At 39.8% G+C, this 1,110,638-nt stretch overlaps 7 protein-coding genes, 1 non-coding gene and 4 pseudogenes across 38 annotated transcripts; 6 read left to right on the top strand and 6 right to left on the bottom strand.

Annotated features, from left to right (window-relative positions):
- Nucleotides 1–16,017: 16,017 nt before the first annotated feature.
- EFCAB10 (EF-hand calcium binding domain 10) lies at nucleotides 16,018–25,623 on the top strand. Of its 2 annotated transcripts, none has more exons than XM_076006503.1 (4): nucleotides 16,018–16,191; nucleotides 21,508–21,672; nucleotides 21,779–21,866; nucleotides 25,547–25,623. In XM_076006503.1, the coding sequence occupies exons 1-4, from the start codon at nucleotides 16,083–16,085 to the stop codon at nucleotides 25,602–25,604; spliced, it is 420 nt and encodes a 139-aa protein (XP_075862618.1). In that variant the 5' UTR covers nucleotides 16,018–16,082; the 3' UTR covers nucleotides 25,605–25,623. The 2 variants fall into 2 exon arrangements, with proteins under 2 accessions (XP_075862618.1, XP_012602124.1); XM_012746670.3 differs by lacking the exon at nucleotides 25,547–25,623 and adding an exon at nucleotides 23,360–23,437 and having other exon boundaries at nucleotides 16,019–16,191.
- Nucleotides 25,350–54,529, bottom strand: RINT1 (RAD50 interactor 1). 3 transcript variants are annotated; one of them, XM_012746646.3, is made up of 15 exons: nucleotides 54,345–54,529; nucleotides 53,494–53,539; nucleotides 49,529–49,713; nucleotides 46,747–46,988; nucleotides 43,165–43,338; nucleotides 42,912–43,061; nucleotides 41,829–41,985; nucleotides 39,335–39,445; nucleotides 39,013–39,238; nucleotides 38,054–38,191; nucleotides 35,881–36,080; nucleotides 29,179–29,393; nucleotides 27,098–27,278; nucleotides 26,905–27,023; nucleotides 25,350–25,920 (listed from the first exon to the last, which is right to left on the bottom strand). In XM_012746646.3, the coding sequence occupies exons 1-15, from the start codon at nucleotides 54,384–54,386 to the stop codon at nucleotides 25,728–25,730; spliced, it is 2,379 nt and encodes a 792-aa protein (XP_012602100.2). In that variant the 5' UTR covers nucleotides 54,387–54,529; the 3' UTR covers nucleotides 25,350–25,727. The 3 variants fall into 3 exon arrangements, with proteins under 3 accessions (XP_012602100.2, XP_012602115.1, XP_075862617.1); XM_012746661.3 differs by lacking the exon at nucleotides 54,345–54,529 and adding an exon at nucleotides 54,135–54,289; XM_076006502.1 differs by lacking the exon at nucleotides 53,494–53,539 and having other exon boundaries at nucleotides 54,345–54,426.
- Nucleotides 54,530–61,152: 6,623 nt separating this feature from the next.
- On the top strand, nucleotides 61,153–118,642 carry PUS7 (pseudouridine synthase 7). Of its 4 annotated transcripts, XM_012746677.3 has the most exons (17): nucleotides 61,153–61,340; nucleotides 69,146–69,578; nucleotides 70,936–71,020; nucleotides 71,148–71,249; nucleotides 74,869–75,013; nucleotides 80,327–80,344; nucleotides 81,865–81,976; nucleotides 84,514–84,591; nucleotides 97,438–97,566; nucleotides 98,384–98,509; nucleotides 104,754–104,815; nucleotides 105,886–106,046; nucleotides 108,652–108,778; nucleotides 110,953–111,054; nucleotides 114,177–114,306; nucleotides 116,452–116,543; nucleotides 117,186–118,642. In XM_012746677.3, exons 1-17 carry the CDS (start codon nucleotides 61,220–61,222, stop codon nucleotides 117,320–117,322), a joined length of 2,160 nt encoding a protein of 719 aa, XP_012602131.2. In that variant the 5' UTR covers nucleotides 61,153–61,219; the 3' UTR covers nucleotides 117,323–118,642. The 4 variants fall into 4 exon arrangements, with proteins under 4 accessions (XP_012602131.2, XP_012602139.2, XP_012602147.2 ...); XM_012746685.3 differs by lacking the exon at nucleotides 80,327–80,344; XM_012746693.3 differs by lacking the exon at nucleotides 98,384–98,509.
- LOC142872922 (small nuclear ribonucleoprotein F pseudogene) lies at nucleotides 88,125–95,138 on the top strand (annotated as a pseudogene).
- LOC142873192 (small nucleolar RNA SNORA70) lies at nucleotides 111,292–111,426 on the top strand. Its single transcript, XR_012921235.1, has one exon. It is a non-coding gene; the product is annotated as a small nucleolar RNA SNORA70 (small nucleolar RNA).
- An 11,448-nt stretch (nucleotides 118,643–130,090) lies between the features above and the next one.
- LOC105861743 (large ribosomal subunit protein uL16-like) lies at nucleotides 130,091–130,768 on the bottom strand (annotated as a pseudogene).
- A 30,381-nt stretch (nucleotides 130,769–161,149) lies between these two features.
- Nucleotides 161,150–400,849, top strand: SRPK2 (SRSF protein kinase 2). Of its 17 annotated transcripts, none has more exons than XM_076006514.1 (18): nucleotides 161,360–161,417; nucleotides 168,321–168,375; nucleotides 272,366–272,429; nucleotides 325,999–326,153; nucleotides 355,970–356,078; nucleotides 357,480–357,567; nucleotides 357,799–357,886; nucleotides 359,945–360,051; nucleotides 370,176–370,341; nucleotides 371,471–371,496; nucleotides 372,744–372,990; nucleotides 373,915–374,397; nucleotides 382,531–382,631; nucleotides 382,759–382,866; nucleotides 387,712–387,781; nucleotides 388,437–388,529; nucleotides 388,871–388,963; nucleotides 400,125–400,849. In XM_076006514.1, the coding sequence occupies exons 3-18, from the start codon at nucleotides 272,392–272,394 to the stop codon at nucleotides 400,307–400,309; spliced, it is 2,157 nt and encodes a 718-aa protein (XP_075862629.1). In that variant the 5' UTR covers nucleotides 161,360–161,417; nucleotides 168,321–168,375; nucleotides 272,366–272,391; the 3' UTR covers nucleotides 400,310–400,849. The 17 variants fall into 17 exon arrangements, with proteins under 17 accessions (XP_012602276.2, XP_012602260.2, XP_075862629.1 ...); XM_076006520.1 differs by lacking the exon at nucleotides 161,360–161,417 and adding an exon at nucleotides 167,609–167,757; XM_076006513.1 differs by lacking the exon at nucleotides 161,360–161,417 and adding an exon at nucleotides 168,082–168,230.
- Nucleotides 177,378–179,021, bottom strand: LOC105861719 (uncharacterized; annotated as a pseudogene).
- Nucleotides 200,687–201,189, bottom strand: LOC109731268 (putative ribosome biogenesis protein RLP24 pseudogene; annotated as a pseudogene).
- Nucleotides 397,568–506,868, bottom strand: KMT2E (lysine methyltransferase 2E (inactive)). Of its 8 annotated transcripts, none has more exons than XM_076006504.1 (27): nucleotides 506,736–506,867; nucleotides 482,232–482,303; nucleotides 479,414–479,598; nucleotides 456,262–456,376; nucleotides 454,534–454,763; nucleotides 450,900–450,980; nucleotides 446,077–446,135; nucleotides 444,960–445,132; nucleotides 440,870–440,908; nucleotides 437,300–437,530; nucleotides 437,054–437,184; nucleotides 435,603–435,720; nucleotides 433,877–433,986; nucleotides 426,570–426,834; nucleotides 425,330–425,428; nucleotides 415,506–415,670; nucleotides 414,852–415,160; nucleotides 411,805–412,059; nucleotides 411,491–411,635; nucleotides 410,690–410,940; nucleotides 410,234–410,290; nucleotides 409,528–410,091; nucleotides 408,216–408,502; nucleotides 407,374–407,462; nucleotides 407,140–407,265; nucleotides 406,872–406,969; nucleotides 403,923–406,191 (listed from the first exon to the last, which is right to left on the bottom strand). In XM_076006504.1, the coding sequence occupies exons 3-27, from the start codon at nucleotides 479,482–479,484 to the stop codon at nucleotides 404,683–404,685; spliced, it is 5,577 nt and encodes a 1,858-aa protein (XP_075862619.1). In that variant the 5' UTR covers nucleotides 479,485–479,598; nucleotides 482,232–482,303; nucleotides 506,736–506,867; the 3' UTR covers nucleotides 403,923–404,682. The 8 variants fall into 8 exon arrangements, with proteins under 8 accessions (XP_075862623.1, XP_075862619.1, XP_075862620.1 ...); XM_076006505.1 differs by lacking the exon at nucleotides 506,736–506,867 and adding an exon at nucleotides 494,037–498,786; XM_076006508.1 differs by lacking the exons at nucleotides 403,923–406,191; nucleotides 482,232–482,303 and adding an exon at nucleotides 397,568–399,117 and having other exon boundaries at nucleotides 506,736–506,868.
- On the top strand, nucleotides 506,650–508,005 carry LOC142872923 (uncharacterized). The gene has a single exon (XM_076006521.1). The coding sequence runs from the start codon at nucleotides 506,650–506,652 to the stop codon at nucleotides 507,181–507,183; it is 534 nt and encodes a 177-aa protein (XP_075862636.1). The 3' UTR covers nucleotides 507,184–508,005.
- Nucleotides 508,006–592,096: 84,091 nt separating this feature from the next.
- On the bottom strand, nucleotides 592,097–1,080,217 carry LHFPL3 (LHFPL tetraspan subfamily member 3). Of its 2 annotated transcripts, XM_012746983.2 has the most exons (4): nucleotides 1,079,550–1,080,217; nucleotides 745,306–745,542; nucleotides 643,416–643,463; nucleotides 592,097–594,509 (listed from the first exon to the last, which is right to left on the bottom strand). In XM_012746983.2, exons 1-3 carry the CDS (start codon nucleotides 1,079,986–1,079,988, stop codon nucleotides 643,447–643,449), a joined length of 693 nt encoding a protein of 230 aa, XP_012602437.2. In that variant the 5' UTR covers nucleotides 1,079,989–1,080,217; the 3' UTR covers nucleotides 592,097–594,509; nucleotides 643,416–643,446. The 2 variants fall into 2 exon arrangements, with proteins under 2 accessions (XP_012602437.2, XP_012602429.2); XM_012746975.2 differs by lacking the exon at nucleotides 643,416–643,463.
- Nucleotides 1,080,218–1,110,638: the final 30,421 nt, after the last annotated feature.

Here is a 1,110,638-nt window from a genome sequence, read left to right as displayed (position 1 = left end):
CAGGTTTTTTGAGGTGCCAACAGGAGGAGCGATTAGTGGAAAACAGAAGCTCTGTCTTGTGCTCTTCATATAAGCAGCCCAACGTCATCTCCGAAAATGGCTTGATGTTCGCTTGACCCAGTAAACCCACAAAATCATTGCAAATCAAGAGGCTCAAAGCTTCTTACTCACTTCAGGAACACCTGTGAAAATGCCCAGGCCATCAAGGGTATGCCTATCTGAAAAGCCACCAAGAACGTGAAAAATGGCACTGTACATGAACAATGTGTATCATTCCGTCGTCCCGGAGCTGGAGTGGTAGGTGTGCCCAGGCCAGGCGACAAGGCTGAACACAGGGTCAGTGTCCCCGCAAAATTGCTGAATTTTTGCTGTACATGCTTAAAAATACAGAGAGCACTGCTGAACTTAAAGGTTTAGATGTAGATTCTGTGGTTATTGAGCACATCCAGGTGAATAAAGCACTCAAAATGTGCGCTGTATTTACAGGGCCTGTGCTTGGATTAACCCATACATGAGGTCCCCTGCCATGTGAAACGGTCCTTACTGAAAAGGAACAAATTGTTCTTAAACCTGAAGAGGAGGGTTACACAGAAGAAAAAGATGTCTGAGAAAAAACTGAAACTAAACAGACCAAAATTTATGGCTTGAGAATAAATTCAGCATGAAATAAATGCAAATAAAAGGTTTTTTTTTTTTGGTTTTTTTTTGAGACAGAGTCTCGCTTTGTTGCCCAGGCTAGAGTGAGTGCCCTGGAGTCAACCTAGCTCACAGCAACCTCAAACTCCTGGGCTCAAGCAATCCTTCTGCCTCAGCCTCCTGAGTAGCTGGGACTACAGGCATGTGCCACCATGCCCGGCTAATTTTCTCTGTATATATTATTTGGCCAATTAATTTCTTTCTATTTATAGTAGAGACGGGGTCTCGCTCTTGGTCAGGCTGGTTTCGAACTCCTGACCTTGAGAAATCCGCCTGCCTCGGTCTCCTGGAGTGATAGAATTACAGGCGTGAGCCCCCGCACCCGGCCAAAGGTTTGTTTTTTTTAAAGTTCTGTTTTGAGGCTGGTCAAGGTGGCTAATACCTGTAATCCTAGAACTTTGGGAGTCTGAGGCAGGAAGATAATTTGATGCCGGGAATTCAAGGCCAGGCTGAGCAAGAGTGAGACCCCATCTCTACCAAAAATAGAAAAATTAGCCAGGCATCCTGGTGCATACCTATAGTCCCAGCTACTCAGAAGGCTGAGGCAGGAGGATCTCTTGGGGCAAGGAGTTTGAGGTTGCAGTGAGCTATGATAATGCCACTGTACTCTAGCCAGGCTGACAGAGCAAGACCCTGTCCCAAAGGAAAAAAAAAAAATTCTGTTTTGGACATGTATATTTGCTCATGTAGATTACCATAAAACATCTAAGTTGCCATGTCAAAAAGGCACGATATACGCATGGCTGAAGCTATCAGCAGGTCTAAGTCGGAGGCATCAATTTGGGAATCTTGAGTATAGACAGCCCTGATTTACAACGGATCAACTTAACGATTTTTTTACTTTACAGTAGGTTTATCGGGACATAACCCCATCGTGAGTCAAAGAGTGCCTGTGTATGACTGTTATTTAGAGCCACAGGTGTGCTTGTGATAGTGGAGAGAACGTAAAGGCAGAAGAGAAGAGAGGGTGGTAGAAGCAGAAAGCAGGCGAGGAGCCCTGAGATGAAGCTCACACCAAGAGGAGTGAGAACCCAACAGGAAGTGGTTCCCTGGAAGCCAGGGCTGTACCATGTTTCAAGGGATGAACAGTCAGCTGAAACAGATAATGCTGCAAAGTGGAAGATGGAGATGGCAGCTGTCTGGGGCTGTGTAACGTGGAGCTCATTGGCGACTGTCAGGTTCCCGCAGCTGCCATAACAGATGGCCACAACTTGTTGGTTTAAAGCAACATCAATTTATTCTCTCACAGTTCTGGAGGCCAGAAGCCCAAAGTCAAGGTGTCAGCAGGCCGTATTGCCTCTAAAGGTTCTAGAAGAGAATCCTTCCCTGCCCTCGGCATCCCTTGGCTTAGAGAGACATCACTCAAATCTGTCTCCATCTTCACAGGCCCTTCTCCCCTGTGTTTCTCCTGTGGCTCCGATCTCTCGCTGCTTTCTTTTATAAGGACATTGGATTCAAGGCCCATCCTACACCCTGATCTCACCTGGAAATGCATAATTACATCTGCAAATTCCCTTTTTCCAAATAAGGCCATACTTGCAGGTTCTGGGGGTTAGAACTCAGACATATTTTTTTGAGAGTTAGTGACTTTAGCAAAGCAGATGAGACAGAGGGGAAGGCAAGCCAGACTGGAGTGGTTTGAAGGGTGAATGGGAGCTAAGCAAGGGAATGCGGTGTGCATAGACAAGTCAGCAGGTTAAAAGGCACAAGGGAGTTGTAGGACTTTGTGTTGTTTTGTTTTTCATGGCAGGAGAGATTATAATTCACATGCTACTGAGACTGGGGTAATAAGAGAGGGAGAGGCTGAAGAAGCAAGAGAAAGGGGCGATTTAGAAGAGAGAAGCTAGGAGTGGTGGTGGGCACCTGTAGTCCCAGCTACACAGGAGGCTGAGGCAGGAGGATCACTTGAGCCCAGGAGTTTGAGACCAGCTGGGGCAACATAGAGAGACCCCATTTCAAAAAATAAAAGAGATAGAAATTTAAAAGAACCATAGCTTCAAAAACAAAAAAATAAAAATAAATGAATAAATAAAAGAGAGAGAAAGAAAAGTTCTTAAGATGGCAAGAGGGACAATTCTAAGGTAATGAGGGGAAGGCAGCTTGTAGATTCGATGTTGGGCAGCTGGGGAACTCCCGTCTGACGCTCCCACTTTCTCAGTGACCATGAGGCGTGAGAACTTGAGAAGAATAAAGAAAGAGTGAAGTAGTTACTAAAGAAACTGGCGAAAGCCATATTCAAACTAAGAAAGAAAAAAAAAAACAAGAAGAAACTGGATTACCAGACAGTATTGAGAGCATTCTTGAGATTCGTGATCTAAGAAAGACCCTGACTCAGAGAACCCCAGCGAGGACAGTGGTTTGAGTACACTAGGGGCAGAGCAAGGCCACTTAGAGGCAAAGCTCTCAGGCAATCCAAGGAACATATCTGTGTCATTTTTGCCTCAGGCCCCAGTGACTACTTTCACTATAGTGCAGAACGGAAAACCAGAGGAAGCAGATTTGAAGCTTGGCACGTAGTCGGCACGTTAAATAAATACTTCCAACATTGTGTCGTCCACAGTCACAAAACATCGGTGTGGCACTTCCAGCACCAAGGACTTCTTTTGTCCACCGGTTTTCTGAGAGCATTGTCTGTGACTTGCCTCTCAGCACTGCGCCGGCCTGGGTGACTTCAAACTACACTCTGCAAGGGACCTGTACATTCTGCTTTTTCTGAACCTGGGACACTGGAAAGGCTCTAAGAAAACTGGAAGTGAACTCATAGCCCCTCTTCTGCAGATGAGGAAACCGAGACACTCAGAGGTTAAATGAAACACTACGACCGACCACGCGGGGCAGAGGGGCACCCTGTTTGTTCCTTCCGCCCGCTGCTCTTCCACTGTACGTCACTGCCTTCTGAAGCCAGAAACTCTACCTGCAGACTTTTCTCCCTAAGCTGCTGTGGACATTTTCATAAAAGGTGTTTGAAAATTCTATGTTGTCTCCTAGTTGGTTTACTTGGGTTTCTGTAATCGATTTTACCATACTCATTTATCTTCCTTTTGGTTTTTTCCCATTAGGCAATAACTACTTGCCTAGTGGATTATTTCTTGCTTTCTGATCTGGCTGGGGCTACTCCAGAGCAGCAGGTTTTATGTAGCCATGTTTCTGAGCAAAGTTCCCAGGAATGCATTTTAATAAGTTTATTTTCTATTCGTCACATCTTCATAAGCCATTCAACTAGAAAAGCAAATGAAGAAGATGTAAAAAAAAAAAAAAAAAAAGGCTGAATGCCTCAAAACCCAAATCAGTCTCACATAAGTCTGCATCATTGCAGAAGCACCGTGGGATGCCTGCCAACAGCTCAGAGGTGTTGCATTTATTGAGACAATTCAAAGCACAAATCTGATCTGAGGGTATTCATATTGGGAAGGTTCTCAATTTGAAAAATTGTGGAACTTTCCTAGGTTTCCCCTTTAGCCTTCAAATATTTTAGTGAATTTTTAATCAAAGCAAACAGCATTGTCACAAATACGTTTGCTTCCTGTGCAACTTGAACAAGTCCTATGGAAGCTGCTATTAAAATAGGAGCTTCTACAGTCTATATTAGGATTTTCATTTTCTCTCAACCCACTTCACTTCCCTTACTGATTTCCTAGCTAATCTTATCACCACCCTCTTTTGTCCCCCTAAAAAATCTCTTCCCTGTTCCTGAATAATCCAGACACAGGCCTGGGGTTTGGCGAGAGAGGGTAACAATTCTGGCGCATTATTGGAATAGGACAAAATCAGAGCCCCACGGGAGGGAAGAGAAGAGGGAGGGGAACAACATGGGATTCTGGGGCTTTTCCTTTGGACAGGATCAGATGAGTGTTTTTGTTTTTGTTTTCAATTCTCACAAGTCTTTTTGGTTCTGTCCAATTCAATAAACTGAGAACATTCTGATATGAACTAGATACACGGCACTGAGAAGAGAACCAACTCATGCTGCTTGGGATGTACCCAGAGAGGGTGTCCCCAAGCCCACGTTCACCTTTCAGCACTTTGAGGATGTTCTTGCCAGGTCTACGCTGAGCCCAGCATTGTTTAACATTTTAATTAATGAATTGGCATTCAAAGTAACCTTGGTGAATTAAAGCCATGAATACAAACAGACTGATTCATAGGATAGCTGTTACCTTTGGGGGGCACATGAGAGATTTCTGGCATGCTGGAAATGTTCTGTACCTTGACCTGGGAGTTTTTTTTTAATGAATCTAATCACTGTTGAAATATTTATTAGGTTGTATACTTTAAGATACGTTCATTTTACTGTGCACGCTTAAATTTAAAAGTTTACGCACACATACAAGGTAAATGGCAGACTTGGAGTGATAACTGTCTCAGCAGAAAGAAGAAAGTTATAAAGTGGTTTGAGGAGAATACTAATGAGAAGTTCATTTTCCCGCCCAGTCTCCCAGAGGCAGTAAGTACCACAGAGAAGGGGGTACAACAAGGCGTTAAGATGGGGGAGGGGGTTGAATGTCTCACATGAAATTGTTGGGCCACCCAAAGCCCCCTTCATGCCCCCCAATACATACCCCAGGCCTCCGGCAGGAAACTATCAGGTTATTTTCTAGAGAAAGCAAATGAGGCACTCAGAGGTTCAGGATTTGAAGATACTACGCCCAGCAAAGAAAGTTATCTTTGGGTGTGAAGGGTGGGGTGAAGCATGAGTTTATGTCTTTTCATCATAAATTCATCTGTAAAAACTTTAATTTGTTATAATTTAAATGTGTTGCTTTGATATTTTTGAAAATTTAAGTAAGCATAATACCAGGATGCCTAAAACATAAAGAAATTAATGGGAGCCATTAGGAGATCTTACCCTCATGTTCACCAGAGTACAGTGTTTGGCTCTGGGCTTTGCAGCTTAAAAAGATACAGGACCAGAGAAAAACTGTGAACGTGATCAAATATAATTGATTACAGTGGAAAGTGGAACCTACTTCCCTGGAGGTGGTTATAATGGAATGCCTGGGTTGTCTTTAAAAGCAGTCTGCTTCATAGGGGAAATTTCCCAATGGAGATTCTACACTGTTAAGCTTGATGTGGATTACCATATGGGTTACATTGACAATCTGGGGCTTTTTCATTCCAAAAGCATGCATATTTCCTGTTTACTTGAACTCCAAATTTGTCTTTAGAGAGTCCCCTAAAATTCCAAGGGGGCAGGACCAGGGCCTCCTTGTTCAGTGTTGTTTGGTTCCTAAAAGTGTCAGGAGTACAGTTGGCCTACAATAAATGTTTGTGAATTTGAAAAAATGAAGGAAGGCCGAAGCCGGAGGATCACTTGAGGTCAGGGGTACAAGACCAGACTGAGTAAAAGCAAGACCCTGTCTCTAGTAAAATAGAAAAAAATTAGCCAGGCGTGGTGATGCATGCCTCAAGTCCCAGCGACTTGGGAGGCTGGGGCAGGAGAATCGGTTGAGTCCAGGAGTTTGAGGTTACAGTGAGCTAGGCTGATGCCACGGCACTCTAGCTTGAGCAACAGAGCAAGACTCTGTCTCAAAAAAAAAAAAAAAGTTAAGGAGCCTGGGGTGTGCATGTAAATGTGAAACAACCGGGGTTGTTGGGAGGTGAGAGGGAAAGTGCTTGCAAATTTCTGTGCTATAAATACGCCCACCATGGCTGATGTCACGCAGCAGCAGCATGCACACGGAGCTGGGAAGAAACACCACAGACCCTTGCGGGGCTGTGCAAGCAGCTCCGGCACACCGCTGATTCCGGCCAATGCAGCAGACATGCAATGACCAGCAATACTATATTAATTCACAGAAAACAGGGAGACTTTTGGGGCCTCCCTCTCTTGGGGCCCCAGAACCTCGTCCACGAATGTATAATAAAGCCACGTTGTTTGCCCCCCCCCAAAAAAGAAAACTATGTGAAATAATGTATCCCATAAGTCCAGCAATAAGAACTTCGCTATCACTTGGAAATGACCAACATTCAATACCAACAACTTTTACCACGTGTACTTTTAAATGTATTTCTACTTAAAAAGGATATCAGGGCAAAGTGGATGTCTTAGTTTCAAAAATAATATATGAGTAATTATCTTTCCTGTTTTCCACTCTATGGGCTGTGCTCCAAATGTTTCATTTGGAAGCTAATATAATCTTCCATTTCAATGTAATGTCAAGGGTGATTAGGTTGCAGGACTACCCACAAAAGCCCATATATCTCACAATGCACCTGAAGTCCAATATCAATACAGTAATATTTTGGGAAATGCATTCTCAGGATAGACAGGATTGTATGCCACCTGGCCATCATCCCAGCCATGAGAAAGTACACACTTCCATCTGATCATCTGCCATCTGCCAGGAGAGTAAAGACTTCCAGCCCACACCTGGGACAGACACCCAGCTCTAAGCTATACCTGCACTGCTGTGCCTTCAAGAAATGGTACATGGGCCAGGAGCTGTGGCTCACGCCTGTAATCCTAGCACTCTGGAAGGCCAAGGTGGATGGATCATTTGAGCGCAGGAGTTTGAGACCAGCCTGAGCAAGAGCGAGACCCCGTAACTACTAAAAATAGAAAGAAATTAGCTGAACAACTAAAAATATATAGAAAAAATTAGCTGGGCATGGTGGCGCATGACTGTAGTCTCGGCTACTTAGGAGACTGAGGCAGAAGGATTGCTGGAGCCCAGGAGTTTGAGGTTGCTGTGAGCTAGGCTGACGCCAGGGCACTCACTCTAGCCTGGGCAACAGGGTGAGACTCTGTCTCAAAAGAAAAAAAAAAAAGAAAGAAAGAAATGGGGCATGGATTCACTTGGTGGTGGCAGCAGTTCTGCTGGTGGTGATGGTAGTATAGTAGTTACTAATAACATTATTGATCATGTATTTCACGTCTTTTCTAATTTAATCCTCATACTAACTCTATGCAGAATGTAAGATTATTACCTCCATTTTACAGGTGAGAAAATCAAAGTTTAGAGAGATCAAGTAATTTGCTCAAGATCACACAGCTAGTGAGTGGGGAAGCCTCTTGGGAAAGGGTCCTTGACTCCTTCTTGTAAACTGTGTAAATAGGAGATCATTCAAGGTCATCCTTCATACAAATAATTTGAAAGCTCAAGGGGTGTGGTGTTCATAAATTTTGTTCTGGGCTTCGGTTTGGTGGACCTAATCAAAGCTTAAACCACTTAGTGCGATGGGAGCTAAATTTTGGTTCAGCCAAAATTTGCTCTGAAATTCAGAAGTAGCCTGAAAAATGAAACAGAAGGGACCAGGCGCGGTGGCTCACGCCTGTAATCCTAGCACTCTGGGAGGCCGAGGTGGGTGGATTGCTCAAGGTCAGGAGTTTGAAACCAGCCTGAGCGAGAGCAAGACCCCGCCTCTACTAAAAATAGAAAGAAACAAATTTGACCAACTAAAAAAATACATACACAAAAAATTAGCCTGGCATGGTGGCGCATGCCTGTAGTCCCAGCTACTCGGGAGGCTGAGGGAGGAGGATTGCTTGAGCCCAGGAGTTTGAGGTTGCTGTGAGCTAGGCTGATGCCACGGCACTCACTCTAGCCTGGACAACAAAGTGAGACTCTGTCTCAAAAAAAGAGAAAAGAAACAGAAGGAAAAAGAAAGAGCATGTACAAACTGGTGAAACCCACATGAGGTCTCTTGGTGAGTTAACAGCACTCTACCAGTATTAATTTCCTGATTCTGCAGTTATGAGATAGTAGCGCTGGGAAAAGCTGGAGGAAGGGTACATGAAACTCTCTGAACTATTTTACAACTTCTTGTGAGACTTAAACTAGTTCAGAATTTTTTTAAAATAGTTTTTAATGAAGACTGTAAGGGGGTACCAGAGACCATCATCCTGACCTCATCTTGCCATTCTTTGCACCATGGCTACTCCCTTGATATTTCCTACACTTTCATGTTTTGTAAAATGGATTTCAATTAGTGTTTTTACATGTTTTCAGCATTTTCACTTTTTTAGGCCAATGAAGAATAAGGAAAAGCTGGGCACACCTTCTGAGTAGATCTGGTACTATCTCAGACATTGTATGTTGCCATTTTGCAAAGACTGAGGTGTCACTTTTGAGATTTTTTTTTTGAGACAGAGTCTCACTTTGTTGCCCAGGGTAGAGTGAGTGCCGTGGCGTCAGCCTGGCTCACAGCAACCTCAAACTCCTGGGCTCAAGTGATCCTCCTGCCTCAGCCTCCCGAGTAGCTGGGACTACGGGCATGCGCCACCATGCCCGGCTAATTTTTTCTATATATATGTTAGTTGGTCAATTAATTTCTTTCTATTTATAGTAGAGATGGGGTCTCGCTCTTGCTCAGGCTGGTTTTGAACTCCTGACCTCGAGCAATCTGCCCGCCTCGGCCTCCCAGAGTGCTAGGATTACAGGCATGAGCCACCGAGCCAGGCCCACTTTTGAGACTTGAGTTCCACAGTGCACTATGTACCTGTTAAATCACAGTTGCAAAGCTAAAAACCAGCCCCTGAGCCCTACCTAACACAATAGTGTTGTCACTATTAGTCTGTGTTCTGTTTTAAAAAAAAAAAAAAAAAAAGCAACTCATCAATAAAACAATTTGTTGAAAATAAAATTATCAAGCTCCCGACTTATATCTCCCTTATGATTTGCATAAGAACATTAAGTACATAATAAATAACATTTTTTCTCCTACATTGCCACATAGAACCAAGAGTCTACAGTTTTTAATAGAGACAACACAAAATCTGAAATGTTACCCCTAAAAACAATCTTTCAATAGGAAACCAAGCAGGACAGCCTACAGACAGAGGTACAGAGATTGTATTGAGTCACTGAGTTTTCCCTTCTTCTCATTTTAACAAGACTATTAAGATAATAATAGCAAACACTTAGTACATGCCTGGCACCATTTTAAGAGCTTTACATATATTAGTTCATTCAGTCCTCAAGACAACCCTGCAAGGTAGATATATTATCCCATTATATCCATGAGGAAACTGAGCCAGGAAATTTAGCCATTTTGCCCCACAGGACACAGTTATTAATGGTCAGTGGTAAGACTAGGATTTGAAATGAGGCAGTCTGATTCTGAAGGTCACCACAGTACACTGCCTCACTATATATTTTCACAGAAAAATTTCCCTTTATATATTTTTCTCTTCCTTTTTCATAGCAACCAAAATTCCTAGCTGTATGACCTGTCCCTGGTTGAAACAGAAAATGAAGAGAGGAAACCAGCTCCTAGTCTGCTCTGGCCACTCATGTCACCTCACTTTCCCTTTTATACAATCCCCTCATCTACCCCAACACACACACACACACACACACACACACACACACACGCACGCACGCACGCACACAGACACACTAACCCTGAGCTGTAATTCCAAGGATAACAGGCAGGTTGACCAATCTACCTGATGCCAAAGCCCAAGCTCTTTATGCTGGTGGTCCACAAATAGGGTGACCCAGTGGTCCAGTTTGCTTGAGATTTTTCCAGTTTTGTCACTGAGAGTTTCATGGCACTGGAAACGCCTCAGTCCTGGACAAACCAGGACAGTTGGTCCTTCTGGGCTCTAGAACCCTGCCGTGAGCTGTTAATAAATTGTGATGCCGGCTGGGCATGATGGTTCATGCCTGTAATCCTGGCACTCTGAGAGCCCGAGGTGGGAGGATGGCTCAAAGTCAGGAGTTCCAGACCAGCCTGAGCAAGAACAAGACCCCCGTCTCTACTAAAAATAGAAGAAAAAAAAATTAGCTGGCCAACTAAAAATTGAAACAAAAAATTAGCTTGGCATGGTGGCTCATGCCTGTAGTTCAAGCTACTCGGGAGGGTGAGGCAGAAGGATCGTTTGAGCCCAGGAGTTTGAGGTTGCTGTGAGCTAGGCTGACACCACAGCACTCACTCCAGCTTGGCCAACAAAGTGAGACTCTGTCTCAAATAAATAAATAAATTGTGATGCCTGAGACACAAACCCCTCCACAGTCCCACCTCCAGAGGAATTTTATCAGTCTCTCTGAGGGGAAAAAGGAGCAGACACTGCATTTTCTTTCTTTTTTTTATTTTTTAGGCTAGTTGAGAGAAGCAGGGGTATGGATACGTTGCATTTTCAAAAGGCTCCCAGGAGGCTGCAGTGTATGTCCTGAGTTGAAGATGATGCTAAGACTAAAGCAGGCGTGAGCTGGGTACTCCCAGGCCCTTGTGGGCTCATGATCAGCACTTGCTAGCCCTTCACCTCAACTCACACCCCTTGCGATACTGCAGGGTCTCAGTCCCAGCTCTTAGAGTCACCTGGGAAGCTTTGAATACCTACCATTGGGGAATGTAAAACTATATAGCCACTTTGGAACAGTCTGGCAATTTCTTAACAAGTTAAACATTCATCTACCATCCAGCCATCCCACTCCTAGGTATTTATCCAAGAGAAATTAAATCATATACCCACGTGAAGATCTGCACATGAATATGCACAGCAGCTTCATTTGCAACAGCCCCACGCTGAAAACAACCCAAATGTCCATCAACGGATGAATGGGGAGACAAAGTGTGGTATGTCCATAAAATGGAACCCTACTCAGCAATAAAAATGAATAAAATATTGATACACGTAACAACATGGAAATAATTATGTTGAATGAAAGAAGCCAGACCAAAAAAAGAGTATATACTATGTGGCTCTATTTGTATAAATTTCTAGAAAATGCAAACTAGCCTATAGTTGCAGATAGTAGGTCAGCAGTTGCCTGGGGATGGGATGAGATGGGTTAGTGATGAGAATATTTATTATCTTGCTCTGGTGATGATTTCATAGCTATGTCATACATCAAAACTCATTAAACTTTAAAAATAGATAGTTTATTAAATATTAATTACACCTCAATAAATCTATTAAAATAACAAGACAAAACTACCAGTGTCCAGGCCCCATCCCCAGAGATTCCATTCCATGGCCTGCCATGGCACTAGTACTTTTCAGAGGCCCCAGGTGGTTCTGACGTACGGCCCTGACAGAACCACAGTACGGGTGCCTTCCACGTGGAGTCACTCCCACAAACCGCTGGAAGGATTAGTCACAATGTTAAGAGTTATGAGGAGGTAAAGGACCAGGGCTCGAAGAAGGAGAAGCGTGATGAGGAGGTTGAAGATGATGATTAATTAAGTCCAGTTTGGCTCATGAAAAGATGGCACCGACAGAGAATAGCTAACTCCACTAGGTGGCATCTGGACACTTCTCTTTAGCATGATTTCCAGGGGAATGGGAGATTCAGGGCTGTCCGGGCAATACTGGGAGAGAGGGAGCAGGTGACGGTGTTACTTTGGTGGAGAAAGGCCTTGGGACGGAGAACAACCAGCAACTTGGGAAATGTAAGCAGGGCCCAATGTGCTCTCCTCAGCCTGATGACACAGAGGAAATGAGATTATTGCAATTTCAGTGTCATTCGAGGTTCTAGAGTACAAAGAGCTGAGCTATTTATTCAGGGACTAAGTAACACCAGAAGAGCAAATAAATGATGTTATCAAGGAGAAGATCAAATGCCTTGTGCTTTCAGCACAGAGCAGAAACCTGTGTCGACAGGACCAGCACTCAGTCTGCCCTCCCTCATTAAGGAATGTTCCCTACATTTTCTACTTTGCTTTTCCCAGGCCACACTGGCCTTGGCCAGTGAGTCAGAGGACACTATGACAACAGACTGTAAAGCAACCTCTCCTCCCTGTGGTTCTCTGCTTTTCACAGCCATTTTCCTCTCTGCAGTCTCCCTGTCCCTTCTCAGCCCCATTGCCATTGCCTGGCTTTTGCTGTGCTGACCCTTAAGGAGAGCGAGAAGCACTTTCCCAAGTGATCTGAAGAGTCCACGACTTGGAGGAAGGGAATATAATTTAGACCTTCCTGTCTGTGCATCACTGTCCCTTCTACCAAGGAACATAAAGCAAGTCCCCAAAGGAGTGGCTCAGAAAACACTGAAGAGTAACAACCACATCAGTTTTCAAACTCTCCCCAGAACCCATCAGGAACCAGGAGTCGGAGTGGTCCACAGGCATCAGTTTTGTCAGCTTGATTATGTGCCTGGGTCAGGGCTCCCCAGTCTCCAGTTAACTCTGTCACCAGGATCACACAGACAGACAGCCATGCCTTTGTGAGAAATGAACAAATAAAGAAGCTGAGATAATGTGATTTTGTCATTCTGTGTGAATTCCATGTAGTGCTCTCCTTCATCTGTTCTATACATGCTTGCAGGGAGGGGAAGGCCACATGCGATTTCTTTAAAGGGTTCTGCTGGTAAAAAGTTTGCAAAGCACTCTCCAATATCCTCCTGAAAGACCCTCCTTATAAACCGCAGCCAGTGTTGCAGATTTGGGCACACAGTCTTCAAGTCTTTTCAGAGAGAGTTCCTTCCCTCCTCAGAATATCTCCTCCAGACTTGGGACAAGTGTTATCCTTCATCTTTGCTCAAGGTTGTGCCAAGGACCCAATCTTAGCTATAAAGTCCCCTTCTCTAGTTCTCTCAGCTGTTGGGGGCACTCATACAAATAGGACTTTTCTGGTCTCCCAGATATCTCAGAATTCTCAAGGTAGGTCTCAGAGATATGGTCCCCTCATGTCCCCTGCATAGTGGCTACTTTCTGTTTCAGACTTAGTTCACTTTCCTAGCATTGAGTTTTTTGAGTTCTTTGAGTTTTTTGTCATTTGAGTCATTTGAGTTTTTTGTCTTCTCTGTCTACACTCTATTTTTCAATTGCTGAAAAATTATTTTTATTAAGTGCTGAGCAGATCATTTTTTTTTTTTTTTTTTTTTGGAGACAGTATCTGGCTTTGTCGTCTGGGCTAGAGTGCCATGGCATCATAGCTCACAGCAACCTCAAACTCCTGGGCTCAAGTAATCCCTCTGCCTTAGCCTCCCCAGTAGTTGGGACTACAAGCACATGCCACCACGCCTGGCTAACTTTTTGTTTCTATTTTGTTTCTATTTTTAGTTGCTTGGCTAATTTTTTTTTCTATTTTTAGTAGGGATGGGGTCTAGCTCTTGCTCAGGCTGGTCTCAAACTCCTAAGCTCAACTGAGGCTGCCTCAAGTGAGGCTGCCTCAGCCTCCCAGGGTGCTAGGATGACAGATGTGAGTCACCACAATGGGCCCCAGATCAAATTATTTTATAAAAAGCATACAAGGTATAAAGAATCACAGCCAGATTAGCACCTGTGTACCCACCACTCAGGTAAAAAAAAAAAATCACTTTACTATGACTCCTGCAGTCCCCAGGGTATTCCTCTCTAAACCCCTTCCTTTTCTCCCCACCCCTAAGGCAAACACTATGCTGAATTTTGTGTTTATCATTCCCTTGTGTTTCTTCATAGATGTCTCCATATGTTTGAATCTGTGAACAATATATTGCTTAGTTTGATATGTTTTTAAACTTTATATCAATTGATTCATACAGTATATATTCTTTCCAGACAATATTGTTTTTGAGATTCACCTATATTCCCTCCGACCCCCCAGAACCCCCTACTCCACACTCACATGTGACTGTAAAGTGCACAAGGGGCGGAGCTAAAGGGCTGGGACGCCACCTGGTCCTCGAGCAACAGTTCAAAGCCCAGCTCTGGAGGCCTCTGGCAGCAGGGAAAGCCAACCCAGGGATTATTTGGAAAAACATGGGTTGGGAAGTTGCTGAGCTATGTTACCAGTACCCTTCTCTTTTTCCAGCTGAGTAAGGGTCTTGCCTCCCACTTAGCAAGTAGCTACATTTCATTGTTGCAACACTTTATAGTATACATGCGTAATATACCACAGTAGTGGAACCCTGAAAGTCTCCTTATGTTGTCCAGGCTGGTCTTGAACCCCCGGCCTCAAGAAATTCTCCTGCCTCCAGCCGCACAAAGTGCTGAGATTACAGGTGTGAGCCATAGCACCTGGTCACCACAGTTTTATTTAATCCATTCTATTCTTGAGGACATTTGGGATGTTGTCAATTATGAATGGTGCTGCTGTGAACATTCCTGTACATGTCTTCTGGTGTATATTTACAAGAGTTGCTCTAGGAGCAGAATTTCTGGATCAGAATGTAGAAACGTGTTTAAATTACCAAAATAATCCCAAACCATTTTTCAAATTGGATGGTCCAGTTTACACTCTCCTGATCACTGACTGTCTCACTGCAGTACATCTTTGCCAGCACTTGATATTGTCCAACTTCCTAATTTTTATGTCTCCTAGATGTAAAATGGTTATTTTCTTGTAGTTTTTATTTATTTATTTATTTTGGAGACAGAGTCTCGCTTTGTTGCCCGGGCTAGAGTGAGTGCTGTGGCATCAGCCTAGCTCACAGCAACCTCAAACTCCTGGGCTCAAGCAATCCTTCTGCCTCAGCCTCCCAATTAGCTGGGACTGCAGGCGTGTGCCACCATGACCAGCTAATTTTTTCTATATACATTAGTTGGCCAATTAATTTTTTTCTATTTATAGTAGAGATGGGGTCTTGATCTTGCTCAGGCTGGTTTTGAACTCCTGACCTCAAGCAATCTGCCCGCCTTGGCCTCCCAGAGTGCTAGGATTACAGGCATGAGGCACCGCGCCCGGCCTTCTTGTAGTTTTAATTTGTCTGCAAGATTGCCAAAGAGGTTGATAATATCTTAGTATGTTTATTGGCCATTTGTCTTTCCTCTTCTTGAAGTGCCTGTTCTGGGCTAACTCTTTGGTGAAGAAAGAGGGCACAGGTTTCAGAGCCTGGCCCCCGAGGACAGAAGTCCCAGCCAACAGTTAGATTTTCAGTGCTCCGGTGATTGAGGAGGAGGCCCTTCTAGCCACCTGCACCCCACCTTAGCGACCCTCCATCAAAACCACTGTGGGATGGTCTCTGTCTCCTAAGACCAGCTCCAGGCATCTAATTAGGCAGCAAGCAGAGATGTGGAGGCTCGGGATGCAGGACTGCTTTGCTCACAACCCAGTCAAGCCAACAGGCTGAGGCCTTCCTGCCCCGCTGCCAGCGCCACGCCTGCAGGCTGGTCACACCAAGATGCTCCTTGGGACTCTCCGCAGGACACCCTCAGAATTGCACATGTTCCTTCTGTTATTAGTTCATCCTGTTACTAGCACTTCAAGCCTTATCATTGGATCCACAAGTACTGAGCGAGGTGCCAGAGACAGAAATGGGAAAAGGCAATCAGACCCAGTCATCAGCCCGGACGGGGCGCAGTGGCAGCGGCCCCCAAGGGGCTCTGCGGACACTTCGCCTGCCCGGCTTGGCCCGGCCACACACACCCCAGGCTTCCCCTCCGCGAGGAGGAGCCGCAGAGCTGCGCGCCCAGGTCGCCGCCGCGGAGAGGCAGCCACGTCACGTGACCGCGCCGCGCGGGTGGGGGCGGGCCAAACCGCCGCGCCGCCGCCTGGTCGCCTGGCAACGGCGAGACGCGGAGCCATGGAGGCCGCCGAAAGCCGGGAGACCCAAGCCAGGGAGTATCTGAGAAAACATCGGATCCCGGAGCTGCTGACCTACCTCACCAGCTCCCTTCTCTTTTTCCGGCCCGGTAAGGGTCTCGCCGCCCACTTGGCTTTCTGTTCTGCCCGCTTCCCCACGAGGGTCCCCTGAGATTCCCAGGACGGCCACCGCTCCGGGCCCGCGCCCTCCCGCAGGACACCCGCCTCCGCACCCACACGCTGCCCCCGCGTCCTGGCTGCTTGAACCCTCCCGCTTTAACCCCGTGGCCTTCGTTTAAGCCGGACTTAGGCAGGGGCAGGGCTGGTCAGAGTGGGAGACAGGCTCCCTCCGGGCCGCAGCGGGGCTCCTGGCTCCCCCCTCAGTACCGGTGACTTGGGGCAAGACCCTGAACTTTGGTCTCCGCCTCTGGAAAAATGGACACGGTATCAGTGCGGATCTCATGGGACCGTGGGGGAGATTAAATAAATAACATATAAGTCATCCTTCTGCCTGGCAAGCAGTAGATGTTTCCAGGTCTGCCCCTGCTCGCATAGAGTTTTTAGCCTTGCAAGGGAACAGTCGGCAGGGTGAGATAAAAGGATATTCCCGAGGAGACTGCTTTTCCTGACTTGTTTACACCTCGGAATCCCTGGCTGCGGTCCCCAACCCCCAGTACCGGTCCGCGGCCTGTTAGGGACTGGGCTGCGGAGCTCCACGGCCGCCCTGCCCCGCCCCGCGCCCCATCTGTGGAAAAATTGTCTTCCATGAAACCGGTCCGTGGTGCCAAAAAGGGTTGGGGACCGCTGCTTTGAAACATTTCATAAATTTTGTGACGTGAATGACTAAAAAGTCATGTCAGGTGAAAATGGTTTTATGTCCTTCTCCCCGGGGTGCAGAATTGTAACTTGCTGGCCTCCATACGGAGTATCCAAAATGCTAAAATTGTCCATTTGTTTCAGTGTAAGGAAATGGAAACACCAAACATTCCGACTTTGCCAGAAACCACCCAGCCAATATGATCATATATAGGGCGATAAAGTTCTTTCTAGTTGTTTTAGAATGGCAAAGCAATTTAAAAATCTTTTAAAACCTCTGCAACAAATAGAAAGTTAAAAGAAATAATGGGCTGGGCGCGGTGGCTCATGCCTGTAATCCTAGCACTCTGGGAGGCCAAGGCGGGCCGATTGATCAAGGTCAGGAGTTCGAAACCACCCTGAGCAAGAGCGAGACCCGTCTCTACTAAAAATAGAAAGAAATTAATTGGCCAACTAATATATATAGAAAAAATTAGCCAGGCATGGTGGTCCATGCCTGTAGTCCCAGCTACTTGGGAGGCTGAGGCAGGAGGATTGCTTGAGCCCAGGAGTTTGAGGTTGCTGTGAGCTAGGCTGATGCCACGGCACTCACTCTAGCCTGGGCAACAAAACGAGACTCTGTCTCAAAAAAAAAAAAAAGGAAATAATGACAACGGAATGCCCTTTTATTAATGCACTAGGGAAAGGTTGCTATCAAACTAACTTTTTTAAACTTATTTTTTGAAAAAGTGACTACTGTCTCTTGCTGGTAGTTGGTACCGCTATGTTGAAAATGGTCTACTGACTTGTATGCCATGAATATATACAAATAAAAAATAATTATAAAAAAAGAAAAAGAAAATAGTCTTCTGCTGTTAGATGCAGCAATTAATTTCTGGGTGTATGTGATAACTGAACTGTTATTCTTTTTTTCCCCTCTTTTTACATATATATATTTTTTTATTCCCTTATATGTTCCTATGAACTGTTATTCTTGATAGTCTGATTTGAAGGCATTTGGTTTCCAAATAAATGTGTGATGACATTCATGTTAGCAATTTCTAATAATAGTCACTCTATATTAAGACAAATTTTAATAAGTGATATTATATTCATTATATAAGAATAATGTTTGTCAATATATTTCATTTTCATTTCATTTTTATTTTTACCAAAATATATGTATGGGATTTAAAAATCAAGAAGGAGTCTATCCATTTCCTTATAGGCAAAAAAGAAAAGAAAAGAAAACATAAAATATTAAAAGAAAAAATTATTTTTTAAATAATATTTAAATATAATTATTTTTAAATAATTTTTAAAAGATTAAAAATTAAAAAAAGACTCTAAAGTTTATAATGAATAACAACAGCATTCCCTTCTCCTTCCCCAGTTCCTATACCACAGAAAAATGATTTCAACTTGTTTTGCTATGTTCTTTGCTATTTATCTTGAGATTTCTAAATAACATACCTATACTGCTGCTTCTTAATGTTTTTCCCCCTAGGATTAGATATTAGCTTTTTTTAATTTTTTTTTGAGACAAGAGTCTCACTTTGTTGCCTGGACTAGAGTGCCATGGCATCAGCCTAGCTCACAGTAACCTCAAACTCCTGGGCTCAAGTGATCCTTCTGCCTTAGCCTCCTGAGTAGGTGGGACTACAGGCATGTGCCACCATGCCCAGATAATTTTTTCTATATATTTTTAGTTGGCCAATTAATTTATTTCTATTTTTAGTAGAGACGGGTTCTTGATCTTGCTCAGGCTGGTTTTGAAGTCTTGACCTTGAGCTATGCTCCCGCCTCAGCCTCCCAGATGCTAGGATTACAGGTGTGAGCCACGGTGCCCAGCCTAGATATTAGCTTTATATGGTGGAAGATGAAAATCTAAATTTGATATACAGGAAGAATCAACAGAAGACTTCATACTTGATATGATTGCCCTTAGTAGCCTATATGTTGCTATAGTCGATTAAAATTTGTACAAATAAGGCAATATATTAGATTCAAAAGTTTGTCTAGGCCGGGAGCGGTGGTTCACGCCTGTAATCCTAGCACTCTGGGAGGCCAAGGCAGGAGGATTGCTCCAGGTCAGGAGTTCGAAACCAGCCTGAGCAAGAGCAACACCCCGTCTCTACTAAAAATAGAAAGAAATTAATTGGCCAACTAATATATATAGAAAAAATTAGCCGGGTATGGTGGCACATGCCTGTAGTCCCAGCTACTTGGGAGGCTGAGGCAGCAGGATTGCTTGAGCCCAGGAGTTTGAGTGAGCTAGGCTGACGAGTGAGTTAGTTTGAGTGAGCTAGTTTGCTGTGAGCTAGGCTGACGCCATGGCACTCACTCTAGCCTGGGCAACAAAGCGAGACTCTGGCTCAAAAAAAAAAAAAAAAAATCTGTCTACTTCTGGTTTGAACATATAAATTCCAAGGGGTGAAAAAGATGGAGGGGAAACCTATAGATTAAAAGATTTAAAAACATAATTTGAGTCCAGGCATAGTGGCTCACACCTGTAATGCCAGCACTTTGGGAGGCCAAGGTAGGAGGACTGCTTAAGCCCAGGAGTTCAAGCTATGACTACACCACTGCACTCCAGCCGAGTGAAAGAGCAAGACCCTGTCTCTAAAATAAAACAAAACAAAAATAACCTGAGTAAAGAGACAACCTGTGTATGGAATGAGAGAATATATTTACAAACTATACATTTGATAAGTTAATATCCAAAATATTTAAGGAACTCAATACTAAGAAAAGAAATAACTGATTTTAAAAATGGGCAAAGGATGTAAATAGACATTTCTCAAAAAAAGACATACAAATGGCCAATAGTTATATAAAAAAGTGTTCAACATCAGTAATCATCAGGGAAATGCAGATTAAAATTACAATGAAGTATAATCTCACAGCTGTTAGAATGGTTATTATAAAAAGGGTGAAAGACAGCCAGGCATGGGGGTGTGTGCCTGTAGGCCCAGCAACTCAGGAAGCTGAGGCAGGAGGAATACTTGAACCCAGGAGTTCAAGACTAGCTTGGGTAACATAGCAAGACCCTGTCTCAAAAAGACAAGTTCAAGAGATCTATTGTATATCGTGGCGACTACAGTTAATAACAATATATTATATACTTGAAAATTGCTAAGAGAGTAGATTTTAACAGTCAGGTGCAGTGGCTAACACATGTAATCCCAGCATTGCGGGAGGATTGCTTTAGGCCAAGAGTTCGAGACCCTATCTCTACAAAAAATAGAAAAATTAGCTGGTTGTGATGACACACACCTGTAGTCCTAGCTACTTGGGAGGCTGAGACAGGAAGATCCCTTGAGCCCAGCAGTTTGAGGCTGGAGTGAGCTATGATGATGCCACTGCACTCTAGCCCAGGCAACAAAGCAAGACTCTGTCTCAATTAAAAAAAAAAAAAAATGTACACATATGTGAGGCAATGCATGTTAAATAGCTTGATTTAGCCATTCCTCAATATGTACATATATCAAAACTGGGGGTGTCACTGTGTTGCCCTGGCTGGTCTTGAACTCCTGGGCTCAAGTGATCCTCCTACCTCAGCCTCCTGAGTAGGCACTGCCATACCTAACTTGAATACTGATTTTTTAAAAGTGTTTATAATTTATGACATTTGTGAGACAATTGGAAATTTGAATACTGCCTGGCTATTTTTATTTATACTAGAAAAATGTTTTGGGTGTGTGAATGGTATTGTGGTAATGTGAAAAAGGAAAAGGGATCCTTATCTTCTAGAGATATATACTCTACTTATTGATGGAATATGACCACTGTGATTTTCTTTGAAATAATACAGGAAGAAGGGGAAGTGGATGGGATTACAGTGAAATTAGATTGGCCACAAATTTTAACAGGTGAAGTGGTGATGTTGATAAGGGGTTCATTATACTTTTCTACTTGTATAAACATATGAAATTCTTAATAATGACATAATTTTTAAAAAAAAGAATTTAAAAATGAAGAGTAAAGCTTAGGATTGAAATAATAAAATGATGGAGCAGTAGGAGTAGCATTTACCAGCTAAGTTGCTCCATCTTTTCTTCTTCTGGCTTCTTTTCATCATGTCTGTCCTGCATTATTTCTAGAAAGTATTTAATAGATTGATCTTGATTTTTCATTTTTAAAATTGCTTAAATGAAAGCCTATTTATCTTTTATATATCAAGACTTTTATATATCAATGTTTCTATGTTAGAAATGAATATATATACTTCCTAATTAGAGGATTTCTCTACTTATCTAAAAGCCTATTTTTATTATTTATATTTTATCCTTTCTTTTAGCTGCCTAACTTCTTTCCTGCACCATGCTGTTACTTCTGCTGTCTTTTTGGTTTTCAGCTCTGTCTGCAAATTAGAATCACCTGAGGAGCTTTTTTTAAAAAAATGCCCAGGGTCAGTCTTTGGACATTTTTATTCATCGTCTGAGATCAGGCACTTGTATATATAATTATTTAATTGTTCAATGTCTCCCTGCTGGACGGCGAGTTTCATGGAAGAAATGCCTAGTATAGTACCTTGAACATTAGTATTTAATAACTGTTATTAATGACTATTTCTATTTGTCACATATTTTAATTTCATATTAGAAAGAGTTGGAATTATTCTTTTGCAGAACATCCAAGAGACTATTTAATAACTATATTGGAACGTCTGAGAATTGCCAAACTAACAGGTATAGCCTTTCCTTTCTATATGGATAACTCTAACATCGTGTCTATGTTTGAGATGATGGACCCCTCCAACAGAGGCACCATATCATTTGTGCAATATAAAGAAGGTCAGTATCTTCTACTAATTGAGGTCATAGTTTGTGGTTATTCCCTAACTTTCTCTAGCTGAAAATCTCACTTTGCAAATTTTCATTTCTTCTCATTCTTTCACAGCCCTGCAAACGCTGGGTCTGTGTACTCCAGATGAAGTTTTAAAAGATACTGGACGTTCAATATCTTTGGATAATTTCAGGGATGAAGTGTAAGTTTATTTTTAAATGATGAATATTTAATAACATGATTTTGAAGTACAATTAATACCTTTTGAAGGAAACATTTTGTTCCCTTGAAATTTTCAGCTGACTAGACAGTGAGGAAAGAGAGGGCTGATAGTCAAGTCCCTAAGCCTGGGGTGGAGTGTGGGTGTGAGTAGTGGGGGTAATGTTGGGGTCAAAGAGAAAGTTCTAGAAGTAGTTCTATTCTTTTCGCAATGGGAAATCCCAGCAATTCTCAAAGAATGCTGAATGGTGAAGAAGGACCAATCTTCTAGGAGAACAGAAAAGCTTTGCACTTAACACACTAGTTAGAAAATCTCTGTAAAATGGCGGTCCGTCCCATGGTATAAATGGTTAGCACTCTAGATTCTGAACCCAGAAAAATCTCTGTATAAAATACAGAGTAATAAAATTCATCTCAAAGAATTTCCTCAAAATTATGTATTGGAAAGTAGATGCTTATCAATAGTATAGGTTACATGTCAGCCTGACAATTATAGATTTGAAATCTTACAGGATTAAAAGTACTAACTAAATGCTATATCAAGGGGGGTGCAGAGGAGAGGGGCAAAAACCTACCTAATAGGTACAATGAACACTATTTGGGTGATGAACATGCTTATAGTCCTGACTCATGCATTACAAAAGCTATCCATGTAACAAAAACATTTGCACCCCCTTAATATTTTGAAATCAAATTAAAAAAAATAAAAATAAATGCTAAGTCAGAGGAAAAACCATCAGAATAAAGTTTAATAGTTATGGAAAGCCTCTGGAGAATCTAGCTCAATTTGTTTAAAAGTTTTACTCTCTGAGAATTTATTAATCAAGAAACTATTATTTAATACAGCCAAAGGCCAAGGAAAAGTTAGAAGAAAAAAAAACTTTCAGATTTTCATCTCATTTTCAGCTATATAAAAGTTAAACAAAAATGTTTAATTACACTCTCTCCCACTTAGGAAAAATTCAGGCAGAGTGCTCTGGCCTGAAATGTTTCATCCAGAAGAAAACATTGCCCATTGTTATATAGGAAGTATTTTAAATGGAAAATACATTTATGAAAAATGAAGAACAATCCTATCTTATTCACCATCTCATAATGTGTTTTGTTACTGAAATACAGTGAATTCTCAAACTAAATATCGGAACCTCAATTATAAACATGCACTCTAAAGTGATTTTTTAAAAATGTATTGGCTGGGGGGAGGGGGGCATGGGCAATATAAGTTACCTTAACACTTGTACTCCCATAATATGCTAAAATAAAAAAAAATAAAAATAAAAATAAAAATAAAAAATTTATTGGCTGTATTTGATTATCCACAACAGATTTTCCCTTAGCACAGGAAATTGAAAGATGGTTATAATTTATTACCTCTGCCCTTAAATTTTTTTCAACAGACACATTCAACATTACATTTGCAAATGGAATTACTCTGAGTTTTCATGGTTTCTGAATTTTCTGTTTTTGTTTTCTTAGGAACAAGAGGACTGAGGAAATATATGCCACATTTTAGTATCACCATAAGTGGAAGATAATAAATGATTCCAAAAAGTTTTCAACTTTCCAGTTTCATTCATTCAGAACTTCATCATACAGCTCAAAGTCCAATTAGCTCCCTCAGTCTTTTTTTTTTTCTGAGCCAGAGTCTCACTTTGTTGCCCAGGTTAGAGTGAGTGCCATGGCATCAGCCTAGCTCACAGGAACCTCAAACTCCTGGGCTCAAGCAATCCTGCTGCCTCAGCCTCCCGAGTAGCTGGGACTACAGGCATGCACCACCATGCCCGGCTAATTTTTCTATATATTTTTAGTTGGCCAATTAATTTCTATTTTTGGTAGAGACGGGGTCTCACTCTGGCTCAGGCTGGTCTTGAACTCCTGACCTTGAGCAATCCACCTGCCTCGGCCTCCCAGAGAGCTAGGATTACAGGCGTGAGCCACCACTCCCGGCCTCCACATGTTCTCTATAAAAACTATAGATTTATTATTTGGTTCTTTTAACATGTTAGGACTACACATATGCACAGAGTTTGTATTTTGTTAGATTATTATAAGGTAATAGGATCATTGTTTCCAATATAGATCCATTATTTCCCTAAATACAATACTTGATATTAGTACTGTATTGAAGGCAGCTATGACTTTACTTTAGGTGGATTAGAATATGAGAAAATAAAAAAAAATTTTTTTTTTGAGACAGAGTCTCGCTTTGTTGCCCAAGGCTAGAGTGAGTGCCATGGCATTACCCTAGCTCACAGCAACCTCAATCTCCTGCAATCCTTCTGCCTCAGCCTCCCGAGTAGCTGGGACTACAAGCATGTGCCACCATGTCCGGCTAATTTTTTCTACATATATTAGTTGGTCAATTAATTTCTTTCTATTTTTAGTAGAGACGGGGTCTCGCTCTTGCTCAGGCTGGTCTCGAACTCCTGACCTCAAGCAATCCGCCTGCCTTGGCCTCCCTGAGTGCTAGGATTACAGACGTGAGCCACCGTGCCCGGCCAGAAAAGAAAAAATTAAAATAAATAAATTGAAAGCAGCAAAATGTAGACTACTACCAAATTTAAAAAACAAATAGTCATTTGAAATAAGCAAACACCAGCTTTCACTTTATAAGTTTAAAAGGAATGCTTTGGCCAACTAATATATATAGAAAAAATTAGCTGGGCATGGTGGCACATGCCTGTAATCCCAGCTACTTGGGAGGCTGAGGCAGGAGGATTGCTTGAGCCCAGGAGTTTGAGGTTGCTGTGAGCAAGGTTGACACCACAGCACTCTAGCCCAGGCAACAGAGTGAGACTCTGACTCAAAAACAAACAAACAACAAAACCCCCCCCAAAAAGTACTAACTAAATGCGAAATCAAGGGGGAGTTGCAGAGGAGAGGGGCAAAACCTACCTAGGTAAAATGAACACTGTTTGGGTGATGAACACACTTATGGTCCTGACTCATGCATTACAAAAGCTATCCATGTAACAAAAATATTTGCATCCCCTTAATATTTTGAAATCAAATTTAAAAAAATAAAAATAAATGCTAAGTCAGAGGAAAAACCATCAGAAAGCCTCTGGAGAATCTAGCCAATTTGTTTTAAAGTTTTACTCTCTGAGAATTTATTAATCAAGAAACCATTATTTAATACAGCCAAAGGCCAAGGAAAAGTGAGAAGAAAAAAGAAACTTTCAGATTTTCATTTCATTTTCAGCTATGTAAAAGTTAAACAAAAATGTTTAATTACACTCTCTCCCACTTAGGAAAAATTCAGGCAGAGTGCTCTGGCCTGAAATGTTTCATCCAGAAGAAAACATTGCCCATTGTTATATAGGAAGTATTTTAAATGGAAAAACATTTATGAAAAATGAAGAACAATCCTATCTTATTCACCATCTCATAATGTGTTTTGTTACTGAAATACAGTGAATTCTCAAACTAAATATCGGAACCTCAATTACAAACATGCACTCTAAAGTGATTTTTTAAAAATTTATTGGCTGTGTTTGATTATCCACAACAGACTTTCCCTTAGCACAGGAAATTGAAAGATGGTTATAATTTATTATGTCTGCTCTTGTATATTTTTCAACAGTCACATTCAGCATTTATATTTGTAAATGGAATTACTCTGAGTTTTCATGGTTTCTTAATTTTCTGTTTTTGTTTTCTTAGGAACAGGAGGACTCAAGAAATATACACCTCATTCAGTAACACCATAAATGGAAGATAATAAATGATTCCAAAAAGTTTTCAACTTTCCAGTTTCATTAATTCAGAACTTCATCATACAGCTTGAAATCCAATTATCTCCCTCAGTCTTAAACAAAACAAAATCTTTTTTCTGAAAGATACATTATTTCCCAGTGTTAGGCCAGTTCGTCCTCAAATTAAGTAGAATCTCAACATCTTGTTGAGCCAATTTGTAAATTCCAACTTCATTTAATGCTGCTGTGGTAGGAATTTGTCCTGAAGCTGACTGCAATACATCTTTCAGGAGTAGAGCAGAACCAATATTCAAATTCAAAACAATACAGGCTTCTTTTACACTGTTTAGGAAAAAAATGGAGGGAAATGAGATCTTCATTATCAATATCATCCATATTATAACAATTTCATTTTTAGAAACTAAAAATGTGCTTTCCTGCACTCCTGGTCAACATGTTCTCTATAAAAACTATGGATTTATTATTTAGTTCTTTTAACATGTTAGGACTACACATATGCACAGAGTTTGTAATTTGTTAGATTATTATAAGGTAATAGGATCATTGTTTCCAATAGAGATCCATTATTTCCCTAAATACAATACTTGATATTAGCACTCTATTAAAGGCAGCTATGACTTTACTTTAGGTGGATTAGAATATAAAAAAGAAAAAAATTAAAATAAATAAAATGAAAGCAGCAAAATGTAGAGTACTAGAAAATTTAAAAAACAAATAGTAATTTGAAATAAGCAAACACCAGCTTTCACTTTATAAGTTTAAAAGGAATGCTTTATAACCTCACAAACACCATACATAATTTAAATTCTAAATCAACAAATTCTGAAAATGTTTCTAAGAATTATTGTTACATATATTTACCATTATACTTAGAATCAAAATTACTATGAAATGTATAAGAAAACAAATTTCTTTCAGGCCTGGTCTATTGTTAGGTATTAACCATATTTTTAATTTCTTATATTTACTGAGTATAGCACAAATGCACTTGCTTTCATTTTCTATTTATTTCCCCTGTATTAAGCAAATAGAGCATTAAACCAAATGCCATTAATAGAAAATAAAGCCTAACATATAATTAATATCCAGTTCTGGTAAACTTTTTCAGGTCATGGGTTGCATCTTATATATTATTTTGGTTTCCCCATTGTACTTTGAACATACAATAGATGCACAATGAATGTTTTAAAATTTCAATTGCTCTTATTCCACCAAACACTACTATAACCCTAAAGTTGTTAAAAAGGAGTCATCCTACTCTAACAATTTGATACAACAAGATTAATTGTTAAATACTGAGCTTACTGTTTAAAATAATTTTCTGGTCTCTTGCAATAGTGAGAAAACAAAGGGAAAAGATTGCGGGTCATATCAAACTGCAACTGGGCTGCTCCTCCTTCATTGAAGTGATTAGCAAGAATTATCTGAAACAAAGAACAAATCATTTAACAGTTGCCTTTATTATCACAGCCCAGAAATATAGTCTGTTCTTACTTACTTCTTGGTAGATGTATATATCCAGCTTCTCTACAAGCATTTGCCAGAAAATTTTAAATAAGGAGAAACAAAGCTGCTGCTCCAACTGAAGTAAACGGTCTCGTAATGTAAGCAGTAACGGGCAAGCTGAAGTGGACAGGGACATTACTGCCTGCTCTGACTGAGATGGCAAGGACAACCATCTGGAAAAAACACATTAATTTTTACCGTAAAACTTTCCATCATATTTTTTTTTTAAAAGCATGAAACAAAGTTTATTGACGAAGGACAAGATAGGTTTATAGAGCAAGATACATTCACCACAGAATGGCGAATGGGGCCTCTTGTCATAACAAAAAGGCCATCACTTTTTTATTTCTAAAGTTTTTTTTTTTAATTTTTTAATTTTTTTAAATTTTTTTTTTATTTCTAAAGTTTTAAGAAATCGTTTTAAATTTGGGAAAGTATACTGTCCTGCGGCATTTTGGATAAGAAAAAATGTACGGCCCAACATTAAAACGCACATATACACACACACAAACACCCCCCACACACACACACATACATACTGTCTTTAATATGGATGATAGGCCAAGCACAATGGCTCACACCTGCAATCCCAGTGCTTTGGGAGGAGGAGGGGGGATTGCTTGAGGCCAGGAGTTCAAGACCAGCCAGGGCAACAGGCTCTACAAAAAATGTTAATAATTAGCTAGCTGGACATGGTGGTGCATGCCTGTAGTCCTAGCTATTTGGAAGCTGAAGCTTCGGCCCAGGAGTTGACAGCTGCAGTGAGCTATGATCATGCCACTGCACTCTGGCCCAGGTGACAGAGCAAGATCCTATCTCTTAAAAAATAAATATTTTCCCTCAAAATCATTTTAATATATGGATTACTGATATAAAACAGTAGAAATTTAAAATGTATCAGCATTTAAGGCATCAGTTAATTTTTTAGTCTACTTTTCAGTAAAAATAACAGGGACTAATAACACTTCCAAAACTGATTTCTGTGTGGCAGGGACTATGCTAGGACAAATAGACATTGCCTAATCTCAAGAAGCTCACGTTCTGATAGAGGTACACAGTGTCCACAGGGAATTATGGTAGTGAAATAAATTGTGCAACATAAGCCCAGGGTACTATAGGAGCACCTCACTTTGTACAATGGGCGACAGGCTAGGCTATTCAACCACAGATCATATACAGCTTTCTATATTTACAAACAGCTGACTACTAAATTATGATCATTTTATTCTGATTAAGAATATCTGAAAAAAAAAAAAAGAATATCCAAAAGGGCCAGCACAGTGGCTCCTGCCTGTAATCCTAGCACTCTGGGAGGGCGAGGTCAGAAGATCACTTAAGCTCAGGAGTTCCAGACCAGCCTGAGCAACAGCAAGACCCCATCTCTCCTAAAAACAGAAAAATTAGGCGTCACGGTATGTGCCTATCGTCTCAGCTACTTAGGAGGCTGAGGCGGGAGGATCGCTTGAGCCCAGGAGTTTGAGGTTGCAGTGAGCTACAATGATGCCACTGCACTCTACCAGAGATGACAGAGTGAGACCGTCTCAAAAAAAAAAAAAAATGTCCAAAAGAACATATTTTAGAAAGATTTCCATCAAAAACAGAATTAGGCCGGGCGAGGTGGCTCACGCCTGTAATCCTAGCTCTTGGGAGGCCGAGGCGGGCGGATTGCTCAAGGTCAGGAGTTCAAAACCAGCCTGAGCAAGAGCGAGACCCCATCTCTACTATAAATAGAAAGAAATTAATTGGCCAACTGATATATATATATATAAAAAATTAGCCGGGCATGGTGGCTCATGCCTATAGTCCCAGCTACTCGGGAGGCTGAGGCAGAAGGATGGCTCGAGCCCAGGAGTTTGAGGTTGCTGTGAGCTAGGCTGACGCCACGGCACTCACTCTAGCCTGGACAACAAAGCGAGACTCTGTCTCAAAAAAAAAAAAAAAAAAAAAACAGAATTAATGGAGTACAAAAGACCAAACTCTGTTTTATCTAGACACCTTGGAAATGTGAACACATGTACCATCTTTAATTTTTGCCAAACTGGTGTTAAGAGTTGACTTATACAGAGGATATACCTTTCTTTTTTATACAATTTTGCAGCATCTTTAACTTCTCTAAAGACATGGTCTACTTGACGGGTCAACATATCATGCTTTAAACGCTCTAAGAGGTTAATCATGTCATCAAAGACAGAGCTCTCCATGGAGGCTAGTTGTCCCAGCTGCAATTTACTTAGAGTATTATTCTCAGCGAAGACCTCCAACGCTGCCTGTTGAAGTTGTAAAAAGAACTGAAAGCAAAAACATATTAACACATTTATTAACATAACTTCCTTTTTTAACAGCTTGAAATAGAATTCATATACCATATAATTCACCCATTTAAAGTGTACAATTCAATGTCTTTTAGTACAGAGTTGTGCATCTACCACAATTTTAGAACATTTCCATAACCCTCCTAAAAAACCTGAATCCCCAATACCTTTCCCATTCCCCCCAGCCCTAGGCAACCAATAATGTACTTTCTGTCCCTATGGATTTGCCTATTCTGGATATTTCATATAAATGGAATCATACAATGTGTGGTTCTTTGTGACTAGCTTCTTTGATTTAGTATGTTTTCAAGGTCCATCATGTTGTAACATGTATCAGAATTTAATTTCTTTTTATTGCCAAATAATATTCTATTATATAGACATAACACATTTTATTTATCCATCTATCAAGCTAATGGACATTTGGGTTATTTCCATTTTTGTCTATTATGAATGATGCTACTGTGAACATTGGTGTATAAGTTTTTATGTGGCTATACATTTCATTTCTCTTGGTATAAACCTAGGAGTGTAATTGCTAGATCATATGGTAATTCTATGCTTAACTATTTGAAGAACTGCCATGCCATTTTCCATAGCAACTGTACCATCTTACATCCCCACCAGCCATGTCAAATTTCTCTGTATCAGCACTAATAATCGTTATTATCTATCTTTTTTATTATAGCCATCCTAGTTTGTATGAAGTGGTTTGCATTTTCCTGATGGTTAACATACTTCTTCAAGTACTCTTTTTTTCTACACACAGACATTTATAGTAAACTTGGAACATATATGAGAGTTAAGAGAATTAAAATGTTGTTTTACAGTATTTTAGATGTAATTAAACATTATTCTTTTGGCCCTCCTGAAAAACAATGTTGCAGATAATTAGCAAAAGATTAAAAACAACCTAAATGTCCATTAATAGGGGACTGGTTAATTATGGTACTTCCATACAATGGAATATTTTGTAGCTTATTATCAAAAAGAATTAGACAACTCTATGTTCTGAAATAGAACAATCTCAAGATACATTGTTAACTAGAAAAAGCAAAGCAGAAGCGTTTGTATAGTATGTTACCGTATGTATACATACACACACCTGTGTTTATATAAATAGTTTTGGTAGGCTATACAAGAAATTGATAAAAGTGGTTGGGTTTAGGCAGGATTCAAATTAAAACCTGTTTTCACTTTATACATTTTATATCACATACATAGATCACATATAGTAAAAAATATTTTATCTTTCACTTTCTGTCTAAAGTAATCCCACACTTAACTAAATAGAAAAAAATGACACCATCAATAAACATTTAAGAGTAAGATTAACTATGAAGATTTGACATTTTATCTCTCCAAAATACAATTACAGAGCACTAAATAAATTATCTTGTCAAGGCTGTTTTTTTGACTAAAGCTCTGATAGCATTAAGTAATAAACATATCATAACCATAACAAGCCACGTTAAAGGCAAAAGCATAAAATATTTGGTTATCCTTGAAATGTTTCCTTAAGAATTTTCAGTTGCTTTTGTTTTAAAGTTCTTGAAACACAACTCATTAAAAATTAATAAAGACCAAGGGCATGGCACAGTGGCTCGTGCCTGTAATCCCAGCACTTTGGGAGGCCAAGGTAGGAGGATCATATGAGAGCAGAAGTTCAAGACCAGCCTGAGCAACATAGCGAGACCCCAACTCTACCAAAAATAGAACAATTAGCTGGGCGTCAAGGCAGCTACTTGGGAGGCTGTGGCAGGAGGATCCCCTGAACCCATGAGTTTGAGGTTGCAGTGAGCAATGATCATACCACTGCACTCTAACCCCAGCAACAGAGTGAGACCCTGTCTCAGAAAAAACAAACAAACAAACAAAAAATTAATAAAGACCAAAAACCATTTAGAATTCTCCCAAAGACTTCAAGGATAATAAACAAAATACATAAAATCTGGTAGTCAATTTTTTTTTATACATTTACTATTGCAATTTAGACTATCTAACATGAACCTAGATCATGATTCATTCCCTTTCTCTCTCCGTATCTTTTTGCACAGCAGTGGTACCATGGGCATCAACTACTTTTACCAACATCTTTTCCCTTTCCTTTGATAATAGCATCCCAATTTTCCTTTGGGGAACTCCTCTTCCCCACTCTAAGACAACTTGACTCAGGTGGTGTTAGCCCTATCCTTTGGTGCCAGAGATGAACACATAACTTCACTTCCTTGGCCACACTCATGATTATTCAGGGATAAACATGTGAGAGGCCACCTTGGTATTTCTGTCGAAACTGAGAATGAAACCAGAAATGAACAACTTTAGACCAGCCATGCTTAATCCTTTCAGATTAGGAGCCCCACTCTCCAAGTTAGACTAGTTTTCAATTATGTTTTTGTCACCTACAACTGAAAATTTTTCAATTCTGAATGGCTGCATGTTTCAGGCTTGGCACAATCTGGCAACAAACAATTAAGTTTAGAAGCTGAAATGAATGGAAAGCGAACTCTGTCCATTATTTTTTCTTTTTCTAATTATGTAATATAAGAACTTTAATAACTTTTTTTTGTAAAGCATTCATTGGCTGAAGAACTATGAAAATGATTAAAGGGCTTTTGATATGAAGACAGAATTTGCAGAATAACTATGCTAGGAAAGAGAATTCATTCACAATTTGAAGAGTCAACTCTGAAATTTGGGTATTTCTCTGTTGACGGACCCAGATAATTCGGTATCAGATTATAAATTTTCTAAGGATAGGGATGATGGCTAATTCATCTTTGTTAACAGACTACAGCACCAAGTAAAGTAGTTACGATGTTCCATAAATAATTTCACTGACGCTAAAAATCTGGCCCTGAATGAGTCTCTTAATCATCTGGCATAAGCATCAAGAATGACAACTGGACGGGCGTGGTGGCTCACGCCTGTAATCCTAGCACTCTGGGAGGCCGAGGGGGCGGATTGCTTGAGGTCAGGAGTTCGAGACCAGCCTGAGAGCGAGACCCCGTCTCTACTATAAATAGAAAGAAATTAATTGGCCAACTAATATATACAGAAAAAATTAGCTGGGCATGGTGGCACATGCCTGTAGTCCCAGCTACTCAGGAGGCTGAGGCAGTAGGATTGCTTGAGCCCAGGAGTTTAAGGTTGCTGTGAGCTAAGCTGACGCCATGGCACTCACTCCAGCCTGGGCAACAAAGCAAGACTCTGTCTCAAAAAAAAAAAAAAAAAAAGAATGACAACTTATTTCATACTATTGAAAAAGCTTAACAGAAAATGGAGCCTTGTAGGGGCTGAGAGAATAAAGTACTTACTAAAATTAGAAACAAGACACATAAAAGTACAATATGAATGAATGTATACTGATTAGCTGACTTTATAAACACATTCATCATTACCCTCTCTATATTTCATTTTGTGAAATAATTTATTTCCCTTGCTCAGTAGAATGACATTCACATGGATTTCAGTTAACATTTTTATAGAAAAAGCCTTAAATAATTACTAAGTCCTGGCCAGAGAGTATACAAGAATAAGAATAACATAAGAATAAACTATGATTGTGTTTATAAGGTTTTATCTTATTTATATCCGTTATTAGTATATTTTGGTGTTCTATTTATTATCTGGCTTATTAGCCTGGATTTAAGATAAAGGCCTTTTTGGTTTTGCTTTTCTTTCACAGTAATATAAGTATTATGAGGAATATATTTTCTTTTATATAATGTTTTAGCAGCATACCATAAATTTTTGTTCTATATGGAACAAAATGCACTATATAATGCAGTATGCTACAATCTTTTGTCTTAAATTCATAATTTAAAATATGTCATGTTTTCTAAACTTCCTTCTTAATCCAGGCATTGAATACTTCGAATATGAAATATTTGAATGTATTTCATTCTTGCTTTTATTTTATTAACATTTGATGATGTACAGAAATTTTACACTAATTTACATTGTGCATATGTGCCTCATAAGGATACACAGGAAGATTATGTTTTTCCTTAGTATACTATAGAATTTATCACCAATCCTTAGCTTACCAATCTAATTACTTAACTCTATAATTTTTTAATTCTCATTTTCCCAATCACATTTTAAAAATGGTATTTTTTTTTGGTCCTTGCCTGCGGGAGTGACCACTGTGTTGGTGCTCTGGGGCTCGGACCCTGGCTAGCCAGAAAATAAAGCTCCTCTTGTGTGATTGCAAAAAAAAAAAAAAAAAAATGGTATTTTTAAGCCCTTAGTTAAAATTATAGTTTTTTTTTTTCAGTTGGCCAATTAATTTCTTTCTATTTTTAGTGGAGATGGGGTCTTGCTCTTGCTCAGGCTGGTCTCGAACTCCTGACCTCGAGCAAACCACCCGCCTCAGCCTCCCAGAGTGCTAGGATTATAGGCGTGAGCCACTGAGCCCAGCCAAATTGTAGTTGTTTTATTGTTTTACTTTCCTGTTTTCATTTTATGACACAATTATGTAATATTTTACATTTATAATATAACTTCATGGTCATTATCCTATTTATTCAGCATAGTTTTTTCACAGTTTAATGTATATTTTACCATTTTATGGTCATCCTAGTTTACTATTAATGTTTTCTGTCACAAAATCTACTTTATGGGACACATGGTATAAATCCAAGCTGACTTCTGTTATCTTCACAGATGATCTTGGAACAGTGATTCCTAACCCAATGGCACCCTTTCCAAGAAGGGGGTCCTAAAGGCTGAGATCATTTTAATATCTAAAACATCTAAAGGAATTAATATATGTCAAGGATACAAAGGCTAATGAGGTTTCTTTACTTTTGGTTGGAAGTACATATTGGAAAATCTGGTTACCAAAAGCCTCAATTGCCAGGATATTCCTTGGATTAATAAAAAGAGTAAAAATAAATTATTACTTAATAATTACAGTTAGGCTCATCAGAGTTGTCAACAGAATCTGCATGAGGCCAGGCATGGCGCTCTTGCCTATAATACTAGCACTCTGAGAGGTCAAGGCAAGAAGATCACTTGAGGTCAGGCGTGCAAGACCAGCCTGAGCAAAAGCAAGACCCCGTCTCTAACCAAAAATAATTAACTGGGCATACCGGCAAGCACCTGTAGCCCCAGCTACTCAGGAGGCCAAGGCAGGATGATCACTGGAGCCCAAGAATTTGAGGTGACAGTGAGCTATAATGATGCCATGGCACTCTACCCAGGGCAACAAAGGGAGACTCTGCCTCAAAAAACAAAAATAAACCACAACAAAAAATAAACAAAAACAGAATTTGCACAGACAGAAGGAAAGGATCAGTAGAATCCTTGGAGTACTAGTTAACTAATATAACTAATCCTTATAGTACTAGTTAACTAAACCTAAGATTTTTTTTTTTTTTTGAGACTGAGTTTCACTCTGTCCCCCAAGCTAGAGTGCAGTGGCATCATTATAGCTCACTGCAACCTCTAGTTCCTGGGCTCAAGCAATCCTCCTGCTTCAGCCTTCTAAGTACCTAGGACTACAGGAACGCACCACCATTCCTAGCTAATTTTTTCTACGTTTAGTAGAGACAGGGTCTCGCTCCTTCTCAGACTGGTCTCAATCTCCTGACCTCAAGTGATGCTCCCACCTTGGCCTCCCAGAGTGCTAGGATTTCAGGGGTGAGCCATTCCACCCGGCTAGAACCCAAGAATTTGATTTTGTAGATTTATTTAAATTATATTTCCAATATAAGAAATTAATTAGTTTTTGGATGTAATCATGGGATTGGGATTGTGTTTTTTTAAAAAGAATTCTTAACTTTTAGAGATACACACTAAGATATTTACCATGAACTATTTATACCTGAGACCGGCTTCAAAATAATCAAGTGTGAGTCGTAGAAGAGAGGCTTACATGAAACAAAATTGGTATAATAAGCTAGGTGATAGGCACACAGGGCTTCATTTTCCTGTCCGATTTTACTCGTGTATACATTTGAAAATAAACTACATAAAATGTTAAATAATTTTTTAACATGTACAATAATTAAAACTTTAAAATAAATGTTTTTATTTTTATGATTCTTCATAATTTGTCATGTTTTGAAGACATTCAAGAGATATAAAAAATGTTATTCTTTTATTTTTCTTAAAGTCCTAGACTTTATTAATTTTGACATATATCATTAGTCTAAGCTTCTGTCATGGCAATTACCATACATCAATATTTCCGGAGCTCGAACTCAAAAGAGGAAAAAGATCCAAACTATTTCATGAAAGGTTTGCTTTCTTTTTCAATATTAAGTACATTAAAATATCAGGATTATTTAACTACGAGATTTGATTGAGAAAAATGTGTACTTTAATCACACTCCTAAGTTTGGCATCATTGTGATTCTAACATGTATATTTTGGCTTGCAGCAGATTCAACATTTTGAAAGGAAAAATAGTTCAAACTACTAACATAATAGTTAATATGAAAACACATTAACTCACAATATTGTCAGCCCAATCTGCTAGTACTGTTGAGATGTAGTTCACAGCATTAAGAATTGCACAGTATCGAAAGCCCAGGGAAGCTCTAGTCTCTTCTTTCATCACCTGCGTTAATCGTATTCTAAAATCATCTACTAGGTCCTTCTGTAATTCCAGGAACTGCAACTTTCGGGAAGCTGTGGGAAGATTTTTATACCTGTCTGTGGAGAAAGTTAATAAAACATATGAAGGTTTTTGGTACCTTTCATGATAAAGTTTTAAGTGTTCCCTAATGACTTCCTTTGGTGCTTTTATCAAAATCAATTAACCATTCAAATATGAGTCTATTTCTAAAGTCTCCAAGGATATGGGTTTCACAAGTACATATGTTTGTGAAAAACTCATTGACCAGGCAGGCATGGCTCATGCCTATAGTCCTAGCACTTTGGGAGGCCAAAGCAGGATTGCTTGAGGCCAGGAGTTTGAGAACAGCCTGAGTAACATAGGGAAGACCCCATCCCTACAAAAACCTGAAAAGTTAGCTGGGTATGGTGGTGTGCGCCTGTAGTCCCAGCTACCTGGGAGGCTGAGGCAGGAGGATCACTTGAGCCAGGAGTTTGAGGTTGCACTGAGCTATAATGACACTACTGCACTCTAGCCTAGGCAACAGAACAAGATCTTTTCTCAAAACAAACAAACAAAAACAACTCATTGAAGGCCGGGCGCGGTGGCTCACGCCTGTAATCCTAGCTCTCTGGGAGGCCGAGGCGGGCGGATCGCTCGAGGTCAGGAGTTCGAAACCAGCCTGAGCAAGAGTGAGACCCCGTTTCTATTATAAATAGAAAGAAATTAACTGGCCAACTAATATATATAGCAAAAATTAGCCGGGCATGGTGGCGCATGCCTGTAATCCCAGCTACTCGGGAGGCTGAGGCAGGAGGATTGCTTGAGCCCAGGAGATTGAGGTTGCTGTGAGCTAGGCTGATGCCACGGCACTCACTCTAGCCTGGGTGACAAAGTGAGACTCTGTCTCAAAAAAAAAAAAAAAAAAAAACAACTCATTCTCATTGAACTGTATACTTAAGATGTGTACATTATACTCTACGTAAATTATTCTTCAATTTTTTAAAAAGGCATATGAGAAAATTATATACCAAACTGACTTCACTTCTTCAATAAATAAATGGCATTTTTTAAAAAAGGAAGTAAGAAATTGAAGAGATGAAAAGAGATACACACTTAAGAATTTATAGTTGACATGGTAAGATGTCTGAAATGTTCTTTAAAATATTCTAGCACAAAATATTCGAGAGAAAAATATATAACAGAAAAGGTTAAGTTTTTTGAAATGTGGTAATGGGTTCCTGAGCATTTATTTATTATCCTATGTTTGTATATGTTTGAAAATTCTCCTAATAAAACGTTTTTAGACAAATGAGCTTTTCTTAATTTTTTGTTGTAGTGTTTTTCATATTTTTCTCACAGCAAAGAACATGGACTTATTTGCAAACTAAGCCAGAAAGACACTTCTTTAGGTTATCAGACAGGTCAAGAAATGAACAGGCCAAAGGAGTGTAGAGGTTAAGAGGGCCAAGGACGGTGACAATGAGGGGCCAGTGGCATCTGAAGAGCCAGCAGGCCTACAGCAAGGCAATGTGGAGGGTTACAGACCAACGGGAGCCAGAGGATGCGAAGCCACCCTCCAGTCAGAAAATCCGTACACCAAAACAAGAGTTTTTATTACTACTACAGTCCTCAAAATTACTAATACTCTATTAATTTTACCCTCTTCTGCAATATTTGATAAGTCAAGGATAAGAAAATAATATTTAAAATTTAGGTCAATCACCCTTACTAAAGATACTTAAAAAGTTCAATGGCAAGAAAGTTCAGGTAATTAAATTCTTATTTAATTGTTTTTATGTAGCAATTCAGGAATTTCTCCTTAATGTAAACCAATGTTTAAATCCTTATTTAAATTATTAGAAACCCAAAAGTTAGAATATTGTGCTAGATTTCTGCCAAAATAGAAACTGAATTTGAAGATAATAACCACTATATAGTATTAACTGTTGAGCTACTTAAAAAAGTACCTGTGAAAAGTTGGTACTTTTAAAAACAAATTCATATATATATTTTTGTATTCTCTAACCTGCTTCAGAACAAATTCACATCTTAAAAGACTTATACTCACCAGTTATAACTAAGAGTAGAGTCATAAAAGTTTCGGCACAGTCTGGAACTTTCATTTCATCCACATCAGTGATATCCTTATATTGGGATATCCAGGCAGCTTCTGATGAAAGCATTGAGTCCATTTTTTGAAGGGCAACTGATATGTAGAAAAAGGATTATTTTAATTAAATAGTTACAGTCATTCCTAATTCTTCAACTTATAGTTTTTTAGAAATGATGACTTTTCTATAAAAAATAAACCCACAGGTTGGGCATGGTGGCTCATGCCTGTAATCCTACCACTTCTGGGAGGTCGAGACGGAAGGATTGCTTGAGCCCAGGAGTTTGAGACCAGCCTAAGCAAGAGCTAGACCCTGACTCTACTAAAAAGTAGAAATAATTAGCCAGGTGTCGTGGTGTGCACCTGTAGTCCCAGCTACTTGGGAGGCTAAGGCAGAAGGATCACTTGAGCCCAAGAGTTTGAGGTTGCTGTGAGCTAGGCTAATGCTATGGCACTCTACTCAGGGCAATGGAGTGAGACTCTGCCTCGGGAAAAATAAAAATAAATAAATAAACAAACACACAATCTCCTACTAGTTGCACTATATTTAATATGATTTACTTTAGGGTTAAACAAGATACTTCCTTTTTTTCTCCCACCCAAATCTTCAAAATAGTTATGCTGAGTAGACAAGCTACATCCAAAAAGATTCTACCAAGAACAGAAATACTACATAGTAAAATCTATAAAACAATTATACACCCTAATGGCTTGAATATTCTACTCTAGAAACACATAGAGTATAATTTCAGGAAAAACTGAAGTTTCATGTGAAGAAAAGAAAATAAGTAAACTCTGACCAAGAAAAAATTTAGATGGCTCTAGTTCCTACCCAGAATCAGAGAAGAAAAACACCAAAAATTCATACACACAAAAACAGATATTTTTCCCTACCCTATGGCCACATTAGCACTTACATTTTCTCTCCACAGTCAACCATCTCTGAAAGCAGGTTTCCTCTGATAGAATATGCATACAACTAGCAAAAGTGCCAGGATAGCCGTGAACAGTATGTAGCTCCCTTTCAAATAAGAGCACTTCATCTACCAAATGACAGAAGAGACTGTCATCATACAGCAGACAAGGAATATCAGCTGCTAATTTCTCAAGAACCAGCATCATAAGGCCTCGAGAAAATTCAAGCTAAAAGAAATACATAAAGGTGAGGTAAATAAATAACAAGTTATAGATGTACACACAGAACTCTAAAACTGAAACACTTAGGATTGAGTCTCTTACCCTTGCATTTACTGAAGAGCCTACTTTGTCCAATATTGGCTGAATCTTCTCATCCAGAAATTGTGTATGGTTTCCAATCCACATAAGTACTTGAGCCAAGTACCATTCAGGCTAAGGAAAGTAGTAAAATAGTTTGAATTCTTAAGTCATTCAAGTAGAAAGTTACAATTAAATAGCTCTACTTAATTGTACACATACAACACCTAAAAAAATTAGTTGAAAGCTCCTGCATATAAGAGCACAATTTTTACTTTGAATTTTAAACTCCTACAAGGTTTAAAAAAATAAAAAAATAAACTCTTGCAAGGCTTAATAATCAAATTTTCCCTAATGTACTCCGAACAAATTCTAATAATATGGTTTAAGTTAATAAGCTCATAAGTCTACAATGCCATACACATTCAAAACCTAGCAATTTTGTAACATGTAAAATTATGAGTATTACAAAGAATGGCCTTTAAATTGTTTCTGTGAAATAGCATTCCAAAATAATAAACATTATTTTCTTCTGCTTTTTCTTATCAAAAGGTAAATAAAGAAAAAAAATTTGACTAGTCTACATTACAGAAAATGTGCAGACCTTAAAATATGTATAATTATAGAAAAGGAAACACAGGTATGCAGCATTTAAAATTGTCCTGAGATAGGATTCTGCAAGCATTCCAAGTTCTGTTGGACAGGGATTCAAAAACATTTACTGAATAGTAAATCCCTGTTGTGTGCTAGATACTGGGAATACAAAAATGCTCTAGGATTTTTAGCCAGGCTCGGTGGCTCACACCTGTAATCCTAGCACTGGGAGGCCGAGGCGGGCGGAGTGCTCGAGGTCAGGAGTTCAAAACCAACCTGAGCAAGAGCGAGACCCCGTCTCTACTATAAATAGAAAGAAATTAATTGGCCAACTAATATATATAGAAAAAATTAGCCAGGCATGGTGGCGCATGCCTGTAGTCCCAGCTACTCGGGAGGCTGAGACAGTAGGATCGCTGGAGCCCAGGAGTTTGAGGTTGCTGTGAGCTAAGCTGACACCACGGCACTCACTCTAGCCTGGGCAACACAGTGAGACCCTGTCTCAAAAAAAAAAAAAAAATGCATTAGGACAGCCTCTAATTTCAAAAGCTGCACAGTTTAGGCTTAATGACAGAGTACTAGGTCCACTGGGACCACGCTTTAAAAAGCAGTCAACATAACTAACAATTTTCTTATCTCAAATTATTACTGCCTCTTTACAACTTTAGGTTTATTGCTTATTCTCACTTACTACTTACTAAGTGGTTTGACTCTTCTTTCTGCCAACATTCCATCCAAAAAAGGACGAGATCCTTAATGTACAAAGAACCAGAAATCCAATGCCACTCACTGTGGCTCCTTCCTGTGCAAATATGTAGTAACTATCTCTCCATTCCTTTAAAGTTCTATGAAGCCTATAAATTCACTTAGATATGACATATACAATACCTAGTGTAATCTGGCACTTAGTAACATTTAATTTAAAATACTTAGTGAACCTCTGCTATGTGCACTCCATTAGCTATAGCAAAACTCAAGGACAAACAAGGTAGTACCCACCCTCTAGCAATTTCCAAGATTATAATTCTCAAAAAATTCTATCAAATTTCACTTAAAACAAATGCCTATGAGTGTTTTCAGGTCAAAAGAAAAAAATCTCAACAATATGCCCAATATACATTACCCCTCAATTAGTGGTAATTTCCTCAAAGCTATTCTCATCATTGATTTCCATAATCTTATTATTTTATTATTATTTTTTTAGAGACAGAGTCTTGCTCTTGTTGCCCAGGCTGGAGTGCAGTGGTATGATCAAGACAGCCTAGAGGCTCAAGACAGCCTCCAGCTCAAGCCTTCTTCCTGCCTCAGCTTCCCAAACAGCTAGGACTACAGGTACACACCACCACACCCAGCTAATTTTTTATTTTTTGTAGAGACAGGTCTCACTATGTTGCCCAGGATGGTCTTATACTCCTGGCCTCAAGTGATCCTCTCACCTTACTCTCCCAAAGTGCTAGGATTATAGACTTGAGCCACTGAGCCTGGACCCATAATCTCTCTTGCACAGCAAGAAATCGTTTTAGCATCAGCCCATCTATTCAAAAGTTAATGCTCTACTATCTTTTGACTTTTATTTCTCTTCCTGATATATTTGTAAATGTGAAGGAGCAATTTGTACAGTGAAACACATGTGGATCCCCTTGTAAAAACTGCCACAGCAAATGCTAAAGCACAATTAAGGGCAAACTTGGAAAAACTGGTCAGGTGATGTGCTAATGAGTAAACCAATTCCTACAACATATCACTATAAGTCCACAGTTATATCTATAAAGGCCAATGACAATGCAGGAATTTATTTAGCTCTTCAGATAAAAAAAAACACAGAAATATGAATAAAGTCAGATTTTAACTTAAAACAGCAAAAATATAGAAATTTAAAATTTGCTATCAATAAAAACCAAGAACAAGACTTGGCAAAGCACACCTTGCTTATAACATTAGTCTGCCGGTTCCCTCTGAAATGGTATCTGAACCTCTTCTGAAGGGGAGTCAGCATAATCTGGATGGGCAGGATGACAGAAGGGGATGCAGGAAGAGAGTATTTTTCTGGAAGTTGTTTTGGTTCAGTAAGTAATTCATCTCTGACATAGTCAAGTCAAGGAAAAAGAGTCAAAAGCACATGTGTGTGTATATATATATATACACACACACTACACACACACTATATATGCAAATAAATGTACAATACATTTTCCAACAAATGTATCAGATACTAAATTAATTATAATACAAATATTAATATGCAATCTAACTTTATATTAAATATGAATTCAGTAAAAAACCCCACAAAATATGTTGTTAGAATTAATCTGTTTTTCCTAAATAAAGATTAGTAATATGGAAATAAATTCAAGTAACATTTGATTAAATTAACATTACATTACTAAGGGTTCCTCGCAACTGCCGATTTGTTCTATTGTCCCAAGAGACTTTCATGTGATATGAACTTGGGTCAGTTGTGCATCTCAAAACACTTCCTCACAGTCCTCCCACCCACATGCAATTTACTCTGCAAGAGAACAATCCACCACTTAAGGGGCATTTACAGATCAAGTCCAAACCCAGGACTCCGTTTATCTTCTTGGCCACTTTTTTTTTTTTTTTTTGAGATAGATTCTCACTCTCTTGCCTGGGCTAGAGTGCCGTGGCATCAGCCTAGCTCACAGCAACCTCAACTCCTGGACTCAAGCGATCCTCCTGCCTCAACCTCTTGGGTAGCTGGGAATACAGGCACACACCATCATGGCCAGCTAATTTTTTCTGTTTTTAGTTGTTTGGCTATTTCTTTCTATTTATAGTAGAGATGGGGTCTCGCTCTTGCTCAGCCTAGTCTCGAACTCCTGAGCTCAAGCAATCCTCCCCCTCCGCCTCCCAGAGTGCTAGGATTACAGGTGTGAGCTACTGCGCCCAGCCTTTCTTGGCCACTTTCAAAAAGTTTTACTTTCTAGCCACACATCTACTATAGAAAGAAGGAATTTTAGTAAGTTTTCATCTCTAAGAAAGATACGAGGTTTGTAGTTTCAGAAGCTGACAAAATAATGTCTCCAGGTTACTGTACATCTCAGGGGCACTGGCAGGTCGACTTAGGCCAACAGTTTGAGATTGGGGGGGTGTGATGAATGGCCAATGAAGCTGTGCTAAAATTTCTTCAAAATCACTGTAACAGAAAAGTAACATACATAGTTCAGTATAATATCACCAAATGATCACCAAATATCCACTTGAAAGCAATTACCATAAAATATGGGTAAATTCCCTACCTTGTAAGCTTGTCTTTGAGAATTTTATGCCAGAATTTAACCATGGCTCTCATGAAACCAAGAAGATGAGTACAGGATGATTCTTGAAGCTTGATGTCAAGTTCTGCCATAGACACTAGAGTAGAGGCTGCCTCCGGTACATTGTTGGTCATCAGATATTGCTGAATGTTATCACTGCAAAACAAAGCAAAGCAAATTTTAAGGACACTTTGTTCAGAATAACTTCAAATCCGGAAAACTGCTTCTTCATGTTAAAAGTTACATACAAGAAGGCCGGGCGCTGTGGCTCACGCCTGTAATCCTAGCTCTTGGGAGGCCGAGGCGGGCGGATTGCTCAAGGTCAGGAGTTCAAAACCAGCCTGAGCAAGAGCGAGACCCCGTCTCTATTACAAATAGAAAGAAATTAATTGGCCAACTGATATATATATAAAAAAAAAAAATTAGCCGGGTATGGTGGCGCATGCCTGTAGTCCCAGCTACCCGGGAGGCTGAGGCAGAAGGATCACTCGAGCCCAGGAGTTTGAGGTTGCTGTGAGCCAGGCTGACGCCACGGCACTCACTCTAGCCTGGGCAACAAAGCGAGACTCTGTCTCAAAAAAAAAAAAAAAAAAAAGTTACATACAAGGAAGAATAAAGCACCAGCCTGAGGTGGCTTTTTTTACTTGAAACCAGAATTCTCTGGAGGCCTTGAGTCCTCAAATTCAACATCCTTCTAAGAGCAGCAGCCCACATTCAGGATGCCTTCCTCCACCTTTCCTTTCCCTCTTCTCCCAACAGAACAGACTCGTCCTATGTCACATTCCCTCAGGCAACACTCATTTCTGATAAATCTGCCTTTTACAGAAGTCTTCAGTATCTTAATCCGAGGGGATAATGTAGGTAGCATCTGGTAAGATCAAGAATGATAATCTTCAATTTCTACCTGCTTTTGCCCAGAAGAATTTGATTTCCCACTTGAAAGAAATATAATTCCAAAATAAGTGTTGTGTCATGTTAAAATAAAAACTACCATGTTTAAGAAAAGTAAAAAATGTTACAAAAGAATTTAAAATGTACAAGTAACCACAGAATATAGGAGTATGGCTTTCTAGGGTGGAATGAAATAGATCTCCACGTTAACACTAAAGCATGAATGACATTTAGATCATAGGAAAAGCCATTCAGAGTGATACTGCTGTATCACAGTATTCAAGAAACAGAGTTAACATAAAGATGCTAATTCTAGCAAGAAGAAACTACTTTTTAAAACAAGAGAAAGCACTACAGAATAATAAACAGGCCATTAGAGGGAAATTTGGAAATGAGGAAAATCTCAGAAGCTCAAAGGAAAGCTAGAAATAGAGATGTTATCACAAAAGACCTAAGGGAAAGAACACATTATTAAAGACAGAGAAATAACTGTGTTCTACTTGATTATGAATTTGATTCCTATTTCTAATATGATTCCCCAGGCATATTTCTCTTTTAAACAATTCAGATATCAGAATAGGTTATCAATAACCATAGCCCTATTTTAGTTAATCTATTACTTCAACTACTGTAAGAGTGAAGTTTATAAACAACTTATTTTCACTCTGGGAGGCCGAGGTGGGCGGATTGCTCGAGGTCAGGAGTTTGAAACCAGCCTGACCAAGAGCGAGACCCTGTCTCTACTATAAATAGAAAGAAATTAATTGGCCAACTAATATATATAGAAAAAATTAGCCAGGCATGGTGGCACATGCCTGTAGTCCCAGCTACTTGGGAGGCTAAGGCAGTAGGATTGCTTGAGCCCAGGAGTTTGAGGTTGCTGTGAGCTAGGCTGACGCCACGGTCACAGATGCTCACTCTAGCCTGGTCAACAAAGCGAGACTGTCTCAAAAAACAACAACAACAACTTATTTTACTTAATTAAGGCTATTAATACTGACCTTTATGGTATTTTCTTTCAGAGGACAAGGAGAAATGAAATAAAATAAAGCAAGGCTTAAAATTCTTTCACTGCACATAATTTACCTAAATAAGAATGAGATGCTCTAAAAAGCTTGTCAGTTTCTGGAATCAGCTGGGCACAGTGGCTCACACCTATAATCCCAGCATTTGGGAGGCTGGGCAGGAGGACTGCTTGAGGCCAGGAATTTTTTTTTTTTTTTTTTTTTTTGAGACAGAGTCTCGCTTTGTTGCCCAGGCTAGAGTGAGTGCCGTGGCATCAGCCTAGCTCACAGCAACCTCAAACTCCTGGGCTCAAGTGATCCTTCTGCCTCAGCCTCCCGGGTAGCTGGGACTACAGGCATGCGCCACCATGCCCGGCTAATTTTTTTTATATATATATCAGTTGGCCAATTAATTTGTTTCTATTTATAGTAGAGACGGGGTCTCGCTCTTGCTCAGGCTGGTTTTGAACTCCTGACCTTGAGCAATCCGCCCGCCTCGGCCTCCCAAGAGCTAGGATTACAGGCGTGAGCCACAGCGCCCGGCCGAGGCCAGGAATTTTTAAGACCAGCCTGGGCAATATATTGAGACCCTGTCACTACAATAACCAAAAATTTAAAAATTAGCTGGGCATGGTGGCATATGGTTGCAGTCCCTGCTACTTGGGAGGCTTGTGTGGGAAGGTTGCTTAAGCCCAGAAGTTTGACGTTGCAGTGAGCTATGATAGCACCACTGCACTCTAGCCTGGGTGATATAGTAAGATCCTGTCAATCAATCAATCAATGGTAACTCCTCATATGCAAAACAAAAATTTCCATACTATATCAATATTTAAAATTCTTTAAAAATTTGAGAAATACATGCAGATCAAAGGGATATATAACATATCCAAAACAGGTATAACATAACATTAAATATATTAACTGTAATATACTTGAAACAGGGTACTAAGATGCTTGGAAGATTTTCTTCCCTCAGGTTTTCCAGATGGTATTAATGGTTGCTGATAGCTTTGCAGCAACAGTAGTTAAAACAATGCAAGGATGGGACAGTACAATTTCAAGGGACTGAGGACCATATCATAAAACCAAATAATCTGCCAGTCTAGATGGAAAGGTTACTTTAGCTTGTTAGGCAATACCAGATACTCATGATCAACCACCACTGGTATTTATTTATTCAATTCAAAAAGACCCAAGTTAAAGTCCTACTGTTTTTCTCCTACCCACAGGTAGCAGAACTCTGTTATTCATCTAAGAACACATACTGTGCAGCTCTTATTAGTTGACTCCCACTGAAAAAAATTCAAATTATAAAGAAAGCCATCCACTTCATTAAGTGACCATCTCAAAAATTAAATAGGAATACCACACAGAGGGTTTGTTTTATTAACCTGGCATTATAAATAATAGTTCTTATCTTGTGTTCATAATATAAGACTTAACTTACTTAGATTACTTTCTTTCAAATGCAAATTAAGCTCCCTGAAAAAACTTTACATTCATTCACAATAAAGGAAAAGAATCATTATCATAATGCTATTTTCTTAACAACTGCTAAAATTACATTATTATAATCTTTAATTAACTCAACTATTTAATGGCACACATGTACTAAGACAGAAGCCTCAAAGGAAAATAATAATTATGAGAACAAAGAAACCCATTTTACCTTAGTTCTTCAATCTGTGAAATCCACTTAAGGTAAGCGAGATGCCGTTCAATCTCTTCAATTTGGTCAATCTTGGCCCCAAGCTCATCCATCCAGGGCTGTGCAGTCAGCAAGTGGCTGTTAATGGAGCTGAAGAGATGAGTTTCTTGCTCTAGAAACTGATTAAGGAATTGCTTTGATTCTTCTGCATTTTTTAAGGCACTCTGAATTCTCTTAGGGATTTCTGATGAAATTGTAAGTACCTGACCACACCAAAAAGAAAGAATAGCAGCAATCAGATAAAATTTTCATAACCTTTTTTATTGGCTTTCTCGCTCTCTCTTTCTTTCTAAGACAGTCTCGCTCTGTTGCCCCAGGTAGAGTACAGTGGTATCATCATAGCTCACAGCAACCCCAAACTCCTAGTTTCAAGTGATCCTCCTGTTTCAGCCTCCTGAGTAGTTGGCACTATAAGCCTATGCCTCCAAGCCAGGCTAATTTTTTCTATTTTTGGTAGAGGGGGGTCTTGTTCTTGCTCAGGATGGTCTTGAACTCCTGGCCTTAAGCAATCCTCCCACCTTGGCATGCCCAATTACTAGGATTATAGGCATGAGCCACCATATCCAGCCCACAAACGTGTGTTTTAAAGGAATGAACTAGGCAGGGCACGGTGGCTCACGCCAGTAATCCTAGCACTCTGGGATGCCAAGACAGGAAGATCACTTGAGACCAGGAATTTGAGACTAGCCTGAGCAAGAGTGAGATTCCATCTCTACAAAAAATAGAAAAATTAGCCAGATGTAGTGGGTGGTACATGCCTGTAGTCCCAGCTACTCGGGAGGCTGAGGCAGAAGGATCACTTGAGCCCAGGAGTTTGAGGTTGCTGTGAGCTAGGCTGACGCCACAGCACTCTACCTGGGGTGACAGAGTGAGACTCTGTCCCCCCCCCAAAAAAAAGAGAGAGAGATCGATCTATATCTATAGGTATATATAGATAGGGAAACAAGTAGTATTTAATATATTATATATATAAATTGCAAAAAAATTAAACTATGCATATTTTAAGCATATGTGTTTGTATATGCATAGAAAAAATTTTAACTATATACCTATATTATATATATATATTTTCCTATTTACATATAATAAAATTTCTGTAAAGAATAAAAAAGAAAGATTTTACTGTGGCAGTATGAAGAAAATAGCAGATTGGCAAACTACCACCAAATGCAAGAGAGAATGAGGGTCTAAACTAAGGTGGAGGTGGCAGGGGTGGGAAAGGGGACGGCCACCAGGGATACTGAGGAGGTAGAACTCAGATGACACGGTGATGGGGAGATTATGAGGAGGAGGAACCTAGGACTCCTGGGTTTCAGGCCTGAGTGACAGGCAGATGGTGGTGAAAATATTCAAGATAGGGAATCCTTTTAAGAAAAGGATCAGTACAGTTTTGGACCTGCTGAATTTAAGGTTCAATAAGGAATTTCAACAGAAGTTTCTGCAGTCATTAGGGAAAAAAGCCTGATTATAGTGGGTCAAAGAGTGAATGCCTAATTAGAAGTAGAGACAGATAATAAAGATGACTTTTTAAAGAAACCTAACAGTCAAAGGAAAGAATACCTACTAAAAGATGAGGGGAATGATGTCTAGGTTTTATAGAAAAGACCTGTGTATGTCCACATGCCGAGGGGACAGGACTGTTTGAGGTGCACAGGGTAAAAGTATAAGAGTAAAGCAAGTTCACTGAGAAGGCATAAAGTCTGCCTTAGTTTGATCCTCTACTGAATGAAGAGGTAAGAATAACTACAAATGTGTTTGAGGAATGTGAGGTAGACTATTCAATAGATTCATGCTAGGCCTCAATTTTTTTCTGTTTGGGAAAAAGAAAGGACAGAATGGTCAGGTCAGGTAGGTATCATGGGGAGAACATGGAGGAACAGCTGAGAGGAATAGCAGGGGAGCTGACATTCCCATGCAAGGACTAAGAGTGGGGCTGAAGACTCCACCATGGTGGCTGACCATGTGCCTGGGTTGGCATCAGTCTACTCAGCTGCGTGAGTTCCTCCAACTGGGCCCACAACCACCTCCCTGGAGGAGTGGAAAAGACAGACCCAAGCTAAACTTGGAGACTAGTAGCAGGTGTAGTGGAAAAACAAGAAGTTGTGAAGGACTAAGGTGAGGAGGATGGGAAAACATAAGACTGATAACTTGGGGATAATACACCCACATACCTACACAATTTACTAAACCTAATTTAGTAGAGATATGATAAAAAGCTTTGACAAACACATTATTGTAAGTAAAGGAGCCCACTTATCTTTTTAAGATTAAATTCATTGGGTTTTTTAAGAATTAAGTAAAATGTTCACTGTAAAAAGAAAACCTGAGAATACATGAAAATATTTAGAAAATAAATCACCTGTTGAACCATCCAGAAATAACTATTATATTATATTTTTTCATATTTCTTCCATATGTGTGCATTTATAACAATTTGAAACGATGATATTAAAATATTTTTATATGCCATGAAATTATTTACTTGTAAAAGCCTTTAAAAGTCACTGTATGAAAAGCTACATAAAATGTTAGCTCTTATGTTTTCGAGACATCAATTCTATCAGTAGGAACTCCTTTACATAATTTGTAAAACAGGTCCTTAAAACCTATAAACAGTTTTAAATGATTAGAATATGTATTACAATCTATATCTTTAAAATTCCATATACAGTAGTGACTATGTTCACATTGTATTAATTATGAGTATAGTATTGATACTATTTCAATGAATTTCAATACTTGCCTGTTCTTCTAATTGCATTTTATTTTCTGTCATCTGTTCTATGAGTTTATCAAGTTTCTTTAAAGATTTAAGATCATTTCCAACTTCTTTTTCTATGAATGCAGACACATAAGAAGGAAGATCACCATTATCTGTACTTTCACTGACTTGTTCACTTCCAACAAGAACTGCCATACTTATGTCACCTAAAACAAAAGAGTAACAATTACTCCACACCACTAAGTACTATGGAGCTAAATGAAATATAAAAGACATACAAGGCAGTATATCTACCTTCAAAAGTTAACAAAGAACATACCATATACACACACACCTAAAATATTGAAATGAATAACTATAAAGCAATCCAACAATGAAGTACTACAAGATGCTTAAGAGCTGAGGAAATTCAGAGTGAAGTAAAAACTCCTGAAGTCTGACCTAGTAACCTCAGGTTTCAACAGATATTGGCATGACAATGCATAATATTAATATCCTTGCAAAATTTGTAAGGAATCAGTTGGTATGTCTAGAATAACACCAAAGGAAGATCCTTATTTGAAATGTTAAAAAAAAAAAAATAGTAGTATTGAAGTATATGAAAAAAATCTGAAAAGGTGACCAATGAGTAAAAACTACTTCTTAAAGAGTAAAAACTGTGCCTGTACTCCCAGCTACTCAGGAGGCTGAGGCAGGAAGATTGCTTGAACCCAGAAGTTTGAGGATATAGTTAGTGTGCTATGATCATGGCTCTGATCAGCCAGTGCACTCCAGCCTGGGCAATATAATGAGATCCTGACTCAAAAAAAAAAAAAAAAAAAAAAAAGAGTAAAAACGTTTTAAAAGTTTCAAATGCTATTATACAAAGATGTCTATGTCAGAAACAGAAAGGAAAAAAAAAGAAAATACAAATTACTAGGGAAACAATCAAAATGACTGATGCAACCACTAAACTGTAAAGTCTAAAGTGAGATTCTTTCCATGGCAAATAAACCAGACTTGGTCCAATTCACACTGTACTGATTAAATGTGACAAAACAGGAGATTTGGAACACTGAAACCATCTCTTGAGAAGAGTGATAACAGAGACAACATATATTAAGAATTTATTAAACCAAAGCAAAGAATGCCTAGTGAAAGCAGGAATACTGTGTAGCTTTGCTTTCATTCCATTTAGTATGTGAAATTTCCCAGAGTCCACTTTTACTTGTATGCTTGAAAATTCCTCATTTCACAAGTAAGTTTTTCACTCTGCAAGAGTCTATCCCTTCTATTATCCAGGATGCTTATTAAGACATAAATAATTTACATGTCTAATTTAAATTAACTCTAATTCCTTGTGGAGTGAAGCAAGGTTCAAATATATACATAAAAAATTTTCAACTTTTATTTAAACAAAATACTTAAGCAAACAAATTTCTAGTAAACACAATTCACTTCAAAGACAATTAAATTATTTTTTACTTTCCTAAATATGTGGACCAACAGCATGCTCCTCTGTTCCAAGTGTCTCTAGTCACACTTTGCTGATCATCTGTGCCAGGCTGGCTTTCTGTACTGTGCCGTGCACCTCAGAGAAACCCAGAGGTTTACAGCACCTTCTTGGCAAAGAGGGGAGGGCTGACATGACCTACAGCTGGCTGCCATATCTTTCTCCTCCCACTCTGCCACCACATACTGAGATAAACTGCTTCCAAGTATCTGTTTCCATGCATAAGGTAGCCTCTTTTGATTACTCATGGTTTCTTTCTTCCTGGGCAAGTTTAGAAAACCTGAAGCTTGGTTCAAACTTAGTATAATGGTAGCTCCATTTCACTGTGCAGTCATTAAACATGCTCAAGTCTACTCAGTCCACAACTTGAATTATTCCACATATAGAGAAAAATCTCCCTAGACTTGAGTATTTCCTAGAGATTAAAAAAAAAAAAAGTGTGTGCACAAAAGATAAAGCTGGGGAAACAATGGGGAGCTACCTGGGGATCAACACTGAGTGGAATTCACCTCTGTTCTTCCTCAGAGCTATCCCTTATAGAACATGGGTTTACCAAAAAGGCAATTTTAGGAAAACAGCAATGAGAGAAAGGCAACAGGGTATAATCAGCCTCATTACAAAACAACTGTCACTTTGAATACGATGAAAATATTAATATATAAAGATATGCCTAGATGTAAATGCCAGATATTGTTAAATTATTTATGTAAAGATTAATAAAATATATACCAGTGTCTTTGGTACTGAGTTTGTTTCTCCCTTCACCCCCAAAAACCAATTTTCCTTTGTTCTATTTCACTTATATGAATTAAAAGATTGTTCACATGCTATGAGAACCAGGAGCCCACTAATGGGTAGGAGAACTAACATTAACATGGGTAGCAAAACTAACATTAAGACTGTGCCTCAATTTCCCAACTAGAAAATAAATTATAACATTTGCCCCAGCCTATGCTTAAAGGTTGTAAATGAGGCTAAAATGTTTACTGACTCTTAATCCAATATTCTTATTTTCTTGTCCTTCAAATATAAACAGGATTGGGTGGTCTGCATCCACACTTTATCAACATATTAATTATAAAATTTAATAATTATTAGTAATTATATAATACTCATATATTAATATATAATAATATTCTACTATGTATAGAACTCACAATGTCTTCTTTTTAAATTTAGCTTAACAAAACAAGTGAGTTTTGTGGTATTATCTGCAAACAGAGGTAGGAAATGTCTTGTGAATGCTAAGGATGTTGCACCTAAGGATGTAAAGTCTACCTTCACTTTTTTAAAAAAATTACACTCTTTACATGTAACCATTTAAATGCAGCAAAGTACTTTATTAGTCAATGATATTCTTCAAAATGACAACGGTGACTGGAGAGGTTTTCACATCTTTCCGTTTCTGTTTTTTGTAAAGAGCACTCCTAATCACAAAGCAGTTGACTGAGCCACAGAAGGAAGGACAAGGACAAAGTCTTTAATATGACTATCTGCATCTATCATTTTATTAAAATGACAGCTCGGTAGGCATCAGACTTCCCAGGCATCTGAATGGAGCAAACGTGGAAAGACATAGGGCACTCTCAGATCCTTCAAGGAAAAGGAGCTGAGTTGTGGCAGCTAAGAATGGCAAGTACTATGGAGGGCTTAGAGCTTTCTTTTGAGGTAGTTTCTGTCAGTAGACAATGTTAAGGTCAAGCCTTGCTCCTGAGGGCCACATGGTAATGTAAGCACACTTTCTCCTACCACCACTCATTCCTATTTGCTATAATCAAAAGAACCAAAACTCCCCCAATAGAAGAGCTATTGCATACTTTTCCCTTTGCTCTTTCAAAAAGTTTCACTTCAAGACCCCCCCAAAAAAAGTCCCTGATTTCCAATAACCTGCCATTCTTAGCTCACTAAAGTAAAATGACAAATGTCCACGTCCCTGACATATATTCCTATCCTGGGTAGAAAATGGAGGTACTGACCTTTCACCCTTCCCTGTCCAGTACAAAAGATCCAGAACCCAAGATATCCTTTGAGCTCTTCCCAGAGTAACTTTTAATTCACTGAAGTTAAAAGTACAACGAAACAATTATCATTTGCCTCCTCTGAACCCACTTAAGGTGGTGGTCATCTGTCCCAGATCATTAGCCCCTCCAAATTTCTCATGCTTAGTAAGTTGGTGATTCACTAAAATGACAGGTAGGCCCAAGTCTTCTATGTCCTGTGTGGTGAGCAGAACTCCAGGGAAACCACTCCAGTCCCTGCTCTAGGTAGGTGTCAGAAAGTGCTCTTCTCCAAAGCATCCCATATTTTACAATTTTAGAAAGATAAAAATATGTGTATAACGATCATCAGCATTACTATATTAAACACATTGTACAGAAAAAGATAATTTGTCTAAAAGATAGGCTAAAAACCCTTCTCTGTTGCAGATCTTGGAAGGTTGAGTTTGGGAAGGATGGCTGGGTAGAAAGAGGTAAGGTGTTTAGAGCCTACTTACTTTTCTCCTCAATGTTCTTCCTTTCATCACCACTTTCCAAGCAACACTACAAGGAGAACAGGTGTGACAATCACATTAAGATTGAAGTAGTGGCCGGGCGCGGTGGCTCACGCCTGTAATCCTAGCACTCTGGGAGGCTGAGGCGGGTGGATTGCTCAAGGTCAGGAGTTCAAAACCAGCCTGAGCAAGAGCGAGACCCTGTCTCTACTATCAATAGAAAGAAATTAATTGGCCAACTAATATATATATATATATAATTAGCTGGGCATGGTGGCACATGCCTGTAGTCCCAGCTACTCGGGAGGCTGAGGCAGAAGGATTACTTGAGCCCAGGAGTTTGAGGTTGCTGTGAGCTAGGCTGACGCCACAGCACTCACTATAACCTGGGCAACAAGTGAGACTCTGTCTCAAAAAAAAAAAAAAAAAAAAAAAAGATTGAAGTAGTATATGGAACTCATACGGGCTTCCCAAAGAAAGGACGGGACAGGTTCCAGACACCCTCCCCTGGGGCCTTCCTCAGTGGCCAGAACCGTTTGAATCAGGGCCACCTCACTGGTGCCACCACTGACTCCTTCCCAGGAGGTCTGCATCGCCTCCCAAGGACCTACTGCTACCTCGCCAGGCCGCCAGGGTCACCTCACCCAAGAGATGTCATCTCGCCGGGGCTGCCACAGCGGCCTCACTGGGACTACCTCCTCTAGTAGGTACTACAGCGGACTCTACCCCGGGCTGCGGGGACCAGCAACCACCTTCACAAGCTTCCACGGCCACGTCAGCAGGGCTATCTCCCCTGGGAGGTCTGTGCCACCTCACTGGGCCACCACCGTCCCACCCTGCCAGGGCCGCCTCACCGGGACTGCCGGCGCCTCGCCGATCTCCCCGGCGGGTAGCATCCCGCCTCCGCGCGAGTCCTCGGCTCCATGCGCAGCCAGCGTGGCCTGCAGAGTCCGGCTCAGGCCAGCAACAGACCGCGGATCAGCCTTGGCAGCTGGAGGGCTGAGCGCCACCGCAACTTCCTCTCGTCGTCTCTCTAGGTTCCTCCTCTTGAGCCAGAGAGGCCCTGTCTGCGCAGCCGCCGGCCGGGCTCTGTTGCGCCCCCTGCTGGCCGGGGGTCGGTACAGCAGCTCAGGAAACGCTCGGGGAACGATGGGAGGGGCCAGGGTGGCAGGCGGTCCCTCTCAACCAAGGTCAAGTCCCCCCCACTTTATTGGCGCTCTTGATGGAGTTTTAAGATATCTCTCCCTCCACGCCATAAATTCAATATCAATCATTTACATTTATATGTTAGATGATATCCAGATGTTCTGAGAGTGTGAGCGGGCTTGTTAACTAGGAGCTTCAATGTAGGGTTATTTGGTTCAGCTACTTAGGGATTTCCAACGAATGTCAGTATCTTTAAAGCTTTCTTTTAAAGCTGGTCAGATTCCCTAGAGATAACCCTCCAGTTTCCTGCTTGGAGGGTGCAGATGTGGTTGTAAGCCTTCTGGGAGCTGACTGGAGGAAGAGAACTCAGCATCCAATGCGCATTTCCTCAGTGCAGACACCCCAAAACTCTTTTACCAAAGAGGAGGAATGGGAATTACCTAGCAGCAAGGGATCGGTAGACGACCCGGGGTATTTGACAGCCTTATGAACTAACTAACATGGAAGGCCATACCATAGAGACCAAAACATGGGGGGGAAAAGCAACCCTTAGAAGAAACAGAAACCATTCACTGAAAATAAAACTCATATATACATATCTATGTGTATATATGTAAAGAAAACTCAAATATATATTTATATGTAGATATATACATCGATATATAATTGATGTCCTAAGATATGAGTTATCATTGCAAGCATAAAACAAGAAAAGGATCCTATTTAAAAAGGAGCATTCAGGCTGGGCACGGTGGCTCACGCCTATAATCCTAGCACTCTGGGGAGGCCAAGGCAAGTGGATCGCTCACGGTCGGGAGTTTGAGACCAGCCTGAGCAAGAGCAAGACCCCCCGTCTCTACTAAAATTAGAAAGAAATTAAAAAAAAAAAAAGAAATTATCTGGACAACTAAAAAATATATATAGAAAAAATTAGTTAGCCCAGCATGGTGGCACATGCCTTTAGTCCCAGCAACTCGGGAGGCTGAGGCAGAAGGATTGCTTGAGCCCAGGAGTTTGAGGTTGCTGTGAGCTAAGCTGATGCCACCGTACTCTAGCCCGGGTAACAGAGCTAGACTCTGTCTCAAAAAAAAAAAAAAAAAATTAATTTAATTTTAAAAAAAGGAGCATTCGGAGACAAAAAATATGATAGCAGAAATGAAAAGTTCAAGGGTTGGAAGATAAATGTTGAGAAATATCCTAGGGGGAAAAAAAGCAAAAGGACAAAGAAATGAAAAATAGGAAAGAAAAGATAATAAATTAGAGGACCACTCTAGGGGGGATCCAAAATATGAAAAACAAGGATTCCATTAGCCAGGACTGCTGCTGAGCGCCTGTAGTCCCAGCTACAGGGACTGAGGCTACAGGAGGTTGAGGCAGGAGGATCTCTTCAGCCCAGGAGTTCAAGGTCACAGTGAGATATGATCATGCCACTGCATGCCAACAGAGTGATGGCCTGTCTTAAAAAAAAAAATTAAATTAAGTAAGTCAAAATAAAAGTAAGCATCCCAAAACAAATATAAGCAGTAGTTGGGGAGGGTGGGATCATCAACAAAATAATTCAAGAAAATTTCTCCTAACCCAAATATGAGTTACCAATTGAAATGGTCCACTGATTGTCCAGCACAATTCACAAAAATTGACCCACTCCAAAGCTCATCACTGTGAAACTGCAGGATACTGAGGGCAAAAACAAAATGAATAAAAAATGGTTGTTGTTTATAAGCCACCTGGTCTATGATATTTTGTTATAGCAGCTCAAATGCACTAAGGCACTGGGTTTCATTTTTTGGCTTTGTTCTTGTACCCCTCAGTTCCCAGTGTGAGGTCTTATCTTTTCCCTCCTGTCTCTGTGTGCTCTTTCTCCCAGGAGTTCGCCCCTTCTCCCAACTTTCAATTATAACTTTACAGGACTAAATTATAAAATCTGACCTTGTACCCTTTGTTATTTCTTCCAAAGAGAGAAGCTGATCAAAGGATCAAGAATCAGAATACCTTTGGATTTCTCAACAGCAATGAAGAAAGCTAGAAGACAGGTCAGCAATTTCATCAAATTTCAAAATGAAATTTATTTATTTATTTATTTATTTATTTTTCTCTGGCAGGTATGTAGAGCAAAGGAAATTTATTTAAAGCTAGAATTCTATACTTGATTAATAAACAATCAGTCTAATATAAGATCAGAATAAAGGTATGCTTAGACATTCAATACCTCAAAAAATTTAGCTTTCATTTACTCCTTTCTCAGGAAACTACTGAAGCTTGTGCTCTCCTTAAATGAGAGAGTAAACCAAGAAAAAAGAAGACATAGGATATAGGACACAGAAGATACAACACAGGAGAAAAATGAACAGAGATGCCCTGACAACTGTGCACTAAGCATAGATTGGTGCAGGTCAGAAAGCTCCAGAAGAGACTCCTTTAGAAAGATGAAACTGGGCTGGGTATGGTGGCTCACACCTGTAATCCTAGCACTCTGGGAGGCAGAGGCAGGAGGATCTCTTGAGGTCAGGAGTTTGAGAAAGATGAAACTGATAGAACACCTCATCTCTCTAAACCTCTGGAGGGGGAAGATTTAAACTATCATTAAGGAGTTTGGGCTTGACACAGTGATGAATAATAAACCAAAATGAGATTATTATGAATTAGAGGAGAAACAAAAAGCTGTGTAGGAGAAGAGAAGCAATCATAGTTTCCTACTTTCCTAAGATGTGAATAATATTTTCCTAAGATGTGAATAATGAAGTAAACACAGACCCAAAAAAAAGTACAATATAACTATACCAGGCATGTAGAGGGATGGGAAGTATGGGGAAGAAGGGGGAAGGAAGGAGAGCTAAACCTTCATTTTGCATTAAGTTAAGTCAATAGATAATGCCTAAAAGTGAAAAATCAAGAAATAACAATACAAGCACATTTATATAGAGAGATGAAAATAAATACCAAAATGATCACTTAAAAGAAGTGAAATGACAGTTTTTGAGAGGGTAGAAACAGGTAAGGGGAGACGTGGGGATACTAACCCTGCTGTTTCTTTGCAAACCTTACAAAGTTTCTACAGAATTATTTGACTCTAAATCACAGTCATGTATAACTCTGAAAAAAAATTAAAAATAAAATTAAAGAGGCTGGACGCAGTGGCTCATGCCTGTAATCCTAGCACTCTGGGAGGCCGAGGCAGGCAGATTGCTCCGTGTCAGGAGCAATTCAAAACCAGCCTGAGCAAGAGTGAGACCCTGTCTCTACTATAAGAGACGGAAGAAAGAAATTAATTGGCCAACTACTATATATAGAAAAAATTAGCTGGGCATGGTGGTGCATGCCTGTAGTCCCAGCTACTCGGGAGGTTAAAGCAGAAGGATTGCTTGAGCCCAGAGTTTGAGGTTGCTGTGAGCTAGGCTGATGCCATGGCACTCGCTCTAGCCTGGGCAACAAAGCAAGACTCTGTCTCCAAAAAAAAAAAAAAATTAAATTAAAGAAAAAAAAAGATCGCCCTAAACCCAATTTTTGCCTCTGAAAAACTCACTTTCTGGTAAAGGAAATAGACATCGAAATAAATAATTTAAGATTAAGTGTATCAGCTTAACAACAGAAATGTTTGCAATGACTGAAGGAACATAGAGAACAATGAATAGGAGCATGAAGAAAAGCATCAAAGTTGGACAGAATACGAGGCAATAATAGGGATGAAAGAAGAGATAAATTGTGTGTTCCAGGCACTTAGCAATTCATGGTGCTGGTGTGGAGTTAAAAGCAGGATACTGCATTTTACATAATATACATGTTAGGATGGAATTTTAAAGTTGATGAGAACATTCAACTGTTAAATGTTTATTAGAGAAAGTTGGAAGAGGGGAGAGGCTTTGAACTTCTGTGTTATTTTAAGCATAAAAACCAATAAAGAGTTGCCCATTGTGGAAAACAGAAAACTAAAAAATATATGTTTCACTTGGATCTTGTCTAAGGCAGTTTCGGCTGAAGTGTAAAAAAGAGTAAGTTTTGACCATAGACTCAGCTAATGGCCAAAGAAATATGAAAAGTCCTTTCTCTAAATGTGTTTGTGAGGAGTTGGGCCACAATCTCAGGGAAGATTTTTTTAAGAGCAGTTTTAGGTTACACGAAAATTGAAAGGAAGATACGGAGCTTTTCCCCTACCTCCACGTGGACATGCATAACCTTACCTATTATCAACATCCCCCACCAGAGTGGGGCATTTGTTACAATTGAAGAACCTGTATTGACACATCATTATCACCCAGAGACCATAGTTTACATTAGGGTTCACTCTCAATATTGTGCATTCTATGCATTTGGGCAAATGTATAATGTATCCACCATTTGGGGATCATACAGAGTAGTTTTACTGCTCTGAAATTCCTCTGTACTCCATTCATTCATCCCTCCCTCCTTCCTAATGCCTGGAAACCAATTTTATCACTGTTTCTATAGTTTTGCCTGTTTCACAATGTCATATAGTTGGAACCATGTAGTCCATGACCTTTTCAGATTGGTTTCTTTCACTTAGTAATATGGATTTAAGTGTCCTCCATGTCTTTTCATGGCCTGCTAAGCTCATTTCTTTTCTTTTTTTTGAGACAGAGTCTCGCTTTGTTGCACAGGCTAGAGTGAATGCCGTGGCATCAGCCTAGCTCACAGCAACCTCAAACACCTGGGCTCAAGCAATCCTCCTGCCTCAGCCTCCCGAGTAGCTGGGACTACAGGCATGCGCCACCATGCCCGGCTAATTTTTTTCTATATATATTAGTTGGCCAATTAATTTCTTTCTATTTATAGTAGAGACGGAGTCTCACTCTTGCTCAGGGTGGTTTCGAACTCCTGACCTCGAGCAATCCGCCCGCCTCGGCCTCCCAGAGTGCTAGGATTACAGGCGTGAGCCACCTTGCCCGGCCTCTCATTTCTTTTTAGTGCTGAATAATATTCCATTGTCTAGCTATACCACAGTTTATCCATCCACCTACTGAAGGACATCTTAGTTCCTTGTAAGTTTAGGGAGTTATGAATAATGTTGCTGTAAACATCTGTGTGCAGGTTTATATGTGGACATGTTTTCAAGGGAGCTTAAGTCCTGAGTTATATTGTTTAAGAGTATGTTTAGTTTTGTACAAAACCACCAAACTGTCTTCCAAAGTGGCTGTACCATTTTGTATTCCCACAGCAATGAATGAGAGTTCCTGTTGCTCCACATCCTCACCAGCATCTGGTGTTTGCCAATCAAAACAGTGATGAGATACCACTATCTAGGCCAAAATCTAGGACACTGAGAAGATACTTTCTAAAGCATACAAAAATTAAGAGTTTAGGATTGAATTATTACTTCATATGTTGTGGTACAAATATTTGCATTTGCTATCACTGGGATATTAACCAATGAATTTACCGTAGCCCAATGACAAGTGATCTTAAAGAAATAATGCCAGAAAAAAAAATTGAGATACTTAACTGAGGTAAATAATCTCAGAGGAAAGCAGTATAAAACCCCACCACTCTGAGAGAATTATCTATGACTCAGTTGACCAGATGCCCACACTAAATCCACGTTTTAAAACCAATTCTAGCAGAAATATAAGGACTTGAATAACATTGGTTTTTCACTCAGGGTAGAAGTTTGGTAAAATAGTAGATCTGAAAAACTATTAGGGGCTTGGATTTGGTCAGTAAACGTGTGCTACTCGAAAAGCATGGGAAGAGGAATGAATTTTTTCTTTATACAGAAGCATAAAAACTATGCTGAGTTTTCTTGAAACAGATCCCCCTGGGGAGCTGTCAAGCAGGAAGGATAAGAAGCAGGAAAATGGTGCTTCTGAATCCCCCAATGGAAGGAATCATACACAGACCAATATGGTCCCTGAAGTAACTCCCTTTTCATCATCATTAACTGTGATAAAAAGGGCCGGGCGCGGTGGCTCACGCCTGTAATCCTAGCACTTTGAGGGGCCAAGGCGGGCATATTGCTCAAGGTCCGGAGTTCGAAACCAGCCTGAGCGAGACCCCGTCGCTACCAAAAATAGAAAGAAATTAATTGACCAACTGAAAATATATATACCAAAAAAAATTAGCCAGGCATGATGGCTCATGCCTGTAGTCCCAGCTACTCAGGAGGCTGAGAAAGTAGGATCGCTTGAGCCCAGGAGTTTGAGGTTGCTGTGAGCCAGGCTGACGCCATGGCACTCACTCTAGCCTGGGCAACAAAGTGAGACTCTGTCTCAAAAAAAAACAAAAAAACTGTGGTAAAAAGAGAAAGGGCCACAACTATGCGGAAGAAATCCTTACTAGGATATAACTACTAGATAATATGTCAATCCCGGCTTTGGACGTCCTAAAGGTCTAAAAGAACTCTTAGAGGCTTGGCAAAACCACCTCTGCCCCACATGCTGGGACCAAGCGCCCACTGCCAGGGAACCCGCGAAGACGCGCCTAGTGGGCGGGGCCTCCCCGCGGCCGGGGCGGGGCGGGCGGCGGGAGCGGGCTCCGCCCGGGGGAGGGGCTGCGGCCGGCGCGTCGCTGCGCCGCACGTGTGCGAGCCCGGCCGCCTGAGCGCCGCGGACCCCGCGCGGGCGCGCCGCCTATGCCTGGCCTTCCTCGCTGCAGGCTCCTCCGAGTGGCCCTCGCCGCCGCCGCCCTCCCGCGCCCCGAGCGCAGCGCCGGCCTCCTCGCCGCCCGGCGCGCACCGCGCCCCCAGGCTCTGGGTAAGTTCGCGCGGCCTCCCCGCGGCCGCCCGGGCTCCGCGGCCCGCCCCGGCCCCAGGGGCCCGCCCGGAGAGGCTGTGCGGACCGGGAAGGCGGCCCGGCAGCGCTCTGAGCCCGCGGCGCCTCCATTCCGGGGAGAGCCCGCGCCCCTCCGCCCGGCCGGTCGTCAGGGTGTCGCGCCCGCGCGCTCTCCCTCTCCCCGCGGCGCTGGCAGCCCCTAGGTCTCCTTCCCTCCCGCCCGCCGCCTTTCTTTGTCCCGGACGCTCCCTGAACTCCTTCCCTCCCAGACCGGCCTTTCCCCCAGGCCCTTCACAGCTCCCCCACCGCTCGCCGGTCTCCTGTGGGTCCAGCCCACGTGCTTTCGTGCTTGCAGTCCTGCATCGCCACTCATTGCGAGCCTACTGCGTGCCAGGCAGGCCCTCGGGACTGCTCGTTCGCGTACTTGCCCGGAGCAGGAGCGAACAGCTGGGCGCCGGGAGCCCTCTGCTCGGTGGTAGCCTGGACGTGCGGCTGTGCGGGCTGAAACTCGTCCGCACCGAGTCCTGCGGTCAGCCCTGCAAGAGGGGTTTGAAAGTGGTACACGTCTTCGTCGCCTGCCGAGAAGTAGGGCTGCTGGAGAGTTTCGTTTTTCAAATACTTGGTCCCGTTGTCAGACCACTTCTTTTTCCATTCCAAAAATGTAAATGTAAGATTACTAAGGCTTTTTTGCACCCCAAGCCTCTAATCTGTGAAATAGGTATGCCCTAGTGGCCTTGTGATACTTGATTATTGAGGGATCTGTCGAAAATCAGACTGTACACCCTTTTTGAAAAGGCGATGGATAGGCATTTACCATGTTCAATCATTAGGAAAGTAGCCAACAGTCGTATTGATTAATTTAACAACCCCTTTTGAACATGTATTTTGGTAGAGGCTGGGGGGCAGTGCAAGTGCTGTATTAATGAAACAGCTTTTGTACCCAAATAGGAGAGAGAAATAACAATTCAGCTGCTGTTACAATGACTAAGTTTGCTCCTGCCTCACGTCCTTTACATGTGCTGTTGGGGCTGCCTGGAATTCTCCCCACACACAGCTTTTCTTGTCCGCTTCTTCCTTCATCTTTGCTCAGAAGTTACCTCCTTAGAGAGGCTTCACTAAAGAGCACCCTGCTTACTCTCAATCCCTTTGCTTTATTTTTTTGTAGCTTGCATGTTCTGAGGTTAATTTAATTTTGTTCTCAGGTATACCCTCAAATAGAATGTAAGCTCCACGAGGGCAGGGAATTTTCCCGTTTCCCTCAGTGCCTACAGCAGTGCCAGACACATAGCACTTGCTCAGTAAGTACTTGTGGAATGCACAACTTTGAGATCAGACATCGATTTCGCGTATCAGAATGCAATGTGTGCTCTGCCCCAAGTGCTCTTTAATGTGAGAAGTAGAGAGATTACTGCCGATTTGCAGAGGATGAAGGATAGATGTATTTAAAAAGACCGAGTCGTGCAGAGTTTTGAAATACAGGGTTAAGACTAATGTGGCTCTTTTCGGATGTTCATTTTAGAGGAAATAATGTTAATGGACTGTTGTGAGTGTTGTATTGAAATTTGGAAATGCTAAACTCTACTTTTGTAGGTATAGAGGATTTTAAAAGCTGAGTTCATGAATCTAGTATTTTAATGAAAAGAGTTTAAAAATATAAAAATTGTAATATTTCTATTCTCATTTGGAGTGCAGAGGAAATAAAAACCATTATTTTAGTATTCCCTCCAAAGAAATATGTAGGATTTATATTCATGGGACACTATCGGTGGAGTTTGTTCTATTCTTGGTTGCAGATTCGGGCTTCTGGTCTATAGGGATTTTACTTGACAGTTAAGTCACCATCATTACTATATTAATGTCATGGATAGTATATTTGTGCAGCACATTTCTTTTAAAAAATGTTGTTTAGGCCCGGCTTGGTGGTGGCTCACGCCTGTAATCCTAGCACTCTGGGAGGCCGAGGCGGGCGGATTGCTCGAGGTCAGGAGTTCGAAACCAGCCTGAGCAAAAGCGAGACCCCGTCTCTATTATAAATAGAAAGAAATTAATTGGCCAACTAATATATACAGCAAAAATTAGCTGGACATGGTGGTGCATGCCTGTAGTCCCAGCTACTCGAGAGGCTGAGGCAGCAGAATTGCTTGAGCCCAGGAGTTTGAGGTTGCTGTGAGCTAGGCTGACACCACCACAGCACTTACTCTAGCCTGGGCAACAAAGCGAGACTCTGGCTCAAAAAAAAAAAAAAAAAAAAAAAAGTTTAATACAATAAAAAACTCATAAAGCTCCCCCCTCCCCTTTAAAGCCAATCCCTTTACGTCTTTAAGATAGAATGTATCTTCGGATTTTCCTTTTGCAAATCTGATTTCCTGAAGCCTCTCCCCTTGGGCAGGTCAGGGTTCTTTTATCTTTCTGTTGAATTCTTTTGGGCCTCTTTCATGTTTACAAGATCACCTCTTTCTCCTCTTCTCCCTGCTCAATTTAAAAATTATATTCCATTTCAGTCTTCTCTTTCCTATAGTTCCTGCTTATGTAATTTGAGTTCTGCCTCTACTAGTCCAGAAGTTTGAACAGCTATTCTAATAAATATGCTCTCAGCTTCTGGGTCTACAGGACAGAACTTAGCAAAATATATATAAAGTGATTTAAAATCATTGATGCTATATATAAACTTTAATAATTAATGTCTTTGTGACAGGCCATTGATTTAAGTGAAAAATATAATTTTATCTTAAATACAAAAGTGAATTTAGTTAATGAGCTTGTCTTTGCAATTAGATATATCAAGAAAAAGAGATCAGGCTGGGTGGGGTGGCTCTCACCTGTAATCCTAGCCAAGGCAAGAGGATTGCTTGAGGCTGGGAGTTCAAGAGCAGCCTGACCAATACCCTGTCTCTACAAAAAAAATTAGCTGGGCATTGTGGCATGTACCTGTAGTCCCAGCTACTCGGGAGGCTGAGGCAGGAAGATCCCTTAAGTCCAGGAGTTTGAGATTGCAGTGGACTATGATGACTCCAACTGCACTCTAGGCTGGCCAACAGAGCCAGATTCTGTCTCAAAAATAAAAAAAATAAAAAAAAAAAAGAAGGAAAGAAAAAGAGATCAGAGAAGTGTCCACAAATATCAAGAAAAAGACTGCCAATCTAAAGACCTGTTTAATGTAGTGCTGTTGGCAGTGTTTGAGAGTCTCTTAAAATTAAATGGTGTTTGAAGGAGAAAACTATGTTTAATCGTTAGCTTAGAAAACAAAAGAAGCCTAAGAAGCTTTTTGTTTTCTTCCCCAGATTCAGCAATACAGTTCTGCTGTGTAAATCATCCAATAAATATTAAGGACTAACAGTTGAATAGGAGGAGCTATTACAGACCTTTGACCAAGTCATCATATTTCAGTTTTACAGAGAAGGAAACTGAGGCTTAGAGAGATTACAGGACTCACTTGGTAAATGGCAAAACCTAGATCTGGCTCCAAGGTTGTCAAGGAGGTGACTTGCATAAGGGGAGATGGACATTCTGCTGACCATAAAGTCCCTAAGTGAAGCTTTATGCATGGCTATTATCAGCCACACTTTCCTTCCTGCTGAGCGTCTGGCCTCTGGAAGGGTATTAGGATCTCCTGGTAGATCCTGTGATGCCAGTCAGGGACCTTATATAGTCACTGGGGAGCCATTGCAGGTTTTTTGGTAGGGGTATGTGGTAACTGTCTACAGTATATATCTACTTGGGTGTTCCCTACGTACCTGCAACACTACGAGACTATTGGTGTGCTCATCTTCTCCCACTACCTGCTCCTCTTTCTGAGCCCTCCATATCAGGAAGGGCTGCACTGTCCTCTTAGGTCCCCAAGGCAGGAAACTCAGGCATCCAGCAATATTTCCTCTTTCCTCCCATATTTGTCACCCAGTCCGGTCCCTACCGTTTCCTAAATGTTCTCAAATGTTCCCTCCATTCTGTCTCCTTTGCTTAATCCTTAGATCAGGGTGCACTAATGTCTTGCCTGGATTAAAGCTGTACCCTCTTACTGGTCTTCTAGCCTAATTCTAGGTCCTCATCAAAGGGGTGCCACAAAATATTTCTAGCTCATGGCCAGGCGCGGTGGCTCACGCCTGGAATCCTAGCACTCTGGGAGGCCGAGGCAGGCGGATTGCTCCAGGTCAGGAGTTCAAAACTAGCCTGAGCAAGAGCAAGACCCCGTCTCTACTATAAATAGAAAGAAATTAACTGGCCAACTAACATATATATAGAAAAAATTAGCTGGGCATGGTGGCGCGTGCCTGTAGTCCCAGCCACTCGGGAGGCTGAGGCAGTAGGATTGCTTGAGCCCAGGAGTTTGAGGTTGCTGTGAGCTAGGCTGACGGCCACAGCACTCACTCTAGCCTGGGCAACAAAGCGAGACTCTGTCTCAAAAAAAATATATATATATTTCTAGCTCACGAATCCATTGGTGGTTTGGTTTTCAGGATGAAATTCCCTCTGTTTAGCCTGGTGTTGCTTCTGCCATCTCCCCACTCCAGACTCCACCCTCTCTTTATGTGTCTCACCCCCCACAATGGGTGATGAGCTCCTGCGGTTCTTCCAGCGCTCCATGCTCTCCCAGGCCTTTGCACATGCTGTACCCTCACCCGAAACACCCTTCTCCCCCTTTTCCTTGGTCCTTGGTCCTCTTCCCTGATCATCAAAACTTGGCTCAGGTGTTGTAGTCTTTGTTAGGTGTTCTCTAACACTGTCACCTCACCCCTTTGATGTCTTCCGTGTATTCCTGTCGTTCCTGTGTAAGCCCTGGTCCCTTTTTATCCCCTTCACCTGTCCAAAAGCTCTAAGGGCAGCTTTGTTGCTATCAAGTGAGAAATCACATCAGCATGTCATAAACCAGCATTCTTTTTCAACTACACCTGCTCAAGACAAAGAATAAATGCTTTCTTATTTGAATTAGAGATACTTTTCTATAACTGCAGTAGTTGTGATCTACTTGTATTTCAGATTCTTAGTTTCTTCCATTTTCTGTATTTAAATTTTTGTCTTTCAAAGGCAATTGATTTTACTGACATTTTTCTTTTTCTTTCTTTTTTGTTTTTAATGAAAGTTTATTCTTAAATGTACAATAGGCTCCAAGACAACACTTTATTTTAGCTGTAGATGGCAAAAGATGGTATGGCAGGGAATACAGATGTTTAAATAAGGATGGAATCAAGGGTCACCATAGCTTCAGATACAAGAAACAGTTTACCTTTTGCCAGATTGCTTAAACTCCACCTGTGGCCAGGGGCCCCTTTTCCATTGGCTTTTAGCTCCTGGAGTTTCTTCTTCTCTTTGTGTTTTTGCTTGAAAGCCGCATCTTCTTAGCCCGTCTCCTTGGCCTGCTGCTTGGGCTGTTTCGGGGCCGCCTTCTTGTCTCTTATGGGCCACATGAGCATACTTGGCCTGGACGCAGCCCTGTCATCCGGCACAATTATCCTCCCACAATAAATCCATTTTTGCTTGTACTTTTTACGTGTACTTCTCTTTTACTTTCCTTTTTCTTCTTGATTTTTGACAGTGAGGCAAGATCAAATATGGATTCTTAAAATTTAGTTCGTCATTATTCTTATTTTGCTGTAGATGCAAGTGTAGGTGGGTTTCTTGTGAACCAGGCCTTGGAGAACTAGAATATTCATTTTCTGCTCATTTACATTCTTTATAGATATGTTTACAAAGTTACTTACTATGTTAACTTTAGCATCTCCTGTATAATTAATATAGAAAAAGCTTTTATCTGTATTTCACTAAGAGCATCAAGTAAGGTCACATTAGTTAGATAAGGCACTTGAGGTTGTGGATGCTATAGTGTGTGGTTGGTTGGTTGGTTGGTTGTTTTTAAGATAGGGTCTCAGCCAGCTGTGGTGGCTCACGCCTGTAATCCTGGCATTTTGGGAGGCCAGGGCAGGCGGATTGCTTGAGGTCAGGAGTTCGTAACCAGCCTGAGTGAGACCCTCGTCTCTACTAAAAATAGAAAGAAATTAATTGACCAACTAAAAATATATATACAAAAAATTAGCTGGGCATGGTGGCGCATGCCTGCAATCCCAGCTACTTGGGAGGCTGAGGCAGTAGGATCGTTTGAGCCCAGGAGATTGAGGTTGCTGTGAGCTAGGCTGATGCCACAGCACTCATTCTAGCCTGGGCAACAAAGTGAGACTCTGTCTCAATAAAAAAAGATAGGATCTTACTCTGTCACCTGGGGGCTAGAGTTCAGTGGCATGATCGTAGCTCACTGCAACCTCGAACTCCTGGGGCTCAAGTGATCCTCCTGCTTGAGCCTCCCCAGTAGCTAGGACTACAGTAGATGCTACCATGCTTGGCTAATTTTTCTATTTTTTGTAGAGATAGGGTCTCACCTTGCTCAAGTTGGTCTTGAACACCTGGCCTCAAACAATCCTCCTGTCTCAGCCTCCCAAAGCCCTGTATTTATTTTGATCCATATGTTTATCCCCTCTCCAGCTGAGAAAGTATGGTTTCAAACTCCTGACCTCGAGCAATCCGCCCACCTTGGCCTCACAGTTGCTGGGATTACAGGCGTGACCATCACGCCCGGCCCAAAATGTGTTGCCCAACCTAGAGTGTGGTGGCTATTGATAGGTGCAATCATAGCTCACTGCAACCTCAAACTTCTGGGCTCAAGCAATCCTCCCACCTCAGCCTCCCGAGTAGCTGGAATTATAGGTATGTGCCACCATACTGAGCTAATATTTAAATTTTTTTTAGAGGTAGGGTTTCACTTTGTTGCCCAGGCTGGTCTCCAGCTCCTGATCTCAAGCAATCTTCCCACCTCAGTCTCTAAAAGTGCTAGGATTATAGGTGTGAGCCACTACACTTAGGCCCCCCAACCACCCCCTTTTTTTTACTATGGTTTGGGTAAATGTAGTTATATGATGTTTTATTTAATCAGTTTTTCAAAAGGGTGATACATATATATGAAACAAAATTCAAATTATACAACTATGGTATTGAGTGAAAATAGCAAGTCTCCTACTACTGTCCCCAGCCACCAAGACTCTCTCCTAGAAGAAACCGTATTTCCCAGTCAGCTGTTCCTGCATATTGTTCAGTTTATGTACCCATAATTTGTTATGTACCTGTAATTTTCTTACTAATATAAAAATGCTGAGGTGAGTATCTTTAGAGCTAAAACTGTAAGTACTTTCTTAATTATTTTCATAAGATAAATTCCTAAAAGTGGAATTCTGGGTCAAAGAGCATACCTTTTTTTTTTTTTTTTTTTTTTTTGAGACAGAGTCTTGGTCTGTTGCCTGGTCAAGTTCCATGGCATCAGCCTAGCTCACAGCCACCTCAAACTCCTGGGCTCAAGCAATCCTACTGCCTCAGCCTCCTGAGTAACTGGGACTATAGGCATTTGCCACCATGCCCTGCTAGTTCTTTTTTACATATATATTTTTAGTTGTCCAGCTAATTTCTTTCTATTTTTTTTAGTAGAGACGGGAACTTGCTCTTGCTAAGGCTGGTCTCGAACTCCTGAGGTCAAACGATCCTTCTGCCTCGACCTCCCAGAGTGCTAGAGCCACCACACCTGGCAAAGAGCATACATTTTTAAGGTTTTTGATGCACATTGTTAAATTCCATGCAAAAGTGTTGTGTCAGCTTTCTATCCAACCAAAAGTATATGCCAGCATCAGGAAAAATTATTTTAATAAATGATTTTTAGGACTCTATAAACAAAGCTAACTATGCCTCTGTTTGCTGAAACCGACTTCTTTATGGGTTATTGTTACATCCTACTTTTTCCTCCTTCCTAAAAGGTTCTCTTAAATGTTTTCTTGGAGCCTTAAAAATGGAGATGACAGACATGACTGGTGTGTCACTGAAACGTGGGTCCCTTGTTGTGGAAGATCATGACAGTGGGGTCCCAGCTGAGGAGACAAAAAAACAGAAGATGTCAGAATGCAGTCCGACCAAAAGTCTTCACAGGCTGGGGAATGACTCTCTACCCAACAGTGAAGATGTGCGTCGGGCTCCTGAAGCTGTAAGTGCTGGGAAAGATGAAAAGAATTGTGAGGCTCAGTTCGAAGAAGAGGAAGAGGAGGAGGAAGATGGCCTTTCAGAGGAGGAGGAGGAGGAGGAAGAAGCAGAGAGCTTTGCAGACATGATGAAGCACGGACTCACCGAACTTGATGTGGGCATCACCAAGTTCGTAAGTCCTCATCAAGGGTTCTCAGGAATCTTAAAAGAAAGGTTTGTTTAGTTTATATGTGAAGTTATTTTGATTGTATTAGGTTTTTTTTTCTTTACAAAGACATCAGCAGGATATTCTTCCACTTAGCTTTCTATTACCAAGGAAATGATAAAATGGTAAATGGTAAAAAAATAATTTTTGTCTACACTGATATTAAAAAAAAAATAGGATAAAGAAGAGCTGCCTGAATGATTAAATGGATGAGTCTTGGATTTTTTAATATTTTAAAATAAATAGAAGTCATCCTTAGTTCTTATCAAGGGAAGATCCTTCTCAGAATTGTTTAAGTAAAAATAATTTCTCAGTGGCATACATTTGTTATTATGTGGATGGGTGCTGCTCATTTTGTTAAAATAAATTCGTTTCATTGGTTTTTATTAATTTACATGGTTTCAAGTTTTCTCTAGAATTTGTTGTATAACCTTAAACTCTTTCACCTTAAACTCTTGCATCTATGGTAGAAAGTGGTCTTTGGAGCCAGGTGCGAATCCAGGTTAGCCACTTAATATAATAGTTACTTAACTCTTCTGAACCTCAGTATTCTTATCCAAAAAATGGATTATAGCACCAAATTGGGGTTGTTGAGAGAATTTTAAATAATACCTGTAAAATATTTAACATAAAGATAAACTTCAGGGTAGTTCATGGTAGACTTACTGGGTTCCGATTTAATTAACTGTTTACTGTATTTTATGATTCAGTTTAGTCAATTTAGACTGTATAATCACAGGGTAATGTTAATAAGCTTTTGTTTATATATTTCTCTGGAATATTCTAGAAGCTCAGAGGGTCTTTTCTTTTAGGTCTCATGTAAAACCTGATACAAGGTGTGGCTCAACATTCATTAAGAAACCAGAAAAGAGGCTGGGCGTGGTGGCTCACGCCTGTAATCCTAGCACTCTGGGAGGCCGAGGTGGGCAGATTGCTTAAGGGCAGGAGTTCAAAACCAGCCTAAGCAAGAGCGAGACCCCGTCTCTATTATAAATAGAAAGAAATTAATTGGCCAACTAATATATATAGAAAAAATTAGCCGGGCATGGTGGTGGCGCATGCCTGTAGTACCACCCACTTAGGAGGCTGAGGCAGTAGGATTGCTTGAGCCCAGGAGTTTGAGGTTGCTGTGAGCTAGGCTGACGCCAGGGCACTCACTCTAGCTTGGGCAACAAAGCGAGACTCTGTCTCAAAAAAAAAAAAAAGAAAGAAACCAGAAAAGATAACTCAGTGATTTTGCATTGGAGACTTTTTTTTTTAATTCCTTGTTTTACACAATAGTAAGGCTTATTATTGATAAACTTTATTTAATTAATAGGAAACAATATGTTAATTCTCTGAAAGTTCACGTTTTCTTTTCATCAGATACTCCGACTTCGTTGTTCATGAGATAGGAAAAGATGGACGGATCAGCCATTTGGATGACTTATCTGTTCCAGTGGATGAGGAGGTAGCTCTCTAGCAAAAGTCATCTTCTGTATAAAAACAGCATTTCCTAGAGATCATAGAAATATATAGCTTTAATAGTCTTGAATTCTGTATATGATTCACTGTGAATTCTCACGGTTATTTTAAAGGACCCTTCAGAAGATGCATTTACAGTTTTGACAGCCGAAGAAAAGCAGCGATTGGAAGAGCTCCAGCTTTTTAAAAATAAAGAAACCAGTGTTGCCATCGAGGTAAATGTTCCAAAAATATATGAAAAGATTTTTAGGGTTTTCATTGCTTTATTTTGGGTGATGTTACTGAGTGTCTATTGAAAAAATTACAGTGGTTACCAAAAGGGTAACCTTGTCCTGTTGAATCTAAAAAGGCATCACAGTAAAGAATGTTTTCATCAGGGGCAGGTAGCTAGTATCCCAGATAAAACTATGGTACAAAAAAAGTTACTTTGTTTTTTCTGTGTTTTTTTTTGAGAGGGAGTCTCGCTTTGTTGCCCAGGCTAGAGTGAGTGCCGTGGCGTCAGCCTAGCTCACAGCAACCTCAAACTCCTGGGCTCAAGCAATCCTGCTGCCTCAGCCTCCCAAGTAGCTGGGACTATAGGCATGCGCCACCATGCCCAGCTAATTTTTTCTATATGTATTAGTTGTCCAATTAATTTCTTTCTATTTATAGTAGAGATGGGTCTTGCTGTTGCTCAGGCTGGTTTTGAACTCCTGGCCTGGAGCAATTCGCCTACCTCGGCCTCCCAGAGGATTACAGGCGTGAGCCACTGTGCCCAGCCTTTTTTTTTCTGTTGAGACAGAGTCTCACTCTGTTGCTCTTGGTAGAGTGCAGTGGCTTCTTCATAGCTTACTGCAACCTCAAACTCCTGGGCTCAAGCGATCCTCCTGCCTCAGCCTCCCAAGTAGCTGGGACTACAGGCGTATACCACGATGCCTGGCTAATTTCTCTATTTTTAGTAGAGACGGAGTCTCTCTCTTGCTCATGCTGGTCTCAAACTCCTGAGCTCAAGCAATACTTGAGCCTTTGCCTCCTAGAATGCTAGGATTATAGGTATGAGTCACCATCCTGGCCAAAAAGTTACATTTTTGTTTAAAATTTTTTTTCAGTGACCAAAAATCATAAAAGAAATCTCTTGTTTAGAACCACAGAGTGACAGTATACAGTGTCTACTGTAACAAGACCATTGCTGCTTGTGTGACTCTATTCAGGCTCTGGCTTCAACAGCTTCTTGGTCTCAAATGGGGCTCTGGGAAGGGGAGTAAGTGAAGGAAGGGAGCATTTTTTTGCTTATCCTGGATTTACTCTGCTATTCCAGAAAAGGAGAGCTCATTTTCTAAATAGAATAGTAAATGCTATTGTTAAAGCTTTTTGTTATGGAAATGTTAATCTTCTAGATAAGTGCTATCCAGTGGAATTATAAAACAGGCCATATTTTTAATTTTATATTTTCTAATAGCCATATTTTAAAAAGTAAAAAGAAAAGGTAGAATTAATTATAATAATATATTTTATTTGCCCTAATACAAAATACTGTCATTTCAATATGTAATCAATATTTTTAAAATTATTAACGAGATGTTTTACGTTATTTTTTTCCCTAAGTCTTTAAACTACAGTGTTATGTTACACTGATAGCATATGTCAGTTCAGTCTAGACCCATTTTAAGTGCTCAGTTACCAAATGAGGTTATTGGGTACCATAGTGGACAGAGTAGCTCTAGGTAGCATCTGTAGCATACAGTAAATGTGACACCAGATTTTAAGAATCTTGCAGCATAGGATATTTAGAGTTTTAAGTTTATATTAAATTCATTTTGTACCAATTTACCCCACCCAGACTTCTCAAAAGTATGTGGTATTATAACTTTAGGGATCTTCAATTACTGAATTTACCCATAGGCAAAATCTTCAACAATGTCAAGGAGAAAATTCCTAGGACTAGGTTTTCAGAGCAGTCCAGGGGGATGGTTCACATTTCCCTTGCTTGTACGATGCATAGTTTTATCATAATATACATTTTCCTATACATGTGGCAAAATTAGCTATCATCTTAAAAACTGTGGTTGTGCCATCTACTCAAAGTTTTCACTTTTAAAGGGCATAAACTATGGGCAAGTTTTCTCATTTATAAAATGAGAAGAAAGGACTTTCTGAATTTTTGAGGTCTAAATATGTATTCATACACACCAACTATGATTCTAACTCACTGCTATCAGTAATTTCAGATCTAGACTCACTTTTTAATATGAAGAAGTCACTTATCCTTAATTGCAATGTAGTTTGTTTTCTTTTACTTTTTTTTTTTTTTGAGACAGTCTCACTTTGTTGTCCAGGCTAGAGTGAGTGCCGTGGCGTCAGCCTATCTCACAGCAACCTCAAACTCCTGGGCTCAAGCAATCCTCCTGCCTCAGCCTCCCGAGTAGCTGGGACTACAGGCATGTGCCACCATGCCTGGCTAATTTTTTTTCTCTATATATTAGTTGGCCAATTAATTTTCTTTCTATTTATAGTAGAGACGGGGTCTCTCTCTTGCTCAGGCTGGTTTCAAACTCCTGACCTCGAGCAATCTGCCCGCCTCGGCCTCCCAGAGTGCTAGGATTACAGGTGTGAGCTACCGGGCCTGGCCACATTTTTTGTTTTGTTAAAGTATTGTCAAGTTTAGGCCAGGTACAGTGGCTCACACCTGTAATCATAGCACTGTGGGAGGATTGAGGCCAGGAGTTCGAGACCAGCCTGAGCAAGAGTGAGACCCTGTCTCTACAAAAAAATAGAAAAATTAGCTGGACATGAGGGCAGGAGCCTGTAGTCCTAGCTACTTGGGAGCTGAGGTAGGAGGATCATTTGAGGCCAGGAGTTTGATGTTACAGTGAGCTATGAACACACCACTGCACTCTAGCCCATGAGTCTTGAAAAATGAAAAATATTATCAAGTTTAGGCAGTAGCAGTTGTTGTATATCTTGATGTTTTCAGCTTGTAGGTTGCAACCCATGAGATCAATTTAGGGGGTCTCAACCAGGATTTTTTGATGGAAAAAAATAAAATAGAAAATATTTGTGCTTTGCACATTATAAGCGTATATTTTTGTGAACCTTCTTTCAATATTTTTAATCAGGCCATATGCACACACATTTGTGGTTGTTGAGTAAAGAGGTAAATGTAAAGAGGTAAATGAGTTTCTTAGTGTGAGACACACTTGAAAACTGAAACGGTCATGTAACTAACAAGTCTCCATTTTTTTATGTTGATTTTTCTTTATTGTGAACCAACTACTAGAACCTCACTATAAAAGAATTTGTATAGAATAGAATTCAGTATGAGGCAGTTGTATGGATAGATTGAACTGTTGGAAGGATTGAGTTTCTGGCACACCAAAGGCCCGGCTTGCCTGCATTGCCACATGTGAGCTCTGAGGTGTTTGTCCAGCAGAGAGCATGAGGGAGCATCTGTGATAGTGGCTCCAGGGCCAGACAGTCTGGATTTCAGATCAGCTCTACCACCCTCCAGCTGTATAACCTTAGACACGTTTCTTAACGTCTCCCGGCCTCATTCTCCTCATCTCTAAAGGGCAATGGTGGTATGACAGGGCGATGAGTAGGATTAAATAAAGTGATGAATGAACGGGCAGTGCTTGATGCAGTGCCTGGTAGATGGACATGTTCGATTAGCAGGCTCCTAGGAATTTGCAGTATTGTGAAGCTCTAAAATATTTCTGAAATCATACACAGGCACTTTTGTTATTTCACATAGTTAAGCAGTGTTTTTTACTGAGCAGTGTTTTTACTGATTCACTGTGTTGCTTCCCTATTTAATGTTTGTTAAGTTAGTGGTGTTGCTATCTGTGTTTTCAATAGGTTATTGAGGACACCAAAGAGAAAAGAACCGTCATCCATCAAGCTATCAAATCTCTGTTTCCAGGATTAGAGACAAAAACAGAGGATAGAGAGGGGAAGAAATACATTGTAGCATACCATGCAGCTGGAAGAAAGGCTTTGGCAAGTAAGTGTGTGAGTGGCCAGCTTTGTCCTTCAGATGGCCCGGAGAAGCAGACCCTGCTCCTCAATCACCTGTGCATGCTCAAGGGCTACTTTGCTGTTGTTCAGAGAAGGGTATTGATCATGTCACTCCTTCAGAGAAAGGTGAATATTGTTTCAGATGCCAGCACAGTCCTGCAGCCTGCCTGTCTAGTAGGGGGCATTAGGTCTTTTATCTGAGTAAAGATTTGCTGAAATAATGTGGACCTAAGAGGGAGAGAGAGCCTTAGGAATTTGGTATGTTCCCTGAAGAGCTGAGTGGCAGTTCAAGAAAATGGAAGGGTTATTGCTCACTCTGTGTTCTTAATGGAGGAAAGAAAGCTTTCAAATGAACAAAAAATGCTTGTCACCTATCCCAGTGGCATATTTCCTGCAAGATCCCTTTATTGAAAGAGTTGCTGCTTTCCAACTGTGAGTAACTTCTTCAGTTGCACATAAAAGAAATGAGATCGATGGAAAGACTCCCCTTTGTCTTTGCCCATCTTCATTGTGTATCATTCATTTGAAATGGGTGTACAGTGAACCACTTTGATACTTACCTTCTAATGTGTTTTCTACAGCCATGAAAATCTCTTTGGATATAACCTTTAAGAAAAATTAAGTGACTTTTTTCTTTTACCTATGAGATCAGCAGATAAAATCTTAATGAAAATTACAACAGGAAAAAGTTATTTCCTTACCCTCCTCCCTACCAGTGTTGGCCCCTATTAATGAAGTTATTTCTAGATACATTTGTCAGAGCAGAACTTGCCAAGACTACGTAACAAAAGACTGTCAATTATTAGAGCTTTGTCAGTATTCTCTTAGGTTAATTTAAAAGATAATACTGTGAATGAATGAAGCTTAATGGTTTATAACCACATTTTTCTGAAATAAGAGGGTATAAGAAAAAAGGGAACAGAAATAAAGTTTATGCCTGAGGAAATAATCTAGTCAAATCAACAAGTCTGCATATTGATAGAGAAAATGAGAAACCTGAGCAGTTGGGGAGGAGGAAGAGATCTAAAGTCAGTTCTCAGTGGATACTAAAAGGAACATGGGGGTGGTATGTTCTGGAACTGCTTGGGGTACAAGTTGTTAATCACATTTCAATCTGCAAACTAATGGTGTGGTTACTGTATGTTCCTCTATTGTCTGGGTCACAGTATAAAATATCACCTTAGCAGCCTTTCTTCTGTCAAGGTCGCTCCAGAGAGGTAAGCCCAGTGGAAAATGACTTGCTCAGCTGTTCCCCAGGATGGTATATAGCTAGTACCTATTCTGGATATAGAGAAGAGAAGGTGATTTCTACATATTGTGATGCCTCAGGGTATTTGGTCTTCATTCTTTCAAAGAACCCAGTTGGGAAGGCTGCCAGGGTCTTGTCCTGCTTGGTGTGGTAATAAGGAAGCAGATTGGAAAAAGCAAAAACTATATTTTTTTGACTGGTTGCTTCTCAGAAGCAATCATCATTTCCTAGAAGATGCTAGGTTTTATGAGGGGAGGGAGGGCATTCATAGGTCATTCCCTTTTTTTTGAGTTTTTTTTTACCCTTTTCCTTCTTTAAGTGACCATTGCCAAATTTCTTATATTCTGTTTTTATCCACATTTCTCTGCTTAGGCCATTCTCACTTTTCATTTTTTTTCAATACAAAATTTCCTTAAGATTTTCCAAATATTTCACTGAGCTGTGTGATGTGAGCTACTCTTCCCCATCTCCCTTTGGACGTGTTCAGTAAAATGTTAATTTCTCACTTCAAAAAGAGGCATGAAGGCAGGTCAGGTTGGATCAACCCTTGCATAGAGCTCCACACCTCTTGGGCTTGCAGTGTTGTGGCATTCAAAGATGGACTGAATTTCTGCCATCTGAGCTGATCCCTCCCAGCTCCTCACAGAAGGTGGTTCCCCAGCCCAGACAAGCGCCTGGGAACTTGCATTCATCTTTTACAGACCCAGTTCCCCCACACGCTGAGAGTGGGCTGAAGTAAATGCCCTGGGAAAGGAAGGGCAGCTGGTATCTGGAGTTTGTTGTTCTTGGCCCTATGAATAGAGTACACTACGAAAGACAGTTTGTCCTCCTGGGCCCCCTTACAGTGAATTAGCTTTTAAAGCATTATTGCAAAGCTTTGCAATTTATAATGTTTTTAAGCTTTTTTTTACTACCAAAGCCTGATATAAATTGTTATTGATGGTTTATGCATTATCTAGCAGATTTGTAATATTCATAGCCTAAACTTTCTCCAGTAGAACTGTAGATCCTAAAACATAGATGTGGTAGATTGCTAAATCATGGTGCTCTAAATTACCAACTGTTTAAACTCAGACATTATTTTGTATGTTTAGTCGGTTTGACAGGGCACATTGCTGTACCTATCAAAGCATACATATGGTATTTTTCTGAAAATACCATGTAGCTATTACAGCATTACATAAGCAGGTAAATTAATTTGTATTTTGAGGTAGCTAGTATATATTCCAAATGCCTCTAAGAACTTGTTTTTAAAGGCTTATGTAAAAAAAAAATCTGCCATGTGAGATGTACAGGTTCTCTGTACTTTCTGAAAATGAATGATTCCTAGGAGGTGTCCCTGGATCTAGGGGTCCACAGAGACTCGGGAGGGGGAGCCAGACAGTACACAGAAGCTCTCTGGGAGAGACTGGTGTTAGGGAATCCACAGGAATAGGGAATCTCAATAATCAGAGTGCTCAGCACTGGAAAGTGCTACAGAGAGGTCCAGCAAGATAAGAACTCTGAAATCTATCCTTCAGTTTAGCAATGTGGAAATCAATATTATCTTTTTCCCAGAGCAGTTTTAGTGGAATGATGAGACTGGAAACCAGTTTACACAGCAACTGTGATGGAAGGTAGTATATATAAACTGCTCTTTCAGATAAGCTGCAAAGACAAGGAGAAGGGAAGGGAACATGGTTAAGGAGAGGAGAACATAGGTGTGGCTTTTAAGATGGATGTGTTGTGAGGTATTTGTATATTGAAGGGAGGGAGCCAGTGAAGAGGGAGGGTGCACATTCAAGGAGTAGAGTAATAAAATAAAGATAATGGAAGGAGCAGGATGTCTGAGGAAGCCAAAAGGTTGACATGTTGGGGTGCGGCTGTGGGAATGACCTTGAATAAGAAGGAAAGAATGTTCCACATGCTCTCCCATCCTGTCATCTTTCTCAAGCTATTAACATTTTTCCTTATTCATGGGGAACTCTGTGCTCAATACATGGATCTTCCTGAACTGGGTTTCCGTTTTATCTGGTTTCTATTTCTATCAGACTGACATGTCAGACCCACAGCAGGTAGAAGCAACCTTTTGCAAATAGGAACCATATTACCCAGCCTGAGAATTCTTTGCATTTGCATTATAAATCAGAATGTCTAAAAAATGTCTTGTAGGTTGTTTTAAATTCACTTAAATTGTTAAGCTAAGTATATGCTGCTTAGGGATTAGAGTTTTTTAAAGTCAAACAACTTGCCCAAAGTAAGTTAAGACTCATTGATTTTCTGTTATTCAGAATATTCCCAGTAAATGCATATGCTTACTATTTTGTATATTGAGTGCACCTAGAAAAAGAATCCACACTTCTATCTGTTATTTGCAGAGGAGATAATGTATGCATGCTCAGTGCTTGGATTTGCTAATAGAAGATGCATGCTTATGAGCCAAAACTCATACTCGGTTGTCATGGTTTCTCTTAAGGTTTAACAGCATTTCGTTTTCTTGTGGCTTGATTTATTTCTTGCCATTATACTTAATTGTGAATGCACTGAAGGGATTGTTAAGAAAAAGTGTAGCTACACTTCATCAACTTTTATCACAAGTGTTTTTTTTTTTTTTTTATAAAAATATGGGTTCTTAGGCCAGGCGCGGTGGCTCATGCCTATAATCCTAGCACTCTGGGAGGCCAAGGCAGGCGGATCGCTCGAGGTCAGGAGTTTGAAACCACCCTGAGCAAGAGTGAGACCCCGTCTGTACTATAAATAGAAAGAAATTAATTGACCATCTGATATATATAGAAAAAATTAGCCGGGCATGGTGGCGCATGCCTGTAGTCCCAGCTACTGGGGAGGCTGAGGCAGGAGGATTGCTTGAGCCCAGGAATTTGAGGTTGCTGTGAGCGAGGATGATGCCAGGGCACTCACTCTAGCCTGGGCAATTAAGCGAGACTCTGTCTCAAAAAAAAAATATATATATATATATATAGGTTCTTGCTCTTGGTCAGGCTGGTCTCGAACTCCTGAGCTCAAGGGATCCTCCTGCCTCAGCCTCCTAGAGTGCTAGGATTGCAATCATGAGCCACCGCACCCGGCCCCACAAGTGTTTTTAAAAACTTCATTTGGACATTTTCAAGCGTGCACACAAATAGAGAAGTAGTATATGGAACCCTTATGTACCCATAAACCATCTTCAAGATTAGCAACATTCTATTGTTTCTGTTTAATCTCTCCCTCCCACTTTTGTTTTCTTGTTGGGGCATTTTTAAAGCAAATTCTATGTAACACATCACTTCACTCATAAATACTTCAGTATGTATTTACCAGATAAGGACTAAAACCTCAAACTATTATTATTACATCCAACAAAATCAGTAATAATTTCTTCATATATAATACCCATTGTACATCCAGTTTTTCTCTATCTCAAAATGTCTCTTACATACAGATAGTTTGTTAAAGTAAATAATAAAAAACAAGGTCAGAGCACTGCACTCATGGACAAGTCTCTAAATCATCTCTTAAATCTCTTTTAATCTATAAATTAAAGAATTTTGATAACTGTTTTCTATAATCTACATTTTTTAAATAAAAAATCTTTATAATTCAATGCAGGAAAACTCACAAAACACAGAAAAGCACAAAGCAAAGCAATAAATACAGTCTCGCTACCAAAACATAATCAAAAATGGCATTTTGGTATGTGTCTTCCCATATTAAAGAAAACAAGTCTTCTGGATGGGGAAGCAATGGTGTTTTAGTCTTAAACCTTTCACTACATCCCATGGGTACAGACCATGCAGCTTTGAGCATGAACTGACATGCCCATTGTGAAGGGATTGAGAACAGGGAGGCTGTACCTGTAGGTGAGTTTTCTACTTGTTCACTGTTTGCCTCTACAACATTCCATTGTTCATGTCTAAGTAAGTGGCTGTTAACCCACCACATAGCTACCAGGTGCTGTAGAAGTCCTCGGTATAAACCTACCATGCCATCATTTGCATGTTCACCTCTAAAGCACTTTAATATTATAAATTAAACATTGCTCTCTTGTGCTCTTCATGCTGTGCACTTGGACAGAGGTCAGAACTGCAGCAGGTAAGAGCGCTTGGCATTTCATGTAGAGAAAGTGAAATGCCAGTGATTTTGTCACAAGTGCTAAGTATAGACAACTTTACTTAACTGATAGTAAGCTGGAAGGAAAACCAAATATGTTATTTCTACTCAACAATATTCTAAAGAAATTGTGAGGAATTCACACCAAGAGCTAAAGAAATACTTGTAATAGCTTTCTGTCCAAGACAGAAAAGACTCACATGTTAATCAGGAAGGAAAAGTGATTCACTAGGCATATATGCTATGGCAGTTTTCTAAGATGGTTTACTGATTCTTTTGTTCTTTACATTGTAGCTTAAATCACTAACCTATCAGGCAGTGCTTTTGCCCTAACAAAGCCAGATATCAAAGTAACTTCAGTACCAGTAATATCTTAAGCCTCTAAAGGTAAAGGATTCATGAATTCATGCAAAAGCATTATTTTAGGGACGAAGACAAAGGAACGTTTTTAAACGTAGAGGACTCTTTCTAGAGATTGTATGAAATATTTTTTCATAGGTTTTCTTTCATGGAGTTAGAGTAATCAAGTAAACTAGCATGTTCAAATAACAACTGCAGTTCTATATCACACAAGACTCACGAATATTGTACAGTGTCTGTAAAGTACAGTTTTGGCTTACATATTTTTCTCAGAAATATTGATTTTTCAGGACTTTCTTTGAGCAGCTTAAATCTGAATCATATTGTTTGAATAAATGTTTTTAGATTATAGTGTAATTGAAATGTTCAATTAAAAGAACAGTTTTAAAAATTAGGTTCTCCAAGGTCATGCAATGTCTGTCGATCTCCAAAAGAGTTGAACAATTGAAGTAACACTAGCTCTGAAGTTAGCATTTAACCCGGCTTAATTTTTAGTCCCCCCCCCCCCCCCAGTGACAATCTGGTCTTGAATGCCAGCTACTCTCCCTCCATCAGGTAGACATTAGCCAAACTTTTGTGATGGAAATAGCCTTTAGAAAAAAAATCTAATCTTGTCACTGAGGCAACTCCTCACAAGCTTTGCCCAACAGCCCCACTGCCACCATAAGGCATCCAGCCTGTGTGTGCGTGAACACCTGACTGTGGATATAAAGCAAGCCTTGTAGATTCCGAACTAATTGCTGTTTCCGTCTGGACTGCGCGTGTTCCAGAGAGCTAGTCAGCCCACCTGTCGGACACATGCTGCCAAAGTAACACGGCTGGGGGGCGGCGGGCCTCCCCCATGCCCTTCCTGTGTGAAGACTGCTGGTTAGTCTGAGTCACTTTCACACCACTTGCATTTTAGCTTTTGATTTTAAATACGGACAGAAGATGTTAAGCATCCAATCACAGGAAGTTTAATGCCCCTATAGTCCACATACTGTAACCACCTAACCTGTATTTCCTGTTAGACTAGATCTGATTTCTCACTGGAAGGGTCTACAGTGAAAAATAAGCTCTGAAGGGTTTCATAAGAAAAAGCTCAAATAACTTTTAGTGTGGTAACTTTTATAACTTTTATGTTTCCTTTTTTGTTTTTTAAGATCCAAGAAAACATTCTTGGCCAAAATCTAGGGGAAGTTACTGCCATTTTGTACTATACAAGGAAAACAAAGACACCATGGATGCTATTAATGTACTCTCCAAATATTTAAGGTTAGTATCTTGTCCTTATGCTCAAAAAATCGAACAACAGGAATGTATTTCCTCTTACCACAATAATGGAAAAAGGAGCAGGGCCATAAATCATAGATAGCAGATGTGTTTCCCAAAGATAGTTTTCTTAGGCAATAGGTGACTTAATTTTCTTTGATGCCCATGCATATTGCCAATAATTCAGGGTGAAAATTCTGTTAGTAAATATTTCACAGTTGAGAGTTACCAATCCATCTGGCTGAAAATAAAAATTAGCTTTCTCCCAAAAAAGGCTATACTTTGATGTCCTTGCAAAGGTTGGCTGTACCAAATGGGGAGCTCTCAAATCCTAGAGGCTGACAAAATGGAAAACCTGAGACCAGTCAGATTTTCTCACAGAAATGCAAATATAGCAAAGATTGGATCTCTGAGGGTGGGCAAGGTACGGAAGCATTTTTAAAAAATAGAAATGGTTACAGGCACTACAGCAAATCTGTATGCTATGGAAATTTGCTTTCTAATATATATTTAACTTAGTTTAAATATGGTAACACAGTGTATTACTTTGCTAGGACTGCTGTAACACAATAAGTCACAGACTGAGTGGCTTAAACAACAGAAATTAATTTTTTTATATTTCTAGAGGCTAGAAGTCCCAAGGTCAAGGTTTGGGTTTTTTTAGAGGCTTCTCTCTTTGGCTTGCAGGTGGCTGCCTTCTCACTGTGTCCTCACATGGCTGTTCCCCTGTGCACACACACTTCTGGTGTCTTTGTGTGTCCTAATCTCTTCTCGTCAGATTGGATTAGGGCCCACCCTAAAAGACCTCATTTTAACTTAATGCCCCTTTAAAGGCCCTGTCTCCAAATACAGTTACATCCTGAGGTACTGAGAGCCAGAACTTCAACATATGAATTTTTGGGGGATATAATTCGGCCCATAATACGTGGTATCCGATTAAGTAACATTGTTTTTTGCTCTATTTATTAGCTCTGTGGGAGAGAGTCTCTGGTACCCTATCTGTAAACTGAGCCAAGGAGGATAGACCGTTCCTGACAGGGGAACAGACAGTAGGGGAAGAAGTTCCTCTGAGATCTGGAGTTGAGGATTGCTTGAGTTCAAGAAAACCTTCCTATTTTTTCCTTTTCATATGGAGCAGTTAAGTTTATAAAATATATCTTAGTTAACTAGCTTACTTGTATCTTCATATTAAAACTATTCAGATCCCTGGTTTAGCACTTGACTTTTTTTTTTTTTTGAAACAGAGTCTCGCTTTGTTGCCCAGGCTAGAGTGAGTGCTATGGTGTCAGCCTAGCTCACAGCAACCTCAAACTCCTGGGCTCAAGCAATCCTACAGCCTCAGCCTCCCAAGTAGCTGGGACTACAGGCATGTGCCACCATGCCTGGCTAATTTTTTCTATGTATATTAGTTGGCCAATTAATTTCTTTCTATTTATAGTAGAGACGGGGTCTCATTCTTGCTCAGGCTGGTTTTGAACTCCTGATCTGGAGCAATCCGCCCGCCTTGGCCTCCCAGAGTGCTAGGATTACAGGCATGAGCCACCACGCCTGGCCAACTTTTTTGATACAAAGCCATAGTATGCATTTAAGGAAAATTCATACACTATTACTTTTTAAAATTGAAGATAAAAAATTTTCATAGTGGTACGTTATATCCCTAGAATGCATTTTTCCTTACTTTCACAGTTTTATTTAATCTGATGAATTGCAGATGATCAATAGAAAGTACATTCTTTGTTACTGGCTAGCCAAGTCTTTGAACAACACCAGTTTTTACTAATACCCACAGATATTCTAAGGCACTGCTAAAAAGAGAATTGTTCAGGCATCATTTACTGTTTTTTTTTTTGTTTGTTTGTTTTGTTTTTTAAGAGTTATGGTCTCACTGTGTTGCCTAGGTTGGCATTGAACTGAACTCCTGGGCTCTGGCAATCTTCCCTCAGTCTTCTGAGTAGCTGGGACTATGCCTAGCTATGATTTACTTTTTTATTTTATTTTATTTTTTTGAGACAGTCTCATTCTGTTCCTCAGGCTAGAGTGCCATGGCATCAACCTAGCTCACAGCAACCTCAAACTCCTGTGCTTAAGCAATCCTTCTGCCTCAGCCTCCTGAGTAGCTACAGTCATGTGCCACCATGGGACTACAGTCATGTGCCACCGTGCCTGGCTAATTTTTGCTATATTTTTAGTTGACCAATTGATGTTTTTCTATTTTTAGTAGAGACAGGGTCTCACTTTTGCTCATGCTGGTTTCGAATTCCTGACCTTGAGCGATCATCCCGCCTCGGCCTCCCAAAGTGCTAGGATTACAGGCGTAAGCCACCGTGCCCGGCCTATCATTTACTTTTGTAGTTTACATACAGTTGGGAGAATTAGACTGTAGTTTATATTTTCCTGAATTCATTTTTTTAAAATAAAGTTTCTCATTCTTCTCTTACTGTGTTATATTTTTAAGTATGTTTATTTTAAAATTTAAATTATAAGGAAGATGATTTTCTTATGATATATGTCTTCAGATGATTTTCTGTCTGTCTTACCAGAGTGAAGCCAAATATATTCTCCTACATGGGAACCAAAGATAAAAGGGCTATAACAGTTCAAGAGATTGCTGTTCTCAAGTAAGTAGAGAATCCATAACATGATTTGTACTATAAAAATACTAGCACTGCTTTTCAGAATTCTCAAATTTACTTTGTAGGTTTATCTCTTCCATTTTTAGATGGTACCTGTGCCTATTTAAAAATTACTTTTCTGTTTGTTTTTTTCTTCTTGTATTTCCTAATGTTTCTACATCAAACATGTATTATTTATGTAATTTTTAAAGGATTTTTGTGGTAGAGCCAAGAGTATAAGTGCTTCTTTCTCTATTTTGTTCATTCATTATTAAATATAGGTATGTTATTTAAATTTTAATTATAAAATAGTAAGTGAGCTCTTTTGTTACCAGAGATCTACAGATTAAAAAAGATGGTTTCTGCTTTTGAAGCAATTATAATTTAGTGTGGCAGACAGACAAATAAATCAAAACTTATCCTGCAGCGAGATAAATGCTGAAATAGATTATGCCTGTCGGCAAGCAAGGAGCTTGACATGGAGGGCAGGCAGGGAAAGCTTTCACAGAAAATGGGATGCTTGAGTTTAAATTTAGATCAGGGCTTCTCAGCCTCTGCACTATTGACTTTTTGGGCTGGAAAATTCTTTGTTATGGGGACTATCTTGTGCATTCATTGTAGGATGTTTAGCAACAACTCTAGTCTCTACCAACTATGGAACAGTAGCAGCCCCTCTTCCCTTCTTAGTTATGATAACAGAAAACATCTCTAGACATTGTCAAATATCCTCTGAGAGGCAGAATTGCCCCTAGTTAGGAACCACCAGCCTAGATTCTGGAAGGATGAGTAGGAATTTCCTGAGGCTGGGGAAAGTCTAGGACTGTTTGTTCCAAACCAAGAAAACAGCTCATGAAAAGACATGGGAAAGCGCATTTGGTACCTGGCATGTACTTTAGTTTTCGGAAGTGTAGCAAGAAAAAAGGTTTGAGGGGTAGGCAGGATGTAGATCCTGAAGGGTGCTTTGGGTCTTGTTGAGGACCTTTGACTTGACCTTAATCTAAACAGAGGCAGTTGTGTGGAGGCTGGATCAGTGGTCACAGGCAGAGCAAGATGCATGAAACTGGAAACTAGCGCTATTGCCATGCTCTGGGGGGGAAGAACAGAGGTCTGAACCCACTCAGTCACAGTGAAGGTAAAAGGGAAGGATCAGTTTAATAGCTATGTGGCATCTGAAAAATTTAGGCTTTCATCTTACTGTACCTCCAGAGGTTAGGAGTGGTGGGAAAGAGAAATAACATAGGGACATAAAGTCATCTGTGTTTGCTATCTCCACTTAAATATATATATTTATTTCTAATTCTCCCAACTTTTCATGAAGAATTCGAGGTGTTATCTCCTCTTGCCCCCATAATCCAGTCAAGCTTCTTTCTCACCACTTTTCTGATTCACTTGAAATGATGTAGTGGTTGAGCTCTTGGTTGCATCTTAGTGGATTATTCCAGTCCTTTTCTTCCTTGACCATGGTGTAGTCGTAAAAGAAGAGTAAGAACATCTTCTCTCCATCGCTTTTTCTGGTGAGGTCTGCAAATGTTGATGTGTTTGAAAGAGAGCTAGAGGAGATGCTTGAAGGTGAACAGTGTTCCTACCTGGTGGCCTGGTTTCCTTTCCTCCCTGTGACTTCTAGCATATGGAGTTGTCTGCTGAGGGTGATGGGGCAGGAGGCAGGTAAGGGGATTTGAAAGGAATGTACAGGTTTGAAATAGCCTCTGGAGGGGACAGGCCAGTGGGCTCACCAGACACTCGAATGAATGAGAGTTGGGGGGATGGCAGTTTGAGGGTTAAGGCTTTCCTATACTCTGTGCATATAGGACACAACAGAAGGTTTTTGCCTTCTTTTGGTATCTCAAATGTTGCCATCAATTCCTGTGATTTCTGTCTGGCTCTGTGAATTTTTGTCCTGATAAGAAAGATAAGAACTAGGTAGAAGGCTGGGCGCCATGGCTCACGCCTGTAATCCTAGCACTCTGGGAGGCTGAGGCGGGCGGATTGCTCGAGGTCAGGAGTTCGAAACCAGCCTGAGCAAGAGCAAGACCCCGTCTCTACTATAAATAGAAAGAAACTAATTGGCCAACTAATATATATATATAGAAAAAATTAGCCGGGCATGGTGGTGCATGCCCGTAGTCCCAGCTACTCGGGAGGCTGAGGCAGAAGGATTGCTTGAGCCCAGGAGTTTGAGGTTGCTGTGAGCTAGGCTGACGCCACAGCACTCACTCTAGCCTGGGCAACAAAGCGAGATTCCATCTCAAAAAAAAAAAGAACTACGTAGAAAATGAAAGTTCTGCCATAATTATATTCCCTCAGAGATCACCTCGTTCACAGTGTGAGATATATGTTTTTTGAGGGATCTTTTTCTCTTTCATAGCAAAATGTTTATACAAAGTGTTCTTTTCACAGGAACAATAAATGATGTACCTCATTCTCTGTTTTTTTGTTGTTTTCTTTTTTGAGACAGAGTCTCACTTCGTTGCCCAGGCTAGAGTGAGTGCCGTGGCGTCAGCCTAGCTCACAGCAACCTCAAACTCCTGGGCTCAAGCGATCCTACTGCCTCAGCCTCCCGAGTAGCTGGGACTACAGGCATGCGCCACCATGCCCGGCTAATTTTTCCTATATATATTAGTTGGCCAATTAATTTCTTTCTATTTTAGTAGAGACGGGGTCTCGCTCTCGCTCAGGTTGGTTTCGAATTCCTGACCTCAAGCGTTCCACCCGCCCCGGCCTCCCAGAGTGCTAGGATTACAGGCATAAGCCACCGTGCCCGGCCCCTCCTTCCCTTTTAATACCTAGCAAAATATGTTTAAATATATGAATATATCCTAATTTATTAACTCTTACTTCATTTGTGAATGTTTACATTGTTTCCTGTTTCTTGCTATTATAAGTAAGTCTGTGACAGACTTATAGCTAAATCTTGGCACACATCTGTATAACAACTTCATTAAGATAAACTTAGCAGTGGGATTACTGACTTAAAGGGAATAGGAAATTCCCTCTCTCCCTCCCTCCCCTTTTTTTTTTTTTTTTTTTTTTGAGACAGAGTCTCGATTTGTAGCCCAGGCTAGAGTGAGTGCGATGGTGTCAGCCTAGCTTACAGCAACTTCAAACTCCTGGACTCAAGCGATCCTCCCGAGTAGCTGGGACTACAGGCATGCGCCACCATGCCCAGCTAATTTTTGCTATATATATTAGTTGGCCAATTAATTTCTATTTATAGTAGAGACAGGTCTCACTCTTGCTCAGGCTGGTTTTGAACTCCTGATTTGAGCAGTCCGCCCTCTTTGGCCTCCCAGAGTGCTAGGATCACAGGCGTGAGCCACCACACCCGGCCGAATATGAAATTCTAATGGTTTTTGTCTCTTTTTTTTTCATCTGCTGGTCAGAACAAAGAGAAATTTAATGGTTTTTGATAGCAAAGCCTAATTGCCCTGCAGAAAGTTGATACCAGTTACCACCTTTATTCCAGTTCCTCAGAATCCACCCCAGCATCCGGTTTTGGTTGGGAGATGGTGGAGTGGAAATCATTAGCTAATTTGAGGTCAAAAAATGGCATCTCATTATTTTACTTTGCATTTTATGATGTGAAGTCTCTGAATATTTGAAGACTGAGGATTTTTCTTTCTTTTCTTGGTCAGCCAGCAGGTGTCATACTTGATCAGACGCTGTTCTGTCTTTACAGACTTTTGCTGCCTTTATCATCTTCCTGTTGACTTAGTAAGAAACCATATTAGACACCTAAACGTTGGCCCTTTGAAAGGATGTAGCACTTATCTTGCGGATACAGGCTGCCACCCTTAGTCGGCTTAATGGATATGTGGGGCAGGGCAGAGTGGTTTTTTCCCGTGAGAACTAGTGAACAGGAGAAACACTCTGCCATGCAAGGATTTGAATGATTGCTGGATTGATTAATCCTGGGGATCAGCACTACTTCTTTTCAGCTTCATGTAACTCTAAAGCCACCTAGTGATTTTAACAGGATCTCAGACAGGAACATTCTCATTCAGAGTGATTTGTTTCTTTTCCTGCCTGTTCCTGCCAGTCTCCTTTCTGAGCGTGGGCCAGTACTTGCCTGGCTTTGTTAATAAAGGTTTTCTGTGCAACATGCTGCTTAGGTTGGCTCCGGATGTATAAAAGCAAGATTTTCATGTTCCCTAGTTTCACTGAATTTTCTGTGAATTTATAAAGAACTTTATTCTAGGATCATCACAGTTGCAACTGTGAACAGTGTCACAGAGACATCGTCAGCTTCCTTCCATGTTTTCTCAGGGGGCACCTGTACCAATAAGAATTGGTCATAGTTCTTTCTGCTGTGCCGGTGGGATTCAAAAGTAGATGTCTATCGTATATTCAAGAGTAGATAATATTATTCAGCCATAAAAAGGAATGAAGTACTGACTCATACTACAACATGGATAAACCTTAAAAACATGGCACTAAGAAGTTAGGCACAAAAGGCCACATATTGTATGATTCCATTTATATGAAATGTCTAAAATTGGGAAATACATAGAGACAGAAAATTAATGGTGGCCAGGGGCTGCAGGGAGAGGGAATAGGACTGACTGCTAAATAGCCATGGAGTTTCTTTTTGGGGTGATGGAAATGTTCTGGAATTAGATACTGGTGATTGTTTTATAACATTGTGACTATCACTAAAGTGTATACTTTATAACACTTAGGTGAATTTTATATTGTTAATTTTACCTCAAATTAAAAAAAAAGAATACCTCTGTCAGGTACTTCCATGGCACAATCAGGAAGCAGTCTCCAGGGAACTCTTCTCTGGGACAGCCAAGTTGCCTATTTGATTCCTTTTTGCTCCTGACTCTAAATTATTCTCTCAGTTTCTGTAGCTGTAGTTACTGACAAAAGAAGAGTTCTGTCCTCCTGTTTCTCTTGCTGTTCATAGTAATCCTCTGCTTTCTGAATTCCTTGGGGCATAATTACTAGATTAGTTCATGCCCTTGGGTCCTTCCATTGTCTCCATATATCTGAAGTCAAGGGCTTGGTGCCTCTCAGCCACTGCCTTAAGTCTGGACTGTACCTTCTTCACAAATCCTGTGGGGGTTTTTTTGGTTTGTTTTTGTTTTTTTTACACAGAGTCTTACTCTGTCACCCGGGCTAGAGTACAGTGGCATCATTCTAGCTCACAGCAGCCTCAAACTCCCGGACTCAAGCAATCTTTGCGCCTCAGCCTCCCTAGTAGCTGGGACTACAGGTGCTCACCGTCACACCTGGCTAATTTTTCTAATTTTTTGTAGAGTCGGGTCTCAGTCTTGCTCAGGCTGGTCTCGAACTCCTGACCTCAAGCAATCCTCCCTTCTCGGCTTCATAGAGTGTGCTAGGATTATAGGTGCGAGCTACTGGACCTGGCCTACAGACCATGTTTAGAGTTGTTCTAGATTGTGTTTGGCTCTAGGGTTGAACGGGGATGGGGGAAATGGAGTACAAGATTTGCCCATTTCCTAACTTCTCTGGCTAGCTCCTATATTTTATATTAATTAATGGGGTGATGATAATTTTTTTCGTTGAGAAAATTGGTCAAGCTGCTTCTGCACATATTGAACCAGGAAACACATAGGCTGATTTGTAATGTATCAAGGAATTGATTGAGTGTCCAGGAAGTATGGGAAAGTTTTTATCAAAGAAAAGAATTCCATGGGATCAGATGGCAGGCTGATAGTATGTAGGCAAATTTAAAACAGTTTATTTAACTCGACAACAACATATTTGTAACTAGGAAGTAGGACAAAATTACCCCATTTTTTTATGTAGTGTTGGGACTTTAGGGGCCTGTGGGGCAAAGACATCTCCCTCTGTGGGGATGCTTCCATGATTCGATGCTTTGGGGCAGAACTCAGCCTTTTGTGCAGACCCAGTGCCCGAGATCCATATCTAGACCTAGTCCTATACTCCCAGGCAAAGCTGGAACATGTCTTCTGGTAGTAGGAGTGAGCTCAAAGTCCAATGCTGGAAACCACAGTCTCGAGGAGTAAAAAGTGAAGTATATTCTTCAACAAAGTGAAGCACATGGGAGGTAGCTCCTGTAGTCACAAGGGACAGGCTGCGGCTTGGTCGGTGGCAAGTAGCCTGCAACATTCATCTGTATTTATGATGAGTTTACCCCTCAACCCCAAACCTTTCCTCAGTGGATTAACAGGAAAGCCGGTGATGGTGAAACTTAAGCAGGGAATGGAGTACAGGGCTAACTGGTATCTGTAGATGTCTATATTAACATGTAGCTTGCAAATACAGAAGGATACATACATGGGGCATTGTTAGGAAATCTGGGAGAAGTTTTAATAAGGTATAATAATGTCCTTTATATCAGAGGTGAAGAAGATAGGGAAATGAGAGAAAAGCATCTTTTCTGGTTTTTTTTAATATATATATTTATTGATTAGAAAGTCAATAAAGATTTGTTTTTCCAAAAAAAGTGAAGCAAACATATTCTTCATTCTGATAGTACTGAGTAGATGTCTTTTCAAAGCAAGTAAGAATTTAGGAAAAATTAAAACCATTTTTTTATATACTAAGGTTCTATGTGGCATTATTTCTTTTTTTTTCTTCTTTTTTTTTGAGACAGAGTCTCACAGTGTTGCCTGGGCTAGAGTGCCATGGCATCAGCCTAGCTCACTGCAACCTCTACCTCCTACACTTGAGCAATCCTCCTGCTACAGCCTCCCGAGTAGCTGGGACTACAGGCACATGCCACCATGCCCCGCTAATTTTTTTTTTTTCTATTTTTAGTTGTTTGGCTAATTTCTTTCTATTTATAGTAGAGACAGGGTCTCACTCTTGCTCAGGCTGGTCTGGAACTCCTGATCTCAAGCAACCTTCCGCCTTGGCCTCCCAGAGTGCTAGGATTACAGGTGTGAGCCACCGCGCCCAGCCTATATGGCATTATTTCTAATATTGAAAATTGGACACAACTCAAATCACCCACATTGAAGAATCTTTAATAAAGTGAATGGTTAAATAAATAAATTTCATTTGATGAATTATTTTTAACTATATTAGATTATTTCTAATTAGAAAGCAAAAACCTCTTTACTAAGGTAGAAATAGATGAATACTGTGTTTACATGACAAGAAAAGTAAATGTCATTTAGAACCAAAACCAAAATAAAGAAACCACACTATAACCACTATTTTTTATCATTGTTCTGGACGTGCTAGTTAATGCAAACAAAATTAAGAAGAGATATAAGATATAAAAATTAGAAGGGAAGTGGCCACATTGCAGGTTCTGTCAATCTACTCAAGGAGTTGGTTGAAAGTTATAAAAGATAAAAAATTAATATACAAAAATCAAAATGTTGTACAAAAGAGTAGCCAGTTAGAAATTATAATGGATAAAGTCCCAAATCAGTTGGAAAAAAAAAAGAAATTACAATGGAAAAAAGAAATATTTTACACAGCAAAAAATTAAAAAGGGGAACATACCTAGGGACAAATATATATATTTTTATTTCAAAGTATCGAGGCACAAATGTTTTTGGTTACATAGATCACTTTAGTAATGTTTGAGTCACAGCTGTAAGTGTGCCCGTCACACAAATTAGCATTCATTGTACCTATTGGGTAGGTTTTTGCCCTTCCCTTCCTCTCCCCTCCCTCTGTGACAAAAATTTTTTCAAAGTATAAGATCTCAATTAAAAAAACTTGGAAATGCTGAGAGATGTAAAAGACTTGAATAAATGAATGATATTAACCTATTCTTACTTACAGATCAATATGCCTCTTACTGAACAGATGTATTATATAAACTAATACCACTATTAATGAAAATACTAGTAAAATTTTTTAACTAATCAAGCTGATCATAAAGTCAGTGTAAAAAAGATACAAAACAAGCCATAAAAATTCTGAGAAATAAAGGGGGTTTGGCCCTAGTAGATAGTAAAGCATGTTATAAAAATATAGCAATTAAAGCAATTTGATATTGGCACATGACTAGGTAGAATAATCACATATCCAGATACATTCAAGGATTTAATATATATTCAGGTAGCATTTAAGGCTGGGTGTGGTGACTCACGCCTGCAATCCTAGCACTTTGGGAGTCTAAGGTGAGAGGATTGCTTGAGGTCAGGAGTTTAAGACCAGCCAGAGCAAGAGGAAGACCTCATCTCTACAAAAAATAGAAAAATTAGCTGGGTATGTTGGCACATGCCTATAGTCCCAGCTACTCAGGAGGCTGAGGCAGGAGGATCACTGGAGCACAAGAGTTTTAAGGTTGTGGTGAACCATAATGATGCCACTGTACTGTCTCCCAGGAGACAGCAAGACTTTGTCTCAAGAAAAAAAAAGGAATACAAAGTAGCATTTAAAATTAGTGGAGAAAAAAATAGTTGACTCAAAAATGTTGGGATAACTGAGTAACCATCTGAAAAAATAAAGTTGGCTACCTACCTCAGTTCCCTAGGCTAAATAAATTCCAGGTGGATCAAAAATGTATACATAAAAAATGCAACTATCTGCTTAAACTTCAGATTTTAAAAACAAAATCTTTGGGATATACTTTCTAAGTATGACTTTAACTCCCACAGCTATTTTAAAAAGAAGAAATTATGCATTGCACTAAAATTTCTCTATATATTCCTTATTTACAGAAGAATGCCAACAAATATAGAAAAACTCAAACAACATAGTGATAATTGATTCAGGCAGCAATGATCCTAGGGTACCTAAACAGTTGGGTGAAAGACCATGGGGGAACAGGATTTTTACATAATTTTAAAAGTATTCCCCCACAGATTACTAATTAAATACAAAGGGAAAGATATTCTTACAGTAGAAAAATTTTATAAATACCATCCTAATCAAATGATTAAAGCTATTGTCATCAATGATGTACAAACTGAATTATTGCCTTTTTTTTTTAGTGTGATGATGTCTTGCTCTTTTGCCCCCGCTAGAGTGCAGTGCTATCATCCTAGCTCACTGTCAACTCAAACTCAACCAATACACCTACCTCAGCCTCCTAAGTATCTGGGACTACAGGCATGCACCACCATGCCCAGCTAATTTTCTATATTATTTCTATAGACAGGGTCTTGCTGTGTTGCTCAGGCTGGTCTCAAACTCCAGGCCTCAAGCAATCCTCCCACCTCCCAAAGCGCTAGGATTGCAGGCGTGAGCCACTGTACCTGGCCAATCATTGCCTTTTGACATAATGCATTGAAAAAGGCCACATCACCTAAAGAATATTCCTACCAAAATGTTTACCTGAGTCTAATCATGAGAAAACAAACAGATAAATTCAAATTAAAAGACATTATGTAAAACTGCTGGCTTGTATTCTTCTAAAAGTCAGACATATGTCATGAAAAACAGAAGGCTAGACAGATTGCTTAATGAAGACCAAACAGACCGATGTCACAACTGCAAAATGTGATCCTCAGTTGGATCCTGAATTTAAGCAGCTTACAAAACAAAACAGAATGCCAAAATGATGTAATTGGGTGAGTTTGAATATGAACAGCATATTAGATAGTAGTGTTAAGTACATGTTTGGCTTCCTGAGCAGACCATCGTGGTTACACGAGAGACTGCTTGTTCTTAGGAGATGTACACTTCGCATTAGGGGTGAAGTGACCAGATAACTGTGACTAACTCAGTAGTAGTTCAGTAAAATATATAGTTTTACCTTGATGTGGCTGTGGGGTGGAGTGGTGGGTATGTTCATATATTTAGAAAAAGAAAAATATATAAAGTAAATCTGGGAAGATCTGTTGCTGCTTTTCTCTAACTTGGGATTTTTTCAACATCAAGTTGGGAAATTTTCTAAAAATGAAAAATATTATAAATTGACAACCTGGGGGAATGGGAGGTAGTATTTGCAAAATGTGTGATACAGGGTAGATATCCTTAATATATAAAATCAGAAAAAAAATTTTTTTTGTTTAGCTTTGGATCGTTTACACCAAAAAACCAAAAATCTTAATAATTCAGTAGAACACTAGGCAATACAATGAACAAGCAGTTAACAGTCAATACATGAAGAAATGTTCCATCTCACTCACAAGAAGATGCAAATAAAAACCAATATAAAAATCTCATTTTAACCCATCAGACTGGCAAGCTCAAAAAGGTTTGTACTGTGCTGTGGGTTGGAAGAGATAGACTCAGAGATGAGACAGTAGGTGCTTAGCTATTAATGGTGTGAGCATAAATTGGTGTAAGCTCTCTGGAGGGAAACAGGTGTTAAAATTTTATTTTGTTTTATTTTATGTTATGTGATGTGATGTGATATGAATCTCTTTTGCCCAGGCTGGAGTGCAGTGGTGTAGTCACAGCTCAGCGCCAATCTTAAATACACGGCTATGCTAAGATAATTCTTATACTCTTTGCAGAGACTGGATCTCACTATGTTGCCCAAGCTGGTCTTGAACTCCTAGACCCAAGCAGTCATCCCACCTTGGTCTCCCAAAGTGCTAGGATTATAGCTGTAAGCCACCTTGCCCAGCCCCAGGGCTTAAAATTTTAAATTCACCCCTTCCACTTCTAGGGATTTATCCCACACCTATATAGGTATACAAAGAAATATATATATATATTTGCTATAGAATTGTTTTGTAATAGCAAAAAATTGGTAGCAATTTAAATGTTTACTAAAGAAGACTGATCAGATAAAAACCCGAGCATGGTGGCTCACACCCATAACCCTGGCACTTTGGGAGCCTGAATTAGGAGAATTGCTTGAGGCCAAGAATTGGTGACCAGCCTGAACAAGAGTGAGACCCTGTCTCTATAAAAAATAGAAAAAATAGCCAGGCTTGGTGGCATGTGCCTATAGTCCTAGCTACTTGTGAGGCTGAGACAGGAGAATCACTTGAGCCCAGGAGTTTGAGGCTACAGTGAGCTATGATCACACCACTGCACTCCATCCCAGATGACAGAGCAGGACCCTGTCTCAATAAAAAGAAAAAAGATAGCATATCCATGCAAGGCAGCTGCCATACTGTGCAGCTATACAAAGAACAGGGCACCTTCAGAAATACTGCATGGAGAAGGCAAATCTCTAACTTGGCTTTTTAAGTGAAAAAAGCAAGATGCTGAACAATTTATAATGTACCAAAATTTGTTTCTTGAAAAGGAGGACCTGGGTGATTATTACAATGGTGTGTTCACTTTGTGAAAATTCATCAAGCAGAACATTTATGATTTGTGTATTTTTCTCTGTGTGTCTACGTGTATATACGTTTGTGTGTGTATATAAAGGTTAACCCCCCCCCATAAGAAATTTCCAAAAAAGCAAGGAGACAATAGATACACATATGTTTATATATATAGAATATATTTCTGGAAGGAAGTTCAAGAAACTCAACATTGTTTGCCAGTGAGTGGGGACAGGGGGGATAGAGATAAGACAGAAGCTTTTCAGTACTATGTTTTTTTACAAATGCTTCCTATTGAAGAAGATAAGGAATTTTTAATGAAAATTTTGTAATAGTGTAGGAAATATTTATATTAAATGATAGCAGGGAATAGATTTGTGATAGGATTCCTGCTATATATCCTTTTTTTTTTGAGACAGTCTCGCTTTGTCACCTGGGCTAGAGTGCCTTGGCGTCAGTCTGGCCCACAGTAACCTCAAACTCCTGGGCTCAAGTGATCCTCCTGCCTCAGCCTCCTGAGTAGCTGAGACTACAGGCACGTGCCACCACATCCGGCTAATTTTTTCTATTTTTAGCAGAGATAGGGGTCTTGCTTTTGCTCAGGCAGATCTCAAAACTCCTGACCTCAAGTGATCCTCATGCCTCAGCTTCTCAGTGGGAGGATTACAGGCGTGAGCCACTGCACCCGGCCAGATTCCAGCTATATATATATCTTTAACATGTGTTTAAAAAAGGAATGGGAGGAAATAGAAAGTTAGATGTTAGCAAAAAAAGTTAGATTTTTTTTTCAGGAGATGAATCTGTGAATTTCCTTTTCCTTTCTCTCTAGTTTTCTCTATTTTCCAAATTTTCTATAATGAGTTTACAGTATTTTTCTGATTGACACATCGGCCAGGCGCGGTGGTTCATGCCTGTAATCCTAGCACTCTGGGAGGCTGAGGCAGGAGGATTGCTCAAGGTCAGGAGTTGGAGACCTGCCTGAGCAAGAGTGAGACCCAGTCTCTACTAAAAATAGAAAGAAATTAGCTGAACAACTAAAAATGTATATAGAAAAAATTAACCAGGCATGGTGGCACATGCCTGTAGTCCCAGCTACTCGGGGAGCTGAGGCAGAAGGATAACTTGTGCCCAAGAGTTTGAGGTTGCTATGAGCTAGGCTGAAGCCACAGCACTCTAGCCCAGGCAACAGAGCAAGACTCTGTTTAAAAAAATATATATATATATATGATTACCCCTTTTTTAAATGTTTGATGCCATTCTTTATAGTTATATGATATTGTTCTGTGTCTCCATCCCTTTTCCACAGATATTATTGTGTTACTCGTCAGTATATAAATACAAAAGGCTTTATGTATATAAAATATGGCTAGGCTTATATCATTCCAACAGGAGCACATGCTGTTACACTGAAGGAAGGATCCAGAAAGAAGAGAAAGATGCCTGTGCCACGTGTTGCAGCACCCTTTCTTTGCTATTGGTCATGGCTGTGGTGTCGTCTTGTTCTTTTTTTTTTTTTTTTTTTTTTTCTTTTTAGACTAGTCAAGTGCAGTAGTGAGGAGGGGGGAAAGTAGTAGAACAAGGAGTTCAATCTGTAACTGACTGTGAACAATCACGTGAGATAACTCACTACCTTCGGACCAGCCAATGTCGTCTTGTTCTTGTAGTCAGGTGTCCAAGACTATTTCAGTCAGACACTAGCTCATGATTGTCTTTCTACTTTTTTTTCCCAAAGAATAACTGCACAAAGACTCGCCCACCTGAATAAGTGCTTGATGAACTTTAAGCTAGGGAATTTCAGCTATCAGAAAAACCCTCTGAAATTGGGAGAGCTTCAAGGAAATCACTTCACTGTTGTTCTCAGGTAAAGAACTGCAGGTAGTAAGGCAGACCAGGGAGGGTCTGGCTGGGTCACCTTGAGTCTATTTGTGACGGTTGGTAACAAGGCCCAGGTTAGCTGCTACTGGCACAAGTGGCAGCAAGGGAAGGCAGAGCAAGGCCTGACCCTGAGGGAATTTGACACCCCACCCCTCTGAAAATGTAGCAGAATCTTTGGAAAGACACTGTCCTCTTCAAATACTGTGTTAAAAGACAAAGAGCCTATGATTCCACTTAGGTGAGATACCTAGAATAGGAAAATTCATAGACACAAAAAGTAGAATAGAGGTTACTAGGGAAGGGGGTAGGGAGGGGAATGCACAGTTATTGTTTAATGGGTACAGAGTTTCAGTTTGGGAAGATGAAAAGGGTTAGGAAGTAGATAGTGGGAAGGTTTCACAACAGTGTGAATTAATTAATTGTTTGATTTATTGAGATGGGGTCTGGCTCTATTGCCCGGGCTAGAGTGCCATGGCATCATCATAGCTCATGGCAACCTCAAACTCCTAGACTCAAGTGATCCTCCTGCCTCAGCCTCCCAAGTAGCTGGGACTATAGGCGGGCTTGACCATGCTCAGCCTGTGAATGTATTTAATACCACTGAATTGCATACTTAAAAATGGTAAATTAATGGTATGTATATTTCATCATAATTCTTTTCAATAAAACATAAGAGCCCTAAAGAGGTAGAGGGAAAGCTACAAGGGAGAGACATGGAAGCCAAGCCATAGTCATTTATGATATGTGTCCCTGAATGTGTTTGACTGTAATTTTGTTTTTCTGGATAATTTGGGCCCCTGCAGAAATATAACAGGAACTGATGACCAAGTACAACAGGCTATGAACTCTCTGAAAGAGATAGGATTTATTAATTACTATGGAATGCAAAGATTTGGAACTACAGCTGTCCCTACATATCAAGTTGGAAGGTTTGTATTTAATTTCTTAACTTTCATCTAAAAGAGCTCTCTTCTAACAAGTAGTTTTGTGTTTGGTAGTGTTTTTAGTTATTTCCGGATTCCCTCATGTCTGGGGCAAATGAACCACTTTGTCTTATAGCTTTTATTTTAAGATAATGTATGCACAAGGAAAAAAAAAATCAGAGTTCAAAAGGATATGACCTGAAAAGTAAGCTTTTCTCCCACCCTTGATAGCCCATCCAGAGGTTCTATATTAAAAACAAACAAACAAAAAAAAAAAGCAGGTCAGTTTTGGCACAGTAAGAGACCCAACAGTGGTCAATTCAGGTGAGACTCAGAGTCGCCAAAGATGATATATTTTACAATCTCTGTTACCAAGTTCATTAAACTTTGATCTGCCCTTCCCTCACACCTTAAAGAAAGTGGTAGAGTTTATAATTAGCAAAGTGGAATTTATTTTAAGAATGCTGATTCGCTTTTAGATACTAAGAAACCCCTCTAGGGTAAGTTAGCGTAGGAATCTCATGGGTAAATACTTGCGTTCATAAGCCTGCTTATGGAGTCCTGCTGCCCAGCAGAGACTGTGTTATGGAAAGCAGTTTTTCATGTGAGAAATAGAACTGTGGTAGTTACGAGCTGGGAGTGATCTGAGAGTTCATGTTCTTCCTTGTGTTTCAGATGCTTCATTTTAGCAAAGATGGAACTTAGGCTTTGGGAGGTCTGCCTGAATTCACTAGTTTGTCAGCTGTAGTCCTGAGAATAGAGTTTTCTTGACTTCCATCCAGTCCATTGTTTCAGCAGCTAGCTACAGGAAATTTATTCATGAGATTTTTTTTTTTTTTTTTTTGAGACAGAGTCTCGCTTTGTTGCCTAGGCTAGAGTGAGTACCCTGGCGTCAGCCTAGCTCACAGCAACCTCAATCTCCTGGGCTCAAGCAATCCTGCCTCAGCCTCCCGAGTAGCTGGGACTACAGGCATATGCCACCATGCCCGGCTAATTTTTTCTATATATATTAGTTGGCCAATTAATTTCTTTCTATTTATAGTAGAGACGGGGTCTCGCTCTTGCTAAGGCTGGTTTTGAACTCCTGATCTCGAGCAAATCCGCCTGCCTCGGCCTCCCAGAGAGCTAGGATTACAGGCGTGAGCCACCGTGCCCAGCCTGTTCGTGAGATTTTTAAAAGCACAAAATGATAAAATCTATCATGTATTTTCTCTACTTCTTTGAGGTGGTGTCGAGAAGGTTAAAGGCTCAGGTGAAATCAGACTTTAGTTCTGAGCCTCAAATTACTCATCTGTAAAGTGGAGGTAATAATACTAACTTCATAGGGTGATAAAAATGAAGTGAGATAATGTTTATACAGCACCTATTTCTATGCCTAGGTATATAGTAAGCACTCAATAAGTAGAAAGTAATATTTTAAAATTAAAGTATACTTCCTAGCACTCTGGGAGGCCGAGGCAGGAAGATTGCTTGAGGTCAGGAGTTCCGAAACCAGCCTGAGCAAGAGCAAGACCCTGTCTCTACTATAAATAGAAAGAAACTAATTGGCCAACTAATATATATAGAAAAAATTAGCTGGGCCTGGTGGCATATGCCTGTAGTCCCACCTACTCGGGAGGCTGAGGCAGGAGGATCATTTGACCCCAGGAGTTTGAGGTTGCTGTGAGCTGACACCACAGCACTCACTCTAGCCTGGGCAACAAAGCGAGACTCTGTCTCAAAAAAAAAAAAAAAAAAAATCAAGTATACTAACCAGAGAAAAAATTATTAAGAAGATAATTATAGTAATTAAGAATAATGACAAAATAATATGTTTTTAACCTTGCTAATGGTCAGAGAACATTGATAAAGATAATAAAAGAAGGTAATTATATTAAGGGACAGAATATTTAAGAGAGGATTGTATCAATCTATAAATTTGTAATTTGGTAGGAGGACAGCCATGGGACCCTGCAAATTTTGTACTTCAAAGATAATAGTTAAACAAAACCGATAACAAACAGGAATTCAGGGAATAAAAATTAACAAAATAGAAAAAAAGGAAATAGTTAAAATGAGATCAAATTATCCAGGAAGAAAAATTTTATAGCATACCTAAATGACAGTACAGAGTGAATTTAAAATTATAAATCATTCATTTCTGCATTGTAAGAATATTTCCTATTTTCGAAGAAACCTACTGTTAACCACCATAGACCCTCCAGAGGGAAGAAACAAATCCTCAGTTTATAGTTTAAAGGTAATAGAATGGTTTGTATCCAAGATTTTAAAAACTCTTACAATTCAATGACAAACCTATTCTAAAACTAGGCATAGGATCTAAATAGACCTGTCTTTAAAGAACACAGATAAATGGCCAGTAAGCACACAAAAACATGCTTAGCATCACTAATCATTAGAAAATGCAAATCAAAACCACAGTGAGATACCACTTCACACCCACTATGATGGCCAAAATGAAAAATATAGACAATAACAAGTGTTGACAAGGTTGTAGAGAAGTTGGAACCTTCATACATAGCTGGTAGAAATGTATAATGGTACAGCCATTTTTTTATTTATTTATTTTTTAATTTTTTTAATAATATTTTTTCTTCAATTATTTTTTATTTTTTTCTTTTTTACCCGTTGACCAGATAACTAGAAGGTACAGCCATTTTAGAAAACAGCCTAGTAGTTCCCCAAAAGTTTAAAGGTTAAATATAGAGTTACCACATGACCAAGCAATTGCATGCCTATACCAACAAGAATTGAAAGTCTTATGTTCACACAAAAATCTACACAAATGTTCATAGCAGCCAAGAAAGTGGAAACAATCCAAATGTCCATCCACTGATGAATGGATAAACAAAATTTAGTATACAGTGGAATATCTAGCAATAAAAGAGGATAAAGTATGGATACATTCTGCAACATGAATGAAAACATTATGCTAAGTGAAAGTAGCCAATCACAAAACGCCATATATTGTTTGATTCATTTATATGAAATGTCCAACACAGGCAAATCTAAAAAGAAAGGACAGGGCCAATTGGAGTGACTGCTGATGGGATAGAATTTCTTTTTAGAGTAATAATAATGTTCTAAAATTGAGGCCAGTCATGGCGGTTTATGCCTATAATCCCAGTACTTAGGGAGGCCTAGGTGGGAGGGTTGCTTAAGGCAAAGAGTTCCAGACCAGCCTAGGCATATGTTGCCATCTCTACAAAAAGTTTTTTTAAAAAACTTTAGCCAACCTGGTGGCTCGTGCCTATAGTCCTAGCTACTGAGGAGGCTGAGATGAGAGGATCACTTGAACCTGGGAGTTTGAGGTTGCATCAAGCTATAATTGTGCCACAAAATTTTGAGATACAATTCACCACTTGTACCCCTAAATCTATCAAAAATTTAAAGCCACCCACAATGAGGTATCATTTCACACCCATAAGGATGGCTGTTATCAAAAAAAATAAGTGTTAGTAAAGAAAGATGTAGAGAAATTGGAACCCTGTGCTTTGCTGGTGGGAATGTAAAATGGGGCAACCCTTGTACAAAACAGTATGGTGATTCTTTAAAAAATTAAATATAGATTATGTTATGATCCAGTAATTCCACTTCTGGGTATATATCCAAAAGAAATGAAAGCAGGAATTCAAACAGATACTTGTGCACTCATGTTCATGATAGCATTATTCACAATAGCCAAACAGTGGAAGCAACTCAAGTGTCCATCAAAAAAATACATAGTACATACATACAATAGAAATATAAGTCAGCCTTTAAATATAAGAAAATTTTGACACATGAATAATCCTTGAAAACTTTATGTTAACGGACATAAACCAGTCATAAAGTAGCAAATACTGTATGATTTCTCTCAAATGAGGTTCCTAGGTTAATCAAAGTGATAGAAAGTAGAATGGTGGTTGCCAGGCATTCGAGGAGGTATGGAAAGGGAGATATTGTTTAACGGGTACAGAGTTTTAGTTGGGGAAGATTAAAAAGTTCTGGAGATGGATGGTGGTCATGGTTGCACAATAGTGTAAATGTGCTTAATGCCACAGACTATATACTTAATAATGGCTAAATTTTATGATATGTGTATTTTAATACAATAAAAGGAAGTATAAAACATCTTAATGTGCATTGTGCCAGATAGGATGACCTATTGTAAACCAAATCTATGCATATTTATATACTGAACCTTCACAGTATATAGTAGCATCTTCAAGGTATTGAGTTGCAAAGGTATATAGTTAGAAAACTATTTAATATATTATACCAGGTGTTGGTAAAGTTTTTCTGTAAATGGACAGTAACTATTTTAGGCATTGTAGGCCATCCAGGGTTTGTTGCAGCTACTCAGCCCTGGAGTTACAGTGCAAAAGGAGCCATGGACAATGAATGTAATGTAAATGTAAATGAATGAGCACTGCTGTTTTCCAATAAAACTTTATTTACAAAAATCAGGTGGCCAACCAGATTTGGCCTGCATTGTAGTGTTTTGTTTTGTTTTGTTTTTGAGACAGAGTCTCACTCTGTTGCCCGGGCTAGAGTGCCGTGCATCAGTCTAGCTCACAGCAACCTCAAACTCCTGGGCTCAAACAATCCTTCTGCCTCAGCCTTCCAAGTAGCTGGGACTACGTTGCTAAAGACTTATCCAGCTAAATAATGTATCATCCCAGGAATATACTTAATGACTGATTTAACATGGCTTGTCCTAGTGTAAGGATGGCCAGCAATAGGAAGTCAATTAATGTAATTTTATTATTGGATTGAAAATCCATAGTCTCATCAGTAGATACCAAACAGCATTTTAGACAAATTTTTTTTTTTTTTTTTTTGGAGACAGAGTCTCGATTTGTTGCCCAGGCTAGAATGAGTGCCATGGCGTCAGCCTAGCTCACAGCAACCTCAAACTCCTGGGCTCAAGCGATCCTCCTGCCTCAGCCTCCCGAGTAGCTGGGACTACAGGCATGTGCCACCATGCCTAGCTAATTTTTTATATATATTTTAGTTGGCCAATTAATTTCTTTCCATTTATACTAGAGACGGGGTCTTGCTCTTGCTCAGGCTGGTTTCGAACTCCTGAACTTGAGCAATCCGCCCGCCTCAGCCTCCCAGAGAGCTAGGACTACAGGCATGAGCCACTGCGCCCGGCCCATTTTAGACAATTTAATATCCAGAAATATCTTGGATCAATTAACTTAAAAGTGAAAATTAAAACCATAATTAACTGGAATAACAGAAAAATTAATAGAAGGGATTTCTATATTTTTTTGTTAGGGAAGGCCTTTCTAAGCAGACTCCAAGAACAAAATAACTTCTACATGGCTATAGTAAAATAAACATTAAAGGAAAAATTACATACACTTACAGATGCACCAAAAGAGTCACAAATACACTCTGAAGTGTTAGCAGTGCTTAATTTCTTAGAGATTGAAAAGCAGGTAACATTTCTTAAGTACTATTTAATTTTTTTTTTTTTTTTTAAGACAGAGTCTCGCTTTGTTGCCTAGGCTAGAGTGAGTGCCGTGGCGTCAGCCTAGCTCACAGCAACCTCAAACTCCTGGGCTCAAGCGATCCTTCTGTCTCAGCCTCCCAAGTAGCTGGGACTACAGGCATGCGCCACCATGCCCGGCTAATTTTTTCTATATATATTAGTTGGCCAATTAGTTTCTTTCTATTTATAGTAGAGACGGGGTCTTGCTCTTGCTCAGGCTGGTTTCAAACTCCCGACCTCAAGCAATCCACCCGCCTCGGCCTCCCAGAGAGCTAGGATTACAGGCGTGAGCCACCACGCCCGGCCTACTATTTAATTTTTAACAAGCATGTAATAACTTTTATAATCATCAAAAATAAAGATATTTGCATTTTGGCAAGAATAATAAAGAAGGATAAATTGCATTCTATTTGCCTGAGCAACAAGGTATTTAACATAAAGGTGAAATTTTTTGAGAAGTTTTAAATAAGTTTTGCCACATAAAGACTTAACTCTGATTTACATAGATAATACTTTGTATAACCACTTAAAGCATGACTAAGTAGGTTTATACTGTTGTAGTCTTTTAAAAGTGTGATATGATACTAAATGTTATCAGTTAAAGTTCTTTTTCTTTTACATTTGAAATCTGTAGCATATTAGTTTCTCTGCTTTTAAGTTTAATAAAATAATATAAAGTTAATATGGTTTGTTGACTCTTCAAAGATTTGTGCATATAAAGTTTTTCTTAATGCAAAATAAAGTGAAATAAATGCTGTTTAATTTTAGGGCTATACTACAAAATTCCTGGACAGAAGTAATGGATTTAATATTGAAACCCCGTTCTGGAGGTGAGGATGAAATTTATGTTAAGAAAACAAAGAGAATATTTGGCTAGGTATTCATGGAATTGCTTTGAATGAAGTACATGTGCAAATTGGGTTATTTCAGAATTTTCTTTGTTTTATCATAAAACCATGGCTATTTCTTTGTATTTTTCACAAGTTTTTTTGTATGCATTTAAGATGTAGTATTTATATCCTGTTTTTAGCTCTTTAGCTCATCTAATTTATTAATTCCCCTGTGTACACTGGCTCACCTATAATCCCAGCTCCAAAACCATATTGTATGGCCAGGCGCGGTGGCTCACACCTGTAATCCTAGCACTCTGGGAGGCCAAGGTGGGAGGATCACTCAAGGTCAGGAGTTCAGAACCAGTCTGAGTGAGACCCTGTCTCTACTAAAAATAGAAAGAAATTAATTGACCAACTAAAAATATATATACAAAAAATTAGCCAGGCATGGTGGCGCATGCCTGTAGTCCTAGCTACTTGGGAGGCTGAGGCAGGAGAGGAGGATCACTTGAGCCCAGGAGATTGAGGTTGCTGTGAGCTAGGCTGACACCATGGCACTCACTCTAGCCTGGGCAACAAAGTGAGATTCTGTATCAAAAAAAAAATATATATATATATATATACTGTATGAAAAGGATTTAATTACTTTACAAATTGTCAAAATAATTATGTACACTTAGGGTAATTATTCATTTGCAAACTAATAAAAGATAAAATTATCTAGTTTTGAGGAAACTAACCCATTAAATTTGATAATACAATGGAAAAGGAGAAGGAAGGAAGGACTATCAAGTTTTTGTTGAATCTACTAGGATGATGAATAGTAAATGGCTTTTATTGTTGGCCTGGGAGTGGTAGCATGTTGACAAAGCCATATAGTTTTGTAAACTTTCTACATTTCCCATCTTTTCATTTTCTGATGGCTATTCTCAGGTGAGCAGAAGCTCTTCATAGCACCTATGTTACAAATAGCATTTCCTAATTTTATTTTCTCCATGATGTGTACTTTTAAGTTATGGAAATTTGTCTTTTGGATAAATCATTTAATCATAGTTTTTTCTCTCCAGCCGAAAAAGGGTACTTGGTTAAATGCAGAGAAGAATGGGCGAAGACCAAAGACCCAGCCGCTGCCCTCAGAAAACTACCTGTAAAAAGGTGTGTGGAAGGGCAGCTGCTTCGAGGACTTTCAAAATATGGAATGAAGAATATAGTCTCTGCATTTGGCATAGTGAGTGCAATTTGTGAAGTCAGGCAATGACTTGAGGTGTTTTAATGTTTTCTGAATTTCATCTTGAAAGATTTTACTGAATTTTGAAAGACCAGAAGGTACATAAGGATCCTTTGGTGATCGCTGAGAGGTGTTTTACCTGAGTGATCCTTGTTCACACCCTGAATAGTGATGAGTGGGTGGATGGGTGTCGTGGCCCATTTGCAGGACAGAAGATGAACACAACACAAAATACAAACGCAGAACACAAAAACGCAGACACACATACAGATGGTTGACTCGAGTAATAATACACTGGGTCAGTTTTATTTCTATACTCTAAAAGATTAAAGTTAGTTCCTTGTATGTAACCACCCAGGTGTGGCAGCGATAGCCATAAATTCCGGAATGCGTAGCCTTAGGGAAGCAGATATCCCCTGGCTCAGAATTTCAAGGTGGTTGCTCTAGGCACTAGGCATAGATCATGGACCAGACTGAGATTAGCAAGGATGGGCAAGGCAAACCACAGGGGCATTTCTCATCCCCAGCTTCTCTTAAAGTGACCCCCCTAAGATCTTCAGCTGAACCCCAGTGGCTGTACCTGGCTTAAGTCACCCTCCCTTGAGGGGTCTTACCAGTCATTGATTAACTAGCCATCTTATGGGGTGTACGCAGCAATCACAGGAACAATGTGTTTATCTTGTGGCCTCCAGACCCCCAATGATGTGGGGTGGGGTAGCTCTTGCTTACTTGGAACTCAGGTCCCTTGTTATGCCTCTAGGCAACACCTTGTTTTTATTATGCCTCAAGGCAACAGGGGCCTTGTCCAAAACATATTAAATGCTCTGGGCAGAGCATGTACATTACTCACTAACTTTAATTCTTTTTTTTTTTTTTGAGACAGAGTCTCGCTTTGTTGTCCAGGCTAGAGTGAGTGCCGTGGCGTCAGCCTAGCCTCAAACTCCTGGGCTCGAGCGATCCTTCTCCCTCAGCCTCCCGAGTAGCTGGGACTACAGGCATGCGCCACCATGCCCGGCTAATTTTTATATATATATATATATATATATATATCAGTTGGCCAATTAATTTCTTTCTATTTATAGTAGAGACGGGGTCTCGCTCTTGCTCAGGCTGGTTTTGAATTCCTGACCTTGAGCAATCCGCCCGCCTCGGCCTCCCAGAGAGCTAGGATTACAGGCGTGAGCCACCGTGCCCGGCCTTTTAATTCTTAAACTAGGAAAATATATGTCAGTCCCCTACAGATGGGGGTGTTATTTACATTGATGGCACAAGAAAAACAGTAATGTAGAAAATGTGATCTCCAGAGGAAGTTTAAGTTCAGTCTCTTGGTATTTGAGAAATTCTGAATCTACTGTACAGTCATTTCTTCATCATTCACCATCACCACAACTTGAACTGCCTTAGTGTGAGGGCTAGACAATAAGCAGTCTAAATAGTTGCATTTTAGTCTGGTTTCATCAGGGTGGTTCAAGAGTAGGTACCATGTTGCTAAGTGTAGCCTGTGCCAGTATTTCGATATGTATAATCCAGGATACCTTAAAATGTATCCCTAAACTTAGGTCTTAGTTACTTTCCCCTAGATGTACAAAAAAGCAGGATTCTTGCTGCATGAAATTAGTTGTCAGTTCAATCATTTAGGTTTTCTCCTTCCATAGAACTTTTGGGGAGAAACTACTGTTAGCTCTATAATTGATGTGTAAATTCCTTCGGTTTTAAGTCAGTCTTTGATGTAGAGTATAAAATCCATACCATTTGCTTTAAGTGGCATGATTGTGCGCATTGTGAATACAAAATGTGAACTGCTACAGCTGTTGATGACTGATAACACCCCTTAGTACTGATAATGCCCCTTAGTTTCAGGAGTTCTATCTCTAATATTTAATGCTCTGTATCAGTCACTATTTTATTTTTTTACTTCAAAATATTAAGGAGGTACACATTTTTTTATGTGGATAGCTTTTTTTATTTTTAATTTTTTTAGAAAATATAGACAGGGCCTTGATCTTGCTCAGGTCTTGAACTCCTGGCCTCAAGTAATCCTCCTGCCTCAGCCTCCCAGAATAGCTTTTATGATGCTTTAGTCAGGGCTATAAGTGTACTCATCACCCAAATAGTATTCATTGTACCTATTAAGTAGGTTTTTACCCCTTCCCTCCTACCTCTGCCCTTTCTGATTTCCAATGATTTTTACTTCTTTCTGTGCCCATATATGTCCATCAGTTAGTTCCACATTATTAGAGAGTACACGTTTCCATTCTTGAGATACTTCACTTAGGCTGATGGTTTCCAGTTCTATCCAAATTGCTGCTAAAGACATTAATTCATTTCTTTTTGTGGCTGGGTAGTACTCCATGGGTGGGTGTGTGTGTGTGTGTGTGTGTGTGTGTGTGTGTGTGTGTGTGTGTGTGTGTGTGTGTGCGCGCGTACACACACACATACATACCACATTTTGTTATTAGGATTTCTATAGGTTATTAGTAAAATGAGAGATTTAAAGTATAAGTTTCTTACACTAGGATCACTACTAAACAAGCAAGATATCTTGGAAAGTACAGTACTTTTTATATTCAGAATATTTTTTCTTGCCTATTTTACTTCCCTTCAGATACCAAGAAATAATCGCTTAATGTATATTCATAGCTATCAAAGCTATGTGTGGAATAACATGGTGAGCAAGAGGATAGAAGACTACGGATTGAAACCTATTCCAGGAGACCTTGTGCTCAAAGGAGGTAAAAAGGCAAATGGTATTATTATTCAATCAAACTAGGAGTCAGTTACTTGACACTAGAGGCTTTGCAATCCAGTCTGGCTACTAGTTAACAAAGAGAGATGTTTAGTGAGTTTTAGATGGAGGTCCACATAAGTTCAGACTGGCTAGTTTGTGTCTTTAATAAAAAAATATACATCTGGTTTAGAGTAGTGCCTGACTCACTCACTCTGGGCCTCCCTTTTCTCAACTAGAATAGGATTTGGGCTAAATGATGGCTAAAACCATTTCCAAACTTTAATCTGGGTCTAGCAAATATGTACACTTCTGGATGTGTTTCAGCCTCTCAGCCTGTCGTCAGCCTGTATTAGAGTTTCTTCAAGTTAGTACCAGACTGGAGCTAACTTTACATGTGGGCCGTGATAGAATGGGCGTTTAGTGTGTACTGTGCCCAAAATGTTCATAAGACAGCACTAATAGCCCATCTGCCGTGCAACCCTCACTGTGTGCCAGGCCTTGGCACTAAGCCCTTTATCTGCATCTTCTAGTTTAAAGCTGACAGTATTAGTGTGAAGCATTTTCTCTGTTTTTCAGATGAGTTTTATTCACTTGCCCACCATTCCACAGCTGGTTTATAAAAAAGAAAAAAGAGCTGGGATTTGGAGTCATGTCTGCCCGATTCCAAAGTCTTGTTTCTCTGGCGTACCTGGCTATTTGCTGAATACACAGCCTACTTATCTGCAGGCAGACCCCATCCATTAAGGTTTTGAATTTGTACAGAAATTTTAATTGTTTTTTTCTGATTTAACATTTTTCCTCAGGCGATATTGATCACATCCAGTGTATTTTTAAGAATTTATATATATATATATATATATATATATATAATATTATATATATATTTTATATATATACACACATACATATACATATATATACACACACACACACCTTTTTTTAAAATTTTTTAGAGACAGGATCTGACTCTGTCACCCAATCTGGGGTGCAATGGCGTGATCTTAGCTCACTGCAGCCTCAAACTACTGGGCTAAAGCCATCTTCTTGCCTCAGCCTCCCCAGTAGCTGGGACTACAGGTGTGCACCGCCACACCTGGTTAATTTTTCTATTTTTTGGAGAGACAAGGTCTTGTTCTTGCTCATGCTGGTCTTGAACTACTGACCTCAAGTGATCCTCCTGCCTTGGCCTCCCAAAGTGCTGAGATTACAGGCATGAGCCACCGTGCCTGGCCTCTTTTAATGTCCCGTGTGCCACCATGTTTTACCTTCAAAATACAGGCAGGTTTTTTAAAATTATTTTCTCTTTTAGCAAAATGTATTCATGTATGATGGCTTTCCAAATAGTATTTTATGGTATAATGGCTTTTTAAATAGTCTTTCATGGTATTAAGAAGGTTAAAGGAGCTGATTTTAAAAAGCAGGCATTCCTGGCCGGGCGCGGTGGCTCACGCCAGTAATCCTAGCACTCTAGGAGGCTGAGGCGGGTGGATTGCTCGAGTTCAGGAGTTTGAAACCAGCCTGAGCAAGAGCAAGACCCTGTCTCTACTATAAATAGAAAGAAATTAATTGGCTAACTAATATATATAGAAAAAATAAGTAGGGCGTGGTGGCACATACCTATAGTCCTAGCCACTTAGGAGGCTGAGGCAGTTGGATTGCTTGAGCCCAGGATTTTGAGGTTGCTGTGAGCTAGGCTGACGCCACGGCACTCACTCTAGCCTGAGCAACAAACCGAGACTTTGTCTCAAAAAAAAAAAACAGGCATTCCTAAAAAATGAGTATACAGCTGAAAGATAAATATTTTTAAATTTTCACTACAAATTCTATTTTTTCAGGAGGTTGAGGTGAGACGATTGTATGAGTCCAGGAATTTGAGGTTACAGTGAGCTATGATCATTTCACTGCATTCCAACCTGGGCAACAGAGACCCTGTGTCTAAAAAACAAAAAATTCTACTTTTTCTAAATCCTTGATTTTTATTTCTTGGGTAGAGTAGAAAGGACAGAAGGGTGTGTATCCTAACTTAATTTCTTTAAGCTACCAAGGCCACTGAACCTGTATCAACTTAGGACTTGATTCTGATTTGCTTAGGTGTGTATAATTTTAGAAGATTGAGCTCATGCATATTGCCAATTTTCTTGATTTTTCTTCATTTATTGTTTACTTGTGAATTTGTAGCCACGGCCACCTATATTGAGGAAGATGATATTAATAATTACTCCATCCATGACGTGGTAATGCCCTTGCCTGGTTTCGATGTTGTCTACCCAAAACATAAAAGTAAGTTCCTTGTAGGGGAAAATAGTTAAAACAGATTTAACATAATTAAGCCACTGGCAGCCAAGAGTGGAGAAAGGAAAAAAAAATCAGTACTTTAAATATAACTTTAAAACTTTATTTTCTTTTTTTTTTTTTTTTTTTATTTTCTTCTCTTTCATGATTAGGGTATCCTTAGACAAAACTTTATTTTCATCAGACTTAAAAAGGTATTTAGATTTCAAACATGTATAAGTTGTCCTGCAACCAATTAAGCCGACCGTGCTCCTTTCCTCATGGGGGCCCGGTGTGCAGTGGCTGCAAACAGCAGCCTCCTTGGTAGTGTATGCAGCCTGTTGCTTGTATGGGCTGCTCTAAGGGACCTCGGAGACAGTCCCTTCCGATATATGTTCACGGGTCAGGCCTTGTGCTGAGAAAAGAAAGCAGATCTGTCCATAGGAGCAATTTAATGGGACTGACCCTAGAAGTTTCCTCCTAGCCAGGACTGGACTATATGTGGTATTTTCCTGTTAAAATATCTTTTTTCTCAAGAAGCCAGAATTATTTTACATTTCAATGTTATATTCCTTGAAATTTTATGAATTAGAGAATGATTAGGATTAATGCCCTTCTTGGATAATGCAAATATTTCTAGAAGGGTTTAATAGTAAATCTGTCATTTATATATTGATTAATTGAATCAAATTGCTACACTTATATGTGTTTGTCTTCACTGAGGGGAAAGGAGTTGAGGGATGGAGAGGAGAATGAATAAGGTAGATAAGGGAGGGCTGTGATGTGCCTAACCTGGGTAGAAACCAAGGAGAGCAGTACTAGGAACAAGTGAGAAGGAAGGCACTAAGAATCTAAAAGCCGCATTTCCTCTCTGTTTTGGTCAGGGTTCCCCAGAGAGACAGAACCAAGAATATATAGAGATGAAAAGGGATTTATTAGGGGAGTTGGCTCACTTGATTGTGGAGGCTGAGAAGTCCCACGACGGCCTGTCTGCAAGCTGGGGAACCAGGAAAGTTGGTAGCTTGGCTCAGTCCTCCTCATCCGAAGGCCTCAGCACCAGGGAAGCCAGTGGTGTAACTGTCAATCTGAGCCTGAAGAGAGGGGAGAGAACCTGGAGAGAGGGGAGCCGCTGGCACAAGTCCCAGAGTCTGTAGGCCAGATAACCTGCAATTCTGACATCCAAAGGCAGAGGAAGGACATCCCTGCTGTGGGAGAAAGGGAAAGAATTTGCCATTCTACTTTTTGTTCCATCCAGGCACCCAGCCTATTAGCTAGTGCCTGCCCACATTGAGGGTAGAGCTTCCCCACTCAGTCCAACAACTCATTCCAGTCTCCTCGGAAACACCCTCACGGACACACCTAATGCAGTGCGTTCATTCTCATATAATGCCAGACCACGTGGCATTTCAGCAGAAGAGGAATGCTTGAGAATAAATAATGTCTTACCCATTATCTGAGTACTTAAGCCAGTTGACACCCAAAATCAACCCTCACGGGGCCGGGCGCGGTGGCTCACGCCTGTAATCCTAGCACTCTGGGAGGCCAAGGCGGGTGGATTGCTCAAGATCAGGAGTTCGAAACCAGCCTGAGCGAAAGCGAGACCCTGTCTCTACTATAAATAGAAAGAAATTAATTGGCCAATTAATATATATAGAGTCTTCTGTGCATTGTGTCCTAGTCAGTGAAAAAAAAAAAAAAAATATATATATATATATAGAAAAAATCAGCCGGACATGGTGGTGCATGCCTGTAGTCCCAGCTACTTGGGAGGCTGCGGCAGAAGGATTGCGTGAGCCCAGGAGTCTGAGGTTGCTGTGAGCTAGGCTGACACCACGGCACTCACTCACCTGGGCAACAAAGCAAGACTCTGTCTCAAAAAAAAAAAAAAAAAAAATCAACCCTCACAGGAAAGAAAAAACATTCTTTCCCCCTTCTTACACCTCTGAGGATTAGGAACTTGGCTAGGATCAATTAGAACCTAAATTAAGCAAAGCTTTTGACAAAGGTGTTAATGAAAACCTTGTAGCCAAATATGGGACTCATAAACTGGATGGGTGATATTTCAGGTTGGATAGGTAACATGTGCACACTTAGTATCCAATAAAGCTTGATTTAGGGATCCCTTATTGTCCTTAGTGTGTAGTGAGGGTGTCTTTCTTTGATCCTGTTCTGCTCCACATTTTTTATGAATAATTTGAATAAGGAAATCTGCTTATATTTGCAAATAATGTAAAAGAAAATAATTATATGAGAAAAGTTTTTTTAAGAAAAACTGCAGAAGGCGTTAAATAGAGTTAAATGCAAATTCTCACGTTTATGCCTAGTGATCAAACAGACAGACAGAAGAGGGCCAGTTTGATAGTAGTCTACATAAAAAGTTAAAAAGTATCTGCAGTTACTGTTAAACATAAGCCTATTAGCCTGAGGCAGATAAAGAGAATTCAGAAATGTCAAAGAGAGGTAATCAAGGGAAGCATTTTTTGGTCTAGAGACTATATGGCTGAAAGGTCCGATACTCAGGAATGGATGTGGAAGAGGACAGTTAACCTGCTATGTTGCAAAGCCATCAACAAAAGTTATAAGACAATGGATTTCAGCTTGGAATAGGAAGAATTTAATAATTGCATACCTCACAAAGCAGTACTTCCTCCTTAATGACAACATGCAAGCAGAGGCTGGAAAACTGTATTTCTTGAGTGTTACAAAAAAGATTCTACATCAGGTGCGAGGGTGAGCCAGATGGTTTTTCAAGGTCTCTTATTTTTATACATTTATATATAACTACCTCTTCCAGAGAGAGTTTGAAGCCTCTGTATGATGTCTTCCAACTCTGAGCACATATACATTGTAGTTTAGCAACTTTGGATAAAATGGCCTTTTATAGCCTCAGAACCCTACACCATAGGTACTGTGGCTGGTTGCAAAGATAAATTACACATTGGCCAAACCAAAGCTGGAGGCGCCTTCTGGTCCTAGTTGCTAAGTCTCTCAGTTTTGATTCCAAAGAATAGACTTTGGATTATAAATTAGGATGATCTAAACTGAATGTACAGGTTACTCTATTTGTGGTCTTCTTTAGGGTAACTTGTTGATAGGCTGCATTCCAACTAACTTTCTGTATTTTATATTAGTTAGAGATGCCTACAGGGAAATGCTCACAGCAGACAATCTTGATATTGACAACATGAGACACAAAATTCGAGATTATTCCCTATCAGGGGCCTACCGAAAGATCATTATTCGTCCTCAGAATGTTAGCTGGTGAGTAATAGTCTGGAATGAGGTAGAACTGAATTACCATATATGATTTTTAAAAATTATTAAATATTCATTTTAAATAAAAGGTTGATATCATACATTATTTACAAAAATGGCTTGTTATAGAAAAGTAGAATCCAGTCACTGAATTTGCACCATCACATTGGGAACCTCCAGGGAATCTCTGTCCCTTCCCATGCTGGGAGCATGCAGGGTGGCTCCTTTCCCACATGGGTGTGTCTGTGCACAGCTCTTATGTGTGGCCGTCCAGCTGTCTGACAGCCTACCATACAAGGTTGTAAGCTTTTGCTTCACATAAATAGTCATGTACCATATAACAAACTTTCAGTCCACAATAGACAATGTGTATGATAGTGGTCCCATAAGATTATACTGTATTTTTGCTGTGCCTTTTCTGTCTATGTTTAGATACACAAATATTTACCGTTGTGTTACAGTTGCCTGCAGTATTCAGTACAGTGACATGCTGTACAGGTTTGTAGCCTAGGAGCAGTAGGCTATACCATGCAGCCCAGGTGTGTGGTAAACTGCATCATCTAGGTTTGTGTAAGCACACTCTATGGTGTTTGCACAATGACAGAATTGCCTAATGATACATTTCTCAGAACGTATGCCCCATTGTTAAGGGATACATGACTGTATTTTTCAGTGCTTAGAATCCAGCATATAAGTATTTCATAAGTGTTATTGTTATTATTACTATTATTATCACTATAGCTACTATTTGGTATTTTTCAAATCATCCAGAAATAAATGAAGTTGTTTTGAATGCAAACATATAGTGAAAGTAACTTCATTTACATTTTGTTAGCATCACTGAATTATTGAAGAAATATGTAGAGAATGAACCTTTTCCCTATTTATAGAAACCTGAGATTCCTTAGAGCACTATCCCTGAGCAAGTTACCTTACTAAGTATTAGCTATGAGTTCCAAACACTAATCTGGTTTTTTCATTGTCATGTTTCTATAGAGAAAAAGATATTTGTGTTAATTCATTTAAAAATATTTTAATACCCAGGCCAGGCTTGGTGGCTCACACCTGTAATCCTAGCACTCTGGGAGGTCAAGGTGAACAGATCGCTCGAGGTCAGGAGTTCGAAACAAGCCTGAGCAAGAGTGAGACCCCATCTCTAATCTCTACTAAGAATAGAAAGAAATTAATTGACCAACTAAAAATATATAGAAAAAATTATCTAGGCATGGTGGCGCATGCCTGTAGTCCCAGCTACTTGGGAGGCTGAGGCAGTAGGATCGTTTGAGCCCAGGAGATTAAGGTTGCTGTGAACTAGGCTGACACCACAGTACTCACTCTAGCCTGGACAACAAAATGAGACTCTATCTCAAAAAAAAAAATAAAAAAATTATTTCAATACCCAGTATTATCTAAAGCTTTATTTGGTTATTATGTCTTTTAATAGGCTGGCATCATCTGTCATCTGCTATATAATAATATAAAGGCAAAACATATATATAAAATCTGTCCCTATTCTGATTTTGAAGAGTCCTACCAATTATTTACAATAGATCTATTTGGGGTTTTTGGGGGGGTGGGGGAGTGGGGTACAGCAGAGGTCCCTACCAGGAATCAGTTTCACGTAATACAATTTTTCCACAGACAGGGTGGGGTGGTAGGGAGGTGGCAGTGATGCCAGAGAAGGGGGAGTGGCTGTAAATACAGAGGAAGCTTTGTCAGCCATTCATCTCCTGCTGTGTAGCCTCAGTTCCTAGCAGGCCTTGGACTGGTACCAGGCCACAGCCCTTAGGTTAGGGACTGCAGGGGTACAAGGTCTCACTCTTGCTCAGCAGCATTGTAGGTCACTGCAGCCTCAAACTCTTGGGCTCAAGCAATCCTCTTATCTTAGCCTCCTCAGTAGCTAGGACTACAGGTACACACCACCACACTCTGTTAAGTTGTGTATTTTTTTGTAGAGATGAGTTCTTGCTATGTTGCCCAGGCTGAACTCGAACTCCTGGCCTCAAGCGATCCTCCCGCCTTGGCCTCCCAAAGTACTAGGGATTTCAGAGCCACCCGTACCTGGTCTATGTGTTTTTCTTACCAAACAAATGGTAATGAGTAGCTTCGTACCTTTTATGAAAGCTCATATTCATACTTTGTGTTTTGAAGGGAAGTCGTTGCATATGATGATCCCAAAATTCCACTTTTCAATACAGATGTAGACAACCTAGAAGGGAAACCACCACCAGTTTTTGCTTCAGGTAAGTTTACTCAGTCATCAGCTCTGTGTCACCTTTGAAATGTTTTCTCATAAAATAATACAGTTTTTTTTAAGGTCTGATCTGATAATCACCACCACCACCCACTATGATTTACATTTTGTGTTTTGTTGCCTTACTTTTATGATTATAGATGAAGGGCTTAACTAAAATAGCAAATCTCCCTGAAAATGAATGAATGTGATAGATGGTTTTGATATTAGGTGACTGATTATTTCCTCCCCATCCCTTACAGGGTTAACAAAGGCGAGTGAAAATTCAGGAAGAGAATCTGAAAAATTAAATTTGCATTGTCATTGTCAAATTCTTCTTATTATTCCTTTTTCTGTTTCTCTCTGTGCCCTAATTTATTTTTTTAAACTTCACATGCACTTCTCTCTTGTGCTCTCTTTGTCACTTGCCCTTTTATGAAGGTTCCAGGGTAGAATTACCATACCGTTCAGTTGGTTCATACGCTCACAGATCTCTTACTTCCATGGTTACATTCTCTGAGGCCCCTTGGGAAGTGGAGCCTAAAGAAAGGAGCACAGTTCTTTGTATTTGTATAGAGATTATATGACTCTTCTCCAGTCTGTCTGCAGTTGCCTTCATTTTCTGACCATTCTCTTCTTTCTTGCCTGGCAGAAGGCAAATACAGGGCTCTGAAAATGGATTTTTCTCTTCCTCCTTCCACGTATGCTACCATGGCCATTCGAGAAGTGCTAAAAATGGATACCAGCATCAAGAACCAGACCCAGCTGAATACAACCTGGCTCCGTTGACTGGTACCTTGTCCACAGATTAGAAAGTACAGACAATGTTTGCCTACTCGCTTCTTGTTCATTTTTCTCTTAGTACAGGCCCATATGTGGATTTTGAATCTTTGTAGTAAAAGATTATTTGTATTTTTTAAAATTTTTTATTAGCTTAAAGAAATAATTTGCAATATTTGTACACCTACACAAATTTTGAAGATCCTGATTTTAGCTTACAAAATATAAATTGGTCAGAATATACTTCAGGTGCTTAAATCATGGTAAAATAAATGTCACCTTTTCTGGCTTTGTAATGATAAAAGAGGACTTTGGTTTAAAGTAGCAGTTCTAGGCAGGCGCAGTGGCTCACGCCTGTAAACCTACCACTCTGGGAGGCCCAGGCGGGCGGATAGCTCTAGGTCAGGAGTTCAAAACCAGCCTGAGCAAGAGCGAGACCCTGTCTCTACTATAAATAGAAAGAAATTAGTTGGCCACCTAATATATATAGAAAAAATTAGCCAGGCATGGTGGCACATGCCTATAGTTCCAGCTACTCAGGAGGCTGAGGCAGAAGGATTGCTTGAGCCCAGGAGTTTGAGGTTGCTGTGAGCTAGGCTGACGCCATGGCACTCACTCTAGCCTGGGCAACAAAGCGAGACTCTGTCTCAAAATAAATAAATAAATAAAGTAGGAGTTCTAGGTTTTTCTACATTCTTGAAAGACAGCAGGAATTTTTAACATATCCATTAATGGAATATATACAACAATGCATTTTAAGAGCAGATGCAACAAAACAAATCTTGACTATGGATAAATACTTTGAGAGCCCCACCTATGAATATAAAGATAGCACTCGTGCTGATTTAAATTATAAAACATCTACAGGTTTATAAACAGAAAAGTAATTGTCATTATCCAGTTCACATATCAGATTCAGGAAAGCCTTTATAGACTTTTTAGTTGCAATGGTTTTTTCATTTACATTATCATTGCCTTGCAGGAGAGTTGCTTTGATAGGGCTTTTTTTCCTTAGTGTAAACATGTGTAGCTGTTTGTGTTAGTTAAGATCTGATTTTTACTCTAGGTGCCTTTATGTTCAGAATTCTTTTCTCTGGACTAGGATTTGCTTAAAAATAATGGCAGAGAAGAAAACTAAAAATTTACAAGGGCTCCTTCTATCCACAGCGTTTGCCCTTTGTCACCAATGGCGTAGGTATTTCCATTTCTGGCATTGCATAAAACTTTTCTCTGGGTGAAAGGGTAAATATGCCTTTCCAAAGTTGTATAACATAATTGTACCAATTTTAATTATTTCTAGAACTGAATGTAATAAATATTTTTAAAATCGCCTTTCTACTCATTATGTAAATAAATTGAATAAATATATGAAACTGAATGCAAATGAGAATCTTGGGCCTGACTAAAGGTAAGGAACTAAATGAATGAGGGATCCTCAGAAATGGTGTTGACACAAAAGTGTGTTGTGCTCAGGTGTGAGATATGAGAATAGGCTGAATATCCCCATGGTGTGACTAATTGACTGTTGGACTGGACTCAAGGTTATCCTTATGGTGGCATCACTCAGTGGCCTTCTGGTGTGCTTTCTGGAGTGGAAAGAAAAGGAATGGAGAAGAGCTAGCATATCAAGAACCTCACACCATGAGAATGTGAATAACCTTTGCCCTGTATCTGTTAGTGGAAACAAGATAGAGAAGTGTTTTTCAGCCCTTTTGTTTTAATGATATCCACCACAATGCTGAAGTTTAGAAAGGGTTGGAAATATCATGATAAATTACCCTTTTAGCTGACTAGTTTCTAAGGAATCTCTTATCCTACAAAATCCAAATTTATTAAATGTATAGTAGTCCTGTCTGTACTTTTCAGTAATAGCAGTTCTTCTCCTTCATAAGACTGATAAGTGACAATTATTTATGAAGGGACCTAAGTCGTCCTATTGTAATTGCATTCAGCAGTTCTGCATTTACAAGTTGAATATCCAAAATGCTTGGGACCAGAAGTATTTCAGATTTTGGAATATTCACATTTAGCAGTTAAGCATCCCAAATTCAAAAATCCAAAATCTGAAATGCTCCAATGAGCACTTCCTTTGAGCGTCTTTTGGGCACTCAGAAAGTTTTAGATTTGTGCCAGGCAAGGTGGCATATGTCTCTAGTCCCAGCTACTCAGGAGGCTGAAGTGGGAGAATCACTTGAGCCCAGGAGTTCAAGGCCATTCCAGGTAATATAGCAAGACCCTATCTCTAAAAAAAATTAAAAATTAAAAACATTTTTACAAGTTTTGGATTTTGGATTTTAGACTTTTGGATTTGGGACACTCAACCAGTATAAATTTGCATTCCAAAAAAGGAAAAAGTGAGGGTAAACCAAAATGTTTTCTTTATCTCGGAAATACTTATGGCTCCATGTGATGAGTTGATTTTCCTGGCTGTGTTAGCACAAATGGTAGTTTGTGCATGTTTCTTCTTAAAAACTAGTGGAAAAATAATGACCCAAGATGGATTCTTCAAGCCGTTTTGAGTGTCAGGGACATACCGTCTAACTCTAGGGACTTAGTCAACCAGAATAAATGACTGCCTTATTAGCATAGAAGTCAGAACAATTTTTGTTGTTGTTAACAAAGGAGGGCTGGGTGCGGTGGCTTACGCCTATAATCCTAACACTCTGGGAGGCCGAGATGGGCGGATTACTCGAGGTCAGGAGTTGGAAACCAGCCTGAGCAAGAGCAAGACCCCATCTCTACTATAAATAGAAAGAAATTAATGGGCCAACTAATATATATAGAAAAAATTAGCCGGGCATGGTGGCACATGCCTATAGTCCCAGCTACTGGGGAGGCTGAGGCAGAAGGATTGCTTGAGCCCAGGAGTTTGAGGTTGCTGTGAGCTAGGCTGACGCCATGGCACTCACTCTAGCGTGAGCAACAAAGCAAGACTCTGTCTCAAAAAAAAAAAAAACAAAGGGAGGCAGTTTCTCTGTGGCAAATTTACAAAGCCTAAAAGCAACCTCATCTTCAACACAAAGTTATTGCTTTGTAATTTTTACCTAAAGGAAATAATAAAGAAACATTTTTATTATAATGTAAAACCACAGCACTATTTCCTAAGGAAAAGGAAGCTAAATAATCAAAATCATACTTTAAAAAAAAAAATTTTTTTTTTTGAGACAGAGTCTCACTCTGTTGCCCAGGCTAGAGTGCTGTGTGACGTCAGCCTAGCTCAGAGCAACCTCAAACTCCTGGGCTCAAGCGATCCTTCTGCCTCAGCCTCCTGAGTAGCTGGGACTACAGGCATGCGCCACCATGCTCAGCTAATTTTTTCTATATATTTTTAGTTGGCCAATTAATTGCTTTCTATTTTTAGTAGAAACAGGGTCTCACTCTTGCTCAGGCTGGTCCCAAACTCCTGACCTTGAGCAATCCACCCGCCTTGGTGTCCCAAAGTGCTAGGATTACAGGGGTGAGCTATTGTGCCCAGCCCTTTCAAATATTTTTGTTCGTGGTTTCATGTCTTAGGTAGTAACTAGACTGCCGTCATACTAATTTAAAAATCCTGGTTGATTTCTGCATCTTCATAGTTTCATATTGTAGGTAATAACTAGACAGCCATGATACTAATAAAAAAAAAATTCCTGATTGATTCTTAAATCAACCCCCAAATTGGTAGCAACTGTAGTAGTACATCAGTTCTTGAAACATCAACAGTTAGTTATTCTGGGCAGTACAGATTAGCACCAACTGATATTTGCTCTAGAATACATTCTGTGGTCAATTTCCACTAGAAAAATAAGGATGTGTTTGTATAATACAAAATGGAAAATATATATATATAAATAAATGCTTTTTAGGGCCGGGCGCGGTGGCTCACGCCTGTAATCCTAGCTCTCTGGGAGGCCGAGGCGGGCAGATTGCTCGAGGTCGGGAGTTCAAAACCAGCCTGAGCAAGAGCGAGACCCCGTCTCTACTATAAATAGAAAGAAACTAATTGGCCAACTAATATATATAGAAAAAATTAGCCGGGCATAGTGGCTCATGCCTGTAGTCCCAGCTACTTGGGAGGCTGAGGCAGAAGGATTGCTTGAGCCCAGGAGTTTGAGGTTGCTGTGAGCTAGGCTGACGCCACGGCACTCACTCTAGCCTAGGCAACAAAGCGAGACTCTGTCTCAAAAAAAAAAAAATAAAAAAAAATAAATGCTTTTTAGCTGCAGTCCCCAGCCCCCCGGCAGCAGACTGGTACCTGTCCATCACCAGTTAGGAACTGGGCAGCACAGCAAGGGCTGAGCAGCCGGTGAGGTTTGTCAGCATCTACAGCCACTCCCCATCGCTCGCATCGCTGTGTAAGCCCACCTCCTGTCAGAGCAGCAGCGGCATTAGATTCTCACAGGAGCACAAACCCTGCTGTGAACTGCACGCAAGGGATCTAGGTTGTGCGCTGCTTATGAGAATTTTTTGTTTGTTTTTGTTTTTGAGACAGTCTCACTCTGTTGCCCGGGCTAGAGTGAGTGCCGTGCCGTCAGCCTAGCTCACAGCAACCTCAAACTCCTGGGCTCAAGCGATCCTCCTGCATCAGCCTCCTGAGTAGCTGGGACTACAGGCATGTGCCACCATGCCTAGCTAATTTTTCTATTTTTTGTAAGGATGGGGTCTCACTCTTGCTCAGGCTGGTCTTAAACTCCTGGCCTCAAGAGATCCTCCTGCCTCAGTCTCCCAGAGTGCTAGGATTATAGGTGTGAGCCACTGCACCTGGCCAAAAATTTGTCTTGAGTATTAAGATTTCATTTGTAAAATTGGGAATATGTAGTTTGAAAGTGAGGCTAGTTAAATGTGATTTCTACAGGCATAAGCCTATAATTCTAGCACTCTGGGAGGCCAAGGCGGGAGGATTGCTCGAGGTCAGGAGTTCGAAACCAGCCTGAGCGAGACCTTGTCTCTACTAAAAATAGAAAGAAATTAATTGACCGACTGAAAATATATATACCAAAAAAAATTAGCCAGGCATGGTGGCTCATGCCTGTAGTCCCAGCTACTCAGGAGGCTGAGAAAGTAGGATCGCTTGAGCCCAGGAGATTGAGGTTGCTGTGAGCTAGGCTGATGCCACGGCACTCACTCTAGCCTGGGCAACAAAGTGAGACTCTGTCTCAAAAAAATAAAAAAAATTAATGTGATTTTGAAATACTTATTCGATTATTAAGTTTCATGCTGATTAGGAGTAAATATTTTTGCTGTGGGAGCGCATAACAGACATGTTTGTTAATAGGTTCTGAAATATTTCAAGATGCTTGAAATTTTCCTTAAGCAGTTCAGATGACACCCTGTAATTTTCTCTCTTCTATAAATAATGCAGAGCTAATCCTTAGTGCAGTCTCTATTTATATTTTAAATTCCAAGTTCATGGAATATAAATTGAGGTTTAGGGGATGAGAATAAAGATAGAGCCAGAAGTAAAAGAAAATTGTTCAATTAGCACATAAAGCTGGGAACACAGGTTGTGCAGGATGGTGAGGTTATTGAAGCAGGGCAGAGGTTTTGGTTTTATTTGGTTTTATTTTTATTAATAACAGCTTTATTGAGATATAATTCACTCACTGAAATGTACAATGGAAAGGTTTTTAGTATATTCTGAGTTGTACAACCATCATCACAATTTTACATTTTTGTTACCCCAAGACGAAACCGCATACCCATCAGCAGGCACTTCACATCATAGCCCCAGCCCCTGGCAACCACAACTTTCTTGGCAAGAACTACTCTCAGTCTCTATAGATTTGTCTATTCCAGTCACTGGACATGAATGAAATTATACAATATATGGCCTTTTGCGATTGACTTTCCTTTACCATAATGTTTTCAAGTTTCATCCATGTTATAAAATAAAAGTACATTACTCCTTTTTTTAGGCACATAATATTCCTTGTATGAATATACCATAGTTTATTTATTAATCAATTGATGAATGGGTTGTTTCCACCTTTGGCTTTCATGAATACTGCTATTATAAACATTTTTGTACTCAGGCCTGTAATCCTAGCACTCTGGGAGGCTGAGGCGGGAGGATCGCTTAAGGTCAGGAGTTCGAGACCAGCCTGAGCAAGAGCGAGACCCCGTCTCTACTATAAAGAGAAAGAAATTAATTAGCCAACTAAAAAAGTATATAGAAAAAAATGAGCCAGACATGGTGGCGCATGCCTGTAGTCCCAGCTACCTGGGAGACTGAGGCGGAAGGATGACTTGAGCCCAGGAGTTTGAGGTTACTGTGATCTAGGCTGACGCCACGGCACTCTAACCCAGGCAAGAGTGAGACTCTGTCTCAGAAAATAAATAAATAATACAAATAAATAAATACTTTTGTGCAAGTTTTGTGTGGTCGTGTGTCTTCTTTTCTCTAAGTAGATAGCTAGGAGTGGAATTGCTGTGTCATATGAGAACTCTAAGGAACCACCAGACTGGTTTTCAAAGCAACTGCACCATTTTACATTCCCTCCAAGAGTGTATCAGGGTTCCAGTTTCTCCGCATCCTTACCATTACTTTTCATTATCTGTCTTTGTGACTATACCCTAGTGGCTATGAAGGTGTTTCTTACTGTGATTTTGATTTACATTTGCCTAATGAATAATTATGTTGAACATTTTTTGTATACTTACTGGCCATTTGAGTTGTTTGGAGAAATGTCCATTGAGATCCTTTGCCCATTTGGGGAAGATTATTTGTCTTTATGTTGTTGAGTTCTGAGAGACCTTTATGTATTCTAGATAAAAGTCCTTTATCAGATACATACCATGTTTCCCCGAAAATAAGACAGGGTCTTATATTTATTTTTCCTCAAGAAGACACCTTAGGCTGGGTGCGGTGGCTCACGCCTATAATCCTAGCACTCTGGGAGGCTAAGGCAGGCGGATAGCTCGAGGTCAGGAGTTCGAAACCAGCCTGAGCAAGAGCCAGACCCCGTCTCTACTATAAATAGAAAGAAATTAATTGGCCAACTAATATATATAGAAAAAATTAGCTGGGCATGGTGGCGCATGCCTGTAGTCCCAGCTACTCAGGAGGCCAATGCAGCAGGATCACTTGAGCCCAGGAGTTTGAGGTTGCTGTGAGCTAGGCTGACGACACAGCACTCTAGCCTGGACAACAAAGTGAGACTCTGTCTCAAAAAAAAAAGACACCCTAGGGCTTATTTTCAGGGGATGTGTTATTTTCCCCTCAAAGCCTCAACTTGCAGCATGCACAGGATGGCCGGGACCTGACAAGGGGAGCCGACCTGGTTGGTGGGGCTGCCCGCACCTCTCTGGTCCCCTCTGGGATAGTAGCTGTCATGAAGGGGCAGATGAGGAGGGATGCTCGTCCTCAATGGAATGCATGGGTTGTGCAGATATGCTGCGTAGCCACGCCCATCACTAGGTCTTATTTTCTGGGTAGGGCTTCTGTTGCGCACATGCTTAGAAATCCTGCTAGGGTTTATTTTATGGGTAGGTCTTATTTTCAGGGAAACACGGTAACTGTCAAATATTTTCTTCCATTCCATGGGTGGTTGTCTTTACTTTGTTGAGGGTTGAGTTTTTTTGTTTGAGACAGTCTCTCACTCTCTTCCCTGGGCCAGAGTGCCGTGGCGTCAGCCTAGCTCACAGCAACCTATAACTCCTGGGCTCAAGCGATCCTCCTGCCTCACCCTCCTGAGTAGCTGGGACTACAGGCATGGGCCACCATGCCTGGCTAGTTTTATCTATATATTTTTAGCTGTTCACGTAATTTCTTTTCCATTTTTTTTTCTTTTTCTTTTTCTTTTTTTTGAGACAGAACCTCACTATGTTGCCCAGGGTAGAGTACTGTGGCGTCAGCCTACCTCCCAGCAACCTCAGACTCCTGGGCTCAAGGAATCCTGCTGCCTCAGCCTCCCGAGTAGCTGGGACTACAGGCATGCACCAGCATGCCTGGCTAATTTTTGCTATATATATTAGTTGGCCAATTAATTTCTATTTGTAGTAAAGACAGGTCTCACTCTTGCGCAGGCTGGTTTCGAACTCCTGACTTCGAGCAATCCTCCTGCTTTGGCCTCCCAGAGTGCTAGGATTATAGGCATTAGTCACCGTACCCAGCCTCCCACTGACTTCATTCAGGACTTTTCTCTTTGTCTTTGTGTTTTTGCAATTTGAATATGATGTGTTTATGGTATTTATCCTGTTTGTTATTCTCTGAGCTTCCTTCATGCAGTGGTTTGGGAAGTTGGGACCTTTAAGAGGTGATTAGGCCATGAGGGCTCTGCCCTCAGAAATGGATTAATGCGTTACCTGGAGAGTGGATTCATTATTGCCAGAATGAATTCCTTATATAAAGACAGGTTTGGCCCCCTCTTGCAAGTTCTCTATCTCCTGCTCTCTGTCTCTTTCATCCTGTCCTGCCCTTCCACCTTCTGCCATGGGATGACGCAGCAGGAAGGCCCTCGCCAGATGCTGGCTCCTTGATCATGGACTTCCCAGCCTTAAAACTGTGAGAAATAAACATCTGTTCTTTATAAATTACACAGTCTTAGCTATTTTGTTATAGAAACACAAAAGGGACTAAGACATTTCATGTGGTTTGGTATATGTCATTAATTTTGGAAAATATTTGGCCTTTATTCTTCAGATATTTCTTCTACTCTGTTCTCTATTCGGCTGTTATCCTAACATATACACATATATTACACCTTTTGAAATGAACCACAATTCTTAGATAGTCTGTGTGGAGTTTTTTTGTTGTTGTTCTGTTTTTTCATTGTTTCTCTGCATATTTCGGTTTGGGAAGTGTCTGTTAACATGCCTTCAGGCTCACTTATCTCACTGATTCTTTCCTTGATTGTGTCCATTCTACTGATGAACCCCTCAAAGACATTCTTCATTTCTGTTACAGCGGGTTTTGGGGTTTGTTTTTTGTGGGTTTTTTGTCTCTAGCATTTGTTTTTTATTGTTTCTTAAGAGTTTTCTTATCTCTGCTTACATTATGCATCTGTTCTTGGATGTTATCTGGTTTTTCCACTAAAGCCCTTAACTTTTTTTTTTTTTTTTTGAGACAGAGTCTTGCTTTGTTGCCCAGGCTAGAGTGAGTGCCATGGTGTCAGCCTAGCTCACAGCAACCTCAAACTCCTGGGCTCAAGCAATCCTATTGCCTCAGGCTCCCGAGTAGCTGGGACTACAGGCATGCGCCACCATGCCCGTCTCATTTTTTCTATTTATATTAGTTGGCCAATTAATTTCTTTCTATTTATAGTAGAGATGGGGTCTCACTCTTGCTCAGGCTGGATTTGAACTCCTGACCTTGAGCAATCTGCCCACCTTGGCCTCCCAGAGTGCTAGGATTACAGGTGTGAGCCACTGTGCCCAGCCAGCCCTTAATGTATTAATCATAGTTATTTTAAATTCCAAACTCTTTGCCTCAGCTGAATCTGGCCTAATGCTTGCTTTGTTTCTTCAGACATTTTTTCTTACCTTGACACTTAGTGTGCTATGTAATTTTATACTGGAGGCCAGGCATTATCTATCTTGTAATAGGAATTCAGATAAGTAGGCATTTAGTGTGAAGTTTTGAGCTAATCTTCTAGGAGTTGGACTGTGTTCAAATTTGCTGTTGCTATAGGTGTTGGGGGCTTTAATTTCCTCTGGTGTCCCAGTTTTTGTTTTGTCCTATTGTCTGGGTTTCTCTAAAAACTCCTTAAGTAGAATCTTCACCTTGTAGCTCCTTCAGCTGTAATCCATTGTTTTTATTTATTTATTTGAGAATTACCTTGTGCCAGGCACATTCTTTATATTTGTAATTTTGTTTAATGTTCTTGACAATCTTATAAGACAAATACGCTATTGTCCTTATTTCTAAAATGTGAGTGATTTTGTTCAAGGTCATGTGTGTAGTAAGTGGCAGAACCAAATCTGTTTGTTTGTTTGACACAAAGTCTTGCTCTATTGCCTAGGCTAAAGTCCAGTGGCATTGTCACAGCTCATTGCATCCTCCAACTCCCAGGCTCTAGTGATTCTCCTGCCTCAGCCTCCCATGTAGCTGGGACTATAGTGTGCACCACCACACTCGGCTAAATTTTCTGCTTTTGTAGAGATAGGGACTCACCATGTTGCTTAGGCTGGTGTTAAACTTAAGCCTCCCGAGTCACTGGGATTATAGGTGTGAGGCACCCCGTCTGCAGAACCAAAATCATTCAGAGCTCAGAGCCTGTGCTCTTAACCCCTATGATGGTTCCATTGATAGATGAGGCAAAGGAAAAGGAAGAGGAAGGAGTTTGTTAAGAGGCCACAGGAATAGCTGAATCTTAAGATCCAAGTGTTTCCAACAATGTTATCCTCCAGATTAGGTCTCTTTCTATAACCTGCTCTTGGGTGGCTTCATGCTCAGGAATTTTTTTTTTTTCCATGTGAAAGCCCCTCACAGCTACTTGTTTATATCCAGTTGTAGCAAACATAGAGCTTTTTATGCCAATGGTCCTAGCAAAAGTCCTAGGAGTAATTTTCAATGATTTTAATTGAGTCACCTTTCCTTCACTGACCCCATTATAGTAACTCTGAATAGGCCTACATCACATGCCTACCTCTGGATTTTGAAGTGGGGTTGACCCCATCCAAATGATGGATTAAAAGTTAGAGAAGGTTGTTCACCAGAGGAAAATCAAGTTGCTATTACTAAAAGGAGGAGAAGATATTAGGCAAGCAAAAACCAACACATGTCCTCCATAGAGGAGATGTCGTATGCATCAGTTAATTATATGGTAAGGCTAGGAGTGATGCCTGTCTTAAGTGCTTACAGCAAAAGATTAGGTAGAAGAAATGGATCACTTCAAGGACAACTGTCCACAAACACCTTCTAGGAGAACGCATATGAACTAGGCCTTTTCGATAGGTAGGATTATGGTAGATGAAGGTGAGGAGGCCTTTTGGATACATTGAAAGGCATGAACAAAGGCAAGGAGATGAGGATCCTTTGGAGGTTTTCCAAGTTTGCTGGAAACTTTTGGGAATTAAGTCTGGAACTTTGGTTGGGGGCTAGTTCTATACATAGTCTAATAAATGCTAATCCTTTATGCAGATTTCTTCCATATATGATCTCAAAAAAGAGTAATTTTGGCAGGCACTAGGAGGAGGATTATTCTTCCCATGTTACCTGTGGGGCAAGCGAGGCCTAGTGCAAGAGATGCCTGCCGAGAGTCCACCCTGTTGTGTCCAGAGACGGAACAGCACAAGAAGCCCAATTACTGCCCTCCAGTCCAGGACTGTGCTTCCCCCTGCCCCCATTTATAGTAAAAATAAAATCTGGGGTTGGAAATCCCCAGGACAGCAACTGTGGCTCAACCCCTGGGCCAGCCTGAGGACACCTTTGGAGGAAGCTGTGGGAACAACCATATAGGCAGAAAGACGGTATCTGACCTGCATAATAATAATGGCTAATGCACATCAATTCAGATGGAAAAAATAAAAATAAATAAATAAATAAATAAAAATAATGGCTAAGAGGAGATACTCTGGTGTCAGGCCTGGTTTTGATTCTCAGTTTCATGCATTAAGGTGTTACTTTGGGCAGATTATATAACTTCTAAGCCTTAGTTTCCTCATCTCTAAACAAGGTAAAGAACAATACCTTGGATGCCTCTGACATGGAGAACGAAAAAAAAGAAAAAAGAACAATACCTATCTTATAGGATGGTTCATGAGGTCCGAATGAGGTATTGCATATTAAGAACTTAGCACTCTCTTCCTCAGCTGGTCTGGTTTCCTCTAACTCGTCCAGTCTGGTCTCTTCTGGTCTGGTCTCCTCTTCCTCATCCAGTCTGGTCTCCTTCCTCCAATCCATTGTTATTATATGGGAGCTCTATTGATGAAGTGGTAAGGTATTATGGAAATAGTGATCATCTGTAGTTCTGTGATCCAATCTCAGTCTTTGCCTGTGTTCCTGGGCTGTGACCCCTTCACAGTGTTTCTCAGCACTATTCTCCCTTAGGTGAGATGGAAAGACTAGGGGGGCTGTATTTGAGTTTCCTTCCCCCAACTCAGGTAACACTCGTAAAGTTTTCGCCCTGCTAAATAGGCCTTTGTTAGAGAGAACACTCTGGGCATATTTCAGAATAGTTACTTTTCCTCTTAACCTTGCCAGAAACACAAGTGTTTCTTCATGGTGAGAACCTGGTTTGGTTCCTAGAAGTAAAACCCACTAAGATACCAGCCGTCTGCTCCCCCATCCCAGACTTTCTCACCCTTACACTGGTCCACACGCAGCCTTTAGCCTTCATCAGTTGCCATTCAAGTTTCCTGCCAGTGTGAGGCTCCAGCAGCTGTGTTCCAGACCAACTGACCTCATCTGTGATTCTCTTTATTTCCTGTCTCCAGATTTTGCCTTGTGACCTTAACTCTCTGATGAGTCCGAGGAAAATCATTCATGTCATTGATTTTTGGTTTGTTCAGCTTTTTCTTATTCTAAGGATATGAATGACAACTTCTAAGCTCTTTACATGTCAGAACTGAAATTGGAAATCCCCCGCAATATATGTGTTCAAATTAAATATATATATAATTCTATATAATTAGTTAGTTGGAATAAATTTAATGATGCTAATGCTTTTCAGTCAATCCTAAACCTCCTAAAAAAAAACTTAAGAATTCGATGTGACTTCTGATTTTTTCTGTTTATGAGTCTATCTGTATATCTCTATATACATGTAGATATGTATTGGGGAGTATATATATCTATAGATCTACATGTGTGCACATATATACGTGTGTATGTATGTATATACATGCACACATATTTTTTCAGGTGGACAAGAAGTAGGATTTATTGGTGTGCCTGCATAAGAAGGGAGCAGCACAGTGAAAGCCCTCAAGAGTGCAGGCCCTCCTCTTGTCCACAGGGCCGTGACTGGGGATATAATGTGGCCCCACAGCCATCTAGGATAAGCCACTTCTCAGCCACCTTGTCTTCAAATTCATCTGAATTAAATTTGGTAAAGCCCCACTTCTTTGAGATGTGGGTGTTCTGATGGCCAGAGAACTTGCAGTTGGCTTTGTTAGGGCCTTAGTCACATGCTCCTTCTGCAGTTTAGTACAGAGGCCATGATGACTTGGCCAGTATGGAATCTGGCAACAGTGCCTGGGGGCTTTCCAAAGGCACCTCGCCCATCTGCCTGGAGCCCATGAGCCCCAGCACAGGACAACAGCTTGTTGATAGGGACAACACAGAAGGGGTGGAGCCACACTCAGGTATGAAAGCCATCTCTGCTACAACTTTTTACCACGTTTATTTGTTGGCACAAATACAGGCAGCCTCCAGGGCCTCTGAGGAGAGATGCTCATATTCATCTGACTCCATGTGGCCACAGAGTGGGAACTCATCCACTTTCGCCTCCTGCCCCAAGTCAAAGATGGGAATCTTGGCATCAGGTAGGGCTTGTTCTCACACTGTCGGTAACACTGGGTGGGGCAGCGGCCCATGGCGACTCCCAGATCTTCCACAGTGCACCCAAGGGAAAGAGGCATGTACATATTTAATGTGGGTATAATGTGTATATAATACTATGCTGTAACTTCTTTTTTTTTCCTAGACTCCTGGCAAGCTGTAATGTAACTTCTTTTTTCGTTAAATCATCTCGAAACTGCCTTTTTCTTTAAGAGCTATATTTATTTCAAATGAGGTTTATATTCAAGTGACAAGATTATTTTTGCTTAGGAATCTTGACATTTCATTTATTATTCATAATTACTAATTTTTTCAATAAAGATTTATGAATCTTTGAATCTATGAATAAAATTTTATGTTCTATTAAAAATATAGGCCAAAAAAAATCTTTAACTCATTTTCCACTAATTTTTGGAGCAAGTATTCAATTAACTCATATTATTTTCCTAATTTCCATATAAAATATCAACATGTCATAGAAAACTCTATACTAATTTTTTCAGCTTTCCTTATGAGAGTTCAACGGATGTTTTCAGATACTTTTTTTTGGTAGCGACACTTTCAGATATATTTCTGGTTTAAGATGGCAGACTGAACACACACATTTATCTTCTTTCCCCTTCAAGGTCTCTTTGAATTGTGGAAATTTAGGAAAGAGCCAGCAGGGAGGATCATTGATGGGGAACAAGAAGAAGTTACCCTACACACCACATTCAATGAAGGGAATCCTGGCAGTTGGCAAGCTCAAGGTCAGCAAAAGGAGCAAGGCTGAGTCAGGAAGCCACCTTGAGGTTAATTAATCAGGGAAGCATGCCTAGAATTACAGGACTGTTGGTTCCCTCCCCTTCTCTTCTGTCATTATTTGTTCAAATATTTGTTGAGCACAATGCAAAGCACTAGACACTGTTTAAGTGCTCTTGGCCTTGGGATAAAGCCCATGAACATTCTCTGAGGAGAGTGGGCATGTGGCCTACGATGGGCACCCAGTGAAGTGATCAAGACCGAGTGAAGGAGGGCAGAGCTTGAGCAGACTTCAGAACGCCACAGCAGGCCAGGTGTGGTGGCTCACATCTGTAACCCTAGCACTCTGGGAGGCCGAGGCGGGCAGATCGCTCAATGTCAGGAGTTCGAAACCAGCCTGAGTGACCCCATCTCTACTAAAAATAGAAATTAATTGGCCATTTAATATATATATAGAAAAAATTAGCCAGGTATGGTGGCGCATGCCTGTAGTCCCAGCTACTCGGGAGGCTGAGGCAGAAGGATTGCTTGAGCCCAGGAGTTTGAGGTTGCTGTGAGCTAGACTGACACCATGGCACTCTAGCCCTGGCAACAGAGTGAGACTCTGTCTCAAAAAAAAACAAAAAACTCCACAGCAAATGTGGGTGGGGAGCAGGGACAGGCAGCTCTGCTAGGAAGGAAACACACCAAACCTGCTCCATCCCTAGCACAGCCCTGCTTAATTGGGCAATTGTGGGGTTCCCCAGCCTGCCTGTCAGCTCCTCACCCACACATCTATTATTTAGCGAGGCATGGTGCCAGCTGGAGAACAGAGAATATCACTGCTAAAGAAACACACACCCACCTCAGCCCAGACTGGCCCGTGAGGTGGTTTGCTGCTCCATATGAGTGAATGTCAAGGCTCACCAGGCAGGAAGGAAGGAGACCCCAGCATGGAAGCAAAGGACCAAGATGAACCAAGTGAATAATGGACCTCCATAGGAAACAACGATAACTCTGGAAACAGAAGAAAAATTCAAACTGTCCTAATTAGTATTCTCAGAAGACAGTGCATCTAGAAAGCAAAAAGTCTTCAGTGAAAGATGTTTAATCAGACAACTGGAAGAGTGATTGCCAGAATCATGTAAGGGATCAGGAAATGATGAAGGGGATCAGCTGAGTAATCTAGAGGACAAACCAGAGGTCGCCTCTCAGAACATGAATTTGAAAGACATTAGACAGGATATTTCAATATAAAGGAACAAAGATGAGAGTGGGGAAATTAATGAAATATAACAGAAGAAAATTTCCTCTAATTGAAGAAAAATATGGGCTGGGCACCGTGGCTCACGCCTGTAATCCTAGCACTCTGGGAGGCCCAGGCGGGTGGATTGCTCGAGGTCAGGAGTTCAAAACCAGCCTGAGCAAGAGTGAGACCCTGTCTCTACTATAAATACAAAGAAATTAATTGGCCAACTAATATATATAGAAAAAATTAGCCAGGCATGGTGGCACATGCCTGTAGTCCCAGCTACTCAGGAGGCTGAGGTAGTAGGATCGCTTGAGCCCAGGAGTTTGAGGTTGCTGTGAGCTAGGCTGATGCCACGGCACTCACTCTAGCCTGGGCAACTAAGGGAGACTGTCTCAAAAAAAAAGAAAAGAAAAATGTGACTCCTCAAGTATCAAACAGGACTAATTAAAAAGATCCACACATTCTGATGAAATTTCAGAAATCCAAAAATCTTAGAGTTGAAAAGTCATGACACTTGCAAAGTATCCAAAATCAGACTTATTTCAGATTTCTTGTCACCAAGTGCTGGAAGCCATTGGAGCAATGCCTTCAAAGTTGGAGGAGAAGTGTTAGAACCAAAAATTCTATACTTAACTAAGGCATCCATCAAATGTGAAGGCAAAATGAAGTTATTTTCAGGCCAGGCCCAGAGTCTCACACCTATAATCCTAGCACTTGTCAGTCTGAGGCAGGAGGATCACTTTTTTTTTTTTTTTTTGAGACAGAGTCTCACTTTGTTGCCCAGGCTAGAGTGAGTGCTGTGGCGTCAGCCTAGCTCACAGCAACCTCAAACTCCTGGGCTCAAGCGATCCTCCTGCCTCAGCCTCCCGAGTAGCTGGGACTACAGGCATGCGCCACAATGCCCGGGTAATTTTTTATATATCTATTAGTTGGCCAATTAATTTCTTTCTACTTATAGTAGAGATGGAGTCTCGCTCTTGCTCAGGCTTGTTTGGAACTCCTGACCTTGAACAATCCGCCCGCCTCGGACTCCCAGAGTGTGCTAGGATTATAGGCGTGAGCCACCGCGCCCGGCCCAGGAGAATCACTTCAAGCCAGGAGTTCGAGACCAGCCTGGCCAACATACCATGACTCTGTCTATTAAAAAAAAAAAAAAATTACCAGGGTGTGGTGGTGTGTGCCTATAGTCCCAGCTACGCGAGAGGCTGAGGCAGGAGGATCGCTTAAGCCCAGGAGTTTGAGGTTGCTGTGAGCTATGATGACTGATGACGCCACGGCACTCTAACCTGGGCAAGAGAGGGAGACCTTGTCTCAAAAAAAATAAAGATATTTTTAGACAGATATTCAAAAAGCTATTCCCTTACATTGAGAAATGTCTTGAGGGGATTCTGTAGTAAAGTCAAAATAAATCCAAAAAAGGAAGATGGCATGGGAATAGCAACTAGAAATTAAAGTACAACACTGTGACTAATGATAGAAGTAAAAGAGGATATATTAGTCATGGATATTGGGAAGATTCTCCTTTGATTGCCCAACTATTAATGAACTACGGTTATATTGTCCTTTTTTGGGGGGGTTCCAGTATACTATCTGGTTTTATAATACAATTTGCATATTCAGAGTTTTTTGTTTTGGAGACAGAGTCTCACTGTGTTGCCAGGGCTAGAGTGCTGTGGCATCAGCCTAGCTCACAGCAACCTCAAACTCCTGGGCTCAAGCGATCCTCAGCCTCCTGAGTAGCTGGGACTACAGGCATACGCCACCATGCCCGCCTAATTTTCTGTATATATTTTTAGTTGGCCAGTTAATTTCTTTGTATTTTTAGTAGAGACGGGGTCTGGCTCTTGCTCAGGCTGGTCTTGAACTCCCGACCTTCAGTGATTCCTCCCGCCTTGGCCTCCCAGAGTGCTAGGATTACAAGCCTTAGCCACTGCTCCCGGCCCACATTCAGAGCTTTTGTGATACTATTACTTTGGTTTTCCACTGTTAGGATTTATTCATTTATGCATTCAACATATGTTTATTGAGCACCTTCTACATGCCCAGAACTGTACTTGGTAATGGGAATACTCTGAACACAGCACAGCTCCCCTCCTGGAGTTACTTTCTAGTGGGGAGAGATGCAATAACACTTAAATGTTCTGGAAAAACACTTTCTTTAAATGTCCACAACTCTTGAGACATCAGATGTGTAGGTTTTTCCCACACCTACCAATGTCTGACACCAGCTGAGTGTGCTGCAATTTAATTCAATTCTGACACTGTCCACTTGTAGTTAATGTCAGATCCCACAAATTAAAGAGCTCAGTCCCACTAGACTGTCTTGATTTCAGATGCTAATTGCAAGCCTATGCCTCCCATAATTCTGACCAACTTGCTATAAATCATAGCCTCTTGTGACCTCCGTCGTCAGACAATTTGCTAGAATGGCTCACAGAACTCAGGGAAACACTTTGCTTACATTTACCAGGTTATTATAGTAATAAACAATACAGGCCAGGCACGGTGGCTTATGCCTGTAATCCTAACACTCTGGGAGGCGGAAGCAGGCGGATCGCTCGAGGTCAGGAGTTCGAAACCATTCTGAGCGACCCCATCTCTACTATAAATAGAAATTAATTGGCCAACTAAAAATATATATATATAAAATTAGCTGGGCATGGTGATGCATGTCTGTAGTCCCAGCTACTCACTCGGGAGGCTGAGACAGAAGGATTGCTTGAGCCCAGGAGTTTGAGGTTGCTGTGAGCTAGGCTGATGCCATAGCACTCTAGCCTGGGCAACAGGGTGAGACTCTGTCTCAAAAAATAAATAAATAAAAAATACATCTGCAGGATTGAAGGTCCTAATCCCCAAAAAATAAAAATATGTTAAAATTTTATAACAATATTTAAAAATATATATACAACTCAGGAAGAGCACATTGAAGAGATACATAGCAAGGTTGGGGTGGGAGGGCTTTCATGCCTTCTCCAGGCAGACCACCTTCCTAGCACCTTGATGTGTTCACCAACTCAGAAGCTTTCTGAATCCCATTCTTACTGGTTTTTATGCAGGCTTCATTACATAGGCATGCTGATTAAATCATTGGCCATTGTTAATTGAGTCACTCTACAGCCCCCACTCGCCACCATGGGTGGGGCGGTACAGAAACTTTCAGCCATCTATTCATCTGGTTGATTCTCCTGGCAGCCACTAAAGACATTCTTTTTTACCTCTTGTGACTTAGAAAATGTCAAAGGTTTTAGGAGCTCTGTGCCAGGAACTAGGAAGACCAAATATACGTTTTCTGTTATAAATCATACTATCACAAATATACAATGTTAAATCATAATAAATGCGAAGAAAAATTAAACTGTAAGGGAATAGAGAATGAATGGGGTGGAGGGGAAAGGTTGCTCCTTTAGATAAGTTGTTCAAGGAAGTCCCCTCTATGGAGTTGGCATCTGAGCTGAGACCTGAATCAAGTGCCCTGGGCCGGGTGTGGTGGCTCAGGCCTGTAATCCTAGCACTCTGGGAGGCCAAGGCGGGCGGATTGCTATAGGTCAGGAGTTCAAAATCAGCCTGAGTAAGAGGGAGACCCCCATCTCTACTATAAATAGAAAGAAATTAATTGGCCAACTAACATATATAGAAAAAAATTAGCTGGGCATGGTGGTGCATGCCTGTAGTCCTAGCTACTCGGGAGGCTGAGGCTGTAGGATTGCTTAAGCCCAGGAGTTTGTGGTTGCTGTGAGCTAGGCTGACGCACGGCACTCTAGTCTGAAGCATGCACAGCTTCTGTAGTAAAGAGAAAATTTAGATGTAAGTAAATAAATTATGTATCAATATAAATGTCTTTTATATAATAAAAATAAATGTATTATATAATAAAAATGAATGCATTAATTTACTGATTTTCATAGAGGGAGATCAATAATTATTACCTGATACTTACAATTTAGGAAATAGATGATGTCATACAATACTTAAAGGCAAAAAGACAGCCATTAGGAGAAGGAAAAATAGGAGCCAACTAGAGCCATTGGGAAGTAATTAGGGAGAGTCAAGGGGTTGTATTACAAGTGTAATAAATCATTTATGTAGCAGGAAGTGAAAAATACAGTCCAAAGTTGATAAATTAATTGAGGGCTGTACAGGCCCCAACCTGTCCATGGTTTGGGCTTGCTATCTGCCTCATAAAGCAAAGTGTGTGTATGTGCAGGGCTGGGGGAGGGGTTCGTCCAGAGATAAAGTCTTCTCTGAAAAAGCCTCCTACATAGTTGGCTTTGGCATTTACCAGTAATAGGAAGATAGGGATTTGAGGCCTCATGAGTCTGGGTTTTCAGTTAAGGTCTAGAGAGAAGACAGTGATTGTAACCAGAAAATCCCAAATGGGGTATAGTTACCTCCAGAACTCAGCCTGGCTTCATGAGAGTCATACAAGTGGATTCATTAATAGTGATTAAAATACAGTTTTAATTCAATTGTATTTAAAAATATAATTAAAATAATTTAAAAATGTAGTTTCCAAAGTTGAAAAATATATAAAACGAAAGCATAATATTTACTGTTATGATGAAAATGAATTAAAACCATCAATTCTGAACAGTGGTTGTCTCTATGTAGACTGGGAACATGTGGAGGGAGGAGAGACTTTCCTTTTTCATTTCTGCCCTTCAGTGCTACTTGAGTTCTTTCTACCTTTTTACTTTGCATGCATAACTACAACTTTATATATAAACTATGTATAAACCACATAACTTTATATAGACTATATAATTATAATTTTAAATTATCTTTATGATAATATAGAACCTGTTTTATTCCCATAAACAATTAAAGTAACTTGCAAAAATACAAGCAACTTACAAATTATACATACAATAATAGTAATAATTATGTTAATTCAGGAAATTATTTGTCTTAGCCAGTTTGGACTGCTGTAACAGAATACCATAGACTGGGTGGCTTACACAACTAAAATGTATTTCTCACAGTCTAGGGTGGAAGTTTGAGATCAGGGTGCTGGTATGGTTGGGTCCTGGTGAGGGCTCTCTTCCAAGTTTGCAGATGGCCATGTTCTTGTTGTGTTCTCAGATTGTTACAGCCCAACCAGGTATGAGGCCTGCTGTTCAAGAGAAAGCCAATACCCTGTGACAGCAGGGGTTACTGTGGAGCAAGAGTTTAATATCGCAAGCGCCATGTGAGGAGAGAGGAAGAATTTCTCAAATCTGTCTCTCTGAGAATTTGGGAGATAGGGTTTTTATATTTTGATTTTTATTTTATTTTTTTTGAGAAAGAGTCTTGCTTTGTTGCCCAGGCTAGAGTGAGTGCTGTGGCATCAGCCTAGCTTACAGCAACCTCAAACTCCTGGGCTCAAGCAATCCTGCCTCAGCCTCCCGAGTAGCTGGGACTACAGGCATGCACCACCATGCCCGGCTAATTTTTTCTATCTATTAGTTGGCCAATTAATTTCTTTCTATTTATAGTAGAGACAGGGTCTCGCTCTTGCTCAGGCTGGTTTCGAACTCCTAACCTCGAGCAATCCTCCCACCTCGGCCTCCCAGAGTGCTAGGATTACAGACGTGAGCCACCACACCGCCGATATAGGGTTTTTTTTTTTTTTTTTTGAGACAGAGTCTCACTTTGTTGCCCAGGCTAGAGTGAGTGCCATGGCGTCAGCCTGGCTCACAGCAACCTCAATCTCCGGGGCTCAGCGATCCTACTGCCTCAGCCTCCCGAGTAGCTGGGACTACAGGCATGCGCCACCATGCCCGGCTAATTTTTTGTATATATATTTTTAGTTGGTCAATTAATTTATTTCTATTTTTGGTAGAGACGGGGTCTCGCTCAGGCTGGTTTCGAACTCCTGACCTTGAGCAATCCGCCCGCCTCGGCCTCCCAAAGTGCTAGGATTACAGGCGTGAGCCACCGCGCCCGGCCCGATATAGGGTTTTTAAAGACAGTTTTATTGGTCTAAGAGCTAGGCAACTGGGTCTGCTGATTGGATGGGGTCTGGGTAGAATCGTGGGGGAGTAAAAATTGTCTTCTTGTTCTGAATCAGTTCTTGGGTGGGGGTCACAAGACCAGTTGAGTCAGTTCTGGGAATGGGCCATTGGTCTGAGTGGGTCAGCCAGTCCACCAGAATACAAGGCCTAGAAGATATCTCAAAACCTAGCCTAAGGTTTCACAAGAGTGCTGTTATCTATGGGAGCAATGAAGAAAGCTAAGAATCTTTATTACCATCAGCTATATGACTCCTGAGTAGTAAGCAATTAGAGGAAGCAAGCTAGGGAACAATGGCCACTTACACATATAGTTTAAGTATGGCTATACCTTTGCAGAGTTCAGGCTCCGAGCACAGTTCCCACCTTGTGGCCCTTTATTAATTTTATAAAGGGTGGGTCAAGATGTCAGAGAGGAAGCAAGCTCTCTCATGTCTTTTCTTAAAAGAGCACTAATGCCTTGATGAAGGCTCCACCCCCGTGACCCAAATACCCCCCGGAAGGCTCTATCTCCAAATGCCATCACAGTGTAGGAAGTCTGAAGCTAGGATAACAACATTAGTATTTGAAAACTATTCAATACATAACAAATTTTTCATGGTTTAGCCATTAAAAAATTAATGAACTGCTATATATTTCTTGAAATTCTAACTCTAACAGGAAATTCCCTGCCAGGCATGGTGGCTCACGGCTGTAATCCTAGTACTTTGAAAGGCCAAGGCGAGAGGATCATTTGAGATCAGCAGTTCAAGACTGAATGAGACCCCATCTATACAAAAAATAGAAAAATTAGCTGGGCGTGGTGGCGCACATCTGGAGTCCCAGCTGCTCTGGAGGCTAAAGCAGGAAGTTTGATTGAGCCCAGGAGTTGGAGGTCTCAGTGAGCTGTGATGATGCGAAGGCACTCTTGCCGGAGCAACAAAGTGAGACTGTTTCAAAAAAAAAAAAAAAAAAAAAAAAGAAAGAAAGAAAAGAAAAATCCCCTTTTTGGAAATAGTTATCCACTGGAGACATCTGGGGAAATGAGCCAGATAATTCCACCCAGAAGCCCTTGATCAACACAGTATGTCAGTTTCATCTGGAGTATGATCTGCTTTTCTATTTTTAATGTAATTGATCAGTAACTGAAGAGAGTGCCTTTGTTGTGATAGATATATAGATCTATTTGGGAAAATTAAGATGGTAACCAGGATTTGAAACACAGGCTGTCTACATTTATCAATTGGTCAGCATTTTGTGTGTGGTTAATAAATACTAAAAAATGACAACTTTGATACTGAGAAGATCAAAAATCTTCTGTTGACATTCATGACATGTTAATCAGCCAGCAGAGGGAGACATGGCTATACACCTTTTAGCAGTTATGGTTTCTTCAGCTAGCAAGAAGAAAGATGTTATCAATATACACATAAGCAGGTAACAGATCTTAGAGATTATGCAGACAAGTTCTGCATTTTTCAGATGAGGAAAATGCAACCCACAGCAGTAAAGTGACTTGAGCCCGAGTAAGCACCTCTCCTCTCTGACTCCTAGTTTAGTGTTTTCGCCTTTCTGCTTGGGTTCTCACAGGGCTCAGTACTGCCCTCTCAGCCTTTTGAAAATGTAGGGAGGTATTATCAATTGTCACAATGATTGGGCAGCACTGCTGACATTTTAATGTGTGGAAACTAAAGATACAAGATGTCTACAAGGCAGGGACATTCATGCCTAATGAAGCCTTATCCTTCACCCCATGCAGCTTTCAAATGTCCTATCAGACGTGGGTAGAAAACTTGTTTATAATTATGTGGGCCTACAGAAAAACTTTCATTTTACAAAAGTTCATTTTGGGCTGGGCGCGGTGGCTCACGCCTGTAATCCTAGCTCTCTGGGAGGCCGACGTGGGCGGATTGCTCAAGGTCAGGAGTTCAAAACCAGCCTGAGCGAGACCCCGTCTCTACTATAAATAGAAAGAAATTAATTGGCCAACTGATATGTATATAAAAAATTAGCCGGGCATAGTGGCACATGCCTGTAGTCCCAGCTACTCGGGAGGCTGAGGCAGTAGGATTGCTCGAGCCCAGGAGTTTGAGGTTGCTGTGAGCTAGGCTGACGCCACGGCACTCACTCTAGCCTGGACAACAAAGCAAGACTCTGTCTCAAAAAAAAAAAAAAGTTCATTTTGTACATTTTTAATATACCCTACTTTTTCCAAGAATGCAATTATCATGTATAAGAAAGGAAGATTAGACTCTATTTTGTTCTGAGCTTTACCAAGAGTTTTCCTCCATTTCAGAAAGCCATAGGGCCTATGTCAGTATCATGTGGGATATTTGACTCCCTGTAATACAGACCTGTGTAACTCTGTGCTTATAGCTGTCACATTTACTTATGGTTCTATGTGAAGATGCATGTCTCTGACTATTTTGTGAAGCCTTCTTGTATAGTCATGTCTGTACGTATTGAAATGCCTATTTCCTTTTTTTAAAGTTTTTTATTTTTAATTGATACATAATAATTGTACATATAGGATATATGGATATTTTGATACATGCATAAAATGTGTAATGATTAAATCAGGGTGATGGGATATCCATCACACCAACCATTTATCATTTCATTATATTGGGAATGTTAAAATTCCTTTCTTCTAGCTATGGTGAAATATATAATAGGCCTGGCATGGTGGTTCACACCTGTAATCCTAGCACACTGGGAGGCCGAGGCGGAAGGATCACTCAAGGTCAGGAATTCAAAACCAGCTTGAGCAAGAGTGAGACCCCCTCCTCTGCTAAAAATAGAAAGAAATTAGCCAGACAACTAAAAATATATAGAAAAATTACCCATGCATGGTGGCACATGCCTATAGTCCCAGCTACTCAGGAGGCTGAGGCAGAAGGATTGCTTGAGCCCAGGAGTTTGGGTTGCTGTGAGCTAGACTGATGCCACAGCACTCTAGCCCAGGTAACAGAGTGAGACTGTCTCAAAAAAAAAAATATATATATATATATATAATAAATTGTTAACTATAGTCATCCTACTGTGCTATAGAACAGGAGAATGTATTTCTCCTACAATTTTGTACCCATTAACCAACTTCTCCCTATCCCCAATCCCAGCCCCTGGTAACCACTATATTTCCTTTATTTCTAGGGTTTTTTTGGTGTGTGTGTGTTTTCTTAAACACAACTTCACTGTGTTTCCCAGGCTGGTATGTAGTGACACAACTATAGCTCACTGTAACCTTGAAGTCCTGGGCTCCAGTGATCCTCCTGCCTCAGCATCTTAAGTAGCTAGTATTACAGGTACATATCACCACACCTGGCTAATTTTTCTTTCTATTTGTGTGTTTGTGTGTGTTTTTTTTTGTTTTTTTTGTTTTTTTGTAGAGATGGGGTCTTCTATGTTGCCCAGGTTGGCCTTAAACTCCTCACTTTAAGCAATCCTCCTACCTCAGCCTCCCAAAATTATTTCTGTTTTATAATCAGGCATGCCTAGTTTTATTGCAGTTCACTTTATTGTGCTTTGCAGATATTTTATTTTCTGAAAATTGAAGCTATGTGGCAACCCAGCATGGAGCAAGTCTGTCAATACCATTTTTCTAACACCATGTGCTCACTTTGTGTCTCTGTGTCACATTTTGGTAATCCTTGGAATATTTCACAGTGTTTCATTATTATTATGTCTGTTGTGGTGATCTATGATCAGTCATCTTTGATGTTTCTATTGTGACTGTTTTGGGGCACCATGAACCCCACACAGCGGGTGCGGGGGTGGTTCAAGCCTATAATCTTAGGACTATGGGAGGCCAAGGCTGGAGGATTGCTTGAGCTCAGGAGTTTGAAACCAGCCTGAGCAAGAATGAGACCCTATCTCCACTAAAAATATAAAAAATTAGCTGGGCATGGTGGTGTCTGCCTGTAATCCCAGCTACTCTGGAGGCTGAGGCAGGAGGATCACTTGAGCCCAGGAGTTGGAGGTTGCAGTGAGCTATGATGACTCCACTGCATTAGAGCCTGGGCAACAGAGCAAGACTCTGTTTCAAAAAAACAAAACAAAACAAAACAAAACAAAACAGCAAAGTTAATCAATATTGTGTTGTGTGTGTTCTGACTGCTCCACTGACCAGCCATTCCTCCATCTTTCTTCCTCTCCTTGGGCCTCCCTATTCCCTGAGACATAATAATATTGAAATTAGGTCAGTTAATAATCCTACAATGAGGCCGGGTGCAGTGGCTCACGCCTGTCATCCTAGCACTCTAGGAGGCCGAGGCGGGCGGATTGCTCAAGGTCAGGTGTTCGAAACCAGCCTGAGCAAGAGTGAGACCCCCGTCTCTACTATAAATAGAAAGAAATTAATTGGCCAACTGATATATAGAAAAAATTAGCCGGGCATGGTGGCACATGCCTGTAGTCCCAGCTACTCGGGAGGCTGAGGCAGCAGGATTGCTTGAGCCCAGGAATTTGAGGTTGCTGTGAGCTAGGCTGACGCCACGGCACTCTAGCCTGGACAACAAAGTGAGACTCTGTCTCAAAAAAGTAAATAATAATAATAATAATAATAATAATCCTACAATGGCCTCTAAGGGTTCAACTGAAAGGAAGAGTTATACATCTCTCACCTTAAATTGAAAGCTGGAAGTAACTAAGCTTAATGAGGAAGGCACATTGAAAGCCAAGATAGGGCAAAAGCAAGGCCTCTTGCAATAAACATCCAAATTGTGAATGCAAAGGAAAAGTTCTTGAAAGAAGTTAAAAGTGCCACTACAGTGAACACACGAATGATAAGAAAGCAAAACACCCTTATTGCCAATGCAGAGAAAGTTTTAATGGTCTGGGTAGAAGATCAAACCAGCCACAACATCCCCTTAAGCCAAAGCCCAATCCAGAGCAAGGTCCTAACTCTCTGAAGGCTAAGAGAGGTGAAGAAGCTGTAGAAAAAAAGTTTGAAGCTAGAAGAAGTTGGTTCATGAGGTTTAAGGGAAAAAGCTGGCCGGACACGGTGGCTCACGCCTGTAATCCTAGCACTCTGGGAGGCCGAGGTGGACTGTTTGCTTGAGGTCAGGAGTTCGAAACCAGCCTGAGCAAAGAGCAAGACCCCATCTCTACTATAAATAGAAAAAAATTAATTGGCCAACTAATATAGATAGAAAAAATTAGCCGGGCATGGTGGCACATGCCTGTAGTCCCAGCTACTCGGGAGGCTGAGGCAATAGGATCACTTGAGCCCAGGAGTTTGAGGTTGCTGTGAGCTAGGCTGATGCCACGGCACTCACTCTAGCCTGGGCTCAACAAAGTGAGACTCTGTCTCAAAAAAGAAAAAAAAAAAAAGAGACTAATGCAGGTGTGACTCTAGGTTGAAGCCAATGCTCATTTACCACTCTGAAAATCCTAGGGCCCTTCAGAATTATGTTAAATCTACTCTGCCTGTGCCCCTGTGCCCTATAAATGGAAAAACAAAGCTTGGATGACAGCACATCTGTTTAAAGCATGCTTTATTGAGTATTTTAAGCTCACTATTGAGACCTAATACTCAGAAGAAAAAAAAAAAGAAAGATTCCTTTCAAAACATTACTGCTCATTGACAATGCACCTAGTCACCCAAGAGCTCTGATGGAGATATACGAGGAAATTAATGTTGTTTTCATGCCTGCTAATACATTCATTCTGCAGCCCATAGATCGAGGAGTAATTTTGGCTTTCAAGTCTTATTGTTGAAGAAATACACATCATAAGGATATAGATGCCATAGGGATTGATGCCTCTGAAGGATCTGGACAGAGTCCATTGAAAACCTTCTGAAAAAGATTCACCATTCTAGATGCTATTAAGACCATTTGTGATTTCATGGGAGGAGGTCAAAATGGCAACATTAACAGGAGTTAGGAAGAAGTTGATTCCAACCCTCATGGATGACTTTGAGGGGTTCAAGACTTCAGTGGAGGAAACAACTAACTGCAGATGTGGTGGAAATAGCCAGAAAACTAGAATTAGAAGTGGAGCGTGGGCCGGGCGCAGTGGCTCACCCCTGTAATCCTAGAACTCTGGGAGGCCGAGGCGGGCGGATTGCTCGAGGTCAGGAGTTCAAAACTAGCCTGAAGGCCGGGCGCTGTGGCTCACGCCTGTAATCCTAGCTCTTGGGAGGCCGAGGCGGGCGGATTGCTCAAGGTCAGGAGTTCAAAACCAGCCTGAACAAGAGCGAGACCCCATCTCTACTATAAATAGAAAGAAATTAATTGGCCAACTGATATATATATAAAAAATTAGCCGGGCATGGTGGCGCATGCCTGTAGTCCCAGCTACTCGGGAGGCTGAGGCAGGAGGATCACTTGAACCCAGGAGATTAAGGTTGCTGTGAGCTAGGCTGACACCACGGCACTCACTCTAGCCTGGACAACAAAGCGAGACTCTGTCTCAAAAAAAAAAAAAAAAAAAAAAAGTTTAAAAAAAAAAAAAAAAAAAAAACAAAAAAAAAAAAACTAGCCTGAGCAAGAGCGAGACCCCGTCTCTACTATAAATAGAAATAAATTAATTGGCCAAGTAATATATATAGAAAAAATTAGCCAGGCATGGTGGCGCATGCCTGTAGTCCCAGCTACTTGGAAGGCTGAGGCCATAGGATCGCTTAAGCTCAGGAGTTTGAGGTTGCTGTGAGCTAGGCTGACGCCATGGCACTCACTCTAGCCTGGGCAACACAGTGAGACTCTATCTCAAAAAAAAAAAAAAAAAAAAAGAAGTGGAACCTGAAGATGTGACTGAATTTCCCCAATCTCAGAATATAATTTGAACAGATGAGGAATTGCTTTATAGGAGTGAGCAAAAAAAGTGGTTTCTTAAAATGGAATCTACTCCTGGGGAAGAAGCTGTGAACACTGTTGAAATGACAGTTTTTTTTTTTAATAGAGACAGGGTCTGGCTGTGTTGCTCAGGCTAATCTCAAACTCCTGGTCTCAAGTGATCCTCTCACCTTGGTCTCCCAAAGTGTTGGGTTTACAGGCGTGAGCCACCATACCCAGCTGTTTATTCTATTACTGGGTTTTGAGTGTTCTTTATATATTCTGGATACAAGCCCTTTATCAGAACTGTGAATTGCAAATATTTTCTCACAGTCTAGGACGTGACTTTTCACTCTCTGAATAGTGGATTCTGAAGAGCAGATAATCTATATTTTGGTGATGTCCAATTTATTCTCTATTTTTCTTTTTTAGACTTTTTTTGTGCTGTATCTGTTATCCTTACATGTTTAACATACATACTTAATTATAAATGTTTCTAACAAAGTCCAAATTTATTCATTATTTTAATTCTTCTCCTGAAAATGGCAACACACTTTACCTCTTAAACATCTCTCCTTGCCACAACTAGCTATTGTATTAAAACCCTCAAAATTTTTAAAAAATATGGCCAGGCGAGGTGGCTCATACTTGTAATCCTAACACTCTAGGAGGCCAAGTCTAGAAGATTGCTTGAGGCTAGGAGGTTGAAACCAGCCTAAGCAAGAGTGAGACGCCCGACTCTATTAAAAATAGAAAAAATTAGCTAGGCATAGTGGCACATGCCTATAGTCCCAGCTACTCGGGAGGCTGAGGCAGGAGAATCATTTGAGCCCAGGAGTTTGAGATTGCAGTGAGCTGTGATAACACCACTACACTCTAGTAGCTGGAGCAACAGAGCGAGACTCTGTAAATTTTAGTGACATATTTTATCAACTTCTGGGCTTGTTGTTAGTTTTTCCTTTGAGTTTGCTTTTCTTTTTGCTTTAATACATCATTTTATAATTATTTTGGTGATGATATTAGAATGACAGAAAATTGTATAACTTGAAAGGGATCATTTAGGGATAAGAAGCAGAAGTGCTACTTTACAAAACAGGCACATTTATAAAGGATATTACTAGAAAGTATGGTATAATGATCCAAAGTTCATGTAAGTTTATGAGGAACACAGGGAAATTAACTAATAAGAAATCCCAGACTTAAAACCTGTAGATGTGCCTACCTTTCATGTAAAGTCATGGCAATTTTCTGTTTTTTTGAAGCGGCTTTCAAAATGGCAAATGTTTTATGTAAAGTCCTTGATGCCATTGTCAGGGAAAAAGAAAAATCCTAGCTAGACAAATAAACCATTGTTCTCAACTTGTATGGCACTTTAAGAATTTTACATCTTTCCTTGTCTTTAAACTTCTTGTTGAATTTTTACTATTACTGCTATTGAGAACTTCCTATAATTGACACTATGTGTTAGGCGCTGTGCTAGGTGCCTGACAAGTATCAGCTCTATTTTTACAAACCCACAAAAAGCCCAGGAGGCAAGTGTTGTCATTCTCTTGGTGCAGAGGCGTAGGCTAAGTCCTAGAAAGATTAAAGTACTTGTTCACAGTCTCTGCTGGGGAATGACAGAGCTGGGGTGGGGCATCACTGAGCCCCTTACACAGATCAGGTTTCTGACAATTTCTTAAAGTCAATATGTCTGTTTAAATGACATTTTCCTCCTAATTTAATTTCTATTATCGTTTTATTGTAAGTATATATATGCTGTGAAAGCTACAAACTTATTAAATGAATAATTGATGTAGTACCAACTTAAAAGGGAACACCTTTTTTTGCTCAAAAAAGTAATCAGATTTGGCAGGATTTTTTTTTTTTTTGGTAAAAATCTCTTTTGAGCAAATAATTTAACATCTTCAGATCTCATATGTAAAGGTAGGGGAAAGAACTAGTCTTTATATCCTGTAATAATAATGAAATTTGCTTAAATGCTTTATTTCACTATAAAAGAGATACTTAGTTATGATACATTCTAAAAAATGAAGCCATTTAAGATATTTTGAAATATCCTCAGCCAAAAAAAAAAAAAAAAAAAAAGTAGTAGGTAAAAATTCTTATCAGTTGCAGAGTACTTCTGCTTAAATTTGTTGATGAAAAGCATTAAACTATTAAAAACTTTCAAGTCAACATACATTCAGCGTAAAGAACTTCTTTTAAGTGGGCTTTCTCTAACCTGCAGAATTTCAGTGCTTTCTATGGTATACGTCCTTCAAAAGACCTTTCCTATTTCTTTTTTGTTTTTTTGAGACAGGGTCTCACTTTGTTGCCCAGGCTAGAGTGAGTGCTGTGGCGTCAGCCTAGCTCACAGCAACCTCAAACTCCTGGGCTCAAGCGATCCTTCTGCCTCAGCCTCCCGAGTAGCTGGGACTCCAGGCATGCGCCACCACGCCCGGCTAATTTTTTCTATATATATTAGTTGGCCAATTAATTTCTTTCTATTTATAGTAGAGACGAGTCTCGCTCTTGCTCAGGCTGGTTTTGAACTCCTGACCTTGAGCTATCTGTACGCCCGGGCCTCCCAGAGTGCTAGGATTATAGGCGTGAGCCACCTCGCCTGGCCCCTATTTCTTAGTCAGTTAATAATTACTGAGGTCTCGAAGAGTCACTAAATTTTTAAAGTACAGCATAAAGAGTAGTTTTTTGATTGTCAAAAAACTGACAATAGAAGTAAGATAAAGAAAGTGAATAAATAGATAATTAGCAGATATACATGTTATTATGGACTGAATGTTTGTGTACTGACTCCCCAGATTCATATGTAAAAATCCTAACTCCCAATAGAAGGTGGAGGCCTTTGGGAATGAATTAAATCATGAGGGTGGAACCCTCACGAATGGGATTAATACCCTTATAATAAAAGAGATTTCAGGTCCAGTGTAATGGCTCACGCCGGTAATCCCAACACTTTGGGAGGCGACAGTGGGAGGATCACTGGAGGCCAGGAGTTTAAGTTTGCAGTGAGCTAAGATTGTGCTACTGCACTCTAGCCTGGGCGACAGAGTGAGACCCTATATCTAAATATAAAAGGGAGAGAGAGATTTCAGAATTCTCTTACCCCTCTCTGCCATGTGAGGACACATGAGAAGAAGACAGGCATGTATGAACCAAAAAGGGGGCCCTCACCAGGCATAGAACCTTCCAGACCTTCATCTTGGACTTTGCAGCCTCCAGAACTATGAGAAATAAATGTTTGTTGTTTAAGCCACCCGGTCTAAGGTATAACCCTCAGGTAATGTATTTTTAATTTTCAAGATGATTTCTTCTAACAGGTTAATGTGAGAAATTCCAAATATAAACAAAAGGAGTATTTTTTTTTTAAATTACTGAACTCCTTGAGATTACAGCAAGCTGTGATCACACCACTGCATACCAGCCTAGGTGACAGAGCGAGAACCTGTCTCTAAGAAAAAATAAAACAAAACAAAAAACACCTCAATTCCTACATAGCCATTACTTAAGTTCAATAATCTGATCCATTATGGCCAATTTTGTCTCATCTATTTCCCTACCCACTCCTTACCCCCACCACTAGATAATTTTTTTCTTTTTTTGAGACAGAGTCTCACTTTGTTGCCCAGGCTAGAGTGAGTGCCATGGCATCAGCCTAGCTCACAGCAACCTCAATCTCTTGGGCTCAAGCGATCCTCCTGCCTTAGCCTCCCAAGTAGCTGGGACTACAAGCATGTGCCACCATGCCCGGCTAATCTTTCATATATATATTTTTAGTTGTTCAATTAATTTCTTTCTATTTTTAGTAGAGACGGGGTCTCACTCAGGCTGGTTTCGAACTGCTAACCTCGAGCAATCCGCCCACCTCAGCCTCCCAGAGTGCTAGGATTACAGGCGGGGGGGCCACCACGCCCGCCACTAGATAATTTCTAAACAAACCCCAGACATTGTAAAATTTCATCCTTGGCCAGCTGTGGTGGCTTACACTTGTAATCCTAGAACCTTGGAAGGCTCAAGCAGGAGGATCACTTGAGGCCAGGAGTTCAAGACAAGCCTGGACAATATAGTGAGACTGGTCTCTTAAAAAAATGAAAAAAATTAGCCGGTCATGGTGGTGTGTGCTTGTAGTCCTAACTATTTGGGAGGCTGAGGCAGGAGGATTTCTTGAGCCCAGTAGTTGGAGAGGCTATGATCATGCCACTGCACTCCAGCCTGGGTGACAGAGCAAGAACCTGTCTCTGAAAAAAAAATTTTTTTTAATAAAGTCAAATAAAATTTCATCTAGAAATTAAAAATGACCACTTGAAATAAGTCTCAAAGAAATGATTTTGTAAAGGTAAAGTGTCTCCAGTAAATGGAAGAGAAGATATATGAATTAGGAGCCTTTAATGGACCTATGAAATCTTACCATTGGGGCCAGGTGCAGTGACTCACACCTGTAATCCTAGCACTCTGGAGGCTGAGGCAGGTGGATCCTTTGAGCTCAGGAGTTTGAGAACAGCCTGAGCAAGAGCGAGACCCCATCTCTATTAAAAATAGAAAGAGGCTGGGCGTGGTGGCTCACGCCTGTAATCCTAGCACTCTGGAAGGCCAAGGTGGGCGGATTGCTCAAGGTCAGGAGTTCAAAACCAGCCTGAGCAAGAGCGAGACCCCGTCTCTACTATAAATAGAAAGAAATTAATTGGCCAACTGATATATATATAAAAAATTAGCCGGGCATGGTGGCACATGCCTGTAGTCCCAGCTACTTGGGAGGCTGAGGCAGAAGGATCACTCAAGCCCAGGAGTTTGAGGTTGCTGTGAGCTAGGCTGACGCCACGGCACTCACTCTAGCCTGGACAACAAAGCGAGACTCTGTCTCAAAAAAAAAAAAAAAAAAAAAAAAACCAGCCTGAGCAAGAGCAAGACCCCGTCTCTACTAAAAATAGAAAGAAATTAATTGAACAACTAAAAATATATATACAAAAAAATTAGCCAGGCATGGTGGCACATTCCTGTAGTCCCAGCTATTCAGGAGGCTGAGGCAGTAGAATCGTTTGAGCCCAGGAGATTGATGTTGCTGTGAGCTAGGCTGATGCCATGGCACTCACTTTAGCCTGGGCAACAAAGTGAGACTCTGTCTCAAAAAAGAAAAAAAAGAAAAAATTAGCCGGGCATGGTGGCGCATGCCTATAGTCCCAGCTACTCTGGAGGCTGAGGCAGTAGGATCGCTTCAGCCCAGGAGTTTGAGGTTGCTGGGAGCTAGGCTGACCCCACGGCACTCTAGCCCAGACAACAGATTGAGACTCTGTCTCAAAAAAAGAAAAAAAATACCTTTTAAGTAACTGCCTCTGTTCTCTAGAGATAGGAAAATAAATTGGATTCTTTGGGGAAAGCATACTGAAGGAGGATTATAGCTGAGACTGAAAGGAGACACTGCAGGTTGTTTATTCCATGCATATGAGAACCTAAAGGGAAGGGCTTGAAGGCGGGAAAAGGATAGAGTGAGCAGAAGAAAAGACAGGTTAGGTGAAAACCAGCTTAAAGCAGTCTAAATAATGAGATTTATTTTCTTACATAACAAGCCTAGAGGTAAGCAGTTTCAGAGTTGACCAACTCAGAGGCTCAACTAAGTTGTCAAGGACCCAGTATCCTCCCCATTTCCTCTCTGCCATCCTTAGCATGTTCTCTCCTTACTTCCCTTCCTAACTCCTCTCCTAGTTAATATTACGACATGCAGAAGAAAGAGAAGGGCCATTTCTTCTTTGCCTCTTATGGCGGGTCCTTGGATTGGTTCTCTCATTATCTATTTTACTTGTCTTCTGTTTGGAGAGGCTAGAAAGCTAAAATCCTTATTTTTCTGATTTCTTTTATTTATTTATTTATTTATTTTTTGAGACAGAGTCTCACTCTGTTGCCCATGCTAGAGTGAGTGCTGTGGCATCAGCCTAGCTCACAGCAACCTCAAACTCTTAGGCTCAAGCAATCCTCCTGCCTCAGCCTCCCGAGTAGCTGGGACTACAGGCATGTGCCACCATGCCTGGCTAATTTTTTCTGTATATATATTAGTTGGCCAATTAATTTCTATTTATAGTCGGGGGGGGGGGGGATTACAGGCATGAGCCACCGCTCCTGGCCTATTTTTCTGATTTCTTTGCAGCTAGAGTTCTGGATATGAAACAAGCCTGCCAACCTGGCACAGTGGCTCATACCTGTAATCCTAGCTCACTGGAAGGCCGAGGCGGGAGGATCGCTAAGGTCAGGAGTTCGAAACCAGCCTCAGCAAGAGCAAGACCCCATCTCTACTAAAAATAGAAAGAAATTAATTGGCCAACTAAAAATATATAGAGAAAAAATTAGCTTGGCATGGTGGCGCATGCCTGTAGTCCCAGCTACTCAGGAGGCTGAGGCAGGAGAATCGCTTCAGCCCAGGAGTTTGAGGTTGCTGTGAGCTAGGCTGATGCCATGGCACTCACTCTAGCCCGAGCAACAAAGTGAGACTCTGACTAAAAAATAAAACCAAAAAGAAAAACATGAATCAAGCCAGCCAACAAGATATAGTAGAGAGAAGTACAAGGTGGAAGTGGAATGGGAACCGTCTTCTTATGGCTGAGGTGGCTGGGTGATGAGTGTTTATAGTGGAGTCCCAAGTCTAATTGCCAGTTTAATGAGTGTGAGGCACTTGTAGCAACTTCTTTCTTTCTTTCTTTCTTTTTTTTTTTTTTGAGACTTAGTCTCACTCTGTTGCCCAGGCCAGAGTGAGTGCCGTGGCATCAGCCTAGCTCACAGCAACCTCAGACTCCTGGGCTCAAGCGATCCTCTTGCCTCAGCCTCCCGAGTAGCTGGGACTACAGGCATGTGCCACCATGCCCGGCTAATATTTTCTATATATATATATTAGTTGGCCAATTAATTTCTTTCTATTTATAGTAGAGATGGGGTCTTGCTCTTGCTCAGGTTGGTTTCGAACTTTGGACCTTGAGCAATCCGCCCCCCCCTCAGCCTCCCAGAGAGCTAGGATTACAGGTGTGAGCCACCGCGCCCGGCCTAAACCAATGGCTCTTAACATGTGGTCTGGGAAAGCCCCAGAGGGTCTAGACATCCTTTTAGGTAGTTGAAACTTTTTTCACAGTAATTCAAAGATTTTTATATTTTATCTTTTCATTCTCATTCTTTCAAGAGTAGACAGTAGAGTCTTCCAGAGGCTACCTGACATAGAATAGTAACTGATTGGATTTAGAAGCAGATACAAGAAATCTGTCTTCTAGTAAGTCAGACATTAGAGAGATTTGTAAAGATGGAAAACAATGTCATTTTTCTAATTAACTATTTTGTCTTGGAAAATTGTTCTTTTTTCCATTAAAAATGTTATTTAATGAGTCAGGCATCGTCATGTGTTCCTTTAGTCCCAGCTACCCAGAAGGCTGAGGTGGGAGGATCACTTGAGCCTAGGAGTTTGAGGGCCAGGGCAACCTAGCAAGACCATCCCTCTAAAAAAATAAAAATAAATTTTAAAAAGATCATTTAAGTTAAAACATAATGGGTATATTATTATTTTTATACAAATTAATAAATATTTTCCCACTTTTAATGTATATTAGGTAGCAATATATAACACAAAAATTCTTTAAGTTTCTCATCCATTTTTTTTTTTGAGACAGAGTCTCGCTTTGTTGTCCAGGCTATAGTGAGTGCCGTGGCGTCAGCCTAGCTCACAGCAACCTCAAACTCCTGGGCTCAAGCTATCCTACTGCCTCAGCCTCCCGAGTAGCTGGGACTACAGGCATGTGCCACCATGCCCAGCTCATTTTTTTATATATATATCAGTTGGCCAATTAATTTCTTTCTATTTATAGTAGAGACGGGGTCTCTCTCTTACTCAGGCTGGTTTTGAACTCCTGACCTCGAGCAATCCACTCTCCTCGGCCTCCCAGAAAGCTAGGATTACAGGCATGTGCCACCATGCCCGGCTCATTTTTTTATATATATATCAGTTGGCCAATTAATTTCTTTCTATTTATAGTAGAGACGGGGTCTCGCTCTTGCTCAGGCTGGTTTTGAACTCCTGACCTCGAGCAATCCACTCTCCTCGGCCTCCCAGAAAGCTAGGATTACAGGCGTGAGCCACCGCGCCCGGCCACATCCATTTTTAAGAATGTCAAGAGGTTCTGAGACCAAAAAGTTTGAGAACCAGTAGCTTAGACCTGTGAAAATGTAACCAAATCATGGAGAGAGGGAAATGGATACAGGAACAAAACCTGGAGTTCTGCTAGCATGCAGGAAGAGGAAAACAGTTCCCGGGTATCTGGGTAGCCATCCAACACTATCTGCTACTGGAGGGAGTTGGTTTGGAACTGGTACATGACAAAGGAGGAGAGGAAATAGATGTAAGGCTGGCTGTAGACAAATAAGAGCAAATAAGCGTCCCTGCCTTGGGCCTATGGGAAGTAAATTTCTAGAAGGCTGTGGTTAGCAGTGAGAAGTCTGAAGCAGGGGATGAGGAAAGTGTCTGGCTATACTATTAGTAGCATAGGATATGGACAGGCTGGATATTAGGATACCAGTTAACCAGTGCAACCAGTTATAATAATCCTGTGCCACAAATGTGACAATATTTTTACTTTTTTCCCCCCAGATCATACATATATTTACATTTTGGAAAAAACACAATTTTACATAGTTAAAAACAATCCAGGGGAAAAATTATATAGAAGACATTTTCACTCCAAGATAAGGAAGTGGAGGAGCATGTTCACAGATCATAAGGGTCTAAGACAGAATTTTGAACAAGAGCGCCTGAGAGCTGTTGAGGCATAAGAAAAACTGTTGCATCCTCTGTCCAAGGTCCTGCAAGAGAGGGGCTCTGAGTACCACGGAAGTTAAAGTGCAGGATGTTGCTCCGTGATTGTCCCTGGTCTTAATAAGGTACCTAGGTGTACTTTCAGAAGACATTGGTCTATTTTTCAGACTCTATCCCACTGAAAATGCGCATGGTAAGCTTTTTTTGTATCATATTTCTCAGTATAACTCATTTTCTGAACACTTCCAACATCACCATCTCCTCTAAATTGATTTTAATGCTTGCTAGGAAATATTAGCAGGTAAGTTTGCTGTCATGGTGTTCAGTTTATTTGTTTTCAGATAGCTTAAACACCTCATTTCTAGTGCTGCTATATGTGTATGTATATATAAAAATATGACTGAACTCAGTTTTCTCCTTGGAACTTTGGACTGGAAATTTCCACCACAGCTGGAGAGTCTGCTGTTATCACAAGAACTCTCATTCTTCATTTTTTTCTTTTGATCATAATTTTAACAGTCTCTAGTTCTTTACATACATCCAAATGGGACAGGAATAATGTCTTATGATTCATGAAATAATTTTTTCAGAGGAGGAACCAATGTGGAAAAGAAGTAAATGTTGAGTCAAAGGATTATGTGTGTCCTGTCTCTCTGCAATTCTACCTATTGCCAAATGGGGACAGACACCCCACCTATTCCACAGGATAGTTTAGAGACAATACAAAAAAAGAAAAGGATTTGAAAACTTTTTTAAACCAGAAATTGCAAGATAAATGTAATGTACATTCCTATGATATTGCTTTGTTCCTCATGATTGCTCAAAAAAAAAAAAATGTGTTGACTGACCTTGGAGAGGCATAGGTGCATTGGCAAGCATTCTTCCAGCAGGAATAGGTATATATAGATAGATACACACACACATATATATGCACTTGTTGTAAAGTGTTATAAAATGACCCCAGTGAATCATGCCTCCCTGAATTCACACCTTTGTGTGGTTGCCTCTTGAAGGAAATCTGGCCTTAGGATTTTCTTAAACCTATAGAATATTGTGGAAGTAACATCGTGTGAGTTCTGGAGCCCATGCAGCGTGTGTCTCCACTCTCTTGAGACTTGCCATGTAAGAACACTCAGATAGATAACTTCATGGCAAAAGACTGCATGGAGAGAGGGCCAGCCTTCCCGTCGGCCCCGCCAAGGCCCCAGATGTGCAGACGAGGCTATCTCTGACTCTCCAGCTCCAGCTGCCCCACCACAGGGATGCAGGGGCATGAGTGGGCCACAAGAACTTCCCAGATAACCCACAGAATTGTTTCAAATAATAAATCATTATTGGCCAGGCGCGGTGGTTCACGCCTGTAATCCTAGCACTCTGGAGGCTGAGGCGGGCGGATCGTTTGAGCTCAGGAGTTCAAGACCAGCCTGAGCAAGAGGCTCTACCAAAAATAGAAAAAATTGGCTGGGTATGGTGGTGCATGCCTGTAGTCCCAGCTACTCGGGAGGCTGAGGCAGTAGGATCGCTTGAGCCCAGGAGTATGAAGTTGCTGTGAGGTACGCTGACGCCAAGGCACTCTAGCCCGGGCAACAGAGTGAGACTCTATCGCAAATAATAAATAAATCATTGTTGTCCTGAGCTTATAATTTTAGGTTGCTTTGTTATATACCAAAAGACAACTGAGGCAATACCCAACTTGTGATGACCAGACTCTAGGTATTGGGGACTGTGAATTTAGCATTAGATGGGACGGGGAAAGGAGAGGGAAAGAATGAGATCTGAAGAAATGTCTCAGAAGTCAGAAATAGGAAGTACTTGTATCACCTTGAATGATGCTATCAGTGCATGTTTGCTTCCTTGCTGGTGACAAATAGTGCGTGAGAAGACACATCCATTTGCTACAAGTCCATGACAGCTCACTGTCTGTGACGAGTCACAAAATATGCCTTACACACCAGAGATTCAAAAATTTATTTGTAGTTCATAGCTAAGTATATCTGCTTCCTCACCATTTTGTCAATGAAAAAGTCCCCATTTTGTAGATTATTTTAACTGCTCTGTTAATAGAAACTCAATAGGTTGCATTACTTGTAAAATGATCTAACAATACAGGTACTGTATTGTATAAGAAAGACACATCTAACAATACAGGTACTGTGGTGTAGAAAAATAAATTTATGCAATTGGTAACTGTGGTTTTAGAAGGCATAAAGATTATTTTATAAATAAATGTATATGTTACCTTTACTCCCTCCTCCCTGACCCTTGCTCTAATTTTTCTTGGGGGGATTTAAGAGTTCTAGATGATAGTCAGCCTTTTAAATTAATATCTTCTAGTAAACTGCTCCTTTTTCTACATGGTCAGCTCAGATCGGGAACCCTGAGCTCTCAGGAGGTGCTAGAAACCAAATGGTACTTGAGAGTTTGGCTTGTGAAGGCTTCAGCTTCAGGTAGGGCTGTAGATGTGGGTTGTTTGCCTTGGGGCTTATAGAGGTGATTCTTAATGCCTCACAGAGATTGGGGAGGCACCTTGAAGTCTGAACCACTCTAAAATAAATCTCATGGCCGGGCACGGTGGCTCATGCCTGTTATCCTAGCACTCTGGGAGGCTGAGGCGGGCAGATTGCTCGAGGTCAGGAGTTCAAAACCAGCCTGAGCTAACAAAATACCATAGAATAAAAAGAAAAAGATAAAAAAAAAAATAAAAAACCAGCCTGAGCAAGAGTGAGACCCCGTCTCTACTAAAAATAGAAAGACATTAATTGGCCAACTAATATATATAGAAAAAATTAGCCAGGCATGGTGGCACATGCCTGCAGACCCAGCTACTTGGGAGGCTGAGGCAGAAGGATTGCTTTAGCCCTGGAGTTTGCTGTGAGCTAGGCTGACACCACGGCACTCACTCCAGCCTGGGCAACAAAGCCAGACTCTGTCTCAAAAAAATAAAATAAAACAAAATAAAACGAAATAAAATAAAATAAATCTCAAAGAGATCCCATTCTGTTTGGGACCCCACCCCGAAAGATTCTTTAGGGAGGGTTTGAACTATGAGGTCATTGTACCAGATGCAAGGCAGACCCCTGCCACTGTTGTTCTGCTGTGTTGTATCAATTCATTTGAGCAGACTGTGAGGAGAGCAGCTGGTCTTGCAGGACAATAGAAGCAACCTGTGGAAACCGAAGCCTGTCTATCTACAGCTGTCCAGCAGTGTGTGTGCTGGGGTTACTGGGTATTCCCAAGGTAAGACTGACCTCAGTGTACATTACTGCTTCACATTAGTTCAACTGTATACAAGAACAGGTTTAAACTTCATTTCTTCTTATATATTCAACAGCATCTACTATGCGCTAAGCACTGACAGAGGAATTAAGAATACAAAATCTGTCTTCAAGCAACAGAATTTAGTGTTCTTTAACATTGTAATATAGAAATTCTGGATAGAAATTAAGTTATTCTAATGTGGAGTTTATTGACTTTTTTCCTAAGTTTAAAAAGTTCTGGCCAGTTTGGTTACCATGAATCCCAGGGGTAAAAACAAAAACAAAACAAAACAACAACAAAAGTTCTGGCCAGGTGTGGTGGCTCATACCTGTAATCCTAGCACTCTAGGAGACCAAGGCGGGAGAGAATCCTTTGAGGTCTGAAGTTTGAGATCAGCCTGAGCAAGAACAAAACCCCATCTCTACTAAACATAGAAAAATTAGCCAGGTATGGTGTGGCGTGTGCCTGTAGTCCCAGCTACTTGGGAGGCTGAGGCAGTAGGATCACTTGAGCCCAGGAGTTGGAGGTTGCTGCGAGCTAGGCTGATGTCACAGCACTTTACTCAGGGCAACAGAGTGAGACTCTGTCTAAAAAAAAAAACACAAAAAAATTCTTAGAATTAGGTGTGAAATACTGGGGATGCCTTAAAATTGATGCAATTTATTGGCATAATCACTTTGGAACATTTTTGGCAGTATGTGCTAAAAATGAACTTATGGCTCAGCAATTCCATTTCTAGGTATATACACATATTCCCCAAAAGACACGTTCAAGGACATTCACAGGCCGAGTGTGATGGGTCACGCCTGTAATCCTATTACTCTGGACCCCTGATGCGGGCAGATCTCTCAAAGTCAGGAGTTCGAGACCAGCCTGAGCAAGAGGGAGACCCTGTCTCTACTAAAAATAGAAAGAAATTAATTGGCCAACTAAAAATATATAGAAAAAAAAATTAGCCAGGCATGTTGGCGCATGCTTGTAGTCCCAGCTACTCGGGAGGCTGAGGAAGAAGGATTGCTTGAGCCCAGGAGATTGAGGTTGCTGTGAGCTAGGATGATGCCATGGCACTCTAGCCTGGGTGACAGAGTGAAACTCTGTCTCAAAAAAAAAAAAAAAAAAGATATTCACAGTAGCACTGTTCCTATAGCCCAAGCTGGAGACAACCCAATCACCCACAACTGGTAGAATCACATATCCGAGAGAGTCTAGAGGGGACATAGGAATTATTTATTTTTTATTGAAGTTGGACTAATTATTTCAACAAAAAAGCAATATAAGGAATTGACCGAACAAGTATTGGAGAACTAAGTAACAGGGACACTAGATAACAGTAATAATGCAGTTATCAGCGCCCACCTCTAGGGCTGGAGAACAAAGTGAGGAGTTGGGGTTGTCAGCCCTCAGAAGCTTAAAGGAGGGACCTGGGACTCAGATATCCAAGGAGGTGGCCCGTGCTGAGATGATGGTGATAAGAATGGCAAGCAAACAGGAAGGAGGATGTCCTTTCTCCCTTCTCCAGGCTTCCAGTCTTGCTCTGGTACCTTCAACTGCAGAACTAATGGGAAGCCCATTGGCTAAACAGAAACGTGGTCACATTCCCCCCATTACAAATGTGGTTGTAACTCCTCCATCACAAAGCTGAGAGCAGAAGGGTGTTTAGGGGACTAAGAGACAGTTTAATAAACAGCATCAATTGACTTTTTAAAAATGTGGCACATTTGTACAATGGGATGCTATAAAACAATGAAAATATTTGCTACATGCAACACATGGATGAGACTCACAAACACAATGTTGAGCAAAGGAAGCCAGATACAAAAGAGTAACTAGTGTATAATTCCATTTCCATGAAAATAAAAAATAGGCAGCATGAACCTGTGGTGTTAGAAGTTAAAATAGAGGTTATCTTGGGAGGGGTAGTGACTAAAGAGAAAGGAGGGGGACTTTTGGGGAATACTGGCAATATTCTATTTTCTTAAACACAGATGTCTTCACTTTATTGTACACTTATGATTTATGTATGTTTCTGTGTATATTATGTAACAATAAAAAAAGTGGGCCGTGGCCAGGCGCAGGGGCTCATGGCTGTAATCCTAGCACTCTGGGAGGCCGAGGCAGGAGGATCACTTGAGGTCAGGAGTTCTAGAACAGCCTGAGCAAGAGCAAGTTTCCCATCTCTACTAAAAATAGAAAAAATTAGCTGAGTAACTAAAAACAGAAACAAAATATTAGCTAGGCATGGCGGCAGTGCCTGTAGTCCCAGCTACTGGGGAGGCTGAGGCAGGAGGATTGCTTGAGCCCAGGAGTTTGAAGTTGCTGTGAGATAGGCTGACTCCACGGCACTCTAGCTTGGGCAACAGTGGGAGACTCTATCTCAAAAAAACAAAAACAAAAGTTTGAAAAATAAGTAACAAGCACTATAATAATGAAGACTACAAGGTGTTTTTTAATGCTAAAGTATATTTATCTCCACATACAATACCTTTGCTTACCTGAAATTTATATAGTTTTGAAGAACTGATTATGACTTATAAAGAACTGATTATAAGTATGAATTATGAAGAACTGATTATGAAAAAAGTTTTCATGAGATTATGAAAATGCATGTTTAACTGTGAACAAAATTATATTCAGTTTATTTTATTTTATTTTATTATTTTTTTTGAGAGAGTCTCACTCTTTGCCTGGGGTAGAGTGCCATGTCATCAGCCTAGCTCACAGTAACCTCAATATCCTGGGCTCAAGCAATCCTTCTGCCTCAGCCTCCCAAGTAGTTGGGCCTACAGGCATGAGCCACCATGCTCGGCTCTTTTTTCTGTATATTTTTATTTTTTTTTCTTTTATTTTTTTATTGTTTTTTTTAAGACTATTGTGGTGCTTAATGTATATTTTTAGTTGGCCAATTAATTTCTTTCTATTTATAGTAGAGAAGGGGTCTCGCTCTTGCTCAGGCTGGTTTTGAACTCCTGACCTTGAGCGATCCTCCTGCCTTGACCTACCAGAGTGCTTCAGTTTATTTTTATATTAGATTTTATGTTGGATTTTTTTCATGAGTTACATTAGTTACAATAAAATGGAAAATCAAATTCTTATACTCACAGAGCTCAAGTATTTGGGCTATATCTATGTTCAAATGCTTGGGAGAAATGGGTCCTAGGATAGGAAAACAGCATAGATTATGGCCAGGCCATCTAATTTATTTAGCTGTGTGCTAGCATATTAATGATTGGCTAAATCCATCCTAATACAGCCCTGGGCAAATCTTCAGGCATCACTTTTGAGCCGGCTTACGTAAGAGTCTTATACAGCATTTTATTTATAACACACTTGTTAACTATTGATGATTTTCTCTAGATAATATAGTCTACATTCCATTTTCTCTCATCTGAACATTGAACTGAAAATTCCCTCCCATTTTTACTGTTCAAACAAATAGCAGAATAAGAAGTCTCTAAGTATTCTCACTTGAAATCAGAAGCATTTAAAGGAAAGAAGGAATGACCCCTTGTGGTGATTGTAAAATATGGTCAACATAGTTTGATAATCCTCCCTTCAAGAAGTGGAGCTTAATTCTCTCCTCTGAGCACATGCTATTGCTTGTTTCTGATGAATAGAATGTGGCAGAAATGATGGATTGTGACTTCTGAGGGTAGGTCATAGAAGGCATTGCAGTTTCTTCCTTGTTATCTGGTGGATCATTCACTCTGGGGGCAAGCGGGACACTCAAGCAGCCCTATGAAGAGGTCCAGGCAGTGAGGAAGGGAGGCCTCCAACAGCCAGCAAGGACCTGTGGCCTCTTGCTAACAGCCATGCAAGTGAACCATCTTGGTGACAGACATTCCAGCCTCAGTCAAGCCTTCAGATGACTGCAGCCCCAAGTGACAGCCTGTCTCTCCAGCTGAGCAGCTCCCAAACTCCTGAACTACAGACACTGTGAGATAAATGTTTATTTTTTAAGCCGCTACATTTGGGAGAGCTTTGTTATACAGAAATAGATAACTAATACATTCTTTAATATGTATGTATGTAAGACTAGGCAATATTTATTGAATGCTTCGATTCTTAAGTGTTTTATGTCAACTAACTCATTAAATCTTCACATCAAATCACCATCTGCATTTTGTACATCAGGTGACTGAGGCACAGAGAGACTGAGTAACTTGCCCAAGCTTACCCGAACAGCTAAGGGCAGAAGGAGCATTTGAACTCTAGAGGTCTGGCTCTGCTATTCTCTGCACTAACTTCTGTGTTATGCTGCTGTTATGATGGTCTTTAAAAGGAGTTTAGGTTGTTTTCTTCCATTGAAGGCCCGAAGAAGGATTATGTGACCTCTAAGGTCTTTTTCCAGTTCTATAACATACTAAATATACCTTCTGAGATAAAAACATGATGTAGTGGCTCCACTGGGAAATATTAGAGTGCAATTGGTTTTACAATATTCTTTTCATTTTCTTTTTCTTTTTTTTTTTTTTTTTTGAGACAGAGTCTCGCTTTGTTGCCCAGGCTAGAGTGAGTGCCGTGGTGTCAGCCTAGCTCACAGCAACCTCAAACTCCTGGGCTCAAGCAATCCTCCTGTCTCAGCCTCCCGAGTAGCTGGGACTACAAGCATGTGCCACCATGCCTGGCTAATTTTTTGTATATATATTTTTAGTTGGTCAATTAATTTCTTCCTATTTTTAGTAGAGACAGGGTCTCGCTCAGGGTGGTTTCGAACTCCTGAGCAATCCGCCTGCCTCGGCCTCCCAGAGTGCTAGGATTACAGGCGTGAGCCACCACACCCGGCCAAAAAAAAAATTTCTTTTAAGAGATGAGTTCTCATTATGTTTCCCAGACTGGACTTCACTCCTGGGCTCAAGCCAGGACTACAGGCATGCACCATCTCACCTGACTTATCATTCTTTTTAAAAGCATCTACTATAGTACATGTAAAGTTGTTAATTGATAATTAATTTGGTATATTCTAATTCAATAAATTCAAAGCAATTTATAAATATTCTGAGTAGCAAATATAGTTTTCTCCTAATTTATAGAAGTCAAAGGAACTGGCAAGAGAGCTCTAAGTTATTTAATTCAATGCTACCTTCTGTTATTTTCTCAGTAAGGCCTTCTTGGACCACTTTCCCAACAAGTTGCTGATTTTTTTTTTGCCTTTTTTCATAAAAGTTATCACTATCTGGTAAACATAGTATATATTTCATATATTTATTTTATTTTCTGTCTTCTAACAATAGAATGTAAGGGCCATGAGGGCAGGAAGAATTTTGTGTACTTTGTTTACTGCTACAGACTCAGTGCCTAGAATAATGCCTGCTACATAATAGATGTTTGCTAAGCATTTGTTGAAAATTGAATGCAAAAGATCCAGCAAACAGATTGGCTATGTATCTCCCACCTAATGTTAATAATTATTATTATTTAAGATTTATTTATTTGATTATCATACTGACCTATGATAGGGACTGGTTTTAATATATATTATTATAGTTTTCCAGATGTTGTAATTAAGTAACTTGCCCAGGGTAATGTAGGAATTAAATAGCAGAAATGGGTTTCAACATTAGGCTTAGTGAAAGAAGCCAGTCACAAAAGGCCACATATTGTATGACTCCATTTGTATGAACTATCCAGAATAGGCAAGTCTCTGTAGAGACAGGAAGCACATTAGTGGTTGCCTAGGGTTGGGGCAGGGGAAAGTTAGGGGAAATCGGGAATGACTGCTAATGGCTATGGAGTTCCTTTTAGCAGGAACAACAAAAAAATTTTTTTTTGAGACAGGATCTTGCTCTGTTGCAGGGGCTAGATAGAGTGTAGAGTGCAGTGGCATCATCATAGCTCACTGCAGCATGGAACTCCTGGGCTCAAGTGATCCTCTTGCTTCAGCACCCCAAGTAGCTGGGACCATGCCCAGCTGATTTTTCTCTTTTTTGTAGGAAAAGGATCTCACTATGTTGACGAGACTGATCTTGAACGTCTGGCCTCAAGTGATCCTCCTGCCTCAGCCTCCCACAGTGCGAGGATTACAGGCATGAGCCACTGCGCTCGGCCCCAAGAATGTTTTAAAATTAGATTGTGGTAGTGGTTGCACAATCCTGTGAACATACTAAAAACCACTGAATAGTATACTTTAATTGGGTGAATTGTATGGTATGTGAGTTATATATCAATAAAGCTGTTTAAAAATAATATAAGAAACTAGTTTTAAACTCAGATCTTTTTGGCTTGAAATCTGATCACCTCCTAGAAGAAGCAAAGACTAGAGAAATGGCTGGTTCTAAGACTAGATTAGGGAATGTACACGGTTTCCTGGAACATCTTTTTGTGCAAGAAAGTAAAAAACTGGCCGGGTGCGGTGGCTCACGCCTGTAATCCTAGCATTCTAGGAGGCCCAGGCGGGAGGATCACTCAAGGTCAGGAATTCGAAACCAGCCTGAGCAAGAGCAAGACCCCATCTCTACTAAAAATAGAAAGAAATTAATTGGCCAACTAAAAATATGTAGAAAAAATTAGCTGGGCATGGTGGTGCATGCCTGTAGTCCCAGTTACTTGGGAGGCTGAGGCAGGAGGATTGCTTGAGCCCAGGAGTTTGAGGTTGCTGTGAGCTAGGCTGACACACGGCACTCTAGCCCTGGCAACACAGTGAGACTGTCTCCAAACAAAAAGAAAGAAAAAAAGAAAAACTGATTGGGACATGTTCACAATGCTACAAGATGAAAGGGTCTCCTTGGCCAAACATAGGAGAATGTAAGCATAAAAAAATTGACTGTAATTATTGTCAAAATTGATACTAAAAACAAAAAGAAGCCAAAGCCAAAGCCAAAAAGTGGGTGGAGGCAGAAATAACAGCTTTTCCCAGGCTAGACATGGTGGCTCATGCCTGTAATTCCAGCACCTTGGGAGGCTGAAGGGGAAGGATTGCTTGAGGCCCAGAGTTTGAGACCAGCCTGGGCAATAGAGCAAGACCCTGTCTCTACAGAGGCCAAAAAAAAAAAAAAAAAAAAAAAAATTAGCCAAATGTAATGGTGCGTACCTGTAGTGCCAGCTACCCAGGAGGCTGAAGCAAGAGGAGCATGTCTTAAAAAGCAAACAAACTCTTCTTTACATATGAATGTCACTTAACATAGATGGAATGATAGGTTTATAAGATCATTGTTCCACAACCACTGTAGTAATATTTGATTCAGGCAAACATCATCAGTGGATGGTAACTCACTGAAAGCTTGTTAGGGAAAAGATACACACTTTCAAAATATTACTCTATAGATAAATCAAAAAAAAATTTAGGTCAAATTCATATAACATAAAATGAACCATTTTAAAGTAAACAGTTCAGTGGCATCTAGTACATTAGCAGTGTTGTGCCATTGCCACCCCTAACTAGCACCAAAACAGTTTCAACACACCAAAATAAACTCTAGCACCCATTAAGCAGTTGCTCCTCCACCCAACCCCTGGCAACCACTTATCTTCTTTCTGTGGATTTGCCTATTCTGGATATTTCATATAAATGGAATCATATATTTGACTTTTTGTGTCTGTTTTTCATTTAGCACAATGTTTTTGAGGTTCATCCATGTTGTAGTATGTGTCAGTACTTCATTCCTTTGTGAGGCTGAAATAAAAATTGTGGCATGTGTATTCTTTCATCCATGGATTAACACTTAGGATGTTTCCACCTTTTGACTATTGTGATAGTTGTACTGTGAACTTTTATGTACAAAGATTTGTTTGAGTACTTGTTTTCAATTCTTATAGAGATATACCTAGGAGTGGAATTGCTGGTAATTCTATGATTAGCTTTCTGAGAAGCCAACAAACTGTTTTCCATAGTAACTGTGCCATTTTGCATTCCTACCAGCAATGTAGGAGGGTTCCAGGGTTTCCAATATACTAGGGTTCCAAAATCCTTACCAACACTTTTCTTTTCTCTTCTATTTTTAATAGAGGTCTCACTCTTGCTCAGGCTTGTCTTGAACTCCTGACCTCAAGTGATCCTCCACCTTGGCCTCCCAGAGTGCTAGGATTACAGGTGTGAGCCCCCATGCCTGGTCCTAACACTTATTTATTTATTTATTTTTGAGATAGAGTCTTACTCTGTGGCCCTGGCTAGAATGTAATGGCATTGTTGTAGTTCACTGTAACCTCAAACTCCTGGGATCAAGCAGTCCTCCTGCCTCAGCCCACCAACTAGCTGAGAATATAGGCATGTGCCACCAGGCCCTGCTAATTTTTCTGTTTTTAGTAGAGAGAGGGTCTCACTCTCACTGAGGCTGGTCTCGAACTCCTGAGCTTAAGTGATCCACCAGCCTTGGCTTCCCAGAGTGCTAGGATATCAGGCTTGAGCCACTGTGCCTGGTCCCTAACACTTATTTGTTATTAAAAAAATTATAGTTATCCTAGTAGGTGTGAAGTGGTATCTCATTGTGGTTTTGTTTTGTATTTCCCTAATGACAAATGATGTTGAGCATTTTGTCATGTGCTTGCTGGCCATTTGTGTCTTTAGAGAAATGTCCATTCAACCTCATTGCCTGTTTTTTACATGGACTTTTTAAATACAGAGGGGAAAAGTTACCTTTATTAGGGAGAAATGATTAAATGTAACATCACCAATAATTAAACAAACTGACATCTTGGTGCACTAAAAAGGACACAAACAACATCTATATAGTATACCTTACAAAATTATTTAACTGGAAGTTAAGCATAGGGAAATAGACAAATCCAAATTAAGCAACATTCTGCAAAACAGAACTGTATTTCTTAAAAAAAAAAATCAATATTCTGAAAGAACAAAACCAAACCAGGCCGGGCACAGTGGCTCACGCCCGTAATCCTAGTACTCTGGGAGGCTGAGGCTGGTGGATTGCTCTAAGTCAGGAATTCAAAACCAGCCTGAGCAAGAGCGAGACCCCGTCTCTACTATAAATAGAAACAAATTAATTGGCCAACTAATATATATAGAAAAAATGAGCCAGGCATGGTGGTGCATGCCTGTAGTCCCAGCTACTTGGGAGGCTGAGGCAGGAGGATTGCTTGAGCCCAGGAAATTGAGGTTGCTGTGAGCTAGGCTGATGCAACAAAGTGAGACTCTGTCTCAAAAAACAAAACAAAACAAAACAAAAAACCAAACCAAACCAAACCAGGGATCATTCTAGACCAAAAGTGCTTAAAAAGTCATGACAACTAAATGCAATGGATGATCCTGATTGTATCCCGAATTGGGAAAAAAGTATCTTCTAAAAGTGATTTTACTGGGATAGTTTGAAATTTTGAGTATAGCTTGTATGTTACAGACAATTGTATTAATATTAATTTTTCTTGGCGTGATAATGAAATTCTGATTATGTAGGAGAATATCTTTGTTCTCAGTAGATACTCATTGAAATATTTAGGAGTAAAGATTAACATTTTTGCAAATACTCAAATGATTCAGCAAAATAAACCATACACACAAAACAAAACGTGGCAAAATGTTACAATTTGGTGCATATGGCTGTTCCTTACATTTTTCTTGTAAATTTTCTGTAGGTTTGATATTTTTGAAAATAAGTTGAGAAAGTAAAAAGCTCTTCAAAATCCAAGCAGCCATTTCCTTTTAAGTTTTACATCTCCAGAGTGAAATTAGCCTCTTCTGTCAGTTAAAGATACAGTTGAATAATCAAGCAGGGAATTAATGGTCAGATGTATATCTTGCAAAACTATTGTAATTATTTATATAAATAAGGGAACACTGCAGTTATCTTTTTTGTGCTACTATCAACTTGATTCATATCTTTATGAGGCAAGATGGCAAGAGTTTGGAGCCAGCCAGGCCTGCATTTGGATCCTGGCCGGTTAAACTGTTAAACCTCTTTAAATTTGGTTCCCTTATTGTAAGATGCAGAACATAAACACTTGGTGTGATTGTTGTATTAAATTGTTACACAAATACTGAACTGGGCTTTAATTCATGTGCAAAAGCTTCATCCTACTTTCAATGCTATGTGCATCTTTCCTTTCATTAAACTCATGCAATGCTGTGGGTGGGGTATGTGAAGGTGAGGAATAAAATGACTTCTCCAAGGTCACACATCTAATCAAGGACCCAGGTTTCCCAGCTTTTGGTCCTGTGCCCTTTCCACGTCCGCCGGAGAGGAGGAAGCGGCGCTCATGGGGATGCAAGGATGTAGAGGAGCAAAGGGAGAGAAGAGGCCGCGGGAAGAGAGGTGGTGTGAGACCCGCGGAGGCGCCGGCCGAGGAAGGGCGCATGGAGAGGCGGGCGGCGCGACCGGCCGGGGTGCGGAGGGCAGAGGCCGCGGCTGGCGAGGGAGGGTCCGGCGGGCCCGGTGCCGGGGAGAGGCGGGCGGCCTGGGCCAGCCGCAGGGGCGCAGGCGGTTGAGGCCCGGGCCGCGGGCTGGGGCAGGGGAGGCCGTGGGCGAGAGTGGCGTGGGCGGCGGTCACTTCTGCACAGGCGGTCGGGTGGGGGGGCGCGGGGCGCGCGGCACGGGCGCCGCACGGGGGTCCCGACCCCCGCGGGCCGCGGGTGGGGGCGGGGCGGGGGCGGGGCCGGCGGGGGCGGGTCTTGCCGGGCCCCCGCGGAGCGGCGGCGGTGGCGGCGGCGCAGGCGCGGTTCCCGCCTCCTCCCGGCTGGCGGAGCGAGTGGAGGCTGCAGCCCGGCTCGGCTCGGCTCGGCTCCCGCGTCGCCGCCGCCGCCGACGCCGCGAAGCCCCCGGCCCCGCTTCCGCCGTGTCGGAATGAGCTCCCGGAAAGGTGAGTGGCCCGCGGCGTGCCCGTCTCTCCTCCTCGCGGCCCCGCAGGCCGCCCGGCCCGACCGTTAATGTGTGTCTTGTCTTTTCCCAGTGCTGGCCATTCAGGCCCGAAAGCGGAGGCCGAAAAGAGAGAAACATCCGAAAAAGTGAGTCCACGCTGCGCTCGGCCCCGGGCCCCCGCCCCGTCCCGTCGGGGCCAGCCCGCGACCGCGCAGGGGAAAGTTGCCTGGATCCCCGGGCCGGCGGGCGGGTTGGTCCCCCGGGACGCCGGCGCTCGGCTCCTGCGCGCCCCGCGGGTGGCCGGGGGGAGGGGCGCCGGGCGGGGGAGGGGCGCGCGGGCCCGCCGCCGGCCCGCTGAGCATCCCCGAGCCCCGGCGCGGCGCCGGGGGCCCGGTCCGCGGCGGCCGTCGGGGCGGGCGGGAGGCCAGCGCGGAGGCGCCGGGCGTGCGCGCCCCTCCCCTGCGCGCCGAGCCGGCCCGGGGGTCGCCGGCCCTTCCGGGAGGGCCCAGGCTACCGTTGCCGGGCCGGCGCTGCCCGTGCGGGCGTGAGGCTGCTGCGCCGCTCCCACCTGGGCAGCGGGGCGACAGAGGAAGGGGAGCCGAGAGTGTGCGAGGGTGTGATCGCCGCCTCTTCCTCCCCGCCCGGCGCCCGCCTCTTGTCCTTTCTGCTGAAAACCGGAGCTGGTTGTCAAGTGGTTGGCCTCGGGCGTGTTCCTGGCGCGAGTTCAGCTGTGCGTTTCGGCGCTCGGGGTTTTATTCGAAACTTTCCGCTCGGGTCGAGCGTGACTTTGGTGCGCGGCGGCTGCGCCCGGGTCGCCGGCTGCGCGGGCGGTGGGCGTGTGCGCGGGCGGGCCTGCCCGCATTGTGCCGGGAGTGGGCGCGTAGGCCGGTGGTCATCAAAACGTGCCCGCGCCAGCCACCTCCAGCCCGGCCGAGCAGCCGAGCCGGGGCGGCCTCTGCCCCTGACGCCTTTCCTGGAGAGCGGCTCCAGACCGCATAGCGCCGCCGTGTCTTCTTTTCCTCCTCTCTCGTAGTTTTTATGACTTACCACCCTTCAGCATCGTTACCTTTCTCTCTAGCTTGGTTGCTTCACTCTTCCTTTTGAGCAAGAACACTCTGCTTGGTATCTTTGGTACTGTGGGGAGTGTGAGTCCAGGATCGTCAACAAAATCATGAAGCGTTTCTGTTCGTTTCCTTTAGGGGGTACCCCGCAGCACTCCTAGACTTTCCCCCCTCCTACAGTCCTTGTGGCTGCCCATAGAATTTCATATCCATTGGTGACATCTAGGAAAACTGGCTAAGTCATTATTAATGTGATGGTCTATTATGACAGGGTTTTGTTCATTTCAAATGAAAAATAACTTGAAAGTATTTTTAGAGTTTCAAAAAATGTGGGTATTGACTTAAAAATACTTTAAAAAACCCATTAGAGTGAGGGAAAAGGATTTGAACTAACTGGTGGGTAAAAATTGGATATTGGATTCTTAAGATATTGAAAAGGAATGGATTTTTGGTAGTTTTAGATGCTTTTAAAAAAATTAATGTTAGCTTTTAAGTCAGTCAGAACCTTAAATTTGAGATTTCTTTTGGTGAACCATAGAAGGTTAGCCCATAAGTAAGGAGAACTGTCATGTTTATAATTCTGAGAGTACTGGGTTTTCATCACAGCTTTCAATTCAGAGCATTGATTTATTTCTACATAGCTTGTATGCTCAGAAACACAAAAAGTTGAAAAAGCATGACCCCAGTCTTGGGGATGACTGTGTGTGCCTATATATCAAAATATATATGCGTGTGAATATTATATGTGAATACATGCAGAAAAACAGTTTTAAGTAAGTCAGTGTGTGTTTTATATTTTTGTATTTCAGGGTATGACTTTCATGATCGCCAAGAGCCTTTTTGGGTGTACTGCAGTTGGGATTTATGTGATATATTTCTAAAGAATTAGTGAATAGCACAATATTCAACTTTTACTCTTTCAGATTCATCTGCCAGTTTCTTCCACTGTATATTGTGTATATGTGGTATGATTTGAAGGGATAAAACAGCAACCACCAGTGAGGAAATGAACAGGGTGGTCTGCAAGGTAATTAATAAGAAAAGAGCAGCCCAGTTACCTGTTTGATTGAGGCAGTGCTATTTTCCCCTTAATTCTTTGAATCAAGACATTATTTTTGGCCTGGCCCGGTGGCTCATGCCTGTCATCCTAGCACTCTGGGAGGCCGAGGTGGGAGGATTGCTCGAGGTCAGGAGTTCAAAACCAGTCTGAGCAAGAGCGAGACCCCGTCTCTACTAAAAATAGAAAGAAATTAATTGGCCAACTAATATATATATAGAAAAAATTAGGCCGGGCGCTGTGGCTCACGCCTGTAATCCTAGCTCTTGGGAGGCCGAGGCGGGCAGATTGCTCAAGGTCAGGAGTTCAAAACCAGCCTGAGCAAGCGCGAGACCCCGTCTCTACTATAAATAGAAAGAAATTAATTGGCCAACTGATATATATATAAAAAATTAGCCGGGCATGGTGGCGCATGCCTGTAGTCCCAGCTACTCGGGAGGCTGAGTCAGGAGGATCACTCGAGCCCAGGAGTTTGAGGTTGCTGTGAGCTAGGCTGACGCCACGGCACTCACTCTAGCCTGGGCAACAAAGCGAGACTCTGTCTCAAAAAAAAAAAAAAAAAAAAAAATTAGCAGGGCATGGTGGCTCATGCCTGTAGTCCCAGCTACTTGGGAGGCTAAGGCAGGATGATTGCTTTAGCCCAGGAGTTTGAGGTTGCTGCGAGCTAGGCTGACACCATGGTATTCACTCTAGCCTGGGCAACAAAGTGAGACTCTGTCTCAAAAAAAAAAGACATTATTATTTATAAGAAATTCTTAATGTAATTTATTCATGTATTCAACAGGTTTTTGCATGCTTTTCTTAGGAGACAGCGGTAGAGCTTTGAATAAGACAAGCAAAGCTTCTTGTGAAGCTTACATTTTGTGGAGGTTTTCGGAGAACCACAAAGAGGATGATGAAGAAGATAATTTCAGATAGTGCTAAAAGATTGCAAGAAAATTAAGATGGAGCATCTAAGTAATAATAATGATAGATGACATTTGAGTACTGTGCCATTCACTCTGCTGATTGCTTTATATTCATTTATACTTTGGGACAACCCTGTGAGACAGACACTGTTGTTATCCTGTTTACTGCTGAAGAAACAGACCAAGTGTGAGTGAATAACATGCCCAGATACTAAGTGGAATCTAGGCAGCCTGGGACCATAGTCCACACTCAGCTCTCTGAGGAGGTGACATTTGAGCAGGAGCTAGACTGAGTAGGAGGAGATGGAATTGTGGCAGAGTCTCTGGGGAGGAATGGTCTGGGACTGTTTGAGGAGCCCAAAGGTCAGGGTGGTTAGAGTGGTACAGAGAGGTGGATGAAGGCAGAAGTCTGAGTGTGTAAGTCCTTGTCGCCAGTGGAGGCTTATGTGGGGGAGGATCTGATCCTGTTTTAGAAAGAGCACTGGCTGATATGTGGAGAATAGATTGTGGGGAGGGGCCATAGGAGTGGAAACGGGGAGCTGGCCTTTGGTAGCGCGTCGTGCAAGAAGTAGCACTAGAATAGTGGAAGAGACTGCGGGGCACTGGCAGTCTTGAGGTATCCTCTTTTTACAGACAGCTGTGACAGAGGATAAGTCCATACAGCTTAGTTTGGGCCAGAATTCAGGACTTACGGTGCCCAGTGCTTTTGCTTTTTGATTAATTCTTCAGAGGAGGAAAAGGAGTGATAATAGGTCTAATTTTAAACTGTATTAATGTGATCACTGACAAACTTGAATTATGTGATTGTGTGGGCCTGGCTTGATGTAATATGATTTACTTTTGTCATTATCTACTTGTACATGCAAGCTGGCTCTTTATTAATTTTAGTTCAGTTCAATTCTCTGAGCTTTTATGAATTGAGCCAGTTCTAAGAGTCTACTTTTTTAGTACACTGGAATTTGTAGTTGTCAGGAATAAGGTTAGATTTCTCTACTTAGTTGGGTCAAAATTTTAATCTTGTTAGATTGTTCCAGTGAGTTTAGTTTGCCAATTATTAATTGTGCTGCTTTGCAAGTAACAAGGCAGCAGGGGAGAGTCATGTAGTGTCATTCAATCATGAACCTTATGAATTAGTTACATCACATAGCTTGAGATAGATTTTTGCCTTAGGAGCATGTTTATATGTGGGTAAAATTTTTTGAAGTTCTCTTTCATTTGTTGATTTTTTTAATGACCTTTTCATGGACACATAATTCACATGCCATAAAATTTACCTTTTAAAATATACAATCCATTGGTTTTTAGTCTATTCACAAGTTTGTATAGCCATCATTATCTATTAATAATTCTATGACATTTTTACCTCACCAGAAGGAAACTCCATATTTGTTTAGCAGTTACTCTTCATTCCTGTTATTGATGACCTTAAGATTTCATTAGTATTAGTATTTTTTCTTTTTTGATTTTGGTTAGTTTACTGTCCAGGCACGGTGTCTCATACCTATAATCATAGCACTTTGGGAGGCCAAGGTGGGAGGATCACTTGAGGCCAGTCTGAACAACATAGCAAGACCCCATCTCTAAAAAAATTAAAAAATTTGGCCGGGCGTGGTGGCTCACGCTTAGCACTCTGAGAGACCCAGGTGGGCGGATTGCTTGAGGTCAGGAGTTCAAAACCAGCCTGAGCAAGAGTGAGACCCCGTCTCAACTATAAATAGAAAGAAATTAATTGGCCAACTAATATATATAGAAAAAATTAGCCGGGCATGGTGGTGCATGCCTGTAGTCCCAGCTACTTGGGAGGCTGAGGCAGTAGGATTGCTTGAGCCCAGGAGTTTGAGGTTGCTGTGAGCTAGGCTGACGCCATGGCACTCACTCTAGCCTGGGCAACAAAGCGAGACTCTGGCTCAAAAAAAAAAAAAAAATTTATCTGGCTGTAGTGGTATACACCTGTAAGTTCCAGCTACTTGGGAGGCTGAGATGGAAGAATTGCTTGATCTCAGGAGTTCGAGGTTGCAGCGAGCTATGACACCACTGTATTCTAGCCTGGTTGGCAGAATGAGACCTTGTCTCAAAAAAAAAAAAAAAAAAAAAAAAGAATGTACCTATCATTGTTTCATTATCTGGTATAGACAGATAGTATTAAATATTATTATATCTATGTTGGAAACTAAAGATTAGAGAGATTTTTGTTTTGCTCTGTTTGTATTAGAAGTCTGATAAGACTCCCCAGTTTTTTTTTGTTTTGTTTTTGAGACATTGCATCATAGCTTGTTGCAACCTCAAACTCCTGGGCTCAAATGATTCTCCTGCTCAGCCTCCAGGTAGCTGGCACTACAGGCATGCGCCACTATGCCCGGCTAATTTTTTTTTTTACGTATTTTTAGTTGTCCAGCTAATTTCTTTCTATTTTTAGTAGAGATGGGGTCTTGTTCTTAGGGTGGTCTCAAACTCCTGAGCTCCAACAATCCGCCCACCTTGGCTTCCCAGAATGCTAGGGTATTTTATTTTTGTATATTTCTCCAAGGGAACATTTCAGATTGATTTTGTACTGTAAGATGTTTTATATACCTCAGTGTAAGGCAGCCCTGATTATAAGTCCCCTCATTCCCCAGTGAGAAGATTAAAATTTTATGACAATTTGTGTGTGTAAGCTTAATAGGTATAGATGAAATAGTTAAATGTCTGTTTGTGTTATTTAATTTTTAAATTAGTTATAAATATATTTAAATTCACAAATTCCTTTTTTTTTTTTTTTTTTTTTGTGGGGAGAAAGAGTTTTGCTCTGTTGCCTGGGCTAGAGTGCTGTGATGTCAGCCTAGCTCACAGAAACCTCAAACTCCTGGGCTCAAGTGATCCTTCTGCCTCAGCCTCCTGAGTAGCTGGGACTACAGGCATGCCGCCACCATGCCTGGCTAATTTTTTCTATATACTTACTTACTTACACATTTATTTATTTATTTATGAGACAGAGTCTCGCTTTGTTGCCCAGGCTAGAGTGAGTGCCGTGGTGTCAGCCTAGCTCACAGCAACCCCAAACTCCTGGGCTCAAGCGATCCTACTGCCTCAGCCTCCGGATAGCTGGGACTATAGGCCCACCATGCGCTACCATGGCCGGATAATTTTTTCTATATATATTAGTTGGCCAATTAATTTCTTTCTATTATTTTCTTTATATTTATAGTAGAGACGGGGTCTGGCTCTTGCTCAGCCTGGTTTTGAACTCTTGACCTCGAGCAATCTGCCCGCCTCAGCCTCCCAGAGTGCTAGGATTACAGGCGTGAGCCACCGCGCCGGCCTATATACATTTTAGTTGTTCAGCTAATTTCTTTCTATTTTTAGTTGAGACAGGGTCTCACTCTTGCTCAGGCTGGTCTCAAACTGCTGAGCTCAAGTCATCCTCCCGTCTCTGCCTCCCAGAGTGCTAGGATTACAGGTGTGAGCCACTGCCCCTGGCCCACAAATTCTTATATTAATTTAGAAACACCACTTTTCCCATTCTTATTTCATGAAGCAGTTTTATTGAGACATTTCACATTTGTAACATCAATGACTTTTTTTTGAATTAGTTAAATGGTTTTACAGAGCACATATTTTAAAAGAACTTTATTTTTTAGAACAGTAAATTGACAGAAAAGTATGATAATAGTACAGAGAACATATTTATTACAGTCTAAACTGTTAGAGATATAGCATTTATTGAATCCATATATGATACTGATACTATATAGTAGTATATATTTTATATTTTTGCTAACTACCTGTTTGCTAAACAGTGGGACAGTTATTTAAATTCATTCTATGGAATTACATTTGGTATTTTTAAATTTAATTTTATGTTTTTTGAGACAGAGTCTCACTTTGTTGCCCAGGCTAGAGTGAGTGCTGTGGCATCAGCCTAGCTCATTGCAACCTCAAACTCCTGGGCTCAAGCAATCCTGCCTCAGCCTCCCAAGTAGCTGGGACTACAGGCATGTGCCATCATGCACGGCTAATTTTTTTCTATCTATATTAGTTGGCCAATTAATTTCTTTCTATTTATAGTAGAGACGGGGTCTAGCTCTTTCTCAGGTTAGTTTTGAACTCCTGAGCTCAAAGGATCCGCCCGCCTTGGCCTCCCAGAGTGCTAGGATTACAGGCGTGAGCCACCACGCCTGGCAGCCTACATTTAGTATTGTCACAACTTAATGATGACTTTTTTTTTTTTTTTTTTTTTTTGAGACAGAGTCTCGCTTTTGTTGCCTAGGCTAGAGTGAGTGCCATGGCGTCAGCCTAGCTCACAGCAACCTCAATCTCCTGGCTCAAGCAATCCTTCTGCCTCAGCCTACCAAGTAGCTGGGACTACAGGCATGCGCCACCATGCCCGGCTAATTTATATATATATATTAGTTAGCCAATTAATTTCTTTCTATTTATAGTAGAGACGGGGTCTCGCTCTTGCTCAGGCTGGTTTTGAACTCCTGACCTCGAGCAATCCGCCTGCCTCGGCCTCCCAGAGAGCTAGGATTACAGGCGTGAGCCACCACGCCTGGCCGACATTTTTTATTTATTTTTGTTTTATTTATTTATTCTTTAAAAACAAAAACATTTTTATTGAGAAGGTATGGAGAAGCACACAGAAGGCCAGCAAGCCAGGTTCAAAAGGGGATAGTATCAAAAGTTATTCTGGGAATTATTGATGCGCTCAACAGAATGCTGGGACAAGAATAAGTGGGTTCCCACAATTCCTTTCTGGTCTATGTGTGAGTGAATTACAGACTCAAAATCCTGAAAAAGAGGTTACAGTATTCAACAGTGGGTTTAATATTTACTGTGGTGAGTAGAAGGGGTACCTGAAAGACACTGCCACAAGGAAGCACCCAAGAGAGGGGAGGTATTCCTCCAGAGAACACAAGGGTGCTCACATAAACCAATGGAGAACAGACACTGAACTGCTAAAATATAATAAATGTTCATTACGATGACTTCTCTTAAGCAATAGCCCTATAACAACTGCCAGACCTGCTTACATAGACTATTCAATAAGTAAACTTGGAGTGAGAACTGCATCTTTTCATTTGTTATAAGCCACATTATTTTAGTTATATTGCTAAAATATAGCAATGCTAATATTTAGCATTTAATATGGAAAATATGAAGGATGTTATTCTACAAACTATCAAATATGTATATAGAACAAGTTACATTAAAAAATAAAATACCAAAATTTTAAAAAATGCTTTTCAATGTTAACTCAGAAAATCACACTAAATATCACTTAACTTTCAGAATATGTTCCTTGAATTTTTCCTGACCATCATTTTATTTACATATTAAAACAAAACAAAAAACAACTTGATACTTCACCAAGAAAAAGCTTACTATTTATAATTGAGATTTTCTTCACTTCAGCTTCAAAACTGGAATGTGACTTTCAATGTAGAAAATTCTATGGGGAAATGCTTTTTTCTTTTCTTTTCTTTTTTTTTTTTTTTGAGACAGAGTCTCGCTTTGTTGCCCAGGCTAGAGTGAGTGCCATGGCGTTAGCCTAGCTCACAGCAACCTCAAACTCCTGGGCTCAAGCGATCCTACTGCCTCAGCCTTCTGAGTAGCTGGGACTACAAGGCATGCCGCCACCATGCCTGGCTAATTTTTTCTATGTATGTTAGTTGGCCAATTAATTTCTTTCTATTTCTAGTAGAGACAGGGTCTCACTCTTGCTCAGGCTGGTTTCAAACTCCTGACCTCAAGCAATCCGCCCACCTCAGCCTCCCAGAGTGCTAGGATTACAGGCGTGAGCCACCGCGCCTGGCCAGGAAATGCTTTCTTGATTTGTTAAATTTATAAGGTGTTCTCAGCATGAATTCTCTGAATGTTCATAATGATGCTACTACATTTGGTACATTTACTGCTCCTCATTCCTTCAATTATGCTCTTGTCTACAAAGATTTGTGACTTATTTCGGAAAGCTTTTGCAAACTCCAAATATGATTGGTCTCTCTCCTATATGACTTTTTTTTGACATGAATGCATTTTTAGGACCTCCTGCTTATAAACCCTGTCTGTATTATCATCTGAAATCTCCTGAGCATCATCAACCTCTGTGATAAACCTTCTCACATTTACTTCATCACTTTGATTTCTCATTTGTGAGTTTTCTGATGTACACGAAGGCCTGAATTCCAACAGAAGGATTTTCCACATTCAGAGCATTTCCATGGTTTCTCTCCAGTGTGAACTCTTGGATGTTCACCAAGAGATGACTTCTGAGTGAAGGCTTTCCCACACTCACTGCATTTGAAAGGTTTCTCTCCAGAATGAATTTTCTGGTGTATCTGAAGCGATGCCTTCCTAGGATAGGCTTTTTCACATTCGTTGCATTCATAGGGCTTCTCTGTTGAGTGAGTTCTTTGATGTATAATTAGCTGTGATTTCCCACAAAAGGCTCTCTCACACAAACTGCATTCATAGGGTCTTTCTCCTGTGTGTGTTCTCCTAGGTATGACTTGCTGCTAAAAGCCTTCCCACACTCACTGCTTCCGTATGGTTTCTCTCCTGTGTGAGCTCTCAGATGTGCCATGAGTTGTTCCTTCCTTACCAAAGGCTTTCCCACATTCACTGCACTGATATGGATTATTTCCTGTGTGAACTCCCTGATGCACAATGAGTTGTGTCTTCATATTGAAGGCTTTCCCACAATCACTGCATTGATAGGGTTTCTCTCCTGTAGTCATTCTGATGTGAACGAGGAGGTAGGATTTACTACTAAAGGCTTTCCCACATTGATTGCATTTATGGGGGTTCACCCCTGTATGAGTTCTCTGGTGTACAACAAATGGTGACTTCAAACTGAAGGCCTTCCCACATTCACTACATTCATACAGTTTCACACCTGTATGACTTCTCTGGTGTAAAATCAGCTGTGATTTCCAACTGTATGCTTTCCCACATTCACTGCAACCATAGGGCTTCCCTCCTGTGTGAATTTCCTGATGGACGATGAGCTGTGACCTGAAAGAAAAGATTTTCTCACATTCACCACATGAGTAGGGTTTTTCTTCTGTATGAACTCTCTGATGAGCATTAAGGTTTGACTTGGCACTGAAGGCTCTTTCACATTTAGTGCATACATAAGGTTTCTCCCCTGTATGACTTCTAAGATGTACAGTGAGCTGTGATTTACAACTAAAAGCTTTCCCACATTCACTATACACAGTTTTTTTCTATGCTATGAGCTCTTTGATGCTTAAGAAAATATAGTTCTTCATAACCATAGAACTTATCAGGATTCTTTCTTAGATAGCTTCTGATTGAACCTGAGTTTTGTATCAAACTTTTTTCATGTGTGTTATACTTATGGAGTTTTCTTTTGATGAAATGTAGATTTTGCTGAGATGAAGTTTTCCAAACACATTACAAGCATAGCTTCTCTCAATGCTTTTAAGCTCATCTTGAGTTTTCTGGTACCATTCTTCCCAGCCTTCTGGACAGCTCTGACTGGAAATCTTGGCATTTACTTTCCATGGCTCTTCCCCTTGCTCCAACTTGAAGATTAAATCGGGTTTGGTGCCATGATACCCGATATTAGGTTGCTATAGTTTTCCGATGTCACGTCCCTGTATAGGTACTTCTGTGTAGAATCCAGTAGCTGCCATTCATCTGAGGTGAACTCCACAGATACATCCATGAATGACAATAATCCCTGTAGTTCCTGCTACTTCAGAGGCTGAGGCAGGAGGATCACCTGAGCCCAGCAGTTTGAGGTTACAGTGAGCTATGATCATGCCACAGCATCTATCCTGGGTGACAAAGCAAGACCCATCTCTTATCACAGTGGAAAAGCTATGGAAGTTACCTGCCGGCCCCCGGACACCCATGCCCAGGAGGTGCGGGGACCTCATCAACCAGAAGCCCCAATGATGACTTTTTTTTTAAAGTGATGTTTACAAAAAGGCTTCTGTACAGTTTTTTTTTTTTTTTTTTTTTGAGATAGACACTCTCTGTTACTGCCACAGCACAGTGGCAGCATAATAGCTCACTGGAACCTCAAATTCCTGGACTCAAGTGATTCTCTTGCTTCAGTCTCCCAAATAGCTGCGACTGCAAGCATGTGCCACCACACCCGGCTCATTTTTCTGTTTTTTGTAGAGATGGGGTCTCACTATGTTGCCTAGGCTGGTCTTGAACTCCTGACCTCAAGTGGTCTTCTTGCCTCAGCCTCCCGAGATGCTGGGATTATACTGTGCCTGACTACTTGCTTCTTTTAAATTGACTTTATTGGGTTGATGTCTCTAAGACCTCCAAAGTAGTATCGATTAAAGCAATTTCAGACTTTTTTAGTTCTTTCACCTTTCAAACAGTTTTCAGTCAGGTGGTGAGGACTCCACTAAGCTGTGTTCTTTCTCTCTCACATTACACAGGGCACAGTTTCTTACATCTGTCATCAGGTCCAGCATTACTGTAATCCTGATGGTTCATTTCCCCTTCTCCCCTTCCCTTTTTTGTCTTACTGTGTTAAAAAATAAGGTAATTGAGAGAATGGCTTATCACAGGAAAGTCTTTGTAAGGACTGGACTATCAGGAAAGGACCTCATTTTTTAGGATAAGTTTTGGGAAAAGACCTTGACTTATATTTAGGAATATATAATACTTTATGCTGAGTTCTTAGCCTGACCAGATAAATCCTATAAGATGTTTATGTAAGTGGGGAGCGGTGGCTCATGCCTGTAATCCTAGCACTCTGGGAGGCCGGAGGTGGGAGGATAGGTTGAGGTCAGGAGTTTGAGACCAACCTGAGCAAGAGCGAGACCTCATCTCTACTACCGAAAAAAAAAAAAAAAGAATAGAAATTAGCTGGACAACTAAAAATATATAGAAAAAATTAGCCAGACGTGGTGGCGTATGCCTATAGTCTCAGCTACTTGGGAGGCTGAGGCAGGAGGATCGCTTGAGCCCAGGAGTTTGAGGTTGCTGTGAGTAGGCTGATGCCATGGCACTCTTGCCTGGCCAACAGAGTGAAACTCTGTCTCAAAAAAAAAAATTTATAAAAAATATGTGTATGTAATGTAGATGTCTTGCCATCAATATTTGAATTAAGTTCAATATCTTTATAGTTGGCTGGGTGCGGTGGGTCACACCTGTTGCACTCTGGGAGGCAGAGGCGTGGCGAATCATTTGAGCTCAGGCGTTCGAGACCAGCCTGAGCAAGAGTGAGACCCTGTCTCTACTAAAACAAATAGAAATTATCTGCACAACTTAAAATATATAGAAAAAATTAGCTGGGCATGGTGGTGCATGCCTGTAGTCCCAGTTACTCGGGAGGCTGAGGCAGGAGGATCGCTTGAGCCCAGGAGTTTGAGGTTGCTGTGAGCTAGGCTGACACCATGGCACTCTATCTCAGGCAACAGAGTTGAGAAACTGTCTCAAAAAATATATATATCTATCTATATACTCAAATAGCTTTGCAAGTTAAGTCTTTAAGATTAATAACTGGATTATCAACTCCAGAGTGCATTTGTTTCCAATATCTCTTCAACAGATTATTAATGTGAATACTTTTATGTGGGCCTAAGAGGATAGGAACAAGAGAAGACATCTGGATGATACCGTTGGATGCTTTATTTATTTATTTAGAGACAGAGTCTTTTTTTTTTTTTTTTTTTTTTTTTTTTTTTTTTTTTTCTGCAGAGACAGAGTCTTGCTTTGTTGCCCAGGCTAAAGTGAGTGCCGTGGCGTCAGCCTAGCTCACAGCAACCTCAAACTCCTGGGTTCAAGCAATCCTTTTGCCTCAGCCTCCCAAGTAGCTGGGACTGCAGGCATATGCCACCATGCCCGGCTAATTTTTTTCTATATATATTAGTTGGCCAATTAATTTCTTTCTATTTATAGTAGAGACGGGATCTTGCTCTTGCTCAGGCTGGTTTCGAACTCCTGACCTCGAGCAATCTGCCCGCCTCAGCCTCCCAGAGTGGGATGCTTTAAACTTGGGCATGTTGTAACACACACGACTGTCATTCACCTTAGCTGATATACTGTATGCTGCTGAAATTTAGTAGCTGTGTCCTGGGTGGAGTGTGCATGCTGGGCAGGTTTAGTAGATAGGGTGGAAGAAAGGGTAAAGAAGACTTTGAGCTAGGAGTCACACAGTGGGGAAGCAAAAGTTTAATTGAGATGTAGTAGAGATAAGATGGACAATGCACTAAAAGAGATTCCTGGTTCTTGGCAGTCCTTCCTTCTGTGCCTGAGGGCTTCATTTGGTCATTGCTTCTGGCATTAGGGTACAAAGGTTGTCACCACTGTTTGTGCTGCGGGCTAGTTCTTGCAGTCAGTTGCATAGGGAATCTTATCTTGTTGATCATTTCTTTTTTTTTGAGACAGAGTCTCTGTTGCCCTGACACTGCCGTGGTGTCAGCCTAGCTCACAGCAACCTCAAACTCCTGGGCTCAAGCGATCCTCCTGCCTCAGCCTCCCAAGTGGCTGGGACTACAGGCATGTGCCACCATGCCCGGCTTATTTTTTCTACATATTTTAGTTGGCCGATTACTTTCTTTCTATTTTTAGTAGCGATGGGGTCTCTTGCTCAGGCTGGTTCCGAACTCCTGACCTTGAGCGATCCTCCTGCCTAGGCCTCCTAGAGTGCTAGGATTACAGGCATGTAATCCCACCACACCCAGCCTTGTTGATCATTTCTATCTAGACTATCCCATTGATAGTTTTTTTTGAGGAGTGGGATCCCGGTTGATGTGGTCTGAGTGTTAATTGTAGAATTAATGTAAAATTGACTACCTTTCACAGACAACATATACTGCATATGGCTGTGGATCTGAGGATCTGTGGAGTGGGGACTTTAGAGAACACCCAGACCAGTGTTTTCCAGCCATTGTAGCAGCAGAATGCTTTTTACATAATATCTCATGTAGAACTCTGTTATATGTAAAGTGGAACAAGTGGCTCCACTCTGGGAGACTTGTCAGGTGAGAGGTTGGTCCTTGCTGCCTGGCCTTTCCCACGTCCACTGAAGGGCTCTCAAGGCAGCTTCTTGCGACACAGTTTAAAATCTACTGCCCGAGGCTGGGCACATTGGCTCAGGCCTGTAATCCTAGCACTCTTGGGAGTCAAGGTGGAAGGATTGCTTGAGGTCAGGAGTTGGAAACCAGCCTGAGCAAGAGTGAGATCTGGTCTCTACTAAAAATAGAAAAATTAGCTGGCTGGAAACCTGTAGTCCCAGTTATTCAGGAGGCTGAGGCAGGAGGATCACCTGAGCCCAGGAGTTTGAGTCTGCAGTGAGGTATGATGACGCTACTGCCCTCTACCTAGGGTGAGACAGTCTAAAAAAAAACCAAAACACTACCCTGAACTGTTCCTTATTTCCACTGAAGGAGCATGGTTACTTGATGAAAGTCATTTGTCTATTTAGTGCCTTAGTCATCCTGAGGCTTAGAGTGCTGGCGTAGAGTCCTAGATTCTGATTCAGTGGTCTTTGGAAGCTCGTTTGGGACTGATACAGAAGATAAAGTTTCTAGTCCTAGAAGAGACATCATCACAAGAACCTTAATTTTTAACTCTTCCCTTCACTGCTAGGAATAAAAAGTGAAATGGGGCCGGGCGCGGTGGCTCACGCCTGTAATCCTAGCTCTTGGGAGGCCGAGGTGGGCGGATTGCTCAAGGTCAGGAGTTCAAAACCAGCCTGAGCAAGAGCAAGACCCCGTCTCTACTATAAATAGAAAGAAATTAATTGGCCAACTGATATATATATATATAAAAAATTAGCCGGGCATGGTGGCGCATGCCTGTAGTCCCAGCTACTCGGGAGGCTGAGGCAGAAGGATCGCTCGAGCCCAGGAGTTTGAGGTTGCTGTGAGCTAGGCTGACGCCACGGCACTCACTCTAGCCTGGACAACAAAGCGAGACTCTGTCTCAAAAAAAAAAAAAAAAAAAAAAGTGAAATGTATTCCCATTCTTTGAATGGAGACCCTTTTTAACTTGTCACATTGTTCTGTACTGTTTTATCATGTGCATATATAGGAGTAAGACAGAAGGTGCTTAATGTAGAAAATCTTAGAATATAGAAAGACAGTTTTAACAAAAGGTATAACCATGTTTTCTACCTCAGGTTTAAAATCTTAATTTTTTTCTTTTACTTTTTAGTAGCTGCAAAGCTAAGTCTTTAAATATTCTTTATATGGTAATCAGCACCTGCATGACCAGTAATAGTCTTTCTCTTGGTTCTACTGATGCCCACTATCTCCAGTGTCTTAGTGATCAGATAAGTATACCTCTTAGAGCAGCACTCCCCAGCCTTTTTGGCACCAGTGACCAGTTTCATGGTAGACAATTTTTCCATGGACAGGGTGGAGGTGGGAGGCAGGCAGGCGGTGATGCCAGTGATGGGGAGCGGCTGTAAATACTGATAATGAAGCTTTGCTTTCTCACTGCTCACCTCCTGTGTGGCCCAGTTCCTGAGTTTCATGGAGGATGATTTTTCCGTGGGGGTGGGGTTAGGGGATGGGAATCGGAGCTCAGGTGGTGATGCAGGGCTGGTTCCTAACAGGCTAGAGACCGGACCCAGGCCATGGCATGGGGTTTGAGGACCACAGTTTAGAGGATCCTAAGCTTTGTAACTTTACTCTCTTCAACGTTTTTTCTTTTTTTTTTTCCCTTAAGAGACAGCGTCTCACTCTCTGAGCTGGAGTACAGTGGCACAATCATAACTCACTGTAACCTTGAAGTGCTGAGCTCCAGTGGTCCTCCTGCCTCAACCTCCCATAGTGCTAGGATTATAGCTGTGAGCCACCATGGCCGGCTGGGCCTCAGTTTTTATATGTGGATTATCTCTCATATATGTTTGGTTCACATTGTTTGGGTTTCTTCCTAGTTTCCCTGCACTCTGGGATGGAACATGACCTATTTTAGTTAGTGCTTTCCACTTGCTGGCTAGTCAGAGAGCCCACCCAGAGCTAATCCCAAGGCTTTTTTGTGAGATCTGGAAGAGACTTTTTTTTTTTTTTTTTTAGAGACGGGGTCTCGCTATGTTGCCCAGGCTGGAGTGCAGTGGCTATTCACAGGCGCGATCCCACTACTGATCAGCACGGGAGTTTTTTTTGACCTGCTCCGTTTCCGACCTGGGCCGGTTCACCCCTCCTTAGGCAACCTGGTGGTCCCCCGCTCCCGGGAGGTCACCATATTGATGCCGAACTTAGTGCGGACACCCGATCGGCATAGCGCACTACAGCCCAGAACTCCTGGGCTCAAGCGATCCTCCCGTCTCAGCCTCCCGAGTAGCTGGGACTACAGGCGCGCGCCACCGCGTCCGGCTGGAAGAGACTTTTGCTTTTTCATGTAGGCTTGAATGGAGAGGATGTGAAATGGAGTTACTGAACCATTTTGTCACCAAGCACTTCCTGAAAATGGACAGTGGAGCCTTGCCAAGAGGTAGAGAGAAACTCAGTCCTCATGATGTTTAAACCCTGACTCTGCTGTGTCTGAAGCAAGGGGTTACTTGCTGAACTTTCAGTTATTTGCTTAAGCCAGGTTGAGTTGGAGTTTCTATTACTTAAAACTGAAAGAGCAGTATTGTTCATAATTGCCAGGTGGAAACAGTCCAAATGTCTATCAGTTGATGAATACATAAACAAAATGCAGTATGTCCTTACAATGGAATATTATTTGATAGTTAAAAGAATGAAGTACTGTTGCATGCTACGACATGGTTGTACCTTGAAAACATTATGCTAAGTGAAAGAAGTCAGTCATAAGAGACCATGTATTATATCATTCCACTTAGGTGGAATGTCTGGAATAGACAGATCCATAGAAACAGTAGACTCATGGTTGCGTAGGGCTGGTAGCGTGAGGTAAATGGGGAGTGCCTGTTGATGAGTATGTATTTCTTTTTGGGGTGATGAAAATATGCTGCAGTTGTTTGTGGTAGTGATTATACAACTCTGTGAATATATTATAGTAAGTCATTAAGTTGTATACTTTAATTGGGTGGATTGTCTGATAATGTGAATTATAAATGACTAAAGCTGTCTTAAAAAAAATAACAGGAGCAGGCCTCTGGTAGCTGTGAAGTCCATGCTCCCAGAGAGCAGGCCAAGTGTGTGGACTGGACCGTGGATTGTTTCAGGGACCCAGCTGTTGGGTCAAGTAAGGTACCACCTCTTGCATTGCTCTGCATGGGGTGGATGCTCAGTACATCTTGCCAGGCTGCCTGATGTCCTGTGGCCTGTGCTTTGGACTTTGTGCCATATACCTCCGATCCCTAAGTGACAGTCCCTGTGGCCTTTGTGGTCAGGGCTTAAGGTTCACAACCTGGAGTGCTTCATGGGAGGAAAGGCTCATCAGCCTGTGGAGTAGGGAAAGAGCATGTCAGAGTGCCCCAGAGGATCACAAACTGGATGAACTGTGAGGCAGAGAACACACCCAGGGGTGAGCCTTTAGGACAAGCTGGAATTTTCCCCTAAAGCTGTCCTGGACAGAAACCGTCCTGATAAGATTAATGGAGGACTCGGAGCCCTGTGGTTCTGCTGTGGGCCATGACTAGTCTTCCCACCATGTTGACTCAGCCCCACACCCATATCTACTTTGCTTTGTTGCTTATTCTGACCCGTCCCACACCTCACAGTCACACATATGCCAGCTGGTCCTTTATGGCCAGGCAGACACAGCAGCGGCTGGGGGGTGGGGGGCAGTGAAGAGGAAGGCCCTTGAGGGTCCTGGCCTTGAAGGCAGCATCTGCTGTAAGGTGGCCATAAGTGCTCAGGCTTCTGAGCCTGTGGGCGCACTGCCTGGAGGGAGGAGTGCTATGAAATGAACGTTGGCTGCTGGTCTTCGTGGGCAGGCATTGTGGCCTCAAGTGGGTGTTGCTGGGATTTGGCTGTTGCCTTTAGGAGGGATACCTATCTGTCTAGTTCTAGTTGGCACTGGGAAGAATTAAAAAATCTACCCAGCTCCCTTCACTAGTTTGTCTTGTCCTTGTGATCGTTATTCCTGAAATCCTGTCCTATTCGCTCAGGAGTGGGATTCTCCAGAGAAGGACAGTATTTTCCTGTTCTTGGAAGCCCTTGCTGTTCTGTTCATCTTCAAGCAGGGAGGAACATGTGCCTGCTGAATTTGCTTGAAAACAGTCCCCATCTTCCACCCCCATCACTGTTTAGTGCAAAACTTGATTAAAGTGGCATCTGAGAACCATAAAAAAAAGAGAAAAAGAATTTTAACAGGTAACACTGTTATTATCCTCATTTTACAGATGAGGAACTGAGGCACAGAAATGATAAATAGCAGACCCATTGTCGAGAGCTGATAGGTTGTAGAGCTGAGATTCAAAATACCAGGTCTAAGCTTACAACTGTGCTGTCCTGCCTTTTTCAAAGGTAAATGAGTCATCCTTATGAAACTTGGGGGTTGGGAGCTCCTTAGCAATTACTTAATCTAATCTTTTCATTTTACTGATGGGAAAACCAAACCTTTAATAACGCACTGATTTAGGATTGCCCAGCTAATTAGTGGCAGTGAGGGATTTATGACCTACTCTCAAATGTAGGTAGGTAAACAACTAACAGTGATATAAAGTGGAATGTTAACAAATAGAGGTGCACACATTTTGCTGTGTGAAATTAGGGGAAGGACCAGTTAATTCTGATAACCTAGGGACTTTGTGTAGATGACATGATGTTCTGAGGCAATAGCAGGTAAACAGAGGCATGAGTGTTAGGAAAAGAGGGAGGTGTCCTGAATGTCTCAGTGTACACATGGAGTATGTACAGCAGGTTACAGAAGGAGACTCCAGTAGAAAAATCAGGAAGCACCATCAAGGTCGTGTTAGGGAATTCTGACTTTCTCTTCAACCTGCGGGAACCATTGCTGAATTTTGAGGAGCATGATCACCTGCTTGGGAAGGATAACTGGTAACTGTGTGGAGGATGGATTGAGGTGGGGGCAGAGATTGAAGATCTGGAGAGAAACTTTCTTAAGTGAGAGGATGGGTGGTTGTGGTAGGATGGAATGGTGGGGTTGGACGTGTGTGCGTGCACGCATGCATGCTCACAGCTAGAATCATCAGGACTTGGTGGTTGATTAGGAGCATGCAGGACGGGGGGGTTTTGGGGGACAGTCATGTCCCGCTTGCCATGTATCCCTGGCACCCCACACAGCGCCTAATAGATTTGTTGACAGCAGAAGGAGGAGGGTTTTAATATAACTTTGGACTCTTATCCTCAATGACTTTGGAGATTGTGGTCTGTTAATAGACACAAGGAGCATGGGGAAGAACTGGGAAAGGGTAAGGGAGAGGCAGAGAATCCAGGTTTGCTGAATTGGAGGTACTCATGGGACATTCATATGGAGATACTGAGCTGGAGAGACTGGGATCTGTGACTCAGATGAGAGGTAGCAGCTGTGAGATACATGTGGGAGCCAGGGAGTCATCCACAAATAGGCTGCCATTGAGGCTGTGCCAATTGAAAAGAGAAGAGGACCAAGGAGGTAACTTTGAGGCTAACTCCAGTTTGAAGGGGTTGGGGAGAAGGAGCAGCTGCAGCAGAGATCAGGAGGGAACCGTGTTAGTTCATTCTCTGGGAGCCAAAGGAGGGACTGTGTTTTAGATCAGTGTCGGATTCAGCAGCAGAGTAAATGAAGGCCAGTAAGAAAAGGCTGTTGGGAAACTTAGGGGAATGATGGGGGTGCTCCCTGCTGGGAATTTTAAAGCATGGTTATAAATCTGGGGAGGCTGCTAGTGGAGGGCAGATTAAAGAAATGAGATTAGTAATAGCGAACATTTACTGAACCTTTATGTTGGGCACCATGCCAGGTGCTAGACATACTATTCCATTTACTCCTCATGGTGACACTAAGGTAAGGTTAATGGAGAGATTATAGTCAAATGGGGAGAGTATTTAAAATGAAGAAGCTATTGTTTGTCATATTAGAGATGACAAAACTGAGTCTGAGAGATTGCCCCTTGTTCCAGGTCACACAGTTTCTGTTAAGAGATGACCTGCAGAGCCTTCATTCTGCTCCACTGGTAATTTACATGGCAAGGTGTTGGTCACATGCAGGGGAATGTGTGTGTGTATTTTCTTTCCTAGTTGGGTTAGCTGTTTATTACTGTGTAATGAATTACTGTGAAATGCAGTGTTTTAATGCAATAAACGTTTACCATCTCATAGTTTCTGTGGGTTAGGAATTTGGAAGCAGCTTAGCAGGGTGGTTCTTCTGCTCAGGGTTGCAGTCATTTTGAAGGCTGGCCGGCCTGGAAGACCCCTTTCCCAGCTTTGGCAGGAGGCCTTGGTTGGCACCATGTGGCCCTCTCCTGGATTGCCGTCACAGCATGTCCTGCCGTGTCCAGAGGGAGCAGGGAGGAAGCACTCGCTTTCTGTGGCCCACCCTCAGAGGTCTCACTTGGCCACAGTGATTTGTTAGAAGGGAGTTAACTGAGCACAACCCACACTTAGGGAGAGTTTAGGTTCTGCCCTTTGAAGAGAAGCAAATTAAGTAATTTGTTTACATATTCTTGAAACCACCACACTGATCAAGTCTATTGAGGAGGAAAAACAGTGGGTTCCAAACCCAGCTCTGTGCTTGCTCCCTAGGGAGGGTGTGCTCTGTCCTCCCTGAACCTGTTTTCTCTAGGAAAATAGGATCATAACTGCCCAGTCTACTTCACAGTAGATTATCAAGGGTGTCTTTGTCTGTTTTCTGTTGCTATAACAATACCTGAGACTGGTTAATTTATAAAGGAAAGGAATTTATATCTTATAGTTCTAGAGTCTGGGAAGTCCCAGGTGGGGGTAGGGCCTCGTCTGGTAATGTGACTGCAGAGTCCAGAGGTGGCACAGGGCATCACATGGCGAGGTGGCTGAGTGTGCTCACTCAGGTCTCTCTTCGTATAAAGCTACCAGCCCCACTCCCACAATAACCCATTAATCCATTAGTGGATTAATCTAATCATGAGGACAGTGCCCTTCTGACCCAGTTACCTCTTAAATTCCTCACCTCTCCATACTGCCACATTGGGGATTAAGTTTCAGCATGAGTTTCAGAGGGACAAGCATTCAAACCGTAGCAAAAGGTGATAGCAAATAGATAAAGCACATATTATAAAATGGGCTCTGTAAACTTCAGTGGTATAGGCTTTGCTGATAGATGTGGCTTCTTACCCCAATCCTGCTGTATAATAACTGTGTAACTTGAACATGTTGTTGATACCATCTGTGCCTCAGTTTCCTCATTTATTAAATGAGATTAATTATAGTAGCTACCCATGGGGTTATTGTGAGGATTAAGTAAGAATCCATGTGATATATTTAGTGTAACACCTGCACATTATTAGGACAGGCACTACTTACTAAATAGTAATTTTAAGACTCTTTTCTTCATGTTAATAGTGTCTATCCTGTCTCTGTTTTCTGGGTTTTAGCCAGTACTTGACCCTAGGAATTTCACATGGATGTTTATGAAGGATCCCTGATATGAATACCTGTAGAGTATTAAGGTATGGTAGTAGTTTAATGCTACTCTTATTACTCTCTCCCTCTGATTCTTGTCAGGCTCTGATATATTTCTGTAAATGAAACTTTTTATTTTTATTTATTTATTTATTTTTGAGACAGAGTCTCACTTTGTTGCCTCGGCTAGAGTGAGTGCCGTGGCATCAGCCTAGCTCACAGCAACCTCAAACTCCTGGGCTCAAGCGATCCTCCTGCCTCAGCCTCCCAAGTAGCTGAGACTACAGGCATGCGCCACCATGCCTGGCTGATTTTTTTTTTTTCTATGTCTATTAGTTGGCCAATTAATTTCTTTCTATTTATAGTAGAGACGGGGTCTCGCTCTTGCTCAGGCTGGTTTCAAACTCCTGACCTCGAGCAATCCTCCCGCCTCGGCCTCCCAGAGTGCTAGGATTACAGGTGTGAGCCACCGCGCCTGGCCTAAAACTTTTTCTTTTTTAAAGCATACCACCTGATTGTACAGAACTAGACTAGTTAGAAAATATTTCAAAGACATTGTTTACCAAATAGTGGCTTATTAAGTTTGCTAAGCAGTTATATTAATATCAGTATTAATGTTATATGTTATCTGTATGTACTGATTTAAAAATGTTTTGGTTTCTGTTTTCAGGGAAAATTTCTAATTTTGCTATAACTGTATCTTTCATGAGTAGTTGAGACCTTTGAGATGTCTTAGCGTAGAATTAGTTGTGCGAGGTGTCACACCTGGTCTTTCTTAATATTAGTAGTTTAAAACTCTTGCAAATGACCTACATGAAACCTCCTTTTATAAAGCTATTTGAAACCATAGCAGTGGTCTGTCTGTCTGTCTGTCTGTCTATCTGTCTGTCTGTCTGTCTGTCTGTCTGTCTATCTATGAGACAGAGTCTCACTTTGTTGCCCAGGCTAGAGTGAGTGCCGTGGGATCAGCCTAGCTCACAGCAACCTCAAACTCCTGGGCTCAAGCGATCTACTGCCTCAGCCTCCCGAGTAGCTGGGACTACAGGCATGCGCCACCATGCCCGGCTAATTTTTTGTATATATATTTTTAGTTGGTCAATTAATTTCTTTCTATTTATAGTAGAGACGGGGTCTCACTCTTGCTCAGGCTGGTTTCGAACACCTGACCTTGAGCAGTCCGCCCTCCTCAGCCTCCCAGAGTGCTGGGATTACAAGGCATGAGCCACCACGCCTGGCCTGAAGCCATAATAGTGTTTTGTAAACCTTCTGAAAATTATGGTAAAGTATACATAACATAAAATTTACAATTTTAACCATATAGTTGAGTGGCATTAAGTTCATTCGTATGTTGCAACTCATTACTGCTATCCATCTCCAGAACTTTTTCATCATCCCAAATTGTACCTTTAGGAACCACACCCTTATTAAACATTTTTCACCAGGTACTATATTGGTTTCAGAGACAGTTTTCTGTCATCTATAAGAAATAATCTTATGTTTTTATCATAATAAAAACATAACAATGTATACCATCTTAACAGTTTCTAAGTATATAGTACAAGTAATGTTAACTGTATGCATTTTCATCATGCAGCATCTGTAAAACTTTTTCAGCTTGTAAAACTGAAACTCTGTACTCATTATATCAGCTGCTCTCCTTTCCCCCTCCCCCAGCCCCTGGTAATTGTCATTCTGTTTTCTGTTTCTGAGTTTGACTACTTTAGATACTTTGTATAATTGGAATAACCAGGCAGTGCTTATCTTGTCTTGTGCATTTCTTTAAAATGTGAGAATGAGTTTAGGATATCTGATTATCAAACTTGAAAGCTACAGTTTAGTTTTCACTTAGTTTCTGAATCTGTGGGAGAGAACTTTGGGACTGAGAATTGAGATTCCTCATGATGGACGCTTTTTACATTTGACATCAGTATAACAGTGCTCATTGTTCTTTGTGCCATTTACACAACTACTTAAAATCCTCCTCTCCTTCCTTCAGTGTTTTAAATCAGAAACTAGATAATCAAATTTTCTTTTTAAGTCTGAATGTAGGTGAAATGATGAATTTAAATTAAAAAAAATGCTTAATTGTTTATTTCCCAAAGGCCATCACACAGTTGCTGCTTAGCAGAAAAACTTGCAAATAAAGTTAATTTTGGTGCTTTGGAAATATGGAATAATGGAAGGGTTATATGGAAGGGTTGTATAGTCGAACTTTAGAGTGTAGAGCAAGGGTCTGCAAACTGTGGCTTGCTGGCCAGATATAACTTGCCACCTGTGTGTATAGCCTGCGAGGTAAGATAGTTTTTACATTTTTAAATGATTGGAACAATTCAAAAGAAGACTATTTTGTGACATGAAAACTACAGGAAATTCCAATTTCCATATCTATAAAGTTTTTTTGACACAGTCACATTCATTTTGTTTACATATGGTCTATATGCTTCTTTATTCCAGTGGCAGAATTGAGTAGTTGACACAGAGACCATATTGCATGCAAAGCCTAAGGTGTTTACTTTCTGGATCTTTGCAGAAAACATTTGCTAACTTCTGGTGAGAATGCTCTTGAAAAATAGAATGATGTGACATTGTTCTTTTTTGTTTATTTTCTTATTTATTATTATTATTATTATTATTATTATTTTTTACTCCACACATTTGATTGTATTCTTATTTATTATTATTGTTTTTTGAGGTAGGGCTTTGCTGTGTTGCCCATGCTGGACTTGAACTCCTGGGCTCAGGTGATCATCCTGCCTCAGCTTCCTGAATAGCTGGGACTTCAGCCATGCATGATGTGACATTGTAAACTAAGAGGTATAGATTTATGAAAAATGGGGACTCATAATCAGCATTTGCTAATCCTGTTTAATTGAGCAGGGTTTTGAAATACAAAATGCTAAAATGGAAATGTACTCAGAGTGAGTCAGAAAATGTGTGTAGGAAATTAAAGGGTATATGAATAAGGGTTCTTTCCTCAAGGAGCCGATGTTCTGCTAGAGAATTCAACAACTGAACACACAAATTTCTACAGACCTTCTGGCCTTCACCCTATCCCATTTTTTTTTTTTTTTTTTTTTTTTGAGACAGAGTCTCACTTTTGTTGCCCTGGCTAGAGTGAGTGCCGTGGCGTCAGCCTAGCTCACAGCAACCTCAAACTCCTGGGCTCAAGTGATCCTCCTGCCTCAGCCTCCCGAGTAGCTGGGACTACAGGCATGCGCCACCACGCCCGGCTAATTTTTTGTATATATATATTTTTAGTTGGTCAATTAATTTCTTTCTATTTTTTTAGTAGAGACGGGGTCTCGCTCAGGATGGTTTCGAACTCCCAACCTCGAGCAATCCGCCCACCTCGGCCTCCCAGAGTGCTAGGATTACAGGCGTGAGCCACCACGCCCGGCCCCTATCCCATTTTTAAGACTTTGTTACTGCTAAAATATTGTGTTCATCTTTATAATGACAAAATTGACACATGTTTGCCATTCAAGCCAAGACGTTCAGGTCCTCCTCAAAGGCTTCTACTCACCTTCCTTAACCATCTCTCTTACCCGTCCCTACAGACTGTTATTTATTTACTTGTGAACACATCCTACTCACAGGGCACCTTGAGAACAGATTACGGCTTAAGAGAAAAATTTTTCAGGCCCGTAGCACATTGGTATCTGGACCCCAGCCCAGCAGTTTATTCCCTTGCCTCTTTTTTGGCTCTGTTCACCCTTTTCCCATTCTACACTTTTATGTATCCCATTTTATTATCCTTCCTTGTTTATCTGAAGCTTATCTGCTTTTCCACACCCAGGTCAAATCCATAGTTGGGTATGTGGGGCTACATGGGAGGAGAATGACAAAATTAGGGAGAGTGTACAGTGAAAAAAGAGCAGTGTGCGTAAGGAGGCATGGAGTTGAGTGAGAACAGAGTGGATTCCAAAGCCGTTTGGTTATGTCTTGAATTTAGTGACCTTGTGGAGGGAATGTCCGGAGATGAGACCAGGGAGCCACACAAAGGAAATGTTATGAAAGGGCCTTTATTGTACCAGTAGGTTTTCAATCTTAGTGTGTGTAATATTCATCTGGGCTACAAATTCTTTGTCCCCAACCCCAGGGATTCTGAGCCCAAATTGCAAGGAATCCAGGGTGTGTGATGCAGGAAGTGGGGATACAAGAAGGGCTGGGCAAGAGCAGGCTATGGAAGGTCTTGATGTCTTGTTAGAGCTTCAACTTTTGTCAGTAATATATAGCTGTTCTAAGATTCTTCATCAGGAGAGTGACACTGGGAAAGCTACTTCAAAAAGAATTGTTCAGAATGCATTAGAATGAAAGATTGGAGGATGCGAGGTGAGCTAGGAGCAGTTAATTTGCATTCAGCCTTATTCCAGAAATGATTTGAGTTGGTGAGATTTCAGACGTAGGGCAGGAGTAATAGGAAAAGAAAGAATCTGAATGGGAATCTGAAAATGGAAACAAACTCCTGACACATGGGATAAAGAATATGAAAAGTGAGGGAACATAAAGTAAGTTGTGTTAAATCGTAGAAGATGGAAGTGATATTAGCTGTTATTTTGATAAACATTATTAAAATTAGTTTTACCTTTAGGAAAAGGGTAAATTTACAGATAACTTTCTTTTCTTTTTTTGCAAGTGTCTCTTGAAAATTATTGTTCTCAGATTCTAATTGGCTACAGTTTTATTGTCTTGTTTAATGGTCTTATTGTTCTACTTTTATTATATACTATTGCAGACCCTTATGGAATTAGATGAGATATAAAAATAAATGATTCATGTTCTCTTTAGTTGAAATTTTGGTTGGCATATTTAAAAAATGAAGATGTTGAAAAGGAACCAGCATTCCTGTTATTTTCATTTTGTGGATATAATTTCTGTACCATCTGCATATGCTTTTTTTCATTTTGGATTGACTAGCTTTATTGAGGTATAATTGACACGCAGTTAGCTGCACACATTTGACACCTGTGAAACCATCACTACAGTCCTGATAATGAACATATCCATGGTCCTCAAAAGTTTCTTCTGTCACTTTGTAATCCTTTTCTCCTGTCCTCTCTCTCCCCACTCCCTAAACAGTTTTAGACAGCCACTGATCTTATGTCTCTTTATATTACTTTGTATTTTCTAAAATTTATATAAATGGAGCCATACTGCATGTATCCTCTTGTTTCTGGCTTTTACTCAGCATAATTATTTGAGATTATCTATTTTGTTCAGCATCTCAGTATTTTCATTTTCATTTGTAAGTAGGATCCCACTGTATGGATGTCACAAGTTTTCTTTTTTTTTCTTTTTAATTTTTATTTATTTTCAGACAGAGTCTTGCTTTGTTGCTCAGGCTAGAGTGCCGTGGCATCAGCCTAGCTGACAGCAACCTCAAATTTCTGGGCTCAAGCGATTCTATTGTCTTAGCCTCCTGAGTGGCTGGGACTACAGGCATGTGCCACCATGCCCAGCTAATTTTTTCTATATATATGTTAGTTGGCCAGTTAATTTCTTTCTATTTATAGTAGAGATGGGGTCTCGCTCTTGCTCAGGCTGGTTTTGAACTCCTGACCTTGAGCAATCCGCCCGCCTCAGCCTCCCAGAGTGCTAGGATTACAGGCGTGAGCCACCGCACCTGGCCTATTTTTATTTTTTGAGACAGGGTCTCACTCTGTTGCTGAGCTAGAGTGAAGTGGCGTCATTATAGCTTACTGCAGCCTCCAACTTCTTAGGAGGATCATGATCCTCCTGCCTCGGCCTCCCAAGTAGCAGGGACTACAGGCTCGTGCCACCACACCTGGCTAATTTTTTTCTATTTTTAGTGGAGACAGGGTCTTGCTCTTGCTCAGGTTGGTCTTGAACTCCTGACCTCAAGTGGTCTTGCCTCAGCCTCTCAGAGTGCTAGGATTAGAGCCACTGCGCCTAGCCCACAAGTTCTTTATATTTGTTATTTGTTGATGGACATTTGAGTTGTTTATAGTTTGCAGCTTTTACAAATAGCTGCAGTAAACATTTGTGTATAGGTCTATATATGGACATAAGCTTTAATTTCTCTTGGGGAGATAGGAGTGGAATGGCTGGATCATATAGTAGTAGGTATATCTTTAAGAGAGTGCCAAGTGTTTTCCAAAGTGGCTCTACCATTTTTTCTTCTCAGCAGCTATATATATGAGAATGCTGGTTCCTCTGCATCTTCTCCAGCACTTGATGTAGTCAGTCTTTGTTAGTATTTTGGCATATTTGCTGGATACAAGTCCTTTATCAAATATGTGATTTATAAATACTTTCTTCCATTCTGTGGCTTGTCTTTCCATTCTCCTGACAGTTTTTTGAAGAACATCAATTTTATTTTGAAGAGCATTAATTTTAATGAAATCTAGTTTTCTGTTTTTTTCTTTTTTCTTTTGTCCCCCACCTCCATGTGAGTATCTTTCCCATTGTTTTTTTTTGTTAATGTATGAGTTTTAGTATTGATGGTAAGCAGTCTTTGCCCAACCGAGTTCACAAAGTTTGTCTTCTATGTTTTCTTTAGATGTTTTATAGTTTTAGGTTTCACTTTTAGGTCTTTAATCCATTTTGTGCTAATTTTTGTGCATGGTATGAAATGTGGGTCAAATTTCATTTTTTAATAAATGAATATCCAATTTTTCCATCACTGTTTTTGTTTGTTTCTCATTGATGGATTGATTAGAGACAGGGTCTCATTCTGCTGTCCAGGTTAGAAGCATAGTGGTGCCATTAAAGCTCACTGCATCCACATACTCCTGGGCTCAAGCCATCCTCCTGTCTCAGCCTCTCAGAATTGTTAGATTACAGGCCTAAGTCACTGTGCCGGGCCTCATCACTGTTTTTAGAAAAGACTGTTCTTTCTCCACTGAATTGCCTTTGTACCTTTGTCAAAAATTAATTGACCATGTATGTGTATTCTATTTCTGGACTCTGTTCCATTGATACATTTATTTGATGCCAATACCACACTGTCTTGATTACTGTAGTTTTAATAATTCTTGAAGTCAGATGGCATATGTTCTCCCAATTTGTTCTTTTTTGAAGTTGTTAATTTCTACAAAGAAAAAAGTGCTTGGATTTTAATTGGGATTGCGTTGAATCTATAGACCAATCTGGGGAGAATTGCCATCTTAACAGTATTGAGTTTTTGCTCTATGAGCACAGAATAGCTCTACATTTATGGCTGAGTGCAGTTGCTCATGCCTAGCATTCTGGGAGCCAAGGTGGAAGGATTGCTTGAGCTCAGGAGTTCGAGACCAGCCTGAGCAAGAGTGAGACCCCATCTCTATTTCAAAAGTAAAAAAAAAAAAAAAAAAAAAAAAAGAAAAAAGTTAAAATACGTCTATTTAGGCCTTTAATTTCTTTGAGCAACATTGTATAAATTTCAATGTATGGCTCTTTATTTGGTTTATCACTAGTATTTAATAGTTTTTGTTGCTATTATTAGTGGCATATATTTTTAGTTTCAGTTTTTTACTTTATTATAATTAATAACATTAATCATGGTTATGATTGTGGATTCCAGATTTAGACTGGGTTTGAATTCTAACTTTGCCACTTGTGTTACGTGGATGAGGCAGAAATCACTTAATCTTTCTGAACCTGTTTTTGTAATCAGTAAAATGGAGAATGATTATAGACAGGATTTCTCATCCTCAACACTACTGGCATTTGGACTAGCTAATTTGTTTTGGTGGTGGAGGGCTGTCCTGTGCATTATAGAATGTTCTGCAGCATGGAGTTTGAATCCTGAGTGGAGTGACTGGAGACCCTGCTGTCCAGGAACAGGGAATAAATGAGATGGTCGAGGCTGGCTGAGGCTACAGTGTCCCAATCATGTTGCACCTGAATCTGTAACCTTTCCTTTGACTCTGAGAGAACTCTTCTGTAATTTTCCAACACCCCTCCTTCTTTCCTAATGGAATTGGCTATAAAAAATTGATGTTTAACATTTCTCCCAAATACCTTAGATAAAATCTGCTAAGGACCCAGAATTGTCATGTTTTGAAAACTAATAGGATATATTAATAAGTATATACTTTTCATACATATTATTTTGGCTGGTTTTGACATTACTGTTCTTGTTTTTTTGTTTGAGACAGAGTCTCACTCTCTTGCCCGGGCTAGAGTGCCATGACGTCAGCTTGCTCAGCCTCCTAGAATGCTAGGATTACAGGCGTGAGGATTACCACGCCCAGCCTGTTTTTTTTTTTTTTGTTTGTTTGTTTGTTTTTGAGACAGTCTTGCTCTGTTGCCCCAGGTAGAGTGCAGTGGCATCCAATTCCTGGGCTCAAGCAATTCTCCTGCCTCAGCCTCCCGAGTAGCTGGGACTACAGGTTCGTGCCACCATGCCTGGCTAATTTTTCTAATTTTGGTAGAGACAGGGTCACTCTTTTGCTCAGGCTGGTCTCCAACTCCCAACCTCAAGCAGTCCTCCCACCTTGGCCTCCCCCAGTGCTAGGATTACAGGTGTTAGCCACCACACCTGGCCAACATTACTTTTTTCTGATTATTTCTTTGATTTTTTTTTTTTCAGTGGAGGGCTGTTTTGTGAGTATATATCTGATCAACAAAATGTCTCCTTTGAGCATAGCAATCATTCTTGAGGAAATTTTTATGTGGCTATATTTGGTGCTATAGGCTACTCTGACACAGTGAACTAATTTTATTTAATAATGCTAATAAGCCAGAGAGTAGGAAGTGTTTTAAAATCTGCAATACATCACATTTCCCAGTTTCAAAAGGCTATCCTCTCTTAGGTGCGAGTAATGGTACGGTTAGTTCTAGGGATGGACATTTCTGTCTTTGGCCTGAATGATCTGCAGCTGTCGTAGAAGTCAGTGACTAATTGTGTAGAGGTCATGATGAAGACTTACATTTGTTGTGAAGGTGACTGGATCATTTTTCTTTCTCTCGTTTTGGCTACATGTAGCTTTACTATATATGTGGAAGGACATTAGAACCTGGCTAGTATTCTTCTAACTACCTGATGAGTTTTAGGTCAGGAGATAGTGGAGGATTTGTAATCTTGGAAATCAGATGAGGTTAGATGGGAGCTGGTCAATCCAATCTGAGATGCCACCTGTTAAATTAAAATGGGAAGATGGCCTGCACCAGCTTTAAGGGCATCCCTTTCCGTAGCACTTCAACATTTCCTAGGAACTTAAATCAGAAGTCATCTATCAGGCTTCATTCACTACTTTTCTTTATTTAAATTAGAAGTTAATTACTATACTTCAAAGTTCTTGTTGAAAAAGATATACTGAAAGATTCCTTTTTAGGAAGGCGTTCCATCATTGTTAGGAAACTGGTATTTAAAGTGGTATTATTTCGTCTATTAAGATTGCATAGTACAGTTTTTTTTTGTTTTTGAGACAGAGTCTCGCTTTGTTGTCCAGGCTAGAGTGAGTGCTGTGGCGTCAGCCTAGCTCACAGCAACCTCAAACTCCTGGGCTCAAGCGATCCTACTGCCTCAGCCTCCCGAGTAGCTGGGACTACAGGCATGCGCCACCATGCCCGGCTAATTTTTTCTATATATATTAGTTGGCCAATTAATTTCTTTCTATTTATAGTAGAGATGGGGTCTCGCTCTTGCTCAGGCTGGTTTGGAACTCCTGACCTGGAGCATTCCGCCTGCCTCGGCTTCCCAGAGAGCTAGGATTATAGGCGTGAGCCACCCTGCCTGGCCCATAGTGCAGTTTTAACTTAATTTTTTTTTTTTTTTTTTGAGACAGAGTCTCGCTTTGTTGCCCAGGGTAGAGTGAGTGCCGTGGCGTCAGCCTCGCTCACAGCAACCTCAAACTCCTGGGCTCAAGTGATCCTTCTGCCTCAGCCTCCCGAGTAGCTGGGACTACAGGCATGTGCCACCATGCCCGGCTAATTTTTTCTATATATATTTTTAGTTGGTCAATTAATTTCTTTCTATTTTTAGTAGAGACGGGGTCTCGCTCAGGATGGTTTCGAACTCCCAACCTCGAGCAATCCGCCCGCCTCAGCCTCCCAGAGTGCTAGGATTACAGGCGTGAGCCACCGCGCCCAGCCTAGACCTGAGTTTTCAATTTTTTTGGGTAAATACAAAGGAGAGCAATTGCTGGATCACATGGTAAGAGTATGTTTAGTTTTTTAATTTAATTTAATTTTTTTGAGACAGAGTCACGCTTTGTTGCCCAGGCTAGAGTGAGTGCCATGGCGTCAGCCTACTTCACAGCAACCTCAATCTCCTGGGCTCAAGTGATCCTTCTGCCTCAGCCTCCCGAGTAGCTGGGACTACCAGCATGAGCCACCATGTCCGGCTAATTGTTTTTGGTATACATTTATTGATTGATTGATTGATTGATTGACAGGGTCTCGCTCTTGCTCAGGCTGGTTTCGAACTCCTGAGCTTGAGCTGTCCGCCCGCCTCGGCCTCCCGGAGTGCTAGGATTACAGGCGTGAGCCACCGTGCCCGGCCGGTATACATATTTTTAGTTGGTCAATTAATTTCTTTCTATTTTTGGTAGAGATGAGGTCTTGCTCAGGCTGGTTTCGAACTCCTGACCTTGAGCTATCCGCCTGCCTTGGCCTCCCAGAGTGCTAGGATTACAGACGTGAGCCACCACGCCCAGCCTGTTCATCTCTTTTTAAAAATAAAAATATTTACTGAGAAAAGTGTTTTGCATTTTAGCAAATATCTTTAATGTCTGACTTAATAGAAAAGTTGGATTCTTTTATTTGCATTTTTATTCAATCTATTATGTTATATTGTTTTATTTTAATTTTTTTATTTTTTGTAGAGACAGGATCTTGCTATTGCCCAGGTGGGCAAACTCCTGGCCTCAAGCAATCCTCCCATCTCAGCTTCCCAAAGTTTTTGGGATTATAGATGTGAGCCACTGTGTCCCACTGTTATATTGTTGTGTTTTTTTTTAACTGAAAATAAAATTTTATTTTACATATCACTAGCCAGAATTTTTGTCCTTAGTTACTACATAAATGCTGTCTAGTGCCGTTATCCAAATGGCATGACCATTTTATGTCCACAATTCGTGTAGGCATGAGCTACCACACTCCTGTTGTCACTGCTGTACCATTTTCTCTTCCAAGTGCTTTCCTTTACCTACAAGAGGGGCTCGGATAAGATGGATGTTTTGTTTGACTTCTTTGATGTCCTGAACTTTCTGTAGCTATTTTTCTTCAATCTGTTCATTATAAGTTTGGCTTGGCATTTCTGTTTGATCTCTTCAACTCTCTTCATTGCATCAGTGATTTTCTTCCATAGCTCTCTCTGGTATTTGACAGGTTCATTTCTACGTTTTTCAAATTCAAATGAATTATCCCCTGTAAGCTCTTTACCAGCTGCTTTCTCAGAATGCTTTAGTTCACTCGACCTCGTGAAGATTGCACTTCTTTATGTAAAATTTTTATGACATTTGAATTTACAAAATCTTAACACCTTGCAATCGTTGCGGATGAACATCATGCTGTGGCCAGGGTAGATTGGCCCTGAAAAGAAATGACATTTCTCCATACTCATGTTGAACCTGTGTGGGTCCACACCGACCAAATGCCAAGCTTCCGTTAATAGTGTTTTGATTGAAGTATGTGATAAAAATCTGGCTTTGGACAGGTATGTAATGTAGGCAGAGAAGGGAAGAGTAGGTAGCCTTTGCATATAATTGTGGATACTCTTTGGTAGTATGCTAAAACTTGACAAGTGTTAGAAGAAAGGTTAGTTGTATTGTGGAATCTGAAACCATACCAGCAAAGTTTTCATATTCTTCTTGCATTAAAATCTATCAATTTTCATGTACTTTGAATGACTCCTCCCATACATGATTTCATAACCTCACATATTGATCATTTGGGAAATATTGGCTCACTGAAGTATGCAGATCTTTTAAATGTTGAGACATCATTATATAATATCTAAAAATAACAATCATTAATATCTAATTAGAAAAGTCATAGAGACCTGTCCTGCTTCTGCTGGCAGATAAAAGCTTTATGAAATCCTAATGTTCTCTTGAAAGCTTGAATGTTATCATTGGCAACAAATACTGTCATCTGTTTTCCTTCATTTGACAGGCTTGCTTCATTCATTTTTTTAGAAAATGTCTTCCTTATACTCAAATTTGAGTAACCATAGTTTTTTGTTTGTTTGTTTTTTTTAAAGAGACAGGTTGGTATTCTGTTGCCTAGGCTGGATTTGAACTCCTGGGGTCCAGTGATCTTTCCCTCTTGCCCTCTGGAGTAGCTGGGACTATAGGTGTGTCCCATTGCATTGGGCTGAATAAATAGTTTGTATGCCTTCTCTTCTTTCAAGTAAAAATGGCGTTCCATGAAAAAAGTGACTATGTGAGCTCATGACTCAGTTGCCCAAATGCTTTTTCTTGAGATAGCCATCATATTTTGGTGTGCAGCATAAGTTCTTTATGAACACTTTCTATTTTCTCACGTAGAATTTTTAAAAAATACATGTTTAAGGGTAGAGGTTAATAAAAATAATTTTTACTTCATTAATGACGTTTAAAAAATAGTGATGAATACAGTGACTAGTACAATTTAGGGGTCATGGCCTTGATTCATGCTAAGGCACTAGAACTGCTACCAACCATTGCTATTGCACTGTCAATGAAAAAAGCAAACAGTATTTTAGTATTATACTTAGAGGCCACAGGAGTTCATGGACTTTGAGAGCTTTTGTTGACCATTATCCCTCAGCATTCAGGACTCAAGCTATTAGCTCAAAGCTCTTCTGTATATCTCAGGTTGATGTTTCTTCTTTCAACATTTTGTTACAGTATTTAACACACGTAGGTGAGCTCCTTGAAGATGGACATTGTATGTTAATTGTCATTATATGCTCTTATGCTTGTATCATCTATCTGAATCAGAGTAGGTGATCAGTAAGTGCTTTTGTAATGAATGAGGTGATTGAAATAAACAGATTTAAGAATCTCAACAGTAGTCTGGAATTTTTTACTAGAAGAGGAGTGGCCTTATGTATCTTCTTCAAAATTCCTGAAGATGTATATTTTGGCCACGGAACTTTGAATAGTATTTACAATGATGTCCCAGAACTATACATAAAAGATGAAATCAGGCCGGGCGTGGTGGCTCACGCCTGTCATCCTAGCACTCTAGGAGGCCAAGGCGGGCGGATTGCTCGAGGTCAGGAGTTCGAAACCAGCCTGAGCAAGAGCGAGACCCCGTCTCTACTATGAATACAAAGAAATTAATTGACCAACTAATATATATAGAAAAAATTAGCCGGACATGGTGGCGCATGCCTGTAGTCCCAGCTACTCAGGAGGCTGAGGCAGAAGGATTGCTTGAGCCCAGGAGTTTGAGGTTGCTGTGAGCTAGGCTGATGCCACGGCACGCACTCTAGCCTGGGCAATAAAGCGAGATGAGACTCTGTCTCACAGAAAAAAAAAAAAAAGATTATACCATGCTTATTGGTCTTTGCTTTAGAACAGGATTTCCATGAATAAATTAATGCAAGAGTGGATCAAAGGAGCAAGTTTGAATGTGTTTGTTGAAAACTCTTTGTAAAATAGAAATAGACCCTTCCTTAAAATCATTAAAAAAATCAGTCTTGGCTGGGTGTGGTGGCTCACGCCTATAATCCTAGCACTCTGAGAGGCCGAGGCAGGGAATCATTTGAGCTCAGGAGTTTGAGACCAGCCTGAGCAAGAGCGAGATCCCGTCTCTACTAAAAAATCAAAAGAAATTAACTGGACAACTAAAAAACAAAAACTATATATATATATATACACACATATATATATGTATGTATGTATGTATGTATGTATATGTAAATAAATATACATATAAATTAACCGGGCATGGTGGCTCATGCCTGTAGTCCCAGCTAACTGGAGAGGCTGAGGCAGGAGGATCGCTTGAGCCCAGGAGTTTGAGGTTGCTGTGAGCTAGGCTGATGCCATAACACTGTAGCCCGGGCAACAGAGTAAGACTCTGGCTCGAAATAATAATAATAATAATAATAATTACACCTTAAACTCTTACGTGAAGTTGTGATTTTTTTGTGTGTGTGTGAATATTCCTTGCAAAGTTAAAAAAAAGTGACTCTTGGTCATGACTGTAAGAAAATCATGACAGGAAAAAAGAAGTCTCTTCTTTTTTCTAAATCATCTATATTAGAGCATGTACCTTAAGTAGGCATATTAATAACATTATATATCATATTTATTTGATTTTAATACAAGGCACTTGTATTCCTCCACTTTAAATAAATTCATTTCATTCTTTTGTGCAGGAGTATGTATAGTATTAGAACCTTGAGAATATAGAAATGTTTGTTGAAAAATTTAAAAAACTTAACTATATCCATAAAAAGAAAAAAGATCACTAAATCTGGAGGAGCTCAGCTGTATTTTAAATAGTATAGTGTTAATAAAACTGCAGTCAGATCAGGGTTCATATGCCTCCCCCTATCCCGTTTTCCTTTATTCAGCCAGTTGTGTTGCCAGTCCTTTGTTGGTTGGTCGATGGGCTCCTTCACAATATAGCCTAGGCATTAGGGTTTTAAAAAGTTCATCAAGTGGTTCTAATGCTTAGCCAAATGATCTTTAGAATATATTAGAATTAGTTTTCTTTTTCTGGTTAATTTAGGTTATTTATTTGGTTTTCAGTTAGAGGGCAGTTTTGTGATGTCTTCTCATCCCCTCAGTGTCCGAATAGTGACACTATGGTCTGTTGTAGTAATTGCTGAATGAATTCTCATTCTGTCACAATAAATGGGTTTGAGGAAGCCTGCCTCTTAGAGTTTTTGATAGAGTCTTACTGTATCACCCAGACTGGTCTTGAACTCCTGGCCTCAAGTGATAATCCCACCTTTGCCTCCTGAGTAGCTGGGATTGCAAGTGTGAGTTATTGTACTTGGCTCTCAGCGTTTTTGAGTTTCTTTTTTGTGCCTATTTTCCCATAGGTTTATTTCCAGAATAACTTATGAAAGACTGCATGAACTATTATTGTGTTGAAATCTTCTGTGTTAGGACTGGCAAAGTCCTTTTTCCCTCTCCAGCATTTATTTTGAAAAGTTTTAAATTTTCATAAAAGTTGCAAGAATAAATCAATGGTTTCTCAATGGTAAGAAATTAATGGTTTCTTTATGTAGATTCACCAGTACTTTGCATTTTGCTGCATTTACTTTCCCCCTTTACCCGCATGTCTGTATATCCATAGATCCATCCATCCATCCTCCAATTGTATTTCTTGCTAAGCATTTGAACGTGTGTTGCAGACATATAACTTCACTTTTAAATAATTCAACATGTGTCTCCGAAGGACAGTGGCTTTTTTAAATACAGTAATTATTCTCAGAAAGTTTAACACTGATACAATACTGTCATTTAATGTATATTCCATATTCAAATTTATAGTCCATATTTATAGTCCATATTCAAATTTCCCAATTATCCTAATGGATATGTATGTGTATGTATGTATGTGTACATATACACACACAAAACACAAATATTTATGTGAAAAACTGAAATCTGTACTCCAGTCTAGGATCACGTATTTCGTTGTCATGTCTCTTAGTTCTCCTTAATCTGAAATAGTGGTTCTCAGATTCTCTGTGGTGAAGGACCAGTTTTTATTTCCAATGTTCTGTGAACCAATAATTTTGTAAAATATACAAATTACTAGAGAAATAAGATGGAAGAAATAAAGAGATAAAGAAAGTCTGCGTGTCATTTAAAAAATTAAATTCAGCAAGACTGTTACTTTGTAAACAGCCCTGATCTGGAACAATTCTCCTGCCTAATTTTTTCTTTTATGGCCACGAGAGTTTAAAAAACTCAGGGTGTTTTTTAGGTGTATTTCTTAATTTGTATTTGTCTGATTGTTTTATCATGATTAAGATTAGATTAAATACTTTAGGAATACAGCATAGGAGTGGATGTGCCCTTGTGCATCACAGATGAGGGGCACATCATTATTGTTGATATTGTTGATCACTTGGTTAAATAGTATCTTCCAGGTTTTCCGTTGGACTGGTCCCTTTTTCTTTCCCTGTCCCCGTCGGGACAGTTTTGCTCAGTCACCCAGGCTGGAGTTGCCAGTAGCATGATCATAGTTCACTGCAGCATCAAACTCCTAAGCTCTAGTGATCCTTCTACCTCATGCTCTCCCGAGTGCCTGGATCAACAGGTGCATACCACCAGGCCCTGCTAATTCCTTTTTGTTTTTTTTTTTCACTCTACCCCTCCAACGGCTAATTCTTAAAAAAAATTTTATAGAGATGGAGTCTTGCTGTGTTGCTCAGGCTGGTCTTCAACTTCTGGGCTGAAGCCATCCTCCCGCCTGGGCCTTCCAAAGTGATGGGATTACAGGTGTGAACCACTGTGGCTGGCCTAATTTTTCTTTTGAAATTAATTAAGTACTTTGGGACTGTGTGAATGTCTGTTCTTATATTTATCCAGTGATTTTAACATCCCTAGATGTTTCTTGCCTGAATCAGTTTTTTGCACCTGTGGGTTGCTAATGATAATTGTCTAATTCTGTTATCCTTTACATTGACTGCCTGTCATTCTTTTGAGGAGAAGAGCTTTTCCTTTCCTAACAGCGTTCTTAAACCACACAGTAGGGACAAATCCTCTTTCCACAGGGTGCTTGTGTGACCTAGGGAAAAATCCTGAATTGGTTGTCTGTGTGAACACCTCCCACTTCCTCTCTATACCCTTTCCCATCTGTTGCTGCTCTATTGTTCTGTTTCCCAGCATTTTTAGATTTCCCTATAAGCTCTCTGTTTCAGAATCCTATCCAAATGTGCCTCAGTTTTTGAGGGCTTCATCTTCTTAAGATGCCTCCTTTTCCCCCCTTCTCTGTCTCACTGTCAAAATCACCTCAACCAGTGCACATTAATACAAGAGATTTTGTTATTTTCTTTAGTCTTTCAGATCTATTTGTATTTTAAAAAGAGCTTTCTTAAAAGGTGAGTGAATAAATTAGATGACTAATAGGCAGTATGACATGATGAGATATATAAAGCTTCAGGCAACATGGGAGAAAAAATTTGGAGGGGTTTAGTTAAAACTGGGAAGTAAGCAGCCTGTCCTGTAGATCAGTATTATGTAAACTCACATCTCAGACTGGAACTCTTGAGTTCTTATTTATTTATTAAAAATTTTTTTTTTTTTTTAAGAGATGGGGTCTCTCTATGCTGGTCAAGCTAATTGGTCTCAAGTGATTCTCCCACCTCAGTCTCCTGAGTAGCTGGGACTGTATGTGTGTCCTACCATGTTTCTCCAAAAATAAGACAGGGTCTTATATTTATTTTTCCTCAAGAAGACACCCTAGGGCTTATTTTCAGGGGATGTGTTATTTTTTTTAAGTACGGTACAACAGTCTACATTTATTCAAATATAGTTAAATCATCATCTTCTGGAATATCATCATAACTCTCCAAACCCCGAATTCCATCCTGTATTTCTTGCTACTCTATTTCCTTTAGAACCACTGGCCCCAATTTCTCCTGTTGAGCAATAGAGCTCTCAAGGGGCAGATGAGAAGGGCCACTGGTCTTCTTTACCGCTCCGCGACAAAATGCATGGGTTGTGCAGATAGGCTGTGTAGCCACGCCCATCACTAGGTCTTATTTTCTTTCAGGGTAGGGCTTATACTTCGCAAATGCTTAGAAATCCTGGTAGGGTTTATCTTATGGGTAGGTCTTATATTTGGGGAAACACGGTATTATGCCCAGCTTGAGTTTCTCTCTCTCTTTTATTTTTTAAAGACGGAAGGTATCACTATGCTTGCCAGGTTGGCCTTCAACTCCTGGGGTCAAGGGATCCTCCTGCCTTAGCACCCCAATTAGCTGGGACTGCAGGCCCAGCAGTTAGAGGGCAGTTTTGTGATGTCTTCTTATCCCCTCAGTGTACAAATGTTGACACTATGGTCTGTTGTAGTAATTGCTGAATGAATTCTCATTCTGTCACTGCGTCTGGTTGTTCTTTTTTTAATTCCACACTAATGTTAATAAGTTCTAATAACCCACTACCATCGTACGAGCCCTGAGTTCTTATTTTAAAAAAAATTTATGGGCCAGTGTGGTGGCTCATACCTGTACTCCTAGCACTCAGGGTGGCCAGGGCAGGAGAATTGCTTGAGCTCAGGAGTTTGAGACCAGCCTGAGCAAGAGCGAGACCCCATCTCTACTAAAAATAGAAAAATTAGCCAGGCATCCCAGCTACTCAGGAGGCTGAGGCGGGAGAATTGCCTAAGCTCAGGAATTTGAAGTTGCAGTGAGCTATGATGATGCCACCATGCCACTGCACTCTAGCTGGGGTGACAGCGAGACTGTCTCAAAAATATTTTTCCCCCTTTTATTTTATCATATTATGGGGGTACAAATATTGTTAGGGTTACATATATTGCCCCTGCCATTCCTCACCCTGCCCCCCCAAAAACATCAAGGGTGTCCAACCCCTAGGTGGTGCTCATCGCACCTATTTTGTAAGTATATATCATTCCCCTTCTCCTCCTCCCATCTGCCCACCACCCGATAAAAGTTTTCTTTCTTTTTTTTTTTTTTTCCTTTTTGACCTTTTGGTTACATTGTATATCTTTGCCTTTCCCTAGGAAGGGTTAGAGATAGTCCCTTCCTCACCCCCCACAATGCTCGCCACAACCCTAAGATGTGTATCTCCCCCCCCCCCAAACTTTGGTGAACACTACCACCATTTGAGCACCATAGTTTTAATCAGTCAGTAGCAATTTGATGGTGAGTAGATGTGGAGCCCATTTTCTTGATCTTGTGTCGCTCAGTCACTTTGGATAATGGGCTTAAGCTTAATCCAGGATAACATAAACGGTGCTAGCTCACTGTCATTTCTTAGAATTGAGTAGTATTCCATTGTGAGCATATATCGAATTTTAATTATCCACTAATGAATTGACGGACAATTGGGTTGTTTCCATGATCTTGCAATAGTGAATTGTGCTGCCATAAACATTTGGGTGCTGATATCTTTTTTTTTTTTTTTTGAGACAGAGTCTCGCTTTGTTGCCCAGGCTAGAGTGAGTGCCGTGGCATCAGCCTCGCTCACAGCAACCTCAATCTTCTGGGCTCAAGCAATCCTACTGCCTCAGCCTCCCGAGTAGCTGGGACTACAGGCATGCACCACCATGCCTGGCTAATTTTTTCTATATATATTAGTTGGCCAATTAATTTCTTTCTATTTCTAGTAGAGACGGGGTCTCGCTCTTGCTCAGCCTGGTTTGTAACTCCTGACCTCAAGCATTCGGCTGGCCTCGGCCTCCCAGAGTGCTAGGATTACAGGCATGAACCATCGCGCCTGGCCCAAATGTCTTTATAATAGAATGTCTTATGCTCTTTTGGGTAGATGCCCAACAATGCTATTGCTGGGTCTAATGGTATTTCTATATCTAGCTCTTTGAGGTATCTCCAAATTCTTTTCCACAAAGGTTGCACTAATTTGCAGTCCCACCAGCAGTGTAAGAGTGTTCCTGTCTCTCCACATCTTGCCAGCATTTGTAGTTTTGGTATTTCTTGATCTAGCCATTCTCACTGGTGTTAGATGGTATCTCATTGTGGTTTTGATTTGCATTTCTCTGATGATTAGAGATGTTGAGCATTTTTTTATATGTTTGCAGGCCATTATTCTGTCTTCTTTGGAGAAGTTTCTGTTCATTTCCGTTGCCCATTTCTTGATGGGGTTGTTTTATTTTTTCTTGTTTATTCTTTTAAGTTCTAGATAGATTCTTGTTATTAGACCTTTATCAGAAGTGTAGAGAGCAAATATTTTCCTCCACTCTGTGGGTTGTCTATTTGCTCTAATGACATTTTCCTTAGCTGTGCAGAAACTTTTTAATTTGATGAGATCCCAATTGTTTATTTTTGATGCAGCGGTGATTGCCTTGGGGGTCTTTCTCAAAAATTCTTTGCCTAGACCAATGTCTAATAGAGTTTTCCCAACATCTTTGTCTAGGATTCTTAAGGTTTCATGCCTTAGGTTTAAAAGTCTGTTATCCATCTTGAATGAACTTTTGTGAAAGGCGAGAGGTAGGGATCCTGTTTCAATCTTCTGCATGTAGCTAACCAGTTTTCCCATCACCATTTATTGAAGAGAGATTCTTTTCCCCATTGTATATTTTTGTCTGCTTTATCAAAGATTAGGTTGCTGTATATGGATGGTTTCATCTCTGGTATCCCAGATCTATTCCAGATATCGATGCTTCTGTTTTTGTGCCAGTACTAGGCTGATTTAACTATTATTGCTTTATAGTATAACTTGAAGTCAGGAAGACTGATGCCTCCCAGTTTGTTCTTTTTACTTAAGATTGCTTTGGCTATACGAGGTTTCTTCTGGTTCCACACAAAGTGCATAATTATTTTTTCTAGATCTGTAAAGAATGCTAGTGGCATTTTGATGGGGATTGCATTAATTCTGTAGATCACTTTAGGTAATATTGACATTTTAACAATATTGATTGTACCAATCCATGAACAAGGTAGATTTTTCCATCTGTTCAAATCATCTGCAGTTTCTTTTTTTAGTGTTTCGTAGTTCTCCTTGTATAAATCTTTCGTTAAGTATACTCCTAGATATTTAATTTTCTTTGGGGCTATAGTAAAGGGTATTGCGTTTTTGATTTGAGTTTCTGCTTGATGGTTCTTGGCATATATGAATGCTTCTGATTTGTGTATATTGATTTTGTAACCTGAAACTTTACCAAATTTATTTATTAAATCTAGGAGTCTCTTGGATGAATCCATGGGGGTTTCTAGGTATAATATCAAATCATTGGCAAAGAGCGAGAGTTTGATCTCGTCTGCCCCAACTTGGATGCCCTTAATACCCCTCTCTTGTCTGATTGCTATAGCTAGGACTTCCAGCACTATGTTGAATAGAAGAGGAGACAGTGGGCATCCTTGTCTAGTTCTGGATCGAAGAGGGAATGATTAAAAAAAATTTTTTTTAATCCATTTTACGACTGGGGTGTATATTGATTTAACCCCTCCTCCTATCCTGCAATCTACCGCCCTGCTCAGATCCATTTTAGATGTAGTTGAGGTTTCTGACAGGAATGAGTCAAGGGCCAGAATCATTTGTATTTCTCCCTAGAAGTCTGATAGTTTGTATTCCTGGTATCTTCTAGAAACTCTTGTGAGTTTGAGAGATGTTTGGATCAGCTCATCTGAATTAAGTACCTTCCATTCTTTTCATTCATTCAGAAAGTATTTATGCACCTAGCATAAATGGGCATTGCCAAACCCTGGGGGTACAATAATAAACAGGGAGATTTGGGCCTCACTCTGTAGCATCTTGTAATCTGGAGAGTCCAATGGGTAGTAGACAATTACGCATTTCAAACTCTGGTGCAAAGTGATGAGAGAAGTATGGAGTGCTGGGGGAAATCTCACCTGGATTTGGCAGGGAGGAAGGAGGTCAGGGAACACTTCTTAGAGGTCAGGATGCGGCAGAGTGCTGCAAAACCAAGAGACTGGCGCAGAGGTTGGCGAATTTCTGTAAAGGAATAGATAGTAAATAATTTAGGCTTTTTAGGCCACATGACCTCTATTGTCACTGTTTAACTCTGCCATGTTAGTGTGAAAGCAGCTATGGATGATAAATAAACGAATGAGCAGGACTATGTTCCAGTCATACTTCATATACTTTATGGACACTGAACTTTAATTTTTAGGTGTCACGAAATATTCTATTTGAGTTTTTTTCCCCCTAACCATTAAAAAATGTAAGGATCATGGTGCAGTGTATTGGTTCACGCCTGTAATCCTACCACTTTGGGAGGCCAAAGAGGGAGGGGGGATTGCTTGAGCTCAGGAGTTTGGGACCATCCTGAGCAAGGAGACCAGCTTTAGCACCATAACAAGACCTGGTCTCTACAAAAAATAAAATTAAATAAAAAATTATCTGGGTGTGATGGTATATACTGGTAGCCCCAGCTATTTGGGAAGCTGAGGCAGGAGGATTGCTTGAGCCCAGGAGTTTGAGGTTACAGTGAGCTGTGATGACACCACGGCACTCTAGTCCTGGCAACAGAGTGAGACCTCATTTCCAAAAAAAAAAAACAAACCCACAATTTTTAGCTCACATGTCATAACAAAAATAGGCATCATGCTGGCTCCTGGAATATGGTGCCAAAATGCCTATTATCAGGGGTCTTTAGTAGGACAGAAATTTATAGGTAGGGTTGAAAATTACAGCATTTCTGCATCTCTTTTGAAGAGATGTATTCTTTGTATTCTTTTGAAGCATTCCATTTATGTCCCAGTAATTCTTGATGTTGAAAGGAAAGGATGTTAGGGCTTATGTGGGTGATTAATAAGTGGCATACATGCAGAGGGACTTGACTGACATAATTGATAGTGCTTAGAAGGCTCAAGTTCTAGTCCTGATCTTGCCAGTTAGTGGCTGTGTAATGTTGGGCACATCAGTGCACTTCTGAGCCTTGTCTATCTGTGAAAAAAGAGAAAGTAAACTTACAGCTACTGCTCAGGATCACTGCAAGTAATGGAGAAGATAATGTAATTTAAAGCAACAGGAAAAAGTTCTTTGTATTATACTTTTCTGCAATTTTGATTGTTTGAAGTTTAAAAACAGTCGCTCTGGCCACCACGTAGAGAATGGATTACAGAGTGGCAGGAGTGAAAGCTTGGAGGCGAGGGAAGGTGCTGTTGCAATAGTCTGGGCAGTGGGTTCTGATGTTAGCTTGGCCGGGTCTTCTTAGTGGAGTAGGTGAAATATTAGTAGTCAGATTGAGGACTGATTTTGAAGGGAGAGCTGAACTGACTAGGTTTAATGATGGGGTATGAGGTAAGAGGAAAGTCAAGGATGACTTTTTTGGTTTTTTAAGGTTTGAGGAACTAGGGGAAAATGATGCCATTAAATAATGCTATGAATTTCCTTTTTTAAAAAATAAGGGTTTTCAAAAGACCAGGTCCCCATTGGGATGGCATGTGAAATTAACTTCTGCCTTGACATTTCTGTTTCTTGATTGCTCCATGTATATGTACAGCATGGCATTTATAGTGGGATCGACATGCTACTTTGGGCATACATGCTAGGTCTTGATTTCATCAAGGCATGTGACAATCTCTTGTGACACCCTGTTAAGAGCTGGAGAAATGGGATGTTATTCAGTGGTAACAGATATGAAAATGCCAGGCATAGTACTTGAGGGACACAGTAAATGTCAGTAGTATTTCTCACCAGTTGATGGTTGGACCAACTTTGCTTATTCATATTGCACATTCATTACCTAGTTTTTCAGTTATGAATGGTCTGGTCAAGGTACTTTAAAGGAAACATAGTTTGAATCCTTCCAAAAATGTATTTCTGTTGAGCTGGCATTTCTACTAAGTTGGCATTTCATATCTTGAAAAAAGCTTCCTTATGTGAAGTTTTTCACCCAGTTAGCTTGGGTATACTGTGGGAAAGATGTGAGTGACATGTCCCCAAATCATTCTTGTGGTGTTGAAAGTGTAGTATCTTGTCTTGTTGAAAATTATTGTTTCCATTTTGTCCTTAAAATATTCACTCTCAGAGGCAAGAAGCTGTTCCCTTATGTTCTGTGTTAGTATTAGGTTATTAAGTATGGAACATTAGATTTCTTTAAGTATTAAATTTGACAGTTGATATCTCTGACATTTCACTTTGACACTTTTTTTTTTAATTGTGAAGGTACATCATCATTCATTCAAATGCACGTTTGGATTTGTGATTTTTCTTCCAAATTTTTTTTTACAAGAGTTTTTTGTGAAACCATGGATAAGTCAAAATTTGGGTTATTTTCAAATATAAGTTCAATCATAGAACCCTTGTACCACAGACAACTCGAAATATCAACAAAATGTTTGGGAAGCATGTGGCTAATGAATGCACAGTACATTGTTGGTTTAAGAAGTTCGTTCTGGGCCGGGCGAGGTGGCTCATGCCTGTAATCCTAGCACTCTGGGAGGACGAAGCGGGTGGATTGCTTGAGGTCAGGAGTTCGAAACCAGTCTGAGCAAGAGCGAGACCCCGTCTCTACTATAAATAGAAAGAAATTAATTGGCCAACAAATATATATAGAAAAAAATTAGCCGGGCATGGTGACGCATGCCTGTAGTCCCAGCTACAGGCAGGAGGATCACTTAAGACCAAGAGATTGAGGTTGCTGTGAGCTAGGCTGATGCCACAGCACTCACTCTAGCCTGGGCAACAAAGTGAGACTCTGTCTCAAAACAAAAAAAAAAAAAAAAGTTCTGGTGATTTTAATCTTGAAAATGAGCCATGTGGGTGACCTGAGAAGATGGTACGTAATGATGAGCTGAAAGCTGTAATGGAAGCAAATCCATTACAATCTATCAGTGAGTTACCAGCAAGGTTTGACATGACTATTTCAACAATATTGGGTCATTTGAAACAAAAGGGCAAGGTAGAGAAACCTAATAGATGGGTACCACATGAATTAAATGAGCGTAAAAAGAGAAATCATCTGGAAGCTTGCTTGTTTGCTGTCACAACATAAAATTGAACCATTTCCACACTGTATTGTTACGTGTGATGGGAAATGGATTCTTTTTGACAATCATGAGCGTTGAGCACAATGGTTGGATAAAGATGAAGTACCCAAACAGTCCAAAACCAAATATTCATCAAAAAAAACTAATGGTGTCTCTTTGGTGGTCCAGCGCTGGTATACCCACTACAGCTTCATGAAACCTGGTCAGTTGATTACAACAGATATCTACTGCAACCAACTGGACAAAATGAGGAGGATGCTTGTGATTAAGCAGCTGAGATTGGTCAATAGAGACAGGTCAGTCCTCTTGCAAGACCACATCTCGTAAAAACAATGCTGATCAAACTGTAATAGCTGGACTTGGAAACTGTCATCCACTGTATTCACAGACCTTGTATCAGCTGACTGTCAGTTCTTCCAGGCTTTGGACCACTTCTTGCAAGGAAAAAGATTCAATTCTTGACAAGCTCTGGAAAACATCTTTCATGATTTCATCACTTCTCACTCTCTGGGCTTCTTCACTGCTGGCATAAACAAGCTACTGTTAAGGTGACAGAACTGTGTCGATAGTTTAGGCACATACCTTAATCAATTGTACTGCTTTTTGTTTGAGATGTAATAAACTAAACTTTAGATTTGAAATTGGACATTTCATATTTAATGACTTAGTATGTAGCATCTGGTACTCTTGGGTGCTGAGTAAAGTACCTAGTAACTTAGAAGAAAATACTTTATTGTTTTTTAACATTCTGACAGAGCAAATAATTTTATTTGCATGAAGATGCAAATAAGAGATTTCCTACAATGTCTCAAATACGAAATATGGGTAGGTGTATTTTAGAGAAATTTCTGTGTGGTTCTATTTTGTAATTTGATTGAAGTTTGAAATTTCGGAGGAAGTCACTTGCTGCTGCCTGGTATTTTCTAACATTTGTGGTTTTAATGCAGACTTGAATATTTTCCACCGCTTGGGTTTACAGAAGTCTTCACCTTCATTTGTTTTTCAGTTTTATTAAGGAAGTTTTAGTATGTACTTTTCTGTAGAGTTTTTTCCCCCAGCATAAAATTTCAGTATTTATGTAAATGTACATTCTTACGGTATCTTTTTATAGGACATTTTTGACCCAGTGTTTTCTCTCTAGCTGCATCTAGGCCGTGAGCCAGAGAGTCTTTAGGCATTGAGAGGGGACTGTTGACCTGGGGACACCATTCCCTGGCTGAGGTGGAGGTGTATGGATTGGCAAAGGAAACATTGGTGTAAGCCTTTTTTTTTTTTTTTAATTGAAGTTCAGGCCAGGTGTGGTGGCTCACGCCTGTAATCCTAGCACTCTGGAAGGTTGAGGTGGGAGAATCCCTTGAGCACAGGAGTTCAAGACCAGCCTGAGCAAAAGGGAGAGCCTGTCTCTACTTAAAACAGAAAAATTAGGTGGGCATGCCCCTTAGTCCCATCTACTCCGGGGGCTGAGGCAGAATTGCTTGAGCCCAGGAGTTTGATGTTGCAGTGTGCTATGATGACCCACTGCACTCTAGCTGGGCAGCAGAGTGAAACTCTAAGGAAAAAAATTGAGTTTAAATTACATAACATGAAAGTAACCATTTTACAAGTGGTTCAGTGGCAATTAGTACATTTGCAATGTTGTGCAGCTACCACTTCTATCTAGCTCCAAAATGTTTTATCACCCCCCAAAGGAAACTCCATACCCATTAAGCAGTTGTTCCCCATTTTTCCCTCCCTCAGCCTATTGGAACCATTCTGCATTTTGTTTCTGTTGATTTACTTATTCTGGATATTTCATGTAAATGCAGTCATACAATTAAAAAAAGTGAGCCAGGTATGGTGCGCAAACCTGTATTCCTAGCTAATCAGGAGAGTGAGGCAGGAGGATCTCCTGAACCCAGGCATTTGAGGCTGCAGTGAGTTATGATGACACCACTATACTCTACCTTGAACAACAGACTGAAACACTGTCTCTAAAAATAAATAAATGAATAAAAATCAGCACAAATACATCTGCATGCATGTTCACAGCAGGACTATTCACAATAGCCAAAAAGTAGAAACAACCCAAATGTCTACCAATAAACGAAAGGATAAACAAATTGTGGTATAAACACACAATGGAGGCCGGGTGTGGCGATACCTATAATCCTAGCACTCTGGGAGGCCCAGGCGCGAGGATTGCTTGATCTCAGGAGTTTGAGGCTGCTGTGAGCTAGGCTGACACCATGGCACTCTAGCCCAGGAAAGAGAGCGAGACTCTGTCTCAAAAAAAAAAAAAAAGACACAATGGACATTATTCAGCCATGACCTATTGTGTCTGGCTTCTTTCACTTAGCATAATGTTTCCAGAGGTTCATTCATACTGGAGCGTGTATCAATATTTCTTTCATTCCTTTTATGGCTGAATAATGTCCATCGCCACACCCGGCCTCCATTGTGTGTTTATGACTGCATACCTGGCTCACTTTTTTTAATTATTATTTTGTAGAGATGAGGTCTCACAACATTGCTCAAGCTGGTCTCGAACTCCTGGCCTCAGGTGATCCTCCCACCTTAGCCTTCCGAAGTGCTAGGACCACCTTGGCCTCAGTTTTCAGTTCTTTTGGGTATATACCTAGGAATGGTATTGCTATGTGTGGGTTATATGGTAATTCTGTGTTTAACTGTTTGAGAAATCACCACTTGTTTTTTTTGTTTTTAAAGAGATAGGGTTTTGTTTTCTGTCACCTGAGCTGGGGTGGGGTGGAGCAATCATAGCTCAGTGTAACGTTGAACTCTTGGGCTCAAGTGATCCTCCTGAGCCTCCTGAGTAGCTGGAACTCAGGCTGATCTCAAACTCTTAGGGTCAAACCATCTTCCTGCTTCCCGAAATGCTGGGATTTCAGATGTGAGTCACTGTACCCAGCCGCTAAACTATTCTCTATAGAAGGTATACCATTTTGTATTCCCAGTGGCAATGTACAAGCATTCCAATTTCTCTACATCTTTGCCTACACTTTTTAAAAAAAATTGTTTTATTGTGGTCATCCTTGTGGGTGTGAAGTGCTATCTCATTGTTTTTATTTGCATTCTCCTAATGATAAATGATGTTGAGCATCTTTTCGTGTGCTTGTTGGCTTTTTATACATTCTATTTGGAGAGACTCTATTAAAGTCTTTGCCCATTTTTAAATTGGGGGATGGGCCGGGTGCGGTGGCTCATGCCTATAATCCTAGCACTCTGGGAGGCTGAGGCGGGCGGATTGCTCGAATTCAGGAGTTGGAAACCAGCCTGAGCGAGACTCCGTCTCTACTAAAAAAAATAGAAAGAGGCCGGGCGCGGTGGCTCACATCTGTAATCCTAGCTCTCTGGGAGGCCGAGGCGCGCGGATTGTTTTAGCTCAGGAGTTCGAAACCAACCTGAGCAAGAACGAGACCCCGCCTCTACTATAAATAGAAAGAAATTAATTGGCCAACTAATATATATATAGAAAAAATTAGCCGGGCATGGTGGGGGCATGCTTGTAGTCTGAGGCAGTAGTATTGCTTGAGCCCAGGAGTTTGAGGTTGCTGTGAGCTAGGCTGATGCCATGGCACTCACTCTAGCCTGGTCAACAAAGCGAGACTCTGTCTCAAAAAAACAAAACAAAAAAACAATACTACTGCCTCAGACTACAGGCATGCACCACCATGCCTGGCTAATTTTTTCTGTATATATTAGTTGGCCAATTAATTTCTTTCTATTTTAGTAGAGAACGGGGTCTTGCTCTTGCTCAGGCTGGTTCGAACTTCTGACCTTGAGCAATCTGCCCACTTCAGCCTCCGGCCTCCGGGAGTGCTAGGATTGCAGACGTGAGCCACCACACCCGGCCTCCAGCACCATTTGTTGAAGAGAGACTGTGTTTTCTCCATTGAACAGTCTTGGTATGCAAACTCTTATTGCTGTGTATGTGTATATCTGTTTATCAGGAATTCACTTTTTAAAAAGATCTATATATGAAGATATTCCAGGGCCACATTCTGGATTTTGGTGGTAGATAAGGTTAAGTGGTTAAATTGTTACTAGTTTTATTTTGGATTTGGGTCCTTTTACAAGATGTGTATATACTTTGGTTATTGATTTTCAGTACTTGTAGAAGTGGGCTCACTTGTTGCCATTTTTCAAAACTTGCAGTTTAATTTATTTTCAAGGTAATTATTAATGTGTTTTCAAAATGAGAAAAACTAAAGAAATTATATTGATACATTATCTTTATACTTTGCTTAATGTAAATGGGTCCATTTGGCAGATGCAGCTCCTCGTTTTTTCTCTTTCAAATGATTAAGTTGGCAGAAATTTTGTGTTAGAGGAATGAAGATGAGAGGTGCTGAGCAAAATATGAATGTCAGTTTCCAGAGTTCATTCTTACACCTTGTTAGGGTGTGTGAGAGTGAGAATGTGTGTGTGTTTGTCTTTTTTAAGAAAAACATATATATTGTTTTATCTTTTGCCTTAAATATCTAGCAAAACCAACCTGGAGACAATGAAACTAAAGAGAAAATATAACTATTTAAAGATTGGATGAACTGGATTACCGGAAAGACCACTTGATTATTTGGAATAATAACTAGAAAAAAATTCAAAAGTGGCTTATTATTTTCTCCCCCTTCATTAAATTTAAGAGTGGACACTGAAAAGAAAAACTAAAGCTTGTTAATTACTAATATGTTTCTTAAATTTTCAAGAATGTAGAAGGCACAAAGAGGAAGGTAATTTTTAGCCTTGATAATATTGCTAATGAATGTTAAAAAAATGTTTAAATAGTCAAAAAACTCATAAAGCATAAATAAGCTTAGAGCTATACACTTAAACCCTTCTAGTCTTAGTATCTAATACATAATAGTAGATAATTCCATATTGATTATAACTCTTTGGCTGTATTGAAAAGGACATTGGCAGTAATGAAAAATTGTAATTCCTTGATTAGCATGTGTAGAATTTTAAAATAGTGTGTTACATTTTCACAAAAATTTGATATGTACAGAAAGATACTGTGAACATATGTTTCCCTTAGCTGTGATTTCCAAATCAGTTGTGAAATATTGTGTAAATTAAGCAGTTTTAGAATGTGACAGATTTAATTTTCACCCTTTTGGATTTGTATTTATTTTAGTTGAGATGTGACTCCTTGATTTACTAGAAAATGTTGCTTGGGTTTTATTTTAAAACATGAATTTTACTCATTCATGTAAATTGTGTTATATAGATTGGCTTGTAGTCTTTTGATTTTTGACTGAGTCTATATTGTTGGGAATACAGCTGTTAAAAACTGGACAGGAGAAATACTGAGAACCTCCCCACTCTCTAGTACCAAAATTTTGTACCAGGATCTAGTGGTATAGACTGAAGGATGATGTCCTTGAACGCGGAAATTGCAGGCATTCTGTATATGAGTTCTGTTCTCTGGACCATTAGAGCTTTATTTACATTGCTGAAGCAGTGGTAGGAAGCATGTCTCAATAAGAAGTTTAAGTGAAAGGTTTATTAAGCTAGTATACTGACAACTGACGGGTAAGCAGAGGGTAAGGTTAGTGAAGTTCTTTGCTCTTAAGAATGTGACAGAAAGAACATAAAAGGCTGAGGTAGTGACAGTTCTGTTTATCCAAATAGCTTGAATTAGGGAATTTGGTAACGCTATAAGCGGTGATTCTTAAACATTTTGCTCTCAAGACTCTTAAAAATTATTTAGGAGACCAAAGAGCTTTTTCATGTGGTTTATATCAAGTGATACTTTATTAGAAATTAAAGTTGAGAAATTTTAAAAATGTGTAATTACCAATTCATTTAAAATAATGATAATAAATCCATTGCATGTTAACAAATAGTATATTTTTATTTTATGGATTACTTGATTTATTTTTGGGAATGGGTCTCACTCTGTCACCCATTGCATGTTAACAAATAGTATATTTTTATTTTATGGATTACTTGATTTATTTTTGGGAATGGGTCTCACTCTGTCACCCAGGGTGGAGTTCACTGTCTCGATCGTAGCTTACTTCAGCCTTAAACTTCTAGGCCCAAGCAATCTTCCTGCCTAGCTGCCCCAGTATCCGCAATTAAAGGTGTGCACCACCACTACACCTGGCTAATGTTTAACATTTTTTGTGTGTGATGGATGGGGTCTTGCTATATTGCCCAGGTTGGTCTGGAACTCCTGGCCTGAAGCAGTCCTCCTGCCTTTAGCCTCTCAAAATTCTGGGATTATACAGGTGTGAACCACCACTCCTAGCCAAATGGCATATTTTTAAATGAAAAAAACATACACTTTTCAAAATAAAAAATTTTAGTGAGAAGAATGGCAGTTTTACATTTGTGCAAAATCTCTTTAATGTCTGGCTTAATAGAAGCCAGATTGTCATATGCTTCTATTTTCAGTCTTTTGTGATTTATTATTTTGGTTGAAATATATGAGGAAAATCTTTAAACCCATCCTGTGTTCCTGCATCAGCTATTTTCCTTTAAGCTGTAGCCTCATTTAATTCATTTTTGAGAATATGTTAGGTACTCAAATTTGAATAACCAAGGCTTGTCTGTCAGTAAACTAAGAATTGTGTTTTCTGGAAAAAGCAAATAAAATATCTGCACAATTGTTTTTCCTTGAGACATTCATTGTTGTGGATGTGCAGCAGGAATGCTTCCTATTTTATCATGTGGAATATGAAAACCATGTGTAGTCAGGGTTGAGATTTAATACAATTAACATTTTTTTACTGCTTCATCAAGAACAGTCTTAAGGGAAACTGGCAGTATTTTAGCTGGAAGCCCCTGCCAATGAATGCAGTGACTGCTAGTATAGTTTGGGGCCGCTGCCTTGATTTGTGCTTGTGTCCCAGCCATTTTATCCACTATTGTTTTTATATCATGAGTGCAGATGTCATCCTAGGAAAAGGCAAATAATGTCTTCAGTCATTATGAAAATAGTTTTGACCTCATGTATTTCTGGCAATTTGTGAACCCCACTTTGAGAACTTCTAGGAGGGATAAACATTACCACTGTTAAGTTGCTGTGGCAGCTCTTCCTTCTACCAAGGGAAAAAAGAGATATTCAGACCAGGAGCCTAATTTTCAGGTATACAGGAGAAGGAGAGGGAACAAATGTTGATGACATTCCTATCATTCATTCTAATTTAAGTCTCTAACTGACCTGTGAACTTGTCCTTTATTTGCAAATGAGGTGAACAGGTCCTGAGGGGTTGAACAGCTTGCCTAAAGTCATAGAACTAGTAAATACAGTTGGAACTAGACTCTGGGTGAAATCAAAGTTACCTTGCTTTTCCCTAAGCCACACCTGCTTCTAGGTGGATGTATCTGATTCTAGAGTGAGAAGAGGCTCACCCAAAGGTTAGAGTAACTGCCCATCCTCCTATCTCCTGTGTGCTTATATTAGTTTCTTCCTTATCTTGTCATTAACTTTTTGCTGTTAAGAACAGTGGGAATTTTTTTTTTTTTTTTTTTTGGAGTCTGAGGCTCACTCTGTTACCCACGCATAGGGCGTCAACCTAGCTCACAGCAACCTCAGACTCCTGGGCTCAAGCAATCCTCCTGCCTCAGGCTCTCGAGTAGCTGGGACTACAGGCATGCGCCACCATGCCCAGCTAATTTTTTCTATATATTTTTAGTTGGCCAATTAATTTCTTTCTATTTTTAGTAGAGACGGGGTCTCACTCTTGCTCAGGCTGGTTTCGAACTCCTGACCTTGAGTTATCCACCCGCCTCAGCCTCCCAGAGTGCTAGGATTACAGGTGTGAGCCACAGCACCTGGCCTCAAGTGGCTTTTAAACAGTGGAACCTGTAATTGAGATCTTTAATTGAGATCATATCCAGGGGTCCAGTATTTGAAACATAAAAGCCAAATGGTTGAAATGAGAGTCATGGGCTGGGAATTCCCATGCATCCTTGGCAGGTCTGATTGCCACTGGGCTGTGTCTGAGATCAGTAGTAAAACACAGTTTCTTGAGGACTCATTCTGTGCCAAGTCCTATACTCATGCACTTTACGTGTGTGATTCCACACCTTGAAAACCACTCATCTAATTCAGCTGCTGAATTTGATCTATGAAGACACAGGTCCAGAGAACTTAAATGAGTTGTCCAGGATCTAAAACTAGTTTTCAGTAGAGTTAATGTTATTAAAATTATTTTAGTTAGTTTAGCTAGTGGTGTATATGTGTGGTATATTATTTTTCCAATTATAAAAGTAATACAAGTTAATTGTAAAAAAATAGATAAAATAATATACATAAGACCACAAAAAGGGGAAAAAGTACTTGACTTTCACTAATTAGGGCTTGATAATATTTTGATGTGAATCCTTCTAGTCGCCTCTGTAAATTGTTTCTTTACTCAAAATTCAGTATACCCACATTACCATTTTGTTATGAGTCTTTTTTTAGGTTTAACAATATATTCTAAGCAAATTCCCTTTTCCCTAGGTATTCTTTGCAAGAATGATTATCTATTGAAATTTTAATGAATTTAAAAAATTTATCCTATAGCTTCTCGTTATTGGACATTTATGATATTTACAGGTTTTTCTTTTGTTATCATGTGTAATGCTATAATGCATACCTGTTAGCGTACAATTTCTAGAACATAAACTTCTAAATTTCTATTTAGTCAACAGGCATTTTGAAACATATTGCCAAATTAATCATTGGGGAAGTTTTGCCAGTTTGTACTTTAATAAGACATGTTATTGAATTCTTGTGAGCTCTGGACAGTGCAGTTAAAACAAATATATATTGCTGGTTCCTTTACTTTGCCTGTTTTTCTTTTCTTTTTTAAAAAAATTTTAGAGACAAGGGTCTCACTCTGTCACCCAGGCTGGAATGTAATGGCATGATCATAGCTCACTGCAACCTTGAACTGTGTGCACCACCATTTCTGTCTAAATTTTTGAAAATTATTTTTTGCAATTGTGTTACAATGATAAAACTTGCTGTGTTGCCCAGGCTGGCCTTGAACTCCTAGGCTCAAGCAATTCTCCCATCTCGGCCTCCCCAAAGCACTGGGATTACAAATGTGAGCCGCCAAGCCTGGCTGATAATCACAATTTTGATAGCTGTAGTAAAGTTTTGACTTGTCCATAGTGGTACTTTGAACATCAGAATGTTACATTTGCAGTATTTTGAAGCATTCTAAAGTACATTGTGTGCTTTTCTGCCACCTCAGGTTTTTTCATGACTCCTGCTTGTCTTTGGTGATATGCTGTGTCTGCTATTCTGTCATTGAGACTAGATGCTTGAGTGTGGGCACAGAGAGGAATTTATTCGGATTCCACAACAACTTGGTTCCTTGGGGTTTGCCTTCCCCTTGCCACCGCCCTTGGACCCCCTTCTGCCATTTTGTTTTTGTTTTTTGTTTGTTTAGGCTTCTTTACTCTCACACCTGGTAACTGGGCTTTTATATTCATCAGTAAATTAGAGTACTCTTCCTTCTGGTTTTGCTGGCTGAACAGAGTGTCCCCTCTAATCTTTGGGCTTTTGATCCTGTTTTTTGGTAACTCAAAACAGTTTCTTCTTCATTCTTGTCCGTTGTGTCCCCCCCCCCCCCCCCAGTTTTCGAAGAGTTTTTTTGTTTTGTTTTGGGTTTTTTGGAGACAGAGTCTTTCTCTATTGCCCAGGCTAGAGTACTCTGGTGTCAGCCTAGTTCACTGCAACCTCAAACTCCTGGGCTCAAGCGATCCTCCTGCCTCAGCCTCCCGAGTAGCTGGGACTACAGGCATGTGCCACCATGCCCAGCTACTTTTTTTTATATATATTTTTAGTTGTCCAGCTAATTTCTTTCTATTTTTAGTAGAGACAGGGTCTGGCTCTTGCTTAGGCTGGTCTCGAACTCCTGAGCTCAAACGATCCACCCGCCTCAGCCTCCCCAGAGTGCTAGGATTACAGATGTGAGCCTCCACGCCCGGCCTGGAGAATTTTTTTGTTGCTGTTGTTTTGGTTTTCTGGGGGTCCTCCCTCCTTCCCCTGGAATCAGAGCTTATAAAACTTGTCAGTAACCAGAGTGACTCCTGAGCATAAGCAGTGGTAGAATTGTCAGAAAGGTAGATGTTATACCTGAGTTATACTGTTAGGACACAAGTTCCCCTGTACTTGTATCCTTGTTGGCAACATGAAAATAACAGGCTGGATATAAAAGGAAAATTGACAATAGCATGTAAAGACAGAGTATGGACTGGAGTGGTAGTGAGGTTAGTTGATGGCAATACAAGACACAAAACAGCAGCTGTGCAGTCTGGCAGAGTAGGTCATAGGGCCCATGAAAGACAAGCACAAGTGTGTGTGGTGCTCAGTTCCAGGGGCAGCAGAGTTACTGGTACTCCAGATTGCCTGGTGCTATTTCTTCTAGTAAAAGGAAAAGAGCAGAATGGTAGAAGTAAGGAAAATTGTGTTAAATTAAAAAAGAAAACTGGTATTAGTATGTGATCCCAAACAAAGATTGAGTATGGGAAGATAATACTGGACTAGTAGTTTAGGTTTAATTTTATATGGTGCATTAGTCAGCTTGGGCTGCTATAACAAAATACCATAGTCTGGGTGGCTCACACGACTGGGTGTACGTTTCTCATAGTCTGGAGGCTGGAAGTCTGAGATCAGGGTGTCAGGATTGTCAGGTGAGGCTCTCCTCTTGGCTTGCAGATGGCCACTTTGGGTGTCCTCCCTTGGTGGGAAGGTATTTCTCTTTTCCTCTCCTTTTTTTTTGAGACAGAGTCTCACTTTGTTGCCTTGGCTAGAGTGCAGTGGCGTCAGCCTAGCTCACAGCAACCTCAAATTCCTGGGCTCAAACAGTGCCTCCCGAGTAGCTGGGACTACAGGCATGTACCACCACCGCCGGCTAATTTTTTTCTATATATTTTTAGTTGGCCAATTAATTTGTTTCTATTTTTAGTAGAGATGGGGTTTTGCTCTTGCTCAGGCTGGTTTCGAACTCCTGATCCTCCCACCTTGGCCTCCTAGAGTGCTAGGATTACAGGTGTGAGTCACCATACCAGCTCTTTTCCTCTTCTTTTTTTTTTGGAGACAGAGTCTCACTTTGTTGCCCAGGCTAGAGTGAGTGCCATGGCGTCAGCCTAGCTCACAGCAACCTCAGTCTCCTGGGCTCAATCGATCCTACTGCCTTAGCCTCCCAAGTAGCTGGGACTACAGGCATGCGCCACCATGCCCAGCTAATTTTTTGTATATATATTTTTAGTTGGTCAATTAATTTCTTTCTGTTTTTAGTAGAGATTGGGTCTCACTCTTGATCAGGCTGGTTCGAACTCCTGATCTCGAGCGATGCCCAACTCAGCCTCCCAGAGTGCTAGGATTACAGATGTGAGCCACCACGCCCGGCCTCTTTTCCTCTTCTTATAAGACCATAGTCCTGTTGGATTAGGGCCCCACACTTAAGACCTCATTTAACCTTAATTACCTTCTAAAGATCCTGTCTCCAAATTCAGTCACATTGGGAGTTAGGGCTTCAACATGTGAGTTTTGGGGTGACACAATTTATTCCATAGCATGTGGCACCGCAGCTCCAAAAGAGCAGCTGCTCGCTTAAAAAAATATTTTTATTGAAATATAATTTGCATATTATAGGATTCACTCTTTTATTTATTTTTTTCTTTTTTTTTTTTAATGTCGGCATATTATGGGGGTACAGATTTTAAGGTTTCCATAAATGCCCCCCCCCACAAGTCTGAGTCTCCAGCATGACCATCCCCCAGATGGTGCACATCTCACTCATTATGTATGTATATACCTGCCCCCCTCCCCCCTGCCACCTGCCCAATACCCTATTACTGTAGTACCTATGTGTCCACTTAGGTGCTGCTCAGTCAATACCAGTTTGCTGGTGAGTATATGTGGTGCTTGTTTTTCCATTCTTGGGATACTTCACTTAGTAGTATGGGTTCTAGCTCTAACCAGGAAAATATAAGATGTGCTATATCACTGTTGTTTCTTAGAGCTGAATAGTACTCCATGATATACATATACCACATTTTATTAATCCATTCTTGGACTGATGGGCACTTGGGCTGTTTCCACAGCCTTGCAATTATGAATTGTGCTGCTATAAACATTCGAGTGCAGGTGTCTTTTTTGTAGAGTGTCATTGGATCTTTTGGGTAGATGCCCAGCAATGGGATTGCTGGATCAAATGGTAGATTCACTTGTATCGCTTTAAGGTGTCTCCATATTGCTTTCCACAGAGGTTGAACTAGTTTGCAGTCCCACCAGCAGTGTAGGAGTGTTCCTCTCTCTCCGCATCAACGCCAGCATCTATTGTTTGGAGACTTTTTGATAAAGGCCATTCTCACTGGCGTTAAGTGATACCTTATTGTGGTTTTGATTTGCATTTCCCTGATGTTTAGAGATGTTGAGCATTTTTTCATATGTTTGTTGGTCATTCTTCTGTCTTCTTTAGAAAAGGTTCTGTTCAAGTCCTTTGCCCACTTTTTAATAGGGTTATTTGATTTTTTCTTGCTGATTTTCGTGAGTTCTAAGGATTCACTCTTTTAAAGTCTATAATTTAGTGGTTTTCATAATAGTGTATCACATAATATGCAACCATTACCATCATCTAATTCCAGAACATTTTTATCACCCTATAAAGAAATGCCATACCCATTCACAGTTGTTCCTCATTCTTTCTCCCCCAGCACCTGGGGGTATTCTGTAAATTTCATAAACTATATGATCTTTTGTGTTTGACTTCTTTTTACTTAGTATAATGATTTGAAGATTCATCTACTTTGTAGCATGTGTGAATACTTCATCTTTTAAGTTTTTTTTTAACCATCTCAATGTCTTGCTTGGATTTTTAATTTTTTTTTTTTTTTTTTTTTTTTGAGACAGAGTCTCGCTTTGTTGTCCAGGCTAGAGTGAGTGCCGTGGCATCAGCCTAGCTCACAGCAACCTCAAACTCCTGGGCTCGAGTGATCCTTCTGCCTCAGCCTCCCGAGTAGCTGGGACTACAGGCATGCGCCACCATGCCCGGCTAATTTTTTATATATATATCAGTTGGCCAATTAATTTCTTTCTATTTATAGTAGAGACGGGGTCTCGCTCTTGCTCAGGCTGGTTTTGAACTCCTGACCTTGAGCAATCCGCCCGCCTCGGCCTCCCAAGAGCTAGGATTACAGGCGTGAGCCACAGCGCCCGGCCGGATTTTTAAATTTTTAAATCATTTTTAAATTGTGTTTAAATACACATAACAGAAGACTTACCATCTTAACCATTTTTTGGTGTACAGTTCAGTAGTGTTAAGTACATTGAACTGTGTGCAACTAATCTCCAGAGCAGTTTTTATCTTGAAAAACTGAAATTCTGCACTCTTCAAATAGTAGTCCCCATTTCCCTCTACCCCCAGCCCATGGCAACCACTGTTCTACTTTCTGTCTTTATGAATTTGAGTTATAACCTAGTACCTCTTGTGAGTGAAATCATACAGTATTTGTTTTTAGGTGACTGGCGTATTTCACTTAGCATAATGTCCTCAAGGTTCATCCATGTTGTAGCATTTGTCAAACTTCATTATTTTTATGCCTGAATAATATTTCTTTGTGTTTACATACCACAATTTGTTTATGCATTCATCCATTGACGGACATTTGAATTGTTTCTACCTTTTGGATTATTGTGAATACTGCTGCTACAGGCATTCCTATACAGGGATTTGAGTTCTTGTTTTCAGTTCTTTTGGGTTATCTAGGAATGTATTTGCTGGGTCATAGGGTAATTCTTTTTATTTTTTTTGAGGAACCATCAAACTTTTTCACAGTGTCTGACCTGTTTACATTCTCACCAGCAGTGTATCAGGGTTCCAGTTTCTCTACATCCTTGCCTATATTATTTTCCATATTTTTGATTATAGCTGTCCTAATGGGTGTGAGTTCACATTTTGTAGTTTTTATTTGCATTCTCCTAATGACTAATGATGCTTGGGCATCTTTTCATGTACTTGTTGGCCACTTTTTTTTTTTTTTTTTGAGACAGAGTCTCACTTTGTTGCCCAGGCTAGAGTGAGTGCCATGGCGTCAGCCTAGCTCTCAGCAACCTCAAACTCCTGGGCTCAAGAAATCCTTCTGCCTCAGCCTCCCGAGTAGCTGGGACTACAGGCATATACACCACCATGCCTGGCTAATTTTTTCTATATATTTTTAGTTGGCCAATTAATTTCTATTTTTAGTAGAGACGGGGTTTCGCTCTTGCTCAGGCTGGTTTCGAACTCCTGACCTTGAGCAATCCACCCGCCTCGGCCTCCCAGAGTGCTAGGATTACAGGCGTGAGCCACCTCGCCAAGCCTGTTGGCCACTTTTATATCTTGAGAGAAATGACTTCATGTCCTTGGGTGGCCTTTTTTTTTTTTTTTTTTTTCCAGAATTGTAGTTATGGGCATTTTTAATGTTTTTTGCTATAGTACAGCATGATGCTCAATCCTTTGCTTGTAATTTAATCATGTTATGTATCTTTTTGTTGGTGAGTTGTGAGAGTTTTTTATGTATTCTTGATACTAGACCTTTATCAGATGTATGATTTACAAATGTTTTTTCCCATTCTGTAGTTTGTATTTTATTTTCTTAGTAATGTCCTTGGACGTACGGAGCAGCTCTCCACTTATTTTTTTTTTTTTTGAGACAGAGTCTCGCTTTGTTGCCCAGGCTAGAGTGAGTGCCGTGGCGTCAGCCTAGCTCACAGCAACCTCAAACTCCTGGGATCAAGCAATCCTCCTGCCTCAGCCTCCCAAGTAGCTGGGACTACAGGCATGCGCCTCCATGCCCGGCTAATTTTTTCTATATATATCAGTTGGCCAATTTATTTCTTTGTATTTATAGTAGAGACGGGGTCTCGCTCTTGCTCAGGGTGGTTTCGAACTCCTGACCTGGAGCAATCCTCCCACCTTGGCCTCCCAGAGTGCTAGGATTACAGGCGTGAGCCACTGCGCTGGGCCAGCTCTTCACACTTTAGTCAACTGACGCACTTTAAGAGGGGATCTTACGACGTGCTGAGCAAAGACCCCTCCTAGATAGTAGATTCTTGATGCAAAAGAACGGTTCTCTGAGAGTCCTTTTTGGCCTATGCTATGTAAAAAGGCTAAAGTAATTGAGTTAAATTTTGTGTGTTTGTGGAAAGGTGGGTTTATCTTTATAAACTGAGACACAACTTAGTTTTTTATGCCCGATTTCATTCCACAAAGGGCTTGAGGAGATTTATAGTAGATGCATCAAAATGGAGAAGCCTAAGATGAAGGGAAAAATAAGTAGAATGAAGATTGGGGAAAAAGAACGTCACTGAATACTTCTAGATGGAAAGAAAACACATATCAGTAGTGTGGGATTATGGGTGATATAAAATTTCTTTGTTTGTGACTATTTTTCTTTTGCATTTAACACTTTTCTTTAGTAAAGAGAATATTTTGCTGCAATATTACAATTCTGAATGCCAGACATGCTGCTTTCTCTGCATTGACCTATGATCCATTCTCAGCGGTTTTCTCTGCTACCTGCATTTGTGTTTAGTTTCTCCCTCTTCCCTGAGCTTCAGTTAGTTCGGCTGCTTCCCTCTCCATTTCCTGTACCCACTGGCATCTCAGACTCAGCTGGGTTTATCTCCCTTGCCTTCCATGTTCTCAGTGCTGCAGCCGGGCCCCCTCTGCCCTTTGCCTGTCTGTTTGGCTCAGTCTTGTTAGGACTCATCTCAGATCTCACCCCCAGGGAGAAGACTTCCCTGACTCCCAGTGCTAAGGTTTTCCCCTACTTTGTCTGTCATTGCTCTGACCACAATGCATATGGCATTATGTCTGTGTGTTTTTCTGTTCTGCTGGCTTATGAGCCCTATAGACTGAGACATCTTCATTGTTTGTCCCCATGCCTAGCAGATTCTGTAGTACAGGGTTGGCACCAACACATGTCTGTTAAGCAAATTAGTAAGATCTGTACTGTCACAAAATGCAAACTGGTGGATGTAGGTTGGATCACACCTGTGGGTGTGATCATGTGGTTAACGATGCTTTAAAATTGGGGGTGTTATAACGAGTAAGATGTGCAACATTTGGGGGATGGACATGCTTCAAGCTCTTACTTGGGGGGGGAGGGGGCATGGGCAATATATGTAACTTTAACACTTGTACCCACATAATATGCTAAAATAAAAAAATAAAAATAAAATAAAATTTGGGGTGTTTCACATAAAAGCCCCTATTTCTATAGTCTGAAAAACAGTTTGAGTCTATTTGGCCACTCCAAGTCATCTTGCTTTCATAATAGCTGTTCACAGCTCTTTTTGATAGTTTACATAGCCCCACCCCTCTTACCTGTTGGGCCACTTTTTACCCCCTGGTACCTTGGAACACTTGGGATATGATTCCTGCTCTAGAGGAGTCATGGCCTGCATGCCTCCAGCCATATCTATAAACCTGAGTTCAGTTGCTGTTTTGGTAGAAGGTAGGGTCTCTGGCATTTTTTCTGCAATTCTGGCTTCTGAATGGCTGATTAAGGATAGAGCCTTAAATTTTTCACACACATACATGTGTATGTATATATACATATGTACACACTAAACTGTATACAAAATGCTGATGAATTGGATTTTCAAGGACTCCAGCAGAATGATTGTCCCAGGATACCTTAACGATGAAGGCTTGCATAAAAGGAAATATTTAGTTACTGAGAAAGTTTTATCATTCTGAGGTTTCTAGATTCTTTTTTAAAAAAAATTTAACATATAGTCTGTATTTTAATTTTTTTTTTTTGTTAAAAGCAGCTTTTCTTACCTTCAGCAAATATATTTATGGAGTTACCAGAAGAAATATTTAATTCTTTTATGAAATTAAAGAGGGAGTTTTATTACTTAAGTTTGGAATTTTAAGAGCATTAAATAGTGTTCTTGTTGTAACTGTATGCACAATTTGTGTGCACTATTTTGGGGGATGTGATCCATAATTCCCATCATATTTTCGCAAGGGACTGATCACAAGCCCACTGAAGCAAAGAATGTGGTCATAGGAAATGGATCAGCACTGAAGGGCTTTAAGCAGGGCAATAATGGGCCAGTTTTCTTAGAAATTTGATTCTGCAATGATGTGGGTCCAGGATTAGAAAAGTGTGAGATAAAAGTAGGAGTTTTAGTGGGAGCCAGAAATGATGAGGGCTCCAACTAGGATGAATGATTATGGAGAGAAAAATTTCTACCTGTTTATTTTCCATGAAGTTTTAAGTCATCTAAGTACTTAATTGTGAAATTCCCTTTCAGTTAAAAATCAGTGAATATCACAAGGATACTGGGAATACTTGTGGCTGACAGAATCCTCCTAATAAGCTACTGTGTAGATTGAATAGAAGAAAGGATAAGATAGTCCCATGGCTCTCTGCAGGAAAAGAATCTTTTAGTTGAATAAGTAGGAACTCATGTTACCTCTTTCTGCACTCTGATACATTAAAGCTATGGGTGTCAAGTGCTTTAGGAACTGCAGAAGTGGTTCTCTCAACTGAAAGTAGTACCACAATAAGAATTTTGCATTATAGTTTTCTGGTCACCAGAATGAAGGTTATATAAAGTCTGTATAATTAAATGAAAGTCAACACATGCCCATCATTCCTTTAGGGAACCCCACCCTGCTGTTGGTTAGCCTAAGTAGGAGTTCTGTTATACAGGACTTTCTAATTTTTATAAATATCAACTGTATGAACATTTTTATACATAAACATATCCAGCGTGCACAAGAATGGGTGTTCTAGAGTGCTCGGAGTACATAATCCTTTGAATGCTTGGAGATGACATGGGAGGAAGGGAGAGCAGAAGAAATGTTCAGGTGTTCCTTAGTCTTTTTCATGGTTGGTTGTTGGCAAAAGGAGGACAGGGTTTGTTTCCAGTGTGTTTTTTAAATTCCCCTTGGTGTTGAATTAATTTTTCATGAAAACAGTGTCATAAGCTGTTATGACCTCCAGGTGGAGCAGCACAAGCTCTAACCTCAAACTGCTAACTTTGGGGCATATTCAGCTGACAAACCTACAATTATAGTTGTAAAGCTATCTGTTAATATTATTAAGTCCTCTACTTTGCCAAGCACTTTGTAAAACACTTTTTCATATATTGTCTTATATCATCCATACCACGGTCTTACAAGGTATATTGTAGAATGATGGAATCCAGGATTAGGGATAGTAAGTAATTTGAACAGCGAGGGCCGTCAGTGAGGGCAGAACAAGTTTTTCTCGCCTGCCGGTCGCATTTCTGTTCATCAGAGTCCCAGGTCACTAACTTAACAGACTAAGTTCTAGAACAAACCACTTACTAATTATACATTGGAAATTGATTGGTTCTCTTTACCATCTTTTTTTGTTTTTTGTTTTTGAGACAGAGTCTCACTTTGTTGCCCAGGCGTCAGCCTAGCTCACAGCAACCTCAAACTCCTGGGCTCAAGTGATCCTCCTTCCTCAGCCTCCTGAGTAGCTGGGACTACAGGCATGTGCCACCATGCCCCGCTAATTTTTTCTATATATTTTTAGTTGGCCAATTAATTTCTTTCTATTTTTAGTAGAGACGGGGTCTCGTTCTTGCTCAGGCTGGTTTCGAACTCATGACCTTTAGTGATTCTCCTGCTTCAGCCTCCCAGAGTGCTAGGATTACAGATGTGAGCCACCGTACCCGGCCTGTACCATCTTTTTATTGATCAGTTGTTTATCCTTTTTAAAAGATCACAGAATCCTTTTTTTAATAATAAGTCTTCTTTGCTTGAAGAAAAAAGCCTCTTTGTGTCCACCACAGCAGATGGAATGGCATTTGTACTTCTAAATTTTTCAGTAGTAATACTACTAAAATAGCACTAAAAATCAATTACTTTGATTAGACTGTCTCCCAATATTGGGGAAAGTCATAAGTAAGTCTCCCTCCAAGGTAGTTCATTATCTCTTTTATATTAAAAAATATGCCCGTCTCCTAGCACTCTGGGAGGCCGAGGCGGGAGGATTGCTTGAGCTCAGGAGTTCAAGACCAGCCTGAGCAAGAGTGAGACCCCATCTCTACTATAAATAGAAATAAATTACCCAAACAACTAAAAATAGAAAAAATTAGCTGGGCATGGTGGCACATGCCTGTAGTCTCAGCTACTTTGGGGGCTGAGGCAGGAGGATCGCTTGAGCCCAGGAGTTTGAGGTTGCTCTGAGGTAGGCTGATGCCACAGTACTCACTCTAGCCTGGGCAACAGAGTGAGACTCTGTCTCAAAAAAAAGAAAAATGCCCCTCAAGTTAAATCCTCATTTTGAGCTGCCTTTGTGTTTCCAGGCCATGTTTAGCTGTACCTGCCTGTTCCTCAGTCTCTTTCCTCACTAAACAAAGTAGTAAAGTAATAGGAAAAGGATTGGATTCTCTTTTTAGAACTAGGGTGCCATGATGACACAACACTTGATCACAGTGTGTGAGTCTCCTTTTCCATAATGAAGTTGTAAATTTATGTTCAAGCATTTTTGTCCTTATTTAGCCAGGTCTCCATCTTCTTGGTATTGTTATCTTTTACATAAATGCTCCTGTGATAGTTTTACTTCTAATTCTGAGAAATTTATGACATTTTCTTTTTAAAAGTTATTCTTTACTTAAGTTAGAGACATATACTTTATTAAAATGGATGGCAGATAAAGACATTTGTAAGTGAATGTTTTGGTTAAATGCTTTTCCATCTGAAGGTGGCATCTTGCCAATGAAAGTACAGCAGTTAGCCAACATGGTTTTTTTTCATGACTATTTTATTCTTTGTTCAAACATCTTGCTACTTCAAGGGTAGAAAACTACTCACTGGTTTCCTTCATGAGATTTCAAAAGAAATATTGTTTGACCAGTTTAAAAATATGGCCAGAAGGTGACTGTGTTGTGATCTCTTAAATTTAAGTTTAAAAATTTGTACTTAAACAGTTTGGTTCTAGTGTAAATCCTTTGCAATAATAATTCATAATTATTATTACTTTCATAAATATTCTGGAACTGTGGTGTTTTTGGTAAATATATTTAAAGACATGAAGTGAATACAGAGATAGATGACCCTCTAGGGCCTGATTAAGTTTTTTAAAAGCTCAATGTACTAAAAAGATTATGATGCCTCTTTTTTTCCCCTGGCAAAATGAGAAATGACAATACTGAAATGCAAATTAATGGAGAGAAGTTGAGCAGAATTCTCATGCTGCTCATGTCTTAAAGAGTACATCAGATGTCAGTTTTTTTTTTTTAAAAAGCATCCTCCTGGCCGGGCGCGGTAGCTCATGCGTGTAATCCTAGCACTCTGGGGAGGCCAAGCCGGGCGGATTGCTCGAGGCCAGGAGTTCGAAACCAGCCTGAGCAAGAGCGAGACCCTGTCTCTACTATAAATAGAAAGAAATTAATTGGCCAACTAATATACATAGAAAAAATTAGCCAGGCATGGTGGCACATGCCTGTAGTTCAAGCTTACTTGGGAGGCTGAGGCAGGAGGATCGCTTGAGCCCAGGAGTTTGAGGTTGCTGTGAGCTAGGCTGACACCACGGCACTCACTAGCCTGGGCAACAGAGCGAGACTTTGTCTCAAAAAAAAAAAAAAAAAAAAAAAAAAGGCATCCTCCTAATTCTTTTTTTTTTTTTTTTTTTTTGAGACATAGTCTCGCTTTGTTGCCCATGCTAGAGTGAGTGCCGTGGCATCAGCCTAGCTCGCAGCAACCTCAATCTCCTGGGCTCAAGCAATCCTCCTGCCTCAGCCTCCCGAGTAGCTGGGATTACAGGCATGTGCCACCATGCCCTGCTAATTTTTTGTATATATATTAGTTGGCCAATTAATTTCTTTCTATTTATAGTAGAGACAGGGTCTCGCTCTTGCTCAGGCTGGTTTCGAACTCCTGACCTCGAGCAATCCGCCCGCCTCGGCCTCCCAGAGTGCTAGGATTACAGGCGTGAGCCACCGCGCCCGGCCCCCTAATTCTTTTTTTTTGAGACAGAGTCTCACTTTGTTGCTTAGGCTAGAGTGAATGCCATGGTGTCAGCCTAGCTCACAGCAACCTCAATCTCCTGGGCTCAAGCGATCCTCCTGCCTCAACCTCCTGAGTAGCTCGGACTACAGGCATGTGCCACCCATGCTTGGCTAATTTTTTGTATACATATTTTTAGTTGGTCAATTAATTTCTTTCTATTTTTAGTAGAGATGGGGTCTCGCTCAGGCTGGTTTCGAACTTCTGACCTTGAGCGGTCTGCCCACCTTGGCCTCCCAGAGTGCTAGGATTAATTCTTTTGATATCCCCTTTTTGTTGGTTTTCTAAACATGTTGAAGGGGATCAGAGTATGCCACTCCAAAATATGCCACTTTGGCGTAAAGATTGTTTTGAGCTGAAGGTAGTTAGCTCTCTGCTTTCCCCCTTTCTGTCTGAAAGCAGCATATAAATTTCCAGTTGTGCAGGTGTCCTTTATTAAACACCTCTTATTTATCACCTTTGCACAATTTCTCTCTCCCCCAAGCCCAGAACTACTTTTCCTTTGTCTAACTTTTTCTCCACACTTTTATCACTCTTTGTTAAGATGGTATATAAGCCCAAATTCTAATCACCCCTTTGAGTTGCTAATAACTGAGTTCTCCTGTGTGCATGCACATTGCATGTTTTTTTCTTTTTCTTGTTAATTTGTCTTTTATAAGTTTGATTCAGGGGCCCCAGCCACTGAACCTAAGAGAGTAGAGGAAGAATTTTTTCCTTCTCTACAGTGTGCTTCATCTTCTTCCTGTTGAGTAATTCAGCACTGACTCTCTCCCAAATTACACAAAACAATTAAAGTAGCAGAATGAGGAAGAGAATATAGATTTATGTGGCAGATACATTTAAAAATTTATTTCTCTAAGATAAACTATTCCTTTTTTTGGCTTTTTGTGTACTGTTACAGTATACTAGTAGGCAGCAGGATTTCTGTTAAGTAAACATCCTATGTTCCTTCCATCTATAAGGTTTTAGAAGTCCCAAAGGACATAGAAATCCATGAAAATATACACTTGACCTAAAGTATTTTGAGCAATAGTTATTTATTGCCATGGTTCTAGACACTTTCAGAGTCTAGGCTGGATTGATAGGTTATATCTTTCAGTTAGGTCGGGGATTTTCTTTAGCTATGTAGTAATTTCATTTTGAAACCATATACTTTCTTTTTCTTTTTTCTTTTCTTTTTTTTTTTTTTTTTTTGAGACAGAGTCTTACGTTGTTGCCCAGGCTAGAGTGAGTGCCATGGCATCAGCCCAGCTCACAGCAGCCTCAAACTCCTGGGCTCAAGCAATCCTCCTGCCTCAGCCTCCCAAGTAGCAGAGACTACAGGCATGCACCACCATGCCCGGCTAATTTTTTTGTACATATATTTTTAGTTCGTCAATTGATTTCTTTCTATTTTTAGTAGAGACGGGGTCTGGCTCAGGCTGGTTTCGAACTCCCAACCTTGAGCAATCTGCTCGCTTCGGCTTCCCAGAAAGCTAGGATTACAGGCGTGAGACACCACACCTGGCCCCAAAGCATACACTTTCTGATTTATCTTTAGGCTAAGAAGACTTTTAGTCTTTGTTTTAGCAGGAAGGGTGTCCCTAGTCGGAGGGGATCTGTAGGTAGCATGAGCAATAAGTCTTGGTAAACTGAGACCAGGGCAGCCCCAGGGCATTCAGGGTGGACTGTGTATCTTGCATCTCTGGATGCCTGTAATCACAATAAGAAATGAAAAGATGAACCAGAGATTTTGGTTCTGAGTTTGTTAGTTTTTCTTACCATTAGCCATCTAACTAAGACTTAGGATATTATCTAATGGCAAATGAAGAGTTAAGACAAAATCAGGCCAAGTTTTTGGGCAAGGCAACTGTATTTACTTTTGTACCCCTATGTGCATACCCTGCCTTGTTTCAAAAAGGATTTAAAGTGGCATTGCTCTATAGTTTTTATGGTTTATGGTCTGAGTGAGACTTATTTATAAATATACGTACTAGTCTCAAGTTGAAATGAATCTGGTTTCCAATGGCACATTACTGTACGTACGCCAACAATGCTGCCATTGTACCTCAAGGTCCCCTTTAGGATTTGAATATGTTCGCTCGTCATAAATCTTTATCCTTTGATGTTAGAATCAGCCAAAAGTCTTTGAGTGCCAAGTCTGGTGAATAACCTGGATAGGCATTCTGGGTTGTTAGAGCTTTTGGTTTATTGTTTTTGACTCATGGACAATGGGCCCCAAAACAGGATGATGAAACCAGTTTCTTAACCACAGTTAACTCCTTGTTACATCCAGCAGACTTGAACAATGGGTCCAATTGACTCTTGGTCTTTGTGGGATGCTGCTATGTTAGCAGTGCCATTGAAATCAAATAAACAAGTTAACATTGTCCTCACTTGTGATTTTGATATGGATTCTTTTTGCGTTTGGACTACAGCAAAGTAAATCTCACATTTTCAGGTCATAATAAAAAATTTCATCATTAATCCTACTAATTTTTTCAAAAACAATTTTATTTTTTTCACAGCTGTTCATAAAAGATCCAAAATAGAGAACAGGTTCTAACTGCTCTTTATCCTTTAGTAAAAATGTTTGGAACAGTTTTCACCAATTTGCTGTTTATTTAGGTACTTCCTTGCCAAATTTCTTGTGTTTTGGTTTTCCTATAAAACCATTCAATTGGATGAATCAGATTATTACTTTGGCATCATTTATAGATGAGGAAACATCTTATGGAAGATGAGACTTAATTTAAGAGGAATCAGAGATCCTAAGGAGTCAAGATTCAAATCCCAATTTTCTGACTCTAATAAGTTCGAGTAGTTTTTCAGTATGTAACACTGTCATGATGGACATCAGTCATACCTTCCTTAATTTTCTTATAGTAATGTGAAAATTATGAGCTTTCCCCTTTTATTTCCATAAATCTCACTTGTGGATTCATGCTACATAAAATTAAATGTTAATTCTTTACTCGATAAAGTCATTTTTCATTTTGCACTGATATGAAGCTTATATATGCATTCATCTCAACTAATTGTGTTTTGGCCTTGAAAATAGTTGTTAAATTCTTCTGTGGCTGTTTTTTTTTTTTTTTTGAGACAGAGTCTTACTTTGTTGCCCAGGCTAGAGTGAGTGCCATGGTGTCAGCCTGGCTCACAGCAACCTCAATCTCCTGGGCTCAGCGATCCTCCTGCCTCAGCCTCCCGAGTAGCTGGGACTACAGGCATGCACCACCATGCCCTGCTAATTTTTTGTATATATATTTTTTGTTGGTCAATTAATTTATTTCTATTTTTGGTAGAGACGGGGTCTCGCTCAGGCTGGTTTTGAACTCCTGACCTTGAGCAATCCGCCCGCCTCGGCCTCCCAAAGTGCTAGGATTACAGGCGTGAGCCACCGCGCCCGGCTGTGGCTGTTTCTTTGTTTCTCTTTGTGTGTGTGTGTGTTTAAGTTTTTATTATTTCCTACAATTTGGATTAAATCACAAATTATTTCCTGGGTACAAGTCTCTAAAGAAGAACTGGGTTTTAATTTTCTTCATAAGGTTTTTAGTTGGCTCCCTGATGGAATAGGTTCATTTTTGTAGTTGTTCTGGCATATAAATTGTCCTTTGATTGTAATCTCTTGTTTTACTTCTGAGAAAACCCAAATCATGGTATTCTGAAGACTAGAAATGATTCAACAAAGCCTACAAATCTCCCTCATTTGGAATCCCACTGGGCCCACTGGGTCCAGTCACTCTTCTGTTGCCAGTGCACTGCTGCTAAAGTTATACAATATCAAGCATCACCTCCCTAAAGTCTCAGGGATCATCTTGAAAGAGGAGGGTGCATGAGAGTACAGGAGCTGGATTAAGGGGGTTGATTGTAGAGGCTAAAGAAACTCCATCTTTGATGTTAACCTACTATGCTGTCTTATGATTAACCCCTGTTCTGGGAATGCTTCTAAGATTTCCATTTTATCTACTGTAAATGCTTCTAAGATTTCCATTTTATCTATTGCCCTTAGATGGGAACAGTCTTAACCATAAATCCTGCCCTTAGGCAGATTCACATGGCATTCTTGTCTTTCCCTGAGGGATTGACTTCTGTGGTCCTACACATTCCTTCCCCATGGTATCTAAGCCCTGGGTCTGGGGAGTAATGACTTGGGGAGCCACCATCTTATCTCGTCTCAGCACCAACCAATACATGGCTTCTCATAAGTCCCTATTAAATGTTTCTTTCTGAGAAACTGGATTTGTCAGCCTGCCTTCAGCCCCTCAGCCTCAGCATTCTAAGACTTTGGGGGCAGGTTTGCATAGACCTGCTCACCACAGAACATGTGGTGAGCATGTTTCTTTGTGGCTGTTTCTTTGTTTCCATACATCATGGCAGAAAATGAGTTTTGTTTTGTAGTCACATTTCTGTGTGTTGAAACAATAGTTTATCCTAGTTGTGATGGAAGATGTGTAGTTATAAAAGTCACACTTTTTTACTATATGAGGCCAGGCATGGTGGCTCATACTTGTAATCCTAGCACTCTGGGAGGCTGAGGTGGGTGGATTGTTTGAGCTCAGGAGTTCTAGACCAGCCTGAGCAAGAGCGAGACCCCGTCTCTACTAAAAATAGAAATTAGCTGGACAACTAAAAATACGTAGAAAAAATTAGTCAGGCATGGTGGCGCATGCCTGTAGTCCCAACTCGGGAGGCTGAGGCAGGAGGATTGCTTGAGCCCAGGAATTTGAGGTTGCTGTGTGCTAGGCTGATGCCACACCACTCTAGCTCAGGCAACAGAGTGAGACTGTCTCAGAAAAAAAGAAAAAAGTTTACTATGTGAATATTATGTTTTAAAAATTAATTTGTACATTTAAATTAGGTTGAAGGATAAAGAGTTTCTCTGTTAAATATTTATTTCATTTAAGATGAGAACCTGATATGTTTGAAGTGATCATTTTTATTTTGGAAATACTTAGGCCAGGGGTCCTCAAACTTTTTAAACAGGGAGCCTGTTCACTGTCCCTCAGACTGTTGGAGGGCCAGACTATAGTTTTAAAAAAACTATGAACAAATTCCTATGCACATTGCACACATCTTATTTTGAAGTAAAAAAACAAATGGGCAAAAACACCCGCATGTGGGCCGCGGGCCGTAGTTTGAGGACGCCTGCTTTAGGCTGTGTATTGTCTGCCTTGTATTCTAATATTTATTCAGATTGGACTAGTTTAGGTCACCTGCCACTGAATTCTTTCTCAGAGTAATGTGATACAGGGATTCATTTAGGCTCTTGTTGTGTGCTGTGACCCTAGCCCAGGTTGGTGGCACTGGAAATATGAACATTGGAGAGGAATGGGTTCCTAAATAAAAATCAGAACACTGTTATCACCCGTGAGATGGTTGGATGAGATCGTGTGCCAGAACTAACCTAACACGTATTCACAGTGAGTGCTGTTACCTGATCATCCTCATTAGGAGGTAGTATTTTTTGCCTTCTCATTCTTTCTGTCGGGACCATATAGACCACATAGATACTCATTTCAAGTCTAATAACTTCCAGCTCTTCTACATGTAGAGGATTTTCCAAACATACACTCTCTTATTCTATACTGGTGAATATGTAACTGGGTCCATAAACAAGAAAACATATTTTTTTATAGTTTTTTTTGGGAGGAGTGGGGTGGGTAGCTGTCTTAATGTTTCAAGTTCCCAGGCCAGTAAGATTTGCCGATGAGAACTTTGTTACTTTCTGCTAGACTTGATGCATTCCCTTTTGAGTTTCTTTCCCAGAAACTGTGGAGCCTCCTTACAGCCATGAGTAACTATAAAGCCTTTACACAATCTGTTTGTCTGGAGGAGACAAGATAAGCGACACCCCACCATAGATTGTGCCCAAGGTCCTACTAAACAACTTACTCCCCACGTCCCACCCGAGTACAAGGCTGAAAAAATGACCAATATTAACCTCTAGCTTACTGTATTACTAAACTCCCCACCCTAGGAGGGACTTATCCACCATTTTTTGATCATGAGATATGTATAATAACATGATTTCTCACTGCGCTTATGTGCCCTACACTCCACCCCAAACATGTAATGATGCCCACTCTCCTCACGCGTTACTCATTTCAACTCCAGAAAACTCCCCTGTTGGTGGGAGAGGCAGATTTGAGGCAGTCCATACCTCCCACCTTTCAGTTGACATGTCTCCTACAATAAATCCTTTCTTCTTTGACAGTCCTCATTGTCTCAGTAATTGACTTTCTGTGCAGTGAGCAACAGTGAACCTCCCCCTTGTGTGTTCTTTAACAAATACTTAAACATTTCCTTTTCTTCTGGCTAGGTATTCCTCTCACAGCTCTAGAGCAAACATGGATTGTACTCCAGCAAGAGCTCCTAGCTCAGTGGGAAGAGGGCTGGTCTTCTCCAGGCATTTCCTGTGGCCCATCACTGCTTGTTGATGGCGCAGCACTTAAAAACCATGTCCCAGGTTCTTACTAGCAAGTGTCACATTGAAAACTCTGTCACCACAAACTCTTAAAAGCTCAATGGAAAACATTTACATGAAGGATTGTGTGATGGACACGCAGCCCATTCATCCTATCATATTCTTAACATCGTGTCAAAATGGGTTATGCTTCTTGGGTGATGAAGGAACCAAAATCTCTCTCCTGTGTGTGTGGTACAACACAAACAAAGGTTAATTTATGTCATTTTTTTAGTGTTTCTCTTTAGGGTAATCAAAATTTACTAATTTTCCGTAGCTAGAAATAGATATTTTAGTTGTATCTTTTTAAGTTCAGATTTTTTTTTTTTGGTAGGCCTTAAAAAATGAGAAGATGAAGGATGTTGTCAGAAAGAAGCATTAAGGTGTACAGCCTTATATGATAGACTGTATAGCACCAAATATGAAATTATAAAGATCAGAAAACCAAGGCCTAACAAGTTTCAGCATCTTTCCCAAAGTTTATAAACTTTGGATTTGGACCCAGGTTTTAGGACTCCAAGTCTAGTGTGGGTTGCAGTATTTCATATTCCTCTTGTGGTTTAGGGTTATTGAGAGAAGATGTCTGATAATGAGTTTGTGGAAGGAGAAGTAAGAGGCAAAGGAGATGAGTCTACTCTTTTTGTCAGGTGCTACAGAGGTTGGGAAGAATGAACTGAGAATTATGCTCTAATTTGATCATCTTTATCAGTAACTTTTATTGAATGCTTGCTGTGTTAAAGGCATTGTGATTGAGTTGTTAAGAACATAGAAAGCTAAGACTTTGCCGTCAGAGGCTTGTGGTCAAGGTAGGGGTAAAGGAAGAGGAGCCTTTGCAATAGTGGGAAACATGAGAAGTGAAAGTGATCAGTTTGATCAGATGATCTCACAGATCTCTTTTTGGTGGGGGATGGACTCTCATTGAAGTTTTTTTTTTTTAATTTGAAAATATTAATTATGGGGGGACAAGTGCTTTGTTACATGGCTGTCTCGCATAATGCTTAAGTCAGGGCCTTTGGTGTGTGTGCCCATCACCAGAATAGTGTTCATTGGGCCCAATAGGTAGGTTTTTATCCCACACCCACCGTCCTGCCCTCCCTTGGCTTCTCATGTCCTTTATATCACCTTTGTGCCCATGTGTACCAATTAGTTCCCACTTATTACTGAGAACTTATGCTTGGTTTTCCATTCCTGAGGCACGTCACTTAGGATAATGGTCTCTAGTTCCATCCACACTTCTGTAAATGACATTATTACATCCTTTTTTATGACTGAATAGTACTACATTTTCTTTATCCACTCATGAATTGAAGAGCACTTAGTTGATCTTTGCAATTGTGAATTGTGTGGTGATAAACATTCGAGTGTAGGTGTGTTTTGATAAAATGACTTATTTCATTTTGGTAGATACCCAACAGTGGGATTGCTGGATCTAATGGTAGGTCTACATTTATTTCTTTGAGGAATCTTTATACTGTTTTTCATAGAGATTGTACTAATTTGCAATCCCACCAGCAATGTATTGAGTGTTCCTTTCTCTCTGCATCCATGCCAGTGTCTATTGCTTTTTGACTTTTTATTAACAGCCATAAGATCTCTTTTAACTCTGTAAGAATCTGTGATTCTTTAAAAAGCTGCCAGTCAACCAGAGCCACCCTCCCAGGGGCAGATACTGTGGGAGTGTGTTATTGGAGTATGGGGCATGTGGGAAATGTGAGGTTTTCTTCAAAGGTAGAAGTATGATGGGAGAAATTGCTAGTGGTCAGTTAACACATTGTTTGCCATGTGAGTTTTATTTAACTCACGATAGTTTTGAGCCCAGGGCCTCATGAAGCAAAACCCTGGGCTCAAACCCTTGGTTCCTGAAAATCTTACTTGCTGATGTACTTATTGTTACAATTAATGTTGACAATTTAATTCCAAAAGTGTGTATTGTATTGCATGTAACTCATGCACAGAAAAGAATAAAAAATAAATTAGAAAGGATTGTTTTATCTTAATAAAACACCACGGCCCCAGGGAACAATTCTTTTTTTCTTAGTGTGGCAGTCAATGTGTTAAATAAAAAAAAAAAAGTGTTAGCCTGAACAAGGGCGAGACACCGTCTCTACAAAAAATAGAAAAATGGGTTAGGTGTGGTTTGTGTGCACCTGTAGTCCTAGCCACTTGAGGCTGAGGCAGGAGGATGGCTTGAGTCCTGGAGTTTGAGGTTGCACACTGAGCCATTATGATGCCACTGTACTTTAGCCCAGGGTGACAGAACGAGATCCTATCTCAAACAAATAAAAAGTGTTATTTGTCCTACAAATAACAAACATAAAGCTTCACTGTTACAGATATAGATAAAATTTTATCCAGAAAACAATTGACCCTGTCTTTTCATTATTCTTCTTTATTGTTAATTCCTGAAAAGTTGGTTCACCAGTATCTCTTTTAAAAAAGTTAATAAAATGTGAAATTCTTACTTTTTTGACAGTCTCAAGTGATCTTTCTGCCTTAGCCCGGCTAATTTTTCTACTTTTTGTAGAGGTGGGGTCTGACTCTTGCTCATGCTGGTTTCAAACTCCTGACCTCACGTAATCCTTCTGTTTTAGCCTCCCAAAGTGCTAGGATTACAGGTGTGAGCCACTGCGCCTGGTCTTTGCTTTTATACACACAGAAACATTGCTAAATTGCAGTAGTGATTGGGTTGCATTTTATTCCTTATTCTCTCAAGTGGGTTTCCCCCTACTCAGTTTTTAGTCCCTTTAAGTAAACCTCCTGCCAAAAAATGCTAGCATGCAGAAGTGAGTGCCACGAATACAATGCGGTTAAGAAGTTGTTCCCCTGCTTTAGCTATTTCCTGAACAAACTTATACTTTCACATCTTTGTGTTTTGCTTGTGGTATTTCCTCTTCCTACAGTGTCATTCTCTGCCTCTTGTTGCTCAGCTTTATTTATCACCCATGGCCCTTATAGGTTGTTAGCTGCCAAGTTCCTTCTCTTGCTACTGTGGAGGGAGGATTCGTTCCTGTTTTTAACACTGCTTACCTTGTATCTCAGTGAGTTGAGAATGTTGCTGCTGCTTGTACTAGTCTGTGCCCTCTTATATACCCTTACATCGTCCTGCTCAGAATGGATCATAGACTTAAGTGTAAAACTTAAAACTATAAACTATTGGAAGAAAACATTAGGAGAAGATCTTTGTGACCCTGGGTTAGGCAACATCTATTTCTTAGATACGGTACCAAAAGTATGATCTATTTTTTAAAAAATGGTCAACTGAACTTCCATCAAAGTTTACTGCTTTTTGAAAGAAACCGTAAGAGAAAAAGAGAAGCCACAGACTTGGGGGAAAATATTTGCAAATCATCTACCTGATAAAGGACTTGTATCCAGACTATGTAAAGCACTCTAAAAACTCAGTAATAAGAAAAGATGCCAATTAAAAAAGAAGTATGAAAGATTAGACATTTCACTGAAGAAAATACATAATAACAAATAAACAAATGAAAAGATGTTTTACTTTACCAGCCATTAGGAAAATATAAACTCAAACATTGAGATACTTCTATACATGTCTTAGAATTGTTAAAATGAAAAGAAGCTGACCATACCAAGTGCTGGTGAAGGTGTTTCGCAGCTGGAACCCTCACACATTGCTGGTTGAAATACTACTTTGGAAAACAATTTGGCAGTTTCTTTCTTACTTATTTGTTTTTAGAGACTTGCTACTTTGCGCGGACTGGCTTAAGCTGTCTTCTTTCAATTTGGCAATTTTTTAAAGAATCAGGCCAGATTCTGTGGTTCATGCCTGTAATCCTAGCACTGGGAGGCCAAGGCGGGAGGATAGCTCTAGGTCAGGAGTTCGAGACCAGCCTGAGCAAGAGTGACCCTGTCTCTACTAAAAATAGAAAGAAATTAGCTGGACAACTAAAAATATACATAGAAAAAATTAGCCAGGCATGGTGGCACATGCCTGTAGTCCTAGTTACTCGGGAGGCTGAGGCAGAAGGATTGCTTGAGCCCAGGAGTTTGAGGTTTCTGTGAGCTAGGCTGATGCCATGGCACTCTAGCCTGGGTAACAGAGTGAGACTCTGTGTCAAAAAAAAAAAAAAAAAAAAAAAAAGAATCAAACATGTACCAAATTGTTCACTCCTGGATGTTTCCCTAAGTGAAACAAAAAGTTATGTTGATTTAAAACAAACAAACATTTTTATGTAAATGTTTGTAGCAGCTTTTTTTTCTTTTAAACAATTAACAAAAAGGGCGATGGGGACCATCCCAATTTCCCTGACGGTTGAATGGATAAATGAACTGTGATACATCCATACAGTGGAATACTACTCATTAATAAAAAGAAATTAACTACTAATACATGCAACAAATGGATGCATTGTACCAAGTGAAGGAAGCCAGACTCAAAAGCATACATACTGTAGGATTATGTTTGTATAGGAAAAGGCAAGACTTTAGGGACAGAAAACAGATTAGTAGTTTCCAGTTTCCTAGGAGTAAGGAAGGCATTGGCTGTAGTGTGGCAACATGGAATTTTTGGGGGTCATGGAACTTTTCTATATCTTTTTTTTTTTTTTTTTTTGAGACAGTCTCGCTTTGTTGCCCAGGCTAGAGTGAGTGCCATGGCATCAGCCTAGCTCACAGCAACCTCAAACTCCTGGGCTCAAGCAATCCTCCTGCCTCAGCCTCCCGAGTAGCTGGGACTATAGGCATGCGCCACCATGCCCGGCTAATTTTTTCTATATATATTAGTTGGCCAATTAATTTTTCTATTTATAGTAGAGACGGGGTCTCGCTCTTGCTCAGGTTGGTTTCGAACTCCTGAACTCAAACGATCCGCCCGGCTCGGCCTCCCAGAGAGCTAGGATTACAGGCGTGAGCCACAGCGCCCGGCCTATATCTTTTTTATGGTTGTGGTTATACAACTGTGTCAAAAGTCACACAACTGAATACTAAAACGAGTGACTTTTACTATATATGTAAATTACACCTTAATTAAAAGTGAAAACAGGACTGTCATGGTGGCTCATGCCTATAATCTCAACACTTTGGGAGGCTGAGGTTCTAAAAAAAACTAAACACTTGAAAACAAAAGTAATTAATATAGATAACTTAGCAAAGATTTTGTTATCTCTATTAAAACTTGATAGAGCTTTGATGGTTTGAGGAATCAATTTTCTAGAATGTGATAATGTCTGAAGGCATTTCAGGTGATTATAGCATGGCCATTCTGTATGCCTAATCTTTTTTTTTTTTTTTTTTTTAAGAGACAGAGTGCCCAGGCTGAAGTGCAGTGGCATGATGTAATCTTGGCTACCTGTAACCTTGACCTCCTGGCTCAAGTGATACTCCTGCCTCAGCCTCCCAATGGCTAGGATTATAGGCTCATGCCACCATGTCTAGCTAATTTTTCCATTGTTTATAGAGATGAGGTCCTGCTGTGTTTTCCAGGCTGGTCTCAAACTACTGGCCTCAGTGACCCTCATGCCTTCAGTCTCCCAAAGTGCTGGGATTACAGGCGTGAGCCACTGCACCCAGCCTTTATTCTTTTATAGAAGTATACAACCAAAGAAGTGGGATGTAAGATGTTGGCACATCTTAGGGAATTGGACACTTACCATATCAAGACAAGCCAGTGTGTTTTGATAAATATGCAAGTGTTTAATTAACATAACATTAAGTATAGTTTATGATAAAGAAAAATGTGAGGGACATAGTATATACTCTAAATCAGGCGTCCTCAACTGCGGCCTGTGGGTCATATCTGGGTGTTTTTGCCTGTTTGTTATTTTACTTTAAAGTAAGATATGTGCAGTGTGCATAGGAATTTGTTCATAGTTTTTTTTAAACTATAGTCTGACCCTCCAACAGTCTGAGGGACAGTGAACTGGCCCCCTGTTTAAAAAGTTTGAGGACCCCTGCTTTAAATCCTACCTGTGGTTTGTGGACCACTGGTCTATGTCATTTACTCTTTGCCAGTTTATTGAATGTCATGTGAAACTAAAGGTCTGTGAAGTAGCAACTGGTTTGCTATTTCTTGTTTTTTTTTTTTTTAGATAGAGTCTTACTCTGTTGCCCAAGCTAGATTGCCATGACGTCAGCCTAGCTCACGGCAACCTCCTGGGCTCAAGCAATCCTTCTGCCTCAGTCTCCCTAGTAGCTGGGACTACAGGCATGCGCCATCATGCCTGGCTATATTTTCTATATATTTTTAGTTGTCCAGCTAATTTCTTTCTATTTTTAGTGGAGACGGGGGTCTCGCTCTTGCTCAGGGTGGTTTCGAACTCCTGACCTTGCACAATCCTCCTGCATTTGCCTCCCACAGTGCTGGGATTACATGCGTGAGCCACTGCGCCTGGCCTGGTCTGGTTGGCTATTTCTAACAGCTTGTTTTTACTTTATTTTGTGTTTCTAAAATAAAATGGGACCATATTTATTTCAGTGTGAGAATTGTATCACACCTGTGGGCTACTGTTACTGAAGATTCGATAGAATATTGCCTGGTGGGTGGAGGACTTACTAAGTAGTCTTAGACTCTACTTTTTAATTAGTTTGTGAGACTTGAACTCCACTGCCTTATTCTGAACCCGCTATAATATTATCAGAGGCAGTATATAGTGAAAAGTGGTCTCTGGAGCCAGGCAGACTGGATTTATTTTCCAGCTCCACCTTGTACTAGCTGTGTGACCTAGGGCCAAGTTATTTAACCCCTTTCTGTGCTTTAGGTTTCTCTTCTGTAAAAGAAGAGTGATAATGACATTATCAAGTCCGGGGAGGGTTTGTGTGGATCAAAAGAGCTCATAAATGGAAAGCCCCACAACAGTACCTGGCACGTAGTGAGCAGTGTTATTCTTCCTCATCAGTGAACAGCTTTAGAAACCTTCCTTAAATATGTAAATACAAGAATGGCTCTGATGCTATCTCTTCTTTGGCTTCCTGAAACCATATTTCCTTAGTTCTTATAAAGCCAGTGAACTTCCATCATATTTTTTTTCCCTCTCCTGTTTGACTGTACCTCCTCTGTTGTACTTCATTACATATTTGACTTTTAGTAAATATGCTTGATACCTTTGGAACCTGTCTTTTATCATATAAACTAGCTAGAAATAATTTGTTAATAACGTCTCCTCCTCTATGTTAAGAGATGCAAAACTGTTTCCTTGCCTTAAAGAAATATGAGATGAGAGGCTGGGCGCGGTGGCTAACGCCTGTAATTCTAGCACTCTGGGAGGCTGAGGTGGGCGGATCGTTTGAGCTCAGGAGTTTGAGACCAACCTGAGCAAGAATGAGACCCCATCTCTACTAAAAAAAAAAAAAAAGAAAAAATAGAAATTAATTGGCCAACTAAAAATATATTGAAAAATTAGCTGGGCATGGTGGTACATACCTGTAGTCCCAGCTACTTGGGAGGCTGAGGCAGGAGGATCGCTTGAGCCCAGGAGTTTGAGGTTGCTGTGAGCTAGGGTGACGCCACAGCACTCTAGCCCGGACAAGAGAGTGAAACTCTATCTCAAAAAAAAAAAAAAAAATGAGATGAAACTAAATGTATCCTCCTAAATTAATTAGGAGCCAGGGATTGTGGTGTCTGAGATTCAGAAAGGCTGGTCACCTGAGGACTGAATATCATAAATCAAAAGAACATCAGCTTGTTTGCTTCTCTGTATACTATATTACTTTTATAAAACCGTGTGTCATTTATACAGAGAAGTGTTCTCCCACAAAGCTGATTGTTTTGTCAAGAGTATTTTGAAGATGCTCTTTGAAAAACACTTGTGCTGTAGTTTGTGGAAATGTCTGAGAGGTTGTATAAAGTATTCTTGTGCTCTTCAGAGCCATTCTGTAAGGAAAAAATAGGAAATTACTTGTAAACTTTATGGTAGTAAATCAGTTTACTAGACTTTTCTCCTTAATGGGGTTAAATTGGCTAGTGTTCATAGAGATATTTAAGGAAAACATGAACTGATTTGCTGGCAGTGTTTATTATCTTCTATACTGAGAATTTGAGGTGACTTTTGCAGCCTGTCTTAAAACTGAGTAAGTTTCCTTCAGTGTGGAGTCTCAACCCTTTGTCTAGAATTGTGCTATACAATAGAAATATTGTATAAGCCATATATGTAATTTTAAATTGTGGTAAAATATACCCAACATAAAACTTACCATTTTAACCACATTTTAAAGTGTACATTTCAGTGGCATTAAGTAGATTCACATTGTTGTGTCATCATGACCACTATTTCTAGAAATTTTCATCATCCCAAAGAGAAACTCTGTACCCACTAAATAGTAACTCCCTGTTTTTCTTTTCCAGCCCCTGCTATACTTTTTTTCTCTATGAAATTTGTTTATTCTAGCTACCACATATAAACATATTAAACAATATTTAATATTTGTCCTTTTGTATCTGGCTTATTTTACTAAGCATAATGTTTCCAAGGTTCATCCATGTTGTGGCATGTGTCAGACTTCATTACTTTTTATGGCTGAATAATATTCTATTTTATGTATATTTAATTTTAATATATCTAACCCAACATGTACAAAATAGTATAAAATATTAAGTGAAATATTAATTTATATTAAACTCTATGTATTATGTAAGATTTATATCTTTATATATTAAATATATTAGTATTAATAAAACTACAAAATATATAAATATCCAGTAAAGATATTAATGAAATATTTTTATTTCGTTTTTGTGCTAAGGACATCTCAGTATCTAAACGTCGCTAGTGGCTACTGTATTAATGTAGGTCTAAGATAAAGAAAAGGTTACTTAAGATTATTAAGCAGCACAGTTTATATTTTTTAAAAAGAAAACCAGTATTTGTTGAAAGGTGACATTAAAGGAGTTTTTAGTCGTTAGTCATTAGTCATTAGTCGTTAGCAAAAATAAGATTAAAAAATGATAAAGATCCAGGCATATCTTTTCCTTTTCTTCAAACCTCACAAAGAATGGGAGCCTTTAGAGGAAGAAATATTTCACGATGAATGTTTTCCACTAGAACCTCTAATGAGAGATCCTAAGGAATTTTTTTTCAATTAATTGTTTTTAGAGACGAGGTCTCACTCTGTTGCTTAGGCTTGAGTGCAGTGGTGCAGTCATAGCTCACTGTAACCTTTAATTCCTGGGCTCAAGCAATCCTGCCTTCCAAGTAGCTGGGACTATAGGCATGTGCCACCACTCCTGAATAATTTTTTTAAAAAAATTTTTTGTAGGGATGGGATTTTGCTTTGTTTTTCAGGCTCATCTTGAACTCCTGGCCTCAAGCTATCCTTCCAAATTGCTAGGATTACGGGTGTGAATCCTCATGCCTGGCTCTCTTTTTTTTTTTTTTTGAGACAGAGTCTCGCTTTGTTGCCCAGGCTAGAGTGACTCGCGTCAGTCTAGCTCACAGCAACCTCAAACTCCTGGGCTCAAGCAATCCTCCTGCCTCCCAAGTAGCTGGGACTACAGGCATGCGCCACCATGCCTGGCCAATTTTTTCTATATATATTAGTTGGCCAATTAATTTCTTTCTATTTATAATAGAGATGGGGGTCTCACTCTTGCTCAGTCTGGTTTCGAACTCCTGACCTCGAGCAATCCGCCTGCCTCGGCCTCCCAGAGTGCTAGGATTACAGGCATGAGCCACCGTGCCCAGCCTGCCTGGCTCTCTTGATGTGATTTTATTTGATTCACATCTTCCTAATTAACAGTCTTGATAACCAATAGGTACTTACATTTTGAGTTGAAAATGTGAAATATTGAGTAGAACAGGAACAGAATTTGCAGAGAGTGCTGTGGAGTCAAACAACATTTGCTCAAACTGTGGAATTTTTCCTTTCCATTACTACTCATTGGACTTGGGCTTGTACCTGACTTAAGTCAGGCATTCTCCTAACCCCCCTGGCTGTCAGGAACTAGGGCACATGGGTGTGGGTGCAGACTGGAGATGCCCACCATCAGCCCTTTGGGATTTGGTGTGTCATGAGCACCTGTGGATTAGGTGGGCATACTAATCCTGGTGCAGGTGGTCCACAGTAGTATGGCATCTTGTGGATGGGGTAGGAGTGGCCTCCTGGAAAACATGAGCTGGGATAATGCATTCCCTGCCTTGGGAATTTGGATTTCTGAGAGATTAGGTCAGTTCAATGGAGATAGCCTTGTAGGTACTAATAACATTGACTTTAGAGCTGGATAGACCTTTGGCAAAGTTCTTGCCCTAATATTTATTAGCTGGGTAACATTAGGCATGCCGCCTTACCTTTTACATTTCTGTCCCCCTTCCCCCTCACTGATCTATAAAGTGGAGGTAATATTTGTATCCACATAACAGTGTTTTTATGAAGATGAAGATAAAGATAGGTAATGTCTTGCCAAATTCTTGGGTGATGGTTGTCACCTTAATATTCATACAGAGTAAAAGTTATTGTTGCCACCCATCATGTAAAGGGTCCTGGCATACTTCTGTGTTTCGTTTGTAAGCAGCAGTTATAGAGCTAATCACATGGGAAAGAATCAGGCAGATACTCAGAGAAGCAGATGTATGTGGCAATGGACTCTCAAAACAGAGCAGGACTAGAACTGTCTTTATATGAGCCTAATGTAGGATTCATAATCATTCAAGGGCCATGGACAGTTTAAGGCAAACTTTATGTACAGCGTGGGAAACTACCTATTTATAGTTTCCTCAGCAGGTTTGAGTCAGCCAATTAAAAGTGCACACAGATGGTAACATAAGGCAATAATCTGACTGTAAGGGACAATACAGAAAAACAATAGCAAGCAAAAAGCACTGTCCCAATGTGAGCCATTGATGCAGAACTGCAGACCTTCAGCTGTGTTTCAGAGGCCCTGAAAGTATCCAAATAGTGCCAGTGAGAATGGTTGAGTTAGCCCAGAAACTTTACAATAGGCCTAGTTTACTTTTTAATCAAACGCAAACGTTTCAATCCAGAATGGCTTAAAGTTAAGATAGGTAATCTTTCAACTATTATAAACACATGGCTGCCCAGAATCACTTACTCCCTGAAGCCCTGATAGCTGAGGTTCATCTGTATTTCAGAGAAGGAAATAAGGAAGAGACAGACTTTGAGAGCCATAGAAATCTAGGAGGTGACCAGGCAGTTATTTCAGGATAAACTGTTCTGTTTTTGCCCTGGTATGTCTTTCAGTTATTCTTTTGGTGAAAATATTTTAAAATTGTGAAAATTTTCATATGTGTATAATACATGAAATATATAAATATAAAGAATAATAAAATAGACACTTCCTAACTTAAGAAATAGAATGTTGTCACTAGTACAAATATTTTTTTTTGTTTCATTGTATTTTTTCTGCCCATTTTGTGTATGATTTTTCTCCCCCTTCCCTACTTTTAAAGCAAGTAGGCTCAGTTCAAATTTTAGACAGAGTTAGGCTTTAGAAAAAGGAAGAAGTTGGGCACTTCAAGTAGTGAGAATACACTGACCAGTACACATATACCTCATTTTGTTGCACTTTGCTGATAATTGTTTTTTACAAATTGAAAATTTGTGGCAACCCTGTGTCCTTTAAGTCTATCAGTGCCGTTTTTCCAGCAGCATGTGTTCATTTTGTGTCTCTTTGTCACATTTTGGTGATTCTGATGATATTTCACAGGTTCTTTTTTTTTTTTTTTTTTTGAGACAGAGTCTCACTCTTTTTTCTGGGCTACAGTGCTGTGGTGTCAGCCTAGCTCACAGCAGCATCAAACTCCTGGGTTCAAGTGATCCTTCTGCTTCAGCCTCCCGAGTAGCTGGGACTACAGGCATGTGCCACCATGCCCGGCTAATTTTATTTATATTTAGTCGTCCGGCTAATTTCTTTGTATTTTTAGTAGAGATGGGGTCTCCCTCTTGCTCAGCCTGGTCTTGAACTCCTGAGCTCAAACAATCCGCCTGTATTGGCCTCCCAGAGTGCTAGGATTACAGGTGTGAGCCACAGTGCCTAGCCCACGCTTTTTCATTGTTATTCCGTTATGATGATCTGTGATCTTTGATGTTACTATTTTAATTGTTTTGGGGCACCGAGAACTGCACTCATGTAAGCCAGCAAATTTAATCAGTAAGTGTTGGGTATGTTTGGAATTCTCCATCAGCCAGCTATTCCCCATCTCTCTTCCCCCCTTTGGGCCTGTGTATTCCCTGAGACATAACAATATTGAAATTAGGCCAATTAATAGCCCTACATATTCTGTAAATATTCTAGTGAAAGGAAGAGACACATCTCTCACTTGAAATGAAGAGCTAGAAAGTGAGGAGGGCATGTCAAAAGCTGAGATAGGCCAAAAGCTGGTTTTGTTGTGCAAAGTTAGCCAAGTTGTGAATGCGAGGGAAACATTTTGAAGGAAATTAAAAGTGCTATTCCAGTGAACACATCAATGATAAGAAAACCAGACACCCTGATTATAGATATGGAGAAAGTTTGAGTGTTCTGGTTAAAAGATCAGATCAGCCACAACATTCAGTTAAACCAAAGCCTAATCCAGAGCAAGGTTCTAACTCTTCAATTCTGTGAAGGCTGGGAAAGATGTGTAGACTGCATAAGAAAGGTTTGAAACTGCCAGAGGGTGTTTCATGGGGTTTTAAGGAAAGAAACCTTTTCATAACATAAACGTACAAGGTGGGCCGGGCTTGGTGGCTCACGCCTGTAATCCTAGCACTCTGGGAGGATGAGGCGGGCGGATTGCTCGAGGTCAGGAGTTTGAAACCAGCCTTAGCAAGAGCGAGACCCCGTCTCTACTATAAATACAAAGAAATTAATTGGCCAACTAATATATATAGAAAAAAATTAGCCGGGCATGGTGGCGCATGCCCTGTAGTCCCAGCTACTCGGGAGGCTGAGGCAGCAGGATTGTTTGAGCCCAGGAGTTTGAGGTTGTTGCGAGGTAGGCTGATACCACGGTACTCAGTCTAGCCTGGGCAACAAAGCGAGACTCTGTCTCAAAAAAAAAAAAATAAACATACAAGGTGAAGCAGCAAGTGCTGATGTAGAAGCTATACCAAGTTATACAGAAGATTTGGTTAAAATAATTGATGAAAGTGACTATGTTAAACCACCGATTTCAGTGTAAATGAAATAAATAGCCTATTGGAAAAAGGTGCCATCTGATACTTAGATAGCTAGAGAGAAGCCAATGCCTGGCTTCAAAGCTTCAGGGGATAAGCTGATGACTCTATTGTTAGGGACTAATGAAGGTGGTGACTCTAGGTTGAAGCCAGTATTCATTTACCATTCCTAGGGTCCTTTAGAATTATGGTAAGTCTGCTCTGCCTGTGCTCTATAAATAGAAAAACAAAGCTTGGATGACAGCACATCTGTTTAAGACATGGTAGACTGGATATTTTAAGCCTACTGTTAAGACCTACTACTCAGAAAAAAAAAGATTCCTTTCAAAACATTACTGCTCATTGACAATGCACCTAGTCACCCAAGAGCTCTGATGGAGATATACAAGGAAATTAATGTTGTTTTCATGCCTGCTAATACAACATTCATTCTGCAGCCCATAGATCAAGGAGTAATTTTGGCTTGCAAGTTTTATTTTTTAAGGAATATGCATTGTAAAGCTATAGGTGCCATGGATATTGATGCCTCTGATGGATCTGGGCAGAGTCCATTGAAAACCTTCTGGAAAGGATTCTTCTGGATGCTATTAAGACCATTTGTGATTTCACGAGAGGAAGTCAAACTAGCAACATTAACAGGAGTTTGGAAGAAGTTGATTCCAACCCTCATGGATGAATTGGAGTAGTTTAAGACTTCAGTGGAGGAAGCAACTGCAGATATAGTGGAAATAGCCAGAGAACTAGAATTAGAAGTGCAGCCTGAAGATGTGACTCAGTTCCCTGAATCGCATAATAAAACTTGAACAGATGAGTTTCTTCTTCTGGATGAGAAAAGAATGTGGTTTCTTGAGATGAAAGCTACTCATGGTGAAGATGCTATGAACATTGTTGAAACAACAATGGAGGATTTAGAATATTGCATGAACTGAGTTAATAAAAGAGTGGTAGGGTTTGAGATGATTAACTCAAATTTTGAAAGAAATTCTGTGTATAAAATGCCATCACACAAAATTACATACTGTGGAGAAAATTGTCATGAAAGGAAGAGACAGTTGATGCAGCAGACTTCACTGTTGTTTTATTATAAGAAATTGCTACAGCCACCCCAACCTTGAGCAACCACCATCCTTATCAGTCATCAGCCATCAACATCGAGGCAAGACCTTCCACCAGCAAAAAGATTAGGCCTCACTGAAGGCTCAGATGATCATTAGCATTCTATAACAATATAAAGCTTTTTTTTTTTTTTTTTTTTTGAGACAGAGTCTCGCTTTGTTGCCCAGGCTAGAGTGAGTGCTGTGGCATCAGCCTATCTCACAGCAACCTCAAACTCCTGGGCTCAAGCAATCCTGCTGCCTCAGCCTCCCGAGTAGCTGAGACTACAGGCATGTGCCACCATGCCCGGCTAATTTTTTCTATATATATATTAGTTGACCAATTCATTTCTTTCTATTTTTAGTAGAGATGGGGTCTCACTCTTGCTCAGGCTGGTTTCGAACTCCTGACCTTGAGCAGTCCACCCACCTCGGCCTCCCAGAGTGTGTGGGATTACAGGCGTGAGCCACTAAAGCATTTTTTAAATAAAGCATTTTTGTTAAGGTATATGCATTGTGTTTTTAGACATAATGCTATTTTTCACTTAATGGATGTATAATACATTGTAAATACAAGTTTATATGTACTGGGGAACCAAAAAAATAGTGTGAGTTGCTTTATTGTGATATTTATTGGAGTCTGGGACTCAACCTCTGGTATCTCCAGGGTATGCCTTTATGTTTAACTATATATTGAGAAAATATTTTGTTATTGAGATAATGACATGACTGAAAGGAAGGAAGTTATTTAAAAAAAAGGGAAAAGTTTAATTTCTTACAGCTCTCTCTTCTTGAGCTGTTTCACATTTACCTTTTTATTGTATTGGCTCTTTTGTGATGTTTGCATGTGTTTCTGTATGTAAGTGCCTAGACATTTGACTCCAGTTTCTTGAGTACTTGTCTTCCTCCTCTACATAGTCTACGAAAAAAAACGTGTGAAGATGACTCTACTTAAAGGTTTGAGTTTTTATCCTACATTTTCAGCTATGTGGTTCTCTTTCTACAGCAGCAGCATACCTTCAATAAGCATATTCCACCCATTTCATAGTAGAGACTTGATATTTTTTGGGCTGCTTAATATATTTTTGATTTTCTTTTAATTCATTAATTTATTTTGATAATTTTGTTTTGTTGTAAGATCATGCCAAGGATGGAATTAGAAGGGACAGGCTGAATTATGTTTTTAAGGATAGTTTTTTTTATAAATGCAAATTGTACAACCTTCATAAGACTTCCTTTTTCAATGATAGAACAGTGTCAGAAGAATTTAGTTGTTCTTTTTTTCTTCAGTATAACACATTCAAAATCTCAACAGAACACTGCTTTGACCTTGCTTAAACTGTGAATTTTATTTGAATGTGAAAATTGGCATTTTGGAGGCTATTTATAATGGTGTGATGGCAGTCTTTTTACATAGTCCTTCTTTGAACACCATGTAACCACAAAAGGGATATGTTTTAAATGGCACATCCTTTGGTAAGACTTAATTAACATTATTTAAAGAAATTATTTTAATTATGTAAATAATACCTGCAAAAAATAAAAGTACAGATAAAGGTAAAATCCCCCTAACCATCACTCCTTATTTCATATCCCATCCCCAGAAGTAAGAGAACTCTTTTTTTTTTTTTGAGACAGAGTCTTACTCTGTTGCCCAGTCTAGAGTGAATACCATGGTGTCAGCCTAGTTCACAGCAACCTCAAACTCCTGGGCTCAAGCCATCCTGGTGCCTCAGCCTCCCGAGTAGCTGGGACTACAGGCATGCGCCACCATGCCCGGCTAATTTTTTCTCTATATATTAGTTGGCCAATTAATTTCTTTGTATTTATAGTAGAGACAGGGTCTCGCTCTTGCTCAGGCTGGTTTCAAACTCCTGACTCAAGCAGTCCGCCCGCCTCATCCTCCCAGAGTGCTAGGATTACAGGCGTGAGCCACCTCGCCCGGCCGAGAACTCTTTTTCTAATCATTTTGGAGTATATCCTTTCCAACTTCATCTTTCCTTTAAATATACATATATAACGCACTTGTAAAATACATATCTGTAACAAAAGTAGTATATTTTGTGCATTCTGCAAATTGCAGTTTTCTCTTTAGTAAGAGTTATGTTTTGGATATCTTTTCCTATCAATACTTATTAATTTACTTTATCCTAAAATTTTGTGTGTTGTGAATGTCTCATAATTCGTTTAGTAATTGTCTTATTAACTACTTAGTGTCATATAAGCAGTGTCATGAACATCTTTGTGTGATTCTTCTAGGACATGTGTGAATGCTTTTCTAGGGTAGATTTGGGAGAAGTGGAATTGTTGGAGTATATATATCTAGCATTCTCCATATTGAAATCAATAAATAAAGGTGTTTGACATGATTGATGAATTAATTGTGCTTGTGAAATAAATTGTGTATTTGTAATACTGTCATTTTAGTTAGAAATGTTGTATGGGGCGAGGTAAAACCAGTGCTTTTCAATACTGGCTGTGTGTCAGAATTGTCTGCGGGACTTCATAGGCACCACCACTCCAAGGAATGGTTTAGTTTAGGTGGTCTTTGAATCAGTCTGTTAACACGAAGAGGAAAAATTAAATACAAGAGATACATTCTGAGACTTTCTTGAAATGCCCAAATTGCCCAGTACCTATTAATAATTTACTCCATAGGATGCAGTTAAATATAGGGAAAAAATTGATTTTCTTTAGACTGTTAATGTAAGTTAATGATTGTTAATTCTTCCAAGAACTTAGCGCAGTGAAAATGATAAATAATTGTTTTAAGAATGACAGGAAAAGAAAAGTTATTTTTGGAGGACAGGTAGCAAGATTATAAACTGCACCGTATTTATAAGATTATATCATAACTTTTATAAATATGAATGCAAATGAGTGTTTGAGCTTTTTATTATTGAAAAGTTTGAAGACATTTAAACATGGCATTGCATAGAGTGTAGTAGTTGAGGACCCAGCGTGTGTTCAGTTATCCTATCATAGTAGCTCTGTGAACTGTGACAAGTCACTTAGCCTTTCTGTACCTCAGTTTCCCTATATGTAAAATGGGGATAATGATAGTATTTATCTTACAGAAATATATGAGTATTGACAATTATTATATGTAAAGCAAATAGAAGCATGCCTTATATATTGTAACTGGTATGAAATATTAGTATTATTGTTGTTACCATTTATTAACCATACAATTATTAATCCTAATGTTTTAATCTTTAGTCATTATTTCATGCTGAATATATTGTTTTTATGTGATCAGAAACCAGCAACAAGCTAAAAGTGATAAAGATGAACTTGTACTCTGGAATATTGATTCAAGGTCACTTTGTGTGACTTTTTGTGTCTTTGATATGTTTAAGGTCTTATGTTTTGATTCTTGCTTAATAAGATGGAGAACTAGTTTAGATTTCCTGTTCATGTAATTGGTAGGAAACCCCACGCATAGCAAGACAATAATAAAGTAGACCTGATATATTTTGCTAAAGCGTTCATAGTGCTTAATAATATTTTGTAAAGTAACAAAGCCTGGGAAGTAGACTTTACTATTGCTTGCTGCTGTGAAAGATACATTTATAGAAATAAGGGACAACTAATGCTTGAGGTGAGAATTTTAGGATTTACAAATGGGAGAAGTGATAATTGGCAAAGTTCCTGAGGGGTACTGTGTGGGCGTATAGACACAAAATGAATCGTGGCGAATTGACAAGCCTTATAAATAACTCCATGAAGTTTCATATTTCCCCCCCCCAAGGCTGACATACGACTTTAAAAATTTGCTTTTAAATCTCAGTCACTTGTTCAATCTCTTATCTTAGCTTTGACTGGATAGTTGGTTATATTTCTGCCCTGCTTAAAACTGGGACTTCTTTGTATGGCATAGAAGGTGCTCTAGGAGCAAGGCCGTACCAGTATCTCTGGCTGCATTTCCTACCAGTGCCTGCTCCACTCCTGCCAGCGTCCAAAACAACTCAGATGGTGCACGTTAGCTTCACTGTAGCTTTGCCTGTGCCATTTTTCTGTGTGGTGGGCGCAGTCCTCCTTTGTTCACCTGGCAAAGTCGTAAGCAAGCCCAAATACCTTCTCGGCCCACTCCATTTACCCCTTCAGATGGATCCTTTCCTCCTTGCAGGCTGTGCAGCACAGCTGTGCAGTTAGGCTGGGGAGCTAGTCTGCCTGGATTCTTAACCTGGCTTGGCCATGTACTAGCTCTGCAATCTTTTTTTTTAATTGAGGAAATTGCTCAAATAACTTGTTACCATTTTAAACTATACAATTCAGTAGGTTTTTTTTTTTTTTTTTTTTAGACAGAGCCTCTCTTTGTTGCCCAGGCTAGAGTGAGTGCCGTGGCGTCAGCCTAACTCACAGCAACCTCAAACTCCTGGGCTCAAGCAATCCTGCTGCCTCAGCCTCCCAAGTACCTGGGACTACAGGCATGCGCCACTATGCCCAGCTAATTTTTTCTCTATATATTAGTTGGCCAATTAATTTCTTTCTATTATTTTTTTAGTAGAGACGGGGTCTTGCTCAGGCTGGTTTCGAACTCCTGACCTTGAGCAATCCACCTGCCTCGGCCTCCCAGAGTGCTAGGATTACAGGCGTGAGCCACCACGCCTGGCCGCAGTAGGTTTTCTTTTAAAGCATATTCACAGTGTTGTGAATTCACCATTCATGTAATTCCAGAACATTTTCATCACCTCAAAAAGAAACAAACCTCTGTGTGTTCACCCTGCCCCAGCTCCTGGCAACCACTAATTATCTTTTTGTCTGGATGCTTTTCCCTGTTCTGGACATTTCATATACATGGAATTATATCATATGTATTGTGTCTGATTTCTTTCACTTAGCATAGTGTTTTCAAGGTTCATCCATGTCGGTAGCATATATTAGTACTCCATTGCTTTTCTGTATGGATATACCACATTTTATCATTCGTCAGTTGATGGACATATGGTTTGGTCCCAGTTTTTGATTATTAGGAGTAATTGTACTATAAACATTTGTGTACATGTTTTTGTGTTAGAAGTGAAAAAATATGTTTTTGGTTCTCTTTGGTATATACCTAGGAGCAGAATTGCTGGGTCATGTGGTAACTGTTTAACTCTTGGAAGAACTGCTAGACTGTTTCCAAAACAGCACCATTTTACGTTCTCACCAGCTATGCACAAGAGCTCCAAATTCTCTATCTCCTCACCAATATTATCAGTCCTTTTTATTATAGTCCTCCTGGTGAGGGTGAAGTGGTATTTCATTGTTATTTTGATTTGTATTTCCCTAATAAAAAGTGATGTTGGGCATCTTTTCATGTGCATATTGGCTAGTAGTATTTTTTCTTTTGGGAAAATGTATATTTAAATCCTTTGCCCATTTTTTCATTGGTTTGTTGGGTTTTATAATTGAATTATAAGAATTCTTTATACTTTCTGGATTCTATTCCCTTATCAGAGGAATGATTTGCAAATATTTTCTCCCAATTGTATGGATTTTCATTTTATTTTCTTGATAATATCCTTTAATGTGCAAATGTTCTTAATATTTAGCTGTTCACCTTTTCTGTTCTTTGTGCTTTTCGTGTCTCATCTAAGAAACTATAGCCTAATACAAGGTCATGAATATTTACATATATATTCCTTTTAAGAGTTTTATAGTTTTAGCACTTATATTTAGGTCTTTGATCAATATTGAGTTGATTCTTATATATGGTGTTGGGTGGGAGTCCAGCTTCATTCTTTTGTATATGAATATCCAATTGTCTAACATCATAACACCATTCATTGAAGAGACTATTCTTTTCCCATTCATTAGTCTTAGCTCCTTTGTTGAAAATCTGTTGACTATAATGTATGAGGGTTTATTTTTGGACTTTCAGTTATATTCCATTGATTTAAATGTCTATCCTTAGGATAGTTTCACACTTTGGATTACTATAGCTTTATAGTAAGTTTGGAGTCAGTGAGTCCTCCAGCTTTGTTCATTTTTTCAAGATTGTTTTGGCTATCTAGTGTCCCTTACATTTCCATATGAGAAGCCAATTGTTCATTTCTGCATAAAAGGCAGTTGGAATTTTGATAGGGAATATATTGAATTTGTAGATCAGTGCAAAGTATTGATTGGTATCATAACAATATTAAGTCTTCTAATCTTTGAAACAGGATATATTTCCATTTTTATTTAAGAGTTTAGTTTCAACAATGTTTTGTAGTTTTGAGTGTACAATTTGTGTATTTCCTTAAATTATTAAGGAGATAAGGTTAAATTTATTCCTGAGTATTTTATTCTTTTTGATGCTGTTGTAAATGGAGTTGTTTAGATCTGTAATACCACCCTGATGATTCTCACTATGTTGCTCAGGATGGAGTGCAGTTGACATTCACAGATATAATCATAGTGTATTACAGCCACAAATTTGGGGCTCAAGTGATCCTCTTGCCTCAGCCTTCTGAGTACCTGGGACTACAGGCATGTCCGACTGCTTTGCCCAATGGGTAGCTCTGGAATCTTGAGCAAATTTCTTCAACTTTCAGAGCTTCAGTTTCCATGCATATTTTTTTTTATTTCAGCATGTTATGGAGGTACAAATGTTTAGGCTATGTATATTGCCTTTGCTCCGCCTGAGTCGGAGCTTCAAGTGTGTCCATCCCCCAGACAGTGCTCACCATTCCACACAAATTTTGTTAAGTACCTACCTTCTCCACTTGTTGCAAGGATTAAACAAATTCATTCATATAAAGGGCTCAAATAAACCTAGCAGTTCAGTTCAAATGAAATGTTAAATATTAGACTGTGAACTCTCTGAGGAAAGGAATTTTGCCTTACATATTTTTGTGACATTCCTCCGCCACACACTCCCAGATAGCACCTAGCTTGGTGTGGAGAAAATGTAGAAGGATGGAAAAATTAGACTGTCTCATCAGTTTCATTCCTAAGGTCTGAAAGTTAATGTAGGTTGGACTACATATACTCACCAGCAAATTGGTATTAACGGATCAACATCTAAGTGGACATACAGGAGTAACATTTATTGGGTGTTGGGAGGGTGGGAGGGGGGAGGAGGGGATGAGTATATATAATTACGAATAAGATGTGTAACATTTGGGGGATGGACATGCCTGAAGCTCTTACTCGAGGGGGGAGGGGGCATGGGCAATATATGTAACCTTAACACTTGTACCCCCATAATATGCTAAAATTAAAAAAAGAAAAAAGAAAAAAAAGTTAATGTAGGTTGGGAATTAGGGCTGCTAATTCTTCCTTACGTCTTATAAACAAGTTTTTTAAAAAAATGTTTTGTTTTCTTATACATGTAAATAGCTGTGCACAATAATTTTACTCTCTTTTGACATAGTGAAGTTTCTTACTGAAGGTGGGTCTTGACTTACCAAAGGAGTTGGAAAGTTGGCTGCTTTGGTGAATTCATAGTGCTTTATGTGTAAAAATTGTAAATGAAATTAAAATATCTTAATTTATGACTTTGTAAGTCATAATATTAGAGAACCTAGTAGTTTCATCTGTCTGTTAATATCCAGCATGAAGAAACTATCTCTAAGGATTGTAAAAATACTTCCCTCCAGGCCTGGTGACCCATGCCCATAATCCCAGTGCTTTGGGAGGCAAAGGTGGGAGGATTACTTGAGGCCAGGAGTTCAAGATCAGCCTGGGCAACATAACAGGATCCTATCTCTTAAAACAAAACAGCTGGGTGTGGTGGCACAAGCCTGTAGTCCTAGCTACTCAGGAGGCTAAGGTGGGAGGATTGCTTGAGCCCCCCAGGAGTTCAAGTGGGCTACGATCACACCACTATGCTACAGCCTGGGTGACAGAGCAAGCCCCTGTCTCTTAAACAAACAAACTAAAAACCCTTCCCCTTTCTGAGTATTATTCCATGATGTAATTTCTAAAATTTATATATTGTATCGGTAAAATACACAAACGATATTTTAATATCAGAGTAATACAAAGAAAGCTTTAGAACTTGGCCTCATGGTGAACATAGCATTGGATGTCACCTTGAGTGTAACAGCTCACAGTTATCTGAGAACTTGCAATACTTCTTCTCTCTGCCCAACAGAGTCAGGGTGTAAGAGAGCCTTTGTTCTGTTGAGAGGCTAGATTAACTATTAATGATACTTTACTGTGGTGAGAAACCTGTAGACAGTTTTCAGGGATTAGTTGCATTACCTTTCATTGCTAATAGGGGACAATGATGGATGTTGAGGCTAGTAAAATTAGGGATTTATTTAAACATTCATATTTTCATACCTTGATAAAGTTTTGCATTTAGTTGTTGCTAAAGTTCTATAACACCAAAACACTGGTAACAAATACTGTCTGATGAACTGTAAAGTGTTAACATATCCCATACAACCTTTAGCTGGGTGGTCTGGGGTCCTAGATTGAAGACAGAGCCTGACAGGCTTTGCTTGCTGGTTTTCTGTCACACCTTCCTGAGCGGGTGGCGCGGGAGGATGGGGATCCCAATTTGGGAGGGAATAACTCTTTTTTTTTTTTGCTAGAATTTGGAAGTCAACAGCAAGCCTTTCCATTTAAACTAGTACTTCTCTTGGGTTATAAATTGCACTCAATAATAATTTATAAAGTGACAGAAGGAGAAACATTTCCTCTCATAAACAAAGTTTCTGATAAGTGCCAGCAGCAGCTAACTTCCTTGGAAGTTTTAGATAAGCAGCCCAAGACCATCTCCTCTTCATTCTTCTCCACCCTGCACCTGCCTTGTTGTAGAGTTTGGGGTGAACACATTATAGTTGGTTGGCACCATATTCAGGAACACAAATAACCTTGTTTTAGAATTACAGCAGGAGGAAAGTTGGTATTGGAAAAAGGCTACTTTTAATCAAGGAGGTAAAACTGGGACTTTAAAAATGAAATCAAAATATGAAAGTGAGCTTATTTTAACAATATTTAAATTATAATGGAAAAATACGTATTGATTTTTAGAATGAACAAAGAATGTGTTGGTTGTGTTTTACATACATTTCCATACTAAGTTGTATAATAACATGTTTGGACATCTTTTAGGTTGTAATGCAATCATAATGAAGAGCATTTTTGCAAATTATTTAAGGAGTTTATTATTTTTACTTTTTTTTTTTTTTTTTTTGAGACAGAGTCTTGCTTTGTTGCCCAGGCTAGAGTGAGTGCCGTGGCGTCAGCCTAGCTCACAGCAACCTCAAACTCCTGGGCTCAAGCGATCCTTCTGCCTCAGCCTCCCAAGTAGCTGGGACTACAGGCATGAGCCACCATGCCTGGCTAATTTTTTCTATATATATTAGTTGGCCAATTAGTTTCTTTCTATTTATAGTAGAGACGGGGTCTCGCTCTTGCTCAGGCTGGTTTCGAACTCCTGACCTCGAGCAATCCGCCCGCCTCGGCCTCCCAGAGTGCTAGGATTACAGGCGTGAGCCACCGCGCCTGGCCTTATTTTTACTTTTTCAGTCTGTGATAATCAAATAATTATTCCTGAGGCATTTAACATTTATTAGCCCTGTTGATTTTTCTTTTCAATTACTAACCTTCTTAAGTTTTATTAATAGTGTATCTTCATTTATCAGTGGTTTAGTCTGGGGTTCAAGCATTTATTTAGTATCTTCTATTAGTTTTGTCAAATGTTGCATCTTTTGCAGATTTTTAGTTTTCACTTGGTTCTAGATTTGCATTTTATTGAATTGTCGGACTGTGTGACCATCAGTGAAAGATTGACAAAGAAGGATTTTGATGTGTGAAGATAGAGGCTAGTGATGATTGGGGACAGGTTTTTGAATGTTCGGTTCACTAATGATTATATTTTTATGTTTGCACAATTTCTGCTTTTCATTGAATTGTCATAACAGAGAGGACTTAAGTAATGAACATAGGGATAATAAGGACTCCCTTTTAAGGTTAGACTGGCCTTTCAAGATGTTTGTCAATCACCACCTTCCTACATAACTCAGAGGACTTGCTTTATTTCTGTACCTTTGTGAGGAATCCCTTATGTGTCAGTCTCTTGAGTTTGGGGTCAGGACCATAATGACCTCAGATGGTAGTGTCAGAGTCTAACACCTGAGCCAGAACAGCCTCTGCAGGCTTTCTGCCTTTCAGTGAAAGTCCCTTAAAGATGCTCATAGGCCTAAGTTGGAGACACCAAGAGAGAAGGCCGTAAGCATGCATCTTAAGGCAGTGGAGTGTGTGAATGGGGAGAGAAGCAGTTAATTGGTAGTGACAGGAGTCATGGAGTTGGAGTGGGAAATCCCAGAATGGTGAACATTAAGATGGAGAACAGTCCCACTGAATACCTGCTAACATAAACAGATTTGAGAGCCACACTGCCTTCTGAAGGAGATTTTGTTTCTGAGGCCTGCTGAGGCATTTTCCTGTTACCTTTTAGATATATTCTTATACTATTACCCATCATCTAAGGTAAGCTTAGCACATATTTGTTTCTTGTATTCTGAAGTGGGTCTACATAAATGCAAGACAACAATTAATTTTTAAAAATCCTCCTTACATACACCCCAAATAAAATCAGGTTTATGGATGAGAGGATTTTGGCAAGTAAAAATAAATTTATTAAATTTGTCAGAATAACGCTTATGAGAAAAGGATGAGATCTAAGAATTTAGGTAGAATCATCTGCCCATTTACTGTGTCTTTTATAATTTCCATGCTCCATGCTCCATGCCTCATGCTCCATGTTTAGTGATCTCAGTGACAGAACAGCAAGTCATGTCCATGTTGTGTGTTCTCACCACTCCTAGGATTCTGAGTGGATTCAGAGCAGCCCAGTTTCCCTCCTAGGGTGCCTGTATCTTTGAAGCACCTCCTTTATTGGGCTTGATTCTGACAGGAGCTATTGGTAATGTACTGTTCTTCGTCAGGGTTCAGGGGATTGGCTTAGCTCTGGACTGGTAGCCATGAGTAGTGTCCAGGAGTCTTAAACCTCAGTGTGTTACAAAGTGGAAAGTGAATTATTAGAGATAGGAGGCCATTTAGCTGAAGATGAAACTGTTCATCTTCACAAGGAATTTGAGTATCTTTTAGAGCGAGAGTGAAAATGAGAATAAAAGAGTATTATGAAGAAAGTCTATAGCAGGGGTCCTCAAACTTTTTAAACAGGGGTCCAGTTCACTGTCCCTCAGACCATTGGAGGGCCAGATTATAGTTTAAAAAAAGCTATGAACAAATTCCTATGCACACTGCACACATCTTATTTTGAAGTAAAAAACAAACGGGCAAAAACACCTGCATGTGGCCCACGGGCCGTAGTTTGAGGATGCCTGGTCTAAAGAGAATGAAAGGGGAAATCCCAGTGAATTTGGTTTTTTTGAAGGGGTATATTTAAGGTGATGAATAAGAAGAATATCATGTTATACTTGATTAGTTGTTTTAATAAAAAAAGTTGCTTAGAGTGATGATTTTAATTGATTGGGATAGGAGAAAATAGCATTTTAAAAGCTGATTTAAAAGAAGGCTGAAATGTCCTGCTTGGGTTGCTAGGGTTCTTGGAAATTTAGCTATAGGTCTCAGACAATTTTTGGGAGAAGGCAAAGAATGTGATTACCTCCAGTTTATCTTTATTTCCCCCTCAGATTTCTCCTTTATAAATTCATATGGTTTAGCTACATGATGATCTCTAAGGATCCTTCTAGCTCTAAAATTGTTTGGATCTCTGATTAATTGTATCTGGAAATGAATAAAGAAAGCCTGGGCATGGTGGTTTACATCTGTAATCCCAGTTAATTGGAAGGCTGAGGCAGGAGGATTACTTGAGGCCAGGAGTTCAAGACCAGCCTGGGCAACATAGTGAGATTCCCATGCCTTAAAAAAAAAAAAAGAGAACAAGGAAACTAATTTAGCTAGTTTGTAACTTTAACACCAGCTTGACTAGAATAGGCTAAGATGATTTTGAAGGGGTCAACAAATCAGTGTCTGATATGTCAGCCTTTGTGAATGAAAGTGAAAATTTAGGTCTGTATCCTTAAGGAAGTTGTGGTCTCATGAGGAGTCAAACAAGTAACTTAAATATGTTAGTAATTCTGTAATGTAAGTGTATGTGATATGTAGAGAAGCAGAGTAAGTGAACTTAATTCTGTCTGGGAGGAGGCAACATTTGGGACTGAGATTAGAAACATGAGTTGGGTGTGCAAGGAAAGAGGAAGTTGTTTTTAAGATTTAGTGGAAGCCAGGTGTGGCAATTTATGGCTGTAATCCCAGTGACTCAAGAGGTTCAGGTAGGGAGATTGCTTGCTGCCAGGAGTTTGAGACCAGCCTGGGCAATATAATGAGACCCCATCTCTTTAGGCCAAAAAAAAAAAAAAAAAGATTTAGTGGTGTGAAAATTATGGATATGATTGGGACCACATAAAATAGAGCTCATTATTTCCAGAGCATAAGATTTGCAAAAGAGAGAATGGTAACAATAATATCCCATATGAGACGGGGGCTAATTGGGGATCCCTTAAAAGTTTCTGGCTTGGTAAGGTAATGGTGCTGCTGTTCACTGAGACTATAAATGGGGACATTAGATTGAGAAGTTGATGAGTTCAGTTTTAGACATTGCATTCAAGGCATTCAGGGATTATCTAGGAGGAAATGTCAAATAGGAGATGGGATGATATGTGGTTCTGGGTTGCAGGAGAGAAATTCAGATACAGTTATCATCAATGCCCTTACAGTTGTTGATGTCAGGGGTGTAGGTAGAAGGGTAGTGAGTGAAAAGAGGGTCCTACGCGTAGTACCAGTACTTACAGGGTTTGTTGAATATGATGACCCTGCAGAGTACCTAGAGTTAGGAGGAAATTCATAAAAAAAAAGTATTTAATCCCCCCCCAATTTAATGTCCTCTTATAATGTTATTTAGAAATTAAAAAACAAACATCACTAAAAATCAGATTAACCATAATTTAAAATATGTTTATTCAGACTGCACAGGGACCACTGATTTTATGTATGAAATAAGGAAGTGTGGTCTTTAGGTGGCAGTAGGGTAGATGATAAAGGATTGATAGAAGGCTGAGAGATGTAGAAGGAGCTAATGAGTGTGCTATCAAGCATTCACATTCTATCCATAGGGAACACAGATGCAACTTGTAAGGAAACTATTAAATAATCAGGTTGATGGACTTTTTATTTTGTTGCACTGATTGGCCTAAATGAGTAAATGGAGATGGTTGAATTAATACATAATTACAAAGTTGTAAGACTACTGCTTTAGAAGAACCAAGGAGTGGTGGTGAAGAGAGTCATTTTAGAATTGTGGGTGTGGGATAAGGTGTAAGGTTTTAAAATGTGACTTATAAAAGCAGACTGGATCTCTATATCAATTCAGAGGCCAAAATAAATTTAGAAGAGTCTAAGATTTACATGCAAAATACTATTCTAAAGCATATTAGAAGCTGAGAGTGGTGGCTCATGCCTGTAATCCTAGCACTCCGGGAGGCTGAGGTGGGTGGATCGCTCAAAGTCAGGGGTTCGAAACCACCCTGAGCAAGAGCGAGACCCTATCTCTACTACAAATAGAAAGTAATTAATTGGCCAACTAAAAAAATATATATATAAAAACTTAGCTGGCATGGTGGCGCATGCATGTAGTCCCAGCTGCTTGGGAGGCTGAGGTGGAAAGATTGCTCAAGCCCAGGAGTTTAAGGTTGCTGTGAGCTAAGCTGATGCTACGGCACTCTAGCCCAGGCAACAGAGTGAGACTCTGAAAAAAAAAAAATTAAATCATATTAGAGGAAAATAGGATGAAGATTAAAAAATTTTGGCATAGGGATGGTTTCTCTAAGTTTATTAGGAAGACCAGAATTTATTGAGGAAAAGATTGTTTAGCTTAATTGTCGAAAAACAAAGTACAGGGTCCCACATACTATCCTGGGAGTAATTGAATAAAACTTAATAAAATTGAAAAACAACTGAGTAATTTGGAGGAAAAACAACTGAGTAATTTGCAGTATGTATAAGGGAGTGTCCTAAGTGTGTGGTCCTGACAGTCTGTGCCTCAGGTGATGCAGAGGTTCAAGGGACTGTGGATGGAGGTGGCTGAGGTCCTTACCCAAAGATTTCAAGAAGCCATGTCCATGTGGACACCAAAATCCTGCAGGATTATGGCAGGTGTGGTGGTGGAATGGAAGGCAATTAAATAGCTTCTGGAGTTCTTACTGAATGTGGAGAGTAACCAGATCTGTGGGTGGCATGGCTAGGGAGTAGATAGTAGCATGGGTAGAATACATGGGCCTCAAAAGATACCATATTAATATAATTATTTGTGAACATTCTTGGGCCTCTCAGTCCTTCTGGAGCAATAAACAAATCTGAAGATTTGGAGATAATGTGAAATTGATGTTGGAAACCTTTTCATGTATTATGAAAATCCTTTGTTTTGGAGCTCCCAAAGTCAGAAAATGGTTTATAGTTTGAACTTTTCTTTCCAGTGTTTACGAGATTGGCATAAACTTCATTAGAGCTGTGTAGCTTAATCTTGGGATTTTTCATCTTAAGTGCATGGTTTAATATAGATATACTAAAGTATGAAATTTTTGCCTTTTTGGAATTAAATTGCCATGATGAAGATGAATTCACATGTAATATCATTTCTGAAGCAGCTAGTTGATAAACAGAATAATTCTCTAGAAAGGGAGGCTGAAATACAGATTAAAGTTAAATTTCCACATTTTACAGTGATAAAACGGTGGATGTTCAGGGTGATGAGAGGGAGCAGGTGGATTTGAACTCTATGGAGAAGCTATTTAAAATTGCACAGCTCTCCTATACTTCATTAATTCATTCAGGAAATATTTATTGAGGGATTACTATTCTTTGCTCAGTACTACATAGCAGCAGGCAGGGAGGGTTTAGCACATGCCATGCACAATACTACTTTACTTTCATGGATTATTTCATTAAATCCTCACAACAGCCTTTCAAGTAGGAATTATCCCCATTTCACAGGAGAGGAGATAGAGGCTTTAGACAGTTTAAGTAATTTCCCTAAGGTCATATGGCTATTAAAAATGACGGAAGAGCTTCTTTCTAATCCCTAGGCAGAGCCCGAGCTCTCCAACAGTCTGCTTTATTTAAAATGGGGGAGGGGGGGCATTACCGAGTGTTCCCTGTGGCACCTGGGGCCAGGCTCTGCAGTTCGTGTAAGGATCCGCAAGGTAAGTGTCATGGTTAGCAGCCCCCCTTGTAAACTCTGGGCTCTGTGCTCTTTCCAGTGGCTACGCAGTTTGGCAACAGCCTGTGGTAGATTTTGTTCTCTCATCAGATATTCATGCCAGTTTTATAATGCTCATTCGATGAAGTTCTAACCTTAAACAATTTGGAAAATCCCTTAACACTGACTGAGAGGATATTCGTGTACAGGTCCATTGTATTTTATGCAACTAATTTTTCTTTTTCTTTTACATCTTCTGATACTCCACTTTGATTTCTATGGGCAACATTTTTAAAAATTAAAATTTATTTTAACACCCCCCCCAAAATAAAAACAAATGTTGAGGTTTATTTTGAATCTTGAGACTGTCGCATTGAGTAGCACTATGTTTTGTGTTTTTTTTTGTTTTAGTGTGGCAACTTTTTATTATGAAAGCATACTTTAATTTTTAAAATAGAGTTGGAAGTACTTTTTAGGAATAGGAAAACAGCTTTTACACATTTAAATAGTCTGGGTAAGGGGACCATGTCAGTTTTATAACTTAAAATTACCTGCTTTAGGTTGGTATTTTAAAGGAAACATGTTAGATGTTTTCCTTATGTTTTCCCTTTCCCTCTTATTTTCACCTTCCCTTCCCTTTTAGTCTATTATCTCCTTTCTAAATCAGTATCAGTAATTATCTTTTAATTAAATGGAACTGGTGCTCACATTTCTGTTGTAGATGGCATTGTCAGTTCTTTCCTAAAAGGACCAGCGTATTATCTCTGCTCTGTAACTGGGTGTTGCTGTTCACTTGTACTGTACTGAGGAGGAGGAGGGGAAAATTAAGGCATAAAATAAGAAGTGTCTTTCTAGAAGAGTTAGGGAGTATTAATAGATATTAAATATATCTTCAGTGGAACACAATCAAGAAATTATAACAAAGGTTAAAAAATTTTTAATCTGTATATTGGGGTTCTGGTTTAATATTTCATTCTTAAGTGACAAAAATGATTCACTGAGCCATATTTTTTAGGGCTAGTGAAATAGAAGCAGCCAAGGGTTGCCTATCTGTCCGTTACTGCCAGTAATGTTATTAGCCAGGTCTCTCAAATTGATCTAGTGTATCGAATTCAGATGTTAGTATTTCTTGTTTGTATTTTAATTTTTTAAATTTAAAATCTTCCCGTAGAGCCATGCTAGTTCCACCTTAAGAAAGAAAACACCCCTCTGCTTAAAAGAAATGGTACTTCCTGCTTTCATAAACAGTCATGTGCATAGTTTAGCAAGGCCTGCTGCCTCTGGAGCTTTTTCCCTTTATAGCACCATTGAATCCCAGACCTAACAGAAGTACTGTGAATCTTGTGGCCTCATTCTGAACAAAAGGGATTAGAGAAGAAAAATCTCTTGATATAAGGCTTGAAAGCAAGGGCAGGCAATCTTGGTTGTGAATATTTTCTGATTTTTCCAGAAATCAAGCAGAAGATTGAGCTGCTGATGTCAGTTAACTCTGAGAAGTCGTCCTCTTCAGAAAGGTACAGCTACATCTCTTGCATGAACAATTAATGGTGTAGCATTGCTAAGAAACAAACCAGGGCATATATTTTTTTTTCCTTGTCAAGTTTGCTGTATAACGTTTTGTCCTGCATGCTGGTATTGTGCTGTATTGAAGATGTATTTGGTTAAGCTGTTCTGCTTTTGCGAAGGGTAATTGATTTTTTACAAAATAGTGAAGCCTAATCAGCTGCAGCATGCACACGATAACACAGCAGACCGCTGGTTCATGTGTAACAGCTGTTGAAGGCTTTAAAAAATAATTTAGCTAAGAAACAAAAAAAATTCTTGCTTTCTGTAAGCAAATACTGCTATTAGGTTTTCTTCCTGTATTTTGAGGTTGCCGCTGTACAGAATTACCAAGGTTATTTGTAAGATCTAGGTTAAAAATACCTGATTTTTGGTTGGAATAAATACTTATTCTTATGTGGCAAGGGAGTGCCATTTGTAAATAGCTTAGGAATGGCAAACCCACAGATTAGTCACATTCTGAAAGAGAGATGTGATGCTTCTTCAAGTCTGTGCTAGGAAATGGAACAGTCACTGCATGCAGTAATGGTTCATGCCTGCAGGTAAGGACAAAATGACTCAGAAGTATTTTTAAAGCAATTATTTTATCTGTCAATCATATGATTATACCTGTAAGGAGATATTTCATTAAGATGACTATTTTCCTTATAAGAAAGAATTAAGATATTTATATCTAAAGGCAGAAATGAGGCTATAGTTGCTTATTTTGATTTGTAAATATTGTGTTCACTTCTGTTTACTAAAATTGTGTATGCTACATAATGTTTTAAATTGGGTTCTTGATGCTTAACTTTCTCTTGGTTACCTAATAGTTTATAGTTAACATTGATATTTTGTACTGAAGGCATGTTGATTTATGTTTCCTAGGGTTAGTTTTCAGGGTTACCATTTTTGCTCATAGATCTAGTATTTAGGAAAATATTGTGGAGAAATAATTTGGTAGTTAAGGAATGATACAGGAAAAATAAAAAAAAAATATGAGTTGAAGAGCCTACCACAGTAAAATGGACTTAATGAAAATACACTCCTATATGAAGGATATGATCTGATGGCAAAAAGACTATGTTAAGTAGATTTATTAGTATAATTAGGTGAAAAGCTCTGGCTGTAACTTAGTACATTACAAATAAAGATGATGTTACTGCTTTCTTTAGAGATCGAAAGTAGAAAAATTTAGGACTGTTTGTGTTTATTTTTATGTAGCTTCTAACTTCTGGTTTGTAGCCTGATTGTAAGCATTCTGGTTGCTGAGATGGAAAACAGCCTTCAGCCTTGTGACTGTTCTGCCAGGAAGATGGTGGTGATGGGAAGGGGAGAGGGTGGTATGGATAGTGATGGGTCCAGGTGTCAACTGTAATGTTAGAGTTTGATACTAGGAAGAACACACTTAATGAAATGATAATGATAATTATGTTAGTTTTCTGGAGTATCATAAATTCTCTTGATAAATTAAGAGTTGAGCAGAGTTGATGAATATTATTGAGAAACACATTAGGAATGGATGAGGTTTTTCTGGTTAAAAGATAGTCTGTAAGGCAAGATATTTAAAAATATTTTGGTGACTTTATTTATTTACTTACTTGAGCTCTTGTGGTTATTTGAAGGAAAAGGGAGGGTGCATGTCATGATTTTAAAGTTTAGAAATCAGCCACAATGCATATAACTTTATATACAGTTTACCAAGATTTGCTTAATTTGTTTATTATTATTTTGGGGAATGCTTAGAGAGATACTTGGCAACTGTGATAGTCTGACTTCATGGGTGATAAAAGTAGCTTATGGATCAGCCAACATTTTACAGACATAGAAGTTGTTTTATTAATGTAAACATGTTAAAAATAGAAGATATTCTTTTCTTTCCTTTTTATTAAAAATTGTACAATAATGAATAATCAAATCATTTGCCTCTTTACTTTGTTTGGGAGAACTTAGAAAATAAGAATATGAAGTTAAACAAAAATTCATGGCCTAGTAACACTATATCCTGTTTAGGAATTTAATACCTTACAGTGTCATGTAGCATTACCATCACATACTTCACTTCCTTGTTCACCAATCATCTACACTTTAAAAGTCTTTGCTTTGACCTTTTTTCCTTTTTTCTTTTTTTTAAATAAAATGTATGGTTTGAGGCATGGTGGCCTAAATCTTAGAGGTATTTGGTATTTACATACAATCAGCATTCCCATTTATCTATTGGTAGAAAGGATGAAGAAATCTGGCTTCTTTCTTTAAAAAGGTGAGAAGCTAATTGTAAGAAACCCAGAATTATTATTCACCACCATCGATTTTGTTCCTGCAATATGGAATGATCTTTTAATATTTCAAAGAACTGAGTATAGAAACAGGACTTCTAAATATAAAATATAATAGATATAGAAACTGTGATATGAGGTTTCTAATAATTATTCAATCTCATATTTTTATTCCACTAAAAGGGACTTGCTAGTCTCCTGAGAGCTAGTATTGGCTGAATTATTTTTGTTCAGAAAATTTGGTAAAATGGGAAAAGCAAAACAAAAATAAACCTAATTATTTTTGTTGACTATTAGGACTCCATTGAAAAATACAAATATGATTTGGAGTAAAATTATAATGAAATTTTTAAGGTTGTTTGGGGGCCTAAATTAGAAAACATGTTATCCTAACAAATCTCGGTACCACCTTGAAATTTAAAATTATGTTTTTACCTTTAATAAAATGGTGGAGGTCCATAGACTTTTATTTTGTAGGAGAGGTATGGAGTTCTTCTGTTCAGAATGGCTGACTCATAGGACCAAAGTAACAGTAACCAAAAAGTTAGTTTATTTTTTTGGTTTTGTATTTTGAAGAGAGAAAATTTTAGCATGCCCATTTTTATAATTAAGAGCAGAGAACATTGAATAAAAAATAGATACCCGATGATGAATTAAAAATGATGTATGTTATGGCCAGTTAAGAGGAAGACATTTGCTGCAAGAAAATACCTTTCTGGAGTAAATCCTATGACAAGTATTTTCTTTCTTTCTTTCTCTCTCTTTTTTTTTAATTGAGTGCCTGTTGAATGAATGTATTTATCTTGAACATGATAGAGATGATATTAGGTACAGTTTTTGGTGTCTACCACCATGTAATAAAATAAGCTGAATATTTGATGAAAAACTAAGTTTTCAAGTTTTTGTTTCTTCTTGTTGCCCTTTCCTGGCTAGAACACTCTTGGGATGTGTAGCATAGCATGTATGGGGAAGAAGAGTAGTTATAACCATAATAGCTAGATAAAAGGCAGTTTAGTCATCCTAGTTTCTGTGGGTGTTTGGTTTCAGGACCCCCACATAACACCAATACTTGAGTATTCACAGATACTCAAATCCTTCATATAAAATGGTATTCGCTGTAACCTACCTGCTTCTTCCCAGATACTTTAAGTCATCTCTAGGTTACTTGTAATACCTAATATAATGTAAATGCTCTGTAAATAGTTGTTATTCAGTATTGTTTTAAGTTATATTATGTTTTATTGTTGGACTTTTTTTTTTTTTTTTTTTTTTTTTTTGAGACAGAGTCTCGCTTTGTTGCCTAGGCTAGAGTGAGTGCTGTGGCATCAGCCTAGCTCACAGCAACCTCAAACTCCTGGGCTCAAGCGATCCTTCTGTCTCAGCCTCCCAAGTAGCTGGGACTACAGGCATGAGCCACCATGCCCGGCTAATTTTTTCTATATATATTAGTTGGCCAATTAGTTTCCTTCTATTTATAGTAGAGACGGGGTCTCGCTCTTGCTCAGGCTGGTTTCAAACTCCCGACCTCGAGCAATCCGCCCGCCTCGGCCTCCCAGAGAGCTAGGATTACAGGCGTGAGCCACCGCGCCCGGCCTATTGTTGGACTTTTATTTTTGGTTTGTTCTTCTGAATATTTTTGATCAGTGAGTGATTGGTTCAATTTGTGGGTGTGGAACCTGTGGATGCAAAAGGCTGAGTGTAATCATTTATTAAACAGCCCAGATACCAGTTCTCAGTGTTTTATAGGAGGGAAGGAGGGTGAAAAAAGGGAGGAAGAGAGTGTGTGTGTGTGTGTGTGTGTGTGTGTGTGTGCGTGTATGTGTATGAGAGAGAGTGAGTGTGTGTTTGTAGAAGAAAGGGCTTTTGTAGGAACTTTTTGACAAATCATTCTAGAAAGATCCTGGGTGAACAGAGGTATTGCACATTACTCAAATTTTTGCTAGGCTACTTCAGTGAACTCACATAATAAAATCATACAGTTCTTAATTAGTAAAGAAGAGTTTAGCCCAGAGTGTTCATAGCTGTGATGCCCAGTCTATAAAGGCCAATCCCAGGGAGGGCTGAAGAATTTGTGAGATGAGGAAATCTGAGAGCTGAGAATCTACATTCACACTTAGCATTGCCCATATCTGCTATTGTTAAATGTAAATGGATGTTTTAGTGAAGTTCACAATTAAAAGTTAATAACAAAATAACAGTGCCATATAGGTTTACATTTTCTCAGGGAACAAGTACTAAAAAGATCATTTCTTTCTGTGTGTTTGTGGAATTTTGACATATGTCATTGTTAAAAATGGGTCCTTATACTTGTGCTGGAATAGATAAGAAGTACCATCCCAGATGCATCCTAGATAGCTAGCAAATACTGAATTCACAAATTGCTGTCTGTCTTGTTCAGGAGAGGAGAGGAAAGGGAAAGGGGAGAAGGTGTTATAATAATATTTATGCTGTGGCCTACCAATGCTGAATAAACAGGATTGGTGAGAAGTGTTAAAGATCGTATGTTATCTCTCCTCCAATATAAGGACATTTAAAATACGTAAAGAATCTGAGCTATTTTTAAGTGTGTATTTTAATTTCTCTTCCTATTTTGGAGCCTCGTAAGTGAAAAGGAAAAGGGCACATGATAATGATGCGTGGATGATGCAGAGAGCAAAAAGAGAAATTTGGAAGAATAAGTAGAATGGAAAGGAGAAAATTTAAAAAAGATAAGGAAGGGACCAGATGAAAAGAGACAGAGGTAAAGAATGTTCAGTGGAAAAGGATCTAGGACTAAGGTGTCTTTTAGGGGAGACAGAGATTCTCTCTTCATTGTTAACTCCCCCTCCCCATTTCAACTAATAGATAAGGACAGTTATTGATAACAATTTTCCCCTTTTTCCTACCCTACTCTGCCACTGTTGGTTTTGCGTTTCTATTTGAGGAATAGACATATTTAAATTTACAAGTGTTTTTTTCTGAATGGTAGAATGAGATGGCAGAATGGGTAATGGTGTTGTCTTCACTCAATTCTTTGTTTTTATTTAATTTTTATTAATATTTTTAACAGAAGATACATATGGGAAAGTGCACAGATCATAGATCTTTATGAAATCCTGTTTATTGATTTTTTTAAAACTTTATTCATTTTGTTTTGTACCTTAGGCTCTTAATATTTAAGATTGTGATTCATTTGGGGTTTTAGTATTAAGGGAAGGGTTGAGGTTAGCTTTTTTCTTTTCTCGCATATGACAATCCAGTTGTATCTATTTTTTGAATATTCTATCAATAGAAAACATCTATGTGCATTTTTTTTTTCTTTGAGACAGAGTCTTGCTTTGTTGCCCAGGCTAGAGTGAGTGCCGTGACGTCAGCCTAGCTCACAGCAACCTCAAACTCCTGGGCTCAAGTGATCCTACTGCCTCCAGCCTCCCGAGTAGCTGGGACTACAGGCATGTGCCACCATGCCCAGCTAATTTTTTCTATATATATATATTAGTTGGCCAGTTAATTTCTTTCTATTTATAGTAGAGACAGGGTCTCGCCCTTGCTCAGGCTGGTTTCGAACTCCTGACCTTGAGCGATCCGCCCGCCTGGGCCTCGCAGAGTTCTAGGATTATAAGCATGAGCCACCGCCTCGCCCGGCCCTCTATATGCTTTTGACTTGCCTTCTGCCAGTGCTACCTGTGTGAGATTTATTCTTGTTTTTTATAGTAATAGTTATGTGCAGTGATTGATTCAGTGTCATTGCTATACAGTTATTAATTATATGAACATACTGTAATTTATCCATTCTATTGATGAGCATTTGGGATGTTTATAGTTTTTGGCTGTTAGGAATAGTGCTGCTTTGAACATTTGTATGCATGTCTTTTTGTAAATGAACCCGTGCATGTGTTTCTGTTGAGTATGATCCTATGAGTGCAGTTACTGAGTTTTAGTGGATATTGTCAGTTTTCCGATCTATACTGTCGCCAACTGTGTGTGCTCCAGTTTCCTGCAACTTGGTACTGTATTTCTTTACTCCCTTCCCTCTCTTCCCTTTCCCTCCTTTCTCCTTCTTAGCATTCTGGTGGCACACTTGGTGTGCCAGTGTCACCCAGAGTGTGCACCATTTTGAGGAAGATTAGAAGCAGACAGGGGACTATTTCTGAGTGCTGACTTTCACAAAGGCGATCAGAATTAGAAGCTTTGACCGGAAAGGGACCCTAAGGTGTGCTCATCTGAGGTACTCCTTTCCTACAGACTGATTATAATCCTTCAGCTGGCTTCTAGAGGCCATAGGTGTTAACTTTAGTTTTCAGACTTGGTTTCAGTAGCAAAACCTTTCTTCAGTCAAACCTTATTAGAAGCTTATCATGTAAAACCTATAAAGAAAAAGCTCAGTTTGGGATTGGGGACATAATCGGTGCTCAGCCTCCTCCCTGGAGCCCCTCTGCCCAGGCCCAGTTCTCTTATGAAAGCCCTCAGTTGGACACCTGAGGTCTGACCAGGAAATCATAACATTTTGGATATCTAATGAAGTATTAAGTTTTAGGTTGTTCCTACTCTGTAAAATTTCTTTATCGTATATGTATATTTAAATTAAAGTATAGTGTTATTAGTTTCTGGTAAAAATCTGGACATGTATCTGATCTGCTTTTCTATTGATCACTATTTGTCTGTTTTAGATGTAGTAGTTTCTAAGTCATTTTGCTATTAATTTTGATTCTGTTTCCCAATGCTTCTTTGGAAGGTTGCTTACATTATAGCCAGAGCAAAGATTTTAGAACACAAATCTGATCAGGTTGGTCACTCCACTTGGAAACCTTTCAGCCGTCTTCCCATTGTTCTTGGGATAAAGGTAAACTGCACATCTGGGTCAGTGAGCACCTGTGTTCTCTGTCCTTATCTCCCTCTCCAGCCTGGTCTCACACTTTTCTTACTGTGGTCTGATCCCATCTGCCTGTTTCTATCCCTGCCATCTCAAGGAAGCCCTGCCTAGGTCAAATTACAGACACTGTGATGAGCCCTTTTAGGACCATGTACCTCTCCTTTGTAGCATTTGTCACAGCTGCTGTTTGACAGTAGGGAGTATCAGTGACATTTGGTCTACTCACTGGTTTACTTACTGTTAACCCAACTAATGATCTTATATATAGAAGTACTTTCACCACAAAATGACAACAAGTATTGTCATTTGCAGTTTACAAATTGTGAACTTTGTGGGAAGACATTCTTGTATAGAGAGTCTATAGGGTATTGACATAGATTAATAATAAATTAGTCGTAAGCTAATTTGTTAACTCATCAAGTGTTAGGGTTATAAATCTTAGGTTTTTCTATCATCATAAAATGCGCAGTTCATTATTACTTTTTAAAACATTTGATATAAAATGGAAATTAAAGTAAATTTGATCACACAGAAGTAGAAACCTAAAATAAAAAAAAAATAAAATAAAATAAAGTAAATTTGAGTATTTTCCGTTGCTGTGCTAGAATGGCAGCATCAAACCAGTCATTTATTTCCCAAATGCCAGTATTTTGTATATATCATGTTGGTTCTCTTTGTCACATTTGCACTCCACACCATGCTGTTATTTACTTAATATCATGCCTTTTAGTTTATTTATTTATTTTTTTATTTCTATTTTTTTTTTATTTCGGCATATTATGGGGGTACAGATTTTAAGGTTTCAATAAATGCCCATTTCCCCCCTAGTTTATTTTTAATTGTGTTAAAATACACATAACATAGTTTTGTAATGCTTTTAAAAATGTAATTTTCTTTAAAAGGAATCTTTGTATTCCTTCCAGAAATGGAGAACCAGTATCATTTGCCTTGAAAAACAGTTACTATTAAATTCTGTCTAGATCCTGTTGTCTGATAAAGGCTTCAAGCCTAAGCCATATGCTCCCTCTGTTTACAGGGAAATTAAATTGGTGTCGTAAAGGGACGCAAATACATGCAAGCACCAGAGAGAGACTTGCTCTGTTATACGCTCAGATAGATTAAAAGAACTTGGAAAAGAAGTAACCTTAGTACGTGAGTCAGTGTATTTCAGTACCAAATCCCAAATATCACCTAAGGTCAATTTGCATACTAGCAGTAGCACTTCTTCACTTTGGGATCCCCTGTTCCTCTTGTAGTGGTAGACTGTGATGATTTATGAGGGAAGTTCTGAACAAATGTGAGCAGCTATTATTAATATAATAACAGTGGCAGCAGTAAAAACTCTTTTAACAATCATAGTGCAGATTCTTTTTGTAACAGAATCCTTTATGTACCAGGGGCTGGAAGAAATTAAGACTAATTTTGGGACCCAGGCACATACCTATAATCCTATCACTCTGGGAGGCTGAGGTAGGAAGATTGCTTGAGGTCAGAAGTTTGAGACCAGCTTGAGCAGGAGCAAGACCCTCATCTCTCCAAAAAATAGAAAAATAAGCTGAGTGTGGTGGTGTGCACTTATAGTCCCAGCTACTCGGGAGGCTGAGGCAGGAGGATCACTTGAGCCCAGGAGTTAGAGGTTGTAGTGAGCTATAGTGACACCACTGCACTCTAGCTGGGACAACAGAGCAAGATTTTGTCTCAAAAGAAAAAGAAAAAAAATTTTGGTAGATGATATTCGTTAACCATCCATCCAACATTTGTCAGCAGCTGCTATGTATTATATAATGCTAGCCACTCAGTGATTTGGAAATCAGGGAGTTGCAAAGGCAGCACAAAAATGTGAGATTTGTATACAGAATATTGGTGTACAGAATTTGTATGGAAGATGTGTTGGTGGGTGGCTTGCCCTGATGTAACTTGGTCCATTTCTTGGCATGCAATGCTGAACACTGTCATGGGTGACTCTACAATGGGCGGCCCTTGGCACTCCTTAAGAGGATTGCATATAACTAGTAATTGCATTTCTGGGGAACTTATTTTAAAAGATTAGAGGTATGGGGAAGAGGTTACAAACACAGTTGTCTACCAACGGCACAGCCAACGAGTGATACTCTCAGGGACAGCTGGGAAACCTTTCTAAAGAGGTGGCTTTTGCTGATTACTGCCATGTGGAAATACAGGATAAGTTTTGCCAGGTCTTCTGATATTTTAGGACAAGTTGAAAATTTGGATTTTTATATCAATCTCCCCATTTTAAATGTAGGTGCAAATTAAAAAAACAAAAACTCATAATAGCCTTACAGATAGAGCATCTGTTATTCAGATTCAGCTCACAGTAAACATTTTTCTTCTGTGCTGTAGCACATTGATTCACAATTTGTGAGCCACAGACCCGTGTGGACTTATTGTAAGGGATTTTTAAATCCTGCGAATACTTAGTAGGCACTATCTTTAGATTGAAGGCATACAAGTAAAATTATATTCATACTGTGGGGTGTGTCTCTTGATTTTTCTGACATTTCAGATGTAATAAACAATGGTAATCACTGCTCTAATAACCACATATGAAAATGACAAAATTCAATACAATGTTAACTGTTTGGAACAAGAAGGCTCACAATAGATATGCATTTCTCAAATTGGATCAAATTGGATATCAGTCTTTTGTTCTGCAAATATTTAAGTACCCCCTATGGTGGAGTTTAGACTTTCAAAAATAATATGAAAATTATAGAGGTATAAAAGTGTTTTGATTGTAAAAATGCTATACCTCATCTATATTCTCGTTTTCCCTTTTCCATCTTTGTTTTCACCCATTACCTATCCCTTCCCACAAAATGATGTTTGAAGCTAGTCTGAAGACTACCTACAATGCAGTAGAAAAAAGGGTCAGAGAAAATCCAGGTCAAGGTAGAAGGTTATGGTGGAAGATGCTCAGACATACACCCGGATAGGTAGGTGGTATTTGCTGTGCAGCTACTTAAGGTGACTAACAAATCTGGCTTTAATTTTTTTGACAACCAAACTAAGAAAAGAAGTAATTGCTGTTTTTATCTGTAAGAAGAAAATATACGAGTTTCTTTAGGAGAACCAAACCTTTAATTAACTATTATTATTTTAACATAACTTTTTCCACATATGCTTATTTATTTTAGAAATTTCAGATTAAAAGATTACACAAAGCACCATGCTTTTTTTTTTTTTTTTTTTTTTTTTGAGGCAGAGTCTTACTTTGTTGCCCAGGCTAGAGTGAGTGCTGTGGTGTCAGCCTGGCTCACAGCAATCACAGCTTGAGCCCAATCTCCTGGGCTCAAGCAATCCTCCTGCCTCAGCCTCCCAGGTAGCCGGGACTACAGGCATGTGCCACCATGCCCGGCTTATTTTTTTCTATATATATTAGTTGGCCAATTAATTTCTTTCTATTATTTTCTTTCTATTTATAGTAGAGATGGGGGTCTCCCTCTTGCTCAGGCTGATTTTGAACTCCTGACCTCTAGCAATCCGCCCGCCTCGGCCTCCCAGAGTGCTAGGATAACAGGCGTGAGCCACCGCGCCCAGCCAGCACCATGCTTTTTATCATTAAAAGTTGGTCACCGTAATTTTTTGTTTTGTCTATCTATAAAAACAAAGCAGATGTACTTTTATAATAATACCATCACCAGCAATAAAACCCCCAGTATCATACTGACAAATGATTATGGAATTGGCTTTTTACAGTTGACATTCGCAATTTTTCTTATGTTATTAAAAGTCCACGATATAGATGGATGTACCATAATTTCATTTATTGAGTCTTGGTTGTAGGAGTGGAATGATTTGCAAAGCCAATTTGTAAGGCTCTGGGAAGGAGTGTTGACTTGCTCTCAGAAAGATAAACCTTTACAGTGTCGCTGGCAGTGCATGAGGACCTTTTTACTTACACCCTCATTTGAAATTCTCAAAATAGTCTCCTTTTGAGTGTTGTGTGGATGACATTGACCAATATGCTAGACGGTGTTGACTTAGCCTGCTTCTTTAGCTCTTTTCTCTAGTAAAGCTAAATGTTACTGTGGGTACTTTCTGTGTTTCATCGGGTGTGCATGAGTTAAAGTGGAGTCAGTACAAGCCGCTTTAACAAGATATGAGAATTGCAGTAGATTCTTGTATTCAGTCAAGCATTTATAAAACACCGAAGGTGTACTTGGTGTGCCATTGATTAAATGTTAGCAAATAAGTGACATAATCAGTGAGAAACAAATTTGGGTATTCTCTTTATGCTAATGAAGCTTGCTTTTGTAAGGATTTCAAGAAGTTTTGTGATCCAAGCTTCTCACTCTAGACACATGATAAAACATTCAACACAGATGGTTGGCTTTCTTTTCTTTCTTTCTTTTTTTTTCAAATAAAGATGTACAGGAAGGAATCTAGTCCCTACCTTCCTTGTTATACCAGGGCCTTGTGGATGCTCAGTAAGTATTCAGTGACTTGATTTTATTGTAAAATTTAACACCTTTGTAGTTAAGACCTTTTCATTTTTCTTGCTGGAATTGGAATTCTTTTTTTTGGTGGTGGTGGGGGTATGCTCTGTCCTGTCTCAGGACAGCTGGAATCTAAAGTCCAAATTCCTCATGTTAGTATTCCAGGCTGAGGAACCAGCACATGTGAAGTTGGAGTCAAGGTTAAATCTTGGGGTACTATCTTGAAACTCTAAATAATTTTGTAAGGCAGGGAAAGAGATTGAGGAAAGAAAGAGAAAATAGATGAGTGAGGTATCTTGTGCCCAGCTGGCAAAGAAAGGTTTTTTAATTTTAAGTTGAGTTTTACCAAGAGCCACTGAAAGGTTTTAGGAAGGGAGATGTTTGTGGATGTTTAAAACATGCACATGCTACTGTGGATGTAAAGTAAGATCTTTTTAAGAAAGTCTAAAGAAATGCATTTGTCTTCTAGTATGGAAGGTTATAAAATAATGCCGTAAGATGCGGCAAGATGTTATTCATCTGCTCTGGAAATGGGTGGGGAAATTATAACAGCATTTACTATTTGAGAGACAGAGGGTGGGTGAATTCCTTGATCCTGGGAGTAGTAAACACTGAAATGGATCACCACAGGTAAAGACAGGTGGTTGGCTTATTAAACTTTGTGTACTTTTTTCTATGTTATAATATATATGGTTAATCATGATTATAGGATTCCCAATTTAAAATTAGGAAGTTGAAATGATTGTCTCAGTATTTTCTGTCAACAATTTGTTATAGAAATCTTAGGCCAGTGCTGTCCAGTAGACTTTCTGCAGTGATAAAAGACTGGATAATATCCACAAGGCCTATTGAAAATTTCAAATGTGGCTAGTAGCATGACTAAAGAATTAAATTTTTTATTTTACTTAATTTTAAAATTCAAAAACCACTGAACTTCGTTTTCAGGCAAGAATGCCAATGAACTTTGTTATTTTTATGTTTCTTTTTTCGTTTAGAAAAGAATTTCTAAAAATTGTTCATTCTTTCCTAAGCTCCATGCTATTGCATTTTCTTATTCTTTTGCTCATTCTATCCTGACAATATTATATTGTACAGGTAAAATGGCTTATTTCTTTTACTGTAACTCAGTAATTTAATGGAAATTTCATTCGCTAGTTATTTATTTGTCCTTTGATAAAGTTATTTTGAGTTGTTCTCTTAGGAGATAATTTCCTTTCCTCTTTTAAGGAGAAAAATTTTGTTTAATTATCTGCTGTCATACCACATACCAAATGCCGAGTCCCCTTTTTAATGTTCTACTAACTTAAAAACAGTCAATAAAAAGCAGTTTAATTTCTTAAATGTTGAGTTTAAAAAGAAAAGATAGGGCCGGGCGCGGTGGCTCACGCCTGTAATCCTAGCTCTTGGGAGGCCGAGGCGGGCGGATTGCTCAAGGTCAGGAGTTCAAAACCAGCCTGAGCAAGAGCGAGACCCCGTCTCTACTATAAATAGAAAGAAATTAATTGGCCAACTGATATATATATAAAAAAAAAAAATTAGCCGGGCATGGTGGCGCATGCCTGTAGTCCCAGCTACTCGGGAGGCTGAGGCAGAAGGATCGCTCGAGCCCAGGAGTTTGAGGTTGCTGTGAGCTAGGCTGACGCCACGGCACTCACTCTAGCCTGGACAACAAAGCAAGACTCTGTCTCAAAAAAAAAAAAAAAAGAAAGAAAAGATAAAATGATATAGGTAAAATTCAACTCTGTATTATGTCTGATAAAAGAGATAAAGGTAAATAGATCAATTATAGTTTATGGTATTCATAACATACACACAGACACACACACACCCACCCACCCCCCATACAGAATTTAGCCTCAGTTTATTCTTCTTGCCATTCATTTTGAGCCAAATTCTGATTTTAATTTCAATTCTTGTACCCTTCACTGGCCTTTTTTTTTCTAGGGGAGTTTACTAGTGATTATTAAAAGTACTCTTTGGACTCAGAATGAAAAAAGGACATCTTTTTCGTGAGGCCAGGATAATCCTTAGCCTGTAGGAGTCTCTGTTTAATGCAGGGCTGAGGAAGTTTTATAGTTAAGTTGTGTTTAGTGTTATTATATTCATTTATTGAATGAAAAGGAAGTCTCATGGGATTAAACATAGAATCGTGAAAGAATTTTTTTCGTTCACCTCAATCTTTTCTATTAAAAATGCTTGTCTTTTTTCTTACTGGGTATTCATCAATTATAATTTGACAGTCTGTGTTTGAATAAATGAAAGACTTCTCTAGAGGAATCCTTGCCTGCCTGTGATATAATAAACACCTGATCTGTTACATACAACTTTCCCCTCAGTTTAGGACTGTCAATTTTCTCTGGGCTTTGGTAGTTGGAAGAAGAGAGTATATTGATGGATTTATTGCTGTAGTGGTGTCCTGGTGTACTTGACACAAGTATTTATTTCAAAGTACACAAGTGAAAAAGTTGTGTTTGGATGTATTGAGTTGTGCAGTGTCCATTTCATCCTAATTTCATTCATTCACTGTCTGTACCCTTCAGTAGCTTCTGCTGCTGTTGCTGCCCTAAGATCAGCCGTGTGTTTCTAGTTGCAGTTTAGGTTCTGTTTGGCAGTCATCCTGGCTCCTGAAGAAAAATAAAGTTACTATCCCTTGCCTCAACAAAGTTGCTAGAAAAGATTTAACAGCTAATGACAAAAATGGAGCTGGTTATCATAGTGGTAAAACTTACTGGCTGTTCATCCACCTCACAGTTTAATAGAATCATAGATTTTTATGGGGGACATTAAAGGTCTTCTGATTCTTTGGACTAGATATTCTTTATGGATTTGTTTGTATAAGAGCTTTTAGATCAATGTAAATTTTCCGAGAAATTTCTCCAAATTTAATGTTATAAAAGTGGCTCACACCTGTAATCTTAGCACTTTGAGAGGCTGAGGCAGGAGGATCACTTAGGCCAGGAGTTTAATATCAGCCTGAACAGCATAATGAGACTGCCATCTCTACAAAAAATTAGAAAAATTAGCCAAGTGCAGTGGCATGGAGCTATAGACCCAGCTACTCAGGAGTCCCAGTGAGGATGGAGGATCACTTGAGCTCCATGAGTTTGAGGCTGCAGTGAGCTATTATGATGCCACTGCACCCTAGCCTGGGCAACAGAGCAAGACCTGGTCCCTCCCTCCTCGCAAAAAATGTGGATCTACTGAAGTTAACTTTTTCTGAAAACCGGACTCTGTTTAGTTCTATGATATGATTTGGTACCTTTTGTAATTTTAAACTTAAAAATTCCTATTAAGGATTCAGGGACATAATACCTTGCATGTATATATAAGGAAAACCCTATATATTTAATATCTTCAAATGTGAAATTACCATATAGTGACTGACATCATGTCCCCCCATAAGTGTTACACATCAGTGTTTCTTCTCTTACATTGTTTGCATTTATAAGGGCATGTGGGACAAAATAATGTGTTTTAAACACTAGAAAAACACTTTGCTGGATGAAATAAATGGTTGTGCTTTGAGACACACATTTGGGCAATGAACTCATATGAGGAAATCAAGATTTACAAGTTATATGACATCTTCATTCCAGGTTATACTTACAAATGTTAGGAGGAATTATCACACTATGACAATTATTATTTTTTTCTCTAACTTTAATATAGTTGAAATTATGGAAGGTAAAAGTGCATTTATGAATGCTGCAACTGAGTTTTAATCATTTCCATTAGCTAAGCAAACGTATTTTATATGTGTGTGTATATATATATGTGTGTTTATGTGTGTATGTATGTGTGTGTGTGTGTGTATATATATATATATATAATTTATATATATATAGTGGCAAATGGAATGAAAAAGCATGATAGCAAGCAGAGGACTTGGAGATCCAGGTCATTCTTCAACCCTGTTACATACATGAAAAAAAATGATGCCCCAAATGGTGAATTGATTCAGCTAAGGTTCCAAATAGGATTCCTATAAGCCAGTAACTTCCAGTATTTGAAATTCAGACATGCGAGTCTTAGAACATAGTATAAAGGAATTGATTTGACCAGTGTTTTTTCTCTTCTTTAAGAAAGCCAAAAATAATTATTTTCAATTACAGTAGCATTGCTTTTTGTTTTCTTTCTTTCTTTTTTTTTAAAGCTCTGCTCTAGCCAGGGAAGAAATAACTTAAATGGCATTTATTTTACAGAACCTTTTTTTGTTCACCATTTAAATTCTTCAAAAAGTCCTTGTAGATACAGAGTTTGATGGCTCTATTTCTACTTTGTAGGTAAGAAAATCAGTAAGTTTAAGACTTTAACAAAACCACATAACAGTTGGTAGTAGAGATACTTCCAAAGCTATGCTTTGCAGCTCCAAACCCCTATGCTTCAGAGTACATTGTCTGAATAACAAAGACGTTGAATATTTTTATGTACAAGGTGTCCTGCATTAGGCTGCATGTGTGTAGTAAGAGTATATGCTCTTCATGTCTTTTCTCCAGTGAGTTCAATGTATGTGTCTCAAGGCAAAGAGATGGGAACAAATGTGTCTAGCACATATGGACAGAATTCACGTTTTGCTATCTTATACTCTTTTCTTGTTCAGCCTATTATATAACACTTGGGTTTTTAATTTGAAATCTTTTTTTCTCTGAAGAGAACTAGGTAACTTCTTAGTTAAGGGGATCAGCATTTAAATATAAATGTAACTCTGACTTTTTAGGATTATAAAATTTGCTTCCTTTAAGTAGTAGCAGCCTTTTAAACAAGATGCTGAAAAATGTCATCAGTATAGTCAATTCAAATACCAAGACTTAAACTTCATTTTATTAACTTTAACACATTTTGCTAGGCACCATTAAGTTATGTTGTATTTTGTTCATTTAGTGCTTAAAAACTTTGAACAAGAAAGTAAGAAGCCAACAAAAGGTTTAACTTTTTGGGTTTTTTTTGGTATGTGTGGCACTGAGGCATTATTGGCACTTTGATGATCAATGATGAACTGAAAGGCCATCGTCATTTACTCATTGTTTTCTTCCTCCTCTTCCCCATTCTTCATTAAAGACTTTCATTGAGTGCTAACCTTTTTTAAACACCTTCAGTTAGTCCTTATAGCAGTATTATTATCTCTATTTTATAGATGGAGAAAAACTCAGACTTGGAGTTAAGTTACCCAAGGCCATGGAGCTGATCAGTTTAAAAAGTGCCACCTTTTACACCACAAAATTTATTAGGACTTCATCTATGGAGAGACATGTTAATGGCAGGAGAAAAGACCTTGGAGATATTAAATATAAGAAAAGTTTAACATGTGGCCTTGTGCAGTACTTAAAAGCCCATGGAGGTATGGTTTTGATTCCTACTTCATATGGTGCTGCAAGTATTTAGTACAAGGGCCTTCTATTTTTTTTTCTACAAAACACTGGATTTGAATGTCGTTAGGAGGTGCAGGCCCACTCTAGTATAACCAGGACTCAGCATTTACTGTCTGTATCTTGGTGCTTCACATTCATCTGCCAGGTTCTTGAAGGCCTTTGGGCTGTGAATCTTAAACATTATGGGAAAAGCTTCCTTTATCTGGAAATGTCACTTATCAGGAAATGTTGTCCATGTGGAATCCTTTTTTCCTGACAACTGGGCAAATGAAAGATTACTGTCACTAACTGGCAACTTACTGAAATTGGTAAAACTTGTGGTTAATTGTCTTCAGTACTCAAATATACCTGGCACTGGAATACATATATATGAACATACTTTAATATCTCCAGGAAATTGAGAGAGGAGAAGAACAACTAAGCGTCTTGCTTCTCAGTTTCTTGGTTGGTTTCTCCTTTATTCTAATATTGGCCTTTCCTCAGGGTCTCTTATCCTAGATCTGTTGCTCTCCTGTCTGCATCCTCTCTGAAGATGCTCTCATCTGTTTCCATGGTGTTAATGCCATCTGTGGGTTGGTGGCTCCCACATTTATATCTGTGGCTCTCCATCCTTAGCTATAGATGTGTCTGTCCACCTGTTTACATCATCACTAAATGTCTCTTGACATCTCAAATTTAACTGGCCCTAAACCAAACTCATTATCTTGTCTAATCCTTCCTGACTGTACTGATAGATAGGTTATATGGCCAATCTGTGCTCCTATTCACTTTTCTTTCTTGTAAATGTGGTTGCAGGGCTGGGGAGAGGGAAAAATAAATTTTGTTTAATGGCTATCCTCGGGATCTGGGGTCAGTGACAAAAATTACCCCATGTGTGACTTGCCCCTGTGGGTTTAAATGAACATCATAAATATCTTTGAAAGAAAGTAGAAGGTGACAGGAAGCTTCGTGAGGTCTGTGCAAGGATAGAGGAAAGTTCCCTAATGTTTGCCCAGCAAATAGTAAGGATTTTTGCTGGTGTGTGTATCTAATGGTCAAGCTTTTCTTTGCAGCACCTGCTGGAGCCATTGTCATCTCTCTGCCTGCCAGGCTCTAACAGTGGGACCCACAGCCTTTACCTGGCCTTGGGTGGTGACCTGGGGTTGCCCCTTCCTTCTGTCTCCAAAATTTTGTCTCTCTGCTCATTTTAATTTTTCAGAGTGTCTTGCTGGGTACAGTGTTGTGCGCCTGTAGTCCCCATTACTTGGGAGGCTGAGGCAGGAGGATCACTGGAGCCTATGAGTTCAAGGCCACAGTGTGCTATATGATAGTGCCTGTGAATAGCCACTACACTCCAGCCAACAGAGCCAGACCCTGTCTCTTAAAAAAAAATGCCTCTAAACTCATAAGCCCCAATGTTACCTTGTCTCCTCATTTTTCCTCATAGTCCACACCTAGTTGCTCACTAGATCCTGCTGATTCCTTTGCAGAAGTTCTTCCCAAACCCATCAGCTGCCATCTGAACTTACGGTACTGCTTTTATTCAGCCATTATTGGCCTCTGGACTCAGATGTCGCCCAGTCTATTTCCTGACTGCCACCAGCCTCTTCCCTTCCTCCTGCGCCCTTTGCATCATCTCCAGGGTTACATTCCTAAAAGAGATGTGGTGTTGCTTAAGAAGATTGGGCAGACTCCTCTCCTGTCATCTCCGGATCTTTGACTCTTTTATTTTCATGACATGTGTGTTCCCCTTTCCTGGACCTCGCCATTCAGATGCCGCTTGCCCTGTGAGCCCTCCCACCCCACTGCAGAGGTCCTTCTGCCTCTGAGACACCATTTATACTCCTGTTCTGAGGACAGTGCCTGTCACCCCCTAGGCTGAGAGACAAGGAGCTTTCCCTGTCTTGTCTTCATGTTTGGGTGCCTTGCACATCCTTTGGCCCATATAGTAGACACAGATGTTTATTTGAATAAGTATTTCTCTCCCAATTGGTAAGGAAGTGTTCTCTAAGAAAAAAAATTTTGTCTTTTTTATTAGCAAGTATTGGACAACTATCTTCTTGTTTTACTCTCTTCTAAACAGCTTTGTGAGGTGTTTCTTTCCAGAGCTGCTTTACCTAACCTCCCTGTGCTCCCTTTGCCTGCAGTGGGGTCTCCAGCTAGTTGTGTGGGTTTGGCTGGCTGGGAGTGGGGTACCTTGGAGAAGTCTCCTGACCAAATGGCTGACTCGGGCCTGCTGCCCTTGCCAGCTCCTCAGCCCCAGTGGCTTCTTTTTGATAGTTCTCCTTCCTTGTGGAAGTACCACTTGGTGTTTGAATTGCCACAGCCTTGGAGGAACACCGGCTGAGTAATGCAGAGCTGGGACTGCAACTTAGGCAACCCATCTGGCTGGTGCTGTTTTTCTTCCCTCTCACTGATGCAGCAGTCAGAACCCCAGGCACAGGTCTCTGCATTGGACTGACAAAATGTTGTGTATGCCAGTTGTCACATTTAAATTTAAATATCTGCTAAACTGCAGATATTTATTAATATGCTATGATTTAAAGAGAATATAACCTTTATAAGTGAAATTAAAAAAATTTTTTTGCCTTGCCTTCAAATTCAGAGTCTTTAAAATTCTCAACTTTCCTTATAGCCCTCAATTCACCATTCATTATTTAAGGTTGTTTTGCACATGACTTTAGGGTTTTAATTTTAATCTTGCCACCTTTGATCCTATCTTAGGCTCTTCAAATGTGAAATGTCATCGTCTAGACGTAGAGATTTAAGATTAGAATGTACATGTGTCCAGGCTTTTTTAGCCCTGGCCTTACCTTCTACCAGAATAAATAAAATACCGAAGTAGAATTACATTTCAGTACTCCTTCTTTGGCACGCTTTAGGCTTTCATAGCTTTTCGTTCTCATGTCCAATTTATAGCTGTAGTCAAGCCAAAGGTCACTCCTAAGGATTGGAGATCCTGCTTCCTCCAGACTCATTGGTGAGCCCTGTTCAGCTTGCTGTTGTAGATGAGCCCAGGCCCTCTCTGGAGTGGATGTGAGCTAAAAATAGATGGTTCATTTTAGGTTGGCAAACACAAGCTCTAGATTGTTTTTTGTTGCTTGTTTCAGATTGGACTTTGTGTGTGCCTGTGAGTAGGTCTTTTTGTGTATAGTAGAACCTAGAAATACTTGGCTTTACTTCGGGATTTTACCCACCCCACCAGTAAAATTTCAGTTTCTTTATCACAAGTAGGTAAAGGAACAGGGGATGTACATTAGATAACTTAGAGCTTTAAAGTGGAATGGTCATTTGAGATCATATTCATTTTATAGATGAAGTAGCCAGCCTAGAAATGTTGCCTGTCATCCACCAGCTGATTATGACACAAGACAGAAATGACAGTGGGAAATATTTATTTTTTTAATTTAAAAAATGCACAAAACTTGACCTGGTCCTTGGGCTTGGATGGAGTAAGGTTACCGGTCAGAGTGTAGCAGACTATGACAGTGGTCCCAGTGACCTTTTCTTGGAGGGAAGATTTCCTTCTAATTTCGTTCAGCATTTAAGATCACCTGTGTGAGTGGTAGGGGGAGTGATGGATAGTAACGCAAATCCAGGAGATGTCTGGTCGTTGTGCTGGGTGAGGTGATGGGGATATGCGAAGAGAGAAAGATGATGTCTGGGTTAATCTTTCTGTACAGTATCATTGTTTCCTGTAAAGGGAAGGGATCATCTTGTGGTGATAGATCTATAGAATGTTAGATCTGAAAACAGTATGATACATTGGAAAGAGTATGTGGGCTTTGGAGCTAAATCCTGGCAATCTGCCTAATCTCTTTAAATCTTAGTTTTCCTAGTCTTTAAAATAAAGACGATAATGCCCGCCTCACATAGAACTGTGAGGATTTAAGGAGAAAGTGCATATAAAATGGATGGTGAAGAGGTGGTAGGTGGTATGAGAGACAGCTTGACATAGAGGAATGAACATATGCTTTGGAGTCAGGCCAAATTTTCAAATGAACTTGACCACTAAATCACTTTGCTTACTTTGAACAAATAGGTTACCACCTCTGGGCCCCAGTTTCTTTATACATATAAAGGGATATAATCTTACCAATTGAATATTAGATTTAACTGAAATAATGTATATAAAGTGTTTAGGACAAGATAACTATTCAATAAATGGTCTAGGAGCTGGCGGATGTTTCAAAGAAGCAGCATCTCAATTTAGCTTAACCAGTGCTGTTATATACCTCAATATGTCACCATCTAATTTTGGTATCAAAATTCAAGTTCTTTAGAAGCAAAATTTAAAAAGAAGTTTACTCCACCCAGCTAGTTGGTAGAACATGAGACTCTTAAAAAGAAGTTTACATTCTTTCCTTACCATACAATCCTTTGAAAAGTTAATTTACTTTGTATTCTGACACCATTTTTGTACTTAGTATTCTTACATCTTTTTTCCTTTAAACTCTTCCCTCCAGTTTGGTAAAAATGGTTCTTTAAAAGGCAAACAAACAATGATAATAATAAAAATAAAACATTACAGTCAGTGAACTGGAATAGTACTGCCGAATGTTACTTTAATAAAGCAGCTTAAACACTTTGGTAAATATTTAGTAAATAAATCCTTCAGTACATATCAGGTAAATATTTTCATGTGTGGAAATTAAAGTCCCACAATAAACCAAGAGCATATTGAACATATAACATATAGAGAAAATGTGTTTTAAGAATTGTCATGTCAAAGCAGTATTCTTTCGCATTGCCCAGAAGTCAGCCGATTTTTTACATTCAAGTGAGGTTCAAAAGTTAGCGTTTAGTTCACCCTGTATTTTCTAAAACTACAATCTATGTTTAGGATTTAAAAATTAAGGCCCCCCACCCCCATTTCTGTTCAGGAAGGGTTTATATGTAGAAATCATTGTAAACCAGGCATAATGTATAGTGCCTTCAGTGATTTCTGTACCTTTTTTACATTCTTTGGTCTCATTTTAAAGAAATGCTTTAATAAATGCCTCTAGATAAAATGACCATTTCACCATTGCCCCGTACAAGGATAAAAATAAGTTTATAGAAAATTTACTTTTGGCCTCACTATAGTCTGAATGTTTGTGTTCCCCCCAAATTCTTATGTTAAAATCTTAATCCCCAATGATGTTGATGGTATTAGGAGGTGGAGCCTTTGGAAGATGATTAGGTCTTGAAGACAGAGCCCTCATGATGGGAGGCCCTCCTTATCAAGAAGGCCTAAGAAAGATGCCTTGGTCCCTCCACTGTGTGAGGACACAGCTGGAAGACCCCATCTGTGAGCTAGGAAATGGGTCCTCACCAGATACTGAATCTGCTGGCACCTTGATCTGGGACTTCCTGGCTTTCAGAACTATGAGAAATAAATTTCTCTTGTTTATAAGCCACACAGTCTATGGCAGGTGTCCTCAAACTACGGCCCACAGGGCACATTGCAGGGGTTTTTCCTGTTTGTTTTTTTTACTTCAAAATAAGATACGTGCAGTGTGCATAGGAATTTGTTCATAGTTTTTTTAAACTATAGTCTGGCCCTCCAACAGTCTGGGGGACAATGAGCTGGCCCCCTGTTTAAAAAGTTTGAGGACCCCTGGTCTATGGTATTTTGTTATAGCAGCCCAAATGGACTAAGATGGACCTTTATGTGGTGTGCCCCAGTGTATTTGATATAGAGGTTATTCAGCTGTAAATTAAGTTTGACAGTGGACATAGTGAATTTCAGCAGGATTCATCTTCAAAAAAAATATTTTGAGAAAAGAGGTAAGAAAAAATAGCCTGTGGATAAGGAACAGTTTCTGAGTAAGGCAAGAAGTCAAAAGTGAAGCTGTTAAAAAGCAAGATCTTAGTTTAAAAGGGAGCAAAATTAAGCTCAGAGGACTGGTGTTCTTATTTTTATCAACTGTGTATCATTGTATTTAGAGCTGGGCTCCGATTTTCCATACTAAAGTGGTTTTTCTGTTTTTGCTTTATATTGTAGAGTATTCTTCCTAAATCTGGCTCTAACTAGATTTTGTTAATTGTGTTTTTATTTTTTCTTCTCATCCTGTCACATCTTGTCAGCTCTTAGGAGTATGTTTGAAACAATATATTTTGATATTCAGGCCATTTTCCCCCTCCAGCCTTCTTAAGAGCCCTGACCCACTTATAAGAGGAGAAGACAAAGATATATTATTTTGGTTGAGAAGAACTAGATGTAACTGCTTCAGTGGTACCTTGGTAATTTAGGAAAAAAGTTCTTTGTATATTTTTTATTGAGTGACTTCCTCTGCGAATATAAATTGTAACTTTTCTTTCTGACTTAATAGGAAAGAAAGAGTGATATCTATATTTTGTATTTTCTGATCTTAAATTACAGTTTTTGTTTGAGAAGTTTTTCATTAAATAATTGTATTGATTAGGACTTAGGAGAGTTTATCTTGTTCCCCTTTTTAACAATTGATAAAAATAAATTGTGCTAGGTAGGAAGAAGTTATAATTCATAGCCTCTTCTGATGAACGGGACTGTTTCTAAAATAGGGGTTCCTAGTCAGTGGGCTGGACAATTCAGATATATAGGAGAACTATACACTTTGGTTTGCCAGGAATAGTTGTGATTTAATGTGTTTTCTTGGCTTACTTATTAATAGGGGAAGGGGGGAAGAAGCCCCTTCATTCTCAGACGTGTACTGGATGGTGAATCACATCCTGGCTTAATGACTTTATAGATCTCAAGTATGGTTACTGCTTTCTATTTTTATTATTATTATTATTATTATTTTTTGAGACAGAGTCTCGCTTTGTAGTCCAGGCTAGAGTGAAGTGTGGTGGCGTCAGCCTAGCTCACAGCAACCTCAAATCCCTGGGCTCAAGCAAACCTCCTGCCTCAGCCTCCCGAGAAGCTGGGACTACAGGCATGTGCCACCATGCCCGGCTAATTTTTTTACATATATATTAATTGGCCAATTAAGTTTCTTTCTATTTATAGTAGAGACGGGTCTCGCTCTTGCTCAGGCTGGTTTCGAATTCCTGACCTGGAGCAATCCTCCCGCCTCGGCCTCCCAGAGTGCTAGGATTACAGGCCTGAGCCACCACGCCTGACCGGTTACTGCCTTCTCTTTGTTCTTTGATGTCAAAAATGTCTGTTTTGGAAGCAAGTTTGCTCCAAAGTGGTTATGGTTTTTCTATCTTGGTGGTGAGATTATAAATGATGTTACTTCATTGTACTCATTTCTGCTTTCAAATTTTTCTAAGTGAATTGACTTTGTTATTAAAACTGAAACAAAACGATTAAACAATTTTTTAAAAAATGTGTAATTTTAAGAAAAATAAAGTTGAGACTGAAATGGCGAAACCTGTCAGTCCAGGCTTTGGGGTTCCAAACAATACAAACTGACTTTGGCTATTTTAACTGGAAATATAGTTTACTGGAGTGACTGAAGCAGGTGGTGGAATCAGAAAAGCTGGACAACAGGAGCGGCAGCAGCCGTGGCCATGCCACTGGATCAATCTTGGGAATTGTGGCAGGTGGACATGCCCTACCCCTATAGCTGCACTCTCCATCTTCCCTGAGAATTTCTTCCTTGGGAGAAAGAGAATTTCTTCCAAGGAAGAAGGAGAATTTCTTCCTTCTTCCTTTCTTCTGCTGCCTATGACCTTGAGTTACTCCTTTCATGATTCATGTCCACCAGTAGGAGTGCTCCAGGCTGAGCTTAGGCCATGGTCCTGTGCCATGGCTGCCATCGGGAGTGAGGACAGGCCCTACTCCTGGGCTGCTGCAGTAGGAAGCAGTGCTCTGTGCTGACTCCCATCTGAAACTTTTCTTAGCATCTCTTCACACCCAAGTGATGAGAAGAAGAAGAATAATGATTTTCTTACCTTGAATATTGATCTTTTAGGAATTTGAATGAGACAAGCATCACCTTTAAAGGGGAATCTGCCTTGACTTGAAAATGCTTGTGAATTGCCACTAGTTGGTAATCCCAAGTAGTGTTGTTTGTTGTTGCTCGCCCTTCGTGGTGAGTCAGCCTTTACTTAGAACCTTTTGTCATTTGTCTGGTTGGGGGGGAGTATGGAGTAGTTATTTTGACAGAAAAGTTGATTTAGATGTATGCATTGCCTTTAACTCTGGGTTATTTTGCTCAGAAGTTGTGTCAAACTTAATAACACTGTAGCGTTTCAGTGCTATAATTGTGAGAACATAGTGCTGCTGTTTATTGCCTGTTTATAAACATTTAAATGCTTTCTCCTAAATCAGCCTAAGACCTAAACATTTATTATGAACCTAAAACCAAGCAGGAAAAATAGAAATACATTAATTGCTCTTCCTTACATTTTTTAAGTTGGCTTGCAGCTTTAACACAGCAACCAGGTGGAGTCTATAATCATGTTTGATTATAGACTCCATCCCATTCAGTCTTTGTGATAACTCTTTGCTTACTGAATCAAGGTATTTAAGTTTTAAAGTGTATGTAATGGTCACAGTAGAAGCTCTGTGGCTTCTTCTATGTTTGTTTTTCATTTTTCTAGGCAGAAGTTAAATGTGAGATTTTAGTAGTACTTAGAGTTCCTTTCAGAGATGAAAACTATTTGTACCCCAGAAGAATTATCAGCTTAGACTGTTTGTTCCTCTGAACTTTGAGTTGTTTTAGTGAGGAGGATTTGTTTGATGAATAAGAATATTTGCACATTCTCCTAGGAATTGAAACATTGCCTTAAGCCAAGTAAAGGTGTAAGTGTACTTTATAGAAAGTGCTGAGAAGTTTGCATTATTTAATCGTTCTTTTAGTAGTAGTCTTGCAGTAGAGAATGGGAATATGCAGGATGTTATGACAGATAATATTGGTTAGAATTTCTATTCTAATTTTTCCCTTAATTTTTAAAATTACAAAAAACATCTGGCAGCCTACAGAATAGTATTTCAGAAACTCAATACCTTTCCAAACCACGTTTGATCAGAAGCTAACCTTGTGGGGTTTTGGGAGTCTTTTCTGTTTAATGCTGCTGAAATGCCTTGGGCTTCTAGTCTCTCAGAGAGCTGGCTGTGCATGGTTTTCTGGCCACTCTCCAGGCCCAGTGCCCATCTTGGCACAAACGTGACTTCATGGTATCACCTACTATGATTTAAAGTAAACCCTTAAACCAGCGTCTGTCTCATTGGAGACATTATGTCATATTCTATATCTTGCAGCATTATGTGAAACAGTGTTCCCAAACTGTTGTTCCATCTCCACATTTGTGGAGGTGGTTCCTTTGGCTGCTTTCATTTATTTATAGTTTCTTAATAAAAACCTTGAAGTACTTCATCTTGATTGCTTCAATTGGGTATTTCATACCTGAGCCCCGTGAAATTTTTTTTTTTTCCCTCCTGGTGTTGATGTATTATGGGGCACTGGCTTTCCCCCATCTTTCCTTCTCTCTGCTGAGTGAACTATGGGCCACTGTTACAAGCAGTATCATATAGGAGAAAGATGTTTCCTTTATGTGTCAGATTTTGGAGTTTCTGATCCTGCTTGTCATTTACTAGCTGTGTGACAGCTTATTGTCCTGAAATCTGTTTCCTCATCTGTAAAATGGGAATAAAAGCTGTTTCCTCTCTTCCCAGCACTATTGTATTGTATCAGGAGTGATAACACTATATTTCAGTGAATCAACTGCCTGTAAATTTTAATTCACACCATTATTTTATGTGCCACTAAGAAAAATTACTGCCAATTAAACTATGATACACCATTGGTTGGAAGATATACTCTATTTCAGAAATTATAGATGTGAAAAATACATATTGGAACAAATAAAATGTTATATGTGAAAGCTCTATTCTCCAAAATACTGTCAGAGTAATTTAAAAACCACAAATCTTGTAATGTAATTTCCCTGCCTGATAAACTCAAACCCTTCACATGATGAACAAGGTTTAGCGTAATCTAGATAAAATGTGTGGCATCTACAGCACCTGGGTACTTGTTAGAAATGCACCTTCTCAAATCCTACTCTGTTTCTTTGGAATCAGAACTTCAGGAATAGGAACCAGCAGTCTGTGCTGTAACAGCTCTTAAGGAGACTCTTTTTTTTTTTTTGAGACAGAGTCTCACTCTGTTGCCCTGGCTAGAGTGAGTGCCATGGCGTCAGCCTAGCTCACAGCAACCTCAAACTCCTGGGCTCAAGCAATCCTCCTGCCTCAGCTTCCCGAGTAGCTGGGACTATAGGCATGTGCCACCATGCCCGGCTAATTTTTTCTATATGTATTACTTGGCCAATTAATTTCTTCCTATTTATAGTAGAGACGGGGTCTCGCTCTTGCTCAGGCTGGTTTCGAACTCCTGACCTGGAGCAATCCTCCCGCCTCGGCCTCCCAGAGTGCTAGGATTACAGGCGTGAGCCACAGCGCCCGGCCTTAAGGAGACTCTTATATATGCCAAAGTTCGAGAACCACTGATAGAAGTCAAAATTTAAATTTTTTTGGGTCTTTCCTCTCTAATGTATATATTGAAGATAATACAGAAGTACTGTAACTGCTAGAATATAAGTGAGTTTCCCTCTCCCTAAGAAATTATCCCCCAGAGAATAGCAATGCATAACATCTCTCATATTAGGTGGGAGCTATCTCAGTGGCTTTATTTTGAGTAAATAAAGAATTCTTTGTGATAATATAAATTGGAATGATTTCAGCCTTTGCTAATTTTAGATATATTTAGAATTCACTAGCCATTTTACATTTTAGCTGTCTGGCTAATTTCTTTCTATTTTTGTTAGAGACGGGGGTCTCACTCTTGCTGAGGCTGGTCTCAAACTCCTGACCTCAAACGATCCTCCCACCTCAGCCTCCCAGAGTGCTAGGATTACAGGCGTGAGCCACCATGCCTGGCTCCTGCCTTAGTGTTTTAAGGCTAAAAGAGGGGCTGATTCTCCCTTTACAAAATGTCTGCCCCACTTCTGGCTAGATTCTACCTATGTATCAGACCTAGTTCAGTCCCACACCCCCTTGAAACCTTCCTGTATCACTCAGTCCTCATCATTTCATCAGAACAACTTAGCACTTAAAATAAAAGTGGCTGTGCAGTTTTTGCCTTGGCCCTGAGACTGGATTCCTGGCTCCACGTCACTGCTTCTCACCCCCGCCCCCTGACTATAGCCGAACACAGCAGTGCTTCAGTGGATGTTCTTATGTGAAAGTATATTCAGATCCTTTTGCTCTGTATATGATTGTTTGATATTTCTCAGCTCTTAGCCTCAGTGCTATACAATAGTTTAATCTAACCGGGGCTTATTCCTACTCTGTGGTCATGTAACTTGACTCTAGAATTTTATCTCTGCACTCCCCCTCTGCCTGTGGGGCAGTGTTGGGGAGGGAGGGGAGCAATCCTTATGTTCTAGCAAAGATTAAGGTTTAAATGAGCTATCTAGGTGTCTAAATTTTTTGTTAGCATGAAAAAGATGAATCTTTTGAAGTAACAGTGTTCCTTCAAAATTTTGGGTGGTTTTATATGCTTTGTTTGTTAAGCTGAACTCACTGTGGTTTTCTTGCTCTCTTAGGCCAGACTTTTAAACAATGGTTGGTGTTTTTATCATTATCATTGCAGCTTTAATTCCACAGTGAAAAAGTAGCAAAGAGACCAGTACTTTGGTGAGCAGTAGTTATAGTCAATACAGCAAAAACTAATGTTTCTATGTGAAAATAATATATTTGACTATGTATATCAGTTTAACTCCAAATTAAAAAAAATAGATGTTTTGCCATCATCTTTCTACAGTTTTACTTTGGGCTTATTTTGACACATCTAAAGAACTTGTTGTGTCTGTCACAATCCCTTTAGTATCCAGATATTAGAATTTCAGAAATTTCTGTTTGAAACATTTTTGATGAGAGGTAATTTCAGAAAGTTTATGTGCTTTCCTTACACAGCTTCAAATGAAAATTTCTAAATGTTATTCAAAAAGTCTAAATTCAGTCACTATATTATTCTAGTGAAAGCTAGTTAATTTTCCAGGTATAGTGAGTTTTATCTGTTCTGTATATTACTTTTCCTGTGTCAACTTAGGATATTTGTTTTCACCATTTGTATTTTTGTTATTGAAACCTTCCTTTGCCAAACATTAGATTAGAAATAAAGGCAGCATGTGGATATGGTGGTTTACCCTTGTCGGTTACATTTTATTGCCGGATAATATTCCATTGTATGGATACATATTTTGTTTATTCATCAGTTGATAGACATTTGGGTTGTTTCCACCTTTTGGCTGTTATGAATAATGTGGCTCTGAACATTCATGTAGTTTTTTGGATGGCTGTATGTTTTTGTTTTTACTGGGCGTATATTTAGATGAGGGATTGTGGGGTCATATGGGTAACTCTCAATGTTGACTTTTTGCAAAAATGCCAGAATGTTTTTGAAGGCAGCTGAGCCATTTTACATTTCTACCTGCAGTGTAAGAGTTTTTCAATTTCTCAGCATCCTCACCAACACTTGCATCTATTTTTTTGATTGTAGTTATCCTACTGAGCGTGAAATGGTGTCTCATTGTGGTTTTGATTTGCATTTCCCTGATGGCGAATGATGTTGTGCATCATTTTCATGTGCTTTTTTAGCCATTTGTATATCTTCTTTGGAGGAATGTTTATCTAGAGCCTTTGCTCATTTTTAAATTGTATCTTTTTTTTTTTAATTACTGGATTGTTAGAGTTTATTATTTGCTTTCAATTATTAGATTTGGGAAGTAAGTGCCTTTGTTTCTAGGGGGAAAAGGACCAGACAGGAGCTATGGTCCCAGCTCTCATTGTTAAAGTGTTTCCAGTAATCTAACGTGGAAGGGATAGAGGGAGTCAGGGATGAGAGATGATTTGCTGCTGAGCAGATGAAAAAAACTACTCTTATCCTTATATTTCAAAGTTTTACTGTTGTTTTAACCCTAAACTTGGAAAAAATACCTTTTGATATCTTTTTAAAGCATAAACTTTGTTTCTTCCTTGGACACATGCAATGCTTTTTAAAAATTCAAGCAAAAAATATTTGGGTTTATTTTGTATATTGGAAAGTATTTAACATATGATATTTCCTTAATTGTTTCACAGACAAATATGCATTTATGTTTATTTTGTTGAAAAATAGATGTACTATTTTGACATGGTCATTAATGTATTTTGGAGGTCTTTAGATTCTTAGACTCAACAGAAGTTTATACTAGGTACTAACAAGCTATTTTGAAAGATAATTTTATTAACATAGTTTGCAACTTTTAACCTGTATTGCAGAATTGTTCAGTAGAACTTTGAGATGCCCTGTGGAATATGGTAAACCCGACATGTGGCTGTTGAGCACTTGAAATGTGGCTACTAAGACTGATGTGCTAAATTTTTAAGTTTGTTTATTTTTAATTAATTAAAATTTAAATTTGGCTGAGGGCAGTGGCTTATACATGTAGTCCTAGCACTTTGGGAAGCTGAGGCAGGAGAATCACTTGAGCCCAGGAGTTCAAGTTCAGCATGGGCAATACTGCAAGACCCCATCTCTCTAAAAAAAAAAAAAAAAAAAAAATTAGCCAGGCATGGTGGCTTATGCTTATAGTCCCAGCTACTCAGGAGGCTTAGACAAGAGGATCTCTTGAGCCCAGGAGTTCCAGGCTGCAGTGAGCAATGATTGTACCACTGCACTCCTGCCTGAGCAACATAGTGGGACCCTGTCTCAAAAACTAAATAAATAACCACCCACACGTGGCTGGCTACTTTATAGGACAATACAGGTGTACAACCTCACTAACCTGCTCTGTAACTTTTTTTGTTTAAGTTTAGTTGTAAGAGATGTTTGTAACAAATAAATAAAAGGTATTTTTGGTAAGCATTTTTACTGGATTTGTTTCCTATTTTTTCTGCAGTTTGAAGAGAGGTTGCTTTTTACACACAGCCTATTAAACTTCATAATACAATTAAATTTCTATCTCTACATCTGTAATTACAATGTAAAAAATCGGTAGATTTTCACCAAATGTAAAAGATTTGGGATGTTCTGACTAAAAATACAGGTTATGTGTCATACGTAAAAGTGGCTTTAAGGGAGTATGGTGGCCATCCTCTCTTGGAGAGGCTGGCTGATGATTCCAGAGTCATGCCACCTTCACTCACGGGAATAACTAGTGGTTTCAAACATGAGTTGTAAATAGAACGTTACTAGAACAGACAGTTCTAACTGCTGGTTAGCAGCTTGCTGTAGTTTGCTCCAGGGTTAGCAACCATAATGATTCTCCAGTGCAAATAAAGAGAGGGTAGTTGCTAGCCTTAAATAAAATTGATCATAAATAGCCACAGCCTTTACAGGCAGAAAAGCAAGGCAGATTTTATTGACAGTTTTTCCTCCCTCTCCCTTCACAGTTTTTTGATGGTGGCAATCTTCTAGGTGAATTTAACTTTTACTGATATGATTAATGGAAGCTTCAGAAAGGAAAGGGAATCAGTTGATTTAGTATTTTAACATCCTGTTTGAGTTCAAATGTGTCTTGTGATTAGGGTTTTTTCTTATGAAAAGTTTAACTTTGTTTTAGCAAACAAACATTAAAAACTTGTTTTGTTTAGTTTGAATACTAGCTCATTTTACCAAATACATGAAAGAAAATAGGACTATGTTGCAGGATGTATTTTTAACTGGAAGTTTGGAGTTTGATTTAGAATTCTAAATATTCCAAGATGGAAGATGGTGGCAAACTGAAAATTGAGGCAATATTAATCAAATGATAAGTGAGAGATGTATTTACTGGATAATTAGAGTACATTAAAATTATTTTTCAGTAAATACAGATTCTGAATTCCTAGAAATAACTCCAACAAAAGCTATGCATGACCTTTATGGAGAAAATTGTAAAATATTATTGAAGGATATAAAATAACTATTGAGTAAATATATGTATAAAATAGGATGGACCTATTTAATATTGTACACATGCTATTTTAAAAAAATAATTTGTAAATACAGTGTACCTGTATAACTTAATAATCTAAAATAAACAATTACTGGGTTCAATTGGTTAGCTATTTGGAATAAACTAAACCGAGACACCTACCTCACAATTTAACAAAATGTCCTGGGTAGAGAGAGTGTGTGTGATCTAAATTTGCAGAATTGGAGATGTGTGTAGCCTGTTCCTTAAAGTTTTTACTTCTATTAATAGGTATATGCTCTTGAGCATTATATTCCGTGAATTTTGTGATCCAGGGCACACACAGATACATCCATGCACAACTGAAATATGTTTCAAGAAACAATACTCTTACTACATGAAACGTACTCTGAAGTTTTCTACTTTATACGACTTTTTAAAACTTCCGTCTGTGACCTAGCATATTGATTTTATGGATTGCCGAGTGAGTATAGCTTGACAAAGATTGTCTTTAACCACTTTGGTCCGGTGCTCACCGGCCATGAAACCTTATAGTCTGCACGATAGTTTGTGCTGTGCATTGACAACAAATCCGTTTTGCTCTTGTGTGATGAGGAAAGCTTTAAAGCACTGAAAGCTTGTTTTACTTTACAGGCAGCTTTACTTGTAAATCAGAATAGGTAACATATACATATATGTTTTCATCATGTTATGTTTAAATGTTCACAATTTTATTTTGATAAATGAAAAATTAGAAAAGTCATATCACAGCTGTCGGCTAAAGTAGACGCTTGGCTGTGCGCCTTCATATCACGTCTGTGGGCTAAAGTTGCTGTGCGCATTCATCTGTGGCTGTGACTACAGTCGACGCTCGTACCGAGTGGTTAAGAAACTCATGTGTGTGCAAGGAGAGATGCGTATGAAAATTTTAGCTGAACCCTGCAAGTACTTCATCTCTAGTGTTAGAGGAAAATGTGTATATAGTTAATGCAAATGCAAGAGGAACCACATTAAGTGCTGGAGTTGAGATCTGTGGGGGACACAGTTTACAGAGAGTTGATCAAATTGGAATTGATTGTGGGAGGGAAGAGTAGAATCTAGCTAGGAAAAGTAAGGAGCATTGGCTAATAAAAGCAGAAGAAAATGGCTTATAAAACACAGAAGAAACAAGGTTGAGCCAAGATGGAAGCTGTTTAATTTTTAGACATTCGGGCAGGGAGGTATGTCACAGACAAACTGTGAAAGTACAGCTTTCTATTCCTTGTTCTGTCTCAGTTATTAAAATGTGGAAAGAGATCCTGTGAATGTCTCATCAGCATGTAAGGAACCTCTTGGCGGCTTTTCCATTTTTGTTGTTATTAGGGAAAGGATCTGGAAGGCAATGACAAAGAATAGTTGTTGCAGCTTAGTTGGTGTTTTTGTTTTTGTTTTGTTTTTTCTCGTTGTGTTTTTTTTAAGCTGAAGAGATGCACAACACAAATCTTTTTGGGAATTATTGCCCAAGAGCCCAGTCTGGACAGGTAGAGTTCAGGTTGTGAGATGCAGTGGTCCCAACATGGCTTTTCCGGATGGGGGGACCTGGGCTGATGCAGGTACCCTGGAGGTGTCTGTGTGTGGTTGTTGGTAGCCAGGGCTGCTTCATATTACATCTTGCTTATTTTGCACAGAGCATAATTGCCTCAGTAGTGAAAGTTTCTTCTGTACCATTTAAAAAATTAATTTAAAAATGTATTTGAATAATATGAAAGCAAATAGATAATGCCTGACTCATACCAGGTACTAGAGGTTGGCTGGTGCTTTAAAATTATGAATGTAAACTTCCCTGTTCTAATTCCAGTGTAGTTCCACATACTACTCCATGAGGTCAGGGGCCGTGTCAGTCTTGTTCATGAGGAAATGAACATGGAACTATGTAATAAATAGCCAGTGTGGTTATGTTTGCCTTAGGTTCAAGTCTTTCTGAATTATGCTTTTAAATTAATTTTATTATTAATTGAATTTCTGTATTTATGCTAGAGTGCTCTTTTTCAGAATTGCAACTTCAATGAAGAAAAACTTAAGGCCGGGCGCGGTAGCTCATGCCTGTGATCCTAGCACTCTGAGAGGCCGAGGCGGGCAGATTGCTCAACGTCAGGAGTTCGAAATCAGCCTGAGCAAAGGCGAGACCCTGTCTCTACTATAAATAGAAAGAAATTAATTGGCCAACTAATATATATAGAAAAAATTAGCCGGGCATGGTGGCACATGCCTGTAGTCCCAGCTACTTGGGAGGCTGAGGCTGCAGGATTGCTTGAAAGCCCAGCTGATTGAGGTTGCTGTGAGCTAGGCTGACGCCATGGCACTCACTCTAGCCTGGGCAACAAAGAGAGATTCTGCAAAAAAAAAAAAAAGAAAAAAAGAAAGAAAAACTTAAGAAATGCTGAAGGATGAGAGCATGTTTAATGCATTCGCACTGTTCTGAATTGATATTGAAGTAGGTGAAAGAAGTTTTAAAACTTAACGATTTTGCTATAGAAGCTAATTTCTGCTTAAAATGCTTAAATTGTTAGAATATTCTCTTATTGTTTGATCAAATTTAACTTCATGTTTTAAGTTTCAAATCTTTAATACTTTTATCGAAAGGAATGGTACTTAATAATAAGGTTACAAGTCATTGTAAGGAAAAAATCTTTTCTTTTGTTGCTGGGTTTTTTCTATTAGAATGTGTGCAGGAGCCTGCCTTAAGCAGTTTGACCACCATAAAGACTTTCCGACGTTGGGAATGTAACTTATACAGAATTTTGTGTAGCAGTCTGACAGTATGTTCGGTTTTCAAATGTCTATAGTCTTTGATCTGGTAATTTTACTCCCAGTATTGTGTCCCAAGAATTTAATTATAAAGTATAGACAAAGATACATAACTAAGGGTTTTTTTTCACAGTATATGTAATCTTCCCAAGACTGGAAACAATTAAAGGAATGGTTAAGTAATTTTGCTAGATTTATATTGTGAAGTAGTCAGTGTCTGTTAAGATGATGTTTTACAGAATTTGTAATGATATGAGAAGATGCTTATGAAAAGAATGATCTCAAAGTATGTAAAGTATACCTGGGCAAAAATTGGGAGGAAGAAATGGAGATATTGTGATTTATCTCTGAATACTGGGGCTGTATACAATTAGTTTATTTATATAGCTCTGTCATTTATAGACAATGAACAAGTATTAGTTTTGTAATCTGAAGAAAAGTACATAATATTAAAGCAGAAAAGTCATTGGTCATGGCTTTGTTTTGGAAAGTTGCCTGTGGTAAAGGAAGATGGGTTGAATGGGGAGAGGGTGTGGCATCAGAGATGGATGCCAAAGGATGAAGTTTGGACTATTTCAGACAGGGTAATGGAATAGGGGAGAAACCATAGGAGAAGCATTGTGCTTCAGGGATAGATATGAGGGAGTAGAGAAAGAATGCTCTGTGATGTTAACCTTGGCAAATAGGTATAGTTGGGGACAAAGTAGCATTTGGCTTTGCTGTGATACTGGTTTGAAATCCCAGGATACAGGTTTCTGCACATTTTTTCAGCAGACAGTATAGATGCTTGTTTGAATACATAGAGGGGCAGAGGGCTGTTATAGCTGGAGGAATGAATAAAATTGATGAGAAAAGCATGTATCAAAGAGGTAAAATAACTTCGTCAAAGGTAGAGGGCTCATAGCTGATGGAGCTGCAATTAAACTGAGGTCTGAACTTTGAAAACTGTGCTTAAATTACTACTATGTATTTTTCAAATTGTAACGACAGGATTAAAAGAGTATTTAGTCTGTAAAGACATGTATGAAAGGAACAGTATACAGGTGGTCCCCAACTTACAATGGTTTGCCTTATGATTTTTCCACTTTACAGTGGGTTTATTGGAATGTAACCCTTTTCATTGTAAGTCAAGGAACGTCTGTAGTGTTTTAGAATTTTTCGTCAAATAATGGTGTGTATGATTAGTAAACCTCTTTCTTAGACACATTCGCTCACATGAAATTCATTTTCTGATTTTACCTAATAAAAACTGCTATTTTTTGATGTAATGATTTATAATTTATTTTTTCATTCCCTACCCTCCATTCCCCCTAATACCAAGAAATTATTGTGTGGCAGCTCCTCCTCCTCCTCCACCCCCACCTCCCCCATTCTTTAAAGGGTTAGATTATTATACTTTTCCTTTAAAACACTTTAAACACTTCAAGATGCCTTTTGAGACAAATTAGACACATTCTATGATGTTATCAAATCAAGGTTGGATTGTCTTTTTTTTTTTTTTTTTTGAGACAGAGCCTCACTCTGTTGCCCGGGTTAGAGTGAGTGCCATGGTGTCAGCCAAGCTCACAGCAACCTCAAACTCCTGGGCTCAAGCAATTCTTCTGCCTCAGCCTCCAGAGTAGCTGGGACTACAGGCATGCACCACCATGCCCGGCTAATTTTTTCTATATATATTAGTTGCCCAATTAATTTCTTTCTATTTATAGAAGAGACGGGGTCTGGCTCTTGCTCAGGCTGGTTTTGAACTCCTGACCTGGAGCGATCCACCCGCCTCTGCCTCCCAGAGTGCTAGGATTACAGGCGTGAGCTACCGCGCCCGGCCAAGGTGGGATTGTCTTGATAAAACAATGGGAAGGTGAGTTGTAGTGAAAATATCATACTGAAATTTTACTGGAATGGTATGCTAGTTTTGGATTCTTTTGGAGGTGTGTTTTCATGTAGTAATAAACAATTGAAAGAGTTTTTATCTAAGTATTACAGGCTAGACTGTCAAAGCTATAAGTGTATCTAAGAGGAGAAAAAAAATCACTTAAAGCATTCAGTATATAAAACATTAAATTTCTTTTTATTTAAATATTTAGGGGGCATAAGTGGTTTTTTGTTACAGGTAAGAATTATATAGTGAAATCTAGGCTTTTAGTATACCTGTCACCTAAATAGTGTACATTGTACTCAGTAGGTAGTTTTTCACCCCTCACCACCCTTCCAGCCTCCCCCTCTGAGTTTCCAGTGTCCAGTGAGTCACTCTGTATCACCTGCAGCCCATTGCTTAGCTCCCACTTACAAGTCACAACTTGTGGTATTTGCTTTTTTTGTTCCTGGGTTACTTCACTTAGAATAATGGTTTCCAATTCTATCTTAGATAAAATATTAATTTTATAGCCACATTTAAACTTTACCTTTCCCCCCGCTTTGTGTTTTTTGTCTGGTTTTTTTAAAAAAGTAATCATTTGATTAAAACCTTATTTCATTTTTTAGGATTTAAGTCAGATATTATATTAGTTCTTAAAATTCTCCCTAGTAAGTAGGGATAGACTGTTTAGCTTGTGTGTCTCTAGGTCAAGTGTACACTGGTTGAGAATTTGCCTGTTCTTGCCACCAGTTTGTGGCTGAGTCATGAAAAAGACTTTTTTACTCATGAACTCCTAATATATAGAAATAGTCTACTAAATAAACAGAATTTCATATGGCACCTACATATTTGGAGGAAAGAAAGGACTAGGAAATATATCCTTTTTTTTTTTTTTTTTTTTGAGACAGTCTCACTCTGTTGCCCAGGCTAGAGTGCCATGCCATGACGTCAGCCAAGCTCACAGCAACCTCAACACTCCTGGCTCAAGCAATCCTTCAGACTCCCGAGTAGCTGGGACTATAGGCATGTGCCACCATGCCCGGCTAATTTTTTCTATGTATATTAGTTGGCCAATTAATTTCTTTCTATTTTTAGTAGAGATGGGGTCTCACTCTTGTTCAGGCTGGTTTTGAACTCCTGACCTTGAATGATCCTCTGGCCTTGGCCTCCCAGAATGCTAGGATTATAGGCATGAGCCACCGTGCCCGGCCTGTAATAACTTTTTAAGAAACTTATGTTTATTAGAAGCAGAGGTCCTGTGTCTGAAATCTCTTGGACCATTAGAAATTCTTATTTTCTTTCTTTCTTTTTTTTTTTTTTGAGACAGAGTCTTGGTTGTTGACCAGGCTAGAGTGAGTGCTGTGGCCTCAGCCTAGCTCACAGCAACCTCAAACTCCTGGGCTCAAGCAATCCTGCCTCAGCCTCCCGAGTAGCTGGGACTACAGGCATGCGCCACCATGCCCGGCTAATCTTATATATATATTAGTTGGCCAATTAATTTCTTTTATTTATAGTGGAGACGGGGTCTTGCTCTTGCTCAGGCTGGTTTCGAACTCCTGACCTCGAGCAATCCGCCCGCCTCAGCCTCCCAGAGTGCTAGGATTACAGGCATGAGCCACCTCGCCCAGCTTAGAAATTCTTATTTTCTACCTTCTCTGCCTATGCTTACTTGTATCTGCTTTCTTTGCTAGCATTTGGATCATTAGCCAGTAGACATCTGTTAGAAATAATAATGATTCCTTAGAGCAGTGATTCTTTTTTTTGAGCAGTGATTCTTAACCGGGGTACATATCCGTTTCCTAGTGGCATGTGCCCAGGCTACATTCCAGACCTACTTAGTCAGAATCTCCTGGTTCTAGCTTTTGCATTTTGAAAAAAACTTCCACATGATTGTGGTGTATAGTCCTATTTAAGAAGTATCATGTTTTGGCTTCCAAAATAAATAGATTTAATTTTGCCTGGCATTTTATTTCCTACCAAATAAATTTCAAATTCTTCATTCATAGGTGTCAAAATCGGGTCCCAATATTTGTTGTATTAATACTTCTGCCAGTATTCTCCTGTGGGTGCCTTGTGCACCAGCAAAAGCGGATGATCCTCTGTTGCTCATGCCTCACTGTGTGCGCAGTTCTTCCTGCCTGGAACACCCTTTCCCTACCTAGATCTCTCCACACTTTTTTCTTCCTCATAAGTCTCTTCAATGTTCTCTCCTTTCTCTAAGTGTTTCTAGAGGCTCAGCCAGCTTCAGAGAACATGTGTGCCTTTCCACATACTTTCTTTCTGTTTTGTATTTCCCTGGACCTTACAGCAGTACCAGAAACTGTGTACCATGACTATGTATCAATTAAAGAAATAATATTATCAAACCACTTTCTGCCTTGTTTTATGTTACTTGTATATCTGTCTGGTTTAATCTGTTAGATTCTTGGTTACATGAGGGAAGACTCATATTTTATTCACTTTAGCAATAAAATAGTTTGAGCTTTGTAAATATATATTTTTTTATTTCGGCATATTATGGGGGTACAGATTTTAAGGTTTCAATAAATGCCCTTTCCCCCTCCCCCTACAAGTCTGAGTTTCCAGCATGACCATCTGTAAATATTTCTTGAAAAATAAATGAGGTATAGTCCCTGTGCTCTGGTAATCAAGCAGAATTTGGAACTGTAGGGTAGAATCCCAGGATTTATGACACACGGGAAGGCAAGAATATCCTAGTCTCTGAGTTCTCTTTGGTTTGAGTTGATGAGATGCTCAGATTGGTGCGGCTTTAGTCCATGCTCTGTCAGGTGTATGGATTTGAAGGTTTTCAGGACAGCCTTCAGTTGTCAGATGCACTTGCACTGAGATGGGGCTGTGTCTTTCTGCCAATGCAAGGGAGCGTATCTGTAGTATTTGGTTTCATGGCTGCTATTCTCAGCACCACCTTATGATTTTAATTTCTATTCCACCTTAGGTAAGTCTATGTTTATGTTCAACTTTAAATCTTTTGTTTTCTCAGCAGTTAAATATTACCCTTGCAAAGTAGCAAATCGTTTTAAAATTAGGCAGCAAAAGTCAGGACTGAATTTCCAATGTGTTAATGTCAACAGCCGCGAGGGGCTTACAGGATTTTATATTTGGCAGTGAAAAGTATTGGAGCTCAGTCAATCAGACTGTGATGGGAGCATGTGTGAAGAGTAGCTCATGGGAGAATTTCACTGGTGGCTGTTGTGGCTTTTATAGGGGCCGAGTTTAGTGAGGTACAATTTATATCAAATAAAAACTCACCAATTTTAGGTGTACAATTCAGTGAGATGTGACAGTCGTACAAATACCACACCACAATCAGAGGAAACGTTTTCATCAGCACCAGAAGTGCCCTTGAGCCCTTTTGTAGTCAGCGTCCTCCCCCCACACCCTAGCTCCTGGGAAGGCTTGGTCTGCTTCCGTGTCACCGTAGTTTTGCTTTTAAAAATGGAATCATACTCTGTGTGGTCATTTCTGTCTGGCTTCTTTCACTTAGCACAGTGCTTTTGAATATGTTGTATTTCTTGTTTTCATTGTCTTGTTATTGCTGAGTAGTATTCCATTGTCTAGCCACAATTTGTCCTTTCTACTGTGATTTTTTTTGGAGAGCTTGAAACTGGCACATTATTTATATAATGATTTTCTTTGACAGTTAATATCAAACAGCGCACAAACACAATTTCTGTTGCTTGAAAGAGCATTAAAGTCAAATAGAAAATGAGACTAAAGGACTTGGATGGAGGGGTGTGGTGGCTACAGATGAATGTAGGAATGTCTCTGAAAGTGTGGCCCTTGAACCATCTGTACCAGAATCTCCTGTAGAGATACCAGGGCCATCTCTCAGACTTGACAGAGTCATATTCTTTGTGAAAGGGGAAGTCTGAATGCATTAAGTAATATCAGTGCCACAGATGGCTCATCTCATCCCAATGAGTGTGTTTGCTAAATGTTTCCTGTTTGAGTGTTAGGAGGCATCTACACCCTACTGTTTCCTCCACAGGGTCTACTGGCACAGCAAGAGATTCAGTCCCACTGGAAAGCAGGATCTGGAAAGTTTTCACTGGCAAGCTTAGCGGGCAAGCTTAGTTCCTGCCTCATTATCCTCATCTATAAAATGGGGTGAATAATACTACAGTACTTACAGAGTTGTGTGAAGATAGAGTTAATATGAATAAAGTGGTTAGAATAGCACTATGCTATTGTGGTGTTTGGTTTTTAAAATTCTGTTCTTTAAATCATGTATTTCAGTATACTCAGAGTGTGTAACCATCAACCACTTAATTTTCATCACCCCAAAAAGAAACTCTGTACACTTGAGTAGTTTCTCCGGTTTTCCCTACCCCCTCAACTTAGGCAACTACTAATCTACCTTCCATTTCTATACATTTGTCAATTCTAGTCATTTTATGTAAATGGAATCATGCAATATATGGTCTTTTGTGACTGGCTTCTTTGATTTACATTAATGTTTTCAAGGGTCCTCCACATTGTAGCATCTATCAGTGCTTCATTCCTTTTTATTGTGAGTAATATTCCATTGTATGGATATACCACATTTTTATTTACCCGTTCATTGGCTAATGGACATTTGGGTTGTTTCTACTTTTGGCCTTTAATAATAATGTTGTTATGTCCATGCATGGTGGCTTGCACCTATAGTCCCAACTTGGGAGGCTGAGGCAATAGGATCACTTGAGGCCAGGAGTTTGAGACAAACCTGGATGATACAGTGAGACCCCCATCTTTTAACAACAACAAAAAAATAATAATGCCACTATAAGCATTCATATTCAAGTTTTTATGCGGACATGAAGAGTAGATTCGCTGAGTCATATAACTCTGACTCTTTGAGAGACTGCTAGATTGTTTTCCAAAGTGGCTGTACTATTTTCCAAAGTCATCAGCAGTATCTTAGGGTTCTAATTTTTGTATACTCTTGACATCACTTGTTATTATCTTTTTGATTATTGCCATCCTTGTAGGTGTGAGGTGGTATCTCATTGTGGTTTTGATTTTCATTTTTCTGATGGCTAATGGTATTGAGCATCTTTCCTAGGAATTTATAGTTTTAGCTATTATACTTAGATTTTGATCCATTGTGAATTAATTTTTATGTATGGTGGGAGGTCCAGCTTCATCCATGTGAATGTTCAGTTGTTCTGTCACCATTTGTTGAATAGACTGTTCTTTCCTAGGTGAGTTCTCTTGGGATCCTTTTTGAAAATCAGTTTACTGTAAATGTGAGGATTTATTTCTGGACCCTCAATTCTATTCCATTGATATTTATCCTTGTGTCAGTACCATACTGTCTCGATTACTTTAGTTTTGTAATAAGTTTTGAAATTGGGAAGTGTGAGTCCTCCAGTTTTGGTTTTTGAGATTTTTTTGGCTGTTCTGGGACCTTGCATTTCCATGTGAATTTTAGGAATGGCTTGTCAATTTCTTCAAAGAACCCAGGTATGATTTTTTTTTTCCATAAGGATTTCACTGAATCTGTAGACTAACACGGGGATAGGGAAGAGGCATCTTAAAAAACAGTGTTAAGTAATTATTCCATGAACATGGGATGTCCTTCTATTTATTTAGGTCTTTAATTTCTTTCAACAAGATTTTTTAGTTTTCATAGTATGTTTTAAGCTTTTTTTGTTAAATTTATTTCTAAGTATTTTATTCTTTTTGATGCTATTGTGAATATAATTATTTTGTTATTTCATTTGCCTCATCCTTGTTGGTAGAGTTGTGTCATGGATGTGCCATAATCTGTCATAATGTTATTAACAAGTACCCTATTGATGACATTTAGGTCTCAATATGTGCACTGCTACAGTGTATCACTAGGGTGAATTCCAGTAAGGAGATTTGCTGAGCTAAAGGGTATTCAGATGTTGGGATCATCTGTCAAATTTAATTGGTTATGTCCTGCCTGTTTATCATTTTACTGCTTATTTTAAAACTTCCAATAAGCTGTTTAACCTGTATAGAAAAGTGTTCTAAACTATTTTCAGCTACTATTACTTATTTAAAATAATGCTATGCTGGAAGAGGCTCTTATTGCTAAAAATTGCCTAGAGCAATGCTGCCCAATAGGACTTTCTGTGGTGGTGGTGGAAATGTTCTATATCTGCACTGTCCATACTGTGTGGCAGCCACCAGCCATTGAGCAGAAATGAAGGTAGAGTGACTGAAAAGTTCAATTAAGAACTGAATTTTTAATTTTATTCAATTTTCATTTAGCTACTGGCTATTATATTATATAACATAGGCTTAGAGGTTTCATTTGTTTCCTATTGGTGTTCTAAATTTTCTTAGAGGGTGGAAATTTGACTGCATTTGAATTTTGTTGATTAATCTTATATTATTAATTGTGTATACCTTTAAATGTAAAGCTTGTGGATGTTTACAGAAGCCTGTCTGAAGTGGTATGTCTTGCATTATTTCCTGAATAGCATGAGGTAATCGTTAGTGGTTATTGCAAGTTTAACCAGTATAGTTCTTAATAAACAGCTCTTTTTTTGTTAATAATTTACCAGGTACCTAGCAAACTGAGCTTTTATTTACTTGTTTATTTTTTGGTAATCAACTTAGCTTTTAGATAGAAAAGCACATGGGTCCTTAATTTGCTAATTCTTATGATGTGTGTTATCTCATCTTAATGTAACAGGTAGGCTTACCTGAGGTTTTGTACATGTATGTGCTCTAAAATCTGTATTTGAAACTTATAAATTTATGTTGGTGATTATAGTATGGGTCATTGACTACAGATACTATGTCTGGAAATTTGAACTCTGTTAGTGGCTTGGTTGGCTTGTGCTTTGGCTGTGCACTGGGCTCTGCCCTTAGCCCTTTGATTCTTCAGTTTCTCCTTGGTACTCTAATATACTCGGAAAGGTTTCAGCTACTGGCTGCATGCCTATGACATCTGCTTGCATTTGCAGCCCAAACTTTTGTGTTTTAGCTATAGGTTCTGTATATCAAGTAATACCACTATATTCTGTATACTATGATGCTGGGTGTCCCACTTGCCCCTCAAACTCAGACTAGCTAAAATAGAAGTTAATTTTCTAAAACCCCTTCTTCCTCCTCCTGCACTATTCTGTATCCAAATGAAAGATAACACAATTTCAAACCAGAAATGAGAAGACAAACACTCAGCTCCTTTTTTAGTATCCATGGGACATTGATCCCAGGACCCCCCTTGGATACCAAAATTCACAGATGCTCAAGTCCTGGTTATGAAAAGGCATTGTATGTCCACATAATCTGCGTACATCATCTGGTATACTTAAATCATCTCTAGATTATTTACAGTATCTAATACAATGTAAATGCTGTGTAAACCGTTCTTATACTGAATTGTGTAGGGAATAAGACAACAACAAAAAAAGGCTGATCTATTTCTCACCTCCAATCCCATATTTTTCCTCCTCCCTTCCATTCCTTCCCTCCTCCCCCCACCCCCTACCCTCCCTTTCTTTCCACGAAGTCTCTCTGCATTTCCCTGGCTAGTCTCAAACTCCTGGGCACAAGCAATCCTTCTGCCTTGGCCTCCCAAGTAGCTGGTACTACAGACATGCATCATGGCACCCAGTTTCCCCCAAATATTTTCTGTCTGCAATGGTTGAATCCCTGGATATGGAACTTACAAATACAGAGGGCCAACTGTGCTGAGTTCTGAGTTCCAGTTTGTATCATTTCTTCCATATACTAACAATGCTAACCTTTCTCATTAATTTTTTTTTTTTGCTTTTATTCTTTCTACCCATTCTACACACCGATTCTGTATGTTCTTTGCAGAAAGCAAATCTCTGTTCCTAAAATTGCGTTGCAGTGGCTCCTATATGTCAGGGATAGAGCCCAAGTTCGTTAGAATTGTGTATTATTCCTCTGTGAACTGACTGTTGCCTAACCTCTTGCCTGCTTCCACTCATACCAGATTATTTTAGGCCTTTGTTTTTTTGATGACACTGTTCCCTAGGCCTTGGGCCTCCCCACTTTGCCTCACTCTGGTCAGTCTCTAAGATTACCTCTGGCATGCGGAAGTTTCTGACCTGGCCCTCTGTCACCTCCCCTTTCATAACAGTAGCAGGAGCAGTTGATTACGTCCATGTGTTTACATGCATTTCTCCCTTCCTTGCTAGACTGTACACGCTTAGGGCTCCTTTGTGCCCCTGAGTGATTGTGGAATCAGTCTAATAACATTTTCTGTCAGGTCCCACAAATGTTTTGTAAAATATTAATAGTACTGGTGACGTAAGACATATATATGTAGCACTGAAATGCAATTTTAGGAGCAGAGGTTTGCTTTTTGCAAAGGACATAGGGAATCTGTGTGTGAAATGAGTAGAAAGGATAAAAGCAAGAAATAAAGAAATTAGTGAGGAAATGTTGGAATTGTTAGTCCAGAGAATAGATGATAAAAACCCCAGCTCAGAACTCAGGTGATCAAGCAATGACACCTTTAAAACATCACCTCCTTTGTTGTCTAAAATGTAGATTACTTGGGAAGGAGGTCTGATTTACTTGTATCTTCACTGACTTTTTGTTGGCTATGTTCCACATTCTAGAAAACAATATGATCTTAGAAAATAAGGTCAGTAATCTCTGGTTTGGAATTATGATTGTTTGCTCTTAGAACAGGCCATTTTAATTATTAAAAAAAAAAATCCAGATCTTAACTTTTGAGGCCAAAATCAAATAATTCTTCACGAACTACTGTGGTACATTTTGAGAAACTTGGCAGCTAGCTGTTTTCACTTTCTCTTGCTGTGTAACTAATTACTGCATACTTAGTAGCTTAAAACAACACCCATTATTAACTCACAGTTCTGTAGGTCAGAAATCAGGGCAGCACAGTGTGGCTGAATTCTTACTGGACTGAAATCAAGGTGTCAGCCAAGTCTGTGCTTCCACTTGCTGATTGCTGGCAGAAATCATTGCCTTGTATTTGTAGGACTGAGGTCTTTGTTATGCTGTTATCCTTCTAGCTGTTGGCTAGGGACTGCTGTCATTTCTAGAGGCCACTGACAATCCTTGCTATTTGCCCTAATGGTTACTTCACAGATGGATGTTTTGCCTTCTTCAGGGCCAAGTCCTGCATGTCTCTGTGCTTCCCCTCCTGTGACCAGCTGGAGAAAACTCTGCTTTTGAAGACTTGTGTGATTAGGTTGGGCCACCCAGTGTAGTCTCCCTTTGCCATGTAGCTTAGATAATTATGGGAGTGATAGCTCACGCTCACATTTCTACCCACACTTGGGAGCGGGGGATTTCACATGGGTGAGGGTCACTGGCACTCATGTTAGAGTTCTCCTTGCCACAGGACACATTGCACATTTAGGTTTGATTTGTGCAAAGTTTAGGACTTTTCGTTAGAGAGGAATACATGAAATCATCATGACTTTTTCATCCCTGCGTGCGGCTTTAGGCAGTGTTAAAGCACCTTTTTAGATAAAGCTATTTGAGAGAAAGTATATATACAGTTTGAGCATCCCAATTCTAAAAACACAAAGCCTGAAACACTTCTGGTCCTAAGCATTTCGGACAAAGAATACTAAACCTATATTGATTGATTCTATCTTTAGCAGAAATGCCAATTGGGTGTTTCGCAGGCTAAACAAGAGAGGGAGAGTAAGGAGGAGGGAGGGAAGAAGAGAGAGTCTTTTTGATGTGTTAGATCTGGGAGTGGACATAGGGAGGAAAGAAAACAAAATTTGACTTTATGTGACTGTCTCTACAACCCTACCTGAAAATAGTCATCTGGACCTCCTTTTCTTTATGCTTGGTGAAAGATTATTTGAACTATATTTCTTAAGTTGTGTCAGTTGCCATCTAAACTGGTAACTTTTCTTTTCCCTACCAAATGTTTAGTTTACTTATCCTTTTCTCTGGTCAAGGAATATACAGTAGCAGTTGGGAGGAAATCAGAACTCCCATCTGGTTGCCACGGCAATTTAGAGCAGACGATGCATGGATTTTGCTAAGTTGTTCAGTTTTTCTTCCCTAGTTTCTGATAGATCAAGTATACATGCAGATATATATGAAGTAGATAAGCATGACAAAATAATTTTAGCATTATAGTATAATACTGAAAGAAAAATATTTTGTGATTTTTTTAAACTGCATTTTAATGATAGCTCTATTTGGAATGATGATTAGAATATCTGTTTGTCCTTTAGGTAGGGTAAAATATTAATATAGTCTTTCTGAAAAATATATATGGCTCATTGCATTTTGGCTTTCAAAATTTTTTGTTCCCTTCACTAAAAAAGTATATTTCTTATGTTATATGAGAATATGTTCTTAAATTAGCACTTTGCTTAACTTTGGACCATTAGATAGAATTTCTACATTAGAAAGAAACTCAGTCTCCTACTTAAAGATACATATTACTTTTCACTGTGAATGTAGCTGCGGAGTTATAAAAGAGAACATGCATACAGATTGCTTAAATCTAAATGTAGATTTTTCACTGTGTTGCCCAGGTTAGAGTACAGTCGTCCTAACTCACTGTACCCTCAGACTCTTAGGCTCAAGTAATCCTCCTGCCGTAGCCTCCTGAGTAGCTCAGACTACAGGCATGTGCCACCACACCTGGCTAATTTTTAAAATATTTTATAGAGACTGGCCTAGCTGTATTGCCCATGCTTGTCTTGAACTCCCAACCTTCCAAAATGCGGAAATTATAGGTGTAAGCCACCGCGCTCGGCCTAAATGTATATATTTCTAATTTTTCCTGAAATCATGTACTTTATATAGGTATTGCACTGTATTTTAAAAGATATTACATAGCTGTAGAATTTTTTTTTCTTTCTATTTTGTCTACTTATTTATCTATTTTTTAGAGATGGGGTCTTGCTATGTTGCCTAGGCTAGAGTCTTAGTCCTGGGCTCAAGTGATTCTCCTGCCTCAGCCTCCAGAGTATCTGGAACTACAGGAGCATGCCACTGCACCCAGCTCCTTTTATATTTTAAAAATAACTTTTTGAGTTATAATTCACATACCATGCGATTCACTCAATTTAAAATGTACAATTCAAGGCCGGGCGCGGTGGCTCACGCCTGTAATCCTAGCACTCTGGGAGGCCGAGGCGGGCGGATTGCTCGAGGTCAGGAGTTCAAAACCAGCCTGAGCAAGAGCCAGACCCCATCTCTACTATAAATAGAAAGAAATTAATTGGCCAACTAATATATATAGAAAAAAGAAAAAATTAGCCGGGCATGGTGGCGCATGCCTGTAGTCCCAGCTACTCGGGAGGCTGAGGCAGTAGGATCACTGAGCCCCGGAGATTGAGGTTGCTGTGAGCCAGGCTAATGCCACGGCACTCACTCTAGCCTGGGCAACAAAGTGAGACTCTGTCTCAAAAAAAAAAAAATAAAATGTACAATTCAGTGTTTTTTAGTATGTTCACAGAATTGTACAAGCATCACCACATCATTCCTCCTAAAAGAAACCCCATATGTATTTAGCAGTCAGTCCCAACTTCCTTCCTTCTGTCCTCTTGATCTCCCTGCACCCTCACCCATCAGTCCTAAGTAACCACTAATTTACCCTGTCTTTATAAATTTGTCTATTGTGGACATTTGATATAAAATGGAAAATCATGCAACCATGGTCTTTTGTGACTGGCTTCTTTTACTCAACATAAAGTTTTTAGGAGTCATTCATGTTATGGCATGTATCAGTACTTCATTTCTTCTTATTACTGAATAATATTCCATTATATAAGGATACACCCCATTTTATATATCACTTGATGAACATTTGGGTTGTTTTTGCTTTTTGTACAATAGGAATAATAATGCTGCTATGAACACTTGTGGGCAGGGTTTTACATGGACGTATGTTTTCATTTCCCTTTCACATATACCTAGGAGTGGAATTGTTGGGTCATTTCGTAATTCTTTGTTTAACCTTTTGAGGAACTGCCAGACTGTTTTCCAAAACAGCTGTGCCGTATTACATTTCTGCCAGCAGTGTATGAGGATTCCTATTTCTTCATCCTCCCTTCACTTGTTGTCTTGTTTTTTTTTTGTTTGTTTTTTTTTTGAGACAGAGTCTCGCTTTCTTGCCTAGGCTAGAGTGAGTGCCGTGGCATCAGCCTAGCTCACAGCAACCTCAAACTCCTGGGCTCAAGCGATCCTCCTGCCTCAGCCTCCCGAGTAGCTGGGACTACAGGCACAAGCCACCATGCCCGGCTGATTTTTATATATATATATATATATATATATATATATATATATATATATATATATATATATATATATTAGTTGGCCAATTAATTTCTTTCTATTTTTATGGTAGAGATGGGGTCTTGCTCAGGCTGGTTTTGAACTCCTGACCTTGAGCAATCCGCCCACCTCGGCCTCCCAGAGTGCTAGGATTACAGGCGTGAGCCACCGCGCCCGGCCTTCTTGTTTTTTGATTATAGTCATTGTAGTGGGTATGAGGTAGTACCTCATTGTGGCTTTGACTTCCTTTTCCCTAATGACTAATGATGTTGTGCATCTTTTCAAGTGTTTATATTTTCATGCTCATTTGTGTATCTTCTATGGAGAAATGTCTATTCCAATCCTTTACCCATTTTTAAATTGTAGTGTGTCTTTTAATTGTTGAGTTGTAAGAGTTCTTTATATATTCTAGATACAAGTCCTGTATCAGTTATACAATTTGCAAATACCCCCCCCCATTCTCTGTGCTTTTTATTTTCTTGATGATGCCCTTTGAAGTATAAAAGCTTTTAATTTTGCTGAAGTCTAACTTATCTATTTTTCGTTGTATTGCTTGTGCTTTTGGCATCGTATCTAAGAAGCATGCCTAACCAAGGTCATGAAGATTTACTTCTGTGTTTTTTTCTGACTGTTCTGTAGTTTTAACTCTTTCATTTAAGTCTTTGATCCATTTTGAGTTAGTATTTATGCATTTATGAAGTAGGGGGTCCAGCTTCATTTATTTTGCACATGGACATCCATTTGTTCTGGTATCATTGCTGGAAAGACTTGTTTCACCATTGAATTGTTTCGGTACTCTAGTGGGAGATATTTATGGGTCCCCCTCATCCCTTGGCTGCTTAAATGTATGTAGTAATTCTTATGTAAAATAAAATATCTTCCTGCCGATTTTCATTGGGATTGATGGAAATTATCTTTGTTTTTAATCTGTTGATACACTTCGTGAGTACATATTTGGTGAGGTAACCTGTCACCCCTTAATGTTTCAGATGGCTGAAATGTAACCACACTTTGGAGTACTCTGTAAGCCACCAGAAACCATTTTAAAGAAGCCAGCCTTAAGGCAGTATGGCATGGCTTTCTATTCTCTGTATCTGCCCTGGGAGAATTTACTGGTGTTCTCCTGTGTGGTAGGTAGTGACAAGAATGGAGGGGTGGAAAAGAATCAATGATTGGGGCTACAGCATTCATCAGTTACATTGTACTAAGACTTACTATGATTAACTGAGTGATTTGAGAATTGGTGATAATTGATATGAAGTAGGTCACTAGGAGAAGCCTTAGAAAAAAATAGTCATCACTGGTATGACTAGTAATCTCTGAATGTGAGGCTGACCTGCCCCTTGGTACAGGGGAATCTGAAAGGTCTAGAGTAGTGCTATCCAGTAGAAATACAATGTGAGCCTATCCTGTAATTTAAAAGGTCCCAGTAGCCATGATAATTAAAAAAAAAAAGTAAAAAGAATCAGGTGAAGTTACTTTTAATAATATAATTATCTAACTCATCTACAAAACATTGTATCATGTAATAAATATAAAATTAATAAAATATTTTACTTTTTTGGTACTAATTCTTAGAAATCTAGGAAGTACTTTACACTTATCACACATCTGAGTTTGAACTGGTTGCATTTCAAGTACCCAGCCCTATGTGTGGCCAGTGGCTGCTGTATTGGGCAGCACCGTTCTAGAGGTTTGATGTGACAGCCAGTTGAAATATTATTTAACACATCAACATTACTCAAGGCTCCTCTGCACTTCAGGGTACCCTGACTCATTCCTTTCACTTGGTAGGGCTGGTTTTTGAGGAGCTTTCTGCCTGTCTGTTCAGTGTGGCCCTCCCCAGGGCAATAAGTGCCTGCTCACTTAGACCAGAGAGTCTGATAATTTTGTTTAGCCATGTGGGCAGCTCAGCAAAGAGTAGGTAAAGAGTAAGCGAGAGAGACACATTATATTAATAATAAAGGTGCCTGAGCCTCTGTAGTGAGAGAAAATGGTCCATGAAAATTAGAATCTCTTTTCCCTTATCACAGATATAGTCTACTCCATTGAGGTAATGCACTATAGAGAAAATATTGCTTAGTGCAGTGGTTCTCAGTGGCATGGTTTTGCCCCTGCCCAGGGGACAGTTATCATTGTCTTCTGGACTCATTTTTGATGGTCACACTGTGGGGAGGGGGGAATGCTGTTGTCATATAATGGCTAGAGGCCAGGGATGCTGGTGAGCATCCTATAGCGCACAATCCCCCCCCCAACAGTGAGTTATCTGGCTCACGTGGCAGCAATGCCCTGCACTGTTGCCCTGCACTATTGTAATAGATCAAGGTCCTTCGTTTCTTCTGTTTCGTTAAGTAGTTTCTACAGTGAATACAATGTGTTTTATTTATTTATTTATTTTTTTAAGACAGAGTCTCGTTCTGATACCCTGGCTAGAGTGCAGTGTTGACATCACAGCTCGCTGCAACCTCCAATTCCTGGGCTCCAGCCTCAGCCTTCTCAGTAGTTGGGACTACAGGCATATGCCACCACACCCAGCTAATTTTTTTATTTTTTGTAGAGATGGGGTCTCTCTCTTGCTCAGGCTGATCTTGAACTCCTGGGCCTCAAGCAGTCCTCCCTCCTCAGCCTCTCAGAGTGCTGGGATTATTGGCATGAGCCACTGTGCCCGACAATGTGTTTTCTTTTAAACTCAGAGAATCTACTCATTTTTTAATATAAAATTTCTAAGTTAGGAAGGAATAGCCAACTTTCAAAGTATTTCTGATTGAGCTAATTTGTCAGATAGGTAGATTCTGCCCACACACCCTCAAGACTGGGTCGAGCGTGCTTTTTGGACATCATATCTAACCTCCTCCTCCCTCTGGGGAAGTGGTAAAACTGTTAAACTTCCTCTCCTGCCTCCCTCTTTTCAGAACTCTCTTTGCCTGGGACCATTCTACTTTCAGTAAGAGCACATATGTTAAAAAGAAAACGAGCATTTGCAAGGCTGCCAGAAAAATTCTTGCACTTCCATTAAATTTGTTGGGATTTTTAGATGTATTCTAGAAATGATGGGTGTGTTTGTGACTATTCCCTTTCAGTGCTCCATGATAAGGAATGGTTAACTCAGAATGTTACCACCACCACACTCCTAATCTCTGTTACCCAGGGAACTATAACTTTGAGTCTTCATAAGTTCTAGCAAGTAAAAATCAATAGAAGTCATTTTTCAGCCTATAAACATTCTTTAGTTGTTCTGTCAAAGGTAGTCACAGTTGCCAGCATTTGCCTTTAAGGTTCCTGTTGTGTGTGATCCCCAACCCTTCCTCATTACTTTTGGCATTTCTATTGCCTTCTAACCCTTCCCCCTTTCTTCGATTTCTGGCAGTTTGGGTTTTTGTTGGCAAGCCACATACATTAGTGGTGGTTAACTTATGCTGAAGGCATTAAAGACTATTGAGGGCTCTCAGATTTGGCAAGGATTTAGAGGTCCAACTTAGAAGGGGGCATTGGTCCAGGCAGCTCCTTTGGCCCTGTTTCTTAATGGCAGCTATAGATAGGCTTGAACTGAGACACCACGATAATTCGCCCTCTCAGAGTTAAGAGGCTGGAGAGGGAGTTTTGACTATGTGCCTTAAGCTGTACTGCAGTGAGGAGAGAAAAATGTGGAATCAACCTTCTTTTGTGCAGGCAATAGCAGTGTCCCCAAAGGAAATCCACGTCCTAGAAAGGGAGAATGCATACCAGGCAAGGATGGGGAGGGTGAAGAGGTGGGGAAGACAGTTGTCTACCACATCACTGGCTTTTCTGATTGCCCTGTCTCCCAACGACTGGGGACCTCCTCACTTCACCCTACTGATGCTGCCTCTGCGGAACCTTCCTCGGTCTCACTCCTTGCCCTTGCCCCACATATCTGTTCCCACTCTACCTTTTACCCACACAGCTATGGCCAGTTCAGGGTGAGCAGTAGTGGTCCCATTAGTAGGACAGGTTAAGGGAGACATGCCGGTGTCCAATAGAGACTTTTGGCTCATGCTGCCCCAATGAGACATGGTTGGAAATCGCAGTTAACTTTTATAGTAAGCGAAAGCTTGATTTTCAGAGGACCATTGGGAATGCTTTACTTCTAAGCAAATGTACTTACTACATCTGTGAGTTATTCTAGATATCTTAAAGTTTACATCTTTAAGCTCATGAACTTTTTTTTTTGTATTACAGGTTTTTCCTATATTTTATAAAAGAGTATACTAGACATGATTTAACCTTTTGTGACAAGTAGAAATAACCATTGCAAATCTTGCTTTAGCATGTGGACTCTATTTGTACTTGACTGATAGTGCGTCTTTTCTTTAATTTTTAGTTTGAGCAGTGTTTTTGATAAGCAAGATTGATAAATAACTGAATTCCTTAGTGAAAATAACCATACTTTAGCTATAGTATATATTAATCAGCTTTTATGAGTTATCCTGGAAACCTAAACTCATTACTACTATTTCTATAGGAAAGGTATTCTGATTTTCAAATAATAGGAAACAACCCTTTTATAAAAGTTGAGGGGTACTTGCTCCTATCTTTTTGTAATCTCTGTGGATGTTTTTAAACTAATAAGGCTATATATCATGGGATATGCTTTCATTTCACTTAAATTTCATAACATTGGCAGAACTTAGGAAAAACTGAATCTCTGAGTGGATAGTTACCTATAAAAATGGGGTAGTTTTTTCCCCACCTGATACGTATATTGAAACACTGCTTGAATTGAGCTAAAATGGGTGAAGTGACATTGTCATTTCTTCCAAGTGTGTAACAAGTTTTTTATTTTTTCCATATTAAGAAATATTCAAGTGTGTCCATAATGCAAGATTTACTTAAGTAAATAGGAATTTTCTTTCCACTGTTTCAGGCCGGAGCCTCAGCAGAAAGCTCCTTTAGTTCCTCCTCCACCGCCGCCACCGCCGCCACCACCACCTTTGCCGGAGCCCACACCCCCAGAGCCGGAGGAGGAGATCCTGGGATCAGATGATGAAGAGCAAGAGGACCCTGCAGACTACTGCAAAGGTGATATGCTGACCGTGGCAGTGACCATGGGAGTGCAGGGCTTGCCTTCCCCGCCCGGCCACCTGCTAATTTTTGTTGGGGAAACAAACAAGGGGAGGTTGTGATTAAACTGCTCGGTCTGTTAAATTAGCCTTCTTATGTCAGTATCATTTTCAATTCTTAGGTCATCGAATATAGAATGATACCAGAAAATGTAAGAGATGTGAAAGAAAGTTTTAAGAGATATAAAATATATACAAACATACTCTAGGTACTTTTAAAAGGATTTACATCTGGTAGAATTAAATATAGTATACAGTAGGACAGTTAAAGACAAAGGACATAATAAACCATCTAAGAATGTAGGGAGTAGGTACCAGGCTCCTAAAGGGAGCTAATTATAACTGTTGTGCACTGTATTTGACTTTCAGTTTTCTGACTGCTAAGGATAAAAGAGAACCATTCCTTTCTCTGTATGGCATTGAATCACATAGCATTCATTGTCTGTGGAAAGAAAGCATGCACATTTGTTTACAGAGAAAGACTCTTTCCTGGCATTGTATTTAACGAAAAAGACATTCTGTGGCTTCTGCCATTGTGTGACATAGTGGATTATGTTTTCAGCTATGATTTCACAGAAGACATAGCAACTATTCAAGTGGAGTGTTCTTGTATTGATGCTTTGTAAAGACCAAGAGCATATAGTTAAACTCCCAAAGAGCAAGCATGTTGTATGATGAATATTGAAAACAATATGATCTAGACACTATGCTTTGTGTAGACTGGACTCTCAGCATCTAGGAGAAAGGGAAGTTACTGTGTTCATTTGGCTGCTGCTTTGTTACTTACCTTACTCATTTGGACTTCAATTCCATGGAATTCTGAGCTTCTGAGCAGTTAGTGAGACAAGTTTATTTACAGTAGATTTTATATGATGTATCAGATTCTAGATAGCATTAGAATACATGTCAGAAGGTACACACATGTTCAGGCCATAGAACATTAGTGAATTTTTGGGTCTCTACAATAACTTAGTAATTCATTATTTCTCAGGTAGATGCAGGTCATTTGTATGTTGGTTAAGGAACAGTGTAGTTTTGGTTATTTGCTAAAAAGAAGAGAAAGTTACTCTGTTATGAAAGTGTGAGAATTAATCAGCTCTAACCTGTTCCTCCGTAGGTATAGTTGCCTACACATAGAATCAATGTTTTCTTAGAAAAGAGAATGTGGATCTCTTTTGGTATTCATTTGAATAGTGGTTATGACCTCAAAGGTCTGTGCCATCTAATAAAATATAAGATACAGAGACAGTTTGGAAAGGTGAAAAGGAGGTGTTTTCTATCCTCGCTTTTAATTTTCATTTCTTAGCCTACTGTCATTTGATTTTGCTGCTGTAGGAACCATTCTTTAGGGCTGTTCTCTTCAGCAAAAAGGCTCCTCTAGGCTGGGCATGGTGGCTCACACCTAATCCCAGCACTTTGGGAGGCTGAGGCCAGAAGATTGCTTGAGCCCAGGAATCGGAAACCAGCCTGGGCAATGTAGCAGGATGCTGTCTCTACCAAAGAAATTGAAAAAAGACCAAACAAAACAATTAGCCAGGCATGGTGGCATGTGCTTTTAGTCCTAGCTATTTGGGAGGCTGGGGTGAAGGAGGATTACTTGAGCCCAGGAGTTAGAGGCTATAGTGAGCTATCATCATGCCACTGCACTCCAGCTTGGGCAACAGAGCAAACCCCTGTCTCTCTTTAGTTTTTGTTTTTTTAAAGTTGTATCATGCTGGAATGAAAACTATCTGCCTTACCCCCTGGCTCTCTAGTATGCAGGTCCTGAGATGTAACCAATGCTGTGTCGTCCCCTTACTACCTCTGGGGACCAGCATAGCGGACATCCCAACTCCAAATACACGTCTAAGAGTAAAGAATTCCACATTTGGGGCTGATTCTATGTAATAGTCACTGTTCTCTAACCTTGGTGTAGAGTATTAAAGTCAGCATAAAGTAAGGCATGTTAGAGATTGTAAGATTCTCTCCTTATATACCACTCCCCAAATTTGGTAAATAACTTGTGCTTCTAGTTAGTATTACTTGCAACTTACACATTAGTCTGTGAATTTTATAGCATAGACCTTACAGTTTGTCCAAGGTAACTGACATACTTTCAGAGAGTCCAAGAGATTGCTTGGAATGTCTCGGATAAGTGCTGTGGCCTTCTCATTTTTTTATTCATAGATAGAAGAGATAACTTCTTCCCCAAGAACCAGTTGAGCTTATTAACAACATGATGTTTTATCACCCCCGGATACTTTAATATATTTTGCCTACAATCAAGTATAAACCAAAATACAGCCATCAAAACCAGGAAGTTAATAATGATATATTAATATTACCACCATTCAGTCCTCAGACTTCATTGAGGTTTTGCCAGTTGCCCAGTATTGTTCTTTGTATGAAATGGATCCATGGCAGAGTCACACAGTTCATTTTGTTTTTGTGTTTTTTTAATCTCCTTTAATTTGCAACAGTTCCTCAATATTTCCTTGGCTTCATGACCTTGACATTTTTGAAGATTGTAGGCTGGTTATTTTGGACAGTGTTTTTCAATTTGGAACACCACAGAGTGATGCTGTGTTCTTCTCATTGCATCCCATCCTGTCCTGTCTCCTCAGGTGGTACACAACATTGTTTTGTTCTGTTATAGTTGATGCCACCACTTGATTAAGGTGGTGTTTTCCAGATACCTCTACTGTATAGTTACTCTTTGCCCCTACTAATTAGTAAGTATTTTGTTGAGAGTTACTTTGAGACTACATAAATAATCCCATTCCACATAGTTGTCCTCCCACCTCTCTGGCTGGCTGTCTCAGATGGTTTCCTTCATTCATGGAGTCTCTTTTATTTAGTGGGTTGTAATTATTTACCTTCCTTATTTATTTTGATGCTTAAATCATCCCAAACTTGGCCATTGGGAACCCTTCATGTTGGTTCTGTGTCCTTTTGAAATGTCCCAGTCATTCTTTGACCACCCCTTTACCTTGAGGGTACAGTAAGATATTCCAGATTCATCTTGTATTTTCTGTACCCCAGCCTTGGGATCGCTCTATCCCCAAGGAGCCTTGGTTCTTATTAGTGAAGAATAGTATTTAGAAAGCAAGATCTGGGCAGTAGGTATGGTTATTATTTTTGGGTGTCACCAGTTCCAGATCTTGGTACAGGCCTAGAGATATACACACACATGCATGTGGGGCGCGGTGGCAACGCCATTCCAAGATGGCGCCCGCTTCCTGGTCAAACCCTGCTGTTAGTCTGACAAACAAGTGCTCAGCGCATGTGCAGAGTTTGTCTCCTCCCTTCCAAGTGCCTTATCCAATCAGACAATGCCCAGTGTACTTACTGCCTTTATAAGCAGCCGCCGAGAACGCCTCGGCGTCTTCCGCATGTAACCAGTTAAGCAATCCCCATTAAAGCGCTGTCAGAAGAACTCCGGTTGCCGCGTCTTCCTTGCTGGCGAGGCGGGCGCGACACATGCACATGCTTCCTTTATGTTTATATTTATTTTTGTATTTATTGTAAATATTGAAGTCCATGAGTTTAATCTGATATTTCTAATACCAGATGATTCAGCACAATTTTCTGCCTTTCTGTATTTGTGGTTCCTTTCTCTGCCAGTAAGAGATGAGATTCTCACCATCCTCATTGTGGTGACTTAGTTGATTGATTTCTATTCTGTAACGAGTCACCATTCACCATCCCTGCCATCTCTGTCTTTCCTCCCTTCTCTCCTGACCTAACTTATGCACTGACACCCTTTGTTGCCTTGCCCTGCTGGTCGGTTTTGGGCGGAACTGCCCAGGAAAGGGGGACAGTCAGAGGCTGGGAGCATGTTCTACTTAGTCTGAGCCACCAGTTTGTGTTCTGTCACCTGTCCTATTTATTCCTGGAGTACCTCTGCCCTACCAGCTGCTTCTCAGTTCTCCCCAAATACATTAAAACATCATCAACAATAAAAATACGCCACATATTTTTCTCTTTACAAAAGAAATATTTGTTCATAGGAAATATAGACACTTTGGGGTGGAGGGCAGAAGTCACCTGGAATCCTGTCACTCAGCAGTGAGCCTTTGGGTCCTTACCTTTCTTAACCATTCATGACCAGCCAAGTTGTATCTTAACTCTTCACCTCCTTTTTACCTCCTTACCTTCACAAGTCTTTCTTCCTTAAAACTGTGGACTCGCAGCTGTTTTAAGAAGAGAACCACTATTTGAAATTCTAATATTGCAAAAGCATTGTTCATTGCTCTGTCTGCTTACTTTGGCGTTGTCTTTGAAGTGGGACTCTTCTTTTCCTTTCTTCATAGCCAGCTTGTTCCTACTCATCTAATCTTAGCTTTCCAAGAGGATTACAGACTGGTTTCTGAGAGACCTGGGTTCACAGCCTGGCTCTGTTGTTTCCTAACTCTGTATTGTTATATAAGTTCCTTTCCTTCTAGGCTTCTGGTCTTCATCTGTGGTATCGGATGAAGGTTTTATGGAGATGATTAAAATGAGATAAATATGTGAAGTATGTGGCACACTACCTATACATAAAAGGCTCTTAAGATATAGGACTTTTATTTCTTTTTCTCTGGCTCTGTTCTGACACTCTTCTCTTGGGTGTGTTCGTGTCTGTGCTTACATGCGGCACCCATGGGTGCTGGCCCTCTAGCTCTCTGACCCCCTGCTGTGTGTGGGTGCTTCCTTGTCCTCTGGAGAGAGCTGTCAGTACTGCCTGTCTTTTTTGCATGTCACCTCCTGTCAGTTGTCCGGGCGAGAGCTATAGCAGAAGGCTGTGCAGTTTCTTTAGATGCTGTTTGCAAGCGCATGGGCGTCAAGGGCCAGGCGCAGGGCCAGCTGTGAACAAGTGCTTCTGGTACCTTGTGTGACACACACACATTTCGTGAGTCTGAGCAAAAAGCCTCCCATGGAGAGCTTCTAGAGCCTCATGTGGGATTTCAGTCATTAGAGCCCTGGTGAGCATTCCTAGGCTGTGCTGTGATCCTGAGCTGGAATCCCTGAGAGTAGGACTCAGACTCCAAGTATTCAAACAATAAGTCCATTGGGTGCTTTGTGTGTACACTGAAGGCTAAAAAGTCTGTTTCGTTCTAAGGAGTGCATGTACCATTCTTTTAAACTCCAAAGGTACAACTCAGTAAAGTGACCCTTCCCTCCATCCTTTCTGTGTGACCGATTGGCAGTGTGGGGGTGTCATTGCTTAGAGACATCTTACATTCCTGAGCTTTCCAGAACCTCGGCACATACTTGCAACATTGTTCTGTCAGGCTGCAGACGCTGACCTTGGAGATTCTGTTTTACAGTTCTCTTGAATCATTCTTAGAGAAGTTGGCACCTTTACGCAGTGTCATCACTTGGATTATTTCTGGAGACGTCAGTTTCAACGCAGTTGTGGTCTGACTTGGCGTGAAAACACATGCCGCTTCCCGTAGAAATGCCGCCTTCAAACCCCTGATCAGATCTCAGCCACGCCCTACCTTTACTGTTCGCATTAGTTCCCCTCCCCCCCCAGCACTCATCATGGTGTGTAACTGCACATTTATTTCTGCGTTTGTTTTTGGTCTCCTCCTTCCTAGTCTGAAAGTCAAGGGCCATGCGTTTTGTTTAACTCCACCACATTTGAACCATCCATAGTGCAATAAATATTTTTTTGTTTGGACAAAGAAATTCTCTCTAGTGTTAGGCTGCAACTAAGTGATAGACAGTGCTGGTTTTACATGTGGGTCTGAGAAGGCATGTTGGCATGAACAGGTTGGCATGCCTTGTCCTTCGTTTTTGTCTTAAATTTTCTTAAAATCATCCACAGTGCTCCAAACTCTACACACATTTGAGTGGCATACATATTGTGAGTGTAGAAGCTTAGGGACAATATCTTCTTCAGAATCTAGAATAAATAATATAAATATATAGACAGTAGAAACATGTCAGATGACTTCCTTTCTTACACACACAAAGCTGCCTTAGAAATGTATTAGTAGTGTACAATCAAGTAATGTTGGCAGTCCTACATTAGTGGTTCTTCACTGGGGGTAAATTTCCGCCCACCAGGGGCTCCCTTGTGAATGTCTGGAAACATTTAGTTGCCATGACTGAGGCTGCTACTGGTATCTGTTGGGTAGAGGCGTAGGATGCAGCTGAACATCTATAGTACACAGAACGGCTCCCCACAATGAAAATCATTCAGCTCCTAATATTGGTAGTGCCAGGATTAAAAAACCCTGCCCTACAAAATTCCTGGCTTTCTTTATTAAAATGGTGTCAATGTAGTTCAAATGTTTTATCGAAGTATAGTCTTTGGTGTCTATTCTTTTTGATATAAAGATAATCTTTATTCACAATTCTTTAACTTAAAACCACGAATCCTGCATGCATACTTAATTTACTATGCTTTCATGTGTTTTTAAAAATTAGATGGCTTAGTTTGGTTTACTGGAAGCCTTAAAAAAACACTGCTTATCTGTATGAATAAAGAAATAGATGCTTTTGAACTTATTACATAAGTTCTCATTACATTTCTTTTATGGAGACTGAGGACATTCTGACTTCTGATAGACCTTTTGGTGCTGTAAATTGACAAGGATATTGGTGATGTAAGCTTTAAATAGCATAACACTTGAATTCATCGTTCCTTCCGTGGAGCTTGACTATGTGCAAAGTGTTATATTTTCCTAAAGGGAACATAGAAGTAAATGAGGAACAGCCCTACTTTGTAGTTTATGACCTCATGAGCTTCACCCCTAGAACATAAACTACGTAAGTGCAGAGGCTTTGCCTAACTTGCTTCCCCACTCTGTAGCTAGCATTTGGGTAGAACAACCTGTGGCCTGAATAGACTACTCAAATATCATTTTTCACCTTTGTGAGTGTGGTTCATTAATTATAAGAGGAAAAAAGGGAAGTGGATGAGGATTTAAAAAGGGAGTAGATTGTATTTGGTCAGAGGAATCAGAAAAGACTTCACAGAAAACTACAAGGGGACCTGCCAGATGAAAGTGCTTGGACTTCCTTGAGGGAGTGAGACACTTCGGGCTGAGTCCTGGAGGCATGGAAAGAAGGTGGTGAGGAGCTGTAAATGCTTCTGTTTTCTTTCTAAGTGGGGAAGCTGAAAGCTGATGGTGGACGATTAGGTTAAAAAGTACTCTGGAAGCATCAGGAAAGATAGGAGGGTAAGAAATTTGTGATGAAGTAAATTAAAGCATCACTTAGAAATATTGCCAAAAATAAAAAACCACCACAGAAAGAGAATTTTTGTGGTATGATCTCTTTAAAAATCTCTTTAGTGAAAGAGGTATACCAAAATGTCAACAGTGTGGTATGAGTTTGCAATAGAGGTTTATTTCATTATATACTTTATTTAGTTGTTGCAACACCATTTGTTGAAGAGTTTTGTCCCCCGTTGAATTGCCTAGTGCCTTTGTAAATCAGTTGATTGTGTGTGGGTCTATTTGTGGGGACTCTCTTCTGTTCCATTCCTTTGTTGGTCTGTCCTTGCTCCAATACCACACTGTTTTGGTTACAGTAGCTTCATATAGGAAGTCTTGAAGTGGGTAGTGTAAGTCCTTCAACTCTGTGCTTCTCTTCCAGGATTGTTTTGACTTGTCTAGGCCCTTTGTATTTATGTGTAAATTCAGAGTCAGCTTATACATTAAAATGTTAGACATGTCTTCATAATATTGAATCTTCCAATTCATTAAAATGATATCTCTGTCCATGTATTTAGGTCTTTATTGCTCTCAGAAATGTTTTATAGTTTTTGCTGTGGCGGTCTTGCTCATATTTAAATTTCTTCCTCTATTTTTTTTTAAATGTTACTGTAAATGGCAATTGTTTTTTGATAAGATATAGAAATATAGTTGATTTTTATGCACTGTAACCATGCTAAATTTGCTTATTAATTCTATTAGTGTTTGTGTGTACGTAGATTTCTTTGGATTTTCTGTGCACATAATCATTTTTTCCTTTCACTGCAAAAAAGAGGTTTTCTTCCTCTTTAACATTTTTTATACATTATATTATTTTTTGCCTCACTGTTTTATGCACAAGGTTGAATAGAAGTGGTAAAAGTGGTCATCCTGGTCTTGTTTCTGATCTACACAGTGAATGTGTAGATTTTTTTCTTAGATATATTACATATTTATCAGGTTGAGGTGGGTTATAGATTTAAATATAATGTTAAAACTATAAAGTTTCTAATGGAAAAAGTATCTTTACAACCTTGAGGTAGAAAAATATTTCTTAGAGAGTATGTAAAAAGTATTAATTATAAAATAAAATTAATTAAATTTCATTAAAATTGAAAACTTTTCCTGATTAGAAGACATTTAAAGAAATGAAAAGATCAACTTCAGACTGAGGGAGGGTATTTGCAATACATATGCTTGGCAGAGAACATGAATGGGAGGGAACTTCAGAAACCATGGTGAAGCTTTGGCAGAATTTTATTGCGTGTATATATTTGTCAAATAGCAGGAATTATACACACATATCTTTGACTTTAATTGTATGTAAATTTGATCACAATTTAAAAACAAAGTTGGCAGTACTTAGTTATATCTGGATGATAGGATTTCTTTATTACCTCTTTGGTAATAAAGTTTTTCTTTATTACCTCTTTGGTTTTCTTTGTTTTCTGCAATAAGCATGTATTTCTTGATAAATAGAGAAAAATAAAAGTTTAAAAAAGAAAAACTTAACAGTGAGGCATCCGTGTAGGTTTTGAAGAGGTAAGTGCTGTATTTAAGGAGAATTGATTTGAAATCTTGGATGGTTGACATTAGAGAGCAGATACATATAAAGGAGAGGACAAAAGCAAACACCATCACAGAGGCCCCATCTTTATCATTTGCCAAGCTGTTGAATGTGGAGGGCTGCAGTGGGAAAAAATCACTGTCTTCAATCCAGAGCAACTGGAAGAAGAGTAGTGCCTTCTAGGCACCATTTATTTTAATGGACTGTGTGAATTATGAAACTGCTTGTCATTTCTTCTTTGCTTTTGATATTGTTTGGCTGTGAAAAAGCTCAGAGCCAAATGTGCAGCCCACCTCTAGCAAGTGAACAGTAATTTATAGCATGCATTCTGTGTCCTAACTTCACCAAAGCATTATTCTATTTTACTTTTTCCTGGGCTATTTTTTCTGTGCCCCAATTTCCTTCTAATTTTATATCTTGTATTGTGGTTTTATAAGCTGCCTCAATTCCTAATAGGAAAAAATAGTGTAGCATATGTCAGAACATCACATTGTACCCCATAAATATATATCAGTTATCATTTATTGATAAAAGTAATAATTATTTAAAAAATAGTGTTGGCAGTATTAACAGAAACAGTCAACTCACAGTTGGTCTGGGGGAAATTTTGATGAGTTTTACTCTCAGTGGGAATATTAAGAAGGCAGTTAGAAACACGAAGTTGAGACTCAGGAGAAGATGTAGTAAAGAACTTAACCTGGCCCAAAGAGAGGTCAGCCCTTTACCCTAAGCTTTTGGGAAGTAGTGGAACGTTTTGCCTGATTAGTGCCTTTGTTTATCTGGGGGCTTTGGGCTGTGCCTGATAATCTAGCAAGGTGATTTTTGGTGAGGCCTTTGGTTCCCGTTATCAGTTTGGCCTCTGGAGGGGCTGAGGTCAGCCATGTAGGCAGTGAACCCTGTCTGCATGACAGGTCCCTAATAAAAACTCTGAACACCAAGGCTTGGGTGAGCTCCCCTGTTTGGCAGTTCCTGTGTGCTTTGTCACGTGTCATTACGCAGAGGAGTTAATGTTGTCCATAACTCCACTGGGAGAGACAACGGTAAGACCCATATTTGGATCCTTCTAGCTTCTTCCATGTATGTCTCTTTCCTCGGCTGATTTTAATCTGTGTCATCCTTTTCTTGTAATAAACTGTGACCGTGAGTCTAACAGCTTTTAGCGTGTTCTTTGATTTCCCTGGCAAATTATTGAACCTGAGGGTGGTCTTTGGGCCCCCCGCAAACTCCGTGCTTTGTGTTATGAGTAAAGGTGGTCTTTTGGTCTGTTCCCAAACTGTACACAATTATTACAGATTTGATAGGCAAAACACTTAATCACAGTAAGTGATTTAAAAAAAAAAAGATGCAGAGAGGCTGGTCAGTGACAAGCCTTTGAGAAATTAAATGGAATATAAGAAGAGAAAGAACAAGTAAAAGAAATAGACGTAGCAGTCAGGGAGATAGGAGAGCAACCAAGATGTGTGTTACTTGACAAAGAACAGACTGAGGAACTGTGATTATGGCAGCTGTTATTCTGGAACACATTGAGTTATGTAACCCAGATCTTCCTTTGTTTGGATATAGATGGGTCATACTTTCAGTTATTATAAATGTCAGCAGCTCTTGTCCTCACCTGTCAGCCCCTGATCTGTCCTTTTGGATCTGGAAGTCCCCAGGGGAGAGTGCCGCAGGATCTGGGCCAGAGTCACCATGGGCAGTCTGTTGTGATCCTCCTTCCTGCTCCTCGCTCCTGCTGGTGCCACTTAGAGAATGCTTCCAGTGGCTGTCCCCACTGTCCTCAGAGCCCGAGCAAGGTTGTGTGGCAGAGGAGTAGTGAGAGAGACCTGCCCACGTGCCTCCTCAGGATCCTCTTGTCACCCAGGGTCTGCCTAGTGCTGTCTCAGTGCTCCTCAGCGTGCCCATAGCCCATCTCGCCACTTCCCTGTTGGTCCTTGGAGTTCTGGTTTGAGAAAGAGTCCACAGTCCACAAGGTGGTGTCTTATTTACACACTCTCTGTCCCATCCTCCCTCCACCCACTTACATGGTCACTGGAGTATAAAACTTTTTGCTTTTATGCTCTGGGCCAAAAACTGAAACATTCTTGCAAATCAGTTCTTGCATTCTGGCTCCTTGGGGCGATCCGCTAATTTTTTCCAAGGCCCAGACATGTTTGATTCTTATTTGGGGTCTAAGGTAGCATTCTAAAAACATTTATAAACAGAACCTGTAATGAGGCAAGATTCTTTGGAGTAATATATTTTCTCTTTTATTTCCCACTTGGGGCTAATCTAAAAATGAACTGTATTCTTAGCATTTTTAAAATTCAGATTTCTTTCTTAGCATTCTGGATTGGGTAGAATTGGGATGATTTTCCTCTCTTTCTATTGGCCCCTGTTTCAACTTGGAATTGAAAAGTGTCATGAAGTGAAGAAGTTCCAGATTTTCTTGGGTATTTTGTTGTTGTTGTTGTTCTGTTTTATGTTGCCTAGAAAACAGTAATTGAAAACTTGATATTTTTTTCTCATACATTTTCTAAAATTGAGATATAATTCAAATATATAACATTTTCTACTTTAAAGGGAATGGTTCTGTGATTTCCAGTATATTCACAGAATTATCATCACTATCTAATTCCGGAACATTTTCCTCACCCCCCAAAGGAAATGTATATCCATCCCCATTCTCCCTTCCTCAAGCTCCTGGCAACCACTAATCTACTTTTTGTCCTTAGGGATTTATCTATTCTGTACATTTTATATAAACATGTGAATCATACAATATGTGGCTATGTTGCTTTTTTTTTCTGTTTACTTAGCATAATGTTTTCAGGTTTCATTCTTGTTGTACCATGTATCAGTTCTTCATTTTATGCTCAATATTTCATTGTCTAGCTATATCATGTCTTATTTATCCATTTATCAGTTGGGTGGTTTTCACTGTTTGGCTATTATGAATATGCTGCAGTGAACATTTGTATGTGAGTTAAAGTGGACATTTGTTTTCATTTCTCTTGGTATATATCTAGGAGTGGAATTGCCGGGTCCTATGGTAACTCCATATTTAACTTCTTGAGGCTGTTTTCCCAAGTGGCTACATTCCTACCAGCAATGATATCTTCAGTACGTTTTACTCTCTTTTGTCATTTTACATTTATTTTTTTTCTTGTGATTTTATTTGCCTATCTAATTCTGTTCTTAATTAAAGATAGTTTTACCTGTTTGATACTTTTTATTGATACAATAGCTGCTGCAGCTCTTTTAGTACGCTAGTGTTCACTGTGAATCTTTAAACACGAATGTCTTCTCAGACACCCAAAGTCCTTCCCTGGACAATAGTAATTTTGCCCATATTGGTGATACACCGAGATGGTGGCGTTCTTTCTAAGACTACATAGTCTGAGGCATAAAAGGAGAGGTTTCAGAAAAGAAGGATTTAATGATAGCAGCATTCAGTTAAGGCATAGTTTGTGTAAGATAAAGGCTGAGAGGCCCATGTGCTGCCTGGGGGAGGGTCTCTAGTGACCTGTGATTAGGGCCAGCGATGGGTGGTATAGATGTCAAGGGAAGGATGTATAAGCAGAACAGATTCTTTGGTGAAATTTAGCAGTGAAATGATTGTAGCTTATAGGGAGTGGGGTCGGATATGCTTAAGGAAAATTTTTTTTAGGATGGGATACCTGAGCATATTTCTAGGCAGAAGAGAAGAAATCTGGGGAGAAGTCAGAAGGCCAGTAAGAAAAGAATTAAATGAGTGATTTTTGGAGATAGTGAGCCAGTCTCTTAAAGATTGAGGGCATATCTTTCTTGCAGAACAGTGGAGGAGGTTTTGTACAGTCATCGTGGTGAACAAAATAAGGACTGTTCTGGTTATTATTGTTGTATAACAAATTATCTCCAAACTTAGCAGCCTTGAACCACCTTTTTATTTTGCTCATGATTTTATGTATCAGGAATTTAGAAAGGGCAAAGCTGGGATGGCTTGCCTCTGCTTCATGATATCTGGGGCCTCAGCTCAGACATCACAAAGGCTTGAGTTGACTGAGTGGCTGGGAGCTAGAATTATCTGAAAGCACACGTGTCTGGCCCTGGTCTGGAAGGGTAAATGACTAGGACTGCTGGCTGGAGCACCTAAATGTGTCCTCTCCACGCGGCTTGCTTTCCTCACAGCACGGCGGTGGCCTCACAGTAGTCTGACTTCTTAGCTGGCAACTCAAGAGTTCCAAAAGCAAACCTACCTGTTGCAAAGTGGAAGCTGCATGCCCTTTATGACCTAGCCTCAGAAATTCCACAGCCTCTTCCACTACATTCTGTTGTTAGAAGCACATCAGAAGCTCATTGAGATTCATGAGGAGGGAAATTAGAGTCCATTTCTTCATAGTTGAAAATCAAGGTTCTAGAAGCGCAGGTGGTTTGGGAGATAGTGTTGTGGCCTTCTTTGGAAAACACAATCTGTCAGAATATAGCTGCAAGAAATTAATAAAAGAATGAAACAGACTTTCAAGTATGTATAGTTATGTGTAGATGTAGTCATTTAAATGCTTTTCCTAGGATATAAATGAATCTAATACTATTTTCATCTGGTGTGGATTATAAAGCCCTAAACCTAAAGTCTACTAAGTATGTCGAAATTGCTATGTTGGGTGCCTAGCACAGGAAGGAGTATGTACAAGTTGGTGCATGAGTTAGACCTTCTGATGATGATTAGACTGGAAAGCATGAATTATTCTTGGATTATTAAACTAGGTGGAGCTTTAGAACAAGACTCAAAAATCAGTTTTGATTTCCACATATATATCAAGGAACTTTTACTTAACACATTTATAGTCAGTTCATCTCGAAGACCTTTGCTCTTTTTCTCATAAAGAATAATTGAGAATTTCATTGAAATTTACAGTTCAGATAATTTGCAATGGTTCATACATCATTTTTCACAAGAGATTGTAACATATATCTGGGAAACATGTCTTTAGTTGTGTGGTTGAGTCAGACATTGCTATGTGCTATGATACACCCTTGTACTTCAGGAATAGTAGGACCCTGAAAACAACAATAGGTCTTGATTTCATGAAGGAACTTAATTTTTTAGTTATATTTGGAGATCTAAGTGTGGATAATTATGGCTTTTACTTTTAAATAGGGAGCTGCTTTCTTAGTTCTTTTTAAAAGTTTTTTAGTTACTAAAATAATTGTTTTAGTTGTAACAGAAATCTCATTTTTCATATGGATTCTGATTTCTGAACTCTACATTCACCCAAATAAGACTTTCTCATTCTAAGATCAGTAACCTTTCTCCAGTTCATAATTCAATATGTCATAGTTGTATTTATTCAGAACATAACTAAGAACCAAGAAATGAGCCCAAAGTGTTTGAGTAGATAATGAACAAAGTCCAAGTTCATGTACTAAACCTCATTTTCTTTATTATTGAGAAAAGCCCCTTTGATGAACTCATGTAATGCCTATTTACTCCTCCTATGCCCATAAATCAAGTAAGGAACAGTTTAACAAAAATAATGAAGACAGAAAAAAATATAAAAATCAGCACAAAGTCCCAATAAACATTCTAGCCTTAGTGTGCTAGGTGTAGTGGTAAAATTTTTAGGCAGAAAGACCACATGGCTTACCTAGGGAAAAGTCAGATTGTTATTAAGCTTTTGCATGGCAAAACTTTAAGCCAAAAAACATAGAGTAATGCATTTAACATACTCAAGGAAAGAAAATGTGAGCCAAAAATTTTATATCCAGCCAAACTGACTTCAGTTATAAAAGTCCCGTATAAACTGTTACATATTTGCAACCACTGAGGAATATTGTTCTCATGAGCATTCAGGGGAATCTGTAAAAACAAAGGAAAGAAAGGGGAAAAAAAGAAAAGATTCTAGCAGTCAAAATCAATGAAGGGGCATAGTCATAAAGAAAGACCTATTTCATAAAAAGACAAAGTTACACCTGAAAAATTAAACCTGTAGCATTCCTCTGGAGTACTTAGCTTACAATATACTACTAAGTAAGTATCTTAACTAGACACTTAATAACTAGACTTAGAAGAATCTATATTTGTTTTCCATAGACAGTTTTTCATTTTAAGGGTAAATTTTGTAATAAATGTTCTTGAAGGAGTGGTTTGAATTCTTCTGTCAAAGATATCCTGAAGGTAGAAATGGCTGTGTCTGGCAGTTATATTTAAGAAGTAACAAAGAAATGTTGGTAATGGATAAAAAATGTGTTCATTAACTCTTAGTTTTGGAATCCGAGATTTGGAGAGTATCAATGAACTCAAAATACATTCAGTGAAATTGAACACTTAGTTATATGTATATGTATGAGAAAAAAGCTTGTGACCCAAACTAGAGTCCAGTAAATCTCCAGACATAGCCTCTTAAAGGCAGCCATTAGCCATTGTTCATTTTAGTATTCTTACCTACACCCAAGTGCATTTAAAATGTATTCTAAAGTACTCTTACAGGTTTGAGAAATGATTCCGAGTGTTCTAGACTCTAGAATGTAGATTAGGATTTTAATTACTGGCTTTCTCCAGAATATGACTTGCATTTCCATTGTGGGCTCTATTATTCTTGAGGGTCTTTTCTAGAAAAATACAAATGTCAACATCAATATATTAGAAAAATTTTGCTGCAGCTATAAAATTATAGCACCAAAATGACAAGAAAGATAGTTGGTCATAAAAGGAGGAAAAAGATTCTTATTTGTACTTATTTAATTTTCTTTGTTGAGAATCTGATTCTAGCTTTGTAAATGCCAGCAGCTATTACTGTCTCTTTATTATTTGTGGATCCCATGATAGCTTTGCTCAAGATCTTAAAAATATTTAGGTTGGTACAAAAGTAATTGTGGTTTTGGACTGTGAATTTTAAAACATTATAACTAGGCTCAAACACATCTTTATTAATCAAAATAGGAACCATTACAATCAACACATTTTTGCCAATGAGGAATAAGTTTGTTTATTCCTGTAGTGTAAAAATCCATGCTTCAGGATTCTGTGAACTCTTGGAAAGCATTTTCTGCATCCTGCTGGTTGTGGGAGCATTTTCCCTGCAAAAAGTTGTCAAGATGCTTGAAGAAGAGGTAGTCCGTTGGTGAAAAGGTCAGGTGGACATAGCAGATGAGGCAAAACTTCATAGCCCAATTCATTCAACTTTGGAAGCGTTGGTTGTGTGACGTGTGCAGTGTTGTCATGGAGAAGAATTGGGCCCGTTCTGTTGATCACTGCCAGCTGCAGGCGTTGCAGTTTTCCACACGTCTCATCAATTCGCTCAGTATACTTCTCAGATGTCATGGTTTTGCCGGGATTCAGAAAGCTGTAGTGGGTCAGACTAGCAGCAGACCACCAAACAGTGACCATGACCTTTTTTTCGGTGCAAGTTTGGCTTTGGGAAGTGCTTTGGAGCGTCTTCTCAGTCCATCCACCTAGCTGGTCATCACCGGTTGTCATATAAAATTCACTTTTCATCACATGTCACAATCCAGTTGAGAAGTGGTTTGTTGAAGAATAGAAGATGACACTTCAATAATGATTTTTTTGATTTTCAATCGGCTCATGAGGCACACACTTATTGAGCTTTTTTACCTTTCCAATTTGCTTCAAATGCCAAACAACCATAGAATGTGGTCGACGTTGAGTTCTTTGGCAACTTCTCGTGTAGTTGAAAGAGGATCAGCTTCAGTGATGGCTCTCAGTTGGTCATTGGCAACTTCTGATGGCTAGCCACCACAATTCTCATCTTCAAGGCTCTCATCTTCTTTGCAAAACTTCTTGTTTTGCGGCAACGTGTACAGCTAGCGTTACATCTCTTGACCAGGGAGAGAACCGAGCGGTGCATGAAGAGTCGGAGAACAGTCTTTATTCTTTCACAGCAGGCTCAACCCAGCAAGTGTTACAGCTCTCTTCCGTCTTGTGATCTTCTGACCCCCCCTTTCCTTGTTCTCCTCCTGCTTTTATACCCTTGTTAGGACTCCAAAAGTGTCCGATCAACTACAAGCTTTAACATCCAGTCAGCATCAAGCTTTAGCATCCAATCAGCAACAGTAGGATTCAAAAATTACCCAATCAGGATCATGCAACCAGTGCAGCCGGATGACAGGAGGCTGCCGAGTCAGCGCGCAGGGCCCAGAAGCACGTGGGCCCCAGGTGGCTCTACCGCTTGGTCCTGGCGGCTGGAGGGGGGGCATGGCCCCAGCAGCGTACCCTCCAACCTACCACGCGCAGTGCTGGCCCACGGAGATGTGGAGCAACAGGGAGGTGGCAAGCGGCCGCGTCCTGGGGCCTGACATTTTCCGCATCATTCCTCCCTTTTGATGCCCTTATCAGCTTACACAGAGGCATCAACCTCCTGTGAATCCAATAACTGCATTGGGCAAGCAGGGTCCCATGGTTACCATCAGAAGGATCTTTTAGCCCTTTGACTTTGGTTTACACTTTAGCCACCACTACACTGTATGTTTGTTAGCAGTTCCTGGGCCAAAGGCGTTGTTGATGTTGTGAGTTGTCTCCCATACCTGTTTTGAACCCAAATAAGAAAATCGCTGGAATTGGCTTTTTGTCTAACATCATTTCCATAACTAAAATAAATATAAAATAAACAGCAAGTAATGTCATTACCAAAAAAACATAAAGCAAAAAATGTGCCATTAAAATGATGTATAACATAACCACATTTATTTAAGAATGTATTCCAGTATCAAATGGCAAATTTCAACAATGCTAAAACCACAATTACTTTGCACCAACCTAATATGATCCCACCTTGATATCTTTCTTAGCAGTTTGCCTTAAGTCCTACATATTTTAATTTTGCAGTATAATAAAACATAATTTTTCCAGTATGCAATTCTCTTTGCAGTATTAATATTTTTATACGATATTACTTGGGATACATTTAGATTATTAGTTCATTTCCCCCTGTCTGGTCATAAGAGAAATAAAAGGAAATCTTCTAAGGGTATACTTTGTAAATTTTTTCCCCACTAATAACTAAGTCAAACTTTTGCACAACTCTCAAGGCTCTTCACAGTCTGACCCCAGTGTACCATTCTTGTTTTCTTTCTTAATACTAAGCAGAACTGTTTATTTCACCATAAATGTGCTTTCCTGCTGCTGTGATTTTCCTGTATTCTTTTCTCTCAGGGCTGTCCCTTTTTTTCTGTTATAGCATAATATTGCCTCAGAATTTAATTTCAGCTAACATTTTGAACTGGTAAAGCATATACCACTACTCCCTTACCAGAGGACAGGGAACAGAAGGGCAAACCTCGCTCCCATGCATCTCTCTCTTGGACTCATGTTTGTTCTCTTGCTCTCTTTCTCTCTGATATAGTGATTCAGTGTCTGTTACGATCCAGGTACTATGTGCTAGGTGCTTAGGATACTGTCTCTAAAGAAAGCCCTGTCCCTGTCTTCATACAGTATACATTCTCTTGGGGAATATAAATGAGAAGATGAATAACTAAAATAAATTACATTGTATTTTGTAGCAGAAGTCTATAAACAATAAAACATAATGAGGCATTATGGAGGTGCATTAAGAGAAGCACGGAATACAGTTACTTCCCAGCCAGGAAAATCAGTAAATGCTTCCTAAGTGTAGGCCCTGCCTGAGTTTATCCTGAAGGATAAGTGGCTATTAATTGTATCCTAACACTTTACATACTTAGAAATTTTACAGGTACATACACATAATACAATAGATGAAGAATTACAAAGTAGAAATAATAGAAAGTCAGAGTAAGGTTAAAACATGAAGATTTATTAATAGGGATCTGTACAATTTGAGGGATTGTTACAGATTGGTCTTGGGTTCCTTAGTCATCAAAATAAGAAAAGAAATTCTAAGACTGACAATTTTTATAAGATGAAAAACTAGTTGACATTTTTCATAAGATGCAAAAAGAGGTCCCCCCTCCCAGTCTCTGGGTGACAAAGATAGGTTATTAAGAACCAAGACATTTCTGAAATTTTACCTAACTTGCAAGCTAACAAGTTAACTTGTCACAGTTTCATGGGTGCTTGCAGTAGCCATGAGATCCTGGAGTCAGAGGCAAAGAACCACATTATTAACAGTACTGCAGAAAGCTTGAACTTCATGTTTGTATTGCTTCCTCCCAAACCAACTGTGGCGATGTGGAGGCAGGCCCAGGTGGATGCTTATGGATGTTAGTGTGACACCTAAGGAACTCCTAGCTTAGGAAGCCCTAATCTGTTATAAAGATCTACAACCAAACCTGCCCAACCTTTGCTCCTGGGGGAGATAATTATTATCCTGGACAGCAAATCAGCTTTGGAGGAAGATAGCATCTGTATTTTCTAAGGCTGTTCACTGTAAAAACCTTTGAAAGATAGCCTGGAATAAAGGCCATCAATGTTTCTGTTCAAAAAATGGGCAGAATTACAAGAGACCCATGGAGAATTGTTTTCTAACAAAATTTCTTTCATGAGTCCCTATAAGGGGATGGTAAAGTGGTCAGTGTTCTTAAAGTGACTTTACTACAATAACTATAATAAGTACAAAAGTATCACACATACTGTTTGGTGCTACTTTCATGCCAGCTATTAATATACTAGCTGTATTACTATGTAAAAAATTACTCCCAAATTTAGCAACTTAAAACACAGATATTTTTTATTTTATATAGTTTCCAAGAGTCTGGAATTGAGTGGATTATCTGGATAGTTCTGGATCATGGTCTGTCATGAGTTTGCAGTCAAGCTGTCACCTGGGCTGTAGTCATCTGAATGCCTGGCCTGCAGGATCTGCTTCCTTACTTTCAGGTTGTGGTTGGCAGTGTCCAGGTCCTCACTGCTGTTCACCAGAGGCCTCAGTTCCATGCCACATGTGGGCCTTTCCACGGGCGGCTCTAGCATGGTGTCCAGCTTACCAGAGAGAAAGACACCCCCACGTGCCCCCATACCTCCCACCTCTAAGAAATAAGCTCTAGTCTTTATTACCTATTGGAAGGTGACATTAAACTTGAATTTTAGAAGTCTTGATTCTCTTATAAGAATATTTTTAATTGGGATAAACTATTAATAAAAACGTGAGTTTATTTTTTTATTTGATATTTGTCATCAGCATATCAGGAATATCAAATTTTTTTTGCTAATTGGGCTATGCTTTTTGTTTGCTTGTTTGTTTTGAGACAGAGTCTTACTCTGTTGCCCAGGCTAGAGTGTGTGCTGTGGCGTCTGCCTAGCTCATAGCAACCTCAAACTCCTGGGGTCAGGCAATCCTCCTGCCTTAGCCTCCCGAGTAGCTGAGACTTCAGGCATGCGCCACTATGCTTGGCTAATTTTTTTCTATATATTTTTAATTGCCCAGCTAATTTCTTTCTATTTTTTTAGTAGAGACGGGGTCTTGCTCTTGCTCAGGCTGGTCTCGAACTCCTGAGCTCAAACTATCCGCCCACCTCGGCCTGGGCTATGCTAATGAGTTAGATTACACGTTGCGCCAGTTAGTTGTATTGTTTTAAATAGCTGTAGACAGTACCCTTAATCCTTTTCTCTTTTTTACTTTTCTTTTTGAGACAGAGACTCGCTTTGTTGCCCAGGCTAGAGTGAGTGCCGTGGCATCAGCCTAGCTCACAGCAACCTCAATCTCCTGGGCTCAAGCAATCCTGCTGCCTCAGCCTTCCGAGTAGCTGGGACTGCAGGCATGCGCCACCATGCCTGGCTAATTTTTCTATATATATTAGTTGGCCAATTAATTTCTTTCTATTTATAGTAGAGATGGGGTCTCGCTCTTGCTCAGGCTGGTTTCGAACTCCTGACCTCGAGCAGTCCGTCCGTGTAGGCCTCCTAGAGTGCTAGGATTACAGGCGTGAGCCACCGTGCCCAGCCTGTACCCTTAATCCTGACCAGGTGATTTATTAATCTGTGTCATTATTCACAATGGGTTGGAGTAATGGCAGAACAAGAACAAACACACTTAGGTGGCACTTAATGTATACCCAAGTGTGGTTCTGAGTGAGGGTAGGGGTAAGTGCCCAGAGAGATTAAGTAACTTGCTGAGTGTCATAATAGTAAATACCAGTGCTGAGATTCAAGTCAGCATTCTTGAATCCAAGCACAGACCTTGGTCAAGTAATTGTCAGTCGGGAAGGCTTTGGAATTATTTATTGGCCTTTCTATTAATGTTTCAGATATTCAGGGTCGCTCAATCAGTGGACTCTCCTTTAATCTGAGTAGCCCCACTGCAAAAATAGTTGCAGAATTCACCATATTTATCTCACCCTCAAGTAATTTTTGTTGCCTCTTTAGGTCGCAGATAGATGGAAATCCTCCTGTCTCTTGGAGTATTAGCTGTTGCTCTGGTTTCCCTCTGAAACCTTCCCTTCATTAGTGTTGCAGAGGATATTTGATTGCACAAACAAACATTCATTTACATTCAAGAATTTTTAAGTAACAGTGGTTTTTCTCTACCATTTTGATTTTCTTTTGATTCTCTACCAATCTGAAGGGAGTTTGTTTAATGGCTGTGCCAGAAGCTACCTTATTGCTTGCTTGCTTTTAAAAATACCCTTAGTCCTGATACCTTTTCATATTTAGGGTTATCATTAAAGTTTCTATTGTAGTGAATGAGATTTATATTGTGCTTTAAATTACTAATGAAGAAAATAGTGTTTCCTTAGATTTCAGCATTTTTATTTGATATCAGCTATAAATGTATTCTTCACAATTTACAGATTATGGTCAAATTTTAGGAAGTATGTGTGATAAAATTTTGAAGCAATAATGTATTTTCATATTTGTTTTAGAACCTAAGAGCACTTAAAAAATGGTTTTAAAGAATGAAGGCCAGTTACAATGGATTCTTATGAATCATTGACAGATAATCTATTTCTAACTTGTGCAGTATTTTTGCTATCTTATACTGAGAAAATAGCTGTTACTTAAAACTGCAGTTTATATTTTACTCCAGCATTTTTCTTTGTTCGTTCACACCATCATGCACTTAATTCATATTAGAATCCTAGTTATGAAGAAAAGATAAACATATGTTAGCTGATGGGGTGAATACTAAACCATGAAACTATAGTTTTTGGAATCTGGCAGATCTCAATTCTAATCCTGATTCTAATGTTCACTTCCTGGGCTATACTTAACTAGTGCATAACTGCGCTAGCCCTCTTTTCCCTGACTTGTTCAGTAGGATTGATGATAAAGTATCCCAGTATTATTCACTCTGAGATGATAAATGCCAAAAACCTAGAGTGGACCTTCAGCAGGCTTTTTTTTTTTTTTTTTTTTTTTTGAGACAGAGTCTCGCTTTCTTGCCTAGGCTAGAGTGAGTGCTGTGGTGTCAGCCTAGCTCACCAGCAACCTCAAACTCCTGGGCTCAAGCGATCCTCCTGCCTCAGCCTCCCGAGTAGCTGGGACTACAGGCACGCGCCACCATGCCCGGCTGATTTTTTTTTTTTTTATATTATATATATTAGTTGGCCAATTAATTTCTTTCTATTTTTATGGTAGAGATGGGGTCTCGCTCAGGCTGGTTTTGAACTCCTGACCTTGAGCAATCCGCCTGCCTCGGCCTCCCAGAGTGCTAGGATTACAGGCGTGAGCCACCACGCCTGGCCCTTCAGCAGGCTTTTAATCTTATTTTCTCTGTTAACTTGGTTTTTAGAGTTTGTTTTAGAAAATTTGGGTCCCACCCCTGTGCATTATCTGACTTCTTGTAGAGTCTGTCTTCTCTGTCCTTCCCACTGGTTAGAATTAGTCTCTACCAACAGCTCCTTTCACCAGCGCACCTTTGGAATAAACAAGAGACTAGTAAAAAATGATGTTCTTGAGCAGGGTGTGGTGGCTCACCTGTAGTCAGAGTTACTTAGGAGGCTGAGGTGGGAGGACTGTTTGAGGCCAGGAGATGGTGATCAGTCTGGGAGATAGAATGAGACCCCATGTCTTTTTTTATTTTTGTTTTTGTTTTTTACAATTCAAGGAAGTTCTGTGGAGATCCCATCTCTTAAAAAAAAAAAAAGACATTCTTTTTATTAGGGAAATTGTCAAACATACAGAACTGTTGAAGGAATATTAAAGTGAATCCCTACATGTCCTCCATTGAGGAGGGTGTTAACATTTTAGCATTGTTGAAGAATTGCTAACATTTTAGCTTACTTGCTTTATTATATACATACATTTTTTCTTTTGTAAATCATTTAAAAGGAAGTTGCAAATATCATGACATGTTACTCCAAAAATTCTCAGCAAATATCTGAGGACAAGGGAATTCTTCTATTACCTAACCATAATAGCATTGTTATACTCAGGAAAATTAATAATTCCATGCCATCTAAAACCATTTCTTATTTATATTTACTTAATTGTCTCAAGAATTTCTTTTTACACCTATTTTTTCTTTTCATTTTCTTTTTAGTTTCAAATCTATACTTTTATAAAGACTTACTAGATTGATTATTTTATAATAATCATTACATTGAAATCTAATGAAAGTTATCCTTTCATTAAAATAACAAGATTAGTTGTATAATTCCTAAATGATTTTTATTTAGAGAAGGAAAGTGGTGGTGAGTATGTAATAATGTCTCTGCATATAATGTTTTCATGTTTGCTTTACCAGGTCTTATTTAGAGTTTGTCAGTACTCGCATGAGTTGTAGCATGTATAACCAAGAAGGAATTGCTGTTTAGAATATGTAAGGAAGGTCTACAGAGTGGTAATAAATGGCAAACAGTGATTAGAAAAATGATCAAAATCATTGCACAGATATTTCACACGGGGAAAATATGATTAGCCACAATGAACATAAAAAAACGCTCAACCTCATTAGTAATTATTGAAATGCAAAATAAAACTGGATATAAGTCCTTATCAGTTACATGATTTGCAAAATATTTTCCCCCAGTATGAAGCATGTCTTTTCCTTCCAGCAGTGTTTTTAATTTTGATGAAATCCAGTTTATCACTTGGTTCTTTAATGTATTATGCTTCAGTGTCTTAAGAAATATTTACCCAAGGTCAGAAGGTTTTCTCCTATACTTTCTCCTAGAAGTTCTATAGTTTTAGGTTTTACAGTTAAGGCTATGATCCATTTTGAGTTAATTGCATTTGATGCCAAGTATGGATCAGATGTTTTTCTTTTCATTTTTCCCCTTCCCCTCCACTCTCCCATGTCATTCCCTTCCTTCCTTTCTGACATGGGATATGTAGTTGTTCTAGCACCACTTGTTGAAAAGTTCTATTCTTTCTCTGCTGTATTTTGTTTGTACCTTTTACAAAATCAATGCTTCAAATTTCTACATGAGCTTTAGAATCAATTGTCAATTTCTACAAAGCCTGTTGGGATTCTGATGATGATGTATTGAATCTATAAATCAACTTGGGGGGAGTTGACATTTTAACAATATTGAGATTTCTAACCCCTGAATAGAGCATATGTTTCCATTTATTTAGGTCTTCTTTAATTTCTTTGAGCAATGCTTTGTGGTTTTCATTGTACAGGGTATTCCCATCCTTTGTCAATAGCATCAAAAATATTTCCCTATGAAATTATATATTTAAGATTTCAATTTCTCATTGCTAGTATAGACATTGCTACCTGTCTTCATTCACTTATTATTTCTAGTAGCTTCTTTGCAGATACCTTCAGCTTTTATTTATAGATAAGTGTGTGTGTGTGTATATATATGTGTGTGTGTGTGTGTGTATATATAAGTTTTGTCCATGAATAAAGATTACATCTTTCTTTCCAGTCTTGATGCCTTTTTGTTTATTGTACGTGATTGTACTGGCTAGAACTTGCAGTACAGTGTTAAATAGAAGTGGTGAGAGCAGATATCCTTACCTTGTTTCTGATCTTAGGGGGAATGCATTCAGTCTTTCATCATTGAGTCTGATGTTATTTGGATGTTTTTCATAGATATTCTTCTATTCCTGCTTTATTGAGAATTGTGATCAGGAATGAATGTTGGATATTGTCAAATGGTTTTTTCTGTTTCTGTTGAGCTGACCATCTGGTTTTTCCTTTTTAGTGTGTTAATTATGGTGAATTACATCAATTGAGTTTTGAATATTAAAGCAAGTTTGTGTTCCTGGAATAAACCCCACCTGGTTATGATGAACTATTCTTTTTATATATTGGGTGATTTGATTTGTTGAAATTTTGTCTGTAATTTTTCTATCTGTGTCATAAGGAAAATTCCTGGCTTTAGAATCAGTATAATGCTGGCTTCATAGGATGAGATTGGGAATATTTTCTCTTTTTTTCTTTTAAGGAAGACTTTGTATAGAATTGGTAGTATTTAGTCCATAATGTTTTGGAGAATACACCAATGCATTTTTTATGGGAAGATTTTTAACAATAAATTTAGTTTTTAAAATAGATATAAGGTTATTCAGGTATGTATTTCTTCTTGTTGGAACTTGGGTGGTTTGTGGGGTGTTTTTTTTTATGGTTTGTGTTTTTTAAGGTATTCATTTCATCAAGGTTTTCATATGTATAGGTGTGAAATTGTAATATTCCCTTATTATCCTTTTAATGTCTTTAAAATGTGTAGTGACATCACCTCACTCATTCCTTATGTTGATAATTTGTGTTTTCTTTGTTTTCCCCCAACCGGCTTAGCCAGAAATTTATTATTTTCATTTTTTCAAAGGACCACCTTTTTGTGTCACTGATTTTCTTGATTGTTGTTATGCTTTTTATTTCACTTATTGCAGCTCATATCATTATTATTTCTTTTCTTCTATTTAGTTTGGGTTACCTTTCCTCTTCTTTTTCTAGTTTCTTAAGGTGGAAACTGAGGTTACTACTTTAGAGAGCTTCTTTTCTAATATAGGCATTTAGTGCTATAAATTTCCCTCTTAGGTATTGCTTTAACTTCATTTCACAGATTCTGATATACTGAATTTTCATTTTCTTGTAGCATAAAGTGTTTTCTAATTTCTTTTTTATTTCTTCCTTAGCCTGTAGATTTTTTTTTTTTTTTTGAGTCTCGCTCCACAGCTAAAGTGGCCTGGTGTCAGCCTAGCTCACAGCAACCTCAAACTCCTGCGCTCAAGTGATCCTCCTGTCTCAGCCTCCCAAGTAGCTGGGACTATAGGCATGCGCCACCCTGCCCAGCTAATTTTTTCTATATATTTTTGGTTGTCCAGTTAATTTCTTTCTATTTTTAGTAGAGATGGGGTCTCACTCTTGTTCAGGCTGGTCTTGAACTCCTGACCATGAGTGATCCTCTTGCCTCGGCCTCCCTGAGTGCTAGGATTACAGGCGTGAGCCACTGTGCCTGGCCGCCTGTGGATTATTTTGAAGTGTGTTACTTAGTTTCCAAATTTTAGAGTATTTTCTGTTATCGATTTCTAATTTACTTACATTGTGGTCTGAGAACATGCTTTGTGTGACTTGAGCCCTCTTATTTCTGTTGGATACTTCTTTCATGGTCCAGTATATCATTTATCTTGATAAATGTTCTGTGTGGACTTGAAAAGTTTATTTGTTGTTTAGTACAAATTTTGTTGAGTGTTCTGTAAATGTCAATTAGGTCAAGTTGTTTGATAGTGTGTTCAAATCTTCCATATACTTCCTAATTCTCTGTTTGTTTTATCAATTTTAGGGGGAAGAAGAATTGAAATCTTCAATGACACAGAATTTGTCTGTGTTATCTTTCTGTGAACATGTTTCTTTTTATTACCCCTTCCTTTTTTTTTATGACTATGTGTTGGGGTAATTCTCAGTCTCTCCCTAGTCCTTTGAAAGCTTTTAATGATTGTAGAGAGAAACCCTGTAATGAAAGGGCTGAGAACCTATGTCAGCAAAAATTGAATAATACTTAATATTAGCCTTAGTAGAAAATAAAGAGACATTGCTGAAAATCCTCCTAGACCATTGTCTATCCTGGAGTTCTAAACTTCTGGTTAACTCTAATTAATAGAATTTATTTTTTTACTGGGCAAGGAAAATGGAGTCATCTTTATCTTTGGCCTGCAAGGCTCCCAAAACAGCTAAGGGAGAGAGTTTCAAAATTTTCTTCTTGGAGCCTTACTATTGGTCTGGGTGAAGCTTTAGTTATAGTTTTCTTGGGTGTACTGGAGGCATAGGAATTAAAGAAACCAGAGCAATGAACTTAATGATTACTCAGTAATCCATTCTTATTCTCTTTGCATTTGCAATCTAATCCAGGTTTTGTTTTTTAAGAAGAAAAAAAAACCTAAGTGATAAATACATAATTTTTATATTAAACAGTACAAGTTGTGAAATACAGATGTATCACCTAAACCCTATGTCATGGTGATGCTCAGGTGCCTGACCCTTTCTGGCACTGTGTGGATGCTGTCAGCAGGGTCCACGTGTGGCACTGTTATGCACCTTTGGTACAGGAAAAGGAACCCAAGAAAGTTAGGGCCTTCGTCCAGTCTGCATCTGTTCTCAAGATTTCTTGTGTGCTGGACAATGCAGTGGGTCGTGGTTATGGCACACGTAGGTAACTAAGCCCAGGGAATTGCAGGAGTTTCTGGTGGAGTTGCCGGGTGTTGGTTAGGTTGGTGTGGCCTGCTACATGGTGACATGCTCCACTCTTTGGCAGCTTGAGTGTTAGAGGAGATGCCCTGTAAACAAAGTTACCATTCTGTGAGAAGGGAATGAAAGATGAATGGTCAGAAGAGACTGTTTTCTATAGGAATCTAGGAGTTAGGGTACATATAGAATATAGATTTGAAATTATATATGTCATATTTTCAAAATCAAAAGCACGTTAAGTCTTTTGTACTTTGAATTACTTTTATCTTTGTGTTTAAATATTATTTTATACCCCTCCCTCTTGTATAGTGTACCTATTTATAGAGATATTTTCAGCTTACCTGGGGTTTTTAGAGACACTGTATTCAACTAGTAATATTTTTTATTTTTGGTTCATCTTTCAAAGCCCATGAGAAAAGGAGCCTCTACACTTATGCTATGATTATACTGGAAGTAGTGCTCTACTATTTTTGCTCACATGTATGCACTTTGGCTATTTAAAATTTGAATCTCAAACATATACTAATGATATAGGTTTCTTTTTATGCATAATTACTTTTAAATCTGGAGGCTTTAATGTTAGCAATAACTTGCACTTAATATAGTATATAGCTTTTAATTCAGCCTTCCAGTGTTCCATGTATACTAAGACCGGGAAACTGTCCTCCAGTTATTAAAATTGGAATGTATTTCTCACTGGTGGACAAAACATGGGCTTTGGAGTCAGATCTATTATGTAGCCTTGAACCTAGTACTTAAAAATCTCTGATACTTGGTGTTCTCTGTAGCAGTGTAGAAATAATACCATCTACTTTGCAGGGTTATTGTAAAAATTAAGTAAGATAGGCAGTGTTTCCTAAATACTTGTGTTATAAAATGTGACTAGGTCCCTGAAGAAATAGTTTCATGAGCAAATATGTCTAGAATATGCAGCATGCTTTAGTTTCTTAGAGGTTCACACTATGTGTTAAGACATTAGGCCAATGGTCAAGAAGTCTACTTTTCTTTAACTTTGTATTTTCCGAACAGAACTTCTCCCTTCTTCGTTCCCCCTCCCCTACTTCCCTGTAGAACACCTGCAATATATTGTAGCCCACTTTTATTTTGTGAATACAGCTTTGAAAATAAAATCCCTAGCATAGTGCTCCTAATTCAGACTTTGTAAATAATTAAGTTTTTTTTTCTTCCTTCTTACTGTTAGTTTTAATGATTTAAAATCTGTACTGTAAACTCAGAGCCAATGTGTTTTCATTTTAGTTTAATCTTCTGAGTAATAAGCCCATTAATAATTTGCTGTATTTTATTTTAATTTACTATCATGTAGTTCATATCTTTAGCCCAAAATGTTGTTATGAACTTTGAGATTAAAATCCAGGGAAAGCAATGAGATGGTGACAGAATAAAAATCTTAGAAACTCAATATTTGGTCAAATTCCTTCTTCACTAATCCTACACAAGGTAAATATTCATAGTATTTCTTGAAGTATTACTCAGAGCCTTCTGGGAGTAACACAGTGTATTGAGGATGTGACTTTAGATACTTCCTGCACCTATTTTGAGCCTCTCAATACTAGGCACAAACCATCTGTATCTTTACGGAGTGATTTGTAAGAATTCTGTAGAGTAAAAAAAAAAGGAGAAATAACATGTCTACAATAAAAAAAATATTAAATTAATATTAAATTATGTTAGATTAAAACAATGAACTGTTACCAAAGTAAAAAAAGTAGAAAAGCATTGTTTCAGAAGAAATTGAAAAGATAGATAAAAAGAATAAAATGTAGAATAAAATTAATTTTATATCCAGGATGTCCATTGCTAATCTCTTACCCTCCTAGACCGTTTTGTGCATTTTGCTTAAAATGGCATGTTATACATGCTATTTTGTAGCTTGCTTATTTTACTTTAAAATGCATGGTGAAGGTCTTCTTATGCCAGATGTCGGTGAGTCACCCTTGCCTCCCCCAGGAGTCCACCCTAACAGAGTACCCTCTCTCCTTCTCCAACTGATTTCTTTGGTTGAAAAAGAGATACTTATAGTCAAGATTTTGAGGTTGGAGGTAGAGTGATGAGAACAAGAAGCCCTGACAGAGGGTAAATTAAGGTATACATTATATAGTTCCTTATCAGTTATGCATAAACCGTTGGTGTATGCAGACTTATGCAGAGTAAATATCCTTTATTTTGGTGAGTTTTCTTATATAGTTAATGGGTTTTAGTCTGACTTGTTGTTTAGAAGAAAATAAGTTTGTAAAGATGAAGAGCTGGTGTGTGTGTATTGTATACACCTAGATTTAAATACAATACCTTGAGTTACTGTTACAGAGTGCTGGGTGGTTCATGGCCTCTTTAAATTAAAACAAACAAAAAGCCTAATAGGAATTTATAGAACATTTTTCTCCCAATGAAAGATATTCCTGAAAAAATATAATTGAAAATCTAATCAAACATGGCTTAATCTGATTGCATTATTTAGAGCTTTCTTTGATTGCATCAAGAATTGACAAAGGAAGAGGTGAAATGTTACTATTTTTCTGGTATTTTGAATTCTTTTTTTTCCTTTTCTTTTCTTAAGGTGGCTATCATCCAGTGAAAATCGGAGACCTCTTCAATGGCCGGTATCATGTTATTAGAAAGCTTGGATGGGGGCACTTCTCTACTGTCTGGCTATGCTGGGATATGCAGTAAGTGTTCCTTTGTCCTTTGTGCATTTGATTCCGGTCTAGTTCACCATCTGTTTTCTAAGAAGGTATGACTGAAAGTTGCATTTAGGTTATTGTGGCATTGTAAAGTGCTTGGCACAGACCGGCCTCAGCTAACTAGATTTTTTCCGCCTCCTTCATTTGAAATTCATTTCAAATCTTAAAATATTAACTTTCTTCTATGTTTAATCCTGAAGCTTGGCCAGGCGTGGGGGCTAACGCCTGTACTCCTAGCACTCTGGGAGGCTGAGGTGAGAGGATCCCTTGAGGTCAGGAGTTAGAGTCCACCCTCAGCAAGAGTGAGACCCTTGTCTCTACTAAAAATAGAAAGAAATTATCCGAACAACTAAAATAGAAAAAAGTTAGCTAGTTGTGGTGGTGCATACCTGTAGTTCCAGCTACTCGGGAGGCTGAGGCAGGAGGATTGCTTGCACCCAGGAGTTTGAAGTTCCTGTGAGCTAGACTGACTGCCATGGCACTGGGCAAGAGAGCGAGACTGTCTTAAGGAAAAAAAAGAAAAAAGAAAAAAATCCTGAAGCATATTTCTTGAAATTACTTTACACTGGGATCATGTTATTTTTCTAGTGAATCATCCATACCAGAAAAACATTCAAATATAAAATTAATAATGTACAGACTTTTCAAATCAGTAGTTTATAATATTTTTTAAAGCCCTGACTCAGACTGAGACACTTTATTGCTAGCCAGTATATATATTATATATACATGTATTGTATTATGTGTATGTGTGAACTGAAACAAAAGTGTTACAAGAGTATACTTTCCCTTACTATATGTGGTAACATTGACATTTTTCTAGTCTATTTTAATTAGAAAAAGACAAAACAACAAAACAAAAGAGATTGTCTTGACCCATGGACCAACTATTTAATTGTGGCCCCACATTTTGAAAAGTACTATTTTAAAGGAAAGCTCATTAAACATTTCTGTTTATTGGATAGATCTCATTACAAGTTGAGTATCCCTTATCTGAAATGCTTGGGACCAGAAGTGTTTCCAATTTTGGATTTTTCTAGGTTTTGAAATATTTACATATACGTAGACATCTTGGGCATGGGACCTAAGTCTAAACACAGAATTCATTTCTGTTTCACATACATTTGATATACATGGCCTGAAGGTAATTTTATACAATATTTTAAAAAATAATTTCATGCATGAAACACAGTTTTGAATACATTTTGACTGTGACCTCACATGAGGTCAGGTATGGAATTTTATACTTGTGACATCATGTCAACACTCAAAATATTTCAGATTTTGGAGCATCTTGAATTTCAGATTTTCACATTGGGGATGCTCAACCTATATAATGATCATTTCTTCTGCTGATAATATAAATAAATATGCTTTTTATTTTAGAGGGAAAAGATTTGTTGCAATGAAAGTTGTAAAAAGTGCTCAGCATTATACAGAGACAGCCTTGGATGAAATAAAATTGCTCAAATGTGTAAGTACTGCAACAATGTGAATCATATAAGAAATATTAATGATCTAAAAATCTCACACAGGGGTTTTTCCTGTGTAATACTAAATTAAAGTTGAGTATTTTTCAGAAGTTCAAATGCTGAATCTTTAATTTTAAAACTATCACTTTTATTAAAGCACTGTTGGTTGGTATAATGGGAAAAGAGCCTCCATCTTAAACTGTATATTCTTGCAATCACTTTTCTTTGCATAGGTTCGAGAAAGTGATCCCAGTGACCCAAACAAAGACATGGTGGTCCAGCTTATAGATGACTTCAAGATTTCAGGCATGAATGGCATACGTATCCTTTATTTCCTAATGGCTGATTCATAATGCATTGATATTTTTTTCTTTATACTTTTAAGAAATGGGAATATTTCAAGCCCCTATAAATTTCTTTTGCTATTGTCTCACTCTCAACATAAAGACTCTAGGATCGCTGTGAAGTGTTCTAAAATGATCCCCTAGAGTGATCTGCAAAGGATTTTGGGGGTTTGTAATGTAATAGCATCTTAGAAACTTTTATTTTGTTCCTCCTTTCTCCCTCCATCCCTCCTTTCCTTCCTTCTTTTGGCACAGAATTAATTACTGATCTTTTCTCATTACTTGTGGTGAAGTTTAGTTTTTGCAATGGTAGACAGCACTTCTTTGTGCTTTAAAAGTTTTTAAAAATCATTGAATAAAGACCGTCTATGTCCCAATGGCTGCAAAACACCATGTGAGGATGAAGTATTGATTGAGATAATAAAAGGAAAAATGCTTGAAATGTCAACATTCCTAGACTTGCACTTCAGTACTATTAGTACTGAATATCCTAATAATATGAAATTCTGTGTCCAGAATGATATAACCAAGTCTTTTAAATAACTGTTTCCTTAGATGATCATTTTTCTGCCAGGTAAATTAAGAAGTATTTTGGTTTTCTTTATTTTATTCCCAGTTTGTCTACTTTGCAAAAGCCTTGTAAAAGTGGAGTGATGTGTTTTCTATACTAATTGGTATATCTGACATAAGCCAGTGCTTAATGGAAGAGATTGTCATAGTTTTTCTTTAAAAAACTTTTATTATGAAAAATTTCCAACATATACAGAAGTAGAGAGTATAGTATTTCTGTGAATCCATCACCCAGGTTCAGTGATAATCTTGCTCCATCTGCCTTTCTCACCAAATTATGTTAAAGCAAATCCTAGAGGCCATGTCCTTTACCTTTAGTAATGTCAGTGTGCATCTTTGAAAAAATATGAACGTTTAAAAATATAACCATAAAATTCACTGGATAACTCTAACAGTTTTCTTGATATCATACATCCTCATTCAAATTTCCTTGGTATTACTAAAATGAATTTTTAACTACTTGTTTGAATCACATTTCCACAGTGTTTTCTCCTAATTCTTCTTCCTCCTAAGTCTGTATTGACTTACTTTTGTTGTTTAGTTGAAGATTAAATTGTTCAATTTATATTTTTTCATTTTTGTTAGAATATGATACAGAATATTTGTTGTCCTCAAAAAGAAATTATCCTGATGGAAGTTAATGATTCTTGAAAGATCAAAGAGTTTCTTGGGGGGATGGACACGCTTGAAGCTCTGATTCAGGCGGGGCAAAGGCAATATATATAACCTAAACATCTGTACCCCCGTAATATGCTGAAATTAAAAAAAAATTAAAAAGATTAGGTGTTCCTCTTGCTTTTTGAAAAAGATGGCCTTAGGCTTAATACTAGGCATCTTGTTGGAAAAGAAATGTGTGGCAGGCAAAGGTGTCTCATGACTTCTCTTTCTCTTTTGAGAATATCAGTTTTGACTGTGCTGCTGTTAAGTTGTGTGGGCGCTTCTTGGTTTTGGGGGCGCTCAGGAGGACATGATTTTGCGTTGTGGAGAAGGCCTCTTGTCTTATCCTCACCCTCCCTCTGCCGGGGAAGTTGGCAGAGTGCAGCCCCAGCAAGAGATGACAGCCAGAAAGCAGAATATCTCAAGACCTGCAACTCAGAGCTGAGAACACAAATGGAGAGAAGAAGATAAAGCCTTCAGTTTCCAGAATGCTCTGTTCATATTTTCACATTGGATCTTCTGTGATGGCCCTTTGTGTTCCTGGGGTAGGCAATACTTTCATTTCCCAGAGCTCAGGAATATTGGGCCACTTCCTGACTGGGGGGTGCTAGGGCGTGTCAAGAGCTAGGGTCTTCTGTTGTCTCTCAGGCCTTTTCTCTTTCATTTTGACCACATTTGTTATTCCTGATAGTATTGATGTTGGATTTAATAAAGAAATAAATGTTTTGCAAATGACACAGTGATGCTGCTTTTGTAACTGCCTAACTCCAGGAAATGCATCCACGAATGGTCCTTAACTGTGTCCCAGATGTGTGCATGGTCTTCGAAGTGCTTGGCCACCATCTCCTCAAGTGGATCATCAAGTCCAACTATCAAGGCCTCCCAGTACGTTGTGTGAAGAGTATCATTCGACAGGTAAGGCTTCTGATGGCAGCTGTCACCCCCAGTACCTAATTGGCTGGCCTTTAAACGTTCTGAACTCTTAGATCAGTTTTACATTTATTTAGTGATATGCCATTCTGTCTTATAAAGGGAGCACTGGGTAGTTGTTAGGCATGTATTTCTTTTGGCATATCAGTCTTTTTTAAGGTAGGTGATATGGTATTGATTAATCAGAAATTGTTTTATCTAGTCTCTTCATTATAAAACATCCCATTTAGTTCCTTAGGAAATAATTCAGAAGAAATAATTTATTGTGTTTATTTACTATTTCTGAGTATCCTTGGATAGAGGGTAACTCAAAGATAATTTAACAGTTCCTTACAAACTTTCAATTATAACGTGACTAAGTTCTAGAAGTGTAATATACAGCATGGTGACTAGACTGTAGTAACAATACTGTTTTATATACTTGAAATTTGTTAAGAGAGTAAATTTAAATTTTTTTTACCACACACACACACAATCTATGTGAGGTAATGGATAGGTTAATGAGCTGTCTCTGGTAATCACAATATATACATATATCAAAATAGCGCATTGTACTCTCTAAACATATGCAGTTTTTATGATCAGTTATGCCATCATAAAGCTGGGGGGAGAAGAAATGCGTAAGTCACATAGGAGTTACTGTATTAGATTTGTACTTTGTTCAATTACCTTAGCCAAAAGAAAACCCTGAAGGTCTGGCTTAGAGGTGATGCTTCAGTAAATGGTGTAGAATGAAAGTATGCATAGATGGAAGATCTTCTAATTAGTTTACCACATTCACTTTTCTGCATGGAATATATATCAGTATGTATTCTACTCTTCGCCTGTGTTGCCTCAGTTAAGAAAGATTGCAGGCCAGGCACTGTGGCTGACACCGGTAATCCTAGCACTCTGGGAGGCCGAGGCAGTAGGATCGCTTAAGCTTAGGAGTTCCAGACCAGCCTGATTGCTTTGTTATGGCTGAAGGAAGAAGAGGGGGGAAAAAAAAGCCTGAGCAAGAGTAGGACTCCATCTCTACCAAAAATAGAAAAAACTAGCCAGGTGTGATGGTGGGTGCCTGTAATCCTAGCTACTTCCCTTTGATTCAGCCTGTGGGTTCAGTGTGTCTGACTCCTGGGTAGCACTGGGAAGATCCTTTATCAGGAGACCTACACAGTTTATGTCATTTCCCAAACAAGCCAAGACATGCCTGTTTTCCTAATATTCTCACTCTTGACTTCTCTGGCTTCAAAGCCAGGGGTAGCAGACTGTGTTCCAATCATTGTCCTTGCCTTGTCACTTGCTGTACTTCTGGGGTAACCATCTGCTGGGCTTTCCTGTGCCGTGCTTTTTATTCTTGATGTTCTTCCAGCGCCATGCCCCTTAGTTTACCTCCAGTCAATACCTTGTCACCTCCAGCCAATACCTTTTCACAGGCTTCTTTCTGTCTACTGTCCCTGTGCCCAGCACATCCTATTCCAGTTTCCTTTTCCAGTTTATTCTCTTTTCCATTGCTGCTGCCTTCCTAAGTATAACCTTGCTTTAATAATTGATACTTCCCATTTAGAATCCTTTAGTGACTTCCCATTACCTGCTTGCTGGAGCTCTACATTCTTACCCTTGGTGAAGCAATATAAGGAGTGATTTAAGAGCTTGAGTTTGGAGTCAGATGCCTTTGGCCTAATTATTTAACCTCCTTAAGCCACAACTTTGTCAATAAAATGGGAATAATAATGGTACCTTCCTCATTAGATTACTGTGAAGATATAATGAGATAGTACTAATAGCAAATATTTATGGCTCAATATGTGCGAGACACATTTCTAAGTACAATAACCCTGTGAAATACCCTCCTGATTTGATCAAGAGCAAATGGACGCCTACAGAGGTTAAGTAACTTGCCTCTAGTCAGGAAGTAACTTAAAAAGTAGTAAGTGATGGAGCAGGAATTCAAACCCATGTAGTCTGGCTTTGAGCTTGTGTGTTTACCATTTTGCCAAATAGCACGTGATACATTTACCAGTAGAATACTGGGCCTATGTCCAATAGAAATTATGTCATTTTTCTTCCTGAGAACCTGTTTAAGGTCTTCTACCATCTGCCGTCATCTGTATTTCCCCTTACAAAAATTTATGACCTTCAGGTATCCTGTTTTCTTCCTGCAGTGTATCAAGTTACCCATTTCTTAGGAATATTCAAAGATGTCCCACGCATTTATAAACACATGCAAATTTATCAGAATTTTTATTCACACATTTTTAGTGGTTTCATTTTATAGGTAGTTTAGGGAAAATACTTAATTATAATAATCTTGACCCCTGACTGCATCTTGTTATTATTATTATTTTTTTCTCTATATCTTTGGTCATTTCTTTTGTCCTTGGCTGGCTGGAAATGCCATCCCTTTCTACCCACGTTTTTAAGGTTCAACCAAAATCTCACCATTATGACACAAAGGCTTCTCATAGCATACCAATTGTGATATGCCTTCCCTCCTTGGAATGCCTGCTGCTCACATTTTGTCCCTTAACTAATGATTGCAAGTTCTTACAATCCAGGCCAAATCTTCTCAACCCTGTCGTCATTGATATTTCAGACCAGATACTTCTTTCTTTGTTGTGGAAGCCTGTCCTGTGCATTGTAGGGTGTTTAGCAGCATCCCTGGTCTCTAGCCCGTAAATGCCAGTATCAGCCACTACCATCCCTGGTTATGACAATTAGAAAGGTCTCTCAGCCGGGTGTGGTAGCTCACGCCTATAATCCTAGCACTTTAGAGACTGGGGTGGGAGGATCTCTTAAGACCAGGAGTTCCAGACCAGCCTGGGCAACATAATTGAGACCTCATCTATCCCTGCAACTCCCTCCCGCCCCTAAAAAAACCAAAAAACAAAAAGTGAAACTAGCCAGGCTTGATGTCACATCCCTGTAGTTCTAGCTGCTCTGGAGGCTGAGGCAGGAGGATCATTTAAGCCCAGGAATTCGAGGTTACAGTGAGTTATGATTGTACCACTGCACTCCAGCCTGGGGGACAGAGGGAGAACCCTGTCTCTAAATAAAATAAAATACAATGAAATAAAATGTCTTTGAATTTTGTCACATGTCCCCTTGGGGGCAAAATTTCCCCTTGTCGAGAACTACTGGAATAAGAGAAAGTACAAGGTGTACATACATTGGTGACAGATTCTATTTCAAGTCCTAGCTTTGGCATGTCCTGTTTTGTGACCCCGATCAAGTGACTTAGCCTCTGTTTCTTCATTTGTAGACTCAGGGTAGTAATCCATGATTTGTGTTGTAGCTCTATGGTGGAGATTAGGCATGAGGGCCGACTTGGAACGCATCCTTCATGCCAACACAGAGTGGCCCTTGTGTCTCCTCAGCTCGTGCACACCTCTGACTTAAGGGCCACGCATTGAGTCACACATCTCTTGTATCTTCCTTCATAGTTTAGGTGGCCAGCAAACATCTTGGTTGTTGTCTTTCCTTAAATGAGGGAAAAAGTGCAGGTTTCCCTTATTCTTTACAAAATGGCTGATATTTCTGTGGTTTGACGGCTCATAGATAACCATTTCCACTTGTTGATTTTCCAAAGGTAATGACAGAATTGAATCAGTTGCTTTTTCGGGGTTTTCTATACACTGTTGTCAGTCCTTTGGTCAGTTCTTAGTTGTCCTCATTTAGCTGTGGTGATCCGGGTGGCAACTGGGGGTGGTTCCAGGCACACTGTGTGCAGCCCTTACCAGGTGTCCCGGTGGCAAGTCTCTGGCCTCAAGCATGGAGTCTTGTGGCTGTTTATTTGCCCCTTGGTTTTATTTTTTTTCTTTTAAAGTCACTTTATTGAGGTCGATTTTATGTCTACTTTTTTTTTTCCCCCACATCTAAGACTGAAAAAAGAGAAGGGCATTATTTGTGATATGTTAAAAGATGTACCTCTGGTGGTGGGTCCTTTAAAAATCTGTTGGTGCTATTGCTGGAATTTCATATTCATTTCTTGTAAAAAAAAAAAAAAGAAAAAGAATTAAAAAAATTTTTTAATTTATGAAAAAAATCTGTTGGTGCTCTTTAAAAGTGGCTTTGACTTTCCTGTGTAATTGAAAGGGTGGCTGGCTTTTTACTCTTTAAAACTTTATAATTTAATTCACTGCCCTTTACAGAAGCCATGTGAGAAGGTGGTTGCTCGCTATTAGTCACAGGAGGCTTGCCAAGGGCAAGGCTCGGATTTTGGTGACTTTGCTACAGGGCTGAATACCAGCAATTACCACCATCGCCCTGCATTTTAAGATTATTATTACTCTTTCTGTTATCATGATTGTAACTGACATTTATTGTGCTCTTCCATGCAATGGTTGTTTTAGGTGCTTTATTTATATTATGCTATGTAGTCCTCACCCCAGCCCTATTAGTCCGGGGGTGTTACGGTCTTACTGTACAGAAGGTGTTGCCCAGAGAGGATCAGAATCTTCCTTAGGGTTGCATGGTTAACTGTGGTGGATCCAGGATTTGAATCCAGGTGGTGTACCACTGGAGTCCATGCTCTTAACCACAGTGTAGTGTAAAATGTCCTACATAGGAAGCTTTGGGGTTATTTTAAATTTTAACATGTCTTTGTGAAAAGTGTGCATTTGTTTCTGTTTGTGGTAAATGGTTTTCTTGTGCTATAATAGTTGAGCTAATAATGAGATTGGTTGGTTATAAGAACAGTCATTAGATTTTATGAAATAAGTAATTTGTAATATAATATGTGCTGCAATATGTAAGCAAATGGGGCTTTAAAAGCCGGTGTTTTTCGAAACCTGCCCCTGGGGGTGGCAGACCCTGAGGCATCGTGGTACCCTGGCAGGTTGTCTAGCCTGTTGTCGTTGACTGATTATGTCTACATTTAGTATTATTTGCTTGTTGTTTAAATTACTTTGATGGTCTTAGTTATCAGTGAATTTGCTATGATCGAACCAACCAGTATTCAATTTTAGACCAGAAGCTTTAATTTTAAAATGATAAACATTTTGATATTATTGATTTGTTCAGCATGGTCGTGCATATGATTCTGTGTTAACTTGGAATTCCCCTCCGGGTGTGTTGGGTCCTCTGCTCAGAAATATGGCGAGGTGGCTGCCTTTCAAGGGAGCTGAGCCTCTTTCCTGACTCACTGCTTTGTGCAGGCTGAATGCTGGGCACGCAGCTTTATCTTTCTTCCTGATGACAGTGAGGGCAGCTCCTGGCTTTCTCATTAATTCTCACCAGCTAAGAGTTAGAAAGAACCAGGAGCAGAGGATATTTCAGGCCAATGTGGATGAGGTGACATCTCCTGGATTTTTTGTCTGAGCACGTCTCTTGCTCTTGTCCTCTTTTGTCGTAATAGGTATTTCCATGCTGCCCCGTTCAGTGGAATATCACGGCTATCAGAGGCAGTTTGTAGGATTCGCCTTATGTCTGTTTCAGGGAGGAAGAGAAATCCAGTGGGAGCTTTAGCTTTCCTAATAGGAAGTTTTCTAGACTTGAGGAGAGCTCCTCTGGTGTTTTCCTCCACACCCACAAGTAATTAATATCTAAATTAAGGACTCCTGCTTGGGGCCAGCCTCCTCTCCTCTGCCAGTCCATCTGGCCGCCTGTCTGGGTTTCCCTTGGTGCTTCCTTAGCTTCTGTTACCAGCAGAATAAGAGGCAGGCACAGTCTCACTGCCCTGTGTCCTTTGTTCAAGTGTGGGAAGAAGAAAGTCCCTGTGATACTGTCACCAGTATCAGAACATAATTCGAAAAGTTGCTCTCATTCTATTTCTCCTTACAGTTTAGAATTCTGAGCAAAGTTTCACTCTGGGCAGAGCAGGGCCAGAGAGCAGCCCTCTAGAGAAGTCTCCACATTATTTTAGATTTATTCCTCCCTTTATCTGCAAAATTAAGGACCTATTTCAAGCAAGTCATAGTGGAGAGGAGCCAGTCCTTAGAGACCATTTTGACCAAGCTCCTTATTTTACAGATGAATTTGAGGTTTGTGGAAGGAAAGGGACTTTCTGAGTCCACAGCTAGTTAGTTCCTGAACCTGCAATGGAGGCTTCTAGCTCTCCCAGTGCTGGACTCTGCTTTCACTTCCGCACTGCTCCTGAACTCAGTCTCACTTCACGTGGAGGAACCTGGCACCTGTTCCTGAAAAGTGTGGTCTGGTTTCTCTGCCTGGGGTGATGGACAGCCTTGTCCCTGGCCCATCTGTGGTTAGAGTGATTGCAGCTGTCCTGGTAGCCAAAGGGTCTCTGCTGCCTCCTGCTGCTGATGCCAAGTTTGGTTTTTATAAAGGCAAGAGAGACAAACATACTATGATTTGACAAGTGAAAGTAACAGAGGGAAAAATTAGCAGTGGCTTCTTTTTAATGCTGTTTGTCAGATTTTCCAAGGGAAGATCTGTTCTTGGGGGGTGATGCTTGATTCATTGCTCCCCCCCCCCCATCATCACACCTCTTCTGCATCAGTGGTTGTAAGATTGCCTGTCAGCATTGGTTAATTACAGAAATGCTGTTTCTGAAAATAAAAGCATTTTAAATAGTAGTTTAGAATTAAAATAAATTATGGAATCATTGCTGGATGTACTATACAAGTTACCAAGTACAGCCCTTTCATATTATTAGAGTTTGTGACAACTGAGATCCAGAGAAGTTTAATAAGTGACTTAAGACATGATAGGTATCTAGTCAATATCAATACAAATCTTCTTAATTCCATTTCATCATGTATTTTGAGCGTCCTATGTGCTAGGCCTTATTTTTTTTGAGTTTTCCATAGATTATTTCTAATTTTTACTGTATTTGTGTCTAACAGATATGTTTCCTGCCTTTTATAGTGAAAGCTCAGAGTGCTTAAGCACCTTGCCCAAGGATAACACAGTGAATGATTGTGTAGCAATTTAAGAGGGGTCTAAGTCCCAAGGTCAAGTTTTAACATTGCCCTGTAATGATTTGCATTATCTCGAATAACTTAATTTATCCTCATGGTAAAGTCTTTTCCTTGTATTCATTGTCAGAGTTTATTCCCAGTGATTAAGAAAGATTAACCCAGTTGAGTGCAATAGCAAACATTGAAAAAATGTGGAATCTTAATTTTTTATTAAGAACACTTATTGCTTGTCGTGAGTGTAGCATTGTGTTTGGGAACTCATGTGAACACATTTGTACACTGCTACAGGTTAGCTCTTACGTACACAGTCTCCCAGACAGTAAAACAACCTTTGAAGTGTGAAAGAAGCCAAAGTGGGGCAGTTACGGGCAACTCTTGTGCATGAGGAGGTGGTCAAAAGATATTTTAGCAGAGAAAGATACTGAGAATTTTACTTTGCATTAGTATTTGGTAATTGAAATACAATTTCAGCTGAAAAAATTTTAAACAGTTTAAAATTTCTCAAAGATGTTATTCTTTGATCTCTATAGGCAGGATATCATCAGTGTGATGTTATTACCATCCATTAATTTCTTGTACTTCTCAGAATTCCTTTTGTTTTTCAAATATAATACACGTTCAGTTTGCACAAGGAAGATGTATAAATAACAGTGAATAACATATGGGCCCATTGGATTGTATTCCCTTCAGAAGTATAATCTTATTATTTATGGAAATATGTAAGGGTGTCTTTCTTACTGTAGATCCTTTTGACATTTTAAACCTAATTTACACATTTTGATTGCAATGTTACATAAAACAGTAAACTGTAGTAAAAGTGAAGTCTTTCCTTACCTTAATTTTATCCATTTTACTGGTACTTATTAGGAGCTTGTCAGTATCTCATTAAATCATATTTGCTGTGCCCATGATTCATCTTGGCTTCTTTTTGGCCAATTCTCCCTCACATCCACCCCAACACTTTTTCCATCATGGATTAGTAATGTCTTGGAGAGCTGTTAAGTACCATGAAGACAGGAAATGGTATTGTTCTGTATCAAATACCTGGGGTAGTGTGTGGCCTGTGATGGCAGCTCAGCTGATGCTTGTTCAATGAATTTATGTAAAAATACTTTTTAAGGAAAAGTTATTTTAAATGACTGAAAAGATTTGGGTTCTACTTAAGAGACAGGTATTCTTGTTTTCATTTTCCTTCCAAAAAATCTCTGTTCCCTCTCTCTTCATAATGCTATGATGTTATTCTTGAAGGTTGTTAGCCAGGTACTCAAGGTAAACAGAAACATTGTGTTTTTCTTGGGAATTTTCCATTGTTGATATTATGTATCTTCTGCTTATCCTTTTCACACTTCCTGTCTCTTGTGGACAAGGTGCCTAAATGACTTAGTGTTTGAATGGTTATGCTGATATTTGTTGAGCATTTGGAGTTTCTAAGGTATGGGAACCGTATCTGTATTGTAAAAATATTAATAAATTCCATTTATGGAAAGAATTGAAAAAATCCTTCTCCAGTGGAAATAATTCAAGAAAAACATTGGCCTAGCACTTAGGTCACTGGCTCTTTATAAATGGTGGTGTGTGTGTGTGTGTGTGTGTGTGTGTGTGTGTGTGTGTGTGTGTTTTAATGTGGTAAGCCTATCAATGTTTTGGCTCAAAACTTTCCTTTAGTCTAATGCTGTTGTCTAATAGCATTAGTCATAATAATGCTAATAGACTAATAATCTATCTATAATGCTAATAGACTAATAATCCTTTAGTCTAATAGTGTTGTCTCAATACTAGAGCTGTTCTCTTTCTGTTTAAAATAAATTTTCCTTTTCCTACAATATTAAAAATGTATACATATAATTAGCCATCAGGGAAATGCAGATGAAAACCACAGTAAGATACCGTTTCATATCTACTAGGGTGGCTAAAATCAAAAAGAATAATAAGTGTTGTTCAGGATGAAGAAATTGAAACCCTTATACATTGCTGGTAGGAATAAAATTATAGAGCCACTGAGGAAAACAGTTTGGCAGTTCATCAAAAGTCTAAATATAGAGTTACCATATGACCTAACAGTCTCACTCCTTCGTGTATACCCAAGAAATATAAAAACATATGCTCACACAAAAACGTACACATGAATGTGCATAGCAGTATTATTTATAATAGCCCCAAAATTGAAACAATCCAAATGTCCACGAAATGAATGAGTAAACAAAATGTCATATATCCACACAGTAGAATATTATTTGGCAATAAAAAGAAAGTTCTGATACATGCTATACTGAAATGAAATTTGAAAACATGACAGTTTACCAAAAAACTACTTTATTTGATTCTATTTAGAAAATGTCCAGAATAGCAAATAGATTAGTGGTTCCTTAGGAATGGAGGGGTTGGAGGGAGATGAGGACTGAATGCTAATAAGTATGTTATTTCTTTTCGGGGTGATGAAAATGTTCTAAATTACATAATGGTGATGGCTGTATATCCAAAAATCATTGAATTATACATTTAAAAGGGTGAATTGTATATGTGGATTGTTTTTTCCATAAAGCTATTATCGAAGAAGTATATACAATTGACCCTTGAGCATTATGGGGGGTTAGGGGCAGTGACTCCCTGCGAAGTTGAAAATTTGAATATAACTTTTGACTCCCCCAAAACTTAACTACCATTGCCTACTGCCTTGCTGATAACATAAACAGCCAATTAACACATATTTTGTATGTTATATGTATTATATACTGTATTCTTTTTTTTTTCTTACATGGGCCACTGTCTTATTGTATATACTATATTTTTACAATAAAGTAAACTAGAGAAAAGAAAATGTTATTGAGAAAATATATATTTACTATTCATTAAGTAAAAGTGGATCATCATACAGGTCTTCATCCTGGTCATCTTCACTCTGAGTAGGATGAGGAAGAGAAGGGAGTGGATCTTGCTGTCTCATGGGTTGCAGAGGCAGAAGAAAGCCCACACATCAGTGGACCCACACAATTCACACCATGTTGTTCAAGGGCCAGCTGCATATAGATGCATTTGTTTCTGTGAACATGAATTATCTCTGGAATGATACACATTGGTTGCTTGTGGGAAGGAGAACTGGATTCCAATGGGGGCAGGGCTGGGGGGAGTTTTACTAAATATCCTTTTGTGTCTATTGAATTTTGTGTCATGTGATTATATTACCTGATATGCACATAAATAAAAGTTAAATAATGACATATTAATAGCTTCTCTCAATTTTCCTATGTCCAGGTCCTTCAAGGGTTAGATTATCTGCACAGTAAGTGCAAAATTATTCATACTGACATAAAGCCAGAAAACATCTTGATGTGTGTGGATGATGCATATGTGAGAAGAATGGCAGCCGAGGCCACTGAGTGGCAGAAAGCAGGTGCTCCTCCTCCTTCGGGGTCTGCAGGTGAGGCAGCGTGAGCCAGCTTGGTTTCCGGTCTGTTTGGGAGCATTGTGAGTTTACAGAGTTGCACATTGTAGGCAGCTGAGTCGAATGTATATATATGAGAACTTTTTATAAGAGTTTTGTTATTGGAAATAACTGCACCCTTTTCTTGAGAAGGAAGGTACCCCGATTAAATTATATTTTAATATTTGAATTACTGACCTTTGTCCTCCCTTAAAAGGTCATTTAAATTCTTAGCTGCTGCTTCATCTATATCTGGACATTTTCGTGTGTTGCCAACTTCTCTGCAGAGGAGAGAATTAATGGGTTTCTGTATTAATGGGTTTCTTATGGCCAACCTTTAGTCATCAGAATTTTTTTTTCTAGCTTCACTTTTGTCAGAGTGATTCCTACTCTCCAGTTAGATATATCAATCTGAGTTTAGTAGTTTTGGAACTGGTTGCAAAAGACCTAAGAGTGGCGGAAGAAGACCAAGAGACTGGAGTATTGGCATATCTTTGTTTCTGGTGGTGGCCGTGAAGTGTGGATGTGTTTTCATGCTCTTCCACATTGTGCCTTGTGAAGTCGTCTGGCAAGGTACAGGCAAAGGGCTTGAGGCTCCTGGGACCTCACCACATCTCATTTACTACCATCAGCATGTTGTTTAGGTCAAGCTTTTCCTGCTGGTAGGGTCTAATCACATGATTTCTAGACTACTTGCTGCATACTTGCTGCACTATTTGATTTAGTCATATGTACATCTAATCCAAATTGTTCACTTTGTTATGTCTAAAATGAATTTGGTTTGGCAACTATGGGATATTTGTGAACCCTTCTCCATTTTCTTAAGTTGTAAGTCAGTGCTTTGGTATTAACTTTTTGAAATGTACTTGTGTTTAATTTTAGATCAATAAGAGAAATGTCCCAGTATTGAACAACTTCTGTTATGCCTTTTAATAGTGAGTCATTTGTTTGAGTTGGATAAACTTTCTCTAGATCCCTATGATTAAGAAGCTGTGATTATTAACAGTTTTTGAAGTTGGGTAGCCATTAAAAGACAGTAATTATTCCATTTTGCAATTCGAATTACCTACATAAAGATATGTGTCTCTTTTCCTCTAAATACCCATTCTGTTTTATTTTGTTTTAGTGAGTACGGCTCCACAACAAAAACCTGTAAGTACTTACACATATATTTACCATGTCAAAGGGGACTATTATTGAGCTTTTCAAATTATAACAATGTTCTCATTTATATTAATTTAAAAGATAGACATGTATGTTTATAAATGCTGTGCATCCTCAAATATTTAAGACTTATTGTTTTGTTAAGTTGAAGTGATTTTTACAAGAGGTGGAACAGTTAAAACTGTTCCAAGATCGATCGATCTTAACGTATTTTCTGGAGTGCTGTTGGCCAAATCTGGTGAAATGTGAGGTGATAGAGAGTTTGAAGTATAATTATTCTAAAACCACTTTACATTATTTCTGATTGGCTTCTAAGTTACCTGTTTTTCTGAATCTGTTCCAATTTTTTCCAGCCAGTTGTTAAATATGAAAGAATGATCTATTTTGTGGTCCTGTCAAAACACTGCATCCAATGAGACAACCCAGTTTGGAACGGAAGTTCCAGAGCAAGGGGCAACTGCAATAATTGGGCTTCCTGGCCTGCTGAGGAGCCTGAGTCATCTCCCATAGTTCTGCCTTGGCCTAAGGCACTCGAGTTTACCGATCATTTGACAGATTGGCAGCTCTCATTGGCAGTAGTTTCCAAGTCAGATGGCCATGACTGAAGGCAGACAAGAACTGTGGCTTTTTCTTCTTTCCCCTGTACTTCATATACTCATTTCTTAGCGTTCATGTTGTCTTGGCTGTTGATAACAGCTCAATATGAGAGACCCAAACACACACAGCGCTGTTGACCAACAGTGAAATATACTTCCTTTGGTAGGGTTTCTTTATTGGCAAGGAGGAGATGAGATGATGTTACTTTATATGTAGGCAGCAGCAAATAACTGGTAAGAGGAGCTTCTTATTTAAAGCCAAGTGTATTTCAGAATATTCAGTTCTCTCAGAACTGGTGAAGACTTATTGCATTTAAGCTATGTCCGTCTGAGGACAGGACCTGGTAGTAGACCCAGCACGTGATTTTAGCCAGCACCAATTTCATTTTTTTATTTTTATTTATTTTTTTATTTTACTATAACCCTAATCACAAGGTGGATCTCATCTCTGGACTTGTGATTTTAGTTGGAGATGAAATGAAAAAACAGAGTTTATTGGTATTTACCATGCTGCCAGAACTACTATTTTTTTTTTTTTATTTTTTTCAATTGAAATTGAGCAAAGAATAGAACTACTATTATGTGATGCTTTAAAGAGAAGCAAACTGACCTGTGGTGTGTTTTCTTAATATATTATAGATAGGAAAAATATCTAAGAACAAAAAGAAAAAACTGAAAAAGAAACAGAAGAGGCAGGCCGAGTTATTGGAAAAACGCCTGCAGGAGATAGAAGAATTGGAACGAGAAGCTGAAAGGAAAATAATAGAAGAAAACATCACCTCAGCTGTACCTTCCAATGAGCAGGATGGTGAATACTGCCCAGAGGTGAAACTAAAAACAGCGGGATTAGAGGAGGCGGCTGAGGCAGAGACTGCGAAGGACAACGGTCAGTGTAGTCAGGGGCCCGTGAGCTCCATTGACGGGGACCTGCCAGGTCACCACAGGGATTGGCTTTGAGCTGCCACTTCAGCTGTCGAGGGTGATTCTCTCCAACTCCCTGTTTGGGAATACGGGATACAGCCTGGCACTTTATTTGTGAGCCATATGCCAGAAATATGTTAACATTTCAAAATAGTTTTTTAAAAAAATGCAGAATGTCTGAGAAATGAACCATGTCTCTATCGTGCTAATGATGGTCCTTCCTTTATTTTGTAATTAACCTTTTACCTAATTGTGTTGTTCCACAAACCTTTTTCTTAAGATTGCAGAGGAGAGGGTAGAAATGGAAGTACAACTTTATCTTTAAAGTTATTTTCCCCCGAAGCTAACTTTTGTCATGAGTAGGTCAGTTATTAAATAAATGAAAAATGAGATGTGGAAAACCTAAAGGTTTTGTCCCCGAAAGCCAAGAGGTGTTTACCCTGTGGTAAATTAATTAAGCACATTCAAAAATATATCTTGTTGGCCTGGCGCGGTGGCTCATGCCTGTAATCCTAGCACTCTGGGAGGCCGAGGCAGGAGGATTTCTTGAGCTCAGGAGTTCGAGACCAGTCTGAGCAAGAGTGAGATCCCGTCTCTACTATAAATAGAAAATTAGCTAAACAACTAAAAATAGAAAAAACTAGCCAGGCACGGTGGCGTGCCAATAGTCCTAGCTATTCGGGAGGCTGAGGCAGGAGGATCGCTTGAGCTCAGGAGTTTGAAGTTGTTGTGAGCTAGGCTGATGCCACAGCACTCTAGCCCAGGCAACAGAGTGAGACTCTGCCTCAAAAAAAAAAAAAATATATATATATATCTTGTTGAAGGAATTAAGTGCTGCTATATTAAGGAGAGTAACAAGTTCTAATTCTTAGCCCATCAACTTTTTAAGGTGAAGCTGAAGACCAGGAAGAGAAAGAAGACACTGAGAAAGAAAATATTGAGAAAGATGAAGATGATGTTGAACAGGAACTTGCGAACATAGACCCTGCCTGGATAGAATCACCCAAAACCAATGGCCATATTGAGAATGGCCCATTCTTATTGGAACAACAGCTGGATGATGAAGAGGATGATGAAGATGACTGCCCAAATCCCGAGGAATATAACCTTGATGAGCCAAATGCAGAAAGTGATTACACGTATAGCAGCTCTTATGAACAATTCAATGGTGAATTGCCAAATGGACGACATAAAATTCCTGAGTCACAGTTCCCAGAGTTTTCCACTTCGTTGTTTTCTGGGTCCTTAGAACCTGTGGCCTGCGGTTCTGTGCTTTCTGAGGGATCACCACTCACTGAGCAGGAGGAAAGCAGCCCATCCCATGACAGAAGCAGGACGGTGTCAGCCTCTAGCACCGGGGATTTGCCGAAAAGTAAGTCTTTTTTTGCATCAACTGTCTGCTTTCTGTGGTTCCAGGGTCATGCGTTTGACAAATGGTATGAAAGGAATTGGCTGGAGGTAGCAAAGCTGTATATGTGTGCACTGATCATTTTCATTTTATTATTTTTATACCCGTGAACAAGTGATGTGATGAAAAATATGTTCTGTGCCACTCTTGCTCTCTGCATATCAGATCTCATTTCTGAGCTTTTCTCATTCTTTCTATATTTAGTCAGTGACATTAAGCCTTTGCAAAAACCTTCCAGCTCTAGCAGTATACACCTTGTAGCTTTCTAAAATGTGTAGTTTAGTTTATAATTTGTATCCTCCCATCTGAAAGCATTATGTTTAATATTTGTTTGTTTTTCTGTTTAAGAAAAAATATGCCTGCTCTTTGGCTCTATTGAGAAAAAAGTGTTGTATTTTCTTCTGATAGTTTGTTCCTGATTATAGGACCTTGATAACTGGCCAAGGACTGTAATTTTAAAGACAGTGGCATGGATTTAAATGTAATGACAGAATATAGATTGAATCTTGTGTTGTTTCCACCTAAGAAGTCTTGTCCCTGACTTATTTTGGGAGTGAATGCCAAGTGACTTTAGTAAGTGAAAACTGGGTGTCTCAGTTGGTTTCCATTCTGGCCCTCAGTGGAAAGGCTCAGAAACCTCCTCTGCTCCCTCTACTGACAAACCTGTTTAACACATGCAGAGTAATTGCGCCAGCCCTGCAGACAGCCCAGCCCAGCCCAGTCATGCCTGCAGCCCCTGTCCTTCCAGCAGGATGCCAACTGCATCCTGCCCTGTGAGCTGGCTGGTTCCGCACTGGCTATAACTCCACATCCTAAGAATGTGTTTTCTTGACTTGGCCGGACATAGTCAACTCCTGCTCTCCTTTACCCTGGCTAGGGAGGGTTCGAAGGTGCTTATAAAATGGTTTCACATGGAATGTAGGTTCATTTCTAGGAAAGAGCAATAGTGAAATGTATCTTCTCCAGATTTGTTGTTGCTATTGTAGCTCACTGTTTACATAACTTACAGATAGGTAAAGATATAGAAAATAATTTATACATTACGTCTAAATTCATTTTTATTCATATTTTGTGAGTAGCAGCTTGGGACAGTAGCTTCAAATATAGTGAGCCCTTCTTATCCATGGGTTTCACAACTGTGGATGCAGCCAACTTCGGATCAAAAGTATTCAGGGGAAAAAGAATCCCTGTGTCTGTATTGAACATGTACAGACTTGTACATGTTCCTTGTCATTTTCCCCTAAACAATACAGTATAAGAACTATTTATTTACATAGCATTTACATTATATTAGGTATTATAAACAATCTCAAGATGATTTAAAGTATACAGGAGGATGCCCCTAGGTTATATGCAAACACGATGCCATTTCTTACCAGGGACTTGAGCATCTGTGGATTTTGGTATCCTTGGGAGGTCTGGGAACCAGTCCCCCTCTGGATAATGAGGGATGACTGTATATCAGATTAAATCTCAGCTCAAAACTTAATAGTTATGAGACTTTGGTTTCTTAACCTCCCTGAGTCTCAGTTTTTTCCTCTATCAAAGGAAATATTATTAGTATGGAATCAAGGCAGATAAATGGTATAGGTAGATAAATAATAGCATGGAATATATGATAACAAAAAAATTCTCAGTGACTGTAGATTTCCCTGGTCATCACAAACCCTGCAAGGAGCCCGATTGCTACTTCTGTTACTGTGTTGTCAGTATCTGGGGTCCCAGCAAGTATAAAGGCTTGTTTCGTGCAGTCACTTGGTTTGTAATTCGTAGCTCCTGAGCCCAGGCCTCCTGGTTTCTGGTCCTGCTCTGTCTGCCACATCATAATTCACAGTGGGAAGGGGGCAGGAGTAGGTAGCTATAGGTTTTACATCTGGAAAGATAAAAAAATTCCTACATGACAAAGAGAAGTAGGGAGAACCTCAGGTTGAGGTGAATGACAATAGGTGAAGAGAGGACAATTTCTAATTTAGACACAATGTAAAATCCCACTGGAGACAGGTGATTCTTAGGCATCTCTCGATAGGTGTGAGGCTGTGCTACCGTCCCAGCGCATCACCTCTTAGGAGGCTCTGGCTCACGTGGGCCCCACTCTGCCAACCCTGCCACCTCAGCCTTTGTCCTCCCTCAGCGTTGCTGGCTCTGCTCTGTCCTGTCCTCCTCTGGGCAGTTCCTTAGTCTTCTTCAGGCATCTTAAATGTTGGGGCCTCCCTGATCTCTGTTCTCAGCCCAATTCTCAGACTCTTCACACAGAATCTCCCTGACTGAGCTGAGCTTGCCTGTGACAGCCGCTCCTTAGTGTGGTGTCCACTTTCAGCAACTGTTGAGTTCCGGCAGGGTGCTAGACCCATGTTGTGAGGACTGAGGGCATAGCAGTCAACAAAGCCACAGTGCGCTTGTCGTGGAGCTTATGTCCCTGCGAGGGTAGGTGGCCAACAAGGGCTGCCTCCTGCAGGGCCTGATGAGGTCAATGTAGTGTGGCAGGGGCTGTTTTAAATCCCATCTAGACGGTGACAAGGTAGCATTTGATCAGAGACCTGAAGGATATGAGGAAGCAAGTCCCGAATCCAAGGAAAGCACGTTCCTGGCAGAGAAATCTCTTGTTCAGTTCTCCTGTCTCGAGGTTCGCTCATCCACCTGTTTCCGCGATAGCTCCAGCTGTGTGTCACTAGGGAGCCTCAAACTGGACACTTAGGAACCAGAGTGCTGCTTGCTGCCCGCCTGCTAGATGTGCTGTGTTGCTTACGCTTGTTACCGCCGTCTCGGGTTGCTCCTGTGAGACACCTGGTCATCGTGTGTCCGCCCTCTTCTTTCTGTCTCATCCAGTGGGTCACCACGTCCTGCCAGTCGTACCTCTGAAGTAGAAACCTCCTTGCCTAGCCCAAAAGTGAGCACTGCGGCTGCTCGCCTCACCTGTGACCGAGGCTCCACGCTGGCCTCTCAGCTTCATGTTCTCTGCAGCTTTCACCCCCACCTGCCTTTCAGATCGCTCTTCCGAGTAGCTGTTAGGATGTTTTTGAAATATGCTAATCAAACCCGTCTATTCTTCTGCCTGCAGTTTTTCACAGCTCCCGCGATCTGTCGCAGTCTCCGTGGTGGAGTGTGGCGTCCCTGCGTGACCGGCGCCGCCCCTGGAGGCACGGGGAGAGGAAGTGTCAGAACATAGAACATCTCTCTCTGTTTTTTATTTTGAAGAATAGTACAGTGAACAGCTATATATCCTCCATACAGATTGAACATTCACATTTTGCCAAATTATATGTATTTATTTTATATATACACATTGTATGCTACGGATACTAGGACACTTCACTCCTAAATATGTATGCGTTCATCTTCTGCGAGGTGAATTAGGCATTCTCTGTCATAACGACAATACCATCATATGTAAGAATATTAATAATTTCAAAACACATGCATTATTTATTCCTTAGTCAAATGTCCTCAGTTATCCTACAGTTTTCCTTTTTTCTTTTTCCTGATCCAGGACACGATGGGGCATGATGTCCAGCCTCCTGGCGAGGGCTTCCTGTGTCCTCCACAGGCCACAGGTCTCTTCGCCTCTCTTCCTCCCAGTCATGCCTTCCTTAATTGCCGGGTCGTCGCTCCTTTTCCAGTATCTTTCTCCTCACTGCAATGTAAACTCTTTGAGAGTGCAGGATGTTCTTATCTTTGTATCCTCAGCATCTAACCCAGTGCTAAGATAAATATCTATTGAATAACAAACAAATGAGTAGGATCTGGTTATATTCTTCTACTCTTCCCTTTCTCCTACCTTTTTCTCTTCAAAACATTACTCTGTCCAACACACATACCATCCCCAGTACCTACTAGTGCATCAGGTAGAAATAGGAGGTGGGGTTTTTTTTGTTGTGTTCTGTTTTATTTTTTATCGATCCCAGCCTCTTACTAAACAGGCCTTTTCAGTGTTATTACATTCTAGGGACACACCAGGGACAGGATCTACTTATCTAGGCTTTTCTTGGAGGCACTCAGTTTTGGTTTCTACCTTGGTCATTTGATAACCAGGGGCAGCCTCTCCTGTGGGATGTGTTTTTTATTTCCTGTGTGGCAGGCGTTTGGCCGAGGGGCTTGCAGTTGGCCACTTGGTACCACAAGAACATGAAGCTAGAGAAACAGTCTTTCTTGAGAGTTTGTGTAGGTCCTTGTCACTAGAGCAGAGTGTACATATTAGGGAGTAGTAGAAGGAGGCTTGGGGCCAGACTGAGAAGACTGAAGAAGAATTTGAATGCCAGGCTAAGGAATGTAGACTTTTTTTCTAGAGTAATTTGGCAGCCATTGAAGATTGACAATAGGAGGCAGGGTTCCTCTTAGATTATTAGCTTATAGAGCCATAGCACCAATCTTGACTCATCACATCTGAAGGACAAAGGCCTTAGAGCCGGTGGTCTTGTTTGGTTTTACTTGCGGAATATATCTGGAATCTTTTCATGTCACCTGGTGGGACCCAGGTCACCTTCAGTCCATGCCTGCTACTGTAATGCAGTCTCCAGGTTCATTACTTTGGCTGTTGCTCCTCAGTCTGTTCTCTCTCCAGCAGTCCAGAGAAATCTTTCAAAAGCATATCCCATCATCTTCCCTTTCCCCCTTAAAAGAGGATCTCCACTGTTTTTCTCACAGAGCTATGCCCCAGGCATCCCTCATTAAAGTCAACAAGCTCTCCAGTCTGTTTCCTGGTGGCTTTCTGATGTCATCTGCTCTCCCACCCTCTCCCTCTGTTCCCCTGGCTTGTGCTGCACGCTCACTTTGGCTTCTTTACAAAGCTTCTCAAAAATTGAGAGGCTTGTTTCTGCCTCAGGGCCTTTGCATTTCCTGTCTCCTTTGCCCTTCCTGTCTCCTTTGCCTGGAACTTCTCCTGCTCCATGCTTTCCTTTATTTGGGCCTCTGCCTGAATGTCACTTTCTCAGAAAAGACTTTCCCAAGCGACCTCATTCTTATCCATCTCCTTTCTTTGCTTTGTTTTTCTTCATAGCATATACAGCTACTTGAGATGGTATATAAATTACTATATATTTACTTTATTGTCAGTGTTTCCAGCTGGTATATGAGTTTCCAAATTTGGGGCATGTTTTCTTCATGCTGTGTTCCTAGTACAAGTTCCCAGTACCAAGACAGAGATAGAAGGTATCTTTTGGCATATAGAAGACCCAGTAATTATTTGTTGAATGAATGGGTTAGCATTAAATCTCCTAATTCTGCTATTGCTTCCTTGGGCCTAGTGCTGAACCTCCTCCATGTGGAGAGGATATTCATGCCTTCCTTATACGGACATTTATAATGTGAAGTTGGCGTGTGCCTAGCACAGTGCCTTGTGCATACGTGACAGCAGCTGTCTCTTCACACGTTGCTGTCTGTTGTCGTACTAGTTTCTAGGAGAAGCTTCACATGGAACGAATGACCACAGTGTCACCCAGAGACTGGGTTATCAGAAAGTGAATTAAGGGCCCCAGCCCTTCCTGAAATGAAATCTTCAGACTTATTCTCTTCTTGGTATAATAAGCAAAGTGCAATTGCAGGCTTTTCGTTTTGGAAGGATAGCTGTGACTTGTCCTTTGTGTCACCAGTATCCATGAGAAGGAAGAGCTGTGACCAGTCACAAAAGGGATGACCTAATCAGAGGAGGTGCGAGCAGAATTGCAATGACCATGTGGACGCCGTGGGCACAGGTGTCTGTGTTTAAATGGGCGTTTGTGGCCAGGTGCTGTCAGGTTCCCTAGTGCTGAGAGAAGAAAGTCAGAAAAGCAGAATCTCTTTTACCTCCTGTTGTATTCTTGTACAATTAAGTTATCAAGATAAATTACCTAGTATGGTTCGGAACACACTGTAAGCTGGGTAACTGTTTACACACCCGAACCAGGAGGATAGCAGTATGCCACCAAAGACATTTTATTTAGTGAACATAAATGAGGGATATTGAAAATACAACGAACTGTATTTAAATGTATGGTGAAGTGTCTTTGAAAGTGTATTTCTTCTAGCTTAATTGAATTATGCAGCTCCTGGGAGGTGTGTTTGAAAACAACAACTCAGAGTGGGTGGCAGATTACAAATTACCTCATTCCACTTGAGTACCCTCAGATAACAGCCAACTCACAGTTACCAGTGCTGAGAAAGGAAAAAGAAATCAAATTTGCTGTGGTTTAGGAGGACCACAGTGTGACTAGTGTGGCTTCATTCTCTCCTCCCATTAGAACTATCGTTTGTGTGTAGAGAGGCGGACGCACCCTTGGGTTTCCGCCTCTGTCTGCTCTCTAGTCCCTCGCTGGCCAGTTTCAGGAGCCTCAGCGGTTAGTGATCACAGCAGAGCGAAGCCCCAGGATCTAGCCAGTCGGCCAGATGCTGTCCTAACTCTCCTGTGTTTGGATTGCTTCTTGTTTCTTTCGCAGGAAGGGGAGTGGTCTTTTCCTCCCCCACTTTTCCTAAAAACTGAGCCTCAAAAAGTTTGTCATTTGGCAGTCTTACAACTTATAGGTGTTGAAACTTAGATTTGAATCTAGATTCTGCAAACCTCAAATTCCATTTTCTTCCCTGCTGATTCTCCTTGATTAAGTGACATGAGGGATTCATCTAGTCATTTCTAGTGTTGTCCGTCTGTCCACTGGTCACCATTGTTACGCTTATCCTGGAGCTCTGTTCTCAGTCACCATGTATCAGTGTATACATTTTCCCTCCTTTTGTGTTCTGTGCTGCTTGCTTTCTCATCATTTTCTGAGTTCCTGTGTTTTTTTTTCTGAGCTCATCCCTGGCCTTTGGCAAGGCGGCACCGTAAAGATTGCCATCTGTATACAGAGGAAGCAGACATGTGGAAGGTATCAAGAAGGGAACATCTGTGCCTGGCTGGCCCGTGTTGAGCCACAAGGCCAAGGAACAGGTCTCAAGGGCTGAGATGTTGGCCAGAATTCTTCTAGCATCCTCGGGAGCTCTGTGGGTATTCTGGGGGACTTGCCTGCCCACTGCTCTGCTAACCTAAGCAAGGCTGGCCTTCCTGCCTGGGTGGGGCGTGCGAGGAGTTGGAGCCTCCTCACACACCGCAGGTCCATAGTCAGGTATACCCAAAAGACGTTTAGTTCATTTTAGCAGTGCCCAGCTTTGAGCGAGCCAAAGGGCTATCTAAGGTAGGTGTTTAATGTTCTTCATTGAGTAGGCTTTTCTATTTAGTTTGTAAACACCATTTCAGAATCACTTCTAAGATAAAAGCTGCAGTTACATTTCATTCTTATGAGAAATCTGAGCTTGTGGGTCAGTTTGAGGTTTGGGGATGAAGATGCTCACTTCAGGATTTTCTTTTTGGACCTCACTAAGTTATTTTTCTTTGTTACTTGCCCCCTGGTTAACGGCGCTTGACACAGGCATGGTCCCGACTTGTGTGAGAGCCTCTTCTGGCCCCTGATAGCCTGGGAAGCCTGGCCCTGTGCCTGCCTTTGAGATTCCCTTGGGATCACCCTGGAATTGCGAGTGACCTCAGAGGTTGCCTTTGTGGCCCAAGCCACCTCAGGAGACCTCTTCCTTGTGTAAAACTAAACCAGAATAGATTAAATCTATATTTGTTAATCAGCCATCTTCTAGGCCTTGAGGTCTGTGTGTGCTCAGCCCAGGCAGCAGGAGGTGTAGGATGTGTTGGGTGTGGGTGCCGGGGCCCTGGGGTCTCGGTTGTCACTAGGAAGTGATGGGCCACCCACAGCAGCACGCTCTGCCTCTGTGCTCCTGTAGCAGCACACCAGCACGCTAGACCTGCCTTGAGCGCCTTGATGTCAGGAGGAGTGGCCAGAGGCCAGGCAAGGCCACAGCAAGGCCAGAGTGTTCAGTGCTGACCAGCGGGCAAGGGTCTGGGTTAAGGAGAAACGGCACAGCCGTGACCACGTGTCCTCTGGGCTGGGCAGCCCTGTTTGTTCTCTTTTGTGGAATATTTTCCAGAGATGGGAAGATTTTGATTCTGTTAAGTTGAGTTTGCAGTGTTCCAGGCCTAAGTGATCACAGACCACCCTTTAGGAGAGGGGACTGTGTCCTGGCAGACACTGTGCTCGAGTGTGCAGACGCTTACCCAGGCCTAACTGTCCTGCTGTTTGCTCACGCCAGCAAAAACCCGGGCGGCCGACTTGTTGGTGAATCCTCTGGATCCACGGAACGCAGATAAAATTAGAGTAAAAATTGCTGACCTGGGAAACGCTTGTTGGGTGGTAAGTAGAGTTTCTTTCTAAAACATTTTTGTCGTGATTCTATGTGAGAAGATACTTTTTAAAGTGTCTTTAAATGTCTCTTAAGTGTCTGTGCTCCTCCGTGGTAACGCGATCTGTTCCCTTCCAGCATAAACACTTCACGGAAGACATCCAGACACGTCAGTATAGATCCATAGAGGTCTTAATAGGAGCAGGTTACAGCACACCTGCTGACATCTGGAGCACGGCGTGTATGGTAAGAACGGCCTTCGCCATTTTCTTCCCTATGAGTTGGCTCATCCCTTTAATGCTCTTGGTGGGGCTGTCTCCAGGGCATGCGGTCTCAGTTTTTCTGACTGTAAGGGTCGTCCACTGTGGGCTTGGTGAGGGGAAAGTTGCTGCCTTGGATGCCTTAAGAATGGGAAGAACTGTCCTCACGCATGCCCTGTGTTTTGGCTTGGTTAGGCTTGGTCTTGTGAGAGATGGTCTCTTCTTAAGTCCCTGTGGAGCGCATGGCCCTACAGACTCAGTTGTGGCAGCTCAGTGACTGGATGTAATTCCTTTTGGTCCCTGAGAGTGTGTAGGGTGTTCAGAGCTTTCCCCTTCACTCACAGTGTAGAGGAGCATGAGACAGCTGTCTCTCAGGGGAAGGCTGCCGAGGCGAGGCCAGGGGACCTCACCTCCTTCCCGACCAGGACGGATCTCCCCAGATACCAGCACGAAATTGCTCTTCATTTACAAAGAACAATCGAGAGAATATTTTGGCTGATTGTTCTAGGATGGCCGGTCACTTTTGAGACAGGAGCAGTGGCATATGCTCCCTCTGACTGAGGCCGTTCCCAGAGAGAACATTCCAGAGAGAGCATGGTGATGTCTCCCTAGAGGCAGCAGGTGCCTCTTCTGTATTATCTCTCACATCACAGGTTGGTTGTGTCTGACCTCTCCCCAGCCCACTGGTCATCTTTTGTTATTCTTGTGAACCTATGACTTGGTGGCACCAGTGGTCCCTGACCCAGGAGCAGTTTCAGGTCCTCTTGCTCGGCCCCGTTTCCTGACCAGCTCAGTGCTTTTCTCTCAGTGGGCTCTACTCTGTCGTTCCCACACTGGGGGAAGTGGGTTGCTTACTGTGGGGGTTCGTGCTTTTTCTGTTTCCTATTATTTTTTATCCACATTTTCCTCTGATGTTTACATTAAAGGGCTCATGTGTAAGACCTTACACACATCGCTCAAGTCTTGCAAAAAAAAAAGGGGGGGGGGGCAATGCAAAATAAATATGTTAATTTTTCATTTAAAGTTTAATTTAACAATTGTTTTGAATTTACTATGTTTTATGACTCTAATGCTAAAATAAAAGCATTGTGTTAAGCACATAGTACAAGACGATATGAGAAAAAGTAGATGTTTTGTGTCTTTCAAGTTAGCGTGATCTGATACTAGAACTGATGTGGCCAAATAGGTCTGAAACACTGGGCCTTTCTAGCCCCTTGTTCTTATGGATAATACCAGGTGATTTTAAAATTATTCACAGTCGTAAAGTTTTTATGCATCAAAAACCAAGTCCCTGCCTTAGCTCGGTATAGAAAAAAATGGTTAAAAGAATCAGGGGTGGATTCACTATGAGTGATGGTTTCATTAAATGTAGAGATGACTATGTGGAGAGGCATTTGCCCCCCTCTGTGTGACCCGCAGGGCAGAGTTAGGTGGAGGGAGGCAGTGGAAAGGGGGCCCAGGGAGCAGTGGGCAGCAGTGGAGCAGCAGGGAGTGGCCCCCTGGCAGCCATGGGCCATGCAGGATGAGGAAGGTCAAGCTGGTCACCAGCATTAGGCCCTCCCTGAATTAGGAGCTAAGAACTCTTTCAGCTCTGAAATCCTGTGCTTCTAATTTTGGGTATTAAATTTGGTGATATAATCAGAAAAATAGGACAAAATTACAGACGTGGCGAGAAAATGGTGGTGCCATCAGCATGGTTTTGTGCCATGTTATCTGTCCTGCGTGCCTTAGACAAGGATTTATCCTCCACTCAGGCGCCGTATCCTGCCAGCTTCTTGCAGTACTGTCTCTGTGAGTGCGGGTGTGAACATGGAGACAGGCCCCGAGGGAAAGCATCCTCTGTCTCCTCTCACCTGCCCCTTTCCCAAGAATTAAGCATAAGCTCCCTTGGTGCTGCTTATGGTTTTGTTTTTGTTTTCTCGGTTGTCACAAGGGTGAGTTTTAGGAACAGGCAACCCCCATTCCCTGCCAACCCCACCCCCATAGGCCATGGCTGAGAGGTCCTTTTAGTTCGGATAATCTGGAAGAGATGAGGCAGTGCTTCTCCACCTCCACCCTTTTGTTGAAGTTTAAAAATATTACAGCATATTAAATTTGACCTTGTAATACCAAGCTGTCATAAAGCCACAGATTGTTCTCGGTGCTAGATCCTGTAGTCCTTTGAGTTTTATATATAGCATCAAATCTCACAGAGACTCCATTGGGAATAAGAGCTGATGGGTGTGGCCGAGTCCCCTTCTGTGTCAGGGAGGAGAACTTCAGGTTCTGCAGCTGGAGAAGCGTGACAGAATGAGGCCTGGTGTCAGTTTTCAGATCTGTTTTTCTTTTCTTGAGCTTTGGGGCCCTTCTAGGTGTAAGTGTATGAGATCTAAAGCTCCTGTGTGGCTGAAGTGCTGGTTTCTCTGCATTTTTGTGTTAGTCCCTAAATAGGGAACTTCTTATGGACTCCATGGTGAGTCCTAGCCAGTGCCATAGAAACAAGAAAAGCCATTCTGACAAACATCACCGAACATCTTTGGCACTGGTCACATGACAGAATAAATAAGTGACCTTACTTAATCAGAATGGGGTACTTTGGCATAGGAAGGCATTTCAGGACAGAGGGACCTGGTCTCCCAAGAATCCGAGAACAGAGGCTGGTCCAGGGAAAAGCCCTCCAAGGGGACTAGGACAAGCACAGAAGGAAGAAGCCAGAGCTCCCAAGTATTAAAAGTAAATAGTTACGGTTATATTGGGAGTAATTTGAGTTGAAGGCAATAATCTTCCATTTTTTTATGCTGCTAATGTGAAATTGTAACGTAGAAAAGCAGATGTTTTTGTTGTAATGTGCATTCACCCCGCTGTGCAAGCTATATGTGTTAAGAGAGTCTTGTCACTCTCCAAAGAACTAAAACCAGATGACAGGATTACAGGGGAGCTTCCATCTCTCCTCTTCCTTTTTTAAAAAAAAATACTTCATTGATAGGCTTCTTTATGTGTTTCATTGGAAATATGTGGGGTGTTAATCAAAATGGCCCTCTTTTATAAAAGACTTAGCTAACATATTTTGGTGTTAGGCAGTAAGAATTATGTATAAAGCCAGGTGCGGTGGCACACTTCTGCAGCAACTTGGGAGGCCAAGGCAGGAGAATTGCTTGAGCTCAGGAGTTCAAGTCCAAGCCAGGGCAACATGGTGAGACCCTATCTCTTTGGGGGTGGGGTGGGGAGAAATATATACAACCAGATTGAAATATTTTCAAAAATCAATTAAAGAGCATAGAACTCAAAGCGGGTGAAAGAGCAACTAGAGCTTACATTAGAACTTTCCGTCCAAGTGGCTTCTCAAGTCCTCTTTCTCCCTAATTTGGGTTGCCACGTTTTTTGTTTGGCTTCTAAGGGATTGAATTAATTGCTTCCCAGACTAGAAAGACTCTTCTGGCCATTGAGTACATAATCCAGTCGTTCCACCTAGAATTGGGGCCAAATGTAAGGTTTTGTGTCCTGATGTGGGATTAGTTCAGCTGTTTATATTGCATGGAGAGGAGGGGCCCCAAGTCCACGCCTTCCCAGGTGCTCTGCTGGTGCCTTCGTGCATCAGCAGTGCTGGGACGACAGGTCCACCTGTGTTGAGCCTGGGCGTATCTGTGTCCTGTTCAGACCCCAAGCTCAAGAACCAGAGCTCTTTGCAGATGCAGCTGGCAGCAGTCTTGTCCCCCTGCTTCCCTCCTTCAACTAATTCACGTGCAGTCTTTTTTAAAAAAAGATGAAAATATGATGTGGCTCTGGGCTGACTGTGCCCACTCCGGTTCATTAAAGACAGTGCTAGGAGAGACAGTCCCTCGCCCAGGCTGGCAAGTCTTCCCCTTACGGGTGCCTTCCCAGCACTCTGGTCACTGAAAGAAAGAGAAGGTAGCTTGGCACAGGAAACCTTTCTGAATGTGGCTTGTCGGGGGCAGGCGTGGGCACAGCCACTGACCCACAGGTCCACTGAAGGGGCACTGCACCTCCAAGCACCTGTCAGAATAGCAAGATCTCACATTCAGGATAGAAGGAACTATGGGAAAGCCCAGAAATGGGATTTAGCATGTTCTTTTAATTTTTTTAAAACATAATATTATATTTGATCAGCAGAGCTATTGCAGTTGCTGCCTTTGTATATTGTTATAACTTAAACTCATGGTCCTGAGCTTTTTTTTATGAGCAGGGGGAGCGGGAACAAAAATGGCATTCCCTGTATGCTGGCATGCTGAGGGGCGGCTGACAGGAACCCAGGAAGCCCGCCCTCCTTGACATCTGCCTCGTCTGGCGTTTTTTGTTTCTAGGTTTTTCTTTAGTTGAGTCAGGAATGAATGAAATGATGATGAAAATAGATGATGAAATGCTGAAAATAGACCTTGATACATGAAGGTTTCTCCTGAAAGGAAGCAGCAGGGTCTGCTGTTTGGGGGCCCAGTCGGCACACTGGTTGCGGGTGGGTGCTCGAGTCAGGCAGGCCTGGTTGAGTCCTGGCTTGAATCCTCCTGGCTCCACGGTTCATAGAATGGGGCTGTGCTCCGGCCAGGCCTGCAGGTGCCGCTCACTCACTGATGTTTCACGTCTGCTTCCTGCAAAATGAAGAGAATTCATAGCCCGTATATACGTATTTTCCATTAGAAGAGTTGTAAAAGTATCCCTGAAGCTTTTTTGAACTTTTTGGAAGAAAGAAACAATTAAGCATTTTGTACTTTTTAGGAGGCTTTTTGGTTTGATTCAGATCCTCATAAAATGTAGGTCTCTTCTGTAAGGAAAGCAGGTTGCTGACTTGGGGGCCAGTCGCTGTGAAATGCTTAGCATGTCGTCTGTTGTATCCTAGGCATTTGAGCTGGCAACAGGAGATTATTTGTTTGAACCACATTCTGGGGAAGACTATTCCAGAGATGAAGGTGAGTATTGCTGCATTCTGAATATCTCAGTCTGGGTCTCCTGCCAGTTCTGAACTTCTGGAGAGTACTGTGTGTTTATACAGAAATAGAGCCATGTTTTGGTTTTCAAACACCAAATTCAGATGCTTTTCCTTTGAGTTTGAAGCCCCCTCAGTCTCAGTGAATGGGCAGGGCCTGCCTGGCACAGGCGGCACTCTGGAGAACCCTCAGGGGTCCATGCCAGCCTCTCCTCTTGGCCTGGCACCGGGGCGGGAGCCCAGGTGGCCCAGAGAGGACAGACTGCGCATACCTGAAGCCTCTCCATGGTCCTTTTATCCGCTGATGTGCTGCCCATTTCTCCTGCCTGTTTGGGAGCTAAGCTGAAAAACCCAGGAATTCTGGCTTGAATTCCATCTATAAACCTGACCATCTCCATGCTTATTTGCTTGCAATGCTGGGGTGGCCTGGGGTGAGCTGGCCTCAGTCACTGTTACTGCTCCAGATGGTGCCTGAGGCCTGCCAGTCCCACAAGCCTCTGCATGGATGTGCTGCAGACATTGTTGATTTGACTCTAATTTCTGATTTTTTACTAATTTCAATTTTTTCCCCTCTTCTTTTATCCCATCCTTCCCTTTGCCCCTCCCATTCCCATATCCTTTTTTTCTCTCCTCCATAGACCACATAGCCCACATCATAGAGCTGCTAGGCAGTATCCCAAGGCACTTTGCTCTATCTGGAAAATATTCTCGGGAATTCTTCAATCGCAGAGGTAGTACCTCTTCTTTTTGAAAAGCGCCACGATGCAGACAGAAATGGAATAGCAGCTGCCGATTATAGCTAATGGTGACAAAGGCATTTCTCCTACATTCAAAAAGCAACTCAGCAGAATTCCTATGCTGATTGAAAAGTTGTCGGGGAAGACTGCATTTGGTCCTGTGCTGTAGTCACCCTGTGCACTGGCCCCTGAATCTGGCCGCGTGGGGAAAGCCTGTGCTTTTGGTCATTCAGGTCGCGCTGTTTCTGTCTGCGCGGGCGGTGGTAGTGTCTGCATGCAGTGTACTGATTAAACTGTCGTGTGTTTCTGTTTTGCTGGCAATGTTTCCCATGCAGATCACATAGCATTGATCATTGAACTGCTGGGGAAAGTTCCTCGAAAATACGCTATGTTGGGGAAATATTCCAAGGAGTTTTTCACCAGAAAAGGTAACGGTATTTATGCAACAATAATTTACAGCATAATCCTCTCCCGAAAGGAGAAATTGTGCATTCGTGTTTGGGCAGTGGAGAAAGATCTGGACTTTTACAACTGGGGATTCTGCTGAAGAAAGCTCTCAAGAAACAAACCTGACCCATCTGATATCTGTGGAATAAGCATTTTGTAAGAGAACAACCTAACATTCTTTTTGTACTCCACATCTCTCCTCTCTATGCCAAGCACCAATCCGTGTATTCAGGTATTTGTGAAAAGAAGGTGAAGTGATTTTTAAAAAGCAGCAAGGTTTATCTTTCCATTTTCCATGTTCAGGGACCCTCTTTAGTGGAACACAGGACATCTTTGGTCTCTCTGAGCTGTGCATGTAGTGAGTGTGCATCACATTCTTATAAATCAAGTCTTATTTTCCCATTATGTCATAGTGTGTTGCAGTGGTTTATTTTAATGTTGTGGTTAGCACGGACCATGGACAGCTATTTCTTTGCTCTGTGTATCCCCGGTCAGCAAGCAATCATTAACAGCGCCCCAAAGCCCCAGGACTGTTTTAAAGAACCCTTTCAAGGGCTGTACTCATTTGTGATGAGCATAGTTGGTCCTCTTAATTCATGTTGCTCCAGCTTAGATGTTTTTGATTATAATACCTTTTAATAAAGAACCTTAAAGTTGACATTGAGTATGACATGGAGTTTCTAGAAATTTCTGAAAGTCCTAAGTACTCTGTCTCGTCTGCTTTAGCCAAATTTGGAGAACCAATTTGACTTTATATTTTCCTATAAGATAAATTTTTGTAGAGTATTAATCCTTTATTATTCACTTTGGTGACTGCTTTGGGAAAAACATTCCCCAAACCATGTTTTCCTCTACACTCCACAACTAGCAACACAGAAGAGGACTTCTATGACCAAATGTGGGTTTTTTCTCCCTCACATCAAGCAGTGGACACCAGCTAGGTGTCCTCTGATTCAGTTCTGATACTGCATACCTGGGGATAGCATCAAATCCCACAGGGCGACGGCTCACGCCCCAGACACCAGTCACAAGTTGAGCTTCCAGAGCTTCTGACCCTCCAGCTTCAAGTTGGGGTTCCCATGACCCTTCCCTCTTTGGGTTCAATTAATTTGCTAGGGCGGCTCACAGACCCCAGGGAAACACTTACATTGGCAGATTTATTATAAAGCGAATTACAAAAGATACACATGAAGAGATGCGTAGGTTGAGGTAGGGGGCAAGTGGCGGGAGCTTCCATGCCCTCCCTGGGCGCGCCACCCTCCAGGAGCCTCCTTATGTTCAGCTCTCTGAACCTGGCCCTCTTCGGTTCTTACGGAAGCTTCATTATTACATAGGCATGATTGACAGCCATGTAGAAATGTGATCAGACAAAAAGCACATGGTCTAAACCCAGCAAGGCCTGTCTAGATTCTTCCTGGCCTCTCTGTGTGGCATTCCCTCCCTCCAGGGTATGAGGCAGGACCCTCTCCAGAATGAAGGTCTTTTGACCCACAATCAAATTAGAGTCCTGCCTTGGGCAGGTGAAGGGCGGACAGGAGAAGCTCAGAGAGAGAGGTTCTGTCTCCCGAGGCTGCTCCTGAGCCCTAAAGTGCCCCAACATTATAACAAGGACTACATCCTGAGTTGGGAGCTGTGGACAAAAACATATATATATCTCATAACACCACAGTGATGCTCAGCTAACCGGTCCTCATTTTATCCTTTAAACTACATTTTTCTGTTAAATTTGAGAACTGACCGTGCTGAACATGCTAGTTCCTGCTGTACTTATTCAGGGCATGCTGGCCACACCTCTCAGCTTTGATGGGATCACTCAGTGAAGGCAACGTGTCAGAAAAATAATTAGATGTAATTTTTACTTATAATAATTAGGTGTAATTATTTTTCTCACTATCTTTTTAAGACCACAGAAAAAGAAATCGTCAGGAAAAACCATTTTTCAGACAATCTGTATTAATTTTTGGTTCTGAGAGTTTAGTCCCCAAGCCTGGCTCATGTGGGCCAGATACAGTCCACGCTCCACGCAGACCGAGTAGAGTTCAGGGCAGGAAAAGGGCTTTGCATGGAACTGTGTTCAGTGGCAGAGCTGGGGGTTAAACCTGCGTGAGACCGGCTCATCATGCAGTCTCTGAACTTCAGCTTCCTGCTCTGTGGAAGGGTCCTTTCAGGTTGTGCCGTTACAGGGTGTGAGAAAGCGGACGCCTACACAGCTCTCAGGGCAGTGACGGCTGTTACTGTTGGCACAGCACAGTTATAAATAGAAAAACACTGGAAGCTTTTGAACTTCTATACAGCAGCATTACTGGGAGAACAGGCTAAGTTTCCCTAGGAAACTTCCAGAAAATATTATTTGAAAGTGGTTGAAGCAAAGAAAAGCTCTGGATTGTTGTGGCTTGTGGAACTGTGTTTATTTTAATGAAGGCAGACTCCTCCTTCCACATTTCAGAATCTTTCCAGAGTCTCCAGGAAATGGCCTGGCCCCAGGGGGTATATGGTTCCTAAGTGACTTGCTGTGAACTCCCAGCTGAAGTCCTCACCCTTGGACTTCAGATGGGAGTTGGGCGAGAGGGTGGCCCGTGAGACGTCAGCCTGTCTGCTGTGGACACAGGTCGTGATTGACCTGATGCTCCAGAGGGGAGGGAGCCTGTCTCCTCCCCTGGGCATCTGGCAGGGAGGAGCAAAGGCACACGGGATTCTTCTTTCCTTCAAACCTTTCCTCAGCAACAAGGGGCCACTTAGAGTGACCGGGCTCAGCTTTCCTCCTTGTCTGTTGTCTGCTCTTGAGGGGTTTGGGGACCACATACTGAGCCGTTGGCAGTAGGGGAAGAGGGACAAAAGGAAAGGCCTGTAATGCTGAGGGAATGGGGTCACAGGAGTGATTCTGAGGAGGCTCTCTGAGCAGCCTGTGGTGATGGCGCTGCGCTGGGAAGCAGGGCTCCTGGGCCACGTGCCTGTGCCCAGTGGGGGTTGCAGCGAGAGCCACCTGCCGGGTGGCCCTCCTGTGGGCACCCGCCCTGGGACAGCTTGTGGATGTGCATCTTCAGGCTGCCATTGCCAGCTACAACATGTGTGCTTGGGTTCTTTTTGAGTATCGTGTTTGAAGGTTAAAATGCATTTGGCACCCTTCTTAACGACAGACCAAAAAAGCATCTTGACTTGGTGTTACTGTGGTAACTGGAGTACCTTTTCCCTTCCTTTGGATGTCAGGGAAAATTTATGACTAGGTGAGAAGTCTCCTAAAATGACTGGGAATTGGGACTTAAGTTCTTTCCTGATTAATTACTGTTTATTCATCATGGCTGTGGAGATCAGAAGGGATTTAGTTTTTCATAGAAGTCTCAGGATAATCATATGAGGAATGAGGGTCTGTCATGAAAATAGATTTCACTATGTCCCTTAGGAGGAGGGGAATGGTTTGTTGTATAAAAGATGTGTTTGGGCATGTCCCCTAAGTATATGTGAATGTACACTTTGGGAATAATGGAAATTTAAAGTGTATCCATTTAAATTTCCTTTCTAAAAGACCTTTGTGCCAGAACTGGTAAAGAACAAAGCAAAGTTTAAAACTGCAGTTAATTTGTTTAAGTCACATTTGAAAGCAGTTCCTAATCGAGAGTGATTTCACAGGAGCTTTTCCTGCTTTTTTTCCCCTGGGTGAGACACAGATGTTCATCCCACCCCAGAGCCAGACAAGCAGAGTAGGGTCTGTGTGTCACAGCTAAACATGAAATGAAGCTAATTGACACCTTACCTTCTTGCTTATAATTCAGGAAGTAATGATCATGACTAGTTTAAATCAGTCTTTGGCCAGAAAGTTTAAAAAGTAAGCTGGATTTTGGGCAGGGAATGTAATTACTGCTCTCACCCTATGAAATTAGTCTATGTAGGTTAATTGATGGTTATTCCTTGGAGTGTGGCTGTGAGCCACCAAAGAGCCAGTAAGAAACCAGTGTGTCAAGAGGTGGCCCAATAGAAATCACCACCTCTGTGGATTTTTCCCTGTGCTGTCTCTAAGAAGTGGGCGGTCTCCCGGAAGTGTTCAGTCCTCAGGTGATGGTGGGAAAGACAGTATAGCCAAGAATAGACCTCACTGGGCTGTGAAACAAGAATTCTTCTGACCTATCAGTAGGCATTATTTTAATAAAAATTGCTGTGTTGAGAATGGAATAATCAAAGACAGTTTACTTTAAAAAAAAAAATAACAAAACTTGTTTCCAGTTGGAGGGCATTAAGTGCATTGGGATAAAAGTGAATGTGTACACAGGTGTGTGTGTCAGACTAAAGGCCTTAAGTGCAGTTGAAAATTTCTGAAGTGTGATGTGCAGCTTCTGTGTAGCAGCATAAAACCCACATTGCCCTTGTGCTGGGAACATCAGGAGAAGTGCTTTAAGGTGGAATAGCCAGGGGACAGTGCAGGGACTCTTAAGAACTGAGGGTCTAAGCCCAGGAGCTGAGTTTTAAAAAGAGATACTCTATTGCATATTTTTAATTTAATGTTTGAGTTGAAACTTGTTAGAATATGTGTGCAGGCCAGTGCCTGACCCCAGGAGGGGTCATGGAAGGCTCAGCCCACGGCTGTTTGTTTGGAATATGAGCTTGACTCTTTGTAGAAATGATCAGGTTTCCTGGAACTAAGTAATGAGTCTTAAGACTTTTAAAACATAAGGCTGGGCAAGGTGGCTGTAATCCCAGCACTTGGGGAAGCCAAGGCAGAAGGATTGCTTGAGGCCAGGAGTTCAAGACTGCCCTGAACACAAACACAGTGAGACCCCGTCTCTACAAAAAATAAAAAAAATTAGCTGGGTATGGTGGTGCGTGCCGGTAGTCTTAGCTACTTGGGAGACTGAAGCAGGAGGATCCCTTGAGCCCAGGAGTGTGAGGTTGCTGTGAGCTATGATGATGCCACTGCACTCTAGCCTGGGTGACAGTGTGAGACCTTGTCTCCAAAAAAAGAAAAAACAAAAAGCAAACAACTTTAACCAGCGTTTAATCTTAAAACATTATTCTAAGTTATAAAAAGTCTATTTTTTCCTTCTCTGTGATGAGGACCTTAGAAGGTGAACTCTCTAAGCACAGAGGCTTGATCTGTCTTATTTACTGCTAAGTCCTCAGTGCCTAGATTTGTGCCTGGCAAGGAATAGGTTCAGCAAAAGAAAAATTTTTTTAAGCCAGTCAAATTTAGCAGTTGTTGGTGGTATACCAACCAGCTTTAGTGACACTAATGTTAATATTAATAAGTTCTGATAACTCATTACCATTGGACCGGCCTATTCAGCAAGTGTTGAGAAACATTAACATATTTCTTCTCTTGGTGGAAGACTTTGTGAGCAGGAAGTAAGGTGACCCTGTGTTCCAGCAGGCAGGCCTGTCCTGGTGTAACGCCTGCTGTCCTGGCATCATTACTGACAGTACGCCCCCTTCATGCTCAAGCCTGCATGAAGCCTGCAGGATAAAGGCTTCCCCTGCCTCTCCCCCAGTCATACTGCAAAGATGGCATGTTCATGATTGTGTGCCCTAGAGGCAGAGCATGGTGACACAAAACACATAAAGACACTGCAAACTCACAAACCACAGGCCACACAAGTTATCAGAGGTTTTCGTGTTTTAATCATTCAATTTTAAATTTTAGCATATGGTACAAAAAGCAATGACATGATTGCTGTAACAGGTTCAAGTAATTTCCATTATAGTTCATCCCATTTATTCCGGTCATTAACCTTGAGCTACTAATTGAGATATTTGGTTTTTTTCTTGCATGCTTTAATACATTCTTTGGAAGTTATTTTATTGTATGCTTTGTATTCGTTTTTTTAAGAATAACTTAATTGAGATATAATTTACATACCATACAATTCACCCTTTAAAAAGTAAGCTGTTCAGTAGTAGTATATTTACAGAGTTGTACAACTGTTACCAATATCTAATTTTAAAACATTTTTGTTAACTCAGAATGTAACCCTGCATTTATTGCCAGTCGCTCTTCATCCTTTCTACCCCAGCCTCCAGCAACCATGAATCTATTTTCTGTTCCTATGGATTTGCATTTTGTGGACATTTCGTATAAATGGAATCATTCCATGTGGTCTTTTATGTCTGAGTTCTTTTACTTACGTAATGTTTTTAAGGCTCATCCATGTGGTAGCATGAATCAATACTCTATTTTTTATATGTATAGGTATACCACATTTTGTTTATCCATCTGTGAGATGATTGACATTTGGCTTGTTTCCACTTTTTGGCTCTTATGAATAATGCTGCTATGATCATTAATGTGCAAGTTTTGGTGTGGACATATTTTTTTTTTTCTTGAGACAAAGTCTCATTTTGTTGCCCGGGCTAGAGTACCATGGTGTTAGCCTAGCTCACAGCAACCTCAAACTCCTGGGCTCAAGCAATCTTACTGCCTCAGCCTCCCGAGTAGCTGGGACTACAGGCGTGTGCCATCATGCCCGGCTAATTTTTTCTATATATTTTTAGTTGTCCAATTAATTTCCTTCTATTTTTAGTAGAGACGGGGTCTCGCTCTTGCTCTTGCTCAGGCTGGCCTTGAACTCCTGACCTTGAGCAATCCTCCCACCTCAGCTTCCCAGAGTGCTAGGATTACAGGCATGAGCCACCACACCCAGCCGGACATATGTTTTAATTCTCTTGAATACACATATGTGATAGTCACACAAAAATTTTTAGTTTTGATGAAGTCCAATTTTATACTATTTCATTTTTTACTTGTGCTTTTGATACCACATCTAAGAAACATTGCCTGCTTCAAGGTCATGAAGATTTACTTTTCTAAGAATTTTATATTTTTAGCTCTTGAAGTTAGATTTGTGATCCATTTGGAGTTAATTTTTGTATGTGATATGAGGTATGGTTCATACATGTTTTGAGCTCAAATGTTTAGGAATTTGTCTACCTGCATAAGAATTTGTTTACAGTTCTTAAATTTTGTCTTGTGCTTTGTTCTGATATTTCGTGGTAGATTTGCTTTCTATGTGTACACTATTGAAATCTATCCTAATCTCTTTTATATCATGGTTTGCTTTATCAATACCAGTATTCCTGTAAATATGGTGCTAGGGCTTGCCTTGGTAGTCCTCCCAGATGTAATGTGAAATTTCATGGGCTTCTTTGTTTAATTTTGGAATATTATAATTTCATGGACAAAATAATATATTTTCCTTAACAAACCACTTAAAATAACATTCAAGAGAAATACAATGGAAGTACCTAACTTTTTTCCTTGGAAAGCCATCTCGTAGTCAGGGACAGGCAAACACAGCGGCTGTCACGCAGCGTTTACTGCAGGGCTGGAGCCCTCCCTCACCTCCCGCTTCCTGTCGATTTCCTTGGCTCTGTCAAGATGTTTCTCAAGGCAAAGGGGAAGCTCCAGGGTTCCTGGAAAACAGCACTCACGCAGAGTTACCCACCGGTATGCGGCTCTTATTTGCGTGCACATGTGACAGAGTTGATATTGAGATTGGCAGCTTGTAGGCACAGGGAGCGTGAAGTGGTATTCTGTATTCTTTAAGAAGGAAAGGCTGGAAATGGAACTTTTAAAATAAAAATTGTCACAAGTTTCTAACAATCTGTAAAAATTTGTTTTTGTGAAACATCTTTGTATATTTTCTTAAGAGAAAAAAATATCAAGGTAGAATTTCTTTGACTTGTTAGGGAGCTACCTTTACAGTAGGAGCAAATAGCAAAGTGTTTTTAAAATACATTTTACTCTCTTAATATGTGATTCTTATTTATTATTCTGAGTGGCAGGGGTGGAGGTAGCTGTATCTCTCGAGCAGCCTGTGCAGGGCTGGAGCTGTGGATGGACCGAGGCTCTCGCTTACTCTGAGCACTGAGCCCGCTCTTGCAGGCTGCTAAAGATGCATAGTTGGGCCTTGGGGTTTGTGTTTACATGACCTCATCAACTATTTACAGGACAGCATTACTTCTTACACTGAAATAAGGTTGTACATGTAATCATAAGATCTAGAACGAGTTTATCTTCCTGTTTTTACTTGGTGTTATAGAGTTTTTTCACTTATCTATGTAATCCACATTTGTGTCCTTTTTAGAGGCAATTCAGTGTTCTGTTAAATTGCAGTACTACTATGTGTTCAGTACCTGTTGGTGTTTAGGATTATCTTGTGTATTTTGCTGTTACAGACCACATCTTCCCACATACACTTTTTGTGTAGGATTACCTGGTCAAAAGTAGTTACATATTTTAGGCTGTTCTTCGCAAATGTTTTTATCAGCTTTATCACATGCCTAGTTATGTATAAATAAATAGTTTTTCATAGCCTCCCAACATTGTGTTGTTTTCATAACTGTTATTATGCAGTTGTTAAGCATCTGTGAGTGATAAACCTTATCTTTTCATGGAAGATTGTACTTAATTTGATGCCTGTTGATGGATCTTAGTTTAAAAATTCAGAAATAGGTTCCTTTGCTATTCTGAGCGGACAGTGCTTCTCAGCAGTTGCATTCATTTGCAAACCTGGAAGTGTTTACTCTAAGACAGATGAATGGCAAGAAAGTTCTCTCCCCTTCCCAGGGAACTTGTTTTAGCATGTCATGTGTGAGCTTGCTTTCTTTTTTTTTTTTTTTTTTTTTATTATGTGTGAGCTTTCTTAGTGTGCTTTTACTGTTGCTTGGGTGAAATCAACAGTTAGTCTAAATGAATATAGTCATATTACAGAAAATATGGATATTGCAAGAAACAACCTACTAACAAAGCTGGTGTTTTGGTTCACTTGCTTTCCATATTCATGGGCATTTTTAAAATCAGTCTTGTTTGTGATTGTCTGTAGAAAATAGTTTTTGGTTTTTTTTTTTCCTTTTTTTTTTTTTTGAGACAGAGTCTCACTTTATTGCCCAGGCTAAAGTGAGTGCCATGGCATCAGCCTAGCTCACAGCAACCTCAAACTCCTGGGCTCAAGCAATCCTGCTGCCTCAGCCTCCCGAGTAGCTAGGACTACAGGCATGCGCCACCATGCTCGGCTAATTTTTCTCTATATATATTAGTTGGCCAATTAATTTCTTTCTATTTATAGTAGAGACAGGGTCTCGCTTTTGCTCAGGCTGGTTTGGAACTCCTGACCTTGAGCAATCCACCCGCTTCGGCCTCCCAGAGTGCTAGGATTACAGGCGTGAGCCACCACGCCTGGCCTGTAGAAAATAGTTTTGACTGTACTACCATATGTTGTACCATATGATTTTCCCCCATATTATTGAGTGATATTAAATAATATTCATCAAATGGATATACCTTGGTTTTTTAAAAAACCACCATTATTGGGCAGTTGTAATTTGCAAGTATGTATAATTTTGCATTGAGCATATTTGGAGGGTAAAATGGGAATGCCATGGTTATCTCCTTGGGCTAGATTCCTAGTACTGGAATTTCTGGGTTAGAGGGATAAAACCAGTGATTGCTCAGACTTTGTCCCTCTGGAGACTATTTCCTTCCACAGGAGGTCCCTTCCTGCCCCCCTAAGATTGCAGGTCCACTTCCTCATAAGCACAGAGCTGAGCTCCAGTCTAGAGGCTAGAACCCTATTTTATACCCATCCCCTTCAGTTAGAAACTTTCTTAAAAGATGCTTTGTAGGGAATCCTGTGCATAGTGTGATTGCAACTCTTTAGACAAAGCATCCATATGAACGTACATGGAAAGAGCATAGTCAAAAGGAAAGAGCCATTGTGGGATAGGATAGGAGATCATTTTTCCTTTTGTTTTTGTGATTTTTCTGTAATGTTCTTTTAATTTTGTTGTGATTTTTAAAAGCAGAAGGTGTTTCTAAATTGACTTGAATAACTAGGTGAAACAACCAGGCCTCCTAAGAAGACCTTTGTGAGCACAGCATTAATTCTCAACTGAAAAATATTTAATATTTACCTTTTTAGTTCAATTATAGCAGGTGACAGGGGAGACAGAAATCGGCACTTGCAAGGTGTGCTGCGCAGGTGCTTGGACACAGCTACCCTCCCCTCTGAGACCTGGCTGCCTGTGGCTACAGGACTCCGAGGGTGGCTTGGGGCATGGGCGTGGTGCGGCCCATCCTCTGTCCTCTGGATGGCGCAGGTTGCACTTTGAGGGGCTCCCAAGGACGTCTCTCTATGGGCAGGGGTGGGATGTCCTGTGAAAATTTCAAACAGGCAGAGAAAATGAGTTATTCATAATGGAAGTTATCCTGACCTTTTAGCAATCAGTTTGACTTAAAAATAACTTTTGTGTGTGTTATTAAAAGGGCCATTCAGTTCCTAGGCCACTTATTAGCTTGTTAGTCATTCTATTATATCAGTCAAAGCTGCCTGTAACCCACAGCTAGCCTATTTTGAAAAGTATAATTTTAAAGTTTACAAATTAATGTCCTGGAATCTTAGATTTTATAAAAAACATGTAGACACGAATGTTGCTTGATTTGGGTTGGCCTCCAGTTGTCTGGTACAGCAGCCACTAGCTGCTTGTGCCTATTTAAATTTGTACAAAATGAACATTAAAACTTAAAACTCTTCAGTCACAATAGCTACATTTCTAGTGTCCACTGGCCACATTTTACTAGTGGCTGCCATATGGGACAGTGCAGATCTATAATACATCTCTGTTATCACAGAAAGTTCTCTTGGGGAACCTATGGCCTTGGAGCCACATGTGGCTTTCTGGATCCTTCATTGCAGCCTTTTGACTGAATCCAAATTTTAATAAAAGGTTTTGTTCTGTGAAGTTTGGATTTGGTTGAGGGGCTGCATTTGGGTATCTGGAGGTGGCCTTGAAGCTGCAGGTTCCCCAGTCCTGGAAGGAGTTCAAATGGTTATATATCTTACAGCTGTTTCTAAGCAAGTCTGCAGATTGCAACAGATCTCAAGCTGAAGTGTGAGAGTGGCTCTCTCAGCCTTTGGAAGTGAAAACATTCTGGACATCATTAAGCCCTATCTACGTCTGCCAGGCTTACTTGAAATATGACATGGGTATATTTAATGATTATTGCTTAGGGGTTATCGCTTAGGGGAATGCTGGCCTTTGTTGTGCCATAAAGCGTTGAGCAGGTAGGTTGTCTGCTTCATTGAAAAGAACCTGGCTGGGCCGACAATGGGAAATACAAATTTGGAGTTTTTTTGACATTGGCTTGTTTTTCCCCTGTAGGAGAACTGCGGCACATTACCAAGCTGAAGCCCTGGAGCCTCTTTGATGTACTTGTGGAAAAGTACGGCTGGCCCCATGAAGATGCTGCACAGTTTACAGATTTCCTGATCCCGATGTTAGAAATGGTTCCAGAAAAACGAGCATCAGCTGGCGAATGCCTTCGGCATCCTTGGTTGAATTCTTAGCATATTCTACCAATATAGCATTCTGAGCTAGCAAATGTTCCCAGTACATTGGACCTAAACGGTGACTCTCATTCTTTATCAGGATTACAAGTGAGCTGGCTTCATCCTCAGACCTTTATTTTGCTTTGAGGTACTGTTGTTTGACATTTTGCTTTTTGTGCACTGTGATCCTGGGGAAGGGTAGTCTTTTGTCTTCAGCTAAGTAGTTTACTGACCATTTTCTTCTGGAAACAATAACATGTCTCTAAGCATTGTTTCTTGTGTTGTGTGACATTCAAATATCATTTTTTTTGAACGAAAAATACTTTCCCGTTTGTGTTTTGGCAGGTTTTGTAACTATTTATGAAGAAATATTTTAGCTGAGTACTATATAATTTACAATCTTAAGAAATTATCAAGTTGGAACCAGGAAATAGCAAGGAAATGTACAATTTTATCTTCTGGCAAAGGGACATCATTCCTGTATTATAGTGTATGTAAATGCACCCTGTAAATGTTAATTTCCATTAAATATGGGATGGGGACTCAAATTTCAGAAAAGCTACCAAGTCTTGAGTGCTTTGTAGCCTATGTTGCATGTAGCAGACTTTAACTGCTCCAAGGAGTTGTGCAAACTTTTCATTCCATAACAGTCCTTTTACATTGGATTTTAAACAAAGTGGCTCTGGGTTACAAGATGTCATTCCCTTTATGGCACTTTAAAAGAAGAAAAGACATGCTTTTCATTCTAAAATATGTATTATAATTAAGCAGTCCCATTCGTACTTTTGCATATTTTTAAAAGTAATTTTAAAGAAAAAGTGATTTCCCTTTAAAAATGTGATGGCCCGGTACCATGTGGTGTTGCTTCCTCCAAGCGCTGTTAAGTTAAACTTTACGTAGATTAAATTGGACAAGAGAAACATGTTCAGTGTGTGGAATGAAAAAAATTATATATATTTTTGGAAAAGCATGATCGTGTTTGTATAAACACAAGGTATGGTATATAGTTTGCAATGCAGTGGGCAGAATACTCCTTAGCTCCAAGGTAACAGTGACCACATTCATTCCATGGGCAGCTTTATGTGTGGCTACGACAGACTTTTTACTAAGCTTTTGCATTGTCTTTCCATGAATTGAAGTTGAGAAAATGATTTTCCCTTTGCAGGTTGTACACAGTTTTGTTTATACATTTCCTTAAAATTGTAGAATCCAGGACACAAACCATAGTAGGCAATACAATTTTAGAATGTAATATATAGAGGTATATTTAGCCTCTTTTAGAAGTCAGTGGATTGAATGTCTTTTTATTTTAAATTTTACATTCATTAAGGTGCCTCGTTTTTGACTTTGTCCATTAACATTTATCCATATGCCTTTGCAATAACTAGATTGTGAAAAGCTAACAAGTGTTGTAACAATAATCCATTGTTTGAGGTGCTTGCAGTTGTCTTAAAAATTAAAGTGTTTTGGTTTTTTTTTCCAGACATTGCCTTGGTCATTGCCCTGTATTTGAACATTTGCTATCAGTGTAGTGTCTGTCACCAAAACTAAAGGAGGTACCAACATTCCTGTTGTAGCAAATGTAGTTGTGGAACATGCATTAAGGCTTATTATAAGGAAATCATTTATTGTTTTTTAAGGGCAGAAAGGATTTAGTAAAGATGCTACAGTAGCAATTCATTATCTGGAATTTCAGTGATATTTTTTTATCCATATTTCATCAAAAACATACTAATTGCATTTTGTTTGAGCATTGCAAATTTTCTTTTTTTTTAACAGCATTCACTGTGAGGGAACAAGACACATAATCCTTTTAGGAATTAGCATTATATCACATATCACTGAGGTAGAATGTACCATTCATTCATTTCATTATGAAACGTGCATGCTAAATTTTTTTAACGAGGCTATAGGTTACCATGTAGATTCTATGACAGATGGTGGCTGTACACCAGTGATACTATTCCATGATTTCCATAGGAAACATTCTTACAAAAACCACAGAGTACATTTATTTCTTCTCTAAGTGTCTAAAAATGTTTACGAGGGTAATAGTACACTTGAATGAAATGTCTAATTTTAGCTCATGTTGGAAAACAAACCAGATTAATTATGAATTTTTTAAAGTGTCCCTTATAAAACAACCTAACTAGTTTACAGTATAGAAACAATTGTTCTAGAAGGAATATACATTTGTATTAGGTATAGTATGGTTTTAGCAGATTCTTGGTGACTTGTTGGTAAAGAATGCATATAAGCTAAACGAGAGCCACTGGTTATGCTAAACATTATAACCAGCTCAGTGACTTTAGTTGAATGTCCTATCTTTTCCTTTCTCTAGTCCATGTGAAGTCTTCATGAAAAATGGATGATGTATGTGATTATAACAGATTCAGAGAAGTTGGCTGTCTGGAATTTGGCAGACAGAAAAAGTGGATATAAGAGCTTCAAAAAGGCATACGCTTTTTAGGTGAAAACTGATTTACTAACTTGCCTCTTCCTATACCTGGACCATACATAACTAGTTAACAGGATAAAGTAAGGACACTTTCCATTGGAGTAGAGAACTTCAGTTCACATCATTTCTTAGATTCCACATTTTTTCTCTTTTTAAAATAACTTTAATGAAATTTTGGAGGAGGACAGCATTTGAGAGTATATCCTTTATCAAAGAGTTAAAGATTTATATTGATTCTGCAGTTTAAACAAAAGCTTCTGTATATATATTTGTATAGTAGGCAAATTTAAAACGGGGGGGGAATTTAAAATGCTTATTAGCAGGATAGTTCTTTTAAAGAGGTGAATATTGATATTTCCCATGCTAGTTAACTTCATTCCATGTTTGAAACTATCACGGGATGAATGATATGAAGTCATTTCTTCTCATATAAATGTTTTTTTAGTGAATACCGTATGAGAGAATTTTGTTTGACAAGTAAAGGATGGCAGAGTTGACCTGGGTTCTTCTAAAACTTGAAGCTGATTAGGATTGAGCCCTTAAACGAGCTGTGTTTTAATGCTCCATTAGTTAATTTTCAAAAGAAAATGGAAATTAAAAGTACAAAACATGACTTAAATTACCACCACATCTCAGTCATTTTTAAGTCTGTTTACTTTTTTCTCTGATGCATAAAATTTGTATACTGTGCCAAATTATGTCAGGTAACTGGGTGATGAAGATGTGTTGATACACAGTGTTATTACTGTGGAATATAAATATACTTAATCCAAATCATTTTGAATAATAGGACATTTCACTTATATTCTAAAATGTACAAATTAGATACTCCTGTGTTTTAGGCAGACTACTCATATTTTTGAATAGGTAGTAAGTTACAATTTAAGTGTATCACATGTAATGCATTAGTGGTCTGGGTTTGTTCTGTATGATGTCAGATACTAAGTAAAGTTATACAGCATGACTTTTTAAATAATTTTCTATATGGCTCTTGCAAAAATGGCAAGAAAGAACCATTACAGGAACAACCCATTATTGCCTCCTGTTGCTAGCTACCATCTGAGGTAGTAGTCACTAAAGAAAACTGAAGGCTCCTTACAAATTATATTTGAAAACTATAACTTTTGTAGAAACACTTATGTAGACCCCAATCTTAGAAGTTGTACAGGACAATTTGATAAAACTGACATAATTGTGATTTATTAACATGAATTAAAATGCCCAACCAGTGCTTCAATGTGACAGTATATTTAAAATAAAAAAGAAATTAAATGTCATATACTGTACTACTTTCACAAAGATCACACAGTTTTGCAAAAGACTTGTCATATGTACAATGCTTATATATCAAATGAGAAAAGCTGTAAGCAATTATATACGCAAAAGAAATGCAGTATTTACAGTTTGTCAGGAGACATTAGAAATCATCTATACATTAAATTACATTTTGCTTGCAATTAACCAATAAAACAAAATGAGCCATGTCCACACCAAACTATAAAAATCTGTATTGCGTTTTTATACCTAAGATGCACTCACAGAACTGCTGACAGAAAAAAAAAAAAAAATGAAAATCCTCATCGTGCCAATACTTAGCTGTGTACTTAATGCATATGTATAAAATAATATAGAAAACATTCACTAAAGGAATTTAACTGCAACAATAAAATTTAAAGATCATGTAGCATCAAATCTACTGCCAGAAAAACTGCTGGAATGTTCACTTACAAAATAAAGATACCTAATACTGGCTTAACAGCACATTTTGAAAGGAATTTTAAAAAGCAAAAATGGGAAAAAATACAATGAAAGAGCACTGGTGTTTTTTTATACAAAGTTTCATGTACAAGCTTTAAAAAGTACCTTAACAGGTACATATGAAATATACAGTTTATCTTACAGAACATTTAAAAAAATGTTTTTGGAGTCCATTTTAATGCCACCCTGAACCATGGTAATTGTTCTGAAATGTTGGTGGCACCTGTGCTCTGTGAATTGGAATCTGTCCAGGCACTGGAGATGCCTGCTGAGGTCCTTGAACCCCATGTGGCAGGGCCACAGAGCCAGGATGAGGACAGAACCCTGAAGCAGTAGGTGTTGGAATACTGTTTAGTCCTTGGGGCTGGAGATGAGGACCTGCAACAGGTAATGGACAATGTGGCCCTGTTCCAGAAGGCTGGTGCTGGGGTCCCGGTCCCAAAGTGGTGTGATGTGTAGCTTGTGAGGGATACGGTGGTACAGCTGGATGAGCACTTGAAGGAAAAAGTGGAGGTCCTTGATGAGGTGGGTGGTGTAAGGCTTGACCCGATGTGGTGTGGTGCCCAGAAGCCAAAACACCGGAAGGTGGTGGCGGAGGGGGAGGTGGGGGTGCTGAATTTACAACATGCTGGTGTTGTGCTTGTAGACCTTGGAGTCCTGTGGAAGGATGGGGTGGGGGGTGGTGATGAGGGGCAGGACCAGGAGGGGGAGGAGGTGGTGGCAAATGGTGTCCAGCAGTTTGAGAATGAATATGTGACCCAGGAGTGACAGCATGAACAGGCCCCACTACATGTGCTACAGAGTGTTGCTGATGGGAAGTCGGCTGTTGTACAAGGTGTGGTCCTGGAGCAGGAGGAGGAGGAGGAGGGGGTGGGACAGCAGCAGAGGTTTGATGGTGAATAGTAGGGTTCTGAGAGGGCAAAAAATGCGCTGGAGTAACATGGTGTCCTGGAACTGTTTGCTGGCTTGTGGTGCCAGGAAGTGCTTGATTTGGTCCTGATGTAAACACAGTTTGTTGAGAAAGACTACCTTTGAGCTGATTATAATTTTGAAAGTTTGCAGAGGGCTGCTGGTTTTGATAATAAGACGAAGAGGAGGGAGGCGGAGGGGGTGGAGGGGGTGGGGCCGTGCTGTTCAGACTTTGTTGGTTAAACTGACTGTATGTTGTTGAAGATTGTCCTGAGGGTGTCTGTGTAAATAATGCTCCAGAAGTTGCCTGCTGAGTATTGGCTTGAAGGTTCTGTGTTGCTGGATAAAAGTTTCTCTGAGGCTCTCGCTGGGGTGTTCCAACTTGAGGTGACTGTGAATGGTGAGGCCTATAGGGAGATCCTAGCTGCTGTGAAGGAGGCTTTGGTGACAGATAACCATGCTGTACAGGTGTGTGGGGCGTAGATGACTTTGGAGGATTTTCTACGTGAGGTGATGGAGGACAGTGCAGCTTGGCTGGTGCAGAAGGCAGCTTCTGTGAAAGTTGCTCAGATGAATTGCGAACATGTGGCTGAGGAGGATGATTCTTTGAAAGTGCTTGGGGGTTATTTGATAGCTGTTTTTGTTGGAGCTCTGGTTTTAGGTGGACACTGTTCTCAGCTTCTGATACAATGACTGTTGCCTCCCAATGGGAATCTGGTTTTGTGAGTATTTTCCCATGTGCTTGCGCAGGAAGTACAGGTCCTGGTGAACCAGGCTATGAAAAGAAAACAAGTCATACAAATAAATTTATGTTTATATAAACTTAAACATTTTGTGTACCTTGAGGTTTATTCTTCTAACCCCAAGTAATTTCTTGGTGATATTTAATGGTATTTCCTGTATAGGTTTGAAGTCAGTTATAGAGGCTTGGGATGTTGAAAGGTCAGTTTTTTTTAATAGTTCAAACAAGTTCTCATAGTGAGCTTAAAATAAAAATAATCCAAGTTACATCTAGCATCAAAAAAAAAATCTCAGATTCCTCATCTGTAGTTTCCAGTGATATGCATGCCATATCAAATTATCACATCTTCATGAGCCAGGATGGAGATATCATTCCCTTAAATCAATGTCACCTGACTTTCTGTTTCTGGACAATTAACTGGCTGGTTCATGAAAAGGCTACCAGTTTCCTAGACACCACTAGAATAGTGGTGGAACTTTAGGAGAAAATAAACTCTTAAAGTATGCTTAGAAAACTTATATGTTTATACACAACAGTTCATTGAAGAGAGAATGAAAAAGTAATAAATAAAGTAGTAAATACAATTGAGTATGTTTAACAGATTAAAGTGTTCAGAAATCACAAACTGATACTTGACATAGCAGAAAACTCTGTCTGCATATTACAATCAGCTTTTCTGAACAGGCACATCCAAAGGTCAATGTTATTATTACCTTGCTCATTTTTGAAGGGCTTTTACAGGTATTTTGAGAAGTATCCGGGGATGGACATTCACTTGTAGTCATGGGTTCTGGATTTTCAGGATCATGGTCTGTAATGCAGAAGGAATGTATAGTAAATGTAAAATTACATGAGAAACACTGTCTTTTATTAACACCACAATGCAATGCAGATTCAACTGACTTATTATAAAGGCTCTCTTTTTTCTGATGTAGAAAGGGGTTTAAAACAGTAACCATGATAGGTCATCTGCTTACTGACCTTCCATAAGTTCACTGAATGAAGGGACTGGGCCCTTAGCTTGCAACTGGGGAATGTGATTTGAATGAGATGAAGGTGAAGACTGAATATGACTCGGTGAACATGAGACACATGGTGATTCTCCCCCTAGAGATGAAGCAGAGCAGACCCAAAGAGAACATTAGAGCTGCAAAGAACGGGGATGCAGAGTGATTAACTGACTGTACTTTTCGGTGAAGGAACAAGGTCACTTACCACCATCTTTATCTTTTCGGTGATCACTGAGAAGTAAAGCTCTCTGATAACTCCTTTCTCTCACTTGTTCCACAGAAGTTGAGGCAGTCCTTTAAAACAAAATCACATCATCCTCAACTCAAACTGCCAGCTAGATTTATTTTTTTGTCCCTTGATGGTCAACATGTCCTCTCAGCCCAAGGCTTTTGCTCTAGTAGGAAAATACTTTGGTGTTAAACTTTGAAAATAGCTAATCTTATTTTGCAAACTCCCCAAACTGAGATTTTCATCTTTATCACCATTTATCTGAAGAACTCAATCAGTCTCAATTTCTTTGTCTCCAGCAATTTCTTGTTGAAAAGAAGGAGGAGTTGAAGATAGTACCTTAACAGAATGTCACTTCAGATTACCAGAGGTACCAAAACATGCCCCTAACAAATTGCTTTGGGTCAGGCTTGTAAGCTGACCCAAGGAAGGGGACACCAAGGAGCAAAGTGAATGTGGCCTCTTTACCTTTGCCAAGACCCATTCCTTCTATGGAAACAATACACCTGGTGGTTCTTTCAAAGTAACTGGTAGTGTTATAAAGAAATTTTGCAGGATGGCTTAATCCTGATAGAAGTTCTTTGGAGAGGAAATTTGCATGAAAAATGTGAATAAATTATCAAGGAATAAACACAATGGACCTTTAACAACACAGGCAATATACAGCTGGTTTAAAACCCTATTACCAAAAAGGATCTTTTAAAATTATGACCACAAACCACTATCTGCTTAAGCCTTAGAAGAAGAACAGCAAAGAAGAATAGTTCATTAACAAAAGCTTGTTCTTTCCAGAGTAGCAAACTTCAAAACAGGCTTACCATTGAACTTCTGGTTCATTCTTCTCACTGGCAGTAGCTTCCTTAACAGGACAGTTATTGCTGGTTTCTTCAGAAGTAGCATTATAAACTGTAGCTGGTGTTGGTAACGGTAGGCTAGCAGTGTTTTCTACCTGCTCCCCATTTTCACTACTGTTGGCACACCCATCACCATTGCTGCTCAAGTTTCCACTTGCATGAGGTGATACACTAACCAGTGGAAAGTTTTCTGTCTTAGAGCCACTTTTCCTAGCTTCACGTTGTCTCTTACGGTATTCTAACAGAGATACCTTAAGCAAGAAAGATAAGACAAAACAAATCTTTTATCCTTGTTTTTATGTCAGAACCAATCCATTCTTTTTTTATAAAGAGAATTACTATATTTACATAAAGAGAATTAATATAAAATAATTCAATTCTGAACAAATAATAATTAACAATTATCAAATGCCTACTATATGCCAGGCATTGTACTTAGATGATTTACATACATTATCTCATTTAATCCTCACAACAACCCTATGAAATAGGTATATTATCATCCCCATTTTACAGATGAGGAAATTGAGTAACTCACTCACTCAAGGTCACACAGCTGGTGAGTGTTGGAGCCGGGATTCGAACCTAGGTCTTACTTGAAAGCCCGTGCTCTTTCCACTATACTACATTGCTTCCCACAAAGTTGCCAACTGGACTCTGTTACAAAAATTAAAAGCACACATCACTAAAATTCTTTGACTTGCAAAGCAATAAGCCTACTAACAAAATAAGTACTACAGTTTCTCCCATCCTTCTGAAATAAGGCATTCTAAATGTTTCAGTATGTCTGCTAATGGTGGTAAATCAGGGAATTCATTTAATAAATAATAGTTATATAGTAGTATATTACTTTCCAAAACTCTCTTATACCCATGGCCTAAATATTGTAGATATTATGGATTAGGGAAAAGGCATTCCTTCTATGTAAGACTGCCTATTCTCTGTAAAATAAAGGTAATAACAAATATTATTCAAGTCTGATTTTTGAATTGGGGAGTGCTTATTTTGAAAAGTTACTCATTTGGTGAGTAAACTCTTGAGGTTTCTGTCTCTGAAACCATCCTCCTTACAAGGATTTCCCACATTACTAGAATTTTTTACTTTTCTGTAAACATTTCTAATTAAGTGAGCATTACAAAAGGTTTAAAAATACACATATAAAAATTTTAACTTGAATAAATTAAGGAATGCCTTATATAATACATATAACTACCAATTACCCTCAGTAATATGAAAAAAAAATATTAAAAGGACTATAAATTGTTAAATTTGTAACCTTTTTCTTTTGTGGTGGATTCTGGGGTGTGCAACTCCCGTCGATCAAATTGTCATTAACAGTCCGTCCGAAACCAGATACAAGCCCATCTTCGGAAGTACAAAACACAGTTGTTTCCATAAACATGCCTCTAGTATCATCCTGCATCAGGCACTTTGACTCACTTATTCGGAAGCCTCCTCCAACCTCCAACTGATGCGAGGGTGTCAGATCCCTCAAGTTGGAGTTCACTGAGAAGTTAACGCCTGTTCTGTCAGGACTCTTTACCCAGGAAGAATATATTGTGCCCCGTCCAGAGTGAGTCGAGTCCAGTTGGCTATTAGGCTCAGTCCTGTCATGTGCAGGCGTTTCCATGGTTTTATGTAAGGCAGTTGGCTCGACTGCATCGAGTCCCAGTTGAAGATCTGACCCAGGTTCCTTTTCTCCAGGGCACTGCCTGCTGACTTCAGTCCTACTTCTAGGGCTGGTATAACCAATAGTCTTTATTTCTTGCAGACCCAGTTCGGTTAAATTGGAATTTCTAAAAGGCCCCAATGTTAACACAGTTGACGATCTGTCATATGCCTGTTTAAAGAATTTTTTAAAAAAAATTACACAAATAATCATGTCTTGAGATTATTTATTTCAAAATCCTACCAGTAATTTAAGCAAAATAATGGTAATAGCAAAAAATCACCAATTCACCCCCTTTCTGATAACTTCTTACCTCTTGACTGTAAGTGCGTCTCTTTATTTCTGGAGAACTTTCTGGGGAAGAAATATTCTATATAAAAGAAATAATCAGAATTGAAAATTAAAATATATAACTAAATCCATAATAGTTATAGAAACGAAAACAAAATGAGAAACTACTACATAGACTCTGGTTTTAGACTTTCTTTCTTATTTTATTTCCACTCCTCAAATAAGATATTAGCAAGATATTAGCTTTGAGGTCAGTTCAATACACACCCAGTCTCTTGTGTATATCAAGATGAAAGTTAACCTCATATTAGTAAAAATAAAAGCATTTAAATTCATATAAAAGCATGTTCCCAATTTTGTTCTGCTATCTTGAAAACTTACTTTCTACTCTTACTCAGCACACTTATTTGAAAGATGGGGGGGGCTCTTAAACCCTACCCACAAGGATTGACATTTTTTTTCTCATTTAATATCTTACCTCAAAGTGCATGGTATTTCCTGGTGTACCAGGAGTTACTGGGGTAACTGGTGAATATATGGGTTTATAACCATTTCTACAAGTTTCATCATCTGATTTTATCCGTGGAGGAGTGGCAAATGATGGATCCATAGGAGTAATATCTGTGTGAGTTGGTGTAGCATACGGTGAAGGAGTAGGTGTGGAGGTTTCTGAGTAAACAGAATCTAGCAAGTGATAAAGTCTTCGTTTTTTTAGTGGTGTAGTTAAATCTGTTGGTGAAATAATAATCTGTAAGAAATTGTACTGCTGGTAGTTGCTACAATATATATTACATTCTGGGAAAGATAAAATATTAACAATTAGTAATTATGATTACTTTCACCCCAAAACTAAATTTCAGGGTTTCAAAAATGGTACTAACATAAAGCAATCTCTCCACCCCAAAATTAGTTAATTTCATGATTAGCAAGCATCATCTTGCCTAAAGGTTTATAGGCCTTCGGGTATCAAAGAAATCTTACAAGTAGTATGTTACTTTAACTGATTTTTTTTTAAAAAGTCCTTTTGAATCTGTTTAAAAAGCAGCCAGCCCCAAAGCCAAACTAGGCCTTTAAAAATTCAACCATAAACCCAAACACACATGGTATTGCAAACTTATATCTTCATCCAAAGAATCTGGAGGACAGAGGAGAAAATATATATAACAATGTGCTTCTCTTCTAAAGTGCAGAGCAATAACTAAAATGTCCCTGTTATAAAAGCTATGTATACATCCTGCCACATTCCTCACATTAAAACAATACTGAAAAGAAATTCTACCTGGAAGGGAACAGCTGTCATTTAATAGTAGTGGACTTTTATTTTCACCATTGACTGTAGGACTTCTGGATCTTTCTTGACAGGGTGAATTAAATCTATGTAAAATTGCTGAATTTTCTTCTTCCAGAGCTTGTTTCAACCATCTCTGAATAACATAGAATGATAAATTAATAGGAATCAGGTTTTGGCTGTTTATTTAGCCTATAAACGCAGAGGTGATTATAAAAGCATTTCACTACCAGGAATGGTAGGTAGTAAGGAATGAAATTGGCATTTGGCTCATCCTAGATTTTTATATCCAAAGAAAAGTTTACCTTCTTGCATGAGCCAGAAATGTTTTCAGTAGGTTCTTTTCTTCTCCTTTTTTCTGAAAGGAATGGTGAAGTAAATCTAATATAATGTTTAGGGGTAGAGTATACATGGGGGCTGTAAGTGAGACCTGGTAAAGAATTGAGCTGTGTAGCTAACACTTCAGGATCTGTAGTTATGCGCAGAGGCCTTTCTGAAAGGCTTTCTGAAGGTTTTCCCGTCTTCTCATTCTTCTCACTTAACCATTCATTCACCAAGTGCTAGAGAAAAGAAAAATTGGATCACTATAAATGTAACTGCCCAGATTCTCCTATTGAATATTTTAATACAAGATTTGAAATTGATACTTTATCTAAATATCTAACATGATAAATTGGTAATTTAAATCATTCATATATAATTTCCAAAAAGCAATATATCATTCTACATTTTCTTGGTTATGTTGTTTTGAAATTTTTTGCCCAGTATTTTATAGGAACAAAAAACATGGTTGCTTTTATAAAATTTATGTTATAAAAAGACACTAAAGCTTTTTAATATAGTAAAAACTAGGAGACATCAATACCATTTTAGTGTATACAAACACTAAATTTAGGTTTGTTGCTGCTTCTATTATAGGTATAAAATGTTAAATCTATTAGAAAAATCTGATTTTAGGCAGTGTTTTTCTGCCCTGTCTGCTCCTTAGAATCTCCTAGAGACAAGGTCAGTGCACACAGTATATTTTAAAAAATGACTGTCAGCGCCGACAATCACTGACTTAAGGAATTTGAAATATCTCTTGAAGTTCATGTGCTTTGAATATTTACATAGTCCTTAATTCTGTTAATTATTTGATCTATAATGTACATAATTCAGTCTTTACTAACTATATGAATATAACTTCTTGAAATATAAAGTACTGTTCACTTATTAAAAAACTAGTTATTTAGTAACATTTTCTTTGCTGTAAGGGCATTCATATCTTTAGGTAGTTGTCAAATAGTATTATTTTAAGTTCTAATTAAGTTCTATTATTTTAAGTTCTAAGTTCTATAAGTTCTAAATGTAATTTATAGGAAGTGTTGACAAATTAATGTATATATGTGTGCTTATGTACACTCACACACAGACACACATATAGAAACACATTAAAAATTATTCTACCTATCCTGTCTTCCAGAGGTAACCGCTGTAAACATTTTGGCACCTTTTCTTTCTTTTTCTGTGTGTATAGATAGAACTACCTTTCTAGGATTAGTGTGCAGTAGTGAAGCACATGGAGTCTGGAGCTAGACTGCAGGAGGGTGAATACTGGCTTTGCCAGTTTACACTGTGACTATGAGCAAGTTATGTAACTTCTTTACATCTCAATCTTTATCTACAAAAGAAGGGTCATAACAGAACCTAATTCTACAACTAGGGTTGCTGTAAAGATTAAAGGAGTTAAATAACATATATAAAGCTCTTACAATAGCATCTGGCACAGAATAAATGATATGTGTATTATTAAAATAAATGAGGCCCCTTAGGGAAAATCATGATGATAATTTGGTACCCTGGCAAACAATAGATTGTTAAAATAAACAATACCATAAGCAAGCAAAACCAGCAATCAAAAGAGGCTTTTTTAGAGAATCAGATAGGTTATAGAAACCTACATCTCAGATGAGGGGCATGCGGGAGACTTCATCTCAGACCAGTGATTTAAATAAATGTGTAGCACCGCAATAGTTGATTAATAAAGGGTACGGATCACGTCCTATTTGTAATAATGAAAGTAGTTTCACTTCTTTTAAACCTGAGTTTTTTCTTTTCACATCATAAAGAAAAGCTGGAATTATTTTTTTGTTCTAAGGTGGGGAAAATGATGCTCATTGTTAAAGGCAAACATTGGCTTGCTTGCTTGCTTGCTTAAGCTACATGGTGCAGTAAGGAGAACATAGACTTTGAGTTAGACACAACTATGTTTAGATCTTCTTTCTAATGAAACGTGTGACTCTGTGGCAAGTCAGTTATCTAACCTCTGCCTTTAAAATAGAATACTGGTTCTTACTAGAATTTTCCAAAATATACTTCTGGTTTAGCAGCCTGCCTACAGTAACTGAATTATGTAAGAACAAAGACAAAATAAATGAAACTTCAAAGTACTTTGTTACAGAAGTGTGTGAGAAAGATACCTTTATGCTCTATCTGCTTCACAAAGAGCCTAAAGATTACCATTTTGGTATCTCTGTTCCACTCTGCTAATACTCTAGTCAGTGTGAGGAAAAAAAGAAAAGCTTCACAAGATGTTCCTGTTATTTATGATCTGAAGAGCTCAGGTTAGTTTAATTCAGTAAATATTTTCCCATAATTGCTTCATTAAGTCTGACGATAGTTTTTCCAAAGATTTTTGTTAATAATTTGATCTAAAACTACTCTTCCTGGCTGGACTCGGTGCCTCATGCCTGTACTCCTAGCACTCTGAGAGGCCGAGGCAGGAGGATCGCTTGAAGTCAGGAGTTCAAGACCAGCCTGAGCAGGAGTGAGACCCCGTCTCTACTAAAAATATGCACTGTAGCCTGGGCAACAGAGCAAGACTCTGTCTCAAAAATAAATAAATAAATAAATAAATAAATAAAAATAAATAAAATTAAAAATAAAACTACTCTTATAATTTTTCATAGTAGTATATTCTTGTTGAAGTCAACACTTTCTTCACAATTAATTCTTGTAATCTATCTATACAATGGAATTTATAAAAATACAACTAAGGATAACATGTCTAAAACCAGTTCATTAAAGTATATATTTTGTACATAAGGCAGGCGAACTTATTTAAAGAAATCATGAATTGCACTACTAAAAGTCTTGATATACTGAATATAACTGTCTTCATAATAATGCAGACATTTCTGTTAACTGATTATACACTTTTGCAATTCTCATTAAAAGAAAAAAGTCTGCAAGTATAAAAACTTCGCTTCTTTATTCTGTTATCAATTGAATTTTTACAACACTAATGTAGTTATTTAATATCATTAAGATACTGATGTTAGAAAATAGTTCTTACATTTATTAAGAATCATACCTTCTTTGTTTTGGGGTACTTTGTAGGACATTTATTAAGTGCTGGAACTTCAGTTTCAGTAATTATTTCTGATAGTGCAGTTTCAGTTTCTGGTTCTATTGTAAGTACAGTATTTTCAATATCATTCTGTTGTGAAGTAACTTCTATATCAGGAGAAGATGGCTGGATATCCGAACACATGCTGACAGTTCTGTGTCTCCGACGCTGCTGTCCAATGTGAGTCCTACTTCGAGAAAAACTTTTTCTCTGTTTAGTTCTATTTACTTTGGCAGGAGTTGGCTTGCTAGCAGTTTCTTCTTTTGCTTGTTCCTAGTTCAAAATACAACATAGTGGAACTTTTGATACTATGTGTTTGTGTGTGTGTGTGTATATATATATTCAAATATAATAGCATTAATCTACTTCAGAAGCTAACTATCCAGAATTTCTATGAATTCTGATATATATAATAAATCGACATAATCAAAAAATTGGTAACCCTAAAGAACAAATCTAGTCTTATATCTAAGTTTAAATTCCCATAAGATTTGAAAAATGCTATTAAAAGGCCAATATGCATTATTTAAAATTCTTTATAGGTATAATTAAATCATGTATGGAAATTTTATTTGAAGATATTTAAATATGAAAATAAAACAACCTGAATAATAATACCTGAATAACTTCAGCATCACTGACAATCTGTGCATCTTTACATTCAGTTTTAACTTCAGTTTTAGCTGTGCTGATCCTTTCCAAGGCTTGTTCTCTTCTTTTTTCTCTTTTTTCAAGTCTGGCAAAAGCTTGCAAAATTGCTTCCATTTTTCTTTCTTCTCTTGTCTATGAAATTTAAGTTTTAAGTGATGTTATAAATCTCACTACTCACAAGTAAACTTTGTAAGTCCAAATGTTCATGGCAAATTTAAAAAATAATTGCTATGATACTGTAAGCAAAATACTTCTATTATTGATAGATATAGGGAAGAAAACATTTATATTCAAGATCTTTCAGAATCCCAAACACCATCTTACTAAGACTTATCATTATAAATATTTCTGACTGAGTGTTAATGATATGGGTAAACAAAAATAAAAATGCCTCAGACACTACCTTACTTGACCAAACTGAAAATCTTGTTCTTAATAATAGAAAAACCAGCCTTTTTAAAAAGATTTAAAATTCTTAAGGTAATGATATGTTGAAAAGGTAAAATTCATAGGCACTTAAGCAGTGAATATATTAATGACATGTAGCAGGATGTTGTAAAGTCTTAGGTTCAAATCATGACTCTACCAGTCAGTATTCTCTGTGATCCTAGGCAAGTTAGTTAACCTTTCTGACACTACAACACTTACACTTCAGCAGATTGTTACTGAGTTCAAATAGAAAATGTGAGGTTTTCAAACAGTACTTAAAAAAATGGTAGGCATTCTGTGTTTATTGTTTATACTTTAGCCCTTTTGCCCTACATTATAATTCTCATAAAGCATTCCTCTACCTTCTGCTCTTCCTGTCTTACACTGACAGTTCAAGACAGGGTCTGAGGAACAGCAAGAGTTCCTCTTAGCATCAGTTCTCTTTGGATGGAGAACATTAACAGCAAGACCCAGAGCCTTGACCAGTGGGCCTGGCAAATGCTTCAGCTCTCAACTAGAACCAGGAAGCACATCCATCAACTGTCCAGTTCTCCAAATGAAAAGAACCAGGTCCTCAGGCTCAGATCCATTTGTCTTTCCTTCTTTATTGTCATCATTGTGGGGAAGAAAGAAAGAAAGATCAGAAACTCAAGGTCTGGCTGCTGTAGTCTTCTCAATGTTGGAGCTTTAGTTCCAGTAATTACCAACAAAGACTCAAGCATCAAGATACCTACACTCTGGAAGATACTGCTTATTACTCTTCCCTGTTTTTTTTCTTTGTTACACTCAGCAAGGGAACAAAATAGTATGTTAACAAAACTGCTCTCAGAATACTTCTGAGTTTCTAATTTGTTACAGCAAATTGCCATACTGCAAACGTGACACCGAGGAAACTGAGGTCCAAAGAGGTAAGGTTACTTGTACATGGACACATATCTGTATCTCTCCTGGTCCGGATGGGCAATCACACAGTAAAATGGCACAGGCAAATTTAGTCTTATTTGTTCAGTGGGACTGGAAGTTTTGTTTTTTGGGTTTTTTTTTGAGACAGAGTCTCACTTTGTTGACTGGGCTAGAGTGCTATGGCGTCATCCTAGCTCACGGCAACCTCAAACTCCTGGGCTCAAGCAATCTTTCTGCCTCAGCCTCCCAAGTAGCTGGGACTACAGGCATGCGCCACTGTGCCCGGCTAATTTTTTCTATGTATTTTTAGTTGGCCAGTTAATTTCTATTTTTAGTAGAGATGTGGTCTCGCTCTTGCTAAGGCTGGTTTCGAATTCCTGAGCTTGAGCAATCCTCCCACCTTGGCCTCCCAGAGTGCTAGCATTACAGGTGTGAGCCACCATGCCCAGCCAGGAACTAGAAGTTTTAAAGCTCAGTTCTTACCTTAGACAATCCTATGGCTCTAGTCTTTAATTTTAAATTACCTTACTTGACCTTTTTTGTCGTGTGCCTCTCTATGAAAAATCCTGTATCCATATATCAGGGCTTCTCTAAATCCCTAAATTGAGAAATCTAGAATTACTTAAAAAGACTATTTTCATAATTGCTTCACCTGTTGAACCTGGTTGGAGGGGATGAGTTAATTACTGTGGTTACTTCTTTCCAAAAAATTTTTAAATTTGGGAAAAGAATATTTTTCCAGATGAAACAAACTGTAAACTGTCTTGGCAAAAATTACCCACAAGACAAGCACCTGTGGAAGACATTTTCTGTATTATGATTAGTCTGGACTTTCTGAGATTAATATGAATTTATGCCAAAATAAGTTTCTTGACATACTCCAATATTCCCTTGTTTTGCATGGCAGTAGTGAGGGTCAGAGATAAAATTATATGATGTAAAGATTCAAACTGATTGAATTAAAAATTGAACTCCCTTGTAAACAGTACAACTAACTGGTAGTCAAAGCAAAACCCTACATTTAGAAATGATTCATAATCTTTTAGAGCTGGTCAGGATCTTAAAAAATAATATAGTCCTTGATCAGGTGTGGTGACTCATGCCTATAATGCCAGCACTTTAGAAGGCTGAGGCAGGAGGATCACTTGAGCCCAGTAGTTCAATGCTGCAGCGAGCTACAATGGTGCTATTGTACTCCAGCCTGGGTGACAGTTGAGCAAGACCACTTCCCAAAGAATTTTTTTAAAAAGTAGTCCTAGCCGGGCATGGTGTCTCACGCCTGTAATCCTAGCACTCTGGGAAGCCAAGTCAGGAGGATTGCTCAAGGTCAGGAGTTCGAAACCAGCCTGAGCAAGAGACCCCATCTCTACTAAATATAGAAATTAATTGGCCAACTAAAAATGTATAGAAAAAATTAGCCGGGTGTGGTGGCGTGTGCCTGTAGTCCCAGTTACTTGGGAGGCTGAAGCAGAAGGATTGCTTGAGCCCAGGAGTTGGAGGTTGCTGTGAGCTAGGCTGACGCCATGGCACTCTAGCCCAGGTAAAGAGTGAGACTCTATCTTAAAAAAAAAAAAAAAAGTCCTATACTTCTGAAGAAATAAAAGCCCAAAAGTATTGTATGACTCACTCAAAGCAGACCATAATTACTATGCAAGTTTCCTGGCTTCCTAATTTACTCTTCTTTTCAATTAACAACTACTGGCACTACATAAAACAAAGCATAAATCTTCCTGCATTACTACAAATGAGTAAGAACAAACACACAAATGTTTGGGAATATAAACATGCCTGATTTTCTACATTGATAAAAATCATAGTTCACTGATCTACTTTTTAAATTCCTGAAAGTTCATATGTCATTCAGCTTTATTATGTGCTGTTGCATCTAATGCAACATATTCTATGGCACATAACCAGGTATGTGATATCTATTTAATGACCAAAAATTTGCACCTATTTTATAGATCTAACTGAAAAGTTATATATCTAGCTTGAGGTAGTCACAGCTGTGTAGAGATTAGAGAAATTAAGAGTCCTAATTAACCCTAGATTTTCCATAACCCCTAACACCTGTGCTTGATATAGTTTATACTTGTCACATGTAGTTTATACTGTGCCATGTATTTTCTATAACCACGACTCATTCCAAGCCATCATTGTCTTGATCTCAAAGCCATTTTATTACCTCTCAGTTATGCAATTGATAGATCTTGATACAGAATTATAATTAGATAGGATTGCCTCTTAGGAATACTGCATAGTTTCTGACAATGCTGGAGTGTTGGGTACTAAAATGTAGGATCTCCCATGAGATCTATGTTTTTATGAAATATCTTAGTTTATGGTTTTACAAGACTAGAGTATTGTAATTTCCAATAAGCAGAAGAAAACATCTGCTTAATAATATCCCTGTCACTTGAAGGGTGGGTATTTTGAGAATTTTTACTCCAGCTATGTGCTTCAAAGTTATAAAAACACCAGAGTAAAAATTTAACTTGAAATTATATAATTAACTGTAGTTGGAAAAGACTATAGAGATTTTGTCCAAGTTTCCTATTCAACAAACGGGAAAGCCTAAGGTCCATAAGGTTCAAGGGTTACATTATAAAGAACAAGAATTAATAAAGTGTTATACAATATTGCAACTGAAAAAATAAACTTCACTGAGTAAACTGATAACTTAGTTTAGAAAATGTATCTGGTCATTTGAAACAGTAAAAACAAACCTATGAGCCTATGGATGCCATATAGCTTTAGAGGGAAATTTGCTAATAGTAGAGGAAAAAAACCAAAAGCATCAAGGGATTTATTTATTTTTTCTACCTTGCTACCAGCTGGGAAGTAGCTTTTCTTAAAAACAACACAAAACTGCCTTTTAAAGGAAAGGGAAAGCTAGAACCCACCTGCCAAATTACCCTAACTCTATGGTCTTGAAATAGAGAAACTAAAAGATACCTTACTCAAAAAAACTTCCCTTATCTAAATAAATAGCAAATACAGATTAATTTATGAATCTTGAAAGATGGATAAGATAATTGGTTACCAATAAAAATCATTCCAAAGTAGTATGTATGGCTTATGTTGTATCTCCATTTCCTCTCTCATATGACTTAATTTATCCTCATAGTACTGTTTACTATTTTGATATTCATTTTTATTACCTGTACCCCATTCTCTATGAAATCTCCAAAGCAGTGATCTAGCCTTGTTTGTTCACCTAATACTTCAAATGGTTCTTAGTATATGGTAAGCACTCACATTTTTGTTAAATGGATAAGAATTGTGTATACATAATACAAAGCATGTACCGCTATATTAATTCAAGACATGTAACTGGAAGCATTAAAACAAGGATTTTGAAAATCCTGAATTTATTACAAGGCAGCTAAATCTGCATAAACTCATTTTGTTTGAACAGAATACCTATAAAAATAAACAAGTTCCCTTTTATTATTTAATACTACAGTGTCATTAATTATAATTCCTAATCTCTACAATGAGAAAACAGGACCTTACAAAAAGAAAATTCTGAATCAGCATCAACTTAATCATGCTATAAGGAGAGATCAGTGAGTTGATGATATATATCACACATTCCTGTCATCAGATGACTTTTCAGGCAACAAATTTACCATGCTCAATTATATTTTAGTATTATTAAAACTTTACATCTTCTAAAGTGATTTTCTAAATCAAATCACTCCCTAGAGGCATTAGTAACAGCACAGATTCTGTATAGTACTGTTTTCCTGGAGTGTTTGTTCCATTGAATAAAAATCTATGGGATGTCAAAGGTGTCACCCATCCCAATAAAAATAAGTTACCAGGGTGTACAAGTTTAGGAAATGCTGAAAAGCAATTTCTCAAGAGCTTTTAAACACACCATATGTAAAGTGTGGGATATGGTATAGTGTTTACTAAATTCAACTGGTCACAGAGCTCCCTCTTTTCATAGAACATCTCAAATTAGACTTCTGTGGAATACTTTTTTTGATGTGAAGGATGAGAACTGAGAAAATTGTGGGGAATCCTGCACAATCCTGGGCAAAGCCTCCAGGCCTACCTGAAGTGTAGGAAGTTTCCTTTGGTTCACATTCATGGATATGTATAAATATCTATCTATCTATCTATCTATCTATCTATCTATCTATCTATCTATCTATCTATCTATCTGTCTGTCTGTCTGTCTGTCTATCTATATATCTTTTCTCAAATGGGTGTCATAAAACATTCAGTTGGCCCATTTACTGAGTGCCTACTTGTATAAAAACCAAGCATTTTTTCCCTAGGAGCCAGGGCTATGACAATAAATAAAACTAGAAACTGTCACTTTCGTGGGGTTATGTTCTAATGATATACAAGTAATTCTAGACTAGTAATTCTATACAAGTAATCCTAGTTGCTTGACAAGTCAAGGAATCTCATACCTAGGTGACTATCCTTATCATATCCTTTCATTGTTTCTCAAATTTCTGTCCTTTTAAATATAAAGACCACCCTGAACCACCCATGTTCTACGTTTTAAGCAATTTGATTAGAATGAGCCATCAGATATTACCAGGTACATTATGAAGGGTATGAAAAATTATTTTGGAAGTATTAAATTATAAAGGAGGTTCTTTTCATGCCACTGTAAATGGAACAGGAGAACAAGCCTTTGTTTTCATTTTTAATTGACATTTCAAAAGTTTGCTATTTTTAAAATGATTACTTGTTAAACTAAAAGTAGACTTAACACAGTATCAGATCCCCTTCCACATCCTTTATGTATCCGACAAGAGTATAGCCACCTAACTCAACCTCAACTAACATGTACTGGAAGGAGTCCACTCAGTAGTGCCCTGGTTTTAGAATCAGGTGAGTAAACAGACTACTGTATTTCTAGTTCCATAGCTTAAGTGGGCTCCTGGTAAGATTATTCCAAATCAATTCTAACTCACTGCCAAAGAATTATCTCTTAGTAAAGAAGAAATGTACAATAACCATCCATCCAGTGCCATATAACTTAGCCACAAGTTTTCTTTTGTAAACAGGTAATAACCTCTTAAGAAAAAAAGACAAAATGTAATGGATGAAAAAAAAAATAGTAATGAAAGAAAAGGCCAAAAGGGGTGGGGGAAAATGGAACTAAGAACGAAAAGTCTTTTCCATCTTAGCTACAAAATTATTTGAGTAAATATTCTTTCATGAAATTTTCATCACTGAGTATTTTATGTGATCTCTAAACAACCTTCTCTCCCTCTCTTTCCCTCAAACAGCGTATTATCCCAGCCAAATAGAATTTATTGTATTTATAATTCTCACCAGGTTATTTCCCCTGGAGAAATGAATTCCATATGACTTAGCCACAAGCTAATATGCATTTGGTTAAACCCTACTGAAAAGTCCATCATAAATATAAGCACATATTACCTACAGTTCATGAAATGGTATTTGATGCCTCTCCAGCTATAAGTTATCTACTATATTTGTATCTCCTTTACCAGTTATTGCTGAATTGTAATTATTCTTGTAAATACCTGTGAAGGCAGAGACATTTTCTCATTTTCTATTCTCAGCAAAAAGAATGTAACCAACAACCAAAATACATAAATCCCCTGGTGCAACTGTTGGAAACTGGGCAAGATGTTAAATATTAGGTGTCATATGAAACTGTCATTTACATAGATAAAAACTGTCCATTTCATATGGTTCAAGCTATACTACAAAAGGATAGGCTAAAGTAGAGGAGTTCCCCCATATCCACAGGGGATATGTTCCAAGACTTCCAATGGATGCCTGAAACCACAGGTTGTACTGAACCCTAGATATGTTTTTTCTATACATACATACTTATAAAGTTTAATTTATAAATTAAGCATAGTAAGAGATTAACAACTAATAAAACAATACACTAACAAAAGTTACATGAATGTAGTCTCTCTCTCAAAATATCTTAATATTTTTGAACCACAGTGGGTAACTGCTTTCTGGGTAACTCAGAAAGCAAACCTGCAGATAAAGGGGGACTACTGTATATCTGAATTTGGAGATTACATGGAATTTATCTGGGAGGAGGACATTATTGACTCCTCTTATCCCAATCTGGTAAATATGCACAATAGCTTTTATAAGTTGAGTATCTCAAATCCAAAATCAGAAATCTAAAATCTGAAATTTTGTGATTGCCTACCTGATGCTCAAAGGAAATGCTCATTGAAGTATTTCTGATTTTTGGGTTTGGGATGCTGAAGTGTTAAGTATAATGCAAATATTCCAAGATCCAAATGCTGAAACACTTCTGGTCCCAAGCATTGTAGATGAGGGATACTCAACCTGTTTCTCCTATTATACCCATAACAGTTTGGAAATCTTACCTTGTCAGAGGAGAACATTTAAATCAGTTGTCATAAGTTTCTCAGGAGTAGTATGGCTACTATCTTTGTCAAGATTTAGTTGTCCCTTTTTTAAGTTGGTACTTTTTGATTTGACCTTACCTTTCTGACTACTGATGTTAATCTAACCAACAGATTTAAATTTTTCAAAACCAAATACAGTATGGAATGCTTTGGGGTAAGCAGGAACCATACAATACTTGTTCAGGAATTATGATGCGCGTATCTGAATTTTGCTTATTTGATTACATCCAAAAAGTCTATAATTTAAACATTAAACCAAATGTACTGGTAGAAATAATAAGATTGCAATGACTTTGAGGGCTACAGGTCAAAGAACCAAGTATTTTTAAATTTTTATTTCACATCTTTTCAAAATACCAAATTATAAACATTCATACTTTTCAAGTTTTCCACATTTTATTCCCATGAAAAATACCCAGCTTCATAGTCACCTTAGTTGCAGATATTAGAATATGCTAAAATGGATATAAAAACTTGGAACTATTCTATTTGACTATAGCAATAAGCAATATTGGTACCAAAAATGGATTCCAAGTAAGCCAATATACATATATTTTTTCTAAGTTCTACTAGGTATAACATCAACAGTTATCTGATGTTTTATAATCTGGAAATGAGGATGTTCTAAGTTCCACTTTCTCTGCATTGATAGAAGGATACATTTTAAAAGTAGCCCCACCATCATAAAAACAGTGTATCTGAATAAAATTATCATATGGGAATAGAACAAACTTCCAGTGTTTCTTTTTCAGAGTGGCTGCTATATCTCGTAAAGCCAGTTGTAAAAGAGGTTTCTCCCACCAGACACATGCCCCATTAAGAAACCAGTGATGACTCTAAATTGGTTTTCCAAAAGTTCCTTTAGGTTTAGTACAAATAAAGGGCTGGGGCAATTGAGGATTGAACAGAACAATACTAAAAATCAATAGTCAAGAAGGACCATAGGTAATTTCAGTAGGTACAAGTAATTTAGATATGCCTGAATCTTGAAATAGGTTCAAGATAATTCTTTGAGGTACAGGAACTCCTTTATAACCAACCTCCTCCAATATTTTCTCCTGTATTTGCTTTTCTTCTAACACCACCCTGTCTCAACAGACCAGTGTTTCTGAAATCCTAAGGCTACGAAAGAATTCTACATTGCTTTCACAACTTTGAACATCAACATTAGAAAGATAACCATCAAGGTGATAAAATGGACTCATGTTAAGTAGGCTTAAGATGACCTAAACTTAACTTAAAAATTAGATCTTACCCCTAAATATGTGACACTTGAGATTCTATGGAATACAGCGTGAAAACCCCAAAAACAGAAAACAAAGGAGCATATAAAGAAAAGGGGGATGGGAGAACCTATAATAACATTATCAACTGGTTTGTATAGTCACTTTCAAATCTTAGGGCACTCAAAATACACTGTGATACTTTAACTGGCCTAAACATTTCATCAAATGCTAAATTACTATCAATTTGTGAGAAAATATCTTGTCTTAGTTTTTATACTAACACATCTTCAAATAAGTAGTACAAGGAATATAAATCCTAAACTTATTTTAATGAAATCCCTTACTGTATGACAGCAGTATGAAAATATAGATATAGGAGCTTCCAAACAGGTTTTTTTGTTTTTTTTTTTTTGCATAAGCCCATGTATTTGGTGCTATTTTAAGGTTTAAAGTTCCATTTTTGTTCTATATCAACTCATGAAGAAAAAAGATACATTTAGCTAATGAAAGACATTTTGAACAGTAATTGTGGTATTAAAATTTATTAGTTCTCAGCTTCAAAAATGTTCATAAAATATTTCTTAAATGTCATACATTCTTAAATCTCTAATGAATACCCAATAAAAATACAAAAGATTAGTGGAATTTATTTAAATGGTAATGAAAAAGCCAAACAAAAATGCTACATGGCATATCATGGGCCCCAAATTTACTAACTTCAAACAAAGAACAGAGGTAAAGCCCACATAAAGGCAGCAACTATATTTCTATGGGAAGAGCAACTGTCACTAAGCCCAAGTGACAGCATAAAGCCCCTACTGGCTTCCCAACTTACCATCTTCCTTTTCCTTTCTGCAATCTGCTCTTCTGATTCCATTTCTACTTCATTACTAATAGGAGTTTTTTCTTCTATATCATCAATAAAATCTGGTTCCTGAAAGATGGAAGTGATGTTATAGAAACTACTACTACACATCCTTAAATTAGGGACATCAAACTATTTAAAAATCTTTCAACCACAACCAATTCAACACATAAAAATTACAATCTACTTAAATTCATTTAAGAAATAGAAAACTGGCTTCCTAATTCAAAAAATTTTTCAAAATCATACAGTTGAATAATTTTGCATTTGCAAGTTCTCATTAATAAAGTTGTCATCAGTAAAGAGCCTATAGGGTCAAATACGGTACATGCAGCATGGACTTACGTTTATATTCTTCTTAAAACATAAACATATAATTATTTCACAACACCTGGAAATACCAAGTGCTCAATAAAATTTTATTTAATTGAAAACTTAAGGGAAATTCTTCCTAGAAGATAGGGCCCTGAAGATGAGCAAAGCCTTATTTTCACATTCAAAGGTCCCTTCTGACTTCATTTTGTTTAGAGGACATATATTCCTTAGTAGAGCAGTATAGGCCAAACTCTACCACCAATATTACCTTATGTGTTTGTAGTGAGTTTTCTCTCAAAAATCTTATTTGCTATTATTGATTGTGACAGCCTTGTAGAAATAAGATTACCTGTGTTTAGATTTTTAAAAATTGTTTTACTTTTATTTTTTAAAGACAGGGTGTCTCACTCTGTCACGCAGGCTTGAGTGCAGTGGCATCATCGTAGCTCAATGCAGCTTCAAATTCCTGAGCTCAAGCAATCCTCCTGCCTCAGCCTCCTGAGTAGCTGGGATGACAGGCATGTGCCACCACACCTGCCTTGTGTCCAGATATTTAAGGAAAGGAAATTATATGGCTTAAGACTTTAAATAAGAACATTTATTATGAACATCAGGAAATGCCACTTGGAAGATTTTTTTTTTTAATTACCTAGTCTTAGGAAAATCTTGTCTTCAATTCCGCAAGGATTTGTTGGCTGAGTTGTTTCTTAATAATTCAACAAATATTATACAAATTCTAGCAGAATCTACATTTTACACCTATAAATATGTCATTAAATAACAGATTGGACTTAAGATATTTTAAACAACTACAAATAAAACAAAAAGAGGTTAAAATATGAAATTATTTTCCTTTGTTTATTTAATTTCATCATGAGTCAGTAGAGATCGGTACCTGATTATTTGATACTGATAGTCTCAATGGAGAAAGCTTTCTCTGTTTAGTTTCTGGGCTTTTTATTTTGTTGGTTGTTCCTTCACAATCCAAAGTAATATTCTGATTTTGTGTATCTTTTTCTTTTGAAATATCTTTGTCTTTTTTTCCTTTTTTCCTTCTGGTTTCATAACCACTATTTATGTTTTCCGTGGATTCAGAACTACGTTTAAGAACAGGGCATTCTGGATTTTCTTTGAGGCATGCACAATCCACCTTGTACTTACTGAAAAGAAAACCAGTTGAATATTTATTCAAGATATAAAACAAAACTGGAAAATTTCTAATCCATTTAAACCTACAACTCCACAGAATTATATACAATTATTAACTGCAAACAATACATACTTTTCACTAATTTGCATTCCTGGTAACTATCATAAAAAATTTTATTTTCTCACAAAAACAATGTAATAATTAGATGTTTATTTCTGACCAGATATTGGGCCTTCAAATGTAAGTACAGGTTGAGTATCTCTTATCTGAAATGCATGGGATCAGAAATGTTTCGATTTTTTTGGATTTGAGTATATTTGTATACACAAATGAGATATTTGGGTATGGAACCAAAGTCTAAACACAAAATTCATATACGTTTCATATACACCTTATACACATAGCCTGAAAGTAATTTTTATATTATTTTTTAATAATTTTGTGCATGAAACAAAGTTTCTACTGTGACCTGTGACATGAATTTTCTACTTGTGGCATCATGTCTGTACTCAAAAAGTTTATAATTTTGAAGCATGTGGATTTCAGATTAGGGATATTCAACCTATGTCACACAAAGAAGAAAAAATCAGTAAATTAAAACTTTTGAGTCTTTTAAAGTAAAATGATACTGTGGATTTATACAAAATAACATTACAGCAAAAACCATAATTACTTCAACAGTCCCAGAGTATTATAAAATACTGACCTGAAATTAGGCCTAAATAAAAAATACTAGGTATAACAAATACCAAATCTTAACTAGTTTGTCTCATACAAGGAAGTATTTCAATAATCAGGTTTCTGTAAAAAGCAACTTTGAAAAAATTTAATGTTTGTTTTTGCTCCACTTAAGTATTCCCCCTTTTCAGGTGGAAGCTTGAAAAATAATTGCACTCCCTTTTTCAGAGTAATAATTATTACTCCCATCTTACAGATGAAATTAAAGCTCAAGAAGAGTCTTTTTCTTCTCCAAAGTCACACAGTTAATAAGTGGTAGGGATGGTGTTTAGATACAGGCCTGAACAACTCTAAAGCCCATAGACTTTTTGTTTTAGTATTTTTCAACTCTCTGCCCTCTTTATCTCTACTACCACTGCTAAGATTTAATACTATCTCTAGGATGCAGGCTAAATGCCCAAACCTGAGTTAAAGATCAAGAACAATTAACTTTTAAAGTTTCTAATACTCCCAACTCACTTTTTTTTTGTATTTTGAGACTGAGTCTTACTTTGTTGCCCAGGCTAGAGTGCCGTGGCATCAGCCTAGCTCACAGCAACCTCAAACTCCTGGGCTCAAGCAATTCTTCTGCCTCAGCCTCCAGAGCAGCTGGGACTACAGGCATGCGCCATCATGCCCGGCTAATTTTTTCTATATATTTTTAGTTGGCCAATTAATTTCTTTCTATTTTTAGTAGAGACGGGATTTTTCTCTTGCTCAGGCGGGTCTCAAACTCCTGTGTGATCCACCCGCCTCAGCCTCTAAGTGCTAGGATTAAAGGTGAGCCACCACACCCCGCCTATCATTCACTTTTAACATTAAGAAAGATAGAAGTCCAACTGCCTAATTCTGTCAATAAGAGAGAGAGAACTCAAACATTTATGGTTCCACCTTCCAAATTAAGTATTAATAGACACTAGCTGGAAACTTTCTAGATGTCCTATTTGATTTTAGGACAAAAGAACTACAAATAAAAATGATGGCAATGGCTTATATTTATTAAGCACTTTAGGTATTATCACTCCTGTATTTGAGGTAACGTGGCATAAAGAGACGAAGAAATTGGTCTAGAGTTACATAGTAAGTGATCAAGCTAGCATTTGAAACCAGACAAATTATAAAAAACTTAAAATTCTTAACCTCTATGATCTTTCAAAGCAATGAGCAAAAATACATTATGATAAAGTTTCTATCATCTTGGGAAGAAAGGGCTAAAAAAGGAAAAGTTATGATAAATCTGATTTCAGTAATCAGAGATGAATACTGAAGGAAGAAGGATTTCACTGAGAGAAACATAATGGACATTTAAAACACTACATTTAAAAAAGATACCGAAGATTCAAAATACAAAATAGGAGAAAATGAATTGAAATTGCTATAACCCCAAAGGCTAGAAAATATTAAAGAACTTAAAAGAAAAAAAAGACCCAAGAAAAAGACTACCCAGCAGAAAAATGGAAGGATAATAGGATTAGGCAATTCACAAGAGTAGAAATCCAAATGACAATATATAAAAAGATCATTGGGCCCATAAATAATCTAGGAAAATGGTAAATAAAAATATAAAACATACACCGTTCCACATGGACTAGCATCAGTTTTTAAAGTTTTACAGTAAAGATGTATAACAAGGAATGATCGCTTGGGAATGTAAACTGGTACAAGCCTCTTTGGAGAGTAAGTCACCCACATCTAGTAAAAACTGACGCTGTGCACATTGTACAATCTAGCAATTCCACTCCTACATTCCAATCATGGAGAGAACATGTACACATGTACACATGTTCAAAAAGCCATAGGAACATTTTTTTTAAATGTAAAGATTCATCAGTAGTGAAATAGATAAATGCCAGCAATGAAAATAAATGAACTAGAACTATACACATAACAATGTAGCTTAATCTCATGTAATAAATAAGAAAAGATGAATGCATAGGAATGCAACAGGTTATAATTTATATAAAGTTTAAAACAATATAAAATTCTAGATATTTGTCAACATATACAAACAAAATAGGATGTTAGAGAAACAACACATTAAAGATAAAAGGAGAGATGCAATCTGGCTGCTAAACATAAGGGACTTCAATGAAATGTTTTATTTCTAATTTGGGAAGTGAGTACATGGTATCTGTATTATTTATATCTTTACATTCAATTTCTAAAAATTTAAACAAAATATAATTGACCCTTGAACAACAAAGTTTAACCTACACAGGTCCACTTTTATGTGGATTTTTTTCAATAAAATATTAGAAAATTTTTTGGAAATTTTCAACAATTTGAAAAAACTCAAATGTACCACACAGCCTAGAAATATTGAAAAAAATTAAGAAAAGTATGTCATGAATGCATAAAATGTATTTAGATACTAGTCTATTTCATCATTTACTACCATAAAATTTATATAAATATATTATAAAAAGTTAAAATTTATCAAAATTTATACAAACAGACCATACATGGTGCCATTCACAGTCAAGAGAAATGTAAATAAACATAAGGATGCAGTATTAAATTATAACTGCATACAATTAACTACAGTACATAATACATTACTGTAATAATTTTTTAGCCACCTCCTGTTATTGTAGCATTCTGCTTAAAACGCCACGTGGCACTAATCATCTCCCTGTGACCAGTTCATCTCTCCAGTAAATTGCATATCACAGTAAAAAGTGATCTCTCATGGTTCTCACACATTTTACATCGTGTTTAGTACAATATAGTAAACTTTGAGTAATACCATGGGACCCATAAGAAGTGCCACTAGTTATGCTGGAAATGCTCCCAAGAAGCAGAGAAAAGTCATAACACTATAAGAAAAACTTGAATTGCTTGATAGCTAGCACAGATTGAGGTGCACCTGTGGCTGCTTGTCATCTCAAGATAAATGAATCCAGCATTATGTGCCACATAAAAAAAAGAAAAGGAAATCTGTGGAGCTCTCACTGCAGCTACGCCAGCAGGTGTGAAAAACCTTACATTTTATAAAATACCTGTTCATCTTGTATTGAAAATTCAGCTTTTCAGTGGGTATGGGATTGCTATGTAAGAAAGGTATACCTATATACTCTAGTATGATTTGAGAAAAAGTGAAGTCATTAAATGACAAGCAAAAGGAAGGTAAAGGATCTAAAAGTGGGAAATTTAATGCCAGCAAAGGATGGTTTGATAATTTTAGAAAGGGTTTGGCTTAAAAAATATCAACAGGAGAAACAGCTTCCACTGACCAAGAGGCAGCAAATGCGTTCCCAGACATCATTAAGAAAATCATTAAGGAGAAAGGGTATCTGCCTGAACAGGTGTTTAAAGCAAATGAAACTGCTCTATTTTGCAAAAAAAAAAAAAAAAAAGCCACAAAGGACATTTATTAGTAAGGAAGAGAAACAAGCACCAGAATTTAAGACAGGAAGGGATAGGCTAACTCTGTTTTGTGCAAATGCAGTTGGGTTTATGATTAGGACTGCCCTCATCTATAAAGCTGCTAACTGTTGAACTTTGAAGGGAAAAGATAAACATCAGCAGCCAGTTCTTTGGTTGTAAACAAAAAGGCCTGGACAACAAAAATTGTTTTTCTGGATTGGTTCCATTGATGCTTTGTCACTGAAATTACCCAATAAGGGTACTTCCCAATAAGGGATTGCCTTTTAAAATTCTTTTGATATTGGACAATACCCCTGGCCACCCAGAACCCCGTGAATTCAACACCAAAGGCACTGAAGTGACCTACTTGCCCCCAAACACAACATCTCTAATTCAGCCTCTAGATTGGGGGTTTTGAGGACCTTTTTTTTTTTGAGACAGAGTCTCGCTTTGTTGCCCAGGCTAGAGTGAGTGCTGTGGCGTCAGCCTAGCTCATAGCAACCTCAAACTCCTGGGCTCAAGCAATCCTGCTGTCTCAGCCTCCCGAGTAGCTGGGACTATAGGCATGTGCCACCATGCCCGGCTAATTTTTTCTATATATATTAGTTGTCCAATTAATTTCTTTCTATTTATAATAGAGACGGGGTCTGGCTCTTCCTCAGGCAGGTTTCGAACTCCTGACCTTGAGCAATCCTCCTGCCTCGGCCTCCCAGAGTGCTAGGATTACAGGTGTGAGCCACTGCGCCTGGCCAATGAGGACCTTTGAGGCTCATTACACACGGTACGTTATTGAAAGGACTGTCAATGTTATGGAAGAGAACTCCAAAAGAAGATCATGAAAGTCTGGAAGGATTACACCATTGAAAATGCCATCACTGTTACAGAAAAAGCCATGAAAGCAATCAAGACTGAAACACTAAATTTGTGCTGGAGAAAACCATGTCCACATGTTGTGCATGACTTCACAGGATTTACAAAAGAGCCAATTAAGGAAATCATGAAAGAGATTGTGGATAGGTGGGGGTTGAAGGGTTTTAAAATGCAGATCTTGGAGAAATTTAAGACCTAATAGACACCACACTAGAAGAATTAACAGAAGATGACTTGATGGAAATTAGTGTTTCTGAACCAGTGCTAGATGATGAGGAAGAAGATGTAGAAAAAGCAGTGCCAGAAAACAAATTGCCATTAGACAATCTGGCAGAAGGGTTCCAGTTATTCAAGACTGCTTTTGCTTTCTTTTATGACACGGACCCTTCTGTGACATGGACACTGAAACTAAAAGCAAACAGTGCAAAAAGGATTAATACTATATAAAAACATTTTCAGAGAAATGAAAAAGCAAAAAAGCCAAACAGAAATTATGTGTTTCCATAAAGGTACAGCAAGTGTGCCTGCTTCTCCTGCCTCCCCTTCTACCTCTCCTTCATCTCTTCTGCCTCTGCCCTCTCCCCTCCCCGCCACCAAGATAGCAAGACCAACACCTTCTCTTTCTCCTTAGCCTACTCAACGTGAAGACCAGGATGAAGACTCTTTTAATGATCCACTTCCAGTTAACCAATAGTAAATATACTTTCTCTTCTTTATGGTTTTCTTTCTTTCTTTTTTTTGAGACACAGTCTTGCTCTGTTGCCCGGGCTAGAGTGCTATGACATCAAGCTAGCTCACAGCAACCTCAAACTTCTGGACTCAAGCGATCCTCTTGACTCAGTCTCCCCAGGAGCTGGGACTACAGGCACATGCCACCATGCCTGGCTAATTTCATTTTTTTTGTAGAGATGAGATCTCACTATGTTGCTCATGCTGGTCTCAAAACTCCTGGCCTCAAGGAATCCTTCTGCCTCCGCCTTCCAAAGTCCTAGGATTACAGGTGTGAGCCACCATACTCAGCCCTCTTTGTGGTTTTCTTAATAACATTTTCTTTTCTCTACCTTATGTTATTGTAAGAAAACAGTAAATAATACATATAACACACAAAATATGTATTAATTGACTGTTTATGTTATTAATAGGGCTTCCAGTCAACAACAGGCTATTAGTTAAGCTTTTGGGGAGCCAAAAGTTATACATGGATTTCTGACTGCACAAGGGGTTGGCACCCCTAACCTCTGTGTTGTTCAAGGTCTTAGCATACTCAGAATTAACATTTGGTTTTTCTAGTATTTCGGAACAATAGTTCTCAGAGCTTCTTTGCAAGATCTCCAACAAACCCTTTCAATTTATACTGTAAAGAAAATTTGACAATCTCTTGTTTTAAGGGGCAAAAGATAGAAATCACTCATACTGATTAACCATAAACGACTAAAATTGTATCACCTAAAAATATAAGGAAAAAGTAAAAATTCTTACATAAACAAGGTCAGTGTTGTATGGATGAGTTAAGACTACTAACTATTGGCCAGGCATGGTGGCTCACGCCTGTAATCCTAGCACTCTGGGAGGCCGAAGTGGGAGGACTGCTCAAGGTCAGGAGTTCGAAACCAGCCTGAGCAAGAGCCAGACCCAGTCTCTACTATAAATAGAAAGAAATTAATTGGCCAACCAAAAATACATACAAAAAATTAGCCGGGCATGGTGGCACATGCCTGTAGTCCCAGCTACTCGGGAGGCTGAGGCAGTAGGATCGCTTGAGCCCAAAAGTTTGAGGTTGCTGTAAGCTAAGCTGACGACACAGCACTCACTCTAGCCTGGGCAACAAAGCAAGACTCTGTCTCAAAAAAAAAAAAAAAAAAATTACTAACTATAATTGTGAACATTTACATTATAATAATAATAATTAGGGAAAATTCAGAAAATAAGCAGCAATGATATAAAGGAGGCTGATACCAAAATGCTTATTTTAAAGTAGTTTTAACTGCCTCATGATAAAAATAAAAAAATATAAAAGTAATGATAATACCTAATTATTATAAGGTCATTAAGGAACTATTTTGAAGCAAAAGATGACATATTTACAGACTTGAACTTACCAATTCCCATAGTCAAAATCAAAGGCAATAGTAATTTCAGTTCCTTTGGGAATACTTTGTATAGAATAAATGTACAGATGTATGGTTCCATCTTCGATTTCATGCCTCACCTGTAAGTTAAAAGAATAATTTTACATTTCTATAAATTACTTCCTACCTTTATAAAGATCTTATTCTACAATTTTGAAAACTAGTCAATGTACTTCACAAATTGGAAAATACACCATTAATCATAAGACTTATCACTATAAATCAGTTGTTATCAACTGGGAAGATTTCTCAAAGGTGTGTTGCTGCCCACTGCCAAATCCCCCAACCGTACAGCTTGTTGTGTCCCATCCAAAAAAATAAAATACTTTATTTCATCAATTCTAATTTTTTGCCTTTAACATCTCTAAAACTGGTAGTCTTACAAGTGACGGCATCTTAGTTTAATGAATGCAGTAATGGTACAGCCAACACTGTACTTTTTTATGACAGACAATGTTCTAGATAGTTTATATGTATTAATTCCTTTAGTCCTCATACCACCTTTTCAGAGATAAAACTGAGGCACAGATAAGGTTACAAAGCTATTAAGTCACAGAGAAGGCATGAATCTCTTAAATCTGGTTCTAAACCTATACTCTTAGCTGCAATATTATCTAATTATAAAATTAAAAATGTTGCCGGGCGCGGTGGCTCACGCCTGTAATCCTAGCACTTTGGGAGGCCAAGGCGGGCGGGTTGCTCAAGGTCAGGAGTTCGAAACCAGCCAGAGCGAGACCCCGTCTCTACCAAAAATAGAAAGAAATTAATTGACCAACTAAAAATATATATACAAAAAATTAGCCGGGCATGGTGGCACATGCCTGTAGTCCCAGCTACTCGGGAGGCTGAGGCAGTAGGATGGCTGAGCCCAGGAGTTTGAGGTTGCTGTGAGCCAGGCTGACGCCACGTCACTCACTCTAGCCTGGGCAACAAAGTGAGACTCTGTCTCAAAAAAAAAAAATTAAAAATGTTTATGGTGGCAAGTAAAAAGCAAAACCAACATTACTTTACATTCCACACTAAAATATAATTTTATAAAAATTTTTCAAAAGCACACATAAAATTTCCATTAGATTTTAGCTTTGTCATCTAACTCTGCGGTTCCAACCCCTGGGCCACGGACTGCTACCAGTCTGTGGCCTGCCAGGAACTAGCCTGCAGTCGCTCCCCATTGCTCACATCATCACCTGAGCTCCAACACCCTCCCCCTTCCCAAACTTTGTGGAAAAATTGTCTTCCATGAAACTTAGGAACCCAGGTGCAGAGCAGGAGGCAAGTGAAGCTTCATCCCTACTGCTTGCATCACCACCTGAGCTCTGCTTCCCTCCTCCTCGCAATCTGTGGAAAAATTATGTTTCATGAAACTGGTCCCTGGTGCCAAAAAGGTTGAGAACTGCCGATCTAACTTAATCAAATCATAGCATATATTTGAATTATAAATAAAGTTTCCAGGATAAACAAAAAGCAGCTTGATATTTCCTCTTACAAGGAACATCACCAATTTCTTCAATGTGCAGAGTACTTTTTAGAACTTCACAGCCAATTATCACCTGAATTTTCACAACAGAAGGATGTTGGGTAGTACAAAATGTATCAGCAGTTGAAAAGGGTTTAAGGCTACCAGACTTTTGTGCTTAATACTCAGATTGTACACATCCCCATGCCTCGCCTCCCCAAAAGATTTCTGTAACTTTACCTCTGCATTGGGTGTACAAGAACGCCTGATGAATCGAGCCTCATTCCCAAAAGTCCTTGCATCAACACACATTTCCAGCCCATGAAATTTAGAGTAGAATAAAACAAAAGGATATGGTCTACAAAGAAACATTATAACTTATTAACATTTTTGTATAATAATCTGTTATTCTTCATAAGCAAACTGATGAGGAAACTTAAAAACACATAGTGTCAGAAACTTCTAAAAGACACAAAGTAGTGAAGTCGAGATTTGAATGTAGGCAATCTTACTCCAGTTATGCTAGTTTATGCTAATGAGATGTTTACCTGCCACTATAACCTTATCTAAAAATCAAAAGGAATTAACTAAAGGTAGAATAAATTCAAATTTACAAAGAAAGATAAAAAGAGAGCGACTACTGCTTTTACGTAGTCATAAATCAATTCCTTTAAAATCTATGTTTCCTTCCTGGTGCATTTAAAAGGGAGTTATACTCATTTCGGATCAAATCTATTATATTAGGGAAAAATTCTTGGTATCTTTCATATCTTAAGAAAAAACTCAAGCTATAAACAACAAGAAATGATTTTGTAAGTGTAGGATACAGACTGGTAATGTCATCCCCCTAGAGATAAGAACATACTTCTAGACCACAGGGAAGCAATGGCTATCAGAGGATCATATCAATACCACATAAAAATCCCAAACCATAGAAGGAAGAGACCTCCAAAACCATTCCAATACCAACAAAGTGGGAACTGAAAGTGGTGGCAAAACATAGTACCAAATCTAACACTGTCCAACAAAGAGGAACAAGTTGGCTGGGCATGGTGGCTTATGCCTCTAAACGCAGTACTTTGAGAGGCTGAGACGGGAGGATCCCTTGAGGCCAGGAGTTCAAGACACCTGGGCAAAACAGTGAAAAACTATCTCTTCTTTCTCTCTCTCTCTCTATCTTAAAAACTTAGCCAGGCATGGTGGTGCGCATCTGTAATCCTAGCTACTGGGGATGCTGAGGCAGGGCTCCTGTTTGAGCCCAGGAGTTTGAGGTTACAGTGACCTATGATTGCACCACTGCACTCCAGCCTAGGTGACAGAGCCAGACTCTATCTCAAAAAACAAAAACAAACAAACAAAAAAACAGAAGAAGGGGTTCTGCCTGTGGTCACCATGGTCTTTTCAGGTTCTAGCTATTATGCAGTGAGGATTAAGCACAGTTCCTGGATGGAAAGGTTCCTTATAATCTCAGGTAATCAGAGTTCCTGACTGATATCATTATACAACCTTTAATGTTGCTGGTTTATCTTTCAAGTGGATTGTTTAGTCACTGTTCAACCACACTACAGTTTTAAGTACTGAAATGATCACACAGGAAAACAAAGTACATATAATCAAAGCATCTGGATAAAATAGCCCCAAAATCAGTATTTACCTATAGAAAATGAATATGGGAAAATAAAGGAATGTACCTTTTAAAGAAATATCCATTTGCTTCAAACTGTTCTCGCAGCATAAACTTCCCTCTATATTCAATGATGAGTGCATCAGGAGGCAAATCTTTTGCAGATTTCAGAATCTTCTTATTCTTTTGTATATGGCTCTAAAATCAGAGTAAAATGTTGAAATTAATTAAACCTGATTGCTTTTAGTCTAACTATAGATACACAGCATAAAAAGGGTTTTTCTTTACAGCTTTTGACAAATGATATATTTACCTCTACAGGAGGTTTGAAGAGCAAACTGTTGGTATTCAAATCTGATTTATTCATCTCTTTTTTGTCATTTCCATTGCCTAATCTCAGAGCTATTCTTTGTGCCTCCCTCTGAACACCCTCACTATACTGGTTATTATTTGCCTCTTCATAGCGATCCATCCATGCTTTGATTTTTGTCTCCCATCCAAAATTTGAACCATCAGATGAAGGATCAATCTCTGGAGCTGAACCCTGAAATCATAGTAAACTTGGCATTAATATCTGGACTTAAGTACTTATACACACATACATAAAAAATTAATGCCACTCTATATAAAAGAACGTAATATAAACTAGAAATAATGTTTGGCTTTCCAAGTTGGTTAGTGAAAAGAAGACCATATATTAGCAGCCTAGTACATTTTTATACTGCACGCCAAACAAGTATGAGTTGGAAAATTGAAGGAAGCTGAGTTATGCTGGAATAACAGAAATTCAAGCTTCACTGTCACTACTGTAGCCAAATGGAGGATATTGATAAAATTCCAAATACAGGTAGTCCCCAGCTTACAGATGAAATGTTCCTGAGAACATCTTTAGGTAAGATTTGTATCTAACTCGGATCCCTGATGAACAGCGCATATATGGCAATAATAATAACAACATTATAATGGTTCATTTGTAGTAGTAATAATATAGTGTAATACTGTAGTAGCAATAATAATGTTCCTCTACTGTAATAACTTACAAAAACTATTGTGCTCTTTTAATTCAAATGGAATATAAAAACAAATTCATACAAAAAGTTTAGATAGGAGATAGTAGAAATTTCAAAAGAGAATATTAAAGGTTAACATTCATGTTGCATCAACACTAGGCTAACAGGAATGTTATACTTATTTTCATCCTTCTAAATTAATCAATAAACTTTGCATTTCAATAATTAATCTATTATGCTGCTTAGTAATAACTGATGCTTTCATTGGAACACTGTCTTTCACATGTCCCATTATTCTCACTTTATCCTTTATAATTGTTCCGACAGTAGAGTGACTGAAGCCCAATGCTTTCCCAGTGAATGATGGTGTCTGGTCTTTCTCTCAACTCTTAATTATTTCTACTATCATTTTCGTTGTAATCACTTTTCATTGAAGGCCCATCTAGACTTGCAGTGAACTTTCACTTTACAGGCATGGTCATAAGACCCACAAAATCAAATAAAAAAGCTAACACCAAAGTGATCCTGTGCATAAGCGACTATACAATGAGACCAGCCACTAGCGCAAATATGCTGCACCAACGAACTGCTTATGCCATGCAGATTTCTTTACATGCACAGAAGAAACTAGTTTCCAAATTATTAATGTAATTAATTAATTATAAATTATCCTCATGGGGGGCCTTGGGAGTCCATTTGTAAGTACGGAATGCCATAAAGGCAGGTCATCCATAACTCAGGGACTGCCTGAACTCAAATCACTGGTTCAATTTCAGCTAACAGTATAAAAAAAGATAGCATATGAAATTTCTGGTTTTAGAGACTGCCAATATCTCTACTCAAGAGTAACAAACAGAACTATTCTATTTAGCAAGAAAAAATTTGCAATTATGTGAACTACACATGCTACATATGACATATAAATTTATTTTAATATAATTTTTATATTTCCTTTATAACAATGCTATAATACCTTAACTTAGTGCCATTCCAAGATCTATAATCACATAACAAATTTATTGGTAAATGCCATTTATAATATCCTTCTATAATATTGAATACCTTGATGGGAAAACAAGTTACTTCCTTAATATGTACAACAATCTAAACTTACTGAAATTTTAAGATCACATATAGATTTCACAAAGATCCTTATATATCCTGTAATACATGTGCATATGCATATATACTAAAATTTACCATCAGTCCATTCTCCATATGAGTGACTAATCTTTATAACAAAAAGTATTATTGTTTTCTATAATGGAATATAAACTATAATAAGTTGTTTGACTATTTGAAGGGGGTAGGGTTGGTATTTTATGTATATACATATTCTACATTATAATGACCATTTGATAAAGAACAGATTTTTATAGAAATATAAGGCACTATTTCATGTTATAGTTTTCCTCTGCTTTATTAAAGGAACTTACTCAGTTTTTAAATTTTCATTTCTTATTTGGGGCCCACAAGAAACTCTTCTATTGACTTGGTATATTTTTAATACAGTTCTTCTATATCTTTTTCTTAATTTTTTTTTTTTTTGAGACAGAGTCTCACTCTATTGTCCGAACTAGAGTGCCGTGGCGTCGGCCTAGCTCACAGCAACCTCAAACTCCTGGGCTCAAGCAATCCTTCTGCCTCAGCCTCCCGAGTAGCTGGAACTATAGGCATGCACCACCATTACTGGGCTAATTTTTCCTATATATTTTTAGTTGTCCAGCTAATTTCTTTTCTATTTTTAGTAGAGATGGGGTCTCACTCTTGCTCAGGCTGGTCTCGAACTCCAGAGTTCAAACGATCCACCTGCCTCGGATTCTCAGAGTGCTAGGATTACAGGCGTGGGCCACCACGCCCAGCCTATATTTCTTAAACCTTATGAAATTACTACAGAATTACTTATTGGAACTGTAATGATTTTAAAGAGATATCTTCTGGTTAAGGAAAAGATATTTTTCAAGATACATAAGAATTTTTTTTTAATTTTATATCCCTCATCACTTATTTATGTACTAAAGAAAAGCATTTTAACTAAGAAAAAGATGCTCCTTCCTCATTTTGCCTGCAGGTGATTAGATCAAATTCCATAAATCTAAGTTAACATACTAAGTTCTGTTATAAAATCTCCAACATTAACATGTAAAAAACATTTTATGAAACTCTGGACTTGCAGTATGCTAAGTGACACCAAATATTAATAGTATTGAGAAAGAACTATAAAATGATGCAAGAATAATCACTGGACTGTTTTCCAGAAATGTGAAACAATGAATAATTATTATGCTTTGTAATATAGGGACAACAGATAGACTGTAACATGCTCCCCAAATCCCATTTAATATTTGACAATTTAAAAAATTCGTTATTTTTACTATCTAACCCAGAATGCTACAATACTAATGTATAGCTGACCTCTGTGACCCAACACAAATCTATATTTTGGGGGGGAGCCCAAGTTGGGGAACCTTGTTTCTTTCAGCAATGTTAGCATCTAAAAAATTGAGGATATATCTTAATTCAAGGTACACATAACTAGTTTATATTTACATGGTACTTCCACGGTGATTTTATAGTATGACAACTGACTTGACTAACTCCCTAGAATCCCAACTGCACAGAAAAGCAAATTTCAAATGATATTCAAAACTGCTTATATACCTCCCTCTTTTGATTACTTTTTTAAATAGTGTTAATAAATTACAAGAGTATTATATTAATCCAATTAGAATTTTCTAAGGTCCCACTTCTGGTAAAGATAAGCAATGAAATGGCACACTTGAAGAGAGCATTAAGATATGGATGAACAACCACTTGGTAAGTTACTTAATAACTGACAGTTGATAATAACACCTTAAATTTAATGTATTCACCTTAACTCTTGATGACTTCCTAGATCCTTCACGAAAGGCCTGAAATAAATACAGAATTTTGAGTTAGTTTTTTAAAAAAACTGGAGATAATTATTTCATAATCAATTGGTTCATTGAAGCTTTATACTGAGGTGTCATAATATTTGCAAAAACCAATAAAAGCCAAAATTAGGAGTATGTTTATATAAATAAAGGTATCTACTAGAATATAGAATACTATTATTTAAAAAATAGAATGTAGCCAGGCGTGGTGGTGCACACCTTGTAGTCCCAACTACTCAGGAGGCTGAGGCAGGAGGATCGCTTGAGCCCAAGAGTTCGAAGTTGTAATGCGCTATGATCGTGCCAATGAATAGCCACTGTACTCCAGCCTGGGCAACATAGTGAGATCCCGTCTCTTTAAAAAATAAATAAACAGAATGCAGACTATGTAGAATATAAAAATCTGTATATAATATGATGCCAAGACAAAAATTTCCAAATACTCTATGTGTTCAATATTACAACCATGGAAAAATATTAATGATAAAAACTGAGAAGGTATTAAAATATTATAGTTTTGTTGAAGCAACGAGACATTTTTTGGGAGGGGGGTAAAATGTTATTACTTTAATTCTCTAAGCAACTACCAGATAATATTTGAACCCTCAATGGGCTTAAGAAATGAAAACTGTGGTAAACAGCTATATTTATTCAATAAATATGTACTGAGAGCCCACTAATCTGCCAGATCCTGAAAAAGGTAGTTAAGACTTTATTCCTCTCCCTCTCATCCCCTCAAAAAAGTGTAAACTCTCTATTTAGAGAGACTAACAAAAACCTAGAGCTGGCAATACAGAACCAAATATGTACATAGACAATGTTAGAAGAGAACAAGATTTTTTTTAAAAGGAGGCAAAGGAACTTTATGTAAAACATGAGGGAAAAATCTAGATGGACTATGTAAAACAGATGGGAAAGTAAAAGGAATATAATCCTGCTTAGTACAAAAACTATGAAGGAAGGCACAAGATAAAAATAACGTCAAATTCAAGAAAAAACGAATATATTACTTTTACCTACTGAAAGGCAGTATAAGAGATTAGCTAAACAATATCAAATTAGGTCATGGGAGCCTTATTTAAAAAGTCAGATTTTATAATTCTGACTTAAATACTGTATACTCTTCACTATAAATAAACAATCCCTAGAATATTTCTAAGCAGAGAAGAGATATAAGAATGACACTTATCTGATAACCAAATGCAGAATGGAACGAAGAAGGAAGAGGATAAAGAGAAATCAAAGATGATAACAAGATATTACTGTATTACTATAAGGTAGTAAGGGCTTAGACTAGGGTTGCAACAGCAAAAAGAAGGGAAAAATATATATCAGCTCAAGTGAGGTAGCTCACGCCTGTAATAGTAGGTCGAGGCAGGAGGATCGCTTGAGACCAGGAGTTGGAGACCAGCTGGAGCATGAGCAAGACCCTGTCTCTACAAAAATTGAAAGATTAGTGGGGCGTGGAAACACACGCCTGTAGTCCCAGCTACTCTGAAGGCTGAGCCAGGAGGATCACTTGAACCCAGGAGGCTTGAGGCTGCAGTGAGCTATGATTCTACCACTGCACTCTAGCCTGGGCGAAAGAGTGAGACCCTATCTAAAAAAAAAAAAAAAGTATCCAAAAGACATTTCAAAGTAAGTATCAACAGAACTTTTGAGAATAAATCTGGATGTAAAAGACTATAAATGATTTATAGATTTTAGACTGTAAATGACTGTAATGATTATAGACTATAAATCATTTACAGTTTATAGACTGTAAATGATTTATAGATTTTAGAGCCTGGGTAATAATGGCTGTGCTGCTGAAAAAAAATTTAAAGCATGGTCAAGGAGGTACAAGTTTTGTTTTAACAGGAAACACTGAAAGAAAAATAATAGAACATTCACAAGTAATATTTGTTGACAATGGTCTTAGAACAAAGTTGAAAAACTTGTTTTCAAGTTAAAATCAGAAAATATTACTTTAAAAGTCCTAATTAATATATAGGGTCACAATACATAATCCATGTCTTTTAATACTTTAATCATGTCAAAGTCTTGAATTGCTAAAGCACCATCTACACCTTAATAGAGTTTTATGAATATTTAAAAACTGTCATCTGCCCAGAATATTTATTGCTAACTCCATTCACATTTTCTACAATTAGCCATGTAGCAGGCTGAATGTAAAACAAAACTTGTATCTTTTGCTATATCTTTTATATTACATATTGCCCTCAAAAATAATATAAATTTAATAGAACAGTAGAAATAGCTATTTTTACGCCCATTTCCTAGATTCTTCCCCCAGCCCCTCAATTCCTGTTGAGTATTATTATTATTACTATTCTTTATTACAGAGTCTTGCTCTGTTGCCCAGGCTCAACTGCAGTGGCATGATCATAGCTCACTCCAATGTTGAACTTCTGGGCTCAAGCAATCCTCATGCCTCAGCCTCTAGAGTAGCTAGGACTATAGGCACATGCCACCATGCTTGGCTAATTTTTAAAAAAAAATTTTGTAGAGACAGAGGTCTTGCTATGTTGCTCAGACTGGTCTTGAACTCCTGGCCTAAGGCAATCTTTCTGCCTCAGCGTCCCAAAGTCCTTGGATTACAGGCCAGATCCTCCATGCCCAGGCCCTGTCAAATATTATTAACTTAATACCAGAGAAAATTCCTTCCTTTTTAAATATACAGCAATATTCTGAAATAAATATGAGATAAAGACCCAGGGTTGACTCATTTCAAATACCCAAAAGTCATTCCAGCCATAGAAAATGCAGAATCCATGCTTTATTCAAAACACAGATTTAAATGAGACCAAATGACCTAAAACGGAAATATAAAAGGATAAAGTTTCCATGTCTTTTACATAACAATCAAAAAGAAAATCATAATTTGAAAGCAGTATATAAAAAGGTGAGTCAACATCTATATGTGAGCTCCTAAATTGTAAAAGGCAGGCAGAAGACAATCTTTCTTTGTGTAAATTACAATCTACCAAAGATGAGGAAAATAACAAAGCAAAATATGCTTAAGTGTTAAGTGCCTTGATGGGATGCAAAGAAAAAAGATCATGTATGGTAGAAGAGGCAAATTTCATGGAGGAAGCTGTGCTTGAAATGGGCTTCAAAATATATGGTAGGACTTTAAAAGATAAAGATGGAGAAGAGAATATTCCAAATGATGAAGGAAACAGCAGAAGCAAAAATTACATGTCCACAAAGTCTAAGTACAATGTACTAACAGTAAGTTATCCAGATTAGATAAAATACCAGTAGGCAAGTAACAGAAAAGCAGAGGGACACAGATGTGATGACTGCTAGATAGTTAAGCTTAAACAGGGAAGTGAAATTAGAAAATGAAAATGTATTTTAAACTACATGCTGCCTACTTAACCAAATACATCATGAGGAATTACTCAAAGATTTAAAAAAAGCTTTATTTTGAAGCATTAATTTCACATCTAGGTATAATTTTACTCCATAATAGCACTATTGCCATTACTGAAAGTATACCTTAAATGACAAAAATCTTCATTAGCAATTATAACAAATTTAATGAGAAGTTAGCTTATAAACAGTTTTCTGTCATCAGATCCTAGGGATAATTCATCATGTAAAATTTAAATGAAAAAAAATCTACATGGTAAGAAATTCAAATAGGAAGCCTTGTTAAAATGATTAAATATGATTCAAATAGAGAATAACTATAAACAAGCACTGCTTCTTTACCTGTTAATAATTATTGAAAATTTAGGACTGTCATTTCTGTCTTCTAAAACAGCAATCTCTTCTATTTTAGCTTTTACATTTCTATGATTAGTCTCATTAAATGATTTCAAAGCAGTTTGCAGTTTCTTCTCTATTTTGCTTCAATCTTTAAAATGCATTAAAATTTTAAAATGCATTTCATTGTTTAAAATTAACAAAAATAAATTTTGCTAGATATTCTGCCACCTTTTTAAACTACTACCCATTACTCTCACTTCTCCTGTCTTTCCTACAAAACTCAGCTATCTAACTATCCTATCTACTCAACTCAAACCAAGCAAAAACGTACTTTTTTACATTTTGAAATGTTTTGTTCTTTCTCCCCACTTTTTTTCCTTCTTTTATCATTAACCTTGGAAACTCTTGAAGCAGTTAAAGTAATCGATGTTGGAGTATGCTGAAATGCAGTATATAATTCCACAGGAACCTCATCACCACTCTCAGTTGCACTGGTATCACCATCTTCAAAGGCAAAATAAAAATTACTGCACATGTAATACTTCTATTTCAAACAATGAAATAAAACAACATTACACATGACAAAGTGTCATCTCCATCTTTTTAAAGAATGAATACATTTTTTCACTTCTTCACTCACCTCACTCATAATAATAAGATACATTTAAATGTAAACTACAAATATCATTTTTTCACAAATTAAACTAGAAAGTTTCCAAAAGTCTGACAACATACTCTGGTGGTGTATCTAGGGAAACAGGCACTCTCGTACACTACCAGTGAAAATTCAAAAATTTAGCCATATCTAGCAAAATTGTATTAATATATGTTTTTACACCTTTGACCCAGCCATCACAGTTCCAGAGATCTAGTCAAACATAAAACAGCAAAGTACAAAAAGACTTATGCCAGAAGGTTTTGTTTAGGGTACTGCCTTTAATAACAAAAACAAAACAATAAAATATTAGAAACAACTCAAATGTACATCAAAGAGGAATGGTTGAATAAATTATGATTATTCAAAACCAGGTGTACTGGTATCAACGTTTGAAGCCAAAATGAAAACTGTGGAATATGTAATCAGAATTTAGAAAATTCTATTCCTAAAAATGAAAGAAATACTATTCCACATGATAAACTAGTAGATCACCATCTTTGTAAAGAATAAAAATATTTTATTTCTTTAAACCTATAGGTTACCTGTGTGTAGAAAAATTATAGATAATTTAAATTTTCTATTTATTTTCCTCTAGTTTCCATATTTCCCAAATTAAGTGTATATTTATTATATAATCTATAAAAAAGATTTAAAATTTATATCAGAGACTGCAAATTGCATATACAATCAACATTTATCAATAAGGTGTTTATTTCTAACTAAAAATATGCGGATCACTTATTCTCTCAGTCATACTAGTTTTAATTTAGCATAGGTCCTTTTTACCCACCTGACATATTTTCCCTTTTCCGGCGTTGTAGTAGCACTGCCCTCTCTTTATCCAAACTCCTACATTAAAATATTAACATGATTATTTATCAAATTTTCATAAATTTAGATATGAAACAGATCTATTTTAAATGTGATAAATTTTATAATTTCTTTAATGTTCTTAGTGAAAAACCTAGTATAAAATATATACAACATCCTTTGGCTTACAGTTTAGATATAATCTATGAGTAGCAATAGATGCCAGATATTGAGTCTATTTAACCCTATGATAATTTTTAGCCAGGCACAGTGGGCTCACACCTATAATCCCAACACTTTGGGCGGCCAAGGCAGGAGGATTGCTTGAGGCCAGGAGTTTGAGACCAGCCCGGAGAAGTTAGCGAGATCCTGTCTCTACAAAAAATGAAAAACAAAAAATTAGCTACATTTGGGGGTGTGTGCCTGTAGTCCCAGCTACTTGGGAGGCTGAGGCAGGAGAACTGCCTCAACCCTGGAATTTGAGGCTGTAGTGAGCTATGATCGTGCCACTACACTCCAGCCTGGGTGACACAGTAAGATCTTGTCTCCAAAAGAATAATTTTTAACTTAAGAAACACTTTTTTTTCAAATTGAATTATTTACAGCAAAAAGTCTGAAAAAACTGTAATTAACAATGTAATTAAAATGACAAACTAAATTTCTTAAAGTAAACGTATGACACTGAATTACAATCTATTGCATTATTACCATTCATCACTTTTGAAATAATAAACACTGAACATGTAACAAGTGAAATATTTCATTAACCTCCTCTAGCCTCTACCCATGAACTACATCATCCATTGTGATCTTTTTACTTTTCCCCCAACATTCTCACTGTATATACTTATTAGTCTAGAGGCCAAATAACACCAGATTATTCTTAGATGGGAAAATAAGGGATCTAGATTAAAATGTCTAAAACTCACTAGCAGACTTGCCTTAATGTTTACTAGGACATGTAATTAATTACCCAAGCATCACCAATAATTATCCTAGTTATCACAATGATGAACAGATCTTTCTCAAATGACTGGCACATATTCTAATTATGTGCCTTCCTAGTGGTCAGTTTTTAACCAACTCTCACTGAATTAATCAACAGATATTTACCCCATCAAAAATTATCTGGCAAAAGGCTAATAGCTAATGACTATCATAAAGTGAAACAAAACCAAATAGAATAAGAGAAATACAATAAGAGAAATACAAAATGTAACTACATTGTAGTTATACAATGTAACTACACTATAACTACATTGAGTTTACCTTTTCTAACCTAATTAAACTGACCAAAATCCATGTCTTCCAAACACTATTGTAAGGCTTGGGAAAACATGAATGCTTATCCATTACTGGTTGCAATTCAAAATTGTACAGCTCCTACTAGAGGGGAATTTATCAATATCTTACAAAATTTTACATACACATTTGCCCTTTTACTTAACAAACTGACTTCTATTTGTAATAACAAAAGACTGGAAAAAACTCAAATGTCCACCCACTGGGAATGACTGATAAACTAGACTACATAAAAAAGACAGAGTACATTGAAGCTATAGAAAGAAATGAGTCAATCTCCATTATACTACCAGAAAGTAATCTTCAGTATATAATTTTAAGAATTATATACCAAAAAATATGTCAAAGGCACTGGATAATATGCTACTGCTTACCCAAATAAGGAGGGAAATACAAATATATAGACACATATCTGAATATAATAAAACAAGCAATGGAAGGAAAAATAATTTTTTTAAAATGATTACTCTTATGTCAGAAGGAACAGGCATAGAATTAGACTTATGTGAATATACCTTGTTTTATATATTTGACTTTAGAAGGACAGAACTACATATGTAATTATAAAGTACATAACTGTAAAAGTAAATAAAATATAAAAAGCAAGTCTTAAAATAAAAAATAACTGATTACTTCTACATTTCTGACAGGATAAAATGGTATAGCTATTCTGGGAAACAATGTGACAATTGCTTATAAATCTACACATACATCTATCTACCAGATAGCCAAGCTATTGAACTCTTTGGCATTTATACCAGAGGAAAAAAGAAATTTAGGTTCTCAAAAAAACCTGTCCATCATTGTTCACAGTAATTTTTGTTCACAGTAATAATTGTTCACAGTAATTTTACTTGTAACAGCCACAAAAGTGGACAAATCCAAATGGTCTGCAATAGGTAAATGGTTAAACAAAACTGTGGTACATACATGCCATGAAATACTACTCACCAATAAAGAAGAATGAAATAGTGATACATGCAACAAATTGAATGGCTCTCAGGAAAATACGGTAAATGAAAAAGCCAATCCCAAAATGTAACATACTGGGTGATATACACACACATATATAGAACATTCTGGACATGACAAAATTATAGAAGTGAATTCTAGATTAATGATTGCCAAAGTACAGGGTTGGGAAGTAGGAGTTGGATATGGCATCAGAGGTATCCTTTTTTTTATTTTTTTATTTTTTTATTTTTTTTATTTTTTTTTTGCTGAACACGGTGGTGGAGAAAGAGGTATCCTTGTAGTGATAGAAAATGTTCTATAACTTGACTGTTATAAATGTCAACATCCTAGTTATGATATTAATAGTTTTGTAAGATGTTACCACTGGAGGAAACTAGGTAAAGGATACACCTGATCTCTCTGCATTATTTCAAAACTGCATGTAAATCTAAAATTAACTCAAAAAGTTTCATTTTAAAAAATCAAAAAGAAAACCAGCAATGTGCATCCAGCTGCTGTAATAACCAAACAGTAAAATTATTTCAAGGGACTTTAAATCCAATAAATGGACTATAAATCCTTTGTTGGATATATATTATATATAACCTGTAGGGAAAAAATTTCTAAACTGCATTATATAATCATATTGTTGATCTCCTATTGGTATTGTTACTCTGAGACTGTGGTATTCTTCTGTGAGATTAAGCAATTGAGTAATTATGTGATATTCTAATTACATTATTCTTGGTGTTATTGCAAACTAGGATAAAAAAAGATACAGATGCAATATAAAAAATGGTTAAATAAAAACTTGTATTCCTAAATTTTAACTGCAATTATCAGTATAAGCTCATGTATTTTATCTTAAAAATAAACAGAACATACTTCCTAACTTTGTCTACTAAAAAGAATAGAGATAGTGAGCAATCTAGTACGAAGGAGCATTACTAGTCCTGCAATTCTGGTCTTGAAAGTCAATTCTGAGTTTGGGGCACAGAAGTCTAAGATAAGCCTGAGACATCTTGTCATATCAGATAGCAAAGAAGCTATCAAGGTCTACTAGGGTATTGTCAAAGAGACTTTAAAACTAACTTGAAGAGAACCAACTTGGCTGAAAATGGAATGAAATTTAAGCATAAATAAGGATGATAACTGCAAGAGGCTGATATCCACTACCTTTAAATTCATGAGTTCATGATAATTCTTAAAATTTTTTCATTACTCTGAAAACTGGTAAATATAGGCTAAGAATCAACAAGCATTTATTCTACCTTTCCTCACTGAAATGTATCTCAAGAGAACTGAAAAGTTAATATGAGAAAGTTTGTTCCCATAGAAATATTCTAGCTAATAAGTGATGAACAATAGAATTAACATATAACTAATTTGTAACCCTTAATAAATTAATGCATCTAAGGACTATCAACGACTCCCATCATAGACAACTAGATATCTCAAGATAGAAGAACACAGTTTATGAAAATAGTCCTTCATGATGGACACACTTAGAACATTGACTCAAACTGTACTGGCAAGACATGTTACCAAACTGGCAAGACATGTTACCAAAACATTTGTATCCCCATAATATTCTGAAATTAAAAAATAAATAAAAATAAAATTTTTAGAAAATGAAAGTAATCCTACAAAACAAATCTAAATCTGACCAAGCCTATAGATATATATACCTTTGCACAGAAATACAAAGGAAATTGTAAAATCCTGAGGCTGAAACCAGCAAAATTCATCAGGACAAAAAAACTGAATTCCTTAAACATATTGCAAAGGTGACCAGGGGTGGGGTGAGAGGAATAGGTTCAGATTACTAGAGATGCAAATCAACCAATCAGTATTATAATAGTGGCTAGAAGAGCCAGAGATTTAGTTGTATATACAATAATGGTTTTGTGATTATTTTTTCTTTTCAGATATATACTGAAATACATATATAATTAAATATATATGGGTGGAATAATATATCATCTGGAATTTGCCTAAAAATACTATGTAAAGGGAAAAGAAATACATGGCATTATATATTTAAAAACATAATTACTGAAACAGGGTGATGGAAATGTGAGTTCATTATGGGCTATGTTACTTTTATGTAAGTTTGAAATGTCCACAATAAAAAAATTTTAAATAACAAAAAATAAATAGGGGAACAAACATACTGAAAACAGGAAGAATGATAGACCTACCAAATTCTATACCCAAGGCAGTGTTCTAGTAACTCTTTAACATAATATATTCCAGTGAAAAAAAAATGCCATCACTTAGAAGATGTACTATTATTTTATGCATCATTAATAGAGTAAAAACCATACAAAGTAAACCCTGACACACTATCAATGAAAAGATTTGTCCTGATCTTAGAGATGTCAGAATACAAAAATAATAAACATAAAAATGGAAAAGTATATCATAGAATTGATAAAATACAGTGATTCAGTAACACTTTAATCTAGAATTCATAAATAAATTTCTGTTAACAAAATATTAGCTCAGTAAAATTACTGGCAATTTTATCGGATATGTGAAACTTACCTAGGCTGACAACGTTCACAAAGATATGTATCAGGAATATGCTGCCTGTCAATCCCCATGCAGTCAATATGTTGCCAAACACTTGAAAAAGAAAAAAAAGGCAGAACACATATATTATTAAAATCATCCTTAAATTAAGATTTCATATTCCATTTAACTATCACTTAGTAAGTGCCTATTGTGAGCTTAGCACTCTAAAAGATGCTGTAATTCACAGAAATGTGTCTTCTGAGAGATAAAATTTTGAGATGCAAAAACAAGAGGACAAATATAGGATAAACAAGTTTTTAAAGCAACACAGTTTTAAAATAAAAAAACATTATTAGAAATCACAAAATGGAGATGTCCATACTACTTGGAGTTAATGGGAAAAGCTTCTTGGAGAATAATGCACTTGAATAGAACTTCATTTAGGGAATAGGAAAAAAAAGCATCACTGTAGTAATGTTTATGAATTATCATTTAGCAGATACAAACAGGTGCCGCAAGCAGTGGCTCACGCCTATAATCCTAGCACTTTGGGAGGGTGAGGCAGGAGGACTGCTTGAGGCAGGAGTTCAAGACCAGCCTGAGCAAGAGTGAGACTTCATATCTACAAAAAATAGAAAAATTAGCCAGGCATAGCAATGTGTGCCTATAATCTCAGCTACTCAGGAGGCAGGAGAATCACTTAAGCCCAGGATTTTGAGGTTGCAGTGAGCTATGATGATGCCATGGCACTCTAGCTGGGGTGACAGAATAAGACTCTGTCTCCAAAAAAACAAATAAAAGAGAGAAGGTGGCCACAAGGTCTATATGTATGAAGTCAATATTCATTTTGAGAAACAGAGGGGAATAAAATTGGATCAGTGAAGTGCAATATCAGATTATATAGGACTTGGATGTGTGTCGATTTCCTCTGTCAGTAGGTAATAGAGGTGCTGTCATGGCATACAAGATTAATTCAAAAAAGTTAAGAAACTGGAAGCAGAAAGAGCAACTAAAGAGGCTTTTCCAACATTCCAGACTTGAGTTGAAGAAGGACAGAACCAGAAAAATAGCAGGGAAAAAGAAGTTAAAGACTACAAGAGGCATTAGATGAGGAGAGATTAAACCTAATTACTTCTAATGAAATACATGGACAAGCTTGAGATAAACTTTTCAAGTTATTACTATTGTATTACTTTATTGCCAAGACTTTAATTTCTCTCAAGTCAATATATACACTTGTTTCCAAAAATGGTCTTAACTAGTCTTTACAAAATAAGTAGCCACTTCAAATATATAACTACAGTAGTCCCCTACCATCCACAGTTTCACTTTCTGTGGTTTCAGTTATCCATGGTCAATGGCAGTCTGAAAATATTAAGATATTTTAACAGAGAAAGAGAGAGAAAGACACCACATTCATATAACTTTTATTACAGTATATTGTTATAACCGTTCTATTTTATTATGTATTGTTGTTAATCTCTTATGGTGCCTAATTTATAAATGAAACTGCATCATAGGTATTTATGTATAGGAAAAAACATAGTAAAAAATTTTTTCCAGTATTATCCACAGTTTCAGGCATCCACTGAGGGACTTGGGACATACACTCCGCAGGTAAGGGGGATAACTATACTAAACTAACTGCTATTCTGTTGTTCTTTACTTCTCAGTTAAGAATGTTGGGGCAAGAACTGATAGAATGTGGAAAGTAATAGAATACATATCAAAGAAGTGAAAAAAGTGACAAAGAAAAGCAAGGCAAATGACAAGGAGGGTTAGAATAACAAAATAAGTTAAATTTGTGGGCTAAGTAATGATGTCACATAGACAACAGAAGAAATGAATAATTATAACTAAAAAATGAATAATTATAACCATAGATGTGAGACTTGAAAAGGATAAATATGGGCAGTAGGAACATAAAAAAACATAAAGAAGCAATGTAAAGTAAGAATAAGAAGAAAAAAGATTAAGCCCTGTATTATACTACAGGTTGAGCAATAGAAAAATAGAATAGCAGAAAATAGATTCATAACAAAAAGCAGCTGCTCAGAAGCAAATACCCTGAATAATACAGAAACTGCGAAATAGTACTTAAGGAATTTGTAGATGGATATACAAAACCTAATGACAATTTCGCTATTCTCTAAGAGATAAATGTATATTATATATAGATCACTGCAATTAAATAAAAAAGAAAGCATTGCTAAGATTATACATTACAATAAAATAAAGCCACTGCCAAATTGTATGTAATTTATCACATCAGACAGGGTCAGCTGTCTGATAAAAGAGAGAGGTCTTTTATTTGATGGGCTACAATATGATTTGACATTTTCTATGAGGAAAGCAATGTGTTACTAAAGTTATTTTTTAGTTTTTATTTTATTAATTTTTTCCCTGGTTAGTTTGTCACATCTGCATATTTTTTAGTTTTTATATTTACCTCCTGAATAAATTTACTGAAATCATTACTCATGGTAATGATAGCTATCATGAGTAATGAGAATTTATTTTTAAATATGAAAAGATACAATATGTTCCTATTATTAAAACATACTCAGAGTATTAATATTACAACTTTCCATAAAAATACGAAATTTCACATTCCAATTAACACTTTAATTTCCCACTTTTTGGCAAAAATAAATGAACTTTTTAAAATATAATCCTAACTGTATATTTGTGTCAATAATATCCAACTCCTAATCACCTAATCTAATAGATGGGAACACCATTACAAATAATGCAAAGTAATTTATACTTATCTCTAGGATTCATTTTTATACTCACATTCAACTATGTGTGAATGCTATATTACTTCACATCAAATAATGAAGCTATACCATAAGGCCCAGACGCAGAACAATCTGTAAAGCTATCAAACTTTCTTGTGCTCTACTAATGCCCTGCTTAAATACTATCTGCTCCCCACCCTATGCAAGGGATAAACTCAGTAGCTTTCAGGCTGAAATCCTACTATTCCCTCTCCATCCTCCCAAATCCCTCCCAACAAAAAAATAAAAATAAAACAAAACACCCAAAACCAAACAAAAAAACAAACAAACAAAAAAAAAACAATCAAAAACCAAAAATGAAATAAAACCCCGCTTTCTGTCCCAATCACACCTTCTCTAGGGGAGGAGGCCTTTCTTGGTGGTTGAACCAGGGTTGGGGGAGGGGAGACTGTGGTTCTGGTTCAAGGAGACTCCAGAGTGCTGCAAGGTTCAAGTCAAAAGGAGGTGAGAGAGTCAGGTCAAACAAGCATCATTCAAAATGTTTAATTCCCCCAAACTGGAAAATCACAGTTGACTATATAGCACAAATAATTCCAAAGGAAATACAAAGGACTCTCTACTCTCATTTCTATCTTATCTGCTACTATATGTACTTGTATTACTACTAAACTAAGTGAAAAGAGAGATGTGATCCTGCAGGAATAAAGTTCACAAAGGATTGCCTATAACTCAGTTAACAGTAAGGATTTCTAAGAAAATTTTCACAAAGAGGCCTTTTCTAGGAATAAAATAAACTGCATCAATAGTAGCAGAAGTCCTACTTGAAATAAACATTCATTAGTTCTTCAAGTGCTTTATGTTTTCCAACATTAATAAGTTAGTAGCATTCAAGAAAAATAAATTAATGGTGTGAAACATTTTACCTGCATTTGTCACAACAGATCATGTATCCATCATCATGTGTAAAACCACATATGCACCTGGTTACGTCAGTACCATAACTTCCATCCTCAGATGTGCTGATTGTAGTAGCACTGGAAGTTTCATCAAAATTAGGAGTAGTAAATATGCCTACTTCGTTTTTGCTAATAAGAACTGATGGAGGAGGGGAAGCCGGAGGTGTTGGAGGAGGACGAGCACCATAATTATGGTCCTGGATAATTGAACACAAACATAGCACGTATTATTTAATTTCAACTATGTTATGAACTAAGCAACTTAAATAAAATTCAACCTTTAATTTGAATACTCAAGAGATACAAAAATGGTTTACTTGTTCCTTAAATACCACTAAAATAATGACTCGGTGAAGCTACCATGTTTCCCCAAAAATAAAACAGGGTCCTATATTTATTTTTCCTCAAGAAGACATCCTAGGGCTTATTTTCAGTGGATGTGTTATTTTTTTTAAGTACAGTACAACAATCTACATTTATCCAAATATAGTTAAGTCGTCTTCTTCTGGAACATTATCATAACTTCTCCAAACCCCAATTCCATCCTGAATTTCTTGCGACTCTATTTCCTTTAGAACCATTGGCCCCAATCTCTCATGTCAAGCAATAGAGCTCTCATGGGGCAGATGAGAAGGCCTGCTCCTCTTCTTTACCGCTCTGTGATGAAATGCATGGGTTGTGCAGGTACGCTGCGTAGCCATGCCCATTGCTAAGTCTTATTTTCAGGTTAGGGCTTATATTGTGCAAATGCTTAGAAATCCTGCTAGGGCTTATTTTATAGGTAGGTCTTATTTTCGGGGAAACACGGTAGATGTTAAACCCCAGTAGTAAGTGAATATATCTATTTTTAAGGTGAGGATGGTCATTTTCACATCTAAACCTTACTCCCTCCCCACCAAATCAGAAGGTATCTTCACAGTCACACAGCTCCACCTTCAAGATGAAAGCAGGTGCAAGATGTGAGAATAGAGGTAAATTAATAAATAAATAACACTCAGAAATATGGAGGCTAAAGAATAACAAAAACAACAAAGGGATATTATCACTATAAGGTATATATGATTTTTCTAAAAATTTGGTGATTTTTATTCTGGTCCAAGTAGTAAAAATCTCTCATAATTGTACCTTCATAATAACAAATGTGTCCAGTTCTGCAACTATGTTTGAATCCAAACTCTGCTTTTTACTAGCTATGTAATATTGAATAAGTTAAATTAGATAAGCTTTCATTTTTCTGAGCTATGAAACAGAGAAGAAAATGATATCTCATGTGGTTGTTTTTGAGGATTAAATGAGATTATGTAAGTAAATATACTTAGCAGAGATTCTCAAATATAATAAGTTCTCAATAAATGGTAACTATATAAATTACTATATATATAATCAGAATTAACAGCAGATAGATAGTACAACAAACCTTAACTATAGTCTTCTTATAGAGAGAGTAGAGAAATATAACATCAAACTATTAACAGCATAAATTGGAAAATAATAAGAGTTTCTCTCATAAAATTTTAATCCCTTAAACAATACAGTAAGCTTAATGAAAAACTAAACTCTAAGTTATATATCTAATTATAGAGTATAAAACAAATATGCTTTTTAAATATGAAGTTTTAAGTACAATACCATACATATCTACTTTCAACCTTTAAATTTTAAAAATATCCTTCCAGAGAAATATTTGACACTTACCGCATAGGGCAAACCAATGTAACTATGTGAATGATGCGAGCTGCTGGTATATAACTGGTGGGGATAACTGTTGGATTTCTCAACTACCACAGGGCTAGCTTCTACGGATTCTGGTCTGGGGGGAAAAAAGTTGCATCAAAGAGAATTCCATTCATTTTTGTCTTTTAATCAATTAAAAATAAGTACTTACACTAAAATATTGGCTATACAAATATAATGTCTATATATAGTAGGTAGATACCCTATAGATATATCCTATCTAGATTCTGTGCCATAACAAAACTTTTAGGTAAAATAAATGTCCCACTCCAAGTTCAAATACAGCTTCCCTCTCTACCATTAAAAAAAAAAATTACTAAAGACCAAACATTATTTAATATACCCAGTAGCACTGGAAACACTAAACACAGGGGTACAGAGAAGTAGCAGATGTAATTTAAACAGGACTAAGGATACCCTGAATCTATATGGACCTCAACTTGAACGTGAAGTATGCTTGTCAATGTTCAAACCTATACGTATTGAGTGTGCCTAGTTATAATAGAGCCTTGGAAATGTCAGTAAAGTTAGAGACTAGGAAACTCTCAGTGAACCAGGATTTATACTTGAAAAAGTGAAAAATAAGCAGCAACCTGTAGTCAGATCAGCAATTCTGGTATAGTAACAGTTAAGTGATGGTGACTAACCAACTACTGATAAAACCATTTGCCCACTATAGCTGACCTGTAAGTTTCCCAACCTAGTATTTTACATATTTTAGGTCATTAAATATGAAATGTCCCATTGTGAATCAGAAGTATAGTTTATTGTATCTCAAACAAGAAGTAGTACAATTAATCAAAGTATATGCCTAAACTATAGACACAGTTTTACCATCTTAACAGTACTTTGTTTATGCCAGCAGCGAAGAAGCCTGGAGAGTGAGAGGTGATGAAATCACCAAAGGTGTCCTCCACAGCTTGTTGAGAATTGAATATTTTTCCTTGCAAGAAGTGATCTAAAGTCTGGAAGAAGCAGTAGTCAGTTGATGCGAGGTTTGGTGAATACAATGAATGAGAGAGAGTTTCTGAGTCCAGCTTCCGTGGTTTGAGCTGCGTTGTTTGTGTGATGTGCTTGAGCATTGTCTTTCAAGAGAATTGACCTGTCTTTATTTATTTATTTATTTATTTTTGAGACAGAGTCTCACTCTGTTGCCAGGGCTATAGTGCCGTGGCATTAGCCTAGCTGACAGCAACCTCAAACTCCTGGGCTCAAGCAATCCTACTGCCTCAGCCTCCCGAGTAGCTGGGACTACAGGCATGCACCACCATGCCCCGCTAAAATTATTTCTATATAGTTTTTTTTTTTTTTTTTTTTTTGAGACAGAGTCTCGCTTTGTTGCCCAGGCTAGAGTGAGTGCCGTGGCGTCGGCCTAGCTCACAGCAACCTCAGACTCCTGGGCTCGAGTGATCCTGCTGCCTCAGCCTCCCGAGTAGCTGGGACTACAGGCATGCGCCACCGTGCCCGGCTAATTTTTTCTATATATATCAGTTGGCCAATTAATTTCTTTCTATTTATAGTAGAGACGGGGTCTCGCTCTTGCTCAGGCTGGTTTTGAACTCCTGACCTTGAGCAATCCGCCCGCCTCGGCCTCCCAAGAGCTAGGATTACAGGCGTGAGCCACAGCGCCCAGCCTCTATATAGTTTTAGTTGGCCAATTAATTTCTTTCTATTTGTAGTAGAGATGGGGTCTTGCTCTTGCTCAGGCTGGTGTCGAAGTCCTGACCTCGAGCAATCCTCCCAACTCGGCCACCCAGAGTGCTAGGATTACAGGTGTGAGCCACCACAACTGGCCTGTCTCTATTCATTGACCAATCTCACCTGCCTAATCCAAGCATCTTCATCATTTCATCCAAATGGTTGCAGCAGACATTTGCTGTAATTGATTAATTAGGTTTCATGAAACTGTAGTGGATAATATCAGTACTGGACCACCAAACAGATACCATTAGCTTTTTTTGATGAATATTCATTCAGTTTTGAACTGTGTTTTGGCACTTCATCTTTATCCATCCATCTTCTGACATTCATTTAATTCATGCAGAACCCATCTATACAGCTTCTTTTTTTTTTTTTTTTTTTGAGACAGAGTCTCGCTTTGTTGCCCAGGCTAGAGTGAGTGCCGTGGCATCAGCCTAGCTCACAGCAACCTCAAACTCCTGGGCTCAAGCAATCCTACTGCCTCAGCCTCCCGAGTAGCTGGGACTCCAGGCATGCACCACCATGCCTGGCTAATTTTTTCTATATATATTAATTGGCCAATTAATTTCTTTCTATTTATAGTAGAGACGGCGGTCTCGCTCTTGCTCAGGCTGGTTTCGAACTCCTGACCTCGAGCAATCCACCCGCCTCGGCCTCCCAGAGTGCTAGGATTACAGGCGTGAGCCACTGCGCTCAGCCTATCCAGCTTCTTTACCTTGCTGATTTGTTTCAAATGGTCCAATGTGTTGGAATAGTAACATAAACCTTGCTGCTAAATTCACAGTTTGAGATAGATTCGCTTCCACTACAGCTTTCAGCTCATCATTATCCACTTACATCTCAGGTCACCCACATGGCTCATTTTCAAGATTAAAATCACCAAAATGAACTTCTCAAACCATCCATGTACTGTGTGTTCATTAGCCACATGATTCCCAAATACTTTGTTAATATTTCAAGCTGTCTGTGCTGCACTGATTCCATGACGGAACTCATATTAGAAAATAACACGAATTTTTTACTTATCCATGGTTTCACAAAACTTGCTCTTAAAAAATTTTTTTAAAGATAATCACAAGCCAAAAGGTGCATTTGCAAGACTGAGGATGTACCTTCACAGTAAAAATAAAACAAGAGGTATCAAAGTGAAATGTGAGAGAGACCAACTGTCAAAGTTGATAGTTAAGGAAACTGGACATTTCATACTTAATAACCTATACATTGCTTTCCCAACTTCTTTACTCATACCATTCCTTCTGAGGCCACTTTGGCTAACTCCCATTGATCAATGTGGTAGTTCGGTCATTCACACTAAAATTAATCTCTCCCTTGAACATACACGACAGCATGATTTATTTCTGTGCCTATATTTCACAATACTATGACCACCAACGGAAATAATTTTTTCATGACAACCCTTATCCTACCTCTTATTCAAAACTTTCCCTTAGAACTTAGTATTATTTGTACTATTAATGATTTAAGATGTCTTAATGGCTACACTCTAATTGGTCATGAGACTGGCAGCATAAAAAGCAATTTTTATAGTTAATTGCTTCTTAAAGTCTTAGTTTAGCTCCAAGTGACTGCTGTTTGAGCCTAGATCACCAGAATCAGCAAAAAGAGATAAAAACTGAGGTTATTAAATGGTTCTGAAGGAGATTACAAAAAGTGGAGTCTCTAACATGTTCTGAATACAGTCATGCTTTGCTTAACGAGAGGGATTTGTTCTGACAATAGGCAATTTCATTGTTGTGCCGACATGATACAGTGTACTTACACAAACTTAGATGGTATAGCCTACCACATACCTAGGCTATAAGTAAAGCCTATTGCTCCTAAGCTACAAACCTGTACAGCATGATACTATATTGAATACCATCAGCAACTGTAACACAATGGTAAGTAACTACATATCTAAACATAGAAAAGGTAAGAGTCAAAGCATAGTACAAAAGATAAAAAATGGTACACCTGTTTAGAGCAGCTCCAATATAATCTATGTACCACCATTTTATATGGGGGGGGGTCCATCACTGACCAAAACATTGTTGTGATGCAAATGACTGTACTTTGAAAATAAATACTCAACTATTATCTGCACTGTTATAGTAAGAGTTCCTTATTCATTATTTTAAAAGAAATGTTTCTCAATTTGAAAATTAACATGCTCATTGTATAAAATTTAAATACAGAAGTACATAAGAAAGTGAAAGACCATGTCCCCACCCAACTCCCAGACATTCCCATGTTAATACTGCCATGTATCCCCCTCTAAATTTTCCTAAGCATAAATGTATCTTAACATTTTTTGTTTTTCTAAAACTGAGAATATATTCTGTGTATTCACAATTTGCTTCTTTCCATCTTTAAATATGAATACATGTCTATCTCATTCTTGGTAATAACTGCTGATTTCATTATATGAATGTACCATAGCTTATTGAACAATTTCCCTACAGGTAGACATTTACATTATTTTTATTTTTCACTATAAAAGTATCACTGCAAATGTACACCCTCTGTGTATCTTTTCTGCGTACATAGTAGTAATTTCTACAACATTGATTCCTGGAGGTGCAAATGCTGAACAAAAGGTAAATGCACAGAAAATTAATAGATCCTGCCAAACTGCCTTTGATTACTTTACAATATTGACTCTTTTAAAATTACATAGAAAAAAGAAGTGGAGTTTTAGCCATGATCTACAATGCTACTATTCAAGCAGCATGCAGGAACTGTGGCCAGGGTATAAAGAGTCATGGCCGGGTGCAGTGGCTCATGCCTATAATCCTAGCACTCTGGGAGGCCGTGGTGGGAGGATTGCTCGAGGTAGGAGTTCGAAACCAGCCTTAGCAAGAGCGAGACCCCCATCTCTACTATAAATAGAAAAAAATTAATTGGCCAACTAATATATATAGAAAAAATTAGTCAGGCATGGTGGTACATGCCTGGAGTCCCAGCTACTTGGGAGGCTAAGGCAGTAGGATTGCTTGAGCCCAGGAGTTTGAGGTTGCTGTGAGCTAGGCTGATGCCACGGCACTCACTCTAGCCTGGGCAACAAAGCGAGACTCTGTCTCAAAAAAAAAAAAAAAAGTATAAAGAGTCACTCCAAGATTTAGATCAAACTCTGCAATATGTTACTAAAGGATATGAGTAAAACTGATAATTTGGGGTAGCTAATGATCAGAAGTAAAATTAAAAAATCTTTTAGTGCAAATGCAGATAAGTTCAAGCATGCAAACCAGTCACAGAGGCTTTGTATGATTTCATGATTCAAATTAAAGCTGCTGCACTGATGAGCTGGCAATGCAAGAAAGTAGAATTAAGATATCCTCATGTCTAATGCCTGTACAATAGAGCCCTCTTATGCCCATGGAATATGTTCCAAGACCCCCAGTGGATGCCCGAAACCATGAATAGTACTGAACTCAACTACCATCAATGAGAATATGTTTCTGGTCATGTCTTCCACCCACAAATTGAAAGCCTTTCCCATCTTAACTAAGCACTTACCACTTACTGTGGCCATAACTTTTGTAGTTTGAGGTGCAATCACAAAACTAGCACAAATTCTTCTTCCTTCTTCACAATCATGCACAGAAGATTCATTCTTAATGTATATTTTAGCAACCCCATCATATGATTTTTTTTCTTTCTTTATTAAATCAAGAATTTTCACCTTTTCACTTAAAGGAAGCATTTTATTGCTTCTCTTTGCCATATCTAAATTGCTAGCATCACTACTCTTGTACTTTGGGGTTACTTAAACCTAAGCTCTGTGATACCAAAACCATCAGTTTGATAACCAAGATAGCTAAGCAATTAATGAGAGGGTAGCATATATAGTGTGGATACACTGGACAAAGAGACGATTCATGTCCCAGGCGAGACGGTACAAGATTTTATCATGATACTCAGAATGGCATGCAATTTAAAACTTATGAACTGTTATGTTTCTGGAATTTTCCATTCAATATTTTCATACCCTGGTTGACTGTAACTGAAACCTCAGAAAGTGAAAATGTGGATAAAGGGGACTACTGTACTTATTAAAAGTAATTTGAAAAAGAAGGTGACAATAGCTTAAAAAAAACTCATCTATTTTAAGGACTTTTCCAAACTATGGAATACACCTTAATTAAAAGAAAAAGAAAAAAATTTTAAGGTAACATATATTAGAATGGTTCTTTAAAAGTCCCATGGTCCTAAATATCTCAAATCTCTTCATTTCTAGAGCACAGTAAATATGAAAACAACTTGGTGACAAATATTAAAAGTCAAACAGCTTTTGATATAGTAACCCCATTTGCAGGAATTTATTCCTAAGGAAGTAATTCTCACTAAAGGCAGAACTACAGAATTGAGATGTTCGTTGTAATACTATTCATAAAACTATTAATAGAAAATGGAAGCAGAAATCATTTCAATGTCCAATCAATGGAAAATGATCAATTATACCGAGCAAGCCTATTACATTCATATATGGACAATAGCCAGGCGGAACTCACAGTAACAAACTGCTATATTGAGGTCGAAGAGTACTCTTCTAAAATCTCCTAGAATGTCATCATAAACCTTTAACAAATTTTTAAAGTACAAAGAGACAATATGTGATAATAAATTTTTGTGTAAATAGCTGCTACAGCATTCTGTTTAGCCAATTTATATACATTCACATAAATAACTAGATAATATAAAGGTGTAACACTTATCGTCAAATAAGAAACTATTAGCATAGTGTTTCTAAGTGATTATGTGTCAAAACATAATCCATGATGCTGTGTTCATCCTATAGTCAAATGAGATTTCACTTAACATAATTTTGATGTGACTTTTCAGTTAAAGAGTAAAGCAGCTTATATACTAATTTGTACTCATTTATATATTGCTTTGTTTATGCTCTTAAATCACTGAATCAGGAAAGGATATTCTCTTTATCCATGGGAAACTTCCCAAAAGATATTCATTCCCTACTCTGAGAATTCAAAATATTCACAGATTTTCAAAATGGTCAGAAATGGCAGGTAGTTAAAATTATTACTAATATATAAGCAATGACATATGGACAAATGGTTAAAACCACCATAAGTTATAGACGAACTCACTTTTTCAAAACTGTGAATTCTGTTTCCAACAAGCAGAAGAACTGAAATACATAAAAAGAGATTCTAACATGCAACTTGGCTCTAAAACTAAATTAAGTATGCTCTCATGTTAATAATTAATCCAATAATTGGGTGCTGACTGCTTCTTTTAGAAGTTCTCTGACAGCTGAAAAGTGCAGAAGGAATAATCAAATTAGAAAAACCACCTATCTGTAACCCTTAAGAGATTATAAATCTAGGCAACAGATAACTATGGATGCTGAAACAGGTAAAAGGTTGACAGGTAGATAACAGTACAACACCCAAACCTCTTGATAATTCTTATCTTCACAAGTTAAACAACCAATCTGTATTTGCCTCTCCTAAATCTATGTAATAGAAAGTACACAGGCCGGGCGCTGTGGCTCACGCCTGTAATCCTAGCTCTTGGGAGGCCGAGGCGGGCGGATTGCTCAAGGTCAGGAGTTCAAAACCAGCCTGAGCAAGAGCGAGACCCCGTCTCTACTATAAATAGAAAGAAATTAATTGGCCAACTGATATATATATAAAAAATTAGCCGGGCATGGTGGCGCATGCCTGTAGTCCCAGCTACCTGGGAGGCTGAGGCAGAAGGATCACTCGAGCCCAGGAGTTTGAGGTTGCTGTGAGCTAGGCTGACGCCACGGCACTCACTCTAGCCTGGGCAACAAAGTGAGACTCTGTCTCAAAAAAAAAAAAAAAAAAAAAAAAAAAAAAAAAAATAGAAAGTACACAGTCCTACTTACAAAATATCATACCAAAAAGAAAAGAAAAATCAGAGAAATGGAAAGGAAAAGAACCTGAAACTAATAAAATATCTCTGAATCTAAATACCAGTTTATCAGAAATATGGGGCAAGTAAGAATTACATGACACCAGAACAAAGCAATCAGCCAAATTCAGAATGTTAAAATCTCTATAACGCCAAATTTTCCAGTACATGGCATGAGGGAAAACAAATTAAAGAGGAGGGGGTTGTCACAGACAAAAAGAGATTCAAGAGACGTTTTAATCAAATATGCTGTGTGGATCTTGTTTGAATCCCAAATTGAACACACCAATTACAAAAAAAACATTTTTAGACAAGTGGGGAAATGTGAAGATGAACTGAGTATTTTAAAGTATCATTAATTTTGTTATATGAGATAATAGTATTTTTTTTTTTTTTTTTGAGACAGAGTCTCACTTTGTTGCCCAGGCTAGAGTGAGTGCCATGGCGTCAGCCTAGCTCACAGCAACCTCAAACTCCTGGGCTCAAGCAATCCTCCTGCCTCAGCCTCCCGAGTAGCTGGGACTCCAGGCATGCACCACCATGCCCGGCTAATTTTTTCTATATATATTAGTTGGCCAATTAATTTCTTTCTATTTATAGTAGAGATGGGTTCTTCGCTCTTGCTCAGGCTGGTTTTGAACTCCTGACCTCAAGCAATCCACCCGCCTAGGCCTCCCAGAGTGCTAGGATTACAGGCGTGAGCCACCACGCCTGGCCAATAATAGTATTTTTTATAAAAAGTCCTTAACTGTTAGTGATGTACACTGAATAATATATGGGTGAAGTGATAGGGGAATTTGCTTTAAAATACTTCAAGAAAAAAAGAAAACTTGAGGGATAGGTGAAACAAGATTGGCAAAACTATCCAGGCATGGTAGTGTGCACCTGTAATCCCAGGTCCTGGAAAGGCTAAGGTGGGAGGATCACTTGAGCCCAGGAGTTCAAGACCAGCCCAGGTAGGCAACATAGTGAGAACCTGTCTCATCAAGACCAAAAAAACAAAACAAAAAATAAAAACAAACAAACAAAAAAAACTCCAATAAATCTTGTTTTTAAATTAGACTGGCAAAACTCTGAATACAAGTTCAAATACCCTAAAGCTGAGTAATGGCCACCTGGGATTATTATTCTGTTCTCCCTACTATTATGTATATATTTACATTTTCAAACTAAAGGGTGAAAAAGAAAAAAAAAGAGAAAAAGAAAAAGAAGAAAAATCCCCTAAGCTTTTATCTTACATTTAATATTTCTATACTCTGGGTACCAGGAAGATGTCCTGGGCGTTTCTAAACCTCTATTTGTAGAATCTCTCTTAACCCTTACTTATTAATTTCAACATATTTTTCAAGGCTTATTTCAACTGCTCCTTAAAGAGTAGTTTCCTGACTGCTTCAAATCATCATAATTTTATCACTCCTAAAGTACTCATTTACTATATTGTTAGTTTATTACTTTTCATGTAATATGGAGTTAAAGGTATGGAAGAGGGGCCAGAGATGAGGGCAGATAAGCCAGACAAGGACCAGTTCAGGAAGGACCTGGGGTATCAAGCTAAGGAATATGATCTTTTATCCTGGAAAACTATACAGAGGCACTAATGGCTGGTCTCTCCCTCAAGCAAGGTAAATTATATGATCAGAGTAGTACTCTGGCAAGACAAAGCTGAAGGCTTTAAACAAGAGTTTGAGTAAAATGTAAATAATTCTAGATTCAGTAGTTTCAGGAGAAGCCCTGAACCTAATCAATGCATGTAAAAAGTGCTACCTCTGCAAGATTCTTGCCCCCATCGTCACTTACAAATAAATTTCCTCTGCTCAATCTAACCCTCCACTTTTCTGAAAAGCACTTAGCACTCTTGTTTAGTTTCAAAGTGATCCTCATGAGTGTATGGGTTCAAACTGGTAAACTTTTTATTTATGAAAGGGATATTAAAAGGTGCAGGTTGTTATCACAAGTAATTCCACAATTTTATCCTTGAGTTCCTTCAACTCTCCAGTACAGTACCAACTGCCTTGGTAATTTGCTTTCATTAATTTCTTATGAGGTATAGAATACAGGGTGAATTAACCACTGTTATATTCAACTGATACTTAGTTGTTTTCAATGACAATGTAAAAATAAAGACTTTTCAAATATTTTGTTATTATAATAAAAGAAGACTTGACTCTTGGTAATCTCTGAATCTATCAATTACACTACCAACAAGAAGTTACTATTAGTTCTCTGACAGCTGCCTTCTTATTCTTTTTTTTTCTTAATTCTAGCAGCCTTCCTTATTATACAGTATATTTTTAAAACCTTACCAAACTTGGTGTTTGCAGGATATGTCCAAATTATCCTCTCATCCACTTAATTTCCAGTTATTACAGGATATGCCAAACTTCTCTGAAACTCCTTTTCCCCATAATAGACCATTCTGAATTCTGAAACTTATTATTTGGCTGTTTATTTACAACAGAATCTTTTATTTAGCCAAACAAAACTTGAATCGGTTTCAGGTGTCTATCTTTACTATATTACTATAGAGCTGAAAAGTGATCTTTATATAGGCTCTAGAGTTGGAGAAAATAAAATTATATTTCAAATTCTTACTTTTAACTATATGATCTGGAAAACTGCATCATTTATTCCTCTTGTCAGTTAAAGAGTATACGATTAGAAATTTCCTTTGTACTAGAGAATTTTATATCCCTCCTCCTTCTATATCCTGTCCTAATGTATTTTATCATGGTCAGTACATCATCACTCAGTAGTATTACACATTTCAATCTCCTTTGAGTCACTATCATAATTCTGCTAGTTTCATAATGCCTTTTAATATTTCCCAGCTTCCCAAAATAGGTACTAACCAGAGCTACTACTTTAAAAACTCAGTATTCAATGTATTGGAATCATACCAACGTTGTAAGATTTTTTACATTCAAGGGACTTATCATTCAATTCTACAGCCCCTGACATCTTTCTACAATGAAGAGGCTATTTCTAGCTTTAGTTCTGTCTCTTCTTAACTGATAGAGAATTAGCGAGGATACTGGCATTAAACAATCATTTCTATATAATAAACTTCAAGGTTAGCCATAAGAACACCAAGCAATACGACTCATGACTCAATGATTACTTTATGCCAAGCCCTGCACTAAGTGTTACAATACAGTGATATCAGTGATAAAACAGATAATGTGTTTGTAGTAATGAAGCTTATGTTTTAGTAAAAATATAAAGAAACAGTGATGAAATAAAACAAGATGATTTCAGAGAAATATTTCAGATACTATTAGAGATAATGATAAGAGGAAAGCCTCACTGGAAGGTGATATTTAAATTCAGCTAGGACTCAAAAGAATAATAATCCAGGCAGAAGAAACAGCAAGTACAAAGTCCCCAAGACAGGAACAAATTTAGAATGTTCAAAAGAACAAGGAAAAAATATCAATGTGGCAGTAATAGGAGGCCAAGGAGAGAAAACTGAGAAGAGACTGGAGAAATATAGGGTCTTATGAGCCATAAGAAGTTAAGATTTTGGCCGGGTGTGGTGGTTCATGCCTGTAATTCTAGCACTCTGGTAGGCTGAGGCAGGCGGACTATTCAAGGTCAGGAGTTCAAAACCAGACTGAGCAAGAGCGAGACCCCGTCTCTACTAAAAATAGAAAGAAATTAATTGGCCAACTAAAAATATATAGAAAAAATTAGCAGGGCATGGTGGCGCATGCCTATAATAGTCCCAGCTACTCGGGAGGCTGAGGCCGAAGGATTGCCTGAGCGCAGGAGTTTGAGGTTGCTGTGAGCTAGGCTGATGCCACGGCACTCCAGCCCAGGCAACAAAGTGAGACTCTGTCTCAAAAAAAAAAAAAAAAAAAAAAGTTTTTAAGTGAAACAGAAAGTCACTTCTGCTTTTTAAGTGGGAGAATTATATGATCTGGTTTATGCTTCAGAAGAATCCCATTAGCTTCTGCATAGAGAATGAATTGTAGAAGATGAAAGAAATGTGGGGACTATTGTACTCCAGTGTGTAATCAAGAGATGACAACAGCTTGGTTTAGGACAACAGAAGAAATGAATAAAAGTGTATTGATTGTAGGCTGTGCATGGTGGCTCAAGCCTGTAATCTTAGCACTTTGTGAGGCGAAGGCAAGAGAATCACTTGAGGCCAGAATTCGAGACCAGCCTGAGCAAAATAGCAAGACCCTGTTTCTACAGAAAAAAACCAATTAGCTAGACATGGTGGTGTATGCCTGCAATCCCAGCTACTCAGGAGGCTGAGGCAGGAGGATCCCTTAAGTGTAGGAGTTTGAGGTTGCAGTGAGCTATGATGATGTCACTGCACTCTAGCCCAGGCAACAGAGCTAGACACTCCAATATTTAGAGCCTGGGTATAACACAAGAAGCCAGCGAAGAATGAGAAAGAGTAGTCAGTTAAGTGTGGTACCTAGAGAGCCAGAGTTAAATTTTTCTAGTAGGAAGGAATGGTTATTTATATCAAATCTAAAAAATCTATATAAACTATAGAAGACTACCAATATGTTTGACAACATGGGTAGTTATAGTGGTGTTGTGCAGCCTGATAATGAATATAAGCAACTTTTTCAAGGAGTTTTGCTATAAAAAATATAAGAGAAAAGGAATAATAAAAAGGGGCAAGAATCTTATAAGATTATTTATATAAATAGGAATGATCTAACAGAGAAATTGAAGATGCAAGAGAGAGAGAATAGCTGCAGGTAAGAGTAAAGTGTAAAGGTGGGAAGGAATGAGATCCAGAGAACAAAGTGGAGGAACAGGACTCTAATAAATGACATTTTTTTCTGTTTTATAAGAAGAAAAACAGAATTTGAATATAAATACAAAATTTTAGATTTTAAGTTGTACCCCTAAAACCTAAAATAGTAGCTGGTGGGTATAGCAAGCCTTCAATAAATATTTATTAATGAATGAATTAGAACACTAAATTAGAACTTTCTATTTCACTTAAAATCTTAATTTCTTATGGCCAAGAAGGCCCTACTTCTCTAAATTCTTCTCAGTATTCCTGCTCTTGGTACTATTACTCTCACATTGATATATTTTTCCTTGTTCTTTTGAACATTCTAAATTCATTCCTGCCTTGGAGCCTCTGTACTTGCTCTTCTGTTTACCTAAGTAGTTATATTTAAAGTAAGTCATACCACTGACTTAGTAGTACTTGCTTAAGCCAATGAAATTAGAGAAAAAGGATACACTTCATTAGAAACAGTACCTTATCAACATTCATCTTCTCCTAACAAAAGGTAGGCAAAACTAGCACCCCTGGACCAAATCTAGCCTGCTTTCTGACTATGTAAAGTTTTATTGGAACAAGCCATGCCTATCCATTTATATACACTGTCTGCTTTCCAGCTACAACAGCAGAGCTGAATAGTTAGGACAGAAATTGTATCCTTGCATGTTTGAAATATTTACTTTTTGGCTCTTTACAGAAAAATTTTGTTGGCCCCTGCTCTAAATTTAATTTTAAATTCCAAAATAATTGGGAAGAAAGGATTTTCTATAATATACATGTACTTTTTAAATAATCCAAAACCAGGTTAAATTTAAAAATAAGAAAATGCATGGAGGAAGAAATGAGCTAACTATAAAATCCAGTATTAAATGCCATATGTTGACCTCGGTTAAGTTTTTAAAATTCTATCCCATTAAATAATCAAATTTTAAATGTCACAATAAGGTTGTTTTTTTTTTCAAGTACTTTAAAGTTTATTTAGAGAGACTGTTTCTGCATGAGATAGTATGTGCGGTGTGAAACTAGAAGGTCGTCCAAACTGGATAACCTGTAAGAGTTACACTTTTTTTTTTTTTTTTTGAGACAGTCTCACTCTGTTGCCCTGGCTAGAGTGCTGTGGCGTCAGCCTAGCTCACAGAAACCTCAAACTTCTGGGCTTAAACGATCCTCCTGCCTCAGCCTCCCGAGTAGCTGGGACTACAGGCATGTGCCACCATGCCCAGCTAATTTTTTCTATGTATTTTTAGTTGACCAATTAATTTCTTTTTTTTTTTTGGCATCATTGAATAAATTTAAACAGCTTCAAAATTCAGATGAGAACAAAAGAATTTTTGGTATGATTTAATAAATTTTCAAAGACAAAAGTACATCAAAAGGGTTTCTGCTCATCAAGTAAAGTAACTTAAACTTGTTATAGAGTGGGCTGTTTTCAGATTTGGTGTTGTTCTTTTTTTTTTTTTTGTCACAATAAGGTTTTTTCAAAAACTTAATATTTAATCCTCATTAGACTAAAAAAAATCATCACAGGATTTCCTGGCATTAAAAATGAAGATTTCACACAAATGCCTACGACAGATTCTGAAACAGAAGGTTTTTCAATTTCCTTTTCTTTTTCCTAAGAGCACAATGATTATCAAGCTCTTAAAATTCTCAGGAGTATTATGGTAGGAATAGGAATAAAAGTGCTCTAAACTCCTCATTTCCATTTCAGCCAGAGCTGTTCCCCTTTTATCTGTTTTATGTATTTTGTTTCTGCAGAAGTATTTGAAAAGTACAAACAGTAATAAATTTAACACACAACTGATATTCACACTGTTATAGTGAGAAAAAGCATGATATGGATCTAAAAATAGACCAGGGATATCACTTTTATTTTGATACTCTTCAATCTGTGACTTTAGGGAAATTATTTTACCTTTTTAAGCCTTTGTTTTCATATCTGTGAGATGAAGTAGTATTTGGCTCAAAATATAAATTTTAAAGCTATAACACATGTAATACACTTACCTGGCACAGATGTGTTCAACAAATTGTAGTTCATTCCTTCTTCCCTTATTAAGTTAAACAATATGAAATTACTGATACAGCAATTTTGACTTATAAAAATGGCATTCATACAGTTCAACTTAATATTGTAAAAATCAACTGTGCAAAAAAAGAGTTACCATAGGATAGAAGGGCATGTTTGGCTGGCATTTGGGAACTTGGCTGCTAAGGAGTTCCCTCCATCGATAAGATACTTTCCCCACATTGTAAGGGTGGTTTACTGTGCCTAAACTATGTGTACAAACAATATTATTTATGTTGGATACCTGCTTCCATTCTAGGAGTCTAGAATTTTGCTACATGCTAGGCAGATGGTACCTATGTGCCAGCCCCCATTAAAAACCTTAGGCACTAAATCTCTAATTAGCTTACCTGGTAGTGAACATTCCACATGTATTGTTACAATTCATTGCTAAAGGATTTAAATAAGTCCTATGTGACTCAATGGGGAGAGGACTCTTAGAATCTTGCACATGGATTCTTCCAGATTTCACCTCATGCATCTTTTCCCTTTGCTGATTTTGCTTTGGATCCTTTTGCTATAATAAATCGTAGCCATGAGTACAACACATGCTGAGTCTTGCGAGTTGTACTAACAAATCATAAAGCATGGGGATGGTCTTGGTAACGCTTGACACATCGATTCTTAAAACATAACTATTTTTATCACAATTTTGCTTAACTATATCACATATATCTCTAACTTCTCAGAATATATTACATAAAATCAAGGCCGGACGTGGTGGCTCACGCCTGTAATCCTAGCACTCTGGGAGGCCAAGGCGGGTGGATTGCTTGAAGTCAGAAGTTCAAAACCAGCCTGAGCAAGAGCAAGATCCCTTCTCTACTATAAATAGAAAGAAATTAATTGGCCAACTAATATATATAGAAAAAATTAGCTGGGCATGGTGGCGCAAGCCTGTAGTCACGGCTACTCGGGAGGCTGAGGCAGCAGTATTGCTTGAGCTCAGGAGTTTGAGGTTGCTGTGAGCTAGGCTGATGCCATGGCACTCACTCTAGCCTGGGCAACAAAGTGAGAGTCTGTCTCAAAAAAAAAAAAAAAATCAGATGGCAGGTCAATTTAGACTGTTTTACATACTATTAAAAAGTGATACCCTCAAGAGTTCAATTCTATAAACCCACTTGCTCCTACACTAAATGTCCCAAATTGCCAGAATACTGATTTCTTCTAAGCAGACATAAACTTTCAGCAATGTAAGCTGGTAACACTTACAAGTAGACTTTAAAAGATCTTGCACTCCATTTGACCTAGTAATTCCAGATCACATCTATTCTAGGTAAATCATTAAAAAATACACAGAAATGATGCAAAAATATTGTTTCCATTGCAATTTTTCGGTCAAAAAGCTTCCATATTCAGTAAAGGATTATGAAACCATTCAAATAGGACTCTGAATGTTAGAAAGAAAAAGCTATTCAAAATTTATTATTAAAGACAAATTACAAGATAACATAGTATGATCCCATTTTTCTTACTACTCTGTATACTTGTACATACAGAGAAGAAAAAAGAATCTAGTAGGTTTATAACAAAATGTCATCAGTGATTATCTCTGGATAGTTGGATTATGGATAATGTTTATTTCCTTTCAATAATATACTTCCTGAAATGTCTATAATAACTATGTTCTACTTGTATTTAAGAAAAGGTTAAGTGTACGTATATATTTTATGTAAATTTCTGCAAGGTATATCAAACAATGAAATGCAAGACAGGTAAGAAAAAAACATATCTTTTTCCCATTTATGGGAGAAAAAAACAACTCTAAAGGACTTTCAGCTTTCAAGTCCATTTCAACAAAGAATGTATAATATACACCTACAGAAGGTGATGTCTTTTTCTATAATATTATTCAATTCCTTCTACTTTTTGAAAAAAGAATATGCTTTTTTTTAAGTTACAATGTTTTTTAATTTTTTTTTATTTCGGCATATTATGGGGGTACAGAATTTAAGGTTTCAATAATACCCTTTCCCCCTTCCCCCCACAAGTCTGAGTCTCCAGCATGACCATCCCCCAAGATGGTGCACATCTCTCTCATTATGTATGTATATACTCGCTCCCCTCCCCCCCTCACCTGTCCAATACCCTATTACTGTAGTACCTATGTGTCCACTTAGGTGCTGCTCAGTTAATACCAGTTTGCTGGTGAGTATATGTGGTGTTTGTTTTTCCATTAAAAAGAATATGTTTTGCAAGTCAATAGCTAGAGCTAAGAACATAATTTGTTTTCATGAACAGTCCAATCTATATGGCCCACATACAGATATAGAGGATATAACATTATGTCCTCTATTATCACTCTCTACCTTACCGCCTTCACTATGGAATAGTCCTATCTTTCTTTGGGAGTAAGACTCTCTCTCTCTCTGAAACACTATATACCACTAACTTTGCCACATAGTATAATGTAAGAAAATATTGTACTTCATTAGTATCAGCAGTGAACACTGTTAAACTTCATTGTGAGGAAAAAAAGAGAGAGAGAGCACAAAAACCAGACTATGAAGGAAGAAAGCAGAGGGAAAGACATTCCAGCTAGATAAACTGGCATGAACAAAGCTGAAGACCTGAAAAAAAGCTTATTAGAAGACTGATAAAGATTTCAAAATAGCTTCAGTGTAAAATAAACCTACCCGCAAAATAAATCCAACATATTTAAAAAAGAGGGAAGAGTAATGAGGCTGAAAAGGTTAGCTAACAACATATACAAGAAGCCTTTACAGGCTGGGCATGGTGGCTCACGCCTGTAATCCTAGCACTCTGGAAGGCCGAGGCAGGCGGATTGCTCGAGGTCAGAAGTTTGAAACCAGCCTGAGCAAGAGCAAGACCCGTCTCTACTATAAATAGAAAGAAATTAATTGGCCAACTAATATATAGAGAAAAAATTAGCCAGGCATGGTAACACATGCCTGTAGTCCTAGCCCCTCAGGAGGCTGAAGCAGTAGGATTGCTTGAGCCCAGGAGTTTGAGATTGCTATGAGTTAGACTGACGCCATGGCACTCACTCTAGCCTGGGCAACAAAGTGAGACCCTATCTCAAAAAAACAAATAAATAAATAAAAGAAGCCTTTACATACCAGTGGAAGAAGTCTGGATTTAGACTTAAAGCCAGTAGGGATCAGTAATGAAAAAAGTGGGAAAATGAAATGACTTATGTGTTTTTAGAAAGATCATGACTTGTGTGTGTCATTGCCATTGGGTAAAAAACAGAATACAAGAATAAGAGAGCATTTTTGGTGTGAATTTTTTAGAAAGGGCAAGAAAAAAAAATGATTAGTATAGTCCTAATTGAGTTTGAACTACTTGCAAGACATTTAAGTTAAGAGGTCTAGTAATACAGAGGGCTACATGGATGGAGCTCATGAAATAGAATTAGGTTAAGGATGATTTGGAAGTCATGAGCATGTGAAAACAGTGAACTCTACAGATGCGGATGAAATCTCCAGGACAATTTACAAAGTAAGCTAAATGCAGATCCCTAAAAAACACAAATATTTGAGAAACAGAAAAATATTTAAAATGGAGATTAAGGTATAAAAACAAACCAGATGAAAAAAGAGTCTGATGATTCCTCAAAATGTTAAACATATAACTACCTTGTGACCCAGCACTTCCACTCCTAGCTATATATCCAAAAGAAGTGAAAACAGGGAGTCAGACATTTATACACCAATGTTCATAGCAGCATTATTCACAACAGCCAAAAGGCAGAAACAACCCCTATGTCCATCAACAGGTAAATGGATTAACAAATAAAGTACATCTATACAATGGTATATTATTGAGCCATAAAATGGAATGGAGGCCGGGCGCGGTGGCTCACGCCTGTAATCCTAGCACTTTGGGAGGCCGAGGCGGGCGGATTGCTCAAGGTCAGGAGTTCGAAACCAGCCTGAGCGAGACCCCGTCTCTACCAAAAATAGAAATAAATTAATTGACCAACTAAAAATATATATACAAAAAATTAGCCGGGCATGGTGGCGCATGCCTGTAGTCCCAGCTACTCGGGAGGCTGAGGCAGTAGGATCGCTGAGCCCCGGAGATTGAGGTTGCTGTGAGCCAGGCTGACGCCACGGCACTCACTCTAGCCTGGGCAACAAAGTGAGACTCTGTCTCAAAAAAAAAAAAAAAAAAAAAAAAATGGAATGGAATTCTGATACATGCCACAACAGGGGTGAAAGTTGAAAACATTATGCTAAGTAAAATTAAGGCAGGCACAAGAGAATAAATATTTTATGATTCCACTTACATGAGCTACCTATAATAGGCAAATAAAGACAAACTAGAAAAGAGGTTATGAGGTGCTAAGGGTAGAGGGAAAGGAGGAGTTAACACATTGACTGCCATACTAGAAAAAATTTTCCTTGGGGCCACAGTGTTTTATTACAAAAATAGAATAAAAACTTCAAAAACAAAAACCAAAGTGATCCTTTCTAATTTAATGAAAAATGCAACTTGAAAAACCGTTCAAGCAGCTCCCAAGGTGAAGAGACGTGTGAGTTATATATGCTTCACAAGGCTCCAGGCTCAAAACTAGTGTGAGTTAATTACAACTCACATGGTATTTAATGTGTTAATGAATGCAGAGTTTCAGTTTAGGGTGATGGAGAAGTTTAGAACAAGTAGTGATGGCTGCACAACATTGTGAATGTACTTAATGCTACTGAATTGTACATTTTAAAAAGGTTAACATGATAAATGTTGTGTATATTTTACCAAAATTAAAAAAAACATATTTTCACTAAAGCCAAAGGTAGAAAGACTAATAGTATCAAATCCTGCTGCAAGATCAGGCAATATAAGGCCTGAGACCAGAGGCATGGTCAAATTAATAGCCATATTATATGGGCCAGGTGGAAGAATTAATGAAAGAGAGAACAATGCAAGGATTTGGGCATTTGAATGGAACTACATTTTAGACAGTGCCCAAGGAACTGCAGGAATGAGAGGTGTAAAAAAAAAACTGACAGAGGGTCAAGATTTAATCTGAATGAACCATCTGGGGTATATCTCTTACCATTTCAGGTGATACTAGGGGCCCAGAGAAGGTAAAATGCTATTGCTGAGCCTTGATAAGTAAAGCAGGTAGAACAAACTGTGTGGGGTAAGGCTGGTTTGCATCTGGCCTCAAGAGAGTATCAGGGTGTGGTTTCCTTTCCCTCAGAGGTATCGGACACTGAAAGTAGCATTGTCCTGGCCTAGAACTGGTGGTAGAAAATCTTCCCAGGGCAGTTCATGGACTCCCAAACAACGCTAGCACAAAGCTACCAGTGGAGGATCAGCTGTTGAGTCCTGCTTGGTGTGGCATAGAATGCAGTGGGACAGGAACTATGAAATAGAGACCCGATGAAATAGGGTCCATGCTGCTGCTCCAAAGTGACATTCAGCACTGTACTAGGAGGTATCTTAAAGATCATGTAGTATAAAACCTCCAGTTTTACAGACCAGGAGATGACTGATTTAAGTGTCACAAAGTCTACACTCAAGCCCTAATTCTACTACTAAAGTCATTGTGTATCCTTGGGACATGCCTTAGAGCCATTCTGTGCCTCAGTGTCCACATTGGTAAAATGAACTCTTAATTCTAGGCTGGGCATGGTGTCTCACGCCTATAATCCTAGCACTCTGGGAGGCCGAGGCAAGTGGATTGCTCGAGGTCAGGAGTTCGAAACCAACCTGAGCGAGACCCCGTCTCTACTAAAAATAGAAAGAAATTAATTGACCAACTAAAAATATATATACAAAAAAATTAGCCGGGCATGGTGGCGCATGCCTGTAGTCCCAGCTACTCGGGAGGCTGACGCAGGAGGATTGCTTGAGCCCAGAAGTCTGAGGTTGCTGTGAGCTAGGCTGATGCCATGGCCCCAGAAGTCTGAGGTTGCTGTGAGCTAGGCTGATGCCATGGCACTCACTCTACCCTGGGCAACAAAGTGAGACTCTGTCTCAAAAAAAAAAAAAAAAATCTAAGTCACATGGCGTCATAGTAGCAAAGAAAATACTTCAAAAGTCCAAATCTCTCAAAATGGTATAGAACTTTTCCAACCAAACTCCACTGTTACCACCATTCCTGTGAAATTTATCACAGTGTTATTTATGCCTGCGGATTAATGACTTAATGAAGTAAATAGCCTACAAAGCCTAAATTCTAGTAATCCTGAATCTATAGCACTTAAATTTTCATTACTTCACTACCTTTACAAATATGCAGAACATTTTGGTCATCAAAAGTAGCATTATTTTTTTATGAAATATTTTCATTCTTAAAAATGAAAATAGGCTACTTTCAAATGTGTTGTAGTTCTAAATTAACATTGAAAACTCTGAAGGAACAAACATTGTTTTGTCTGCAGTAATCTACTTGATGTCACCACATATTTTTGGAACCACTTTACAAATTTAAAATGTTATTTGTTTATACCAAAATGGCCTTATTCCTTAAAAAGCCATCATAAATTATTATCCAAGCCACATCATATATTCTTAGTGCAGAAATTTAAGTTAGGTGAGCTGAAAAATCTAAAAAGAGAAAAATGCCAATCATTAAATTAAGAGAGACATTTACAAAAAAGAACAGTTTAGAATGATTGAATAAATAAGCTCTAATTCCTCAGAAATTCGACTTTAATGACTTTCTTCTTCCTAATCAAAAATTTTTCTCAAAAATTTAATTAGTTTATTTTTTATAAACTATCAAAAGTAAACATCGGTCTTGATGAGAAGTTTATACCAGCATTTTAGGGGAAAACTCTAATTTTCTCTTTCAATGTTAAAACTTTCAATACACACTGGGTATCAGTAATGGCACCTGGACAAGTTGTACTAATTGTTGTATTAATGGGTGTAAAATATCTCTGTAATTTCATAATACGCTTCTTCATATTTGTGTTCAAAATTTGTCCATTTCTTTCATGTCATAATTATTTTATAAAGATATTACATTAACATTACACACATTAAAAGAAATTTAAAAATGGAGAGGTTTGGTATGACAATTGTCCTCAGTTGATCATGTGGGATTTTAACTTCATTTAAATCATCTATTAGCTAAACCCAAATCTTCTGACCTATGTGGCAGCATGGATCTGGGGCCAAGCAACTCTGGGTTCAAACCCAGTTCTACTTTTTATTAATTAGGTGGCCACAGGCATACCTGTTAATCTCCTGGAGTTGCATTTCTTTTGTAAAATGGAAATAATATCTGCCTGACTTTTTGCTGGGTGATTAAGAGATATTATATACAAAACATCCTGCTCAAAGTAGGAGAGTTGCTTAATTAACACTATGTTATAGATAGCTGTATGGATACACTGAGTTTTGCATGCAATACCACAAGTGAAAAAAGTTAGAAGAAAAAATTCTTTAGGATTAAGTATGAAACAAATGAAAAACTGAGCATCACCCTGACAGTTCTAAACAATGCTAGGACAATACTTAACAGGTTTTTGAGTATTAAAACAAAACCACATTTAAATGAAAGCACTTCCAAATTAGGTTAAGGAAATCAACATTCACTTTACGAGCAGCCAAAAAAACTAGTTTCTTGATAGTGGATTAAGTATAAAGAATTCACAAACAGAAAAGTTAAGTACTAGTGAAAAAATAGCATGTGAAAGTCTTCTAAAAATACTTCATTACACACAAAATATTTTAGTATCTTCAATTATACAAATTCAAACTAAAAATACTCAAACACCAACAAATTAATGAATTCTGTCAGCAGGTGGCTCTAGTGACACTGAAATAACAGTATTAAACACTGTAGCAAAATATAGACAGTAAAAATATGTTGATTCCCAGAAATCTGGAGTCTAAAAGAGTCATATCGATCAATACTTCAATCCAAACTTCATTTTTCAAATGAAGATACCAAAGTCTAGAATAATTAAGTAGCTTGTTTAAGGGCTGATAGCATGTCAGTGGCAAACAAAACTGAAAAACATAGACAGCTCTCTTTAGAACTCTCAGCCAACAAAGAATTATTCAGCATTTACTGTGTTATAGTGCTAGGAGTCCTCCTCCAAAATACTTCCACTTCTAACTTACAAATGTCACATTTACTAATTTGTCCACTTCATGCATAAATACACATAACTATATAAAAGCTCATTATGATTTCTAATGGTACTGAGAAATATTTAGTGGCAATAATAATTAAAAGGAATACAATGTTAGCAATCATGTTCCTGGTGTTTGAGAAGGAAAAGTAATTTGGCTTAAAAAAAAAAAAAAAAAAGGCTGGCTGGGGGCAGTGGCTCACACCTGTAATCCTAGCACTCTGGGAGGCCAAGGCGGGTGGATTGTTTCAGCTCAGGAGGTTGAGACCAGCCTGAGTAAGAGAGAGATGCCATTTCTACTAAAAAAAATAGAAATTAGCTGGACAACTAAAAATATATAGAAAAAATAACCTGGGCATGGTGGCGCATGCTTGTAGTCCAAGCTACTCGGGAGGCTGACGCAGGAGGATTGCTTGAGCCCATGAGTTTGAGGTTGCTGTGAGCTAGGCTGACACCATGGCACTCTAGCCTGGGCAACAGAGTGAGACTCTGTCTCCAAAAAAAAAAAAAAAAGGCTAGGAAGAAAAAATTTAATATTTCCCATATAACTTCATCCTACTTTCTAGCTCCAGAAGAGATTCCCATCTTTTTTTTATTCTTTTTTGCTTATGTAACCAACTTAAAAATACTTACTCTGAGCCTGCAGCCATTTCCAAGTATGACGTTTCTGCTGTATCAACCCCCAATGGGATCACTATGCTCATGACGTTCGCCTCTGGTAAATTCGATTACTATGGAGTCCTATGCATTGGTATCCAAAACACTGGGGCATGCCAGCCACAGTGCTCATTGCAAACATCTAAGTGCATCCACAAACCCTGTTTAAAACAAAAAGAAACAAAAAGAATCATCTTCATATTTCTAGCAACTATAACAGTAAGTAAAATACATAAATCATTTTTTTATTAAAATCTCAATATAAATTGGAGTTTGCTCAGAGAGTCTCTGTTTCATTTATTTTTCTGGAATTAAGTTATGTGACCTGTATCAAAAGAGAAGTTTCTCAATAACAATCTTCCTTAGGGAATGAATTTAGGATGCCACAAGAAGAATTATTGTGCACATTATTTAGTGAAGAACTAACAATTATTCATTTTAAAAGATAAAATGGAATTTCTTTTTTTTTTGAGACAGAGTCTTACTCTGTTGCCCAGGCTAGAGTGCCGTGGCATCAGCCTAGCTCACGGCAACCTCAAACTCCTGGGCTCAAGCGATCCTCCTGCCTCAGCCTCCCGAGTAGCTGGGACTACAGGCATGCACCACCATGCCCAGCTAATTTTTTTGTATATATGTTTTTAGTTGGTCAATTAATTTCTTTCTATTTTTAGTAGAGACGGGGTCTCGCTCTTGCTCAAGGCTGCTCTGGAACTCCTGACCTTGAGCGATCCTCCCGCCTCAGCCTCCCGGAGTGCTAGGATTACAGGCGTGAGCCACCACACCCGGCCTAAAATGCAATTTCTTAGAGTACTAGTATTCAAAAATAAGTCTTCTTGGTTCAGTAAGTGATCTAACAATATGCTAGCAAATATTGAGCACTTACTATGGCCTAAGCACCATAATCAGCTTTTTACATGGATGGTCTATTTAATTCTCAGAATTCTGAGGTAGGTATCTCCATTTTACCACTGAGGAATACAAAACCAAGAAAGCCTAAATAACTTAATCAAGGCTGTTCAGATTAAGAGATGAAACCAGGATTTGAACTAATTCTACTCAACTGTTGATATATGTATACAAGGAAAGTGATTTTATTTGTAATAAAATCATTTTACAGTGGTTGTCACTTTCCATAATACATAAATCTATGTATACTGATTGAGGGGATTCTCTATTTCTTCAGTTAATATTAACTCTTCAGAATTAATACTTCCTAATACAATTACTTAGTAGAAAAAAACTAATGAAGTATTTCTTAAACAAATATACAATAGTATCTTTTACTTACAATAACTAAAAGATATTTAGTTTAAACAATTTTTTTCTAATCTAAATTCACTACATAATACTTGCTGTATGGATTATTTACAAAATATCTACTCAAGTCTTTCCAGTAAAGATGTATACAACTCAGGAGCAAAATAGAGATGGATAATCCTATAATCTGGAAAACAACAATAGTCAATATTGTCCTTGTCTCTGCAATGTTATTCCTTAAATGCTGAAAAGCAGTGTGCAATTGTTTGTTATTGTATATTTTTATATAATAATAATTTGTAATTTAGTAGCTCTCCCTCAGTTACACATGGTCTAAAAGTAAAGGCTAGTTTCCTTGTAGAATTCAAACCACTATTAACATATTTACCCATTTCAATAATTTTCCCTCATAATATATGAACTCATAATCTGTATCACTATGAAACAGCATTTAACCTGAACGGTATTCTTAACCTTAACTGTAAAAATTAAAGATAGATACAAGAACTACGATGTGAAGAAACACTGATCTTTATTTTAGATTCATAAGAAGTCTTGTATTTTAGGTATATGTTATATTTAGTTGTGCATTTATTTCAGAGGCAGAAACTGAAAAGCAGAAATTAAGTCATTATGTATTCTTTTAAGCAACTGAGTAATATTTCTAATCTAAAACAATCTATTTGAGTATGTATTTAAAGTTGTACATCTTTTTATATAAAAATGCAATCATCAATAAACACTACATCAATAAAACCTGAGCTGTTTTTAAACAGCAATGAAAAGCTTGCCATAAACCTACTTCAGACCATGGCTTATATTTGTTCAATTACTGCCTGTCTACCAAACTCTGCACAGTGCGTGGAACATACAAGCACTCTAGAAAGGACTGGTGAATGAATTAGAGCACCTGGGATGAAACTGCAGCTCTGGCCTCATTAACCAAATGAACTGTCAACCTACACAATCAAGTGCTTATAAAAACAACGACACCGCCAGGACTGCATCTCTCTAAAAACACGGAAGCTCATCCTCAGGATAAAGACATACCATCACATCTGAAAGAGAACTGCATACTCTTGAATTTGATTCAGTAGGAAAGACGATCTTAGTAACTTAAAAGGTCCGAAGACAAGAGGTCATATGCACTGAGACCATAAAGATTGCAAATATTTCACTATTTTCATTAATATCAAAAAAATCTATAGCCAGAAACTCATATTGCTTAAAAAAATGGTTGATACTTAAATCATAAAATCATTACGGCCAAATCATTGCCTTTAAAAACAAGGAAAAACATGGGAAAGCCAATGTATTAAATAGTAAGCAGAAAAGATATGAGCTCATAACACAGTGAGTTTATAACACCGGCATAAATAAAGGAAAAAAATTTTAACACAATCCAAACAATTTAAGACAAATATTCACATTTTACAGGTGAATCAAAAAACTGGCCATCCAACTGGCAAGTAAAATACATACAAAATACATTGAGAATAAGTGGCAGCCATTAAAGAAATAATATAAAAGGAAATACCATGAGATGTCTGGTAAATCTGAGGTCCAAGAAAGAATAAATGTCTTCACAAACCTGCTATCCAGAATAGACCTAGAAACCAAGTGAACATAGGAGTATTGAGCTATTTTTAAATGGCATAGGATTATATAGGTACTTCTAGCTAACATGGTACCTAAAACCAAAGAGACTCACCCAAAGACAGCAGTCAATTCTTAAAAGGATAAATTTATCATTCCCTTTTTATATATAAATGAATGTAAACACAAGTAAAGGCAATATTCAAAGCTAAATACCAAATCAAACAGAAAAGTGGGAAAATATAATATTAAAAACAGTTTAGCAAAGGAAAGGCAACAATACCAACAAAAACAACAATAAAAACAAACAAAACCCTAAAATAGGTCGGGCAGGTGGCTCATGCCTGTAATCCTAGCACTCTAGGTGGGAGGATTGCTTGAGCTTGGAATTTGAGACCAGCCTGACCCAAGACCCCATCTTTACTAAAAATAGAAAAATTAATTGGCAAGGCTGAGGCAGGAGAATTGCTTGAGCCCAGCAGTTTGAGGTTACAGTGAGCTATGAAGACACCACTGCACTCTATCTGGGACAACAGAGTGAGACTCTGTCTCAAAAAACAAACAAACAAAAAACCCTCAAGTAAGAAAAAGGATATAAAAGGCAAGGAAAAGCAATTAAGACAGAAAACAGTCTATCAGAAAAACTGGAAGATTGAGGCTGCTTTTAAGACCATACTAAAAAGACAAAAAACAAAAATATCACTGGAAAGACGAATATGATACTCCAAAGGCAGAAAGAATGAAAATATGAGGAAAAAATTTTTCTAAAATTACAAATAAAAGTGCCCAATCCAACAATCTCTTTGAGGAAAGAGTCATTCATTATCTTTCTGTCCTTTATCTAATAAGGACCTGGTATAGTGCTCAATAAATATTTAAAATTAATGCTTATATTTTGGATATGTATTGCTGAGAGACTAGGCTAATGAATTTCTGGCTTTTAATTACTAATGAAAATGATGAAATGAAACTTCAAAGTAATTGTGAGGGGCCACGAACCTGAGATTTCCTTATAAAAATCAGAAATTAAACTGCCCTTGTTATTCATTTAAGATTTTTTTTTTTTTTTACTTATAGCAGTTGACTAATGTATAATAAAAAGAACACTGGTCGATTGAAATCCATTCCAAGTTACCACCTATGAAACCTTGGGCAAGTCATTTCACTGCTCTGGGTTTCAACTGTAAATGGAGGTTGGTTAGGTTGATGATCTTACAGTTTAAATCTTATAATCACGAGTATATTAATAGATTATTCTAGGTAATCAATAGAATAACAAATTCTAAAAATTGATAAAATATAAATTTGATATCAGGGCCGGGCACGGTGGCTCACGCCTGTAATCCTAGCTCTCTGGGAGGCCAAGGCGGGTGGACTGCTCGAGGTCAGGAGTTCAAAACCAGCCTGAGCAAGAGCGAGACCCCGTCTCTACTATAAACACAAAGAAATTAATTGGCCAACTGATATATATAGAAAAAATTAGCCAGGCATGGTGGCGCATGCCTGTAGTCCCAGCTACTTGGGAGGCTGAGACAGTAGGATTGCTTGAGCCTAGGAGTTTGAGGTTGCTGTGAGCTAGGCTGACGCCACGGCATTTACTCTAGCCTGGACAACAAAGCGAGACTCTGTCTCAATAAATAAATAAATAAATAAATAAATAAATTTGATAACAAGATTATGGGTTAATACTTTGGGTCACAACTGGGTTAATACAAGTGGAATAATATTAGTACCAGATAGTGCTCCACAAGCATTTATCTGATTGATATTCAAACCTCCCCAACTAGTGGTTATAACAATAATGATAGCAAATATTGAATGTTTACAATGCTTAATCCCCACAACAAGCCTAGGGTATAGGTACATTTATTATCTTCATTTTATAGATGAGGAAAAGAGGTCAAACTTGTCCAAAGTCCATAACTAGTAAGTAGCCAAATCAAGATTTAAATCCCAGTGGTCTGACTCTAGACCATTAGTCTGACTGAAATTAAAATGTGCAAGATGATTGGTAAAATAAATAATCTTGAATTTACAATTAAGGGAGAAAAAATTGACTACTACCTCTCTGAAAATGGGAAATTGAATAAAACCATAAATTTCTTACTCCGGAGTATCTGGCCTGCATTTACTCTGGCACATTAAATGAAAGCACAGAAACGAAACACACCTTGTTCCTCCCCTAAACCTAATCTAGTTACCTAACTTACATCCACTCCATAAAAATGCATTGAAACACCAGAAAAGTAGAGATGTGTGGAATCAAAGTCTAAAATTTATGTTTAAAATATTTCAGGGAAAGTGCAAAGCACATAACCAAAGGATAAAGATAATAAAATTCCCCATTATTTTCAGAAACAAACACATTCCTCAGGAGAGTTGAAAGCAACCTATTAGTTAGGAGAACCATGTTCCAAATTTAAGATTACTAATGTATGTATAATAAGTATACTTAGTTCCTTACAGAAAATTATTTGTTAAAGATCACTTTTTACAAAACAAAGACCAACTGGTTAAGTTTTAATTTGAGTCTCTCTTTAAAAATTATTTGGTTCCTAGAGACAAAGAATCTCATCAATTCAACTTACACTAAAATACTTCTATAGCAAATAAAATTCTACAGAAAAAGCTGTCTTCTTCATGTCAGAGATTTTGTTAGTGGATTTACTAAAACCTATATACAAAATTCTGTGCTGAAAAACACATTTTCTGGTTCCATAGTAGTTTCAAAGAGTTTCACTGGATCATATTTAGTATAATTTCAATCAATCCTTACTACTGAATTCAATATCCAAGTAGCTATACTTTAGCTTTCACCACTGCCACTGGTTAATAATGGTTACTTAGTCTCTTTAAGCCTTAATTTCCTCATCTGTAAATTAGAACAATAACATCAATAGAATATATTTCTAAATTGTTTGGGGATTGTGTATGGCACTAAGCTAAATTTTAGCTATTTTTAATCAGGTAAAATTTCTGAGAACTAAATATTTAGTAAAAGTCCTTAAAAAATGAGTACTGAAGAACAATTCCTAGCTATTATACTTGTAAAAGTCAAGTAAACTACTTCTAAGTTTCTGATCTACTCCAGAGTTCATTCTTGTAAGTAAAGGAGAAAGGATGTTTCTGTATTTGACTGCAAATTCAGAGAGTATGTTAGAAGCAGTTTCATTTAAAAAGTCAACAGCCAAGCCCCTTTATTACAAACTCCAAGTATACTACTTCAATTATTTCCTTAAACTGAAATTCTGTGTACAGAGTAATAGCAAAATAAATAAGACCATTTGAACCCTGAAATCCTTTTTATAGAATTTTTGTCAAAATAGGATTGGCTCAGACAAGATCAGACATCTTAAAGAAAGAACCAATGGTAACCCTCATGATATTACTCAATGAACATCAAACCATGCCTATAAAGGTCCTGATAAAGCAATTTCCCAAATCAGCCTGTATTTTGGGGAACTCCATACTAGCTTACCTTACAACCAAGTTTGCCTTATCTTTTAGTTCACTAGAGATTTGATATTGGAATCAAGGTAAACTGAAGTATCATGAACAACCTTTTAAAACTTAAAAAAAAAAAAACCATGTTTTAAAATACTACAAGAATACAAAGAGTGGACTCAATGTTGGTTCATCGAATGTAACAAATATACCACACTGATGAGGGATGTTGATGGTGGGGATCTGTGCCTGAGTTGGTGGACGGCACATATGAGAACAGTACTTCCTACTCAATTTTGCAAGACTGCTCTAAAAAATAAAGTCTATTAATTTTTTAAAAATACATGTATGAATATGATACAGAGAATTATTTGTTTGCCATTATATAATTCTTCCTACAAGAGTTTTTGGGAAGCTATTCTCAACACCAATTTTGTAACCAGCTAAAAGTCTAATATATTCCTCTAACCCCAAACCTCTCAAATTAAAATAAATTCGTTTCAATACTATCTAATTTTTTTAATGTACCATGATATTATTTTTGAATGGTATTTGTCATCCCCCAAAGTATTAGAGATCACTGAGCTATAATGAAAATGTAGTAAAATGTGGCTTTTAATGCAAGCAGCAATTCTGAGACTTATCTGGTTAGATTGAGTTTCCAAGCACAAATGTAAAATTTGTTTTCTACACACACAAACACACAAAACTACTGTTTTGTTTTGTTTTTGCTAGAATGCAGTGGCAGCATCATAGCTCAACACAACCTCCAATTCCTAGTCTCAAGCAATCCTCCTGAGTAGCTGGGCCCACAGACACGCACCACCACACCTGGCTAATTTTTCTATTTTTTGTAGAGACGGGGTCTAGCTCTTGCTCAAGCTGGTCTTGAACTCCTGACCTCAAGCAATCTGCCTGTCTCAGCCTCACAAAATGCTAGCATTATAGGTGTGAGCCACTGTACCCTGCTTCTTAAAATAAGTTTACCCTTTGTTCATACTCTGAGAATATAAAAAGTATTAATACTTTCTAAGACAATTACCTATTTTCACTTTCTACTTGCCATAGAGTCCACAACAATATACCTTAGAATATACTGCTCAATATATAAATATAGAAAATAATTTTCAAACTAAAGAATAATCACCTTCCCAAATTCTTTAACTTTTATGTACAAAAGAATTGAGCACAGCAATGTATACCACCACATAGTTCAACAGGTTATAAGATAATCTTCAACTTAAGAAAAAAGAAATTATCTACTCGATTTTTTTTTTTTTTTTTTTTTTTGAGACAGGGCCTTGCTCTGTCACCCAGGCTGGAGCGCAGTGGCATGAACAGAACTCATGGAAGCCTTGAACTCCTGGTCTCAAGCGATCCTCCTACCTCAGCCTCACAAGTAGCTGGGACTACAAGTACATGCAACCATGCCTGGCTCTTTTTTTCTTTTTTTAAAGAAACTGGGTCTTTTCATATTGCCCAGGCTAGTCTCAAACTCCTGGTCTCAAGTGATCCTCCTGCCTTGGCCTCCCAGAGTGCTGGAATTACCAGCAGGAGCCACCACACCTGGCCTACATGTTTAATTTTTAAACTGTGCTCCCAGTAGTCCTAGAGGAGTTAGGGATTTGAGATAGTAGAAGAGTCAGAGAAGTTAAGAAAAGTGAGAAACAATATGTTCTGTGGACTTAAAAAGGGTGAAGCTGCACGTTCCATGTGATAGCTACCAAATGTGAAAAAAACATTAAATGGAACAGTACTCAGCAATATAAAGGAATGAACTATTGATGCATGCAACAACTTGGATGAATTGCAAGGAAATTATGCAGTGGAAAAACACTACTCCCAAAAGATTAAATATTGCAATTCCCTTTATATAACGCTCTTCAAATGATAAATTGTAGAAGTGAAGAACAGATTAGTAGGAGGTGAAAAGAGGTAGGTATGGTTATATAAGAACAATAATAAGGATCCTTGTGGTAATGGAACTGTCTGCATCTTAACCGTGATGGTGGATATAGGTACTTACACATGATAAAAATGCACAGAACTAAATACACACAAAGGAGTAAAACTGGGAAAGCCTGAATAAAATGAAAGGATTGTATCAATGTCAATATTCTGGTCATGACATTGTACTACAATCTTGCAAAATATTACCATTGAGGGAAACTAGGTGTTATAGTTTGAATACGGTTTGTCCCTGCCAAAACTCATGTTGGAACCTAATTCTCAGAGTAGCAATGTTGGAAGGTGGAACCTTTAAGAGGTAGGGCCTAATGGGAGGTGTTTCAGTCATGAGGGTTGTGCCCTTAGGGGTGGCCTGGTACCCATCTTGCATAGTGAGTTGAGTTCTCTCTGGCGAGACTGGATTAGTTCTCCTGGGAACAGATTAGCTCCTGAAAGAGTCGGTTTTTATAAAGCCAGACTGTCCCATGGGTTTTGCTTCTTCACACATCTGCTTCCCCTCTGACCTTCCACCATGTTGTGACAGAGCAAGAAAGTTCTCACCAGAAGCCAAGCAGACACTTCTTGCACTTCCCAGCCTGCAGAACCTTGAGCTAAATCAACTTCTTTTATTTATAAAATTACCCAGCCTCCAGTATATTGGTATAGTAACACTAAAAGGACTGAGAACTGGGTAAAGAACTTCCCCAGTAGCAACTTTCTTACAAATGAAATTTTACACAGAAAACTAAGCATCCTGGCCAGGCATGGTGGCTCACGCCTGTAATCCTAGCACTCTGGGAGGCTGAGGGGGGCGGATCATTTGAGCTCAGCAGTTGGAGACCAGCCTGAGCAAGAGCGAGACCCCATCTCTACTAAAAAAAATAGAAAGAAATTAGCTGGACAACTAAAAAAAAATTAGCCGGGCATAGTGGTATATGCCTGTAGTCCCAGCTACTCAGGAGGCTGAGGCAGGAGGATCACTTGAGCCCAGGGGTTTGAGGTTGTTGTGGCTAGCTGATGCCACGGCACTCTAGCCTGGGCAACAGAGTAAGACTGTGTCTCAAAAAAGAAAAAAAGACAAGAAAAGAAAAGAAAAGAAAAGAGGAAGGGGAAGGGGAAGGGGAAGGGGAAGGGGAAGGGGAAGGGGAAGGGGAAGGGGAAGGGGAAGGGAAGGGAAGGGAAGGGAAGGGAAGGGAAGGGAAGGGAAGGGAAGGGAAGGGAAAACTAAGCATCCTTTTTGATTATAGGATTAAAAATAGTCTTTTTTCCTGTGTTTTCCCAATGATTGCTAGTGTCCACTTGAAGTGCTAAGGAGGCCACTGCCAAATATTATGGAAGAATGCCACAGTGAATAGTGACATCTAAAACTGGGTACAGTAGACATGTCTGCCTCATATTTGCTATTATCTGTGGTTAAAAAGGGGAATGTCCGGACCTGCATACCCTCTCAGCTAACAGTTAAATTCCATGAAAAGCCCGGAAAAGGCTTCCTGGATAACAGTTAGAAAACTCAATGGTTTAAAGAAAATACTTACTCAAAATGTGACATTAAAAACTTGTTCTGCTGGTATATTACTTGTCCAAAGGGCAGAAAAGAAAAAATACTCTTCCAAATAGTGTTAAAGCCAGTTGTAATTAAAAATCAAACAACAACAAACCCTGCAAACACATTATCTTTTATTCACCTTTAAGGAAGTTTGCCACCAGGTAACAGCATACTTTTTGATTAAAACAATCAAAGTTGTCAATAATTTTCTCTCATTCTTTAATCACAAGGAAAACAATGTCTTCTCTCTCCAGAGTTAACTAAGTATGCCTTCTATGACTATAGTCCATTTCTTTCAGATAGGAGAATATGAGACTTTTCTTCTTTCCTTCTCTAAAAACAATGTGCATCAAATCTAATTAATAGGATTTAAACAAATCTTTCCGATCTTACTATTTACATTTTATTATCTCAGACCTTGGTGACAAGAATAATTTTTGAAGTAGTTTCTTTCCCTATTCTAATTTGACCTTTAAATAATTGGTTCCTAAACAAAGATTTACAAACTGCTACTTTTCATATATCTGGGGGTGGGAGTAAAAAATAACAGTTTCCTGGACCTCACCCTAGAGATTCTGATTTAATAGGTCTAGGAAGTGGCCTGAATGTCTTATCAAAATAATTTTTTAAAATGCATTCACTCTGGCCGGGCGCGGTGGCTCACGCCTGTAATCCTAGCTCTCTGGGAGGCCGAGGCGGGCGGATTGCTCAAGGTCAGGAGTTCAAAACCAGCCTGAGCAAGAGCGAGACCCCGTCTCTACTATAAATAGAAAGAAACTAATTGGCCAACTGATATATATATTAAAAATTAGCCGGGCATGGTGGCGCATGCCTGTAGTCCCAGCTACTCGGGAGGCTGAGGCAGAAGGATCACTCGAGCCCAGGAGTTTGAGGTTGCTGTGAGCTAGGCTGACGCCACGGCACTCACACTAGCCTGGGCAACAAAGCGAGACTCTGTCTCAAAAAAAAAAAAAAAGAAAAAAAAAAAAAAAAAAAATGCATTCACTCAGCCAGGCGAGGTGGCTCACACCTGTAATCCTAGCACTCTGGGAGGCTGAGGCGGGCAGATTGCTCAAGGGCAGGAGTTTGAAACCAGCCTAGCAAGAGCGAGACCCCATCTCTACTATAAATAGAAAGAAATTAATTGGCCAACTAAGATATATAGAAAAAATCAGCCGGGCATGGTGCCACATGCCTGTAGTCCCAGCTACTCGGGAGGCTGAGGCAGGAGGATCGCTTGAGCCCAGGAGTTTGAGGTTGCTGTGAGCTAGGCTGACGCCACAGCACTCACTCTAGCCTGGGCAACAAAGTGAGACTCTGTCTCAAAAAAATAAAATAAAATAAAATAAAATAAAATAAAATAAAATAAAAAAATGAAATGCATTCACTCCAGTACTCTATTTTATTAGCAGAACCACTGTTTACAACATTGGACAGAATATGTGTTATACTTCAAAGGCCACTAGTTTCATAACCTTTGCCCTGTTCCAAAAAAAATATAGTTCACATTAATTATAGTCAAGTTCCTAATCTTGACATTATATCAGGTTACCTTGTTCCATACTAATACTTCAATATATAAATCCTTTTAAAGGATTGCTACTGTTGGCATATGCTTTGTTCATTCCCCTTCAAATTCCCTAATGTCGTTTTCTTTTACTTTCTTTTCCCACTCAATAAAAATCTTATTAAATCTTCAAGAACCAATGCTTCTTTGAAGCGTTCCCAACGTTCCAACTTGGACATCTGTGTCACAAAACTAGCTTTAAGATATCTAGTAGCCGGGCGTGGTGGCTCATGCCTGTAATCCTAGCACTCTGGGAGGGGCGGATCGTTGAAGGTCAGGAGTTCAAAACCAGCCTGAGCAAGAGTGAGACCCCCGTCTCTACTGAAAATAGAAAGAAATTAATTGGCCAATTAAAAACATATAGAAAAAATTAGGTGCATGCCTGTAGTCCCAGCTACTCCAGAGGCTGAGGCAAAAGGATTGCTTGAGCCCAGGAGTCTGAGGTTGCTGTGAGCTAGGCTGACACAATGGCACTCTAGCCAGGGCAACAGAGTGAGACTGTCTCAAAAAAAAAAAAAAAAAAAGATTCCCAGGTTTTACAATTATAAAAAAAAAAAAAAAAGAAAAAAGAAAAAAGGAAGAAAGATATCTAGTAGACCAACCTCCTGAGGACTGTTTCCTCAGTTAAAAATAACAATGTGGGCCGGGCACGTGGTGGCTCACGCCTGTAATCCTAGCTCTCTGGGAGGCCGAGGCGGGTGGATTGCTCGAGATCAGGAGTTCAAAACCAGCCTGAGCAAGAGTGAGACCCCGTCTCTACTATAAATAGAAAGAAATTAATTGGCCAACTGATATATATATAAAAAAAAAATTAGCTGGGCATGGTGGCACATGCCTGTAGTCTCAGCTACTCGGGAGGCTGAGGCAGTAGGATCACGTGAGCCCAGGAGTTTGAGGTTGCTGTGAGGTAGGCTGACGCCAAGGCACTCACTCTAGCCTGGGCAACAAAGTGAGACTCTGTCTCAAAAAAAATAATAACAATGTGACTAGGACCAGGTTATCTTAAAAGACTGCTTCAGCTGTAAGACCTGTTCCATACTAATCTCTCTTCTTAACCTCCCAAAGAATGTTGTTTTAATTACTGGTTTATATTTTGACACTATTATTTTGAAACAGCTGCTAGTTGTATAGCTTCCACAATTAGATCATATACTTCACTTCACAGCAATAACTGACATATTTATACATTATCTCTCAAAGCCTGGAATTTAGTGGCTAAGACATGTACCTAAGTTATTCTGAATCAAACCACAATTTTCCTTCTACAATACATTCAATCCGCCCTCCTTCCCTTAGATGAACATCAATATATCTTAAAAAAAACCAAAACCTACCACTGAAGAATGTTACTAATGTAGCTGTCCCCCCAAGGCTCAGTCCTCCCTAATCAGTCTTGGATCCAACCATTCATTTGTTTACTATTTCCAGCCATCTATAAGATACATATCTATTCAAATATTTGTTCACCTAACAAAGAGATGTGAAAAAAAAACAAAAAAAAAACAAAAACAAAAACAAAAAACAAATATTTGCTGTCACTTCAAAAATCAATGCTTCAAACTGAAACTTTCTTGTACACACACCTCTTCCATTTGATTTTTATTAGTATCTCATTTCTCTTTTTAATACTTCTTTCCTCTAGTTTCCTTTCATATTCAGTCACACAGTCTTTTGTGCCTTCCCACTGTTTAAGATTTACACCTCTTCAGTCTCCAGGGCTCCCACCACCATCATCTTCTCAATAACTTCCAACAATCAACAACCCTTTCAGCTTGTCACCATCAAGTTCTAAGTACCTCATCTCTAAAGAAGGAAAGAAGGCCGGGCGCTGTGGCTCACGCCTGTAATCCTAGCTCTTGGGAGGCCGAGGCGGGCGGATTGCTCAAGGTCAGGAGTTCAAAACCAGCCTGAGCAAGAGCGAGACCCCGTCTCTACTATAAATAGAAAGAAATTAATTGGCCAACTGATATATATATAAAATTAGCCGGGCATAGTGGCACATGCCTGTAGTCCCAGCTACTCGGGAGGCTGAGGCAGAAGGATCGCTCGAGCCCAGGAGTTTGAGGTTGCTATGAGCTAAGCTGACGCCACGGCACTCACTCTAGCCTGGACAACAAAGCGAGACTCTGTCTCAAAAAAAAAAAAAAAAAAGGAAAGAAATCTTTATTGTTGTTTAAGCATTTCTTCGCCAGATTATAGCAACTATTCTATTATTTCAAAAATATAATAAAATCAATTCAAATCCATTCAACATACTTATTGAGCATATACTATGTTCTCGATACTGCTCTAGGTGCTTGGAAATGGACAATGATCAAAACTAAGTTTCCTTTAAGGCACTTGAAATAAGCTAGAGCAATCAATATAATCAAAGGTACATTAGAGCAGTTTTCTTAAGTAACTTCCTTTGATTAAAGATTTGCTTATTCTCATTACCTTGTCAAGAATGAGTCCTTTATAATGATCGAGAGAAAGCTACAAAAATTTTTAAATGACTTTAATTCAAATTCTTGATCAGCCAACTCATTCATTATGTGACTCTAAGAAGTATCTTCAGTCTCTCTACACCTCTCAGGAAAAACAGGCAAAATACCTTGCAGAGGTGCTGTGCAGAGTAAACAAGATATGCTAATATACTGTAGATATTTATTTATAAATGTTAGTTACCTTACCACTTGGAAATAAAGATGAAAATCACATTATTGAATTCAACGATTAACCAATTACAATCACAGCACTGTTGGCCACAGAGGTCATTAAAATGGTAAAAAAATCAGCAAATCTATTACTGTATCTAAAAAATTATCTTAATATTCCAAATGTATTTAAAATATTTACTATTAAAAAAATTTTTTTTTGAGACAGGGTCTTACTCTGCCACCAGGGCTAGATGCAGTGGCATCATCATAGCTCAGTGCAACCTCACACTCCTAGGCTCAAGTGCTCCTCCTGCCTCGCCCTCCCTAGCAGCTGGGACTACAGGCATGTACCACCACCACCACCACCACCACCACGCCAACTAATTTTTCTATTTTTTATAGAGATACTGTTTCACTCTTTCGCAGACTGTTATAAAAATCTTAAGACTAAAGTAAGAATAGCTTAATTTCTAAGTACTTAACAACCTATAAAATCAGCAAGGGACCAAAATTAATTAAAACAAAAAACTACATGTAAATACTTTCATGTTTAAAGAGTTTACTTCTACAGCATTTCCCCAGTGTCTTACTTTCAAGACTTACAGTATCCAATGATCAGCTTCCTCCTCTTCATACATTAATATAAATAGAAAAACAAAAACAAAAACCTAGAAATGGAAAAAGACTAGTATATTACAACTATAAAGTTGAAGCTTAGGAAAAAAAAACTGTCTATGTACTTTACTCTCAAAATTAATTAGAAAAAATACTCAAGATATGCAAACTTTATTAACTATGAGAGTAGCCTGTCTTGAATAAGGCTTATAATCACTGAGAAATTTAGAATAAAGGAAAAAACTAATGTCAAGAATGAAGTTGGTAGATACAATGAGTCCTATAAGGGACTAAGACATTTGCTATGAAATAGGCTATACCCATTTTCACTTTCAAACTTCATTGTAAAGACCTTTCTGTGAAGAAATAATATATAAATGAAAAATAACCCACATTTACTGAGTTGATGAGCCACTCTTATTTATAAAAGCCACTTCAACATGAAGAAATTGCTATGTGAAGTTGTGGATTGAAGTAGGAATATTTTCCCCAAAATCTTTAATAAACTATTTACTACAGGAGGTAAGAGGTATAAATTTTAAACTCTCATAAGTGATATTTTAGCCCATGCCAACAGAATCTGTTTTTAAATACATCTTCCATAATCACCCTAGATCAAATTTAAATGATAAACATTCCAGATTCTCAGTTATCCTTAAAGCAATTACACAATAGAAAAGCATTTGTCTTTTGGCACAAACATACATTTCCACAAGATCTGCCAGTTTTAACTTAGAATTCAAAGATAAAGCAATTGATAGATTAGCTAACAGACTAATGCTAACACACAGCAACTAGGTTACAACATACTAATTACGGGCTTAAATTTGAAAACCACACAATCTTACCCCAGTGATAACAGCCAACTAACTCAATCATCAGTTACTTCTCTTAGAAAGCAGTATGTGCAAGATCAACAAGCCCAAACTGATAGTTCTTATGATGCTTTTACAAAGAAGACATTCAATCATTTGTCACTAAATGAATCTAACTTATAATATCATCACAGTTCAAAAGGTCCTTAGGAAGGGTACAATTTCTATCCATCTTAAGTATGCACTTAAAAAAAGTACAATTTAAATCTCACAAGATAACAAAAGTTTTTGGATTATAGTAAGTTCCAGTTCCAGAAGCACTTGAAATCTGTCATTTCATCAAGTAGAGTTCTATAAACCCCACTGGACAAACTAGAGTCAGATTCTGAAATCGCATTTTTGAATTCCAAAATACTAAAATGAAAAAAATAGTTATGGCAGAATCCATCTTCTTTCAGAAAAAGAAATCTGAATTTACATATACACAACCGGGCCTACAAGTTTGAGTTCATCAAAGTTAGTTAACATGGAGAATTATGAAAATAATACATATCTTAAACATTGTATTTTTAATTTAAAATACCATTATGAAGTTTTTGGTGTAAAACCAAAATGTATTCTTTGAGTATGGCTCATCTGACTAGGATCCTGGATTCTTATCCCTGTATAAACCATATCAATAATGCACTATCTATTGTTTTTGGTTTTAATTTTTATTTCAAGGTAAGAAATCACCTAGACTATGGAGCAGTATGAATGCAGCTTTTCTTCTAAATTTTTATTACTTTTCCCAATAATTTTTCAGTTATCTTGCCCATAATTCACTTGACTACAATTTTCTTCAGCAATTTATTTGCCTACATCAAGCTTTCCAAAGCATTTAACTTAGTTTTTACTTAAACAATTCTCTCTTCACACTCATTTATATTGGTCTATATAATATTTACTCAAATAATATAAACACAATACAAGTACAATGGAATTAGCCAATTTGGGAACAAACATGGCTCCGAGGAGCATTCAACTAATTGATGGAAGCAACACAGAGTAGTTCACGTTCACTGAATATGCATGAATATTAGTATTTTTAAAATAAGGAATATTAATCCTGCAGGTTGATTAAATAAAGGTTAAGGAAACTTTTACATTATTTACATAAAATACTTCAGGAAAAATACATAAACTATAAATAGTGATCACTTTAACATACGAGAGAACTTAGAAGTAGATGGGAATCAGAGACTTACTTTTTTCCAGAAACAACTATAGCAGGAACAGCTGTAGAGCTTACTAAGAATTACACAAATTAACTTAATATATTCTCAAAACCACCCTATGAATTAGGCTCTATTATCATCTCCATTTTTCAGACCAAGAGACTAAAGCACAAAAAGGTAAATAATTTGCCGAAGTTTACACTGTAATCCAACCTGGTTTAAGTGCATCAAACCAAAGTGGTGATTCTAGAATCTCTACTACTCTTAAACCCTATGCAATACAGTCTCAAAAGTAGTGGTGTTTTAAGTACACTTAATAAGCATATATTATTTTCATAATCTTTCTTAAGAATTATAGGGGGTAAATAAGCATGTCACATATGTCATTCCCCAAAGCAAATTTTTCAATAGATCTACCATAAAGTATACACTCCTTTATCCAGGCATTCAGGGCTCACCACAACTGGATCCCAATTTGTACTGCTGTAATTTCAATTCAAGATCTTAATCCAGGGCCGCGCCTGGCTCATGCCTGTAATCCTAGCACTCTGGAAGGCCAAGGCGGGCAGATCGCTCAAGGTCAGGAGTTCAAAACCAGCCTGAGCAAGAGTGAGACCTCGTCCCTACTAAAAATAGAAAGAAATTAATTGGACAACTAAAAATATAGAGAAAAAATTAGCCAGGCATGGTGGTGCATGCCTGTACTCCCAGCTACTCAGGAGGCTGAGGCAGAAAGATTGCTTGAGCCCAGAAGTTTGAGGCTGCTGTGAGCCAGGCTGACACCATGGCACTCAGTCTAGCCTGGGCAACAGAGTGAAACTCTGTCTCAAAAAAAAAAAATCCTAATCCAAATAACACATGAGTTATGGAAACCAAGAAATCATCGTGAACTGGGAAGTACAGAAGCAGTGAACAGAGTCTGTCACGTGACATGGCACCAGCATAACTTCTTGGCAAAGATTTACATAAAGCATTAAGATCTAAATTTTAATCCCTAAGCAACCACTATCTTTGTGCCCTGGAAAGATCATTTAACCTCTCTGGGCTAAGTTTCTCATAAAATAAAAGCAAAGACCTAGAACACAAAAATCAGCTGAAACTAGTTCTACCATGCAGACTGAAAGCCCCACTCTAAAGATGTAATTATGTAGGTCTGGAAAGGGACCCAGGAATGTTCATTTTAATAAGCACTCCATATAAATGATATATGAGGTCCTTGGGCCACAACCAGAAATATTTAACTTAAAAGACCTCACAAGTCAATTCTAACTTTAATTTCTTAATCTCAGTTAGGTGCTACCTTATACGTCCAGGATGGGAATTCTGGCCTAAAAGAAAAACCTCGAGTTCATCATGGGGTTGTTCTTTTTTGATATCCTTTATTTAAACACTAAGATATGATTTGGTAGTACTACAAACTGAACTTTCATTCACCTGTTAAGATATATTTGGACACAGTCAATTCAGATAAATTTTTTTAAAGCACCTACAAAATGTTAAGTATCCACAGTATCATCTCATTAATTAGATGTAATTATCTTTTCTCAGAAGGAAATTTTAAGTTTTATAGAACATAATCTGCACTCTATTCATAAGCCTCAAAATTTTCTTCTCTTGCTCTACAAAAATTTCCAAAGCAATTAATAATTTTCATTTAATAAGCTATCCAGCAATAATTCTAAAGACTAAATGAGAAACTGGAACCACATCATTTTTTTAAAATACTTTAACAATCTAAGTACTTAATTTCTGTGTTCCGGATATCAAATTAGATCAGTATCCAGGAAATTATTTTAAATCCCATTTGTCTGGAAAACTGTGCAGGAATATTATCTACGTACTATCTAACTTACCTACACTTTCTTCCTTAAAATGTTTTGTATTTGTTGTAATTACAAAAGCAATCCATATGCATTAGAGAAAAAATAAGAAAACAAAAACTCCCACAATCCCAATTACCAGATCATTGTTAAAAACCTGGTTATATATACAACCAGCATGGTAAAATTTTATCCAGGCAAGAATCATCAATAGATGCTAAATCTAGGAGAGGAATGTTTGAGTAAGATATTTAAATAATCTCTAAGTATCTCCCCACAAACCAATAATGGTAAAATGAAAAACACTAACTATACAAAAGAGAAACTATTCAACACCTCAACCAAGCAATCAAAATGAACATACTGGTAAAGGGCAAACAAACATCATGTACCTCCTAATAACATAAAAACACAAATCATTTATCTAATACACCAGCCAAAAATGCATAATCTGAATGATGAAGAAACCTCAGACCAACCCAAATTGAGGGGCACTGTATAATTTATTAATCCGTCAATGTCATGAAAGACAGAGGAACAGTTCCAGATTAAAAGAGACTAAAGAGACAAAAGAACTAAAAGCAATCCATGACCCTGGATTAGCTATTGCACCAGGAAAAAAATGCTAATAGAGGGCATAATTGGAACTGATGAAATTGAAATATGCATTATAGACTAAAGTGTTACATCAATGTTAAATTTCCTGAATTTGATAACTACTCTGATTACATAAGAAAACATGCTTAGTGGCCAGGCGCAATGGCTCACGCCTGTAATCCTAGCACTCTGGGAGGCCAAGGCGGGCGGATTGCTCGAGGTCAGGAGTTCGAAACCAGCCTGAGAAGAGCGAGACCCTGTCTCTACTATAAATAGAAAGAAATTAATTGGACAACTAATATATATAGAAAAAAAAATTAGCCGGGCATGGTGGCACATGCCTGTAGTCCCAGCTACTCGGGAGGCTGAGGCAGCAGGATTGCTTGAGCCCAGCAGTTTGAGGTTGCTGTGAGCTAGGCTGATGGCCACAGCACTCACTCTAGCCTGGGCAACAAGGTGAGACTCTGTCTCAAAAAAAAAAAAAAGAAAACATGCTTAGTCTTAGGAAATTCATGCTTAAGTATTAAGAGGTATAAAGGGGTACAATGTATGCAACCTACTCACAAATGGTACAGAAAAAAATGTGTATGTATAGAGAAAATTAAAAAGCAAATATACTAACATGTTACAAATTGGGTAATCTGGGTAAAGGATATAGGGGAGTTATTTGTACTACTCATGTAACTTTTCTGTAAATCTGAAATTATTTTAAAATAAAAAAGTGAAAACCAAAAAAAACTTGCTTTTTTGTAAGCATTCCTCAACATATGTGTGTGCACATTTTTTAATTTGGGATCACGAGTTTGATGTATCAATTATTTAATTTTGGAGGCCCTCCCAAGTACATCTGAACATCCCTGACAAAAGACAGTTGTTTTCAGACAAATTAGAGATGTCTTTTCTCTTGCTCTCCATCCAAGGAAACTCTCCTCCACACACCATAAATACTCACCCCACCACAATCTCCTTAACCAGTCTCAGATAATTAGAAGGATCAAGATAGAAACTAGTGGCTCTCTGACACCTTGCCAATTCCAGTGAGGTCCATCTGTACTTTCTTCAAATGAATTCTGTGAAATTTCCCCACAGCCTTATAAGAAATCCTTTACTTAAGCTAGCTACAGCTGATTTCTGTTCCTTGCATCCAAATAAACCCTAAAACAGTAGCCTTTTGAGAGGCAGAAATAAACTATGAGCTTCCCCAAGGCAGGGATAATTTTCTCTCTCTAGGTATCCTTGGTGCCAGGAAGAGAGTAGCTACTCAAATTCATCTTTTGTCTGTGCTTCAAAAATATTGTTTCAGTGGAGGCTTAATCATGTAAGATGTATAGCTTGTCAATTCAACCTTCATTTACAGAGAAGCAGGAAAACAAATAACTGCAAATAGAACAATCTTATTTTTTGGATAAGAGTTACTATGTATCAGACCAACCTCAGTGCCACCCCCCACTCCCATTTATGGCTACTGGAGCACGGTCCTAACTATTGAAATAAGCCACATCAAGAATCTTCCCGTCTTAGCCACTTTCATTAAAGAGAAACGGGTTTTCAAATTCCTGAATCTGTCTTTCTTTTAATGGTATATAGAGCAAGATAAAAAGAGGAATTCAAGATCTGTAAACTGAAAAACAGAAACTTACGTTTATTGTCCGTGAAATAAGAAAACAAAACATTAGAAGAGTATCTTTCTCATATACCTTCTCCTTATATGTGAACCTTTGAAAAGCCAAAACAGTGTTTTCCTGACAATATCCTAAGTGGTAATGGTTAATTTTTTTCACCACACCCCTCCCTTTTTGTTAAAAACCACTGAGACTATGCTTGATCTTAAAGCAGTGAGAAAAATGGGAAAACATATTTAATCTTTAACCTTATTTAACTCAATAAGTTTAAAATAATTTATCAGGATAAATTCTAAGTCTTTAAGTATAAATTATGTTTTTAAATTTACCACTTCTGAATCTGTGGATAAGAATAAAGAAAAAGAAATAAAGAAATATAAACTATATTTTAAAAATTATGTTTTAAATACTTTGAAAACAAAATCAACATAAATGAGAAAAAATGAAACTTTTATTGGTCTCAAATAAAATGTTAGATAAGATAATTATGTGAATTTTAAAATTATCTTATAAACTCAATTCCACTGTCATATCCTAGTTTTCTGTCACTGGCTCAGACCTTAAATGCTGCAACCAATTTGGCTGACACAGGTGTGATTACTCAATATTATCTTTCTCAACAATAAACTTCAAGACCAAGAATGTTTCTTCCTTTGGATTAACTCTAAATTAAGCAATCTAAGAGTTGCTAGAAAATTACCCTTCTTCCCCAATTGTTAAAATATGAATAAAGAAAGCTACATGGCCAAGTGCGGTGGCTCATGCCTGTAATCCTAGCACTCTGGGAGGTCAAGGCAGGAAGATTGCTTAAGCTTAGGAGTTCCAGAGCAGCCTGAGCAAGAGCGAGACCCCGTCTCTACTAAAAATATAAAGAAAAAAAATTAGCCAGGCAACTAAAAATAGAAAAATTTAGCCAGGCATGGTGGCATGTGCCTGCAGTCCTAGCTTGTCAGGAGGCCGAGGCAGGAGGATCCCTTGAGCCCAGGAGCCAGGAGTTTGAGGTTGCTGTGAGCATGGCACTCACAGCCTGGGCAACAGAGCCAGACTCTGTCTCAAAAAAAAAAAAAAAGCAAGCAAGCTATATGAATCATTTTGTTTCTCACGTTGATTTGTACAAAGGTCCTTTCTTAAACTCAAATTTCACATTTGAAACAGTTTTAAGATGCAAAAATAAATATTTTAATTAAAAATTATGAATAAGCAATTGATTACTCAAGTTATTACATTACAGGTTAATTATTTATTCATTAAAAAGGCATAATGTCTGTTTTAGTGGCATCTTAATGAAACACATTAAAAAAGAATTCTTGGTTGACCTAGAGCATTAAAAATGTTCAACATCCCAAAGAACTTAAATAGTTTTGGTAACTAACCAAATGAGATTTCCAATAAAACAGTAAAATCTAGCCAGGTGTAAGTGGCTCATGCCAGTAATCCCAGCACTCTGGGAGGCCAAAGTGGGGGAATCCCTTGAAGCCAGGAGTTCAAGACCAGCCTGGGTAACATAGTGAGACCTGTCTGTACGACAAATAAAATGTAATTTAAAAAAAGTTTTTAAAAAGACCGTTTTCCAGATTCTGACTTAAGTAAAAAGCATCCCAGTAACTAACAATTAATAAAAACCTCTCATATCCTTAAAGATATAAAAAAAAGAGATCTAATTAACTCAGTCTGGACCACCATCATTTTTTTTTATTGTAACACTTAGCATAAAACTTCAGAGTTACAAAATTTCTTTGCATCACTTAATATATAGTAAAATACTGTTCAATAGCAATAGCAAGATTTTTAGTTAAAAATTATCTATTTCCAATTTAGCACAGAAAACAATTTTCAACTACAAATATTGCTCTGGACATTAAATAAAATTTTAGGTAATACAAAAAAGTATTCTTTCAATACTAAGAAAAATATAAGGCTCCTCCCAACATTTGTGTATTATAAAATGGTAAATTTGAACCACTTCAATTTAAAACAGACTAAAAGATAGTAACATTCATCTCGTAATACTTCAAATAATATTCGTTATTCTGTGAGTCAACACAAAAAGCAATTTTACCACGAGTAAAAATAATTCTATCCCCAATATTAAAAAGTCGCAGAGAATACAAGTATTTAACATTTATTCTAAAACATGACAAGGAACTAAATATTTGAGATACAAACGTTTTTGTTTTTGTTTAAACAAAAGCTTTACATTCAAGAAATAACTGAGCATCTACCATCTGCCAAGAATAAATCCTTTAGAGATAAAAGCTATTATACACTGAAATATTTTCAAACTAATAAATATAGCATCTTTTGAGAAAACTGCATACTAATATTTCCAAAGCAGTTCTGACAGCTCTTTAAATATTATTTTATATAACATTTAAAATACATTATGGTAGAATATATTTAAGTCCAGTGGTAACTTCCAGAAAAACAGCTGTTAGTGTTTATACATAATACAACTATCAAAATAAAACCATAGGTTTAAGAGATTTATGCATGAAAATGAGAAATTAAGAAGCCAATGTAAGAAGTTATAATTCCCCTAAGAACACTAAGATATGTATTGAGGGGAAGAATTTCTCCTAACTTTCTCTTAAGAATTTCTCCTAAGCTTTTCTCCCTACTTCCTACTTTTTAGACCCAAGAAGTCCTAGAGCTTCTTGGGTATATATATGGCAAATTCTCTGGCTGGATGGTGTGAGGAAGTCAAACAAATCAAAATTGTAGGAAAGGTATCAGTCCTACAGAGTTGAAGGGAAATGGAGACCTGCAAAGGTTTTAAACTTAAATTGGGATCAAAGGGATCCTTTAATTTACACTGACAACAACAGGGAAGCATGATCATAATGTGCTCTCCAAAAATAAAATTTACTCTCCAATTACATTAGTTTTATACAAATCCATTTAAACATATAAACAACTAATCCTTCAAACTCAGCCATCCTAAGAACAAAGACCATTTGACTAGTTTTCCCCCAAGGGACCAAATGTTTCAAAACTCTGGGAATAAAAATTATGCCTAACCTTTTAACAAATTTGCCTAGACAATCCTAACTTAAAATATACATAGTCCATTGACAAAAAAACCAAACATTTATAGCCACATTATTTATAAAGTAACCATTGAAAATAAGGCATGATACTTTAAAAAAAAAGTTTCATTTTACAGGAACTAAAATATCCATATAAACAACAAAAAGAAACAAACAAAACCCAAAGCAATAAAGCAAGCCAGTATGAAGAAAGCTGGCAGATCGAAGGCAGGTTTTCTTATTTCTAACCTGATCAAATAAATTCAATTGCTTTGTGTGTCTAGACCTGACCAAGGTCACTATCAAGAAAAACATGGGGCTGGGTGCGGTGGCTCATGCCTGTAATCCTAGCACGCTAGAAGGCAGAGGCGAGAGGATTGCTTGAGGTCAGGAGTTCGAAACCAGCCTGAGCAAGAGCCAGACCCTGTCTCTACTATAAATAGAAAGAAATTAATTGGCCAACTAACATATATAGAAAAAATTAGCCGGCATGGTGGCGCATGCCTATAGTCCCAGCTACTCAGGAGGCTGAGGAGGCAGGATTGCTTAAGCCCAGGAGTTTGAGGTTGCTGTGAGCTAGGCTGATGGCCACAGCACTCACTCTAGCCTGGGCAACAAAGCGAGACTCTGTTTCCAAAAAAGAAAGAAAGAAAGAAAGAAAAACATGGGCCTAGCACTCTGGGAGGCCAAGGAGGGCAGCGGGATCGTTTGAGCTGTGGAGTTCAAGACCAGCCTGAGCAAGAGAGAGACCCTGTCCCTACTGAAAAATAGAAAGAAATTAGCCAGAAATTTATATATATATAAATTAGCTGGGCATGGTGGTGCATGCCTGTAATCCTAGCTACTCGGGAGGCTGAGGCAGGAGGATCGCTTGAGCCCAGGAGTTTGAGGTTGCTGTGAGCTAGGCTGACGGCCACAGCACTCACTCTAGCCTGGGCAACAGAGTGAGACTCTGTCTCAAAATAAAAAGAAAAGAAGAAAAACATGGGCATAGACAGTGTTCCCTCCTATGGCTACATAAATCAAATTTATAAGAATATACTGATTTCGTACATTGAATAGTTTCAAGTACCAACCTTCTGAACCACAGAACCTAACCACCCAACCCAAGATTCCTATACAAACTCTCCCACTACCCAGCAACATTTCATTTTATAATAAAATATTTCAAATTCTAAGTAAGGTTGTGTGCTCACTCTTCTATGATGAAATTCACTGGTATGTAGAAAATCCATAAGCCAGTCTTTTTTCTACTTATTCTGTAGAATAGAACCTTATCATCAACCTAGCTCATATATTCACCATATGAAATAAATACTGCCTTAAGTTATTTACAATGGAAAAGTCCTGAAAGGGTGCATACTCTCCAACCTTTCTTAGTATTACTAAGATTGAAAGGCACTCATCTTTCAGTTGCTCCACAATCAGAATGGTCATTAAATGCCACTAATGGCCCAATCATATCTCACTGCTTAGTTCAACCCAATCGACCTCCTGCTATGGAAATGAATTCTCATCACACTTTTAAAAATACAGTTAAATGACACCTGACATTTAATATTCACTCTTAGTCTATAGGATTCTGAAAATAGCATAAAATGGAATCAAGACCCTATTATGGTAATGTTTTTATTTAAGGTCTATTAAAACAGACTAAATTCCACAATCCCATAATAGGTAAATGGGCATGTCTGGGGGGAAAAAAATCAAGAATCAAAGCCTTACTTTTTACTTACATAATGATGATAGTATGCTAAAAGACAATTTTTAAAGGCAGCAAAGTATGGAGCTTCACTTTACCAAATACACCATCAACTCTGAAATTTCTTAAGAAAAGCTTAAATACACTAGATGTGGATGCAAAATATAACAGTGGGAAGAACAGCATCTCTACATCCAATGAAGTAACAGGTTTAGGCTTGTTTGTACAGCTCCCTAAAATTTAATATAAAACAGAATACAAAACCAAAATTCACAAAATTGGCTAAAAGTTGGATGGGAAATGTTTAACTCTAGATTAAAACATCCGAATCATGCAAAATATGTTGCACTTATATACTTACCAAACATTTTAATTTACTTTGGCATATCTAATAAAAAATGGCTGGATTAAACCGAACAAAAACTATTATTAGTAGCCAAATAAATTTTTTAATGTTTAAGAGCATCTATCATCACCCTGAAATTTCCAAGGCTACCTGAGTGCTTTCACTTTTTTTGAAAAGTGGAGTCATTTTATTTGCCTCGCAGGAAAAACCAATAAAATTAATCAACTAAAACACAGCATTGTCATTTGCAGTAAAATCAACACATTTTTGTAAACGGCTCGGGGAAGGAAAAAAAGCCTAATCTTTTCATGTAAACATAATAAGCCTGTAATATGCTGCAGACAAACGCACTGCATGGGGTGTGGAGGACCCGAGCTGATTAGATTACCACAACATCAGCCTGGGGCCGCCATTTTTAGAATCTGTAAAGGACAAAAGAGGGAAATTTCAGTTTTTACTCCCTATCTCAGAAATTGAAGGAGAAAACGGACTATTTTCCAATGAGGCGTGGATATCTCCAGCCTAGAGTTGAATGCACCTCACTTAATTCTCTCCAAGGTCTCCAGAACTCCAAACACCTTACGTTATTCACATCTCTAAAAAGGGACTAAAACAGGCAAAACGGGGTTTACTCCAGAGCTAACTCTAGCGACTTCTCTTTGACTTTAAATTGTATCATTCTTAAGACAGCCCAGCAAGGACGGATCTATACGGAACTAAGGCCAGTGCAAGAGAGCAGCCTGGCTTGTTTTTTTCTCTCCCCCTCCCCCGTTTAGCACAGTGAACCGTTTGTTTCTCATCTGTGTCTGCTGCCACAGGGTTTGTGCCAAACCCTTGGTCAAAATAAGCTTTTCCAAAATGAGCCATATTGTGGATTCTAAGGCTCCGGCACAGTAAAGGACGGTGGTAATGCAAGCGGAGTGGGGGAGGAGACTGAGAAGGCTGGGTACTGGGGTGACCACCTCAGGGGCGGGTTTACCCTCTCCCGGAGAGGATGAGGAGCTGTCTCGCTCTCCCACAAAGAGAGATGCCCACGGCGTTCTTTTAACCCCCTTCGTATTGATGAGAGAACATATACCAGAGACTGCCAGTCAAGACACGGAAAAAGAAGAAAATGGGGCCTATACGGCTTTTCAGCACCTGAAGCAGAGGCGAGAAAAGGGAGACCTGGCAGCTCCCAGGACCACTTCCACACAAACCCTACTAACAGTCACCAGCTCCCTCCTCACTCAAGCGGCCTTAACCCGCTGCCAATGAGGAGTGCGCCCCCTCCCCAACTCCCACTCTCAAGGGGGTTTAACTGCCAGTTTCCCCTTCCCCAACCCTAAAACCCGCCATAATGCTCCATTTCTAGGGACAGAGAAGAGAAAGGATAAATTCGATTTCAACAAGCAACGTCTTGCCCCGGCAAAGACACCTGAGAGTCAACGTCGACTCCTGCCGCCGAAGGATAAAGATGAGAGACCTCCCACCCCCCTGGAAACACAAGTGGCCCCGACCCCGCAAACCCCATGAACTCCCACGGAGACGACAGGCACTGACCTGTGATGTTCACACACCAGACACCCGAACCCCGTTATGTGCTCGACCCCCAAGGAGTATCTCCACACCTCCGCGATTAGGCGACCCCCAGACAGCAGCCACTGCGGACAGAAGACCCGGCTCCACACACCCCTTCCCCAAACAGCAGCGCGCAGCCTCTTCACCAGGAACCGAGGAGTCAGGGGAGGGGGCACCCAGACAGTCAACAGGAACGCAGAGGCGACGGCAAGGCTGCTCCGAGTGTCTTAGCCCCCTCTGTTGCCGCTCCCGAACTCAGGCACCGTCTCCGACTCGGCCCCCTGCGCCCGCTCAGTGTCACTGCCGCTCGCTCTGGGAAAATGGCGGCGACGGCGGCGGCGGCCGCGGCGGCGGCGGCGGCGGCCGCGGCGGCGGCAAGTGCACGGGGCCCGCCCGCCCCGCTCCGCAGGGGCAGAGGGGGAGGGGATGAAGCTTCCCGCCGCCATTTTGCTTGTGGGCTGCCGCCCGCCGTTGCCTCTCCACGGAGGCTCGAGGATATCAAACTGGAGGCAGTGAGGTGAACAGATCTCTGACTTTTTCAGAACAGATGCATTCAACAATTCACCCAAGGTTTGGGGAAGTTTCGGTATTTGGTGGGATTGGTTCTTTACTTCTTTCCCGCAGTGGCCCTGAAGTCTGGATATAGGTGAGCTTGGGCACGACACTCTGGGTGGAAGGATAGTGACAGCAGGGCCTGGGAACGAGCCCCCTCCTATCTCCCTCCGAAAGCGATGCACTTATTTCCACCTCCCAAAACACCTCAGTCCCGTCTCCCCTTTCCTCTCCCCCTCCCTCCTCCCGCCCCCAGTCTGGCCTCCAGCGCAGGGTGAACCCGGTTGGGGTGTCACTCGACGCCCACTAGGGGCTGAGTAGATTCCAGTGCGCAGGCTCCGGGCACCGGATAAAAGCGGAGCTGGCGAGTCCAGTGCCGTCTCGATGGAGGAGCAAGAAACGGAAGAGGTCGGGGGGAGAAGCAGCAGGAAAAATACAGCCACCGTCAACGTCGCCTCCCTGCCACCGTGTATCGGGGTAAAAAGCTGCCGTTGCCGTCGGTGCAGTTGCCGTTGCTGCCTCCTATACTTCTCTCGGCCCCGGGGAAGGATTTCCCCGCCGGCGGGACAATGTACGGGGAGGGGGGCGGGAATTCCTTATGTGGCGGTGATTAAACGAGGGAGGGGCAGTGAGACAGTTATCTCGAAGAAAAATGGGGGAGGACCAAAGAATAAAACAAGGGTTTCCCCCTAAAATGACACGGCGATTCCGGCTCTTGTTTTCGGGGTCTTTCCCCGAAATGGCGGTTTCCGTCTTCCCTCTGCCCCACAGCGACCCGGAGCGCTTGGTAAGCTGAGTGGGGAGAGGCAGAGGCGGTCTTGGCAGCCAATCGGTGCCCGACGTGGGCTGTCGGGCGCGTCGTTATTGGCTAGCGATGACCTCATCCTGCAGCAGCGGGTGGGGCCGAAGCCGTAGGGGGAGGCTGTTGCAAAGGCAGAGAGGGAGAAGTGACGATGGGGATCGTTGCTGCCGCGGCTGATGTGGAACCCAAGCAGTGGCGAAGGGAATCGCATGGCTCTCCCTGACCATTTTCTCCTTTCCCTGCGCGAGGTGAGGGCCCTGGCTCGGCCTCTGCGAAACTTTGGGGCGCTGGCGCGGACGAGGAGACAAGCTTTCTCCCGTAACTTTTGTAACTGCGTCAGGGCAAGATGGCGCTGGGTCTCCTTGGGGCGCGGGGGGAGAGGCACGTCCACCGCCGCCGCAGCGCATGTGACCGGGCTGCATTCCTGTGGGGTTTGGCTCAGACCCAGGCTGGGGCGGGGGAAGGGAACCGGGCTTGGGCGGAGGAGACTGTGGTGCGGTCGGCGTTGGCGGCCTGAAGAGGAAGAGATGACTGTTTGAAAGCGCTTCCCCTCCCCCTGCCGCAGAACTGCTGCAGCTCCCGGGGGACAGCTCCCGGAGGACACTACTTGTGGGGTGTGACGGCTGTTGCCAGACAAGGCTTAGCGCCCTATTTTCTTACCTGCCTTTCTCCTTGCGAAGTATACTTATGTAAGGTGCTAGGTCCCTGATGTGGGAATCGAATTCACTGTGGAGTCCCTGAGGTCCCCTGGGATGTGTAGCAAGGAGAGACTAGCTCCTAGGGGCACAACGTTGAGGAAGAATCCGGTTTTTTAAATGAGAAAACGTAAAGCTTCTCAGATTCCAATAGAAAAATAATTCCAAAGTTTGGAAACGAGTGTAAAGGTGTAAATAACACCCAGGAACATGTTAATTGCTTAAAGGGTACGAGCTGCCAAGGACTATGCCATATGAATTTAAGGGCCCCTTTCAAACTTTCTATTCCTTTTGTACTTTCTCTTCTTTTAGTATCCTCCCCATCTGTACGTCCTATAAGAATGTGTAATCTTATCAGTGGGATTTACTATTTTACAAATATGGGCATTATTAGTAATACAGAATAAAAACTAGTTTTTAATCTGTATGAAGTCGTAAGGCTGTTTTCAATACTTTCACTCTGTTGTCTTTCTGTCGCCCTTTTATGGTTTTAAAAAAATAAAGATGGGGTTGTACGCAGTTCTGGTAAATATTATTTGCCAGAGGTTCCTGCGCCATTATGAAAATATTAAAGCCTACCTCTTCAAAGCACTCTTGCAGTATGACCTATACTTTTAGTTTTTTGAAACCTTAGGTGAAAATCTCCGGCAGTTCAAAACATCTTAAAGGCTGTTAAGGTAGACTACGTTTATTTTTCCTTATTCCCACTTGACCCAAACTAGTTACAGTAGCCAAATCAAAACTAATGAAGATTTTTAAAGGGCTTCTCCCCTTGAGTGGTGTTGAGAATGGGGAATAATTATTCAACAGAGACATTTGCATCTAAAATCTGGTTTGCTTTTTGACAGAACACATACATTTGGTGCTAGAAGTGAAATGCTTGCTGGTCCTGAAAAGAATCTGAGGTCAAGGTTGTGCTGTTTCCTTTAGTCTTAGTTTTAGGCTCTTGGTAGTTTGAAAACAAAATTGGGTTCTTAATTCATTTGTGTATCCTTAAATTCTTATTAGTTTTGTGGATTTTTTTCATTTATTAAGTAACTGAATGTAAATATTTAGTACAAAGAATTTAATGTTCAAAGCTTTTTTTTGGTCCACTCTGAATATAAAATGGGCGTTTGTCTATAAGAACACTTGAGTAACTTCAAGGGTCACTTTGTTATATATGTCTCCTTTTCCCTTATAGCAGTTTTTATTCCTGCTTAGAAGAGACTAAATATGAAGTCAGTAGATTTCAAGGTAATTTTCAGAATGTTCTTTGCCTCTTTTCCTTATTAAGGCACAGTGAAGCTATTTTCCAAATGGGAACATCGTTTTTTTGCTTTGTGCTTTTAATCAGCGTGTATCTCCATTGTTCCTAGTTCCCAAATCCATGAATCTTTTGAGGTCTTAATTTTTCTTGACTTTACTGTGATATTTTAAATAATACTTGGTATTATTTTTCTTTGCCTTCATGCATTATATGTTCTTCCTGGGCAATTTCATTTGTGCCTATTATTTTCTATAACTTTTCAGTTTTTACCTCCATCTTATTTCTGCTAGCTTCAGATCTGTGTGTGCATTGTTAATATTTACCTGGGGCCACAGGTTTCCTGAGCTCATATAAAAATAACTAAGCTTGGTACTTGATTCCTAAGAACTTTTCTTTGCCCATACCCATAACTTCCGTGGAGTTATTTGCATAAATTATACACCAGCCTTTCCTTATTGTTGTTCAAATCATCGCCTCTTACAATAATTGCAGTTTCAGTAGTCTTACTGGTTTCACATAGCACATCCCCTTGAGATGGTGTGCATTTTGTTTTAGCACACCATCTCAAGAGTGCTATGCTATTTCATACCTCTGTGCCTTTGTTCTATTATTGGAGTGCCTCTTCCTGCTTGTGGATAACACAGCTTTTCTTTGCCTCTTGAAACTTTTTCAAATCTCTACTCACAAGTAAATGGACCATTCTTTACATTGATGACCTATCCCTGTTCCTGACCTTGTGGCAGGCATTCAGGTGTACATGTTTCTAGGCAAGGCTGAAGGCAGCTGATGGGCCATAGATAGTTCTGCCCCCAGAAAGGTGGGAAGAAGAAAAAACTAGGCTGAATATTTTGGGGCATCCATATTTCTCATATTTATAAGACATTTTCATCTATAAACTTTAATGGTATGCAAACACCTGTGATAATATGGATTTGTCAGCTCTGCTTGTCCTATTCGGAGATTGTGCTTTGTGTTACTTCTTTGTTCCTTAATGAAAAGCATGGCATTTAATATTTATTTTAAAATATTGGCCTTTGGAGATTTTTATTTCCTCCTTTGTTGTAAGCACGCCATAAAACATAGCATCATTGCAGCATTGTCTTTTGAAGTATAGAATATACCTTCAGTCATCAACTATCTTTTACTTAGTATCAGTCCTAATAAACTAAATTGGTTATTGGCCATGCGCAGTGGCTGGCACCTGTAATCCTAGCACTCTGGGAGGCCGAGGAGGGAGGATTGCTTGAGGCCAGGAGTTCGGGATCAGCGTGAGCGAAGGTGAGACCCAGTCTCTACTCAAATTAGCCGGGTGTGGCTGCATGCACCTGTAGTGCCAGTCACTTGGGAGACTGTGAGGCAAGAGGATCGCCTCAGCCCAGGAGTTGGAGGTTGTAGTGAGCTATGATGATGCCATTGCACTCTAGCCAGGGCAACAGAACAAGACTCTGTCTCTAAATAAATAAGTAATAAAATAAATGGTATTTCATACAACTTAAGCCTCAATTGGGTTGAATTATATAGAAACTGATTCCTAGAGACTGTATCACTTTAATAATCCTTATTCTGAAAAGATACTATTTTTAAAAGTGTCTCTCCCAAGGTATACTGACATTTTGTGCCTCAAACTTAAAACTATATTCTGGTAGTTTTAGTGAGAGTGAAGAGAATTATTGGACAGTCTTGATTTAAGCCCAGACCAGAAATCTTTAACTGCTGGTGTGACTCCCCTCTCCCTCAAAAAAGAATGCTCTCTTAGTACCCAAAACTGTGTGATGCTATTGTATATACTTATCCCATTTAAGTGATAGTCTTACCCACTGTGGCAGAGCAGTGATTTTTAACGGGTGTGTCTCCCTGACCTCACCAATGTTCATATTCTTTGCCCTAGTTAACACTGTCTGAAGGAAGACTGACTTTTGAGGTTTGGCACAGGATACCAGGGACTGACTCTTAGAATCAGTTATGTAGCAAGAAGAGCCTTAGTGAGAGTAGAAGTAATAAAATAAAGGAGGTATATAAGACATTACAGAAACATTAATGCTTGTTGCTTGGGTGTGTATGGAGAGAAGAAAGAACTAACTTTTAAGAAAAATAATTGAGATTTGGTAGTCTTCAGAGATAAAAGCCAAAGCTGAATAGATTCAATCTTTTTTTTTTTTTTTTTGAGACAGAGTCTCACTTTGTTGCCTGGGCTAGAGTGCCACGGCGTCTGCCTATCTCACAGCAACCTCAAACTCCTGGGCTCAAGCAACCCTGCTGCCTCAGCCTCCCGAGTAGCTGGGACTACAGGCATGCACCACCATGCCCAGCTAATTTTTTCTGTATATTTTTAGTTGGCCAATTAATCTCTTTCTATTTTTAGTAGAGACAGGGTCTCACTCTTGCTCAGGCTGGTCTTGAACTCCTGATCTTGAGCGATCCTCCTCCCTGGGCCTCCCAGAGTGCTAGGATTACAGGCGTGAGCCACCACGCCCAGCCTGGATTCAATCTTAATAGGAGACAGATTTAGCAAGAAAGTGAAGATTTTATGTCCACATTTTAGACCAAGGAAAAGGAACTGGTTCCTTTTTTTTTTTTAAGATAGCTAAATTATATGTTGGTACATACATATTTGAGTCTGATTAACTTTAGCTGTGTTAATGATGGTTATGATATCCTATAATGTCCAAAAATGACAGAATTTTAAAGTACTTTAAAAAAATTTAACGACTGCTTTCAGGGATCATTTCCTTAGTTTCCATAATTTGTTTGCTTTTAAGCCTGTTTTCAGTTATTCTTTCACTCTTAAGTTTCTGCCTTCCTCAGCAAAATAGGCTGGGTGCAACATAGGGAGACCCTATCCTTACAAAAAGTTAAAAAAAGTAAAATAGTGTAAATTATTTCTGAAATTTGTGAAAACTATGCTCAAACCAGGTTGCTTCTACTACCAATGATTTGATTCCTGAGGGGCAAAGTAGTATGAACGATGGGTGAGCACATGAGATGGTTTAACTTACGTAAAACTCTGAATTTGAGGAAATTGCTACTGATTTATTAAACACTCACATTCTTATATACTAGGTCAGAACTTAGCAACTAACTTTCCTTTTTACATGTAAAAATGAGTTCATTTGGCAGCCTATTTGAACCTTTTCTTTACATGTACTTACCTACACATTATGCCCAATGCCTGGTCCATATTATATTTCTGACAAGCTTTAATGTTAGGTGAAGACAGTGCTCAAGTTTAGTCTTATCTCTAGTATTTAAATTTTTCCTGAGGGAAGGCTGTGCTTTCTTAAAGAAAACTTACTTTGGAGCCAGGCAAGGTGGCTCATGCCTATAATCCTAGCACTCTGGGAGGCTGAGGCAGGAGGATTGCTCAAGGTTAGAAGTTCGAAACCAGCCTGAGCAGGACCCCATCTCTACTAAAAATACAAAGAAATTAATTGACCAACTAAAAATATATATACAAAAAATTAGCTGGCCATGGTGGCTCATGCCTGTAGTCCTAGCTACTCGGGAGGCTGAGGCAGGAGGATTGCTTGAGCCCAGGAGTTTGAGGTTGCTGTGAGCTAGGCTGATGCCACGGCACTCTAGCCTGGGCAAAAAGTGAGACTCTGTCTCAAAAAAAAGGAAAAACAAATGTCAAGTTTTTCTCATTCTATAATTGAAACCTCAAAAAGCAACAAAAATAATCACTATCCTCAGGTTCATATAACAATAGCATGGTAGTCTAGGCATCTCTCACCTGTCCTAAACACAACTTGTCTGACTACATCTATGCAATATACATTGTGTGGCTACTCTCTGTTCCATGCTTCCACTTTATGACCAAAGGGTATATGAGAGTGAAAAAGAGGACACATCAAATATCTTTAGTTTAAGCATTCTTTTAAAGAATTAAATGACTGAGAGAAGAGATATTTTACAAATAACATCAGAAGTCAAGGGTTTTACCTGTGCCAGTGTGGGATTAAAAAAAGGAAAAGTATCTAAAACTTAACTAGTTCCATATCCCCCACAAATTGTCTTATAGGTAAATGTTGCCTTCCTGGTACATAAGAAAAAACTATGTAGCTATTTGCATGTATAACATTTTATAAAAGTTTTGTATTCCTATATGTCCCAGATATGTGTGGGTCTTATGTAACCTATACCACTTGATTCCTTGGGATATACTTTCATAAAACTCCTTGGCTTTTGTGATAATAACCTTTGTCAGTTGCTTTCTCCTAATTCTTAAATGTTATTTCCTTGTGTTGAGTCCCAGCCACCTTTTTACTAATTTTAATCATCAATTTCTACATCTTTGGAGGAGGGGGGAGGGTATTTTTTGAAACCTTAACATTTGTACCCCCATAATATGCCGAAATTTAAAAAAAAATTTTTTTTCCTACATCTTTACTAAAAGTAAACTTATTCCCCTCCATTTTTCTTCTTGTATTTTTTTTTCTTGGTTACTGTTTTTTCTTTTCTGGCTTAGTAATATCAAACATCTTTCCAAAACAATCTTTTTGGCTTAAAACACTCAATTTAGACTCGACACAATGGCTCACTGTAATTCTAGCACTTTGGAAGACCAAGGAGGAAGGCTTGCTTGAGGCCAGCCTAAGCAAGAGTGAGACCCGCCTTTTTTGGGGCGGTCGGGCAGGCAGCGGATGGGGAAAGTTGGACTCCGAGCGTCATGTACTACAAGTTTAGTGGCTTCACGCAGAGGTTGGTGGGAGCATGGGCTTCGGACGCATATAGTCCACAGTTACGGGTCACGCAGTGCCAGCTTGGATGGGAGGAGTGGCTGCCCGAGCTCCCACGCCAGGCAGTCGTGGCGTTGGAGCCCGGAGAGGCTTCTGCCTGCAGCTCGCATATTGTGGGGATACAAATGTTTAGGTTACATATATTGCCCTTGCCCCACCTGAGTCAGAGCTTCAAGCGTGTCCATCCCTCAGACGGTGCGCACCACACTCATTAGGGATTAAAGCCTGTGGTTTCCACAAAAACACCACCTATCATATTTGCCACACCAACTAAACTGACCTTTGATTCTGTGTATGATTATGCTGGGAAAAACAAAGTTCCAGAGCTGCAGAAGTTTTTCCAGAAATCCGACGGTGTGCCTGTCCATCTGAAACGAGGCCTGCCTGACCAAATGCTTTACTGGACCACCATGGCGCTGACTGTGGGAGGGACCATCTACTGCCTGATTGGCCTCTACATGGCTTCACAACCCAAAAACAAATGAGTTAGGCTGCAGAGGACTGGTTTGCTTTTTGGCATTAACCCTTTGAATTTCCATTTTCGTTGTTTCTGTTAAATTTATTATTTTTTTTACTTGGATGGCCTGGCATACTTAATGTTTTTGTAAGAAAAACAAAGATATGAAGACAATATTTTGGTTTGTTTATGAAATGTATATGGCTTGTCAGAACTCATTTGACAGTGAAAACTATTGTTTGAAGAAATGACACTGTGCTCTTGTGTTTGTGCTTCTGATTTCCCTGGAGGTTCTGGATGAAGGTTGCATATGGGCTCATTAACATCAGTCTGTGCTGAGGACCTCAGGGACGTAGGGTTGGATTTTTGAACATGGGGTGCAGAAGCTTTTCTGGATTTGAATGTGACGAGGAAGGAAGATAGACACCAAGGCCAGGTGAATGAAATGGGGGGTTCAAGTTAGTAGTCACCTTGGGGGATTTTTCCATTTTGCAGTAAAATGTTAATAGAAATTATTTGTTGGGCAGATCATTTCAAAGGGTTATTAGCCTCATCTCACCTCTTCAGTGAAATTTTATGTGTAATTGTTGCGTATTTATTCCACCATGGGAACAGAGAACACCTGTTTAGTTTTGCACTTTAGACTGCTGTCTGTTTTGTTAATGCAGCTGTGCCACAAATTCTCCTTTATACTTTAAAAATGTTATGGCTTTAAATTATGATTTATTTTGACTGGAATAAATACACGAATGAAAAAAAAAAAAGAGTGAGACCCCCATCTCCACAAAAAGATAGAAAAATTAGCTGGGCGTGTGGTACATGTCTGTAGTCCCAGCTACTTGGGAGGCTGAGACAGGAAGATTGCTCAAGCCCAACAGTTTGAGGTTACAGTGAGTTATGACGACGCCACTGCACTCTAGCCCAGGAGACAGAACAAGACCCTGTCTCAAAAACAAAACAAACAAAAAAAAACCCACTCCATTCACCAGAGATTTGTGGATCAAGTCAGAACAGCCTAGGACATGCCAGGTCCTTTGGTCTCTGCTTTACCTCCCAGAGCGTTAGTAACATCATGAACACCACTGAAGCTAGAATGACCTAAGTGTGAATACATGCCCTTCTAGTGAAGCTTTAGGTAGTTTGCTTTCTGGGCCTCAGTTTCATAATCCATACAGTAGGTAAAATATTAACTATATCAGTAGCATTAAGATATAAAAGTTCCAGGAGCAATTATTGACTTTGTAGTAAACTCAGTTGTTTTTTTTATTTCCAGAAAATTAGGCATTTCCTTTTCTCCATTACATCTATGCCTACCACACTGTCATTTTCCTGACCCTCTTTTCCATTAGTATATGAGATCTTGATAGGCCCAATGTCTTTCATTTTCATAGTTGAAGTGCACAGTTCCTGGCATGCAGTTTTGTTACACAAAAATAATCTGCTTCAGTGCCACATGCCTGAAAATTTTGCCATAGCGTGTGTTTATGGTAATAGTCCATCGAATATAAAATTGAGTGCAAGATGCTCTGGTTGATTCTGTACTATCATGTTATAGAACTTTGGGGGGGGGGAGTTCTCCCACTTTTAAAAAATATTTTGCCAGAAATCAAATAGGATTTCTATCCATTCTGTCCTCCTTCACTCAAATATTTATATCTGTCATTGTGTAAGCTAGAAGGACTAGTTCCTATTCCATTCATTTATAATCTTGTTTGGGATTAAACAACGTTCAGTATGTAACCAAGTACTGTAAGCATTCAACCAAATACCCTAATTCATGGGTAATGTGTTTCACAGAGGAAATAGAATTTTTGGATTAGGAGGCAAATAGTTGTGGATTTCAGTAGAGAAAGGTTGGAGGTAGTGGACTACAACACATGCAGTAAGAATGGCTTTGTGTGTGAAAGGCATAGAACAGAAATAGAGAAAATGTTTTTAGTAAAGCAGTTTAGCGGGCCGGGCGCTGTGGCTCACGCCTGTAATCCTAGCTCTTGGGAGGCCGAGGCGGGTGGATTGCTCAAGGTCAGGAGTTCAAAACCAGCCTGAGCAAGAGCGAGACCCCGTCTCTACTATAAATAGAAAGAAATTAATTGGCCAACTGATATATATATATAAAAAAAAAATTAGCCGGGCATGGTGGCGCATGCCTGTAGTCCCAGCTACCCGGGAGGCTGAGGCAGAAGGATCACTCGAGCCCAGGAGTTTAAGGTTGCTGTGAGCTAGGCTGACGCCACGGCACTCACTCTAGCCTGGGCAACAAAAGCGAGACTCTGTCTCAAAAAAAAAAAAAAAAAAAAAGCAGTTTAGCTAGGTTTGTATGAAGTACACTGAGTTGAGACTGAAAGGGGGGTGATTTAGGAGCAGATAATTTCATTCTTTTAAATTTAGAGTCCTTTTTTCTGTTAAGTTCAGGCTATATTTATTTATTTTTCCTTTTTTATATTTGAGGAAACAATCTCAAAAGAGGGAAATGACTGACTTAAGTCTCAGTAATGAGAGACAGAGCTAGGCCTGGAACCCAAATATTTGAAAATTGGACAGTCATTAAAGAGTCTGTTGTATAAGATCTCATTCCTAATCTCCCTTATCTCAGCTTTAGATGGAATTAGGGTCAGGAAAGGTAATTGATTTCTTAAGATTTTTTTTTTGTTCCTAGTTGTACATAAAAAGAAGAGTTCAAGAATAAGCATAAGCTTTAAGTGTTAAACTTTGCCTTTCCCAGTTACACTCACCTATTTTATTACAGAGCTTTATGATCTTGATGGATACTTCATTTCTTTTTCCTTATCTATAAATTTTTTTATAGCAAATATGTAGCTTAGTGCTTGACAGCATTAGATATTGGATAATTCGTAGCCACTGTTTTTAGTAAACATAGATTTAGAGAGTTCTAGCATATTTAGTTTTATGCTGAGAATCCATGTAGCATAGGTGACCTATATCTATACCTATATATATAGCAGTAGCCAAAATTACTGTAAATTTTGCTGTTGAATCAAGAAATATATCTTGACAACTGATTTCCTTATTATTCCTTTTTTGTTTTTGAGACAGGGTCTTACTCTGTCACCTAGGCTAAAGTGTTGTGGCGTTGTAATAGCTCACAGCAACCTCAAGCTCCTGGGCTCAAGCCATCCTCCTGTCTAGCGTCCCAAGTACTGGTACTACAGGCCCGTACCACTATGCCTGGCCAATTTTTCTATTTTTTGTAAAGACAGGGTCTTGCTTTTGCTTGGGCTGGTCTCTAACTCCTGGCCTCAAGCAATCCTCCCAAAGTGCTAAGATTACAGGTATGAGTGACCATGCCCATCCTATTATTCCTCATTCCATTATTCTTTCTTATACTAAACCCCAAAACCTTTATTTAAATGCTTCAAATTTTAGGTTAGCATTTTTGTTTGTGTTCGAACATCTTAAATCATTATGTCTATGCAGAATACATTTTTATCATTTTATCTACAATTGGCAATCAGCAGAAATCATAATGTATATGCTCTTCTACCCTTTATGACCAAAATTTTAGTATTAAAGTGAATACTATCTGGCCACATACACATAACCATTGCTTTAAGAAACTCGTGATTAGCCAGGTGCGGTGTCTCACACCTGTAATCCTAGCACTCTGGGAGGCCGAGGCGGGCGGATTGCTCCAGGTCAGGAGTTCAAAACCAGCCTGAGCAAGAGCAAGACCCTGTCTCTACTATAAATACAAAGAAATTAATTGGCCAACTAATATATATAGAAAAAATTAGCCGGGCATGGTGGCGCATGCCTGTAGTCCCAGCTACTCGGGAGGCTGAGGCAGCAAGATTGCTTGAGTCCAGGAGTTTGAGGTTGCTGTGAGCTAGGCTGACGCCACGGCAATCACTCTAGCCTGGGCAACAAAGCGAGACTCTGTCTCAAAAAAATGAAAAAAGAAACTTGTGATTTGTAACTTGAAAATAGTCATATAGAGATAACTCTGATTATAATTCCCAGGTAACTTTCATATTCTCACCATTTTACAGTGTGCATTTCAGAAGAACTTTTCTGGTTATTCATATCTCATCAATTTATAGATGTGGGAGCACATCCATTAGAAGGTTGATGCTAGCTTATTCTTAGATAACACCCATTTATGACATTGAATTTTAAGAGGAAAAATATTAATAGTCTGCTGTCATTGTCTTTTTCTGTCCTTTTTAAATATATGGAATTCTGTACACAGCTAGTTCTTCTGGTTTGTTTGTTTGGTTGGTTTTTGAGACAGAGTCTCACTTTGTTGCTCATGCTAGAGTGAGTGCTGTGGTGTCAGCCTAGCTCACAGCAACCTCAAACTCCTGGGCTCAAGCGATCCTCCTGCCTCAGCCTCCCGAATAGCTGGGACTACTGGCATGAGCCACCATGCCCGACTAATTTTTTTTTGTATATATATTTTTAGTTGGCCAATTAATCTCTTTCTGTTTATAGTAGAGACGGGGTCTTGCTCTTGCTCAGGCTGGTTTCTAACTCCTGGCCTTGAGGGATCCACCCCCTCCCAGAGTGCTAGGATTACTCTTCTGTTTTTTAATTAACATATCTTGCCTGGGAAAATTTTCATTTCATACATTCCAATCACTTCACCTTCATCACCTTTGAGAAATTTCAAAAATAAATGTTTGATTTAGTGCTTTTAAGTTACAAGATCTTTATCTCCATTATCAGCCTTGTTGATACTGAAGATAGTAGCTCTTCTACTTTACAAAAGAAGCCTCTGTCACTGAAATGTAACACTCATGAAACTAAAACGTAAATTTCATAGTGTATTTTTTAATACAAATGTTTAAGCCCTGTTTCAGAGTGCAGGATATCACCAGATATGGTGCTAGGTAGGCTCAATATTGGTATTTTAGCTCATTCCTTTCTTTAAAGAATGAGCTATCCAAGGTTCCAAAGTTAAACATTTTGAAAAACAAAGCTTGACTTAAGGTAGTTTTAGATCAAGTGTGTATGCTTTGTATTTGTGTTGTGTGTGTGCTTAAAACTGGGATTTTTGCTGTCTGTAACTTCCATAGACAGCTAAAGGTCACAGCCAGTTAAGAATGAAAATGGGTACCATTTATTCTCAATGTCAGCCGAACACTTGCATTATTTTTGCCTTTATGGTATATCTTACAGAAATTACTTTTTAGTGATACTTTTGATTTACTTCTTTTTACAAATGAGACCCATCAAGATATACTGTTTTCCTAGGTGTGATCAAATTTGATCTTTTTTTCTTCATTTGTATATGATCCACTTACTCAAATCAGTGGTTACATTAAATAAGTTGTTTCTTTTCTTTTCAATACTTCATATATCCCACATCTTGCTTTCCTGGGTGTTTTTGTTTGTTTTTTCTTTTTAAGAAATGGGAACTTGCTCTGTCACCCAGGATGGAGTGCAATGGCACCATCACAGGTCACTGCATTTTTGAACTCCTGGGCTCAAGTGATCCTCCAGCCTCAGACTCCCAAGTAGCTGGAACTACAGGTGCAGGTCGCCGTACCAGGCTGCCTGGGTGATCCTTAACATAGAACAGTCACCTAATTTTTAGTTCCCGTTTTTTCCCTCCTCTCCCCCTTTTTTCCACTTTACAACTATGTGGTTTCTGTATATTAATGTAACAGTGTATACTCTTCTGCAAATACATGTATGTGAAAGTGTTCTAAATTTGTTATCATAACTGAGGGAGATAAGAATGAGTTTTATTTATAACTGGCAAATCAAACTTTGGTACTGTAGGAAGTCCTCAGTTTCTGTAAAAGTGACTAGAGGTTAGTTCGCATGGGGAAGTTTGAGACTTTCTTAAACTTTGGTCATATTAAGCTACAAAGAAAACTGACCTTAAGTTGCACTTGGGTAGTAGACTACTTCGTAATTTTTATCAGTTAAGTGGAAGTTACAAATTATGTTCAAGGATAAGACTAAACTCTGAGAATAGTTTAATCAGAGGCCTAGAACAAAATATATATTTTTTAAATTAAACCCTTTAAATGTATGGTTAAGTTGTCTGTGTTGGTGCTCAGTATAAATCAATCCTTTGTGGAAGAGAAGCAGCTTCTTGGCTTTCTATGCATAACTTAGGATAAAAGTCTTTTTTTTCCCTACCAGTCCTTGCCATAACACATTCCAGTCAGGGGTGGGGAAACTGCAGCATTCTGATTTCGAAATTGTTCTTTTTTTAAGCACCAAAGGAGGTAAGAAAAGCTTTATCTTCCTCTGCTGCACCACTTTTGATAATGCGGTTTGTTCTGTAAAACTTGGATTCAGTCAAAAGGCCACACTTAAGGAACTAGAAGGCCACAAGCCTTAAGGGTGCAGGTTCCCCACTGAAACAGTTTTTCCTTGCTATGCATTTTAATGAAATAACTATAATTTGTGTGAAAATTAAAATATTCCAAAATGTGAATTAGCAAAATTAAATGAAGGGACCGATTCCAAAATTAATTTATGGGGTGAGGCTTAGGAATGAGAAGAGAACATTCATATGTTGAGTCTTAAGTTCCTGAAAATTCTCAATGAAAAGAGTAAAGATATCTTTGCAGCAGTCCTAAAATTTTGTATTTTAGAACTCAATAATTATAACTAGACCAGGTAACGTTCATTTTTTAACTTGGGGCTCTAGAATGTTCCGATGAAGGTAAATGTAGAGTGTGGGCCCTCTTTAGATTGTGGGAATAGAAAGTTTTGACATAACAGGCTATTTATTTAGACTTAAAGCTGTGAATTGGAAAGTGGTTTGTGTGCAGGGAGGAGTTGGGGTTTTTTTGCTTGTTTATTCAGATTGTAACTGCACATCAAGAGAGGCATTGTGTACCAGAAGTCTTTGAGCAGCTTGGAAGAAAGGTGCTTATAAGAACAGGGTAATTATTAATCATAATAAATAGTCTTTGTCAAGGTGCATAAGTAACTCCCTTATATATTAGTAGCAGTCAGTGACTAGATAGCTTTTCAACAAGCAGGTTAGATTTTTTCTTCTAAATAAAGGACTCCTTTGCTTCATAATCTAGGTCTTACATCTCACAGGAGCCTTTTATAATAGGGAATAAGTGATTAAGATGAGAAAGGCTCACATTCTGTATTCCTGGAAATACAGAGCCATTGTTTGAAGATAGGATCATTTCTGAAGGATTTAGAACTACCTGGACATAGATTATTTTATCTGTCCTAAGATAACAAAGCAAAATAATTACAAAATCTTGTGGGGGTTTTGGTAGAATTTTATAGAGATCAAGTATATACATGAGATGCAAACTAAAAAGAGTTGGGCAGGGTTTTAAAGTGAATCAAATTCCTAGACTTTAAGATTTGTTGAATGAATTGAATAGAAATCAATATAGTTACTAGTTTGAGTTCTCTAAATAGCAACATTCTAATTCCAGCACTTAGGGTTTTTTTTTTTTGTTGTTTTTTTTTGAGACAGAGTCTTGCTTTGCTGCCCAGGCTAGAGTGAGTGCTGAGGCGTCAGCCTAGCTCACAGCAACCTCAAACTCCTGGGCTCAAGTGATCCTACTGCCTCAGCCTCCCCAAGTAGCTGGGACTACAGGCATGCACCACCATGCCCAGCTAATTTTTTCTATATATATTAGTTGGCCAATTAATTTCTTTGTATTTATAGTAGAGACAGGGTCTTGCTCTTGCTCAGGCTGGTTTTGAACTCCTGACCTGGAGCAATCCACCCGCCTCGGCCTCCCAGAGTGCTAGGGTTACAGGCGTGAGCCACCACGCCTGGCCAAATTCCAGCACTTAGTTTTTTTACGATGGATATTTTAATGGCAATTAAGTACATAGTCTTATGATTTAAAAAATTAAATTGTCTTTTTTCAAAACTTGCCGCATTGTTCTTATTCTACTTTTGCTATGGAATAATGAAAAATTATCCAGAATTCATTCTGGATTATTATTTGGGAGTCATTGATGTATATCGACTGTCTTATTTTACAAATGAGGAAAGTGTAACACAAAGGCTATAATTTAACCGGTTTTTAAAATGAAATTACTTAGATATACTTTTTCTTCCCATAGGCAGTGTTTGGTGACCAAAAACATCAGATTTAGCAGTAATCAGCATTTATGCTTTTTTAAAATTATGACAAGGTTAGTATTAAAAGTAGACAAAAATGTGTAAGTCTTATAAATTTCCAACAGAAATTTTTTTTTATTTAAAATTTTTTTTGTTTTGATCTCTTTTTCCTTTGCCATGCCTGTATGAGCCAACAGAAATTTAAATTAGGATATGTATGTAAATACAGCAATTAAAATTGTTTCCAACGAGTCATTTCAAAGCATCAAAGAAAATATTAAGATAGATCACAATTTGTGCGACTTTTGCATATTGAATATGTTTGCATAGAAATGAGTTAAAGTAAATAAAATAGAATGGTTTCTCTGGTTGTTTCTGGGTTATAGGATTACAGATGGATTTTTCAGACATATATTACCAGAGAGCAGTTTAGTATTTTCTAATTTGCAGTGTTGTGGGAAAATGCTTGTATACAAACTGAAAACATGATGGTTTCAACTTGTCAGAAACCTGGGAATCATCCTCAGTCCTTTTACACCCCATGTCCATTATGTCCCTAAGTAATGTCTACTTTATATTTCTTGGTCTCTTTCCCCTCCGTGTCTTCATTCTCACTACCACTACTTTAGTTCAGGCTTGGGATAGTTTGTCACTCTTGAGTATCTGCCAAATAACTGCATTTATATGTATAACTGTGTAGTAACCTCCTAGCTTACCCTGGCTTTAATCTTACCCCTTCTAATCCATTTGTTACCTTTAAAGTGATTTACTAGAATGTGAATCTGGTATTACTTAAAATTCTTTAATGGATTTTGTGATCCTCAGACTGGTAATACTAGGCCTTCTCCAATCAGAAATCCAGTTGCTGCTGCTTTGCTTTCACCCATGTTATTACAAATTGAACCTCCCTAATCTGAAAATCAAAACACTCCAAAATTCGAAACTATTTGAATGCCAGTGTCATGTCACAAGAGGAAAATTCCATACCTGGCCCCATAAGATACGTCACAGTCAAAACTTTATTTCATGCATAAAATTATTAAAAATATTATATAAAATTACCTTCAGGCTATGTGTATTAGGTATATTGTATATGAAATATAAATGAATTTTATGTTTAGACTTGGGTCCCATCTGCAAGATACCTCATTGTATATATGTAAATATTCCAAAATCCAAAACATTTATGGTCCAGGAATTTTAGATAAGGGATCCTTAACCTGTACTCTTATCTTGTCATGGAATACCTGTCTGCTTTGTGAATGCATCCTGTAGTTCAAGTGTTTTTCCCTATGGAGCTTTCTCTGATCTTCATCCAAGAAGTCTATTGTTCCTTATAATCCCATGTACCTTCTATCCAGCTCTATAATAGCACTTATTGCAGTTTGTTGTAATTACATTGAATCTTCTCACCTGCTATAATGTGAGCCCCTGAAGAGCAGAGTATCCAACTTGTGTTGTCTTCCTCAGATAAAAGGATTCAGTTTGTTGTTAAATGTGTAGTGCCTGCATTAGTACCTAGGACAGAGTAAATGTTCAAGTAAATTTTGAATTAATTAGATCTCTTCTCTTTGGTGTAAGTATTGATCTGCAAAGTAGCTTCTAAACTTAGATGGTAAGAAAGAAAGGTTAGATATGTATTTTTGTAGTTAAAGGTTATGGAGCCTGAAATTGCTAGTGATTAATACCCAAGAGCACAGACATCCATATTCTAGAAAAAATAATACCAAGGAAACAATCAGACATCTATTCTTTGATTTCATCAGGCACAATTATCTTGAAGGACTAGTAATCCCAGGTGAAACATATCCTCATACTCATTTGCCTATCTATTGCAGATTTCTTTTAAAAAAGTGTTAACCTGTGTTGGACAAATCAAAAATTCTTATTTTTCATCTTTCATTTTTTTATTTTACTTTCTTTTTTTTTTTACTGTTTGTTTTTATAAGCTAAAAAATTCTTATTTTTCAGATTTAGCTTGCCTTCTAAAACATAATAAAAAAAGGTAACTTGTGAAGGTACCTGAACTTAAGGGTACTTCAGGGCAGAGCACTTTTCCACAGTTAACTTTTCTACACAGTTCAACAGCCCTATTAAAAGGAGGTGAGTTCAAGTAGATTCTGGCATCTCATTTCAAAAGAATAGATACAATCCCACAAATATGGATGGAGATACAGAATGCTTACCCCAATACACAGCAACGTTCCTAGGCAATAAACAGGTGTGCATCTCAAAATGCCACCAGTAAAAATAAACATTCAACTCTACACAAAGTTTTTTAGCTTCAATTCTGAATGATTTATAACCAACAGTATATTAGGTTGCCTTGATTGTTTTACTGGATAGTAGAGCGTGGGGACAGTGGGAATCTTATTCATTTATCAATGGGTGTTAGTTACTATTTAGATGATGGAGCATCTGTATACCTTGAGAGTCATAGTTACTATGTTACTCTCACTTCATTATATTTCTTCACTTTTGATGTTCAGAGCACTGGGCAGAAATCATGTTAGTTTTGGGGACTTTATTCAGATTACCAAGTTTCCCCAAATAGAAACCAGAGTAGCCCACAGTCATTAGCTATGGTATTCTTAAACTAGAAAGGCAAAAGAAAATGCAGTTGCATTTAAAAGTATATGGATAAAATAAAGAATTGTAGTGTGAGAGGGGAGAGGTTTTTGTAAGGTGACTATATTTTAACTCCCACTGACTAATAAGTTTATGGGTGGCAGACAGATGAGGTGTGGTTTAATCCTTCCAAAATTCTACTGTGTTAATCCTTTTTCCTGTTCAAAGAAGCAGTGAGGGATAATTTATGAATGGCTGCAGTTAGAAATAATGGGCTATATAAAGACTCAACAGCGGAGATACAGATGGAATTAAGGGTGTTAAAGAGACCATGGTCTTCTTTGTCATTTGATGGTTTCTGTTGTCCCTAGAGACTCATCAAAAGTATCATTATATTAGGACCAAAGTTTACACAGGTGCCAAATACATGAACAAGAACACCCTATTAAAATTACTCTCAAATGCCGGATATCTTAAGAGAGCAGATGTATATCTGTGGGCTGTCACAAATGTCGATCTTGCATAAGCTTAACAAATATTAGTGGAGACTGACAGAATTTAGAATTGACCTAAAGCCCTCTAAGGTGTCCAGTGTTAGCGAACTTCCTCTCTACTTCTGTATGCATTAGTTTGCCTAACAGCTAGTTGACCTCTGTTTAAATAGCCACAGTAATACACGAGCAATTTATTGCATCTTTGGTCAGCTCTAAATAGAAACCTCTGGGTTTCTAAGAACTGAAGACAATATCCTAAGTTGATTTTGTCCCACAAAACTGGAGTAAAATGAGGAACTCTATAGGTAGGTGGCAAATAGCATAGATTATCTGGACTTGTAGCTTGCTCCATAAATAGACTTTAAACCAAGTAAACAAGAAGCTATTTTGAGAAACTTAATTGTTTTTCAAGTGCTATATTTAATTCCATGGGAATATTTTCATAAAATAACAGTAATTTCCATTATGTTAGCTACTAGAATTACAATGGCAAGTTTCAGGCTATTTGAAATGAGATGTTACATGTGAAACTAATTTATCCACATAAGTATATGGTTGTGCCCATGTTGCAATAAACTTAAATCTTTCAGTTTCAGTTATTTTTTACTTTATAACCATTGAGTTTTTCTTTTAGGGTATAGCATATTTTAATACTTGCTATATTAATTGTTTAAACAGAAGCATTCAGTGATAATTTGAGATGCCAAAAAAGCATTGTGGTAAAAACCAAGTTAAATTAAATATCCAACCAGCACTTAATGAGTTACTGTGATTGTACATGCATGCATGAAGTTGAGCTTTGTTTACCCTTTTCCCCACTAAGGATTAAAACAGGATTGGACAAACTATTGTAGCAAGCACAGCCTTTGTTTTTATAGCCTGGGAGTTAAGAATGTTTTTTTTTACATTTTTAAAAGGTTGTTAAAAGCCTTAAACTACTTCCTGTGTGGCCCCTATACAGAAAAAGGTTGTGGATTCTGGACAAGAACAATTAAAAGAAATATTTTGAACTTAAGACTAATAAAAATACGTAATGCTCAAATGACAGCTAATAAGTCAGAGACCTTGCTGGTTATCAAAGTTTCAGTCAGTACATAGAAAAGAGGGATGCCAGCTTAGCCAGGAGTCAGCATACAAATATTCAGAACTGATTAATGAATAGGCAAATAATTATATATACCATGTCCCAGCCAGTAGGTGGAATCACATGCCATCATTAAAATGAATTTATATTAACATGTAAAAAATGTTTTGGGTATACTTGCTAGTTTAGGGCTTTATACCTGTATCTTAGTAACATATAGGAAGAAAATGTAATTAAAGAACACAGATCACAGCAACTAGAAAATATAGATGAATATAGATAAGTACATCTCTGGTAGGAGTTTTATGTACTCTTTTTATCTACTAGTGCTAGGTTGTTAGTTGTGCATCAACATTCTCTGAAGTATCACGTTAGCCATATCCTTATTTTAAAGAGAAATGGAAGCTGGTAAGTTAAGTAAATTGTGAGCCAAGGCCTGTATCATGCTCACTACTCAAAGAGAATTGGATAAATGACAAACGAAAAGAGATTTTGCCTCATTGAGGAAATTGAACCTTCAAAGATGGCACAACTAGGTTAAAATTTTAATGCAATGGAATTACTAATTACTATGAATACTTTTTTTAAACTTGGCAGACTACTACTAAATTTAATTAAGCATAATAAATAAACATAGTAAAGATTTTCTTTTAAGATGATAGACTCTTCAGTGAGGTATAAACATTTTATGAAGCAATTATCAAAGCTACATTGGATTTAAATATTGGTCATGAATATATGTACATCCTTCCCATAGGTAGCTGTTCTCCTTGACCTGCCTATTTGACTCCTATGCCAATGCTTATTTGACTCCTATGGGTTGTGCATTTAATCACATTCCCCAAAAGGAGAATTTGCTTCATGAGATGCTAATGAGTCATGTTTATTTGACTGATGATTTCACAGGACTGAGGGAGATGTTTAGATTGCAGAAAATACCCCATTTTATAAACAAAATCCATTGTGGTTATCTCCTAAGCTTTGATGTATGGTTTAAAAAAAACACACACAGAGACATACTTCAGACCTACCTTCTTAACAGTTTTAAGTATGCAATACAATATTGTTTCTTCCCAGCTTTCATTTCTCACTCAGCTGTCCAGTTTAGTCGTCTTTCACAGGCAGAACAATTTAGTAGTTGAGGGCAGTATACAAACTAAGCAAGTATAGTTTTACACTTGCTTTGGAAGTAGCAGGTATCAGATTCTGTTCTGCTACGTGGCACTGATTTCCAAGGTCCCTTTGGGTACAAGACTGTTAGTAAAAAGAACCCTGTTGCTGCCTGTCACATAGGGACACAGCCATGCATAAACAAAGCGTCTGTCTTACATCTCTGGGGAGCGTCTCACTGGATTTAGCCAACTAATTTTACTAGGTATTTGGCAAGGTGCAACTGCAATGCAGGGTCTTTATATCTTGATTCAGGTCCTGCCTGAGCCTGCAAAAACTTCATTTGTTTAAAACTCTAGCACTTTCCTTCAACCTAGGCCCTTAGTCAGCATTAACAAATGTAACAAAGTGTTGTAAATTTTAATCATAAATAGGTGGAGGAGCACTTAAACTGGTCTAATAAATTTGGAATGCATTATTTCAGAGCCTGAATGCCCTTGAATAACAAAACATTTGTGAAACAGGTTTTTCTGTGGAGAGACCACAGTTTCATCCAGCACATTTTATTTGGCTGTGTTCCCTTTCTATAATACAATAGAATTCTGAGAATTCCAAAGCAAATTTGCACTTTTGTTGAACAAATCGTTCACTTCGGTGGCTGTCATGCCTCCATAGATATCTTCTGGTCCTACACATTCTACTGGTTGGACTGGCCAAAGAAATGATTACAGACAAGCTTAACGTAATCATCTCTAATCCAGTGGTTCTTAAAATGTGGTGCCTGTTTAAGGTGCAAATTCTTGACAAACCTACCATGTCAAAACCAAATCGGTCCTATATTTTGAAAAAAGAACGGTAATCAGAAGAAATGTTCCTCTTTTGAGATATTTAAACTGCAGTGAAGATGTCTCCGCCATTAAAATAAAAGGAGAAATGGTACCATAATATTAGGCTCGTTGTTTACAGAATGTCTTGTGAAGCAGGTCAATATTTTAACACATCTTTTAGGAATGCAGATATAGGGCATAACATGAACAATGATAAAAAGGGGAGCATATTTTGAACCATCGTTGATTTTTAGAGAGCTATGAATTTATAGTGCGATCCTACCAGGAAAAGTGGAGAAAAGAACAGTGCTATTTTGAGCCACACACTTTGCATTACAGCTGAGATTAGATATTCCCTCCTTTTCATTCCTGTTGAACAGGAAAACTGCATGATTGAATAACTTCATATAAAAATAGTTTTAATTGTCGGAAGTCAGACTATTAAGAAAATACCACTTCTGGCCAGGCACAGTGGCTCTTGCCTGTATTCCTAGCACTCTGGGAGGCTGAGGCCGATTGCTCAAGGTCAGGAGTTCAAGACCCTGTCTTTACTAAAAATAGAAAAATTAATTGGCCAACTAAAAATATATAGAAAAAAATTAGCTGGGTATGGTCGTGCATGCCTATAGTCCCAGCTACTTGGGAGGCTGAGGCAGGAGGATCGCTTGAGCCCAGGAGTTTGAGGTTGATGTGAGCTAGGTTGATGCCAAGGCACTCTAGCCTGGGCAACAGAGCGAGACTCTGACTCAAAGAAAATACCACTTCCAAGATTAGTTGGGCAGAGGGATTCACCTGACCGAATCAGTTAAAAATAACAAAAACATTAACAATCATCAGAATTTCTATCTAAGAAGTAGTTACCTAAGTGGGTTCAATATAAACGTACTGCTACTCAAGTGACCATATGTTGATTGGCTTTTTAACAAGTTACACTAGTATCCTGTGAACCCAGCCATAACTGAAAAGCAGTAGTGATAGAGAAATGGAAATAGCCAGAGGGAATTCAGGTTCAAATTATTTGCAATGAAGAACCAAACAAATGCCAATAGAAGGTGGAAAATAGGGAAAGACAAACCTGATGGCATGGTTTCTTGAATAGTTCCTACTGGCCAAGACGATAAGCTTCATTGGTTACAAGTTCCTAGAAAATAGGCTTGAATGACCTTAACATGAGTTACTTCCAGAGATACTTTACCCCAAATAGACAGGGATTGTTAACTAGTTTTGTGCCGTGAACCTTTTGATAGCCCCATGAAAAGCTTGTCAGAAGGCTTTAATGTAATGTGCACACACTATATCTACAGCCCCTAGTTAGGAACCCCTTGAAAAGTGTTGTTTCTGAGAGAAGTCTGAAAAGTAATGAGGCTTTTAATTAATCGTGGTATTTCAGTACCATGCAGGTAAGGAATGTGTTATTCTAGTTTCCAGCTAGAATCACCCTTTTTGCTCAAATGATGCTGGAGAAATCAGCCCACTTAATGTGTCTGAGATGAAAACCCACAGTGAAGAATTTTTCTTCAGTAAGAAACACTGACAAAGAACTTAAGCCCTCTTGCAAGGAGTCTGACCAATCAGGAGAAAGAGGTTCCAAGTCCCAATTTTGACCTTTTGTGGAAATAGCCCTTTCACTGTATGTGATATATATAATTGGCACATCATCACTATGAACACCCAGAATTCCCATGTGAGGCCCGCCAACCACTTTACACATAAGAAACCTCTCGATTGAGAATTAGCTCGCTCGCACTCGGTGGTGTGGTATTCTGCCCTCGCGAACACTGCCAAGCCGTCCAAATGTTCGCTCCCCGCCCTCTGGAAGAGCTAGTTGTGGGGAGCTGCCCAGCTGGGGCCAACCCGGTTTGGCTGCTGGCCAGAGCGAGCTGGGGCCTAGCATTAGAGTCAGGGCAGCTGGCTGGCGGCACAGTACAGGGCGTCGCCCAAGCCGCCTTCCGCGTCACAAGGGGCGCCGCCCTCCATCCTGGGAGGGACCGGCTGGGAAAAGCCGATGGGCCGTGGTCGGTGCCGGAAAGCGGGTCACAGAAGAGTGCGGTGTAAGCGGTGAGTGTCGCAGCTCTCTGGGCCGAAAAGGCCGGAAGCCCTAGGGCCGGGGCAGCTGGCAGCCGGGAACAACTTGTAATCTGATCCTCCGCTGGCCGTTGTGCCGGCTTGGCCGCACTTGCTGCCCCCTCCCTCGCGTCTTTTTGGAGGAGCCCCAGAATCGCACTTCCGCCGCACGGGCCTCCGCCATGCCCACTTCCGCCCAGTGCGTTGTGCGGCCTGGGGCCCAGGGCTTTTAGCTTTTTCGTTATTAAAGTTCTTAACCGCCCTTCTCTAATTTAACCCTTTGTGCCAACCTAGTCCTCTCCGGAAAAGCAGTACAGTGCCACTCCCGACCTTTCTTGTCCTTGACGCTGTCTGCTCGCATTCCTAGCCGGGTACAGCGGCCATCTTCCAGAAATACTGGTAGCGGCCAGTGTGTCCATTGTCCTGTGTGCTGACAGGAAATGACCGCTCAATTTTTCATGATGCCGAGCTAGGGGATGCGGAAGCAATAATGGCTCTGCTGTGGGACTGACTTGTTTTTGAGTTCCAGTTCCCCCACCACCCTTAATCAACTGTGTCCAGATTGAAAAAATCTAAACATTCTGAGCCTCTCTTTCCTCGTGTGTTAAAATAGCTGGATGTACCAAATGAAATAAGGTATGCAAAGCTCTTAGAGCAGTGCCAGGCATAGAGCAATATCTGACAGAGAGCTGTGGGGATTTATTGATCACCTCTTTTGCTCCATGACATGTTGTTAGGTAGGGAAAATGCTTTTGATACTGCATGCCCATGGGAGAAGGCATGGGGATGGCCTCCCACCTGTAGTCAAAGAGCAGATAGGTGTTTGACAGCTCTAAGGTGTGTTTGTCGTCTCTCAAGCAGCCTTTCGTCTACTAAGGAAGTTTCTGCTTTTTTCAACTTGACTCACCGCTTTCTGTAGGGCTTTGTACTGAACAAGTATTCTTTTTGGTATGGTAGACAAGTCAAGGTTTGATAGTGTCATCATGTTTTTATTTCACAGGGAAAACAGAGATGAAGAGGTAGACTAATGGCTTGCCAAGTACATCTTAAGCTGCTGCCTGACAGCAGGCCCTAATGCTTCCCTGCTCTTGGGCCCCACTCCATCCCCCAAATTCTTTGTCATTGCTTCATGGACTGCTGGGTTTGGGACCAAGTGCAAATCTGGGGTGCAGAGCAGAGGGAGTGTCTTTATAAAAGAGAATAGGAAAGAAATGCTAGATTTTTTTTTAAGTTGCATTAATGACTAGTAGCTGTCAGTGCTTCTTGTGATAATTCATAAAGTAATAAGAAATCAAATATATAAAAAAGATTATTTCTCTGTCTCAAAAAAAAGAAAAAAAGATTATTTCTTACCAAAAAAATGGACAGACTCCAGACTTGTGGTTCATTCACAATCCACTGAGTTTTGAGATATTCTGGAATAATTATACCTTTTCCTTTCCAGGCTGAGTTGTGTAAACTTGGGTTTTAGTTGACCTCTACAATCCCTGCAGGGCTCTAAAAATCCTGTCCCTTCAGACACCATGTTCAGCAACCTATAACAGACTGACTGATACCATCAATAACCACAATTCACACTGTGCAGTGAAATGATCTGATTCCCACACCAGTTGAAGAGCTGGAGGTTCCTTATACTTTAGGACATTTAACTCTCATCTTTTTGAGGTTGAAATGGAGAATTTTATATGAAGTTTAAAAAATACAACTGATCTGTGGTGATAGAGATTAGAAGAGCACTAAGATTTGAGGCAGCATTCATTGGGAGGGAACATGGGGTATAGTTACATATTTCTATATAAGTAAAGGTTCATCTAGTATAGGTTTAAGATTTATGTACTTTATGTAAGTTATACCACAATAAAAATGTTAAAAAAAAATAAAAAGGAAGAATATTTAATGACATGGACATATGATTATAAACTTTAATGAAATATCCTATACAAGGTAATTCCATTTTTTAAAAATTTATATTTTATATATGTATAAGGATATACATCAAATTGTTAATAATTTCCTCTCACTGTTGGGATAATGGAGAGCTTTTTTAATTAGTTCTCTTTATGTCTTAAATGTTCTTCAGTAATTATGTATTGCTTCTGTAATTATGGAAAATAAAAGTTATTTTGTAAATCCTCTTTGTTACTGCTAAGAGATGGGTATTAGCTGACTCCTCTGTTTTCATGGAGAAAAACACAATGTCAGTTGGTAAGAAGTAGAAACATTATTTAGAAATCTGAAATTACCTCTAAAATAAATTGCCTCTGGAATTCGAGATTGAAGATGGGGTCTTGTTCCTTTCATTTTAAGCTCTTGGATATGGGGGTTATTTCTTTTTATCTTTTTTTTTTTTTTTTTTTTTTTTCAACTGATCTGGGACTTTAATTCTTTTTATCTTTTTTAAATTATATGCATATTTTACTTTGCTAAATAAATTTTAAAAGATGAAATAAAATGTATCAGTACAATTTTTTTTTCATCCAGTTTATCCTATCCTTTCTTTTTACCACTGAGCAGGCAGAACAAGGAGAAATTAAACACTTAACTGAAAGGCACTTTGAATAGTAATCAGTATCAAGTAGAGACAAATTATAAATTGCTCAATATAAAGCATGAGGGTTTTTTTTTTTAATTGAGGGGACAGAAATACAGCTTCTCAATTATCATAAACTGCATCATACTCTTGGGGAGAGCCTTTTTGGCTTGAATCCATTACTGATTATATATCTTGTACCACTGTGGGAACTGCATGATCAAAACAGTTGTCACAGTTTGTGTAGTTAGCGCCCTCTAGTGCATTATTTTTAAATGACAAAACCATAGTTATCACACTACACGTTGTTAAAAGAAATGTAAATTTTAGTCCACCTCTCTGCACTTACATGTTGTTTTCTAGCCATGTGGTTGATAAATTAGGCTGTGACCTTGCACTAGTTCTTCAACTTTAGGCTTCATTTTCCTCATCTATAAAATGAGGATGATTTGAAACAGATGTTTGGTTAAAAATTTTAAAGAAAAAAAAAAATGAGGATGATAATTGTAAGTACCAGATAGGGTTCCCCTGAGGACTAAATGAGCTAATACACATAACATGGATACCTGGCACATGGCAAGAACTCAAGAAATGCTATTTTTTACATATAAATAAATTCAGTCAATACTGAACATGAAGACAAATAATCAGTCTTTAACTCAGGTGTCAATGTACTAGTTGAAACATAAGAATGTTAAAGTAACCAAAAAATAAGGAATAAAAGCCTAGGTATGATTCTAATTTCTGGTCCCATCTTAATGAATCAATTCATGCCAGTTCTGAAGTCTGGGAGCATATTAAATTTCTTTGCATCCTTCACTGTGCCTGTAATTTGCACACTCAACAAATATTTGTCCTTGTCTTATTTAATGTTCAAGCTAAATAGCTATATGGTAGATCTTAGAAAACACAGAAGTGGAAGAATGATAGATAATAATTAGTATAAGAACTTATACTGATTATTTAGTATAAAACAAAGTTGGACTCAACTTTCTGTTCTTAAAGCCAGAGGCACCAAATACCATTTTTGGGATTAGTGTAGTTTCTGAATAGGCTGTGGACAGGATTTGTGTTATCAATGCACAAGTGTAAAAGCAGCATAATTATACTATGTATTTCATATGTTCACTATGGAACCCATGTGAACCCTTATTGACAAATCAATAGAAGTAGTAGGTTCCAGAATCCTGCCCTCATCCATTCTCGCCCATTTTCATATTGCTTAGGCTATCCAGCTAAAAGTTACTGCCTTTGACACAGTTGAAGAGATACCATCTCCAGATATTCTAGGTGTCAATCCTTTTCCTGCACTAACAGACATGGACTTTAGTGCTTAACACCACTACCTCTTGGGCTCCCCAAGAACCCAGTTGCTTGAGGAAAGCATTGGGTGCTTCTGATCCCCAAGTCCCTGGAGTCTTTGGTTGTTCCCACATATAATAAATGTCCTCATACTTATTTTTCCTATGTGCCTTATGTTAGATATAATTGTTCTCTTCCTTCTTTTCTGTTGCCTCAGTGCCAAACCAGATTCATTTTCTCATGAACAGCTACCAGTTACCTGTGTATTGAGTCTGTGAATGCTTGAACACTATGCTAAGCATTCATTACTTCTAACTTTCACAACCATATCCAGTAAGGTAGAGCTGCAGTCCCCAACCTCTGGGCCAGTACCTGTCCGTGGCCTTTAGAAACTGGGCCACACAGCGGGAGGTGAGTGGTGAGTGAGCAAGCGAAGCTTTATCTGTATAGCTGTGCCCCATCGCCCACATTACCACCTGAGCTCCGCCTCCTGTCTGATCAGTCACTGTCTCATCATCCCCAGATGGGACTGTCTAGTTGCAGGAAAATAAGCTCAGGGCTCCCACTGATTCTGCATTATGATGAGTTGTATAATTATTTCATTATATATTACAATGCAATAGAAATAAAGTGAATAATGTAACTTTCTGGAATCCTGCTGAAACCATCTCCTCTCTCCTCTACCCCCATCCGTAGAAAAATTGTCTTCCATGAAACCAGTCCCTGGTGCCAAAAAGGTGAGGGACCACTGAGGTAGAGGGTATTATCCCCATTTTCTAGAGAAAATTGCACTGGTTCACACAGATAAATGGCAGAGCCAGATTCTGCCTCTAAAGCCAATGGCCTCCACCCTGCATTACATACTTTCCAAGAGGGGGATTTTTGAGTTATGCTGTCCTCAGAAATGCCTGCAAGGAACATCTTGACACTCCCTTCAGGCACTAAGCCATCAGTTCTGAGGCTTGCTCCTTTTCAAGAAAGCCTACCTATCCAGCCCTGCCATAATGATAATTATTAGGACTGTGATGGCTCACATTTACTCTGCTTTCAAAGGTTGGCCAATGGGGGATTTCATTTTCCCTTCCAGAAAACTTCACTGAGCCTCCAAGCTGGGGAAGCAAGCTCTCTTCTGGCAGAAGATTGCAGCTGCTATTATTTAACCACCCTCCCCCACCCCCAGGGGATAAACCACAAATCCCAAGCCTTACAGCTGGGAACACAGATCTGGCTGTGCAAGCACATAAAAGAAACCTTGACAAAGAGGGAGAGGGGTTCACACACTGGCCATTCTGGTTACAGTGCATTGGGCAATGAGCTCTCCCATTGGAAGCTATGTTGCAGAACCAAAGGCACTGTCTTGGCAGGCAAAACCACATTCAATCAGCCTGGGCCTTCCCTACCCATATGCTCATTCACTTACACCAAGCCGTGGTCTCTTTTTTTTTCTTTCATCCCACTTGTCCATACATACTTCTTCCTATTAATCTGTGGTCTCTTTTAATTGCTTTTCCTCTCTTTAACTCTCCTTCCTTACCCTCCACCCCCAGCTTGATCTTGTCCTTAAAAGCTTCCTCCTGGTTTACACCTTAACCTCTTTGTAGGATCCCAGTGAATGCCAGGGTTTGTGTGGGTAGAAGATTAAATTAAATAAATCAAAGCCACAGACACCCGACATGGGGGAGGAGCCACCCAGAGGGTAGAAGGGCCACAACTTGAAAACAAATGACCTTCTTTCATCCCGGTGGTATTTTCGTTTTTTTAAGGTCTGCTGGTCCGGCAAGGCACTTCAACAGAAGCTACGGTTTCTAGAGCTTTTGGAAAGAACAGTAGAGTTGTTTATATGTGTGTCCTGAATTTCAGCAAAACTTGGGCCTGGAAAAGTCCTGTTATTATTTATTTTTCTTTTATTTTTTTTCTTTTTAAGAGTTTCATTTTCTCAACCTTGAAGAAGTCCTGTTATTTAAACAAGTGTCAGTTTCTCCTTTAACAAAAAACAGCTTTTAAAAACAGCTTTTAAGAAAACACATTTCAAAAACAGCTTAATGCATCACATCAACCATTGTTAAATTCTCCATAATTGAGAAGTTTCATAAAATGACAGAAGAGGTGAGATTTGAGAGATCTGACCGAATATCATTTAAGAAAAGTTAAATTTTGTCAGTTCTCAATTATAGTGCTAGCCGACGGGATCCAAAGACAGAATTCCACTGGGACTTTAATTCACTATTCATTTGCATCTGGCATTATGAGGCATTTTAGTAATGAACATTTTAATATGGGTGTGCCTGCAGTTCTGGAAATTTACAACTGTTTACAACAAATAACAAAGCTACTCAGTGAAGATGCTGACAGGGCTGGAATGCTGTCAAATGACTTTTCCAGCCTCTGGACCAACTCTGCTTACTGAGGCCTGGAAACAAAATGGGCTTTGGCTTCAGACAGAGGAAAGTTTAAATCCTAATACTGGTGTGTTACTTTTCAGATAAGTCATCTGGAAAAATGGAGAAAATGAAATATCAAGTACCTTGACCATGGTATCAGAGAATGACCTTAAAATTTGTGAGAGAATTCTCAGACAAAACCATAAAATATATTCAGCATTCAATCAGGAATTATTTTACTCTTTTAAGTAGACTGGGTTGCAACCTTCCATGAATAGACTAGAGCTACTAATTTCTTGGGTTAGTAGGGCTTCAGACCAACCACTGTTTATGACATTCTGACTATAGAGTAAAAAGGGAGAGCAGAGTGGCCCCAGAAGGTCACAAACTAGAATCACTGGCTGAAATCTTTGGTTAGTGAGTATCCTCAACTCAAAAGGTAAGTATATTTTGTGTTATTAAGAGCTATCCCAAAAATTTGAAATTCCTATTAAGAAGTTGCTGCTTGTTGGAGGACTAACAAGCCATTCCAGACCAACAGAACATTCCAACAGCCAGATGATGGGCACAGTGATTTCTCCCTCAGTGGACCCTTTAGATGAAAAGGTAGACTCTAGTCCAACACCTTGATTACAGCCTTGTGAGAGACCCTGAATTAGAGGTACCCAGATTCCTGACCCACAGAAATTGCGAGATAATTTTTTTTTAAAGTTTCTGCTCCATGGTTCATCCCAAGTCATCCTAACTTATCCTGTGAATTAATAAATGAACAATTATAATTCTCAATAATTTGTTTGAATTTATATTAAGTGGCAGATGTGGCCTTGAGTTCTCCAAACTGCCCAGGAGGCCAGATGGCAAGAAGCCTCATTTGGGCAGCCCTCCTACACAAAACATGCACAAATTGTGAATTGTAGCTGTAGGAGTGGGTGGTTAGAGTCAGGCAGAAAGAGCTGGAAATGAAGTACCCAAGCATACATGATCTGCAAAACATACCAGATGTTCTGTAGTTTCCTTACCATCTCTATTAAATAACATGCCCTGGATTAAGGATTCATTCTTGATCACTGAGGTAGAATCAGGTCCTTATGTCCATAAACAAAAGAAATCTTGACTAACACAATTGTACATTCTTTCCAAAGAACACATGTGTTTTCAGGTCAGGAAGTTGGAACACTGTTCTGCTAAATGTTTAGATCTGGTATTACTTAGGATATGGGCTCAACAACTGTAGCAGACACCAAAATACAGTAGCAGTTTGGCAATGCCAGGGGCCTGGTTTCCTTTTCTTGTGCTGCCACCCAAAATACCAGACTTCCATTTCACAGTCCAAGGTAGCTGCTCCCATTCCCACATCTACATTCCATCAGAAAGAGAGAAGGTTGAAGACACTCTCCTATTTAAGGGCGGCAATCCACATGTAGTATATATCACACCTTCTTCCACCTATGGCTACATCTAGCTGCAAGGGAAGCTGGGAAACTGGGTGACTCTGTATAGCTAAAAATTCTATTGTGTAAGAAGAAAAGTACAGATTGGAGGATAACCAGCAATTTCTGCCACAGTGCCCTTCTGTGGTTTACCATTCCAAACATACCTCATTAATAACTCAAAAGTGCTGAGCTAAAATCCTATTGAATTCCCAATGTAAAGAAAATGTTGAAAACTAGAGGATAGCTGGGTGTGGTGGTGTGCGCCTGTAGTCTCAGCTACTAGGGTGGGAGGATTGCTTGACCCCAGGAGACTGCAGTTCCAGCCTGGATGACAGGGCAAGACCCAGTTTCTAAAAGAAGAAAGACAGGAAGGGATGGAAGGAAGGAAAGAGAAGAGAGAGAAGAAGGAAGGAAGTTTAGAGGCCATTTTTACCCCCTCTATTATTTATTATTTTAAATAGCATAGGTAATATGTGTTTATTTTGGGGGAAAAAATAGAAAATACAAATCAGTAAGAACTTAATAATTAGCATCATGAGATTCTAACACCTAAGTGTTAAATGATAGTATTTTGGTGTTTTTCTTGATAAAAATGTAGACATATATAATAGAATCTTGTGGTGGTGATTTCCATTATATGAAGGTGATGATGATAAACAGCCTGTACTATTGTGTGTATTGGCTGGGGTAGGAGAGGACTTTAACCTGTCACACAGTTGAAAGAAAATAGAAATTAGGAGATTTGGATTTCAGTTCTACCTCTTAACTGTGTCACCCTAGGCAAGGGACTTAAATTCTTAGTTTCCATTTCTGCATCTGTAAAATGGAATTTTATTTTATTACATTTTATTTTTCCAATCAGAAAAATAAAAGAAAAATAAAATAAAAGATCCCCATTTTGAGATAGTTATGAGAATCAATTATTCCTTCCTGTATTCCTTCAAGTACTCTTGGCTGCCCACTGTGTGTCAGGTATCGAGGACAATACAGACATGCTCTCTGCTCTCATGGAATGGACTGCAGTGGGTCAGACATATCAGGATGTTTTGAGAAACATCAGCTGGGATACATGTGTGAAGGGTTACTATCATGGAGTGGCTACCAACTCCCCATCATGTTCCTTCATCCTTCATACCCCTGCCCCACCGCCCTCCACTTCATACCTGTTCCCCAAGGCTAAAGATAAAGTTCATAAAGGTCATATGGGTTGATATGGTCTGGCCTGGGCAAGCTGCCATTTTAATTCCACTCACCGCCCACCCCTTCCAACCCAGTCAGCCCTAACTCTACCACTATACTGACCCAGATCTTCTGGTTATATCTAGTCTCTTCTACTTGCCCAACCCTCTGACAGGGAAGTAGGAAAATAGAGATTTGTAGAAGTTGGTAAAAATTAATATCAGAGTTCCATTTCTAGATCCAAGAAAAACTTCCTGTTTTGTTAAGACCTTTCTTAGGAGCGGAAACCAGCTCACTCAAATGAAAACCACAATGAATAATTTTACTGATTTGTACCGTATGTTTAGCAAGCCTGGAATCCCAAGAGAAGGTTGGTGAATAAAGAGAAAGCATCGGAAGAGGACTGTCAGATATCAACCCCCCAAGCAACGAGGGCTCTTCCTCACTTCCCCACTTTCTGAGGGAACAATGACAACCAAGGGAGTGGGACAACATCTGGGGCACTTTGACGCAAAGGCACAGCCACCGAGCCCAGCCTCAGTGGCTTGTTCAAGGGCTGTGTAACTTGGATTGCTCATCCTTTCTCCAGATGGAGTTTCCTTTTTTTACAAAAAGATCTAGAAAGCAGCTATATTAGCCTAGACAACTCTGCAGCAACAAAATTAACCCTAGAATCTTGGCTTACCAAAATAAAAGTTTATTCCTTGCTTTTGTTAAATGACCAGGTTGGTGGTGGAGCAGGAGGTGGAGACAAGGGAATTCTGCCCAAGAACCCTGGTTGATAGAGGCTTTCCCACCTAGAGCTGTATCACTGGAGCCTTACGCTTCCACCACCTTGGCAGGAGAGGCAGAGAATACCTAGAGAAGTCATACCTGCTCTTCTGTGCTTCAGGCTGGAATTGACACGTTACTTCTGTCTCAGTGGTTGGACAGAACAAACCACAGAGGGACTGGGATAGATGGGGAAGCATATAGAGATTTGGTGAGCTATACATAAATTCCTCTGCCTTAGCAGCCTTTTAATGCAACATGCATGTTACAACATGTTTTGGCAGGCTCAGAATCCCAGACAGATCTTTTGTATCTCAATCTGCTCATGTCTCATCTAAGCTTCTTTCTTTTCTATTTCCTGAGCATCTAGTAGGAAGCCCTTAGATCAAAAAATAGTTCAACTTACTTAACAATAGAGTCTACATAAAGGTTTTTACCTCTAGAGGTTTGGGGGTTTTTTTAATTTTGAGAGATGGGGTCTCACTCTTGCTCAGGCTGGTCTCAAACTCCTGACCTCAAGTGATCCTTCCCTCTGCCTCCCAGAGTGCTAGGATTACAGGAGTGAGCCACCATGCCTGGCCTTTTTTTTTTCCTCCTTTTCACTTTTTACCTAATTAGCTAGTCCACAGGAACTAGCAGCTCAGCATGACCTCACAATATATGGTTTGGGGACTGTCACCCTGGTGTCCCTGGAAGCATGAATCAATCAGTCATTGGAATCAAAGCTGAGTTTTTTAAAAAAATCATGGAATTTTAAGCTGTTCACATTTAATTCCACAAAAGTGACAACATAAAACTGAAGGATTATTCTCTGAAAGATTGTTGACCATAATTGTTCAAAATACATTATGATTCAAGCCTCCTCTTGCAGTTGACTCATGTTTGACTCTTGTCCAAAGTTTTGTGCCCAGGGAGGATGCTCCATATTCATCATCACTATTAAATGTACATATAGCCCATACATGTATGATGGAGTTCTCTGGTATGCCCTTGGATGACCTTGCAGGGTTAGGGGGAGGGAGTCTCCTTCTAAGTGATAGCTTATCCAGGTCTTGAGTTTTGTCTGCTTTGATTTGAGGACATTTTGTCATCACCAAAAAGGTAGGAGAGAGCAAGGGAAATACAGATCAGTTCAAAGCAGACTTACTTCACAGGGTGGTTCTCAGTCATTTTGTTTTACTTGGCCTGCTTTGGAGCTGTTTTGGGACACAGACAGTTTTCCAACCATGAGGCCCTTTCCAGAACCTGATTTCCCCTTGGAATGACATATTATCCTCCCTTCAAATGTAGCAATTGTAAATTCCTGCCTGGGGAGCAGCAATTGCTTTGAATTATACACCATTTGAGTAAACCAGTATGGGACTAACAAGGCCTTATTGTTCTGCAGTCCTTTATTGAAACTTGCTATAGTAATTTCTGGTGAAATTATATTCCCCTGCCTAGCATTTGACTATGCAAAGGAACACTTTTTCCACACTCTAATTGGTGCTTTTTAGTTACATGTAATAAAAATCTCTTTTCACCATATTATCAACCCTGAACAGGAAGCAATAATACTGTCAGGTTTTTTCAGTTCATTGTTTTCTCTCCCTTTCCCTTTCTTTGGCATCTCTACTACAATTCCACATCTTAGAATATTCTCAGATTTGTAGTGCCCAAAATATTGCTGCATGACTGCTATACACACATAGAAATGCACACACCATACCCACGCAATTTAGAATTACCTCCTTTACAATGTGTGTGTATGCTATTTTACAAATAGACCTCAGCGGCACAGAATTAAATCAGTAATAAACCCTGTTTCGTGATACATTCTCATAATTGGCCTAGAAATGCTATTTTAAATGTGTTTTTATGATGACTCCAGGCAAATGTGTTTTGTTAGTTTGTTTGTTTTTTGAGACAAGAGTCTCACTTTGTTGCCCAGGCTAGAGTGAGTGCCGTGGCATCAGCCTAGCTCACAGCAACCTCAAACTCCTGGATTCAAGCAATCCTCCTGCCTCAGCCTCCCGAGGAGCTGGGACTATACGCATGCGCCACCATGCCCGGCTAATTTTTTCTATATATATTACTTAGCCAATTAATTTCTTTCTATTTATAGTAGAGACGGGGTCTCGCTCTTGCTCAGACTGGTTTCAAACTCCTGACCTCGAGCAATCCGCCCGCCCCAGCCTCCCAGAGTGCTAGGATTACAGGCGTGAGCCACCGCGCCCGGCAGGCAAATGTGTTTTTAGAGTGACTCTACATTTACTCTCAAATATTTAGAAAAATATTTTTTTCTCATTCACTTTTTAATCATCTGTAAACAGAACTTGATAACGAGGAATAAATCTAGCAATATTTATTTCCTAACTAAAATTACTTCTAACAAAATCAAGAATCTTTTTATAATGATGAAGTCTAAAGGCAGGACCACTAAAAATGTTATGATCAATACGTTTAACCAGTTCTTAAGTAGTTGTATTTTGATGGGCATTATTTGCCTATAGAATAGACCTTTATAAAAGCCCAGAGAACATGAAACCAATAAATTAGAGGTATAAAGGAGTCTTTTCTAGCTGGTTTAGGCCAGTTAAATCTAGTAAAGATCATGAAGGTAAAAAGACAACTTGAAGCCAAAATAACTGAGAACATTCTGTATTCCATTAATAGAAAATGAAATTAAATCTATGCAATGCTAAATTAAAATATAAATTCTACTTGCCTACATAACCAATCATGCCTCCCAAAGTAACAGACTAATAGCACAGTATTTTAAAAATAGGCTTTGATGAAATCCACAAAGGAACAATCTATGTTCTCAGATCTGTGCCAAAATTGAAACTTTTATGCCAGAAGGGAGTCTGAAGATATTCCAGATAGTTATAAGAAGTGTGATAAATTATTTTTTAAAATCATTAGGTGGGCCGGGCGCTGTGGCTCACGCCTGTAATCCTAGCTCTTGGGAGGCCGAGGCGGGTGGATTGCTCAAGGTCAGGAGTTCAAAACCAGCCTGAGCAAGAGCGAGACCCCGTCTCTACTATAAATAGAAAGAAATTAATTGGCCAACTGATATATATATAAAAAATTAGCCGGGCATGGTGGCGCATACCTGTAATCCCAGCTACTCGGGAGGCTGAGGCAGAAGGATCACTCAAGCCCAGGAGTTTGAGGTTGCTGTGAGCTAGGCTGACGCCACGGCACTCACTCTAGCCTGGGCAACAAAGTGAGACTCTGTCTCAAAAAAAAAAAAAAAAAAATCATTAGGTGATGACCAGGAATGCTAAAAAAAAGCCAAGTCTATAATCTACACGGAAAGGATTTTAATCTATAAAGATGTAAGCCTATTTTTCAGACCAGAGACTTTTTTGAAGCATTTCCTATTAGAAAGAAATGGTCATTGTTGCTGTTAATAATTTCATTTGTAAGGAGACAGAGCTATTTCCTTTAGGAACTTGTTTCAAAGTTGAGGTGTGGATGCAGTCCTATGGCACACAATTAAGGTAAGGGAGGGCCTTATGTAGATACTTGGCTCATAGGCAACATAAATAAAAACTCAATAAGATCAAAGAAAGCTGAGGCCAAAAATGTAGTGATGTACAAGGGAACAATAGATACTTTGAACTATACCCTAAAGAGATGTTAAAGTAAATCAAACCATATGAGTAGGTAAAAAAGTCTCTGAAATTTAGAAAAACTGTTAGCCAGGCGTAGTGGTCTACACCTGTGGTCCCAGCTACTCAGGAGGCTGATGCAGAGGATTGCTTGAGCCCAGGAGTTTGAGGCTGCAGTGAGCTATGATCAGACCACTGCACTCTAGCGAGGGTAACAGAGTAAGACCTCATCCCTTAAAAAAAAAAAAAAGGCAGGAGGAAGAGTAATAAAATTTTAAAAAACAGAAAAACTGCCACCCACCACACATACTGATTTTTTTTCTTGTATCAGTAGTATGTGACTACAAACAAATGAGTAGAAAAAAGAAGATAGGAAATTTTAAATATAAACTTCCAGACTTCTGGTAACACAATTTATAACAGGGTTCAAGTATTAACAGGGTTGCTTCTAAATTAAAAAAAAAAAAAACAAAAAAAAAAATCCCAATTTGAGCCCAAAGCATTTCATATTTGGTAAGCTATTTGGGGAAATTCCACAAAACCTGCAGGCCAAGTCACTTTATTTACTCTTACACACTCCAACCTTTCCATTTCATTTTGCTTTAGCAGTTGTTATAAAACTGAGTAGACAGCTGGGATAAACCCAGGAGCTCTCTTTTCCAAAAACAAACTACATCTGCATCCTAGGCAGATAAGAAGAGCCTTCTTCCAAGTACAGGCCTCTGTCAGTGTTGAGAAATGTTCTCCACACTCCTATCTGCCTCAGATTGCTACGTACTGACCACTCCCACATCCCTGGACACCAGATTGTCACACTGCTAGGAGCTGTGGTCTGCCACAAGACAGTCTGCACTCAGAATGGGTGAGTAGGTGAGAGCAAAGGAGCACTAACCTGTTGGAGTCAGTAGTGGCCATGACTGCGCTTGCAAGAACTTTGGGTGGCTCAGTCCCACCAGGCTGGTGATTATCTCCTGGGTTACAGCAGAACCCTGAGAGTGCCAGGTCTCCCTCGTCACAGCTTTTTCTCTCCTTCCTTCCTTCCTCCATTCAACATCCCACAATACAGTGAAATAGTTCATGAAAATGTCCTTGTACCTCGGTTTTCCTCATTAGGACTGGTACCCTGCCCATTAGCTAGGGTCCAATTACCCTGTCTTGCCCTTTGCCAGGTATATGCCTTCCTGTCCATCCTTCCACAGCCCCCACTGGCTGGGGCTTTGCTAGGGTTTACTTAATTGCTCAAGAGCCACGACTCCTTCATGACTTTGGCCCATCATCCAGGCTCTCCCACATTCATTGCAGCTGCTTACATTGTTCCCAGAAGATACTGATAATTACCTGAACCAGATCGCAGCTTGCCTTATCTACTCAGCCCACCTGGTTATGTTTCCCAACGCCAGTCTAGCTAGCCAGGTGAGTCCCCCTTGCTCTCACCCACCCACCCAATCCTGGATCCTCCCACTTCCCATCAGCTGGTGCTGCTTGAATGTTGACAATGATAGCAGTAAATAATGTTAGTTAAGAGTTAATCTGCCTCAGGAACTGTCTTAGGTGCTTGGTATACTTAAATCCATTTCATTGTGAAAACACTTGGAGAAACTCGAGCTAGGAAAGGTTGACTTGCCCAAGGTCACCCAAAGTGTAACTAGCACAGCTTTAATTTGAACCTAGATCTTTCTGATGCCAGGTAAATACACGTAAGCACTAGGCGAAGGGTTCTCAACATTTGTTTACCTCTACATTGGCTCCCACACGGTATGTTTGTTGAAGGGAGTACCCCTCTGGGACTGCGCAGAATCTCAGCTATGCTGCCTCCCACAGACCTTGGATCTGGGCACAGACTTTGGACATCATTCATTAGAAAACTGATTGTTATCTCTGCCTCTGTTTATTCTTCTACTACTTCAACTGGCTTCACTGCCAGTAGAAAGGCTGGTTGGCAGTGATCGAAGGTTACACCTTGGTGCCGTCATCTGTCAGCTCTCCGAGATGTGTGCAGGTTTCCCTGGGATCTACAAAGCCCCAAATCACAGGGCTCCGGCCCAAGACATTTACTCTACTGTTGAGAACTGAAAGCTCAGAGAGGTAAAGTGACTTGTCCTGAGGCACACAGTTAACGTCAGGGCCAGAATCGAGGCTTCACAGCTCCCAAGCCACCCTAACTAGACTGGAGCCATGGAAGGCCGTATTTCACAGCAGGGCTTTTGAAGGCAAGCTAAATTGCTTTAACCTCTGACATGGAGCAGCAAAGGAGGCCTAACTAAAAGGATGACAAATGTTGCTGATAATGAGCGAATTGTTGGAAGAATTGCTGCTACCACCCACCTTTGACAAGGACCAGGACTTTCTGAGATTATTTACCAGTCTAGAAGCCAGGAAGATGTTCATAGATTTATTCACATAATCGTGACTTAATTTATACCACAAAAACAAAAGCAATATCATGATAGTAACAGCAACTTTAATCAAAAATTTATTAGGGGCCGGGCGCAGTGGCTCACGCCTGTAATCCTAGCACTCTGGGAGGCTGAGGTGGGTGGATTGCTCGAGGTCAGGAGTTCGAAACCAGCCTGAGCAAGAGCGAGACCCCGTCTCTACTATAAATAGAAAGAAATTAATTGGCCAACTAAAAATATGTATACAAAAAATTAGCTGGGCACAGTGGCGCATGCCTGTAGTCCCAGCTACTCGGGAGGCTGAGGCAGGAGGATTGCTTGAGCCCAGGAGTTTGAGGTTGCTGTGAGCTAGGCTGATGCCATGGCACTCACTCTAGCCTGGGCAACAAAGTGAGACTCTGTTTCAAAAAAAAAAAAAAAGAAAAAAAATTTATTAGACCACTCTAAGTAAGTACCTTATATGTATTAAATTCTTTGATCCACACAACAACTGTAAGAAGTAGGTACTTTATCATTCCCATTTTACAGATAAGGAAACTGAGCCCTGGAGAGGTTAAGTAACTTACCCAATGTCACATAGCTAGGAAGAGGCAGAACCAGGATCTGGAGGAAGCTATCTACCTCCAGGGTCCACAACTCCTGACTCTTGCACCAGACTGGCTTTCATGAGAAATGGGGAATGAAAGTTTTTGAAGATGCCCCAAAAGACACAGGGATCTGAAATTGTCCAGGAAGAACAAGGACCAGTTATCATGAGCATCCATAATCCTAGGTTCAAAGCTTACCTACCCACTGACCAGCCATGGATGACCTGGATGACCTGTAGTAAGCCTTTCAGAGCCTGTCACTTTGCTCTTGGAAAATGTTATCCAGCCTCATGTTCCTGGGCTACTCTCAGAGTGCTTTAGAGTCACTTCAGTTTCTGAGTTTAAAGCACATAATACTCACAGTAACATAGAAAAGGAACCAAATAAAACTAACAGTAAAATAAAACTTGGCAATTTTCAAATCTTGTTGCATAACTCCTTGCTTGGGAAGAAATGCTCAAAAATCAACAAAAGGAGGAAAACAAACAGGATGTTAAAAAGCACTTTTATTATGTTTTTAGAAGTTTACTGCCAGATCAAGACTATTTCTGCCAAAAATAACATGCCTCTTCCCTACAACCGACATAATTTGGGGTTTGCTGGGAATGTGGTGGGATTTGGGGGTTGAAGCCCTAAGTTCCCACCATGTTCAGTTTCAAAAAGAATGTTCCAGACATGAACACACCACGCCCACACACACACACGGAAGAAGCCCCTAGTGGGAGTAACGGTCCTGCAGCTCCTACTGTGAATCAACTGTCCCACAGAGGTTTGGCCCAGAAGTTGGCACCTGACACAGGTCTCTTCAGTGCAGCCACAGTTATTGTGAGTCTCCATCTAAAGGTCTCTGTCCTGAGGGCCGGGGATGCAAGATGACCCAAGATCATAAGGATGTGGGAAGGGCCCGGGACTGGGAGCCAAACAAAGCTGTGCTCAAATCCTGGTTTACCACTTCCTAGCAATGTGACCTTTCCTCTGTGAAATAACTAAAACGCCATCCTGCAGGATTGTCATGAGGATTAAATGCGGTATTGTAAGCTGGGTGCGGTGACTCATGCCCCTAATCCTAGCACTCTGGGAAGCCAAGGCAGGAAGATCGCTTGAGGTCAGGTGTTCGAGACCAGCCTGAGCAGGAGCAAGACCCTGTCTCTACTAAAAAATAGAAAAAAAAAAATTTAGCTGGGCAACTAAAAAAATAGAAAAATTATCTGGGTGTGGTGGTACGCACCTGTAATCCCAGCTACGAGGGAGGCTGAGGCAGGATTGCTTAAACCCAGGAGTTTGAGGTTGCTGTGAGCTAGGCTGATGCCAAGGCACTCTAGGCCTGGCAACGGAGGTAAACTCTGTCTCTAAATAAATAAATAAATAAAACAAATGAGGAATTGTACATACATTACTCAGCACAGTGTCTGTAAGAAGTAGTTAAACCTCTCTACTTGGGAGAATACTGGATAGCCCCAAATAACTGACAGAGGTTGAGAAGAAGAAAGACTGAGGGGTCAGCTGAGGAGCTTGGGGGGAGACCGAAGGGTCATGAGAAAAGGGAAGAGGAAACAGAGGAAAAGCAGGGAGGAAGGACTTGCTCTCTTTTGTCCTCCAAGATAGACGTTGTAAAGACAGAAGACTCAACGGGGAAAGGAGAAATTCTTTTGCATCATTCAGTGGCAAGATTCTCCAAGTACACAAGCTTTGCTCTTCCAGACATTAAAAGCATAGCAAAGGTATTACATTATTACTCCTGAGTTGTAGGATAATGTTTTTAAAACATTGGGGTTTTTTTTCTTCTAGATTTCTTTTTTCCTTTTACTCAATCTCCTCATTTAAACAGATAAGCCATTCTTTGGTCATACCTAAGAGAAGGGATTTAAGAGCAGAAAGCACAGTTTTGCAGTTTCAAAGCCTGGAAAAACAGAAGGCACAGAGTTTTGCAGTTTCAAAACCCTGGGCCAGGGCGGGGCACAGTGGCTCACACTGCCTATAATCCTAGCACTCTAAGAGGCTGAGGCAGGGACGATCCCTTGAGCTCAGGAGTTTGAGACCAGCCTGAGCAACAGTGAGACCCCATCTCTACTAAAAGGAAAATTAGCCAGGCCTGGGCGTGCCTATAGTCCCTGCCAGGGAGGCTGAGGCAGGAGGCGCTTGAGCCCAGGAGTTGGAGGTTGCAATGAGCTAAGATGACACCACTGCACTCTACCCAGGATGACAGAGCGAGACTCTGTCTCAACAACAACAACAACAACAAAAGCCTGGGCCAGTGGTTCTCAATGTGTTGTCTCCAGACTAGCAGCATCAACATTACCTAGGTACTTGTTAGAAAGGCAAATTCTTGGGCCCTACCCAGACTGATGGAATCAGCAACCCCAACTCTGTGGGTGGGGCCCAGCAATGTGTGTTTTAACAAGTCCTCCAGGTGATTCAGATGCAGGCTAAAGTTTGAAAGCCATTGGTTTAGGTCCTTAGTAATGGTCTGGAGAGAACAAATAGGCAAAATATTTAGGAGAAAACATCAGCAATAAAAGAAAAGCTCTTTACCTAGGTCAGAAAAATACTCCCTAGACTGAGAGATGAGGGGAGATAGAAGGGAAGAGATAAGACAGAGGTGGTGGGAACGGGAGGAGAGAGCTAGAGCTGCGTGCCAGCCCGTATCTGTGCAAGCCCCATACTTTGCCTGCCAAAGGGCTGTGTTAGTTACCTTCTGGTAGGTGTTTACTGAGGACTTACACATGACAGCAGCCAACAACCAGGACTTTCTCTATGGCCTGTCAGATAGAAGAAAATAGTGGGTCCGTGTGCTCCCTATTCCATATGGACAACACCTCACTGCAACATCCTGGAATGCTCATTAGCCCTTGAGAACGAAAGGGGGACCCTGCACCCCTAGTGGCATGGGAGGTAGGGGAGGGAAAATAAGTCCTGCACTGGGTGGAGCTAAACAGAACCCACACAAGATTATCCTTGAGCCAGGGCAACAATAACACTCACCTAATTATAATTACTGCTTGTGTTGGAAGTCACCTGGTCCTCAGCATTATTCCCATCCCCTCCTGGAATGCCTCTCTGTGTTGCAGAGGCTGGAGAGCTTAAAACTACATTTCCCAGACTCCCATGCGGTTGTGGCACACAGAAGTAAGGCAGAGGCCATTAGCTCTCTTTCTTGGCTTGCTTGGTCAAGTTTCATGTCAGTGGCAGCAATGGCGGCTCCTGATCCCAACTTCCACATTTCCAGAGTGCAGCAACTACAGTGTGTTCACGAGCTCAGTCATTCTGGGAATAGCGCCCTGACCCCTACTCTCCTAATTAGGGCACGAGGTTGTAGCTCTTGGAGGAGGGTGGGGGTGGGGGTTCAATTCTTTGGTGTTAAGGTTATCATTCCAGAAGTCCCCAGACTACATGCCTATTCCTTCAGTGCTTCCAACTATTTCATGAGCACCAACTTCCCTGTGTTAATTCCTTCTGTGCTAAAAACCTAGTTTGGTCCCTATCTCTAGCACTAAGGATATACTATTAAAAACAAAACAAAACAAATCTGCCTTGGAATTTAACTGGAGACTCAGGATGGTTGCACAGAAATGCTAATGATTCCAGAAAATCAGGCCATGTGCCAAAGGAGTAGTGTGGACAGTACAGGAGGTACGTGTGGCAGAGGCTTGAGGTGAGAGCACTGGCTTGGGTTAGGCTCTGGGGCATGGTGGGACTTGAGGGAAAGTCTTCAATGACAGCTGTGTGCCTTCTGGCTAATTGTCCTATTTCAGCTGACCTTGACTTTTGCCTTGCTCCCTGCTTCCTCATTTGTGCCTCATACCATCTCTTGTGCAACTCTGCTCACAGGAAGTTCCCATCCCTTTCTCCTTTCATCTTTTATCAGCCTGACACTTGTTTCAGAATACACGTCCCTGTATGTCTCAGAGTAGTGTATAGTTTGCGGTAAGCATGACCATGTGGCATTATTTATTTCAAAATGTGAGCCCCTGTTGAGTGAGTGCCAAGCACTAACCCGTGCATGTGAGGACTCTCAAGAATTGCTATGTGATTTGTTAGGGTGCTTCAAGGCCCAGCTTCTGCTGTCTGAAGGAGGCTCAAGAAGCTGAATGTGGAAATGTCTGCTGCTGCGCCTGCCTAAAGAGCGTTTGATTAGCTTTGTCCACAAAGAGCAGAAATTGGAAATGACTCCTTCCGTGCCTAGAGAGCCAACTTGGGACAAACCCTCCCTGGAAGAAGCATTTTCTACATCAAGCCTCAGACGTGGGAGGCAGGACCTGCTCCAGCATTTTGGTGAACCTGTGTTTCCCCAGGCTACACCAGCCACAGACATAATTTAGAAGCATGGTTCTCCCAAACCCCCTTCTCTAGTTAAAGGTATAGTGACGGCTCTCGCAGGACTGTCTCCTCGGCTATGCTCACTAAGTCACTGGGCCCCAGCTCCCCCTCAGGAAGAGCCAGCCCTTGGACTGTTATCTTCTAGTGCCCTCTTGGTGAGGTCAGAGCTGCACTTACGTTCCGTTCTAAGAGTCACTCCAGAAGAGGGAGAAATACAGCTTGTATTAGTCAGGGCTCTCCAGAGAAACAGAACCGACAGGATGTATGTGTATGCAAAGAGATAAATCTTAAGGAATTGGTGTATGCCATTGTGGAGGCTTGGTGAGTCCAGAATCTGATGGGGGAGGCCTCAGGAAAGAATTGCAGCTCGAGTCCAAAGGCAGACTGCTGGCCATCCAGGAAGAGCTGACGTTGCAGATGAAGTCCAAAGGTAGTCTGCTGCAGAAGCCCCCATTGCTGGGGGTGGGGGACTCGGTGGGTGTCAGCCTTTTGTTCTATCCAGGCCCTTAGCTCGGATAGGGCCAGAATAATGTTTGACGAAGTATCCAAGCAGTGTGGCCCAGCCAAGTTGACAGATAAAATTAACCATCACAAAGCCCTTGCTACTAAGTGACAGAGGAGAACTGTCTCACATTCTGGTGCTCCACAGCCTCACCCAGTCTCCCGACCCCTTCCCCCCTTGCCTCCCTCAACCCTGGGACCTGGTGTAGCTTCCCTTGGGGGTCCTTTATGGGGTGCTGGGCTGGAAGTTAATTAGAGAAATGCTGGGCTCAAAATCGACTCTTCTCAGGAATTCCCAGCCAGAGAACTCCCTTTTCCCTCAGGGTTACTTCCACAGCAGCCTTCTACCCGCAGGTAGAAGAAGACATTTCCCCAGCCTTCACCAACAGCTCAGCCCTGAGCCCAGGCTTGGCCAGCAACTGTCTCCCCAGCTGGCCTGCCCGACCAGCCCCAGCACATGTCCAAAACTTCCTGAATCCACGTGTGTGGTTGAGTGGAGCCTTGGTGACATTAGTCATGTTTTCTGTTGACTGAAAACAAGGATAAGCTGTAACCAAGGCCTCACTGTGGTTTTTGACTTAGCTGTTGCTCACTAACTACACCAAGACTAGAACAAGGACCGAAATAGAAACTCTGTCTATAGTCAGAGTAGCAGGCTGGGAGACCAGACTCTTTCCCTCCAGTCACACAAGGTGGTTTGTCTCCTTCACTGGAACCAAGCCACGTACACGTCCTCCTCAGTGTTGCCTGAGTACTTCCTGACCGTCTTTCTGCTTTTTTGTTGTTTTAAAGTAATAGCTTTATTGACATATAATTCACATTCCACACAATTCACTCATTTAAAGTGTTATAATTCAGTGCTGTTTTAGCATCTTCACAGAGTTGTGCAACCATCACCACAAACAATTTCAGAACATTTTCATCACCCCCCAAAAGAAAAACCATCACTGCCATTTCTCCCCAAACTCCCCAGGCCCTAGCCAATCACCAATCTACTTTTTGTTTCTATGAATTTGCCTTTTTTGGACATTTAATATAAAAGGAACCATATAACATATGGTTCTGATGGATTTTTATAAAGGTCAAGTAAGTTTAGATTTTGTCATGGGAACAAGATAACCAGACCAAGCACTCACTCCCCAAGGACAGCTGGCCACATCGCTCATCTTAATGGAATAGGCAGAAAAGCATCTCAGCAGTAACAGAGATAGAAATCCAGGATTTCCAGCAGCAGTAAGCACATAGAAATCCTGGTTGAGAATAAATTAGATTTACAACCAAAGGAAGTCCTGAGAGGAGTTGAGTGGCCAAGGCATTTGCAATCATATGTGGGGCCTGTTGACTAGTTCAGTCTGGCAATCCAGGTGACAAATTTCCTTGAGTCCAGTTGTACCCTCTAAGGTGTGTTTCTTGAGGAATTACTTCTCTTACCACTTGCAATTTTCTTACCATGGGGGGATTCATTAAGTATGAAACAGACATTTTCTTTTATTTCCATTTCTTGATTGAATGAGAGAAGAGTGCAGAGTGTGTAAAATCAAACATGCCCTTTAAGGGAATCACAACATCAGAGCCTGACCCTAGGGCCCAGAGTCCAAATCTTGCCATCCTATAATGTTGTGCATTCAGTAAGTTGTAGGAAAGTGCTGAGAATTAATGTAAGCGCTTTGAAATGGCAAGACAAGCTAGCTAGTTAAAACAAACAAAAAACTAATTAGCCAGCTTTCACATTGCCTTTCTCTGGACGTGGGGTTATGGTTTTGCTTTCTCAGAGTTTGAGAATTATAAAATATTCCTTAAAAGAAATAAGTGTTTAAAAGCATAAGTGTTTAAGGATCCTTTGGTGAGTATAAGAGTTAAATTCAGGACCTGCAAGTGTGACAAAGCTCATCATAGACTCTACAGTCTGCAGAGGTTACAGAGGCTGACCCACTGGAAAAAAGCACTGCCTGGATAAGCAAACTTGAGCTTGAAGGGAAAGAATGACTGAGTTATGTAACAACAATGAGTGAAGTGAAAGAGAAAAGGGAGGAGGGTGGAGAATGTCCCTGAGAGTGGCTTGTTCCAAGCTTGGAGGTGAAATAAGGTATTTCAATGATGCCTAAGCTCAGGTTATTTCATAATCCCCTGAGAAAATGCCGTACTGCCTCCTGGGATAGCCCCACACTTGGTCAAATAGGAATGAAGGAAACAAGTCACTCAGTTTATCTAGTCAATTAAGCTGGTGGATGAATATAGATTCTAATAGAAGAAAAAGTTAAAACATAGTAATTATATGTCACCTCATACTGTTTTATGATCTCTTTTCTCCTCACCTGTGTTTTAATCTTGAAGATAGGAATGTATATTTTCCTTTTCTGCTGTTTGCCATTGCAGCTGGCATACAGGAGACAGAGGGCCGTCAGCCACTGCTGCCTGGTAGGTTGAAGCAAGGAAGCCACACACAGGCAGACAAAGGACAGACAAGGGCAAAAAAGAAAATTTTTCAACAAATTTCAAAATCAGCTTACAATCTACCAATAATTAATTATAGCACCTCGAAATCCATTTTGAGGCCTGAAAGTGTATTAGAAACTAATCCCATGAAATATGTTACACATTTTATATGTTACACATTTTAGTGAATGAAAGCAAAGTCACAGTTTTATAGGGAATTTATATTCTAATAAACCATCTGTGTAATTCCTAGAAACAGTCTAGAAAATTTTCTTTTTCTTGGGTGGGTGCAGAGGTGTTAAATGGGAGGTTGGATTATTGACCAGGAAAGAAAATATTAAAGTCTCAAGTTGATGGAGAGTGTTCTCATACTGGGAAGAAAAAAAAAAAACAAAAAACTTTATGCTCTTTTCTGAAATACTCCAGCCAAAGGAAATAATGCAGGTATTAAGTTGGATTAACTCAAGATAACTACAAAATAGTGAATACATTCAGACATGGGAGATTAAGCTAAGTGGAGGAATTAGTATCTGACCAAAACAAAAGGTTGGGTGCTGGGACCCAGAATGAGGAGGTCTTGAGATACAAAAGCAAAAGAAATGCAAGATAAATCTAAAATCAGTAATTAAAACAAAACATTGGGGGAAAAAAAAAAGAAAAGAAACAAAATAAAAATTAGGACGTGGAAATTGGTAGATCTTATGAAATGTTTCAGTATTTAAGGTTTCCCCATCCCCCCAGGAGTGGCCACACCTAATGTACTGGCTGGACATTTCTGAGTCATTAGTTCTCATCTGAAGATGGTCAGGAGAATGAGCAGCTCAGATGCCAGGGCTTAGCTCAGACCTTCTAAATCTGGGCAAATTTTCTAGTGTTGATATTTTTAAAAGCATAATAGGTGGCTAGGCATGGTGGCTCATGCCTGTAATTTCAGTACTTTGGGAGGCCGAGGCAAAAGGATCATTTGAGGCCAGGAGTTCAAGATCAGCCTGGGAACATAGTGAGACCCCATCTCTACAAAAAAATTAAACAATAGGCTGGGCATGGTGGTGCATGCCTGTAGTCCCAGCTATTCAAGAGGCTGAGGCAGGAAGATCACTTGAGCCCAGGAGTTTGAGGTTGCAGCAAGCTATGATGATGTCACTGCCCTCCTGCCTGGACAACAGAGCAAGGCCCTGTCTCAAAACAAACAAACAACAACAACAAAAAAGAGTAAAAGCACAACAGGTGATTCTGATGCAGTTGGGTCTATGTACCATAACTTTTTTTATTTATTTATTTTTTGAGACAGAGTCTCACTTTGTTGCCCAGGCTAGAGTGAGTGCCATGGCATCGGCCTAGCTCACAGCAACTTCAAACTCCTGGGCTCAAGAGATCCTGCTGCCTCAGCCTCCCGAGTAGCTGGGACTACAGGCATGCGCCACCATGCCCAGCTAATTTTTTCTTTTTTCTATATATATTAGTTGGCCAATTAATTTCTTTCTATTTATAGTAGAGATGGGGTCTGGCTCTTGCTCAGGCTGGTTTTGAACTTCTGACCTCGAGCAATCTGCCCACCTGGGCCTCCCAGAGAGCTAGGATTACAGGCATGAGCCACGGCGCCCGGCTTGCACCATAACTTTAAGATATGCTAAAGTAGACCATAGCTATGGACTGAATCATGCCCTGCCCCCTGCAAATCATATATTAAAGCCCTAACCTTGATGTGACTGTACTTGGAAATGAGAGATAATTAGGTGTCAATGACATCAAGAGGGTGGGACCCTCATGACGGGACTTGTGGATTTACAAGAAGAGAAAGAGACCAGTGCTCCCTCTCCACCAAATGAAGACACAGCAAGAAGGCTGCTGTCTGCAAACCACAAAGAAAGTCCTCACCAGGAACCGAATCACTGGGCACTTTGATCTTGGACTTCCCACCTCCAGAACTGTGAGAAATAAATGTCTGTTGTTTAACCCACCCAGTCTATGGCATTTTGATATGGCAGCCTGAGCTGACTAATACAACCAACCGTTAAGCAGATACATAAAGTTGACCTCCCTCTATAATGCTGGAAAAGCTGCAGCCATTACAACACAGAGTTTTTTTTTTTAAGTAGTTTAAGGTCACATTTTCTAACATCAGTTCGAAGCTATGTCATGTTAGCCTCTGGCTAGGTGTAGAGACTGAGTAAAGAGTGTAAGTCATTGTTAGGTGGAAATGGATTCTGTGAGTATAAACTCTTCATTGAAGCTTTGTTCTAGGCAGACTCCCTGTTTCTTTTGGTGGCACTTATCTTTTTTTTTTTTTTTTCTGTGTAATTCATCTGTGTATATGCTTTCTTCACCACTGACCATGAGCTTCAAGGATGCAGTACAATGACTTATCCACTTTGGTAGCCTCAGAGTTTAGCTTAGTGCCTGGCACACACAAGTGCTCAATAAGTATTGAATGAAATGCTTATTATGTGAATTTTATCTTCAAATATTTTGAAGGATAAAGTTTTCTGTTCAAAAAAATCCCCACCCCTTTTTATTATGGATATTTTCAAACACACAAAATTAGAATAGTAAAATAACCTCCCATGTACTCATCACCCTTCTTAAAAAATTATCAACCTGTGATCAATGTTGTTTCATCTATATTTCTCCACTCACTACCCATTCTCACCCATTCCCACAACAGCACATGGATTATTTTGACAAAAACCTCACATATTGCATCATTTCATCCATATCCTTCAGCATTTATCTGTTCAAGATAAGGACTCTTTTTATTAAACAAACATAACCACAGTAACATTATGAATCCTAAAATAATTAACCATAATTTTAATACTAATAAATATCCAGTCAGTATTCAAATTTTCCCCTTTGTATCATAAACAGTATTTTTGTTTTGGTTTGTCTGAATCAGGATCCAAATAAAGCCCACAAGTTGAATTTGAATTTGGTTGATACATCTCTCAATTCTCTTTAATCTAAAAATTCCCTTTTGTTTTTTCTTCTTGCAACTTTTTGTTGATGTTGTTATAAAACTCAGGTCATTTGTCCTGCAGAGATTTCCCCATTCTGGATTTTTCTGATTTTCTTCTGATTTTTTTTCCTGTCGTATCATGTTCCCCTAACATTTTCCCTAATTCTGAAAATTGGTAGTTAGAATTATATCTATTAAAGTTCTCAGTAATGTGTAAAGAAAAAAGAAAAAGGAAAAAAAAGCATTATACCTAGAAGCTTATCTAATTATTATACAATTATATCTTAATCTTATCTTATTGATAAAATTCAGGTCATTTTGCAGGGGATGGAGTGGGGTGGGGTGCAAAAATACTTCTGCTTACCATTGTTGCATAAGAAATTATCCAAAAACTCAGCAGCTTAAATACCTTTTTAATTTTGCTCATAATTTTATGGGTCAGCAATTGGGGAAGGCTGTCTGGGATGGCTTAACTTCTGCTCCATGGTGTCTGGGGCCTTTGCTGAGGCCAAAACTCAAGCTCTACATACACCAATATCAACATTACAGCTGCAGCACAGAATGCAGGTTTAGATGTCTTTATAGTTTGTTATAGGCTGTACTGTGTCTCTTCCTGCCCTGCCCCTTCTCGGAATTAATATGTTGAAGTACCTCAGAATGTGACTGTATTTGGAGATAGGATCTTTGAAGAGGTAATTAAGGATAAATGAGGTCACTAGGGTGGGCCCTAATCCATTATGACTAGTGTTTTTATAATAAGAGGAGATTAGGACACAGACATGCACAAAGGGAAGACCACATGAAGACACAGGGAGAAGACAGCCATCTACATACCAAGGAGAGAGGCCTCAGAAGAAACCAACCCTGCTGACCCCTTGATCTTGGACATCTAGCCTCTGGAACTGTGAGGAAATAAATTTCCATTGTTTAAGCCACCAAGTCTATGGTACAGACTTATGGCAGCCCTAGCAAATTACTATACTGTTTCTCTTCATCTTTAGGATATATTACAGTAGGCAGTCAGTCAGTTTACTGTATTTTAAAATTACTTGAAAAAATTCCTCTCTGTATAGTTAAATCACTAATTCAGTATACAGTTAGATTTGTTTGTTTCATTTGTATTCAATTTTCAGAAATTTCTTTTTTGCCCCCATCTTTATTAAATTTTGTTTTATAATTGTATAAAACATATACATGGTTCCAAGGTCAAACCTACAAAATAAGGTACATTCAGAGAAGTCAAGTTTAGCTTCTATTTCTCTCCCCTCTACTCTATTCTCTCATCTCCTTATAGATAACCATTTTTACTAGTGTTTTGTTTATGTTCCTGCTTTTTTTTTTTTTTTTTTTTTGAGACAGAGTCTCACTCTGTTGCCCAGGCTAGAGTGCCATGACGTCAGCCTAGCTCACAGCAACCTCAAACTCCTGGGCTCAAGTAATCCTACTGCCTCAGCCTCCCAAGTAGCTGGGACTACAGGCATGCACCACCATGCCCGGCTAATTTTTTCTATATATTTTTAGTTGGCCAATTAATTTGTTTCTATTTGTTTGTTTGTTTGTTTGTTTGTTTTGAGACAGAGTCTCACTCTGTTGCCCAGGCTAGAGTGCCATGACATCAGCCTAGCTCACAGCAACCTCAAACTCCTGGGCTCAAGTAATCCTCCTGCCTCAGCCTTCCGAATAGCTGTGACTACAAGCATGCACCACCATACCCAGCTAATTTTTTCTATATATATTAGTTGGCCAATTAATTTCTTTCTATTTATAGTAGAGATGGGGTCTTGCTCTTGCTCAGGCTGGTTTCGAACTCCTGACCTTGAGCAATCCACCTGCCTTGGCCTCCCAGAGTGTTAGGATTACAGGCATGAGCCACCGCACCTGGCCTATGTTTCCGCTTTTTTAAAAAAGCAAATACATGAGTAGTTGTATTTTCCCTTTTTAGATATCAGTGGCATACTCTATACACTATTCTGCACCTTGTTTTTTTCACTTAACAATATGCACCATAGATCATGTTAATACACAGAGCTAGTTATCATTTCTTTTTATAGTGGCACAATATTTCCTTGTGTAGATGTCCTCTATAATGAATATTTGTGTTGCTTCCAGTCTTTTGCTATTACATAAAGTGTGTTTGCAGCTTCCTTGCATGTCTCAGACTTTAGGATGAAATCTGATTAAATCTTCCAGGGTCCTACATCCATCCCTGTCTCAAAGTAGGCTATTTCTATAATTTACCCTGATTAAACATTTCCACTCTTTCTTATCTCATTTACATAGGAAATAGAGCATGAATAACTCAAGCTACTGTATTCAAAATAACATGTATTGAGAGGGCTTTTGAAGAAAAAAAAGCAGTTCATGGTTCTGTGGGTTCCTATTCAGCAACTTGTCATCATCACTGTACCTCCATCCCGCCTTCTGCCAAACAAGACCAGCCATGGTGGTGGTGGTGAAGAGGATGGGACAGGGCAAGGAGCGACTTCTCAATGCTGACTGGGTATGGGGTGGGGACTGGGAATGCACAGCTCAGCCCATCCTCATCTTCCTGGCAGCAGAACTCGTCCAGAGCATGCTCTGGGCTCTGCTCTCCCATGCTCCACTGCTGACAGGGACCGTTTCCAATCAGGAGGCATGCCCAAGCCTGGTGGGTACCCTGCCTAATTCACTTACCCACAAATGCAGACCTCTGACTCCAATATAAAATTCATAAGTCATAAAGTTGATATTTTGATACCATTTGGTTTTTTGGTTTTGGTTTTTTTGGAGACAGAGTCTCACTCTGTCGCCCAGCTAGAGTGCAGTGGCCTCATCATAGATCACTGCAACCTCAAACTCATAGGCTCAAGCAATTCTCATGCCTCAGCCTCCCAAGTAGCTGGAACTACAGGTGCACACCACCACGCCCGGCTGATTTTTCTATTTTTTTTTTTTGTAGAGACTGGATCTTGCTCTTGCTTGGGCTGGTCTCCAACTCCTGAGCTCAAGCGATCCTCCCTCCTCAGCCTCCCAGAGTGGTAGGATTACAGGCATGAGCCACTGCACCCAGCCTGATCCCATTTGCTTTTATTTCTTCTTTCTTCTTAATTACTCAGAACTTGAGAAGTGAAGAGAGGTGCCCTTTATTATATCCTCTTGAACCTCAAAACTCAATAACTCATTTAATCCTAACAAGAATTCCATCAGAAAAGTACTCTTATTACCCTTCCAGGTGAGGAAACTGACCAGTCCCCATTTGGCCTTTTGGTAGAAGAATAAATATTTGTTCTCAGTCCAGGATTAGATGGAATTAAAGCACATAAGGAATGTTTGCAAACTGTTAAAGCAAAGCACGTAGAAGGCCATGAGGGTGGTGGGTCTGGCTTTGACATCTACTGGCAGTAGGATTCTAATCAAGTGCTTTCCGGACTTTGATTCCTTTATCAGTAAAGTGAGGGGTCAGACTGGCTGATTTTTGTAGATCTTTCCTGCTCTAACATTCTGTGATCGTGAATCAACGACTAGCCATTGACTGTTTTCCCCTGGCTTCCTCTGCGTCACTGAGGACTTTTGGATGCTGACTTTTCCCCTGATTAGGCTAGGCCCAGTCCCCAGGAGACAGGCTGCTTGCAACTCCCCTTTGTGAATGGGCTGACTCCACCACTATCTGAGATTTGCTGCCCTATTGCCTTCGGTTGCCACAGCAACATAACACACGCCCACACTTCCGCTTCTGAGAGCGTGAGGAATGCTGATCTACCTCAGTCTGTTATTGTTGCAGGGGCTCTCCCAGGTCCAGCAGCGCTGCAACATTTCCTGGCTTACACAAGGGCCAGGCTAGCGGGGAAAGAAACCCACTAGTCATTTCCAGGGAGTTTTGAGGGCTGAAGTGAATGCTTTTCCCCACCAAAAAATGCACATCTCCATCAGTTCAGCATTGGGGGAAAAACATCTCAAGATTCAGGATCAGTATGAAGAGGCTGATTCACAGTGAGTTACTGGTGTTTGTGAACAGGGATTTCCACTTGCTGATGCTGTTGGAAAAGCCTGTCCTTTGAAATCGATCGGCATCATGAAATCTAGTTTGGTCACCAGGTTACGGGGTTAACAAAGAACTTGTGGCAGGCCTTTGCTCTGATTCTGAAACTCAGTGGTTTCACGCCCGAAACACAGCAAAATAGCAAAGAACAGGAAGCGGAAAAAACATTTTGCCCTAGTGGAAACTACCTTTCGTTCACCTGCTTTCCTCCAAAACAGCAGTCAAATTAGCCCAGGCATCTGGATGCCTACCCTTCTAGGGGGTATCCCCAGATGGTGTATTCCCCAAAGGGACTTTGTCGAAGAATTTGATGCCCCAGTTATTCAGAAGAGAGTTCTAAAAGTATTGTTAGGGGAGCTCGAGGTTGTGTCTCTCTGACTCAATAACAGAATACTCTCTCTTTTGCATGCCTTAAAGAAACCCAAAATATGTTTGGGGTGCAGTGGCTCACACTTATAATCCTAGCACTTCAGGAGGGAGGCTGAGGCGGGAGGATCACTTGAGGCCAGGAGTTTGAGACCAGCCTGAACGAAACCATATCTCTACAAAAAACAGAAAAGTTAGGCAGGTGTGGTGGCACACACCTGTAGTCCTAGCTACCCAGGAGACTGAGGCAGGTGTATCCCTTGAGCCCAGGAGTTTGAGGTTGCAGTGGGCTCTGATCATGCCACTGCACTCTAGCCCTGGGCGACAGAGCAAGACCCTGTCTCAGAAAAACAAAACAAAAAAACAAAACAGCATTTGGGGTCAGGAAATAAGGACAGAGCAAGGGCAAAGTTCTGAACAAATGCAAGAAAATCTTTAAATACAATTGGCCAGGTGAGGTGGTTAATGCCTGTAATTCTAGCCCTCTGGGAGGCTAAGGCTAAGGATTGCTTGAGGTCAGGCGTTTGAGACCGGCCTGAGAAGAGCAAGACCCATTTCTACTAAAAATAGAAAAAATTAGCTGGGCAATTAAAAATGGAAAAAATTAGCCAGGTGTGGAGGTGCACACCTCTAGTCTCAGCTACCCGGGAGGCTGAGAGGAAGGTGGATCGCTTGAGCCCAGGAGTTTGAGGTTGCTGTGAGCTAGGCTGATGCCACGGCACTCTAGCCCAGGCAACAGAGCAAGACTGTCTCAAAAAAAAAAAAAAAAAAAAAAAAATTGTTGAGATGGCTCTTTAGTGAGGGAGGAACAAAGATGTGTGTTGGCTTTGCCCAAGGGGGAACCAGAGGGACAAGAGGAATACAGGTTTTGAAAGTGCAAAAGTGGGAGTGTCCGTGTGTACCAGAGGGAACAGGCAGGCAGCCAGGGTAAGAAGGACTCCTCTGTCCTTCTGACCCTTGCCCTCTCGGGACCTGCTCCCACCACCAACCAGCAGACACTTCCCCACTTAAGTGGGGGATGGTGGCTGTGGCCCTTGGTGGCATTGTTCCCAGAATGGAAAATGTGGGTGTTGGCAACCATATCAAAGAAACCTTTACAGCTCTGATTGTTTAGAAACCTTGCAGCTGTGATCACCAAACCGCAGAGCCTAAGGGCCATTCAAAGCCTGTGGAAACTTTGGAACAATAGACTTGGCCCCCTGCCTATCTGTTTGCAAGGCTTTCTGAAAGAGGTAGATGGGGCCTCCAGCTATGTTCCAGACCAGTCATCAACTATCAAACTTCCTGGAGCCTAGCCTGTAAACCAGCCAGCAGCAGTGAGAGACACCAGTCAGAAACACCAGTTAGAGACAGGGAGCTAAGATTAGTATATTCTACTCTTTGGAAACTGAGACTAGATTGAAGAGAGGCAAGTACTCCATCAGTACACAAAGTTTAATGAGGCACCGAAAGATTCCCAACCATCGTAAATAATATTTTAGTGCAATCATTCTAAAAATCAAAATTAATGCAACATAATCCACGATGAACAAAACATCAAAAAATTTAAAAGATTGGACTAAAATATTATTTCGCTGAGTGTTTTGGTGCTCCCTTAAATTTTGCACCCATGTTGAGTGCCTCACAGGACTCACCCCAGGCCCAGCTCTGCTGTGCAATGGTGTTGTTCACAAACACTCAGAAATATGAGACATGGGAAAGCATATGTTGATTATCAGGAGGCGAGGGACCTCCAGGATGTGTGGAATGTGTGGCCCAGATAAGCCTGGCAATGTTTCTTAAGACCTAGGTGTTGGAGTTATAGGCTCCAGACACTCCACAATTCTGCCAGCGAAGGCAACTGGAAATCCACCCCCAAGAGTATCAGCCCAGCCCACGTGAAACCCTCCCCAGGAGGTAGAGGCAAGCATTAGGAGGCAGCTGCCTCCTTGGTATCATCTGAGAAGGACTGGAAAGACTCCTTTTCCTGAAGGATCTCTTCCAGGTAGGCCATGGAGAGAAGGCTCAGTCCTCTGGCTCTTACAGTCATCTTATAGAACCTTTCATTAAAATACAACTCTCTCTTCAGTAAACTATTATTGGCTGAGATCTTAGCAGGGACACTTATTCAATCAACAAACACTGACTGAGCACCACATACAGGAATACAGATGAGAGGAACCTACCCTGCCCAGTCTAATGGAAGTGACAGGTAGAAATGCCAACTTAGTGTACTAAGGACAGGATTGAGGCCAGGGCAGGATGGCAGACGTGTTCTTCATTTAATTCAGATCTCCTTTTACCTGGGATTGCAACTGAGGAAGAGCAGAACTCGGGGCAGGTGCCTGCCTGGGATTACTAGAAAGAGGTGCAGGAAGACAGAGAGAGAGCCTTCAAAAATATTCTTCATTCCTTTTTCAGATTTGCCTGAGCTATGTAGGGCCAGAGGAGGCAGCCAGCAATTGGCTTCGACTCGCAGTTGATTCACAACTCCAGGGAGTGCCAGGTATGTGGCTGTGCACCTGGGGGTGGGATCTTGGGGTGGGATCCTGCCCCTAGTGGGGTGGGGAGAGGAGCCAAGACGGACCCCACTCCCTGGCTATCCACTGACATGAAGGGGGTTTGTTCAGCTTTGTGGCCCTGGCTCAGATCCAGGCTTTCTAGTGAGAGAGGGGCTGTAACCCCAGTGAGGCGGCCACCTGGGAGAGAGAAGCCATTCCACCTACTGGGTTTTGATGTCTCCCAGGGGAGCTGGCCTGAGAGCTAATCATTGATTTAGCAGCCTGAGAAATGAGAAAGGGGGTGGGCAGGAATGTCTCCAGATCCTGAAAGGTCTCTCTTTTTAAACGATTAACAAACAATTATGCAGCACTTTTATAGACAGTATCCTATTTCTTTTTCATTACAACTCTTTTAGGAGAGGTTCTATTATTCCTGTTTTCCAGCTGAGGAAATTAAGTACCGATAGGTGACATAACTTCTGGAAAATGCAGTCAGTAAACAGAAAAGGTAGGTTTTGAACATGGTACCTGTGGCCCTTTCCTGGTGCCACTCAGGTCCTGAGCACAGAACCAAATGCTCCTGAGCCTCAAGCCAGGTACCGAAAGCCTCCTCGTCCTCACTGCTCCTCACATGGCATGTTTTCTACCTAAAAATATGACTCCGATCTCTTCGTTTTTCTTTATCTTGCTGCCACCATCTTAGTCTAAACAATCCTCATCACTCACTTCCTTACAGATTATCGCTGCCATTTTGCACCTTCTTGGTTTTTTCTCTTCTTACCAACTGTGTGGCCTTGGGCAAGTTTCTTAACCTCTCAGGGCCTGAGTGTTGTCTCTGCAGAACACAAATGAGAATGGCATCACACTTAGATTGTGCTAAGGGTTGGGATGCTGTGCCTGGAGCAGGACTGCCCAAAGGGGTGTGGAATAAAACCACTTTGGCCTAAGAATTATATCTAGTTGAAGGCATTTGAGTTCCTGAAATCCCTCATCTGCCTAAAAACGGAGCCTTCCCAAAGGACTCTACTGTTGTAAATCCCCTCCCCTGATCTTCTCTGCTAGACAAAGAAGGAAGCTGGCACCACACTCACACATTGTCACAAAACTATGTATCACCTATCTATTCTCCTAAAGGTCCATTTATCTTTCCAAAAAGTAATTTGTTTTTCCTAAGTGCTGTTCTTAGCCTACCTTCTAAGAAGTAATTTGTTCCCCCAGAAGTATTAAGCTGGTGTGTAAGCCCCAAATTCTAACTGCCTCTTAGAGTCACATTTCTTTGTGAACTTCCTTGCATAAGTAAGTAATTAAATCTATTTTTTTCTCTTGCTAATCTGTCTTTTGTCAGTTCAACTTTCAGGCCCTGGCTGGGTGTGGTGGCTCATGCCTGTAATCCTAGCACTCTGGGAGGCCAAGGCAGGTAGATCGTTTGAGCTCAGGAGTTGGAGACCAGCCTGAGCAAGAGAGAGATCTCATCTCTACCAAAAATAGAAAAAAGTTAATTGGACAGCTAAAAATATACAGAAAAAATTAGCTGGGCATGGTGGCACATGCCTGTAGTCCTACCTACTTGGGAGGCTGAGGCAGGAGGATTGCTTGAGCCCAGGAGTTTGAGGTTGCTGTGAGCTAGGCCTATGCCATGGCACTATAGCCCAGGCAAGAGAGTGAGACTCTGACTTGAAAAAAAAATTTTTTTTCAGGCCCCCAATTATTAAACCTAAGAGGGTAGAGAAAAAGTTTTTCCTCTCTATGTCCAAGAGAAATATAAATTCAAGATGTGTAATTTAAAATTTCTAGTGGCCGTATTTAAAAAGTCAAAAAGAAAGAAGCAAAATTGATTTAAGTAATATAATCTAGTTAAATATGATATAAATAGCATCCATTTAACATGTAACCAGAAAATCATAAGATTTTCTATATACCTTTTTACACACTCAGTTTTCAAATTTGAGTGTGTGTTTTTACACTTACTACGTATCTCAGTTCTGACCAGCCACATTTCATGTGTCCGATACTACCTGTGGCGGGTGGCTACTGTACTGGACCGCACACCTTTATTTTTTTTTTAAATTTTTTGATTCAGAGTCTCACTCTGTTGCCTGGGCTAGAGTGCCATGGAGTCAGCCTAGCTCACATCAACCTCAAACTCCCGGGCTCAAGCAATCCTCCTGTCTCAGCCTCCCAAGTGGCTGGGACTACAGGCATGTGCCACCATGCCCAGCTAATTTTTCTCTATATATTTTTAGTTGGCCAATTAATTTCTTTCTATTTATAGTAGAGACGGGGTCTCGCTCTTGCTCAGGCTGGTCTCCAACTCCTGAGCTCAGACAATCCTCCCGCCTCGGCCTCCCAGGGTGCTAGGATTCCGCCCCGGGGGCCGACCGCACAGCTGTAGAGCCAGTGCCCGGCCGCTGTGTTCCCTACCGTGAGGGCGGCGGTTCTTACCAACCCTGCACCCATCACTGATTCGCAGGCGCGTGCTTTTGCCCTGTGTCCCCCAGCCCGCCCCTCGCTGCCCCTGTGTCCCCCAGCCCGCCCCTCGCTGCTCCTGTGTCCCCCAGCCCGCCCCTCGCTGCTCCTGTGTCCCCCAGCCCGCCCCTCGCTGCTCCTGTGTCCCCCAGCCCGCCCCTCGCTGCTCCTGTGTCCCCCAGCCCGCCCCTCGCTGCTCCTGTGTCCCCCAGCAGCTGCCCTCAGTGAGGCCTGCCGCGCTAATGGGGAGCCTTGCACTTAGCCGGCCTGATTACGCCCGATGTCGTTAGCGTGCGTGTTGGGGCCCGGGGGTGGGTGGACGTGAGGCGGGCTGGGACGGTTCGGGAAATGCCCCCGTGAGTGAGGAGGAGGAGGAGGAGTCCCACATCACTGGGCCTCCCGCGGAGGAGCCGGCCTCAGCTCACAGTGGCAATTAGGGAGGAGTTTCCAGGGCAGAGCTCGGCAGCTCTGCGGAGTTTGAGGCCGTCCTTCCACTTCTTTAATTTTCAAGTTTGGCGGGAAGCACCTGGGGCCTGGAAGAAGGGTCTGCCCTTCAGCAGCGCTTCCTGCCCTGTCCCCACTGCCTCTCTCCCTGCCCAAATGCGGAAACAAAACGCGCTCTTCAAAGAGCTGTGTCAGGCGGGCCAACTGCTGCCCCCGCCCTCAGGGCCTGAGCCGCCACTTCCTCCCAGCTGAGGCCTGAGCTCATCGCAGGCCGGTGCCTCTGTTCTCCTGCTGCACCGCAGAGCCTCGGCTGCACCCTCCCCAGGGCCCCCCTTTGTGTGCCCTCCGGTTCCTCAGGGCTCCATCTGTGATAGCTTGCCCGGGCTGCTTTACCAAGTGCCACAAACGAGGTGGCTGAGAACAGCAGAAATGTGCTGTCTTATGGTTCTGGAGGCCAGGAGTCTGCGATCAAGTTGCTGGCAGGGTTGATTCCTTCTGAGAGTTGTGAGGAAGAATCTGTTTGAGACCCGCCTTCCAGCTTCTGGTAGCCTCCTGCACTCCTCGGCTTGTAGATGGCTTTCATCTTGTGTCTTCACATCATCTTCCCCCTGTGCATGTCTGTCTCTGTGTCCAAATGTCCCCTTTTGATAAACACACCAGTCAGGTGGGAGCAGGGGCTCACGTCTGTAGTCCCAGTGACTCAGGAGGCTGAGGCGGGAGGATCACTTGAGCCCAGGAATTCGAGGCTACAGTGAGCTCTGATCACACCACTATACTTCAGCCTGGGTGACAGAGTGAAACAGAACCATCTCTAAAAAAGAAGACTCTAGTCAAATTGGATGAGGGCTTACCCTGAAGACCTCATTTTAACTTGATTTCCTTGGTGAAGATCCTATGTCCAAATAAGGTACTAGAGGTTAGGACTTCAATGTATGAGTTTTGGGGGGCACACAGTTCAACCTATAATGACAATCTAAACTCCTTCTGCAAGGGAAAGCGTCCACTCTCTCTTGCCTGGGAGTCCAGGAGGTGGGTGAGCCTCTGAGTGTTCTGGGCCAGTGACCACACCTTCAAGCTTGTATTCCATGGAGATAGTTACTTACCAGAGCCTGCATAATCTCAGAATTTCCTGGGGCGGCAGGCAGGACAATGACCAGGAACTGCAATCCAGCAGGAGAGATAAGGCATTAACCAGATAGTGCCATACAGGGCAGTGAAAGGTACAAAGAACAAAGCTACAGAAGGGAGAGTGCTTTCTTGTGGTTGGGAGATAAGTGACAGATTCATGGAGATTTGCTCTGAATAGTCATTCTGATTCCAAAGGTAAAGATGAGAAAGGCCGGCAATCCACGTGTGGAATTCCAGGGAAAGGTGGGCCTTCCAGGGAACACTGGATCACTGAGCACGTTCGGAGGTGGACGGCAGCATCAGGGCAAGAAGAGGGTGGGAGAAGGGGACAAAGCTGGATGAAGAAAGTGGCCTTGATTGGACAGACCAAGGAGATCCACTGAGGGTTTCCCAGCAGGAGGGCAAGATAGTGCATGTCACCTGTCGGGGATGTTCATCCCGCAGGAGTTGGTAGGAAAGGGCTGGGGGGAGTGAGGAGTATGTGGGCGGGGCAGTGAGGCCAAAGAGGAGGCTGGGGTGGTTCTAGCTAGAGAGGAAAAGGCCTGAGTTAGGGTAGTTGCTATGGCAATGGAAAAGGAAGGATGGGAGGAAAGTGTTTCAGAAGAAAGAACTGGCAGGACTTGACTAGTGAGTGGATGTTTAGGAGAGAAAAAGAAAGAGAAGGCAAAGATGGCTTCAGGATTCCAGCCTGGGCCCTGTGGAGAGGGCAGGCACCATTAAGGAAAGAAAGCAGGAATGTCCGGGCGGGCCGCTGCGGCACTCCCTGCAGAGAGGAGAGGCTGGCAGGTCTTTAATTGCCCAAAGCCGAGCAGCCTCCTCCCTTCCCCTTCCCCTTTCCCCTTGTTTCTTTTTTCCGCCAAGCTGTATCTTAATCTTAATCGTTTAAAGGCACACCGTGGTCTCAAGGGCGTTCTCGATCTCACAATGAGGAAGTGAGAAAAGGGAAGGGCCTTACAGCTGTATCACTATCACGGGGCTCGGGGAAGGAGAAGAGAGAAGGGTGTAAAAATACATCCTGACAACTTAATTGCAGCACCTCTAGGACTGGATCCATTGTCAAATGAGACAAAACTGATACTTGTATTCAGTTCGCAGGTCCTGGCTTTTCTCTCTCTGAAATGCGTAAGATACAACTTCTGTCTCCTTCTGAAAGCTTTCCGTCTCTTATATGCAAAGTCTGTGGAGCATGCCTGCATGTGTGTGTGCATGCGTGGGAACGCTCATCTGCTTCGCACCTCCTCCTCCCCACCCTGCCTCAGCCCTCTCGCTGCAGGGTGTTTTAACTCCCTGCTAGCCAGTTCCAGGGCTGCTGCTCTAACCCGGCCAAAACTCTAATGAGAGAGAGAGAGTGTGTGTGTGTGTGTGTGTGTGTGTATGATGCCAACAGTGTAACTGGGAAGTCACCTTCCACTATAAAATACATGACGCTGGAAGCAAGATTGACCCACAGTCATATGTTTTTGTCTCAGCGGGGGTCACTTATCCCCAAGGGCTAAGAGGGGAAAGCCCAAGTAAGAGATGATGTCGGGGGTCATGGTCCCTGTAACACATGTTTAGGGACAGGGTGCACACAGGAAAACATCTGGAAACTTCCTGAAGTTGAGTGTAAGGGAACATAATGTACAGAAATGCAGAGTGGCCAGGTTGGAGTGAGCAGTGGGTGAGAGGGTGGGATGATGGGGCTGAGGACGGTCACACGGGGATATCTACCCCTCTAGTCTCTGGCTGCCGCTTTAGCAAAAGAATTTAAGTTTTCTCACAACGTCTAAAGGTGTCACGGGAGGGGATTGGCTTACACCACTACCGTTCATGTAAACAGTGAAGTACATTGTGGCCATTAAGAAGGGTGTGGATGACGTGGATTTATTGACAGGGAAAGATGTTCATGATCTGTTGTTGAGAATATATACAACGTTATCTCGTTTTTTGTGTGTGAAAAGCATAAGTGTAATAAATGTTGGAAGTGGTTCTGTCCCACCTGTAGGTGATTTTTCTGTTTTCTTTTTCTTTCTTTTTTCTTCAACAAAAATATATGGCTTGTCAGAGTTTAAAAAGAATACGATTTTTTAATAATAACATACACCCTCAGAAATATTTCTTTGGTGCTTAATTGGAGAGTGGAATTAGAGGAAGAACACCCCGCCTTCCTGCTTTCCATCTCAAAGCTCCTGTCAGCGGGGGCGCTGAGCCCCGCTGGGAAGGGTGTGGGGAGGTGATAAGCATGGCTGCCTCCATTAGGACGGGGGCCTAGGGGTCCGAGGCTGGCTGAGTGACGGGCTCTGAGATCCCCAGCTAATCGGGTCCTGTAGGAGGTAGAAACTCCTTCCTTTCTCTCTCCTTCTGTTTTCTAACTGCCAGCTGCTCCTCTCATGAATAGGTTTTCTTCTGGTTTCAGTCCCATGACTTTGCTTTCCCGGTGCTATTGTACCCAGGCCAGCTGGTGAGCAGAGCTGGTTTTTAGGGTTATAGAGTCTTCAGGTCACACAGGGGTTAAGCACCATGGGAAAGGCAAAAGCAAAGTTAGAAGGTCACCAGGAAATCAGGGGGCAGGGTGAGGGAGAAAGGAGGTGGGCTTCTCTGCATGCAGGGTCTGAGCAGCCTCCTGTAAACCGGCACATTGTTAGAGACCCGCCTGTAAGGTTCCTCTATTGAAACTCTCAGGGCCCGGGCGGTAGCCAGGAGAGTGTCCAGGTGTTTCTCAGGCAGCTGCACAGACTTTTGCTTCTGCTTTGAAAGGTTAAAGTGAGTCACACCCACCTGCTCAGCATGCTGTGCCCTCCAAGGGGTACCACAACTACAGGTGAGGGCTCCCACCCTTCCCAGAACCGTTTGCAGCTTTAGAAGACTGGTTGTAGGACTGCTTGTTGCCTGTGAGTTTGTGCTGTGACCTGGCACCTCTCTCAGTGTCTTTATACAGGGAGATCTGACCTGGGGAAAAGGAGAACACCAGTCTCCCCAGGACCTGGGGCCGTGGCTTCTGAGCTCTTCTGAGGATAAAGGAATTCTGACGCACTAACTCCAGGGCTACAGCTGAGAAATACGGTGGTTGAAAACTCTGCCCCTTTCCAGCTACGTGACCTTGGGCTAATTAATTTCTCTGAGCCCCAGTTTCTTCACCTATAAAAGGAAATGCTGACAGTACATGTTTTGGGGTTGCTGTGAGATAATGCATGAAAAAGAATCGGGAGGGCAGCTGGGAACATACTAAGCAGGGATGAACTTGAAAAGCATGTCACTGCTAGTGAGGGCAGGGACAGCGTCCTTCTTTTCAGATTGAAGGTCAAGATTGTGCTGGAGCAGGTTCTGGAGCAGCCTTTGTTGCCAGGCATTAACCCATTAGCTGCCGGATCGTGGGAAGTTTCCAGAGATGGGTTGAGTGATGAAGAAGGGTGATGCTACTAATCATCAAGAATGAAGTTATCTAAATATTTTAATAATTGGGTATGGCTGCATACTACCTAAATCCTAAACAGCAATTGTAATTCTAAGTATTAGTAAATATTATTAATTAGTATAAAGATTAGTTATAAGGCTTTTTTTTTTTTGAGACAGAGTCTCGCTTTGTTGCCCAGGCTAGGGTGAGTGCCATGGCATCAGCCTAGCTCAGAGCAACCTCAAACTCCTGGGCTCAAGCAAATTCCTGCCTCAGTCTCCCGAGTACCTGGGACTCCAGGCATGCGCCACCATGCCCGGCTAATTTATTTCTATATATATATATAGAAAAAATATATAGTTGGCCAGTTAATTTCTTTCTATTTATAATAGAGACAGGGTCTCACTCTTGCTTAGGCTGGTTTTGAACTCCTGACCTCAAGCAATCCGCCCACCTCTGGCCTCCCAGAGTGCTAGGATTACAGGCATGAGCCACTGCGCCTGGCCAGCTATAAGGCTTTTATTGCTAGATTCCCTCTTCCCCAACACAGACATACAAACACACACCCCTTAACTTTTTCTTTTTTTTGAGACAGGGTCTCACTCTTGCCTGGGCTAGAGGGTAGTGGCATGGCATCATCACAGATCACTGCAACAACCTCAAACTCCTGGGCTCAAGTGATCCTCCTGCCACCATGCCTGGGGAATTTTTTAATTTTTTGTAAAGATAGTATCTCACAATGTTGCCCAGACTGGTCTTGAACTCCTGGCCTCAAATAACCATCTTACCTCGGCCTCCCAAAGTGTCATGACCCTTGGCCCTCTTTATTAACTTTTAAGGCAGAAAAACCAGGAGGCGCTTAGGAAAGGTAAAGGACCAACATGCGTCAGACTTGGATCCCAGCTGTTCAGAGAGGCAGAGCTCTGGGACCCAGGAACATGTGTGTGCCACCCGTCTGCTTGGGACAACTACTTTCAGATGAGCCAAAGCTCTGTTTTGCAGGTTGGCTAGGCCTTGCTGTCAGGCTCTGCCCAGTGTGGATTATGAGACCACAGTTTCAGAGGGACATGGCTGATTGGGGACATGGAAAAATACCCCTGAACTTTGGTGGCAAATCAAAAGCAGTTCTGTATAAGTCTGCTAGGTGCTACGGTCTGAATGTTGGTGTTCCTCCCAAATTCTTACTTTGGAACCTAATCCCCAATGTGATAGTATTAAGAGTGGGCCTCATATGTGTACTCCGTGATCTCAAGGTCATTATTCTGACACCAGCTTGCTGCTGTTATTTCAGAGCACATAAGTAAAAGTGCTTTTTAATGTGCAGTCTATAGCCACAGCTTACTTAGTTGCTGATTTCCAGAATTTGATATTCCTTAAGTCTAAGTGAATTTCTATTTCTTTCTGCTTTTCAATACATAAAGTTAGTTATTATTTCAAAAAAAAAAAAAAAGAGGTGGGCCTTTTAATAAGTGATTAAGTCATGTGGGCAGAGCCCTCGTGAATGGGATTAACAGCCTTATAAAAGAGGTTGAAGGGAGTGTCCTTCCACCCCTTCCGTCATGTGAGGACACAGCAACAAAGTGCCACGTATAAAGCAGCCAGCAAGTCTTGACCAGACAATGAAGTTGCTGGCGACTCGGTCTCAGACTCCTCAGCCTCCAGAACTGTGAGAAATAAATCTCTGTTGTTGATAAATCAACCAGTCTAAGGTATTTTGTTATGGCAACCTGAACTGACTAAGATACAAGGGCTGCCTTAACAAAGTACCATAGACTAGGTGGCTTAAACAACAGAAATGTATTTTCTAGTAGTTGTGGAGGCTGGAAGTTTAAGATCAAGTTTAAGATCAGCAGGTTTTGTTCCTTCTGAGGTCCATGAGGGAAGGATCTGTCCCAGGCCTTTCTGCTTGGCTTACAGATGGCTATCTCCTCCCTGTAACTTCAATCAGCTTCCCTCTATATGTGTGTCTGTGTCCAAATTTCCTCTTCTTATAGGGTCATTAGTCATATTGGATTGGGGCCCCCCCAAATAACCTCATTCTAATTTACTTCTTTTTTTTTGAGACAGAGTCTCACTTTGTTGCCCAGGCTAGAGTGAGTGCCGTGGCGTCAGCCTCGCTCACAGCAACCTCAAACTCCTGGGCTCAAGCAATCCTCCTGCCTCAGCCTCCCGAATAGCTGGGACTACAGGTATGCACCACCATGCCCAGCTAATTTTTTCTATATATATTAGTTGGCCAATGAAGTTATTTCTATTTATAGTAGAGACGGAGTCTCGCTCTTGCTCAGGCTGGTTTCGAACTCCTGACCTCGAGCGATCCACCTGCTTCGGCCTCCCAGAGTGCTAGGATTACAGGTGTGAGCCACCGCACCCGGCCCTAATTTACTTCTTTAATGCTTCTATCTCTAAATATGGTTACATTCTGAGGTAGTGGAGGTTAGGACTTTAACATGGATTTTTGGGGAGACACAATGTAGCCCATACCAAGTTAGTTCTTTTTTCTTTTTTTAAATAATTTTTATATATTTTTAATTCTTTTAAAAATTTTTTTTAATATTTCTCTTCCACCCTAAATATGACTTCATTAATTCACCAAGTTAGTTCTTTCTAGCTTGGTGTGGCAGGGCAGTTGGCAGGCTTTCTCTCTAGCAACGAAGGATATGTGTCCCTCTGAGATTTTCTTCAATGTCTTCTTTTTCTAACTTTTTATTGTGAAAATATTTAAATATACAGTAGAATATATATACTTATCCATGTGCCCAACCTCACCTAAATTCACTCCTGGGTAACATTTTGTCCAATGCCATTCATTTGTATACACATATGTAGGAGACCTGGGTATGTCTCCTCTAAATGTGAAGGATTGTTGAGCTGAAGACAGTTAAGAAAAGCAGATGTAGAAAGCTCTCTGCCCTCTCTCTATTTGCCTAGAAGCAGGCCATAGACTTACAAAGACAAAAAGTATCCTGCCCCTTCTTCTACCAGGGAAAATAAAGGTTAAACAATAAAGACAACTTTGGACCCTTACAGGCCTGTAGATGATACTAGAGAATTCTACATTAACAAGCTCTACTAACTAGCCTTTATCTGCCATTTATTCACCTTCTCACAAGTTGCCATCCCTAGGTATTCAAAGTCCTTTTCCTTCCTCTTGTCACTTCTCTAAAAATTTACTGTTTTTTTGTTGAAGATACTATATAAGCTGGAATTCAAAGCCACTTCTTTGAGAACTTTATTCCCTGGGTGTTTCCCACCTATACATGAGGTATAAAGGTTAATAAACTTCTGTTTGCTTTTCTTTTGTTAATTTGTCTTTTGTTACAGGGGTCCATTCCAAATGGGAACTTATGATGATTGACTAAAAATATCATTTTTCTTCCCCTACACATATGTCATTTTTGAAGCAGTTCAAAGTTACCTCTAAATACTTCAGGACACATCTCCAAAAACAAATGAATTAATAAAAGGACATTCTTTTATACAACCATAACGCCATTATCACACCTACCAATAATTCCCTATTTTATCTAATGAATAATCAGTCCATATTCAGATTTCTTAGACTATCATCAAAATGTCTTACAACAATTTTCTTCAAACTAGGATCCAATTTATGTATTACAAATGGTTATGTCTTTTCAGTGTCTTTAATATCTTTTAATGTTGAATATCCCTACTCCCTCCTTGCTTTAATTTTCATGATATTGACTCCTTGAAGACACTAAACCACATTAGACTGTCCTACATTTTGGGGTTGTCTGATTGTTTCTCTTGAGGTGGTGTTTTTTTTCCTAGTTGTTATAAATAGCCACATGAAAATCATTTATTTACTGTAAAGCAGTTGTTAAGGACAATACCTGGCATGACTCCAGTTTCTTATATACATTCCATACAAGAAATTTACACCAGAATCTATTGTCAGGAAAGAGTCGCCTCATTTACAAATTGGCATATTGTTTTTTTTGTATGAAAGCTATGAAACTTACTGTCTCTCTTTTTTAAGACGTGCATAGTGAAATTTACAGAATAACCGCTACATTTTGGACTTATCATATCTGTTTATCCTTTGCCCCCCTCAGTCCTGAGTTATATTTTGTAAAATCTATTGTATGTCTTTTATTGTAAATCCTCTTCGAATTCTTTTTTGTTTGTTTGTTTTAAAGATGCAGGATAGAGATAAATCCAGATGGATTTCCCAAGGCCTTTCCTTACTTCCTAGCTAAAAGATGAAGAACCTGCCCAAAGGTGCTTTAGAGAACTACTTTCAGGGAGTGTAAGGATTGTAGAAAACTTTAAGGACCAAGCCTCTCCCCACACAGAGCAATCCCCCAGGTGGTTATGATTTAACACCCACTTTGTCTTCTGACAACGAACAAGAAGTCTGCTCCACCTGTTATTTCTTAAGGTGATTCTGGCTCTCCCAGGGTACCTTCTGGTACTCCCGCATGTACCTGCCAATATCTATTAGTTGTTTACCAAGCCCTGTGCCAGGCATGGTGAGAAGCAGTTATGACTTCCGACCTATAGGGTTTAGGATTTATGAATCTTTTTAATATCCTGAGATTTCACATCTCAATACCTCTTGATATTTAAGAACTTAAACACATCTTTTCTTTTTTTTTTTTAGAGACAGGATCTCACTCCACTGCCCAGGCTGGAGTGGTGAGTGGTGTGATCATAACTCACTGCAACTTTGAATTCCTGGGCTCAAACTATCCTTCTGCCTCAGCCTTCTGATTAGCTAGGACTACAGGCACATGCCATCATGCCCAGCTTATTTATTTATTTAGAGACAGGGTCTTGTTCGGTCACCCTGGGTAGAGTGCAGTGGCATCACGCATAGCTCACTGCAACCTCACACTCCTGAGCTCAAGCGATCCTCCTGCCTCAGCCTTCACATTAGCTGGGACTATAGGCTTGTGCCACCATGCCTGGCTACTTTTTCTATTTTTTGTAGAGATGGGGTCTCTCTCACTCTTGCTCAGGCTGGTCTCGAACTCCTGAGCTCAAGCAATACCTTCCCATCTCGGTCTCCCAGAGTGCTAGGATTACAGGTGTGAGCCATTGAGTCCAGCTTAAACCCACCTTCTAAGGATATTAATCTCAGGGGAAATTTGATTGTTAGGCAGAAACACCTGAAGTCTGGTTTTAGCAACTGTTTATTAAGTACTTTTTATGTTCCAGGAACTTATGTGTATTGTTTTATTTACTCCTCACAATAATTTCACAATATAAACATTGGTACCCACATTTTCTAGAATAGAAAGCAGAGTTTCAGAGATGCTAAGTAACTTGCCCACATTTCCAGAGTTACTAAGTGGTGAAGCTAGGGTTTGAACCTACATCTGTCTCCTAAACTCATTTAACACTATGGTATATTGTCCGTGTATTTTGTCCCTTGCATAGAAAAACATTAGGAGGAGCATTTATATGTTGCTAAATTCAGAGTGAGAGGATAGAAAACTATTTATTATGCTTTTGACTTCCCCCAGTACAAATGGGACAGAACTGTTTGGGGATGGGATCTGGGTTAGGTTAACTCTGGTTTTTTTCTTGTCCTGTAGGCTGGAAGTGGCTGCTCAGCATCGCAGAGGCCAGAGGCACCTGTCAGTATGTGGTGCAGCAGCAACACCAGCTGGTCACACGGGCTTCCTCCAGAAGGTCCCGCCCACAGCCCGTCCCTACTCCACTGACAGAAGGAAAGCATCAGCATTCTCAGACTGTAGGCTCACCAAGAGCTCAAATGCTCATTCAATAAAATGTACGTGGTTGACAAGAAAGTTTATCATTTGAGTATGTGTGTAGGCAGAGCAGTTTCCTGCCCCAGCATCCTTGGCTACCTGTGTTAACAGGGGGACATTGGGACCCAGGTGTGACTCCCACACTGCACGTGGAGGAGCTCCACCTGGTTCTGGAAACTGTGAGGTCAAGAGGTGATAACGAGGCTGGGCGAGATGGCTCATGCTTGTAATCCTAGCACTGTGGGAGGCCGAGGTGGGAGGATCACTTGAGGCCAGGAGTTTGAGACCAGCCTAAAGAACATAGTGAGACCCTCATCTCTACCAAGACAGAAAAATTAGCTGGGCATGGCAGTGTGCACAAGTAGTCCCAGCTGAGGCAGGAGGATCACTTGGTCACTTGAGCCCGGGAGTTTGAGGTTGCAGTGAGCTATGATGATGCCACTGCACTTTAGCCAGGCAACAGAGTGAGACCCTGCCTCAAAAAAAAAAAAAAAAGAGAGAGCGAGAGAGAGCGAGCGAGAGAGAGAGAGAGAGAGAGAGAGAGAGAGAGAGAGAGATGATAACTTATGGTTTTTCCTTGGGCTTTAGGGAATCCCTGAAATCTATGCACACTTTTATATTTGTGTGTCTGTGTATATCTTTCTGGGGAGAGAGGGCCCTATTTATTGTCAGATTTTCAGAGGGGGACCTTGACCCCTAACGGTTAAGAATCATTAATCCAGGTAATGTTCTGTTGATTTAATATTAACTTTAGCTAATTTAAAATTAGTTAACTTTTTCTGGGAGATTTCTGTTCAGTTGGCTTGGGATTTGGCTAGGTGGTGGGAAAATGTTAAATGGAGTGAAAAATGTGTCACTGATTAACCAGTGAAAGTTTAATACAGCAGTTAAGAGCCCAGGGTCTGGAGCAAAACTGCTGGGGTTCAAGGCCCAGCTTTGCTGTTCACCTGCTACATGATCTTGAGCAAGTTATTTAACCTCTCTGAGGTTCAGCTTCCTCCTCTGAAGAATGGGGATTATAAACAGAATTCTACCTCAAAGCATTTTTGTGAGGATGAAATGAGCTAATAAACATGAAATCTTCAGCCCTACCTTAGGTGAACCATTATTATCATTTGTTCTATCATTTTTTATTTCATATGGTGGAATTGTTATTGGTGGCAGTGCCTCTGTGGCAGGAAGTTGTCTAAGCTGTCCTTCCAATGTCCCCTATGTCAGAATAGGCTGGGTCCTCCCATCTCACCTGTCCATTCTCCTCTCAGACCATCTCAAGCTGGCTTGGTGTTAAGGCTGATTCCGAGAACCACTTTCTCAATATCTCTCAGCACATTCCACATTCTAGCCCAGTTTATCTCTTTCTTCTCAATAGCCTATAACCCCCACATAAACAAACACCCACATGTATTAGATATGTTAGAAATAGAGTGCTCTTCCTGTATCAGGCACTGTGTGTGCATGTGGTCTTTACAACAACCCTCTGAGGCATACAGTATTAACCCCTACCTTATTAGCCCAATTTTACAGATGAGAAAATTAAGGTGCAGATAGATAAGTGATCAGGCCTAAATCCACAAAGCTAGTAAACAGTAAATCTGATATTAATATCCGCATATTCATAGCTGATTCAGCTCACTGTGTTAGTCATAACTTCCTTGCAATTTCACTTATAGCATTATCTTACAGTGTTTAGATTTTCATATTATTTTATCCTAAGAAGTCTGTAAATTCCTTGAAGACAGAGTTGATTTCTTACTATCTTTCATCCCTCATGGTACCTAGAACAATGTCTGGGACACAATGGGTACCCAATAAGTATTTTTTTTTTTTTTTGAGACAGAGTCTCGCTTTGTTGCCCAGGCTAGAGTGAGTGCCATGGTGTCAGCCTAGCTCACAGCAACATCAAACTCCTGGGCTCAAGCAATCCTCCTGCCTCAGCCTCCCAAGTAGCTGGGACTACAGGCATGTGCCACCATGCCCGGCTAATTTTTTCTATATATATTAGTTGGCCAATTAATTTCTTTCTATTTATAGTAGAGACGGGGTCTCGCTCTTGCTCAGGCTGGTTTCGAACTCCTGACCTCGAGCAATCCGCCCGCCTTGGCCTCCCAGAGTGCTAGGATTACAGGCGTGAGCCACCACGCCCGGCCCCCAATAAGTATTTACCTATCGATTATTGGCTATGTGTATATGGGAAGCAGCTGAAATATGTTCAGTGAATTTGTTTAATAATTTAATTACTTTCTTGTATATAAGTATAAATGTTTTTTTGACCACCATTTGTATATGACAAAATTTAAATATATATAATAATGTTACTATCAATGCTACAATCTTTCTAATGTATCTATAGAAAGAATAAAAGTATAGATGAAGTAATAGTGTAGGAGGTTTGTATCTGGAATTTAAGTACTTGGCATATTTCTTGGTATGTAATAAGGAATGAAGAAATGTTGACTACATTATTATTATTATAATACTGGTTGTACAATTATTATTACTATTATCACCTATTATTTTATTACCAGAGCAATTCTTAAGTCCAGCTTTAAAATGTTGAGATGGAAGAGGAATATTCCCTGTTCTAACTTCTTTCCTTTGGTAACAATTATTCCTAAGGCTGAGCCTCCAGCCTTCATGTTTTCCAGCTGAAGTCCCAGACATCCTGGAGGAAACAAGCATCTATGCTCTATTTGAATTCCTGGCCCACAGAAAATGTGACAGACAACAAATGATTATTGTTGTTTTAAGCAACAATGTTTTGGGGTAACTTGCTGTAGCAATAAATAAGTAATATATACAATAATACCCCAGTACAGTGTGGGGAAATAGGTGATCAATAAATTCTGGATTATACATTTTTAAAAATGGGCAATTTCTTACATTTTCAAAAATTTGGGCCAAAACTTTGTTTTCTCCCAAGTTGACTGTTTCCTGGTAAGGTTCTGGGGAAGGGGCTTTTTGATTTTTTTTTTCCCCTGGTTCCTTTTATACATAAGATTATGTACTCTGAGTATAAAGCGTACAAGAGCAGGCTTTTAGTTCTCCATCTGTTGAGCTGTCTCACGGATTTTCAGTCCATTGCTGGGGGTTAGAGCCACAGCTGTTTCTGGATTGGGCTTATCTTTTGGTTCACTGGTTCATTTAAGTTGTTTTTCAGCATTAATCAATAGGCATTGAAGTTGTCCACATTCACTGCTTGCTCTGCACACAAATGTAAATTAGGATCATGTGCACTTTTCTGATATTTTCCTTCTTTTAAAAGTATAACCTTGATTACCAGGCCAAGACAGCCATAGAGGAAAATAAATGCCCAGATTGGCATCAAAGAGAAATTGTTGCACAAGTCCTGCCAGTTTTCCAGGATTCCAGGGTGTTGTCTCTTCCTCTTCCCTCTAAGTGTCAGACAGTAATATTAATACAAAAAAGGTGCCTGCATGTGTGTGTGTGTGTGTGTGTGTGTGTATGGTGGGGCAAGCTCAGGAAGCTGTGGGGCCTCATTTGAGTTCCTAGCACATCCTGGCCACTCTCCATGTCCCCTGGAGGTGCCCCTGGGCTGCCCAGCCAGTATATGGATACAGTGATGCAATGAGGGTGAAGAAAGTGAGGAAGAGGATGTGTGTGGCCAGGGCTCTGGCCTACCCATGCTTTTTTTTTTTTAAATTGTGATAAAATATACATCACATAAAATTTACCATTTTAATCATTTAAAATGTAGAATTCATTGGCACTAAGTACCTTCACGCTGTTGTTTAATCACTATTACTGTTTACATCCTTAATTTTTCATCATCCTAAATGAAAGTCTGTATCTATAACACTAACTCCCCTTTTCTTCTCTTGCTCCAGCCCCTGATAACCCTTATTTCTACTTTCTGTCTCTATGAATTAACTATTTGAGGTACCACATATAAGTGAAATTATATAATATTTGTACTTTTGTGTCCAACTTATTTCATTTAGCATAATGTTTCCAAGGTCATGCATGTTATAGCATGTAGCAGAATTTCATTCCTTTTTAAGACCAAATAATATTCCACGGTATGTATATACCTCATTTTGTTTATCTATTCATCCATGGAAATTTTGGCTGTTATAAATAATATTGCTATGAACATTGGTGTACAAATATGTTTGAGCACCTGTTTTCAATTCTTTTATATCCAGAAGTGGAATTTCTGGGTTATATGGTAATTTAACTGTCCAGAGATCTGACCTTGGTCCTCATCAAGTCAAGGATCTATTTGCCAGTAGAATGGGACAGGAAACTTCCTTGCTATCCCAGCATCCTGTGGGCTTGTGCAAATTAGGCTCACTATGATCTAGTTGTGTTTCTATTGAGCATTTTTTTTTTTTTTTGAGTCAGTGTCTTGCTTTGTCACCCAGGCTGGAGTGCAGTGGCATTATCATAGCTAACTGCAACCTCAAACTCCTGGGCTCAAGTGATCCTTCTGCCTCAGTCTCCTGACTAGTTGGGACTATAGGTGTACCACCACATTATTCTAGCTTTTTCTATTAATGTTTTTTGTAGAGATAGGGGGTCTTGCTCTTGCTGAGGCTGCTCTTGAACTCCTGCCTAAATCGATCCTCCCGTCTCAGCCTCCCAGAGTACTAGGATTATAGGCGTGAGCCATCACACCTGGCCCTTGTGTTTCTTAAATTACTCTGTGAGTAGGTTTGATTGTTATCCCTGATCTACAGATTAGGAAACTGAGGCATGGAGGTGTCATATAACCAGTCCAAGGCACACAGATTGCAAGTTCTGAGCTGGGATAATGCCATTATACAATTCTGCCTTTCCAAACAGAGTGGCTATTAAATTTGTCAGCCAGGATTGGATTTATTTATCTAGGAGAAATAAACTGCTTGTAGGATGATTATGGTAAAAAACCAAAGATGTAAGTAAAAAAGCTAAGGTAAGAGAAGCCCACTAGTCTCTGTGGTTTAAGAGGATCTCTGTCAGGAACTCCCTTTCATGGTACATGAGGGGACTTTTGTATGTTGTGTATAGGAGCTAGTCTTCATTATGTATTTGAAACTATAAACAACCTATTTAAAAGGTGGACCTATATAAATGTAGAATGTTGAAATTGTCAATGAAATATATCACTAGATGGCAGCACAAATCAAGTATTAAAAAATTCACTGCTTTCTAAATCTGTATAGTAAGTTAAACTCCAGGAAAGCACTTCCATCATTTTTGACATGATCAGGGCAACTGTATTTAATTCAGAATGGATTTTAATCACCTAGAAGAGAATTTCCAAGCTTTGTTAAGGGAAGACCTGACAAGTATAAAGGCTTTTATAAGGAAAGCTGCTACTAAAATTTTAGAAATTCCTGCTTTGGAAGATGCCAACATTTCAAGAAAATGTTTCAGCTTGGAAAACTTTGCATCAGCAAGATAACATTGTATCCACACACTTTTTGGATTTTTTCCCATTTTCTAGCTTGGTTTGGCTAAGAATAAGCCTTTGGTCCATAAAATATAGCTGCCAATTTAGTCTTTAAGGGAAGATCTTTTCCGTTAATGCCAGAGGAAAATTCAGTGCTTAAATGATTTGAGAAGTTAAGATTGGTCAAACCACAGGTTGGTTTGACATCTGAGCCCCTGGATCTATTGACTTGAAGTTGGATAATGAAATAGTTCTCATCCATTAGAAGGGAATTCTCAGCTTTTTCTTTGAGAGAGGTAGGTAGCAGGTGGTGAGGGTTGAGGTAAATGCATTTGCTTATCTCAGTTCTCCAGGGTTTGGCTCTCGTAGGATGCATTTTAATGATCTAACTTGTATCCTGACGAGGTGAGAGAATTAATGTTTTATTTCCGAGGAGGCTGTATACTTGCACCTGAATGCTAAACGTTCTCAAAATGGAACATTGACTTAGAAACGGATTCTTTCTTTTTTTCTTCACCTGTCAAATGTAAATTACTCGTCTTCTAGAAGGATCACAGCATCAAAGAAATGGAATCCAGCAAATGCCTCCAAGAAACTGAAGTTTCAGGTATGATTTTTGAAAGGCAGACATAGGCCAACGTTTTTTCACACTGAACACCAAGAGCCATCGTGGATCTGAAAGCCATTGTCAAAGCAATAGGTAAGAACATCTGGGGTGAAGACCATCCTTTTGACCTGATGGGCATCATTGAGCCTCTCCGACCCTCAGATTACTCATTTGTAAAATGGGCATAAGAATACCTTCAGGGTTGTTGTGAGGGCAAATGAGATAATGGACACGAAGGCACTTGTAAGCTGCAAGATGCCATCCAAATCTTGATTGTTATTGCTTTCTTTCTTTCTTTTTTTTTTTTTTGGAGACAGAGTCTGACTTTGTTGCCCAGGCTAGAGTGAGTGCCGTGGCATCAGCCTAGCTCACAGCAACCTCAAACTCCTGGTCTCAAGCAATCCTTCTGCCCCAGCCTCCCGAGTAGCTGGGACTACAGGCATGTGCCACCATGCCCAGCTAATTTTTTCTATGTATATTAGTTGGCCAATTAATTTCTTTCTATTTATAGTAGAGACGGGGTCTCGCTCTTGCTCAGGTTGGTTTCGAACTCCTGAACCCAAACGATCCACCCGCCTTGGCCTCCCAGAGTGCTAGGATTACAGGCGTTGAGCCACCGCACTCGGCCTTTTATTGCTTTCTTAACCTCAGTTCATCTGACCCCACTGCTCCCCCAACCCTAGTAAGTGCTTGCCCTCTCCCACCCACCACCTTATAATAATGTAGACTGCAAACTCAAGGCCATCTTTGCCCTCCCTCTCATCTCCCACCCCAATCCGTCTTCACCTCTTAGTCTCCATTTTTACAAGTTAATGCATCTCCCAAGTGGGGTTTCTGCATCTAATCTAACCTTACTTTCCTCCATCCTGCTCACGATTACAGAAATAATCCTCTTCAAATTGCACTTTGTTTATACTTTTCTCCTGTTCAAGAACTTTCTGTGGTTTCCCATTGCCTGCACTATACAGTCCAAACTTCAAAGTAGCTGGAATTAAAACCCCCCAGCTAAATAACATCAGTGAGAGGGCCATACAGAACTTAGACATGTGGAAATCAAAACATATATTTTACTGTTGATAAATGAATGCTGTGTTGGGGGATAAGTTATGCAGCCAAAAGAGTTTGCTACAGTTTCTGCTTCCTATTCCCCCAGGCCAGACTTGCAGGCAGTTCATCTGCCTTTCTCTCTGTGGTCATTTAAAGTGGATCCTAGCCATCTGTTTCCCCCATTCCAGGCTCCTTAAGGGTTCCTGCGGCCCCTAGTGTGTCTCAGTCACCTGACCCTTAGTGTGCTCTGCCATATGTTTAGTTTACTTTTTGAGAGTGTACCCGCTCCACAGAAGTCAGAAACTCCTGACCCACTGGCTGAACTTGACCCTCACAGTGCTGGTCTGCACTGTGTTTAACAAGGTATGAATTTACCTGACAATTCATATTATAACAAATGTTGCTGAGAAACTAGGAAAGCTAGCAGCGTTGGTCTCTCAGATGCATATTGCAACAATTGACTTCTTGCAGAAGTTGTCTATATTGCTATCTCTACCATCTCAGTTTCAACTCTTTTCCCCAATTCACTGCTTATATTTCTACTGTTTCATGAAAACTGCTCTTGTCAACGTCACCAGTAACCTCCATAATTGCCAAATCCAGTGGTCTCAATCTGCTCTTGTCTTTCTTGAACTTTCAGCAGCATTTGACACCTCATCATTCTTTACTTCTTCTTCTTTTTTTTTTTTTTTTGAGACAGAGTCTTGTTTTGTTGCTCAGGCTAGAGTGAGTGCCGTGGCGTCAGCCTAGCTCACAGCAACCTCAATCTCCTGGGCTCAAGCAATCCTGCTGCCTCAGCCTCCCGAATAGCTGGGACTACAGGCATGCACCACAATGCCCAGCTAATTTTTTCTATATATATTAGTTGGCCAATTAACTTCTTTCTATTTATAGTAGAGACGGGGTCTCGCTCTTGCTCAGGCTGGTTTTGAACTCCTGACCTTGAGCAATCCGCCCGCATTAGCCTCCCAGAGTGTTAGGATTACAGGCGTAAGCCACCGCGCCCAGCCCCTTTTTTTTTTTGAGACAGAGTCTCACTCTGTCCCTCAGGGTAGAGTGCGGTGGCATCATCATAGCTCACAGCAACCTCAAACTCCTGGGCTCAAGTGATCTCCAGTCTCAGCCTCCCAAGCCGCTGGGACTACAGGTGCACACTATACCGGGCTAATTTTTCATTTTTTTTGTAGAGATGGGGTCTTGCCCTTGCTCAGGCTGCTCTTGAACATCTGACCCCAAGTGATCTTCCCCGTCTGCCTTCCAGAGTGCTAGCATTACAGGTGTGAGCCATCATGCCTAATCCATTCTTTACTTCTTGAAATACTTTTTCTGCCTCTTGGACACCATAACACACCGTTTTGTGGGTCCCTCTTAGTGTCCTTTGCTGGCCCCTGTCCTCTGCTCTACCGCTAACCTCAGAGTGGTCTGGGCTTGGACTGGGGTCCTCTTCTCTATTTGCACGTTCTTCCTAAATCATTCCATCCAGTCTCAAAGCTTTAAAAGCCATCTATTTGCCATGACTACTAAATCTGGGTTGCTAGCCTAGGCTTCTCCCTAGAACTTTTACACTTTTACCTTGAATTGCCTTCTTGACATATAATAATGGATTGAGTTTCTAATAAGCACCTTGAACTTAAATTTCACACAAAAAAAGTTTTAGATTTCTGCCTCCCAAACCCCTGCTCCTCATCGTCTTCTTCCTTTCTCAGTGAATGGCATCACCATCCCCCCTCAGAGTAAAAAACTAGTGGCTGTCTTTCCTCATCTTCCACATTCAACCTCCCCAACAAGTCTTATATTCCAAAACACAGGTCTTGGTAGCAGAGGCAATGCTGTGCCTCCCAGAGCCAGTGGCAGGGCTGGAGGACTTCTTCCCACAGCTGTGCGTGTGCTGCCACCTCATGGCCTTCTGCCCTCTCTGGAGAACCAGCTCGCCCAAGGGCCAACGTTTCCTGCTTGGGTATGAAGGGCCCTCGTGTAACACAGGCAGTTGTGAAAGGCCATCCCTGCACATGGCAGCGACGCCTGGGCTTCAGCTGAGGGTCTCCCCGAGCAGGCCTGGCCTCGCAGCCTGGCTTCGCCTCCTGCCCCGCCTGCTTCCTTCCCTTCCCTGCTTTTCATGTTCTCAGGTGCTGATCCTTGAGCCCTGCACAGCAAATCTCCCAGAGTCGGCCTGCCCGGAAACCCAATCTGCAAACACTGTCCAGTCAAGGGGGAATATTATCACTGTGCACTTAATTTACATTTTTTATTACTAATGAAGTTGATTATCTTTTCATATGTTTGCCATTTATGTTTCCTTTTCTGTTAAATTCCTTGTACGTATCTTTTGCTCAATTCCGCCCCCCAGTTTTTGCTTTTAGAAAATTGATTTTTAAGAGTTCTTTATATACTCTGGATTGTTAGCCTTTATAGTTAAACTTTATATGTTTAACAAATATCTTCTCCCAATTTGAGGCTTTTAGTTTAGTTTTTTTTTTTTTTTTTTTTTTTTTTTTGACACAGAGTCTCGCTCTGTTACCCAGGCTAGAGTGCCCTGGTGGCAGCCTAGCTCACAGCAACCTCAAATTCTTGGGCTCAAGCGATCCTCCTGCCTTAGCCTCCCAAGTAGCTGGGACTATAGGTGCCTGCCACCGTGCCCGGCTAATTTTTCTATTTTTAGTAGGGATGGGGTCTCTCACTCTTGCTCAGATTGGTCTCAAACTATTGAGCTCAAGTCATCCTCCCACCTCTGCCTCCCTGTGCTAGAATTACATGCGTGAGCCACTGTGCCCTATCCCTCCCTTGTTTTCTTATTCCAATCCCATGATTGTTTTGAAACTGTATTTTCCATTATATTGTTTACCTTAAAATGTTATCATTTATATCAAACTTTTTAAAGCAGCATAGACAGTATTTAAGTGCATGGATTTTAGAGTTATATTAACTGGGTTTGAATCTAGCTCTTTGCTTATTAGTTGTGTGACCTTGGGTAAGTTATTTAACCCCTGTGCGCCACAGTTTCTTCATCTGTAAACTTGGTATAACAATAGCGTCTAACTCATACAGTTGTTATGAAAATTAAGTGAACTAATACATATACCTGGCACATTATAAACAATCAATTGCTAGCTGTTATTATTATTATTTGAGACAGGGTCTTGCTCTGTCACTCAGGCTAGAGTGCAGTGGCATCATAATGGCTCACTACAACCTTAGGCTCCTGGGCTCAAGTGATTCTCCTGCCTCAGCTTCCCAAATAGCTGGGATTATAGGTGTGCACCCCATGTCTGGCTAATTTTTCTACTTTTTGTAGAGATGGGATCTTCCTCTTGCTCACACTGGTCTTGAACTCCTGGTCTCAAGTGATCCTCCTGCCTTGGCCTCCCAAAGTGCTAGGATTAGAGGCATGAGCCACCATGCCCAACCTACTAGCTATTATGATTAAATTTAATCTACATCTTAACTCTCCCTTCAATTAATTTCTTAAACTTTGATAATCTCACCCCAATTTACATACTACTGTTATCCAGTATTTTAGTTATCTTTTAAACAAAATTCCACAAATTAGATGTTTTATTTTGTATGTTGTTTGTTTAGATTTATTACATTTATACCAAATTCTTTATTCTCTATGCCTTTTTGCATCTCAAACTTCATTTTTTTTTTCTTTTTTTTGAAATGCCTTCTCGCTCCATCACCCAAGCTGGAGTGCAGTGGCACTATCCTAACTCACTGAAGTCTCAAACTCCTAGGGTCAAGCAATCCTCCTGGCTCAGCGTCCCAAGTAGCTAGGATTACAGATGCGTGCCACCATGTCTGGCTCAAACATTACTTCTTGGCTCATTTTCAGAAATTCCTTCTGTTTAGCTATACTTTTGGTAAACACCCTGACTATTTTCCCTTGGTTTTAACAAATAGATTTGATGAACCATGAACACCAGGAAGATTTGGAGCAAACAGGGCATCTCCAAGACACAGTCATCAACTTGGCCAAAGTCAAAATGGAGGAGAAAATTCTACAGGCAGCAAGATGAAAGCAACAACTAACCTACAAAGGAAACCCATCAGGCTAACAGCAGCCTTCTCATCAGGAATGTACCACGATTTTATTTTGATAGTTATTTTACCTCAGCACTTCAAATATATTATGCTAATGTCTCTGGTATTTATTGTCAATCTAGAAATTAATCCTTTGTAGGTAGTATGCCATTTCTCTTTGGTTATTTTAATGATAGTTCCTCTGTCTTTGGTCTATATTTTTACTATCATGTCTGAATTTATGTTTACCTTGCTTCGTATCTATCATGCTTCCTATATGTGTGGTTCATGTCTTTCATCATTTACAAAAAATTTCAGTCATTTTCTATTCAAATATTGCCTTTCCCTTATTTTCTCTATTTCTCCTGGAACTCTAATTAGACATATGTATCTTCTCTATTGTTTAACTTTTGTCAATTTCCAACCCCTTGGCTTTCTGTATTGCATTCTGGGTAATTTCTTTAGATCTGTCTTCTAGTTCACAACTTCCCTCTTCAGCTATTCTTAGTTTATTTTCAATTTATACAATGTATTTTAAATTTTCATTACATTTTTCATCTCTAAATTTTTTTTGTTTTTCTTCTAATCTACCTGGTTATTCTAAGGTACTCTTTATTATATTCATTTTTTGGATACTATATTTCTTTAACATAAAAAATGATTATATTCTGTATCTGCTATTTCTACTACCCATAATAAAATCTGTGGGGCAATAAATCTGTTGTTATTTCTGATGATTTTCTCTTGTGGTTTGTATATTTAATAATTGTTAAACTATTTAAATTTAAACATAAGCATATTTGTTGAGTTTAATTGGTGAGATCTATTAGAGATGCTTTCCTCCAGACAAGATGTGTGTTTATATCTATCTGTTGCCAGGGGCCCTAGAAAGCTCTTTAATTTCTTGGTGTGGGGTTTCTTTGACCATAGAGAGTTTAAGATTGAGTTCCATACTTGAGGAAGGCAGGTCTACGATTATAAATTGCAAGGGGGGACTATTATTATTTTTTTCCATTTAGAGCCAGTGTAGAGATAGTGTTCTTGATAGGCTTCTTGTGCTAGCATGAGGATTTTTCCTGGGCCACCCTTGCCAAAGGTTGTAGCCATCTTCAAGGGTGCTGGCTTAGGGTGGGAATCTCAAATCTAGATCACCCACTTCCAATGGCCCGAGGCTTAATCTTCCATTCCCTACTCTGACATATGGATTTGCTTTTGGGCAACCCCAGTTTTTGTATTGCTTACACTTCACACTCAGTTTGCTGCTCACTACTACTATCCTTCTTCCTCTCTCCTTCCCCTCTTTCCTCCTCTTCCTCCTTTAAATGCCTTTGGGATTTCTCTTACTTTCTTGCAAGCTAACTGTGTATTAGAAATAAGCTCATTATAATTTACCCAAGATTTAATAGTATGGCATAAGAAAGGCTTTTCAGAGTATCCAGTTCAAACTGCCAAAAGTAGAAACCAAGGGTAATCTTCTAAAAATGTAAAATAGTTTACATCACTCTCCTGCTTAAAACCCTCCAATGGCTTTCTCTCACATTTGAAATATACATATTATCCTGGCCTACAGAGCCCAGAGCTAGCTCCTGGCTTAAGCTCACATGGCCCTTCTCTGCCACCTTGGTGTTCCTCTGGCACATTGAGCTCATTCCTGCCTTACAGCCTTTGCCCATGGCTCCTCCGTCTGGCATGCCTGCTACTTTTCCACATGGCTGGATCCTTCTCACCATTCAGGTCTCACTTTAAATGCTACCTTCTCATAGAGGCCTTCCCTGACTAGCCTCCCCATTTCTCTACCACATCACCCTGTTTTATTAGGTCATTAAATATGAAATGTCCGATTTCAAATAAAAAATGTGGTTTATTATATCTCAAACAAGAAGCAGCATAATTAAAGTTATGTGCCTAAACCATCAACACAGCTTTGCCATCTTAATGGTAGCTTGTTCATGCCAGCAGTGAGGAAGCCTGGAGAGTGAGTGGTGATCAAATCACCAAAGGCATTTCCAAAGCTTGTTGAGAATTGAATATTTTTCCTTGCAAGAAGTGGTCCAAAGCTTGGAAGAAGTGGTAGTCAGTTGGTGCAAGGTCTGGTGAATACGGTGGATGACAGAGTTTCCAAGTCCAGCCTCTGTAGTTTGAGCAGCATTGTTTGTGTGACACGTAGGTGAGCCTTGCCTTTTAAGAGGATTGGCCTGTCTTATTGACCAATCTCAGCTGCTTAATTGCAAGCATACTATCATTTCATGCAGTTATTTGCAGTAGATATCTGCTGTAATCGATAGACTAGTTTTCATGAAGCTATAGTGGTTAATACCAGCGCTGGACCACCAAACAGACACCATTTGTTTTTTTGATAATTATTTAGTTTTTGACTGTGTTTGGGCACTTCATCTTTATCTAACCATTGTGGGAAACGCTTAGGATTGTCAAAAAGAATCCATTTTTCATCACATGTAACAATGTATAGAAATTGTTTGCCTTTATGTTGTGACAACAAAGAAAGGCAAACTTTGAGATAATTTCTCTTCTGTCACTCATTTAATTCATGCAGAACCCATCTATCCAGCTTCTTTACTTTGCCCATTTGTTTCAAATGGTCCAATATTGTTGGAATAGGAAAGTCAAACCTTGCTGCTAATTCACATGTGGGTTAAGATGGATTTGTTTCCACTATAGCTTTCGGAGGGGAAAGAATTAACATTCATTGAATATCTCCTACCTGTTACGGACAATACTATAATTTAATGTATATCCTTACAACAATGCTGTGGGGTTGGGTATTATTATTTATATCCATTTTACAGATGAGGACACTGAGGCTTAGAATTATTTAGAGTCATATAGTACACCAAGGATCGGGGTTGGAACCTACCTAGACAACATATTCTCAGTATAAAGTATTGCAAAAGGGTTGCTCATGTCTGAGGAACAGGAGGCTGTTTTCAATTTGCAAAGTAAAGATTGGGCAATTGGATACTACAGGTCAAGTTTTACTTGAGCAGTCCAACTATTTATTTAGTTGTCAATTTCATTCCACTGAGTGCATGAAGAATTAGCTTGAGGTATGTCTATATTTGGCTAGAAGAGGATTTAATCATGCCTTCTACATGAGGGTCCTGCATAGCCAACAAATGTCTGCTGTTGGCAAATATTATGGAAATATCAGCAAAGAGATTTTCTGAGATAGTCACTTCATTCAAACCATCAGCCATCATTGGATCACTGGACAAAGACAGAAACTGAATACACCAAATATGTACAACATCACCAAGCATTCTTTTAAGTAATAAAATCTTATTTTTATTTTTATTTTTTACAGAAATTCAGATATTCCAACAAATTTCTTTACATTTCCTGGACCTTAAAAAAATTACACACAACTTTTGGACGCAATACAACAGAATAGAATGAGAAAGGGAGTCACATTTTTTTGCTTTTTAAAAAAGATAAAAACATACTTCTTATACTTAGTTAACATTTAGTGATTTACATGTGTATTACCTATGTACAAATGGTACATCATCAATGACCCATCATCAGAGCACTGTGGTATGCTAAATTACACTTAGGTTTTATGGCAAAAACTTTTTAAAAAACATTTGCATGTGGATAGGAAGTACTTTTTCATTTTTATTAACACCACTGTTAGTGATGTAGGACTCCCAGTGGAATCTGTAATTTACATGGATTAGAGATAGCCAATACCTTTTGTTTTTACTGTAGATAAAGTAGAGAGGTACCTCCCTTTAAATAAAAGATGAATTCTTGAAAAGTTGTGTGTAATTAAATTTAGTAAGTAGGGTGCTGTGAATGTAGTAGGGAGCTAATACTGAAAGCCACAAATAAACCCCAGAATGGCTAACACTTTAGTTATGGGCACTAAATATTCCCTTAATTTTGTTCTTTAGGAAAGCCACATCTCTGTGAATTGGGTTTTACTCATTTAAGCATGCCTGTAATATCCTTTTAGCCATTTGGGAAAAGATGGCTAGTACCAGATACATGTGGCTAAAATAGGAGTGTGGTCCTAACAGAGACAGGATAAGTGAACTCAACCCTGATTTATATCAATTTTTGTGTTATCCTCCGTCTGATGTTCTAGTGATCTATGCTAATTTGATTTTAATTTTGAAGCTATGAATGAGAGCATTCTATATGTTCTTGTTTTCTGCTCAGGTATTAAACATGGTTTGGCTTCCAGTAAGTATCCTGGCACGTATATTTTAGGGTGTGTTCATTCTCAGGCAATTGGCTATTTCAATATTAAATATTTCTCTGTTGTTGAATATTGGCAGGATATGTGGTGAGGGTGAGGGTGGGGGAAGCCTGGGAGCAAAAGATTGTTGAAGACAACTGGTTAGTCAACAACTGGTTAGTTGAAGACAACTGTACCTACTTCCAGATGTCAGCTAACTAAAAAGAATCTGAGTATTTTTGAAACCAACATTAGTAAACAAAAGGGTAACTTATTCCTATTGAGTTTCTTTGACCTATATAAGTATATAGTCATTTATTTCTAAGGCTATTAAATTATTATTTATTTTGTTAGTACCACTTACTATCATTTAGAAATATGTTTAATGGAATGATTTTTTAAAAAAATAAAACCAAAAATGAGTGCCTGTCAGTAAGGAAAATAAAAGATATAGATTTCTGATAACATGTATGGCAAAGAAATATAAAAAAAGAGATATTTCAGATACGTATTTATAACGCATATTAAATTCCTATGCATATACTAAGGAGAATTAGAAAAAAGTATTCGTTTGAGAGTAGCCTATATATTACATGTGAGCATCCAAGGTGAAAATGAGCTTTCTATATTTTTCAGAGTTCCTTGATGCTGTTTCCTGAAAGATAGGGAAATCTATGTTGCTTGGGAACCTATGATGTAAAGATGTACTTCCTGTAATATACAGCTTGATGGAGTAATAGTATATGTCAGAAACACTTTCTCCATAATAACCTGTGCAGACAGATTAAACTGAACACAGACTGGGTAAACAGTTTGAAGTGTTACATTGCTTAATAACCAAGTGGTTGTAACTCATTACACAGTGAAATAAATGAAGGGTGGAGATGAAAAACCAAAGGTTGCAGCTTCTGTGAAAACATTCAGAGGCATTTTCTAAGACGCTTCCTCAATAAATGATGTTTAATCAGCCTCTTGGCTATTGAGATAGGAATAGTTTAGCCTAACTGCCTTTCTTAAAATTCTGTTGAAAGTTTAAAGCTTTTTGTTTTCAGTTTGATTAAAAAAGGACAGTTTACAAACCTCAGTACATATATATTTTACATGTTAATTCCAGCACATTTATATTCCTCCTCCCTAAAATATTTCCTGAATATGACTTTTTCATGATCTTATCCAATGATGGTTTCCAATGAGCTGGCATTTAATCCATGATTGCATCTCTTTCCAGAAAGTCACTCCCATCTCTGCTGATCTTGATTTAGAAGGTGCTTTGACAAGTGAATGTTTAACTCTTGTTCATATTCATCTCTGTACTCTGATCTCTCTCAAGCGTCTTCCTTCTCGATGTTGATGTATAAAAGCTGTTGTTCGATTTGTTTAGCTGTTATTCGATTTGTTTTGTGCTCATTCTAGAGAATATTGGCTTAGCAGAACTGCAGAAGGAGAGGGAAGAGAGAGAGAAAGGGTAGGGGAAAGAGAAAAGGAGGCATCATTTTTTGTCAGCAAGAATTTTGTGCACAAATTTGTCACAGAAAAACCACACCAATAAATGGTTCAAATGCACTTTGGATTTGTTATCAAAGAAGATTGAAAAGTATGAGATTTCTATTCCATTAAACACACAGCACAGTCTTCCCAGCAAGGAGAATATGTCTATTCCCTCTATCTGGGTCAAGATTACAGGCTGCTTAGAAACAGATAGGAAGAATGTGGAATGATCCCAAGCACATCGACTTTCCTGCTTAGCATGGAAAAATGTCCCAATTGTGTGTTTTCCTTTCTGTTCCAAGTTTTATTTATTTTACACTCAACATTATAACAGCCACTCAAGAAATTATTATAAAGATGAATCACCTGCAATCCAATCACCTTGACACACCAACTGTTTTCTTCTATTCTCATCTAAGTGTAAATAATTATAATCGCAGAATAGATGACATTTAAAAAATTTTAACATTAAAGACAATTTTCTGCATTTCCGCTGTCTACATCATCAGCATCAATTTCTAATGTCTGCATAATATTCCATTTCATTCTTATTCCTTTCCACTCCATGCTCAATACTCCATTCTCAACTATTTCATTATTGTCAAATATATAGGTAGGTTTCTGATTTCTTTGTTATCATAAATAATGAACATCTTTGTATATAAAGATCTATTTGTTCCTTTAAATTTTTTCTTTAGGACACATTCTCGGGGGATGATAGCTTTTCCTTTTCTCCAACAGGTTAGAGACTGTGCCTGTATCAACACAACTAGACCACAAATAGTATGATCAACTCTACTCTTTAAATGATTTTAGTAGACTTCGGCACTGTTAATCAGGGCTTAAGGGTATCATGTATGTGAGGGTGGGTAAACACACCTCGCTGGTCATGGTGTGGCATATTTGGGCTGAAAGGAAATGGGGCCTGTTTGGTTTTGCACTACAGAGCACAGAACACAAGAGAAGATTATGGTTTCTGAATATGTGCTAGAGAGACCCCTGAAAGATTCTGTTGTTGTTTTCAGTATGTTCCCCCTTGTTTTCCAACACACTTTAAAAAATCTTAGGCACATTATGATTTTAACGAACTTCTCTCAGCAAGGGAACTCACAGTTACTTTAATGCACCCAGACTGCGCAGGGGATAATTGAAGTATGATAATGTCATAATGATGATTAGTCTATAATGATTCTCCGAGATTGAGTCATGCTGGCAGAAGCCCTCCGGAAGGGAATGCTTTCTTCAGTTATTATTAAAAGCACCATAAACAATCCATGGATTGTGCACAGTGATATATTGGTGGTTCTGAACCGACACCAGTGGTCTTTCCTCTGCTGCTGTAGAGGTGCTCCTACTGGTGCACCTCCAAAGTTGATTTTGGGGGTCCGTGATTCCACCACCCTGACCTCCTTCTCTCTAAATATCTTTCTATTCAAAATCAACAAAGTTGAATGGGCTTTCCAGTAAGATCATGAAAAGTGCTAGTTGGGGGTGAGGGTTGTGAACATATGAAAGAGGGCACAGCTTATGGAGGAGAGGGGAGCATATGGAAGTCCCCAGGGCTGTGTGTGTGTGACACAGGGGAAGGGGGGAGGGGTAGTCCCCAGATTCTTGAGGTTCTCAAGTAGATACACTCCTAAGCTCATGATAGAAAATCCTGCTTTGGTGTGTATCAGTTGTCGGCATCTAGGGACCAGAGACTCCTGGTTTCTCTCTCCTCAGCCCTGAGCTGCCTTTATGACATCGCAGGATGAAGGAGAAGTATGAGATTGCCAAGAAGGAAGTCCACACGCCTAATGTTGTATCCCAGGCAGTGTGAGACTCGTTCCCAGTGGGCTAGGCAGGAAGCAATGGGTGCTGGAATGGCTTTAGAACAGACCCCAGAGCAGTGACACCCACAGCCAGGAGGACGAGAAGGGAGCTTCCTGCAGGGTACACATCTCCCTGGGAGAATTCCAAGCCTTCTTGCAGGAAGGAAATCTCTGAGGCCAATCACACAGGGCTCCTCTTTCCACTCCAGCATCTAGTATGCAGCCCAGGGCCTGACCAGGACGGGCCATTCATCAACAACGCTTCTTGGATCTGCTCTGGTCTTGGGTCACCCCTGGCCTCTGTATGGCCAAATCCCTCATTGGACCCCTCATTGTAATCTCACCATTGATTAGTCAGCTCTTCTTAAAGCTCTCTTCTTTGTTGACTATTGTCAATACTGGGTCTATCTATGCTTCCCACCCATAGTATCAGTGGTGGGCAGGGAATTGAGGAATGAATGGGGCAATGAAAGCATGGAGCCAGGTCGAGTGAGCAAGGTCTGGACTAGAGTGAGGCAAGTATCCAGGGTGCAGAGTTTAAGGAGGCTCATAGGGAGGCATGGACAATATATATAACCTTAACACTTCAACCCCATAATATGCTAAAGAAAAAAAAAAAAAAAGGAGGCTCATAGGCTCACGCAAGAGTAGGGTGAGCGCTCCCTTACATTTTGCACACCAGGCACCTGCCTCACTCCAGCCCCAGCCTTGCCCGTGCACACAGGCTGCTCCTTGTGAAGCCTACTGGGAATATTTGCTTGAGTTTGAGTTACATAGATGCTGCTACTGGTGCATATATTTTCTTCCATTGCATGACACCATCATCATGCAACAGAAACCCCAGGGCGTGCGAGAGTTCTGCAGAAAATAACTGGGATATTTGTTCCAGTGGTGATCAGAACACGAACACTCCCTGCAGAATATCAGGAAAACACTTCGCAGGGGGAGTAAAATTAGAATGCTGTTACGATTACTTAGATGGCAGGCACAGGGAAGAGTTTTCCACCTGAAGGCTTGGCAAGGGCTTCAAGTAGGTTAGTGGAGAGAGTAGGTGGAAGGGAAAAAAGACAAGGTTTTCCTCTTCCGATGTGGCTACCACTCCTTCAGTCTTAAGACTGTGAGACACCAGACAATTCGCAGAATTTGGAGGAAGCATCAGTGTGGTTGTAATTGCTGCCATGTGAAACATTCTGCTCTCTTTAAAACTTTTGCTAACAGTTCCCATGTACCATGGATGTTGCCTATCAGGGGAGGCGATTTAAAAGATGTCACATTCTCCCACGTTTGTACAGTGCAGGAATGAGTAAAAAAGTCATTCAATGCTGCTTTGGATCTTTGTTCAGTCGGGTTTGTCCTTGTAATATGTCATGGGCTCTGAGTTGCCCATGTTCCATTTCCAAGGGGCTCTTTGCAAATTCTTTTTCAAAGCTGTCATCTGAATCACTGCTCATAAGAGCTGCATTTATAATGGCCACACTGTCCAGACTATCTGAATGCTACTTTGTTGAATTTTCTACGTGTTTACAGATGTTGAAAGGTCTCCTGTGGTGGGTTTCTGCTGATTGTTCCTATGTGACATATTCAACCAGGGTCTGGAGCCCCCACAGTCAGGCTAGCTAGGGGGCAGGCACTGTTTGAGTGAGAAAAATGCTTGATGGGAGTAGCCAGGCTTTGGCAGCAGGGCTAGCTGAATCTTTGTCGTGAAAATAAGTAAGGGAGGAATTCCAGGCCACTTTTTGTCATTGGCTGAACAAGCTTTGTCATTTTCTCCCATTCTATTGCTTCAAAATGCACCCACCCCTAATAGGGACTTCTGACACCCTTCATCTCTGGGAGGCAGGAATATAGTCCCCTAGAAAGAATGTCTCACTATCTACCTCCTCAGGTGCTGTCCCGTGATGTGCCCACAATGGGTGTGGCAGATTAAAGATGGCCAAGATTCTCTGACCTTCCTCCCACTAGGAGGTGGGGTCTACGTTCCCTTCCCTTTGAGTCTGGGCTTTATGAGTCCTAGCAGTTTCTTTCTTTCCTTTCCTTCCCTCTCCCTTTCCTTTTCTCCCTCCCTTCCTTTCTTTCTTCCTCTCTCTCTCCTGTCCTTCTTTCTTTTGTGGTAAAAAACACAAAACATAAAACTCCATCTTAACTATTTTCAGCGTACTGTTCCGTAGTGTTAAGTATACTCACATTGTTGTGAAACAGATCTCCAGGACTTTTTTATCTTGTAAAACTGAAATTCTATATCCATGGAACTATAACTCCCCATCTCCCCTTCTTCTAGTCCCGGGGAACCACTATTCTGCTTTCTGTTTCTATGAATTTAACTGCTTTAGGTACCTCATATTAGTAGAATCATAAAGTATATATCTTTTTGTGACTGGCCTATTTCACTTAGCCTAATGTCCTTAAGGTTTACTCATGTTGTAGCATGTGACATGATTTCCTTCTTTTTTATGGTTAAATAATATTTCACTGTATGTTTGTACCACATTTTGTTTATACATTTATCCATTGATGGACATTTGGGTTGCTTCTATCTCTTGGCTATTGCAAATAGTGCTGCAGTCAACATGGGTGTGAAAATATCTTTGAGACCCAGTGGTGAGATGTGAAGAAACTGAAATCCTTCTGCACTGTTGGTGGGATTGTAAAATACATAAAATATGAAGGAAATTTAGAATTGGGAAAATCCAGAAATAAGATAAACTCGGGAAAGCATTGGAAATAAAAACATTTCAGAAATGACTAGAAAGAATGCAGATAAAGACTACAGATAATGCCTTAAGTAAAAATACAGAAATGGAAAAAATTTTTTAAATTAGGAATTGGCAAATAGGGACACAAGGCTCAATATGTAGATAATGGAAGTCTGAAATAACTATAGTTCCAGAAAACATTAATGTTAAAAAATAAATGAAAATATTTTTAAAGTGCAAAAAAAAAAAAAAAAAACCCAAGCCACCACTAGACCAAACCAGACTCTGACGCCAGAGCTAGGTCAGCATGATGGGCCCAGGGGCTTCACATCTCACCAATGCTTGTTCTCCCTTTCCCCTTCTCCCTTCTCTTCCCTTCGCTTCCCTTCTTAGTAGCCATGCTAATGGGTGTGAGGTGATATGTCATTGTGGTTTTGATATGCATTTCTCTGATTAGTGATACTAAGCATCTTTTGAATACTAGTGGTTTCTGATTCCCCTGTTGGAGTGACCTAATGGAGAGGTCTTGGTCCTACATGGAGTGGGAGAGGAGCCCCGCTGGGCCCACTAACTTTCTAGCCATTCTTGCTAAGGGATCTGTCTGCAGGTGAGTAAAGTTATCTTGGACCCTCCAGACCACCCAGCCAGCCACTAGCTGAATGCAACCAAGTGACTCTAGTTGATGCTACATGGAGCAGAATTGCCCAGCTGAACCCTCCCCAAATTCCTAACCCACATAATTGTAAAACATAATAAAAATGGTTGCTGATTATTATTATTATTATTATTTTGAGACAGGGTCTTGCTGTATTGCCTGGGCTATAGTGCAGTGGCATGATCATAGCTCACCGCAACCTCAAACTACTGTGCTCAAGTGATCCTCCTGCCTTAGCCTCCTGAGTAGCTAGGACTACAGGCACATACCCCCTTACACTTGGCTAACTTTTATATTTTTTTGTAGAGACGGGACCTTGTTATGTTGCTCAGGCTGGTCTGGAACTCCTGGGTTCAAGTGATCCTCCTGATTTGGCCTCCCAAAGTGCTGAGATTATAGATGTGAGCCACTGTGCCCAGCTCTGTTGCTGTTTTAAGCCACTAAATTTTGGGATTGTTTGTTATACAGCAATAGATAACTGGAATAGTGGACAAACGTCCTTTTCTCTGATAGTGGTATAGATTTGCTACATTAAATATGCTGTAATGACAAGTGCAGTTGGACAGCTGGCACAATGCTCACAGGTCAAAAAGAGAGCCACCATCATTTTCTTCCTGACACACAACTTCTAGAGGAGAAATGTCTGAACCCCCAACCTCCACTTTCTGGTCTATCCATATTCTCTGGGCAATCATTGGTTTGTCCTTCAAGTGGTCTAACAGTAAGGGGTTTGAATCTGTGCTGAACATAAATGCATGCTCACAATATAATTTTGGGCTGAATTAAGGTTTAACACTAACTATGGTTGCAGATTGATCAACATTAGCTTTATAGATGATTATAGCTTTATAAATGAATCTATTGTGGTGGTTTGCTTGTAATTGGCTAGAGGATTGGTGAAAACTTGAGTATATTCCCATGGCTAATCTTCACTTGCATGCCACACCTCCTCTCAGCAATCCACACTGTCCGGCCCCTGACTGCAATGATGCCTGAGACAGCTGGACAGGAAGCTAAACCCCAGTTATGAGCCTTACATATATTCTCTAACACCTTCTTACCCTACCTAGAAAAGCAATGCCAGTACTTTTTTCTGGGAGTTATAATTTGGTTTGCATCTAAATTCTTAGTTGCTCACAGCCCAGATTTCTCAGCAGGCCTTAGCTATGCATGTGACTGTAACTGCTTGGTGGCACCTAGGGTTTCAGTGCAGGTGCTAAGGCAGGGGATGGGGACTGGGGAGAGAGGAAAGAAAAAAATATTGTCATCTTTGGGTCTTTTCAGGTAGGACCAGTGACTGTGTTTACACAAGATACAAAATGGAAACCACTCATTCCCAAAGACCCCCAACAACCCTATATATCACAGTTCATTTTGGTTCTGTCTACTGCCACTTATTTGCTTCATAGAGCGACTTGTGATCCGCACTAGTTCATGTATTTTCTTGTTTTCTATTCTCCTGCTCACCAGAATGTGAGCTCCGTGCCATCAGGACTTCCCTTGTTTTGCCACCGCACCTCCCAGCTAGCTCAGTGCCTGATCCGTGACAGGTGCTGATTAAATACTTGCTGAACACAGGGAGGAGGTAAGAAACAGAAAAGCATCTCCTTCTCTGCACCAGTAATAGTCCACCAGGCCAGTGCTTCCCAAACTTCAATAGGCATAAGAATCACCTGGGTATCCTGTTAAAAAGGCAGATGTTGATTTGGTAGGTCTGGGGTAGAACCTGAGAACTGGCATTTCTAACAATCTCCTGGGTGATGCTGCTGCTGCTCGGGTACCACGCTTTGGAAAGCAGGCGCTGGACTGAGCTCCCTGAGCCAGATTATGTCCAACTCAGCCTGATAAGGAGCTTGGTATACAAGAGGTACCCAAAAATCATTTGTCAAATGAATGAATGAAACCAAACCAGGCACAGGAATTTATGAAAAATCTAGCAAAGCAAATCTTGAGTGGATGATAGAAAAATGCTAAGTGACTTGCAACCTCAATGTGGACTTTTGGGGGCTTCTGATTCTCTCCCCCCCCCCCAGAAGGAGCTGGGCAGAGGGAGAAGAGGGGGAGGCTCTCTCCTCCTAAGCCACAGAGGGAGAAGATTTCATCACCAGGTTTTAACAGTTACTTTTCTCCAGCACGAATATGTAGAGCGGCATCTAGAAAATGGGTGAAGAAGGTACCATCTGAGACAGTCCTTGCACATTTTCTTTCCTCTTTTCTTGCCCCAGGCTCTTATTCCTCTTTTTCTTAAAATATTTATATTTTCTGTCATTCTTGCTGTCTCTCTTTTTTTCCTCTGTCTCCTATCTCCCTTTGGATCTAACATACTGATTTCAGACCAGGAGGGATGGAAGATAATTGCCAAAATTGTTCTGGCTACTTCTGTAGATCTTTTTTGCTGAGAAGGGGCAGAAAATGGCCTAAGAATCGGGCCCTGATAATTTTGTGCTATTCTTGTGTGCAGTGGACAATGAGGCTTTGACATCAGGCACAACACTTTTTCATGTGTCCTTTTCTCAGAAAGGAATTCGCAAGAAGGAATTTTGATTGTTAATTCATGAACATCTCTTTCTCTTCTTCCCCTTCTCCTCCCCATTAGGAAATACTATGGAATCTGTTAAAAGCAAAAACAAAAAACTAGGCACGATTACTTGGTAGGCCTCACTCAGGCGCAGAGAATAGAACATTGCTGCTGATTTATAAATCCTAATAATATTCATTGTCCACTTTTAACATGAAGCCATTTCATATTTTACATAGGTCGAAAGGCTTTCAAAAGTCAGGTCCCCAGCAGGCAGGATGAGTGTGTAGCACCTATGCCTCTTAGTGCATTTCACGAGAGCTAATAAATTGGGTGGTGATCTTAATGCACCATCTCCACTTTTGTGACTGCCATGCACTTTCCTAAAATTTTTCATAATTGTTTTGCCTTTCCACTTCATGAGCTAGGTCATACACTAGCACTTCACCATGTGGTCATGACAATCCTTAAATAATACAAATAAAAGCAACACCAAACTGAGTACTACCACACATGAAATTACAAATCCTGGATCCCAAATAGGTATTGCTTCTCAATATAATAAATTCATTTCTGTCTGTTCCCATTGAAAATTCAGCCTCACACATCTTCCTCTAAGCTCCTTCTCCTTCCTGTGTGGAAAAGACGACCAACTTTGTATCATTTCCCTGTTCCTTGATGCTGTCTTTAACTTCTCTTCCTGCCAGAGGTGCTCTCTCTCAACAAGGTCTGCCTCACAGGCCTTCTCTCCTTCTCCAAACACCATCTTAAAAGTTAATTGTCGGGCCAGGCACGGTGGCTCACACCTATTATCCTAGTATTCTCGGAGGCCGAGGCGGGAGGATCACTCAAGGTCAGGAGTTCGAAACCAGCCTGAGCAAGAGTGAGACCTCTGTCTCTACTAAAAATAGAAAGAAATTAATTGGCCAACTAAAAATATATAGAAAAAAATTAGCCGGGCATGGTGGCACATGCCTGTAGTCCCAGCTACTTGGGAGGCTGAGGCAGAAGGATTGCTTGAGCCCAGGAGTTTGAGGTTGCTGTGAGCTAAGCTGACGCCACAGCATGCACTCTAGCCTGGTCAACAGAGTGAGACTCTGTCTCAAAAAAAAAAAAAAAAAAAAAAAAGAGTCAATTGTCCTTCTTTGATAATGTAAGTTTTCTGGTTTTCTTGGAGGCCTATAGTTCAGTGGTTAAATGTGTGTGTTCATGAACCATTCTCTCTGGCTTTGAACCCTAATACCACCACTTACTGGCTGAGTAACACTAGAGAAGTTCTTTAATATATCTTCAATTTCTCCATTCAAAAGGTGGGGGTACCCCCTTCTCAAAGCTGTACTAAAGATTGATTGAAATTATGCTTATAAGGTGATTATGACTAAATATTCATAGTCAATACATGTTGGTAGTATTTTTAAAAAGTGCACAACAGTGTAACTTACACTGTCTCATTCCAGAAATAATATATTAATATATACTAAACAAGAAATCATGTAAGCATTTACTTTTCCCTGAGATAGCATGGCCCAGAGGTTCAGATTTGGGACAGTGGGGCCAGACTACCCGGTGTGGCTCAACTTTGACACTTACTAGCTCCATGTCCTTGGCATGTTATTGGGCCCAGTTTCCTCATGTGTAAATGGCGATAAGACCAGTCTCCCTCACAGAGCTGCTGTGAGCATTAAATAAGTTAACTTACATAGCAAGCATGATCATAGGTTAACTACTCCTGTTGTTAGCATGATTATTATTAATATTGTTTGGGGTTGGATTTTTACCTTGATCCTGTAAGGCCAAATAAAAATTAAACATAAAAAGCTTAATTCAGGCCGGGCATGGTGGCTCACGCCTGTAATCCTAGCACTCTGGGAGGCCGAGGTGGGAGGATTACTTGAGCTCAGGAGTTTGAAACCAGCCTGAGCAAGAGCGAGACCCTGCCTCTACTATAAATAGAAAGAAAATTAGCCAAACCACTAAAAATAGAAAAAATTAGCTGGGCACAGTGGCGCGTGCCTGTAGTCCCGGCTATTCGGGAGGCTGAGGCAGGAGGATAGCTTGAGCCCAGGAATTTGAGGTCGCTGTGAGCTGACACCATCCGCGGCACTAACCCAGGCTACAGAGTGAGACTCTGTCTCACAAAAATAAATAAATAAATAAATAAAAAATAAGAAAAAAAGAAGCTTAATTCTCCTTGTTGAAAATAGAGAGAGACTTCTCCCTCCCTTCCTTTTCTTAGAGCATTTACTTTAGAAAACTTGTAAGTTCTTTCTCTGTCACTTTGAAACGTGTGTGTGTTTTAAGACACATTCTAATAACACTGTCTAAAGTTAGTTTAGAAAGGTGTCTCTTTGTCAAACGCTTCTTCACTGAAAGAAAACAGCTTGTGATGCATCTTTAAGAAAGCATGCGTCCATTTGCCTGCCATGGCTGTATATGTAACCTGTGTAATGAGCCAGTGAAGAAAGAGACATGTTCTAATAACATATTCTCAATGTTTGCTTGCAAATGTTTTTCTCCACCAAACTTTTCCTTTCACTTAAAAAAAAATACCCAGTTTATGATGCATCTTAAAGAAAGCAAGCTTACATTTGCTTTTTACTGCTGGGCTTCTCTGCTTGGCCTATTAGGAGAAAGAAACATGTTCTAATAACATATTCTAAAGGTTAGCTTAGAAAGGTGTTCCTTTGTTAAACTGAAATATGTGCAAATCTTTTAAAAAGCTAAATAAGGCTCTTGCCAGCTTTATGACCCAGGCATGTCTTTCTGAAGACCTGGGAGCCATCTCTTTGAAATGTAAACACCAAGGGAGATAATTCTCTCTCCCAGTTTCTATGCGAGGGTAGGAGGCTAACTTTGGTGGGGGCCTTGCTTCCAGTTGTAAAACTACCTTATGTCAAGTTTATTTTTCCTTTGTATTTAATATAAAACCATTTTTTTTTGAGACAGGGTCTTGCTCTGTCACCCAGGCTGGAGTGCAGTGGCACAATCCTAGCTCACTGCAGCCTTGAACTCCTGGGCTCAAGTTGATCCTCTTGAATCAGCCTCGCAAGTAGCTGGGACTATAGCACGAAACTGCACCTGGCTAATTTTTCTTATTTTTTTGTAGAGATGGGGTCTTGCTATGTTGTCTAGGCTGGTTTTGAACTCCCGGCCTCAAGCAGACCTCCCGCCTCAGCCTCCCAAAGTGCTGATGTGTGCTACCATACCCGGCCTGTATAGAACCAGTTAACTAATACAGATGGTTACCCTCAATTACCAGGTGAATTTAGGATGCTATATGTGTAATAAATGGTGCTGCCAAGTCTACTTACTTGAGGACTAGTTATTATTTACCTGAGAACTTGTACATAATGGGTTGTATCTGCATGGCTATGTTAAAGAGTGAGGTTTCTTTCTGTCTTTGCAATATCTTAGCAAATTGACTGTGATGTGCATCACATTCTGGTTTAATTCTGTGTTTTTTTTTTGAGACAGAGTCTCACTTTGTTGCCTAGGCTAGAGTGAGTGCCGTGGCATCAGCCTAGCTCACAGCAACCTCAAACTCCTGGGCTCAAGCAATCCTTCTGCCTCAGCTTCCCAAGTAGCTGGAACTACAGGCATGTGCCACCATGCCCAGCTAATTTTTTCTATATATATTAGTTGGCCAATTAATTTGTTTCTATTTATAGTAGAGACAGGGTCTCGCTCCTGCTCAGGCTGGTTTCGAACTCCTGACATGGAGCAATCCGCCCGCCTTGGCCTCCCAGAGTGCTAGGATTACAGGCGTGAGCCACCGCGCCCGGCCTTGGTTTAATTCTTATTCAGTAATAAACCTGAAAAGGTTTTCTAGGTTGGGAGAAGATTTTGTTATTAATTATATTATTTGAACATTGTATATTGGTATTTCTGTGTTTGTGCATCTAATTGCTTTATGTATCATCTATTCTCTTTTATTTATTTATTTTTTTGAGACAGAGTCTTGCTTTGTTGCCCAGGCTAGAGTGAGTGCCATGGCGTCAGCCTAGCTCACAGCAACCTCAAACTCCTGGGCTTAAGCAATCCTTCTGTCTCAGCCTCCTGAATAGCGGGGACTACAGGCATGCGCCACCATGCCTGGCTAATTTTTTCTGTATATATTAGTTGGCCAATTAATTTGTTTCTATTTATAGTAGAGACGTGGTCTTGCTCTTGCTCAGGCTGGTTTCGAACTCCTGACCTTGAGCAATCTGCCCTCCTCGGCCTCCCAGAGTGCTAGGATTATAGGCGTGAGCCACCGCGCCCGGCCATCTATTCTCTTTTAGCAGAGAATTTACAATAGGAAAGAGACTGTCTTTTGAAAATTTCTCAAAAAGCACTAAAATCAGTGTTATTAATAGGTAGAATATTAATAGTTACCTACCAAAACCCAACTGATGTTCCCCTTTCTTTTTTCTAACTACTCTACAGCTTCAGTGATATCATGGTAAGGTACAGGTTTTTAAAACCATAAGCACATTCTCTCCTCCAGGAAGCTGTAAGGCTCTTGTTTGCAGTGTGTGGACCTATGGTCTTGAGTGAATCTTTAGCAGGCAGAGAGTTCAGGATCATGAGGCTTTACAGGCCTTTATTACCACAAATTTAATAGTCCTGATCCTAATTACCCTTGTGGGTGTTTGTTGTAAAGCAACAAGACATTCAAATGTGATGTATGCTTCCTCTCTAGACCAACGGGAAGTGGACTGCAGAGACCAGTCCAAGGCAATTTGTAACCAAGATATAATGAACATTCCCAACCCCAATAGCCCTGAGAGAAGGAACCAAGAGTTAACGCATTTAGTAGCTGTGCCACATACATCACCCACTGGCTGACACTGGGTAACCACAAATGATGAGCAGTAATGGAGAGCCAGAGACAGGCTGCACTGCAGAATTTTAGGGCTTTCTAAAATGCAGAAGTGAACAGATTGTTCTTCAGCTTAAAATTTTTTAGAGGTGATGCTTTGCTCCTGAATATGTCCAAGTGCTTAGCACAGTCCATGAGGTCTTCTGTGGCCTTCCCCTCTCACTGCTCCAGCCTCTCTTCTCGGGTTCCCCGCCTCATACTGCACTCTTACCTCCTGAATGTGACCCAGCCATGCCCTGCCTTTATGCTTTTGCTCCTTCTGCAGGAAATGCTCTTCCTCCACTTTTCTAACTGGTGATCACCTCCTCATGTCTCACATTTCATCTCACACCTTGCATTTCCTGAACTGCTCTCTTCTTTTTCACGGGTCTCCAAATCATCCCTTATCAGAGATCACCTTGTCCTTTCGGACAGTGAGCTCCTCAAGTGCAGGGTTAGTACTTCTCCCATCCAAGTACTAACCAGGCCCGACCCTGCTTACCTTCCGAGATCAGACGACGAGATCGGGCTCACTCTTGGTGGCATATCTGATTGGCTCATTCAGACAAGGTCCCCTTTGGATAAATCTCTGTGTCTCAAGCACCCAGATCAGGGCCCGACATATAGTAGCTGCTCAACAAACCTCTGGTGTTTATTGAAAGGAAGCTTAGGCATTGTATGGACAGAATTGTGGCCCCTAAAATTCAAATGTTGAAGCCTAAACCCCCAATGTGACTATATTTGGAGATATGGTCTTTAAGGAGGTAATTAAGGTAAAATAAGATCTTAAGGATGGAGCCCTAGTCCAATATGACTGGTGTCTTTATAAGAAGAGGAAGAGACATCAGATACATGTGTGCACAGAGAAAAGGCCACATGGAGGGCACAGCAAGAAGATGACCATCTACAAGCCAAAGTGAGAGGCCTCAGGAAAAACCAAACCTGCCACACCTTGATCTTGGACATCCAGCCTTCAGAACTGTAAGAAAATGAATTTCTGTGTTTAAGCCACCACTTAAGTATGTGGTATTTTGTTATGGCAGCCCTCGCAGATTAAGACAGGCATCAATTTTTTTTTTTTTTCTTTTTGCAGCTTAAGTACCCTGAGGCCCAGAGAGATGAAGCAATTTGCTCAGGTTGTCTAGCTAGTTAGCTGAAGAAGATTAGCATCCAGCTCTTGCATCTAGGGTTCTTTCTCTACCGGTTTTCCAGTTGTCCTCCTGACCTTTTGTTGAAAAGCTTTTTTCAAGTGAATCTTTTAGTAATCCCACTTTTTTTTATTTTTTTGAGACAGAGTCTCACTTTGTTGCCCAGGCTAGAGTGAGTGCCATGGCATCAGCCTAGCTCACAGAAACCTCAATCTCCTGGGCTCAAGCAATCCTACTGCCTCAGCCTCCCAAGTAGCTGGGACTACAGGCATGTGCCAACATGCCCGGCTAATTTTTTCTATATATATTAGTTGGCCAATTAATTTCTTTCTATTTATAGTAGAGACGGGGGTCTTGCTCTTGCTCAGGCTGGTTTCGAACTCCTGACCTCGAGCAATCTGCCCGCTTTGGCCTCCCAGAGAGCTAGGATTAGAGGCATGAGCCACCGCGCCCGGCCCAGGAATCCCACTTTTGTATGTGAAGGAGAATTGAGTGTGGCTACTCCAGTGAAGGGCCCAGAACTCCTCCCTGTTCGGGCTTTTCTCTTCCCCCCCCCCCTATGTTGCACATGTGCTGCTGCTCCCTAAGGGCTGATGGGATCTAGTTTGAAAACTACTGATCTGTCCCACGCTGCCTCCTGAATGCAGTGTCACAAATCTTCCCAATTTGCCAGTTCTCTCACACTGACTTAAAGCAATAGGAACCTGTTATGAAGTAGGAAAGCTAACTGGGTCAGTAGAGTGTAAGATAATTTGGCCTGGGGGACAGATGATTAGGATTTGAGAGAAGAAAAGGTCACCAGAACTGATTTGACTGTACCCTGGGGTGATGATAAAGAAGACTTCAACAGTTACAGCAGAATCATGCAGTAAACAGGTGTGTCCCAACTCTGGCCTGGGATCCATTTCATAAGTTGACAAATATCTAAAATATGCACACAGCTTAATTGCAAGGTGTACTGACGTTTCAGGAAAGCTATTTTGGTCATGTCCAGGAGAAGAACATCCTATGGCCTTAGGTGAACCTTGCCTCAGAAACTGGACTATGAATGCCGTATGGCCAGGGACTGTGTTTCTCTAATTGTGGCCCGGTACCTTCTTGGATCTCAATCACCTGGGCATTTGTGAATATGCCGATTGCAGAGTCCCACCTGAGTCAGCATCAAGCTCCCCAGGTGATTCTCATGCACATTCTCAAGTTTAAGATTATTAGCACCTGGGCTTTGGAATCAGCCTGATGGAAGTTTGAATCCTGGTGGGCCACTTCCTACATGTGGCCAAGTCATTTAATTACTATACCTTTGATTTTCTCATCTGTAAAATGGACATAATACCTATTTTGCCAGGTGTCTTTGAGGAATAAGGTCAACATTTAATGTTCATCTTCTGTGGGAAGAGACAGAGAGGAGAAGAAATAGAGTAGAGCTGAGAAAAGTTTCTAAGACCTCCCTGTGAAGTTTCTCTTATTTTGACAAATACTAAAATAAGAAATCCATATAGTTTCTCAGAGTTTATTTGGAATTAAGCAATTAGAAATAACTCTTGAGGGTTTTATAGGCACCAAGGATGCAGGAAATACAACTCCATTTGGGGTAAGCCTTTGGCTGGAATGAGGAGTGAAGGTGCCAGCAGACTGAACCTCGGGAGAAGATTCTCTTTCGTGGATGTGGTCATACTTAGAGTCAAATCATGTCCCAGGTAAAGACATCACCTTAAAGCTTAGAAATCAGCTGTGATCCTTTTTTCCTGCAAGACGATTGACTGGGACTTTGAGATTTCTCTATGAGGATAATAGCTACCTTTACTGAGCACTAATTTTTTTTCCAGGCATTGTGCTAAGTGCTTTACATATATTATGCTGTTCGATACCCACAAACACCCCTATGTGACAGGTAATATCATTAATTACATTTTTCCAGTGGGAAAACCAATTCAACGATTATGACTCTGAGTAGCATCCACACCACTCTAAGGATAACACAAAGCAAAGACTAACAAGATCTGGCTCTGTTGTTTTCTTGAGCATTCTGCTTTGATATGACTCCCCCAGACAGCTCTGAGTCTTAAGATGGTCTTGCCTATCACCCTACTTCTTCCTGTGCTGTGCACAGACAGAGACTGGCGACTCAGTTAATACTGAGTCATGTGCTTGAAGTCCAATGAATAGCATTTAATACATATTGGTAAAAAATGCTCTGAATATATTATGACAACAATACAACAAAGTTGTACACATAAGGCTATTTATCATTGCAAAAAATAGTGCCTAAATAAGAGATTGGTTAAATAGGTTGTGGTACTATTATACAGCCATTTAAAATAAGTATGTAGGCCGGGCGTGGTGGCTCACGCCTGTAATCCTAGCACTCTGGGAGGCCAAGGAGGGTGGATCGCTCAAGGTCAGAAGTTCGAAACCAGCCTGAGTGAGACCCCGCCTCTACTAAAAATAGAAAGAAACTAATTGACCAACTAAAATTATATATAGAAAAAATTAGCCAGGGCCGGGCGCTGTGGCTCACGCCTGTAATCCTAGCTCTTGGGAGGCCGAGGCGGGCGGATTGCTCAAGGTCAGGAGTTCGAAACCAGCCTGAGCAAGAGTGAGACCCCGTCTCTACTATAAATAGAAAGAAATTAATTGGCCAACTGATATATATATAAAAAATTAGCCAGGCATGGTGGCGCATGCCTGTAGTCCCAGCTACCCGGGAGGCTGAGGCAGAAGGATCACTCGAGCCCAGGAGTTTGAGGTTGCTGTGAGCTAGGCTGACGCCACGGCACTCACTCTAGCCTGGGCAACAAAGCGAGACTCTGTCTCAAAAAAATAAATAATTAAATAAAATGAGTATGTAGATCTATATTAAATGAGTGACATCATGACATATTAAATGAAAAAAGCAGGATATGAAATAGCATGTATAATGTGATCCTATTTTTGAAAACCAAATATATTTATTTGTATATGCATACAAAAAACCACAGAAGACTCTACCTCATAATATGATGTTAGTGAAGCTCTGAATGGTAGAGGTAGGATATTTTTCACTTTGTGAAAAACAGTCAGACATTAAAAAATTGTCCAATTTTTCTTTTTCTTTTTTTACACTAAGCTCAGCATGGGTTACTTTTCTAACTATGAAAAAATGTGCTACTATCATTCTGAAAATTAAATGCATTGGTAAGAAAAGAAAGTTAAACTTTCTGCCATCTTGTATGTCTTCACAGATTTATGTTTGCTGCTGTAAGAGAGTGATTAGGAGATGGTCCGAAGACCCTGAGCACACCAGACAGACAGCCATCTGCGTATTTCTAAATCCCTTTTCGTACCTTCACATACACCAATGTATTCCTCAATATATTACTCAGTGCATTCTTGTTGAATGAATGAATGAGCGTTGAAAAGAAAAGCTGTGATCAGTATACAAAGTATTGCCAAAGAAGAACACTTTCATAAGGACGGCAAGAAGTCACCAATATGAAAGGATAACTCCCAATTTCTTTTTCTTAGATGCCGGTAGCAGGATTAACTTGTGTTCAAAGTGATTCAATGAGTCTAGTGAGATCCTGGAACAGGGTAGAACAGGGTAGAGGCTGTTTAAGTCACTCTAAGTGCTGCTCCCCCCCGCCCCCCACGGCCCCTATCCCCAGACATTTCCCATCAACCTGTCTACACCATACCTCTTTTTGTCATTGTTGCTTTGGTGGCTGTCACAGATAGGAGGGCTAAATAATGTTCCCAGCAGCACTTGTCATTTCTCATTTGTCCATTGCTTGCTCACTGTAATAGGACATCCTTCTTCCACAGAGAACAGATTTCTGGTTCTTAGAGAGGCTTCCCAACCTCTGCCCAGGCCTTGATTTTATTTGTGATTCAGGGCAGTGGCTCTTGGTCAACACAAGAGAATGCCAATTCAGGGACTGCTATGGTTCGAATGTCCCCTCCAAAAATCAGGTTGAAATTTAATTGCCATTGTAATGATGTTAAGAGGTGGGGTATTTAAGCCGGGGTGTGGTGGCTCAGGCCTGTAATCCTAGCACTCTAGGAGGCCAAGGCGGGGTGGATTGCTCAAGGTCAGGAGCTCGAAACCAGCCTGAGCAAGAATGAGACCCCGTCTCTACTAGAAATAGAAAGAAAATAATTGGCCAACTAATATACATAGAAAAAATTAGCTGGGCATGGTGGCACATGCTGGTAATTCCAGCTACTCGGGAGGCTGAGGCAGCAGGATTGCTTGAGCCCAGGAGTTTGAGGTTGCCGTGAGCTAGGCTGACGCCAGGGCACTTACTCTAGCCCGGGCAACAGAGTGAGACTCTGTTTCAAAAAAAAAAAAAAGAAAAGAAAAGAAAAAAGAGGTGGGGTATTTAAGAGGTGATCAGGTTATGAGCATTCTGCCCTCATGAATGGATTAATGCTGTTATCTGTAGGAGTCATCTCCTAGTAAAAGGATACAACCTGACCTGTTTTCCCCTCATCTTGGCATGTTTCTTGCCCTTTGACATGTTATGAAGCAGCAAGAAGGCCCTCACCAGATGCAGGCCCCTCAACCTTGGACTTCCCAGCCTCCAGAATCCTAAGAAATCAATTTTTTGTGATACTCTGTTATATCAATGCAAAATGGACTAAGACAAGAACCATTCAAAATAGACCTTTAATTTGGCAATTGATGTCTCTGATATGAGAGGAAAGTTGGGGTGCAAGTATGTAAGGCACTCAAATCTGCAAAAAGGCTCCATAGGTTTGTTCTCATGGCTGCAACAGTGGCATCTATAATCTACTATGGGAGATTTAAACAAATATGAACCCTTCAGTGACCAACTACTCTGTGGCAGCACAAAGTGGGGGAGATGGGGACACTGCTGGTGGGCTTCACACTGCCATGTGTCTGTCCTCATCAGCCTGTGAGGCAGGAAAGTACCAGCAGCACCCCACAGGCCTAGTCCCCTGCTAGCACCTTCTTGGGAGCCACCTCAATCTCTATTTCAGGTAAGAACCACACGAATGGACAAAGCGTAAAGGTGGTCCTCACCGTCCACCTAAACCCGGCATGCCAGCTTGGCCCCCAGCAGGCCATCTACGGAAGGTTTTCGGAGAACCTGGCTTCTCTGCCATTTCTACTGTGGTCTCTGGCCTGAAATCGTTTCCTTCCCGTTGGTGGTTTACCTTGGCTTTGGGCAAAGATGTTTTCGCCAGGCAAGTGTTCAGAATCCACTGACTGGGAGGGACTGATGGTCAGTTTGAAAGGACATGCAACCAATTAGCTGCTGATTTTCAGCCCCTACATGTCAACATTAGCCAGGCATTCTGTGTGTATCTATTATATATTTTTACATAATTACATATTTTTACATAATTAGATTGTTTACTGTTTGAAGGGGTGTCTTAAAAATATGACGGAACATGAAAATGAGTTCATCAATGCTGTGTCTCTAACATCATGGTCCCCCAAGTGAGCACGGATATGTGTATACACGCATCTGAGGTGTGGGTCTTGAAAGAGTGGACAGAGTGGCTCTATAAATAAGGGTCATCCCCCACCAGGAGGAAGTGCCAGCTTCCAGAAGGGAAGGCAGGAAGGGCTGCTGTCTCCAGTCAGATACACCAAACCTGCTCTTTGTCACTTATTGCGACTCTCGAGCTGTTGACAATTGTCACAAACTAAACCCAAACCAGCTCTGAAAACCCCTCCAATTGATCTAGTCCACTGAACTTGAACCAAGATGACCTACCTGCTTCCAAACATATTTCCAAGATTTCAGTTCTCACTGAAATCATGTCAGAGTTTTCCTGTTAAACTTTGCTCGTATATAAGATGACTTTATTTCCATTCTCAGAAAATGCTTTTTGGAAAAGCCAGTACTTGTGGCAGAGGCTGTCGGTTCTCTGCCCTTTCTGTTTGGGCTTTCCCAGTTCAGTACCCACTGGGCCAATGTTCAACTGCCAGCCTCTGCGTCTTTTTGCCAGAGAACTTCCTCTGGCCCCAGAGACCCCTCTACTTACCCATGGGGCAGGATGGCAGGCAGAGAATCAACATTCCCTGCAGTCCTCAATGATTAGTAATTGATGTATAAATACCACCCCCCTTGCCCCTGGACTCTCAGAGTTCTGCAGTGGGATTACACTCCAGTCATCCCATCGGTGACTTGCTTGATGACACTCCCTTTACTGGCCGCCTTCCTCTTCCTGTCTCACTTTTTCATCCCCTACCTGTGTTCTCTGGAATCTCTTCCTAAACAAATGACTTACACTTAAGTCTTTGTTTCAGGGTCTGCCTATGGGGGAACCCATGCTAAGATAATATTCTCATATAGTAGACAGTTATTTTCCTTTCCCTTCAGTAATTTCCTATACAGGAATTGTTTAGCCCTTGGCTACGCACTGTGGAGCTAACGCTGATGTGCCCCTGGTGGGCACTAATGCCCATTGTTGTGGGTGGCATTTATGGGGGAATGGCGGCCCACATAACGAGCTTTGGCATGAAAAGAGAAAAACACTATGGGTTTTTTTTTTTTTTCACTTTCAGACACGGGATGAAAATTACAAAGCAGATTCTCTGAAATCCACAGTTAAATGTCGAGAGCAAGTGGGCTGCTTTGTGAAGCCACATCAGCCTGCCTTCCCTTCCCCTGACCCTGGAGATCCAGGGAGCCCTGAGAGAGTTTTAATGTGATTTCTGGAATGTGCTTAACTTTTAGGGAGAGCAGCTTAGCCCACGGGAGACTCCATTAATATCATTTCACAATAGAAAAGCTTCCTATTGCCTAATCTCATTAGCTCTGTTTTATGTATAGCAAATGGGTAAAATCTGAGTTTGTGATTTGGTCATCGTAAATGCATAATTTTTGAGCACTTAGAATGTACAATACAGAAGAGTTTTCTCTTAATGTGTGAAAAGAACAGGTCCTGAACTTCAGAAATGACCCTTTATTGGAATGAAATAGGGACATGTCTTATCTTTGAGCAACCCTTATAAAACAACACAGGGAAAGCATAGAGAGGAACCAGTAGCTTCATTCTTTCTTCCAACTCTCCTAATAAATAAAACCTTAGATGCAACGTTTGAGCCACCATTCAGTAGCCATCCTTATTTACATTTGCAATTTTCCTAGTTTTCCTTCCTCCTTCAACCAACAAATATTAATTGAGCCCATATGATGTCCAGGCACTCTTCTGGGTGTGGGGTATGGGGGTGGACAAAAGACAGTAAGTCCCAGCTCTCACAGAACTCACATTGAAATGGAGAGATACATAATAAACAAATACACAGGTAATACATCTGGTAGTTTTAAATGCTGTGAAAAAAAATTGGGGTAAGAGGACAGCTGCTATTTTGGAGCAGGTGGTTGGGTATGGTTTCCCTGAATGAAGTGAGGGAGAGGTTATCTAGGGCATGTGCACCTTCCAGGTGAGGCATCAGCCAAGAAGTCAGCAGAGCTGGAGACAGGAGATGGGCCATCTAGGTGCAGGACTCCTGGGCCATGGAAAGGCATTTTGAATTTATTCTTAATGCAATGGGAAGTCATTGAAGGATGGAGAAAGGGGAAGGAGATGATGAGAATTATGTTGTTAAAGGCTGTGAGTGAGTGAGTGTGGAAGCAGGGGGGCAGTTAGGAGGCAATAAAGTGGTCTGGATGGGACATGATGCTGGTTTGGGCCAGGCTGGGAGTGGTGGAGGTGGGAGAGGGCTCAGATTCCCGATGCATTTTTTTAAAGCAGAGTTAGTATGATTTGATCACTGTGGATGAGGGATGTGTGTGTGTGTGCGTGCGTGCCTGCGTGGGGTGGGGGGAGAGGGGAGAGGGGGACGGGGGAGGGAGAGGGAGAGGAGGAAGAGGGAGGTAGAGGAGAAAGGGGGAGGGAGAGAGAGAGAAAAAACTCACGATGACTCCCAAAGTTTTGGTTCATTTGGGTGAGGGGGTGCTATTTACTGGGATGGGGAACGTTGAGGGAGAAAATTTTGGGGGAAAAATCAGATATCCAGGTGGAGATAGAGAATAGGCTGTTAGACACTTAAAGATCTGGAATTCAACGGAGAGACTGGGACTGGAGATACATATTTGGGAGTCATCCGATTATTGTATAGATGGGTATTTAAAACCACCAGATTGGGAGGATTCACAGAGGCACTGTAGAAAGATCAAGGGGAAAGCCCAAGGACTGGGACCTATGCCAACCCACCTTGGGAGGGAGGAAGAAACTCTGGGAGCCCCAAAGAGGAGCAAGGGGGCTACTACCACTCCTCTATCAACTGGGCAGCTCCATGTTAAAAAAATTACCTAAATACAAATAAACTTGAAGTCTCACTTGTGATCTTCCCTGGGGTGGAGTGGACAGTGACTGGGTCAGGTTTTCATCAGCCCATGCTGCATCTACACAAGCCTTTAGCACTGAGTTCTGTGGAGGTGGGATATTTGAGGGGGTTCTCCTTCCCCTCCTCTTTCGACTCCCTCTCTACCCTTTCTCCTCCTCTCCACCAGTGGGCATCCTTGGGGCTGAATTTCAGGTGGCTCTAGGGTAGGAGGAATGGGCTGCTAAGTACAGACCCCTTGCTTTTCACGTGCATATAAAGGTGTCTCTTGAGGCTTGGGTCACTGGTGAGGTCGTTTTTCTTTAAATATCCATGCCACACATTTTGCTAATTGGAAATTTATTAAGGTTTGCAAAATGTCAGAATGCAAATTCTCCTGAAAAGAGAGTTTATTTGTTCTTCACAGTTCAGTGTGAATTACTTTAATCAGATAATCAGCTAATTTCCCTCCTAACAGCTGGTTGAGATCAGCCTGTACTATATGCTCTTTCTATTTAAAACAGACTCACTAAGAATATGGCAGAGGCCGGCGCGGTGGCTCACGCTTGTAATCCTAGCACTCTGGGAGGCCGAGGCGGGCGGATTGCTCAAGGTCAGGAGTTCAAAACCAGCCTGAGCGAGACCCCGTCTCTACTATAAAAAATAGAAAGAAATTAATTAGCCAACTAATATATATATATATATATAAATTAGCCGGGCATGGTGGCTCGTGCCTGTAGTCCCAGCAACTCGGGAGGCTGAGGCAGTAGGATTGCTTAAGCCCAGGAGTCTGAGGTTGCTGTGAGCTAGGCTGACGCCACGGCACTCACTCTAACCTAGGCAAGAAAGCAAGACTCTGTCTCAAAAAAAAAAAAAAAAAAAAAAAAAGAATATGGCAGAGATTCTCCAGCTTTATTATCCATAAGATTCACTGAGATAGCTCATTAAAATGCAGATTCCTAGGTTCCATCCCCAGAAATTTCAACTTGGGGGGTCCAGATGATTTGATGCAGGTGGCTTGTGAATCACCCTAGGAAATACTGAGGTAGAGAGCATTGGACAGGACTTTGGGGGTCACAGGACATATCTGAGGAGGACATGCGTGGGGAGCTGTCAAAATGAAGACCTTTGAACTAACAGAGAACAAAATGGGTGTCAGAGTGTCCCTGTGGAAAGAGATAGGAAGGGAGTAAGAAAGCCCATAATAGAAAGGGGCCGACGTGGTGGCTCACGCTTGTAATCCTAGTAATCTAGGAGGCCAGTAGTTCGAGACCAGCCTAAGCCAGAGCTAGACCCCCATCTCTACAAAACATAGAAAAATTAGCTAGGCGTAGTGGCGCACACCTTATAGTGCCAGCTACTCGGGAGGCTGAGGCAGGAGGATGGCTTGAGCCCAGGAGTTTGAGGTTGCAGTGAGCTATGATGACACCACTGCACTGTACCCAGTGTGACGGAGTGAGGCTATGTCTCAAAAACAAAAAGCGAAAGTAACAGAATAGAAAGGAAGGGAAGCTGACGCCTTCTCTGTACTGTTAGCACCGGAACTCCAGACTGCTGGGTGGACCGAGGAACTGAGCACTTACCACACATCTGGTACGCTGTTAGGTACTGAGCACTTTCCGGGCCCTATCTCATTTAATTCTTACCACCTTTTGTTATTCCTGTTTGGGGATTAAAGGGTTTAAGTGGCAGGGCTAGGCCTGGACCCCTGGTCTGGGCGACTCCAAGTCCACACGGCCGACTACAGTGCTGCGCTGCGGAAACCCCACGGCCAGGGCACGGAGGCCCAGCGGGCGGTCCATGACTGATCTGCTGCGCGCTCCGCAGGGAATTTCAGTGACCGGGGAGGCTCGCGCTTTCCTCCAGGATGGGCTGCTTTGGTGCCCCCTGGTGGCTGCGAACCTGGGGTGCTGAGAAGTCACGGAGAGAACTATGAATTGAGTGACAGCTCCCTGGGAGGGACTTAGGAAAGATTCTTAAAATACTACACCTGATCAGACACACGAACCCTTTACTCCCATTATCGGAGCAATTCCAGGAAACTCCCATTGGAGCTATATCCCTCAGTGACACATTACACGCTACTTTCTAAATTACAAGCCACTGCCTTGTAACCTGATCACAGCTGCACCTACCGTTCCCTCCAACCATTTAGGCTCAGAGAACCGGCTTCATTTTCATTAATCAGCAAGGAATAGCTCCCCGGGCTTCTGTACTCTACTAGGCCTGCTTCTATTTTTAACAGCCTGTCTGCCAATGCACTAGTGGGCTAAAAATAGACATACTTATAATACAATTCATCATGCACTCAGCTGCCAGGAGGAAGCTTAATTTCAGCTTTATCCAAGATGAAATGCCTTTAAGAAACACAGTATTTCATGTAACTATTTATTGATATTAATTTTTTAAGAGTCCTCCAATATCAACTTTTTGATATATATTTTAGAAATGAGAGATTGTTAGTCAGAATGTTTTGAAAAGGGACCTCGGCAAAACCACCTTGTCATAGTCTTGGCCAAGGTTAGAAAACGCTTTGGGAATTATTTTCCTTACCTTCAAACTCCTTTGGTCCCTCTTTGCTTTTTGTCTTAATTCTAGCTGTCTGCTTCAACTTGATCTGAGTGAATTGCATCATCTTGTAAAACTAGGGTTACCCGATGTAGCAAATAAAAATATAAAAATGCCTAGTTAAATTTCAGATAAACATTGACAGTTTTTTAGCATATGTATATCCTAAACATTGCATGGTTTGCCAAGAACTTCACTGGTTTTAGCACTGAAAGTTCTGCATTCGGGAATGTGCCCTCATCTCAGGCAAATCAGGACAGTCACCCTCTTTAGGCTGTACCATGTATTTTCAACATAAATCATATCCCCATCTTGAGGATTTATTACCCACTGAGAAATCCTATGGGAGAGAAACTTCTTAAATAACAGCTTTATTGAGACATAATTCACATACCATGAAATACCTCTTAAATTATATGATTTGGTGATTTTTAGTGTATTTATAGAGCTGTGCAACTATCACCATTATCTGATTTTAGGATATTTTCTTTTATTTATTTTTAAATTTATTTCTCTCTCTCTCTTTTTTTTTTTTTACCACCCAGAAGTACCTTATCAACCAATAATTTTAGGATATTTTCATCACCACAAAAACCCTTACCCACTAGCAGTCACTCCCCATTCTCCCCTCCCTGCAGGCCTTGGAAGTCCCTAAACTTCTTTCTGTCTCTATGGACTTGCCTATTCTAGGCATTTTATATAAATGAGATCATACGCTATGTGGTACTTTGTGACTGGATTGTTTTAGTTAGCATAATGTTTTCAAGATTTATCCATGTTGTAGCATGTGTCAGACCTTCATTCCTTTTATTGTCAAATAGTATTTCATTGTATAAAAAATTGGAGATATTGCAGGTTTGGTTCCAGACCACTGAGACAAAGTGAATATCACAATAAAGCAAGTCACATGATTTTTTGGTTTCCTAGTGCATATAAGAGGTATGTTTACGCTGTACAGTAGTCTATTAAGTGTGCAATAGCATTACATCAAAAATGTACATATCTTAATTAAAACTTTATTGCTAAAAATGCTAATGATCATCTGAGCCCTCAGTGAGCCTTAATCTTTTTGCTGATAGAGGGTCTGGCCTCAATGTTGATGGCTGATGACTGATCAGGGTGGTGGTTGCTGAAGATTGGGAGGAGGCTGTGGCAACAAGGTAACTATGAAGTTTGTAGCATCAACTGACTCTTCCTCTCATAAAAAATTTCTCTGTAGCGTGAGATGCTGTTTGATAGCATTTCACCCACAGTAGAATTTCTTTCAAAATTGGAGTCAATCCTCTCAAACCCTGATGCTGCTTTATCAATTAAGTTTATGTAATATTCTAAATCCTTTGTTGTCATTTCAACAATTCAGCATTTTCACCACGAAAATATCAAGAAAATACATTCTTTGCTCATCTACAAGAAGCAACTCCTCATCCATTCAAATGTTATGAGATTGCAGCAATTCAGTCACATCTCCAGGCTCCACTTCTAATTCTAGTTCTCTTCGTATTTCCATCACATCTGTATACTTCCTCTGCTGAAGTATTGAAGTCAAGACTCAAAGTCATCCATGAGGGCTGGAATCAACCAAATTCCTGTTAATGTTCATATTTTAGCCTCCTCCATGAATCACAAAAGTTCTTAATGGCATTTAGAATGCTGACTCCTTTCCAGCAGGTTTTCAATTAGGTTTGCCCAGATCTATCTGATGAATCACTGTCTCTGGCATCTATAGCCTTATGAAAAGTATTTCTTAAGCAGTAAGACGTGAAAGTTGAAATAGCTCCTTGATCCACGGGCTGCAGAATGGATGTTGTGTCAGCAGGCATGAAAATATCAATCTTCTTGAACATTTCCATCAGAGTTCTTGGGTGACTAGTTGCATCATCAATGAACAGTAACATTTTGAAAGGAATATTTTTATCTGGGCAGCAGGTCTCAACAGTAGGCTTAAAATAGTCAGTAAACTATGTTATAAACAGATGTGCTGTCTGTTTATAGGCTTTGTTGTTCTATTTGTAGAGCACAGGCAGAGTAGATTTAGCAAAATTCTGAAGGGCCTTAGGATTTTTGGAATGGTCAACGTCCATTGGCTTCAGTTAAGTCATCAGCTACAGTAGCCCCTAACAAGAGTCAGCCTGTCCTTTTAAGCTTTGAACCCATTGACTTCTCCTCTCTAGCTATGAAAGTCTAAGATGGCATCTTCTTCCAATAGAAGTCTGTTATGTCTACATTGAAAATCTGTTGTTTAGTGTAGCCATCTTCATCAATGATCTTAGCTAGACCTTGTAGATAACTTGCTGCAGCTTCTATAGCTGCGCTTGGTGCTTCACCTTGCACTTTTATATTATAGAGATGGCTTTTTTCCTTAAACCCATGAACCAACCTCTGCTACCTTCCAACTTTTCTTCTGTAGCTTCCACACCTCTCTTGGCCTTCATAGAATTGAAGAGAGTTAGGGCCTTGCTCTGGATGAGGCTTTGTCTTAAGGGAATGTTATGTCTGATTTGATCTTTGATCCAGACTACCGAAACGTTCTCCATATCAGCAATAAGGCTATTCCAGTTTCTTATTATTTGTGTGTTTACTGAGTAGCAGTTTTAATTTCCTTTAAGAACTTTTCCCACGTATTCAAAACTTGGCTAACTGTTTGGCACAAGAAGTCTACCTTTCGGCCTATCTTGGCTTTTGGCATGCCTTTCTACTCAGCTTAATCATTTCTAGCTTTTGATTTAGAGGAGAGAGGTGCAACTATTCCTTTCACTTGAACATTTAGATGCCATTGTAGGATTATTAATTGGCCTAATTTCAAAACTGTTATGTCTGAGGGAATTGGGAGGCCTGAGAAGAGGAAGAGAGATGGGGGAATGGGCAGTTGGTAGAGCAATCAGAACACACACATTTATCGATTAAGTTTGTCATTTTATATAGGTATGGTTTGTGATGCCCCAAAACAATTATTTTTTTTAAGTTTGCGAGATCTGAATAAAACAATTATTATTATTATTATTATTTTTGAGACAGAGTCTCACTTTGTTGCCCAGGCTAGAGTGAGTGCTGTGGTGTCAGCCTAGCTCACAGCAACCTCAAACTCCTGGGCTCAAGCAATCCTCCTGCCTCAGCTTTCCAAGTAGCTGGGACTACAGGCATGTTCCACCATGCCTGGCTAAGTTTTTCTATATATATATTAGTTGGCCAATTAATTTCTTTCTATTTATAGTAGAGACAGGGTCTCGCTCTTGCTCAGGCTGGTTTCGAACTCCTGACCTCGAGCAATCCGCCCACCTCGGCCTCCCAGAGTGCTAGAATTACAGGTGTGAGCCACTGCGCCCGGCCTTAAAACAATTAATAATACAATAGTATCATCGAAGATCACTGATCACAGAAGACCATAACAGATATAATAATGCAAAAGTTTGAAATACTGTGAGAATTACCAAATTGTGACACAGAGATATGAAATGAGCATGTGCTGTTGGAAAATGGCACTGGATAGTCTTGCTTGATGTAGGAATATCGTAAACTTTCAATTTGTAAAAACACAATGTCTGCAAAGTGCAGCAAAGTGAAGCACAATAAAATGAGGTATGTCTATACAACATTTTGTTTATTCATCATTTGATAGATATTTGGGTTGTTTCCATTGTTTGGCTTTTACGAATAATGCCACTATAACATTCCTGTGCAAAGTTTTGTGTGGATGTGTTTTCATTTCTCTTAGGTATATACATGCCCAGGAGTGGAATTGCTGGATCATATGGTAACACTGTTTAGCTTTTTAAAGACATTCCAAACTTTTTTCCAAAGTATTCTTACCATCTTACATTCCCATCAGCAGTGAATGAGAGTTTCGATTTGTCCATATCCTCAGCAATACTTGTTATTGTCTTTGATCACAGCCATGTTAGTGGGTAGGAAGTGGTATCTCATTGTGGTTTTGATTTGTATTACCATAATGACTAATGAGGCTGAGTATCTTTTCATGTGCTTATTGGCCATCTGTATATCTTTTGTATATTGTCTGGAAAAATGTCTATTTAAATTCTTTGCCCAGTTTTTAATTGGGTCATTTGTCTTTTTATTGTTGAGTTTTAAGGATTCCCTACATATTCTGGACACAAGTCCCTGATTAGGTTTATAATTTGCAATTTGCAAATATTTTCTTCCATTCTGTGAATTGTCTAAGAAACCTCTTTTTTTTTTTTTTTTTTTTTTTTTTTTTGAGACAGAGTCTCACTTTGTTGCCCAGGCTAGAGTGAGTGCCGTGGCATCAGCCTAGCTCACAGCAACCTCAAACTCCTGGGCTCAAGCGATCCTTCTGTCTCAGCCTCCCAAGTAGCTGGGACTACAGGCATGTGCCACCATGCCCGGCTAATTTTTTCTATATATATTAGTTGGCCAATTAGTTTCTTTCTATTTATAGTAGAGACGGGGTCTCGCTCTTGCTCAGGCTGGTTTCGAACTCCTGACCTCGAGCAATCCGCCCGCCTCGGCCTCCCAGAGAGCTAGGATTACAGGCGTGAGCCACCGCGCCCGGCCAAGAAACCTCTTTTGACCCACTATTCTTCAAATGTTATTTGAACCTGGAATTCTTCATTCCAATCATCGCTAGGTCAATCACTATTGAATTTATACTGTGTGCCAGGCATTAGGTTTCCAAGGATGAAGAGGATCTGCCAGGAGGAGCTGACAGGCTGGTGTGGGGGAGAGAAGTGTGCAAACTAATGATTTTAAGAGGAATAAGGAGGGAAAAGTTTTGTAAATACAGAGTGTGTCTTCATCTCTAGCAGTTGGTGCAGTGTGGGACACACAGTGGGGATCAATAAATATTAAAATAAACATTGAATCAGTACCAGACTAAACTGGGAATCCTCTTGCCTCTTTATTGTGGGTGTGGAACTGTGATGTTTTTGTTTGTTTATCATATACTTTAAAGAATTCTAAAGGGCTTGTTGAGCTCTGAAAAGTCTCCTCTGTCTGCTAGGAGCAACTAACATTTCCCCTGCCATTAAACATTCCTAAGACTTGGAAGGTTTTGGTTAAGATAGAGCTGGATTATCTGAGATTATCTGGGATTATCTGGGAGGAATGTACCAAGCTATTATTAGTCAGTTAACACTTTACTATGAATTCACCCAGATGGCCTCCAGTGACCTGCCAGGACTCAGGACTGGCAGGAATTTGGAAAGACTCAAGTCAGGCATGAGTCCAGAAAACTTGGATCTGGTGGGATGTAGGGAAGGTGGCTGGAGGGTGTGAGGATTTGGAGGTGGGTGCAGGAGGTCAAAGAAAAGAACATGGAAGAACATCAAAGACAAATTTTGACTTTACCATTATTCCTGGGGCTTACCTCATCTATGGAGAATGAAACATTTCACTTTACGAACAGAGAGGATAATTCATGTAAAGTTATGTTCTGCAAGAACCATCACACTGCTGAGTTTTAATGTCGTGGGATTAGGGGTGATGAATGAGCCTGAATTAACAGGTATGTGTTGAGACTCTGAGAGCCTCTTGAAACCCAACTCATTGAACATAAGAAAGAATTATTTTAATACCTTGGCGTAAAAAGGCTTTTGTTTAAGCATTAAAACATTATCAGCAGAAAGACACTCTTGAAAAATCTCTCCCATCTCTTTTTAGATAAGTTAAATATGAATTAAAGCAAATAATTAGATTACAGTTATGTGAAATTGTGAATTGTGGCATTAAGAGGAAATGCTCTTCAGTATAATTAATTGACATCAATTGTGATTTGTCCAAATTAATTTAATATCCAGAGTGAGGTTAATATTTTGAACATTCTAATAATGAAGAGAATTAGAGAAATGAGATTAGAGCAGCTACCAGCTATATATAGATGACATTTCTTGGGAGTCTTACTATGTTCCTGGGCTCGCCTCCTGTTCACCCCAACAACAGTGTCCATGTCAGTGAAGGGAGACCGCATGGGCCAGTTTTCATCAGAGGTCTCCAGATGTATGCCTCACTCCTTGCTCTCTCCCCTCTGGCCCCTGCCCCTGCCATCTGGCCTATAAAAGCACAGATGGTACCATAACATTCTTTTTGTTTGTTTGTTTTTGTTTTGTTTTAATTTTTTTATTTTAGCGTATTATGGGGGTACAAGTGTTAAGGTTACTTATATTGCCCATGCCCCCCCCTCCCCCCCGTACTCTAACATTCTGAGGACAACCAAGACTAACTTTATAAAATGGGTGCAACTAGCAGTGTTGCCACGGCCTTGCCTCCCATTCTGAGATTTCCCACTCTGAGAAGGCAAACGTTGTGAGAAGGCAGTTTGCCACCTGTACCTGAAATCCCCTTGCAAATGTGCAGAGAAAGAAAGAAAATATGGGGCGTAGGTAGTGCAGGAGCACATTTATAGGTGGTGTTAAAAGTCAGAGTTTAAAAAATTAAGATACTGATTTCAGGGTTTTTTTTCTTAATAGGATCTTTTGCTACTGTTTTTCTTTTAAAATAATCTTACTAATAACATTTACTTGACCCATACTCCTTTTAGGAAGATGAGTTGATGATTGAATAAACCTGACAGAACTATTCATATCCACACATACCTACTTTGCCTTCAACTTGCATTGGCTATTAAAAAGATCAAAACACCCTCGTTAAGTACAGTCATGCACCACATAATGACATTTCAGTTAATGACAAACCACACATACTATGGTGGTCCCATAAGATTATAATGGAGCTGAAAAATTGCTTTCATCTAGTGACATCATAGCATCCTACTGTGGTAGTCATTGCATTAGTCACATGTTCGTGGTGATGCCAGTGTAAACAAACCTACTGTCTGCCAGACATATGAAAGTATAACATATAAAATTATGTACAGTACATAATACTTGATGATGATAAACAACTGTTACTTGTTTATATGTTTACAACACTGTACCTTTTATCATTAATTTAGAGTATACTCCTTCTATTTACATTTACAAAAAAGTTAACTGTAAAATAGCCCAGGCAGGTGCTTCAGAAGGTTTTTCAGAAGAAGGCATTGTTATCTTAGGAGACGACAGCTCCATGCCTATTACTGCCCCTGAAGACCTTCTAGTGGGACAAGATGTGGAAGTGGAAGACAGTGATACTGATAATCTTAACTATTTGTAGGCCTAGGCTAACATGTGTGTTACATCTTAATTTTTCACAAAAAAGTTTAAAAAGTAAAAAAGAAAAGTTTTTAAATAGAAAAAAAGCTTATAGGACAAGGGTAGAAAGAAATAAAATATTTTTGTACACCTATATGTTTGTGTTTTAGGCTAAGTTATTATAAGAGTTAAAAAGTTTATGAAGTAAAAACGTTACAGTCGGCTGAGGTTATTTTATTATTGAAGAAATAAAAACATTAAATTTAGTGTGGCCTAAGTGTAGAGTGTTTATTAAGTCTACAGTAGTGTACAGTAATGTACTAGGTCTTCGTGTTCACTCACTGACTCACCCAGAGCAACTTCCATTCCTGCAAGCTCCATTCATGGTAAGTGCCCTATACAGGTGTACCACTTTTTATTTTTATACTGTATTTTTACTGTACCTCTTCTTTGTTTAGATATGTTTACATACACAAATACTTGCCATTGTGTCACAATGGACCACAGTGGACTACAGAGTTCAGGAAAGTAGCATGTACGGGTTTGTGGTCTGGGAGCAAAAGTATGTGGTAGCTACACCACATAGCCAGGCTGTACCATCTAGGTTTGTGTAACAATACTTTATGATGTTTGCACAATGAAAAAAATACCTAACAATGCATTTCCTAGAACATATGCCTGTTGTTAAGTAACACATGCCTGTACTTGAGTGGCTAAGGAAGACTGGGCCAGGAGCTATTCCACAAGAAGGCAATAAATAATACCACCCTCAGTCAAGTGGTATTATTTGCTCCAGTCCCACCTTGACTTAGAGAACTGGAACCTCTCATGCCTGGGTTTGTTTATACTGTGTGTAGAGCACCTCCCCTTCCCTTGCTTCCATTAAGATAGGAGATTAGAGTTGAGATCCTTTCCTTCTCTTTAAGATGTTTTGGAGGATGCTATACATCTTTCCCTCTGGTAGATTTCAGGGGGGCTGAGTCTCCCTCTGGAAACCCAGATCCTACATTCCAGCTTATTTGGATCTGCCTCAGGGTGACTTCCCTGATGCCACCCAGGAAGTCAGAGTCCACAGGGGAAACTGCCCAGACCAGCTTTCTTCTCTACATAAACTGGGCCTTGAGTCTTCAGTGAAGTTCCTGCTGTTACAGCCCCTGCCCCCGCCTTAACTTTAGGGTGGCAGTGTTTTCAAGTTTGGCTTCCCCACCTTGCTGAAAGCTCCACGAAGTCAGTTTCTTGGACTTGAGACCCTGACCATGATGACACTGGCAGTTGCCATTTATTTTGCCCTTGTTGAGCAGGAAGTGGGCTCCGTGCTAACAGGCTTCAGACAGTTTCACCTGGAATCCTAGCCCTGGGAGACATATTCATATTCTCATTTCCCAGAGGCACAAGTAGGCTTAGGGAGGGTAAGTGGCCCCCCCGGGCCTGTGGTCGTAGGGTTGGTAAGTGGTAGAGCTGGGATTTGAACTCTGTCTGTGTGATATAAAACCCCATGTGCTTAGCCATTTGCTTCTTGGTATTCAGGACTGTCTCCTTCACAGAACTTTGACACTGAAGGAGTTCCACAAATGTTTGTTGACCGAGTAAAGAAGAATAACAGGTAACAGTTAGAGAGTGATAATTTTGTGCCAAGCAGTGTTCTAGGCACTTTATGAACATATATACATCACACCCATTCCAAGAGGTAGGTACTATTATTGCCCCCACTTTACAGATAAAGAAGGGATTATATAACCTGTCCAAGGTCACACAGCTAGCCGGTGGTGACCTGGCATTTTATCATAGGCAGCTTGGCTGCTCCAGAGTCTGTGACTCTGAGCACTGCACGTCCTGCCTATCTTGAATGCACGTGCACATCCAAAGAGCAATGCTGGGACTTTTGTTGTATTTGCTGGTAGAGGATCTGTTGGTGTGAGGCTGGCTAGCCTGAATGAGGAAACCGCTCTTAGAAGCTTCCCTGACCCCCACAGGCCTGGTTAGCTGCTTCTCTCTCTGTGTTCTTCAGGCTTCCTGGCTGGTTTTCTTGTCTATCTCTCCTTGAAGAAGTTGATTCATATTCAGTGAACAGTTAGCTAAATGCAACCCCACCCATTTCTTGAAATCAGCTAAGAGGGAAAGAGGGAAATAGAGAAATGATTTTGGAGACGAAAAGAATAAAGAATGATAAAGGCTGGGAGGAAAAATAAAGATGGGATTGAGGGAAAAAGAAATGATAGGGCTAAAACTAAGACTAAAAGTAAGTTAAGAAATGGTCTAGACTTTCTTTTCCTGGAGAAATACATCTGTCTGCATAAGGTTGAGACCTGCTCCGCAAAATATGAGAGACTTCTTCTCCAGGGCTGCCTCCTTACCCTCTTCCTGTGAACTGTGAACGACTGATCCCAATTTTATGGAGTTCAGTGCCTGATTCTGCCAGGTGTGAAGTGGAGTGAGGAGCATGACAGAAGGGAGAGAAAATGGGCTTTGTAATCAGAGAGTCGGGTTCGAATCCTGACACAGCCAGTGACTCATTGTGCGAGGCTGAGCCAGTCACCTGATGTCTCCGAGCCTGTGTTCTCACCTCTCTCTATGACGAGGACAGTAAATGCTACCCTGTAGGGCTATGTGAGAACTGAGTGATGACAGTCAGTGGGGAGCGCCTGGCACACAGTAGGTATTCCGTAAATGGCAGTTGCCTTTCGGGCTGCTCCCTGCATCCTGCTCACAAGCCATCCTGAGGCAGCTCAGGGTTTTTGCCATACAGACCCCAACTGGAGCGACAAGAACCCCAAAACCAGTACTTGTATTTTGGTTAGTCTTTGATAAATGACGCTGAAACAAACACAGAGGTTTTAACTGTGCTCCTGTTTGTAACTGGCCAGTGACCATACTTGTCGTTAGATGCTCTTTAAAAGTGGAGGCAAGAGAGTCAACGGTGTTTGGCCAGAATGAAATTCAATACACCCATACGTCTAACTGTCTCCACCAGAAGGTCGACCCTCTATCCATCATGTTTGCACTGTTCACTTTATAGGATTTTGAGCTGAGAGATAAATCAAATGGAAGTCAAGGAAAACAACAACAAATAAGAAATGGAATCAATACCACAAAGTCATTGCTATTCTTAATTTCTTTTCGGGGTGGAGGTTAGGGCTCTATCACTAATTAGAAAAAGCCCATTAAGCTAAATATGAAGGGCAATTAACAGAGCATCACTCCAGCTCTTGTAACGGGGCTCTGCTGTCAACAACTGAGAGAGCGTAAGGTTGTTTGCAGACACTCAGTTTCTCAGTCATACCACTTCTTCCCACACTACTGTCCTGGGACAGGGTCAAACCACAATGCTGAGCGGTCCAGCAGGGGGATCTTCTGACACAGCAGCCGGAGGGTCACAGGTTTACCTCAACTTTCACGATCTGGCTCTACTTACTTCCCAGGTTGCTGGGAGGGCCAAGAGATGTATGGATAAAGCCCTGTGAAAAGCTGGTCCCAGGGTCCAGCACGTCCCGATCTTTGTCCATCTCTGAGCTTCTCAAGGGTGAGGGGCAGTTGGATCTGGTACCAGTCAGGGGCTTGGGGCCCAGCAAGACCAGCAGCTCACACCCAGGCTGGCCCAGACCCACCCCTCTCCAAATCACAGAAGCCAAGCATTAAGACTTCCCCTGCCTTGAGGGGTGTTGTGCTTGAGGTCAGAGGAAGCTGAGTTCAAATGCAACTCTATCAGTGTGGCCCTAGGCAACTGCTTATCATCTCAGAACCTCATTTTCTTATCTGAAAAACACAAGAGAGATAACACCACCTATCCAGAAGGCAAGTAGTGAAGATTAGAGCTAATATTTTAAAGTGCCTGGTGCCCAGAGGTGGTAATATGTAATAGCTCCTAAGATTAGTTCTTATAACTCCACTCTTGAAGTTCACTTTCAGCCATTTCACCTGCATTACAATTGAGGGGTAGAGGATTCTAAGCAGCCCTGGTCTGTAACTAACAGCAAAAGGGGAGGGGTTGGTTCTTCTGGCTGCCAGACTATGGCATTTTGGGGAAGTTGTATTTGAGGTTTAAATGCAAAGGAAGCGACATTGAATAGTATTTTCTATCTCTGAGTCAGTTTATCTCCTTTTACTCCTTGATAGTTGAAAACAAATCTCTGGAAGGTGCTGAAGACAGACTGTGGTGAGCTCTCTCCCAATAGATGGGCAGCCCGGGCCTACCGAGCCGGTCTGTTCTTCTGAGCCCACGGAGCCTCCTTTTAAGGGGCAGCACAATAACCTCCAGATGTGTGTGCTGATCCAAAGCCTGCCTGACAGAAATGCTATTTAGGGAGGATCGTCCAAAAGGGACGGCGTCTCTCCTCTTCCCTGGGCTCTCTGAGGTGCACCTGCGGCCATGTGAGAACACCTGAAAACTTGGTGCCCGGACCAGGAGCTTAGCCTCTCCCACAATCACCATCACGGAGGTGTATTAACACTTAAATGTTATGCCCTGATTTACAGAAATAGCCATGCGAAAATATTTCTTTTTTTTTTTGAGACAGAGTCTCGCTTTGTTGCCCAGGCTAGAGTGAGTGCCGTGGCGTCAGCCTAGCTCACAGCAACCTCAAACTTCTGGGCTCGAGTGATCCTTCTGCCTCAGCCTCCCGGGTAGCTGGGACTACAGGCATGCGCCACCACGCCCGGCTAATTTTTTTTTTTTTTTTTTTTTGAGACAGAGTCTCGCTTTGTTGTCCAGGCTAGAGTGAGTGCCGTGGCGTCAGCCTAGCTCACAGCAACCTCAAACTCCTGGGCTTGAGTGATCCTTCTGCCTCAGCCTCCCGAGTAGCTGGGACTACAGGCATGCGCCACCATGCCCGGCTAATTTTTTTTTTATATATATATCAGTTGGCCAATTAATTTCTTTCTATTTATAGTAGAGACGGGGTCTCGCTCTTGCTCAGGCTGGTTTTGAACTCCTGACCTTGAGCAATCCGCCAGCCTCGGCCTCCCAAGAGCTAGGATTACAGGCGTGAGCCACAGCGCCCGGCCAGAAAATATTTTTTATTAGTTAGAAAACTCTTGTCAAGGACACTGAACCGTCATGTCACTCGGTGGTATCTTTTATGAAAGGAAATTTCCTCCATAAGAAACTTATTTTAGAGTTCATTTCTAGGAACATGTCCCTTTTTTTCCCCTGAGAAAGTAGCATGTTGCTTCTTTTCTGAGAATGAGAATTACATAACTTACAACTGCTGAGAGGCTCAGCGTCAAATCTGATACTTGGCCCCAGCAACCCGGGGACTTTTATGATTAGCATATTTGAAGTATGCTCCATTCCTTGGCTCTAATTTTCCTTCTCTTTTATTAACCATGTTTGTGCCTTTTGTTATACATATATATCTTTGATTATAAATAATACATAGGGAAATACATGTGCATGTATACTATACACACATACTTCCTTACGAGTGGAGTCGAATCCTTTCTTGATTCCTGAGGAAGTACCTGGAAGATGAGAATGTCTAAGATCCCTTGGTTTACTCAAAGGGGTCATCCTCATATAACCTTTCCCAGCATCTGCATCTCTGGGACATCTCGCAAACTTAATGAATCTGGGTAATAGCCTTGAACCCTCTTTGGCCTTTGAAAAGTCATCTAACATCTTAAGTCTCAGTGTAATACTACTTGCCCCAATTACCTAATAAAGTGCTATGGGGATCAAATAAAATAACAAATGCCCTTTGAAATGAGGGTTTTTTTTGTGGTTAAAAAATTTCCAATTTACAGATCGGCATTGCTGCAACTGGGAGGAGTGAGGAAGACTAAGCTTTATTACACACTTTGCTGGATACTCTCCAATGAGGCTGGACCTCTTTGGACTGCGTCGGCTGGGCTTCCAGGCCCTCTGCTTTCGGTGAATAGGAAACACTGGCAGGACAAGGGGGGATATTTTCTCTCCTCAGGGCCCCAGGTTGGGTGGCTGAGCTCTTTTACAGAAGGCCACACAGCTCCTGTCAGGCAACCTCTCCTACAGCCGCAGTTACAGTCAGAGCTTCCGCTATGCTCCTCTCCAGCCTGAGGTAACCGCTGCCTTTAGGTCCTGGCTCTCTCTGCTGCTGACTCGCGAGGCCTCATCACCTCTGTGGTTCTCCTTAGTCTCGCCCACACCTTCATAAATAGCTGCTCACTGAACTCTCCCCCCTTACCCTGTTTGAGCGTGCCGTCTTTCTCCTGCTGGGTCAATCCTCACAAAAACTCCTTGAGGTAAATATTAGTGCTTATTTTTATACATGAGGGAGGAAAGAAAACAGTTAAATAGATTTCCCAAGGTCATATAAATTGTAAGCTATAGAGCTAAGTATCAAACCCAGACCTGTCTTATGCCCTTTCTATCTGTTTTATGTCCTCTTAGGTGGGCAAAGGGTTTTTGATACTACCTTTGATCACCCCCTTTCTTCCATATCAAAACACAATCTAGTACAACTAATAGGAATGAAAAATATCTGGCTTATATTATATTGAAATAAAGCCTTTATTATATTGAAATAAAGCCTTTATCAATAGGAATCACCTATTGTATCCTCTTACCTTCCTTTTAATGTTTTCCTAAAAAAAAAACAAACACAAGTATAAATAGCACCTAATTGTATGTGACAGTGGAAAGCACATGACTGCCAGAGAAAAGTCCGAGATGGCATTGCCTCTGGTAGTTGTATTGATAAAAACTTATTTCAGAGAAAAACGTAATCTTTTTTATTTTAAATTTTAAATTAAAAAAAATTTAAAATAAAAAAGATTACATTTTTCTATCTACTTCAGGCTGGATTCTTAGCATGTGCCCCTGTCACATGCCCCTGTCAATCCTAGAGACAGAAGGAGATAAAAGTTTAAATATTTCATTTAATTTTTCTAGTTCTTAACAAGAACAAAGAGAGATGCCAGAAGGGAGAGGCATTCACTGGTAGAGTTGGGAATTTCTTTATGAATCATTTACATTCTAGGGTATAAAAATACACATCTCAATACTTTTAAACTGTTACATATAGCAGCCTTTTAAGGTACTTAGAACGGGCCCTTATTGGTGCCTTTTGGACTGTGTGGTCAGAAAAACCCTGATGCTATTGTGAAGAGACTCCAAGGAGTGGAGGGGGTTGTGGGTGTGGGGGTAGACCCTTAAGGTCTGTCCCAGGGCTGCCTTTGGAGACTGTCCTGGGAAATGTAGAGTCCTCAGCTCTTTTCACATGCAGTGAGCCCCCCGGATGTTATGGGATTCCTTGATTAGTGGCAAAATGCTGGTTCAGCCTGCGACAGACAGAGATTTGACAAATCATTAGTTGGTACTCAGAGTTTGAACAAATATACTGCTGTGAGTAAATACACCATACAGAGTCCATTCATTACTCGGCAGTGGATTATTTAATAATCAGCCCTCCCTGCATTAGGCAGGAGTCTTATGTGTCCTGAAAAACCTTAGTTTGAGTATCTTTATTAGCTATCAGATTTCCTCTTCTGTGAATTTTCTATTAATTAAAAAATTGATTTATAGAAGTTCTTTATATAAAGTCTGAATACAATCCTTAGTTGATTAAATGTTTGGAAAATATTTTCTCCAAGATTATGAACTAACTATCTTTTAAGTTGGTTATGGTATCTTTGGTTAGGTAAAAATGTACACTTTTAATGTGGTTAAATCACAATTTCTTTTATGGCTTATACTTTCTGAGCTTTGTTAAGAAAACACACATACACACACACACACACACACACACATAGACTTTGTATGAATTTATATTGTGGACATAACTGTAGTCTATATTTTCTCCTAGAAGGGTTAAAATTTGAAGTCTTTAACTTCATTTACAATCATTTTTGTGGGTGGAATGAAATAGGTATATAGCTTAAATATTCTTCCCTCATTTGGATAGCTATTGTTCATTATCAATAATTTAAAATCTCTCGTTTTACATGAATTTGTAATGTCACTGATGTCAGATACCAGATGTCTCTAAGTATGTATGTTTTGGGATTCTGGTCTATCAGTCTTTGTCTATCCAGGTGCAAAGATTTTTTGGCTATTCTTGGCCCTTCATTCTTCTTTATCAATTTAGGATTAGCTTGTCAAGTTCTGAGAAAACACTCTAGAGATTCTGATTAGAATAAAATTGTATCTGTAGACTCATAATTTAGAAAGAATTGACATATTCTCACTCTTTCCACAATGAACATTTACTTAGATCTTTTAAAAAATCTGTCAGTAAAGTTTAGTATTTTTTTCCTAAAAAATCCAGACAGATTAGCTACTTTGTAATTTTTGCTGCTATTGTGAAAAGGATCTTTAAAAAATTTGTTGTTGGTGGACAAGCACATTATTATTATTATTTTTGAGACAGGGTCTCGCTCTGTCCCCCAGGGCTAGAGTGCATGGTGTCATCATAGCTCACAGCAAACTCAAACTCTTGGGCTCAAGTGATCCTCCTGCCTCAGCCTCCTGTAGTTGGGACTACAAGCATGTGCCAGGCACACTATTAATTTTTGCATATTGGTACTATGCTCAAGGAATTTTGCTGAACCATCTTATAATTGTTATAAATTTATTTTTTAAAATAAAAATTTGGCAGTGAAAAGGTAAGAGAAGGAGGAAGAGCTCCAGGTGTGGAAGGTGCAGGTCATGGCCCTGAGCACATTTACAGGACGAGGGAAGATGCCAAGGGAGAGTACTTCAATGTGGGGAAAAAAGAAAGTAACTGATGGACTTCAATCTCTGGAGGGACTAAAGGGGAGGGGATTAAGAACTCAGGAGGAAGAGAAGGCTCTGGGACAGAAAAAGGACAGAGATGAGGGAATAGGAAGGTGAAAAAAGAAGAGATTTGAGGTGTGAGAAGGAAATTGGAGAAGTTGTCATTGGATGAGTTTCATCTCAGCAGGGGTGCTGGTGGCATTTACTGAGGGTGGAGGTGTGTTGCAGGTTTGTGCAAAGAGGAGGAAGTTTGGAGCCACTTCTGGAAGGGACTTGGGAGGGGCCAACAAGGAAGGAATGAAAGAGGCACCAAGCAGCAGGGAGTGCCCAGCAGAGGTTAGAGGTGGGAAGGTGTAGTAGATGCATCACCACGTTTGAGGGCTTTCTCCAGACATGCTCACTTGCCCAGGAATGGAGGTAGAGGAAGCAGACATGTGGTGGCGGTAGTCCTGGATTGGAGGTTTTCAAAGTGGGGGAAAGCATCTTGGGGTGCCTGACAGTGTCCAAGCAGGCCAGGGCAAGACACTCTCTGTATATATTTATGTTGTGGAGCGGATCTCTCAGGGTAGCTCTGCTTTTGGAGACCAAAGAGTGAGAGGTGGGGAGGCCTGCAAGTTGTAGTTTGCAGTAAGATGTGAGCCCGCCCCAGGCCCCACAGCCTGTCACTGGGACCTTAGGGTTGTTTTGCCCCAGGAATCTCCATCAGCCCTGAAACACCTGTAATGTTACAGGGGCTGAAGGAAATTCTTATAGATTGATTGGTTTGGGGTGAAAGAAATCTGCAATGCTAGCTTTCAGGGCATGTCTTAAGGGCCTTCAAAATATTTTTACACAGTTTTTGTACTGATAGTGTGATGATCTGGTTTGTATTCAGCCTTCAGAGAAGGAAGTAGCATGGGACACAGCTAGAATTTACCAACTTTATTTTAACTGCCACAGAAGCTGCTATGTAGTAATGATTGCAAACCACGCGCCCTATTTCTCTTCTGCAGTATCCTCCCTGCTGCTCTTGTGCATGGTTCCCCTATTTATGAGGGATTACATTGGAGGGTACCAGTCTTGGGAGCTCAGTAAATTTTACCAGCATCCAGAAAGGCAGAAAAAGACTGCCACACTGAAAGATGTTAAAAAATTATAATTATCCAGGTTTCATGACAAAGTGGATTCAGTTCCAAATTGACTGCCCCCAGGAGTTGTTTTGCTTGAGTAAGAACAGTCAAACTGGGAGAGTTGTTCTGACATCACAATAATGCAACCAGGTTGGAAACTAGTTATCTTGGGAGGATTTTAGAAAGGCAGACTAGGCAGCTGAATAGCCGCAAGGAAGCTGGAATTCTGAGTTCTAATTCTGGACTTTCTGTATGACTGATGTCTTAGTAACCGGGAGCTTCTTGAGGCATACATTTATTCATCTTGTAGCCCCAGGGCCTGGCACAAGGCCCTGCCTATATTATATCCTTCATGGATTTAATAGAGAAGGAATTGCCATTGGAATAGAAATTAGCTGGCCGCATGATATTATAAAATATTTGCATTTGATAGCATCTCCTCCCGGTTCTGCCTTATTAAGGAAATGAACTACGGTGGCAGTTGGAATAGTGTTAAATAAGAACCTGTGTTCTGGAAGCAGACTGCTGGAGTCCCTGCTCCATTGCTGACTTGTCAAACAGGCTCATTGAGCTATGATGTTCTCATCTATAAAGTGGGGATAATATACCTGAACCTTCTCTTAGGTTATTGAGAGAGCAAAATGAGATCATATAGGCAAAGCCTCTGGCATATAGCAAAGTCACAATAACACAAGGGAATTGAGAGTCTTTTAGCTGTTATTATTACCTTTTTCGCTAGTCCTCACAAAGATTGAATATTCATCACCCTCTTACAGCCTGAGATTTTCTGACATATACTAAACGTGTGGGTATCAATGCTCATAGAGAAGCTCTGAGTATCTGTTAATTTACAGAACCTAGCACAGTACCCAGGCCCTAGTACATCCCCAACACACACTTACTGAAAGGAGCAATGTTGAAAGAAGTTTGCTCTCAACTTCTGGTAATTACAAAACATACAGATTAGTTCTTACTAAGCAAGTGATTTAAAGATTCTCACATGTGCAATACAATTTTTGGATACTTAGATTTTTTCTTTTTGAGACAGAGTCTCACTCTGTTGCCCAGGCTAGAGTGAGTGTCATGGCGTCACCCTAGCTCACAGCAACCTCAAACTCCTGGGCTCAAGCAACCCTGCTGCCTCAGCCTCCCGAGTAGCTGGGACTACAGGCATGCGCCACCATGCCCGGCTAATTTTTTTCTATATGTATTAGTTGGCCAATTAATTTCTTTCTATTTATGGTAGAGACGGGGTCTTGCTCTTGCTCAGGCTGGTTTTGAACTCCTGACCTTGAGCAATCCGCCCGCCTTGGCCTCCCAGAGTGCTAGGATTACAGGCGTGAGCCACCGCACCCGGCCTTGGATACTTAGATTTTGCACATGCAATAATTCACTGAAATTGACGAAAGTATCTGGAGATTGATAGTTCTCAAATTGTACCGCGTGAGAGTTTTCTGGTTAACTCAAAATTCCCAGAGTCAGAATCAGTAGATCTAGGCAGGGCACGCCACTAATGCATTTGCATTTTAAACCAGTCCCTCAGATGCTTCTGATACCACTCTATAGGGCAGACTAAAGGCTTCCTTTGAGAAACGTTAGGGGTTGCCTAAAAATGTGATGGGTACTTGTCTAAGTGCAAGAATCTCCTTGTTCTTTTACTTTTAGGTTTCCTTCTTTTTTATACCATGGGTGAAAGAATAATGGGATTGAAATGATCTTCAATCAGAGATTGGGCTGGGAGATTCTGGGCCCAGGCAATTTTTGGTATTGTACAAGCATGGACACACTTAAAGGGTTTGCCACAAAGATCTAGAGTTATTCGGACACTCGCTTGTCTGGAAAACATCCAGAATGGCTATTCTTTTGGATTGTTAAATTGGGAGCCTATCTGTTTCTCAGGCTGACATTTCAGGAGGACTGTATTTTCTCCTTCAGGATTAAAGAAAGAAATATTCTGTAACACCATCATAAATAATTCAAAACCCCAGAAAGCTTAATGTGAACCATAAGAATGTGACCTGTAGTCACACTCCAAGTCCAAGAAGAATGTGTCTAGATCAGCGTTAAAAGTATATTACTAGGAGGTAAATGGCACGCCCAGCAGTCTGCAGGGGAGATGTCCCGTGTATGGATGGATCTAGATAGATTTTTCTAAGGATTGGAACTCCTCCAGAGTCTGGGCTCTGTACACCTAACCTCTGGTTGAGGTCATCGGTCTGTTCCATCATGACACCGTGCCGCATGGTATCACTCTCGCCTCCTCACTAATCTGTTGTTGTAAATGTTGTCTTGAAAGGGTCTTAAGATTCAATTATTAATCAGAACCAATTTAACAGGCTGTTGGTGCCAGGAATAAAATTTTTTCAATTTGCAAAGCTGGGATAAGCTGATCAAGGAGAATGGTACAATTTCACAGGAAATACATTAGGCTTCCCACGCCTGCCTAAAGAGCTTACCGAGGTTCGCAAAAGTGCAGAGAAAGGTGCATTTGGGTGGATACGTTAATAGTCGATGGAGAGTAATTATCAGGAATCCATAAACCATAGTCCCACTTTAAATGATGTTTTCTTGGCCTGAGAAGAAGGGCCAAGTTGCTATACTCTTTTTAAAATCTCATTTAAAATGTAGCCCCACACATTTTACTTAGACAAATGGTGCTAAGGAAATAATATTCTACACTTAATTGTGCCTTATTACCATTTTTCATATGAAAGCTATGAGAAGCTACAAGCTTATTAACTGTCTTGTGAGGCGCCAGACTTTAGACAGGAGTGTGGGTAAATGACCTAAATCATGTGTGATATGCTGGAAGCATGGACAATCTGTGTTGAGGATAAGAAGCTATTAATATGTTTTTTGTTTTTTTTTGAGACAGAGTCTCGCTTTGTTGCCCAAGCTAGAGTGAGTGCCGTGGCATCAGCCTAGCTCACAGCAACCTCAAACTCCTGGGCTCAAGCAATCCTACTGCCTCAGCCTCCCGAGTAGCTGGGACTACAGGCATGTGCCACCATGCCTGGCCAATTTTTTCTATATATATTAGTTGGCCAATTAATTTCTTTCTATTTATAGTAGAGACGGGGTCTCGCTCTTGCTCAGGCTGGTTTTGAACTCCTGACCTCGAGCAATCCGCCCGCCTCGGCCTCCCAAAGTGCTAAGAGTACAGGCGTGAGCCACCACGCCCGGCCTGAGAAGCTATTAATATGTTTTTGAAGAGCATCTCTTAATGAACTGATCTCACACTGCCCTGTGCATACAGGGAGGTTACCCTAAACATGTGCTGGGTGCCATAGAAGCCTAGAGTGTGGCACCCCTAAATATGCCTCTTTGGCATAAAGATAATTTTCAGCTGATTATTTTGAGAAACTGCAGACACAGAAGTTCTGAAAACAGGGTAGAAGTTTTGTATGGGAAATATACATCTATAAAGGAAATCTCATTTGGGAGGGTGTCTCTCTCCCTGTACCAGGTAGAGAAGGGTGACTCTAAATCACTAGAGACTTATCAACAGAGAAGACACTGACCAAAATCCACATAACAAACCTTACCCTTGGTTACCTGCTTTTTTCTGGTCACCTCCCCATAGCTGGTCCTCCCAATACCCTTCCTTCTTTGTTTCAGCTACAGACGGTATATAAGCTTGAATACCCTTCTCTCTCCCTCTGTGCGAAGGGAGATCTACCTTTTAATTACACTTTAGTTAATTAAGGTGACATTCCCTGCCTGGCAGGATGCATGTGCCCGCAGCAGTCAATACCACCAAGCTCCTTGAGGAGGTGTAGGGGAGTGCTTTGTTGTGGCTCAGGGACAGCTCACGGGACTGTTTCCTTGCTTCCTTCCTTCCTCAGGCACCTGCAGTTTTCAATTTTGTCGCTAGAGGTCTCAGCAGGACAACGATTATCCAAGGAAGTGGCCAAGATGGACCTGGAAGAATCCTGAAACTGGTCCCTCCTCCAAACTAGCTGACTGTCATTCAGAGGGCTCTCCAGCAAAGGGAGAGGTAAGGTGACCGCCGCCTGCCTGCCCAGCGTCGTCAGCGGGACAGCGGACTGGTCTTGTGTGGCTGCCCAAGGATGCCATTGTCCTCTTCAAACAGTGCTGCAGTTGTCCTGGGAGAAGGCATGGTAACACCAGGGCAATCAGGGTTGTCAAGAAGGGGTCTGTAGTCCCCTCCCATAATTTCCAACAGCCATTCCCTCCAAATGACACGGGTGACCGGCATTTTTCAATCTTATGTGACGTGCCATGCAATTGCAGCTTCAAGAGTTCCTTGCACAACCCATTTAGCCAGATTTGCTGCCTCTAAGCCCCTTTTCTTTTTTCTTTCTTTCTTTTATTGAGACAGAGTCTCACTCTGTTGCCTGGGCTAGAGTGCCGTGGCATCAGCCTAGCTCACAGCAACCTCAAACTCCTGGGCTCAAGCGATCCTCCTACCTCAGCCTCCTGGGTAGCTGGGACTACAGGCATGCACCACCATGCTCGGCTAATATATATATTGTCCAGCTAATTTCTTTCTATTTTTTTAGTAAAGACGGGGTCTCACTCTTGCTCAGGCTGGTCTTGAACTTCTAAGCTCAAACGATCCTCCTGCCTCGGCCTCCCAGAGTGCTAGGATTACTGGCATGAGCCACCGTGCCTGGCCCTAAGCCCCTTTTCTGCCAAAATTCTGGAGCTGAAATTCTATCTACCCCAGTGATACCTTCTGAGGCCACAGCTCTCTGCAGTACTAAATTTTGTCCAGTAGCATTAGAACCTAAGCAGTATGCAAGGAATTATCCACCTCTGTGGTTTCCCCATTCTGCCATATCCTGTCCTATTCCTCCATCCAACTTTGAATCAGTATCCATCCAGAGAAGCCTGCTGCAGACTGGATGGGCTATTTTGGACAAAGTTGCATTTTAAGCCAAATTTGACATATAAAAACCCACAGGGGCCTAAATGTTAAACAAAGTGATGAATTTTGCTCTCTAAAATAAGATTCATCATAAAAAGTGTCACGCATTTACCATGGAAAAAGAAAGCTCTGTTAAAATGACATTGCATATTTGGTTAATATCTGTATTTCCATAATTTTATGTAAATGAAAGGTGTGTCTCAAAACTAAGTTGAAAGCTGGCATGTGTGGGTTTCTATTCTTGCCTTATTGGATTTCAAATTATTCTCTGACTGCCTCAGAGATTTCTCTGGCCTTGTTAACTTGGTCAGCAATACAACGAAAAGGACAAAATGTAACCTTGTTTGCCTACTGGGTCTCCTTAAGTTCCAGAGCTCTAATCAGTGGTAGCTTGGGAAGGAGAAGCAGATACCAGCTGGGTAATCTCAAAGTGCAGAAATCAGAATATTTGCAATGACCACACCTGGAGTTTGCCATGTCTACTTGAATTTGATAGGTCCCTATGCAGGGGGTGGGCTACGCGCTTCTCATCTGCACCTTCTCCTTCTTGCCCTTGTTTTCTTCAATCTCTACCGAGACTCAGGCTCTTGCCCCTGGAGGCTGTTCTCGTTTGCACAGCATGACTAAGACTCTTTCCATAATCTACAGTGGAAAATGAGCGCTGCTGGGAGGAAATTGCATGAAAAACAGCCCCAGGTCGGTGAGCAAACTTAAGCATCATGTACTTTTTGAAATTGGTTGTTTTCAAATTCATTTTACAGATGAGGAGCCCAAGGTCCAGAGAGGCACAGTAACCTTCTCAAGCTCACCCAGATGTTTAGTGCCAGAGCCAGGACTGGGACCTGGGGTCCTTTCTTGGGAGGTAGGCTCCTTCACTGCCCTTCGCTTCTACACAGCCCTCCTGGTGGTGTGTGCAGGGCTCTGCCCCAGAGAGCAATGAGCTGGGAAGCCACCCCGATAAGGTGCTGTGATGGAAAGAGGGGGATTGAGTTCTAATCCAGGCTCTGCCCCGTCTCAGGCAAGTGACTTTCTCTCGAGGCCTCAGCCTCCTCCTCTGAATAATGGATCTGGAGGGAAGGTTCCGTCTTTAAGGACTCTGTCCCTCTAGAATTCTGTGTCTAAACGATGGGTTGGGGCCTCAACACTGCAGGGGATTGGGCAGCGTCCGGTCCCATCTCATGAGAGCCCCCTTCAGTTTTATTTTGTTATTTTTTTGAGATAGAGTCTTGCTTTGTTGCCCAGGCTAGAGTGAGTGCCGTGGCGTCAGCCTAGCTCACAGCAACCTCAAACTCCTGGGCTAAAGCAATCCTCCTGCCTCAGCCTCCCAAGTATCTGGGACTACAGGCATGCGCCACCATGCCCGGCTAATTTTTTTCTATATATATTAGTTGGCCAATTAATTTCTTTCTATTTATAGTAGAGACGGGGGTCTCGCTCTTGCTCAGGCCGGTTTTGAACTCCTGACCTTGAGCAATCCACCCGCCTCGGCCTCCCAGAGTGCTAGGATTACAGGCGTGAGCCACCGCACCCGGCCTCCCCTTCAGTTTTAAATTCTTGTCATCTCTGATGACTAATTTGGAGACTTTCCTCCTAACTCCCATTCAACACACACTCAAAACATCAATGAAATGGAGAACAGGAGGCAGTTCCGACTCTGAAATCACAGAGAAGGCAGTACAGTAAGGCAGGATCGTATTTTGTGTTCCGGGTCAAATGCCTCCTTCCCAACTTACTTATTCTGTAAACCTAGCTTATCACATAGTGAAGTCACTCAAATTAGAAATATAGTTTAAGGAGCATTGAGGAACACCAAAAGGGATTGTGTGCGTGCGTGCATATAGTACAATGAAGGGCCACTAGAGTTCATATGTGGCTTAAAACTCATTACTCTTTCTCCTTCACAGTCACGGTTTTGTTCCACATAGGTGTGTGGCCATCATATACATATGAACAGAGAGAAAAATAATACATGAGAAGTTGACCTCTTCTCTGCATGGCTCATTCTAGCCCTGGTGCTCAGCACGGTGGCATTTGCTTACACACAGCATCCGGTCCTGGGAGACTCCCGGAGCAACAATCCCTTTAAGGGTGCCCCCCCACCCCACAATACTGCATAGCAGGGACCACAGCCTGCACGGAGATGCCCACGCACGTGGTCCCCCACGTTGTAGGAGTACATTGCAGCGACAGCGTGGACACATGCCTAGAACCCTAAAAGCTGACAATGTGAGGGCTGTTTGTCAGAGAACAGTAACCGAACGCATCCCCCCTGGCGCCCCGGCTCCTTCTCGGGGAGGGGCCAGGCTGGCAGCTGCAAGTGCTCTGGCTCTCACCCCCGTGCCGGGACTGCGGGGGAGAGAAGCACAAATACAAAATCAGGAACAAAGACTTAAGATCTACTGCTCAAAAGCGGCGGTTCATGCGGCCCAAGCGCCAAGCGCCGAAAGCGGGAATCGCAGGAGAACAGCGGAGAACACATGCGGGAACAGAAGGCGGAAGCGCACAAAACACAGCTGAACCCACAACGAGCCATGCTCACACTTACATGGTGTGGTCTCACACTACCTTAGTTTGCCTTAAGCATTTCCATCATCTGAGAGTGTGGGAGGAAAAAACAGAATGGTTAAAGGTAAAATAAGTTAAGAGCTCACGCTTTGTTTTTAAAGATTAAAAATAGCAGTGTCATTACTGGTCACTCCATAACGGTCACTCCATTCCTAGTGTGCAGAGACACGCTTGTGATTCTCCCTCATGCTTGTGAGGGAGAACACGGTCCTGAGAGCCCTGCTGGCTGGGTGCACACCTTGGTACTGCTCCTTGGTAACTGCATGACCCTGGGCAAGTGTCTTAGTTTTCTGTGCCTCAGTTTCCTCTTCAATAAAATGGGTCTAATAGTAGCACTTACCTCATAAGGTTGTGGTGAGAATGGAATGAATGAGTACATGTGAGACACTCAGAACAGCCCTATTCAATACTAAGCATTATCCAAGAGTTAAGACATCACTGTTGTTTTTGTTAGTTTTATTTTTAGCTTCCTCAGGTAATGCCACCGAGACTAGAGGAATAAAAATTCACAGGAAGCCAAAGACCCAGAGAGAATTTTAGATACTCAATAGGAAAAACAATTCAGGAAAAAAAGACAAAGGTAAACATTCATGGATTGAGCAATAGTTCTATGTATCATTGTAATTTTTTGAGGACATCATTTGAAATTCTGGATTATCCTAAAGCAATTCAGAGTTGCTTTTAAAAAAACAATAAGTAAAAGTCAGTTGTGCACGCAGAGATCGGTTAGAACTCTAAAGCCTGGTTCATGTTGGGCAGTATGAGGTCACGTACACGTCCTCAGGGATTGCCTCTGGACGGACGTCATCTTGCACCCTCTCAATTGCTTTTTTCTAGCACCTCATAGAGAACTGCCCATGCACAGACAGGGCTTGGGGTGAGTACATATGCTTTATCAAGTCATTTAGGAAGACAGACTTCTCTCCTCCACTCTTTCCCAGATAGCTTATTAGCTCTAACCTCACTTGGCAGGATATTGTGGTCAAACAGGAAAGAATGGGACACTTAGTGGTGGTGACACCTTAGCCTAACAGGAATGTGTAAGCAAAATGCCCCAAGGATGACCTGGCTGTGAGTCTGCCTTTGCTGACCACACTCTGAGTCCTCAGTGGGTCCCTGCCAGGGCCTAGTTAGTTCTTTGCTTTCTGTCAAAGTGAATCTACTCTTTCCACCTGCCAGTATGCATCTGTACACAAACAGACGGGTCTTATTTAAAAACATGGAGCATCCCATGAAATCAACTTAATGGGTTGTTTCCATCTCCTCCTTCTGTCCCATGGACACCCAATTCCTTCCCCTCCAACACCTCTTGCCTGGTTTTACAGCCTCTCTTTCCTGCTTCCTATTTCTCTCTCTTGGTTGTAACCCAGGTCGCTTCCTACTCATCATTGGCCCAAGAAAGTTTTCAGAGTAGAAGATTAAGGGCTGTCCTCTAAGTTTCCTCCTGTCCCTTCTCACCTTTTCAAAGGCATGAACAATCGTGTTGGTTTTTGTTCAGGATGTGAGCATTTGGTTGAAGCGACTTGGTTATTTAAAGGTGGGTGCCAGAAATATCATTTGAAATGAGAAATGAAAAGCAACAGTGGAAGTTTTCAGCTGGTAGAATATGGAAGGGCAGAACGTTGTGGAACACATCAGAGTCCGTTCGGTGGCCTAGGCTAACGCACCTTTGCTAGAAAGGGTGAGTCACACACAGACTGCCTTCAGGGATGGTGGCGATGGTGCTCAGCTTCCATCGGGGGCACTCTTCCACCAAGCAGGGCACGTGTGAGGGTGTGTGTGTGTGTGTGTGTGTGCCTGTGGACCACACTGTTGTGCTGTTTAACCTGCTTGGGTTTTAACCTGGATCGTTTTTTATATGTAAATGTATCCCACTCAGAGTTTAATTCCCCAGGTGAGTAGCTGCCAGTTGGGCTGCAGGCTCCTAGAGTCTGGGCCTGGGTTTTTCCTTCTTGGGTAGCGGCTCACCATGTCAAGTACAGCATGCCCAGCACTGCGGAGGGAGTTAGGGCTGCCAGTGATCGAAGCTTCATTTGTCTGGCAGGGAAGTTGGCTTTTTAAAGACATAGTCTTAGATCTTTCCAATCACAAGTACTGTTTCAAGGACACAGATTATAGTGCTTGGGCTCTGGAACACAGAGAGACACCTTGATCTGTTCAACACCTCTTTGAAGGGATGCTATTATGTCATCAGAATGTTGCTCAGGCAGAAGTGCAAAGAGGAGAAAGAAGCATAAGATACTTAGGGAAACAAAGAGATTTTTGACCAGAAAAAGTAGGTCTAATGAATTGACGCTTGCAGAAATGGAGACATTTGAACAGAATGTCATTAAGCAGTTAGCCAGTTGTAACTAGGATAGGCAGTATGAGATGATTTCATAAGGAATCATTTCAAATAAGTCATTGTCTTGCTTTGGAATTATTATCTTGCTTTATCATCTTGCATTTGGTTCCACATCAAATGAAGAAGGTTATTTTATTATTTTTTGAGACAAGGTCTCACTCAGGCTAGAGTACAGTGGCATCATCATAGCTCACTGCAGCCTTAAACTCCTGGGTGCAAGCTATTCTCCTGCCCCAGCCTCCTGAGTAGCTGGGACTACAGACACATGCCACCATGCTTGGCTGATTTTTAAAAATTTTTTGTAGAGATGGGGTCTCACTCTTGCTCAGAGTAGTCTCAAACTCCTGGCCTCAAACAATCCTCTTGCCTCAGCCTTCCAAAGTGCTAGGATTACAAGTGTGAGCGACTATGCCTGGCTGGTATTTTGACAGAAGAGACAGAGGCAGTTATGCTTTTTCTGTTGATGTGCCACAACCAATGCCACATCTCCTGAAGTGTCAACGGGCTCAGCAGGCCTGCAGGACCACCTCTGGAGGGCTGGAGCCCTTGATGCAGTGACGACAGCTGTGGCATCATCACCCTGCACAGTGTGAGTTTTAGTGAAGAGTTCAGTGGTAGTCACTTCTAAATTCTGCTTTGGGTCCCAGGGCCCTATCTTCTCCCAAAGCAGGCCAGATATATTCCCAGGTGTAAGCTGCCAGGCTGGGTGTCTGGGGGCAACCCATATAGGAAAAAGGCCCCGGCTCTATAAAACACTCTACTACTAGAGGAGCAGCTGATGCCCGCATAACCTTGAGAGTATTTTGGTGTTCTAAAACTAACTCGTCATAGGGACACATTTTTTTTTAAAGGATTCTGTGCGTGTATGTATGTGTTTGGGAGGAAGTTGATCAGGACAGATATGTTGGTTATTGGTAGCTAGAAACAGTCAAGGAGTGGATTTTTTTTTTTTTTTTTTTTTTTTTTTTTTTTTTTTGAGACAGAGTCTCACTTTGTTGTCCAGGCTAGAGTGAGTGCCGTGGCGTCAGCCTACCTCACAGCAACCTCAAACTCCTGGGCTCAAGGGATCCTCCTGCCTCAGCCTCCCGAGTAGCTGGGACTACAGGCATGCGCCACCATGCCCGGCTAATTTTTTTATATATATATCAGTTGGCCAATTAATTTCTTTCTATTTTATAGTAGAGACGGGGTCTCGCTCTTGCTCAGGCTGGTTTTGAACTCCTGACCTTGAGCAATCCGCCCGCCTCGGCCTCCCAAGAGCTAGGATTACAGGCGTGAGCCACAGCGCCCGGCCTAGGAGTGGATTTTAATGCTCTAGAAAACTGCATTCTAGGAGAGATAAAATATTCATGGTGGGGGGAGGGAGGGAGCACAGGGGGAGAGAGCAGGAGTGAGGGGGAGGATGAGTTTGACAAAGGGCAGCACAGGGAGTGGCTCCCACTGGCTGTGTGCCATGATGGATGAAGCCTCGCCTGCCTTCTTTTCTCTCTCCTCTTGCTTTCTCCGGCGTCAGAGATGGAGAAACTATTTGCCCTGAAATCTAATGATACAATGTGTGTGGGAGGATGAGGACCACATCAATTAAGGGTAATTCTTTTGAGGGAATATAAAATATCTTACTCATTTTCTTTTTTGAATTAATGATGGGGAACATAAAACTCAAATTAATTGGCATGAAAATTATTTTAAAGATCCTTCCATTTTTATATTATAGCTAGTAAAAAGATGCAACTGAGAGGAGAGAAGTAGAAAGGCAGCCAATAGGCAGGGAGATTCAGAGAAGAGGCAGAGAAGAGATAAAAATGAAAAAATCTGCACACAGAAAGACACATGAGAAAGGAGACATGTGGTGGCTTAGGGACAGTGATCACAGGTAACCAAAGACACACAAACACAGCGCATAATGCCTCGTGATATATATTGACTTTCATGAATTAGTATCATTGTTTGGCCTCATTCCGTTTTCCACAATTTCTTTTAAAACACTGTTTATATTCATAAGAGTAGGCACATGGCCGGGCACAGTGGCTCACACCTGTAATCCTAGCACTCTGGGAGGCCAACGCAGGAGGATTGCTCGAGGTCAGGAGTTCAAGATCCACCTGAGCCAAGAGTGAGCCCATCTCTACTAAAAAAAGATAGAAAGAAATTAGCTGGACAACTAAACATATATAGAAAAATTAGCCAGGCATGGTGGCGCATGCCTATAGTCCCAGCTACTTGGCAGGCTGAGGCAGGAGGATCACTTGAGCCCAGGAGTCTGAGGTTGCTGTGAGCTAGGCTGACGCCATGGCACTCTAGCCCAGGCAACAGAATGAGACTCTGTCTCAAAAAAAAAAAAGAAATAGGCACCAATGAGGATGTGATATCTCCATCCATGCCTCTAGGACAGGGAAAATCAGTTGAGTTGAAGATAGACTTTATATAGAATGTGGACTACAGGCCATTGAGGAAGGTTCTATCTTTGCTACATAGTCAGGTCTCAAGACAAACCTTTCTGGGTCCCTCTGACCCCTGAAAATGATCTCTTGGACCTGAGGTGTCATATTCCAATTAATACTGAGGCAATGGGATATATTTTTTGTGCATCTTTCCATAAGTGGGGGGGGATTTCTTAGAGACAAGGCATAGCATTACAGCTAACAAGAGGCAGCCCAGGCCTGCTGGCTCCATGCACACGTGTGCAGCGTGTTTCCCTCTTAGCTATGAGCACAGACAGGCCTTCTGCCATCCTGCTCATGTTGGGAACTTTGACTTTTCGGAGGTCTCAAAATATAGGAATCACTCTCATCATGGTGAATCAACTAACAGGCTGAGATTTCATTTTCAAACAAAAAGAGACAGCCTTTATGTTTCCATTTGACTTACTCAAACTGGAATGAACCGCTGTCTCGTTTATTTAGAACATTAGAAAAAACCACCAAAATGTCCCTCTGAGTACCTCTTTTATATCTGGGTGATTTGCACCAAGCCCTGGGAGTTTGGGTTCTATAGTTTCATTTCCCACTTCCTAGGTTGTAGCAGATAATAGGCAGAATGCTGAGTGTTGACGGATTTTTCCTTCAAATGCATTACCTCCTGGGCATTTGGTGCACAGTGGTAGAGGGTAGCAGTGAAAAGAACAGAAATGAAATAGAGTCCCAGTGAAAATATTTTTTAATTGCAAGGCCTTTCAAAGAAGAAATATGAGATGGTACTATAATATATTGTTAAAATCAAAAGAGTTTAGAGCTAGACGTGACCTTGGTAATTAATTATCAAGTCAACTTGCTTCACTTTATAGATTAGGAAACAAAAACTCTGGGAGGACAAGTGACAGCCTGTTGAGGACAGTAGAGTTAGTGGTAGACTTCCTGACTCACGATCCAGGGTAATCCCACCATACTGCTTCCCATTTTCGACAGAAGAACAAAGTTTTCTAAGCAATGACATCCATTAAGTAATATAACATGAGTAATGTGCCCACCTTGCCCTCTCGGTTTAGGGAGGTTTAATCTCTTCACAAACAAGCTAAGGGCAAAGTTAGGAAATTGCTTTCACTCCTCCAACAAAAGAAAAACCAAACGGCACGTGCGGTCTGCCTCCATCTTTTCACTGATCCCAAATTTGAATAAATTATTTAAGGCATCTTCAAAGGCCTCTGCTAAATTTTCTCAGCCTGCATTTGAGAAACATTTACTTAAGAAAGCTAAAATCTTATTTTTTGAACATGACTTTCAATTGAGAATTCTCACTGAAAAAAAGACAAGGTTTGTCTTTATAATTGGCAAAATGTAAACCTTCTGATTGACCCCAAAGATACCCACCCTCCCAAGAGTACGTCCTTGCAGTCAAATTTGAACAACATTGTCCTAGCTTTGTAGTCATCTCTGCTCTTTTCTCTGGGTCCGTTAGTGAACTTCTTCCTCAGTTTACATACCTTTCCTCCTTTGCTCCTTTAGTAGCTACCCTTCTTGTAGTGAATGGATTTTCTTTTTTTTTTACTTTATGTTTTTCTTATGGATCCTATTTCCTGCATTTCTGTTACCTTGTCACCCTATCTCTCTCTCCCTTTCTCTGAATCCTGGGTCACGTTGTGATTTTCATAATATTTGCTTTCAAAGAAACTTCAGCACAATCCTGCTTTTGCGAAATGGTATTTTTAGCGAAAATGCTAATGTTATAACCAGAAAGAAACTCAGGTTTTGAATCTGCCACATAGGCAGAAACCCTCTGGATGTCAGGAATGAAGTTTGGTCGGTTAAAATGCACTTGAAACACCTCCCCTGGCCTTGAAGGTTAGTTAAGTTCTGTGTTTTACAGTCTTAGCAATTTAACACTGCCACCCTGTCCTACCTCTGGGGTGACAAGTGGCTAAAAACACATTTAGGTTTTCCTCCGAGGGGGAATTTCTCTCTCCTTGACAGTCTCAGTCTGTTCTGTGTCGTCGCAGACTGCTAGGAAATACTGGGGAGCTCCCCTAGGGAGTGTCTCTTCCCTGCCTGCCTGCTTTCATCTGCTCCTGGGCGAGAATCTTCTTTTTCTTTAAGAATTCATTCCTTGGTGGAAATGTAAGCATGCTACAATTTCTTCTTGGCTCTTAAAGTGTTGTCGATGTTCTTTTTTTGGATATCATGGAAAGTGATTTTTTAAAAAATGGAATGAGTCCTAGTACTACATTATTTTAGTTAAAAAAAAATGAAAATGAAAGGATGTTTCTCTATACTTCCACATTCCAATGGTAGCTACTAGCCACACATGGCTATTTAAATTCAAATTAATTAAAATGAAATACAATTAGAAAGTCAGTTCCTTAGTCTCACTAGACACATTTCAAGTGCTCGAAAGCCACGTGTCCAGTGTATAAAATTGCACAGAGCAGATACAGAACATTTCCATCACTGTTTTGCAAGACAGTGCTGCTTTGTAACATTTATTATGCTTTAATAAAATTCGAAAGCAAGCTATGTACTGTGCTCTACAAGTCAGATTCTGAAAAAGATACAATGAAACAAAACTATGTCAGTCAGCTACAGTCAAAACCCATTGGTAAAATGCAGAGGATAATTATTTAATAAACAATACAGTTGGAATTCTGGGTGTCGTTTTGTTCAAGTCAGCCATACAGAGCCTCATTAATTTAGATTCTAAGATCAAGCTTCATTTAAATGAATAGAGCTGACACTAAAGTGGTGTTATCTCAAGAGACATGTATGTAGGGTTAGGAGTAGGGGTGGAAACATATCAGAAATACCTGGGAACCTGTGCAGGACTAGCCATTCCTGCCCCCTCCAGACAGGGAGGGCAGGCACCACACAAAGAACTTCTTTTGAAAAAGCTCCTCAGGTGGTTCCCATGTATCTTTCCCACCCTCATTCCTCCAGTTGAGAACCAAAAGGATGGTTAACTGCAAAACGGCAAGGACTATTTATATAGGTTAAGTATGTAAGTCCTTCTATAGGTTAAGCTCTGATTGCTGGGACTGGTCTTAGGGGCAATTCTGCACCCAGTCGAAGCAGGGTGCATATTCCTTCTGGTTGGCAAGGTATATTGCTTCTCCAAAGCAGTGTGGGTAGATATTCAAGGCAAGCTAGCATTAAACATTTATTCATTTGAGATCACTTATTGAGCATCTAATAATGTCTAATACTGTGATATAGGTTGTGGAATACGGTAAAATAAGTAAGCAATGGCACTGGAATGTGGCAGCTAAGTCCCTGTGTGGACTGTGGAATGAGGCTGAGTTTAAATTTGGTGCTTTCTAGCTGTGTGTCCTCAGACAATCACCTGACCTCCCCAAGGCTCAGTTTCCTGCATGAAGTTGGGGATGACGCTAACACTTACTTCATGGGGCTATTGTGAGGATTGAATGATGTAAGGTACACAGCAAACATGTGATAACATTTAGTGGCTACAGCATTATTAAAGAGTATGTAGTTTAGGGAGGAAGATAAACTCACCTAAGCTGTACTCCACACTGCAGAGATGGCTGGTTCGATTGGTAATGAAATAGTGCTAAAGGAGTCAAAGGTATAGGTTTTTTTGTTTTTATTCTGAGACAGAGTCTCACTTACTCTGTTGCCCAGGCCATAGTGCCGTGGTGTCAGCCTAGCTCACAGCAACCTCAACTCCTGGGCTCAAGCGATCCTCCTGCCTCAGCCTCCCTAGTAGCTGGGACTACAGGCATGCACCACCATGCCTGGCTAATTTTTTCTATATATTTTTAGTTGGCCAATTAATTTCTTTCTATTTATAGTAGAGATGGGGTCTCACTCTTGCTCAGGCTGGTTTTGAACTCCTGACCTTGAGTGATCCTCCTGCCTCGGCCTCCCAGAGTACTAGGATTACAGGCATGAGCTACCTCGTCCGGCCAGAGGTGTACGTTTGATCCCTGCGTGGTCCATCAGCTCCGGGGCATGTCTGAGGCCCCTGCGCTAAGCCCTGCCATCTCACAAATGTGGGCCAGTAGGAAATCAGGGTGATAGTACATGGGCAGTTGCATGTGAGAGCTAAGAATGATTCCAGATGAAGTCATCCAAGTTCTTCCCTTTAGAAATGAGCAGACTAAGATGCAGAGTTGAAGCACTTTGTCCAACTTTAGATATAATCTGCTGGTGGCAGAGCCAGGGACAGATCCTGGTGTTCCCGATTCCCTGCCCAATGTTCATGGTATACACTGAATGTTTGCTAATGGAACAGGAATTTTTTATCACCACGAAATATTGGGAAAGATGCTTATCTTACTATTATAGGGCTATGGGATTATTTTCAAACATATTTTTATCACCTTCAGAACCCAGACATTAGACTGGGTGCAATTTTCATCTGTCCTTAGAGGTAAATTTGTTATTTTATTTTATTTTCTTTAGAGCTAGTGTCTCACTCTATCATCCAGGCTGGAATACAATGGCACAATCATAGCTCACTGTGACCTTGAACTCCTGGCCTCAAGTGATCCTTTTGCCTCGGCCTCCCTGAGTGCTGGGATTATAGGCGTGAGCCACTGTGCCCAGCCCTCAGAGGTGAACTGACATGTGATAAGACACAGCTTCTAGGACAGATTCTGTGCAGACTAACAGACCAGCATAGTCAGATGCTCTTAAGGTCCAGTTTGTTGTACATTCCCAAAGGTAACCTGGCTCATCCCTGCTCAACGGGGTAAATCCTTCACTCTTGAATATCAGAATGATTGGGACAGCACAATGACCTCGTAAAAAACCAGAGTGCCAGAATGTAGGTTAGGACCCAATCTTCGTGTTCACCACAGCCCTAATATGCTCTTTCTTGCACTGCAATTCTCAAGGCAGATGGTCAACTCTTGCTTCCGTCCCTGCTTTCATCTCGTCTCTTCCTAAAAGCACACATGGTGAAAGAACCGTAGGCTTTTCAGATTAGAGTGTGATACCTCTTGTTCATTTGAGCACTTCTTCCTGTGTGGCTGTGTGCGACAGCTTCTTTCAACCACAGTGAGCACCTCAGCATACGGGGCCAGCATGCCCAGGGACGGTACAAGAGAGGGACAAGACAGCACTTGTAAACACTTAAATCAGGGAGCACCTTTGAACACTTAAATCAGACATGCCACTCCCTGTTCACGGACCTCCAGTGGCGCCCACTGCCGTTAGAGTAAAACCCCAGCTCCTCTCCCTGGCATCAGCATCCTGCAGGACCTGATTCTGCTCTGCCTCTCCATCTTCCTCTCCCCCCCTACCCCCCGCCTCCCACTCACGACCAACCAGCCAAACTGCCTTCTTCCCGTTCCTCATTCCCATCTTAGGATCTTTGCTCCTGCTCTTCCTTCTGCCTGGAATTCTTTCTCTCTGATTGCTGTCAGCTAGTTTCCCCACATTGCAGCTTCAATATCAGGTCCTCAGAGGCCTTCCCCAAACCTATAGCCCAGCGGAGCTCCTTGGTCACTCTCTAGCATATTACTTGGTTTAAATTCTCTGCATAACACTTTATACTCTCGTCTTGCCTTTTAAATTTTTTTTTTTTTTTGCCTGTATACTCTTATTAGAAAACAAACTTCAGGAGAATAGGAATTTTGTCTGCTTTGCTCACTACTTTACCCCCACCACCTAGAACTGTGCCTGGCACATATTAGGTGCTCAATAAGTACTTACTGAAAGAAATGAATAAATGAATGAGTCACTACCATTCCAGGATCACAGCTCATGTAGGCTTACCTTATTGCTGGTGCTACTCATGCCTACAAGAGAATCTCCTAGGTTTTACATGTTGCCTAGGAGATATAAAGTATAGGGCACCATGGAGAACAAACCCAAAGACCACTTTTACTAGCAGAACATTTAGCAAACGTTGGTGGATTGAACAATATTTACATAGTACTTACTCTGTGCCTCATACTAAGTTCTTTATGAGGATTAACTCATTTAATCTCAACAAACCCTTTGAGTAGCCACTATTCTCACTATCATTAGTGAGGATGCATAAACTGAGGCCCGGATGGTTACATGTTTCACCCAGGATCACACAAATGGTAAACCGAAGGGCTGGGATTTGAACCCAGAGCATCTGACTCTGGAGACCACACTGTCTAGGAGATCCATAGCAGAACCTACATTGGTGAAGAGGATGCAAAGAAGAAAGAATGGCAAAGAGAAAATGCCAGAGAATATAAACTTGTAGCTGTTGAATGAACATACATAAGGCTGATAAGTGTCTACCACCTGCATAAAAATAAAAGGTTTCTATCTCTCCCTCTCCAAGGCTACAAATGGCCCTCAGCGATTTGAGAATATCAATCAAGATGAACAAGCTTCTCCGCACTACAGAGTTCTCAGCACTACAGGGTTCTAATAAAGGAGTTCCTTGGGCATGTTCCATCCAAACCATCATCAAGCTGCAGCCGCCTGCCTGCAGGACCTTAGCAGGCCATGCTGAATGGACTGCGCATGTGTGTGTGATTGGCAAGTCTATGGCAGCTGGTGAGCTGGCTGTTGGTCCTAAGCCTGCTTTCCACCCATCTCCTATTTATGCCAACATTTGTCTCTACTTGACAGTGGCAACTGCCGTCTGGACTTGGTTCCTTTTGTCTAGACAGATCCCATTGATGTACACTAGGCGATGTACACAGGTGATTTCAGGAAGCAAATGATGCTATGGGGTATTTAAAGTCAGAAGGCAAAAGCACTGGTGATGTCCAAGGGCAGCCGCCAGGTACAGAAAAGAGAGAGGTGAGGATTGAGAAGGAGCTCAAGGCTGGCTCTGATGGAATCCAGAGCCCGGGGGGCCCTCCTGAGGATTGAGTTCTTCTAAACATCTGGTCTGACCTTTGCATCTAGTAGAAATACTGAACAGAAAGATCCTAAGACAAGGTGGTGAGCCATGGCAGGGGAAGAGCTTTTGGAGGCAGATGAAAGAGTGCTCTAAATGAGAAGTAACAGCGTAAAAGAAATGCTTTAGGACTCAATTTGCTAAGTAAAATATGCTTTACAGGAGTATTGCACTGTGACACACTGGGCCAGAATGAACATTGGTTATGAAAAACACTCTCCTCTGATGTATGCGCCCAAGCTCGATAAGTTAAAGCCACTGAATGTGCAGCTGGCAGTGAAATGTGGTCCCTGAGAGTTCCCTGTTTCCTTTGTGTGTAACGGGGGCCGTAACGCTCCGGGTGCTATCATTGCCTTACAGAATGACGACTAACATTAGATTTTCCTCCATAGTGTGACTAACGTTAGATTTTCCTCCATAAAGGGCCAGTGACACTTATCCAGTGCATCTAAAACCCCCAATATTTCAAACACCCAAGTCTATCTCCTGCATCAAGCCCCGTTGCTGCAGCTGAAATGACAAAGGACAGGGCTGATTTCTGTGCGTTTCATGCCATTTCAAAGCTTTCTCACTGTTCCACCCTGGCGTTCACCAATACACGCTGAAATGGCAAAAGACAGGAAAACAGAAGCAGCAAGTGAGGGGTGGAAAACTTACACAGTGCCCACGTCATTGTCCCCAAATGATGGAAGCTCTAGACAGGGAGAGGGACTGCAGACAGGCTACTGAACGCCGGACGTTTCACTGTGTGGCCACACTGTCCACTCTCCAGACATCCTGGCAGGCAGCGACCACTAATGCTCCTTTTACAGAGGACGACAGGGACTTCATAAGGTTTCAGTCATTTAACCAAAGCCACCTACTAACAAGCAGTAGCGTGGGATTGGCGGGGATTCAAATTCAGGCCTAGTTGCTCCAGAGACTACACGGTGTCTAGAACCACACTCGTGTCCATGGTATCCCGAAGCACCTTTTTCTGGTGTATTTAAGGTGTTCCCTGAGACATTACCTCATTAATTTTCATGATCTGTTCTGTGAAGCAGGAAAATCCCCACTGTATCTTTATTTTTCAAATGAGAAAATTGTGTTGTAGAGGAGATCCTAGAAAAATCTGAGAATCTTACTGGGGTATCTGGTAGTTTGATGTAGGAGGAAGGTATGTGAGGGCAGGTGTGGGTACACAGGGGAGGAGGTGAGTGAGGGCAGGTGTGGGTACACAGGGGAGGAGGTGAGTGAGGGCAGGTGTGGGTACACAGGGGAGGAGGTGAGTGAGGGCAGGTGTGGGTACACAGGGGAGGAGGTGAGTGAGGGCAGGTGTGGGTACACAGGGGAGGAGGTGAGTGAGGGCAAGTGTGGGTACACAGGGGAGGAGGTGAGTGAGGGCAGGTGTGGGTACACAGGGGAGGAGGTGAGTGAGGGCAGGTGTGGGTACACAGGGGAGGAGTTGAGTGAGGGCAGGTGTGGGTACACAGGGGAGGAGGTGAGTGAGGGCAAGTGTGGGTACACAGGGGAGGAGGTGAGTGAGGGCAGGTGTGGGTACACAGGGGAGGAGGTGAGTGAGGGCAGGTGTGGGTACACAGGGGAGGAGGTGAGTGAGGGCAAGTGTGGGTACACAGGGGAGGAGGTGAGTGAGGGCAGGTGTGGGTACACAGGGGAGGAGGTGAGTGAGGGCAGGTGTGGGTACACAGGGGAGGAGTTGAGTGAGGGCAGGTGTGGGTACACAGGGGAGGAGGTGAGTGAGGGCAAGTGTGGGTACACAGGGGAGGAGGTGAGTGAGGGTAGGTATGGGTACACAGGGGAGGAGGTGAGTGAGGGCAGGTGTGGGTACACAGGGGAGGAGTTGAGTGAGGGCAGGTGTGGGTACACAGGGGAGGAGGTGAGTGAAGGCAGGTGTGGGTACACAGGGAAGGAGGTGAGTGAGGGTAGGTATGGGTACACAGGGGAGGAGGTGAGTGAGGGCAGGTGTGGGTACACAGGGAAGGAGGTGAGTGAGGGTAGGTATGGGTACACAGGGGAGGAGGTGAGTGAGGGCAGGTGTGGGTACACAGGGGAGGAGTTGAGGGCAGGTGTGGGTACACAGGGGAGGAGGTGAGTGAGGGCAGGTGTGGGTACACAGGGGAGGAGTTGAGTGAGGGCAGGTGTGGGTACACAGGGGAGGAGGTGAGTGAGGGCAGGTGTGGGTACACAGGGGAGGAGGTGAGTGAGGGTAGGTGTGGGTACACAGGGGAGGAGGTGAGTGAGGGCAGGTGTGGGTACACAGGGGAGGAGGTGAGTGAGGGCAGGTGTGGGTACACAGGGGAGGAGGTGAGTGAGGGCAGGTGTGGGTACACAGGGGAGGAGTTGAGTGAGGGCAGGTGTGGGTACACAGGGGAGGAGGTGAGTGAGGGCAGGTGTGGGTACACAGGGGAGGAGGTGAGTGAGGGTAGGTATGGGTACACAGGGGAGGAGGTGAGTGAGGGCAGGTGTGGGTACACAGGGGAGGAGTTGATTGAGGGCAGGTGTGGGTACACAGGGGAGGAGGTGAGTGAGGGCAGGTGTGGGTACACGGGAGGAGTTGAGTGAGGGCAGGTGTGGGTACACAGGGGAGGAGGTGAGTGAGGGTAGGTATGGGTACACAGGGGAGGAGATGAGTGAGGGCAGGTGTGGGTACACAGGAGAGGAGTTGAGGGCAGGTGTGGGTACACAGGGGAGGAGTTGAGGGGAGGTGTGGGTACACAGGGGAGGAAGGTGAGTGAGGGCAGGTGTGGGTACACAGGGGAGGAGGTGAGGGCAGGTGTGGGTACACAGGGGAGGAGGTGAGGGCAGGTGTGGGTACACAGGGGAGGAGGTGAGTGAGGGCAGGTGTGGGTACAGAGGGGAGGTAGGGGTGGGCGAGGGGCAGTGTGCAGGAGAGGGGCTCCCGGCACCGTGGAAGTGAGTTATTCTCTATTTTCTCTCCTCACATAGGATGCAGTTGAACATAAATTTATATGTAGCTCCAGGCTCTTAATGTTGTGCCATGGTTGGTCTTTAAAATTTTTTGTTTTTCCTTCAAAAGAAACTTAGTTTTTCTTAAGGAACAAAATGCTTTCAAGTCCTGGAAAGTTTTGAGTGCATGACTATTTTCTCTTTAAAGCTCTCTGTACATATGTCAGAACTGGCTGAATTGAATTTCCCAGCCTTTGGGGGAACAGAGAACTGCATAGACTGCACTTCCTCAAAACTCTCTTTGGTTAATTTCAATATCACATTATACATGGATAATATTTTTAAATTAATAATAGAAGTGCAGCTTGATGATATTCCATTTTGATTAAGATAGTTTGGATAAGAATTTAATCTTTAATCTGTAAAGGTGGGCATGGGCACATGGTGAAATCATTGATTTGTAGCTGTACATATATTGCGTTATAGGAGAAAAGTTTTCAAAGGAATGATTTTTTATTCTTTCTAGTCTCTTTCCCAGGTAGAGTCACCATGCCATTTGTGGTCCAATCAGGTCACTTTTGAGAGTGGAAGTGGGTGCTGTTAATAATTATGTCAGGCCAGCAGGTGTTTACGGACTGTGCCAGGTAAACCAGGATGAATACTGACTGTTCCCAAACATTCCACAGTTTCTTCTTCTGTATGTCCCACGAGAAGCCCAGCAACCCCTGACTTAACAGACACCGTGACCTCTAACACTCTCCACTGCAGGGGTGTGTCCTTTTATTTTGTTTCTACTCTCTCCTTCATTTCCCCCTATTTCTGCTTCCCTCTGCTGTGGGTGAGCCAGGCTGGGGACCCCTGGTCGGGGAGAGGGGCACCCCTCAGGAGACTCTTAATGGGGTGTGCTGTCTCCTGTGGGCGTGAGGGTGGGCCTAAGTCCTGGGACCAGCATCGGGCCAAACCACGGTCTGAGCCTCCTATGTACAGAGTCAATATGTCTTGGGGACTCTCTAGTTTCCTCTCACCTCCCACTTGTGCCATCCGTCTGGCCGAGGAGGAGTCTCCACCCAACAGCCCTGTGGCTGGAGAACAGCAGAGCCGGCTGGTCCTGCTCTCCTGAGGAGCCCGGCTGCCTCGTCCCCTGGGGAGGGCTGTCAGGCCAGTGTCTCCAGGCGCAAGTCCTGTACACCACGACACCAGGATACGGTTCCTTCGCTGGAAGGATATTTGGGCATCTAAGTGTCTTGGTTCCAGACACGAGGGCAGAGGAGCGGGGCTCTCCCCTTCCCATCCTATGAGGCTGTCCTCTTGCTGCTAGTTCAGGAGCAGGCAGTCCCCTCCCACTGGGCTGGGGAATTTGAGGACAGTGGGGACAGAGACTCAGGAGCCCTGGCTCTCTGCTCTGAGGGCACAAGGGCCCGGGGAGGCTGACTGTATCTCCTAGACCATCCCATTCAGAGAGGCTGGGGCTGCCTCAGAGCCCTTGCTGAAGAGTCCCCACGGCCAATTTATGAGTCAGCCATGGCAGGAGTGAGCTGTAGAGGGTCCAAAACTAGGGAACTGACAGACCTTGTCTGTTTCCTCTCGGGTTGCCCATATCTGGATCATTGGATCACTATCGGAGCCATGGCTGGAGAGGGATCTAGTCCAGAGAAGAATGTTCAGGACTTGTGACAACACTGTACAACTTGAAGAACCTGGGGGCGGTTAGTCTGGTGCTGAGCACAGGACAGCTGCTTTCAAACTGCAAAGGGCCGTGGTCTGGAAGAGGGTGTAAGCTCCTTTGTGAGGTCCCCAAAGAGTGGTGGAGACCTCTGAGAGATGGAAGGTGACCCACAGATGGGATAGTCTTTTTGAGGAAGTCAGCATGGTGAGATGAGCCAAGTGTTTCCAAGATAGCTTTATGAGTGAATTAAATAAGTTATTTTTCATGTAGTATATCATATTTACTAGGTGCTTGACACACCATGGGAGAGACTGCTAATTAATTATCCATCCTCCCCTTCTGCCTTTATCCCCTATATTGTTGTAGCGACGTGTCCAACTAAGGTCCTAACTTTTCTAGCCCCCTTTGAAGATAGATGTGGCCAATGAGCTATAAATAAAAATTGGGTGGAGCATCTAGAAAAACTCTTCAAAGGGAGCTAACTCAGCTGGGAGGCAAGTTTCTTTGTGTCCTTCCCTCTTCTTTGTCTGAAATGCAAATGTGATGGCTGGCACTGCTGCAACCATCTTATGATGACAAGGTAATCTTGAGGATGAAAGCCACATGCTAGAGATAAAATAGCAAAATAAAGCAGGAAACTGGAACATTCCAGGGTGCTATGGATCCCCCTTGCGAGTCCTGAACTGCTATCATTAGATTTCATATTATATGTTTAAGACATTGTCATTTGGATTTTCTGCTATATGCAGCTGACCTAATCCTGAAACACACACATTATTTCATTTAGTCCTCACAGCAATTCTGAATGATAAGTCTTATTACACCCATTTTATAGATTAGGAACTGGAGGCTCCAATAGGTAAAATAACTTGCCAGAGTTCACTGAACTAGAAAGTGATACAATAAGATTTGAGCCCAGATCAGTCTGACCTCAAGTCCATGATCTTTACGTGTTGCTTCTCTTTTCACAGATCAGCTAATGTGTGATGGCAAATTCTGTGCCAATCCACGGTGGAGACCACTCTCGCTGCCCAAGTGTGCTTCAGTGCACCAGGCTCATGTTGCTATGTTTGACGTTTCACCCATGCCATCTTGAGTGGAGAAGTGACTCAATCGTTTGTGTCCTTCTGACCTCAGTTCTTTCTGTGGTCCTCCTACCTTCTCCCCTCCTCCCATATGTGCCTGCTTGAAATGGAAAATCTAGACTCCACCTGAGCCACACAGCACGAGTAATTCAAAGAAGGCAAGCCATAAGCTGGGGCCCTGTGCTTCCCTAACTCCTAAATTTTGTTTGAATAGTTTATTAGCCATCTTTTTCTCTTTCTTTCCAGCTTAGTGGCCATAGCAGAAAATGTGGAGATTGGTTTACAGTTTGTACTCTGTGCACTCTTTGAAGTGGAGCGAGAAATTGAAAGGCTTCTGTCAAACCCATTCATTCACAGACACATCCAAGATCAAATTAATCTTAAAGCACTTGTGGGCTTGTTAATGTTTCTGAGTTTTGCTTTACAAATCTCTAGTGATCTTTATGGCACAGTATCCATTTCAAGCTAAAGCTATTGCAAACTTGGAAATATAATTTTTTTATATAAAACATTCTGGGATGAAATATGTCATAGGATGGGAAATTAAGAACAGAATGGAGAAACCCCTAACTGCTTAATAAATATAAGTGCAATCACCTGGAGACAATTAGCCAAAAGGGCTCAGAGTCCTCACAGAATGTTGTAGCGGGTAAGGCCTTAGAGATAGCCTGGTCCAGCCTTCTCATTTTAGAGAGGGAAAAGTGAGGCCTCAAGCAGTTAAGAGGCCATCCTGGGTCACACAGCTGGTTAGGGCAGGACTGGGTCTAGAACCTGGGCCTTTTGAACTTTTCGTTCAGATAAAAGATAGTTGCAAAATTAAGCATTTTGGCAATAGAAAAATTTTGTCATAAACCTATTTCTTCTTTATCTGAAATTATTTATTAATCTGGGGACCTACTGCTAACATTCCCCACATCCTGTGCTGCAGGACCTTCCCTGTGTCCTACAGCATATACTGTCCTGCGTCACTATTTTGTGCGTCCCATATTGCTGTCAACTGTAACCCTACTGTTGGGCGTGTCTGAGCTCACTTCCTCAGGCAGCCGTGTGGCTCTGGAGGCCTGGACCCCACGTTACTTTGGTTTTGTATCCCTCACAGGGTGTAGCCCTGAGCCAGTCACATAGTACACACCCAACAAGCACTTGGTGGCAGAATGAGCAGTGACAACAAAGCGACCTTTGGGTGCCAGTTCACTGTCGTTTTTCCCTGACCACTGCCTTTCAATTCTTCCTTAACGTTTATCCTCCCACCCACGTCCTTTCCCTCTGTGTTTTCCGTTTGCTGAAGACAAGAGTTATTTTGAACCATGGACCCCCTGGGATCCTTCCAAGCTGACATGGCTCACGTGGTGCTAGAGGTGCCACAGAGGGGTTTGCTGACAGGCCGCTGCCAGCCCATAGAGCGTCTTTGTGTGAATTACAAAAGGTCACTCCTTCCGTTGGGCCACAGTGGTTCTAAACTAGGAGAAATTTTAGCTCTCAGGAGAAATTTGGCAATCACTGGAGACATTCTGGATCGTTACAACTGAGTGGTGCTACTGGCTTCTAGTGGGTAGAGGCCAGGGATGTTCCATGATGCACAGGAAGGTCCCCCACCCCCCAGAGAATAATTAGCTGGTCCAAAATGCCAACAGTGGTGAGGCTGAGAAACTCTGCAGTAGAAGGAAAACTTTCATATTTAATGAGGAGGAAATTTCAGGGACCTGTTTTTATTTCCCCTGATAAACGTGTTATAAGAAGTTAGCATTTCCTGCACCAAATATCTACTTGGACCAAGTCTGAATACTTCTAGATATTTGTCTTTAGAAGCATCACTCACTAGAGTTGTCAACAGCTCTATGCTTTCCATATGAGAAAGACTCCTCAGACAAAAAGCGCTTCTGGAATATAACATGCGTCCTTGGGCTATTAGAACTGGGCTCAGTGACTTAGTCTCACAGGAAACCCCCTTAAAGGGATAAAGCGCAACTTACATCTTTGGGGTGTGAATCACTGAAAAACCTCTGCCCCTTTCCTTCTCTAGGTGATGTTGTCACCAAATCCCAAGTTATAGCTGCCCATGCTTCACTAAATAATAACCCCTTTCTTTCCCTGGTGTTGACATTTTCTTAAAATATGCAAGCTGTTATCACTTCCACCCTACAATTGGGGGAGCTAAGTAGCTCTTTAAAACTCTTGGTAAATTTACCAACCTTTGATTACAGTACTTAACCTGTGTTTGCAAAGTGCTTCACCTATATGCTTATTTGCGCAGTTTATTGTATCAAAATGAGGTTTCACCTGGAGCTGGGAGAACAGGTTATTTTGTTCATTTCTCTGTGAACTCCTATTTTTCCAACTCTAGAAGCCCTGGCTCTGCTACTTGGGGCCTTTAAAGATGGCAAAACAAGGTTATAAAGCAGGGTAGTGACATGGTCACACTGCAGGTTAGATCAGATTTCCTCATTTCAGCGTCCCGGCTCATTCACATCACATGGGCTGCCTCTAGAAGGGCTCAGTCTGTCTTCCAGAACCTTGGGATCCACACAGTTCTGTCTCCTGGAACTGGAATATGTGGCTCTCTCTGAGGAGAAGTAGGAAGAGGTAGATGTACTTGAGGGATAATTCAGGATGTCATTTCAGAATCAAGAGAATATTCTCCACTGCAGCCCTCACTTCAGAGGAAATCTGCATGAAACCGTCTCTTGCCCACAGCTGCAAGTGCTTCTGAATCCGAGCCCTTCACTTCCCCGCCTCTCCTCAGCAGAGGTGCCCCCGCCACCCACCACCCTTGGGAGGATGCTCTCAGCAGGGGCAGCCCCCCCCCTTGGGAGGATGCTCTCAGCAGAGGCAGCCCCCCCCTTGGGAGGATGCTCTCAGCAGGGGCAGCCCCCCCCCCTTGGGAGGATGCTCTCAGCAGGGCGCTCTGAGCTGCTTGAAGTGACCCCCAGAGCCTTGGAGGAGGAGGGGCCTCACTTCACCCACATCCTCACCACTTAATGGCCACTTGTTAAAACCCACAGAGTGGATTTTTTCTGGCAGTCACTTCCTGTCACATTTATTAAAAAATAGGACACCACATAATGGTATGTCTTTTTTTTTAAAGGCAGAAAGCATGCAATAAAGATTAACTTAATTGTGGTGACGCTTTGAAGGTTTCATTTTGCAAATTAGCAGTACAGGATGAACCGCTGGAAGGCAGGCACCTGGAAGGCGTTTGACGTTCCCAGGGGAAAGGGAAATGTAGTGCGAATTTAAGCAGGAAAACCTGGGGGTGTCTCTCTAGGCTCCTGTCCTGGAAAAGCTTAAAGTAAATGTCAGGACAGACCAGTCAAGGTGGTTCATGCCACTCACGCCTGTAATTCTAGCACTCTAGGAGGCCGAGGTGAGAGGTTCGCTCCAGGTCAGGAGTTCGAGACCGGCCTAAGCAAGAGTGATACCCTATCTCTACTAAAAAGAGAAACAAATTAGCCGGACAACTAAAATTTATATAGAAAAATTAGCCGGGCATGGTGGCGCATGCCTGTAGTCCCAGCTACTTGGGAGGCTGAGGCAGAAGGATTGCTTGAGCCCAGGAGTTTGAGGTTGCTGTGGGCTAGGCTGACGCCACGGCACTCCAGCCCCAGCAACAGAGCCAGACTCTGTCTCAAAAAGAAAAAAGAAAAAACAAAAAATAAAAACGTTGGGACAAACTGGTTAAGAAGTTAACTGTGTTTGCTTTCCGTGGCAATGGGCTCGTTCCAAAAGAATGGATGGAAGGCACTTGCCTGCTCTGGAGAGGGGAAAGCCAGAGCCTTATAGCATAGAGGTCTCTGTTTCTTTGGCTTGGGGGAGATTAAGGTGTCTGCCCCCGTCTCTGCTCCCTGAGGTGGTGAGGGTCAGACTGAGTGAGGGGAACTGCCCGGCTGGAGGGAGGATGGGGTTCTTCGTGGTGCTGGGAGGACGCTGGTGCTGCAGGTTCTACACGTGGCGGGCCTCTGTGGCCTGCTGGGAAACTGAAGAAGTTGGGTCTGAGGTGGGCTGCCTGGAAGCCTCAGCAGAGATCCCTGGAAACACCAATCCATCTGCCTCCCGACTTTGCCAAGGGCTCCAGGCTGGCCTGCAACCTCTGCCAACATAATCTCTGCCTCTGGTTTGACAAGGCACGGTTGGCTTATGGAAATGTATCCTGGGCATGCAGCTCACATCTCTTTGAATATCTTCCTTTTCCTAATCAAAACCCAGAGAGGTATTTTGGCTGCATAGAGGCTGAGCAGAAGCACTGACACTTTAATCTGGAGCCATGGTATGTTATTAGCACTCCGCTCACCCTTTCATTCATTTGCTTTTCTTGCAGAAGAAGCCGCCTGTACAATTTTTTCACTGAGGATGATAAATGGGCTTGGCGTTTCCCACTCTCATTTTTTGCATGGTCTGTGAACGCACTTGCATTTTCCAATTTTCAGATATAACGTGTCCAGATGTGTATGAGTGAGAAGGTGCCAATGTCCCGATGAGCCCAATTTTCTTGGAGAGAATTCTGCAACAATATACATATGGATCCCAAATTGTGAAACACACAGGAAATAGAACAGAGTTTTCCCTCTCATTAAACGAAAGTCACAAACCGCTCATTTTGTATATTGCTTTGATCCTGTTTCCCCTTCCAACAGGGGCCTGGTGACAATGGGGGTCGTCTTGGCAGCTGAATCTTCCCTATAGCCATGTTGTATCTTGTACATTTTGAAACTGTTTTTTTTTTTCCTTGACAAACTGTCCATGTGCCTTCAAAAATACAGGCTGTGGTGGTGCATCTGTAAACATGCGGTGGAATCCCTATCAGAGTATGCAAATACCAGCGAGCTCCAATTTAAAACAACTGGACTCCAAAAAGGTTGGGATCACTTTCAAGCAAAGAGCTTGGGGTATTAGTGCTGAACCACATAGACTTTATATTACACGAGTGATACAACTGCTGTTTTTTTATGAGAGAAGGAGAAAGGCGCAGGCTTACTACTGCAAAGACTTTTCTGCTGGGGTATGGAGAAATCATTCAGAAGCAAGTGTCGAGAGTATTTGTGTGTAATCAAGTAGGAGGCTCCCCTGCAAGGATGAACGCAAGCAGTTGATAGCAGGGTTTTTCTTTTTCCAGATCTAAATGGGCAAGAGGAATGCATTGTTTTGGAGATTGATAAAGAGCAGCAGAAGATGTTTGCATAAACCCGAACTGTGGTGAGCTACGGTGAATTCCTAGTGGTGATGTGTTAATTGTGATGGTTGTAAATAGGGACCATCTGTTTTGGAATTATTACTAGCTATGCAAGCACATGCCCTATCATTCATGTCATTTACTACTTTTTTAGCAGGATCAAGATGATTTTCAGTTGCATTTACATGGATCAAATTAAGCTGATACTAAATCCATTTAGTAATGCTAGAAGTGGTTTGGGCCTCTGCCTAATGCTTGTAGGCATGTAAAATAAACATTATGAATGCTGACAGAGGGCCATGATATATTTTCTTTTAAAGTTCTACATAGCTATAAATTGTATTGGCAGTTTCTTCTATGTAGCAGACATACGACGAGAGAACAGAAACAGAAACAGAAACTCAAAGACTGTGATGGTATTACCAGGGGTTTAAAAAGAGGAGGAAGCCTGAAAATGAGCAGTTAAACATGAAATCTCAAAAATCTTGAGTTTTTATGGGAGTTCCTTTTTTCTAGCATTTGAGAGACAGAGAGAGAGGAGGAAGGACTTATTAAAACAAATAAGCCAACTCATGCTCAAATACAGATAAATAGTGAAACATATTTGTTTTCTGGCTTTGCTCCAGTCTCCCCTCTCTGAGTACTTTTGAACACCCATAGGTTATTGATTATCTTAAAAACTTGAGTCCATATTGATATGTTCACCCCAGGGTCAATCACAAAAGAATCTCAGTGGGTTAAAGCATAAAACTGAAACGGTAGTAACTGACATTAAAACATCAAGAAGACAGGTATTTAAAGATGTCCCTATGTTGGGGTACCCAGATTGACTGCCTTGGGTAGGCAAAGAATTCTACAAACCACATTAGACTTCAGAGACGATTTCCTGCCCATGTCACTTGTGACAGTTTCAATAGGTCACCCAGAGGGTGGTAAAAAGACTCTTCCTGAAATTGATAGAAAACAGAACCGGAAAATGAACCACCCTATTTCTCAGAGGAGTTTGGGCACACTTGTTCCTAAGAGCTTTGGAGATGGATAGATGACCCCTAATGGCTCAACAATCCTTCCTTCAGTGTCCTCGTCCCTTCTCTTGCTTCTCTGTGTCAGCCCTGCCCAGCAGCACTTCCTGCGACGGTGGGGATGTTCTCTATCCACCCTGCCTGGTGTGGTAGCCGCTGGCCACATGTGCCTGTTGAGCACTTGAAATGTAGCTAGTGTGACTACAATGGAGATGAACGTATTTTATTTTAATTAATTTAAATTAAACAGCCAGCACAGGTCCAGGTGCTTGGTATTGGTACTGGAATTAGAATAGTGTTTTAACTAAAGACCTTTCAATGAGTCAGCAATGGGAGGATTTCAAAGGACAGTTGATGATGTGGTGTGAGGAGGACGGTGCGGAGGAAGAGGGTAGGGCTGTGGCATGGCCAAGGGGGTTCACGCGGGATTAGAATCAGTGACATGGCAGTGTCTGTGGGAGACAGCTTCTGGGATTCTGTACCTAGAACTGTCCACCAGCACATCAGGAAAGGCCCCTGAGTTCCCACGGGATGTGAGGGCCTCCAGGCTGTGTAATAAAGCACAGATATTGTCTTTGTCCTCAGGTACCTCCCAGTCCAATCAGAGAGATGAGCAAGACAGTAAGGAATATACTTCTGACCTAAACACAAGCAATAAATATTGCATGAGATCGGGAAAAGGAGGGATTCCAGAGACTGTACTGGAGGGTAAGGTTGTTTAAAAACGTGGTGTTTACATGAGAAAACTTCTTGATGAACAAGAGAGCCGTGCTTTTTTCTGGTTTGGGGTGGGCTGGGCCAAGGCAACAGTCTGAGAAGGTAAATCAGGTGAGGAGGAAAAGGGGGGACCCCTTGTGGGTTGAATGAAGATTATGGGGTGAGGTTAAAAACATCTCAGATGGAGCCTTTACTCATCACATAAATACTGAATGTCCAGCACTGTATAGGCACCATTTGTGCACACAAAGTACTGGACAGGGGTCTGCATTCGGGGAGATTATGACAAGGACTGGCAAACCAGCCCCAGCTAAGCAAAGATAAATAGCAATACAAAGCAATCCTCTAACAAAGTGCTCAGAGGGGCAGAGCCAGGGAGACTCCCAACTTCAGAGCAGGGGAGACTTTTGTGGGTGCACCCAGGCTGCAGTGGGGTTTGGGCTGGGCCTTGAAGGGGTTGCCTATGTAGAAAGAAGGAGGGAGAAGAGAAAGCTGTTTGGAGGGGAGCTCCAGAACGGCTGGAGAACCTAGCAATCCGGAGGTTAAAGTGGTTGCTTGGTGTGCTTGACCCAGGGGACCATGGAAAGTCAGAAACACAAGGTTAATCAGGCAGCCTCGGAAAATGCATTTTCTTGACAAATACAGAGGTGTTAAGCCAACCTGAGGCTGGGAGGCCAGTGGGGAGGGGTTACTGCGGCAAGGTGAGGTGTTTGCACACCTGGGCAAAGGCTGTTTCGGCTCGAGCTCTTTGCTACGTTGAATGGCCTGAAAATCAAACTGCTCAGCTCCAACAGCCACTGTGCACCCTTGGAAGCACGGCCTGCAGTTCATTTCATAAATGCGTCGCCACCCAGACCACTGCAGAAATTTCAGATGGGGCTTAAGAGATTAAACCCAACATCTCCTTTATGCAACTGTTCATAGTAATTGAAAGAAGGATTCTGAAACCATGGTTACCATAGAGGACTAAAATTAAGATCAAAGGTGATGATTTCAAATCCAAGGAAATAGAATAGGTTCAAGCTAGAGCTCACATTTATGCTTTGTATAGGCTATCTGATTATCTTTGGCAAATGCATCCTTTTGTGAAGCAATCTCAGGAGCCAGCAGAGTGGTTCCTGCAGCCCTGAAGCTTAGTGCAGAGCCTCAAATCCTGCCAGGCTAAAAGGAAACTAGGTTTTTGGAATGGGTATGAGATTTTTAGACATGATTTTTACCTAGGCTGATGGTTCTTGTTGCCCCTGGTGAACCTAGTTGGGGGAAAAGCTCGGAATCTACTGGCAAACATCGTTGCTGTAAAAAAAAAAATCCCAAAACATTTTCCCAAGAGACTCAAGAATAAAGATTTTCTTATCAGGGCCCAGTTCTTTAAGTTGTTCTTTTGGGCAGGGATTTCCATCTTGTACTTATGAGGGTCAAGGCGGTTGTAGAGTGTCCTAGAATAGGCGGCAGGAAGCACACAAGGGGACTAGTTCTCATTATGCAGGGAGTGCTGGCCTGTACGGGGTGTTGTGGTCGGCTACGGTGGGGGGAGGGGTTGGACTCTCCATTCTGAATGGACAAAGTGGTTCCACGCAGGAATCCCTCATTCTTCAAAGGGAATGCAACACGAAACAACCCTCTAGTGAAGTGCTGGGTACCTTGAGAATTCTCACCATCGACCTCCTTCCCCCAGTACTGGTGTGGGGCAGTGCGCAGCTTTCCTATGTCCCCTGACAAGCCATGCCTGCAGCCTGCCATGAGGGGACCTCTCTGTGCGTCAGAAACTATAGGTCCAGGAGAGAATCCAGGGTGTGAGTGGGGTGGGTGGGGGTGGGGTGCTGGGGAGAGTTGAACTGAATTAAACTGTTGCGGCAATGTGCACAGCTGGCATTACAGCTCTTGTTACAGCTCTTATTCGTTTGACCAGGAAAAGAATCGAGTGGCACAGGAAGAGTCAGAGAACAGCCTTTATTCTTCTACAACAGGCTCAGCACACCTAGTTGTTACAGCTCTCTTCATCTTCCGATCTTCTGACTCTTCTGCCCCCCTTCCTTGTTCTCCTCCTACTTTTATACCCTTGGCAGGACTCAAAAAGCATCCAATCAACTACAAGCTTTAACATCCAATCAACATCAAGCTTTAACATCCAATCAAAAACAGTGGGATTCAAAAATTACCAAATCAGGATCACACAAGCAGCGTGGTGGGAAACAGGCAGCGGTACCAGGGCCTGGGGGCATTCCGGCACTCGGGGGGGCCCTGGTGGATCTACCTCGGCCCCCCTGCCCAGCAGCGTGCCCATGTAGCCGTGTCCCGGCACCCGACATTTTCTGTATCAAAAGAAAAGGCCTTCCGAGAGGGAGGTGGCATTTGGGTAAGAGCTTCTCAACAGAAGGGGGAAAAGGTAGAACTGGAAGAATTTTTTGTCTCCTTTGGGTAAATCGTTGTAATTAGAATTTTAAAACATATAGATTTAGGTTCTTCCATATCACTGCTCAAGTGGTCTGTTACGTATTTATTCATTCGCTCATTATTTAGGAATGAATGAATGAGACAGAGTCTTACTCTGTTGCCCTGGGTAGAGAGTAGTGGCGTCATCATAGCTCACTGCAACCTCAAACTCCTGGACTCAAGCGATTCTCCTACCTCAGCTTCCCAGAGTGCTAGGATTACAGGTGTGAGCCACTGTACCCAGCTGGTCTCCTTATCATTTTAAGACAATTTTTTTGTATATGTGAAATAGAGCACATATTCCAAAGAGTGCATAAAATACAAAAGCACAGTTTAACAAAGAATTATAACATGAACATCCGTGTAACCAACAACCAGGTAGAGAAATAGGACATTGCCAGCATCCTGGATACCTCATGTGTCCATCTGCAATCACATGCCTTTTTTCCCTCTTCGAGGTAACCACTATCCTGACTTTCACAACAATCACTTCCTTGTGTTTCTTTAGGGGGTTACCAGCTATGTACACATCCCCAAAATATGCTAAGTCCAATTTTTGATCTTAGAGTAATACTGTATCTATTCTTTTATGTTTTCCTTCTTTCACTCAACATTGTACATTGTAAGGTTCACCTGTGTTGATATGGATAGCTGTGATTCTTTTTTTCTATTGCTGTATAATATTCCATTGCATAACTATTCCACAATTTATTCATCCATTCTACTAGGAATGGCCATCTGGGTGTTTCTCTTTCCTTTGGGAGATCATGGCTTTTCAGCAGCCACTGCTCTCTGTCAGCAATGGTCATGCCAGCAAATTGATGAATTGAAGTTCAGATGGAAACTTTCGAGAATGTATTGAAGATCAGTCACTGAGAAAGTGTCATCAATCACTTTCCAAGTAAGACGGTGCATACACAACAAACAGGAGGGCTCTGACAACCAAGAGAGGCCTGAGTTGCTTCTACCTGACAACTCAAGTTTTCAATTGCTGCAATTTTGTCAACATTTGGGAAATAGTCCTTTGTATCATTGCATTCAGGTCAACAAATTATCGACAAATAATTTAAACCTTTCTTGTTGTTGGGTTTTATTAATTCTGCAGACTCACTATGCAAATCCTTCATTGTTGCGTGCATTGTCTAAAACAGCTCTCTCTCATGATGATTATATAATCAGCTAGAAGGTGACAGCAATGAATGTCTTCATGTTATTTCAGGTTTAGCCTTCAAAGTGAGAATGAACTAAAAGTGGAAAGAACTTTAATGTATGCATTCATTTATGCCATCATTGACAAAGACTGATGCTAGCATCCGCATGGCATCTGTCATAATAATAACGATAATTGCTAATGATTATAACAACCCAGCAACAACATGCTGTCATCTGGATATAAAATGATGCCACCAAATCAGAGTCAGTAGACTATCTTTATAGAACTTTTTTTCCTTCCAGGATTGGGTATGTATGTGTGTTCACCCATCCTTGCTCTCTTGGCTGACCTCTATTAGAAATCTTATCTTAGGCAGGCTGCCTTTGATTATATTTTAGCCTGACTCTAACTTAAAGATGAAGACAGCTCTCCTGACACACCCAGAGGTATTCCTGGACCATCTGATATGAACTATGCTCTAAGGGAAATATGGAGCAATGATCCTTAGCTGCCAGTTTATTTTCTCATCTATGGTGACAATAGCCATAAAATGTGTCTTAATTAAACACCATAAAGCAGGGCAAAGAAATTTAGAACAAAAAGAAATTTAGAACAAAATGATTTCCTTAAATGTTTCCTGGTAGAAAACACTTTGGTCAAGAGTTTCTCCCTGAGCCCAGACCCATATATCCACTGCTTTCTTGGCATCATCCCTTGAATGTCTTATTGGTACCTCCAACTTCAGTGTATCCCGCTGACCATCTATCTGGTCTGCCAGGCACAAGCTCAATTTATGTTGTCCCAACAGCACCAACAATGCCTCCTTTAATTTCCAAATGTGTGCCAGTTTGGACAAAAAATGATACGGTATCACCCTAAGCAAAATAACTCATGTTCTTCCTTCTGTAACCTCCCTCCACATCCCCAAACTTACCACTCCACTGATGTTCCCTTTCTCTGTTACCGGCACCATCATCCTTCCTGTGGCTCAAGGCAGAGCAGAAAAATGATGCTCTCTCACCAAGTTTTGTGGATTCTACCTCTCAAACTACTCCAGCCAAGTGCTGCTCTCCACATCCTCTATCACCTGGGCAATTCCACACAGCCTCCTCATTGGCCTTGCTTCTCTGCAACTTGATAGCCACCCTTCTGAGCCACAGTCTGCTTAAATCCCTGCAAAGGCCTCTCACTGCCCTTAGATGAAGGCCCTTCCCTTAGTCCCTTAGTCTTCTCTTCAACTGGTTTGCTCCTGCAGAGTTTAACCTAGTTGTTGTTTCCTCCAAGTAGCTTTCTTTGATCAATCCTGCATCTTCCTTATTGAAACACAATTTATTTTAATTGCTTTCTTATGGACTATGTACTCTGAATGGGTGGGAACTATGCCCATCTTTCTCATCATTGGACCCCAGCACCTGGCTCACTGCATAGCGCATTGTTGGTGCTCAGAAAAGATTCATCAATTCAATGGCTAACTCTCAATCCAGGGTATCTGAGCCACAGTGTCATGAGCTTCCTCTGTGCTGCTTGGGTCAGACTCTTCTTTTGCCTTCCATAATAAACTCTTCAAGCTATTCATTTGGTACTATACATATTATAAAACATATGTTATATGATACACAGTTATTTATAGAAAATGCTATTTATCAATAATTCCACATTAAAGGGGTTGGCCGGGTGCAGTGGCTCACGCCTGTAATCCTAGCACTCTGGGAGGCTGAGGCGGGAGGATCGCTCAAGGTCAGGAGTTCAAAAACAGCCTGAGCAAGAGTGAGACCCCATCTCTACTAAAAATAGAAAGAAGTTAGTCGGACAACTAAAATTATATAGAAAAAATTAGCTGGGCATGGCGGCACATGTCTGTAGTCTCAGCTACTTGGGAGGCTGAGGCAGGAGGATCACTTGAGCCCAGGACTTTGAAGTTACTGTGAGCTAGGCTGATGCCATGACACTCTAGCAACAGAGTGAGACTCTGTCTCAAAAAAAAAAAAAAAAAAAAAAAAAAATTAAAGGGGTTGTTATTGTGAGATTGCTAGCAATATAATTTAAGAAAGAAAATGTATTAAGATGTAGTAAACACAGTTGTCCTTGAATCAGGGGCTTTGGGATTTTCTTAACAGAAAACCTGTCCTGTATCCAGGCTCAGCTCCTCAAAGGCAGAATATGGATGGTCACTCCGGGATCCACCACTACATTAACTAATCTGCTTTCCTAAGTGGAAGTCAGAGGGAGCTTTTCACATTATGTTCATTGTCTTCAGCACACATACTAAGAAAAGAACCTCAAGGCATATGTACCACTCCTGCCTGTCTCAGGAACCTGACATTTAGGAAAAGGATGTTAAAGATCTATAACTTCTGGATAGCTCCAGGCTGAAAGATCTGTATATTACACTTGTTCTTAAATTCTTGTCAAGATGATCTGAGATCCATAGGGTTTGTGTGAGAGGACAGAAAATGATGAAATGGTGATTAATAAATGTTTTGTGGTGTATTACCCTAAAATCAAGAGATGTTCTTAATGATAATAATCTTTGTTATTTGTCTGTTTTTGAGACTCTAATAAACACTGCCTTACATTGTGTGTAATTACTCTAAGTTGGTGTAATCAGCCATTGGTAGAATAAAAAAGACTTATCTCTCAATATCAAGCTCCTGACATCTAGAGCTTTGGCCAAGAATTTCTGTCTTTTTTACCTCTTCTCTTCCAGTTTTAGAAAATTTCCACCATGTAGTGGAAAAAGTACTGGCTTTGGAGTTATTCCAGCCACAAAATACTTATTGAGCACCTACTATGCACCAAGGACCATTTTAGATGTTGGGACCTAAGTAGGCCGGTCACAATGACAGGTTCAAATCCCAGCTCTGACACTTTCTAGCTGGAAGACCATGGGCAATCCAGTCTCTCCAGCCACCTATGGAATGGGTAGTAATCTTTGAAATGGGAATAATAATACTTCTTCCATGCTGGAAGAGGGGGTTTGTGAGATCAGTTGGAGAAATGAACACGGAGTAAGTCTGACAATGTTTTGACACAGCTAGCAAGTGCTTGAGAAATGGTCCTATTTAAAATAGCCTTGGCACTGTGGTTTCTGCAGGGGGAGGGCATAGTTTGTTCTGTGCCTCCTCAGCTCTATCAGAGGAAGAGTGTGGCTGAAGGGGAGAATGGTAGGTTGAGAGTCAAACACTGTTGCTTAAATCCTGCTTAAATCCCAGGCATAGCCGTGGTGTGAACATAGCCTTCCACCATCTCCTCTCCAACTTGGATGGAACATACTGGCTGATGAGGCAGTGTTTCAGACTGCCTCACTGCAAGTAAACACTTCTGTTGAAAGGACAAAGGGGCTGGGAACCACGATCTCCTCTCAAGAGTGTCCATCTGTGACTAAATACCAGTTGTCAGCCAATGTATTCAATAAGGACATTCAGAAAATTTGATAATGAGTCTGTTTAGAATTTTAGTGGGCAGGTGGGTGGAGGAAGTACAAAGAGAGAAAAAACATGTATCTTGCTGGGACTGTTTACATCCTTTGTATTTCACAGGGAGGAGCTAGGCTCAGTTAATTCACTTTCTTCTCCTTCTGCTGCTGTTTGTTCTCTTCCCCCTTCTTCTTCTGCCCCTTCTTCATCACCATCATCATCAGAAGCAGCGGCACCATGAACTATTACTGAGAACTTTTTATGGTCCAGGCATCAGGCCAGCATATCTTTTTTAGGGGGCACAATTCAACCCACAATAGGGTCATAGGAGTAAGTGAAATTATTAGGAGGAACATGTAGAGGGAGGGGAGAACTGAGAAAAGGAGGAGAGGATTTCCAGAGGTAGTGTTTGATGCTTGAGCGGCATTATGAGCACAATGAGGCTGTGGCTCTGGCAGCTGGGAGAGCGAGGGCAAATGCTGGATCTTGGGCATGGTCCATGGCAAGACTTTGCTGGGTGCCCTTTCATCATTCTGTGGCCCAGCCTTACAGGTGCTTTGCAAATATTTTGTTCACAACCGAATGAAGGCAAAAGGACTTTCTTTGCACTAACAAATAATTAATCTTCATTCTAGAATTGTCAAAAGAATTTAATCAATTTGATTTTTTTCAAGTCGAAAACATTCAGATGATGTTCAGATCAAAGAACATAATGGAAATACATCCTAAAAAGATCCTAACAGTTCTTCATTTTGGCAGACGGTCAAGAGAAAATGTTTACAGTCACCAAGAGTGTGTGTCATTACTGGAAAGAATTATGACACTTCCTTTCCCAGAATCTAAAACTCCTATTTGTATCAAACACAACGTTGGGGGTCAGGGCAATCACTTTATTGCTTTAGTAATCTTCAGAGATCAAGAACCTTTTGAGGATTCTTGGAATAATAAACCCTGGCAGAAAATTTTTTCCTAACAAAATGTGTTGTGTCCTGAATTAATAATTCAAAAGATGTAATGCATCTCTAAACAGTCTATGAATAACTTAGTACTGAACTAATTGAAACTTGAGTATGAGTGAAATCATTATGCTTTGTGGAATATAGGTACCCAAATGACCTAAATGTCAATTAGAAAAAAAAATTAGTGAGCTTCCCCTCCAATCTTTTTCTCTGCCTGAAAACTTGCATAAGCAATAGCCACGTGTCAAGCTGAGCTGTTTCTTCACCAAGGACTGCTGTAATTCCTGCATTGTCAGTCTTGTGCAATATAACAAGGCCTGCAGCAGGCTTTAATTACCATAAATGCACCACCTGTCTCCTTTTTAGTGCTTTAATTAGAAAACATATCATGGTTTACTGTGTTTGAAACACTACGTTGAGTTGCAGAATCACAGAATCCATCGAGGAAGAGAGCCCAGGGTTCAGATAAAACAATGTGTCTGGGGTAAACCTGGTAAATCTGATTCCCTGAGGACTATGCCAGAGGGATCCAGACTAAAAACTGTGGATTGTGCAAGATAGGAGATGGGTAGGAGCACAGAGGGGTTTGGGGTCAGGCTTAAAAAGCCCCATAGGAAAGCGGAAATCTGACTGCCATGTAAGATTATGGCTCTCCTAAGAGCTGGGAGACTGTGGAGCCCGACTGAAGAAACACTTTGTGCGTTGGTGGCTGGGAGCTTTTGTGCAGCTCTGTGAAGCCTCCTTCAGTGTAAGCGCAGCCTGGGCTGTGCGGGGCTGCAGCTGCACATCCCTGGCAGTAATGAAAGACGCTGGGGAAGAGGAAGGAACTGAAGACAGAGAGCAGGCTGATGTGGGACCATGCAGGTCAACTCTGGCCATTCATGGTGACTTCCAGATAGGAGAGGACCTCAAAAAGAGTAACAGATGACAAACGCCAACATCATCACAGTTGTGACCAGCCATTAACAAGGACTACATATTCAATTTGAGTCATTTCTCTCTTAAGGAGCAGTTATTTTGGAGTCCAAAATGCTTCCATATCCTTCAGTTCTGTACTTACACTTCATGTTAGCAGGTACTTCCCTTTGTAGTTGAACTTAAGAGATGCTAGAACGGCCCAGATAGCATCAACAAAACAAATGGCACTAAAAATCCTTTCCTTTGGGTTAAGACCCGAGGAATCTGTGATAATTAGCCCAGTCAATTGCTTTTTCTGAACAATCAACTGAAGTCAGAGCACAGGTGGGTGATGGGAATACACTGGGAGCAAGGAGGGCTAGGTCTTCCTCAGGGTATGCAAGCCTACTTGGGACCCTGCAGAGAGCCCTCTGGCTGCTCAAGACTGGTGTTGGGTACTGGGTGGGGGGACCAAAGAAGATCTGGGAGAGATTCTAAAAGGGGTGTGGGAGGAGAAGAGGAAGTGCATTAGTTATTTATTACTGCATAACAATATTACCACAACCTAGTGGCTTAAAACAACACACACTTGTTATCTTGGTTTCTATAGGCCAGGAGTTGAACACAAATTTTCTGGATCCATTGTTTTGATATCTCTCACATGACTGCAATCAAGGTATTGGCCAGGGCTGATTTCTCATCTGAAAGCTCCACTGGGAAAGAATCCATTGCCAAGCTCATGTGGTTGTTAGCAAAAGCCAGTACTTTGAGAGCTATTGGACTGAGGGCCTCAGTTCCCAGCCAGTGGCCATCCTCAGTTGCTTGCCATGTCGGCCTTTCCAACATGGCAGCTTGTGTCATCAAAGCTTACAAGCCAAGAAGGTGACAGACAGTCTGTTAGCAAGATGGAAGTCATAATCTTATGTAACTTAATCATGGAAGTGATATCACTTTCACTTTTTTCTTTTGGTTAAAAGCAAGTCACAGGTCTCGCCCACACTCAAGAGGGAGAACATTATGAAAAGGCAGAATACCAGGAGATGGGGTCACTGGGAGCCACTCAGAACCTGCCTACTACAGGGAAGAAGCAGGGATAGCAGACACTAATTGTTTTTTTCTGGTTGCTATCCATTCATCCTTCTTCTGGTGATTATACTGAGGTTTTCCTTTGAGGGACAGCCCCCTCCACTATTCCCAAAGTGTTTCTGGCAGTCTCAGCTCCAGAGGTAGATAAATGACTCAACCTCGTCAATCAGCATATCACATGTCTGGGCTCATGGGGATTGGTTTAGAGATGGACACGTGACACAACAAGAGCTGATGAAAAACAATGAATTTTTCTACAGAGTGATGGAAAGATAGGCTCCATTTCTCAGACTGTCTTTTTTTTAATTTTTATTTTTATTTTTATTTTTTGAGACAGAGTCTGGCTTTGTTGTCCAGGCTAGAGTGAGTGCCATGGCGTCAGCCTAGCTCACAGCAACCTCAAACTCCTGGGCTCAAGCGATCCTTCTGCCTCAGCCTCCCGAGTAGCTGGGACTACAGGCATGCGCCATCATGCCCGGCTAATTTTTTTTTTTTATATATATATCAGTTGGCCAATTAATTTCTTTCTATTTATAGTAGAGGCGGGGTCTCGCTCTTGCTCAGGCTGGTTTTGAACTCCTGACCTTGAGCAATCCGCCCGCCTCGGCCTCCCAGAGAGCTAGGATTACAGGCGTGAGCCACCACGCCCGACCTGTCTTTTTTTTTTTGAGACAGAGTCTCACTTTGTTGCCCAGGCTAGAGTGAGTGCCGCAGCGTCAGCCTAGCTCACAGCAACCTCAAACTCCTGGGCTCAAGCAATCCTTCTGGCTCAGCCTCCCAAGTAGCTGGGACTACAGGCATGCGCCACCATGCCCGGCTAATTTTTTGTATATACATTTTTAGTTGGTCAATTAATTTCTTTCTATTTTTAGTAGAGACAGGGTCTTGCTCAGGCTGGTTTTGAAGTCCTGACCTTGAGCAATCCGCCTGCCTCGGCCTCCCAGAGTGCTAGGATTACAGGCGTGAGCCACCACGCCCGGCCTCAGACTGTCTTAAAACTAGAGAGGATTTAGGGTTTGAGCTGTCTCCATCTGCTATGATGTGAAGTCCAAGACTGAAGGCAACACAGCAGAAGGAGAACCAAAAAGAGATATTGAGTCCTGATGCTATTGTTGAACAAGTCCTGAATCCAGATGTGTCTTAAGTGAATTATTCCTAATATGCTCAATCCAGCTTGGGTCAAGTTTTCTGTAATCTGCAACTAAAAGGGTCCTAATTGACAGAGGGAAGAAACTAACATTTATTTGACACATTTTATGGTCATGAACATCTCATATCTCTTCTGAAGGCAACTTTTGCATCCTCCACAATTTTATTTAGAGTTGACAAATTATTTTACTTACATTGATAGATTAAGAACATGCTTAACCTATAGAAAATTTTCCTAAAGTGAGATATACAAGATTTAAGATACTTTTGTATCAAAGATTCCTTCAATGGTGACAATGCTTCCATGGTTATCACTTTCCTTGCATCTTTAACTTTGTTCTATTTTTAGTAGCCTAGAGAAACACAATGGCCTTGAGATACTGGATTTCAGACATCTACATATACTGCCTAGAAGTTTATAGCTTCTTCTATAGCAGATTTATGGCTAATGTATTATTTTTTTAAACAAATAATACACGACAAAGGACTGATATCCAGAATCTACAAGGAACTCAAACAAATAAGCATGATAAAACCAAATAACCCCATTAAAATGTGGGCAAAAGACATAGACAGACATTTTTCAAAAGAAGATATACAAATGGCTAATAAACATATGAAAAAATGCTCAAGATCACTAATCAGCAGAGAAATGCAAATTAAAACTACAATGAGAAACCACCTTACCCCTATCAGAATGGCCATTATTAAAAAGTCAAAAAACAATAGATGTTGGTGCAGATGCAGTGAAAATGAACTATTATACAGTGTTGGTGGGACTGTAAATTAGTACAACCTCTATGGAAAACAATAGAAGATTCCTCAAAGAACTAAACGTAGACCTACCATTTGATCCAGCAATCCCTGTACTGGGGATCTCCTCAAAGAAAAACAAGGCATTTTATCAAAAAGACACCTACACTTGTATGTTTATTACAGCCCAATTTACAATTGCAAAGATAAGGAACCAACCTAAGTGCTCATCAACTGATGAATGGATAAAGGAATACTACTCAGCCATAAAAATGAATGAAATAATGTCTTTCACAGCAACTTGGATGGAACTGGAAGCCATAATCCTAAGTGAAGTATCTCAGGAATGGAAAAACAAATACCACGTACTCACGTATAAGTAGGAGCTAAATAATGGGTACACATGGTCATACACAGTGGTATAATGGACTTGGAGACTCAGAAGGGAAGAGGGTGTAAGGAGGCTGAGAGATAAAAAATTACCTATTGGTAGTTCTACTTGTAGCTCTTTGAGGTATCTCCGTATTACTTTCCACATTTCTACCCAAAGGAACAAAAGACATTCTACAAAAAAGACATCTGCACTTGAATGTTTATAGCAGCACAATTCACAATTGCAAAGATGTGGAAACAACCCAGTGCCCATCAATACATGAGTGGATTAATAAAATGTGGTATATGTATACCATGGAGTTCTACTCAGCCACAAAAAACCATGGTGATCCAGCACCTCTTGTATTATCCTGGATAGAGCTGGAGCCCATTCTGCTAAATGAAGTATCACAAGAATGGGAAAATAAGCACCACATGTACTCACCAGAAAATTGGTATTAACTGATTAACACTTAAGTGCACATATAGTAGTAACATTCATTAGGTGTCGAGCAGGTGTGGGGGTAGGAGAGGTTGGATATATTCACACGTCATGGGGGCAGTGCGCACCATCTGGGGGATGGACACTCTTGAAGCTCCGACTCGGGTGGGGCAAGGGCAATATATGTAACCTAAACATTTGTACCCCCGTAATATGCAGAAATAAAAAAATAAAAATTAAAAAAATTACCTATTGGGTACAATGTACACTATTTGGGTGATGAGTATGCTGAAAGTCCTGCTTTCACCATTATATAATTCATCCATGTGTCAAAAACCCTCTAAATCGATTGTTCCCTCTAAATCTATTGAAATTTTAAAAAAGAAAACAAACAAAAAAGAATAAACAGACATCTCTGTTTTCTGTAAAGCATAAATAATTGTCAAGCCAAAAGAGTAGAACTGATGCTTCTCTCTTCTCCTGTATTTATAGATGTGACACAGAATAAAACTATGTCAGATCTCCCATTAAAAAAACAAATTTTACTATAATACAATGCCTTTATTAAGGTGCACTGTATCCTTTGTAGATTCTAAAACCCCTTATCTACTTTCCCTCTAGAAATGAAGGAGCATATGTTAACATTTCAATTTACTTCCACTTGCGCCAGTCTTTTGTTGGCTTTGCGTAGGGTCTGCTTTAGCTTGAAGGCTGAATGTGTGAACAGGCTGTGTGGGGTGAGGAGACACATCAACTGGCTGAGTGTTACAGCCATTTGCAAGAAACAAACAGACATGCAGTTAAGTAAGCCACTAATATTTCACCAATGTTCAGGCTGTTATTTTTATGACATAGTCAATTAGTACCTAAAACCTAATCTCTCAGTACAGTTCACTTATTTTCAGAGACAAGGCTGGGATAATGGTTATATTGCAATCATTAAAGGAACTGCAATACAATTTAAAATATTAATGTCAGCTTTATTTAACAAACACATACTGAGCACCTGTGCTGAATGCTCTATTAAATGCTGGTAAATAATTAATTTTTCAGTGATGTTACAAATATCACAGTAGAGTAAGTTTCTGTGGCTAAGCCTGATGTTAATGTATCAAGAACATGCTGAAGAATATTTGAGTATTGGATATAGTGTGATACCAAAACTACCAAAACTACATAAATGACAGGTACATTCAGTCCATGTAATTTAAGAGTGATAAGGGAATGTTTACTAAACAACTTCATTCATTAATAAAGATATATTTTGCCCTCATTACATGTTATTGTTCTTTATCTTTTTAGTTTTTTTACATAATTTAATTTTTTTCTTTCTTTTATTTTTTAGTTATGTTCACCAAATCTGATCGAGCTCATTATATGTTAGATTCAAGAGCTGTTGCATACAGTTGGGCTGGTTGTGCACTGCACAAAGGCACTTACCCAAGAGAGTCAGTGGGAACTAAAATTCCTCTTTCCACTTGCCAAACCGTTGCCCTGGTGTGGGGGTGGATTCATCCCAGGAGGGGGTGGGGCTTCTAATTTGCTAATTGACCAGATGTTGCCCTGCTAAGCTGAGTAGGGTGGAAGGAGTGACCACGCTAGAAAGATGTGGCTATAAAGAGGAATGCACACATGGTTCTCCTTTAGGAGTTTAATTCTAGTATGCGTATAGATATGTAAACTAAAGATCATGATAAAATTGATAAAGGCTAATAATGATGTTGAAACATATGGCTGTGGGCCATGTCACCATAAATTGTGGAACACAGTCCACAAACTTTTTTCTTTCTCATTTGTAAATGGGACAGAATATTTGAAACTGGTACTTGTGGCTTTCTGGTTGGCATAGGTTTGTGTACGGTGTTGAGGGAAGAAAGGAATTGGTGAGGAATCTGACTTGGGGAATGGAGGGAGTTAGAGAAGATGACAAAGAAGTGGTTTGATCTTGATCTTGAAGGGAACTAGCAAGTTCAAAGATTAGAGGAGTGAAATAACTTGATCCATTAAAGGAATGGTAAGTAGTTCCCATGGTTTCAACTCAGAATGTGTGAGAGAGGGCAGAGCAGAAGTATGACTGAGGCCAGAGTGGGACTAGATTAGGAAGAGGCTTCCGGGACAAGTTTTGGAGTTTGAACACCACCCTGTATCCATGAGGAGTCACCCAGATTTTAAAGTTTGGAGCAACAGTTTTTTTTTTATTTTTTGGAAGACAGAGTCTTACTCTGTTGCCCAGGCTAGAGTGCAGTGGTGTCAGCCTAGCTCACAGCAACCTCAAACTCTTGGGCTCAAGCAATCCTTCCGTCTCAGCCTCCCGAGTAGCTGGGACTACAGGAACCTGCTACCATGCCCAACTAACTTTTTTTTTTTGTCAGACAGTCTTACTCTGTTGCTAGGGCTAGAGTGCTGTGGCATCAGCCTAGCTCACAGCAACCTCAAACTCCTGGGCTCAAGCAATCCTTCTGCCTCAGCCTCCTGAGTAGCTGGGACTATAGGCATGCGCCATCATGCCTGGCTAATTTTTTCTATATATTTTTAGTTGGCCAACTAATTTCTTTCTATTTTTAGCAGAGACGAGTCTCGCTCTTGCTCAGGCTGATTTCGAACTCCTAACCTTGAAAGATCTGCCCACCTGGGCCTCCCAGAGTTCTAGGATTACAGGTGTGAGCCATCATGCCTGGCCTGACTTTTTTTTAATTTTTCATAGAGATGGGGTCTTGCTCTTACTCAGGCTGGTTTCAAATTCCTGACCTCAAGTGATCCTCCCACCCTGGCCTCCCAGGATGCCAGGATTACAAGCATGAGCCACTATGCCCAGCCAGGAGCAACATATTTTAGAAAGACCTAGCAGTGTGGAAAAGGATGGATGAGACACCACTCAGGGTAATGCCGTCCAAGTGAGACATGAGTATGAATCTCTGCATCAGCAATGGGGGTGGAAAGGATGGAACACAGATGTGAGATACAGTCTGCAGGAGAGTCTTCTGTTAGATGGGATTTGTCTTAGTCCATTTGGACTGTTATAACAAAATACCTTGGACTGGGTACTTGGTAAACAACAGAAATTTATTTCTCACAGTTCTAGAGCCTGGGAAGTCCAAGATCAAGGTGCTGGCAGATTCAGTGTCTGGCGAGAGCCTGCTCCTCTTAGATGGCACCTTCTCTGTGTCCTCACATGACAGAGGGGAGGGAAGCTCCCTGCAACGTCTTTTATAAGGGCACTAATCCCGTTCATGAAGGCTGAGCCCTCCTAGCTTCATGGGCTCCACAAGACCTTACCTCTTAATACATTGGGGATTGTCGCATTGGGGATTAAGTTCCAACATATGAATTTTGGGGGGATATCAACATTCAGACCATAGCAGGGGTAGAGAGAAGAGCAGAAGAGAGAGGTTAGCAATGATGCTTTTTGAATAGCAGTGCCCAAAATGTCCTAATATAACTCAAATTATATAAAAAAGTCATAGCCTTTATATTGTCTACAACTTCATTCATCATCTTTGATAGCTCTTAGGGTAAGGGAGAAAAAAAAAACACAAAGTAAAGAAAAACTTTAGTACAAACTAGAGAAATCTCAGTCTCCTCCAAGTCACAATAGTTCCTTTTAGGTAACACCACCTCCTCTGCTTACGCTCAGGTTTCAGGGTCTTCCCTTTTTGCCCTGCCCACCAACCTCCCTCCCTTTGTGGGTATAGAGAACAGCTCATTTACCCTCATGGTGATGGGGAGGGGTCTTTCTGGGTCTTTGCTGTCCCTGCTGTGAGAGTCCTGCTGGGCTGGGCTGGTCCCTGGGCAGGAGTGTTTGTACTTGTGTCCCTGTACTATGCTCGGTCACATTGGGTCCTTGGGGTCACCTGCTGCTTACCTGTATCACTTCAGCCATATCCTTTCAGTTCAAAGTCCTCACAATCTGAAGCTTCTTTGTCCAGATCCCCCAGGCTCTTTGAGACCACTGGTGTTCTCAGAACCTCTCTGGTCCCCTTTGGGACAAACAGAAACTTCTAGAACACCTGCATGCCTCAAGCAGCCCTTGGGAAACTGGAAACATCCTTAGGCCCCTGTGCCTGATCACCTCCTTCAGATATTTCTAACATGTGGCTCAAGTGCCAGATGGATGTGGATTTCTCTATGAGGCTGGTAGTCTCAGAAAGGGGAGCCAGGCCAAGGTCCTGTCTGCTTTGGGGGCCTCCAGAACTTATCTGGCTCTTCTATGGCACTCTGTTTCCTGTTCCCGCCTTGGTTTTACCTCCAGAGTTGCAGGTGTGTGTAGTAACTCTAGCATCTCAGCTCCTCCTCACGCTGTCTCTCTGGCTAGCAAGAAAAGGAAATAGGTCACTAAGAAATACTTGAAAAGGTATTTGGGTAGGTGGGAGGATGATGGTAGGAGGCAGCAAAGGTTTGGGTGGGGAGATAAAGGGACAATAGTCCAGTTTACACAGGTTGACTTCAAGATGTCTAAAGTATTCCAAAACTCCTGCATCTGACATGTGAAATAGGGTTTGGAGATCAAGAGTGGTTGTGGCAGAGTTGCTGGTTTAAACAATGGGAATGGATGAGTCTGAGGAGGGCACATAGGAAGAGGAAAGAGGGGAAGAGAGGTTAGAGGAAGAGGAGCTAGAGCCATCACGGGTAGGAGTGGTCGGAGAGGGAGGAGGAGAACACCGAGGTCTCACTCCTGTTGGGAGTGAAGCCAGAGCCCGGCCCAGTCCCATACAGATGCCACAGAGCTTGAAGGCCTCCTGGAAACCTCAGCTCACAAAACCTCACTTACATAGCAATCCTTAAAGCTTATTTTGCCTTTCAGGGGAGAGAGAAATACATTAGGCAAGCTGAGATGCAAACTCAGTTATTGATGCTGTAGATTTTCAAAGGAAAGGCAACATCAGCCTTAGGTTTAAGGACATCTTTTGCTTTAGGGACAGCACATCCTTCCATGACCTACCTCTGTAGCTATTTTCAATTTCAGCTCCCATTTCAGCACCAGAGGACAAAGCCTAGACCTGCCATCTTGCACTTGCCAAAAGGAAGATCATCTGCAAGAGCAAAATAGGAGACTCCAGCACCCCACGGGCTTGGGTCAGGAGGAAGAAGGGTGCCAACATAATCGTGGAGAAAGAAGATGGAAAAGAACTCCCGGAGATTATGACAGCTAAGTGCAAACCTGGGCAGCGGCTGCAGGGGGAAGTCATGGGAAGGCAAACTTATGAAGGGCATTAATCAAGGTAAAAGCAAAAGGAAAATGAGGTGCTTCAGGGCACAGTGTGTGGGCAGCGACAGCGGATGGAATCATTAGGAGAGAAGCCCACGACTGCCCCGCCCAGCAGGCTCTTTGTCAGCAGGGTCCCTGCTTCCAGCTCCTCAGGTGTGGACAGAGAGCCCCATGCCAGGATTATCAATGCCCCAGGGCGAGCCTCAGAGAGCGCGCCCTTCCCCGACTGCATCATGAGATAGAAGGAGGCCAGGGTCTGGGGGCTTTGGGACATGTTTCTCCCTGGCCTGTCAGGAGAGGACTAGAAAGGCCCTGGAAAATGCTGGTGCTTCCTGGTTCCTTTGTGACCGGGCAGACTGAGGAGGGTCATTTGTCCAAGCAAAGGAAATCTCTTCCTGAGGTGGCAGGCGTGGCTGCCCGGGTGGCAACGTGCTGCACCCCAGACTTCACTGCCAGGACCAGAACCCAGAGCCCAGGCCTCTGGCTCCCAGTCTAGTCCCTTTCCATAAGCTGCACACAACCTGATAACGGTTTCTGCGCCTTTGTATTTCCATCTCTGAAAGGAAGACAGTAAAAATAGCTCTCAGGTAGCGAATTATGACTGCATTTGAGGACAGGCCTCCCTCCCCCTGGAAAAAAATCTGAAAATTGAGCATCTTGTCACTAGGCAATCATGGCACATTTTGAAGACTGTGACCTAATCAAAGTTACCCAGGTATTCTGCTCTGGAAATGCTCAACAACCAGACAGGATGTTTTTGAATGCAGCAATAAAAATTATCTCTAGGGGGAAAACTCACTGACTCTTAAACATTATTCTCAGGGAAGAAAAAGTCCTGCAAATCCTTCTCAGGTTATATCAAGGAATTTTACATAATTCATTCCCGTTGGGGTAGTTAGTAAAACTTTCCAATATACAGAGGTCAGAGCAGATCCAGGAAAGCAGAAGCAAAGACAGGAGGTGGTTTTTAAAGAGTGTTTTGTAAACTCAATTATTGATGCTGTAGATTTTCTTCTTAAAAAAGAAGATATGGATCAATATATGGAAAAAGTATTATAGTTATTATTCACTAAAAAAATTGAGGCTTTTCTATTTTATTTTCCTTTGAGAACTAGGCTTTTGAAAATCAAAAAGAGACTTTATATCATTTATCTTTCTTGGTAGTAGGATAATTTATATTATATTCTATTTGTTTTCAATTTTAAAAATAGTGTCATTTTAGGAAAAAAAGGCAATTATAAGATTAAATGGTACCAATTTATAATTTTTTGTAAATTATACACCAGAGCAATGAACATTACATATGTGTAGTTACATATCATATACATATACATATATCAACTAGTGATAACTTTCATATTTCAAAAGTATTTAAAAAACTAAAATATATTTTAATATATATGGTACTTAAATTTTTTCTTTCTACTTCCTAGGTTATTTTTTCCATGAATGCATTTCTGATCTTAAATAATTATTTACATTAACTCAGATTTTCTTGATCTGGTTAATTATTTTCTCCAAATTTCTTGAGTAATTTATTTAAAATATTTTATTAATATTTTAGATTCTTCTCTTTTTCTTTCTTTACTTCTTTCTTTCATTCTTTCTCTCTCCTTTTTTTTCTTTTAATTAGAGACAGGATCTCGCTACATTGCCCAGGTTGGCCTCATACTTCTTGGCCTAAGTGATCCTTCCGTAGCTGGGACTACAGGGGTGTGCCACCATGCCCAGCTAATTTTTTACTTCCTATATGCCAGGCATGAGTCTATGTCCTTAAGACCATCAGATTATTTAAAAGAGACAAATTAGGAATAATTTTTTCTTTTGTTTCTCTTGAGGAGAAGAACCACAGGGCAGCTCTATCCATAGAAGGGAACTCTGGGCGACTTTGCTTTTTTCTGGTTCTGGTGCATACTTACTTGCTGTCCCTGGCCTGCCCATGCCTAACTGAGGTCACCAGCCACATGACACTGGCGCCCACCTTATGTGGCTTCCCCACCCAGGACTGGATGCCAAGGGCTGACATTAGCCGCTGCCACAGGTACTCTCCCTAGCTATATCAAGGACAGACTAAGCTATGTTGTGGCAATGAAAAATCTTAAGTGAATTTTAATAACAGAGGTTTATTTCTTGCTCATCTTTATCATGGGTTGGCTAGGGGCTCTGCTCCATGCTCCTTATTTGGGGATGTATACTGAAGGAGCAGCTACCATCTTGAGCATTCATTAATCTCTAACAGAACTAAAGATAGCTCTGGATGGCTCACTTTGGATATTAGTTTCTGGTCTGGTGGTGATCTGTGTCACTTCTGCTCACTGTTCAATGACTGAAAGTCTCATGGTCCCCCATCCCCCCATAGGAACCAGGAAGTACAACCCCATCACGTGCCAGGAAGGTGGGAAGTCAGAAATGCTTGGTGAGCAGTATTAATGACCATCACAGTTGCCCACGCAGTGCACACCTCCTCTTTCTCTTTCCTAGGAGATCGCTGACTTTGGTTAGCTGTCTGTCTCTCCCCCACTTTTCCCCCCAATTTAGGCAAAGCTGACCCCATTTCCTGTCCAGGAATGGACTTTGATGCATTTAAGCCAATAAAAATAATATTAATGGGTTGTGATTAGTTTAGGAAGGACCATGAGATACAGTGCAGGCCAGTGAGATGCTCTGAGAGGTTTGCAGAGACATGGGAAAGTTTCTCCTCATTCTTCTAGGAGAAACACCCTTGTTTTCCTGGACATGAATGAGAACACATGGAAACCCAGTGGCTACCGGCAGCCACTGGACCAAGAAGAGAACCAGTCTCAGGGTGGAGCTGACACATAGTTGGTAGAGCAGAGAGGAAGAAAAGACCTAGGTCCCTGAAGAGATGATTGGCTGCTGGATCAACCAGACCTCGACTGCCTACCTTTGGACTGCCAGTTATCCTAGCCAAAAAATGTCCTTGTGGTTTAAGCCACTGTGAGCTGGGTTTTCTGTTACTTGCAGCTCAGCTAAAACCATCCAAACCAACATGCTCTCTTAACTAGATTTCCTGTCATACCCTTCCTGCTTGATTTGTAGTCCCTAATTCTAGCTTGCCTCATTTTCCATACCTTGCTGGCAGTCTTTTTCTGTTGTCACAGTTCGCTTGGATATAGAATATGGATTTATTTCACACTCCCAGTATCACACGAATTCCTTGCTTTGCTTACTGACTTCATGGCCTGCAAATAAGGCCTGATAAGTCACTTACTCTCTGCCAAGTTCCTCCAACTACTCGGATCACTGCTGGCCTTGATCATAGCCCCACACCAAGGTAACTGACAAGACTGGTTTCTCAAGGACGATTTTGTCTCTTAAAAAAAATGTGTCCTTTGCTGGCTAAATTGTGTCTTGCCTACGCACTGGTTGAAAACAAAGCAGCCCACATGGTCAAATGCTACAAAATACAAAAGGTCAGCAAAGCGGCCCCTTCACCGTGCCAGTGCATGGGCACACGCTGTCACGGAGCTGTGAGCGTGATTTAATGACTTGCTCACCCGCGCTCTAACTTGGGGCTGCACTGTTGAGGCCTCCGCAAGCTGATTTAAAGCTGCCATTGAAACATCCCATCACATCCCCTGGGTGACCTGTGGGGTGACAGTAGAGCCAATTTCCATGGCACTTGTCACAGCAAAAGGCAAAAGCCCCAGCACTAATGTGGGCAGGGGTGTGCTTTTTTTTATATCTAGATTTTAATGGGCAAATTTTAGGTGAATTCTAATAGGCATGAAGTTAACACCCTTTGTATGTCTCCCAGCCTGGCTCATTTACTGCCATAAATCTAAGAAGCTATGCCAAGTTAACTTACCTCAAGTAGTTTGGGGGTAGTCAGTTTGAGGCAAAAGTATGAGTAATCTAGGAAAAAGAAATATTCTAGGAGGTGTGTGGGGTTGCAGGGAGTAGTGTTATCGATGTGACTGGACATGTGGAGTTTGAATTGTTTTTTTCTGAATTATTAATAGTTTCTAAATAACACCACAGAAGACCTGGGCCTTTTAGATTTACCATCCTTGTATCCAACAGGGATGATTCCAGAGAGATTTCTGGCAGGTTCTACAAAAATATTCTGAGACTGACAGTTGCTTTGGGGAATAAAAAGACAGCATGTGTCTGCCCCCCCTTCCTTTCCTTTAGCTCATTTTATCAAGTCATGCAAAGCTTTCACGAATACAATTGAGGCTTACAAACTGTTAGAAGAATCACTGTGTTAATGAACATCATTTAAGGAAGAGAGGAAGAAAGAAAGAGGCGAGGGACAGGGAGCAAGAACAGAAGGCTGTTATCTTGCTGGTTTGGCTTCCTCTCATCCAGAAGGCTGACTTTCCGGCAATGGGAAGCAGGATGGGTCAAATTATGGTAATTAGGATCTTATGTGGCAGCTCATGATTTGCATTTCCTTCATTTCATTGTTTCCCTTCATGTTTGCTGGAAGACTAAATAATACACTTCTATGTTTATACCAAAGGATTATTCTTGGGATTCAGAAGAGGAAAGGCCATCAGAGAGCATGTCTGGCCTGGCTTTCTGGCTTTCCGGAATGGTTTTCAGTGGGATGAAGGCAGGTGGCTTTGCAGAATCAGGTGACTTGTTTCTAGGGGACTTCAAAGCCTTTAGAAAAGAACCATAAGATTTTAAGAACTTCCCTGTGGATTTGTTATCCAGGTGCTGACTACCTAGTTTGATTGTGCAGTGGATTATCAAAATCATCATTTTCCCCTTTGGGTTCCTACTAAACTTATTTTGCCTTCCAAGAGACTCAAGTTGTGGGAAAAGCACACGGGGAAATAGGTATAGCTCATTTTCTTATCAAAGGGAGGGCACAGTAATTTCTCCTATCAGCCCAGCAAATCCCCTCTAGCCTAGTCCTGGTCTTTCCCCATCCACTGTGAGAGATGATTGGCAACTTCCCACTGATGGCAGAGATGCTGATTCTCCCTCGCTGCCAATCAGTCACTGTGCAGGTCACCTTTACAGTCACTTTATATTCAACAGGAAGGAAAGAAACCGCTTGAAACACTGAAGTACAGGATTGGTTGGAAGTTCTTGCAGCCTATTTTAACAGAACCATCATTTCCAGCAGCTATTTTTGAGAAGAAACTATTAGAGAAAGATTGGTTCTTGCATTTAATGTGATCGTACACATCACTAGCTGTGTGATGAACATCTGCTTCTAAAGCGGGGGCCCACCCTGAAAGCCATACTAATCCTACTTCTTTGCTACCAACAGGAGCCCTGTAGTTCCAATTATTCTACGTTGTTCCCCATGCAGCAAATGTACACAGCCTGCATTCGGTTCGTGCCTTTTCTGGGAAAGCCTGTGGCAACTTTGCCTGTGTTCTGATTACTATACGAGTCACCAAGAGCAGGGATACCAACGCTACACATTCATCATGTGCCAATGATGGCAACACCGAGAAGCTTCAGGGCTGGGGTCATCTGCTCTACTGTCTCATTTTGCAAAAGAAACTAGGGCTCAAGTGACTCCCTCCTGCCAACCCCACAAATCTGCTGGTTATTTAGAGCAGATTTGGCAAAAGAATGAAGAGGCTTTTCACTGTAAGTGTTTTGCTGAAATATATATGTGTATTGCACTTCTGCAGTATATATGGAGACGTGTTCAAACCATACGTGCTAGCTCAGCGAATTCACAAAGTGGTAACACTCGTCTAGACGCCACTCAGCTCAAGAACGGGGCCAGCACCGCTATGCTGCCCTCCCACCCACGCCAAACCCCTCGAAGAGTGACCTCATCCTGACTTCTAACACCGGAGACTAATTTTGCTTGTGTTCAGACTTTATATTAATGGGCCCAAAAGCCTTTAAATCAGTTCTCTTTCTATAAGTCTCTTTGGGCACCACATTTTCCTAATGGAGATAATACAAAAGAGTTAAGGAGTTTTAAAAATGAGACTGGGAAGGAAAACCAAATACAACTTTGAAGTCAGATTCCCGTCACACATTCAAGTTTGTGGCTCTGTAATTTTCCATAGTTAGAGATGAGGCTACTTCATTAAATTGCTAAAAACCCAAAGCAAACCTAACTCAGCCCCTATCTGGGGAGACGTGAGGGCAGCTACACCTAGTTGCTGCTTCGTCACTCTGATGACAGTTATAATTCTATAAATGTTAGCTTAAATCATTCTTTAGAAAAATTTATTACCATTCTGTGGCTGCCATTGATTTTCACACTGACATATTGCCATTCTTGACAACATTGCTTTTTCATCGCTGATGTCTTAGTAAACTCAGAGACAGAAATATCACTGGACTGCTTTCAAACTTTCTTCACAATGAATAACCAACGTTCTGCATGTCATTCCCTATGATGCAATGCTAGCCTTTCTGTTTGTTTGCTTTCATTTTGATTTAAACACTTGGTTGCAAATACTTCCCACCCCTCCTCTGTTTTTTCCCCTTTCTCCAGTAGGTAATGTAAACCTACACGCTTTATTTACCACCCAGTTGTGCAGTGAAGTTCTGACTGCATCTCATAAATCCGAGCAAACAGCAGGATCAGATGCACACTAATGGTCGGCTCACTGGAGGGCTGTCAGATTTGCATCTTGTGGTCACACGTCCTGGTCTGCACTGTCAGATACTCCCCAAAGCAGTTTTCTAGGCACTGAAAGATAAGTGGCTGCAGGATTGAGTTCTGTCCACACTCTTTCAGCATATCTGTGTATCATCTCATTTTTTCTGCTTTATAAGCTACTGAATATGGGAAAACCTTCTGATCCTCCTTGTCTAGGAAGTGAAGGGGATAAAGTTACAGTAGTAAAAACAAGGTCCAGGAACAAAGCGCTTGGGGGAGCTCTCCAGAGGACATCTGTACAGCATGCACTTTCTTCCCCAGAGGCAGCAGGGTTTGAATCTTGAGGAACTATGAGAGCCCATAGTGAAAAGACTGTTTAGTCATGGATGGTACCATGTCAAAGTGAACTAAAAGAAGTAGCTGTGATAGAGGTAATTAATTCATCTGTAACAGAGTCTGGACTCACAGAGAATTCTAGTAGTTTTTTGATTCAAATGGGAGAGAGACATGTTGTGGCTTCCAGGCCAGAAGCTGACCAGAAAGGGATGTTTGCTTGAAATTTTTATTTTTATAGGCTGTCAGCATGCTAGCTAATGAGGAGGCTGGAGACACACATTTCTATTCATTTTCTTTCCCAAGATGCCTGCCTGTCTTTCTACTCACCGGATGGCTGTAGCGAGCAAGGCCCTGCCTTTGCAGGGTGAAGGAAAGGAGAGAAGAAAGTGGGAAAGACAGCAGGGATGACGACGACAGGAAAACTCTGTACCTTTGGCTTTGAACAGGAATGTGACGCTTTCCTTCCATCTCCAGTACTGAACCCTGCTATTCTGAACTTCTTAGAGACCCAGTATCTTGTCACAACCCATGGAGAGAGTGGGGAGGCAAGCTCAGCCAGGCAAGCTCTCAGGTCCCTGAAAGCATAGTATCTCAAGCAAGAAAAACCCGAAATCAACCTGCAACCACAACTACAGATCTCGTAAGAGCTGTCAGATATAGGTGTCCTAGCTTGATAGGCCAGGTGAATCAAGACACAGTCACCTTGGAATCTAAGAATACAAAGACGCTGCACTCCTGGGAAAATTTTATATGTAATCAGGACATGTATCTCCTACGACCCCTGAAAAATCAGAATCTATCGTCATTTTTGATCAGTGGAAATGGCAATAGTCAAAGAAGTTGAGATTCCCAAGGATGGAAAGGCACCTGGCCGTACCAGCCATGCTTCCAAAGATCCGAAAAAACAGGCGGGCAGAAAGACCCCTGAACTGCAGAGATCATGTAGCAGAGGCTAAAAATATCAAGGAACCTGTGATGCTAAAGGAGAATTGGCTTTTGGTAGGGGACTAATAATCTCAGTCCAACAATGTAAAGTGCCAGGAAGGTTCTCTGTACTTAACTCCATGATTAATTAAACTCTTTTTAATTATGCTAGAATTAGCCCTGTCAATAGAAATGCTGCCCATAGGCTCGGTTCCCAACCTTTTGAATTTTCCTTTGTACTTTGGTGTTTGTTTTGTGAGTAATCAGAAAGTTTCCCTGAGCCGATGACACCTCTCAGCCCCTAGACCAGAGCACACAATGACAGTAACTTGGTTATTGGAGAGGAATCAGCTCAGAAAAACAGTTCCAATTACACCAGCAAGAAACATGAAGACAAAGATGTGGAAACAACCCAAGTGCCTATCAATTCATGAGTGGATCAATAAAATGGGGTATATGTACACTGTGGAGTACTACTTAGCCATAAAAAAGATGAATTAATACCTTTTGCAACAATCTGGATGGAACTAGAGACCATTTTCCTAATTGAAGTATTGCAAGACTGAAAAAAAAAACACCACACGTACTCACTATTAAGTTGGAACTAACTGATAAGCACACATGTGCACAGAGGGAAGCAAAACTCAGTCTCAAGCAGCCAGAGGAAGGGGAGGACAGAAGGGGAATAAACCAACCTAATGGGTACTATGAACACTATTTGGGTGATGGGCATACCTATAGCCAGGACTAAAGCATTACAAAAATGATCCATGTAGCCTAAAACATTTGTACCCCCTCAATATTTTGAAATTAAAAGAAAAAGAAGCATGAAGGTAAAGGGGACGGGTTATAGAAATAATAATAGAATAATAACCATAGAAAAATAATGATAAGACTAAAATTTGTGGAAGCTCTCCCAGAAAGTTCAGGATGTTCTATGCATGCTGTTCATTTATGTCACCCATGTGGACAAAGACCAAATGACTGAATAATAAACTATACAGCTGAATAGTATTTTATAAGTACAAATTGCTTTTGCTTGTCCTATCTTGTGTGAGGTCCTTACTTGAACCTGGGAAATATAATAGAAAGGTATACAATGTATTCATTTTGTATGCAAGGAAAGTAGAGCTTGAAAAGGTTATGTGATTTGTCCAAGTTCATGAAAGACTGGGAATCTGGTCTTCTAGCAAGTGGTCAGGTGTGAATTTCAGTGCACTAGAATATCTGTCTTTCCTGTGTAACATATTTCAGGAGGGTGGATTCAAGAAGACAGGCCTGGCATCCTGACATAAATCAAACAGTAATTAAGATTACTATGGCATGATTTAGGAACCATGGGCTTCAGAAGGAAAATAGGATGATGTGATGTTGCCCAGAGGTGGATTACACTCTCGTGGGGGAAAGTGGTCCTGAAATAAAGAATGAACAGGATGCTGCAAACTGAATGGTGCCAAAAAGAAAAATGCAAGCAAATTCCAGAAAGGAGTGGAAAGTGTGGCCAGGTACAGATTTTCAGACAGAAGACAGGACGTAGGTGAACTGGGCATTATAGAAGAGCAGGCTGTGACTATGGGGAGAGTAGTGGTGTGCATGAATCTTTCCCGGGGAGGAAAACATGAAACTGTGGAGACATTTTGATTTTAGTTATCTATAAAGAGATTTTGGAATTTGTGGAGAGAATTGCCTTGGGTAGTAAACAGAAGGTCAGGCTATGAGGAGCTAAATCATTTAAAGCTTCAGTATGAATTCCACTTGTAACTGCATGTGGAAGCAACTGCATGTGGAAGCAACCAGGCAGCCAGGCGAATAAACATGGTCCATCTGATAGACACCATTCAGCAAGGCGCCATCACTGGCTTTCTTCTTATCATGCAAGGCAGTTTTGAACACAGAAACCTACCAGGATAAATCAGGAAATTCAGAAACCAAAGAGACAGATTTGCTTGGCTGGTAAATTTTATAATACATAGTGTTAATTTAGTGTCTTTATTGTATAATAGATAGGGAAAATGCCTAGAAAAAGTTAGGGCCCATAATCAATATTGATAAGAATCTTGTTAAAGACATCACTCCTCCACTGAAATGTGCATAGGACAAATTATCTTCTTTTTTTTTTTTGAGTCAACGTTAGTGAGAAGGGACAAATTATCTTGAAGAGCATCTAAGTCAGCCACACACTTGAGCTCAGGGATAGTAATGCTCAGTGTTGGAGACTAACAGTGGAAGAGAAAACAGTTTATAAATGGATGGCTATATTAGGTAATTTTTTCTCTTTTTCTACTACTCTATTAAATTGTCCAAACCCATTTTAAAGGTGCACATGAATCTAGTATAATAGAAAATGGGGTGGGGGGGGCTAGTGATTGATGTCTCATTCCTCGTAGGCTGGATAACGGGACAGAAAGCTAGAGTTTGTTGTGTGGCTTTCCATTTAGATAGCCAAAGGTTGGCTGGGACATGGAAAACCCCAGAAATCCGATCTAGTTAAAGATGGCCCCTTGGCATTTCAACTCCGAGAGTCTGTTGGAGTTAAGAGCCTTTATAACCCACTTATTCCCTGACCTCTGTCCCCAAGACAGAGTCAGGTTCTCTTATATATTCATTAAGAATATGATGTGCATACAGAATGTTTGGGAATGCCTAAAAAAAAAAAAAAAGAATATGATGTGCTTATCAAGCTGTATTTTGATTGTGTGTGTGAGAAAGAGAGAGAGAGGGAGGGAGGGAGAGAGGGGGGAGAGAGGGGGGAGAGGGGGGGAGAGAGAGAGAGAGAGAGAGAGAGAAATCATTTAAATAGTTCGGGCTTGCTTCCCACTTATAGGAGGTAAGCTGTCAGAAGCATGTGAGAGGGACTGTGAACTGCACGCTTCACCCAATCCTTCTCAGTTCCCCTGTGTTTCCCATAGTAAGCATCTTGCTGTGTTGTGTGTTTTAGAGTTGAAAGCTATTATACTGTTGTTTTTTAAAAGCATAGTCCATAAGTACAAGAAATGCTCAACTAAGCAGCAGCAATTGTGCTGGGAAGAAAAGCTTGTCATGTTGAACTTAGAGAAATGGTGGTACCTTCTTAAAGGGATTTTCAAGGGTATTTCCAGCTATATATAACTTTTGCCTTGCTTACTGGCTTTACGCACAGCTCCTGAGTAAATGCCGTCTTGTTGAGGAGTGAGAGAGGGAATGAACGAAGGCGCAGAGAAAGACTGAGGAAGTGACCAGTTTGATTTGGATAATTCTCCCCCTAACACTCAGGAAAATGTATCCCTGCCCACAAATGGTCAAATGCTCCAATTGTTTAGGCAGCATCTTTTAGACTTCAGCAATTCTCACAGCTGTCGCATGAGGAAGGCAGGGAAAAGATAGCTTTGTTCTCATTAAAAAAACACACAAGAAAGTCATGGTACTGCCTTTAGTTGGTGAGAAAGCATTAGACCTTGAACCCCAGACTTGGTCTATCTTTACGCATGTATAATTTAAGCATGAAATAGGCTGCTACATACTTTTTCAATGGTGTGACAGCAAAAGTAACAGAAAAAGGTTCTCATAGTCCTTTTGGATGACAACCTACAATGGGATGAAAAGATGAAGTGTGAAATGATGTGTGAAGGGACTGAGCAAAGTTAACGGAGGCGTTAGTCTGGAGGCCATAGCTGGCAGGACTTGGAGTGTCCCTGATCCCTTGTGGAGAACAAAGCCTTGGATAGTCATCTCTGATCCCTTGATCTACAGGTGCTGAGCTCCCTGATTGTTAGGCTATAGGTGATTCTGTTTTGCTTATTAGACTGTAAATTAGCTAACCTACATCAAGTGTCAGAGGTTATAAGAACAGAACCAGGAAATCTGCTGAGAATACTCTTCATAAAGGAATTACATTTTCCCCCACGTGCTAGCAGAAAGAAATGGTTTCTGTTCTTCCTAGGGTACCACACACCATTTATAAAAAGACCACTAGGGTATAGGTTGCATTGCACGGGGTTTAAAAAGTCAATAAGAAAGAATGCAAGGAAGGTAACTGCTGTAGACTGAATGTTTATGTTCCCCTAGTCCCCTCAATTCATTCGTTGAAAACCTAACCCCTAAGGTGATGGTATTAGGAGGTGGGGCCTTGGGGGTGATTAGGTCATGACAGCACAGCCCTTATGAATGGGACTGATGTAATTATAAAAGAGATTCCTGAGAGCCCCCTTGCCCCTTGTGCCATGTAAGGATGCCATGAGAAGGCAGCTGTCTATGAGCCACGAAGGAGGCTGTCACCAGACACCCATTCTGTTGGTGCCTTAATCTTCGATTTCCCGGACTACAGAACTGTGAGAAATAAATTTCTGTTGTTTATAAGCCACTCAGTCTATGGTGTTCTGTTATAGCAGCCTGAACAAAGACAATAACCATCCCAAATATATTGTTTTCACGCCTTCTATTGTTTAAGGACACATGGCTGTACTGGGAATGAGCTAACATTAATTTTCGGCCTCACAGCTTCTGTGTTTCCACAAATCATCCAAATTATACCGAAAGCAATAGCAAGACTTTCCTATACTTAAAGGACAGAGAGCATAAGCTGAATAACACAGGGCTTCAGCAGTGACGCAGAGTTTTTCTGAGAAGTTACCAAAGCGACTGTGAAAACAGTCCATTTTAGAAGTGGAAGAATGTCTGCCACAATGCCCAGGGATGAAAACACTTAAAAACAACAAGACAGAACAAAACATGCAGGTAAGTGGCTTACAGTAGCAAAAATGTACCATAATAATTCCAGATTGCGCTAGGTCTACTTATACCCAGGGCACAATACAAGAGTTTTCTAGAACTGTCTTGTTGGTTCTGAACAATACTGGGCTTTTAGTAACTATATCACTTTGTCACTTTAAAAGTTAATTTCCTAATAATACAAATGCATTCATATGATCTGGGTAATTAAACTTAATTGTGCAATTAGAACAAATGAGCAGAATCAGATTGCACTAACCATATGTAACAACATTATTAGGTATATAAATCTTTTCTTCAAGTTTTATATGGAGAACACACACACACACACACACACACACACACGCACACACACTAGTAGTCTTATGTGACAGGACCATGAACTTTCATCTACTGTGTTTAGGATGGCACCTATTATTTCAATCCCTCTTATTCCTCCGCCTACAAGGAATTACAGAGTGCTACTAGAGATGTTAATGAGACCTGTAAGTGAGAATGCACGCCTAAGGAGCAGATTGAGAAAGCTGATTCTATAATAATATTAAATAATAGCTTCCATTTATTAAGCATTACATTATAACCAGGCATTGGGTTAATCACTTTGTGTATCATCTCATCCAAAGTTTGACGACTCTATGAGGTAGGTGTGCTTCTTGCGTCGCCTGACAGATGAGGAAGCTGAGCGAATAGCTCCTGGCTATTATGCTGCTTTGGTGAAATTGACTGCTATAATCCTAAATACTGCCAAAGCCTCCACGCTCCTCCCTTTCCCCTTCCCTTGTGGAGAGCTGAATTTTACATAAACATGTCAGTCTGTAACCAGGGGCTAAGCTCACTGGACCACTGTGCTGAGGAGGGGAAATTTCTAAGGTGAAATGGTGTTCATCACAGCTATGCAGCTCCTTGGAAAGTGTTTATTCATTGCTCACGAGGCATGAGTTGTTTCCAGGAAGAGAAGGTTGGGGGTAGCGGAGAGTGTGTCCACACAGAGGGTCTGACATGGACACGATGCACATGGAGGTACAGAAGTGCCTCGTGGCAGATTTGGGGTCCGGGGGGAGGGGCTGGAGGAACCTGTGGGTGCCAGAACACGGGGGCTTTGTAGGCTCAATCAATATGTGTAGAATCAACACTGTAGGAGGTGGGAGCCTATGACAGGGCTAGGGGGGGGTCAAGGTTTTTTTTTTTTTCTATTTTATTTATTTATTTATTATTATTTTTTTATTTCGGCATATTATGGGGGTACAGATTTTAAGGTTGGGGGTCAAGGTTTAAGTAGTGTAGCTGCAAAATAAGATTTTCAGACTGTCCCTTTAGAAAGAAAAATCTAGCATGAATATGGAGAATGAACTTCTTGGAGGAGCAAACAGAGACGAGGAGAAAGCTGCTACAATAGTCCCGCCGAGAAACGATGAGGCCTTGGGGAAGGACGGAGGTGGCTGGATTCTTAAGACATTTCTAGGTTAAGACCCACAGGGTTTGGACAACCAGTGAAAGAAGGTTGGGAGAATGTTGAAGACAGTATTAACCAAGATCAAGAGGAGCAGCTTTTTAATTTCCCCTAGGAGAGGTCCAGTGAATTACATTTTGATGTGTTGAATGTGAGGGACCCATGGGACGGCTAGCGGAGGTGTTCAGGAAGTAGCTGTGGAAATATGGTTCTGGAGCTTGGGAAGGGGCTAGAGATCTAGATATTCATTCACTTAGCAGATGTTTATTGTGTATGGACTAAGCTCCAGGTTCTGTTTTAGAGACTTGAGATAGAGCAGCAAATAACAGTCATCTGCATGTAGGTGACTAGCAAAGCTAGAGAACTGGCTGAAATCCTTGGGAGTGGGAGCACGAGAAGAGAAGATGGAGCCCCAAGGAACCTCAACAACCAAAGGACAGGTGGCACAAGAGGAGGAGGGAATGAAGGGTACTGAGACAGAGTGGGAAGGAGGCAGGAGCACACAGTACTAGAGGAAAAGAAATGGAGGGAATTAGATCCACTTTTTTATTTTATTTATTTATTTATTTATTTATTTATTTATTTATTTATTTTTGAGACAGAGTCTGGCTCTGTTGCCCGCTCTAGAGTGCTATGCATCAGCCTAGTTCACAGCAACCTCAAACTCCTGGGCTCAAGCAATCCTGCTGCCTCAGCCTCCCGAGTATCTGGGACTACAGGCAAGTGCCACCATGCCTGGCTAATTTTTTCTATATATATTAGTTGGCCAATTAATTTCTTCTATTTATAGTAGAGACGGGGTCTCGCTCTTGCTCAGGCTGGTTTTGAACTCCTGACCTCGAGTAATCCGCCCGCCTGGGCCTGTCTCCCAGAGTGCTAGGATTACAGGTGTGAGCCACCATGCCTGGCCCACATTGTTTTTTTTTTTAAAACAAAATTTTTTTGAATGGTGATAAAAAACCACATAACCTAAAATTTACCATCTTAACCATTTTTAAGTGTACAATTCAGTAGTGTTGAGTGTTGAGTATATTCACATTGTGTGCAATGGATTTCCAGAACTTTTCCATCTGTAATCTAGGCCCACTAAACAGTAACTCTCCATCTCCCCCTCCCCCACTTTGGCAGCCATCATTCTACTTTTCACTTCCATGACTTTGACAACTTTAGATCCCTTACATAAGTGGGATCATATGGTATTTGTCTTTTTTTTGTGACTGGCTTATTTTACTTAGCATAATGTTCTCAAGGTTCATCCATGTTGCAGCATATGACACAATTTGCTTTCTTTTAAAGGCTGAATAATATCCAATTGTATGTGTATACCACATTTTGTTTATCCACTCGTCTGTCGATAGACAAGTGGGTTGCTTCCACCTCTTGACTATTGTGAATAATGCTGCAGTGAACATAGATGTGAAAATACCTCTTTGAGCTGTTGCTTTGAGTTCTTTTGGATATATATCCACAAGTGGGTTTGCCGGATCACATGGCAATTCTATTTTTAATTTTTTCAGGAACTGCCATGCTGTTTTCCATAGTCAGCTTGGTTTTTGAAATCACTGTCTAATTCTGCCTGGGAAGAATAGAAAGAATAGCTATTGTGCATATTAGCTGTGTGCCAAGCAGAGCATGTGTATTATCTTATTTAATACTCAAAACAACATTCTGAAGAGATATTACTACCACGTTTTGCAGGTGAGGTCCAGAAATGTTAAGTAGGACACACCACAAGTTGGAATCTGGGATATGAATTCAGTTTTATCCTCATTTTTAGACGTAGCCATTTTGATGTCTGATTTCTACTGAGACGGGCTCATTTTCCCAAGTTCCCAAGCAATTCATGAAATGTTTTTCATAATTTGGAGAGTATTTTGCAAATCACAAGGTTACACTTAAAGATTAAGAGTCAGTAATTATACTATCACTCTTTGATAATTCCAGCCCCCAATTCTCAAATAGTCATGTCTCTTTATGCAGAAAATAGAAGCCGTTCATTCTTACACATCACCAACAGCACTCTGGGTTAGCACTACCCTGAGCCTCTCATCTTCAGCGTGGCGTCTGCGTTGTACCCGGTTGCTGTTATTGTGCAGAATTAATGAATAGTTTGCAAACTAGCATCACTTTTGTGAAAGTTGATGGACATGTTAATTACACCTTATTTAGATTTCACAGTTGCATGACCCAGATTCTTCTTTTTTGCCAAATTTCCAAAGATTCAGTGGCATTTTAGAACTCCAGTAAACATAGTTAGCGTATTAAAATGCAAGCAATGGAGGAACTGACCATGCAGATATGGGAAGATGATTAGCTTGGTTTATCTGACTTCAGGGATAGAGTAATGCTGTCCATTTTCAGGCTTTAGGTAGATTCCACAGTGCATATCTTCCCCCTCTGGGGCTTTGTTATAGTCTTTTGTAGTTAGGTATCTTATACCTACTTAGTGTCTCCTTTCTATTATGCAAGGATCAAAGCATTTACTTGAAGCTTGAACCCAGCTGCTGAGAACAAATACCCTCTGTGCACTATATTTCTTGCTCTTAGTGTCTGTAGTCTACCTTTCTAGAAGATTGGGATGCACACTTGGGTTTGAATCTGGGCTTCACCACTTCTAGTTGAGCTACTACTGTGACAGGCATCATGTAGATGCCGAGGATATAGCAGTGGGAGCCCAGATAAAAGTAAGTAGGTAATTGTACCAAACTGTGATAAGGGGTATGATCAAGGGAAGGATGGGGGGTCCTGTGGAAACACACAGGAGAGATCCCTATACCTTGTTGGGTAGACAGTTAGGTTGGAGAAAGCTACCTGGAGGAAGTGTTGTCTAAGCCAGTGATCCTCAGACTTCAGCGTACACCAGCATCACCTGGGGGCATTGTTAAAACAATGATTTCTGGGCCCCACTTCCAGCATTGTTTATTCTGTAGGTCTGGGGCTGGGCCTAAGAATCTGCATTTCTAACAGGTTTCCAGTTACTGCTGATGCTGCCTGCTCTGGGACCACACAAGTGACTTGAGAATCATTTGTCTAAGCCAAGATCTGAAGAAGAGATGAAAGAGGACAGAGCATCTATGTGTGTTTGTGTGCATGTGTGTGCATCCGTGCTCATCCATGGGAAGCGGGGCATGGGGATGGCTAGGAAAGAGTATTTCAAAGGGAACAGAATGTACAAAGGTTTGGTGATACAAGAAAGTATGGCATGCTTGGGGACATCAGTAGTGTAAAGTGTAGAGTATAAGGACAAAGTGGTAAGAGGTGAAGGTATCAGCCAACACACATTACAAAGGGCCTAGCTGGCTATACTCAGGAGTTTGGGCTTCTCCCCAAAGGCAATGGGAAGCTGTTACAGTGATTTAGTCACAAGGGTGTTGTGACATGATATGAGTTATAGAAAGGTTGTTCTGGCTTCATTGTGAATAATGGAATGGAAAGGGCACCATGGGAGCAGGAGACCAGTTAGGAAGCCACTGTGGTAATCCTGGGGAACGATGATGGTGACTGTGCAGAGACTGTTCTTTTGTTGAAGAGAAGAAGGCTGTGGTGGATGATGACAAATTCTCAGTCCCTTCCTCCCATTGAAAGGTGTGGTCTACGTTTCCTCCCCTTGCTTGAATCTGGATGGGCTTATGACTAGTTGACCAATAGAATCAGGTGGAAGTAGTGTTGTGTCAGATTCCAGGCCCAGACCCTCAGAGACTGGTAGCTTTTGTCCCTGTCTCTTGGAGTACTTGTTCTTGGGTGGGCGAATTGCCTTGTGAAAAGATTGACAACTTTGTTGGGGAGGCCATGTGGAGAAGTCCTGAGGCTACCTGGAAAGGGATAGGGTCTCAATTTTCTGCTTCACCTTGCCAAGGTGCCAGGCATGCAAGTGAAGCCATCTTGGAACCTCCCTCCCAGCCCAGCCACTAGCTGAATATCACGCAGGACATCACTCCTGTTGATGCCACGTGGAACAGAAGAATTGCCCTACAGAGCCCTGCCTGAATTCCTGGCCTGTGATATTATCAGCATGATTGAATGATTGTTTCCTTAAGACACTAAGTTTTGTGGTCATTTATTCTGTCATAAGAAATAACTGGAACAAGTTTCAATAATAAAACCACAAAGAACATAAACATTGACATGGCAGACAGAGGAAGCAAGGCCTCCAAAGTGGTAAGGAAGGAGAAAACAAGGAGAGTGCGGTGCCACAGAAGCCAAAAGAAGAAGAGAGTGCTTCAAGTAGGAACGAGTGATTATCAATGTCAAATTTTGCAGAAAAGCATAAAAATATAAGGACTGAACAGTGTCCTTTGGATTTAATGACACAGAAGTCCCTGGTGACACTGGTGGAAATCTGTTAAGTCCAGAAGACAGTTTGCAGTAAGGAGGTGGAGGCAGAAGGTGACAGTAACTCTGTCAAGAAGCTTCACGATGAAGAAAGAAGATAGATAGGGATTGAGAAAAGGTTTTTATTTTTCTGTTATCAGACTTGCACATATTTCAGAGCTGATGGGAAAAATACCAAATGCAGGAGGAGAAGAGGAAGAGAGGTAATAGGGGCAGGTAGATATTGTAAGGATTCTGCAGAAGCCAGAGGATAGTTCCAGTGTGTAAGCACAGGGATTTGGCCAACAGAGGAGGAGGGACCTCTCTTCCATTGTCACAGGAAAATGATGATGCAGAGGAAGATAAATGTGTAGATGTTTAAAGGGATACTTCGCCTGCTGGTGCCTATTTCTCCTGTTGTATGTTGAGTCTGGTGGGGGAGTTGTTGATATAGGACTTTTAGGAGAAGAAAGAAGACCGGGAACAGCCACTGTGGGGAACAGCAGGGGTCAAGCAGAGAAACATAGAATGGGCTGAGAAGCAAGGGTGCACTGCTCAGAAATCAAGTGATGACAGGGAGAGAGTCAAGTTTGAGGGATCGAGGTCTTGATCAGCTGGAAAGCTAGGGGATGGATGTCCACTTTGGGTTCTCTGGAGGTGCCAGGTAATGGTAGAGTCTGGGGTCCAGAGGAGGTGGCTGGGCTGGAAAGGAATGCGTTGAAATTGAGGAAATTGAAGAACTGAGCATTTTTATTTATGTGGATAGTCACTAACATGGAATAAAGAGTGTCTGAAGGGTGGCGGGGCTTGAGAGTGGAGGAAGACTGGGGACAGGCTGCCCACGTGTTCAGAAACTGAGCAGGGCTGGGCGGCTGCCAGTGACGGTGATGAGGAGAGGCTGTGAGAGAGGCAGCCTGGTGACATGCATCTCACAGGAGCCCTCCTCCTCCTCCTCTGTTTCTAAGGTGCCAGGATATGGCCTGGAAGCAGCACTGCACTTCAAGAAGTATACTGCCACCACTGCCTTCCAAAGCTGTGGGAGAACAAGCTGCTTCCTCTGGACAGGGCTATAGAAGTGGGGTCTTCAGGGCAGGGCAGGGTTTTAGTTGAGACAAGGAGTTGGAGGGAACATTCAGACAGGAAGCTGAGGACTAAGAGAGGTATATTTACCAAAGAACAGGAGTTTGCTGAAAGTGGGAGTGCGACGCCTGCCTGGGTCCCTACCCTGACTCCCTCTCCTTCAAGGATTCTTGGTTCCCGTGAAGGACAGTGAGCTTCTGCACCAGAACCCACTCAGGAGTGGGCCGTGGCCCTGGTGTGGCTGAGGGAGCTGCCTGTAGACAGAACCACACCCGTGCAGATCTGATCTGCACAAGAGGACGGGCTGCTGGGGGCCCAGGACTGCTTTTCAGCAAGCCTGTGGATAGAAGGAGCTCCTCTTGGCTGCTTTTTGTAAATGACTGACTATATGGCCATATATCGTAAAATTCAAACTCCTTCCTTCACTCACATGCACAATTACAAACTAGGGCATAGATTAAGGGTTACTTTTTTTTTTTTCATCATACTGTTTAGAAGAGTTCCAGGTAGGGATTTTAGCCATGAAACTGTGCTCAAGGGATAGATTCTTACAGATCGGCAACAGTTCTAATCAGAAGCCTATGGCCTGTCTGAGTCAGACCTGCTGCAGGTGTCCATCAAGGCTGGCCAGCACACAGCAACACCAAATCCATGTTCAGGGAGAAAGGAACAGAGGAAGGAAATGAAAACTAGAGATCAGAAGTCCTGGTCTGTGATCAGCCAAACCACATCATAGGTGCAGAAGATAGAAAACTAAATTATTTCCCTGTCCTCAAGTTCAGTGAGGGAGACAGGTAAGTGAATTCTCAATGTAAGAAAGGCTATGTCATGGGGTGCTTACTGTGTGTCACATGCTGCTGACATGCTTTACACCTGTGGCCTGCTTAATCCTCATGATCACCCTGTGAAGTGAGTACTGTTATTATGCCCATTCTATAGGAAAAGAAACTGAGGCATAGAGATCATACTGCTATTAAGCAGCAGGGCAAGAAGTCAGGCTCCAGGGTTCATGCTCTACATCACGAAGCCATGTGTAATTATAACATGTGGACAATAGCTATAGAAGGCTTGGGTACAGGGAGCAAAAGAGGGAGGGAAGAGATCCCAGAGGATACATGTGGCATTCAAATCTGGTCTTGAAGAATAACAACAACTCACATTTATGTAGCCAGGCATGATGGCAAGTATTCTAGATAAAATAATTCTATTTAACTGAACCCTTCTGATGTCTCTCTGACATGATCTGTGTTATCCATCACCCCATTTTAGAGAGGGAGATGCTGAACCACAGAATGGTTTAGCTCTTGCTGAACATGACAGAGTGTGTCCGTGTCAGAGCCTGGATTTTAAGTGAGGCAGCCTGGCCCAGAGCCAAGGCACCCCACGGCTGCATGGCAGGTGCCTCAGCCCAGGAGCTCCAGGAGTGAAGTGGGGGGTGGTGATGGGGGAGGGGGCCCCAGAGCAGAGGGAAATGTGTAGGCCAAGGCAGGAGGAGGTGTGTGTGGGAAATGCAGCGGATCTTAGTGGGCTCGGGACGTTCCTGTGGGGTACACATGACTGCTGGAAATGTGGAGAAACACACAGTGAAGGGTTTTAATTGCACTTGGGAATCAGGATAATTGTTCCTTCCATGGGAGTCTGTAGAGCTCAGGGTGCCTCTCGGTTAAATCTGTGGAGTGATCGTGCCTGTGATCGGTGTGTTTCCGCCTGCCCTTTTCCCACCCCAAGCACACGTCCTGCCACCCGATTCTGCCATTCTGATAATCAACCGATTCTGGCTCAGTGAGACAACAGGTGATCAAGGCACTCAAGACCAAGGTGACACAGTTGCCACCTTTGCACAAGATTGTGGGGGAACAAGCCGCTTCACAGTGGGCTGGGTGTTAGTTGGCTCAAGGAGGTTGGCACCACTGAGAGGCCAAAACGATGACAAATCTGACTCCCACTCAATCTGCTGGTTCCAAAAGCATATGAAGGACATTATGAGAAGTATCTGGGTCTCAGGCTTTCTCTAGTCATAGCACTTATGAGTCCACCCTGGAAGGGCCAGGATCTGCTTCCTTCTCTCAGTCCTCCCCCTTCCTCCAAAGCAGGGCTCTAGTGTCAGGATGCTGTGCCCAGATTGTCATGGAAGGAGCTTTGGTGAGCACTGTTTGGGGAAGGAAAACAAATTCAGTACGTCCCAGATGTCTCTCCTAGACGTCACATCTCATGTCAACAAGCAGCTGGCGAAGCAAGGCTGCTGAAGTGATTTACTTAAATTACAGGGAACTCCGCTCCCCTTTTCCCTTCACTTGAAGGGATTTCTCAAAAGGATATGACGTCTGCTGTGTTTCCATTCCAGCTCTATCTCTAGGTGAGTCATGGGAAGGAGGGAAAACAAATGGTTCATTGATGGCGACTGAGCCAGACACCAGACAGCCAGAGAGGTGGCCGAAATGGTCTCCCCAGTTTTCTTCAGAGTAATTAAATAAGACAAGCAATTTTCTCCAAAGTGCTGTTAATCAGGCACTGGGATTTCTGGGAAGATTGCCTTTAGGGATTTGGATCAGGCCTAGGGAAGGTGAGCTGCAAAAGGAAACGAGAAACTGCAGACACAGCAACCGAAAGGTATGCTTGGGAAGAGGCTGTGGCTCTGCATTTCCATCAGACTCTGGCAACAGCAGTGGCCGACCGGCCGGTACTGTGGCAGCGTCAGGGTCAGGGCTGCTGGGGCCACAGTGGGGTTTCTGCTGAACGGCTTCAGGGCTTATTAAAGTGCCATTCCCTGCTAACCTCTTGCACCCTGTTTTCTAGGAGCCTGGGAAAGTAAAATGTCAAGTGCTCAAGCCCAATGGCTTATTGCCAAACCCATCAAAGAATGTGCAGGGGCCCATTAAAAACCACGTGGGGAGCGCTGATTTTTGAGAAGTTGTTGGAAGGGTAAGACCATAGTATTTCCATATTTCAAGGCAGAAAATGAAGACAAAGAGGTGACTTCTTTCTCTTCTCTATGAGGAGTCACCTCATAATCGGTGGGCTATTCTTCCCCTCCTTGCATCTCTTTGCTGCAGTCCGGACATCCTGAGACTCCCAGAGGTCACCACACTCAGAATAGGACTGTGTCCTCTGGAGGACACTGGAGCAAAATGTGCCTTTTGAGTGAGCCAATCTCAGGAGAGAGTTCACTAAATTGAGCACCATTTTAGTTCCTGAGTGGGGCTTTTTGCAGTTGAATCAGGGGTGAGGAGTTTTCAGCCACAAAAAGGTATGTTTGTTCCCTTGCTGTAAGAGCCCAAGAGTTCTTTTGCAATGTGGGATTAGTCGCTCATCAACACAGCAGCCGGTCATCCATTCTGGATCCTCATGGTCCTTCCAGCTATGAAATAGGAAGCCAAATACAAGAGGAATATGCAATAAAAATAAAACATCTAGATGTCAGTACGAATGAATATTTTGGGTATTAAAATGGCAATTTCTTGTTCATTTAAGATCAGAGGTTCTTGAAGTGTGGGCCTGGGACCAGCAGATTCACACTAGCTGGGAGATTTTAGAAAAGCACATTCTTGGCACCTCCGCCCTGTCCCCCCCAGTGGAGATGCAGGTGTCCAAGCCTCCCGGTGATTCTGATACACACTGAGACGTGAGAACCACTGTTTAGACAGACCTGAGTAAAAGAAGGAGCAGCTGAGGAGCTCTGGTGCCTGGACTATGATTTCAAGGTGTTTCAGATGCAGGGTGTCTTCCCTGTGGAGGTGGGGGCAGGAGGCTGGGGGACCTTGTTGATATCTGGATTGCAGGTATGGTTTAAAAAAATTGCTCTAATTGGTATTTTGATCGTGGTGATCATGGCAACAGGCTAAAGTGTCATATTCCCAAATACGTTTTTCTTATCAGTGTGGGCATATAATTTCAGTTGTAGTCTGGATGACTTTGGACTCACGGATTGACTTGCTGCTTCTTAGTCCTTCATATCTATGATGTTCGGCGCAATGAACTTTGATGCTCTCAGGAATAGATTTATTTATTTATTTTATTTTTAATTTTTTTCATTTCTCTTTATTTTTTTTTTTAATTTAAATTTTAGGCCATGCTGTGTTATCAGGAATAGATTTAGATTAAAACCTACTGGGTTTATACCTTTCTTTGGCTTTGGTCTGGTACCAACCAGTCTACATGTTAAACCCCAACTAGAAAATTTGGACATAGGCCATTTTTGGAATTAGATACAACTTTTCTTGTAAACAATGCATCCCAAGATTCTAAATACAGATGAGATGCATTTTAGAGTACACATGGAAAATTCAGATTTAAGAAGAATGTAAGCATGTATTTTTTTATGTTCTGATAAGCTGAAAAAGAAAAAAAGAAAGTCCAGGGAATCTAGAAGAAGACCCTGAAGAATAAGCCTTTCCGACAGGAAGAAAGATTGTTAGTTATTGGCTAAATTCAGAAGATTTGCATTTTTAAAGTTAGTGACTAATGTAATAAAAGGTTCCAGTTAAATGATGACAGTGGCTGTTGCTTCAGGGCAAGCAAAGAATCTTTGAGGTTTTAAATCACATTCTTCAGTCTGGCACAAGAGAGTATTTTTAAACTCCCGCAAACTACTTCTATATTCTCTATAACTTTTCTAATCTGGCCCCTAATTCTCACATATCTAAGCAGGAAAATGAAAAAACAAAATTTCTTGTACAAATATGTTGGCATTTGGGCACATATGGGTAATATTAAGAGACAGCTAAGGTTTCTTTGGAAATATCATTTGGTTAATAATCTATAAAACATAGTAGCTGTATTTAATTGCCTAAAGTGCCTTGGTGTGATTCAACATCTGACAGGTGTATTGGCAATGGGGCAGGACCCCTGATTCCAACCTGCCCCAGAAAAGCTAGAGATTTGCTGTAGCTGTAACCTCAGTGCCGACGGCTTAGCATTTGCCTTGCATCAAGGAGGCAGGGGAAGTGGAAATTTTACATTGTGGTTCTGCTCTGAAGGATAAAGATGCTAAGACTCATATATTTTGCCTCCTGAATGAGTCCTTTAATCCAGCATGCTCCTTAGACTGCAAACAGAGATCCTCAGAGCAAAACTCCATAAAAGGAACTCGATCAGAAATAAAATGTATAAAAGGACAGTACTTGAATAAAACAGACCATATCTTGATGCCCAGAATATAAGTAATCAAAGTACTCTTTTTCTAAAATACTCCAAGTCCTGGAACAACACAGGGACACAGTGATAAGCATTCGTTTAGAGGCTTTACTGGGGTTTAACCACTGGAAAAGCTGAAGGCTTTGACTTCATTTGCCAGGACCCTTTCTCTCTACATTACCCAAGTGAAGGTGTACAGCAAAGTGTTTAGAATTAGCTTCTGGAGACTGGCTGCCTGGTGCCACATTTGGACCCCATTGTTTGTTAGCCGAGTGACACTGAACAAGTTACCTAAAAATCTTTTGCCTTAATTTCCTCATCTGTACAATGGGGATACTAGCAGTATCTCATTGTTCGTGGAACCATGCCTGGCACATAGCTAGCACTCGGCAAATTGAGCTATTATTATCAATATCATTTTAGATTTTATTAATGAAGACCCTGTATACAAAGGAAGAGAAAGGAAGAGGAAGCGCCACTTTCCTTCTTTTTTCCTTTCCTTCTGCCCCCTTTCTCTCTTCCTGTCTCTATTTCTTTGCCACATTCTGAATGGGATTTGAAGTTGGGGAATGAACATTGAGCATGTTTAGGGCTATGTGGTGACCAGAGGACTGTTCGAAAAGGCCAGGGGGCCTGAATTCCCTTCCTGGCCTCACCATTAACGAGTTGTGTGGCTGCAGGGAGCTGCCCCACCTTCTCTGTTAGTTTCCCAGGGCTAATCTAACAAGTGCTACAGCCTGGGCGGCTGAAACGACAGAAACTCACTGTCTCACGGTTCTGGAGGCTAGAAGACCAAGATCAAGGTGTTGGTGGGGTTGGTCTGTTCTGAGGGCTGTGAGGAGAACCTCTCCCCTTCCTTTGCCCTAGCTTCTGGGGATCCATGGGCAATCTTTGGCGTTCCTTGGCTTGTAGATCTATTGTCCTTTTTTAAAAAATTTATTATTATTATTTTTATTTTAGCGTATTATGGGGGTACAAGTGTTAAGGTTACATATAGCTCTATCATCCTGATCTCTGCTTTTCTCTTCACATGGCGTTCTCCGTGTGCGGTGTCTCTGTCCAAATTTTCCCTTTTTATAAGGACTGGGTTAGGGTCTCACCCTCCTGCATTGTGATCTTAACTAATCAATTTCCTATCCAATAACCCTGTTTACTGGGGTTAAAACTGCAACAAATGCATTTTTGGAAGGATACAATTCAACCCATAACACGAGGGACAGTTTTCAGAGCCTTCTGGGTGTCGCGGTGCTCTGTGATTCTCCAAGAGGGAACGCAGCATGCATGGCATTTCTCCAATTTGTCTAGCTAGACGGCACCTTTGCTCAACTCTGGAGAGTCAGAAGGGCCTCGTGCTAAGACTACGGAGTGTTTGGGAATGTGAATGAGGCCATTACTTCTCCATCATGAACACGGACAATCAGAGCTGACTGTCACCATGCAAGAGAAGTCCTTCCTCCACCTCAGGGCAGTGGCACCCGCCTGTCCCTGGGTAGCTTGCTAGGATGCCGGGATGGTGGGTGAAGTCAAGCCAGTGACCCTTGCTGCCCTGGCAGTTCCTGGGTGGGCTCCGAGGCAGCCGGTGTGGGTGACAGGGAGGCTGGGCTCCCACACTGACATGCAGGCAGCTGTGATCCCACACCAGCTATAAGGGAAAGCCCACAGGGAGAAAAGGACTGACTCATAAAATGTTAATAAATAGGTTAAAAGAAAGACCTGCCTCAGCTTCTCTTTGTGTTGCTGTCAGCAAGCACATCTCTTGTAGCTAGCTGACATTCTTGTCGACAGCACTGTTAACAGCACTCCGAATAAGGTAATTACCCAATAAAGTTAATGTTAGCCAAATTGCACAGAACTTGAATTAAAAATTTATCTGATTGCAGGATTGAAGGCTGAGTCATGTGTCTCACCCACTGAACGTGCAGCTCGTCTGCCTGGAGAGCAGGAGGCGTCGCGGGAAGGAGGCTGGCACTGACATTCTGGAGGTGAACCCGCGCTCACAAAGAGGAGCTCGAGGACGCTTTCTTCTCTGCCTCGGGGCGGCAGGGAATGAGATTTCTGCTTTCTCCTTTAAACGTTTCCAGCCACTTTGCGAGGCGGCGGTGCAGTCCAGCACAGCTGCCCTTTCCTGGTGAAGGGTGAGCCGAGGCGGCATCAGCACGGGGAAGGGCCCTGCTGTGTGGGATCCGAGTCCTCCAGGGTTGGCGCTGGGACGCAGTGTGAGCCCACCGTCCGAGCACACCCTGCGGGCTGCGTGGCCGCCAGATGGCTCACGCGGAGGCCCTTAGATTTTGAGCAGAAACAGTGCAGAACCTGCCGTCAACAGAATTGGGTTCTAATAGTCACAGAGCCATTAACGAATTAAATGATTTTTGGCAAGTCAGTTCCCTTCTTTGTGCCTCATTTTTCTCATTTGTCAAATGGAGGTAACAAAATTTGCTCTGTTCGCTCTGGATTGAGAGAGTAAGAAGAATAACAGACACAGAATTGCGGTGATGACGAGTAGTTTGTGATGGGCTCAAATGAAGTTATGATTGGCTGGCAGGGATATTAAAAAATGAGATAAGACAAAAATTAATAAATATTGAAAATAAAACTAAAGGTAAATTCTGAGCTCAAGGGGGAAAGAATTCACAGTCTCTTGTTTTCTTCAAAGAGGGCAGCAAACAAATCATGCAGGGATGAGGGTTATGAGCTGTGTGAACAGTATTAATTAATAACTACAAAATAGAGCCAAAATATCAATATTCATTGGACTGTCAAACTAACGTGTTCTTTAAAAAAATACCCAGTGAAATACTCAAAATATAACTTGTAGCTACAGCTAAGCAACTGGCATGTATTTTCAAAAACCTGTAGAATTAGAGACTATGAGTGTATTCTCAACTGAAGCAAAGAATGGACCCAATGGCAGCATTATCCGGCGAGAAGAGCACTGAGCCCTGAGCAGATGGATGCTACCTCTGACATAAACAAATCACCTCTGAGCCTTTGTTCCCTTGCCTATAAAATGGAGATGATAATTCTGTCTTATCTAACTCATAGGGTTGAGTGAAATGAAATAGAATACATATTTTAAAAAGGGAAAGTGCCACATGCCTGTGAGGTACTGTTATTGTAATCATTTGGTCAGGTCTCTGTCTTACTCTGAGTCAAGTTAACAAGCAATTGTAGGACCCATAGGCAGAGGGTGGCAGATTTGGTAAAGCTGTTACCCATCCTATGTAGCTATGGGGAGCAAGAGGAGAAGGAGCTGGAAGGGCTGGGGAGGGGTCACTACAGAGGTGATGAGTGAGCTGCCCCTCAAAATCTGAACCAAGTTTCATTCATCCCATAAATATTGGTTGAGCTCTGGTTACATGCGAAACACTGTTCTAGGGGCTTTGGGGTTCATCAATGAGCAGAACAAAGATTCTTAAATGTAAAAATCTTACACGCTGATGGGAGATGGTAGTAGGGAAGCTGGAGAGAAGACACAAGTTGCAAGTGTGAGGAGAGATCATGGAGGAGGAGACAACTGAGTTAACAAAAACACACAAGGGGAACTTACAGGGGCTATGCAGCTACAGAACACAGGCTTCATCTCTGGTTTTACTTCACATTACTTGGTAGTGGCTGCCTGGAATCTGTATTGAGGTGGAATCTGAGACTTCCTCCTGGCTCAGGTAGAAGAGTGCCAGGATTGATTAATGATGTCTGCAATGGGTATGGGAGAGGATACTTTGAACATGAGTGTTAGGTATGTGCCATTCTCAGAGAGATCTCAGATAACTGGATTATACCTGTGCCATTCTGGTCTGTGCTCTTCCAGTCTTTGGAAAATGTTATGAAGTTCAATAAGCAAGTATTTATTAAGTCCAGCATTTATGTGTGCATAAAAATTTTTTGGATATTCTCAGAGAAAAGCTCTCCCACATAAATGGTAGTGTTATTGGTCTACTTCTTTAATCTTTTATCTTCTCTATATTGGGGTCACAAATAGGCAAGTAACTCAGCTATGTTTTATAGAACATGTGCTAGTGGTTCCACTTCTTTGCCTCCCTGAACCCCAAACTCAAAATGAGTGTCAGCCTCTTAGACCTTCAGAATTTTTAGTTGTTCATCTGCTATAGCCATCTCATTTGGAGTTATCTAATACATTGCTCCAATCTAATAATTTAGAAGAAGCAATCTTCCTCTTTCCTTTAAGTCTCTCAGGGAGGCTATGCAACCTTCCCATTCATTCATCTTCCTTGCCTCATATCCCTTGCAGCGTATTGTAGGCCCAGAACAGCTCATACCAGGCTGGCTCCAGCTTTCTGGCTGAGCCTTAAAAGGAGTTTGAGAGAAGCCTGTTTACTTAGCCCTTGATATATATCGAATAAATACATTTAGAGAGTCCTTTCTCCATATTGCTTTTAAGCCATTTTCTGGGTGCAAAATTCTATTTTGTATGTCAAAAGTAAAATGTTAATTTTTTTCTTTTAAGTTGAACCATACTAAATTGCCATGTTTTTTAGGTCAAAAAGGTTGAATGTTGGCAATTTCCCATGGTTCAACCTAATATTTGAATAGCTTCTTTAATAATCCTAATCTTAAGAATTTGGGCTATTTAAGGAGAATGCCTCATACATAGGCAGAAAAGGAAAAAGAACATTAATATTTTGTTGAAATGTCTTTCTGTCCTTAAAGCTTGATTTTTCTGGTCCCTTCTTAATGACAATAAGAACAGCTGCTCACAGACCTCTTGTCTCAAACTTGAAGAGCACTACTAGACATCCTTCAACTCTGCCTTTATAGATATCATGAAGCCAGAAGGCGCTTGTTCCCTATTGTATTCACTGGTTGGATGGAGAAAATATTTAATGAGAAACTCCTGGGATGCTTGAAACAACATCCACATCTCTATTTCTTTCTCAAATGATGAAGGGAAATCTAGTTTCTGAATTAATTATTAAATAGCATCTACAGTTAATAGCTGATGTGTTCAAAGAAACTTTGTCTAGGTATCCCATTTTGTTTTACTCATGTTATCCAACGGTGGTGTTTGTGAGTATGGAAGTACCTGAGTGTTTTGATTAACATTTGTATGAAGGATTGTAGTCAATGAAAGAGTGCAACAGAATAGGCCACTTGGAAAGAGGGCTGTTTCAGTGTGATAGAAGGTCACAACAAGCTTGTCTTCTAAAAGTGGGATGCTGGGAGTGGTATTCTATTCCTGGAAATAAAAGTCAAACTAATCTCTTTGTGCCAAGAGCTTTGCTCACTGGACCTATTTCTTATTGTCTGAAAACTGCCAGTCATAGGAATAATGCGACCAGCTGTCTAATTAGCAGGGATTCTGCTGCTAGGAAAACGAGCATCTAGAGATGACAAAGGGACACTACGGGACCGTAGGGATCCCCCACATTGTCATTTCACTCTGCTGATTTCACTAATAAGAATGGTGATGCCGAGAGTGGCTTTCACTCCCCAGAGATGGGAGTGTGATGTCAGTTCACAAAAGGCCAGTGAGATGTTGCCCTCTGGCGTCAACTTTTTCTCATCGAGCCAAGAAAAGTGTTCCCAGCAACTTCTCAGACCCCCTCAGCCAACTGACCAGGTCACTGTAGTTAAAAACAGCATAGAACAGGAAGATCAAAACTAGAAATCTGAGATATTTCCAGCAAGAGGAAGGAAGGCAAAGGCAATGTTCTCGCCTTTGGTTTTCATCAGAAGAATGACAAGCGTGTTTGGATTCTGCTTTAGTCTTTTATAAGTATTTTCCTTGGAGGCCAATGGGGGAGAAGTTAGCTGCTTCTTTTTCTTTGCTGAAAGAGTCATTATCTCAGAGATTTAGGGATTAGAACTGGGGATGCCATGTGTTGGGGATCAGAGGATAAGAAACAGAATCTGGGAATATTTGCTTTTAGGCAAAGATAAAATCACACATCTTATTTCTTTCCTTTGTTCTACCATTTCCTTAAAGGGTGTGCCACATAAAGATAATGTAAGTAAAAATTATCTCACGAATGGGAAAAAGAAACAGAAACCAAGTCTAATGGGTAGTTATTAGGAGAGGGAGCCGGAAGCAACTGAACTCTGGGATTTTACTCCCAAGCCAATCTGTGGATTTGGTGATACACTTTGGTCAATCTATTTAACATCCACGTCTTTTTCAGCAAACATAATCACCACCCTCATGAGAAAGTTGCAAGGTTAGTTTCATTAGTGTTTGTACTTTGAGAGGGTTGAAGGAAAGTACTTAGAAATACAAGGTAGTATAACAAAGTAAGCTGAGAACATTTTATATAAGAGATGAAAAATATACACAGGGTACCTTAAACTCATTCTGGAGGAGCTGAAATGCAAACTTTAACCAGAGACTACATAAATACCAGCCAGAGAGAAGCAGATTGGCTTCCTTGGATCTTATGATATCAGAGATGGGGTGATTCTGTTAATCCTGTCCCTCTGGGTCACCTGAATTTTCAGACCTCCTCTCAGGTCCTCTCTCAGACAGAAGCAATCTGCCAGGGGCACCTCTGGGTTTACAGATCCGCCAGCACCCTCATTCTCTCAGAGCTCGTTCTCAGACTGCAGGGCCAAGTGACCTCTCTCAGCTCCATCTCTCTGCCCAGCTGCCCTGGCCCTGACAGTTCCTATTTGATTGCTGCTAGTCCCCTCACTGAGGGCACTAACAAAGAAGAATGCAGAGTCTGTAGGTGATGGTGACCTTGACAAAGATCTTCAGAAAGTCCTAGTATATCCCATTTGATCAGAACTCTAACCTTTATCATTGGTTTGTGATTATAACTTCACTCAACATTTGAAGATGTTCAGCGATTCTTTTAAGCTCTTTAAAAAGAAAATCCAAGTTTCTTAAGATAAAGACAAACAATTCCAATGCTTCTCACGAGTATAAGCTCTGCTAAATGCAAATGATTATGGAAATAAAATGTATGAACTTGGTGTGCAAAGCAAGGCAAAGCTGTTTTGGATTTGGTGCCAATCAGAGATATTGACTAAAATCCCTTGAAGTGGGTTTTCTTTCCCAAAACGTGATTTATTTTTTGGTGTGTGTTTTGAGTATTACTTTCTGAGACCTCCAGTATGGTTCTCTAAATGCATATTTTGAACTTTGCTATAGATTGGTAAAATGATAGAGGAGAAAAATTGAGGAGAAAAGGAAATTAAAGAAAAAATGGGAGTGGGAGGTGGGGGAGAGAATGCAAGCAGAAAAGAATGTTTGTTCTTTTTCTTATCCTCTAATGTCAAGCTTTTGCTACTCGTACAAGAGGCCCAGAATCAGAAGATCACGCACAAGACTAGAAGTATGGCAAATGGTTTCCAAACTGTGTGCCAAGGAACCCCAAAGTTTCTTTTCAGGGACTGCCTCATAGATGGGGACAGAAAAGCTCCATCCCCTTTTACCCAGATGTTTTGTAGGCTTGACAGCAAAAAGGACTTCTAATATGAAAGCCAATTATAGTTTTTCAGGTAAATTTAACCCATTTGGTATTTTAGTTTTAAAGTTAAGATCATTATAAAACATACAAGATGTGGGCAAACCAGTATACATCAGAAACAATCCAAATGAACGATCCTCTCTTTGTTATTGGTTCATGCCCCCAGGGGTGGGCTTCCTAAGAGGATCTAAGGGCCTTGTCAAAGAGGGTGCTGCTCACATTGGCCTCTGCCAAGGCTCTGATTTTGCGGCATTCAGACCCTGGGTATATACAGTTTAGTTTCTGATCATCACACTCTTCACTTTTTAGATTGTCGCCCATGTCTCCAAAGTTTCTTTTGTTCTCTAGAAAGCCAAGATATCAACAAAGCTCAACTTTGCCATCCACAGAAACTATTTTAGGGCCATTCCATATAATCATTATGGATTTGTGTGCCAATTCAGGAACAAAGAATTTTGTTATACAATGATGACACAGCAGAAAAGATATTGAACCAAGCCATAGAGCAGGGTTTAGGGAATTACGAGAGCTGACTACAAATAGGGAAGAACATGCTGAAGTTTCAAAACTGTTTCCTAGTAGCAGTCAGAAGGGCAGTGGTTGGATGGGTTTGATGTTGACCATGAAGGAGCTGCCAGAACTTGTCCGGGAAAAGGGCAGAACTTCCACACAAGGGTGTGGAGCCTCTACTTCCTTCAATGTGCTACTGCACTGCACATAGATGGTGGGAAGAAATGCCTGCGGAATGCCCTGCAGGCAGAGAATTACAATGATGGAGCTTTCTATCGTGGGGCTCTGCTCTGCAGTCACAAGGTCATCACATGGGAGAGATAACAGAGCAGCTTGCAAAAACTTAGGAGAACTTGATCTTTTGCACACTTGGTATCATACTTTGTACATGATAGCAGCTCAATAACTATTAGTTAAAGATGGTGCAGAAAAATGCCTTTGTAATTTCTCTTGGGAAATGGCTTTCTTTATAAAAGTCAGGTTGAAAGGAAAGCATAGCGACTTCTAAGAGTGAGGAAGCAAAGATGAATCCTTCATGCTAATGCTGTCCCTCCCCAAACAGAAATAATTTCCAAGGACTATTAAAATCAGAAGGTCATCTAGGTATCTCTTTACAGTTTAGTAAAACATTATTGCAAGGGCTTTGGCCAAATACTGAGCCCAGTAATATTCTGTGGTCCATGCTGATCTTTAAACTTGGAGCAAAGTCACCTAATTCCTATCTCAGATGCATTTTATCAGCTCCTTAGTAACTTGCTAGTGTCACAACCTTTCCTACCTATTGTGCTGAGAAGGGAGAAGAGGAGAATCTTCTACTTAGTTTAGTAGGACTCCCTTCTCCCCCACCTAATTGCCATTCATTTAGGTTTATCAGAATTTAGAGGTCCAATAGAATTTCCCCAACCACTTCATCAAAAACAAAGTGTCATCTTTGCTTCTCTCAGAACCCATTATAAGAAATGGCTTTGAATGAAGTATCAGATCTGATATCCAATGAGATTTAGTTCCATTTACATTTTGGCTTCCCCAACCCTCCCGCCAACATTAATTCCTCTTATAATCAGAAGATGAAGATTTGAACTTTGGCATGGGCTCTAATGAAATGTGGGACCGTCAACAAGTCACCTAACTCCTGTGAGTGTCAACTTTCTTGTCTATAAAACAGGGACAGTAACAGCAATGGGACTGTTGGAAGGTTCAGATGAGATAGATACAAAAACACATTGTGAACTCTAAAACATTCCAGAGATACCATTATAAATGAAGAAGGCAGTGATGGTGTGGTAGAACAAACATTGAATTTGAGGTCAGGAGACAGGTGCAAAGCCTGAATTGTCTGCTTAACAGGTGTCTGATTTGGGGTAAGTCATGTAAACTGTAGAAGACCCAGGTTCCTTAATTGTAGATGTGGATTATTAAGTTACTAAAAAACTCCACAGGGTTTTTGCAGTTGAAGTAATGGCCAATTGAACCAGAGTAGACAACAAGTCTAAACTATGCCAATCAGATTCTCTCCCTTGGGAATTTGGGATTGGGACTAAGGGGCTATCCATCATTTCTGAGCAAGTGTTTGTCAGAGAGAGGAGAACTAAAAATGCATTGTACAAAAGAGAGAAATGCATTGGCAGACAAAGCAGGTACTGCTTCTGAGAAGGAAAATGAAGCAGGTGAAAGAGAGACAGAGACACATACATACACATAGCAGAAGACTCAAACAGCACTTCTGGATTTTTTTTACTGTTCCAGTCCCAGGTGACATCCTCATGTATCCTTATTGTAAATTCCTTCTGGATTAGTCAAGGTTCAGTTGCAGATAAGAGGATCCACACTAGCTAGTTCAAGCAGAAAGAGACTTAATGCAGGAAGGAGGGACTTACACAATTGTTGGCATGGAGAGGAGCAGACTGTCGGCCAAGCTTTCAGGGCAACTCTCCAAACCACCAAACAACCCCACAGCACTGGTCCGTTGAGGGAGCTGCTGCCCTTTCCAGGAAAAGGGGGAAGTAAGAAGCTGCACCCACAGTCATGGGCTGTAGAATCACACTGCTTTTGCCAGGATCTGCACCAAGAAGATTCTTGAAGCTAAGAAGCAGCCAAGCCCAGCCAATTTCTGCTCATTGTAACTGAAGAGTACTTCTTAACACACCCATGTGACTGACAGGCTCTTGAGTAAGCTGCAGCGGAGCGGTAGGTTTCTTGAACCTAATGCCCACCTCAGAGACCAGCACAGGGACATAAGGACAAGGTCTGGCTAAGGTTGAGGCGTCGTGACCTTTACAATGTCCTCTCTTGTCCTCAACAATTTTTGTGCCGGTTACTTGTTGACAAGCCCAGAGCTTAAGGTGTGGGTACTTCCTATGTGAAACGAGATGACAGAATAGCTAACAAAGAGCCTGCATTATTTTTGGCGTCACAATTCTGAATGGTACCCTTAGTAAACAGCAGGCCCCTAGTCACACAATGCCCAGCACCCTGCCATTCCTGTCCTCTTCTGTTTTTAGTTCAGACTTCTCGCTGCCCCGAAGGCTCATTTCCCTCCTTGGTTCGTGGGGCAGACTGCAGGAGCCCCAGGTAGTGTCCAGTCTCTCAGTCCACGTGCTGCTAGGCCCGTGTGGGGTCTTGGAAAGAGCACAGAACGCAAGTCATTTGCTTTGCTACTATTAGTGAGGGACTTCAGGCAAGATATAGAATTTTTCTAAACCGCTGATACTTCATCTTTAAAGTGGAATAATAATGCCTGCCATAGGAATTTGTGAGAATGATGTGAGATAATGAATACAAAGGCCTTTGTAACAGTGCCTGGCACGCAGACCATGCATGTTGCATATTAGCTTCTTTAGGGTTGAGTTTTCATATCTCTGGGCTCAGCCATGATTCTGAAGCTTCACTTTTGGTAAATGGATCCTTGCCTTGTTGCCCTTGGTTTGAATGTATGCCTCAGTTCCCCACCATCCTCTGTCCTTGCCAGGATCCATATCTCCTTTCCCCTCCTCTCCACCCGCCCTTTGTCTCCTCTTCTGTGTTCAGTTCTACAGCTGGATATCTGCTATTCAGTAGCAGGTTTCTCATCTGCCCGCCTACACCACTGTCTAATTTTTGAGATCTGCCATTGCATACCCCACCCATTTAACAACCACGACATCCTAGATTGCTACTGCTCATCTGGGCTATCACCTGCTGTTTGTCACTTTATTCTCCGGTTGCTGAGTTCAACTTGCCTTTCTCTTGGCACTTGCAGTCCAGTCCTTATTTTTCCTCTTTGCTGCCTGCATCCACTATCTTGCCCTCCTATTCCTGTGAATATATCTAGTTGGAGGGCCTGGATGTCAACCCTCCCCTGCCAGGTAGTGTTTTCAGACATGAAACAGAGTCCTCTAGGTCCTTGCTGTGCAAAGTGTGATGTGCTGGCATCACCGGATGCTTATTAGACATGTGGAATCTACTGAATCGGAATCTGCATTTTAACGAGATCCTGAGGTGATTCACAGGCACACGAAAGTTTGAGAATCAGTGTGCTGTAAGCAAGGAGATGTGACTAGGTTAGAAAAGACTTTGGTGGTGTCTGGCAAAAATCTATTAACCCTCCTCCTTGTGGTATTCTAGAGACAAATGGCAGCTTCCTAAACTGGCTTGCTGGGAGTTCTATCAAAAGGACTGCAATATGGGATTCTGCATCTTTTCATCCTGAGCTCGGGCTTTGTGCTCTGATGATAAAGTCCAGGCTTGTGTCAAGATGCAGTTAAATGGAAATTCTGGCAGGCTATGTATTTGGAGAAATTCACTCTCTGACTATTCTACTGGCTTCTGAATCAAATAAAATGAAGGGATTCTGCATTTATGAACTGCACAATAGAGAGAAAGAACACTTGAAGTCCATTTTTTATCCTTGGTTTTTCTTTTGTCCTACCCTGCATTCCCAAACCTCCTTCCACCAGTTCTTCTGAAACCAGCACCCAAATGCAGAACACAGCAGGGTGGGCGTGTGGGAAATGATGGGAGAAGGCTTTGAGAAAGGGCAGGTAATTCTGGTGACGTGACTGAACTGGTAGCTTTTCCTCCTCATGTTTTTTTTTTTTTTTTTTTACTTTATATAAATCATTCAATTTCTCTGAGTTTTGGTAATTTTCTCATCTATAAAATGGGTAGTATGTTAATAATAATAATAATTCTTAAATCAAAGGGTTGTCGTTGAAGATTGAAACAGTGAATGTGAAAATACCTTGGAAACTGTGATACCAATTCACCTTGCCTTCCAACAAGTGATTTCAGGTAAGTAGCTTTTAAATGATTCTGAGATATTTTGGCAAGAAATACCTAGGCAGTAAAGATCAATTTTTTCCTGTTGAATTCAATCAGATTTTTCCTTGACTTCTAGATTCCAATTTGAAAGTATATATTTGAAATTGAAAAGACTTGTAAAAATGAATTTCAATAAGGAATGAACTGAATCATGGAAGTTAATGTGTCACAAACTTCCTCATGGTTTGTTCAAAAGATGTCTTTGTGGTATTGGGGTATTGAACTATTGTAAATTTTTTTTAAAACCCACTAGATCGATGAATCTATATTCAGATGAAGAAGCAGGCTTCAAGAAGCTATTATGAAAGGGACAGGCTGTGAGCAACGCTGAGAGATGCAGACAGCCTCTGCAGACTAACTGCACCACTTCACTCTCACTAATACTGTCATTAGATGACTGAGGGAAAACACAGCCTGCCCCTCTTTTCGGATTTGAGTACACAGATGCTCCCATGGTTCTGACAGAGCACCTAATGAAGATGACACTTCCATTCTTTGTGCAGATATCAGTTTGACCTGGTCCTGTCCCATCAGTGCACCTGGGTCTGCTGTCATCTTGTGAATACGACAGGTTCCATGATATGCACAAGATAACCTATTGTTTTTCTTCAGATGTGACAGGGTCTGGGAGTTAGGGTAGAAGAGAGGGCTTAAAGGCATCAAAAATAAATCAGAGAAACGGAAAAGGCCCTCCTTTGCAAGCATGGAGAGGGCTAGAGGTCAATGGCTAGGAAGATGGAAAGTGCCCCCAAGCTACTTAATAAATCTAGAGGTGATGGAAAATGTAAGTAGGTAGAAAGGTAAATAATTTCTTGCTTCTTGAGCACAGCATTGGTGGCTAAAATATAATAAGCTGAGTTTCAGATTCAGACAGGATTTTTATAAGCTGTGGTGAATGCAGAATGACTATCACTTGGCTTTAAAAAATGCCACCAGGAAAATATTTGATGATGTGGCCATATGTTAAAAAAGATGCTATGTGTCTAGAAGAGAAGACCTGACATATAGCCAACAAATAGAAATAATAAATACTCAGGTGATGGTACCCTAAATACCCTGCCTTGGTCATTGCACATTCTATGCATGTAATAAAACTTCACATGTACCCTATAAATATGTATAAATATAATGTATCAAAAAATTAAAAAAATAAAGGAATATTGTAAAATTCTCTCTAATTAACCAAAATTGTCAGACATACTTCCTAAACTGAAACACATCATTTTGACCCTTTTTAGTCTTACAATAGCTAAAAAATAATCTTATGACAATAGCATTCCTCAGTACTTTCATTTAGGAGCCATTATTTTAACCCAGTGTTTTAAATTTAGTTATTTTTATCCTTATTTTCACTACTGTCATGCTGAGCCAGCTTATCAGAATAAGAGGCAGAAGAATAATGTTTTTCTTTATACCCACATCCTGGCTCTTAAAAACATATATACATAATTTAAGTCATATTTAAAAGAAGATGCTATATGAGTTTTTCAAAAGTAAATGACTTAAAAGTATATGCACTTTGGAAGACTATGGTATGTTTACATGAGACAAGACATCCCAAAGTATCATTTCTTCTTCCCTGCAAGAACTGAGGAAAGAGGCCAATGCTTCCCTATTGCAACAAAGTACTGTACTTGTTCGATGTTCGATGTACATGTTCGATGGTTAATTATAAATGAATAAAAAGGTTCTTAATGAGTGGATCTATCCTAGTCCATACTATGTGGCAGCCAAATTTATCCAACTAAGGGAATAACAATGGACAAATTTATATATTTATAAATCAAATTTTGTTAGCTTCTCTTGCTTAGTAAAAGACAATGAAAGGCAGTTCCCTTAGATACCTGTTTGTCCTCGGTATGACTTGAAAACCAGCCAGCAAACCATCTGTCAATCAAGTATATTACAGAGAGAAACATTCCTGGAATTACCTGAGTTGAGATGTTTCAAATGACAATCTTTTATGTGCACACCTTATATTATTCAAGACAACACAAACCTGCTCTAATCTTTAAAAAGATTTTTTAGGATTATGGGAATTTGGCTCTCTGTATTTTAAATATTTGCTCTTATTTTAAGAACCCAACTCTTACTTTTTTTTTTTTTTTTTTTTTTGAGACGGAGTCTCACTCTGTTGCCCAGGCTAGAGTGAGTGCCGTGGCATCAGCCTGGCTCACAGCAACCTCAAACTCCTGGGCTGAAGCAATCCTACTGCCTCAGCCTCCCGAGTAGCTGGAACTACAGGCATGCGCCACCATGCCCGGCTAATTTTTTCTATATATATTAGTTGGCCGATTAAAGAATTAGTTCTTTCTACTTATAGAGATGGGGTCTTGCTCTTGCTCAGGCTGGTTTTGAACTCCTGACCTCGAGAGATCTGCCCGCCTTGGCCTCCCAGAGTGCTAGGATTACAGGCGTGAGCCACCGTGCCCAGCCTAGAACCCAACTCTTATGGGAGGCTCAGAGAGCATCCTATTATATATAATAACAGAAAGAAGCCCTACACATGAGTATGTAGGGCCTGTTACATGCATCTGTTTGGGTGATGCTTCCTTATGAAAAGCAGTCACATGGGGAAGGGGCCAGATGGGGTACAGGTGACTCTATGCTTGGAAAATTGCATGAGTAAATATCTTATCACTCTTTCATTTCAGTTTTATTTATTTATTTTGGTGGGATGCAGAAAGTTCCCAGTTAAGTAAGTCTGAATAAATATAGGACACCTGCCTGATGCCAGGCACTATGCCAGGCACGGTGGGTGTAGAACTGAAAGAGACACAGCCCTATTCCAGCTTGGACTAAAATAGCACTAAATGACGATCCTCTTGGCATAGCCATCATTATGATTTTATTGATTTTCATGCATAGGGCTCACTGCTTTCTTCTTTCTTACTTGCAGGGCACCATTCTAGGTACCAGGCCCTTGGTACAACAACATCACATTTTAATAATATAAAATGCATATTTAAATCTAATTTTAGCAGCATGAAAAGAAATATTTTACACACAGTAGTAAAAAAAGTTTTCAGAATCTGTACTTGGTATTCAAACCAAGAATTTTTTTTTGAATGAATAAATGCTTCTTTGAAAGATAAAATTGTGTTCATGGTATAATATGGATATGCATTTAAGGCTGTTTAAGAGGGTCTTCCCCCACCCTGGGGCAAAGGACTTATTTTTTCTAAAAAGAGTCTGTGAATACTCATCAATTTAATTAGTAACTGACAATTTTGTATTTATATTTTATATATGCCAGAGTGTTGCTGCTGCTCTTAGTATGAACATCAATGCCAGGTTATAATAAGGCTGTCAAAGATTCAATGCAAGGTATGGTCAATTAAAGGTTAGGAACAGAATTTATAAAAACTTGTAAACTCATCTCAGTCATTAGTTAACTTCTCTGCATTTTCTCTGGATTCAAGAAAGGTTTTTCGTTTTAATTTTTCCAATGCCCTCAAACAGCACTAAACCACATAAATATGTGGTTGTCTACTTCCTGAAGGATAGATCTCCACTCCTGTCCCCCATCTGAACCCCTGACCCATAGTGAGACTTATCTATCCTTAGTTACCAACTGACTTATTGAAGTAAACACTGTACTAGTCACTGGGGCTTCTGCCGTAATATATGTGGGCACTTCTGTGTGTGTGTGTGTGTGTGTGTGTGTGTCTGTGTGTGTGTGTGTGTGTGTGTGTGTGAGAGAGAGAGAGAGAGAGAGAGAGAGAGAGAGAGAGAGAGAGAGAGAGAGAGAGAGCGAGCGAGCGCGCGCGCGCCTTGCCTGGCCCTGCTTTTTGTATCATCTGGCATCCAGACAGTCTTTGTGCATCCCCAGATAGGCTCATATCATTATAAGTATGTGACTCTTTCTGTTGATTGTCTGCATGGCCCCAATTCTGAATTTTTCCCTGTACTCATGTCTTCTGCCATGTCATTTTTTGGTGCCTTCCCCTTGTGGGTGGGGTATATGGCCATGTGACTGAATTTGACTGACAAGATGTTAGCACATGTGACACAGCAGAGACTTCCAAAGTCCCTGTGCTGTTGGGCTGGATTGTTCTGTGCCCCTGTTGTCATCAGGAGAAGAACATCCTCGCCTGTTAGTTTCAGGAAGAGAATGAGAGACACACGGGGCAAAGCCACCCCTAGACAAGTCTAGCCCAGATGTTCCTACCCCCAGACTTGAGGAACATAACAAATGCTTGCCTTCTTAAGCCACCGAGTGTTGAGGTAGTTTGTGCACAGCAATAATTAACCAACGTGCTCCCTTCTTGCTCATCACCACATACCCAGAGTCTCTCCTTCTCTACTCCTTAGACTTCTTGCCCACCTAAACTCACTCTGCCCTAGCACCTGGTGGCAAAAAGTGGGACCTTCTGTGGTACTGGGGAAGTGGAAAAGAAAGTAAGGAGAGGAGATGAAGGTAAGGGAGATGCCAACGGTGAGATTCCTACGGGAAAGATGGAAAACTTAAGCATCACCATGCTCATCCTGCTCCTGAATCAATTCTCCCACAGGATTTCTCTCCCCAGCCCTTATTTCCCACCCTTAATTCTTTATGTTCCCACTATTGATCCGCATGATGAGACTGGGGCTCTATTATATTATAATTATTGCTAACATTTATTGAGTACTAACTATACATTAAACTCTGAGCTAAGTGCATTACCTGGATTATGTCTTTTAAACCTGACTATGACACTGTAAGACAGATAATATGATCCCTACTTTATGCATGAAGAAGCTTAAGAGACAGCAAGTGATCTGCCCAAGATCCACAGCTGCCCAGTGGTGAAGCTGAGGCTGAAGTCCAGGTAGTCTGGTGTCAGAGCCTTGCTCTGTACCCCACACCGCCCTGTCCCTTCTTGTGGAATCCTCATCATCTCGTCTTCCACTGCCATTCTCCTCCCCTTCCATAGGCAACCACTAACGCCTATGTCTATTTGGATATAGTTTTACACAATGTGGATGGCTGCTTGGTATGCATTATTTTTAATTTACATAAATAACATTGTATCTCCTATCTTATTCTGTTTCCTTTTTTCCAGTAAGCATTCTGTTTTTAAGATGCACCCATGTTGCTATGTGTTCATTTAATATGTTACCTCTTAGTTGCTACATAATACTCTATGGTTCCCACTCCCTCTAAATTCCTTATCCACTTCTCTGTAACACACATTCAGAATTCCTCCAACTCCCTATCACAAATAATGCTTTAGTGAGCATCCTTGTACATAGTCCCTTATGGCCCTAGTGAGAAATTTCCTGGACATAAATTCAGGAGCCAGAATGTTGATCAATTGAACTAGATTGCTCCCCACAATGGTCTGCACTTCCACTAGCAGCACGTGAAGGCAGATCCCTGCTTATGATCCTGTCTAAATTCTGCCAGTCTGAAAGGTGTAAATTGATAACTTGTTGTTTTAACTTGCATTTTGTTAATTACCAATGATCTGGGACATTTCTTCATATGTTGTTTCTGTTTTTGAGTTTCCTCTTCTAGAAATTACCTGTTCATAATGTGCTCGTTTTGTAATTGAGCTTGCTTTTTTATTTTTCTTATTGATTTGGATGAATTCTTTGCTTATTCTGGATGTTTGTTGGTTTGGAACATTCCAATAGCTTCTCCCAATCTATGATTTGGTCTTTGTTCTTTTGTGATCAGAAGCCGTATTTTGGTGTAATTCAATTAATATGAATTATATTAAGGCCTTATGGTTTGTGCTTTTTGTGAAACTTTGTTGTAAAAGTCCTCATCCACACTTAGTTCTCAAAGTATTTTTTTTGGTTGACATTTTTGTCTATTAACTTTATGAGCTTATATGTGATTACTTCTTCTTTAGATGTGATTGCTAAAACAACCTTATTACTATAACATTTCTAGTGAAATACACTTTGAAGGGAAGGCCAAAGAACCTGATCATTGTGTACATCAATTGTACACAAACAGTGAACCCTAATATAAATTATGGACTTTGGTTGATAATGATTTGTCAACACTGGTTCATCAGTTGTAACAAATGGACCACAGTGATGTGGGATGTTAATGGCAGGGAGGCTGTGTATATGGGGAAGTAGGTATGTGGGAACTCTCTTTACTTTCTACTCCATTTTGCTATAAATCTAAAACTGCTTTAAAATTTTTTTTATTAATTAAAAAAACCACAGAACTGTTCCTTAGAATTACTGAAGCCAGAATTTGCATTTAAAAATAAGTATCACAGGTAAATATTATGCTCATAGAAGTTTGACAGCTACCACCTGAAAATTATTATTTGAATAATAATAATAATGGTAAAGCTTGCTGTAGGTGTTCAGCACCTACACCTAGTGGGTGTGCCTTAGCTGATGAAGGAAGGGATGCATTTCAGAGTGTATCCTAACAGACAGCCAGAGAGAAATGGCTTTTTTTTGTTTTTTGTTTTTTGTTTTTTTGAGACAGAGTCTCACTTTGTTGCCCAGGCTAGAGTGAGTGCCGTGGCGTCAGCCTAGCTCACAGCAACCTCAAACTCCTGGGCTCAAGCGATCCTCCTGCCTCAGCCTCCTGAGTAGCTGGGACTACAGGCACATGCCACCATGTCCGGCTAATGTTTTTATATATATATATTAGTTGGCCAATTAATTTCTTTCTATTTTTTATAGTAGAGACGGGGTCTTGCTCAGGCTGGTTTTGAACTCCTGACCTTGAGCAATCCGCCCGCCTCAGCCTCCCAGAGTGCTAGGATTACAAGCGTGAGCCACCGCGCCCGGCCAGAAATGGCTTTTTGAGCAATGGGGGAAGAGTCCTCAGGATTTATTTTAACTTCTCATAAAAATTTTATTATATGTATTTCACATATGACTTTTATTTGCTATGTTTATGGTGAGGAAAATAAAGATGTGTTCTGATCAAAACACAGGGACCTCTAGCCTAGTGGCACTAAATTTTTATCACCCAGTGTATGAACTAAAGTGATCGTATTCTCTGACATTCAGGGGATTCTTGTCTTTATAGCTTCTTCTTCCTGGGCAGAATCTCTTCCTTCCATAGTTCTGAAGGCCACCTCTCACAGATGTTGTGAAGGCTTGGGCTTGTTTCTCATCTATCTAGCAAGCCAGTGATGGGATTCTTAGCCAGGTCAAAAATGGGTGACATTGCAAGGAGCCACATTTCCATCAGGGGACCAAGGGCTGTCCTTGGGAACTGTCATCGAACTTGCTGAAACAGCCGTACAGTTTGAGCTCTGTGGATGGTCAATGTTGTAAAAGAACAAACATGGGCATATATGGGACGATATAAAAAAACAAAACCCCTAACCAACCAATCAATCAACCAACCAACTAACCCTGAGCAGTCTAATATTTAAAAATATATGTAAAGCCACCAGATGAAAAAATTATATCTAAGCATGTGAAGGAAGCAATCTCCAGATCTTAATGAGGCCTCCATTATGACTTAGTATTCTTAGGAACGAAGGGAGACATCAGGGCAAGGTAGCAGGGACATGGGCTCTGCACCACCTGAATGGAGTACTGTATACATATTTGTTAAATAAAATCAAAGTCCTGAAAATAACAACAGTTAATATGTGTTTGGCATTGTTACAGACAGTTTACATGCATTATCTCATTTTATTCTCACAACATCTCTATGAGGCAGGTTTTAATAATGTTCTTGGATGAGGACACTTAGGTTTGCCCTGATTCACAGAGCTATCAGGTAGTATGATACAAATCAGTTTCCCAAGGCTGGCAGAGAGCTCTGTTTCCAAAAACGGCAGTGATGGAACTATATTAGAGAGGTGATAGCTTGGCCTATTATAGAGTGAAACTTATCTATACATCACAGGTTACCTACTGATTTTTAAGTATAAACCAAACTGGTGAGATGCTCTTTCTTTCCCCTTTCATATGCTCTCACCTTCCTCATCTGTAAAGCAAGGGAGTTGGGTGACTCCATTGGTTCTTTTTTTTTTTCTCCATTGGGTGACTCCATTGGTTCTTTTTTTCTCACTCTGTTGCCCAGGCTAGAGTGAGTGCCGTGGCGTCAGCCTAGCTCACAGCAACCTCAAACTCCTGGGCTCAAGCGATCCTCCTGCCTCAGCCTCCCCAAATAGCTGGGACTACAGGCATGCACCACCATGCCTGGCTAATTTTTTCTATATATATTAGTTGGCCAATTAATTTGTTTCTATTTATAGTAGAGACGGGATCTCGCTGTTGCTCAGGCTAGTTTCAAACTCCTGATGTGGAGCAATCTGCCCACCTCGGCCTCCCACAGTGCTAGGATTACAGGCGTGAGCCACCGCACCCGGCCTCCATTGGTTCTTGACCCTCGTTGCCCATCAGAACCTCCTCGGGAGTTTTTCATACCTGGATCCACTCCATGCCAAGTGAATTAGGAATTCACTTGGAATTAGGAATATTTTTCAAAGCTCTCCAGGTGATTGTAAAGAAGCAGTGCCTTTCCGGCTCATTGCATTGCAACATTCCTTGAACTTGATCCCCAATAGTGATGAGAAGAGTCAGTTGGTTTTATCACCTCTCAGCTATTACAATTCCTGTGTTATTAAGCCCACCACTAAGACATCCCCCAGGCTGATCATAAAAAGTACAGCTGCCGAGACTTGTAGAAGACTTTCCTGAAAAAGGGACCGCAAGACAGCTTCAAGATATACCCATCTACATAGCATCTTTGGGTCCCACTCACTAAGGTCAGAAAAGATTGTCAATTGCATTTCTCACACTTAGTCAGAGAACATCTGGTTCATTTTGTACGTTGGCACTGAAAGGCTAGTGTTTGGAGAGGAACTATTAGGCCAGCAGATGGAGTTTGCTCATGTAACTTTTTATGGGCTTGTCACCTTCTCTGGGGCAAGGGACAGTTATTTTAGACTCTCTTTGGCAAGCTTCCCCCTATGAGGGCTCAGGGTCAGGGCATTCCCTTCAGCAAGTGCTGTGGCCTCACCTGCCTAAGCTCTTCTGGCGACCTGCCTGCCTGGTGGCTCTGTCAGAACATATGTTGGGGTGGTTGACACTAACACCACACATGCCTTTCTCCCAGGCTGAATTCTGCCCTCCAGATCTCCTGACAATATCATCACTCTCGCTTTTGTGGGCTTTGACAGTACATCGACTTGCAGACAGCGTCGCATGACAGTTGCCAGAATTCTTATTTCACTTCCTGATTATTCTAGGCACATCACCAAAGGTGACATGGTCAAGTTAAGTTAGGGAGAGGATATCTATTGAGCCAAACTTATTTTTCTTCCCATCAAATTCAAGGCCCTGATTATGACTATAGTAAAGCAAGAAGAAAAAGTCAGCAGAATTCATAAATATAGCACTTGCCAAATATCAGCTGGCCGATCGTCTGTAAAGGCATGGTTCAGGAGTGATCATGTTGGCAGTTACAAGTAATTTCTCTCCAATCAAGTTTCTGGAGTTTAGATTTTAAATAGGCTGTTCTAAAATTAACGGTTTAAGCAATAGAGAGGACTCCCCATCCCCCATCAGTCTTACTTGTCCCTACTACAAATACACATTGTGTCGTGTTACATTTTTCATTTTTTCACAATTATGTCCTCCTTTGTTTTACTAGTAGACTCCCACAAGCTGATTTTTTAAAAAGCCTCCGGGCATATGAAACCTTGTATGTCCAATTGTCCTTGGGAAGCAGTCTCTGCTTATTATAGTATCACCTTTCACTGGTGCTGGAGTAGGTCAGCTGTTAGGGAAGGGCATTCACTCATTTTATACAGAGGTGGTTTCAAGAAGGGCTTCCTGAAGCCATGGATGTCAGAGCAAGATTGAATCTCAGAAATATAACCTAGTACATATAACGCTGAATGTCCTATCCAAAGAGACTTAGGGCAAACACTGTCCCATTCATTTTTGAATCTCTAGGGCCTATCACTAGACTTGGTATGCATTAGGAACGCAAGAAATGTTTGGTGAGTTCATTTGAATGATACAGTTTTGGCCATTGCCAAACTATATCATTAGCACACAGTAAATGCACAGTACATTTTTGTGGCTGTTGAAATAAGATCTACAGGGATGAGTGACTTACATAAAGTGGCAGAATTGCAGTGTGTTTGTTCTAATGTACCATTTCTTGATTCTCTAAAAATATGCATCTGTGTCAGGCCATAGGCAGGCAAATTTATTTCCTTTGAAATCAATGAAGTAAGGGACAAACTGCTTCATGTATAGGAGAAATGTTAAGTGAAAATATCAATTAAAAATGTACACAATGTGTTTTGTTAAATTGATCTAATAAAAGCAATAATAACAAATGCTAAAATTTATTAAACATTTTTATGTCCTAGGAACTATTACACTGGATATGATAGATCAATAAAACATGATCCAATCCTTGCTCTCAAGATTCTTAAGAGAAACAAAATATCATCTGTGAATACTATAAAAATCTATGCAAACAAGCTAGAAAACCTAGAGGAAATGGACAAATTCTTGGAAACATACAACCTCCCAGTCTGAATCAGGAAGAAAGAGAAATCCTGTACACACCAATAATAAGCTGCAAGACTAAAGCAGTAATAAAAAATCTTCCAACCAAAAAAAAAAGCCCTGGACCAGATGGATTCACAGACAGATTCTACGAGACCTAGAAAGAAGAGCTGGTACCCTACAGAAACTATTCCATAATGTCAAGAAGGAGGGAATCCTCCCTAACTCATTTTATGAAGCCAGTATCACTCTTATATTAAGACAGGAAAGGACAGCACACACAAAAAAATCCTACAGACCAATATCCCTTATGAACACAGATGTAAAAATTCTCAACAAAATACTAGCAAACTGAATTCAACAGCACATCAAAATATAATGCACTATGATCGAGTGGGTGTCCCAGGGATGCAAAGGTGGTTTAACACACGCAAATCAATAAACATGATTCACCACATATACAGAAATAAAAACAAAGACCACATGAGCTTCTTAATAGATGCAGAAAAAGCATATGATAAAATCCAGCACCTTTCATGATAAAAACTCTCAACAAACTAGGCATAGCAGGACCATACCTCAAAATTATAAAAGCCATATAAGACAAACCCACAGCCCACATCGTACTGAATGGGGAAAAGTTGAAAGTATTCCTGCTAAGAACTGGAACAAGACAAAGGTGCCCGCTGTCATCATTTCTGTTCAACATAGTATTGGAAGTCCTAGCCAGAGCAATCAGGCAAGAGAAGGAAATAAATGGTATCCAAATCAAGAAAGAGGAAGTCAAACTATCCCCTTTTGCTGGCGATATGATCTTGTATCTAAAAAACCCCAAAGACTCCACCAAAAGACTCCTCGAATTGATAAATAAATTCAGGAAAGTCTCAGGTTACAAAATCAATGTACACAATCAGTAGCATTTCTACATACTAGTAACAGTCAAGTGGAGAGTCAAATTAAGGACTAAATACCATTCACAATAGCTACAAAGAAAATAAAATACCTAGGAATATACTCAAGAAGGAACATAGAAGATATCTATAAGGAGAACTACAAAATACTGAGGAAAGAAATTATAGATGACACAAACAAATGGAAAAACATCCCCTGCTCATGGATTGGTAGAATCAACATCATTAAAATGTCCATACTGCCCAAAGTGATTTACAGATTCAACATGATCCCCATCAAAATACCAGCATCATATTTCACAGATCTATAGAAGAAATAATCCTAAGCTTCATTTGGAAGCAAAAAAGAGTCCGAATAGCTAAAGCAATCTTAAGTAAAAAGAGCAATGTGGAGGCATCACATTACCTGACTTCAAATTATACTATAAGGCAATAGTAATCGAAACAGCATAGCACTGATATAAAAGTCGAGACATAAACAATGGAATAGACCAGAGAACCCAGACTTAAAATCATCTACCTACAACCAACTGATCTTCAATAAAGCAGACAACAGCATACACTGGGGAAAGGAATCCCTATTCAATAAATGGTGCTAGGAAAATTAAGTAGCCACATGCAGAAGAATGAAACAGGATTCCTATTTCTCATCACTCACAAAAATTAACTCAAGATGGATTAGAAGCTTAAATGTAAGGCATGAAACTGAAATAAAAATTCTAGAAGAAAACATAGGAAAAACTCTTTTAGACATCAGCCTAGGCAAAGAATTTGTGATTAAGACCCCAAAGGCAAATACAGCAACAACAAAAATAAATGGGACTTAATTAAATTAAAAATCTTCTTCAGAGGAAAGGAAATAATCAACAAAGCAAATCTACAACCTATAGAATGAGGGAAAATATTCACAAACTATAGGTCTGACAAAGGACTGATATCCAGAATCTACAAAGAATTCAAAGAAATCAGCAAGAAAAAAACAAACAACTCCATCAACCAGTGGGCAAAAGATAGGAACAGAAGTTTTTCAAAAGAAGATAGGCAAATGGCCAACAAACATATGAAAAATGTTCAACACCACTAATCATCAGGGAAATGCAAATTAAAACTACAACTTTACCCCTATTGGAATGACTGTTATTAAAAAGTAAAACAAACAAACAAAAAACCCAAAAAACCAACAGATGCTGGCATGGATGCACAGAGAAAGGAGCACTTATAGTTAATGGGGCTGCAAAATTAGTACAACCTCTATGGAAAACAATATGGAGATTTCTCAAAGAAATAAATGTAGACCTACCATTCAATCCAGCAATCCCACTGCTGGGTATCTACTCAAAGGGAAATACGTCATTTTATCAAAAAGACATCTGCACTTGAATGTTTGTCACAGCACAACTCACAATCACAAAGATGTGTAATCAACATAAGTGCCCTTCAATTCACAAGTGGATAAAGAAAATGTGGTATATACATACCATGGAGTACTACTTGGCCATAGAAAGGAATGAAATAATGTCATCTGAAACACCCTGGATGAAACTGAAGACCATTATCCTAAGTGAAGTATCTCAGGAATGGAAAGCCAAACACCATATGTCTCACTAATAAGTGGGAGCTATTAGATGGATACACATGGGCACAAAGTGATATAAAGGACAGAGAAACTAAGATAGGGGGTATAGGATAAAAATCTACCTTTTGGGTACAATGAATACCATGCTAGTGATGGGCACACTAAAGCCCCCGACTTAAGCATTATAAGAGATATCTATGTAACAAAAACACTTGTATGCCCTTAATTAATATTCTGAAATAATAAAAGATAAAAAAGCATCTTAAGAGTAAAAAGTGAAATTTGCAGGTCATATTTTGTGAAACATTACCAGAAACAACACATATTTCTGCAAGCAGCTTCGTTTATTTATCTCTGCAGTATTTCAGTGGGCGCTGTGTTATTAGCCACCCTGCCAGATGTTAATATGTGTCTCCCTTGCCAGGGCCAAGTGAAGTGACAGGTTACATTTTCTTTGTGTCCTTTGACTTCACAATGGAGTCACTGAACATATAGCAAGAATGTAAATATCTATTCTGCCAAAAAAGTTTTATCTACATTAAAAATACAAATAAGAGTAGGGAAGCTGAGGCCTAAGGAGATTTAGTGAGAATTAAAGTCAAGGACACTAATGTTTCACTTAGTACCTGCTTTTCCCTCAATAGGGCACATGGAAATCATATATTATCTGTTTTTCTCTCCATAGGGCTCATAAAAAGAAGACTCCAAGGTGGATGAAAGAAGCTAAAGGAGCTTGTTTTTGGGAAATAAAGTAAATTCAACAGGAAGATAATAATTTATATATACTTTTGGTATATTGATGAGGGAGATAAAAACTATAAGAGGTATATTTGTGGTCTAGAAGTTTAAATACTTGTATAGATAAAAAGGCTAGAAATAATAGATTTGTCCTGGAATAAAAGCAGTTCACTTTAAAGAGCAAGTTTCTATTACATGTTAAAATCAAAACAGCAAATTTAGAAAAAGAAAATTATCACCAATTAACTTCACATACCGAGGTACCTACTGAAGCTATCCAGAGTGCACAGATCTGATATTAGACCCAGTCTTATGAAAGAAAAAAGACTGGGCCACAGATCAGTAACTTAGAAATAAGAAATATAACTCATAAACTCTGGCTGTGCCTCATGAATTTCAATAATACTCATATTTTCAAGTCTCATGACAATACTGCTAAAAGGGAGAAGAGAAGGGGTGCAGGGTGAAGCTGGTAAGTTTTAACTTAACTGATACTTCACTTAAAGGTGTGCTGGAAAGTTGATGGTACTTCTACTCGTAGAACCAGATCTTGGACATCATGACTTTGTTGTATAAAGATTCTACTCTATTCTTTTTTTTTTTTTTTTTAACTCCCTCCTTCTTTCCCTCCCTTCTCCCTTCCTTCAATATTTACCTAGAGATCCTTGACTCTGAAGTTCTTACCTCACAGACTAAAAAGATCATTGAAATGTCAAAATTATTTTGGCCATTGAAGTGGAGTGGATGATGATGGAGTGTGTGACAGCCATTGAAAGTCAGTACTGCCTCTGCCCTCAGATTCCCAAACTACTTCTGACTGGAAGTCAACTAATTGGGGAAGTCTGAAAAGAAAATTCCAACTTTTAGAGTATCATTGGAGATTGGGTATCAGTCAAAGAAAGAGCTCCCTATTTGAGCACGCCATGGTACATTAACAATCTCAACATGTATTTGTTGAACGAACTAGAGTCAAGCTTCCAAATTCAGATGTTTTCCAAGTTATTAATATCTCTGGGTGTGGAGGGTAAATTGGAGGGCATGATCTCCAGTAATATATCCAAGAGTAGTTCCTTCAAAGTCCTCCTCCTCCCCCTGGACCTTTGAATGTCCTCTCCCTCCACCTCGTCCCCACCAGCGCTGGCATTCTTCCCTGCTTCTTAGGTGGGTAGTGGACAAGCACTGACAACATGGTTGTCTTCAGATGCTTACTTAACAGGCCACAGGAAACCATGCCACTCGGCAACTGTGTAACTTTAACCACTACAGACACAACAACTATTTCTAAACAAGTCAACTGTTTAAAGTAGGAGAAGGAGTAGCAGTAGGTAGACATTATAAAGAGGCACATTTCAACTTAACCAAAACAAAAACTTTCTCAGTTGAGGCTGTGTAACAATGGAACAACCTTATCATGGACAGAAATTAGAATAGATTCATTTGTTCAGTCAATAATTCACTTATTCAACACATAATTATTGAGTGCCTACTATATATACCAGGCATTATTGTAGGCACTGGGGATGCAGTAGTAAACAAGAGAGACAAAAATCTCTGCCCTGGTCTTTCCTGAGGGGACAGACAATAAGAAAAAGGCAAAATATATAGAGGCTTAGATGGAATATATGTGTGTGTGAAATTATAGACAGACTGGCCATGGAACACCTCACTGAGAAGGTGACATTTGGGTAAAACCTGAGAGAGGTGAGGTAATGAGCCATGTGGTTTTGGGAAAGAACATTTCAGGAAGAGGGAACAGAAAATGCAAACGATCTGCAATGAGACTGTCCCTGGTGTGTCTGAGGGACAATGAGGAAGCCAGGGTGTCTGGAGCAGAGGGGACAAATAACTGTGAGAAGGCTGGGGTGGCAAAGCTAGAGGCAGATTTGCATGGCCTTGTAGACCATGGTAAAGGACCTTGGTTTTTACTATGAGCAAGATCATCTGAAGTCACTGAAGGGTCTTGAGATGAGGAACGACATGATCTGTCTTACCTTTCCACAGGATGGCACTGGCTGCTCTAAGATTAGCCTGAAAGGGTGCAAGGGTGGAACCAGTGAAGCCAGGCAACAGTCTCCTGCCATGATGCCAGGGAAGGAAGGTGGTGGCCTGGAACAGCAGGGCAGCAGTAACCGGGGTGAGAAGTTGGAAGATCCTGGATATATTCTGAAGGTAGAGTTGACAAAATTTCTGGATGAGTTAGATGTGAATTGTGAGAGGAATAGGGGAGCCTGAAATGATTCAAGTATTGTTCTGAATACTTGGAAGGATACAGTTGTCATTAACCGAGATGGGGGAGACTGGTGGAGGAGGACGTTTTGTGGGAAATATCAGGAGCTGAGTTTTGGAAATGTTAAGCTTGAGATGCTAATTAGATATTCAAAAAGGGCATCCAGTAAAGCAGTTGGATGTATGAGACCAGAGTTCACTGGAGAGGTGGGAGGGGAGTTAAACTTGGGATTTGTCAGGATAGAGATGGCATTTAAAGCAATGACAACAGATGAGATGACCTACGAGGTGTGTGTAGCTAGAAAGGACACTCCAGTTAAGGAGTAGAGAGATGAGTGGGGAGGAATCAGTAAAGGAGACTGTGCAGGAAGAGCCCCCGACAGGCAGAGGAGGGAAAATCAGGGAAGATACAAGAAGCCAACAGAAGAGTTCCAAGATGGGGCCAATGTTCAAACAGTGAAAATACTGCTGATTGGTCAATCCAATAATTAAAAACTGACCATGAGATTTAGCCATTAGAAGGCTGGGGTGACCTTGACAAGACAGTGTCTGTGAAATGCTGGGGTGAAAACCTGAATGGAGTGAGTTCACAAAAGAGTGGGAGGAGAGGAATTAGAAGCAGCAAGAATATAAGACAACTTGAGGACCTCAAAGATCTGCTCCAACTCTCAGGCTAATTTGAGCCCTTCTGAAATAGTGCCAGGATGTATGCAGTTTGTTTAGAGGCACATTCTGAGATTTGACGACCACAGAAACTTTGTTCAACACAAATCCAACTGGAAAACAGATAATTCACCGTGGCCCTGTTAAAGTTTTAATTCAAAGCACTTGAAGGTACTTTTTTCCTGGGATTTCTGATCTTACTTCACTTGGTCTTACATAACTAAGTAAGAGCATGGGTTTCAAAGGCTATTCCCCATCCTCAAGTCTATTAAACTCTTGATTAAATAACATTACCTAAAAGTAACCAAATGAAAAGAAGACTAAGCTCTTTACTTGCACAGGGCTGACTGGTAAAGTTGAGAGCAATGGAATCAGCACCTGTTAAGAATTGGTTACATGATGTTGTGTACAAGAAATTTTGAATAAAATGATTTGTGTTTGAGTCTCAGACCTATTCCTTTCTAGCTGTGAAAATATAGACAAAATATTCAACTTTTCTGCACCTTAGTTTCTGATGTGTAAAACTAGGATGACAAATATCCCACAGGGTATTGAAAAGATCAAATAAATAAAATGTTATATGAGAAAATGCTTAGTAATAAATAAAGAAATCCTATTTAGATGTTATTGATTATAAATTGCTTCTATACACAGTCTTTTATCGGACTCTCCCAACCCTAGGCAGAAGGCAGGGCTGGGTATTATTTCCCCCACCCCTTTTTGTTGTTGTTGTTGAAGACAGGGTCTCACTCTGTTGTCCACGCTAGAGTGCAGTGGCTGATCACAGTTCATTGCAACCTCAAACTCCCAGGTTTAAGCAATGCTCCTACCTCAGCCTTCTCGATAGCTGGGACTACAGGTGTGCACCACAACACCTGGAAAATTTTTCTATTTTTTGTAGAGATGAGATCTCACTATGTTGCCCAGGCTAGCCTTAAAATCTTGGCCTCAAACAGTCCTCCTGCCTCGGCCTCCCAAAGTGCTGGGATTACAGGCATGAGCCACCATGCCTGATCGACCTATTTTTGCCATTATTATTCTTTTTTTTTGAGACAGAGTCTCACTCTGTTGCCCAGGCTAGAGTGTCGTGGTGTCAGCCTCGCTCACAGCAACCTCAAACTCCTGGGCTCAAGCAATCCTTTTGCCTCAGACTCCTGAGTAGCTGGGACTACAGGCATACGCCACCATGCCCGGCTAATTTTTTTCTATATATTTTTAGTTGGCCAATTAATTTCTTTCTATTTTTAGTAGAGATGTGGTCTCACTCAGGTTGGTTTTGAACTCCTGACCTTGGGTGATCCGCCCGCCTCGGCCTCCCAGAGTGCTAGGATTACAGGCGTGGCCCACCGCGCCTGGCCTATTTTTGCCATTTTAAAGAAGGTAAAAATGAGGCTCTGAGATGTTTAGGGCTGGCCCAAAGTCATATGGCTAATAACGGCCAGAGTTGAGACCAGAAACAAAGTTTTCTGTGATCTGGGGCTCTGTCCACTATCATGGTGCCCACATGGACACCACATGGTATCAGAATCTAATGAGGAAAAGAGGCACCCCTGCCACGGGCCAGCGTTCCTAACTGCCACCCATTCCACCCTTGTGGTACGAACATAGGAACTCTGACGGCACCCATCACTGGGCAGGCACACATCCGAGGCAGAAAGCATCTGAGGAGTCCTTTGAGGTCTTCTCTTTGACCTTCACCTTTCCCTTCTAGTTGCTCCTGTGTACTAACAGGGACCCTAAAACAGTATTTAATGTGTTTACTATTCTGAGGGCTCTTACTGCCCTCAGCCTTCTATTTAAAGGACACCTCTGAAGATGTTCCTGGAATTGGAGTATTCTTAGAGCTGGGAACCTCAGATGCCATTTGGATAAACCCTGTATTTTACGGGCCAGAAAGCTTAATTCTGTAACTATTAAGATGCCAGTCCAGGGCTCCTCAGCTGGTGTAGGGACAGTGCCAGAACAGGGCAGCTTGGATCCAAGTGCACATTCTTCCCACTATGCCACTTTGCCACTCACTATGTGGCCATGGTATGGCATGACACCTAAAATCAAAATTTTGAAGGATTTCTCAATTAATTATTTAAATAAAATGGATTTATTTTAACTCCCACTACTATAGCATTAAAAAGAGCTTAAACCACTTGATAAATAAATGGTAGCTAGAGTCACCGCTTGATGGATAATCACATTTTCTCATTTGCAGTTTAAGTGCTAGAAGACAAAGTGACTTTAAAACTGGTCTTGAGAGGACCCAATTATCTGATAAGCACTTCCAAAGACCAGACACACAAATGCAGAAACAGACCTCTTTATGAATGGTGCCTGACAAAGAAAGAGATATTTGTGGCATAGGAGCTCTGGAAAATGTAATTATTTATCCTTTGACAATTAATGAAAGAAATTGAAAATGAAGCTTTCATTTCAAATCCTTTTTATCTGGATGAAACTTTAATTTTACATAATTAAATTGACTTCACAGTTCAGTGTGTTAAAATATGCAATTAAGCAGCATATCGAGGTTAAATGCCTACTGTCGTTGGCTCATTTAGAAATCACGCTGTTCAACTCCCAAACAATAGCTGCCCAGCCACCATTGTCCCCGAAGCCAGGGATGGCGCACAGCCCACGGGCTGGTCCCCCAAACTCAGAGCAGGCAGTTGAGTTTTCTTTGCATGTGCCAACTCCTAGATAAAGTTAGTTGGATCTTTAACGAGGTTTTCACTTCTCTTTGTGTTTCAGTGGAGCTTCGTGTTTTGGCATGAAAAAATATTCTAGCACTTTTGATGGAGTGCTGTAGATGATTAACTTTATCTCTTACATAGGTTTCCTCCAAGACAACACTTGCCATCTCCGAAGTGGTTGCCTTTTGTTTGTTGAAAGTATGTTAAAATTCCTTTATTTTAATTTTCCTTTTTCAATACTTTATGATAAATTTCAGAGGAGACCTCTTTCAAATGATCTTTGCACTCTCAGAAAGGAGAGACTTAAGAAATGTTGTGGGAGGCGTTGGAGGGGGACCCAAAATGAGGATTGGGGTGAGTTCACTGGAAAGGTATCGTGGGAGGTAGCAGTCTGAAGAGGTGGAGACTTTTATCTTCGTACCACCCCCTTGTTTTCTCTTTGAATAGCACCTTTGTGATGATTAATTTATATGCTCAGTAGTATCTCATATTCCCTTTCATCTGAAGACTCTGAGTGGAACACAGTTCAACAATTAGAACTGAGTTTTTTCCCTTTCTCTGATATATTTTAGAATTCGTGCAACAGTGATTTTTGTTTTATCCATTAGGGTGGTTGTGGGAAGTACTCATGGATCTAAGCAACAACATCCTTGCTGTAATGACACACAGAAAACCTGAATCTAAATGGCAGCTTTTCCAGATAAACAGGGAAGTGTGTTGCTGCTGGATTAATTACCATAGCCACAAAAAGAACAAATGATCATGACATGAAACTGACCACTCAGGAAGAACTTCTTTGAATTGGGATGTTATGCTACAACTGCAGGCTTATTCTCCCCACAATGCTCCTGCTATTTATTATAAGGTGATAACTGGCAGACCATAAAACTGGAAGAAGATTGTAAAAGACACTGCAGTGTGTATAGTGATATACACTGTATAGTGACACAATCTATATCAGAAGGTATGTATGCTTTATTCTTTAGAGCCAAGGCTTGAGATATGGCATTGCCTTCTTCCATGACACCAGAAGGCTCCATGGGATTAATAAATTCTTCCAAAATTCTGAGCCAGCACTAGATTTCCCTGTCTCACTGCATCACCCTAGAACCAAAAGTAGGCCTTGGCCACTATAGGCCATCTCGGTAGTTTTATCAGAAAAAAATTAATAGTGAAAAACAATGTTTTAATAAGTGAAAAGTTATATTAATGCATCCATGCAAATTGTAAAATCACTCATTTATGCATAATCAATTTCAAAATGACAAATAATTCTTATCTTTTTGTTAAGCCCAATCTCTCTTCCCTTAGGACCTACAGAAGATAACATCGATGGCATTTCGTTTTGGTTATTACAATGTACCTGAAAGCCATACTGTTTAGCGAAACTGTGTTCACACACACAACATAAAAAATCACTGATTTTTCTTTCCTCAAACAATCTGACTTTGGAAGTGTCAACATTGAACAAGTGTTGACGTAATATCAAACAATAAGAGGCTACTTTGTGTTGCAACCGTCAATCTTGTACCACTTCTCAGAAACATGCAGGTTTGATTAAGTTTTACACAAGGCATAGAAATCCTAGTCTGATTTTACATAGACTCTATTAGATGAGTGTCTGACATGCTGCATAGTAGAGCTGTTCACATCTTCTCAGAGCCTCAGATTAAAGACTTTCTATTGAGAAATAAAAATGTGGCACAACTGCTATGTTTCATCACATGTGGCTCTCTGCTGCTTTAATGGATCTATCTGGTTTGATACAGATGACCTGCTACTGATTTTGATAACTTAGAACAACATGGAAGAACTATGGTGACACATGCAAATGGAGAAGACGATGAACACAGCATAATCATACAAAGATAATCCCTAAACCTTATACTGGCCTCTTAACCTTCTTTCTTGTTAAACATTTTACCAAGGTGTTGCTAATATATCACTGAGTGCACATGATGCTTTCTTTAATGAAGACCTAGACAGAAAGGATCAAACATCAACATTTAACTAAATCAGTCAGAAGAGGAGACTCATTATGTAAACTGTAGGGCATTATTCTATGAACCTGGCTGCTACTTTCTGAAGCGTGAATTTAAGCGAATTGTCACTTTTACATGTGAGTATGAGTTAGAATTCTCAATCGCCAAGTTATTATCCTGCTTTTCTTATCTCTTGTATTTTGCTGAAAATTTTTCTGTTTTGTGGTCAAAGGATGTCTGGAAAGTTAAAGGTTATCAATATATTTTGAACTGTATGGGGAAAAAGTAGCATTCTGGTCCATTATTAGGTGTTGGTGGAAATCAAGCATTTGCAGGACAAAGTGGTCTTGCCTTAAATTCATCCTTTTGGGAAAGGTAACTTGTTCTAGTATTTAGCTATTCTTATTTGAAGTGAAATTAACTGGGCAGAGATCTGTATACATCTAATAACCCCAAAGGCAACAGACAAGGGTGCCTAATTAATGAGTGCAAGTGTGAAAGCACTACATCTGTAACATAAATAAAGGTGTAATTATCTTCAAGGCATTTTTTATCTAAAAAGGGTAACTCTGGGAGGGAGGCAGTTTTGTTTTTGGAAGTTTCAGCATCACTCCCATATAAAGGTTATTTTTGTGTTTAGAATACTTTTAATAGAACTAAGTAAACTAATCTGTGTTCTGTCTATAAATCAAGGAGATAAAATGTTCGTGGATGACTGCCGCTCTCCTGGGCTGCTCAGTTTTATGTCTTTACAGTTGATAGTTTACCCGCCTAAACAGTGTGGTCCAAATATAAAGCTTGCTATGCTGTTATTACATGTGACATTGATGTAAACACTAATGTGTGCTTATATTACCTGTTGAAGCAGTAAACGTTTTTTGAAATTAGCACCTACTTGAAATAATAAGCTAAATCTCATAACTCAAGGATGGATTTAGTTCCCAATTACGAATAAAAGCTAGAAGAAGGAGCCACTGATGTAAACCCAAATAATTAGAGATAACAAAAAGATAAAGCAGTTAAATGAATCTAAGGGTATAACAAAACAGAGACATTACAATTCTATACCCCTAAATTGGTTTAGAAATCTGGAAAAAAATTAAAAGATTCATCTTCTGTAATGACTTGCGACCTCTTACTCGCCCACTATAATATATGCACGTATCATTTACTAGTCAGTGTCCTATTTTCCATCCTAGTTTCTTTGTGTTTCAGAGGCAGTTTCCCTTTGAAAAGAAATCTGAGGACTTTTGATGACCCAGATAACACATTTAAAATTCAACTAATGAGATAACTACTGCAATTTCTCACTGTAACTGTTTGGGGCCAGTGTTACTATCTCTTTCTGAGAAGTTGAGTCTGAATTCAAATAAAAGCATTGTGAGTAGTTTAATGACGATGTTTATAGATGATTTCAGAGATTCTCCAGGCATTTATTTCACCCTAAAAAGTAGCTGAATACATGGAGAGGAAGCATTTTCTATTCATCCAAATAGCCGCCCCCTGGCCCTCAAGTTATATCATAGACAATAAGTTCCTGATGGCAAACCTGAAATCAGAGGAGTAAGGAAGAAACTGGAAAAAATGCATTAAAATAATAGTAGCGGACTCAGGAAGCCTCAGAAAGGTATGAAAGCCCCCAAGACAACAGACAAGTCAGTGCCTCAGAAAGGTAAGTAATTGTAATACCATAATTGAGTAAACTTCTTGAGTTGAGTCTGGGAGAAAGTCTATAAACTAGACAGTGTTAAAAGATGCAGCCAATGAGAGCCACAGGGAAGCACTAGAACTCAATGGGAAAGAAAGAAGAGTACCATTTTTGTGCTTGAGGCATCCAGGGAAGGGTTCCCTAAAGCCATCTTACCTTTGTTTTCTGCCTTCAGTTCCTCTGCCATCAAGCTGTCTTGTCGGTTTCCAAGCACAAATGCTAGAAACGAGAGGATCAGGGCATCCAAAATCCCAATAATAGCCAAGATGTACGCCCAGCGGACTGAACAAGCTCCAAGCGTGTACTTGTCTGTCTTTTCTCCACACATCCGTTTTACCTCATCCGAATCCCAGCCGTCTGGGAAAATCATACAGCCAAGCACAAGGCAGGCAGCTGGGAGAGAAAAAGAGGAAAACAAAAGAAAAAAGGAGAAGTTAACACATTGTGTTTTAGCAAATGTTTCTATTGTTTGTCAAATCGCTGTTTCAAATTCTGCTGGATGTAAAGAACAGCAGATCTCACCACTGTCTCATTCTAAGTGTGTGTGTGTGTGGTTTTCTTGTTAACTTAAAAGCGCCTGCACTCTGCAGTGAAAGGAATTCTGGGAATGCACTTCACAGTGATCCCAAGAATCCCGAGAAAAGTTAAATAAATTGATCTATAAGAAAATATTATGAAATTGAACCTCCATGTGTGCTTGTAGGAAGGCATCCATTGCAAATAGGCCATAAGAAACCATATACTGTGGAATAACAATTCAAGGCTGGCTTTGAAGAGCGATGGCAGCAGCCAGAACATGTATTAGGATAACATGGAAAACACTACAGTGTATACTGACTTTGAATCACTGTAAACAATAATTTTACATTGCAATATCCCCCTTTCCCACACAGAGAAAAGTTTCCTCTTCTTCTTTTCTGCTGGGTGCAGGTGTGGAGAAAGGGGAATGTAAATTAGTACAGCCACCATGGAAAACAGTATGGCATTAAATCAAAATATTGAAAAAAGAACTACTATATGATCTAGCAATCCCACTACTGGGCATATGTCCAAAGGAAATGAAATCAATAAGTCAAAGAGATATTGGTGCTCCCATTTTTATTGTAGCACTATTCAAAATAGCCAAGAATTGGAATCAACCTAATGTCCATTGACAGATGAATGGATAAAGGAAATGTGACGTTATAAAGAAATACTATTCAGCCACTAAAAAGAATAAAATCCTGTCATTTGCAGCAACATGGACAAACCTGTAGGACATGATGTCAAGTGAAATAAGCCAGGAACAGAAAGACAAATACCACATGATCCCACCATATGTGGAATCTAAAGGAGTTCATCTCATAGAAGTAAAGAGTTGATGAGTAATTACCAGAGGCAGGGGAGGGAGTGGGGAAGAGGGATAGGTAGAGACTGGTTAATGGGTACAAAGTTACAGTTTAATAGAAGAATAAGTTCTAGAGTTCTATTACACTGTAGTGTGACTATGATTAACAGTATTGTGATGTATATTTAAAAATAGCTAGAAGAGAGGATTTTGAATGTTTTCACCACAAGAAATGATAAATTTACATGGTAATGAATATGCTAAATACCCCAATTTAATTTTTTCACAATGTATATATAATATGTATTGAAGCATCGCATTGCACCCCATAAATATGTACAATTATTATGTGTCAATAAAAAAGAGAGAAAAGTTTCTTGAAGGGATACTTATCATATGCAAGGAATGCTAATATTTTCCATTCTGTTCTCCATTTGATTTCATTTTTAAAAAGGCTGAAAAACACTGCAATACACTGTGGTACCATAAATCTTTTATGGAAATTAAGAATATTATATTCATGTGGAAACTATATGAATACTTTTTATAGGACTATGTTACTTTGAAAATTCAAAATGGTAAGTAGCTACTGTTGCCACATTTTATATTTAATTAGATTATTTAGGGGAAATGATCATATTTTTAGATTAGACAGAGCTTTTTGAACAGGTGGGTTCATTCATTTACTCATTCATTCAACAACTGCTTATTGAATATCTCCTATGAGTATTTCCTGTTCTTGATGTCAGCGATACAGTGATCAAGAAAAGAGACATGGTTTATGTTATCATGGAGCTTATGTTTTGCCAGGAAAAGAGGCAGAAAAATGAGTAAGCACATAAATAAAATAGTTGTAAGCTGTAATAAACACTACGTAGAAAAGAAGCTAAGGGCTCAGACGGAATAAAGAGCAGACCTTCTTTAGAAAGGGTGGTTAGGTAAGGCCTCCTGAGAGGATGACACTTAAGCTAAGGCCCAAAATAGACAAAAAACTAGACATGTGAAATTGGTGGGAAAGATGCTCCAGGGAACAGCACATGCAAAGGTCCTAGGGTTGGGAAAAGGCTTGCCATGTTTGAAGAGCTATAAGGAGATCAGTTACTGTGTTGGAGACAGTGATCACGTTGAGGTTGGGTGGTTGGCAAGGGCTATACATCCTGCCAGGTTACTGTTTCCAGGGTATGCAACTTAGGAAGATTATTATGCCCCAACCAAATTAGTTCTGTGATTATCGGGGACAAGTAATTCCTGAAGATGGCAACAGGAGTTGCCATATAACTCTTGCTTCACCATAGCTGTGTTCTGTCTGAACAAGACAGAAATGGACACCTGCCTTCTTTTTCAGCAGGTACACGGCTCTACAGAGCAGGTTTGAAGGAAACAGAGACCAAGAGGGGTGACAAGTAGAAAGACTGCCTGGGAGGGCTCTGCTTTAGAGTTCTATGTTATTTTATAGAATGAGAATTCAGAACTTCAGCTCATACTTGATTCCTCTCTTTTCTTTGTCCCACATCCCAACTGTTGCCATCCTTCTTTTATCCACCTGTGCAGTGTTTCTGCATAGATAGATAGGTATTATTAACACGTCCCTACTTAGGCCTTCGTTATCTCTTGAACGGAGCCCTAGCTTCCATTTGCCTTCAGTTTGCCCTCACTCTAATCCAGATTACACCTTACTGCTTAGAACAGAACACTCAAAAAGTTTTGCTGGTTCACTACTAGGTGTTGAAGAACAGGCAGGCATCTTAGTCGGTTATTCACAAGCTCCAGAATCCAGTCCCTACAGACTTTTCCAGTCTCCATCCCTTCTATTTATTTATTTATTTATTTTATTTTATTTTTTTTTCTTTTTCTTTTGGCATATTATGGGGGTACAAATTTTAAGGTTTCAATAAATGCTCTTCCCCCCCTCCCCCCACAAGTCTGAGTTTCCAGCATGACCATCCCCCAGATGGTGCACATCTCACTATGTATGTATATACCCACCCCCTCCCCCCTCCCACCTGCCCAATACCCTATTACTGTAGTACCTATGTGTCCACTTAGGTGCTGCTCAGTTAATACCAGTTTGCTGATGAGTATATGTGGTGCTTGTTTTTCCATTTCCATCCCCTTTATACTCTCTACTTTACTTGGGTAGAATCTCACATGACTCCAAGTTTTTGGATCTCTCTGCTTTTTCTTCTGCCTTGAGTATTTGCCACGACTGTCCCTAAATGTTCCACTGTTACATATGTTTTAACACTCAAGTCATACGCAACATGCACCACAAAGCCTGACATCTCAAATTCTTCTTAACCTAGAATATTCCCCTTCTCCGAACTTTCATAGTTGTTGACTATACTTAGCTTAGGGTCCTCGTGTTTTTTACATTGCTATTGTTATTTACTTAAAACTATTATCTCAACTAGCAAACTATAAGCTTTCTGAGGAAAGAATCTTTGGTGAGCCATAATATTCATAGCATTTAAAGCAGTGCCTTGTACATAGTAGGCACTAACATAAATTTGAATGGGAAAATGAATGATTTAATGAATTATAATACCTAGGCAATATACTCTAAAATATAGCTCACGGAGGTCAATATCATAATCACCCAAGATCACTAATCTAATTAAAGATGTGTTCAAATTTAGGGGAAATGTAACAGAGATAATTTTGTTAGACTAGGCAATAAATTACAAGTACTTAGGAGGGTAATTTTTAAGAAGTGAAGTTGATAATTCAAAAATATTTTCAAATCCCCATTCCCTCTGTATTTCTCAGCAGTTAGTACCCAACATGTTTTCAAAGGCATTGTCTGATGCTAACAATCTGTGTATTTTAAAAACATGTGTGAATAAAAAACAAAAACAAAACAAAAACAACAAAAATGTGGTTTCCAATGAGCAAAATTCATTTTATTTGAGAGGATGTGTAAGATCTTTGAATTCAAACTCTAGTTCAAAAAAAAACCCTCTAAGAATTACTTGGAATATTTTAAAAATATGGAACCAAAGAAGACCTCGAATATCAAGAGCAATTCTAGGCAACAAAAACAAAATGGGAGGTATTAATATGCCAGATATCAAACTATACAACAAAGCTGTAGTAATTAAAACAATATGGTATTGGCACAAAAATAGGAATATTGACCATTGGAACAGATGTGAGAATCCTGATATAAAACCATCCTCATATAGCCATCTAATCTTTGACAAAGCAGACAAAAACATACGATGGGGAAAAGAATCCCTCTTCAATAAATGGTGCTGGGAAAACTGGATAGCCACCTGTAGAAGGCTAAAACAGGACCCACACCTTTCACCTCTCACAAAAATCAACTCATGCTGGATAACAGACTTAAACCTAAGGTATGAAACTATTAGAATTCTAGAGGAAAATGTTGGAAACACTCTCCTAGACATCGGCCTAGGCAAAGAGTTTATGAAGAAGTCCCCAAAGGCAATCACAGCAGCAACAAAAATAAATAAATGAGACATGATCAAACTACAAAGCTTCTGCACAGCCAAAGAAAAAGTCATGAAAGCAAACACAACCTACAGAATGGGAGAAAATTTTTGCATCCTATGTATCCGATAAAGGGCTGATAACTAGAATATACTTAGAACTCATGAAAATCAGCAAGAAAAAAATCAAATAACCCTATTAAAAAGTGGGCAAAGGACTTGAACAGAAACTTTTCTAAAGAAGACAGAAGAATGGCCAACAAACATATGAAAAAATGCTCAACATCTCTAATCATCAGGGAAATGCAAATCAAAACTACAATGAGATATCACTTAACTCCAGTGAGAATGGCCTTTATCAAAAAGTCTCCAAATAACAAATGCTGGCGTGGATGTGGAGAGAGAGGAACACTCCTACACTGCTGGTGGGACTGCAAACTAGTTCAACCTCTGTGAAAAGCAATATGGAGATACCTTAAAGCGATACAAGTGAATCTACCATTTGATTCAGCAATCCCATTGCTGGGCATCTACCCAAAAGATCCAATGACACTCTACAAAAAAGACACCTGTACTCGAATGTTTATAGTAGCACAATTCATAATTGCAAGGCTGTGGAAACAGCCCAAGTGCCCATCAATCCAAGAATGGATTAATAAAATATGGTATATGTATACCATGGTGTACTATTCAGCTCTAAGAAACAACGGTGATATAGCACATCTTATATTTTCCTGGTTAGAGCTGGAACCCATACTACTAAGTGAAGTATCCCAAGAATGGAAAAACAAGCACCACATATACTCACCAGCAAACTGGTATTAACTGAGTATCACCTAAGTGGACACATAGGTACTACAGTAATAGGGTATTGGGCAGGGGGGAGGGGGGTATATATATACATAATGAGTGAGATGTGCACCATCTGAGGGATGGTCATGCTGGAAACTCAGACTTGTGGGGGGCGGGGGGGAAATGGGCATTTATTGAAACCTTAAAATCTGTACCCCCATAATATGCCAAAATAAAAATAAAAAAATTAAAAAAAAAACCACACACACACACACACACACACACACACAAAACAGTGCGAGATCACAACCACTTGACCAATTGTTCAGACAGGTATGAAAGTTTTGTCAGGCTACCCTTTTCTGAGGAATTTATTATTCAGTAATAAAAAAATAAATAAATGTATAAAAAAAGAAAAAATATTCTAAATTTTTTTTACATATTAAATAAATTTTATGTGTGAGAAAATTAGTTTCTTATAAAGAAAAAAGGAAAATCAAAATTTTTTCTTTTACAAATGGAAATTATCTGAGTAACTTAGATTACAACTTCAGCTAAACTTAATAGAAATCCCCAAGCAACATAAGCTCAGGCAGCTTATTGAACATTATAGGACAACATCACTGGAATAGGATGTTTGTGGAATAGCGATGTCAACAAAAACATCTATTCTCAATGTCTTTCTGTCTTGACGTTAGACTATCTTAAAAGTTTTAATTTCTGGAAACTCTGAATTACAAAATGGGGTAAAAAGAGTAGACGTAGAATTAACACTCTGAAATTAAAACCACAGGAGAATATAAATGGCAACCCATTGTTCCCTATTTTCAAAGGATATGACTTTCTAAATTGAATTTTAAGTGACGAATATGAGAAGATAGATGAAATAATCTATAGCAGCACTTTATGCAATGGATATTTTGCTTGAAGTTACAAGAACAGAATTTTAAAAATATAATTCTTATTTTCAACAATCCAAAGGAGATGGCTATTTAGAGAAATCTTAAAACCTGGCTAACAAGGTCAGAGTTTTGGGCTCTTGGAGAAAAATGTTCAGGCCCACCTAGCAAGGACCTTAAGTTTCCTTCAGGCTACAGGGCACTGCAGTAAGTTCTTCTTGTCTGTCTTTTCTTAAAGAAAAGATTTAATCTCTTTCTAATTTATGTTTTGAAAAATCTAAATAGTGTGTGGTAGGCGTAAAAACCCCCACAATTGTATTTAAAAGATTTTAAAACTGTAGATGGCCAATTCATAACAAAAGTTTTATTTTCTGACAATGTATTATACCAAAATATACATTTTCTTCTTCCCCTATCCAAAATCCTCCTACTTGGCTGTTTTGTTCTGTTTCTGACAGAGGAAGGTCCTGAAAAGTTTAGTATATTTAATTTAAGCTATTAAAATAGTTTAGGCTCTGTTGGGTTCTTTGGAAAGGCATGGCTATTAGGTTCTATATTAATGCTTGAGTGCTATAATAAATTCTTTTTTTCTGGCATTCTATTAACCAGAATCATATCAACCTGCATGATTTGTATAGCCACTGGAAACTAATAGCTGTTCTCAACCCTGACTAAGAAGTACCTGCAAGATCCCAGGCTAATGTCTCAGTCAGTGAAAGATTAAGTAATATTCCTCTTGGCTTTATAATTAATTATTTCTAATTCTTTACTAATTGATTGTCCTTTAAGACGTAGCACCACCATTACAGTAAACATTAGAGTATACAAGGCACCAGAACATTTAATTAATTTGGACATTCTATTTTCTGACCACCAGGGATAGTAAGACATTAGTTCCAATTGGGCTATTACCCAAAAATGGGTTTCCTATTAGGATATCACCTAGAAAATTACTAACTCCCTCACAGCTATATATTCCTTCATTTTGGCGGCAGGGTTTCTGGAAGTATATCAGAGAATAGTCTTGAATGCTAACGAGAAATGAGAGCTCACAAGCTGGAGGTGAGCAGAGAAGAATGTTGAAAAGAAACCCATGGACTTACTGAATGCTCCCATGATACCATGACATCTTCTAATGCAGAATACATAACAAAGGTGTCCTTGTGAGGACATCATCATCGATTTCAATTTTAAGCAAGTTTCAAATGGCTAAGAAATGTTCACATTGCCGAAAAAGGAATCTCTGTGTAGAGGTTACTGACTTGCACAACGGGTTCTTCTGAAATAGTGTTTCCCCAGAACCGCTAATTGCTCTGGCATTTTTCTTGCTAAAGAGCTGAATGTAACCTCTGTGGAGGAAACGTCCTTAGAAAAATCCACAAACCTTTGTAATTGGGTCTTTTGCCAAAGGAAAATGAAGCAAGATGAAAAAAGCAATGGGGGGTTTACAACTTCGGTTACTTGGGCCTGCTGATATTGCTGGTCTAACTCTCCCAGTCAGGGCTTTTAACGTTGTGAACCTGAGAACTGATTATTTTTTGAACAGGAAAGGAAAGTCTAAATTCATTCTTTAAAAAGTCTATGCACTGCTGCACAAAAAACATGATAAATTGCCTCATGTTGCTGAGGCACTCAAGGGGAACTTGGTGGGGAAAAAAAAGGAACCTGCATTCACTTAACTATATTAATTATTCAGGCATACAGAAGCCGAAGAAATTGATGCCAGCAGAGTCTGCCAGGCTATGGAGGGGGAACTTTCACACAAGGATTGTCACTCTAAACACCTGGCAGAAGAGATAGAAGGCTTACTCCTATAGCTTCTTCATCATCAATGGCTGACAAACTTGAGCTATAATATTTATACCTCTAGAAAAGGTATAATATTTACATCTCAGTGTACTTCTGAAATGAAGTTACTAGACAATCCAGGACATGAAATACTGTGGTTTAGAGTGTGGGAGAGAAAACACATTATGTCCTGGTAAATATTGGCTTTAAATTCTTATTAATATAATTTCATGGGCATTTTAACCTTGTGGTTGTAACATAAAAGATATATCATCCCTTAGAAAGGAGAGGGAGAAGAGAAAATATAAACCAACACTGGGCTCTTAGAAGAGTTAGAAAGTTGTGTCTGGTGATGAGAAAAGTCTCTCTACCCTGCCAAAAGACTCAGCCCTAATCTGCCTGAATAAAGGGTTCCATTTATTCATTCATGCATTGTGCTGAACCAGCTGTGAAACCTTGGGCCACAGCTGTAAGCTGGTGATCAGGAATCCACCCACGCCTGCATGTATGAGCTATAGAGTTAGGGGAGAACTACCTGTTATTGATTATGATACCAGACAAGAGGAATATAATTATGTAACATCACTTGCTAACTTACCCAAATTTTGAGGGTTAATAGCCAAATATAATAAAAATGAGAATTCAGAATTTAAAAAAAGTTAAATGTAGTTCTGATTTCTAGAGCATCACTAGATGGCTTTTGACATATATCATGGGTCTAATCATGTTCCTTAAAACCCTGATAATGGTATAGTTAATAACAATAATGCTCGTCATAATAATAGCAAGTATGTATCAAATGCTGACCATGTGCGGGGCACACCTTACATGCATCATGTCATTTGCTTCTCCAGTAAAGCTAAGAGAAACATGAGAACACTTCTTCCAGACTCCTTCGATTTCCACAAAGAGGGATGTTTTTTTTTTGTTTTTTTTTTTTTTGAGACAGAGTCTCACTTTGTTGCCCAGGCTAGAGTGAGTGCCGTGGCGTCAGCCTGGCTCACAGCAACCTCAATCTCCTGGGCTCAGCGATCCTACTGCCTCAGCCTCCCGAGTAGCTGGGACTACAGGCATGCGCCACCATGCCCGGCTAATTTTTTGTATATATATATTTTAGTTGGTCAATTAATTTCTTTCTATTTTTGGTAGAGACGGGGTCTCGCTCAGGCTGGTTTCGAACTCCTGACCTTGAGCGATCCGCCCGCCTCGGCCTCCCAAAGTGCTAGGATTACAGGCGTGAGCCACCGCGCCCGGCCAAGAGGGATGTTTTTAAATACTCTTGGCCCCTTCCCCACTCCTTCTGCTCTCCATGGAGGTGGAGTGAGTTAGTTGCCTGATGAATGTCTGGGGAGAGGAACGGGGCAGACCCGCCCAACCCTTCCTTTTCCCGGCCTCAAGAGCCGTCTGCACCCACAAAGCATGTGTCTTACTCCTCTGTGCCGCACGTTTCACATAGGGCAGGCCCGATTTTCCACCGCTGCCAAAGACTGGGAAGGTAAGTGAGCCTAGTTCTGGGAATGCAGATTAGGAAGTGCTTTTGGCTGATAGCATCTGAGCCATGCTCTGCAGCATTACCTTTCTTGTAATAAAGGGGCTACTTTGGTCCCCATCAGCTAGCTCTTCGCTATCTCTCAGTTGGTTCAGAGCTCGGGAAGGGGAATAGAGAGCTGCCATTGTCATTTCTCCACCAACCCTGACATCATTATATTTCCACATGAGGAAACGGAGGCACTGAGATTTCAAAAAGCTTGCCCAAGGTCACACAAAACTCACAAATGGCAGAACCAGGACTTGAACCCAAGCAGTTCAGTTTTGGAATCTACGCTTTTCATACCATCTGTGCTATTATCCTCTACTTATGAACAATAATGATGGGTATGAAATTGCTTTAGAGTATTGGTTTTAGTACTGAGAACATTTATAGAATCTTGACAGTGCTTAACATGTTATTTATAATTAAACATTTATTCTTTGAGTACAAGAACTGAAATGATACATAAAAACTGTTAGTTTTTATATGTATAAGTATTTCTTTTGTTTACATAGTATTTCACCAATCAGAATTTCATCTTACATGTAGTGCCAAGAACATGAGATTAATTATAAATTCTAAATGTGAGGAGTGGAAATTACTGAGCTTTTATCATATGAATATTTATATAAACATTTGTATGCTTGGTTTTATACACATTGAAAACCCATCCTTTTATTTTGGCTTGATTTTTTTGCCTTCATATTTTAAGTTGGCTATGTGTTAGCCAAACATTTTTATATGTTCTTAAAAGAAGGAAAATATTCCTTTTAAAGATTATATATATACTACATATTAAAAATATGTGTGTATGTATGTATATGTACCTTATTAATTTATATATATGGCTACTTACATGTAGAATAATTTCTGTTTTGGACAAAAATAAAGATATGAATCAATTAGGTTCTTTTTAATTTTTTGTGAAGCATTTTTTCTTTTAAGTAGCTTGATTTCATTTCATTAAACCATTGTTTTAATAAAAATTTCAATAAACACAAAACTGAACATGCTGGCAGGTCACAAACATGTCTGAAATTTTCAGTAGAGGCTTTGACTTCGGCAATATTTTCATGAGCTAAGAAATTTATACTGAATTCTAGACACAGGAGGATCTTAAGAAAACATCATCTTTCTCTGTGGTGGAATAAATAGGAGCTTGTGTAGTGTATCTTTCACCATTCTCCCAGCAAAATCTGCTTTAGCCAGCATAATACCCAAAGCAAGGCAATGATCACTCTGCCAGCAGTTTTCTGTGTATCTCTAGACTACCTCTTTGTGCCATAAAACAGGAAGCTCTGGTCTATTATTCATATTTAACAATAAATTTGTATTCACTTTGTGTTCCATACACATATTACAGGAAATAATTGTAAAAATAATTCATGAGCTGACTAAATGTCTTTCTGCATAGCAGGTGGACAGAAGGTGGCAGGTTAGCTTTATGTAGTCCTATTTGTCTATTTTTGTTTTGTTGCCTGTGCTTTTGGTGTCATATCTATGAAATCATTGCCAGGACTAATGCTATAAGGTATTCCATGTTTTCTATTAAATTTAATAGTTTCAGGTCTTATGTTTAAGTCTTTGATCTACTTTGACTTGATTTTTGTGTATGATGTAAAGTAAGGATCTAATATTATGCTTTTGCATGCGTGTATTCAATTACCTCAGCACCATTTAAGATACTATCCTCTCCCTCACTGTGTATTTTTGGTATCCTTATGGAAGATCAGTTAACCATACATGTATGGAATTATTTCTGGGCTCTCTATTTGATTCCATTATTCTATATGTCTGATTTATGCCAATACAATACTGTTTTAATTATTGTAGTCTTGTAATATATTTTGAAATAAGAAAGTATGATGTCTATGGTTTTGTTCTTTTTTCTCAAGATTGATTTGGCTATTTGGGGTCCTTTGTGGTTCCATGTGAATTGCAAAAGTGTTTTTTCTATTTCTGAAAAAAAATACCATTGGGATTTTGATAGGGATTGTATTGAATATATAGATCATTTGGGATATTATGAACATTTTTATAATATTAAGTATCCTAATCCATGAATATAGGATGTCTTTCCATTTGCTTTTGTGGTCCTTGATTTCTTTCATCAATGTTTTGTGGTTTTCAGTATACAACGCTTTCACCTCCTTAGTTAAGTTTATTCCTAAGTATTTTATTCTTTTTGGTGCTATTAATTGGATATAGAAAACATATGGAAAAATAAATAATGCATACTAAAAACACTGGAAGTGGAACCAAGCTCAAGAAAGATGGGTGCTTCTTGGACTATCTTCTATAAGGAAGGATCTTATGCAAGGGGACATCAGATTGACACATTCACACATTGTGAGCAGCATCTAAGTTATACTTTTTCACATAGTTTAGCTAATGTGTGTGTGTGCACATCCAAGACAAAAAGACAGATAGAGAGAAAGCATATTACTCATACACATTTATATATTCCTCTTTCCCCAATGTTTACAGTTTAAGAATAATTGCATACGATATGGTGTGTTTGGTAAACTTTTGCAGAAACAGCTTGTAATATCATTCAGAATAGACATGATCTAGCCTAGGCATTGGATTATTTTTCACCACAGGGTTCTAACAAAATCTTCATGCTGACTGTACATTATGTCTCTTTTGCTCCTCTTCAGTGTCATTTTCTCCCTCTAACCTTCTCACCCCTAGGATGTTTAAGATCAAGGTTACATGGACTCTGAGATACTGATTTATTATATCTAAGATGAAGACCTGCTAAAGAAAAAGACAATTGTGGAAAATTGTTAAAGTTCTTTTTTCGTTTGTTTGTTTCTTATTCCCTTTCCTCATAAGACTTTCCTTAAAATGGCTTCCCCACTTTTTGCACTCCTTAAAAATAATTTATTCAGACCTCGAAAAATAGATAATTTAAGATATGTTAAGCCAGCAGTCCCCAACATTTTTGGCACCAGGGACTGGTTTCATGGAAGACAATTTTTCCACAGACTGGGGGTAAAAAGGGAAGAGATGATTTTGGGATGATTGAAGCATGTTACATGTATTGTGCAGTCAGACCTCTCTGCTAATGACAATCTGTGTTTGTAGCTGCACCCCAGTGCTAGCATCACCACCTCAGCTCCACCTCAGCTCGTCAGGCATTAGACTCTCATAAGGAGCATGCAACATGTTATAGATTTTTTTGCAGGTGCAATTTACAGTAGGGTTTTTGCTCCTACAAGAATCTAATGTTGCTGCTGATGTGACAGGAGGCAAAGCTTATGCGTTGATGCCAGCAATGGAGGGCAGCTGTAAATACAGATGAAGCTTCATTTGCTTGCTTGCCGGTAGTGTTATGCTATGTCCAATCTAAGGTGAGACTGTCCAAGGACTTAGATATTTATTGAGGATACTGCTGCTTTAGAACAAGAAATTGTCCCCAGAACAGTGAATTGGAAAAGGCAATGGGTACTAAAAAAAGGGGGGGGAGGTAGGACAAAAACCAGCTCTAAGAAACAATGGTGATATAGCACACCTTATATTTTCCTGGTTAGAGCTGGAACCCATACTACTAAGTGAAGTATCCCAAGAATGGAAAAACAAGCACCAGATATATTCTCCAGCAAACTGGTATTAACTGAGTAGCACCTAAGTAGACACATAGGTGCTACAGTAATAGGGTATTGGGCAGGTGGGAGGGGGGAGGGGGGCGGGTATATACATACATAGTGAGTGAGATGTGCACCATCTGGGGGATGGTCATGATGGAGACTCAGACTTTTGGGGGGAGGGGGGGAATGGGCATTTATTGAAACCTTAAAATCTGTACCCCCATAATATGCCAAAATAAAAAAAAAAATGAAAAAAAAAAAAAAACAGGTCAAGAGAGGGTGAAAGAAGTCAGCGTGCTAAATGATCTGTCAAAAGATTTTCACTTATCTTTCAACTTTAAATTCTAAGCAGTAGCCAAAAGTTTATAGATAAAACCTTGACCAGTATGACATTTGAAGAACAATTCCTGAATCAGAACAATGCCTCTTCTTGAGTAAAATGAAATTCAACCCAGGGTTAACCTACCAGAAAAATGTCCAGAAGGTGAATTGCATGAACTTGGGTGCTAGAGTGGCCCCAGGGTGAACTGAGGGGAGGTTCTGGAAACTGAGCAGACAGCTGGAGATTCGATTTCTGTTCTTGGTGATCTTTCCTCCTCTTATAGCTCTGTATTTTCATACTTTAGTCAAAGGATCCAGGTTTCTTCTTGGCATTTGAAAATCTATTATAATTCATTTGTCACTCTTAGTTCTGAGGTTTGGGTATGCTGGTAAAATTATAGGATTGTGATGGTCTAAAGCATTTTAAATTCTGGGATGTTGCTCATGGGAATTACTGACAAACTCTTCTAGTTAGAAACATTTAATAAAGTGCTAGGGTGGTATACATGTTCCAATATATTTTGCTAAAGAATTTCTTTGTCCTTCTTTTATTTCCTTACCACTCTCTGAATTCGTAATATCAATTACCTGTTTTCCCAGAGTAGGAGATATTAGTTCTTGTTGGAGATCAACACATGACCATGAGCAGAGTTTCTAGTTTCTGAACAGAAATGGAGAACAGTCTAGCGCAGTCACAGACTGGGCTTTGGTCCCGATCCCTATCTTTATTTGACCACTACTCTAAGGAATAAAAAGAAGAAGAAAAGAACATACATTATCCACCCCCCCAACACTGCCCAGGCTCCCGCTTCAAGGTATTGCTTGTATTCTTCAAAGAGTAGCTGATTTTTATATATAAAAGATATAATTTGGGACAAATTGTAGTTTTATTGGTTCTAAAGAGTCAATCACAATCTTCATTAAACATTTCCTTAATTTTAATGTGTGTTGACTTTCTATTGCTGCTGTAACAAATTACTATATACTTAGTAGCTTAAAACAATACATTTATTATCTGTAGATCAGAATTTTCATATGGTTCTCACTGGGTGAGATCAAGTTGTTGGTAAGACTGCATTCCTTGTCTTTTCCTGTGCCTAGAGGCTGCCCACATTCCTTGGATCATGGCCCCTTCCATCATCAAAGCCAGCAATGGTGGGTGTTATGAGCTGAATGTGTGTGTACTCCCCAGATTCATATGTTGAAATCTAATTCTCAGTGTGATAGTATTTGGAAGTGGAGCTTTTGCAGGGTAATTAGGTCATGAAGGTAGAGCATTCATGAATGTGATTAGTGCCCTTGTAAGAAGAAACCAGAGAGCTAGTATCTGTTTTCTTCTATGTGAGGATACAACAAAATGACAGCCATCTGCAAGCCAGGAATTGGGCCGTCACCACATGCTGGATCTGCTAGTCCCATTCCTTTATCTCTAGGTACTGATGTACTCAAACTATAGGTTCAACCTTCACACCTTTAAACCTATCTTGATGAAGACAAGCAACATATTGGGAGGTCCAGAGTAATTTATGGGTCTAGTGTGCAGGATGAGATCAATACCTCAATTTTTTTTTTTCAACAGATGATGGGGTCTTGCTGTGTTGCCCAGGCTGGTCTCAACCTCCTGGGCTCAAATGATCCTCTTGCTTCAGCTTCCCAAGTAGCTGGGACTCTAGATGTATGCCACTGTACCTGGCTTGCCTCCCTATTATTCTCATATTATCAGCGCTTGTCTCTGATCACTAATGGTATTATCATTTTTATATAAAGCCAGAGTCATTATTTAGGTGTCTGAGACTTGAGACTCCCAAAGAGATTAGTAGATGAGCAAATGTTGAAGAAAATAACAAATATTGCTAGGGAAATTGGAGCAAAACCTGGTAGTTTCTTCATTTTATTTTACTAAAATATTTTGACAATATAAAAGTAATAGTTAACATTTATTGAGCACTTACTATGTGCCAGGCACTCTCCTAATTGTCATATATGAATAAACTCATTTAAACCTCATTACAAACCTATGAGGTTAGGTACTATTGTTACCCCCATTTTATAGAAAATGAAACAAGAATGGAGGGATTAAACGACTTGTAAAATGTCACAGGTAGTAAGTGAGGTGTCATGATTGTCATCTTGGGTAGTCTGGCTGCTGTTTTATCTCTTAACTATTATACAATTATAGAGTTTAATTTTTATTATTTTAGGAAAATACTGAGCTTTCCTCTGACAGTAAAATAAGAATACCAAATAAGGAGTAGATTCGTAGATTCACCTAAGAACTGGTAAAACTGATGTAGATAATCTGAAACAAAAGTTTGGTCTGTGACTTAATTCATTTCAGCTAATAATTAAGGTCAAAGCAAGTTGGAAAAAATGCAAACATGGGACTTGCCAACAAATATTTGTATTGCAATATGTGGCTGGAAGACCATTATTGAGAAATGGTCTGGTGGTGGAACAATACATGAACTCTAAGAAATGGACCAACTTATCTTGAAGTATTGGCATTCTGAGTTGTCAAAATGACATCCCTGGAAATAACTGGCAGCAAAATCACAGTAAACTAAAATGCAGGAACTTCATCGATTTTTGTTGTTGTTGTTGTTGAACTTTAGAGCCATATATTTTCAGTTAAGGGAGTTCCTGTCAGCAGCTGATGAGAGTCTTAAGAGATGGCCAGGCCTAAAGCAATTTTACATATCCTTGGCAAATGGCCTCTTCCATCAGGCAACTGTTATTTATGTCCCAGGTCTTGGGACAGTGGTGATTAAGACAAACTGAATTCCTTCTCTCCAGGGATTTATAGTCTACAAAGGTACCCAGTTTAACTGCTATAACAAGTGACAATGTGAGGAAAAAGGGAGACACAGGCTATTGAGTATAACTGAACATATCTTAAACCTCCAACTTAGGCGGTGGAATCTCAAAATTAAAGGGAACATCGAAAGTTTTTTTTTATTTCAAGAAAATATGAAAGTACGAACATTTTGGTTACATTTTATATCTTTGCCTCTCCCTAACAAGGGTTAGAGGTATGCCCTTCCCCTCCACAATGCTCACCAAACCATAATGACATATTACCTAACCCCAGTGAGATTGGCCTGTATCAAGAAATCCCAAAACATTAAATGTTTTTATTCCCAGACCATTATTATTTCAATCAGATCTAAGAGTTGGAAGGGGACAGGGGTACAGAGGACTGACAGTTGGAGAAGAGAAGTAAACAATACATGTGTATGGGGCATGACTATATAATTATAGTAATAAATATTAAAATATAGGTGTAAATATTTCTGTTAAGAATAGGCTGGGTATGGTGGCTCATGCCTATAATCCCAGTGATTTGGGGGCTAATGTTGGAGGATTACTTGATGCCAGGAGTTTCAGATCAGCCTGGGCAGCATAGCAAGACCCTGTCTCTACAAAAAAAAAAAAAAAGAAATTATCCTGGCATGGTACCAGGCATGATGGTGCACTCCTGTAGTCCTAGCTACTTGGGAAGCTGACGCGGGAGGATGGCTTGAGCCCAGGAGGTTACAGCAAACTTCAGCCTCAGTGACAGAGTGAGACCTTGTCTCTTAAAAAACAAAGAAGAAGAAGAAGAAGAAATAGGAAGGTAACCAGTATCAGTATCAGCATAGAAATATGCAGTAGTATTTATAATTGCCAGGGAGGACAAAAGTGATTTTAAAAAAATAGCTAATAATTCTAGCAAAAGAAATGTGAGCTTGGTTTATAGTCTCAAGCCAAGGAGGTCTGGAGATGTCTGTTGTATTACAATAAGATCCAGACTCAAGCTCCCTAAATCATCAATAGTGTTTACTCATCTCTTCTACTGGAAGTACAGTAAATGTTAGGACTGGATGTTTCCAGTCAGAGTGAAAGATATGTTTTCTTTATAGTGTCCTCTAAATAACAGAAAAAATGATTTACCATTCCCATATGGTAGATGAGAATACTTCATATATTTTTCCAGTGCCAGTTCCTCAAATGCTGCCTAGAAACCAGAAGTGATCTATGGACTACAAAAGCTAGCAAGGGCCTCGCTCTTGGGCCTTTCTACGTGGAGATGGGTGTTTCATTGTTTCTACCAGCCCTACAAGCTGGCCGTGGAAAGTATTGTGAAAAGAGTTCTGGGCAGTCAGACTCCTGCTCTCCCCTTACCCTTTATTTCTGACATTCTAAGTCTTTGGCCTCTCTGATGTACCTCTGGACTTCCCTCTTAGCATTCCTGTGAATAGACACTATTTTATGGTTTTAGACTACTCTTCCTCTCAGCCTGGTCGAGGCTTGGCTTGGCTCATAGTATCATGGCTGAACACTTACTCCAGTCCCCCAAACCTCAGCTCTTTTTCCCTAATGCATCCTGCTTCCTGCACTGGGTAGGGAATCATATTGGTTCCTGACATTCTGCAGAAAGTGTTTTCAGTCATTAAGACACAAACAGTGGAGAATTCAGTGTGGCTTTTATAATCTAGAATGGAGTTAGCAGACAAAAAACTCTAAAAAACTACTAGGGAAAATGGAAAAGATACAACTCTACTTAAAATGCCTCACGTGTCAGAGGGGGAGAAGGAACATTCTCTGTGTGGTCAGCAGGGCGTCTATCAGGGAATACCTTAAGGTAACTAAGGTTCCTTGAGCTTTCAGTTGAAATGTGGTTAATGTAGACTGGTCTTCTAGGAAATAAATTGCTGCAAGATTTATTGGCAACTAGACCAGGTCAAACTAGACCAGGAAGTTTCCAAACCTGGGCTGGTAGTGGTGGTGGTGGTAGTGTTTATTTTATTCATTTTAGGATGATACAGTCCTAAATTTGACGAAATATATTTTTTCAGTGGAGTGGCAGGTTAGAAAAATCTCAGCTTCTGGCTTACATCTGACTGAACACTAGGTACCCTGGGAAATGGTGAGCTCTGGATTGAATTAAGCCTAATGGAGCATGACCCTAGGTCTCCATCCATCTGCTGTCAGGCACATTCAGATATTGGGTTTGACTTGAGGTGGTGCGTTAGATGTGGTTGAGTAATGATGCGACTACTCCTCAGGCACACCCAGGATGTTGAATGTTTGGTGTCAAATTTAAAATGAAGATCTAAGTTTTCTTTTTGTTTTCTCATCATCATCCACTGAGGGGCCAGAATATTGCTCAGCATCATACTCTAGACCAGCCGGGCATCCGAGCTTGTAGACATCGTTTCTCCCCTCTTTCCCCTGGAGTGCCACAACTGCAGCTACTCATGTTTTACCAGTGCTGTTGTTGGTGTTTTTAAGAGCTGTTTCCAAGAATGAGAATTGTGGCTGGGCCACTTAATCTGAAATGATGTTGACATCAATACTGACCATTAAAGTGCCATCCTAGAGACAAATACTACCCATATAATTGACCAATGAAGACCTTTCTCCCACTGCTCAAAAATGAAAAGGAGGAGGCTGTCATGCAGTATTTTGTAAAAATATGTCCCACCAACCTGAAAACTGACTTCCAGTGAATAGTTAATGCCTGCCGTTTTTACCAACCTAATGCAGTTAAGTTCTGATACTTAGGGAAGGGGGAGTTGGACACACATCTTTCTACCATGTGATTCTGAGATACATTCTTTGTGTGTGTGTGTGTGTGTGTGTGTGTGTGTGCATGCGTTGTGCTCTACAATGTTCTATACATAACCAAATAAGATCCCGGCATGAAAGCCTCTTAACTTTGCATGAAATTTAATTTATATGAAATTCTTCTTCAGAAATGAGATGCATTCTTTATTGAACTTAAATTTTGATTCAGCCTCAACCTAGGGTGAAATTTCTACTATGGAGGATAACTGTCTTGCATGTGAGACTTTCATGGCCAGGAAATTGAGAATACTGCTCATTTGGCCAGACTTGTCCAGCTCTGACAATATATTGAGGTGCTGGTGGTCCTCTTCCCCAGCAGTGTCTTGGATGCTGAGTCACTGGCCAGAGCGAGACACTTTGTAGTCAGTCTCCCTTGTCAGAGGCCTGTTTGTGAGTGATAGCTCTATCTGGTTCACCTGTCAGTGGTATCACAAGTGGGCAGCAGGTGATGCCCTGGAATCTTTAAGGTGACTGTAAGTACCATGACTGTCATTGCTTTGGTCTGATGATGCTGAGTGGCCACTATAACCATAAAACAGGGTCAGACTGTGGGTCTATAACATAAGCAATTGATATGCCATCAAAATTGTATTAGAAGATGGAGGCCTGAGAACATGTCCCTCGCTCATTCCTCTAAACTCCTCCCCTGGAAACACAATGAACAAAAACAAATGATGCTGCTGGCAGACCCTGCAGGGCCTGTGCAACCTCAGAGTCGAGGTCTTTGCTGTCACGTGGTGCTGAGGAAGAGTGGAGAGCGCTAGGGAATGAAGACCCCAAATTTCCTGCTCCTTGAGAGGGTCAGGCAAGTAGAGTCCTGTTTGCATGTGCCACATATGCTGTTGGGAGGAGCTGCCAGATCCCATGGGCCTGGAAGAGAGGTACTTTGGTAGGCTGAGCTGCTCCCAGTTTCTGTGGGGGGAGAGGACTGCCACTTGTTCCCAAAGGCCCCTTTTCTGCCTCAATGTAGGAACTGCCAGCACAATTGCTTACAAATAGACATAAGCAGAAATGTCATGCTCAACATCATGGCCTGGTGAACCCCAAAGTCCTGAGTGAATGCGTGCTGAAGGTAATTATACCACGAGTGGGCAAAAAATTACACTTCCTTTAAGGGGACTCAGAGATCCAAGGGAAGAAGCCAAAGCTGAACTGGACCTGGGGGCTCCTACTGCCCCGGAGCTGAAACCAAGAGGAGAGAACTCTGCTGAAGTATGCAGCTCCTCAAGGAGATGCAGCTAGGGTACACAAGGCTTCCTGGAGTTAAACATAACCTTTCATTTAACCCCCCCCCCCAAACTGAGGAATATGGCTGCTGCTGAGAAAGGAGATAGTGGTTTGGAAGATTTGGTAGAACAAATAAAAAACAAAATCCCAAGCACATGAGAAAAAAGACAAGAGATTTGGAGATTAGGGATTTAAAATGTAAATATGAAGAGCTCTTAGAAAAAGGAATATATGGAGAAATAATTTTTAGAAAAGAAAAGTTGTCTGGAAATAGACTTAAGTTTTTAAAATATTAACAATGGTTAACAAGAACCAGATGGTATTCATGGAAAAAAATTATATACCTAGCTATATCTTGGTGAAATTTATAAATTCCTTGTATTTGAGAAAGAAATCTTGTAAGCTCCCACACAGAAAATAAGTACGACAACAACAAAACAGATTAGCTAAAGGAGAAGAAATGTGATCAACAACAGCTCATTATTTGTGATGCCGGAAAGGAGAAGAAATAGAACATTCTCTGCAGACGCTTGAGAGAAGCTTTTAAGAATCCTGGCTAAAATGTTATGCACCTGCCAGGGAAAGAAAGACACTTTTGAATATGCAAGTATGAGTTGTATCTTCTGTGAAGGAAACACTAAAAAGTACTTTATTCTAACAAAAATGGAATGAGAAAGAGATCTTAAAATATAGATGACCAAAAGCACAATTAATCATTCATGGACAATAAATCTTTTAAAATTTATGGTCAAATCTGAATGGATACTCATATGACTAGGAATGGTTCATATGTTATAAAGTTTGGAAACAAAACACATACTAAAAGGGAAAATAACATCCCAGAGCTAAAATTTTGAAGTAGGCTAGCAAAACCTACAAATTTTGGTGGAAATTGAAAGTCAGTAGTGTGCTGGTAAATGATTAATAACTGGTTCTATGAACAAACAATAAACAAAGCCCTGCTTTGTGGTGTTTGTCAATTGTCATGATAGAAAACATCTCTATCACAGCCAATTTCAAGTTACAAGGTGATATCCCTGAACACAGAGCAGGGAAGAGATAAGGGTCAGACTAGAGCAGCTCTAGCACACCACGGTAGGGAGGGATAATATAGAGAGGAGAAGTTATGACAGCCTAAAAATGTCAAGTAGGTAGAATGGTGAATGGGTAGAGTCGCTCAAGCCAGAAAAGTAAGGAGAGGTAAGAAGAAAAAATAAAATATGTTAAACAGTAAACCTAAAATAAATGGAAGAAATAATACAAAAACATCAGTTATGACAATAAATGTGAAAAGCCCGAATTTCCCTATCAAATTTCCCTATCAAATACATAGTCATATTCAATTATACAAAACTCTATGTTAATGAGAATCACAATTGAAATAAATGACAGCTAGGTTGGTGGCCCACTTTGGGAGGACGAAGTGGAAGGATTGCTTGAGGCCAGCCTGAGCAACACAGTGAGACCCTACGTCTACAAAAAATTAAAAAAATAGCCTGGCATGTTGGTGTGTACCTGTAGTCCTATCTATCTGGGAGACCGAGGCGGGAGGGTTGCTTTGCTTGAGCCCAGGATTTCAAGGCTGCAGTGACTATGATCATGCACTGGGCAACAGAGCCTGGGCAACAGAGCGAGACCTTGTCTCTAAAAAAAATAAAATAAAAATGAAAAAAAAAATAAAGTGACAGAGTAAGACTGAAAATAAAGATACAGATATAAACCTAGTTAATGCAAACAAAGGAAGCAGGAACGGCAGAATTGAAAGTCAAAAGCATTCAATGTGACAAAGCAGTTTAGGGACTGACAAATTATAATATGATAAGTCACAAACCTTTGTGCAATAAGGTTATGCACAAACTAGCAGACTAACACATAACGCAAAATTTGCTAAAACTGTGAGGAGAAAAAGCTAAGATCACAGTTGGAGGTTTTAATAAACTTTTTTTTGGAATTTGTCAGATAAAATAGTCTAAAAATAAACATGCTAAAGGATCTGAATAACATCATTAACAGGTCAAGTTAATTGACATTTGTAGAATTTGTATCCTACACACAGAATAGATGTTCTGCATCCACAGAATACCTATTAATACAAACATCAATTTGGTGATAAAAGCCTAAATAAATTCATCAAACTTAGGATTTTAAAATCTACATCTTGATATGAAAAGACCAGAAATCAACAATAAAAAGATGACCAAAAAAACACTTGGAAATTAACTATTTAAAGTTGAAAATGATCAGGAGAAATGGAAATGCCTTATTTTATTGTTCTCTAGAGACTCAAATTAACTGACAATACCAGAAAAAAGATATACTACCACAATAAACAGGACAGTAGATGGGAGGGAAGGGTTGTGATTGGCAGCTGAGGCCTGCCAGAATTTTCCTGAAGCATGGAAGCAGATGGAGGGGTAGTGAATGATGAAACACTAAGGAAGAAGCCACAGCTCAGAGTGTGAGATAAGAGACCAGAGATGAGGAGAGACCCTATCTCAGGACACCAGAGAAGCCAGGTAGAATTGCAGAAGAGATATCAAGTAGAAAATAGGGATTAGTTGAAGGAGTTAATGGAACATTGGTCCCATTCTCTTGCCAGGAGCATGATGCCCATGAGTGAGGAGTTTATGTCCCAAGCAAAATAATTAGAGTTTTCTCTAAAGAAACTGAACAAATTGTTTGGCATGAACTAAGGCAACCAGTATGAGCACTGGCCTTTAAGAGAAAAGATCTTCCTGTTTTGGCATTTTGTTTCTGTCTGAAGTTCGGCTTACTGTCTGCTCATGCCAAAGTGAAGTCCACATAATAAGCCCTATTCAGATATGAAAGGTTCACCATGAGCTTATTATCATTATTTCTTTTAGCATCATTCTGAATTGTGAATGGAAAATTAAGTATTAGTAGAGATTTGAGAAAAGCTTGTGACATGAGTGAGAACAAGAAAAAGAGACAGAAAAAATTAAACCAAAGGAATCAGAAATAATGCAGGGAAGAGAAGAGAATGATAAAATATAATCCTCCCGGTTCTCCTGACACACAGAGAAACTTCTGATCAATATACTCCGAAGAGTGAAGAACAGGATTCCATAAAAAGAGTCAGCACAAAAAGGAGTTCCCAGAAATATAGAATTTCCCAGAGCTGGAAGATGTGAAGTTTTGGATTGAAAAAATTCACTAGATGCTGAACAGGATGAGTAAAAATAGAAAACACCTACAAGGACACCTGTAAAATTATAGAACCCCAAAGAAAGTACAGTTTACTCTTGAACAACTAAGGTGTGAACCACGTGAGCCCACTTACATGAGGATTTTCTTCCACCTCTGTCACACCTGAGATAGCAAACCAACCCCTTTTCTCTCTGCTCCTCCTCAGCCTACTCAATGGAAGACAATGAGGATGAAGACCTTTGGGTGATGATCCACTTGCACTTAATGAATAGTAAATATATTTTCTCTTATGATTTTTCTCTCTCTCTCTCTCTCTCTTTCTTTCTTTCCTTCCTTCCTTCCTTCCTTCCTTTCTCCTTCCTTCCTTCCTTCCTTCCTTCCTTCCTTCCTTCCTTCCTTCCTTCCTTCCTTCCTTCCTTCCTTCCTTCCTTCTCTTTCTTCTTTCTTTCTTTCTTTCTTTCTTTCTTTCTTTCTTTCTTTCTTTCTTTCTTTCTTTCTTTCTTTCTTTCTTTCTTTCTTTCTTTTCTTTCTTTTCTTTCTTTTCTTTCTTTTCTTTCTTCTTTCTTGAGACAGAGTCTCACTCTGTCGCTGGACTAGAGTGCAATGGTTGCTGTCAGCATAGCTCACAGTGACCTCAAACTCCTGGGCTCAAGTGATCCTCCTGCCTCAGCCTCCCAAATAGGTGGGACTATTGGCATGTACCACCACGCCTGACTAATTTTTCTATATTTTGTAGAGATGGGGTCTCACTCTTGCTCAGGCTGGTCTCGAACTCATGGCCTCAAGCAATCTTCTGCCTTGGCCTCCCAAAGTGTTGGGATTACAAGCGTGAGCCACTGCACCCAGCCCCTTATGATTTTCTTGATAACACTTTCTTTTCTCTAGCTTACTATATTGTATGAATATAGTTATAATACATATTACATATACAATATGTGTTAATCAGCTATTTATGTTATTGGTAAGTCTTCTAGTCAACAGGAGGACATTAGTTAAGCTTTTGAGGAGTCAGAAGTTATACATAGACTTTCAACTGCACACACACAGGCGGGCGCATTGTTCAAGGGTCAACTGTAATGTTAACAGCTTCTAGAGAGAAAAAAGGTCATCTACAAAAGACAGACTGACACTACAATCAGACTGACACTAGATGCTTGAAAATAGTACAGCAATTCCTTAAAAATTCTTAGGAATAATTATTTTAATCCCAGTATTTTAAATCCAGACAAATTATTTATCAAGTGGGAGGGCATACTAAAGACATAGGCATACCAAGACTCAGTTCTCACCGACATGTCTATTCTTAGGACATACTCTAGAAAAATGAGAGTGTAATGACGAAAGAATGAGGCATAAGAGGCATAAGAGCCTGCAACAGTATATCCTAACCAGAAGAGCAGTAAAGGAGGGTCCCTGGTTACTGAATGTGCAGCACACCTGGAGACAAACTGGTACAGATGGAGGGTATATTTTAAAATAACTGAAAGAGTGGAATTGGCATGTTTCTAACACAAAGTGATGATAAATACCTGAGGTGATTGATATCCTAATTGCCCTGATTTGATCAATTCACATTATATGCTTATATCAAAACATTACATGTACCCTATAAAGATATATAACTATTATGTACTCAATATTAAAAATTAAGAATAAAAAGAAAAGAACTAGTGCAGATGAAATAGGAGGGTGAAGGCTTCTAGAAAAAAAGAAATTGGATAGACACTGTGATGGGTGCTTAAAAAATGGAGAACATACTAACATTAAATAATGCAAAATAAAAAGGCAATTAAAACTATAAAAATCAAAACTGCAAACCAAAATATGGCATGAATTTAAACAACAGATGGAATGTAAGAAAAGTGAATCCATTAACCCCAAAGCTAAAAGCACTCTTCTCTGCACTCTTCTCTACCCACAGAAAAGGAAATATGATCAAATATACTATGTGGCTCAACACGACAACACATTCGTAAGGCATATGGATGTGGAGGCAGTTTACACATTTTCAACTTTTAGACTCAACCAATAAGCAGAGTACCGGTGCCTTGACTGTACTTGCAGGCTACGTCGAGCAGGAAATCACACACGCTCCCTGCCCCCGGGGAGGGAGTAGAGCCCTGCATGCTGGCGGAGCGACAAGGAGAGATCCATGGGCTAGGAGTGAAGAAGAGTGAAGACCTGGCTGGGTCCCTCATGAAGCCGGTGGCTCCAGCAGTCTAGCTTTCGGCCTTGGTTGTGAGATTATGGAAACCTCACATAGGCTAAGAGGAAAGCCAAAAACAGAGGGGACCAGTACTCTGCCCGCTGGTCATCTTTGAGCCAATACTGGGAAGGGACAGGGGCAAATGAAATGGTGGTATGGCACGTTGACGTCAAGAGAGGCTCAAGGCAACTCTTACTGTTTCCCTACAGCTTGTAGATCCTGCACTGTTTTCACACAGGGATGTGGAGGGGATCTGAAGATGCTGGCTGGTGGGCTCCCCAGGGGGTCACTGAAGCAAGGGGCGTAGTGACCTTACAGTCAAGGACTGAAGGGTAGATTTCTAAACTGGTGAATGGATAAGGATTGCAGCTGACCTTGGGCATCCATAAGGGCTGAGGTGGAAGATGGAAAGTTCCCTGGGAACAATCTCTGTTGGAATGGATTACAGATATAATGCTGGAGGCAGTATGGACAGAGCTTCCCGAGTCAAAATACCACACATAATGTCAGCATGTAAACCAAGGGCCTTGCACCAATGCTATAAGGATACCCAACTTGGCCTCTGCAAGGGGATGCTGGGAAGAAGGAAGCAGCAGGAGAAGCCTAGAATGTGGGGAAAAACAGCCCTTCTAGAGTGGCTTTTTAGTAAAATATATATCACATTTTGGCCATCTGTAAGTGTACAGTTCTATGACATTAAGTACATTCACATTGCTATGCAGCCATCACCACCATCCACCTTCAGAACATTTTTATCTTCCCTTGCTGAAACTCTGTATCTATAAAACACTAACTGTCCATTCCCCTTTTTTTCCCAGCCTTATTTCCCAACCACTATTTTACTTTCTGCCTCTATGAATCTGACCCTTCTAGGAACATCATGCAATAGGAATCATACAATATTTGCTCTTTTGTGACTGGCTTATTTCATTCAGTATAATGTCTTCAAGGTTATGGATCATCCATGTTGTAGCATGTGTTAAATTTTCCTTCCTTTTGAATGCTGAATAATATTCCACTGCATGTATATATACCATATTTTGCTTATCCAATTTTCCACTGATGGACACGTGGGTTACTTCCACCTTTTGGCTATTGTGGATAATGCTTCTATAAACATGAGTGTTCAAGTCCCTACTTCCACTTCTTTGGAAGTGGGATTGTTGGATCATATGGTCATTCTATATTTAATTTCTTGAGGAATCTCCATATCATTTTTCACAGTGGTTACGTCATTTTACAATCCCACCAGCAACGCATGCGAGTTCCAATTTCTACACATCCTCTACAACACTTATTTTTCTGTTTTTTTTTTATAATAGCCATTCTACTGGGTATGAAGTAGTACCTTATTATGATTTTGATTTGCATTGCCCTAATGACTAGAGTTGTTGAAAAATATTTTCATGTGCTTATTGGCCAATTTTATGTCTTTGGAAAAATGTATGTTCAAGTCCTTTGCCCATTTTAAAAATCATGTTGTTTTTTGTTGTTGTTAAGTTCTAGGTATTCTTTACACATTCTGGATATTAATCCCTTATCAGATAAAGACATAAGCACTTAAGTTTCCTCCATGTCTTTCCATGACTTGATAGCTCATTTTTTCTTAGTGTTGAATTATATTCCATTGTCTAGATATGCCATGGTGAATTTATCCATTTACCTACTAAGAGGCAGTAGTAGCAACTTTGTTGCTTCCAAGTTTTGGCAGTTATGAATAAAACTGCTGTAAACATCTGTGTGCAGGTTTTTGTGTGGACATAAGTTTTCAACTCCCTTATCAGACACATGATTTGCAAATATTTTCTCTCATTCCATGGGCTGCATTTAACTTTGTTGGCAGTGTCCTTTGATGCACAAAAGTTTTTAATTTTGGTGAAATCCAACTTACCTATTTTATCTCCTGTTGCTTGTGCTTTTGGTCCTCATAGGGTTTTAAACTTTGAATTGACTGAAACCCAAATAAGTTAAGTTGACTTCTCTCCAAAGCTTAATAAATGGAAATACATGGTTAACTGTAACTGGTAAGTTTACTACTTTTTTGTTTTTGTTTTTTGCTCCTAAGTGGGAATGGGAGATGTAATGTAAGATATGATCAGTTATAGAAAATAAAAGCTATTGTTTTGTTGTTCTTGCATGTCTGAATTTCAGTGTATACATTTTTGACTCTTACACAATAGGATGGCAGAAAATTCAGAAGCAAACTCTTAATAAAATCCCCAGGAAAATTGTCATGGGATGCTGCTCCATACTGAGAACCTGCCTAGAATGAGGTCCGGCTGGAAAGCACACTCCACTGGCATTTCAGAGAGAGTTATACGCAGAGGCCCTGTAATATGGGATGAGGATTTGGGACTTATTTAGGTTAGTTTGTTTTTCCTTTTCATGAACATGAAAACCACCACCCTGGGAATAAGAAACCCATAATACAACCACAGTAAAAATGAGAATTTAAATTGAAAGTAATAAACGGCAAAGCAGAATTTCAGAAGGAATTGATGCTCTGTTGTGTAAGTTGCCTTCCTACCAGATCCCTTGGACACTAATTCATTAACTGGGTGTTCTCTGTTGCTGAAGTTCTGTGAACGCAAGATTAAAGCATCAACAAGCTGTTTTCCCCTCTTATACTTATAAACATAAATATTACATCAGCACTAGGGTAAATTCAACTATAAAGACAAGTTAGATGAAAAGCTCAAAATAAAAGCTTTTCTTGGTGGTTTTATTGAACTTCTAAAATCAGATATAGAATAACTGTTCCAATCTCTAAAGTATACTCTTGTTATTTTTGAATAGTCAAATGAATTATTATATTTACATTCTTTGACCTAATATACAGTAAATCTGATTTCTGTTCTATTGGTGCTTCTAAGAAGGCTATAAACTTCCTTTTGGCATGAAACATCACTATATATTTTATTTATGTTTAAATCATGTTCTCTTAATATGCTCAGGCAGCATATTGCTCAATTTTTGTTTATGGATGCATATAAATTATATGATACTCCTTACATTCCTGCCAATTTAAAATAGATTGCAGATTCTCACATAGATTCTTAAAAGCACTTGCATTGCTTAATAAGTCTTTGTTCAGAAGTTACCTCTTATTAGTCAGCAAGGATTATTTTTATTTTTAGAGAGGGTATTTGCTATTGACTGCATGTGTGTGTCCCTCTCAAATTCATATGAAATCCTAATCCCCAGTGTGATAGTATTAGGAGGTGGGACTTTTGGTACATGATCAGTACCTTTATTTATAATGGGAAAGAAGAGATTAGTGTCCTTATTTATAACAGGATAGAGTGCCCAGCGTGCCGTACAGGGACTCTGGAGAGCTCCCTCGTCTCTTCAAGCATGTGACAACACAGCAAGAAGACAGCCATCTATGAACCAAGAAGCATGCCCTGAATGCCCAGACACTAAATTTGTCTGTGCCTTCATCTTGAACTTCCCAGGCTCCAGAATTGTGAGAAATGAATTTCTGTTGTTTATAAGCCACCCAGTTTGTGCTATTTTGTTATAGCAGCCCAAATGGACTAAGGCATACTCTAACATCTTGCATTTATTTTTTATAAAGCATCTCAAAAGTCAACAAATTTCTAGTTTAGAACTCTGCAGAGACGCTCATCCTACCAGGTGCTAAAGACATCCTCAGAGCCGTCAATTCCTTTTATCTTTTCTAACATGATCTTGAAATTTTATTAATAGTTACTGTTGGGCTTGGCCCTCTTCTTTAGTGATGGTCAAACAGAGACTTACACTTGTTTGTATCTTCCCTTTTCCTCCCCAACACCTTAGCTAAGTTAACCCATATTCTCAATACCCTTGCTAAGGCAAATTGATAAATTTTACACACACACACACACACACACACACACACACACACACACACACACACACACACACACATATGTGCCTAGTGAAACTTTATCTTTTTCTGTTTCATCCTTTAAAATTTTTACCCATCTGTTTATCTAAACTCCCCATTTACCAAGAGCATATATTAGAGCATATATCTAGTGCTTTGCTGTTTATATACTCTTATTTCATCCTCAAAACAATCTTGCAAGGAGGGATTAATTCTGGTTTACAAATGAGAGGTTTGAAGCCCAGAATTCAAATCATCTGACAAAAGGCATGCACATTTAGAGAGTGAGGGAGCAAGGATTTGGGCCCAAGTCTGTTTTATCTTTCCACTACAGTCTATTGCTTTTGTACCTGGCATTTGGTACAAATTCTAGGCCTTCTGTTTATTGCTTATTGTCCTTGTTTATCTACACTAGATACATGCTATATTTAGTAAATGTATTGCTATTGCTTGTAGGTCCCTTGAGTAGGTGATAATTTTCCTCTGGCTACTTTCCCTTCCTCCTGTCACCTTATTTCATCCACAGGGACCTCACCCAACAGAAACAATGCGTAAATCTTCCAGATCTGAAACACCCAGATGCAAAGCCCTTGATTTTCTTAGTCTCAGCAGCTTCATGGCCCTGTTTACAAATTAGGATATTTGCTCCTATTCATCAGGATTTCTCACCAGCTAATTGTTCTTACCAGCATACTGATTATTCAAAAAACAAGGAGACCCAACAGATAAAGTTATATACCCTCTTGATAAGAGTTTCATCTGTCTTCTTGATTCTTTACTGCTTTGCATCTCTTATTGTATCACTCTCAGTTCTGGTTAAATAGGGATGGCTCATCTGTAGCAATTATATTGAATTAACATAGTTAATTTGTTAGGTAGACAGTGAGGACCTTCGGCTTCTCCTGAGGACAAAGCAGGTGCCCGGAGCAATTCCCACACCGAGGGGAAGAGGGAATGCCTTACTAATTTACCAATCAGAACTTAGCATGCCAACTGCAAAAGAATGTAGAGGTACAATTGGGTCTTAAAGGTGACCTAGAACAACCTAAGGCTAATTATCATATCATTAGCTTAGATTTACATTGCGGTTCACTCCACAAATGGGCTTTCAGAGAGGCTCATGGGAGATCCACATGTGCAGTAAGACTCGGGTCACATAACTAAATCTCAACCGTCCATCAAAGTGGTTCCATGGTGATGTCTGAACCATGAGGAGGGCCCAATCCAGACACTATAAGACCCCAGATCATAACCAAGCCCTTTTTGTTACAGCAGGGGGTTGGTCTGGGGGTCTGTTTGTTGTCTGTGGTGAACATATTTTGCTCTTGCTCTGTGAGCCTATGTCTTGCTCTTGCTCTGTAAACCTCTCTCGTCCTTCCTCAATAAACTTTGTTTCATGCTTGCCTTGCTTTTGCTATGTCTAGTCATTCTTTGGCCAGAGCACACCAAGAACTGAGAATAGACTATGACCCGACAAATTCATTCTCTTATTTGATTAAACACCTGACAAACGATTTTCTTTTTCTTTTTTGGGAGTGGTAGTAGTCGTAGACATCGATGCAACTCTAAATTTTTCACTCTATTTTGACATCATGTCCACAAACCTTTGTTTAGATTTCTGTCAGCCCCATTTCTACTTCCACAAAAACAACAAAAAAAGTTTCTTCTGGTTTTTAATCTAATACATGAATTAACTATGTTAATTCAGTGTAATCACTGTAGTGCTTTTAACAATTGGTCTTTTTTAGGTGTACTCAGGTTAAAACTATTAAATCTGGTTCCTAAGGCTTTCTTATTATAACAGACCAGTTTCTCAACCTTTGTTTTTTCATTATTCTCCTCTAAAAGCTTTTTTAGACATTTTTCCTAATTGCTTCACTAGGCAATTTCAATACCAGAATATACTGTATACTTGTTTATACACTGTAGCCCTTTGGTGAGGAGTCACAAACCATCGTAAATTGTCCCCATTGTGAATGCACACAATAACCACCAAGGTAAATTCTATGGCACTTTGGTTAGATGTTGAAAAATTCTAGAACGCTTTTTCTTGTCCTTGCTCTTTCTGAACAGGGAAGGAGAGACAAATACTCCTTATTTCTCCTTCTATTTTATGCAGAACATAAGCTAATTCCTAATTACATGTGTGGTTATTAGTAATCTCAGATCATAATTCAGGTGCCCATGAGACCTAATTTTCTGTATTTTTCTGTAATGGAATTTAGTTTCTATTCTACCTCCCATTCTGCTGGATGGTAGAAATTTAATATCAGGCAATTCAAGGTTCTCATTTCCCTTTCTCTGGAGTTTTGTTTGAACTCCAAACAGGATTACAGAGCTTCAGGTCCTCTGAGTTTCCTATCAATGCTGGTGTCTGTTGAGGTGTCCTGGCTTCCAGCTACTGGTCCAGATAGGGCACTGTCACGTTTTTGTTGTATGCAACCTATGATATTGTGAAATATATATTCAGTCTTCATCTCTGTTTTCTAGCTTAACCTCTAAAACTCTTGGAATCTCCTGAGTGATAAGAGTCTTTTGTATGCTAGTGTGAGATGATTGGTGGCTGGGGGCCTCTAGATAGTTTCAGGGTAGGGGTTGGTCACTGGAAAGGCCAAAGTATGATTAGAAGGTTGGGACTTTTAGCCCCACCTCCCAACCTCTAGTTGACACTATCAGTGGCTGAAGGTCTACTTGACCATCGATAGCCAGGAATTCAATCAATTCATAGCTTTGTCCTGAAGCCTTCATAGAAACTCAAAAGGCCAGAGTTCAAAAAGCCAGAAACTCAAAAAGCCAGATAGCTGAACCTGTGAAGGTCCCTGGAGGGTGACACGCCCAGGGATGGCTTGAAAGCTCCACACCTCTCCCTCATACCTCGCCCTACGTATCTTTTTCATCTGGTTGTTTATCTGTACCTTTTATAATATCCTTTATAATCAATGGGTAAATATAAGTAAAGGGTTTCCCTGAGTTCTATGAGTCACTCTAGCAAATTAATGGAACCTGAATTGGGGGTCTTGGGAACCCCTGATTTATAGCTGGCTAGTCAAAAGTGTAGGTCACAACCTAGGACTTGTGGCTGCATCTGAAATGGGGGGATCTTGTGAGACTAGCCCTCAACCTGTGGCATCTGATGCCACCTCCAGATAGACAGTGTCAGACCTGAATTAGAGGATGCCCAGCTGGCACCTGCTGGAGAATTGTCTGGTGTGTGGGAACAAACTCCCACACATCTGGTATCAAAGTGTTGTGCTGAGTGGTGAGAGTAGGAAAAACACTGGTTTTTCCTATGTCGTCAGACAATCACAAAGCCCTTCAAATCCACCAGTTCTCCATCCTTTGCTGTGTCATTCTTGGAGTGTGGGCATCACACTGCTGCTCCTGCACCACTTACTCCATGCTGCAACGATGCCACTTTGCTACCGTGTTTCCCCGAAAATAAGACAGGGTCTTATATGTATTTTTCCTCAAAAAGACGCCCTAGGGCTTATTTTCAGGGGATGTGTTATTTTTTTTAAGTACAGTACAACAATCTACATTTATTCAAATATAGTTAAGTCGTCGTCTTCTGGAACATCATCATAACTCTACAAACCCCGAATTCCATCCTGAATTTCTTGAGACTCTATTTCCTTTAGAACCATTGGCCCCAGTCTCTCATGTCCAGCAATAGAGCTCTCATGGGACAGATGAGAAGAGCTGCTCCTTTTCTTTACTGCTCCACAACGAAATGCATGGGTTGTGCAGATGCGCTGCGTAGCCACGCCCATCACTGGGTCTTATTTTTGGGGTAGGGCTTATATTGCCCAAATGCTTAGAAATCCTGCTAGGGCTTATTTTATGGGTAGGTCTTATTTTTGGGGAAATACAGTAGTCTATTGGGCCCTGGAGCTTGCCTGCCCCTACCCACAGGAGCTGGATGGGGCCTATCTACCTCGACCCTCAGCTGTTTCTTATGCTGGTGGTGAGGGCTGGACTCTTGCCATCTCTGTGTGCTTTGAAGGTTCTAGCATACTGTTGCCCAAAATGTGGTTCTGGAGTGAGGTAGGGAGCAGGACCTTATTTCAGGGGCCACCTGCGCCCATGCTCCCTTTACTCCTCTCAACCGTCCCTGTACCCTGAGAGTGCTTTGATCTGACTACTCACAGTTATTCTGAATCTTTCATTTTGTGCCAGGGCTTAGGATTTTGAAACCCCAAATCCATGGCCTCCATTTCTCTCTGTAACACTGTGGGTACTTAAATGGTATTTCTACATAACAAGCTCAAATGGGATCATCTGGCTGGTATGTCTTCTCCAGTCTTATTTGAAATTGACTTTGACAGTCCATGGCCTTGATTTTTCCTCATCTCAGTCTTCAGAGTCACTCTAACAAGTAGCCTGAGGATCAACTGAGCTTTGGGGACACCTATAACTTCACTAGGCAAGCTGAGGACATGATATATGTACCATCATATTGGTGGTCTCAACACAATATAAACATCTCTTATTGAATGAACAGAATCTTACAAGGAGAGGCCCCCATAGCTCTGATGCTCAGCTAATCTCTTGTGGCTACTGGTACCTGGTTGTACCTTCTGGAGGCTTCCTGGGATAAGCACCTGTAGGAAAACCTTCTGCGTGCTCTTACACCCTGACTCCCAAAAATCTGGTGAGTTGAGTAAGACAAGGAAAATGCATTATGGAGGGGACAGGGTGGAAGAGGGCAACGAGTTCCTGGTTTTGGGTCATGCTACTGCCTTTGAGTATTTTCATAATGAGTTATTTAATCTTTCTGAGTTAGGTTCCATCTGAAAAAGGGAGAGGCTGACCTGGAGCTGTACAGACTCCTAAAATGCTATACCTAATTCTTTACTTAGTGGTCACAAAAATAAACAAGTACATCTCTCTGTGAGAAAGATGACTTATTTCTCTTCTCAAAGTAACCACTGAGGCAGGATGATCTGAGATAATCAATTTATATTTTGTTTTTACTGCCATCAAAGAAATAGAATGAAAATGATTTCCCCTCTCACCCAAAAGAGGGCAAGTGGGGCCCTGGGTAGTGGAGATCAGGAGTCTCCTTACACACCTGGCAGAGTTTTCACAATAGGAAAAAAGTTACCTAAGTTGTAGGAAATTGACAAAGTCTGACACATGAAACTTATATGAAATTCAAATTTCAGTGTTCATAAACGAAGTTTTATTGGAACACTGCCATGCTCATTTGTTTATATATGCATTGTCTATGGCTGGATTCTACAGTGTCAGAATCAAGCAGTTGCAACAGTGACCAGTATGGCCTGTAAAGCCTAAAATATTTACTGTCTGGCCCTTTACACAAAAAGCTAGGTGGTCCCCGGGCTAGAGAGCCCTTGGGGACAGTTTGGAACCTCATAAGAACCCTTGGGACTTTCATTGGTCTCTGGTGATGTGATTTACCATAATGAATGAGGTAAAATTTCCTACTGCTGGGGTTCATGGTAGACCAAGTCAGATTTATAGAAATAAATGGGATGGTTATTATATTAGCGTTGTGGAATAAGACATATTTCCCATAGTGTCTGCAGAAAAGATTACCTAAGAAGTTTTACTGAACTGGCAGCCTGGCTTAAAATGCCTTCTTTATTAACCTCCATGTATTCAAATGCCGTGTCTGAGTGGGACATCATATAATCTTAATCAACTAATAAAGCTGCAAGATTCAAAAGCAAAAATGGTCCATCATTTGATACTGTCTACATACAATATAAAAGATTTTTAAATATGTGGCTGTAAGAGAGATTTTTAAAGTTCTATTGAGAATATGTCACTATCAAACCCATCCTTAGAGGAATATTAAAGATGTTTTAAAGAGCAAGAATCAAGTTCTTCTAGCTGAAAGGGTCAGTGACTTTCTATTCTACACTATCTATTCTATTCCATTCCATTCTGTTTATTTATTTTAGCTACACTGTCTTTTGTTCAAAAGAAATCTAAGCAGAAGCATGCTACGAAGATAATAAAGAGCTAAGATTGTCGACTAGGAGATTGGAGGTGGTGGCTGGGGTCAGAAGAAGGGGCACCCAGGGGCCTACCTCCTCCTCATCTTTACCTGAGAAGGATCCTGAACTAATCTAACCTCATTATTTACATGAGAATCAGGTGATTCAGCCTGCATCTCACTTTAGGAAAGAATTCATTAATATTAACTTTGATACTAAAACAATATGAAAAATGAAAGGAAATAGAAAGCAAAACTTAAAATTAGAGTCATGAATTAACAAGCTTCTCACTAATGTATGTGCTAGAAACTAAGTTTTAAAAGCAATCCTGGCATTTTCTTAATATTGGGAAAAGAGGGATAAACTCTACCCCTAACTTCAGCTACGCCTTTTCACAAACATCAGAGAGAGAACTGGTTCGTGATCAATCAAAGCAACATATACCAAGTCTAATTCCGCCAAATTGATGAAGGGTTTAATTTGAATAAATGGGAAGGAATGTCAAGTCCCTGGCTAATAAGGCTAAATATTATATAAATGTCAATTCTTACTAAATCATATTACAGGGATGTGGAATTTTTATTGTTTTTATTTTATTGCTTTTGTAACTCAGTGATAGTATTGATGTTTACTAAAAATGAAAAAAATGAGAATTAAGTAGCCATTACTATATTGCCCATCAATTAGTAGATACTAAAAATAACAAACATCCTAAACCCAGAGTTAATGGAGTTGTATTTAGAATGGCACTTAGACTGCTTTGGGATGACAAATTGGTGCAATCTTGTTGGAAGCTGACAGTATGTATCAGAGAAGAGTATCAAATACCTTTGACTCAGTAATTCCTTTTTGAGTGAACTAATAATTAAGAAATCATCAACCATGGAGAAAGACTTATAAAGAAGAATGTTCATCACAACACGATTTAAATAGTAAATAAAATTGGAAACTGTATGTTCTTTCAATGAGGTGTGGTTAAATTTTGATAGAGTCAGAATAGAAATCCATCTAATTATCTTCAAATTACACAATGTGGGAACAAGTACACAAGTAAAAAAGCCAGGTTTCAAGATTCACCAGTAAAATTCCACTTTTGCTTGAAATAAGACTAGTAAGAAATACACAAATGTTAGCAGCAGTGGTTTGTGTTTTCTCGCTTGCCTACAATAAACACGTATTGCTTTTATAGTCAGATGTAAATAAGCACCATAAAAAGAAAATAATTCCATTTGAACTAAATATGGGCTTGAATTAAAATGGCTGCATATTAAAATTAATATCAAAACACATGACACAATCAAATCCTAACAACAGCTCAGCAGTTGAGAAGATAAAAATAAACATGCGAATACACATTAGAGCAGGAGAAGGGGTCACATTTTTTCAAAACCTTGTTTTTCCAGATGGCACAGTTCTGTTCCAGAACCCTCAAAAGGCAGGCCCTCACTTTGGCCTTGTAGCACCAGAACACTGGTCTTCCTCAGAGGTTTCAAGGTTCCTGTGATTGCAGGGGTTGAGGAAGGAAGGACAACATTCTATTGAGCACTGTTAAGTAATATGTCCAGCACTTTAATTCTCACATTTTACCAGATGAGGTAAATTGTGGCTTACAGCTGTGCTTCTCTCTCTCTATCTCTCTCCTCTCACCCTCCTCTCTCCTTCTCTCTCTTTTGAGACAGAGTCTCACTCTGCCACCCAAACTAGAGTGCAGCAATGTCATGGTCGCTCACTGCAGCCTCACACTCCTGGGCTCAAGGAATCCTCCAGCCTCAGCCTCCGGAGTAGCTGGAACTACAGGCACACACTGCCACGTCTTGCTAGCGTTTCTATTCTTTTGGTAAAGATGAGATGTTGCCCTTGTTCAGGCTAGTCTCGAACTCCTGACCTCAAGCCATCCTCCCGCCTCAGACTCCCAAAGTGCTAGGATTACAGGCGTGAGGCTCAGTGTCTGGCCTGTGCGTCCCAAAATGCAATGTGTCTCTGGGTCACCTGCGGATCTTAGAATGCAGATTCAGATTCAGGGCATCCAAGGCGGGGCCTGAGATCCTGCATTTCTAACAAGCTCCCAGGGGAAGCCTGTCCTGCTGGTCCACAGGTGACACCTGAGGAGCTCACAGAGGGGAGGTCTCCCATCCAAAGACTCACATTTCATAAAAAATGGGTATGGCGTGGGCATCACGTTCTACTCATTGTTAATAAAGCAAAATGACTTGGAAAACGGAACATGTGAAGCACAAGTCTCCCTGATGCCTTCATGAGGAATTTTCCGTAACTAGCTAGGCTGCTAATAACAATGCTTGGCGATTATGTAGTTCGTTATATTTTCAAGGCTCTTTCGTAACAATTCGTATTAATTTCGTATTAATTTGCTAATCCACAAATCTCTCCTGAAGAGAGGTAACTACTATCATCTGTGTACTATGGTCCAGCTCATTGTACACAGTATCGTGCAACCTTTTACAATAGGCTAACCGCAGAATCCAGCTCGAGGCATTTAGTATTATGCAGAAGTCACATAGATAGGTATGAGAGTCTAAACCAGGACTGTTACACCTGGGATCTGGACTGTATGTCCCTTAGTGCTGTCTCTTGAAGGTTAGGAGGATGATATTTGTTGAATGAATACATGTGAGCACAAAGTCCTTTGCTGCCCATGTGATTTAGGCAAGTTACCTAACTTCCCTAAGTCTTAATATCCTTATTTATAAAATAGGGATACCAAGGTCCAGTGGAGATTAAATTTGATAATGTATCCTTCCTATCTTCCTCCCTTCCTTTGTTCACTAGCCCCTTCCTTTCTCCTTTATCCTTCTTTCCTTGCTTCCCTACTCCTTTGTTCCTCCCTTCTCTCCTTTCTTACTTCCCTCCCTCCTTCTTTCCTTCTTTTTGTCCCTCCCTTCTTTCCTTTCAATAAATAATTTTTGGACACATCACAAGTGCCAAGGACTATTCTAGATGTTGCCTAAGGATACAGCAGTCAATAAGACAGATAAAATCCCTATCCTCATGGGCCTTACATCCTACATGGGGAGACAGACAATAAACAGGGCAGATGCCCCCACCAAAGAAACAAAAGGAAAGAAAAACAAAAAACCAAAAGGTATGTTAAGCATGTAAACCAATGCCTTATACTTAATAGCTGCTTAATAAATTAAAATATTGTTATTAACACCCTGGGATGGAGGTGATATATAACACAATCTGTTCAAATATACATTTACTTCTCTATACAAAATAGGAATATTTTATAAATGTAAGCTTGGTTTAGGTTGGATGGGTACTATAGTTCTATAGTCAGTAACTCAGTCATTCAATAAACATTTCAAACCAGGCTACTTTTTCCTGCTTTAGGTGTTTCCCTTCCAGTGTTTTGGTTCTCAGGTAGGATTCACTCTGTCTAGGCAAACCCCAGGCTTCCCTTCTTTTGTTCTCCTTTTACTTCCATCAAATTTATCTGGGGTTTTTTTTGGTCCTGGTTCTTTCAAGCAGTGATCTCGTAGAGATGACAGCATTTCATGTTCGGTTGTCCCTGCTAATGTGTCACTGTGCAATGTAAATACTCTTTCCTGTAAAACCATGGAACAAAACCTCCAAAAGGCTTTCATGATCCGCTTCCCTGGAAAGGCTCGAGAAGTGTTATGCCCTGCAAGGGGAGGCATTTCTAAGGCCCCTGAAGAATAACTGGTATGATGGGAACCTGGAAATGGTAGGGCTTGACAGGTGGGTTTGGGAGCGGGGAGGCAAAAGGCACCTCTAAATCATCACACCATCGGAGTGCTTGCTCATGTCACCCATACAGTTCCGGGCGTAAATGCTTAATCCCTGTGCTGGCATGTTTCCCACAGCCACGAGGGCCGATGAAGGCTGTCACAGGAAGTGCCATGACATCCAAGCAGGGGAAATGTGTTTGCAGCTTGGAGCCCAATCAGGAAAGTGCCCTTGCTGCCAAAAGTAGGACACAACTCCTCCCACCCCATCGGGCTGAGTGGCTGCACCACCACAGGGACAGGCCCAGAGCCCATCTTCAGGGCCAGCAGCTGGCGCTAACTGTTCTTCACGCTCAGCCCGTTGCTTTTCCTCTTCCCTGTGGCTCTGAAGGAAATACTGTGCACTGGACGTGTTAGGTTTGAGAAGCCGATTAATCACTGCACTGCAGCAGGTCAGCAGGCAGCTGGACATACAAGTTTGAAGAACAGGGAGAGGCCACTGCTAGAGGTAAAAATTTGAAACTCGATGGATTACACAAGATCACTCAGAGAAAGGATGTAGCTGGGGAGAAGCAGAGAGGCAAGGAGTTATTTCAAATAGGATGCCTCTGTTACAGCCAAGATGCTGAGCATCCACTGTCATCCTTCAGAGCTGAGACCACTTGAGTTTTCTTTGAGCTTTTCTTTTACAGTGAGCCTCATACAAATCTTGGAAAACACAAGGTAGCATGCATTTTTTTGCTTTTGATTTTACAAAGGTATATTCGTGGGGAAAAAAGTGTCAGGCATAAAATTATAATTATGGTCTAACAAAACTCCAAGAAACAAAGGGGAAAATTTTCACATATCTCAAACCTGCCATGTGGCTATGAATCTCAGAATGGGAGTTCTGCTCAGCTTCGAAACATGGCTTTGCCTTTACCTATTTGACTACAGTGTAATAAAATAAACATAGTCTAATCAAGCCAATTAACAAACTAAAGCATTCGAGGTGCATTTTGGTTTAATCTATGTACACACTTTCCTTGATACAGCCTTCAAGAGAGGAAGTCTACTTGCCTCCCTCTCAAATATAGGCTGAACTCAGCGACTCTTTCTAATAAGCAGAAGACAGAAGTATGGGTGTGTTTTATGACAAGGTTGAATCATAAAAGACATCGAGGCTTCAGACTCTCTCTTTTGGATTATGAGTGCTGGCGTAAGTCAACTACCATGCAGTGAGCCCAGTAGCCCTGTGGAGGGACGCAGGTGTTGAGGTTTCTCTGTTCCTGTCACCAGCCAGTAAGGAACTGAGGCTTCCTGCCAACAGCCACACTGGAAGTGAACCCTCTACACAAAGGCTCAAGTTAAGCCCTCAGATGACTCCAGTCCTGGCTGAAAGCTTCACTGCAATCTTATGAGACACCGTGAGCCAGAACTATCAACTAAACTGCTCCGGGATTCCTTACCTTTAGAAACTATGTGACTAATACATGTTTTAAGCTGCAAAGTTTTGGGTTAATCTGTCATGTAACAATAGATCACTATTACAATGTACAATTAAGAGGTATACTAATTTGAAGTATATTTTCTTTTATGTTTTGCTCATACATTTTAGAAAACTTACTTAGATTTTAATCTAATTTTCTAGAAGGCTTCTCAGACTCATGTGAACAAAAGGAAAAAAAAATTCATGTTATTTTTAAAAAGCAAGAAACAAGTAAAACCTATGGTCACACTAATGTTAGTGTTCAAATGCAGAGTTAATTGCAATGTAATGAAAGCCTAATTGAAATTTTTATTATGGCTATATAATTATGTCTAAGTGCTCCTGCCATAATTTCATTATTTTTAAAACACTATTCTCCCATCAGAGTATAATAGTTACATTACCTTACGTGCTATAAAATTAATAATCCTACTTAAAAAAGAATTAAGACTGTGCCTTTTTCTTCTAGTGAAAAAAAAGATAGTTGGTAGGCTCTCTTTGAAACTTTTTAACACACTAAGTTTGGCGGGGAAAAAAATAGCTCTTAAAGCATCAGCCACAAAACAAACTACCAGAAAAAAGTAGGGTTTTTTCCCTCTTCCTTTTAAGTGGTCACTATAGGGTAGTTCTGCATATGTAACTCCAGTGTTCAGCAAATGCAGAGACTAGTAAGTCTACTTAAAAAGCAACATTTGGTAAGGACATCTGAATCTTGCCTGTAATATTTGAATAGCATTAATCCTGTCCAGAATTCCCTCTTTACCATGATCCGAAAGAGCTCTTTAATTATAAATATTGTGACAACAACCAAATATATAAATTGAGAAAAAAAGTCTATACCATGAAATGAGAACTCTACATGGTTTATCTAACTGTTAATCTACACCTAAGTTACATCCATGCATAAATTCTGCACACTGGAGTTTGGAAATAAACTTCTAGTTTCTCCAAGGAAACTGTTGAGGATCCTAAATCCAGTGGGGCCAATAGTCTCAGATCTAATCCAGACTTCTCACACTGAACGAGGTCTGCTGATCCTTTCCTCCATGCCCTAGGCTGATCTGGTATAGAACTGCACTGTCCAATATAGTAGCCATTTTCTGCATGTAGTTCTGCAAATTTAACTCAATGGAAATTAAATATCAGTTTCTCCACAAAGCAGGAACAGTGTTTATCATTCTTTTATGTAACAGTTTTGTGAGCATGCATTAATCTGCAAAAATAAAGGGTTTTTGCATTTGCTCATAAAAAAAAATCACTTTGTCAGCTGAACTAGCTACACAGTGAGTGCTCAATAGCCACACGTGCGGAGTGGCTACTGCATAGACTGCACAGACCTAGAACATTTCTACCATCGCACAAAGTTCTGGAGGATGGAGCTGCCCTAGAGTGCTGCTTCTGCGTTATCTTTGTGAACAATTTCTAGCTGCTGCTTCTGTGACTGCTCCATGTACACACGTAATTAATAAATACGTGATAGAAAATTTGGAACAGGCAACTTTAATAAAATTAAAATCATTCGTCTCAGACTACCCAGAGATGAACATAACATTTTGGTTACCTCCTTCTGGTCTAGTTTCTAGGTATACATAAACAGAAAATAGTTCATACAGTTTCACTGAATTTGGGTCATTTGCCTACATCATTACTTCTAGGGTATTAAACATTGTTTTTAGTTGCTGCATGTTATTCTATCACACAGACATGCTATAGATTATTTAGCCAATTCTGTATTGCTTATGTTGTTCACCACTTTTCATCACCCCACACATGGATGTTGTAAACATCCTTGTAGTTAAATCTTTGCCTTCATCAATGATTATTTCCTTTGGTTACACTTCTAGAATCAGAATTTCTTTTTTATTAATTGTTTTTTAATTTTTATTTATTTATTTTTATTTTTTTATTTTAGCGTATTATGGGGGTACAAGTGTTAAGGTTACTTATATTGCCCATGCCCCTCTCTCCCCTCAAGTAAGAGCTTCAAGCATGTTCATCCCCCAAACGTTGCACATCTTACTCATTGCGGTTGTATATACTCCTCCCTTCCTCCCCCTTCCCACCCTCCGACATCCGATAAATGTTACTACTATATGTCCACTTAAGTGTTGATCCGTTAATACCAATTTGCTGGTGAGTACATGTGGTGCTGGTTTTTCCATTCTTGAGATACTTCACTTAGTAGAATGGGTTCCAGCTCTATCCAGGAATATAAAAGAGGTGCTATATCACCATTGTTTCTTAAAGCTGAGTAATACTCCATGGTATATATATACCACATTTTATTAATCTACTCATGAATTGATGGGCACTTGGGTTGTTTCCATAGCTTTGCAATTGTGAATTGTGCTGCTATAAACATTTGAGTGCAGGTGTCTTTTTCATAGAGTGACTTTTGATCTTTTGGGTAGATGCCCAGTAGTGGAATTGCTGTATCAAATGGTAGATCTACTTGTATCGCTTTGAGGTATCTCCATATTGCTTTCCACAGAGGTTGAACTAGTTTGTAGTCCCACCAACAGTGTAGGAGTGTTCCTCTCTCTCCGCATCCACGCCAGCATTTGTTGTTCGGGGACTTTTGGATAAAGGTCATTCTCACTGGAGTTAAGTGATATCTCATTGTGGTTTTGATTTGCATTTCCCTGATGATTAGAGATGTTGAACATTTTTTCATATGCTTGTTGGCCATTATTCTGTCTTCTTTTGAGAAGTTTCTGTTCATGTCCTTTGTCCATTTTTTGATAGGGTTGTTTGATTTTTTCTTGCTGATTTTCCTAAGTTCTAAATAGATTCTAGTTATCAGCCCTTTATCAGATGTGTCCCTTGCAAAATTTTTCTCCCATTCTGTAGGTTGTCTGTTTGCTCTCTTGACAGTTTCTTTGGCTGTGCAGAAGCTTTTTAATTTCATTAGGTCCCATTTATTTATTTTTGTTGCTGTTGTGATTGCCTTTGGGGTCTCCTTCATAAATTCTTTGCCTAGGTCAATGTCTAGAAGAATATTTCCAACATTTTCCTCTAGAATTCTAATAGTTTTACACCTAAGGTTCAAGTCTGTTACCCAGCATGAGTTGATTTTTGTGAGAGGTGAAAGGTGTGGGTCTTGTTTCAGTCTTCTACATGTGGCTATCCAGTTTTCCCAGCACCGTTTATTGAATAAGGATTCTTTCCCCAGTGTATGTTTTTGTCTGCTTTGTGGAAGATTAGTTGGCTATATGAGGATGGTTTTATATCTGGGTTCTCTATTCTGTTCCAATGGTCAATGTACCTGTTCCTGTGCCAGTCCCAAGCTGTTTTAATGACTATAGCCTTGTAGTATAGTTTGAAGTCTGGTAAATTGATACCTCCTATTTTGTTTTTATTGCCTAGGATTGATTTTGCTATACAGGGTCTTCTCTGGTTCCATACGAAGCGTAAAATTATTTTTTCTATATCTGTGAAAAATGATGATGGTGTTTTGATAGGGATTGCATTGACTCTGTAGGTCACTTTGGGTAGTATAGACATTTTAACAATGTTGATTCTGCCGACCCATGAGCATGGTATATTCTTCCATCTGTTTATGTCCTCTGCTATTTCCTAGAATCAGAATTTCTAATCAAACCAGAATTCGACTGTCAAGTCAAAGAGTTTGCCAGTTTTCAGCCTTTTGATACAAATAGACACATTATTCTCTGGAAAATGAATACCAGTATACCAAATCACCAGCCTTGTTTCAAAAAGACCTAGTCAACCCTGCAATTAAAAAAAAATTGTATACTATGCCATTTTGATATATATTTTTTTATTAGTAAGGCTAAACATTCCCAAGTCTTTACCAGTGGTATTTCTAAGGTGGTTTGCACCATTCAATATGGTTGTCAGATGATTTTGTAAAAGAACAGATATACTTGATAAAATAGTGTTTACCAGAAAAAAAATATGTACACCCAAATCGCATGGGAAGTTTATGGATGAGATTTTTTCATTACATCTTTGCTTTTAAATCCAATTATATACTTAAAAATATATGTGTTTTATTCCTTTGGAAGCCAAAGATGAACTTTTTTAAAGTAAAAAGACGATAAACATAAAGCTTATGACTTTCTGACTTCATACTTGTTTATATGTGCAGACCTCTACTGAAGTGTTAGTGTTTCTCTTAGATATTTTGAGTTCTATGTATCCTGGGGATATTAACCCTTTATTCAAAAATATCCTTTGGATCTTGTTTTTAGATTTAATATGCACTATCCTTAGAAGTAGAGAACACTTTATAAGCATAAATAACTAGGTGAACGTAAAAGCAACGAGCCAGTCATGAGGCAAAAAAAAAAAAAAAAAAAGTGATGTATCTGACTACATAAAAACATGACTCTCCATGACTCTCCATACTTCTCAGGTTTCTTTGTTGGTGCCTCCTTGTTAATTGGGCTCTCAGTGTGGGAGAGCCCCAGGCTCAGCCTCAGACAACTTTCCTCTACCTATTTAACACCTAGCCAAAGACCATCTATCTGGTCCCAGGCTTGACAGAACATCCCTACACCAAGGACCCACATCCATGTGTAGCCCTGTCCTTTGTCCTGATCTCCTCTCTTGCATTCGACAATTTCGGAGGGACACCTCAAACGTGACATGCCCACAAGTAAACTCCTGATTTGCCTCTCAAACCAGCCATCCTCACAGTCTCCCCACCCTGCAAATCATTGATTTGTCCTTCTTGCTGCTCAAGTCAAAAAACCCAGGCATCACTTGGCATTCCTTTCTCACACACCCCACCACATTTGATCCTTCAGCAATACCTGTTGATCCTCCCTCCAAAATATATCCAGAATTTGATTATTTCTCTCTCTATTATCACCCTGGTACATGCTACGATGATATCCTACCTGGATGGCTGCAATAGTCTCCTAATTGCTTAATCTGCTTCAGCCTTTGTTCCCTGCACTCTGTTCCCACATAGCAACCAGAATGATGATCCTGTGAGCTTTAAGCCACATTATGGTACTCTTCTTCTCAGAACTTCCAGGAGCTTCACTTCTCACGCAGAGCAAAGCAGTAGCAGGGAAGGCCCTGCACGAGCTGCTCCTGCCTGCTGCTGCCTTTCTGACCTCGCTGCCCCTGCTCCTCCCTCTGCCCACTCTGCTCCAGCCACTCCCGTGGATCCTATTTTGAAAATACTCAGTAACCTCTGCCTCTGGGTATTTGCACCTGCTATTTTTTTTTCCAGAAAACCCTTCTCTTAGGTATGCACTTGGTGAGTATCATTTCTTCCTTCTGCTCAAATGTCACCTTCTTAGAGAAGCACATAGCCTCCTACCCCTAGGATTCCTTCCTACTCTGCTTTCTTTTTTTCCAAAGTATTTATCATCATCTGACACATCATACATTTACTAACTTATTAAATTCACTTATTGCCTGTCTTTTCACATCAAAATGTTTTCTCCATGAAGGCAGGAACTCAGTATTTTCTTTATTACTGTATTGTACCACCTAGAATAGTACCCTGCAACACTTGGTGGTGGTTTAATGAATACCTCTGTATTTCTTCTCTTGTGGATTGCTCAGAGGCTGTCTTCCATACCTTTCTCTTTTGAGTTTTTAGTATTTCTATTATTGATTTATAAAAGTAACTTATATTTTGGATATGTTAACTCTTTGTTGAAAATACCTTCTCCTAATTTTGATTTACATTAAAATTTTACTTATGATGTTCTCTGAAGTATAGAAATATTAAAGTTTTATGTAGTCAAGTGTGTCAATGTTTTTTCTTCTATGACTCTCATGTCTTATGAAGTCCTCTTCCCATTTCAATATTAATCAAATAATCACATATATTTTCTTATACAGTGTTTTTACAATTTTGAGATTTTAAATGCATCTGGGATCTCTTTTGCTATATGGTGTAATTGGTATGTGAGAACTGGCCAGATCAGGATGAAGACATCAGAGCTTCCAGAACACATGGCTCATTCTGAAATTACAAAGAATGTATATTCTGAGCTTTTCCTAATCATGCACAAAGCAAAACATGCCCCAGTCTCTGCTATTCAGGCTCCCCTGCCTGTAAGCTGATCCTGGAAAATCCTTGGAAAAAGAACTGAGCATGTCCAGTTGGTCTCTTCACCAGGGGTCTGAATAGTCCCACAGAAGTCCTCTTTAACATCCAGTTTCTTCCCTTCCTCAATGGGTCAAGCAGTATTGTTTGATGGATTGTATAGATGAGCAACAAGAATCGCATAGATACAGTTCCAGCATAGAGGAGCTAAAGGTGCTATGCTTTCACTTCACTCCCAGGTTTAATTAAAGCTCTAACTTCAAAACGGAAATATTTGTTTTTAATTGTTCTTATTCAAATCTGAGCTTACTCTGGCTTCAGTCCATCAGATCTGCATCTTACTATGGGCAATGGCTCTAAATCCATGTGGCACTCAGTCTCTCACAGGCAATTTCACCCTTCATCAAACCCTCCTCTGGGCTGCTGTCTCATTGTTCCACACGTGCATGCCTATTTCTCCAAAAAGAAACAATTCCCCCTCCTCCCCAATCTAATGTGCACGGCTTTTGGAAAAACATCAGAAAGCATCACATCTGGCTCCATCTGAGCTCAGATTTCATGCAGTGCACGTGGCAAAGGTGCAAAGACGGGTAGTGACTACCAGCCAGAGGTTCCCTGGGTGTCACTTTTGATTCCAAAGATCTTTGATCATGCACTAGCCATTTTAATCATAAGATGACATAAAGTCAGTGACCCTTCAAAAAGTGTTAGGTGAGAACACACAGCATAGATAAAAAGCAAAGTATTTTATATTGAATAGTCTATTTTTTGGAACTTCTTAAGGCAAACCAACAAAACAAACAATGCTAATTCACTGTCTCCCTAGAGTTCACTGATACCTGCCTTGGGTCTCAGAATTTTGTTGTCTGACACAGAAGAAAGAATAGAGAACACCCATACTTTACTGAACCAACTTGTCCTAGAAATGTCACATATTACTTACACTGGTGAAAATTAGTCCATGGCTTCATCTAGATGCATTGGTGTCTGGGAAATATAGTTCCCAGCTGGAATGCCACTTCTTGTTAACAACTTTACATCACGAAAGAGAAATATTAGTCCTTGATAGACATTTAGCCAACTCAGCTATAGGCAGATCACATACCTAGCAACTAACCTGCTAGTCCTATAAAAGAAATGTACATCAAATTTCAGATTTCTTAAAAGCAATACTGTATTCATGGGAATAAATTTTAATATTTAACACTAATTTTCTGGTTATGAATTTCATGGCCCAGATGTATAATATTATTATAAAACTAGTTTCCAAAAGAGATAAGTCATTGTATGTTGGAAATAATAGGTCATGTTTTTATTGAAACACTGTTGTTACCTACAAACATAGCATCTAATGGAAAGTGGTTGTTTGTGTATCTATAATTACTTGTTGGCTTTCTGTATAGTTTTCGTCAGAACACTTAACGGGTGGGTCCATCCATGAAGATTGTATATTGACTTGTTCCCATTGTTGGATTGCTTTCTTCAGAAGAAGAGGAAAATATGGTTCAGAGGTTAAAGAGCCAGGTCTAATTATCATAGTCCATTCAATTAAAAAATACAACCACATTGAGTTTTTTTAAAACTATAAAAAATTCCAGGAATTTCCAAGCTGTAGTTTCCTCAGTAACTTTGGCTCTTCCCTGTGCATAATGCATAACTACAAAGCAATTACATCAAGACCTGAGTTGTGTCCAAGGCAGCAAGAGCTACGATTATAGACACCATAATTCACATGTATCCCTTGTTCATAACTTGTCTGAAAGAAAATGTGATTTTTCAATGAAGCTTTACATGTGTTTTATCTCTGCTCAAAGGTGAGTTATTCCAGATGCATGAAGAAATAATGACCTATCTCCAATGGACTTTTGGATGAGAAGAAAATTGATCTGCTGCGTTTCTGACTTTTTTCCAGTGCCTAGACTGACAGCTGTCTTTATAATCTTAAACTCACAGAGAAGGCTGCCTGACTCAGTTGGTTTGAGGTAGTGATTTCTCTTGCTGCTCTTCTGTCTCCCACCCTGAGTTCTGCCCCTGGGTGTAAAACCACAAGCTCCAAGCTCATTGCAGGCGTACCTTGCTTTCCCTTTACAAATTCTATTTAAAGTATTCCATTAGAGCTTTTAAATGATTTTTAAATTTTTAATACATAATATTTATACATTTTTATAGAGCACATGCGATATGTTGTTACATACATAGAATATTTAATGATCTAGACACAGTACTTGGGTATCCATCACCTCAAGTACTTACCACTTTTATGTATTGGGAACATTTCAAGCCTTCTTTTCTAGCTGTTTTGAAATATGCAATACATTGCTGTTAAACTCTAGTCACCCTATTCTGCTATCAAGCATTAGAACTTATTCATTCTACCTAACTGCATGTTTATACTCATTAACCAACCTCTCTTCATCTGCACCACCCCCCACACACATATACAGCTTTTCTCAGCTTTTGGTGACTACCATTCTACTATCTACCTACTTGAGATCAACTTTTTTAGCTCCCACATAGGAGTTGAGAACATGTGATATTTGTCTTTCTGTGTCTAACTTATTTCACTTAACATAATGACCTTCAATTCCATGCATGGCGCTGCAAAATGACAGGATTTGTTTTTTTAATGACAAAGTAGTATTCCATCATGTCTATATATATACCACATTTTCTTTACCCATTTATCTGTTGACGGACACTTAGGTTGATTCCATATCTTTGCAATTATGAATTATGTTGCAATAGAAATGGGGGTGCAGGTATCCCTTTGGTAGACAAATTTCCTTTCCTTTGAATGAATACCCAGCAATGGGATTGCTGGATCATACAACAGATCTATTTTTAGTTTTGGGGAAAATCTCCATACTGTTTTCCATAATGCCTATACTAATTTATAGTCTCACCAACAGCATATAAGAATTCCCCTTTTCTCCATATCCTCGCCACTATATTTGTCTTTTTAGTAATAGCCAGATTTTAAGTAATTGTTAATGAAACCTTTTTAAAGTTGTAAATTCCCAATTATATATCCTTTCCTACAATTATTCATTTTCATGGGGAAAAAGTCCTTAATTTGCTTGCATAGTACCTGTTATCATAGGTCACTAAATATGAAATGTCTGATTTTGAATCAAAAGCACAGTTTATTAAATCTCAAACAAGGAACAGTACAATTAATCAAAGTATTGTGCCTAAGCTGTTGACATGGTTTTGCCATCTTAATGGTAGCTTGTTCATGCCAGCTGCAAAGAAGCCTGGAAACCCAGTGTCAATGAAATCACCAATGGCATTTTCCACAGCTGGTTGAAAATTGAATATTTTTCCTTGCAAGAAGTGGTCTAAAGCCTGGAAGAAGTCGTAGTCATTTGGTGGAAGGTCTGGTTAATACAGTAGACGACAGAGAGTTTCCAAGTCCAGCTTCTGTAGTTTGAGCAGCATTGTTTGTGTGACATGTGGTAGAGCATTGTCTTGCAAGAGGATTGGCCTGTTTCTATGGACTGATCTTGGCTGTTTAATCACAGGCATCCTCATTTTGGCCAATTGGTTGCAGTAGATACCCACTATAATCCATTGACCAGGTTTCTTGAAGCTGTAGTGGATAATACCAGCATTGGACCACCAAGGAGACATCATTCGCTTTTTTTTTTTTTTGATAAATATTCAGTTTTGGACTGTGATTCAGCACTTCATCTTTATCTAACCATTGTGCTGAACACTTGCAGTTGTCAAAAAGAATCCATTTTTCATCACATACTGTAACCATACAATGTAGAAATCCTTCGCCTTTATGTTGTGACAGCAAAAAAAAAAAAAAAAAAAAGCAAACTTCAAGACGATTTCTCCTCTGACCTTCTTTTAATTCATGCAGTACCTATCTATCCAGCTTCTTTACCTTGACCATTTGTTTCAAATGGTCAAATATTGTTGGAATAGTAATATCAAACCTTGCTGCTAATTCATGTGTAGGTTGAGATGGATTTGCTTCCACTACAGCTTCAGCTCATCATTAGCCACCTTGTTCTCAGGTCACCCATGTGGCTCATTTTCAAGATTAAAATCACCAGGACAGAGCTTCTGCAGCTATCAACATACTGTGCGTTCATTAGCCACATCCTCCCCAAACACTTCATTGCTATTTCAAGCTCTTTGTGCAGCATTGGATCCAGATGGGACTCATATTGAAAAATAACACAAATTTTTGACTTATCCGTGGTTTCACAACAATTGCTCTAAAAAAAAAATGTGAAAGATAATCACAAGCCAAAACGTGTGCTCGCAAGACTGAGGATGTACCTTCACAATAAAACTAAAACAAAGTGTCAAAATGAGAAATGTCAGAGATATCAACTGTTAAACTTAGTACTTAAAAAAATCGGATATTTTGTACTTAATAACCTAAATACCTGTGAGCACATAAAGGTGTTTTATGGTTGCTATGCCCGTTCTTGTAATCACAAATCACTTTCGCACTCCCTGCCTGTATTAAACATCACATGTCACGGGCCATTTCTGTCACTTTATGGATTTGACTTTTCAAGGCTCACATCCCAGCGGCTGCTTCCACCCTCCTGGGTACTTATGCCTGTAATTTAGATTAGCTGTGCCAGCAGTATCAACATCATCTGGGTCAGATTAGCCAGTCTTCCTATAAAGCCTCCATAATAGGATCAACTGTTGGGATAACTAATATTTTTTATCCATTGAGTGCACACAGAACATGTCAAAACAGCCAAGAGTATACAGTAACTAAAGTTAACATGCCACTATATTTGCAATTTACAGCTTAGAGGAGTATCTAAAGAAATACAAGGGAAAATCATAAACTTTGCCAGTTTATGTTCATATAATGATATCAAATTCTAGCTCCAACATTAACTAGTTGTGTGAACTTAGACAAATTACTTAAGCTGTTTCACCTTCAGTTTCCTCATCTGTTAAAAACAGATACTTCCTCTATTTATACAGGACCTTTTAGGCACTAAGCACTGAAATAGCTGCTTTCCATTCATTATTTAATGTATTCCTAATAACAACCCAGAAAGGTATTATTATATCCATTTTATAATTTAGTTGGAAAACTGGTGTTTGAATTTGTTTTTATCTGCTAATATCAATGTCCCTATTTCTTTTGGAAGAATTGTTCTTTCCTTCCATTACTTTTATAGATTATGATGGGAGTACTAAAGAGCTATTGATGGAAGCAAGTGGGAGAATTTTTTTTTCAACTATCTTTGCCTTTTTCCCTTTTAGAAACTTTAATTTCCAAGGGCTTTTATGTATGTGTGTGTGGCACTACAAGAGTTGCTTATGTGTGGCCGGGTGCGGTGGCTCACGCCTGTAATCCTAGCACTCTGGGAGGCCGAGGCGGGTGGATTGCTTGAGGTCAGGAGTTTGAAACCAGCCTGAGCAAGAGCAAGACCCTCTCTCTACTATAAAGAGAAAGAAATTAATTGGCCAACTAATATATATAGAAAAAATTAGCCGGGCATGGTGGCGCATGCCTGTAGTCCCAGCTATTCGGGAGGCTGAGGCAGTAGGATCGTTTGAGCCCAGGAGTTTGAGGTTGCTGATGCCATGGCACTCATTCTAGCCTGGGCAACAAAGCGAGATTCTGTCTCAAAAAAAAAAAAAAATAGTTTCTTATGTGAATTTCCCCATAATAGGATGTGTGCAAGACTGACATTCACCAGCCAGTAGGCATAGGAAGGGCCAAACTGGTGGGTCAATGGTTTGGTTTTTTTTTGTTTTGTTTTTTTTTTTTTTTTAACCACAGCCAACTCAGAAGGAAGTGGTTTGGTTTTTCATGGTTGCATCCTTTCTGACTATCCAGTACTGTGCTAAGATGTCAGATATTTTTATTATCAACTCAGGATAAATTATCTGGAGTCACACAGCCCCTTTCTCCTCCTTACACTGACTATCTTGTTTTATAATCTAACTGTTAGGTGTGTGTTTCCCCACCTAAACTGGGGAATTCTTGGAGCCAGAGTCCATGTACTAGTTCATCTTGGTATTCTCAGATCCTGGCACAGTGAATGTATTTAATACATGCTTAAATTAATGGATAAGTGACTAAAGAGTGAGTGATGTGAAACCAAGGCTCAGAGAAATGAATAATCTCTTCAAGGTCAACTGCTAGAAAGTGGCAAAGTCAGGATTGACTCTTCTCCTGCATCTTATACAGTTGATGAGGGAATATAAGATCATGGATATGCTTAACACCTAGTGGGGACTCAAATGTTTGTTTCTTCTCCTCCTCTACCCAAGTATAGTTAGATGTCTCAGCCCTGAACCTTTATTTTCGAATCACAACTGAATCTAACCTTGGCATTTGTGGACTTGAGAGAAGGACACCTTGCCCAGATCATCCTGAACCATTGTGGATTTCCTGTGGTTTTCCTTCATCTGCATCTTTCTTCCTCCCCAATCATTTTGGTTGATCTCAGGAATGGCTTCATATTGCTGTCGTGCTCTGGACAACAACTAAGCACTCAGGGTTCCTGCATCTTTGTCTCTCCCCACTCAGGAAAGGAAAAACGCGGCCATTTCTCAGCATGAATCTCCCAAGACTCCCAAGAACTAGACATTCTTTCTAATATGAATAAAATAATTCCCCCCTTTCAGTTAACCTTTGATGTTTATTCTTTGCACTTACAGCTCACTTACTGGTTAATTTACATTTACGTACAAACCCCATTATGATACCCAGGAGATTTCCTGCAAGTTCCCAGCCTGTCCTCCACGTAGGCTTTATATTTTTAAAGGGCTAGGAATGACGTGTAACTCAAACTGAGTCAGAATTTTAAAACACTGGAACAAAATATGCAAAGGATTTATACAGAGATCCAGGGTGACTTGGCCACACACAGTATGAAGTTCTAGGCAGGGGCCCTCAAACTTCGGCCTGTGGGCCACATGCAGCCCGCCGAGGACATTTATCTGGCCCGCCGGGTGTTTTTCCCACCGCTGCCTGTCCTGTTTAGCAGCCAACTCACCCCGGGCCCACAGTGCGCATGTGTGGAATGTGCGCCACACTCTCCAATGGCCCTCCAACAGTCTGAGGGACAGTGAACTAGCCCCCTGTTTAAAAAGTTTGAGGACCCCTGCGTCTAGTCTGTGAGTCAAATCTAGCCTGTCACTTATTTTTCTAAAGCTTTATTGGAACACAGCTACAGCTGTGCTATAACTACAGTTGAGAAGTTGTAAGAAAGCTGCAAAGCCTAAAATATTTATTATCTGGACTTTTAAAGAAAAAGTTTGCCAACCCCTGCCATGGGGAACAGTGGTGACAGACTATGAAAGGAGCCTGTGCCCTTGAATCACCATGATAAGGAAAGCCACCTGACAAGGGACACCCATTTTGGACCTGAAAAAGTAAGTAAGAAACAGATTTCTACTGTATTTGAGGCAACTTAAACTTTTTTATTTTAAAAAATTTGTATTATTTTGGCATGCATTCAAGAGAATTGGAGGGTCAAAGTTTTTTTTTTTTTTATAGTGGCTGAAAAAAATAATGCTTAAGTAAAATTGCTAATTTGGTATAAAACTAGCTGATGGCCAGGGCAATAGAAATGTAACCTTTGGGTTATCTTTTCTACTGTATGGAATATAGAACATAAATTATTTCTAACTCTAGTGGACAAAATTCACTGCAATGTTATCAGACAAGAACAATTTCTATCACCATCAGTTTTCTGAAAGTCATCATCTATCTGCTAATCAATAGTAACAATAATAGCAAGTCAAACAAAGGAACACAACTCTGGAAAATCAGGTAATTCCTTAGCAGATCTGCTAGCTATTAATAGCACATTACCTAATACTGAAAACACATGTAATATCTTTCCTCTATTTCAAAGTCTTGATGGTCTTACAGTTAAGGTAAACAACATGGTGTGAACAACTGAATAGTTGAGCACCCAACTCCGAAGAGCTCTCATTCACATGGATCAAATTCCAGCATCATGGGATTCTGTAATAATAAACGTAAATTTTTCTTTGTAATATATGACAAAAACCCAGATCTCTGAGGTTTCTGGTCATTCTCTTTCTGCATAACACATATAATTTTCCAAACTTGCTCTCCAACATGGTAACCTGGAAAATTTTGGTACATACTCATCTTTGGCTTGCCCATGATGGTAAGCCTGTTAGCGGGGCCTCTTTACAACTCTGCATGGAGTATGTGAGATCTTCAACCAGATGGGGTAGCCATATTCCTTTTACAATGAGCAGCCTGGGCCAATACCCAATGAAGATGAGTGAACCACATTCCAGCCAGGACTGATACATGATCTTCTTCAGCTGAATCCTTTCAGATGAAAGTTCAGTTATTTATTTATTTTTTTGGGGGGGGTTCTTTTTTTTATTAAAAAATATTATGGGGATACAAATGTTAAGGTTATGTATATTGCCCATGCCCTCCTCTCCGCTTGAGTCAGAGCTTCAAGTGTGACCATCCCCCAAACGTTGCACATCTCACTATGTTTGTATATACCCATCCCCTCCACCCACCTCCCACCTGCCCAACACCTGATAAATGTTATTCCTATATGTCCACTTAGGTGTTGATCCGTTAATACCAATTTGCTGGTGAGTACATGCAGTGCTTATTTTTTCATTCTTGAGATACTTCACTTAGTAGAATGGGTTCCAGCTCTATCCAGGAAAACACAAGAGGTGCTATATCACCATTGTTTCTTAAAGCTGAATAGTACTCCATGGTAAACATATACCACATTTTATTAATCTACTCATGTATTGATGGGCACTTGGTTTGTTTCCACAACTTTGCTACTGTGAATTGTGCCGCTATAAACATTCCAGTGTAGGTGTCTTTTTTGTAGAGTGTCATTTGATCTTTTGGGTAGATGCACAGTAGGGGAATTGCTGGATCAAATGATAGATATACTTGTATCACTTTAAGGTATCTCCATATTGCTTTTCACAGAGGTTGAACTAGTTTGCAGTCCCACCAGCAGTGTAGGAGTGTTCCTATCTCTCCACCAACATTTATTATTTGGGGACTTTTTGATAAAGGCCATTCTTACTGGAGATAAGTAATATCTCATTGCAGTTTTGATTTGCATTTCCCTGATAATTAGAGATGTTAAGTATTTTTTCATATGTTTGTTGGCCATTATTCTGTCTTCTTTTGAAAAATTTCTGTTCAAATCCTTTGCCCACTTTTTGATAGGGTTGTTTGATTTATTCTTGCTGACTTTCCTGAGTTCTAAATAAATTCTAGTTATCAACCCTTTATCGGATGTGTAGCTTGAGAAAATTTTCTCCCATTCTGTGGGTTATCTGTTTGCTCTCTTGACAGTTTCTTTGGCTGTGCAGAAGCTTTTTAATTTGATCAGGTCCCATTTATTTATTTTTGTTGCTGTTGTGATTGCCTTTGGGGTCTCCTTCATAAATTCTTTGCCTAGGTCAATGTCTAGAAGAATATTTCCAACATTTTCCTCTAGAATTCTAATAGTTTCACACCTAAGGTTCAAGTCTGTTACCCAGCGTGAGTTGATTTTTGTGAGAGGTGAAAGGTGTGGGTCTTGTTTCAGTCTTTTACATGTGGCTATTCAGTTTTCCCAGCACCATTTATTGAATAAGGATTATTTTTCTTGGGTTGGAATGCTAACACTGGCTGCCCAAAGATGTTGAGGAAAAAAGAGAAAAAAGAGAAATCCACACAGATTCTCTTTAATGCGTTGGCTATTTGTTACTTCTGATGTGATGATGCATTTTCTCTTTCAGTGTATGACTTGGTCTTCTAGCATGTGGTTAAAACAATTACTTTTAAAAACAATGACTTTAAAATTTCCGTAAAGCATTTCAGATTTAAATTCAACATGTACCCTAAACAAGTTGGACTATAAACCCAAGAGGATGAAATAGAAAACTTTAAGTTTCCAGTTTATGGCCAAGGTTGTTGTTATTATTGTTTGAATTTCAAAATATTAAGGAGGTACAAGTGTTTTTGTCACATGAATACCTTTAATAATGCTTAAGTGGGAGCTTTTAGAGTGCCCATCACTGGAATAGTGTTCATTATACCTGATAGGAAAGTTTTCACCCCTCCTTCCTTCTTGATTTCCATTGACCTTTACATCTCTTTGTGCCTATATGTGCCCATCAATCAGCTCCCAATTATAGAATAGTATACATGGTGTTTGTTTTTCCATTCCTAAGATACTTCACTTAGGATAATCATCTCCACTTCCATTCAAGTTGCTGCAAAAAATTTTGAATTATGTGTGTTCCACAATCAATTCAAAATGCATTTTTGCTCCATTAGCCTTGCTCATTCAATAAAAATGCTATCCTTCCTAAAAAAAAAAAAAAAAACCAAACCAAACAAAAACAAAAAGAAAACAAAAACCAGAAAATAAAAAACCAAGTTGCTGCAAAGGACATTTCACTCCTTTTTATGGCTGAGTAGTACTCCATGGGGTGTGTGTGTGTGTGTATGTGTTTGTGTATACACACAAACACACCATATTTTCTGAATCTACTCATGAATTGATGGACACTTAGGTTGATTTCACATCTTTGCAATTGGGAATTAGGCTGCAACAAACATTTGAGTACAGGTGTCTTTTTTTTTTTTTTTTTTTATAAATGACTTCTTTTCCTTTGGGTAGATACCCAGTAGTGGGATTGCTGGATCAAATGGTAAGCCTACATTTATTTCTTTAAGGAATCTCCATATTGCTTTCCACAGAGGTTGTACTAATTTACAGCCCCATCAACAGTGTATAAGTGTTCCTTTCTCTCTGAATCCACGCCAGGATCTATTGTTTTTTGACTTTTTAATAATGACAAAGTTATCATTTGATTTTATATACTAAAGTTAACACTAACAGAGTAGGCATACAAATAAACACTATTTTTTTAAAATAAAAAGTACGATGTGTGGTTTAATTTGAGAAAAGAAGCTACATGAGGAATTGATAAGGAAGAAAGTATTTTTAAACACATGATAAAGAAGAAAGTATTTTTAAACACAGACAGGCATGACATTTGAGATAACTGTAAGAGTAACAGCTCAAAACATCTAAAGAATGTTTCGGGGGAAATCACAACTTTTGATTTAAAACTTTAAAAGTTAGTGATCTAATAGCACTCATACAAAGCTTTTTGCCTTTATTAAATTATTTTGAATTAACATATGGGAAGATCCTGTTTCCAAATTCAGGAGATGTGAATTAAAAAAACTCACGGAGCAAAGACAGGTTCCATCAATATTACCCACAAATACTCATTTTCCTTCTTTGCAAACTGGTTGCATCCTCATTCATTCGTTTCTTTACTCGTTTGTTTGTACCACTCATCCCATAAACATTGTACCGAGTGCCTGGAAAGCAGGGTCATCGCTCTGGGGCTGAGTGTCACCTGCCGCACGTCATGAGGCACACGGAGAGCTGACTCTGAAGCCGAGCTGCCTGAATGTGACTCTAGGCACCTCCATTTATTAACTGTGTAACCCTGGGAAAGTTATTGAGGGTTGTTGTGTTCAGTGTCTTCGTCTGCAAAATGGAAATTAATAATAGCACTTACATCATTAGGTTCTAGGGAAGATTAAATGAGATAATCCACAAAAAATGCCTAGAACAGTGAAGGTACACCATGAGTACTAACACACTTCTGCTACAATTATTATCTGTCAGATAGTTCAATTCAAACATATAACCAGAACTGAACCATAAAATACAAGCACAGGCTGTGTCCTACTCCCAGTGTTATTAGTGTCTTTACACAGCAGTCCCTCACGCACGGCTCAGAAACCTCATGGACCATTAACTGCACTGCATCCCTAAGCCTTCCTGAGATCAGTGGTCACATGATCTTAATACCAAGGTGTTCCTCAGTATTAAGGAAAGTTAGTTGTACTACTAACAGAAATGTGACTGTCTCCATGACAACAGTCAGCAAGCTGCAGCAGCAGTATTAAGATTTGAGCCCATCCGAGCTCACATTCTGAGGTATACTCTGAAGACGTGTGGCATCTGCTTTTAGGGAAAAAGGTCTGGGATAATGAAAAGCAGACAGACAAAATGCTGTACGACGGAGTCTGTGACCTTGGGAAAACAATTTGACTTCTGTGTATCGTGCAAAATGAGATGAATATTGATGCCGAAAGGGCTGTTGTGAGACCAAATGTGGAAGCTGTTGAAGAAAGGAAAAAGCTATGCAGATGTAGCTATTAATATCACCTTCAAGGATGGTTTAATTGACATTGCCTGGAGAGTAACCTATTTCCTTATGCCTTCACGTACAATAGAAGGTGAATGAGAAGTTCAGATTGAATTGTTTATATAGCAACTTTCTAACCCACTCTGACATGAAAATCGTGTGGCTTCTGCTAAATTTGCATCTAGTGGATAGAAATAGACAAGTTGGATGGTATACACAGGCAGCATAGCATGACTAATATTTCCACCCATAATGACTGAGGGAAAAAAACCCATGATTTTTCCAAGTGAAGATCGATGGGGAAGAGATCTCAGCCTGGAATCGGAGATGGGCAAAACTAGGTTGGTTGTGCTGACAGAGCTGACGGTGAACTGATGACTTGCTGCATATCAGTTTCAATTAAATAAAAAGGGTTGCTGTGGGAACCTGGAGGGCCAGAAAGGAATCAATTTGAAACACCTCATAATGATCAGGAAGAAAAGTGACAATGAGGTCTTGCTCTGGGGGCAATGGGCCAGCAGGCACACCAACGGGCTACTTCTAACCCTTTCCCTCCAATAAGGGCTAGTTGGCTCAGAAATAGGGTCTGTGGTTGAGCCAGACAAACACAAGACAGCTTCCTATGGTAGCAGCCCAGCTTTCTCCGATTTCACTGCCTGATGTTGTGAGAAGCAACAAATGTAAAGGCCTATTACCATTTGGTTCAGTTGCTTATTTAGAGTATTGCATTATAATGGTTTTAATTTTTGTGTTGAAAAGTAGTCTCTTTGGTGTGTTTTGGGGCCTCAAACCATTCCCCTAAAATTCTGCTAAGAATTCCCCTACCACTATCTATTTAGAGCACCAGAAGCATCCAGAAAAAGCATGTGGCTATACTGTGTATCATGGAGCACTTCTGGAAAGGCATCTGCAAGTTCATGCCTTGCTGGGGCAGCCTAGGATTTTCTGGTGTGAGGGAAAGAGGACTGAATGACCAAAATACAAGGGAGGTCTGGATCTTGGCTCTACGACCTGGGAGCCATACTTAGGAGGCACCTCCTAAGTTCCAGGCACTAGGGAAGACACTGGATCTAGGAGATGAATGAAGGCTGCCACAGAGGAGCTGACAGTCTGTCGGGGCACACACAGGTGTGGAACCAGCCATCTTCAACATGGCACATACCAAACTATCAGAGCAAGCCAAGGGCACTTTGAGCAGGGAGAGGATGATGCATCTGCCTAGCTGAGGCTGGCCCTGAAGGATGAGTGGGGTCTCCCCAGGCAGAGAGGAGGTTAAGGTGGTTCCAGACATGGGAAGTTCATGTGCAAAGGCACAGAACTGTGTAATTGCATGGCGTGCTCAGGGAACTTCATGGTGCAGGTGGTGGGGCCTCACTGAACCTCAGTAAATTTCCACCATATATGCCTGCTTGAGGATCCAGTAACATAATGTTTGTTAGGCTCGCTCCTTCATCTCTTCCAGCTTTTCTCAAAGTAGGGTCTGGGGATCACCTGTGTCAGAATTATTTGGGGTGCTCAACAAAAATCCAGATTCTTGGTCCCCAACCTGGACACCCTGAATTAGAAGCTGGGGTGGCAGCCCAAGGAGATGACTTTTTGTTAAGTACTCCAGGTACTAAAGATGGGGAGCCACTGATGCCATTTGTAAGGATTCTGAGCAACTGACATGAACAAAATTGATTTTGTAGACTCCTGTATAGCAAAAGGTCTAGGTCAGCACTTTTTCAAATTTGGACTGCAGTGAAAAAAAACTACAGAAAGATATATGTGTACTGTGTTGGGAAAAGGTATTTCCCCTGAGTCTTTCTTCTTGATCTATCTAGAAATGCACTTGATATTTAAAAGAAGTCAAAACTGAGAACTTGCAAGAATATACATACACATATATATTTAATGGTGCATAAAGTGCTATATGAATATACGAATTTGACCAAGTCAGCATTAAACACCAAGAAATTCTAACTGCAAGGCAGCAAAAAATTTGAAAGTTCTTCATAAATTTACTTGAAATCATGTATTATTTTCTTCTAATGAGCACTTTATGATTTAATATTATGGCCCTATTTTTTTTTCTGCCAAAGGCTTAGCATTGAAAATAATTATACTAGTATCTATGGAAAAATACTGGATTAAGTGGCCCCACATATCACCATAATTGCTTTTTACTGGCAAGTTAGTAGCCAAATAAAATGGGATATTATTCAATTGTCAACACTGAGGAGTTACTATTATTAGAGCAGTTCAAGTCAAATGTGAGTGTGGAAGTTTTCAGTACAGTAGGAAAAAGAGTTTAAAGCTGTGATCTCTGAGCTGGGGAAGGGGAAGTCTGTGGTAGGTTAGGAAGGAAGCTGCAGAGAAGGAAGCTGGAGGGAGGGAAGATGAGTGGGAATGAATAGAGGAGAGAGGCAGGAAGAGAGGGAGAGAAGGAGAGAGGGAGGGAGGGACGGAGAGGGAGAGAGAGAGACAGAGAGACAGAGAGAGACAGAGAGACAGAGAGACAGAGAGAGAATGTGCCTCCTGTACTGCAGAGAGTGTGGGATTTGGAACCAGACCACTATTGGCATCCAGGCATCATCACATATTTGGCAAAGTAATTAGCTATATCATCAATTTCTCCAATAAAGCAGAAATATTTTGTCTACCGTTCAGGGCCACTTATGAGAATTCAATCTTCACACATATTAGAGCAGCAGTCCCCAACCTTTTTGGCACGGGGGACGGTTTCACAGAAGACAAGTTTTCCACGGACTGGGGAGGGGGGAGGTGGAGCTCAGGCAGTGATGTGAGTGATGGGCAGTGGCTATAAATATAGATGAAGCTTCCCTGCATGGCCACTCACCGCTCACCTCCTGCTGTGCCTCTCCTCCTCCCCCACCCAAGTTTCATGGAAGATAATTTTTCTACGGACTGGGTGGAGGGTAGGGGCAGCGCAGCAGAGCTCTGTGGCCTGGTCTTGGTCCCAGTATTAGACATTAAATAGATGGTAGTTATTAAAACTAGACATTACTATATCCAACAGAAACTTAAAAATCTTACATTTTATTTTTAATCCTCAGAATGAATTTCAACCAAGGATTTGCTGCTCAAAGAATCAAACTTGAGCTTGGCCTTTCCAATGCCATTAGCTACACTCAGCTTAGAACACCTGATACTATTGATTGGCAGGCTTACCCTGCCTTTGGAAGCAGGGTTCCTTTCAGGAGCATTTCATGTCCTTTGAATTCTTCAAAGACAGGTTGCAAAAACTGCTACTGGTTTTAAAATATGCAGAGTTGGAAAACATGTTGGTGATGGAATATTTTGATGCTTAAGAACTATTCTGAGAGGGATTCATAATATCAATTAGTATGCTTATAAGACTGCTCATTGAGTATGATCTTCTATTGGGTTATACATGATTGAAAATAAATGAAAAGGGATATGTGGAAAAATTGAGCCATCAAAATCAGCCAGGCGTTTAGTAATACTCTTGAAAAAAGTAAATGAGAGGCCAAGACTTTCTTTCCAGCCAGGCATGTGTGTTTTCTTTTTTTTTTTTTCAGGTGTGGATTTGTGGACAACCCAAAATTCAGAAAATATAAGTAACATGGGCTCCAAAGAAAAGCAGTATACACCATAACTTTTCTTTAAAAGGATGATAGAATGTGAAGACAGTGTCTTAAAAGGAAAATAGAACATGACTGTGAATGGTCTTACAATCAGGGGATAGTCAGCTAGACAGGTCTGTGGAGATTTCTGGGGAGGTGGGAGGAGAATGCTGTAAGGAAAGTGATCTGAGTAATCATGTGGCCTCGGGCTGTGGATTTCCAATGGACAAGCCCTTCTGAGGCCGAGCAATGTCCAAAGGACCACCCTTTTAGATCCTCTTCAGGAAGGATGCTCATGCATGACCTCCTCCCTACTTGGGGTCCTGTATCAGCCTGACTGGGAAGTCTGGTCAGGAGGCTGCAGGCGCATGAAGGGAAACGGGGAAGCAGGAGCACCACTGAGCACAGCCCCCAGCCCCAGAGACATTTATTTCCCAGCAAGAGCCACTACAGTTCGTGTTTCCTTGCTCTGTGTCCTACAGCAGGCCTCACCAGGCTGATGGATCACTTGGGTTAAATTCACCATTGCATAGGACGGTTCTTAGCAATCATGCAAAAATAAATGCCTCTATGGAACAGGTTTTTTTCCTGCCTGTACTGCCTAATTCCCACTCCACCTACTTTTCCTGAAATCAAATAAAGTACATTTAGCCCATTCAGAGATGTTGGAGGAAATCAAATTTTTTTAAAAAAAATTAGCAGCAGTAATCTTGTTTATTTGATTGAGGTAGAGAAGCTTAAATTATTTTTTGTATAACCAGATTGACAATATAGAGTTTTAAATCAAATGTCAAAATCCTGAAATCTGTAATGAGAGAAATAAAACCTCCCTGGTAAAGAAAACCTCTGAATCATTTTCTATTCTTTTGTTACTGTAGTCATTTTATTGAAAAAACAAAATGCAATGCTTCTCTAGAGACAGAAACACAATCACTAGTTCTAACCTTTGTCAATGCAGCACAAAAGCAAAGAGATATTTTGTTTAACACCAGAAACCCACAAATAAAAAACTGAAAGTCATTGGTAACCAAGGAAACTAACAGTGAATGGCTGGGTGTTGCTGGAACTCGTTCAAAGGAAGATAAGAAGAGGCAGGAGAAAGATAACACAATGTAAGTTAAAAATCCCACTGCAGGAAAAGATACACCATGCCAAAGTATTTTGTAAGTACTGTCACAATTTGCATTTTGCTAATTTTTTTTGGTAACAAAATTCCCTGCTACAAACAATCTATAGCAAGAAACAGATATTTCTGACCTTAAGCAACAGAAGAGTTGTGTTTGATAACAAAACCAACTTGATTTTTCATTTTGTCAGTGGCCCTTTAGGGATCCCCAGTTTTGCGCTCAAGGACTGTGACTCCAACATGCATATCAAATGCTATTTCCTGCCAAAATATTTGCTGTTGGGATGACCAAGTGATCTCCTGGAATATAACATTGTCAGTGCACCTATTCATGATGGAAATCCAGAAATCTGCCTGCACAAGCATCTTTCTCCATTTTTAATCACCAGGCAAAAGCATTCATAGGATGCAAGCCATGTACACACCAAGTGGAAAGACAGAGTAAATAATAGATAGAGCCCTGGGCCAAGAGACAAACTAAGAGACAACAAACCTATGGAGTGAAACAATAAAAGACATGAAACTGGAAAAAAACTGCAAAACAAAACATAGGAACTGTACTTTGCCAAAGCTAGCAATGGAGTATTGCACTAAATGTGGGTAGATGGAGTGAGTGGAACAAGGGTTGTCCCCACTCAGGGCAGGCTCCCTGGACTAGCTGAAGGAGGCTGGAATGGAAGGAGCCATAGGAAGCTCCCAGGTGGGAAACACATCAGGTGTGAATGCTCAGAGGCAGGAGAGAACAATTTGTATCAGGTTCAAGGGAGTCAGTGTGGGAGTGTGCACACATGTGCCTGTGTGTGTATAAGAAGGGTTGCTTATCTTGTACATGGTGTATAACCTGCACTTAGGAAGGGGCTGGTGGGGTAAACCAGCATGTGATTGGGAATCTGGAGTTCATGGGATTAGAACCGAAAGGGACTTTGAAAAATAAATCACATTCCTCATCTGTTCATTCTCAGGCAGATAAATATCCAAACGATTGGGCATATATGGCACCTAGTTTCTTTTTATATTTTCTTAAATGAGACTCTATGACTGTACAAGTATCATTATTATTATAATCATTTGCTGAATGCTTTCTGGGTGCCAGAATCCTCTCTAGAAGGATATGTACGGGATGTCTAATGTTCATGGTATTCCCGCAGGGTAGCTGCAATTATCCTCATCTTACAGATGAAAAGTCTGTGCTTTAGTGAAGTTAGGTAACTTGTCTAAGGTCACAGGGCAATTTGGGTCTGGGACGCAAATCCAAGACTGATGCTCGAATTGGAACATCCTCACTATAACACGCTGCTTTCCTTAGAGTCACTGCAGAGGGCAGGAAGTTATTCATGGTGGCCCACCTACATCCTTCTGGTCCTGGAACTATGTCTGAATATTTAAAACAAACAAAATTTTCAGACGTTATCATCATCTGAAAGAAGCCAATTTCTCTGGTCAGCCCTTGAATTTTCTGCCAGTGATGCAGGGCAGAAGAATCAGTGTGTTGCCATGGCCAGCTATCACATCTGCTTTCCTGTTTCTGTTCTTAGATAATGCAGCTGACTAAGAAACCTATTAATTAAATCGCATGTGGAGCTGCAATCCGAGGGGACCTGGAACTGCCTACTTGTGGTTTCTCTTTGGAAGCAAGTCAGGAATTTCTTGGCACGGAGTGAATGGGCAGGCCTTAGGTGCCATCCTAAGATATCTTTAATGTGAGCATCGTCATGCAGGAAGTTGCTCCCAATTAAGCTTAAGTAGTGGGCAAAAAAGTGCTGTCTCCGGGGAAGCAACATCACCTGGCTCTGCACGGCGGCTGCTAGCACGCCTTGACAGGATGAACTGGGCCTGTGGATTTGGGGGGATGCCAAGCAACAAATTAGTTCTGCATCTAGTAGTCGAGGCTGTAATTTCCTTTCCTTGGCTGGGAGCAGGTGATGAACTTTTACAAGTGAACGTTCTGAGAAAGTCCCCATAGGCGGGTGGAGTGTCAAAGCACTCTGCGCAAATTTGAGGGATGACAGGGGCGACCTCCGCACAAAGGTGGCATCAAACTGGGGTTCAGGGCAGGGGTTTGCAAGTAGTGGCTGCTCAGTCCATCCAGCCCCTAGCCTGTTTGGGATGGCCTGCAAACCGAGAACGATTTTGACATTTTTTTTTAAGGATTTAAAATAAAAGAAGAAGAAAAATATGCAACAGAGACCATTTACGGCCAGTAAAGCCTAAAATATTTACTGCCTGGCCTTTTACAGAGAAATCTGTGGAGCCATGGGTTGAACCTCACCTCTGTGTGGCCTCACAGCTCCGATGTCTCCCTGCTGCACTCTGGGTATCTGATCACTTGCGCGTTTTGCCCCGACCTCAGTTTCTGGCTCAATCTTTCTTCTCCCCTGGTTCCCTCCACCCAGCTTAAAAGTATCTTTACATTTTCACGAGTCTGTCTCTTCTGACAAGACTCTCTCCTCCAAGCCCTCTTCACTACGAACCTTCGACCCTGGCCTAGGAGCACTGCAGACTTTCAGCACAAACAATTTCGTCTACCCCACTCTGCACTAAGACAAACAAACTCTAGCGTGGCTTCTAATAGGTCAAGGCTGTGTCCGGGGACAGCCCAGCCCCCCTTAAGTTCGTGTCTGGGAAAGCTCAAGGCTGCCCAAAGAATTTAGGGTTTGTCCCAGCCAATGCCTAGAGACAGGGCCCTGTCTCCCAGCTTGTGTGGGAGGGTAGGAGTCCAACTCCGATAAGCACCATTAACAAACTCAGATGGCCAATCACATCCACTCTCCTTCCCCGATTTTTTAACTTTCCACTTCCCTGACTCTGCTTGAGGCTCCACTACCTACTTCCTCATTCTCCTTTTCAAATGCCCAGTCAGCTCTGCACAGATTGAAATGGCGCTCAGCTTCCTCAGGACTCTCCTCCCTACTGTGGTAGTTACCGAGTAAAACCTGACTCGACTGCCTTTAGCTAGGGTCCAGCTTTGTTTCTCTCTTTGACACAACTCCTGCAGCTCTAGTGGCTTCTCAGAGCGGCCCTCATTCACCACCTCCAAGCTCTTACCTCCCACCTGCTTTCCAAGCCCCAGCAGCCAGTGCGCTAGCACGACAAAAGCCCCATTGACCTCCCGGCGGTCTCTTTCCAGTGCTTAAGGTCCTGGGTCTTTGCAGCATTTGGTCCTATGTTAAGATCTTCTTTTCTGACATTCCCCAAAGAGATAAAGGTTTCAGATGATGAATATCCCAATTACCACGATTTGATGATTACACACAGTATACAGGTATCAAAATATCACATATACCCCCCCAAATATGTACTATTGATATATCAATAAAATAAGTAAAAAAGCAACTCCCCAAGTGTCGATGATACTGCTGTCAGCTGGTTCTGCTTCTACTTCTCTAATTTGGCCCACTTTTCTCCAATCTTCCTTTCCAAGCCGGTGCTCCCAAGACCTTTCCTTGGTCCTTTCTGCACACTCTAGACACCCACATTAAGGGCTTCAACCAAGACCACCTAATGCCTCAGACTATCAATTGAAATTTTCAGGTGTCTCTGGACGTCTCCTCCTCTTAAGTTCAGCATGTGCCAAACCAAATGTCTTGTGCCCCAAACTCCTCCTCTTGTACTTCCCTTATCTCCATTAACCCAGTTGCCAAGCTTAGAAACCCAGACACCTCTCTCCTTCTCTTCCCCCACATCTGATCACAAAAATCTCTGGATCATATAGGGGACACAGAGCAGGTAACTAACATTTGTTGAGCATCTACGATAGATCAGAAAACCATGCTAGACACCCCACCTATGTGATGTCACTTAATCCCCCCCAACCACCTGTGAGTCTGTAATGATCCCCATTTTACAAATTAGTCAACTGTGGCTCAGAGAGGTTCCTAAGCTTCCCCAGGTCTCCCTGCTAGTGAGAGGCAGAGGCTGAGCCACAGCACATGTTCTGCTGTGCTTCGCAGGAAGATCAGAGCAGTGGTATATGCTGGAGGCACAGAAGGTGAAACTGGAATGTACCATGGTACATTGCTGTACATTGTACAGCCTTGGGGACAGAAGTGGGGACATCCTGCTCAAGTCACTTTTACCTCTTTTGCATATTTTTATGAAAAAATTACGATGCTGGGTATCTTGTATCCGACTCAGGCCCGCCTGCATGAAAAACAAATGGAGGCGCCCTGCCTCCCTCCCGGTCACAAACTGCAGTGCTGAGGGCATGTGCCAGGGTGAGTGTCTGATCCGCTGCCAGGAGCAGAGGCAGCACGGAGCAGGCGCCAAGGCCCCAGGGCTCAGGGCTGCACACAAACGTGGTCCCCCAGGGAATGTTAATCCTCCCAGCATCTTGGGTTCACACAGCTCACAGTGCATTCCAGCCAGCTATCCTGTGGTTTAAAATCTTTATTTCAGAATACTGGCAATAAACTGCCCAGACAATCAAGCCTTTGTTCAAATTTCTACCCGTTTTAGAGCTTGAGGAAGTTTGGATTTGGGGGTCACGGAAGAGAAACTGCATCACCAGGGAAAGTGCTTCTCAGCGTGGCTCATTAAACTGCAGACTGCTTCCTACTTATTCAAAGACCCAATACACTCTCCTCAGTGGCTTGGCTCAAATCCACCCCATCCCGTACCCCCTGCAGTGTTATGCGGTCTCACTGACGCTTAGGGCACCGGCTGCCTCACCCTACTGCTACACTCCGAGGTGACCCTGCTGTCACACGAAGGAGGTTAGTTAGATTCTTAAATGTCCTTTGAAATAAAGACAGATTCTTACTGAAGCAAGTCACTGCTGCTGAGTGTGACTTTTTTTTTTAAACCAAACAACCTTTGGCGACATGAATCATTCATTTTACAAGTTCCATTGTGACGCTCCACAGAAATTTTGAATCACCTTAAGTGGTTGTCTACTTTGCTTTTACAACCTGTCCTCTTCTCTTGCCATTTCTTCTTTTTGCATCTCCCCACAGTGGCTAGGATGGCATTCCCTATACTCTGTGTGTTGTTTACCCACCAGACTGTGTTTTCTGACAAAATTAAAGGGTAACCAGCAGCTTGTAGCATTCAAGTGCTCCAGGATGGAAAAGCTTTCTGAAGGCTACCAACTCTAGGAGCACCCAGGTGTATATGAAAACAATGCTTTCAGCAAGGAATTTGCTGATCTGAATGGAATAACCTAATGTTGCCTATGCACTGTTGTTGTTAGCCTTGTAGGAAATATTTCCCTAACATTCCAGATTTATTAGGACTTGAAACCATTTAAGTAGCTAATTCTCATTAGGAGGGACTGTTTGCTAAGGAGGTAGAACCAGTGAGGAGCGATGATTTCTACCATCACCCTTATCATATGGGAGTTGTCTGCAGAAGCGTCTCCTCTTTGCTCAATGTTGTGGATTTTCCAGCATCTTCTAAGGCTGCTGGACATATGTGCACCCACCCCAGAGGATTGCTCAGTCAGTCCCTGGAGAAGCCATATTGTCACATTACAGTGGCCTAATAGCAGCCTCTTGCTGCACACCACTTCCACATTTCATCGCACCAGAGCATGCGGAACCCGATCTCGGCCTCTTAGACTCCCTTTCCACTCTTAACTTGGGCAGCTGCAGGTGTGTGGTCTTGGTTCCTGTCTCCTTCAATGCAAAAGTCTTCTACTGGGCCCCACGCCTTGGGTGGGATTAAAACAGTCCTCTCGATAATGTTTTCTCTCCTGCCCCTGTGGACACAGCAGTGCTTCTCAAATGTCAGTGGGCTCACTGAGCTATTTGAAGATCCATTAAAAAGGCAGATTTTGAGTTTGTGGATCTTAGATGAGGCTAGAGATTCTGCATTTCTAACAAACTCCCAGGTACCGTCAATGTAAACTGCTAACCGCGATTGTTTTGAGTACCAGGTACGGGCTTCAATGATACTGTGACAGCATCTGAAGTGGACCCCTCCAGGAAAGCCCATGCTCCAATCTGGGACATAGAGACACTTTTCCCGCTCCTGCTGCTCTCCCTACCCCCGACCTCACACCTCTGCCTGGTCGCATGCAGAGCCATCTCTCTCCCTGAACATAGATGCCTCTGATAGTCTTGTGTCCTCCCCTCAAGAGGCTGCACTCAGTTTGTCTAAATCCCAAATCCATCAAACATTGAGGTTGGGCCCCATTCACCTCTCTGGGCTGGCCTCCTCCACCGCCCACCCTCATCCCCGTTGCACTCCTAGGAACTAACATTGGCTGAGAGGTTGGTCACTCTGGGTCAGGCTCAGTCCCTTGATCCCTTAAAATCCCCTTTCTTTCCTCAGGGCTCTTGTGCACACGGCCCATTTACCAAGAGTTCCCTCTTCCCTCCTCTCCTGCTGACTGATAAGAGGCTCATGCCACCTCCTCCGGGAAGTGCTCCTGGGTCTCCCAGGTGGGGTTGCTCAAGTCCTTCTCTGTGCCCCCACAGCTTTCTGGACAGATCGGTTTTATTTTGTTAATTTGCCTGCATCTATCCTCCAAATGTGCCCACCAGACCATGAGTTCCTTAGAGGCTGCAGAGTGTTTTGTGCCTTTCTCTGCTCTTCGAATTCGTGGAATAAAATGAATTCTGCCTGCTCACCTATTTGCTCTTCAGAACAGTCAAACCCTCTCTCAACTCCTGGATCATGAGGTTGGGCAAGCAGCAGTCGAGCGATGCTCTATCCATCGATCCACTCAACCGGACACAAGGAGTGAATGAGGAGGGGAGGGGGAGGGACCTAAAGGAGCCCCAGGCCAAGATGTGTCCACAGAGCTCCCTCTGGGTTGGGCTGGACGGTTGACAAGACATACCAAATACAGCAAAAGTAAATAAGCCGACGTGTTCCTCCGAGAGGCAGTACTGCATCGTGGTGAATAACATCACATCACAGCATCGATCGGATAACCTGGGTTTAATCTGAGCAAGCAACTTTACTTTAGAGCCTTGTTTTTCCGAGAGGACTAGTGCAATAACACACAGGCAGCTGTTGTGAGGGTTTAAATGAGCTTATCCGTGGCCAGCGCTTATCTCAGTGCCTGGCGCAAAATAAGCACGGTGTACTTTGCTGGTTACTATATTACATGTTGCCACATTAATCTGAGGGAAGGTATGTTCAAATGGTGCAGAACCAGCCATGCTTGGTCTCGGCTGGGTGACACTGAGTTACCAAAACTTACTTTACCTTTGCAAGCTTTTGTGCCCTCAAACGGGAATACCACAGTTTCTTAATTTTGTGATGCCTCCAATGCAAAGACATTTCATTGATTTCATGACAGTGTTTTCTTTTGTGGGGATTTGGAGAAAGAAAATATTAATGGTACATATTATCTGAGAGCTTCATCTTAAAATTGAGGAAACGAGGCTGACTGCAGGGCTCAGAGGGACAGTATCCAGAAAGGTCCTGAGTGCAGTGCTTGGCAGACAGCAAGCGCCCAGGACATACAGGGGTCATTGTTGCTACTGTGAACAGAGCAGCCCATGAATGGGAACAGCACACACTTCAGGACCGGTGTCTCTGCCACTGGCTTCCTATGTAAGAGAGGTCCTTCAGGGATAATTACCTCCATGTTTTGATCTGTGAGATGGAAATGGCCCAATCTAGTCAGTAAAGAAGCTGAGAGCATACATCTAAATATCTGACAGAAACTACTCTCCAATCAGCTCATGAGAAGCCTTCCTCATAACTCAGATATTACTGTCTACACAAGTCAATCCATTTTAATTAGCAGGCATATAAGGTCAATTATGCTCTTCTTTCAATATCATCCACTGCATCCATGAGAGGTACACAGCAAATCCTGGTGGTGGGCTGACCCCTTCCAACTCCCTTTTCTCTCTGGCTAATGAATTGTCATAGGGCGTCTGCTGTAGTCTTCGTGGGAAACTTCTGCTTTCCTGATACAGATACTGTCCCTTCCTCTTCCTACTTCTTCCTAGAGGATCATACAAAAGATGGCAGGAACTGCAGCAGCCATCTGGTGACTGTGAGGAGAAGAAGAAGAGAATCAAGGAGATTTCTGCAGTGGCTTTGTGGAGTTGTTGAAACAAATTCCAGGAATTCTATGTGATAAAAATAAAAGTCTCTCTGTTTGAGCCAGTCTAGTTGAGTATGCTACTTGTAGCTGGAAGCATTCCTAATCAATACAGTATGGTACAAAAATGAATGTTTGTTGTGGTAAAACCCTATAAATGTGTGCTAATAACAGAAAAGCGGAAATATTATTCAAGACTCTTCCTAGATGCCTATAGAACTCAAATTCACAATTCCAGCTCCATTCATTATATTTCCTTGGAGGCTAGATGAATACTTTCTTTAGGCAGGAATCACTAGCTCAAGCCAAATTCAGCTACCAAATCCAGAGCTACCCTAAGTTGGAAATATGTAGGCCTGGAAGAGTTCAGATTATTTTACTCGGGGTTCTGGAAGCCATGGGCCTTTGTGAACAAAGGGGGAGGTTTTCTAGAGTCAATCCAGACAGAGGAATTTCCTCTTCTTGAAAACCTCAGGTCAACAACACGTGCTTCAGCTACTATGTTACGAACAATAAAAACAGGAAGAGGAGTACTTTCATTAGACTAAATGAAAAAAAGTAACTAATTCAGATCCCTCCCCCTTGAGATTTCCAGACTGTCCTGGGGTACGCCAGGTATTTCTGACACCTCTCATTGGGCACAGAATGGGATCCATGATTCCAGGATAAATAATGCCTGTGTTACAGAACTCCATAGATGGAATTGAGATACTCATGTTCATGGCTCCCTGAATGCTCGGGGTGTGGAGGGTGGCACAGGTGTTGTGCTTACTCATTTTTGTATTCTAGCACTGAAACACAGAAGCTGGTGCTCAGTAGAAGTTGGCTACATACTGAGCAAATGAAACAGTTTCTATGAACAGTGAGTTGCTAATTCATGTTTCATTGCTGTACTCTAAGTATGTTAACACTTGTGGAAAAATCAACTTAGTGACTAATGATTTAGGCTATATAAACATTCAATTGCACATTCCCCTATAATTATGTTTATGTTTGATTAGGACAACTATAAATCGTGCCTGCTCATTTAATTTGTTTTAGCATAATACAATACAAGTAAACTTGGAGAGTGTTCCCAGTTAAAACAATTTTCTTGTTGAGTTTAGAATCTATTTTCCCAATGGAAACCAGATAATGCAGCCAAAAAGGTTTCAGACCTTTTTTCTCTCTGTTTGCCAATTCTTGTATTCTATTTTTCAGAAGTAAAACTCTGAATTATAACTTCTCATCGTATAAGTACATACTTAGAGCACTACTTTTCTTCACTTACAGTGATGTTGACGATAATTTAAAGAATGTTAAAAGCGCACAGGGCGTGTTATAGAAAATGAAACCTAGAGTCCTTGGTGAGCAACTAGGGTCTCAAATGGAGCTGAATAAATTCTTTAAAATACATGTTTGTAAATTCAGCAGCTGATTTATTGACTCACAATAAACCTGGCATTGGGGTTGTTGCTGTATCTAATTTATTTAAGCTTCACATCAGCATTATGACTTCCTTTTTATGAAACCACGGAAACAAGGCTCAGATAGGTTAAGTACCTCACTCCTGGTTGCTCGGTTAGTAAGAGGTGGTCTCCAGTCAAACCCAAGCCTGTCTGACGGTAAAGCCTCATGTCCCACCAGGCCACACTGTTGAGAGAGCTATGAGGGAGCTGCTTCATGAGGATTGAAATCCTGATTCCAAGGAGCAACTGTATGGTGTGTTCTATCTTAAGAAAACCCAGCCCCACAGAGCAGATATGTCAGGAAAGTTTCTTCACTTTCCACGAAGATTTAGACGACGTGGTACCTTTAGAAACGTTTTGCTGTATTTATAAATGCTTTCTTTCACAGAACTACTATACACTGTTTTTCTCAAGTACACAATTATTCTTAGTGAATGCAGTATTGGTCAGGAAGTTTTAAAAAATTCTTTTCACTAGGTGATATAGTTCATGTGATAAGGCCAGACATCACTCAGTCTAATTTCTTATTTCTAAATATAATTGAGTGAAGGATAAATTTATCTGGGAAGATTATTCCAGTGAGGACTGGAGTTGGAAGGGTTCCAGGGGTACTCAAACTTTTTAAACAGGGACCAGTTCACTGTCCCTCAGATCATAGGAGGGCCGTTGGAGAGGGCAGCGCACATTCCACACATGCGCACTGTGGGCCCAGGACGAGTCGGCTGCTAAGCAGGACAGGCAGTGGTGGCAAAAACACCCGGTGGGCCGGATAAATGTCCTCGGCGGGCCGTATGTGGCCCACAGGCCGTAGTTTGAGGACCCCTGGAGACTGTCCAATGGGGTTAAGGCAACTACTAAATTAAAAAAAAAAAAAAAAAAAGGACTCTTTTTTAAAAAAATTTTAAAACTTAGGCAAATCTCACATTTTAAACCAAAATATGCTCTTGTAAAAAATTATGTATTTATTGAATATTTTGACTAGATTATAGTATATTCACATGGATCAGAAGGAAAGTCTGAGAAGATTAACATGAAATCTCTATCCTCCCCACTCTGCTCATCTCCCCACTTGCTCTCCTTCCACTGACTAGGTAACAGCAAGTTTTAGTCTTGTTCTGTGCTTCAAGAGACATTTAGAGTAAAACCAACTAAATACAAATGGGTGTACACACATACACCACATATTCTTTTTTCCTTTGAGTCATAAGCATCTATTTATTAATTTAAATTTTAAAATTGGTACATAACAGATGCCCACATTTTTGGAGTCTACATGATAATGTAATACATTCATGTAAATTGTACCATCAAGTCAGTGTAATTGGGCTATCCATCACCTTAAATATTTGCCTTTTCTTTATGCTAGGAACAATCGAATTATTCTCTTCTAGCTATTCTGAAATGTACAATGGATTACTGTAAACTACAGTCACTCTACTGATCTACCAAACACTAGATCTTATTTCTTCTATCCAACTGTATATTTGTGCCCATTAATTAACCTTTCTTCATTCCCTCGCCCTTACCCTTCCTGGCCTCTGGTAACCACCAATCTTCTCTCTGTCGTCATGAGATCCACTTTTTTAGGTCCCACATATGAGTGAGAACATGTGATATTTATCTTTCTGTCCTTAGCTTATAGCACTTAACATAATGACTTCCAGTTCCACCCACACACATGTATTCTTTACCTGCTTAAAAATATGTAGTAGCATACAGTATACTTTATTCTGTACCTGGCTGGTTTTTTCCACAGGTACATTGTATTCTATTACATATATGTACCATTGTTTATTTAGCTGACCCCATTTGATGGACATTTAGTTTCTAAATTTTTCTCCACAATGGATAACCTTGTTTATACATTTTGTACACATTTAAGCATGTCTATGGGATAAATGCCTAGAACTTCAATTGCTGGGTCAAAGGATGTGTGCATTTGCAATCTGATAGATATCACCATATCTCATTCACCAGAACTGGACCAGTTTACTCTGCATAAGCTACATATGAAAGTCTATTTCTTCATGGCCTCACCAACACAATGCATTATCAATTTGTTTGAAGTTTTGTTAATCTGATACATGAAAAATGTTATCTCAGAACAATCTGAATTTGCATTTCTCTTATTACAAGTGACATCAAACATCTTTTCATATGTTTAAGACATTTTTAATTCCTTTTTTTGTAACCTATTTTTTCATATACTTTGCCTGTTTTTCTTCTGCTTCATTTTTTATTTATTGATTTTTAGGAGCTCTTTATATAATTAATAAGGTTAATCCTTTGTGATAAAAGTTACAAATATTGTTCCCCAGTTGGTTTCTGCTTTTTGATTTTGCCAAAATCAAAAAGTGTTTTTTTGCCAGTTAATTTTTTTGAATTTTGTATATTTGAGGATATCAGTCTTTATTGCTCCTTGATTTTAACTCACAGTTGAAAAGTCCTGTTTTTTTACTCTGATTTTATATAAGAATTTGTCCCTTATTTTATTCTAGATTTTCATGGCTTCATTCTTGGATTATTATTCATTTATTGTCATGTATGGTGTGAAATGTGAGTCAAATTTTGTTTTTGTTCCCCAATTGGACTCAGTGGTTCTAACACCACTTACTGGCTAGTTTATCTCCACTGATTTGCAGTATTACCTTGATATTACAAAAATCTTATCGATTTATTGGGGTCTATTTCTGAAATTTCTACCTTGGTCTGATTGTTTATTCATGTACCAGGGTCACACCATTCTACTCATTAAGGCTTTGTAACAATGTTATAATATCTAGTGGGGCTCACTCCCCATCCTTGTTCACTTTCAGAGTTTCCCTATTCTTGCTTTCTTATTTTTCTATTTAAACTTCAAAATCATCTTGTCTAGTTCAAAAAAAGGAGAGGGACAGAGAGCACACATGAATATGTAAGAGGGCTCTTAATATATTTATTTATTATGATTGGACTAAATTTACACATTGATTTAGGGACAGTTGACATCTTAGTTGGAGAAGTTCAAGTTCTCAGGGGTTGTATTTGTTTAAGATGAGAAATGTGCTCCCCTTATAAGGAACTATGTGAACAACATAGTTGGCTCATAACATGCACCACTGTCATTTAAACTGAAGATTAGATTAGCTGCTAATCTTAAGTTGCTTAATGACACCCCCCCCCTTTTCTTTGCAGTCCTCCACTTCCCATAGCCCCATATACAGGGGTAGGCGTCCGGCAGCCACTTTGTAAAGCACTGCCTTGGCCTCAACTGATTGGAATATGGGAGAGCACCTGCCTCAAGCTGAGAACACTTGAGACCCGTTGGAGTTGAGAATTGAGAGAAAACGTTTATTTTCTTTTGGTGGTTGGGCCAGTTACCTGTCGGAACCTAAGCTCTACTATACAATTGAGGAGGAAACGAAGCTGGTCTAGCATGAGAAAAAGGAAGCAGATGCACAGAGACGGAGATGAGAGCAGAGATGAGAATCACAGAGCAGTCCCTGGTTCTACTCTTTTCCAGGCTGCATTCCTATCCTCCACACTTCTTGTGTCCTTATAATAATCGACGCTGCTTCAGTGCGCTGGGTTGATTTTTGATTCTTGCAACCCAAAGTGAATTAATATAAAATTATTAATCCTGTCATAACATGGAAAAAAACCTGAAAAAACTTTCTAAATTTAAAAATACTCTTAAATTCTTAATAATGAACATTCACTGTGTGCTTACCAAGAATTGATTTAAGTACTTGATGTGCTATCTCATTCAATCCCCACAAGACAATCTTATTTTATAGATGTGGTCACTGACGTGCAGGTAGGTTAAATAAATTGCAGGCTCACAGTTTTGAGAAAGTCAAGATTCACATGAGAACTGGAGGTATCACCTGGGCTGACTTTGCCTCACCAGCAGCAGTGGGAAAGGTAAAGCTAATTCACTTGGAAGCTAGCCCAGGCTTTTCTCACCTGGGGCTGCTGGGCTTACCTGGGCAGTTCTCAGCCCTGTCTCTGTTCTCTGATGGGAGATTTGGGGGCAGAGGAGCAGAAGAACTAACTAACACGTGATTTCAGAAGAGGTAGCAGGTGCAAGAGAGTCTACTTCTTCCCTTTGGCTAACTGAGAAGGCCCAGATGAGAAGGTGCTCTGAACCTAGACGTTAGGTAGCATGTTCCACCGAAGAACTGCTTATGAGGAATTGGTTTAAGTCTTGAGAAATGGAGTCCTATGAAAGAGAAAATGATTTTAAACTATGAACTTTAATTAAACATAGAATTTACATCATGGGTATAACTTTAATATTATTAGGATAGCTTTTTGTGGTCTATTCTTCATTCCAATTAAATACCTCATTTTTCAAGTGTGCACACAACATTTAGCATGACATAGTTAATTTACTAAACATATGCTAAATATTTATTTTTGAAAAATAATTGCTTTGGAATAGGAGCCTTTGCCATATCTTTGGGACTTCTCAGCCATGGAGCTCTCTGACTGACACATTGCCTCTCCTGAGCACCCATAGGTTGAGGACATTTCCTGCGCCACTGTTCTTGTTTCAAATGCTAATTCCATTCACACAGTCTGGATTATATTCCCATTGTCCACCCTTGCCCCAGTTTTGTTCATAATTCATTTGTCTCCCCCTTTCATTTTTGAAAGCAACAATAAATAGGAGGAACAGTAAGCTAACCAAGAATTGATTGCTGGGCAAAATTAATCAAATTAATCTTTGCAAATCAAAATAAAGCACGGTTTAGAAAAAGCAAGAATTGGACAAATGCATCATGCAAGAGAGCTGTTTCTATTGCCAGCCTCATTAGCAATGACCCCAGCCCACGCGGTGAGGAGTGTCTGGGCTTGCTCTGCAGATGTGGGATAAGCAAAGCACAGGCCTAATCCACGTGAGCAAAACAATATGGAGAATCCAGATAATCGTGCATAACGTTCAACTAAAAAACCTGGATGGCTGCCTCTTTGTTATGGGGGGAACATTTTTATATATGGAGAGAGTAGAGACAAGGTCTGGGAACTGCAGAGAGGAGTTGGGGTGGGATGATAGAGAAGAGACCCAGATTAAGGGTCCTCCACACTCGCTATTTTTCAAAACCACTTGGGAGCTTTTAAACAACGACAATAGCTGGAGTTTTTATTTGATTGATCTGGCATGAATCTTGGGCTTCCTGTAGTTTAAAAGCTCCTTCAGGAGATACTTATGTTCGGCCGGGACTGGGAAACCACTGGGACAGACGACAGACACATGGGCTGAGGGGAACGGGGAGGAGAACTGTCCCAAGGGGAGCAGCAGGCACTGGCAGGGCAGGAGGGTCTGCACCCCAGGCCTCCCTCACAGCTCTGAGTGAGGTTCCAATGGCAAAGCATAAAACCATTACTCCTGCTGGATGTCCCATACCACTGAATATCAAGGAGTATTTCTACCGAGAAAATTCAGTCTTGGGCATCATAAAGTGCTCAGCTGGGCACATGCAGAAAAGGCTACTAACCCAGTGTGTTAGGACCGATTCTAGATGTTGCTCTCCCAGTAGTGGGAGTGGATGCTGTTGATTCAACCTTGCTTTTTAGTGCATCCATTTTCTTATAATCATCCAATACCATTTATGTGGCTGTGTTACAGGCAGTGTGTGAAAAAAAGTTTCTTGGGAACTGTTGGGTTGGAGAAAGAACTCTCATGGCACCGGCAGGCTGCACTTGGGCAAGTGTCTGAGCAAGAGCTCTGGGTGAGAGGTTGTGGAGGGGGTTTTGCACCGGTAGCCTTGGGACTGATCATTCTACACTTACAGTTCCCAGAGTCTGGTAGAAAGACTCTGGAACTGGAATTGTAATTTATGACTACATTAGTGAAATATTTGTCTGGTGATCAAGGAGAAATGTCATAATTCATATTTTGACTAATCTGTGAAGTCAATGACAAGCTATTTTGACAACTGTCAATTCAGAAATGGGAAGTGTTTTATCAGTGGCTACAGCCTCCTGGTAGAGGTAACACTCGGCAAAGAACTAGTAGTTGACATCCATTAATGATGCTTGGATTTGAACTTTGTTAGCTCATCAGAGCTCACCAATAGATTTCTCGGGGTTTCTTATGGATGAGATCACAGTTCAATGGCCACCCAAGAAAATTCTGTAAGTTTTACCACAAAGGATGGGGAGTTCCTTTGTAAACGAGCTAAGCACTGGCATTTTTAGAAGCTGCACACTGAAGATAGAGCTCCTTGCTGGATCTTGCTAAGGTGGTCTGAATTGAAATTGAAACAAAAACAGTAGTTCTCAGCCTTGATTACCCACTAGCATCATCTGGGGAGCTTTAAAAAAAAGCCCAGGCTTCATCTCAGATCAAACAATTTAATTCCTCTGGGACGGGGTCCAAGCATCAGGAGTCTGTAAAGCTCCCAGCTGATTCCAGCACACAGCCAGGGTTAAGCTCTGCTGACCCAGAGCCCTTCGTGGGGCACCCAATTTCTTTACTGCTTTAGTTTTACCCTGGAGATTGCAAGATAGATGTAGACATTTCTAGGAACTTCTCAAGAATGTATGCACAGGAGGATTATAATGTAGGTATCTATGTACAACAGACCCTGCAGCAGAAGTGAAGTAGTAGTTAAGAGTAACAACAGCAACAACAATAAAAACCATGTGAGTTAGGTACTATTATCACCTCCGTTTTAGAAACGAGAAAACTGAGGCTTATGGAGACTGCGGGCACCTACGGGAATGCTCAGAGAAGCTTTTATTTGCCATATTCCTTTTTTATTTCCTACATGGAAGCTTAGTAGAGAAGGGGTCAGAAGGAAATGAGATCAGAAGGGCTGCCCTCCTGCAGAGAGAAACAGATGAACAAATCAAGACTCCACCAACAGGAGTGATTTGGAGACACTCGATGGGTCAATGCCTCCCTGATGAGCCAATTTTATCCAGAGTCTAGACTTCAGATTCTTGCAGGTATTCATGCCCCCTCTGCAGAACAGAGATGAAGCTGGGACTATTTGAAAAATATCTAAAACAAAAGAGCTAATAAGTAACCTCAAAAAACCCCTGGCTAAATATCACTAACGATAGACTAAAAAGAGGGTAAACTTCTAACTTCGTAAAACTGGAACAAACTGAGAAAAATCACTGTGTATTATGAAATTAAAACACAACAACAACAAGAGCTCAAGAAGCAGGTGCTGGGTTACAGTTCGATAATCTTTCACATTCAGAATGCCAGCTGGTACAGGGGAACCTCCAGGAGCTGACACTTCCACCAGATGTCATGTAATCAGATCTGGCAGCAGATGGAAACATGATGCTCTCCAATCCCCTCCCATCACACCCTGCGTGGAAGAGTGGGGGCCCCGGCTGAGGGGAGGGACAAGAGAGGAGGGTAAGAAATGGCTTAAAAAACCCTCCACCTGTCACTAACGAGAAGGAGAGAAAGAAGAGAGAAAATTCCTAAGTGAGAGGCTTCCTTTTGTAAAAACAATATATACTGGGCTCTAGACATTGAAGGGAAAAGTAAAACAAAAATTTCAGTTGGAAACATTCTTACTTATGTTTGTTCTCCACCTACTTATTTCAGAACAACCAGATTACTCTAGGAGAGGAATAGAAAATAAACCAATTTGTGAAACTTGGAAGTTCAGGGCCAGTAGAAAATCTCAGTGTGAAGCAATTTAAATATTGTTCCTGAGGAATCTCAAGGAATAATAACCAAAGGATTTATTATTCTTGGTGTCTATTTTGTTATGGCTTGGTATAAAACTTAGGTTGCTTTTCATCATTTATGTACTACTTCAAAAATATTGGCTAATATTACAAGGCACAGAGAATAGACACCCATCGTATTGATGAAGAAGTCTTTGCTATGTCTGTAAATAATAAAATAAAGTTCTGATATAACCTAATCCTCTAAGAATGTGAACATGCATTTTAACATGGGACTTTATAATCTCTCCCATTTATTTCTCTTTTCATATAAAGAAGCTTTTCCCCACCCAATGTGAGAAGGAATTTGTCACTAAAACCAGAGGCCAACCGTTTATGCTATCCTGGATTAAGCTTAAGCCCGTTATCCAAAGTGAGTGAGCGACACAAGATCAAGAAAATGGGCTCCACATCTACTCGCCATCAAATTGGTTCTGACTGATTAAAACTATGGTGCTCAAATGGTGGTAGTGTTCACCAGGGGTTGGGGGAGGGGGAGATACACATCTTAGGGTTGTGGGGAGCATTTGGGGGGAGGAAGAAATACCTCTAACCCTTCATAGGGAAAGGCAAAGATATACAATGTAACCAAAAAGTCAAAAAAGGAAAAAAAACTTTTATCGGGTGGTGGGCAGATGGGAGGGGGAAGGAAGGGAAGAATTTATACTTACAAAATAGGTGCGATGCGCACCACCTGGGGGTAGGACACGCTTGATGTTATGGTAAGGTGGGGGGCAGGGGGAGGAATGGCAGGGGCAATATATGTAACCCTAACAATATTTGTACCCCCATAATATGATAAAATAAAAGGAAAATAAAATAAAATAAAACCAGAGGCCAGAGCACATCAGCAAAGAGTGATTATTCCCCAGAAAAACCCCCTCATTTTTCACTTAAAGAAACTTCCAAGAAAGAGAAGTATATTCTCAGATACTACCTTCTCCCCAAAAGAAATCCATTCTGATTCTCAAGTGTAGCTCAAATGAAAATGGAACAAATGAAGGCTACTTATTGGGAAATAATTATTCCATAAGCAATCAACCAGATCCTCTTTCTATAACAAAATTAGCTCATTCATGTATCCTCTCTACATAATTTACTGAGCATGTTATGTTCTCCATGGTGCATTAAGCAAGGGAGAGAGAGCAGGGCAGTCCCGTTCAAGTGAGAAGCTACTCACGATTTTAATTTGACTCATTGGTTGATGACTCAACGCCTGGTACTGCCAGCTTTCTCTAGCAAGTGCGTGGCTGGTGATGCAAAAGAAATGCCTGATTATTTGGACATTCAAACTTTCATTACTTTTGACTGTTCTCAAGTTACTTGGCATTCCACTTGGGAAGACAGACTGTTAGGAAATAAGGCAGTACGAAAACATGGTCGACCCACATTTATTCCCTGTCATCCTTTCAACCTGGCTTGTCTTATTCTTGCTCCATCACCCACAAGATAGGCCTTATTCTTGCTCCGTCACCCACAGGATATATTTGCTCACTTGTGAAATGAAAACCTGTCTTTAATGTGAGTCAACCTAAAGAAGCATCATGTAAAAGCTAATTGCTCTTCTAAAATCATATAATATGGTTCCTAATCAAACATAACTATTTTTCATTCAATGTTTTGGATTATCTCTACAATTCCCCCCATGAGCAGAGTTGATCAAGAGTTAACTCTTAAGTGCCCAAAATAATTGCTCATATTTTCCTTATTTAGGGCATAAGGACACACTTTTCTCTGGAACTCACGTAAACATCTAAAAATGGAAAACTATGAAGAACTTTGGTTCTACAGAAAATCCTGTTTCGGCTATCCTGGAGGGGAGAGAAGGGAGATTCTGCATGGCAAATGATACTACTGGGTACTCTGAGTAAGCATTATGTTGCCTGTTTATAAAGTCTGTTTATAAATCTAAAATATTGTCCCCCAACACATTAAAACTGCAAAAAAAGTAAGAGAATAATTAAGGAGCTCTAACATATGGAAAATTCAAGTACCTTTCCAAATGTAGTACAGTTTAGAATAATTATTTGATGTTAATGGTTTTATATATATATATACATTAATTCAAATTATCAACCCACATGAATCTAGCATATAGATAAGTATTAATCACTGATGTATGTAGCTTTTGTTTTCCTTTCAAGAGCCAAACCATAGTCTGCATTGCATGGCTTTTAAAACATTCCGTCTCATTCCCCAAATACTTTCCCATATATGAAATGAGGATTTTAATTCACTTCTCTTACATTTTAAAAAATTAGGTGTTACTTTGATTAAAATATTATAGATATAGTTTAAAAAGTCAAATGGCACTAAATGTCTTATAATTTTAAAAACAGTCTCTTGTATCCTCATCTTTCTCCCATCCCTCAGAAGTTAGTAGCTCCTTTCAACTCTTTGAGTTATTCTCTCTGGCATTAACTTCGTGTATCTATATTATATATATTATATTTATTATAATATATAATTATATTATATTATAATATTATATATATGATATATATAATATTATAATATAATATATATATTAACACCTCTTAGTGCATCTTTAGACACTGACCATTGAAAAAGGCTATTAATTTTTTTTATGGTTGGTGAATATTCTTTCCCTCCTCCCAATATAAGTATCCTTCAACTTTTGGTTAAGTCCATACATATTCAGTATTTTCATTATAATGACTATGTAAAGATTGTTTACTGTTGAACTAGAAAGTTAATATGATTGTATTTCCTGTCTTGAATTAACTTTCATTGTTCCTAGAGTTAGGAACAATTACCTCTTTTTGTTTACTCAGGTTTTTCTTTTCAGGCAGGCATCTGATAAAGTCTTTTCTACAGCCTCCAACAGCTCTATAAAATGTCTCTATGATTTCTACATGGTCAAATCTGTAGATATTTCTTTTATTGGTCCATTTTTCCCCTGGAGACATCCCTCCTAGAGTCTTCTAGGTTTTCTGCTCCAACTTTGGCCTGCAGCAGAGCTGTCTTGCTGGGACTTCCCTTCACTCCCATACTGGAAGTTTCCTTCACCTCTGCCCTGTGTTTGGTCCCCACTTGCCTTCCTCTTTCTTGGTTTACTCCCATTGGCTCTGTAGAACATATTCTTCAGTAACTCTTGGAGAAATGACACAGAGAGGTAAATTTTTTCACTGCGTCAATCTCTGAAAATGTCATTTTCTACCTTCATATTTGCATGACAGTCTGGATGGATATAGAACTCAAGGTTAGAATTCATTTTCCCTCAGTATCTTGAAGGCATTGTTCCATTGTCTTCTGGCCTTTGATGTTTCTGTTGACATCTACTTTTTTTTTTTAATTCATTTTTCTTTACATTTTGCCCATCTGTTCTCCCCAGCAGCTTTCAGAATCCTCTTTTTCTCCCTGATGTTCTGAAATTTCATTATGATGAGCGTTGGAGTGGAATTTTCTTCATTTATTGTGTTGAGTACTTGGAAGCCTTTTCAAACTGGAAATTAATGTCATCCAGTCCTAGGAAATTTTGTTTCATTTCTTTGAAAGTTTCTTTCTCACTGTCTTTTAAATTATCTTTTTTCTATAACTCCTAGTGGTTGGATATTGGGCATTCTGGATTGTTACTCTATTTTTTTTACCCCCCCCCCCACACACACAAAAGAAACACACAGTGTCTCTCTCCTTTTTATTCTACAATTTGGGAGATCCTTCTACTGAAAAAATATGTGGCTATACCATTTTAAGTTTCCAAGTGTTCTTACTTATTATTTGATTTTTATTTAAAAAATATGTATAGCATTTTATATTTACTTTATGTTTCTTCTTTTAGCTTTCTGAGCATTTTAAATTATAGGTTCTTTGACAGAATCAAACTGTTCCATGGACTGCTTCTGTTTCCCCTGAGTTCTGTCATCCTCTTCATTTGTTTTAGTTTCTATATTTCATGTTGGAGGCTTTATTCAAATGTCATATCATTCTTTTCTGTCCATTTATGTGCAAGAGTGAGGCACCATAAAGATGATCAGAGGTTCTCTGGGCACAGGTAGGGCTGCCGTACTAAGGGACTTTGCAGCCACAGTAGCCACATGGCATTTGGCGGAGGGGGGTGGGTTGGGTATCCAGAGTTTAGTACCTGCAGTTCTTTGGTGTGGTTCCACTTCTTCAGAGAAGGATGTTACAGAATTCTGCTTCAGAGATATGATTCTGGATGCGAGCATATTAGTGCTGGGGGAGGGAGGGAGGCTGGGAGAGCTTCACTGTTCACTCTGCAGGTTTTGATTGAATTTCTCCAATTTAAGTCTAATATTCTTTCCTTTTTGGTACCTGGGGTCCTTGAGTTCAAAATTTACATGTTGAAGACCCAACCCCAATGTGACTGCATTTGGAGATAGGGCCTGTGAGGAGGTGATATGAAGTGATAAGGGTGAGGCTCTGACCTGGTAGGGTGGGTGTTCCCATAAGAGGAGGAAAAGACACTAGCATGCTCTCTCTGCCGTGTGGGGACACAGTAAGAAGGGGCTGTGTACAAGCCAGGAATAGAACCCTCACCCAGAACCAAACTAATCATGCTGGCACCCTGATCTCAGATTACAGCCTCCAGAACTGGGAGAAAATAAATTTAAGTTGTTTAAGCCACCGAGCCTATGATAACTGTTATGGCGGCCTGATACTAGCTAACACACACAGTGACCTTGTATTTTATGAATAAATGTTTATAAACTATTGGACTTTACATATCTACTGTAGAAAATGAAGAAGACATCAGTAAGAAATAAAGATATTTGTTAGATATCATTATAAAAGTTTAGTTTAATAGTGGATATAATAGTGTTACTTACCCATTGCTCTATTGGAATCACTGAAATATGCTGGTGAATAGACAGGAGTGGTTGACACTACCACACTAGTCTTTGTATCCAACACCAGCTGGGTATCACAAGTGGGCTGGACCCACAAGGCTAGTGCCAGAGAAACAGGGTGATGGATGGGTAGAGGGATAAAATGGATACCCCATATTGAAATAAATCAACTTAATGGTGGCAACTTTAGTAGTTACTTTAATAAAGATAAAAATGTACAGATGGCAAATCCTTCCCAAGTGAGAACTTTCACATCTAGGACAGATTAAAAAGATAAATTAAATAGCTTCCACTAATCAAATAATAGGACATAACAACAAAGTGTACACGTCAGAAAAATGGTCTCTCATTGCCACATTATAATGAACAAATGGACAGTCCATCTAATATCATGTTTTAGGGAGGAAGCTGCATAAGATGGCAACCTTAGGTGGTTTCTGCCTGCATAGAAACAAAATTATTCCTGGCTCATCATGGCTGTAACATTCACATGCATGGGGATGGAGACACTGCAGGTCACTTATAGTCATCGCTCTATGAGAACATCCCCTGTAGGCTTGTTTAATCCTAAATTATGGTTGCATGAAGTTTACCAATGATTCTTGCAGCTGCTTAAGTAGAAATAGTCACACAAAATGCCTGTCACCAGGTAGGTGCTCAGTTACTGGTTGTGGACAGGAATCACTATTCTTTCTCTAGAAAGTTATATTTGTTGACTATAACCTAGGAACTCAGAATGGAAGACAAATGACTCAATTATGCTTTCAAATGTTTAACTGGTGCTCAGGATTAACTGATGTTTTCCAGAGGGCATCTGATATTGAAAAATTGAATAACTTGCAGAATACCAAAACAGAAGCCTTAGCCAGGCTAAGGGTTAGAAAGGATTCAAAAGCCTCTCATAACACTAGAAATTGTCCCTAGACTTATCATCATAGTTGTCATCATTGTCATCATCATCAGCCTTTGTACTTACTGAAAAAGGAAACCACTTATTCTGAGGTGCTCAAAACATTATTGAGACTATCCAGTTACTTTCATAGTATTCATAGTTTCCATAGCTATACCCCTATCATTTTAACATCTAACCTGGTGCCCGGAATTATACATAACTCTGACTCAATTTAAAAGGGTTATCTGTATAGAAAAACAGAAAGACTGAAGCAAGTTTTATAGGAAACATATAAAATAGCCATTGTTCACATCTTAAAATGTAATCAGGCTATTTCATAATAGTTATATATTAGAAATTGCTTCATGTTATAGGACTATAATAATCTTTGGGCTAAGAATTCACATAACAGTTTAAAATGAACCATCAAATCCTTTTCTTTTATTATGATAATAATGTCTATACCCCGAAGGGCATATTCAAATAGTGGTATTAGTAATGGTCCTATGCAACTTAATTGTGTACTGGAATTTAATTATTTGAGTCTCTAGGACAGGGATTATTGCAAGTCTAGTGCTGCCTAAGCATAAAAAAATCTGATTTTAGTGGTCTCTTCATTGTATTCTTCCTAAAAGAGATGTGACCTCATCAGGCACAAATAATTTAAAGGACAGGTTAAACATAAGATTGAGCCTGGTCTCTTTGCAGTAAGAGAGAGATAATAAGCAGGGCTACCTTGGCCTGCTCATAAAATTTCATAAAGAACTAAAGAAAGAAGGAAACTCATAGAAATGTGTCCCACCCCTGTCCAAAGAGAGGTGACTCACTGCCTCCTAAGCAGTCCCTGATTTTTCCCAGCACTGCTAATGTTGAGAACCTCCCTTAGAGTGAATCTCAGTTTTCCTATTCATAACTTATTCCTGATGGTTTCTCTTCTGCCCTCTGAGATGATAAAGAATAAGTTAAAATTACCTTCCAATACAAAACATTCAGAAAGGTCGTAACTGTGTCTGGCCTATGCCTTCTTTTTCTTAGGCTGATACCACTAGGTCCTGTCACTATTATCAGCCTCTTCACAATTCTGTTGCAGAAGCACTATAATTCCCCATTCTCTTTTGTTAAAAGGAGGTGCCTAGAACTGAATCCAATATTTAGGACATAGCAAAAGCTCTGAAGATAAGAACTAGGCCAACATATCCATTGCTCTGAACCCCACAATGGATCCTATTTGCTTTTTCAGGGGCCACATGCAATTGTGAGCTCCTCGTTTACTTATAGCCAATGAGCAATTGCTCCCTGCCTCAACCTGGTCTTTTCCACAAAAACTGATAAACCCATTGTTCCTTCATCCTTTACTTGTAGAGATGATCAATAGTCTTATTAAATGTCATCAAGTTATTTGAGACCACTGATTCTCAATCATGGGTCATGCTCCTTCCAAGGGCCAATCAGGATTTCTGGGGGTGGAATTGGGTGGGGGAGACATAGCTGAGGGGTTTAAAAAGCATATTCAATGATGATTCTATATTCAAAAATAAAAGAGGACATTGGTTAACTCTTAGGAAATGAGAAGGCAAGGTATTCCAGCTATCAATTTGTTATCTGAGCTGCAAACTCATACTTTATTTCCTGCTCTGCAAAACTTGAGATGGGTCTTTTAAATACTTTTCCTTTGTCAGCTAGTATGATGTTAAGCTTTGTCAGTAAAGGGAGTTGCAGAGACTTTGGAGAAGATGAGCCACCTCCTTGTTAACAGCTTTTCCTGTCACCCAAGCGCAGATTTCCAGCAAGTTCTGGAAGGCAGATTTCCAGCAAGTTCCACCAGCATGGCACCTCGGTGACTTCTCTGCCACTCAGTGAGTCACAGCGCCTCCCTCTCCAACAAGGTCTGGATCTTAGTCCTGGAGAAAAAGGGCCCCTTCCTTGGATACCCTACCCAAGCTCTAAGAGGAGTAGCTGCTGGTTTTTGATACTCCTATATTCTTTAGAGCTCTTTAATATTTTTTTACTATCTAATCTCTTCTTGCTTCAATTTCCTCTTATAAATAATAATTCTTTATACCCAGCGTTCTCTATTCAAGTTACTGTGTGGTTTTTCTCCCCCAGTTGGATCTTGACTTATACACAAGGGCCATGAGAAGTAACTAGCTGACTCTTCAGCTTGACACAGTGTTGAAAAGATCAGGTAAATAACCATTTAAATACCTAAAAAATGGAAAACAAAAAAATAGTGTTCTCCTCTGCCTTGGATCATCTGGTGCTGAGTTACCAGATTCAACTCCTGCCTCCTATCATGGTCTCTGTGCTGCTTTACCATCTCAGAAATCTCAATTTTCATGCCAGTCTTTTCTACTCCAGTCCAATCTACATGCTAGCCCGCACACAGGACCTTTTGTTCTCACATCCACCCATTCATTTTTTTGTCTGTAATTACCTCTTTATTGAATACTTACTTCTTCTGAACCAGTTCCAACTCCTTACAAACCTGTCTTACCATTCCCTTACCATTCTCTGAAAAATCTCTCTAGAAGATGAACCTTATCCCACGCTGTGTGCTCATTTGTCCCATGTGTGGCCCCAGCACTCCTGTGGCCTTAGTGTACACATGCAATATAAAAGATATGTTCTAAATGCTTGAGATCTTTTTGATAAATCTGTTGAGACTCTGCCAGTAAGTCCCAAGCTCCTAAAAAGCAAGAGCGTTGTCTTTCATTTCTTCTGTATTTCTTCCTGGGAACTGGTACTGTGCTCATCGGAGGCTTCTTGCTTAGTTGGAGCTAACGGAGTGATTAGAGATAGCTGGAACCTTTAGTGCTTTGTTCTCTGACAAAAGATGTTCTAACAACTGCTGCCAGAGAAGAAAAGTGCACAAAGAAGTATCCATACCCTTGAGGCATATGTAACATTAAAAAATGCACATAGTCCAGTTAATAAACTATGTACTTAAGGGCAGTACAGTGGTCAGAAGTGAACCCCCTTCAATGTGGCACCAACACTGTGTCAAGCTGAAGAGTTATAGAGCAGGGGCCATGCTTCAGGGCCAATATGGCTGTAACATACACTGGCCGTAGTTACCACAAGTAGATTCTTCAGTAGCTTCCTCAACACCTTGTATGCATCCACTGACAAGTCTGAGTCATGGGCAGCGAGCTGGAGCACAGCCACTCTATCTGTGCTGAAGCCAGGCTTGGTGTAGCATTAGCTCTGCAGTGTTGGGAAAAAATATCAGATAACAAAGGCCTGCGCACCAGCTTCCATGCAGGGGTGGGAAGAGCAGGCAAGGAAAATGTGGTAAAGACTTCTTGAGGAAGACCTAAGGTGCTGCCCCCCACCCTATAAATACTGCAAGCTGACCAACACTGGCTTGTAGTCCTCAGAAACAAAGGACAACTTTTGAACTGTGGGGCCACAAATTCTGGAGAGTAAAGAAACAGAATTGTGAACAGTGACCAAGCCAGTAGCTAGCTTTCCAGAAGATACGCACAGATGCAATGAGAAGAGAGCTGCTGAGCGCTCAACAGTCTCTGTCACCATGCTAAAGCATGTGACATCAGTGACGTCGGCAGCATACTTCCAGGAATACACGGAGCACTGAGAGAGAGGTCTGATATGTCAGAAGAAATAAGGGAGAATGCTGATATCATAAAGAGGGGAAGGACTTTTCCAGTCATCAGTTAGTAACCTATATAAGATATTTTTGGTTTCTCAAATGGCTGTATAGCAATTACACAAAATGGATAAAACTCAAAATAAAAATTATTTGACAGGAGGAAAGACACTGTTGTTTTTGCAATATTTTCAGATAGTTAAGCAAAGGTATCTTAAGGGTATCTTCCGTTAATGTTCGCTATGACCAGTGCTGAGGACAGTCATTGCTCTCTTGAATTTGAGAAGCCTGCTTCATATTTGATATTAAGAAACATTCCCTTTTAAGGTGTAGCCTCCAAAAATTATGGCCTAAATGTCCAAAGACACCATTATTAATCAATGACAGTAGAATTGGGGTTATTTCTTAATTTTTTTAAAAAAAGAACTAATCTTTAGTTAAAATTACATAGAAAAGTTCTATAAAAATTGTACATTTAATTTTAAACTGGAAAAGCCTAAATTTAGCTCTAAGGAATCCCAGTCATATGAATCAATATATTTCTCTCTCTCTCTCTCTCTTCCCCCCTTCTTTCTCTCTCTCTCTCTCATACACACATAATCTTGTTACTTATTTCCAATGCTCAGAAAACACTGCTACTGGTTGTAAATAATCTAGCAATTCTGCATATGCAATGAGCTCCTTGAAAATTTTGCCTGATGGGACTACAAGGGAATATTTATTAACCACATTTAGTATTCCAACAACACAGGCTCAAACTAAATATTATTTATGTCATCACTGGTATATACCTAAGAGATATTTGGTAAATACAGAAAGATCCTTGGTATATCATCAGATAAAAAAAAATCATTGAGCATTTGATTTTTGTTGCCTGACAAATTCTACAACTTGATTTGCCAGTGTCTGAGGATTATGTATGTCAGGGCAGTGCTATGTTTTGATTTCATCTTAGCTGAATACGGCAGTGATTTAAGGAAGGCTTAGTCTAAGGTTGTAGCTGCAGCAACAAAATACTATTCCATGTAAGGCCTTCTTGGTAATGTACCTAACACAGCATTACCTCCAAAGAGGTTCCATACACAGTCACAATTATCAGTATTGATGTAGAGCAGGAATGGTCCATGTATATCTGATTTTCAGTGGACATGAGAGCAGCTATCACTGTCATAAACCTCAGACTTGTGTCCTCACTGGCTTGCTTCTCAAACCTTTTCATCCAAGGCATTCAAGACCCCACCAGCCCTGATGCTTGAGGGTAAAAATGGTCATAAATTTACCACCTTTAATGATTATAGACATCCTGTTTAGCTAATTCATGTTTACAGTTATTTTCTGACTTCCTTTATTTCAAGAGCAGCAGCCAACTGCAGGGTGATAATTTTTCAATAACTCTTTCCCTACAACACCACATAATGAGGCAGAATCTCTCCCTTTGGATTCTAACTTGGGGGAAGTATAGCCTGGTAGTTTTACCACAGGTGGAACTTTAGGAGTTCAGAGTTGTAATCTCAAATTCTTACATAGAGCAGCTGCAGCATGCAAGGAACTGTCCCAAGTGCTGAACTCACCCTATGAACAGTTCAGAGGATCATTTGGTACAAATAGTGAAAGGGATGGTATCTTCAGCAGGGCCGAGCAACATTAGGAGAATCTTTTCATTAGAAGAACAGCTGAGTAGGAGATCTAATTTTGACTTCTGACTGAGAATTGTTTTGGGCAGTTGGTAAGATACAGAGATGCATTGAAACTAATAATCAATTAGGAAATGGTATACCTTTTCTGTGGGAAGACTCTCTCCTATAACTTTGGAAGCCCCTTAGAGTTGAAGTGACAAAAAAGAAAGAAAGATCAGTTTGTTTGAAAGAATAACAGGTCTGTGAATTATGTCATTGGTATTTTGATGGGGATCACACTGAATCTGTAAATCACTTTGGGTATTATAAATGTTTTAACAATGTTGATTCTACTGATCCATGAGCATAATATGTTTTTCCACTTTCTGCAATTTCTGTGTTCATTGTTTCCTAATTCTTTGTAAAGAACCTTTTCCTCCTTGGTTAAGTATAGTCCTATGTATTTCATTTTCTTTGTAGCAATTGTGAATGGTACTGAGTCTTTGATTTGACTCTTGGCTTGACTGTTATTGATATATAACAATGCTATTGATTTGTGTACATTGACTTTGTAATCTGAGACTTTACTGAATTTATTTATCAATTCCAGGAGTCTCTTGGTGGATCTTTGAGGTTTTCTAGGTATAAGAACAGATAATCTGGAGTCAGAAAAGAGCCTGAAGAGCCAAAGCAATCTTAAGCTAAAAGAACAAATCTGGAGGCATCACATTACCAGATTTCAAACTTTACTACAAGGCTATAGTAGCCAAATCAGCATGTTATTGGCACAAAAATAGAGACATAGACCAATGGAACAGAACAGAAAACCCAGATGTGAAACTATCCACATACAGCCAACTGATCTTTGACACAGCAGACAACAATATACACTGGGGCAAAGAAGCCCTATTCAATAAATGGTGCTGGGAAAAGTGGATAGCCACACACAGAAGAATGAAACAGGATCCATATCTCTCACCACTTACAAAAATTAATTCAAGATGGATGAAGAACTTGAATGTAAGGAATGAAACCATAAGAATTTTAGAATAAATGTTGGAAAAACTCTTCCAGATATCAGTCTAGGCAAAGAATTTATGAAGAACCCAATGGCAATCATAGCAACAACAAAAATAAATAAATGAGACTTGATTAAATTAAAAAGCTTTTGAACATCCAAGGAAATAATTAACACATCAAATAGATAACATACAGAATGGAATAAAATATTCACAATCTATACATCTGATGAAGGACTAATAACCATAATCTATAAATAACTCAAACAAATCAGCTAAAAAATTAAACAAATCCATTAAAAAGTAGGCAAAAGACATGAACAGAAGCTTCTCAAAAAAAGATAGACAAATGGCCAATAAACATATGAAAAAATGCTCAATGTCACTAATCATTGGGGAAATGGAAATCAAAACCACAATAAGATATCATCTTACTCTAGTCAGAATGGCCTTTATTAAAAAGTTCAAAACCAATAGATGCTGGCATGGATGCAGTGAGAAAGGAATGTTTATACACTGTTGGTAGGGCCGCAAATTAGTACAACCTCTATGGAAAACTATATGGAGATTCCTCAAAGAAGTAAAAGTCAACCTACCATTTGATCCAGCAGTGCCACTACTGGGTATTTACCCAAAGGAAAATAAGTCATTTTATCAAAAATACACCTGCACTCAAATGTTTATTACAGCACAATTCACAATTGCAAAAGATGTGGAATCAACCCAAATGCTCATCAATACATGAGTGGATTAACAAAATGTGGTATATGTATACCATGGAACACTACTCAGCCATGAAGAAGGATGACCTAATGCCTTTTGCAACAATTTGGATGAAACTGGAAATGACTGCCCTAAGTGAAGTATCTAAAGATTGGAAAAACAAATACCACATGTACTCACTATTAAATTGGAACTAACCGATGAGCATACCTGTGCATAGAGGGAAGTAAAACTCAACAGAAATCAAGCAGGGGGGAGGGGGAGGGAGAGAATGTGCAAAAACGTACCTAATGGGAACAACGAAACCCATCTGGGTGATGGGCACACTTATAACCTTGACTCAGGCTTTATAAAAGTGATCTATGTAACCAAAAATATTTGTACCCCCATATACTTTGAAATTAAATAAAAGAGAAAAAAAAGAATAACAGGTGGTATCAATAGCTAAGATATGGAATCAACCTAAGTATCCATCAACAGATGAATGGATAAAGTATACGTGGTAGATAAATGCAATGAAATACTATTCATACTAAAAAGAATGAAATCCTGTCATTTGTAACAATATGGATGAACCTGGAAGACATTGTGTTTAGTGAAATAAGCCAGGCTCAGAAAGACAAATACCTCATGATCTTACTTATATGTGGAATATAAAAGAATTGAATTCATAGAATCAGAGAGTAGAATGGTGGTTACCAGAGACTGGGGGATAGGTATTGGGGGAGATATTGGCCAAAGGCTACAAAACTTCAGTCATATGGGAGAAGAGTCTGTCGTACAACATGGTGATTGTAGTTAATGATGATGTACTGTATATTTGAAAATTGCTAAAGAAGATTTAAAGTGGTCTCATCACAAAAAAAACAATTGATAAGCAAGAGAGGTACTAGATATGTTAATTAGCTTCATTTAGCCATTCTACAATCTATACATATATTAAAACATTATGTTATACAGCATAAATATATGTAGTTTTTATTTGTCAATTAAGACAAGGAGTAACAGATGATGTTGACTTCAAGATACATGGCAGCAGAACATAGAAATATGGTAGGCCCTTGTCTAAACTGATTCAAAGAAGAATTGTTCCACAAAAATGTTGTGGATAAACCTGCTCACTCCAACTCTGTCCAATATTACAACATCTTCTTCTACTTCCTCCTGAAGAGGTTCCCTCACCATAACAACGCATATCCCATAATTCAGTTACAAAAGCAGCAGGAGGGGCGTTCCATTATCAATCAAATAATTTGGTTTCCAGATATTCCCAACCAAGACATCCCAGTACTTCATAAGATCTAAAATCCCTTTGCGTCCTCACAATGTCCAGCAACTATACGCCAAACATCTCAACCTACAGGGATTTGTACACTGGACTGCAGACCCCTAGTTGCTATGAAGAGGGCCATAAAAGTGAAGAATGGAGGAGAGGCAAGTATTCTAACATGCATATATAAGAGGGGGAAAAAGGATATTATGTAAACCAGAGCAATTCAGCTTATTTGTAGATGCCTACTTGGGAACTAAAAATACAGAAAGCAAGCCTGAAACCTTCTGCCTCTGATATTTACATTAGTAACTGTGAACAGCTGGACTCTAGAGGCAGGAAGTCTGATACTCACAGCCCTGCCACTAAGTGTCTTCGGGGTTGCTAATGAATCACACATACCATACTCTCTGGAAAGCAATCTTGTAAAGAAGCAGGCACTCATGTCTAAAATGTTAGGCCCTGGAGCTAGTACATTTTTTGATTAAAGTGAAAAAGTTACATGGGCTCAGAGGATGTTTTCCCCTAATATTACTGTCTTGTTGATATGAAAGGAATGACTACAGTAGTTTGTGTTGTTTATTCTTACTGAATATATGCCAAGGGTGACAGTGGAGCTTATTAAGGCCTGTCAGTAAAATTGGCCCTGGCAGTGCCACGGGAGGAAAGATGACAGCTTGCTGGCTGGGGTGCTTTTTTTGAAACTTTGAAGAAGTTTCATGATGTGAGTGTCATGTGAACATTTTAAGCACTGCCATCTTTGTGTGGGTAACCTTGATTGCATTTGGTTGGTCAGGCTTGTATTCCCAGGAAAGAGTTAAAAACTTGATAAAAATTTCTCCGTGAAGTTCCAAGTTTAAGTGGGCCACTGACCTCTTAGTGACTGCAAACTGTCTGAAACCTGGAGGTGGAGGACTGCTATTGAGAAAAGGAGGCTGACATTTGCTTCACAAATGACTGGTGATATTAGTCTCAACAGAAAGACTAATGATAAAAAGGATAATACGGTCTTATCCTTCCTTAATGGCTAAAATGTAAAGGCACAAAATTAAGGGAGGTGTGAGAGACACTTTGAAGACAGAAAATGCTGTGTTACCTCTCTCCCTGCTGGTGTGCCATGCATACTACCGCCGCTGGGCTTGTGCCCATGAATGGGAGGATTTTGTCTCCAGTACTGTGGAACTGAGACGTGCAGCATTTTGCTCATAGAACAAAAATGCCAAGTTGTTGTTTAGGCTGGCTGTTTTCTGTGATAGGCCCCCAAATTCCAAATGTAATTATAGTCATTGTTTTCGAATGAATGCTGTAATTAATTCAGAATGGATACCTTCTTTTTTACACATTTTGCTCGCTGAAGGAGGACAATATATTTAATGTAATTAATGTCCTTGGAATAAATGCATGCCATTTAAAACTATCTAGGTGGAGACTTAAAGCAAGGCCAATATTAGCGAACAGTTCATCTGACTACATATGATTTGCAGAGATGTTTTAATAAATGAGAAGTAGGAGAGGCCCTCTACACATAATCTACAGGGAGGCGTCACCTAAAACCATTGTGGGAAGATGTATGAAGAATTAAATATTTCTTTATAATCTTTAAGGAAGTGAAAATACAATGTTTATTATCCATAAACCATCTCAGTGATTAATAGCTACATGACTAGAAAGTTCTCTTTAAACCTGAACCCAGATTTATTCTCCTTTTGTTATTTAATGAGTTCTCTGGAAATAAACATCTCTTCTACATAACAAGCCAAACACACATCCCAAGTCTTCCACTAGGGAAAGTGAGAAGAAAAAGCACACTCTTCATAAATCTCACCCTCCCACTTTTTATAATACATTGATCTTTCTCTAGTTGAAAGGATACCATCAAATAGCCCTGCAAAGAAAATGATTCTTCCCTCTTCTCTTCATCCGTCCATCCATTCATCCCTCTCTTTCTTCAAAATAATAATAATTCAAAGTAATGATCCCTTTTCCCCCTAATGAATAAATCATAAGAAAGCAGAGCTGCTTTGGCTACAGGGAAGATGATGAAGAGGCCCAGCCCCTGGGCTCCTCCTCCTTCCCACCTGCCGTCCCCACTGGGGGTGCAGCTGATGCCCCTCCACATGCCCCACGAGACTCTGTGGGGCTCAGGGGGAAAATGACTTCCAAGGAGATGAAATGGCTTGCCCCTGAGTGACAAACTATTGGAAGAGTTATTAATAAAATTCTATAGGAACTTCCTAATTCTTGGCATGTCCTCTTTTATTTACAAAGCACAGGAATTAGAGGAAGCCTCTACTTCTCAGTGCTGGCTTAGCTGGTGGTAGCTGGGCTGCCAGGTATAGATAGCTACACAGCTCCACAAAGCTGCACCCTGAATTTTTTGGAGGCAGATGCTTCTCTTTTAGATATGTGTGAAAATCTGGCCGCTGAGAGGTCACAAAAGGCCTCTAACATCCAAAATATTCAAGACTAGTTTCCCAATAGTAACATCAAGGAGCACCATCTCTTTCTTAGTAAGTTTCTTTAGTAAATGGAAACTTTTAATCTGAACTAGAAACAAATAGTCACATTGTTTGCCTAGGGTTTCAGTTATTTACATTTGTGAAACAAACTATCTGAAAACTTAGTGGCTAAAACAACATCCCTTTATTTTCTCATGATTCTGAGTTGGACATTTGAAGCAGGGCTCAACCGTGTGGTGCTCATCCTTCACACACGCTGACAGGGTGCTGGGGTACCTGGAATGCTGCAGTCCATGCTGGCTTTGGCTGGGAGCTCAGCTGCAGCTGCTGGCCAGGGGCCTGGGTTCTCCTTCATGTGGCTCTCTTCACATGGAGGTCTGGGTTTTCTCATAGCAAGGCAGGCAGGTTCCAAGAAAAAAATGTTTCAAAATTTGAAGGCAGAATCTGCAGATCTCTTAAGATCCAGTCTCATTAGTTACTCAGAGTCATTTCTGCCACATTTTCTTGGTCAAATGGCACAGGGCCAGCCCAGATTGAAAGAGAAATGTTAAAATCACATTGCAAAAGAACGTGTGAGGGGAGAAAATACTTGCAAATCATATCTATCTATCTATCTAATTTGTATCTAGAATATAGAAAGAACTCTTACAACTCAACAATAAAAACCAAGTAACAATAAAAAATAGGCAAGGGACTTAAATAGGCATTTCTCCAAAGAAGATACTCAATAAACATATAGGAAGATGCTCAATATCATTATCCATTAGGGAAATGCAAACCAGAACCACAATGAGAGAGCCCTTCACACTCTCCAGGATAGTTATGACAGAAAAGACATAAGAACAAGTGTTGGTGAGGATATGAAAAAACTGGAGCCCTCCTCATTCACTGTTGGCAGGAATATAAGATCGTGCACCTGCTCCAGAAAACAGTCTGGTAGTTCCTTCAAAGTTTAAACACCAAGTCGCCATTTAACCCAGCAATCCCATGGCTAGATACATACCCAAGAGAAAAAACATGTCCACACGAAACTTGTACATGAATGTTCATGGCAGCATTAGTCATAGTAGCTCCAAAGTGGAAACAACCCAAATGTCCATGAACTGATGAATGGATAAATAAAATTTGGTATATCTATACAACAGAATATTATTAAGCAATGAAAATGAAGTTGATGCATGCTGTATAAGGGATTACCCTTGAAAATATGCTAAATGGAAGAAGTCAGTCACTAAAAACCACATATTATATACTATGATTCAATTTATACAAAATGTCTGGAATAGGCAAATCTATAGAGACAGAAAGTAGATTAGTTGTTGCTTAGGACTGTAGGATGGAGGGAGTAGAGGGGAACAGGAAGTGAAGCACCTGCTAGTAAGTATAAGAGTTTTGGGGGAGTGGGGAGCAGTGATAAAAATGTTCTAAAACCAATTGTGGTGGAGACTGTATAACCTATGAATATATTAAGGAGCACTGTGTACATTTTTAATGAGTGTATTTTATGGTGTGTGAATTATATCTCAATAAAGTTGTTATTTTAAAAAAAGAAGAGATGGGGTGGAATGGGGAATATTATTGCAGTTATCTTCAGAAACACAATCTATTCTACTCCGAGGGATTTGTTGTTTATGCCATGCTAAGTAGGTATCAAGGGAATGTAATTAATTATAAACACATATGCTCTATCTTCTGGGGTGGGAAGAGTATTTTTTGGCAGGTGGAAGATGATTTTTGTGTGTGTGTCCATAGGAGTTACTATTAATAAAGGGCCGGAAGGTGGGGCACGAGAGGCCTATTTTTTATTTCTCTGAGGACCTAGATATCAAAGTTGCTATAAAGTTAAGGTTTTTCAAGCTCTATTTATCAATGGAGGAGTCATCTCTTTCTGCCCTTCTTCCTTTTAACAATCACGATAAAATAAAAGGACTGAAGTTGGAGTGTGCCTGCTGACAGCTCCTTTCCTAGTAACAGATACAGGTAAAAAGCCAGTTACAACCCCCTGTGAGCCAGATAACAATTTGCTAGCATGCCATTATCTCTCCTGATGGCAGTAAGATGAAGTGATCTGCCAACTCCCTGGAGGGAAAGGTGTGAATGTCAGCACCTCTGTTTGGAAGCTCTGGTGGAAGTTCTGGGCTCCCTCCTACCAGCACAGTGATCTTTGCCATCTATTCTAGTACCAGCTGCACCTTTCAGTATGAGTCTGGTGGAGTGGGCAGTAATTTTTCAAATGTGTTAACTCTGGGAGATCACACATTAGCATTGTGCTTTTAGGAAAGGCTGTGCTGAAAACATCATCAACATGCTTGTTTCTGGAGTGATAAACACTGTCAGTGAAACCTCTTTCATAGAACATAGAATACTACTAATCCATAAAGGAGAAAAAACTCAATTCAAGTCAACCCCAAGAGCCACAGGATTAACTTTCAGGATCAAAACTCATTCACTTTTTGGATTGGCAGCAGAATCCTCACTGGATGACAGGTGGGGCTGCAGACTGTAAGTTGGGAGATCCGGGGATGGTTCTGCAGAATTGGAAGGTAAAGCAGCTCATCTTGAAAACTGGAATCCTCATTTTGCCCCATGGATTGCCTGAGTATAGAAAGATGTATAGGACAAATGTCTGAACAAAGCTAACTTCTGTAAGCAGAGGATGGTGGTTTTCCTAAAGGAGGTAGAGATTTACACTGTAAGGGTTTGAAAAAAGGGCTGTCTCTGTGAGAAAGCAAACAGGACCGGTTCTCCAGCCTAAGGCATCCAAGGCCAGCCTCAGTTACAGCCTCATGACATATTTCTCTGCATTAGCACTTTGGCTATCTATACAGCTGACCAAAAAGTACCTGAGTATTTCATTTAGCCTTGTCTTTGATCATAAACCCCCAAACTGGGCTTCCCCACACAGGACTTATTGCCATTTCAAGAGCCTCAATGATGAGTTAGACAGCTTGGAGCCATTATGTAACTAGAAATGGAAAATCACTGAAGGGAAAAGTGCTACACTAAAGACAAAAAGTATTTCCATTTGGCCAGAGGTGCTGTGTGTAACAAAGGACTAAGTTGGAGGATAGACAAGTCCATGAAAAAAGGTTAAAATTGATAAAGAGTACCTGTAAAAGTGAAATGGATGCTGATTTATGAAAGTAGTCAAAGAATCACACACTTGAAGGGAGAAAGCAGAGACTGTCACATGGAAGCAAAAGTTGTACAATTTGACAATGATGCAAGAGGTAAGGTAGAAGCAAAAAAATATGTAACAATCTATACAGACAAAAGGGTTTATTTATCATTGTTCCATCGCCAACTCTTAACAAGCACCTTTACAAATCTAGAGTAGAGTTATAACTATTTCTAATGACAAGTCTAAAGCATTCTCACACCTCTCAGTGCCCTCTGAATTGTCCAAGGTCAAATTATACTTAATACAATTTGCTTGCTTCTCTGATGTCCCAACACTGGGTCACAGGCTGGACTAAAAGTCTCCTAAGTGCTGTATTCTTACCCTTATCACACGCCCCTTGCCATACTGTATGATACTTATCTAGCTCCCCAAGTAGACTATAAACTCCTTGAGGAACCAAAAACGTGAGATTCTTCTATCATCTAGAACACTGCCTGAGCCAGCTACTAAATATTTTTGGATGAAAGGAATAAATTAATGAGCATTATGTGGTGAATATATTTAACTTATTTGAAAATTGATACGTCAGCATACTGATTTAATAACCAGGTAATATTCTATTAACTAGAATAAATATGGTATTATTCTATTAACCAGAATAGCTCTTATTCCAGTCACTCTGGATAATAAAAAACTCTAATTAAATTACATAAAAGAAACATGAAGAGCACTGGCAAAGAAAATTCTGAAACAGGAAAAAGGGATTATAATTGCAAGCTATGTGATGTTAAAGTACCAGCAGCATTATATTAGAAGTTTTAAAATAGTCATGGTAAAAGGAATATGTGAAAAATAACAGAAGTGCAGAGAAGGATAAAGAAAAGCAATGCAATTCATGGATATTTTTTACACTGTGACCTTAAAACAGTATCAGAAGTAAACATTATTAAGTGACAAATAAAGGAGACTACAAGTTGTGACTATAGGACTATAATATGTGAATATGAGAGATGGCATATTTTTCTTATTAAAGTCATTTATATCTACAAAATCAATTGGTACAGTCTTTAAAAGCTTTCCAGCCTCCCACTCTCCACAGCACAGGCAGTAGGGCTGTCTTGTGTGTCACGGAGCCCAAGGGGGAGGTGCTAAGCCTGAGCAATGCTCCTGATGCAATCACAGCAAATGGTTTTATTTGATCACTGCGTGAAAAATTACTAGGTGGAGGATAAATTGAGAAGCCACCAAGAGGCCTTTTCTTCTGCTGCTCTGCTTCCAGTGATCCATTCTGTTAGTGCAGAGAGCATTATACATCATTTTGAACTTGATTAAAATATATGGCAGAATATATGAATCCTAATCCCAGCTCTACCATTAGGGAGCTTGGGACCTTGGCCTTGGTCATGTGACCTTTCTACATTATATTGTTTCCTTATTTGGGCGAAATAATCTAAATCTAGTGAGTTTTACATTACCTTTCCTTTTCAGAACCCTAGTATAGGGCTTCTCTCTCTGAAAACAAGAACCATTTTTCAAAGAACTGGTATATTTCCTTGGATTATTTAGGTCTCTGACATAGCCCAAATAAGTTTTTCATTCAGAAATGAGAAGAAATGTAAAGCTAACATGATCACACAATGTATAAATGAATTGGAAGAGCTGAAGCCTTTAAAATGGGGTAATTGGAGGCAGCAAAGCATAGTGTTTAAGAATGCAGGCTTCAGAGCCTAGTTTGGATCCTAGTTCTGGCACTTTCCAGCCATGGAACTTCGGGCAAGATCCCTTTATCCCTCAATCTCCTCATCTATAAGATGGAGGCAAATAAAAATAGTACTTTCCCCATAAGGGTGTGATGAAGATTATAATAGTCATTGTTGTAAAGTAGATAACAACTTGCGTAAGGTTGTTGTTGTTAATCATCTCCTCATTAAAGCAGTGACAAAATTATTTTCATTTTAGAATTCATTTTTCATTTTCCCCATGGTTATAAAACACACGGTCTACCAAAGTACAGTAATGGGTATTGCATTTCGCAGTCAGGAGCCAGGGTGAAAAAGTCCCCTCTCTTTGTCAGTGTTCTTTCCACACATAATTTCTGGAGCCGGGGGAGTTACTTCCTGGCTGACACCTAGAAGACTGCAGAACAGCAACAGTGGACAGTGATGATCTCGTGAAGCTGCACACTCAGCTGGTCAGCACCCACCTCACCAACAAGCTCTTGTTCAGTGAGATGGCTCGATTCCTCTTACTGTATACGCTTAAGGCCTACGTTTGTTTTCTGTTCTTTGGTGGCCGTAAGCATTGTGACTGACACACCCTGTGTAGACTGCAGATTTCCTCTAGATACACAGCTGTCAGCTCAGATTTTATGCTCAACAAACTATGGAATTACTACTGCCATGAACGTGTTAAAGAAAACCCTAAAGGCAGAGCCTCTCCCTCGGTTTTCACCTCCCTTGGTCTGGACCCAGCAAGCGCCAGAGGCGAGAAGCCTGTCTCCAGACTCCCTCCCACGGATCCAGGAAGTGCCCGCTTAGACCTGACCCTTCCCGGCCCAGTGCAGACCTAGCACCACGCGCTGGAGAGTTCAAAATGTCCCCCGACTTTTGTCTCTTCTCCACACTGCCCGTCGTCAGCCTCTGCCTCAACTTCGCAATGACTTCAGGCACTTCCATGCCTGAGTGGATGTGGAAGTGGGTGGAGGAAGAGGCGTCCTCCTGTGGGTCAGGCCACACTGCCCACGCTCTGTTTCCTATTGTGTATCTCACATTCTCCAAACTTAGTGGTCCATTCTCCAGTGCCCGTCAATCCATGAGTGGATTAATAAAATATGGTATACACACACAATGGACTATTACTCGATTATAAGGAACGATGGTGATCTAGCACCTCTTATATTTTCCCAGATAGAGCTAGAGCCCATCCTCGGAAGTGAGGTATCACAAGAATGGAAGAAGAGGCACCGCTTGTACTTGCCATCAAACTGGCACTGACTGATCAACACTAAGGTGCTCACACGGTAGTCATGTTCTTTGGGGGTAGTGGAGTTGAGGGTGGGTAAACTCACAACTGATGGACATGGTGAGCATTGTAGGAGGAGAAAGGCATGTCTCAAATCATAGTTGGGATGTGGCAAAGTCATAACATGCAACCAAAATGTTTGTGCCCCCATAATTTCCTGGAAAAAAAACACCCTAAAAATCTGAAGTCTCAGACTGAAGTTGTTATTGAAGCTACAAAGTAGTGAGCTTTGAGGGCTACATGAAGTTAGAACATTTGGATGACAGGGAAACCATTCATCTAATTACTTGTTGACAATTATTGGGTCTCTGTGATCCAGGCATCTGGAAATATCTGAACATTAGAAAGCATCTAGAAAAAACACAAAAGGCTATTGATTAGATTTTTCTCTTTGTATCCAGATGTTTCGGCATTCTATGACTCGTATCTAGGAAAAACAAAAGCAATGCAAGATGCCATCATAAAAACACTTCCAACTTTGAAACTTTGTAAGGGACAAATCAAATACAGAATGGAATAAATTAGCTTTTGTTGTCTTTATGGTATAACCATAGGCTGATCTAGGAGGACATGAAAGACTATCTTGCGTTAACATTTAAGATTATTGTTCCATGTCATGCATGAAAAACCCTGAATGATTCTGGGTATCTAGAAAGTTTTAAAACTTCTGGATTTATTGTTAAAAAGACCTGCTTCATTGGGCTTCACATTCAATTCAAAATCATTTTTATTTTATTTAAAAGAGAGCTAACTCACTGAATATAGGAGAACTGTCCTTATTGAAGTGCTTCTGTTTCAGGTTCTGCAAATACTTTAATTCTTTGATTAAAACTATTTTTCTCATCTAAGGCTAGACTTGGGTGATGCTTTAAAATGTTTATAGAACAACAATGACTATTTCTAGAAAAGAACGATCAATGGAGTGCTTGTTAATGCTTTTATTTGCTATGGGGAAATATTTTTGAGAGGAACAAAAATGACATTAGTACAATGTTTCCAAATAACTTTAAAAAGAGATATATGCCATTTATTTTTTTCTAAGTCATCTTTCTAAATTTGAAGAGGTTATGTAAAATTTTTTTCATACATATGAGCTAATTTATTAGTTTGAGTCAGCTCATATATGTGAAAAAATATGTTCTAAATCTTGTGCATAAACTTTTGGTACGTCATATGTACTTGACTTATCAAGGGGAAAAACAGGTAGAAGACATGGTTTTTATGTAGGACAGTGCTGTGGTCATGGTAATAAAAATTGATTAAAAGTCACTCTCCATTCATCCTATGGCCAAATGAATCATTAACTCTGTGATACCAAAGAAAGACCAGTGAGGAATTCTGAAGAAACTGGGTTTTTTTTTTCCTACCAGAATTTTCTACTTATTCCACAAATATTTAATGAGTGTCTACTATGGGCCAGGTACTCTGTGTTTACTCTGTACTAAGGACACAGGGGTAAATAAAATAGACACATTATCCCTGTTCAAAGGGACAAATATTAAATAAATCATTGATGACGTTCAATACAGATGTCTTTGGGGCAGTCATCAAGATCTCTTCTTAAGCTTGTAAATTCACAAAGTTTTAGAAACCTGAACAGTTATAACTGGAACAACTATTATACAAGTGCCATGAAGCCATATTAACAGACAGGAGGACCCTGACCAAGACATCTTCAATGCTGCTCTCAGCTTGTCTAAATGTTAGACACATTTCTTCCTGGGTGTAGGCCCCAGACCTCCTTTTTCTTGGAGAGTTTACTTTAGAAAACTTGTACTTGTAAATTCTTTCTCTGCCCCTTTGAGATGTAAATCTCCCAAAATGTAGCCAGCTTTACAACACAGGAATGCCTTTCTCAGGGACCTGGGAGACATCCTTTGAAATGTAATCGCCAAGGTTAGGGCCCCTATCTCCCAGTCTCTCTGGGAGGATAGGAGCCTAACTTATGCATCCAAAGACAAAAGGCCTAATCACATTGACAGCCTCCCTACGAATGGCCTCCACTAGCCCGTCCCCATTGCTTAAAACCTGTCCTGTCTTTTGTTTCAATCTCTTTGTCCTGCGGCAACAGGCTTGAATCAAGTCTTCCTTGTCTGTTTAACTTGTTTGGTACAATGTTTCTTTCACCAGTTTGAGGAGGGCCGTGGAAGGGCAGGGTTGGAGATACTTCACAGGGCAGGCGATGATTAGGCAAGGTCTGAAAGCTGGAGTTACCCAGGCAAATGCTGACTGCGGATGAGTGAAGGGTGAGTGGGCTGGTGCTAGGGATGGAGTGAGTTTGCAAGGCAAGAAGAGATAATAAACTAAGTAATTCTTTCACCACTTTTCACCATCCATTGGCCAATTTTAGCCTTCCTTGTGGTTCTGCGGAGGTGATTTCAAAAGAATCATCATTTTCTAAGCCCTGAATCTCTCTCTCTCTCTCTCTCTTTTTTTTTTTTTTGATCACAGCAATTAAGAGGCAGTAAGCAACACTTACAATTACATGGGAAAGGAATTCTAGGATTCAAGGCAATAAAGTTCTTATCCTTCTTAAAATTCTCAAATAGGCCAAGTTGTTTTTAAACCAGATATGCCCTTAGCTGATCTCTGGAGTTTCCATCTGATTGTTGAGCTTTAAAAGAGTTCTGAGGCTCTGGCATCATTTAGAACTGATTCCTTTCAAACTGCCAGGAAGCCATCTTTGAAAGTGCCACCCAGGGCAGGGCCATGCTTTGGCAGTGGATGCTTTTGCAGATCATTTTTACTTCTTGAGAAAAGGCATGAACATCCCTTTAAGGACATTCAAAACATATCCAATATACAAAAGTTAACTGATAATGCATCCAGCCCTTAATTGCATTCAGGAGGGACTCTCATTACAAGTGCCGTGATTGTTAAATACAATTCCTTGCATATTTGTCTTCAAATGAATTACTCCAATTCCACCTCTTGATCATAAACACGAGAGCTGAGTGGAGCATGGGAAACAGTGATATGAAAAATTCTGGAACAAGGAAGCTATGATTAATGTCACAGGTTAATTCACAACATTTGGATTCTCAGATAGTCTACGGAGGAGTAGAAAGAGAATCATTTGGCAGGGCAGCTAGGAAAAGGAAATGTTGACCCCTCCAAGCAGTGCCATGGTCCTTCCCAGCACTGCACTGGCCCACACTTACACAATCATCCAGTGGAGAGGTATGAAGGTTTAGATCTCAACGCACGTGCCTGCAGAGCTTTCCTTGAGAGCTCTCTGTAAGCTTTAATTTGTAGTCAAATTTTAGAAGCTAAACAAATCAATGTGGGTATTCAAATACTTTTAGAACCACTAGCTGCTATTAGAGAGGTGATGGCACCCTTTAAAAATTCATGAGATTTCTTCGTTAGTCCAAACTTCTGGTGTTTTTGCATCCACTCGCTGTTTTGCTTTGTTTCGCTTCTTGGCCATCCATCCATCCATCCATCCACCCATCCATTACCCTTATTTACTGAGCCATCAGGATAATACTTGACTCATTTTATTTTATTCAATCCTCACAACAACCTGAGAGATAGCTATAATCAACACTGCTTACAAATATGAAAACTGAGGTTCTGAGGTATTAATAACACATTTAAAGTCCTTGAGCTAATGGACAGAGGAGCTGCGATTAAAAGCCAGGTTTGGCTACAACATCTATATTCTTAATCTGGTCTTGAATTTCTAAATATTCTGAAGTAATTAAGTCCCTTAATGTTTCACACATCATGTAACTCTGAAAGAAGAAAAATTAGGCTCTTGCCTAATAACGGAAAAGTAGTTATTGTGATAATTACCTAATTCAATGAAGAATGACAGTATATTATTGAGTACTTACTGAAGCAAACTGCCAGGTCAGAAGCTGTATGGGTTACACAGAAGTGGATGATGTGCACACAAAGAGACTATGCACCAGCATGAAGTGTACAAGGAAGGTCAGGATTGCATCGTCTTTTACACAAAGCACAGCACCTTTTATTATTACCTTCTTTCTTTCAAATGAACCAGATTGGGATTTAATCCATATAATTGTGAATGCTCTCATTCTATTGTTATCCTATGTAGAAACTCATCTAAATCTCCTTTCTGTTAGTATTTTCTGCCTTTTAATCAACTGTCTTATTTTTGATGCCATTTCTTGTTTTCTCCTCTATAATTAATTTCAACATTGGGAATGAGGAGACTGAACAAAAATGATTTATTTATCTTTTGCCATTTCCGTTTTCTTCATTTGCTTCATCAACTATACCTACTGCCAACTTTTCAGGGCTGAGCGAAACACCAGGGACTGGTCTTCCTGTTTGCCCTTTGATTCTGACACTGTTAAGCATTCCAACGAACACATACTTCCTCTAATTAGTTAGGGCAAAACTGTGCAGCACATGAGGTGTGCCATGGTGTGTTTCCTGCCTGGCCCTCTCCCCGTGCAGCCTGTATGGCTTGGTATTGCTGTTGCCTTCCAGCAGTAGCACATAGCAAGCTGGAGTTCCAGCTCTGTAACCGACCAACACTATGTGACTTTGCATCTAACCTCCAGAAGTCTCAGTTTTCTCATTTCTAAACCGAGGATAATAATAGTATATGACTCATATGGTTGCTCTGATGATTAAAGAAAGTTTGATAAATGAGTTAGGCAAGCATAGCTATCACGATGCCTGCCTCACTCATTAGGATTATTTAATAAACTGTATCTGCTATCACTAGCACCACCCAGCATATATCATGGCCACCCTAGGAGTTTACCCCAACCCCTTTATCAGCCTAGGACTGCCTTTCCTGGTCCAGACATGTCAGAGCTGCTTTGTTTCTCACCATTCCTGTCTCACCACATTTTAAAATTACCAGCATCTCATTGCTTTAGGGGACTCAACTGATCCATGCTACTGCGCAAATGAATAAATGGCCAGACAGTTGTTCAAGATAACCAGAAACTGGATATTCGAACTGAGTGTGTGTTTGAGAGAGCTGCTCTATTTTTTGTCATCCATCCCATGATAGTTAATTGTATATGTCAACTTGACTGGGCTGCAGGATGCCCAGATATTTCGTTACATATTATTTCTGGTGTGTCTATGAGGGTGTTTCTAAAAGAGGTTAGTTTTTGAATCAGTAGACTGTATAGCAGACTGCTCTACCCAGTGTGGGTGGACCTCATCCAATCTATTGAAGGCCTGAATAGAATAAAAGGCTGAGTAAGAAAGAGTTCTCTCTTCCTCCCCTATTGTCTTCGAGCTGAGGTGCCAGACTTCTGCCTTCAGACTCAAATTTGGACTGGAACTTAACACCACTGGCTCTCTTGGTTCTCAGGCCTTTTGACTCAGACTGGAACTGTTAATATATCATTATATATCTCTCTTGGGTCACAAGCTTGCCAACCACAGCTGATGGATTTCTCAGCCTGCATGATTGCGTAAGCCAATTCCTTATAGTAAATATCTCTCTGTCTCCCATGTGTTTGTCTATGTGTGTCTCTCTCTCACTGTTCTGTTTCTCTGAAGAAACCAGACTAACATAAACCCCATAGGAGTGAGTTGTGATTAGAATTCTAGTTGACGAGGAAGATATTATGGAGTAAGCAGGATCGCTAAGGTGCCTTAAATCACACCACTTAACATAGAGGGTTGGCCTTCAGTCAATTAAAAAACCTAATTCAATCAGAGATATTTAGTGAGTCTCTTAGAAGATTGAGGATACAAGGAGGATTTTCAATTTACAATTCAGAAGCTGACATTTACTCCCAAGTTTTAATTTATTGTATTGGATCACTAGTCACAGAAAAATAGTTACACAACCAACTGAAATCAATACTAGAATGAAGACTAGCTAACACAATAAATGAATATAATTTTGGTTTTAGCAATAACTGTAAATAAGGCAAAATGTTGATGCTTATTTAATGTTAGTGGTGGGTAAAACATCTTATATTAAGTACTTTTAATAGTTTCATGATTAAAAATTAAAGAAGAAATAATTATGCTTCCCCTTATAAGCCTCTAATGTCTCCACTACAAATGTGTAAGAATGCTATACTGTTTCTTCCCAGAATAGTCTCTTCCTTTTATTCTCTCAGAATTGCATTATTTAATTACTGTACTTTTTAACCAAAATATTTTAAAACTAATTAGACACTGTTTTGTTTTAACTATTTTTTCCAGATGTCTTCCTTGCTTACAAGCCAAATTTAGGAAGTGATGGCAAACAAGCTTGGCAGGAGCTGCATGTATAACTGCTTTATGGGCAATGTGTAATAACAATATTGTCATTTTAAATATACTTTACTATTCTCCTGGGTCTTTATAGTCTCTGCACCATTTTCATTACTAGAGATTCTTTGCCTTTCCTGCTCATTTAAGCTGAGACCTCTTAATCTGTCCAACCCTCTTAAACCAAAGAGAATGTTCTTTTTGAACACTATTTGCTTCAAAATAAAAAATATCTACTTATATATAACAAGATACATCTCACATATGGAAAAAAATTCTCTTCTAGAAGATGGGCAGTTGCTTACATTTATATTATAGATAGGCAAACAGAAGTATAAGAGTTTAAATACCAATTAAGATAATAAAAAGTAGAACTAATTGTAGCTAACATTTATCAAGCCCTTACTATACTGCAGGCATTATTCCACGTGCTGTATTATTGCATTTATTCCTTTTAACAACCCCATCAGATGCACATTATTACTATCTCCCTTTTACAGATGATAAGACCAAGGCCGCGAGAAATCATCTAACTTGTCCACATAGGTGGATCAATCAGAATCATGTTTTTCTTTAAAACTCTGTACTGGACTGACTTAATCTCCACTATCATTTCCTCTTCACTTCACTCCAAGGAAACAAAGGCATGCTCCCAACTGCCTTTGGTCTCACGCTTGGCACCCTGTGCATGCTGACCTTCTTCAATGACCCCTGAGTCTTCAGTCTTGGGGGGACTTAGCCACTGTGATGGCGTATATGACTCCTGTCATACCAGGAGTTTGGCAAAGCCTTTCGCAGACATATATGTGACTCTGACTTGAACGTACAGTTCTACACGTAGCTAAAGTTTCAGGATTGCGTGATGCATTTTCAAGCAGACAACTCTTCTGAGGTCAGAATAAAACTGAACATTTGTGCAGTGCTTTGTGGTTTTCATAGTCCTTTATCAGATAGGATCTCACTTGACCTTCCTCACAAACCTTTGAGGCAGTCAGGAACAGTATCAATAACTCCACTTTTCACGTTGTTACAGAAACTTAAGGTCCAAAGAGGCAAGTGATTTGCCAAGCTCACAAAAGATGGAGGATTTTAAATACAGAGTCAGCACCAGACCCCTAACAGGTTGTTCAAAACAACAAAGCTAGCTGTTGTGTGTAGACACAGCCAAATGATCAATTTACAGAAAAAAATTATGACAAAAGCAATAGTGCCTTCTGATATCGCTGTTTGTTTTCTTTTTTGATTGCAAATGTCACTCACCAATGTCTGGCAAAAAACCAAGCAGAATGAAGTGGCCCAGTCAATAGAGGTGGGTAATGGCAGGGGTGGGGTTGAGATCGTAAGTCCCCAGGCTCCCAAGTTCTGCCATCTAAATGTGTCTGTGTCTCATTGGTTGGTGCTAACCAATGCCTCTACATGACAAATGAAGTAAACACCTCAAATATACACAATAAAACTTATTTTTTTTTAAAATGCTTGTCAAAATCTGCTGCAGCTTTCCAATATTACTTAAAGTTGTTTCTTTCTTTCTTTCTTTTTTTTTTTTTAAGAAAGCATCATTTTGATTTTGAACAGCTTCAAAAGGACCTGGATTTTCTGAACCTCTTAATAGAAGATTAAGTTTGATATGTTATCTTTTGCTTTTTGTTTTTGATTTTTTTTGTAGTTGTATCAACTGTGGTAAACTTTGCTTTATGCAACAGAAATGTTTTTGAAAGTTATCTGTAAACTGAATTACCGAAAATGCGATTTGAGGCTCATAAAGCGAAAAATGCTTTTATAAAAAAAAAAACATTCACTGATGTTTGTGAGTTTATCGTTTCACAGTTGGCTTTATCATATCAGAGTACACCTTGGGTTTTTTGTGTGTGTGTGTGTGTGTGTGTGTGTGCGTTTGTGTGTGTAATTTTAAGTACAAACTAACAAATACTTGTCACTCAGTACTATGTGACCAGCATTCTTAAGTTATAAATTTGTATTACTGTACTGTAGCAGTTATGAGTAAGCATGATTTTGAAGGACTTAACCAAAGACAGCTAAAATAGCCATTAAGAAAATTATTGTACATGCTCATCACTGTAAATCAAGGAATTGACCATTTTTTATTATTGCTTTAATAGGAGAAAAATTTTCACTTCTTTCTATTCCATCAGTAAGAAGGTAATTCTTTAGAAAGTCAGATTATTGGAAAGGAGAGAGAGGTTAAAGGATTGTCCTTATGAAACAAAGCGAAATCCATTAATTTGATTGAAAATTTGTCAATCAAAGGTTTAAGAACTTTATTTGATAGTGTAGAATTTTTCCTGTGGACTTAAAAAAATGATACTTGTTGTATTTATACTAGATTATTAGTTATAGATACCTGGTATATAGGCTGCTGAAAATAACAGAATCAGGTTTATTGGGAATTATTTCAGAACCTTGAAGGATGACGGGTATGGCTGGTAAATCCCAGTAGGAAAATGACTATTTCCTTCCAATAAAGTATATTTAATTCTAATGATCCTTTGTGACCACTTTGAAACAATTCCCAGGCTCCCTGGAGAGCAACAATCCTGACAGCTTCATCTGGCAGTAGAACAGTCTTGAAACCAGTTCTGCATGGCCTAGCGGCTTCGACAGCTGAATAATTGAGTGGAAAAATCCATTATTGGAGGAATTTGATCTTCCTGCTATTTGCTTTCCCCAAAAGTTAAAGAAATCATATCATAGTGACAGACACAGTTTATTCTGTTATCCTAGAGGCGCTTATTTCAGAGTTTCCACCAACTTGGGTAGATTCAAATTAGATATCCAAGCACTTTAAGTCATGAAAGCCTCAAAATTAAATCCCTGGCCCATATACAGATTTCAAAAGTTGTAATTGTTATTTTTAAGTATGTATTTTAAAATCTGTAAGAAGTAATCTGATCAACATACCAAATGTTAGTGAATACTTGCTGAAGGAAGGAATAAACTAATTTATTGTCTAAGTCCTACCAGAGAAGTTATAATAGAAATTCAGAATTTTGTCAAACTACATCAATGCAAAAAAATTAGCAAATGTCTAAGTGTCTCAATGGAACAAATCTAATTCAACAAATCTTCAGCATCTATAAACAAGGCACTGTAGAGGCTATGAAGGTGAAAGACATCTGTCTGCCTTTCCAATGAGATGGAGTGACAAACACAAATTGCGGGTAAGTGCAATACAACGTAGAGATACCATCACTTGTAAATACACCAAGTATTTTTGGAAGAGTGGGAGTAGGTAAATTTCAATTTGGGGCTATCAGTGAAGGCTGTTTAAATCTTGACGCTGGCCAGATAGGTTCCATATATTAAATTTTATTTAAAGGTTGGTTTTATAGAAAACTAACTATATGATCAGAAACTCTTTTCCAGTAGGTTCCAGAATTTTCTTTCTGCTTCAATACAGACCATGAGTTGCAAGGCTAAGTATAATGACTATTGTCAAAGGGGCTGTATTCTCAGGGTATGTATCGTAATTTTTTACGGGGAGAGAAAGGAATGTTAATTTGAAAAATCTTCCCAGGGTGATATGCCTCCTTTACCCCTATCACTTATCTTTTAGGGTTGAGTTTAAAGTTTGTTTTTCACTTTTATAAAAACATAGCCTTGGCATCTACTATGATTTAAATGTGTCCACCAAAGTTCATGTGTTGGAAGCAATCCTTAATACAACACTGTCAAGAGGTGGGACTTTTAAGAGGACCTTTAGGATGGATTAATGGCATTATGGTGAAGTGGGTTAGCTGTCATGTGAGTGGTTTCCTATTAAAAGGGATGAGTTGAGCTCTCTTTCTCTCTTATTCTCTTTTGTTTTTTTGCTTTTCCACCTTCTGCCATGTGATGACACAGCAAGAAAGTCCTTGCCAGATGCTGGCACCATGCTCTTGGACTTTTAGCATCTAGAACCATGAGCTAAATACATTTCTGTCTGTTATAACTTACCCAGCCTGTTGTATTCTGTTATAGCAACATAAAATGAACTGAAACAAAAAATTGATGTCAAGAAGTGGGGCTATTGCTATAATAAATCCCGCAAAGGTGGAAGTGGCTTTGAAACTGGGAAATGGGTAGATGCTGGAAGAATTTGGAGGGGCAGGCTAGAAAAAGGCTAGATTGCCATAAATGTGGTATTAAGGGTGATTATAGTAAGGGCTCAGAAGAAGAAGAGAGCTGTAGAAAAAGTCTGAAACTTCTTAGAGACTATTTAAGTGATCATGATGAGAATGTTGGTAGAAACATAGAAAATAAAGGCCATTCTGATGAGGTCTCAGATGAAACAGAGAGGTATTGGAAACTGGAGTAAAGGCCATCCTTGTTATAAAGTGGCAAAAAAACTTGGCTGAATTGCATTCATGCCCAAGGGCTGTATGGAAGGCAGAATTTAAGAGCAATGAAGTAGGATATCTGGCAGAAGAAATTTCTAAGCAAAATATTGAAGGAGCTGCATGGTTACTTTTAACCACATACAGTAAGATGCGAGAGACAAGAAATGACTTAAAGATGGAATTTATAATTAAAAGGGAAGCAGAATGGAAAGATTTGGAGCATGCCCATGTAAAGAGTGAGAAGGTATGTTTACGAGAGCAAAGCAAGGGTGTGGCCAAGTGCTAAGGAGATTAGTATGAGTAGAAGGGGAATAGAGGGAGTCAGGTACTTACCAGTCACTAAGACAATGGGAGTAAGACCCTGAAGGAATTTCAGAGATCTTTGAGGCTGTCCCTCCCAATCACAGGTCCAGAGGTCTAGGACGGTAGAATGGTTTCAGGGGATAGGTCTGGGGCACCCTCCAAGGGTTAGCTGCCCAGGGTTGCCTTGGGACTCTGCTCCCCACATTCTGGTGCAGCACTCATTGGCTGCCCCAGCCATGGCTCCAGTGGGCACAGGTGAAGTTTGTACCACAGCCCTGGGGGTCACAAGAAGTAAGCCTTGTGGGTTTCCATGTGGTTTAGACTCTGCAGACATGCAGAATGAATGAGCTATGGGACCATGGCAGCCTCTACGTAGATTTCAAAGGATGTATCAGGACACCCTGGGAGCTGATGCAGAGGGCTGCTGCAGGGTCAGAGCCAGCAGAGAGAGTGCCTACTAGGGCAATGCCTAACAGAGTTGTAGGAGTGGAGACACTCCTGAGACCCCAGATCTGCAGAGCTACCAGCCTGCAGTGTCCGCCTGGGATAGCTGCAGGCACAAGACTCAGACCTGTGAGAGCTGCTGGGTGAACTGGACCCAGAAAAGCCAAAGGGGCAGGACTGCCTGAGGCCCTGGGGATCCAACTCTCACCACAATGTGATCAGGATGCCAGACACTGAGTCAAAGGAGATTTAAACTTAGAGTTGTTTTCCCTTTTCCCTGTTGAGTTTTAAACTTACTTGAAACCAGTTACCCCTTTTTTCTTGCCTATTCCTCCATTTGTGAATGGAAATGTCCATCCTATGTCTGCCCCATTGTATTTTGGAAGTAAATAACTTGTTTTGATTTTGCAGGTTCACAGTTGGAGGGAATTTGCCTCAGGATGAATCGTGCCTTGAATCTCACCCATATATGATTTTTTTTTTTTTTCTTTTCCATCCTAGTTTGTCCTATTTTTTTTTTTTCTTTTCCATCCTATTTTTTTTTTTTTTTTTCTTTTCCATCCTACCATATATGATTTAGAGGAGACGTGGACTTCAGACTTTTGAGGTGATGCTAGAAAAAGTTAAGACTTTTGGGGATATTGAGATGGAATGAACATATTTTACATTTTGAGAAGGATATGAATTTTAGGAGTTAAGGGCAGAATGCTATGGTTTAAATGTGTCCCCCAAAGTTCATGTGTTGTAAACTTAATCCCCAGTGCAACAGTGTCGAGAGGTCAGATTTTTAAGAGGTGATTAGGTCACAAGGGCTCTGGCCTTATGAATGGATTAATGGCGCTGTGGCAGAAGTATATTAGTTATCACAGGAGTAGGTTCCCAATGAAAGGGATGAATTCAGCTCCCTTTCTCTCTCGCTCGCTCTCACTCTCTTGCCCTTTCACCTTCTGCCATGGGATGACACAGCAAGAAGATGCCTTGCTAGATGCCAGTGCCATGTTCTTAGACTTCTCAGACTCCAGAACCATGAGCCAAATAAATTTCTGTTCATTTTAAATTATCTAGTCTGTGGTATTCTGGATAGCAAGATAAAATGAACTAAGACAGCTTCCATTCACCGTAAATCCTAGGCTGACCTCTTTCAGTGATTGGTTGTGTGAAACACTTCTACTGATGTAATATTGAAGACACCATTGGTTCTGTATTCTTGATGTTTAATTAGAGGGAGCTTCCCTCTGTAGTCCACACTGAATAGAAACCTCGTTACCAGTCACCCTATATTCGCAAGTTAGAGGATATGTGGCATAGACATGCCAAGCAAGAAATTCTGAGCAAAGCTCCTTTCCAGAATCTTTTAGTTCCCATCTCCCTCTACTAGTTGCCTTGTTTCTTGCTTGTGTGTTAAGTTCCAACTTCAGAAGATGGGAAAACAAAAGAACCTGGGTCCTTAACAAAGACGAACTGCTTATAGAAAATAAATTGCTGATGGAAATGTTTATCTATTTGAAAGAGCTGACATTTTGAAAGTCAACTATCGTGTGAGTCAAAGGCTCTCTCTGGGTAGGTTTTACCCTTGCTGAAAGTGGAGTGAGTACTTGTATGGATTTGGGGTGCCATGGAACAAAGTATAGAACCAGCTGCGATTCCAGCTTGTGTGGGCCAGAGCTAGCCCCAAGGCTTTGACACAGAGACACAGGACCAGGCCTGGCTGTTGTTTTGGGTGTTCTCACTGAAGCTGAAAGTCGAGCAGGCTGAGCTTGTGGTTGGTACCTTGGTATGATGAGGAAGGATAGGGCCAGAGCCAGCTGTGTGGGCAAGAAGATGTCCAACACCCGATTCCAGTTCTGTCCCCGCTCTCGCCATTCAGGCTTCAGCCCAAATGCCACTCCTTGGAGGGGGTTTCCCTGACCACGCGGTGGAGGGTTTCCCCACCACCACCCTCCCCTACATCTATCTCATCTTTCTGTTTAATTGTGTTCAGAGCACTTGTCAGTATCTAGAATATATGTTTTATGAGTGTAGGGACCTCACAGATTTTGTTCACCACTATATCTCCAGCACCTAGAACATATTTGGTACATGTAGGGATCCAACAAATTTTGTTGAAAGGATAAAACAGAAACAAAGCTGGATTTTAAAAAAAAGACTATTATAAGGGTTAAGAGATACAGTTTAGTCATTAGTGGAGGATGGGTAAGAGTGCTAATTTAAACTACCTTCTTCTTGAATGCCTACCTTTATCCCCCTCCGCTTTCAGCAGATTCTGATACTAATATCTCCTAGGGGAAGAAACTTTATGAAACACATCCGTGGTGTAAGGAGAGATATAGCCAATGAGTATGTGCTGTGCTTATAAATAGACTGGAGATGGGAAAACGCTGAGAACCTCCGACTTAATGGAAAGAGCATTGGAAAGGAGTTTAAGAACTGGTTTAATTACCAGTAAATGGAGACCCTGGGTGATTAATTGGTTTACTCTTCCATCAAATATGGACAATAACACCTAACTCACTGACTGCTATGAGGGTAGATGAGATGTTAGATATGAACACACTCAGCACAGTGCCTGGTCCAAAGTAGCTACTTAAAACCTCTTAGCTGGATGTGAATATGCATGACCTTGGCTAGCTACATTATGTCAATGCACCTTGGTCTCCTTATCTGTAAAAGAGTGGTATTAATAACTCCAACTCATAGGGATGATGTGAAGAGCAAATGACCTAATAACACATTGTACCCTCTTGTGGGCCACAGGGTGCCATTCAGGCATCAGGATCTCTATTCCTGGCTTTGCCAAGAGCTAAGCAACTAAGTCAATCTCTGGTGCCTCTAAATTCTTGTCAGTAAAAGTAGGATTTTATCTGCATCATCTACTTCTTCACTCTGAGGATAAAATGAGATGATAATTTGGAAAACATTTTATCAAAGTGAAAAGAATTACGAAACATGAAGCTTTTTGTCATCATCATGATCAACTTCAACATGATGGTCCCAATGGCTCTGGTGACTACAATTGAACAGTAAAGATACTATTAGAATCTGTTGTAGTCACAGAGATTAGTATTAGAATTAATCCCAGTTCCTTTTGGTCCTGAGGGTTTGATACTTCACAGAGCAGAGGTCGGTATCTCGATAAATGTTTGTAGAATGGAAAAGATAAGACATTAACTCTCAAAAAGTAGCCAGCTCAGAAAATATTCAATAGTGAAGTAATATTATGCTGATAAAGTCTATTTAGCAATTCTGCTACTGTTAGTAGCAGATAACTTGTTGTTAGTCAGATAACTTCCCTGTCCCTCAACCCCCAACATGCCTCTGAGGGTCACAGTTCCAAGGACAAAACACAAAAAATGTGGTGAGGAAGACTGGGTAAGTTACCATATACAGACATCAGGCCATGGGCAATGAAGCATCATTCCTCACCCAAGACTTATGGTATAAGATGGGGAGTCTATAGCAGGCGTCCTCAAACTACAGCCCATGGGCCACATGCCACCCACCTAGGACATTTATCCAGCCTGCTGGGTGTTTTTGCCACCGCTGCCTGTCCTGCTTAGCAGCCGTCTCATCCCCGGCCCACAGTGCACTCTCTCCAATGGTCTGAGGGACAGTGAACTGGCCCCCTGTTTAAAAAGTTAGAGGACCCCTGGTCTACAGGCTGGTCAAGGGCTGGAGTTGAAGGGCCAGGGAATCCCTTACTGATGTGCGGCTATAGGAGGTCTAGGGCTTTTACAAAGTTTTAAGATAGCAAGCTCAGTACTGCCTGCCTGGCAGGACCTTGGGGATCAAGTGGCTTCACATTAGTCATTGTTATGTTTGGCTGGTAGAGGCATTTTGGTTGATTAGAAGGGAAAACAAGAGAGTCCAGGTCCCTGGACCCCTCAGCATCACTGCTTACATGAAGAGAAGCCTGGGTAGGTCCTTCTGCGATGCTTCCTTAACATCTGCTGTGTATCTGTGTCATGGACCCCCTTCATTGTATTGAAGCATGAATTTTCTGTCTCCCCCAGTAGACGGTGAGATGTGCCTGGTTCATCTTCATCTCCCCAACGCTGTGCACAGTCCCTGGCATCCAAAAGGTGCTCAGCAAATGCAAGGTGAATTAACAAAGAAGAGAATGGATAAATGTATGAAGGGTTCTTCCACTCCCAAGGTCTAGTGCTGCTCTACCTATAAAGACAAGACAAAGGACTCCTTGGCCAATTGAGGACCATTTAACATCATTACTCTGTGCCATTACTTCTACCCCAAGTACAGCCAAAGAAGCTCACTTATGCTTATAAGAAAAAATTATTTCCAAAATGGAACTTGAAAGCCAAGTTTAATTATAATGAAAATGAAAAGGAAGTAAATATAAAACACTTTCATTATAGAAACAGACTATTAATGATGATTATCGTTATTCTTTGTATATGTTTATAAATCACATAAACTAGTAGAAATCGATCCATAGAATTGTTAGGTCATTAATTCTCAAGTTGTGATCATTCAGATGGGAGCCAGAGTAAGGTTTTCTTTTCCATTATCTGTAAACATAATAAGTGGACACACTTGAGAGAATATTTACCTATTTAAGAAAAGCACAGCTTTCATTTCCTTTAGAAGCATTCATACGCATGCAAAAGGAGTCATTATTATGTTAGCAGAAGCCAGCATTGTCACTATACAAAACAATTTTATATATTGATTCAAATAGAATAATTCTAGTCAGCATTTTGACAAAGATAATTCTTGTTCCTTAACAATACATTCCAGTTCAGACTTCAGTTAATTAACATTATATTTCCTCTGAATGAAGGAAAGTAAGTAACCACATCCCTTCCTCCCAAATATCTCAATAGAGGAAGGATATACTTGTCTATTTATATAATAGAGTTGAATAATCTAATAAGAACAATAAGCATTTAATTACTTCTGGCATGACTGTATTATCAGAAGCCTACAAACTAGCTTTAATCATGGGGGATCAACTTAAAGGCACATCTGCTAGTCTTAACTAAAGCACTTAATGATTCAGTTGTATTGAAGCTTGAAATGTAAGGAGTGAAAACAGAAACTTTATTTTGCAGTCAATTCTAAAGGCAGATTTAAATGAATATTCACAAAAAGAAAGACTGAAATGAATTTAGTAGTATTCAAAAGACAAACAGAAAGAACAGTTATTCCAAAAAGAATGTTAAATGGAAAAAAATGCCTTAACATGCTATTATACATACATAAACCGATAAAATAATGTTACTCCCATTAGACAAAATATTACCGTTATTACATCATATACAGCCATTTATCATGTTATAGCTATGTGAAAGAAATTGATACAGCATAAATTTACCTGCAGGGCAGATGATTACAGCTGGTTTCAGCGGAAAAGATTAGAAGAGATAGTGTGTGAGTTCCTGTAGTTCAACGAACATTTATTCATCACTCAGATATGGGCAGATGTTGGAATTAATGTTCAGGGTAAAGTGGATGAACAAGACAGAGTCACTAATTCCCTCAATGAGCTCATGATCACTTGGGGAGAACAAACATGTAAACAGACAATGATTTAGAGCTCATTAGTCACTGCAATAAAGAGTGCAAAGGCCTAGCCACACATCTTCTGGCAATGAACGTGAGATGCTATCAGGAGGGAAGCTGGCCAAGCCTGGGAGTGTAAATCTTAAGTTGTATTATTAGGTATTTGAATTTAACCTCCATCTTACGCCAGCAGATTCTATGACTATCAAGGCAGGTATGAAGTATATTGAAGAGTTTTCTGTCACTAGCTTCATTTTGTTATTCATGTGCTTTTAATGTAACCTGAAACAAACAAATATACAGGAACAGAGTGATTTTAGTTCCCTAACCATTGGTAAGATCCAAAAGGATGCAACACAGACTCAGACTTTTGGGGGGAGGGGGGGAAATGGGCATTTATTGAAACCTTAAAATCTGTACCCCCACAATATGCCGAAAAAAAAAATCCCATAATAAAATAAAGTTATCCAAAAACAAACAAACAAACAAAAAAAAAACAACAAAAAAAACCAAAAGGATGCAACAATATTTCATGTGGGATGAAGAGGGCTGAAAGAGTGATCATTACATCTGTAACCATCAATAAATCACAGTAAACTGTACAAAAGCAACTTATGTAAATAAAATGTTTGTACCCTCTAATACTCTGAAATAATATAAAATAAAATAAAAATGTAAATAAATAATCATAGTATGAGATTTAAATCACAAGGAAAGTACTTCAAGAAGATGTTGCTGCTTCTGAAGAAGACCTGTGTGATTTGTCTCCACAAATCAATTCTATCTGTGGGACGAGTCTTGGACTCACCTTGGATTGGAGTTGACCGTGAACTGTGACCTGCAACTGCGCTGCACACTAGAAAGGAATCATGCCACCAGAACAACTCAGCCTCAGGAGGCTGGCAAGCTGGTATCTGCAGAACCATCAGATAAACAGCCCTTCCCGTGGTTTGACGTTATCTCCACATGCGCGTGCAAAGGATGTTTGAAGCAGATTCTACAGGAGGAACAGGTACTTGGAAGGAGCTTTCTCTTCAAAAACTATTATAATAGAAAATGTCAGCTTTTATCGATGAAGTTCACATTACCCTGCATGCAAGGATCTTGACTGTTCACTGGACTGAGAACTGAATGAGATGCCTCAGAACACTCTGCTGCTTTATTATAATATTCCTAGTTGGAATATTGTAATTACAGCAGTATACATACAGTAGGTTAATTACAAAATCAGGTTTCTGTTTTCACTCTTTACATCTCGTTATTCCTACTTATATCCTAACCAGTTCTTGTTCTAGTAACTATAAACAGAAATGGTTCTGATCAAGGCAAAGCTAATGGTCTAGTAGGAAAGACAGATTTTTTTTTCCTCTTTCAAATTGCAGAAATAATTAGGAAATGTTGCTTATGCTAAATGTTTTTAAGGAGAGGTGCAGAGGGTTATGACAGCACCTATATGTGATCCTACTCTGGTTTGAGAGGACTCAGGGATGTCTTCCTGGATGTTTAGGCAGAGACCTGAAGGGTGGCTAAGTGGGGGTGGGGTCAGGGCAGTGTCCAGGCGCAGAGAACAGATCAGGGAACGGTGCCTGCCACACAGTAGGGCTCGCAATACACATTTGTTTAATTAACGATGTAACGGCGCTTGCTGCTTGGCGCTTTGCCAAAGTTGATGAGGTTGCCGTGCTGCCTTCAAGGTTATGACTACCTTCCGGCAACAAAGGTTTTTGTTGCTGGAAGCTCTGCTGTGGGTTCTATGGCATCTTCAAAGGGAAGTGTCCATTTTTTATGGGGGGACAGCAAGGAAGCTTTCAATGATTCACACTATCAAGAATCAATTTCTAAGGCATCATGCCACTAGAACAACTCAACTTCAGGAAACTGGCAAGAGATTTCTAAAGTTGTTTCCCAGAAATGGAGAGCTTACCAGGAGAAGCTGCACTGGGTGTGAATTTAGTCATATGCAATGCAGATAATAGAACCAACAGCAGTCTAAAGCTGTGGCAAATGATCCATGTTCAATGCAGGCCAAAACATAAGACCCTCTTTCCCCTACATGTATCATATCTTTCTTCCTGGTTTCCTTTACCAAAACAATTATGAAGTATTTGTTAGGAAACCAAGGGCTTTATGTAATAGCTTGTGATACTATATATAATAAGGCTTAAATGGAAAAACATAATAAAATAACATTTCTTTGGGTTAAATGGCTCTTTTTACCTTTCACACGACATTTTGTGAGCTTTATTTTTCCCGAATACTAAGGAAGGCAGTGGCTTGTGTAATAATGCCTGTGCTCTGAGATATGCTTGAAGGGCTGTTTTTCTAGCTATCAAAATAATAATTAACATGTATACCTAGTAGTCCATCAGTGGCATCTGAAGCTTTTGATTCCTTGAGTGGCAGGGTAATATATAGAACTTTATGCAAATCCATATACAGCAACCTTGTGAAAGTCAAAGTCACCTTTCTAACTTTCCAAGCTGGTGCCTGAAGCACCGACTCATTAGGAGACCACTAGGAGTCCTCTTAGCTCTCACACCCCCACCTTTCATGGTAATTCTCAAAATAGAACTGGTCACTGTTGCATCTCTTTACCCTCCAGTTTGTACAGGAAAATGCAGCAAATGAATTTGGCTTTGGGAAGAGCAGGATGTGGCTGCAGAGGAGGAAGGATTATGACTCTTCAAGGGCCATGGCTGGCTCCAGAGAGGCATCTGAGGATGGCTCCAGTGAAGGCCTTGAGGGCAGCGACCATGAGTTATTTTTATCCATCTCTGGGGCTCATGATAGAGCTTAGCACATGAGCACTCACTGAATAAATGAATAGATTTGTTGAGCAGGGAGGTGGAGAAGCAATAGGTGCTCTCAAGGGTAAGGTGACTGAACCAGCAGGAAGAGCAGTTTCCGCAGTCCATGGTGTTGTTACAACTTGCCATCATGTCACGCAGATGACTTTCTTGTTGGTAATTGCTGAATGTTCAATTTTTAGTAAAGATAAAGTATTTTAAGATATTTTACCTTATGTTTTAAGCCCTGCTTCATATTACTATTAAATCAGATTTTATTACCCCTCTGCTTAAAACTTTCAGAACTCCCAAATGCCAACTGGATAAAGTCCACACCCCTTTACAGAATTTGAGAAGGCTTCCATGACCCAGAACCTACCAATTTCTCCAACTTGTCATTCCCCAAGTGACCTGACTCTCTGGCTAAACTTAGCTAATTGTATTATAGATTCCACAATTGGGCCATTTCATGGTGCTCTAGGTTGCCTTTGTACTTGTCTCCTTTGCCAAGCAGTTGAACATATACTCATCTTGTAAAACAGCTCTGAAAATGTCTCTGACCTCATCTTTCTTTATGCCCTTGAATGTCCTTCCCTCATGACACCCATAATACATCATTGCATTGGTTGGTTCACATTTATCTCTCTGCTTTCTAAACAGGGGCCTCCCTGATGGCAGGGACCACACCTTCACATTCAGTTCTGTGTCCCCAGCACATATCAGTGCCTGTAACATGGTAAATGCCAAGAAATACAGACTAAATGAAGAAATAAGTCAACAAGCATTTCCCTCTTTATTATTTTTGGCATCACAACAGGGACAATTTCCGTCTCTTTATTTCACACTCATAAACACTAACTGTATAATTTTATGTCTCTGAAATGGAGAAGAATGGTACATAATCTTTCAACAGTTACATTGGAAGAAGGGTCTTTTCAACACATCATATGCTCCCAGAAACGTCTACTGTCTTTTCCAGTAATTCTTCAGTAGCTGACTCACTGGGAGCCTCCAGATTGTGTCAGTGTGCTCGGCCAGACGGGGCTCTATAAAACACTGGCACAGCATATCACACAGCAGATACACACCTGATTATTGAGCCAGTCGCTTTTTTAAAAGTTACTACACCATCTGTTTTGCTTGCCTTCTATAAAAATGTAGTGAGTAGACAATGCTAATTTTGAAATATGGAAGATATTTTCAACCATTGGAAATCCTTAAAAATACTTAAATTTCTTTAAAAAATACTTTTCCAGCTTTCAAGAAAGAAGATCTGGGTAAAGTGATAGGTAAGAGATCATGGTAATTACTTGTGATTACTTTAGGTCATCACAACTATCTATTTTCTAATGCTCTGAACAATCAGTTATTTTTTTGAGCAGCAATGGCAATTTATAGACTGTATTTCCTCTTTTAAAAATACGGGAGAAAAATAAAAAGTGTGCATACAGATGACACCAGGGAGAAGATCCTTGTGGGTGGAGGTAATAGGTGAATTATAACAGCTGTTTTCAGCACCCTGAAATGGGAGAAGCAGGTGTAAGAAGAAACAATGTCTCATCTTCTCTCACTTGCTTTCCCAACCATCCTTAACTCCTCTTTCTCTTTCTTTACTAGAACTACCTAGTTCTTACATTTTCCCTAGGTTCAAATTCCAACACACTTTCTTTTATTTCCTCCTTCTGAATGAACATAAATGAATTTAATTTTCATGGGTCACTTTCCCTACAATTTATGCACGTTCTGATATCCTAATTCAGATTTTCGTGCTATTCACTTTTCACATTAATTCTCAACTGACTGACCCTCTTCATCTGTAATTATTACCATGAAAGTTCTGAATATCATTAAACTCTTCTCACCGACTGCATTAACTTTAAGGTAATTTGATTAATTCAGCAAGCCACTGGTAGATGCAGATTTAACACCTCAAAGAATTAGTGCATTATCAGTATTTCACAGCAACTAGATTTAAAAGATAAATGAAAATCCTTGGGGACTAGATTTTTTAAAAAAGGCTGGTTGTTTCCCTGGAAGATTTGAAATAATTTTGTTAGGCTTTCAAAAGTGCATTGTGCATTCCAAACTGTTTCCCCCAGAATTACAAACTGGGCATTCCTCTGCATTCCCCTGTAGTCTTGGTTTAATAACTTTTCATTTCTGTGCAGTGTGTACATTGCCAGTGCTCAGCCAAAGGTTTTTCGCTTGGGAAAATGCAATGACTTGGAGCAAAAGTTATCAACTGACAAATTGTAGAACAATATAGCCTGCCCAAATCCTCCCCTTGCAAAGGTGTCTGTTCTCTTCAACACTTATCAGGGAAAAAGTCGTGTTAGTGTGTCTTTTCAGTGCCTTATTCCACTTCCACCATTACCTGCATCATATCCAAAACAGGTGGCTGTGGATAAAAACAATGACAGGGATGATGGGGAATGCTAAAGAGCCCTGTGCAGATCTTGACAAAAGTAATATTAACACTTGCTTATGGTAAATGTCAGCATGTTCCTCTAGTGGATCAAAGAATTGGTGAAAAGTTTTCTTGGGTAGAGATTCCCTCAGCCCTTGGCCTCCCTACAAGCCAAGTGGCTCCTGAGAGGGGAGCCAGAGGGCAGGCAGGACGAGGAAGAAAGGGAGGACTGGGAGTAGGGAGGAGGACGGAGGACGAGAGACACGGAAAGTGCCAATTATGGCAGAGGGCCAGGAGGCTCAGGTGCCTCAGAGGGACCGCAGCATAACTGAATGGCCACCCTTCCTGTATGTGCATGAAGCTTCAGTGTAAACTAAAACATATGTCAACATAAAGCCAAAAACCCCTACAGAACACACTTATCTTGGCAAATCTACCAACACTTCTTAGTTAACTTAGGTTAGGAGAGTTTATTCTGTTTATTTCTGTTTATTCTGTTTATTTCTGTTTATTCTGTGAACCACTAAGACCTGTGAGTTCTCTCCCTTAAGGACTACTACCTAGTGACTCCTTGATTTTGATGACTTCTCAGTTTTACCATTTCTCTGAAGTGGTCACATGAGTTTTTCCTGAAGGAAATACATTCTTTTTAACTTTTCAAGATTCTGTGCTAAGGACTCAGTGAGACTTTCTTCATTTGATTAGGCTTCTAGTTTCTTATGAAACAACTGAAATCTACTCCTGAAGAATGGCTTACCAGTTGGTTTATGTCTAGATTATATCGTAGTTCATTGCTAGGGAATAGAATGAAATCATGTCAAAATGTCTCTAATAGAGGCTAAGGAATCTCTATTTTCTATTTAGCTGCTTGATTGAAGGGGGAACACGGATATTTGAAATGGTTTGGTTTGAACAAGCCTATTCTGACTGTATTTTACAACCTCATCTATCCAGATGCTCTCTGAAATGGCTCCAGAAGTGCTGGACCAGATATGCAATGATTTTAAGTTTTTATCTGCCTTTATTTTATCTGCCTTTATTTTAAAAAATATACTAAATGCAAATATCCTCAGTAAAATATTAGCAAATTGATGCAAATAATATATTAAAAATACATTATAACTACATTGGGATTATAACATTAAAAATCAATGTAATTCATCACATTAACTCATGAAAAAAGAAATGCTATATAAGAATCTCAATAGATGCAGAAAAACATTTGACAGAATTCAACATCCACTCATAAAAAATACTAGTAAAATAGGAATAGAAGGGAACTTCTTCATCCCAGTAAAGAGTATCTAACATTATATTCAATAGTCAATATTAAATAATTTCCCCCTATAATCATTAACAAAGCAAGGATGTCTACTCTTACCACTTATATTTAACATTGTTCTAGAGATCCTGATCAGTGCAATAAGGCAAGGAAAACAAATACAAAGCATACAGACTGAAAAGAAAAAGAAAAACTGCTTCTACTTACAAATGGCATAATTGCTTAAGTAGAAAATATTAAAGAACTTAAAAATTAATTATTATAATAAGTGAATGTAGTAAGTTGGCAAGATATAAGGCCAATACACAAAAATCAATAGCACTTCTATATATCAGCAAAACAATTGGAAAATGAAACTCCATAATAATTTCATTTATAATAGTGTCAAAAACACAAAAGAAATTTTTTTAAGGGATTAAAAAAGGAATAAATTTTTAAAAGATATACAAACTTCTCCACTAAAAACTACAAGATACTATTGAAAGAAATTAAAGAACACTATATAAATGGGTAAATACACCAAGTCCTTGGATTGGAAGACTTGGTATAGTTATCCATTTTTCTAAAATTGGTCATATATTCAATGCAATCATAATTATAAGCCCATCGAATCTTTCTTTGGTAAAGATGAACAAGCTGATTAAAAAAAATATATATGGAAGTGTAAAGTATCTATACTATTCAAAGCCATCTGTAAAAGAAGAAGAAAGCAAAAAGACTTCAATACTTGACTATAAAACCTAGTATTATGCTACATTAATCAAGGCAATGTGGTATTGGCATAGGAATAGACAAATAGATCAATGAAACTGAATAGAGAGCCCAGATACAGACCCATACTCATATAGTTATTTGCCTTTTTTGACAGACATGCCAAAATAATTCAATGGGAAAGGAAGTCTTTTCAACTAATGGTGCTAGAACAAATGGATATCTATGCAAAACAAGTAAATCTCATCATATACAAAAATTAATTTGAGATGGGTCATAGACTGAAATATAAAAGATGAAACTATAAAGCTTTTACAAAAGTACATAGGAAAATATCTTCATAATCTGAGGGCAGGAAAGGGGTCTCACATGGGACACAGTAAATAACCATAAAATAAAAAATTGATAAATTAGTTTTAATGAAAATTAAAAACTTATGTTCATCAAAATACACTGTTAAGAAAATAAAGAGGCTAGGCACATAATGGGCAAACACATTTGCAAAACATATCTGATAAAAGCTTGTACCCAGAAGATATGGAGTGACTGGAACTCTCATGCATTGCTTATTACAGCATAAAATGCTTCAACCACTTTGGAAAACATTCTGGCACTTTCCTATGAAACTAAACATACACTTACCCTGTGATTCACTAATTCTATTCTTAGCTTCTTACCCTAGAGAAATCAAACATCCACAAAAAGACTCATACAAGAATGATCATAGCAACTTTATTCATATCATCTATAAACTGGAAATAACCTAAATGTCCATCCACAGGAGAATGGATAAAAAACCTAGGAACATTCATGCATTGAAATACTACTCAATAATGAGAATTGTGATTCGTACAACAACATTAATGGATCTCAAAAACATTATGCTGAATAAAAGAATCCTTACATGAAGTTTTATAGCAGGTAAAACTAATTTGCGGTGGAAAAAAAATCAGAACAGTGGTTTCCTCTGAGGGTAGGGATGGGATCGACTGGAAAGAGCATTAGGAACTTTCTGCGGTAATGGGAATGTTCTATATCTTTATAGGTGTTTGAGTTACAGGGTTGTGTGCATTTTTCAAAACTCATTTAATGATACATATAAGATGTGTACATCACACTATAATGAAAGTTAATGATATGCATGCCAAAGTGCTTAGACATGCAGGTCACTGATGTCTGCAACCCATTTTGAGATATAAAAAAAAATATGGATTGATGGCTGGAAGGAAATATATATGATAAATCACAAACTTGTCAACAATTCTAGAATCTAGGTGGCAGGTACATGAGTGATCACTGAACAATTCTTTCAACTCTTCTCGTGTTTGAAAATTTTCATAATAAAATATTTGGGAAAAGAAAACAACAACATGTACTTCAGCTGTCACCTGTGATGAACTGTTCTCCTGGGCCTTCACAGTGACCGGCAATTTACACACTCCAGAGGGAACCTCATCGGTCAGCTGAAAGGAGTTTGCTAAGCATGAAACATTCTTAGAACTTATTTTAACTCAAGATGAGTGAATATTTTAATTTCTATAATCTCCTGATCGTCTTTGCCAATACACTGCTTGATATTTCACCTTTTTCAACTCAAGACAGAATATTTAAAGCACAGTCGATAGTTAACAATTTGAGTAAGTACCTCATTACACAGAGCTGAATTTTGAATTTTTAAGTCTTGCAATAACATGCCATGGGGGACAAGCTCTAGTTCTAGGCTAGCTACATAGTCAGCTCCAGAAGGGCAGAAATTCTGTCTAAACTTTGCTACTCTGTTAAGTATTATCATAGTCCTTTGCACGTGGTAGGAGCTCAGTAAATATTTACTGTATGGAATGGCAAAGTAATATTATGGGTTGGGTACAGTTTTCTTACTAGAGTTCTAATCCTGTCTAGTTTACCTTTACGTGGAGTAATTTAGATATCTAAAATACCAAGTAAATGCTCAACAATAACGACAATAACAATGGCTTATGGTGACTCACTGGCCAACTTTCCAAAATGGGGTGACATAAGCAGTATGGTGTTCGCCGTAAGCTAAGATCAGGCAATATAGTTCAGTCCACTAGAACTTTCTACTGTTTCCAAAACATATTATTTAACATCCTTAAACACTTGGCCAGATAATAAGGATGCTAAAACAAACAAACAAACAAACAAACAAAACAAAACAAAACAAAAACAACAAAAAAAAAACTGGTGGGCAGGGCCCTAAAATCAAATTAGGAGACTTAAAATGTAATTCTTTAATTTTGCAAGGACCAAGTATGGCCTTAGATGGCCAACTCTTGATGCAACTATGCTGTATCTCAGTTGACACTGACTTTATCTACTGGTCTGTCCATGTATCAACTCTAACTCTTTTCAAGGCCACACCTAGAATGGAAAGTGAGAAGGACAAGGCATAGAGTGGTCCCTACTGGCCAGGGGTTGGGGGTACTATCAAGCCTGATCCATCACCGCCAGGGTGGGTGCCCAGGTGGGCAGGCTCCACTCAGGACTGGATACTCCGAGAGCTGAAGCAAGGTTAGGAGTATAAAATGGGAGCTCATGCTAGAAAATGACTTGATATGACATGATACAATCTAATATAATACAGGATAATATTGAACTGTTTAAGGCTTTAAAACATTTTCAGATGCTTTATTTGATCCTTAGAACACTGTTTGCTGGCTGCCTCAGGGCCTAGAGCCCACAGGTGAGGCAGGGGTACCCCTGGCTGGAAAGGGGAAATATGGTTGTGGCAGCCGAAGACAGACTCTGTCTGTCCTGAATGGGAAATCCCAGTGTTCAAAGGCCTCACAAAGAGCGATGGAAAATGACAAGGATTATAACTGAAGCAGGATCGCGGCAGGGCGGCTCTGCAGGGGGTACCACTGGGGTTGCCCAGGCTTACAGGAAGCTGTTTCAGAACAAGTATGCAATACCGTGAATCTCAAAACATAAATCACAGCAACTATTCCTGAAACCTCTCTCCTGGAAAAGCTAACTGCCTATAATTTTTTTTCTTGACACCTGGGACACAAATAACCAATATAAGTGACTTAGGAAAACACCTTAAATAATTGTCCTTTACCGCATTTCTTTACCCGGGATACCATTCTCCTTGACGGTCTATATATGCCACAATAAAAAATGATAAACTGACAGAATTCCCAACTAGAATTTCTTTTTGTTCTACGGAGAAACAGACCCAAATGTCTTTTTCTCACTTTCCCATGGCTGAGGGGAAAAGAGTCTGTATTACTGTGGAAACGCTTTAAGCATTATTAAAGCTGTCAGAATGCATCAGGAGCCTTGGGCCGGAATGGGCCCAGAGATGGTTTTCTAGAAAATACAAGGCGATAATGAGAGTGACCACTCGCAGAAACCACAGCTCAATATGCCTCACATTATAGAGAATGAACTCCATGTCCTGTTAGCCATTAGCATTTATAGAAGCCATCGTTTATGAAACCAGATGAAAACTTCTAGTAAAGCTGTGAATATCAGAGGGACACTGGGGGAATCTATCTATAGGTTTAAAAACCTTTATATGAAATAAACATTCTGTTCTGAGGAATTACACATGCACGGCTGTGTGCGCACATACACGTACATATATACATTTACATATGAACAAACTATAAATATTCATACTTATATTTATGTTTATGTACTGCTGAAATGGAGTTTACTTAGCCCTCCTTCCCAAGTGTGGAACATGACCTGTTTGAAACAGAAAGCATAATTGACTAGATCTTAAGAATTATCTCAATTTACATCAAATCTAGAACAAGTTTTATAATAAAAGCTATATTTAAAGGTAAAATAGCAAAAATCAGATTTACATTGGATTGAAACCTATTTGCTGACCCAAGAGGAAGTACACAGCTACTTTGCCTAGGTAACACCTCCCCCCCTTCTCCCCACCCCACCTCTCCTGCACCAGCCGCAGAATTTCCCCACTCCCTCCAGGGATGGCCTAAGGGATGGTCAGAAAGACCCACCAGGTACTTAAGAAAACTCCACCTACCTAGGCCATATAATTTTAGTTTCCCCTAGAAATACCTTCACAGAATTACAGTTTAATACCATGATCATTAGTATCTCTTCTACATGTGCCTACATTATTGCTACCTTGGCTCTGCCATGTCAGTTTTCACTCTTATTTTCCATCTGCTGAAAATACATTGAAATCTCTCATCAACTGAAGCAATCTCTTTTGTTTTTGGGGAGAGAGTAGGTGGAGGCTGTGTCATTTTATTCTTTTATTGCCATTTTATTGGGGTTTCAGGAGGGACTGCCATGTTTAACTGGCATCCAACCTAGGTTTTTAAAAAATCTACAGCTAATTTTGATTTTGATTGCAGTAGCTAGCCTTAGCCTAGGTGTTTTCACTTTTAATTATTTTGTACCTTTTAAAAAATCCTTATTATAATTATCCTAATGTAGTTTATTTCATGAAATTTCAGAATTTTAAGATTATAAAACATTATTCTATGAACCTATGAAGAAATGATAAGATCTGTTGATTAACATATGAATACTGATTTGAAGAAGGTAAAAATACAAGAAAACATGCATTCTTAGAACTGATAAGCTATGGCATCTGTCTTGTATTTTGTGCTACTCAAATCCTATCTGGAGGCAGGTGGAATGTTTATAATAAACGAGTGACTGAGCTTCTACACTGCACTGTGCTTCCTGCTTTGGTTGGTGAACTGTTGACAAAACGGGCGACCTAACTACATCTCTGGAACAGGTTTTGGTGTACTGGCCACACAGGGGTACACACTCCCTGACTGGCAACTGTCTGAGATATGCACAGTGAAGAGCTCCTATGACCTCTGAATCTATAAGTCCCATAGCAATTAGAGACTGCAAATGATAGCCACTCAAAATGATTTGTGGATTTAATCTCCGAGTAACTTAAAAGATAAACTCATAGAAGAAAGGCTGGTTGCAAACTTCTATTGGCTACTTTTTAAAATAATATGCCAAGTTAAGTTTAAGGTATGTTTAAAGGTATTGATTAAGTTTAAGGTATGTTTTGATATTGTTAATTGATTAAGTTTAAGGTATGTTTTGATATTGTTTAATGAGAGTAAATACGGTATTATACATAAGGGCTGATCCAGAGTAGGTCTTCAGTAAACAGTTGCTGAATAAACAAAATAAACTAGACCTTTCTAAAGTTATCATGAAATAGAAATTTCAAATGTCAAGTGGCACAGTTGAAAAAGATAAAATGTCTCAGTTCTGTCAGCTGATTCTGTGGTCTTGATATCCTCTCACAGAGCATTACAGTGCTACATAGATGATGTCTTGTAAGACTAATCAACACAGCATGGAATTCAGGACTAAGTTCTGGTCCAGGCTGAAAGCTACCAGCCTTATGCCCTGGGCTGAGAGCTGCAGCTATGGCTCCTCATCCATAAAAAAAAACGAATTGAATGAAGTGAGCTCCAAGCCTCCTTCCAGCTCTTAAGTTTGATCCCTTAACACTAACATGATCCCACCCACATGAAGTCAAGAGAGGCCCATCATGGAGCTGCCACCCAGTTCTGATCCCTCTACTCTTGGATGCAGCTCCACAGACAGATCTTCACCTCCTCCAAGGATGCCTTTTCTTGCTAACATTCATGGGAAAGCCTTTTATTAAAAACTCTGCCTTTGATAATCAGATTTTCATGAAAATGGGTCCATCAAATAAAAACACCAAGAGTAATAATTTTAGGTGATTAAATGTGTAGGGGAGGAAAATTATCTTTTCCTTCTATCATCCTACATTCTTGGCTGGGGACCCCAAAACAAGAGAGAGATTAACAAGAGAAAAAGCACACAAGTATATTTAATATAAGTTTTATGTAACACGAGAGCCTTCATAAGGAAATGAAAAACTAAAGAAACAGTTAAACCTAAGCATTTTTATGCTAGGTTTGATGAAAAGTGGAGAGTCATGGAAAAATATGATAGGACAAAAGGGTATGATCTCAGGGTAGTACCCTGAGGGAACTTAGCAAGGCCTGCTTTCAGACTCCTCTCTGCATCTCTCTGTCTTCAGAGATAAGGCTGCTCCTTTCCTCTGGGAGTGAGGAAGGCTCCCTCACATGGTCTGCTTCATGGGAGAGTCAGAGAGTCCTCCCTGCACCAGCCATTTCTTGAATTCCTTTAGCTTAAAATATTTAAAATACCAAGGTGTCATATTTTAGGGTAGCATGCCCTGACCCCCATCAAATGCTATTAAATTCATAACAAGGACTGAGTTTAAACCAGAACAACATAACTTAACCATTGGTATTATATAACCACATCTCTGACCACTTAACCTCTCCCTAACAGTGCCCTCCGGTAGTTTTCCGGTAGGGAAACTGGTAGTCAATCTGCTAAGAGTGGAGAGTAGATTTTCACTAATAGAACAATGTTGTTTGGGAATATAAGAATAAATTTCTCTGACACAGCCCAAAGGGAATAAAGACCCTTGGTTTTAATTTTGATAGTTTATCGTCCACCCAACAGGAGTTTAATGACACATTGGGATGCACTAGCTTATAAGGCAGGAGGAACTAGATAGTTCAATTTGCAGACATTGAACAGAAAGGAAATCCCTTGGAAAGGGATTGAAAGCATTGATAGAAAATAAATGGCATGTGGTCTCATAATGAAATGCAGCGGCTAAAAGTATAAGACTCTATAAACACAAAGGTTAAAGTACACTATAGAGGGAACTGATTGTTTTCTGCACATACATCAAGATAATTCTAAGTAGAATATGAAGCTTTCAATGTCAAAAGGAGGTGTAAAACTTGGCATGAACTCAAAGAATGGCAGCAGCAAGTGATTAACACAAGGCAATTGAATTACGAGACAAGATTAAGGGAGTATGTAGCCCAATGACATAGAGGGGGGCTGGCAAGGACAAGAAGGCATTAGTTCCACTGTCCCTTGATATTTATATAATAGAGAAACTGAGGCACGGAGGGAGATAATACGACTGATTTGAAAGCTTCAATCAGTGGTGACAAAAAAGTAATTTCCAGGTTCTGTGGGTGTCCTCACCTGAGATAATCAGAGAAAATCTGGTCTATATAAGCAGTTCTCTCACTAACCCATGAGGGCATCTTGCAATCTTGAATATATTGTCATTGCTCTGTTTCTGAGCTGGAGGTGATACTAACTGTTCCTGGATCATTTTAGCCAAGTGCTTATGAATCTTGGTCCTGGATCATTTAAATCCCCAAGCATGAAATGAGCTTTCTAAAGCAGAAAGCTGATGGTGGCATTGTCCCTTGATCACTTGCTGCCCCTGTCTGGTTTAGATGCCCCAAAGCACCCTGCCACCACAGTTGTCATCACATGGAGCTGCGATGACGGGCCCAGCTCTGTCTCCTTGAGGGCACTCTTGTCGTCTGGCTCACTCTGTGTCCCTGGCACCCACACTCAGTGTGGCAAGTGCCAGGTGCTATCAACATTTGCTCAAGGATAGAGCTGAGAGCATTTTCAAAGAGGATGTCTCAAGGAGGAGTTTAGTTAATTCACTAAAGGAAATGTTGTCTAATAAATGTGTGGAGTTTCCAGATCGTGTGTTCCAAAGGACTTTGATGGGACCCTCATTCTTTTGTCTTATTTCCAGAGGCTTTTAATAGCACACAGTCCCGCCATGTGCCGAGATGGCTGATAAAACAGTTTCACTCTGCCCTGAAGAAGCCTCCTCCACAGAGATGGCTCTGCTTGATCCTGACTGAGGAGCAAACTGCAGAATCAGCAGAACTGGTGATTCTAGACTTCTCAGATATTCTCAGAAGGGACGACTGTTCGAGCCAAACAGTCTCATGTGTTCTTTCCGTGATGGAATCTGATTCACTAAAGTAAAAAGTGGTTTTTCCCCCTGACTCTGATGTACTATAAATTCTATGGTGAAGCCAGATCATAGCTGAGGCAAAAATCCTGTGCTGCCGCCCCAGATCACTAGCCATCTAAAGACTGACGCCTGAATTTTAACTGTTGGAGTTCAAATACTTTCTTGGACATCAAATAGTCTACTCTAGTATCAGTTAAAATACGGTTGGCATTAGAATAAAAAAGGTATAAGCTCTTAATTTCCCATCACTGTGATTACAGATCACAGAATAAATTTAGATCTAGGAGTGGGGGACTTGGGAGAAGTCATGGAAAGAAGGGGAAAGAGCTGGAATAAAGAGAGGAGAATAAGAGGCTAAACTATTAAACTCAACTGTTGGCTCTTCATGAATACACACACACGTACACCACATCACTGACTGCTGAGAGCAGATCTTTGAAAACATCACCATAAAAATAGGTGGGAGGCGGTGAGGGATACAAATGTACACAATTTGGTGATGGATACACTGAAAGCTGACTTCAGCATGATGCTATTCATACATGTAAACAAAAAAATGCGTGAACCCCCTAAATCTACTGAAATAAAAAAATAAATTTAAAAAATAAGTCTAATTTGCCCACCAGGTTGAACCAAATTATCCTCCTGGGACATCCCTTTCAAAGAGGAGGGCAGAGCAATTGTATCTTTTCTTCTCCACCCAGCCCCAGCCCGCCCCATCACAGCTGGTCTGCTACCACCACCTACTGGGGTGGGTTTGAAATGGGGACAACCACCCTGGCCCTTTATTGGCTGATTTGGACCCAGCATCAATATCACAGCAACCCCAGGGGAGTATCTCTATCCATTCCTTCACTCCCTTTTCTCTCATGTGCAATCTCAGACACACTTCACAAGGGGCCACTGGGCACAATCTCAGGCAACTTCCTGGCTCCCCAGATCCCCACAAATTTATGCATATTTAGCTAATCTTCATTTGCGTTCTCAAATTTCAGAGGATTCAATGAGTACAGTCCAGTACTTTGCCCCTGGTCATATCTTTTCCAGTAAACAGTGGATCCCTATCTTCTCTGCCATTCCCACTGTCTCTTTGTATCTTCCATCATTACCACACTACTGACTCCCTCCTCTCCACTGGCTCTGTTTCCCTCTCATTATGATTCATCTTTCTTTTCCCTTCTTAGCCAAACTCTCAGATGCTCCCTTAAGCTCTTGATTCCAACCTTTCATGTAGATTCTGACCACTGCAATCTGGTTATCACCTGCCCCCCGCCCCCACTTTACTAAAAATCCTCTGCATTGGCTGGCAGAATCTAATGGACATGCTTTGATCCTTGAAACACTGAACCTCCCTGCTGAACTTCAGACTGGTAATGATGTTTTCTTCCCTGAAACTCTTCCTTCCTTGGCTTTCACGACCCTCCTGGTCTCTTGACCTCTCTTTAACCATTCTTTTTCCAATTATTATTTTGGATCTTCTTCTTCTGCTTCCTTCTCAAACGTGAATTTTTCCCAGGCTTTTTGTTTGTTTGTGTTGTTTTTTTTTTGAGACAGAGTCTCATTCTGTTGCCTGGGCTAGAGTGCCATGGCGTCAGTCTGGCTCACAGCAACTTCAAAGTCCTGGGCTCAAGTGATCCTTCTGCCTCAGCCTCCCGAGTAGCTGGGACTACAGGCATGCACCACCTTGCCTGGCTAATGTTTTACATGTATATTTTTAGTTGGCCAATTAACTTCTTTCTATTTTTAGTAGAGATGGGGTCTTGCTCTTGCTCAGGCTGGTTTCAAACTCCTGACCTTGAGTGCTCCTCCCGCCTCGGCCTCCCTGAGTGCTAGGATTACAGGCATGAGCCACCTCACCGAGCCTTCCCCAGGGTTTTATTCTTATCTTAATCTTATCATTCTATAAACTCTCCTTGGGTGATTGCATCCACTCAAATGTTTTAAACTAATACTTCCCCACAGTTCTAAATGTGTGCTGCACTTCTATGTTGGAATGGCCCAAAATGGAACCCACACAGTCAAAACCAAACTCATTATCCTTCTCAACCAGTTTCCTTCCTTTAATGTCTGCTCCAGTTGGAGGTATCACCATCCACGCAATCCTTAAGCCAGACGCCAGCTCCGAGTTTGACTCCTGCCTCTTTCTCACATACCCCAAAGCCAATTTATCACTAAGTCTTGCTTACTTTGATTCTTATGTAGCTCTCAACTTTGTCTTCTATCTGGTCTAGTTCAGGCCCTTATAGCCTTTTAATTAATTTATTTTCTTTTTATATTATAGCCACAGCCTCCTCACTTATCTCCTTCCTTCCAGCCTTGCACATCTCAACCCATTCTTCATGCTTTCAAGTCTGACTGACCTTTCTAGACCATAAGTCTGATGTTACTCCCATGCTTAAAACTCTTCAGTGATTACCCAGCCACTCGCTTCCTCTTAACACTTTATGTTCTTGCATCCAGGACTTTATTAATGCTGTTCCTCCTGCCTGGATATTTTTCTCTGTAATCATTATTTAATGCTTACTTATTCTTTAGGATTAAAGTTAGGAGTAACTTCTTCCAGGAGACTTTCCTTGACATTCCCCATACTTCCACCTGCTTCCCTATACACCATCATCACTAGGTTTTGTGCCTCTCCTTGAGCACATTGTCTTTGATGACCTAATATGTCTAGCTCTCGAATCTGTTTACTATGTCCCTCTCTTGTGGGCAAGACCAAGTCTTTATCTCCTTAGAATCGCAGTACCTGGCTTGTGTCTGATGTTCAGTAAATGTAGTACTGAATGAATTCATCAATGAAGTGCTAGACCCTTTTTGTGGAATACAAGAAAGCTGAGGCTATCTGGATTTTGTTGATTTTGAAGTGCATTATAAGGGTGAGAGACATCAGAAGGTAACTGAATACAGAGCAAAGGGGCTAGAGCCCAAGGCCCGAGGAAGGAAAGAAGAGAAAGCATGGGGAGAGATTCATTGTGAACAAGGACACCATTAGAGACTGTCAGGGAGGTTAACACACACGTAATGATCCTCTGGAAGCAAAGGCAGACAAGACTGATGGCTTTTGGAATTTTGGCGCTAATACTCTCCTTTTAAAACTGTGGCCAGGATGTTGTTATAGCCATAACTCATTTGTTTCTTGAAGGCATCTAGAGATCAAGGAGTAAGACTGCTGACTGAAGGGCTCTGGAGGTGGCATGGTCCATGAAACAGTGCAGGTCATGACAAAAAAACATAACTGTCTCGAATAGAACAGAGGACCAGTAGGTCTGCCCTGGGAGGAAGATCTATGTTCACTGTGGTAACAGTGAACAAGGTAAGGCAAATTTGTCCTTTGTTTAGATAGGAAGGCTGTCTGGAAGGCTAAGAGCTAATATTAATAGCAATGCCAAGCAGTGGCTTGGAGGGGTGTCAAGGGTACTGGAGTCTACCTAGCATCACCACCAGCAGGAGGCAGCAGGCTCTCTCTTCGTATTTAAAAAGGGAGGCCAAGAAGCCCATCATGGGGACATTCTGGGCAGGTTGCTGTTTCTGCTTTTATTTTTTTTTTAAGAGATCTTGGGGCACTTCTGCTGTTTTCTCATCCATTTCCCACACATTAAAAATAGGCCTATTTGCCAATAATATATAAAAATTACACATAACACTTTTAGTGAATTTTCAGAATTCACAGCCAGAATCATCTAGTTAGTCATACTCAATTTCTATTATTATATTCTTCAAATAAAGTAATCTCCAAATTTGTTTTGAAGGTTGATTCTTTCCAAAGTAACCAGGGGCACATCATACACTTCACACAAACCCTTAGAGAATTCTTAAAATCAAGGAAGAGGGGCAAATGGATACAGTGGATAAAGTAATAATGTAAAAGCCAGGGGTCTGGATGTCTAGTCCTGGTGCAGAGATTAACTGGGCTAGGCTAAACTGAGGAAATTGGATTCCCTCTAAGACTCCTTCCAACTCTCAAATTTAAAAAAATTAGTAATTTTTAAAATATTCTTAACCTCTTTTTAAAAGAAGTCTTCTGTTGCATGTGTTCCATTTCCGTTTACCCAGAAACAAATGTATGAACATGAGTAATTTATTATATCAATTAGACATTTATACCATTGAAGATTTACTTATTTATCAAAAGCAGTGATCATTTTCTAGTGAAACTCTCTCAGATTATATTGTGGTTAAAACACACAGGGTGCCCTTTCTCATCCTTTCCCCAGGACCTGCACGCAGGGAGTGCCCTATCTTCCATCTGGCCTTCTACTACCACTCTTCTTTAACTCCAATTCTGCCTTTTCTTTCTCTAGAACAGTAACATATACAAAATATTACCAGTGGCAAAACCCAAAAGGTGCAAAGGATTAGGGGAAAAAATCTTAAGCCAATAATTTTTAAAAATAAGATTTATCATGTCAAGAAAAGATCCTTTATTCATATATCATTTCAGAGTAGGTAGTTAGGTTTCTATTTACCAAGATAACTTATGATATAGATGAACTTTGACATACCTATGCTTTCTACCCTCGAATTCCCATAGCATTTTTTCATTGGGTTTGCTAGAGTGCATCTCACTAGTTCCTCTCTGCCCCACATAGACTTCATTAGGATTAGGAACTCCAAAAGCTGCTATTTGCTTTGAGCAGTCTTTCACAGACCTAGCATTTGCAAAAACTCTTACTTCAAAAATGTAAAGTCCTTTAAGGGGCTTTCTGAATAAAAAGATGAGAGTTATATTTTCAGTATAATTTTATGTTAAATATGTTTTACTCTACTGTAATGCTCTGAAAATGAATAATCCATTAATGGTACTGTATAACTTGTATGTTCCTCATCCAGCATAGCTTGTTCCTGTCCTTGTCCTTCCCCTCAAAGGAACTTATTAGTGCATGAGGGTACATGCATTCTGGTGGACTGACATGACACATTTCTTCTTAGTTAGAGCATAAGCAGTGGTGTTCTTTGTAGACAATTAAACCACCTTTCTTAGTTAGACTTTCTTTTGTTGACAATCACGAGTGGCAAATATAATTGAAAAACCTACTTGATATGACACTTAGGTGTTCTATAGTATCTTATTTTTACTGAGTTTTTTTTCATAGTTACCTATTTCTTGAGTCCACTTGTATTGCTTGGACAAAATCAAGAGATCCAATTTAGCAGCAAATATTTTTGAGTAATCACACAATAATCTTTTATTCCAAATGTCAATCATTCCATTCTCTGCCCTTTCCGATTCATGCTTTTTTGTGGATGGATGTCATCTTCACTGATATCAAAATTAAAGTAGAATACTATTCCTTTTTAACAAAGACAAAGGAGAGAGCTTAGATGGGGAATTCATAAAGGGATAAGGAACATGTGATGTACAGTTGTGCAAAGCAAAGCACCATGACCAGAATAAATGATGGTGTTGAGAGTCTCTCACTAATCACCTTTTTATCAGTAATGGCTGCTGAGATGAGCTTGTTGAAGGAAGAGCAAAACAGTAACAGGTTCCTCCCAGCCCTTATCCAGGCCCTGACGATTAGGAGGAAAGAATCACTGATGTACACATGAATGTAGCTGGGAACAGGAGGGACAAAAAAATTCCAAAGGGAGAAAACACTGAAATGGGAAAATGATCTCATACTAGCTGGTATTTCATTTACATCTCAGTTTGCTAAATTCATCCATATGCCATTTAATAGCCAGTCAGCACTTGCGCATCATTTATTTAATACTTTTCTTTAACTCATTTTTCTTCCCCAAATGAATTAAGGAAACTTACTACATTTCTTTAATGGAAAATGAATATCAATTACCATAAATATAAAGAGATTTTTAATGTAAGAGCAACGAAAACCATTGTATTTAATTCTAGCTAAATTTTGTGGTTGGTCAAAAGCAATGCCTGAATAGTCCTGCTCTATTTAAAAGGGAACTGGTTAATGTTAGAGATGTTTAAGACATGCTAGCATTAATGTGAGACTTTATCTCTTAATTATCAAGATTGAAAAATAATTCAAGGAGAAACAGCTGTCTCACTTATGATTCGGTGCTAATCAATGTGGTCCCTAAAATGCCTATTCAGTGGTAAAGTTCCAGACGTATGAAAACACTGATCTACTTTAATCCCCATATAAAATTAACCCTTAAAAGCAGAGCACTATTAGGACATATGTGCTCTTATGAGCTAGCTAATTAATAGAGTAGTATAGAACCATTTTTTGCTCCTTTGCAAAATCATCCAGCACATATACAACACAGTAGACTGAATTTTTCAAAGTGAAATAGAAGATGCAGTTCTACGAAATCGGGTTACATAAAAATTGTTGGATATTATTATGAATGTTCCTAGTGTGCAAAGAAAAGGTAATCTCCCCAAAAGGCTTGCTTTTAGCATTCCCAATTAAGTCCATGAAGCTATAAAATTCTTCCTCTTCTCAACTAGAATATTAATTCTTTTGAACTAAAACAGACTTGATCATTCACCTTACCTAAATTCACACTTCTCTCTTGCTCCGAGGCTACATCTCTAAAAGACTGATGATAGATAAGCCTTAAATTATAATTGTAGGTTATTTTTAAAACTTTTAAAATAACAAAATATAGATTCATCAAATCTGTGTATAAAACACTTGAAAACACCACCATTCTTCTTGATCTGGCAAACCTGTTTTTTCAAAACTCAGGTGGTACATCTTTTAAAGGGAACAGAATAATTCACTTAAAATCTGTACTTTAGGACAGACTGACAGCCAGAAGACTACCCACGAAATGGCTCAGAGTGGCTATCTCTTGTGGGGAAGGGAGAGGGTTTTAGAAGGTTTTTATGTTCTACATTTTCTCAAATAATAAAAAGTGTGTTTGTGTATTCATATGTAAGTTTTAAAAAGATTTTTGCCAAGATAGGGTGAATCTAGACACTCATAGGAAAGGTAAATATTCTGAACACCATCCTCTGCCCTCTGGATTCCTGAGAGAGTGAGGATGTTTAGCCTTGAGAAGATTTGGTTGCCTGCAAATACCTGCAAGGCTGCCAGGGCAAAAAATGGAATGAAATATATGTGATGCTTACTCTGAGGCAGAATTCAGGTTAGCTGGTGAATATAACAGGGAAGCAGGTTTTTATCTCCATCCAAAGAGCATTCTTCTTATAATGTGAGCCACCCATCACTGGATTTGACTTCCTTCAAAGGAGTGAGCTCCTTTTCATTAACGTGCTCAAGAGAAGGCTTGGAAACTACCTGCCAGGGACTTCAGGAATGAGATGTGTGGACAGTGAGGAAGAAAAGGACGGAGAAAGGAGGTACTTTAGAAGATTCCCTGATTTGTGCTGAAACACAGAGCTCCATCCCATACTTCATCTTTTGACATTGACTGAAGGTTGAAAAAATAGATGAAAGAGTTTGGTTTAATGAAGGAATCATTTATGTTCTCTTGACTGGATGAAATGACAAATTTTTAATTCTTTCATGGCCTTTTCATTACATAATCTAAAGTAGATACTTCACGGCATCATGTAAAAAGGAGAAGTATGAATTACTAACATCATAAATCATTTAGGGTAAAGTTGCTGAAGGGGTTCGTAAGAGGTTTTCAACACTGAGGCAAGATGAATTTAAGCAGAGTGTGAAATATAATCAAATTAACCACTTTAATTCAGATGCTACTCTGACTTATATTTGCTGGGTTCTCCAAAGGAGCTTTTTTCCTTTTTTTACCAGGTGAACACTAAGGGCAGGATGTCTGAGTGATGAGAAAATGCCTGAATCTTTACAAGATAATGGCCAATATTCCAGAATGATTATTAGGTGGAAAAGCAGGACTATTTAGCTATAGTGTAAATTTACATATATGAGTGCATCAGAAAGCAGGACAGAGCTTATTAAGATCACATCTATTGATGGAAACTGATGATAGTAGGGACAGCTGCTAGGCATTTGTTCTAAGATTAAAAGAGAGACAGGTACTAGAAATAAATTTGCTTCAAATAAAGCATCTGTGCATTTCTCAGGGAGACTGATGTTCAAGAAAATTGCTCCATTTTTTTGGCTTGTTACATAATAAAAAATGCAAATAATCAAGTCCAAGTTCTGACTGAATCAGGTCTATCTACTGACTTAGAAGATAGCAGTGTCACTGAGGACATGAGGACATGCCCAACTGAGTTCCACTATGAACATCATCCTTCTGGATAAAGCATTCTCATAGGTGCAAGTCACCTGAGGAAGAGCTGACACATGAGCCACATTTGGCCAAAGTGTGGTGCCACCACAAGGCATGTAAGCAATGCTGATGACTGCTGAGCACGTGGCAGGGCTGACAAGAGCAGGCAAAGGTGGACATAGGAATGTTCCAATCAACCAATCGATATTTATGGGACATTTACTCTGTAATGACAAATGTCATCCAGCGCGCAATTTTTCAATGGCTGGCAAAAAGTACAACTCTCAGGCCGGGCGCTGTGGCTCACGCCTGTAATCCTAGCTCTTGGGAGGCTGAGGCGGGCGGATTGCTCAAGGTCAGGAGTTCAAAACCAGCCTGAGCAAGAGCGAGACCCCGTCTCTACTATAAATAGAAAGAAATTAATCGGCCAACTGATATATATATATATATAAAATTAGCCGGGCATAGTGGCGCATGCCTGTAGTCCCAGCTACTCGGGAGGCTGAGGCAGAAGGATCACTCTAGCCCAGGAGTTTGAGGTTGCTGTGAGCTAGGCTGACGCCACGGCACTCACGCTAGCCTGGACAACAAAGCGAGACTCTGTCTCAAAAAAAAAAAAAAAAAGTACAACTCTCATAACACAAAACAGTCTAATTTAATTTAAGCTAGCACTTTAAAATAGATAAGAGAAAATGTAATTAGCGTTTTAGGAGAAACGCTAGCATTTTCTCATATAATTTGTAAGGAGAAATTAGCATTTTCATATAAAACTCTGATGCCCCCAAAAAACCAATGTATCATGTGAATCAAGCAAATATTTATGCTTCTCATGGGCTTGTCTTAAGGTTATCCTTGAAGATAATCAGGAAAATCTGGCAGCAGAGGAGAAGGAACAGTATGGCAGAGTGGTTGAGAACAAAGTCTCTGGTATCAAACACAGTTGGGTTTGAAATTTATTTCCGTTATCTACAGGTATGTGACCTGGGGCAAGTTATTCAGCTTTCCTAAGCCCCAATTTTGTATTGTGCACACCAGAGAAACAGTGGCATCTACCTTACAGGGCCTGCTGTCAGAATCAAATGACATAATATCTACCACTAAGCAGTGTGCCCTCAATGTTATCCACCATTATGAATGTTTTACTTACAACTGTTACCATTAAGAGATTATTTTTTAAAAGTATATGAGATGATAGATATTTAACAGATAGATGATCTGTTTCACTATAGTAACCATTTTACTATCACTATATATCCCATAACATCATATCGTAAACCTCAAATACACACACACACACACACACACACAAGAGATCATTGAATGACAAAGTATGTACAATAATGTGCGATTCTTTCCACCTTTGCTATAAGCAAGAATATTTATTTTTAGTTAACAGGGAGAATGTCACTCATTCATTTAAATGTATTAATTGACTATCAGCTAGATGCTGGTGATAAAAAGATAGCTAATACATTTCCCTGCCCTCCTGTTGCCTCGAGTTTAACAGGACACAGTCATAAAAACAAATACTCACTGTACAGTGTCATGAGTGCTACTCTAGAGATAAACATGAGACATCATGGTCCAAGGAAGGAAGGTTAGGATACAGCAAGATTTCCTTATATTATTCAGATATCTTGGTATCTTTTGCAATAACCAGCTTTAGATCTTACACGCCACAGGCCCTCAATAAATATTTGTTGAATTGAATGAAATAGAATTGAATGTCACCAGTTCCCACTGTTTTACCCATCCTAGTGGCATATTTTATAATTCAGGGAAGGATTTTCTAAAAGTTGTACTACTATATTACTGAGTCTAGGATGTACATGGTGGCTTACACCTGTAGTCCTAGCTCTTTGGAAGGCTGAGGCGGGAAGACTAGCCTGGGTGACACAGTGAGACCATGTCTCTATAAAGAATTTTTAAAAATTAACTGAGTGTAGTGGCACACACCTAAAGTTCCAGCTACTTGAGTCAGGAGAATGGTTTGAGCCCAGGAGTTTGAGGTTGCAGCAAGCTATGATCATGCTATTATACGCTAGCCCAGATGACAGATTGAGGCCCTGTCTCTAAAAAAATACATGCATACATAAATTAAAAAATTACTGAGTCTGGGATATGACAAGCAAAGCTGTGACCCTAACTTAGGCCTTCGAATGTCACTCAGTATGGAGTAGAGGCAACACAGCCCATAGCATGGTGTTATGGGCATAGGTTTAAGCCAAAGAAACATAGGTGTAAATCCTGATTCTATTAGGTATGTAACCTTGGGTAAGTTACCTAATCTCTCTCTTCTTGAAGTTTTTCTTTTATAAAATAATAGTAGCCACATCATAGCATTGTTGAGAGGATCAAAGAAGGTTCTGTATGTAAAGTGTTTAGCATAATGCCTGGCACATAATGAGCACACAATAAATGATGGCTATTGCTATTATTACTGGGTATTTTCTATGGCAAGAAGATCAGTTAATGAAACTCCATTTGATTAATATGCAGTTATTCAGTCTGACTGAATGCCCACTTTAATATTTCTGTTTATCCAGCTGTCCTTCTCTGCTTAGGCTGCTATAACTGAGTATCACAGACTTATAAACAAAGACATTTATTTCTTACAGTTCTGGAATCTGGAAAGTCCAAGATCATGGTGCTAGGAGATTTAGTGTGTAGTGAGGGCCTGCTTCCGAGTTTATAGATGACAAACTTCTTGCTGTGTCCTTCTGTGGCAGAAGAGGCAATGAAGCTCTCTGGGGTCTCATTTATAAAAGTTCTAATCCAATTCATGAGGACTCCACCCTCATGACCTGATCACCTTCTGTGATGATTAATTTTAGGAGTCAACTTGATTGGATTAAGGGACACCTAGCTAGCTGGTAAAGCATCATTCCTAGGTGGGCGTGAGAGTGCTTCTGGAGGAGATTGGCATGTCAGTCGGTGGCCTGAGCAGGTAAGATCTGCCCTCAGTGTGGGCACCATCCAATTGGCTGGGGGCCTGGACAGAACAAAAAGGCTGAGGGAAGGCAAATTTGATCTCCTTCTTTCTCCTAGGATCTGGGACACCCTTCTATCCCTGGCCTTGGACATCAGAACTCCAAGTTTTCCGGCTTTTGGACTCTGGGACTTGCACCAGAGGCCTTCTGGGTTCTCAGGCCTTTGGCCTCAGACTGAGAGTTACACTACCAGCTTCCCTGGTTCTGAAGCACCTGGATTTGGACTGAGCCATGCTATTGGCTTTCCTGGGTGTTCAGCTTGCAGATGGCCTATTGTGGGATTTCTCAGCCTTCCTAATGGCATAAGCCAAATTCTCTAATAAATCCTCTTGTATGCATCTATCTATCTAGCTAGCTTATTGGTTCTATCTTTCTGGAAAACTCTGAGTAATAAACCTTCCAAAGGCCCATTTCTTAATACTACCACATTAAGGATTAGGACATAAACATATGTATTTTGGTGGGACACAACCATACAGTCTATAGCACCAGCTAATTATTGATTTATTTTTTTTCAGTTTTATATTTAGATATATGCTACACACACACACACACACACACGCAATATTTGAAGAGGAGAAAACATAACCCAAAGATCTTCTGATCAGGCCGGGCGCTGTGGCTCACGCCTGTAATCCTAGCTCTTGGGAGGCCGAGGCGGGCGGATTGCTCAAGGCCAGGAAGTTCGAAACCAGCCTGAGCAAGAGCGAGACCCCGTCTCTACTATAAATAGAAAGAAATTAATTGGCCAACTGATATATATATAAAAAATTAGCCGGGCATAGTGGCGCATGCCTGTAGTCCCAGCTACTCGGGAGGCTGAGGCAGAAGGATCACTGGAGCTCAGGAGTTTGAGGTTGCTGTGAGCTAGGCTGACGCCACGGCACTCACTCTAGCCTGGACAACAAAGCGAGACTCTGTCTCAAAAAAAAAAAAAAAAAAAGATCTTCTGATCAGACGGTTGGCTAGAAATCCAGTTAATTTCCTTGCAAGAAGTGGAATTTGATGGCAAATAAGCTTTGTAAATCATCCAAAATGCATGATAAGAAAAATAAATGTTAATGAAAATAATTATAGTATTAGCATAAACCCTTTCCTAGATCACAATAATGTTGAATCGATTGAGATTAGAAAGAGCATGCCAAAAAACAAACTAATAAAAAGCAAAACAATAAAACCCCAAAGAAACCTAAAAACTCAGCCCTGCCACCAAAATTATTGAGCTGTTTGTCAAAATGAAAGAGACAAGGATGACTCATTTTAAGATGGATGGGAAACATAAAGCAGCATGCAAAAAATCAGAAATTCTTTATTGATGAATTGTCACCAGCCAGAAAAAAGCCACACCATGAGGAATCTGGGGTATCACATGGAAAGGACTCAAGGACAGAGACATCATGAATGAATACTGGAAGGGAAAATAAATCCAATGAACCCACAATCCACAGTAATTCACATTTACACAGCCAACACCTGAGCCTCTAGTCTTAGCCAGATTCTAGTTATTGGGAAAGGAGGATTCCTCCAGGCCTGGACTAATTAAGTTCCAGTGTTTACTTCTCAGCATGAAATGTCAATAGCAACTGGGATGTTAGTATGGCAACAGAGGGGACTTGCTTATTTGTACGGTGTGAAATGATCTCAATATTCTGCAGTTTTAATTTATAAATTGCCTTAAGGCTCCTGAGGAGTGCGATGTAAATCAGTGGCTCAGCAAAAGAAAAGTTCAACTGAAAAGAGAAATGGGAACTGGGTGAGTTTTAAATGCTTGCTTTTCAGATTCATATTCTTAAATTTATTGGGTCTAGAGGCAGTTATATATCCAACCAGGAGAGTTAGGGTTAAAAAAATGTTCTGGAAGGTACTCAGAGATTAGGAAGGTGGCAAGTGGTTTCAAGTCATTCCCTCCTCCCCTGCTAGGCAAAAAAAACAAGGACCTAATTTTATTTAGGTAGAGGATGTTGGATCCTTTATAACTTTTCATTAAAATAGACATGTAGCAAAGCAACAGAGAAAAGCAAATTTCTCTATCTTATAGCACAGTTTCTGTGGGCTGCTTCTGTCCTAAGTTATTAGTCTGAAGACCAAACTCTGACTTCGATTCAAAGGGTGTGAACTCTAAGAATGTGAAATGTTTTTCTTGGGCAAGACACATCTACAAAACAAGGTCTGGATTCTTATTTTAGATTCCAGATCAAAATAACAATAGAAAAGCTGCAGTGTACTGAGCTGGATTTGCGAAGAGGCACCTTACAACAAAGAAACATAATAGATTAATAATCACAATCATAATACAGACTAACATTTAATGAGGCAGCAGTCTAAATGCTTTATGGGTTTTAAGCCACCCAATCTTCAATGTAATACTATAAAATATGTGCCACTCATATTCTCATTTAAAGAGTAAAAACCGAAACACAGAGACATTAAGTACCACGCCAAGGTCACATAGCTAATAAAAGGCAGAACCAGGATCTGAACCCATAAACTTAATTCCTACTTTATATTTCCAGATTTTAAAAAAATCAGGTTAAAAAAGAGTAAAATTAGGATATAGTGATTTTCTTCACTGGATTCACTAGATTAGAATCAACAAGTTTTAAAAACCTGCTATCGTTAAAGATATTTCAATTATAATATCTACATACATATGATTATAAAAGGGATTAATTACAGGTAATATATGCACTTTCTTAGAAATGACCAAGAACTGAATTTGTCCCTATTAAAACTCCAACTCTGATCCAGATCCCTATTGTTTGAGTCTCAAAGGAGATTATTCTGGAGGGAGTAAGAGAAGCCTTCCCGTTCTATATTGCCCCCCTGGGAAGCCTAAATCCTTCTCATAGGACCCTCGACAATATCTCAGTCAGGTGAGGACTCAAACAGCCCAACCACGGGCAGGATGATACTCTGATCTTCTTGAAAATACAGTGAGCTCTAATCAATCAGGATGAAATCCCTACAAGTAAGTCAGAAAGCAATCATTCCTTATGATTAGAAATAAGCTGTCCATGGTGCTGACCTGTCTGAACCGGGCCACTTGGCCCCTGCCTTGCTACCAGTGTTGCTTCCTGCATATTTTGATGATTTGGTTCTTGCCTTGTTCGCTAGGATCTGCCTGATGTCTCTTTGATGCTGCTGTGGACTATTTTAAGCCCTGTGGCCTTTATAACCTGGGGCCCTGGTCTAGGCAGGCTTTTACAGAGTAGGAAAGGAGGTACACGGAGATTAAGTAACTGGCCCAAGGCATATAGCTATTAATAATAAGTAGAGATGCTGGGGTTCAAGTCCAGTGAGGCCACCTCCCTGAACAAGGGCCAACAAGGTTTAAGGTAGTACTGCACAGAAGCAGGTGGGAGGTGCTAGGCCGTAACACTGGAGAGAAGAGACGGCTGATGAGCAAAGCACATCATGAAACAAATGACCAGCAGGCCAAATTGCTGAAAGGAATCTCCTCTTGCAGACTGACAGGCTTTAAAAGGAGTCTGTCTTCCTGTTCTCCCACTCCTCTCTGGGAGAACTATCCAGCATTTCCCCTGATTATTCAGTTTTCTTCCATATTTATTTCTAAGAATCACGACTACCTTTATTTTAAATAGGATGGCCAAGTTTAGGTTAATCATTTTGAGTGGTTATTGCCAAGGACTGGGAGAGTATGCTTGGCTTTGTATTCCCTTATCAACACTGTAACTAGTATTACTGTTAACACTATAGTAAATAATATAGTGGAGGCATTTGTGAATAGACTTTATTCTGCATTAAAAGTACCTTGACAATGTGATAGAGGCCTCACTGAGCAAAATAAATCCACATAAGCAGAGGCAGCCAAAGGGGGGACAGAAAAGAGAGCAGGGTTAATGTTCCTAAGAAGAGCATTACACCCTTGCAGGTCAGTCTTTGCATACAGATCCTGCCTGCAATCCAAACCACACCTGAGAAAGAGAATCTAAGGAGAACTATCCCAGGTAAGGTTTACAGCAACTGGAAACATTATTCAAACAGAAAGAAAAATTTCCCAAAAAGGAAGAAATGCAAATTCATACTTCCCCCAAGCTCAAAGAAATAAAACCTATTTAAAACCTATTTTGTTAGCAAAATTACAAAACATCTGTCTTATCCTGGACAAACTTAATTGTTGTTTTCCAAAATGCTCCCAAACATGAATGAGTGTGTATGTGAGGGAGGAGGAAGGGGAAAAAGGCTGGGGCTGGGGCCACAAACCTCATTCAAGTCTATTAAGAAATGTTCCGATTAGTGCATTGCATCGTGCAGTCTATTGAAAAGGTCAAGGTCTATGGCTGAGCTAAATATAACCTGGTGAGAGAGCGAGCGAGAGCAGGGAGAGCTCTGGAAAATTTTGAGAGGCTTTCATACTGTTTGGAAGATAAGAAGATTTTTTGAAGGGATTTCGTTCTTCTTTATGAAGTGTGTGGCTGAAAAAGAGAAGTATCAAGGGCAACTATAAATTGTTACACAAATAACTTTAAAGGAAAATCTAGAATAAATTCCTGGTGTTTAAAAAAATCATAAAAATGATGCTATATTCCTCTATTCTATCTCTTCTCCAAGAAACTTAAACCATTTTCACAGGTTTCAATAGAGCTGGTAACATTATGCTGCTTTGTGAGAACAGAGGTCAGTGTGACCTTCCTAACGTGCACAGCTGACCAGGATACTCTGCTGCTGAAAACCCCAGTGACTCATCACAGCCTTTTGGAAAAAATCCAAAACCCCTTTGTCGCACAATCAGGGCTCTTCGTTTTCTGGCCAGTGATTAAATTTCTAGCTTCTCTTCACCTCCCCCACCCCACTTACTCTGTGGTCCTTCAAATGACTCATGATGTGGTGGTATGCCTTTGGATGGGGTGGCCTTTCCCACATTGCCTGCAGACTCTTCCTCACCCCTGAACTGTCACTGCCCCCAATCACACCACCACCTGACAACCCTGGCCCACTCCCCATTCCATGGGAAAAATGACTGCTGTCATGCTTAACTTTTTGTGTCAACTTAGCTGGTTCATGGTGCCCAGATATTTGGTCAGATACTATTCTAGATGTTTCTGTGAGGGTGTTTTTGGATATGATTAACACTGAAATCAGAGGACTTCGAGTAAAGCACATTGCCCTTCAGTTGGAAGCCTTAATAGAACAAAAACTGACCTCCCCTGAGCAAGAAGGAATTCTGCAGCAGGCTGCCTTTATATTCAAACTACAACAGTGGCTCTTCCGTGGGTCTCCAGCCTGCTGGCCCACCCTGCAGATTTTGGATTTGTCACCCTCCATAACTGTGTGAAGTAAGTCAATCACATCCTACTGGTTGTGTTTCTCTAGAGCAGGCGTCCTCAAACTACGACCCATGGGCCACATGCTGTCCACCTAAGACATTTATCTGGCCTGCTGGGTGTTTTTGCCACTGCTGCCTGTCCTGCTTAGCAGCCGACTTATCCCGGGCCCACAGTGCGCACTCTCCAACGGTCTAAGGGACAGTGAACTTGCCCCCTGTTTAAAAAGTTTAAGGACCCCTTGTCTAGAGAATCCTCACTAATATTACACAAATGGCCTTTCTCTTTGGCCTCTGTTATACCTTTTACATGCTATGATACAGCATCTTTGTCATATTTATTGGTTAACACCTCTGTCCTCCTCTGTACGCTTCAGAAGGGCAGTGGTCCTGTCACTCATGAATATCACCCAGTGTCCACTCCACATAAGTTGAATTATAAATAATCAAGGTTCTTGGATAAATACAGCAATATGGATGCTAAGCAAAAGTTGCCACACTATATAATAGACATCTTCAGATTACTCAAAGCTGTTATCATTTTTGTTTTCTAATCTCATCTCTTCCTCCCCATTACCTGCCAATTATAAAAGCAAAATCCTGACAGCAATGTCCCTTGTGGGTTCCCGCCACTGCAACACATGCTTGGGTAGGGGATATACACACCAAATTATATTGTATTGTATACACATAAGGGGGGGGATGTGCCTAAAAGAGTGTACCCTAAAAAATACTAGGCTAGTGACTCCTCTAGCCCTACTTTAGTCAATTATGATTATTTGTACCAATCAATAATATTTACCATGTGTTTAACACTGATGAATGTTAAAAAAAATTTCCAGCTACATTTTATGCCATTTTATGTGGCAGGAGACTAAGACCTTATTTGCACATGATCACTCTTATCAACTCTCCCTAGGTCTCCTGGACCAATTTCCTACTCATTCCTTTACACTAACCTGAGCTCAATGACAGAAAATCACATTTAACATTCCTTCCAGCACTTCCCTTCAAGAAGACTATAATGCAGTGGTTGAAAGTACTCTCTAGAGCTGACCGCCTGGATTTAAATCCTAACTCCATCACATGTCAGCTGTGCAACCCAAGACAGTTTACTTCCCCTCTCTGCCCTTGAATGTCTGCATCTGTGAAATGGGGATTATCACAGCACCTACTTCGTGAGACTATAGGGAGGACTAAATGAGATATGTATGTGTAACTCACATGTGTTGTAAGGACTAGAAAGTATGTGCTATTAGTCTCTTTCCTGATCCAGAATCCTCAGAAGCCCACCTGGATTACTGCACCAAGTGTGAACTTCCACATTAGTTTTTAAGTCATATTTACTATTTACTCTCTTCTCCGCCAATGTACTAGGTTCCCTCATTACTTCCTTTACGGATTTTGTTAATTCCCAACTCAACCTATAGAGGTCCCTTTCTCCACAAGCCCAACTACTGGATTCTTCAAAGTTGAAGTAAAGTACATTTCTCCCAAACATTTGCTGACTCGGAAACTCTGTTCTAAGAATACTTTAAGAGTTACACAATTCTACCAAACATTTAATATAAATGCACTGAGCCGTGGTCATGCTCTTCTGTGTAGGCAGCCAGACTGAAGGGTCCTTGAGGCAGGAACAATGGCGGCTGCCTCAAATGCTCCCTGGGCTGGTTCATAGTTGGCTGTTAGTACTTGTACCCTGATTGACTGAGAACTGTTGCTTTGTATCTCTCTCTGATAGAAAAACAAGGACAGGGATGTGGGCACCTGTCCTTGCCTCTCACCTAGGCTGGCTAACCAATCCAAGGCTGGCCAAGCAACGGCTCTCCTTGGCAGGGATTCTTATTGGCACACTCAGAGAAGGTATTTTTCTCCAACAAACAGTTACAGATAGAATACTGTAACTGCACTCCATTTAATTTTAAGAATCTGCATAGGTTTTTTTTTAACAGTTTGGGATACATGGAGATTATACATAGTGATATTTGAATGAACTCTCCATTTGCTGCTTTTCCTCTCCTATTTTCATTTTATTTAACCCAGAACTATTTACGTGCTCATGTACACACATGCAACCAGAGAATAAGTGTTTAAGATAAAACAAGAAATTAAGACTGAGAGGAAAACTGCATTAATTATTTGAAAGAAAATTTCAAAGCTAAAGAATATCTGCTTCAAAAGATATACAATGTAACCAAAATGTCAAAAAAAAAACCAAAACAAAACTTTTATCGGGTGGTGGGCAGGTAGGAAGGGGGAGGAGGAAAGGGGTGTATGCTTCCATAACGTTTGTGATGAACACCACCGGGGGATTGGACACATCGGAGCGAGGGAGGGGGGGCAGGGGCAATATTTGTAACCCTAACAATATTTGTACCTCCATAATATGATGAAATAAAAGAAAAAATTAATAAAAATAAAAACAACAAAAAAAGAATATCTGCTTCAGACATTTTACTTCATATTTAGTCTAAATATAAGACAAAACCACTGATTAGGATAAAATAACACTTTAACATGTATTGAGCTTTTAATCTTTAAGTATTAATTAATTATATATATAGTCATATTTGCCTAGATACATTTTGTATGTCTGACACATCTTGTTAAAGTATATCACTTTTTTCCAGACTTGGAATAGGTGGGATTTAACTTGAACTTGCTGATATCTACTGTGAAAGCAAGTGAAAAGATTTTTTTCCTAAAATTTTGAAACTGTAGCTGGTTGTCTTATTACTTTTCATTAGACACATTTGATAAAAATGAAAACTGAGGAGAGCCAGCCCAAATATTCCTTCTGAAAGCTTCTCTGGCCCCTGGAACTTGGAAGAGTATAAAACTCTATTTCATTCTCTTACTTTTCCTCATGTCTTCCCATGCTATGAGCAAGAGCCATGTAGTAGTGGGTTGATGAGCTGTCTGCAAGCTTTTGAAACCTAGGAATAATGTGCAGAAACGTGGCTCTTTAGACAGCTGGAAAACCCTGTCTACCTTTACCATCATCAAAATCATGACTTATATAGGATACACATGCATGAAATGGCTTTTCTTTCTTTCTTTCTCTCTCTCTTTTTTTTTTTTTGAGATAGAGTCTCACTCTGTCACTTCAGGTCGAGTGCAATGGCCTCATTGTAGCTCACTGCAACCTCAAACTCCTATGCTCAAGTCATCCTCCTGCCTCAGCCTCCTGAGTAGCTGAGACTATACGTACCTATCACCTGGCTAATTTTTCTATTTTTAGTAGAGATGGTGTCTTGCTCTTGCTCAGGCTGGTCTCGAACTCCTGAGCTCAAGCAATCCACTTGCCTTGGCCTCCCAGAGTGCTAGGATTAAAGGAGTGAGCCACTGCGCCCAGCTGAAAATGGCTTTTATATTCAAAAGGCAAACCTTGAAGGAAAACCCTGGACCATGTCACTATTGATTATTCACACTCTTCATAGTTCTCATGCTCCCAAGCCCAGATTCTAATCCCTGGAATACACTATTGAAAAAGAACTGCACTATATTCCTCGAATATTTTGGAGTAACCAATGTAACCACCTACACTGACAGGTGAATAAATCAATTCCACCTGGAAGCAAGGAGATTAACCCGCGTAGATTATACATATTGAAAATCACCATATGGTGAGTTCTTCTTAACATTTGTGCCAGAAACTTTACACTTTCTCCTAAATTCCCTCAACAACTGTGAGAGGCAGGTGCAGATTATCATTCTCATTCCACAGAAGAGAAAACTGAGGTTCAGATAAATGATCAAGGGCACAGAGCTTTCTGAGAACAGGCCATGGTGCAGGGAACTGAACCCAGGTCTCCAATTCCAAAGCAAGAGCTCTCATAACTCAGTTATGCAGCATCTGGAGGATCTAAAAATGTATTGTAAGTGATGAGCTCTCTATATGGTTTTCTATAGGTACCACAAATCTCTAATTCAAGGTGTTACATTCAGGACAATAGCCAATACTAACAATTTTTACTATAATGAGTGAAATTTACATTGTTGCTTACATTACAGTCAGGGACTCATTCCTTAAGAGAATGGTCTTCATATCAATTATTGGTTTCATTATATGAGACTTTCCTTTGAGTGCTTTTTTGTTTTTTCCCCCACAAAGTTACATTTGTTATCTAGTGTTTTAGGAACCTTCAATATACAATGTTGGTTAATAAGTAGCTGGCAATGAGTCTTGGCTACAAATCAAGGGAATTTCAAAGATAAATTAGTTTACTGATGATCCAAAGGTGCTAGATTAAATGTTTTGTTAGGGATTCATGTATTTCCACTAGAATATACGATTAAATATAAACTACAAATGAGGTGTTAAATCAAATTCCATGGTTGCTTCCCTGGGATATTTCTTTCAAAGTCAAGCTGCAAAACAGCATATATTTATTAAAGATCCATTAAATACATTCTTGTCAGAAAGTTAGTTAAAACATTTATGTCACTATGTCACATGACTCAATAGCTCAGAAGCAGCCACCGAAACAAAAAAAAGTTTGCTGATGCCAGGAGAAAATTTTCTCCTTTGGTTTTTTTGTTTGTTTGGTTCTTATTTTGTTTGTTTGTTTTTTGCCAACTTTCCTTTGTAAGATCTTTAGCTCACAGTGGGTAGCCAACAATCCTTTAAATTTCAGTGTCTGAAGATTTTTACAAAAGCAAAGAAAGACAGGAAAAATGCCTCCCTGTCCCGAGCAGAAGAGAGATGCTTGGCTTGGCTGCTTGCACAGTTCAGTTTGCAACGCTTCATTTGGAAAGCTTGGTGGGAGTGGGAGGCTGACTCATGAGGACTGACAGACTAGATTTCTTGCTCTTCAACTTTTCAGATAGATTTGCTAATGCAGCAAGCTCCAATTATGGGAGCCTGTGAAGGGTGGTAGGAAGGAGCTGCTGGCTGGAAGAATGCAAATGACTAGACTGAGTCCCTGCCCTCAACACCAAAGCATCTCAAGGGGCTGCCCATAACAACTGGAGAGGAGGCGGTGGATCACACAGTGCTCTGCTGGGGCCAACCTGAACAAACTCACCTGGAGGAAAGCCTGTGGGGGATTAGAGCCCCTTTTCATGCTGTACCCCAAGCATGCAGGCAAAGATGCAGATGAGCTGCCCGGTAACAAGATCCGGACATTCCCCAGAGACCAGTACTAGCTGAGTGCTAGAATCTGGGAATGATTCTGGGAGATGGGAATTGGCAGGGGTGGACATTAGAGAGGTGGTTCAGAATAGGCTATTCAGAGATTTAAATGATGGGTTGCATCAAAACCCCAAATGAACCAGGTAGCCAGGCTGGGCTGATGCCATATGGTGAGGCTTATCTGGTATTCAGTCTTCTCTCTTTAGTGACAGATAACAAAGCCAGAGAAAAATGAGAATACAAAGGTAGTGACTGTGGAGAAGCATGTCGTTTACAGGCATAATGTAAGTGGTAATGATTTTCATATTATTCAGTTGGCCCTAATCAAACCAAAGAAGAAACTGGCCAACTTTCAAAGGTAAAAATGATTTGAGAGCTTATTAGGGGTGCAAAAAGACAGAAAGTCTTGAATTCAAGGTGAAATTGATGTAGTATCCATTTCATCATAAATCCTGATGAACAAACTGCCAGGTTTTATCTAATTCACCTAACCCAGAAATCCTAAATTTGAGGCTTAACTGACATTGTCTACCACTAAGCCAGATACTTTCACAAAAGGCTAAAAGACATTTCTTTGTTTCCCTGGAGTCTGTTTTATAACAGCTCCACTTCTGGTGAGGGGAAGGAAGAGGACTTGTAAATCTTAAAGAATGCCACAATTTCACACTCCTTTTCCCCAAATCGTTTTCTACCTACCACATAAAAATGCAGCCTTTTCTTCAGAGATCACTTTGCAGATATACAGAGATGCATGCTCAAGGACTGAGTGGAGGGGAACCGGCCTATGGGACGGACTCTTCCTGTCTTTGTCTAGAGACCTCATCACTGCTGCTGAGCTGTGCTCACTCACCATTTCCCAGTGAAAAGTCCTCGTTGTCCTAGAAAGAGCTGAGAGAGAAATGACTTCAAGGCTTGGGGTTAATGGGAAAAGAAAATGTTACATTTCGAAGGGAGAGGACAACAGATGTCTCATCAAAATGCATCTGACCCTATAATGTTCCAAGTTTCTGTCTTTGTGAAGGTAAATTATAATCTTATGGCTATTTTGCTTACAGCCAATCGCTTGTTACACAAAGTATCTTATGCTACATGCTTAGCTTATATCCCGAGAAGGCGATGGGGCCATACAAAATTTTACCCAAACCTATAAATGTGTGTTTACTTTTGGAGTTACTTTTATTCTCTAAAAGCGGGATCTTAAAATTCATTGCAATAACTACGGAAAAGGACTGAAATTCCAGTTGTTAGTGATATTTTATGACCATAAAGCATTAGCTTATATTACATCAATTTCCATTTGCTCTGAATGGCACCTAGGTTAGCTAGAAGAATTAAAATCAAGCACTCACTTTTGTAGGTCAAATGAATTGAAAACTCCTAATACCAGGTATTTTTTTAAAGGGCCCTTGCACTGGGCAAAGTAGATGAAAAAGGAACATCAACTGTCTCCTCACTCCCACTCCCCTGTGCACTGGGTGGTTCTAGCAGCCTCCCACCTGGGATGGGGTGACTGGGGGTAGTGAGAGTAATGGGTGCCTTACCCACTTCTCCTGGATTCAAATACTGTATTCTCCTGGCTCTCACTGGATGTGCTTTCACTTTCTGAGTTTTCCTCTTACCTTTTGGCATCTGCCTTTTTGCCCCCTTCCCAGGCTCTTCCTCCTATAATTGCTGGTGTTTCCCTAGGCTTGGCCATGGGCTCAGCTCGTTTTTCTTCCTTGCTAGGCTTTCTCCCTAGGGGATATCCTATCCATTCCCATGGCTTTAAATACCATCTATGCTTTATTTAGATGGCTCTCAAATTCAGAGAAAAATCATTCCAGTTTATTCATTCAACATTTACTGAGAATGTGCAGTACAGAAGCATGCTTCTATGTTATCATTTATAGCAACCTTAGCATCCTGGGCCTATTCACGTCCTCACTTAAGAATACTTTTCAGCAATCTTGCGCCATCTTCCCACATTGCCAATCTGTCAACAAGTCCCGTACAGACTTGTTTCTACAGTGCATTTCACATCTTCCCTTTCCTGCACCATGGTCAAAACCTTAATATCCTCTTCACCTTGTGCCTCAGGGGGGACAATAGCCTTGTATTTGGCCTTCCTGTGTCTGGGGAATACTGAATCCAACTCATTGTTCAGACATAGTGATGGTGGGAGTCGCTCACTCAACGTACACCATTTGGTGCCTAGGGCTGAGGGTACAGACTGGATTCATATGCTTGCCTCTAAGCTGTTTACATTTTAGTGGAAGAGACAGACAAGGAAGGGAACCACGAATGAAATGGGTGGTAAAGGCAGGGATGAGAGATGCCCAGGCGCCACAGGAGCACATGGGAAGGGCACTAGATTCAGCGTCAGAGAGAAGTTTCCAGCTGGAAGTGAGTTTGATGGGACTGGAGGAAGTAGCCAGAGAAGTGTGTGTGTGTGTGTGTGTGTGTGTGTGTGTGTCTGTGTGAGAGTTGTGGGGAGGATGTGCTTACATGGAAAACAAGCACAAGCATAATGAAGCAGAGAAACTTCCTGTACCTCATCTGGAATCCCCATAGGGTTATAAGCAGAAAAGTGGTAAGGTCAGAAGTACTCCTGAGAAAGCTCCCTCTGACTGTCATTGAGAGAAGGCATGAATAAAAAAGCTGGTGAGAGTTTGCTGGATTCAGTAAGCCGGGCAAGAGATAATGAAAGCTTTGAATTAAGATAGGGGCAGTTAGGATGAACAGAAGTGAAACACTGATAACTGACGAGCCTTAGTCATTAAATGGAACAGGGCTAGGTTCAGATCTGGTCTTGGCTATTGACTGATTGCAGGCCATTCACAAACTTCCCCAGCCTGTTTCCTCATCTGTAAGAGGGAGATAACAACTAACTCTCAGAATCACTGTGGTGGTTAAATAGGACTTACTGTGAGAATGCCTGATATGTAGAAAGTTAATAAATGTTCATTTCTTTCCTTCCTCAAGGATTGTATTGATCTTCTAATTCTCTACCCCAGAATGCATAGCAGTTCTATGCTATGTCACTATATCAAAATTAACTTGCTATAGAGTCCAGTGTTTCTCAACCTTGATGCTGCTGACATTGGGGACCAGACAATTCTTTGTTGCATGGGGCTGTGCTATGCATTGTGGGATGCCTGTACCATGATTGCCAGTAGCATCCCAACCTAGGGATGACAATCAAAAATGTCTCCAGCCATTGCCAAATGTCCCCGTAACCTGAGGGGCAGAATCAGGCTTGGTTGAGAACCATTGCTCTAGATTTTTCTGTGCGCCTGCCAACCACACTTTTGATACCACATCTGGTCTTCAAGAATAGTTTTTTTTTTTATTACTTTCCTCTATGGATGTTAGCCAAGTAAGGTGGGTTACAATCTTGTTCTCATATTACACTACATAATTTTGCTATATCCTACACAAAGCCTAGAAGACATCACTGAATGAATTTTCAAATGCATTCATTGACTCTCCATACTATCAAGAGATTAGAGCCTAAACTCCTAGTACGGCAGTAACCACTGCATAAATCTAGCCCCTCAACTCTCCAGCTGGGTCTCATTATCTCCGATTATCCCCCAGCTAAGCCCTTGCTAAAATACTCTGCCTTGTCCTGACCGCTCCATTTCCTGGGTCAGGAAGCCCCTCTCCACCCCACCACACCCACACAAAGAAAACCCACATAAGGTTGCCAACTTTTTATTTTGCCCCAGGTAAGAATATTTTAACAACAACAACAACAACAGCAACAATGACGATCACACTATCATTTTGTTAAATAAAGGGAATTTTAATACCAAAAACATAGAAATTACTTTCTTTTATCTCAGGATAAAAGAAAGTAATTTAAATGAGAAGAATTTGGCTTTATTAAAAGACTACATTGTTCTTGTTTTTCTCATTTCTGAGAAAACACTGCTGAAGAGTTCGCTGTGGACCAGCATTTGGGAAACACTGAACTCATTTCCTGCCTGACCAGACCTGGCAAGGTTATTCTCTTCCTTGATCCTAACCTCGTGGCCCAGGGGCTTCTGTACATTCCCACCATGAATACTCTCTTCCCACCTGTCTCTGCTGGGAAATCTTCTACTCCTTCTACAAAGTCAGCATAAAATACTAAATGGAAAAAAAAAAACCATTAAAAATTAAGTTGTATGCCCCAAATGAGAGGCAATCCTTCTCCCTGCTAAATTTATTTCTTGGAGTGCTTACCATATTCTACCTATTGGAGATGTTTTAATACAGGCCACAGCCAGCAGTATCTCCTCATCTTTGCAGAAAAGGGACTTACAAGTAAATATCACTAAATAAATGTTTGCTGAATTAAGTAGCTGAATTGACTCTGACTTTGGGGTCTCCCTCCTCTCCACCTGGAATTCCTACTCCATTAGTTTTCTATTGCTGCCATAACAAATTACCACAGATGTAGCTGCTTGAAACAATACAAATTTAGTATCTTATAGTTCTGTAGGTCACATGTCTGACACACGCCTCACTGGGTGTTGGCAGGGCTATATTACTTTTGGAAGACTCTAGGGAAAAATCTGTTTCTTTGCTTTTCCAGCTTGTAGAGGCTATTTGAATTCCTTGGCTTATGGCCCATTTTTTCCATCTTCAAAGCCAGCAGTGTTGCATCTCACTGACCATTCTTCCAAAACCACAACCCTCTCTGGCTGTGAACTCAGACAAGAAAGGTTCTCTGATTTTAAAGACCCAAGATGTTAGCTTGAGCCCACCTGGGTAACCTAGGATAATCATTTCCCCACCGTAAGGTCCTTAATTTAATCTCACCTGCAAAGTTACTTTTGCCACAGTCTCTGAGGATTAGGCTGTGGACGTCGTTGGGGGCCATTATCCTGCTAGTACAGCCATTCTCACTATTGTTTATCAACCGTATTTCTCATCTCCATTAACATCAGACTCTCCAGTCATCATCTGAAACTTATTCAAGATCACAGAAACAATCAATGAAAGAATCAGCATTTGAACCCATGTCTATGCAAGCACAAAGCTCCTTCCAACACCTTTGTGATAAAGACAACAATGGGACACATCTCCACGCAGTGGATGGCCACCACAGGGGATGGATGATGAAGCAGTGGAAACATTTTATCCTGAGATGCCTTTCAGGTGGTATTTGAAAATGCACTGATGTCTTCCCCAACACGCAGTGTACGCATGCCTATGTGTTCAAAGACAAATGTTCATGGCCACATCAAACATCTGAAAGACGGGCTCTTCTAAATTGGGCTCCAGCTTTCATAACTGAGCTTTGCAAAGTCAAGCAACACTCATCCGTAAGTGTCAGTGTATTTTTAGCACCTTGGGACCTTCAGTTAGGCTTACTGAGCTTTAATCTAAGGACATACTTCTCACGAGTTCCCCTTTTAGCTGTTACAGTGTTTGGATTTGCAAAGCCAATGTGAAGCAGAAAGGGCTATTTTTGTTTAAAATTTTAGCATTGATTATACCATGGTGATTCATGGCGTGGGTACTTCAAGGCTTAATTAATATAACAGCACGTGGTAAGTAAGGTCTTTGTGGTAGAATTCATTGTTAATTACCACTGAACTGAAACCTGAAGTTCAGAATTTTATTGCGTCTTGCATGGATCAAGAGAAACTGCTTCTTGCAGAGAAGAAGCCTTGCCTTCGCTTGTATTCACTATGATCTGTCATCTGTTGAAGTGGTCAGACAATGCCTGAAACTGTTCCCAGCTTCAGAACAGCCTTTATCCTCCCAAGGAGGACACTAACAGGAGGGAATCTAAAGGAATCATCTGTTTATAGGCAGGATGGTACACAAGTTATCCCAGACAAGTCTCTACAACCTTCCTCATCCATTTGCATGAAAAACCAGTAAGGGAAAGAGTGCTCTCCTGATTTAGATTAGCAAAAGCAATGCCATTAAAATAATCCTTCATGGACATATGACTGAGTTTCAAAATGTTCATGACCATGAGGGAGGGAATCCAACAATTTTATCCACGGCAATCAAAATTGACGGATGCATCATGGATTTCCATGTGCTATTATCGAACGCCAGGAGAGACAAAACAGCTAGAGAGGGAGGGTAGCGGGTCAGATGCACGCCTGGTGGGATCGCTCTGCCTCACTACACATGCTGCAGACGTGAGCAATGCGCCTGGGAACACAAAGCAATCGGAGCCGGAACCCACAACAATCAGGAGGGGTAAAAAACAGACCAACAACAAATCCAAAGTTGCCTAACTGAGGAAGCTAAGCAAGAGAATATCTTTCTAATAAATAACCTGAAGATTCTACTGATAACCTCATTTTCTAAAAGTCCTCTGTGGGAAATGGGAGTGTCAGGAGGAAGAGGAACCATGAGAAAAAGCTGAGAGGTTTTAGAAATAATCACTGTTAACTGGAAATGTCATTCTCCCCCACTTCCCCAAGTCTCTTTTTAGATTAGCGAGCGGCAGTGACCAGATGGAGACTGTGTATTAAAATGCTGTCTGCGACGAGAGCCAAAACTCTGCAGGACTCGGGCACCTCTTGAACAGATGGACCGCCAATTTCCTGGGTTAAAGATCAGCCAGGCTCATTAAAGAAGCTGCAAGGGTTCAACAGTTAAAATTCCTTTTTATCCTCATGTACTGAGTGACAGAAGCTCTACTGCTGCCCCCCCAAAAAAGGTTACCGCGGGATGAAGGGATTAAATCGCCCATGTCATTGATAGACAAGGACTATAGGAGAACACACAGGAGAGGGAGGATGAAATCAATGGTCATTAAGCCTAGTGGCGTTGCCCTTGATCGACATTCTTTAGCACTTTTTGATATGTTCCATGATACGTACATTGGCTTAAAAGGAATTAGTGGAACAATTTTTGTGTCAATAGGAAATACAAGTTTAATTTGTTACCATTCTGAAATAAACAGTATAGGCTCCAGAGGGGAAGTAAGTGGTATGAGCTTCTTATCATCAGTATAAAAGGATTAAATTAAAATAGAAAACTAGAGGCTGGCACCCAAGAGGAAACATGCAGGAAGCCAGAGGTCAAAAGTTACATTTCATGTTTGTTCAGCAAGATCAGATCACAGAAGACTGGATCAATAGCTTCCTCTGATAGAACTTTAATTGATATTGAGAAAGAGCTAATTATTTATTCCTATTTTAAGGGTGTACCTGATGTGATGGTTTGGAAAATTGTACTTGGGAAAAAAATTTTCCAGTTGGCCTGGAGATGAAATGGTAGATATTAAAGTAGAGAAGCAAAATACTCAAGGCATGTGGACTGGGTTAACCATGAAAAATACATAAATTAGTCCAAATTTGCTATCACTACCCTCTTATATCCATGACTTTTTGTCTTTATTTTTTGCACCTTGAGATTATTGATGGGTCCCACAGAATCAGAGACTTTGTGTGTTCCTTTTTGTTTTCCTTACTGAGGGTCTATATTAATATATATATATATATATATATATATATATATATATATATATAATTTTTCTTTTAGAGGCAGAGTCTCACTCTGTCACCCAGACTGGAGTGTGGTGGCACAATCACAGCTCACTGCAGCCTCGAACTCTTGGGCTCCAGTGATCTTCCTTTCTCAGCCTCCTGAGCAGCTGGGACTACAGGCAGGCACCACCACACTCAGCTAATTTTTTTTCGTTTTTAAATTTTTTGTAAAGATGGGGGTCTTGACATGTTGCCCAGCCTGGTCTCGAACTTCTGGCCTCAAGTGACCCTCCTACCTTGGCCTCCCAAAGTGCTAGGATTACAGGCATGAGCCACCATGCCTGGCCTAAATATTTTTAAAATCAGAAACCTTTAAAAAATATACTATATACTTCTAGCCTTCTTAAACAGAGAAAACTACATGCTGTTTGATATTGGCATAAGTTCGGGTGCCCCTTATGGTTATAAATTATTTACTCTACCTTCCATGCACCTAAGGCTACAGACACAGATGTATGTGGCTTAGGCACAGAAAGATGATGTGGCTTCTGCCTGACGTCCCATAGGAAAGTGACAGCCCACTCCAGACAGCAGAGCTGCGCTAACTGTGCTAATGAGCTCACACGGATGGCTCCAAGGGGCACTGAGGTATGCACTGATGCCACTTGCTTCCCACCCTCTGACAATGAACTATTATGTCTTCTGTCTCCCCCATGACACATCCATCTCACCATCTATTGTTAGATAGGGACCAGGAGGAAGGGAAACAGGCGTGGTGCTAAAAATTCCACTCATGGAGATAGATTTGTTCCCATTCTGGAATGTACTGTGCTTTAATAAATCTTGCTGTTTGGCTTGCACATTCATTCCGTTGACTCGGTACCAGTAACCATTCTTTGGTACTAGGAACCAAGAACCAGGGAACATGACACGCACATAAACCCAACACTATCACAAGCTTATGACTTCTACAGTTCGTTATCTCTGCTGTCTTAAATATGCACTACTCTCTTCTCCCTGCATTCCTCCTTTTCTCTCTTTGGATGCTCATGCTTCTCCCATGTTCCTTAGATCCAGAAGGCTGGCCTGGGCTCTATGCACATCCTCTACTGGCACAGGGTTTTTTTCTTTCTGATATGCCAGAAACTAATCACAGTGTTCTGTGTCTGAAATTTAGGTGTTCTGTGGCTTTTAGTATTATTTCTGGGATCAAAGATTACCCCTCTGTTAGAAAAGCCCTTGGGTTTAGAACAGAACTGCATGCTTGAGGAGGTTATTGGTGGGGAGGGTGTGTATGAATTATTAAGGGTTTAATGAAGTGGCTCTGAGTTATTTCATTTGGTTAATGAATATTTTTCCAGCTCCTACATGGGCATGCACAAAACCAAATGAAGGGTACAGTTCTGAATGCCTTGGAAATTGCATTTTGATACATTTCATTGGATTATAGCCAAATACAACTTCTTGTAATAGAGATTCAAAATGACAATTTGCACTGCTTGATAGAAGTATCATTTGGAGTTCTGGCAAATTCTCATCAAGTTATATGATGTGAGCAATCCTGTTCCAGAGATGTAAAATAACAAGAAGTATTCTGTTTTCTCCTAGGTTTTCATTCTTACTGAGGGGTAGCACATCTTGAATTGACTTATTTGTAGTTAAATCAGAGAAGTACAGATACCTAAAAACACCTGGTGGTAGCAGTAATGAGCATCTTAGACATGGGTTAACGGGACAAAAATATGACAGGAAGAGGACTCAGAACTTCTTGTCTCTACATCTTCTTGGCAAATCCACTCTTTCCTCCCCTCCCCACGTTTCAGGGCCAGGTCCCTGTCAAGCACGGCGAAGGTGACAATGAAGACAAAGTCATAACTGTAAGTCAGAACTGCTATCTTCTATCTTCAATAGGCTTGTGATCTAGTTATTCAAAGCAGAAAAATCACAACTTTAAGAACTACATAAAGGAATGTTTTAATTCAGGAAAAGTTATCACCTTAGGGAGGGATAGATTTCTAAAGTAACAGCATAGAAGCAAAATGCATACTATTTATTTAAGTGATGACTAAGTGAAGATATAAAAGCAATCTATAAATACTTTAAAGGTGTAAATACTGAGTAGGGTGAGGAATTATTTTGTCTAGTGCTCTACAGAAATCGCACTGAATATGGAATTAAGAAAAGGAATATACTGACTTACAGTGTGAGCAGTTACAAAGAAATTCTTTAAACTGTAGCTCCAGGGTCCTTAATGACCTCAAAAACATCTCTGGCTCTTTGATAATACTTGCTGTCATCCTGTAGTTGTCCAGTTAATGTCAATGAGTATCAAGCACAGCTAGGATGTGTTCAGGATATAGAAAGGTAGGAGACACCCTCCAGCTCTCCTGAGGCAGGAGACGAGATGGAAATGTGGGTGGAGGCAGGCCATGGAGGGACAGGGGACCGTGCTAAGGAGGCTGCATGTCAGAGTGACCCGAGGAGCTCCTTCGGCACACTGATGCCACAGCCTGGCCACAGACTCACTGAATTACCATCTCTGGAGTTGAAACCAAAATCTATGTCTTTTTTTTTTAATTTTTTTTTATTTCGGCATATTATGGGGGTACATATTTTAAGGTTTCAATAAATGCCCATTGCCCCCCTCCCCCCCACGAAAATCTATGTCTTTTAAACGTTTCATGGATTTTTTCTGATGAGCTATCAGGGTTACAAATATTTGCTGATGGGTTTTAAGCAAAGGAATGATCAGCACTGTGTTTCAGAATAATCATTCTGCCTGCCAGGTGGGGAACAAATAGGAGATTGGAGACCATTTGGAAGCTGTTTGGATGACTGGGAAAGAGAGAATGAGGGCTTAACTTAAGGTAGCGGCAGCAGGTGTGTAATGGAGAGTGTGGGACAGGTTCAGCCACGGTGGCTTAGTGGTGAAGACTACATGGGAGGCAAAAGAAGGTGAGGCAGTCCGGAAGCTGGGGGTCTGTCTCATCCTTCACCAGTGGAGGTTAGCAAGTTAGCATAGCGTGGCGGAGGGAATTTTCTTCCAAGATGTCGTAGGACAACATAATCAGAGAGAGAGAACACAGTCAAGCATTGAAAGGGAAGCTGAAGTCCAAGATGCAAAAAGGGAGACCAAAACTCATCAAACTGGCAGGGTCAGACACAAACAGTGCAGCCAAACCTGGAGTCTCAGAGCCAGTTGGGTGAATGCAGTAATACGGAGGCTGGTAGCAAATCTGGAGCTGTCGTAGCAATAGGCACTGATTTTGTGTGCCTAGTGGTAGGTTGGCCAAGATTAAGAAGCAAGGATGGGATTTACAACTGTGTGGAGGTTAAAAAGAACCATCAAGAGGGGGATATACGGGTGGAAACTTCAGGAGTCTGGGCAGGGATGAGTCATTGGCCGATTCTTGGTGGTTAAAACTCTGAGAGCAGGTGAGATCATCCTGTGAAAGGAACAGAAGACCAAGACTAGAAGCCTGGACTTATACTATACATAGAAAAGTATTCAGATGTAGATAAAGGAAAATGCCTCTTGAAGGATTTCAAATCATAAAGGCAGGAGGAGAACTATGAGAGTGTGCTTTTATGGAATCCAGGGGAGAGAAGAGTTTCAAAAAGAGTGGTCACTCATGTCCAAGACAGACAGAGGTCGAGATAATATCCATTAGTTCTGTTGTTTCTGTTTATAAATATGGGTCTCTACAAAAACCATTATAATGCAGAGGATTTGGCTAATACTAATGAATTAAAAAAATGACTACAAAAATCCTTGCATTATGCATAACCATATAGGTAAATAAAGTACAATTTGGAAGTGGAAGTATGACAATTACAGATTCACTGGAGGATTTGGGGGAAGCTGATACCCTCTTTACTCTCTCCTCAACAAGTTAAACTGAACTTAATATAGTTCTTATTCTACTTTGGACACTGTGACAAATTCATAAATTACTCAATTCATAAGATTTGTGGGTCCTTTTGTCTAGTGTTTCTGTTTGTTTTGCCCACTGCAAAAATAAATCAACTAGCCATCTGCCTTTAAGTATGCATATTTTCATTCTAAGATAATTTTTTGTGATAGTAACTTATTATTTTCACCTTATATTTTCCATTTTCTCTTCCCTTTCAGAGAAAGGAAAAGAGATTGCTTACTTTCCATCTTGGCTTTTGTTTCCAGGAGCAAAATCCCACAGAGCCTAATGGGGGGTAAGGGGATGGGGGTACCTGAGAAAAACATGGCAAGAGAGAAAGATTTCCCCAAAATAAAAATGAATTCCCTAGGGTCAGAGGGAGAAGAGAGAGAATTCTGTGTGCATGCTTTTGATGGAAATAGGGAAAAAGGGGAAGATTCCCCAAGGTTAAAAACAGATCATCTGGGTGTGGTCCCGTGAGCATCAGGATCTATGAGTTAGTCCCTGGCAGCACCAAGCAGTAGCAGAACCTAGGAGGAATCAAGGCCCAGAACTCCCAGCCTTGACATACTTTCTTGTGTGCCCAGTGTCAAGCCAAAGCCACCAACCGCTGTACTGATGTCATGGACCAGGATAAGGGGGAGGGACAGAGGCCTGCTGGCCAGGGCAACCATCCTGACCTGCAGAACCTTGGCAAAAACACCATGGGGAGAGCCCCACTGATGGATGAGGTTGTAACCCACCCAAATGCGGTTTATGGCAGAGTCAGAATTAAATTGTTAACTGAAAAATAAGGAAATATGGTATTTACTGTACTGAGTTTATGGCCCTCTATTCATACATCCATGACTTCCCACATGGATCCCTTTGCCATACACCTGGACGTGATCCTTGAGGAAATTCTAAAAGGCATGGTTGCAGACACACAGGTGAGCCAGGCTATCTTTGTGGGGGCCTCAGTTTCCAGGAACAAGTGAAACAGTTGCCTTTTGAAGCATTTCTAAGAGCAAGATTCTCATTTCAAGGCCAATGACATAATTATGTAAACACGATGCCGGAAAGTTAATCAGGATCCTGAGTGGTTAATCAGCAGAAGTTCAACCCTCCCACTAGGAAAACAATCAGTTCAGACCCAATGGCCCTTGTGGTTGAGCCTCCGACAGCTGCTTATTTCTTCACTGGGGTCCCACTGCTCCCTGCAGTTCTTAGCCAGCAAAGGGAGCAGATCTGTCGGTGTAGCTCCAGGAAGAAGAAAGAGTTGTGGACGGAAATAAAAGAATACTCATTAGTGACAGAAATAAAATCAAATGAAAAGAGGTACAATAATTGGCATAAGAACACATGTTGGTAGTCTTCAGCGCAAGAAGCAAATGTTCCGTGGGCATCCTTCAGTGCTGACTTAGACTTTGTAACTCAGACCTATTCCAGGCTCTGCTCCAACTTTCAGAATTTTATTTATTTTTTAAATACAGGCAATATTTTTGTTTCAGACATGAGATAATTATAAAGCACTTTCCACTAGAACAACCAAAGAGCATTATGCCCCTGCCACAGAGAGAAAGTGTAAATGTAAATCGATATCGTGGATCATAAATTACTGTTTATTGCCAGACAAAAAAATGACTGCCTCTGAAAGTGGACTTGCTTGCATGGTGAAGGATTAAAAAAATGTTTATTGTTGCAATCCAAACCTTTAAAATAAACCCCTTGGAGGTAGAAAGACAGATTTTAGTGCTTCTATTACTACTCCACGATATGCTGTTAAATCAGTCCTGCTTCTCAAAGCAGCTAGTAATTTATTGCCCAAAATATGCTGCAGTTGTCATCTGTGAATTCAGAGCCACACAACTGTTAAATTTAACGAACTATGGTTAAGAAATGAATGAATAGTTATGAGCTTCCCACACATCAAATTCTCAAATCTACACTTTGCTTTTCTTGAATTGTAAATGTGTTTACAACAGGCACAGCTCCACCCCTCATTGGCTTGTCATGCTCAATTTTACAGGGACAAGCAAACACCAGCCATACTTGCTGTCTGCCAATTACAGCTGTGGCTTTGCTGGGCTCTGGGTATACTGGAAATATAACTGTGGGGAGAAAACCACTCCTTGGGCCATATGCTTCTCATTCATGGCCATAAAGAACCACATGGCCTCCAGTGCAGAGTGACTGGGGCGATATTTGAGTCACTAGAAAATAGAATCAATATCTCATCGTCTGGAAGTCTATGGGCATTACCTTGTTTTCCTTTCTGTGGGAAGTAAAATGACTTCTATTCAGAGTTAAGGGCCCACGTTGAAATCTCTGAGTTGCATTCATACTGATGATTATTCAGTCTTATCACCTTTCATTTTCAAATGTCTGAGAGCCTCATTCAGACATTACACTACTTTTAACATCCCTACAGAAGTTGTACCAAGGTTAGGCCAGGAGGATAAAAACACAACACAGGTCCATTCTTGGCTGAAAAGCAGTTGAAGCAATCCTCTCCCATGGCCCAGTTTAGTCTGAGACTTGGGACCTGTTTATCCTTGCCCTCTTGCTATGTCCACACTCCCTTCAGAACCTGACTATTCTACCCGAGTCTGGCTCTCAGATTTGCCCTTGTTAGTTCACGCCAGCCCAACCTCTTTGACTCTGGGCTCCCCATCTGTGCTGACTCAGCCTTTTCTGGGATGGCCCTACACATGTACTGCCCATCCCTATTCTGACTTACCATGCCACTCTCTAGGCCTGGCCCTACTCCTGCCACCTCCTCAATTAGTCAGCCTACCAAGCTGTGCCATCCATCATTCAATGTGATTTTCTGTCTTCTGTAGAAAAAGAGGGGTGGGCGCCCATAAACAGGAGCTGGGAACCACCTGACTACTACTTTCCCTGAAGAGGGTATCATGGCAACATTTGATGTATGTTCCCATCACACTTCCTGAGGACCGTTCGTCAGCTCAGATCAGGCAGGAGCTATGTCTTAAATGAGAGACTGAGTTTTTCTCGAGAGAGGAAATGGCATTGCAGGCAGTGGGAACTGCACAGCCACGCATTCGTGATCCCGAAAAGAGCCTGAGTTTCTTAGAGAACAAGAATGATTCCTTGTGATTAGAACACTGACGGCAGAACAAGGGGTAGCAAGAGATGAAGCTGGGGACACAGGGCATATCTGTGAAGAATCTTGTGCTTAGTGTCTGTTGCTTTGCTGTCCTGAAGACAGGGAAGCCAGGCTCCTAAGGCCTGGCCAATCAGAGCATCACATTCTTCTGACCGCAGTCATTGGTTCAGAGATGGGGGAATTTAATCCAATCAGAATCAAGAGATGTAGTGAGCCTTCTGTTGGGCCTCCTGGGAAGGAAGTACTTGCTCTTTTTCCCCCTGGGACTGTGAGCCTGGAGCCGTCAGGAGCTATCCCATAGAGGCCAAGACTAAAGACAATGCAGGAGACGGATTCACTGAGAGCCGGGGAGAAACTGAGCTCCTAGGTAAACCCACTCCCAGACTGTTTGGTTTTGTAAGCTAAAGAATTTCCTTTAATGCTCAAGCCAGTTTGAGTTGGGTTTCCTATTCTTAACATCCAAAAAAGTCTTTAGCCATATATGTTGGATGTCAAACTAAGGTACTTGGACTTCATTCTCTAAAAAACAGAAAGGTATGGTTTGGAGGCATCGAGTCTACATAATTACGGCTCTCTTAATTAATACGAAAGTCTTAACTGACCTTTCATAGTCCTAAAAAAGGCCTGGTGTTTTCAGGGAACACTAAATAATTCCACGTGACTGGAACATTCTTTATTGTTTCTGTTGCAGATGGTCTAGGCCTTAATTATATATTGCCTTAGATTGTTTATCAGTGATTCTTCTCCGCTCATCTTGTTCACTCAACCAGCTCTTTCCTCGCTGACGCCAGGGCCCATCATTCTGTATGCACCACAGAATTTTGGGCACAGAGTAGGTGTTTTTAAATTGCTTATCTATCTGGAGTAAAAGAAAAGGATAAGAAAGGGAAGAAAAAATCTTACTGAAGCCTGTAAATAATTTTCACCAAATTTAACTTTAATCTCCTTATTCAACATTGCTTATACTCCAAGAGGAAGTTAAATGATTCTATTTACATAACTCCAAAGTCCTCTTTTTCCTGTATATGCTTCTTCCAATCATAGCAACTCACCCAATTGCTTTGATATATGTTGAGAAAGCCCCTAGTGGCTGCTGTACCCAAAAGAAAAACACCAATCCCTTTGAAATGATCAAACCAACAGAATTCCTGATGTAAAAGCAACTTATTTCTGTTTCCTTTGTGAAAAATATATCACAGAGTCTAAGAAGCTATTAATTTAATTATCCACCTTCCACTTGAATCCTGTGCCCTCTTGAGAGTTTAATTAATTTGGAACAGCCATTTCCAAGAAATGGAGAAGAATAGAGATCAATGTCCCCAAAGATAACCATGCATAAATTTTGATGTGTGATTTACATTGAAATAAACATGGTCCCTTTTTTGGAATATTAATAGTATGGTTTATGCCCTTGTTACAATTTTTTAAGCTCTGTTCTTTATTGGGTGGGAGGCAATAGTAAATGGATATTCCTTAAACAGTTTAAAAAATATGTACGTTTCCCTCTGTATGCAGACCTATACCTGAAGGCAAAGTGTGATGCATGGCCGTGGTGAGGCTGGGACTTCCAAAGGCGTCATCTTGGGTCTGACGTCTGACCTTCCCCACCACCCACTCCTTCCTTCATACCTCTGATGTCCAACTTCCTCCCCAACACTCTACCTACACTTTTCTCAAAGATCATTACTGATGTTCTTCTTTCTATTTAAACATAATGACTGCTCTATTTTCCAATTTGGGGGCTTTTACTCTGTCCTCATTTTCCTTATTTTGGGGGATTCTTAACACTAGTTCCCACCCTCTTCTTACTGAAAATCTCTTCCCCTTGGTCTCCAATCCAGAACATTATCCCTCAAAATTTATCCCAAATCTGTCCACGCCTCATCACCTCCACTGCTCCCACCTGAGTATAATCTTTCATGAGCTGCTACCCAATCATTCAGCTTCTACTTTGGCCACATAGTCTCTGCCCCACACAGAAACCAAAGAGATCCTATGAAACTTTAAAACTGGATGTTACCACCGCCACCTGCCAAACTCTCTAGTGACTCCCCACCACATTTAGAAGACATCCCCAAATCCCTGCTCTGGACTAGAAGGCCCCACAATATCTGCCCCCTGCCCACCTCTCCAATTCAACACCTGCTGCTGCAGCCATACTGGGGTAAACACCCCAAGCTTGTTCTCAGCTCAAGGCCTTTGCCTCTGTCTATCTTTTCACCAGAGAGCATGCTCCATAAGGGCAGGGATTTGGAGAGTCTTCCTCATCACTGGAATAATGCCTTTCACTTAACAGGTACTCCAGCTAGTGAATGAGTGGTTCTCTGCCATTGTTGATAAGAATTCTATGTTATTAATACTAGGTCCATAGAACTGAACTAATTTCTGGAATCTTAAAATTGCTTCCTAGCCTCTGCAGTTAGTGCACCAAACAGTCTTAATTGCAATGTTAACAAAAGTCTGGATAACATTTCTCAAGTAGGTCAATACGATTATTCACCAGCACTTTGAAGAAATGCCTAACTAGTGTCATTAAGGGGTGTGTCATACCAATGAAGATTGCTGTGGCCTTTTAAAAATTCATTTTCAAATTGACACTGGCCATTATTTACTTATATAGACAAGGCATAAGGTACTTAAGCAACTAATGAATTTGTCATTTGTAACTAGATAGCTGGGGATTGCTGTGATATTTTCATATAAACACTCCATCTTTTCTTTCCACCTCTATATTTTCATGGCATCGCTGCTGTGTCACACAGATGCTTGTGGGGATTTTCATGGAGTCGCAAATCCTAGATGACGCTCTTTTATGGATATCTTTGTTTGTTTGTTCGGCTAGTGTCTCTTTGTTTTGGAAAACCACCTTTTACCCATTCTATGTGGTTTTCCTAACTACTGAATTAGAATTTCTAATGGTAGTACCTACCTAGAAATCTGAATTTTCATAAGCACCTCTGGTAATTCTTATGGACGATAAGGGGTGAGAAACTCTGATCAAAGGAATGGGATTAGGGCCCATATGGGACTAACTCAAATCTTTCCTTGGATTGTTACATGGACTCTGGGACAAAGATGCCCTCTTTCTACTGGGGTTACCAAGGAAGAAGGTGTGAATCTGGGTCTTCCAGCAGCACTCTTCTACGTGAGTAGGGCCCCTACCTGCAGGATGAAGCCAAGGAGAGACAAGTAAAAAAAGAAGATAAAGGCAGAGGTCTGGAGGCAATCCCTCTGGACTAGTTCCTGAGACCTGATTCCTTGAGCTCTTCTTTCCTTCTTATGAATTACCTCAGTAGCCTTCTCTGCTACATGAGCCAATATATTCTCCTTTTACTTACATTAATTGACTTAGGTTTCTGTCACTTGCGACAAAAAGTATCCTTATTCCCCTACAGTAAATTAGTACCCGTGAAAATAATAAATGGAGGAAGATCCTTGAATACTTAGATTAGTATGTATGAAATGTCCAATTTCCTTAAGTACTAATTTTGGCTGTTGATCTCTCTGACATTTCACTTTGACACTTCTTGTTTTATTTTTATTGTGAAGGTACTTCCTCTTTTATGTACTTATGATTGTCTTTCAAAAATTTTTAGAGAAATTTTTGTGAAACCATGTCAAAAATTTGTGTTATTTTTGAATAAGAGTTCCATCATGGAACCAATGCAGCACAGACAGCCCAAAATATTGATGAAGTGTTTGGGAAGGATGTGACTAACGAACCCACAGTATGTAGATGGTTTGAGAAGTTCGTTCTGGTGATTTTAATTTTGAAAATGAGCCATGTGGGCAACCTGAGACCAAGGTGGCTAATGATGATCTGAAGCTGTAGTGGAAGCAAATCCATCTCAACCTATGCATGAATTAGCAGTGAGGTTTGATGTTACTATTCCAACAATATTGGACTATTTGAAAACAAATGGGCAAGGTAAATAAGCTGGATAGATGGGTACCACATGAATTAAACAAGCATCAGAAGAGAAATCATCTCAGTTTGCCTTTCTTTGCTGGCACAACATAATGGTGAACCATTTCTATATTGTATTGTCATGTATGATGAAAACTGGATTCTTTTTGACAACTGCAAGCATTCAGCACAATGGTAAAGATGAAGTGGTGAAACACAGTCCAAAACTCAATATTCATAAAAAAAAACTACTGATGTTTGTTTGGTGGTCCAGTGCTGGTATTACCCACTACAGCTTCATGAAACCTGGTCAATCGATTACAGCAAATGTCTACTGCAACCAGTAGCATGAAATGCTGAGGATGCTTGTGATTAAGCAGCCAAGATTGGTCAATAGAGACAGGCCAATCCTCTTGCAAGACAATGCTGAACCACATGTCACACAAACAATGCTGCTCAAACTACAGAGGCTGGATCTAGAAACTCTCTGTCATCTACTGTATTCACCAGACCTTGCACCAACTGGCTACCACTTCTGCCAGGCTTTGGACCACTTCTTGCAAGGAAAAATATTCAATTTTCAGCAAGTTGTGGAAAACGACTTAGGCGATTTCATCATCACTTGCTCTCCAGGCTTCTTCACTGCTGGCATAAACAAGCTACCATTAAGCTGGCAAAACTGTGTCAATAGTTTTGGTGCATACTTTAATTGTACTGCTTCTTGCTTGAGATATAATAAACTACACTTCTTATTCAAAAATCAGACATTCATATTTAATGACCTGAATATTTTATCATATATATTTATATGGATGCTCTTGGTATCCAGATTTCCAACGCCTGGGGTTGTTATGTTTCATTATGAGCTGAGTAAGTACACATAGAAATGGTGGCATGAGTAGTTTAGAAGGGGAGGAATTGCTTCTCTTGGGATGATTTGAATTGGGTGGTTTTTGGAGCTAAAACAGTGAGCAGCATATTGAGATTTAAGATGTGTGATACACATTGAGGAGCTCGACTCTTGAGTGGGAAACAAACACACCCACTACTACTTTAAGAGGAACTGTTACTCCAACACAAGCTGAAGGAGCTGTTAAATCAGCACCACCTTCTCATGTTTCCATGAAGATGCATATGGTCACAGCACATTTTGCTGCTCTAGGAGCCAGCGTTACAGCAGAAATACTAGGTATACGTGATTTGTTAGTGGTTTGAAGCACTGCAGAAGCCAAACCAGAAAAAATGAATGAAAACCATTTTTGTGGGGTATGTGTATGTGTGCATGTGTGTGTTTAGCCAACTACTGAGAATAGAAAAGAACAAATAGGTTGAGATTAACAGGGGAGGGGTAGAACCTATACATTTTGAAAGAAATCTGAGGCACTAGGGGTCCTAGACTATTCAGCCTTAAAGCATCTCCATTTTTCTTGGTCTTTATTCACAGTAGCATTGTAGTTAGTGCTCCAAAATTAAAACACATTTCTTTCTTGTGGATAAGAATGTATAAGACTCTTAAGCAATACCATGGGTCAGTCTATCAGGAATCCTTGATTCAATCTAATTCAGATCAACACACACTGGGCTAGTCCCAAGGATAGAGGGACAGATGGATACAGGTTTGCCCTTTGGATGCTTCAAGCTTGTGGAAGACATAGATCTGGAAGACGATCATTTCACTGATATTAGTACCAGAGGGACCACTAGTTGGCCCCTATGAAATCAGGAAGCAACATGAATTCCTATGAGTTGTAGGCTATAAGCCTCAGCTTCTTGAGGTCAAGATCTCTGTAACCCTGGGGTCCCCTGGCTGGGTTTCCTTGGCTGTCTTCCTGTGAGTTTGACTCCTCTGGCGGTGTCGGCCATGTCTCAGCTCCGAGGTTTTGTGTTTGGTATACCACCATGTCCCTCTGCCTGTGATCAATTCTGCCTCTTGTCCTGCCACCCTACTTGGCTTGTCCAATTCCTGTTCCCATTCATATCATCTACTGCTGTGCTGGATTCTGTGACTAGCTTCCATAGATACGTATCCGTAGTGTTATTTAACTCAACAAATATACCATACTGCTAGAGTGTAGGGCAAAGGAGGAAACCTGTTAAATTTGTTAAGACTCTGTTATATTCACAGACATAAATATTTCCTAAATGTAATGATATAAATGGTTCCTAGATAGCTGTTTGTAGATTGACTGCATCAGAATCATCTGACGAAAATTTTTAAATAACTGATTCCTGGGATGAATCTGAAAGATTCTTTTGTAACACGTCTGGGATAAGCACAGTTAATCTGAATATTTTAAATTCTCCCCAGGAATGGAGCCATGTTGGAGGATTACCATTTTAGAGATTCTGTTACTCTATTACCAAAGCAAAATCTATCCTGCCTACAGGATATAAATGATTAGGTAGCAAGATCCTGGCTTTCCTTAGACTTCTTTTGTTGTTTTGTTGCCCTTATTCCCTGAAGACTGATCACCCACCTCCATGCTGGAGGGCACACAAACATGGCCAGTGAAACCATGCACGTATCACAGATTTGTACATCTAAGTGGCTGTGTGTGTGTGGTAAGCAGTCAAGGATGTTTATCAGGAGTATAGAAAAGATGACTGGACTATAGATTGGACGAATAGGAAAACGAAAGGAAGGAGAGGCAATACCTAGGCATCTTCTGATCAGCTTTGGTTAATGAGTCATGAGGAAATTGCATTCCATTTCATGTACTTGACAATGTTAACACATACTGTATAGATGTAAAGGGAAAACCAACTTTTATTATAATTTTCTCTTTCAGGGTTGAGGAACCTGTGGTCTTCTGGATCCTTTATTGTGGCCTTTTGACTGAATCCAAATTTTACAGAACAAATCCTTTTCATAAAGGGATCTGTTCTGTGAAGTTTGGATTCGTTCGAGGGGCCACACTTGGGGAACTGGAGGGCCACCTGTGGCCTTGAGGCTGCAGGTTCCTCATTCTCAAAAGGTTTGGAAGTCCAGGCATGGTGGCTCACACCTATAATCCTAGCATTTTGGGAGGCTGAGGCAGAAGGATTGCTCAAGGCCAGTTATTTGAGACCAGCCTGAGCAAAGGCGAGACCCTATCTCTACAAAAAATTGAAAAATTACCCAGGTGTGGTGGCACACGCCTGTAGTCCCAGCTACTCAGGATGCTGAGGCAGGAGGATTGCATGAGCCCATGAATTTGAGATTGCAGCAAGCTATGATGATGCCTCTGGACTCTAGCCAAGGGAACAGAGTACGACTCTGTCTCAAAAAAAAAAAAAAAAAAGGTTTGGAAATCACTTTAAGATTCTCCAGTATATGTGTATTTTATGTAGTCCAGAGACAAATTTGCCACATGAGATCATTAAAGAGTTGAAATATTTATTTACTTATATATTTATTTAAAGGTTTTATTAAAGTGCCTGACACATGGTAGAAGCTCAAGGATGGTGGAGATTATTATTACTAAGAAAGGGAGCTATTAACCAGGATCAATTTGAGAAGCACACTTTATATGGAGTTGTGAGTGAATGATGAGAAAGTAAGCAGATGACCCTGTTATTTCCACAAACTCACTGTTGTAAGCAGCCCGGTCTAGCTCTGATTCCTAAACACTCTGTGTGCATGTCCTTGTTAGCTGGAAGGTCCTGCTGGCTTCTCTTCTCTTTTCAAAGTCTTACTCATGGCTCAAGGTCCCAGTGAAGTCCTGCACCATGCTGTAAGCCTTCCCCAGTGGGCCTAGCTTGAGATAAAAATCCTTTCCACATGAACTGTAGCGTAGGACAAATGAAAATACAGCTTCTTCTGTATTGTCTTTCATTTCTTTAAGAACAAATCCTGCCTACGTGGCTGGATTTTAGGTTTCTTGAGGCTAGGAACCTTCTGCCACATAAAATTCCTTACACTTGGCACACGCTAGGCACTCACTGATTTTTTCCCAGTGAGCATATATTTGAACATTCAGCAAGATCTTGACAATTACAGAAGTCCAGAGAAATAGGCAGGACTCCAGCAGTGCCAAAGACAACCGCGTTGACACTTTAATAATTCTTCATTTGTAAAAATCATGCTCCTCACCATCCCCCAGATAGCTTCTACAGTGTTTCCTCAGAGCACGCAGCTGCCTTGTCTCTTTCCATTAATTATTGTTTATGGGTCCTAAGCAATATAGAGTTAATAGTCAGCACAGGCATCGAAGCCATCACTTGACCTGTTTAGCATATTTTTTTTTTGAAATGGAGGGGGGAGGTGTTTTTTTTTTTAACATGGAGATCAGTTGGAAGAGTCAACACAATATAAAACAAACAAACAAACTGCCAAATACAAACGATCAGCTTCTTTTTAAAGGTGCTGGTTTCCCTCCTTCTCTGCTCCTAAATGAGTTTCAATCTTATTTTTGGGTGTGTATGTACACCTTTCAAAATGCTGGAGCTGGCACTATAAGAAATATCATTTAAATATAAAAAGCAACTGGATTGACTGTGGGGTTTTGTACTATATTGCAGAATTCAATATCTGGTTTTTGGTGGTTATGTAAAAGGCCTGAAGAATTACTATCCAGTGTGCAATCTGTGATATCTGAATGTTCATTGTATATCTGTCTCTGATGCAAAAAGGGAGAATAACACATTTGCATTTAATACATGATTAAATGCAATAGTCCAGGTACTTAACTTTTGTCATTTCAAATAAATACCTACTATTTACCACCCAAAAAATAAATAAATAAATATAAAAAGCAACACATATCTAGTGAGTTCAGTCAATCACGAATTAAACCAAAATTCTATTTGATCCACCAAGCCCCCAGTGCCTGCCCTCCCTCCGGGTTCTCGTCGCAGTCCTGCTTTACCTGCAGCCAGAGCAGGTCCCACAAATCTCAGTACACTCCATGTGAGCTCAGCAAACTTCCCCCCAAATGCCTTTAATCCTGGCTGAAAATTCTCATTCTAACGTCATTCTTTAGGTTACATTATTATTTCCAGGAAATCCTTGTACAGCACAAATGCCTTTTGGGAAGAGTAAATGACTAGCAGTCACCCATGCCAAAGTGAGCTTCAGTGGGTCAGGCTCGGAGGGAGCAGTGAGGACCCCAAGGAATAAGACATGGACAGATTTGTTGGAAGAGAAGAGAAAGCTCCAAGACAAGCAAAAAAAAGAAGAAAAAAACAAAACAGAACTATTTTGCTCATGTATCTCCCCCAAAACTTTGAAAAATGATATATACCCCTTTCACATTTTTCAAGTTAGCATCTAAAATTTTTTATTACACATCCAAACAGTTACAAAGGAAGTATATCAATATTCTAAAACAAAACTTTTGCATCGCTCTTTTAAATGTGTCTGATGGAATTTAAATACCACAGAGATTGGATATCTATTATTGCTCCTTTAAAAAACCAGGGCCAAGCTCTTCTAAATCAAAATTTTTATACCATTCCTTTAAATGTTATAGCATTATTTTTCTCCTTCCACTTCCCCTATTAGTATTCAAATATATTTTTTTCTGAACAACATTTTATTGATTACCCCATATTTCTCTAAAACAATATATAGATATAAAAATTGGAAATTTTAAAAATGTCTTGTTACCCATAAGGCTATATAAAGTTTAAAAGTTTTCTTCTGAAGAAATTATAATTACTGATGATATACAATTTTTATAAAAGTATGCAAGTGATCAAAACAACCTATGTAGATTACAAATTTTGATAAATTATCAAAGTAAAATGTTACTTGAAATGCAGCTTCTAATGGTTTATTGTTTTTCTTATTGCTGATCTAGTTCACATATCCCTAGATTAATGTGATTGATTACTAGAATGAGATAGGGTTCAGCATCAATTTGATTTTTATTTTTAATTTTATAGACATATTTAGAAATGTTGCTCACAAAAATAAGTAGATGGGATTGTGTTATAATGCTAATCAATTATTTGAGTAACTATTGAGGGATATGCCAAAAATCACAGGGTGATCTATTATTTAATATTCATAGTAATATAGCAACATAATTATTAACATATAACATACTAAAATATTGAAATATTTAATATATCACTTAACAATTCAATAATTTTTCATCTATTTTGTCAAATAAATTTAATTAGTAATTAAATATATTGATAATTATTAAAAAATAACATAAGTGATTAGATCTTTTAATTCATTTTGGAAAACAGAAACCTGTCTTTTAAAAGCCTTTGAAACTGATTCATTAGAGTCCCTAACTTTATCAAGCTCTGGGAGTCATACCAAAAAGTTTTTACCGAGACTTTTCAAATGACTATTCATTATACCTGTTTTTCTTTCACTTAACATTCATCAGAAATCAATCAGGTGGCGGGGAGAGTGGGGGAGGAGGGGATGGGTAAATTCACACATAACGGGTACAGCGCACACTATCTGGGAGATAGGCACACTTATAACTTTGACTCAAATGGTACAAAAGCAATTTATGTACCAAAACATACGTATCCCCATAATATTCTGAAATTAAGACAAATAAAGGTACTTATTTAATTCAATGTACCCAGAAATGGTTGGAAAAATAAAAATATTATTAATTTCAATATTCATTTGCCAAAACAAGTTTTTCATAACATGACTTAAATTTTTGTCAAAACTTTGGAGCTGCAGATCTAGATCATTCAATTTATGGAAGATGTTCTTGATACAACATAATTCACAGAGCTGTCCTTATTGTCAAACGATTGGTTTGACAGCCTTATTTTTTTGTTAGAAACAATTTGGCCTCACTTTTCCATTCTCATAAATGTGTTAATACACATCTTCATGACAGCCACCTCACTTTGGAGTTTTAATTCTCAGATAGAGAGGGCAGAGAGTTCTGCCAAGAGTTAGTTGCAAGGATAAAATAAAGCATTGCCACCTTCAGTATTTCTTTTTATGCTTTGCTTGCTGTGTCTGCAAGGAACTCTCCCTCAGAAGCAACACATTCTTTGATAATGGTTGCAGGGAAGGATGGAAGAAATTAGGTCACTAAGTAAAAATTGTTCTGGAATCCAGAACATCTCAACGAGGACCCCCATACTTGCTTCTGACACGTTTGGCCTGTAACAGAAATGTGTCTAAGACTGGGAAGACATGTCCTGCCTTAGTGCTCTGATTAGGGCAGCCTTTTCCAACTCCAATAATTCCAATCGTCCCATTCCTACTTTGGAGGTCATCATAGACTTAGGAAGGGCAAAAGAGGACTTTCTTCTATAAAGCAGGAGTAGGGTGGCTATAAACGGGGAGGTGGGAAAGAAGAACCTGTCAGACACCTTGACATGTTGACTGCAAGTTCCCCCTCCACAGATGAGTTTGGGAAGAGTACACGTGGATGCTGAGGGCAGGAAATTGATTCCCTTTCTGTGTGTGTGTGTGCCCACCACATGGGCACTCTGAATCTTGGGATCGCATGAACCCTAGTGTGCAGCACCTTAGGGAACCATGGGGAAGATGGAAGGCAGTGCTAGAATCACTGCTAGGTCTCCAGAGGGAGAGACTGTGGCCACACTTTGGCCAACTGCACAAATTCTCCCAAGGCCAGTCATGCTCCCAATTTTTAGGTTCAGAGAACAAAATTATTTATTTCCCTAGAGCAATGTACACACCCAATGTAGCAGGAAGTATATTTTTCAGTGTCACATAGTTCAATGGCTACTCTCAAAATTTAGGCAAATGTTTAAGGCAGACAATCCTTGCTTTAAGCAGCCTCTAGTCTTCCCTGTCTATGATACACCCTGATTTGGGACCTCACTCCTACGCTCACGCATCAGGAGCTCTTAGACTGCTTCTGGTCACCATGAGATCCCCCACCATGAGCCCCCATTCAAACCTTCTTTCTTTATGCTCTGAAATAAATCACACTCTTCATCTCCCTCCCAATCCAGCCTCCCAGTTTCTCTTTATCTCTGACTTCCCTGAAGAAGAAAGTGATCTAATTTTCTAATTTACATAATTCATACTAAAGTGTGAATGATCACAAGGTTTATGTTCACAAGGCAATGATCACAATCTCCCTGAGGTTGCCTTCATTCTAAAAGAGGAGTTATTGGTAGATTATGTCCAGAGCTTTTTTGGTTTGAGGGGTGGAAGTAAAGAATGGAGAACTTCCCTCTTTTACTGTTTCTTCCCCCAAAAGAAGAATACAGCAACAGCAATTTGCCTGCCTGCCCTCATCCTCCAAATAAGAGGTTTCCATGTCTAGCCCACTGCAAGTACATTCAGGCCTCTATCTGATAGTAGCAAATTAAGCACACAGGGTGACACCATATAAGCAACTGAACCACTATGGTATGGGCTCACATGGTACCCTGCTGGCCTCAGGAAGTGAACAGGATTCCCAAGCACTGCCCTGAGTACCATCAGAGTGACTCAGCCAGAAGAGGAGACTCATATGAAGTTGCCCTGTTCATCCCTGAGCAATGGTCTTGCCACCTGACAACTTAAACTGTGCTGGTATTTTCCACATGCAACTCTCACATGCCCTACAAACAGGCCACTATAGAAGTGTATTTACTCTCAAGGGGCTGCAAAGGAGCATAAAGTATTAATAATTCTTCTGTTTCTTATGCCAACAAACTATTCTAATCAGAATGAAACACACTACCTCAAAGCACAATTCCTTTATAATTCCAGTCATTCTATTAATAAAGTGCGGTGTATGTTAACCCCAGTGAACAAGAGCAAAAGATACTATAACTTGGAGGAGCTACAGGAGGCATCCCTGAGTTCTCAATTGTGGAGCAGCTGGGTTACAGCTCTCTCCTTATTTGCATTTTGTGATCCTTGTTCTTTGAACAGGGGCACTGCTCTGTTATGGATAAAAGTCACAGAATCTGATGAGTTCTTTTAGATCTTAGAGTCAATTACAGCTAAAACGGGACAACAAATGAAATTTGGCATCCGACTTTATTTTTAGTGCCGAATATTAAAAACAAAACCAGGAGACTGTTAAAGAGTGAAACATCTCAGAGAATTAATCTTTAATGCAGATTAATTCCTCTGGGCATTTGGAAGGAAAGATGTGTTTTTTAAACCGCTATTTTGAAAATGAGAAAGTTAATAATCAAAAGAGCAAATTTTTATTTGCCCTGTTTTTATGTCAGCAATTAATTCCCAATTTACTTGTACCTCACATAGCACCATCTCACAGTCTCACTTGATGGCATGCCAGCAGGCCACATCTGGGGAGAGACGGCAGTGCAAACAATGCTACTGTTGAAAGCAAAAGAAGCAGGGAAAAATTAATGTGTTGTGATTTTGTATCTCTTCCCAAGTTATCATGGGCTTAGTTTTCTTTGAATGTAGATTATCCTAACAGAAAAAGGAAGGTAGTTTCAAAAGGAGGTGGATTGCTTCCTATGATCCTAAAATTATATAATTGTGTCAGATTTTAGATATCATTAAATCCAGTCCAATGGTTCTCAACCTTGACTGCATATTCAATCACTTTGGTAAATGCCCCATGTATGGGACACCTCAAATCAGTTAAATGAGAACAGCTGGGTTGAGTCCCAGACATTGGTATTTTAAAAGTCTCCTAAGTTGGTTCCAATTTGCAGCCAAGTTTGAGAACCATCCCTAGTTCATAGATATACACACTGAGTCCCAGCTCCCTGGGACTTGTGTCCTGCCCAAGGGCACATTAATTAGTTTTCAGCAGAACCATTCCTAGGCAACTGCTATTATGACATCCTTTAGGTCTGCTAGACACTCCCCAAGTTTCATTCACACTGGTTGTGTCATTCAGGCAATACATTATTTATTGAGCACCTGCAATATGTCAGGCACTGGGTGGTGGCCCGTGATAAAATTGTGAGGAAAAACAGATAAGATTTCTGCTCTCATATAGTGTACAGTTTAGTGGGAGAGACAGACCCTAATGGAATAATAATAAAATAATTATAAAATTATAACTGTGATAAGTAATAGAAAGGAGAATTTTGTGGTAGCATAAGAGGCTGATTTCTCTGAGGAAGTAAGGACTGAATAAGGTGTGAAGGAGAAATAGAAGATTAATCAGGCAAAAGAGGAAGAGAAGAATGGGAGTTGGGGGAAGGAAGAAGGGAGGGCGACAGAGACAGACAGACAGACAGACAGACACATCTTGATCTCTTTAAGGGAAGTTCTGTGGCTGGAGAAAACATAGAATATATTCCAGGAGCTGAAAGAAGGCCAGTGAGGCAGGGAAGTCTTAGGAGAGGCTAACAACCAAAAATGTTAATCAATTTCATTTACTAATACAACCTCTATGTAAAAACCATGATGTATTTAATGACCTTGTCACTACAGGCACAGTGAAATGATTCACACACCCCTGGACTTTGTCCCCTTGCTTTTCTGGTTTGAAACAAACATGTGATATGTACCCACAAACCAGATTCAAACCAATTGTGGATCCCCTCTTGTCTAGTGGTTCTCAGCCTTGGCTGTGCTCCGCAATCACCTGGAGACCTTTGATGCCCAAGATAATGATGGGCAAGTGATACTGATGCCCAAGTGACACCCCAGACCAATGTCATCAGCATTCTTGGGGGTGGGATCCAGACGTAGGTACTTTTTAAAGCTCCTCTGATATACAGCCATGATTAAGAACTGCTGTTCTAGGCTGAGGATTTGATCAGGCAGAATCCTAGGAGGGAAGAGATAAACTGCATTTGAATTTGTCACCCTCTGTCTTTAATTATTGCCTCCACGTGAGGCAGTAGGGCTTATAATGTAACGGGATCATGGGATGTTCTCTGTTATAACTTCTTCATAAACAAATGGATTGGAATTAAAATCGCAAGACCACCAGGGAGAGCTCCTAAATGAAAAGTATACCTCTGTGTTCCTGTTTCTGCCTCACATCCTCTCTTCTCATCTTCAATCTCTCCCTATTGGTTCTGTGGGGTTGTTGTTTTTTTTTTAAATAAAACTTTAAGATCACTGTTGATTCATATGCAGTTGTAAGAAATAACAAAGAGGGGTAAGTGACATCAGCAAGATCAGACCATTCACATTTAAAGTAATAAAACCTGGCTGCATGCTATACATGCAGAGCAGGTTTCCCATCTGAAAAAGAATTTTTTTAATACACCATTTTAGTGACTATCTACTTTTTTGTGGCCTCTAAAGGAATACTTTGTGAATTAGTCAGCTATATCTATTGCTTCCCTTTTATTGTAATTTGTTTTATGTAAATTTCCTGGACTTGCACTTCCATTTCTCAGACTTCTGCTGAGACTGCTTTCAAAGATCACCAGTACTCCAACACCCTTTTCTTTAAATTAAATCCAAATGCCTGCTGCATTTGGAGTTATTTGGATACATCTATTAAGATTCTATCTCCCTTGGTTTCCATGACCAAATGTTTGAATCACAGCTATTTCACTAACTGCCTCTATGACCTTATACAAATCACAGAAGCTCTGAGACCCTCATTTTCTTTATTATAAAATGGGGATTATAATCCTGACCTATCCTTTTAGGGTTGCACTGAGGCTCAAGTGAGATTATATCCATCTAATGAGCACCAATTAGTGTCAGGGACTGTGGCAGGTTTTGGGTATTCAACAGTGAGTGTTAAAGCCTCAAGGAATTGACCATAGTCTATTTGTGGCAGAGACAAATAAGTGAACAGATTCTAGGATAAGTGGTAGGGAACATGACATGGACAGCAATGTCATGGGAATAGTCAGGAACCTTGAGGATTTAGGTCAGGCTTCCCAGAGGAGGTGCATCTAAGCTGAGTTCTAAGGAACGAGTAAGAGTTCAATGATGGAATAGTGTAAAGGATGGGATGTGCTCGGCATACTCTGAGGTATTGGGAGAAAACATTTTCCTTACAAAGTCAGTTTTCATGCTATTCCAGTGAGATGATTACATTCACTTTCAAAGAAATGTGTACATATTATGTGTAATCAAGTCCATTTTAGGTTTAGTCTCCTTGAAGGAAGAGATATGTACAAGATGTCCTTTCACTATATATACTCTGCTCTATAACTATGACTTCTGAAAATGGAAAACGGTAACTTTTTAAAGACTTTTCATTAATCCACTTGAGAGAGATTAGCTTTTATGTTATTATACAACAACATGCTTTGGTAATTGTAACAGTGACTAATTCCATTAATTGCATTTATTCATATTTGATTACTCGATTGGATTCTTCTACTATAATCATTCATTCATCACCTTGAGCTTATCTTTTTTTGATATATAAATATATTTTATGTATGTGATAATTAACTGATTGCAATATTGCCAAAGAGTTTTAATTTTTTTTCCTGTCAAACAAAACAACTCAGTCATTTATGTCCAGACAATTTTCCCCGTGAAACTCAGCATCATCAGCAGTGCTATTATGACTTTTTCATCTGGCACCCACTGGCAGCTCACCATGCTTCATCTTCACCAGCTCCAGCTTTTCACCCTCTGCTTTCTCATTACCTTTAGGCATATACAGGAGAACACAAGGTTGAACTTTGTAATTATCATCATTCGCTTCTAATTTGCTCTTCACCATCAGCAATGTGAAAGCTTTTCATTTCCATATCTCATTTGAATGTGATGGCTTTAAAAATAAACACAGCCCAGGTAAAATGTTTTCCCTTGTTCATGATTGAGTGTAATCATGGAGTTATAAGACAAAAATTCCACTGGTTATATGATTTATGTCCCATGGGAAAGAAAAATAATGTACATTTCCCTTTAATGCTTATCTTTCTGAATACTGATGTTGGGGGACGGGGCCACTCTGACACAACTATAAATGTTGAAGAGTTCTGCTTTGAGGTGCTACCTCCTACATACCTGCAGGGTGTATATGCATATATGTATACATATGGCAGTATGTATGTGTACACACAGCAGTCTAACTTTGCAATCCTTGAAGGCTAGAAAATTTTCTTTAGGGCAACTGTTCCACTGCTGATGATTAGACAACAAAAAGCCTTCACAGTAAGTCTATTAAGGACAAAGCAAGCTAAACCAATTATATTCCTTTTTATGATATTGTCATGCAAAAAAGAGATAGTTGCCCACATAATTTATCTCGAATTCCAGCAAGAGTTTTAATGCCATTACACAGCATGTCTCATTAACAAGGTAAAAATAAGGTGTTTATTGCCCTATTGTAATGTGGACAGATAGTTGAATCAAGGATACAACCTGGAGAAGAAGGTGAGGTGATGTATTAGAAACAGCCCTAAGGCCACTGTATTTGTATTCAATATTCATAACCCAGAATTAGGAATGCATTTGCCAGAGCTGCAGAGAATTCTCAATCAGGAGGAATTACTATTGCTTTTAACACCACTTCCTGAATTCAAAATGACCTTGATACTTTTGAGAAATTTTCCTATCAAAAGAATGCAATTTAATGCCATAAGTGTAATTATATAAATGAGAAAATATATAGGACAAAAATCTAAGAGTGGACATTAAAAATTGAAGTAAAATGTACAATGAAAATGTAGCCAACAAATAGGAAACAGTGACAAATATTAACTGTTTATGAACCTAAGGTAAATACACAATTGACAATGACTGAAAAAATAAAAATCATATCATGCTCTTCAATAGCTAAGGTTTAAGGATGACTTCCATTTTAGTTTGCCTTAGTCACATTTTTCTATGATTGAGACAATCCATTTAAAATTCTATCTGAATAAGGTAGAGAGTGTTCAGAGATGAACAACAAGTAAAAATGAAAGGAATAGAAAATAGATTCATGAAGAAAGATGAAAGGAACGGGGTTTGTTTGGCCTGGAGAGAAAAAAATGAATACCATTTATCTTGATTACTATTTTTTAGTACAGGATGGATGGTGTTATTTTCCATTATAAACCAATTAAACACAGAGCAAGACATATGAAACAATAGCCTAAGGAAAGGGGCTTGCATAAATGATAAAGAAATGTTGGGTGGACTTAAGAAAGAGAACTTCTTAAATATGAAAATGATCAATCTATGAAACAGAATAGTCCAGAACATTGAGCAAATAAAAAGTTCTGTTCCTTATCAAATAATCATTATTTTGAAAATCTAGAAAAATATAGATGAACAAAGAGAAAAATATAAAAGGGGGGGGCGGAGCAAGATGGCGGACGAATAACACCGCCAGACAGAGGGTCTCTACAGAAAAGACCAATTCTAGCAGAAACTAGAGGAAAGAAGCAAGAAGACGAGCATACAGCGGACAAGGGCCGGAAGGAGGGGTACCTGAGACCCCGGGAGACTCCACGGGAGGAGGCTGCGGAGGAGAACTGGAGGCTGAGACCACCGGAGCAGCCCGGAGACCAGCGGCAAGGGTAGGTGGAATTGCTGTTTCCCCTCCCCTGCATTCGGGACTGCTGGCGGGCTCCCCAGTGGGTGGAGAGACCTGCGGACATCAGCCCAGAGACTGCCGCCGCTTGCCAACGGTGAGCCTGTAGCAGACGTGGCACCAGGTTCCCAACTTCCTCCGGGCACCTCCGTGTGCACGGACCCGAGCCGCGCGGCAGGCGCCATATTGCCTCCTCCTCCCCTCCGCAGACCCTACCCGCGGCTGCCCAGAGAGACAATACAGCCACCAGCCGGAGGCACCTCCAGGGAACGGGACCTTCCCGTTTGGGACCCTGCCCGCCCTCCCAGGTGCTGCTGGCACCATGTTCCCAGGAAAACGTTGCCGACTCAGAGGCTGAGAGACATAGATCCAGCTTGGGCTCCCTGTGGGTGAATTAGGACCGGAAATCCTCTCCCTGGTGGGAATACAATTTGAACTCTGGGACCCAGAGGTCGGACCTGCAGACCAGATCCCCTGCACCGAGGGCTAGCATTGCCCCGGGCACAGAAGGATTATACGCGAACAGCCTACTGAGGGCTGTGTGCCTCCAGGGGCAGATCGGCGTCCTAGAGGGCAACCCTCCTCCCAGGAGGAGGCCGTGCGCCCAACCCAGGTGGCGTTCCTGTGCAGGGAACCTCCCCGCCGGCACCACAGTCCGGGGAGGCCTGGTGGCTTGTGGTCTGGCCTGCTGGCAGAGGCCCAGGAGTAGCTGCAGAGTTGGGGAGGGTGGAAAGACGCGAGGCCTGCTGCAGACTGCGGGTCTCAGACAGCCCCACCCCCACCTCCAGACTTTCTGGCTGAGCGGGACCATTCCAGCCCTGCCCTGACAGCTTTCCCTGTAAGCTGAGAACAGAACTTTGACCCCTGCTAACGGCCTGAGGGCAGGCTTACCCAACCCAGCTCCGCCCAGAACGAGAGCTGATAACAGGACTCAAAATCAACACCATAGCCTGTTCCTCCAAGCAAACGCCACCTACTGACAGGGGCGGCATCTTGCACAGCCTTTCCACGGCATCCACTGACTCAATATACAGGGAGTGGTCCAATTTCACCCACAGGCACCACCTAACGCCTCAGAAACTAAACAAGGTGTGTGAATACCCAAACAATAACCTAAGGAAAGAAACAACAACTGATCGACATGGGAAGAAGTCAGCGAAAGAACTCAGGAAATATGAAGAACCAAACGGAAAACACACCCCCAAGGAGGAGCACCAGCCCCCTAGAAACGGACACCGACCAAAATCAGGCAACCAATATGACAGAAAAGGAATTTCGTATGTGGATCATAAGAACACTCACCCAGCTGCAACAACAACTCAATAACCAACACCAAGAAAACACAAAAAACCTCCAAGAAATGGAACAAAGGTTCAACAAAGAGATTGACACAGTGAAGAAAACTTTAACCGAAGTCCTGGAGATGAAGAATCAACTCAGAGAACTACAAAATACTGTGGAAAGTCTCAAGAACAGGGTAGATCAAGCAGAAGAAAGAATCTCAGAGCTTGAAGATAACACCTTCCAATTAAATAAATCAGTCACAGAAATACAGCAGAGAAACAAGAGAAAAGACCAAAGCCTACAAGAGCTGTGGGATTATGTGAAAAAACCTAACGTGAGGGTCATAGGTTTAGCCGAAGGGGAGGAAGACAACACTCAAGGGCTGGACAAGCTTTTTGAAGATATAATAGAGGAAAATTTCCCAGGCCTTGCTCAAAATCTCGATATACAAGTTCAAGAAGCCCAGAGGACCCCTGGGAGATTCAATGCAAACAGGAAGACGTCACGTCATGCAGTCATCAGACTGACCAAAGTATCAACTAAAGAGGCCCTTCTAAGAGCTGTAAGACAAAAGAAGCAAGTGACATACAAGGGAAAGCCAATTCGAATAACATCAGACTTCTCTAATGAGACTTTACAAGCAAGGAGAGACTGGGGCCCCATTCTCACTCTTTTGAAACAAAACAATGCCCAGCCTAGAATATTATTCCCTGCAAAACTAAGCTTCATATATGAAGGAGAAATAAAAACATTCGCAGACAAGCAAAGGCTCAGAGAATTCACCAAGACAAGACCAGCCCTACAAGAAGTACTTAAAACAGCGTTACGCACGGAACATCATAATAATAATCCATGGATATAAAAACAACCAAAACCCAAAGATATTAAAGGCCAGATATTACAATGGCTCAAGACAGAAATCATAGCAACAACATCCAACCCAACAGAATGATCAGTAATCTACCTTACCTATCAGTTCTCTCAATAAATGTGAATGGCTTAAACTCTCCACTCAAGAGACATAGGCTGGCTGAATGGATAAGAAAATACAGGCCAAGTATATGCTGTCTTCAGGAAACACATTTAACCTGCAAGGATGCACATAGACTAAAAATAAAAGGGTGGAGATCAATATTCCAAGCAAATAGAAACCAAAAGAAGGCTGGTGTGGCAGTTCTACTTTCAGACGATTTAGTTTTTAAACCAACAAAAGTAGTAAAAGACAAAGAGGGTCATTATATAATGGTGAAGGGCACAGTCCAACAAGAGGAGATAACAATTTTAAATATATATGCACCCAACTTAGGTGCACCCAGATTCATAAAGCAAACCTTACTGGAGCTAAGCAAATGGATTAATAGCAACTCCATAATCGCCGGAGATTTCAACACCCCACTGACGGCACGAGACAGATCCTCCAAACAGAAAATTAATAAAGAAATAATGGACTTAAACAAAACTCTAGAACAATTGGGTCTGACAGACATCTACAGAACATTCTACCCAAAATCCACTGAATATACGTTCTTCTCATCAGCTCACGGGACATTCTCTAAGATTGACCATATCCTAGGACACAAAGAAAATCTCAAGAAATTTAAAAAAATAGAAATCATACCATGTACTTTCTCAGATCACAGTGGAATAAAACTAGAAATCAACCCTAACAGAAACTCACATTTCTACACAAAAACGTGGAAATTAAACAACCTCCTACTAAATGATTACTTCGTAAATGAAGAAATCAAGACGGAAATAAAAAACTTCTATGAAGAAAACGACAATGGAGAGACAAGTTATCAACTCCTCTGGGACACAGCTAAAGCAGTTCTGAGAGGAAAGTTTATCTCCATAAATGCCTATAACCAAAAGGCAAGAAGATCACAAACAGACAATCTAATGAAACGACTCAAAGAGCTGGAAAAAGAAGAACAGACCAACCCCAAACCCAGCAGAAGAAGTGAAATCAACAAGATCAAATCAGAACTAAACGAAATTGAAAACAGGAAAGCTATTCAGGAGATTAATAAAACAAAAAGTTGGTTCTTTGAAAAAATAAACAAAATTGACACGCCATTGGCTAAGCTAACGAAAAGCAGAAAAGAGAAATCTCTAATAAGCTCCATCAGGAATGAAAAAGGAGATATCACAACTGATCCCAAAGAGATACAAGATACAATTTATGAATACTACAAAAATCTTTATGCACACAAACTGGAAAATGTGGAGGAAATGGACAAATTTTTAGAAACACACAGCCTCCCTAGGCTCAACCAGGAAGAAATAGATTCCCTGAACAGACCAATCTCAACAGCTGAAATAGAAACAGCAATTAAAAATCTCCCTAAAAAGAAAAGTCCCGGTCCAGATGGCTTCACACCTGAATTTTACCATACTTACAAAGAAGAACTAGTACCTATCTTGCAGAAACTATTCCACAACATCGAGAAGAACGGAAACCTCCCCGACACCTTTTATGAAGCGAATATTACTCTGATACCCAAACCAGGAAAGGATGCAACAAAAAAAGAAAACTACAGACCAATATCCCTAATGAATATAGATGCAAAAATCTTCAACAAAATCTTAGCTAACCGAATCCAGACACTTATCAAAAAAATAATCCACCACGACCAAGTGGGCTTCATCCCAGGGATGCAGGGATGGTTCAACATACGTAAATCTATAAATGCAATTCACCACATCAACAGAAGCAAAAACAAAGACCACATGATTCTTTCAATAGATGCAGAAAAAGCTTTTGACAAAATTCAACACCCTTTCATGATACGAACACTTAAGAAAATAGGCATAGAAGGGACATACCTAAAAATGATACAAGCCATATATGACAGACCCGTAGCCAACATCATACTGAATGGGGAAAGACTGAAATCATTCCCACTTAGAACTGGAACCAGACAAGGCTGCCCACTATCTCCACTTCTATTCAACATAGTGCTGGAAGTCTTGGCTACAGCAATCAGACAGGAAAATGGAATCAAAGGTATCCAAATAGGGGCAGAAGAGATCAAACTTTCACTGTTTGCTGATGATATGATATTGTATCTAGAAAACCCCAAGGATTCAATCAAGAAACTCCTGGAACTGATCAATGAATTTAGTAAAGTCTCAGGATACAAAATTAATACACAGAAATCAGAGGCATTCATATACGCCAACAACAATCTAATTGAGAACCAAATCAAAGACTCAATTCCCTTCACAATAGCAACAAAGAAATTAAAGTACCTAGGAATATATTTAACCAAAGAGGTAAAAGACCTCTACAGGGAGAACTATGAAACACTGAGGAAGGAAATAGCAGAGGATGTAAACAGATGGAAATCCATACCATGCTCGTGGATCGGCAGACTCAATATCGTCAAAATGTCTATACTACCCAAACTGATCTACAGATTCAATGCAATACCTATTAAAATCCCATCAGCATTCTTCACAGATATAGAAAAAATAATTTTACGCTTCGTATGGAACCAAAGAAGACCCCGAATATCAAGAGCAATTCTAGGCAACAAAAACAAAATGGGAGGCATTAATATGCCAGATATTAAACTATACTACAAAGCTGTAGTAATTAAAACAATATGGTATTGGCACAAAAACAGGAATATTGACCAGTGGAACAGATGTGAGAATCCTGATATAAAACCATCCTCATATAGCCGTCTCATCTTTGACAAAGCAGACAAAAACATACGCTGGGGAAAAGAATCCCTCTTCAATAAATGGTGCTGGGAAAACTGGATAGCCACCTGTAGAAGGCTAAAACAGGACCCACACCTTTCACCTCTCACAAAAACTAACTCACGCTGGATAACAGACTTAAACCTAAGATATGAAACTATTAGAACTCTAGAGGAAAAAGTTGGAAACACTCTCCTAGACATCGGCCTGGGCAAAGAGTTTATGAAGAAGTCCCCAAAGGCAATCACAGCAGCAACAAAAATAAATAAATGGGACATGATCAAACTACAAAGCTTCTGCACAGCCAAAGAAATAGTCATGAAAGTAAACAGACAACCTACAGAATGGGAGAAAATTTTTGCATCCTATGCATCCGATAAGGGACTGATAACTAGAATATACTTAGAACTCACGAAAATTAGGAAGAAAAAATCAAATAACCCCATTAAAAAGTGGGCAAAGGACTTGAACAGAAATTTTTCTAAAGAAGACAGAAGAATGGCCAACAAACATATGAAGAAATGCTCAACATCTCTAATCATCAGGGAAATGCAAATCAAAACCACAATGAGATATCACTTAACCCCAGTGAGAATGGCCTTTATCAAAAAATCTCCAAACAATAAATGCTGGCGTGGTTGCGGAGAGAGAGGAACACTCCTACACTGCTGGTGGGACTGCAAACTAGTTCAACCTCTGTGGAAAGCAATATGGAGATACCTTAAAGCGATACAAGTGAATCTACCATTTGATCCAGCAATCCCATTGCTGGGCATCTACCCAAATGATCCAGTGACACTCTACAAAAAAGACACCTGCACTCGAATGTTTATAGCAGCACAATTCATAATTGCAAGGCTGTGGAAACAGCCCAAGTGCCCATCAATCAAAGAATGGATTAATAAAATGTGGTATATGTACACCATGGAGTACTATTCAGCTCTAAGAAACAATGGTGATATAGCACACCTTATATTTTCCTGGTTAGAGCTGGAACCCATACTACTAAGTGAAGTATCCCAAGAATGGAAAAACAAGCACCAGATATATTCTCCAGCAAACTGGCATTAACTGAGTAGCACCTAAGTGGACACATAGGTGCTACAGTAATAGGGTATTGGGCAGGTGGGAGGGGGGAGGGGGGCGGGTATATACATACATAGTGAGTGAGATGTGCACCATCTGGGGGATGGTCATGATGGAGACTCAGACTTTTGGGGGGAGGGGGGGAAATGGGCATTTATTGAAACCTTAAAATCTGTACCCCCATAATATGCCAAAATAAAAAAAAATAATTAAAAAAAAATATAAAAGGTATCTATAATTCTACAAGTCAGAGAGAGCTAATTGTTTTCTGTCTTTTCTACACACACACTCACACTTATATATGGATGCCTATGTGTATATGTGTGTTTTTACCAAAACGAGATATCATTGTTCATTCTATTCTCTAATCTGATCTTTCCACTTAAAATTATACATGAACATCTTTTCATAGCTTCACAGTATTCTACTATTTTATAAAGCTTAATTTATTTAACCAAACCCCTATTATGAGGTATTGAAATTGTTTCTAGTTTTTCTTTTCACAAACATGTGATAAGCAGTTCTACAATTAAATACTTGAAAACATATAAAATTGTATCTTTAGTATAAGTTTCTAGAAACAAATTGTTGGGTCAAGGGCTTGTAAAATTTTAAGGCTATTAATAATTATTTCATAACTTATAGAAAATTTGAAAAGACTTATCTCACCACTGATAAAGTGAAAGTATGCCTTTTTCTAAGGGATAAGATATTACTGAGTGTTATCATTTTAAAAGTTAATGCCCTAGAAACTAGACCTACAGAACCACCCTGTAACCCAGTTTGCACAGAAGAGTTGTGTAAACAATACAAAATACTATTCATGCCCTAACAACACTGACATTGGAAAAAAAAATGTCATTAGAAACCCTTTGAGTTGTAAGGGCTGGGAAAGCACTTGCAGCAAGTTATTGCTACTTCATGCATTTTCCCTTCCTTGGAAGAAATACATGCAAATATGTGGGCAGTGGTGTGTGATGGGGACAAGTGGAACATAGCACCCTAGATCCACCCTGGACAACAAGCACGATCTTCTGTAATCTCAGTGTGGTTTGAGAATTGGGACCTGGAGTAGCAATAATTCATGTGGTCAGAGTCCAGAAGGCTTAGCCAACATGTGCACATGATTTCTATGCTCTTTTCCTGTACACTTTTTCCACTTCAAATAAGAAAAGTGTAAAACCATTTTACACTCTAATTTGGTGGTAAGCATAGTAGCTTTTAAGAACGGAAGCACCAAACAGTGACTTCTTCCCTACGTTTTAGGTAAAAGTGGGATGTATTTTACAAATCCCATCTATGGGACAAGGACAGCCAATTTTAACTATTAAAATAGTTCAGGTGTTGGCAAGTAAGTTGCATTTTGTGCCAACACATAACATAGAAAGTAATGTGCTATGTAGTTAGGAGACCAGATCTATAGTTCATGTGGACATGAACAATTCTGAATTAATTTCCATATCCATAAAAATCTCAATAATGGCATGTGGAGGTTTGATGATTTATGTCTATTTTCACTGAATCATTTTTCTTATAGGTATCTTTCAGAATCTAATTTCTACTTCATTGTCCAAATGCATTTACAGTAAGCAGACCACAATCTCATTGTTTTGAAATTCCTTTCAGTTAATTTGATTCCCAGAACAGTGCAATTGATCTACCTTATTTTTCAGAAATCCAGTTGTTCAGCCAAAAAACCAAAATGGACAACAACCAGCAAATCAACCATGCTACTGCTGATTCAATAGCAGGGTCCAAACACAGCTGCAGACTGTAGTTAGTTTTCTTTAAGGTTTTCCTTCCCCCCCTATTTCAAATTGCAATCTATCATTTCTAGAACTCTCTTTCATTTCTCTTAACATCCCTGAGCCCTAGCTGTATCAGGTCAAGTGACCTAGAACCTCTGAATCTAGAGTAATTTATGGTGGATGTCAGAGAAAATCAGGGCCTGGGAAACACAGCCCCCACACCCCCAAAGCTGTGTTCCGTCTGTCCCCTCACACACCACCACCAGGTGTAAGTGGCCTGTCAGTATGACTCACCATTATGCTTGGGGAACAGAAGTGTATCCTTAGTTCCATAGCTCACAACAGTAAAAACACATGCAAAAAATAAAATGCATTTAGAGGGAGCTCCAAATATTATTAACATCTTATTTGCTCTTAACTTCAAAACTAAAAAGGTTTGCCTTCGGTTTAAATCATATTAGTAATTGTACAGAGCACCAACTACTCCCAAGTGACTACAGCAGTTCAGCTGACTAGTTCTGAAGGCTTCGTCTTACTTAATAGCTTTTAAATTAGTAGAACGAATGTTGTTGAAAGGAAAGCAGCATTAAAATGCTATATGGTATTGGTTTATGGTATTGTAAAGAGTCTGTGAAAATATACCTATGATTAAGCAAGGAATAATATTTGAAATTGAAAAGAATACACCAAGCCATGCCGCTTGTTCCTTCCTTTATTCTTTCCTTCCTTCAATCAATAAATATTTATTGAGCATTTTTGCCAGGCACTGTGATAAACCCTGCGGATATACTAATGATAAAGATGTGGAGGCAAGAGGCAAATACAAAGTTGCAATAGAAAATGAAAAGCATACATACTGAGATAATTGTATACAGGTTAAGCTAGAAGGTAAAGCTGCCTGGGAACACGAGGGAGATGGGGCAGGTTCTAGGGGGCATCTCAGGGACACTGGACACTTGAAGGATGACAAGGTGTTTGAAAGGTTGATGGGGATACTCCTAGAAGAGAAAGCTGGGGTACATGAAGGAGCACAGAGTGCTCAGAGAACTGCATGCCATCACGTTGGAACAGAAGGTTTACTCTATGAGCAGAGATTTGCTCATGAATTCTAGGCTGGTGAATAATCCGATTTGTGTTTAGAAAATTCATTCAGCCTTCTATGGGGAAGGAAAGGAACGAAAGTGGGGAAGAGGTGAGGCAGGAGTCGAAAGGGGTCTATTATAATGGTCCAGTTGAGAGAGGATAAAAGCCTGAAGTAGCCCTGAGTAATGGGGACAGAAGGGAAGTGGGTGGATCTAAGAGACGGCGTGAAAACCACAGGGCCCTCATCCTTTGTAAACACACAATATCCTCAGTCCTGAAATTGTGGTTTAGTATATATCTCTACCTGTCAGTTATTTCACTAATTATCTTGTTGCCTAATGGTGAAATGTTAACATGTTCGATTTTATAATGCAAAATTTGGTAAGTAATACTTGGTAAAATTACAAACTAAGCTATAAAAAATTCTTTCAATTTTGTTTTTCAAAAAATCACGTATTGATCTCCAGGTGATTAGATGGAATCACAAAGATATTGATAAAATCAGCAGGCTGTTGAAATGGGCCCCCAGGTATCTAGCCCCCTCAACTGTCTCTGGGAAGGACAAACCTCAGACGAACTATGTTACCATTAAAGCAAAAGGCTTATGGTGTCCTGTGGAACCTCTGAAGCTTCAAGAAATTCCCATATCTTGGACTGAATCAGTTCTGGGAACAGCTACCCAATCAATAGATGATGCTTAGTCAGTGTAAACATTCACCCATCCACCTATATATGTGTGCTCATCTTTATGATTCAATCCTATGTTAAATAGTATATTTACTGCTTTTGGAAAAACAGAAGTTGCAAAACATCTTTTTAATGTGCTGGTTCATTTTATTATTTTCTTTATTTCCAGTAGTTTGTTTTCTTCTACTGGTAAGAAAGCCATATTGAAAGAAATGGAATCTTTTTAAAGCAATTTACCAAGTTGTATATAGTTTTTGGGTTAAATGTGATTATAACTACATTTTATTAACTTGCTTCGAAATATGGATGAGATCATTAGTTTAATGATTTAAACCTCCCAATAAAAAGAAATTAACATAACAGATTAAGCTAATTCATCTTATTAACCGCCACTGGGCCTCCTTGGGAAAGGAAAACACTCTGTAATTAATGATATAATACTGCTGTACCAAAAGCTAACACAAGGAAGTCCCTTATTCTATTGGAGCTCTTCTTCCAAAGGTCTGGGAGGCACAGAAACAGGCTGACGGTAGAACTTTCCAACATGGCCCGCATAAGGGCAACACTAAAGCAGTGACCTTAAAGGATAAGAGCTGGGTCATGCTTCATGACAACCTTAACAGCTTCTTCTCTTAAGAGCAAATACTAACAAAAATGTCAACAATGCAGGTTTGACATAGCATTAAACATTTTTTTTAAGAAGCACATTGACATGGATCATTTTGTTTTATACCAAGAACAAAAGGGTAAGATGAATAGGGATGATATGATTCATTTTGCAAACAAGAAAACAGGTAACAATGAGGGGGGATGTGGTTTTCCTACATTACCCAGCAAGCCAGTGGCAAAGTGAAGCCAAGGCTGTATGTCTCCTGACTTTTATTCCTATGTTCTTTTTTTCCTCATAAATTAAAGATAACACCATTTCCCTTGGGAACAGGAATAAGGCAATTAAGAGCCATGTCCTGTGCCATCACTTTTGGAATGAAAATCACTTTCAATCATGCTTTACTCTTTATCAATTTGAGCTTAGATGAGGCTAAGTTCATATTTTCACCTGGAAATATCCATGCCCAAAACTTAGACCCTTTGCCCTCTTGGCATAAAATTCTTTGAACATTTTTGGAATTGGTCCTCAAAGGAGGAATAGATAAATACATCTTTCCATTTTAAAATCTACTTAAATGTCCTGTTTTTTAGCTTAGAATTGATTATGGACCCATTTGTGTCCTGAGACCTGGCATTTCTAAGTGTTATTATCAAGGGAAAAGAAAGTTTTATTTAAAAATTGTTCCCATGTGCATAGAATGTAGCATAAGTGACTGAAACAAATGGGGATTAGGATTCATTGGAGACTAAAAATTCTTGGCCCATTTTCTTCTTCTAGTGCAAAGGCAAGATGTCTAGCATGAGGGGCAGAAAAGGGTGACAAGGGAAGCCTCGGTGCCTGACAGTTTGATAGAACTCATACTTTTTTCCCCAGTTTTGGTAGTAGTGGTTGATTTTGTAACCATCATAACCACAATGATTAGAAACTGCATTTTATAATATTGCAAATTCCCAAAATACATTCAGAGTGATTATCTTATTTAATCCTCATAATAGCTCTTTGGGGCAGGCACTATTATTTTGTCCTCATTTAAGAGATTAGGAAACTGAGGATCAGCAGTAGAGCTGCTTTAAGAAAGAAACTTTGCAAAAATCACTTGGGCCTTGGGCACCTATGCCTGACTCCACCCCACACCTAGTTTTTTCCACCCCCCTAAAACCCAGAGTATTGGATACTGGCTTCTCATAAGTCACTTGTGCCCATCCATGAAAGGTGAGGACTTTGTGACAGGTGTCAGGGCTCTATGATCACAAGAAGCAATGCCCGGCTCAGCTTCTCCACCCACTCCAGGTAGGGAAGCTGCTGCCTTCCACAATGGCACTGGAAACAGGATTAGCGGGCAACACTGGGATATCAGTGCTGAAAGATTGCCCACCAGGCTCAGGCAAGTTCCCAGCAGTGGCTCCTCCAGCTTGGAGGGCGTGTATTAATATTTAAATTTATGTTTGTGCTCTCCTTTTCTCCTTTTTTTTTTATTGGTGTGTACAGGGATTCTGTAGGATGGTAACCATAGTAACAGCAGAACAAGAGAAATGAGATTTCACCCCCAAAATGCATATCATAGGCTGTTTACTAAAAGTGGCTGATCTGCCAGCTCTCACAGAAGAGGACAAAGGCTTCTGATGTGGCTTCCAGTTGGCTTTATTATATATATATCCTCACATCATGCATGTGTGTGTTTTTTTTAATTAATAATGTTCAAAAGGAAATTTTAGTTTTGGATTGAAATCTAATAGTCTTCTTTGTCAGGTAAATTAGCGATGCTTTGTTCTGATGCACATAAGTAAGCCTTGTAAATACATAGATGATGTCTGGGAAGAATGTCTTTGCTTTTTGTTTTGTCAATTACATTTGATGACGATAATAATGGGAATCAGATAATCAATCTACTTTTCCACTGTAGCATCTCCAGCACCTCAGCTACCCAGCAGATAGCCTATGCAACCAGGGTGTCTCACCACAAAATAGACAGAGGAATGATTGCTCCTCGGGGCAGGGAGACTGGAACTGTTTAGGTAGAAATCACGGAGTGAGCAAAAGGGACTTTGTTCTTCACTTAGGCCTTCAATTTTGTGTCTTAAATTTTGTTTCTTTAGATGTCAGAAATGACATCTAAAAATTAATTTGGGGCTCTGGAGAGTTTTAGGATTAGACCAAAAATTTTCTAAGTTTTTCCTTCCTCCCTCTGCAGAAATACTTTTCATTCATACCTTATATATCTTCCTCTATGCCGAACACAGGATGAGCACTGCTCCTGGTTTCTAGTAGTGATGATGAGATACATACTCAGGAAACTTATTCCACTACATTTAAGCTAAGGCAGCATAGGTTAATGGCTAAATGTAGAGTTTGGAACTAGCAAGGCTTTGTTTAAAATCTTGGTTCCTCTACATCCTAGCTGTGTGATCTCAGACACACACTAATAAATTAGTTTATTCTAAGTAAAGTAATAAGTGAGGATTAAATGAGGTAATGAACACAGAGTGTCTGGCCTATATTGAAAAAACAAAAACAAAAACTGAAACTCTACTCTAATAAAGGTGCTATAAAAGCCCAAAGAAGGTAGTGGCTGGCTAGCTGGTGGAGGGTGGTAGGGCAGGGATGGGCCTTCTCTGGGGAATAAACTCTATAGGAGAGACAGAAGTACAGAGGCAACAGGGAAACTGGGAAACCTGAGAGAGGAAGGGGATTGATCTGGAGAAGGGTTTGGAAATGGAGACTGGGGTTTTGTGTTCAAGGGAGGGATGGTCAGATCAGAAGGGCTGAGTTCCAGATGAGCAGGACTACAAAGACCTGTTGGGGTCCCCAGGAGTCAAAAACTCTCTCCCTGCCTGGATGTTGTGGGCAGCATCAGGCTGCCCAGGGTGCTGCTGCAATGCCACTATGGCCTAGATGAGGACCTGCCAGGACCGTCTGAAACCAGGGCCTTTCCTGTTTCCCCAAGACCACATAAGCCCCAGGGTTCTTGTGTGTGCCCAAGAGGCTACCAGCAAGATAGGGAGACGGGGCTTCCTACCAGGGCTGGTGGGAGAGAGTTCAGCCAGGCTCGAATTGACTAAATGAATGAGTGAGCAAACAAACAAGCATGATCTTTCTTTCTGAGGATCATGGAGCCATCTGCACATACTACACAGTGCTAGAGGAGGCTTGAGGGCAGGGAGTGCTTTTCTGGCATGGAAGCAGCAGGTAAGATTTTATTAAACAGTGGAGGAGGGAAAGATATAAACATATGAAATGAGAAGTGCCATCTCACCAGAGGGAACATTATAAAGGAAGTGAATGCAAGGGCATGAATGAGGAACATGTGGCAGACAAGGTTTTAAGGAATGTAGAATTCTTTGGAATGAATGAATGAATGAATGAATGAATGGAAAGCACAGGTTGGCAACAGAGGAGGGCTCAGAACATGGGATGTTGAACTAGTAGACATGGATTTGGTGCTAAAAGAGGCACATATTAAAAGCATAGTTGTTGCTTCTACTGTCAATGTCATTTCATGGTAATGAGAAACTGTGAAAGCTGTGAAGGAGAAAAATAACATAAGCTTCACTCTGCTTTTTAGCAGCTCCAGCTAATAGAAATATATTTAAAACCACATATGTATCACCTTAAATATTCTAGTCATACAAAGATGGAATTGATTTTAAAATACATCATTTCAACATGTAATCAATATAAAATTATTAATGAGATATTTAAAATTATTGTTTTAGTAGGAAGCATTCAATATCTTATGTGCATTTTACACAAACTACACATCTCCATTGGCGCTAGTTACATTTCAAGTGCTCATAGCCACTTGTGACCAGTAGTTCCTCACTGGATAGGAGGACAGCATTTGTCAGTCTGTAGGGTAATGTAGAGAAGGAGGAGACCAGGAGAGGAGAGGAGATGATTGTTGTAGCTCAGGAGAAAAGTAGTGAGGGCCTGAATTCAGATAGTGGTAGGCGAGAACAAAGGGAATAAAAAGACAGTTGCAAGAATTGTTGCAGAAGTAAAACCAATGACATCTGCAAATTATTATAGTTGATACTAGGATGGAGGGAGATGGCAGCGTCTATGCTGATCCTGCTGACTAAAGACTGGAAGGCTGGGACCACCAGCACAGGGACACAGCAGGAGGGGCTGACTGGGTGGGGAACAAGTGAATGGGTTCAATTTTGAAGGTGTCTGGATGACATCCAGCTGACAAAGTCCAGCAGGCTCTCGAGATGCGAGAGCACTAGAGACAGAAGATGGACACTGAAATTTAGATTAGAGGTCATCACAGAGAGGAGACACGGAGCCTCTGATACTGGGTGACATTTCAGAGAAGGGAGCCATGAGGGCAAGCAGAAAAGAGCCAAAGCTCAAAAGGCCCACCTGCTGCTGGAGGAGGGATAGAGGAGGATGAGGAAATGGAGAAGCAGCATTTGGAGGAGGAGGAGAACTCAAAAAATTGTGTACAAGGGGAGCATGTTTCAAAAAAGTGAGGGAGGGGCCAGATTCTGTAGACAGAGCAAGGAGGATGAAGCACCAAGACCTGAGAGGGATTTAAAGAGGTAATCACAACCTTGGACATCCCAGGGCATAGAAGGAACAGTAACTAAATGACACAGGGTTAAAGACCATGTGGAAAATGAAGTGGAACCATGCACAAATGCTACTCTTTTCAGAAATTTGAAGATTAAATAAGGAACATAAAGGAGAATTTCATGAAAGACAAAGTGGAGTTTTAGGATCAGGAGGACATGACCCCAGTTTTTGAATCAGGAGGAGAATCTGGCGAAAAAACAAAGATAAAAGTAGGGAGAGCAGTGATGGATGGTTGAAGACCCCCACAGAGGCAGGAACAAATGGGATCAAAGATGCAATGGAAGGAAACACAGTGAACACCTACATCCTCCTCTAAGACAGACAGGAAATCAGAGATGGTGGATTAACATACAAATATTTTAAATTGGAAAGCGGGAAATTTGAGAGCTCTCACAAGTCAAATATCCTTTAAATTAGTGGACATGATAGTTATAAATGAATACAAACGCAGAATAGATTTTCATAGAATCTACATAAAATTCCCAAGCCATATGTCTTGAAGATTTATTATTGTACAATATTTATTAAATCTTCTGTGCTAAATGTTCGAGGTTCCAAATGGAAAACACAGACAATAAAACAGGATGTGCCGGGCAAAGCCTGAAGACCGGGGTATGGTTCAGTACTCACACAGTATCATTTTCTTCATGAATGTAGTACGGTCCAGGGTCTGATTCTAAGCCCAGGCAGACCAGGAATAGATGGGTTTTAGAGATGATCAGCTTGAAACTCAACCATTTCCCCTGAAAACTACACAGTAAGCAACTTAGGACAAGTCAGTCTCCTCTTTGCCCTGCTTTAGAGTGCTACTATCCTGTTGCTATTACAGGACTTTTGACATTATTTCTTATTAACTACTTGGAAACAAAAAACATCACTTAATGGAACACCAAATGCAACACACACTTTATAACAAAATCCAATTCATAATAGCACTGTTATTCAAACAATTTTTTAAATTTTTATATATCGGTTGGGAATTTACGCTAGAACAAAAAATATTTAAGAATTTTAAAATGCAAACTCTCACTCTTTGCTGATAACATGATATTATACCTAGAAAACCCCAAGGATTCAACCAAGAGACTCCTTGAATTCATAAATGAATTTGGTAAAGTCTCAGGATACAAAATCAACACACAGAAATCAGAGGCATTCATATATGCCAACAACAGTAAAAGTGAGAACCAAATAAAAGACTCAACTCCCTTCAAAATAGCAACATAGAAAATAAAGTACCTTGGAATATATTTAACTAAGGAGGTAAAAGACCTCTACAGGGAGAACTATGAAACACTGAAGAAAGAAATAGCAGAGTACGTAAACAGATGGAAGAATGGTATCATGCTCATGGGTCGGCAGAATCAACATTGTTAAAATGTCTATACTTCCCAAAGTGACCTACAGAGTCAACACAATCCCTATCAAAATACCATCATCATTTTTCACAGATATAGAAAAAATAATTTTACGTTTCGTACAGAACCAGAGAAGGCCCCGTATAGCAAAATCAATCCTAGGCAATAAGAACAAAATAGGAGGTATCAATTTACCAGACTTCAAACTATACTACAAGGCTATAGTCATTAAAACAGCTTGGGACTAGCACAAGAACAGGGACATTGACCAGGGGAACAGAACAGAGAACCCAGATATAAAACCATCCTCATATAGCCAACCAATCTTCGACAAAGCAGACAAAAACATACACTGGGGAAAAGAATCCTTATTCAATAAATGGTGCTGGGAAAACTGGATAGCCACATGTAGAAGACTGAAACATGACCCACACCTTTCACCTCTCACAAAAATCAACTCATGCTAGGTAACAGACTTGAACCTTAGGTGTGAAATTATTAGAATTCTAGAGGAAAATGTTGGAAATAGCCTTCTACACATTGGCCTAGGCAAAGAATTTATGAAGAAGATCTCAAGGCAATCACAACAGCAACAAAAATAAACAAATGGGACCTGATCAAATTAAAAAGCTTCTGCACAGCCAAAGAAACTCTCAAGAGAGCAAACAGACAACCCACAAAATGGGAGAAAATTTTTTCAAGCTACACATATGATAAAGGGATGATAACTAGAATCTATTTAGAACTCAGGAAAATCAGCAAGAAAAAAATCAAACAACCCTATCAAAAAACGGGCAAAGGACATGAACAGAAACTTCTCAAAAGAAGACAGAATAATGGCCAACAAACATATGAAAAAATGTTCAACATCTCTAATCATCAAGGAAATACAAATCAAAACCACAATGAGATATCACTTAACTCCAGTGAGAATGGCTTTTATCAAAAAGTCCCCAAACAACAAATGCTGGCGTGGATGTGGAGAAAGAGGAACACTCCTACACTGCTGGTGGGACTGCAAACTAGTTCAACCTCTGTGGAAAGCAATATGGAGATACTTCAAAGCAATACAAGTAGATCTACCATTTGATCCAGCAATTCCACTACTGGACATCTATCCAAAAAATCAAGTCACTTTATGAAAAAGACACCTGCATTCAAATGTTTATTGCAGCACAATTCACAATTGCAAAGCTGTGGAAACAACCCAAGTGCCCATCAATTCATGAGTGCTATTTAATAAAATGTGGTATATGTATACCATGGAGTACTACTCAGCTTTAAGAAACAACAGTGATTTAGCACCTCTTGTAAATTCCTCGACAGAGCTGGAACCCATTCTACTAAGTGAAGTATCTCAAGAATGGAAAAACCAACACCACATGTACTCACCAGCAAATTGGTACTAACGGATCAACACCTAAGTGGACATATAGGAGTAACATTTATTGGGTGTTGGGAGGGTGGGAGTGGGGAGGTGGGGATGGGTATATACAACCACAACGAGTAAGATGTGCAACGTTTGGGGGATGGACATGCTTGAAGCTTATTCGAGGTGGGAGGTGGGGCATGGGCAATATATGTAACCTTAACACTCGTGCCCCCATAATACATTAAAATAAAAATAAATAAATAAAAGAATTTTAAAATAAATTAACTCCTGGTAAATCAGCACATACTACAGGAAAGAAACATTTAATTCAAATTAACTTTTCTGCACAAACGTTACAACACAGGTATCTGCATGAACATGTGCACATGTACACACATACACATTTCCTTGGAACATGGACCTTAATTTTGTGTGACTTTGAATGAGAATATTTGTGTTAAAAATGTGATGGGAATGAAACTGAGGATTGTAAATTAGGTAATATAAAGATGATTCTAATTGGAAAATTTGTATTTTGTGTTCTGTGTTGGGCATTTTAATGTGGATGGGATTATTTTGGTATAATAGAATGTTTAATGTGGATGGCATAGACACACACAGACTACAATAGAAATCACTTTTAAATATATTAATAAAAGGATTATAATTCCACACTTTTTGTGCATTTGCTTTATGCTGCTCTCTTCCCACCCCTGCGTTGCTTAGCACTTACAGTGTGAAGAGGACAGAGGGAGAGCCGGAGTGGCTGGCCAATCAGCCCTCACCTACTGTGATCTGATTCATTCCCCAGCAGGTATCTGAAACCGCCTGATATCTCCCTGCTCACCCCAAGGCAATGTGTGGGCTGTTGTTTTCATGTCCAGCCCTTCCACCTCCATCTATAATTTGTTTTTTTACATGGAAAAATTCTTGCTATTTTGCCAAGGGTGACAGGGTCATTACTTCCAATGCAAAGCAAAGATACCTAGAAAGGAATATGAATGTGGAACTTCAGTTGGAATGTGACAGAGTGGATAAGGGGGTATATACACCTACACACACAAGCTTTAAAATTCCCTAAAGCTTGCCCCAAAGTGATCATTTGCTATTCCATTTTCCCCAAGTATATATTCTGTGGGGAAATAGAGGGCTGTCAAAATTCCTGGTATCTGACTGCTGATGCAAAAGGTAGATCTGTGGGGTCAGGATAGAGATGAAACACCAGTGTTGCACAAAATGCAAGGCAGTATTAGTCTCTGGTCCAATCTAAACCCTAAGTTATTTCCCCGGGCCATAGTTGGAGGGAGGAGGCCCATGGCTCTTGCTCTCTGGGGTCTACTTTTCTGAACCTGACCACACCTAGAGAGAAGCCCTGTGTCCTTGAGATCTAGATTCTAACACTTACAGGAACTTTTTACTAAGGGGCCCGGGTTGGAGGGCTCGCCTGCGCCTAGTCCTAGGGCAATCAGGAAGAGGACCAAGGATGGCTGTGGCTCTTCAACCGCAGCTCTATAAGGAAGCCTTTATAACAGGGGTGGTACTCAAAAGGAAACTTGTGGAGTAGAATACTACTCCACAGAGTAGTATTTATATACAGAAGGCTTGGTTTTCATATTATACATTGTCCTGTCTGGGATAAGAATTAGAGCTAGATTTCTGGCAAAATAGTTTAATCAATTTTTCCCATTTATTTTTCTGATCACTATTATTATGTCTTAAACATATAAGGATTTAATTTTTTATATTAGCAGCTTTAGGTCTTTAGGACTCTTTCTGGTTCTGTATGTACCCAATGGAGGGTAGAGAGCTAGGATTTTTTGTTTTCATTTTGTTTTTTTAAAGGCTGCCTAATGCTACCAGGGGGAATTCTTGGATCTGGGTACTCAGAGGTTGATTTTCAGATACTTTGCCACAAGTCAAGAAGAATTAATGTTCCCATGTGTTTGCTATACCCTTTGGTTTCTCTGGAAAGGGTCCATTATTTACTTGTAAATCTTTCATGAATTAGGAAGAGATATTACCCTACTTAAGATGTTTGTGGCTGCTTCCATGTAAAAGTCACTTGGCAGTACAGGAGTGAAAGGGAAGTACCTAAAAGGATGAGGAAACGTTGGCCACTCATTTGGAGGCCATTTTTAATCTTATTTAGTAAAATAATTAGGAAAAGAAAGCTAGGCAAGAATGTTTATTTCCTAAAGAAAAAAAAAATCAGGAAAAACTGTTAGGAAGGTTAAAAGTGGAACTCATGGTAAAACTACATAAACAACCTAAAAATTAACTGCAAAACTGCCTAACAAAGGCATGATGAAGACGTGGGCACAGAGCTCTTCTTGGTGCAAATCCCTCCCCAGACTCCACACTATCTTGTTGGGGGTTGGCATGTATAAAAAGACTGTCTTGATAAGCACATTATCATCTAGACTTGCAGGAAACCACAGACAGAAGGGTGGGAATTGAAAAAGCTTAGGGTGTCAGCAGTGAGGGGGCTATAAAATCTCCATAGCTGTTTATACCTAGCCACATGGCAAATAAAAGTAAACTGATTCTATGCAAAATTTCCTCAACTCCAAATTATTCTGGTGAACCAAAAAGTCGTATCTACCTAAATTTGGGAGATTATGTGGTCATGTTACTGATATAATCCGTGTATGGTCCTCAATGGACCAGCTGCCTGTCCTCATACTCTTCAATACCTAGACCTGAGTAGCCTGTGGTTCATTCCCACTTCAGACTCTGGTTTGATCTTATTCCTGACAGGAGGGAACTTGAAGACCCCAAGGTTAATTACTTGGACCTTGTGCTTCTCTCTGATAATCAGTACATTAATTTATTCAAAATATTTACTAAGATGCACTTGATAAAGAGGACACAAGGAAAAGAGAAGATATTTGAGAGTTTGAGTATTTCCTTAGGCTCTGTGCTGAGTTATACACAGCTTCTGCAATAGAATATGCAAGGCCTATGGCAAAATGAAAACGCAGAGCCCCATGTTCAAAAATTAATATTTTAAGACAGTGACAATAGAGCAGTAAACCAAGTGGGGGCCCCTTCTGAGCATGGGACATTGTGTGACTGCATGGGTCACATGCCCATGAAGACAGCCCTGGTTACACAACCTTGTTCTCCTTGCCTAAAATCTCAGTCTTTCAAAAACTTGGAACCTGCTTTCTTTTACCACTTCCCCCTCATTCTCAGTGGCAGAATCTGAGTCTTACCTAAGTGCTGACAGACTTTGCTGCCTGCCTAGAACTTTGTTGTATGCTCTGGACTCTCAATATGCTGTGTCATTGCAGCTGTTACTCCTTGACACTACACTAAGGCCTGGACTGCACCTCTGGTCTGTTGCTATATGTCTAGATGCTCTACACTGCCTGATCATCTGGACCTACTCTGTGGTCAGCTGAACTATCTCTTATCCCTTGACCAAATGACACCCCATAGAGGAGGTCAAAGGTCCTGGACTTTTAAATACTTAGGATCTGGAGGGGAGAGGGAGAGAGACGATACACAACCATACCCCTAAAGTAAAAAGAAACGTCCTAGGATCCCAAACTCAAGTGGACCAGATGAAAAGCAGTGTAACTGCCTTCATGGCCCTTTTATCTCAAAGATCTTACCACTCTCCAAGCAAAAGTGAACTAATAAAAAGAGCATTGCTCCTTACAGATGAATAAGGAAAAATACTGAGTTTTGTAACTCAGTATTTTCTCCTCCTCCTCTTGGAAACCCTCCAAAAGCACCCTCAATTTTTGGCAAAACTAGGAGAGAAACTCCAAAATATTTGTAAGCATTGCCAAAAGCAATCAAGTTCACTAAGGAGCAGCATGGAGGAAAGTGGAGAGGTGCCAAGCAGAGATCCCTATGGCAAGAACCGCAGCTGTGGGAGGTCTCGGAAAGTAATGACAAAAATACTCTTTCTGAAGTTAAGAAGCCCATTTCAAGCAGACCTTGCCTGCAACAGTAGCAGTGGAAAAGAGAGTCAAATATCCAGGTTTAATTCAGAAAAGCAGAGAGAAATTAGACATAGACAACTTGACCAATCATGGAAATAAGCCATATATGCAAGAAGTCTGTCTTGGTGGCAGCCAAGAAGAAGAGAGCCTTGAGTTTGTGAATCCCAGCTAAGAACTTCCTGCAAACAATGGTCCAGAAAAATGTTGCCAGGAAGCATATAAATATTGTAAACTAACATCATATATGAAATGAAGGAAGCCCACAAAACAGAAATGCAAGAATTCAGAAACCAATGGAGAAAAAATGAGGAGAGATAAATGTTAAAGGATAAAACTCAGAAAGGAAGTACAGTAGGCCTTCGAATAATGTTTCGTTTAACGTCATTTTGACATAATGCTGATGAAAAAAAATTGATTCCTGGCCAGGGCCACTGTGTGGGATTGGACATTCTCCCCATGACTGTCTGGGTTTCCTCTCACATCCCAAAGATGTGCACATTGGGTTAACCGGCATGTCTAAATTGTCTCAGTGTGACTGTGTGTATGTGAGTGCACCCTGTGGTGGAATGGTGTCCCATCCAGGGCTGGTGGACTCCTTGTGTCCTGAGCTGCCAGGATAGGCTCTGGCCACTCGAGACCCTGGACTGGAAAAATTAGGTAAATAATGATCTTACTTGTTTTTCTTAATCTTTCTTAAATGTATGGATAGTGCATTTACTTCAATGCTTAGTATTAAAAGTGTTTGCTCTTTATTTAGAAGTTCAGTGATGTTTGTGTGGCCAGAAATATGCCATAGGAACTTAAACTTTTCTTCATATCAGTTGGCCCATGGTAAAAATTGGTTTCGTTACAGATTGTTTCACTTAAAATCAGTTTCCAAGCCCCTAATAACAACATTAAGGACTTACTATAGAAGAAAAAATAAAGCCATTATAGACATGAAAACAAAATTAGAAGAGACACAAAGCCAAACAGATATTGCAGAAAAAACAAAAGATAATAAGGGACAAACAGCATGAAAAAGAAAAAGGAGAAATGAAAAACACACTAAAATATTTTAAAATATTAGTGAGAAAGTGATAAAGCTAATGCAATGCTAAAATGGAAAACTCATAGGCAGATACTTGTATTAACAGTAAAAAATCAGAAAAATAGAAAATTCATAAACATATTTATAGCAATGAATAAGATTGAAAATTAAATAAAGCATTCCAATGATGAAGTTAGAAAAAAAACAAAATAAACTTAAAGCATAAGAAGAAATTATTAAAAATAAAACACATTAATAACTTAGTCAACACTATAATAGAACTAATAGATGAAATCAAAAGCTTGTTCTTTAAAAAAATAATAAAGTGATTATTAACTGCAATGTACTGAGTATTTGTATCTGCATCCCTCAATATATATGTTGATACGCAAATCCCAAGCTGATGGTAGTAGGATATAAGGCCTTTGGGAGGTGGATTAGTGCCTTTATAAGAGAGGCTTGAGAGAGACCCCTCACCCCTTTCACCACTCGAGGACACAGTAAGGTGTTGCCTATAAACCAGTAAGCAAGCCCTCACCAGACACTGAATCTGCCAACACCTTGATCTTGGACTTCCCAGCCTCCAGAACTGTGAAAAATAAATTTCTATCATTTATAAAACACCCAGTTTATGGTATTTCCGTTATAGCAATCCAAATGGACTAAAGCACCAGCCTAATCAAGAAGAAGGGAGAAAATACAAATAAGTAAAATAAGAAATCATACAAGGGAAATAACCACGAAATCACAGACATATAACTACTGACAGTGTGGCTCAGGGAATGTCATCTTCAACTTGGGGAAAGGAAAGGAAAGAACTCAGAGGATTTTCTTCTGCAACTTGGGTACCAGCTCAGCCACAGTAAAGTACCAAGCAGACTCCAGAAGCCTCTGCGTCCAGGCCTTAGCTGCTGGGTGGCACTTATGGACTCACCCTGGACCAGAAGGAAACATGCTGCCCTGAAAGGAAGGACACAGTCCTAGCAGGATTCACCACCTGCTGACTAAAGAGCCCCCTGGGCTTCAAATAAACATCAGAGGTAGCCAGGAAGCAGGTTACCAGTGGCTTTGGGTGAGATTGGGCTGGCGTCGGGTGTCACCTGGCACTGGTGGCCACAGGGAATGCCCATGCCACTCCAACTCCAGCAGCCCAGCACAGAGAGTGAGGGACCTTGCATGATAATCCAGGAATTCTCCCATATCTTACCCAAGTCCACTAAGGCAGTACCACCAAGAATCTGCAAGAATGATGGGGGGCTTGGGGCGCGCCCCCCATGCTGATACAGCTGCAGTGACCAAAGACTTAGATCACAACACTCAACTCCCTTCGAGTATCTGGAGAGTCTTCTCAACAAGGACAGGTTCAAACAACCCAAGACTGTGAAGATTAAATATCTTCAATGCCCAGACATTGAAGAACATCCACAAGTATCAAGAATATCCAGAAAAACATGACCTTACCTATGTGGTCCCACATGTCCACTTCCTGACAGCACAAAGTGCATCCAACATACTTCCTGCAATCTTGCATAATTTCAGTATAGGTAGGTGGTAAACACTGTCCTACAAACTAAAACCCAGATGGAGACTTCGCCTTATGAAGAATTATGCTGAGCATATCTTCCCAGATCTTCTCTCTTCCTTAGGCTGGACCACAGCCAGCCCAAGAGCTGCCAGTCAAGAGGAAGAACACCTGCAGTGAGAAAGGTGGCATATGGCACTGGGCAACTTGCCAGCTGCCTTTTGGGCTCTAAATCTGTTCAATGTTCATGAGGTGCAAGAAACTGCTGTTTTAGAGTTTGAGGAGGTGGCAGAAAGAAGGAACAACAAGAAAAGCAAACCTCAGAAAGGCAGTATCCTCTTTTAGCTCCATTTGCGACAAATGACTGAGTCACTCGTCTACTATGCACGTTGAAGGTGGGAGAGATAACAAGGAGTATAAACACATAGGAGTCTGAAAGGACAGGCTGAACTTAAAGAAGAGTCTTGCTAACGACACCACTGATGGAACACCTATTTAGAGTGGGACTGATGGCTTGAAAGAGGCTCTGGGCCCATGCACGATTGGCAGCAACCCTCCCAAAACCCTTAATCAGGAAGGTCTGACCCCATGAGAGGCTTAGAGACCACCCGTGTGTGTCAGATTAGGGTCCTTAGAAGCAGAACCCAAGCCAAGTGCTTCTGCAAGTGATTTATCAAGGGAGTGTTCTCAGGAGACAAAGTTGTAAGGAACTGAGGGCAGAGAGAGGAGGCCTGGGAAGGAGCTAAGCAAGGATGTGGTTAACTGAAATCTAACCTCGGTATGACTGCCTGGGGAGCTCCGAGTGTGAAAGCAAGAGCCACAGAGTTATTTCACCTTGGAAAAAAGGAGCAGGGCTTTTGTACCCCTGTATTAATCAGCTGCCAGTCACAGGCCACCCCTGAGGGGAGGAAAAGGTAATTCCCCTTCAATAAGGGTAATTTTCCAGCAAAAGTGTGACTACGAGCCATTAGCAGGCAACACTCAGAGAGTGGGAGGGCAGGCAGGTGCATCGTTACAGCTGCAGATGAGGCACTGACAGCTGCGACCAGGCGGTGGCACATCCTAGGCTGAAGGTCAACCACTTAGTCCTTGAGCCTATGTCCTTTAGAAAAACTACCTTCATCAGCAATGGCTCTGATTATACTACAGGCAGGACTAGCTTTTTGTGGGAGTAGCCCATGACTGTAATTTAAGGAGCATTGAAAATAAAATACCCTTTTGACTGTCTAGTCTGAAATCTGACCCATCCACATTCATTCGTTCTTTCGCTAAATACTAAGTCTTGCTGGGTCTGCTCAGCCCTGAGCACTGGAGACAAATGAATCAGACAGTGTTCCATCCCCCAGGGACTTACAGTTTATTATAGGGAGACATACACTGTAAGGACAGCACTCCAGGCAGAGAGAGTGCAACACAAGCAAAGGTGTCGAGGCAAGAAGTACCCAGATGTGCTGGAGACTCAGGGTGATGGGACACGAGAGATGAGGCCAGAAAGACACGTGGGGAGCCTGATCATGGAGCCTTGTATATGTCACACAAATGCCTCATGCTGTCACCAGTGAGAAGACGCTGATGGCATGAAAGTGGGAAGTGACTTGAGCTTGGCATTTGAGAAAGGTTAGTCTTTCTAAAGCAATACGGTGGCTGGATTTCAGGGAGTCCAGCTAGAGTCAGAGAACTCAATCAGAACTATTGTAATATCTGGGTAAGAAATGACAGGACCATGCACTAAGGAAGAGCAGTGGGGCAGACAGTGAAGTACAGATGGCATTCTGCTTGTTAAGGAGCATCCTTTTATGTACAGGTGTAGAATATCTGTGTTAGAACTGCCCAGCATTTAGTAGATGAGACCATGTTGCCCAGCAAGGCCAAGGGACATGACCGACCAGTGGCAGGAATAACCCTGGAGTGCTGGTCTCTTTGCTTCATCCCATTACTCCCCACAAGTGCTTCCCTAAAAGACCAGTCCCAGTGCTTTATTTCATGAATGGGAGAGTCTCACAGTTGGCTAAATAAATCAGAATTCCAACCCTTCCCCCAACCCCCAGCCACTCTAGTTTAAATGTTAGTAGTGAATATATACTGATATAAATTCTTGATTTACCCATGAGTTATTCAAGATCTCATCACTGTTAGCTTATCTGCATACTGAATGCCTGTTTTATGCACGGCCCTATTCTGGCCATAATTTCAGCTCTGGGACACTGCGTATAGAACAATAGTAGGATATGTTCCATAATTTGTTATTTTTTTTCCAGACACTTAACTTTCTAATGAAGTGATTCAAAGCAGCTTACAATGGAGAGCTGCACAAAGAGGCAACTTGGCAATTGGGCATAAATAACTAATGTTCAAGCCACACAATTACATGTCCTTGAATTATTCTCAGAATAGTCCACCCCAGTCGTTCAAGTAAAGTTGTAGTTTATCCTCCTTTCTATTCCAAATACATTTTCTATTTTATGGAAGGGGATTTTTCTCCATGAATTTTCATCTGCAGTTGGGCAGGGCTGTCTGCAACTAGCCACTCACAGTTTGGTGTTAATTTCAGCATTGTCCCACTTCACCTCTTCCGGAAATCAGGGAGGTGTCATTTATGAAGCGGCTGCTGTGCGTCAGGTACTGAGCTAGATGATTTGCATTTGTAACCTCATTTAATTTTCACAACAATTCTGTGAGGTAGTCTATTCCTTCTTACAGTTCAGGAGAGAGGCTCAGAGAGGTTAAGTGATTAATCACAAGTTCCACAGCACCAGGATTCACACTGGGGTCTGTCCTCCTCCAAGGAAGGATGGTCTACCTTCTATGCAACACTTTCTCTTCTCCATACTTGTATCTGTGATGGAAATGCTTCCAGATGTTTGATCTGGCATAGGACTGTGTGGTAAGTATATATCATCTAAACATTGCAAACTTCATCCTAAATTTTCAGTTTTCTGTTTTGCATATGAAAATAATAAAACCTTCTCCCAACCTCACGTATTGTGAGGAACAAATGAGATGATTGCTGAGAAGGTTTTAGAAAAGAACAAACTGCTCCACAAACAGGAAGTGTTAATATATGTGTGGTATTCAGTAAGCACCACCATCGGGGTTGGGGTGGAAAACAGAGGCTGGGACAGGAAAGGCTCGGAAGCCTCACAGGTTTGGTGGACAAAGGAAGTCTGGGGACTGAATACCTTTCCCTTTGGGGGCTATTCAACATCAGCAGAGGTGGAAGAAGTGCCTTGTATGTCCTCTCAGCATCTCATGGCAGTCCCGGTGTGGGACAGAACTAGCAGGACTAAGAGCCCCGTGGGAGCCCTCAGAATGGCTATTAGAGAGTTAAGCGCCCCAGGAAAACTGGCTGTGTTCATATGTTAGTGCACAGCATGTGGTAACTAGATTTCAGTAAGCTGAGCTCACTCTTTTCTTCCCGCTCAGAGAAGGGTCCCGTGGGCTTGGAGATTTCTTCAGCCCTTTCCTGCCCTGGGAGCCAGCTCAGCCAACACCACACACTGCAGACTCCAGTCAAGGTTGGGTTTTCTTGGGAGAGGAGCCACTTAACAGCGGAGGGAAATCTCCCACTACTGCACAAGCGTGTGGTTTCATCAGTTGCTGTGCAGGAGTCAAAAGACTATTTTAACCGGATTATTGTCCCTGAAATTGTGTTCTGGGACACCCCACCTTCCGTCAGTACTCACTCTCTCCACAAGATACCCTTGCTGCACCCAGAGGCACTTTATTTGTACATGAGAATTAAGACCTAATAGTTGAAAGCTAAATGTGCAACAACACGCCAACGAGTGCCTGAAACTTGGTAAGGCTCTTTGATTAGTAGCCTTTAGGTATTTATCAAAACTTCCCTAAGAGAGAGATTTAAGATGCAAGGATGCAATGCACAGTACACACCTGTGTCACTCGGAGGACACCAAATCCTTGCTTCGTGGGACCCTCGCACCAGGGACATGGGTAACATAAGAACAGGTAAAAGGATAAACCGCTGGCCAGAGATGGATCAAGATGAGCCCTCGTGCCTTAACTGTCCCCTGCTGCCATTTTCCCTCTGGGAGTTTCCATGCCTAACAAAGACGTTCTGCATCCAAGTGAGTGGAGCAGTAGAGAGAGGAGAAAGGACTAAAGAAGAAGACACCAAAACTACCCCAAGAGTCCCCAAAGTCCATTGGTTTGGCTCTTGTTCATTCAGGAGCTGTGACTTCTAGGAATCTCTGGTGACTCGAGCCCCAGAAACCAGCAGTTCACACATTGTCTTGTCCAGGTGATTTTGTGGAACTTGAAATAATTTCTCAACCAATCGGGAATTTTATTAGGACAACAGAGCCTCACAAAAGGGTTACTATAAAACTAACACTCTAATAAAAGTCCTTTTGCACTCATGGGGATTTTTATAACAATTTAACTTTTAAAATAGTACATCTTCACTGTGAAAAAACGATAAAACCAGAAAAGTAAAAAAATACAAAGTGCTCACATTTGACATTTTTATGCTTATTCTTCCAATCTTTTCTCCATGCATAATACAGAGAGCGTTTTGGAGATTTCAACAATTATTCCCCACGGAAATGGCTTCAACATGGGTTAGCCCCTAGCACTTTTCATAAGCTGTTCACGTATTCTTCCCTCCTCATCTAGTCAGTTCCTGCTCACCCTTCAGGTTTCAACAAAGTGCCACTTCCTCACTTCCCTCCTTGACATAGCAACTTCCTTTGTTAATGTTCTTACAGAATGATACTCCTTTCTTTAAAACACGTTACTGTATTCACCACCATCCACTCATCCACGTTAATATTTGGTTAATGATTACCTTCTCCTCTGAACGGTTGAACGAGAGCGCAGACCACTTTGGATTTGCTCACCACTTTATGCCCATTGCTTAGTACAGTGCCTGGCACGTGGCAAATGCTTGATAAATATTTACTGAGTGAGTGAATAACCGAATGACATTGTTAAGGAATTACGTTCAGTAGAGACTGGCATCACAATGAAATATTCAACACAGATCAACAGTAGTTTATCAAATGATCACTTTACTGCCTTAAAGTAGTTACTACTGCCCCAGATGTAGTATACTTATTTCTAACTTATCTAATAAGATTTATTTAAAACATTTCTCTCTTTTTTTTCCCAGTTAGCAATTGAGAGAGAGGCTAAGGAGCGCTGATTCCTTGGAACTGTCATGTCAGAAGTCATTTATATACTCCCATTTCCTCCAACATTTGGGTCTTATATACAGAAGAAGTGACAAAAGTCAGGAAAAATATCAACAAATGACATCAACTGAGATCTAGTTTCCCAATCCTTTAGAAGGACAGCTCTGTCACATTATTTTACTATTTTATATCTCTTGTGTAGTATCTCCAAGTCAGAAAGCCTTTGATGGGATTTTGTGTTTATTTTTTCTAAAATAATAAGTGATAAAGAGGTTCCTTGGTTTATGTCCATTTTAGATGGAAGTGGCTAGATGTCTGACAATGAAAAAATGCTTGGGACAACATCTATTAAGTGTTTTCAACAATAAACAAGCATAACCACTCCAGTATCTCAAAGCTCAATAAACACAGATTGAAGGCATGCTACACCCAGGCAAGAAGAAAAAATACTTCTGAAATGGACTAGAGTCAGGGACAATATCTGTTTTCCTCAAAATGAAGAGGCTAAATAATTGCTAGTAATAAACCGTTGCTTGAGGAATTTCATGTTATTTCATTTAAGAAAGAATAGAAAGCAAATCATTCACCATTTTTTAGTCATAAGGTCTAGACAAGCATTTCCTAAAATTATTTTGAGAAAAGCTAACATGTCTTAATTTGTTTCTATTGCATTTCGAAGTTCAGCTCTAAACAAAGTTAAAAGCTTTTCTTTATTGCAAGACTTCTCAGAGCCTTTGTGAACTGTAAATCACCAACATGGAATTATCAGCATGAATGTTTCACAAACATACTTGACCACAGAGCTCTTTCTGTAAGACATGATTTTTTAATTTTTATTTTTTAATTGTGGCTTAAAAAACTTAAAAATGACTAAGATGGTAGTAAATTGTAAGTGTGCAGTTCAGTAGTGTTAAGTATATTCAAATTGTCGTTTAGCAGATCTCCAGACTTTTTCATCTTGTAAATGGGGAACTCTATATTCACTGAATGACGAATCCTCATTTCCCCCTTCTCAGCCCTCGGTAACCACCTTTCTACTTTTGTAAGCTGTCATTTTAAATAAAGAATCCAAGTGCTCAAGTAATATGCTAAGGGATTCTGGTTTAGGTAAAAGATTAAAACCACTAGCACAGAGATGAGGGGTGGTTAACAAAAAATATTCAATGCTTTTCTATGATGATAATGAGTCACATCTTTGTGAATCTCCCTCTGCACCATTACTCCCATGAATGCCTACTGAGCAGAGAATGAAAACTGGGAAATAATGTTTAGATATTATATAGAAACAATGGCTCTACCAACTGTACTAAGAATTTAATGATAACTTTATAGCTTACAGGAAGTGAGTTGCTTGTTTGTTTGTTTATATATTTGAGATGGAGTCTTGCTCTGTCACTTGGGCTAGAGTGTTATGGCATCAGCCTAGCTCACAGCAACCTCAGACTCCTGGGTTCAAGTTATTCTCCTGCCTCAGACTCCAGAGTAGCTGGGATTACAGGCACATGCCACCACGCTCAGCTAATTTTTCTTTGTTTAGTAGAGGCAGGGTCTTGCTCTTGCTCAGGTTAGTATCAAACTCCTGACCTCAAGCAATCCTCCCGCCTCGGCTTCCCAGAGTGCTCGGATTATTGGCATGAGCCACCGCGCCCGGCCAGAAATGCTTTATATAGAAGGAAGAATTCCCAGAGACGAATATTTTTAAACTGGTTGTATTCTCTGTCTCTCCTCATCTCAACACACTGCAATGGCTCCCATGACCCTAAAGTATGAAGTATAAGCTTCTTTGCAAGAATTTTGTTTCCTTTGTGATTTAGTCTCTCTTCTCAACACCCAGTGCTTCAGCCATTCTGCACGTTATCTTCACACCCCCATGCTTGTCTTTCATGATTTATTTTATCTTGGAATGTGCTTCCTTGCATGTTCTCCACTGAGAAGAGCCCACCTCCTCTCTAACACTTTCTTCTTTTTGGCATTTATTTCACTCTGCTATCTACAACCCCTATTCTGGAGGTACAGGGTTTTTGAGGTCAAGACATCTTCTTTTTCTTTTTATTCACCTTAGGCTTATAATAGTGTCTTTTCATAGTATACACTAAAATATTTGTCCAACTGAATTGAACTGGATCCCCAAGTACACTTTCTCTGAAGGACTTTAGAAGCAGATCAAATTCTAATTGTTCACACTTATATCTGGGCCTTTCAGAGGCATGGGCTGAGCTAACCTGGGCTGGAATGATCATCTTACACCGTGAAGAACTTGGGTAGAAGAAGGAGGTCTCTGGATTCATTTTACACGACTCGCAGCTGAGTAGATCATATGTGTCCCCTGGGTTAGGACATTTTCCTGCTTCATGATAGTGGCAAGTTTGAGGACAGAGTGGTGAGCTTGTGGGTAAATAACACACACTGAGTACACAAAAAGAAAATTCTAGAACAAAGCGCCCATGTGTGTGTGCATGTGCTCATCTGTGTGTGCCTAGGTAGGAGAAAGAGAATTCGTGTGTCATACAGCTTTATAAATACTTTCTCCCAAGTAAATGTCTTACTTTTCACTTCTACGGTTTCTCATAGTGAAGAGAGCAACAAGCAACATTTTCCAGAGTGGTGCCTTCATGTTCCATTTGTGAAACTCAATTTTAAAAACAAATTTACTCTAAGATTCATTTAGTGCCTACTATGTGCCAGATATTATTCTAAACACTTTATATGGCATCTCTTCTAACTCCCATAACAACCCCACAAGATAGAGACTATTTTATTCTAATTTTACAGCCAAGAAAAATGCACAAAGTAGTTATGTAACTTGCCCAAGGTCACACAGTAGAAAAAGGATATAAACCCAAGTTGTCTGACTCCAGAACCCAAGTTTTCTACCATAATGCCTATAGAGATAGGCACAAAGTTAGCATTGAATAAAGACCTGTTTTCTTGGCAAATAGTGAAGGCAAATCATGAGATGGGAAGAGGATTTAAAAAAAAGACAGGAATAATTGTATTAATGCTTTTATGCCGGTAGGGTGATTTGTCTGCCATCTGCTATTCATTGTGAAGTAGATACAAGTAAAAAATTGTAGGTTATTTAGTTGTTCTGTTGTGAAGTCCAACTGGGAAGGATCTGTATAAAGAAAATCTTTACTGTCATTAATAGAAAACTTTAGAAAGGCCAACCACAAATTGCACAGGAAAACATTTTAACAGGTTGTAAAACTTATGTTTGAAAGAAACATTTATTCCCTACAGGGTTCTGTAGCTGTTCTCACCATCGACAATATGTTGGTAGGATTTATATTGCGTAAAATATGTCACTATATTTCTATTTGTTTGAAAATAGTTCCCCATTTTGCTGCCTCTAGTTCCACAAAGAATAAAATCTTAATTTCATTAAATTTGGGGCCATTTGAAAGTTTGAATCTCTTTTATTAGCATCATTAATATTTGTTATCAGTCTCCCACAGGGTCCAGTGAAGGAAGTTTCTATAATGTCACATCAAATTTTATTCTGATCAGGTTCAAAATCCTCAAAGATTGGATTATGACATTTTGCAATGAAATTGCATTTTTAAGCATGACAGTGTTATAAAAAAAAAGAACTGATTATATTAAAAGAGACTTAAGGGATAATAAACAAATGTAACGATCCTGATTTAAATACGCCAAATGTACAGAAAAAATACTGGGTCAACTGGGGAAATATGAATATGGACTTGGTTTTAGATGAAACTGTGCTTAAACGAAAAGGAAATTATTGGTTGAAAAAAACCAAGTTACATAATCACGGGAATAGGATAACATTTTAATAAAAAATGAACATGTAAAATTACTCATGGACATATATGCCCGCAAAAGGGCCTGAAAGCTATGCAGGAGAATGGTACAGCAGTGATATCCCAGTGGTAGGAATGTGATGTCTTTATTTTATTCTTTTTTTTTTCTTAACAATATTTTCGAATGTTCTACAAAGTACATGATGGCATTTAAAGGTTACTAAAATAGAATGAAGTAGACTTTGAGGACCGTACTTCATATTATCCATTTGATTGAAAGTGAGGCTGGATTCCTAAAAATGCAGCTTTGCTCCACCTCTCGTCTCTGCCTCTTAAAAACATATGAAATTCATCAGTGGCATGAGAGTGATAAATGCATTGTTTTACTCAATCATAGCAACTAAAATAGCATATATTTATAATATTAACCTTGAGTAATGAAATTTTTACATTAAGTTAAAATATTTGACCAAAGCACTAACCATCCAACTTCAGTGTAAGATTTCTCATTCATAGTATCTATACACATTTGTTAACATAAATCAATTCCAAGCTATGAATCCAAAGGGAAAACGTTAAATATGGAATTACATTATACAGATTTCTGGTTCTATTAATTAAAATAAAATGCAACCAGGAAAAATGAGATGCAGAGAGGTTATGTAACTGGCCCAAGGACACACAGTAGAGTCCATTTTATCTGAGGTTCACCAAGGTTTCTATTAGTTTTCTACAATAATTGTCAAGACCACAGGTTGTGAAGTCATTGTCCTGGTTTTGAATGCTGGAATTGCCATATATGAGCAAGGCCAAGTTACCTAAACATGTTTGCTTATGTGTAATATGAGAGTAACAATATTCACCTTACACTGGGGATGAGGCTGAAATGAAACAATGTATATTAGAAGTATGGCTGGTACATCATAACAGCATCATCTTGATGGGGGAGGGGAAGGAAGAGAAGACAGCAAGGAAGCCACCTTGCTTTTCTCAACGGGGACAGCAAAATAGCACATTTCCATCCCACAACTGAGTGTTGTCATTGTCAATAAATATTATCATTACCATCAAAGACATTTATTAAGAACACTCCCTGGGGTGCTTGGAACTGAATGGCAAGTACATTTCCTGACTTTTAGACTCTAAGAAACCATTAACACAGAATATATATTAAAAGCAAATGAGCATACCCTATGTATGGAAAGAAATACTTAACTGTCATGTTCATTAGGAACACGGTGAATGAGACAATCATGAAAGTTCCATGTTTACAGGGAGAAAGAAATTGTCTTCTTACAGGCCAAAGATGTCCTTGTTGAAAAGCTGGGATTCCTTGAACTCACTGGAAGCTGGGGAAGCTTCCACAAGGCAATGGCTGGGAGTAACCTCTCTGTGAGCTGGGCTGGGGAGGGGGGGAAGGCAGTGTCCTGGCTGTAATGTGTAGGTTGCACAGGAAAGGTCCCTCCAGAAAGTAGATGATGGAAGTAAGAGTTAGAATGAAAGGGAAGAGATGGAAAAGCCAGAGAAACTGCTGCAAAGAGAAAGAAAGCATCAATGAAAAGACTATTCCCAGTGTTCCTGCACTCAGTGGGGTTGGAGCTACAGGGTGGTTAAGAACATGGACCCCAGGCTGGTGTGCCTGGGTTCAGATTTCTATTTGGCACTCACTAGCCTTGTGACTTAATCATCAAGTTTCTTATCCTCTTTGTCCCTCAGTTTCCTCATCTATACAATAGGGAACATTAGGGTTGTTATCAGAGTCAGTGAGTTAATATTTGTAGATCTCCTAGTGCTTACACAGAGTAAGCATTCAAAATGTTAGTTAAGTGTAACATGTTAGTACTATTTCTGGGGCAGGCATGAAGATGGTCATGGTCTTGCTTTATCTTAGCCATGTTTAGTTCAAACTGAGATACTACAAATGCTTTTAAATCCTATTACACACAGTATGTTACATAAATGGGTCCATGTGGGAAAGAGAGGTTCACGAAGAATCAGCAGTTATTAAAAATAAGAGGATGAATATGGATTAACCTCTGCTTGTGAAATGGCTCATTTCCTCAAATTCAGAATTATCCCACAAGAGAGAAATGGAATGGAATTATCAACAAAAGCCAATTCTGCTTAAGTCCATTTTAAGTGATCATTTTTCCTTCTTTTGCTTTTGACGATATGGGCCAGATACTTCAAAAGAACCCCCAATAACACTCATTTTCTTCTCTTAATATCTCCCAACTGGTTCATTCTACAACCTCTCATCATTAACTGTCCATTCCTTTCAGAACGAAGTACAAGGTAATACATGTTCTGATGAAACACCTGAACCCAACACAGCACCCTTACCTGGAATTTAGGCAATCTCAGCATGTGGAATTTCAAATGCAACCACCTGCTTCCCTACATCTTTCTATAATTGTGCTATAACTGTGCTCAGAGGGAATGTTAGGTATAGATATTAATACATAATTCATCTCAAATTTAGGATAGTAATTGTACTTCATTCATGCCCTAGAAGAAATGTCACCTTTTTCTAACCAAAACAAAAAATGCTACATTGGTTCAAGTTGATCTAAGTTTCTCTGATAACTATTTTTAATGGACTTATAGAAATATCAAAAAGAAAATTTAATGTTTGTTATTAGGAAACAGAGTTCGATCAGCATTAGAGGTAATTTAGAAAGGAAAACCCCCATGAATCTGGGAGATCTCCAAGATTTAAATCCAAGGAGGGTGAAGCAGGAAAGCTGGTCAGAAATGCAAATTTTCAGTTAGCTAGCTCAGTTATGTGGCCATCCATTGGAGAAGGTTTCCACTAAGTTTTATGATTTAGCTAAACCTGATAAATAATGTTAAGAATGATTCAGTAGGCTATTAATTTTAGGAGGAAACTTTCACTAAAAGAAAGAACAGACACAAAGTCCAGTTTGATGTGGCTCTTGATTAAGGACTGCCAGGAAGTAGTTGAAAAACGTGTACCACTGCACAGTGCTTTAAAGAAAGCCACACCAGGAGATTTCATAGGTCATTTTGCACAAAAGGTGACAGGGGGTTAAAAAGACGCTATCCTTTCCTGACTTACACAAAATACACCACCGATGAACCGGGAATAGAACTTAAGTCTGCTTTTTGCCTGCTTCATGACAATGCATTCTTGTTTCTAGACAGCCTTGTGATCTGCAGTAGCTGTTTCAGAAATAAGTCAGTAAGCTCTGAAGCTGTTGGCACTCACTTTATTTACTCCAGTGACTGGGACGGGGGAGGGGGGTGCTGGATCAAACTATCCCTATGTCCACAGGGCAAAGGTTTGATAGGAACTTGTTAAATTGAAAACTCCTATGGAATAAATGATACCAGAGCTAAGTGAATCAAAGCTCTGTTCCCCAGGAAGCACCTCAATGGTTAAAGGTAGAAAATGTTTTCGCAAGTACGTCCTACTTTGGGAAATTTGTCATTCTCCATGGAAACTGCTCTATGCTGCAACATGCCTGTACAACTCTCAGTCTGCGAGCAGATCTTCACGTCCTTGCTCTCACTCAAAAGGGTGCAAATGAAGCATCCATTTTCATGGTTTTCTATAGCCCAAAGCCATTATTTTCTCCCTTTGTTTCTGAAAACGTTACAATGGTCTGGCAATATAAGCCAGCCAGTCTCCCAAGCTGAATCTACTGGCTATTGGCACTAGCTTCCATTCTTACTGCATTCTTATAGAAGATGAGAAGTTAAAAATCGCATTTCTAGACTCCCTAGCATCTGGATGCAATATGTATTCTGCCAATGAGATGCCCTCATATGCATTTTGGCTGGGAAGACAGGTATTAATAGTTATGACCTTAGTAACTGTACTCCACATACCAGGATCCAGTCACCAGCTTCAGGAGTACAAGACAATGGGGGGTGGGGGTAGGAGCAGCCTTCTGACCTCTGGGCTATGGCTATGGTAGTTTGATCTTGAAATCAATAGTCCAGATGATTTCTGCTCCTCTAGCACTTTCAATGATTTTCTAAGCATCTAATTCATCTATTATAATAAATCTTTCTGCTTAAAATATCTAGAGTGCACTGAATAGACACTGGGTTAGAGCTGGATAAAAACCCAACCCATAAAACTGATGTTATGGGAAGGCAAAAACATTAAGCAGCAAGGAAATTCATGGGGCAGGCTATAAGGTGAAAGACATGGACAATTTGGAAAAAGAAAGGGGGAGGGAAGAAAAAAAGGAGCACGATAAAGGGCAGGAGGAGGACAGAAAGAAATCAAATGACTTGTGTCCAAGTTGATAATTTGCTTGATGCAAGCCCCTCAATTACTGCCAGTCTATGCTTTCAATCTGTTTATTTCCAAATACAGTCCTGTCCAAATGTATCTAATTTCTTGATTGGATGAGGAGAAACTAACCCAAGAAAGATTATTAAATTGGATATGCATCTGTATGCAGTTTTCCAAATAATAGAAGATAGCCTGTTTGTCATGCAACACAGTCTAATACACAGATGACAAAATGGGTTAACCTTCCAGAGCCAATCTGCTACTACTTTCCTGAACAGAGATAAGTTCGTAAAAGCTGCACTTCACACACATTTACACTGTACAAATCATATTCATAAGCTGCATCTCATTTCCTCTTAACACACTCTTGAGAAATAGATGGGTAGGAATTATTATTACTCCTGCTCTATAGGAAACTGACACTCAAGGAGACCCCATGTTATTGAGTTGCAGAGATGTGAACTAAACTAAACTTTTCTGCCTCTCCCCATTCCTGGGTCCTTTGCATTACCCCATACTGCCTCCTGTCAAACTCTGGTTTGACTGTCACACCAACCGTGTGAGACAGGTAGAGCAAGGACCACTCTCTCCCCCATTTTTTACATTGAATAATATTGACAAACTTTAAGAAACTATTGGACCATACAGATGCAAGTAAAAGAATAAAGAACATTTTGTTTTAGAGAAAAGGGGTACGAATGCAAAGCTAAAGAGGAAAGTAATGTTAATAAGGGAGTTGACCATTGGAGAGTCATTAGGACGAGTGTATTCCTACCAGTGATGAGCACTCTGGACAGAGGGAGACAGTTCTGGCAGGAAGAAATATTAAAGGAAAGGGTCAGAAATATGACTCTTGAGAAGGATAAAATAGAAATCAGAACCAAAATTCTTGCTGCAGATGCTGATTCTGGGCGAATGCTATGTTGTTGGAACATGTGGCGCTCTACGACATGGTTTCATTTGATTCTCATCAGATTTCAATTTCAGCTAAAATCCCTTTTAATCCACAGGCAGAAATTATAGTTACAGTTCTACTTATCTGTAAAGTCTTGGCCCAACATAAAAACAACACAGAATCCAGTTAGCTCCAGTCAGATAGAACTGGTAGAAACATTGACATAGCAATGGCTAAACAAGGCCTGCGAACAAGATAAGGACTGAATTAGATGCTATAAAAATCTGAAAATACAATGGTCGTTTTTCAGCAGTGGAAGGCCAGATTATTCTCTAATTACCTAGATATTTTTAGTAGCAGCTTTAATAAACCCAGTTGTCTGCAGCATGGTAACACAGTTTACTTATTTCTCGTTTCCAATGTTGACATTTCCTGCCCTCCTGGGGAAGGACAAAGATGTGAGTGTTGCCTCAAAGCACACCGATACGATGAGCTTCCACAGTTCACCCCTCAATTCAAATGTGTCCCTAGCCTCTAGGGGGTCTCCAAAAACTACATTTTTAGAAGACTGAAATTAGAAACATACCTATGTGGACCAATATTAGATTTTTTTGTTTGCTTTTTCTTTGGCACACTCAACACCCAACACCCAACAGTTAAAGAGATATTAATTTTCAGATATGTAAAGTGTTGCTGGGTAAAAGTGTTACTGATGCAAGTTTTTGCAAATCTTTTCAAGTGATAAAGATGAATTCTTTTTTAAAATGAAAGTTAACTCTGCTCTGGGAAATCATATACAAAAAGGAGTATACCTCACTCACATGTTGGATCCCATTATTAATCTAAGAACAGAAAGACAAGTAAAAAGGCTCCTAACTACTTATTTCCTCTTCAATACCTGTTGCTAACAGACCTTTCTCCTTCAGCCAGTTTTCCAGGCTATCGCTAGGGGGATGTGTGACATAACTAGCTAGGAACAAGATGGAGTACAGCTAGTAGACACAAAAACACTATAAATTCCTGCCTTCTACATCCTCCACAGATGAACATTAAATAAAGTATACTTTGGACAGTCGATGACAGCAGCTTGCACCAGGGATTTTGATCTCTTCAGACCAATATTTCTGGCCATTCCATCTTGTTCTATTAGTTTCTTAGAAGAAGGCTCAGAATAAAGTCCAAGGCCCAAAGCTATAATGTCATCTTGGGTTTAAATATGTTAATTCAGGTAAAATTCAGAGAGTACATTAATGTACTGGGATTGGGACATATTAACAGGTCATGAGTGGGACTAAACTTTGAGCATGGTGAGCTGTGCTCAGGAACTTGCTTCCAAAGAGAACAGCACGGAAAGGGGAGAAAAGCAACTTTACAGTGGAGAAATCGGGCAAGCACTACCTGGGCAAGGTGATCAGTGTGAACATCAACAGCGACAAGTCATGTTGATAGTAGGTGCCCTTGATAGGAGGTGATGAAAATGGCACTTCGCCTCTGTGGTCTTCCTCCCAAAAAAGCCCTTTTATCCAGCCCAATTATGAGAAAACATCACAGAAATCACAACTGAGGGACTTTCTACAAAACACCTGACCAGTGCTCCTTAAAACCAACACACTCATCAAAAACAAGGAAAATCTGAGAATCTGTTACAACACAGAGAAGGCTAAAAGAGACAGGACAACTAAATGCAATGTGGGATCCTGAATTAGATCCTGAACAGAACAGGGCATTGGTGGAACAGCTGGTGCAATCTGAATAAAGGCTGGAGTTTAGTTAACGGTATTGTACTGGTCTTTGCTTCTTACTTTTGATAAATATACCATGGCAATGTAAGATGACAACATCAGGGGAAACTAGGTGAGGGATAGGTGGGAAGCCTCTGTACTGTATTTGCAACTTTTCTGTAAACATAAAACTATTCTAAAATAGAAAGTTTATTTTTAAAAAATGAAAAATAAATGTGGAATTGAAGACATTGCATTAGGAACTTCTCAGAAAACAAGACCCACTCTAGTTATTTTAAAAAGACAAAAATTAATAAAAGAATTGGTTACACACAAGCTGAAAGTGCTTAAGAAGCAAGCGAAAACAAGGTAAAGTCACTCTCCGATGAGCAGCTGTAGGAAACCACTACTGTCCCAGCCAGAGGAGCAGAAGTGTGGCCGTGGCCATGGTGTTGTGCTGTGTGCGAGTTTCCAGTGTCTGTCTCAGCCTGGCCACGTGAACTGGAGCCAGGAGCCTGCTACCGACAGCTCTGCTGCCCAGACCCTTCCTCCTCCATGGCCAAGGCCGACAGTGCTGTTATCGCTATTGCACTGTTCGAAATCCTCCAGAAACTGGACCTCCCAACGCCCCCCCCCCCAACAACGTCTCTCCGTAGGAGAACCTAAAGGAAAACCAGCGGACAACAGGATATAAGAAATACAGTTCATGTGTGTTGGGACTTAACAGAACAGCTGAAGGCAAATCAGCACACAAAGTTTAAAAATAAAAGAAAGAAAGAAGAAAGATCCTTAAAAATTAGTTGCGCATAAAAACTGAAAACAATCTTAAAATTAATTGAAAGCTAAAATGGAAAGCCATCGTACCTTTTTAATCAGGTCATTGGCAACATCTAACTTAGTGTCTACATTTTGGGATGTACAGTAGTATCCCCTTATCCAAGGTTTTGCTTTCTGTGCCTTCAGTTACTTGATGCCAACTATGGCTTGAAAATATTAAGTGGAAAATTCCAGAAATAAACAATTTGTAAGTTTATTTGCACACCATTCTGAGTAGTGTGATGAAATATCACATCCCAGGATGCAAATCCTCCCTAGTCCAGTGTATCCACAGTATAGACACTCCTTGCCCATTCATTATGCCCCTAGTAACTGCTAGGTTGTCAGATCAACTATCACAGTGTCACAGAGCTTGTGTTCAAGTAACCCTTATTTTACTTAATCATGGCCCCAGATGCAAGAGCAGTGATGCTGGCAATTCAGATTTGCCAAAGAGAAGCCATACAGTGCTTCCTTTAATTGAAAAGATAAAAGTTCTTGACTTGATAAAGAAAAAAAAAATCACATGCTGAGGTTGCTGATCTGCAGCAAGAATGAATCTTTCATCTGTAAAATTGTGAAGAAAGAAAAAGAAATTTGTGCACAACACATACAAGGTTTGGTACTAGCTGGGGTTTCAGGTCCACAGGGGGTCTTGGAAAGTAACCCTTGCAGGTAAGGGGAGGAATACTGTGTTTTGGACCTACTAGCTAGTCTCATTTATGTTATGTGTCTCTTTAGTGTTTCAGTTTCTTAAATATCATTTTTTAAAAAGGTATATATCAGTAATCCTCTATCTATGCATTTCCCCCTTTTATCCTTCAAACTTTTAGGTAAACCTGAAGTTCTTCTGAAAGTGAGCAGTTAATAGATCTACCTTGAGTTAGTAATCTAGTCATGATTTTCAGCTTTCAAAGTCACAAAGTATCACACTGTATAAAATACAACTTAAAAATTAAATGTATATGTACATTTTCATTATTCTTTCATTATTCACAGAGTGGGCGAAATTGTACATTTTGTTTATAAATGCAGGGCAGTAACAGTCAACTCATTGAAAAACAACTCTACGATCACACTGACGAATATTCCGAGCATTCCTGGTACTCAGGTGCACTGTGCTGCATTGGACAACATAAAAAAAATTTTAAAAACTCTTCTTCAGTTAAACAAACTTCCACTGTGATCACTTAAAATATAAAATAATTACCACTGAAAAATTACATGCAATGATTTATGAAAATACAGATTGCTCTGACTTTTTTAATAATTTTTTTTTACAATTAATCTTAATGTTTGTGCAACCTTATAAGGAGTATGGTCTGTCACGGTCTTCAGTTGCTAATTCTTAGCAGGTTGAAGGGAATAACTTTCAAACATATAGAAATGAAAGTCTAAGTCTCTCTTTGTATATGACTTAGGTTATAGATTCTGTTTTTTTGAAGTGTTTGCCATGTATGCATTGTCCACATCTTAAGAACAGCGACTTTTCAATTAGTTGTGAATCCGTTAATTTGCACATTGTAGACCTGAGATAAGCATTTCATGCCTCATTTAGTATGCCTCACCAATAACTCCTTAAAAGCAAAATGCTAATTAATGTGCATTTTTAAATCACAACATCCATTTTTGGCAAACAGGGCTGCCTATACCTCAATGTTGATATTGGTGATGAAGTGAAAAGGTGCAATCCACACCTAGTTGGCGCATCAAAGTTAAATGAAACTATAAAAGAAAAACACTGAGGACGTTCTGAGGTAAAATGACAAGCTCAATGAGGAGGCCGGCTCATTGATCACAGCTAATAAGACAAGATGGAAGAAGCAGGTTACACACCTCATTTCCTCTCCATTTAGCACTCATACTCTATAGACTAGACCATGAAAACCAAGAATAGAATTTCCCAAGTAATTTGTACTTTATAAATTAAATTTATAATATAGGGACATTTTGTAATCTAGGAATTACAGAATTGAACAGTTAAGCAATTATGGCTCTCACGTCTTTTAATCAAAGCAGTGTAGTGAGAGACAAGATGGTAGGGAAGGAAACAAACATTAATTGAGCTCAAAGTACTTGGGCCAGGTACTTTGAATTACCCCAATAATCTTGGATAGAGTTACTACCCCCATTTTGAGGGTGAGGACACTGAGCCTCACAATTGCTTGTCTACAGCGTACTAACAAACAGCAGAGCTGGGATGAGAACCTGGGCCGGTGTGTCTCAGGGCCTCGCTCTTCCTCATGTTACACTCTTCCCTCAGAGTACTCTGGTAGCTACATTTGTGGCAGGTGAGAGTGCAGTAACTCAAGTGGCGGAATCCCAATTCTGAGTGACCAGTAACAACAATAATCCTCATTTCTCACAAGGTGAGAACCAATACAGCATTTATTTACCTCACCTTGACCTGGTGGGAGGTTTCAGAGAGACAAACTGTAAGTGTACCTACAGTCTGACTCATGCCCCTCCCTACTCCATGTTCCTTTCACTTCAACAACCGTTTGTACACACGTGACACCAATTCCAGTCTTAGCCTCTGCTTAAGAAGGACTTCAGCTGGTATGTGGAAAAGTCAGAGCTATCCATCTGTCTCTGATCACTCTATTTGATTAGCTTCCCTGTTCCTGAGAATTGTATTTACCATTCCCCAAGTGAGCAAGAGAGCCTTAACCTTCCCTTTAACCAGATTAAACTTTAGACAGGCTTCTTCCTGACTTTAGGCCCCTAAACTTCCCTTTTCTTAGGGCATTTACTTTACAAAACTTGCTACTGTAAATTTTTCTGGGTACTTTAAGACGTAAATCTTCTACAAACCAGGAATGTCTTTCTCAAAGACCTGGGAACCATCACTTTAAAATATAATCAAGAAAGACAATGCCCCTCCCAGTCTCAGAGGAAGGGTAAACTTAAATATGTACCAATTGGCAAACACAGCACCTGCTCCTCCCGGAAATGTCCTACAAGTACTTTCCCTCTAGCTCCCCTACTACTTAAAAACTCTCCACCTTTTGTTCCAATGGAGTTGAGCTCAATCTGTCTGCCCTATTGCGAAAGTGTTGAATAAAGTCTTCCTTGCCTGTTTAACTGGTCTAGTACTTTTCTTTTATACAATCAAGTCTCAAACCAAGAACTGTAAACACACTATCAAATGAGTTTTAAGACAAATTACAAACTGGAAAACTATTTGAAATACATATGACAGACAAAGGGTGGCTACTATATAAAGAACTTTTAAAAATCAAGACAAAAAAGTATAACAAGTAATTCACAAAAAGGATACAAATAAAAGGATAAAAGAAATATCAAAGTATCAGTGAAAGAAAAACATACAAATGAATAATTAACATATGAAAAGGTTAAGTATATTTGGAAAGCAAAGACTTGTAAATAAAACAATACCAGATTGTCATTAGGTATAAAATGCCTTTAAAATGGGCATGCCATTTGACCTAGAAATGCCACTGCTATGAATGTATCCAAAGGAAACAATTTGAACAGAGATTCAAAGGTCAAGAATGCTTACTATACACTGTGAAAACTGCAAACAAATGTCCATCAGTAAAGCAATAATAAAATAAATTTCATCCATAGACTGAGATACAGGACAGACATTAAAACTGGTGTCTGATGGGAGAAACATCTATCCCTTACTTTGAGTAAATAAGCAGATCCCATTCATGTAAAAGTCACAAAAAGTCAATCTATACCTGTGCATATACACAGAAATGACTCTAAGGAAAGAACACCAAAGTGTTAGCAGTGGCTATTTCTGGGTGATTATTTTGAGTAAGGTTGTATTTTCTTTTTTTTTTTTTTTAACTTAACTATATTATTTGAAAATTTTAATGAGCATGTCATGTTTTTACAAAACAATAAAAAACATTTTAAAATAGAATGTAAACTCTAAAACCCATTTTGTCATGTATATGTAGGCCCAGAAAAAGTAGGAGAAAAAGATGTTTTTACCAAAATGTTGATGGTTGTTATCTATGTGTGGTAGGATTATCACCAATTTTTAATTTCTTCAGACTTTTCCTGTATTGAAAACTAGAACTAGAAAACTAGTTTAGAACTAGAAAAAGCTATTGCATTAGAAAACAATAAAAAATAAAATAAAATAAAAAACTCACCACCAGCATCATGGCATTCCTCCTTCCCTAATATCCCAGGGCTTTACAGATTAGATATGCTTAGTCAGTTTATAATTGATTGGCTTGCCTTTTGATTCCAATTCCTTCAGTTGTCTTAACCTTGAACATGGCAGCAAGTTTACTTTCCAGCCTTGCCAGCTTATAGCCATGCAGACATTTTAAAAGCAGTAATCTGCCTTAGCAATATCCCTCTTTTCTGTCAACACCTTCTCAGACTCTTTCCATGAAAATACTAATTGGCCATGTATGTATATTATATCACCTTGAACAGAAAAATCTAGATCTATAGTTCCAATCCCATTTTCAGTTCTCTCTAGTCCTAGTACCACTTGATTTTCAGGGAGGGTTATGGGATCCTTGCTCAGGGCTATGGTCCACCCATTAACCTTCACATCAGAGCATCCTTGTGTATGAAGGGGCAGAGGGAAGAGGTTGAGGAGGGTTTGTAGTAGCCATATCCATTTCTTTCCACTCTGCTTTGTGTCTTTAGTGCAGGCTTTTCAGAGAGAAAGAGTGCCAAAAAGCTCACTGCAGAATGGGGAAAGGACATTCACAGGGAAGTCACGAAGGCAAACCCAGAGCACAGACCACCATTTTTTCCCCTTTTGTTTCTACGCAGAAGGATAACCTCATTTCTTGTGATTATTTTTTAAAAGGCACCATTTACAATTCAGAAATTAGGAAGGGTCTTTAAATGCTAAGGATGGTATTTTGATACAAAGTTCCACGAGCAAAACAACTTTTCTCTCTCTTATTTTGCCGCCTCTCCCTAGTTTCTAGATTTCTCCAACAGGCTCAGGGAATTCTTTTTCCCGGGAGTACTCAGGAAAACCCAGATGACTAACAGAAGTTTCTGAGAATAAGAAAAGCACAGAAAATGTATTACCACCTAGTACCCATCTTGAGGGTATTTTCTTCTGGTCCTTTTCCCTGAATATTTCAATTCAAATGAGGAATGAAAATGTAAAAATAAATCCAGAAAACTGTATGCACTGGGGGAAGCCTCTGAAGTGTGAAGGAACTGGCCTCTTCATGTGTCACCAACCAAGAAAATCCAGGCAGACACCTCTAATTATCAGACAAGTATTCATCCAAGATGGAAAACTTTACTACCGTTCAACATTCTTAGGGAAGACAGCTTAGAGGCACTGCCCAGAGAGAAAAGGCAAGACTGTGAGGCTGTTATCATGGCAAAGGGTGATGGAAAAGCACCATGGAGAAATGGCCTTTGTTCTCAAACTCAGCCCTTTTCGAATGGCACATGGATTAAGCAAGATGGGCTGAAAGGATTATCATGGGGATGTAAATGGATTAAGGCAAACCCTCTCATTAAGGCCTAAAACGATGTAACGGGCTACGAGCTACTACTGTTAATTCATATATGAGGAGCAATAGAGATTTTATTTGCTGCTCTATTCTCATAGAGTTATTAAATGTAACAAGGGCCTGATGTGGTTTGTGGGATTCCATTTTGAAGCCCTTCCTGGATTCCATCATTATTTCCCAGTTCTGTGCCCTATAACATGTCCTATACATGTCTAATTGCCCACTTCTGTGCCTATAAATATTTATTATAAATAAAGTATATTTAGAGATTTGCTAAACATATTTAGATTGTCACACCTGCACTCAATATATGTATCATGCTCTCCGGGATAGAAGAAACAGCATGACATTTTCCACCAAGGCCCAGGGGCACAGTGTGGCAAGGCAGCTATTTGTGTCTTTCAGGGGAAAAAAAATCATTACAGTGGATAGGAACTCCATCTACATCCTAATGCATTGCTTTGTTAGAAATCCTTGCATGACGCATCCCTACAAAAACATGAGCACAGATTCCTCACCACGGTCTCCATGGAATTCTATCTTTGAGTTCGCAAGTCTACTTCTTGATGCTTGTCTTTCAGGAGGGTGTACCAAAAACCCACACTGCAATTTTATCCTGAAGGAAATGAGTCCTTGCAAAAAATAAGACATCATGTTAATTTTAATCCAAAAGGCATCTTTGTTTGTGAAACTAACTATTTGTATTGAAGCACAGTCTCACCAGTGCACACCTATTTCCAGAATGCACCAGTAGATGCTTCAGCGTATGTTCTTAAATGGGTTTTCCAATTCTGTCATTAAATTACTCCAGATTCTAATGATCAAGTAAAAATTTTGCCAGGGCCTAAACATTATAAAATCATTTCTTTCTATTCTTCAAAGACAATCAAGCCATTTTTATTTCTACCAAAGCAATTCAAGGGGTGCTGTGTCCCATTATCTCTAACACTGAGAGATTGCTCATAATAGAAATATCTATAAAAACAATCACACTAAGTGATTTTTACATTGAAATAGAACATTGTACAGTTTTGACATAGTACAGTCATAGTTTTCAAAAAGAGGTTCCACAATACTCATAAAGAGGAATAGGAAATTAGCTGAATGCTGTGGATTGACAGGCTATCAACAAAATAACACACATTTTTCATGAAAACGGCTAAATCACTATTTACTTGATGAACTGCAATGTAATGGCTCTGAAGGAGCCATTTTGCTGTATTGGATAAATAATGTGTGTTTACCAAAACTGGGTAATTATAGAGTCATCATATAATGCAGTGTCTGTGCCTGCCAGGGAACGAGACAAACCTGCTACAGACAGAGACCTTGAAATTTGGCTACAGTTATTTCTAACTCTGGCACTGCAGACGGGGATGAATAAACTCTATGCTGAAGAAAAGCAAAAGAAGGAAAAGGATTTCCCTATAATTTTCACTATTAAATACTCCTTAGGTGAAGATAAAAAAAGTCTACAAGTTAAATCTGTGATTCCAATGAATTACTGGTATTAATGACAATGGAAGATATATCCATAACTTGAGAAGGAAAAGATAACATCAAAATATAATAACTTAGTTGAAATGAGAATTTATTTTTCATTAAACTGTACTGGAAAGTCTAGGGGTAAACCAGATCTCAATTTATACAACAGAAGATTGATTTCCTACATAGGGATAGAGAAAGCAAATTAAAATGTTTAAAAAAGAGAAAATTGCTAATATTTGATCATTTTTGACCTACAAAATAACAATTTCATATAATCCAACTTAATATATGTGCTCTGAACATTTACTTTCAGATAAATAGATGTTTCTATTTATTTGACTAATACAAAGATATAAAATTTATAAAATAACATTTTTAAAGCATTTTGATAAAAAATAAAATGTTTCAGAGAGAACAGGAAATGCCTAAATGCCCAGGATGTGAACCTTTTTGGTGAAGTCTCTCTTTAGGAAACCTAAAGTCAAAAAGGTAAGAGAAGTGCTAGCTCTGGGGTTCCCTGAATGAGGGGCAGTCATTGGTGCTAAACACTACTAAGAGCTTAAAAAAATACAGCACTAAGAAAATGGCAGTGGATTCGAAAACTTAAAGAACATTGGTGGCATTGATTTATAAGGAATCTGACCGGGCTTTCTGACTTGTATTACCGATTAAATGAAAAATTTCTTGAAGAAACTTGTCCTGTAATTCTTTAAATCACTCAGATAGTTCAATAGTTTACATCCATAAATATTTTGATCAACCAGTTAGCAAACATACTGTTTTTTAAAATTCAGTATTTAGAAAGTGAATCCCAAAGACCACTGGGGAGGGATACTTATAAATTTTATTTTATAACAGACTGAAGTTATCACTGGAAGTTTCAGAGAAAAAACCTAGTTTCTTCCTTGTGTCTACCCCAACAACACAGCCAAGTCCCCATACTCTGCTGTAGTCTGAGACCCAGGTTGAATGTAATTTGATATCCAGTTACCTAATAAGCTAGAAAAAGAGTTATATCAACAGGCAAAAGGTATTAGAAAGTTGCAGACAAGACCAAATCCAAAATAATTACAGATTTCAATACTGCGGCTAATGTAACATCATTTTCCTGTGTTTCTGCAAATTCTCCTAAAGAACTTACTTATCTATTATTAGTATTGGTTAATCAGAGCAAGCATGTTATTTTGTAACTAATAGATGAGACAAAATACTAGGTGATAAAATATGGAAAAAAATTTTAAAACTCTAAAGGTGCTAAGACCTACCTGTGATATGAATGCCAAATAAAACTACAAAATCTACAAAATAATTACTGAAGTAGAAATCTTCCTACCCATAGGGTTTATAGATACAGAAAGAACATACACAGCTCTGCACAATCTTCTAGTGGCCACATCTTCCATGACTGTGTTTTTAATCTTTGTTTTTCCATCTGCCCTCCTATAATAAAAGAGCATTTCAAATGATCAAAGGGCAGAAAATAAAAACAAAACTGATTTCCTTTAAGTTTCTACTGAAAATTACTTCTCACGTCCAATGATTTTTCTTTTTCGTTTTTGGGATAATTCCCAGGCCTCTTGAAGAAAAATTCATAGAAACTGACCTACAAGGCATTTTATCAAATAAATATCCTGCTTTGTACAATTATTCTGTGTCCCTCTGAGAAGGCACCAACTAATAAAACTTCCTGGTGATAAGAACAATGTAACACTTGACTTTCATTAGCAGTTCCTGCAGAAGATAAAATATGGACCAGAGTCAAGAGGTTCAGATTAAATCAAAGGACAGGAAAAATGGTCTTGGTTCTCTCCCTGCTTTACTGCCATTAACATGCGGAAGAGATGTGGGATTTGAAAACTTGGTGGAGTTTTACACTGTGCAAAATTCCTTTTTAAAAGACATATAAAAGAATGAAATTAACTTCCTAAGTCTTGTATCTTCCACTTTGCCTGGATACAAGTTTGTTATAAACGAGAAAAGGTATCTATATAAAAAAAGAGTTACTGGCTAGAAGTCTCACCATTTCTTACTTCCTAACACTTCCTTAAAATAAATGCAGTAACCAGACAAAAAAAGAATTAACTCTAGGGGCAGGCATAATTTCCCAAGTCTGTGAGAACATTAATAAATGAAATGATAAAAGTTTATTGAACACGTATGGTGTGCCAGGCCCTGTGTTAAGCGGATTACTACATTTCATCTTCACAACAACCCTATAAAACAGATACTCTTAATATCCCCATTTAACAATGAGGAAACCAAAGATTAGAAAGATTAAGTAGCTTGTCCAGGACACACCCAGTAAGAAGGGAAGCTGTGGATGGACCCACGAACTCTGCTTTGAGAACTGATGCCCTTAACTAGGATGTTTATACCATATCTCTATACACTGAGGCTTATGAACATAATTTTTCAATTCCATAAAATACCAACCTGTGTTTTATTAAAGTACATAAAGTACATAAGGCACTTAAGTGTTGCTAAGAACAAATACATACATGAGACCACCACATATACACATCTTGGCCAAATGACCAATATATTATAGCATTAAAAACAAAAACCAACAGAAAACTGCCTAAGCAACCCAAAACTTCAAATTGACTGTAGAGCATACTCAGATTAACAGATATCAGAAAGTTTCCCACATCTATAATAAATATTCTTTAAAAAATTATCAAGCTACCCCAAATGAAGTTCCAAACAGAAGGTGTCTTATAATTAGAGCCTGCCAGCCCATATTTATGATTTAGTAAACATAGTGTGAGCGCTACTTGGAAATCATGGTTAAGATGATGGAAAAGAAAATCTTGGAAAAGAACAATGCTAGGTTGACGGAAGGTGTTCTGTAACAACACAGTGAAGGTGCATAGTTCCTTCAATGGAGAGTTTAAAAATTCCTTTAAATATAATTCATATGCAGAACTCTCTAAAAATACAGAAGACTGGCTTTTAACACATGTATGAAGTAGGTGTCCAGTAAGCTAACAGTCAGCTCAAAGGATTTCACAGCAACCACAACCTAGCACTTGCTTAGCTGACACACATTTTCCTGACAACACAAAAACCCCAGTGCTGTTGTTTGCTTTCTACAGGGATGTGCACCTGGCCACAGTCTTCATGCATGGATTTCCTTTAATGAATGGTGAAGTCACTCTGCAGGCATGTTACAGCTGCTCTGCTGGTTACAAATGGACTCTGGCTGGTATCTGTCCCTCCACCCTGGTACTAAACCTCTCCTGAGAAGGGAAACTCACTCAAGGAATCCGGTTTTAAAGTAAGTATTTAACTGCATGTGAAATGATAGTTTCCCTACCCTCTATAAAAATGCCCAAAGGTGTGAATAATTTACAAACAACCCATACTATATGATGATGACCCACTGACTTTGGAGAGTTGCATACTGCACTGTTCGGTATCTCAGATCAACAAGTCCCTCAAGATGCTAGATTTTGATAAATCATCCATTTGTCACTATAATGTCTGCTGTGCTTTCTCTATGCTCCTCTATTACTCTCAGTTCCCAAAAGGAATACACCTACTGTGTTTTATCTGACCTTCTGACTTTTCTCCTGGTTGATGTGGAAGGTCTTTTTAATTCTAGACATTCCTGAAGCATTTGCCTGATCTATGAATGGTAGATATGGGGGGAGTGGTTGTGCCATGATGCCTAATGGTGCTTGATGGCAAGTCACAAAATGACAGAACTCATGGGAGAACACAGACCCTGAAGGCCAACCACCAACACACTGGAAATAATGGCCACGGACTCCTCTCATCTCTTCTGACATTCATTCATTCCAACGTGCACCATCCAGTGTGAGTGTTAGCTTGGTGTGTTGGGGGGAGTTGAGGGATGGTGACAATGTATAATGCTGTGCTGTTCATTTTGGAGACAGGTTAGGGTTGCATCTTGCCTGTACTCCAACCACTTCTGTGGCTATACAAGATCATAAAATATCCCAAGTTTCTACCAGCACATCAATTTTTGTCTCCTTAAGTTATCCCAACCACACTTTCTGTAAATGGGGTCCTGACATGATTACTAATAGTCAGGTATAAACTATTGGTACTCTCCCAAGGTAACCGAAGTTAGTGAGGGAACCCAGGGTTCAGTCATTAATCACTAGATCACTAATGATTATCATTCCAGAGGATATCTCCAAATATTACAAAACTTAAAGAGCAGGCTTAAAAATCAAAAGCATCTATGGGGTGCAAAACTAAGGAAGCCCTATTCTTTGCTATTCTAGAGCACGAGAAAGTAAGTGGTGATCTCTGGCAGCCCCAGTGATATACTTAAAAAAAGTCACCGCCCAAAACTCAGCAGTTTGCCAAGGAGACACTTTAAAAAGGCACAATATGTTGCCAGAAAGAGCAAGCTTTAATAAACACAGAATTAAATAATCTCACTAAACATTGGCTGGTCAGATGGCACCCAGCCTGCAGAACCATCTGGCTGAAGAAATATTCAGAGAATCATCAACCTAAAAACCCAGATTCTACCCAGTAGGCTAGAAATCTAGGTTCCTAAATATAAATTGCTTCATGAAAAGATAATGGCTGCAAAGCTTTAGCAATCTACTCTTTTATAATATATTCTTCTAGATTTTGTATGCTTTTTTCCTCTCAGCCTCCATAAATTTCCCATTTAGTTCAATTAAACAGATAATATATCATTCCTTTTATCTTTTAAAGAGCAAGAATCTCTGTCTCAAAGCTTCATGTCAACAGATATATAGGATAAAATGGAGAAAAATTCCAATTAGGCTAGAATTGTCTTAAAATAATTGAAACAGATAAAGGGTAAATATCCAAAACAAGTAAGAAACTCCTATAACTCAACAGCAAAACTACCAGAATTTAAAATGGGCAAAGGAATAGACATTTCTCCAAAGAAGATATACAAATAGCCAACAGGTATGTGAATAAATGTTCCACATAACAATCATCAGGGAAATGCAAAGCCAAGACACAGTGATGTATCACCTCACTGCTGATAGGATGACTATTCTTAAAAAAAAAAAAAAAAAAAAGATAACAAGTATTGATGAGGATGTGGAGAAATCAAAACCCTTATACATTTGTTGGTGGGAACATAAAATGGTGCAGCCACTATGAACTGAAAATAGAACTTCCATATGATCCAGCAATCCCACTTCTGGGTATATATCTAAAAGATTTAAACTCAGGATCTTGAAGAGAGATCAGCACTACTGTATTCATTGCAGCAGTATTTACAATAGTTAAGCTATGGAAACAACATAAATGTCCATCATTAGATTCATGGGTAAAGAAAATGTGACGTATACATACAATGGAATATTATCCAGCCTTGGAAAAAGAAGGAAATCCTGTCGTATGCAACAACATGGATGAACCCAGAGGATATTATGCTAAGTGAAACAAGCCAGTCCCAGAAGAACTAATACTGCATGATTCCCCTTACATGAGGTATGTAAAGTAGTCAAACTCACAGAAGCAGAAGATTAGAATGGTGGTTTCCAGGGACTGGGGGGAAGAGGAAAATGGGGAGGAGTTGTTTAGTGGATATAACATTTCAGTTATGCAAAATAAATAAGTTCTAGAGATCTGCTGTACAACATAGTGCTTATAGTTACAATACTGTTAACTACACTTAAAAATGTGTTAAGAGAGTAGATCTCATGTTAAGTGTTCTTACCACACACCCACATGCATGAAAAGAAAGGGGCATGAGGCAACTCTTGGAGGTGAGAGAGATGTTTATTACTTTGACTGGGGTGATGGTTTCATGAGTATATGATTATGTCCCAATTCATCAAATTATACACATTAAATATGTGCAGGTTTTTGTGTATCAATTATACCTCAATAAAGCGGTTAAGAAAACTAAAAGAAAGAAAAAAAGAATAGAAACAAACCACTCACCTGACTTAGGTCACAAAATAGATATTAGTGTATACAAATATTCTACAAGTAGATATGCAATATTTCTTAGGAATAATGGTTAATCTATGTAATCACACAATTCCTTAGAAATAGAGTCCCACAGTCCATATATCCTAAACCACCTAGGAAGTCTCTGTGGTGATCTCTCCCGAGCTCTGTACCAAGCATTCTTCAACATGCAATCACAGTTGAGGCAACTAAAAAGGCTTATCTTCTTTCCCTTTTCCCTTACTCTTCTTTTCTGCAACCATTTCTATGCTCATCAGTATTATTCTGAAAGAAGAGATAGATAAAACAAGCCAATAAATTGTTCTCTTCAATCTGATGAGTATCTGAAGAGAGGAAGTTTAAACTGTTGGTTGTAGTCACATATGTATGTATTAGCTATACAGGAATTTAAATTATTCAAATTTTACTTACCCTTAGGCTGAACTATATAAATTGCTGTTTAAAGAAGCCAAAATTTGGTTGTGTCCAACCTAATACTACAGCTTATTTGAGATCATACTCTAGGGATAACAAGTTCATGGCTTTGTGTTGTATATTGACCTTGTATTCTGAAACTCACTTACTAGTACTAGTAAGTTTTGGTGTGGTGGTGGTGGTGGTTGTGGTTCCTTCCTTAGAATTTTCTATGTAAACAATCACATTGTGACTAGGCAGCTATACTTCTTCCTCACCAATTTTTATGTTTTACTTCTTTTTCTTGCCTTATTCAGTGGCTAGGATCTCTATCACTATGTTAAATAAAAATGGTGACATTAGATAACCCTGCTTTGTTTCTTATCTGAGGAGGAAAGCATTCAATTTTTCACTATTAAATATTATTTTAGCTGTAGGTTTTTTATAGATGCTATTTACCGGATTGAATAAGTTCACTTCTTTGCCTTGTTTATTGACAGTTTCTTTTTAAAATTGTGATTGGACATTGAATTTTGTCATATGCTCTTTCTGCATCCATTCAGATAATCATATGGTATTTAATTTTTAATCCATTAATATGGTAAGTTACATGTGTGATTTTTAAATGTTAAATCAACTTTTCATTTGTGAGATCAACTCCACCTGGCCATGATATGTGTGTGTGTGTGTGTGTGTATTTATACACACACTAATATATATATAGCTGGATTTGATTTGCTAATTTTAAAAGGACATTGTGTCCATGTTTATGAGGGATATTCATCTATAGTTTTCTTTTCTCTTTTCTGTAATGCCTTTGCCTGGATTTAGTATCAGGGTTATTCTGGCCTCATAAAATTGGTCAGGAAATGCTGCTTCCTCCTCTGTTTTCTAAAAGAGTTTGTAAAAGATCATTATTGTCACTTCTTTAATTTTTTGACAGAATTCACCAATGAAACTACCTATATCTGAAGCTTGCTTTGTAATAGAATTTGTTAATGAATTTAATATTATTGATAGATATAAAGCTATTCATACTATCTACTTCATCTTGTGTCTGTTTTGATAAACTGTTTTTCAAGAATCTGTCCATTTCATCTAAGTTTTTGAATTTATTGGCATAGAGTTGTTTATATTATTCCTTTATTATTCTTTGTATTAAATAGTTTGTAAATCTGGACTGGTAACTCCTTTCTTTCCAGATGTTGGTAATTTGCATTTTCTCCCTTTTTTCTTCAATAGTCTTGCTACAGATTCAATAATTTTGTTGATTTTTTAAAAACCAACTTTTGGCTTTGTTAATTTTCTCTGTTGTTTGCATTCTATTTCATTGATCTCTGCTCTTAATTTGTTGTTTCCTTTCTTCTACTTACTTTTGGATTAATTTGCTTATCTTTTTTCTACCTTCTTAACAAAGAAACTTAAATCATTGATTTTTAAGCCTTCCTTCCTTCCTAACAGAAGCATTTGAAGCTATAAATTTCTCTTAAGCACTGATTTAACTACATCCCCATATTCCGACAGGCTGTATTAGGTTGTATTTTCATTATCATTCAATATAAAATATTTTCTAATTTCCCTTATACACAAATTATACCTAAATAACAAGATTCATAAAGAATTATTTTTTAAGCCTCTAAAGGAAAGATATACCAGAGAATCTATATGTTCACAGTCCATGAGTTATTTGATGAGGATGGTATTTTTACAGAAAACCTGTGCAAATGTAACCAGTGGCGGAGTAACTTTTAAAGTTAGAATCTTTAAAAATGTATTTCCAAGGTAAGATTACAGAGAAAACACCACATGAGAAACTCATTCACTGCATAGTCAACCTGATGTAACAAAGAAGCCAAAAGTACATGGAATAACAGAATATTATTGTGATACTGTGATAAGACAATAAATATTATATCTGTTCCTGCATCCTGGCACAAAGCTCTTAAAACACTTATAATTTCCTGAGTCATAGGGCTGCTAAGTGCATCTTCTGTTCTAATATTTGGTCTTTGACTCTAGTTCCTAACACAGAACTCATAATCTCCAGGAATTTCTTGGGTGATAGGAGGGTCTTGAGTTCTAATGAGGTGACTCTGTGACTCTTACTTGGGGAGGGGGGCTCCTGGATGGGGTCTGGTCACCAGAAGGACCAAGTCATGATTAGAAGCTTGGAACTTTTAGTTCCATCCCTCGTCCTCTGAGAAGGAGAGCAGGTCTGGATATTGAGTTAATAATCAATTATGTCTATGAGATGAAGCCTCCATAAAAATTCCTTAACTATGGAATTCAAATAGTTTCCAGGCTGCTGAACACATAGAGATGCTGGGAGGGTGGCCTGCCCCAGAGAGGGTATGGAAGATCTGTGTCCCTTTCCCCATGTCTTGCCCTATGTATGCATCTGGGCTGTTGCTGAGTTGTATCCTTTTATAGTAAATGGGTAATGGCAAGGAAAACACTTTCCTGAGTTCTGTGAGTCACTCTAGAAAATGATCAAACTAGAGAAGGGGGTCATGGGAACCTCCAATTTGTAGCCAGATTGAATAGTTATGGGTAACCTGGAAACCTACTGCTTGCAATTGGTACCAGAGGTACGGGGCAGTCTTGTGAGCCCTTAACCTGAGGGGTCTGTGTTAACTCCAATTAGTCTAAGAATTGAATTGAATTGTAGGATACCCAGTTGGTGTCCATTGGAGAATTGAGATGTGGGAAAAAACCCACACATTTGGTGTCAGATGTGTTCCATGTTATGTTGAGAGTAAAGTAGGAGAAAATTATTTGTTGTTTTTCCTTGTACAGTCATCAATATAGTTAATACAGTTAATTTGGTACCAATATTCTCAAAAAGTAGAATTTCCAGAACACTTTTAAATAATATTGTTGCCAACCATAAAAATTGTTTTATGTCTAGTATCTTGTGAAAATTATAGAAGTTTTCAAACTTAAGGGTGTTGCACACTTTGTGACAAAGGACAAGCGTTATAAATTAGCTGAACTTCTCTGTGATAACAACTGGTTGACAGTATGCACATAGCAGATATTTTGAGGAAAAAAAATACAATCACACTTAATCTGTCCCTTCAAGGTAAAGTTGTCATTTTTGGCAATGAGGGCAGAAAGAATTTTAAGGATAAACATATAGAGATGTTTCCATTTCTTCTCTTCAAGAATATTGTGTGTCACCTCTAAAAAGTCTCACACCATTTTAAAGCTGTTTAAAAATCTTTCAAACAAAGAATTTTAGTAGGAACCACTTGATAAAAATATAAAAATGCAACATCATCTAATTAGTTTGCAAGAACAACTTAATGATATCAGGAGAAATAGAAATCTGCTGGATGAATTTCAGTAAAATCCTTTGCATAATTAATGCATGGGTAAAAAAACTGAGCATCGTAATTCGGGAAGTGCAGTCACTGATGCCCTTCCTCATGTGGAAGTACGTATCTTTGTGAGCTATATATTTCAGCCATCAGATCTATTGAATGCATGCATTTTAAAAATGAATAAGATCTTCAAATTTCTATATCACAAAGTAAGAAACCAAGATTAAAAAAATAAGGAAGCATATTCAGTCACATTGCTGTCACTGGTGGCAAAAAGAACTAATGAGGTGTGCTCACAAAAGGACTAGAAACTACAGGTTAAGAACATGAACTGGATTTGAGTCCTGACTTTACCATGGACAACTCTATTCACTCTCTGTGATTACCAGTTTCTTTCCATGAAAAATGAAAATATTAAGGGATACATGCTTCATAGGGTCATCGTGAGGATTAAATGAGATTAAAGTGCATGCAAAGTGCCTAGACTTTGTAATCCTAGCTCTCTGGGAGGCCGAGGCAGGCGGATTGCTCGAGGTCAGGAGTTCGAAACCAGCCTGAGCAAGAGCGATACCCCGTCTCTACTATAAATATAAAGAAATTAATTGGCCAACTAATAGATACAGAAAAAATTAGCCGGGCATGGTGGTGCATGCCTGTAGTCCCAGCTACTTGGGAGGCTGAGGCAGAAGGACTGCTTGAGCCAGGAGTTTGAGGTTGCTGTGAGCTAGGCTGACGCCATGGCACTCACTCTAGCCTAGGCAACAAAGTGAGACTCTGTCTAAAAAAAAAAAAAAAAGTGCCTAGACCAGTGCTGTCAAGTAGAAATATAATGTAAGCCACTTATACAACTTAAAAATATTCTAGTAGCCTCATTAAAAAATAGAAGAGGTGAAACTAATTTTAGTATTTTATTTAACCATATATCTCCAAAATATTATCTTTTCAACATATGGCACTAGTCACAATTCATATGCTCAGTAGCTACCTATGGCTAGGGGTTCCCATGATGGCCAGTACAGGTATAGACCATAATGAACATGTACAATAGCTATTATTTTTTATATTTTTATTATTACTACTACTATAATTCTCAAAACATCAGGCATCCTCACATTCAAATGCAAATCCAAAACACAGTCTCAGATCAAGTATAATATTTCTACCTTTGCCATTTTTCTTTTAGAATCTTGGAAATTGCCTTATTTCTGCTGTTTGAAAATCAAAATGAAGTTGACCTTATTAGACTGAAGCACAGGCCATGAGGCCAGTCTACAAATAATCAGTCATTTTATCATTACCCAAAATGCAGGAGGAAATGTACATTTAGACAAGGATTAGATAAAAAACAAACTTTCTTGAGATGAATGTCCAAAATAGAGAAAAAGTAAAAAGATATTGAACCAACCAAGCAAGGGGCCATTGATTAAATATGTTTCTATGCTCTAGTAAATCTAGAAAATATCCTACCACAAAGAGTACCAAGTGTGTGTTTCTTGGTGGGGAGGAGAGAAAATACTAAGAAAAAAAATCTAATCTGGAAAGAAAAATTAATTAAAGTCTATTTTTTTAATAAATAAATATGTAGATATGAAGGAAAGCATTTAATCCCATTTTCCATTCATTTGTATTTTTAAATGTTTCCTTTTCCTTTAATTTAATGTTGTTGTGCCACCCAATAAGGCAGTTACAACTTTAACAAAAAAGATATTATACATCCCAGATGCAAAAAAACACTTAATAAACACTTAAAATACTTAATAATGGGTAATATGCTAATAAATTAGTAATTTAGTAAATACATAATAAAATGAATCATATTGTTAACAAATATCTAAATGAAAATAAGTTTTAAAAAAATTTTGTCTATGGAATTGATCTACAATTGAATCTGATCTTACAAAACAGCCTTCTGAGTTAAGGCAATCTTGCATGTAATTTAGTAGAGTGAGCTTGAAAATTTAGGTCTAAATTTGCCTATAATCACTTTCCAAGTCTATCTGCACAGTCACTGTCTGTTTTAGAGAGATTCTCATCCTCAGAAGTTCATATTATATACAGTACAGAACTCTACAAGTTCAACAAAGAATTCTCAGAGTCATGGTAGGTATTAACATGCTATTGTAAAACAGACCTGGGATCTTGATTGATCTTGCAACCAAGTGTTTAGTTGTGTTTAGTTTAGCCACTAAACACACAAAAAAAGGGAAAATGGGAAAAAAGTATTTAGTTGTATTTAGTTTAGCCACTAAACACAAAAAAATTCATTAATCATGAAGTGATTCTTACACTTTTCTGAATCCTAGACTCCTTTTCAAAAGTGTACGCCATGCATCTCTTCCCCAGAAAAATTTACACATCCAAAATGTTTTGCATATGATTTATTTACGATGTCTCCTCTGGTTGTCTCACCCTAAATTAATCTGTTGCTAGTATGGAAAGTAGCCCACAGCGAATATTCCATAGTTCTAGATTGCCAAGAGAGTAGTCATACCCCTTGCAACTGCTTCCAGTTTTTATGCCCTAGCCCTGTCATTTGGATTTCCTCATTGGTAGGGTGAAGGTGAACCCAAGTAGGGGCAGTTAGTCCTCTGTAACCACTGAGTAAGTTGGTCCATAGCATATACCCACTACCATCCATAGCTAATATCTTGCTAATGTTCTTAAATTAAAATTTTATGATAAAATTTAATGCATCCCTTTTATCATAAAATTTTAATTTTATGATAAAAGGGATGCATTAATACACAGTATAGAAAACCATAATCCCAATTTACTAAGTATTTAAAGGAAAAATCTGTGTCACATATAAATGCCTTATACTACTGATATTTTTTCATCCACCAATTCAACAATGCTACCAAACATCTACTATGTGCCTGTCACCGTGGTAGGAACCCATGGTGATCAAGCCCAAGGATGTGATAGTCCAGCAAGGGAGCCACAGTCAACAAAGATCAGCAGGACAAAAGGCATCCCAGGCCCAGAGAAAAGAAAGAGCAATGGCCTAGAGCTGAGAGAGGAAAGGGCAGCTGCTGAGGCCTGCACAGCTTTCAGTGCAATGAGGCAGTGTTCAGAGCAGAAGATATCACAGGAAACGTCTAGAGAGACAAGCGGATCATGAGGTCTCCCCACACCCTGCTGGAGTTTTGGGCTTCATGTTGAGAGACTGTGGCAAGGCATTAAAGTGATTTTTAACTGGGAAGCAAAGGGATCAGATGGATGAATTAGAGCAGTGATTCTCAAAGTGGGGTCCATGGATCCCTGGGGGTGGGGTGGGGGCAAGGAGGCTGGTTCTCAAGATATTCAGGACATCTGTGAGGTCAACACTGTTTTCGTAATAATAGTAGGGCATTGCTTACCTGTTTTACTCACTCTTTTAAGCATGTACAGTGAAGTTTTCCAAAGGCTGCATAATGAGCGACATCATTAGTCTGATGGCTCTTAGAATATGTGCTTGTGTTATCTGTTATCCTTGCATTTTAAAATTCTCAGTTTTAATTTCTAATAAGATAAAAAAAATATGTATCTGTATTTAACTCACATGAGCAAAGCTCCTTGGGGCCTTCAAAAAATTTTAAGAGTGTGAAGGTTGCCTGAGACCAAAATGTTTGAGAACTGCTGAATCAAGGGTTTCACTCCAACTACACTGAATGGAACAGGGAGGGAGAAAGAGGGCCATGCTGGGACAGTTAGGAGGGTCATCTACATCTCAGGTAAGTGATGACAGTGGCCAGGATGAAGGCTAAAAGGAAGGAATGTAGAAAAGAGTGTGGGTCTAAGATCTGTTGAAGAGGTAGAATCAACAGAATTTGGCAATTAGTTAGATGTGGGTATGAGGGAGAGCTCGTGAAGGATGCTCAGATTCTGGCTTTTAAAATTAAGTGGAGGCCTCACAGACAGAGGCAACACAGGACGACCTATCGGGAGTAGGGTGAGTTCAGGTGTGGGTGCATTTGGCCTCTGTTCAGTAACATGCAATGGTGAATTGGCTACGGGAGTGGATGGTGCGGCAGAGTCCAGAGCTGGACATAGGGCGCTGGATACCTTCAGCATGGACGTGGCAGTTGAGGTCTTTAAAGGAGATAGGATCATCTCCAGAAAATGCAGAGAGTAAGAAGAGAGCAGGACTGGGGAGAGAACAAGAGTAGACAGAAGAGGAAGACTTTTCAAAGGAGAAGAAAAAGAAGCATCCCATAAATGTGCGATGAGGAAGTCAAGGCGAGGGTGTTAGGAAGGAGGCATGTGTCAACGGTATAAAACACTGATGAGGGGAGGCTTCCAGGTCTTGACAAGATGGTAAACCAACCCTGGCTATTAACTTCCTTCCCCAAAATCAACCCTAGAGAAACTACAGAGGCTAGCGGATCCACAGCCAGAAAGTACTAGTAGTGTCAAAACTGAGAAACTCCCAGAAAGGCCAAAGCTAATCGGCAGGGTCAAGTGCAGCCTGGTGCCATGGGCAGCCAGAGACAGCAGTGGGAGAACAGGCTGAGCAAGAGCATTTAAACTCTGCTCTGGTCTCCACCACATTGCCTTGAAAGATCACAGAAACCAGCAGGAATAGGCCTGTTCCAATATCAGGCAGCCCAAAGCCCAATGGGGTAGGAAGCTGGAATGCACCAGGAGGGCCAGTCTGCCCCCTGGACATTGATTCCCTCACTGCCTCTCCCCTTCAAACCTCCAGGACTAGCAGACCACAAACCGAGGAGACTGACATGATAGTGAAATTTAAGACAAAGAGAAAACCCTAAAGCTTTCTAGAAGGAGTTTATCATCTCCAATGGGACAAAAATCTGAATGAAATCGTCTCTGTCAATAGAAAAAATTGGAGGCAAATAGATAACAAAGCAATATTTTTAAATACTGAGGGGAAAAACTTTGAGCCTACACTTACATCCAGTAAGTTGTTATACAAACATGATGATGAAATAAATATACTCTCAGGCTTATAAGGTCCCAGCAAGCTTGCCGCACAAAGGCCCACTTTGGAAACATTTTTAGAGAAAGTGCTTTAAAAAGATGAAAAACAAATTCTGGTGAATCCTGCAAAAGATACAGGAAATATGAATGTTCAAATAAATGAGAAAAATGTACTGTCCTCTTAAAAAAAAAAAAAAAAGCAAGGATCAAAGAGAAGAAACAGAAAAGGTATGGCTCAAAGCAACTCAGGTTTAAATACCAGATGGTATCAACAGGGAGTGGGTGTGCAGAGACTGAAAGGATGAGGGAATCTCGCTAGGGAAAGATGTAAGCAATGCAAAATTAAGAATTTGATAAAAATGAGTAAAATAAGAACTGTTTCTATTGGCTCTTTGTTCCTTCGTGTTTTCTGAATGACACACCTTCACATTCAGTTGATATTAAAAGCCCTACCAGAAGCAGTGGCCAGAGCAGTCTGAGCCACTAAGCCACTTCTTGATTTTTGTCCTTCTGTATCTCAACAACAAGAAACTAGTCTTTAAGAACAGTTCAGGCAGGGCGTGGTGGCTCATGCCTGTAATCCTAGCACTCTGGGAGGCCGAGGCATGTGGATTGCTCAAGGTCAGGAGTTCAAAACCAGCCTGAGCGAGACCTTGTCTCTACCAAAAATAGAAAGAAATTAATTGACCAACTAAAAAATATATATATACAAAAAATTAGCCAGGCATGGTGGCACAAGCCTGTAGTCCCAGCTACTCGGAAGGCTGAGGCAGGAGGATCACTTGAGCCCAGGAGATTGAGGTTGCTGTGAGCTAGGCTGATGCCAAGGCACTCACTCTAGCCTGGACAACAGAGTGAGACTCTGTCTCAAAAAAAACAAACAAAAAAAAAACAGTTCAAACGTCGGCAGGCAGGTGTGTTGCTTTTCATAAACCACATGTCTGCATGGCACTCTTTTTCCTCCTTTCTGGGATTCAACTTCAAAGTCTACTTGCTCTATTCTTTGTCCATTTTCCCCAGTCACCTCTTACATTTGTATACACATATGACTTCATTTAAGCTTCAAAACAACCCTGTTAGGTATTATTACCCTACCTTCATAGATATAGAAAAATAAAATCAGAGTTACTTCTCAGAGTTGCACAGGCCTAAGTGGTGGGGCTAAGATTCCAAACTTTTTGCAAGAAATAATTGAGGAATGACATAGATAGAGCCCTAAGTGTGCATCCCTGGATCTTTCCCAGGGCTTCGAATGGTTGTTGCTCTGGTATTAATATTTTTTATGTTGCTTTATGGTGTTTTTTTTTTTAATAGGGCAGTTGTGACTGGGTGACTGACTGGGGTTACTTTTTTTTTTTTTTTGGTTAATTTTTTTAAATGCTTGAACACCAAAAATCCCATCCATAAAAATATACATCTCTGAATAAAATGAAAAAAATATCTATGGCCAAGAAGAACAGCAGCAACTGCCACTGGTAGTTACTGATTTTATGTTTTTCAGATTCTCAGACAAATGCTAGATTTTTATTTTTTTGGTACAAGCATTTGGAATTCAGGGTGGTTTTGCTGGTTTGCTTGTTTGTTTTTGATAAAATTTTGAACCTAACCATGGCACCAGTGTTTAATTCCCAGAGGCTAGTATGTGCATGCAAATATAGCTTCAGCTTCCAGAGATAACTTCCTATCAATTGAGTTATTTCAAATAATAGTCTATTAGCCTGCCAGAGAAAACCATACTGATATCATATTAAATCTAGGCTTTTGGATGGGGAAATACATTTTGTGATTCATTTCTAGAGAAGAGGAAAATAGAAATATGAAAATAATTACAAAATAAAATAGTTTCTTGAGTTTCAAAGTTATTTTATAAATCCTAAGCGGATAATTCTAATAGTTCCACAAAGACAGGTCACAACTGACAAGCCAGAAGCCATGACTTGGGCTTGAGGTAGACATTTTAGTACTATAAGAAGCTCTGTGCAGATATGATTAAGTAAAAATTCTAGATTTAACATTAAGTAGAAAATATAACCAGGACAGCAACTGCTAATGTGCCAACTACACATATTAATAGTTATATATTAGAGGGAGAGTGTACTAAATTGCCAAATCTGAAAAGAAAATGCCTACTTTGTTACCTCTTAAGTCATTGAGAAGATTCTATTGTTCTCATCTCTGAATAAAAGGATATTAACTGCAAGAAAATTTACTTAGACAATAGCATGCATTCTTGGATATGGTTACACAATTTAATTAGTGAGTATTTTAGGATCCTGTTTTCATACATTAATTGTTCTATAGTCTCTTCCTAAGTGGAAGAGAACTTGGCAGGATGGGACCACACTACCAGGTTTTGTATGTACATTTCGACATAATTTTAGACATATATCTACCCTCAAAATGGCTGAATTTAGGAAGTTATTAGGCAAAGGCTGCATGATATGACTGTGGTTCTCAGTGGCTAAATTACCATTTAAAAATTAAGCGAGCAAGTTGAAATGCTACTAATACTGTTACCTACCTGATGCATTGTGATGCTGAGGTATTATGTGATTTATTGGGATAGCATTTTCTATCCATTTTAATGAGACCAGTTCTATCCTGGCACATGTTATATAATCTCAGCTTTGATATTTTGAAGATATAGTTGGGACCGCTGGTAATATTCCTCAGGCTTGATGCTTGTCACCAGCAGAAACTGATGCATGAGGTGTTTTGAGTTGCAATTGCGTGAGGTGAACAATTCAAGCTATTTTGTCCATGACCCTGTGTATAAAAATGTTAAATACTTGAAGAACTAGATGATTTGAATTTGAAATAGGGTTTAGAACTTCTGATTCCATATCAACCACTGGTCTGCTGATAACCCCAAATGCAGAGAGAGCAATGCTTTCAGCTCACAGCAAATAAAAGCCCCAATATGAACCAAGTCAGCCAGGGAATGCCAGGCTGTGGCAGTGCAAAGCCTGATTCGTAGAATATTTTGTAAGATACGTGGTTTGCGTCTTTCAAATTCACATAGCAGTTCAAAGTACATGTTGGCAAAATATTTTCAAGCAAAATCCTATCAGGTTTGTTTTAAGGAATGAGCTGACACTACTACCATCCATTTTTTATAAAAGCAATTAATAATTTAAAAGACTAATTTGCTTTTTCTTAGGAAGTAAAAGATTATTTCAATTGTTACTTTCTTAAGAGTCCATTCTATGTAGACAGTTTAGTGTTGGCTGCATCGTGATCCTCAACCTTTTTGGCACCAGGGACTGGTTTCATGAAAGATAATTTTTCCACGAACCAGGGCAGGCCAGTGGAGGATGGTTTGGGGATGATTCAAGCACATTATATTTATTGTGCAGTCAAACCTCTCTGGAATGATAACCTGTAGTTGTAGCCACTCCCCAGTGCTAGGATCACCACCTCAGATCATCAGGCATTAGATCAGGCATGCAACCCAGATCCCTCACATGTGCAGTTTACAGTAGGGTTCATGCCCCTATGAGAATCTAATGCCACCGCTGATGTGACAGGAGGCGGAGCTTATGCAGTGATGGGGAGCAGCCGTAAATACAGTTGAAGCTTCACTCCCTCACCTGCCGCTCACCTCCTGCTGTGCAGCCCAGTTCCTAAAATGTCACCGGTACTGGTCTGCAGCCCAGGGGTTGGGGATGACAGGGCTAGATTATTATAAAGTTCAAATTAGATTTAGGAATAATATTTTACTAATCTACAAAGCCAGCTTTACAAGTTCACATCGGTTTCAGAGAACTGGAGTGATCTCCTTGAAGCTACTCAAGGACATTGTATATATTTTTTCCTCCCTCATGCTCTCTTGCCTTCCATATCCCCAAAAACATCACTGTGTGTTGACAACCGGCCAGTTTCTCCTGAATTTGACTATCTCCTGCACTAGACAGACTCTGAACACCTTGAGATACTATGCCTTTTGACTCCCAAGAGCTTAGCACAATATCCAGAGAACAATAGGTACAGAACTCAATAAATGTTTATTACTTAGTTATTAATTCAGTTTTATTCAATAATTTTGAATGTTATTATTTTGTGCCACATGTTGGGGGTAGGGGGTGTCACTGAGAGAGTATGAATAAAACACAATTCCTTCTCTTTCAAGGAATTGCATCTAGTAGAAGAGAAAGACCAAAGGTGACAATTATAAAGCAGCATGGAAATCAAATGCTAGGACGTACATCAAAAAGCGTTTTTTTAACCCACCAGTGAAATGAAAGCAGGAAGTTGATTCAAAGAATAAAGTCTATCTTGGAGAAAAAGACTTCTTCACAAAATGTATACAAGGTAGAGAAATGTCAGGACAAAGTTACCCCTAGCACATACCTATTTTTAAATTCTCCAATTTGCTCCTAATTTGGTCCCTTTCATAAACACTAACTTCATTTTTTTAAGAGCTTCACTATGTTTTAGAACATAGTGTAGAACGCTAGGATCAAAATTTCACCGATAAGTCAACCTAAGAAATATCAATCCTCAAAAGGCAAGAAAAGTTAAAATTAAAATCATACCATACACTAGAATAAAATGTCTAAATGGAAAGTGTAGAAAATGTCATGCCAATAAAGTAGAAGGTATACTAATGCCAGTGGTTCTGCAGGGAAATACTACTTTTCTCAGGCGTTAAGCTACAATTCTGTCATTGTGAACAGAAGTAATAGGTAGTGTTGATAGAACAATAGTTTCAAACAGAACTTTCCCTGAAATTTATATTCCATGTATAGTTTAACAGTATTCAGCTCAATACAAGAGAGTGTTGGGAAAAGATAAAAACGTGCCTATTTTGTAAGTAAACGGTTAAAAATGAGAAGAGGAAAGAAAGATCTCATTTAGTCCTCCATATAAAATAGCTTCAGAAAAACCTTCTAGGAAATAATTTCACATCATCTCCTCCTTAAGTTAAGAGAATCCCTGAGACATTCCCAGCTGTGAAAATATATTATAAATACAACTTTCATCACTAAAATTAGAAATTAGCATTATAATTAATCACCTAAAGATGTGATATTAGAGCTAAGAAGAAAACTGAATTTTCAAGAAAAGTATTTTAAACTCTTTCCCTTTTTCTATCATTTCTTGTCCCTCCTTTTCCCTTTACATGAAAATATAGAAACGTACAATTGTCTAATCGTCATAATAGTGACAATAACATCTAATATTTATTGAGCACCTAATGTGTACCAGGCAGCACTATATGAAGAGCTTACACACACTACCTCATTCAATATTCTAACAGGCAAATGAGGAAAATAACAAGCTTTGCAGATAAGAAAACAGTCTCAGAGGTTGACAAAAGTCACAAAGCTACTCCATGTTGAAATAAATATTCAAGTTCATGTCTGTGTGTGCACAACATATAAACATCTTTTGTCGCTATCAATAACTGGAGTGTCCCCACCCCCTCCAAAATCCCAACTCCAGGCACCCCCTCTCTCCACCCCCACATCTGAATCCATCTCATCTCCACTCCCCCACTCCAACATGCCTTTGCTTTCACCAGGCCCCCTCATCTAGTGGTCATACCACCTTTGACTGTCCCTCACCTTCCTCATGTCTTTGCCCCCCGCATCCCGGCTATTAATAAAATTTCATGCATGATCACAAGGTCCCTGAAGCTTGGCACAACTGACATTTTGGGATAATTCTTTGTGGTCCGGGGCGGGCTCTTGTCTTTTAGGCAATCTGTGCACTGCAGGCATCTTGGCAGCAGCCCTGACCTCTACCCACTAGATGCCGGCAGCCTTTCCCTCAACCAGTTGTGACAACCAAAAATGTCTCCAGACCTGCGCCTGGTTGTGTGACCTTTTAGATTAAACAATGTTTGGACTTATTGTTTAGGGGGCTACAATGAATTTGTTCAGATAGTCTACACTTCCATCGTCTATCTTTCAGTGGTCTTATGTAATCTTCTCAGTCATGGAAAGGCGGGAGTGCTTTGGGATGAATTGAAAGGCTGTCCAGTTCTGACGTGGATCCTGCAAGAGCTCCTCCGTGCCTCGGTGGAGGACTTTCTTCTGCCTGAGCCTTCCTACGGCAGCACGTCTATGAATAACAGCAGACAGCCCTCTGATTCCCCAGCAAAAGTACCTCGAGCCAAGTGGGCCTCTGCAGCCTCTTGTCCAGCAAGTGCCTATCAAGAGACAGCTCAATCAGAAAACCAATTTCTCTATAATAATACCTGTAAATCACACCCTTGGTAAAGTAGCCATGGTTTTAAGAAATGTAATATGAAAAACACTGTAAACCACAGTCCCTGTTTTTTTTTTAAAAGGGATAGATAGGAGAATCTCTCATCTAAAGTACTACTTCAGAGATTTATCTTTTAAACTAGATTTTGTTTTTGAAGGGCACATTAGGGTCCATCTTACTGCCTCCTTTCAAACACAAAGCTAAAGCACTACTCTGGCCATTCTCCTCCCCACATACCAGTTCTCTGCTGGTCTTTCAGCTGGCCGCTGGCTCTTTCTAATTCAGATGTCACCTAGTCTAGGAAGTCTCTCCTGAACAAGCCTGTCTTCCCTCCCATGGCCAAGCCAAGTTGGATGGCCCACCTCTATACTTCCATGGCAGCCTATTCGGTGACTTCATTATAAACGCCCAATCACAACCCCCAAGCACCCCGCACAGTGAGGCTTCCCCAGCCACTCTGTTTTTACTTGCACTGCGCCTGCTCCCCCACCCTGATCTCTGTTACCATTAGCTTGCTCTGCTTTCCTCTCATAACACATTTCAGCTCCTGATGGAAAGTACCTATGTACTCTATGGTCTCTCTTCCCCAACTAGAATACAAGCCCCACGAGGGCAGGAAACCTTGGCATGTTTAGCTCACCATTGTGTCCCCAGTAACTGGAACACTGTAGCCATACCAACGTGGTGTGGGGCTGTCCTGTGTGGTTCAGGCAGTTTGGGTGTTGCAGGCAAAGGCAGTGCAGCGGCAATGCACTGCCTGCAATGCTCAAATGAAACTAATTTGTTCAATGAATCAATTAACTTTATTATAACTGTTGATTCACTCAAAGGCATTAATATCTCTCCCTGACCTCCTCAAGGACAGGTACTCTACTTTATTCATCTCTGAATTCCGAATATATTTTACATTGCCGTCACCATCAGCATTGTGGTAATAGGAAATATTTAACAAATGTGTACTAGTTGCCATTTTTTGTGCAATATTATATTTTACCTTCACCATATATGAAGGAGGTGTTACACTATTATCCCCTTCATGCAGATGAGGAAACTGAGAATTGAAGTAAATTTTCCAAGGATAGCGCTGGGATATTTCTGGGTGCCCAAGTTCAGTTGATCATATTTGCATCCTATTGTAACACCTCTTTGTGTCCATTCCTCCCCTTCAGTGTGGTGATTCTGAGCTTCCAGTCTCCATTTCAACCTAGTCATCCTTTCCTTTGGCCAAAGAAAATGGCCAAAGCAAATGACTTCAATTATATAGTCAAGTTCATCTATATTTCAACAGCTGAAATGACTTCAACTATTATCTCTACTCAGAAGAACCTCAAATCTAGAACGTTGGATTGATCTTCCTCTGCAGTTCTAGTTCTGATTCTTGAGCTATTTGATTTCCACCTCAAAATCAATATGTTTAAAGTCAAATTTATAATATTCCTCCCTAAATCCACTCTATTTATAACACCTGCATGTGTTTTTCATGGCATCAGAATCCTCTAATCAACCAGATCTGAAACATGGATACACCTTTGACTTCTCCCTTTTATTTCCTTCCTATATATCAGTAAATTTTGTTCACTTAACCTGGAATTATCTTTCAAATTCATAACAACTGTTCTATTTCAATCTCTTGACAATATTCAGGCTCTTGTTACCTTAGGTATGGTAATTAAGGAGATTTCAGTATCTTTTCCCCATAATCCTACACATCATGATATTACTCTTCCAGAGCAACACTTTGAACCTATCACGCTGCTGCTCAGAACACTGTGACAGTCTAGTCCCTACTAAATGACATTCAAACTTCTTCACTTGACATTTAAGCATCCTCCATAGTTTTTCATCAACACACCCCTAAAATTTATCTTTCATCAATGTTCAACTTACATTGTAAACTGCAACCAATTTAGAAAGCATAAACTACATGTGGAAAAATATTTCTTCTTTCTAAAGATCACATAAGTACAAAACAAATCAACCTTGAGGTACCATTTTATTCCTACTTTATCAATTAAATTACAAAGAAACTTTTAAAAGTCACTTAATATTTGGCTTATAATGAAACAGGGACACTGGCATACTATCTGTGAAGTTAAAAGCTAAGAAAATGCTCTTGAAAAGCAATCTGTGACTATGTAGTTGGAGACATGAAGGCTATAATATTCAGCCAGAGACATGAGACATGGCTCAATAAAGTAAGAACTTACAGGTACATATATGTCACCACGTAAAACAGAAGCAATCTGGAAATTATTCTAAATGTTCAACAAACATTTAAAAAGCTTTCTAGTAATGGCATCAACATAATGAAATATTATGCACCTCATAATTTGAATATGTTCCTCAAAAAGCATGTGTTGGAAACCTAATCCCCAATGCAACAGTGTTAGGAAGTGGAGCCTAATGAGAAGTGAGGAGGACACTGGGCTCTGCCCTCATGAATGGATTAGTGATGATGTGTCATGGGATTGAGTTCTTTACAAAAAGATGAGTTTGACCCCCTCTTGCTATCTTGCCCGTTCTTGCTCTTCCACTCTCCACCGTGGGATGACACAGCAAGAAGGCCCTCACTAGATGCAGCTCCTCGACTTTAGACTTCTCAGCCTCCAGAACTGTGAGCCGAATTAATATGTTTATTATAAATATCCAGCCTGTGGCATTCTGTTACAGCAGCACAATGTGGACTAAGACATACTCCTTAATATTCATAAATAAAAAGTCTATTATATCAGACATGTATCACTCCTTTTTGGTTACCCAGCACCTGAGCCATTTTCTATGCTGTGGGATTTCCATTCCTTATAAGTTTCACTGAGAGGCTATGGAAAAACAAAATGCGAGATCCCCATTTCTCCAGCCTTCCCTGTAGGGAGGGCATGGGCATGCACCCTAGGATTCACTGCTCAGATGCTCTTGTCATGCTTTAAAGAGGAGTCGGTGATTCAGGACACAGTGCCATGGAAGCTTTCTCTCTGGTGATAGTGGAGGTGGCAATGAGTAGGACACACAGTGGTAGGTGGTATTAATATATGGGTCTCCTTGGACTTCCTTGGCTTGTAGCTGCATCACTCACTCTGTGTCTGTTGTCACATGGCCATCTTCTCCCTGTGTGTCTCCCTCTACTTCTTATAAGAATACCAGTCCTGTTGGATTAAGTATGAAATCCCTCCTCCAGTATGAAATTAACCAGTTATATCTGCAACTCTAGTATTTCCAAATGAGGTCACATTCTGAGGTACTGGAGGTTAGGACTTCAACATATCTTTTGAGGGGACACAATGCGACCTATAACAGGTGGTATCTACTTATCTGTGCCAGTCCAGTGCAAGCTGCGATGTCTACTGCTTGATGGTAACAGTGGGATGTCCTACTCTTCATGTTCTGTGACCTGATTGGACCTTCTCTGGGCTCTATGGCCAACTCTAGCCCTCCTGGAAGTTCTAGAAGCTATTTTAATGTCCTTGAATAATTTTTTTTTGTTACTTAAGTTGGATATATTTCCATTGCTTTCAACCAAGAATGCTATACAACTATTTAGAAGCATAAAAATATTTACATGTCACATTAAATGAAAAAGCAGACTAGAAAGTAGAATGTGTTTTATGATTATAGACACGTGAAAATATGTACTTAGGTCACCACGAACCAGAAAGTAACATTAGGAAAATATTGTGTTGGGGTTAGGGTGAGGTAATAGCTGTGGTTTATAAAGTTTTTAGAATTGTCTTTCACATTGTTATATCATATTCTTAGTTTTCAAAAATTCCAGAGGAAGGAAAGAAACAATGACTCAAAGTCTGTCTTCAATCTGATACTATAATTTATTATTTTCTTAATAGGAATTTTAAAATTGGTATTTAGGGAAAGGGGATTCATGGAATACTTTGGTATTAAGGGAAAAAATATCAAAAACATCAGGCATCATTCACAGTGTAATTAAGAGTGACAGCCACTCAACCAAGCTCTCACGTCAGAAATTATATCTTAACTATCTTGTTAGCACCCAGCAGAAGCATCACAAACAGAACATGCTCAACAAATATTTGCTATTGAATGGTTATTAATAATGGCTGGAGTAAGTGGGTATCCTTGAAATCAAATTAAGAATTCATTCTCCCACTTTTCTCTTTCAATTTTCAATTTCTTGGCTCTGTTCAGACCAATATCAGTTGATGATAAAAAAAAAAAGTTATGCTTTTAAATCAATTTCTGTTCTCATTGTTTTTCAGCATGATCTCAATTATATGCTAATCGGAGTTAACATTTACTGGTAGTGTGATTATATGGGGTAATTTGTTTTTTTCTCAGGCTGACCCGTGAATGAATGCTAACTACCATTAAATCCAAACACATCCTAAGCAATGCCAATATTAAATATTGCAAGTACACTCATTTGGAATGGTGGCTAAAATTTTTAGATGGCAACATAATCTGTATTTGTCAAAGTTCTTTTTAAGTCGGTAAGAGAATTCAACCCTCAAAACTGAAATGTCAAGACTGCTGGTTGGCAGCATGAAATTGAGTGCAATGAGCCTGTTTTGGATCATTGCTTAGCTGCTAAGGTCAATAAGACCTTGTTTGTGCCATCTACAGTTTATGCATAAATCTAACAGCATAAACAGATACTCTAGCCAATTTACATTCTCAACAGCAACTCTGCATTTACTAATTTTTTTTCTGTCTTCTGAAAAAGGAGAAAAGAAAAGAACAATCTAATTGATTGCACATAGTGTCTCCCTTACAATTTTCTTAAAAATATCAGGACAGCTGTGTTTCATTTCAGAGTTCCCTGTCCTCAGATCTTGGCACAATCACATGTTTCTCAGAATACAGAGGCTCCTAAGGAACTCTACGAAGAGCCTAACAATGTTCTCCTTCTACAGGATGCTTTTAAAAATCCACACAGAAATTACTCTGTTAGGGAGCCTGAAAAACTCATCAGCTGCAATTTATTCTTCTTATTCCTGAAACTCTGTATGTTTGTTAAAAAGCAAAAGGGAAATTCTAATTAAGAGCATATTTCTTACATGGATAAAATATGGAAGTCACTGTGACTGATGGTTAATCATTTTCAGCACAACTTTGACTCTCCATCTACTATTCATACTAAATGTCAACGAACAGGTTTCAAAGCGGGAAAAAACACTTTTGTGTGATAAAGTTTTCTTTTACAGAAATAATGAGAAATATAGTACCACATTTAGAGGAGATGATGGGATTAAAATGAAATGTTCCATCTCTATTGTAATACTATAAAAAAAAAACCTTGCCTTTTTAATGAATGAGAGATTCTTATACTCAAATCACCCTTTCTGCTGAAAATAAACTCGTCCGGCCAGTGGGCAAATGGAAACCAGAAACAGAGTTCCTGGCCAGGAAAAAAAAAATAGGTTGATCCTATCTAGAAGCAGCTTTGCCTAGTGTTTGACCCTTATGGGAATAGAGCAGGGTTATAAATAATGGCCTTAAAATACTGAAAACAATGTGTGTGAGATGGCATTTCTATGAGCAAATGCTAAAGTTTACAGTGCAGAACACATGACAGTTTAGAGTAGCCTAGAAAGGTCTCACTGGAGGTGAGGGACACAGAGCTGACTTCTCTTGAAGAAGGCAGAGGCCTGGCGATCAAGAACGTGGGCCCTCCAGCCAGAACACCACTCTACCTCTGACTGGCTATGTGACCTGGAGCAAGTTATCTTACTGCTCACTTTCCCCATCTATAAAATGGGTATAAGAATAGCATCTCCCCCACAGGGGTGCTCTGAGGATTAAATGAGCTAATAGAAAAAGATCTTTAAAGAGTCAGTGACAACTAAATGCTTTGTAAGTCTTCAGCAGTATAATTGTTTGTAGATGGTGAGGATTCAGAGAAGCAGAGCCAGAGGCGGAGGGCCCACAGGGGGAACAGGAACGAATGAGATGGGAATGGGATCTCCACATCTCGGCCCTGACATCCACGTTGGCTGACCAACATCAAATTCATCTCTGGAAAGAAGCAGGCCAGCGCCACCTGGGGTCTCGAGTGGCTGGCTGCTACTGGCCACCAACCTGACAGGAATTCCTGCCTGTTTTGTTCTGATGGAAAAGGAATCTGCAGGTGGCCATAAGCCAGAGCCTGTCTCTTTCTTGCTGGACATATTTCCAAGCTAGTGATTGAAAAGAGACCAGCAGCTCCCATTTCTTCCTCAAAGACTGCAGGGAGTATACGGGTAAGGTTTGCAATCCATTTTCTCCCCTGACTGTGTGTGTAGTGGATGAAGAACTTTGGAAAGAAAGGCAGCAGGTAACAGGTTCAAATTTTCTTGTAAACGTGCTAATGACAGACCTCTGGCAAACAAACTAACAGTATTTACTAGCAGAAGTGTCACTATGAATAGAATGCTCTTAGTAGGATGTATGTGGTCTATCTAGGATTGCTTCTGGTAAGCAAACCCGGGATCTATGGATTTGCGAGACATAAAATAGAAAGACGGAAAATGTCACATAAGCCATGGAACTCTGATATAAAGTGGACATTATCCTTCTGTGTAAGGGATGCAAATTGCACACATCACTTAACACACCTCTTGGGTGGCCCAGAGTAGATCCTGATGCAGTAAGAAAAGCCCTGGTGTGCTGCATTGGAGGCCCTAGACCACGCCCTGCTTTGCCTGTGCCCTGCTCTTAATTGTGTCATTGAAATTATTGGTAAAGTTTGATACTGGATGAGAGCTCTATAATGTGTGAATATGATTTCATCATCTGGTGTTTTGTGTGATCTAGACTTATTTGTAAGAATTAATGAACAGGGACTTCCAGTTTTCATTTGCTCCCTGTCTGTGACAATCTTCAAAGGATAACAGGCCAATCACACAGGGAGGCAGGCAGGTAGGGTGGACTGGCAAAGGGCAGAGGCTTCAGGTGCCTCCAGCACCCATGGTCCATAAGGTTGTGGGCAAGAACATTAATCTGTCTTCACCTCAGCCTCCTCATCTGTAAAATGGACAGAGCCACATCCCCTCAAGGGCCTGCTGGGAGGACTAAAGGAATGACATAGTATTCATAAAGGACATAATAACGGTGCTTAAAAGTACATTAAACACTTGCTGACTCACAGGTCTTTTTAATACTGAGGGAAGATTTTACTGATCAATGACTTTTGCTGGGATAAACGAGAAGGCAGAGGACAGTAATGTGAGAAAGAGCTTGTTCCTTTCACTTAATTTTATGCCTATGTTCTTCTTGTTCTTTACTTTCTAAACTTGGTTACAAATTGCACACAATCAGAAAGGAGATTTGTGCAGAGAACTCCAGTTGCACCTTCTGAAACAGATTTTTTTTAAAAACACTCTATAAAAAAGACATCTGAACTCGAATGTTTATAATAGCACAATTCACAACTGCAAAGATGTGGAAACAATCCAAGTGCCCATCAATACATGAGTGGATTAATCAAATGTGGTATATGTATACCTTATAGTACTATGCAGCTTTAAGAAACAATGGTGACATAGCACCCCTTGTATTCTCCTGGGTAGAGCTGGAACCCATTCTACTAAGTGAAGTATCCCAAGAATGGAAAAATAAGCATCACATGTATTCACCAGCAAATTGGCATTAATTTATCAACACCTAAGTGAACATATAGGAATAACATTTATTGGGTGTTGGGCAGATGGGAGGGGGGAGGAGGGGATGGGTGTATACATACATAATGAGTGCGATGTGCACCAACTGGGGGATGGACACGCTTGAAGCTCTAACTCGGGGGGGGGGGGAGTAACACATGTAACCTAAACGTTTGTACCCCCATTATATGCTGAAATTTTAAAAAACACTAAAATGTTGCTACTTGCTTTGTATGTGTTTTCTGGAATTAGCAAATCTGGTTTTACAGATTGTCACCGATTTCAATTAATGTTTTTATTTGTTAATGGCTGAATTGTAGTATTACTTCTAAAAGGAAAAATGTTTCTTTGGCTTATTTTCAATACTATCCCCTTCTTTGAACTTCTTTTTGTGTGTGTGCTGTATGTCCTGCTGATATTCTGATACCCTCAAAATGAAATTAGAACAAACCTACGTCATTAAAGAAGTTGACAATTGTAGATTTTGTTTTCTGAGGATCCTATTTCCATTGTTCTGAAACTTACTTCTAAGCTTCAATTTAAATCCACAATGGGTGATTTTAGGAAGAACACAGGTAGGGTCTCTGAAGGACATGTTACTTGTGTGGTTCAAAGAGTGAAACTATTGAATTCCAAAAATACACAAAAACTGTAAAACTATCTTTTGTCTCCTACCATCTTTTGTTAAAAAGTTATAGCAATAAACCCTTCTGATTATTCTACTGCAAAGAATACATTCAGCCAAAATAACCTGACATTGTGAAGAATGACTTCGAGATATTCACAATATAGTGAATGGTACTATAGCTAGTACTGTAGCTATCTCTCATCTTGTTTCATATATAAAGATAAATAACCAACATTATTATCAATGAAAAACTACTGGAACCTAGAAAGGGACCTGTAAGTCATAAATCAAGAGAGGTTAATATATTCAAAACCAACTGATTGCCAGCAAGCATGAGAACAGAGTTATAACACGTTCCATACAACTAAGCCCACATTACCTTTTAATTAAAATTTCCTCACTGAAACTAATCCAGTTAGAAAGAATCTACTTTCATGAGGGCATAGTCAATGTGATTTCAGTACTCTGCAGTGTTTAAATCACAGGAAAAGGTGTTTTCCATTAAAAATAATTTCTGGCTGTGTCCTATAATACTTCTATTTTCCTGCATGATTCAGGAAATGAATCACATCTCTGAAAATCACTCAGAATCACATTGAGCTACTCACTATATGTCAGCATTAAGCATTTTGCTTTGCCAAATCATCCTTGAAAGGTTTTAATTTACATGTTTACCAATATCATTCTTAGCTGCTTCCTTGTGGAATTATTAAGATCAGGTGGTCATTATCTTTGTATGATCCATGTTAAACAATGCTAAGTACATTATTGCACATATTTTATTCACTGCTACAAAATAATGCACTATTTATGTCCTTTGCATGACCTTGTTTAAATCTAATAAGATGTGTTATAACTCATGAATGACTCAGTGGGTCAGTTTAATGGTGAAATATTTTGATTTGTGGATTATTACTCCCTTTAATCATTAACAGACTTACATTTATGTTAACTTTTAACTTGTTTTAAGATTCATTATTTTATGTTATCCAGTAGATCCTCATAGTAATCCTGAGGGATGGTAGGGTCGGTTCTTCAATGGGTAACATGGACATACAGAGGAGTCAAATAATTTATTCAAGCCCTGCAGCTGGCTAGTTAAGGATATGGACCAGGTCTCCTGGTTTTGGTTCAAGTGCTTTTTCTAATACATTAGTTCAGTTCTAACTTCAGATAAAGGTCAAACTTAAATACTCACTAAAGAAAATGAATACCAAGATCCTGTTTGGTATAGCATCTGACTAGCAATCTGTGACTTCTTCCAATGTTCCTCTGAGATACCTACACACACACACACACACACACACACACACACACACACATGGCTAAATCAATAAAAATAATAATAATAAAAACCTCAGGAAATTACAGGGCCAGTGGAATGGAACTATTATTTTGAACTGGAGCATCCCATATACTTTTGCATCAAAATAATACAAACAACTTGGAGAAGACAGAGAGATGTTCTCCCCACCCTCATCTCTGGTATTCCAGTACCAGAACCAATTCAAAACCTTTGCCCCATCTCTCTGCTGTGTATCTGCTATGTATTGTCACTAAGTGTTGCCTCCAACCTCTTTCTGTGGTACCTCCCTTACATTCATTCTAAAATTCTCATACTCAGAAAAAGTAAAGGAACCAGAAAGGGTTGAGGAGGATGGGTGTGAGAAAAGGAAGTATACCAGCATTGCTTGCTGAGAGATGTTAAGTCCCAGCAAAGCTGGCAGGAGAGCAAATTGATACAACCTCTCTAAAAAGAAATCTGTTCATCTGTAACAAAAGCCTGCTCATTTATAGTACTCCATTAATTCCATTTCTAGAAGTCAAGAGAAATTTTCTGGCATACAAGCAAGATTTATGTCAAAAGACTCTGGTCATATTATTTGTAAGAGCAAATAACTGAAAATAGCCTGGACATCCAAAAAGGGGATTAGTTAAATCTGTTTTAACCATTTAAATACAACGAAATAGTATACATTCATTTTACTTTCAGAATATTGAACGATGGAGAAATGTTTACAATTTGCTCACCAGATAACATCTAATAATAGTGCCTATCCCAGGGTAGCAAGATTATGGATGATTTTTAAATTTTTCTTAACTTTTCATTGTTTTCTAAGGTTTTTTAATCTATTCTTCAACAGAATAGACTCTGAGAATCCAAGCAACACAAAAAGGGCTCACCCAATATGCTTTCTTAATTGTGAGACTTGGTAATATTCACACAAAGACACACACACATGCACATGTTTTACATTCTGATAGATTTTATCAAATCAAAACATAGGAAGGCCAATTTTCTGGTTTTCTGAACAAAAAGCGGGGATTGAGAGCTATTTTCCTCCCTCTCAACAGGATTAGAAAATTCCAACAGGGGCGCTTCCACTCTTCCTCTGCCCCTGTCTCCACTCCGCACGAAAGGGGGCGTAGCCAGTCCTCCCAGCGCTCGTTCCAATGAGCGAGAACATGCCTGAGACGTCTGCCGGCATCCAGGTGGCCACTACCCTGGCACGTGGAGTGTAACCTTTCCGCTATTCTGACATAGGCTCTACGGGCAAACACTTCAAAATGGTGATGATAAAATGGATTAAACCAGACAGCTTCCTTTCTGGTTCCAGAGTCAGGGCCCACTCAATCTACATGAAGCCACGGCAGAACACCAGAGGGCTATCATACTGCCCCACGCTGGTCAATAGTTTGGGGATGTAGAAGACTATCAGATTTATTCCAGATAGTCTTCTATAGCTAGCTGAAAATTTGATGAGCAAATTCCTAGCGGGTACACGTAAACACCACAAATGCACATGTGAAAGTTAGAGCTAATCTAGGGAACAATCATTCCCACAAGAACCAGGTTGCTCAAAAATTAACCCTTGCTACTGACTGAAATTGAATAAGATTCTGAAATAACAGAAATTTAGAAAAAAATATATTTCAAATGTACAGCTCTCCTATAGATCAGAAATATTCTTAAAGCCAGAAAAGAAGGTTCAAAGATCAGAATTATTGCCTTATTGCATTGTCATTACAAATGGAGCTGCATAATGAATTCATAGTAAGAAAAGGCCGAATCATGTGTCTCTGGGATAATTGGGCTGAGCAGATTGCCCAATAATGTGAAGCCAGGAGCTTCTGGGTTTCCTAGTCTCACCAGCTGAGAAGAAGAACCAGGGGCAGTCTAATTATAGTCCTAAAGTCAAAGAGAGTAAAATTAGATGAGATCTACTATGTTGAAGTAAAAATCATTGGATTTAGAATTATAATACATGAGTCCAAGTCCAGACTATGCCACTTACTAGTTATTTGTCTTTTACTTGAACTTTCTAGATGGCTGCCATGAAAGACAGCCTTATAATTTAAATAAAATTATTTCACTCCACATTGGATACAAAGCACAAAGGACTTAGTTGATCTCAACTGATCATGTTCCTAACTACCGCCAATGTTGAGATCTTAACCATCCCTCAAGTCACAGGTCACATCCTGGTGACACCAAGAAGGTTTTCCCCATTCTTAAGTTCTTTTGCTCCATTAGACCCACATAGCACTTTTTGTGCCTTTCTTATACAACTTAACTGTATTTACTATTTAAGCTATTTTTGTTCTTGACTATCTTCCCCAAACTTTAAAATACTTAAAGGCAGGGATTATGTTTTACAATCTTACACTGACCACAGAACCTAGCAGAGTGACCTGACATTTTAGAATTAGCATTAGGTGAAAATAACCTAGGGAAAGGAGTGTTCCTTGTAACCAGCAGGGGGTCAGATTTGGTTACGTGAGATGTAACTGAATCCTCACTCCAACCCTACGAAGTCAGTACCATAATGCCTATTTTACAACAGAGCAACTATGGCTCAGAAGAGTCCCCAAAAGTGCCCAAGATCAAGCAGCTGGTAAGGTAGTCAAGCAGGAATCCAACTCATATCTTGTTCTCCAAAGTCCGAGGGTCCTTCTACTTCATGACCAAAGAGATATAAGTTATCAAGCACAGGTTTCCAGAAAGATGAACTATGTAGCTCCCCTGGAATGTCCCCTAAATTATAAATTCCTGAAAAGTAGGGTATATTTCTTTGGCCTCTTTGAACCCCACTGGTTTTAGGCCATTGCCTTTGGCCACAGGAAGAGATCAGTGAATACCTATTGTCTCCACCACTTTTCCCAGTCAGTTGTTGGGACACCCGGCATGACGTGGGCCTTGTGTGGCAGTCTACCTGCATGACCTACCCATTTCTTCTTCTGAGAAGAAAGATTTTGGTTCAATGGGAAGATCATGGTTTCTGGAGTCAGAAGACCTGGATTTAAATTCTTAACTACACAACTATGGTTATGGTATTCATCCTCTTTGACTTTAATTCATATATAAATGAGGAGAGTTATAACAATGCCATTTTGAAGGGGTTTTGAAGAATAAATGAAAGTATATGAATCTCCTGGCATATAGTGGATAGGCAATATATGTTAGCTATCTCTCTGATCCTTTCTTGGGCAACCACTGCTAGTGTCAGCTCCAAAACTGTTCTCTTAACATTTCCAACCCAGCCTACATTTCACAGGTAAAATTCTCTCTTTGTCTCTTGCCTATGAAGATGCTTTGCTGGTCCAAGTCCACAGTTTTGGGCTCACAGTCTTCTCCAGACAAATAAGAATACGTCAATATTCCTGCAGCACAATTACATCCCTTTCATCTGGGTCCCAGCTCACCAGAAAGCTCTCCATCAGCAAGGATCTAGGTGGAGAATGGCTGGTTATTAATGGAAAGCTTTAAATTAGAATGAGTGACTTGGACTTGACAGCACACTTGTGAGAAGTTATGAATTTTTATCTAGGGGATGCTAAAGGAAAAGGAGACTTAACTGGATACACTCAGAAATAAGTAACTTTTCATTTGAATTCTAGCTGTCACCTTCACCTGTTTAACTCAGGGAAGTCTGCTAACCTCTTCACGCTCTTGTTTCCTATTCTATAAAATATGAATAATGAATCCTATATCAACACTCTTGTGAAGATTAAAGGGAATTATAGGAAGTGAATCCCCTTTGCCTGGGGTCTAACATGGATAAACAATTAATACAAATCTTCTCAAACATACCCATGTTTTAAATACTCTGTTTCTCCCCAAAGTTCTATACACAAAATTTATAATTAAAACGTTGCCAGGATGGCAATGACTGGGAGGCAGTGTAGTATTGTGGTTAAAATCATGGACTTTGGTTTTAAACACTCTGAATTTGAATCCTGAATCCACCACTGGTATGTGACACAGGACAACTTACTCAGTTTCCAAAATGGGAATAATCATGGTGCCTATTTCATAAGACTGTTGACAGGACTAAAAGAGAAAATGTATGTAAAACGTTTAGGAGAATGCCAGGCATATACTAATTCCCTAGTAAATTTTAACTACCATAATCTAAGAAATATCTGGATTTCTTATACTTTGCTTATAAGTATTAAATGTATTACTGAAGTCAGCAATAAAAAACATTTTATTTCCAGTCAATTCTACATTATTAATAAGTAAAAGCACAGGGAGGAGTAATAGTAGTTTTTATACAATAAAATATTAATTAGGAGAAAATAATATCTTCACTATATAATTCTGTAGTACTGAAATTGTTTTGCTAGGCTCAAAAATCTAATCACTAGAAAAACACTGAGAAATCCCATCATGATTTTCATTTTAAGTAAAAAGTAACATCTCACAAATAGAATCAATGTTATTTTGAACAAAACATACACACACATACACACACACACACACACACACACACACACACACACACACACCTCTCTTCTTAAAAACCCAAGCAACTAAAGTAGATACAACAACTTGTTGAATTGGTTTCATGGACCTTATCAGTTAACTGCCAATATCACCAATAGAGCAGGATGAAACAAACAACCTAATTCTTACCTTCTTTACATATGTTATTCTCCAGAAATTTATTTATGTTTGCTTGAATTACATGAATAATAAACTGTGACATCAAAGCATTTATAGAAAGACAGGAACACTCATACACTGCTGGTGGGACTACAAACTAGTACAACCTCTATGGAAAGTCATATGGCGATGCCGCAAAGAGCTAAAAGTGGAATTACCGTTTGATCCAGCAATCCCATTACTGGGCATCTGCCCAAAGGAAAAAAAGGCATTCCATAAAAAAGACATCTGCACTAGAATGTTTATAGCAGCACAATTCACAGTTGCAAAGATGTGGAAACCACCCAAGTGCCCATCAATACATGAGTGGATTAAGAAAATGTGGCATATGTGTACCATGGAGTTTTATAGCCACAAACACGATGGTGATCTAACACCTCTTGTATTATCCTGGATATAGCTGGAGCCCATTCTAACTAAGTGAAGTATCACAAGAATGGAGAAACAAGCTCCACACGTACTCACCATCAAATTGGTATTAACTGATCAACATTTATGTGCATAATGTAGTAGTAACATTCATTGGGTGTTTGGCACAGGGGGGTGGGAGGGCAAGGGTATATATGCACCTAATGGGTGTGGTGCGACCATCTAGGGGATGGACACACTTGTAGCTCTGATTGGGGTGGGGCAAAGACAATATATATAACCAAAACATTTGAACCTCTGTAATATTCTGAAATTAAAAAAATTAAAAAGCACTTATAATCCCTACAAGGTATCACAGGATAAAAATACAAAACTGTTCAATAAATATTTAGCTAGGTTCATAGGTGGCTGATTACCAGCAAGAAAGGCACCACCTACTCACCCGACTTTTTCAGGTCAGAATCATGGAGCTCAGCTGCTCTGCCTCCTGCAAATGCTCTTTCCTGACACAGTCAGAGGCAGAAAAACAAGAAGACAGAACTATTACTTTGAACTAGTGCAGTGTATCTTACACTTTTATGGCTTGATTCTGATGCCTTTTACGAATGGAGGGGTGGCCACTGTGATTTAATGTTACTATTCAGAGTCAAAAGCCAGTAACCTTGGTTCTCAAGCCAGACTTTACCTCTCTATGTACTCACTCTAAAATATGTAAAAATGTACTTCTCAAACAATTTTCCTTCAGTAAAAATTGACCTATAATCAAATCATTATTGATCTCTAATGAATCACATAAGCATTTCAAAAACACTCTTTGTTTCATTTGGCTAAAAATCTAACTTCAAAGACCTTTAATTAAATGTAATTTTATTTTGAAAAAAATGTTTAGTTTCAAATTTTTAAACAATGGCTATTTTGTCAATACCTATTACAGAAGTAGGAAAATCAGAAAATAATTAAGTGGTCTCATTAAAATAATTATTTAAAGATTTAGCTTATGGATCAAGATACAAAATATCACTCTTATCTACAGTGTGGTAGAACTTTGTTATCTCTCTAGAGCACAGGTCAGCAAACTTTTTCTGGAATGGGCTGGATAGTAATTTTTAGGCTTGCAGGCCATATGATCTCTGTTACAACTCCTCAAATTATGCTGTCATAGCCATAGACAATACTTACATAAGCATGGCTGTGTTCCAATAAAATTCTATTTGTGGACACTGAAATTATAATTTCACATAATTTTCACATGTCACAAAATATTCTTCTTTTGATTTTTTTCAACCATTTAAAAAGGTAAAAATCATTCTTAGATAATGGGCTATTCAGGAACAGGAATCAGGCCAGATTTGGCTTGGTAGCTGTGGTTTGCTGACCCCAGCCCACTCTAGAGATAGCATAGGAATGACGTCTCCATGAGAGGCTCCCTGTTTCATAATAAGAGGCTCTGCCTATGCTCACCAACAACACAGTAAGATCCCCTGTGCCACCAAAACTACAACCCATTCTAGCCAGATCATGGAGGCTCTCTTTATATTGTTTTCTCCTCTTTTCCCCGCAAAGATATCTTTAATTACACTTTTTAAAATAGTATCAAGAGATCTGAGAATTAAAAACTTATCCAAAGACCAAAGGAATGCACTCAAAAGAGGAGTCGAATAGCTCCATCATTATTTGTAATCTTTTTTTCATTCATTCATTCATGTAACAAAATTTTGCAGAGTGCCTACTATGCACACAGTGCCTTGAGAAGTGCAGGCAATGTAGAGGTGAGTAAGACACAGTCCTCGCCATGAAGGAGCCCAGAGTCCAGCAGCAAAGACCCAAGTACACTAGGGATCCCATCGTACCGTGCTACGTGCTAGGTTGCAGGCATTCTCAAGCTGCCTCAGGAGAACCCAGGTCAAACGCCCAACCCTTGCCTGTGTGGCAGAGGCTTTTCCAGTAGGATATGAGCTGAATGTCAAAGAATGAGTACTTTTCCATATAAAGAGGGAACCAGACCAGCATAAGCAAAACCAGTTTTCAAAAGTCAGATATAATTTCCTAATGTAAACTTCCTTATACATTTATTAATACTTTAATTAGGTTGTGGGATCTACCCCACTTCCCTGGAATTTGGACCTCAGAATGTTGGTTAATGGATTAAGTGAAGGAACTAGAAACTAATAACAAAGAGAACTTTGGTGTTTTATTTACTTGGAAAGGCCAATATTTAAAACCTCCAGCACTTTCAGTGGGAGTAAATTCTCCATCTTCCAAAACTACTCACTGGTTGGAAGCTTTTCTTGAAAACCTTCCTGAGTTTACCCAAGTATTTCTGATTATACCCATATGGTATCATGATAAATAATTCCTCTTCCATCTCAGTGTTTTATACCTTTTTAATGTTTGTAGACTGTTATTATGACTCTCCTGAGTCATTTTTAAGCAAAGCTGGATATTCTTTGCTACTTTATTCTTTCGTTGTTTCCTTAATAATTTGTATTATTTGTTTTCTCTTCACTGGATTCATTCTTTAATTCTATGAATCTTTCTCTTAATGAGGTCCACAGCTGAGCCACTCGAATATCAATAATTGCAAAAACACAGACTAAGTTTACTTCCTGTCTTTACAATAAATCTAGTATGCCTTGACTGATATTTTCTCAATATTCTCTTTCCCAAATTGAATTTCTAAAAAATATCTGACACTGGGGTTATCTTTTTTTCCCTCTTAAATAAAATTTATTTGAGTTTAGGATTTCTGCTTTTGTTTTTCAAGTTCTAAATCATCCAAAAGGTTATGCTCATTTTTTTCTTCTCTACTGGTCTCTGTCCTTTTCTATTTGGTAAATACAAATTATTTTCTGGTCTTCTGAACACTGCTGAAATTGATTTGGCTGTTTTTATTTAGCAAAAATGTTAGCTTAAATTTGATGCTAAACACATAATTTAAAATTCCATCTATTGGTTATGAAACTAATGTTAGACGGTTTAGCTACAGCCCTGGAAAATGCACAAAACAGTATTTTCTCTCAGACCTTATTTTCCTTCAAGAATCTCATGGATCTTTATAAATGAATTTGAGATAAATACTAGGAATGGATCTTGAACAGCCGTGTTCTATTGTGTTTAAAGCGTGTGGCTGAGAATCTTGGATTTCTACACACATAATTCATTACTTAGGCTACTTCTCATCGCTATACAGGGAGCAAGAGCCCTTACCACTGACAGAGGAAGAGGAGAAGGGACCCAACAGCCACGCCCAGGCACAAGGCCCATCCCCAGGCTAGAACCGGTCTGAAGGCTTCTCCTCTATCTGACAAACAAGAAAATTATATATGTTTTGTTACTTCTGTAGGACTCCAGTGTAGATGTCAAATAAAATTTATAACTCTAAATTACTTCCCACGATATAATGAGGCACACACTGAGAGTTCACTAAATCTATACAGATGGTGGCTGTCCACACCAATAAGGATTATTTATAGAAATAATTCCAAATGATGTGTAATGAAAAATCATGAACAGTTTTTATGAGAAGTTTGGAGAAGGAGGAAGTTGAAAATTTTGAAGTGAAAATACTGATAAAATTTTTGAAATGTTTGCAGCTTTCACAGAAACTATAGAGACTAGGCCAATTTAGATAGCGTTAAGGTGTATTTGAGTTGTTAGTTTGGCTGAGTGGAAAGGATATTGTCGTGGGCTCAAATTTCTATGTTTTTCCTTTTATCATTTATACAACCTGATAAAAATCAGGTAAGAGATAACAGAAAACTAGAAATAATAGGCAAGAATTACCAATAAACTGATGAAGCTCAGTGTGGTCTACCATAGAACATTTGACCTTTTTTTTTTTTTTTTAGTAACATGGAAACCAAATGGTTTACCTTAAGAATATGCCCCTAGGTAGCTGAAAGAATCAACCTACAACATAAGGTTAACTATATCCTCCCATTAAATGTTGTAGAAAGTCTACCAAATACACATTTAGTTGCAGTGTAGCTCATGCCAAACTGTTCTTTCCAACAATGGTTAATTAACAGGCTCAGACACTTCTTATTCCATCATCACAGAAGAGAATGCATGTCTTCTTTTTTGTACTACAGTAAGTCACTCAACCCTGGGTGATTACTCAAAGACAAATCTATACACATCTATAAAATACATGGCAGGTCAAGTTTCAGTACTCTCACAGAGTCTTTAACCAATCCTCTCAACATGACCCTTCGGAGCTACTCCTCAGTAACGTAATTACCTGAAGAACAGAAGAACACCATGGATTTCCTGGTAATTTACCCTAGTCTCATCCAGTTACAGGATAAATAGGAAAAAATAATCAGAGCAGTAATAAATTTAAATTTTAACTTACCCAGTGAAATTGAACTTGCATAAAACACCAATATTCACTGTAATTTCTAACAACGTAGTACCTAGATGCTTATTCTAGCACCCTAGAGCTGCAACAGGGCCTTGCCCACCTGGGAACCCAGAAGTCAAGGAAAGTGAGAGCTCATCAGGGGTAGCAGCTTCTGGATCAGTTCACAGAAACCCTCCATTGCCCAGAAAACCTCACAGGAAGCAACATCTTCCCCCACTATCCTGCCATCTCTCAGTAGCACACAGAAGCTTCTGGAAATCAGTATTTGAACTCCAACCATGACCACATAAACCTGTCATTAGAAAGGGAATTGACAGTTTTTAAGCACCTACTTTGTATCAAACCCTATGGTAGACACCAGAGAAACCAACATAGGTAAGATCTAATCCCTGACCTCAAGAAGCCATGGCCAGCAAAGGAGGAAAGGTGGCCAACAAATCACAGCAGAACAGTGTGATAAGATTGTGACATATGGCCATGGAGCTTCCAAGTGAGTACCCAGGGACAGGTGGGATGTCAGGGAACATTTCCTGAAGGAGGCTCCCGCAGAAATTTTCCAGTGAAGAACAAAAGAGTGACAATGAGAAATAGGTTATGGCAGCTGCCCGGGCAGCTTAGAACTACTAGATTATAACAAGGTGCAAAAGACAGGAAGATCTGGGCTTGAACTCATTGCTAATGGCTGGAAGATACCGGGAATTACTTTATGTCTCACTTTTCTCTTTTGTAAAATGAGATAATAAATGCAGGATAGATGTGAGAAGTAAATGAGGCAATAGAAGCACAAGCTCTGTGTAAACTGTAAAGTATTAAAATTTTAGTTAACTGCTTTTACTGGGACAGTTTCTCATCTGCCCCCTCACTTTGTCCTAGTTCCACCAGAAAGTGACAAAATGGAAATCCGCAAAATAACAGTTTGAAGAAAATGATTCAGATTCAACAGCAATTGATTACTAACTCTGACCAAAATTACCTTTGCATATAAAGATGTCTGTGTTTCCTCGTTCAGCTTATGGTATTTGAAAACAAGATTAAGCCCTGAAGGCTGCCCTCCCTCGTACTTTCACATGGAAGACAACAGAGGGTCACTTTCCATGGCGCCCAACACTGATCAAGCGGACAGAGTACTGCGCACTTTTTACACGATGACAATGACTCATTTACTTCTGCAGCAAACCATAGACTCCAGCCTTGGTAAAACCTTCATAGGAGGATTTTGTAAGGCTGTGATCTTTATGTTAAAAGAAAGTTGAGGAGAAGCTGGAGAGATTTACCAAAAAAATACTTAAGTGACTAGAAAACAATACCATGTCAAAAATTAAAGGGAGTTGGTTTCTCATCCTAAAAGAGATCAACATAAAATAAGAATTCACCCTCTCCATCTATCTTGAGAAACTGCACAGTTGAAGCAGTCTGTTTTCCGCCATTCATGAAACTCAAGGCAAACTTTGTACCCACAAGAGCCTGTGCTATTTGCTTAACATGGAATGTCCTTCCTTGTTCCCTATCAAATTCTCACTCTTCCTTTCAAGGCCCAAGTCTACTGTCACCTTTTTCAACTGGACACTTCATGGGTTACAGAGCTTCTTTTCTGGTTGTTCACATGTCTTCCTTCCGCCTTTCACATAGTAGACACTAAGTGTTTGCTGAAGAAGTGGGCTACTAGGGGGCAGGGGATAGGAAATGTGGTTCCTTCTGACAGCATGGCATGTGTGCAATGGGAGAAGGAGACACTGCTCCCAGAGAAGAGGGAAACGAAAGTTCTGTCACCTGGGGGAAAACTAAGATATAATGTGTATGAAGTGGCTAAAGACTTCTTAACCAACAGTTACATTTTTCTTCCTATGGTGGCTCTGCAAGCATGGACCATGATCCCCACGACTGTCTCAGGGGTCTCGGGTTTTCATAGGTCGTGTGGTGAAGAGGTCAAAAATTAAGTACAACTTTATCTCATTTAGATTTAAAAAATAATAAAATAAATAGGGAAGTTAGGAAGAATATGGTAAAGTAGTGAAACCCCAACAATAACAAGATTCTTTACTTTCACAGCTATTAATATATAGTGTTTCTTAAGACAAAAATATTACATGATATAACATTATAGCATATAATTTTTACTTTAATGAAATTTCATTTTATTGGAAAATTCATTTATTACTATTTTAAATTAAATCTGTCTCTAAGTGCTGTAAGAATGTTTTTATGCACAAATACATATTTTCACATTTGATTTTATTTTCAGTCTTCTCTGATTTTCAGCTTTTTATTGGGATTTCTCAGGTATATTAACTTGGTATTTTTAACCCATCTAAGCAAAAATACAACTGAAAACAGAAGAAAATCTCTGCACATTTTTCATCTTTTTTTTCCTTTTCTAAACCCTTTATTGTTCTAAACTCTTCCATATCATGTTTCATGGCAAAAAGAAATGCAGGGGATCTAAGGAAGGGTATGGACTGAAGAAAAGGCGACAGCTCTGATTTCCCTAAATTGACCTTTCATGAACCTTCCCTCAAGGAACCCAGAATTACAGCATTTTAACCCCATCCTCACTAGCCCACACTCTGTTTTAAGTCTGTTAGCTGGCCTCTTACCAGCTCTCCCTGGTATGTTACCATAACCAATGCTCTGGAGACCTTCATGTCTGGGCTATCATTTCTCTTGTGTCAGTGCTCTTTTGTGTCATTTTGTGCCACCTCCATTTCTCTCCCTTTGACCTCCTTCCTGCTCTCCCCCCACAGAAGTGGGTCTTTGGCAGCCATTTGTACAAATGACACAAAAGAGCACTGACACAAGAGAAACAATGTGGCAATGAGCATAACTGGGCCACCTCCCTTTCCTGAGAATAGAATAGGTACGAAGAGTGTTGGTCCCCATTGGCATGGCTAAACCTATAATGGTTAAACTCAGAAATGATAGATTGGCCATGTTTTCCACCATGTGGACCCAAGGGTAGAGGAAGCTGCTCTACACAGCAGGAAGAAGGACAAAGAGGAGTCTTGGTGGTCTTCCAGTGTGCCCTTCTCTCAGTCTCACCTGCCTTCTTGCCATTGGGGCCAGTGAGAAAACCCTTTTGGGCTTAAGTTTACTTGCCTATTTCTGCCATTTATAACCAAAAGAGTCTTTAATAATAAACACATATTCATAAACAGCAAAGTTTTATTTTTGAAGGTACTATAAAATCTTAAGCTAGTTGATCATCATAAATATTAGAAAATAAAGAATAAATAGCATTATGACTTAATCTGTTATATGAAATTACCTAGTATCCTAGAAAAATCCAGGCTGAGGAAGTTTATTCACATAAAGCAGGGGTCCTCAAATTTTTTTAAACAGAGGGCCAGTTCACTGTCCCTCAGACCGTAGGAGCGCCGTTGGAAAGTGCGGTGCACATTCCACACATGTGCACTGTGGGCCCGGGACAAGTCAGCTGCTAAGCAGGGCAGGCAGCGGTGGCAAAAACACCCGCCGGGCCAGATAAATGTCCTGGCGGGCCGCATGTGGCCCACGGGCCGTAGTTTGAGGACGCCTGACATAAATTACTGAATGTTTGAGAAAGAGCAGAAATTGAGACAGAAAAATGCAGAAGAAAGTCAGCATCTAAGTGGCAGACAATTTATTTTTTCCCCCTGTCGCACAATTACTCCCACCTCTCCTAACTCCTGGTTCTCCTGTCAGTCAGTGGGGCCTTCTGATAACCAAGAAGATAAAACTACGGAGAGTGTCTCTGGGGTAGGAGTGGAGGAGAAAGTCTGGGAAAAGTTGGCAAATAAACTGGCTGCCAGTTTCAGAAAAAAATTGTTGTCTGTAATGATCCAAGTGACACTAAGTGGCACACTGGCTGGAGCACACAGGTAAGTCACACAGAAAACGTGTGAGCTGACAGAAGAACAGGCTATTGCAGTGACAACCAAGCTGCTCTGAACTGACAAAACACAGGTCAGCTTTTTTAACTGACTGTGGACACAAATGTTCAGGAAAAAGTTGGATTTAATTTAAAAATGTCCTTGTTTCTTAATCGTGTCTAAATGAGCCTTGTTATGTAGCAAGCTATCGAACACCTCTGTGTCTGTCATGGCAGTGAGGCATACAGTAGATGTTGGGTAATCATGGCATTAAAATTCGTTCACTGGGCAAGAACAAGTTGGAGCATATGGCTGTGTTGATCCTTAAAAAATGATGACTACCAATCATAACTAATCAATCTCAATTGCCTTATTAATGGTATCTAGAATGTTTAAAAATGAAATATAAAATCAATAACAATGTGAAAGTATATATGTAGGTTTTCATCCATAATTTCTTTATAAAAATTAATTCTCCTGATAGAGATATAGGATAGAAAACTAACACCAGCCTAAAATAAATATAACATGCTTGTAGAGGATTTCTTTTTCCTTTTTAGAAATGGTGATTTACCTCTTTCTGATTATTAAAAAAAGTATCAAAGAATCAGAAATCTTAGAAGGGTATAAAATAGATAATTAAAGTTACCTAAATTACACCACATTAATTGATAACTCTGAAGTTGTCTTTCCAGATTTTTTTTTTTTTTTTTTGCAAGTCTGTTAGTTTGAGGACCTGAAGCCTAGACATTACCTGGGAGCTTGTTAGAAATGTTGAATCTCAGACTCCATCCCAGACCTACTGAATCAGAATATGCATTTTAACATAAGAGTCTACAAGTTATTTGATGTGCACTAAAGTTAAGAACTATTACACCAGGCAGTCATTTAGTTTGTCTTGCTAAAATGTTGAACCAGAGTTTTTTTAGAAAATATCAATATTTTGACATTTTTAGAAAAATATTGATTTTATTGAGATGTAATTTACATACTATACACTTCCTTTTAAAGTATACAAATTAGTGGTTTTTGGTATATTCATACAGCTGTATAGCCATTGCTATTGTATAATGTTAAAACATTGTCATTAACCTCCCCAACCAACCATACCCATTAGCAGTCATTTCCCACTCCTTTTACCCTCCAAGTCCCTGGAAACCATTAATAATCTATTTGCTGTTCAAGACCAGCCTGGCCAACTTAGTGAAATCCCCTCTCTACGAAAAATAAGAAAAAAAATTAGCCAGGCATGGTGGTGCCTGCCTGTAGTCCCAACTATTCAGAAGGCTGAGGCCAGATGATTGCCTGAGCCCGGGAGTTTGAAGTTACAGTGAGCTATGATCACAACACTGTCCTCCAGCATGGGTGACAGAATGAGACCCTGTCTCAAAAAACCAACCAACAAACAAAAACACCTAATTTCTGTCAAGAATTTGCCTATTTTGTAAATTTTACATAAATGGAACCATATATTATTAATACATGGTCTTCTGTGACTGGCTTCTTTCACATAGCATAGTGTTTTCAGTATTCGTCCATGTTGTACCATATATCAGTACTTCATTCTTTTTTATTGCTGGATAATATATCCTTTGTTGGGATATATGACATTTTGTTTTTATTCACCCATTGGTGAACATAATTTTTTTCGCTCTTTGGTTATTATGTTCCTTGATATACAAGTTTTTATGTAGACATATTGTTTTCACTTCTCTTTGGTACATACCTGGGAATGTAATTGCTAGGTCATATGGTAACTCTACTTTTATTGTTTGAGGAACTTTAAGATTATTTTCCAAACTGGACCACCATCTGATATTACCACTCTGCCATGTATAAGGATTCTGATTTTCCCACATACTCTACATTACTTGTTACTATCTGACTTTTTGAGCTAGCCACCCTACCAGGTATGAAGTGGTATTGAGATACCACTTGAGATGTGGTTTCTATTTCCATTTCACTGATAACTAATGATGTTGAGTATCTTTTCATGTGCTTATTGGCCATTTGTACATCTTCTGTGAAGGAATGTCTGTCCAGATCCTTTGCCCATTTTTAAATTGGGTCATTGGTGTTTTTATTATTGAGTTGTAAAAGTCTTTTATATACTAGATATTAGATCCTTAAGAGATATGTATTTTCTCCAATTCTGTGGGTTGTCTTTTCATTTTCTTATTGATGTCCTTTGATGCACCAAAAGTTTTAATTTTAAATTTGATGAAATCTATCTATTTTGGTTTGTGATTTTGATATCATTTAAAGAAACCATTACCCAAGGACAGGAAGAGTTTTATAGTTATAATTCTAACCTTTAGCTCTATAATTGATGAATTTATTTTTGTATATGGTGTGAGGTAGATGGCCCAACTTCATTCTTTTTCATGTGAACATCCAGTCATTCCACCACCATTTGTTGAAAAGACTATTCTTTCTCCATTGAATGGTCTTGGCATCCTTCTTGAAAATCAATTGACTATAGATGTATGGTTATAATTTCTGAACTTTCAATTCTATTCCATGATCTATATGTCTATCCTTGTGGCAATAACACACCATAATAAATAATGTAGCTCTGTATTATGTCTTGAAATTGGTAAGTATGAGTTCTCCAACTCTGTTCTTCTTTTTAAAGATTTTTGGCTATTTTGGATTTCTTATACTTCCATAGGAATTCTAGAATCAACTTGTCCATTTCCACAAAGAAGCCAGTGGAGGTTTTTTTGGTTTTTTTGTTTTTTTTTTTTTTTTTGAGACAGAGTCTCACTTTGTTGCCCAGGCTAAAGTGAGTGCCATGGCGTCAGCCTACCTCACTCCTGGGCTCAAGCGATCCTTCTGCCTCAGCCTCCCAAGTAGCTGGGACTACAGGCATGCGCCGCCATATCCAGCTAATTTTTTCTATATATATTAGTTGGCCAATTAATTTCTATTTATAGTAGAGACGGGGTGTCGCTCTTGCTCAGGCTGGTTTTGAACTCGTGACCTCGAGCAGTCTGCCCGCCTCGGCCTCCCAGAGTGCTAGGATTACAGGCATGAGCCACTGCACCCAGCCAGCAGTGGAGGTTTTTTGATAGGAGTTGCATTGAGTCTGTAGATTAATTTGTAAAGTACTGCCATCTCACTGTCTTCTGGTTCATGAAGTTGCCATGTCTTTCCATTTATTTTATCTTTTGATTTATTTCAACAATGTTTTATAGTTTTCAGTGTTATAGTCTTGTACTTCCTTTCTTGAAATTATTTGAGTATTTTATTCTTTTTGATGCTATTGTAAATAGGATTTATTTTCTCATTTCCTTTTCACATTGTTCATTACTAATGTACAAAATAAAATTGTGACATATTTATTTTGTATTATACAACATTGCTAAACTCATTTATTGGCTCTAATAGTTTTTTGTGTGTGGATTTCCTAGGATTTTCTATATATAAAATCATGTTATCTGAAAATAGTTTTACTTCTTCCTTTCCAATCTCCATACCTTCTATTTTTTTTCTTGCCTAATCACCATGGCTAGAACATCCAGTACAATGTTGGACAGTAGTAATTAGAGTGGACATTCTTGTCTTGTTTCTAATCTTAAGAGGAAAGCATTGTCTTTCATTAATACGAATGGTGTTGGCTGTGGACATTTCATATATGTTTTTATCATGTTGAGGAAATTCCCCTCTATTCTTAGCTTGAATTGTTTTCATCATGAAAGGGGGTTATATTTTGTCAAATGCTTTTCCTGAATTTATTGAAATGATGTGTTTTTTGTCTATTACTATATTAATATAGTATATTACATTAATTTTCTGATGTCAAGGAAACTATATTTTTGGGATAAATCCCAAATTCAATTATTTAGACATGGTTTCCTTTACTTCTTTGAACATATTTGTAATCTTTGTTTAGTAAGTCCAATATCTTAGCTTCCTTAGGGACAGTTTCCATTCGCTTTTTTTCCCCCCTGTGCATGGGCTATACTTACTTGCTTGTGTGTCTTGTAATTTTTTGTTGAAAGATAGACATTTTAGGCACAATGTGGCAACTTTAAAAATCAGATTCTCCTCCTACTTCCACCAGGGTTTTTTGTTGATGTTTTTTTTTTGTTTTTGATGTTCTTGTTTGCAAAGTCTGTATACTAGGTTATGTGCAGCCATGGAAATCTCTGTTCAGTTAGCTTAATGATCAGCTAATGATTAGACAGAGATTGTCTTAACTGCCTTAAACTAACAGTCTCCCCTTCTTTGCTGAGAAGCTCTAAATGTGTATTGGGGTAAATTTGCAATGTTCCAGCAATTCAAAACTTGGCTTTAGTGCCTTTACTTCCTGCTCTCGCAGAGACTCAAGGTCAGCTGGAGGTGAGAAATTAGGACATATCTGGTGTTTCCTGGGCATGGTAACAGCCTTGAACATATATGTGACTTTCTAGATCCTTAAGAATATGGAAGAGTTTTTCTAAAACACCTATAAGGGTCTTGCTCCTCACATCATCATTTTAGCCAGGCCCTTGCTTGCCTGCATTGTTATTGTACTCTCAGGAAACTGTGATACTAAACAATTGCCAATTATTGTTTCCAACAAACTCCCTGGGTACAGTGTTTTTCCTACAGAGTGAGGTCCAAGTCAGGTCAGATAATAACAATGCCCTATGAATGGAGCTTTCTCAGGGAGCTGTGAGACATTTCAAATAATGACAGTGCTCTGGGGATGGGAATTTTTGAAGAGTTCTAAGCCTGTTATGTTCACTCCGGTGACTGCTAGGCTGCTATTTTTCAAAATTACCTTGGTTGTGAGTCTGCTAGTATTCCAGGTTACCATGGAGCTGGGGAGAGGGGATGGGAATAGGACAAGTATATATGCCACAAAATTCACTGTTCTTACTGATATTTCTTTAATAAATCCTTCTCGCATTTTTTTCAAACCTTTGGTTAATTTCCAGAGCTCTGAAAAAGTTGATATTGACAATTTTTGCCAATGTTCTCATTGCTTTTATGAGGCAGAAATTTTTGGAGGCCCTTACTCCACCATTCTGGAAGTGCTTCTTCCTTTCAGAACTTTTAAAATAAGTATTTAAAGGCATACTTCTATACTGAAAGAACAAAATGTGTCATCTGATGCACTCATTTTCTATTTAGAACCACTTAGTCCACACAGTATAATGTAGATAAGAAAGTGCAGTCACCTTAGTTCAACCTGACATTAAAGAAAAACTCATTCTATTTCTTGGATGAACAAATGAGTAAACTGACACAAGTGAATGAATGAATGAGTGAATGACTGATTGCATGCATAAATAATGAATACCCATGTTCTCAGGGAGCTCAGGTGTCATCAAGAGAGGCAGACTGGCTGCATACCAAGATGCCTTCTAGAAAGGCAATTATTATCCTGGTGATTTTACTCTGGCGCCAAGTCTGGCCTTGAGCTTTGCAGACTCAGCTTAAAACCAGTCTGTCAGCCCATAAGTGGGGCCACATCTTTGGCAGAGTTTCTCATTAACCCATCTTATAGAGATCAGAATGCCAAATTATTAATTTGCAATAAGGGCTATAAATGCCATGAGGACCATAATAATTGTATCAGCAAGTCTAGTGCATTTTCTTCCCATAGGTAATCCACATGGGAAGACAAATCCTTCTGAGAAGTTTGCAGGATAAGCACAGAAACAAGACAACAAGAATTGTTATGAAATTCAAATGTTCAATGGCACTGGGCCACTGAGGCCTGATAATCTATTAAGATCTTAACTTCTGCCTTGTTCTTGTTAATTTAGGAGTCTGGAAATAATGAAAAGGTAATCTGGCCATGTAAAATCTAATGCTCTTCTTACCTGGAAGGTAAGGGAGAGGTGGAAGAGAGGGAGGATATAAGCACCTTCTTTGGGCTTTTCTTTTTTGTGCTACCCCAGTCTTTGGAAGGTTGAGCCCAGCAAGTAGTTGAGCTGGCACAGCCCCAACTATGGAGGAGAGGGAGGCTGATGATTACCAAGAAGAGGAAGAAGCTTGACCTGGGGAGACTTGGTTTTCCTGAGATTGAGAGAGGTGAGAAGCAGGCAGGTGTGGAGACGCTGGCTCCACAAGTGGCACAGGCATGAAGTATCCCTTTCAGAAAGCTGGACATTCAGTACCTATCTGTTCAGAACATGAGGTTTTCAGGTGGACCATTGCAGCCATGAGAGGGAAGGTTAGGGCACACTGAAAACCAGAGGCCCAACCCCTCTGGATTAGGAAACCTGTAGGATTCCTTACTACAACACATGAATAAAATTTAATTTCCTGACTGCTTCTCACCTTTCTAGTACAAAAGACTTCCCTTTCCTGGGAAAGATTTGGATGGTTCTTGCCTACGTGCTCCTTGCTGATTCCTCTATTCATATGTGCCATTTCTGGACAACCCTGATTTTGATATATTCATTCTTAAGTCTTGCTTTGGCTTCATTCTAACCCCTCAAATCGGTTTTGCAGATAGCTGCTCTGATCCAAGTTCTTGGAGGCATCTGAGTTTCTGTGTCACCTTTTGCCTCCATCACCCAGTTATATATTTATGTCTGTGTCCAATAGGTTACATGGCATTTGTGTCCACATAACTGTCTAAAGAGACTCCTGATCCTTCTCTTTTTTCCCTTTACCCACTGTCTAGTCTTCCATCTTCCTTTCATTCTTAGATCTTTCATTTAACCTCCCTCACTTTTTGGAATTAATAACATGTTCTGATGTGCTTATTGACTAGCTCTTCTGCTTCTCCCACCCTCCATACCCCCAGTAGTTTATGTTAATTTCCTGTGTCACCATTATTGTTCCCTATTTAACTTATTCTCCCTACTCACCCTGCTCTAATTATTCGAAATTTCTCTCATTTTCTTCTCTCTCACCTGTAGAGGTTGCAGGTGGAAAAGGTAAAGCCGGGTGACTAATACTCAGGTACACCAAGCTTCCAGGATTCACAAGAATCTTGAGAACTTAAACAAATCCATTGCTAGAGGTCAGATAACTGATGGCATGCTTTAAAATAATTCCATGAAGCACACAAGAAGTGAGCTCCATTGACATTCAAGATTCTAAAATAACCTTTAATGAGGATCCACACAATCTTCTTCACTCTCCCTGAAAAGAACACAAAGAAAAAAGCACCGCGGGTTTATTATAAACTTGTAGCTATTTTTTCACTCTTTTAAAATCGACAAACAATTCCTGCAATTGTACCTTTGGACTTTAAATACTGTTAAAAAGAGTAGCACACTTGCAACAAGGTCCTTACTGGGAGCAGCATTTTTTTCCCATCTAGAAATCAAATTAGTTAACAATGTTGCTCCTTAGGAAAAAAGAACATCTCCTTTATAGCATCACCTTGAAATAGAAGCCAGGTGTTGTGTATTCAATCAGTAAGTGCTAATAAAATGCTAATATCTAGGGGCAAAAATTGTGAAGTTGAAGATATTGAAATGCTGGTCCATTGGAATATCTGATAAAAGGAAGTGCACTCACAGAGGCCAATTAGCCTGTACCTTGTTAAAAATTAAGTTTAATGATTATTAACAAGGCCATCTACGTTTGAGTAGGAAGTGCTAATTTGTAAGAACTGACAGTACTTGTAGCCCCAAACCCTACCTATAATTTATATCTATAGTACCTGAAATCTCCACATCATAGTCATTATGTTAGGAGCTTCCTTAAGAACTGACCCTAAAACATGCATAATTCACAGGAGGAAAGAGAGAAGAGGAAAGGCACACATACTAAACCACTACTAGGGATTTTCACACATATGAGCCTCATAAAAAGCTCATGAGGTCTTGTTACTATCATTATGACAAGGTGTAATGGGTTGGTGGTCAGGAGCATGGGCTGTAGAAGTACCTAGACTTGAGCCTGGTTCTGTCATGTACCAGCACATTAGTATGCCTCAGTTTTTTCATCTGTGAAATGGGACAAGTAGTGTACTTATCTCATAGGACTACTAAGAACAGAAAATTTCTACTGTGAACAGTCAATCAATCATTGTAGGTAAGATGCCTTTAAGAGTGACTGGCACATACTAAGTGTGCAACAGGCATTTTGATTACCACTTTGCAGATGAGAAAACTGAGCCTTAAAGAGGTGAAATAACTGCTGACCATCATACAGGTAAGTGCCAGAGCCCTGAACAGTAATCAGGGACATCTGTCTCTGAAACCCAGGCATGCACTTTACACACCAACTCAGCACAATGCGATCATTAATAAAGCTTACTGCTTTGTTTTTCAGATTTCTTTGTGGGAATGGGACACAGGATATGTAAACTCTCATCACAAACGGGGAGGGGATGCAGGAAATGACAGTCTGTTAAGATCTGGGCCAGTGGTATTTCAAAGTTGGCTGCACAAGTTTAAAAATTCCTTTCAGGCCACATTTAAGAACAATCAAATCCAGCATCTTAGGGGGTGGGACCCAGGCATCAATAATTGAGCATGTATCAGAATCATCTGGAGAGCTTGTTGCACACAAATTGCTGAGACCATAAAAGCAGGGACCATATCTGTTTTGCTTACGACTTTACATGCAGAACAAGTGCAGTGCCTGACAGGGAGGGAGGAAGGGAGGGAAGTTGAGAGGCAGGATGAGGGGAGGGAGGATGGAAGGGAGGTAAGAACCAGAAAAGAATGTAATGCAAAAAACTGTAAATGCAGCAAAAGGGATTATTTACATTGATATAGTCCACAATAGATAACAGTTACGGATTTTTATGTATTGAATAGCATAACATGGAAATATGGAGAAGCCAAACTTTTAAGAATTTATGGCAAAAATGTTAGAAGCTCAACAGTAGTAGGAAACTTTTTGAAGTCACTCTATTTAATGTCTGCTCATATATATATACAGCATTCTGTTGAACTCTTATTTATAGACTTGATTTTTAAATTTGGTTAATATATAGAGGAATAGCATCCACTTTATAGCCCTGTGTGTATACAGTCTAAGTGAAAAAGTCACAAGTGAATGTTGGGTTTTAATCTTGTCATCATGCTTTATGCTATTTTGTATAGTACCTTGATCTTTCCTTTGCAGTCTTTCTTTTGCAACATGGATTTTTTTTGATACTTATAAAAAACAGCTTTATTAAAGTATAATTTATATGTCTTAAAACTCACTGATTGTACATGCCCATTGTACATGCCCATTTGCAGTCTCTATGCATTTTGGAAGATATAGATATCTTCTACCATACGTACCCTTTCAGCTTTAAAAAAACATATTGAGTTTAATACTATCAGCAGGGAAGTGAAACAGTACTTATTACCTCCTCCTTTTGAGGCTACAAAATTAACATATTTACTATTTTTCTCCCTGTCCCTCGTCTACTTGCTATTTTTTTAAAATAATTCAGGATTTTCTACCAAGTATATAAATGCTAAGCTAATATTTATCTTCTTTTAAGAATTATGTATTATGATTACATTCTACTCAGTGAACACATTTTCAACAGTTAAGAATTAAATCTACCCAACTGATTTCAATGTTCATAATGATTCCTTTTGCACCATCAATTATCCTGTCTTGCTTTTGTTGTTGATATTTTTATTTATTTCCTTCTTGCCTAGAGAATGCCTGTAAGTAAATTTTTTCAGTGCTGTAAAGAAGTGACATATTTTCTAAGTCCTTCCAAATCTGAGAATGTTTTCCTGATTCCTTCAGGCATTTATGGTTTAGAATTTTTCAGTTACAAACATTTCTAACTTGACTCTTTCTTCCTTTGTAGGAAACGTTTCCCTACTTTTCCAGAATTTTTCTTTACTCTTGAAATTCAAAAATATCACAGATATGTCTAGCTTACAGTTATTTTCATTCATTTTTATTAATAAAACACAGTGAACTTTTACTGCAGATTCAGGTCTTCCTTGAGCCCTAGAAAGTTCTTTTTCTCATTTACATCTAGGAACACTGCTTATGTTCTATTTGTTTTGAATCTTCTGCAGACATATCAATTACTATGCACTGGAATATTGTTTCCTATTCCCCACATTTAACATCTCTTAATTGTCATCTGTAAATATATATGTCTACAAGTACATTATTTTAAATGAAAATAATAGTTAATATTTGTTAAGGACTCACCATGTGCTGGGCACACAGATTATCTCAATGAATCTTCATAGATAACTATGAGATGGATTCTACTATATCCCCACTTTGCAGATGAGAAACTTGAGGCTCATAAACACCACAATTACTTGTTCAAGGTCTCACAGTTGTAAGTAGTGGAGTTGCAAGGGAAAGATAAAGTTTGATTTTAGGACCTGTGCTCTTAACCAGTATGCATTCTAAACCATAAATGCCTGAAGGAATCAGAAAAACATGCTCAGATTTGGAAGGACTTAGAAAATATGTCACTTCTATACAGTACTGAAAAAATTTACTTGCAGGCATTTTCTAGTCAAGAAGGAAATGAAAGGCCGGGTGCGGTGGCTCACGCCTGTAATCCTAGCTCTCTGGGAGGCCGAGGCGGGTGGATTGCTCAAGTTCAGGAGTTCAAAACCAGCCTGAGCAAGAGCGAGACCCCGTCTCTACTATAAATAGAAAGAAATTAATTGGCCAACTGATATATATAGAAAAAATTAGCCGGGCATGGTGGCGCATGCCTGTAGTCCCAGCTACTCGGGAGGCTGAGGCAGAATGATCGCTCGAGCCCAGGAGTTTGAGGTTGCTGTGAGCGAGGCTGACGCCACAGCACTCACTCTAGCCTGGGCAACAAAGCGAGACTCTGCCTCAAAAAAAAAAAAAAAAAAAAAAGAAGGAAATGAATAAAAACAAAAACAAATACAAAAACACTAACGAAAATATTACATGTATATCATACCGAAACAGGTAAGACTTTATAGTATAAACAAATAGAAAGTATATTTTTCCCATTAAATCTACATAATGGGCAGAATGCAATATTTCTACTCTAGTCAGGGAATTTTCATATGCCAGCCCAATAAATACTCCAATGTGGGGTTTCCCACCATGATAAGCACAAGATTGGGTGACACCTGGCCTAGCACTCTGGCGCAGGGTCCCAGACTGTGGCTCCCCCAGCCATTACTTCCTCCCCATAGCAGAGCTGCGGCTGTGCTGAGAAGCCCTATTCCTCCCATCTCTCTTTACCCTGAAGGTCAAATTGGATCTACACAATTCCATGAAATTTTGTGACTTCCTTTCAGGTAGTCTGTTGGCTTTCTGCGTTATTAGATCTTGCCTGAAAAGCATTAACTGGCACATCTCTAAGAAAGTCCATCAGCCTTGTGTCTATTATACCACTGTCCTCCTCCGATGTCCTGGTTCCTTATTGCCCCAGCTTGGAACAATTTAAATCGTAGACTTGTCCAAAAAATTTTTATAAAAGAAGCACTTTCTTATTTCAGAGATATTACTTCTTTCAATGCATCGTTATCCTTAAGAAACCCCTTTACCAGCCTTGTGAAATAAGGGGCAGACTCCATTTTCATGTGCAAGAAGGCACCAAAAATGAAGATGCAGACTTACACACTTGCAAGAGAAACTCCCAATGTCGGCAGTTAGTTTGGTCTGGTTCAGGCTGATCTGAACTGAAGAAGGCCCAGGAAGTGCAAACTGTTCCTCCAAATTACCTCTAACTCCCTAGGAGACCAATTTGGAGATCTGACTCTGTCCTGGAATGGTTTTAGGGATCTGCCAATCAATCCAGATTTCCAAGCTTGCCCTAGAAGTGGACCTGACTGAACTGAAGTTGGCAGGAAACAGCAAGGTCTGTATCTTCAAGCCATCTGGCACTATTTCTTTCAAAACTTCTGTGCTAAGTTTATAAACTAAGTCAGCACTCTCACCTTATATGATTGGTCCCTGGTTTCAGAATTTAGGAGCAATACAGTGGATGATGTGTTGGGAGACTTAGAATAAATTGAACCCAAAGCATAAAAGAAAAAAGTTGGTAAGCTGAACTTTTTTGAAAGATTTCATTAAAAAAAAAAAAAAATCCTGGCACAAAGACTCATGCCTGTAATCCCAGCTACTCAGGAGGCCAAAGTGGGAGGATCGCTTGAGGCCAGGAGTTCGAGACCAGCCTGGGCAACAGAGCAAGACCCCTATCTCTTAAAAAAAAAAATCAAATCACAATGGAGAAAATATTCCAGATCTAGATAGATATTAGAGGACTAGCATCAAGTATACAGGAAGAACTTTTAGACCAAACTCATATAAAATATTTGAAAAAACACTTCACTGAAGAAGATATACTAGTGGCCACTGAGTACATGAAAAGATGATCAACTTTATCACTAGTCATCAGGGAAATGCAAATTAAAACAATGAAATACCACTGTGAACCCATGTCTACAATCAAAAGATAACACCACTAAGTGTGAACAAAGATGCAGAGAAAGTAGAACACTCAAACATTGCTTGTAGGAATGTAAATGTTACAGCCACGTTGGGAAACAGTATAGCAATTTCTTAAAAGCTAAACATGCGTTTAGCATATGTTCAGGAAATTCTACCCTTAGATATTTACCCAAGAAAAGTGAAAACGTGTCAACACAAAGACTTGTACATAACGGTGTAAACCCAGAAACAACATAAATGCCCATCAACAGGTAAATAAATATGATACATCCATGCAATGAAATACTATTCAGCAATGAAGAAAAATGAACTACTACTAAACACAACAACTTTAATAAATCTGAAAAGCATGCACTACAAAAGCAGTTTAAGACCACACACTGCATATTCAATTTCTCTGAAATTCTAGAAAAGGCAAAGTCATCTATAATGACAGAAGTAAATCAACACAGTAGTTGTCTGAGGTCAGTGTGAGAGGGGCAGTAGGGAAGTTTCAGGGGTGCTAGAAATATTCCAGATCTTGATTGTAATGGTGTTTATGCAGGTGTATAGGTGTGTCAAAACTCTGTCAACTGTACACTTGAAATGGATGCGTTTTTTTGTATGTAAATTATACTTCAATAGAGTTTTGTTTTTAAGAATAGGCTGGAAGGAAATTTCATTTGGGAGAGTTCAAAATTCCAGTGCAGTGTTGCAATCATTAATTTTCACAAGGTGGAATTTTTACAAGAATTGAAGCCATAGGCAAGCAAACTGTAAGTTTCTAACTTAAAGGCAAATAAAAACTTAGCTATTGTTATTGAGAGGACATGGGGAAATTTAGGAAGGATTATTAATTTTTTAATACGCAAATCTGTCCTTCCCAGGGGTTATTTAATGCTGAGGCGCTACTGTAATGATTTGAGTTGGTGGAGGGGATGAACAGTGAAGCAGCCTGTTTTGCCAGCTGTCTAAGAGAATGCTAAGACTCAACTTATGTTAATGGACCCACTTCCTCACAGGTGCAGGTAGATTCTTTAGAAGAGCCAATATCATCCTCTGTTCTAGATGGTTTTAAGTATTCCAAGCAAAAAGGCTCTGTCATTTCTCTAAAAATTGATTCCAAAGAATACAAAGACATCATAATGAAGAGATGCTTTTCCAAGCATTTGCTCTGGCATGCTCCTTCTACTTATACGTGCCTTTGTGATACATCAAAACCTGATTTCCCTCCTTTTTGTGCAAAGAATAGGGCTATATCTCCCTATGAGAAATGAACAAGAATATAAATAAAAAGGCATGTTTACAGTTAATTGTGCTTTGCAAGAGGTATTTAGTGCCTTACAGCACCCTGATGAACCCATCCTCCCAGTTACCTTTCCCAGGGATGGCTTAAACCAGGCATCTGCAAGGACAGCAAATGAGTCAGCAAATTCTTTCCTTCTGTCCTGCGATGAAACAAGGCATGGAACTTTACAAGATGTCAGAATGCATCCAGTCCCTTGCCACCCACAAGAACAGGCATATTTTTGACCTTCCTGCAGACCTAATGGAGTTAGCTGGGAACTGGAAACCGTCCAGATATTTGGGAAAATATAGCCAATCTGTGATGTTACCTTTTTGTCCTGACTGAGCAAAATTTCCAACATGAAAACTGAGGTTCCTAGTACACAAAACATCAAAAATGTTCAAATCATAGCCCAGGAATACTATATACCAACAACAATGTTAACTTGCTTTTGCAGAGTCCTAGAACTTTCCAGAAAAAAATCTATATATTGTGAATTTTGGATGTATAAATATTATTGGTAAAATGACCAAAATAACATGATTTCCCATTACATTTTGACAAGGATGAAGAGGAGTATAACAAGGCTTCCCTCCCAGCTCAGATTAATAGAGTCTGGCCTGCAGACACATCACTAACTATACTGGCTTCTTGATATCCACCCAAGGAGATTATTGTGACAAAAGCTTCCATAGAACAAAAATTCCTTCTCATGGTCCAAGTTTTCACAACTCCCTGCCAGTTCAGCCCCATCTTATTACCATGAAAACCTGTATTCCATTAAAAGTAGCAAGGACATTAGCAGGACAAAGAAAAGAAGAAAATTTACCCTTGCCCCTCCTGGGGAGATAAATGTCTTCAGAGATCTCATCTAGCATCTCCCTTTTTGTGGCCTCTTGGCATTTCATGACACATTGAAAAGTTCTATATGAAAACTACTTCCTTACACTTTATATTCACTGTATTTGTCTCTACCTTCAAATACATAACTTTTGCTTGTGTTTAGTCTTTCATACTAAAATGTAAACTTAATCTGGATAGGATCTTCCTCTTGTTGACCACCATACCCAGCAGCACCTAGGACAGAACCTGGCACATAAAAGTGCCCACAAACTGTGTGTTAAATGATTAGATAAATTAATGAAAGATGGCTTTGTGCTGGCCTGACATCTTCCCACCAAAGGGAGCTGAAGGGATATCAGGTTGTAACACACTGACCATCAATAAATAGAAAGCAAAAATAACTTTAAAAATACTTAAAATACATACAATACTTTTGAATCAAATGTTTCTTAAATTCATCCATGTAAAATCCATCTAATTTATTGCACAATTTTTCTTGAAGTGTGGCTGCTACTGTGCAAATAAGTAAAGAAAGACTATTTTCTTTGATGCTTTTTCCAATTAAAATTCAGGCACTTTGTTGTCTAGAAAAATTGGCTTAAAGCAGAATATACCAAAGAATAGGCTATTATATTAGATGTCACATGGGGGAAAAGGTCTTAATAGTCAAATAAATAGGAAATGTTGGATTAACAAAGTTCACTAGAATTATTTAGTGCCAGAACTTTTAATATGTTAATGTGCTTTATGAATCTCTAGAAGAGGAATAGAGCACACTGCATCTCATAAACTTATTTGCCCATATGGAACTGATTCTTTTTAAGTAGCTCTTAGGAAAACTTTGGGAAATGCTTGTTTAAGCCACAGACATTTTCCTTTATTCAGAAGTATGGTCACTGAGAGAGGAATAATTCATGATTCAACCATTCACTAGACATTGTATAATAAAACCACTAAAGAACATTTCCAAAAGCAAGCCAACAAATAATACAGTAACCTACACATAGCCCTTTGCCCTAACATTAATAAATCACCGTACAAGGATATTTATAACTACATCTTCTGTAATACTTCAAAATTTCAAACCACCATCACATTCTCTCGCTTGGATCTCACAATGCTGTAAATATTATCACTCCTGTTTTACAAATGAGGAATCTGAGACTCTGGACATAAAGTTACTTGCCCAAGACTTCGCAGGTACCGAATGGTGGAGCTCATGCATTAACTACCAGACTTTCTGTCTCAAAGACCAGAACTTTCTCCTCCACAGCACAGAGTCTCCTCAGTGTGTCAAACAGCATTCTGAGTTTGTAGACCAATAACTGCCTCAAAACCAATCACAACCAGCTGATCCTAAATATAATAGGATGTGAACAGCATTCTGGAAACACGTAAGTCATGGATGAATCAAGAACTATGTGAATACTAAGATACAGCTATTAGATTTAATGCTCCTGTTGGTCCCAAATCGACATCAGATATTCACAACTGCAACCATGACTTTCCATTTCACAGGCTCCCTGACCGGAAAAGAACAAGAGCCCAAAAGGCAAAGTACACTTGAAAAAGTGGCTTCCTTACCACCATCCAGGTGCAAGAGGCTAGATTTTTATGTTGTGGGTGGACACGGGAGCACCTCCAACTACAAGATGAAAGTCATGTTCAGGTCCTGACCACTCTGTCCGAATTCATTATAATTTTAATGGCTGTTTGGAATAGTAACAAATGATCACCAAAGAGGCAATGGTTCTGAAAAGGCTAGGTTATTCTTTTTTTTTTTTTTTTTTTTTTTTTGAGACAGAGTCTTGCTCTGTTGCCCCAAGTATAGTGCAGTGGTGTCATCATAGCTCACTGCAACCTCAAACTCCTGAGGCAGTCCTCTTGCCTCAGCCTCCGGAGTAGCTGGGACTACAAGTGTGTGCCACAATGCCCAGGTAATTTTTCTATTTTTAATAGAGATTGGTCTCCCTCTTGCTCAGGCTGGTCTCTAACTCCTGAGCTCAAGTAATCCTCCTGCCTCAGCCTCCTAGAGTATAGAATTACAGGCATGAGACATAGCAATGGGACGGGGCTAGGTTATTCTTAAATGGACCATAACTTTCATTGAAAAGAAATACTAATTAACTGGCCATTAGCAATCCACCCACCAAGATTTTTTTTAACCTCTCTGATGTTCTCAACTTGCAGTGAGATAAATTCTGGTCCAGACTTTTGGTCTGTGTAAGTCTGTCAGGGAAAATATTTCATGCATTGTTTACATATTTGTAAAAGGGGAGAACACTCCTATGCTATGTGCATATTCCAGACAGCTCACTTTGATCTCTTGCAACACTGTCTATGCAAAATTATGTACCTATATTGTTAAACATATCCTAAAATGTTGCTTTCGAATTCTAAGCATAAGAGTACCACACAGCCTCCTGAACTAATTATGCATGTGTAGCACTCATTGTGACTCATCTGGAAAAAAGGAAAATTTGCCTAATTTTTCAGCTGGGGAAAGTTATGGTGATAACACTACTCCAGAATTTGTAAGTTAAGCAGTGAAAGCATCAAGTTCAAGTCCCAAGTGAAAACAGTGAACTATATTCTGAAACACACAGAACTAGAAAGCAACTAAAAAATAGGAAATACATAATCATAAAAAAGAACAGAATAATGAGATTGCAAGTGAATTAACCTCTTGCCATAAGAAAGAACCATACCCAAATGTTTCTATTCTAATGCCAACTTCCCTCGCTTTTCATGTGTAACACAAGGGGAAAAAATCATGTGCCCTTGTCAGTAGACTATTTTAATGTTGCAAGAAATAGAGAGACAACAATGGGAGACAGAGTAATGAAAAAAACTGTAATAAACCAGCTGGATTGGCTTCTTTCAAAGATTAGAGCTAAAGCTCACTGTTTGGGAACTCTCTAAGTAGGATCTAGGATGCCACAATTCTCCTATGCTCTCAGGATTTCAGAAGAATGAATAGTGGTAGCTTTTTTTTGAGCTAACAAGACCACAGGACCACAGAAGATCCATGAGTTCACAACAGAAAAGAGCATCATTTGTAAACCGCATGTTTTATTACAAAGTATGTTGGATCAGTGAGGTAGAACAGGTTAGCAGCTAAGAAAATGGGCTCTGGAGCCAGACATTATTATTTATTAGCTTTAACATCTTGGGAAAGTTATGTAACTTTTTGGTGCCTAAGTTCCCTCATATGTTGTCATTATTATTTTTATTTCAAAATATTAAGGGAATACAAATGTTTTTGTTACATATCATGTTTAAGTCAGGGCTTTTTGTGTGCCCATCACCAGAACAGTGTTCACTGTACCCAACTGGTAGGTTTTTATCCCTCTCCTCCCCTCCCAATCTCCCCACTTCTTGGTTTCTAATGTTCTTTACATCTCTCTATGCCTGTGTGTGCCCACTCTTTAGCTCCCAATTATTAGTGATAGCATATGGTGTTTGCTCTTCCATTCCTGAGAAACTTCACTTAGGATAATGGTCTCCAGTTCCATGCTAGTTGCTGCAAATGATATTTTATTCCTTTTTACTGCTGAGTAATACTCCACGGTATGTATACACACACACACACACACACACACACACACACACACACACACACACACACACACCATTTTCTTTATCCACTCCTGAACTGATGGACACTTAGGGTGATTCCACATCTTTGCAATTGTGGATTGTGTTATGATAAACATTTGGGGGCAGGTGTCTTTTTTATAAAATGACTTATTTTCCTTTGGATAGATACCCAGGAGTAGAATTGCTAGATCAAATGGTAGGTCTACTTTTAGTTCTTTAGGAATCTCCATATATTTTCCATAGAGATTATACTAATTTATAATCCCACCAACAGCATATAAGCATTCCTTTCTGTGTCCATGGCAGCATCTATTATTTTTTTTTTATTACTTTTTAGCAATGGCGATTTTGACAGGGGTAAGGTGGTATCTATCTCATTGTAGCTGTAATTTATATTTTCCTGATGATTAGTGATGTTGAGCATTTTTTTCATATGTTTGTTGACCATTTGTCTATCTTCTTTTGAAAAACTGCTGCTTGTGTCTTTCACCTACTTTTTGATGGGGTTGTTCTTGCTGCTTTGTTTGAGTTCTTTGTACCCTCATCTTTAAAATCAGGATAACGGTAGTGCACCTGTCTGTGCAGATGATTAAGCTATTGTCTCTCAGCTTCAAACCCATCCTGTGTACTCTATGTTTTGGTGCTGGGGCTGGGAATCTAAAAGCCGCATTTCTGCTTTGCTATCCTGCTCCCTGTTAGGCTCTGTCATTGCGGGTTGCTAGAGGGAGTCAGGATGGCTGGAGGAGGAAAAAAGAATTTCTTGATCTTTCTGTCAGTTGCTCCTGCCTCTCTTCTCTATGCCATCAGTGGCAGCAAGTTCCAGTGGCTGCAGTTGATTCCGGTTTGCAGTTTTTCCTGCACTCCCAGAACCAGCCTCTCGGCACCTTCTCAGAGGCACCAGCACCAGCTGGGCGGCACCCTGCCCTCAGGAGACCAAGCTTTAGCTTCTTCTCAAAGCTTCTCAGTTTTATTATTTCAACCTCTGCCCTTTGCTCTTCCATCTGTAGAGGTGTTGGCTGCTCCCTGCGCTGGTTACCTCCATGAAATTTTTGTGTTCTTTTCTGGCCTTTTCAGTTCCTCAACACATGGTTAACACTTCATATTAAATTCTCTCTACTAAGGAGTGTGTGAAAAGACCAGCTACAACTAGAGAGAAAACATTTGGAAATTACATATTTGATAAAGGACTTGTATCCAGAATATATAAAAAATTCTTATAACTCAAAAATAAGCCCAATAATAAGCAAAAGACTGGAATAGACAATTTACCAACTAAGACATGAATGGCTAATAAGCACATGAAAAGGTGCTCAATGTTATTATTCATTGGGAAATGAAAATTACAACCACAGTGAGATACCACTACACACCAACAAGTATGGCTATAATCAAAAGGACAGACAATACCACGTGTGGGCAAGGATGCAGAGAAACTGGAACTCTCATATATTGCTCATGGGGATGTAAAATGGTATATCCGTCCACTCTGGGAAACAGTTTGGAAGTTTCTTTAAATGTTAAACATAGGCTGGGTGCAGTGGCTCACACCTGTAATCCTAGCACTATGGGAGGCCAAGGCAGGAGGATTGCTTGAGGTCAGGAGTTCCAGACCAGCCTGAACAAGAGTGAGAACCCACCTCTACTAAAAATAGAAAAAAAATTAGCTGGGCATGGTGGTGTGTGCCTGTAGTCCCAGCTACTCAGGAAGCTGAGGCAGGAGAGTCACTTGAGCATAGGAGTTTGAGATTGCTGTGAGCTATGCTGACACCATGGCACTTGCCTGGTAAGAGAGTGAGACTCTGTCTCAAAAAAAAAAGTTAAACATAAACTTGCCAAACAATCCAGTAATTCTAGTCCTAGGAATCTATCCAAGAGAAATGAAAACATGTCCACACATTATTGATAATAGCCAAAACTGGAAAAAAATCATATGTCCATCAACTGGGAGATTCATAAACAAAATAGGGTATATTTATACAACAAAATTCTATTCAGCAATGAAAAAAAACAAATTTTGGATACATGTGATAACATGTATAATGCTCAAAAGCATTATGTTAGTGACAGATGCCAAATGAAAAAGTATTATATGATTCCATTCATATCAAGTGTCCAGAAAAGGTAAATTTGTGGAGATATAAGGCAGAGCAGTGGTTGTATGAGGCTACGGTTAGGACAGCCTCATGCAACTACTGACTGCACACAGGCTTAAGGGGATTTTTGGGGTGATGAAAATGTCCTAAAACTGGATTATGGTGATAATGTCACAACTCTATAAATACACTAAAATCATTGGATTATACACTTCTAATGGAAATTTTATGGTATATAAAATAATGGTGAGGTTTCTGTCTCCTGGATAGACTCTGACACAACCCTCATAGGGTTGCTATGAACAAGAAATAAATTAATATACAGAGGTGTGTAGAACAGTGGCTGGCATGCAGGTAAGTGCTATATGTATTATTATTGTGTTGTTCTACCACAAATTAAATATTATGTGTATGTAGTACTTGGTACAATGCTTGGTCCATAGTAGGTGCTTAATAAAAATTAGTACCAGTGTAGTATAAGCTGGCCATGTCCTCACAGAAGGCCAGAGAGGCCAAAAGGAGGTATCTACATGGAAACCACAGAACTGTTGGTCTATGGTAACGCTATGCAAAGAAAAACAAAACAACACAACACATGCACATACACATACACACATGTGCACACCATGTTTGGAAATAGGACAAAGATGCTGGAGCTGGGAGTCAGAGGCAGAAAAGGATAGGAAAGATTTAGGTAGAGGCAAGGAAAAAAGATATGAATGAGTCAAGAAAGACTGGTGAACATAAAGGAACAGATCACAAGCCTGAGAAGTGAGTCCCTACCACACCCACCTCACTCAGGTAGTGGATGTCTACAAGTGTCTGTCTTGACCAAGGTCCTGGAGTTCCTTGCTAAGCTAAAGTCAGCTAACACTGAACACTCAGGTTCCTTTCTTCCTTTCTCCCTCATTCTTCGTTTTAAAAAATGAGAAGGTAGATCTCCTGTTATGTGTTCTTACCATGACAACAACAACAACAACAAGAGGCTGGACCAAGGTTTTAACCACAAGGAAAGTGTTATTCAAACCCAAACTGTCCTGCTGGGAAAAATAAAGGCAGCAAAGCCTGCCTGGTAAGGACCCCTAATTCAGCCCTCCTGAATTCCAGGGTACACCTATCCAGTCTAAATCACACACTCCACTGCTAATGAACTTCACCCAAAACTGCTCTCCACAGATAAACCACCTAGCAAAAGCACTGAACACCCAATGAGAGGGAAGCTGTGTTCATAGGCAAGAAACGATAGCCAAAGAACTACACTGACAAGTTTCTTAGTGCTTAGGGCTAAAGGCTTAAAGTTCAAAAGTACATGGGGAAAGTAAGCCTTGGGGAAATAGCTACTTCTAGGAAATAAACCATTACAGAGATGTAATTTTCTCCCTTTGTCTTCAGACTAAATAAAAAAAAAAAAATTACTGTGATACTCCTCCCTCTTAAAGTACCAACAATTCCTCAGCAACAACCACTTTTATCTGCAAGTCATGACAACTCAAATTTTTATTTGCCCAGACAGCCAAAACTAAAAACAAACCAAACAAAACACACACACACTTTTTTTTCCTAATAATATATGAATAGCTCCAGAATTTCCAAGTTGGAAAATACATCCATTATGCTGGTATTTCCAAATCCGCTATTTCCAATCACAGTCATCAATAAGGGAGCATTCTCCCTGTTCCACCTGCTTAATAACTGATGATCTATACCCTAAAGCCATAGATAGTCCATCTTATCTGACCCAGCATTAATACCAGGTAACACTTAAAGTTGAACCCTGTCTTAATACACAGAAGTCTGAGTATAACAGCATGCCAATTCTCTAATTTGGAAATAGGAGAAGAAGGACGTTTACTTAAGGCTACGAGTTAGACATAGAGCATCTGATTTCTAAGCTGGAAATATAAGGGCTACCCTGATGTTTATAGTCCAAAGGCACTTGGAACTCAACCCCTAAATGATTTCTGATGATCAAATGCATTATGCATATATATGCAGTAAAGGTAGAAACTTTATAGAATGTTTCAAATATAAAGAATGTCCCTCTAGTATTTTGGTTTTATCATTAGAACCCAGCTAAATCCACCCCAACATAATTAATCTGCAAACTCCACAGCAAATTTAAATCACTTTTCAGTTAAAATTTAATAGCAGACTAACAGAGCTAGAGGGCCCCATGCAGTCTGGAAATTATTACGTTTGGAAAACATGCTTCAGGACATTCACAAGTAAGCTATGAAGTATTATCATAAATATGTAATTAACAACCATCCATACTTGGCAAAATGAATGAGGAGAAGGGAAAAAAACCCTACATTCGGCAGTGCTGGCTGTTTGATTTATTTGTTTTTCCTTTCCTGGCTATCTTTCAAAATTCAGCAATCTGCAAATGGACTACCCCATCTCTAATACAAATGAGCTGGGTTCTCATTTCTGTTGCATATTCTTTGTATTATATTTACTGAATCTCTAGGAATGACTCTTTATCAAGAATGTAGTCAATGCCATGACCATAAAATGTATTCACACAGGCAAGCAGGAAGATGCAATTTTGTATTAGGATGATGAGCAGAAAACCTTCCTATAGATGTGGGAGGCACAGCTGGCTATAGTTAGGGAAATTATCTCTTATTTGTGGAGTCAATCATAGAGGAAGGGAAAGCCTTGATGGGGTGCTTGGCAAGAGAAACTAGGTTGCCTTCTATGCGTCAGACAAGACCTGCACATGTCAACAGTGTCTACAGCCTGGTCCTTGCAGAGTTTGCTTCCTGACTTCATCTTCTGCTACCATCCTGAGTAACATTCAGCTTAACTGAATCCTTGTTACTAATCCTTATTATTTCAACAAGGATTTATGGAGTACCTGTTATATACCTAACAACATGCTAAGAATTGGGACACCAAAGTAAAGGTGACCTTTGGCCCCATCCTAATGAGCTCATAGTCTAGCACCCAGCTCCCCTCTCCCTCAACCTTCTCTAAAAGAGAATGTAATTCCCACTCCATTGCAATCATTCACAGATCTTAGCATCTTTTGGGCCTCATCTTCACTGAGTATAATTTTACTTTCACTGTCCCCTAGATGTCCAAAACTCCCTTTCCTTACAGCCTCCACACTCTTGTGCCTGCGAAACCTTCTCTGCTACTTCAAAGAGGCCACAGGGAACCTCAAACTCCAGTTTTCCCCTCAAGACAAGTTGCCAAAGGCAATTATTCCCAGGTGACCCTGCCCAACATTTGGATTCCTTCATCCCTGCGTTTTGGTGTGTCAAATTATGAAAAATATGCCATGCCAACTGGGTCTACTACAATTTCTGCTGTTCAGTTTCATTTGAGCTCTTCCTGGGCTCCAAAATGTTTCCATTCCTTTTTTGGTAACTCTTTTCATCACTCTCCAATGCATTTGTTCCATACCTTTTCACCACCCCTCAATATATCCATCTCCCCTCCCTGCCTGGGCAGATGACCAAGCTGGCATAAAGCTTTTCATCTTCTTGATGCTACCTCACCCTCCTTAAAAGATGACACAGTATCTCTACCCATTGTGTCCTCATTCCAGTCTATCTTAGAGGGAAAAGCATCCTCTGTTTTCAGGATAGTGTCTTCCATGCTGGTCTCATGATACCACTCATCCCACCTCTTTCACAGCCTTGTCATAGCAGAAATCCTTTCTCCTGCACCTTCAGTATCTCTCTCAACTGACTCCTCAAAGTACAAACATTCTAAAGTCTCTTCTAGTCTGAAAAAGACATTTTTCCATCCTGCTATCTCTATGAGTTGACTATCTCTTCCTTTATTTTCTTTGCCAAATTTAGAGCTAGAATCTTCTCTGGATTCATCTTACAAGTGAAGACAGCAAAGTTAAGTGACCTGCCCATAACTACACAATTTGTTCGTGCTGGAGTGGACAGAAACACAAGGATGCAACAGTTTTCACCACAATATGATTCCCTTGCTCCTAATACCCTGGCCTTTCCCCAGTAGCTAAATCTAATCCTGACCATTCTCCAACCCTAGAATTTGCCCCCAAGACAAGAGTAGATTTTTGTAGAAGATTTGGGTTCTTTGGACTTATGAACAAGGTTAAGCATCTACCATCTCCTACTGGCTTTATAGTCATTTGATCAAAGCCATTTTTCTTCTCACACTGCCTCTCTGAAGAGTGTGTATGTTAATGGTTAATGTTCCTCTCATATTTACTGTGGTTGTGTTTACAGCTCACAGAGAAAATGCAGCCCACAACAAAAGAAGTTTCTAGACCACATGCCGAAAAGGACGACTATTCATACACAAGTCCCCCACTACCACCATGCTGCAATATTAGCAAACTCTGCCTATAGCCAAAGGCTCTTATTACACATTGAAGACGAAAACTTTGGGTAACAATTATTGTCTGTCTCCTCATCTCCCAGGCTATCTAGAAAATGGTTAATTCTCAATATTAGCTTTGGGTGGCTAATCTTGGGATTACAGGGTGGGAGTTTTTGCAGAGCACCTTCCTTGTTACTCTACTTTTAATACTCAAATATAGAAAGGATCAACTGCAGCACTTGGTTTCTCTGAATTTTCATGAGACCACATAGGAAAGTCAACATTTGAATTAAATATATTCCAAGCCATGATGATCTGCTTAATAGCTTAAACTTGTAAACTTATTAACAAGAAAGGGAGGAGGCTTGTAAAAATGAATTAAATCAAACCTACCCTGGGAGACTGTATTACTGTTCATCAATATCCAGTGTTCTTTCTGCTTTTTTAATAATAATAAAATGTGAACAGAAAGAGCATGTCACCCTTGGGCGAAAGCTTTAAGAAGCTGATTCATCAGGTCTTCTTTCCCCTGCCATGTGCAGTGCCGATGTTCCGATGGTGGGGCTTGTACCAGGGTGAGCTAAGTGAGGCAGAGTTTAAGGAGGCATTCACTCCCACAGTCATGAGAATACAAAGAAGCCCTTACACAACCCTGAGAGGGAATGCCAGAGGTGCCATGCTGGCCTCAATCTGCGGCCAGCACCACCAGAGAGTGGCTGCCCCATCAGCCTAGACCCCTAGGCCAGGATCACAGCAACACAGATCCACCTTGTCACCCACATGCATGTGTAGTGAGGGAACAAAGGTGTAATTAACCCACTGACATTTGCCGGTTGTTTGTTATTGCAGCAGAACCTCCCAACATAACATCCATCCTCCCAACATTAACGAATTAGAAACCATATAACATTTTAAAGACTGCCCACTGAGCAAGAGGCAGCTACATTCAACATAACATAGAAAACACGAGGGAGCTTCGCCTTAAGGCAGACCTGGATCTGTGTCTGAGGCCTAACACTTACCAGGCTAAGTGACTCTATGTAATTTATACTAAAATCCTCAATTTCCCGTCTATACAATGTGACTAAAGATCCCTTTCTTGATTATTTCCAGAATTAAACAAAACTACTTAGGCAAAGCTCCTGGCACAATGCATGACCTCAAAACCTGCAATAGCTACTTTTATTACATAATGAGTTTACTAACTCCAGCCTCCTTAGGAGGGACAAGCTAAGGCTTATTCCATACAGTGCCTCGGAAGGTCCCCAGCAGATGGAGCCCCAGTTGCCACAGTTATTTGTTATTCAGCCCAGTAATACACCCTTGACTGCCTTTTCCTCTTCACTCTCCTACTCTTTCTGCTCTCCCTTTTGTTTCTGGGAAGCACCTCCTGAGTAAACGACCTGCACACAAGTCCTTGTCTCAGCATCTGCTCTGAGGACAACCCACACCTGAGCCCAGGAACACCTCTGGGACGACGACTCTGCAGGGCAGGTGGCAAAGTCCAGGAGCATTTCTGCCTCATATAGACCCAACCGCCTAGTTCCTGGTGTTGGTCAGGTTGTGTGCTGTGAGGCCTTTAATACAGGTGCATCCCAAGGTGATTTCTGTCCAATGACCACAATTATTCTTGCAGCATCAAATCTTACACTGTGTCAGGAGAAGAGAAAATTCTTCATTTTTAATTGAGACATATTTACATATCTTGAAATCACAACGGTCTCCCTCACAACTCCAAGATTACCTTGCTTCTAACTCCTTGCTACTTTGGCCCCATTACAAATGTGCATTTAATCATCAAATCTAAATTATTTTAGTAGAAACCTATTATTTTGTCAGAGAGGAAGATCATTCCCTCGAGGCACTCTGTGTGTTTTTAATGACGTCTCATATTTACGTAGTGCCGTTCCCCCAGAAGCACAACACGCTGCCCACACGTCACCTCCTTAATCCTCAGGGCAGCAGGAGAGCTAGTGTGGGGCCCAGGGCTGCTGTTTCCCATCCCGCCCTTCCCCTTCCGCTCCCACTCCCAGACAGAGAAGTTCAAAAGCAATTTAAAAATTAAACCTTCTTTACAAAAATCAATCGTGAGAGATTTTCCAGATGCTATTTAGAACATACCTTCACAATGTACAACAATTATTCTAGGCCCTTCACACCAACACAGAGTAAAGTAACAACAAAAATCAATAGGACTCTATAAAGAAAATCAATGTACTCTGCTAGAAGCTCCTGAAACAATGTTACTCTGTTTTCCCACCAGCTTTGAAAGAGGATGACTCTACTGTGGCTTAGAGGTGGAGTTGGAAAACTTTCTGCAAAGAGCCAAATACTAAATATTTTAGGCTTTGTGGGTCATACAGTCTCTGTGCCAACCACTCAACTCCGTCCTTTTAACACAAAAGCAGCCATAGATACTACATAAGTGAATGGGTGTGGCTAGGTTCCACTAAAACTTGATTTATGGACAGACATTAATAATTTCATATCATTTTCACATGCCATGAAATAGCATTTCTTCTTTTGAGTTTTTTTAATATTAAAAAATTTTTAAATCATTCTTAGCTAGTTTTTGTAAAATCATACAAAAACAGCCCCAGAAGGAATTTGTTCCAGGAAATTGTTTGCCAATACCTGGCTTAGAGGCCAAAGTTGGGATTTTTGAGTCTTCAGAGCAGTTGATCTCCCTATTTTCACTTTCCTATGAAGTCTTTCTCCAAAGTCTGCCTTTGTTTTCATCATGGGCAAGATTGTATATAAAAGTATAAACACACATGTGCATACACACACACACACACCCCAGGAAACAACTCGCTGTGGAAATCAACCTTCCTAAAGCTGGAAATATAATGACTAGAAAGCCTTGGTTTTATCAGCAACAAGTCTGTCACTCCAGGTATGTTTCAGATGCTGGTTGGCTCACCCCCTATAATGCAAAGATAGAAATAGGTGGCTCCTCTTCAAGTCCAGTTCAGTTATCCCTGGCCTCCTACTTCATCTGCCCAGTTTTCTCCCTCTGGGCCTCCCATTCTCTGGGCCGTATGTACCTGGATGCCTTTACCTGATTAATCCATTAAACACTCACTGAGGTCTTACTCTATGCCAGGTTCTGTGCCAGGCACAAGAAAGTACAGCAAGTGTGAGTGCAGACATACGGGCAGGTGCACAGCAAGCCCAGGGGAGGTTAACTGTGGAACATGACATGCTGGAATGCACAGCTCCAAAGAGGAGGTTTTGCATAAGCTGTGTGTCAGACGGAATAGGAGCTTTTTAAGTGAACTACTTGCCACTGCCCAGCTCTTCCTACTGTGCAACTTTTCTGGATCACCTGCTCTGTTCCTTTAAATCATAGGTGTCCTATGGCCTGATTCCTGGTGACCGGCTGTGGTTAGCCATCCTGAAAATCCTTGTTAGTGTGGTACAATGAAAAGTGACAGTTGAGGATCGGATTGTCCTGGGTTTGAAGCCAACTCTGCCACTTACTATTTGTGTGACCTTGGGCAATTCACTCACCTTTCCGGATGTCAGTTTTATGATATAAAACACATTAAACAAAATTGTTGAAAAACATAAAACCATGTGTATGGAGTGCCTAGCACATCTTATACATCCAACATACTACATCCCACTCATAAATAATTGTCTTTCAATTGGTGTCCCCAAGAGTGAGGCCAGCCTGAATGGGGGGCTCTAACGTGGCCATATGAACACTGGCCTCACCCACTGGCAGATAGAGTTAGGCAGAATTCTCTCTTTCGTAAAGATTAAAGCTGCTCATGGGGCCACTGTGTGTAGGACTCGGGGACCTGAATAAGTCAAAGGATGGGCAAGATGTACGAGCTGGCTGAGTCAGTTTTGTGGAAAAGACCACACCAAATTGTACTTAGCTTTTGCACATATTTATGGAGTCATTTGGGATGGGAGTACTCATGCCTCAAAAAATGAATTTTATCTAAAATATTTGTTAATGGCTGACAGACATCAGCTAACAATGGCATATATGATGGTTAATAATTTTTAAATTTCACTTTTAACTTGTAAAATGATATAAATGAAACCCAACTTAGGATGTTCTGAAGGTCCTTTCAGTTATCTGAAGTCCCAACTTATGCTAGTAAATAAATTTCTCCCTTAGTGGCTTCAAATATTTACCATTGCTTCTAAAAGAGCTGAAAATATTCCCAAGAAGAAATCTCTGCATCGAGGGCATTAAACATGCACAGTGTTGTTTCTAGTTGAGGAGGAGGAAGCAAAGGCATGAGCAGAGGGACGTTCCCAGGCTGGCGCTCTCTGCGCAGCTCTGCACGCGTGCCCCACGCAGCCTCTGCCAGGGGAAGGTCCACTTCACTCCCTGGCTCCAGGGCACCGTCAGAGCCCATTTTCTCAGTGATCCATAACTCTAGTTGGAAATTCATCTATGTCTGTCAATGACAACAAATTTGAAAAACAGTTCTCCAAACTGTCACCATTGCAAAAGGATCATCATGCTGACATCCACCGCACGCGGGCAGGAGCTCATGCTACACACGGCGGAAAGGATCCGCACATCGCAGCTCTCAATAAAGATCCAGCCTGAAAAGAATTTATTGAAAAGAGCAGAGCCATGGCAGTAAAATATTCCCAGGAACCCAAGTACGACAGCCCAGCTAAATCTCAGTTTGCTAAGATTCACGGTCATCTTCCCAATCAGGATACTCTAAACAAAAGCTTCCTGTATCTGAAGATCTCTGTCACTGGCTCTGGGAAAGCCACCCAATCCCGTATCATCTGTATTGCTCAATACACTTTCAAGTTGTCTAAGTCATGCCTCCCTGTGCCCTCACATTACAAGCTGGGCATTCGGAACAATAGGCTAGAACAACGCACAACTGCGGAGGGGAACTGAGGTTGGCACTTGTCAAGCAGCAGTTGAATCCCCCGATAAAGCAAAGGTAAACATGAAATTGGCACTTTTAAATTAAACCCTACCAACCCACAATCAGAAGTATGTTCCAATTTCAGGCCCACTGCAGTCAAATCAAATAAAATTCGATTATTTTTATTATGGTAAAAATACAAATAGCAAAAATTTTACATTTTAACCATTTTAAAGTGTACAATTCAATGCATTAAGTACATTCACAATGTTGGGCAGCCATTGCCACTATTCAGCTCCAAGACCTTTTCATCATGGCTAAATGGAAACCTTGTACATGTTAAACAGTCACTCTCCATCCCTGCTTGTCCCCAGTCCTGGCAACCACAAACCTGCTGTGGATATTTCATGTAAATAAACTCACACAATATGTGGCCTTTTGTGTTGGGCTGATTTCCTTCCACCATTGCTGTAAGTTGCCTGGTCCCATTATGTATATTACCTGCCCTCACCCTAACATCAGGGTTGCCTATGGGAAGTGTGATGGTCCATTTTATGTGTCAACTTGGTTAGGCTACAGCCCACAGTTACTTCATCAAGCTTTAATGTAAGTGTTGCCATGTAGGTATTCTGTAGATGTGATTAAAGTCCACAATCAGTTGGAAGTCTTAAGAGCAGAATTGAGGCTCTCCTGAGGATGAAGAACAAGAAATCCTGCCTGTGACATCTTCAGCTCATTCCTGAGGGTTCCAGTGTATCCTTTCTGCCACCCTGCCCCACAGATTTCACACCTGCCCAGGCAGTCTCCACTGTGGTGTGAGCCCACTCCTTGGAATACATCTCTTAGTATATATATTCCTATTCGTTTTGTTTCTGTAGTTGAACCCTGACTGATACAAGAGGGGAAAGGAAGGCTTAAATATTTATTAATATGCTGATTTTTCTAGTCTACTAAAGTTGGCTACTGAAAAGACAGTGATTACAGAGTTTTAAAGATGTCCTGTCTTAAACTGATGTTTTAGATGGTCAACTGCCCAGATGCCCAGGTCAACAACTATTAATTGCCACTAAGAGAAGGAAAAAGGCCTGACTCTGTCTGTATCCTGGGTTTAGACTTATACTTGCTAACCTGGTAGCTGGCTGCTAATACTGCATATGATTTGTCAAAAAAAAAAAAAAAAAGGTTAGCTCACAGCTCTCAGACTATTGTGGCTTATTGTCATGATGCTATGAGACCCATGGAGCAAAAACATGGATGCCTGCATTTCTTGGCCCTTTATTGTAGGCACAGGAGGAAAGGAATTCTATCTGCATGGTATCACTTGAGACTTCCCTCTGAACGAATGGCCTGGCATATTCTTTTCTGCTCATCTTTGCCTATGGAACCTTATTTATCCTTTAGTGTTCACCTCAAAGACTACCTACTGAATAGCTTATCCCAAGTCCCCATGTTAAACGTGAACATGAACGTCTACAACACACTGTGTCTCTCTCAGACCAATCGGCACACTCTGATCTTGGTCTTCATTCTCTGTGTGCTGGTGCCATCTCCCCCCGACATTAGATTGTGGGACTGATATGTTCCTTATATTTGAGATCCCATAGTGACTAGCACAGTGCCTTTTGGGAGACTGTTAGTCAAAATAAATTAGTCCTAGGAGTCTGAGGACAAATGGGAGCCAAAGAGTCCATCTTTAATCATCTTAAGTCTGATCTGCATTTTTCTTTTCTTTATTGTCTGCTCTCCCACTGCCACCTGCTCTCCCTGCTCCCAGATCTACTACCACTAAAGGACAAATCCTTGTATTCTGTAGCTGCCGTGGTCTGAATGAAACATCTGAAATGACAGATGACTCCAGGCCCACATATCTTCCTACCCCCTTGATTATTCCTTAACATCACATATTTCTTGAACTGGTCCTCACTTCAATTAAGGGTTAAAGTTGTTACCAATTTCTTGGGATATATAGTCAGGGGCAGTCTGTATTCAACACTAAGGAGTAAAGGAGACAAGAAAGAAGGCTCTATTATCTGCTCTCCTTTTTTGCCCTGAGTCTGGATTCTGTCCCTTTCTCATCACCTCCCCTGAGCTAAGCAGTGACCAAGCCTGGAAATGTGACTATAAATGGCAAGCAATCATGTTTTTCATGCCTTTGTTCCTTCTGTTATAAAAGCTATATCCTGATGCAATCATTTTACCAATGATTTGTCCTATAATCTTTCACACTGTCTCTGTTATTAATGTCTACCATATTGCATATCATTATCTCTTAATTGGGTACAACTATGTAATACATCAATAACATCAAGATGAAATTTATCTTTCTATATATTTATTAAAATGCGAGTGTGTGTTGGCTTTGCCTTTGCATAAAATACATTAATTCTTATGTCAGATTAATAACAGATTGAAAGATTATTTTACTAATTCATCCTGGATATATGCTAGTGGAGAAAAAGGCTATGCCACTATGTAGCTTCAGGTCCAACAAATTTCTCCAGCCAAATGCTACAGTTTTAAACATGCTACAGTTATTTCTGAGGATGGATCTGTGGAAGGCTTTGGGCGGGGTGGCAAGTAACAATGGAGAGGAGCTTACTATTTTGTTAAAAACAATTTTAGTTTTCTAAGCTTGATTCTTCTTGCTTAGAAATTGTCATGAGTAGAAGGCCACATGTGATGTGTACTTTTATAGATATAATAAACATACAGTGAGTGCTTGAAAAACATCAACTGAATTTCCAGATGACAAGCAATTGTTAACCAAGTCCACATGTGACTGCTAAATGCTAATTTAGTTTCAAATTACTCTGGCGGTAGCAGAGTGTCTGGCTCAGAGGAAGATAGAATTTATCTGGGCATTGCCCCATCCATAGGAAGAACCATGCTGGTTCTAGTGTACATCTTAGAAGAGAGATAGGCAATCTGAGACGCATACAACCCAAGGACCCAGTGTGACAAAGTGAAGGAACTATGTCATGCAAGGTACAGCCAGGGGAAACAGAGATATTGATGACCTAGAAGAGAAGACATGGAGAAAGAGAAACCCAAGAGCAATTACTCAAGGCTTATTGGGATGTCTTCTCAAAGACAGATCACACAGTTTATATGTGCCCATGGAAAGCAGTACTATGATGAGTAGAAATTTGAGAGAGGCAGTTTGGCCCAATGTAAGAAGAGCTTTCTAATAATCAGGCATATCCAACATTTTATAAACAGCATAACTTATTTTTCAATTAAAACTTCTCTTGCATAAAGTAACTATATTTCACTCTAACCGTTCAAAATTTAGCATCCAAATTGAGATGTGCTGTCATTGTTAAATATACCAGGATTTTGAAGATAGAACAAAAAGAATATAAAATATCTCATTGATAATGTTTTTATATTGAATATATGAAATATATAAAATGGAAATAACACTTTAGATATATTGAGTTAAAGAAAATATATTACTGAAATTAATTTCACTTTTCTCTTTTTACCTTTTTCATGTAGCTACTAGAAATTCTGAAGTTGCTGATGGGGGTGGCATTATATTTCAGCTGGACAACGCTGGTCTAGAAAGATGGTCAGGGCCCTGACCCTGGCCTTCATCCCCTGAATTGGAGTACAGGGTAGCGGCAGAAAAAGGTCAACTAACATGCATAGGAAGAGATGATTTTTTTAAAAAAAACATTAATAATTTAGAGAAATGCAAATTAAAACAATGTGAGATAATCACCTCACACAATCAGACTGGCCCAAATTAGGAAATCAGAAAAATGAAAAAAATGAAACAATGAGAAAACTGAAGTGCCAGCGGGGATGAGAGGACACGAGTGCTCCTGCACTGCTGGTGGATGCGGGACTGGGCAGCCAGGCTGGACGGCAGCAAACCGGCCCAGTGAGGTCCGAGTTAGCGTCAGTGTGCTCTGTGGCCCAGCAATTCCCAAACAATCCCACACAGACTCACAAGACGTGTGTACAAGACGTCCACTGCCTGGTTATTTGGCGTAGCAGAAACCTAGAGGCCATCTGGGCATCTGTTGCCGGGACAGTGGAAAGATGAAACGAAATGGGGCGGATGCAACCCTGGAGTACTGTGCCACCAGTACCTCTGCCAGCAACGACAGACAAGAGGTCCACACAGTGCTGGTGGAAACATTTTATTAAAAAATGGATAACAAAAAAAAAGACAGAAATCTATAGCAGAATACCATTTACTGAGATTAAAAATATAGGAACACAAAGGAGAAAGATTTTCTTTATAAGAATCCATACAAACAAAAGGACATCCATCATACTCAGAATGGTGTGCCCATAGGTGAGGAAGCTGGCGAGAGCAGGAAATGAGGAAATACAGATAAAAGGGACCAACTAGAAAAAAATACATAAAAGAAGAGAGAGACGTGGAATAGAGCCTTGCCTTTCCATTTATCGGGTAGGTGGCTCAGGACAAGTCACATAACCATTCTGAGCTTCAGTTACATCATCAGCAAATAACAAAATCCACACTGAAGAAGTGTTAAGGAAATTGAAGGTGCTGTGTGCAAAGCGCCCGGCACTGCACTGGTGGATCTCGGGGTTCCTTAAGTGGAAATGGCTCATCTCTCTTGGACTTCATGCGGGTGCTGCCAACTCTCTGAAGCTCATCCTCCCTGCCCTGTCAGGCACCAATGCTCATAGCTCATTTAACTCCAGGTCAACAGGGCACTGATGAAGAAAATAAAGTGCCATGTTCAGATTTTAGGTAGTTACAGAGAATGACCCTTTATCTTACAAGAACTGCTCTCACTCTGCAAATACTTCTTCCCTCCAGAACCTGCTGTCTGTATTTATACACAAATGAATAATTTATCATTGTGTCTTTCAGGAACACAGGCCCAAACCACGGCCTGAGGAAAAATAAATAAAAAAAGACTAATGTGATTCAATGACAGAATATTAAGTAGTTTTGAGAAAACTGTGATCCCTCGCATACATTACCATCCTCACTTGGTCTCACCTGCCATCATGCCATGGAGCATGGTGCACACTCATTTACTCCTGTGCGCTGCAGTTAAAATGTGAATTTTTCCAACATTAGCTACTGCTAAATATCTTACTCTTCCTCATGGACTGGCCCATCATATGCTGGCTAATTTTTTTTTTTTTTTTCTGTAGTATAAAACAGAAAAAATGTCTGGTTCCATGAACATGTCAGGGCTTTAGTGCTTTCTTACAAATACACTGCAAACTAAAATCAGTACATTTTCTCCCGTGGAGCCTGTGTGGGGCATCCAGAACTGCAGAGGGATAACAGCCTTTCTGGAAGCGGGCACCTACCCGGTGCAGCTGGACACTCATGCCACCTCTGCTGCCAACTTTCCAGTTTTTCTAGACTGTTTTTAAATGGAGTTGGGCATCCCCGACTGCGACTGAAAGAGTAGCCAGGTATAACTCCTGGTTATACCTGGAGCCTGCCCACGCCCACGGGACCCAGAACTCTTGGCTAAAGACTTGAGAGTGGGACCACATGACCCGCCCTACACTGAGGGAAAAGTGAGGAGAAACCAGCACCCTCAGAGAAACAGGCGTATTGTCTCTGCCTTGAGGCGGGCAGTGCAAAGGCAATATAAGTAACCAAAGTGTTTGTGACCCCGTAATATTCTGAAATTTTAAAATATACTTTAAAAAAGGCCTTTCCTTTTAGACTATAATATGCATGTGGTAAGTAGGTGAAATCTCAACAGTGCCTACCTACTACAGGATTTCAAAGAGTTTTCAGGGTCAGGAATTCCAATTTGCAGGGTGGCTTAGGAGGGGGGGATTAGGAGAAGTAGCAGTGCCCACTGAAGGAGACAGGCACTATATATATATGAGCTGTTCAGGAGATAGGGGTAGGGCTGGAAGATACAGGCAGGCCACAGTAAGCTAGGGTAGGATGCACTGAGGCAAGACCTGCTTACATAAAGCAGAGAAAGGGATTAGAGTCTGACAATAATGATACTAGCTAATATTTATGGAGTTCTTGCCACATACTTGGTACTAGTTCAAGAACTTTACATGTAAAAGTAGTTTATATGTAAAATGTTTACAATGTCAACATAAAAATAATACCTTTCATGCATTAATTCATTTTCTTTTTGCAATTAAGAGAAGGGAGTAGTGATCAAGTTGTACTAGATTTTAACAGAGAAAAGGAAGGCACGGAGTTGGATTTAACAGGATATAGAGACCAAGACAGGAACAGTGTAATGTTCAGGACAGGAGAGTTCCTAGGTATTGTCATAAGAATCAAATCTTTCCTAATACTTGATGAGAGGTTGGATTTATTCTTATAGGGTGCCAACGTATTAATAGTTGCCATCTTGAAAAGTTTAAATTTTCTCAAAGACTTGGGATTTGTTTTCTATGTTTGATCAAACTATTAACAATCAAAAATGAAATTTATAAGACTGTTTCTTGAGTCTAGAAGTAAAATTTTAGATCATGCTTTAGTTTTCTTTCATCTTATTTTTCTTCTAAAAATAATGTTATCAGTCTGGCTTTACATGGTAACAGCTGATCTGGCAGGCTAGTCCCCGTTTATTGGAGGAAGACCATGAAACGCAGAAAGACTTTTCAAACGCTACAATCCTGTAATCCCTTGAAGCCAAAGTTAAACACAGAAAGGTGCTATGTGGTACCACTAACCACATAGACCTATTGAGAACCTGAAGTGTGGCTGGTATAACTGAGGAACTGAATATTCAATTTAATTTAATTTAAACTTAAGTACCTACATGTGGTTATAGGCTACTATATTGGACAGCACAATTCTAGCTGTATGATCCTGGGCAACATTTCTTAATCTTTCTGTGCCTCCATTTGCTCACCAATTAAATGGGAATAACAACAACAACTGCACCTCATAGCATTGTTGTGAGGATTAAATGAGATAATGTGTAGAACACTAGAACAGTACCTGGTACAAGGTAAGCTCTCAATAAACAGTGCTTTTGTGGGCAAAAGGAGCTAGCTTTATGATGACTTTAAATCCTTACTCAGAAATGACAATAATATCACTCTAACATAGAAAGAAACATAGGGAAATATAGGTATTTCCAAAAAGATTATGTCAAATATGTGATGGGTGGGAAAAGAGGCTAAATGTAAGGGAACTCTAGCATACTTATTTGAACAAGTTAGAAATTTCAGTTGTCTATAAATGTCACTCTTTAATAATAAAATAAATAGAAACTAGACAACCCAAAGTCATTTCAAAATCAAAGACAATGAGCACCTTCTCAAATAAACCTGTGAACAATGTATCTGCACGATATCAAGAAGGGCTCCCTGTATGTATGTCTGGGATTCATCATAGAGCATAATTCATCGCCCAACACTTTTTGCTAGCTTTTGATATCTACTTTGCAATTGCAGCCAAGATTCTACACACATTTCTTATTTCTTGGGATTTATGGATGTGTTTTTTTAGAAACTCACAACAGTGAAAAAGGCAAAACTATTATTTCATAAGTAAAAAATGATTATGAAGTATCTCCTATGACATTCCTTTAATGTTGCCCCAGGAAGCAACAAATGACAGTAGTAAACTTTCAAGGAGGCTTAAATTAATTCTTTTATTATTTCCTATCGCCTTTTTGTTAGATGCCAAATAAAATGTTTTTTTCCCTACTTATTTAGGATTCTCTTTTTCATTTATAAACTTCACACATTTTTTCTTCTTCCTGAGGATTTGAACTTCAAGGCAAATTTGTGAAAAAGAGGAGGAGGAGGAGAAGGGGGAGGGGGCAGAAATAAAAAGGTTCTTTGGCTTGCTGATTAGACTATACCTGCTCAGTCCTCCTCTCGCGAGCACTGTATAAATGTCTAAATGGAGCAGGGATGTAAGACACACACAAGGTGACTGCTGCTTCAGTCACGTGCCAGTCCCATCTGTTTAGTGCCTTGAACTACACTGCTTTCTGTGTCTTTCTGTCTGTTTCCTTTGTCCTCTACATCTTCCCACCTTGCTCAACTCTCAGATTTTATGGTTGTTACCTTGAAGATTGAGAACAAAAACAATTTCTTTTGGAAAATAATCTGTTTAAAAACAAGGTTTATTCTGAAACATGTTAGTGTTTACTGGGCTCTATAATGTTTTTCTTATTTGTGTTAAAGTAAAAAATTTCAAACCATAGGATCCACATATCTGATATTAACAAAACATTTTTTAGTGCCAAATTTCTCTGGTGAAGGCGAGTCATTTATATGTGTCATTCCTTATTTATATATACAAGATATTAAAGCGTAATCAGGTTTGTTTCATAGTTCATCATTTTGAAACTTGAAATAAAAATCGGACGTGTTTTCTTAGAGTTTAAGTCATACAAAAAGGTAAGATCTCCCATTGCACTGACTCAGTGGGAAAAGATCACTATGCTGACCTCTTCTTAAAAACAGCTGAGAAACTGTGTTTACACGGGTTCCTAGGATAGAGTTTTGTTTGGGTTTTGGCATCAGTTCAGCGTTTTAGAAATTAAGGCAAACTTTCAACAACAAGCATCCTAGCACTAAACGTACAATGGTGAATAAAAAGGGCACGATCTTTGTCCTTCACATTGGAAGCCTCCAGTATGAAAGTCACAGGGAGCTGCAATCACTACTACACCTCCTGCCTGAGCCCCAATAATATAATTCTACAGATCTACAACCCCTAACTCCAAAAAGAGGGTTAAAAGGGCACCTGTCCCAGGGAAATGCCATACCTTCTTCTGTTCTCCCATTACTAAATCCCCACAATAAACAATGCAGTAGCAACAAATTGACAGCACCAAAATGTGCATGATTTCTTAAAAATGAAATACAATTTGGAGGTCACCTGGAGTTTTTATAGAACAGCAACCTGCCAGGTCCTTTATACTTCTTGTTCTTTCTGGGATTGTCCTTCTAGAGTGATGATGATGACAATGACAGTGATGGTGGTGACATTAATGCCTGATGTTTATGAATGTTTTCTGTGAACCAGATGAGATAACTGAGGCACATGTAGGCTAAGGAGGTGGTCCAAGGTCATTCAGTGACCTTGTAAATGAAGTAGCCACCACACAAACTCAGATGTTCTGGTTTCAGAGCATATGCATTTATCTAGTATGGTATTATAGCTGCCTCCATATTTTTCTTCCCAATCTTAGGAAGAAAACTAATCCTAAAGAGATCCACAACATTAGGAAGAGTTTTAGTCTTCATATCTCCTCTAATACACATAAGAGGCATGCAATAGGTAAGGATAAATAAATGAGTGAAAAATAACAAAAGGACTGATAATCCAATTACAGTATTTCTGTAATTCTGTTTGGTATTTTTACATGAAAACTCAGAGAAATCCACTACACTATTATACATATGTCATTGGAAGTGGAGATCTTTACTCCTTTGCTCCTAATATATGATTTATCTTAGAAAAACATGATACTAGCTCATGTTTTCATGAGTTTGAGTAGTCAGTTCAGAAACTATAATTAGTTTGTATGCATCAATCCACTTTTATCCCAACCTGTCTCACTTTTAGCAGTGACACAAATTGGTGACTTGGTGATTTGATGTTCAGAATTCATAGGGCCATAGAACTAAGCAAAATCACAGAATATTATCCATGGGAATTACATTTTGGTCAACATGGCAGGTTAGATGACTCAAAAAAATCCAACTGGAATATCTCAAAATACTCAATAAAAATTCAAAATATTTTTAGTATACATAACTGAGCTGATGGTAAAGTAATAAATCCTTAGAAATAAGAAAAAAGACAGCAAAAATCCAGAAAAGTAATTGAGTGCTAAAGCTGACATTAAACTTGGGGATGTCAACTGATCACTAGTGGTCAAGAGTTTTTTCTCAATGATACTATTACAATAGCAATTGCTAGAATTAAGTGGGAAGGCTATTTGGGAGCAACTATATGTAACTTTGTAAAAACACTTATTACATGTACTCCATAAATGTAAGAAAATAGAATATACAGTATTAAATATCAAATGTATTAAATATAGATGCAATATTATATTTGATTTATATAAACCACACCATTAAAATACTTTTCTATATTTTAACAAGTAACTTGAGCTTTATTTCATGAACATACACTTTTGCCATTTTATGTTATGCTTGTTATGGTTGCATGCAGTTACTAATCAAAACTTGATGTCCTCTTCAAAAATAAAACCATAGGTAAGTGGATTTTTTTCCATAAAAGTTGGTAGCAGCTAAAAAAATTAATGAAATTGGTAACCAAATTAAAAAGTGAGAAAAATAACAAGAGAATAAACACCAAGAAAATAGAAGAAAGGAAAGTTTTTAAAAGCAAAAATTTATGCTATATACCAGAAGCATATAATGGGGAAGAACAAAATTAAGGTTCATTCTTTTAAAAAGACTAGTAAATCTAACAAAACTTTGGCAAACTTGATTTAAAGAAAATAGAGATTCAGGCATGTATGGGTTAAAAAAAAAAAAAAAGAAAAAAAAAAAGAAAATAGAGAAGACATAAACTCTTATACTATTATGACAGAATGTCATGAACAGCTTTATGCCAATAAATTAGAAAATGCAGATGAAATAAATGGACAAGTTCTTGGAAAAATATATCTTTACAAACTGACTCACAATAAAATTTTAAAAACCTGACTGATTCTATAACAATTAAAGAAATGTAGTAAGTAGTTTAAAATCTTCCTACAAAGAAACACCAGGATCAGAGTGTAGAATTATGAGATAATTCTATTAAATATTCAAAGAACAGATCATTCTAATTATAAACAAACTCCTTCAAAGAACAGAAAAAAAGAGAGACATCTCAACTTTTATGAATCTTACATAACCCTGACACTCAAACTAGGTAAAGACAGTATGACAAAGGAAACAAAAAAAAACTAACCTTACTCATGAAAATATTAATAGTTTAAAAAATAGATATTAGCAACTGAGTCTCACGATGTATGGCAAAGTTGGCTTTATTTTTAAAATGCATGATTACTTCAACATTAGAAAATCCAGTGTTATAATTAATCTCATCAGGATATATTAATTCAGAAAAGTAATTTGATCATCTGAATAGATGAAGAGTATGCATTCAATAAAATTCAACATATCTTCAAAATTTAAACTTCTTATCTATGTAGGAATATAAGGGAATTTTTTTTTTCTTTAATTTTACAACTGATCTGGGACTTTAAAGGGAATTTCTTTAACCTGATAAATAGTATTTGCAAAAAATAAAAATCTACAGTATATGTTATGCTAAATGGTAAAATATCAAATGCATGTCCTTTAAAAATAGAAATAGACAAAATTAAGCAATGTGTTCCTCAGGAATATGTACATTATAGTGATAAAACTATAAAGAAATGTAAAGTGATAACACAAAACTCAAGAATTAGCTACTTCTGGGTGGAAGAGGGATATAATCAGGAGAGTGGGTAGCAGGTACACAAATGGCCATTTTATTAGTATTCTTTAAACCATACATACACAAACACACACACATACAGGCCACGCACACAAATGTAAAATATATTATTCATAACATGTTTGCAGATGAACTGAAACAATGGTTCATTTTGCAAGTGTTAAACAAAACCACAATGATGGTTAGAGTAAATAGCATTATAACTACAACAGAAATTTAAATAACTTTCTCTTCAATAGCTCTAGTTCAAGCTTCACTTCTTATAAGTCATATTTCTATTCCGATAATACTTTAACACATTTGGTGAATAAGTTCCAAATAAACTGCTCATGTCATGAGACTTGGAGAGGAAGAATTATATATGAGCTCATCCTATATCCTGAATAAATCTTATGATTAAAATTTTAGTATTTAGGAACCACCTCTCTCAATCATTAGGTTGGTTTTTTAGAGACTTTTTGTGAAAAAAAAAATTAATTCTTTAACACTACACAAAAAAGAAAACAGCCCTTGTCGAGCGAACTCAAAGTGACTGCAGATCTTTTCACCTTTGTTCTGTGCACCTTAAGTTCAGCCAAAAAAAAAAAAAAAAAAAAAAAAAATTCTAAGCGGCCCTACAGCAATGCAAGTGTGCTATCCTGACTTGCAGTATCAATATGGTTTCAGATTTTCCACGTGGCCTGTTCAGGCACAGACACTTTAGTGGGCACTGTGGCCAGGGCAGGGCTTTGGGCTAATGAGGGGGAATTCTGGTGAGGATTAAAACGAACACTCTTTGAGTATGAGACAGGGAAAAAAAGGTTGAAGTTGAGCAGGGAACTGTGCTTTTTGAAAGTTTTCCTCTAAAGAACTTGCTACACTCCAGGTTCTCAAAGAGATAAAATAGGAACCAGATTGAGTTCAGATGCCATTAAAAAAGAAGAAATTTTGTGTGTCCCGTGACTGGCATCCTGTGAAGAACGCTATGTTTTAGTATAGCAGGCACTTAATTCCTTTCCTTTTTGCTTTGTTGAAGGAAACAGAGACTGAAATATGTAGGTAGGAGTGCGTAAATAAATTAGGTGCCTAGTTTTTCATTCTGATCATGTGAAGCATTATTTGCCTATGCCTGGGGTCCTGTTCTGGGTTATCTTAAGCACCATTTTAAAATTCTGAATAGTCCCTAAAGTTTCTAAAGAAACAGAATTTCCAACTCTACTTTTTAAATTTTCAAAACATGCTCAGGCTATGACAGAGATGCAACCAATAATGCCTAGCTCATGGCCACAAACACCAAATAGCTGTTTAGAATCCTGCAGTTGTGAATTCCTCAACTTCTTGATTCTCCAGCGACCTGCTCAAGGCATTTCCATTTGTCCATCTTCAGTCTCAGGAACAACAGCCAAGATAACCTGATAGGGAAGACCATGCCAATGAGTCCTCTAAAAAAGTAGGCCACTGGAAGTCACAACAACTTCCTTAGAGGTCAGACAAAGCATTGAGTAATTTCAAAGAATTTTATAATCTATCAAGGCCAGAGGCTGCAGAAATAGCCAAGAGAGGTTGGCTTTTTCCCTGTTGGTAAAGGAGTATTCCCTTCTACTGCATGTATTATGATGAACCCTTATTCTTTTTTCAGACTTCATATTTTATTCTCCAACTCATTCCATGCCCTAAAATATTATCCTATGATTAGCGCGTCAAGGAGAAAATGACTCTGGACCTGACCCTGTAAAAGGCAAAGTTCTGAAAAGCACAAGACAGCAGGGCTGGAGCTCCCTCTAGAGCCCATCCTGCCATCAATGGAGGGGTCTCCAGCAAAGGGAACTAGGGCTGGTGGATCCTGACCCCTTTCCCCATCCCAACCTATCTCACTGCAGAGCCCTTTCCAAAAGACGGAGAGGTCTGGAAGAGAAGATCTATTCACCATGACCTTCAGGACTGCTCAGCAATGCTTGCTGGCGTCTCCAAAAATAAAGAAAACAAAGAGTCTAATCGATCAACAGTATTTAGTAAGTTCTCTTGTTGACATTAACTCTGTGTATTCACCACAACAGGGATCTGTAGAATGTTCACTTGCTCATTGTTCAGTCAGCAGTTTGGATCACAGTCATAGACGTAGTCATAGCAAACTGATATTCTGATATTTCAACAAACTGGTAACTGTAGATCTAAAATGAAAATATTAATAAGAAGTAACATTGGTGTTCTTTTTATTTTTTTACTTTCTTTAGAAAAGCTAAAGAATTATAAGGAGTTACCATGTTTATGAAAAACAGAGCAACATAATCTTCATTTGGGCATAAATCTGATAATCTCAAAATCACTACCTTCTTTGCTTAGGAAAAAAAAATAAAGATTCACAGATATAACACTGAGAAACCTAATTTTCAATATATTATAGCCACATTTAAAATAGCACAGAACAAATGCTACTTCCAATTTGTTCCTGATGTTATTAGAGATCGAGAATATTCAATTTTGCCTTGGATAACTGTGAAGAGGAAATAATTTGGGTAACATCTGATAATATTTCTCTATCATTTTCAGGAACTTAAAAAGAATGACTAAATGCTTGGATCTTGACACAATCAAAAAACTGTCTTGTCCACAACATCTTCAACACACAGCTTCCTTTTGTCAAGTTTGCTGAGATTATAAAACAGTTCAAAATTATCTCCAAAATACATTCCTGTTACTTTTAGTCATTACTCCAGACAAATAAATGGAAAAGATAGACCTGTTCACACAAAATTAAACTCTTAACTGAATATGGCATTTTGTCAGTAATATATAAAATCTATTATGGCAATCACAATGGTATTTTTATAGCACCATGCAGTTTATAAAAGGCATGCACAACCATTATCTTTTTCAATCCTCAGAAGAAGATAGATCTAGCATATATAAGTTGTGATATTAAATTACCTTCATTAGTTTGCACATTGTAAGTTCAGCTTTTCTGCCTACTAAATTTTCTGAATACTAACCATGCCTCCAGCCCTGATTGCTTTAGTAGTAGTGGTAATAACAACGGTAATCATAGCTAACATTTTTTGAGTGCCTACTACATGCTAGGTTCACTTTTAAATGCTTTACATGCATTAATTCAAAAATCCTAAAATACAGAAGATAGATATTTTTATTTTAAAGCCTCATTAGACTGAGAACATCTAATTTTAGATACTTACCTGTCTGTCTAGGATTGTTCCCTATTTTCTTTCTGCTTTAATTTTACCCTATATTTGATGGTTTTCCTAACATTTACTTTCCTGGCAAAAGCACCGAAACACTTGGTTAGCAAATGTTATTTTTTTAATGTACACAATTTGCAATCTCTTTTTTTATATCTGGAATAAAATTGTATAAGCCTTACCAAAATAAAGTCAAGAAAATGAAAAGTCAAAGATAGTTAGATGACTTGTCCAAAGTCATTCAGCCAATAAGATGGCAAGTCAAAATGCAAATCTTCCAACCACACACTCAGTTCCTGTGTCTCACTCTGATGCCTCTAGAAGGTGCCCGAATCTATTATTCCCCTCTCTGGAACTGTGTCTGTGACTTAGCAATCCTGTCCACCTTCACCACAACCATCAGCAAGCAAACCTATTAAGAGCGTATCTGTATTTACTGCAGGGCAGGAATGAGTGACATAGAGCCAGTAACGCTGACATCGCCCTCGTCCTGTAGAAATTCACAGTCTAAGATGAATGGCAGTGGTATCAGAGGGGTGACCAAGGGGACATTATGGGAAAAGAACCACTCTTGGCCCTAGGTTAGAGAAATGAAAAGGATGATATAAGGGGTACACCTTGTCATACTTAAGTATGCGTGAAGAGGAAAGTCTGGTAAACACATAGATAACTATTTCCCCTATAAGTAGTAGCTCCTTCCTTTCATGACGATACAGAATGGTGAAATATTGAAGACTTCCACTAAACAAATGCACATTAAGTTGGGAGGCAAAAAAAAGTGGTAGAAATGGAACTACACTGGGAATTTTTTAATAGATGAGGGTTGACCTCAATTTTACCAAAGTGTCATTTTGGCAAGACTCTTAATTTCTCTCAGACTTGGTGGCAATATGGAGGAGAGTTTGATTTGGGCTCAAACCACTTATGGCTCTGTGACCTTGAACAACTTTTTGAGTAATGTTCTAAGCCTCAACTTCCTCATCTGCAAAATGGGTATATTAATGCTAACCTTGTAAGACTGTTGTGAGGGTTAAATATACTAAAATAAAGGTTTTTGCAAGTGGTAGTTGCTCAACAGTTAGTATTTACCATTATTTATCTAGAAAATGAAGAGACTATACTAAATAATTTTTAATATCCCTTCAATTTTCTAAAGCCTATGGAGTCTATATACATTTGGCATTAGGTTAAGTACATTTGTCAAATGATTTTTTTGCTATATCATTGCTCAGAGGTAGACCATGTCATTTTTTATAGCACAGAGGGATGATCAAATAACATCTGGGAAAAAATTCTAATTTTCAATTAACCCACAGTCTAATTGGAGTACATTAGCAATAAAAGACATAAAAGGAGGTGAGAAAGGAAAACCAAACAAAAATGTCTCAAAATTGCTTCAGTTAAGTATACTTTATCTCATCTACCTTCTGATACAAAATTACCTCTGAATACAGGCAAATCTTTCACAATTTTCCAAACAAAAGATCATTATTTTTGTAAATTCATACTAAATCATCTTTTCTCTGGAATAGTATCTTTCAAACATTTTGACTACAGCCTACAATAAACAATACATTCTATAATGCAACCTAGTTTACACACAGGTGTGTAAGTATATAAATGTTTTAGAAAATGTTTCATAAAACCCTCATTTCTGCATGGCATTCATGTTTTCTACAATCTTAATCCAAGTTCTAGTGATGATCATTATCTAACAGACATCATCATTAAAAGACCACCAACCATAATTTTTAAAACACTGCAGCACAACATTCTTTTCTCTATGAAGGTTTTTTTATAACATTCCAAGTGGTCAGTATTAATACTATGCCTTGTCAAGTAGTTAGAATGTAAATATTCAGTTAACTAATATTTGGCATCACATAGATCCACATTATTGCTGGCCATTAATCATCTGAATCTTAGATGAATTTAATTAATCTAGCTTGTAACTATACATGTTCTTAATAAGCCCTGTAAATATATTTGCCCAAATACTCACTGTAAGTTCCCTTTTCCCATTACAGGCATTATAGAAATCAATTTCACCTCACAATCTAACTAGATTTTTAACAAGAAACTACAGGAAGGCTTTTCATTTAATTTTACAATTACCTTTACTTTCTCAGGTTGGCTTATTTTAATCCTTCATATTTCCATCTGCCATACAAGAAGTTCGATCATCTCTCCCTTTGAATAGCTTGATCTTAGAGTCTATTATAATTCCCTCTACAGGAGGTGGAGCCATGGTTTTTCTTTCTCAGTCACTGGGATTTGCACACAGCTCTGCACCATATAGCATATTCCAGCTCTCTGCTCGTTCTACGTCATTACATTTTTAAGCCATTGACGATACCAAATTCAGCAGGCTTTTGATGCTATCAAATTCCACAGGCTTTTCAACCTTGAATTTCACAGTCTTTCTATTCATACTTCATTTATTTTTAGTGTCACTCTTCTATGTCCCTGTCATTCTTCACCGCTAGATCTGTTTGCTTGTTTTTCAATACTGAGTCTTCTGTCAATGATGATATACATTTCCCATTTTGATTTTGCGGCACCTCGCTCTTCATCCTCATTGAAATCAACTAAGGGCCATGGAGAACAACACCCCCCGCACCGGACTACTTCCAAATCCCATGATGCATTCTGTACTAAAGCTAAAGTTGAGTCCTCTTCAAACTTCTGTCTGCTGTTAGTTTCTAATAGGGCAAAGAATATGGAGAACTCTTGACTAAATTCTGCATGTCTGCTCCTGAGTTAAATAGTTGTAGATCTGAAAAGAGGCTTTATCATTCATCCCCACCACCTTTCACTACTCCTCCACTAGCTCTTTCATGGGTAAGTGATAATCTTAACTTTTCATGTAATTAGAAGATTAATTTCACTCGGATTATCATTTAGGACATTTCCTCCTGTTAAACACACATATAGGCAGCCCCTACCCTGCTGCAGACCTTGGTTTCATTAGGCTGGGAAAGATGTCAAAACCTAAATATGGCAATTCTGTGCCAGCAACTCTACTTCAGAAATGTCTGCTTTCTTTTTTTGTTCTTCCCAATAGTAGTCAGAAATGGTTCATGTCCACATTGGTCAAAAAATTATTTATCTTCCTCTTGCAAGCCACTCATTTTTCTGTTTTATATTAGCAGAATAGATGAGAAATATGCTCAAGATTACAGTTAGGACAATTTAAACTACGAATAGTACCGGGCTCTTGTTTAGTGGGAGTCTCATAGAATCACAGTCATAATTTGAGAGCTTGTGTTTTTAATTATGATATTAATTATGTGAACATTCAGGAATCAAGGAAAGGTTTTTCTTTTTTTTTTCACACATGCCAGTGACTTTTGATAACAGCACTATGTTTAAGTCATCAAATAACTTATCTACTATTTGTTACATGAAGCAGCCTCTTACTGTACATCATTATTATTGTCTTGTTATTATTAAGAATAAAGGTTAACTCCTTGCTTTTTCCTCATATCAAATAAAAATTCCAGTTGACTCACGATGACAAGGAAAATTCACGTTAATTAAAACTGGTGCTGACCCCTAAAGTTCAAATTATATTATGGAAATTACACTTTAAAACTAGACCACTTCTCATGCTCTTAAGCCCCCAAATTAAAATTCTCCTAGTGTGTTCTTTACTTCATGCCAATGTGATCCAAAGTTTTCTCTACTCCTCCCCAGAGTTTATCTGCCCACACCACACACAGAAGTGCACTGAGCCACATACTGCCGCTCTAGTTGTATGCTCTGCTGTTTCTTTTTTTTTTTTTTACATTTAAAATTTTGCTCACTTTGAAAGATTTGTGAGGTATGTACATAAATTGTAATATACTGGCCTGGCCATCTGGACTCACCATCCCAAACAAAAGCAGCAATTACTAAATAGGAGTTTTCATGTTAAGCATCTGATACCACACTCTGTTCAGGCTTTTATTATATCTATTATTTATTTATAGAAGTATATAAGCACCTTGGTAACATTTTTACAGTGGAAAAGCTGTTAAATGTGCAGCCTTGCACCAAAGGAAAAAAAAAAAAAAACTAACAATATACCATATGGGTTATATGGGACCTGTTATTTTTCACAAATGTTCACTTAAAATCTCACTGTTAGAAAAAGTGTTTGTTTTGACATTCACATCAATATATCTTCTATTGTCATGTTCCTTGTTATATTACATATAAGGAAAAAAAACAGTTTCTAAATTATTTCAAATCACTGTCTTGTATGTTTGGTTTGGTAACCAGAAAATTCTTATAATTGGAATATGTTGTTAGAAAATAAAAACTGCCTTCACCAGCAGTACAAATTATTCCCTCTACACCTAGGAGAATGTTTGAAATGCTCTGGTAGAGAGAAACTGCTCGTTAGGGTCACTCCAGAACAGTGAACGTAGGAGGGAAAAGCAGCTCTTTGAGATAAGCACTTGCTTTCTCCCGGTGCTCAGCATTAGCCAAATGGAAAAGACTGACGACTATCCTGAACAATGAGTCTGCACTTGAGTAGACTCCTGTCCCCTCTTCAGAGCACCCCCATCAGCGCTCTGCACACTCAGCACCACCACCCTACAGGCTCCTGGGAGTCCGTCCAAGAAAAGCACGTTTGCACTGATGCCCAGTAGGAAGAAATGGGAAAGCCTGGAAAACACATCATCTTCTCCTGTCCTTACTGCTCCTAAAGGAGCATAAGGAAATCCAACCTGAAACAGGTCTCTGTTCTTCATGAAAGCAAGCCTGATCTCTTGATTCTTAAATAAAACCTCCATCTTGGATGCTTTTTTAAATGAGAAACCAAATGGTAAGGGAAAATTCGCTAAAACCTGAGATATGATTATCTCCTAGTGTTGTAATAAAGAGCATTCCCTATACATGACAAAAACCCCCATTTGGAAAAAATCTCATCATGAATTAGGCTGTCAAATCACAACCTTTGCCATCAAAGAATGTGAAAGAGTTCTTTCAGTGTGGCCATTTGAAGCCACAAACCATAAAAAAAAAATCATGGCTTTCAAAGTATATGGCATTCGCTTCTTACCATGGCATATGGGAAATTTAAAATCACTCCTTTCTCCTTTCATTCTTCACCCCTTTAATCATTCATTTTTTTTATTCATTAACTCAACAAAAATTGACTGCATACCTACTATGTGCCAGATATACACATACTACTGTGTGCCAGGATAAAGTAATAATAATAACAAAACAGCAGCAACCATACCAAACACTCATATAGTGCTTGCCTACTATGAGCCAGGCACTAGGCATAAACCTTAGCTCATCTAATCCTGGCATCAATCTCCTGCGGTACATACAATTATATGTCTCTTTGCAGATGAGCAACTAAAGTAGAGAAAGATTAATTCCCCAGGTCACACCGTATGTGTCAGAGTCAGGCTTCAAACCCACATCTTTTAACTCCAGTGTCCATGCTCTTGACCTCTACGCTATATAAAGAAAAACAGCCAAGGCCTTACGGAACTTTCAGTGTACTAGAGAACACGGACATTAAACAAACATGCAAACACACTGCAACTTCAAACACTAATGAGATCTATAAGAGCAGGGTGCCATGAGATAGGACGGTGTACCATTGCAAATGCTCTCCTTGCAAGCTAAGAAATGCAGTGATTACCTTTGGTGATTCTCATCTTACCTACATGAAAAGTTATAAAATTTCAGAAAGCAAGCCAGCTAATAAGAATTTGGGAGAACTAAGGCTGGCAGCCTGGGGGAACTGACTAAACAATTCAGCCCTTAACCCATGCCATTAGCCTTGCCATCTTGGTGGCCCTTCTTGTTGGTACACTCAGAATGACGACAGAAGAGGAATCTGGGGAATGCAACCGACTTCTGTCCTTATCCCTCCTGAATAAGAAACTCAACCTGGATCAGGTGCCCCTTCTTCACAGATGAAAGCAAGTACCTGTCCTCTTCTGCTTCCTTTGACCAAGAAATCCATGGTGGATGTCTACGAAATCTTAAATTCTACCTTAATACTTTGGCTTATAAAAAAAAAAAAAAAAAAGAAAAGATTTCTTCGGCCTAAAATGGTGAACACATGCACTTCTGGAAACAGTCCAAGTACGGCTTATAGTGAGTAAAACAAAGCAAAACGCTTTTCTGAGATTTGGCCACTGGTAGGCTCAGAAATCAACGGAAATACTGATTTAAAGAGAACAAGAACATGGAAGCACAGAATCAAGTTCCCAGAGGGACAAAATTCCCTTTCCATCTTTTTTTTTTTTTTTTTTTTTTTTTTGAGACAGAGTCTCGCTTTGTTGCCTAGGCTAGAGTGAGTGCCGTGGCGTCAGCCTAGCTCACAGCAACCTCAAACTCCTGGGCTCAAGGGATCCTCCTGCCTCAGCCTCCCGAGTAGCTGGGACTACAGGCATTCGCCACCATGCCCGGCTGATTTTTATATATATATATATTAGTTGGCCAATTAATTTCTTTCTATTTTTATGGTAGAGACGGGGTCTCGCTCAGGCTGGTTTTGAACTCCTGACCTTCAGCAATCCGCCCGCCTCGGCCTCCCAAAGTGCTAGGATTACAGGCGTGAGCCACCGCGCCCGGCCCCCTTTCCATCTTGATGAAAAAAAATCTGGACTTTATTACCTTGCTTGACCAATTACATATCCACCCCTTTCTTTTTAGTGTTAGAGAAATCACACAGAAAGAAGAAAAGTCTCTCTTTTCTCCTCAACAAATTGTCTGTACATTTGGGGAAGGTTAACATCTTTGATTGTCATTATTTACTTTACATATTATTTTTATGTCTTCAGTCTTGATATGAGGCATGATCCGTAAGTACAGGATTACATCCAAAGATATTAGCTCCTAAGTCTGTGTTTCCTAGTTTCATACTACTGAGGCTGATAAAGATTTAGAGGAAAGAGGTAGAGGGTAAGGTGTTTATAATAGCGCCATTAATTATATGTGTTTCACACATCTAGGCAGATAAGCAACATCATTTTCCGGTCGAATAAATTAATTAATTTTTCTGGTTCATTGTTCAGAATCATAAAAATAATAATTCTTGATATTGTATTACCACAAGAAAATCTCCTGTTTCATCATCCTAGTATATCATTTCATATAGGATTTTATATTCTATCTGGCTCTGATTTAAGGTGTTATTATATTAAAAAGCTTAGATAACTAAACACACAAGTGAATCATTTGATTTCTGATGAGGGTTAAACAGCCTCTAATAAGTAAATGGTACATTAAGTCTCATCTTTCCTATTTAGGAAATTACACTTGAGATTAGCTTAGGTACATTTAAACAAGAAGTAGGAAAAGGCTACTTAACATTAAAGAGGAATGATCTAAAGGTTAGAAACTACACTTCCAAAGTAACCTACAATACATTATGTAAAATTTCTTGTTAGTGCTGTGAGACTTAAAAAAATAAATCCTGAAAACCATATTAAAAATGTGACATTCTTCAGAAATATCTTCTGTATCTCATTCCTTAAAAACCTGTGAATATAATCGACTTTGATTCTCATTTAACCTGTCATCATAATCCATTCTTCTTTTATTAATATACTTCATTAACCAACAAAATCATGTCCTATAGTTTACCTAGAAATAAAATACCAAATAAATTGCAAATAAAGGTATTTAAAAAGTATGCCATTTAAGGATCTGGACTTCTCCAAAATGAAGTAAACGTCCTTATATCTTTAGTATAAAGGCTATCTCCACATTTTACATGACATGGAAAACAGGAGCATATGTTTATATCAAATGTCTGAAAACATTATATTTCACTAACCTAGAATAAATCATTTTTGTGTGCTTTATTTCAGGAAAAGAAAAGAAAACCACATTGTAGTAGTTGCAGTTTGTATTAACTTCAACATTGGTATTTCTTTCCCAAACATCATTTTTTTCTGTCTTCTAAAAAAACAAAAAAAAAAAAAACAAAACCTTGGGTTTAGAGTATGAAACCTCATAAAAATCAAATATTTGAGAATATGTTGTTGAGAAATCACCTGCAAATTACTTTCAGACCTTTGAAAAACAATCTAATTTGAATCACTGGTCTAAATAGGTCATTTAACTCAGAATTAAAATTAGCTGTGCAGGGTCAATGCTTTTTCTACAACATCTGCATCCTGCATGTCCTATTCTCTCCAAAGTCAAATCAGAACTAAGCGTCAAGAACAACCCACAATACACAAATTGATTCATAATCTCAAAGTTATCCTGCTCTTGAAATGGCCATAAAAGTTAACATTATACATAAAAACAGAGTGGGTGGGGTGCTTCAAGAAGTTAGGACTTGGGGGAGAGGGAGACGCAGAACTCTTACATTTCAGCAGGATGATTGTGTGCATGAGATGGCTGGGGCTCTACTGGTGCTCATTTCTTGCTTTTCACATACCCATTTTCACAGTACGTGGCAAATTAAAGCTGAGACATGCTAACTAGAAAACATACTTCCACACAAGTTTAGTCTTCCACAAGCTTCTCGTTTGTTACTACCAAACTAGCCATATAAGATCTTACTACCTTAACAACCTTTACGCTGTTTGTTGTCCAGCACCTTTAAGGATTTAATCATCCTACACCACTCTGGTAAACTCAGGGATTAAATTCCCACTACCCAGAAAACCTTCCCAGGAACAGAATAAATCTTGAAACCAACATCTGTAAAGAATGGCAACATTAAAATCAAACCACAAACGAAAAGTCTGGCTGCCTGAGACATCAATATTCCTACAAAACCAGACCATCCACAAAACCAAATGGATCTCAACAATGTTGGAACAGGAAGATGTCAAGGATCTTAGGACCCTTGGCTTGAGAAGGAAGGGCATCTTGGACGGCTGGCAGAGAGGAAATGGGCCTCAGGGGAAGCACAGTAAGGAATCAGTCTTGTTTCAGAACTCTTCAACAAAGCCACCAGGACACGCACCCTCATCTTTTCTGGGTTAAAAGTAACTTTGATGCTCAGACAAAAGTACTTTCATTTGCTCCAGTTAGCAACAATCTATCACCCACAGGCGAAGTGATCAGAGATGCTAATGAAAAAGGTTTTCCTCTCTGTCCACTTCCCCAAAATGGGATCTTGAGAAATCTTGATTTCCTGAAGACCCCTGTTGAAAGGTGAAACGGAAGGACCTTCTGCACTGACAAGGAGGCAAACTGAGACTTGACATTGGGGGATAGGGAACGTTCTAAGCTACATTTTTCTTAAAACGGTGAAACCCGAGACAGCCTTAGGATTTATTCATCTCCAGACGTACGATCAAATATTTACAACTGCCCGGGACAGAGAGACAATTTCACTCCAGTCTCCACGCCCCTCGCCCCCAAGAAACAATGACAGGAATAGTCCCAGAGAGGGGCAGAGCAGACTGGCTGTTCCTCCCAGTACAACCTCTCCAAATCCGCTTTTCACTTCGCTGTGAGTGTCCCTCCTTAGCCCCCCCTCAGCCCTCTAAGCCGCCGCTTCTCCGCCCCCCAGCTCTAGTTCTGAGCGGACTGGGCCCCACAACCGCCCCGCCTCCGGCGCGTCCCTCTGGGTGGCGCCCCCCACTTGGGAGGCTCACGGAAGCCCCGGGACGAGGCGCTAGTGCCCGGGCTGGGGAACCCCGGGGGTTCCGGCCTCCCGCGGCTCCCGCCCCCCACACCTCGACGCCCGAGAGGATTAAGTTGCCGGGCGCTCCGCGGCGCGCGCGGGCCCGTCCCTCCCACTCTGGCCCCTCCCCGGCCGGACGCCCCGGTCCCCCGCCCCCGCGGAGGGGACGCGCACTCACCGGAGGTGAGCTGCATCCAGGCACAGATCTTGTACACGGTGGCCGTGTTGCAGAAGAAGAAGAGGGTAAAGCAAATGATGCAGGCGATGATGAGCATCATGGAGAGGCCGATAAAGAAGGAGGCGGCTTTGAAGGCGCCCGAGGGCAGCGTGGAGAAGTCCGTGAAGCTGCCCCTGCAGGTCAGCTCCCGGGAGAAGCCGTTGCCGATGCAGTAGTGGAAGAGCCCGAAATAGCCGGCTTGCGGGGTGTCCACGCCGTCGCCGATCCAGTAGGGCTGGATGAAGCACACCACGTTGACGATGGCAAAGCAGATGGTGAAGATGGCCCACAGCACGCCGATGGCCCGCGAGTTCCGCACATAGTTGGTGTGGTACAGCTTGGCAGCCTCCTGAGCCGGGAGCATCGCGGCGGCGGCGGCAGCGGCGGCGGCTCCGGGCATTCTCCCCCTCCTCCTCCTCCTCCTCCTCCTCCTCCTCCTGGTCCTCCGCCTCCCCCCCGCCTCTCCGCGCGCAGGAGACACACTCACGGAGCCTCGCGCTGCAACTCCCCTGCCTCCGCCTCAGCCCAGCAGCACCAGTTTCAGAGTCTGCATCCTCGCTCCCGGAAGGAGGGCGGGGGAGCGCGGAGCACCCCTCCGGCTCGCCTGGCACAGCCTCCCGGCCCCCCTCCCTCCCTCGCTCGCTCGCTCGCTCCTGGCCCGGCTCCGGCCCTCCTCTCCACCCTCCACCCCTCTTCCCGCCGCGGCTGCTGCAGCTGCTGCAGCTTAAGGCGGCAAATCCCGCGCGGAGCACCGAGGCGCGAGCCCGGGGCGCCTCCCACTCCGCTTCCCCCTCCCGCCCCTGCCCGTGCCCAGGGGCGCAGAGGACCGCGGCGACCCTGCAACGCCCCTCAGGTGGTGGGCGCGCACCGAAGAAGCGGGCCTGGATGGCCGGGGCTCTACGAAGGGGGCGGGAGCATCCCCAGGGCTCCTAGAGACAACGCCAGGAGCCCGGTTGGTGTCGGGGGCCGGGCTCCAGAGGCTGATTCTGGGAGCATTTCATCACCGCACCGCAACGTGCTTCGACCTCCGCTCCTTTGCAGCGGCGCGAGGGGCCGCGTGGCAGTTGCAGGCAACAGAAGCCAAGAGAGAGGAGACGTACCGCCCCCAAGAGTCTTCCCTGTTACCGCCGCAGGACCGCACCTGGCTAACTCCTTGGTTGCCTCAGGTGGACAGGTGGAGACAGAAGTTGGGCAGGAGCCTGGCAGACAATAATGTAAGAGCCTGGCAGACAATAATGTAAAAGAAAAGCCTTAAGGGTGGTCTCAAGTCTGCACACCTGAGCTCGCTTTACTCGCTGTGTTTTCACCTAGCTCAGCCAAATGAACTATAGCCAGTCGATTCCCCATACTGTCCTTTAAGTCAGGTCTTTTCCCCGCAAATCCTGCCATAGATTGGGCCTGTGTGCACATGGAAGTGCCTGTGTCACAGAATCTCATAGTTTGTTTGAAGCACTGAGTAGGTGGCCAGTGTTAAATTTATTACACAGATATTCGTTGACAGCTACTATATGCCCAGCAACTGTGCTGGGTGCTAAGGACACAGGGGGACAGCAGGAGGTGATTGTTTTAATTGACCAGGACTATTTCCACCTCCCCTACAACCTAAAGCTTCAGTCAACCAGAAAGTTCTTTTCTGGGTAACTTCCCCAGATTTATCCATATATAATTCCTTACATTTTCATGCAGCACCACTGTTGTGTACACCTCCACTTTGTGCTGTTCTCTTAGCTTATTTTTTCCCCCCTTTAACAGTCTTTCTATTGTTTTTTTAACCTTTCTTGCCTTTCAAACTACATTTCTCTATTTCCATTGGTTACTTTTTTGGTTCCTTCTGACTCTGATATAAAGAACACCCTCCTCAAAGCAATAAAACCAGGATGCTTAATTGCAGGAGCAGATTTTGGTAACAAACCATTTTGAACCATGTGATCATTGAATTTTCTGGGCGGACAGGAAAGAACTCTGATAGAATTTGACCCCTAAGTCTAAGATAATTGGCCACATAAATGGCTATTTTATGGAAGAGGGGACATACCCTAAGAGATGATGATTAACTGTGCTCTTCGTCTGATAATCTGAAGATTTGAGATTGTATAAGGAGGGAGAGGGAGAGAGTATAATAGAGATGTGGGACACACCAGGTAATGAAGGGGCTAAAACCTGGAAAGGGATTTGGAAGTGTGGGTTTCAGAAGCTTATGGTCAGCTTTTTCCTTATAAGTATAAAATTGAGGTATTACAGGTCAAGGTCCATCAGTCAGGGCTTTGAAAATCAGGGGACAGAATTAAACAGTAGCATGAGACATAAAAGTTAGTAAGAATTTCTAGCAAGTGTGGTTGTGGACTCTCAGGTCATCTTTAAAATATCAGAGGAATTTGGAGGAGGTGACAAAGTGACCTAAATACGGGCCAGCCCAATATAACACTTGCAAGTCTCTAAAAATACAATTTGTGATGATGCATCATCAGTGCTTTGGTGGCAATGGAAGGTCAGAACTTTTGTTAGGTTTCATTTGTCTTAACTCCCCTGAAGTTCCTGGTAAATCAGAATTTTAACAAAGATGGAGGAAGAGGAAAAGTGAGTGAGGGTAATCAGATTTATGGGGCCATTTGGCAGGCTATGTGTCCCAGGGGCAGAGATAGCATTACAGCGAGAACTGACAGTAATTTCTAGTGACTCTCCTAAGCCCTGAAATCCCCCAAACCTGCTTGTATAAAGTGGTCTTTCTTTAAAATCAATGCCTAAAAGAAATCTTACTGTTTCTATGGAGTGGTTAAGATGGAAGGTTGCTCAGAAGGAAAGACTGAGAATCAAAAAAACCTCAATGTTTAAATTGCCTTTACTGGACAAAGACAGGACTGGTGAGTGACTCAGATTCAAATGTTGTGATTCAAAGAGCTTTTCTATTTGAGTCATGCACAAGGAGAGCCTTATTCTTATTCTAGGTTTGGAATTGCCTCTAGTTTCGTGCTCAGAGTCACTATACCAAGGGGTGCACTCAGGTGTCCATTCCTGTCAATAGCAACTAGGAACAGTTGGTGTATTGCTGATCTAACGTGCCCCCATGGATTCCCCCTGACAATTTGAGTTGTTGCTTTTTGAGGTTTGGTTCAGTCAGGGCTGAACTAGAGACTGCAAATGGCCCTTTTCCGCACCTTCACCTTGCCCTGCACCACAGCAGATGCCAGGATGAGGCAAGGTTCTTCAAGACTCTGGGAACTGGATGATGAGCTAGAATACCTATAACCTCTTGGCTTGCCATCAGTGAATGCAGAACGTTCTTCTGCCCTTTCCCCCTCTACCACTCACCCCCAACCTTGTCCTTAGCAACCAAGAATCCAAGTGGTAAGACTGCTCCTGCCCTTAACCTAAAACTTTTTGCTTGCACTCCGTAGACTTTAGGAGTTCATACAATTATGCATCTGGACAGCTCATTGCATTCATGAAATCTGATGTGACCAAGGAAAGCTGTTTGGGGGAGGAGGAAATAATAAAACTAGCCTGATTCATGCTAAGAAGTTGCTATTGATAGAAAAGTATTTTGAAACTATAACATGATTCATATGTGCTAAATAACTAGTAGAAGTCAGTGTCATCGACAGCATCAAATTAGAAACACTCAACACTCAAGTCTCAAAGTTCACTGTTAAAAACGTTTTTCTCTTACTGCCACAAAGGGTCAGCAGTGAGACCAGCACTCGCCCTTTTTTGCAAACTGTGTCTCATGAATGTTAGTTAGGACTTTAAAAGAGAAAGCAACAGAAGCATAGTTGGGCTGTTTGACACTGCTGAAAAGGTCTTGGGTGAGAAAAAGAGCTAATGTTTTGATCCCAAACTAATCTGAGAGACAGTATGAGAGAGTGGGAAAGCCGTGGAGGGCCAGAGACCTGGAATGCAGACCCGGCACCATGTTCGCCTAACTGTGAGAGAACAAGGCTCTCAGAGCTCCATTTTCTCATCTCTAGAATCATGGTGAGTGTGAGAGGAGGGGCATCAGATGAATTCTAAGGTCCCTTTCTGAAGTAAAATTCTGTTCTATAAAGACTATTCCAGGATGACTTTGGAAAAAATATGAGAAGAGAGATACAACTCAGTACTTGAAAAAAGAATGAGACGAGACCTAAATAAGAGATATGGCAAAGCAAACATTTTATTTAACATTGAAAAGCCCTTCTGAAATCCTACTGGTATGATTTTTCAGGCAGTGGATGCTTAGAGTTTTTACATGAGTCATTGCTATGACCTTGGATAATGGAGAAAAAGATGATTTGTAAAAACTGTTACTTAATCAATTTTTAGGGCTATTATTACCAAGGTCAATATCAGATCCTACTCCAGAATATAAAGACTCTAATAATGAACCTCTTTTCACTCATTAAGTAGTTTCCACTCATTAAGGGTTTCCCTCTGCTACTCCCTCCCCCTTTAGTTTCCTTTTAAGGCTTTTCAGAAATCTGGAACCACTTCTAAACTAATCTATTACTAAGATAGCAGTGGCAATCAGATGGATTGAGTATTTTAACACTCCCTGCAAATCAAGATCAAACTGATCACAGGACTCTGAATTCATTGCACCTTGGTCTATACCACATTTCAATGAGATATAGAACTTCAAACAGGGAGAGAAATGGGAAACGGAAATAGCAGACTTTCTCCTTCTTTTCTTTTCTCGTTTATTTTGAATTGGATGTAAGTCGCCTCTTTTGTGAGATGTTTTTTTCCCCCATTTTTCCAGAACCCAGTTAAGAGCATACATTGTTTTCTCACAAGGCTGAATATCTAAAAGAATATGCTAAAAGAACCATCTTGCTGTTAACCTTTTAAAACCTTTGATGATTTTAGAACAATTCTGTGTAAAGATATGTAATGACCTCTATTGAATAACATGCTATAGAAATATGACCATCACCTGAAGTATGATTTTTTTTAAAGTCTATCACGGAGTGATGTTACATTAACGTTTAAAGTTCAGTCTGCAGGTTCTATTCTCTTTTAATCTAAAACTAGTTGGTCTTCCTGATCTTCATTATTATTATTCCATCTGCTATCTATTCTGAACATGCTTCATGGAGTTTTCCATTCAAGGTGCAGCCTTGTTGATTTCAAACTGAAAATCAACATCTTCAATTTGAAATGTCCACCCTTGTACCTTCAATTTTTGGCTCATATTTGAAACCACTACTTGGATTCCCTGCTAAAAGCATCTTTATCCACAAAGCTTATCTCTCCTACTTGGCAATCACTGGATCTCTCAAACCTCAAGTTCAGCCTTTATGAGAATTTCCCCAAGCCACATAGCCTATATTTTGTCTTATAATCCCAAACACGTTACTAAAAGGGAAGAAAACCTATGCAGATGCTCTCTTTTACTACCATAGTAACAAAAGAATATTAATCTTAATATTTTCAGTACCTTTGTTTTAGAAGCACATTTTCTATCTGTATTAGTCAGCTTTTGCTGCAGAAGCAACCCAAACTCAGTAGATTATTCCCAGAAATATTTGCTTCTAACCCATAAAATATGATGGTTGCTAGTTGGCTATGGTCCTGCTTCAGGCAGTGGACCTGATTGCAGATCTTGTCTTCTCATTGTGAGGTCCAAAACTTTTTGGGACAAGTTGTTTTATGGCAGAGGACAGAAGTATAAGATGCTCAAATTATGAAACTGTGTCTAAAACTTCTGCTCAAATATAGCATACAGCATGCTATAGCATATATTCCATTGGTCAAAGCATATCATATGAAGAAGCCAAAAGTCAATGTGATGAGGATGTAAAATCCTAAAACAGGAACCAACTGAGTGAAAAATCAAGAAGTCTAATAAAATCTGCATTCACCCTCCCCTCTGATAAAACTTTAACACCAACTTACTTTCCAATTTTTTCCTGGAAAGACTATATGTATATATGACTTTTGTGCAAAGGTTATAGATTTTCAAAATGAAATAACCATTTCAAAATGAATAATCATTTTATCACTCTTTTATTGAAGAATATCTTTCTATTTGAGTTTTTTATTTTAAAAATTCACAAACTGAAAATAAGAGGCCAATGAAAAGCTAAACTCATAATAAATTTCTTGGCTTTACAATATTCAGACATGATATATGATTCTGCCTGTTAAAGTGTATATTATCAAACATGGCATTTAGTTTCAAAGTAGAGAAAAATATGTTACCTTATGAATTCTGAGAACTCACCTGCAGTGTTTTCCAAACTTGAGTATGAATCCTTTTACAGGAAAAAAAAACCCTAGTGAACCTACAGCAATGACCTATAAAATTATTATTGTAATGTAATGTATAAAATTATTACTATGAAGTAAAGCTGAATAAAATTTTTTTTTTTGAGACAGAGTCTCCTTTGTTGCCCAGGCTAGAGTGAGTGCCATGGCATCAGCCTAGCTCACAGCAACCTCAAACTGCTGGGCTCAAGCAATCCTCCTGCCTCAGCCTCCCAAGTAGCTGGGACTACAGGCATGCACCACCATGCCTGGCTAATTTTTTCTATATATATTAGTTGGCCAATTAATTTCTTTCTATTTATAGTAGAGACAGGTCTCATTCTTGCTCAGGCTGGTTTTGAACTCCTGACCTTGAGCAATCTGCCCGCCTTGGCCTCCCAGAGTGCTAGGATTACAGGCGTGAGCCACCGCCCCCGGCCTAAATAAAATTGTTAAAACATCCATTTCGGGCCTCTGAAAATTGACTAAAGGCAAACAACAAATTGAGAGGTGTTTATTTATGAAGGACTGCTGGAGTTTGGATAAGAAAAGTGGGAGTCCATGGTCTTTTGCCTGGAGTAGCTCCCTTCCTATCCACCCCCAACTCAATCAGCACATTAGTTTTAGTAGGGCAAGACTAGCAATGAAAACTAGCAGCTTCTGACAGAAAGGAAAAGCTTGATTTGAAGTACAAGGACATACACACACACACACTATATATGCCAAAAAAATGATTATAACTTTTGAAAGTATATATTTTTAAAAGTAGCAAACTCAGTAGGAAATGAGTATGGCAAATCTACAGTTCTGCTAGCCTGAGGTCCCAGCAAACAGTGGTGGACTAATAAGAAATTTAATGGGTGAAATAAAAAAAAAATAAAATAAAATAAGAAATTTAATGGGGATACCTTGGAAATCAGAGAACCTAGAAAAGCTAGATAAACTCTCCACATATCCCTGGCCAGCTGAGGAATGACAGGCATGTTTAGGGGAGATAAAAGAAGGTGTGGTGATGAAAAGTAAAAGCTGAGAAAGGCTTGAAAATACCTGCATCCATTGTCAGAGGTTGGAATCCTTACAGGTTTAATGTATTTGAGCACAACCTCTGCCCAAATCCTTGCCTGACTACTAAGCCCTAAAGACTAGGGGGAAACCTGTAGAAAAGCAGGCTAAAAAATAGATACGAGAAAATAATTTTTTTTAATACCTGAGCACAGACATCAGCAGACACGTACCATGAAAAGAGACAGACTCTACAGACTAATTTCAGGCAAGTTACTCTAAAAAAATCCTTTAGGAGGGAAAATCCAATTCTAGAGTTTCTATCATTAATTATCTAAAATGTTCAGTTTTCAACAATGAATTATACGACATGCAAAGAAACAGGAAAATGTCGCCCTTACTCAGGAGAAAAACCATTCAGGAGAAACTAACTCTGAGTGGCCCCAGATGTTGGCTTTAGCAGACAAAAATGTCAAAGCAGCTATTTAAAATATGTTTCAAAAAATGAAAGAAAACCATTTTCAAAGACTTAAAAGAAAATAGAATAATTATTACTTAACAAATAGGGACTCTCAGAGAAACAGACTATAGAAAAGAACCAAATGGAAATTCTAGAATTGAAAACAGAATAACTGAAATGAAAAATTCACCAGATGGGTTTAACAGAAGATTTGATATGCTAAAAGAATGCATCAGTGAGCTTGAAGATAAATCAGTTCATTCTGAAGAACAGAGAGGGAAAAATTACAGAAAAATAAACAGCCTTAGAGACCTGTGGAACAATATCAAGTGTACCAATGAATGTGTAATGAGAGAATCAATGGCTGAAAACTTCCCACGTTTGGTGAAAAACATTAATCTACAGACCCAATAATGTCAACAAGTCCCAACTTGGATAAACGCGAAGACAGCCATACCTAGACACATTATAGTTAAACCCCCGAAGCCAAAGATAAGGAGAAAATCTTGAAAGCAGCAAAAAAAAAATAATTCATAGGAACACAGGAACAACAACACAATTAATGGCTAAGTTTTTACAGAAACAGTGGAGACCAGGAGGCATTGTGATAAGAAATTTAAAGTGCTGAAAGAAAAACTGTAAACCCAAAGTTCTACACCCAAGAAATTTGTCCTTCAAAATCAAATATCACTCAGGAAGTTTTTAAAAAGGAACAATCTATTGATACATGCAAGAACCTGAGTGAATCTCAAGAGAATTATGCTGAGTGGAAAACAAGTCAATTCTTTCTATATAACATTGTTGAAATTAAAAAATTTTAGAAATGGAGAATAGATGAAAGGCTGTCAGAGATTAAGGAGACAGTGGGAATGGGAGGGAATTTGGTGTGACTATGTCTTGACTTTACCGATGTCAGTATTCTGGTTGTGCTACAGTACTATGGTTTTGCAAAGTGTTGCCAATTAGGGAAACTGGCTAAAGGACACAGAAGACACAGATCTCTGTATTATTTCTTATAACTTATAATTATTCTTATAATTTCTACAATTATCTTAAAATAGAAACTTTAATTTTTAAAATTGTATATAAAAATAAACATATACATATTCTAAACTTTTAAAAAAGTGAATGGACTAACCACATCATTCAGAATACAGAGACTGTCAGACTGACTAGAAAATAATCCAGGTATCCATGCACTGGTAGTGGATAACTTAATCTATACAACAGCATTTATTCAGCCACAAAAATGAAAAACTACTGATACATGCCACAGGATGGGTAAACCTCAAAAGCACTATGCTAACTGAAAGATTCAAGACACAAAAGATTCCCTTTATATTAAATTTCTAGAAAAGGAAAATCTCTAGAGAGTTAGATCAATGATTGCCTGGAGCTGGAGGTCAGGGCAGACATTGACAAGTGGGCACAAGAGGACGCTTTGGGGAAACAGAAATGTTCTATAATAAAACCGGGTTAAGGTGATGGTTGCGCAACTGTAGACATTTTCTAAATCATTAAGCTGCACACTTATAATGGTTGACTTTTATGACATGTAAATTATACATCAATATAACTGTTTACAAAATTAAACTATAATGCTTATACCTTTCATAAAAGCAACTCAAGAAATTATTGACCCAAAGAAATTTACAAATTAAATGTCAGACCACCAAACTAATAAAATTCAAATGAACGCTTCCAGAATATAACTGGAAAATTTAAAGATACTACTCAACAAAAGTCTTTTTCTTCCATAGTATTTATTCATTTACACTAACTCTGCAAGCTGATATTTAGAAAGACCAAGATCAACTCAATAAATCCTTACTCACTGTGAATTTGGCCATGGTTGATCTGCAACAGGTATTTTAGAGGCTGCAATGGCTAGACTACAATGTGCTCCTTGGCAACACAATTCTTGCACCACTTTTCTCCCTCCAAACTACCGCAAAACTTTCTTTTGCACAATTGAACCATAACGTGCTTTGGCTTTTACTAGAACATAAGTTCCACAAGAACAGGGATTTTTCTTATTTGGTGCTGTGTTTCCAAAGCAAAGAACAGTGCATGAAATATTGCAGATATTGAAAGAATAAATGAATGAATTTATATATAAAGACTATTTTATTATGTGTTATTACTTCACAATATTACTCTGATGTAGTGCATCATTTTCAAATGGTAATATTATAGTCACTAAATAAGAAATTAACATCTTATTCTCTGAAAATGATTTTCAGTTGCAAATTATCCCTGCAAAAGAGAAAGTTTCTTGTTTGCTTGTTTGTTTTGTCCTTGAAATTTGTAAGAGTTGTATAATAGTAGTTGTGGAATGAGTGTTATTTTGTCACTAGGCTGTGTAGTGGAGATGGACGTGCTTACCAACACATTAAAAACTAAACTCCCCTAGTGGATCACTCGATATCAATGCAACCATAAATATGGAGCCACTCTCTGCTCTAAAACTGTCAGTATGTTTCCCAGCCCATTTCCCCAGCAGACAGTAAGTGAATCCAATAATATGAAATAGGCTTACATTAATTTTAAAATTAGCATTTAATTAAAAACAACAATTTAAAATTCTCCTATAGAACTAACAAATGCTGAAAAATATGTCATATGGATTTCAGTTTTAGAAGCACTGGACTAAATCATTATGCATTTCACCTGGTAATGTTTCTTGGGTCTTTTTTTTTTTGAGTAATTAGTTTTCATTAATATCCTTGATAAAAGCATGAACTACTACTTCAACTAATTATTCTATTGGGAGCAGTATTCTATTTATTGAAAACACCTGTCTTTAAATATTTTCCAGGTATAATTCATTCCTGCTGTATCTTAATGGTGGAAAACTCTGAAATCTCAGCTGAATACTTCTTTAAATGCTGAAGCAGATTCTTACTTATAAAGGGGCTCCACCCGAGGGAAGGGGAGAGGGGAATGAAGACTGCGCACCAGCAACCTTCTGGCCCACTCCCAGGCAGAAGCAGTCCTTTGGGAAGGAAGACTAGTGGCACTTCCAATTTCCTCCACAAAATGTCAGCTCTGACTTTGTTGGTTTTATACCCATAGAATTGTGATTAATCAATAATATTGAAAGCGTTAAATTGTCACTTGAAAGATTTTCAGAGAATTCCACAAAGATTTTATTCCCAAAACTTGACTTTAAAATTCTGGTATTTATGAGAAAGCTGAACAGATAAAGTAATTATTCACATCTTTCAGGGTTTAATAAATTAATTTTCTTCATTCATTGATACAAATAAATACTAATTAGTGCCTACTATAGGCTATATACTATGCTATTGGCTGGGATTACAAGACACAGTCCCTGCCTAAAGGAATTCACACAACCAGGTAAAAGACTTACACAAATCAGGTGTTGCAATGCATTATGGTAAGCTCTTACATCTGATAGAGGTGGCCTCTGAGGACAGAGGGAAAGTACCCTGAGATCCACAAAAGCTCCCTTGATGAGGGACAGGTTTGTGGAGGCATGGATAGAAGTGAGAACAAGCAGGGAGGTGTTGCCAGAAGAGGGAACAAACGCACTATGGCAGGAGAGAATTAGAGAACGTGGAATTGAATAAGAGAGGTATGTCTATTCTTTTATTCATTTGTTCTGTTCATCCATCCATCCACCCAACAAACACTCATTAATTATCTCTAAAACTCCAGATGTTGGTCTAAATGGTTTGGATTCAAAGGTCATTAAGATTTGACCCCTATTCACTAAAGAAACCAGAGTTCAGTGAATCAGGAGAGATGTAAATAAATGCAGAATATCCTATTTACTTCTTCCACTTTTTTAAATTGTGGAAAATATATATAACAGTAAATTTATCATCTTAACCACTTTTAAGTTTTCAGTAACATAGTATTAAGTATTTAATATATTCACATTGTTTTGCAACAGATCTCTAGAAATTTTTCATCTTGCAAAACTGAAACTTCTTGCCCACTGAACACTTTTCCCTCCTTTACTCTTCCCCGAGCCCTTAGCAGCTATCATTCTTTTTCCTGTTTCTATGAGTCTGATGACTGTAGATACTTCACATGGGTGGAATCATACAGTATCTGTCTTTTTGTGACTGACTTATTTCACTTAGCATGATGTCCTGGAGGATAATCTATGTTGTAGCATGTGACAGGATTTCCTTATTTTCAGGGCTGTATAATATTCTACTGTATGTACATATAGCACATTTTCTTTATCCATTTATCTTTCAACAGACATTTGGGTTGCTTCCACCTCTTAGTTATTGTAAGTAATGCTGCAATAAACATAGGTGTGAAAATACCTTTCCTGGATCTTGTTTTGAATCTTTTTGGATATATACACAGAAATGGGATTGCTGGATCATATGGTAGTTCTATTTTTACCTTTATGTGGAAACTGTATAATGTTTTCTATAATGGCTGCACCACTTTACATTCTCACCAACAGTATATAAGGATTCCAATTTTCCCCTATTCTTACCAGTTGGTATTTTCTATTCTTGTTATTTTCATTAGGATGGACAGTGTCCTAATGTTCTGTCACCCAGGCTGGAGTGTAGTGGCACAATTATAGCTCATCATAACCTTGAACTCTGGAGCTCAAACAATTCTCCCAACTTCAGCCTCCAAAGTAGTTGGGACTACAGGCACATGCCACCATACCTACCTAATTTTTCTATTTATAAAGACAGAATCTCACTAAGTTGCTCAGGCTGGTCTTGAGCTCCTGGTCTCAAGCAATATCATTGGGATTTTGATAGGGATTGAATTGACTTTATAGATCATGTTAAATAGTATGGACATCTTAATAATATTAAGTCTTCTAATTCACAAGCATGGGATGTTTCATCATTTATTTGTATCTTCTTTGATTTCTTTTATCAATGTTTTGTAGTTTTCATGATAGTTTCATGTAGTTTCTTGTAGTTTTCATGATACAAGTCTTTCACTTCCTTGGTTAAGTTTATTCCTAAGTATTTTATCATGTTTGATGCTATAATAAATGGCATTATTTTCTTAAGGTCATTTCCAGTTTATTAGTGTATAGAAAAATAACTGATTTCTGTGTATTGATTTTGTATCCTGTTACTTTGCTGAAATTCTTTAAAATACTTTGCCGAAATACTTTGCTGAAAACCTGTTTCAACAGGTTTTTGTGGAATCTTTAGAGTTTTCTACATAGAAGATCATATCTTCTGCAAACAGAGATAAGTTTATTTCCTTTTTTTCCAATTTGAATGCTTTTAATTTCTTTTTCTTGTCTAATTGCTCTGGCTAGACTTTCTAGAACTATGTCACATAGTACTTAAGAGGGTGAACATACTTGCTTTGTTCCTTATCTTAGAGAAAATACTTTCAGTCTTTCACCATTAAGTATGATGTTAGCTTTGGGCTTTTCAAATATAGCTTTTATTATGTTGAGGTAGTTTCCTTCTATTCCTAGTTTGTTGAGTATTTTCATCAGGAAAAGATGTTGAATTTTGTCAAATGATTTTTATGCATCAATTGAGAAGACCATGTGGTTGTTGTTCTTCATTCTGTTAATGGGGTATATTACAATGATTGATTCATGTGTTTAACCATCCTTGCAGTCCAGATAGAAATCACACTTTGGCATGGAGTATAATTTTCCTAATGTGCTATTCAGTTTGGTTTGATAGCATTTTCTTGAAGATTTTGGCATGAATATTTATTGGGGATAATGGTCTGTAGTTTTATTTTCTTGTTGTGTCTTTGTTTTATTTTGGTATCAGAATATTGCTGGCCTCATAGAATAAGTTAGGAAGTATTCCTTTCTCTTTAAATTTTTGGAAGAGTTTGGAGAAGATTAGTAATAAATATTTGATAGAATTCTCTAGTGAAGCCATCTGGTCGTGGGCTTTTCTTTGTTGGGAAGTTTTTGTTTACTGCTTCAATCTCATTACTGGTTATATATATGTTAAGTTTTTAAATTTCTTTATGATTCAGTCTAGTACTTGTTTCTAGGAATTTTTCTACTTCTTTCAGGTTATCCATTTTGTTGATGTACAATTGTGTATATATATATATATATATATATATATGAGACGGAGTCTCGCTCTGTCACCAATGCTAGAGTGCAGTGGCATGATCATAGCTTGATCATATGTTCTTGATCATAGCTCACTGCAACCTCAAACTCCTGGTCTCAAGCAATCCTCCTGCCTCAGCCTCCTGAGTAGCTGGGACTACAGGCATGTGCTACCATGCATGGCTAATTTTTCTATTTTTAATAGAGATGGGTCTCACTCTTGCTCAGGCTGGTCTGGAACTCCTGAGCTCAAGCAATCCTTCTCACCTTGGCCTCCCAGAGTGCTAGGATTACAGGCGCGAGTCACCACACCTGGCCCTATTTCTTACATCTGTTCAATTCTCTTTATCTTTACCATTAGACTAGTCTAAGTCATTAATCACTTCTTGTCTGAATTATTAAAGTAGGCACATTATTGTTCTCCTTGCTTTTCCCCTCTCCTATTTATTCTTTAAACTAACAATATACTTTTAAAAATATAAATCCAATTATGCTATAGCCTCTGCTTAAAACATTTCAATGGCTTCTTAGTTGCTCTGAGACTGAAGTCCTTAGCATGCCTCTGCCTGCACTGGACATTTCTGCCAGCCTCTCCAACCTCAATTTATTCTACTCTCTCTTCCCCACACAATTCTCCAACCACAAAGGCCTTCTTTGTGTCTTTGTTCTCACTGCAATCCTTCTTTCTGCCACAGGGCCTTTCACCTGCTGTTCCTTGTACATGGCATACTCTTTAAGAAATTTACCTTTACTTATCCTTCAGATCTCAGTTTAATTCTTATTTGTTTTTCTGAAAAGAAACCTTTACTGACCTCTTAGACCTCATATTCCCTAATGGCACCACAGATCTCTCATTTGCACCATTTATCATCATTACAATTATATATCTATTTATGTGACTATTTGAATAATGGCCTGTTTCCCCTCATATACACCAGTAAGTATATTTTTTTCCTCACCACTGAAAATTTAATTCCTAATTCAGTGCTCAGTAAATATTTGTTGAATGAATGAACATATATGGTGTGACAAGTTGCATTTTCCAAAAATGCTGAAATAATATCTCCTATTCCACATGCTCTTTTTAATTTGTTACTTCAATGCCCCTCCACTGAGAGGTGGGACTTGTGATGCTGTGTGACTTCTGGGGCTAGATAACTAAAGAAACAGTTTATGCCCTATTCTTTTGAGACCCTTGTTCTTGGAACTCAGCCACCATGTCATGAGGAAGTCCAAATCCAAATAGCCTGTAGAAAAGTCCATGAGATAGTACTAATGCCTCCATTCCACATTTGTGGCTGAACTCCCAGCTGACAGCCAGAGTCATCTTGGAGCAATGAGCATAAGCCATCTTGAAAATGGATCCTCCAGCCTCTAGTTGGACCACTCCAACTAGTACTGTGTAGAGCAGTGATGAGCCACCTCTGCAAAGCCCTAGCCCCTGAATAAATTGTTGCTATTAAATCATGAAGTTTGGGGGTGATTTACTACATAGCAAGAAATAACTGCAACATGTAGCAAAAGAGATTCATACTTCATTGATAAAATATCCAGATTAGATTATCAAGATCACTAAATCAGATTGAATATTTGGTCACTCTTAAAGTAATTTTCAAAGAACCATTTCAATAATTGAATAGAGACGAAGTAACCATCAAAATAGTGCATCAAAGAGTCACAAAGGAATCTTATTCACATAAAGGATTTATGCCCTTTCACCCACTCTAGATCCCAACTCTGTGATTGACTTCTGCCCATGCCCTTATTCTTCCTCAGTCTCTCCTTTCCTACCTTCATTTCTCATTCTCAAACTATTTGAATCTACTAAGTTACCTAGTTCTAACCTTTGTGATACAGTGATCAGCTGATAATTTTGTGTTTGGTAGAGAAACAGCTTAAAACACTGTTAGGTAAATAATAGAAATACCCCATCAAAGGAATTTTCAGTGACAACTATTCTGAACAAAAGTGTCTGGAATGGTTTATGTTCTTGATTTTACTTTTGATGCCTTATAGCATGTGTTTTATTAGATATGTACAAATTTAGAAACTTTCTGGATTTATTTCAACATGGCTGCTGATTGAGCTGATATGGTTTTCATGGTTGTGGTAGGGAGTATATATTAATAACGACAAATCTTTCCCTGGACAACAACTTGAGGAGCACTGCTCCAGTCTCCCCATTAAAGTTAAGTGTCTATTGACAGGATGTAAGTAGAGAGAGCATAGTGCATTATAGATAGAGTGTCAGATTTTGAGTGTGGCTGCCTGTGTTTAAACCCTAGCTTATTTTTTAATGACTCTTAAATATATACCCTAACAGAAATTTATGGAATTCTGCATAGATGTATACCAAAAGACAGTTACAAGAATGTTTATTGCATCACCATTTGTAAAGCCCCCAAAATGGAAACAAACCAAACGCCCATCAATAGTAAATGGATAATACAAGAAAACCAAACTGTAGTATATTCATACAATGGAATATTATATAGCAATAAGAATAAATAAACCACAACTACACACAGCATGAGTTAGTCTCACAAGCATATTGTTGATGAAAAGAAACCAAACACAGGAGAATATATTGTATGAATCTGTCCTAGTCCATTTAGTGTTGCTACAAAGGAATACCTGAAGCTGGGGAATTTATAAAGAAAAGATGTTTATTTGGCTCACAGTTCTGCAGACTACAAGAAGCATGGCACCAGTATCTGGTTCTGGTGAGGGCCTCAGTTTGCTTCCACTCATGGTGGAAGGCAAAGTGGAGCCTGTGTGTGCAGGGATCACATGGCAAGACAGGAAGCAAGGGTGGGGGATGCCAGGCTCTTTTTAACAACCAGTGCTCAGGGGAACTAAAACAGCAAGAATTCATTCATAACCATGAGGACAGTACCAGCCACTCATAAGTGATCCACCCTTGTGACCCAAATATTTCTCATCAGGCTCCACCTCTAACTTTGGGGATCAGATTTCAACATGAGGTTTGGGGGTGACAAACATCCAAACTACAGCAGATTCTATTTATAAATTCTAAAATTGGCAGAACTAATGATAATGTTGATAATGACAGGTAGGAAAGTAGTTATCACTGAAGGTAGTAATGACTGGGGAGGGGTCTAAGGAAACTACTGTTGTAGTGATAGTGTTTATTTCTTAATCTGGGGAGTAGATACATGAATGTGTTCACTTTGTGAAAATCTATCAAGTTTTACACAAAAGATTTGTGCTTCTATATGTATGTTTTACTGCAGTTTAGGTGGGGGGGGGGAAAGATAGGTACCCCTGCTCAAGTCTATGTTCCCATTCCATGGCTGTTAGGTAATGGCAAAAGTTTTCATTTTAGGGTCAAGAAACTCACCCTTTGTTCTCCAAATCCTTCTCTGTTGTAATCTCAGAAGCCCATGGATCAAATGAGACCCCTGGTGGCTAGTTGTGATCTTTCTTAACCTCCTAGAAAGAGAGAACACGAAAAGCCTTACCATACACCTTCATCTATTTATTAGACCTTACCAAGCCTTGTCTGCATACTAATTCTTGCTGTGGGGTTGTCATCTCATATTATCATTATTGATTTGAGCTCTTTTTCTAGCTGTTGCCCAATCCCCCAATGTTTTAATATCATAGATATGACATATTTACACCCTTTATTTATCACTTATCAAACTATCGCTGAAATAGAGATTAAGCTAAATCTTGTCTCCCAGAATTTGCCACTCTTCATTGTGATTGAAATTGGGACCCACATAGAGCCTGGTAAAGCAAGATGAGTTATGGAAGGAAGGCTGACAGAGTGGTCTTTGGCTAGAGTTTCCAAGTACTAACTGGGAAATAAAACACACCAAATCAGGAATAGAAATAGAAGTAGAATAAAGTAGCTGAGAATTATAATGGGAATTCTAATTTTTCTACGGCTTTCAAAAATTGCTTGAAATATCTATGACTATAGGCCATGGACAGGATTTTACTTATAATAATAATAACAATAGGTCAGACATGGTGGCTCACACCTGTAATCCTGGCACTCTGGGAGGCTGAGGTGGGAGGATCACTTGAGGTCAGGAATTTCAGACCAGCCTGAGCAAGAACAAGACCCTGTCTCTACTAAAAAAATAAATAAAAAATAAAAAAATTAGCCATGCATTGTGGCATATGCCTGTAGTCCTAGCTTCTCAGGAAACTGAGGCAGGAGGAGCTCAGGAAACTTGAGCACAGGAGTTTGAGGTTGCTGTGAGCTAGGCTGACACCACAGCACTCTAGCCCAGGCAACAGAGCAAGATTCTGTCTCAAAAAATTATAATAATAATAAATTAATATTTGAAGTGTTTAATATGTGCTAGGTATTGTATTAAGTACTTTTACATACGTTATTTCATTTAACCCTCAGAACTACCCTATAAGAGGTACTATAATTATAGTTATCTCCATTTTACAGATGAGGAAGTTGAAGTTTGGAAATATTAAGTAACTCACCCAATATTTCCCAGAAAATGAATGGCAGTGTTGGAATTTGAATTTAGGCATATATGATATCAAACTCCACTACCTTAAACAGTACACTATACCACCCATTTATCATTCAATATATAATTGTATGCTGATTGGAGATGAGATTGGGATAAGAGTCTATGTATGAGGGCTAAAATGAAGTGTATTATAGTGAAGTGCCATAAAGATGGAGTGAAATTTAGAAATTCAGACTACACATGATGCTAATCAAGTTTCATGTGGAGAAACCATCAGTAAACACAACCATATGCCATATTATTTTATTTTTTGGGATCTGGATGCATTGTACATTCATCAAAGATGCCTCTGCCCTCTTAACATTCATCAGCATGTTATTTGTTTAGAAACTCAAGGTTATTGTATGTGTTAACTGAGACTAATTTATAAACATTACGGATTTTACACATCGTCTGGGACCATTCTTTACTATTTAGTGCCAGGACTAGGAAAGAGGGGGAAAAAAAGACTTGGAGGCTGGAGGCTCACTTTCCTGTATTACTGTTGCCATGGCAACTCCAGGCTCTTCTCTAATGAGCTATAACTATCATCCAAAGAAAATACTAAGTTTTGCATTTTTATTTTCTATCATTGACTTTTTTTGGTATTTTTTTTTCCTGTTTTTTATGACCCATGGCCAGCCAAACTACAAGAAAATGAATAATCTTCTTAGTTGCTTTGGAATCACATTCATTGGTTTGTATAATTCAAAATTTTTAAAAGACATGAAAATAATTACTGTGCTTTCAATTTAAATTTATGATGTGTTATAGTTGAACTAATCATAATGTTGGTTGGTTCTGAAATATTATGGCAAGATCAATAGACCACTGCATAAATAGCCAGCACTAAGCTTTCCTATCTAGTGAGGTAGACTGTGGAGGGCACAGTTGTCTATCTGAGTAGCTGAGTGAACGGTGGGTATATAATGTGGCTGAAGGGGCTATACGCCTGCCCACCTTATGCAAAAATATCTCTTCTGCTTCTTTTCAGATATGAAACCTAAAATGCCACTATTCAAGCTTTATTTCTGTGGATCTTGAAAAATTTTCTTTAAAAAACTTTTTGGTATGAAATATAAGATACATATCTAGAAGTGCATAAACCATAAACAATGTTGGAGAATCATAGTAATTATTAAGTGAAGATCAAGTAACCACCACACAAATCAAGAAATAATACACTGACAGCACTCTCAGAAGCCCTCCATATATTCCACCCAATTCACAGCCTCTTCCCTCTTTCCTAGTGGTAATAGCACTGCAGATATTTACAGTACCGATTGTCTTTCTTTATGGTGTTTCCAGCTGTAATATATTCCTAAACAATGTAATTATGCACTTTGCCTGTTTTCAAAAACTTTATGTAAATGGAATTATGCTAAGGTATTCTCTTATGTATTGCTTCTTTGGCTCGATATTATGTTTTTAGGTTCATTTATGTTGTGGCATTCATCAGGATATAGTGTTCCATTGTACTCAATTGTTGATGGACATTTGGGCTTTATTTTCTTCATCTTTTGAATTGATCATATGATTTTTCTACTTCTATCTTTTGGTGTGATGAATTATGTTTTGATTGATTTTTAATGTTAACCCAATCTCACAATCCTGGGCTTTTTAACTATTTTCATAGTTGAGTTAGCCTCTATTTTTCCTGTCTCATACTACCCTTAGTGAGTTTTAGAATTCAGGATATGCTAACCTCATAAAAGGAGTTGGGAGAGTTCCCTCTTTCTATTCTCTGGAAGAGTTTGTGTCAAATTGATTTCATCATTGGATTATTTCATCATTGAACACTTGGTAGAATTTTCTGATAAAGGAGTTGATTTCTGTCCCCCTGCCTTTGAGGCTGCCGAATCAAAGTTCAAGTTTTCTGTTATCTTTCTGAATATTGGCAAATGCCCCCAGGGCAATGTTGGTGCTCAGTTCCTGTCCTTGCCGTCTGGGATCAGGCTTTCTCTCAGAATTTGGCCTGGCAGTTTGCCACTATTTTGTCAACTCTCCAATGTTTAAAAGTAAATTTTTAATATTTTTATTCGTTTTTGTTTGTTTTCAAGTCTGCATTTTTATTTATTTTCCAGTCTGAGGAAAGTAGGTCTGAGTAAGTGTTTAATTCTGTAAAGAGTCCTCTGTAAAAATGCAAATGGGCTTGGAAGGGAAAAACTCTCTGAATACCTAATCGATTCATGGGATTTTGTTCTGTCCCTGGAATGTTCCAGAACTGAGCTAGGTAGGACTACTGGGACAAAGGTGAAGGATATAGCGCTGGCTGTACCCTAGTAAGGAAGGCACGGCAGGGAGGGGACTCTTACCTCCCACGCCACACCAGCTCTGACTGCTCCTGGGCAGGCAGGCTGCTATCCCCAACCTACTTGCATCACCTTTCCAGGCCCAGCTCCAACACAACTTCGGTCTCTGATGCAACCTGCCGACCCCACCTCTATGCCCACTTGTGCTCTGGCCTCAGCATCACCAACCAGCATTGTACCCAGTTCTCCTGCACCTTTCATCTCTGCTGTGTCACAGTTCTTTAATGTTTGGAAACCATGAGGCCACCCAGCCTTTGAACGTCAGAGATTTCAATTCTAAAGAAGTATGTCCCTAAAGGGATTCAAGTGATACAGCTTGAAGAGTCACCATATGGTGCCATAGACATAGTAGACCACCCCAGAAAGCACTCTGTTCTTTGAAGGAGGACACAGGGTTCCCAGATCAGATGAATTTCCTGCCTTATTGAATCCACTTTCTCCCCTTAGAAATTTCTTTGTACCACTTCCTTTTGAGGATGTTTTTCTCTGAAAGTGAGAAATCACACCTTTATCCTCAAGCCCCCTCTGGAGACATTCCCATGAGCCTTAAAGGAAAGTAGGTAATACAAAAGTAAAGGGGGACACAAGATGGTAAAAGTAACATTTTGTGGGGAATATATACACATCAGAGAGCTGACTGTTTTGCACATGGACCTTGAGTATGCTGAGAGCAAAGACAAACGTTTCCTTGGCCGGGCGCGGTGGCTCAAGCCTGTAATCCTAGCACTCTGGGAGGCTGAGGCGGGCGGATTGCTCGAGGTCAGGAGTTCGAAACCAGCCTGAGCAAGAGCAAGACCCCGTCTCTACTATAAATAGAAAGAAATTAATTGGCCAACTAATATATATATATAAAATTAGCCAGGCGTGGTGGCGCATGCCTGTAGTCCCAGCTACTCGGGAGGCTGAGGCAGCAGGATCGCTTGAGCCCAGGAGTTTGAGGTTGCTGTGAGCTAGGCTGACACCACGGCACTCACTCTAGCCTGTGCAACAAAGCGAGACTCTGTCTCAAAAAAAAAAAAAAAAAAAAAAAAGACAAACGTTTCCTATTCACAGCCCATTGCAAGGCAAGCTCGCCCATGGTGAACCTTTTAGGAGTTGCCATTTGCTGAAATATATAGGCTATTTCCTTGTCCCTGTTGCTCAGGACTTACTGGGGTCTGGGCCAAGTATGCCTAAAATAACCTTACAATTAAGAATATTTACACCCTTGCCTTATCTTGCCTTTCCCTTTATGTTAATCTCTAGTAGTAAATAGACAAATCTTTTGAAAATATGTATTTAGAATTGAGAGATTCTGATGAGTGAAAAAGGTACCAGTCTGGTTGTCATCAGACCCAAGATCTAGTCCTGGCGCTGTTACTTACTAGATGTATAACCATGGGCAGTGTCATTTAATCATTCTGGACTTCAGGTTTCTTATTCACTAAATGATGGGATTTGATTAGATGATATTAAGAATGTTTGGGTTCTCAGTGCAATTGGGATAACAAATCCACTTATAAATTCAAGGGATGAATTATGGATAGTTGCCATTTGGGTAAGCACTTCAGTCTGAAGCTACAAGCCTCCTGGAACATATTAATAGTTATCCTCCCTCCTCAGGGAAGAGAATACTTCATTCAGTTGTCTACCTGAGTTCTAAGTTATCCACTTGAAATCACTGAGCTTCCAGGTAGTGGGAGAGCCTGGGGGTTCCAGCAAGACATGATAGTTTGCTCTAGCTAATGAAGAAGCCCCCAAAGTTCTTTGTTTTCCAGCACTTGTTTGCAGTGACATTTCTGATATCTCCTTAATAAGCTCAAGTATCTTCCATGGACTTTTCAGACAGTCGCTGTAGCAGTTTTGCTTCCATTTAAACCAATCTGTCTTGGCCTTCCAGTCAGTCTTCTACAGGATGGGCATGGACCTGCATGCATACTAGAGCTTTATGTGATACGTTTCTGATAACTCATAGGGCAATATGCTATGAACTTGTATAAGCATGAAAAGCAGGCCACAAATACAAGTATGAAAGAAATATCACTTCTCTCCCCCCCTGTTAATATTTCATTTTAAATTCTAAACCCCCATACCACCAGGCTGACAGGAAATTCCACTAGAGTTACTCTGGAGTTCTCTTCTCAGTCCCCCACTTTTCACTCTCACCCCTGAGTGGTGCCAGGACCTCAGAAGCTGTCACAGTGCATTTCCCTGGGTTTGAGAAATGGGGAGGAGGATGCTCTGTTCATCATTCATTGGTTCCTGTCAGCCAAGATCTTCAGATATTTCCTCTAAGTTGTCTCTAGGTTAAAAAGCTCTTTGCTGCTTCTATGTCTTTATGAGTCCAGGATACTCAAAACCTATGGTTTCCCTAGACCAGTGGTTCTTAAGTGGAACAATTTTGTTCCCCAGGGATATTTGGCAACATCTGGAGACATTTTTGATGTCATAACTGGGATTGGGTAGGTGCTACTAGAATCTAGTGGGTAGAGGCCAGGGATACTGCTAAACGTCCTACAATGCAAGAATGGCCCCCTCACCAACAAAGAATTTCTCATTCAAAATGTTAACAGTATTGAATTTGAAAACTCTATTCTAGACCAGAGAACCAGGGTACCCATACGAATCATCTGAGGAGCTTTTGAAAAATACCTATTCTTGAGCCCAACCCAGACCATATAAATCAGAATCTTTGAGGTAGACTCAGATATTGGTATAAAAAACAAACAAAACCTCTCCAGACAATCTTATGCACAACCATTGCTGAGTACTGTTGCTTTGGACAATCCATGAAGCTATTTCTCTCTGGGGTTTGGCAGTCCCCATGTGCTATCAGGAAATAAAGCACAAGTTCCCACTGTCCTGGGATCCATAGACCTCTCAGCTCTTCCTCAGCCCAAGTGGATCTCTCTTTTATCTGAGAGAAACTTTCTTTTTTTTCTCCTTCCAGTCTACTGTTTCCTTAAACTTCTTCCAGTGGACTTATGCTTTTATAAATATTAGGTCCTATAGACTACTTTTGGGCTTTTTGCTTGTCTTTTATTCTCCCTTAGGTAATGAAGCACAGAACTTACTGCTGAGTTAATAGAAGGAAATGGGCAGGAAAATTCTGTGGGGAAAAATTATGAACTAGTATTTCTAGATATTATTTAGGCATATACTTCATAAACACTCTTCTTAAAAAACCACCTCTGTCATCCTCCACTGAAGCAACTGAATAAGTTCTAATTGGTCCCTTAAAAGAGTTCTTTTCCAGGTTTAAATTTTTATAGTTTTTTTGAATGCTCATCTGAGTCTATAATTTCACATTTACAATTGTTAAGGGACAATTCTAATAAGCTAGGCTGCCATCAACTCACATTCAACACATCCAACCCAAATTCATCATCCTCTATTTCAAATGTTTCCTTTTTCTTCCCCACACCCTTCTTCATGAAAAGGTAGAATTACCCTTGACATCTATCTCTCCTCTATCCTCTGATTCTAATCACACTATCAAGATCTTTTGAATCTTTTTTTTTTTAAATGTATCTTATTCCTACCTTATTGTTCCAATTTTCACAGCTGCCACTTTAGTTCACTACTCTTTCACTTCATGCCTGTGTTACATAACATTTTCCATCATTCTTGGCTCAGATCTTCGCCAAGTTCCATCCATTCTGTAGCCGGGATATTGATGCCATTAAGACCTACTTTCGCCAAGTCACCATTCCTGCTCAAGACTTTTCAAAGGTTTCTCTTCTGTGAGTTGGATCAATTCTAAAGTCCTCCACGGTTGGATCTTTTATCTACCTACCATCTCTAAATCCACAAAACTTCTAATGCAGCAAGGCGTGACCAAACCATCACTGGCACCCACCATGACCATTTCCAGCACAGACGACACAAATGGTCTGTCATTGAGCTGTGGCTGAGACTTCTGCCATGGCAACAGGCTGCCTCCTTCTCTAGACACAGAGATTTAGCAGTCAGACCTCTGCATAGAGACCAGAGATGAGCTTTCAGGGAAATGGGTATTAAATAATAACAATAAGACTGAGTCTTCAGAAATTCCCCTCCCCAAGCCAAAAGAATAAATTAAAAATGTTATCACACACCAGAGGCAATGGCAGAGATTAGTATCACCCTTAAAGACATAAAGGATGCAAACCACGTATTCTTATGTCTTTCAGCAGTCTGGACCCTAAAAATGAAATAGATCGTAGTGGATAAAAGTGGACTACTGAAAACTCAACCATGTAGGAACTGCAGTGTCAGATGTGGTGTCTTTGCCAGGGAAGATTAAGGTAGCCTAAGCTACGCAGCCATTGATCTGGTGAATGCATTCTTTTTCCTCCCTATCAAAATCGCGGATCAGGAGCAATTTATACTAATGTGGCATGGACAGCAGTCCACATTTATGTCTTGATCCAGGGTTATATTAACTCTCTTATCCTCTGTCATAGTTTAAAGGATATAGAACATCTAGACATTCTGCAGAACATCACAGTGGTCCACTATATCTGTGAGAGCGTGCTGATCAGACTGGTTGAGCAAGAAATGGTAAGTATATTGAAGGCCTGGGTAAGACACATGTACTCTAGAAAGCATGAATTCGATGACAGAGTACAAAGTCTTGACCTCCTTTCATCAACAGGAGAAGACTCTGAAGGGGCATCTCATCTCCAGTGCTCCCCATGGGTGAGCTGAGGCCTCTTTGTAGCCAGAACAGAGATAAATTTCTCTTCAGTCTAATCTTGATTTCTTTGCTACCTTTCAAGTGTTGTTTCATAATGTACTCCTCAGTAAACCCCCTGCACGAAAATATCCCACACAGAATCTGTTTCATGGGCTAAGTCATTAAATAATGAGTGGAAGTCAGTAGGTGATATCAACTAGGAGAAGTAGTGGGCGTCAGTGTCTGATGACTCAAAGTTCTAAGCTGGCATTTTGTGGGGGAGAGGAAAGAGAATGAATGGTCTACAAGTGACAATGACAAGCAAGGACCACTTCCAATTCCAGTTGTACAAGAGTGTGGGAGAGAAACAGCCTATATTTGAGAGTCCTGGGGGGATTGTCACCTTTTAATGAGGGCAAGGAGGTGATTCAAAAAAAGGTTCATAGAAGACTTAGGGAATTTTTCTGATGGTGGAACATGGGTTTCTGAGAACTGCTGGAAAGGGAAGGAGATAAAGCCCTGGGGGGTGGGGGGGATTCGCAGAACTGCTTGGGGATTAGGGCTGTGGGAAGAAGAGAGACGACCTAGCATCTTGGGCTTCTCCTGGTAAGTAAAGTAAACAGGAATAAGGAACATAACAAGATTTGTCCTCGGATTGTCAAGGCAGAGCAGGCCAGAAGGGCTGCACTTGTGGATGGGGGGACAGGTGAGGGCACTAGAGGAACATTCAGAGTTTGGGGGCACCATCTCCTGGTGCTGACATTGATGTGAAGGCCAGGATGAAGCGGTCTTATACTGAGCTCTGAAGCTCCCTCTTCAATCTTGCACAGGGGAGAAGCAGTCTTTGCTAAACTTAAAACTTCCAGCACATTTACAAGAGTAGGTGAATGATTTTATACTTTCTCACTATTATTATAGCTGTCAGAAACCATGAGACATATACTCCCCATCACAAAATTTTTCCCTTCTTAATCACTGATATAGCACCAAATTAAAGATGTTTGGTTATAATGAGACACTTCAGAAATTGAAGTTGTCAAGTAAAAATATCCATGTTAATCTCAGCTTCATTAAACATACACACACAAAGAAAAAACAATTATCTGCCAAGTGGAAAGTATAAAATCATCCAGAAATTAAAACATGTTTATATTTATAAGAAGCTGAGGTAAGGAATAGACATAGGAAAAACATAATGAGTGGATTTAAAATATAATCTTGATACCTTTTTCTATGATAAGGGCATTTATGTTTGGTATTTGGAAGAACATTTCTTCTGGCAACTTCAATGACTGCTGAACAAAGCCTTTCCATTTTGTTAAGGAATTGATCACATGACTGTGGAGGAAATATCTTAATTCTAAGCTCATTTTTGCTCTGAGTAAACTGGGGGAAAAGGTATTATTAATTCACAAAACAAATATTTATTTGCACCGACTGTTTGCCAGCCACTGACTTAGTTTTGAAGATAAAGCCATGGAGAAAACGAGGTGGTCCTTCCTTCCTAGAACTGGGGTAAGTAGCCAGGTACAAAAAGGCAACTACAGTATAGTGTGATAGGGAGAAAGCACAGAGTCTCTCTATGAGAACAGAGGAGGGGTCCTACCTTAAGATAAGCAGGATATGGAATAGTAAAATGACTAGAAAAACATTTCAAGGAGATGCAACAGCTTCTGAGGAAATCCAAGGTAGAGGCAGAGATCGCCACAAAACAGAAAACTTGAACTGTTGATGTGCGACGTGGGTGGGGAGCAGCTGGAGTGTTAAACCAGGTAAAATAAGTTTGGTCCTTACCTTGGGGGTGGTGAGTTGTTGACCACATTTGCATTTAAAAATGATTACTTTGACTACCGTGTGAAAAAATATGTATTGTAGAGAGGGCTTGAAGGCATCGGACCGGGTGGTTTTTAAAATTTCTTTTCCAGCAAAAATATTCCATGATTTGATAAACTAAATCACATAGGACTTTCATAAGTAATCACTAAATCATTCAGAACAGCCACAGATTATAATAATAAGAGCTAAAATTTATTTCAGACCTACCACAGACCAGAATCTGTTCTAAGCACTTTATATCTATCAATGCATTTAGAACCAACACCACCCCTATGACACATGTTCTATTATCATTTTCATTGCCCCCACTTTACGAAGAAGGAAAGTGAGCACGGGGAATATAATCAGTTAGTAAGTGACAGGTGGATTTGCAGCCAGGAAGTCAGATTCCAGTGCCCAGGTTCGTACACTTTGGGGTGTAAATGGACCGACTACTATCATTCTCCTGTCCTGCAGGAAGCAATTCCCAGGTGAAATGAGAAAGGATTTTCCTTCGTGACCAGAGGTGACAAACATATAATCTGCACCCAGATCTGGTATACATGCCAACAGGAAAGTAGGAAAATATCCAAACCAATTTCCTTCAATGGCTGCGCTCAGAGATAAACTTTGTTAAGTAAAGTTTCAGTAAAGGTTTCTAGATTAAATTACATAAAGCTATCAGAAAAATCTCTCTCCCAATTCCACTACCACCAAATTTAAATTGGGTAACCAAATGCTTCCTCTTTTAGAATAATAACATTAGAGAAGGAAAAGTGTAAGAGGTGATATAAGTCTATGATCATGTTCCTTATAAATAAATACAGGTTTTAAAAAAAAAAAAAACTAAGTGTAATTATTCCTGATTTTCAACTGAATTAAAGTAGCTTAAGTAAATGAGTTATATGTACAACAGAAGTGAAGTCAGGCTTTTATATTCCAGGTTTTGTAGCTAAAAATGTTGTAATTCTTATCTAAAATTGCTATTAATAACAGTTTAAGAAAATCAATAGTTTCTAGGGAACCTGGTGGATAAAGTGAATAAACACAACTTTCTGATTTTCAGAGAGGTCCCTGAAATTTGGGAGCCATTAGTATACCAAAATATCAATTAGTAAAAATCACCTATATTTTAATCTAGCAGCAAAATTTCTAACATATTCAATAGTTTAAATGCTTACATGTGGGTTCAGTTTGGGGAACTTATCTAATTGATCCAGACTGGAAATGCCTCTTATTTTATTTGTTACTCTGGTAAAACATTATTGAAGACCTTAAGAGTCTATGTTCCTTTTCCTTCTTTGACATATGCCTCTCTCCCCTACTCTTCATTCTTCCATTATTTTATCCCACCAAAGGGAACAAAGCGTTAGGGGTTCACACATACAAAAACACACACACACCACACTATATTATATCTAGTTTAGGACACTTCATATTTCTTTTTTTGGCCTCCTACAATCCTGTCCCATATGTTCTGTATGGGTCCAGTTATTTTCACTGATTGAGCTTAGAAATTGATTTTAATTTACCTCCTTCATTGTAATCCTTAGCAAAAGACTTCTTTAATAATTCATCCATTTATTTGTTTAAGAATATTTAATTGAGTGCCTGCTACTATGTGCCACAAAATACGTTAAGCCTTGAGGATGCCAAAAGAAATAAGATCATGCTTGCCCACAAAGATGCTGTGGTTCGTTAGGAGGGACGTCGTGGTGCCATGGTAAAGGTAAGCCCAGGATGGAAGGGAAGAGATAAGAGCTGAGTTGGAGTTCCATCTTTCTATCCTATATTAGTTTCCTATGGCTTCTGTAAGAAACTACCAGAAACTTAGTGGCTTAAAACAAAAAAAATTTATTATCTTCTAATTCTAAAGGTCAGAAGTCCAAAGTGAATCTTACTGGACTAAAATCAAGGTGTTGGCAGAGTTGCAGTCCTTCTGGAGGCTCCAGGGTGGGATCAGTTTCCTTTTCTCTTCCTTTCTAGAGGCTGCCTGCAGTCCATGGCTCACAGCCCCATCCACCTTCACAACCAGCAATTGTATCACTCTGACTTCTGCTTCTGTCTCTGCATCTACTTCTTTGACTCCATCTCTCCTGCCTCCCTCTTCCACTTATAAGTATCTTTGTTTTTGCATTGAGCCCACCTCAATAGTCCAGGATAATCTTCGCATCTCAAGATCCTTAATTTGATCACATCTACAAAGTCCCTTTTGCCAGGTGAGGTGGCACAGTTATAGTCTCTAGGGATTTGGATGTCAACATCTTTGGAAGCCAGTCCACCTATCACTTCCCAAGACACCTGGGCCTCCCCAACAACCTCTCTTTTTTCTGCCTTCTGGTTGCCTGGTAACAGAGCCCAACTCATTCAGCAGATAGGTGGGATCCCCAGCCCTAGGGGAGGAATCGCTGGTACAAGGCAATAATGTCTCTGTACCCCTCTTCTTGCCTTAAAATAAGACATGATGTCTGGAGGTATAGTAGCCATCATGGAGTCAGGAGGCAAAAAAGCATGAAATAAGGACTGAGAGAATGACAACAATCCCAACCCTCCTGTTGAAGGTCACTTAACCAATGGCAATAACAACCTGGCTCTAGAGTTCGTATTATGTGAGAAAACCAAAATCCTATATGTTTAAGCCACTGCAATTAAATTTTCTGTAACTTGCAGTCAAACACCTTCCTAATCAATGCACTTGGGTACTATTCTGTTACATCACTTTTCAAATTGCTGCAACTATTTGTACTCATGTGTCTTTCCCTTAATAAGCTGGGTCTTCCTTAATGGCAAGGATAAACAAGCCCAGTACTTAGTAGTGCCTTGACAGGTGGCTCCCAGTAATCCCTCTTCCTGGATTCATGTACTTTTGTAATTCCTTATCCTTGAATATGGGCTAGAACTGGTATATGGCTTCTAATGAATAATTTATGACAAAAGTTAGGAGGTGTCACTAATGAGATTAGGTTATGAAAGACTGTAATTCCGTCTTGTTGGTTATTGTAAACTGAATGTTTGTGACTCCCCAAAATTCATATGTTGAAATCCTAACCCCCCATGTGATGTCATTAGGAGGTGGAGCCTTTGGGGGGAGGTATTAGGTCATTGGGGTGGAGCCATCATGAATGAGATTAGTGCCCTTATAAGAAGAGACGGCAGAGAGCTTGCTTCTCTCTCTCTCTCTCTCTCTCTCTCTCTCTCTCTCCCCCTCTCAATACAATAAGAAGATGGCTGCCTATAAACCACAAAGAGGTCTTTCACCATGAACCTGACAGTGCTGGCACTCTGATCTCGGACTTCCAGTCTCCATTACTGTGAGAAATAAACGTTTGTTGTTTAAGCCACCCAGTCTGTGGTATTTTTGTTATAGCAGCCCACACTGACTAAGACACTGGTACTTTCTCACTTACTCCCTCTCTCTCTTTCTCTCCCTCTTCTCATTTGCTCTCTCTGATGAAATAGGCTTCCATATTGTGACCTGACATCTGGAGAGATAAAGAATTAAGAATAGCCTCAGACTAACAGCAAACAAGAAACTGAGTCCCTCAGTCCCTCTAGGAATTTAATCCTGCCACCATGAGTGACCTTGAAAGCAAATCCTTCCCCAGTCAAATCTTGAGATGACTGCAGCACTGGACAGCACCTTAACTGAAGGCTTGTGAGAAACTCTGACTGAGCCAAAAAACCCAGCGGAGCTGTGTACAAATTCCTGACCCAGAGGAACTGTTGCTATTTAATAATGTCATTTAAGTCACTACATTTTGAGGTAATATTTATGGAGCAATAGATAACTCATTGTTGGTGTTCAATAAATATCTGTTGAATAAAAAATAAATGTTGAATTTAAAAAATGCTCCAAAAAAGGTATCGTTAGGAAAAAAAAGAAAAAAGAAAATAAATAAATACATAAATAAAAAAATGCATAAATGGTGGAAGTGTGGTCATGAAGAGAGGAAATATTAGAGAATACTTCACAGAGAGGGTGATAGCTGAGCTGAGGCTAGAAGGATAGACAAGAGGGGATAGAGTGCACCCAACAGAGAAATCAG

The sequence above is a fragment of the Microcebus murinus genome, chromosome 9 (assembly GCF_040939455.1).
Source record: "Microcebus murinus isolate Inina chromosome 9, M.murinus_Inina_mat1.0, whole genome shotgun sequence".
Classification (NCBI taxonomy): Eukaryota; Metazoa; Chordata; class Mammalia; order Primates; family Cheirogaleidae; genus Microcebus; species Microcebus murinus.
This window is presented reverse-complemented; position numbering and strand designations above follow the sequence as displayed.

Excerpts from the sequence above, each read along its gene's own strand:
- SRPK2 (XM_012746788.3), top strand. The coding sequence starts at position 167,631 with ATGGGGATGCAAGGATGTAGAGGAGCAAAGGGAGAGAAGAGGCCGCGG. Across the intron at positions 356,079-357,479 it reads TGGCTATGCTGGGATATGCA|AGGGAAAAGATTTGTTGCAA; the intron begins GTAAGTGTTCCT and ends TTTTTATTTTAG. Across the intron at positions 360,052-370,175 it reads TGAAGAGTATCATTCGACAG|GTCCTTCAAGGGTTAGATTA; the intron begins GTAAGGCTTCTG and ends TCCTATGTCCAG.
- KMT2E (XM_012746734.2), bottom strand. The coding sequence starts at position 479,484 with ATGAGCATAGTGATCCCATTGGGGGTTGATACAGCAGAAACGTCATAC. Across the intron at positions 415,161-415,505 it reads GTGATGCTGAAGTTATTCAG|GAACAAGCAAAAGAAGAAAC; the intron begins GTATTATTATTC and ends ATTTTGAACTAG. Across the intron at positions 412,060-414,851 it reads AGTACCCCAAAACAAAGAAG|CACTTGGTGAATGAATGGTT; the intron begins GTATGATTCTTA and ends TCTTTTCTCTAG.
- LHFPL3 (XM_012746975.2), bottom strand. The coding sequence starts at position 1,079,988 with ATGCCCGGAGCCGCCGCCGCTGCCGCCGCCGCCGCGATGCTCCCGGCT. Across the intron at positions 745,543-1,079,549 it reads CTGGATGCAGCTCACCTCCG|CTGCCTGCCTTGTGCTTGGC; the intron begins GTGAGTGCGCGT and ends TTTCTCTCCCAG. Across the intron at positions 594,510-745,305 it reads ACTGAAGGCAGAAAACAAAG|TTCTGCTAAGCCAATATTCT; the intron begins GTAAGATGGCTT and ends CTCCTTCTGCAG.
- EFCAB10 (XM_076006503.1), top strand. The coding sequence starts at position 16,083 with ATGGAGGCCGCCGAAAGCCGGGAGACCCAAGCCAGGGAGTATCTGAGA. Across the intron at positions 21,673-21,778 it reads ATTTGTGCAATATAAAGAAG|CCCTGCAAACGCTGGGTCTG; the intron begins GTCAGTATCTTC and ends ATTCTTTCACAG. Across the intron at positions 21,867-25,546 it reads GATAATTTCAGGGATGAAGT|GAACAGGAGGACTCAAGAAA; the intron begins GTAAGTTTATTT and ends TTGTTTTCTTAG.
- LOC142872923 (XM_076006521.1), top strand. The coding sequence starts at position 506,650 with ATGAGAGACCTCCCACCCCCCTGGAAACACAAGTGGCCCCGACCCCGC.
- PUS7 (XM_012746677.3), top strand. The coding sequence starts at position 61,220 with ATGCCTGGCCTTCCTCGCTGCAGGCTCCTCCGAGTGGCCCTCGCCGCC. Across the intron at positions 114,307-116,451 it reads CGTCCTCAGAATGTTAGCTG|GGAAGTCGTTGCATATGATG; the intron begins GTGAGTAATAGT and ends TGTGTTTTGAAG. Across the intron at positions 116,544-117,185 it reads ACCACCAGTTTTTGCTTCAG|AAGGCAAATACAGGGCTCTG; the intron begins GTAAGTTTACTC and ends CTTGCCTGGCAG.
- RINT1 (XM_012746646.3), bottom strand. The coding sequence starts at position 54,386 with ATGCTACCCGCCGGGGAGATCGGCGAGGCGCCGGCAGTCCCG. Across the intron at positions 43,339-46,746 it reads TCACAGATTGAAGAACTAAG|TGATAACATTCAGCAATATC; the intron begins GTAAAATGGGTT and ends TTTGTTTTGCAG. Across the intron at positions 27,024-27,097 it reads ATATATACATCTACCAAGAA|ATAATTCTTGCTAATCACTT; the intron begins GTAAGTAAGAAC and ends TCTTTGTTTCAG.